Source organism: Pseudophryne corroboree, chromosome 2 (assembly GCF_028390025.1).
Source record: "Pseudophryne corroboree isolate aPseCor3 chromosome 2, aPseCor3.hap2, whole genome shotgun sequence".
NCBI classification, from domain to species: domain Eukaryota; kingdom Metazoa; phylum Chordata; class Amphibia; order Anura; family Myobatrachidae; genus Pseudophryne; species Pseudophryne corroboree.
This window is the reverse complement of record NC_086445.1, coordinates 110,187,347-111,188,973: the sequence shown is the minus strand read 5'-3', so window position 1 is coordinate 111,188,973 and position 1,001,627 is coordinate 110,187,347. Positions and strand designations below refer to the sequence as shown.

Sequence of the window (1,001,627 nt, the reverse complement as noted above, 5' to 3'; positions counted from 1 at the left end):
TATGCCTTCCCGCAGTCACATCCATAAGCTCCGATCATTAAGCCGAGCGTGCTTACTGTCTACTTGCGCGCGCCGTAGCCGGACCTTATGCGTTCCAGCGCCATCTTAATTTTGCGTTCCACCCGGCGCTACCCGACACCTGACCAAGTCACGTGTTTTGCTGCGCCTAATGGTACGGCTCTCCTCTAACTGAGAAAGCTGCAGGTCTGGAGGACTAAATACCTAGTAACTATTTACATACATTTTCTTACACCCTCGGATTAGACACAAGCGGCATGACACCTGATCTACCTAATCAAACGTGAACCTTAATCACTCCTTATCCTCAGAAAATTGAAGAAAAAAATATTCTTAATAAGTAAATAATACCTATGTGAAGTAGAGACGTCTATGACCCTAATTATAACCTGGACTGGGACATTTAATAGGTTTATATACTAATAAGTGCCAGTGTTAAAGGGGACATACACCCTACACATAACTCCCATATGATGATTATTAATTATTATATATTATAAATTAAGTTTCGTTTCTATACTCCTAGAGAACAAAATAAAATAAAATGCAGTGTCCATATAAATTTGTAGAATATTAGACGTGTCAAGGGTTTAAGCTCACCACAATAAGTGATTAGTGATAATTTATTAAATCTATTAGTCAGCTAATTTATTTCAATACACCTCCTTCATTATACTATAACTAACTATAATAGACGTCTATGACCCTAATTATAACCTGGACTGGGACATTTAATAGGTTATATACTAATAAGTGCCAGTGTTAAAGGGGACATACACCCTACACATAACTCCCATATGATAATTTATAATATATAATAATTAATAATCAAGTTTCGTTTCTATACTCCTAGAGAACAAAATAAAATAAAATGCAGTGTCCATATAAATTTGTAGAATATTAGACGTGTCAAGGGTTTAAGCTCGCCACAATAAGTGATTAGTGATAATTTATTAAATCTATTAGTCAGCTAATTTATTTCAATACACCTCCTTCATTATACTATAACTAACTATAATAATACTCACCATTGTGGGTGAGTATGAAGGAAATAATTAAATAAATAGATGAATACCTCTGATAACTATAAGGATAATCCCTTACCATATGTGATATATTATGAATGAAGGGCCCATAATTAACTTTTTATACTACCTTTACTTCATCCAATTACTGTGAATCTACTCGTGAATCTACAATTTATTAACATACCTTCCTTTAGTGTACGTGACCTACAGGATCCTTATGAGCTATACTATATACTCTATACCTAATATCCCTCAGGGATGCGGTCAAGATGCCGCCGGCCGGAATCCCGGCGGTCGAAATACCGACGCCGGAATCCCGACCGCCACAATCCCGACATATTCTCCCTCCGTGGGTGTCCACGACACCCATAGAGGGAGAATATAATAGTGTGCCGAGTGTAGCGAGCGAAGCGAGCCCGCAAGGTGCTGCATTCCGCTCGCCACCCCTGTCGGGATTGTGTGGTCGGGATTCCGGCGTCGGTATTTCGACGGCCGGGATTCCGTCCGGCGGCATTTAGTACTGATCCCATCCCTTAGTGTCCTATATATACTAGTGTGAACTATGCAGACCAAATTCATATTGTAGTTATATAACAGGGACCTTAAAGGATATATAAACGCTGACAGCCTCACTGGGGCTGTACAGCGTTGGGTGCGCTGGGGTCCTCTCTTCTGTGTCTCCTCTCACATGCATTAGGGCAGGCTTGTATTATAATCAGTCTGTGTGGTCATCTCATCTCACTGCCAATGCCATTAAAACACAAGAACTGCAACAAGCAGTAGCTAACTAAGCTGCCAAGGCTGATGTTCCCCATCCCCCCATGTCTACTACAGGTGCACAAAAATGTGCTTTACCTGCAATCCTATCGGATACTGATGATGATGTACAGGATGATGTGGATCCCATTAGTGGGGATTCCTCCCCTACACAGGGTATTGAACCCCTCATATTGGCTATACGGGATGTTGTGTTACAGCTCCCCCTGGAGGACGCTACTAATCAGCAGTCGTTTTTCCTCCCACAAGACAAACTGACAGTCGCATTTCCTGATTCCAAGGAATTGGATGATTTATTTAAATTAGCCAGGAAAAATCCAGTTAAAAAATATCAGGTGTCCTAAAGGTTTTTGCATACCTTCCCCTTTGCCCCTGAAGGCAGGAAATTCTGGGAAGAATCTCCAGCAGTAGACGTCTCAGTCTCTCGCCTCTCTAAGAAGGCGATGCTCCCAGCTCTGGGCTCCTTTTACAGTAAAGGACCCGGGGGATAGGAAAATTGAGACGACACTGAAATCTATCTACACTGCTGCATGTGTAGCTCAAAGACCGGTCATTGCTGGTTGCTGGATGACACATGCAATTCATACGTGGGCTACTCAAATTCAGGAGGGTCTTTCAGGTGATATGACCTTAGTTACTACTGTAACTTTCCTAAAACACATTCAGGACACGACAAGAGTCCTCTGTGACTCCCTTAAAGAGATTGGCAATATTAATGCTAGGACCACTGCTATGGCTGTATGTGCACGCAGAGCCATATGGTCGCGTCAGTGGATTGCAGACGCTGACTCCAAAAATAATGTGGAATCTCTTCCCTTCACAGGGGAATGGCTCTACGGAGGTGAGTTGGACGTATGGATCTCCAAAGCTACTGCTGGGAAATCCACGTTTCTCCCTTCAGGGGCTCCACTGCTAGGCGTGCCTACCCGGGACCGTCTACGCAGTCCTTTCGGTCCTCCAGATTTCGATCTAGAGCCAGGGGTGCCTCCAACGCAGTTAGAGGCTCCAGAGGTAAGCCTAAGAAACCAGCCATTGCCGGTTCTCGAGAACAGCGCACCAGTTCAGCTTCCACAAAGACTTCGGCATGACGGTGCCGACCCCGAGGGGATCTCGTGGTGGGAGCTTGGTTACGTCACTACAGCTACATCTGGGACTGTTCCTGCCAAGATGCCGGGGTAAGGGACCTTATCTCTCAGGGTTACAAGCTGGAGTTCGACGGTGCTCCTCCCCAACGAATTTTCAAATCAAGCTTGCCAGCTTTGGAATATATGCGTGTTAGGCTACTACTGGCCAACGACAGGTTGGTCCAGTCCCAGGTCATTGTTCCAGTACCCCTGCTACAGCAAGGACAAGGTTACTACTCCAGTCTGTTCATAATGCCAAAATCAGACGGGTCTGTGAGATCCAGTTTGAATCTGAAGTCCTTACCTGAAGGTTTTCAAATTCAAGATGGAATCTTTGAGAGCGGTGATCGCAGGCCTGGAACACCAAGAATATCTAGTGTCCCTGGATATCAAGGACGCTTACCTCTATATCCCAATTTGGCCTCTTCATCAGGCTTATCTGCAGCTTGCCCTACTGAGCGATCACTACCAGTTTTAGGTGTTACCCTTCGGCCTGTGTACAGCTCCGAGGGTGTTCACGAAGGTGATAGCGGAAATGATGTTTCAACTCAGAGTCCAGGGGGTCAACATTGTCCCTTACCTGTACGATCTCCTGATAAAAGCGAGTTCCAGAGAGCTTCTACTGCTCCATATAGACTGCACTATCCAACTTCTGTCTCACCATGGGTGGATTCTCAATTTACAGAAGTCCCATCTGGAGCGATCTCCACGGCTCCTGTTTCTGGGCATGATACTGGATACTGTAGCTCAGAGAGTGTTCCTCCCAGAGGACAAAGTGAGAACACTTCAAGAAATGGTTTGCATGGTTCTTCGACCTGCTCGAGTTTCCATTCATCTTTGCATAAAATTGTTGGGAAAGATGGTGGCCTCATACGAGGCGATACAGCTCGGAAGGTTCCATGCCAGACCCTTCCAATTGGACATCCTGAAAAAGTGGTCCGGTACCCATTTTCATATGCACCGGATGATTCGGCTGTCACCCCAGGCCATTATTTCACGCCTGTGGTGGCTACAGTCTTCCAACCTACTAGAGGGTCGAAGCTTCGGGATTCAGGATTGGAAATTCCTCACGACGGATGCGAGTTTGAGAGGATGGGGAGCTGTTACCCAGGGGGCGCAGTTCCAGGGCAGGTGGTATGCCCAAGAGGCCCTACTGCCGATCAACGTACTGGAACTTCGGGCTATCTACAATGCACTGATTCAGGCCTCCCCTCTACTCCGGGATCAGGCGAACCAGGTTCAGTCGAAAAACACCACGGCAGTGGCGTACATCTATCGACAAGGAGGGACAAAAAGCAAGGCCTGCATGCGAGAAGTGTCCAAAATACTTCTCTGGGCGGAAAGAAATGCAAGAGCACTGTCTGCAATTTTCTTTCCGGGAGTGGACAACTGGGAAACGGACTTCCTGAGTTGCCACGATCTCCACCCGGGGGAGTAGGGATTACACCCTCTGGTGTTTCAACAGATCGTCGACAGGTGGGGGATGCCCACAGATCGACATGATGGCATCTCGCCTCAACAAGATGCTTTGCTGCTACTGCTTGCGAACCAGAGACTCTCAGGTGAGCACAGTGGATGCGCTGACATCGCCTTGGCCTTACCAGCTGGTCTACCTATTTCCTCCGATTCCGTTGATCCCAAGGATGCTCAAGCGAATCAGACATCACGACGTACAAGCAATCTTGATTGCACCGGATTGGCCCCGGAGAGCGTGGTACGCGGCTCTTCTTGACATGTCCATAGAAGACCCTTGGCCTCTGCCACTAAGAAGGGATCTTCTTCAGCAAGGACTGTTCGTCTACTCGGACTTACGGCGGCTTCGTTTGACGGCATGGAAGTTGAGCGGAACATCCTAGCTCATAAAGGGCTTTCCAAAAAGGTAATTGCCACTATGGTGCAAGCCAGAAAACCTGTGACGTCAAAACACTATCATCATATCTGGAAGAGATTTGTCTCGTGGTGCGAGGAACGCACATATCCATCTGCAGAATTCCACTTGGAAAGATTCCTTCGTTTGCTACAGTCTGGAGTGGATAAAGGCCAACGTCTTGGATCCATTAAGGTCCAGATTTCAGCTCTTTCTGTCTTCTTCCAGAAGAAGTTGGCTATCCTGCCAGAAGTTCAGACCTTCTTGCAAGGGGTGCTTCACATACAACCTCCGTTTGTGCTGCCTACTGCGCTTTGGGATTTGGATGTGGTGTTACGCTTTCTACAATCCTTCTGGTTTGAACCTCTGATGATGGTAGAAGACAAATACCTCACGTGGAAGTAAGTGATGTTACTGGCCCTGGCTTCTGCTAGACGTGTCTCAGAATTGGGGGCCTTATCGTGTCAAAGTCCATACTTAGGCTTTTACGAGGATAGAGCAGAGCTCAGTTCTAGTCAGCAGTTCCTGCCAAAGGTGGTCTCCGCGTTTCACTTGAATCAGCCTCTTGTGATTCCGTCCAGTTCTGGCTCTTCTGCCCCTCCCGAGGCATTGGATGCAGTGCAAGCCTTGAAGATTTATGTCAAGAGGACGGCTCGGATCAGAAAGACGGATTCCTTGTTCGTTCTGTATGATGCGCAGATAAAGGGTTGCCCTGCTTCAAAGCAGTCCATTGCTCGTTGGATTCGGCTTACTATCCAACAGGCCTATGTGTCGGCGGCCTTGCCGGTTCGTAAGTCTCTAAAGGCCCACTCTACTAGATCGGTGGGCTCCTCCTGGGCGGGTGCCCGGGGAGTACCGGCCTTGCAACTATGCTGAGCTGCTACCTGGTCGGGAAAGGACACCTTTGTGAAGTTCTAAAAATTTGATACCCTGGCCAAAGAGGATACCCAGTTTGGACAGGCGGTGCTACAGCAGTCTCCGCACGTTACCGCCCATTCTGGAAGCTTTGGGACATCCCCATCATACTAATTTGTCCCCAATATCCCTTATGGATGCTAGAGAAAATAGGATTTTAATACCTACCGGTAAATCCTTTTCTCATAGTCCATAAGGGATATTGGACGCCCGCCTCTGTGCGGTGTTTTTGTGCAGGTTCTTTGTTATGTGTTACCTGTTCAGCTGTTGCTGGTCTGTTGCCAGCCGTTGCTGGCACAGTTATGTTATGGTGTGCTGGTGTGTAAATCTCACCACATTTATTGTTGCTATGTTCCTTCTCTCAAGTATGTAATTTCTCCTTCGGGCACTGTTTACCTATACTGCCTGTGGGAGGGGTCATAGAGGGGAGGAGCCAGCACACCCAGTTGAAGAAATTTAAAGTGCACTGGCTCCTTTTGGATCCGTCTATACCCATGGTACTAATCTGTCCCCAATATCCCTTATGGACTTCAAGAAAAGGATTTACCGGTAGGTATTAAAATCCATTTTTTTCCACGATCATGGCCGCAAAAACACATAGGTCTGTAACTTTTTGACGATCCTATGTGTTGCCATATGAAAAAATCAGCGATAACAAATTGTAAAAAAAAAAAACCCTCCTCTTTTTTAAATTTTCACGGCTAATTGGATACACCCTTAATTTCTATTATACACCAATTCTCTCAACTCCGTTTATAGACAAAACTTTTTGGACACAGTGCGTTTCCCCATTAACAAAAATCTATTTACTTAATTATTTCTGAATTTTAAACAATGTGTTTGTTGCAAAGAGGCAGCAAGAAGAATAGATTGCTTTTTGGAGCACTCTTTTATAACAATATTTAATTTGCAAATCGTATGATATGATTGTGATAATTTAAAACGTAACCTTTAATTCATACTCCTAAAATAAACAGGGATTTTCCGAATTGCATTGACTATTATGTAAATGTCATTCCGTAAAGGCATTGAATTCAATTGTATCCCTTATAAAGATTAATTACGTATCTTATATTAGATCTGTGTAAGAAATAATTATACGTCTTGTATTAGATCAATATTACACTCGTGGTAAAAATATTCTTAATTCTCAACGCATATATAAATATACAAATCGCAGCCAATGGGAACCATTTGATATTACTGTCATCAGTACACAGATCAGTATAGTTTCTTTTATTCTAGATCTGTATCCATAGCTGTCAGAATTCCATTCAAGTCTATTTTCAGCTATGTATGCCAATATCATGAAACCTGTTACAAAAATGTATCACCATGTTAATCTGCATCATTTACTGCCAAATTTCTAGATACGTGTGTTGCAGATCCAGCATATTTCAATTAACTACAGATTTCTAAATCAGTGTATCAAAATTGTTCCAATCTGCTTGAAATCGCATTGTTAGGAAAAACACTTTCTATACAATATAGCACCCGACGGTCATGCACGTCTGTGCTACTTCATAATATACTGCAGACAAAAAAATGTCATTCCAAGTTGTTCAACTTCAGTATTGTTTTATGCTGGATATTATACAGTTTGATATATAAATATCTCAATCATGCATTGTAACATACTAGGCATCAATTCTTTTAGAAATCCTATATGTCCCCATGTTGGGTAAGATGGTGTAAAAACAGATAACAGTACATTTCATCAATTGTTACTCATGTGTAGCCGACTATTACTATAATCTTGATACTGATGTGTAGCCGACTGTTACTATAATCTTGAACACCAATGGGTTAAATCATGTGCAGAATATATGATGACATGATATGTGGCTTGGTTAGACCTGTGAGTAATAGAAATTATAAAGAGAAGTACAACCCGAGATGCCTTCCCCCTCATCTGCTGCCCAGTATCATCATAGAGCGGATACTGAGTGAGAGTAAGGGTTATTGCCGGATTGATGGAATACGTAGATTCAGCGTCACTTTGTCATCCTGTGCCTGGTGTTAGGTGGATCCTGTTACCATAGGCATTGCAGAATCCAAATTCGCCAGCAGGAGACAGGTGAACGCTAGGAAAGGCAGATCACAGGTGTAAAAAATATCAAGGCCCTTGGATGGGTCTGTTTCGTGTAATGCTCAGGCAGCAATAGCTAAGTTGATGTAATTATCTACTGGACACATATACCAAAATATTTTTTGCCTGCAGTTTTTATGCGCAAAAAACATATTTCATGATGAGCATTGCCTTTAGACTGAAATTAGATATCACATACAGGTATATATATTTTCTGTGACCGTTGCTAAAGCCAGTCCTACTTAATGTTGATTAATTACCTGTGTTGCCAGCGTGATTTAAAGTGATCATCGGCAAATGTATCACCAACAGGATAAAATTCATACAAGTAATTACTGCCACTAAATATATAATTTCAGGACGCCAAAAAAGCTCTTCTCATTTATCAATTTAGAGGTATAGTACCAATGTAACTCAGGTTAACCTTCGATGACAAGACTTTCACATGGGAATACTGTAACCATGAAATTAAAGCTAAATAGGTAGAAATGATACCGGAATATCAAATATGTTACCAATCCACGGATACTCGGCTGTGCTTGCCGTGGCTCACTGACGGCTTCCTCCCGCTGTGAGGTGCCGTGACCGTGCGGCTGCGATCTCTGGACTCGGACCGCGCTGACGGCTTCCTTCCGCTGTGAGGTACCGTGACCGTGCGGCTGCAATCAGTCCACGGATACTCGGCTGTGCTTGCCGTAGCTCACTGACGGCTTCCTCCCGCTGTGAGGTGCCGTGTCCGTGCAGCTGCGATCCTTAAACTCGGACCGCGCTGACGGCTTCTTTCCACTGTGAGATACCGTGACCGTGCGGCTGCGATCTGTAGACTCAGACTGTACGTACGTTTCACCACGTCGGCTTGATCACCAGTCAGCCTGACGTGGTGCAAACAGACACCGCATTTAAAATTCTGCTGACCAATCTCTCTCGTTCCTCATTAAGTCCCCACCCGGAGGTCACTTGTAATTACTCAGTTATTACAAGGATCTAATCGCTCGTGCCTCCAGCCTCTATTACTTGGTCTGTGTACACAGATAGTCAATTCTATTTAAACTGTGTTATGAGAGAAACCATTGATTCTTTCTGTTACAGTTAATACATTATTTGCACAGACTGTAATATTAAATCAGTATTTGCTAACTATTTTTACTCCCTACAATAACCACAATATTATGGTCAAATGAATTCAGAATATAGTGGCAGGATAGTTGTTAAAATGAGAGGATTAATTGAGGCTGTGGAAAATTTGTACGGATAATTCATAGTGGAAATATTCACTCTACATCTCTGATGTGTCTGTGTTTATAGGGCAGAGGAGGTTCCGACAGGGATTATGTTAGGATTTTGTTTGCATTGACATTATGCCCATCAGAAATAAAAGAAAAAGGAAAAAAGGGGAAATTGGAAAGGAAAAAGGAGGAAAAGAAAGAAGGAAAATAAAATAAAAGCAGTAAATATATGGAGGTGTTCTTATTGGGAATATTTGTGTGATAGTGTATTATATTATACAGGGTGAAAGAAAAGGAATATAGTGAACCTAAATTTACTATGTGTATATTAAATTAGATGCAATGAAAAGTGTGCGTGATATTGTGACTATTATCCATGCATATATGCTGATGAAAATATGTGCACTGTGCTGACTGAAGGAAAACAGTGAAAAGAAAAAGGAAATAGATAAAAAGGAGAAAAAAATGAAGAAAAAGAAAAAGAGAGAAGAAAAAAAGGAAGGTGAAAGAAAAGGGGAAGGGACCAGACACGAGCTTCCCAACAATAAAATTGATGTTGTATAAGTGTTAGGTGAATCCATATAATATGAGTAACAAAAAGGTGTAAAATGTGCTATATGGATCATGGTTTGGTTGAGAAATCTTAAAAATAATTAAAAATTAAAAAATGAATACAAAGAATGTGTAAATGTGTGTTAAAATCGTGCAGCCAACCATGCATTCAATAGAAATGGTAAAGCGTTTGAATTGTGAACATAAACCTACTAAAATAAAAATAAATATAAAAATAAAAATAAATAAAATAAAAAAGTGAAAATAATATTTACTATCAGAAAAGTTGAAACATTTTTTATTATGTGTAATAGCTTATCACTAGATTGGTCAGATATCTATTTGTCCCTGCCTGGATACCTACATATTGATTCTATTCTATGCTAGTATTAAAGACCGTAATCTCCACATATTATTTTATTTCAGGGGTTGTGCCTTATAGAGCATATGATGTATCTCATTCAAAATGTTGTATTCATAAAAAAACTGTAAAATTTATATTTTCATTCAGGCCTGCTTAGCACCAGCAGGCCTGAATGAAAATATAAATTTTACAGTTTTTTTATGAATACAACATTTTGAATGAGATACATCATATGCTCTATAAGGCACAACCCCTGAAATAAAATAATATGTGGAGATTACGGTCTTTAATACTAGCATAGAATAGAATCAATATGTAGGTATCCAGGCAGGGACAAATAGATATCTGACCAATCTAGTGATAAGCTATTACACATAATAATTTTTTTTTTCAACTTTTCTGATAGTAAATATTATTTTCACTTTTTTATTTTATTTATTTTTATATTTATTTTTATTTTAGTAGGTTTATGTTCACAATTCAAACGCTTTACCATTTCTATTGAATGCATGGTTGGCTGCACGATTTTAACACACATTTACACATTCTTTGTATTCATTTTTTAATTTTTAATTATTTTTAAGATTTCTCAACCAAACCATGATCCATATAGCACATTTTACACCTTTTTGTTACTCATATTATATGGATTCACCTAACACTTATACAACATCAATTTTATTGTTGGGAAGCTCGTGTCTGGTCCCTTCCCCTTTTCTTTCACCTTCCTTTTTTTCTTCTCTCTTTTTCTTTTTCTTCATTTTTTTCTCCTTTTTATCTATTTCCTTTTTCTTTTCACTGTTTTCCTTCAGTCAGCACAGTGCACATATTTTCATCAGCATATATGCATGGATAATAGTCACAATATCACGCACACTTTTCATTGCATCTAATTTAATATACACATAGTAAATTTAGGTTCACTATATTCCTTTTCTTTCACCCTGTATAATATAATACACTATCACACAAATATTCCCAATAAGAACACCTCCATATATTTACTGCTTTTATTTTATTTTCCTTCTTTCTTTTCCTCCTTTTTTCTTTCCAATTTCCCCTTTTTTCCTTTTTCTTTTATTTCTGATGGGCATAATGTCAATGCAAACAAAATCCTAACATAATCCCTGTCGGAACCTCCTCTGCCCTATAAACACAGACACATCAGAGATGTAGAGTGAATATTTCCACTATGAATTATCCGTACAAATTTTCCACAGCCTCAATTAATCCTCTCATTTTAACAACTATCCTGCCACTATATTCTGAATTCATTTGACCATAATATTGTGGTTATTGTAGGGAGTAAAAATAGTTAGCAAATACTGATTTAATATTACAGTCTGTGCAAATAATGTATTAACTGTAACAGAAAGAATCAATGGTTTCTCTCATAACACAGTTTAAATAGAATTGACTATCTGTGTACACAGACCAAGTAATAGAGGTTGGAGGCACGAGCGATTAGATCCTTGTAATAACTGAGTAATTACAAGTGACCTCCGGGTGGGGACTTAATGAGGAACGAGAGAGATTGGTCAGCAGAATTTTAAATGCGGTGTCTATTTGCACCACGTCAGGCTGACTGGTGATCAAGCCGACGTGGTGAAACGTACGTACAGTCTGAGTCTACAGATCGCAGCCGCACGGTCACGGTATCTCACAGTGGAAAGAAGCCGTCAGCGCGGTCCGAGTTTAGGGATCGCAGCTGCACGGACACGGCACCTCACAGCGGGAGGAAGCCGTCAGTGAGCTACGGCAAGCACAGCCGAGTATCCGTGGACTGATTGCAGCCGCACGGTCACGGTACCTCACAGCGGAAGGAAGCCGTCAGCGCGGTCCGAGTCCAGGGATCGCAGCCGCACGGTCACGGCACCTCACAGCGGGAGGAAGCCGTCAGTGAGCCACGGCAAGCACAGCCGAGTATCCGTGGATTGGTAACATATTTGATATTCCGGTATCATTTCTACCTATTTAGCTTTAATTTCATGGTTACAGTATTCCCATGTGAAAGTCTTGTCATCGAAGGTTAACCTGAGTTACATTGGTACTATACCTCTAAATTGATAAATGAGAAGAGCCTTTTTGGCGTCCTGAAATTATATATTTAGTGGCAGTAATTACTTGTATGAATTTTATCCTGTTGGTGATACATTTGCCGATGATCACTTTAAATCACGCTGGCAACACAGGTAATTAATCAACATTAAGTAGGACTGGCTTTAGCAACGGTCACAGAAAATATATATACCTGTATGTGATATCTAATTTCAGTCTAAAGGCAATGCTCATCATGAAATATGTTTTTTGCGCATAAAAACTGCAGGCAAAAAATATTTTGGTATATGTGTCCAGTAGATAATTACATCAACTTAGCTATTGCTGCCTGAGCATTACACGAAACAGACCCATCCAAGGGCCTTGATATTTTTTACACCTGTGATCTGCCTTTCCTAGCGTTCACCTGTCTCCTGCTGGCGAATTTGGATTCTGCAATGCCTATGGTAACAGGATCCACCTAACACCAGGCACAGGATGACAAAGTGACGCTGAATCTACGTATTCCATCAATCCGGCAATAACCCTTACTCTCACTCAGTATCCGCTCTATGATGATACTGGGCAGCAGATGAGGGGGAAGGCATCTCGGGTTGTACTTCTCTTTATAATTTCTATTACTCACAGGTCTAACCAAGCCACATATCATGTCATCATATATTCTGCACATGATTTAACCCATTGGTGTTCAAGATTATAGTAACAGTCGGCTACACATCAGTATCAAGATTATAGTAATAGTCGGCTACACATGAGTAACAATTGATGAAATGTACGGTTATCTGTTGTTACACCATCTTACCCAACATGGGGACATATAGGATTTCTAAAAGAATTGATGCCTAGTATGTTACAATGCATGATTGAGATATTTATATATCAAACTGTATAATATCCAGCATAAAACAATACTGAAGTTGAACAACTTGGAATGACATTTTTTTGTCTGCAGTATATTATGAAGTAGCACAGACGTGCATGACCGTCGGGTGCTATATTGTATAGAAAGTGTTTTTCCTAACAATGCGATTTCAAGCAGATTGGAACAATTTTGATACACTGATTTAGAAATCTGTAGTTAATTGAAATATGCTGGATCTGCAACATACGTATCTAGAAATTTGGCAGTAAATGATACAGATTAACATGGTGATACATTTTTGTAACAGGTTTCATGATATTGGCATACATAGCTGAAAATAGACTTGAATGGAATTCTGACAGCTATGGATACAGATCTAGAATAAAAGAAACTATACTGATCTGTGTACTGATGACAGTAATATCAAATGGTTCCCATTGGCTGCGATTTGTATATTTATATATGCATTGAGAATTAAGAATATTTTTACCACGAGTGTAATACTGATCTAATACAAGACGTATAATTATTTCTTACACAGATCTAATATAAGATACGTAATTAATCTTTATAAGGGATACAATTGAATTCAATGCCTTTACGGAATTACATTTACATAATAGTCAATGCTATTCGGAAAATCCCTGTTTATTTTAGGAGTATGAATTAAAGGTTACGTTTTAAATTATCACAATCATATCATACGATTTGCAAATTAAATATTGTTATAAAAGAGTGCTCCAAAAAGCAATCTATTCTTCTTGCTGCCTCTTTGCAACAAACACATTGTTTAATGTTTGGTTTTTGATTGCAGGAGCACCTCCAGCATCCTAAAGTTCATAACCCCAGAGGAGGAATATACTTACTAGCTGGTTTTGTTTGTTTTTCAATGTACTTTTATTAATGTAATGAAATTATCTCAGTCCGGTGCGGGATAAATAGTAGAATATTATTTCTGAATTTACCTGGATGGACTTAAGTAAATTGCTATTTTTTTTCCCCCCAGCATTCTTCAATTGCAGGATTTTCCACTTTTTAAAAAATTCAGTCTCTGCTTTTAATCCTTGTCTATAGTTATATTATAATTTAGAGTTGTTGTTTTTTTTTATTGTGCTGGATTACTAAAGAAAGTTGTCTGCGATACATCGGTATGCATTGCACAGTCAGGTTGGCTCATAGTCTAGGGGGTTGAAAATAATGAACTCCGTATAGGTCATTGGTACGGCCCCATCTGGAATACTGTGTCCAGTTCTGGAGACCCTATCTCCAGAAGGATATAAATACATTAAAGAGTGTACAAAGAAGGGCAACTAAAATGGTGCATGGCCTACATCACAAAACTTACCCGGAAAGGCTAAAAGATCTTAACATGTATAGTTTGGAGGAGAGAAGGGAAAGGGGGGACATGATAGAAACTTTCAAATATATCCAGGGTCTTCACAAAGTTCAGGAGGGAAACATTCTTCAAAGGAAAAGAAGTATTAGAACTCGAGGGCATACATTGAGAATGGAGGGGGGGAGGTTCAGGGGAAATTTAAGGAAAAATTACTTCACAGAAAGGGTAGTGGATAAGTGGAATAGCCTCCCATCAGAGGTGGTAGAGGCTAAGACTGTAGGGAAATTTAAACATGCTTGGGACAGGCATATGAATATCCTTACAAAGAATTAAGGTTAAAAAAGGGTTGAGATTGCCTAAAGGATAAAATAAAAAAGGGGCAGACTAGATGGGCCAAGTGGTTCTTATCTGCCGTCAAATTCTGTTTCTATGTTTCTAACTGCCTAAAGCAGGGGTTCTCAAACTTTTTTTAATCATGGCGCGCTAGAGTATCAGAATTTTTTCACGGCACCCCTAGGCTAAAAGTTTCTTTGAGAATTTAGAAAACAATAAATAAATTATGTTTATGTGTCATCCTTAGTTTCTTTAGTGTGTTGCGGGACATTATTTGCTTCTGTTTGTCCTCATATTTTATAAATTGGCAGCCACAAGCGCTGGTTTTGTCTATTACATTGACCAAAAATAGTTTGAATTGGTCCTGGACCACCAATCCAAGGCACCCCTGCTAGTGTCCTGAGGCACCCCAGGTTGCCGCGGCACACAGTTTGGGAACCACTGGCCTAAAGTGACCCATGCAGTGTATCCGGACAATTTGCTGTTCTCCCGATTCCTGGATCAGGGGATCAGCAAAATCCAACATGTTGGAAATCCCCCATTCCAGTTTATCTGGTTTAATCTCATACTGAGTTAGAGTAGTGTCTGCTGATGTTGTGAATACCATATAATCTGTACATTTTATCCTTTTACCTTTAGAGAGTTTTGAGTCATCAGGATGACACTGCTTTGCTTAAAGCTTATATCGCAGAATGGCGCAAGTTCTTCACCCAGTGCGACATCCTACCCAAACCCTTCTGTCAACTAGAAATCACTTTAATGGGGAAACAAGGCAGTAACAAGAAATCAAATGTAGAAGACAGTATTGTCAGGAAGGTAAGATGTGTCCCCAGGGGAATGTAATAGACTGTACCCGTATCATTGTTTGGACGGCTGTAGCAGGAAATAGCGACGATCGCTGGTCATTCCCTTATTATTTTAATAGTAAATTTCAACCTCTGTTTTAGAAACCGTTTATTTTTGGAGGAATATTTATTATATTTCGAGGAAGGGAAATGCGAAGCCTCTTACAACATTTACACATGTATGAAAGTTCTCATACAGAGACAGAACTGGATGTGTAACTTTTCACTACGTCACATTTAAGTGTTTTGTACTTGAATTACAGTCCATAGTTGTAGAATTCCAGAGCTTAATTGTAGGTTTCATGTGTTTGTTATATAAAAATGATCAGTTTCTCACTTATTAATATATTCTCAAAGGGAGTATTATAATAGATGGGGGATTCAGTTTCCGGCGAAGGGGTGGGGGGGGGTGGGGGGAGACTGCCGTGATGTTTAAATGCAGGCTACGGCTGCCCGACTCGCACCCTTCACCCGGTCCGATTCACACCTCTGTCTCAAAAGTGCTCGCTGCCCTAAGGGGTATCGAACACTTTTGAGCGAGATCCCGTCACCGTGCTAATTTTAGCTGGTGCAAATCCCTTCGTCCACAATTGAATTCCCCCCTACGTGTTTTTGTTGGGCTTTTCTCTCCTTTTACATTAACCTGAACTTTTATTATATTTACTGCTATTCTGTGTAATTAGACCATACATCTTTGGAATGGGCATTGCAAAGATGGGATCGAAATGTGTTAGTCTTGCTGCCATTGGCTGATGGCCCTCCGTTACATCTTTGCCTAATTGCTTTAATTACTTTTATATTTGTTTCATTTTGATGTTTGCTTTATCTGTTGTGCAGCTAATGCTGGATACTTGGAATGAGTCTATATTTTCAAATATAAAAAATCGACTTCAGGACAGTGCAATGAAACTGGTCCACGCCGAGAGGTTAGGGGAAGCTTTCGACTCCCAGCTAGTAATTGGTGTTAGAGAATCCTACGGTAAGTGTTACATAACAGCTGGTGAGACAGGAGCGGAAGAGCCATTTACTGTAGATGTATTTCCTCTTGATGCTTAGAAAATACTTAACCCAAATATATTCTTAAGTAATGCTAAAGGGAAACACTGATGGACAGGCAACATTTCATATATATGTACTAGTTTTTTTTTACCTATTCAAATAAAATGATATTAACATGAAGAGAATAGATGTTCTTAACCAAATTCAGTCATAAAAAAAATAATCACAGTTTGAGTGTTTTTTGGAAAAAAACGTTAACCATTTTAGTGGTAACAAAAGTACTACCCTGTGCAGTGTTGTTTTTACAGATATATACAGACTGCAGTGGACATTTTTTATAAACACCCGGCATCATTTTCAGGATTTGATGCACTGTATATAATATCAATGCTAGATAGGTTTAGCTGTCAACATACGTACTTTTTTGTGTTTTATTGTATAACATTTTATTAAATTGTTATATACCTTAATCTGTTTGATCTTTCACTAAGCTTTTCATTTATGAATACAGAACATCACAAGGGCCACTTACCCGCCTCCACCTCTTTTCTGGTTCTATATATTAAAGAGGTGCGGGTTCGGAATGACTTGTTTATTTTGCATAACTAGCGCAAGTTCGGATTTATCTTATTGGGTATCCAAAACACGTGAGAGCCGATAGCCAATAAGGTGCCATTTTGGAGATCCAAGTAAAGACGATTCCGCACACGTCTACTATATGTAGATAGCCCACATCTCTCTAATTAGTGAGCTAATATTGTCTATTCCATATAAAAGAAAAAATGCAATGTAATATATATTAACCATTTACATTCATTAAGCACCTACTGTTCGTTATTTTGTGTTCCTCCTTCGTTTAAGCAACCTTTATAATATATAATGATTAGTTTGGCCATAAAAACTAGAGATGAGCGGGTTCGGGTTTTACTCTGATTTACTCGGTTCTCAAAACGGCATCTTATTGGCTATCCAAAACATGAGACATCCTTGAGCCAATAAGATGCAGTTTTGAGAACCGAGTAAAACCCGAACCCGCTCATCTCTAATAAAACCGTATCTTTCTTTACATAGTGCCAGCGTGTTTTGTTGCACTTTCATAAGGCCGTATAGCAACACTGCAGGTTCTGAGATCACATTATAGTAATAAGCGTAGATACATTGTGTCTGTAAAGGCCTCCATACATCTGTGACGGATTGACACAATGCCGGGTTGGGGACTCGGGAATATTCAACAGGTGTAAAGTTCTCAAAAATGGTTGGAATCAGCAAATCAGGGATTTCTCTAGCATCCATAAGGGATATTTGGGGAAACCAGTACGATTGGGGTATAGACAGGGGGCTCCAAAGAAGCCAGTGCACTTTAAATTTCTTCAACTGGGTGTGCTGGCTCCTCCCCTCTATGCCCCCTCCCACAGGCAGTTTAGAAAAAAGTGCCCTCAGGAGAGGATGTACATCTCTGCAGCTCCAGAGATTTTTCTTCAATTTATTTTGTAAACTTATTTTCTCCTACGTCCTAGAGGATGCTGGGGACTCCGTAAGGACCATGGGGTATAGACGGGATCCGCAGGAGACATGGGCACACTATAAGACTTTGAATGGGTGTGAACTGGCTCCTCCCTCTATGCCACTCCTCCCTCTATGCCCCTCCTCCAGACCTCAGTTAGACGTTGTGCCCAGGAGAGACTGGACACACACTAGGGGAGCTCTACTGAGTTTCTCTGGAAAGACTTTATGCTAGGTTTTTTATTTTCAGTGAGACCTGCTGGCTACAGGCTCTCTGCTTCGTGGGACTGAGGGGAGAGAAGTCAGACCTACTTCTGCTGAGTTAAGGGCTCTGCTTCTTAGGCTACCTGGACACCATTAGCTTCAGAGGATTCGATCACTTGGTGCGCCTAGCTGCTTGTTCCCGGAGCCGCGCCGTCACCCCCCTCACAGAAGCCAGAAGACAGGAGCCGGGTGAGTATTGGAAGAAAAAGAAGACTTCAGTGACAGCAGAAGACTTCAGGTCGGAGGTACAGTGCAGCGGTCGTGCTGTGCGCCATTGCTCCCACACACCAACGGTTCTACAAGGGTGCAGGGCGCAGGGGGGGCGCCCTGTGCAGCAATATACCTCTTTCCTGCAACTGGCAAAAGATATATACAGTGCATAGGCACTGTATAGGGACCCCCGCCAGTATAAATATGAACATTATTAGAGGGGCTGAAGTGCGCAGAGAGGGGGCGGGACTTAGCCCTCACAACTTGTTACAGCGCCATTTTCTCCTCAGGTCCCCGCCAAAAACGCACTGTTAGACAGCTAACAGTGGAAAACGAGGTGGGGGGGGGCAAGGTGGTTTTAGTGCAAAAGAGAAAATATAGCACTATACACTTTAATGGGCGTGTTAGTTAATGAGTTGTTCTGGTATTCTGTGTTTTCCTTGTCACATATACCCATGATAGCTTACAGTACTCATGTGTCGACGTGTGTGTGCTCTCCCACGAGCTGGCTATGGGAATCCCTCTGTCGGCATTGCCGACTCCTGGTGGTACTTGGGTCTGTACATCAAGTGTCAGCAGGTCAGTAGTTGTATGCTTTTTCGAAAGTAAACACTGATATGGGTGACACAGTAGTATGTGGGTGACCTGTCGGCACCATCTGTTATTACTGGGGGTAAATTAACATGAAGTCAATACCCTATACCTGTACAGGGTACGGTTCCATGGCCCTGTAGCTCTGGCTTTTATTTGTGGGGGCATGATATTAAATTTATGTGTATATACTTCCCTCGAACCCCTCTGGGTCGTAAAAATTTTAATTTTACCTAGTTTCCACTCCCTGTTGTCGACAAATTCTATGTTTTATGTCGACCATAAGGTTTCCTGGTCAGATCCACGACTTGGGCATTCAGTACATGGTCGTACACATTCAGCACACATTAATGTCACTAGAAACCCTGGGGTTCTGGACATAATATTTATATGTGTATATATATATATATATATATATATATATATATATATAGAGGATATGTGTGTTTATGTGTATTTAAATATGTATATTCATATTGCAAGTTCTAATGAATGCTGAAGTAAAAGTATTCTTTCTCATGTGCTGGTCGCTCTGTTGATAAAGCTCTAGGTCGGCCGTGACGAGTTGGTCTCGGATCCTCACGAGGAGTCAGTGTTTATTCTTTTCCCGCCGCGGATAGAATATGGTGAAAGTCAACTCCCGGTCGGCACGAGGTCCTGTCACAAAGGATCGTATACAGAAAGCTAAGTGATATTTTACTTATATGCTTTAAGATTATTTGCATTACATGCGCATGGGGTAGTGCTTGTATTCGGAAAAACATCCGATAGTAATACCCTAGAGAGAGAGGGGATGTTTCTCTATAACATTGCGGCAGGCTGCCGTGCGTCTGCAGTAGGTCAGGGCCATCTTTTCGTATGGGCTCATTGGGCTCTTGCCCAAGGGCCCCAGGAGTATAAGGGCCCTAGGCTGATAGCTGAGATTCCCCTCTTTACAGGGGTACCAGCTTTTTGAAAATCGGCCCTGGGGAACCGGAGATATCAGACTTGAAATCAGTGGTCCCCATCCAAGCCTGTTAATTGCTGTTCCCAGCCAGATATCTTGGGTTCTGTCTCACTTAGAGTTTTTCTGAGGGTACAATAGCTGTGACTCTCCCCTTTCAGTGGACACTGGCAGCTTGTCTCTACTATGCCCAGAACCAGAGATATCAGCCTTCAAGCAGCTGGTCCCTGCTCCAGCTCCACAGGCCTAATATGCATTTTTTGATTTTCATTGGTGAATTGCTCTGGCTCCTGAACTCTGATGCCCAAGTCCCCAGACAACAAGTAAAGGTTTTTGTTGTTGTTACAATAGTGCGCTGTTAAAAACCGTGATATGCAGCAGAGAAACACAAGTCCCCAGAACCTTCTGAAAGGTAGGACTCTCTAGTTTTGTATCCCATTCAAAGCTAAGAAATATATTTTCAGGAACTTGAGATTTCTGCAGTCAAGCAAGATGCCCTCCCACCGGAAAATGATAAATATTAAACCCACTCCACTATCCACCCCTCCCCTACATATTAAACACCCCCTACCACCTGGAAGTCATGTACCAGGGCTTCTTCATTCAACCCAATACCCCCTTCTATTGTAAGAAATTACTGCTCCAGGTCCTACATGCTGAGTGGAAGATAGAACACCACCTAACGCCTGCGGGACATCAAAGCTGCCGCTGGTAGCACCCCCCACCCCTACCGCTGGAGGATGGGTAGGGGGCCCAGTGCATTGCTGTGCCCAGGGGCCTATACTGCTGTTAAGATGACCCTGCAGTAGGTGTGGCCGGAGGAATGCTGACTCCGAAAGATACTGGAGTTCTTTCCCTGTGAGGATGTACCGCTGTTTGGGGATGCCTCAGTTAAGTCACTCTCGGCGAATAACACTGGTAAGTCTACCTTCGTGAGTTAGATTCCCTCACAATGGTTGGTGACGCATTCTTTTGTGGGATGCAGTCATTTTAACTGTTTCGATACAGTTCTTTTTTCCCTTTCTGTGCAGATAGTGGAAGGTGAAAAGGTAAGAGCTCTGCAGCCTTGTTAGGTTCGCAGAAGCGGATATTGTTTTCGGTTTCTACCACATCCACAACATGTCGCTGGGTCTCTCTGGTTGGAGCCCACACCGGTGGTAACTCGTCTAATACTCTTCCGTCAGTCCGGGAATGGACTTGGACCTGAGGGTTAATAGGAGAAGCAAAAGGGAGACATACTGGAATACATACAGTTGATTCTCCTCACTGAGTTTTCAAATAGATCTTACTGATTCCCCTCTGGAGAGGAGGTAGTACGCGACGCCATTCCGTAGTTGCGTCAGGTTCAGGATATTGTCCTACTGTCTCTGTTAAAAAAAAAAAAAAAAAAAAGCGTTTAAATGCGTTTTTCTCAGCATTCAGCCTACCTGGGTTGATATCCAGGATTGTCTTTGCATCTCACCGGAGTGTTGGCAGTATGATGGTTTTCTTTCAATAGTTAGAGCAATTGTTATTCTGTACTGAGACGCTCCCCTGATTCAGGTGAGGTCAAGAAAACAGTGCTCCACATAGTTGTTCTCTCTGACTGTTCTTCGACACAGGGAATGACTGTTGTCCCAACGACGCAGATGTCGGTAGTGGGTATCAGAGTAGTTACTGAACGATTGAGGTTCAGTGTTTTCCTGTGAAATGAGGTCTGAGAATCCAGGGTCGGATCAAATTTGCAGTGACAATCCATCAATATGTTCCGTTGTTGAAGAAGACGGGTGTGGCCTAAGAGGCCTTTTTGGTGGGCAGGTCAGATGCCAGAGTGGTTTTCACGGGACCAGTTGGAATGTGGTCCGGGTCTCACCTGTACAGGCACCGGAATATAAGCCTAATGGCCAGGATATCGCTCCTGTGGTGTCTGCACAATCTCATCTCCTAGAGGGACAAAGGTTCGGGATCCAGGATTAGATCCTGGTGTCCATGCATGCAGTTCTCCGAGGCTGGGGGGCAGTCTTTCCGAGAGTGTTTCCAGAGAAAAAGGTCAAGCTGGGAAGCTTGTCTGCAATAAGCTTTCTTAGATTAAGAGCTATTTTCAACTAACATTTTCTTCGTGATCTGCCAGTGTTAATTCTGTCGGACGACTTGACAGCAGTGGCGAAAGTAAGCCGCTAGGGCGGAACAAGGAGCAGAAGCTGCAAAAAGTTTTCCACTGGACGGAAAGCCAGGTGAACGCTATATTAGCAGTCTTCGTTCCGGATGTGGACGACGGAGCAATAGATTTCCTCTGCAGACGCATCGAGAAGTTTTCACAGAAGTGACAAGTCTTTGAGGAGTGCTTCAATTGGACATGTTGGCGTCTCGCCTCAACGAGAGACCTCAGGGATATTGTTCCAGGTCTAGGGACACTCAAGCTATAGCAGTAGACGCCCTCGTGACACCTTGGGTGTTTTCAGTCGGTCTATGTGTCCCCTCCGCTTTCACTCTTTCTGAAGGTGATAAACGTAAGAAAAACAAAGGTTCAGGCGATCCTCATTGTCCGGTCTAGCCAAGTAGGGCTTGGTATCCAGTTCTTCAAGATTTACTCATAGAAGATTCCTGGCCTCTCCCTCTACGTGAGGAACTGTTACAACAAGATCCGGGCGTGTATCAAGACTTACCGCGTCTGCGTTTGACGGCATGGCGGTTGAACGCCATATCCTAGCCTAAAAGGGTATTCCCAGTGCAGTCGTTTCTACACTTCTTCGGGCCAGAAAATAAGTAACGGCAAAGCCTTAACTCCGTATTTGGCGTAAACGTGTCTTGGTGTGAATCCAAGAAGGCTTCTACGGAAAACTTTCAGCTGGGTCGTTCTTCTCCATTTTTGGCAAGCAGGTGTGGATGCGGGTCTAAAGTTAGGCCCATTTCAGTGCAGCTTTGGACTTATACATTTTCTATAAAAAATAAAAATAAAAAAAAGAATTGCCCACCTTTCCGGAAGTTCAGACTTTCGTGAAAGGTGTACTGCACATCCAACCTCCATTTGTGCCCACTGACACCATGGTCACGCTATTGGCCTTGGCGTCCGCAAGGCGGGTGTCGGAAGTAGCGGCTTTGTCTCGCAAGAGCCCCTGTTTGATCTTCCATGTGGATAGAGCGGAATTGAGAACTCTGATAATGGTCCTGCCAAAAGTGGTTCTGTGTTCGCAGAAACCAGCCTATTTTGATGCCTGTGGTTACTTAAGCATTGGCTGATTCAAAGTCTCTCGATGTAGTCAGAGCTTTGACTATTTAGGTTGCCAATTTGGCTCAGATTGGGGAAACAGAGGCTCTGTTTTGTCCGGTATGCTCCCAGCATGTTTGGGGCGCCTGCGTCTATGCCGTCTGTTACACGCTGGATCTGTGATACGATTCGGCGTGCTCGTTCTACGGCTGGATTGCCGTTACCGAAGTCGGTGGAGACCCATTCTTCGAGGAAGGTGGGCTCTTTTTGGGCAGATGACCAAGGAGTCTCGGCGGTTCAACTTTGCCGAGCGGCTACTAGGTCGGGTTTAAACACCTTTGCTAAGCTCTACAAGTTTGATACCCTGGCTGATGGGGGGACCTCATGTTTGCTCAATCGGTGCTGCAGAGTTGTCTGCACTCTCCCGCCCGGTCTGGAGCTTTGGTATAAACCCCATGGTCCTTACGGAGTCTCCAGCATCCTCTAGGACGTAGGAGAAAATAGGATTTTGATACCTACCGGTAAATCCTTTTCTCTTAGTCCGTAGAGGATGCTGGGCGCCCGTCCCAGTGCGTACTGTGTCTGCAGTTATTGGTTATGGTTACACTCTTGTGGTGTTTCTTTTCTGTCATGTTATTGCTGACGTTGTTCATGCCATGGCATGCGGTATCTTATTATTGATTGGGTTGACACACAGGTTGTGTTACATATTTTATCAGCAAGTGGCTGTGTATATTTTCATGTTGTTGGCTGGTGTTCTGTTGAATGCCACGTTCTGCTGTATATTCGTGGTGTGAGCTGGTATGACACTCACCGTGTTTAAACAATTAATTCTTTCCTCGAGATGTCCGTCACCCTGGGCACAGTTTTCTAACTGAGGTCTGGAGGAGGGGCATAGAGGGAGGAGCCAGTTCACACCCATTCAAAGTCTTATAGTGTGCCCATGTCTCCTGCGGATCCCGTCTATACCCCATGGTCCTTACGGAGTCCCCAGCATCCTCTACGGTCTAAGAGAAAAGGATTTACAGGTAGGCATTAAAATCCTATTTTCGGTATGCTGTCTGGGCAACCGCATACCTACACTGTGGGAGATGGGGGGGGGGGCGGTCACCGGCCTGACGAGGTGCAGAGCCGCTTCCCCTCTGCAGGACCACCGTCCTGAGAGGTTTTGTTCAGAGGGGCACTGCACCTTAGCTGTCTCAGCCGCAGCATGCCGCACCCCTCTAACGCTGCCTGAAGGTGACATTGGTGGTGAGTACAAACCAGGGGGCCCTGCTAGAGGTGTATCCCGGTTCAAAGTGCGGCTGACCACGGATGCGCCGTGCGGGACCCTCCCTGGGCAGTCTTGCTAGGATCCCCGTGTGTAAACTGGGACAAAACTGCTTGACTAGCACTCGTGTGATGTTTTAAACTGTTTAGGAGACTTTGCCAGTATAAATAATATGTACAGCTCTGGTGCCATTGGAGGGGGCGGAGCTTCCTCAGAGGGGGACTTGGGGCATTTTGGCGCCTTCCTCTGCTTACAGCAGACATCTACAGCACACACTCAGCGCTTCCTGCCTCACAGACATGCTGGAAACTGGTACAGGGTATTGCTAAGGGGGAGAGCCACTTGAGTACACTATTCTGAGGTCTAATTAGGACTGTATTTAGTAGTGTTTACTGTGATTTACAGAGCTGACCGTTTCACTGGGGCTGTGCAGCGCAGGGTGTGCTGGTATTCCCTCTCTGGGTCTCCTCTCACATACAGTAGGGCAGGCTTGCATTATAACTGTCTGTGTGTATGTGTAAGTTATTGTACTTACTGTGAAATATAGGTAAACACAAGCTGTGCAGTGTATGTCACACTAGATTATCTCCCTTATCTAATGACTCTGTTTCCTGTGAACAATGTAGTCAATCTTCACAAATTAGTGAAGAGGCTGGGGGAGGGGGTCCATAGCCCCACTGGTTAGGGTCTCTTAAGACTATGATGTCAGATATGTCATCCCAGCTTACTGCTAATGTGCAGAAGACTAAGCTACTGCAACAAGCTGTGGCAGATTTAGCTGCTAAGGCTGATGCACAGCCCCCCCTCTCTCATCCAGGTCCCCAGAAGCGTGGTTTACCTGCACTACTATCTGATACAGATGATGATATACAAGATGATGGGGATGACCTGGATCCCGTTAGTGGGGATCCTGATTCTACTCGGGGTATAGAACCCCTCATTCTGGCTATAAGGGATGTGTTAAAGCTCCCCCTAGAGGACGCTGCTTCACAGCAGTCATTTTTCTTTGTACAAAACAAGCCCAATATCACTTTCCCTGATTCTCCAGCGTTAGATGATTTATTCCATTGGTTCTCAAACTCGGTCCTCAGGACCCCACACAGTTCACGTTTTCCATGTCACCCAGCAGGTGCACTTTGTATCACCAGCTGTCACATTTTAAAAATCTACAGGTGACCTGCAAAACATGAACCATGTGGGGTCCTGAGGACCGAGTTTGAGAACCTGCGACTTATTCAAACAGGCCTGGAAAAATCCAGACAAAAAATTCCTAAGTGTCTAAAAAGTTTTTGCGCACTTTCCCATTTGCTCCTGAAGGTAGAAAATTTTGGGAGGAACCCCTTGGCGTGGATGTCTCTCGCCTGTCTAAAAGGCGGTGCTGCCTGCCCCGGGCTCCTTTACCATGAAGGATCCTGGGGATCAGAAGATAGAGACTACCCTAAAATCTATATATACTGCAGCTGGCCTCTCACAAAGACCGATCATTGCGTGTTGCTGGATGACCCATGCTATTCATTCTTGGGCCATTCATATTTATGTGGGTCTCTCGGGGGATATGCCCTTAGTTACTATGGTAACCCTGCTGAAGCACATTCAGGACACTACACGTCCTCAGTGATTCCCTCAAGGAGATGGGGAGCATTAATGCTCGGACGTCTGCCATGGCAGTGTCTGCACACAGGGCCTTGTGGTTGCGTCAGTGCATTGCGGATGCAGAATCCAAACGTGGGCTGGGAAATCCACGTTTCTCCTCTCTGGGGCCCCGCCGGCAAGACGCTCCTACCCGGGGCCGTCTGACCAGTCCTTTCGGTCTCACAGATTTCGATCGAAGGCCAGAGGTGCCTCCAATGTGGCTAGAGGCACCAGAGGTAAGTCCAGAAAACCTGCAAGCACCGGTTCTCAGGAACAGTTCACCAGTTCTGCTTCCACTAAGACCTCAGCATGACGGTTCCCACCCACCCCGAGGGGTTCTCGAGGTGGGAGCCCGACTGCGTCGCTTCAGCCGCGTCTGTGAAGCCACCTGCCAGGATGCCTGGGCCAGGGAGCTCGTTTCTCAGGCTACAAGCTGGAGTTCGACAGTGCTCCCCCACCCCCAACGATTTTTCAAATCAAGCTCACCAGCTTTGGAGGATATGCAAGTTACGTTGCAACAGGCTGTGGTACAGTCCCACGTCATTGTTCCAGTACCACTACCGCAACGCGTTTTACTCAAACCTATTTGTGGTGCTGAAGCTGGACGGTTCAGTCAGACCCATTCTGAATCTGAAATCCTTGAATCCTTATTTGAATATGTTCAAATTCAAGATGGAATCCCTGTGAGCAGTGATTGCGCGCCTGGAAGTACAGGAATTTATGGTCTCCTTGGATATCAAGGATGCTTATCATCATGGTGTACCTGCGGTTTGCCCTCCTGGACAATCATTTCCAGTTCCAGGCACTACCCTTCGGCCTGTCCACAGCCCCAAGGGTATTCACAAAGGTGATGGCGGAGATGATGTTCCAACTCCGGGTCCCAGGGGGTCAATGTGGTCCCTTATCTGGACGATCTTCTGATAAAGGCACGATCCAAGGAGCTTTTGTTAATCCATATCGACCGCACCAATACATCTTCTTTCGGACCATGGGTGGATCCTTAACTTGCAGAAGTCCCATCTGGAGCCAACTCAGAGGCTCCTGTTCCTGGGGATGTTGCTGGATACTGTGGCCCAGAAGGTGTTTTTATAAGAGGACAAGGCGAAAACACTTCAAGAGATGGTCTGCATGGTGCTCCGGCCTACTCGAGTGTCCATCCAGCTTTGCATAAGATTGTTGGGAAAGATGGTAGCCATGCCATGGATCTCCTGAGCAAGTGGTCCGGATCGCAGCTCCAGATGCACCGGATGATTCAGCTTTCCCCTCGGGCCAGGATTTCCCTCCTGGGGTGGCTACAGTCCTCCAATCTCCTAGAGGGCAGGAGTTTTGGGATTCAGGATTGAACCCTCCTCGCGACAGATGCGAGTCTGAGAGGATGGGGAGTTGTCACCGAAGGAGCGCAGTTCCAGGGCAGGTGGTCAGCCCACGAAAGCCTCCTTCCAATCAACATTCTGGAACTTCGGGCGATCTACAATGCTCTACTTCAAGCCTCTCCTCTACTCAGGGATCACGCGATCCAAGTACAGTCGGACAACTCCACGGGCGTGGCATATATCAATCGACAAGGAGGGACAAAAAGCAGAGCCTGCATGCGAGAGGTGTCAAAGATACTCCTCTGGGCGGAAAGAAATGCAAGAGTCATGTCAGCAATCTTCATTCCGGGTGTGGACAACTGGGAGGCGGACTTCCGGAGTCGTCACGATCTCCACCCGGGGGAGTGAGTGCTCCACCATCTGGTGTTCCAGCAGATCATCGACCGGTGGGGTTGCCTACAAAAATAGACATGATGGCTTCTCGTCTCAACAAGAAACTTCCCTGGTATTGCTTGCAGACTAGGGACCCTCAGGCGAGGGCAGTGGATGCTCAGGCGTCGCCTTGGCTATACCGACTGGTCTACCTGTTTCCTCCGATCCCATTGCTCCCTAGAGTGCTAAAGCGAATTAGGAATCAAGGTGTCCAGGCAATTCTGATTTCCCTGGATTGGCTTCGGAGGGCGTGGTACGCGGATCTTCTGGACATGTCCGTCAAAGACCCTTGGTCTCTACCACTCGGAAGAGATCTTCTTCACCAAGGACCGTTAGTCTACCCAGACTTACGGTGACTTCGTTTGACGGCATGGAGATTGAGTGGAACATCCTAGCTCACAAGGGCCTTTCCAAAAAGGTTATTGCTACCATGGTTCAGGCCAGAAAACCTGTGACGTCAAAACACTATCATCATATCTGGAGGAGATATGTCTCTTGGTGCGTGGAACGCAGGTATCCGCCTGCAGTGTTTCACTTGTGAAGTTTCCTGCAGGCTGGTGTGGATAAGGGCTTACGTCTGGGTTCCATTAAGGTCCATATTTCAGCTCTCTCCATTTTCTTTCAGAAAAATTGGAAGTGTTGCCAGAAGTTCAGACCTTCTTGCAAGGGGTACTCCACATACTGTACAACCTCCCTTTGTGCCGCCTACGGTACCCTGGGATTTGGATGTAGTGTTGAAATTTCTACAGTCCTCCTGGTTTGAACCTCTGATGACGGTAGAAGACAAGTACCTCACGTGGAAGACTGTGATGTTACTGGCCCTGGCTTCTGCCCGTCATGTTTCAGAATTGGGGGCCTTATCATGTAAAAGTCCGTATTTGGTCTTTTACGAGGACAGAGCGGAGCTCCGGACTAGACAGCAGTTCCTGACGAAGGTTGTCTCTGCGTTTCATCTGAATCAACCTATTGCGGTTCCGTCCAGTTCTGACACTTCTGCTTTTCCGGAGGCATTGGATGCTGTGCGTGCCTTGAAGATCTATGTCAATCGCACAGCTCGGGTTAGAAAAACTGATTCCTTGTTCATGCTCTATGATGCGCAGAAAAAGGGTTGCCCTGCTTCTAAGCAGACCATTGCTCGTTGGATTAGGCTTACTATCCAACAGGCCTATGTGTCGGCAGCCTTACCTGTTCCTAAGTCTCTAATGGCCCACTCTACTAGATCAGTGGACTCTTCCTCGGTGGCTGCCTGTGGAGTCTCGGCCTTGCAACTATGCCGAGCTGCTACCTGGTCGGGGAAGAACACTTTTTTTTGTGAGGTTGTACTGGTTTGATACTCTGGCCAAAGAGTATACCCAGTTTGGGCAGGCGGGGCTGCAGCAGTCATAAGGGATATTGAGCGCCCGCCTCAGTGCGTGGACTTTTCTGCAGGTTCTTGTTCTATAGTTACCTGTTCAGCTGATGCTGTTGTGGTTACCAGCCATTGCTGGTGGTGGTTGTTGTTGTTGTTAGTGGTGTGCTGGTGTCTAAATCTCACCACTTTTTCTGTTATCATGTTCCTTCTCTCATATATGTCCTTTTCTCCTTCGGGCACGTTTTTACCTATAACTGCCTGTGGGAGGGGGCATAGAGGGGAGGAGCCAGTCTATACCCCATCGTACTAGTTTCCCCCAATATCCCTTATGGACTACGAGAAAATAATTTACTGGTAGGTATTAAAAGCCTATTTTTTTTATCAAGACAAATTTCCCAGATTCCGAAATGGATTGTTAATCATCGATGACCACATCGCTGCGTTCGGTTGAATTGGGAAAATGGCCGCCTGATGTATGGGCGCTTTGAGACTGGTGTGCTTTATTCTCCAAGGAACTGCTGAGCTTATGTGAAGGTTTGCCAGATCTCATTAAATGGTTCTGCTGTTATCTGGATAAGATCATGTTAAAGAATCCATCCGTATAATTAAGAGGTTTATCTATAAGCTCACATTTTGGTTTATAGGTCTCCTACAACAGAGTAAATACTCTGCAGTTTAGCTTCTATTTGGTTGTGGTCCTTCTACGGCTAACGCGCCACTGTAATGATTAGACGTGATAATTATGTATACCTTGATTATTTAAATGGTATCTGGTCAGAATGTCAACATTCAAAATGCTGACATGTTCTGAATGTCGGCATGCAGGTTTCGTCGACATGGTCATAATGTTGACATTTTAGATGTTGACAGTACATTTTTGTCTTATTGTTAGAGTAAGGTTAAGATATGCAAAAAACTGCATGGCAACATGTTGAACTTTAACAATGTCAACATTTTTCCTGTCGACATTCTGGTGTTGACTTTTTTTCACTGATTCAATTGTGGCGCCCCCCGCTAGGTGTCTAAACTAATGGGCGCCCCAACGGAGCAATTCAATTGTTGGTCCATTTGGGCACCAATCAGCCGAAGGAGACCCATTTCTTCTCGCAGCCTACTGAGGTGCCAGAAGAAACGTGTGCAAAGTTTGTTGTTGTGCGCCATTTCCACTGCTTTAGATGGGTTTAGCCACTTTGCGCGGCTAAACTTGGTGCTTTTGGCTGCATCAATATTAATGTGTGCCCAATTGGAGCAACAATTGAATCTCTTCATCTGGCGCCCATTCGTATAGACACCCAGCAGAGGGCAGCACAAACAATTGAATCACCCCTTTGAATGTCAACTTTCATACAACGCCCATTTTAAGTGTTTTTTTTTTATTAAAGATTGTTTACACTTAATATTTTTATGATGATGTATTGTTTTTATACCTAACTTGCCCTGTATGTATTATGTAAGTGTAATAGATTTAAGGTGATAAACACACCAAGCACTGATCTAATTTTCTGTTCATTCGTTGTCCCCACCCTTTCTTGCAATTTTTATTCCCTATCGAATCCACAGCCTCAGTTGTGGGAGACAGCAATGCTAACTACTGTGTCACCATGTCTGCCGTACTATTTTATTTTCAGTGTGAAACTGAAGGCTAACTTCTTAAATGCCCAATCCAGTTCTCCTTTATTTCTGACTGCATCAAATTATGATTTTAGAATGGTCATTCAATTATATGAACATGGAAAGTAATATTCATTGGGCCCAATTCAGACCTGATAGCTGCTGTGCGTTTTCGGACAGCGGAGATCAGGTAATAATAACTGCGCATGTGTAAGCACCGCAATGCGCATGCACGTCTGACAACAACAAAGGGCATCGCCGGTCAGCGACAGGATGGTGTGAAAATGTCATTCGCACGGGTGTTTGCAAGGCGATTGACAGGAAGAGTCCGTTTGTGGGTGGTAACTGACCATTTACTGGGAGTGTCCGGAAAAACGCAGGCGTTACCAAGCATTTTCAGGGAGGGTGTTTGACGTCAGCTCTGGACCCGATCAGGAAGTACTTTTAGCACTGTTGGAGTAAGTCCTGGGCTGTGCACACACTGCCACACTTGAGTGAGGTGCGAACGGATTAGCAGTTGTCCGCATGCGATCGCACTCTTGCACAGGCAAAATTTCCACTCCCCCTTGGGCAGCGACTATCCGATCGCAGGACGGCAACATTAGCAGCCCAGTGATCAGGTCTGAATCACCCCCATTGTTCATTCTGTACCGGACATCAGATAATATCCTTGATAAATAAGGGAGGTTTTATCTCTCTCCCTCATCCAATTACAGTAACCCAAATCTCCTTACCCAGGATAGTGTCTAAATGGTCTGCTATTCAGATGAAAATAATGTGCATATGATTGGACTGGAATAAACAATCATTAGTTTATCACAGAGAGTGATAGAAACATGTTCACATAAAGGTGTTGTCCTCTTCTGGCTAATGACTTCAAAACAAAAGGTATAACAGGTAGAGAGGCGGGGGTGGGGGTCTCTTTCCAAAAACAGAATTTTTGAGTTGTAAGAGACATTATAAAATATACTTTGTTAAACTTTGGTGCTTTAAAGTTTTCAACCACAGTAATACTGTACTACAGACACCCTGAACACATTAGCATTAGGGACAAAAGTAATTGTTGGCAAGAATGTTTTGTGTGACAGTGTGTTGCTGATTTTTATTCTCTTGACCATCTGTTGTGTTTTGGTTTGCAGTTAACCTTTGTTCGAATCCCGAAGACAAACTCCAGATCTACCGGGATAATTTTGAAAAAGCTTATTTGGATTCAACAGAGAGGTTTTACCGTACCCAAGCCCCATCCTACCTGCAGCAAAACGGCGTACAGAATTACATGAAATACGTAAGAGGACATCTTGAGTGTATCACACCTGTGTGTAATGTTGCAGCAACTGCAGTGTGTAACGGCTGTTTCCCCCCTGAACAGGCAGATGCTAAACTAAGGGAAGAGGATAAGCGAGCCCAGCGGTATTTAGAGACAAGGCGGGAGTGCAACTCTGTGCAGGCGGTGGGTATGCACATATATTTCTAACTATCTTATTGTAGACTAGTTTATTGGACCTCAGTCTTCTCCCCCTCGTCCTGCTCTCCACTCTGTTCAGCCCTGGCCCCTAGCTTCTGTTCTGACCATCCCTTTCCCCCAGTGGCGCGATGTCCAGTTTGCCCCCAATTCCCCCCTACCCCACCCCATCCCTTCCCCACACACAGGTCCCATATTTGCCTCATTCCCGGCACCCAGTCCTCCTCTGCTGTCCGATCTCCTTCGCAGTGGGAACTGTAGGCTCCCAGTCTCCCGCTGCGCATGCACTGAGGAGACGGGACAGACCTTACACAATTATTCTGTAGGTTATTTTCGTTGGCCCAATTTAATATAGAATGTGAGGATTCATTATGTAATACCGGTGTGTGTGTGTGTGTGTGTGTGTGTGTGTATGTATGTATATATATATATTTCTCTGACGTCCTAAGTGGATGCTGGGACTCCGTAAGGACCATGGGGAATAGCGGCTCCGCAGGAGACTGGGCACAACTAAAAGAAAGCTTTTGGTCTAACTGGTGTGCACTGGCTCCTCCCTCTATGACCCTCCTCCAGACTTCAGTTAGAATCTTGTGCCCGGCTGAGCTGGATGCACACTAGGGGCTCTCCTGAGCTTCTAGAAAAGAAAGTATATTTTAGGTTTTTTATTTTCAATGAGATCTGCTGGCAACAGACTCACTGCTACGAGGGCTAAGGGGAGAAGAAGTGAACCTACCTGCTTGCAGCTAGTTTGGGCTTCTTAGGCTACTGGACACCATTAGCTCCAGAGGGATCGAACACAGAACCCGACCTCGATCGTCTGGTCCCGGAGCCGCGCCGCCGTCCCCCTTACAGAGCCAGAAGCATGAAGATGGTCCGGAAAATCGGCGGCAGAAGACTTCGGTCTTCAACAAGGTAGCGCACAGCACTGCAGCTGTGCGCCATTGCTCCTCATGCACACCTCACACTCCGGTCACTGATGGGTGCAGGGCGCTGGGGGGGGGGGGGGGGGGGGCGCCCTGAGCAGCAATATTAATACCTTGGCTGGCAAAAAAATCACAATATATAGTCCCAGAGGCTATATATGTGATAAATACCCCTGCCAGAATCCATAAAAAAGCGTGAGAAAAGTCAGCCGAAAAAGGGGCGGGGCTATCTCCCTCAGCACACTGGCGCCATTTTTCCCCTCACGGCTCCGCTGGAAGGATCGCTCCCTGGCTCTCCCCTGCAGTTTCAAGCTTCAAAAGGGTAAAAAAGAGAGGGGGGGCACTAAATTTAGGCGCAGCAATATATATAGAAAACACTCAGTTATAGTGTTAATCCCTGTGTTATATAGCGCTCTGGTGTGTGCTGGCATACTCTCTCTCTGTCTCCCCAAAGGGCTTTGTGGGGTCCTGTCCTCTGTCAGAGCATTCCCTGTGTGTGTGCGGTGTGTCGGTACGGCTGTGTCGACATGTTTGATGAGGAGGCTTACGTGGAGGCGGAGCAGATGCCGATAAATGTGATGTCACCCCCTGTGGGGCCGACACCTGAGTGGAAGTGGTTATGTGGAAGAAATTACGTGACAGTGTCGACTCCTTACATAAAAGGTTTGACGACATACCAAATATGGGACAGCCGGCTTCTCAGCCTGTGCCTGCCCAGGCGTCTCAAAAGCCATCAGGGGCTCTAAAACGCCCTCTACCTCAGATGGCAGACACAGATGTCGACACGGATACTGACTCCAGTGTCGACGACGATGAGACTAATGTAACTTCCAATAGGGCCACACGTTACATGATTGAGGCAATGAAAAATGTGTTGCATATTTCTGATGTTACCCCAGGTACCACAAAAAAGGGTATTATGTTTGGAGAGCAAAAACTACCAGTAGTTTTTCCTCCATCTGAGGAATTAAATAAAGTGTGTGAAGAAGCGTGGGCTTCCCCCGATAAGAAACTGGTAATTTCTAAAAGGTTACTAATGACGTACACTTTCCCGCCAGAGGATAGGTCACGTTGGGAAACATCCCCTAGGGTGGATAAAGCGCTCACACGCTTGTCAAAGAAGGTGGCACTACCGTCTCCGGATACGGCCGCCCTAAAGGAACCTGCTGATAGAAAGCAGGAGGCTATCCTGAAGTCTGTATATACACACACAGGTATTATACTGAGACCAGCTATTGCACATCCATGCTGAAGCAGTGCTGCAGCTGCGTGGTCAGATTCCCTGTCGGAAAATATTGATACCCTAGACAGGGACACTATATTGCTAACCGTAGAGCATATTAAAGACGCAGTCTTATACATGAGAGATGCACAGAGGGATATTTGCCAGCTGGCATCTAAAATAAGTGCAATGTCCATTTCTGCCAGGAGAGGGTTATGGACTCGGCAGTGGACAGGTGATGCAGATTCTAAAAGGCACATGGAAGTTTTGCCTTATAAGGGTGAGGAGTTGTTCGGGGATGGACTCTCGGACCTCGTTTCCACAGCAACAGCTGGGAAGTCTGCATTTTTACCCCATGTTCCCTCACAGCCAAAGAAAGCACCGTATTATCAAGTACAGTCCTTTCGGCCCCATAAGGGCAAGCGGGTTAAAGGCGCGTCCTTTCTGCCCAGAGGCAGAGAGAAAAAGCTGCAGCATACAGCCAGTTCCCAGGAGCAAAAGTCCTCCCCCGCTTCCTCCAAGTCCACCGCATGACGCTAGGGCTCCACAGGCGGAGCCAGGTACGGTGGGGGCCCGTCTCAAAAACTTCAGCAATCAGTGGGCTCGCTCACGGGTGGATCCCTGGATCCTTCAAGTAGTATCTCAGGGGTACAAGCTGGAATTCGAGACGTCTCCCCCCCGCCGTTTCCTCAAATCTGCCTTGCCAACAACTCCCTCAGGCAGGGAGGCAGTGTTAGAGGCAATTCACAAGCTGTATTCCCAGCAGGTGATAGTCAAGGTGCCCCTACTTCAACAAGGACGGGGTTACTATTCCACAATGTTTGTGGTACCGAAACCGGACGGTTCGGTGAGACCCATTTTAAATTTGAAATCCTTGAACACATATATAAAAAAATTCAAATTCAAGATGGAATCGCTCAGGGCGGTTATTGCAAGCCTGGACGAGGGGGATTACATGGTATCACTGGACATCAAGGATGCTTACCTGCATGTCCCCATTTACCATCCTCACCAGGAGTACCTCAGATTTGTGGTACAGGATTGTCATTACCAATTCCAGACGTTGCCGTTCGGTCTATCCACGGCTCCGAGGGTATTTACCAAGGTAATGGCCGAAATGATGATACTCCTTCGAAAGAAGGGAGTTTTAATTATCCCGTACTTGTACGATCTCCTGACAAAAAAGGCGAGGTCCAGGGAGCAGTTGTTGGTCGGGGTAGCACTATCTCGGGAGGTGCTACAACAGCACGGCTGGATTCGAAATATTCCAAAGTCACAGTTGGTCCCTACGACACGTCTACTGTTCCTGCGGATGGTTCTGGACACAGAACAGAAAAAAGTGTTTCTCCCGGAGGAGAAGGCCAAGGAGCGGTCATCTCTAGTCAGAGGCCTCCTAAAACCAAAACAGGTGTCGGTGCATCACTGCACGCGGATCCTGGGAAAGATGGTAGCTTCCTACGAAGCAATTCCATTCGGCAGATTCCATGCAAGAACCTTTCAGTGGGACCTGTTGGACAAGTGGTCCGGATCGCATATTCAGATGCATCGGCTGATAACTCTGTCTCCAAGGACCAGGGTGTCTCTGCTGTGGTGGCTGCAAAGTGCTCATCTTCAAGAGGGCCGCAGATTCGGCATACAGGACTGGGTCCTGGTGACCACGGATGCCAGCCTTCGAGGCTGGGGGGCAGTCACACAGGGAAGAAACTTCCAAGGACTATGGTCAAGTCAGGAGACTTCCCTACACATAAATATTCTGGAACTGAGGGCCATTTTCAATGCCCTAAGTCAGGCAAAACCCCTGCTTCAAAACCAGCCGGTACTGATCCAGTCAGACAACATCACGGCAGTCGCCCATGTAAACCGACAGGGCGGCACAAGAAGCAGGACGGCGATGGCAGAAGCCACAAGGATTCTCCGATGGTCGGAAAATCACGTGTTAGCACTGTCAGCAGTGTTCATTCCGGGAGTGGACAACTGGGAAGCAGACTTCCTCAGCAGACACGACCTCCACCCGGGAGAGTGGGGACTTCATCCGGAAATCTTCCAACTGATTGTAAACCGTTGGGAAAAGCCACAGGTGGACATGATGGCGTCCCGCCTAAACAAAAAGCTAGAAAGATATTGCGCCAGGTCGAGAGACCCTCAGGCGATAGCTGTGGATGCTCTAGTGACACCGTGGGTGTACCGGTCGGTTTATGTGTTCCCTCCTCTTCCTCTCATACCAAAGGTACTGAGGATAATAAGGAGAAGAGGAGTAAGAACTATACTCATTGTTCCGGATTGGCCAAGAAGAGCTTGGTACCGGGAACTTCAAGAAATGATCTCAGAGGACCCATGGCCTCTGCCGCTCAGACAGGACCTGCTGCAGCAGGGGCCCTGTCTGTTCCAAGACTTACCGCGGCTGCGTTTGACGGCATGGCGGTTGAACACCGGATCCTGAAGGAAAAGGGCATTCCGGAGGAAGTCATTCCTACGCTGATTAAAGCTAGGAAAGAAGTGACCGCAAACCATTATCACCGCATTTGGCGAAAATATGTTGCGTGGTGTGAGGCCAGGAAGGCCCCAACGGAGGAATTTAAGCAGGGCCGTTTTCTGCACTTCCTACAGTCAGGGGTGACTATGGGCCTCAAATTGGGTTCCATTAAGGTCCAGATTTCGGCTCTATCGATTTTCTTCCAGAGAGAACTGGCTTCACTACCTGAAGTTCAGACTTTTGTTAAGGGAGTGCTGCATATTCAGCCCCCTTTTGTGCCTCCAGTGGCACCTTGGGATCTCAACGTGGTGTTGGATTTCCTAAAGTCACATTGGTTTGAGCCACTTAAAACCGTGGAATTGAAATATCTCACGTGGAAAGTGGTCATGTTGTTGGCCTTGGCTTCGGCCAGGCGTGTATCAGAATTGGCGGCTTTGTCATGTAAAAGCCCTTATCTGATTTTCCATATGGATAGGGCAGAATTGAGGACTCGTCCCCAGTTTCTCCCTAAGGTGGTATCAGCTTTTCATCTGAACCAACCTATCGTGGTGCCTGCGGCTACAAAAGACATGGAGGCTTTCAAGTTGTTGGACGTAGTCAGAGCCCTGAAAATTTATGTTTCCAGGACAGCTGGAGTCAGAAAGACTGACTCGCTATTTATCCTGTATGCGCCCAACAAGTTGGGTGCACATGCTTCAAAGCAGACTATTGCTCGCTGGATCTGTAGTACGATTCAGCTTGCACATTCTGCGGCTGGACTGACGCATCCTAAATCAGTGAAAGCCCATTCCACGAGGAAGGTGGGCTCTTCTTGGGCGGCTGCCCGAGGGGTCTCGGCTCTACAACTTTGCCGAGCAGCTACTTGGTCGGGGTCAAACACATTTGCTAAATTCTACAAGTTTGACACCCTGGCTGAGGAGGACCTAGAGTTTGCCCATTCGGTGCTGCAGAGTCATCCGCACTCTCCCGCCCGTTTGGGAGCTTTGGTATAATCCCCATGGTCCTTACGGAGTCCCAGCATCCACTTAGGACGTCAGAGAAAATAAGAATTTACTCACCGGTAATTTTATTTCTCGTAGTCCGTAGTGGATGCTGGGCGCCCATCCCAAGTGCGGATTGTCTGCAATACTTGTATATAGTTATTGTTTAACTAAAGGGTTATTGTTGAGCCATCTGTTGAGAGGCTTAGTTGTTGTCATACTGTTAACTGGGTATTGTATCACGAGTTATACGGTGTGATTGGTGTGGCTGGTATGAGTCTTACCCGGGATTCAAAATCCTTCCTTATTGTGTCAGCTCTTCCGGGCACAGTATCCTAACTGAAGTCTGGAGGAGGGTCATAGAGGGAGGAGCCAGTGCACACCAGTTAGACCAAAAGCTTTCTTTTAGTTGTGCCCAGTCTCCTGCGGAGCCTCTATTCCCCATGGTCCTTACGGAGTCCCAGCATCCACTACGGACTACGAGAAATAGAATTACCGGTGAGTAAATTCTTATTATATATATATGTATATGTATATATATATATATATATATATATATATATATATATATATATATATATATGTATGTGTGTATATATATATATATATATATATATATATATATGTATCCCAGTAAGTCCTGCACTCTCATCTCATCAAATGCAACGTAGCGGGTGCTCCCAATAGACCATGACGATCCACTTGAAATAGCAGTATTTCCACAATGTGGAGAGTGCACTCACGCAAAGGTACAAGTCAGTCCATACATAAAATGAGGAATTTTATTAATCATCAAAAGAGCCTTGGTGTCGACGTTTCGGTCCGATAACGAACCTTTCTCAAGACCGGCAATGCAAGATAATTACATCAACATCAAATAATAATAGCTGGTATATTATCTAAAACAAGAACAAAAAAAGCACATTTAGATGGCTCCGCCTCCCAGGCCATATAGCAATCTTATCTCTATCAAGTATTCACATAGGGAAAAGACTAGTGTATGCATATACCCACATCATTACCCATCACCCACTATATACAGAAGAAAATATAGAGATAGTGCAGTGATGGACAGGGCAAAGTGTAGAACCTCCTTCACCCGTGATGTCACCGTATCACACCTCCGTATAATCCCACTCACCTGATCTTACTTCCTCCATAATGTATATGGAAAGAAGGTAACAGGTATAAATTCCTCAGGAAATGTATTCAAAGGACACGAACATCTACAAGCATAATGTCAGATAATCCACACAAGTCAAAAGACTTTTAAACTCCAAACCGTATCATTAGAGTGCCTACATAAAAGCTTAGATGAAACATACCTGATACAACAGCTGCTGCTGCTTAGATGCAGCTACAGGGGCACAGGAAATGCTAAATGATCAATACATAAAGATCATCAATCAATGTTCAAATGTAACAATAAAGATAGATACTCAAGCATAGGGCAAATCTGGCTTCACTTACAGATGTCCAGAAATCCAAGTCATCCCTGAGCTGCATACCTATTGCCAGCAGCTGGTTGACTATTTAAATACCCCGGACCGGAAGTGGCCGGAAATCACAAATGTAACTATAATTACAGTCCCCAACTGTTCAAATACCTAAATATAGATCCTCAGCATCTCATAAATCAATCTCAATGTCTATACACGTAGCGCACAGCTAATCCGTCACCTTAAAACTAAAAATAGATCAGAGAGACTACAAAAAAGCACCGCCGCCGGGAGGAACACCATGCGTTCCAACTCGCCGGAAGTCATGCGTTCCACGTGCCCAGAAGTCAAGGGTGTGTTTGCTATTTTTAGTTTTAAGGTGACGGATTAGCTGTGCGCTACGTGTATAGACATTGAGATTGATTTATGAGATGCTGAGGATCTATATTTAGGTATTTGAACAGTTGGGGACTGTAATTATAGTTACATTCATGATTTCCGGTCACTTCCGGTCCGGGGTATTTAAATAGTCAACCAGCTGCTGGCAATAGGTATGCAGCTCAGGGATGACTTGGATTTCTGGACATCTGTAAGTGAAGCCAGATTTGCCCTATGCTTGAGTATCTATCTTTATTGTTACATTTGAACATTGGTTGATGATCTTTATGTATTGATTATTTAGCATTTCCTGTGCCCCAGTAGCTACATCTAAGCAGCAGCAGCTGTTGTATCAGGTATGTTTCATCTAAGCTTTTATGTAGGCACTCTTAATGATACGGTTTGGAGTTTAAAAGTCTTTTGACTTGTGTGGATTATCTGACATTATGCTTGTAGATGTTCGTGTCCTTTGAATATATTTCCTGAGGAATTTATACCTGTTACCTTCTTTCCATATACATTATGGAGGAAGTGAGATCAGGTGAGTGGGATTATACGGAGGTGTGATACGGTGACATCACGGGTGAAGGAGGTGCTACACTTTGCCCAGTCCATCACTGCACTATCTCTATATTTTCTTCTGTATATAGTGGGTGATGGGTAATGATGTGGTTATATGCATACACTAGTCTTTTCCCTATGTGAATACTTGATTGAGATAAGATTGCTATATGGCCTGGGAGGCGGAGCCATCTAAATGTGCTTTTTTTGTTCTTGTTTTAGATAATATACCAGCTATTATTATTTGATGTTGATGTAATTATCTTGCATTGCCGGTCTTGAGAAAGGTTCATTATCGGACCGAAACGTCGACACCAAGGCTCTTTTGATGATTAATAAAATTCCTCATTTTATGTATGGACTGACTTGTACCTTTGCGTGAGTGCACTCTCCACATTGTGGAAATACTGCTATTATATGTATATGTATACTGACAGCGGCATCCCAGCTACCAGGATGCGGCAGCGGAGCGAGCGCTAGTAAGTCCCTTGCGGGCTTGCTGCCGGCTCGCCACAGCTTACATTCTCCCTCTATGGTTGTCGTAGACACCCATAGGGGGAGAAAATACTGTGACGCTGATATTGTAGCGCTGTGCAGGTTCCCGGTGTCTGCATTGTGATGGCCGGGATCATGTGCGGCGGGATCTTTAGCACTTCCCGAATGTAACATAGTAACATAGTAATTGAGGTTGAATAGAGGCAAAATGCCCATCGTGTTCAACCTGTATTCTGTATTAAGTTGAGTTGATTATAATGTACCTGCTGAAGTAATATTTTATGACTAGTTAACAACTATAAATCATGTTACACCCGGATTATCAACGTCAATATTTTAAATGTTATAACCTTGGATATCCTTTTCAATCAGAAATTCATCGAATCCTTTTTTAAATGTATTTACAGAGTCCGCCATTACCACCTTCTCTGGCAAGGACTTCCAAATCCTTATTGCCTCCTCCAGCCTCAGCGAGTGCCCACGTGTCCTAAACATAGTTTTTTAATAAATAATTCCTCTGATAACTCTTTGTAATGCCCCTTTACATATTTGAAGACAATAATGTCTCCTCTTAGACGCCTCTTTTCCAGTGTATACATATTCAACCTAGTAAACCTTTCCTCGTAATCCAGTCCCTCTAGCCCTTTAATAATTTTAGTAGCTCGCCTTTGAAACCCTTTCGAGTTCACTGATATCTTTTTTTATACAGTGGTGCCCAAAACTGAACACAATATTCCAGGTGCGGACGTACCAATGATTTGTACAGCGGCAGGACTACATCCTCATCCCTTGTCTCAGTTCCGTTTTATGCATGCTAGCACCTTACTTGCCTTCTTTACTGTGCTTTGAAATTGTATACAGTTATTAAGCCTATTATCAATGAGTACCCCCAAATCTTTATCCAATACTGTTACCCCTAGACTTTCCCCATTTAATATGTAGGATGCAAGTTTGTTTTTAGTACCGAAATGCATAACCTTGCATTTTTCTATATTGAACCTCATTCTCCATTTAGACGCCCAGATTTCAAGTTTAGATAAGTCATTCTGCAGACTCAACATCTATTTCTGAATTAATTACCCTACACAGTTTAGTATCATCTGCAAAGATTGACACTGTGCTTTCCAGGCCTATTTCTGGGTCATTGATAAATATGTTGAACAGTAGTGGCTGAGTACGGACCCTTGTGGTATTCCGCTGACTGCTGGTGTCCAGCTTGAGGACTTCCCGTTGACCGCTGTACGCTGTTATCCAGCCAGTTACTTATCCATGTACAAATAGTTTTTCCTAGGCCAGGCTCCTTTAATTTGATGATCAGTCTCCTGTGAAGCACTGTATTGAAGGCTTTTGCAAAATCTAAGTAGAACACATCCACTGCTTTTCCCTGGTCAAGATTGTCGCTCACTTCCTCATAGACGTTAACTAAGTTAGTTTGATATGATCTGTCCCTCACAAACCCATGCTGGTTCTTGCTAATAATCTTAGTGGTCTGCAGATACTCCTGTATACTATCCCTTCGAATTCCTTCCAATATTTTCCCCACTATAGATGTCAAACTAACTGGTCTGTAGTTACGTGGATGATTTTTTTTGGATCCCTTTTTAAATAATGGCACTACCTCAGCTATACGCCAATCCTTCGGTACCATGCCTGATCTAATTGAACTATTGAAAATCAAGTATAGGGGTCTTGCTAGTTGTGACCTAAGAACCCTTGGATGAAGTCCATCCGGGCCAGGTGATTTATTAATCTTTATTTTGCTTAATCTCACCCTGATTACTTCTTCACTTAAACAAGTATCTAACCACGAATCATTACTGTCACTATCCCTATGCACTATTCCCGCCGTCAGTTCTTCTCTGGTGAAAACAGATTGAAAAATTTGTGCAGTATTTCTGCTTTTATTTCGTCATCATTTATCAATGCTCCAAATTCATCTTTTATTGGAATTATGTTCTCCTTTTTTAATCTTTTACTGTTTATGTATTTCAAAAACTTTTTAGGATTGGTTTTACTCTCTATAGCGATTTGCTTTTCGTTTTCAATTTTAGCTGCTCTTATTGCTTTTCTGCATCTTTTATTGCATTCCTTGTAGTACTGGAATGAATCCTCCTTTCCATTAGATTTAAATGCTTTGAAAGCATGCTTCTTTTTATCAATTTCTGCCTTGACCTTCTTGTTAAGCCACATCGGTTTGATTTTGGTACTCCTGCGTTTACTGCCCATGGGAATAAATTTGTGAATATTGCTATCTAGCAACCCTTTTAAAGCATCCCACATTTCCGAAGTGTTCTTGCCATGAAACAAAACTTCCCACTCGATGTTGTTTAGTGCACATCTCAGCATATTGAAGTTAGCCTTCCTAAAGTTAAATGTTTTTGTTGAACCCTTATAGCTATGTTTCCTGAAACGGATGTCGAATGTGATCATATAGTGATCACTGTTACCAAAAGTCTCCCCAACTTTAGTGTTTGATATAATGTCCATATTATTAGTAATTACTAGATCCAGAGTAGCTTTACCCCTAGTTGGGTCCTCAACTAATTGAGACAAGTAGTGATCCATCATTACTCCAATTAATATCAGTATAATTAAAATCCCCAATCACTAGGATGTCCCCCAATCCCGCAGCCCTTTTCGATTTGCTGCAAGAGTTGTTCTTCCTCATGTATGCTAATATCCGGCATTTGTAGCACGTGCCTATAACTAGTTTTTTTTCATCAATACCCCCACTTGAGATTTCAACCCATAGTGACTCCACATTATCGCCAGTCCCCTCATAAATAACCTCCTTTAAATATGGTTTAAGAGATGGTTTAACATAAAGACATACACCTCCTCCTCTTTTGCTTGCTCTGTCCCTCCTGAAAAGAGAATACCCCTCCAAGTTCGCAACCCAGTCGTGAGAGTCGTCCCACCATGTTTCTGTAATACCTATAATATCATACTGAGCCTTTGATGCTAACCGTTCCAATTCCACCATTTTACCTGCTAGGCTTCTTACGTTTGCAAGCATACATTTTAGTTTAGCGGTTCCTTTTCCGCTTGTTTTTTTTTTAAAGGTATCCCATCATGGTTTACTAGTGCCTCCCTAGAGTTACTCTTACTGATTGTCCTTCTCGCTCCCTCTCCACCCCCACCATACTTAATACTGCCCACCTTACTCTTCCCTTTGATCAACCCAATGTTTCGGCCTAAACTCTCCGCCCCGACATAAGTATTTTCCCTTATGCTACGTACGTCATTTTCTATATGCTGAAATGATGACACATAATTGTTGTTAGTTAATGTTTTGGCAATACCTGTGTTAATACCCTTTTTAGAACCCATGGAAATACCCTTGCCGGCTGCTCTTTCCCTCCCCCCTTCTCCACCCCCATTTAGCTCACTACCAGGGCCGGGTACTAGACCTTGTGGCGCCCAGGGTGAAAGTTTCCTGTGCCCCCCCCGGTAAAATACAGTTGGTGCACGCCGAGGGCGCTCGCCCCAAAACGGGTATGGCTTCTTCATAGGGAAGGGACGTGGCTTCTTCATAGGGAAGGGGCATACCCAGAGTTATCCCTCTGTACTTGTGCCCCCCTGTAGCTGTGCATCCAGTAGTTTTGCCCCTAGAAGCTGTACCCCCAGTTAATTTCCCCTTGTAGCTATGCCCCCAGTTAATTTCCCCTTGTAGCTGTGCTCCCTGTAGTAGCGCCGCTTTGAAACCCTAAAAAAAACCCCCAACAAACAAAAACCAATACTTACCAGCCTCGCTCCTGCTTCCAGACCGCTGCTGCTGCTGTCTCCGGGCGCCGGCTCCTCTCTATGGGAGAGACGTCATGACGTCTCTCCCATAGCAGTGACGCATTGACACTAGGGGTCAATTTTGACCTCTAGCGTCACTCAGCTACGCCGGCTGCAGCGGGCGCACACAGCGACCGCTGCAGCCAGGGGCCGGGGAGTGGGGAGGGAGGGTGGATTAGTAGCGGCTCTTGCGGCTGCGGCACCCCGGGCTAAAAGCCTGCTTGACCGTGGCAAGAACCTCTACTGCTCACTACCACCATCCTTACTATTCTCACTGCATGACCCATAGTTTCTAGCTAAACCCTTCCCCCAGGCACCTAGTTTAAAAGCTCCTCCAACCTACTAACCATCTTCTCTTCCCCCCAGCTCCGCAGCCCCCTTCTCATTCAGGTGCATTCCATTGCAACAAAAAAGATGGCGCCTGACTGAGAAGTCCGCCCAGTGTTCCAGGGACACAAACTCCTCCTTCCTACACCATTCTCTAAGCCACACATTTACCTCCCTGATCTCCCTCTGCCTCCCTGGACTAGTGCGTGGCACTGGTAATATTTTGGAGAATATTACCTTAGATGTCCTTTCTTTTAGTTTCTGGCCTAAGTCCCTATAATCATTCTTAAGGACATCCCCATCTACTGCTAATGTAACTAATTTGGTTGCTGTTTCTATTCTTCTTGGTTACATAGAAACATAGAATTTGACGGCAGATAAGAACCACTTGGCCCATCTAGTCTGCCCCTTTTTTATTTTATCCTTTAGGCAATCTCAAGCCTAAAGGGCTTGAGATTTATGTCAATCGCAATAAAATTACACGAGAAAAAATCCGGAAGGGGAAGTACGTTGACATCTTCACCCTTACGGATGAGATGCGGCAGGGTTTTGACGCAGCTAAGAAACCGGGTGGCATTGGGGAAAACCCCCCCCACCTGTTTGACCTGTTGCCGCCTGGTTCAATCACAGTAAATGAAGCCGATGTATACATGTTACTTGGCTTGTTCTTCAGGACACTACAATTTTGGCTAAAAGCAGCAGCTACACATGTCCTCCTGTCTGTAGCTTACTCTGCTTATAGAATATTACAAGTGATGATGAAGGCCAGCAGGGGGATGCTCTCTGTGTTAGAGCATCATTATAATGAAGTTTTGTTTGTCATTTATACACAGCCAGTTACTGGTAATTAGTGATGTAGTAATTGTATCTACAAGATGTAACAGAATTGCTCCTGCAGGTTGTAAAAATATCTGATACTCTACCTTGTTTATTATACTTAGAGGCAGATGTACTAAGCCTCGGACGGAGATAAAGGGGTTAGATGTATAAGTGCTGTTACGGGGAGAAGTGGCGTAAGCTCACGTTATGTGCACTGATACTGCTTCTCCCCCATGTATTCATGCGGCGGGGTGCTACCTGACAGGGCACTATGCCCCCCTAGCATTATCTTTGCTGCTATCTTTAAGATTTGGGACTGATCATTCCGACTACTGCAGCTGTTGTTGCCTGAAGCACAGCGCTGTCCTGCCTTTCTGCTCTGACAGCCAGCGATTGTGCAGACAAGAACAATAAAGTTTGAGTATTTTATTTTTTTTCCACTATTGCCACGGTTGACGCTGGGAGGTAGTTGACTGGGCATGCGCAGTATGCATTAAAGCGCGAGTCAGTGGCAGCAGGGGAGCGGAGATCGCCGGGCAGGTGATGTAACACACTCTCTCTTTGGCAATTAGGTGCTTCATACATGCAGACGGTATATGTACCCGATTCACCACGATCTGGAGGTGAAGCAGGTCCAGACAAATAACGGCTGTAGCCGCAAATTAATACATCTACCCCAAAGTAGCAGCCAGTCGGCTCCTAGCTGCCATGTTACAGGCTGTGTTTGAATAATGATCGTTAGGAGCTGGTTTGTTGGTAGGTAGGAAAACTCTCTCCACTTTATCACCTTCCAATCTGCTCCTTGGTCCCAAATCTTCTTGCTGACTTTGTTTGTTAGTACACTGTGGATACATCCTGCTGTACAGTGTGTCATAGCCACTCTTTTATCATTATGTTTAATGTAGGGCATGTCTGGTTTAATCTGTTTCTCTGACGTCCTAAGTGGATGCTGGGACTCCGTAAGGACCATGGGGAATAGCGGCTCCGCAGGAGACTGGGCACAACTAAAGAAAGCTTTAGGACTACCTGGTGTGCACTGGCTCCTCCCACTATGACCCTCCTCCAGACCTCCGTTAGAATCTTGTGCCCGGCTGAGCTGGATGCACACTAGGGGCTCTCCTGAGCTCCTAGAAAGAAAGTATATTTTAGGTTTTTTATTTTACAGTGAGATCTGCTGGCAACAGACTCACTGCAGCGAGGGACTAAGGGGAGAAGAAGCGAACCTACCTAACTGGTGGTAGTTTGGGCTTCTTAGGCTACTGGACACCATTAGCTCCAGAGGGATCGACCGCAGGACCCGACCTTGGTGTTCGTTCCCGGAGCCGCGCCGCCGGCCCCCTTACAGAGCCAGAAGCAAGAAGTGTTCCGGAAAATCGGCGGCAGAAGACTTCTGTCTTCAACAAGGTAGCGCACAGCACTGCAGCTGTGCGCCATTGCTCCTCATGCACACCTCACACTCCGGTCACTGATGGGTGCAGGGCGCTGGGGGGGGGGGGGGGGGGCGACCTGGGGGGGGGGGGGGGGGGGGGGGGGGCGGGGCGCCCTGAGGGCAATACAATACACCTTGGCTGGCAAATCTTCACAATATATAGTCCCAGGGCTATATATGTGATAAATTACCCCTGCCAGAATCCATGAAAAAGCGGGAGAAAAGTCAGCCGAAAAAGGGGCGGGGCTATCTCCCTCAGCACACTGGCGCCATTTTATCTTCACAGTGCAGCTGGAAGATAGCTCCCCAGGCTCTCCCCTGTAGTTTTCAGGCTCAAAGGGTTAAAAAGAGAGGGGGGGCACTAAATTTAGGTGAAATATGTGTATACAAGCAGCTATTGGGGGAAAAATCACTCAGTTATAGTGTTAATCCCTGCATTATATAGCGCTCTGGTGTGTGCTGGCATACTCTCTCTCTGTCTCCCCAAAGGACTTTGTGGGGTCCTGTCCTCAGTCAGAGCATTCCCTGTGTGTGTGCGGTGTGTCGGTACAGCTGTGTCGACATGTTGGATGAGGAAGGTTACGTGGAGGCGGAGCAGAGGCCGATAAAAGGGATGTCGCCCCCTGTGGGGCCGACACCAGAGTGGATGGATTGGTGGAAGGTATTAACCGACAATGTCAACTCCTTACATAAAAGGCTGGATGACGTAACAGCTGTGGGACAGCCGGCTTCTCAGCCCGCGCCTGCCCAGGCGTCTCAAAGGCCATCAGGGGCTCAAAAAACGCCCGTTACCTCAGATGGCAGACACAGATGTCGGCACGGAGTCTGACTCCAGTGTCGACAAGGTTGAGATATATACACAATCCACTAGGAACATCCGTTACATGATCTCGGCAATGATAAATGTGTTACACATTTCTGACATGAACCCAAGTACCACATAAAGGGGGTTTTATTTTTGGGGAGAAAAAGCAGCCAGTGTTTGGTTCCCCCATCAGATGAGTGAATGAAGTGTGTAAAGAAGCGTGGGTTCCCCTGATAAGAAACTGGTAATTTCTAAAAAGCTACTGATGGCGTACCCTTTCCCGCCAGAGGATAGGTCACGTTGGGAGATATCCCCTAGGGTGGATAAGGTGCTCACACGTTTGTCAAAAAAGGTGGCACTGCCGTCTTAGAATACGGTCACCTTGAAGGAGCCTGCTGATAAAAAGCAGGAGGCTATCCTGAAGTCTGTATATACACACTCAGGTTCTATACTGAGACCTGCAATTGCCTCAGCATAAATAGTGCTGCTGCTGCAGCGTGGTCTGATACCCTGTCAGATAATATTAATACCCTAGACAGGGATAATATTTTGCTAACATAGAGCATATTAAAGACGTCGTCTTATATATGAAGGATGCACAGAGGGATATTTGCCGGCTGGCACCCAGAGTTAATGCAATGTCCATTCTGCCAGGAGGGTATTAGAGACCCGGCAATGGACAGGTGATGCTGCCTTTAAAAGGCACATGGAGATTCTGCCTTATAAGGGTGAGGAATTGTTTGGGGACGGTCTCTGGGACCTCGTATCCACAGCAACAGCTGGGAAGAAAAATTTTTACCTCCGGTTTCCTCACAGCCTAAGAAAGCACCGTATTTTCAGGTACAGTCCTTTCGGCTTCAGAAAAGCAAGCGGGTCAAAGGCGCTTCCTTTCTGCACAGAGACAAGGGAAGAAGGAAAAAGCTGCACCAGACAGCCAGTTCCCAGGATCAAAAATCTTCCCCCGCTTCCTCTGAGTCCACCGCATGACGCTGGGGCTCCACAGGTGGAGACAGGTGCAGTGGGGGCGCGTCTCGGGAACTTCAGGGACCAATGGGCTTGCCCACAGGTGGATCCCTAGGTTCTGCAAGTAGTATCACAGGGATACAGGCTGGAGTTCGAGACGACTCCCCCTCGCCGTTACCTCACATCAGCCTTGCCGGCTGCCCTCGGAGAAAGGTAGTACTGGCGGCAATTCACAAGCTGTACTTCCAGCAGGTGAAATCATGGTACCCCTCCTTCAACAAGGCCGGGGTTACTATTCCAAAATGTTGTGGTACCGAAACCAGACGGTTCGGTGAGACCCATTCTAAAATTGAAATCCTTGAACACTTATATACGAAGGTTCAAGTTCAAAATGGAATCGCTCAGGGCGATTATTGCAAGCCTGGAAAATTTCAGGGTATCACTGGACATCAAGGATGCGTACCTGCATGTCGCTATTTACCCTCTTCACCAGGAGTACCTCAAAATTGTGGTACAGGATTGTCATTACCAATTCCAGACGTTGCCGTTGGTCTGTCCCCAGCACCGAGGGTATTTACCAAGGTAATGGCCGAAATAATTATCCCGTACTTGGACGATCTCCTTATAAAGGCGAGGTCCAGGGAGCAGTTGTTCGTCAGAGTAGCACTATCTCGGGAAGTGCTACAACAGCACGGCTGGATTCTGAATATTCCAAAGCCGCAGCTGGTTCCTACGACGCGTCTACTGTTCCTGGGTATGGTTCTGGACACAGAACAGGATAAAAAGGGTTTCTCCCGGAGGAGAAGTCCAAGGAGTTGTCGTCTCTAGACAGTGACCTCCTAATACAAATACAGGTGTCGGTGCATCAATGCACGCGAGCCCTGGGAAAGATGGTAGCTTCTTACGAAGAAATTCCATTCGCCAGGTCCCATGCAAGGATCTTCCAGTGGGATCTGTGGGACAGGTGGTCCGGGTCGCATCTTCAGATGCATCGGCGGATAACCCTGTCTCCAAGGGCCAGGGTGTCGCTGTTGTGGTGGCTGCAGAGTACTCATCTTCTAGGGGGCCGCAGATTCGGCATACAGGACTGGGTCCTGGTGACCACGGATGCCAGCCTTCGAGGCTGGGGGGCAGTCACACAGGGAAGAAACTTCCAAGGCCTATGGAAAAGTCAGGAGACTTCCCTACACATAAATGTCTGGAACTAAGGGCCATTTACAATGCCCTAAGTCAGGCTAGACCCCTGCTTCAACACCGGCCGGTGCTGATCCAGTCAGACAACATCACGGCGGTCGCTCATGTAAACCGACAGGGCGGCACAAGAAGCAGGATGGCGATGGCAGAAGCCACAAGGATTCTCCGATGGGCGGAAAATCATGTGTTAGCACTGTCAGCAGTGTTCATTCCCGGAGTGGACAACTGAGAAGCAGACTTTCTCAGCAGGCACGGCCTCCACCCGGGAGAGTGGGGACTTCATCCAGAAGTCTTCCAAATGATTGTACACCGTTGGGAAAGGCCACAGGTGGACATGATGGCGTCCCGCCTCAACAAAAAGCTACAAAGATATAGCGCCAGGTCAAGGGACCCTCAGGCGATAGCTGTGGACGCTCTGGTAACACCGTGGGTGTACCAGTCGGTGTATGTGTTCCCTTCTCTGCCTCTCTTACCCAGGGTAATGAGAATAATAAGAAGGAGAGGAGTAAGAACTATACTCAGTGTTCCGGATTGGCCAAGATGAGCTTGGTACCCAGAACTCCAAGAAATTATCTCAGAGGACCCATGGCCTCTGCCGCTCAGACAGGACCTGCTGCAGCAGGGGGCCTGTCTGTTCCAAGACGTACCGTGGCTGCGTTTGACGGCATGGCGGTTGAACGCCGGATCCTGAAGGAAAAGGGCATTCCGGAGGAAGTTATCCCTACGCTAATTAAAGCTAGGAAAGAAGTGAACGCAAACCATTATCACCGCATATGGCGGAAATATGTTGCGTGCTGTGAGGCCAGGAAGGCCCCAAAGGAGGAATTTCAGCTAGGTCGATTTCTGCACTTCCTACTGTCAGAGGTGACTATGGGCCTAAAATTGGGTTCCATTAAGGTCCAGATTTCGGCTCTATCGATTTTCTTCCAAAATAGAACTGGCTTCACTGCCTGAAGTTCAGACGTTTGTTAAGGGAGTGCTGCATAGTCAGCCCCCGTTTGTGCCTCCAGTGGCACCGTGGGATCTCAACGTGGTGTTGGATTTCCTGAAGTCGCATTGGGTTGAGCCACTTAAATCCGTGGAGCTACAATACCTCACGTGGAAAGTGGTCATGCTGTGGGCCTTGGCGTCGGCCAGGCGTGTATAAGAATTGGCGGCTTTGTCATGCAAAAGCCCTTATCTGTATTTTATATGGATAAGGCGGAATTGAGGACTCGTTCCCAATTCCTTCCTAAGGTGGTATCAGTTTTTCATGTGAACCAACCTATTGTGGTGCCTGCGGCTACTTGGGACTTGGAGGATTCCAAGTTATTGGACGTAGTCAGGGCCCTGAAAAGTATATGTTTCCAGGACGGCTGGAGTCAGGAAAACTGACTCGCTATTTATCCTGTATGCACCCAACAAGCTGGGTGCTCCTGCTTCTAAGCAGACTATTGCTCGCTGGATCTGTAGCACGATTCAACTTGCACATTCTGCGGCTGGACTGCCGCACCCTAAATCTGTAAAAGCCCATTCCACGAGGAAAGTGGGCTCTTCTTGGGCGGCTGCCCGAGGGGTCTCGGCTTTACAAATTTGCCGAGCTGTTACTTGGTCGGGTTCAAACACTTTTGCAAGAGTCTACAAGTTTGATACCCTGGCTGAGGAGGACCTAGAGTTTGCTCATTCGGTGCTGCAGAGTCATCCGCACTCTCCCGCCCAATTGGGAGCTTTGGTATAATCCCCATGGTCCTTACGGAGTCCCAGTATCCACTTAGGACGTCAGAGAAAATAAGATTTTACTCACTGGTAAATCTATTTCTCGTAGTCCGTAGTGGATGCTGGGCGCCCATCCCAAGTGCGGATTGTCTGCAATACTTGTATATAGTTATTGCCTAACTAAAGGGTTATTGTTGAGCCGTCTGTTGAGAGGCTCAGTTATATTTCATACTGTTAACTGGGTATAGTATCACGAGTTATACGGTGTGGCTGGTATGAGTCTTACCCGGGATTCAAAATCCTTCCTTATTGTGTCAGCTCTTCCGGGCACAGTATCCTAACTGAGGTCTGGAGGAGGGTCATAGTGGGAGGAGCCAGTGCACACCAGGTAGTCCTAAAGCTTTCTTTAGTTGTGCCCAGTCTCCTGCGGAGCCGCTATTCCCCATGGTCCTTACGGAGTCCCAGCATCCACTACGGACTACGAGAAATAGATTTACCGGTGAGTAAAATCTTATTTTTGCTTCCTGTGGCGCTATTACAATTCGGTGCAGCGTTTCGTTCCTGTGGCGCTATTACAATTCGATGCAGTGTATCGTAACAGAGGACATCCATCCATTCATTACAGTGACTTGTATTTTCCACTTCACAGCTGATGGAGTGCTGCGTGAATGCCCTTGTGACCTCCTTCAAAGAGACTATTTTAGCTGAGTGCCAAGGAATGATCAAGCGCAATGAGACGGATAGTAAGTGGATAAGTAATAATTGCCTGGTAGTAAACGCCACCCACCCAATGGGCGATCTTCATGATTTACAGTTACACTCCTTTTTGTCATCTTGCTTCATTTCCTTCTGTGCCTGGTTTTGAAGTGGACAGGTATAGAACAGCCTGTAACCAATCAGATCAGGGTATGGGTTGTTGGGTCGACACAACTTAGGTCGACACTCAGGTTGACCACTGAAGGTCGACATGCATTTGGTCAACATGGGCGTTAGGTCGACATGTACTAGGTTGACAGGTAAAAAGGTCGACATGAGGTTTTTGGTGTCATTTTCTCCGTAAAGTGACGGGGGAACCCCAATTAGTGCACCGTGTCCCCTCACATGGCTCGCTTCACTCGGCACAGATTACCGTTCCAATTGTAGTCCACGTGGATCGTTAAGTATGAAAAAAATCCCCCCCCTAAAAAAATGTGAAAAAAAACTCATGTCAACCTTTTGACCTGTCGACCTAGTACATGTCGACCTAATGGCATTGTCAACCTTCAGTGGACGACCTAATGAGTGTCGACTGTAACCGTCAGATCACTGAAATGCTCAGAGTAGCACAGATTGACAGGTGCAGGGTCCCCAGTAGTACGAGGTGTAGATGTTGGGGGTCCTATCACACCCATGCAGAAAGATTGTTGTATCAAACGCTTGTCTATACGAAACAAAGCCTTTGTCACAATGTGGGTCGTAAATGTGATCCTCAATTCTAGTGTGTTCGTTCTTCAGTTTCACAACAAAGTTTGTGTTGTGTATACAGGACAGCTTTTGTGGCAGTGATTTTATACTGCACATTCTAAATGATGGGTTCCTAGGGGCTGATTCAGTTAGTCATTAACGGCCGCTTGGATGATTGATGATATTTCAAAGTGGGCGGAGTTTAAGCCACCTGTTTGGTGATCAGCGCTCTCCCACTATCGGCTGTCCTTACCGGTGTTTGCACCTTGAGGAAACCAGCGGCACCCGTCCTCTGACCGTTCATACAATGGCTGGCACATCTGCATAGTATCTTGTATCTTGTCTGATAGGGGGCGCCCCGTCACTAACCCCACTTTAATACATGAGGATGAAACGGTAACTGCAGCACATAATGTGCAGATACCAGTTACCTCCTAACGGGTGTACTACGACTTGCCGGCGCTCTGGATCCCAGTGCCCAGCATACCGGCGCCGGGATCCCGACCAACGGAATGCTGGCAGTGGGGCGAGGGCAAAAGAGCTCCTTGCGGGCTTGCTGCGCTCGCCACGCTGCGAGCAGGGTGGCGCGCCACGCTATTTATTCTCCCTCCAGGGGTGTCGTGGACACCCCAAGAGGGAGAGAAGGTGTCGGTATACCGGTGGTCGGGATCTCGGCGCCAGTATGCTGAGTGCCGAGATCCCGACAGCCGATATATGGAGTACCTCGCCTCCTAACATACTTTCATACATGCACCCCAAGGTTTTATCTGCACTTCCGGTTTGAACCAGAAGAAATACAAGCAAGGTTTTCCTGCCCTGATATCCCATGCAGGGTGTTAGGGTGTGACCTACTAGCAGCTAAATGAATGGCTCCCCCTATACTGTGCAGCACAGATAAGGTTTTGGGCTGCTAGTCAGGTGGACACACATATTTATAGCTATTTGTGTGTATGGATTATGTGTATGGATGGATGGTATTTAATGTCCATCTGTCCATCTATGATATGTTCACTCTGGTTTCTTCTCAGAGTTGCACTTAATGTTTTCCCTCATGGATAAAGTTCCAAATGGAATTGAGCCAATGTTAAAAGATCTGGAAGAGCACATTGTTAGCGCCGGATTAGCTGACATGGTGGCAGCTGCAGAAACCATTACTACTGTAAGTATCTTCCTCCTCTGCATGTTGTAATACACAGCTTTTTCTGTATATGTGATGTGGTAGAGCGTTGGTGAGCAGCCATTAGTAGAGAGTGCTGTAGTTCTATACAATCCGAAGGAAGCATGGGGAAAACCAGTTGTATTGTTATATACAACCTGATGCGGATCACGCACAGAGTAATTGGTTACATATGCAGAGCACGCGCAGAGTAATTGGTTACACGTGCAGATCATGCGCAGAGTAATTGGTTACATACGCAGAGCACGCGCAGAGTAATTGGTTACACACGCAGAGCACGCACAGAGTAATTGGTTACACACAGAGCACGCGCAGAGTAATTGGTTACATGCACAGAGCACGCGCAGAGTCATTGGTTACATACGCAGAGCACGCGCAGAGTCATTGGTTACATACGCAGAGCACACGCAGAGTCATTGGTTACATACGCAGAGCACGCGCAGAGTCATTGGTTACATACGCAGAACATGCACAGAGTAATTTTTGTTTTCTAATTTCTCTCTTCAAGGACTCAGAGAAGTACGTAGAGCAATTACTGACATTATTTAATAGATTTAGCAAACTAGTCAAAGAAGCGTTTCAGGATGATCCACGTTTTCTTACTGCTCGGGACAAGGTAAGCCCATGTTATCTTTATCTCTCATTTTGGTTGGCAGTAATGTATTTTATGTATTTAAAGGCTTTGGGGTGTATTTGCTAAAGGTCGTTTTTGTTTTTTGGGTTGTTTTGCATTTACAAACTGACCAAATGATCAACTTTAGAACAATGGACCAACTAATATTTATTTTAAATAGAGAAGAATACAAAATGCAGATTTATTAAGCCTTTGCTTGCAAAACTAACCAAAGAATTACGGCCAACTTACCCAAATAATAGACTTGCCTGTGGTGCGGCAAGTTCATGTGAAGCCCTGCACATATCTCTATGATATGTACAGACTTCGTTTGCAGACTGGGCTTTGGGGTGTGGAGGTAAAAGTAATTAGCAAAATACACTGATGTGCCAATAGTCATGGGATAGCAGTATGTAAAGGTAATCTTATGTGGCGCCACCGTAATGTGAAGTCTTGGAAAAGGCCAGACCTTCATCAGTTGTAATCTGACATCTTGTGAGTCATCGGCTAGGCTGCTCATGGCAAGCGGACGTGAATTATCAGAGTTCGAACTAGGATTGATAGTGGGTGCCCGTCGGATGGTATTCCATTTCCGAAGTTGTGCAGACATTCAACATTCCTTGATCTACAATGTCATGTGTGTACTGGAAATACCTATTTGGAGGCATTACCACCCACCATGGACAGTGCAGGGGCTGGCTACGGGTGCTAAATGATAATGACCAGCGGCGTCTGGTCAGAATTGTCCGTGGTAACAGATAAGCGACACTGGCACAAATCACATCCACATTCAATGCAAGAGGTATTAGGCACATATCCAGCAGGTCAATGCAACACTCTTTAGCTTCCATGGGATAAAGTGCCCCTGTTACTACTACAACACCGGACACAACGCCTCACATGGGCTTGTGACATTGCTAATTGGATCCTGGAGGCATGGTGTGATGAGTCACAGTTCCAGTTTTTTGGGGGTGATGGTAGGGTTTGGTGAGAACCCCATGAGGCCATGGACCCAGTTGTCAACAAGGCACCTTGCAGATTGGTGGTGGTTTCATAGTAATGCAGACTGTGTTCACGTGGCGTGGGTTGGGTCCACCTGAAAATGTCTTTGACCAGTAACCGCTCCATTGCATTGCATGGTGACCATTTGCAGCGCTTCATGTACCCCCACAACAATGGAATATTCCAGAAGGATAATGGACTGTTGTCCAGAAGTGGTTTGAGGAGCATTCTGGAGAGTTCCAACAAATGGTGTGGCCACCACGTTCACCTGATATGTACCCAATCGAACATTTATGGGACAGGGGTCCTACATGACACCAGGCATCTATCCTATGACTTTTGGCACTTTAGTGTAATATTGTTTTTTACAGGTGGACTACAGGCTCCAGCAAGCATGCCCCAGCTTGATGGCTTGTGTCAAACCACAAGTCCCAGTATGCCTGGACATTAACCTATTTTGGCCCAGGTAGGTAGTTTTCACTGATTTTTCAAGAATTTTTTTGCGGGATGGCTAATATTGACCCAATTAAGAATAATCTAGTGGAATTTTCTTTTTTCAGTATAATGATAAAATATGGAAGTGCTGGCGAGAAAACTATCCACCTGGGCCAAAATGGGTTAAGGGACTGTTGACACCCGTAAAGAGAATTATTAAGCAAAAGACAGGACACGGACACAAAATGTGGTATTTTAATAAAAACACCCCCCACACCACTCTCGTTTGTCTGTTTATTACTTACAATATGAAGGGGTCATGTTCTCTAGGTAATAGGATCCGTGATATTTCCGCAAGTTTAAAGTGCCAATCCGTTTATAAGACTTCTTTTGCCTTTTAACTAAATCCTGTACCCTCTGAACCCACTGCATAACCCTGATTAGTTCTACACCAGTTCACTTGTGGCATTTTGTCCATTTCTTTATGATTGAATTGACATATTCCCAGAAAATAAGTCCAGGGTTCTCTTATTTTGAAATCAGTTGAAATATTTCTATGCAGGTAGACAACTGGGAGTAGTATGGAATCCCGACCGCGGGCATACCGACAGCTGGGCGAGTGCAAATGAGCCTCTTGCGGGCTCGCCGCGCTGCAGGCACGGTGGCACGTGCACGCTATTTATTCTCCCTCCAGGGGGGTCGTTGACCCCCAAGAGGGAGAATAGGTGTCATATGCCGGTTTTCGGTATTCCGGCGCCGGTATACTGAGCGCTGGGATCCCAACAGCCGGCATGCTGAATACCACCCCGACAACTGACTGCTGCAGGGGTTATTGTGGTGTATATTAGCTGTATGGGTGAATACTTGTGCTACATTTCACATTAAGAAAAGACATTGTGATTTTATTTTCATTGGAGTATTTTGTGTAGTAAAGAATCGCAACTCCCCTCCAAAAAGGAAATAAAGTCCAATTTTTGTTTCATGTATGAAAATAAAATGTGGGGGGAAAAAAAACACCAAATGGGATCAGTAGTATTTCCAGCCACAGTGCTATATATAGAGAAACATGGACTTTCATAATCAAGATTCCTTGTTCACGTTTAATAATACGTGGACACCTCTGTAGAGAAGCAGCAGTGTGGTGGTGGCAGCTCATCATGCAGAAGGCAGTAATGAGTTTTGTGACCAGAATTGTAAAGGGGTCATTTCTGAGGGGTGGTATTCATGTGTCCGCCGGTCAGCTGACCGACAGTCACATGACCCTCCATCAGCCCGACGGGTCACTGTCCCGATGGTCGGCATGCCGACCAACAGGGACTATTTCCACTCGTGGGTGTCCACGACACCCATAGAGTGGGAATAGAACCCGTGGCGACCGCAGGTCGCCACCGAGCCCGCAGCGCGGCGAGCGCAGCGAGCCCGCAAGGGGCTTGCTGCACTCGCCCCTCCCCGCCGGTATACTGCCGGGATCCCGGCGTCGGTAAGCTGACCGGCGGTCAGGAGACCGCCGGTCAGCCGTACTACACCCATTTCTGAGTGGTGCTTGAGAGGTTGGAGAGAAATGAAATCCTTTGACAATTTCAATTTCAATTTTTCTCTTACATTTTAATTACAAAAACATCATTACAATGTATTGATCTTGTTATACTGTGTATTTGTTTTCCTTCAGGCATATAAAGCGGTTGTAAATGATGCTACAATATTTAAACTCGAGTTACCACTGAAGCAGAAAGGGTAAAGTCTCACATCTTTATTTCCCAACACAACATAAACTTCTGTTATAACAGGGACTAAATAAAAAGCTGAATCTGGATTTCTAGTTTTGTTTTGTTATTTTAGTTTGGTTTTTTTTTCAAATAAATAAATAGTCTTCTAAGTGTTTAGAATATGTATCTCGGCCAAGGTTTGATCATCTAATTTGGAGTATTGTACAGGGGAGGGAGTTTCTCAATGCACAGGTATTATAATAAGTTGAAATGTGGATTCTTTATCAAGTGAGATTTGTTATAGTTTAAATTACCACATAGATTGTACAGATAATTTATCATCTATATATAATACAGTGGTGGTGTTCCCTCAGAGTAATGCAAAATCTAGAGACAAAAAGAAACCTAAACAGAAATAGGTAAGACTCTTCTATAAAGGGGTACTCTTATCGTTAGCAGAAGTGATGTAAACAAATGGAATAAAACGTAATCTTTAATATTAATCAATAAAATATAGAAAACAGTTATTCCCCAATAGTGGCAAAATATGAACAGACATATACAAGCATTTAGAAAGTGAAACACACAAAATCAAAAAGCACTCTGGTCCTTTTCCAAAAACTGAAAGCAGTTGTATTCACATGTATTCACATTACCCCCTTGTGGGTAAATAGAGATTGTTGATTAGTGTCCACAGATAAAGACAGTGTATGGGCAGACAGGGCTACATTGGCGTTTTCCGGGTTCTGCTGCCCCCCATTTACCTTGGCACTGAATGAGGGGTGAGAGACTGACAGCCCTTAGAAGATAAAGTACACACCAGAGACTATGGAAGCCTTTCCGTTTCTGCTTTTAGCTGTTGAGACCCAAGGTTCAGTGCAGCTAATGAGAGGTCTACTGGTTAAGGTTAAGTTTTATTCCATTTGTTTACATCACTTCTGCTAACGATAAGAGTGCCCCATTGTAGAAGAGTCCTATTTGTTTAGGTTTCTTTTTTTCTCTAATTTGGAGTATTGTCAGAATTTTTGTTTATTTTATCTGATGGTTGTTACAGGGTGGGACTGAAAACACAACCGGAATCAAAGTGCCCGGAATTATTAGCTAATTACTGTGATATGTTGTTGAGGAAAACGCCCCTCAGTAAAAAACTGACTTCAGAAGAAATTGAGGCAAAGCTCAAGGAAGTGGTAAGTCTCTAAGTGACGTCCCTTGGAATGCCGTGGGAAATCACTGCTTTAATGTGCCTATGGAGTTACAGGGCACTGGAGTAGACAACCTTGTGGCCATGTTTTGCAACATTAGTAAAAGTACCCTGTGACCTAACATTGCACTCGGCTACAGTGGTTGCTTTCTCCTACATGGAGCATTGTGGAGTCCCAGAAGACCAGTGATTAGGTATATGTACCAAAACTTCTACAGAGTGGAGAGCTTCTAGCTAATGTTTATCACGTACAATCTATAAAATAGGTAGAAAAACTGGTTGGTTGCTATGGGCACCTTCTGTAATACTGTGTAAAGATAAGAATATAAATGTTGTGGTTTAGGAGGAAGCCAGAGTTACTTCCATGGTGGCTCAGTATTACTTCTTCCTTCAGTACAACTCTCAAATCAGACTGCAACCTGGCAGAGAGGCAAGGATTCTTCCCACAGTCAGAATGGCTGACAAAATTATAGCAAAGTATTGTTGTATTTCTTAATTATAACACTACAGTTGCAAGAAAAAGTATGTGAACCCTTTGGAATTTCCTGGATTTGTGCATAAATTGGTCATAAAATGTGTTCTGATCTTCATCTAAGTCACAACAATAGACAAACACAGTCTGCTGAAATTAATACCACACAAACAATAATATGTTTTCATGGTTTTTATTGAACACACCATTTAAACATTCACAGTGCAGTGTGGACAAAGTATGTGAACCTCTAGGCTAATGACTTCTCCAAGAGCTAATTTGAGTCTAGAGTCGGCCAACCTGGATTCCAATCAATGAGACGAGATTGGAGGTGTTGGTTAAAGCTGCCCTTCCCTATAAAAAACACACACCAGTTTTGAGTTTGCAATTCTCAAGAAGCATTGCCTGATGTGAACCATGCCTCGCAGAAAAGAGCTCTCAAAAGACCTACGATTAAGAATTGTTGACTTGCATAAAGCTGGAAAGGGTTACAAAAGTATCTCTAAAAGCCTTGATGTTCATCAGTCCACGGTAAGACAAATTGTCTATAAATGGATAAAGTTCAGCACTGTTGCTACTCTCCCTAGGAGTGAGCGTCCTGTAAAGATGACTGCAGGAGTACAGCGCAGAATGCTCAATGAGGTGAAGAAAAATCCTAGGGTGTCAGCTAAAGACTTACAGAAATCTCTGGCACATGCTAACATCTCTGTTGACGAATCTACCATACGTAAAACACTGAACAAGAATGGAGTTCATGGGAGGATACCACGGAGGAAGCCACTGCTCTCCAAAAAAACCCATTGCTGCACGTTTGAAGTTTGCAAAAGAGCACCTGAATGTTCCACGGCACTTCTGGCAAAATATTCTGTGGACACATAAAACCAAAGTTGAGTTGTTTGGAAGGAACACACAACACTGTGTGGAGAAAAAAAGGCACAGCACACCAACATCAAAACCTCATCCCAACTGTGAAGTATGGTGGAGGGGGCATCATGGTTTGGGGCTGCTTTGCTGCCTCAGGGCCTGGACAGATTGCCATCATCGACGGAAAAATGAATTCCCAAATTTATCAAGACATTTTGCAGGAGAAGTTAAGGCCATCTGTCCACCAATTGAAGCTCAACAGAAGATGGGTGATGCAACAGCACAACGACCCAAAGCACAGAAGTAGATCAACAACAGAATGGCTTCAACAGAAGAAAATCCGCCTTCTGGAGTGGCCCAGTCAGAGTCCTGACCTCAACTCGATTGAGATGCTGTGGCATGACTTCAAGAGAGCGATTCACACCAGACAACCCAAGAATATTGCTGAACTGAAACAGTTCTGTAAAGAGGAATGGTCCAAAATTCCCCCTGACCCTTGTGCAGGTCTGGTATGCAACTACAGGAAACGTTTGGTTGAGGTTATTGCTGCCAAAGGAGGGTCAACCAGTTATTAAATCCAAGGGTTCACATACTTTGTCCACCCTGCACTGTGAATATTTACGTGGTGTGTTCAATAAAAACATGAGAACATATAATTGTTTGTGTGGTATTAGTTTCAGCAGAGTGTGTTTGTCTATTGTTGTGACTTAGATGAAGATCAGAACTATGGTGGTCAATACCGGGATTTAGGGCCAAAAACGTCCGAGTTTCAATCCCGGGATTGGAAGCTCCAATCCCAGGATTGAGGGATCAGCGTTGAGCATCCACAGGACGCTCAGACGCAGCCCGGCTTCCTACTTCCGGCTCCCCAGCGCAGTGTGAGAGGTCATGCTGCGCCGTCACATGCCGCTGGGAGCCGCCAGGAGAGAGCAGAGGATGTTCCCCACCCGGCCGCCCTTGGTATATTGCGAGTTATGTGTGCGGGGCGAGGAGGCGGCCACATAGTTAAAAGCCAATCCCGGGAATAATAATTTTATTATTGTAATAATAATGACATTAGAAGTACTTGATCATATGGTATAATACAGAAATCTGCACACAATATTTATTAGCTGGCTGGTATATTTAGCATGTATAAAAAGCAATATGTTTCCTTCAGTGTCAGGTCAAATAAGTAAACAGAAACAGGTGCCTTTCTAGAATATAAGCAGCTGAAACAAGTGCTAAGCTTCAGATGGAAAAATAGGTACATTATCCGTTTCTCTGCTGGTGAGTGGAGGTGTCATGCCCAAGGAGTATAACAATTATAAATAGTCTCTTATGCAGAGTATGCAGGTTCCATTAGTAACTACATAGAGTGCGGCAGTTGATCCTCTATTATTAGTGCTGTTATTATCTAAACTTGAAACGTATGTGCACTTAGCACTTCTTTTATCAGTGATGGTATGTGTGCTCCACAGATTATTGTGCACCTCCCAACTGCACCCAGCAGTATGTAATATTATATAGGTATTAACAAACCCAGCAGCTCATCGTCCCAGGAATCCTGCCGCCTGTAGCCGCTGAGTGGAGAGGTCTGCAGTGTATTGCAGTCTGTTTATTTAGCTCTGCTGCTAATTGCTGCTGTTTGAAGACAGTTCTTGATAGTTATAGAAAATCTAAATTTTTTTGTTTGTACTTACTATTAAATCCTTTTCTCTTTGGCTGTTTGAGGAGAGACACCAGCTCACTTGGAGATACGTTTTATCTGTTTCCCTTGTTCTTCTTTCCTAGCCAGGCTTGTGGTAAACTGAGGAAGAGCAGGAAGGCTATAGGAAAGAAATATTTTTTTTTTAAAGTTAGAATTTTTATTGAGGTTGGTCAGTAATCAAAACAGTAACCAGAACAAACTTGTGCAGGGTAATGATATTGAACATGAAAACAAACATTTTACATACCAAATCAGAACAATAGAGACATTTTCATGGAATTATAGGCCAGTAGGTATTAGTAATTTGCGCCCTGCATAACTCTACATGTGTATCTGACTTTTCTCATTTTATTTTACCGATATAGTATAAAATTTATATCAAAACAGAGTGTAGTCTTGTGAAGAGTAAGAGTAGGAAAGCAAAAGGAGAGGGAGAGAGAGAAGAGGCTGGAGAATATATCTTAATAAAGGGGAAACAATGGGAAAATTACATATCGGGAGGCAAGAGGATGGGAACAGTCCACTGTATTGATAACAGAGGGGGGGACAACAGAAGTGATAGAGGTATTAGCATAATTAGCAATATCAACATCAACAGAGTCCGGGCATCAATAAAGACCGAGCGAGGTACCAAGGGGACCAGATGTTGTGGAACTGGGCCACTGTGTTGTTCCTCAGGCTTGTAATATATTCCATACTGGCTATATAATTAATCTTGGTCATCAGTAATGCCTTGGAGGGAGGTTTATGGTCTTTCCAGCATTTAGCTATCAAAGATTTAGCCGCCATGCAAAGTAACATGGTAAGCTTGTCTTGGGGTTTGGGTAGCAATGGTATGGGAGCATGCAGAAGAGCAGTTTCAGGGGAGAGGTCTAGATTATGTCCGCATGTTTGAGCAATAAGTGCTCCTACCATTTTCCAAAAGGGGCGAATAGAGGGGCACGTCCACCATATGTGGAAAAAGGTGCCCTCCTCTCCACAGAGTCTCCAACACTGATTTGATGTCATGGGGTAAATGGAATGAAGTCTGGAGGGAACGAAGTACCACCTGGTGTAGACCTTATAGCATGTTTCTCTGAGTGCCACACTAATGGAGGATTTAGCAATGCGCATTCTGATTTCTTCCCATTGATCATCTTCCAACGGATGGGAGAGATCTGATTCCCAGGCTAATTCATGGGATTCACGGTCAGGGGGGTCTGGGGTCAGAATAGAGTTGTATATCGTTGAGATATTCCCTTTTTTGCCAATTGAAAGTAAACACATATGTTCAAAGGAGGTGGGTGGTTTCAAAGATGTAGTTTTAAGCTGAGATTTGAGAAAGCTAAGGATTTGGATGTAATGGTAATGGCAGGAAAGAAATATTTAGATTTTTATATCTGCCGATGGTGTGACACTGGGGACAGTGGCTATAGCTTAGGGCTTCAGTCCGGGCACCAAGGAGTTAAAACATTTTAGTGCAGCCTGGGAGGCCCCTCCTCCCCTATACCCAGCCTGCACCAGGCCAGTCAGTTTTTTACTTGATGCTCAACAGGAAAGGGCACGTTTCAGGGAGCAGGGCTTACTGCTCTGATAACTTTTTATTTCTTTGATTTTATTCACTGAGCAGCGGCTGCCGCAGTCAGCGCTGCCGCTGCTCGCACTTCTGCTCCGTCCTGACGCCGGGTTCGTGACTTACACAGCCAGCTGCCCCAGCACCTCTCCAGCATCGGGAGCAGCTGCAAGCAGGACGGAGTCTCCAGGTAAGGTTTCCTGCTGGGCTGGCAACCAATCTTGCGGCGCAAACCGCCGGGGAGAGGCAGCTCCTGCAGTCCTGGCAGTGATACCGCGGTCCTCTCCTGTTTGCACCACTAGCGGTACGGTTATCTAGCGGGGAAAAGTCCCTTGGGGGCTCCAGGACTGGGGTTGCATTTCTGTAGCTCCGCCCCCATCTCCAGAGAGTTTTTTTCCTATCATTAGGTTACACTCTTCGCCTTTAACACTCCCACTCCTACTAGCTCAGCGTCCATTTTGGGCTTATCTCTGCTATTATACACGTGGGTTCAGCCTGCACCGAAGTTTGTACATTGTATCCTCAGCTACACGCTACTGTGGAGAGGGGTGGTCTTCAGTATGCCGACTGACGGGATCCCGGCGCACAGTATACCGGCGCCGGAATCCCGACAGCCGGCATACCGACACTTATTCTCCCTCGTGGGGGTCCACGACCCCCCTGGAGGGAGAATAAAATATCGTGGCGAGCGCAGCGAGCCCGCAAGGGGCTCATTTGCGCTCGCCACACTGTCGGTAAGCCGGCGGTCGGGCTCCCGGCGCCGGTATGCTGGTCGCCGGGAGCCTGACCGCCGGCATACCATACTGAACCCATGGAGAGAGCCATCCTGCCTCCCTTTTACCAACACTGCACCAGTGTCAGATTGTATGTCCCTTACCTCACCTCATGGTGTTGGTAAGTGGACCATAGATGCCATTGTTTTCTTTTTCTGTACACTGCCAGGGTGCTGTAGTGCAATAGATTAGATTGTATTGGTATCACTGTTTACCTTAACAGCTGCTACTCCTGTGGTGGGCACACAAATACAGTACCTGACCCACTTATTTGTGGTTCTATAGCCTAGTGTTACTTAGCCCTTATAGTTTTCTCACACACCTATCTGCTTTATCTGTGTCTGTGAGTGTTTTGCTTTCACAACAGGTTTGAACATGTCCTTTAGGGGACCTTCCAAAGCTGCCCAAAAGGAGAAGGGAACAGCTGGACTGCACGCCTATATGTGTACTGCTTGCAAGGAAAATTTCTCTTGCACGGTACAAGACCACACGGGGCTCTGTGACCGTTGCTCTACCGAGCCTGCTGTGGTGGGTTCAATTCCATCTGAGCCAGTTTGGGCTGCCTCCTTGGCCTCTGCTATAAAGGAACTGGCTTCCCGGCTGGCAGCTAACAGAACCCCTCAGGTACCTGTTGCCGCAACTAATGCGGGTTCTTTACCTACTCGGCTGCAACCTCAACCCGCTGAACCCTCCTGGGTCCAAAGGTTGTCACAATCCGTACAGGGATTAGTGCAGGTTTCCAGTAACCTACAGCAAGCCCTGGTTTCTTCATCTAAGCGCAGGAGTAAGAGTTTCTCTGCACCATCTCTGATACCATCAGAGTCCGAGGACCCTCAGGCCCAGGAGGGCCAGATGAGTTTGACCAGGGTAGAGGCACTAGTCAAGGCGGTTAGGGAAGTCCTTCAAATGAAGGATACTGACACCCCGCCTGATGCACAGACTCCGCTTTTTAAGAAGAAAAAGAAGGATCCTTCTGCTTTTCCTCCTTCTACGCAATTGGAGGATCTTTTCAAGGAAGCTTGGTCTCATCCTTACAAAAAGTTTTTGGTAACCAAGAGAGAAGTTCTTGCTTCTACCCCATGGTGGAAGCGGATCGGAAGAAATGGGAGTGTCTCCCGCCTGTAGACTCACATGTAGCCCACCTGGTTAAGTCTTCCACCCTTCTCATCCCGGATGTTACTTCTCTGAAGGAACCTACGGATAGGAAACTTGAGCAGTCCTGGAAATCCATCTACTCCAATGCTGGAGCAGCTCTACACCCTGCAATTGCATCTGCCTGGGTCTCCTTAGCAATAAGCAGCTGGTTAGATGTGTTAACAGAGGGTCTCGGAACATGCACCGTTCTGATCTTATCAAATATGTTGATAATATTAGAGAGTCCAACACCTTTTTAGGTGAGGCGGTTTTGGATGCGGGAACTTTTTCATCCAAGATTTCTGCTGCTTCAGTGGCGGCTAGACGAGCACTGTGGTTGCGCTCCTGGCGTGCTGATGAAAATGCTGTAAAAGCATTGGAGTCCTTGCCTTTTGTGGGAGAGGTCCTCTTTGGTGAGGAACTGAACAAGATTGTAGCCACGGTTGCTGCTTCCAAGATAGCATTTCTTCCTTTGGCTGCGCCAAAGACTAGATCTTCAACTTTTCGCTCCTTTCGCCAACAGGGTAAGGCTGATGGTCAGCCTTCCTCCCGCTCCCAGGCTCCTTCTACCAAGAATTCAAAACCAAAAGGTCATCAATCTTGGCCAGGGAAGTGCCAGGCCCCCAAGCAAACTGGAAAGCCTGCCGCATGACAATCTGGGCTTTCACCTGGAGGCTTCCAGGGTGCGCGGTTGTCATCTTTTTTTGCTTCGCCGAGGTCTGGGGGCAGACTGCGTTGGATGTCTGGGTTCTGGGCATAGTGTCCAGCGGATATGCCCTGTCTTTCAGAGACAGGCCCCCCAGACTTTTCTTCCCACGGGACTGCCAGCAGACCTCGAGAAGACGACCGCACTTCAGGACACAGTACATTCCCTACTTCTTTGGAAGGTCATTGACACAGTACCAGTTCTCCAACAAGGGACGGAATTTATTTGAATCTATTTCTCGTTCCAAAGCCAGACGGCACATTCCGTCCTGTACTGAACCTTCAAACCCTGAACAAGTTTCTCAGGGTTCCAAAATTTTGCATGGAATCCCTCAAATCTATCATGCAAGCCTTGAAACAGGGAGACTTTATGGCCTCCTTGGACGTCCAAGATGCCTATCTGCACATCCCCATTCGGGAAAACCATCAGAGGTTTCTCAGGTTCGTTATTCAGAAGAAACATTACCAATTCCAGGCATTACCGTTCGGACGCTCCACGGCACCACAAGTCTTCACCAAGGTGATGGCAGTGATGACGGCGCATTTGCGACTACATTGTGTCTGCATCTTACCATACCTGGATGATCTTCTCCTAATGGCACAGTCTCAGGTCCAGTCTTCAGGAGCACATCGACATCACGCTGACAATTCTTCAGTCACACGGTTGGCTGATAAATTAGCGGAAATCCAGCCTCACACTATCTCAGCGCATGACACACTTGGGGCTCTATTGGACACACAAGTGCAGGGAATCTTTCTCCCGGATTACAGGCCATGATTCGCAGGTTTCTGGGTCGAAAAAAGGTATCCATTCACTTCTGCATGCAACTGTTGGAAAAGATGGTGTCTTTTCGAGATGGTGGAATATGCGCAGTTCCATTCAAGACCATTACAATTGGAACTTGTATGGAATTGGGATCACTCTCCATGACATCTCAAATCGCAGACTATTCTACTCACCAGGGACACTCGTCTGTCACTCCTTTGGTGGTTCCAAACATCACACTTAAACAAGGGTCGTTCCTTCTGCAAACTGAATTGGGTAGTACTCATGACGGATGCGGGTGGGGCGCGGTCGTGGAAGATCACTCCTTCCAAGGTCGGTGGACTCTTCAGGAGAGCCAACTCTCCTTCAATGTACTGAAACAGCGAGTGGTGTTCAGGGCCTTGACTCATGCGGGTCCTCTGTTACATCACCGTCTGCTAAGAATCCAGTCGGACAATGCGACGACAGTCGCCTACATAAACCACCAGGGTGGCACTCGCAGTCAAGCAGCCATGATGGAAGTCATCCATGTTTTGCGGCGGGCAGAGAAGTATCTACCGGCCCTCTCCGCAGTGTACATTCCCGGGGTGTTAAATTGGGAAGCGGACTTCCTCAGCCGCCAGGATGTCCATTCCAGCGAATGGTCACTCCATCCTGCAGTCTTCCAGCTGCTGGTCCAACGGTGAGGCCTGCCACAAATCGACCCATTTGCATCCCGGCAAAATCACAAGCTTCCCTGCTATGGAGCGCGCACAAGGGACCCAGGCGCATACTTAACAGATGCCTTAGCGGTACCTTGGCCTTTTCACTTGGTGTATCTCTTTCCACCAGTGGTCCTTCTCCCAAGAGTCCTTCACAAACTCAAATCAGAGACCGTGATCGTTATCCTGGTTACGCCTCATTGGCCGAAGAGGGCCTGGTATGCAGATCTCCTAGCCCTATCTGTAGCACCTCCATGGCGCCTTCCTTTCCGTCCAGACTTGCTGTCTCAGGGTCCCTGTCTACATCCGGATCTTCAACGGTTGTCTTTGACGGCCTGGCTATTGAGAGGGCAGTCTTGAGAAACAAAGGTTTCTCTACTAAGGTCATTGACACTATGATTGCAGCTAGAAAACCTTCCACTGCTAGGATATACTACAGGATCTGGCACACCTTTTTCAGATGTTGTCATACTCGACATTTTGACCCGTTTTGGTTCAGCACGTAGGGTTTCGGACTTGGGAGCTCTGTCTCGCAAGTCCTTCTTCTTGATTTTTCATCCAGATCAGGCTCTGTACCCGTCTGGATTAACTACCTAAAGTGGTTTCTAGATTTCATATCAATCAGGAAATTGTTGTTCCAACCTTTTCTCCTTCGGATTCTGCTAGGGATGTTGACGCTGTGGCCACTCTTGATGTGGTCAGGGCTTCGCGTAATTATGTGCACCGCACTAATCTGTTACGAAAAACGGATTCCTTGTTCCTTTACGATGAACATAAACGGGGCTGGCTGGCCAGCCTGCAAGCAGACTATTGCCATATGGTTGCGCCTTATTATTCGTCAGGTTACCTGTTGGATGGGAAGCCGGTTCCGGCATCAGTCAAGGCCCATTCCACAAGGTCAGTTGGAACCTCGTGGGCGGCTCGCCGGGGACTTCGGCAGAGCAACTTTGCAGGGCTGCTACATGGTCTTCAGCCCATACTTTTCTTCGGTTCTATAGATTTACCTTTGCATCAGCTTATGCGGCTTTTGGTCCTCAGTGCAGCTCGGGAGCGTTCCCGCCCGTAAAGGGACAGCTTTGGGACGTCCCACCCTTTCGCTCCTTGCGAGCGTGTTTATCGGACATGTTCTCCTGCTTGTCCCGCGGCTTTGTGGGTTTGGTTCTTGTATGTTCCTGCCTTCCTTTCCTGTTCCTGGCTTGTATAGTAATAAACAGGCTTGGGTATAGGGGAGGAGGGGCCTCCCAAGCTGCACGCAAATGTTTTAACTCCTTGGTGCCTAAGCTATACCCACTGTCCCCAGTGTCAACCATGGCCTCAGAAAAAAGGATTTTACAGGTAAGACAAAAATCCCCTTTTCTCTAACGTCCTAGTGGATGCTGGGACTCCGTCAGGACCATGGGGAATAGCGGGCTCCGCAGGAGACAGGGCACATCTAAAAAAGCTTTTAGGTCACATGGTGCGTACTGGCTCCTCCCCCTATGACCCTCCTCCAAGCCTCAGTTAGGTTTTTGTGCCCGTCCGAGAGGGTGCAATCTAGGTGGCTCTCCTAAAGAGCTGTTTAGAAAAGGTTTTTTTTAGGTTTCAATCTCAGTGATTCCTGCTGGCAACAGGATCACTGCATCGAGGGACTTAGGGGAGAGATTTCCAACTCACCTGCGTGCAGGATGGATTGGAGTCTTAGGCTACTGGACACTTAGCTCCAGAGGGAGTCGGAACACAGGTCAGCCTGGGGTTCGTCCCGGAGCCGCGCCGCCGATCCCCCTTACAGACGCTGAAGAGACGGCAGAACGGAGGTCCGGAAAGCAGGCGGCAGAAGACTCCTCAGTCTTCTTGAAGGTAGCGCACAGCACGGCAGCTGTGCGCCATTGTTGTCACACGGCTCACTGACTCAGTCACGGAGGGTGCAGGGCGCTGCTGGGGGCGCCCTGGGCAGCAATATAATTACCTTTAGTGGCAAAATAAATACATCACATATAGCCATTAAGGCTATATGTATGTATTTTAACCCAGGCCAGTTTCTTAAAAACCGGGGAAAAGCCCGCCGAAAAAGGGGCGGAGCTTATTCTCCTCAGCACTCAGCGCCATTTTCCTGCTCAGCTCCGCTGGTGAGGAAGGCTCCCAGGTCTCTCCCCTGCACTGCACTACAGAAACAGGGTAACAAAGAGAAGGGGGGCATAAATTGGCGATATTTATATATTAAGAGCGCATATATAGTAAACAACACCTTCTAGGGTTGTTTATATACATTTATAGCGCTTTTGGTGTGTGCTGGCAAACTCTCCCTCTGTCTCCCCAAAGGGCTAGGGGGTCCTGTCTTCGATTAGAGCATTCCCTGTGTGGCTGCTGTGTGTCGGTACGTGTGTGTCGACATGTATGAGGACGATGTTGGTGTGGAGGCAGAGCAATTGCCGATGATGGTAATGTCACCCCCTAGGGAGTCGACACCGGAATGGATGGCTTTAGTTATGGAATTACGTGATAATGTCAGCACATTACAAAAGTCAGTTGACGAAATAAGACGCCCGGCAAACCAGTTAGTACCGGTTCAGGCGTCTCAGACACCGTCAGGGGCTGTAAAACGTCCTTTACCTCAGTCAGTCGACACGGGTACCGACACAGATGAATCTAGTGTCGACGGTGAAGAAACAAACGTATTTTCCAATAGGGCCACACGTTATATGATCACGGCAATGAAGGAGGCTTTGCAGATCTCTGATACTGCTGGTACCTCAAAAAGGGGTATTATGTGGGGGGTGAAAAAACTACCTGTATTTTTTCCAGAATCAGAGGAATTGAATGACGTGTGTGATGAAGCGTGGGTTAACCCCGATAGAAAACTGCTAATTTCCAAGAAGTTATTGGCATTATACCCTTTCCCACCAGAGGTTAGGGCGCGCTGGGAAACACCCCCTAGGGTGGATAAGGCGCTCACACGTTTATCAAAGCAAGTGGCGTTGCCGTCTCCTGATACGGCCGCCCTCAAGGATCCAGCAGATAGGAGGCTGGAAACTACACTGAAGAGTATATACACACATACTGGTGTTATACTGCGACCGGCAATAGCCTCAGCCTGGATGTGCAGTGCTGGGGTAGTGTGGTTAGATTCTCTGACTGAAAATATTGATACCCTGGATAGGGACAGTATTTTATTGACTCTAGAGCAATTAAAGGATGCTTTCCTTTATATGCGAGATGCTCAGAGGGATGTTTGTACTCTAGCATCAAGAGTAAGCGCGATGTCCATATCTGCCAGAAGAAGTTTATGGACGCGACAGTGGTCAGGTGATGCGGATTCCAAGAGACATATGGAAGTATTGCCATATTAAGGAGAGGAATTGTTTGGGGTCGGTCTTTCGGACCTGGTGGCCACGGCAACTGCCGGCAAATCCACTTTTTTACCTCAGACCCCCTCCCAACAGAAAAAGACACCGTCTTTTCAGCCGCAGTCCTTTCGCTCCTATAAAAAGCGACCAAAAGGACAGTCTTATCTGCCGCGAGGCAGAGGAAAGGGTAAGAAAGGGCAGCAAGCAGCCCCTGCCCAGGAACAGAAGCCCGCCCCGGCTTCTACAAAGCCATCAGCATGACGCTGGGGCTTTACAAGCGGACTCAGGAACGGTGGGGGGTCGACTCAAGATTTTCAGCAATCAATGGGTTCACTCACAAGTGGACCCGTGGGTCCTGCAGATAGTATCTCAGGGTTACATGCTGGTGTTCGAAAGGTCTCCCCCTCGCCGGTTCCTAAAGTCTGCTTTACCAACGTCTCCCTCAGAAAGGACGTCGGTTTTGGAAGCCATTCACAAGCTGTATTCTCAGCAGGTGATAGTCAAGGTACCCCTCCTACAACAGGGAAAGGGGTATTATTCCACACTATTTGTGGTACCGAAACCGGACGGTTCGGTAAGGCCTATTCTAAATCTGAAATCCTTGAACCTGTACATAAAGAAATTCAAGTTCAAGATGGAGTCACTCAGAGCAGTGATAGCGAATCTGGAAGAAGGAGACTTCATGGTGTCCTTGGACATAAAAGATGCTTATCTACATGTCCCGATTTACCCCTCACACCAAGGGTATCTCAGGTTCGTGATACAAGACTGTCATTATCAGTTTCAAACGCTGCCGTTTGGGTTGTCCACGGCCCCTCGGGTCTTTACCAAGGTAATGACCGAAATGATGGTTCTTCTACGAAGAAAAGGCGTATTAATTATCCCTTACTTGGACGATCTCCTGATAAGGGCAAAGTCCAGAGAACAGCTGGAAGTCGGTGTAGCGCTAACACAAGTAGTGCTTCAGCAACACGGGTGGATTCTAAATCTTCCAAAATCTCAATTGACCCCGACAACACATCTGCTGTTCCTGGGCATGATTCTGGACACGGTTCAGAAAAAGGTATTTCTCCCGGAAGAGAAAGCAAGGGAGTTATCCGAACTTGTCAAGAACCTCCTAAAACCAGGAACTGTGTCAGTACATCAATGCACAAGAGTCCTGGGAAAGATGGTGGCTTCGTACGAAGCGATTCCATTCGGCAGATTCCATGCACGAACATTTCAGTGGGATCTGCTGGACAAATGGTCCGGATCGCATCTGCACATGCATCAGCGGATAACACTGTCACCGAGAACAAGGTTGTCTCTCCTGTGGTGGTTGCAGACTGCCCATCTGTTAGTGGGCCGCAGATTCGGCATACAGGACTGGGTCCTGGTGACTACGGATGCCAGCCTACGAGGTTGGGGAGCAGTCACAAAGGGAAGAAACTTCCAGGGCGTGTGGTCAAACCTGGAGACGTCTCTTCACATAAATATACTGGAGCTAAGAGCGATCTACAATGCTCTAAGCCTGGCAAAATCGCTGCTTCAGGGTCAGCCGGTGTTGATCCAGTCCGACAACATCACGGCAGTCGCCCACGTAAACCGACAAGGCGGCACGAGAAGCAGGAGTGCAATGGCAGAAGCTGCAAGGATTCTGCGCTGGGCGGAGAATCATGTCGTAGCACTGTCAGCAGTGTTCATCCCGGGAGTGGACAACTGGGAAGCAGATTTCCTCAGCAGACACGACCTTCACCCGGGAGAGTGGGGACTTCATCCAGAAGTTTTCCACATGATTGTGAACCGTTGGGAAAAACCAAAGGTGGACATGATGGCGTCTCGCCTCAACAAAAGAGGAGTAAGAACAATACTGGTAGCTCCGGACTTGCCAAGAAGAACTTGGTATCCGGAACTTCAAGAGATGCTCACGGAGGATCCGTGGCCTCTACCTCTAAGAAGGGATCTGCTTCAGCAGGGACCTTGTATGTTCCAAGACTTACCGCGGCTGCGTTTGACGGCATGGCGGTTGAACGCCGGATTCTAAAAGAGAAGGGCATTCCTGAGGAAGTTATTCCTACTTTAATTAAAGCCAGGAAAGAAGTGACCGCACAACATTATCACCGCATTTGGAGAAAATATGTTGCGTGGTGTGAGGCCAAGAAGGCTCCAACGGAAGAATTTCAATTGGGTCGATTCTTACACTTCCTGCAAGCAGGATTGTCTATGGGCCTCAAATTGGGGTCCATTAAAGTTCAAATTTCGGCCTTATCAATTTTCTTCCAGAAGGAATTGGCGTCAGTGCCTGAAGTACAAACTTTTGTCAAAGGTGTACTACATATACAACCCCCAATAGTGCCTCCAGTGGCACCGTGGGATTTGAACGTGGTTCTAAATTTTCTCAAATCTCATTGGTTTGAGCCTTTAAAATCGGTAGATTTAAAATACCTTACATGGAAGGTAACCATGCTGTTGGCCCTGGCTTCAGCCAGGAGAGTTTCGGAGTTGGCAGCTTTGTCATACAAAAGCCCATATCTGATATTCCATTCGGACAGGGCAGAATTGAGGACACGTCCTCAATTTCTCCCTAAGGTGGTTTCGGCATTTCACTTGAACCAGCCTATTGTGGTGCCTGCGGCTACTAGCGACTTGGAGGACTCCAAGTTACTGGACGTTGTCAGAGCATTAAAAATATATATTTCAAGGACAGCTGGAGTCAGAAAATCTGACTCGTTGTTTACATTGTATGCACCCAACAAGTTGGGTGCTCCTGCGTCTAAACAGACGATTGCACGTTGGATATGTAGTACAATCCAACTTGCACATTCTGTGGCAGGCCTGCCACAGCCTAAATCTGTAAAGGCCCATTCCACAAGGAAAGTGGGCTCATCCTGGGCGGCTGCCCGAGGAGTCTCGGCATTACAACTTTGCCGAGCAGCTACGTGGTCAGGGGAGAACACGTTTGTAAAATTTTACAAATTTGATACTCTGGCTAAAGAGGACCTGGAGTTCTCTCATTCGGTGCTGCAGAGTCATCCGCACTCTCCCGCCCGTTTGGGAGCTTTGGTATAATCCCCATGGTCCTGACGGAGTCCCAGCATCCACTAGGACGTTAGAGAAAATAAGAATTTACTTACCGATAATTCTATTTCTCATAGTCCGTAGTGGATGCTGGGTGCCCATCCCAAGTGCGGATTGTCTGCAATGCTTGTACATAGTTATTGTTACAAAAATCGGGTTATTACTGTTGTTGTGAGCCATCTGTTCAGAGGCTACTTCGTTTGTGTTATCATACTGTTAACTGGGTTCAGATCACAAGTTGTACGGTGTGATTGGTGTGGCTGGTATGAGTCTTACCCGGGATTCAAGATCCTTCCTTATTGTGTACGCTCGTCCGGGCACAGTACCTAACTGAGGCTTGGAGGAGGGTCATAGGGGGAGGAGCCAGTACGCACCATGTGACCTAAAAGCTTTTTTAGATGTGCCCTGTCTCCTGCGGAGCCCGCTATTCCCCATGGTCCTGACGGAGTCCCAGCATCCACTACGGACTATGAGAAATAGAATTATCGGTAAGTAAATTCTTATTTTTCCCAATGTCCTGTTTCCTAGGCAGTGCAACATAGTAGCCTATCCTGTTTGTCCTCGTTTACCATTTCATAAAAGGATGGCTAGCAAAGGAAATCGTCCCTTTTCCCATGTTCCCAGAACATAATAACCGAGTAGGTGTGAGCAAACCCTCGAGCAAAGGTGTCAGAGAATTACTTGTGCTGTAGTAATGCTTTCTTTGATTTTGGAAGGAGATGGAAACCATGTGTGTACTATGTAATGACATGTAATCTCCACTGTCCACAGCTGCTGGTGCTCAAGTATGTACAGAACAAAGATGTCTTCATGCGGTACCACAAAGCTCACCTTACCAGGCGTCTCATCCTGGACATCTCCGCCGACAGTGAGATTGAAGAGAACATGGTGGAGTGGCTCAGGGTGAGAACAAATCCTTTAACCAGTGATTAGGTTATCTTGTAGCAGTTTCATTCCTTGCAGCAGTCATGTGCACATTCATGAGGGACTCTGAATTATCTATAGTCCTTCATTAACCACTTAGCTGATGATTTTATTTTTCCTCTCTCAAATAGTGACTCTTTTTTTTTTATTTAAGTAAAAAAATATGTTTAAAATAAATGAAAATATTTTACTGAGAAACAAATACATGCCTAGGGGGTTGTTAGGGGGAGCTCATTAGTCCATAGGAAGTACAGTAGGGGGGGTTGCACACCCTGCACCTTTTAGATTCCATGTACCTGTCTGCCAGTGCCAAAGCAAAATGTTGCAGTTGCTAATTTAATGGAATCTGTGCGGTAGAGCGATCACTGGGAAAATGGAGCTGGTGCAATGTCCCTGATGATTAGCATATGCACAGTAGATTCTGGCACAGTGCCCGCATGGATGCTGAATACTGAACACTCCACTCTAAATCCTCCCCTGGATGCATATGCAGAACGGATTTCCTCATTAACAGTTGGGGAACTGATGCGAACGTCATGATCGCATGGGATGCAGTTGTGTCAGTAATTGTGCCCCCTGGTAGCGCCGCTTACAAACACTAAAGATAAACACACAAAAAAACAGTACTCACCTGCCCTGCTCCTGCTTCCCAGCTGCTACTGCTCAGTCTCCGCAGTCACTCTGAGTCCGGCCACGTCTCCGCCCGTCTGACGCCCGTGCGTGTGAGGTCATGACGTCACACGCAAGTCACGGAGCGCGGGGGGGAGGAGGGAGGTAGAGAGCTGACGCAGCTCAGGCTCTCAGCGGTCAGTGACTTGACAGCTGCGGCTGCGAGCTGCATGCGGCCAGGCGGAGGTTCCTGTACTGTCTTGGGCGCCTGGAGCTCAAGCTCCACTGAAACCACCCTCCCTACGCCCCTGATCATAACGACCTATCGCGGGTCGCATGCGATATCTTCCAGCCCACACATGATCCAGATAATGAAGGACAGAAAAGTGATTGTTCATTTGTTCATTAAATTTACCTGGTGTGTTCTACCTTGTGTGTTTGGCTAATTGGGCATGGTCTGGGCCAAAGGGAATTTGGCCCAACCATCGACCTATTTGCCGTCGTTCAGGTGTTTACCCACAATATGAATGTATACGGAGAATAGACAAATAGCGCCCAGGAGTAGTACTTTTTTGTCTTTTGTACAAATGTTTCTTAACTAGTGACCTCTCCTTTGCCAACGGGGATTTCAACCAAACCTTTATTCTACCCATTTTTCATTTGTACACTACAGCTTACAAGTATTTATTAAGTTGTATAGCAACAATTATGCTATAGTCTTACAGCATGAGTAACAAAATCAGGCACTTTCCGTGATCGCTGAGAGCGGGTTCTCTGGAATGTTATGCTGCTTAATTTTCAGTATACAGGATATACATTGATTTAAATGGTGAATTGACGCGATTATACCAGTCCACAGTCTCCTGCACCAAGCCATTGACACTGCCATTGCAGAACTAAATCTGTTTGGCTTTTTTATAGTGCCTGATCTTTTCTTTTAGAATTTGCTAATACAACCCAAAAATCATTGTTCCCTCAGTGACTGCAGTCATGATAGCGTAGAGATCCAAACCATGACACTGACAGCCGTGCTTTATGGTCGGGATTTTTGTTATAATGCAGTTTTTATTTAATCCAAACAGCCGGAATATCAGAAGAAAGCATTTTAATTTTGTTTTGTCATCTTCATTTTAGAGCTGTTATATTAGGCATCTTTGGCTCCTCCTGAATAATGTGTTCTGTACTAGGAAAGTGTATTGTTGACCACTCCGGGACTAAGTGTTCTGTTTTCTCCATTTATACACAGTCTGCTTCTCATCTTTATAATCCGGGCTGGATAAAGGTTGTGGGGGCCCCACCAATAGATCTGATATCCTGCCCCACAGTGCCTGCCCCCTTCCCCACCCAACGTGCCCCTCTGTACTTCCCTCTCATGGTTGGCTCCTCCTGAATGCTTCCGGCTCTGTGCCCCTGCTGCATACATCGCAGATCGGCTCCCGAGTCCCCTCATCACATTCACAGACGTGGTGTTGGGAGATGCTCTGCACTGTACACTCTGCAGCACTGACTCTGCATGCAGAATAGCCGCCGCCGCAGCCCCCGTACAGGAACAGGTGCCTCTGAGCACCTGTTCTTGCAATTGCAGGGTCACACCAACCCTGTGTGGTTTTCCACAGGTAAACGCCTATGTTGCCTCCTCCTTATTCTGTCCTTGTTTGGAATTGATATTGTAACCATGTTTTAGTGTTACAAGCATTGATTACCATTCTTCAGAAATCACCATTTTATTCCCTTCCCCAAACCTAACCAGACTACGATGTATTGCTTCTTGAATTACATATTTAACATATATTTTTACATTTATTTTGCCAAATGACTTACCCGCTGCACTGGTTTAGTTGCTTTCTGTCTGCCCTGTGCACTTTACAGGAAGTGGGGATGCCTGCGGATTACGTGAATAAACTGGCCCGAATGTTCCAGGATATTAAAGTGTCTGAAGATTTAAACCAGGCTTTCAAAGAAATGCATAAAAACAATAGGCTTGCACTTCCAGGTAGGAGTTGTGTTCCATCTCAATGTAAGTGCTTGTTGGCACAGATATAGTTCACTTGCAAACGGTAAGATTTGTTACTGTTCTTAGTTCTGTACAGTAGTCATCATGTAACCGTCACACTGACCTCTTACTAAATGCTATTGTCTAATAGACAGAAATGTTAGGTTGGGTGGTGGCAACACAACAAGTCTGAACATCGGTCCAATGTCTGGTTGTCCTACTGGTTGGCATTGGTCAGTTTTGCGGTGGCCACAGTGCAATATTAGAGTGGTGGTCCCAGACACTATGAATTCAGGCATACAGCATAGCAAACATTATTATTATTATTATTATTCGTTTCTTATATTGCGCTTTACAATTGGAACAACAGTGATCGAGCAAAACTGGGTAATAACAATCAGAGACAGAGGTAGGAAGGCCCTGCTCATAAGCTTACAGTATATAGGGAAATGGGCATAGATACACAAGGATAGATGCTACCTATTGCATAATGGTCCAGCCAGATTGCTTGGTTCTTAATGTGCTGCGTGATGTGGTCACACTGCAGTGTTGGCCAGGGGGCAGGAGGATGTGAAAGTGAGAGACATAATATGTGCCGTTATGTGTGGACTGTATAGAGGGGATACATTTGAGTAGGATAGCTTATGAAGTACATAGACAAAGAGAAAAATACTCTGTTAAGGGTCGGGTGCACACAAACCCTTCCTGCGAAGGTTACCATAGCTTACGAATGTTATCTTCTATTACATTTCTTCTGTTTCTCTGACGTCCTAGTGGATGCTGGGGACTCCGTAAGGACCATGGGGAATAGCGGCTCCGCAGGAGACTGGGCACAACTAAGAAAGATTTAGGACTACCTGGTGTGCACTGGCTCCTCCCTCTATGCCCCTCCTCCAGACCCCAGTTAGAATTTTGTGCCCGGCCGAGCTGGTTGCACACTAGGGGCTCTCCTGAGCTCTTAGAAAAGAAAGTATATTTAGGTTTTTTATTTTCAGTGAGATCTGCTGGCAACAGACTCACTGCTACGAGGGACTGAGGGGAGAAGAAGCGAACCTACCTGCTTGCAGCTAGCTTGGGCTTCTTAGGCTACTGGACACCATTGGCTCCAGAGGGATCGAACACAGGCCCAGCCTCGGTCGTCCGGTCCCGGAGCCGCGCCGCCGTCCCCCTTGCAGAGCCAGAAGCAAGAAGAACGTCCAGGAAATTGGCGGCTGAAGACTCCGGTCTTCATTAAGGTAGCACACAGCACTGCAGCTGTGCGCCATTGCTCCCCATGCACACCACACACTCCGGTCACTGATGGGTGCAGGGCGCTGGGGGGGGGCGCCCTGGGCTGCAATAAGAGTACCTTAGCTTGGCAAAAAAACACATAATATAGTCAGTAAGACTATATATGTGTAAAATCCCCTGCCAAAAATATCCTGAAAAAAGCGGGAGAAGTCCGCCGAGAAGGGGGCGGGGCTATCTCCCTCAGCACACTGGCGCCATTTCCTCTCACAGCTCCGCTGGAAGGACGCTCCCAAGGCTCTCCCCTGCAGTTTCCAGGCTCAATAGGGTAAAAAAGAGAGGGGGGGCACTAAATTTAGGCGCAAACTGTGTATTATAGCAGCTATCGGGGAAAAATCACTGTGTGTAGTGTGTATCCCTGCATTATATAGCGCTCTGGTGTGTGCTGGCATACTCTCTCTCTGTCTCCCCAAAGGACTTTGTGGGGTCCTGTCCTCAGTCAGAGCATTCCCTGTGTGTGTGCGGTGTGTCGGTACTGCTGTGTCGACATGTTTGATGAGGCTTATGTGGAGGCGGGGCAGGTGCCGATAAATGTGATGTCACCCCCTGCGGGGTCGACACCTGAATGGATGGACATGTGGAAGGAATTACGCGACAGTGTCAACTCCTTACATAAAAGGTTTGACGACATAGCAGATGTGGGACAGCCGGCTTCTCTGCCCGTGCCTGCCCAGGCGTCTCAAAAGCCATCAGGGGCTCTAAAACGCCCACTACCTCAGATGGCAGACACAGATGTCGACACGGATACTGACTCCAGTGTCGACGACGATGAGACTAGTGTACATTCCAATAGAGCCACTCGTTATATGATTACGGCAATGAAAAATGTGTTGCACATTTCTGATATTACCCCAGGTACCACAAAAAAGGGTATTATGTTTGGGGAGAAAAAGCTACCAGTGGTTTTTCCCCCTTCTGATGAATTAAATGAAATGTGTGAAGAAGCGTGGGCTTCCCCCGATAAGAAACTGGTAATTTCTAAAAAGTTACTTATGGCGTACCCTTTCCAGCCAGAGGACAGGTCACGTTGGGAGACATCCCCTAGGGTGGATAAAGTGCTCACACGTCTGTCAAAAAAGGTGGCACTACCGTCTCCGGACACGGCTGCCCTAAAGGAGCCTGCGGATAGAAAGCAGGAGGCTATCCTGAAGTCTGTATATACACACTCAAGAATTATACTGAGACCGGCTATTGCTTCAGCATGGATGTGCAGTGCTGCAGCTGCGTGGTCAGATTCCCTGTCGGAAAACATTGATACCCTAGACAGGGACACAATATTGCTAACCGTAGAGCATATTAAAGACGCTGTCTTATACATGAGAGATGCACAGAGGGATATTTGCCGGCTGGCATCTAAAATAAACGCAATGTCCATTTCTGCTAGGAGAGGATTGTGGACTCGGCAGTGGACAGGAGATACAGATTCTAAAAGGCACATGGAAGTTTTGCCTTACAAGGGTGAGGAGTTGTTTGGGGATGGTCTCTCGGACCTCGTTTCCACAGCGACAGCTGGGAAGTCAGCATTTTTACCCCATGTTCCCTCACAGCCAAAGAAAGCACCGTATTATCAGGTACAGTCCTTTCGGCCCCAGAAAGGCAAGCGGGTTAGAGGCGCGTCCTTTCTGCCCAGAGGCAGAGGTAGAGGGAAAAAGCTGCAACATACAGCAAGTTCCCAGGAACAAAAGTCCTCCCCCGCTTCCTCTAAGTCCACCGCATGACGCTGGGGCTCCACAGGCGGAGCCAGGTACGGTGGGGGCCCGTCTCAAGAACTTCAGTGACCAGTGGGCTCGCTCACGGGTGGATCCCTGGATTCTACAAGTAGTATCTCAGGGGTACAAGCTGGAATTTGAGACATCTCCCCCTCGCCGTTTCCTCAAATCTGCCTTGCCGACAGCTCCCCCGGACAGGGAGGCAGTGCTGGAGGCGATTCACAAGCTGTATTCTCGGCAGGTGATAATCAAGGTACCCCTCCTTCAACAAGGACGGGGTTACTATTCCACAATGTTTGTGGTACCGAAACCGGACGGTTCGGTGAGACCCATTTTAAATTTAAAATCCTTGAACACTTATATAAGAAGGTTCAAGTTCAAGATGGAATCGCTCAGGGCGGTGATTGCAAGCCTGGACGAGGGGGATTACATGGTATCACTGGACATCAAGGATGCTTACCTGCATGTCCCCATTTACCCTCCTCACCAGGAGTACCTCAGATTTGTGGTACAGGACTGTCATTACCAATTCCAGACGTTGCCGTTTGGTCTGTCCACGGCACCGAGGGTATTTACCAAGGTAATGGCCGAAATGATGATACTCCTTCGGAAAAAGGGAGTTTTAATTATCCCGTACTTGGACGATCTCCTTATAAAGGCGAGGTCCAGGGAACAGTTGTTGATCGGAGTAGCACTAGCTCGGGAAGTGCTACAACAGCACGGCTGGATCCTGAATATTCCAAAGTCGCAGCTGGTTCCTACAACGCGTCTACTGTTCCTGGGGATGGTTCTGGACACAGAACAGAAAAAAGTGTTTCTCCCGGAGGAGAAGGCCAAGGAGTTGTCATCTCTAGTCAGAGACCTCCTAAAACCAAAACAGGTGTCGGTGCACCACTGCACGCGAGTCCTGGGAAAGATGGTGGCTTCTTACGAAGCAATTCCATTCGGAAGGTTCCATGCAAGGATCTTTCAGTGGGATCTGTTGGACAAGTGGTCCGGATCGCATCTTCAGATGCATCGGCTGATAACCCTGTCTCCAAGGGCCAGGGTGTCGCTGCTGTGGTGGCTGCAGAGTGCTCATCTTCTAGAGGGCCGCAGATTCGGCATACAGGACTGGATCCTGGTGACCACGGATGCCAGCCTTCGAGGTTGGGGGGCAGTCACACAGGGAAGAAACTTCCAGGGACAATGGTCGAGTCAGGAGACTTCCCTACACATAAATATTCTGGAACTAAGGGCCATTTACAATGCCCTAAGTCAGGCAAGACCCCTGCTTCAACACCAGCCGGTGCTGATCCAGTCAGACAACATCACGGCGGTCGCCCATGTAAACCGACAGGGCGGCACAAGAAGCAGGATGGCGATGGCAGAAGCCACAAGGATTCTCCGATGGGCGGAAAATCATGTGTTAGCACTGTCAGCAGTGTTCATTCCCGGAGTAGACAACTGGGAAGCAGACTTTCTCAGCAGACACGACCTCCACCCGGGAGAGTGGGGACTTCATCCAGAAGTTTTCCAAATGGTTGTACACTGGTGGGAAAGGCCACGGGTGGACATGATGGCGTCCCGCCTCAACAAAAAGCTAAAAAGATATTGCACCAGGTCAAGGGACCCTCAGGCGATAGCTGTGGACGCTTTAGTGACACCGTGGGTGTACCAGTCGGTTTATGTGTTCCCTCCTCTTCCTCTCATACCCAAGGTACTGAGGATAATAAGAAGGAGAAGAGTAAGAACTATAATCATTGTTCCGGATTGGCCAAGAAGAGCTTGGTACCCAGAACTTCAAGAAATGATATCAGAGGAACCATGGCCTCTGCCGCTCAGACAGGACCTGCTGCAGCAGGGAGCCTGTCTGTTCCAAGACTTACCGCGACTGCGTTTGACGGCATGGCGGTTGAACGCCGGATCCTGAAGGAAAAGGGCATTCCGGAGGAAGTCATCCCTACGCTGATTAAAGCTAGGAAGGAGGTGACCGCGAACCATTATCACCGCATATGGCGAAAATATGTTGCGTGGTGTGAGGCCAGAATGGCCCCAACGGAGGAATTTCAGCTGGGTCGATTTCTGCACTTCCTACAGTCAGGGGTGTCTATGGGCCTCAATTTAGGTTCCATTAAGGTCCAGATTTCGGCTCTGTCGATTTTCTTCCAAAAAGAACTGGCTTCACTGCCTGAAGTTCAGACGTTTGTTAAAGGAGTGCTGCATATTCAGCCCCCTTTTGTGCCTCCAGTGGCACCTTGGGATCTCAATGTGGTGTTGGATTTCCTTAAGTCACATTGGTTTGAGCCACTTAAAACCGTGGAACTAAAATATCTCACGTGGAAAGTGGTCATGCTGTTGGCCTTGGCTTCGGCTAGGCGTGTGTCAGAATTGGCGGCTTTGTCATGTAAAAGCCCTTATCTGATTTTCCATATGGATAGGGCGGAATTGAGGACTCGTCCCCAATTTCTTCCTAAGGTGGTATCAGCTTTTCATTTGAACCAACCTATTGTGGTGCCTGCGGCTACTAAGGACTTGGAGGATTCCAAGTTGCTGGACGTAGTCAGGGCCCTGAAAATCTATGTTTCCAGGACGGCTGGAGTCAGGAAAACTGACTCGCTATTTATTCTGTATGCGCCCAACAAGCTGGGTGCTCCTGCTTCAAAGCAGTCTATTGCTCGCTGTATCTGTAGTACGATTCAACTTGCACATTCTGCGGCTGGACTGCCGCATCCTAAATCTGTAAAAGCCCATTCCACGAGGAAAGTGGGCTCTTCTTGGGCGGCTGCCCGTGGGGTCTCTCTTTACAACTTTGCCGAGCTGCTACTTGGTCGGGTTCAAACACATTTGCTAAATTCTACAAGTTTGATACCCTGGCTGAGAAGGACCTTGAGTTTGCTCATTCGGTGCTGCAGAGTCATCCGCACTCTCCCGCCCGTTTGGGAGCTTTGGTATAATCCTCATGGTCCTTACGGAGTCCCAGCATCCACTTAGGACGTCAGAGAAAATAAGATTTTACTCACCGGTAATTCTATTTCTCGTAGTCCGTAGTGGATGCTGGGTGCCCATCCCAAGTGCGGATTGTCTGCAATACTTGTATATAGTTATTGCCTAACTAAAGGGTTATTGTTTGGAGCCATCTGTTTGAGAGGCTCCGTTGTTATTCATACTGTTCACTGGGTATAGTATCACGAGTTGTACGGTGTGATTGGTGTGGCTGGTATTACCCGGGATTCCAAATACTTTCCTTATTGTGTCAGCTCTTCCGGGCACAGTTTCCTAACTGAGGTCTGGAGGAGGGGCATAGAGGGAGGAGCCAGTGCACACCAGGTAGTCCTAAATCTTTCTTAGTTGTGCCCAGTCTCCTGCGGAGCCGCTATTCCCCATGGTCCTTACGGAGTCCCCAGCATCCACTACGGACTACGAGAAATAGAATTACCGGTGAGTAAATTCTTATTTTTTGTTATATACCCAGCACTGTCTTTTATTTGTATTAATTCGGCCTTTTGTTATCTCAGCTGATTCTGTGAATATTAAGATTTTAAATGCTGGTGCTTGGTCACGGAGCTCAGAAAAGGTCTTTGTGTCCCTCCCCACTGAGCTGGAAGATCTCATCCCTGAGGTGGAGGAGTTCTACAAGAAGAATCACAGTGGCAGGAAACTGCATTGGCACCATCTGATGTCTAACGGCATTGTGAGTACTACATACATGCAGATACTGAGGGCATGCACTGGGTGTCAGGCCAGGTGCTACAAGATGTTTTCTTTCATGCTGAAAATAAGAGGTCTATGTACAAAGCCTACAGAGGTAGTTCAGCAGTTTAATACCTTTTTAATGTATGTTGGCTCTCACTTCATCAAGTACAGTTTTATGTCATATTTAAAGTAGTGAGGGTACGTTAGGAAACGGTGGGGTAAATAGGTTACATAAGGAGCTGGAGTTGTTGGTATATGCGCAGGAATATATTTAATTTACTAATTACAAAAAGCAAAATATCTGGTTATTAGCATGTGAGGGACATTATGGTATGGGTGACATTGCCGAAGCATGTGTGGATGGTTCATATGAATGGCTGTTGATCTATTCCCGGTTGTACTTTCTTTAGGAGGGATAGAAAGAAAAGATGGAGGGGTACGTTTCTGTGCACAAAATGAAGAATAGATTCCAGTTAGAACGGCTATTGGCAGGACCTGTAGAAAGCTATAGGGCATAAACTAAATAAAATGTGCAAGGCTGTTGGCTTTGCCATACTATAATATGTTGACCTATGGATTTGTTTGTCATTATGGGGTCAGGAAGTGATTTTCCCCTCTTAGACAAATTGGGAAATGCTTTCTAGAGGATTTATTTTTGGGGAAAAGGTTTTTCTCTGACGTCCTAGTGGATGCTGGGACTCCGTCAGGACCATGGGGATTAGCGGCTCCGCAGGAGACAGGGCACAAAAATAAAAGCTTTAGGATCAGGTGGTGTGCACTGGCTCCTCCCCCTATGACCCTCCTCCAAGCCTCAGTTAGGTTTTTGTGCCCGTCCGAGCAGGGTGCAATCTAGGTGGCTCTCCTAAAGAGCTGCTTAGAAAAAGTTATTAGGTTTTTTATTTTCAGTGAGTCCTGCTGGCAACAGGCTCACTGCATCGAGGGACTTAGGGGAGAAGAAGTGAACTCACCTGCGTGCAGGATGGATTGGCTTCTTAGGCTACTGGACACCATTAGCTCCAGAGGGATCGAACACAGGCCCAGCCATGGAGTCCGGTCCCGGAGCCGCGCCGCCGACCCCCTTGCAGATGCCGAAAAGTGAAGAGGTCCAGAAACCGGCGGCAGAAGACTTTTCAGTCTTCATGAGGTAGCGCACAGCACTGCAGCTGTGCGCCATTGTTGTCAGCACACTTCACACCAGCGGTCACTGAGGGTGCAGGGCGCTGGGGGGGGGGGCGCCCTGGGCAGCAATGATAATACCTTGTTCTGGCTAAAAATACATCACATATAGCCCCTGGGGCTATATGGATGTATTTAACCCCTGCCAGGTCTCACAAACACCGGGAGAAGAACCCGCCGAAATAGGGGGCGGGGCCTATCTCCTCAGCACACGGCGCCATTTTCCTGCACAGCTCCGCTGCGAGGAAGGCTCCCAGGACTCTCCCCTGCACTGCACTACAGAAACAGGGTAAAAAAACAGAGAGGGGGGGCACTTTTTTGGCGATATTGATATATTAAGCTGCTATAAAGGAACCAACACTTCTGTAGGGTTGTTCCTATATATTTATAGCGCTTGGGTGTGTGCTGGCAAACTCTCCCTCTGTCTCCCCAAAGGGCTAGTGGGGTCCTGTCTTCGATAAGAGCATTCCCTGTGTGTCTGCTGTGTGTCGGTACGTGTGTGTCGACATGTATGAGGACGATGTTGGTGTGGAGGCGGAGCAATTGCCGGTAATGGTGATGTCACCCCCTAGGGAGTCGACACCGGAATGGATGGCTTTGTTTATGGAATTACGTGATAATGTCAGCACGTTACAAAAATCAGTTGACGACATGAGACGGCCGGCAAACCAGTTAGTACCTGTCCAGGCGTCTCAGACACCGTCAGGGGCTGTAAAACGCCCTTTACCTCAGTCGGTCGACACAGACCCAGACACGGACACCGAATCTAGTGTCGACGGTGAAGAAACAAACGTATTTTCCAGTAGGGCCACACGTTATATGATCACGGCAATGAAGGAGGCTTTGCATATCTCTGATACTGCAAGTACCACAAAAAGGGGTATTATGTGGGGTCAGAAAAAAACTACCTGTAGTTTTTCCTGAATCAGAGGAATTGAATGAAGTGTGTGATGAAGCGTGGGTTAACCCCGATAGAAAACTGCTTATTTCAAAGAAGTTATTGGCATTATATCCTTTCCCGCCAGAGGTTAGGGCGCGCTGGGAAACACCCCCTAGGGTGGATAAGGCACTCACACGCTTATCAAAACAAGTGGCGTTACCGTCTCCTGAAACGGCCGCCCTCAAGGATCCAGCTGATAGGAGGCTGGAAACTACACTGAAAAGTATATACACTCATACTGGTGTGTTATACTGCGACCAGCCATCGCCTCTGCATGGATGTGCAGTGCTGGGGTGGTTTGGTCGGATTCCCTGACTGAAAATATTGATACCCTGGATAGGGACAGTATTTTATTGACTATAGAGCAATTAAAGGATGCTTTTCTTTATATGCGAGATGCTCAGAGGGATATTTGCACTCTGGCATCGAGAGTAAGTACGATGTCCATATCTGCCAGAAGAAGTTTATGGACGCGACAGTGGTCAGGTGATGCGGATTCCAAACGGCATATGGAAGTATTGCCGTATAAAGGGGAGGAATTATTTGGGGTCGGTCTATCGGATTTGGTGGCCACGGCAACAGCCAGGAAATCCACCTTTTTACCTCAGGTCCCCTCCCAACAGAAAAAGACACCGTCTTTTCAGCCGCAGTCCTTTCGTTCCTATAAGAACAAGCGGGCAAAAGGACAGTCATATCTGCCCCGAGGCAAAGGAAAGGGTAAGAGAGTGCACCAAGCAGCTCCCTCCCAGGAGCAGAAGCCCTCCCCGGCTTCTGAAAAGCCCTCAGCATGACGTTGGGACTTTACAAGCGGACTCAGGGGCGGTGGGGGGTCGACTCAAAAATTTCAGCGCACAGTGGGCTCACTCACAGGTGGACCCCTGGATCCTGCAGGTAGTATCTCAGGGTTACAGGTTGGAATTCGAGAAGTCTCCCCCTCGCCGGTTCCTAAAGTCTGCTCTGCCAACGTCTCCCTCAGACAGGGCGACGGTATTGGAAGCCATTCACAAGCTGTATTCTCAGCAGGTGATAGTCAAGGTACCCCTCCTACAACAGGGAAAGGGATATTATTCCACACTATTTGTGGTACCGAAGCCGGACGGCTCGGTAAGACCTATTCTAAATCTGAAATCTTTGAACCTGTACATACAAAAATTCAAGTTCAAGATGGAGTCACTCAGAGCAGTGATAGCGAATCTGGAAGAAGGGGACTTTATGGTGTCCCTGGACATCAAGGATGCTTACCTGCATGTCCCAATTTGCCCTTCACATCAAGGGTACCTCAGGTTCGTGGTGCAAAACTGTCATTATCAGTTTCAGACGCTGCCGTTTGGATTGTCCACGGCACCTCGGGTCTTTACCAAGGTAATGGCCGAAATGATGTTTCTTCTGCGAAGAGAAGGCGTATTAATTATCCCTTACTTGGACGATCTCCTGATAAGGGCAAGGTCCAGAGAACAGCTGGGGGACGTAGTAGCACTAACCCAAGTAATGCTGCAACAGCACGGGTGGATTCTGAATTTTCCAAAATCTCAGTTGACCCCGACAACACGTCTGCTGTTCCTGGGAATGATTCTGGACACGGTTCAGAAAAAGGTGTTTCTTCCGGAGGAGAAAGCCAGGGAGTTATCCGAACTTGTCAGGAACCTCCTAAAACCAGGAAAAGTGTCTGTGCATCAATGCACAAGAGTCCTGGGAAAAATGGTGGCTTCTTACGAAGCGATTCCATTCGGCAGATTCCACGCACGAACTTTTCAGTGGGATCTGCTGGACAAATGGGCCGGATCGCATCTGCAGATGCATCAGCGGATAACTTTGTCTCCACGGACAAGGGTGTCTCTTCTGTGGTGGTTGCAGAGTGCTCATCTGTTAGAGGGCCGCAGATTCGGCATACAGGACTGGGTCCTGGTGACCACGGATGCCAGTCTGAGAGGCTGGGGAGCGGTCACACAGGGAAGAAACTTCCAGGGAGTGTGGTCAAGCCTGGAGATGTCTCTTCACATAAATATACTGGAGCTAAGAGCGATTTACAATGCTCTAAGCCTGGCAAAACCCCTGCTTCAGGGTCAGCCGGTGTTGATCCAGTCGGACAACATCACGGCAGTCGCCCACGTAAACAGACAGGGCGGCACAAGAAGCAGGAGGGCAATGGCAGAGGCTGCAAGGATTCTTCGCTGGGCGGAAGATCATGTGATAGCACTGTCAGCAGTGTTCATTCCGGGAGTGGACAACTGGGAAGCGGACTTCCTCAGCAGACACGATCTACACCCGGGAGAGTGGGGACTTCATCCAGAAGTCTTCCACATGATTGTGAACCGTTGGGAAAAACCAAAGGTGGACATGATGGCGTCCCGCCTCAACAAAAAACTGGACAGGTATTGCGCCAGGTCAAGAGACCCTCAGGCAATAGCTGTGGACGCTCTGGTAACACCGTGGGTGTTCCAGTCAGTGTATGTGTTTCCTCCTCTGCCTCTCATACCAAAAGTACTGAGAATTATACGGCACAGGGGAGTAAGAACGATACTCGTGGCTCCGGATTGGCCAAGAAGAACTTGGTACCCGGAACTTCAGGAGATGCTCACGGAAGATCCGTGGCCTCTACCTCTAAGACGGGACCTGCTTCAGCAGGGACCGTGTCTATTCCAAGACTTACCGCGGCTGCGTTTGACGGCATGGCGGTTGAACGCCGAATTCTAAGGGAAAAAGGCATTCCGGAAGAGGTCATCCCTACCCTGGTAAAAGCCAGGAAGGAGGTGACTGCACAACATTATCACCGCATTTGGAGAAAATATGTTGAGTGGTGTGAGGCCAGGAAGGCCCCGACGGAGGAATTTCAACTGGGTCGATTCCTACATTTCCTGCAAATAGGATTGTCTATGGGCCTCAAATTAGGGTCCATTAAGGTTCAAATTTCGGCCCTGTCGATTTTCTTCCAGAAAGAATTGGCTTCAGTTCCTGAAGTCCAGACTTTTGTAAAAGGAGTACTACATATACAGCCCCCGGTTGTGCCCCCAGTGGCTCCGTGGGATCTTAATGTAGTTTTGGATTTTCTCAAATCCCATTGGTTTGAGCCACTCAAATCGGTGGATTTGAAATATCTTACATGGAAAGTAACCATGCTACTGGCCCTGGCTTCAGCCAGGAGAGTGTCAGAATTGGCGGCTATATCGTATAAAAGCCCATATCTGATTTTCCATTCGGACAGGGCAGAACTGCGGACGCGTCCTCAGTTTCTGCCTAAGGTGGTTTCAGCGTTTCACCTGAACCAGCCTATCGTGGTGCCTGCGGCTACTAGCGATTTGGAGGATTCCAAGTTGCTGGACGTTGTCAGGGCATTGAAAATATATATTTCAAGGACAGCTGGAGTCAGAAAATCTGACTCACTGTTTATACTGTATGCACCCAACAAGCTGGGTGCTCCTGCTTCTAAGCAGACGATTGCTCGTTGGATTTGTAGCACAATTCAACTTGCACATTCTGTGGCAGGCCTGCCACAGCCTAAATCTATCAAGGCCCATTCCACAAGGAAGGTGGGCTCATCTTGGGCGGCTGCCCGAGGGGTCTCGGCATTACAACTCTGCCGAGCAGCTACGTGGTCGGGGGAGAACACGTTTGTAAAATTCTACAAATTTGATACCCTGGCTAAAGAGGACCTGGAGTTCTCTCATTCGGTGCTGCAGAGTCATCCGCACTCTCCCGCCCGTTTGGGAGCTTTGGTATAATCCCCATGGTCCTGACGGAGTCCCAGCATCCACTAGGACGTCAGAGAAAATAAGATTTTACTTACCGATAAATCTATTTCTCGTAGTCCGTAGTGGATGCTGGGCGCCCATCCCAAGTGCGGATTGTCTGCGATACTTGTACATAGTTATTGTTACATAAAAATCGGGTTGTTATTGTTATGAGCCGTCTGTTCAGAGGCTCCTACATTTATCATACTGTTAACTGGGTTCAGATCACAAGTTGTACGGTGTGATTGGTGTGGCTGGTATGAGTCTTACCCGGGATTCATAATCCTTCCTTATTGTGTACGCTCATCCGGGCACAGTATCCTAACTGAGGCTTGGAGGAGGGTCATAGGGGGAGGAGCCAGTGCACACCACCTGATCCTAAAGCTTTTATTTTTGTGCCCTGTCTCCTGCGGAGCCGCTAATCCCCATGGTCCTGACGGAGTCCCAGCATCCACTACGGACTACGAGAAATAGATTTATCGGTACGTAAAATCTTATTTTTTTAAAGAAAGATATAACTTGAAGGAATTAAGGTTCAAAAAGGGTTGAGATTACCTGAAGGATAAAAAAGGGGCAGACTAGATGGGCCAAGTGGTTCTTATCTGCCGTCAAATTCTATGTTTCTATGTACCGTTTTATCCTAAACAAACATTGTTTATTTCTCTTTATTGTTTAATAAATGCATAAAAAGACTGGTTTGTGGAACGTGATGACCACTGTTCTAATACAATGAAATGATGTTATGTCTTGTAGATAACATTTAAGAATGAGGTGGGTCAGTATGACCTGGAGGTGACCACGTTTCAGCTGGCGGTTTTGTTTGCCTGGAACCAGAGACCTAAAGAGAAAATAAGTTTTGAAAATCTCAAATTAGCAACAGAGTTACCTGACGCGGAGCTGAGGAGGACCCTGTGGGTATGTGTACATGCTGTGCTGGTCTTCTGGTGTTCATACACTCCTATCCTCAAATTGCCCCATATAGCCGCATTTGGCATGCCAAGGAATTTGCGACTTATCTGCGCCATGCAACTTTTTCTTAAAATATGCGTCTTAATCTGCTACTTTATACCAATTCCTTTGCGACAAAAAAACGAATCCATAATACTCCAAATGGGCCCCCTCCTCTCTTACCGGCAGCTGGGCAGTGTAGTCAGTGTCACTCTGAGTGACTGTGCCTGGTGCTAGTAGACTCTAGAGCGGTGCTAGAGACTACTGCAGTTCCCCTACTGTGCATATGCAGAACTCCAGGAAAATGGCCATTTTCCTGGAGATTTTGCCAGGCTGCCGTAGCGAACGCTGGACCCCGGAGAGGTGAGTACTGAAGAAATGGGTGCAGCGTGTGTGGTAAGGGCTCTTGTGCACCACACACACAGCACCCACTAGAGATGCACCACTGTCCAGTACACTTTTAGTGAATTAAGACTCAAAAATCAGGTTAAAAAGTTAAGAGACCGAGATCCGATACTACTGGCTCGCGTCAACGCATAATTATTCTCCGACTGCTACTTTATTCCAATTCCTTAGTGCAGGAGGTACTAGAGTTAGTATTTTTGCCACAATCCACTAATTTGTATGTAACTAAGATGCAGGATTCCGGAGAACGTTCACTGGAGTTTCTACCTGTTCCGCAGCGGCTTTGTGGCAGATGTCTCCAGCCATATAGTGCTAAAGGATAGGATGAGGATACGTCTGTACATTGTCTCTGCAGTTTGCACTGTATTTTCTTATTGAACAGGTTGTGCACAACTACCTCATGATTTTGTGTGTTTGTCTTTGTGGTGAAATGTTCATTTTAATTTATAATATATATATTTTTTTAATCTTTTTCTTAGTCTCTAGTAGCTTTTCCAAAACTGAAACGACAAGTTTTATCATACGAGCCATCAGTAAACTCCCCGAAAGACTTTACAGAGGGAACCTTGTTTTCTGTGAACCAGGAGTTCAGTTTAATGTAAGTACTTAAATTTTTTAGATTTTCTCACAGCGTCACTTTGTGTGTGTAAAATAGAGAATACTGATTCTACCAGTCGGCAGGAGGATAACGTGAGGTGAAGCTTATGATCATTATGGCTGAACAAAAGAAATAATCTGTTATGTTGCCAAGGAGGGTTACTCTGTAGTGGGCAAACTTTTCTTTAATCTCTGCACAAGTACAAACTCCGCTGCTCTGTCCATCATGGCAGCTAAGTGTTGTGTTTTTATGTCAGTTACAAAAATGAGCTCCTCATCCTTTATTGCAATGAACAACAAACCATATTTACCAATGATTAATCTCTTACGATTTTGTGTGAGTCTGAAAGGCAGCTTTGTCTGCTAGAGGAGTGTGGATCCGTGGTGATTGCTATGTGCTTGGCAGGGTATGCTCTTCTGTAGCAAGTGTTGTGCAAGTTACCTTCCCATGTAGTACACCCACTGTTTGTCTTCATAATGCAGGGTTCTTTACCACATCCTCTTAAGACCCAGTGGCATCGGCAGGCAGGGCCGTAACTAGGTGTGTGCGGAGTGTGCCTTGCACACAGTGCACTTGTGGAGGGAGAGCATCGCTGTGCTGCGGGGTCATCTGGGAGACAGGACACTGTCCCCTTGCCTGCCCGAGCAGCCCCACCTCCCACTCGACACTCCCAGTCCCAATGCACCTCTCCGGTACAGTGATGTCTTTCCCCCCACCTTCCCAGAATGCCGGTGCGAGGTCTTTGCGCACGGCATTCTGGGAGCAGACGCGGTGGTGGGAGCAACTGTGCATGGTGTTCTACATGCGGCCGCCCGCATACCCGCCCACAAGCCCCGTGAGTGCGGATGTTTCTGTCTTCTCTCCCCCCTCTCCTCTCTCTCTCTCTCTCTCTCTCTCTCTTGTCCTCACTCTCGCTCTTTTTGTAAAATGTGGTCTTTACCTGCCTAATGTGTAAAAAGGGGGTCTCTGCCAGCCTAATGTGTAAAAAGCGAGTTTCTGCCAGCCTAATGTGTAAAAAGGGGGACTCTGCTGCCGTAATGTGTAAAAAAAATGGGACTCTGCTGCCGTAATGTGTAAAAAAAAATGGGACTCTGCTGCCGTAATGTGTAAAAGGGGACTCTACCTGGCGTAATGTGTAAAAGGGACCGCTGGCCCTGTTTTGTATAATGAAGGTTGAAGGGGGGGGGGGGGGGGGGGCAATGCTGTTTCTTGCACACACAGCTAAAATGTCCAGTTACGGCACTGTCGGCAGGACAGACCAGGTGTTACATTCCACCAGGCACGACACAGCGGAACAGACACCTCTTCTTTATTTTCGCATATTGGGGGATAGCCTCCGCTATCTACTGAAGCATGGAAGGTTGCCCAACTCCCCCATTTCTCTCATTGCTCTCTGCTGCAAATTAATTGGATGCACCTACAGTATGCTAAGGAAAGGATTCTTATGTTGTGAGCCCAGCAGCATCTCCTGTACCAGTCTCTGCAGTGTCACCATGGGCCATACTTCCTCCCAAGCACTCGACTGTATTTTCTTTCCAGCATCCTGTAGACCTTGCACACACTGGTGTTTTGTAATGCATGTTAGAAACGGCCTTTAAACGTAAAGCGTATGAATATGGGTCCTGAACTATAAGCCATTGATGATGATCTTCCTCCTCTTCCTCCCTCCTTCTTTCCCATTTGTGTGTTTTAGTTGCAGTGCGTCACCATTTATATTTTACATTTTTAAATACATCTAGCTTACAGTTCCCCTAAAGCACTAGTTCAACATGTTTAGGCCATTTTTGGGCTTGTTTTTCAACACAGTGCAACAGCAGGTATTCTTTCTATTTATAAGTGTAATGCCAGGTACACTCCAAGGCTCAATTCTTTGCTTGTGGCATAGTTATCTAAAGCAGCTCTTAAGATCCAAACATCTGTCCAACAGGGTGTGTGTGTCCTTTGTGGGGAGATATTCCTTGGCCCCGATTTTACAAGTTGCCAATGCCAACTTTCATGCATGAGGAGCAGTGTATCTTCACCTCTTGGTCAAGGGATGAGTCCTTCCCATCGATCATTGTTTAGGAACTTTGGATCATTTGTCTGGCATTGAGCACCTACTGTAGATATCTCCTAAGGGACTAGACAGTGACTTCAGTGATATAACTGAACCATCATGGAGTAATTTGCAGCTTGACAGGCCATTCATCACAAAACACGCACTACTGGAGAAGCATTCCACTTCCACTGTGAATAAGTTATATTCCTCTCTTTACCAGTAGAACAGTTACATTCTGCGCAGCACTACATCTGTTAGAGCAATGTGTTGACGTTTTATCCAAGAGCAATAAAAACGACACAAGCCTTGGCACACTCAGCGGTAATTGCCGGCAATTCCAAGTAAATCAGTGATCTATGTATACAATCCTTCTCATAAACTATACAATTGTTGTTACAACTTTATCTGGTTTTCTTTTAGAAAAAATGCAAAAGTCCAAAAAAGAGGAAAAATCAATCTGATAGGACGTTTACAGCTGACCACCGAGAGGATGAGGGAGGAGGAAAACGAGGGCATCGTGCAGCTGCGGATACTGAGGACACAGGTATGCGCTAAATAACTGTAGAACCCCATACAATATGTTTATTGGGTGATCACTGTGCTCACATTTGAAATAATTAATGACTGGTTCATTAAGCTTTTTCCTACATCTCTGAGTCAGGCCCTTAATATAGAGCGCCCCAACCACATCTGTAGTCTGAATGATTCTTCTTAAGACGGAGCAGCTTTCTCTATGGTGACCGGTTAAGCCGAAGAACCTTCTTCTACTCTTGCCTTTTTGTTACTGTTGATGTTTTGTAATCTGAAAGCCGTTGTTTTCTATCTAGGAGGCTATTATCCAAATCATGAAGATGAGGAAGAAAATCACTAACGCTCAGCTCCAAACCGAACTTGTAGAAATTTTGAAAAATATGTTCTTGCCGCAGAAAAAAATGATCAAGGAACAAATTGAATGGCTCATTGAACACAAGTACATCCGAAGAGACGAGTGCGACATCAACACCTTCATATACATGGCATAACCTGGAGAGCCTGCCTGGGAAAGCTGGATAACCCGAGTGCGCGATGCAGGCCCTTTCCAATATTTATGCTCAAAGCAAACTCTTGCTGGACTTTTGTGTCGCATAAATATTACCTTTCCCCCTCCTGCCTTACCTTTCTGAAGGACAGAAATATATTGCCAATGTCATTACTGCCAGCATGACAGCATTTTTCACATCGTTTTACTAGCATGCTGTTTTAATGGAAAAATCGTTTTGGAAGAACTCGTGAGCTTGTAGATTTCGTTCGTTCCAACCAGAAAATCTTAGGGTTTTTTTTTTGTTTGTGTTAATAACAACAAGCATTTGCCCCAGGGGAGGGTAAATCACAATTTTCTGCACTGATACATTGCTGTTACTGTTAGACTTTGTTTATTAAAAGAAAAGAAGAAACACCAAAAAAAAAAAAAGACCCCACCTCCAAAAATAGCACTTTCATATCTAAGTATTGTGTTCATTTAACTAATGTTCGTTCCTGCACAACATTTGTGAGTCTTTTATGCATATCATTAATCTGAACAGGTTTTGTATTAATGAGTGGACATGGGGACTCTTTAGCAGGGCTTTTACTGATAATATATTGATTTTTAAAGGTGTGATCAGTGGATTTAAAGCAAGTAAGGGGCACAGAGCAGCGAACTCTAAAAACGAAAACCACAAAAATGAATCTTGACCCATTCCAACGTGTCCTCTCCAATACTCTCATGCCAGGGGGTTGTGAGAGTAATAATATTGGGTAAACAAATGATACAAGTTGATCAATGAACAGATATTCCCACACCTACAGATAAAATGTGCACATAATTTTTGTGAGGTGTATTAAGGCAGGATTATTGAAATGTAAGTATTCGCAAAAAAAACAAAAAAAAAAAAACCAACAACTAAATGAACATAATTGGGTAAGTGGCACTTTTACCTTCTTATAGGATTTTCTCACCTTCCTATGTTGGAGATTGAGAGGGCAATTCTGGAAGCATTGAAAACAGTGGAGAAGTGAGCCAGTGGAGGAGTTGCCCATGGCAACCAATCAGCATTAAAATAACATTTCTGAAGCGCATTCTATAAAATTATAGGTAGCAGCTGATTGGTCGCCATGGGCAACTTCTCCATTGGCTCACTTCTCCACTCTTTTCACTGCTTCATGAATAGACCCCTTAATTCTACAGTGGAGACTGCCAACAAAAAAAAATACTGTAATGTAGATGATGCATTTGTATATACATATGTCTAGATATGTGCCTATGTATCTAGTTCTATATTTTGTGTATTAATCTTTACAGATGCTCACGCGTATGTGTGTGTCGATCTCCTATATATATATATATATATATATATATATATATATATATATATATAACATTTTGTACATATGTATATGTGTGTGTTTGTACATACTCAGAAATTTCGCAAAGCCAACACAATCATCTTTAGGATGTATATCTAAATAAATGAAAATATGTACACCTGATATTTTTATATAGTTTTAAATTTCATTTTCACGTAATTAATTCTGAAATTTCCCATGGTTTTTATCCATGCAGGTGTCTTAAAGGTCTTTCTATCCACACATCAGCTGCAAGAATGTTTTATGTTGAATGGCATTTTTTTCCTAAAAAAAATTAATAAAATAAAATGCGATGATAGGATTGCTTCTATGTGGATTTGCACAACTGCATAGTACACAGGTGGACTGTAGTACACTACAGCATTATACATTATACAAGGTTGTTTACAAACATTGCTCAAAATAAAACCGCAAGTCTGCTTTAAAACCATAGTAACCAGCAAGTAATTCTATTAATCTGTCTAGTGCAGGTTAGACAATGAAGGAAGATATCAGTATGTACAGGTTGTGCTACTGACTTAAGCTCTAGAGCAGTGGTTTCCAAACTTTTTTGAATCAGGGCGCCCTAGAATATCAGAATTTATTTCACGGCACCCCTAGGACAAAAATTTCTTATTGAGAAATTTAGAAAGAAATATTACATTAAGTAGATCACGTTTATATGTCATCCTTAGGGTCAGTTGTGTGGTGAGGGACAAGATTTACTTCTGTTTGACCACATATTTTATGACTGGCAGCCACCAGCACTGGTTTTGCCTATTATATTGACCATGAATAATTTGAATTGATCCTGGACCACCAACCCAGGGCACACCTGCAAGTGTCCCGAGGCACCTCCGGGAGCCACGGCACACAGTTTGGGTACATCTGCTCTAGAGCATTGTTTGAATATTCTTCAGTGGTTGTTATTAATGCTCTCCCTCCTACTTCAACTCCACCCCCCTCACCCCCCCCCCCCCCCCCCCCCCCTCCTTATTACTCTGAGCCAAAAATTTTAAAAAGCATTTACGAGGAGCATTCAGATATACATTGAGTGGCTAGTATTGACACTGAACACCGGTACATTCGAGAATTAAATGGTGTGATATATTTATTATACCACATAATTCTGCATACAATATACCGGTGTTTGAATTTTACTGAATCCATCAGATAAACACACAAAAAAAAGTCTGTGTATCTTGTGCGTCCTATTTTCCCCACTGTCTGGTGATGCAGAGCTCCATAGCATCTTACATATCAACGATGATAGTTATACGGCAATTGTTGATTCACAGCTACATAAACATATGTTTTCGATCGTATTTCCAGATTATTAAAACAGCCAATGAATTAAGATTATTTGAAGAAACCAGACACATTCGAATAAGTGCATTTGTTTATCATTGTATTTAAGGGGCAAGATTGTTCTATATATGGATGTACCACATGTTGGTGCCTAATCTGTCAAGCCATAGTGTTTCACACAGTGATGTATATGTGTGTACAGACTATATCTAAACTACACACTTTTGTATTAGCACTGTATCTAATTAAAACGGCCTCTGGAAAAACAAGGTTTCTAAACACCATTGCGTTCCCAATATACAGTTAAAATGCTGGCTGCAAAAAAAAATTGTGCTCTAGGTTATGTTGAGTTGAAGGTATCGGAACGATGTGTGTAACTCAACACCGTGTATTACTAAGGCAACCTCATAAATACAAGCTTTAAGAATTGTCTTTATACTATATGCACCAGACCACATCATCTGCGTGATGACTGGTGTTTTAGAGTGTATTAATATAAAATAAAATTTCATTGAAATTCATTCTATAAGATTGTAGCTTATGTGGCACTTTATTTTGGTGTCTCCGGTAGAAGGCCCCTCCATCACGCTTCTGATTTTAATTATTTCTTCAACACAATTATGGGCTCATACTCTCCCGTTAGAAATTAAATTTACTTCCATGAATTTCAGGGTAAAACTCACATTGCTGAATTAGTTTGTGGTCACGGCAATTCATATTTAATGTCTCACATTAATATCAAATTAGTTTTTTGTCACCTGTGTGATCAGTTCCACTTTTTACATTTCTTATATAAAGGTGTCAAACAATACTACCTGTCTGTCTGAATGTTAATGACTAGTGAAACATTTACAGTATTGTACCATTGTGTTGAGCTTCTAAAATAAATCAACATGGAATTTGGTTTTTAATGGCAATTTCACTGTGAATTTCATTATGAAAGTTAATTTGATTTGCCATACATACATGTTGTATACATTGTCATCGCAGAATTGTCAAAACTTAGAGGGAGATTTAACAAAGCTTTGAGAGAAAGTACAGTACCAACCAATCCGCGCCTGGCATTTTTCACAGAATTAAAATGACAAGCGGGTTGGTACTTTATCTCTCTCCACTTTCTCTCCAAGCTTTGCTAATTCTCCCCCTAAATCATATTGACAATACAATTTCATACAGGAAAGCTGTGCAAATCTACAAAGCATATGATGATTCTTATTTTTACTGTGAGTTGTATTGTGTGTTTGCTTTTGATTTTATTTTTTATGAACAAGTTATGTAGCAGTTACCAGTTACTTTGAAACAAACGTTTTGCTCAAGAAAAAGTGATTTGCCAAATGTAGCTCATTTCACCTGAATAATGGAGAAAGTATCGTTTTCCTTCCCGCAGAAATGTATCACTGCTTAAAAAAGTTACTTTTGTGAACTATATCGTACACTTGAATGCCTACGTTGAGTCCTGATAAATTTTCTTATTGTGGAGATGGGAACGCCATACCTTATTGTAATGACTTAGACATTGGTAGAAGGTAGAAGATACTAAACTGGAATATATTGGTTTGTTTAAATCAGTATATTTCTTTACAGGATACCCAGTAATAGCATTATCTTAGAGCCTTACGCAGTATATACTGTGTAACATGCTATCCCTTTCTTTATATTTTCTTTTTTTCTGTGACATTGGGGTAAATTTACTAAGGTGGGAGGTTTTTTTTTTAGAACTGGTGATGTTGCTCATGGCAACAAAGCAGATTCTACTTAACATTTATCTAGCTGCTTCTAGAAGATAGAATCTGATTGGTTGCTATAGGTAACATCACCAGTTTTGTTTTGTTTTTAAACTCCCACCTTAGTAAATTTACCCCGTTTTGTCTAAGGAAATATAATTGATTTTGGGCGCTGGGGTGCATTTAATGACCAGAAAGGGATTTTATAAAAATTTTACCCTGTATGCATTGTTTTCAAAATTACCAGTGAAACTTTTTGAAATATCTGCAACTGGAAAATGCACTGTATATTTTATTTCAGTGGATATATATATATATATATATATATATATATATATATATATATATATACTCCCTTGAACCCAGCTCCAGCTGAGAGTAGTTGCTCGATTGGTCTTCCGCTATATTTATTTTCAGTCTGCACATTTTTGAAAACTTGCAAATCATGCATTCATTTTACGAATGACATTTCTTTATTTTCTGGCTTCCTCTGCAATGTTTCTCTGACATTCTTTATAGAATTCAACCATTGACTTTTTGAGGTGCAGAATTGATCTATACAAACGTGAGGCAGGTTGATCAATTTTATAGAATGTTTCCGGTCGTAAAAATTGCCTGAGAACGCTGTCTGTGAAACGGAGAGACCCGCATTCCTGTATGCACACTATACGTAGAACTGGAGTGTCGGAAAAACATTTTTAGCTTGTAAATATATATAGTACGGTATTTACACTATTGAATGTGTGCCACTACAAAGTGATGGATAATGCTGTGCAGCATTGACATTAAGCAGATGTTTATGGCGGTTCAGAAATGTACTGCTTGATATTTGAATTTTATTTTTAAGTTGTATAATTTATTTTGCTTCCAACTAAAAATAAATTGATTTAAAGTTTATTTGTATCAAGTTTACGTTTTGTTATGCTTTCTTTATTTTTATTTAAGACATACAAAGGTAACATTTTAATGGCGTAGCAATAAAGTCTATATAGCATGTATGGAAAACTATTTCCCATTGGTGCCTAAAGTGTGTTTGGTCAGTCCATAACTTTCTAATCCCAAATAAAAAACAAGTGCTCCTTGGGAAAATTCCTGTTGGCCTCCTTACATTGCACATTTGGACACAGGTCTTAGTATGATGGTATGCACAAAATGTTGGCGGTATTACCTACAAATGATTTATCTGTCTAAAAGGGACAGGGTATCTGGATGGTAAGTCAACCACTATTGGTTGACATAGTAAAATGGTCGACACATGAAAATGTTGATATGGCTTCTTTTACAATTTGTTTTATTTTTACCTTTTTCATACTTTACCATCCATGTGGACTACAATTGGGAATAGTAACCTGTGGCGAGCGCAGTGAAGCGACCTTCCCCGTGGCATGGCAAGCAAAACAAGCCATGCAAGGGGACGCAGTGAACTTATAGGAGTTCCTGGTCATGTTGCGCAAAAAAGGACACAAAGAATGTTCAAAAATCTCACGTCGAACTTTTCATGTGTCAAGGAGGTACTCTCTCATGTAGGAGTTCAGATTTCATTCATCGCCATACAGAGTTCAGATTGAGAGGGTGATGGTGGCTTTACAGGGAGCTGGCACTATAAATAATCTTAGAAGTGAAAAAGGCTCCTCCCTCTCTATCCCCCATCATCCCACAGTTATGAATTAGCCGAGAGGAGACAGGAACAGGATAACAGAACTATACGAGGGAAAAGAGCATATAACAAACACAACAGAACAACAATGAAGGCAAGAGAACAGCGACAGGTGGGCAGCCAGTGTCCCCTATGGCTTCCAAAAAAGGGATTTATCGGTAAGTACCAAAATCCTCCTTTTTCTGTCAGCCACGAGGGGACACTAGCACAACTTCAAGACCATGGGGACGTCCCAAAGCTTCCCCCTGGGCGGGAGATCGCTGAGGAACTTGCAAAACAAGACGGCCAAACCGTGAAGATGAAGCCGCAAAAGTATCAAACTTGTAGAATTTAGTAAATGTATGAATACTGGATCAAGTGGCTGCTCGACCGAGCTGAGACATGGCAACCCTCCTACTAGTGGCCCACAAAGACCCAACTGAGCATGTAGAGAGGGCAGCAATGGATAATGGAGGTCGTCTAGACTGGTGGCGATACAGTAGGCCTGACGAATTGTCAACCGAATCCAGCGGGCCATGGTCTGTTTAGTAGCAGGCACCCCTGATGTGGGAGATCTACGTATCCATGTGTGAGTAAATACTAGGTGTTTATCAATTTTAACAAGCTGTTGCCACAAAGTCTCATGTCAATCACTCACTGCAGTAATTAATAGTTAGTAACTAGTTAGTAATTAAGAAATTTGTATCCAGCTGGAAAAGATGTTAGATGTTTAAACAATGTGTCACTTTACAGACACTAGCATGTTTTCTTTGCCAAATGTTAATAGTCATGCAGATAACAACTGTTTTTAGTAAAACTTTTTCATGCACAGCAATTGCTCATTCAAAACATGGCCATGTTAGAGTTTAAGCATGTGATTGTTACCACATCCTCTCTGGGACAGAGAAATTCCTTAGCTCCCGCCTCTGGTGCTCCAACCTTTTAATAAGCCATATCCTGAGATGTAGATAAGTTCCCAGTAATGAGGCAGGATAGTAGTAGATTCCACCAGCTTTGAGACGCGTTTCCCTGCCTAGATAATGTGTCAGCAGCTTCCTTTTAATGAAGTCTCTGGCTTTCTTTTAGTAACGGACAGATCAGAGTTGGCGCATGCGCACCTCCTCTGCTGTACGCGCCTCACTTTCATTCCGCTCTGCGGCTGCGCGGCAGCTGTCTTTTAGTGTGTCTCAGCCTATATGCATTCCACATGCTGTAGACAATTGCAGGCTTACCCAGACTTTGTGGCAACAGCTTGTAAAAATTTATATAAACACCTGGCATTTATCACAAGTGGATACATAGTATCCTATGAGAACACAGTTATAAGATCATTGAAAGAAATCTCTATATTGCTGTGGATATAATAATGGTCTATGCATACACTGTGTTTTTGGTGAACTAATAATTGTATATTTAAAAATCGGATAAGAGGTTTGTAAGGTGATACCATTTTTTAAGGATAATAATAAAACATTTTTTAATTCTAGTCTGTCAGCACTATCTGCGTTCTGTTCTGTATTTTCAAGTTTAAAGGGTGGAGTAGTCCCTTTTGACAATAGATAGCTGCAGACAGACTAATATTAAATATTGAACTTGTTTTGTTAAATTGGTGCCATGAGGCAGGGCCGGATTAACAATGGGGCGGGTGGAGCTGTAGCTCCAGGCCTCCCCATTAAAATAGGCCCATGGAAGACAGGCAGAATTGACAGGAAAAAAAACAGGATTTTGATACCTACCGGTAAATCCTTTTCTCCTAGTCCGTAGAGGATGCTGGGGTCCACTTCATGACCATGGGGTATAGGTGGTTCCGCAGGAGCCATGGGCACTCTTAAGACTTTTCAATGGGTGTGAACTGGCTCCTCCCTAAATGCCCCTCCTCCAGACCTCAGTTATAGGAACTGCCCAGGGAGACGGACATTTCGAGGAAAGGATTTACTTTAATACTAATGGTGAGATACATACCAGCTCACACCTCAACCATGCCGCACAACATGGCATTCAACATAACACACGCCAACAGGCATGAACCAATTACAGCAAACATGCTGAAACTAATAAAACACAACTTGTGTAACTCTAATAAAACTGCAGGTAAAGTACGCACTAGGACGGGCGCCCAGCATCCTCTACGGACTAGGATAAAAGGATTTACCAGTAGGTATCAAAATCCTGTTTTCTCTAACGTCCTAAGTGGATGCTGGGGACTCCGTCAGGACCATGGGGAATGGCTCCGCAGGAGACGGCACAAAAATAAAGCCTTAGGATTAGGTGGTGTGTACTGGCTCCTCCCCCTATGACCCTCCTCCAAGCCTCAGTTAGGTTTTTGTGCCCGTCCGAGCAGGGTGCAATCTAGGTGGCTCTCCTAAAGAGCTGCTTAGAAAAAGTTTTTAGGTTTTTTATTTTCAGTGAGTCCTGCTGGCAACAGGCTCACTGCATCGAGGGACTTAGGGGAGAGAATTTCAACTCACTTGCGTGCAGGATGGATTGGATTCTTAGGCTACTGGACACCATTAGCTCCAGAGGAGTCGGAACACAGGTCTCACCCTGGGGTTCGTCCCGGAGCCGCGCCGCCGACCCCCCTTACAGATGCTGAAGATTGAAGGTCCGGAAACAGGCGGCAGAAGGCTCTTCAGTCTTCATGAAGGTAGCGCACAGCACTGCAGCTGTGCGCCATTGTTGTCACACACTTCACACCAAGCGGTCACGGAGGGTGCAGGGCGCTGCTGGGGGCGCCCTGGGCAGCAATATTTAATACCTTTATGCAAAAGAATACATCACATATAGCCATTGAGGCTATATGTATGTATTTAACCCATGCCAGATATCTAAAACTCCGGGAGAAAAGCCCGCCGAAATAGGGGGCGGGGCTTATTCTCCTCAGCCCACAGCGCCATTTTCCTGCTCAGCTCCGCTGTGAGGAAGGCTCCCAGGACTCTCCCCTGCACTGCACTACAGAAACAGGGTAAAACAGAGAGGGGGGGCATTTTTTGGCGATATTTTGATATATTTAAGCTGCTATAAGGAACAACACTTATATAAGGTTGTTCCCATATATATTATAGCGCTTGGGCGTGTGCTGGCAAACTCTCCCTCTGTCTCCCCAAAGGGCTAGTGGGGTCCTGTCTTCGATAAGAGCATTCCCTGTGTGTCTGCTGTGTGTCGGTACGTGTGTGTCGACATGTATGAGGACGATGTTGGTGTGGAGGCAGAGCAATTGCCGATAATGGTGATGTCACCCCTATTGATTTATGGAATCATATTTATGAATATTAATATTTAATATAACATATATGGTTATTAATATATGGATATATTTAAATTAATATGCGTTATCATATATATCTGCAAATATATTATGTCAGGCTTACAAATTAATTGGCTGATAAATATATGCAGTCCTTATATATATATGACTTATGAAATTATGAAGTTAAGATTCCTTAAAGAGAGTTCAAGCTTGAATATTACCGCTCTTTTTATATGATTCTTTATTTACAGGCAGATCAAATCGTACAGAATAAGATATACACAGTAGTGATATATATACTAATTATTATATTAAGCTATGCTATGCTTCCTTCGTTACATAACATAAAACAACATGACATAAGTTTCACAAACAGTTTCAATTACTATCATATTTTATACTTGCAAGTTAAAGATTGCAATCCCAAGAATCATTCCTTCTGCATGTTCTCCATGACTTCTCCTCCTGACTGACTTCCTTCCTTCTCCTTCTCCTTCCTCCTTTCTTCCTCCCTCTAACTCCTAACTAAAAAGTCTGCTGCTTTTTATCCCATATTTTACCAATTCAAAACTAGTATATCCCCACAGTTTCCAATGAAGTACATAATTATAGGTTTTGACAGATTCCAAAGTGTAATAAAACGTTCTCTGCTAACTCCGTCCCACGGTGGTGAGCATGTAGGGAATTTGGGATCATAAAATTTGGTATTTCTTTATCCATCAGAGATCTACCTTTGTATGGATGTGTAAACGATCTATTTCGCCTAAGCCCTAGGGTGTTAGCATAAATGATTGTGACCTGTTTATAGTGGGTTTGATCCTATATTATCATTGCCTCTGGCCAGCAGTATAACTGGACAATAGGCCAGCTGGTTGATATACTTTCTAAAGGTATGAAGATCTTTGATTGTGAATTCCAATGCACCCTGTTCATACCAGTAACTGTTTGCATATTATGAGACCTGAGCTAGGTGACCTATTGACTTTATCCACCAAGTTATAATTATTTATTTGCTGTGTGTGAATCAAGTATACAGTATACATATATCTACATATCATGTAAACTTTGATTTAATTGTACTTGGTATAGCGCAGATCAGACATTAATCCTTTGATTAATACAGATATGAATAATGGCATGGAAGGGATGAATTTGTGTAATGCTCAATGTATTGTGTATTCTGGCTATATGGCTTTCACAGAGAAAACCTGTCTCTTACATAATGACCCATAATCTTGCAGTAAAACACACAGAAATACATGCTACTAAATTCTCAAAACATAAGACTAATACATTCAAACCTATTTAAGTTATACCTTACAATATATATATATATCCAGTATACTGTCCACTATGGTAACATCGCCTATTTATAATGAATTATATTTTGATTCAGACAACATCTATTAGCCTAATATTATACTAAGTGCAGACAATTACCCATATGGCAACACCCCCCAGGGAGTCGACACCGGAATGGATGGCTTTGTTTATGGAATTACGTGATAATGTCAGCACATTACAAAAATCAGTTGACGACATGAGACGGCCGGCAAACCAGTTAGTACCTGCCCAGGCGTCTCAGACACCGTCAGGGGCTGTAAAGCGCCCTTTACCTCAGTCGGTCGACACAGACCCAGACACAGACACTGAATCTAGTGTCGACGGTGATGAAACAAACGTATTTTCAAGTAGGGCCACACGTTATATGATCACGGCAATGAAGGAGGCTTTGCATATCTCTAATACTGCAAGTACCACAAAAAGGGGTATTATGTGGGGGGTGAAAAAACTACCTGTAGTTTTTCCTGAATCAGAGGAATTAAATGATGTATGTGATGAAGCGTGGGTTAACCCAGATAGAAAAGTGCTAATTTCAAAAAAGTTATTAGCATTATACCCCTTCCCGCCAGAGGTTAGGGCGCGCTGGGAAACACCCCCTAGGGTGGATAAGGCGCTCACACGCTTATCAAAACAAGTGGCGTTACCGTCTCCTGATACGGCCGCCCTCAGGGATCCAGCTGATAGGAGACTGGAAACTACCCTAAAAAGTATATACACACATACTGGTGTTATACTGCGACCAGCCATCGCCTCAGCCTGGATGTGCAGTGCGGGGGTCGTCTGGTTGGATTCCCTGACTGAAAATATTGATACCCTGGATAGGGACAGTATTTTATTGACTATAGAGCAATTAAAGGATGCTTTCCTTTATATGCGAGATGCTCAGAGAGATATTTGCACTCTGGCATCGAGAGTAAATGCGATGTCCATATCTGCCAGAAGGAGTTTATGGACGCGACAGTGGTCAGGTGATGCGGATTCCAAACGACATATGGAAGTATTGCCGTATAAAGGGGAGGAATTATTTGGCGTCGGTCTATCGGATCTGGTGGCCACGGCAACTGCCGGAAAATCCACCTTTTTACCTCAGACCCCCTCCCAACAGAAAAAGACACCGTCTTTTCAGCCGCAGTCCTTTCGGTCCTATAAGAACAAGCGGACAAAAGGACAGTCATATCTGCCTCGGGGCAGAGGAAGGGGTAAGAGAGGGCAGCAAGCAGCCCCTGCCCAGGAACAGAAGCCCTCTCAGGGTTCTGCAAAGCCCTCAGCATGACGCTGGGGCCTTACAAGCGGACTCAGGAGCGGTGGGGGGTCGACTCAAGAATTTCAGCGCACAGTGGGCTTGCTCACAGGTGGACCCCTGGATCCTGCAGGTAGTGTCTCAGGGTTACAGGTTGGAATTCGAGAAGTCTCCCCCTCACAGGTTCCTAAAGTCTGCTTTGCCAACGTCTCCCTCAGACAGGGCGACGGTATTGGAAGCCATTCACAAGCTGTTTTCTCAGCAGGTGATAGTCAAGGTACCCCTCCTACAACAGAGAAAAGGGGTATTACTCCACGCTATTTGTGGTACCGAAGCCGGACGGCTCGGTAAGACCTATTCTAAATCTGAAATCTTTGAACCTGTACATACAAAAATTCAAGTTCAAGATGGAGTCACTCAGAGCAGTGATAGCGAATCTGGAAGAAGGGGACTTTATGGTGTCCCTGGACATAAAGGATGCTTACCTGCATGTCCCAATTTGCCCTTCACATCAAGGGTACCTCAGGTTCGTGGTGCAAAACTGTCATTATCAGTTTCAGACGCTGCCGTTTGGATTGTCCACGGCACCTCGGGTCTTTACCAAGGTAATGGCCGAAATGATGATTCTTCTGCGAAGAAGAGGCGTATTAATTATCCCTTACTTGGACGATCTCCTGATAAGGGCAAGGTCCAGAGAACAGCTGGAGGACGGAGTAGCACTAACCCGACTAGTGCTGCAACAACACGGGTGGATTCTGATTTTTCCAAAATCTCAGTTGACCCCGACGACACGTCTGCTGTTCCTGGGAATGATTCTGGACACGGTTCAGAAAAAGGTGTTTCTTCCGGAGGAGAAAGCCAGGGAGTTATCCGAACTTGTCAGGAACCTCCTAAAACCAGGGAAAGTGTCTGTGCATCAATGCACAAGAGTCCTGGGAAAGATGGTGGCTTCTTACGAAGCGATTCCATTCGGCAGATTCCACGCACGAACTTTTCAGTGGGATCTGCTGGACAAATGGTCCGGATCACATCTGCAGATGCATCAGCGGATAACCTTATCGCCACGGACAAGGGTGTCTCTTCTGTGGTGGTTGCAGAGTGCTCATCTGTTAGAGGGCCGCAGATTCGGCATACAGGACTGGGTCCTGGTGACCACGGATGCCAGTCTGAGAGGCTGGGGAGCGGTCACACAGGGAAGAAACTTCCAGGGAGTATGGTCAAGCCTGGAGATGTCTCTTCACATAAATATACTGGAGCTAAGAGCGATTTACAATGCTCTAAGTCTGGCAAAACCCCTGCTTCAGGGTCAGCCGGTGTTGATCCAGTCGGACAACATCACGGCAGTCGCCCACGTAAACAGACAGGGCGGCACAAGAAGCAGGACAGCAATGGCAGAAGCTGCAAGGATTCTTCGCTGGGCGGAAGATCATGTGATAGCACTGTCAGTAGTATTCATTCCGGGAGTGGACAACTGGGAAGCAGACTTCCTCAGCAGACACGATCTACACCCGGGAGAGTGGGGACTTCATCCAGAAGTCTTCCACATGATTGTGAACCGTTGGGAAAAACCAATGGTGGATATGATGGCGTCCCGCCTCAACAAAAAACTGGACAGGTATTGCGCCAGGTCAAGAGACCCTCAGGCAATAGCTGTGGACGCTCTGGTAACACCGTGGGTTTTCCAGTCAGTGTATGTGTTCCCTCCTCTGCCTCTCATACCAAAAGTACTGAGAATTATACGGCAAAAGGGAGTAAGAACGATACTAGTGGCTCCGGATTGGCCAAGAAGAACTTGGTACCCGGAACTTCAAGAGATGCTCACGGAGGATCCGTGGCCTCTACCTCTAAGACGGGACCTGCTTCAGCAGAGACCGTGTCTATTCCAAGACTTACCGCGGCTGCGTTTGACGGCATGGCGGTTGAACGCCGAATTCTAAGGGAAAAAGGCATTCCGGAAGAGGTCATTCCTACACTGGTAAAAGCCAGGAAGGAGGTGACTGCACAACATTATCACCGCATTTGGAGGAAATATGTTGCGTGGTGCGAGGCCAGGAAGGCCCCCACGGAGGAATTTCAACTGGGTCGATTCCTACATTTCCTGCAAACAGGATTGTCTATGGGCCTCAAATTGGGGTCCATTAAGGTTCAAATTTCGGCCCTGTCGATTTTTTCCCAGAAAGAATTGGCTTCAGTTCCTGAAGTCCAGACTTTTGTAAAAGGAGTACTACATATACAGCCCCCGGTTGTGCCCCCAGTGGCACCGTGGGATCTTAATGTAGTTTTGGATTTTCTCAAATCCCATTGGTTTGAGCCGCTCAAATCGGTGGAGTTGAAGTATCGTACATGGAAAGTAACCATGCTACTGGCCCTGGCTTCAGCCAGGAGAGTATCAGAATTGGCGGCTTTATCATATAAGAGCCCATATCTGATTTTCCATACGGACAGGGCAGAACTGCGGACGCGTCCTCATTTTCTGCCTAAGGGGGTGTCAGCGTTTCACCTGAACCAGCCTATTGTGGTGCCTGCGGCTACTAACGATTTGGAGGATTCCAAGTTGTTGGACGTGGTCCGGGCATTGAAAATATATATTTCAAGAACGGCGGGAGTCAGAAAGTCTGACTCACTGTTTATATTGTATGCACCCAACAAGATGGGTGCTCCTGCTTCTAAGCAGACGATTGCTCGTTGGAATTGTAGCACAATTCAACTTGCACATTCTGTGGCAGGCTTGCCACAACCTAAATCTGTCAAGGCCCGTTCCACAAGGAAAGTGGGCTCATCCTGGGCGGCTGCCCGGGGGGTCTCGGCATTACAACTCTGCCGAGCTGCTACTTGGTCAGGGGCAAGCACGTTTGCAAAATTCTACAAATTTGATACCCTGGCTGAGGAGGACCTTGAGTTCTCTCATTCGATGCTGCAGAGTCATCCGCACTCTCCCGCCCGTTTGGGAGCTTTGGTATAATCCCCATGGTCCTGACGGAGTCCCCAGCATCCACTTAGGACGTTAGAGAAAATAAGAATTTACTTACCGATAATTCTATTTCTCGTAGTCCGTAGTGGATGCTGGGCGCCCATCCCAAGTGCGGATTGTCTGCAATACTTGTACATAGTTATTGTTACAAACAAATTCGGGTTGTTATTGTTGTGAGCCGTCTGTTCAGAGGCTTCTACGTTTGTCATACTGTTAACTGGGTTCAGATCACAAGTTATACGGTGTGATTGGTGTGGCTGGTATGAGTCTTACCCGGGATTCAATATCCTTCCTTATTGTGTACGCTCGTCCGGGCACAGTATCCTAACTGAGGCTTGGAGGAGGGTCATAGGGGGAGGAGCCAGTACACACCACCTAATCCTAAGGCTTTATTTTTGTGCCCCGTCTCCTGCGGAGCCGCTATTCCCCATGGTCCTGACGGAGTCCCCAGCATCCACTACGGACTACGAGAAATAGAATTATCGGTAAGTAAATTCTTATTTTCTCATACGTCCTAGAGGATGCTGGGGTCCACTTCATGACCATGGGGTTTATACCAAAGCTCCAGTACGGGCGGGAGAGTACGGATGACCCTGCAGCACCGATTGACCGAACTTCAGGTCTTCATCGGCCAAGCTGTCAAACTTGTAGAATTTTGCCAATGTGTTTGACCCCGACCAAGTAGCTGCTCGGCAAAGTTGCAATGCCGAGACCCCCCGGGCAGCCGCCCAGGATGAGCCCACCTTCCTAGTGGAATGGGTCTTCACCGACGTCGGTAACGGCAATCCAGCCGTAGTATGAGCATGCTGAATCGTACCTCTGATCCAACGCGCAATAGTCTGCCCGGAAGCAGGACACCCAATCTTGTTGGGAGCATACAGGACAAACAAAGACTGTTTTCCGTATTCAAGCTGTTCTAGCGACATAAATCTTCAAAGCTCTAACCACATCTAGAGACTTTGACTCAGTGAACGTGTCAGTAACTACTGGCACCACAATAGGTTGGTTTATGTGGAAAGATGAAACCACCTTTGGAAGAAAATGTTGACGAGTTCTCAACTCTGCCCTATCTTCATGGAAGATCAGGTAAGGGCTCTTGTGAGAAAAGGCCTCCAAATCAGACACCTGCCGTGCGGATGCCAATGCCAAAAGCATCACCACTTTCCAAGTGAGAAACTTCAACTCTATCTCTTGTAGAGGCTCAAACCAATCCGATTGAAGGAACTGCAACACTACATTAAGGTCCCATGGTGCCACTGGAGGCACAAATGGAGGCTGGATGTGCAGAATCCCTTTCACGAAGGTCTGAACCTCTGGAAGAGAGGCCAATTGTTTTTGGAAGAACACTGACAAGGCCGAAATCTGGACCTTGATTGACACCAATCGGAGGCCCGCCTCCTAACCAGCCTGCAGAAAATGGAGAAAACGTCCCAACTGAAAATCTTCCATAGGAACCTTCTTGGATTCACACCAAGACACATATTTTCTCCAAATACGGTGGTAGTGTTTCAACGTTACTCCTTTCCTGGCCTGAATAAGGGTGGGGATGACTTCCTTGGGAATACCCTTACGGGCTAGGATCCGGCGCTCAACAGCCATGGCGTCAAATGTAGCCGCGGTAAGTCTTGATACACGCATGGCCCCTGCTGCAGCAGGTCCTCGCGAAGAGGAGGAGGCCGAGGATCTTCTATGAGAAACTCCTGAAGATCTGGGTACCAAGCCCTCCTTGGCCAGTCTGGGGCAATGAAGATTGCTCGAACTCTTGTTCTCCTTATGATCCTGAGCACCTTTGGGATCAGCGGAAGTGGCGGGAAGACATACACTGACCAGAACACCCACTGGGCCACTAGCGCATCCACTGCTATTGCTTGAGGGTCTCTCGACCTGGAACAATTTTTCTGAAGCTTCTTGTTGAGACGAGATGCCATCATGTCTACTTGAGGAACTCCCCAAAGACTTGTCACCTCTGCGAAGACTTCTTGGTGGAGGCCTCACTCTCCTGAATGGAGATCGCGTCTGCTGAGGAAGTCTGCTTCCTAGTTGTCTACTCCCGGAATGAAAATTGCCGACAGAGCCTTTACATGTCTTTCTGCCCAGAGGAAGATCTTCGTCACCTCTGCCATTGCCGCTCTGCTTTTCATTCCGCCCTGCCTGTTTATGTACGCGACTGCTGTTACATTGTCCGACTGGATCTGCACGGAATGATCTTGAAGAAGATGTACCGCTTGTTGAAGGCCATTGTAAATGGCTCTCAATTCCAGCACGTTTATGTGGCAGGCTTCCTGACTTGACCATTTTCCTTGGAAGCTTTCCAACTGAGTGACAGCTCCCCAGCCTCGGAGACTTGCATCCGTAGTTACCAGAACCCAGTCCTGAATCCCGAATCTGCGTCCCTCTAGTAGGTGAGAACTGTGTAGCCACCACAGGAGCGAAATCCTGGCTTTTGATGACAGGATTATCTACCGGTGCATGTGTAGGTGGGATCCCGACCACTTGTCCAACAGGTCCCACTGGAATACCCTGGCATGGAACCTGCAAACTGTATGGCCTCGTAGGCCGCCACCATCTTCCCCCAACAACCGAATGCACAGATGGATCGACACACTCGATGGTTTCAATATCTGTTTTACCATTTTATGGATTTCCAGAGCCTTTTCCACCGGAAGAAATATTCTCTGAACTTCTTCTGTGTCCAGAATCATCCCGAGAAAAGACAATCTTGTCGTCGGTTCCAACTGTGACTTTGGATAATTTATGATCCAACCGTGTTGTCGGAGTATTGACAGGGAGAGTGTAATGTTTTGTAACAACTGCTCCCTGGATCTCGCCTTTATCAGGAGATCGTCTAGATAAGGAATTATATTGACTCCTTTTTGACGCAGGAGAACCATCATCTCCGCCATCACCTTGGTGAATACCTTTGGCGCCGTGGAGAGACCGAAAGGCAACGTCTGGAATTGGTAATGGCAATCCTGTACTGCGAATCTCAGATAAGCCTGGTGAGGAGGATAAATGGGAACATGCAGGTAAGTATCTTTTATGTCTACAGACACCATGTAGTCCCCCTCCTCCAGACTGGAAATCACTGCCCTCAGTGATTCCATTTTGAACTTGAATCGTTTCAAGTAGAGATTCAGATTTTTTAGGTTTAGGATTGGTCTGACCGAGCCGTCCGGCTTTGGAACTACAAAAAGGGCCGAACAAAACCCCTCCCCTTGATGTGACAAAGGTACTAGGACTATGACCTGATCCTGACATAATTTTTTGATTGCCGCTGTTACTGCTTCCCTTTCTGGAAGTGAAAGCTGGCAAGGTCGATTTGAAAAATCGGCATGGGGGAACGTCTTGAAACTCCAGCTTGTATCCCTGGGACACTATTTGCAACACCCAGGGATCCAGGCCAGACAGAATCCAACCTTGGCTGAACAGTTTGAGAAGTGCCCCCACCCGAGCGGCCTCCCGCAAAGGAGCCCCAGCGTCATGCTGAAGATTTGGCAGAAGTAGGGGTAGACTTCTGCTCCTGGGAACCTGAAGCTGCTGTGTACTTCTTTCCCCTTCCCCTACCCGCAAAGAAGGGGGAACCTCCTGCTTTTTTGTATTTATTGGGCTGAAAGGACTGCATGTGCGGGTGATATGTCTTTTTTGCTGGTGCAAGCGCACAGGGCAAAAATGTCGAATTATCTGCGGTAGCCGCCAAGACTGACGCATCCAGTCCATCGCCAAATAAGGCCTCACCTTTATATGGGAGAGCCTCCATATTTCTTTTGGAATCTGCATCCGCGTTCCACTGGCGAATCCACAACGCCCGCCGAGCCGATACTGCCATGGTAGCGGACCAGGAATGTCTCTGTAGCCTGAGGAGAGAGAAAATGGCACTGAGCAGCGTGCTGGCTGCCTGAGGAAGAAGCTTCGCCTGGGCCCCCTTTTTGCCAGTTTATAGAGGTGTTTTTGATGCCCAGGGCGCGCCCCCCCCCCCCCCCCCCCCGCACCCTGCACCAGCAGTGCCTGTGTGTGTTGGCAGCAATGGTGCGCTCCCGCCAGCCGCGCTGTACCTCAGCCGTCACTTTTCATGATAGAACATCCGTCTTCTACTCACCTGTCTTCTGACTTCTGGCTCTGTGAGTGGTGGTGTCCTGTCAGCCAGAAGCAGAGCCATGAAACTCTTCAGGAAGTTGGTTCCTACTTCTGCCCCCTCAGTCCCACGCAGCAGGGAGACTGTTGCCAGCAGTTCTCCCTGAAAACAAAAAACCTAACATAAGTCTTTTCAGAGAAACTCAGTAGAGCTCCTCAGAGTGCATCCAGTCTGCCTTGGCACACTTCTAAAACTGAGGTCTGGAGGAGGGGCATAGAGGGAGGAGCCAGTTCACACCCATTGAAAAGTCTTAAGAGTGCCCATGGCTCCTGTGGAACCGTCTATACCCCATGGTCATGAAGTGGACCCCAGCATCCTCTAGGACATATGAGAAATGTTCTTATCACAAGCTGTCAGCGGCCGTCCTCCCAGACCCCATGCAAACCCTGCAGGCCGTCACCTCCCCTCCCTACTATCCGCCCAGGAGAATGCAGATGCATGCATGTCAACTCCGCCTCCCCGCTCCCCACCACAATTTACAGTGCAGTCTCGTGCATCCCGCCCCAACACCTGGAGCTTGAAGTGCAGACTGACCACTCCCTCCTGCCCCCCACCGGAGGTTACAGTGACCCGCGGGCAGTAATGCCTGATCGCCCCCAACACTGGAGCTAACAAGGCAGTCCAGACCCCCCTTAATCCCCACTAGAGGTTACAGTGAGCCATAGTCTCCTCCCTCTCCCCTCCCCTCCCCGGAGCTCCCCCACCTGCGGTTACACTACTGAGCAGGCAAGCATGTACTCGGGCAATCATGTCTGAGTCCCTCCTTCCCACCAGAGGTTACATAAGCCACAGGCAATAATGCCCGCCCCCAGCAGTACCAGCAGCGAGGATGACAGCCCTTTCCGGGACTGTGTCACCCAGACCCTCCAACATGACCCGCCCCACTAAGTACAAAATGCTCTGTTTCTGGACTTCCCTGTTAATTTATGATTTCCATCACCTGTGTTGAACTAGTTGAATGATAAGAAAGCTGTTTCTTCATAGGTAATGGCAATAATAAATTAAGAGGGAAGTCCAGAAACAGAGCATTTTGTACCTAGTGGGGCGGGTCATGTTGGAGGGTCTGGTGTCACCCTGCAGATTACAGTGTCATCCCAGGTAGTGCCGGTCCCAGCACTGCCACCTCTGCAGTCTGCACCATCACAAGCGCAGCAATCCCAGTAGTCAGTGGGGTAAGTATAGATTTTTGATTCTTCTGTTTTTTTCTTAGTTCTTCTGCGCGCCATATTCAGGGCCTGTCAATTTACTTTCTGGGAGGGAGGCCAGGGCCAGTTTGTAGAGCCACCCTCAATGTGTGACCAGAGCCGATTATTGGAGAGAACCCAGAAATATATCTGCAGTAGCAGTGGCGCTGCGTGGCTGATAGGTCATGCTTGGACATTGCCACACAGTCCCACTGATGGTGAGTTCCCATCTCCCCTACCAGCTGTCCGACTGTCCATCCGTCTATGCCCCCCTTGTCTGTATGCCCCCCATCCATCCGTATATGCCCTGCCCCATCCATCTAACCATCTACAGTATGCCCCCATATGGTGTTCTGTCCAATTATGCCCCCCATCCATCTATGCCCCCCCATGTCTGTCTGTCCTTCTATCCTTTTATGCCCCATATGGTGCACTGTCCATCTATGCCCGTCCGTCCATCTGTGCCCGCCCCCTGTCCATCTATTCCCCATGTGGTGTCCTGTTTGTCTATGCCTGCCCCCTGTCTGTCTATATCTATCCATCTATGGCCCCATGTGGTGCTCTGTCTGTCCTTCTATGCACCCACATCTAACAATCTGTCCGTCTCTGCCCCATATGGTGCTCTGTCCTTCTATGTCCAATGTCCGTCTATGCCCACCCCTTGTCCTGTGCTTTAGTCAGGTAGTGTCTCTTCTGTTGTTCCTCCTCGCTCTCTCTCTCCCTAACAGTCTCTCTCTTGCTCCTCTCTCTCTACCTGACACTGGGGGTCATTCTGACCTGAACGCTCGCTGCAGTTCTTCACAGCGCAGCATTCAGGTCAGAACTACGCCTTGCTTAATTAACCATTAGTGAGGTATAAAAATGGCTCCCACTGTCTCTTAGATTCACTTCTGAGGAAGCTGGACGACCTAGTCCAGGGAAACGCGTTAAGGCCCATGCTGAGGAACTTTTGTACTTCTTACCATTTATGATTGATCTGGATAAGGACTTTTGCTATTTGAGGAGGAGCGGATTTCCAATTAAGTCCGGGATCTTTTAAACTAATGGTATAGTTCCTATCAGCAAAATCTACTATTCTGACTATCTCAGAGCCATTCAGGATTAATTAATGTTTTCCTTATTTCTCTAACGTCCTAGTGGATGCTGGGAACTCCGTAAGGACCATGGGGAATAGCGGGCTCCGAAGGAGGCTGGGCACTCTAGAAAGATTTAGGACTACCTGGTGTGCACTGGCTCCTCCCACTATGACCCTCCTCCAAGCCTCAGTTAGATTTCGTGCCCGGCCGAGGTTGGATGCACACTAGGGGCTCTCCTGAGCCCTTAGAAAGAAAGTATATTTTTAGGTTTTTTATTTTCAGTGAGACCTGCTGGCAACAGGCTCACTGCAGCGAGGGACTAAGGGGAGAAGAAGCGAACTCGCCTGCTTGCAGCCGGATTGGGCTTCTTAGGCTACTGGACACCATTAGCTCCAGAGGGATCGAAGGCAGGCCCAGTCCTTGGTGTTCGGTCCCGGAGCCGCGCCGCCGTCCCCCTTACAGAGCCAGAAGCAAGAAGAGGTCCGGAAAAACGGCGGCAGAAGACATCAGTCTTCACCAAGGTAGCGCACAGCACTGCAGCTGTGCGCCATTGATCCTCATGCACACTTCACACTCCGGTCACTGAGGGTGCAGGGCGCTTGGGGGGGGGCGCCCTGAGCTGCAATAAAAACACCTTGGCTGGCAAAAATACCACAATATATAGCCCTAGAGGCTATATATGTGGTAAATTCCCCTGCCAGAATCCAGAAAAAAGCGGGAGAATAGGCAGCGGAAAAGGGGCGGAGCTATCTCCCTCAGACACACTGGCGCCATTTCTCCTTCACAGATCCGCTGGAAGGAAGCTCCCTGGCTCTCCCCTGCAGTCTACACTTCAGAACAGGGTAAAAACAGAGAGGGGGGGCACTAAATTTGGGCGCAATACATATATAATATAAAAAGCAGCTATAGGGGACATAACTCAGTTAGTCCCTGCATTATATAGTGCTCTGGTGTGTGCTGGCATACTCTCACTCTGTCCCCCCAAAGGGCTTTTGTGGGTCCTGTCCTCATTCGGAGCATTCCTTGTGTGTGTGCGGTGTGTCGGTACGGCTGTGTCGACATGTTTGATGAGGATAATGATGTGGAGGCGGAGCAGATGCCTTTAGAAGGGATGTCACCCCCTGCGCGGCAGACACCTGAGTGGATGGGCTTATGGAAAGTAATGAGTGCACGTATAGACTCCTTATATAAGAAAATCGACGACATGCCAAATGTGGGACAGCCGACTTCTCAGCTCGTGCCTGCCCAGGCGTCGCATGGGTCGTCAGGGGCTCTAAAACGCCCGCTACCTCAAGCAGACCCAGATGTCGACACGGATACTGACACCAGTGTCGACGACGATGAGTCAAACCTGATGCCCACTAAGGCCATTCACTGTATGATTGAGGCAATGAAAGAGGTGTTAAACATTTCTGATATAACTACTGGTACCACTAAAAAGGGTATTATGTTTGGAGAGAAAAAACTACCCGTAGTTTTTCCCCCATCAGATGAATTAAATGAAGTGTGTGAAGAAGCGTGGGCTTTCCCTGATAAAAAAATTGGTAATTCCTAAGAAGGTACTAATGGCGTTCCCTTTCCCGCCAGAGGATAGGTCACGTTGGGTAACACCCCCTAGAGTGGATAAAGCGCTCACACGTTTGTCTAAAAAGGTGGCACTACCGTCTCCGGATACGGCCGCCCTCAAGGAACCTGCTGATAGAAAGCAGGAGGCGATCCTGAAGTCTGTATATACACATACAGGCATTATACTTAGGCCAGCTATTGCGTCAGCTTGGATGTGCAGTGCTGCCGCTGCGTGGTCAGATAAACTGTCAGAAAATATTGACACATTAGACAGAGACACGATCCTGTTAACCATAGACCATATAAAAGACTCAGTCTTATATATGAGAGATGCACAAAGGGAAATCTGCCGATTGGCATCTAAAGTAAGTGCATTGTCCATTTCTGCTAGGAGAGGCTTATGGACTCGCCAGTGGACAGGAGATGCAGATTCAAAAAAGCACATGGAAGTGTTACCATATAAGGGTGAGGAATTATTTGGGGATGGTCTCTCGGACCTAGTTTCCACAGCAACGTCTGGGAAGTCAGCATTTTTACCCCATGTCCCCTCACAGCCTAAGAAGGCGCCGTTTTATCAGGTTCAGTCCTTTCGGACCCAGAAAAACAGGCGTGGAAAAGGCGGATCCTTTCTGTCCAGAGGCAGAGGTAGGGGAAAAAGACTGCAACAAACAGCAGGTTCCCAGGAGCAAAAGTCCTCCCCCGCTTCTTCTTCCAAGTCCGCCGCATGACGGTGGGGCTCCACAGGCGGAGCCAGGTACGGTGGGGGGCCGCCTCAAGAATTTCAGCGATCAGTGGGCTCGCTCACAGGTGGATCCCTGGATCCTTCAAATAGTATCTCAGGGGTACAAACTGGAATTCGAGGCGTCTCCACCCCACCGGTTCCTAAAATCTGCCTTGCCGATTGCTCCCTCAGACAGGGAGGCGGTGCTAGCGGCAATTCACAAGCTGTATTCCCAGCAGGTGATAATCAAGGTACCCCTACTTCAACAAGGCCGGGGTTACTATTCCACACTATTTGTGGTACCGAAACCGGACGGTTCGGTGAGACCCATTTTAAATTTGAAATCCTTGAACACATACATAAAAAAATTCAAGTTCAAGATGGAATCGCTCAGGGCGGTTATTACGAGCCTGGACGAGGGGGATTACATGGTATCCCTGGACATCAAGGATGCTTACTTGCATGTCCCCATTTACCATCCTCACCAGGAGTACCTCAGATTTGTGGTACAGGATTGCCATTACCAATTCCAGACGCTGCCGTTTGGACTGTCCACGGCACCGAGGGTATTTACCAAGGTTATGGCGGAAATGATGATACTCCTTCGAAAAAAGGGAGTTTTAATTATCCCGTACTTGGACGATCTCCTAATAAAAGCGAGGTCCAAGGAACAGTTGTTGGTGGGAGTAGCACTATCTCAGGAGGTGCTGCACCAGCACGGCTGGATTCTGAATATCCCAAAGTCACAGCTGGTTCCGACGACACGGCTACTGTTCCTGGGTATGATTCTGGATACAGTCCAGAAAAAAGTGTTTCTCCCGGAGGAGAAAGCCAGGGAGTTGTCATCTCTAGTCAGAGACCTCCTGAAACCAAAACAGGTATCAGTGCATCGCTGCACGCGGGTCCTGGGAAAGATGGTGGCTTCTTACGAAGCAATTCCCTTCGGCAGTTTCCATGCCAGAATCTTTCAGTGGGACCTGTTGGACCAGTGGTCCGGATCGCATCTTCAGATGCATCGCTTGATAACCCTGTCTCCAAGAACCAGGGTGTCGCTACTGTGGTGGCTGCAGAGTGCCCATCTTCTAGAGGGCCGCAGGTTCGGCATACAGGACTGGGTCCTGGTGACCACGGATGCCAGCCTTCGAGGCTGGGGGGCAGTCACACAGGGAAGAAACTTCCAAGGACTATGGTCGAGTCAGGAGACTTCCCTTCACATAAATATTCTGGAACTAAGGGCCATCTACAATGCCCTAAGTCAAGCAAAATCCCTGCTCCTACACCAGCCGGTGCTGATCCAGTCAGACAACATCACGGCAGTCGCCCATGTAAATCGACAGGGCGGCACAAGAAGCAGGATGGCGATGGCGGAAGCCACAAGAATTCTCCGATGGGCGGAGAATCATGTACTAGCACTGTCAGCAGTGTTCATTCCGGGAGTGGACAACTGGGAAGCAGACTTCCTCAGCAGACACGACCTCCACCCGGGAGAGTGGGGACTTCATCCAGAAGTCTTCCAGATGCTGGTAAACCGTTGGGAAAAACCACAGGTGGACATGATGGCGTCCCGCCTCAACAAAAAGTTAAAAAGATATTGCGCCAGGTCAAGGGACCCTCAGGCGATAGCTGTGGACGCTCTAGTGACACCATGGGTGTACCAGTCGGTTTATGTGTTCCCTCCTCTGCCTCTCATACCAAAGGTATTGAGAATAATAAGAAAGCGAGGAGTAAACACCATTCTCGTGGTTCTGGATTGGCCAAGACGAGCGTGGTACCCGGAACTTCAAGAGATGCTCTCAGAGGACCCGTGGCCTCTACCGCTCAGACAGGACCTGCTACAACAGGGGCCCTGTCTGTTCTAAGACTTACCGCGGCTGCGTTTGACAGCATGGCGGTTGAACACCGGATCCTAAAGGAAAAGGGTATTCCGGAAGAAGTCATTCCTACGCTTATTAAGGCCAGGACAGATGTTACGGCAAAGCATTATCACCGCATATGGCGGAAATATGTTGCATGGTGGGAGGCCAAAAAGGCCCCAACAGAGGAATTTCAACTGGGTCGATTTCTGCATTTCCTGCAAGCAGGAGTGAATATGGGCCTAAAACTAGGCTCCATTAAAGTACAGATCTCGGCTCTGTCGATTTTCTTTCAAAAAGAACTAGCTTCAGTACCTGAAGTTCAGACATTTGTGAAAGGTGTGCTGCATATTCAGCCCCCATTTGTGCCTCCTGTGGCACCTTGGGATCTCAACGTGATGTTGAGTTTCTTAAAATGACATTGGTTTGAGCCACTAAAAACCGTGGATCTGAAATATCTCACGTGGAAAGTGGTCATGTTATTGGCCTTGGCTTCAGCCAGGCGAGTGTCAGAATTGGCGGCTTTATCATGTAAAAGCCCTTATCTGATTTTCCATATGGATAGGGCAGAATTGAGGACTCGTCCCCAGTTTCTCCCTAAGGTGGTGTCAGCGTTTCACCTGAACCAGCCTATTGTGGTGCCTGCGGCTACTAAGGATTTGGAGGACTCCAAGTTGCTAGACGTTGTCAGGGCCCTGAAAATATATGTTTCCAGGACGGCTGGAGTCAGAAAATCTGACTTGCTGTTTATCCTGTATGCACCCAACAAGCTGGGTGCTCCTGCTTCTAAGCAGTCTATTGCTCGCTGGATTTGTAGTACAATTCAACTTGCACATTCTGTGGCAGGCATGCCACAGCCAAAATCTGTAAATGCCCATTCCACAAGGAAGGTGGGCTCATCTTGGGCGGCTGCCCGAGGCGTCTCGGCTTTACAACTTTGCCGAGCAGCTACTTGGTCAGGGGCAAACACATTTGCAAAATTCTACAAATTTGATACCCTGGCTGAGGAGGACCTGGAGTTCTCTCATTCGGTGCTACAGAGTCATCCGCACTCTCCCGCCCGTTTGGGAGCTTTGGTATAATCCCCATGGTCCTTACGGAGTTCCCAGCATCCACTAGGACGTTAGAGAAAATAATAATTTACTCACCGGTAATTCTATTTCTCGTAGTCCGTAGTGGATGCTGGGCGCCCATCCCAAGTGCGGATTGTCTGCAATACTTGTAAATAGTTATTGTTAACTAAAGGGTTATTGTTGGAGCCATCTGTTGAGAGGCTCAGTTGTTTTCATACTGTCAAACTGGATATAGTATCACGAGTTGTACGGTGTGATTGGTGTGGCTGGTAAGAGTCTTACCCGGGATTCTAAATCCTTCCTTATTATGTCTGCTCGTCCGGGCACGGTGTCCTAACTGAGGCTTGGAGGAGGGTCATAGTGGGAGGAGCCAGTGCACACCAGGTAGTCCTAAATCTTTCTAGAGTGCCCAGCCTCCTTCGGAGCCCGCTATTCCCCATGGTCCTTACGGAGTTCCCAGCATCCACTATGGACTACGAGAAATAGAATTACCGTTGAGTAAATTCTTATTTTTTTATCTACATGTTATCACCGACTATCCAGTCTCTATTATAGTTTTAGAATTATTTTAATAATATATACTATTATTTTATATTAAAAAAACAAAAATAAAGATACTAATTAACTGATCCAATTGTTTCTCATCAATACTTTGGTTAAACGACTCATAGTGCTGGTATCCTTGCTTTATCAGATCTACGCCGGCGCCTCAGTGTGCCAGCACATGGCTGACAGCCAACGGCTATCGTTGCCTAGCGATCGCCTGTGCCTGGTTGACAGGCAGAGGCGGTTGCTGGACGGGAGGGGTGGCACGCCGGTGTTTCGCCGCTGCTTTGTGTGTGCGGTCCAGCCAACACAGGCATGGCCAGACTCGTCGCAGCCGCTGCGAGCCAGGCCGCGACGAGTAGCTCCCGGCCAGCACGCAAAAGCTGCACTGGCCAGGAGCTACTCCTGAAGTACAAAAGCATCGCCGCTGTGCAATGCTTTTGTACTTCAGCGACGGGGCAGGGACTGACATGCGGGGCGGACTAGCCCTGTGCTGTGCGTCCTCACCCCTCCCCGCATGTCTGTGTAACTGATCGTAGATGTGCTAAATTTAGCACAGCTATGATTAACTCGGAATGACCCCCACTGTCTCTATCTCCCTGACAGTCACTTTCTCGCCCTGACACTGTCTCTCCCTCTTTCTCTATCTGAAACTCACACTCTCTCCCTCCTTCTCTGACACTCTCTCTCCAACTCACACCTTCCCTCTCTCTCTTGCTCCACCCCCTTTCTCCCTCTGACATTCTCTCTTCCTCTCATCTCTTTCTCCCTCCTCTCTGCCCCCCCACCCGACATACTCTATGTCTCTCACTTCCCTCTCTCTCCTGCCCCCCTAAGGGGCATTGTGGTGACAATGGTTGGGGGGGGGGGGGGGGGGGCACAAAGTTCTAGTTACGCCCCTGCCAGTAGTCCCTGGATCTGCTGACACTGAATCTCCCTGCTGCTGTATTGTTCTGGAAATGAGACCACTGCCAGGAAACCTTGATATTGCCCCTGAGCAGCATCACCCAGCATGGCACTGCGGATCCAGTCTTTCCGACACAGCACTAGCATCTTGCCCTTTGGCAAAGCCCAGAGTGAGAGCTGCTGCCAAACGCCCTGTGAATAACCGGGTGGGCCAATCCTGATTTCATCCTGCAGAGGAGGAAGGGACATGAGACCAGAGGAGGAAGGGGCTGGCTGGTAAGCACACATTTGTGAAATCTTACAATTATTTTATTTTCTAGCACGTTTTTATAAGTGTGTATATATATATATATATATATATATATATATACTCCACAAACACTCTCCTCCTGCGCTAATTGGTTTCAAAATAGGCGATTAGGTATAGCTATCTCTAGGATGGGCTGCCTGGTTCCGCTGAGTTTCTTGTTAGGAGGAACTGAGCAAAGAAAATAGAGTATAGAAAAAGAGGAAAAATGGCGCCCCAGGGGTTTACAAATACCCTTATACAAAGACTATTGCTTAACAGGATTTGCAATCAATATTTATACAGGTTTTTAAAACACATAACGGACTGTACTTTTCATAAAAATTTATTAAAACAATTATACAGAAACATGAAGTATATCCATCATTATTACATGTACATTATGTTGTAGTTTCTCCTACAGAAATCCATCAATGGGATGGATCTGGTAACTCAGATTACGAAGAGCTCAAAAGGGAAGCATTCGTATGAAAAAAAGAGGAATCGGCAACCTCATGCACACATGGAGGACCTCAGAAGTCACAATACAGGTGAAAAATGCAGAAATTTTTTCATACGAATGCTTCCCTTTTGAGCTCTTCGTAATCTGAGTTACCAGATTCACGAGGCTGACTTTATGCCCTTATTTCACGCCTCGTTGATGTTTCGAAGCCCACGTATGAACCTATTCGGCCAATGATCTAGGCCTATCACTCTTTTGGATAGACATTATTATCTAAGACGCACCCCTGATGAAGTCTAGTTCCTAGACGAAACGCGTTGGGTTACTGTATTTCTTATTGATGTTATCTCCGAATATTTAATGAGGAAGAATAAGGATACAACAGAAAGGTTGCCTTCTTTCCTCCATATCCCATTGATGGATTTCTGTAGGAGAAACTACATCATAATGTACATGTAATAATGATAGATATACTTCATGTTTCTGTATAATTGTTTTAATACATTTTTATGAAAAGTACATGTAATAATGATAGATATACTTCATGTTTCTGTATAATTGTTTTAATACATTTTTATGAAAAGTACAGTCCGTTATGTGTTTTAAAAACCTGTATAAATATTGATTGCAAATCCTGTTAAGCAATAGTCTTTGAATAAGGGTATTTGTAAACCCCTGGGGCGCCATTTTTCCTCTTTTTCTATACAATATATATATATATATATATATATATATATATAATTTACAGGGAGCTGTAGTTTATTTTACGTCTGAACCAACAGTGTAGTGCGGGGAGGTGCCAGACTGTCTGACACCAGTAACAGTTCCCTCTCAGCTTAAGCCCTTTTTTTAAAGTACATAAACACCATAACTTATAGATGCTGCCGAGTCAGAGAGTGCCCAGCTAACCCGACCGGCATCATTTATTAAATCCCTCCCCCCTCCTGCAGCTCCCTCCGACATGTGTGCTGTCAGTCACTCACCAGATATTCGCTGCTATATTTAGTGCTCACCCAGCCGGCCAGTCCAGCTCGGAAATGCCTACGAGGAGCTGCGCAGCACACAGGCAGGCGGCGATCAGCCAGTGTCAGTGATGGAGCTGGACACACAGACGCAGCACCGCTGCTGTGACACACCCTCCCACAGCGGCATCCCACACACTGTATCCAGAGTCCATCTCACGGCTGCCGGGAGGGATGCAGGAGTAGAGCGGTAAGCCTGCAGACAAGCCGGAAGTGGGCAGACCGAATGGGAGAGGTGGCTGGGCAGAATGAGCATGGGAAAGCCTGCAGATGAGTCGTGGGAGGGGACAGACAGCTACAGCCCTGTCGCTCCGCTGCTATGTGTAATGGCAGCACTATGCCCAGCAGAGAAGCAGCTGGGCGCTGCAGATGGTGGCGAGCAGACTTACTAGCGCGGGGCGGCCTGGCCCAGTGGGTGTGGCTGGCGGTTCTGCACCCACAGTGCTTATGCACTGTCTGCCAGGCACCGCTGGCACACACCTAGTTACTGCCCTGGAAATAAGCAACCAGCAACATCCTATGCAAAATAAAAAAAGTGTCTTTATTTATTGTACAAATCGTGCATATTTCATAAAGTGCAAATAGGAGACCGAACAAGCCAACAGCGTAAATGCAGTTCTTATCCAATATAAGGAATGGATCAAGTGGCAGTCATCCTGTAAGAACTTAGAAGTCACTGCTTGAGACAGCTGTTTCAGTGTATCCTCTAAATCTTAGTCATGGGCGTTCAGCACTTAGGTGACGCTGCCCGGACCCCACCAATGGCAGAAGCCCTGCGGTCTGGGCCATTTTTCTTTTTTGTCACATTAACAAGGGGTGTTTTCTTTTGTTCATTTGCAGACTTTCAAATCACGCTGCAAACTCCTCTCTCTGGCGCCATAGACTCTGGCATTGTGCCAGAGTCTATGCATACAAAGGTCTTTGGAAACACGCTGCCGCCATTTTCCGGAGACTAATCACTTCTGTATATGTGCAGCAGCCATTTTTCCAGTGATTTTTTTGCTGCCGTGCTGACTTGGGACTCCAGAAAGGTAAGTGTGTGTGGTGTGAGCTCCCCTGTACCCAGGAGCCCGTGTGCACCACACATACTGCACCCATTATAGAAACGCTAATGGTTGTGCCTCATATATCACTAGTCACACTCCCTGTGGCGGCACACAATAGGCCCTTCAGAAATTCCAGCTCCAGGCCCATGTGGACCTTAATCTGGCACTGCCCATGGGGGTAGCAGCTGGTCCTAAGATCTACGCCTGCAGGCCTGAGTGTTTGCCCCTGCGACTTGTTGATCATCATAGCGAATCAAATGCTTACAGGAAACTGCAGGCTTGGATAGAAAATAAAAGTTGCCGGGGATTAGGGGTATACGAGGTATAAACACAGTCTCATCTCCACCACATCCCGTTAGAATCTCTGACTCAATTAGGTTCCTCTGCAGAGCAGTCACTTTACGTCGGGTTCTGTTGCATAACTTGGGCAGAGTTAAGTTCCGCAGAAGCATGGCCGGAACCCCAACTTTCAGTGCAGCGCTGTACGCTGGAAGTCCAGCTGCACTAAGCGAGTTCAAAAATTCCATACACACTGTATAGTCATTTTGGAGGAGCCTGCACACTTCACACGTCGAATGTAAAGCGTCTGGCTTTTCCTTTATTTCCCCTCTCCCTGATGTCACATCGAGATCATACAGTACATACCTCAGATTCTTTCTAGGTCACTGAGCTATACAGTAATGAAAACGTAATCTAAATTCATACAGTAGTGTTTTTTTTCATCTTGATAGTCCAGAAACAATCCCTAGAAGTATAATTCCCAACAAAAATATTCTATGTACAGACACAACCCTTACAGTTATTATATGTATAGATTTTTACTGCGGAGTTCCCCTTTTTATCTTTAGCTATGTAAGGCTTTCTATGAACCCAACTTCCACTGTTGTTACTGTGATGTTAGTGTATTAGAATGCTTAATATTTGTAGACACTCCCTTACTAATATGTGTAAGCCTGAATCTTCAGTGATGGTCCCTGGGACCAGGGGGATGCTGGGAAGTGGGTGGTCCAGTGTGCAGTGTGCCTGGAGTTGGTGATGGAATCAAAACAGCACAGCAGTGAACTCGCATGTCTCTGTGTCCTTATGACTGGATTTACAAACATATGAACAAAACATGGTGTCAGAAGAAGTTTAACTTGGACTGGTAGTGCTCCCAGAGTGTGAAAGAATCATGCAGCTGTCTGTCAGGCTGCGATACTCAGTGTCTGCAAAGCCTGCCGTGTGCTCCTCTCTTCAAACAGTGAGTAACCATGGGTAAACTAGCTCCTCCAACCGGCATGCTGATGTCTGGTAACTTGTCTGAAAACTGGAAAAGATTTAAGCAAAGGTTTAATATATATCTTGCTGCATGTGGAGCTGATACAGAGGCTGACAAAACTAAGGCATCCATTTTCCTCCATGTGATAGGAGAGGATGTGCTGGACATTTATTATAGTTTTCAGTTTGATGAGGGGCAGAATATGGTGCTATCTGCTATAATGCAAAAGTTTGAAGATTACTTTGTGCCAAGGAAAAATGTGACATATGAAAGATATGATTTTCACATGTGATCAGAAGTCTGTAGATGGATTTGATCAGTATGTTACAGAGCTGCAATCACTCAGTAAAACCTGTGTTTGGTGATTTAAAGGATTCACTGATTAGAGATCGTATGTCTGTGGAATACCTGATAATGGACTCAGAGAGAGACTGCTGAGAGAGCAAGACCTAACACTAGACAAGGCAGTGACTATGTGTAGATCTGCAGAAATAACTAGATTTCAAGCCAAAACATTACACAAAGGAAGTTGATGCTGCTGTCCATGTAGTGCAGAAAACAGAGCCAAGCAACCCTCCATTCTCAAGAATGAAGCAGTCTAAGCTACAGTCTAATAAGGAAATGTGTAGTAGATGTGGAAATGCTCACAATCCTAAAATGTGCCCTGCTTATGGCAAAACCTGCATGAACTGTGGTAGACTTAATCACTTTGCCAAATGCTGTAAAATTAAAAGTGAAACAACCAATGTGCATGCTGTTAAACAAACAGAGGAATTCTTTGTGGATTGCATTGAACTTTGCAGTGCAGATAAGAAAGAATGGATTGTCCCTTTAACTGTGAACAAGATTGTCATTCTCTTTAAGCTTGATACTGGCGCACAGGTGAATTTAATATTGTTTCAAGACTATAAGACTTTTAGAGTAAAACCTAAAATTCATCCAGCCAAAGTGAAAGTTACAGGGTACACTGGGGAGGAAATTCCTGTGAAAGGTACATGCTTAGTGACACTGAAATATAAGTGACAACAGTTTAAAACATCTCTACTGATTGTGGATAAAAATGTGCAACCGATTCTAGGATTAAGTTCCTGTGAGAAACTAAGCTTGCTAAGGAAAGTTTTTATGGTGACATCACAAGTAGAAGATGACTGCAAATCGATGTTTACAGAATACAGAGACTTGTTTGAAGGTCTAGGTTGTTTGCCTGGAGAGCATAAAATAAATATAGACACGCAAGTTTCTTCAGTGATACACCCCTGTAGAAAAGTGCCATTTGCGCTGAGAGAAAAACTGAAACAAGAGTTAAATCGTATGGAAACCTTGGGTGTGATACAGAAAGTTGATGAGCCTACTGAATGGGTAAGCTCCTTAGTAATTGTTGAAAAGAAAAATGGACAATTCAGAATATGTCTAGACCCCAGAGATTTAAACAAAGCTATTAAACGAGAACATTTCAAACTACCAACCACAAACGAAATCATGTCGCAATTTGCGGGAGCAAAATGGTTCAGTAAATTGGACACATCTTCAGGATTCTGGCAAATGAAGCTAGATGAGGCCAGCTCAAAGCTTTGTACATTTAATACACCAGAAGGTCGATACAGATTTCTTCGACTACCACATGGAATATTGTCTGCTCCAGAAGTATATCACAAAAAGATACACATGATTTTTGAACATATTCCAGGTGTTGAAACAATGATGGATGACATTATTGTCTGGGGATCTATAAAGGAAGAACATGATTCCAGATTGAGACAAGTAATGGAACTTGTCAAGAAAGTGAATCTAAAGCTAAACAAGGACAAATGTGAATTTGGCGTGAATACACTTACCTTTATGGGCGACGTGGTCTCGGATCAAGGTGTAAAACCAGACCCAAGGAAAATATCAGCCATAGTGAACATGGAACGTCCTAACAACAAAGACTACGTCAGAAGATTCCTAGGAATGATTACATAGGAAAGTTTATTTCTCAACTCTCTGAACGAACAGCCTCTCTTAGATGGTTGTTGGACAAAGATAACGAGTGGATGTGGTCACATGAACAAGAAGAAAGTTGGCAAAACTTGAAACAGATCATTACAGAGCAACCAGTGCTAAAATTCTTTGATCCTGCGAAAAGAATAAGAATTTCAGCAGATGCTTCGCAATTTGGCCTAGGCTCAGTGCTGTTACAAGAACATGAGGATACATGGCAACCAGTAATCTGTGCATCAAGAGCACTGACAAGTGTTGAAACAAGGTATGCTCAGATAGAAAAAGAACTTCTAGTGATCACATATGCATGTGAGTGATTTCATCAGTTTGTGTATGGTCAAACATTTACAGTGGAAACTGACCACAAGCCATTGGTAGCTATCATGACTAAATCATTACATGACTGTCCCATGAGAATTCAACGAATGCTTATCAGACTACAGAAATATGATGTACACTTGCTGTACTGTCCCGGCAAATACATGTACATTGCTGATACACTTTCTCGTGCTGTGGACAAAAGTGAAGGTTCCAAAAGTCTGATGGATGAAGAGATAGAAGCCTATGTTAATTTGATCGTAGCTTCTCTACCAGTGTCTCTTGCAAGACAAGAACAGATTAGGAAAGAAACTGAGACAGATGACACAATTAAAGTGTTGAAAGATATCATTCTGAAAGGTTGGCCAGCAGAAAAACACGCGTGCCCGCTGTCTATCCATGATTATTGGATGTACCGCAGTGACCTTACAGTTGTCGATGGTATTATTTACAAAGGCAATAGGTTTGCCATACCTGCACGATTAAGAAAAACTATGCTGTGCAAGATACATGAAGGCCACTTAGGAGAAGAAAAATTTAAGCGGAGAGCGCGTGAAGTTAAGTATTGGCCAAGAATGAACCAAGACATAGCACAGACTACAGCTACATGTGAATTATGTCTTGCGTATAGACCGAAACAACAAGTCGAGCCACTGAGTCCTCACGCAGTGCCAGAGAGACCGTACCAGAAAGTTGGCACAGATTTGTTTGATTGTAATGGGAAAACGTACATTGTCGTGACTGATTATTACTCTAACTACCCTGAGGGGAAGACACTACATACAACTACTAGTAAAGCCGTAATCAATTGCATGAAGTCAATCTTTGCAAGGCATGGTGTTCCTATGGAAGTGTTCACTGACAATGGTCCTCAGTTTTCCAGTGCTGAATTTAGACAATTTGCTGATGAGTGGGAATTTGTCCATACTACATCAAGTCCCCACTATCCACGCTCAAATGGGTTGGTGGAAAGTTCAGTAAAAACTGTAAAGAGTCTCATGAAAAAAGCTCAAGAAGGTAAAGAAGATTTCTACAAATGTCTTTTAATCTACCGCAGTACGGGCCTAATTCTGAGTTGATCGCAGCAGCAATTTTGTTAGCAATTGGGCAAAACCATGTGTACTGCAGGAGAGGCAGATATAACGTGCAGAGAGAGTTAGATTTGGGTGGGGCGTATTCAAACTGAAATCTAAATTGCAGTGTAAAAATAAAGCAGCCAGTATTTTTCCTGCACAGAAACAAAATAACCCACCCAAATCTAACTCTCTCTGCAAATGTTATATCTGCCCCCCTGCAGTGCACATGGTTTTGCCCAATTGCTAACAAACTTGCTGCTGCGATCAACTCAGAATTACCCCCTACACCTTTACAGAATGGACTTTCTCCTGCACAAATGCTGATGGGAAGGAGGATTCGAGCAAATCTCCCGATACATGATGAACTGCTTAATACACATAGCTCAGCGTTGGTCAGACTGAGTAAGGAACATCAACAGGCGAAACAGAAACTGTTCCATGACAGGCGAGCAAAAAGCTTATCTGATCTAAAATCTGGTGACCAAGTCCGTTACAGAGATCACAAGAAAGGTATTTGGGTGCAGAAAGGTATTGTGCAAGCACAAGTAGCACCAAGATCTTATACTATACGTTCTGAGCGTGGAATGGAAGTAAGAAGAAATCGGGTGTATTTAAGATCTCAACCTAACCATAATGAAGACAACATGACTGAAGAATACCCTTCATCTGACATGTATGATGATCCTCATAATGGTGAACAAACCACGATTCTAGAAAGGTCTGTGTATGAAAGACCCAAAAGGGAAATACGCAGACCTGAGAGACTCATTGAAACGTGTTAGATGATGTTCTTAATATGACGTTGTTAATTGTTGCATTAAAGCGTACAGGGCTTATCTTTAAAGAAAAGAGGATGTGATGTTAGTGTATTAGAATGCTTAATATTTGTAGACACTCCCTTACTAATCTGTGTAAGCCTGAATCTTCAGTGATGGTCCCTGGGACCAGGGGGATGCTGGGAAGTGGGTGGTCCAGTGTGCAGTGTGCCTGGAGTTGGTGATGGAATAAAAACAGCACAGCAGTGAATTCACATGTCTCTGTGTCCTTATGACTGGATTTACAAACATATGAACAAAACAGTTACGTTGTTTTTTACTCCTGCAGTATATATCAGAGATAACCTCATATAAGGACATAACACTGTTTATGGCACTACCTCAGATACCTCTAATTAACCACTTGCCTGGCATGGACGCATCAGATGCAACCACACCAGCAAGTGCTTTATCTGACCTGCTCACAGGATGCGACCAGTCAATTAAACAGTGTTGGAGGAAAAACTTCTACTGCTGTAAGCTCTCTCGGACAGCGTCCTCTTCATCTTGTGTCCCATGCTTGTGCCCCTCACGTAACCCTGTGGTCAGGCTGACTGCTCTGCTATCTGCTCACTCACATGCGTGCTGGGCCGGTGCTAGGGTGTTCGACGCCCCCCTGCAAACTATAAATTTGCGCCCTCCCATATTCCTTTGGCGCGCGATGGGAAAAGGGGTGTGGCCACACAACAGTACTATTTAAAATTACGCCACAATGTAGCACAATCTTATTCATCTTATACGTAATGCCCCACCCATAGTAGTAGCGTCTTTATATGTAATGCACCTCAATAGTAGTAGCATCCTTATACATAATGCCCCCCCAGTAGTAGTAGCAGCCTCCTTACCCATAATGCCCCCCCCAGTAGTAGTAGCATCCATATACATAATGCAACCACAGTAGTAGTAGCGCCCTTATACATAGTGCACTACCAGTAGTAGACACGCTCTTATACGTAGTGCTCCCCCAGTAGTAGAAGCCACCTCCCCCCTTAATCGAGGGGGGGAGGCGGCAGTCAGCATGCTGGGCGGCCTTGCCCTGCGATGGGCAGCCCTTAGCATGCGTTCACAAGGATTGCAAATTCTGCTAATTAGCAGAATTTGCAATCCTTACTGAATCGGGCCCATAGTGTAATACCGGTTTCTCGTAGTCCGTAGAAGATGCTGGGGTCCACATTAGTACCATGGGGTATAGACAGGTCCCTTGGGAGCCATGGGCACTTTAAGAGTTTAATAGTGTGGGTTGGGTCCTCCCTTTATGCCGCTCGTACTAGACCCAGTCTAGAAACTGTGCCCGAGGAGACGGACATACATCGAGAGAAGGAAATACACAGATAGTGGTGAGATGCACACCAGCTCACACATAACAAGGCAAACCAGGCTAACCAGCCTGAACAACCTCAGCAACAGCTGAACAACAGTACTTAACCAAGTAAGAAGGCAGTACTGAACCAAGTAACAACTGCAGGAAAACGAAGTGCTGGGCGGGCGCCCTGCATCCTCTACGGACTACGAGAAAAGGATGTATCGGTAGGTAATTAAAATACAATTTTCTCTTACGTCCTAGAGGATGCTGGGGTCCACATTAGTACCATGGGGATGTACCAAAGCTCCCAGTACGGGAGGGAGAGCGCGGAGGCTCCTGCAGAACTGATTGACCAAACTTTAGGTCCTCAGAGGCCACAGTATCGAACTTGTAGAACTTAGCAAACGTGTTCGACCCTGACCAAGTAGCCACTCGGCAAAGTTGTAAAGCCGAGACTCCCCGGGCAGCTGCCCAGGAAGAACCCACCTTACGAGTAGAGTGGGCCTTAATAGATTTTGAACATGGCAACCCTGTTGTAGAATAAGCATGCTGAATAGTAAACCTGATCCAGCGAGAAATCGTCTGCTTAGAAGCAGGACACCCAACCTTGTTGGGATCATAAAGGACAAACAGAGCATTCAACTTCCTGTGACGCGCAGTCCTCTTCACATATATCTTCAAAGACCTCACAACATCCAAGGACTTGAAGGGAATTGAGGAGTCAGTATCCACTGGCACCACAATAGGTTGGTTGATATGAAAAGCTGACACAACCTTTGGAAGAAACTGCTGACGCATCCTGAGCTCAGCTCTATCCTCATGGAAAATCAAGTAGGGGCTTTTACAGGACAAAGCCCCCAATTCTGACACACATCTAGCAGATGCTAACGCCAACAGTGTGACAGCCTTCCAAGTGAGAAACTTGCATATATATTGGTAGATGCTCAATTAGCTTAGTGATATCATTCAGGTGCTCGAAAGGGAGGGGTATTTCTGAGCAAGAAAAAAAGGCATTTGGTTTCCTCCAGCACCCTGAATGATAACAGTAACCAGATATAAATCCCACATAATAATAGAATTCAGATATCTTCGTTACACATATTTGCGCAAATGTGTGGTTAAGCCCCAAAGCCGCATCAAGGCGTCTCTGTATATTTGGGGTCCCTAGCGAGAAACTTGACCTCCATCTCCTGTAAAGGGTCGAACCAATCCGGTAGCAGGAACTGTAACATCACGTTAAGATCCCAGGGTGCCGTAGGAGGCACGAAGGGAGGTTGGATATGCAGAACCCCTTTCAAGAAAGTCTGAACCTCAGGGAGGGCAGCCAATTGTTTCTGGAAGAAAATGGATAAGGCCGAAATTTGGACCTTTATTGATCCCAAACACAGGGCCACATCCACACCTGCTTGCAGAAAGAGTAGAATCCGTCCAAGTTGAAACTCCACCATAGGAAACTTCTTGGATTCACACCAAGACACATACTTTTTCCAAATGCGATGGTAATGTTTAAACGTTACTCCCTTCCTAGCCTGTATCAGGGTAGGAATAACTTTGTTCGGAATGCCCTTTTGAGCCAAGATCTGGCGTTCAACCTCCATGCCGTCAAACGTAGCCGCGGTAAGTCTTGATAAGCGAACGGCCCCTTCGAAGAGGAAGAGGCCTCGGGTCTTCCAGCAGTAACTCCAGAAGATCCGCGTACCAAGCTCTTCTTGGCCAGTCCGGAGCAATTAGGATCACCTGAACTCTTGCTTTCTTTATGAGTTTTAAAATTCTAAGGATGAGTCAAAGTGGAGGGAACACGTACACTGACTTGAACACCCACGGAGTTACCAGGGCGTCCACCGCCACTGCCTGTGGATCCCGCGAACTGGAACAGTACCTCCGAAGCTTCTTGATGAGGTGGGAGGCCATCATGTCTATTTGAGGTACTCCCCAAAGATTTGTTACCTCCGTGAACACCTCTGAATGGAGGCCCCACTGTCCCGGATGGAGATCGTGTCTGCTGAGGAAGTCTGCTTCCCAGTTGTCCACTCCCGGAATGGAGATTGCTGACAGCGCCACTGCGTGTTTTTCTGTCCAAAGGAGGATCCTTGTTACCTCCGACACTGCAGCCTTGCTCTTCGTTCCACATTGTCGGTTTATGTATGCCGCCGTCGTTACATTGTCCGACTGCACCTGAATGGCCTGATCTTGTAGATGTGCCGCTTAGTTCCAGAATGTTTATCGGAAGAATGGATTCCAGACTTGACCACTGAAAGGATATGCCCTTATATTCTTTAACCCTCGATGTGATGGCCTCTCAGACGTCTGGGAGTGTAAACCTTTATGCTATGAGTTACATGCACAACACAAGCAGTAAAAATTCACACTGTTTATTATGAGGTTAACAAAAGTATATAAGACAATGCATATGGGTGTAACTGACATGTCGTTACACTCCCATTGGCTCGCCAGCAGCCACCAGGCAGAATAGAAAAAGGCGGATGTTCATATATGGGTTTTCTACAAGTTTCTCAAAACATTTAACAAAGTCTGTAACAGGTTTCATCTGGTATAGAACTGTCCTTGAGAAACAGACACATACAAGCCTGGTATTGTATGAGGAGATAAAGGTATCCTGGCACAGGGTAATACGTATCTATGCAAACACATAACAGTTCATATAGCATGTTTTAACCCTTCATTAGGGAGGTAGAAATATTCACTTTTACACTATACTTATTATAAGGAAATTGATCATATAAAAAGTAATATTTACAAAGACAGAAGAGCTAACCCTTCAATCCCCTCTTAGAATCATGATTATTATATGACATGATTCTTGAGTGAGGCTCCTTTCTTGTTCCTCCAGTTCTTGAGATATTGGACATAATCGTCGGGTCCCTTACTATCAGAGGAGGTGACAGGACTGGTGGTTATATCATAGTACATCAGGGCCTTATCAATGCCTTTGGAGGTAAGTTTCTTTCCACAGGGAATTACACAATAAACTATAATGCCTACAAGAATTAAAGTTACAAGTATGAATATGCTTATTTGCACAAGAGCCTGTTTCCAATTTTCAAACCATCCAAAATATTGGCTCCATGGGTTATCAATACCTGAATTTTTCTTAAGTTCTATGGATAAGGTTTCTAACTTGTTTATGGCTAAAGTAACCTTACCATTGGGACCAGTGTTGTCAGGAATATATGTACAACAGCCTTCCACCTTACTAATGTAAACACATGTACCGCCTTTTTCTGCTAGGATCATGTCAAGGGCCATTCTATTTTGGAATGTCATTTGGGAAGTGGCTTCTAGCTGTTCAGCTATACCTTTAAGAGCATCTTTGGTATCATTAACAAATCTTTGTTGATTATAATATATATAATTAATCCAGGCTACGTTTTTATTTACAGTTACTATAGGAAACAATGACTCAAAACCCGCAGCCACCTCATCTCTAGCTTTGAACTCATTTGGAACACCTCTTGGGACCCCTATAGCATCAATGTATACGTGGGGGTCAAAGCTACCTCCTGGGAGTGCTCTTTTCTTTCGATTAGCAGGAGTATTAGAGGGAGGAGTGGGGTCATCGGTGATCATTAGGAGTGGCATTATGACTTTGGCCAGGGCACACTCACCATACCATGGTGTGTCTAATTTAATTCTAAGCTTCATATCCCCACATATGTAATAAATGTCGCCTAATGATCTAGTTTGGTTGACTAAAACAGTTGTTCTTTTATTTGCACAATACCCTGGTGGGAAGGTTTTTAAATTTCTCCCTGTGGTGGTGTTAGATGTATAACAAGTGTAGTTTCCAGGATATATGGTTATGGTGCTTCCTGGGTTGGGATTTTTTGACAATATGGGATATTCCCTTTTCCACATTTCGCACTGACTGTCATTTGTTTTGGTGTCATTAAAAAGGCTGAAAAAACGAGGGGCGTGGCCTGGCTAGCAAGCTGAGAGGAGGTGAACTGTGAGAGCTCCTGCCGGTTCTGGACTCCAAATAACTAAATATACCACCTCGCAGGTCACCACACTCTCCTTACTGTGTGCACCTGCCCTCTACATCAACTAGCACAGGAGGGAGTCGGTTGCGGAGCCGGGGCGCCCTTATCAGGGCTCTTGCAGGTTGCGGCCTTCCCCTCCCCAAGAAGCCGGGGTCTGTGGTGCGACCTCTCGCCCCACCGGAAGTAAGGCGGACCGGCGCCGTCGTTTGAGGAGGCCAGGAGGACGAGTATACACATCAGACTGCCGGAGGGAGGCATCCCTGAGACCGGCGGCCCCGTCCTGTGACCCTGCAGCGGCTACCGAGGCCGTCTGCAGCTGGAAGCGGAGACGGCTCAGAGCGGCGGGTAAGTCCCCCACCCGCACATCAGCGCGGCATCGGGCCTCATCCCTCCCTCTCCCCTTACCTCAGCCGTCTGCTGCAGCCGTGGACCAGGGAAGCGGCTCCCGGAGCTCCCACGAGACACGGCCTAGCGGCGGGCCTCAGACCGGGGCCTCGATTGCGGGGTCAGGCCGCGGGAGCGATCGGCCAGCTGGACCCGGGACGGCCCATCCTGCACCGCGGACAGCCTCCCCCCTCTTGGACGTCGCCCTCTGTGACAGGGGTCATCACCCGGCCGGTCGGGAGGCCGCCCGGGGACCGAGGACTGCTGAGGCTGCACAGGGTGAGTGCTGCAGTGGGTGGCGGCGGCCATATTGCGATTGGCGCCGCTGAGCAGTTTAACACTGGGGCTGACGCTGGGGAGCTTTCTTAGGGTGCTCGGACACGGCTCTGTGCTTCTGTCGGTCCCGCGACGCTGGCCCCCCGCACCAGCGGCCGTAAACGCTGTAAGGAGCCGTGGGACAGGACAGCTCCATCTGCCAGCCGGCGGCCATCTTCCGGCTGGCAATATAAATAAATTAAATTACCCTGCTCCCCGTCCTGTGCACCCTGGAGCACGGAACCGTGAGAGACACTAGACCTCGCTGCGGCTCGTGGTCTGCCCCCCCACACGCCCCAGAACCTATATCCGGTGGCGGCCCGCCGGGGCCCGTTTACGCATCATAATCAACCTGAAACCTGGCCACCCGCAACTGCCACGACTCTCCCCCCCCCCCCCCCCAACTATTCAGAGGCTCCTAACACTTTAATCAGAGGCTCGCTGATCTCTACTCACGCTGCTGCTACTGCTATATCCATACAACCGGCCCCCCTCGTGGTGATTCCCGGCCGGTGATCCTTCCCGCAGTTAACCAAAGCCTACCACCGCCGCAGAACAGAACCAGGGGAGCCTGCGGCCGAGATAGCGGACCCTCCCCCCCCCAGCCGGGGGTCGCTATAAATATAGATACACCCATCCCCTGTAAGAACAGCAGCTGCTCACTCCCAACCCCCGCCCGGCCCGCCGACCACCTAGACACGCCGTGGTATCGACAAACGATCACGCACCATCTCCTCCGATGTCCCCTGGGACTGGACACCACTAGTAGGTGGTCTTTCCGGGCCTGCGACCCACAACCCTACGAGGTAACCCGACTAAGGGTGCTGCATTTCACCCCCACCGACACAAAACGAGCCCCCAGCGGCCATCTCCCCCCCCTGCTGTTACGAGATACCTTCTGGAGCACTGAGAATCAGCACTGAACGCCACGCAACTGGCTAAAAATCCACATACCCTGCCGGTAGTTCTCATATCTTACAAATACAGCCCCACTAAGTAGCTATTGCTACAACGCATCTACTACGAGCTCTCCCTTTTGCCAGGGGGTCGCCTCAACAAAAGGAGCCCACACCTACCCCCCGCCCACTGCTAGTCCACCCACGGTCACAACCCGCGGGGAGTCTCTCTACCCCTAGCGTCCCTTCTTCTACACTACTACCGACGGACCTCATGCCCCACTGAACACACCACAATCTAGCCCTCCAGTGGTTAACTCCTAGGCCTCATCGTTTGCACATCTCTACAAGTCGCCCCAATACTCCCTCTAACCTGCACAGCCTACCACCATGTCTAAATCCACTGCCTCCATTAGAAAGCGGGCGGGGACGGACATAACCCAGCACTTCACCAGAGCCGACAAAAATGACAAATCATCCTCGCTCTCTGGACCCCCCTCCCCTAGCCTTTCGGTGTCCGACAAGGAAGATTCATCTTCATCCCCCGCTCTCTCAACTAAAGAGGACATCCTAGCCTTGAAGTCGCTCATCATGGATTTCAAGGAATCATTGGAGTCCAAACTAGATAACGTGGTTGCCTCCATTAGATCGGACATCACGTCCCTATCCACTAGGACCTCCAAACTTGAATCCCGTCAGGACACCCTACACAAAGAGCAGAGCGAGACTATCAGAGACATTGACCATCTTATCCGAGACATCTCGGAACTACGCGATAAGAACGAGGATTTGGAGAATCGCGAGAGAAGAAACAATCTCCGCATACGGAATGTTCCGGAATCCGTCCTCCCTGCGAACCTCGAAACGTATCTACACAAACTATTCTCTACCGTGGTTCCAACTTTAGGCTCCCGTGAACTTCCACTAGAAAGGGCCCACAGAGCTCTCCGGCCCAAACCACGAGAAGGCGACCCCCCTAGAGATGTGATCCTACGCTTCCTTAACTTTAAGGATAAAGAACTGGTACTCAACCCTACCCGGAGCAAGCCGTACATTCTATTTGAAAATACTAGGCTACAATTCTTTCAGGACTTGGCCCCCTCCACGCTGCTCAAACGGAGAGAGCTAAAAGATCTAACCTCCACGCTCCGCACACGCGGAATCCGATATCGCTGGGGGTTCCCCTTCAAGCTGTTGATCGATCTCAACGGAAAAACCCTCATCGTCCGGGACCCCAGAGAGGGCAGAGACTTCTTAACACACCTAGAGGACTCCGATTCTGCTCAGGTGGCGACCACCACCCGCCAGGCGACATAACGCTCCTCCCTTCGAAGGTCACCTACACCTCTTGCTCCATAGAAACATACTGACCAACCCGGGGTAAAACGCCCAGACATTGCTTAACGCAATGGATTGGCCCCGAGTGTGCCATGAGATCCTCCTGCCTTATTCTCAAACTGACTATTTTTAAGTCAAGGCCCTGATCACACTAGATATCCCCGGGTCTATGACTCAGATCACCCCCATGGGGAGTGAACCGACCTCTGAAGAAAATACGCTGGAGCGAATAGGGAACTGGCTGAAGTACACGACTCTACCTTGTTTACTTTGCTCTTACTTAAATAATGTTACCGTTATGTTATTTACTGCTTATATGTTTGTTTTACATCACTTCCCTTTGATGCTTCTTCCCCTAAGGCCAATGCTAGCACACTCTCTGACTAACTCCACCACTGGAGGGCCATGATCCCTCATCCACTCCGTTCAACACACGAGTTCATGTTGTCGAACTCCTACTTATAAACACACTCCCCCCCCACCTTACCTCCTAGGAGGGAGTACGGTAATCACCCGGTGCTTCCCCACCTTGGACCAACCGGTCCTAACTCCTGTGCTGGTTCCTCCTCGCTGGTCGTGAGGTTCCTCAGCGCGGATCTTCCCACCTCCCCCCTTTCTTTTTTTTTTTTTTTTTTTTTTTTTTTCTCCTTCTCTTCCTTTCTCTCCTTCCCCCCGCTCCTTTCACCTCCTTCTCTCTACCCTCTTGACTTTTTCTCTCTCCTTCTCCTCCCCTTCCTCTTCACTGCCTCCTCTTAACCACAACCCACAATGCCCCTGCTGATAGCATCCTTGAACGTCAAGGGCCTCAACACCCCCCAGAAGCGTTCCTCCCTGTTCCGATCTCTTCGCACTCTCAAAGCAGACATAGTATTTATTCAGGAGACACACTTTAAATTCCAGTCACACCCAGCCCTCACCTCTAAACGATTCCCGACGGCTTTCTACTCCTCGAGCCAAACCAAACACAATGGAGTGGCCATTTTGGTAAACTCTAAAATCCCATTTGAGTTGGGTTCTTCACATACAGATAAAGATGGGCGGTTCATCATTTTAACGGGTAGGCTCGGACACCTAGAATGCACTATAGCCACTGTCTACGCCCCTAATTCCGGGCAAGCGTCTTTCTTCAACTCCTTCTTCTCCGCACTATCTAAAGTTAGAAGAGGCTATACAATAATAGGTGGAGATTTTAATACCGCCCCGGACCCTCAACTAGATAAGTCCACTCCCCAGTCCCGCCCACACCGTGACCCATCATCCCGAGCTTTAAATAAACACACACGAGAATCCGGTCTCACTGACGTCTGGCGGGCTCTCAACCCCACGTCCAAGGACTACACCTTCTTCTCGTGTCCACACCAATCTTACTCCCGTATCGACCTCTTCTTTTGCAGTACCCTGGCCTCCAAGCACATATCCGACTCATCCATCGTCACCAACCCATGGTCAGACCACTCCATCATCACCGCCACTTTTAATTTCCTTGACACCCCGACAACCCGACCGGCCTGGCGTTTAAACGAAACTCTACTGAAAATTCCCCAATTTCAGGAAAAACTCAGACTTGCCCTTGCAGACTACTTTACCTTGAACATCACTGACTCCACTTGCACCCCACTGATATGGGAAGCACACAAAGCCGTCATCAGAGGTCACATCATTAGCTACGCCTCACATAGAAATAAAGAACACAAACAAAAACTGACCTCCCTCACAGAAGAGGTCCACAACCTGGAAACCCAACACAAACAGCGGCCGTCCCGTCCCCTTTACACACAACTTACCACTGCCAGAGCGGCCCTGAACGCTTTGCTGGCCGAAAAAACCGAGCACTCACTCCGCTGGCTGAAACAAAGATTCTATGAAAAGAGCAACAAAGCTGACACCTTATTGGCCAACAGACTGAGAGCCCGAAAAGCACATTCCGCCATCTCAGCGGTCAAAGATGACAAGGGCTCACTCCAATATAACCCCTCCACTATCAATTCCCTTTTTAAAGCTTATTATGAACGGCTTTATAATCTCCCAGATAGACCGCCCACTCCCGACCAAACCCACCCGCCCACTCCCGACTACCTGACATCATGTGACCTACCCCGTTTAGACCCAGAGACCTCGTCGGGCTTGGACAAGCCTATCTCAGAGGAAGAAATTGCCTCCGCTATTAAATCTCAGAAACCGTCTAAAGCCCCTGGCCCAGATGGCTTTCCCATGTCATACTACAAAACCTTCCAACCTTCGCTACTCTCCCATCTCACGAAGGTATTTAACCTAATACTAGAGGGCTCCCCCTTCCACTCTCAAACCACCAAGGCCACTATCACTGTAATCCCGAAACCGAACAAAGACCCCCAACTAATCACTAACTACCGACCTATCTCACTCCTGAACACAGACCTCAAAATTTTCGCCAAAGTTCTGGCTAACAGGCTCAACCCGATTCTTCCCTCACTGATCCACCCAGACCAGGTGGGCTTTGTCCCGTCCAGGCAAGCGCTTGACAACACTAGACGCACGATCGACGTTATTCACTATATTAACCACCATAAGATCCCATCCCTGGCGCTTGCTCTGGACGCGGAGAAGGCCTTTGACAGGGTCTCCTGGCCCTTCATGCTACAAACCCTGCAACACTTCGGCTTCCGCGATAAATTCCTACAGGCTATACAAGCCTTGTACCACAACCCCTCGGCTTCAGTACATACAAATGGCCTACTATCAGATCCCTTCACGATTTCCAACGGAACCAGACAAGGTTGCCCTTTATCCCCCCTCATCTTCGCATTGATTATCGAACCCCTCGCGTGCCACATCAGAACCAATCCGGATATCTCCGGGATCACTGTTAACCGCACTCACTACACTATATCCTTATTCGCTGACGACATACTTCTCACACTATCGAACCCGACCATCTCTCTCCCCAATTTATTTCGAGAGCTATCTACATACGGCAACCTCTCTGGATATAAAATCAATCAGTCAAAATCCGAAGCCCTTTCCTTACACATCCCCAAGCGCATAAAGACTTTGTTGCAGGCAAATTTCGAATTTTCATGGCGTAAACACTCACTTAAATACCTAGGAGTCCTCATAACTAAATCATACAACTCTCTCTACCGAGCCAACTACCCCCCACTCATAACCTCAATTCTCAGGGACATTCGCCAATGGGAACCTTATTACCTCTCTTGGATCGGACGTATTAACGCCATAAAAATGAATGTACTCCCCAAACTCCTATACTTATTCCAAACGCTTCCAATTCAGATCCCCTCACACACCCTCCGCTCTCTCCAATCCTCGCTAGGCGACTTTATTTGGAACCATAAAAAGCCTCGACTTCGACGAGAAATTCTGGCCAAACACCCCCAACTGGGTGGCCTAGGCCTCCCCATCCTTCAACGCTATTTAGCTGCGACCAAACTGAGCCAATTGGTGGCTTGGCACGCGCCGAGAGGCACCAAACGATGGGTCGACCTGGAGAGCGACTTAATCGGCATTTCTTCAGTTTCCTATCTACCTTGGGCCCACAGCAAAAGCTACCCCCAAACTAGCCTCCCTACACCTACTGTAGCGGATACGCTCGGAAACTGGAAGACCCTAAGTAAAAAATTAAAACTGCCTATCTACCCCTCCCCCCTAACCCCTATTTGGAACAACTCAGCATTCCCCCCAGGCTTATCCTCAGCTATGGCTCGTCCTTGGATCTCAGCTGGTGTCACCAGAATCCACCACTTTACAGAGAAACACGCCATCAGATCTTTCTCGGATCTACAGACTACATATGACCTGCCCAACTCCCTACACTACCAATACTTACAAATACGGCACTACATCTCCTCTCTGCACCTCCTATTCCCACTCCCAATCCCTTCTTCTTTCGAAAGGCTTTGCCTGCATAATCCCACTGACAGAGGAACCATCTCCCTTCTCTATAAAACCATCTTGTCCCCGGAAACCCCCGCCCTTGAACCCCACGAGTTGGCCTGGGAAACTGACTTGGGAAAACAGCTCGAGGCCGAAGAGTGGGAAACTGTCCGGGCCGCGGTCTCGAAGTGCTCCATCAGCGTGGCCATCCGCGAGAACTCGTTCAAAATATATACAAGGTGGTATCTGGTCCCAGACCGCCTACATAAAATGTTCCCCAGCACCTCAAACCTTTGTTGGAGAAACTGTGGTCAGGTGGGTACGTTCTTCCACACATGGTGGTCCTGCCCAGTGATCACACGTTACTGGACCATGGTCCGTGCCCTGCTCACCCAGTTACTAGACCTTCCACAGCCTCTCTCACCCACCCATCTTCTCCTCTGCGCCCCCGTGGACCAGATGCCCAGAGACTCAAACAAACTGATCCTCCATATATCATGTGCAGCTAAATACCAAATAGCACGCAACTGGAAAACACCAGACGCCCCCAGCCGTCAAGCATTAACAAATAGGATCTGGTTCATCGCACAAATGGAATACATCACCAGTCTCCAACACAACACAGTCCAAAAATTCCATTCCACTTGGCTTCCCTGGTACAGATATAAAAACTCACCCCTCCCGGGACTTAGCTAGATTGTAAATCCCACTGTGCGCATTTGATTTGATCTCCCTTTCCCCCTCCTTCTCTACCCCCCCTATCACCCGAGGTGAATTGGAGTCCTCCCCCTACATTCTGCCTCTTCTAACCCCATTTCATCCACCCAACAACCCCCTCTTCTCATTCTGACTAGTTCTCACGATACGATAGCCACAATAACTGCAGACACACCTTTTTATTTTTTATTTTTCAATTTATTTAAATTTTTTCTTCCTTTCTTCTCTTCCGTTTCTTTTTCCACTTTCTCTCTCTCCCCTTCTTTTCCCTTTGAGAGCTTCTCTCATCTGACTACAAATTAACCTCTATTGTCATTCCACCCTTCATGACGAGTCTAGTGAAATTTGACTCATATCACATTTACTATATCGTTGCTCGTTTTATTACTGTTTATTGTTAACATTGTCTATTACTCATAATAAAAATCTTTGATTGAAAAAAAAAAGGCTGAAAAAACAATGTTCTTGTTCTAGGGGTATATTAAGGGGCACTGTACCTAGGTGGGGCCTAGATTTGCCACAGACATAACAGTTGCTTTTATTGTGTTTGTTAGCACTATACTTCATCCATTCCAACCAAAAATTAATAGACAATCTTTGAAGTAAGTTCAGATGTTGACCATATCTGTTTCTGGCAGCTGATGGGCGATATCCCCAATCTGTTCCTGTATTCCACCCCACAGCTTCCCAGGAATTACAATTAGATCCATAATATCTAATGTCATAGTACCATTCGTCAGTAACACAAATATATACTGTCTCAGACATTCCTGATTTCCTTCTTTGTTGTATATAACATAAAATAGTCAAGGATATATGTGGCTACGTGTGTGTTAGAGGAATTATACCACAAGGTGGGGATCCCATTAGTGTGTGTAATATCAACCTCACATATTGTGTGGTGAGTGAGGGCCAGTAGGGCTATTAAGGTAGTCCCCAGGATAAAGATAGGGGACAGGTTCCTCATCTTCTTCTGTTCTTCTTTCTTCGCTAGGTGGGAGGTCAGGGCTGTCTGCCCCGGTTCGTACCTCACTGGAATCACTTGCTTCCCTCTCTAGGTCTGGTCTACGAACCTTTTTACTCGGGATGCATGGATCCAGGTAGGACTTTCCTCTGTCAGGACTGCTGTTCGGGTAACTGCTACGACCTCTGTCTCTGGACCATAGGTGAAGTCTCCTGGGCTCTTGTTCCTGGGGAGCACCTTCACCACGACTCTGTCTCCGACTTTAAAGGGGTGTGTAGGTTCCTGTGGATTCAAAAGGGTTTTTACAAACAACCTCATGTTCAATTTCATTCAGTTTTGTTATCAGGGACCTGACATACTCTTCTCTGATGAGTTCTAGATCTCCTTCCTGTATTACTAGTGGTTTCTTAGCCCAGGGTGTAGGAAAAGGGTCTACCCGGGAGGTAGAAATATTCACTTTTACACTATACTTATTATAAGGAAATTGATCATATAAAAAGTAATATTTACAAAGACAGAAGAGCTAACCCTTCAACCACCTTCCTTGGAAAGTTTCCCCTTGGGTGACAGTGCCCCAACCTCTGAGACTTGCATCCTTGGTTAGAAGGATCCAGTTCTGAATCCTGAATCTGCAGCCCTCGAGAAGGTTAGGCATTTGTAGCCACCATAGGAGTGAAATCCTGGCTTTCGGCGACAGCTGTAGTCTCTGGTGCATGTGCAGGTGAGATCCCGACAACTTGTACAGGAGATCCAGTTGGAAGGTCTATGCATGAAATCTTCCATACTGCAGAGCCTCGTAGGAGACAACCATCATCCCCAGAAGGCGAATGCACTGATGAACCGATACCTGGACAGGCTTCAAGACATCCCGGACCATTGTTTGTATCACCAACGCCTTCTCCACCGGTAGAAACACCGACTGCACTTCCGTGTCAAGGATCATCCCCAGGAAAGACAATCTTCTTGTCGGCTCCAAATGTGACTTTGGAAGATTCAGGATCCATCCATGATCCCTGTGCAGTTGAGTCGTGAGAGCAATGGACTGAAACAACCTCTCCCTGGATGACGCCTTTATCAGCAGATCGTCCAGATGTGGAATTATGTTCACTCCCCGTCTGTGGAGCAGTACCATCATCTCTGTCATCACCTTGGTGAACACCCTCAGTGCCGTGGAGAGGCCGAATGGCAGTGCCTGGAACTGATGACAGTCCAGCAGTGCAAATCTTAGATTAGCCTGGTGAGGCGACCAGATTGGAATGTGAAGGTACACATCCTTGATATCCAGGGATACCAGGAATTCCCCCTCCTCCAGACCTGAGATCACCGCTTTTGAACTTGAATTCCCTCAAATAAGGGTTTAACGATTTCAGGTTCAAAATTGGTCCGACCGAACCATCCGGTTTCAGAACCAAGCATAGGTTTGAATAGTAACCCTTGCTTTCCAGATGAGGTGGAACCGTAACAATGACATTTGCCCTTTCCAATTTTTGAATGGCTTTCTGTATGATGACCCTTTCTGTCAGCAAAGCTGGTAAGCCTGATTTGAAGAATCTGTGAGATGGGAGCTCTTGAAATTCCAGTCTGTACCCCTGGTACACAATATCCTGTACCCAGGGATCCAGGCCGAATGATACCCAGACGTGACTGAAAAGTCTGAGTCTCGCTCCCACCTGCCCGCTCCCCAGGATGGGAGGTCCACCGTCATGCTGAGGATTTTGAGGAAACAGAGCCAGGCTTCTGTTCCTGGGAACCTGCAGGTTTTCTGGATTTTCCCCGACCACCACTGAAGAAAGTGGTAGGGGCTTTGGACTTTTTAACCTTGTCGGTCCGAAAGGACTGCATTGTAGATGCAGAAAAAGATTTATTTGGTGTCTGAGGGAAGAAAGGTTGACTTAACCGCGGTTGCCGTGGAGATCCAAGCATCCAAAGCTTCCCCAAATAGAGCCTGACCTGTGAAGGGTAGGTTCTCCACACTTCTCTTGGATTCCGCGTCTGCAGACCATAGGCGCAGCCTGAATCCCCTGCATGCCGAGACAGCCATGGAAGACGTCCTTGCATTCAGATGACCCAGGTCCTTCATGGCCTCCACCATGAAACCTGCAGAATCCTATATGTGACGTAAAAACATTTCAATGTCACTTCTATCCATAAAATCTAATTCCTCTAGTAATGTGCCTGACCACTTTACTATGGCTTTAGAAATCCATTCAGAGGCAATAGTGGGCCTTAACGCCACACCTGAAGCAGATTTATATGGATTTGAGCGTAGTCTCAATCTTGCGGTCTGCCGGTTCTTTCAAAGCGGTAAACCCAGGGACAGGTAAAACCACCTTTTTAGACAGTCTAGATACAAAAGCGTCTACTATAGGGGGGTTTTCCTACTTTTTCCTGTCCTCCTCAGGAAAGGGAAAAGCCACTAGAACTCTCTTTGGGATCTGGAATTTTTCTCCGGGTTTTCCCAGGATTTTTCAAATAATGTGTTTAATTCCTTATATGCAGGAAAAGTCAGGGAGGCTTTCTTATTGTCTGTAAAGTAAGCCTCCCCGACCTGCTCAGGTACTTTGTCAGTAATGTGCAACACATCCCTAATTGCCTCAATCATGAGATGCAATCCCTTTGCAAGGGATGCTTCACCCCCCCCCCCCCCCGCATATCCCCATCACCGTCTCCTGTATCAGAGTCGGTATCCGTGTCGACTTGCATAATTTGGGCAAAAGCACGCTTCTTTGGGCATATACCAGGGGAGTTTGAGGAGGCTGCGGGAACAGAACCAGACAAAACCTCTACAGATTTTCTCAAAACCTGTGTTTCAGTCTCATTACGAGCTATCCTAGATGAAATCTGGGCATCATTCCCTTAAATGAAGCCACCCACAACAGTTCGGATTCAGAAGGCTGAGACATGATATTACATTCCTGAGTACATGGAATGGATTCCTCTGGGGAAGATACATACTCTGCAGCACAAGTCCCTGAACATGGTAATGTGAGAAATATGTACACACACACACACGAAAATGTCAGTTTCCCCCAAGTACCTTCATAGAGAGACAGAGTCAATGGAGCCAGCACCCACACAGCGCCCCAGTAGGCAGTTATATCATAAAAGCCTGGTGCTGACTGTGCAACCTTAATAGACTACACAGTGTAAAATAGTGAATAACACTCTCTCCCCCCCCCCCCCCCCTTTTATAACCCCCTGGTACCGCACAGGATAGCTGGAGTTATGTGGAGGGTCAGCGCTCCCTGTCAGCATCTTTGTGTAGCATCTGCAGGGAGAAAATGGCGCTGGTGAGCTGCTGGATCTGCTCTGAGAAGCTCCGCCCCCTATCATGGCGCGTCTTCCCGCACTTTCGGATTATAATGGCCTGAGGTCAAAACATTGCTAGCAGTAGAAACGCTTCCCTGATAGCCCAGATGACCAGTTGGGAGGGTATTGCGCTGGCCCAGGGCTCCCCTCACAGCAGTACCTCTGACCTCTCCGGAGCACAGCTTCAGCGCTGCGCTACTACCCTGATGCCGCCACACTCACTGTCGGGTCGCCGGCAACCTACTCACCACCGACGTCTTCTGGCACTGTTAGGGGGTGGAGGCATGCTGCTGGAGTGAGCGGTCGCCTCGGGGGCTTGCGATCATCACCCTCAGAGGGTTGGACACCACTCCCCCCTAAGTCAAACGAAGCAGGGAGGCTGTTCCCAGGAGCCTCCCTTTGCCTAACTCTAATAAAAATAATAAAACTAGAAAAACTCCTATGGAGCTCCCCTAGCTGTGACCGGCTCCACCGGGCACATTTTCTAAACTGGGACTGGTAGGAGGGGCATAGAGGGAGGAGCCAGCCCACACTATAAAACTCTTAAAGTGCCCATGGCTCCCAAGGAACCCGTCTATACCCCATGGTACTAATGTGGACCCCAGCATCCTCTAGGACGTAAGAGAAACAATAATTTAATGAAATTGCGATTAAAGATCATCCTTAGCTTCAGTTTTGTGGCGAGGGACAGAATTTGCTTGTTTGTCCACACATGTTATGATGGAATCCACCAGCACTGGTTTTACCTATTACGTTGGCCATAAATAATTTGAATACGTCCTGGGCAACCAACCCAGGCGCCCCTGCAGCTCACTTTGGGAATCGCTAACTTAGGGAATAGATGTTTGTACGAAGCTCATTTTGCAATAAGCCCTCTGCTGTTCCAGGACATTAGCGCCATCTTCTTTCTTGGTCCAGTCATGTGCCGCTGCTCTCAGGACTCTGCTGCAGGTCAGTCATTGGTCCAGTCATGTGCCGCTGCTCTCAGGACTCTGCTGCAGGTCAGTCATTGGTCCAGTCATGTGCCGCTGCTCTCAGGACTCTGCTGCAGGTCAGTCATTGGTCCAGTCATGTGCCGCTGCTCTCAGGACTCTGCTGCAGGTCAGTCATTGGTCCAGTGCTATGTAGCAGGTCAGAGGTTCTGTACTGCAGATCACATCCAGCACTCGTTCAGCAATTATTTTTACTGATATTGGTTTTTAAGTGAAAATTAGATTAAACCTGTATATTATCTCCTCTCTAGTTATTTAGAATTTTAGTAACCTGTTTAGGTGGTCTCATAGCACTTGCATTTGTCTATTTCGCACTGAAACAAAGTCTGTGTGATTGGAACCCTTACCACAGCTCAAAGTTATCACATCACTCCTGAGGTGTCAGTAATCCATGCAGGCTTCATATAAACATTTTATGTACATATATAGGTTACATTCATATTTTTATTATTTTCTATAGTTTGTATGCTGGCCGTAACTGCTTCCAACATCTACATATGGCGGTGTACTTGCTTTCCCTCTTTTTCTTCCTACTTGTTTATTGTTGCTACAAGTTCAAACAGTTCTTATATTTCCATTCTTGTCTTATATGACTTTGGTTAGACATACCACCTGCAATACCTTAGGATCAAACTCACCAACCCCTCTTGCTGCCACAGGTTTAAACAATTTGTATGTCTGACTCTTTGTTTTCTGGATTTTATCAGACATATTTTAATACCTACATTTTGCATTACTTCTGGTTCAAAGCTGCCCACCCTAGGGAATGATGCCCTATCTTCCGCAGTCATACGTACCCATTCATTGCACTTTGAACACCTAATTCTTATAAACCTTGCTGACCCTCTTGGGCCGCCATTCTCCTGCCTGAACCCTGGCTAAACGTCTCTCACTTGAGCAACTGGCTCCCATATTTGTGGGTCTTTTTAATAACTAAAAATAAATTCCCACAAACACCAAAATACTCAATGCAGGTAGACGGTGAAAGTTCTTAGAGCGCTTTCACCCACTCTCGCCCACGCTGGCCAGTACTATGATACACTGTTGATAGTGGATCGCGATGTACCCAACTTAGGGCTCCTATAAGACCTTACAGCACCGTAATTTCTTTCGGTGGAGATTCTGTTGGAATATTTTCCTGAGAGGGGCAGCGAAAAATTCCTTTTCGGTATCTTTGTACTGGAATTTTTGTAGGGTGAAAAACAGAGAAATTAGATAAGCCCACCAGGGAGATTTACCGATGTTATCAAAGAAAAACCCCTTTGTCTATACAATCACGTCTGTGTATGCCTTTCCACAGCGCATATGACACAATGGTATCACGTTGTGCTGTGTAGAACACACGGATGTGTGATTCAATCGCACAGCCTATAGATACTAGTTATCTATATGCCCTACAATTGCTGTAGACCACCTGAACACCTAGTTCACTTTGAACTTAGTTCACTTTGAACACCTAGTTCACTTGGGACTGTGAACACATAGTTCACTTTGAACACTTAGTTAAATTTGAACACCTAGTTCTTATCACGTAAGGTAACGAACCCTACGCCACTGGGCCTCTACTAACCCAGTGTACCACGACGGGATCCCAAATTCCCGGGTTCAGCTCCACTCACTCCGCTTTCACTCACTCAAATACACCTGGTTTTTCTGTACAGAAAATTGTTTTACTCCCTTTAGGTCAGTAGTTTTATTCCAGAGGTGCTTACAGTTTTTAAACTAAATTTAGAGTAACCTGCTTTTGAAATCGGATAGTTATGTGCTATTGTATTAAATGTCTACTATCCCACCTTAATTGAACAAATATCGTGTGGTTTTATTATGCGCACACAACCCTACGCAAGCTTGCGTAATTACGCAACCGTGCGTACCCCTATGCCACGTGTGCGGCCTTGCCCCACGTGCACGTTTTTGTACGCTGTCCTCACGTTCCGTACCACGTGTACTAATGTGCGTACGCAATAAAACAAATCACACAACTCTATAAATGTGAGCAATACTAACTATAATCGCTCACTTAACACAACGCCCAGTTTTTTTTCTTAACAACCAGGCCAGAACTGCATTTCATGTCTATAATTACTCCCTTAAATACTGCTATTTCAAATTTACCTATATAGCAACAAATGTATCCGATTTCACACAGATCTATAATGACTGCAATAATCTATAATTTAAATGATATGATTCAGATTGGATAGCTATCTTGCAGAACATACACTGATATAAATATACACATAATTATAATAATATTATATATATATGTATCATTCACTGGCCTTCTATGAGACACCTTAAAGATATGTGCTTTTCACTGCTAAAAAAAAGCAGTTACACAGGTTAATTTGCATTTCAATGGCTATCCTCCCTAGTAAGCAGATTCTACAAGTCTTGGAACAAAAAGAAAAAACAAAACCAAAACTCTTACTTTCCTTTTTCTATCTGTGTGCAACCCCCCACTTGATGTAAAGTAATTGCGCACAGACAAGAAGGAAAAAAAAACAAAAAACTTATCTCACCATTTACTCTCACTAGGCCCAATTGAAACTATTTGTAATTGACTATGGCATGGGTTAAATAAATGCATTGGTAACTCATAAATGGTGCTTGATGTGACAAAGGAAACTGATTGTTCTGAGCAGACTGAAAATCAGCTATTTAGAAAGTGACCTTCCTAAAATGGCCACTGCTCCTCCCCCTTCCACATCCATGAGGTTTACACAAGATGGTGGACAGGCCATGTGGTTAGTCCAAAATGGAGGACAGACCATGCGGCTTCCTTTTTCACAAAGAAATCAGAAATTATACAAGTACCAGAAGTTATTTTAGGCCTTAGTTAAAAAAAACAACTATATCAAGGCTATGCAGCAACTTTTAAATGTACTTTTAAATCTACTTAACAGATAAACAATCCAATCTGAATCAAACACAATATGACTTATTTGAACTTTGTTTTGCAACAATAAAAATACGCTTTAGCATCTTAAATATTATGAGAAACACATTGTCGCTTGAATTTTCATATCATCAGCTTACTGATAACACAACAATACACGTGGATGTTATTCGTCAGCGTCGCGATGCGTCCATCGGTAGCCGGTCGATCACAGCCGCGTTTGTAATGTACAGTGCACCATTAAGACCGTGATATCGCAGACAAGCCCTCATCTGTGAATACCAAATTGCTTTCTAACAAATATTTCAAATGCCCGCTCTAATATATATTGTAGACGCCTGCACATCTTATTACCATGTGCCATGAATGTGCTCTATACATCGCAAAACACTGCATCCCATAAGAGAAAACAATACACCCACACATTATCCAAGTTCCAAAGCTCATTGATGTATATATTTGTTATTAAAAGGATATGTATTCAATATATCACAATGTACAGTATACATATAGTTACATGGTTACACTTAATACAGTAAGAAGTTAATACATACAGTTACAGGCCAGCAAATACATCACCATATCTTTCTCATATAAAAGTCTTTCCTCCATATCACTCACTCTCTCTCTGTAAATAAATACAGGAACTGGTCTGGCAGCACCTCCATCATCGTCTGGGACAAAAACAGCAACTAACTCCTGTGTGTCTCTGTAATGTGTTATCTAGTTTGGGGGAGTGCACACATCTAGTCTAAGGGAGGGAACTTTTTCATTCATGATGAGTCACTGGTCTGGTCGTATGCTAAACAGGTTCAGCCTTGAAGACATCAAAAGGGGCTGGCCTGAGTTTCCTGTCCACCACCTGTTTGGAAATGTCTATTGTCCTAATAAGAGTGATTTTAGCTTTCATACATTTAATCATAACTACTTGTTGCAATGTCCTACAACTTAATAACAAGTATCAAATGAATCTACACATTAATCTGGTTGCTATAATACCACATATGACAGGTCTATTTTGCTTCGTTCCAATAATACACATACATGACATTACTCCATTATATAATTTTAAATCATTATGTCTGGTGCATGATATTATTATAATTATGTGCTGTATGAAATAAGTGTCGAATCCATCTCTGTGGCATGTCCGTGTAAATGCGTGTGTTACCATATATTGTTGTATTTGCAAGCATAGTGACTTATAATGTGTGTAGTCTGTATGTTCTATGTAATATTTTTGACTTCGACAAAATTATTTCAAACTGTAACACGACCCGCTTTTGTTATTTTCTCCTCAGCTCACTGTAAAATTGTTTTAAAGGAAAAATAGGATTTTAAATACCTACCGGTAAATCCTTTTCTATGAGTCCGTAGAGGATGTTGGGCACTCTCAAAAGACCATGGGGTATAGACGGGATCCACAGGAGACATGGGCACTTTAAGACTTTCAAAGGGGCGTGACCTGGCTCCTCTCTCTATATCCCTCCCCAGACTCAGTTTGGAACTGTGCTCGGCGAGACGGATATTACGAGGAAAGGACTTAACAAACAAGGTGAGCCAACACCAGCTCACGCCATAAGCATGCCGTATAACATGGCAGATAACTGAACACATGTCAACGGACATGGACAAAACCTCAGCAACAAGCTGAAGAAAAAAACAAAAACACAACCTGTGTGTAACCAGAATTAAACTGCAGATACAGTACGCACTGGGACGGGCGCCCAACATCCTCTACAGACTCACAGAAAAGGATTTACCGGTAGGTATTTAAAATCCTATTTTCTATTTCGTCCTAGAGGATGTTGGGCACTCTCAAAAGACCATGGGGTTTATACCAAAGCTCAATAGCGGGCGGGAGAGTGCGGATGACTCTGCAGCACCGATTGACCAGATTTAAGGTCTTCATCGGCCAAGGTATCAAACTTGTAGAATTTAGCAAACATGTTCGACCCCGACCAAGTAGCAGCTCGGCAAAGTTGCAATGCCGAGACACCCCGGGCAGCCGCCCCGGACGAACCCACCTTCCTAGTGGAATGGGCCTTCACTGATTTCGGCAACGGCAAGCCTGCCGTTGAATGAGCCTGCTGAATCGTCTGACATATCCAGTGGGCAATGGTCTGCTTGGAAGCAGGAACCCCAATCTTATTGGGAGCATACAAAATAAACAGAGACTCTGTTTTCCTCAATGGAGCCGTCCTGGCTACATAAATCTTTAAAGCTCTGACCACATCCAGAGACCTATTCTCAGCCAAAGCGCCAGTAGCCACTGGCACCACAATAGGTTGGTTGATATGAAAAGAGGAAACCACCTTTGGCAGAAATTGTTGCCGAGTTCGCAACTCTGCTCTATCTTCATGGAAAATTAAATAAGGGCTCATGTAAGACAAGGCCGCCAACTCCGACACCCGCCTTGCGGATGCCAACGCCAACAAAATGACAACTTTCCAAGTGAGGAATTTTAACTCCACTGTACGCAAAGGTTCAAACCAATGTGACTGAAGGAACGATAATACGACGTTAAGGTCCCAAGGTTCCACAGGGGGCACAAAAGGAGGTTGGATGTGCAACACCCCTTTCACAAAGGTCTGCACTTCAGGAAATGAGGCCAATTGTTTCTGAAAGAAAATGGACAAGGCAGAAATCTGCACTTTAATGGAGCATAATTTAAGGCCCGCATCCACTCCATTCTGTAGAAAATGGAGAAAACGTCCAAGGTCTAATTTCACCACTGGAGCTCTCTTGGACTCGCACCAGGAAATATATTTCTTCCAAATACGGTGATAGTGCTTTGACGTCACAGCCTTCCTGGCAAGAATAAGAGTAGGTATGACTTAACTGGGAATACCCTTCCGGGCTAAAATCTGGCGTTCAACCGCCATGCCGTCAAACGTAGCCGCTGTAAGTCTTGGTGGACGAACGGCTCCTGCCGCAGCAGGTCCTCGCGAAGAGGAAGAGGCCAGGGTTCGTTGACAAGTAACGTCTGAAGATCCGGGTACCACGTTCTCCTGGGGCTACAAGGAGCGCTGGAATGTTTGTTCTTTTTAGAAGTCTCAATACCTTTGGGATGAGAGGAAGCGGAGGGAAAATGTACACCGACGGAAACACCCAGGGTTTTGTCAGCGCATCCACTGCCTCCGCCTGAGGGTCCCTGGAACAATACCTCAGAAGTTTTCTGTTGAGGCGAGACGCCATCATGTCTATATGGGGAACCCCCCATCGAACTGTTATCAGTGCGAAGACCTCCTGATGGAGGCTCCACTCTCCTGGATGAAGGCCGTGTCTGCTGAGGAAGTCTGCTTCCCAGTTGCCCACTCCCGGAATGAATATTGCCGACAGAGCGCTTGTATGTTTTTCCGCCCAACAAACAATTTTCGTGGCTTCTGCCATTGTTGCTCTGCTTCTCGTGCCGCCTTTGCGGTTGATGTAAGCCACTGCCGTGACATTGTCCAATTGGATCAGAACCGGCAAGTTACGAAGATGTTCCGCTTGTTGGAGGCTGTTGTAAATGGCTCTCAGTTCCAGAACGTTTATGTGAAGATGCGTTTCAGGACTTGACCATCTTCCTTGGAAGCTCACCCCCAGAGTGACTGACCCCCAAACTCGGAGACTTGCATCCGTGGTTACCAGGATCCAGTCCTGGATCCCAAACTGGCGTCCCGCAAGGAGGTGAGAGCTGTGGAGCCACCCCAGAAGTGAGACTCTGGTGTTGGGAGATAGAATTATCCTCCGGTGCATATGAAGGTGGGATCCGGACCATTTGTCCAACAGGTCCCACTGGAACACTCTGGCATGGAACCTCCCAAACTGGAGGGCCTCGTATGCCGCCACCATTTTCCCCAGCAATTGAATACATTGATGAATGGAGACCGTTTTCGGTTTTAGCAAGAGTTTTACCAGACTCTGAATTTCCCGAGCTTCCTCCATGGGGAGGAACACTCTCTGTTGGACCGTGTCCAGTATCATGCCCAAAAACGCCAACTGAGTTGTCGGGATTAACTGTGATTTTGGCAAGTTCAGGAGCCAGCCGTGCTGTTGTAGAATTGACAGGGATAGTGCAATGTCCTGCAACAATGTGTCCTTGGACCTCGCCTTTATCAGGAGATCGTACAAGTACGGGATAATTGTAACCCCTTGCTTGCGCAGGAGAACCATCATTTCTACCATTACTTTGGTGAAAATCCTCGGAGCCGTGGATAGACCAAACGGCAACGTCTGAAACTGGTAGTGCGTATCCTGGATAGCAAACCTCAGGAAACTTTGATGAGGAGGATAAATGGGGATATGAAGGTAGGCGTCCTTGATGTCCAATGAGACCATGAATTCCCCCTCCTCCAGACTGGAGATCACCGCTCTGAGAGACTCCATCTTGAATTTGAATTTCACCAGGAAGAAATTGAGAGATTTCAGGTTGAGGATTGGTCTTACCGAGCCATCCGGCTTCGGCACCACAAACAGGCTTGAATAAAACCCCTGCCCCTGCTGTGCCAGGGGTACCGGGACCACAACCTGATTTTGACACAAGTTTTGTACTGCCCCGCAGACCAGAGCCCTGTCCGGAAGCGAAGCTGGTAAGGCTGATCTGTAAAAACGGTGAGGGCGAACGTCTTGAAACTCCAGTTTGTACCCTTGGGACACAATACTCAATACCCAAGGGTCTAGACCAGAGCGAACCCAGACCTGACTGAAAAGCTTTAGGCGTGTCCCCACCGGTGCGGGCCCCTGTAAGGGAGACCTGGCGTCATGCGGAGGATTTGGCAGAAGCCGGGGAGGACTTCTGCTCCTGGGAACCCGAGGATGCGGGAACCCTCTTGCCTCTTCCTCTACCTCTGGTAGCCAGGAAGAAGTTTCCTCAGCCTCTTCTATACTTGTTGGGCCGAAAGGACTGCATTTGATATTGTGGTGGTTTCTTCTGTTGCGTAGGAACAGAAGGTAAAAAGGTAGGTTTACCCGCGGTAGCTGCTGATACTAAATCAGTAAGACCGTCACCGAAAAGTTCACCTCCCTTAAAAGGAAGAGACTCCATATTTCTCTTGGAATCAGCATCAGCATTCCACTGGTGAGTCCAGAGCGCTCGCCTAGCCGCAACGGACATAGCATTCGCCTTAGCACCTAGTAGGCCAGCATCCCTTGCAGCCTCTTTCAAGTATGCAGCTGCATCTCTGATATAACCAAGCGTTACCTGGATGTTATCTCTATCCAGAGTAACCCAATCAGAAGACAAAGTGTCTACCCACTTTTCAATAGCACTACTGACCCACACAGACGCAATAAGAGGCCTAAGCAGCGTCCCTGTAGTAGTGAAAATAGCCTTTAGGGTAGCCTCCTGCTTACGGTCCGCCGGCTCCTTAAGGGCCGTCGACTGGGCTGCAGGGAGGGCTACCTGTTTTGACAAACGCGCCAGGGCTTTGTCTACTGTGGGGGGATTTTCCCACGTATCCCTATCAGACTCGGGAAAGGGGTATGCCACCCTGATCCTTTTAGGAATCAGAATTTTTTTTATCAGGGCTGTTCCTAATGCTATCAAAGAGAGCGTTCAGTTCGAAACAAGGAGGAAAGGTAACCGAGCGCTTCTTTTCCTTTTAAATAAGGACCCTGGTTTCAGGTGTAATAGGGTCCTCAGTTGACAGCAACAATCATATACTGAATACTCTTAGCCAATTTAGGGTCCAACCTAGAATCAGCATAATCGACATCGGCCTCAGAGTCCGTGTCTGTACCCGTGTCAACTAACTGGTCACAACTACGCTTGTGCGACCCCGCAGGGTCTTGCATTTGTAATAAAGCGTCCTCCACTGATCTTTTCCACACCTGGGATTGAGATTCAGACAGATCAAATTTTTGATTTAATGACGTGACACTAGCATGCAAGGCATTCAATGTAGTTAACCAATCTGCAGTCGACGGTGCCGACATGGCCACCCCCAAAACATTCAGTGTCCCTGATAAATTATCCCCCGAAGAGGAATAATCTGCCTCCGACATGTCGACTACCCAGAGACAGCACACACACCAAGCCTGTGAGGGAACACAAAGGGAAATAGCCAGCTCACACACCAGCGCCAAATAAGCAGGTCTGACCACACTAATAAATGTCCCAGAGCTGCAGTGCATTACTTATAATAAATAAATATGCCCCCCCTTCTGTTTTGAGCCCCCTGGTACTTGCTGTGGGTGAGGAAGGACCAGCGACTTCACTGAGGAAAATGGCGCCAGTGAGCAGTGAGGAAGAAGCCCCGCCCCCAACATGGCGTGCTTCGTCCCGCTTAATTTTATATATTTATCCTGGCGGGGGCATTGCGAACAGTGCCTGGGCACTGAATATCATTGCCAGCCAGTTTATAGAAGTAACAAGCTCCCCAGGATTTTACCCTTGTATGCTTTACTGCCATGATTTGCTAATTTCACAGTGTACACTATGTAGTGTGCCCAACATAGCTGCCATGTCTGGTACTCTCTTATGCAGAATAAACGATGCATGGTTCTGAACGCTCCTAATATTTTTGGCTCCCCAGATATGTATCATCTCTTCACCTTTTCAGAGGATTTATTGATAAACAAAGAAAACTTCAAGCAAAATATATTTTAAAATGTCCATTTTTATTTCAAGTTAAATGTAGCCTGTTTTTTAAATTCTTCTTTTACTTCTTCTATTTCTTCTTTGTGTTCTTATTTTTATTATTATTAGTAGTATTATTATTATTATCTGTGCATTAAAAAATAGGGAATTCCAGACCAAGATTGGTCCAGAAATCTTACAAATTTGTCCTATAAGAGGAAAAAGATGGTGGAAGACTCATGAATCGCCTCGTGGAGGAAACCTCTGGGGACCCATGGCTGAAGGATTACCCGTCCCTCTAGGCATTAAGAGACTCTGCAGAGTTTTCCAAGACCACCCACCCACTATCTTTGCATAACCCAGTCATCCCTTCTGTCTTTTTTTATTATTATTTACTCTGCATTGAAGAATAGGGAATTCCGGACCAAGATTGGTCCAGAATTCTTAAAAACTTATTCTATAAGAGGAACAAGATGGCAGGAGCCTCATGACTCATTAAGAGTTCGTCATCATTTAGCACGGAGGAGAGGAAACACCCCCTCAGAGGGAGGAAACCTCTGGGGACCCATGGCTGAAGGATTACCCATCCCTCTAGGCATTAAGAAACTCTGTAGAGTTTTCCCAGACCACCCACCCACTATCTTTGCATAACACAGTCATCTCTTCTGTTTCTTTATTGTCTTATTATTATTTACTCTGCATTGAAAAATAGGGAATTCCGGACCAAGATTGGCAAAAAAAAAAAAAAAAAAAAAAAAGCAAAAGAACTAAGAGGCACAGCAGTCCACATTAGGGGAGTCCTGCTCCTTACAGCAGAGCCACACTCCACACTGCCGGGGGCGGGAGGGTTGCATCTGTAACTCTACCACCCACCCTCTTGCTAACTAACGGGGTGGGTTATACTCGGTACTGCCTTGCCTGCCGGTTCGCAGACAGCACACAGAGCCCGATGACCCTGCACAGACATCCAGCGCTGTGGTGGTTATGTGGTGCCAGCCCACGATGCAGGCAGACTCCAGCAGTTTGCAGTCTGCCTGAGCTGGTGTTCAATAAAAAAATAAAAATAGGATTTTAAATATCTACCGGTATATCCTTTTCTAGTAGTCAATAAGGGATATTGGGGACAGATTAGTACAATGGGGTATAGACGTGTCCAAAGGAGCCAGTGCACTTTAAATTTCTTCATCTGGGTGTGCTGGCTCCTCCCAGCTATGCCTCCTCCTACAGCTCAGTTATAGGTGAACAGTGCCCAAAAGGAGAATGACATACTTGAGAAAAGGAAAATAACAAAAACTGTGGTGAAATTTTCGCACCAGCACACCAATATATAACTTAGCTAGCAACATCTGTCAATATTAACAGAAACAGCTGCTCAGGAACACATAACAGAGAACCTGCAGAAAGTCACCGCACTGAGGCGGGCACCCAAAATCCCTTATGGACTACGAGAAAAGGATTAACCAGTAGGTATATAAAATCCTATTTTCTCTAGCATCCTTAAGGGATATTGGGGACAAATTAGTACGATGGGGATCTCCCAAAGCTTCCAGAATGGACAGGAACGTGCGAAGACATCTGCAGCACAACCTGCCCAAACTGGTTATTCTCTTTGTTCAGGGTATCAAACTTGTAGAATTTCACAAAGGTGTTCTTCCCAGACCAGGTAGCACATCGGTATAGTTGCAGGGCCGAGACTCCACGTGCAGCCGCCCAGGAAGAGCCCACCGATCTTGTAGAATGGGCCTTCAAAGACTGTGGAACTGGTAAGGCTGCCGACGCATAGGCCTGTTGAATAGTAAGCCTAATCCAACGAGCAATGGACTGCTTAGAAGCAGGGCAACCCTTTTTCTGCGCATCATAGAGCACGAACAAGGAATCAGTCTTTCTGATCCGAGCCGTCCTTTCGATATAAATTTTCAAGGCTCGCACAGCATCCAATGCCTCCGGAGGAGCAGAAGTGTCAGAACTGGACAGAATCACGATAGGTTGATTCAAGTGAAATGTGGAGACCACCTTCGGCAGGAACTGCTGTCTAGTCCTGAGCTCCGCTCTGTTCTCGTAAAAGACCAAGTACAGACTTTTGCACAACAAGACCCCAATTCTGAGACACGCCTAGCTGAAGCCAGGGCCAGTAACATCACCGTTTTCCACGTGAGGTACTTATCTTCTACTGTCATCAGGGGTTCAAACCAGGAGGACTGTAGAAAATGTAACACTACATCCAGATCCCAAAGTGTTGCAGGCGGCACAAATGGAGGTTGTATGTGAAGCACCCCTTGCAAGAAGGTCTGAACTTCTGGCAAGAGAGCCAACTTCTTCTGGAAGAAGATGGAAAGAGCTGAAATCTGGACCTTAATGGATACTAGACGTAAGCCTTTATCCACTCCAGCCTGCAGGAATCGTAGGAACCTTCCCAAGTTGAATTCTGAACCAAGAGACATATCTCCGCCAGATATGATAGTGTTTTGACGTCACAGGTTTTCTGGCTTGCACCATAGTGGCAATGACCTTTTTGGAAAGCCCTTTGTGAGCTAGGATGTTCCGCTCAACTTCCATGCAGTCAAACGAAGCCGCCGTAAGTCCGGGTAGACGAACGGTCCTTGTTGAAGAAAATCCCTTCTTAGTTGTAGAAGCCAAGGGTCCATGTTCAGAAGAGCTGCGTACCACGTACTTCGTGGTCAATCCAGGGCAATCAAGATTGCTTCCACTCTATGATGTCTGATTCGCTTGCGTACCCTTGGGATCAGTGGAATCGGAGGAAACAGGTAGACCAGCGGATAAGGCCAAGGCGATGTCAGCGCATCCAATGCGCTCGCCTGCGGGTCCCTGGTTCGTGAGAAATAGCAGCGAAGCTTCTTGTTGAGACGAGAGACCATGAAGTCGATCTGTGGGCATCCCCACCTGTCGATGATCTGCTGAAACACCCGAGGGTGTAATCGCCACCCCCCCGATGGAGATTGTGGAGACTTAGGAAATCCGCTTCCCAGTTGTCCACTCCCGGAATGAATATTGCGGACAGTGCTCTTGCATTTCTTTTTGCCCACAGGAGTATTCTTGACAATTCTCGCATGCAGGCCTTGCATTTTGTCTCTCCTTGTCGATTGATGTACGCTACCGCCGTGGCGTTGCCTGACTGCACCTGGATCGCCTGATCCCGGAATAGATGGGATGCCTGAATCAAAGCATTGTAGATAGCCCGAAGTTCCAGAATGTTGATCGGAAGTAGGGCCTCTTGGGCAGACCACCTGCCCTGGAACTGCGCCCCCTGGGTGACAGCTCCCCATCCTCTCAGACTCGCATCTGTCGTGAGGAGCATCCAATCCTGAATCCCAAAGCGTCGACCTTCCAGCAGGTTGGAAGACTGTAGCCACCACAGGAGAGAGATTCTGGCCTGAGGTGACAGCCGAATCATCCGGTGCATCTGAAGATGGGAACCGGACCTCTTGTTCAGGATGTCCAACTGGAACTGTCTGGCATGAAACCTTCCGAACTGAATTGCCACGTACGAGGCCACCATCTTTCCCAACAATTTTATGCAAAGATGAATGGGAGACTCAAGCAGGTCGGACCACCATGCGAACCATTAAGTGTTCTTACTTTTTCTTCTGGGAGGAACACATTCTGAGCTGCAGTATCCAGTAGCATCAACAGAAACAGGAGCTGTTGAAACGGTTCCAGGTGGGACTTCTGCAGATTGAGGATCCACCCGTGGTGTGACAGACGTTGGATAGTGCGATCTATATGGAGCAATAGAAGCTCCCTAGAGTTCGGTTTTATCAGGAGATCGTCCAGGTATGGAATTACATTGACCCCCTGGAACCTGAGTTGAAACATCTTTTCCGCCATCATCTTCGTGAACACCCTCGGAGCTGTAGACAGGTCGAAGGGCAACACCTGAAACTGGTAGTGATCGTTCAGTAGGGCAAACCTCAGATAGGCCTGATGAGGAGGCCAAATTGGGATATGTAGGTAAGCGTCCTTGATATCCAGGTACACTAGGAATTCCTGTTGTTCCAGGCCTGCGATCACCGCTCTTAAAGATTACATCTTGAATTTGAAAACCTTCAGGTAAGGATTCAAGGACTTCAGATTCAGAATGGGTCTCACAGACCCGTCTGGTTTTGGTACTATGAACAGACTGGAGTAGTAACCCTGTCGTAGTAAGGGTACTGGAACAATGACTTGGGACTGGACCAACTTGTTGATGGCCAGCAGTAGAGTACCACGCATATTTTCTAAAGCTGGTAAGCTTGATTTGAAAAATCGTTGGGGATGAGTACCGTCGAACTCCAGCTAGTAACCCTGAGAGATAAGGTCCTTTACCCAAGCATCTTGGCAGGAACCGTCCCAGATGTGGCTGTAGTGACGCAACCGAGCTCCCACCACGAGATCCCCTCGGGGTGGGTACCTGAAGTCTTCGCGGAAGCAGAGCTGGTGTTCTGGTCCTGAGATCCAGCAACGGCTGGTTTCTTAGGTTTACCTCTGGAGCCTCTAGCTGCGTTGGAGGCCCCTCTGGCCCTAGATCGAAATCTAGAGGACGGAAAGGACCGAGTAGACTGTCCCAGGTAGGTACGTCTAGCAGGCGGAGCTCCCGACAGGAGAAACGTGGATTTTCCAGCAGTAGCTTTGGAAATCCATGCGTCCAATTCATCTGTGAAGGGAAGAGATTCCACATTACGTTTGGAGTCAGCATCAGCAATCCACTGACGCAAACATATGGCTCTGCGCACAGACACAGCCATAGCCGTGGTCCTAGCATTAATATTGCCAATCTCTTTAAGGGAGCCACAGAGGACTCTTGCCGTGTCCTGAATGTGATTCAGGAAAGTAACAGTATTAACTAAGGTCATATCACCCGAAAGACCTTTCTTAATTTGATTAGCCCAGGAATGAATTGCATGTGTCATCTATTAACCTGCAATGACCGGCCTTTGAGCAACACCTGCAGCAATGTAAATAGATTTCAGAGTGGTCTCAAGTTTCCTATCTGCCGGGTCCTTTACCGTAAAGGAGCCCGGAGCAGGAAGTACTGCCTTTTTAGAAAGGCAAGAGACTGAGACGTCTACTGCTGGAGACTCCTCCCAGAATTTCCTGCATTCAGGGGCAAATGGGAATGTATGCAAAAACCGGTTTGACACCTGAAATTTCTTATCTGGAGTCTTCCAGGCTATTTTAAATAAGTCATGCAATTCCTTGGAATCAGGAAACGTTACTGTCAGTTTGTCTTGTGAGAGGAAAAATGACTGCTTAGTAGCAGCATCCTCCAGGGGGAGCTTTAACACATCCCTAATAGCCAATATGAGGGGTTCAATACCCTGGGTAGGGGTGGAATCCCATCTTATGGGGTCCCCATCATCCTGTATATCATCATCAGTATCCAGAGGCGGCCCTAGCCAATTTGATGCCCTAGGCAAAATTTTGTATGGTGCCCCCTAACACCGCCGCTAGTTCTGCATCTGACCCAGCAACACTTAGGCAGTGGGGTCCGATGGCACACAGTAATGCCCATAATACACATAATTCCACACAGTAATGCACCTTACACATATGCCTCACATTAGTAATGCTAGTAGCTTTTTTCATAAAACTTACTTTTGCTTGCTGGTGTGCTTGCAGTCAGTGTGTGCGCCCATGCAGCTCCCTGGATCCGTGACTGCGTTTTGTGAGATGGGGGTGGCAGGATGGGTGGGTGGGTGGGTGCGTTCTTGCGCTCACACCCATTAGAGGGGCACCCGTACAAGGGATGTGACCTCACAGGGTATGCCATCCTGGCAGGGGAATTTTACGGCATGGACTGACTGAGAAATAAAGTGTGGGGAGAACACTGCCCATGTTATGTCCCTGCAGACACCTGGGGTTTGCGCAGGGATAAGGGACACACACAGGATACCAGGTCCCCATCCCCCATGTGCACAAGCAGTATAGGTGATGTCCGATTTATGTGGAGCAGTCTTCCAAATACAAATGTGGAATCATAAGGAGCCATCCAGTAATATCCTTATATAGTCAGTGAAAATGTCACAGGTCCAGGAATTGCAGCTACTGGGCTTCTGCTCTCTGTCTGAGGTCTCACAAGTCAGGGGCATTCAAGCATGTCGGAGGGAGTTTAAAGAACTTTAAGGGAGAGTGTGCATTTTATTAGACAAATGTACAGCAGCAGTGTATACAAGTACTGATTGAAGACATTTGGAAAGTAACAGTTAGGTTTGCAGACTGTCCCTCTCAGCATGAGATAATGCAGGGACATGCTTGGATGCCCCTACACATGCTTGGATGCCCCAGGCAAATGCCTAGCCTGCCTATAGCTAAGGCCGGCTCTGTCAGTATCTGATAGGAGTGCAGGTAGAGCACGTTTTTGTGCACCTGTAGTAGACGGGGGGGATGTTTAGCAGCTAGACTTGCCACTGCTTGTTGCAGTTCCTGAGTCTTATGTGCATTTAGAGTGAGCTGACATCAGATATCATATTTTTGATAGCCCCCAAAAAGGAGGGCTCTGGACCCTCCCCCACATTGAAATCAGCATTCTGAGATGGCTGACTACACTGCTCACATTATATTAAGCCAGATGAACTAGGAGAGAATCTAGCATTACATACACTGCATGACTTTTGTTTTACCATTGTGAATCAGAAAAACAGGTATAAAACACATACAACACAGCCTGATATTGATATATTGCAAGCCTGCCCTACCGCATGTGAGAGGAGACACATGAGAGAGGACCCCAACGCACCCAGCGCTGCACAGCCCCAGCGAGGCTGTCACCGTTTTTATGTGTAAACCCAGTGACTGTAATACGATAAAATCCATCAGAGGGATGTTATTGTGCACTAGCATAGCGGCTCTCCCCCTTACAACCCGGTACCAGTGATCCAGGGACTGTTTGGAAGAGCTGTGGAGGCTGCTGCTGCTATGCAGAGGAAGGCGCCAAAATGCTGCTGAGCCTGCTCTTGTGTAGCTCCGCCCTCCGCCATGGCGCCATTAGCTACTTCTGTATATTTATACTGGCCATGTCTCCCAATATGTACAACCTCACATAAATGCTTGGTTTACTATATTTAGCCAGTTTCAAACAGGGGCTATAGAGGGTCCCCCCTAGCAGGGCCCCCGGTTGGTACTCACCACCGATGATCACCTTCAGGCAGCGTTAGGGGTGTGTGGCATGCTGCGGCTGCAACAGCCAAGGCGCCATGCCCCGCTGAACAAACAGCTCCTTAGGACGGTGGTCCTGCAGCGGGGAAGCGGCTCTGCACCTCAAGATGCCGGTGATCGCCCCCCCCCTAAATCCCACGGTGCAGGTATGCTGTTGCCCAAAGAAATAAAAAAACTTTTAAAAAGAAATTGCAGAGTGTGCATCCTCTCCTGAGGGCACATTTTTCTAAACTGAGCTGTAGGAAGAGGCATAGAGGGGAGGAGCCAGCACACGCAGCTGAAGAAATGTAAAGTGCACTGGCTTCTTTGGACCCGTCTACACCCATCGTACTAATCTGTCCACAATATCCCTTATGTATGCTAGAGAAATACCCGTTTCCCCTTGTTTTCCCCTGCCCTTGTCTACCCCACCAGTGACCAAATACAGCAGGGAAGCCCTCCTAAGTTGGAGAGCTCCCGCAGTGCTTACCCCACGTTCGGGCAGATCAGCGGCCCTTGCAGACGTCATGGACGCCGAAGTAGATGACCGAAAGGTAGCGTCCCCCCCCCCCCCCCCCCCCCGCAGCCCGGGTGGCGACTGGCTGGTGGATTGCCCCGGAAAGAAAATGATGGAGGCCCTCAGGTCGGCCCTAGTAGAAGGACCCGGGCTCAGAGGAGAGGCTGTCGCGCAGGCGCCCTAGTGAGGTGGTGGCGGCGAGGGCACTGGTCTGCACTTCCCGCGATCCTCTTTCAAATGTGCGCTCACTGGCAAACAAATTCGACGAACTGTCCCTCCTTCTGTGCAGCGCAGGGTCAGTCATTACAGGGTTGTGTGTCCTCTGCATGGCTGGACGACCATGTTGCGGATAACTCTCTCCTGCAAAAATCTCTCACTGCTGCAACTTTACATCCATCACATGCTTTTTGAATTGTTTGGTAATGACAACTTTATCTCTCCTGCAAAAATATCTCACTGCTGCAACTTTACATCCATCACATGCTTTTTGAATTCTGTTTGATAATGACAACTTTATCTTTAATTAGTGATTTCTAGGCCAGACTATAGTCTGTTCTCACTGTGTATTAGTGGGGGTATAGTGGTTTGTTCACACCTTGAGGCAACCTTTTGTTGTGGGTGGAGTTTTCAGAGGGTGGGTGCTGCTATCAATTAACCCTGTATCCATGTCTGCATGGTTATTTAACTAGTATAGATCAAGGCTGCAAGCATCTTTTGTTGCTAAGTATGTTAGTGCAAAGTATGATGATATAATCTATGGAGATATACAGGAGAGAAACAGAAGAAGGACAACAGACTTTCACCCCCTCCTCAACAATAGACCTGCAAACAACAGACTACAGTGAGTTATCTGACGGGATGTCGTACAGTATGCCGGCGCTCGGGCTCCCGGCGCCCAGCATACCGGCGCCGGGAGCCCGACCGCCGGCATACCGACAGCGTGGTGAGCGCAAAGGAGCCCCTTGCGGGCTCGCTGCGCTCGCCATGCTGCGGGCACGGTGGCACTATTTTATTCTCGTGGACCCCCACGAGGGAGAATAGTTGTCAGTATGCCGGGTGTCGGGATTCCGGCGCCGGTATCCCGACATTCGGCATACAGAAGACCACCCATCTAAACCACTACCAGCAACGCCTGCAGCCTGCTCAGCCTGGACACTGAACGACCTGTCTGATTACGTAACAGCCCTACTACTCTCACACACTGCTCACACTCCTCAGTTACACAATCTACAACCACTGTGTATCCATCTCAGCCCTTCCGTTCCTTCCATTTTTTCTTAAAATCCTGTTTGCACTGTCTTTTGCTTTCACTACACCCCGCATTCACCTTGTTCATTCTATACTACACCCACACCACTCTATTCCTCTGAACCACACTACTGTACCGAATTATGGCTCCTCGTTCCTGCCCCATACCAATCCTCACTGCCAGGTCTCACCCCCCAAATTCCAAATCACCCAAATACACTCAGAACCCAGCCAACATTATACCTATATCTCCCCTGTCCCCTCGGCCCCCCTCTCCTCTGTCCCCCTCCGCCGCTCCAAACCCCAACCCTGGCACACCAAACTAACACGTTTCTGACAAAAATGTTCACGCTCCGCTGAACGCTCCTGGAGGAAATCTCACTCTCTGCCGGACTTCCTCCATTTCAAGTTTATTCTCTCCTCCTACAGCTCTGCTCTTTCCCTCGCCAAGCAATCCTTTTTCCAAGCACTCATCTCTTCTCAGTCCTCCTGTCCACACCGTCTCTTTGAAACTTTCAACACTCTCCTTCGCCCCCCTCCTCTTCCCCTCCCATCCTCCCTCACTGCCACTGACTTTGCCTCCTTCATCTCCAAAATTGAGGACATCCAAGACAACATCTCCCGCCGTCACCCCTCTGCTACCCCCTTGCCCCCTCTATTCCTCCCCTCCATCTATCCCACCCTGTCCTCCTTCCGCCCCACTTCCGAAAAGGAAGTCCACTCCCTCATCTTATCCCCCCCCCTCCACCTGCCCCCCCCCCCCCTGGACCCCCTTCCCTCCCGTCTTCTCCGCTCCCTCTCCCCCACTGCCTGCTCCCACCTTGCTCACCTCTTTAACCTGTCCCTCTCTACCGGCATCTTCCCCTCGCCATTCAAACATGCTCTGGTCTCACCTATTCTCAAAAAACAACAACCTCGACCCCTCATCACCCACTAACCCTTTCGCCTCCAAATTACTGGTCAACAGCCGTCTCACAAGCCACCTCTCTGACAACTCCATCCTCGATCCACTACAATCTGGCTATCGCCCACTCCACTCAACTGAGACTGCACTGGTGAGAGTCACCAATGACCTGCTTTCGGCCAAATCCAAGGGCCACTTCTCCCTGCTCATCCTTCTGGACCTCTCTGCTGCCTTTGACACCGTAGATCATCCTCTCCTCCTGCACACACTCCAAAACGCTGGCCTCTCTAGCACTGTCCTTGACTGGTTTTCTTCTTACCTCACTAACCACTCCTTCTGTGTCTGCCTCCAGCACCACCTCACACCCTTCTATCCTTCCTGTTGGTGTCCCTCAGTGTTCTGTCCTTGGACCCCTTCTGTTCTCCCTGTACATCTCTTACCTGGGTGCGCTCATTAACTCCTTTGGCCTTCAATACCACCTCTATGCTGATGACACACAACTCTACCTCTCCTCTCCTGATCTGTCCCCCTCTGTCCTCTCCCAGGTTTCCAGCTGCCTCTCCGCAATCTCCTCCTGGATGTCTGAGCGCTCTCTGAAGCTCACCATGGACAAAACTGAACTCATCATCTTCCCCCCACCCAGAGCAACACCCCCGGCCAATATCTCTATCATTGTTGACAACACCACCGTTCCCCAACTCTGCTGCTTGGGTGTCACTCTTGACTCCTCCCTCTCCTTTGCACCCCACATCCAAGCTCTGGCACAATCCTGTCGTTTCCAGCTACGCAACATTGCTCTATCAGGCCATATCTCTCCCAGAGTGCAACTAAATTCATCATCCACTCACTGGTCATCTCACGATTTGACTACTGCAATGTTCTCCTCACTGGCCTCGCTTGCTCCCATCTTGCTCCTCTCCAATCTGTCCTAAACTCTGCAGCAAACTTATCTTCCTCTCCCGCCGCACCACATCTGCCACTCACCTTCGCCAAAATCTACACTGGCTCCCATTCCCCTACAGAATCCTCTTCAAACTCTTCACCCTCACATACAAGGCCATCTCTAATTCCACTGCTCCCTACATCTCCAACCTCCTCTACCTTCATACTCCCTCCCGCCCCCTACGGTCGACCAATGACCGTCGCCTCTCCACTGCCCTAGTCACTGCTTCCTAAGCTCGTGTTCAAGACTATGCCCGTGCTGCTCCCCTTCAGTGGAACGCACTCCCCCGCTCCATTAGACTCTCCCCCACCTTGCAAAGCTTCAAACGGGCACTAAAAACCCACCTATTCATCAAAGCATACCCTCCCGATGCATAACCCAGTCCTGAAGTCGCGCCTCCACCCCCCTGCCTCATGCCGTGAACATCTCAGCTTTGCTTGCATACTGCCATCAGGCTAACTCCCACTTGCCTGCACCTCTTGTCATCTGTCTGTCGCCCCTCCCCAGTAGATTGTTAGCTCTTCAGAGCAGGGCCCTCTTTCCTCTTGTTATCTAAGCCCTCGTCTCAACACATTTCACTCGCAGCTCTCCCCTACTCAAAGACCATCTTTACCCTGCAAGTAAAGGCTCATCTCCATCTATGGCCACCAGCCTCTAGTAGTACGATGATCAATCCCTCAATACTTACATCTTAGCTGTATTAAGTCTTGAGAATGTGTGGTGCTCTATGTTACCTGTACACTATTTCTGTTATTTATTTACTGTAATGCTATGTTTTGTCTCCCTGTACTGTCCTTTGTACGGCGCCGCGAAACACGTGGCGCCTTATAAATAAAATGTAATAATAATAATAATAACCCGATGGGCCAAATGTAATAGAGTGAGAGTTTCAGAAAGTGACAGATTTGGTAAGGTTTTGCAATTATTTTAAAGTGGCAATCATAAACACAGCAAGATCAACCTGGTTTTGCAGTGTAAATGATAGCCACTTTAAAAAAAAAAAAAAAAACCTGAAAAACCTTACCAAATCTCTCACTTTCTGAGACTCTCACTTGATAACATTTGGCCCTATGTCTCTGCTGGGCTTCAGTATCTTCTGGGCTGATCGCTCCAAGGTTCTCTCAGGAAAAACGAAGGGTGGTGGCATCTGCTTTTACATCAATGACGGATGGTGCACCAATGTCACGAACCTAGGCAAATCATGTAGCCCTTACCTGGAGATGCTAAGTATCAACTGTAACCCCTTCTACTCCGCCCGGGAATTTGCCTCAATTGTCCTTGTGGGAGTGTACATCCCCCACCTGCGCGAACGACACCCTGCACCACCTGGCCGTATGCATATCCGACATAGAACAAAAACACCCAGACTGTCTGCTTATAATGCTGGGCGACTTCAACAGAACTAACCTGAGCAAGGAGCTTACTAAGTACAAACAACAAGTCACATGTCCCACTAGGGAGGGGCGCACCCTTGATCACTGCTACACTACCCTCAAGTCTGCCTTTCGGTCTATCCCGCCTGCTGCACTCGGCCTATGTGACCACTGCCTCGTCCACCTACTCCTTACCTATACACAGAAGCTGACAGCAGTTAAGCCTGTCGTCAAGACTGTTAAGAAATGGACCAACGAGGCCTGCTTCGACTGCACGGAATGGGGGGGGGTCTTCGAAGCCTCAGCAACCGACCTGAACGGCCTGACAGACACTGTCACATCCTACATCAGCTACTGTGAGGACATGTGTGTACCTACCAAGACTTACCGCAATTACAACAAGCAGCCCTGGTTCTACGCCCAGCTCAGGCAACTTCGTCGAGCCAAAGAGGAAGCCTATAGCAGTGCTGACAGAGCACTATACAACCGAACTAGGAACTCTCTGACTAAAGAAATCAGGCTAGCAAAAAAGCGATTCTCGGACAAGCTGACAAACGATTTATCCACCAATGACCCCGTATCTGTATGGAAAGGAATGCAATCCATAACCAACTACAAGAAAACATCGAAGTCCACCACCATGCACTAAGACCTAGCAGACGAGCTGAACCACTTTTATTGCAGGTTCACAAAAGAAGTCCCCTGCGACCCAAACAATTACCTCTATGATGCCCTAAACACCGACGGCCAACTCCAGGCACTGCAAGTCGCCCAAGAAGAAGTGGAGGTATTGTTAAAAAGGGCCAAACCCAGGAAAGATCCGGGTCCTAATGGAGTGTCACCATCTGAAAACGTTCGAGCGTCTGGTTTTGAATCACCTGAAAACTGTGACTGGCCCCCAACTGGACCCCCTACAGTTCGCCTGTCAATTGAATCGGTGTGTCGAGGATGCAGTCAACCTGGGCCTGCGCTACATTCCACCTAGACATTCCCGGTACCTACGCGAGGGTCCTGTTTGTCGATTTCAGCTCGGCCTTCAATACAATCGTCCCCAGCATCCTCCACGCCAAATTACTTTGCCTAGGGGTCCCAGAAGCTACCTGTTCCTGGATAGTAGTCCTATCTGTAGACTTTCTGACAGATAGGACACAGGTGGTGAAAGCGGGGAAATTCACCTCTCAAGCGTGGTCCATTAGTACAGGGTCCTCTCACCCCTGCTCTTCTCCCTGTACACAGATGACTACACCTCAGAGGCAATCAGTAAAGATCAACAAATTTGCCAATGACACCACAGTCATCAGCCTCATCAAGGACGGGGACGAATCGGCCTATAGACGGGAAGTAGACGGTTGGCCCAGTGGTGCAGCCACAAACAGCCTTGAGCTCAACCCCCTCAAAACGGTCGAGAAGATAGTGGACTTCAGGAAGAAGTCAGCTAGTGCACCTCCGCTAATGATTGCTGACAGTGTGGTATCGCTAGTGGACTCCATCAAGTTTCTAGGGTCCACAATCTCCCGGGGTCCTTAAATGGGGGTCCTACGCTGACACCACTGTCGGGAAAGAGCAGCAGAGGTTGTTCTTCCTCAGGCAACTAAGGAAGTTAAACATCCCACAGAAGCTTCTGCTCCTCTTCTACTCCGCGACTGTGGAGTTGGTACTGTGCTCCTCGATACTGGTATGGTACAGCTAAGCCAGCGTGAGGGACAGATGCAGGCTCCAAAAAGGTGGTCAGAACCGCAGAGAGGATCATCGGAGCCGACCTTCTCTCAGTCCAGGACCTGTACCTGTCCAGAGCTAAAAAGCGGGCAACGAAGATAGTAAAGGACCAGCTACACTTCGGCCACAGCATGTTTAACTTGCTTCCTTCAGACAGGCGTTACAGGGCCATCCCCGCCGGGTCCACCAGAAGCCTCAAAAGTTTCTGTCCACAAGCGGTCCACCTGCTGAACTCCTGAACATTGACTGACTAGACGTACAAGTAACTCACTTGTATCCTTACGGTATTCCTATCTGTGTGACTTTACTTGCCCCTTCCCACCTAATTATCTGTTACCTACTTGGCTGTTGTATAGCAAACCGAAGACAAATTCCTAGTATACGCAAGTTTACCTGGCCAATAAAGCTGATTCTGATTAACAATGTTGCAGTGTTTTGAAGCTGTGCTACAATGTGTATGAGACATCTGTACTTAGAATGAACCATGCTTGTTTGCAGAGATGAGTAGATTTACCTCTTGTGGTGCATGTTATACAATGTATCCTCCCCTGCCCAGGCATAGCACTTAACTTAGGTTGGGCAGGTGTGTACCCAGCTTATCTGATGACTGGTAAATGCATACACACTTACCGTTCGTCCACCCAATGTGTTGTGCCTGACGTCACAACTGGCCGTGCATTTAAATGTGCCCGTCCAGTTGAGATGTCAATCACCGGCGGCCCCTGCAGCAAGTGCATGGGCACACATCGCCACATGGCCCGATATATCTGCAGATATACTGGCAATCGGCTATGCTTCAGGGCTGATGTGATATGTCTGAACAGCGTTGGTCACAGACATTCGGAGATACACAGCCGCCTACGGGCATGCGATATATCGGCCAGTGTATACCCAGCATAACTGTTAAGAGGGCAGATGGTTGTAGGTAGGTCTGTTAGCAAAATAAAACACATGAAACACATGTTAATAGCTTAGCAATAACTTTCTTTTTAATACAAATCTGTTGACAAAACAGAACTGCCAGGCCATATAAAAAGAAAGAAAAAGAAAAACGCTGGGTAACAGAAGAGAAATAGGTCAGATTCACAGCGGCTGCAACATGTGAACAGACCTAAAGCTGTGGAAACCTCGTAATTTGCTTGTTAGAAACATTCCATATTTGCAGCTCAAACACACAAAAAAGGGTTGTTTAACAATGCAGTAAGTGCCTTATTATTATATATTACAAAAGGACAATGACCTTCCACTCTGCAGGTCTATTTACATATAAGTTTATACATATAATATATAGCATCATCTTAGCTATAAGGTACATTGTGCATTAAGGATTCAGAGTACAAACTATTCGTCGTAACGAAGAGACATTAAAAACTTTTCCACGTCCATTCCAGCTGGGAAGCTGTCTATGCTCTTCTTCCTGTGTTTCTGTGCAGAGAGAGGTGAAAGGGTTAGAAGCTGCGATTAACCATAGAACAGATGAGTATGATGCAGCCTGTTCTAGCTGAATGCTTACAGTACGCTGTCATAGCTTGCAGGTAGCTATTGCTATATAAAAGGGGTTGAGCACCGGCTAACTGTCATCTATGAAAACAGACTCATCACTATGCTGAAGTATTTTACCAACATATAACTAAACCATCACACATATATGCTGCTATGTCATGAGGTTTCTGTACAACAGCGTGGGCTCAACTGACATGATGGGAGAGATGGAAGCCACATTATCCAGCAGGAAGTACATGTCAGTAATTGGGCACTGAAATCACCCAGCCACGGACATACATGCTGCCACGCACATTCATAATGGCTCAGACCTGTTTAAAGTATGAAAAGATGCAGAAACTGACCAAAAACCTCCATACTGTCTATAAGACCTACCCAAATGCACCTACTCCTCCCACTTAAAAGATACATTGACAACTTAACCAGCAACAAAGGAAAATACGTCTTTTAGCAAACTTTCCAGCCTCTACCGTCTCATTGGAGGGGACCCTGAAGAATGGCACAACTGGAAGAGGAAACGCGTAAAGTCATGAGGACAGAGCAACCACTACAGAAAAGGTTTCCTACAGCTCTATGGTGCCCTAGTAGTTAAACCTCTGAAGGAAAGATAGTGGGCTAGTCAACTTTCTGAATATGTAACATGGAGGCTGGCACTGCTATTGGAATCTAGAACACTGAATTCCAAAGAATTTTGTCTCCTTATTAGGGGATTTCCTCAGAGGAACTTAAATATATTTACACATTAGGACTGGACAAAGAAGAATACTTCCCTTCTGGATCATTTACCGTCCAACACTGTTGACCTTTCTAAAATAAGAATTATTGGCAGAAGGATTTGGGAAATCCAGGATTCCTGGCCTATGCTCTAGAAACCCCTCCACAAAAAAATAAAAAATTATTGTTGCCTTTTACATATTCATTGACTTACATTTTTTAGACTATATTTGGTTCTATCTATTTTTTTTCTATTAAGCTGCTTTTTGTTCAGAGGTGGCAATATCTTTGTAACCACTTAACTGACAATATTTTTCACCAAAAACAGCTCATATTGTAGGGGTTTTTTTTATGAGAGGATTAGGTGAAGAACATGTATTTAAACTTTTCCAAAGCGACTTTATTTAAAAATAAATAAAATAAAATGTATATTCGTAAAAACAATAATAAAAAAAAGATTTTTTTTTTTTTTTAAACATTGGTCATCACTATCGGAACATTGTGGCTTTAATTTTAAAAGTAGGAACAGCCACCAGGTACACAGAGAGGATTGGGGAGGGGGTTTAATTTACACTTACCCAGTGGCTGCTGTTGTCTGAAGCCGCTGGGTGGGTGATCCTGCCGTGCTGACCAATTAACAATGATCGGCAGCACGGCAAACACTCATGGAGGGTGTGGAAAGGGAGAGGGACCTTCTGGTCCCTCTGAGAGTGGCAGCAGAGGGAAGTTTATCTTCCATGCAGCTGCAAACACTGTTTACCTGAATGGTCGCATCCTGTGCGACCAGGTCAGATAAGGCACTTGCTGGTATGGTCGCATCTGATGTGACCATGCCAGGCAAGTGGTTAAGGGATACACACACACGGACAACATACTGTAGATAAGCATACTTTCTGGTATACAGCCACCTATTATGTTACTGTTAATGGTACTAGTTACATACCATAAAGAAACAACTGACTATGGGCCTGATTGTTTTTGTAAGTAAACCCGATACTTTATTTATAAATCTGATCGCCTCTGCAGAACAGGTCTTGCATTGTCGCACGCAGTGTCCCGAAATCACAGCCTGATGATTGGCTGCGATCATTTGGAGACAGGGCAGTATTCTACAAAATGGGGGAGTGTTGCCTCAGTTTTGTAGGCATGCAGCAGCAGCAGCCAGGCCCTGCATCTCCCAACGCAGACTTGATGGCCCCGGCAGCGTGAACAGCCCCGTCCACCCTGGCAACACTCCGGTTACCCAGATGGCCGATGTTCACGCAAGTGATGTGTTGCTGCGTTCTCACAGCTGGTGCAAATAGACGCCTCCTGCTGCATTAGCCTATGCTGGCATTGCTGCTGCGTGTAAAGACGCAGCAGTGATGCGAACGACATGCAAATACAAATCGGGCCCAATATGTTATTATTATACTGTCGCTGTCTGGAGTTACTAGTACTTGTTCATTGACTTATTTAACTAGTGCTCTATTGCCTCACTTTTATATGGAACTACTGTAGATCTGCAGTCTATCTATGTAGATATCTATGAACACACAGCAGGAACACACTTCATTGAGATCAAAGTTGATGCTCTAATGTCACAAGATCTATAGCTTAGCTCTCCCACAAGGAGACTGTGCTGATGTGATCATTGGAACTTTCCCTTGTTCCGCAGAAAACCTTCCATGGTGCCTGCAAACAGCATTATATACTTATTACCATTTTTAATTATAATAGATATCATTACCTTCATTTTCTTTTTCTGCAATGAAGAGGGGCTTAAGGTTTCTTTGCTGTGTGAAGGCCTCTGGAAATCATCTGCTTCTTCAAGCTTCCTTTTCCTTGATGCGCTCTTGGAAGATTTTGATTGCTGGATATTGTCCTTTAGCGGAGTGGTACCGCCAGATTTTGCAAGAGAGGCGCGTGACAGTATCATTAGCGTGTGGGCAGCCATATTGACACTGCTCTCGCTACCAGCCTCACTGGCGGGACTGCAAGTGGGCAGCTCTGGAGTTGCGGGAGGCTTCATGAGTTTGGGGGTTCCTCCATCGTCGTAACGTTTGCATGTTGGGGTCCTTTTGTGGTCCACATGATTATCCAGCGGCTTGTCATCCATTCCAGAGCCCGGTGTACGTGGTATTGGCAAATCTTCCACAGGTAATGTCTTTGAATTTGGACTTTGAAACGGAGTTCCCTGCAACAGCTGGCTGGCTTGCTTAACAAGAGGACTAGCTGGGCATGTTCTTTCTGTGGATGTCTTTTGTGGCATCCTCCTAAGGATGTTTGGCAGAATAGATTGTTTTTTATTGGTTTCCGGTTGTGTTTTTACACTATTCTCACCACGGCCAACCTCACTTTCTTGGCCATTCACATTTGTATCCACTTCTGCCTGTGCCTGCTTTTCCTGGTCAGCCTGTAGTACATTCTCCTTGTTCCCCAGAGCCCCAGCACTTAGAGCTACAGGCCTCTTCTCTCCAGTTGGATCTTTAGCAGGAGCTGTTTCCGGCCCTGTTACTTTCAAAATTGGGGCTTTGGGATTTTTTCCTTTCGTGGGGGCACTGCTTTCTGTTTTTCTATTTTCTTTTACAACGTTTGATCTCGTAGCTCCAGAAGAGAATGGCACATTTGGAGCAGTCTCACCCTTTCCAGACTTTTGACTTTTTGAATTCGATAAGGACGTAGCATTTAACGTAGCGGTAGTTGACGAAGCCCCATCAAAACAGAGCACCCTTCTGTGTGCTTCCATTGGCTTGGCAGCAACACTTGTGCTGTCTGCCAACAACCTGTCATCAGGTTTATTCTGCGTCTCAGAAACAGATTTCTTTTCCTCGTTTCCTACTCTGTAACAAAAAGGAAAAGATCAGTTTTCATAAATGCAGGTGTCAGTCACATTTTGGAAATGGAGTCAAGTTTACTGACAAAGAACTAACCTCTGCACAACCGAACTGGACGGATGGCTTGAAGAATCAGCTGCTGGTTTGGATAATGGCTTTCCTATAATGGGAGAAGTCAGAATGGATTTACTCATGAGCAGATGGACAGCTAAGCCTTCTAAACCACTACAATTGTTACAAGTAGAATACATGTATATGGCACATATCATACTGGGATGCAGTTACATTGCCGGCAGTCGGGATCTCTGCAGTCAGGATATAGACGCTGGAAACATGACCACTGACAATGCCACCAGCCAGGAATCCTGTCTAACAGGGTCTATTCACACTCGTGGGTGTCCACGACAGCCACAGAGTGGGAATAGAACCTGTGGCGAGCGCAGCGATCCCGCAAGGGGAGTCGTTGCAATCGCCCCCCTGCTGGCGGCAGGGATCCCGGCGTTGGTATACTGACAAACGGGATCCCGCCCGCCGGCATACCATATCCAACGCATCATACTCTGCAAAGGCCGTATAAAAAGGTGATGTGTAGCTACTGACTAAGTAAGAGTATATCGATAAAACAGTGGTTCCAAAACTCAGTTCTAGGCACCCTAAAAGTCCAGGTTTTAAAGAAAGCAGGATTTTGGTACTTACCGGTAAATCCATTTCTCAGATTCCTCAGGGGACACTGGAAAGTCTTTACGGTGGGGTATAGATGGTGGCTAAGTGGACTCGGTACTTTAAATCCTTAAGAATTGTGACTGGCTCCTCCCCACTATGCCCCCCCTACAGACCAGTTTGAAAACGGAGCCCAAGAGGAGACGGTTTGAAACACTCGACAGAGGTGGAGGTGAAACAGAAAAAACAGTAATACAAATAGAATAAACAACAGTAACCAGTGAACCTAACACGTAACTAACCATACATAAAAGGTAAAACTCCTTAACCTGGAAGAAGGAAAAACAAAGAGAAGCCCAGTGCTGGGATGGCATCCTGTGTCCCCAGAGGAATCGGAGAAATGGATTTACTGGTAAATACCAAAATCCCGTTTTATCCTTCATCCACTAGGGGACACTGGAAGGTCTTTACAGTGGGGATGTCCCAGAGCTCCCATCACGGACGGGAAGGCGCTGAGAGTCCTGTAGTACCGCTCGGCCAAACTGAGAAGCCGAAGTTGCAAAGGTATCAAACTTGTAGAATTTTATAAATGTATGTTTTCAAGACCAAGTTGGCACTCTACACAACTGTGTCAAAGAAACTCCCCTAAAAGCCACCCAAGAAGAACCCACCGAGCGCGTGGTTTGGGCTAACACCGAACTCAGTGGAGAAAGAGAGGCTGCGAGATAAGCGTGTCTAATATTACATTTAATCAGATGAGCCAAAGTCTGTTTTGAGGCTGGACAACCCGGCTTGGCAGCATCATAGAGAACAAAAACAGAATCAGTCTTACGTAAGTCAGCTGTCCTCTCCACATAAATACGCAGGGCCCGGACAACATACAGGGATTTCGAAGAAAGAAAATCACCTGAAAGCAACGGGACCACATGCAGAAACAACCTTAGGCAAGAAAGACCTCTAAGTGCGGCGTTCTGCTCTGTCCTCATGAAATATTAGATATGGCGAACGACATGAAAGAGCTCCTAATTCGGAAACCTTCCGAGCCGAAGCAAGGGCCAGTAGTAAAACTACTTTCCATGTAAGAAATGTAAGCTCTACCGATTCCAGAGGTTCAAATAAAGATGATTGTGGGAAGGATAGAACCGTATCCAGATCCCAAGGAACTGTAGGAGGGATGAACTGTGGTTTAAGGCGGATAAATCCCTGAAGGAAAGTTTGTACTTCAGGTAGTAACTGTAAAAAATCAAAAGGGCGGAGACTTGAGCCTTTAGAGATCCAACGCTTAAACCAGCCGAGAAACCAGCCTGGAGGAAAAGCAGAAGTTTGGCCAACCGAAAGGAAGTAGCAGAGAACTGATGCTGCTCACACCATGAGATGTACACTCTCCATATGCGGTAATAGTGCTTTGAGGTGATCTCGTTTCTAGCACTGATCATGGTAGGAAAAACTAGTGAAGGAATACCTTTGTGTATTAGGATCTCCCTTTCAACAGCCACGCCGTCAAACGTAGCCTGCTCTAAGTTTAGATAAACGAAATGTCCCTGTACCAGCAAATCCTGCCGTAGAGGTAGAGGCCACGGGTCGTCTATGAGTAACTGATGTAGGTCGCTGTACCACGTTCTGTGAGGCCAGTCTGGAGCCACGAGTAGAACCCTGACTGTCTCTTGCCTGACCATTGGGAAAGAAGATCTAGCTGGAACGGTCTGGAGAGGAATCTGCCGTATTGGACTGCCTCGAAGGCAGCTACCATCTTTCCCAGAAGTTGAATGCAAAGATGAATCGAAACTTTGCGATGATGGAAGACCAGACGAACCAACTCCTGAATTCGCTGTGTCAGTTGTAACGGAGACTTCTGGATGTTTATGAACCATCCCTGAGAAATAAGAAAATCTTGTGTAATTCTGATATCGTTCACCATATTTTTTTCTGATTGAGCCTTTAGGAGCAGATCGTACAAATAGGGAACAATATTCACCACTTGAGAGCGCAATTGCGCCATCATTACTGCCATTACCTTTATAAAAACTTGAGGCGCTGAAGAAAGACCGAAAGGTAAGGCTTGGAATTGAAAATGTAAATCTTTGACCGCAAACCTGAGAAAACTCTGGTGCGGAGGCCAAATTGGTACATAAAGGTAAGCATCCTTGATGTCGCTTGACACCATAAAGTCCCCCCGCCTCTAGACCTGCTATAACAGAGCGCAGGGATTCCATCTTGAATTTGAAAACTCTCAAAAAGGGATTGAGACTTTTCAAATTCAGAATGGGTCTCACCGAGCTGTCCGGCTTCGGCACCATGAATAAACTGTAATAAAATCCCTGTTTTTGCTGGTGGAGAGGGACTGGAACAATGACTCCTATCTCCAGAAGTCTTTGTATTGCCTTTGAAACTGGTAAACCCGTTGTAAAAAATCTTGCAGGAGGTTTGAACTGAAAATCGAGCTTGTAACCCTGGAAAATAATGTCTCTTACCCAGGGTCTGTGCAGGTTTCTGACCAAATTTGTCTGAAATTCAGCAAACAAGCTGCCACGCTGGGAGGGCCCCAGAGGGAGGGTAGCCCGTCATGTGACGGGCTTAGTTGCATGCTTAGGGTCCTGTTGCAAGGTTGTTGTGGTTGCAGCACGACCACGGCCTCTGTTACATCTGAAAGAGATGGATCCGCCTCTGCCACGTCCTCTAAATTTGGAAGGAACTCAAAAGGACCGCAAAGAGGGTCCTGTATAAGTCTTCCTAGGAGTTGGAGTTGCCGAGGGAAGATATGTCAACTTACCCCCCCCCGTTGCCTTGGAGATTAGAGTATCCAGTTCTTGACCAAACAGGAACTCGCAATTATATGGTATTGCCTCTACTGCCTTTTTGGATTCCGCATCTGCCTGCCATTGCCTAAGCTAGAGCGCTCTGCGTGCAGAAATCGACAATGCAGATATTCTGGATCCAATGGTTCCTGCATTCTTGGATGCCTCCCCTAAATATATGGCAGATTCTCGGATATGTTGAGCCAGAGTAATCTATTGCTCAGTAGATAGACCAGATTGTAGACCTGCTACCAATAGTTCTGCCCAGACCTCTATCGCTTTATTAACCCAAAGACCTACCAGGGTTGGGTGAAAAAGTACCCCTGCCGCAGAATATATGGACTTTAAAGTATTTTCCAATCTGCCTGTTCCTTTAAGGAGGTAGCCCTAGCTACCGGTAGGTTAGTCTTTTTAGATAATGTAGATAAAGAGGGATCTCCCAGTGGAGAGTTCTCCCACTTAATTCTATTCTCCTCTGGAAAAGGGTAAGCAAGCAAAAGCCGGCGTGTAACTTGAAATTTCTTATCAAGATGCTTCCACACTAGAGCAAAATGATGATCTATTTCATTAGTAAAACAGGAAGGCTGCGGTGGAGCCGTATCCGAATCCGTAATTTGTAAAACCTGACACACAGCTAGTATAAGTGCATCTTAACCCTCAGATTCAATCTCCATGTCATCCTGAACCAACTCAGTTTCTGAGCCTGGTTCCACGTACCCCTCCTCTAAGGGGGGCAAATCGTCAGTGTCTGACTCATCAGACTGCAATACTGCTGGTAAATGTCTCTTTTTTTGAGACCGTCTGGGTAGCACAAGCAGTGGGAGATTTAGATGCCCCCACGGTTCTCCTTAGCCCCTCAACTGACCTAGCCAAACTTTGAGCCCAATCTGGTTCGGGCAGTGGAGCATGGGACCTGGAAGCTTCTCTATCCTTTACGAGAAGCAGCAAGTTCCGCTGACAGATCTGACATGACCCCGGCCAGTTGAGATAACCAAGGAGTGGGGTCTTGTACAATAGTAGGATTTTTCACTGGGGTTGCGGATTCACAGTTATCACAGTACAAAGAACCCTCATTTTTGTTGTGTGAATTTAGCTGATCACTTCCTGCAGGCATAAAGCTTCTGTGAAGATTTAGAAGTATTGCCCCTGCTTGTCATACTATAAATGTCAGAGACGTACACACACAGGTAGAAAGAAAATCGAATCTTAGAGAAGGGGGCGCACATGGAAAAGAACCAGTCACAGCTGTCCAATAACTCTAGATACAGTCAAATACTGTAACTTAAATAGGCGTTTTCTCTTATCAGTGCCTTTCTCTATGCCCCCAATAAGCACTCTACCACATGAGGAGAGCTCCCTTGCTGCTGAAGCCGCCTGTAATGGCGGTGAGTGGCGTAATGGTGCCGAGTAGTAATGGCACTGAGGAATACGTGCTGTTACAACCAGGAAGGAGAAGCCGCCCGGAGCGTAGCTCCACCCCCCGCGCCTAATTCAAACCTGCTCTGTGTAGAAACACCAAGTAGCGGCGGGTGCTGAAGTACCGCCGCGTCTATAGGATGGCTCTGTACTCAGCCTGGGAGGAAGGTGCCCTGCAGGAAGCTGCATGATCCTGAGACTCTGCTCGTCAGAGCTCTGGGTTATACTCACCCCCTGCCTTGCTGGCTGGCTGGGCACATGTGTGGGGACCTGATGGACACTGCATGCAGCGCCATTAGAATTACCCCTGGGACTGATGTCCCTGTAGCCGGGAGCTCAGGCTGCAGTCTAAAGAAAAACAGTGCCACAGTCCCACTGGTAGCTCCCACGGTGCAGACAGAGACAGGGGCAGTAGGCTGCCTGTCTGTCCTCAGCTTTTTCGAGAATTTCTTTGAAGAAGCCCAGAGAGAGGACCGTCTCCCTTGGGCACATTTTTCAAACTGGTCTGTAGGGGAGGCATAGAGGGGAGGAACCAGTCACAACTCTAAAGAATTTAAAGTGCCGGTTTCACTTAGTCACCATCTATACCCCACCGTAAAGACATTCCAGTGTCCCATAGTGGATGAAGGAGAAAGCAATGCTTAAGGACAGGTTACTTAATTAGTTCCTCAGTCAGTTGATTATACCGTCTCTGCACAAGCATGGATATCCTTAAAACCTGGACTGTTAAGGTGCCTTGAGTACAGAGGTTGGGAACCCTGCCATTTCTTCACCGTAACTCACACAGACTGGCTCATGGTAAATTATCAAACTGCAGGTGTCACAGAGGGAAAGTTGTCCAGACATCCCAATTAGTTACAAAACAGTTAAACAATACAGCTAAACATGCACAGAAAGACTGGACATTAAAGGCCCGTACACACTGGTCGATGTATCGGCCGTTCTCTTGAACGGCCGATACATCGCGGGACCGTCGGCCAGTGTGTACGGGCGATACGTCTGTGAACTCCGTCGTTCACAGACGTATCGCGTCGGCCGCGCAGCACAGCCGACAGCCAATATATCTAACGATATATTGGCCCGTCGCTGTGTGTGTACGGGGCGGTCGTCCGACCGCCCGTACACATGCTGCGGCGGCCAGCGGTGATTGACAGGTGAACTGGGCGGGCGCAAGCGCCCGCCCGCCCAGTTCATGACGCCAGTCCCCCGACGGATCGGGCTGTGTGTATGCACAGCACACTGCCCGATCCGTACATAGATATATCTGCAGATCAATTGATCTGCAGATATATCTAATAGTGTGTACCCACCTTAACACTGCATACAGCAGTCTGCTAGGATGACTATACAATATAAAGACAGATGAATGAATAAATTATACCAAGAAACATGAAGACGAGTGAGCTTCCATTTAATGAAACAATAAAAAAAATAAAAAAAAAGTCTAGTTACCAAATAGACTTAAAGTTCAATCCATCAAATATAGGAGCCATCCGCTAACAAAAATGTAGTGGACAAGCAGCAAAAGGTTGTTACGTACAATGGCTTACTGGCTCCTGGATCAGTCCAGCTCCTGTTATTACTGATGGTACTGATAAGGCCAAAATAAATGACAGTGTTTCATACTGTTCCATAACTCCCCTAAAGTGCAAGCAACATACAAATGACAACATGGAAGATGCAACATCTAAACTTGACATCACAGCAAGCGGTGTGCCGACCCTTGCAGAACTAGCTTTTCTACAAGCCATTAATGTACATACCTGTGATTATAGGTTTTGGTGGAGCAGGTTTCGGTGGCTTTGGGGGAAGAGGCAATTTAGGAATTACTGGTTTGGACACTGGAACGTGCAAAATCTGTAGACCAGGAAGGAAATGTTATAGGATTCTTTGTTTATAGTAGTTAGAAAAAAACAACACTCTAAAATCAAAGGTTTAAAATCCACCAATAACTTGCACATATCGCAGACGGTCATTGTAAGCACTATTGGTATAATTAGGTCCCTGGTTGAAGGGTTGGGCCCTGCAGATGTATTTTCTGATACGCTGGGTCTAGTAAGCTGTATAAAACTATTATTTTGTTCATTAATATACTTGTGTTTGGCATTATAAGCTATGAATCTATGGAATGGCTAGGTTTTCTAGTCATCACAATAATACACACACATACAGTACCCACATTTATCCATAGTCCTACCCACTGATGAACCTAGCACTTGCATATCTGGAGCCGATGTATTCCTTGCATAATTGCTAGCTATTAACTTCTAGGATTGGCTCCTGCCTTACAGAGCCATAGTCCAAGTCTAAACCAGAATAGTCAATGACGCCACAGTATAATGTGTACTTTAAAGTCCAGTACACACGTGTGATTTTATCCAGAGATGTGTGCTGAGCGAGGGAAGGACAGGGGGGCGTTTGAAATGAGCAATGTGCCGGCATGAAGGCCAATCTAGCACCAGCGATAGCAACGCACAGGGCCGCGCATCACTATCGCAATGGGGCACACACACGGAGAGATCCGTGCTTAGCTTCTAAGCAATCTAGTCAGATTGCTTAGATTTTAAGCACAGATCTCCCCGTGTGTACAAGTAGCAGTAGCTTTATCTGAAGATAAGGGAAGGGAGACATACTGTACAAAATGAACCCGTTTGTATGTTGCTGTATAGCAGTGAGAGCTCTAAATCTCTACTGCACTGGGTATTGTGTAATGTTACCTTGTGTTGCAACCCAAAAAAAATAAAATACTTGATGATAATTAAATTTACTCTACTAATAATTACCTCCCAGTGTGCTCCAAGTTTAGGAGTTGTACATACATTTGTTTTTCTAAAAGCCCTGCCCTAAAAGTGCATACACACACACTGGGCATTTTTGCCCAGCATGAATGCACAGCGATATTGTGAACATCGCTGGCAGGAAAATAAGAATTTACTCACCGGTAATTCTATTTCTCGTAGTCCGTAGTGGATGCTGGGACTCGTAAGGATCATGGGAATAGCGGCTCCGCAGGAGACTGGGCACAACTAAAAGAAAGCTTTAGACTACTGGTGTGCACTGGCTCCTCCCACTAAGACCCTCCTCCAGACTTCAGTTAGGATACTGTGCCCGGAAGAGCTGACACAATAAGTTAGGATTTTGAATCCCGGGTAAGACTCATACCAGCCACACCAATCACACCGTATAACTCGTGATACAATACCCAGTTAACAGTATGATAACAACTGAGCCTCTCAACAGATGGCTCAACAATAACCCTTTAGTTAAACAATAACTATATACAAGTATTGCAGACAATCCGCACTTGGGATGGGCGCCCAGCATCCACTACGGACTACGAGAAATAGAATTAACGGTGAGTAAATTCTTATTTTCTCTGACGTCCTAAGTGGATGCTGGGACTCCGTAAGGACCATGGGGATTATACCAAAGCTCCCAAACGGGCGGGAGAGCGCGGATGACTCTGCAGCACCGAATGGGCAAACTCTAGGTCCTCCTCAGCCAGGGTGTCAAACTTGTAGAATTTAGCAAATGTGTTTGACCCCGACCAAGTAGCTGCTCGGCAAAGTTGTAGAGCTGAGACCCCTCGGGCAGCCGCCCAAGAAGAGCCCACCTTCCTCGTGGAATGGGCTTTCACTGATTTAGGATGCGGCAGTCCAGCCGCAGAATGTGCAAGCTACATCGTACTACAGATCCAGCGAGCAATAGTCTGCTTTGAAGCAGGTGCACCCAACTTGTTGGGAGCATACAGGATAAATAGCGAGTCAGTCTTTCTGACTCCAGCTGTCCTGGAAACATAAATTTTTAGGGCCCTGACTACATCCAACGACTTGGAAGCCTCCAAGTCTTTAGTAGCCACAGGCACCACGATAGGTTGGTTCAGATGAAAGGCTGACACCACCTTAGGGAGAAATTGGGGACGAGTCCTCAATTCTGCCCTATCCATATGGAAAATCAGATAAGGGGTTTTACATGACAGATACACGCCTGGCCGAAGCCAAGGCCAACAACATGACCACTTTCCACGTGAGATATTTCAATTCCACGGTTTTAAGTGGCTCAAACCAATGTGACTTTAGGAAATCCAACACCACGTTGAGATCCCAAGGTGCCACTGGAGGCACAAAAGGGGGCTGAATATGCAGCACTCCCTTAACAAAAGTTTGAACTTCAGGTAGTGAAGCCAGTTCTCTCTGGAAGAAAATCGATAGAGCCGAAATCTGGACCTTAATGGAACCCAATTTTAGGCCCATAGTCACCCCTGACTGTAGAAAGTGCAGGAAACGGCCCAGCTGAAATTCTTCCGTTGGGGCCTTCCTGGCCTCACACCACGCAACATATTTTCGCCATATGCGGTGATAATGGTTTGCAGTTACTTCTTTCCTAGCTTTAATCAGCGTAGGAATGACTTCCTCCGGAATGCCCTTTTCCTTCAGGATCCGGTGTTCAACCGCCATGCCGTCAAACGCAGCCGCGGTAAGTCTTGGAACAGACAGGGCCCCTGCTGCAGCAGGTCCTGTCTGAGCGGCAGAGGCCATGGTTCCTCTGAGATAATTTCTTGAAGTTCCGGGTACCAAGCTCTTCTTGGCCAATCCGGAACAATGAGTATAGTTCTTACTCCTCTTCTCCTTATAATCCTCAGTACCTTTGGTATGAGAGGAAAAGGAGGGAACACATAAACCGACCGGTACACCCACGGTGTCACTAGAGCGTCCACAGCTATCGCCTGCGGGTATTGACCTGGCGCAATACTTTTCTAGCTTTTTGTTTAGGCGGGACGCCATCATGTCCACCTGTGGCCTTTCCCAACGGTTTACAATCAGTTGGAAGACTTCTGGATGAAGTCCCCACTCTCCCGGGTGGAGGTCGTGCCTGCTGAGGAAGTCTGCTTCCCAGTTGTCCACTCCCGGAATGAACACTGCTGACAGTGCTAACACGTGATTTTCCGCCCATCGGAGAATCCTTGTGGCTTCTGCCATCGCCGTCCTGCTTCTCGTGCCGCCCTGTCGGTTTACATGGGCGACCGCCGTGATGTTGTCTGACTGGATCAGTACCGGCTGGTTTGAAGCAGGGGTTTTGCCTGACTTAGGGCATTGTAAATGGCCCTCAGTTCCAGAATATTTATGTGCAGGGAAGTCATCTGACTTGACCATAGTCCTTGGAAGTTTCTTCCCTGTGTGACTGCCCCCCCAGCCTCGAAGGCTGGCATCCGTGGTCACCAGGACCCAGTCCTGTATGCCGAATCTGCGGCCCTCTTGAAGATGAGCACTCTGCAGCCACCACAGCAGAGACACCCTGGTCCTTGGAGACAGGGTTATCAGCCGATGCATCTGAAGATGCGATCCGGACCACTTGTCCAACAGGTCCCACTGAAAGGTTCTTGCATGGAACCTGCCGAATGGAATTGCTTCGTAGGAAGCTACCATCTTTCCCAGGATCCGCGTGCAGTGATGCACCGACACCTGTTTTGGTTTTAGGAGGCCTCTGACTAGAGATGACAGCTCCTTGGCCTTCTCCTCCGGGAGAAACACTTTTTTCTGTTCTGTGTCCAGAACCATCCCCAGGAACAGTAGACGTGTCGTAGGGATCAGCTGTGACTTTGGAATATTTAGAATCCAGCCGTGCTGTTGTAGCACCTCCCGAGATAGTGCTACCCCGACCAACAACTGCTCCCTGGACCTCGCCTTTATCAGGAGATCGTCCAAGTACGGGATAATTAAAACTCCCTTCTTTCGAAGGAGTATCATCATTTCGGCCATTACCTTGGTAAAGACCCTCGGAGCCGTGGATAGACCGAACGGCAACGTCTGGAATTGGTAATGACAATCCTGTACCACAAATCTGAGGTACTCCTGGTGAGGATGGTAAATGGGGACATGCAGGTAAGCATCCTTGATGTCCAGTGATACCATGTAATCCCCCTCGTCCAGGCTTGCAATAACCGCCCTGAGCGATTCCATCTTGAACTTGAATTTTTTTATATACGTGTTCAAGGATTTCAAATTTAAAATGGGTCTCACCGAACCGTCCGGTTTCGGTACCACAAACATTGTGGAATAGTAACCCCGTCCTTGTTGAAGTAGGGGCACCTTTACTATCACCTGTTGTGAATACAGCTTGTGAATTGCCTGTAACACTGCCTCCCTGTCTGAGGGAGTTGTTGGTAAGGCAGATTTGAGGAAACGGCGGGGGGGAGACGCCTCGAATTCCAGCTTGTACCCCTGAGATACTACTTGAAAGATCCAGGGATCCACCCGTGAGCGAGCCCACTGATTGCTGAAATTTTTGAGACGGCCCCCCACCGTACCTGGCTCCGCCTGTGGAGCCCCAGCGTCATGCTGTGGACTTAGAGGAAGCGGGGGAGGACTTTTGCTCCTGGGAACTGGCTGTATGCTGCAGCTTTTTCCCTCTACCTCTGCCTCTGGGCAGAAAGTATGCGCCCCTAACCCGCTTGCCCTTATTGGGCCGAAAGGACTGTACCTGATAATACGGTGCTTTCTTTGGCTGTGAGGGAACATGGGGTAAAAATGTAGACTTCCCAGCCGTTGCTGTGGAAACGAGGTCCGAGAGACCATCCCCGAACAACTCCTCACCCTTATAAGGCAAAACTTCCATGTGCCTTTTAGAATCTGCATCTCCTGTCCACTGCCGAGTCCATAACCCTCTCCTGGCAGAAATGGACATTGCACTTATTTTAGATGCCAGCCGGCAAATATCCCTCTGTGCATCCCTCATGTAGAAGAGTGCGTCTTTAATATGCTCTACGGTTAGCAATATAGTGTCCCTGTCTAGGGTATCAATATTTTCCAACAGGGAATCTGACCACGCAGCTGCAGCACTGCACATCCATGCTGAAGCAATAGCAGGTCTCAGTATAACACCTGTGTGTGTATATATAGACTTCAGGATAGCCTCCTGCTTTCTATCAGCAGATTCCTTCAGGGCGGCCGTATCCGGAGACGGTAGTGCCACCTTCTTTGACAAGCGTGTGAGCGCTTAATCCACCCTAGGGGATGTTTCCCAACGTGACCTATCCTCTGGCGGGAAAGGGTACGCCATTAGTAACCTTTTAGAAATTACCAGTTTCTTATCAGGGGAAGCCCACGCTTCTTCACACACTTCATTTAATTCCTCAGATGGAGGAAAAACCACTGGTAGTTTTCTCTCTCCAAACATAATACCCTTTTTTGTGGTACCCGGGGTAACATCAGAAATGTGTAACACATTTTTCATTGCCTCAATCATGTAACGTGTGGCCCTATTGGAAGTTACATTAGTCTCATCGTCGTCGACACTGGAGTCAGTATCCGTGTCGACATCTGTGTCTGCGTCTGAGGTAGCGGGCGTTTTAGAGCCCCTGATGGCTTTTGAGACGCCTGGGCAGGCACAGGCTGAGAAGCCGGCTGTCCCACATTTGGTATGTCGTCAAACCTTTTATGCAAGGAGTCGACACTGTCGCGTAATTCCTTCCACAGCACCATCCACTCAGGTGTCGACCCCGCAGGGGGTGACATCACATTTATCGGCATCTGTTCCGCCTCCACATAAGCCTCCTCATCAAACATGTCGACACAGCCGTACCGACACACCGCATACACACAGGGAATGCTCTGACAGAGGACAGGACCCCACAAAGCCCTTTGGGGAGACAGAGAGAGAGTATGCCAGCACACACCAGAGCGCTATATAACACAGGGATCCCACTATAAATGAGTGTTTTTCCCTTATAGCTGCTTATATTATATATACTGCGCCTAAATTTAGTGCCCCCCCCTCTCTTTTTTACCCTTATGTAGCTTGACACTGCAGGGGAGAGCCAGGGAGCGTCCTTCCAGCGGAGCTGTGAGGGAAAAATGGCGCCAGTGTGCTGAGGGAGATGGCCCCGCCCCTTTTCCGGCGGACTTCTCCCGCTTTTTCTGGAATTCTGGCAGGGGTATTTTTACACCTATATAGCCTTCCTGACTATATATGGTGTAGATTTGCCAGCCAAGGTGTCTTATATTGCCCTCAGGGCGCCCCCCCCCAGCGCCCTGCACCCATCAGTGACCGGAGTGTGAGGTGTGCATGAGGAGCAATGGCGCACAGCTGCAGTGCTGTGCGCTACCTTGTTGAAGACAGAAGTCTTCTGCCGCCGATTTTCAGGAACACTTCTTGCTTCTGGCTCTGTAAGGGGGCCGGCGGCGCGGCTCCGGGACCGAACAGCGAGGTCGGATCCTGTGGTCGATCCCTCTGGAGCTAATCGTGTCCAGTAGCCTAAGAAGCCCAAGCTACCACCAGTTAGGTAGGTTCGCTTCTTCTCCCCTTAGTCCCTCGCTGCAGTGAGTCTGTTGCCAGCAGATCTCACTGTAAAATAAAAAACCTAAAATATACTTTCTTTCTAGGAGCTCAGGAGAGCCCCTAGTGTGTATCCAGCTCAGCCGGGCACAAGATTCTAACTCAAGTCTGGAGGAGGGTCATAGTGGGAGGAGCCAGTGCACACCAGTAGTCTAAAGCTTTCTTTTAGTTGTGCCCAGTCTCCTGCGGAGCCGCTATTCCCATGGTCCTTACGGAGTCCCAGCATCCACTTAGGACGTCAGAGAAAATAGCTCAGTGCATACACACAGAGCGATTTTCACTGTGCCCAGCGACGTTTATGGGGGTAAACGACTTTCCACAGTAGGAGACAGTGGAAAGTGCTTCACTGAGAAGGTAAAACAGGCAGACGGACGGCAGCGCGCATCAGCGCTCATCATCCGGCCATACACACTATGCGATTTTGAGCTCAAAATCTACTAGTGTGTATGGGTCTTTAGTGTCTGAGTCTATTGCCCTGCAGATGGTAAAAAGAAAAAATTATGGTGGCGATTTGTTAAACTATCTAAAAGGTGCATACACATGGTGAGATTTTGGCTATCTTCGATTTTGACTAATATTGGCTATGTGCGATTTTTATTAAGTGCCAATTTAGACTATACTTTGTACTAGATAGTCAAAACTGACTTGCCTGCACGGTCTACCTAGCCTTGCGATACCGACCCTGCGGGAGTGCGCATCAGGATCAAATTGGTATAGCAAGGTGGCAAACACCTTGCGATTTTGATTATATAGTACAAATCGAAAGACTATATCTCATTGTGTGTACACACCTTAAAAGGCACCAATCAGACTCTAGCTATCATTTATCTAGTGTACATTCTATAAAATGATAGCTACTATCTGTCTTCACACAGTTGATAAATCTCATATTATTTCAAAACCTGTTACAGTCTTATGTGAAAGAGTTGTGCCAAGGACACCTGTTGTATCATCTTACCTGATGGGACGGTGCTGTGAAAGTGCTGCCACTTTGGCCAACTAGTGAAACAGGGAACATACCCATAACTCCCTGCAACACAGGCTGGACTGGAGAAGCAAGAATAATAGTAGAGCCTGAAAGAGAAAATGCATATCTATAGCACATACTGACTCAGATGCTTCTTCTTAACAAAAAATAATTACTACAGTATATACAAACACAAAAGGGATAACTTAGAAAACACAAAAGGGATAACTTAGATAACACATCGCATGGAGTGTGATTTCCTCCTCCCCTGTTAGGCTACAATTTTCAAAAGCCACTTGATGACCTTTATCCATTCCTGCCTGAAGGAATGCTAAGCCCCTAGAAACTCTAAAAGACCCTGGAGTCCAGCTTCCTGGCACCGCACCATTGAATATGGGTTCACTACGGCTGGCCGGCGGTCGGGCTCCCGGCGACCAGCATCCCGGCGCCGGGAGCCCGACCGCCGGCTTACCGACAGCTTGGCGAGCGCAAATGAGCCCCTTGCGGGCTCGCTGCGCTCGCCACGCTACGGGCACGGTGGCGCGCTACACTATTTTATTCTCCCTCTATGGGGGTCGTGGACCCCCACGAGGGAAAATAATTGTCGGTATGCCGGCTGTCGGGCTCCCGGCGCCGGTATACTGAGCGCCGGGAGCCCGACCGCCGGCAAACAGAAGACCACCCTTGAATATATGCTTGCCACATCCAGTAATAAATGCAAGTAGAGCATTGCTTTAAGCATTGTTTGAATTATCGGTGGTGAAAATCCTCTAGCTTTCAGGATGGATGTCTCAAGAGCCATGTCGTCAAAGACAGCCGATCCAGATGCTTGTAATAACAAGGACACTGAGACAGCAGATCTGGACGTTGATGCAGTAGCAGCGGAGTGACCACTGACAGATCTGCAGAGGCTGTGTACCAATGTCTTCTGGGCCATGCTGGAGCTATTAGAATCACGGCACCCTTTACTTGTTTGACCTTCCGAATCTCATCTCATCTCACCGACAGAGCATCCACGAATATCGCTTTTGAATCCTTAGTTCTTGACCCGTATGCTGGCACTTTGAAATTCTGCCGAGAAGCCATGAGATCTATCTCTGGCATCCCCCACTTGTCTACCAGACTCTGGAAGACCTCAGGGTGTAAAGCCCATTCATTTACATAAATGGCGTGTGGACTGAGTAAATCCACTTCACAGTTTAGGACTCCTGGAACAAATACTGCAGACAAGGCCAGATCATGAAGTTCTGCCCACCTTAATGTGCGGCTTACCTCCTTCATCGCCTTTTGGCTGCGCGTTCCTTTCTGATGCTTGAGGTACGCTTCTGCCGTCGCACTGTCCGAGCGAATTTGAACTGGTTTCCCCTGAAGAATGTCCTTTGCCCAAGCGCCATATATATGACCTGTAGTTCCAATATATTTATTGGCAGGCAACTTTCATTCCTTGGTCCACTGCACCTGGAAGCAACTTTTTTCTGATACTGATCCCCAGCCCTGAAGACTGGCATCCATCATCAGAACCTCCCAATATGAGACCCAAAAGGGTCTCCCTTTGTTCAGATGGGCCATCTGTAGCCATCAGGCTAATGACCTCCGAACTTCCAGAGTAAGGACCATAGTCTGAGTTTTTATTGTCTGATGTAACCCATTCCATTTGGAAAGGATCAGACGTTGAAGAGGCCTTGATTGGAATTGAGCATACTCCACCACGTCAACACGATTGAACCCATCACACGCATAGCTGCGTGAATGGATACCCTTTGACTGTGTAGTAGCTCCCGAATCCTCAACTGTATTGTAGATATATTGTTCAGAGGTAAAAACACTCTAAAGTCCTGAATCCAATACAGCCCCCAAGTGCGTTATACGTTGTGACGGAACAGGGACAACTTTGCCCAATTTATGAGCCAACCGTGCTTCTGTAAACAAGCTATTGTCTGTTGCAGATGACACTGAAGCAATTCCTGAGAATGCGCCAGGATTAACAGGTCGTCGAGGTACGGAAAAATTATTATCCCGTCGACGGATATAAGCCACCATTACCACCATAATTTTGGTGAACACTCTTGGAGCTGTGGCCAGTCCAAATGGTAGGGCCTGAAACTGAAAATGTTACTGGAGGATAGCACACCTGAGATAGCACTGATGGGACTGTGCTATAGGAACATGCAAGTAAGCATTCTAGATATCCAGGTATACAATAAAATCCTCTGGCTCTATAGACAAAATAATGGAACATAAAGTCTCCATATGAAAGCGAGGCACCCAAATATACTTGTTCAGCACCTTGAGATTGAGTATGGGCCAGAACGACACATTCGGCTTCTGTACTAGAAACAGGTTGGAATAGAAACCCTGTCCTTGTTGCGCAGGAGGGACTGGAATTATCACTCCTGATTGAAGCAACTTCTGAACTGCCTCTTGTACGGCCCTGGCCTTCATTTCTACTGAAGACGGGTTGGAACCAAAGAATCTTTGAGGAGGGTGTTTCTTAAAGGCAAACGCATAACTGCGATAGCGCTTCTTGCACCCAGGCTTCTGTGGTGGACTGCTGCCAGATCTGTGCAAAATGAAGTCATCCTCCCACCCTGGGATACCCCAGGTGGAGGCCCGCATCATCAGGCTGATGGCTTATCTTCTGGTTTGGAAGCAGGCTCTCTGTTAGCCCAATACTTTTAGTTTTTCCAGACTTATCAGATTGGGACTGTTTGCCATAACCCTTTCCTTTTGCTTTTCCCTGTGTCCGAAAGGACCAAAGAGTTGGAGACCTAGGTTTGGACTTACTGTAGGTTGAAGGGAACGTCACTTTCTTGGAGTCTGCCTCTGACTCCAAAATACTGTTTAATTCTTTACCAAAAAGAATATCTCCAGTAAAAGGCAAAGACTCTAAAACCTTCTTGGATTCTGAGTCAGCCTTCCATGTACGTAGCCAAACTGCTCTGCGAGCTGCTACTGCTGAGGATGACGCTTGAAAGGCAATAGTACCCATATCCAAGGCTGCTTCTTCCAAAAAAATAGCCACCTGTTTAATATGTGCAATATGGGACTTTTGCTCTCTAGATGCCAATGAGAGATCATCCTCCAATGCATCAGCCCAAGCCGCCACTGCTTTTGCCATCCAGGCTGAAGCCATGGCTGGTCTTACAACTGCCCCAGACAAGCTGAAAATGTTTTTTTTTTTTTTTAAACGACTGAAACTTTCTATCCGTAACATAATTTAATGATGTTGAAGGCAGAGGCAATGGACCAATCGAATGACGTGCCTATCTACTTTGGGAGCCACCTCCCTTTTTAAACAGTCCCTAGCTGGAAGATGATAATGGGAATTCCATTTCTTTGGAATTCTAAACTTCTTACTGGGTGTGACCCAAGCCTCTAGCATAATCTCCGGCAGCTGTTCCTACTGTTTTGGGACGTTTAAACACAGGTGCCTTGGATTTTAACAAAGGATCTGCTGCCTCCTCTAAGGATAGAATGGCTTTCAAATCACTAATTAGCTCAGGTATATCCACTGAGCTGGGATCTTCTTCCTCATATCTGTATACAGAACCAGAATGTAAGGAATCCCCATCCTCCAAGTGTCCCCATCTGAAACATGTGTAGATTGTGAAGATGTTGTTTCATGTCTGTGTGATTTACTCTAAACAGGCCTTTCAGCCGGTTTTTGTTAAAAGGCTGCAGATTCCTGGACTGGATGTGATAAAACCTAGGGGGAATGTTGCATGTAAGGGTTAACAGCGTAACCTATCCCTGGTATAGGAGCTGGCACTATATGCTCAGCCATATTGGATAATGTCTGTGAAAAAAAAGCCCATGGGAGTTCAACTTGAACCTGTGCCTGCCTTGGATTATTCAGGAGGCTTTGGTGAAAGCTAAAACAATTTGCACATAATCCATTTTGAACCAGATCCTGAGAGGTTAACCCAGCTTTGCAGGACAAACATGAAATAAGTGTTGGTGCTGCTGTGGAGAGTGTATCCTCCTCACCCTTGCCTCTCTTAGACACGGTAAACAAATCACATCTCTATGGTGTTAACTACACAATTTTGTGACTGAAATCCCTTTTTAGCTTGCTAAAGTGATATACAATCCGATCCCTCCCTACCTTGCACCAGCATTGAGGATCGGTATATGCACATAAACTGACAGGAATAGTAAAGTCAGCAATCACACTAGCAATCAGTCACAAGTTATACGTTAATATAATAAGCAATATGAGCACATATTCAACTACAAATATATTTCAAGTATGTAGGAGAAACCTATTACTGCATTACCTTATATAGGACCTTTAGCGGATTCAGTCGCACAGCGAAAGAAACGTCAGCAATAGTTTACAGACTCATATGCATCAGGCACTTATCCAACTACTCGTACCCAATGGTAGGTAGAGACTTAGTGCTGTATCACCTGCCTAAGGAAAGTGGGATAGAGAGAGACTTCACCCTGCTTCCAGGATCGATCAATACGTTAGTGAACGGATGAGTGGATCCAGATGCAAATAGTGTACACAAACGCCTAGTGAGCACAACAGTGAACACAGACGCTGAACACAGACGCATGAGTCACGCAGCCGCCCATGCTGCGACTGGGTCCTTTAGATATACATGGTCTCAGACGGAAGTGGAAAATCAGCTCATAGCGGGAAACTCGGCGGAAAATAGGATTTTGGTACTTCGATAAATCCTTTTCTTTGAATCCACAGGGGGCACTGGAGTACTCTTGGGATATGGACAGGGCGTTAGCAGGGATAGGCACATTTAAATATTTAAATTAGTAACCCTCCACCCCATCCATACTCCCAAGATACCTCAGTGTTTTTACTGGGCGGAACAGGAGCGAGAGAGAGGAGGACCAATGGAGAATTACATATAACATTATAACATAATGGACAACAATGGAGTTGACACATAACGTAACAGACAACTAAACAGTTGACACGACAATAGATATCACCTTAACATTTGAACAAGTCGGTGAGAATGTGTTACCATAAGATCCATGGAACTTACCACAAGACCGGTAAAAACTGCTTTGGGCGGGCGTCCAGTGACCCCTGTGTTTTCAAAGAAAAGGATTTATCTGGTAAGTACCAAAATCCAATTTTCTTTTTCATCCACTACGAGTCACTGGAATAATCTTGGGACGTACCAAAGTTTCCCCCTTCGACGGGAGAGCCGTTTGGCACCTGTAACACTAGACGGCCAAAGCTAAATGCTGATGCCGCAAACGTATCAAACTTGTAAAAGCGCACAAACGTGTGTACTGATGACCATGTAGCTGCACGGCAAAGTTTAGTCGTAGAAGCTCCACGACCTGCTGCCCATGAAGTTCCTACAGAACGTGTGGAACGAGCTGAAACTTATGTAGGCGGTTGTAACCTAGCATGAAGGTAAGCCTGACATATGGTCAGCTTAATCCATCTGGATAAGGTCTGCTTGGAAGCTGGCCAACCCATCTTGACTGCATCATAGAGAACAAACAATGTATCCATTTTACCTACTGTTGATGTTCGGGGCCACATAAACGCGGAGCGCGCGTAGCACATCCAAAGTAGCTGGAGTTACTGAAGCTTCTGAAAAAACAGGAACTACGATTGGTTGATTGATGTGAAAAGAAGATACCACCTTTGGTAGGAAAGCAGGATTCGTCCGAAGTTCTGCTCTATCATCATGAAACACCAGATAGGGTGGCTTGCATGACAAGCCACCCAATTCTGAAACACGCCTTGCTGAAACTAAGGCTAGAAGAAAAACGGTTTTCCCAAGTTAAAAACTTGGGAAGGGTTCAAAAATAGAAGACTGTAAAAAATCTAAAACCAGATTCAAGTCCCATGGCGCTGTAGGTGGTATAAATGGAGGTTGTACTTGGAGGACACCTTGCAGGAAAGTGTGAACTGTTGGTAAAAGGGCCAAACGCCTTTGACAGTAAACTGACAAGGCAGAGACCTGCACCTTTAGTGTAGATAAGCGTAGTCCTCCATCTAACCCAGTCTGTAAAAATAGCAAAAGACGGGATAACTTGAAAGATGATGCAGGAAACTTCCGAACTTCACACCACCCTATATAGGCACGCCAAATCCTGTGATAATGAGCTGTCGTAACATGGTTGGTATAACCGAATCTGGAAAGCCCTCTCATCTTAAGAGGGCGGTATCAACAGCCACCCCGTCAAACGCAGCCGTGCTACATCGGGGTAAAGGAACGGACTCCGTTGCAGCAGGTCCGGACGTAGCGGGAGAAGCCAAGGATCGTCTACGAGTAGACCGTGGAGATCCGAGAACCACGCTCTCCGAGGCCAATGAGGCGCCACTTGTATGACTGTCTTGGACTCTCTTTTGAACCGCTTTAGCAACTGAGGACGCAGCGGAAATGGTGGAAACAGATACACAAGGCTTTATGGCCACACGATTGTGAGAGTATCCACTGCCAGTGCCTTTGGATCTCTTGTTCTGGACACATATTGGGGTGTTTGATGATTTTGGCTAGAGGCCATTAGATCCACCTGTGGGTAACCCCACCGCTGGATGAACATCTGGAACACTTCTGGATTTAATGCTCATTCTCCTGGATGAAAATCCTGACGGCTGAGATAATCCACCTCCCAGTTGTCCACTCCTGGAATAAACACTGCCGACAATATCACTTGGTGATGCTCGGCCCAATTCAGTATTCAAGCAACTTCCCGGATTGCCATGCGACTTAGAGTTCCTCCTTGTTTGTTGATGTATGCGACTTCGCGTTGTCTGACTGAACCTGGACAGTCTGAGACTGGAGCATGTGCACTGCCTGTCGCAGTGCGTTGTAAATTGCCCTGAGATCCAGGACACTTATTGACAGTAATCTTTCTCGCTCTGACCAGAGACCATGAAACTGTTAATTTTGGACCACTGCTCCCCAACCTCTGAGACTTGCGTCCGTCGTCAGAACTATCCAATTCCAGACTCCAAACCTTTTTCCTGGGTGAGATTGTGTACTTGGAGCCACCAGAGAAGTGATACTCTGGCCCTTGGAGACAACAGCACCATCTGATGAATTTGTAGATGCGAGCCTGACCACTGTGTGAGAACATCCAGTTGAAAAGGACGTGAGTGAAATCTTCCGAACTGCAGTGCTTCGAAAGACGCCACCATCTTTCCATACGCCTGATGCTGTGGCCAAATTGGAATGTGTAAGTACGCATCCTTGAGATCCAGCAAAATCATGAATTCCTGTGGCTCTAAACCTGCAATCACTGACCGCAGTTATTCCATCTTGAATCTGTAGTAAGTGACATACTCATTGAGCCCCTTTAGGCTCAATATTGGTCTGACAGAGCCATCCGGCTTTGGTACTACAAAAAGACTGGAATATAACCTTGACCCTGTTCGTGACCTGGAACCGGAATCAAAACTGCTGAATCTACGAGAAACAAATCAAACTCTATTTTCTAACCTTTGAACACAAAATTGCGGATCCGCCCATCTGTGGATATCTGAAACCACGCCAAGTGAAACGCCTGAAGGCGTGCTCCCACAACTGAAGATCCGAGATGGGCTGGAAGCCAGTCATGTCACTGGCTTGTCGGCGGTCTTAGCATCCTGACGACAGTCGTTTGTTGAAAACCACATCCTCTACCACGTCTACTGTGTATGGTTGTTCCTCTAGCACGGCCTCGAAAGGACTGAGGTCTAAAGGATTTGAACGCTGGTCCAGCGTATTTACGTTTAGGAACCTGTGTAGGCAATGGTAGGAAAACAGACTTTCCCCCAGTGGCCTGAGAAATCCATTTGTCCAATTCAGGACCAAACAACATTTCCCCAGCGTAAGGCAATGCTTCTATTCCTCGTTTGGACTCTGCCTCCACCTGCCAAGAAAGCAGCCAAAGTGCACGTCGTGCCGCAACAAGTGAAGCTGAAAGGCGAGAACTAACGTGGCTGACGTCCATATTAGCCGTACCTAGATACTCAGCAGATTCACAGATGTGATCAGCCAGAAGTATAAGGTGATCTTCTTGTAGGCCCAACTTGAGCTGTGTTGCCCATGCAACTACAGCCTTGTTAACCCAAACTCCAACCAAAGCAGGTCTAAGCAACACCCCTACTGCTGCATACATTGACTTTAGCATAGCTTCTAGCTTACGCTCTGACGGGTCTTTAAGGGTCGTAGCAGCTGGTACTGGAATGGTTAACTTCTTAGAAAGTTTTGACACTGGGAAAATCCACCGGCTGTGGATTCCTCATTTATAAGTCACAACTGTGGGAACGGGTAGCTAGACAGAAACCGCCGAGGCATAGAAAACAGTTTATCCGGATTCTTCCATGCTTCAGTTAACTGCTTATTAAAAGAATCTGAATAAGGAAAACACACCGGTGTTCTGTCTTTTAGCAAATAACACTTCCTCCTTTGAAAGAGGTTCTTCAACTTCCGTAAAATTTAGAACTTGACGTACTGCCCTGATGAGATTATCAATGGCCGGGCTATCAGTAACCTCACTATCTGACTCCTGGCCCAATTCACCTTTCTCTTGTGCCTCTTGAGATATCAGGTCTGACATTGAATCGTCAGAATGCAACATAGCTGAAACTGGTAAGTTATAAGACAAATGATAACTATTTTTCGGAATTGAGCTAGACTTGGACTTTTGTAACCCTTGCAAAGTCCTAGACATCTCCTGAGCCACTTCTGGTATCTCAGGAGGTATTAACCTAGCCTCATATCTAGAAGCTTCACGCTCCTTTCGTGCAGCGGCCAATTCTGATTGTAAACCAGTCATCACTTCCGCCAGCATCACCCATGGAGGATCAGGGTAAGGGTTTGTATTTGTAGTCGTATTTGCAAGACATACTCTGCATGTAGTAGTTCCATCAGGTAACACACTCTCACAGACCTTGCAGCTAAGCTGCTTTTTTGATTTAGAATTTTCCTTACTCATTATGTACACAGACAGACAAGTATACAAAGACAGACAAGTCCCATGACTCAGTAAAAAAAATAACTAAAGTGTGTATAACCCAGACGTGCAGTGCACGTGGGACACACTACAATAGTGAAACCTGTACTGTACAAAATTCCTACTAACACCGCTGCTCCTCCAGTGGGCGAGTGTTGTAGGACAGCAGTAAACTTCCTGAAAGAAGAAGCAGGAAGTAGAGTTAAAATGGCATCCTGCGTTGTGCTAATATTCCTATGTATAACACAGCAATCATGTCAGGTTATATATATGCCTCACGCTCCTACATTTATAACCCCTTTTTATAGTAATACAGGCTTAATAGCCTGATAGTAGGGACTTTACACGCAGACATTAGTAATACTGCTGCTGCGGGTATTATGCACCCCCACCACGATCCCCCCCTTCATACTGTCAACCGCCGAAACAGCACTGTACACGTGGGTAAGCGTTGTTGCGACCTAGCGGAGAGTTGTTGTAGCGACTCTTTCTAAGGTGCGTGTAAGACACTTTTTTTTTTTTAGAAAACTCACTCAAAAAACGCAAGTCTATAAAAATAAAATAAATAAAAAGCTTATTGCTGCCAAAATCAGCAGCGCAAAGATCGTGGTCCGGCTCCTTCCGCACCAACAAAAAAACTGAATTGCCTGAGCCAGGAAGGTATATAGGGGACTGGCCCGTTGCATTCTGGGAGGCCGAAAGCTTTTGATCGTTGGTGCCAATCCGCTGGCGCTGCCTCATATCCCAATGTATATCCTGTGGATACTACTGTGGTCCCTGCAAAAGAAATCAAGCTTTTTTTTTTTTTTTTGCTAGTGTCAACGGAACGCATAAAACCTGTTGGATTATTACAGTAACCCAAAAAAGAAAGCATACTATTCTGAAAACCAGACAACCTACTGCACCAATTCTGTAAACGCCGAGTTCATTAAGACTGGGATTGGGAAGATTTGGCCATTATAACTTAACACTTTCTGTAGTATAGGGTATTGATCTGGGTTTGTCAGGAAGATGTAACCGAGATGACATAACCATGCCCCCTAGGTAGTCAGCTTCGGCATAGACCCTCCAACAGGGCATTTCCACATCTCTTGGTTTATTAACGCTTCATACTATATAAACATCACCACATATGCTGCTTAGAAAACATCAAAACTATACAACATAAAATTGTAGCTCACCTTGTGACAGTTTTGGTGATATAGCCTGTCCAACAGTGTACATGCTGCCAGGTCTGGGAGGGGTTTGGAAAAGAGCAGTCTGCTTTTTGTTGCCGCTAGCAACAGAACTCTTGGGCAGCAACCTAATATTAGATTGCTTGGATGGTCCATTATTTGCCACACACGTACTTACAAAAATATTACTAGCAGGTGCAAATGTAGTGCTTGTGGCGGGCATCAGTTGTATGACACTGCCATCACCAGTGCCATTTGCTGCCGCAGAAATAGAATATACAGTACAATCTCCACTTGGGATATTAATGGTGCCCACTGAGCCATCACTGACAGCAGTCACTAGCTGACTTTGGTCTCCTAAAAGATTTGTATCTGTAAGATCTATAACAGCAGTTTCCTGGGTCAGCGCTACTTTATTATGGTCGTGACTCTTCACTAGAGGAGACAATATAATAGTTGGATAATTGTCTCCATTAATGCTTCTAACTGCATCATCCAATTCTGCATCTTCTGGTACTTCTTCCATGATGATCTTGAGAGTCACAATATTTGGAGATTCTTCAAATGTCTGGCTGCTACCGGGCACAGCCATGACGCTGCTGAGTGCCGCAATGTCTGATGCCAGGCTGCACTGCCCATGAACCTCTATATGCTCAGCATTTGCAGCTGTATTTTGGGTGGTTAGTTCCTTTTCAGAAGACGTTCCAATGTCAGCTGCGTTACTCTGCTTATTTGCGGCATCACCAACAGGCTTAGTTACAGGACTGTCTTTTGATGTCTCGTCCAGCTGCTTGTCCTTCTCATTTCGTGGACTCGTACAATTCAACACTGGATCCACTACTGAAATTAACAGAACTTTCGGTGGTACTGTCGTAGTGGGTGGTGTATCTGTGACATTCTTAGTAATCCCCTGCTGCGTATCCTCTGAAAGTCTTTCATTCGTTATCACCTGGATGGTCTGCATGTCTTGTGGCTCCTCATCGACTTTGCTCTTTGAGTCCTTATTACATAATATTGACTGTTCCCCGACAACCGAGGCTTGGGGCAAAATCTCCTTAACAAATTGACAACTGTCTTCGACTTCATCTGAATTGTTCATCATTTTATCAAGAGACTGTGAGGTTGATGCAATTTGCGATTCCTTGCTGATGTCCATTAATATGTCAGTGTCTGTACAGTCCACGGTAACTACATCGCCATCCTGTTCATTGCATTTTGGGCTTTGATCCACTGGAGAGGGGGCGTCATTATCAAATGTTTGCTGGGAGGTACTGATGTGATCTGTCTTTTCCTCAGTGGCATTCTCTGTATGCTGGCTGGGTGACTCAGAGACAGCTACTTCTTTCCCTCCCGGACAGACATCAGCTTTCTTATTAGATGGCTCTGTAGAGAATTGAGAAAAGACTTCAGTTAGTGCTTTACCACCAATGCCTGCATCAGCGCAATGCCATATAAATGGATCTATATTGACAATATGATCGGATAAACAAAAGGTGGGCCAGAGTGTACTGTGTGTAACACATACAGGGGCAGATGTATTAAGCCTGGAGACGGCATAAGGAAGTGATAAACCAGTGATAAGTGAAAGGTGATAAACGTACCAGCCGATCACCTCCTGTTAATTTACATATTGGAGCCAATTGGCTGGTGCGTTTATCACCTTGCACATATCACTGGTTTATCACTTCCTTATGCCTTCTCCAGGTTAATACATCTGCCCCACAGTACTTTGCATCAGAAATGTTTGCAGCTCTCAGCTGTCATAACGAAAAATAATTTGGTTCAAAATAAATAAAAGAAACAGTCAAGGATCAGATTATGCTACATGGCCTTATCCTACAGTTTCTCCTATTAGACATTATACTTTTCAACTTTAATTTTGAGATACTACGCGCAGAATGTTTACGCCACATAAAAATAAATAAAATCAGTAGTGGTCATCATGACACCATGAGATTTATTCTGTGACCGTTTTAGAACGATCACGGCACTTCTATCATAATCGGCCAAAGCTATATCAGACTACACATTCTTGAAATGAAATTGAAAAAGGGAAATGCACATCTTTGTAGATTATATTTTTCATATCACTCAGAAGGGTCGTTGGTTTGCAAACAACTACCTGCATGCCTAAATGGGTAAATACAGTGGACGAATCAATTGTTTTTTTTGGGCGTCTATTTTTCATCTTGCCAAAGCAAAAATGAGGAGCATTTTTGACTTTGGCACCCTGAAACCAGGAGAATTAAAAGAGGATTTTGGTACTTACCGATAAATCCATTTCTCTGAATCCTCTAGGGGACACTGGAGAGTTCCTTAGACATTAGGGGTGTGAAGTTTGCAACCGGAGGTGTGGCACAATCTAAAATTAGCATTGTCTGCACAGCCGGCTCCTCCCCCTTCACATCCCTCCTCCCTCAGTTTGGAAAATTTGACTGAGAGAAAATAGGACATGATACTAGAGCACATGGCGAGGAACCGAACCGTACAACATTACAAACAGCATCCAAGAAACTTCTTTAACCGAAAAACTAACACTGTTTTTACGAACTGTTTGAACAAGAACTATGACACAGCAGGCCGACAGCACCGAGGCGGGCGTCCAGTGTCCCCTAGAGGATTCAGAGAAATGGATTTATCGGTAAGTACCAAAATCCTCTTTTCTCTTTCATCTACTAGGGGACACTGGAGCGTTCCTTGGACATTAGGGGACGTCGAAAAGTTAATCCCCCCCGGGGAGGGAGTGTTGTCGGTGGCCTGCAACACGAAACGTCCGAACTTAGAATCTTCGGAAGCAAAGGTATCAAACTTGTAAAAATTTGCGAACGAGTGGGCTGAGGCCCACGTCGCCACTCTGCAAAGTTGAGTAGTGGAAGCACCTCTGGCAGCTGCCTGAGGCCCCCACTGAACGGGTGGTATGAACACCCATCTGAACCGGAACCTGTTTGCCACAGGAAATATAAGCTAGCCGAATGGCAAGTCTAATCTATCTAGACAAAGACTGCTTAGATGTTGGCCAACCCTTCTTAGGCCCATGATATAAACAAACAAATGGTACGACTTTCTGAAGGACGACGTAACTTGCACGTATGCCCGTAAAGCTCGGACAACAACCAAGGCCACGTCCCCATCTGCGAGATCCTGGAAAGATGGGACCCTAATTGGCTGGTTTACATGAAACCATGAAACAACCTTAGGAAGGAGAAGGAAATCTGCTCTTGTACGGAGTTACGCCCTACTCCCAACTCAGAAAACCGCCTGTCCGAAACCAAGGCAAGCAATAATGTGACCTTCCAAGAGAGATAAGTTCAAATCTGTTCTTGCTAACGGCTCAAAAGTTGGTGATCTCAAATAGTTCAACACCAAATTTAAGTCCCCTGATGCAGCAGGACGAGAAAAGAGGATTTTGGTACTTACCGATAAATCCATTTCTCTGAATCCTCTAGGGGACACTGGAGCTTCCTTAGACATTAGGGGTGTGAAGCAAACAACCGGAGGTGTGGCACAATCTAAAATCAGTATTGTCTGCACAGCCGACTCCTCCTCCTTCACATCCCTCCTCCCTCAGTTTTGAAAATTTGACTGAGAGAATAGGACATGGTACTATAGCACCTGGCGAGGAACCGAACTGTACAACAAATCAAACAGCATCTAAGAAACTTCTTTATCCGAAAAACTAACACTGTTTGAACGAATTGTTTGAACGAACTGTTTGAACAAAACCATAAACTCTGCAGGCCGACAGCACCGAGGCGGGCCTCCAGTGTCCCCTAGAGGATTCAAAGAAATGGATTTATCGGTAAGTACCAAAATCCTCTTTTCTCTTTCATCCACTAGGGGACACTGGAGCTTCCTTAGACATTAGGGGACGTCCCAAAGGTATCCCCCAGGGAGGGAGTGCTGTCAGTAACCTGCAAAACCAAACGTCCGAAGTGTAATCTTCGGACGCAAAGGTATCAAACTTATAAAATCTCGCGGACGTGTGGGCTGAGGATCACGTCGCCGCTCTGCACCCACTGATCGGGTGGTATGAGCACCCGTCTGAACCGGAACCTGTTTGCCACAGGAATTAAAAGCTCGCCGAATGGCAAGTCGAATCCATCTGGACAAAGACTGCTTAGATGCCGGCCAACCCTTCTTAGGCCCATCATAAGGAAAAAACAAATGATCCGACGTTCCGAAGGACGACGTAACTTGTACGTATACCCCTAAAGCTCGGACAACATCCCAGGACACGTCCCCATCTGCGAGACCCTGGAAAGATGGGACCACAAATGGCTGGTTTACGTGAAACCCCGAAACAACTCTAGGCAGTAAATCCGCTCTTGTACGGAGTTCAGCCCTATCCTCATGAAAAGTTAAAAAGGGGCTCATACACGTTAAGGCTCCCAACTCAGAAACCCGCCTGGCCGAAGCCAAGGCAAGCAATAACGTGACCTTCCAAGAGAGATATCACAGGTCTGTTTTTGCTAACGGCTCAAAAGTAGGTAATTTCAAAAATTCCAACACCAAATTTAAGTCCCATGGTGCAATAGGACAACGAAAAGGGGGCTGCATTCTCAGAACCCCCTGTAAAAAGGTTTGAACCTCTGCCAAGGATGCTTACCGCTGTTGAAATAGGATAGAGAGAGACAAAATTTGAACCTTCAGAGAGCCCAGCCTCAGTTCTAAAACTAGACCGGCCTGAAGGAAGAGTAGAAGTCTGGACAAACAGAAGTTCGCCCAATTCCACCCACGTTCTTGACACCAGTCCATGCACCTCTTCCAAATCCTGTAGTAGTGCATGGCTGTAACCGGCTTCCTAGTGGCAATCATCGTAAGAATGGCCGTTCGTGGTATTCCTCTGTTCTGTAAGATCCGGGTTTCAGTAGCCACGCCGTTAAACGCAGCCTGTTCAGGTCTGTGGAACAGTCCCTGAAACAGCAGGTCCTCTCTCTGAGATAACCTGCAAGGATCTTCCGCGAGTAACCTTGGCAGGTGTGAATATCAACTCCTGCGGGGCCAATGTGGTGCGATTAGAATCGCCCACATTTGCTCTAGTTTCAAACTTATCAGAACCCAGTGTATGAGGGGGAGGGTTGATTAATTTCAAACCCTCCTGTAACACGAAGGAAGTGTTAATGCGTCCACTCCTTCTGCTGCTGGATCTCTGGTCCTGAACTCATATCTGGGCAGCTGATGGTTTAGCCGAGACGCCACGAGGCCTACTTGAGATAGGCCCCATCTCCTCACCACCATGTCGAAAATCTGTGGATGTAGGCACCACGCTCCCCGATGCCTGTCCTGGCGACTGAGATAATCCGCTTCCCAGTTCTCCACACCTGGAATGAACACAGCCGAGAGGATGATGTTTCCTGCCCACCACAAGATCTTTGTGGCTACCTGTAACGCCATCCTGCTGTTTTGTCCACCCGGACGGTTTATGTAAGCCGCCGTCGTGACATTGACCGTCTGTATCTCTAAGTATTGACCCATGACCAGGTCTTTGGCTAAGAGAAGCGCATTGTCTAGAATGCTTATGGGCAGTCTGCTCTCCCGTAACATCCATCTACCCTGAAACTGATGTTCCTCTAGGACGGCCACCCAACCTCTGAGACTGGCGTCCGTTGTCAGGATCCTCCAATCCCCAAATCCCGAATCTCCTCTCTGCTGCGAGATTCTTGTGTAACGAACACCATATCAAGGAGACTCGTACGCTCGGTTGGAGTCGGATACTCCGATGAAAAAGCCAGTGGGAACCTGCTCTCTGAGCAATGAGGCTTATCTGTATTGGTTGGGAGTGAAGTCTGCCGTACTGGAGAGCTTCGAACAACGCCACCATCTTCCCTAGAAGGTGTACTCAGAAGTGCCGAGAAACCATCGGTGTGCTTAGTACCTGAGCAACCTTAGGTAAGCTTGGTGGGGAAACCAAATAGGGATATGCAGGTATGCATGCAATGACCGACTGGATTGATTCACTCTTTTTGTAACCCTTAGAAACTGGTTTAAAAGTTTTAAAATTGAGTATCGGCCTGACCGTCCTGTCCGGTTTTGGCACGACCAAAAGACTGGAGTAGAACCCCCTCCTCTCTTGGAGGCGGGAACTGGAATAATGACCTCTAACCGTAGCAATTTCTGAATTGCCGACAGTAGTGCTTCTGCCGACTGAGGGCACCGAGGCAAACCCATTGTAAAACTCCTCCAACGTGTTCTGGTGAGGTGTTAGCTTCCAGACATGCGTCCCCAGGGGGGGCACCAAGTGAGCTGGGAGATCTCATGCCACGGTCTCGTCAGCCGGCTTCTCCTGCTTTACGGGTGTTGCCTGTGAGCGGCCTCTACCTCTGCCCCCACGTGCCGGTGTACCGAAACCCTCGTCATCGGGCTCGAAAGGCCTGAGATCTGAACAAAACAACCATTGGACCCGAATAATCTCTTTTAACCTGTGAAGTGGTTCTCGTATAAGGAGTAGGTAGTCATGGGGACTTCCTCGCCGTAGCCCGTGTTATCCGTCTGTCCAACTCTGGCCCGAAAAGTATTTCACCGCCAAGGGGGATGGATTCCACCGCCTTCTTAGTGTCAGAGCCTCCTTGTCATTTTCTGAGCCATAAAATCCGTCTAGCCGATATGGCCGATGCGGAGATGCAATCCTGCTAGCATCCCTTGAGGCCTGACACAAGTATGAAGCAGATTCTTGAAAGTGTTCCGCCAGCTGGGTAAAGATTTCCCAGCTATATTCCTCATCAATAATCTGTACAATACGGCTCGCCCATGCTCCCATGGCCTTGGTAACCCAAACACAGATGAGCGTAGGGCTCTGTGCCGCACCAGCTGTTACAAAAAAAAATCGACTTTAAAGCTGTGTCAACCTTTCGGTGTGAAGCCTCCTCTAAAGTCGTTACATTAGGTATCGGTAAGATTGTCTTCTTCTTGACAACCGTCCTAGTGAGGCATCTACCACCGGCGGAGTCTCCCATCTAGCCATTACCCCCTATAGGTAAAGGGTAAGTTACTTGAGACCATCTTGGAAATTGAAAATGTTTGTCAGGTTGTGTCCAAGCCTCCTCCATTTGAGATTGGAAACATTTAGGAATGGGAAACACCGTTGAACTCGGTTGTTCCTGGGATTCAAACAATTCGAATTCTTCTGGTCCCTTCAACTAAAGACTCAAGACCTAAGATTGCTGTGTCCTTTCCTGGAAAATCGGCATCTAGGGTAGAGTCAATTAACTCACTTTCTGGTATAATATGAAAAGTTATTTTAACTGCCTTGCGCACATCTGTTTCTGCATGTACAGGTGGCGTTACTTAATGAGAAATTACCTCGTCTTAAAGATTCCAGCAGCCCATTCTGATTGCGGCTTGCGTGATTCTTTTTAGGCATGTTGTTTAAATCCCCTACCAGGGTATTATGCGGCGCTTTCACCCTTTAATTAGGAAGAGAAAGGCTGTGAGAGATGGCGGAAGTGAAGGTATCGGAACCAGCTGGAATTACTGTTCCCTCTTTTACATAGACAAAATGAACAGGATATACTTGAGAAACAATGAAAAAAATGTAAAATAAAATAAATAAATAAATAATATATATATATATATATATATATATATATATATATATATATATATATATATATATATACACACTGCTCAAAAAAATAAAGGGAACACTAAAATAACACATCCTAGATCTGAATGAATGAAATATTCTTATTAAATACTTTGTTCTTTACATAGTTGAATGTGCTAACAACAAAATCACAAAAAAAATTAATCAATGTAAATCAAATTTATTAACCCATGGAGGTCTGGATTTGAAGTCACCCTCAATATTAAAGTGGAAAAACACACTACAGGCTGATCCAACTTTGATGTAATGTCCTTAAAACAAGTCAAAATGAGGCTCAGTAGTGTGTGTGGCCTCCACGTGCCTGTATGACCTCCCTACAACCCACACAAGTGGCTCAGGAAGTGCAGCTCATCCAGGATGGCACATCAATGTGAGCTGTGGCAAGAAGGTTTGCTGTGTCTGTCAGCGTAGTGTTCAGAGCATGGAGGCGCTACCAGGAGACAGGCCTGTACATCAGGAGATGTGGAGGAGGCCATAGGAGGGCAACAACCCAGCAGCAGGACCGCTACCTCCGCCTTTTTGCAAGGAGGAACAGGAGGAACACTGCCAGAGCCCTGCAAAATGTCCTCCAGCAAGCCACAAATGTGCATGTGTCTACTCAAACGATCAGAAACAGACACCATGAGGGTGGTATGAGGGCCCGATGTCCACAGGTGAGGGTTGTGCTTACAGCCCAACACCTTGCAGGACGTTTGGCATTTGCCAGATAACACCAAGATTGGAAAATTCGCCACTGGCGCCCTGTGCTCTTCACAGATGAAACAGGTTCTCACTGAGCACATGTGACAGACATGACAGAGTCTGGAGACGCCAAGGAGAACGTTCTGCTCCCTGCAACATCCTCCAGCATGACCGGTTTGGCAGTGGGTCAGTAATGGTGTGGGGTGGCATTTCTTTGAGGGGGCGCACAGCCCTCCATGTGCTCGCCAGAGGTAGCCTGACTGCCATTAGGTACAGAGATGAGATCCTCAGACCCCTTGTGAGACCATATGCTGGTGCGGTTGGTCCTGGGTTCCTCCTAATGCAAGACAATGCTAGACCTCATGTGGCTGGAGTGTGTCAGCAGTTCCTGCAAGATGAAGGCATTGATGCTATGGACTGGCACGCCCGTTCCCCAGACCTGAATCCAATTGAGCACATCTGGGACATCATGTCTCGCTCCATCCACCAAAGCCACGTTGCACCACAGACTGTCCAGGAGTTGGAGGATGCTTTAGTCCAGGTCTGGGAGGAGATCCCTCAGGAGACCATCCGCCACCTCATCAGGAGCATGCCCAGGCATTGTAGGGAGGTCATAGAGGTACGTGGAGGCCACACACACTACTGAGCCTCATTTTGACTTGTTTTAAGGACATTACATCAAAGTTGGATCAGCCTGTAGTGTGTTTTTCCACTTTAATTTTGAGGGTGACTCCAAATCCAGACCTCCATGGGTTAATAAATTTGATTTCCATTGATCATTTTTGTGTGATTTTGTTGTCAGCACATTGAACTATGAAAAGAACAAAGTATTTAATAAGAATATTTAATTCATTCAGATCTAGGATGTGTTATTTTAGTGTTCCCTTTGTTTTTTTGAGCAGTGTGTATATATATATATATATATATATATATATATATATATACATACTGTAACACTGTAGGGGTGCAAGGTGCCTTTTCCTGGGGAATATGGCAGCACGCAGCAGCTGAGGAACAACACAAGTCCAGTTTCTGGTACAACTGACCCCGGCCAGTTTTATTGAAACAGAAAATAAAACAAACCCCAAAATAAAAATACCTTGCCTGTCCGGCACTAACTAAACATAAGACGTTCCTAACTGTCACTAAACAAAACACAGAGTTCTTCAGTACATACTGTATAGCTTACTTGCATCAGAAAGCGTCTCTCACACACAGATCCTGCAGCCTTCCCAGGCAGTCTGCCCATACTAATCAGGTTAGAAGCACTATATCACTCTTACACAGCTGAAACCCTGATTAGCCCTCTGTGAGGCCAAAGACCCGAACTGGGCCCAATGTCTAGAACTCGCCTTATCTCTCTCTCAGAGCCTTTACCCAGCTTTTACAGCAAACTGAAAAGGTTCAGACAAAACAAAAAGCATTTTTCCTAGAAGTTAACATTTTCTAAAACATGTAAGACAAGAACCTGGGACAAATATACCTGCCCTCAAACACTATCCCAGTGTTCTTGTCACATATCCCCCTCCCCTGTTTCGACCTAGGGGCCGGAACACTTGTAGCCCCCAAACAGAAGATGCGAGACAATGCATCTGCGTTGGCCAATTGTGTTCCCGGTCTATGTTCGACAGTAAACTTAAAGTCCTGCAACGCTAGAAACCATCTAGTTACACGAGCATTCTTGCCTCTATTTACATACATCCATTTTAAAGGGGCATGGTCTGTCACTAGTCTGAATTGTCTACCCAAGAGGTAATATCTCAAGGTATCTAGTGCCCACTTAATGGCCAAAGCCTCCTTTTCCACAATGGCATACCTTTTTTCATGCTCATTGAGTTTCCTACTCAAATAAATGATAGGGTGTTCGTCCCCATCTCTGGTTTGGGACAGCACAGCACCTATCCCTACCTCTGAGGCATCTGTCTGTACCACAAATTCTTTTGAAAAATCTGGTGTTATCAACACCGGTTGTGAACACAAAGCCACTTTTAACGCTTGGAACGCCTTTTCTGCATCAGGGTTCCATTTCACCACATTTGACTGCTTCCCTTTGGTAAGGTCTGACAACGGCACCGCTGTGGTCGCAAAATTAGGAATAAACCGTCTATAGTACCCAGTAATTCCCAAAAAAGCCCTTACCTGTTTTTTATTCACTGGACGAGGCCAGTTTTGAATAGCATCAACTTTATTCAATTGGGGCCTAATCAGACCTCTGCCTATGGTGAAGCCCAAGTATTTGACCTCCTCCATTGCGAGGCAGCACTTCTTTGGGTTAGCAGTTAACCCTGCCTCTCTGATTGAGTCCAGTACTGCTTGTACTTTAACCAAATGTGACCCCCAGTCTGTACTGTGAATTACCACATCATCCAAATAGGCAGCTGCATATTTTCTATGGGGCCTCAAAATTTTATCCATCGCCCGTTGAAAGGTTGCTGGAGCCCCATGCAACCCAAAGGGTAACATCTTATACTGGTACAGCCCCTCCGGAACCGAAAAGGCTGTTTTTTCTTTGGCGCTATCAGATAAAGGTATTTGCCAGTAACCTTTGGTCAGGTCCAATGTGGTGAGAAACCTGGCTGTTCCCAGCCTTTCTACAAGCTCATCCACACGGGGCATGGGGTATGCGTCAAACTTGGACACCTCATTTAACTTACGAAAGTCATTACAGAAGCGTATGCTACCGTCGGGCTTCGGGATGAGCACTATGGGACTGGACCACTCACTGTTAGACTCCTCTATGACTCCAAGTTCTAACATGGTTTTAACTTCCTTAGAAATAGCTTCTCGCTGAGCTTCAGGAATCCTATATGGCTTTAAATGAACCCTGACCCCTGGTTCTGTGACAATGTCATGTTTTATTATGGTCGTTCGGCCAGGCAGCTCTGAAAATACCTCCCTATTTTGGATGAGAAATTCTTTAACCTGATTGTTCTGATCAGCTGATAATGTCTCTGACACCTTCACTGCGGGAAGCAACCGGGGTGAAGACACCGAAGGGCAAGGCTCCGCTGACAGAGACAACCTATCTTTCCAGGGTTTGATTAAGTTAACATGGTAGATCTGTTCGGGTTTTCTCTTTCCCGGCTGGTATACTTTGTAATTAACCTCATTCATTTTTTCCCTAATCTCAAATGGACCCTGCCATTTAGCTAGGAATTTGCTTTCCACAGTGGGTACCAAAACAAGAACTCTATCTCCAGGAGCAAATTCCCGTATCTTGGCACTCCGGTTATAGACCCTCTGTTGAGCACTTTGGGCCTGTTCCATGTGCTCTCTGACAACAGGTACCACGGCTGCAATCCTATCCTGCATTTGTGTTACATGCTCAATAACGCTTCTATAAGGAGTGGGCTGTCCTTCCCACGTCTCTTTGGCAACATCCAACAGCCCTCTGGGGTGTCTACCATACAACAAATCAAATGGAGAAAACCCCGTAGAGGACTGAGGAACTTCTCTGATGGCCATTAACAAGTAGGGCAACAAACAATCCCAGTTTTTCCCATCTCTCTCAACAACCTTTTTTAACATACTTTTTAATGTTTTATTAAACCTTTCCACCAACCCGTCAGTTTGGGGATGGTAGATGGACGTCCTGAGGTGAGTGACCTTAAATAACTTGCACAATTCTTTCATGATCCTTGACATAAATGGAGTACCTTGGTCAGTCAAAATTTCTTTTGGTATTCCCACTCTACTAAATACCTGCACCAGCTCCCTAGCTATCGCCTTGGTTGTGATAGTGCGTAAAGGGACAGCCTCAGGATATCGAGTGGCATAGTCCATAATTACCAGGATATACTGATGGCCCCGAGCAGACTTTAACAAGGGCCCCACGAGATCCATGGCTATTCTGTCAAACGGGACCTCTATAATAGGCATGGGAACTAGTGGGCTCCTGAAATGGGGTCTAGGGGCATGATACTGGCATTCAGGACAGGAAGAACAATATTCAGACACTTCTTTATAAACCCCTGGCCAAAAGAACCTTTGTAAAACTCTTTCAGTGGTTTTTTCTGCCCCTAAATGTCCTGCGGTAACGTGACTATGAGCTAAATCTAGTACCGTTCTCCGATAAGGCTGGGGAACTACCAGCTGTTCCACCACATCCTCACCCCTTTTGACAATGTGGTACAAGAGCTCATTACAGATGGCCATGTGGGGATACGTAACCCTGTCACCTGGTACCACAGGTTCCCCATTAACAATCTTAACATTCTCTCTAGCCTTTATTAAGGTAGGATCCTTTAACTGTTCAGACGCAAACAGATCCTTCTTTACCTCCAGGTCAGGCACGCTTTCAGTTCTAACTACTATGTCTCTGTTCCCGGCAAGAGGGTCCTCACTGGACTCCCCATCTGTCACTTCCCCAGCCAAACTAGCAAAAGGCAAAGGGCCAGAAAGTTCCGAAGACCCACGTACATCCATAAAATCACCGGTATTATCAACTGGCTTTTTACTTCTCACATCTGTTGATAACCGTGATTCCCACAGTTTCCAAAAATGAGGAAAATCCCTCCCTATTATGGCCTCATGCACCAAGGTAGGGACCAGTCCCACTTTAACCATTGCTGACCCACAACAAGTTTCTATATTCACCTCAGCAGTGGCATAATGTTGGGTATCCCCATGTATGCAAGTTACCCCAATAGGTATTTGCTGGACCTTTAAGGGGTTTACTAACCCAGCTTTCACGAGGGTAACTAAACTTCCTGAATCTAGCAAGGCCTCTACCCGGTTACCTTCTAAGAACACATCACACATTTGTTTTTCCAGCTCAGGTGAAGGTACCACAGTACAGGCTAACCTAGCAAAGAAAGACATTCTGCGACATTCAAAGGCAGCATCACATTGCATGGGTTCTTGCGTGACTGGGCAATTGGCAATAACATGACCTGGCATACCACACCTAAAACATTTAACCACACGATTATCAACCCATTTGGGCAGCATAGACCGTTCTAGCCCCATTGGCCTGTTTCCAGGGCCAGTGTTTACAGTCTCTCCAGCCTTGCGTTCTCTTAACCGCCCAGCAACGTTTTCCCACGGAACAGTCTTACCAGTCTTTACTGAAGGGCGCTGTCGAGGATCTATGGGTTGCTGGGTGGTCATCAGTAGTTCCTCTGCTGCCAAATACCTCTCTACCATGTCCACTAATTGGTCAGCAGTACCCGGGTTTCCATGGCTCACCCACTTGCGCAGGACCATGGGCAAAGATCTCAAGTAGCGGTCCATGACGACTCTTTCCACCATCTGGGGACCAGTTAATGTCTCTGGCTGTAGCCATTTTTTTGTTAGCTGAATAAGGTCGTGCATCTGGGAGCGCGGAGGCTTCTCCATGGCGTACAGCCAACGGTGCACCCGTTGTGCTCGTACTGACAGCGTGACTCCCAGGCGGGTCAGGATCTCAGTCTTTAGTTTATCATAGTCCCGAGCCTCAGCAGGGCTTAAATCAAAGTAAGCTTTTTGGGGCTCACCTGACAGGAAAGGTGCCAGCAGACTGGCCCACTGTGCTTTCGGCCAGTTCTCACGCTCGGCAGTCCTTTCAAACGTGGTCAGATAGGCCTCCACATCATCAGCCTCTGTCATTTTCTGCAGGAAGTGACTGGCTCGTATAGAACTAGAGCTGGTTGGAGCACTGACAGCCACATCTCCAACCCGAGCTGCAAGTCTCTGCACCACTTCTGCTAAGGCCTCTCTATCCTGACGCTGTTGCCTGTAAAGTTCATCAACAACTGCCTGCTGTTGTCTCTTATTTTCCTCCATTGCCACCTGCTGCTGTCTGTTGGCCTCCTGCTGTAGTCTCCAATTTTCCTCCATTGCCACCTGCTGCTGTCGGTTGGCCTCCTGCTGAGCCGCTGTAGCTTGCAGCAAGGCTTTAAGCAGATCCTCCATGTCAACAGATTTTTCAGGCGGCTTTGCAGCTGCTTTCACCCAGGACATATATCAAACCCTCAGGGGTGAGTCTCAGTAACTTCACACTGGGCTGTATCTGCATAAACCACCGTTTTCTGCAGGCCTCACAAAGCTGCTGCTTTCACTTATGCGCAGAACGGCCTGCTCGCATTCTCCACCAAGTTGTAACACTGTAGGGGTGCAAGGTGCCTTTTCCTGGGGAATATGGCAGCACGCAGCAGCTGAGGAACACCACAAGTCCAGTTTCTGGTACAACTGACCCCGGGCAGTTTTATTGAAACAGAAAATAAAACAAACCCCAAAATAAAAATACCTTGCCTGTCCGGCACTAACTAAACATAAGACGTTCCTAACTGTCACTAAACAAAACACAGAGTTCTTCAGTACATACTGTATAGCTTACTTGCATCAGAAAGCGTGTCTCTCACACACAGATCCTGCAGCCTTCCCAGGCAGTCTGCCCATACTAATCAGGTTAGAAGCACTATATCACTCTTACACAGCTGAAACCCTGATTAGCCCTCTGTGAGGCCAAAGACCCGAACTGGGCCCAATGTCTAGAACTCGCCTTATCTCTCTCTCAGAGCCTTTACCCAGCTTTTACAGCAAACTGAAAAGGTTCAGACAAAACAAAAAGCATTTTTCCTAGAAGTTAACATTTTCTAAAACATGTAAGACAAGAACCTGGGACAAATATACCTGCCCTCAAACACTATCCCAGTGTTCTTGTCACAATACATACATACATACATACACACACACACACATCAGCCGACATGCAACCCTCACACTTCAACTGTAACACAGCTACGATGGTAGAGTTGACCTCACTTGCTTCCTTGTATTTTCAGTAGGATCTGTGTATCAGAAGTCCATTGAAAATAAAACAGTCATATTATATCACAGGAGATCCTCATGTCTATGTAGTTTTATATAAAGAAAGATATAAACTTTCACCAGGAGAGGGTGCTGTTAGCACACGTAGGGTCTACTTGTGTATTGATAGGGGGAGGCTCCAATGTGCCTTGGCGCCTTTGTGAATTTTAAGATGGCCGCCACTGCAAAATTCTGAACACCTCATAGAGGAGAGGGATTCCCATTCGGTGAGCCCCACTGCCCCCCCTATTCTTATCTGTAAATTTTGGGCCTACATGAAGCCACCCTTTGCACCTATCTGGGCTTGCAATGCCTGGCAGCAGTAGTGCAAATTGTTTTATGTAGTGTCACTCCCCGCCTCTGGCGGCTGAGGGTATTTGCTCAGCCGCGTGGCATAGTGACTCCGCTGGCCGGCGCGCGCTGCGGCCGCTCTCAGCAGGTCCCGTAGCGGCGCCCCTCTCAACTACTGACAGGGGAAACTTGCGCTGCTGAAGGGATCCCGGCCGCTCACACATTATGATCCCACTGGCCGGCGCGCGCTGGGACTGCTCTCGGCAGGACCTGTAGTGGCGCCCCTCTTGAACACTGACAGGGGAAACCTGCGCTGCTGAAGGGATCCCGGCCGCTCACACATTAGTGCTGCGCTGCGGCATTGTGATCCCCATGGCCGGCGTGCGCTGGGGCCGCTCTAAGCAACAAAGGAAATCTGCGCTGCTGAAGGGATCCCGGTGTTGTGCTGCGGCATTATAATACCGCTGGCCGGTGCGCGCTGGGACCGCTCTCATCAGGTCCCGTAGTGGCCCTCTAATGCGGGATATGAGTATCCAGTAAGAAAGTATAAGAATAAAGCCCTATGTCGCAGCGCCTCTATTAGAAATTAATAAGAATTTAAATTAAAAGAAAAACCCTATGCTAACTGGCCCTTATAACAACCAGTACTCACAGATCTGATGTGAAGAGGATCTCCTGTGAGAGAAGCAGGTCCCTTCAAAAAGGATCTTAGTCTCTCAGTAATATCAGGCTTTGTCTCCCTTTTCCTAGGGAGACGCAGCTCCTTCGTTATCTGTATTTTCCTGTCGAGAGATGCAGGTCCCCTTCAATAGGGATCTTTGTCTCTCACAAATTCGTGGCTTTGTCTCCCTTTTCATTAGGGTGACGCAGTCCATAAAAAGAAAAAAAATATATTTTTTTTTAATTTTAGTCAGGAGCTCAAAGCTCCATGTGCTACCTCCTAGCACAATTTTCAAAACTGAGGGAATAGGGATGTGAAGGAGGAGGAGCCGGCTGTGCAGACAATACTGATTTTAGATTGTGCCACACCTCCGGTTGCAAGCTTCACACCCCTAATGTCTAAGGAAGCTCCAGTGTCCCCTAGTGGATGAAAGAGAAAGGGATTGTATCCCCAGAAGATTTGAATCTCTTCTGTTGAAATAGAATGGTGAGAGCTGAAATTTGAACTTTCATAGAGCCCAGCCTCAGGCCTACATCTAGACCTGCCTGAAGGAAGAGCAGAAGCCTATATAAGTGGAAGTTCGTCGAATTCCAACCACGTTATTGACACCAGTCCATGTACCTCTTTCAAAACCTGTAGTAGTGCATGGCTGTGACCAGCTTCCTAACGGCAATCATCGTAGGAATGGCCCTCTTGGTATCCCTCTATTCCTTAAGATCCGGGTTTCAATAGCCACGCCGTTAAACGCAGCCCTTTCAGGACTGGGTGATGGAACGGTCCCTGAGATAGCAGGTCCTCTCTCTGAGGTAACCGCCAAGGATCTTCCGCTAGTAACCCTCGCAGGTCTGAGTACCAACTCCGGCGGGGCCAATCTGGTGCGACTAGAATCGCCCACACTCGCTCTCGTTTCAACCCTTTCCGAACCTTGGGAATGAGGGGAAAGGTGGAAAAATGTAAACCCTCCTGTAACACCAAGGAAGTGTTAATGCGACCACTACTTCTGCTGCTGGATCTCTTGTTCTGGACACATCTGGGCAGCTGAGGTTTTGTTGAAACGCCATGAGGTCGACTTGAGGTATACCCCATCTCCTCACCACCATGTTGAAAATACGTGGATTCAGGCACCATTCTCCCGGGTGCATGTCCTGGCGACTGAGATAATCTGCTTCCCAGTTCACCACACCTGGAATGAACACTGCCGAGAGGATGATGTTACACGTTTCTGCCAACAAAATCCTTGTGGCTTCCTGCAACGCCATCTGTCTCTTTGTTCCTCCTTGACGGCTTATGTAAGCTGTCGTTGTGACATTTTCCGACTGTATCTTTAAGTGTTGACCCACGACTAGGTCTTCAGCAAGAGAAACGCATTGTAAACCGCTCTCAGCTCAAGAATGTTTTTGGGCAGCCTGCTCTCCTGTCCATCTGCTCTGAAACGGACGTCACTCTAGGACTGCACCCCTAACCTCTGAAACTGGCATCCGTTGTGAGGATCACCCGAGTCTAAATGCCAAACCTCTTACCTGCCGCGAGATTCGTGCGTAACCACCAATATTAGCTCGGTCTTGAGTAAAAGTCGAAATCAGTGCAAATCCCTGGGCAATGAGGTTCAACTGGAATGGCTGGGAGTGAATTTTGCTGCACTGCAGAGCCCCCAAAGATGGCACCCACTTCCTTAGAAGTTGTACCCCAGGTGAAGAGAAAAGTCTGTGCCCGTAGCACCTGAGTTACCAGCCTCTGTACGGTTCTTGCTGTCTAGTAGGACTACTCTCAATTTTACCCTGTCCCAGAAGAGATCTGGAAATTTAAACCTCTTAATTGGCATTAGTTTGAATTCCAGAAAATCACAATCCAGCCATGTTGAGTGAGAAAATGATGAGTCGTCCTCATTGATCAGCGTTCTCTGGAAGACGGATTGTATCAGCAGATCCTCTAGATAAGGTATGATCGTGACTCCTACCATGCTCAACCTTGCGGCCCTTATCACCCTGATTCTTGTAAAAAAAGGCTCGGGGTTGAAGGATCGAATGGTAAGATCCAAACTGGTAATGATTTTACACCAGTACTAATCCCAAGTATTCTTTGAATAGTACAATTCGGAATATGAAGGAAAGTATCCTCCATGTCCAAAGACACTATGACTCCCCCAGGGCCTGGGCCTGCATGACCGATTGGATTGATTCGATTTTGAGTCTGCAGGCCGGTAGAAAACTGGGCCAAAAAACTTTAAATTGAGCATCAGTGTGACCGTCTGTGGGCGCGACAAACAAGATTAGAAGAGACTCCCTTTTCCCTGTGAGAGTAGTTCAAAATAAGTGCGCGCCCTGCTGGCTAACGAAGTCGGGGGTTCACTCATCGCCGGTGGACACTGTATTCGGTAGGCCACAGCCAACCGTTGTATAGCAATTTTCGAATGTTGGTGGTACTGCCTTCGCCTTTGAACGGAAAGACAGCCTAGTCGTTGTCAATATCTATCTTGAATATATGGAGAGCAACCCTGAACTGATTCTCCTCCACATGTCTGAAGTTCTTTGGCTCAAGGAACGCTTCCCCTCCCAGGGGAATCGCCCTCCAATCCGGTAACTACATTCGCTTTACCGAAACAGGTAACTCCTAGGTTCGTGTGAGACGGTCCTGCAACCAGAAGGTGGAGTTCCCCGTCAATTCCTACCTATAGACGACCCTCTTTTTCAGTGGGACTGCAATATTAAAAATGTCCCGTTAACAGACTAGGTAGAGGTGAGCCCACCATCGTTATGGGATTCGTGCTCTTCTGTGGAATACGAAATTCTGTTAGTCACAGAAACCATCGAGAGATATACCGAAGATCGGGATGGTAACCTCCCTAGCAGCCTGATAAGTATATGTGGTATTAAACTCTCGGATATGCTCCGCAAGGCAAAAAATATTATTTGGGAATTAGGAAGCCTTTACTGACCACCTTAGTTATTTACGCCTAACAGTCTTCCCTCTGTTATGCGAGCCCGCACTCCTTTCCCCACTCCAACAATGGGTAGGAAAGGAGTATCTTTACCGTGTTCAGCCATCCTGTTATACCCATGCAGATGGGAGTATTTTAACCATGAATTCCTCCCAGTTACGGGTGGGCTCGCAGCCCATACTCAACCTCAAAATATCCGTCAGGTTATGTTTTCCAAACCTTGACGGCTTACTGTTCCCTGGTGTGTGCCCATTCTCAACTGTCGCGCACCCCAGGGTTGTTAACCTTAGTGCCCATTAATTGGAGCAACCAAAGTAATCCTTGCGGTCCCATTTACCTTAGATAACCATATACATACCAACCTAGCCGGACTTTCACCTATTAGAATAAAAGGAGAAAGGCTGTAGACATATTGGGAGCTTTGAAGAGTATTTTCAACCAGCTGGAAATCTTCTTTCTAGCAAAAAATAATTAATTAATATAAATACTCATTCAACTATCACCCACAAGACCGACCTTGTTGGTACAGAAAGAGTTGAACTGGGTGACACTATCCGATGCTCCCTTCTCCGCCGGACCTGTCATCAGTGTCCGTTGGAGGCATTATATGATCTTTTAATGATATAATTAGATGGACTGTTCTTGGTTTGTGCATTTTACGTTAAATTTGCACCCCCACAAAATACATGTCGGTTGCATTTTATCTTTATAATAGGCAATGGAATACCGTAACTTTATGACGGGAACAAATGTACACTGGATTCAAACAATAGTCTTGTTGCAACCCTCGCACGCCCACTGTGATTCAGTGTCGAGGTTAGGGTTGATATCCAGTCGGTTCCATTATTTTCACATGATCTGTGTAGTAGAAGTCCTTGAAAATATATATATATATATATTTAAAAACATATTGAAAATCCTCTGTAACAGAGTCCTATCAGAAGCCACCAGCAGAGGGATTATACTTTATTGTAAAAACCCCTCCCTCTGTTTTGACTGGTCAGGGATATGGCTCCACCAATGGGGGCGTATAGCTTCCCCTAGTCAGCTACTTGACGCCACTTATCTCTAAAAAGATGGCCGCCACTAAAATTTTGTGTGCACATCATTAAATTTCCAAACTCTTGGAAATGCCTTCTAACGTATTCTGTGCGCGCTGCTGGGCCCCTGCCGTGCACACCTTTACCCCCTCGTGTCAGCGCTTCGGCTCCCTCCTAACCTGTTTGTAAAATTAATCACCTGGAGGTTGAGGGATTAGAACTAGTGGTGCTGAGATGCTGAGCGGGAGCCCTAACCATTGGGCTACCGGAGCTCCACCAGCGCGCTGGGTCCCCTGCCGCGTCTCCCACCCGTCCTCTCCACTCGCCTCTGCCGGCGGCGGAAAGGGGAGGGAGATTGCGCGCAAGGCTGTAACACGGAGTCGGAGGAGGGAGGGGGAGCAGGGGACGCCACGCGAGGCTGCGGCTTTCAGCAGCAGACTGACACTGAGCCGGGAGAGGGAGGGGAATGCTGCGCTGCCAGACTGCCCGCCACAAGAGTCAGTGAGTCGGGGGCAGCAGCGGTGGAGGGAGCGCAGCGGGGGACATTTGTTACAGTGCCGTGAGGGAGGCGGGTAGCGGGGGATGCTTGAAGACTTGTGCCGTCCCGGCCCGCGAGGCTGCGGCTGTCTGTTGAGAAAATAAATAAATAAATATGCTACACTAACCTCCTGTGGGGCCATGTTAAAATCAGCTACTGTACTCACAGTTGGCGCCTGTAAGGAGATGCAGACCCCTAAAGTCGGAATCATTGTCTCCACTCCTGAACTTTGTCCCCCTTTTATTAGGGGGACGCAGCCTTTTCATCTGGTAAAGCCTGCACCCCCTCTCATTTAGGTGGGATCGGGCATTTACCATATTTTCTTTTGTAACCTGCACCCTCCCTTTAGTTAGAAGGGATTGAGCCAGTATGGAGCAGGAGCTCCCTTCTGTGCTTGTACCTCCTAGGCACAATTTTCAAAACTGAGGGAGGAGGGATGTGAAGGGGGAGGAGCCGGCTGTGCAGACAATGATAATTTTAGATTGTGTCACACCTACGGTTGCAAACTTCACACCCCTAATGTCTAAGGAACGCTCCAGTGTCCCCTAGTGGATGAAAGTGAAATCTCAATTTCAAGATTAGTGACGTGACAGCATAGACGGGTTGTTACAGCAATACCGGAAGAGACACCTTAGAGTTGCATCGATAGGCTGGGTGCAGCAAAGGATCATGGGACTTGTAGTTAATCCCTGCCCAAGCCCATGGGATTGGACACAGGGTTTATAAGAAGCCTCAGGACTGTTAGTGGCATTCACACTTTGAACCGCGAAAAAGACCCAAGCTGAAGGTCGAAATGCGTAGGTTGACGGAGAGACCCAATGGCATTTGTATCTAAGGACTTGGCTGATTGGAAGAGGAGTGTAGAACTGTGGAAGACCTGGGGCCGACACCAAGATATTATATCTCAGCCATGCTCTCAAGGGACTGCCCACTGACCGTTCTATTCATCAGCTTGTAATTGTTACCCTTTAGGCCACTTGGGGACATCCGCTGATGAATGCCTATAATAAATAATTTTATATATATATTTCTCTGACGTCCTAGTGGATGGCTGGGAACTCCGTAAGGACCATGGGGAATAGCGGCTCCGCAGGAGACTGGGCACAAAAGAAAAGCTTTAGGACTACCTGGTGTGCACTGGCTCCTCCCCCTATGACCCTCCTCCAAGCCTCAGTTAGATTTTTGTGCCCGACCGATATTCTCGTGGTTCCGGATAGGCCAAGAAGGACTTGGTACCCGGAACTTCAAGAAATGCTCACAGAGGACCCGTGGCCTCTACCTCTGAGAAGGGACCTGCTCCAGCAGGGACCCTGTCTGTTCCAAGACTTACCGCGGCTGCGTTTGACGGCATGGCGGTTGAACGCCGGATCCTAAAGGAAAAAGGCATTCCAGACGAAGTCATCCCTACTTTGATAAAAGCCAGAAAGGATGTAACCGCAAAGCATTATCACCGCATCTGGCGAAAATATGTTGCGTGGTGCGAGGCCAAAAAGGCCCCGACGGAGGAATTTCAACTGGGTCGATTCCTGCATTTCCTGCAAGCAGGAGTGTCTATGGGCCTAAAATTAGGATCCATTAAGGTCCAGATTTCGGCCCTGTCGATTTTCTTTCAGAGAGAACTGGTTTCAGTGCCTGAACTCCAGACGTTTGTTAAGGGAGTGCTACATATACAGCCTCCTTTTGTGCCTCCAGTGGCACCCTGGGATCTGAATGTTGTTTTGGGTTTCCTAAAATCACATTGGTTTGAACCACTCAACACTGTGGACTTAAAATATCTCACATGGAAAGTGGTCATGCTGTTGGCCCTGGCTTCAGCCAGGCGTGTGTCAGAATTGGCGGCTTTATCCTGTAAAAGCCCTTACCTGATTTTTCGTACGGACAGGGCAGAATTGAGGACTCGTCCTCAATTTCTCCCAAAGGTGGTTTCAGCGTTTCATCTGAACCAGCCTATTGTGGTACCTGCGGCTACTAAGGACTTGGAGGACTCCAAGTTGCTGGACGTTGTCAGGGCCCTGAAAATATATGTTTCCAGGACGGCTGGAGTCAGAAAATCTGACTCGCTATTTATCCTGTACGCACCCAACAAGCTGGGTGCTCCTGCTTCTAAGCAGACTATTGCTCGCTGGATTTGTAGTACAATTCAGCTTGCGCATTCTGTGGCAGGCCTGCCACAGCCAAAATCTGTAAAAGCCCACTCCACAAGGAAGGCCGAGGCTTTACAACTTTGCCGAGCTGCTACTTGGTCAGGGTCAAATACTTTTGTGAAATTTTACAAATTTGACACTCTGGGTGAGGAGGACCTGGAGTTTTCTCACTTGGTGCTGCAGAGTCATCCGCACTCTCCCGCCCGTTTGGGAGCTTTGGTATAATCCCCATGGTCCTTACGGAGTTCCCAGCATCCACTAGGACGTCAGAGAAAATAAGAATTTACTTACCGATAATTCTATTTCTCGTAGTCCGTAGTGGATGCTGGGCGCCCATCCCAAGTGCGGATTATCTGCAATACTTGTACATAGTTATTGTTAACAAATCGGGTTATTGTTGTTGTGAGCCATCTATCCAGAGGCTCCTCTGTTATCATGCTGTTAACTGGGTTCATATCACAAGTTGTACGGTGTGATTGGTGTGGCTGGTATGAGTCTTACCCGGGATTCAAAATCCTTCCTTATTGTGTACGCTCGTCCGGGCACAGTATCCTAACTGAGGCTTGGAGAAGGGTCATAGGGGGAGGAGCCAGTGCACACCAGGTAGTCCTAAAGCTTTTCTTTTGTGCCCAGTCTCCTGCGGAGCCGCTATTCCCCATGGTCCTTACGGAGTTCCCAGCATCCACTACGGACTACGAGAAATAGAATTATCGGTAAGTAAATTCTTATTATATCTCTCTCTCTATCTATATATATATATCTATATATATATATCTATATATATATATATATATATATATATATATATATATATATATATAAGAAACAAACAAGGACTGGCACTCCTATAATCCAAAGAGGTGTGTAGTGCCCAGGTGCCGGTAAATGGTAATACAGTCAGTGAACGGAAGATACGGCACTCCAAGACTATTACAACATACCCTCAGGCAGCAAAAGACCAAAGCTGACAGCGCAGCATGATGAAGTCAACGTTTCATTTAATAGAATAAATTTCGTCAGGACAGAATCAAAGGACAAAGTGAACAAAGCTTACCTTAAGTAGTAACCACATACCACCACCACATACAGATTATTCCATACACGTGCGGGTCCTGGACGGGGACTGATGACTATGTTAGTGCTGTGCATTATCATTGCCTATATTTATAGGTCATAATCTGGCATACCAGCATCGGCCCTTTCTGGCTGAGGTAATCCTCAGACCTATTTTTCTTTAATTTTTTGCATATATTTTTCTGTAAATACTCCTATGGTCCGTTCCAGGTTTTTGGGATATCTCCAATTAAACATATAAAAGATATTTGTTTAGGGTTACAATTCCCAGGACTGTACTCAATCATTTAGTATTCCTTTTATGCTCAGCCCTTTTACATATTGTTACAATTATTCCTTTCTTGGGGATTGTTACATGCTTTTTGTCTAATGTGTGTTTATTTTTATTTTTACTCTCAGCATTGGTGCGGCTACCAGACGGGTTGCTATGACTACGGCGCCGGAGGGCGCGCGTCGCTTGACCGTGACGTCATCAGTCCCCGTCCAGGACCCGCACGTGTATGGAATAATCTGTATGTGGTGGTGGTATGTGGTTACTACTTAAGGTAAGCTTTGTTCACTTTGTCCTTTGATTCTGTCCTGACGAAATTTATTCTATTAAATGAAACGTTGACTTCATCATGCTGCGCTGTCAGCTTTGGTCTTTTGCTGCCTGAGGGTATGTTGTAATAGTCTTGGAGTGCCGTATCTTCCGTTCACTGTCTGTATTACCATTTACCGGCACCTGGGCACTACACACCTCTTTGGATTATAGGAGTGCCAGTCCTTGTTTGTTTCTTATATTGTGTGGGGGTTTGTGCAGATGTCCGTTTTGTAAGCGACGGACACCCCCTTTCCTCCGCATTTTTTGACAAGGCACCCTTGGAATTATCTCCAGGATACAGATTATCCACATTTTTTTATTATCATTTATTTTTTGTTTCTTCACACATTTTTTCACAAAGACTTTCTGGTGAAATTTGCAATATGGCAACAGGCACTGAGCAACCTAACACCAGTGGCTATAGGAATGTGCCTTTACCTCCTGGAGAAATGCTTTCTCTCTTAGAAAGTGAAGCTGAAGGGATTTTGTTTCCAGAAATTCCTGACACTCCTGACATCACCATGCCTAATGGGCAGCTGTTTTTCAAACTTTTAAAACTGAAAAAGAAAGAAATCGACTATTTCCTTCATGGTTCTACCCTTAGTGATTATTATCGTAAGAAATTGATCCCTAGGGGTTTTAGAATCAAGAACACCCCCACCATCGGTAAATTTAATCCAGAATTTTGCCGACGCTGGGTGGCTGTTCTTAACAAATGCAGCTTTGATCTGCTTTTGCTAGTGATAGAAGAGTCTCAACGTGAATTAACTCGTATTAAGACCAGTATTTCTGAAATCGAAATGAATATTAATGACACATTTAGTAAAGATCCGGAAACCGATTGGATGGCTAAACTCAAGGAGCAAACTGAAAAATACCGTGTGGACCTACTCAGATTTAAACGGGAGAAATTAACTACTGTTCAGAGGGATTATCAACAGTGTACTGTTTACCCGTGGGTCAATAATCCGGGAATCTCGTCTAAATCGAATAGATCATCAAGATGGCGTCAAGCTCGTGAACGCACTAACGATTCATCTGGTTCTCAATCTTCCCAGAGTGAACGCGACAGTGATACCAACAAAACCACAGGCAAGCCCCCTTTAGGAGTACGCACCCGCGCTCAGCGCGGCATTCCACCAAAAAAAGTAGGAGAGGCGGCCAGTGGAAAAGGATCTTCCAACAAGAAGCGCGCAGCAAAAAAATGAACATAGTGTTCAATTTGTCCAACAGGACTCTAACTGATGACGAGATGAGTGTACTTGACAGGGGACTTTCGTTCATCCCCACATCAAAATTTGACCTTTTTAATTGGACAGTAGACCTCCATAAGTTCTCTCGACAGATACGTCTGAAAGAATTTTTTGATAAACAACCAGTCCCACTTCCATCTTCACAGACACAAAGGTTCAAGCCTAAATCACTGTTTGATCCTTCTTCATCCAATAGTTCTCTAAAAGTATTCACGAGAACTCTCAATCAATGTGTCACTGAACACGTTACCAATTCTCCGCCACCCAGGAACAACTTAACTAAAGGTGAACGCATAGCACTAAAAAATTTACAAAGTTATAACGACAATCATTCGCCCCGCCGACAAAGGTGGGGGGGTTGTGGTGTTAGACTTAGAATACTACCGACAAGACATTCTCCAACAGTTGAATGACACCGAAGTTTACAGACTTTTAAGGTCGGACCCCACTGCAACATTCAAGAAAGAATTGGATGTCATTTTGCAGGAAGCTACCCTAAGTGGGGTTATTACGGATAAAGTCTGCCAAGCACTAACCACAGATCATCCAAGAACTCCAGTCCTGTATTCAATCCCTTAACTTCACAAAAACTCTACACATCCACCTGGACGCCCCATCATTAGTGCCCGGGACTCCATCTATTACATCATTTCACAATATTTGGACAGTTTTTTACAAGAACTCATCCAAGATCAACCTACCTATCTCAAGGATTCATCAACCTTCCTAAGGAAACTGACCAATTTACCTACCTTACCGGCAGGCTGCTTTTTATGCACACTGGATGTTATATCATTATACACCAATATTCCCCACAACCGAGGAGTACAGGCAGTTCGTAGATTCCTCATGGGCAATTTGGCTTATAGAGGTCCTGACATCAATTTTTTCTGTGAGTTGTTAATGCTATCCTTAACAAGGAACTATTTTCTATTTGACCGGCAGTGGTACATCCAGCAAAGAGGTTGTGCGATGGGATCCTGTGTGGGGCCGTCGCTAGCTAATATTTTCATGTTTGAGCTGGACCGTGACTTTTTTCTTTTGAACCCAACCATGCAATCTAAAATTTTATACTTAACCAGATACATAGATGACTTGTTCATCATCTGGTCGGGTACCAGTTCGGAATTCCAATCAGCGATGCAAGAAATTAATGAGATGGATGCTGATATACATTTTACCTATCAGATCAGTGACTCAGTGGTTCAGTATCTGGATGTGGAAGTATCCATACAAGATGGACTCGTGACCACTGATCTTTATAAAAAACCTACTGACCGCAACACAATCTTGAGGGCGGACAGCCAACATCCTGGGTTCGTCATAAGTAGTCTACCGAAATCTCAGTTCTTACGTGCAGTCCGCACTTGCGATACTCCGGTCAAGGCGGAAAAACGAATTGACATGATGATACAGGATTTTGTGGCCCGTGGTTATGATGTTGCCCAATTACAGATAACCAAAAAACAAGTATTGGACACTCCAAGACAGCACACTTTGGCCATCAAAACATCTGGTCAAATTAAGGATAACAGAATTCCATTTGTGCAAGAATATCATCCCTTCAATCAAAGAAACATGGAGGTGAGTAAAACTCTATGGCCTGTACTAACCGCTGACCCTGATCTTAAATCCATCAAACACTGCAAACTTATGCCCAGCTATAAACGCAAACGAAATCTCAGGAACATTTTAGTCAGAAATGACATTTCAAATATGCAAAGCACCGTTCAAAAGACCTTTTTGTCCCGACAGCCGGGGTGCTACAAGTGCTTGGGCTGCACCACTTGTAGGTCTATGGAATGCGGCTCTACCTTCAACCACCCACATTCCGGAAAGAAAATTCGCATCACTCACATTCTGTCATGTCAAAGTACTTTTGTAATTTATTACATTAAATGCCCTTGCGGATTGCTATACATTGGCAAAACCATACGCCAATTCAGAGAAAGAATGGCACTACACCGTCAGGCTATCCGTGCAGCTCTAGAAGGCACCCATCAAGAACAGCCCGTAGCTCGGCATTTCCGTGAGGCAAAACATTCTCTGGCCAGCATGCGACACAAAATCATCGATCACATTCCCAACGACATCCGAGGGGGCGACCGTGGAACAGCACTACTCCGTAAGGAAGCTCGTTGGATCTTTGAGCTACGCACCCTGGCCCCTTATGGACTCAATGAATCTAACAATTTAGGCTGTTTTTTATAATTTTCTCTTTCTTTTTCCAGATTCTGTATATGTATATTTTTTTGCTTTATACATCTAGTTTTTTTCACACAGCTATACTTAAGCTCTTTTTTCATAGCCATACGTGATACATTTTTTACAACACGCACACCTTATGATAGTGCTGTGCATTATCATTGCCTATATTTATAGGTCATAATCTGGCATACCAGCATCGGCCCTTTCTGGCTGAGGTAATCCTCAGACCTATTTTTCTTTAATTTTTTGCATATATTTTTCTGTAAATACTCCTATGGTCCGTTCCAGGTTTTTGGGATATCTCCAATTAAACATATAAAAGATATTTGTTTAGGGTTACAATTCCCAGGACTGTACTCAATCATTTAGTATTCCTTTTATGCTCAGCCCTTTTACATATTGTTACAATTATTCCTTTCTTGGGGATTGTTACATGCTTTTTGTCTAATGTGTGTTTATTTTTATTTTTACTCTCAGCATTGGTGCGGCTACCAGACGGGTTGCTATGACTACGGCGCCGGAGGGCGCGCGTCGCTTGACCGTGACGTCATCAGTCCCCGTCCAGGACCCGCACGTGTATGGAATAATCTGTATGTGGTGGTGGTATGTGGTTACTACTTAAGGTAAGCTTTGTTCACTTTGTCCTTTGATTCTGTCCTGACGAAATTTATTCTACTAAATGAAACGTTGACTTCATCATGCTGCGCTGTCAGCTTTGGTCTTTTGCTGCCTGAGGGTATGTTGTAATAGTCTTGGAGTGCCGTATCTTCCGTTCACTGACTATATATATCTATCTATATATATATATATCTCTATATATATATATATATATATATCTCTATATATATATATATATATATATATATATATGGAGTCTGGTATAAATCCGGCACTCAAATGGTCAAAAAGTTAACTGCCTGTGTGCCTTTGCTGAATAATACATGCATGCAATCGTTCAGAACAGTTTCCCTTCAGAACAGGCACGGCACTCCAGGACTTAGTGAAAAAATATCTTTATATCAACACATGAATACAATGTGTATACATCACCGAGCACAAGCAATCACTACAATGCTGCATTTCGGGCCCCGCAGGGTCCCTTAGTCAGGTACATGCGAGTGCTGAGAATAAAAGGAAAAAATAAGAATTTACTTACCGATAATTCTATTTCTCGGAGTCCGTAGTGGATGCTGGGGTTCCTGAAAGGACCATGGGGAATAGCGGCTCCGCAGGAGACAGGGCACAAAAAGTAAAGCTTTAGGATCAGGTGGTGTGCACTGGCTCCTCCCCCTATGACCCTCCTCCAAGCCTCAGTTAGGTACTGTGCCCGGACGAGCGTACACAATAAGGAAGGATTTATGAATCCCGGGTAAGACTCATACCAGCCACTCCAATCACACTGTACAACCTGTGATCTGAACCCAGTTAACAGTATGATAACAGCGGAGCCTCTGAAAAGATGGCTCACAACAATAATAACCCGATTTTTGTAACTATGTACAAGTAATGCAGATAATCCGCACTTGGGATGGGCGCCCAGCATCCACTACGGACTCCGAGAAATAGAATTATCGGTAAGTAAATTCTTATTTTCTCTATCGTCCTAGTGGATGCTGGGGTTCCTGAAAGGACCATGGGGATTATACCAAAGCTCCCAAACGGGCGGGAGAGTGCGGATGACTCTGCAGCACCGAATGAGAGAACTCCAGGTCCTCCTTAGCCAGGGTATCAAATTTGTAGGATTTTACAAACGTGTTTGCCCCTGACTAAATAGCCGCTCGGTAAAGTTTTAAAGCCGAGACCCCTCGGGCAGCCGCCCAAGATGATCCCACTTTCCTTGTGGAATGGGCATTTACATATTTTGGCTGTGGCAGGCCTGCCACAGAATGTGCAAGCTGAATTGTATTACACATCCAACTAGCAAAAGTCTGCTTAAAAGCAAGAGCACCCAGTTTGTTGGGTGCATACAGGATAACAGCAAGTCAGTTTTCCTGACTCCAGCCGTCCTGGAACCTATATTTTCAGGGCCCTGACCACATCTAGCAACTTGGAGTCCTCCAAGTCCCTAGTAGGCGCAAGACACCACAATAAGCTGGTTCAGGTGAAACACTGACACCACCTTAGGGAGAGAACTGGGGACGAGTCCGCAGCTCTGCCCTGTCCGAATGGACAAACAGATATGGGCTTTTTTGAGAAAAAAAAACACCAATTTGACACTCGCCTGGTCCAGGCCAGGTCCAAGAGCATGTTCACTTTTCATGTGAGATGCTTCAAATCCACAGATTTGACTGGTTTTAAACCAATGTGTTTTGAGGAATCCCAGAACTACGTTGAGATCCCACAGTGCCACTGGAGGCACAAAAGGGGGTTGTATATGCAATACTCCCTTGACAAACTTCTGGACTTCAGGAACTGAAGCCAATTCTTTCTGGAAGAAAAATCGACAGGGCCGAAATTTGAACCTTAATGGACCCCAATTTGAGGCCCATAGACACTCCTGTTTGCAAGAAATGCAGGAATCGACCGAGTTGAAATTTCTTCGTGGGGCCTTCCTGGCCTCACACCACGCAACATATTTTCGCCACATGTGGTGATAATGTTGTGCGGTCACCTCCTTTCTGGCTTTGACCAGGGTAGGAATGACCTCTTCCTGAATGCCTTTTCCCTTAGGATCCGGCGTTCCACCGCCATGCCGTCAAACGCAGCTGCGGTAAGTCTTGGAACAGACATGGTACTTGCTGAAACAAGTCCCTTCTTAGCGGCAGAGGCCATAAGTCCTCTGTGAGCATCTCTTGAAGTTCCGGGTACCAAGTCCTTCTTGGCCAATCCGGAGCCATGAGTATAGTTCTTACTCCTCTACGTCTTATAATTCTCAGTACCTTAGGTATGAAAAGCAGAGGATGGAACACATACACCGACTGGTACACCCACGGTGTTACCAGAACGTCCACAGCTATTGCCTGAGGGTCTCTTAACCTGGCGCAATACCTGTCCCGTTTTTTGTTCAGACGGGACGCCATCATGTCCACCTTTGGTAATTCCCAACGGTTTACAATTATGTGGAAAACTTCCCCATGAAGTTCCCACTCTGCCGGGTGGAGGTCGTGCCTACTGAGGAAGTCTGCTTCCCAGTTTCCATTCCCGGAATGAAACACTGCTGACAGTGCTATCACATGATTTTCCGCCCAGCGAAAAGTCCTTGCAGTTTTTGCCACTGCCCTCCTGCTTCTTGTGCCGCCCTGTCTATTTACGTGGGCGACTGCCGTGATGTTTTATCCCACTGGATCAATACCGGCTGACCTTGAAGCAGAGGTCTTGCTAAGCTTAGAGCATTATAAATTTACCCTTAGCTATATTTATGTGGAGAAAAATCTCCAGACTTGATCACACTCCCTGGAAATTTTTTCCTTGTGTGACTGCTCCCCAGCCTCACGGGCTGGCCTCCGTGGTCACCAACATCCAAAACTGAATGCTGAATCTGCTGCCCTCTAGAAGATGAGCACTCTGTAACCACCACAGGAGAGACACCCTTGTCCTTGGATATAGGGTTATCCGCTGATGCATCTGAAGATGCGATCCGGACCATTTGTCCAGCAGATCCCACTGAAAAGTTCTTGCATGAAATCTGCCGACTGGAATTGCTTCGAAGGAAGTCACCATTTTTTTTACCATGGCCCTTGTGCAATGATGCACTGATTTTAGGAGGTTCCTGACTAGCTCGGATAACTCCCTGGCTTTCTCTTCCGGGAGAAACACCTTTTTCTGGACTGTGTCCAGAATCATCCCTAAGCACAGGAGACTTGTTGTCGGGATCAGCTGCGATTTTGGAATATTTAGAATCCACCCCTGCTGTTGTAACAGTATCCTAGATAGTGCTACTCCGACCTCCAACTGTTCCCTGGACTTTGCCCTTATCAGGAGATCGTCCAAGTAAGGGATAATTAAGACGCCTTTTCTTCGAAGAAGAACCATCATTTCGGCCATTACCTTGGTAAAGACCCGGGGTGCCGTAGACAATCCAAACGGCAGCGTCTGAAACTGATAGTGACAGTTCTGTACCACGAACCTGAGGTACCCTTAGTGATAAGGGCAAATTTGGGACATGGATCCCGGTTCGTTATCACTGCTCTGAGTGACTCCATCTTGATTTGAACCTTTGTAAGTGTTCAAATTTTTTTAGATTTAGAATAAGTCTCACCTAGCCTTCTGGCTTCAGTACCACAATATAGTGTGGAATAATACCCCTTTTCTTGTTGTAGAAGGGGTAATTTAATTATCACCTGCTGGGAATACAGCTCGTGAATTTTTTCCCATACTGCCTCCTTGTCGGAGGGAGACCTTGGTAAAGCAGACTTCAGGAGCCTGCGCAGGGGAAACGTCTCGACATTCCAAACTGTACCCCTGGGATACTACTTGTAGGATCCAGGGGTCCTGTACGGTCTCAGCGTCATGTTGAGAGCTTGTCAGAAGCGGTGGAACGCTTCTGTTCCTGGGAATGGGCTGCCTGCTGCAGTCTTCTTCCCTTTCCTCTATCCCTGGGCAGATATGACTCTTATAGGGACGAAAGGACTGAAGCTGAAAAGACGGTGTCTTTTTCTGCAGAGATGTGACTTAGGGTAAAAACGGTGGATTTTCCAGCAGTTGCCGTGGCCACCAGGTCCGATGGACCGACCCCAAATAACTCCTTTTCCTTTATACGGCAATACACCTTTGTGCCGTTTGGAATCTGCATCACCTGACCACTGTCGTGTCCATAAACATCTTCTGGCAGATATGGACATCACACTTACTCTTGATGCCAGAGTGCAAATATCCCTCTGTGCATCTCGCATATATAGAAATACATCCTTTAAATGCTCTATAGTCAATAAAATACTGTCCCTGTCAAGGGTATCAATATTTTTAGTCAGGGAATCCGACCAAGCCACCCCAGCTCTGCACATCCAGGCTGAGGCGATCGCTGGTCGCAGTATAACACCAGTATGTGTGTATATACTTTTTATGATATTTTTCCAGCCTCCTGTCAGCTGGCTCCTTGAGGACGGCCCTATCTATAGACGGTACCGCCACTTGTTCTGATAAGCGTGTGAGCGCCTTATCCACCCTAAGGGGTGTTTCCCAACGCGCCCTAACTTCTGGCGGGAAAGGGTATACCGCCCATATTTTCTATCGGGGGGAACCCACGCATCATCACACACTTCATTTAATTTATCTGATTCAGGAAAAACTACGGTAGTTTTTTCACATCCCACGTAATACCCTCTTTTGTGGTACTTGTAGTATCAGAAATATGTAACACCTCCTTCATTGCCCTTAACGTGTGGCCCTAATAAGGAATACGTTTGTTTATTCACCGTCGACACTGGATTCAGTGTCCCTGTCTGTGTCTGTGTCGACCGACTAAAGTAAACGGGCGTTTTAAAAACCCCTGACGGTGTTTTTGAGACGTCTGGACCGGTACTAATTGTTTGTCGGCCGTCTCATGTCGTCAACCGACCTTGGCGCGTGTTGACATTATCACGTAATTCCCTAAATAAGCCATCCATTCCGGTGTCGACTCCCTAGAGAGTGACATCACCATTACAGGCAATTGCTCTGCCTCCTCACCAACATCGTCCTCATACATGTCGACACACACGTACCGACACACAGCACACACACAGGGAATGCTCTGATAGAGGACAGGACCTACTAGCCCTTTGGAGAGACAGAGGGAGAGTTTGCCAGCACACACCAAAAACGCTATAATTATATAGGGACAACCTTATATAAGTGTTTTCCCTTATAGCATCTTTTTTATATATTTCTAACGCCAAATTAGTGCCCCCCCTCTCTGTTTTAACCCTGTTTCTGTAGTGCAGTGCAGGGGAGAGCCTGGGAGCCTTCCCTCCAGCCTTTCTGTGAGGGAAAATGGCGCTGTGTGCGGAGGAGATAGGCCCCGCCCCTTTTTCGGCGGCCTCGTCTCCCGCTCTTAACGGATTCTGGCAGGGGTTAAATATCTCCATATAGCCCCCGGAGGCTATATGTGAGGTATTTTTAGCCAAAAAAGGTTTTCATTTGCCTCCCAGGGCGCCCCCCTCCCAGCGCCCTGCACCCTCAGTGACTGCCGTGTGAAGTGTGCTGAGAGGAAAATGGCGCACAGCTGCAGTGCTGTGCGCTACCTTAAGAAGACTGAGGAGTCTTCTGCCGCCGATTCTGGACCTCTTCTCGTTTCAGCATCTGCAAGGGGGCCGGCGGCGAGGCTCCGGTGACCATCCAGGCTGTACCTGTGATCGTCCCTCTGGAGCTAATGTCCAGTAGCCAAGAAGCCAATCCATCCTGCACGCAGGTGAGTTCACTTCTTCTCCCCTAAGTCCCTCGTTGCAGTGATCCTGTTGCCAGCAGGACTCACTGTAAAATAAAAAACCTAAGCTAAACTTTTCTAAGCAGCTCTTTAGGAGAGCCACCTAGATTGCACCCTTCTCGGCCGGGCACAAAAATCTAACTGAGGCTTGGAGGAGGGTCATAGGGGGAGGAGCCAGTGCACACCACCTGATCCTAAAGCTTTACTTTTTGTGCCCTGTCTCCTGCGGAGCCGCTATTCCCCATGGTCCTTTCAGGAACCCCAGCATCCACTAGGACGATAGAGAAACAAACATATACAAGGTGATGGCAATGGACTTACCTAAGTAGCCTCCCCATGCCGGCGTGTGCAGCGTCCAGTGCGCGTGGAACTTCCGGTAATCTCAGGGCGCCGTCCTGATGACATCATTGAGATGCTCAGTCGTCATGGCAACCCGGCTACACCGTTCACTACAGCGCCGCTGAGGTCACCATAGCCTTGCAGGGAGAAGCCACTATAAACAAATACAAAAACAAAACACAACTAAATAACAACTACATCACATATATTTCTACAGCATATAAGAACTGTATATACCGGGTGGCACCTATAAAAAAAAAAAAAAATATATATATATATATATATATATATATATATATATATAGTGCCCCATTGTAATATGGAAGCCTCATATATAAATACATAACTCAGTTGTCACAGGAAACAATTCCAGACAACGAACGACAGAGAGAAAACAAAGAAAAAGAAGGAAGAAAACATGATTGAGAGATGTAAAAAGACTATATCACATCTAAAACAATGAATTAGATGAAATAGGAGTGTGAGCAAGGGCAATGAAAAAGAGAATCAGTACAAAAGCAATATAAATATATATAAATGAAAAAATTAATTGGAATGCCCTCCGTTCTAATTAACGGTTACATATAGGCAGTACATTTATATCTATATTGCTTTTGTACTGATTCTCTTTTTCATTGCCCTTGCTCACACTCCTATTTCATCTAATTCATTGTTTTAGATGTGATATAGTCTTTTTACATCTCTCAATCATGTTTTCTTCCTTCTTTTTCTTTGTTTTCTCTCTGTCGTTCGTTGTCTGGAATTGTTTCCTGTGACAACTGAGTTATGTATTTGTATATGAGGCTGTCACATTACAATGGGGCACTCTATATATATTTTGTAGGTGCCACCCGGTATATACAGTTCTTATATGCTGTAGAAATATATGTAATGTAGTTATTTAGTTGGGTTTTGTTTTTGTATTTGTTTATAGTGGCTTCTCCCTGCAAGGCTATGGTGACCTCAGCGGCGCTGTAGTGAACGGTGTAGCCGGGTTGCCATGACGACTGAGCATCTCAATGATGTCATCAGGACGGCGCCCTGAGATTACCGGAAGTACCACGCGCACTGGAGGCTGCACACGCCGGCATGGGGAGGCTACTTAGGTAAGTCCATTGCCATCACCTTGTATATGTTTGTTTTTCCTTTTATTCTCAGCACTCGCATGTACCTGACGAAGGGACCCTGCGGGGCCCGAAATGCAGCATTGTAGAGATTGCTTGTGCTCTGTGATGTATACACATTGTATTCATGTGTTGATATAAAGATATTTTTTCACTAAGTCCTGGAGTGCCGTGCCTGTTCTGAACGATTGCATGCATGTATTATTCAGCAAAGGCACAGAGGCAGTTAACTTTTTGACCATTTGAGTGCCGGATTTATACCAGACTGTATTGCGTGGGTATAGACTCCCATAGTATCAAGGCACCTACTGCAGTTTTTGTTACTTCTATCTGATTCATCACTACGGATCTACAGTCATTTAATATGGAGGAATCCAATGTGGAGAGATGTGATGTGACTGCTTTTGCCAATTTGGGCTTACATACAGATGAAACTATGAGTTTCAGTAAGGTGCAGGCTGAACGTATCCTATTTGCTGAGGATTGTGTACCTGAAGCGCTGGAAGACACTGTCGATGATTTGTATAAACAACTATATAGACTCCGAAAAACGAGAGACTGATTATTTATTGCATGGCTCAACTTTATCTGATTATAGACAGAAAATGATTCCCCGTGGTTTCCATGTGCGGAATGCTCCGACCATAGGGAGAACCAATCCCGATTTTTGTCGTCGGTGGATTTCAATACTCAACAAGTGTAGCTTTGACTTGATGCTCCTCGTTATTGAGGAGTCAGGCCGAGAGCTATCAGTGACCAGAGCCAAAATCGATACACTGAATACTACTAGGGTGGAAACACTATCCGACCCTGGATATGCCGCGACATGGGCTAAATTGACGCAACAGGTGGAGACTTATAGACGTGACCTGTTTAAATTTAAAAAATCCAAATTACAAACGGTCCAAAATGATTATGAAGACCACCAAGTGTATCGTTGGCTGACTGGCACGGATACCATGAAATCCTACAACAGAGCATCAGGGAGACCTTTCCGTAAACCACGTGGGACACGTCTAGATAAAAGGCAATATACATCCAATAGTGAGTGACTTTGTTATGGCAGATTCTGATGATTCTATTTCAGCACAGCGCCCCCCTTTAGGGGCTACCACCAGGGCCAGAGCAGAGGCTGACCAAGCCCATAAGGAGGGGCCGACAAAACAAAAGGATCAACAAAAGCAACCAAAGCACAGAAGACGACTTGATTTTTAATTTATCATCTCGACCTTTGACCTCCATTGAGATGTCTGTACTCAAAGGACTTTCTTTTGTACCCACCAATTTCCATAATACATTCGAATGGCAAACCGATTTACATTAAATGAATCGCAAATTGAGATTACAAGAATTCTTCCAGCATCAGAATAAGGATGAGGACAAGGTACCTAAACATAAGATCATACAGAAATATATCACGTCTACATTTGATCCTCCATCCCTGAATCCATCTCTCAAAACTTATAGTCGTCTGATGAATGATTCCGTGAACCGATTTATAGCCACGCCAGGCAAAATACATCAAAATTTTACATTTGAACAACGAGGTGCTTTAAAAAAACTAAGTGAGGATACATCAATTATTATACGTCCGGCGGACAAAGGTGGTAGTGTGGTAATACAGGATAGATCCCAATATATCAAGGAAGTGATGAGACAATTGTCATGTATCACCACATATGCTAAAATGGACCGGGATCCCACAGAGCAATATCACAAAGAATTATCCCAAATCCTGGAAACGTCAGTTATGAACAAACATCTAGAGGCTAAGCTTAAAGAAGCTTTAATTCCCAAACACCCCATTATTCCCATGCCTTTACACGCTGCTGAAGATTCACAAAAGTCTGGACAATCCCCCAGGACGTCCGATCGTTTCAGCGAGGGGATCTCTTTATCAACCAGTTGCTGAACTGTTAGATCTTCTCCTGCAACCACACATCACCAAACGAAAAACATATCTGAAAGATACATCTACTTTCTTGGAAAAAATCTTGGCATTTCAGAATTTGCCCTTCGACACACTACTTTGTACCATGGATGTCTCCTCCCTATATACATCTATTCCTCATGAAGCAGGCATTAGGGCTATGGAATCATTTATCTACAGTTTAGAAGACGACTTTGATTTTGATAAACCACTGTTCTTAAAATTACTTAGGTTAATACTCGCAAGGAATTACTTTTTATTTAATGGTAATTTCTACTTTCAGTCGGCAGGCTGTGCCATGGGGAGTAGCGTGGCACCGGCCTATGCCAATGTATTTATGTTCGAACAAGAACAATGTTTATTCTTTGATAATCCCACATATTTGCGCAATATATTATGGTTCATCAGATACATAGATGACCTGTTTGTCTTATGGACTGGCAGTGGTACATCCTTTGAATCAATGATGAACGAGATTAATGCTACACCAGGTCCGATCAAGTTTACGTATCTTTACAATTCCAGCCATGTAGATTATTTAGACGTAACAGTGCATTTGAAGGGCGGCAAGCTATCAACTACCGTTTTTTATAAGCACACTGACAGAAATTCGCTACTGGATGCGAGTAGCCATCACCCAATCGCACTTAAAAAAGGTCTACCTCGCTCACAAATGCTTCGAGTGGCAAGAATCACCAGTGAACACTCCTTACTGGACGATGCCTTACAGGTTGTGGTAAATAAGTTTGCTAAGAGGGGTTATGATATCAAAGCACTGGAATCCACGAAGTTTGACATCATGGGTATGAATCGAGATGCAATATTTCAACAACGTCCTAAAGTAGTTCAAAATAGGTTTATATGGTCCACACGATACTCCACAGCCAGCCCTTTTATACCGCGGGCAACCAAGGCTTTATGGCCCATTGTCAAATCTGATAAATCACTGGCCTGCTTTGAGAATACACAAGTGATGACCAGTTACAGACGAGGCCGCAACTTGCGAGACTATTTAGTTAAGACGGATGTAACCGACTATTCTCCAAAAGTTGGTATCTTTGGAACAAGCAAAAAACCTGGTTGTTACCGTTGTCCATCTTGCACTACATGCACTGCCTTGATCTCAGGATCAGAATTTGTTCATCCCCTAACCAAAAAGAAATTCTCTTTTAGGCATGTGATGACTTGTACCACCCGTTTTATTATTTATTGCATTATCTGCCCATGTCAACTGTTATTTGTGGGCCTCTCGAGTCGCACTTTAAGAGAACGGATGGCATTACATCGCTCGAATATTAATCAAGCTCTGAGTGGTAAAGCGATTGACCAGCCAGTGTCACGACATTTTTGTGCCCAAGCTCATGCCATTTCTAATTTGAAATATCAACTTATTGATCATGTACCCCCTTTACATCGAGGGGGAGATAGAATACTTACATTACATAGATTAGAAGCAAAATGGATCATGAAGCTTAATACTTTACAACCACGTGGTCTAAATGAAAAAATTAATTGGAATGCCCTCCGTTCTAATTAACTGTTACATATAGGCAGTACATTTATATTTATATAGGGACCTGTGTACTTGTGCCTATGTGTGGGAATAGGTGCTGCCCTCACCGCAGAGCAAGCTGCATGTATACCGCTCTGAGAATAGCCCTCTGATCGCACAGAGTCACGCGGGTGCTCCCACACAGGAGAGCCGCGGTCAGCGGCTTCCTGCTGATACATGCGGCGTTTGGAACGCTGAACGCTGTGACACAATAGGGCTGCTTTTCACAGTCAGAAATTGTGGGGGTCCCACAATTGGGTCTACACCCATAAACAAAAAGTGTGTGAACGAATTATAGTGATCGGTACTGTAATGAGGACATATATGATGAATAGAATGGGAATGAGGATGTGTCTCTGCTATAAGTGAGCATGAATACAGGGTACCACACTATATAAGAAAAAGACAATACATATATTTTTTATTACATTGAACGAATACCCCACTGCTTGTAGCGAATAAAAGCTGTATGGGATATATATGAGTGTGTCATAAAACCCCATAATACATCTCACACATGTGCATGTGACTGGTGTGGACATATAAATTAATAAATGTGGATTTTAACCACACTGAATAAGAGCATTGTAATTCTAACAACAAAACAACTGCTCTAATGTCAAAAAGTGCACTGAAAAATTTACTTGGAATGTGATACATCTTCCGAATACGTCACATGTGTGTATAACGGGTGTCGATACATGAACCATAAAATAAGGTATACTGCCATATGGACCAGAGCACCCTGAACATTACATGTCTCATATATAGAGAGCAGCAGCACAAGGATAATAATTCTCCTAAGAATAATAAGTCCCTAGCAAATAAAAGTAGACACTCAAAGGATGGGTCACCACTTAAGCATGATTAGTCAGTGATGCGCACACTGCAGACATGGAACTTAAAATACTGGTGGCGTAATGAAATCATAACAGGAGCCATCCATTTGTAGCTACAAAGGTATCATTACCAGACATAAGGCAACTAGCATTGCTACAGATATTGCAACATTGTATAGACACTGGAGACAGTGAAGAAACACAAAAATCACAGTGGCTAAGCTTTTTAATTCACTTTATTATTTTTCACAACTTTATTCACATGCACCATATTTCGCTTATGTTTTAAAAGATCCTAATAAAAGTCATGACAGATATTTGACTTGATTAAAGTATTATAGTCAGAGTGTGCCCAATACAGGGAATCTTCTTGTTTTCTTTTGACCCTTTTGCTTTGATGACAGCTTTGTATAGAGAGTGTTAGAGAGCCGCTGAGGAGGGTGGAAATGGGAGCTCCCGGTGGGCGCGCAGGATTACAGGTGAGTCTAGTATAGTCTACACGCTAAATGACTGGCTGTGAAGTGAGTAAAGAAAGTCAGTTGCGGCCATTTTGATTTTCCTATAGGCGCGCAGTTTGCTTTTACTGATTCTGATGAGAACTCCAGAAGTCAGCCAATCCCTTTAGGAGTAGAAGCACAAGGACCTTCCTCAAAAAATCTGCCACCCGTCGGGGTGGTCATAACAAGAGGTGGTCCAAGAAAAAACTACAAAGTGATTTAATCTTCAACCTATCGGATAGGGTACTGACTGAAGTGGAGATTCAAGTGCTTAACAAAGGACTATCATATGTTCCTACAAATTTCCATAATGAATTTCAATGGAGAAAGGATTTACACAACTTTTCCAGGAAGCTACGCCTCAAAGAATTTTATCAGAACAAACCAGTTCCTGATAATACTTCAGCACTAAGTGAATTTATTAAAAGCAACTCTACTTCTGTATTTGACCCGATGTCTACAAACCCTTCAATTAAGACATTTGCAAGGCTTATGGATAAAGCAGTGACCAAATACACCAGTAATCCAATTCCAGTACGACACAATTTATCTAAAATTGAATATAAAGCATTCAAAGATCTGGAGGCATACCAGGACATCATAATCAGGCCTGCAGATAAGGGCGGTGCAATCTGTGTAATGAACATCACAGATTACCGTAAGGAGGTTGAAAGACAGTTGTCTGAACCTGGGGTGTACACCAGACTCCGTGGGGACCCCACTATACAGTATCAAAAAGAACTACATGCCATTCTATCTATGGCTAATGAGGAAGGAAAAATTTATTCAAAGCTATTTTCTATCTTATACCAGCAACATCCGGTAGTGCCTATTCTGTACACACTTCCGAAGCTTCACAAGAACCCTTTACAACCGCCGGGTAGACCGATCATCTCGGCCAGGGACTCAATATATCAGCCGGTCTCACGTCTTTTGGATCATATTCTCCAACCATTGCTCCCGCAAAAAGAAGCATTCTTGAAGGATACTACAAGTTTTCTCAATTTACTGACTAAGTTTCAAGTGCTGCCTCCTAATACTTTACTATGTTGCTTGGACGTTTGCAGCCTTTACCCGTCTATACCGCACGATGAAGGACTTGAGGCGATGAAGTCGTTCTTAAGTGAACATTTATCCACTACTGTATTTGACCAGGAGTTATTTCTTCAACTATTATCTTTGACTTTACATCGGAATTTCTTCCTGTATGACGGTAAATTCTATCGCCAAGAACAGGGCTGTGCCATGGGATCTTCAGTCGCGTCATCATACGCGAATATATATATATGTTTGCGCAAGAGGAGAAATTGTTCTTCACTACTGAGAACATCTCGCAACATATACTATTATACACCCGCTACATCGACGATGTGTTTATGTTATGGTCTGGTGGTGTACGTCTATTTGAAGAATTGATGACATTAATGCACTCAATAGCTCCATTAGATTTACATATACATACAGCGAGGAATCTGCCCAATTTCTCGATGTGATGGTACGTGTTAAGGATGGCCTTTTGTCTACTGAGATTTACTATAAACCCACGGACAGAAACACTATCCTGGCCGCCGCAAGTCACCATCCTGAAGCCCTGAAAAAGGGTCTACCATTCTCCCAAATGGTGAGGGTTGCAAGAATAACCAGTAATCCCAAATTGGTGCCCAAGCTTCTGGACGATCTAATTAACAGATTTACAGCACGCGGATATGATGAGAAGGAACTATTTCGCATAAAACAAAGTGCTGGCTCTGCAACGTGAAGACCTGTTGGGCGTTAAGGCCAAAGAGAGTAAAAAAAATTCTCCCATGGTCCAGCGATTATACTACAGCGAGCCCTATCATCAGACGTGCGTCCCAAGCATTGTGGCCCATCGTGAAGTCAGATAAAGATTTGCCATGTCTGAAAGAAATCCGACCGGTGGCGGCATTCAGAAGGGGACGTAACTTGAGACTTTTTGGTCCATACGGACATCACTGGGATGAATATGGCCAAAGCCCCTAATGTACATTTTAAGGCACCAGGATGCTATAAATATACACAGTGTGAAACCTGTAAATTTATGATCAGTACTAAGACTTTCAAACATCCTTACAGTGAGCGGGTCTACAACATTCGACATGTGCTAACTTGTACCACCACGCATGTTGTATATATTATAGTCTGCCAGTGTGATTTTTATTATGTGGGCCAAACCATCAGAAAATTCCGTGAGCGGATGGCCCTACATAGATCTGCAATTAAGGCGGCTCTCTCTGACAAGGAAATTGAACAGCCGGTGGCAAGACATTTTAAAGTACAGGGCCATGATTTAGCCTCTCTTAGATATTTTATCATTGACCATGTGAAGGAATCAATTAGAGGTGGAGATAGATCTAGGAAACTATTAAACCTAGAAACTAGCTGGATCTTCAGGTTGAATTCAGTGCAGCCGCATGGCCTGAATGAAAAAATTAACTGGAATGCTCTAGTCTAATAGTCTCATTGCTCAATATGATCATATATATTGGTTTGATTTATTCTTCTAATTGTACTATCTGGTAGGGAGTCATATTAATTATTTACTTAGGCATTATGTATTTGCATGCTCTCCTTCTTACAGTGATCATGGTGTTATGGACATGTATGTAGTCGGGTATTTTGTATACACTCTTTGTTTTAAATTGTTTTTCATTTATTGTCACATAGGTGAGGGTTTGGAGCTATATGCTGTAGCTACTGCTATCCCTGAACGCCCTGCCAGACTCTCAGCATCTTTAGTGTGGACACTCTGACGGCAAGGGACGCGCTGCACCTCCTGGATGTATTGGCGGCGCCATAGCAACAGGTGGAACGTAGGCCTGACTTCCGCCGCCTTGTGGAACGCATGGACCGGAAGTTCGGCTGCGAGCAGCGGAAGCGCTCAGGGACGCGGACGCCGGCGGGAGCTGCTCGTGCATTTGTCGGTGAGGTATTTAGGGGTAAGTTTTCTCTGTGTTCTTGTTGTATCTGTTTGTGCTGTATGTATTTTTGAGAAAGGGGGTTGCACCCGGAAACGTTGAACTCAATACAGCTTTCTGCATTTATACATTCAAGCCTCTGAGTGTCATCTCTGCTTTTGGGATTCTATATATAGACTGTGAGGTGAATAAAAAAAGTCAGTTGCAGCCATTTTTATTTTCTTATAGGCGCGCAGTTAGAGCGGGCTGGACATTTGCAGAGTCCGCTCACAGAAGGGGAACAGAGACTTATGTGTGGATAGGAACTGCTGAGAACTGAAGTGTACTGCTAGCACTGTATTTATTACTGGCGCTGGGTTGGAGAAAGGAGGTTATTAGGGGCTCTGCTGCTGAGATCTGTCTGAATTTAATTTATTTAAAACCATATATTTTATCTTCCAAAGGACACTGCTGACAGTGGATGATAGAGAAAAGAGGATTTTGGTACTTGCTGATACATCCATTTCTCTGAATCCACTCGGGGACACTGGACGCCCACCTCGGTGCTGTCAGCCTGCGTGTTCTTATAAATTTAGTTCAAACAGTTTGGTTACTGTGGGCAGATTTATTAAGCTCGGTGAAGTGATAAAGTGGAAGGCGATAAAGTACCAGCCAATCAGATCCTAACAGTCTGGGTTTGAAAAATGACAGTAAGGAGCTGACTGGCTGGAGCTTTATCACCTTCCACTTTATCACTTCGCAGAGCTTAATAAATCTGCCCGTGTTATTAGTTCTTGGGTGCTCTTTGAAGTGTTGGTACGGTTGGTCCTTCCCGTATGGCTTTGTTCCATCATGTCCCCTCTTCTCTCAGTCAATTTTTCAAACTGGAGGGATTGGGGGGGGGGGGGGGGGAATCGTGAAGGGGAAGGAGTGCCGGCTGTGCATAACTTTTTTGTTTTACATTGTGCTACGTCCGGTCTGCATACTTCACACCCGAGCTGTCTAGATCTCCAGTGTCCCCGAGTGGATTCAGAGAAATGGATTTATCGGTAAGTACCAAAATCCTCTTTTCTCTCATATTTATTGATCTTAGGCTGGCTACACACTAGACCAGCGTTTTTCAACCCATGTGCCGCGGCACACTAGTGTGCCGCGGCTGGTTGACAAGTGTGCCGCAGAGTCAGAGCCCTCTTCACTAACTGTGGACCTTGACAGCGGACACGCGGGCAGCGCTGGGCTCTTCTTATAGTGCCTGAGCCGTGACCTATAGTGACGCGGCGGCATGGCATCACAGGTCACATGCGCTACATGGCATGGCTGGAAGCATCCCCGCCCACCAGCCAGCCCGTACGACCGTCTGCCATCCAGCCCGCATAACGGCCCCACTCGCCAGCTAACCAGCCAGACAGCCGGGCAGCTAGTCTGCCTGCATGCCTGTCTACCGCTCACAGATCTGCACTGTGAGTTTCACTCCAGCCGATGAGGGACCTCAGCTCCTTTCTCTTCTACCAGCAGGTAGGGACCAATGTATTTATTCATTTTTATTTTGGGAGCAAATGTGTGTTTTAATACTATTGAGGCTAGTGTGTGTGTTTTTTGTTCTTGAGGAGGCAAATGTTTGTTTTTATTGCTGAGGGGGCAAATGTTTGTTTTTTTATTCTGAGGGGGCACATGTTTGTTTTTATTTGTGAGGGGACAAATGTTTGTTTTTTTATTCTGAGGGGGCAAATGTTTGTTTTATTACTGTGAGGGCCAAATGTGTGTGGGGGTTTTCTGTGGTGGCAAATGTATTTATTTTATTACTGTGAGTGCCGTGTGTTTCTTTTATTACCGTGGTGGCCACTATGTGTGTTTTTCCCCGTGGAGGACTGGGGGTGTGCCTCAGCAATTTAAAAATATTGTTCGGTGTGCCGCGAGTTGAAAAAGGTTGAAAATCACTGCACTAGACGATGTGTATACCCAGTGATATTGGCTGGGAGAGGACACGGCGGGGGAACCCGCATCGGCAAGTGCATACACACCAGCCGATGCCGGCAGAGACGGAGCAGGCCATGCTGTATTCGGCAGCATGGCCCTCGCTGGCTATGTTACCCGTCAGACCTACTTGCAGGCCTGATGGAGGAGGTCACTGACTGCATGCAGGAGCATGCATCGCCAGAACATAGCGCATACACACTGGACAATTTGAATGATGTAGTTCCAATCTGTCGGAATCAGGCACATCGTTCCAATTATTGTCTAGTGTGTACACGGCGTTAAAGTGTCTCATATTTTTTCTATATTTTGCTATTGATGTCCTCAAACATATACCTGTTCTGAATTTCTGAAAACACACTCAATAGCAATGCAATAAAATGTCATGTTATGCGTTGACACTCTTGCTAGCACATATACATATATAAACATTTACAGTTGAGTCCTTTATCAGCTATCACACCAAGCAATAGCAGTAAACGTGTCCGCAAACGGGAGCATGTGTACGCACTCGCCCTTTCCCCTGTAGGCAGTGCATTTGGAGATCATAGATGCGACTATAAGCAGCCTCTACATGTAAGCAAAGGGTACATCTCTACATATATATGATACTAACTGTAGAACCTGGCATTGCCCAGCCAAGTTCGTGAAGGAATATCATTAGAATGATACTGAAAGGGGATTTTGTATGAACTATGAAGACATCCGAGTTACATTTACACTAATATTCTTAAGAACAAAATCAATAGTAGTGAAGGCCACCTATTTACACTGAAGATTTAAACAAATAGCAGTCTTAGTAATCTGCCAGCCTTAAGTGCTAAGGAACTCAAATTACCAGAATGGTGTCACCCATTTTTCTAAAACAAATCCCAAAATCTCCTAAGGATTTGTAACGTGGAGCCGCTTTCTAGTTATCTGCATTATGAGATTTAGCTACTGTTATGATCAGCGGTCACGAACAGTATCTCTGCGTTAATTTTAGGCTGCAGACTATCTACAATTAACAGCAATCAGTAGACATGACATGTTTATTGTAGCAGACTACTATACACTGAGCAAGACAAAACCAACCCTCCAGAGAAAAAAAAAAAAAGGCAGAGAGGGGGAGGGGCTAGATACGGCATGCGTAGCCATATCTAGCGGGTATTCAAAGACAGCGCCTGCCGCACATTCTTAGCCAGAATTATGCTATAATGGCTGCTGACCCTAGCCACAGGGTGGGGAGATGGGACGGGACGGTGGGGGGGTGACAAAATAAGAATTTACTCACCGGTAATTCTATTTCTCGTAGTCCGTAGTGGATGCTGGGAACTCCGTAAGGACCATGGGGAATAGCGGGCTCCGAAGGAGGCTGGGCACTCTAGAAAGATCTTAGACTACCTGGTGTGCACTGGCTCCTCCCACTATGACCCTCCTCCAAGCCTCAGTTAGGTACTGTGCCCGGACGAGCGTACACAATAAGGAAGGATTTTGAATCCCGGGTAAGACTCATACCAGCCACACCAATCACACCGTACAACTCGTGATATGAAACACAGTTAACAGTATGAAACAATAGAGCCTCTCAACAGATGGCTCAACAATAACCCGATTTAGTTAACAATAACTATGTACAAGTATTGCAGATAAACCGCACTTGGGATGGGCGCCCAGCATCCACTACGGACTACGAGAAATAGAATTACCGGTGAGTAAATTCTTATTTTCTCTGACGTCCTAGTGGATGCTGGGAACTCCGTAAGGACCATGGGGATTACACCAAAGCTCCCAAACGGGCGGGAGAGTGCGGATGACTCTGCAGCACCGAATGAGAGAACTCCAGGTCCTCCTCAGCCAGCTTATCAAATTTGTAGAATTTTGCAAACGTGTTTGCCCCTGACCAAGTAGCTGCTCGGCAAAGTTGTAAAGCAGAGACCCCTCGGGCAGCCGCCCAAGATGAGCCCACCTTCCTTGTGGAATGGGCATTGACAGATTTTGGCTGTGGCAGGTCTGCCACAGTATGTGCAAGCTGAATTGTACTACAAATCCAACGAGCAATAGTCTGCTTAGAAGCAGGAGCACCCAGCTTGTTAGGTGCATATAGGATAAACAGCGAGTCAGATTTTCTGACTCTAGCCGTTCTGGAAACATATATTTTCAGTGCCCTGACAACGTCTAGCAACTTGGAGTCCTCCAAGTCCCTAGTAGCCGCAGGCACCACAATAGGCTGGTTCAGGTGAAACGCTGACACCACCTTTGGGAGAAACTGGGGACGAGTCCTCAATTCTGCCCTATCCATATGGAAAATCAAATAAGGGCTTTTACAAGACAAAGCCGCCAATTCTGATACTCGCCTGGCAGAAGCCAAGGCCAATAACATAACCACCTTCCACGTGAGATATTTCAGATCCACGGTTTTTAGTGGTTCAAACCAATGTGATTTTAAGAAACTCAACACCACGTTGAGATCCCAAGGTGCCACAGGAGGCACAAACGGGGGCTGACTATGCAGCACTCCTTTTATAAATGTCTGAACTTCAGGTACTGAAGCTAGTTCTTTTTGAAAGAAAATCGACAGAGACGAGATCTGTACCTTAATGGAACCCAATTTAAGGCCCATAGTCACTCCTGCTTGCAGGAAATGCAGAAATCGACCTAGTTGAAATTCCTCTGTTGGGGCCCTTTCGGCCTCACACCATGCAACATATTTTCGCCATATGCGGTGATAACGAGTTGCTGTAACCTCTTTCCTGGCTTTAGTAAGCGTAGGAATGACTTCCTCCGGAATGCCTTTTTCCTTCAGGATCCGGCGTTCAACCGCCATGCCGTCAAACGCAGCCGCGGTAAGTCTTGGAACAGACAGGGCCCCTGCTGCCGCAGGTCCTGTCTGAGTGGCAGAGGCCATGGGTCCTCTGATATAAATTCTTGAAGTTCTGGGTACCAAGCTCTTCTTGGCCATCCACGAGTATCGTTCTTACTCCTCGCCTTCTTATTATTCTCAGTACCTTTGGTATGAGAGGCAGAGGGGAGAACACATAAACCGACTGGTACACCCACGGTGTTACCAGAGCGTCCATAGCTATCGCCTGAGGGTCCCTTGACCTGGTGCAATATCTTTTATAGCTTTTTGTTGAGGCGGAACGCCATCATGTCCACCTGTGGCCTTTCCCAATGGTGTACAATCCTATTGGAAGACTTCTGGAGGAAGTACCCATTCTCCCGGGTGGAGGTCGTGTCTGTTGAGAAGATCTGCTTCCCAGTTGTCCACTCCGGGAATGAACACTGCTGACAGTGCTAACACATGATTTTCCGCCTATCGGAGAATCCTTGTGGCTTCTGCCATCGCCATCCTGCTTCTTGTGCCGCCCTGTTGGTTTACATAGGCGACTGCCGTGATGTTGTCTGATTGGATCAGTACCGGCTGGTTTTGAAGCAGAGGCCTTGCCGGCCTCAGGGCATTGTAAATGGCCCTCAGGTCCAGAATATTTATGTGTAGGGAAATAACCTGACTTGACCAAAGTCCCTGGAAGTTTCTTCCCTGTGTGACTGCCCCCCAGCCTCAAAGGCTGGAATCCATGGTCACTAGGACCTAGTCCTGTATGCCGAACCTGCGGCCCTCTTGAAGATGGGCACTCTGCAGCCACCACAGTAGAGATACCCTGGTCCTTGGAGACAGGGTTATCAGCCTATGCATCGGAAGATGCGATCCGGACCACTTGTCCAACAGGTCCCTCTGAAAAGTTCTTGTATGGAACCTGCCTAATGGGATTTCTTCGTAGGAAGCTACCATTTTTCCCAGGACTCGCGTGCAATGATGCACCGCTACCTATTTTGGCTTCAGGAGGTCTCTGACTAGAGATGACAACTCCTTGGCCTTCTCCTCCGGGAGAAACACTATTTCTGGTTTATGTCCAGAACCATCCCCAGGAACAGTAGACGTGTCATAGGAACCAGCTGTGACTTTGGACTGTTTAGAATCCAACCATGCTGTTGTAGCACTTTCCAAAATAGTGCTACCCCGACTACCAACTGCTCCTTGGACCTCGCCCTTATAACGAGATTGTCCAAGTACGGGATAATTACAACTCCCTTTTTTCGAAGGAGTATCATCATTTCGGCCATTACCTTGATAAAACACCCTCGGTGCCATGTACAGTCCAAACGGCAGTGTCTGGACTTGGTAATGGTAATCCTGTACCACAAATCTGAGGTACTCCTGGCGAGGATGGTAAATGGGGACATGCAGGTAAGCATCCTTGATGTCCCGGGATACCATGTAATCCCCCTCGTCCAGGCTTGCAATAACCGCCCTGAGCGATTCCATCTTGAACTTGAATTTTTTTATGTATGTGTTCAAGGATTTTAAATATAAAATGGGTCACACCGTACCATGCGGTTTCGGTACCCCAACCCGTGTGGAATAGTAACCCCGTCCTTGTTGAAGTAGGGGCACCTTGAGTATTACCTGCTGGGAATACCGCTTATTAATTGCCTCTAGCACAGCCTCCCTGCCTGAGGGAGTTGTCAGCAAGGCATATTTTAGGAAACGGCTGGGGGGAGACATCTCGAATTCCAGCTTGTACCCCTGAAATACTACTTGAAAGAAACAGGGATCCACCTGTGAGCGAGCCCACTAATTGCTGAAATTTTTGAGACGGCCCCCCACCGTACCAGGCTACACCTGTGGAGCACCAGCGTCATGGTGTGGACTCACAGGAGGCGGGGGAAGAATCTTGATTCTGGGAACAGGCTGACTGGTGCAGCTTTTTCCCTTTACCTTTGTCTCTGTACAGAAAGGAAGCGCCATTTGACCCGCTTGCTTTTCTGAAGCCGAAAGGACTGTACCTTTGTCTGTGAGGAAACCTGAGGTAAAATTATTTCTTCCCAGCAGTTGCTGTGGATACGAGGTCCCAGAGACCATCCCCAAATATTTCCTCATCCTTATAAGGCTCTCTATGCGCTTTTTAAGTCAGCATCACCTGTCCAGTGACAGGTCTCTAATACCCTCCTGACAGAATGGACATTACATTTATTTTGGATGCCAGCCGGCAAAATATCCCTCTGTGCATCCCCCATATATAAGACGACGTCTTTAATATGTTTTTATGTTTGCCAACTAGTATCCCTGTTTGACAGGCTCACCGACCACGCTGCAGCAGCACTATCTGCAGGTCTCAGTCTAGAACCTGAGTGTGTAAATACAGACTTCAGGATAGCCTCCTGTTTTTTATCAACAGGTACCTATTAAAGTGGCCGTATCCTAAGACGGCAGTGCCACCTTTTTTTTTTTTTGACAAACGTGTGAGCGCCTTATCCACCCTAGGGGATATCTCCCAGCGTAACTTATCCTCCTGGCGGGAAAGGGTACGCCATCAGTAACTTTTTATAAATTACCAGTTTCTTAACGGGGGAACCCACGCTTTTCACACACTTCATTTATTCATCTGATGGGGGAACAAAACACTGCCTGTTTTTTCTCCTCAAACCTAAAACCCATTTTTAGAGGTGCTTGGGTTAAAGTCCGAAATGTATAACACATTTTTTATTGCCGGGATCAAGTCACGGATGTTCCTAGTGGATTGTGTATATGTCTCCACCTTGTCGACACTGGAGTCAGACTCCGTGTCGACATCTGTGTCTGCCATCTGAGAGAGCGGGCGTTTTTGAGCCCCTGATGGCCTTTGAGACGCCTGGGCAGGCGCGGGCTGCGAAGCCGGCTGTCCCACAGCTGTTACGTCATCCACCCTTTTATGTAAGGAGTTGACACTGTCGGTTAATACCTTTCACCTATCCATCCACTCTGGTGTCGGCCCCACAGGGGGCGACATCACATATATCGGCCTCTGTTCCGTCACCATATAAGACTCCTCATTCAACATGTCGACACAGCCGTACCGACACACCGCAGACACACAGGGAATGCTCTAAACGAGGACAGGACCCACAAAAGCCCTTTGGGGGGACAGAGTGAGAGTATGCCAGCACACACCAGAGCGCTATATAATGCAGGGACTAACTGAGTTATGTCCCCTATAGCTGCTGTTTTTATATATAATGTATACTGCGCCTAAATTTAGTGCCCCCCCTCTCTTTATTAACCCTTTGTAGACTGCAGGGGAGAGCTAGGGAGCTTCCTTCCAGCGGAGCGGTGAGGGAAAATGGCGCCAGTGTGCTGAGGAGATAGGCTCCGCCCCTTTTTCGCGGCCTATTCTCCCGTTTTTTATGGAATTCTGGCAGGGGTATTTACCTCATATATAGCCCCTGGGGCTATATATTGAGGTATTTTAGCCAGCCAAGGTGTTTTTATTGCTGCCTCAGGGCGCCCCCCCCAGCGCCCTGCACCCTCAGTGACCGGAGTGTGAAGTGTGTGAGAGGAGCAATGGCGCACAGCTGCAGTGCTGTGCGCTACCTTGGTGAAGACAGAGTCTTCATGCCGCCGATTTTCCGGACCATCTTCTTGCTTCTGGCTCTGTAAGGGGGACGGCGGCGCGGCTCCGGGACCGAACATCAAGGCTGGGCCTGCGGTCGATCCCTCTGGAGCTAATGGTGTCCAGTAGCCTAAGAAGCCCAATCCGGCTGCAAGCAGGCGAGTTCGCTTCTTCTCCCCTTAGTCCCTCGCTGCAGTGAGCCTGTTGCCAGCAGGTCTCACTGAAAATAAAAAAAAATAAGAATTTACTTACCGATAATTCTATTTCTCGTAGTCCGTAGTGGATGCTGGGGACTCCGTCAGGACCATGGGGTATAGCGGCTCCGCAGGAGACAGGGCACAAAAATAAAGCTTTAGGATCAGGTGGTGTGCACTGGCTCCTCCCCCTATGACCCTCCTCCAAGCCTCAGTTAGGATACTGTGCCCGGACGAGCGTACACAATAAGGAAGGATAATGAATCCCGGGTAAGACTCATACCAGCCACACCAATCACACCGTACAACTTGTGATCTGAACCCAGTTAACAGTATGACAAACGTAGGAGCCTCTGAACAGACGGCTCACAACAATAACAACCCGATTTTTTTGTAACAATAACTATGTACAAGTATTGCAGACAATCCGCACTTGGGATGGGCGCCCAGCATCCACTACGGACTACGAGAAATAGAATTATCGGTAAGTAAATTCTTATTTTCTCTGACGTCCTAAGTGGATGCTGGGGACTCCGTCAGGACCATGGGGATTATACCAAAGCTCCCAAACGGGCGGGAGAGTGCGGATGACTCTGCAGCACCGAATGAGAGAACTCCAGGTCCTCTTTAGCCAGGGTATCAAATTTGTAGAATTTTACAAACGTGTTCTCCCCCGACCACGTAGCTGCTCGGCAGAGTTGTAATGCCGAGACCCCCCGGGCAGCCGCCCAGGATGAGCCCACTTTCCTTGTGGAATGGGCCTTGACAGATTTTGGTTGTGGCAAGCCTGCCACAGAATGTGCAAGTTGAATTGTGCTACAAATCCAACGAGCAATCGTCTGCTTAGAAGCAGGAGCACCCAGCTTGTTGGGTGCATACAATATAAACAGCGAGTCAGACTTTCTGACTCCAGCCGTTCTTGAAATATATATTTTCAATGCCCGGACCACGTCCAACAACTTGGAATCCTCCAAATCGTTAGTAGCCGCAGGCACCACAATAGGCTGGTTCAGGTGAAACGCTGACACCACCTTAGGCAGAAAATGAGGACGCGTCCGCAGTTCTGCCCTGTCCGAATGGAAAATCAGATATGGGCTTTTATAGGATAAAGCCGCCAATTCTGACACTCTCCTGGCTGAAGCCAGGGCCAGTAGCATGGTTACTTTCCATGTAAGATATTTCAAATCCGCCGATTTGAGTGGCTCAAACCAATGGGATTTGAGAAAATCCAAAACTACATTAAGGTCCCACGGAGCCACTGGGGGCACAACCGGGGGCTGTATATGTAGTACTCCTTTTACAAAAGTCTGGACTTCAGGAACTGAAGTTAATTCTTTCTGGAAGAAAATCGACAGGGCCGAAATTTTAACCTTAATGGACCCCAATTTGAGGCCCATAGACAATCCTGTTTGCAGGAAATGTAGGAATCGACCCAATTGAAATTCCTCCGTGGGGGCCTTCCTGGCCTCACACCACGCAACATATTTTCTCCAAATGCGGTGATAATGTTGTGCAGTCACCTCCTTCCTGGCTTTTACCAGTGTAGGAATGACCTCTTCCGGAATGCCTTTTTCCCTTAGAATTCGGCGTTCAACCGCCACGCCGTCAAACGCAGCCGCGGTAACTCTTGGAATAGACACGGTCCCTGCTGAAGCAGGTCCCGTCTTAGAGGTAGAGGCCACGGATCCTCCGTGAGCATCTCTTGAAGTTCCGGGTACCAAGTTCTTCTTGGCCAATCCGGAGCCACGAGTATCGTTCTTACTCCCCTTTGCCGTATAATTCTCAGTACTTTTGGTATGAGAGGCAGAGGAGGGAACACATACACTGACTGGAACACCCACGGTGTTACCAGAGCGTCCACAGCTATTGCCTGAGGGTCTCTTGACCTGGCGCAATACCTGTCCAGTTTTTTGTTGAGGCGGGACGCCATCATATCCACCTTTGGTTTTTCCCAACGGTTCACAATCATGTGGAAGACTTCTGGATGAAGTCCCCACTCTCCCGGGTGTAGATCGTGTCTGCTGAGGAAGTCTGCTTCCCAGTTGTCCACTCCCGGAATGAACACTGCTGACAGTGCTATCACATGATCTTCCGCCCAGCGAAGAATCCTTGCAGCTTCTGCCATTGCTGTCCTGCTTCTTGTGCCGCCCTGTCTGTTTACGTGGGCGACTGCCGTGATGTTGTCCGACTGGATCAACACCGGCTGACCCTGAAGCAGGGGTTTTGCCAGACTTAGAGCATTGTAAATCGCTCTTAGCTCCAGTATATTTATGTGAAAAGACATCTCCAGGCTTGACCATACTCCCTGGAAGTTTCTTCCCTGTGTGACCGCTCCCCAGCCTCTCAGACTGGCATCCGTGGTCACCAGGACCCAGTCCTGTATGCCGAATCTGCGGCCCTCTAACAGATGAGCACTCTGCAACCACCACAGAAGAGACACCCTTGTCCGTGGTGATAAGGTTATCCGCTGGTGCATCTGCAGATGCGATCCGGACCATTTGTCCAACAGATCCCACTGAAAAGTTCGTGCGTGGAATCTGCCGAATGGAATCGCTTCGTAAGAAGCCACCATCTTTCCCAGGACTCTTGTGCATTGATGCACAGACACTTTTCCTGGTTTTAGGAGGTTCCAGACAAGTTTGGATAACTCCTTGGCTTTCTCCTCCGGAAGAAACACCTTTTTCTGAACCGTGTCCAGAATCATTCCCAGGAACAGCAGACGTGTTGTCGGTGTCAACTGAGATTTTGGAAAATTCAGAATCCACCCGTGTTGTTGCAGCACTAATTGGGTTAGTGCTACTCCGTCCTCCAGCTGTTCTCTGGACCTTGCCCGTATCAGGAGATCGTCCAAGTAAGGGATAATTAATACGCCTCTTCTTCGAAGAAGAATCATCATTTCGGCCATTACCTTGGTAAAGACCCGAGGTGCCGTGGACAATCCAAACGGCAGCGTCTGAAACTGGTAATGACAGTTTTGCACCACGAACCTGAGGTACCCTTGATGTGAAGGGCAAATTGGGACATGCAGGTAAGCATCCTTTATGTCCAGGGACACCATAAAGTCCCCTTCTTCCAGATTCGCTATCACTGCTCTGAGTGACTCCATCTTGAATTTGAATTTCTGTATGTACAGGTTCAAAGATTTCAGATTTAGAATAGGTCTTACCGAGCCGTCCGGCTTCGGTACCACAATCCAGGGTATCAATATTTTCAGTCAGGGAATCCGACCAGACCACCCCAGCACTGCACATCCAGGCTGAGGCGATGGCTGGTCGCAGTATAACACCAGTATGTGTGTATATACTTTTTAGGGTAGTTTCCAGCCTCCTATCAGCTGGATCCTTGAGGGCGGCCGTATCTTGTTTTGATAAGCGTGTGAGCGCCTTATCCACCCTAGGGGGTGTTTCCCAGCGCGCCCTAACCTCTGGCGGGAAAGGGTATAATGCCAATAACTTTTTTGAAATTAGCACTTTTCTATCTGGGTTAACCCACGCTTCATCACATACATCATTCAATTCCTCTGATTCAGGAAAAACTACAGGTAGTTTTTTCACCCCCCACATAATACCCCTTTTTGTGGTACTTGCAGTATCAGAGATATGCAAAGCCTCCTTCATTGCCGTGATCATATAACGTGTGGCCCTACTTGAAAATACGTTTGTTTCTTCACCGTCGACACTAGATTCAGTGTCTGTGTCTGGGTCTGTGTCGACCGACTGAGGTAAAGGGCGTTTTACAGCCCCTGACGGTGTCTGAGACGCCTGGGCAGGTACCAACTGGTTTTCCGGCCGTCTCATGTCGTCAACTGATTTTTGTAATGTGCTGACATTATCACGTAATTCCATAAACAAAGCCATCCATTCCGGTGTCGACTCCCTGGGGGGTGACATCACCATTATCGGCAATTGCTCTGCCTCCACACCAACATCGTCCTCATACATGTCGACACACACGTACCGACACACAGCAGACACACAGGGAATGCTCTTATCGAAGACAGGACCCCACTAGCCCTTTGGGGAGACAGAGGGAGAGTTTGCCAGCACACACCCAAGCGCTATAATATATATGGGAACAACCTTATATAAGTGTTGTATCCTTATAGCAGCTTAAATATATAAAATATCGCCAAAAAAAGTGCCCCCCCTCTCTGTTTTACCCTGTTTCTGTAGTGCAGTGCAGGGGAGAGTCCTGGGAGCCTTCCTCACAGCGGAGCTGAGCAGGAAAATGGCGCTGTGTGCTGAGGAGAATAAGCCCCGCCCCCTATTCCGGCGGGCTTTTCTCCCGGAGTTTGAGATATCTGGCATGGGTTTAATACATCCATATAGCCTCAAGGGCTATATGTGATGTATTTTTTAGCCATAAAAGGTATTATACATTGCTGCCCAGGGCGCCCCCAGCAGCGCCCTGCACCCTCCGTGACCTATGGTGTGAAGTGTGTGACAACAATGGCGCACAGCTGCAGTGCTGTGCGCTACCTTCATGAAGACTGAAAAGCCTTCTGCCGCCGGTTTCTGGACCTTCAATCTTCAGCATCTGCAAGGGGGGTCGGCGGCGCGGCTCCGGGACGAACCCCAGGGTGAGACCTGTGTTCCGACTCCCTCTGGAGCTAATGGTGTCCAGTAGCCTAAGAAGCCAATCCATCCTGCACGCAGGTGAGTTGAACTTCTCTCCCCTAAGTCCCTCGATGCAGTGAGCCTGTTGCCAGCAGGACTCACTGAACATAAAAAACCTAAAAACTTTTTCTAAGCAGCTCCTTAAGAGAGCCACCTAGATTGCACACTGCTCGGACAGGCACAAAAACCTAACTGAGGCTTGGAGGAGGGTCATAGTGGGAGGAGCTAGTGCACACCACCTGATCCTAAAGCTTTATTTTTGTGCCCTGTCTCCTGCGGAGCCGCTATACCCCATGGTCCTGACGGAGTCCCCAGCATCCACTTAGGACGTCAGAGAAATCTAAGACTATTACTTTCTAAGAGCTCAGGAGAGCCCCTAGTGTGCATCCAACCTCGGCCGGGCACGAAATCTAACTGAGGCTTGGAGGAGGGTCATAGTGGGAGGAGCCAGTGCACACCAGGTAGTCTAAGATCTTTCTAGAGTGCCCAGCCTCCTTCGGAGCCCGCTATTCCCCATGGTCCTTACGGAGTTCCCAGCATCCACTAAGACGTCAGAGAAATACAGATAAGAGAGCCACCCCTGAAAGTACATCCCCGGCCATCCCGCAGAGCAGTACTGAGCAGCCAGGGGAGGTATCGCTGCAAAACTGGCACCCACAACAGGTACCTACCTAAAAGGACCATGGTCATCCATCAATCCATGATTGTGTGACCCGCTTCTAGGAAAAGGGGGAAAGTGCTGCAGACAGAATTAGAAAAGCATCCCTAATCTGACCCCAACAGCGGACTTCAGAACTTGAACTCTGCAATCAAGGATAACAATGGGAAGACAAAAGATAAAGCCTAAGTAAAATGGTGCACTCTCCTTGGACACAAAAGAAAAGAAACTAAGGTGTTTAGGATTATGGGATATCTAGAGGGGTAGGAGGCCCCATGATAATCCAGTGTCCACCAGATTGGTTGCCAGAGATAAGAGTTGGACAAAACATTACTCACCAACTTCCATTTCCAGTGATCCTTCTACAGCATCTTGTTTCTTTCCTTTTCCGGGCACATTATTCTTTGCGTCGGAATTTTGGGCTGAAGTATCACGAGAAGGGTTCTTTGGTACCTTGGATGTATCTAGAATTGTAAAACAGGACTTTTTCAACTACAGGTTAATATAGATATAAACCACACTTAACAATGAACCAGTTAACAGAACTGGATATTGTGTATAGTATGAACGGCTCAATGTGAAAGATATGGTTTATGCAACATGTTTTAAATGCTGCTTTAGCCTAAGAAACTGCAAACCTAACATTGTCAAAGTACAAATTGTTCATAGCACTTAAGTGTGTAGATACCACAAGTTATCTTCCAAGAAACGAGAGGTGTTCAGACAAACCATAAAGACTTACCATAATCTAACAAATCAAAGAATTCCTGGAAGTCTGGGTCCAGCACGGTCTGTTCCAATATATCATGTACCGCCTCCTCGGACATGTGTATCTCTCCACCCTAAAAGGAAATAATAAGAATTTACTTACCGATAATTCTATTTCTCGTAGTCCGTAGTGGATGCTGGGGACTCCGTAAGGACCATGGGGAATAGCGGCTCCGCAGGAGACTGGGCACATCTAAAGAAAGCTTTAGGACTATCTGGTGTGCACTGGCTCCTCCCCCTATGACCCTCCTCCAAGCCTCAGTTAGGATACTGTGCCCGGACGAGCGTACACAATAAGGAAGGATCTTGAATCCCGGGTAAGACTCATACCAGCCACACCAATCACACCGTACAACTTGTGATCTGAACCCAGTTAACAGCATGATAACAGAGGAGCCTCTAGAAAAGATGGCTCACTACAGCAATAACACGATTTTTTTGGTAACAATAACTATGTACCAGTATTGCAGACAATCCGCACTTGGGATGGGCGCCCAGCATCCACTACGGACTACGAGAAATAGAATTATCGGTAAGTAAATTCTTATTTTCTCGAACGTCCTAAGTGGATGCTGGGGACTCCGTAAGGACCATGGGGATTATACCAAAGCTCCCAAACGGGCGGGAGAGTGCGGATGACTCTGCAGCACCAAATGATAGAACTCCAGGTCCTCCTCAGTCAGGGTATCAATTTTGTAGAATTTTACAAAAGTATTTGCTCCTGACCAAGTAGCTGCTCGGCAAAGTTGTAAAGCCGAGACCCCTCGGGCAGCCGCCCAAGATGAGCCCACCTTCCTTGTGGAGTGGGCATTTACAGATTTTTGGCTGTGGCAGGCCTGCCACAGAATGTGCAAGCTGAATTGTACTACAAATCCAACGAGCAATAGTCTGCTTAGAAGCAGGAGCACCCAGCTTGTTGGGTGCATACAGGATAAACAGCGAGTCAGTTTTCCTGACTCCAGCCGTCCTGGAAACATATTTTCAGGGCCCTGACAACGTCTAGCAACTTGGAGTCCTCCAAGTCCCTAGTAGCCGCAGGCACCACAATAGGTTGGTTCAGGTGAAACGCTGAAACCACCTTAGGGAGAAACTGAGGACGAGTCCTCAATTCCGCCCTGTCCGAATGGAAAATCAGATAAGGGCTTTTACAGGATAAAGCCGCCAATTCTGACACGCGCCTGGCCCAGGCCAGGGCCAACAGCATGACCACTTTCCATGTGAGATATTTTAACTCCACAGATTTAAGTGGTTCAAACCAATGTGACTTTTGGAACCCAAAAACTACATTGAGATCCCAAAGTGCCACTGGAGGCACAAAAGGAGGCTGTATATGCAGTACCCCTTTTACAAACGTCTGAACTTCAGGGACTGAAGCTAGTTCTTTTTGGAAGAAAATTGACAGGGCCGAAATTTGAACCTTAATGGACCCCAATTTCAGGCCCATAGACACTCCTGTTTGCAGGAAATGTAGGAATCGACCCAGTTGAATTTCCTCCGTCGGGCCTTACTGGCCTCGCACCACGCAACATATTTTCGCCAAATGCGGTGATAATGTTTTGCGGTTACATCCTTCCTGGCTTTGATCAGGATAGGGATGACTTCATCCGGAATGCCTTTTTTCCTTCAGGATCCGGCGTTCAACCGCCATGCCGTCAAACGCAGCCGCGGTAAGTCTTGGAACAGACAGGGTCCTTGCTGGAGCAGGTCCCTTCTTAGAGGTAGAGGCCACGGATCCTCCGTGAGCATCTCTTGAAGTTCCGGTTACCAAGTCCTTCTTGGCCAATCCGGAGCCACGAATATAGTGCTTACTCCTCTCCATCTTATCAATCTCAGTACCTTGGGTATGAGAGGCAGAGGAGGGAACACATACACTGACTGGTACACCCACGGTGTTACCAGAGCGTCTACAGCTATTGCCTGAGGGTCCCTTGACCTGGCGCAATACCTGTCCAGTTTTTCCCAACGGTTTATAATCATGTGGAAGACTTCTGGGTGAAGTCCCCACTCTCCCGGGTGGAGGTCGTGCTGAGGAAGTCTGCTTCCCAGTTGTCCACTCCCGGAATGAATACTGCAGACAGTGCTATCACATGATTTTCCGCCCAGCGAAGAATCCTTGCAGCTTCTGCCATTGCCCTCCTGCTTCTTGTGCCACCCTGTCTGTTTACGTGGGTGACTGCCGTGATGTTGTCCGACTGGATCAACACCGGCTGACCTTGAAGCAGAGGTCTTGCTAAGCTTAGAGCATTGTAAATGGCCCTTAGCTTCAGGATATTTATGTGAAGTGATGTCTCCAGGCTTGACCATAAGCCCTGGATATTCCTTCCCTGTGTGACTGCTCCCCAGCCTCGCAGGCTGGCATCCGTGGTCACCAGGACCCAGTCCTGAATGCCGAATCTGCGGCCCTCTAGAAGATGAGCACTCTGCAACCACCACAGGAGGGACACCCTCGTCCTTGGTGACAGGGTTATCCGCTGATGCATCTGAAGATGCGACCCGGACCATTTGTCCAGCAGGTCCCACTGGAAAGTTCTTGCGTGGAATCTGCCGAATAGGATTGCTTCGTAGGAAGCCACCATTTTACCCAGAACCCTTGTGCGTTGATGCACTGAGACTTGGCTCGGTTTTAGGAGGTTCCTGACTAGCTCGGATAACTCCCTGGCTTTCTCCTCCGGGAGAAACACCTTTTTCTGGACTGTGTCCAGGATCATCCCTAGGAACAGAAGACAAGTCGTCGGAACCAGCTGCGATTTTGGAATATTGAGAATCCAATCGTGCTGCCGCAACACTACCTGAGATAGTGCTACACCGACCTCCAACTGTTCCCTGGATCTTACCCTTATCAGGGAATCGTCCAAGTAAGGGATAACTAAAATTCCCTTCCTTCGAAGGAATATCATCATTTCGGCCATTACCTTGGTAAAGACCCGGGGTGCCGTGGACCATCCATACGGCAGCGTCTGAACTGATAGTGACAGTTCTGTACCATAAACCTGAGGTACCCTTGATGAGAAGGGTAAATTTTGACATGAAGGTAAGCATCCTTGATGTCCCGAGACATCATGTAGTCCCCTTCTTCCAGGTTCGCAATCACTGCTCTGAGTGACTCAATCTTGAATTTGAACCTCTGTATGTAAGTGTTCAAAGATTTTAGATTTAGAATCGGTCTCACCGAGCCGTCCGGCTTCGGTACCACAACAGTGTGGAATAATACCCCGTTCCCTGTTGCAGGAGGGGTACCTTGATTATCACCTGCTGGGAATACAGCTTGTGAATGGCTTCCAAAACTGTCTCCCTGTCAGAAGGAGACATCTGTAAAGGCGACTTTAAGAAACGGCGAGGGGGAGACGTCTCTAATTCTAAATTTGTACCCCTGAGATATCACCTGAAGGATCCAGGGGTCTACTTGCGAGTGAGCACACTGCGCGCTGAAATTCATTGAGACGGGCCCCCCACCGTGCCTGATTCTGCTTGTAAAGCCCCAGCGTCATACTGAGGGCTTGGCAGAGGCGGGAGAGGGTTTCTGTTCCTGGGAACTGGCTGATTTCTGCAGCCTTTTTCCTCTCCCTCTGTCACGGGGCAGAAATGAGGAACCTTTTGCCCGCTTGTCCACGAAAAGACTGCGCCTGATAATACGGCGTCTTCTCATGTTGAGAGGCGACCTGGGGTACAAACGTGGATTTCCCAGCTGTTGCCGTGGCCACCAGGTCTGAAAGACCGACCCCAAATAACTCCTCCCTTTAATAAGGCAATACTTCCAAATGCCGTTTGGAATACGCATCACCTGACCACTGACGTGTCCATAACCTTCTACTGGTAGAAATGGACAACGCACTTAGACTTGATGCCAGTCGGCAAATATTCCGCTGTGCATCACGCATATATAGAAATGCATCTTTTAAATGCTCTATAGGCAAAAATATACTGTCCCTATCTAGTGTATCAATATTTTCCGTCAGGGAATCCGACCACGCCAACCCAGCACTGCACATCCAGGCTGAGGCGATTGCTGGTCGCAGTATAACACCAGTATGTGTGTAAATACATTTTAGGATACCCTCCTGCTTTCTATCAGCAGGATCCTTAAGGGCGGCCATCTCAGGAGAGGGTAGAGCCCTTACAAGCGTGTGAGCGCTTTATCCACCCTAGGGGGTGTTTCCCAACGCACCCTAACCTCTGGCGGGAAAGGATATAATGCCAATAACATTTTAGAAATTATCAGTTGTTATCGGGGGAAAACCACGCATCATCACACACCTCATTTAATTTCTCTGATTCAGGAAAACTACAGGTAGTTTTTCCTCACCGAACATAATACCCCTTTTTGGTGGTACTCGTATTATCAGAAATGTGTAAAACATTTTTCATTGCCTCAATCATGTAACGTGTGGCCCTACTGGAAGTCACATTTGTCTCTTCACCGTCGACACTGGAGTCAGTATCCGTGTCGGCGTCTATATCTGCCATCTGAGGTAACGGGCGCTTTAGAGCCCCTGACGGCCTATGAGACGTCTGGACAGGCCCAAGCTGAGTAGCCGGCTGTCTCATGTCAACCACTGTCTTTTATACAGAGCTGACACTGTCACGTAATTCCTTCCAATAGTTCATCCACTCAGGTGTCGACCCCCTAGGGGGTGACATCACTATTACAGGCAATCTGCTCCGTCTCCACATCATTTTTCTCCTCATACATGTCGACACAAACGTACCGACATATAGCACACACACAGGGAATGCTCTGATAGAGGACAGGACCCCACTAGCCCTTTGGGGAGACAGAGGGAGAGTTTGCCAGCACACACCAGAGCGCTATATATATACAGGGATAACCTTATATAAGTGTTTTTCCCCTTATAGCTGCTGTATCTTTAATACTGCGCGTAATTAGTGCCCCCCCTCTCTTTTTTAACCATTTCTGTAGTGTAGTGACTGCAGGGGAGAGACAGGGAGCTTCCCTCCAACGGAGCTGTGAGGGAAAATGGCGCCAGTGTGCTGAGGATATAGGCTCCTCCCCCTTATCGGCGGCCTTATCTCCCGTTTTTCTATGTATTCTGGCAGGGGTTAAATGCATCCATATAGCCCAGGAGCTATATGTGATGCATTTTTTGCCATCCAAGGTGTTTTTTATTGCGTCTCAGGGCGCCCCCCCCCCCAGCGCCCTGCACCCTCAGTGACCGGAGTGTGAAGTGTGCTGAGAGCAATAGCGCACAGCTGCAGTGCTGTGCGCTACCTTGTTGAAGACAGGACGTCTTCTGCCGCCGATTTTCCGGACCTCTTCTGCCTTCTGGCTCTGTAAGGGGGCCGGCGGCGCGGCTCTGGGACCCATCCAGGCTGGGCCTGTGATCGTCCCTCTGGAGCTAATGTCCAGTAGCCTAAGAAGCCCAATCCACTCTGCACGCAGGTGAGTTCGCTTCTTCTCCCCTTAGTCCCTCGATGCAGTGAGCCTGTTGCCAGCAGGTCTCACTGAAAATAAAAAACCTAAACTAAAACTTTCACTAAGAAGCTCAGGAGAGCCCCTAGTGTGCACCCTTCTCGTTCGGGCACAGAGATCTAACTGAGGCTTGGAGGAGGGTCATAGGGGGAGGAGCCAGTGCACACCAGATAGTCCTAAAGCTTTCTTTAGATGTGCCCAGTCTCCTGCGGAGCCGCTATTCCCCATGGTCCTTACGGAGTCCCCAGCATTCACTTAGGACGTTAGAGAAAAAACGCTAACCTAGGTAAAATTTCTAATTTAAAGAAAAAAAAAATTTTTTTGTGGAACACTGCACATAAACTAATATAGGGCAAACATCAAAAAGGAACCAAAATAATACAAAGCCTACCAAATGCTAGAACAGATGAACTAACCTGGAGACCAAGGATCTCATCGATGGAAGGGTCGTGCTCGCCGCCTGCTCCATCTCCGTGTTTGGAAGATTGCGAAGCAGAGTCACTTAGAAAAATAAGAAAGAACAAGGTGTGAATTCCAGCCCATATTGGTCATTTCCCCTTTGATATTATTTTAATTCATTCTGCATTCACAAGGTGCAGGAGACAGATGCTGTATGTTAAGCAAAGTCATATTAAACTCATTATAATTACTTGTGAACATGTGCTACTTTACCCAGTCAACACACTAAGGGGTAGATGTACTAAGCAGTGAAGAGTGGATAAGTGAGCCAGTGGAGATGTCGCCCATGGCAACCAATCGGCTGCTCTGTATAAATTTATAGTACGTACATTATAAAAGTTACTTTAATGCTGATTGGTTGCCATGGGCAACTTCTCCACTCTTTTCAGTGCTTAGTACATCTACCCCACAATGTTCTGTAGCCCAAACTGACCCTGGACAATTTGTCCTCATTGCCTCTATCAAATAAAGATGTGTTGTGCTAGATCCGTCTAATGCAATTATACAGTCAGTTATATTGTGAAATGTCTTTAATGGCGTGGAATGCGTGTTATTAAAAAAAAAAAAAAAAAAGAGGATTTTGGTACTTACCGATAAATCCATTTCTCTGAATCCTCTAGGGGACACTGGAGCATCCTTATACATTAGGGGTGTGAAGCTTGCAACAGGAGGTGTGGCACAATCTAAAATTAGTATTGTCTGCACAGCCGGCTCCTCCTCCTTCACATCCCTGCTCCCTCAGTTTTGAAAATTTGACTGAGAGAATAGGACAACATATCAAACAGCAACCAAGAAACTCTTGACCGAAAAACTAACACTGTTTTTACGAACTATTTGAACAAGAACTACAAAATACAGAAGGTTGACAGCACCGAGGCGGGCGTCCAGTGTCCCCTAGAGGATTCAGAGAAATGGATTTATCGGTAAGTACCAAAATCCTCTTTTCTCTTTCATCCACTAGGGGACACTGGAGCATCCTTATACATTAGGGGACATCCCAAAGTTATCCCCCAGGGAGGGAGTGCTGTCGGTGGCCTGCAAAACTAAACGTCCGAACTTAGAATCTCCGGACGCAAAGGTATCAAACTTGTAATAGGTCGAGAACCTGTGGGCTGAGGACCACGTCACCGCCCCGCAAAGTTGAATAGTGGAACCAACTCTGGCAGCCGCCCCTGAGGCACCCACTGATCATGGTATGAGCACCAGTCTGAATCGGAATCTGTTCGCCACAGGAAATATAAGCTTGCCAAATGGCAAGACTAATCCCTCTAAACTCAGACTGCGTAGATGCTGGCCAACCCTTCTCTGGCCCATCAGAAAGACAAACAAAAGGTACGACTTTCTGAAGGACGACCTAACTGGTACGTATACCTGTAAAGCCCGGACAACATCCAAGGACACGTCCCCATCTGCGAGATCCGGAAAGATAGGACCACAATTTGCTGGGTGACGAGAGCCCCCGAAACAACCCTAGGAAGGAAATCAAGCAATAATGTGACCGTCCAAGAGAGATATTTCAGGTCTGTGTTTGTTAATGGCTCAAAAGTTGGTCATCACTAAAAATTTCAACACCATTTTTAAGTTCCAAGGCGCAGCGGGAGGACGACAAGGGGGTTGAATCTTCAAAACCCCCTATAAAAAAGGTTTGAACCTCTGGCAAGGATGCTAACCGCTGTTGAAATAGGGTAGAGAGAGCCAAAACTTGAAGCCTCAGAGCGCCCAGCCTCAGTCCTAGCGCCAGACCGGCCTGAAGGAAAAGAAGAAGTCTGGATAAGTGGAAGTTCGTCGAATTCCACCCACGTTCCTGACAGCAGTCCATGTATTTCTTCCAAATCCTGTAGTAGTGCATGGCTGCGACTGGCTTCCTAGCGGAAAACATCGTAGGAATGGCAGTTCTTGGCATCCCTCTGTTTCTTAAGATCTGGATTTCAATAGCTACGCCGGTAAACGCAGTCTGTTCAGGTCTGTGTTGTGTGATTAGAATCACCCACACTCGTTCTCGTTTCAACCCTTCCGTAACCCTGGGTATGAGTTGGAAAGGAGGAAAAATGGAAATCTTCCTGTAACACCAAGGAAGGGTTAATGCGTCCACTCCCTCTGCTGCTGGATCTCTTGTCCTGGACACATATCTGGGCAGCTGATGGTATTACCGAGACGCCATTATGTTGATCTGAGGTAGACCCCATGTCCTCACCACCATGTCGAAAAAACCCTGGATGTAGGCACCACTCTCCCGGATGCATGTCCTGGTGACTGAGATAATCCGCTTCCCATGTCTCCCACCTGGAATGAACACTGCCGAGAGGATGAGGTTTCGCCATTCTGCCCACAACAAGATCTATGTGGCTTCCTTTAACGCCACCTTGCTCCTTGTTCCACTTTGACGGTATATGTACGCCGTCGTCGTGACATCGTCCGACCCTATCTTTATGTGTTGACCCATGACTAGGTCTTCGGCTAAGAGAAGCGCATTGTAAACTGCTGTTCGGTAATGTTTATGGGTAGGCTGCTCTCCAGTAGTGTCCAGCAGCTCTGAAACTGATGCTCCTCTAAGACGGCACCACAACCCCTGAGACTGGCGTCTGTAGTCAGGATCCTACAATCCCAAATGCTGAATCTCTTGCCTGCTGGGAGATTCCTGTGCAAGGACCACCAAATTAAAGGAGGTTCGTATGCGCAGTGGAAGACGGATTCTTGATGTAGAACCAGTGTGACCCCGGTCCTTGAGCAATGGGGTTCATCTGTAATGGTCGGGAATGAAGTCTGCCATACTGGAGAGCTGTGAAAGACCCCGCCATCTTCCCAAGAAGTTGTACACAGAGGTGTAGAGAACCCGTTTGTGACCTCAGTACCTGAGCCAGTAATCTCCGTAGGTCCTGGACCTTGTTCTCTGGTAGGAATACGCTCAATTGTACCGTGTCCAAGATGAGACCGAGGAATTGAATCCGTGGAGTTGGCATGAGGTTGGATCTCTGGAAATTCACAATCCACCCATGTTGCCTGAGACATTGATGAGATGTCTGAACACCCTCGATCAACTGTACCTGAGAGGATGCCTTGATAAGTATATTGTCTAGATAAGGTCGATTCTGCATTCATGATTGCCACGATCTTTGGATTCTTAGGGCCGATGATAGACCAAGCGGCAATGGTCGGAATTGATAGTGATCAGTCACCAGTGCGATCCTTAAGTAAACCTGGTGAAGTGCCCAGATTGGGGTATGCAGATATGCATGTTCTAAGCCTGCAATGACCGACTGGATCAATTCCATCTTGAATCAGTAGACCCCTAAAAACTGGTTTAAAACTTTTAAATTGAATAACGGCCTGACCGTTCCCGTCTGGCTTTGGCACGACAAAAAGTTCCAGACGTGCGCCCACCAAGGGGGATCCCAAATGAGGCGGGAGACCGTCCTGCCACTGTCTTGTCGGCAGGCTTATCCCGCTTTCTGGCTGCTGCCTGTGAGCGGCCTCTACATCTGCCCCCACGTACTTGTGTACCGAAACCTCTTCCTCGGTCTCTAAAGGACTGCGATCTAAATTAATTAAATGCTGGTCTCGAATAACCTCTCCTACCTGTGGAGTGGCTCTCGTATAAGGAGTAGGCAGAAAATGGACTTTCCTGCTGACTGGAATAGAAAACCCGTTCCTCCGAGAGGCGGGAACCGGAATAATGACTTCTGACCGTAACAATTTTTGAATTGCAGTCAGTAGCATTCTTGCTTTTTATTGAAAATCCAGTGTGTACCCCTGTAAGATGAGGTCATTTTTATCCACAGTTCTGGTGAGGTGTTAGCTTGCGAAATCCACTTGCCCAACACTGGACTGAAAAGTATCTCACCCCACAAGGGGATGGATTCTACCGCCCTCTTGGTGTCAGAGTCTCTTCTCTGAGCCCTAAAATCCGTCTAGCCGACATGGCTGATGCAGAGATGCACGATGCTGTGCTGCGAATATACTTGGGAGGCTTGACACAAGTATAAAGCTGATTCTCGAATGTGTTCCGCCCGTTGGGTAATTTCTTCCAAGCTATTTTCCTCCTCAATAGCCTGTACCATACGTCCAGACCATGCTCCCATGGCCTTGTTAACCCAAAAGCAGACGACCGTAGGTCTCTGTGCTGCACCTGCTGCTACCAAAAATTGACTCTCTGAACGCGGTTGTTGGGAATCGCATAATTCAAAATCCTCTGGCTCCGTAACTTTTATTTAAAAGTTTAGGATCTCTTTTACATTTCATCAACTCACCTTCCCCTGTATCAATGAGAAGACCCTCTTCCTCCTCTGATTCTGGTACAATAGGAAGAGGTCTTTTAACTGCCTTGTGCACATTCGTTACTGCTTGTGCGGGCGGTGTTGATGAGGAAGTCTCCATCAGCTTTGAGAATCCCGCAGCCCATTCTGATTGCTACTTGCGTGATTCTGCCATCTCCTTGGAAATTGTCTGCAAGGTCTTCTTCCCATGGCCTAAACGGAGCACTGCTCCCAGGTGGAGCGTCCTTGTCTAAGCAGGAATCGCACACGCCGGAGCTGCCATAACCCTGTGCTCCCTTTGTTACCTTGTCGGAGACACGTTGACTATACGTCATATCAGACAGTCGCAGAACTTTCACCCTTTATCCTAGGAAGAGAAAGACCGACAGAAGGCGGAAACAAAGGTATCTGATGGCCTGGCTGGTGACTCTCTTAGATGGAATAGAAAGAGAAATAAATAAATAATGAAATAAATAAAATAAGAATTTACTCACCGGTAATTCTATTTCTCGTAGTCCGTAGTGGATGCTGGGTACTCCGTAAGGACCATGGGGAATAGACGGGCTCCGCAGGAGACTGGGCACTCTTTAAAGAAAGATTAGGTACTATATCTGGTGTGCACTGGCTCCTCCCTCTATGCCCCTCCTCCAGACCTCAGTTAGGGAAACTGTGCCCGGAAGAGCTGACCCTACAAGGAAAGGATTTTGGAATCCAGGGTAAGACTCATACCAGCCACACCAATCACACCGTACAACTCGTGATAACTATACCCAGTTAACAGTATGAACAACAAATGAGCCTCATTAACAGATGGCTCATAACAAAACCCTTTAGTTAAGCAATAACTATATACACGTATTGCAGAGAGTCCGCACTTGGGACGGGCTCCCAGCATCCACTACGGACTACGAGAAATAGAATTACCGGTGAGTAAATTCTTATTTTCTCTGACGTCCTAGTGGATGCTGGGTACTCCGTAAGGACCATGGGGATTATACCAAAGCTCCCAAACGGGCGGGAGAGTGCGGATGACTCTGCAGCACCGCATGAGCAAACTCAAGGTCCTCCTCAGCCAGGGTATCAAACTTGTAGAATTTTGCAAACGTGTTTGCCCCGACCAGGTAGCAGCTCGGCAAAGTTGTAAAGCCGAGACCCCTCGGGCAGCCGCCCAAGAAGAGCCCACCTTCCTCGTGGAATGGGCTTTTACTGACTTAGGATGCGGCAGTCCAGCCGCAGAATGTGCAAGATGAATCGTGCTACAGATCCAGTGAGCAATAGTCTGCTTAGAAGCAGGAGCACCCAGCTTGTTGGGTGCATGCAGGATAACAGCGAGTCAGTTTTTCTGACTCTAGTCGTCCTGGAAACATAGATTTTCAGGGCCCGGACTACATCCAGCAACTTGGAGGCCTCCAAGTCCCGAGTAGCCGCAGGCACCACAAAAGGTTGGTTCAAATGAAACGCTGATACCACCTTAGGGAGAAATTGGGGACGAATCCTCAATTCTGCCCTGTCCCTATGGAAGATCAGATAAGGGCTTTCACATGACAAAGCCGCCAATTCTGACACACGCCTAGCCGAAGCCAAGGCCAAATATATATGACCACTTTCCACGTGAGATACTTCCACACCACGTTCTGAAGTGGCTCAAAACAATGTGATTTTAGGAAAACCAACACTACGTTGAGATCCCAAAGGTGCCACTGGAGGTACAAAAGGGGGCTGAATATGCAGCACTCCCTTAACAACGTCTGAACTTCAGGCAGCGTCTTTCCAAGCCTTTAACAGCGTAGGAATCACTTCATCTGGAACGCCCTTTTCCGTTAGGATCCGGCGTACAACCGCCAAGCCTTCAAACGCAGCAGCGGTAAGTCTTGGAACAGACAGGGCCCCTGCAGTAACAGGTCCTGTCTGAGAGACAGAGGCCATGGGTCCTCAGAGATCATTTCTTGTAGTTCTGGGTACCAAGTTCTTCTTAGCCAATCCGGAACTACGAGCATAGTTCTTACTCCTCTCTTACTTACTATCCTCAGTACCTTGGGTATGAGAGGAAGAGGAGGGAACACATAAACCTACTGGTACACCCACGGTGTCACTAGTGCGTCCACAGCTATCGCCTGAGGGTCTCTTGACCTGGCGCAATACTTTTTTAGCTTTTTGTTGAGGCGGGACGCCATCATGTCCACCTGTGGCCGTTCCCAACGGTTCACAATCTGCGTGAAGACTTCTGGAAGAAGTCCCCACTCTCCCGGGTGGAGGTCATGCCTGCTGAGGAAGTCTGCTTCCTAGTTTTCCACACCCGGAATGAACACTGCTGACAGTGTTAGCACGTGATACTCCGCCCATCGGAGAATCCTTGTGGCTTCTGCCAACGCCATCCTGCTTCTTGTGCCGCCTTGTCGGTTTACATGGGCGACAGCCGTGGTGTTGTCTGACTGAATCAGCACCGGCTGGTTTTGAAGCAGGGGTTCTGCTTGCCTTAGGGCATTGTAAATGGCCCTTAGGTCCAGAATATTTATGTGTAGGGAAGTCTCCTGACTCGACCATCGTCCTTGGAAATTTCTTCCCTGAGTGACTGCTCCCCAACCTCGGAGGCTTGCATCCGCGGTCACCAGGACCCAGTCCTGAATGCCGAATCTGCGGCCCTCGAGAAGATGAGCACTCTGCAGCCACCACAGCAGAGACACCCTGGCCCTCGGGGACAGGGTGATCAGCCGATGCATCTGGAGATGCGATCCTCACTTGTCTAACAGGTCCCACTGAAAGTTCCTTGCATGGAACCCGCCGAAGGGAATTGCTTCGTAAGAAGCTACCATCTTTTCCAGGACTCGCGTGCAATGATGCACCGACACCTGTTTTGGTTTCAGGAGGTCTCTGACCAGAGATGACAACTCCTTGGCCTTCTCCTCCGGGAGAAACACCTTCTTCTGTTCTGTGTCCAGAAACATGCCCAATATCAGCAGACGCGTCGTAGGAACCAGCTGCGACTTTGGGATATTCAGAATCCAGCCGTGCTGTTGTAGCACTTCCTGAGATAGTGCTACTCCGATCAACGACTGCTCCTTGGACCTCGCCTTTATAAGGAGATCGTCCAAGTACGGGATAATTATAACTCACTTCTTTCGAAGGAGTATCATCATTTTGGCCATTACCTTGGAACACACCCTCGGTGCCATGGACAGACCAAACGGCAACGTCTGGAATTGGTAATGGCAGTTCTGTACCACACAATAACCGCCATGAGCGATTCCATTTTGAACTCGAACTTCCTTATATAAGTGTTCAAGGATTTCAAATTTAGAATGGGTCTCACCGAACCGTCTGGTTTCGGTACCACAAACATTGTGGAATAGTAACCCCGTCCCTGTTGAAGGAGGGGAACTTTTATTATCACCTGCTGGAGGTACAGCTTGTGAATTGCCGCCAGTACTACCTCCCTGTCCTGGGGAGTAGTTGGCAAGGCCGATTTGAGGTAACGGCGAGGGGGAGACGCCTCGAATTCCAGCTTGTATCCCTGAGATACCACTTGTAGAACCCAGAGATCCACCTGTGAGCGAACCCACTGGTCGCTGAAGTTCCGGAGACGCGCCCCCACCGCACCTGGCTCCGTCTGTGGAGCCCCAGCGTCATGCGGTGGACTCAGTAGAAGCAGGGGAGGATTTTTGGTCCTGGGAACTGGCTGTCTGGTGCAGCTTTTTCCCTCTTCCCCTGCCTCTGGGCAGAAAGGAAGCACCTTTGATCCGCTTGTTTTTCTGAGGCCAAAAGGACTGTACCTGATAGTACGGTGCTTTCTTATGTTGTGAGGGAGCATGAGGTAAAAATGTCGATTTCCCTGCTATTGCTGTGGATACGAGGTCCGAGAGACCATCCCCAAACAATTCCTCACCCTTATAAGGCAAAACCTCCATGTGCCTTTTAGAATCAGCATCACCTGTCCACTGCCGGGTCCATAATACCCTCCTGGCAGAAATGGACATTGCATTAATTCTAGATGCCAGCCGGCAAATATCCCTCTGTGCATCCCTCATATATAAGACGACGTCTTTAATATGCTCTATGGTTAGCAAAATAGTATCCCTGTCGAGGGTATCAATATTATCTGACAGGGTATCAGACCACGCTGCAGCAGCACTACACATCCATGCTGAAGCAATTGCAGGTCTCAGTATAGTACCTGAGTGTGTATATACAGACTTCAGGATAGCCTCCTGCTTTCTATCAGCAGGCTCCTTCAAGGCGGCCGTATCCTGAGACGGCAGTGCCACCTTTTTTGACAAGCGTGTGAGCGCCTTATCCACCCTAGGAGATATCTCCCAACGTGACCTATCCTCTGGCGGGAAAGGGTACGCCATCAGTAATTTTTTAGAAATTACCAGTTTCTTATCGGGGGAACCCCACGCTTCTTCACACACTTCATTCAACTCATCTGATGGGGGAAAAAACACTGGCTGCTTTTTCTCCCCAAACATAATACCCTTTTTAGTGGTACCTGGGTTAATGTCAGAAATGTGTAACACATTTTTAATTGCCGTAATCATGCAACGGATGCCCCTTGTGGATTGTGTATATGTCTCATCCTCGTCGACACTGGAGTCAGACTCCGTGTCGACATCTGTGTCTGCAATCTGAGGTAGCGGACGTTTGTGAGCCCCTGATGGTCTTTGAGACGCCTGGGCAGGCACGGGCTGAGAAGCCGGCTGTCCCACGGCTGTTACGTCATCCAGCCTTTTATGTAAGGAGTTGACACTGTCGGTTAATACCTTCCACATATCCATCCACTCTGGTGTCGACCCCGCAGGGGGTGACATCACATTTATCGGCACCTGCTCCGCCTCCACATAAGCCTCCTCATCAAACATGTCGACACAGCCGTACTGACACACCGCACACACACACGGAATGCTCTGACTGAGGACAGGACCCCACTAAGTCCTTTGGGGAGACAGAGAGAGAGTATGCCAGCACACACCACAGCGCTATATAATCAGGGATTTACACTGACACAAAGTGATTTTTCCCTATAGCTGCTTTACAATACAGTTTTGCGCCTAAATTTAGTGCCCCCCCTCTCTTTTTTACCCTTTGAGCTTGGAAACTGCAGGGGAGAGCCTGGGGAGCTGTCTTCCAGCGGAGCTGTGAAGAGGAAATGGCGCCAGTGTGCTGAGGGAGATAGCCCCGCCCCCTTCTCGGCGGACTTCTCCCGCTCTTATATTTCTATTATGGCGGGGGATTTTTGCACATATATAGTTTATTAGACTATATTATGTGCTGTTCGCCAAGTAAGGTACTCTAATTGCTGCCCAGGGCGCCCTTCCCCCAGCGCCCTGTACCCATCAGCACACAGGCTGGGCCTGTGTTCGATCCCTCTGGAGCTAATGGTGTCCAGTAGCCTAGAAGCCCAAGCTAGCTGCAAGCAGGTAGGTTCGCTTCTCTCCCCTAAGTCCCTCGTAGCAGTGAGTCTGTTGCCAGCAGATCTCACTGAAAATAAAAAACCTAATAAATACTTTCTTTACTAGAAGCTCAGGAGAGCCCCTAGTGTGCAACCAGCTCGAGCCGGGCACAGATTCTAACTGAGGTCTGGAGGAGGGGCATAGAGGGAGGAGCCAGTGCACACCAGATATAGTACCTAATCTTTCTTTTAGAGTGCCCAGTCTCCTGCGGAGCCCGTCTATTCCCCATGGTCCTTACGGAGTACCCAGCATCCACTAGGACGTCAGAGAAATAAATGTTAAAACCAGTCGACTTGCAAACCTCACACATCCAACTGTACAAGTTACGATGGTAAAGTTGGTATACACTCGCTTCCGCGTATTTGCCTCAGGATCTTTGCAATAGAATTCCTTTGCAATAGGTTTTTTTTTTTTTTTTAAAAACCACCACCGTCTCGTTACAACCCTCGCACACCCAACTGTTGATTCAGTGCTGAGGTCGGGGTTGATATCCAGTCGTTTACATGATTTTCACAGGGTCTTTGTATTAGAATTCCCTTGAAAATATAAGGCATAAACATGCTTGATTAAAAACACATGGAAAATCCTCCTTCTCAAGAGATTTACCCACAAGCAGCAGTAGAGGGAGCAATACTAAAACCCCTCCTCCTGTTTTATCTAACTGGTCAGGATTATGTTTCCACTAAAGGGGGCGTACAGCTCTCCCTTCTCAACACCTTGGCGCCTCTTATATATTAAAGATGGCCGCCACTGAATTTTCCTGATAACATCATTAAAATTCCCCAGCGCTCCAGTTCTTTACCAACAGCCCTCCTAAAACGCACCTGTGTCGGTGGAGGGAGTAATCAGCGTCCGTTGTGGGAGATCGCGGCTCAAAGAATGCAGCAGAGCTGTTTAATCAGCTGTCATCCGCTGCCCTGGAGGGAGGTGAGCGGAAGATGTATTCTTTCACCCCCAGCTCTCCGCGCCCGGATTTGCGCTGGCGGCGGGAGGGAAGGAGCAGCGGGACTGATTTCTCCGGCGGGAGGTGACGCGCAGCGGGACTGATTTCTCCGGTGGGAGGTGACGCGTAGCGGGACTGACTGCCTGCCCTAACCGCCGCTGCTCAGTGCAGGTGGCGGGAGGTGACGCGCAGCGGAACTGACTGCCCTAACCGCCGCTGCTGCTCAGTGCAGGCGGCGGGAGGTGACGCGCAGCGGGACTGACTGCCCTAACCGCCGCTGCTCAGTGCAGGCGGCCGGAGTTGACGTGCAGCGGGACTGATTGCCCTAACCGCCCCTGTCCTCAGTGCAGGCGGCGAGTGAGCGGTACTCCCAGTGAAGAGCCGTACAGGAGGAACGGGGACGCTGTGAGGAAGAGGAAGGGGTACGGGTTCAAAGAATGCAGCAGAGCTGAGCTTGCTTCTGAGAGAACGGCCGGGATCTTGTGTAGCCTCAAGCTGTAGTTATATAAAAACACAAAAACAATGCCTGTGTTTTTATATATATTTCTCTAATACAACCAGTACTCACTGCTTGTGGATTCTTTGAGGAGAGATGCAGATACCTTTAGTAGGGATCATTGTCTCTCTAATATTAAGACTTTGTCCCCCTTTTCATTAGGTTGACGCAGTCTCATTCTTTCCTGTAATGGAGCAGGAGCTCCTTCAGTGCCTGTTACCTCCTTGGCACAATTTTCAAAACTGAGGGAGGAGGGATGTGAAGGGGGAGGAGCCGGCTGTGCAGACAATACTAATTTTAGATTGTGCCACACCTCCGGGTTGCAAGCTTCACACCCCTAATGTATAAGGATGCTCCAGTGTCCCCTAGTGGATGAAAGAGAAAAAAATAAAAATACATTCCACTTCCACAGTGTCTTTGCTCCTTGGCAATCTTATCTCTATGTCTGCATAGGACCCTCCTCCTCCTTCTGTAGGCCTATCGTGTAGTGCTTGCAGTTACTTCATGTAACCACCCTAAGGCATAGACACATGCATGCTTTGGGTAACACAATCATGCTGGTAACAGTAACAGATAGTAAAACAATGGTAAACACAGCAACGTTTGGAGACTTTGGCTTAAAGAAGCAGCATATACCAGGAGAAAAGGTCCATCTTTATTTTTTGTGGTCATTTAAGAGTGTGCATAAAACAGTCTGGGCTGAGAATATTATCCATCACTTACCTTACAAGGAACCGGTTAATGTTCTCTGCCAATTTCTCTTGAAGGGATTTGTTGCTCAAAATCTTTTCCCTGGCAGTCTCTATAACCATTTGCTGAAAACAGAAGTAATTGTGTGTGATTACTTCCTAGCCGCCAGTAGGCTGATGACTCTTGTGCATGGAGACTTGGCGTGTAACACTGGAACTGGAGGAATCTAAACACTGTGCTCTTGGAACAGATGCAATTAAAAAGCATTGGTCCAGCATGAATCAGGAACTTGGATACAGCTAGACTTCCTTATAACCCCACTAGCACCCTACAGTAGGATTATTTACTAATATTTTAAACACAAAGTCCACATGGGCAATGTGACAAATGTTTATGTACATGTACCATATGTTAAGACATCCGCAAACATAAATACCATCTACTTACAGGAAAGTCATTATCAATGATCAGTGTAACTGCGTCACCATCTCCCCCAATGTCTTCTTGTGCTGCAACGCTAGCGCTCAGTGGAGCTATCCGCCGCCTCCTCTGAACTTCTCTGAAACAGTGAAGAAAAGTAATATTTATTCATGAATACTACACAAACTCAGGGAAACAACAAATATGCTGACGGAAAAATCGATACAGAAAGAAATTAAAATCGACTCACGGTTTCCGTCTCATAGGAGAAGATGTGGCGGCAGATGGCTGTTTTCTCTGTGTCAGAGTCACAGAATTGCTTTGTGTAGGCTCCCCAACTAGGTCAGGGGGAAAAGCAGCAATTAAAAGCCATCTACATTTTATAGTTCATGTTTCACAATTTATAAGGTTGTTTATATAAAAACAAAGACCTCTTATTTTACAAATGAAAAACAGAGAATCCAACACAGGAGTTAAGAGGCGGCGTCCGGACTGGGTACATATTCTGCCAGCAACCTCTAGCCAGCCAGCAGATCCACCAACGTCAGGAAACCCCTGCACTCTACAGCTACCCATCTCATCCCAACCTCAGGTGATCAGTGTCAGCAAGTAATGAATACACTTGTGCACAAACGTGAACAGTTGGGGGTCCTTGAGGACAGAGTTTGGGAACCACTGATCTAGTACATGGGAAAAATAAGATTTTACTCACCGGTAAATCTATTTCTCGTAGTCCGTAGTGGATGCTGGGAACTCCGAAAGGACCATGGGGAATAGCGGGCTCCGAAGGAGGCTGGGCACTCTAGAAAGATTTATGACTACCTGGTGTGCACTGGCTCCTCCCACTATGACCCTCCTCCAAGCCTCAGTTAGGACACTGTGCCCGGACGAGCTGACATAATAAGGAAGGATTTTGAATCCCGGGTAAGACTCATACCAGCTACACCAATCACACCGTACAACTCGTGATACTATATCCAGTTTGACAGTATGAAAACAACTGAGCCTCTCAACAGATGGCTCAACAATAACCCTTTAGTTAGCAATAACTATTTACAAGTATTGCAGACAATCCGCACTTGGGATGGGCGCCCAGCATCCACTACGGACTACGAGAAATAGATTTACCGGTGAGTAAAATCTTATTTTCTCTGACGTCCTAGTGGATGCTGGGAACTCCGAAAGGACCATGGGGATTATACCAAAGCTCCCAAACGGGCGGGAGAGTGCGGATGACTCTGCAACACCGAATGAGAGAACTCAAGGTCCTCCTCAGCCAGGGTATCAAATTTGTAGAATTTTGCAAACGTGTTTGCCCCTGACCAAGTAACAGCTCGGCAAAGTTGTAAAGCCGAGACCCCTCGGGCAGCCGCCCAAGATGAGCCCACCTTCCCTGTAGAATGGGCTTTCACTGATTTAGGATGCGGCAGTCCAGCCGCATAATGCGCCTGCTGAATCGTGTCACAGATCCAGCGAGCGATAGTCTGCTTAGAAGCAGGAGCACCCAGCCTGTTGGGTGCATACAGGATAAATAGCGAGTCAATTTTCTTGACTCTAGCCGTCCTGGAAACATAATTTTTCAAGGCCCTGACTACGTCCAGAAACTTGGAATCCTCCAAGTCCCTAGTAGCCGCAGGCACCACAATAGGTTGGTTCAAGTGAAAAACTGATACCACCTTAGGGAGAAACTGGGGACGAGTCATCAATTCTGCCCTATCCATATGGAAAATCAGATAAGGACTTTTATATGACAAAGCCGCCAATTCTGATACACGCCTGGCCGAAGCCAAGGCCAATAACATGACCACTTTCCGCGTGAGATATTTTAGATCCACGGTTTGTAGTGGTTCAAACCAATGTGATTTTAAGAAACTCAACACCACGTTGAGATCCCAAGGTGCCACTGGAGGCACAACCGGGGGCTGAATATGCAGCACTCCTTTTACAATGTCTGAACTTCAGGTACTGAAGCTAATTCTTTCTGGAAGAAAATCGACAGAGCCGAGATCTGTATCTTAATGGAGCCTAATTTTAGGCCCATAGACACTCCTGCTTGTAGGAAATGCAGAAATCGACCTAGTTGAAATTCCTCTGTTGGGGCCTTTTGTGGCCTCACACCAAGCAACATATTTCCGCCATATGCGGTGATAATGTTTTGCAGTTACATCTTTCCTGGCTTGAATCAGCGTAGGAATGACTTCCTCCGGAATGCCCTTTTCCTTTAGGATCCGGCGTTCAACCGCCATGCCATCAAAACGTAGCCGCGGTAAGTCTTGGAACAGACAGGGCCCCTGCTGCAGCAGGTCCTGTCTGAGCGGCAGAGGCCATGGGTCCTCAGATATAATTTCTTGAAGTTCTGGGTACCAGGCTCTTCTTGGCCAATCCGGAACCACGAGTATCGTTCTTACTCCTCGCCTTCTTATTATTTTCAGTACCTTTGGTATGAGAGGCAGAGGGGGGAACACATAAACCGACTGGTACACCCACGGTGTTACCAGAGCGTCCACAGCTATCGCCTGAAGGTCCCTTGACCTAGCGCAATATCTTTTATAGCTTTTTGTTGAGGCGGGACGCCTTCATGTCCACCTGTGGCCTTTCCCAATGGTGTACAATCCTTTGGAAGACTTCTGGATGAAGTCCCCACTCTCTCGGGTGGAAGTCGTGTCTGCTGAGAAGATCTGCTTCCCAGTTGTCCACTCCGGGAATGAACACTGCTGACAGTGCTAACACATGATTTTCCGCCCATCGGAGAATCCTTGTGGCTTCTGCCATCGCCATCCTGCTTCTTGTGCCGCCCTGTTGGTTTACATGGGCGACTGCCGTGATGTTGTCTGATTGGATCAGGACCGGCCGGTTTTGAAGCAGAGGCCTTGCCTGACTCAGGGGCATTGTAAATGGCCCTCAGTTCCAGAATATTTATGTAGGGAAGTCACCTGACTTGACCAAAGTCCCTGGAAGCTTCTTCCCTGTGTGACTGCCCCCCAGCCTCAAAGGCTGGCATCCATGGTCACTAGGACCTAGTCCTGTATGTCGAACCTGCGGCCCTCTTGAAGATGGGCACTCTGCAGCCACTACAGTAGAGATACCCTGGTCCTTGGAGACAGGGTTATCAGCCGATGCATCTGAAGATGTGATCCGGACCACTTTTCTAACAGGTCCCCCTGAAAAGTTCTTGCATGGAACCTGCCGAATGGGATTGCTTCGTAGGAAGCTATCATTTTTCCCAGGACTCGCGTGCAATGATGCACCGATAACTGTTTTGGCTTCAGGAGGTCTCTGACTAGAGATGACAGCCCCTTCGCTTTCTCCTCCGGGAGAAACACTTATTTCTGGTCTGTGTCCAGAACCATCCCCAGGAACAGTAGACGTGTCGTAGGAAACAGCTGTGTCTTTGGACTGTTTAGAATCCAACCGTGCTGTTGTAGCACTTTCCAAAATAGTGCTACGCCGACTAGCAACTGCTCCTTGGACCTCGCCCTGATAAGGAGATTGTCCAAGTACGGGATCATTAAAAACTCCCCTTTTTCGAAGGAGTATCATCATTCCGGCCATTACCTTGGTAACACCCTCGGTGCCATGTACAGTCCAAACGGCAGAGCCTGGACTTGGTAATGGTAATCCTGTACCACAAATCTGAGGTACTCCTGGCGAGGATAGTAAATGGAGACATGCAGGTAAGCATCCTTGATGTCCCGGGATACCATGTAATCCCCCTCGTCCAGGCTTGCAATAACCGCCCTGAGCGATTCCATCTTGAACTTGAATTTTTTTTTATGTATGTGTTCAAGGATTTTAAATATAAAAAAGGGTCACACCGAACCATGCGGTTTCGGTACCCCAAACCGTGTGGAATAGTAACCCCGTCCTTGTTGAAGTAGGGGCACCTTAAGTATTACCTGCTGGGAATACAGCTTATTAATTGCCTCTAGCACAGCCTCCCTGCCTGAGGGAGTTGTCGGCAAGGCATATTTGAGGAAACGGCGGGGGGGAAGACATCTCGAATTCCAGCTTGTACCCCTGAAATACTACTTGAATGAAACAGGGATCCACCTGTGAGCGAGACCACTGATCGCTGAAATTTTTGAGACGGCCCCCCACCGTACCTGGCTACACCTGTGGAGCCCCCGCGTCATGCTGTGGACTCAGAGGAAGCGAGAGAAGAATTATGATTCTGGGAACAGGCTGACTGGTGCAGCTTTTTCTCTCTTCCCTTGTCTCTGTACAGAAAGGAAGCGCCTTTGACCCGCTTGCTTTTCTGAAGCCGAAAGGACTGTACCTGATAATACAGTTCTTTCTTAGCCTGTGAGGAAAACTGAGGTAAAAATATTTCTTCCCAGCTTTTGCTGCGGATACGAGGTCCCAGAGACCATCCCCAAATACTTCCTCACCCTTATAAGGCAGAATCTCTATGCGCCTTTTAAAGTCAGCATCACCTGTCCAGTGACAGGTCTCTAATACCCTCCTGACAGAATGGACATTACATTCATTGTGGATGCCAGCCGGCAAAATATCCCTCTGTGCATCCCTCATATATAAGACGACGTCTATAATATGTTCTCATGTTATCAAACTAGTATGTTTGACAGGGTCACCGACCACGCTGCAGCAGCACGCTCTGCAGGTTTCAGTCTAGTACCTGAGTGTGTAAATACAGACTTCAGGATAGCCTCCTGCTTTTTATCAACAGGTACCTTCAAAGTGGCCGTTCCTAAAACGGCAGTGCCACCTATTTTGACAACCGTGTGAGCACCTTATCCACCCTAGGGGATATCTCCCAGCGTAACTTATCCTCTGGCGGGAAAAGGTACGCCATCAGTAACTTTTTAGAAGTTACCAGTTTCTTATCAGGGGGAACCCACGCTTTTCACACACTTCATTCATTCATCTGATGGGGGAACAAAACACTGCCTGCTTTTTCTCCCCAAACATAAAAACCCATTTTTAGAGGTTAATGTCAGAAATGTGTAACACATTTTTTATTGCCGGGATCAAGTCACGGATGTTCCTAGTGGATTGTGTATATGTCTCAACCTTGTCGATACTGGAGTCAGACTCCGTGTCGACATCTGTGTCTGCTCATCTGAATGAGCGGGCGTTTTTGAGCCCCTGATGGCCTTTGAGACGCCTGGGCAGGCGCGGGCTAAGAAGCCGGCTGTCCCACAGCTGTTACGTCATCCACCCTTTTATGTAAGGAGTTGACACTGTCGGTTAATACCTTTCACCTAACCATCCACTCTGGTGTCGGCCCCACAGGGGGCGACATCACATTTATCTGCATCTGCTCCGTCACTATATAAGCCTCCTCCTCAAACATGTCGACACAGCTGTACCGACACACCGCACACACACAGGGAATGCTCTGACTGAGGACAGGACCCCACAAAGCCCTTTGGGGAGACAGAGAGAGAGTATTCCAGCACACACCAGAGCGCTATATAATGTGGGGATTAACACTATAACTGAGTGAATTTTCCCCCATAGCTGCTTGCATATACAATATTGCGCCTAAATTTAGTGCCCCCCCTCTCTTTTTAACCCTTTGAGCCTGAAAACTACAGGGGAGAGCCTGGGGAGCTTTCTTCCAGCTGCACTGTGAAGAGAAAATGGCGCCAGTGTGTCTGAGGGAGATAGCTCCGCCCCTTTTCCGCGGCCTATTCTCCCGCTTTTTTCTGGATTCTGGCAGGGGTATTTACCACATATATAGTTTCTGGGGCTATATATTGTGGTATTTTTGCCAGCCAAGGTGTTTTTATTGCTGCTCAGGGCGCCCCCCCCAAGCGCCCTGCACCCTCAGTGACCGGAGTGTGAAGTGTGTATGAAGAGCAATGGCGCACAGCTGCAGTGCTGTGCGCTACCTTGGTGAAGACTGATGTCTTCTGCCGCCGATTTTCCGGACCTCTTCTTGCTTCTGGCTCTGTAAGGGGGACGGCGGCGCGGCTCCGGGACCGAACACCAAGGACTGGGCCTGCGGTCGATCCCTCTGGAGCTAATGGTGTCCAGTAGCCTAAGAAGCCCAATCCGGCTGCAAGCAGGCGAGTTCGCTTCTTCTCCCCTTAGTCCCTCGCTGCAGTGAGCCTGTTGCCAGCAGGTCTCACCGAAAATAAAAAACCTAAATCTATACTTTCTTTCTAAGGGCTCAGGAGAGCTCCTAGTGTGCATCCAACCTCGGCCGGGCACAAGATCTAACTGAGGCTTGGAGGAGGGTCATAGTGGGAGGAGCCAGTGCACACCAGGTAGTCATAAATCTTTCTAGAGTGCCCAGCCTCCTTCGGAGCCCGCTATTCCCCATGGTCCTTTCGGAGTTCCCAGCATCCACTAGGACGTCAGAGAAAAGATATTAAACGTCCTCTCAAAAGAGAAAAACCCTAAACAGATTTTTCCAAGCTCTGATGTCAAGCCAGCTCCATAGATGTAGTAGGAGGAGGAGTGACTGAAGGCACTTGTCTAAAATAATTCCCCTCAGCAGGTTCCCCACCTGAAAGTGTAAAAGGGGAGACAGAAGGAATTATTTCCCCACTCGCCACTATGAACGCATGAGGTGCGCAACACACAGGGCTAAAGACCAGGCTGCTTCTGACATGTTGGCTTCACCACCCACATGTACAGCATCCTGGCCTCAACCGCAAAAGCCAGGCTGTGCACTAGGCATATAGGGGGGTCATTCCGAAATGATCGTAGCTGTGCTAAATTTAGCACAGCTACGATCATACACACTGACATGCGGGGAGACGCCCAGCACAGGGCTATCCCGCCCCGCATGTCAGTGCCGCCCGCCCCCCGCAGAAGTGCAAAGGCATCGCACAGCTGCAATGCATTTGCACTTCAAGAGTAGCTCCCGACCAGCGCATCTTTAGCCCCCCGATCGGTACGGCCAAGCCTGCGTTGGCCGGACCGCGGCCACGAAACGGCGGCCAAAAGCCGCTGTTCCGCCCCCGCACTGCGGCGCCAGCGCAGTTCTCACCCGATCGCACCGCTGCGATAAACTGCAGCATGCGATCAGGTCAGAATGACCCCCATAGCCTCAAATTTGTAACAGGTAAAAAAAAAACAAAAAAAAACCACAGACTGATGTCGCCACACTTGGCTTTACTTAAGCTACCAGCCTCACTCACAGCCAGCACTAACTGGTAAGCAACTGTTCAAGACAACAATCCCTGTAAAACCAGAAGCGCATAGCAAGAGGCTGTGTCAAAATACAGCATGGGTGGAACTGTAAAGTTCCAGTCTACGTTCAGGTGCACAGTCCTGGCATTGTCTATGGCAGCACAGAATTCATCTTCCCAGAGACAATGCCCCAGGAGCAGGGAGTGAGCAGTTGGAGAAGAAAACAGGTCCAATCTTAGACACATGCAGTACCTGCTAAAAGAAAAAAAAAAAAAAAACAACAACAACCCTAAACTGCATATCGGCAGCCTGTGTCAAGGTGCCCTTTCCTGTGGGTATTTAAAAAAATAAGAATTTACTTACCGATAATTCTATTTCTCGGAGTCCGTAGTGGATGCTGTGGTTCCTGAAAGGACCATGGGGAATAGCGGCTCCGCAGGAGACAGGGCACAAAAAGTAAAGCTTTCCGATCAGGTGGTGTGCACTGGCTCCTCCCCCCATGACCCTCCTCCAAGCCTCAGTTAGGTACTGTGCCCGGACGAGCGTACACAATAAGGGAGGAATTTTGAATCCCGGGTAAGACTCATACCAGCCACACCAATCACACCGTACAACTTGTGATCAAACCGAGTTAACCGTATGATAACAGAGGAGCCTCTGAAAGATGGCTTCCTAAACAATAACCCGAATTAGTTAACAATAACTATGTACAATTATTGCAGATAATCCGCACTTGGGATGGGCGCCCAGCATCCACTACGGACTCCGAGAAATAGAATTATCGGTAAGTAAATTCTTATTTTCTCTATCGTCCTAGTGGATGCTGGGGTTCCTGAAAGGACCATGGGGATTATACCAAAGCTCCCAAACGGGCGGGAGAGTGCGGATGACTCTGCAGCACCGAATGAGAGAACTCCAGGTCCTCCTTAGCCAGAGTATCAAATTTGTAAAATTTTACAAACGTGTTCTCCCCTGACCACGTAGCTGCTCGGCAAAGTTGTAATGCCGAGACCCCTCGGGCAGCCGCCCAAGATGAGCCCACCTTCCTTGTGGAGTGGGCCTTTACAGATTTAGGCTGTGGCAGGCCTGCCACAGAATGTGCAAGTTGGATTGTGCTACAGATCCAACGAGCAATCGTCTGCTTAGACGCAGGAGCACCCATCTTGTTGGGTGCATACAATATAAACAACGAGTCAGATTTTCTGACTCCAGCTGTCCTTGCAATATATATTTTTAATGCTCTGACAACGTCCAGTAACTTGGAGTCCTCCAAGTCACTTGTAGCCGCAGGCACTACAATAGGCTGGTTCAGATGAAATGCTGACACCACCTTAGGGAGAAAATGCGGACGAGTCCGCAGTTCTGCCCTGTCCGAATGGAAAATCAGATATGGGCTTTTGTAAGATAAAGCTGCCAGTTCTGACACTCTCCTGGCCGAAGCCAGGGCTAGTAACATGGTCACTTTCCATGTGAGATATTTTAAATCCACCTTTTTTAGTGGTTCAAACCAATGAGATTTTAGAAATTCCAAAACCACATTGAGATCCCACGGTGCCACTGGAGGCACCACAGGAGGCTGTATATGCAGCACTCCCTTAACAAAAGTCTGGACTTCAGGAACTGAAGCCAATTCTTTTTGAAAGAAAATCGACAGGGCCGAAATTTGAACCTTAATAGATCCCAATTTGAGACCCATAGACAATCCTGATTGGAGGAAATGTAGGAATCGACCCAGTTGAAATTCCTCCGTTGGAGCACTCCGATCTTCGCACCACGCAACATATCTTCGCCAAATGCGGTGATAGTGTTGCACGGTTACTTCCTTCCTTGCTTTAATCAAAGTAGGAATGACTTCTTCCGGCATGCCTTTTTCCTTTAGGATCCGGCGTTCAACCGCCATGCCGTCAAACGCAGCCGCGGTAAGTCTTGAAACAGACAGGGACCCTGCTGAAGCAAGTCCCTCCTTAGAGGTAGAGGCCACGGATCTTCCGTGATCATCTCTTGAAGTTCCGGGTACCAAGTCCTTCTTGGCCAATCCGGAACCACTAGTATCGTTCTTACGCCTCTTTGCCGTATAATTCTCAATACTTTTGGTATGAGAGGCAGAGGAGGAAACACATACACCGACTGGTACACCCAAGGCGTTACCAGCGCGTCCACAGCTATTGCCTGCGGATCTCTTGACCTGGCGCAATACCTGTCCAGTTTTTTGTTGAGGCGAGACGCCATCATGTCCACCATTGGTCTTTCCCAACGGGTTACCAGCATGTGGAAGACTTCCGGATGAAGTCCCCACTCTCCCGGGTGAAGGTCGTGTCTGCTGAGGAAGTCTGCTTCCCAGTTGTCCACTCCCGGGATGAACACTGCTGACAGTGCTATCACATGATTCTCTGCCCAGCGAAGAATCCTTGAAGCTTCTGCCATTGCACTCCTGCTTCTTGTGCCGCCCTGTCTGTTTACATGGGCGACTGCCGTGATGTTGTCCGACTGGATCAACACCGGTTTTCCTTGAAGCAGAGGTTCTGCCTGGCTTAGAGCATTGTAGATTGCTCTTAGTTCCAGAATGTTTATGTGAAGAGACGTTTCCAGGCTCGTCCACACTCCCTGGAAGTTTCTTCCTTGTGTGACTGCTCCCCAGCCTCTCAGGCTGGCGTCCGTGGTCACCAGGATCCAATCCTGTATGCCGAATCTGCGGCCCTCCAATAGATGAGCACTCTGCAACCACCACAGAAGAGATACCCTTGTCCTTGGAGACAGGGTTATCCGCTGGTGCATCTGAAGATGCGACCCTGACCATTTGTCCAACAGATCCCTCTGGAAAATTCGTGCATGGAATCTGCCGAATGGAATTGCTTCGTAAGAAGCCACCATTTTTCCCAGGACTCTTGTGCATTGATGTACAGACACCTTTCCTGGTTTTAGGAGGTTCCTGACAAGCTCGGATAACTCCTTGGCTTTTTCCTCCGGGAGAAAAACCTTTTTCTGAACCGTGTCCAGAATCATCCCTAGGAACAGCAGACGAGTTGTCGGCATTAACTGGGATTTTGGAATATTCAGAATCCAGCCGTGCTGTTTTAGCACTTCTTGAGACAGTGCTAATCCCCTCTCTAGCTGTTCTCTGGACCTTGCCCTTATTAGGAGATCGTCCAAGTATGGGATAATTAATACGCCTTTTCTTCGAAGAAGAATCATCATCTCGGCCATTACCTTTGTAAAGACCCGAGGTGCCGTGGACAATCCGAACGGCAGCGTCTGAAACTGATAGTGACAGTTTTGTACAACGAACCTGAGGTACCCCTGGTGTGAGGGGTAAATTGGAACGTGGAGGTACGCATCCTTGATGTCCAAGGACACCATAAAGTCCCCTTCTTCCAGGTTCGCTATCACTGCTCTGAGTGACTCCATTTTGAACTTGAACTTCTTTATGTACAGGTTCAAGGACTTCAGATTTAGAATAGGTCTTACCGAGCCGTCCGGCTTCGGTACCACAATATAGAGTGGAATAATACCCCTTTCCCTGTTGTAGAAGAGGTACCTTGACTATCACCTGCTGAGAGTACAGCTTGTGAATGGCTTCCAAAACCGTCTCCCTTTCGGAGGGGGACGTTGGTAAAGCAGACTTCAGGAAACGGCGAGGCGGATCTGTCTCTAGTTCCAACCTGTACCCCTGAGATATTATCTGCAGGATCCAGGGATCTACCTGCGAGTGAGCCCACTGCGCGCTGAAATTCTTGAGACGACCGCCCACCGCCCCCGAGTCCGCTTGAGAAGCCCCAGCGTCATGCTGAGGCTTTTGTAGAAGCGGGGGAGGGCTTCTGTTCCTGGGAAGGAGCTGCCTGTTGGTGTCTCTTCCCCCTTCCTCTGCCTCGTGGCAGATATGAATATCCCTTTGCTCTCTTGTTTTTAAAGGAACGAAAGGGCTGCGGTTGAAAAGTCGGTGTCTTTTTCTGTTGGGGAGTAGCTTGAGGTAAAAAGGTGGATTTCCCGGCTGTAGCCGTGGCCACCAAATCTGATAAACCGACTCCAAATAACTCCTCCCCTTTATACGGCAAAACTTCCATATGCCGTTTTGAGTCCGCATCGCCTGACCACTGTCGCGTCCATAAACTTCTTCTGGCCGAAATGGACATAGCACTTACCCGTGATGCCAGTGTGCAGATATCCCTCTGTGCATCACGCATATAAAGAAATGCATCCTTTATTTGCTCTAAAGACAGTAAAACATTGAAAATATTGATACCCTGGATAGGGACAATCAGGGACTCTGACCAAGCTACTCCAGCACTGCACATCCAGGCTGTCGCTATAGCTGGTCGTAGTATAACACCTATATGTGTGTATATACTTTTTTGGATATTTTCCATCCTCCTATCTGCTGGATCTTTAAGTGCGGCCGTCTCAGGAGAGGGTAACGCCACTTGTTTAGATAAGCGTGTGAGCGCCTTGTCCACCCTAGGAGGTGTTTCCCAGCGCGCCCTAACCTCTGACGGGAAAGAGTATAAAGCTAATAACTTCTTTGAAATTAGCATCTTTTTATCGGGGGCAACCCACGCTTCATCACATACATCATTTAGTTCTTCTGATTCAGGAAAAACTATAGGTAGTTTTTTCACACCCCACATAATACCCTGTTTAGTGGTACCTGTAGTATCAGCTAAATGTAACGCCTCCTTCATTGCCAAAATCATATAACGTGTGGCCCTACTGGAAAATACGGTTGATTCGTCACCGTCGTCACTGGAATCAGTGCCTGTGTCTGGGTCTGTGTCGACCGACTGAGGCAAAGGGCGTTTTACAGCCCCTGACGGTGTTTGAGGCGCCTGGACAGGCACTAACTGATTGTCCGGCCGTCTCATGTCGTCAAACGACTGCTTTAGCGTGTTGACACTATCCCGTAATTCCATAAATAAAGGCATCCATTCTGGTGTCGACCCCCTAGGAGGTGACATCCCCATATTTGGCAATTGCTCCGCCTCCACACCAATATCGTCCTCATACATGTCGACACACACGTACCGACACACAGCAGACACACAGGGAATGCTCTTAACGAAGACAGGACCCCACTAGCCCTTTGGGGAGACAGAGGGAGAGTTTGCCAGCACACACCAAAAGCGCTATATATGACAGGGATAGCCTTATAATAAGTGCTCCCTGTATAGCTGCTTTTATAATATAATTTTTGCCACTATTTTGCCCCCCCTCTCTTGTTTTACCCTGTTTCTGTAGTGCAGTGCAGGGGAGAGACCTGGGAGCCGTCCTGACCAGCGGAGCTGTGTAAGGAAAATGGCGCTGTGTGCTGAGGAGATAGGCCCCGCCCCCTTTTCGGCGGGCTCGTCTCCCGCTCTTTAGTGTATTCTGGCAGGGGTTAAATATCTCCATATAGCCCCCGGAGGCTATATGTGAGGTATTTTTTAGCCAAATAGGTTTTCATTTGCCTCCCAGGGCGCTCCCCTCCCAGCGCCCTGCACCCTCAGTGACTGCCGTGTGAAGTGTGCTGAGAGGAAAATGGCGCACAGCTGCAGTGCTGTGCGCTACCTTTAGAAGACTGAGGAGTCTTCTGCCGCCGATTCTGGACCTCTTCATGTTTCAGCATCTGCAAGGGGGCCGGCGGCGAGGCTCCGGTGACCATCCAGGCTGTACCTGTGATCGTCCCTCTGGAGCTGATGTCCAGTAGCCAAGAAGCCAATCCATCCTGCACGCAGGTGAGTTCACTTCTTCTCCCCTAAGTCCCTCGTTGCAGTGATCCTGTTGCCAGCAGGACTCACTGTAAAATAAAAAACCTAAGCTAAACTTTCTCTAAGCAGCTCTTTAGGAGAGCCACCTAGATTGCACCCTTCTCGGCCGGGCACAAAAATCTAACTGAGGCTTGGAGGAGGGTCATGGGGGGAGGAGCCAGTGCACACCACCTGATCGGAAAGCTTTACTTTTTGTGCCCTGTCTCCTGCGGAGCCGCTATTCCCCATGGTCCTTTCAGGAACCCCAGCATCCACTAGGACGATAGAGAAAGCCGATTCCCAGAAGACTCGGGGAAGTGTGAAACTCCTGCCTCATCCTCTATATTCCCATGCTTCCAGTGTTCCCAAATCATATGTATGAGAATTTAGCATAACTGTTTGCAGGACACTGTTCCAGCTAATGGAAATCTCCAGCATTCATGCAGGTAGATTAGAGCCAACTGCAATAGTTGTTTTTTTAAACCATCTTTGAAGCAAGGAGGGGTCCTGAATTGTAATTATAGTACTCTGCATAGCACTGACTGACCATACATTCTATTTCCCATTGCGCCAAAGGTTCATATTGCCGCAATGGCCACCACACTCCATGGAGTAGTAATGAAAGTTTAAGCTCAGTAATCTTGTTACTGTGTAAAGCCACCAATCTGCACAAATCATTTCCATTACCCAGAAGGCCAATCAGACTAAGAAAGTTGTAACCCTCGGTGCAGACCCCTGTTCCAAAGTGATGCAAGGTAAAATTTCTAGATAAATCCACTTTAATAAGGATAATGAGAATAATAGCAGGCTAGACAAATTTCCTTATATAGACACATCATTTATTAAATGTAGCTTACTTAACTAAGTAATAAATGAACGTTATGGTAAGAACTTACCGTTGATAACGTGATTTCTCTTATGTCCACAGGTATCCACAGGATAACATTGGGATATTGTCGAGCGACAGCGAAAATGGCACCAACACGGTCACGAGCTTTCTGGCCTCCCAGGATACATTGGGGCCTCCACTATATAGTCCCGCCCACTGACTCAGTCAGATCAGTTCGTTCCACAGCGATTTTAGGCAGGAACATTAGGTAGAGACCTGTACAGGCGATAAGAACACACATGCACACCCTTCCATACAAGAAGGAAGAGGTTTAGTGATTGTCTAGATCCTCAAATCAGATGCGTCAGGGTGGGATCCCTGTGGACATAAGAGAAATCACGTTATCAACGGTAAGTTCTTACCATAACGTTCATTTCTCTGGCTGGGTCCACAGGATTATCCACAGGATAACATTGGGATTCCCAAAGCCATTTTAGTGGTGGGGACGCTCCTGATTGCACAGGAGGACCTTTCGCCCGAAGTCTGCGTCATGAGAGGCAAAAGTATCCAAGGCATAATGTCTGAAGAATTTGTTTATGGAAGACCATGTGGCTGCCCTACATATCTGTTCTGCTGCCCAAGAAGGACCTACCTTACGTGTAGAGTGTGCAGAGACATTAGCCGGAATAGGGAGATCTGCATGAGAATAAGCTTCAGATATTACCATTCGGAGCCATCTCGCCAGCGTCTGTTTACTAGCAGGCCATCCTCTTCTATGGAATCCGTAGAGGATGAAGAGGGAATCTGTTTTCCTGATGGCACTAGTACGATCTATGTAGATTTTTAAAGCCCGGACCACGTCCAGCGACGCTTCTCCCGCAGATAGTCCCGATACCTGAAAAGCGGGGACTACAATCTCTTAATTCAGGTGAAATTTTGATACCACCTTTGGAAGATAGCTAGATCTCGTTCTGAGAACTGCTCTGTCTGGAAAAAAACTTAGGACAGGAGACTTACATGATAATGCTCCCAAATCTGACACTCTTCTGGCTGACGCCATTGCCAGTAAAAAAAAGAACTTTAACCGTTAACCACTTAAGATCTGTTCTCTCAAGTGGTTCAAACAAAGGACCCTGGAGAAATTTAAGAACTAAATTCAAATCCCAGGGAGCTGCAGGAGGAACAAATGGAGGTTGAATATGTACTACTCCTTGGAAAAACGTACGTACATCCTGTAGGTCAGCAATCTTCTGCTGAAACCATACAGTCAATGCTGAGACTTGCACCCTCAAGGAAGCAACCTTCAACCCTTTATCCAATCCTGCCTGCAGGAAATCCAAAATTCTAGCTACTTCAAAAGGATCTCGGATTGTAATTTTTTCCAGAACACCAATGAATATAGGCTTGCCATATTCTATGATACACACAGGCCGAAGAAGGCTTTCTTGCTCTAAGCATGGTTTGGATTACTTGCTTTGAAAAACCTTTAGCCTCTAAGATAGAGGTTTCAACAGCCACGCCGTCAAAGACAGGCGATCCAGATGACTGTGACAACAAGGACCCTGCATTAACAAATCTGGACGTTGAGGGAGCAGTATCGGTGCTTCCACGGACATTCTCAACAGATCTGTGTACCAATGCCTTCTTGGCCAAGCTGGAGCTATTAGAATAATTGCTCCTTTTGCCTGTTTTATCTTTCTCACTACTCTGGGTAACAGAGATATTGGAGGGAACAGATACGCCAGCTGAAGCCTCCATTCTACTGACAGTGCGTCTACCAGGACCGCTCCTGGGTCCCTTGTTCTTGATCCGTACCTCGGAACTTTGTTGTTTAGACGAGACGCCATAAGGTCTATCTCCGGTAGACCCCATCTGTTCACCAGTGTCTGAAACACTTCTGGGTGTAGTGCCCATTCGGTTTCCAGAATGGTGTGCCGACTGAGAAAATCTGCTTCCCAATTTAGTACACCCGGGACAAATACTGCTGACAATGCTGGGAGATGGAGTTCCACCCATTCTAGAATGGGGGTTACTTCCTCCATCAGACTCTTGCTGTGAGTTCCTCCTTGATGATTGAGGTATGCTACTGCCGTCGCATTGTCTGAGCGGATCTGGACTGGTCTTCCTTGTAGATTGTCCTTTGCCTGAACCAGAGCCAAGTAAATGGCTCTTATTTCTAACAGATTTATCGGCAGGCAACTTTCCCTTGCGGCCCATTTTCCCTGGAACCATAGGCTTCCAAGTACCGCCCCCCAGCCTTGCAGGCTGGCATCTGTCGTCAGGACTTGCCACGCTTTTATCCAAAAGGGTCTCCCCTTGCTTAAATGGTCTGTCTGTAGCCACCATGCTAGAGACCTTTTTACATTTACTGGAATCTTTATCATCTGCTTCTTTATTGTTTGATGATTTCCGTTCCATTTGGTCAAAATGAGATGCTGCAACGGTCTGGAGTGGAATTGCGCATATTCCACCATGTCGAAGGTTGATACCATCAGACCCAACAGTCGCATTGCTGCATGGACTGACATTGTCTGGGCTTGCAACGCTTCCTGAGCCATGACCTGCACCTTGACTAATTTTTTCTCTGGTAAGGGAACTATCTGTAGGTCTGAATCCAATATTGCTCCCAAATGAACCATCCGCTGTGACGGATTCAGGGACGACTTCTCCCAATTTATGAGCCACCCGTGTCTCTGTAAACAAACTATCGTCTGTTGGAGATGGCTCAACAGTAAATCTTACGACTGTGCTAAGATTAATAGGTCGTCTAGGTATGGGAATATTCTTATCCCCTGCTTGCGCAGACAAGCTGCCATAACCACCATGATCTTGGTAAACACTCTGGGTGCTGTAGCTAGCCCGAAGGGCAGAGCTTGGAACTGGAAGTGTTCCTTGAGGATGGCAAACCTGAGGTAACACTGATGTGATAGTGCTATAGGCACATGCAAGTAAGCATCCCGTACATCCAGAGATACCATATAATCTCCCGGTTCCATAGCCAACATTATGGAGCGTAAGGTCTCCATGTGGAACTTCGGGATCCATATGTAGTTGTTCAACATCTTCAGATTTAGAATTGGTCGATATGACCCATTTGGTTTCTGGATTAGAAACATATTGGAGTAATACCCCTGTCCCTTTTGTGATGGAGGCACTGGGACAATCACACCTGACTGCAGTAATTTTTGGACTGCTTCTTGCAGGACATTGGCCTTCGACTCTATACGAGACGGGCTGGTGCAAAAAAATCTTTGAGGAGGCTGCCTCCTGAATGGGAACCCATACCCCTGAGATACTACCTTCTACACCCAGGCATCTGCTGTTGACTGTTGCCATATGAGTGCAAATTGCAGGAGTCGGCCCCCAACCCTGGAATCCTCCAGGCGGAGGCCCGTCTCTTCAGGCTGAGGGTTTCTGTTCAGGTTTGGAAGCTGGCTTCTTGCTAGCCCACTGCTTCCTACCCCTGGATTTAAACTGGGGTTGTTTAGGCTCCTCTTTAGCTTTCGCTTTGCCAGCGAAATGAGCGAAATTTTAAACCCTTGGACTTAGGGTTATAGGTAGCCGCAAATCTGACCTCTCTCGATTCAGCCTCTGACTCTAGGATATCCGATAAGGGTTTTCCAAATAATATATTACCCACGAAAGGCAATGCTTCCAATTCTTTCTTGGACTCCGCATCTGCCTTCCAGGTCCGTAGCCAAACTGCTCTGCGAGCGACTACTGCCAGGGCTGAAGCTTTAGAAGCAACAGTGCCAACATCAATAGCTGCTTCTTCTAAATACTGCAAGAAACAACAGATGGATGTCATAGACACCCAAATCCCAGGCGCAAATACTAAATTGAATTATTCACTTAAATTTGGTGAACACCAGCTGCACAGACTAGGCCTTGCAAGGGCCTGAAATTATACTTAAATACAAAAAAAGGGGGGGGGTGTCTGTGCGCTTAGTGACTCCCAATAGAGTGATATCAGGTGAGTGTTTGCCTTTACTTAATAACCAAGAGACTTGTTAAATTATATTCTTTTACTGTAATCAATTCACATTACACTTAAATAGATACATTTGTTAAAACATGAATAAAAAATGTAACTGCTTGATTGTTAGTACATTTCAACCGGAATGCATTCCTTATTTAATACATTAATGTAATAATATACAGCCGCTTTTATTCAATTGGTTAAACCCGTGTTTGATACAAAGGTAACCAATCTATTTAAAACCATAAATCATCTAATGAATTTTGCCGTTATTGCCACATTTATCTCATTACTATATGCCAGTTATTAGTAATATATATATGGTATTATAAAAGTCTCCACTGTAACCTGTCACTGGCGTCCCAGTGCAGGATTGGTTTTTCCTGGTGTGTTTTGCCCGTTAGCACGGGGTTATAATTACCCTTTCCTGGGAATGTCCTCCGTTTTAGCACTATAGCACAAGTGCACAGATAGATTTTAGGTATGTACCTTTTGGAGTTCCCGGCTCATGGGCAGCGTTTAGAAGCACACAGTCAGCGGTGGTAGACGTGGAGGCTTTCACAGGTTGTCGGCACTACACTCGGTAGCGTTTGAGAGGCTCTGATTGGAGTGGGCCGTGGGTATAGATGTCCTTAATGGATACGTGCACTGTGAGCGGCAGCCAGACACATTGAGTGCGGCGAGGGGTAATCAGCAGGACCGGCACGGCTGAGAGCAGCGGACACGGTGAATGCGGCTGGAGCTGCAATCAGCGGCTGTAAGCGGCGGTCCGGCACATGCAGTGCGGCAAGTGAGCAGCAGGACCGGCACAGCAAAAACAAATTCAGTTAGATCTTATAATAAAAAGAAGAGAGAGAATGAGCAGGTTGAATACTTGCACCCAAAAACACCTATTAACACCCACATGAGAAGTTCATTCAGGAGTCATTATTCCCCTAGACCAAATAGATTTGAAAAAAAGAACCCCTATATATCAATCACGAGCAAGATTATATTCAAATGAGAGGAGGAATAAATCAGAAAATAATACCCAAAGGGAAAGAAATACACCTGACCAATCTAAGGATTTTCGTCAGTACACAAAATTTCACCATCCAAACCCCTACGATCACCTAACATTACCAACCCCCAAAAAACGAAGACAAAGAGAGGAAGAAGAGGAGGAAGAGGAAATAAAAGAAACCAGGAAAACAAGGTTCAAATAGACACCAAAGGTATATATAACCTCTCCTCCCATGAATTAACTACTAACCAGATATCACTATTACAAAAAGGCTTAAACTATGCTCCCACAAGAGAACCAACATTTTTGAATTATTTTTAGAACTAAATAAATTCACTAGAGAGCTCTGCAGGAAACGATATTTCGCTGCAAAAAGGCTCAATAAAGATAAAGGGTTACAAAACACTGTTGAGATGCCAATTATATTAGAGGATTCCGATAAAGAAGGATTATTATGTCTAGAAGAATTACTTAGAGACAATTCAGATATTGTAAATATATTTGATATTGAGGCCCATAGGACCCCCTCGGATACTCCAAAATTTAAGAAGAAGTCTCAATTCTTCCCGTTAGAACATAAGAGTCCTGCGATAAATATCTTCTATACAAAGACTTTAGGTGATTTTAAAGACATTTGTCAAAAAACACATAAGAACTCCCTAGGTCGTCAGAATCTGTCCAAAGCAGAGAGATGTGCTCTCAAAGAACTTAAAGATACTCTCTCCTTGGTCGTCAAACCAGCGGATAAGGGGGGTGGGATCATCATTCAGAACCGTGATGACTATGTTTCGGAGGCAAATAGACAATTATATGATACAAAATATTATATGCCTCTGAAGGGTGATCCCACCTCCCCGTTTCTGCTTGAGTATAGAATGATGTTAGATACAGCTAAAATGGAGAATGCCATATCTGAGGATGAATTTCACTTTTTGTTATGTCCCCACCCGGTCACTCCTGTTTTTTATCATTTACCTAAAATTCATAAGTCACTTGTATCACCTCCTGGTCGTCCTATTATTTCGGGTATAGGGTCCCTCACATCTAATTTATCTTACTTTGTAGATACGCACTTACAAAAACACGTCGGTAATCTGGAATCACATATTAAGGATACTACACATATTTTACAAAAAACTATGGGGATGCATTGGACTAAAGGGTGGGGATTCCTCACCCTTGATGTCCAAGCACTCTATACGAATATACCACACCAAAATGGAATGGATGCCGTTAATTATTATCTTATGAAAGATGAGAATTTACTAGATAATCGACGTGATTTTATTTTACAGTCTATTTGGTATATCTTAACTCACAATTATTTTTTATTTCACGATGTTTATTATTTACAGTCACTTGGGACGGCCATGGGGACCAGATTTGCGCCAAGTTTCGCAAATCTCTATATGGGCCGCTTCGAGGAAGAACACATATGGGGCGGCCCATTTAGAGATAATCTGGTCCTCTATGGCCGTTTTATTGATGATTTGTTTATTATTTGGGAAGGAGGTCTTTCACGAGCACAGGAATTTGTTAATTATCTTAATCAAAACACATTTAACCTCACATTTACTTACACGTTTGATTTAGACACTGTTAATTTCTTAGATGTGGCATTCTCCATACAAAACGATATTATTTCTTCAAATTATGTTAAACCTGTGGGAGCTAATAATTATCTGCATTATAAAAGTGCCCATTATAAACCATGGGTTACTAATATACCAAAAAATCAGATAATTAGATTAAGACGTAATTGTACGAGAGATGAGGATTTTTACGATCAGGTAGAGACCATGATGATTAATTTTGAACGCAGGGGATATCCGAAAAAACTCTTGGATGATTCAAGAATTTATGCAAGATCCCTTACGAGATCCGACTTTTTAAATAAGGAGAAGAAAGTTAGGAGAAAGAATGGGGGTCAAAAAGAAACATCAGTTAGCAATATATTAGAACATCAAGAGGTTAATTGGCAGGAACCATCAAATAAGGTTACATTTTTATCTAAATTTAACTCCAGATCTAACGATATTAAAAAGGTGGTAATGACTAATTTTGGAACTTTGAAACAGGATTCAATTTTAGGTGAATCTATAGGAGAGAAACCACGAGTAGTTTTTAAAAGAAACATCAATATTAAGAACATACTGGCACCCAGTGAACTAAAAGTACAAAAAGATTAAGCTACAATGAATACATGGTTGCCAGCGAAACCTATTGGTAACTATAAGTGTAATAAGTCCATCTGCCTTACATGTAATCATATTACCAACAAAGCACTGGTAGTGACATCTAGTGTAAATGGGAATAGTTTTCCTATAAAACAATATTTAAGTTGTGAATCAACATACAGTGTGTACGTATTGCAGTGTCCTTGTGCACTGCAATATGTAGGTAGAACTACTAGATCAATAAAATATAGATTCAGAGAGCATAGAAGGAACATCATTAATAAGTCTTTGAAACATAGTGTGTCTAGGCATTTTGTAAGAATGCATAATAGTGATCCGAAGGGGTTGCTAACGGGCAAAACACACCAGGAAAAACCAATCCTGCACTGGGACGCCAGTGACAGGTTACAGTGGAGACTTTTATAATACCATATATATATTACTAATAACTGGCATATAGTAATGAGATAAATGTGGCAATAACGGCAAAATTCATTAGATGATTTATGGTTTTAAATAGATTGGTTACCTTTGTATCAAACACGGGTTTAACCAATTGAATAAAAGCGGCTGTATATTATTACATTAATGTATTAAATAAGGAATGCATTCCGGTTGAAATGTACTAACAATCAAGCAGTTACATTTTTTATTCATGTTTTAACAAATGTATCTATTTAAGTGTAATGTGAATTGATTACAGTAAAAGAATATAATTTAACAAGTCTCTTGGTTATTAAGTAAAGGCAAACACTCACCTGATATCACTCTATTGGGAGTCACTAAGCGCACAGATACACCCCCCTTTTTCTTCTAAATACTGGGCAGATTGTCTTAAACGGCAAAGACGATCCTCTTGCTCCCTAGTAGGAGAGGGGATGTCATTCTCTAGTTCCTCTATCCATTCGCCCATTGCCTTTGCTACCCAGGCCGAAGCCATAGCAGGTCTTACCACTGCACCTACAAGAGAAAAAATATTTTTCAATAGGCTCTCTACCCTTCTGTCTGTGACATCATTCAAAGGGGTAGATGACAGTGGTAAAGCAGATTTATGCACGAGTCGCAGAACATGTGCATCTACTTTTGGAGGAACTTCTCTCTTTGAACAATCTCCAGCAGGAAATGGATAATAAGAATCCCATCTCTTAGGAATCTTATACTTTTTACTGGGCGCTGCCCAAGACTCATCCATCATTTCCGTCAACTCATCTGACGCTGGAAATTCATCCTTCACTGACTTTGTTCGTTTGAATACAGGTGCTTTTGCTTTTAACGCTGTCTTGGCTGGTTCTTCCAGAGAAAGCACAGCCTTCACTGCATTAATGAGTTCAGCTACATCATCTGAACTAAAGCTCTGCGACTGATCATCATACGGAGTTGACTCTATTGTTTCCGCATCATCATCCGATGTATCATCTTGTGTAGTCTGCCATATAGACGTATCTGTCTTAGTCTTAACTGCCCCTTGGTTGCTTGTAGAAGCTACTGGAACCAAACCATAGGAAGGGAGCTGCATGTATGGGTTCATAGTGTAACCTAACCCTTGAGGTGGTGCTACCGGAGCTAACCTGTCCGCTATTGAAGACAGAGTCTTTGCGAACATATTCCATGGTGGCTCTACTGGAAGTTGAACTAACTCCTGTTTTTTACTTCGCTGAAAAGCGAAACAGTTTGCACACAAACCCTCATAAGTGACCAATTGATTCATATCAATTACCCCTGACTTACAAGATAAGCATGTTAGGGCTATGGGAGTGCTTGACAAATTCTCCTCATCACTTTTGCCGCTCACAGACATTTTTTCTGATATTGACTACAAAATTTTGTGACTGAAAAATACCCTATAATCAGTATATAGAGGTGAAATCAATCTGACCACAGTGCACCTGATTTGAGGGTCAGAACAGGACTGACATTACACAGAAAAGTCAGCACGCATACTAGCAGTCAGTCACATGTTAAAGCATTAGACATTGTCATATGAGAATACAACCTCCATAATAACTTAAACATAAGTAGGAAAATTGTACTTCTGTTTAACTGGTTCTTTTTTTCAACATAACATGCAGAAAACACAGTAATATACAGGTCTCATATGCAATAGGTACTAAAAATTAACAATGCATACTAAGAAGTAGAAGGAATTTTTAGTACTGTATACCCTGCCTCCAGAGAGCGGGATACAGGGAGACTCACCACACTTCCATATCCAAGCAAAGACGCTCGTAAGACGCTAAGTGGATTCAGACGCTACTGGTGTACACTGCCGCTCTTGGTAACAGATATCGGACACGGACGCTGAGCGACTCCACGTGCATGCAGACGCTAAAGGCCTGCGACTCGGTCTGGGCGGGTTTATATCCAGTGTACACAACCGCAGCGTCTAAGCTGCGACCGAGTACCCCCGTGGTAGCGTCTGAGCCGGAAGTGAGGTCATTCAGTTCATGAAACGAGAGACACGCGGGAACTGGCCATGAACTCGGAGGAGGGACGGCCAGGAGAGCGTCTGAAACCCCATGTTGACTTAAACTCCCAGGATCGCGGCCTCACCTAGTCCTGGCGCCTATAATCCCCAGAGCGTAGCGCTGTCACACCGGGATGTTCGGCGCATCAACACACTGTTTGTAGTCTCCACCAAATCAGTGTAGCTGTGTCCTGACCCCTCTAGTGAGAGGAAGTCCATAGACTCACCGTCTCCCCATGCTCCGGCCACAGCCTGGTAACGTCTGCTGGACCTGCTAGAACATCCGACACAGACGCCCGTCGAGACAGCACTGTACCGCGGAGGTAAGCGTTGTTGCGACCCGGTGGGGAGTTGTTGGAGCGACCCTTTCTAAAATGCGTTTAAGACGCTGTTAAGAGAAGTCGCTCAAAAACCAAAACAGTAAGTCTATAAAAATAAAATGAAGGAAAACTTAAGGCTGCTTTCACAGCAGCCCTGTGACCATGCGGCTTCCTGCTGCACCAAGCAAAAAACTGATCTGACTGAGTCAGTGGGCGGGACTATATAGTGGAGGCCCCAATGCATCCTGGGAGGCCAGAAAGCTCGTGACCGTGTTGGTGCCATTTTCGCTGTCGCTCGACAATATCCCAATGTTATCCTGTGGACCCAGCCAGAGAAAAACAGATTTTGGTATGATCAATACTTTGTCTGAAATTGAAATTATTCGTGCTATACAGACATAAATATACTTACTGCTAATGTGAGTAGAGTTACAGCTCTGTATAGTAGAATGTGTTCCGAATAAAGGGGTGGCAACGGATTGTAGAGGACCTGAAGTGTTCAGAGGGTGCAGGATGTACTGTGTTGCCATTATAGGGGTAGACGTCTGCTGTGCTATAGGATGAGGCACTGAGGAACATGAAGCAGCCAGAGGGGAGGTCAGCATTTTCTGACGTATTCGGTCATTTATCCCTTTTCTTGTCCGAGCTGCGGAGCGATAACATATGATATTAACGGATAAACACATTCCTATCAGGCTTTTATGCTTTCTCGGTTACTTATGCTGGGTACACACTATGCAATAAGCCATTCAATCAGCCAACTAATAACATATTGCACAGTGCATCAGCAGGTGTGTACAGAAGATATGTCTGTGAAGGACTTGGTTCACAAACAAATTGCGTCAGCTCTGCAGCACAGCCGATGCAGATATATCATGCAGATATACAGATGTGTCCTCCTACATCGTTGTTGCAGTTATGTTAAACAACCCTTCTAGTTGCGCCAAGTTGGGTGTCGTTTTATGCACTTTTTCCCAGAAAATGCATCTTATTCGCATTGCTACGAATAAGGAGAACACTAACGTAGCATTTCGTATGCAGATACAGCCATGGTCACAGGCAGAATATAGGCATGCCACATATCATTTTAATCAACAGAGTCTGTGTGTGCATAGCGCTGTGGATAAGATGTATTTGTGGCAAAAAAAAGCCGCCTGACAGAGTTGCACAGGAACTTCCGGCATACTCACGACAGGCATCTCACAGTGCATGATGTATTGAGGCAAGATGTACAGTATGACATATCTGTATTGGTACATCTGGCTGTCAGTACAGCAGACCCACTGACCAACCATATGCTAGCCCTGGAACCGACAATGAGATCACTACTGGTTCCTGTACCCAGACATGTCAGGCAGTGTATTGGAAGGTGTGTATGCACAATATGGTCCAAATTGTTGGATCAGCTGGCCGGCACACCGAGGACCCAGCAAGACACTGCTATGTATACACATATAACAGAGCAGGGAAAGGCAGGGCGGACAATACTTTGGTTTACCATATTTATACTAAGGATACTCACTACTCATTAAATACTTGAAAGATACAGATCCATCACTAATGAGGAAGTATAGGTAGGTCTACATTTTTAAACAAAATATTTATATTTCCGAGTTCTCTCCCTTAAGGTGTGTACACACGGTAAGATATTTTCTTCCGATTCTGACTATATAGTCAGAATCGGAAGAAAATATAGTGCAGATCGCAAGGTGACAGTCACCTTGCGATCCCGATCCGATGCGCGGCCCCGCGCGGTCGGCATCGGAAGAAAAAATAGGCTGTGCAGGCAAGTCAATCCTGACTATCTCTATAGAAGAGATAGTCAGGATTGAAATCGCACATAGCCAGCATCGCAAGCACAGTTATTATGTGCTTGCGATACTGGCTAAGTGCCGACCCGGCCCCCTGTCGCACGGTGAGAATCGGATAAGTCCGAATCTCACCGTGTGTATGCACCTTAACAAATCCAATGGCAGAGGCGCTAAAATAAGATTTTAAACCTACCGGTAAATCTTTTTCTCGTAGTCCGTAGAGGATGCTGGGCACTCCAAAAGGACCATGGGGATAGACGGGCTCCGCAGGAGACATGGGCACTTTAAGAAAGACTTTAGGTCTGGGTGTGCACTGGCTCCTCCCTCCATGCCCCTCCTCTAGACCTAAGTTAGAGAAACTGTGCCCAGAGGAGATGGACAGTATGAGGAAAGGATTTTTGTTAATCCAAGGGCAAGATTCATACCAGCCACACCAATCACACCGTATTACTTGTGTATCTATTAAACAGTTAACAGCATGAAAAAATAACGTAGCATCAGTCCAACCTGATGAAACTATAACATAACCCTTATGTAAGCAAAACTATATACAATTGGGACAGATAAAAATTAAAAGAGAATTCTAATGCGCACTCTAGGAGCAGCAGTCTATGGTCGTATCACTTGGTGTATCACCACACACACCAGAAGGATAGAAACTTTTACAATCAAAATTGGAAACCACCTTAGACAGCGCTCACTTCAGATCTTTTACAAACCATAAATGTAACCATACATAAGAGTTAATACTCATAGGCTGGGAGATAGTCCTTGAATGTTCTTCACTGGTCTGACTGACAGGATATCCACAATTTCTTCTCAGTCCCGCATAACTTGATTTCTCGAGTTAAAGGGAAAAAACAAAGGGAAACAAGATTGTAGTGAACCCTGAAGGTGAAAATCTCTTCTCCCCTTTTATCCGCCCCCGAAAAGGATCAAACAGGGTAGGTCCGTCACCCTATTCTCCTTAACACAGGAGAGGGAATATTCTGATTGTTCTTTATACTTTTTTTCAGAAAGGGTGCATCTCTCCTTTAGGGGTCCACCACAGTGAAAGATAAGCAGGTAGGGTGCCAGCCCGTACCTTACTTACTAATGAAGAACCTGTGCAAATCCCATAAAGGTATCTTTTCACCAAATCTTTGGAGGAATGAGATGATATGAGGCGTACCCAACTCACTATTTTTCAGGAGTAGTCTTCCACATAAAGGTATCTTTATTTCCACTCTCTTCTTTTCTGTACTTCTATCGCCTACTGGTTATTCCAGTCTCGATCAATGAGGATAGCAAGACAGAGAGGGGAACAAGAATTATAGTAGGTCTGGAGACAGGGATTCTCCTTATCCCTTTCTTTCTCCAACCCCTTAATAGGTCAAAAAATGTGGGTCCGTCACCTTATCTCTCAGAAGGGTGTGAATCTCCTTTAAAAAGGTCCACCACAGTGAAGGATATAAAAGTATGGTGATCAATGAGGATAGCAAGACAGAGAGGGGAACAAGAATTATAGTAGGTCTGGAGACAGGGATTCTCCTTATCCCTTTCTTTCTCCAACCCCTTAATAGGTCAAAAAAGGTGGGTCCGTCACCTTATCTCTCAGAAGGGTGTGAATCTCCTTTAAAAATCTCATAAAGGTATCTTTTCACTGAACCTTAAGGGAATGAACTAGCATCCAGCGTAACCAACTTACTATATCTTGTGTCGTCTTCCACATAAAGGTATCTTTTTCTAACCACTGGTTTCCTTCCTTCTTCCTACTCCTCCCTCCTGGTCATCCGGGATCAGTGCTCTCTAAGTTATCAGTATGAGGAGTACAGAACTGTGTTCTGCTCCAGCCTGGGGGTAAGAATGATTTTTCTGAGCCAGAGAAGTGTGGAAAACAAGGCACAGTTTTCCACACTTCTCTGGCTCAGAAAGATCATCTCCTCATACTGATAACCTAGAGAGCACTGATCCCGGATGACCAGTGAAAAGATACCTTTATGAGATTTATACAGTTTTGATTATAGTAAGTAAGGTACGGTTTGACACCATACTTTTATATCCTTCACTGTGGTGGACCTTTTTAAAGGAGATTCACACCCTTCTGAGAGATAAGGTGACGGACCCACCTTTTTTGACCTATTAAGGGGTTGGAGAAAGAAAGGGATAAGGAGAATCCCCGTCTCCAGACCTACTATAATTCCTGTTCCCTCTCTGTCTTGCTATCCTCATTGATCGAGACTGGAATAACCACCAGGCGATAGAAGTACAGAAAGGAAGAGAGTGGAAATAAAGATACCTTTATGTGGAAGACTACTCCTGAAAAATAGTGAGTCGGGTACGCCTCATATCATCTCATCCCTCCAAAGATTTGGTGAAAAGATACCTTTATGGGATTTGCACAGGTTCTTCATTAGTAAGTTAGGTACGGGCTGGCACCCTACCTGCTTATCTTTCACTGTGGTGGACCCCTAAAGGAGAGATACACCAATTCTGAAAAAAAGTATAAAGAACAATCAGAATATTCCCTCTCTTGTGTTAAGGAGAATAGGGTGACGGACCTACCCTGTTTGATCCTTTTCGGGGGCGGATAAAAGGGGAGAAGAGATTTTCACCTTCAGGGTTCACTACAATCTTGTTTCCCTTTGTTTTTTCCCTTTAACTCGAGAAATCAAGTTATGCGGGACTGAGAAGAAATTGTGGATATCCTGTCAGTCAGACCAGTGAAGAACATTCAAGGACTATCTCCCAGCCTATGAGTATTAACTCTTATGTATGGTTACAGTTATGGTTTGTAAAAGATCTGAAGTGAGCGCTGTCTAAGGTGGTTTCCAATTTTGATTGTAAAAACTATATACAATTCTCGTAGAAGTAGTCCGCACTTGGGACGGGCGCCCAGCATCCTCTACGGACTACGAGAAAAAGATTTACCGGTAGGTTTAAAATCTTGTTTTCTCTAACGTCCTAGAGGATGCTGGGCACTCCGAAAGGACCATGGGGATTATACCAAAGCTCCCAAACGGGCGGGAGAGTGCGGATGACTCTGCAGCACCGAATGAGCAAACCTTAGGTCCTCCTCAGCCAGGGTATCAAACTTATAGAACTTTGCAAAGGTGTTTGAACCGACCAAGTAGCAGCTCGGCACAGTTGCAGTGCCGAGACCCCTCGGGCAGCCGCCCAAGACGAGCCCACCTTCCTAGTGGAATGGGCCTTGAGAGATTTTGGTAACGGCAATCCAGCCGTCGAATGCGCCTGCTGAATCGTATTACAGATCCAGCGAGCAATAGTCTGCTTCAAAGCAGGGGCGCCAACCTTGTTGGCTGCATATAGGACAAACAGTGCTTCTGTTTTCCTGACTCTAGCCGTTCTGGCCACATAAATTTTCAAAGCCCTGACCACATCAAGGGACTCGGAATCCTCCAAAGCTCGTGTAGCCACAGGCACCACAATAGGTTGGTTCATATGAAAAGATGACACCACCTTAGGCAAGAATTGAGGACGGGTCCGCAATTCTGCTCTACAGATAGGGGCTTTTATGAGACAAAGCCGCCAATTCCGACACTCGCCTAGCCGAAGCAAAGGCTAATAACATGACCACCTTCCAAGTGAGATATTTTAACTCCACCGTTTGAAGTGGTTCAAACCAGTGTGACTTAAGGAAACTCAACACCACGTTAAGGTCCCAAGGCGCCACCGGAGGTATAAAAGGAGGCTGAATATGCAGCACTCCCTTTACAAAAGTCTGTACTTCTGGGAGAGAAGCCAATTCTTTTTGAAAGAAAATGGATAAGGCCGAAATCTGAACCTTAATGGAGCCTAATTTTAGGCCCAAATTCACTCCAGTCTGCAGGAAGTGAAGGAAACGGCCCAGATGGAATTCTTCCGTAGGAGCATTCCTGGCCTCACACCAAGAAACATATTTTCGCCATATACGGTGATAATGTTTAGCTGTCACGTCCTTCCTAGCCTTTATCAGAGTAGGAATGACCTCATCCGGAATTCCCTTTTCCGCTAGGATCCGGCGTTCAACCGCCATGCCGTCAAACGCAGCCGCGTGAAGTCTTGGAACAGACCTGGCCCCTGTTGTAACAGGTCCTGTCGTAGAGGAAGAGGCCACGGATCTTCTGCGAGCATTTCTAGCAGATCCGGATACCAGGTCCTTCGTGGCCAATCTGGAACAATGAGAATTGTTCTCACTCCTCTTTTTCTTATTATTCTCAAACCTTGGGTATGAGAGGAAGAGGAGGAAACACATAGACCGACTGGAACACCCACGGTGTCACTAGGGCGTCTACTGCTACCGCCTGAGGGTCTTTTGATTTGGCGCAATACCTCTGTAGCTTTTTGTTGAGGCGGGATGCCATCATGTCTATCTGGGGCAGTCCCCACTGACTTGCAATCTGTGCGAAGACTTCCCGATGAAGTCCCCACTCCCCTGGATGCAGGTCGTGTCTGCTGAGGAAGTCTGCTTCCCAGTTGTCCACTCCCGGAATGAACACTGCTGATAGAGCGCTTACATGATTTTCCGCCCAGCGAAGAATCTTGGTGGCCTCCGCCATTGCCACCCTGCTCCTTGTGCCGCCTTGGCGGTTTACATGAGCCACTGCGGTGATGTTGTCTGACTGGATCAGAACTGGTTGGTCGCGAAGCAAGTTCTCCGCTTGACGTAGGGTGTTGTATATGGCCCTCAGTTCCAGGATGTTGATGTGAAGACAAGTCTCTCGACTTGTCCAAAGGTCTTGGAAGTTTCTTCCCTGTGTGACTGCTCCCCACCCTCTGAGGCTCGCGTCCGTGGTCACCAGGATCCAATCCTGAATGCCGAACCTGCGTCCTTCCAAAAGGTGAGCACTCTGCAGCCACCACAGGAGAGATACCCTGGCCCTGGGGGACAGGGTGATCAGCTGATGAATCTGTAGATGTGACCCGGACCACTTGTCCAATAGGTCCCATTGGAAAGTCCTTGCATGGAAACTGCCGAAGGGAATGGCTTCGTATGTTGCCACCCTTTTTCAAAGGACTTGAGTGCAATGATGCACAGACACTTGTTTTGGCTTCAATAGGTTCTTGACTAGAGTCATGAGTTCCTGAGCTTTTTCTATCGGGAGAAAAACCCTTTTCTGGTCTGTGTCCATAATCATGCCCAAGAAGGTCAGACGAGGCGTAGGAACCAGCTGTGACTTCGGGATATTGAGAATCCAGCCGTGTTGCTGTAAGACCTTCAATGAAAGTGACACGCTGTTCAGTAACTTCTCTTGTGATCTCGCTTTTATGAGGAGATCGTCCAAGTACGGGATAATTGTGACATCCTGCTTGCGCAGGAGCACCATCATTTCCGCCATTACCTTGGTGAAAATCCTCGGGCCGTGGAAAGTCCAAACGGCAACGTCTGAAATTGATAATGACAATCCTGTACCGCAAATCTCAGGTACGCCTGATGAGGTGGATATATGGGAACATGAAGATATGCATCCTTTATGTCCAGGGATACCATAAAATCCCCCCATTCCAGGCTGGCGATGACCGCTCTGAGCGATTCCATCTTTAACTTGAACCGTTTTAATTATAGGTTCAGGGATTTTAAATTCTGACCGAACCGTCCGGTTTCGGAACTACAAACAGGGTTGAGTAGTATCCCTTCCCTCTCTGAAGCAGAGGAACTTCGACCACCACTTGTTGAAGACACAATTTGTGAATAGCATTTAACACTATCTACCTTTCTAGGGGAGAAGTCGGTAGAGCCGATTTGAAAAAACGGTGAGGAGGCACCTCTTCGAATCCCAGCTTGTATCCCTGAGAAACAATTTCTATTGCCCAGGGATCCACCCATGAGTGAACCCAGATGTGGCTGAAAAGTCGAAGACGTGCCCCCACTGGGGCGGACTACCTCAGCGGAGCCCCAGCGTCATGCGGTGGATTTTGCAGAGGCCGGGGAGGACTTCTGTACCTGGGAACTAGCTGTGCAGCTTTTTACCTCTGTCCTTACCTCTGGCAAGAAAGGACGATCCACGTACTCTTTTGCTTTTATTTGAATGAAAGGACTGCATTTGATAATGTGGCGCTTTCTTAGGTTGTGAGGGAACATAAGGCAAAAAATTCGATTTACCTGCCGTAGCTGTGGAGACCAGGTCCGAGAGACCTTCACCAAACAATTCCTCACCCTTGTAAGGTAAAACCTCCATATGTCTTTTTGAGTCGGCATCACCTGTCCTTATCTAGGGTCTCAATCTCCGCCGATAAGGAATCTGACCATGCTGCTACCGCACTACAAACCCAGGCCGACGCAATTGCCGGTCCGAGTAATGTACCAGAATGTGTGTAAATGGATTTCAAGGTAATCTCCTGCTTGTGGTCAGCAGGATCCTTCAGCGTAGCCGTATCTTGGGATGGCAGCGCTATCTTTTTTGACAAGCGTGTCAACGCTTTGTCCACCTTAGGGGAGGATTCCCACCGTATCCTGTCCGTTGGCGGGAAAGGATACGCCATAAGAATCCTTTTGGGAATCTGCAGTTTTTTGTCTGGAGGTTCCCACGCTTTTTCACATAATTCGTTCAACTCATGTGAGGAGGGAAAAGTTACCTCAGGCTTCTTTCCCTTATACATGCGTACCCTCGTGTCAGGGACAGTGGGTTCCTCTGTGATATGCAACACTTCTTTTATTGCAATAATCATATATCGAATACATTTAGCCACTTTTGGCTGTAACTTTGCATCATCATAGTCAACACTGGAGTCCGAATCCGTGTCTGCTATTTGGGATAGTGGGCGCTTCTGAGACCCTGAAGGTCCCGGCGACATAGGGACAGACATGGGTTCACTCCCTGACTGTTCCTTAGCTTCAGCTTTGTCTAATCTTTTGTGCAATAAGTTCACACTAGCACTTAAAACATTCCACATATCCATCCAGTCAGGTGTCTGCACCGCCGACGGAGACCTCACATTCATACGCTCCCCCTCCTCCCTAGGTGAGCCTTCTACCTCAGACATGTCGACACACGCGTACCGACACACCACACACACAGGGAACCTCTTATCTGAAGACAGTTTCCCCACCAGGCCCTTTGGAGAGACAGAGAGAGAGTATGCCAGCACATACCCCAGCGCTATATGACCCAGGAAAAAAAACACAATAATTTTATGTTTACCCAGATAGCGCTGTTTTATATATACAATATGCGCCTAATTATGTGCCCCCCCTCTTCTTTAAAACCCTCTTTCTACCGTGGTATAAGCAGGGGAGAGTCCGGGGAGCTTCCTCTCAGCGGTGCTGTGGAGAAAATGGCGCTAGTGAGTGCTGAGGGAGAAGCCCCGCCCCCTCGGCGGCGGGCTTCTGTCCCGCTTAAAACAGTAAAATTTGGCGAGGGCTCTTTTATATATATATATATATATATATATATATATATATATATATATATATACACATATATACATAGAGTGCCCAGCTGTATATATACTTATTTGTGCCAAAAAAGAGGTCTATATGCTGCCCAGGGCGCCCCCCCTGCGCCCTTACAGTGACTGCCGTGTGTGAGGTGTATGGAAGCAATGGCGCACAGCTTTACTGCTGTGCGTTACCTCAGTGAAGATCATGAAGTCTTCTGCCGCCTCTGAAGTCTTCTTTTCTTCTCATACTCACCCGGCTTCTATCTTCTGGCTCAGCGAGGGGGACGGCGGCGCGGCTCTGGGACGGACGGCGAGGGCGAGACCTGCGTACCGATCCCTCTGGAGCTAATGGTGTCCAGTAGCCTAAGAAGCAGAGCCTTGAAACTCACAGAAGTAGGTCTGCTTCTCTTCCCTCAGTCCCTCGATGCAGGGAGTCTGTTGCCAGCAGGCTCCCTGAAAATAAAAAACCTAACAAATATACTTTCTGTCAGGAAGCTCAGGAGAGCTACCTGTAGTGCACCCATCTCCTCTGGGCACAGTATCAAACTGATGTCTAGAGGAGGGGCATAGAGGGAGGAGCCAGTGCACACCCAGACCTAAAGTCTTTCTTAAAGTGCCCATGTCTCCTGCGGAGCCCGTCTATCCCCATGGTCCTTTCGGAGTTTCCAGCATCCTCTAAGACGTTAGAGAAATAAAACATCAAAGCCGCAGTCAGTACAGCTAGAATATAAGAATCACCAAAAACTTTCTCCTATCCATGTTAGGAACTAGAGCTACCTACTGTATACTATAAAGCAATTCGCAAGCTTTGATGAAACTGGCCTGATGTCAATGCATGTTCTTGGCCAATCAAAATTCAATGAAGTTTTGATAAGGCCATATTGTAAATTTTCATGCCAGATGGCCACTTCAGCCCATGTGTGCCGTGATCTGGTGTTGGTGATCCACACATTCAGCTCGCCACTGAAAGATCACATCTGTCCTATAATACCACAATGTTTGAGCCAGTCATCAGGCTAGTAAGAAGAACAGACTCAGGGGCAGATTTATTAAGCTCGGTGAAGTGATAAAGTGGAAGGTGATAAAGGAGCAGCCAATCAGCTCCTAACTATCATTTTTCAAACCCAGCCTGTGACATGGCAGTTAGGATCTGATTGGCTGGTCCTCACCCAGCGTCTCTCCCTGTGCCCCCTAGTAGACGAAGAAGAAATGTACTTTTATATTCTCAAAACATTTCTAAGGTGGAGGAATAAAATTGCTTACTTACTTCTCTGATGGGTATTAAACGCTGCAGACTCCTGCATGCACCTGACAGACAGACATTTATCGGTTAGCATAACAGAACATAAAAGATCAAGGCATGAACATTAGAGGACATAAAAATGTAAACGCAACCCCATACGATCACTCACAATACAGCTGTCGTGACTGTAACCAATTCTGCATTTTCCCAAGCTGTAAACATACCTGATCTGGGACAGAGTGAGGTCAAGCTTTTTCCATAGAGATGACATCATGAAAGGTACTTCGGCTTGATTTTCTGAAAGAAAAAAGGCTAATTACAATCAAATTCAATTAATGAAGCAACAAAGATTTAAAATGGACACCGATTAATAATTCTAAATCGTGCATAACAAACTAGCAACGTTTCCTTAGTCAGCTGTTTTTTTGTAGTAAATTACCTTAAATACATAGAAAAGTCAGATTAAGGTGGGAATTCAGGGTTAGATGTTTTATACCCACACATACTGTGTGGGTATAAACGCTTTTTGCATTGCCTCTTTACCGAGGCGCAGCAGGAAGCAGTAGCGATGAAAGTGCAGTTGGTGCCGGAGTGCACTTTCTATTACTTTTTCAATGTTTTTAAGGTGCAAAAACCTGCTATTGACACATTATAGGAGTGTCTAATACTTGCTTTCAGCCACTAAAACCCTTTTCAGACCGCCTGAGGCGAGTCGCACCTGGGAACCTAACACGGGAGCTCCCAGGGTGTGACCCAACTCAGACGCCCCCGCTGTAAACAACCGGGCATATTGTCAAGCGCCGCCCGTCCACACACAGTGAACGAGAAACTGGTCGCATCGACCCGGCTCCCGTTCACACCACACAGAGAGCCGGGTTGAACACGGGTTCAAACCTGCTTGCTACCAGAGTTGGAATTCCGGGTCGCTCAACCCGGTATTTCAACCCTGGCACCTTTCAGACCTCACATGAACACGGATTATGTCGTTCATGTGCCCCTAACCCGTGTTCATAGCTGGCGGTTTGAAAGGGGTATTATAGACATATACACTGTTATCCAATAAAAGTTTCCACTTTTTTTGGGTATACAGTAGGCCAGTGGTTCTCAATCTGGGTACCTCTGGGTACACTGGATTGGTAATCCAGGACCAATTCAAATTAAATTATGGTCAATGTAATAGACGAAAACAAGTGCTGGTGTCTTCCAATCATATAATATGTGGACAAATAGAAGTGAATCTTGTCCCTCATCACATAACTGAACCGAAGGATGACATATAAAACACAATTTACTTCTGAATTTCTCTATAAGAAACATTTGGCCTAGGGGTGCCGTGCAAAAAATTCTGATACTCTATAGAGTGCCGCAATTCAAAAAAGTTTGGAAACCACTGGTATTGGCCGATTTCCCAACAAGTAAGGTAGCTAACATCACAGAAAATTACAGCGCCACCACTGGGATAAATCTGTTACAGTTGAATTGTGCGTTAAGCGGGAGACTATGTAGAAGCTATAAGAGCGTTAATTTAAGCTGTGGTAAACAAAGGGAGGAATTCAATTGTTTGAAAAGTCACTGGGTGTCTGTTTTTTCATCATCTATTAGATAGGAAAAAACAGACACCCAACTGACTTTTTAAACAATTGAATACCGCCCAAAGAATTTACCACAGCTAATTGAATCTGCTCCTAAACATTCTAGCATGCAAAAAAAAAAAACATAAGAAAAAAAGGATCATTGGAGAGCAGCCATTAACAGAAACCAACAGGTTTCAAATTAACAAACAACTTATGGTGTGTACACACGGTGAGATATTTTCTTACGATTTTGACTATATAGTCAAAATCGTAAGAAAAGTTAGTGCAGATCGCAAGGTGAAAGTCACCTTGCAATCCCGATTCGATGCCGACGCATGGCCGGCATCGCAAGACTAGATAGTCAAAATTGACTTGCCTGCACAGTCTCTCTCTATAGAAGAGATAGTCAAAATTGACACTTAGCCAAAATCGCACATAGTCAGTATCACAAGCACATAATGAGGGTGCTTGCGATACTGACTATATGCCGACCTAGCCCCTGTCGCATAGTGAGAATCGGGCATAGCCCGAATCTCACCGTGTGTATGGGCCATTACAGTAGGTACTATTTCACAAGGGGGCATTTAAGAAACCAACCATCCCTCTTATACGGTGTACATCTATAAATAATATAACTACTCACCCTTTGCTTTCATGGTTATATATTCATTTAAGACAGTTGTCAGGTTTTTTCCAAAGAGAGACTGGAAAGAATGAAATATTGTAAAGTGATTAGCAATAGTTATTTTCTTATTGAGCAAAATAAGAATTTACTCACCGGTAATTCTATTTCTCGTAGTCCGTAGTGGATGCTAGGAACTCCGTAAGGACCATGGGGAATAGACGGGCTCCACAGGAGACTGGGCACTCTAAAAGAAAGATTAGGTACTATCTGGTGTGCACTGGCTCCTCCCTCTATGCCCCTCCTCCAGACCTCAGTTAAGGAAACTGTGCCCGGAAGAGCTGACACAACAAGGAAAGGATTTGGAATCCAGGGTAAGACTCATACCAGCCACACCAATCACACTGTACAACTTGTGATAACCATACCCAGTTAACAGTATGAACAACAACTGAGCCTCAGTAACAGATGGCTCATAACAATAACCCTTTAGTTAAGCAATAACTATATACATGTATTGCAGAGAGTCCGCACTTGGGACGGGCGCCCAGCATCCACTACGGACTACGAGAAATAGAATTACCGGTGAGTAAATTCTTATTTTCTCTGACGTCCTAGTGGATGCTGGGAACTCCGTAAGGACCATGGGGATTATACCAAAGCTCCCAAACGGGCGGGAGAGTGCGGATGACTCTGCAGCACCGAATGAGCAAAGGCAAGGTCCTCCTCAGCCAGGGTATCAAACTTGTAGAACTTAGCAAATGTGTTTGAACCCGACCAAGTAGCAGCTCGGCAAAGCTGTAAAGCCAAGACCCCTCGGGCAGCCGCCCAAGAAGAGCCCACCTTCCTTGTGGAATGGGCTTTTACCGATTTAGGATGCGGTAACCCTGCCGCAGAATGAGCTTGCTGAATCGTGTTACAGATCCAGCGCGCAATAGTTTGCTTTGAAGCCGGAGCACCCAGTTTGTTGGGTGCATGCAGGATAAACAGCGAGTCAGTTTTCCTGACTCCAGCCGTCCTGGCTACATATATTTTCAAAGCCCAGACTACGTCCAGCAACATGAAAGCCTCCAAGTCCCGAGTAGCCGCAGGCACCACAATAGGTTGGTTCAAATGAAACGCTGATACCACCTTTGGGAGAAATTGGGGACGAGTCCTCAATTCTGCCCTGTCCATATGGAAGATCAGATACGGGCTTTTACATGACAAAGCCGCCAATTCTGACACACGCCTAGCTGAAGCCAAGGCCAACAGCATGACCACCTTCCACGTGAGATACTTTAGCTCCACGGTCTTAAGTGGCTCAAACCAGTGTGATTTCAGGAAATCCAACACAATGTTAAGATCCCAAGGTGCCACTGGAGGCACAAAAGGGGGCTGAATATGCAGCACTCCCTTAACAAACGTCTGAACTTCAGGCAGTGAAGCCAGTTCTTTTTGAAAGAAAATAGATATTTTAGGCCCATAGCCACTCCTGACTGTAGGAAGTGCAGGAATCGACCCAGCTGGAATTCCTCTGTAGGGGCCTTCCTGGCCTCACACCAAGCAACATATTTTCGCCATATACGGTGATAATGTTTTGCTGTCACGTCTTTCCTAGCCTTTATCAGCGTAGGAATAACTTCATCCGGAATGCCCTTTTCCGCTAGGATCCGGCGTTCAACCGCCATGCCGTCAAACGCAGCCGCGGTAAGTCTTGGAACAGACAGGGCCCCTGCTGTAACAGGTCCTGTCTGAGAGACAGAGGCCATGGGTCCTCTGAGATCATTTCTTGTAGTTCTGGGTACCAAGTTCTTCTTAGCCAATCCGGAACGATGAGTATAGTTCTTACTCCTCTCTTTCTTACTATCCTCAGTAACTTGGGTATGAGAGGAAGAGGAGGGAACACATAAACCGACTGGTACACCCACGGTGTCACTAGTGCGTCCACAGCTATCGCCTGAGGGTCCCGTGACCTGGCGCAATATTTTTAGCTTTTTGTTGAGGCGGGACGCCATCATGTCCACCTGTGGCAGTTCTCAACGATTTACAAACTGTGTGAAGACTTCTTGATGAAGTCCCCACTCTCCCGGGTGGAGGTCGTGCCTGCTGAGGAAGTCTGCTTCCCAGTTGTCCACTCCCGGAATGAAGACTGCTGACAGTGCTAGCACGTGATTCTCCGGCCATCGAAGAATCCTTGTGGCTTCTGCCATTGCCATCCTGCTTCTTGTGCCGCCCTGGCGGTTTACATGGGCGACCGCCGTGATATTGTCTAACTGAATCAGTACAGATTGGTTTTAAAGCAGGGGCTCTGCTTGACTCAGGGCGTTGTAGATGGCCCTTTGTTCCAATATATTTATGTGTAGAGAAGTCTCCAGACTTGACCACTGTCCCTGGAAGTTTCTTCTCCGAGTGACTGCCCCCCATCCTCGGAGGCTTGCATCCGTGGTCACCAGGGTCGAGTCCTGTATGCCGAACCTGCGTCCATCGAGAAGATGAGCACTCTGCAGCCACCACAGCAGAGACACCCTGGCCCTTGGGGACAGGGTGATCAACCGATGCATCTGAAGATGCGATCCGGACCATTTGTCCAACAGATCCCACTGAAAGATCATTGCATGGAACCTGCCGAAGGGAATTGCTTCGTAAGAAGCCACCATCTTTCCCAGGACTCGCGTGCAGTGATGCACCGACACCTGTTTTGGTTTCAGGAGGTCCCTGACCAGAGATGACAATTCCTGGGCCTTCTCCTCCGGGAGAAACACCTTCTTCTGTTTTGTGTCCAGAATCATTCCCAGGAAAAGCAGACGCGTCGTAGGGATCAGCTGCGACTTTGGGATATTCAGAATCCAGCCGTGCTGTTGCAACACTTCCTGAGAGAGTGCTACGCTGACCAACAACTGCTCTTTGGACCTCGCCTTTATGAGGAGATCGTCCAAGTATGGGATAATTATAACTCCCTTTCTTCGAAGGAGTATCATCATTTCGGCCATTACCTTGGTAAATATTCTCGGAGCCGTGGAGAGACCAAACGGCAACGTCTGGAATTGGTAATGACAGTTCTGTACCACAAACCTGAGGTATTCCTGGTGAGGTGGGAAAATGGGGACATGCAAGTAAGCATCCTTGATGTCCAGCGACACCATAAAATCCCCCTCTTCCAGGCTTGCAATAACCGCCATGAGCGATTCCATTTTGAACTTGAACTTCTTTATATAAGTGTTCAAGGATTTTAAATTCAGGATGGGTCTCACCGAACCGTCCGGTTTCGGTACCACAAACATTGTGGAATAGTAACCCCTGCCCTGTTGAAGGAGGGGGACCTTGATTATCACCTGCTGGAGGAACACACTTGTGAATTGCCGCCAGTACTACCTCCCTTTCCCTGGGAGCAGCTGGCAAGGCTGATTTGAGGTAACGGCGAGTGGGAGTCGCCTCGAACTCCAGCTTGTATCCCTGAGATACAATTTGTACAACCCATAGATCCACTTGTGAGCGAACACCACTGGTTGCTGAAGTTTCGGAGACGCGCCCCCACCGCACCTGGCTCCGCCTGTGGAGCCCCAACGTCATGCGGTGGACTTAGTGGAAGCAGGGGAGGATTTTTGTTCCTGGGAACTGGCTGCCTGGTGCAGCTTCTTTCCTCTACCCTTGCCTCTGGCCAGAAAGGATGCTCCTCTGACCCGCTTGCCTTTCTGAGGCCGAAAGGACTGCATTTGATAATACGGTGCTTTCTTAGGCTGTGAGGGAACCTGAGGCAAAAAAGTCGACTTCCCAGCAGTTGCTGTGGATACGAGGTCCGAGAGACCGTCCCCAAATAGTTCCTCACCCTTATAAGGCAAAACCTCCATGTGTTTTTTAGAATCTGCATCACCTGTCCACTGCCGAGTCCATAATACTCTCCTGGCAGAAATGGACATTGCATTAATTCTAGATGCCAGCAGGCAAATGTCCCTCTGTGCATCCCGCATATATAAGACGGCGTCTTTTATATGTTCGATGGTTAGCAAAATAGTATCCCTGTCGAGGGAATCAATGTTGTCTGACAGGGTATCAGTCCATGCTGCTGCAGCACTACACATCCAGGCTGAAGCAATAGCAGGTCTCAGTAGAGTACCAGAGTGTGTATACACAGACTTCAGGATAGCTTCCTGCTTTCTATCCGCAGGATCCTTTAGGGCGGCCGTATCCTGAGACGGCAGGGCCACCCTTTTAGATAAGCGTGTTAGTGCCTTGTCCACCCTAGGGGATGTTTCCCAACGTAACCTATCCGTTGGCGGGAAAGGGTACGCCATCAGTAACCTCTTAGAAATCACTAGTTTCTTATCAGGGGAACTCCACGCTTCTTCACACAAATCATTTAATTCATCAGATGGGGGAAAAGTCACTGGCTGCTTTTTCTCCCCAAACATAATACCCCTTTTGGTGGTAACCGGGTTAATATCAGAAATGTGCAATACATCTTTCATTGCAGTAATCATGCATCGGATGGCTTTTGTAGACTGAACATTTGTCTCATCCTCATCCACACTGGAGTCAGACTCCGTGTCGACATCTGTGTCTACCATCAGAGCTAGCGGGCGTTTATGAGCCCCTGGCGGCTTCTGAGTCGCCTGGGCAGGCACGGGCTGAGACCCCGGCTGTCCCAAGGCTGCTGCGTCATCAAACCTTTTATGTAAGGAGTTGACACTGTCGGTTAAGACCTTCCACATATCCATCCAATCAGGTGTCGACCCCGTCAGGGGCGACACCACATGTATCTGCCCCTGCTCCGCCTCCACGTAACCCTCCTCATCAAACATGTCGACACAGCCGTACCGACACACCACACACACACACAGGGAATGCTCAGACTGAGGACAGGACCCCACAAAGTCCTTTGGGGAGACAGAGAGAGAGTATGCCAGCACACACCACAGTGCTATATAACACAGGGATTTACACTGCTAATAAGTGATTTTCCCAATAGCTGCTTGTTTGTATCGATTTGCGCCTAAATTTATGTGCCCCCCCCTCTCTTTTTAACCCGTCTTGTACCTGGATACTGCAGGGGAGAGCCTGGGGAGCGTGCTTTCAGCGGAGCTGTGAAGGGAAAATGGCGCTGGTGTGCTGAGGAAGAAGGTCCCGCCCCCGCAGCGGCGGGCTTCTGTCCCGCATTTTCTTTAACTTAATGGCGGGGATTTTTACACATGTACAGTTATGTGACTGTATTATATGTGTATATTTAGCCAAAAGGTAATATAATTGCTGCCCCTCAGTCCCACGTAGCAGTGCGTCTGTTGCCAGCAGATCTCACTGAAAATAAAAAACCTAACAAATACTTTCTTTCTAGCAAGCTCAGGAGAGCCCACTAGGAGCACCCAGCTCTGGCCGGGCACAGATTCTAACTGAGGTCTGGAGGAGGGGCATAGAGGGAGGAGCCAGTGCACACCAGATAGTACCTAATCTTTCTTTTAGAGTGCCCAGTCTCCTGCGGAGCCCGTCTATTCCCCATGGTCCTTACGGAGTTCCCAGCATCCACTAGGACGTCAGAGAAATTAGCTTTAGAGTAGAACCATGTCTACACAAACAGGAAATAGTCATTTCACTGCCTAACAATAGAAATATAAAGCTATTGTATCAGAAAACATCCATCACATCCTGAGGAATCAGTGCCACATGAACAGGCCGCACCTCATGACTATCACTTGGGCAGCTCAGTAATGTCACTGGCTCCTAGCAAGCTGAATGTTGGTTAATGCCACACACTGATGCAACGTTAGTAGTAAAGTGGGCATAAATTACTCCTAAAATGAGTGTTTGCAAATAAAGTGTAATGTACACACACGTTTTACTGGGTGAATGTTTATAGAGCGTACAAATGTCACCTAGAACAGAAATGTATCAGACAGCCCCACAAATGCATTAGGACTTTGAACTTCGTCCTGGCACGATGATCACTTTGATGTGACACACACTGGAGACAGCGCTCCACCACAGCAAAGTCTTCTTCCGAAAAGATCTCGCCAAAATGATCTAAGCGACAGAATGGGCCTTTCAGTGTGGCCTCACCCAGGCACACAGCCACAAAACACAGACGGTCATTCGGATCTGCTACTTCATGTGCAAAGTACGGATGGTCGGTAATTTTCGCATGCGCAGGACACGTTCCGCGAGTGTGAGAACGGGTCCTGCAATGTAGGAAGTAGGACGGCAGTAGACTCAGTAATTGACAGTCTGCTGCTGTTTGTGGGGTGGGAAGGCAGGAGCGATGGCCTCCATTTCCCAAAACGTGTCGCCACCGTTCAAGGAGGAGGAGGAGGTGGCATGAGATCTCAAATCACTGAACAGATATTTCCTGGCCTCTGTGAGGAGCGGCTTGTGTGTCCCCATGGGTGCCGCTAGCCGCCTAATGGTGGGTGTCTGATCAGATGCTGCATCCTAGAACACAGGTCAGATCACCACTGCAGCGGGAAGCGTCTACTTGTAATAGACGCCTCCTGCTGCGTCACCATACAGCGCTATCACTGCTGTCTCCTTACGATAGCCATTATAACTACATATGAATTAGCCCCATAGAGCCCTGTTAGTGCAGCGACAGATGAGCAAACTTACAGGCTAACAGTGACTGCTCAATTATGATTCAATCCATGGGGTCATTTCTGGTAGACGGATCATATTTGGGCCAATGTGCGTGTCACTTTGCCAATGTTGGCGTCAATCAAGAAAGCACAGTCAGAATTAGACCAGGGTGCAACCCAAACGGCTTGTCAAAGCTATGCCATGCCATACAGAAATAACACACTGGCAAAACACAAAACCAGATACACAGATATTTATCACATTGTATATAATATAGAAGCACATGAGGAAACGCTCTCACCAGCAAACACCCCGGGATGTTGCCGTCATCTGTGTAATGCTCTGCATACTCCTTGAGGTTTGGACTCTCTGCGATGAATGATCGGCAGGTAGCTGTGAGCTTCTCCTGCTGTAAGTAGCCTATAACAAGTATAAGAAAGATACAATTATGTCCCAAGTGCGTACAGCTAGGATTCATAAAAGGAGCTACATATTTCAACTTATTTGACAATACAGAAGTCACGTTTAAAAAAAAAAATGGACAACTCAAACTAAATATTAAAGTAACATTTCCAGAAATATAAAACATGTAACAAGTTAATAGCATGCATAGATAGGTTAGCAGTGTTCCCCACACTTAGGAGGGTATTTAATTAGCAACAAAATCACGGTTATTTACCGCAATTGCTATTTTGCGTGAAAACTGAAATTTCGTGGGTATGCACGCTCCCGCAATTCATCCTATTCAAATGCAAATTAGCGAAAACAGGATTGCTGCGAAAATTGGTGCCTAAAATAGAAAATGGGTAAATCTGTCCTTACCACCCAAAAAAAACTAAACTAACATCGTATAACAGTATAAAAGTTAATTATTGGTTATAATATACGTATTTCTTGGCTGTTATATGCACTTTTTTTTAAATGTTAAAAAAAAAAAAAAAAAAGATAGAATTTTTTTCAGCAAAATTAGTGCTAAAGTTTAAGTTGGGGTACATGTATATATTAGGGTCATATTAGAGGACTTTTTTTTTTTTTTTTTTTTTTTAAACAGATCGATTACTCCCACTTGCAAGTCTAAAAACACTCGTAAAGCACCCCAGTATACCTGTCCCATACCTTGTACCCCAATTTCCATCATTCTGCATTTTTTAACCCCAAAAACGACATGTCTTTATTAGCCAATTAAAAACTTCTAAGTGCCTAATTAGTCAATATAGGGATTTTTGTTTACTTACCGTAAAATCTCTTTCTCTGATTCCATCTGGGGGACGCTGCGCCGTAACTTGTGGGTTAGAGGTGTGTGGTTGCGGAGTTTGGCACAGAACTATTAGAATCTAACTCCTCCCCCCTCTAACCCCTCCCATCTCCTTCCTGCCTAGCCAGTACCTCAGTTAACGTTTAGCCAAGCCAAAGGAGATAGATCGAAAAGAATTAACTGGTTAAACCAGACAAACATATGGGAGGGATCGCAGCGTCCCCCAGATGGAATCAGAGAAAGAGATTTTACGGTAAGTAAACAAAAATCCCTATTTCTCTTTCATCCATCTGGGGGACGCTGCGCCGTTACTTGTGGGATTTCCCAAAGCAAGCTAATGAGAGGAGGGAGAAGTAGACGGCATAGCCGTCCGTAACATCTGACGCCCAACAGAGGCAGTCTCCAAACCAAAGGTATGAAAACGGTAAAAACTTTTTTTTTTTTTTTTTTTTTTAAACGTATGCACCGACGACCAGGTCGTCGCCCTAACAGCTGCTCAATAGATGCACCCCCGCGAGCAGCCCAAGAAGCTCCAACTCGAATGAGCTGGAATTGAGTCAGGAACTGAAACATCAGAAGACTGTTTGATGGTCGAAGTCACCCAACGAGCCACTGTGTTCTTGGAAGCCGGCCAATCTCGTTTGGACGCATCAATTAAAAACCAACAATGCATTCGTACGACAGATATGATCCGTACGAGATAATTAAACCGTAAGGCCCTAAGCATATCTAAAAGAACCAAATGGGGATCCTCCCCGGAAGGAGAAGGATTAAACACTGGAAGGACAATGTCCTGATTTAGATGAAACGCTGACACAACTTTTAGAAGGAAGGAAGGTCTTGTTCGCAGAACCACCCGGTCATCATGAAACACCAACAAGGGTGGTCTGCAATAAAAAAGGGAAAGAGCTGCCAATTGAGATCCTCGTCTTGCGGAGGCAATTGCCAATAGGAAAACAACTTTTTTAACGTTAGATACCGCTATTCTACAGATTCCAAAGGTATCAAATGGAGACTTCTGAAGAGCCGTAAGGACTAAGTGACATTCCCAGAGAGGAACCGGAGGAACAAAAGGTGGCTGAATCCGAAGAACTTCCCTGAAGGAACGTCTGAACTTCTGGAATGATAGGTTTGAAAAAGAACCGACAAGGCAGAAACTTGACCCTCCAGTGAAGAAAGTCTCAGACCTTTATTGAGACCCTCCCGAAGGAAGGGTAACAAACGAGGGACTCTAAACAAATCCGGTGTTAAACCACTCTTTTCACACCAAGCAATGTAATACGCCACACTCTGTGGTAAATTCCATAAGTCACTGGCTTTTTAGCCTAAATCATCGTTTACCCAACAGAGCGAGAAAAAAAAAAAAAAAAAAAATTCCTATTTTCCCTTAAAAGTTGGATTCAAAAACCAAGCCGTCAAAGCCAGCCGACCAAACCTGGGTGGTGACATGGTCCCTGAATCAGAAGATCTGGTCGCAGAGGGAGTCGGAATGGCTCCTTGATGACCATCTTGCGCAGAAGAGTGTACCACTGTCAGCGTGGCCAATCTGGGGCCACCAGGATGATAGGAAGACCGTCTCTCTGAATGCGTTGAAGCAGACGTGGAAACAATGGCAACGGTGGACACACATATCCCAGTTGAAAGTGCCACGGCGCTGACAGTGCATCGATTAGAACTGCTGGAGGGTCCTGAGTACACGACCCGTAGAGAGGAAGTTTGTTGTTGAGGCGAGACGCCATCCGAACTACATCGGGCATCCCCCACCGGGCTACTAGAGTCAGAAACACCTCCTGGTGAAACTCCCACTCTTCCGGAAGCACTGTGTGACGGCTTAAGAAACCGCTTCCCAGTTCTCGATTCCTGGAATGTGAATCGCGGATATGGTCGGAACCCAATGTTCCGCCCCTGTGAGAATTCTTTCCATGCGGAGTAGCCTCGAGTGCCGCCTTGCTTGTTTATGTAAGCCACTGCCGTGGCGTTGTCGGACTGAATCCGCACTGGATGACCCTGAACCATGGTTCGAATCCGAAGAAGCGCCCACCGGATTGTCCTCAACTGTGAGATGTTGATCTGCAACTTTGACTGTTGACTAGTCCAGAGCCCTGGAATTGGTGAGTCTGAAACACTGCCCCCAACCTCTGAGGCTGGCGTCTGTAGTGACCATCACCCAAGACCAAATTGTGAAAGGAACAGCTTTTGGTCACATTGGAACTGTGAAGCCACCAGCGACGCGACTGATGATTCTGTATAGACAAGCGGACCAGCTGCATTTCGAAATGAGGCCCTATCAGAGTCCAACAGTTGAGAAACCGGAGCCTGAAGGGGGTCGAGCATGAAACTTGGCATATGGAACTGCCTCGAAGGTTGCCACCATCTTGCCTAATACCTGCATGCATCGGAGAACCGAAACCACCGGTAAATGCAGCCATGCTCGAATTCTGGACTGTATGTTCTGAATCTTGTCCTAAGGAAGAACCACTTTCTGGTTGTTGGCGTCGAATAAATGTCCCAGAAACATCATTTTCTGGGAAAGAAGCAAAGAAGACTTCGAACAATTTATTATTCATCCCAATGACTGTAGAGTCTCTCTTATGAAACGCAAGCTCTTGTGAAGAATTAACTCTGACGGGGCCTTGATCAACAGATCATCCAAATATATAGTCATGACGACTCCCTGACACTGCAAAACTGCCAGTACATGGCCCATGACCTTTGTGAATACCCGAGGAGTCGTGGATAGACCCAAGGGAAGAGCCTGAACTAAAAATGTCAAGGCCGACTGCGAATCTCAGAAGAGATTGATGGCCCGTCCAAATAGAGACAAGCAGATAGGCGTCTTATGTCTTAAGAGGCCAAATATCACCTTGGTTCCATGGTGACGATAATCAAGCGGATGGATTCCATCTTGAACTTTTGGGTTGAAATGAACCGTCCAGGTTGTCCACGAGTAAAATCCCCGACCCCTCTGCTGAGCGAGAACTAGAAGAATTTCTTCATTTCATAAAAGAGTGGCTGTTGCATGACGAAGAGCTCGACGTCTGGAGGGACCGCTTGGAAGAGGAGTGATGAACACACGATATGGGACTGGTTCCTCGAGATCTAACAGATATCCTCTGGATATGACCTCCGTCACCCACCGATCTGGTTTCGACAGGAGCCACACTTCTTTGAACTGTAGTAACCGAGCCCCAACCATCACTGATCCCTCCGGAGATCCTGAACAGTCATGCAGTAGGTTTGTCGGCAGGTTTACTTCTACCTCTGAATGCCTCTCTTCGTGGGTATCTGGAAAAAACACGAAAGGAATGGAAACTACCTTTTTCCTTGTATACGAAAGGACCGAAACCTTATAGCATTCGGTTTCGTAGGAGCAACTGGAAGAAAGGGCTCTTGCCCTCCTGTAGTATCTGAAATAATCTTCTTGATTCCGACCCCAAGAGAACTCACCTTTAAAGGGTACCGCCAAAGAGGTCTGTTTGGAGTCAAAATCGGCATTCCAAACCCGAAGCCAAAGAGACCGTCTTCCTGTCACGGTCAAGGCAGAAATACGGGATTGTAGGATCAACCAAGGTCTTACCCACATAAGTAAGAGCTTCCGAAATCTGTTCTGCTAATTGAATGTCCGATGGATCGTCAGACTGCATTCCAGTTATGACCTGTGCTAGTCAGTCGTCTGCGGCCTCGAGGACCCAAGCGCCAGCTAGAATTGTGATAAAGAAAACAGATTTAGGCATTGTATCAATCTTCCCATCTGTAGGATCTTTCAACGTCACAGACAGTATAGAAGAAATAACCGTAGCTCCTGCTAAATGTGAAATGGGAGCGTCTACCTTTTGGGCTGTTTCCCAAAATCTCATAGCCTCCTCTGCAAAAGGCTATAGAAATTTTTTAATTTCTTAGGGCTTGGAAACGGGAATCCGGCTTAAGTCAGGGCTCCTTTAAAATATCCCTGTTATTAAGAGTCTGAAGGATGGTGTCTATCTAACACCTAAGCTAGTAGAAAAATCATCCTCCCAGACCGAAACCTCATCCTACTCTGGGTCTAGTTCCCCATTCTCCAACGGGAATGACTCCAACTCCTCCCCCAGAAAGTTATAGCGGGCAACGTCTGTTTGTAGCAGAAGAACTGCCGGCAGAGTTTACAAACTTGTTTAGGGATTGAGTTAAATCAGCAAGACATCTGTCCAGATTTTGAGTCCACACCGGATGTTCCTAGCCTAGAAGACATAGTCTGATCCACGGAACCTCTCTGTTGGTCCACCACAGATGCACCAGAGCCTGAAGCACAGAGGGTATCCGCGTCCGCCCATAATCCGTCTTGCCCATAATCTGAGCCCAGAGAGGCTCCACCCGAGTCTGACCGGACTCAGTCACCGATCTAGACTGACGCAATTCAGAAATGGAGGGTAGTGTCCCTTGAACAAGAAAAATAAACCAATCTTTAATAGGACTATAAATGCACTATAAATCCCCTATAACAGTGACCTAGCAGTGAACCCATAATGCTAGTGACACCTAAGGTGATGACTATTAGCTCACACTATGGCTAGAGAAACAAAAAAAAAAAAAAAAACACAAATATACTTGCAGTTAGCTTATCCCCATTTGAGAAGACAAAGTGAGAAGTGCTGTTGTTTCTTATAGAAACTTCTCTCCGTGTTGCGCAGCACAGCGTCCCCTGTCAGCAGTAGAAGAAGATGGCGCCCGGAGCTCTCTGTACGCTGGAGGGGAGCGCGCGAGCTGCAGAGCAGGGCAGGAAGCCGTCCCTGTACAATTATGTAAAAGCCGCGGCTGCTTACAGGGAGAGACTACTAACCGGAAGTCAGTCTCTCCCGCGAGCCGCTGTACAGAGCGGCTTGTGGCTTGTACGGCAACTGAATGTAAGCCCCGGGGAGCGCGACACCACTCTCCCGGCCCCTGAGCAGTATCACTACCACAGCCCCTGACAGTAAACCCCCAAATAAAGTTGACTGTCCAGCCCCGGAACGAGTCCCGTGTTGGAGGAGAGAAGGTGGAAGGGGGAGGGGGGCGCGCGTGGTAGTAGTGTATAGGGAGGCTGACAAAGGTACAAATATATATAGTAAAAGAGCGGACAGCCCAATACTGTCAGTGACAGATTGTGGCTGTGTACCTTATCCCTGCCGCATCCTGTGTAGAGTAAAACGAGGCCCCAGTGACCGGAGTGTGGTGGCCTCCAGCGGCAGTGCAGAGTGGAACAAAACTGACTAAATCCACTCCAGCTGTACCTGCCACCCGTAAACAGGGACTAGGTACTTCAGAAAAGTCTAAAAATAATAAAAACCTCACTATCTAAGGAGAAAGAAAAGAACTGTGTCTGTACTCCACAGGCACAAAACTAAGACTGAGGTACTGGCTAGGCAGGAAGGAGATGGGAGGGGTTTAAGGGGGGGGGAGGAGTTAGATTCTAATAGTTCTGTGCCAAACTCCACAACCACACACCTCTAACCCACAAGTAACGGCGCAGCGTCCCCCAGATGGATGAAAGAGAAAAGGGGGTTGTCCCAGGGGTTCAGAAACAAATCCCGAAATTTTTTACTTAAAATAGGGATTTTTCCCCAAGTTTATCACCTGCTCAGAGTTGGTGAATTGAAATTTGCGGTAAAATTACTGCAAAACCGTTTCCGCAGACAACTGAATAGGCGCTTTGGCGAATTGACTGCGATTTGCGGTAATTTTGCATCTTTTTACTGCAAAAATGCATTTTTATTTGTAATTGAGTCCCTGAAGGCACACTAATAGACCACAATTTGAAAATATCAATGCTTCAAGCACAAATGGTTACATCAAAATGACTGAGGTACTAATTAAATCACCTGCTCTCAAGCATGGCTATCCTTAAAACCTGGACTGTTAGGATGTGTTTAGGACTATGGGGCAGATTTAACAATGATTGATTCTTGGTATCACTTGTTACTAATATAAAATGATGCTCAATCCAATCAGATCATAACTGTTACGTGTATGAAAAATGACAGTTAAGAGCTGATTGTTTGGAGCATCAATTAAGATTAGCAACGAGTGAATATTACTCATTGTGAAATCTGCTCCTGAGTTCTGCAAATATGGCTTACAGCCTCTAGATTCCCTTCCCCTTAACATAATTATAAACACAGAACTTTACTGGCCAACACTAATACCCCTTTCAGACATAGGACCCGGGAATTTCCCTGCTTCAGACCCGGGATTTTCACCTCTGTAAAATCCCGGGTTTTTGCTGGGACCCCCAAACCCGAGACCTGGAAAATTCCCGGGTCGACCCCTTTCAGTCATAAGCCTGGTCTGCCCTTTTATCCAAGTCAGACCAGGCTACTCTAATGCCACATGTCTTATACACACACACACACACACACACACACACACACACACACACACACACACACCACACTCGTACATTTACACACACGTCTTACACATACACATGTCAAACACACACACATACATGTAATATACACACACATGCCAAATTCATATACACACACACTCTCCAACAGGCCTGTTTTTTGGCTGCGCCAGCTGCTTCGACTACTCACAGCAGCACGGACTACAGCAGCCGGCGTACGCCCCCTCTTCACTCCGGCCACCTCCAGGCAGCCCCGCCAATCAGGTGCGACCTGGGAGCAAATTCCCGGGTTGCACCTTTCAGACCTAAGCCGGGTTGTCTTCCCGGGAAAAACCCTGGTCAATTGCAGGGTTGGCGACCCGGATCGGTGCCTTTCAGACATACCAAATTCCCGAGTTGATGCGCGTTCATGTGCAAAATCCCGGGAATTTGGAACATGTCTGAAAGGGGTATAAATGGAACAACCTAGTTTCTCCAAATCTAATGACCAATACTCACAAGATGTAACTCAACTTAAAAACTCAGCATATCTGTAATAATAATAACAACCTTCTATTATTCCATTCTTACAGCTTTATTATGGAAGTGTACAGTGGATATTTGAGGAATGGTTTCTCTTGAACAATCAGGCTAATATGATACGCACGTCAAATGTTTTTCTGTCATTGATTTATAGACAACAGTAACAATGTTTATTCTATGCAGTTTAGATTATTATATAGATTGTTACACGAGATTACTTTTGTTAATGGTGTATTTTAGGTACTGCTTGTATTTTACAATAACTTCCAATAATAATTCAGGTGAAGCCTCAACCTCAGTATACACTACTTTCCATCAAATGCAAATAGAATGAAACTGGACTTCTTTGAAGATTAAATACGTTTGTTGTGTGTTCAACGGGCAGATACGGATACGGTCTTAAACTGCAAAACCCCCAGCACCAGCCGTCCAACCTCTACCGAAGCCCAGATATGGCAGGGTAACTCACTTAGCCACATGAAGCCAGCTTATGGTAAAGTAGAAGGGCTAGTCATGCTTTTAAAATAATTTCCATTCTGAAGCAGGTAATCCAAGCTTTCTTAAGATATATTACTCAATATTAAGTATCTTTGCGTACAGCATCTGTCACAATCTGGGGTTCTAGAGCGATTTTTTTCTCCCTTTTTTTCTTTTAACTCCAATCAAGTATCCCAACAGGTCATGTTTTCAGTTCACTTAAAATGTTCAAGGTTGCTTTTGCTTCATGCCATGAGTCACTTCTATATATATATATATATATATATATATATATATATATATATATATATATATATATATATATACATACATACACACACATATACACATATATACACACACACATACATACTGCTCAAAAAAATAAAGGGAACACTAAAATAACACATCCTAGATCTGAATGAATGAATTAAATATTCTTATTAAATACTTTGTTCTTTACATAGTTGAATGTGCGGACAACAAAATCACACAAAAAAATAAGAATTTACTTACCGATAATTCTATTTCTCATAGTCCGTAGTGGATGCTGGGGACTCCGAAAGGACCATGGGGAATAGCGGCTCCGCAGGAGACTGGGCACAAAGTAAAAGCTTTAGGACTAGCTTGTGTGCACTGGCTCCTCCCCCTATGACCCCCCTCCAAGCCTCAGTTAGGATACTGTGCCCGGACGAGCGTACACAATAAGGAAGGATTTTGAATCCCGGGTAAGACTCATACCAGCCACACCAATCACACCGTACAACTTGTGATCTGAACCCAGTTAACAGCATGATAACAGAAGGAGCCTCTGAAAAGATGGCTCACAACAACAATAACCCGATTTTTGTAACAATAACTATGTACAAGTAATGCAGACAATCCGCACTTGGGATGGGCGCCCAGCATCCACTACGGACTATGAGAAATAGATTTATCGGTAAGTAAAATCTTATTTTCTCTAACGTCCTAGTGGATGCTGGGGACTCCGTCAGGACCATGGGGATTATACCAAAGCTCCCAAACGGGCGGGAGAGTGCGGATGACTCTGCAGCACCGAATGAGAGAACTCCAGGTCCTCCTCAGCCAGGGTATCAAATTTGTAGAATTTAGCAAACGTGTTTGCCCCTGACCAAGTAGCTGCTCGGCAAAGTTGTAAAGCCGAGACCCCTCGGGCAGCCGCCCAAGATGAGCCCACCTTCCTTGTGGAATGGGCATTTACAGATTTTGGCTGTGGCAGGCCTGCCACAGAATGTGCAAGCTGAATTGTACTACAAATCCAACGAGCAATAGTCTGCTTAGAAGCAGGAGCACCCAGCTTTTTGGGTGCCTACAATATAAACAGCAAGTCAGACTTTCTGACTCCAGCCGTCCTGGAATTATATATATATATATTTTCAGGGCCCTGACAACGTCTAGCAACTTGGAGTCTTCCAAGTCCCTAGTAGCCGCAGGCACCACAATAGGTTGTTTCAGGTGAAACGCTGACACCACCTTAGGAAGAAACTGGGGACGAGTCCGCAGTTCTGCCCTGTCCGAATGGAAAATCAAATATGGGCTTTTGTAAGACAAAGCCGCCAATTTTGACAATCGCCTGGCCGAGGCCAGGGCCAACAGCATGGTCACTTTCCATGTGAGATATTTCAAATCCACAGATTTGAGTGGTTCAAACCAATATGATTTGAGGAATCCCAACACTACGTTGAGATCCCACGGTGCCACTGGAGGCACACAAGGGCTGTATATGCAATACTCCCTTGACAAACGTCTGGACTTCAGGAACTGAAGCCAATTCTTTCTGGAAGAAAATCTATAGGGCCGAAACTTGAACCTTAATGGACCCCAATTTGAGGCTCCTAGACACTCCTGTTTGCAGGAAGTGCAGAAATCGACCTAGTTGAAATTTTTTCGTGGGGCCTTCCTGGCCTCACCCACGCAACATATTTTTACCACATGTGGTGATAACGTTGTGCGGTCACTTCCTTCCTGGCTTTGACCAGGGTAGGTATGACCTCTTCCGGAATGCCTTTTTCCTTAGGATCCGGCGTTCAACCGCCATGCCGTCAAACGCAGTCGCGGTAAGTCTTGGAACAGACAAGGTCCCTGCTGGAGCAGGTCCTTTCTTAAAGGCCGATGCCACGGTTCCTCTTGGAACAGACATGGTACTTGCTGAAAGCAAATCCCTTCTTAGCTCCCGAGGCCATTAGTCCTCTGTGAGCATCTCTTGAAGTTCCGGTTACCAAGTCCCTCTTGGCCAATCCGGAGCCACGAGTATAGTTCTTACTCCTCTATGTCTTATAATTCTCAATACCTTGGTTATGAGAAGCAGAGGAGGGAATACATACACCGACTGTTACACCCACGGTGTTACCAGGACGTCCACAGCTATCGCCTGAAGGTCTCGTGACCTGGCGCAATACCTGTCCCATTTTTTGTTCGGGCGGGACGCCATCATGTCCACCTTTGGTCTTTCCCAACGGTTCACAATCATGCGGAAAACTTCCCGATGAAGTTCCCACTCTCCCGGGTGGAGGTCGTGCCTGCTGCGGAAGTCTGCTTCCCAGTCGTCCACTCCCGGAATGAACACTGCTGACAGTGCTATCACATGATTTTCCGCCTAGCGAAAAATCCTTGCAGTTTTGCCACTGCCCTCCTGCTTCTTGTGCCGCCCTTTCTGTTTACGTGGGCGACTGCCGTGATGTTATCCCACTGGATCAATACCGGCTGACCTTGAAGCAGAGGTCTTGCTAAGCTTAGAGCATTATAAATTTGCTCTTAGCTCCAGTATATTTATGTGGAGAGAATTCTCCAGACTTGATCACACTCCTTGTGTGACTGCTCCCCAGCCTCTCAGGCTGGCCTCCGTGGTCACGAGCATCCAATCCTGAATGCCGAATCTGCGGCCCTCTAGAAGATGAGCACTCTGTAATCACCACAGGAGAGACACCCTTGTCCTTGGATATAGGGTTATCCGCTGATGCATCTGAAGATGCGATCCGGACCATTTGTCCAGCAGATCCCACTGAAGAGTTCTTGCGTGAAATCTGCCGAATGGAAGCGCTTCGTAATAAGCCACCATTTTTACCAGGACTCTTGTGCAATGATGCACTGACACTTTTCCTGGTTTTAGGAGGATCCCGATTAGCTCGGATAACTCCCTGGCTTTCTCCTCTGGGAGAAACACCTTTTCCTGGACTGTGTCCAGAATCATCCCTAGGACCAGCAGACGTGTCGTCGGAACAACTGCGGTTTTGGAATATTTAGAATCCGCCCGTGCTGTCGTAGAACTACTTGAGATAGTGCTACTCCGACCTCCAACTGTTCTCTGGACCTTGTTCTTATCAGGAGGTCGTCCATTTTCTTTGAAGACGAATCCTCCTTTCGGTCATTACCTTGGTAAGGACCCGGGTTGCCTTGGACAATCCAACGGCATCGTCTTGAAACTGATAGTGACAGTTCTGTACCACGAACCTGAGGTACCCTTGGTGAGAAAAGGCAAATTTTGGGACATGGAGGTAAGCATTCCTGATGTCCCGGGACACCATATAGTCCCCTTGTTCTTTGCTATCACTGCTCTGAGTGACTCCATCTGGATTTGAACCCTTGTAAGTGTTCAAATTTTTCAGATTTAGAATAGGTCTCACCTAGCCTTCAGTACCACCATATAGTGTGGAGTAATACCCCTTTCCTTGTTGTCGGAGGGGTAATTTTATTATCACCTGCTGGGAATACAGCTTGTGAATTGTTTTCAATACTGCCTCCCTGTCGGAGGGAGACATTGGTACAGCAGACTACAGGAACCTGCGAGGGGGGAAACCTCTCGACATTCCAATCTGTACCCCTTGGATACTACTTGTAGGATCCAGGGGTCCTGTACGGTCCCAGCGTCATGCTGAGAACTTGGTAGAAGCGGTGGAGGGCTTCTGTTCCTGGGAATGGGCTGCCTGCTGCAGTCTTCTTCCCTTTCCTCTATCCCTGGGCAGATATGACTCTTATAGGGACGAAAGGACTGAGGCTGAAAAGACGGTGTCTTTTTCTGCAGAGATGTGACTTAGGGTAAAAAACGGTGGATTTTCCAGCAGTTGCCCTGGCCACCAGGTCCCATGGACCGACCCCAAATAACTCCTCCCCTTTATACGGCAATACATCTTTGTGCCGTTTGGAATCTGCATCACCTGACCACTGTCGTGTCCATAAATATCTTCTTGCAGATATGGACATCGCATTTACTCTTGATGCCAGAGTGCAAATATCCCTCTGCGCATCTCGCATATATAGAAATGCATCCTTTAAATGCTCTATAGTCAATAAAATACTGTCCCTGTCAAAGGTATCAATATTTTTAGTCAGGGAATCCGACCAAGCCACCTCAGCTCTGCACATCCAGGCTGAGGCGATCGCTGGTCGCAGTATAACACCAGCATGTGTGTGTATACTTTTTAGGATATTTTTCAGCCTCCTATCAGCTGGCTCCTTAAGTACGGCCCTATCCGTAGATGGTACCGCCACTTGTTCTGATAAGCGTGTGAGCGCCTTATCCACCCTGAGGGGTGTTTCCCACCGCGCCTTAACTTCTGGCGGGAAAGGGTATACCGCCAATAATTTTCTATCGGGGGAAACCCACGCATCATCACACACTTCATTTAATTTATCTGATTCAGGAAAAACTACAGGTAGTTTTTTCACCTCACACATAATACCCTTTTTTGTGGTACTTGGAGTATCAGAAATATGTAACACCTCCTTCATTGCCCTTAACGTGTGGCCCTAAAAGAAAATACGTTTGTTTCTTCACCGTCGACACTGAAATCAGTGTCCGTGTCTGGGTCTGTGTCGACCGACTGAGGTAAATGGGCATTTTACAGCCCCTGACGGTGTTTGAGACGCCTGGACAGATACTAATTTGTTCGCCGGCCCGCTCATGTCGTCAACCGGCTTGCAGCGTGTTGACATTGTCACGTAATTTCCATAAATAAGCCATCCATTCCGGTGTCGACTCCCTAGAGAGTGACATTACCATTACAGGCAATTTGCTCCGCCTCCTCACCAATATTTTCCTCATACATGTCGACACACACGTACCGACATACAGCACACACATAGGGAATGCTCTGATAGAGGACAGGACCCACTAGCCCTTTGGGGAGACAGAGGGAGAGTTTGCCAGCACACACCAAAACGCTATAATTATCCAGGGACAACCTTTATATAAGTGTTCCTCCCTTATAGCATTTCAATATATATACATATCGCCAAATCAGTGCCCCCCCTCTCTGTTTTAACCCTGTTTCTGTAGTGCAGTGCAGGGGAGAGCATGGGAGCCTTCCCACCAGCCTTTCTGTGAGGGAAAATGGCGCTGTGTGCTGAGGAGAATAGGCCCCGCCCCCTTTTCGGCGGGCTTCTTCTCCGGAGTTTTAGATATCTGGCAGGGGTTAAATACATCCATATAGCCTCAAGGGCTATATGTGATGTATTTTTCGCCATACAGGTATTATACATTGCTGCCCAGGGCGCCCCCCCCCCAGCGCCCTGCACCCTCCGTGACCGCTGTGTGAAGTGTGCAGACAACAATGGCGCACAGCTGCAGTGCTGTGCGCTACCTGATGAAGACTGAGAGTCTTCTGCCGCCTGGTTCCGGACCTCTTCATCTTCAGCGTCTGCAAGGGGGGTCGGCGGCGCGGCTCCGGGACGAACCCCAGGGCGAGCCCTGTGTTCCGACTCCCTCTGGAGCTATGTCCAGTAGCCTAAGAATCCAATCCATCCTGCACGCAGGTGAGTTGAAAATCTCTCCCCTAAGTCCCTCGATGCAGTGAGCCTGTTGCCAGCAGGACTCACTGAAAATAAAGAACCTAAAAACTTTTTCTAAGTAACTCTTTAAGAGAGCCACCTAGATTGCACCCTTCTCGGCCGGGCACAAAAACCTAACTGAGGCTTGGAGGAGGGTCATAGGGGGAGGAGCCAGTACACACCATGTGATCCTAAAAGCTTGCTTTTGTGCCCTGTCTCCTGCGGAGCCGCTATTCCCCATGGTCCTGACGGAGTCCCCAGCATCCACTAGGACGTTAGAGAAATTTATGTGAAGTGACATTTCCATGCTTGACCACAAGCCCTGGAAATTTCTTCCCTGTGTGACTGCTCCCCAGCCTCTCAGGCTGGCATCCGTGGTCACCAGGACCCAATCCTGAATGCCGAATCTGCGGCCCTCTAGGAGATGAGCACTCTGTAACCACCACAGGAGAGACACCCTTGTCCTTGGAGACAGGGTTATCCGCTGATGCATTTGAAGATGCGATCCGGACCATTTGTCCAGCAGATCCCACTGAAAAGTTCTTGCGTGGAATCTGCCGAATGGAATCGCTTCGTAAGAAGCCACCATCTTTCCCAGGACCCTTGTGCATTGATGTACTGACACTTGGCCTGGTCTTAGGAGGTTCCTGACTAGGTCGGATAACTCCTTGGCTTTCTCCTCCGGGAGAAACACCTTTTTCTGTACTGTGTCCAGAATCATCCCTAGGAACAGCAGACGTGTCGTCGGAATCAGCTGTGATTTTGGAATATTTAGAATCCATCCGTGCTGTCGTAGTACTACTTGAGATAGTGCTACTCCGACCTCTAACTGTTCTCTGGACCTTGCCCTTATCAGGAGATCGTCCAAGTAAGGGATAATTAAGACGCCTTTTCTTCGAAGAAGAATCATCATTTCGACCATTACCTTGGTAAAGACCCGGGGTGCCATGGACAATCCAAACGGCAGCGTCTGAAACTGATAGTGACAGTTCTGTACCACAAACCTGAGGTACCCTTGGTGAGAAGGGCAAATTGGGACATGGAGGTAAGCATCCTTGATGTCCAGAGACACCATATAGTCCCCTTCTTCCAGGTTCGCTATCACTGCTCTGAGTGACTCCATCTTGAACTTGAACCTTTTTATGTAAGTGTTCAAGGATTTCAGATTTAAAATGGGTCTCACCGAGCCGTCCGGCTTCGGTACCACAAACAGCGTGGAATAATACCCCTTTCCCTGTTGTAGGAGGGGTACCTTGATTATCACCTGCTGGGAATACAGCTTGTGAATGGCTTCCAATACCGCCTCCCTGTCGGGGGAAGACGTTGGTAAAGCAGACTTCAGGAACCGGCGAGGGGGAGACGTCTCGAATTCCAATTTGTACCCCTGAGATACTACCTGCAGGATCCAGGGGTCCACTTGCGAGTGTGCCCACTGCGCGCTGAAATTCTTGAGACGGGCCCCCACCGTGCCTGAGTCCGCTTGTAAGGCGCTTGTCCGCTTGTAATGTCCTTAAAACAAGTCAAAATGAGGCTCAGTAGTGTGTGTGGCCTCCACGTGCCTGTATGACCTCCCTACAACGCCTGGGCATGCTCCTGATGAGGTGGCGGATGGTCTCCCGAGGGATCTCCTTCCAGACCTGGACTAAAGCATCCGCCAACTCCTGGACAGTCTGTGGTGCAACGTGGCATTGGTGGATGGAGCGAGACATGATATCCCAAATGTGCTCAATTGGATTCAGGTCTGGGGAACGGGCGGGCCAGTCCATAGCATCAATGCCTTCGTCTTGCAAGAACTGCTGACACACTCCAGCCACATGAGGTCTAGCATTGTCTTGCATTAGGAGGAACCCAGGGCCAACTGCACCAGCATATGGTCTCACAAGGGGTCTGAGGATCTCATCTCGGTAGCTAATGGCAGTCAGGCTACCTCTGGCGAGCACGTGGAGGGCTGTGCGGCCCCCCAAAGATATGCCACCCCATACCATTACTGACCCACTGCCAAACTGGTCATGCTGGAGGATGTTGCAGGCAGCAGAACGTTCTCCTTGGCGTCTCCAGACTGTCACATCTGTCACGTGCTCAGTGAGAACCTGCTTTCATCTGTGAAGAGCACAGGGCGCCAGTGGCGAATTTGCCAATCTTGGTGTTCTCTGGCAAATGCCAAACGTCCTGCACGGTGTTGGGCTGTAAGCACAACCCCCACCTGTGGACGTCGGGCCCTCATACCACCCTCATGGAGTCTGTTTCTGATCGTTTGAGTAGACACACACATTTGTGGCTTGCTGGAGGTCATTTTGCAGGGCTCTGGCAGTGCTCCTCCTGTTCCTCCTTGCACAAAGGCTGAGGTGGCGGCCTTGCTGCTGGGTTGTTGCCCTCCTACGACCTCCTCCACGTCTCCTGATGTACTGGCCTGTCTCCTGGTAGCGCCTCCATGCTCTGGACACTACGCTGACAGACCCAGCAAACCTTCTTGCCACAGCTCGCATTGATGTGCCATCCTGGATGAGCTGCACTACCTGAGCCACTTGTGTGGGTTGTAGGGAGGTCATACAGGCACGTGGAGGCCACACATTTTAACTTGTTTTAAGGACATTACGTCAAAGTTGGATCAGCAAGTAGTGTGTTTTTCCACTTTAATTTTGAGGGGGACTCCAAATCCAGACCTCCATGGGTTAATAAATTTTATTTCCATTGATAATTTTTGTGTGATTTTGTTGTCAGCACATTCAACTATGTAAAGAACAAAGTATTTAATAAGAATATTTTGACAGAAAATGTATTGCTCGTCCCGTGGATAATAATGAATGAAAAATCAAACAGTATTTACCATTCAAAAGACATTTAAACCTTCTCTCCTCACTCAGGTAGTATCAGAAAAAGGTCAGTCTCAATTCCTAACCTGATTTGGCACAAGAAAATGCAAAAGAACAGCACTAATAGCTTCCCTGTGTTACCTTTCTACCCTTCTTGGAGGGCACAGAAACTATGTGTTCACCAAAATGTACCTTAAGGGCCCCATACACTAGAACGATAATGCCCAATTTCATCCGATTTCGAGCATTCGGCCCGATATATCGGACGAAAATCTGGCATTTTGGAGGTGTTTCTGATCCGATGCATGTTCCCATGAGCATCGGATCGGATCCTCCAGATTGAATGTGCTGCACTCTTTGATATGTCCGACCCACAGGCATGGCTGGGATCGCCCAAGATATATTGTATGCAAAAGGACGGCATACGATGCATCTTGGGCGATCCTGCCGCCTGGGAGGCTGCCGGGGTGAACGCCTGCGACATGTCAGACAGACATGTCGCAGTAGTGTATGAGGCCCTTTAGATATCAATGTAGTCTCACCAAATATAACTACAGAGTCACTTAAAGCAATAAGTACAATAATTTGCGTTAAACAGGTGGTAGCCGCTCCATTGGAGAAGACACTTAGACCCCTTTCAGACATGCATCAAAATACCGGGTCTATGCATAGGAACTTGCATCAACCTGGGATTTTGGTATGTCTGAATGCAAACGACCCAGGACTAAGTCCCGACCAGGGTCATGGAACTCAGACCTGGGAATTTGCGGGCAAGCTGGACCTGGCAATTTCCCAAATCTGACATCTGAAAGGGGTATAAGAAGGGGCTCGAAAACCCTGCACCATTCCAGAAGTGGCGCATGTGAAACTCTACATATGGACCTCTTCCACAGTAAGGACATAGACCAGAAGTCTAGAATCTAAAACGAGAATAACATTTATTCCCTGAATAAGATTATACAGGGTAAGGAAAATCCTATGTTGCACCAATTGGAGAGGTTATGTTCAGATGTTTGGAGCTTTCAGTTAGGGGACATGTTCAGATGTTTGGAGCTTTTAGTTAGGGGACAAACACGATAATCCCCCACCAAACTGTCACCGTAGGTGCCACCAAGAATTTGCTGAAGACACATTAAGCTGACAACAGTCCAAAGGTGAGTGCCCAAAATTTCAACTTCACCCTCTCAGTTGTATAATGGAAGAAGTGTTTACAGCCCCATTGAATGGGGAGACACCAGTTATACGCCTGGATTGCTCCCATGGAAGGAATTTCTGGATAGCTTTTAGATTCAAACTAAGGCAGAACGTACAGTCTCAATAAAATTGGAAAAAACTCATACCAGTGATGCTTGAAACAGGACCACAGAATAGATGGTTTTCCTACAATCTTGATCCATGAGAACCAAGGATAGGAGAAAAAAAGCAACATTTGAGGAGGAAGTCCAAGAAAATTATCCCTCATTTATGGTTTTCAATATTGTGTACCCAGGTGTCTTGCATAGACTGAGGCCAGGAACTTGCGGTAGAAGTTTGTAGACTGCTGCAGATTTGTAAATCCTGAAGGTAACTTCTTATACTCCTCTGTCACCAAGGTTTTTGTCTGGCTGGTACCTAGAATATTTTTAGCAAAGAAACAGCAACTTCTTGGAAGGACTGTCCACATCACAGAAATGTAACTACTGCGTGTCACCACAGTGGCTTTCTCTGACAATCTAGTGAAATCCAAGTCCACACCTTTGTTTGTAGTATGATGCATTATGTAACCAAGAAGCCATCTGCATCAGACCTCTCCACTGGCCTTTGCGTAACTCCTTCAGGACCACCAACTTGAGGACTATCTAAGCAACCCATGAAATTGTGAAAGCATGGCCAGATGTAAACAAAGTTTTTGAGATGGACCTTCAATATCTTGTGCCAGTGGTCCTTGACTCATAATTTATATGGAAGAGAGGGATCCACCACAACTTATCCAAAACTCAAAAGTAATAGGCTCCTATTTGCTGGTCCCGGCACAGTTCTGGCAATATGACCACTAGATTTGTTTGTTTTAAGCCTTAAAACAAACAAATCTAGAGGTCATATTGCCAAAACTAAAGGCAATACTGTATGTGTTTGCTTTAAAACTAATTGTTGCTTTAAAACTAGCGGACTAGGATATTATGTCTGCTTGGGTACAGTTGCAAACGTAGCCCGCACTCGCCCTCCATAACCCTACTAGTTTAAACAGTATATTACAATTCAAAGACCAATTATGTGGGGCACTAGATACCCAACACACCCCGTCCCCTAGACATATTACACTGTAAATACAAATATCGGAGTCTTATGATAGGATACTACAATTACCCAACAGGACCAGAGTGTAGGATAGTAACAGTACATCTCTATATGACAAGACACATGATATTACACACCTGCAGAATATATAATGTCTATATAATAATGAAGTATGGCATGTCCAGAGACTGACATGCACATTTGGAGCGCCCTTCCTCTCCACTAATGGCTCCCACCAGGGGGTGAAAAAGATAAGGGTAATGGTGGCTTGGGCAAGGGTGTGGGACAGAGTCAAGGTCCCCTCAACCTGGCATCTGCCAGGGCCAATATACTAGTAACATATAATAAATATATCATAACAATATACAGTATAATATCACAGTGACTTTGAGCATACTAATAATACTACCAAGATGCCCGTGTACTATATACACTATATCATACACAAAGATGGCCAATGGGGGCCTCAGAGTAATGACATGTACATGGTATCTCTGTGTGTCCCCCCAGGGTGCACACTCACCCAGCACCAGCCGGGCCACATCGGACGGGAGCAGCATGGTGGCCCCGCCTGGCTGGCATCCAGATCAGCCGCTGCACAAAACCCCTCCGCACACAGCACCAACCCGGGTGCCAGGCACTGCTCTCCCGCGCTGCCCGCTGCTGCTGTGTCACACCGTAACGCTTCCCCAGCGGACGCCGCGCTGCAGTTCCGTCCGGGGAACAGGGAGTCTCTCACTGCTCTCAGCAACTCCCTCCAAAGTCCCAGCAACATACACATCACTGCATAGCAACCTGGAGATATATATATATATATATATATATATATATATATATATATATATTTTCTACATTATGGGTGAAAGAAATGTGATAATTATAGTGATGATGATGACAATAACTATAATATGTCAGTAACAGTGGCACATGGTAATAAATCGCTCCCAGCTGCTGTGAAGTTACTGTACCTTTGTTTGCTGTCCTAAGTAACTAAAGCCATGCAGGAAAGTTGCTTTTCATACATTATTTCAATACAAAACAATATATATATATAAATTAATTTACAGTAGGTAATCTTTACACAGTGAATAATGGGTCATTTGCAGAGTACATCATGTCATTGCAATGTGTAAATGCGCTGCATGCACTGTATGACTCATGAGGTACTTTCTGTTTCTGAAGTGAGTATATTTATAGCCACATGGTGGAGTCTGGGCATAACAACAACAGCAGTGTGTTTATGTTTCTGCTGTCCGGAACTGCAGTGTGTGGCTGTGTGTGTGGCGGATGGATTAGAGTGTGACACCGCTGGCAGCATGGTGAAGACTTTGGAGGAGCTGGCAATGGCTGGGTGACACACTGTGACAGGACAGGTAACATCTGGGCACGTAGTCTGCAGTGGAGGCCGGTGGGATGTGAGGGGGGCAACAAGAGAGGAGGATACTGTCCACTCGTGTACTTTTATATTCCCCCACAGTGACAGAAACACGCAGCTGTCATATAGGAGGGAACAGTAGTGTTGTCACGGTAACTTTACCAGTAATGACTTATACTTCAGTATGGTACATTTATACATTATACAGTGAATATGCAATGTGTGTGGTGAAATATGTATGTATGTGTGTGTAAGTAAACTTAATTTGCTGTCTTAAGGTTGGTAATGAATAACAATGTATTTGTTATTTATTATGACTTTTATAGTGCCCACACAAAATCATTGTTTCCTGTAGCAGTGCGTGTTTTTTCTTCTTGTATCTTTAGTGTCTCACAGGCAAAACCACTTCTGCTTTATGTTTACTAGTTAATAGATGCTTAATGTTACAATACTTTAAAGTTATGTGAAAAAAATAATAATAATTGACCTTACACAGATGTTTTTCTTTCTTCTGTAGTTACAGTTGTTTCTTGCAGTGTTACGGTTAGTGCAGAAGAGCCTGACAATACTGCAACATTACACTGAATGGGAGTTTTGTTGTCAGAAATAGATGTAATCATTGTGTTACAGTAATTGGGGCTGATTCTGGGTTGTTAGCAAAGCAAAAAAACAAGTCACTTTGCACCTTAGTAAAACCATGTTGCCCAGCAAATGGGGGAGATTTAAAGTATGCAGAGAGATTTATACCTGAGAGGCGTGGGTCCAAAATAAGATCTACATTGCATTACAGAAATAAAACAAGAAAAACAATGTAGAATCTGTCTAGAGTGCGCACAATGAGCAGCTTGATCAGAACAGACACCCAGAGGTAACTCTCTAAAATACCTCTCTCCTAAAGATTAGGAAAAGTGCAGAAAAAAGAATGGTATCTATACATACAACCAATATCAGGCTGCATTTGCATGTAGTCCACAAATACTGGACAGCTTTATTTCTGTAATGCAGAAAAAAGAATGGTATCTATACATACAACCAAGCGCAAACAATGAAAGGAATCTTGCTGTGGACCCAATGTTGTCTGTGGTCCTGTTCCCTGAAGGTCTCCAATGTAGTATTGTTACCCACAGTAGGAGGGAAAAAAAAAGTGCATATAGTGAAGCACCATTTAAATTCAGATGATAATAAAGTGCAACTTCTTTGGCACAGTATCAAACACAATTTAATAATTCATAAAGGTAATATAATAAAAGACAAATTCATCTAAAAACATGTGTTCAGATAGCAGCATATGAAATCTTATAGCAGCATAACAGTATCCATATTGGAGGTCCTATAAAGTGCAATTACCAGAAGCAAGTAGGCATGAGCGCATAACAGTTTGTCAGTCCCAAAAAGGCAACTCCTGCACTGCAACTGCTGGACCTCCGCAGTGGATCTCCCAGTCCGGTCTCAATGTGGATTAAACCAAGCCAACGCGTTTCTACCCTCTACAGCGGGTCTTTTTCAAGGCATCCAGTGGTATGGCCTCCATTCCCCTCACTCCCTCTTTTTAACTAAACATTTAGCCAATCCTAGTGCGGCGGGCTCAGGTGGCTTCTATACATCAATTTCCTACATGTCCCATAAGCTCTTCTGTCCCCGCCGTCACTTCTGTCTCCTCTGTAGTTCAATATTATACCCGTCTCCATGGTAAACAGTGCGGCTAGCGTGGAGGGCTCGTGAGTCGCGTCTGACTACATCTCCCATGAGCCTTTCCGCGTACGGACGTCATTTCCGCTTCCGCATGTCGCGTCTCTCGTTGGGTCATCCGACCTGGCTTGCCCGTCTCCATGGAGACCCGTTCGTACATATAAACACTGTTCTTGTGTCGGCCACATAGTTCGTGGTTATTTCCAAATAATCCCAGCATATATATGTCGTGTATATTCCAATATGTCAGAAAAGATAGAGAGATTGCTTCATTAGTCATATATAAAACAAGGATCTATAAAAATACAACCATGAAAGTGACTGGTGTGCATCAGTAAAACATGCAATTTATAAAGTGCAAGGATAGTGTATGACAAACAGTGCAATTATAAGAACCATTTGAGCTCAAAGTCGAGATTTAGCCCCCCCGACTGCAATGTGCCCAGCTCGTAAATGAACCTCATTTCGGTTTTTGCTAGCTGTGTTGGGAGATCTCTCTGTCTCCAATTTCCTTTCACCCATTGTAAACCTAGGAATCTCCTAATCTCTGCAGGATTTTTGTTGTGTACCGTGCGGAAATGGTCTGATAAAGCATGTGACATCAGTCCATTCTTTATGTTCCTAAGGTGTTCACTGAGTCGCACCTTTAGTGGCCGTGAGGTGCGCCCAATGTAAAAGAGGCCGCACGTACATTCCACGGCATACACTACATTTTTTGTGTTGCAGGTTACAAAGGTTTTGATGTTCACTTTCTTTCCATTTATCACTAATTCACTGGTTTTGTTATTTCCATCTCCTTTAATTGACCTACATCCGATACACATCCCGCATCTAAAAAACCCCTTGGATTTAATAGTGGGTAGTGATTTTGTCGGAGGTAGAGCACCTCTCACCAACGTGTTGCTCAAATTCGGGGCCCTCCTGTATATACATTTTGGTTTCATAGGTAGTTTATCTCCCACTATGGGGTCACATTTTAAAATTCCCCAATGTTTTTTTAGGATTTTCTCTAGATCCCTAAATTGGCTATTGTAGGATGTGATGAAAGCCCATTCAAAAGGTGTAGTATTGCCCTTAGGTGCTTTCTCTTTTTTCTGGAGGAGATCTCTCCTTTGCATCTTTCCTACTTTGATAGTAGTGTCTTTAACTTTATCTATTGAATAGCCTGATGCTTCAAAGTCTTTCTGCATCTCATTGGCTTGTTCCTCAATGGTGGAGGTCTCAGTACAATTTCTCCGTAAACGTCTGATCTGTCCACAGAGAATAGAACCCAGCCAGTCTGAGTGGTGACAACTATTCTGCTTCAAATAGGCTTTCGAGTCGGTAGGTTTCCTATAATTTTTAGTGTTGTAGTGCAATTGGCCATCTTTTGCATACACTGTTACATCTAGAAAATGCGTTTCTGTACAGCTGCTTTCAAAAGAAAAAACTACATTGATAGAATTAAAATTCAAATAATCATAAAAATCCTTTAGTGTGGGCATATCCATATAAAAAACACGTCATCTATATATCTTACCCAGGACACCAGGTATGCTCCAAAGGGGTTGTTAGCCCAGATGTATTGCTCCTCCCACGCCCCCATGAACAGATTGGCGTAGCTTGGAGCGAACCTGGTGCCCATGGCCGTGCCAACCTTTTGTAAGTAAAATGTGTCTTTAAAATGGAAATAGTTATTAGTCAAAATAAATTGCACCCCTTCCTTTATAAAGTTGCATGTGCCTGGTGGTAGTTCACTTTTATTTAAGGCCTTAGTTATTGCGTTTAATCCATCCTGGTGATCTATTATTGTGTATAAATAAGATTTTACTCACCGGTAAATCTATTTCTCGTAGTCCGTAGTGGATGCTGGGGACTCCGTAAGGACCATGGGGATTAGCGGCTCCGCAGGAGACTGGGCACAACTAAAGAAAGCTTTAGGACTACCTGGTGTGCACTGGCTCCTCCCACTAAGACCCTCCTCCAGACCTCAGTTAGGATACTGTGCCCGGAAGAGCTGACACAATAAGGAAGGATTTTGAATCCCGGGTAAGACTCATACCAGCCACACCAATCACACCGTATAACTCGTGATACTATACCCAGTTAACAGTATGATAACAACATGAGCCTCTCAACAGATGGCTCAACAATAACCCTTTAGTTAGGCAATAACTATATACAAGTATTGCAGACAATCCGCACTTGGGATGGGCGCCCAGCATCCACTACGGACTACGAGAAATAGATTTACCGGTGAGTAAAATCTGATTTTCTCTAACGTCCTAAGTGGATGCTGGGGACTCCGTAAGGACCATGGGGATTATACCAAAGCTCCCAAACGGGCGGGAGAGTGCGGATGACTCTGCAGCACCGAATGAGCAAACTCTAGGTCCTCCTCAGCCAGGATATCAAACTTGTAGACTCTTGCAAGAGTGTTTGAACCCGACCAAGTAACAGCTCGGCAAATTTGTAAAGCCGAGACTCCTCGGGCAGCCGCCCAAGAAGAGCCCACTTTCCTCGTGGAATGGGCTTTCACAGATTTAGGGTGCGGCAGTCCAGCCGCAAAATGTGCAAGTTGAATCATGCTACAGATCCAGCGAGCAATAGTCTGCTTAGAAGCAGGAGCACCCAGCTTGTTGGGTGCATACAGGATAAATAGCGAGTCAGTTTTCCTGACTCCAGCCGTCCTGGAACATATACTTTTCAGGGCCCTGACTACGTCCAGAAACTTGGAATCCTCCAAGACCCAAGTAGCCGCAGGCACCACAATAGGTTGGTTCACATGAAAAACTGCTACCACCTTAGGAAGGAATTGGGAACGAGTCCTCAATTCCGCCTTATCCATATAAAATACAGATAAGGGCTTTTGCATGACAAAGCCGCCAATTCTGATACACGCCTGGCCGACGCCAAGGCCCACAGCATGACCACTTTCCACGTGAGGTATTGTAGCTCCACGGATTTAAGTGGCTCAACTCAATGCGACTTCAGGAAATCCAACACTACGTTGAGATCCCACGGTGCCACTGGAGGCACAAACGGGGGCTGACTATGCAGCACTCCCTTAACAAAAGTCTGAACTTCAGGCAGTGAAGCCAGTTCTATTTTGGAAGAAAATCGATAGAGCCGAAATCTGGACCTTAATGGAACCCAATTTTAGGCCCATAGTCACCTCTGACTTGTAGGAAGTGCAGAAATCGACCTAGCTGAAATTCCTCCTTTGGGGCCTTACTGGCCTCACAGCACGCAACATATTTCCGCCATATGCGGTGATAATGGTTTGCGTTCACTTCTTTCCTAGCTTTAAATAGCGTAGGGATAACTTCCTCCGGAATGCCCTTTTCCTTCAGGATCCGGCGTTCAACCGCCATGCCGTCAAACGCAGCCGCGGTACGTCTTGGAACAGACAGGCCCCTTGCTGCAGCAGGTCCTGTCTGAGCGGCAGAGGCCATGGGTCCTCTGAGATCATTTCTTGGAGTTCTGGGTACCAAGCTCTTCTTGGCCACCCGGAACAATGAGTATAGTTCTTACTCCTCTCCTTCTTATTATTCTCATTACCCTGGGTATGAGAGGCAGAGAAGGGAACACATACACCGACTGGTACACCCACGGTGTTACCAGAGCGTCCACAGCTATCGCCTGAGTGTCCCTTGACCTGGCGCAATATCTTTGTAGCTTTTTGTTGAGGCGGGACGCCATCCTGTCCACCTGTGGCCTTTCCCAACGGTGTACAATCATTTGGAAGACTTCTGGATGAAGTCCCCACTCTCCCGGGTGGAGGTCGTGTCTGCTGAGAAAGTCTGCTTCTCAGTTGTCCACTCCGGGAATGAACACTGCTGACAGTGCTAACACATGATTTTCCGCCCATCGGAGAATCCTTGTGGCTTCTGCCATCGCCATCCTGTTTCTTGTGCCGCCCTGTCGGTTAACATGAGCGACCGCCGTGATGTTGTCTGACTGGATCAGCACCGGCCGGTGTTGAAGCAGGGGTCTAGCCTGACTTAGGGCATTGTAAATGGCCCATAGTTCCAGAACATTTATGTGTAGGGAAGTCTCCTGACTTTTCCATAGGCCTTGGAAGTTTCTTCCCTGTGTGACTGCCCCCCAGCCTTGAAGGCTGGCATCCGTGGTCACCAGGACCCAGTCCTGTATGCCGAATCTGCGGCCCCCTAGAAGATGAGCACTCTGCAGTCACCACCACAGCGACACCCTGGCCCTTGGAGACAGGGTTATCCGCCGATGCATCTGAGGATGCGATCCGGACCACTTGTCCAACAGATCCCACTGAAAGATCCTTGCATGGGACCTGGCGAATGGAAATTCTTCGTAAGAAGCTACCATCTTTCCCAAGGCTCGCGTGCATTGATGCACCGACACCTGTATTTGTATTAGGAGGTCTCCGTCTAGAGACGCCAACTCCTTGGACTTCTCCTCCGGGAGAAACCCTTTTTATCCTGTTCTGTGTCCAGAACCATACCCAGGAACAGTAGACGCGTCGTAGGAACCAGCTGCGACTTTGGAATATTCAGAATCCAGCCGTGCTGTTGTAGCACTTCCCGAGATAGTGCTACTCCGACGACCAACTGCTCCCTGGACCTCGCCTTTATAAGGAGATCGTCCAAGTACGGGATAAGTACTTCGGCCATTACCTTGGTAAATACCCTCGGTGCCGGGGACAGACCAACGGCAACGTCTGAATTGGTAATGACAATCCTGTACCACAATTTTGAGGTACACCTGTGAAGAGGGTAAATAGGGACATGCAGGTAAGCATCCTTGATGTCCAGTGATACCCTGAAATTTTCCAGGCTTGCAATAATCGCCCTGAGCGATTCCATTTTGAACTTGAACCTTCGTATATAAGTGTTCAAGGATTTCAATTTTAGAATGGGTCTCACCGAACCGTCTGGTTTCGGTACCACAACATTTTGGAATAGCCCGGCCTTGTTGAAGGAGGGGTACCTTGATTTCACCTGCTGGAAGTACAGCTTGTGAATTGCCGCCAGTACTACCTTTCTCCGAGGGCAGCAGGCAAGGCTGATGTGAGGTAACGGCGAGGGGGAGTCGCCTCGAACTCCAGCCTGTATCCCTGTGATACTACTTGCAGAACCTAGGGATCCACCTGTGGGCAAGCCCACTGGTCCCTGCAGTTCCCGAGACGCGCCCCCACCGCACCTGTCTCCACCTGTGGAGCCCCAGCGTCATGCGGTGGACTCAGAGGAAGCGAGGGAAGATATTTGATCCTGGGAACTGGCTGACTGGTGCAGCTTTTTCCTTCTTCCCTTGTCTCTGTGCAGAAAGGAAGCGCCTTTGACCCGCTTGCTTTTCTGAAGCCGAAAGGACTGTACCTGAAAATACGGTGCTTTCTTCGGCTTTTGTGAGGAAACCTGAGGTAAATTTTTTTCTTCCCAGCTGTTGCTGTGGATACGAGGTCCCAGAGACCATCCCCAAACAATTCCTCACCCTTATAAGGCAGAATCTCCATGTGCCTTTTACAGGCAGCATCACCTGTCCACTGCCGGGTTTCTAATACCCTCCTGGCAGAATGGACATTGCATTAATTCTGGATGCCAGCCGGCAAATATCCCTCTGTGCATCCTTTATATATAAGACAACGTCTTAAATATGCTCAATGTTAGCAAAATATTATCCCTGTCTTAGCGTATTAATATTATCTGACAGGGTATCAGACCACGCTGCAGCAGCACTATTTATGCTGAGGCAATTGCAGGTTTCAGTATATAACCTGAGTGTGTAAATACAGACTTCAGGATCGCCTCCTGCTTTTTATCAGCAGGTTCCTTCAAGGTGGCCGTATCCTAAGATGGCAGTGCCACCTTTTGACAAACGTGTGAGCGCCTTATCCACCCTAAGGGATATCTCCCAACGTGACCTATCCTCTGGCGGGAAAGGGTACGCCATCAGTAACTTTTTAGAAATTACCAGTTTCTTATCGGGGGAAACCACGCTTCTTTACACACTTCATCTGATGGGGGAACAAAACACTGGCTGCTTTTTCTCCCCAAAAATAAAACCCCTTTTATGTGGTACTTGGGTTCATGTCAGAAAATACGTAACACATTTTTCATTGCCGAGATCATGTAACGGATGTTCCTAGTGGATTGTGTATATGTCTCAACCTCGTCGACACTGGAGTCAGACTCCGTGTCGACATCTGTGTCTGCCATCTGAGGTAACGGGCGTTTTTTGAGCCCCTGATGGCCTTTGAGAAGCCTGGACAGGCGCGGGCTGAGAAGCCGGCTGTCCCACAGCTGTTACGTCATCCAGCCTTTTATGTAAGGAGTTGACACTGTCGGTTAATACCTTCCACCTATCCATCCACTCTGGTGTCGGCCCCACAGGGGGCGACATCCCATTTATCGGCCTCTGCTCCGCCTCCACGTAACCTTCCTCATCCAACATGTCGACACAGCCGTACCGACACACCGCACACACACAGGGAATGCTCTGACTGAGGACAGGACCCCACAAAGTCCTTTGGGGAGACCGAGAGAGAGTATGCCAGCACACACCAGAGCGCTATATAATGCAGGGATTAACACTATAACTGAGTGATTTTTCCCCAAATAGCTGCTTGTATACATATATTGCGCCTAAATTTAGTGCCCCCCCCTCTCTTTTTAACCCTTTGAGCCTGAAAACTACAGGGGAGAGCCTGGGGAGCTGTCTTCCAGCTGAACTGTGAAGAGAAAATGGCGCCAGTGTGCTGAGGGAGAAGCCCCACCCCTTTTTTTGGCGGACTTTTCTCCCGCTTTTTCTGGAATACTGGCAGGGGTAATTTTACATCTATATAGCCTCTAGGACTATATATGATGTAGATTTGCCAGCCAAGGTGTCATATATTGCCCTCAGGGCGCCCCCCCCAGCGCCCTGCACCCATCAGTGACCGGAGTGTGAGGTGTACATGAGGAGCAATGGCGCACAGCTGCAGTGCTGTGCGCTACCTTGGTGAAGACCGAAGTCTTCTGCCGCCGATTTTCCGGACTCTTCATGCTTCTGGCTCTGTAAGGGGGACGGCGGCGCGGCTCCGGGAACGAACACCAAGGTCGGGTCCTGCGGTCGATCCCTCTGGAGCTAATGGTGTCCAGTAGCCTAAGAAGCACAAGCTACCACCTGCAGTGAGTCTGTTGCCAGCAGATCTCACTGTAAAATAAAAAACCTAAATATACTTTCTTTCTAGGAGCTCAGGAGAGCCCCTAGTGTGCATCCAGCTCAGCCGGGCACAAGAATCTAACTGAGGTCTGGAGGAGGGTCTTAGTGGGAGGAGCCAGTGCACACCAGGTAGTCCTAAAGCTTTCTTTAGTTGTGCCCAGTCTCCTGCGGAGCCGCTAATCCCCATGGTCCTTACGGAGTCCCCAGCATCCACTTAGGACGTTAGAGAAATGATTTTACATCGGCCGTTACCATAATATCAGTATCATTCCAGGATATCGTCTCTAGGCAATTTAAAAAATCGGTAGTGTCCCTGAGGTGGGACCGATTTTTTAACACAAGAGGTTGTAGGTAATAGTCAAGGTATTCTGACAGATTAGAGGTCACGGAGTCAATCCCGGAGACGATTGGTCTCCCCGGCAGTCTTATAGGATCTTTATGTATTTTTGGTAAAATATATATAATTGGGATGACCGGTTCCTCATTATATAAATACTTATATTCTCGCTCCTCTAAGATGTTTTGTTCCAAGTATTTGCTTAACATAGACTGTAGTCTGTCCAGAATATCCTGTGTGGGGTCTTTTTTTAGTTTTGAATAAGTATTCTGATCTTCCACTTGTCTCAGTACTTCCTCTTCATATAACTCTTTGCTGAGGACAACTACCCCTCCGCCTTTATCGGCGGGTTTAATCACCAAGGCTGTATTCTCCTTTAATTCTTTCAATGCTTGTCTTTCCTTCCAAGACATATTGAAATTGATCTTACTATTCTGGAGTTCCTTCAGATCTTGGTGTACTAAATCATAGAAGGTATCTATAAGTTTACCCTTCATATGTGTCAGATAGAAAACCGATTTAGGTTTAAAGGGTGTATTTCTTGCCCTGATTGTAGTGGAGACCTCATCTTCTTTATTTAGGAAGAAGCGTTTTAAAGTCAACTTCCTAATGAATTTGTTTAAATCAATGAAAGTAGAAAATGTATTCATTGGGATGGAGGGGGCAAATTTTAGCCCTTTCTCCAAGACCGAGGTTTCCTCCTTGGTTAGGATGTGGTCACTAAGGTTAAAGATTTTTACTTTACCTCCGTTCCTATCGTTCTCCTTCTCCGTCGTTATATTTGTGGCTGACGTTTTTTCTTTTTGGGTTTTGGCTGTTTTTTTCTTCTTAACCCTTTTTTTCTGATTCCCTCCCCGACAACCCCTCCCTGTTATGTGTGTCTGTGGGTAAATCGGCCCCTTTCTAAAAAAGGAGACTCTCCCTTTTGTCGATTGGGTGAGTGTATGGATCTGCTGGATTTGGAAACGGCAATCCGTCTTTCCTTATAAGAGCCTGGTAGTCTCGGAGGTGTATCCTGTACGTTGTCCCTTTCTCTCCTTTGTTCAGACCTATCCGTTATTGGAGGACGACGTATCGGTCGTTTATCCCTCTGGCTATTGATTCTTTGGGGAAGTGGTCTACTCGCCTTTCTCAATGTGTGTGGTGTTTCCCTTTCAACCCAATCTTTAGTTGGTCTTTTATAAAAATCAATAGCCAGAGGGATAAACGACCGATACGTCGTCCTCCAATAACGGATAGGTCTGAACAAAGGAGAGAAAGGGACAACGTACAGGATACACCTCCGAGACTACCAGGCTCTTATAAGGAAAGACGGATTGCCGTTTCCAAATCCAGCAGATCCATACACTCACCCAATCGACAAAAGGGAGAGTCTCCTTTTTTAGAAAGGGGCCGATTTACCCACAGACACACATAACAGGGAGGGGTCGTCGGGGAGGGAATAAAAAAAAAAGGGTTAAGAAGAAAAAAACAGCCAAAACCCAAAAAGAAAAAACGTCGGCCACAAATATAACGACGGAGAAGGAGAACGATAGGAACGGAGGTAAAGTAAAAATCTTTAACCTTAGTGACCACATCCTAACCAAGGAGGAAACCTCGGTCTTGGAGAAAGGGCTAAAATTTGCCCCCTCCATCCCAATGAATACATTTTCTACTTTCATTGATTTAAACAAATTCATTAGGAAGTTGACTTTAAAACGCTTCTTCCTAAATAAAGAAGATGAGGCCTCCACTACAATCAGGGCAAGAAATACACCCTTTAAACCTAAATCGGTTTTCTATCTGACACATATGAAGGGTAAACTTATAGATACCTTCTATGATTTAGTACACCAAGATCTGAAGGAACTCCAGAATAGTAAGATCAATTTCAATATGTCTTGGAAGGAAAGACAAGCATTGAAAGAATTAAAGGAGAATACAGTCTTGGTGATTAAACCCGCCGATAAAGGCAGAGGGGTAGTTGTCCTCAGCAAAGAGTTATATGAAGAGGAAGTACTGAGACAAGTGGAAGATCAGAATACTTATTCAAAACTAAAAAAAGACCCCACACAGGATATTCTGGACAGACTACAGTCTATGTTAAGCAAATACTTGGAACAAAACATCTTAGAGGAGCGAGAATATAAGTACTTATATAATGAGGAACCGGTCATCCCAATTATATATATTTTACCAAAAATACAGAAAGATCCTATAAGACTGCCGGGGAGACCAATCATCTCCGGGATTGACTCCGTGACCTCTAATCTGTCAGAATACCTTGACTATTACCTACAACCTCTTGTGTTAAAAAATCGGTCCCACCTCAGGGACACTACCGATTTTTTAAATTGCCTAGAGACGATATCCTGGAATGATACTGATATTATGGTAACGGCCGATGTAAAATCATTTCTCTAACGTCCTAAGTGGATGCTGGGGACTCCGTAAGGACCATGGGGATTAGCTGCTCCGCAGGAGACTGGGCACAACTAAAGAAAGCTTTAGGACTACCTGGTGTGCACTGGCTCCTCCCACTAAGACCCTCCTCCAGACCTCAGTTAGATTCTTGTGCCCCGCTGAGCTGGATGCACACTAGGGGCTCTCCTGAGCTCCTAGAAAGAAAGTATATTTAGGTTTTTTATTTTACAGTGAGATCTGCTGGCAACCGACTCACTGCAGCGAGGGACTAAGGGGAGAAGAAGCGAACCTACCTAACAGGTGGTAGTTTGGGCTTCTTAGGCTACTGGACACCATTAGCTCCAGAGGGATCGACCGCAGGACCCGACCTTGGTGTTCGTTCCCGGAGCCGCGCCGCCGCCCCCCTTACAGAGCCAGAAGCATGAAGAGTCCGGAAAATCGGCGGCAGAAGACTTCGGTCTTCACCAAGGTAGCGCACAGCACTGCAGCTGTGCGCCATTGCTCCTCATGTACACCTCACACTCCGGTCACTGATGGGTGCAGGGCGCTGGGGGGGGCACCCTGAGGGCAATATATGACACCTTGGCTGGCAAATCTACATCATATATAGTCCTAGAGGCTATATAGATGTAAAATTACCCCTGCCAGTATTCCAGAAAAAGCGGGAGAAAAGTCCGCCAAAAAAGGGGTGGGGCTTCTCCCTCAGCACACTGGCGCCATTTTCTCTTCACAGTTCAGCTGGAAGACAGCTCCCCAGGCTCTCACCTGTAGTTTTCAGGCTCAAAGGGTTAAAAAGAGAGGGGGGGGCACTAAATTTAGGCGCAATATATGTATACAAGCAGCTATTTGGGGAAAAATCACTCAGTTACAGTGTTAATCCCTGCATTATATAGCGCTCTGGTGTGTGCTGGCATACTCTCTCTCGGTCTCCCCAAAGGACTTTGTGGGTTCCTGTCCTCAGTCAGAGCATTCCCTGTGTGTGTGCGGTGTGTCGGTACGGCTGTGTCGACATGTTGGATGAGGAAGGTTACGTGGAGGCGGAGCAGAGGCCGATAAATGGGATGTCGCCCCCTGTGGGGCCGACACCAGAGTGGATGGATAGGTGGAAGGTATTAACCGACAGTGTCAACTCCTTACATAAAAGGCTGGATGACGTAACAGCTGTGGGACAGCCGGCTTCTCAGCCCGCGCCTGTCCAGGCGTCTCAAAGGCCATCAGGGGCTCAAAAAACGCCCGTTACCTCAGATGGCAGACACAGATGTCGACACGGAGTCTGACTCCAGTGTCGACGAGGTTGAGACATATACACAATCCACTAGGAACATCCGTTACATGATCTCGGCAATGAAAAATGTGTTACGCATTTTCTGACATGAACCCAAGTACTACATAAAAGGGGTTTTATTTTTGGGGAGAAAAAGCAGCCAGTGTTTTGTTCCCCCATCAGATGAATGAATGAAGTGTGTAAAGAAGCGTGGTTTCCCCCGATAAGAAACTGGTAATTTCTAAAAAGTTACTGATGGCGTACCCTTTCCCGCCAGAGGATAGGTCACGTTGGGAGATATCCCTTAGGGTGGATAAGGCGCTCACACGTTTGTCAAAAGGTGGCACTGCCGTCTTAGGATACGGCCACCTTGAAGGAACCTGCTGATAAAAAGCAGGAGGCGATCCTGAAGTCTGTATTTACACACTCAGGTTATATACTGAAACCTGCAATTGCCTCAGCATAAATAGTGCTGCTGCAGCGTGGTCTGATACCCTGTCAGATAATAATACGCTAAGACAGGGATAATATTTTGCTAACATTGAGCATATTTAAGACGTTGTCTTATATATAAAGGATGCACAGAGGGATATTTGCCGGCTGGCATCCAGAATTAATGCAATGTCCATTCTGCCAGGAGGGTATTAGAAACCCGGCAGTGGACAGGTGATGCTGCCTGTAAAAGGCACATGGAGATTCTGCCTTATAAGGGTGAGGAATTGTTTGGGGATGGTCTCTGGGACCTCGTATCCACAGCAACAGCTGGGAAGAAATTTTTTTACCTCAGGTTTCCTCACAAAAGCCTAAGAAAGCACCGTATTTTCAGGTACAGTCCTTTCGGCTTCAGAAAAGCAAGCAGGTCAAAGGCGCTTCCTTTCTGCACAGAGACAAGGGAAGAAGGAAAAAGCTGCACCAGTCAGCCAGTTCCCAGGATCAAATATCTTCCCTCGCTTCCTCTGAGTCCACCGCATGACGCTGGGGCTCCACAGGTGGAGACAGGTGCGGTGGGGGCGCGTCTCGGGAACTGCAGGGACCAGTGGGCTTGCCCACAGGTGGATCCCTAGGTTCTGCAAGTAGTATCACAGGGATACAGGCTGGAGTTCGAGGCGACTCCCCCTCGCCGTTACCTCACATCAGCCTTGCCTGCTGCCCTCGGAGAAAGGTAGTACTGGCGGCAATTCACAAGCTGTACTTCCAGCAGGTGAAATCAAGGTACCCCTCCTTCAACAAGGCCGGGGTTACTATTCCAAAATGTTGTGGTACCGAAACCAGACGGTTCGGTGAGACCCATTCTAAAATTGAAATCCTTGAACACTTATATACGAAGGTTCAAGTTCAAAATGGAATCGCTCAGGGCGATTATTGCAAGCCTGGAAAATTTCAGGGTATCACTGGACATCAAGGATGCTTACCTGCATGTCCCTATTTACCCTCTTCACAGGTGTACCTCAAAATTGTGGTACAGGATTGTCATTACCAATTCAGACGTTGCCGTTGGTCTGTCCCCGGCACCGAGGGTATTTACCAAGGTAATGGCCGAAGTACTTATCCCGTACTTGGACGATCTCCTTATAAAGGCGAGGTCCAGGGAGCAGTTGGTCGTCGGAGTAGCACTATCTCGGGAAGTGCTACAACAGCACGGCTGGATTCTGAATATTCCAAAGTCGCAGCTGGTTCCTACGACGCGTCTACTGTTCCTGGGTATGGTTCTGGACACAGAACAGGATAAAAAGGGTTTCTCCCGGAGGAGAAGTCCAAGGAGTTGGCGTCTCTAGACGGAGACCTCCTAATACAAATACAGGTGTCGGTGCATCAATGCACGCGAGCCTTGGGAAAGATGGTAGCTTCTTACGAAGAATTTCCATTCGCCAGGTCCCATGCAAGGATCTTCCAGTGGGATCTGTTGGACAAGTGGTCCGGATCGCATCCTCAGATGCATCGGCGGATAACCCTGTCTCCAAGGGCCAGGGTGTCGCTGTGGTGGTGACTGCAGAGTGCTCATCTTCTAGGGGGCCGCAGATTCGGCATACAGGACTGGGTCCTGGTGACCACGGATGCCAGCCTTCAAGGCTGGGGGGCAGTCACACAGGGAAGAAACTTCCAAGGCCTATGGAAAAGTCAGGAGACTTCCCTACACATAAATGTTCTGGAACTATGGGCCATTTACAATGCCCTAAGTCAGGCTAGACCCCTGCTTCAACACCGGCCGGTGCTGATCCAGTCAGACAACATCACGGCGGTCGCTCATGTTAACCGACAGGGCGGCACAAGAAACAGGATGGCGATGGCAGAAGCCACAAGGATTCTCCGATGGGCGGAAAATCATGTGTTAGCACTGTCAGCAGTGTTCATTCCCGGAGTGGACAACTGAGAAGCAGACTTTCTCAGCAGACACGACCTCCACCCGGGAGAGTGGGGACTTCATCCAGAAGTCTTCCAAATGATTGTACACCGTTGGGAAAGGCCACAGGTGGACAGGATGGCGTCCCGCCTCAACAAAAAGCTACAAAGATATTGCGCCAGGTCAAGGGACCCTCAGGCGATAGCTGTGGACGCTCTGGTAACACCGTGGGTGTACCAGTCGGTGTATGTGTTCCCTTCTCTGCCTCTCATACCCAGGGTAATGGGAATAATAAGAAGGAGAGGAGTAAGAACTATACTCATTGTTCCGGGTGGCCAAGAAGAGCTTGGTACCCAGAACTCCAAGAAATGATCTCAGAGGACCCATGGCCTCTGCCGCTCAGACAGGACCTGCTGCAGCAGGGGGCCTGTCTGTTCCAAGACGTACCGCGGCTGCGTTTGACGGCATGGCGGTTGAACGCCGGATCCTGAAGGAAAAGGGCATTCCGGAGGAAGTTATCCCTACGCTATTTAAAGCTAGGAAAGAAGTGAACGCAAACCATTATCACCGCATATGGCAGAGATATGTTGCGTGCTGTGAGGCCAGTAAGGCCCCAAAGGAGGAATTTCAGCTAGGTCGATTTCTGCACTTCCTACAAGTCAGAGGTGACTATGGGCCTAAAATTGGGTTCCATTAAGGTCCAGATTTCGGCTCTATCGATTTTTTTTCAAAATAGAACTGGCTTCACTGCCTGAAGTTCAGACTTTTGTTAAGGGAGTGCTGCATAGTCAGCCCCCGTTTGTGCCTCCAGTGGCACCGTGGGATCTCAACGTAGTGTTGGATTTCCTGAAGTCGCATTGAGTTGAGCCACTTAAATCCGTGGAGCTACAATACCTCACGTGGAAAGTGGTCATGCTGTGGGCCTTGGCGTCGGCCAGGCGTGTATCAGAATTGGCGGCTTTGTCATGCAAAAGCCCTTATCTGTATTTTATATGGATAAGGCGGAATTGAGGACTCGTTCCCAATTCCTTCCTAAGGTGGTAGCAGTTTTTCATGTGAACCAACCTATTGTGGTGCCTGCGGCTACTTGGGTCTTGGAGGATTCCAAGTTTCTGGACGTAGTCAGGGCCCTGAAAAGTATATGTTCCAGGACGGCTGGAGTCAGGAAAACTGACTCGCTATTTATCCTGTATGCACCCAACAAGCTGGGTGCTCCTGCTTCTAAGCAGACTATTGCTCGCTGGATCTGTAGCATGATTCAACTTGCACATTTTGCGGCTGGACTGCCGCACCCTAAATCTGTGAAAGCCCATTCCACGAGGAAAGTGGGCTCTTCTTGGGCGGCTGCCCGAGGGGTCTCGGCTTTACAAATTTGCCGAGCTGTTACTTGGTCGGGTTCAAACACTCTTGCAAGAGTCTACAAGTTTGATATCCTGGCTGAGGAGGACCTAGAGTTTGCTCATTCGGTGCTGCAGAGTCATCCGCACTCTCCCGCCCGTTTGGGAGCTTTGGTATAATCCCCATGGTCCTTACGGAGTCCCCAGCATCCACTTAGGACGTTAGAGAAAATAAGATTTTACTCACCGGTAAATCTATTTCTCTTAGTCCGTAGTGGATGCTGGGCGCCCATCCCAAGTGCGGATTGTCTGCAATACTTGTATATAGTTATTGCCTAACTAAAGGGTTATTGTTGAGCCATCTGTTGAGAGGCTCATGTTGTTATCATACTGTTAACTGGGTATAGTATCACGAGTTATACGGTGTGGCTGGTATGAGTCTTACCCGGGATTCAAAATCCTTCCTTATTGTGTCAGCTCTTCCGGGCACAGTATCCTAACTGAGGTCTGGAGGAGGGTCTTAGTGGGAGGAGCCAGTGCACACCAGGTAGTCCTAAAGCTTTCTTTAGTTGTGCCCAGTCTCCTGCGGAGCCGCTAATCCCCATGGTCCTTACGGAGTCCCCAGCATCCACTACGGACTACGAGAAATAGATTTACTGGTGAGTAAAATCTTATTTATACACAATAATAGATCACCAGGATGGATTAAACGCAATAACTAAGGCCTTAAATAAAAGTGAACTACCACCAGGCACATGCAACTTTATAAAGGAAGGGGTGCAATTTATTTTGACTAATAACTATTTCCATTTTAAAGACACATTTTACTTACAAAAGGTTGGCACGGCGATGGGCACCAGGTTCGCTCCAAGCTACGCCAATCTGTTCATGGGGGCGTGGGAGGAGCAATACATCTGGGCTAACAACCCCTTTGGAGCATACCTGGTGTCCTGGGTAAGATATATAGATGACGTGTTTTTTATATGGAGGGGAGATATGCCCACACTAAAGGATTTTTATGATTATTTGAATTTTAATTCTATCAATGTAGTTTTTTCTTTTGAAAGCAGCTGTACAGAAACGCATTTTCTAGATGTAACAGTGTATGCAAAAGATGGCCAATTGCACTACAACACTAAAAATTATAGGAAACCTACCGACTCGAAAGCCTATTTGAAGCAGAATAGTTGTCACCACTCAGACTGGCTGGGTTCTATTCTCTGTGGACAGATCAGACGTTTACGGAGAAATTGTACTGAGACCTCCACCTTTGAGGAACAAGCCAATGAGATGCAGAAAGACTTTGAAGCATCAGGCTATTCAATAGATAAAGTTAAAGACACTACTATCAAAGTAGGAAAGATGCAAAGGAGAGATCTCCTCCAGAAAAAAGAGAAAGCACCTAAGGGCAATACTACACCTTTTGAATGGGCTTTCATCACATCCTACAATAGCCAATTTAGGGATCTAGAGAAAATCCTAAAAAAACATTGGGGAATTTTAAAATGTGACCCCATAGTGGGAGATAAACTACCTATGAAACCAAAATGTATATACAGGAGGGCCCCGAATTTGAGCAACACGTTGGTGAGAGGTGCTCTACCTCCGACAAAATCACTACCCACTATTAAATCCAAGGGTTTTTTTAGATGCGGGATGTGTATCGGATTTAGGTCAATTAAAGGAGATGGAAATAACAAAACCAGTGAATTAGTGATAAATGGAAAGAAAGTGAACATCAAAACCTTTGTAACCTGCAACACAAAAAATGTAGTGTATGCCGTGGAATGTACGTGCAGCCTCTTTTACATTGGGCGCACCTCACGGCCACTAAAGGTGCGACTCAGTGAACACCTTAGGAACATAAAGAATGGACTGATGTCACATGCTTTATCAAACCATTTCCGCACGGTACACAACAAAAATCCTGCAGAGATTAGGAGATTCCTAGGTTTACAATGGGTGAAAGGAAATTGGAGACAGAGAGATCTCCCAACACAGCTAGCAAAAACCGAAATGAGGTTCATTTACGAGCTGGGCACATTGCAGTCGGGGGGGCTAAATCTCGACTTTGAGCTCAAATGGTTCTTATAATTGCACTGTTTGTCATACACTATCCTTGCACTTTATAAATTGCATGTTTTACTGATGCACACCAGTCACTTTCATGGTTGTATGTTTATAGATCCTTGTTTTATATATGACTAATGAAGCAACCTCTCTATCTTTTCTGACATATTGGAATATACACGACATATATATGCTGGGATTATTTGGAAATAACCACGAACTATGTGGCCGACACAAGAACAGTGTTTATATGTACGAACGGGTCTCCATGGAGACGGGCAAGCCAGGTCGGATGACCCAACGAGAGACGCGACATGCGGAAGCGGAAATGACGTCCGTACGCGGAAAGGCTCATGGGAGATGTAGTCAGACGTGACTCACGAGCCCTCCACGCTAGCCGCACTGTTTACCATGGAGACGGGTATAATATTGAACTACAGAGGAGACGGAAGTGACGGCGGGGACAGAAGAGCTTATGGGACATGTAGGAAATTGATGTATAGAAGCCACCTGAGCCCGCCGCACTAGGATTGGCTAAATGTTTAGTTAAATAGAGGGAGTGAGGGGAATGGAGGCCATACCACTGGATGCCTTGAAAAAGACCCGCTGTAGAGGGTAGAAACGCGTTGGCTTGGTTTAATCCACATTGAGACCGGACTGGGAGATCCACTGCGGAGGTCCAGCAGTTGCAGTGCAGGAGTTGCCTTTTTGGGACTGACAAACTGTTATGCGCTCATGCCTACTTGCTTCTGGTAATTGCACTTTATAGGACCTCCAATATGGATACTGTTATGCTGCTATAAGATTTCATATGCTGCTATCTGAACACATGTTTTTAGATGAATTTGTCTTTTATTATATTACCTTTATGAATTATTAAATTGTGTTTGATACTGTGCCAAAGAAGTTGCACTTCATTATCATCTGAATTTAAATGGTGCTTCACTATATGCACTTTATTTTTTCCTCCTACTGTGGGTAACAATACTACATTGGAGACCTTCAGGGAACAGGACCACAGACAACATTGGGTCCCCACAGCAAGATTCCTTTCATTGTATGCGCTTGGTTGTATGTATAGATACCATTCTTTTTTCTGCATTACAGAAATAAAGCTGTCCAGTATTTGTGGACTACATGCAAATGCAGCCTGATATTTACCCTGCATGCAAAATTAAATATAAAAATATGTACACTCATTGCAACATAGTTTGTTCCAGATGCAAAGTTACTTGCTATTTTAAAATTCACTCTCAACTCAGAATCAGCCCCTTAACCTCCCGATTAAGATAAAGGTGCATATTCAATTAGCCAAGGAGTTTATCCCATTACCGCACTGAGCAAATTCAATTGGCGGAGCTTAAGCCGCGCCTCCATTCCCAGGGGTGTACTTTTCCTTGTAGCTTCCATTAAAAATCTGCAAGAAAAAAGCACCACTAACCAATTCAACATGTAACACGTTAATTCCACAGTTTATGGTTACTCAGTGAGTCTTCACACGTTAACTGCTGATGCTCGTCACGGGGAATACGTACAAACAGATGGAGGCCTTACCAGGTCCCTAGGTACTGATGGTACATTACTCACCATTACTGCTTTTCTATTTGCCGTATCACTGCCAGGCAAGGTAGTGGGCCAGCCGAGACATTGTCTTTATTTTGGCAGACATACTGTTCAGAAGAACCGTAAAGATTGTGTCAGCACTTGGATCACCTCAACCTTCACTTATTAACACTGCAGCCAAACAAGCACTGTCTCAGGAACCTCCCCAATAAAAACCTTAAATGTGAAATGTGTGTTCTGCTCCTGAGGATCACTGTATGCTACCTTCATCCACTGGTTTCTATTAAGATTTGTGGTGGGCACCTCTATGCCCAGGGCAATTTCTCAAGCAACAACCTCTTGTATAATCCACATAGGCACCACGGCTCTCCTGTCAGTACTGGTTACACAGTGGCCAGTTAAGCATTGTTTCTCCCTGTCCTCTTCGGGATTGGATGCACAGGTGCTGCAGAATGAATCCTTCCTGATGAGATTCTCAGCTTCTGTGCTCATTGCTAGGCAACGACTTCTCTTCTACTTCATGGGGTAGCACCGGTGCCTCAGATTAGTTTGTGCATGTGATACAGGGGTTTATTCTCCAGACTCTCCTACTGTTTCAACACTATGCTGTTGATCGTTGAGTCTGATTCAGTGTGTAGATCCTGTGTTCCACTGAGTGTTGCTGTGTTGTTAATGGGACTGTCTACTTCTGTTTCCTGCTCCGACCTTGGCCCTCTACTTACTCTTGCCAGCTGCCTGCCTTAACCTTGAATTGTTTATTGGACCCTGCTTGCCAGCTGTATTAAATTGTTAACTGGACGCTGCATTGTATTTCATACATGGTTAGTTAGGCATCTATTCAAGTACCAAGTGAAGTACTACTGTCTTTTACCCATTTTCATCTATGAAATTCTTCCTGCTATTTCCTAAGATAAGTCTCTTCTAACTGCATTAATTACCAATGGGCACACTGAACTCTATTGGAAAGGTGGCTTGCTGATTGTGAAGGCCTTGTGGAGTTGTTCTAGGTATCCTAATATCTATCCTCAGGAATTTTTCTAATTTCACCAGCCATATATATTGGATCTGACACGATGGACACTGGATGACAGACTCTGGCCAGTGAACCATAGACATATCACTCGGCCTTTGTTGAAGTAATGTAAGATTTATTTGTCTTACAGGTTTTCTAGAAAAGGCAAACATTTCTGGAATTTAAAAGAGAACTACTAGTTTATTTAAGCTAAACCCAAACTTATCAGGTCATGAACAGCATGGAGTGGGCATTGTGATCTGTAAACCTGGACATTTGAACTGGAGCCAATTAATCCTTCCCATTTCTTGCTTCATTTGCAGCTCTCGGCCTTCTCTATGATGTCCCGGATAGAGTGGCCTGTTCTAACTCTCATTTCTCTGACGTCCTAGTGGATGCTGGGGACTCCGTAAGGACCATGGGGAATAGCGGCTCCGCAGGAGACTGGGCACAAAAGTAAAGCTTTAGAACTACCTGGTTTGCACTGGCTCCTCCCCCTATGACCCTCCTCCAAGCCTCAGTTAGATTTTTGTGCCCGAACGAGAAGGGTGCACACTAGGTGGCTCTCCTGAGCTGCTTAGTGAAAAGTTTAGTTTTAGGTTTTTTATGTTCAGTGAGACCTGCTGGCAACAGGCTCACTGCATCGAGGGACTAAGGGGAGAAGAAGCAAACTCACCTGCGTGCAGAGTGGATTGGGCTTCTTAGGCTACTGGACATTAGCTCCAGAGGGACCGATCACAGGCCCAGCCATGGATAGGTCCCAGAGCCGCGCCGCCGGCCCCCTTACAGAGCCAGAAGACAGAAGAGGTCCGGAAAATCGGCGGCAGAAGACGTCCTGTCTTCAACAAGGTAGCGCACAGCACTGCAGCTGTGCGCCATTGCTCTCAGCACACTTCACACTCCGGTCACTGAGGGTGCAGGGCGCTGGGGGGGGGCGCCCTGAGACGCAATAAAAACACCTTGGATGGCAAAAAATGCATCACATATAGCTCCTGGGCTATATGGATGAATTTAACCCCTGCCAGAATACACAGAAAAACGGGAGATAGGCTCCGCCCCCTTCTCGGCGGCCTTATCTCCTCAGCACACTGGCGCCATTTTCCCTCACAGCTCCGTTGGAGGGAAGCTCCCTGGCTCTCCCCTGCAGTCACTACACTACAGAAAGGGTTAAAAAAGAGAGGGGGGCACTAATTACGCGCAGTATTAAAAATACAGCAGCTATATGGGGAAAAACACTTATATAAGGTTATCCCTGTATATATATATAGCGCTCTGGTGTGTGCTGGCAAACTCTCCCTCTGTCTCCCCAAAAGGGCTAGTGGGGTCCTGTCCTCTATCAGAGCATTCCCTGTGTGTGTGCTGTGTGTCGGTACGTTTGTGTCGACATGTATGAGGAGAAAAATGATGTGGAGACGGAGCAGATTGCCTGTAATAGTGATGTCACCCCCTAGGGGGTCGACACCTGAGTGGATGAACTGTTGGAAGGAATTACGTGACAGTGTCAGCTCTGTATAAAAGACAGTGGTTGACATGAGACAGCCGGCTACTCAGCTTGTGCCTGTCCAGACGTCTCATAGGCCGTCAGGGGCTCTAAAGCGCCCGTTACCTCAGATGGCAGATATAGACTCCGACACGGATACTGACTCCAGTGTCGACGGTGAAGAGACAAATGTGACTTCCAGTAGGGCCACACGTTACATGATTGAGGCAATGAAAAATGTTTTACACATTTCTGATAATACGAGTACCACCAAAAAGGGGTATTATGTTCGGTGAGGAAAAACTACCTGTAGTTTTCCTGAATCTGAGAAATTAAATGAGGTGTGTGATGATGCGTGGGTTTCCCCCGATAACAACTGATAATTTCTAAAATGTTATTGGCATTATATCCTTTCCCGCCAGAGGTTAGGGTGCGTTGGGAAACACCCCCTAGGGTGGATAAAGCGCTCACACGCTTGTAAGAACAAGGGCTCTACCCTCTCCTGAGATGGCCGCCCTTAAGGATCCTGCTGATAGAAAGCAGGAGGGTATCCTAAAATGTATTTACACACATACTGGTGTTATACTGCGACCAGCAATCGCCTCAGCCTGGATGTGCAGTGCTGGGTTGGCGTGGTCGGATTCCCTGACTGAAAATATTGATACCCTAGATAGGGACAGTATATTATTGCCTATAGAGCATTTAAAAGATGCATTTCTATATATGCGTGATGCACAGCGGAATATTTGCCGACTGGCATCAAGTCTAAGTGCGTTGTCCATTTCTGCCAGTAGAGGGTTATGGACACGACAGTGGTCAGGTGATGCGGATTCCAAACGGCATTTGAAAGTATTGCCTTATTAAGGGGAGGAGTTATTTGGGGTCGGTCTTTCAGACCTGGTGGCCACGGCAACAGCTGGGAAATCCACGTTTGTACCCCAGGTCGCCTCTCAACATAAGAAGACGCCGTATTATCAGGCGCAGTCCTTTCGTGGGCAAGCGGGCAAAAGGTTCCTCATTTCTACCCCGTGACAGAGGGAGAGGAAAAAGGCTGCAGAAATCAGCCAGTTCCCAGGAACAGAAGCCCTCTCCCGCCTCTGCCAAGCCCTCAGTATGACGCTGGGGCTTTACAAGCAGAATCAGGCACGGTGGGGGCCCGTCTCAATGAATTTCAGCGCGCAGTGGGCTCACTCGCAATTAGACCCCTGGATCCTTCAGGTGATATCTCAGGGGTACAAATTGGAATTCGAGACGTCTCCCCCTCGCCGTTTCCTAAAGTCGGCTTTACCGATGTCTCCCTCTGACAGGGAGGCAGTTTTGGAAGCCATTCACAAGCTGTATTCCCAGCAGGTGATAATCAAGGTACCCCTCCTGCAACAGGGAACGGGGTATTATTCCACACTGTTGTGGTACCGAAGCCGGACGGCTCGGTGAGACCGATTCTAAATCTAAAATCTTGAACACTTACATACAGAGGTTCAAATTCAAGATTGAGTCACTCAGAGCAGTGATTGCGAACCTGGAAGAAGGGGACTACATGATGTCTCGGGACATCAAGGATGCTTACCTTCATGTCCCAATTTACCTTTCTCACCAAGGGTACCTCAGGTTTGTGGTACAGAACTGTCACTATCAGTTTCAGACGCTGCCGTTGTTATGATTCCAGTACTCCTGACCGAAGGAGATCTCATGGCAATGGCCAGAGTACTGGAAGGGAATGCTGGTTACGGGAGCTGGAAAGACTAGTTGCCCCTGGCGCCCTAACTCTATTGTCTCACCCGTGCTATCGGAAATCCCTTGTGAGACTATGGTTTCTTGAGCCCCTGGCAGCCACGTTTGAAAGGCGGATTATGTCTGCCCAACTCCGGTGCCCCCCGGTCTTAGTGAGAGACAAAGGGAAATCCGAGGCAGGATGATGACAAGAGGACCTCTGACTGACAACAGGCCAGGGGCAACAAGCTAACTAACCAAACCAGAAGTATGCGCGGAAAAACCGCCAGATAAAAGGACAACCAAAATCCACTAGTCCGTTACTCCTACCCAGCACCGCTGGATACCAGAGTGGATCTGTGGGAGCGGAATCCTCCGCAAAAGCTCCGAAACACAAATAATAAATAATAAGTAACAAAGCGGCCAAGCCGCAACACACGGCTACGCCGTGACTCACGAACACCACTGGATGTTTAAAGGTGCTCAGTCAGGACTCCAGGAACAGATGACAACTTCCGAGTACAGGACAACTGAGGACAGGAACGACCGGGTACAGCAGGACTGGAAACACTCTCAGCAAACAGATACAGCATGCAGGAAGCTATTACCGGCGTCTGTGAGAAGCCCTGGGAGTGTACTTAACAGGGAGTCCTCCAATCAGCTGTTTAGAGGCTGATTGGACTAAATGCAGCTGCACGGCCAGGAAACAGGTGCCCTTATTAATTTAAATGGACCCAGCAACGGGGAACAGTGGCGTCCCCGTTGCTAGGGTCCGTGCGGCTCCGTGCGCCCGGCGTCTAGCGTTGCCAGGGAGCCGGCGGCTGTACGCGCACGGCGTCCCTGGTTGCTAGGCGCCGGGCCGCACCGACGAGCGGACCCCGGCGCCTAACAGTACCCCCCCCTTGAGGAGGGGTCAAGGAACCCCTAAAGCCAGGTATCCGAGGAAATTCCCGAAAAAATGCCCTCTTGAGCCTCGGGGCATGGAGATCCTTATCCAGGACCCAAGACCTTTCCTCTGGACCATAGCCTTTCCAGTGCACCAGAAAATAAAGCCGACCCCGGGACAATTTGGAATCGAGAACCTTCTCCACCAAGAACTCCTGATGTCCCTGTACATCTACTGGTGATTTCCCCCGAGAGATCTTCCGAGGAAATCTACTGGAAGAAACGTATGGTTTCAACAGGGAGCAATGGAACGTATTTCCGATCCGGAGAGCTCTTGGTAAACGTAACCGGAAAGCAACTGGATTGATTTTTTTTAATAATATGAAATGGTCCAATAAATTTGGGGCCCAATCTAGCTGAGGTTTGTCGAAGTCTAATGTTACGAGTCGACAACCATACCCTGTCTCCCACCTTAAAAGTGCAAGGACGCCGGAGCCTGTCAGAATTTTTTTTCTCTCGAAATGCCGCTCTTCTGAGAGCAAGGTGCACTTTTTTCCAAATGACTCTGAGATGAGAGGTTAAGGTTAGCGAGGAAACAGAAGAATGTTGAAAAAAAGAATTAGCTCTGGGGTGAAAACCAAAAACTGAAAAGAATGGAGACACATTAGTGGAGGAATGACGAGAATTGTTGTAAGCAAACTCCGCCAAAGGAAGAAACTCGGACCAATCATTCTGGAGTTTCGCTGAGTACAAACGCAAATACTGTTTTAATGATTGATTAACTCGCTCGGTCTGCCCGTTGGATTGGGGATGGTAGCCGGATGTTAAAGACAATTTCATCTTTAATGAGGCACAAAAAGACTTCCAGAATTGTGCAATGAATTGTGGACCCCGATCAGAAACAATATCAGTGGGCAACCCATGAAGTCTGAAAACATGGCGGAGAAACAAAACAACCAATCCCTGGGCAGATGGCAGTCGGGGAAGAGCAATGAAATGGGCCATCTTGCTAAAACGGTCCACTACCACCCATATGACTCGGAATCCGGCTGACAGAGGGAGGTCTACCACAAAATCCATGGAAATATGAGACCATGGCCTGAGAGGAACATTTAAGGGCATAAGTTGCCCGATAGGCAAGGAACGGGGAACCTTATGCTGTGCACAGACCTGACAAGAAAAAACAAACTCCTTAATGTCTTTAGAAAGACCAGGCCAACATACTGAGCGGGAGACTAATTCCAAAGTCTTAGAGATCCCCGGATGCCCGGCAACTTTGCTATCATGAAACTCAGTCAAAACAGTAGCTCTCAAAAACTCAGGGACGTAAAGACGACCAGCAGGAGTATTTCCAGGAGCTTGATGTTGAAGCTGCTTTAACTGGGTAAATAAATCTTGTGTGAGGCCTGCCTAAATGACTGAAGACGGAAGTATGGGAGTAACAGGACTGTTATTATGAACTGGAAGAAAACTGCGTGACAGGGCATCCGCCTTGGTATTCTTGGAACCTGGCCTAAAAGTGATAATAAACTTGAAACGAGTAAAAAATAAAGCCCAACGAGCCTGCCGGACATTCAGCCGCTTAGCTGATTCGATGTACTGAAGATTTTTGTGGTCAGTCAATACTGAAATGGTATGTGTTGCTCCCTCAAGCCAATGCCTCCACTCCTCGAAAGCCCATTTAATAGCCAGTAACTCCCGGTTACCAACATCGTAGTTGGATTCAGCGGATGAGAATTTCCTGGACATAAAGGCACAAGGATGTAGTTACAGAGAGTCCGGATCCTTCTGAGATAGGATAGCCCCCACTCCAACCTCCGAGGCATCAACCTCAACAATGAAGGCCAATTCTGGGTTGGGAGGACTGGAGCTGAGACAAAAGCTTGTTTCAAGGCCTGAAAGGATAACTCGGCTTCACGTGACCAGTTGGTAGGATCCGCTCCCTTCTTAGTCAGTGCCACAATGGGAGCAACCAGGTCGGAAAAAGAATGAATAAATCTTCTATAATAATTCGCAAACCCTAAAAAGCGCTGAATTGCTTTTAAGTTGGTGGGTTGCGCCCAACTAAGGATGGCTTGGAGCTTCTTAGGTTCCATACAGAATCCCCGAGGGGAAATAATGTACCCTAAAAAGGATACCTCCGTGACATGAAACTCACACTTCTCCAGCTTGGCATATAGATGATTTTCACGTAATTTTTGAAGAACCTGACGCACCTGGGTAACATGTTGTTCAATTGAATCAGAATAGATCAGGATGTCGTCTAAGTAAACGACCACGAATCTTCCTAGAAAATCACGGAGCACATCGTTAATGAGATCCTGGAAAACTGCCGGAGCGTTAGACAAGCCGAACGGCATCACCAGATACTCGTAGTGACCCGACTGAGTACTGAAAGCCGTCTTCCACTCATCTCCCGACTTGATTCGAATGAGGTTATACGCTCCCCTCAGGTCAATTTTAGAAAAAATCACAGCCGAACGCAGCTGATCAAAGAGGACAGAAATCAGCGGCAGAGGGTAAGTATTTTTAACTGAGATCTTATTCAGGGCTCTAAAGTCAATGCAAGGTCTGAGTGATCCATCTTTTTTCTCCACAAAGAAGAAGCCTGCACTTAAAGGGGATTTAGATGGCCTGATAAATCCTTTCCCTAGGCTCTCCTTAACATACTCATTCATGGCCGCAGTTTCTGGCCCGAATAATGCATATAACCTTCCCTTTGGCAATGTGGCACCAGGAATTAGCTCAATAGCACAATCATAAGGCCGATGGGGAGGCAGAATGTCCGCATTGCCCTTGGAAAACACATCAACAAAGTCCTGGTATTCCACGGGAATGAGTTCGGGAATGGCAGCAGCTATTCTGACGGGAAACGTAATACATTCCTTATTACAGATGGTACCCCATTGTGAAATCTCCCCCGACTGCCAATCAATGATGGGATTATGAAAGGCCAGCCAAGGGTGACCCAGAACCACTGGAACTGCTGGGCAATGGGTAAGGAAAAACTCGATCTTTTCGGAATGAAGAGCTCCTACCGTAAGTAGTACAGGGGGTGTACAGAGGGAAATAACCCCATTGGACAAGGGACTCCCATCTAAACCATGCATGGTGATACACCTACCCAAGGCTAACTGAGGAATACCTAAGGCCTTGGCCCACGTTAAGTCCATAAAGTTCCCTGCAGCTCCACTGTCAACAAAAGCCGACACCGAAGAACTGAGGCTGCCAAAGGAAACTTTAGCTGGGACTAAAAGGGAGTTATTCGAGGAGATAAGCTGCAGACCAAAGTGAACCCCCTCATAATTCACTTGGTCGAGGCGTTTTCCCGACTTGTTCGGACAATTACGGGCAAAATGTCCCTTACCCCCACAGTACAAACAAAGACCAGAGTTTTGCCTTCTGGCTATTTCTTCTGGAGACAGCCGGGAGAGACCCATCTGCATGGGCTCCTCTACGTCCTCAGGAATGGAAAATACACATGGAGTAGACCTGACAGGTGCTCCTTTTTCAGCCCTCCGCTCTCTGAGACGACGATCAATCTTAATAGAAAGCTCCATGAGTTTATCGAGAGTCTCAGGAGCGGGATACTGAAGGAGACTGGAGACTGTCTTTTATAGACTCTGATAAGCCGAGGCGAAACTGACTGCGCAGGGCTGGGTCATTCCAGCCACAGTCGTTCGACCAACGGCGAAACCCTGTACAAAAAACCTCTGCAGGATTTCTACCCTGTCTGAGAGCGCGTAACTGACTCTCAGCGGATGCCTCTCTATCAGGGTCATCATACAAAAGCCCTAAAGACCCAAAAAAGGCGTCTACTGACAACAACGCCGGATCCTCTGCTTTTAAACCGAATGCCCAGGTCTGAGGATCCCGCTGGAGCAAAGAAATAATAATTCCGACCCGCTGAGATTCAGTACCTGAGGAGATCGGTCTTAAACGAAAATAAAGTTTACAGGATTCTTTAAAATTAAAAAACTCCTTCCTATCACCAGAAAAACGGTCAGGCAACTGCATTTTTGGTTCAGGGACTACCCTCGGGGAAGTTCGTAAAAGATCTTCCTGCGACTTCACCCGAAGGGAAAGATCCTGAACCATCTGAGTAAGTTCTTGAATCTGGCTGACTAGGAGCTGACCAGGATTTGGCCCTAAACCTGTGGGATTCATGAGGCCGATAACTCTTACAAAACTGAATAAGTAAAAAATTAAACCCTGTTTAATTTTAAGTTTTGGTTGGGCCGGTAATAATGTTATGATTCCAGTACTCCTGACCGGAGGAGATCTCATGGCAATGGCCAGAGTACTGGAAGGGAATGCTGGTTACGGGAGCTGGAAAGACTAGTTGCCCCTGGCGCCCTAACTCTATTGTCTCACCCGTGCTATCGGAAATCCCTTGCGAGACTATGGTTTCTTGAGCCCCTGGCAGCCACGTTTGAAAGGCGGATTATGTCTGCCCAACTCCGGTGCCCCCCGGTCTTAGTGAGAGACAAAGGGAAATCCGAGGCAGGATGATGACAAGAGGACCTCTGACTGACAACAGGCCAGGGGCAACAAGCTAACTAACCAAACCAGAAGTATGCGCGGAAAAACCGCCAGATAAAAGGACAACCAAAATCCACTAGTCCGTTACTCCTACCCAGCACCGCTGGATACCAGAGTGGATCTGTGGGAGCGGAATCCTCCGCAAAAGCTCCGAAACACAAATAATAAATAATAAGTAACAAAGCGGCCAAGCCGCAACACACGGCTACGCCGTGACTCACGAACACCACTGGATGTTTAAAGGTGCTCAGTCAGGACTCCAGGAACAGATGACAACTTCCGAGTACAGGACAACTGAGGACAGGAACGACCGGGTACAGCAGGACTGGAAACACTCTCAGCAAACAGATACAGCATGCAGGAAGCTATTACCGGCGTCTGTGAGAAGCCCTGGGAGTGTACTTAACAGGGAGTCCTCCAATCAGCTGTTTAGAGGCTGATTGGACTAAATGCCGTGCAGCTTCCTTGCTGCACGGCCAGGAAACAGGTGCCCTTATTAATTTAAATGGACCCAGCAACGGGGAACGCGGTCCGCCAGTGGCGTCCCCGTTGCTAGGGTCCGTGCGCCCGGCGTCTAGCGTTGCCAGGGAGCCGGCGGCTGTACGCGCACGGCGTCCCTGGTTGCTAGGCGCCGGGCCGCACCGACGAGCGGACCCCGGCGCCTAACAGCCGTATGGATGGTCCACGGCACCCCGGGTCTTTACCAAGGTAATGGCCGAAATGATGATACTCTTTCGAAGGAAGGGAATTTTAGTTATCCCTTACTTGGACGATTCCCTGATAAGGGTAAGATCCAGGGAACAGTTGGAGGTCGGTGTAGCACTATCTCAGGTAGTGTTGCGGCAGCACGATTGGATTCTCAATATTCCAAAATCGCAGCTGATTCCGACGACTCGTCTTCTGTTCCTAGGGATGATCCTGGACACAGTCCAGAAAAAGGTGTTTCTCCCGGAGGAGAAAGTCAGGGAGTTATCCGAGCTAGTCGGGAACCTCCTATAACCGAGCCAAGTCTCAGTACATCAATGAAAGGGTTCTGGGAAAAATGGTGGCTTCCTACGAAGCAATCCCATTCGGCAGATTCCACGCAAGAACTTTCCAGTGGGACCTGCTGGACAAATGGTCCGGGTCGCATCTTCAGATGCATCAGCGGATAACCCTGTCACCAAGCACAAGGGTGTCTCTCCTGTGGTGGTTGCAGAGTGCTCATCTTCTAGAGGGCCGCAGATTCGACATTCAGGACTGGGTCCTGGTGACCACGGATGACAGCCTGCGAGGCTGGGGAGCAGTCACACAGGGAAGGAATTTCCAGAGCTTATGGTCAAGCCTGGAGACATCACTTCACATAAATATCCTGAAGCTAAGGGCCATTTACAATGCTCTAAGCTCAGCAAGACCTCTGCTTCAAGGTCACCCGGAGTTGATCCATTCGGACAACATCACGGCAGTCACCCACGTAAACAGACAGGGTGACACAAGAAGCAGGAGGGCAAGGCAGAAGCTGCAAGGATTCTTCGCTGGGCGGAAAATCATGTGATAGCACTGTCAGCAGTATTCATTCCGGGAGTGGACAACTGGGAAGCAGACTTCCTCAGCAGACACGACCCCCACCCGGGAGAGTGGGGACTTCACCCAGAAGTCTTCCACATGTTTATAAAACTCGACAAGTATTGCGCCAGGTCAAGGGACCCTCAGGCAATAGCTGTAGACGCTCTGGTAACACAGTGGGTGTACCAGTCAGTGTATGTGTTCCCTCCTCTGCCTCTCATACCCAAGGTACTGAGAATTATAAGATGGAGAGGAGTAAGCACTATATTCGTGGCTCCGGATTGGCCAAGAAGGACTTGGTAACCGGAACTTCAAGAGATGCTCACGGAGGATCCGTGGCCTCTACCTCTAAGAAGGGACCTGCTCCAGCAAGGACCCTGTCTGTTCCAAGACTTACCGCGGCTGCGTTTGACGGCATGGCGGTTGAACGCCGGATCCTGAAGGAGAAAGGCATTCCGGATGAAGTCATTCCTATCCTGATCAAAGCCAGGAAAGATATAACCGCAAAACATTATCACCGCATTTGGCGAAAATATGTTGCGTGGTGCGAGGCCAGTAAGGCCCCGACGGAGGAATTTTCAACTAGGTCGATTCCTACATTTCCTGCAAACAGGAGTGTCTATGGGCCTGAAATGGGGGTCCATTAAGGTTCAAATTTCGGCCCTGTCAATTTTCTTCCAAAAAGAACTAGCTTCAGTCCCTGAAGTTCAGACGTTTGTGAAAGGGGTACTGTATATACAGCCTCCTTTTGTGCCTCCAGTGGCACCTTGGGATCTAAATGTAGTTTTTGGGTTCCAAAAGTCACATTGGTTTGAACCACTTAAATATGTGGAGTTAAAATATCTCACATGGAAAGTGGTCATGCTGTTGGCCCTGGCCTGGGCCAGGTGCGTGTCAGAATTGGCGGCTTTATCCTGTAAAAGCCCTCATCTGATTTTCCATTCGGACAGGGCGGAATTGAGGACTTGTCCTCAGTTTCTCCCTAAGGTGGTTTTCAGCGTTTCACCTGAATCAACCTATTGTGGTGCCTGCGGCTACTAGGGACTTGGAGGACTCCAAGTTGCTAGACGTTGTCAGGGCCCTGGGAATATAGGTTTCCAGGACGGCTGGAGTCAGAAAATCTGACTCGTTGTTTATTCTGTATGCACCCAACAAGCTGGGTGCTCCTGCTTCTAAGCAGACTATTGCTCGTTGGATTTGTAGTACAATTCAGCTTGCACATTCTGTGGCAGGCCTGCCACAGCCAAAATCTGTAAAGGCCCATTCCACAAGGAAGGTGGGCTCATCTTGGGCGGCTGCCCGAGGGGGTTTCGGCTTTACAACTTTGCCGAGCAGCTACTTGGTCAGGAGCAAATACGTTTGTAAAATTCTACAAATTTGATACCCTGGCTGAGGAGGACCTGGAGTTCTCTCATTTGGTGCTGCAGAGTCATCCGCACTCTCCCGCCCGTTTGGGAGCTTTGGTATAATCCCCATGGTCCTTACGGAGTCCCCAGCATCCACTAGGACGTCAGAGAAAATAAGAATTTACTTACCGATAATTCTATTTCTCGTAGTCCGTAGTGGATGCTGGGCGCCCATCCCAAGTGCGGATTGTCTGCAATACTGGTACATAGTTATTGTTACCAAAAAATCGGGTTATTGCTGTAGTGAGCCATCTGTTCTAGAGGCTCCTCTGTTATCATGCTGTTAACTGGGTTTAGATCACAAGTTATATGGTGTGATTGGTATGGCTGGTATGAGTCTTACCCGGGATTCAAAATCCTTCCTTATTGTGTACGCTCGTCCGGGCACAGTATCCTAACTGAGGCTTGGAGGAGGGTCATAGGGGAAGGAGCCAGTGCAAACCAGGTAGTTCTAAAGCTTTACTTTTGTGCCCAGTCTCCTGCGGAGCCGCTATTCCCCATGGTCCTTACGGAGTCCCCAGCATCCACTACGGACTACGAGAAATTGAATTATCGGTAAGTAAATTCTTATTATTTGGTCACTTTGACAGGGTTGCATAACAGTGGAGTAGTGCTTACCACCAGTGACGTGCGGTGGGGTGAGGCAGAGCCTTTCCTGTCATATTAACGTTTGCACCTGAGTTTTTACTGTATAAAGTATATGTAAAATACAAAGAATATGTTTGAAATATATATTTTTTATTATTCTATTCATTTTTATAGTCAAAACTCTGCAGTAAAAAGTCTATGGCAGGTGAGGCAGTGCCTCACCTTGCAATCTTTTCCGCACCTCTCAGATCAAAACTCACAAAATTTCCAGGGGATTATACTGCTGCACCTGTGTATAAAGCCCAGATGTACCCTTTGGCTCATATATTGTGTGTAAATCTGGCTCTGGCGCCAACCAGTGCCTCCTGAGCCATTTAGCTCACCGCACGTCCCTGCTTACCACAGAGCTTTGTAGGTAGTCACCTAACAGTGAATGGAACAACTTGGCCCTTGGGAGACTATTTTGGTTGCTATGGGCAACCTATCTACTATTTAGAAGGTTTGATAAATTTTCCACATAGTCATCGAAGTGGAGTATGACATATTGCCAGCATGAAACAGTGTATCATACATGATTTGTGTTAACATGGATATTAAGAACAGAGTGGGGTCATTATCTGTACCGCACGAAAGGGGGTCCTCAGCAGATTTTTCCTTTTGTATGTGGAACCCCGTACAAACCTTTCATTACGTACAACCCACTCATTTATCTCCTATGTGCTCATTGTCCTTGAAGATAGCAAGTTAAAGCCGTGTGGTCTCTACTGGCTTCACCACTGGATCCAGGTACCCTTGACAGGGTTTTCCAGCATAATTCCTCTTTTAGTGAAGTTGATTGCTTGGAAAGGCTAGCTACCTCTGAAGCAACTCCCTTTATCCCTGACTGTCTTATATAGCCAACTGAGAAGATTGTGATATGTGACTACCAAAGGTTCCCTGCCCTAAGAGTAGCACTGCAATTTCATGAATGTCTATACAGTAGCTAGGAACATTCTCTCATTTTGTATGGACTGCTGCCTTACCTGGTAGCCACAGACGGCATCTCCTACTAATAGGATGCTCCATAACCAGCACTAATCTCTGAGTATTATGACAAGGATATATATTTTTTAAAACTGGTAGAAAGGGAAATGGTTATCAAGGCAATTACAGTCTATTAGATGTTTTACATTCTACTAGTTTTCAGAAAATCCAACATTAACCTTACTACACTATAACCTACCTATAGCAATTTATTGCTTATGGACTAGAAAAAAGACCATGATGTAAGAGGCTGAATTAGAGCTGCATGCAAGCCTGTGTTGATGATGTATCTTGTAACTATTGACAACTGCGCTCACATCTACAAATATACAAGTCGTACACATCTTAGTCACACTTGCAATTGAATGCCCGTCACTGGGTGGCAATTTATTGAGTGCATGCTGTAGGCAGAATTGCAGGCAATGCAGAGTTTTGCTTATGCCGAAATAGTCCGTTGCAAGTCCGCATGGACAGAGGTGGCGGCCATGAAACCAAAGCGTTTGGATTGGTGGGTTAGCGTGGATGCATGAAACCCTGCATACGTACAAATATCTGCATCCATGCATGAAATGTAACGCAATTGTGGCTGACTTGCTTGTACTGTAGCTCTGAGTCTTCTCATTAATGTGTAACAATTTGAACAGAGAATACAAACCACTGTTTTTATAACGAATAAATAACTATGTTATATTGAAGAGAAAAAATGTGAACTAAACATTTCAGAAATGACCAATAGCAGTGCTCCGCAGCAAGACACTGATGCACTACAGATTGAGTATCCCATATCCAAAATTCTTGGGACCAGAAGTATTTTGGACATTGGATTTTTCCATATTTTGGAATAATTGCATACCATCATGAGATGTCATGGTGATGGGACCCACGTCTAAGCACAGAATGCATTTATGTTTCATATACACCTTATACACACAGCCTGAAGGTCATTTAATACAATATTTTTAATAACTTTGTGTATTAAACAAAGTTTGTGTACATTGAGTCATCAAAAAACAAAGGTTTCACTATCTCACTCGCACTCAAAAAAGTCCGTATTTCGGAATATTTGGATATGGGATACTCAACCTGTAGCAGAAAGGTTTATTTCTCTGACGTCCTAGTGGATGCTGGGGACTCCGTCAGGACCATGGGGATTAGCGGCTCCGCAGGAGACAGGGCACAAAAATAAAGCTTTAGGATCAGGTGGTGTGCACTGGCTCCTCCCCCTATGACCCTCCTCCAAGCCTCAGTTAGGTTTTTGTGCCCGTCCGAGCAGGGTGCAATCTAGGTGGCTCTCCTAAAGAGCTGCTTAGAAAAAGTTTTTAGGTTTTTTATTTTACAGTGAGTCCTGCTGGCAACAGGCTCACTGCAACGAGGGACTGAGGGGAGAAGAAGTGAACTCACCTGCGTGCAGGATGGATTGGCTTCTTAGGCTACTGGACACCATTAGCTCCAGAGGGATCGAACACAGGCCCAGCCATGGAGTCCGGTCCCGGAGCCGCGCCGCCGACCCCCTTGCAGATGCCGAAAAGTGAAGAGGTCCAGAAACCGGCGGCAGAAGACTTTTCAGTCTTCATGAGGTAGCGCACAGCACTGCAGCTGTGCGCCATTGTTGTCACACACTTCACACCAGCGGTCACGGAGGGTGCAGGGCGCTGCGGGGGGCGCCCTGGGCAGCAATGAGAATACCTTGTTCTGGCTAAAAAATACATCACATATAGCCCCTGGGGCTATATGGATGTATTTAACCCCTGCCAGGTCTCACAAACACCGGAGAAGAGCCCGCCGAAATAGGGGGCGGGGCCTATCTCCTCAGCACACAGCGCCATTTTCCTGCTCAGCTCCGCTGCGAGGAAGGCTCCCAGGACTCTCCCCTGCACTGCACTACAGAAACAGGGTAAAACAGAGAGGGGGGGGGGCACTTTTTTGGCGTTTTTTGATATATTAAGCTGCTATAAGGGAGACAACACTTCTATAGGGTTGTTCCTATATATTTATAGCGCTTGGGTGTGTGCTGGCAAACTCTCCCTCTGTCTCCCCAAAGGGCTAGTGGGGTCCTGTCTTCGATAAGAGCATTCCCTGTGTGTCTGCTGTGTGTCGGTACGTGTGTGTCGACATGTATGAGGACGATGTTGGTGTGGAGGCGGAGCAATTGCCGGTAATGGTGATGTCACCCCCTAGGGAGTCGACACCGGAATGGATGGCTTTGTTTATGGAATTACGTGATAATGTCAGCACATTACAAAAATCAGTTGACGACATGAGACGGCCGGCAAACCAGTTAGTACCTGTACAGGCGTCTCAGACACCGTCAGGGGCTGTAAAACGCCCTTTACCTCAGTCGGTCGACACAGACACGGACACCGAATCTAGTGTCGACGGTGAAGAAACAAACGTATTTTCCAGTAGGGCCACACGTTATATGATCACGGCAATGAAGGAGGCTTTGCATATCTCTGATACTGCATGTACCACAAAAAGGGGTATTATGTGGGGTCTGAAAAAACTACCTGTAGTTTCTCTAACGTCCTAGTGGATGCTGGGGACTCCGTCAGGACCATGGGGAATAGCGGGCTCCGCAGGAGACAGGGCACATCTAAAAAGCTTTTTAGGTCACATGGTGTGTACTGGCTCCTCCCCCCATGACCCTCCTCCAAGCCTCAGTTAGGTTTTTGTGCCCGTCCGAGAAGGGTGCAAACTGGATGGCTCTCTTAAGGAGCTGTTTAGCAAAGTTTTTTTTAGGTTTCTAATCAGTGATTCCTGCTGGCGACAGGATCACTGCAACGAGGGACTTAGGGGAGAGACTTGCAACTCACCTGCGTGCAGGAGGATTGAAGTTTTAGGCTACTGGACACTGAGCTCCAGAGGGAGTCGGAACACAGGTCAGCCTGGGGTTCGTCCCGGAGCCGCGCCGCCGATCCCCCTTACAGACGCTGAAGAAAGACGGCGGAACGGAGGTCCGGAAACAGGCGGCAGAAGACTTCACAGTCATAGAAAACTGCTAATTTCAAAGAAGTTATTGGCATTATATCCTTTCCCGCCAGAGGTTAGGGCGCGCTGGGAAACACCCCCTAGGGTGGATAAGGCGCTCACACGCTTATCAAAACAAGTGGCGTTACCGTCTCCTGAAACGGCCGCCCTCAAGGATCCAGCGGATAGGAGGCTGGAAACTACCCTGAAAAGTATATACACTCATACTGGTGTTATACTGCGACCAGCCATCGCTTCTGCATGGATGTGCAGTGCTGGGGTGGTTTGGTCGGATTCCCTGACTGAAAATATTGATACCCTAGATAGGGACAGTATTTTATTGACTTTAGAGCAATTAAAGGATGCTTTTCTTTATATGCGAGATGCTCAGAGGGATATTTGCACTCTGGCATCGAGAGTAAGTGCGATATCCATATCTGCCAGAAGAAGTTTATGGACGCGACAATGGTCAGGTGATGCGGATTCCAAACGGCATATGGAAGTATTGCCGTATAAGGGGGAGGAATTATTTGGGGTCGGTCTATCGGATTTGGTGGCCACGGCAACAGCCGGGAAATCCACCTTTTTACCTCAGGTCCCCTCCCAACAGAAAAAGACACCGTCTTTTCAGCCGCAGTCCTTTCGTTCCTATAGGAACAAGCGGGCGAAAGGACAGTCATATTTGCCCCGAGGCAAAGGAAAGGGTAAGAGAGTGCACCAAGCAGCTTCTTCCCAGGAGCAGAAGCCCCCCCCAGCTTCTGCAAAGCCCTCAGCATGACGTTGGGGCTTTACAAGCGGACTCAGGGGCGGTGGGGGGTCGACTCAAGAATTTCAGCGCACAGTGGGCTCACTCACAGGTGGACCCCTGGATCCTGCAGATAGTATCTCAGGGTTACAGGTTGGAATTCGAGAAGTCTCCCCCTCGCCGGTTCCTAAAGTCTGCTCTGCCAAAGTCTCCCTCAGACAGGGCGACGGTATTGGAAGCCATTCACAAGCTGTATTCTCAGCAGGTGATAGTCAAGGTACCCCTCCTACAACAGGGAAAGGGGTATTATTCCACACTATTTGTGGTACCGAAGCCGGACGGCTCGGTAAGACCTATTCTAAATCTGAAATCTTTGAACCTGTACATACAAAAATTCAAGTTCAAGATGGAGTCACTCAGAGCAGTGATAGCGAATCTGGAAGAAGGGGACTTTATGGTGTCCCTGGACATCAAGGATGCTTACCTGCATGTCCCAATTTGCCCTTCACATCAAGGGTACCTCAGGTTCGTGGTGCAAAACTGTCATTATCAGTTTCAGACGCTGCCGTTTGGATTGTCCACGGCACCTCGGGTCTTTACCAAGGTAATGGCCGAAATGATGTTTCTTCTGCGAAGAAAAGGCGTATTAATTATCCCTTACTTGGACGATCTCCTGATAAGGGCAAGGTCCAGGGAACAGCTGGGGGACGTAGTAGCACTAACCCAAGTAGTGCTGCAACAGCACGGGTGGATTCTGAATTTTCCAAAATCTCAATTGACCCCGACGACACGTCTGCTGTTCCTGGGAATGATTCTGGACACGGTTCAGAAAAAGGTGTTTCTTCCGGAGGAGAAAGCCAGGGAGTTATCCGAACTTGTCAGGAACCTCCTAAAACCAGGGAAAGTGTCTGTGCATCAATGCACAAGAGTCCTGGGAAAGATGGTGGCTTCTTACGAAGCGATTCCATTCGGCAGATTCCACGCACGAACTTTTCAGTGGGATCTGCTGGACAAATGGTCCGGATCGCATCTGCAGATGCATCAGCGGATAACCTTATCGCCACGGACAAGGGTGTCTCTTCTGTGGTGGTTGCAGAGTGCTCATCTGTTAGAGGGCCGCAGATTCGGCATACAGGACTGGGTCCTGGTGACCACGGATGCCAGTCTGAGAGGCTGGGGAGCGGTCACACAGGGAAGAAACTTCCAGGGAGTATGGTCAAGCCTGGAGATGTCTCTTCACATAAATATACTGGAGCTAAGAGCGATTTACAATGCTCTAAGCCTGGCAAAACCCCTGCTTCAGGGTCAGCCGGTGTTGATCCAGTCGGACAACATCACGGCGGTCGCCCACGTAAACAGACAGGGCGGCACAAGAAGCAGGAGAGCAATGGCAGAAGCTGCAAGGATTCTTCGCTGGGCGGAAGATCATGTGATAGCACTGTCAGCAGTGTTCATTCCGGGAGTGGACAACTGGGAAGCAGACTTCCTCAGCAGACACGATCTACACCCGGGAGAGTGGGGACTTCATCCAGAAGTCTTCCACATGATTGTGAACCGTTGGGAAAAACCAAAGGTGGATATGATGGCGTCTCGCCTCAACAAAAAACTGGACAGGTATTGCGCCAGGTCAAGAGACCCTCAGGCAATAGCTGTGGACGCTCTGGTAACACCGTGGGTGTTCCAGTCAGTGTATGTGTTTCCTCCTCTGCCTCTCATACCAAAAGTACTGAGAATTATACGGCAAAGGGGAGTAAGAACGATACTCGTGGCTCCGGATTGGCCAAGAAGAACTTGGTACCCGGAACTTCAGGAGATGCTCACGGAAGATCCGTGGCCTCTACCTCTAAGACGGGACCTGCTTCAGCTGGGACCGTGTCTATTCCAAGACTTACCGCGGCTGCGTTTGACGGCATGGCGGTTGAACGCCGAATTCTAAGGGAAAAAGGCATTCCGGAAGAGGTCATTCCTACACTGGTAAAAGCCAGGAAGGAGGTGACTGCACAACATTTTCTCTATCGTCCTAAGTGGATGCTGGGGTTCCTGAAAGGACCATGGGGAATAGCGGCTCCGCAGGAGACAGGGCACAAAAGTAAAGCTTTTACAGGTCAGGTGGTGTGTACTGGCTCCTCCCCCTATGACCCTCCTCCAGACTCCAGTTAGATTTTTGTGCCCGGCCGAGAAGGGTGCAATTCTAGGTGGCTCTCATAAAGAGCTGCTTAGAGAGTTTAGCTTAGGTTTTTTATTTTACAGTGATTCCTGCTGGCAACAGGATCACTGCAACGAGGGACAGAGGGGAGAAGAAGTGAACTCACCTGCGTGCAGGATGGATTGGCTTCTTGGCTACTGGACATGAAGCTCCAGAGGGACGATCACAGGTACAGCCTGGATGGTCACCGGAGCCACGCCGCCGGCCCCCTCACAGATGCTGAAGCAAGAAGAGGTCCAGAATCGGCGGCTGAAGACTCCTGCAGTCTTCTTAAGGTAGCGCACAGCACTGCAGCTGTGCGCCATTTTCCTCTCAGCACACTTCACACGGCAGTCACTGAGGGTGCAGGGCGCTGGGGGGGGGGCGCCCTGGGAGGCAAATGAAAACCTTTAAAAAGGCTAAAAATACCTCACATATAGCCCCAGAGGCTATATGGAGATATTTACCCCTGCCTAAATGTACTAAATAGCGGGAGACGAGCCCGCCGGAAAAGGGGCGGGGCCTATCTCCTCAGCACACGGCGCCATTTTCTGTCACAGCTCCGCTGGTCAGGAAGGCTCCCAGGTCTCTCCCCTGCACTGCACTACAGAAACAGGGTATAACAGAGAGGGGGGGCAAAATAAATGGCAATATATTAATATAAAAGCAGCTATAAGGGAGCACTTAATCATAAGGCTATCCCTGTCATATATAGCGCTTTTTGGTGTGTGCTGGCAGACTCTCCCTCTGTCTCCCCAAAGGGCTAGTGGGTCCTGTCTTCGTATAGAGCATTCCCTGTGTGTCTGCTGTGTGTCGGTACGTGTGTGTCGACATGTATGAGGACGTTATTGGTGTGGAGGCGGAGCAATTGCCAAATATGAGGATGTCACCTTCTAGGGGGTCGACACCAGAATGGATGCCTTTATTTGTGGAATTACGGGATAGCGTCAACTCGCTTAAGCAGTCGTTTGCCGACATGAGGCGGCCGGACACTCACTTAGTGCCTGTCCAGGCGCCTCAAACACCGTCAGGGGCTGTAAAACGCCCCTTGCCTCAGTCGGTCGACACAGACCCAGACACAGGCACTGATTCCGGTAGTGAAGGTGACGAATCAACCGTATTTTCCAGTAGGGCCACACGTTATATGATTTTGGCAATAAAGGAGATGTTACATTTAGCTGATACTACAGGTACCACTAAACAGGGTATTATGTGGGGTGTGAAAAAACTACCAGTAGTTTTTACCGAATCAGAAGAATTAAATGACGTGTGTGATGAAGCGTGGGGTGCCCCGATAAAAAACTGCTAATTTCAAAGAAGTTATTGGCTTTATACCCTTTCCCGCCAGAGGTTAGGGAGCGCTGGGAAACACCTCCTAGGGTGGACAAAGCGCTAACACGCTTATCAAAACAAGTGGCGTTACCCTCTCCTGAGACGGCCGCACTTAAAGATCCATCAGATAGGAGGATGGAAAATATCCAAAAAGGTGTATATACACACATGCAGGTGTTATACTACGACCAGCTATTGCGACTGCCTGGATGTGCAGTGCTGGGGTAGTTTGGTCAGAGTCCCTGATCGAAAATATTGATACCCTGGACAGGGACAATATTTTACTGTCGTTAGAACAAATAAAGGATGCATTTCTTTATATGCGTGATGCACAGAGAGATATCTGCACACTGGCATCACGGGTAAGTGCTATGTCCATTTCGGCCAGAAGAGCTTTATGGACACGACAGTGGACAGGCGATGCGTAGAGGAGTTATTTGGGGTCGGTCTATCGGATTTGGTGGCCACGGCTACGGCCGGGAAATCCACCTTTCTACCTCAAGTCACTCCCCAACAGAAAAAGGCACCGACCTTTCAACCGCAGCCTTTTCGTTCCTTTAAAAATAAGAGAGCAAAGGGCTATTCATATCTGCCACGAGGCAGAGGACGAGGGAAGAGACAGCAACAGGCAGCTCCTTCCCAGGAACAGAAGCCCTCCCCGGCTTCTACAAAAGCCTCAGCATGACGCTGGGGCTTCGCAAGCGGACTCGGGGGCGGTAGGCGGTCGTCTCAAGAATTACAGCGCGCAGTGGGCTCACTCGCAGGTAAATCCCTGGATCCTGCAGATAATATCTCAGGGGTACAGGTTGAAATTAGAGACAGAGCCACCTCGCCGTTTCCTGAAGTCTGCTTTACCAACGTCCCCCTCAGAAAGGGAGACGGTTTTGGAAGCCATTCACAAGCTGTATTCTCAGCAGGTGATAGTCAAGGTACCTCTTCTACAACAAGGGAAGGGGTATTATTCCACTCTTTTTGTGGTACCGAAGCCGGATGGCTCGGTAAGGCCTATTCTAAATCTGAAGTCCTTGAACCTGTACATAAAGAAGTTCAAGTTCAAGATGGAGTCACTCAGAGCAGTGATAGCGAACCTGGAAGAAGGGGACTTTATGGTATCCTTGGACATCAAGGATGCGTATCTCCACGTTCCAATTACCCCTCACACCAGGGGTACCTCAGGTTCGTTGTACAAAACTGTCACTATCAGTTTCAGACGCTGCCGTTTGGTTTGTCCACGGCACCTCGGGTCTTTACAAAGGTAATGGCCGAGATAATATTTCTTCTTCGAAGAAAAGGCGTATTAATTATCCCATACTTGGACGATCTCCTAATAAGGGCAAGGTCCAGAGAACAGCTAGAGATGGGTTTAGCACTATCTCAAGAGGTGCTAAAGCAGCACGGATGGATTCTGAATATTCCAAAATCCCAATTAATGCCGACAACTCGTCTGCTGTTCCTGGGGATGATTCTGGACACAGTTCAGAAAAGGTTTTTCTTCCCGAAGAAAAAGCCAAGGAGTTATCTGACCTGGTCAGGAACCTCCTAAAACCAGGAAAGGTGTCTGTACATCAATGCACAAGAGTCCTGGGAAAAAATGGTAGCTTCTTACGAAGCAATCCCTTTCGGCAGATTCCATGCAAAGGGATCTGTTGGACAAATGGTCAGGGTCGCATCTTCAGATGCACCTGCGGATAACCCTGTCGCCGAGGACAAGGGTATCCCTTCTGTGGTGGTTGCAGGAGGCTCGTCTATTGGAGGGCCGCAGATTCGGCATGCAGGATTGGATCCTGGTGACCACGGGTGCCAGCCAGAGAGGCTGGGGAGCAGTCACACAGGGAAGAAATTTCCAGGGAGTGTGGTCGAGCCTGAAAAAGTCTCTTCACATAAGCATTCTGGAACTAAGAGCAATCTACAATGCTCTAAGCCAGGCGGAACCTCTGCTTCAAGGAAGACCGGTGTTGATCCAGTCGGACAACATCACGGCAGTCGCCCATGTAAACAGACAGGGCGGCACAAGAAGCAGGAGGGCAATGGCAGAAGCTGCCAGGATCCTTCGCTGGGCGGAGAATCACGTGATAGCACTGTCAGCAGTATTCATCCCGGGCGTGGACAACTGGGAAGCAGACTTCCTCAGCAGACACGACCTTCACCCGGGAGAGTGGAGACTTCATCCAGAAGTTTTCCACATGCTATTAAACCGTTGGGTAAAACCAATGGTGGACATGATGGCGTCTCGCCTCAACAAAACACTGGACAGGTATTGCGCCAGGTCAAGAGATCCGCAGGCAATAGCTGTGGACGCGCTGGTAACACCTTGGGTGTACCAGTCGGTATATGTGTTTCCTCCTCTGCCTCTCATACCAAAGGTATTGAGGATTATACGGCAAAGTGGAGTAAGACTAGTGGCTCCGGATTGGCCAAGAAGGACTTGGTACCCGGAACTTCAAGAGATGGTCACGGACGATCCGTGGCCTCTACTTCTGAGAAGGGACCTGCTTCAGCAGGGTACTTGTCTTTTTCAAGACTTACCGCGGCTGCGTTTGACGGCATGGCGTTTGAATGCCAGATCCTAAAAGGAAAAGGCATTCCAGAAGAAGTCATTCCTACCTTGATAAAGGCAAGGAAGGAAGTCACCGCGAAGCATTATCGCCGTATTTGGCGAAAATATGTTGCGTGGTGCGAGCAGCGGAGTGCTCCGATGGAGGAATTTCAACTGGGTCGTTTTCCTACATTTCCTGCAATCAGGATTGTCTATGGGTCTCAAATTGGGATCTATTAAGGTTCAAATTTCGGCCCTATCAATATTCTTCCAAAAAGAATTGGCCTCAGTCCCTGAGGTCCAGATTTTTATCAAAGGAGTACTGCATATACAGCCTCCTGTGGTGCCTAAGGTGGCACCGTGGGATCTAAATGTAGTTTTAGATTTCCTCAAATCAAATTGGTTTGAACCACTAAAGAAGGTGGATTTGAAATATCTCACATGGAAAGTGACTATGTTACTGGCCCTGGCTTCGGCCGGGAGAGTATCTGAACTGGCGGCTTTGTTTTATAAAAGCCCTTATTTAATTTTCCATTCGACATAGGGCAGAGCTGCGGACGCGTCCGCATTTTCTCCCTAAGGTGGTATCAGCCTATTGTAGTGCCTGCGGCTACAGACGACTTGAAGGACTCCAAGTTGTTGGACGTTGTCAGAGCCTTAAAAATATACATTTAAAGGACGGCTGGAGTCAGAAAATCTGACTCGCTGTTTATACTGTATGCACCCAACAAGTTGGGTGCACCTGCTTCTAAGCAGTCGATTGCTCGTTGGATTTGTAACAAAATTCAACTTGTACATTCTGTGGCAGGCCTGCCACAGCCTAAATCTGTTAAGGCCCATTCCGCAAGGAAGGTGGGCTCATCTTGGGCGGCTGCCCGAGGGGTCTCGGCATTACTACTCTGCCGAGCAGCTACGTGGTCAGGGGAGAACACGTTTGTAAATTTTTACAAATTTGATACCCTGGCAAAGGAGGACCTGGAGTTCTCTCATTCGGTGCTGCAGAGTCATCCGCACTCTCCCGCCCGTTTGGGAGCTTTGGTATAATCCCCATGGTCCTTTCAGGAACCCCAGCATCCACTTAGGACGATAGAGAAAATAAGAATTTACTTACCGATAATTCTATTTCTCGGAGTCCGTAGTGGATGCTGGGCGCCCATCCCAAGTGCGGATTATCTGCAATACTTGTACATAGTTATTGTTAACTAATTCGGGTTATTGTTTAGGAAGCCATCTTTCAGAGGCTCCTCTGTTATCATACTGTTAACTGGGTTTAGATCACAAGTTGTACAGTGTGATTGGTGTGGCTGGTATGAGTCTTACCCGGGATTCAAAATCCTCCCTTATTGTGTACGCTCGTCCGGGCACAGTACCTAACTGGAGTCTGGAGGAGGGTCATAGGGGGAGGAGCCAGTACACACCACCTGACCTGTAAAAGCTTTACTTTTGTGCCCTGTCTCCTGCGGAGCCGCTATTCCCCATGGTCCTTTCAGGAACCCCAGCATCCACTACGGACTCCGAGAAATAGAATTATCGGTAAGTAAATTCTTATTATCACCGCATTTGGAGAAAATATGTTGCGTGGTGTGAGGCCAGGAAGGCCCCCACGGAGGAATTTCAATTGGGTCGATTCCTAAATTTCCTGCAAACAGGATTGTCTATGGGCCTCAAATTGGGGTCCATTAAGGTTCAAATTTCGGCCCTGTCGATTTTCTTCCAGAAAGAATTGGCTTCAGTTCCTGAAGTCCAGACTTTTGTAAAAGGAGTACTACATATACAGCCCCCGGTTGTGCCCCCAGTGGCTCCGTGGGACCTTAATGTAGTTTTGGATTTTCTCAAATCCCATTGGTTTGAGCCACTCAAATCGGTGGATTTGAAATATCTCACATGGAAAGTAACCATGCTACTGGCCCTGGCTTCAGCCAGGAGAGTGTCAGAATTGGCGGCTTTATCGTATAAAAGCCCATATCTGATTTTCCATTCGGACAGGGCAGAACTGCGGACGCGTCCTCAGTTTCTGCCTAAGGTGGTGTCAGCATTTCACCTGAACCAGCCTATTGTGGTGCCTGCGGCTACTAGCGATTTGGAGGATTCCAAGTTGCTGGACGTTGTCACTGGGTGCTCCTGCTTCTAAGCAGACGATTGCTCGTTGGATTTGTAGCACAATTCAACTTGCACATTCTGTGGCAGGCCTGCCACAGCCTAAATCTGTCAAGGCCCATTCCACAAGGAAGGTGGGCTCATCCTGGGCGGCTGCCCGAGGGGTCTCGGCATTACAACTCTGCCGAGCAGTTACGTGGTCGGGGGAGAACACGTTTGTAAAATTCTACAAATTTGATACCCTGGCTAAAGAGGACCTGGAGTTCTCTCATTCGGTGCTGCAGAGTCATCCGCACTCTCCCGCCCGTTTGGGAGCTTTGGTATAATCCCCATGGTCCTGACGGAGTCCCCAGCATCCACTAGGACGTCAGAGAAAATAAGATTTTACTTACCGATAAATCTATTTCTCGTAGTCCGTAGTGGATGCTGGGCGCCCATCCCAAGTGCGGATTGTCTGCAATACTTGTACATAGTTATTGTTACAAAAAAAATCGGGTTGTTATTGTTGTGAGCCGTCTGTTCAGAGGCTCCTACGTTTGTCATACTGTTAACTGGGTTCAGATCACAAGTTGTACGGTGTGATTGGTGTGGCTGGTATGAGTCTTACCCGGGATTCAAAATCCTTCCTTATTGTGTACGCTCGTCCGGGCACAGTATCCTAACTGAGGCTTGGAGGAGGGTCATAGGGGGAGGAGCCAGTGTACACCACCTGATCCTAAAGCTTTATTTTTGTGCCCTGTCTCCTGCGGAGCCGCTAATCCCCATGGTCCTGACGGAGTCCCCAGCATCCACTACGGACTACGAGAAATAGATTTATCGGTAAGTAAAATCTTATTTTTTTAGGTCGCTCAAAAAATGGATACCTTTCTGCAGAACTTCAAATAATATATGAATAGGTGTTTATTTCATGTGCATGTAGCCCACATTATCTCCTCATGTCGTAAGTCTCTCGCCAAAGTTTGTGTACATTGAGCCATCAGAAAACAAAGGTTTCACTATCTCACTCAAAAAATTCCGTATTTCGGAATATTTGGATATGGGATACTCAACCTGTAACCTGTATGCAAACATTGTAATTATTTCTCACTGTCACTTCATATGCTGCAGCTAGGGTCAAGCTGACTTAAGCGACTTTTAGAAGTGTAAATTCTATTGTGCTAAAATTAGTGCATCAGAACGTGACCAAACACACACATTTCATGAGAATTTATCAATTATATTGTGGGATTATTTATACTGCAATAATCAAGGAAATCATTTTGGAGAACTGCTTTTCCCTTGGTAATGCTAATAAAATATTAGTCCCTGCTTACCACCAAATGAAATCTCTGAATATCCCAGGAAAAAAAAATATACAACTAATTAGTCTTGCCATATAAACTGGCACACCTCCCAAAGAAGGAAATTCTTCTCTGTAAAGGGGTAAGAGCTCCCTAGTTTGCAAGTGCGCCAACAAAGAGACATTCTTTCCTTTTTTGTTTGTTGGTTTGCGAGAGGTTAAGATAGATGCATTTTAGTAACGATAACCAAAATTCAGTATTATTAATGTTCTTATATTTTTGGTATATTTTCTTGTGCAAAAGAAATACAGAAAGCAATGTCATTTTAGCTCTAGAAATACAGTCAACGCAAACAAGGAATTCTGGTGGTCATTCCAAGTTGTTTGCTAGCTGCATTCATTCGCTGTGCAGCGATGAGGCAAAAAAAGGCACTTCTGCGCATGCGCACGCGGCGCAATGAGCACGGGCGGCGTACTATTACAACGAACGATGTAGTTTTACACAGGATCTAGCGATCCTTTTCAGTCGCATTGGCAGCCGCAGAGTGATTGACAGGAAGAGGGCGTTTCTGGGTGTCAACTGACCGTTTTCAGGGAATGTTCGGAAAAACGCAGGCGTGCCAGGAAAAACGCAGGCGTGGCTGGGCGAACGCAGGGCGTGTTTGTGACGTCAAATCAGGAACTGAATGGTCTGAAGTGATCGCAAGCGCTTAGTAGGTTTGAAGCTACTCTGAAACGGCACAACATTTTTTGTAGCCGCTGTGCGTTACAATCGTTCGCACTTCTGCTAAGCTAAAATACACTCCCAGTGGGCGGCAGCATAGCATTTGCACGGCTGCTAAAAACTGCTAGCGAGTGATCAACTCGGAATGACCACCCCTGTTCCCTTCTAAAGAAAATCCAACAACGTATGTTGTGTAAGATATTACGCTAAGCCTGTATGGGAGCAATAAGATGGCGATATGTTCATTATTATTGTAGGTGGTGTTGCGTCTCCAGGCTGCTCCATCAAACCTCTGATTACATCACCATGAGTCTCGCCCTACATGAGCTCCTGCTCTGCTGCCGACAGCTGGAAACAGACAAGGCCACAGAAAGACGAGTAGGTTTCAGTAAAATGCTGATGGATTCATTAGTACATGTATTTGTTATATTTCTGTTTAGTAAATGAATAATACTTTACCACACAGGAGATACGTGCAGATAGCATTGGTATACAAACAGCAATAATAGGTAAAATCAGGCATAAGTGTACAAACTGCAAACCTGCAGCTCAAGCGCTCTTTGTACGTGTCCTGTTCCTCATGCAGTGCCGTTGCACCTGGTAACGATGGAAAGCATGTGGATTTGGGGGCCAAAGTGACAGTGTCTGAGTGCAGCAGAAGTTTATATTAATAAATGGGAGGATCTTGCTGGGACCATATTCCTTGTAAATTACAGATGAGGTTCACGATCACACAAGATGTGGTGGAGAGGTTGATGTTACACCGGTGTCCCCAGCTATGCAGGAGGCGGCACAGCATTTCTGGTAACAGGTTCCAGAGATCAGGTCTCATCCCATGCTTTTGATTGGCCACATTCTTCTGCGGTAAAGTGCATTTCTAGGCGCAAAGTGACCAATGCTGTAATGAAACACAATTAGTGGCACATGCAATAAAGACAGTTATGGCATCCTCTGATTCTAATGATCTATTTAACCTAAGTTAACTCATTAGAGATTAAATTAAAAAACCTGGGGTCATAAATAAAGTGTTGAATGTTATAGAGACATTTTGCTCTTTCCACCATGCGCATATTTAAGTGGAACGATGAAGTTCAGCACATACTGATTTTCTGGGGCCAGTTCTAAGTGCCATGAAGTGGGCGTGCACCTTGAGATGGGGTAGGTGGACGAGTTGGCACACTTAAAGTAGTATGAGTCTCCATTTGTAGTTTGTAAATGATCCTTAAAGTCTTCAGTTACATAAGTTTATGCAGAATGTAGTCATAATGTTGACATTTACAATGTCCACCATTATAATGGTGAGATTGTTGAAATGGCGGCATGTGCAGAATGTCAACATTTTCACAAATAAATGTTGACATTCTGCGTGGACCAGAGGATCTATGGGTGGGGAGGTTTAGGGTTGGGCACTAGAAGGGGTGCTAGGGTTAGACTGCCGGAGGGGAGGTTAAGGTTAGGCACTGGGGAAGGTAAGGGTTAGGCTGCCGGAGGGAAGGTTAAGGTTAGGCACTAGGGAAGGTAAAGGTTAGACTGCCGGAGGGGAGGTTAAGGTTAGGCACTGGGGATGGTAAGGGTTAGACTACCAAGGGGGCGGTTAAGGTTAGGCACTAGGGGAAATTTTAGGGTTAGACTGCCGGAACAGAGGTTAAGGTTAGGCACTAGGGGGATTGGTAGGGGTAGATTGCCATAGAGGAGGTTAAGGTTAGGCACTAGGGGTAATTTTAGGGTTAGACTGTCTGAGGGGAGGTTAAGGTTAGGCACTAGGGAAGGTAAGGGTTAGACTGCCGGAGGGGAGGTTAAGGTTAGGCACTAGGGAAGGTAAGGGTTAGACTACCAAGGGGGCGGTTAAGGTTAGGCACTAGGGGAAATTTTAGGGTTAGACTGCCGGAACAGAGGTTAAGGTTAGGCACTAGGGGGATTGGTAGGGGTAGATTGCCATAGAGGAGGTTAAGGTTAGGCACTAGGGGTAATTTTAGGGTTAGACTGTCTGAGGGGAAGTTAAGGTTTGGCACTAGGGGAAGGTTTAGGGTTAGATTGCCGGAGTGGAGGTTAGGGTTAAGCACTAGGGGAGGGTTAGGAGTAGCGATACTTAGTAGCACAGGGTCTGTCGGCAGTCATTATAACGTCAATACTGGACCCAGAAGACACCATGCAAATACACAGTACAATTATCTGGCCAGATAGTGTATGTCCAGCATTAGTATGCACCTTAGCCCCCTCCTCACCTCTTCTCCAAACACTCACTCATTTCCACACACAACAGTGGTAGGTGCTATGCAGAGCTACTATGAACGGGACATAGCTCCCAACTTTCCCACCTGCAGGACTGTGGAACATATAACCATCAGATCGGGACTGTGTGCTGCATAAGTAACAACAGTTGTGGGTAGATTTACTTATGCTTCTAATAGTCAAGAATTTTCTAGAATGCAATAGAGAAATGACAGGTAGAATCGCTATTTGCAACACCACCACTTGTTTGTTTTAGAACCTTTAGTAAATCTACCCCTTGGGATATATGCAGGTTTGTACAGTGTGATGTGAACAGTTCTGGTGCACAACAGGGTTTAGGTAGACAATGATATGTGCTGTGGGGAGGGTAAATAAGCTGGAGTAAGTTTCTGCTACCCCTATAGTGCTCTGCACTCTGCTTTACATTGCCTGAAGCAAAGTCTGAGCTACAAGAATATACTGTACGTGACTTTTTGGTTGGCAATTAAGTGGGTACTACCAGGCATACTGAAAGCTCTGTGGGTTCCCTAGGCGCAACCCCAACCCTTTGGTGGTGTTGCTGCCCCACATCTTGAACAGTGCGACCTCACCTACACCTGTAGATTCTTACCTTAGCAGGCTCGAGTTGGGGTGCTGCAAACGGGCAGTGTGTTGCTGGGCTGTGACATCAATGCTCAATGTAACACAGATGTAGGTCGGCATTAGCAGCAGGCAGCTTCACAGGTAAGAAACTGCCGGCTGCTTCTCCTCCATGCTGGCGACCAGTGCTCCATGTGGTGGTGCCACACTGACACTAAAAAAAACACTGGGTGAGTGGTTTTATGTCATTTAATAAGAACCTTTGGCCCTCCAGCTGTTGTAAAACTACACATACCAGCATGCCTTGTTACAGTTTTGCTATTTGGCCATGCTAAAACTGTTGCAGGGCATGCTGGGATGTGTAGTTTAACAACAGCTGGAGGGACGAAGGTCCCCCATCCCTGTCCTAAGCATCGGCATCCTATATACATAAATACCAGCAAGGGCACCTCCTTGATCCGCTTCTGGCACCCTGCAGCTGCCGTGCGGTTCTAAAGGTGCATACACACTTTCCGAGAAAGTAAACGATGTTGCTCATTTTCACCCTTCCTGAGCGACGTCATTTACTGTATTGGCCAGTGTATATGCCGCCGAGCAATGAGCGGCCCAGCAGGTCATTAACGACCCTCGCTGTCGGCCGTGCATGCAGCTCAGTTTGGACTTTCATCCAAAAACTGCATGCACGGCTTGGTCGCGGCGTTACGTAACTGAGTGATATGGTTGTCATAATGCTCAGTGTGCATACACTGCCGCCGACTGGCCCGGGAGGGAAACACTAGGTGACGACGCTCATAGAGCACATCGCCCAGTGTGTACCCACCTTAAGAAAAAAGTATATAAAAATAAAATAAACTAGTAAACAAATTGCTGCCTATGGTAGGTAAACTGAGAGCTCCCAACTCTGGCAGAATGTGGAAAAAACTCAATTCCTAGCAGGCTATGGGTTATAGAGGGGCTTTGTTGTGCTAAAATGTAAATGAGACAAATGAAAGTGTGTTTAAACTGCTTGTATGGCTTGGTCACCAAGTCCAAAATGTGTTATTCATTTTTTTTTACATTTTTCTTTATTCTAGAAAGAAATTGATAAGTTTAAGCGGTTACTTCGAGATAAGGAGACAGTCCAGCAGCTAGATCGTAATTCAGACACTCGCCGTGGAAAGCAGCTGAACTGGGATACTGTGTTCAGGTGAGAGGCCTCATCTTGTCCTACGCAATGATGTGGCATACAGTATATAAAGCTGGTCATGCACACACAGGCCTGTCTTTTACATATAATTCTTATGCCCACCACTTCTTGTTCTACACTGCTTTACTCACTCATACCAACACCATTGCGCAATCACAGACACACAAACCATCCATACACACAGTCACTCGGTGCAGCACTGCCACCACCTCTGTAATACAAGCAGTACTGAATCCTTGAGGCTGGACACCTCGTCACAGCAGCTCCTGCCCCCACCAGTAACAAAGCCATTAGAAGTTCCTTAAGGGCAGATGCCCATCCCACATAACGGTGGAACAATGTGTGACCCATACAGTAGAGGCCTACTGTTCTGTTATAAGTCAGGGTTCATGTAAAAAGAAGCAACCCATGGTTGGTTGCCGGGACTAATATATTATTGCCTCATATCAAGGTAAAATCTCAATCGATATCTGCTCACTATCTTGTAATCTTAATTATAGACCTATTGGCATGGAGCAAATTAAAGGGATTTGGGCTAATGATTTTGTAAGCAGCTGTGAAGACATGTGCCACTGTTATGCTTGATTGACCAGATGGCACATTCTAGTCACCCCTCCTGCGGAGCACATAGAATAGGGAAAGTCTGGTTGTCAACTGTAGCTTTTATGTTGGAAATCTGAATTGTGGCGAATGGTTAACAAATACATTATTTTAATTTTAAAATGTGTATGTGTTCAGTCAGTAGTGTCTAGATTACTTCAAACTGCTGATCAGCGTGGTGTGTGTACGTTATGTTTTGCTTTGTATCTCAGAAAGGATGTATATTGGATGTTATATTGCTGGCAGTTGGGATCCCAGCGGTCAGGATACCGATGCCGGAATCCCGACCACTGACAATGCTGCCAGCTGGAATCCCGGCTAACAGCGGCTATTACCACTTGTGGGTGACCACGACGCCTATAGAGTGGGAATAGAACCTGTGGCGAGTGCAGTGAGCGACCAAGCCTGCAGTGTGGCGAGTGCAGCAACCCCGTAAGGGGCTTTGTTGCGCTCACTCCCCTGCTGGCATTCAAGCGTCCGGGATCCTGGCGTCAGTATGCTGACCTCTGGGATCCCAACCGCCAACTTCCCATACCCAACGCTCTCAGAAGACCTATAGCATTTACCTCTGTTAGTGCATTTGCTGTCACGACCTCATATCATCTAAAGCATATTCTTCACAGTTCTTCAGTCTCGACTTCGTATCATTCAGAGGACATTCTTTGCAGTTTTTCTTTCACGTTATCAGCCCATCCAGAAACCAATTCTTCACAGTTCTTCTCACGCCTCCACGTCACTACGCAGACCTCGTCATAGTTCCTCAGTCCTGCTCCTTCAACAAACCATCTCTCTCTGCAGGCACCAACTTCTTCCTTCAGGAGTCCAGTGACTTTATTCACTACAGTTTCCCAATCCAGAACTAGTTAGTCTCAGATTTCTTACAGCCGCATTCTGATCTATTGCCATTAATAAATATATGAAAAGGAATTATCTTCGTCCTCCTTGTTTCCTGCACTCAGGAGCGTCTGCTCTTTCGGTCGGTCTGAGTCCTACGGATTCACAAAAACCGCCTGCCTTGACAGTAAGCACTCCCCCCATGGATCCGTCAGGCGACCAGGCCTCTGGAGGCGATGCTACAGCCAACATTCTCTCACCCCTGGATAATCAAGAGTCCACTCAGTAACAAATAGTTCAATTTATGCAAACCATGTCTGACCATCTGGATGCTCTTCACGCGCCCATTAGGGCCCCACAGTCCCCGGCTCCGGTAGTCTCCTCCTCTGCACTGGTTCCTCCGGCGACAGTTCCAATATCTCGACTGCAACTACCTCCACCTAGCAAGTTCGATGGTTCTCTGAAACTCTGTAGGGGAATCTTCAACCACTGTGAAATTCAGTTTGAGCTTCAGTTGGACAGTTTCTCATCGGCCCGAACAAAGATCGCATATATTATTTCTCTACTCACTGGTCAAACGTTGGAGTGGGCATCTCCGCTTTGGGAGAGAGAGGACCCAGTCCTCTCCCATTATGCTGAATTTTTCTCATCATTCAGAAAGATCTTCGACGAGCCGGGCCGAACCACCTCAGCATCCCTAGAGATCCTTCGTCTTCGGCAGGGCTCGCGTCCTGTCAGTCAGTATGTGATACAGTTCCGTACTTTGTCTTCAGAATTGAATTGGAATTAGGAGGCCTTAGTTGCTGCCTTTTGGAACGGCCTTTCTGAGAGGATTAAAGATGACTTGACAGTGCGGGATATGCCCACGAAATTGGATGAACTGATTTCCATTTGCAACAAACTGGACTTGCTGTATAGAGAACGCTGTTTGGAAAATCCTAAGTTTGAACGTTCTAGTCCTCGTTTCCGATCACGACCTCGGCAAGATCCCTCTTCGTCACAACTTGCTCCAGCAACTGAAGAGCCGATGCAAATTGGTTGCGCTCAGCTTTCAGAAGAGGAGCGTTCTCGTCACCGTCAGGGAAATCTCTGTATGTATTGCGGCTCCTCAGAACACTTTGTGAAATCTTGTAAACTCCAACCGGAAAACATCTGCTCCTAGCTTACTCCAGAGAGGTTAAGCTAGGAGTTACTTTAGAGTCACGTACTGGAAAGGAGCCAACCTTGCCCATTTGTTTGGAAGTACCATCTTCTGTTCTTTCTGTCTCAGCTTTGTTAGATTCTGGAGCAGCAGGGAACTTAATTTCTTCCGCCATCGTTCAGCAATTTAAGATTTGGACTGTGCCTTTGGAACAAGCAATTTCCATTATGGCGGTGGATGGAAGTCGAATCCCTGAAGGCATAATCACCTTTCAAACTACTAGAATGAAAGTGGGTGTATTACACTCCGAATATATATCCTTTCTTGTGATTCCCAAAGCATCTCATTATGTGATTCTCGGATTACCTTGGTTACATATGCATAATCCAAAACTCTGTTGGCGAACCATGGAGATCCAATCCTGGGGAGAATCTTGTACCAATGGTTGTTTGGCCTCAGTTAAATCTCTTCGTTCAGTTCATGTTTCCGAGTTACCCACAGTTTATCAGTCTTACATAGACGGCTTCAGTAAACAAGGGGCAGATTCCTTACCACCTCACCGTGAATGGGATTGCCGGATCGACTTGGTGCTGGGTAGGATTCCTCCCAGTGGCCGAATTTACCCGTTATCCATACCTGAGACTCTGGCTTTGTCGAACTACATACAAGAGAATTTGGCCAAAGGCTTTATTAGACCGTCCTCATCTCCTGCAGGGGCCGGATTTTTTTTTTGTCACGAAAAAAGATGATGGCTTGCGACCATGCATTGATTACCGCGGACTCGATGAAATCACTATCAAAAATCGGTATCCACTGCCACTAATCTCTTCGAGGCGCTTATAAGTTGATTAGAATTTGTGCAGGGGATGAATGGAAAACGGCCTTTAATACTCGGGATGGGCATTACGAGTATCTCGTAATGCCGTTTGGCCTCTGTAATGCAAGAGCAGTTTTCCAAAGTTATGTGAATTAACTCTTTCGGGATCTTCTCTATAAATGCTTGGTGGTATGCTTAGATGATATCTTAATATTTTCCAAAGATCTAGAGTCCCATCGTCTTCACGTCAAGGAAGTGTTAACTCGTCTGAGGAAGAATCGATTATACTGCAAATTGGAGAAATGTACCTTTTGGAGGTAGCATCCATTCCATTTTTGGGTTTCTTCATTTCCGGTTCAGAGCTTCGGATGGACCCTGCCAAAGTCCAAGCTATTCGTGACTGGCCAGCTCCTGCAACTCTCAAAGGGATTCAACGCTTCCTTGGCTTCGCCAATTTCTACAGGAAATTTATTAAGAGTTACTCCACCTTGGTCGCTTCCATCACGGCTGATCCTTCGAACTGGATTCTGGAAGTTACTAAAGCCTTAATCTATTTGAAACAAGCCTTCATGTCTGGTCCCATTCTTCGTCAACCTGATCTTAATTGTCCATTTCTTGTGGAGGTGGATGCCTCCACAGAGGCAGTTGGGGCTGTTTTTGTCACAAGTTTACGAGGATAAGAAGGTCCATCCATGCGGTTATTTTTCTCGAAGATTCCAGCCTGCTGAACGAAACTACGCCATTGGGTAGCAAGAATTGCTTGCCATTAAGTTAGCATTTGAAGAATGGAGATATCTTTTAGAGGGAGCTCAACATCCCATCAGAGTATACACCGATCATAAGAATCTTCTTCTATATCTCCAAACGGCACACTGTCTCAATCCGCTGCAAGCAAGATGGGCTTTTTCACCCGGTTTAACTTCAAGCTCACTTATCGCCTAGGATCCTTGAATAAGAAAGCTGATGCCCTCTCCCGGTTCTTCAATTCCTCTGAATCCAATGATCTGACAAGTCAACAAGCTATTGTAAGTCCAACATCCTTCTTAAAGACTTAGATTTCTTCAGCCACTGGAAAAACGTTTGTCGCCCCAAATCTCCAGAAACTGCTATTAACTTGGGCTCATGCTTCGTCTTTTATGGGTCACCCTGGGGTCCACAAGACTCTTGAATTCATTCAATGGTTCTACTGGTGGGCACGACTTAGATCTGAAGTCCAAGAATTTATAGCCGCTAGTCCTAAATGCACCCAACACAAAAATCCCAAGGGCCCGCCACCTGATTTACTACATCCGCTATCCATACCCAAAAGACCTTGGACCCATATCTCGATGGATTTCAGAACTTATTTACCTCCATTGAAGGGACGAAATACCATCTGGGTGTTGGTGGATCGATTTTCAAAGATGGCACATTTCATTCCTCTGACAGGACTGCCCTCGGCTCCGATGCTTGCCAAATTGTTCATCTCCAAGATCTTCAAGCTACATGGTCTTCCTCTAGAAATCGTTTCGGATCGGGGCACGCAGTTTGTGGCCAAATTTTGGAAAGCACTTTGATTCAATTTTATGCTTAGAGAAGAACATTCTTCAGCATATCCTCCCCCAGTCGGATGGTCAAACAGAACGAGTAAATCAAGATCTCAAAACCTTCCTTTATATATTTACTCTTCACAAAATGATTGGTTGGACTCTCTCTTCCGCTGGCAGAATTCACCCATAATAATCTCTTCATTCATCCTCTGAATCTACGCCGTTCTATGTCCATTTTAGTTTCCATCCGCGAATACCGGAGTTTCAACCTCTTCCAGCACAGGAGGTGCCAGCAGCTGACTTGGTTCTCAAGCAACTTTCTAAGATTTGGATAGAAGTACGCAAGTCTTTAGTTAAAACTTCCATACGTTATAAATCCTTCGCAGATAGAAGACTGAAGGCAGTGCCCAGTTACAAGGTGGGGGACCAAGTCTGGATATCTACTCGCAATTTTAAGTTCAAAGTACCTTCCATGAAGTTTGCGCCCAGGTATATTGGTCCTTTTCCTATTGAAAGAGTACTTAATCCTGTGGCTTATAAAGTCAAACTGCTGTCTTCCTTCAAGATACCTAATGCTTTCCACATATCACTACTAAAGCCTTTAATCCTCAACAAATTTCGTGCAACCTTGCCCAAACCTAAAATTCGCACTTTGCAAGATGAAGAATTTGAGGTTAAAGAAATTCTAGACTCTCGTCGTCGTCATGGACGTCTGTAATATCTTCTCGACTGGAAAGGGTATGGACCGGAGGAGAGGTCTTGGGTGTTTTGCTGAGGATGTCCATGCTCCAAGGTTGATGCAGAATTTCTACTCCAAAAATTCTAACAAAGCTCGAAGGTGTTCGGAGACCACCTTCAGGGGGCTACGGTCACGCGGGGAGCGCGGGAGCGCTTATTGACGCGGATCCCGGGATTCGTCTGCCGGCGCTGCTGACTGCGGTGCTCTGTGGCCGCATGGAGACGTTACGCGGTCGGCGGCGTGAGTAACTGCTTCCTGGAGGCTGGAGGGAAGACCTAGTGGCCGCAGCTTCCCTGTGTGTCTGCAGTATAGGGGGTGGCCATGTTGGAGACAAAGTGCATCACCAATGAGCGTGATGGGTGACTGTCAGCCAATCCTGTTTCCCTGCTGCCTATAAATATGCTGGGATTTTTACATTCTGTGCCAGTGCTTTGTTGTGGGTACTCTGTACCCTAGCTCTGTGCGTCTCTAGGTAATTTGGTCCCATCTTACTCTCTGAGTTGTCAGTCGGCTCTCGCTGCACAACGCTCACCAGCTCCCCAGAGCGCGGTCACAGTCAACCTACTCCCGCCGGTGCCTTAGAATTCTCCAGGATTCCAGTGGTAGTTCGCCAGCTTCAGCCTGTGTTTTTTTTAGTTCCGTCTCCGCATCATCCAGTGGACAATCTTCTCAGCTCTTCAGTCATGTCTTCGCATCATCCTGCAACCAGTCTTCACAGCTCTTCATTCACGTCTCCGCATCATCCTGCAACCAGTGTTCACAGCTCTTCATTCACGTCTCCGCATCATCCTGCAACCAGTGTTCACAGCTCTTCATTCACTTCTCCGCATCATTCAGCAATCAGTCTTCATAGTTCTTCAGCCACGTCTTCGCATCATTCAGCAACTCAACTTCACAGTTCTTCAGTCAAAACCTCGTATAATCTAAAGCATATTCTTCACAGTTCTTCAGTCTCAACTTCGTATCATTCAGAGGACATTCTTTGCAGTTTTTCTTTCACGTTATCAGCTCATCCAGAAACCAATTCTTCACAGTTCTTCTCGCGCCTCCACGTCATTACGCAGACCTCGTCATAGTTCCTCAGTCCCGCTCCTTCAACAAACCATCTCTCTCTGCAGGCACCAACTTCTTCCTTCAGGAGTCCAGTGACTTTATTCACTACAGTTTCCCAATCCAGAACTAGTTAGTCTCAGATTTCTTACAGCCACATTCTGATCTATTGCCATTAATAAATATGTGAAAAGGAATTATCTTCGTCCTCCTTGTTTCCTGCACTCAGGAGCGTCTGCTCCTTCGGTTGGTCTGAGTCCAACGGATTCACAAAAACCGCCTGCCTTGACACTATGCACATGTGTGAGCCAGCTACCACATGCACAGTGGAACCTAACTCCATGACTTATGCAGACCATACAACCGTGCCACGATTCAACAATGCCAGTCTACTGTTTGACAGTAAAAACTGCCGTTCAGCAGAAATCGATGCTCAGCGATCCATCTGAGAATTGGGGGGAATTCAAAATGCCCAAATCGACCAATTTTATTTTGGTCGAAATTGATGACTTGGGGATTTCCAACGTGTTGGATTTCCCCCATTTCCCCATGGCTTCAGCACTATGGGGAATTGGAGCAGACAGTCCATCATGGATGTATGTGACCCATTAGGCTACCACTTCCACAAGCTAGTGAATTAAATACAGTATGCTTTTTGTTTTTATTTAAAAAGAATTATACAGGAAAAACAATACACTTTTCCATGATTCTTCTTATAGTTATTTTGACCAAATTAGTTCACCCTCACAAAGGAACTAAAATGTGTGCATGTGACCTGTAAAGGACCCAAATTAGCATGTTGTGCTATTCGTTAAAGTATACTGTGGGCACAGGTTGAGGCAGATATATCATGTTGGTTTAGGTGGGGCAAAGGCTGGTATTGTAGTTACTAGTACTCATATACTGTTCAAGTATTTACTTAAAGGGAACGACATTTTTATATGTGCACTATATGTTTGGAGTCTAAATGCTATTTAATAATATAAAAAATAATGTAATAATAATGACACTTAAGGAAAGCTGGAGTCCATTGTAAAAGCGTCAGAGTACTGCCTTATGTACATCATTATCAGACAATTCTACTTTTAGAATATGTAAATTGCAACAGGCGCATTTCGCCACTGCAAATACAGGCGCATTTCGACACTGCAAATACAGGCGCATTTCGCCACTGCAAATACAGGCGCATTTCGCCACTTGAGGGACTATTCCAAGCTTCCAATTTCTTGCAAAGGTTATGTGAGCAGCCTGCATACACAAAACACACAGTGTAAAATACACAATTGGGCCATTCCACTGTCACACACGGGACAATTTTTTTTTTTTTTAAACTTGAGGAAGTTATTTAAAAAAAAAAAAAAATATGGATGGAATATCACAGCGCCTAAGCCGGCTTATTTTTTAGGTAGAAATAAAAAAACTTCTCCATTATACCCAACACATTATCACAAAGTTAGTTGTCACGTATGAGTTATGCTAAGTCCACTACCATTTGTATAGGAATATTCTGATTGATAATTCTGCTCAACTCTTTGTATTATTGTTATTTTTTTTTATCAAAACCTATGAGAAAGAGCAATAATTTAACTTGAGGCTGATCTGTGACCAAGCTCCTTTGCAAAATATATGTCTGACCCCTATTATAGGGTCATGTGGGGCGCACATCTGACCCTCCACGACCATCTCCCGGAATCCTTGTGTCATGGAAATACTCGCTTGTAGACACGTGGCTGACCCTTTGCTCCCAGACCTATGTGAGGGCTCCAACCGGAAAGATTTCCTCATCTCTCTGCCACTCCATCGGGTTATTTTGCTAAATGAGTAAGCGCCACGGCCTTCCTTGCGTTGCTCTTAGCGACAGGGCAGACGGCCACGCACCCTTTCTGCTTGATACCTCCCCTTTCTTCCTACTAATTGCTGCTCTCCCCCTCCCCCCTCTCATTCTTCACCCTATACCATAGGCATGAAGGAGAACAGAAGAGGGGTGACCTTTTAGACAGTAATACTACAGTATCTCTTATTCTCCTAAACCACTTCTCTAAACATCATTGGATTTACATGTTGAATATTTGCAACATTCACTTTATAGCAACAATGTTATAATTATTTCACTGTGGTTCGAAGGGGAATTATTCTCTCAAAGAAGGAGGTTATTGTATTACAGTTACGAGACTATTATCAATCCATACCGTACTATCTGAAACCGCACAGGGTCTAAATCGGCCCCTTAGTCTCAAGGGGCCGGATGTAATGCAGTCCGATTTGGCCGGAGGTTCAGGGCCGAACTCAGACACTTTATTAAAGCGGCAATCATTTACAAGGCATGGGTTTTCCTTGCACAAGATTGCCGCTTTAAAAAAAAAAATGTCCAAATTCATCCGGGAACCCGCATCTCCGACCAACTCGGACTGCATTACATCCGGCCCAAAATTTTATAACTATTGGTAACAATACTGGTGATTTACTAAATGTATACTAATCTCTTCTAACAAGCATGACTAAATGTAATTTTTTTCCTTAATGTTTTGTTAACCCATAGTTTTCAGTGGTCACCCTTTTGAGGTATTTTTTTAAGATATACCCAAAAAAGGTTAAATTTTACTTACGTATACACTTAATTGGATCAGTCCAAGTCGTTTCCCCATAAGTATGCCCCCAAAAAGTGTGCCTTTACTTGGGTTGCGGTCGTTAAGTCGACTTGCATTAGGTTGACATGCATTGGGTCGACCACTAAATGTTGACAGGTTGTCTAGGTCAACATGTGCAAGGTCGACAGGTCAAAAGGTCGACATGAGTTTTTCATGGTTTTATTTTTCTTTCATTTTTTGACCTTTTTTATACTTTACGATCCACGTGGACTACTAATAGGAACGGTAGTCTCTGCCGAGCGGAGCGAGGCAACTTGTCTGAAGCATGGCGAGCAAAGCGGTGCACTAATTGGGGTTCCCCGTCACTCTCCGAAGAAAACTACATCAAAAACAGTCAAAAAACCCATGTCGACCTTTTGACCTGTCGACCTTGCACATGTCGACCTAACGACCCCGTCGACCTAGTGTACGTCGACCTTTAGTGGTCGACCCAATGCATGTCGACCTAATGTGTGTCGACCCATACCCCTTTACTTCAAGTTTGTACTATATGCCATGATAGACCAATCTCACTATTGCCCAATAGGGTCACAGGCCTTTGCTTGGTATACTACCAGATTAAGGTACATTACATCAGTTAAAAGGGAAAAACTACATACCTGCTTCCTGTGCGGTCATTCTCTATTTGATACCAATAATTTTACTTTTCAACCTATGTTGAAAACTCAAAAGATACAGTGTCACGTGTGGGACATTTTTACGAATTTTCATAGAATGGCCCAATTACATATATAATGGCTCAATTACATATATAATACATACCTTGTATCTTTTTAACAGGTTCCTGCAGAAATATATCTACAAAGAGATTGAAAGTTTTAAATCTGGTAAAACAAATGTCTCTCAGTCCACACAAGCTGCTCGACAGAAGAAAATGCAGGAGATCAGCAGCCTGGTTAAATATTTCATCCGCTGTGCAAATAAACGTGAGTGATACATACCTTGTATATTTGTATTTTTGTCTGCGTTGTTATTCTGATTGTTGGCTGTATGCTTTCTTATGTTTAGAGAAGTATTAGGTATTTTACAACTTGTATCTTGTGCCATATTCTCGCACTGATAAGTAAACAAAAGATTATAGCCGTGTAGAATTTACAACATGCATATTTTGGGCCTAATTGTTACTGGATCGCTGCAGCGGCACCCCTACGTCCACCACAGAGTCATGTTAGACTCTAACCTAAGTTATCAGGTTAGAAAGGCAGCGTATGTTCCAATGTAATAATAGCTGTCTCCTGAAATAATCTGTGCTACTGTCAACGCTCTAAGCACTGATACTAAGCACAGTTAAAGGGTGTTCTAGCCCTGTCAGCTTAAATACTGGGGCAATAGCACCCCATATGATCAATAATAGAAGGTGCTTTAAACACCTTTTAAAGTTTTGCATAAAGCATCATTTTCTTCATATTTATTATTTGCTCTGTCTGATCCCGCTTAGTATATGGAAATATTGGTAGAAAAACCTCAAAGAAACAATGTTATTCTTCTTCTTTTTTTTTTTGCTTTTTTTGTGTGGAAGTAAGAATGTCTTCCTATCGCAGAATAAAATAATCCAGCCATTCTTGAAGGGGGCACAGAGAGGACTGTTCAGAAAAATATGAGGTGTAGTCTAGCATCATCTCAGAACCCATTACATGTCTGTCTGTTGTATGTTCGTCATCTGTCTGTCCTGATTTGTGTAGGAGCTCCAAGGTTAAAATGCACAGAGCTTCTGCTTCACGTGACCGAAACTGTGAAAGACCCCTTAATGTGTGCTGCCTACGGAGCTGACTACAGCAGCATCCTACTGAAAGATATACTCTCTGTGCGCAAGTATTGGTGTGAGATTACTCCACAGCAATGGGAAGGTAAGCTGTGTGAGCCTGGAGCCATTCCATTTGAAATATTTAAACTGTTTTAGATTTTAAAGTGACAGCTGCAAAATAATTTGAATCTCACACACATAATATCACCTCTGAGGGGCGCTGTTGTCTTTTGCTGCCACCTACTTCCATTCCTCCTATCCTGATAACACAGTGCTACATTGTTTGTGGCATGTGCTCTGTAAACTTGTCTACAAAAACAGTGTCTGAGTTACTTACGGTATAGGAGTAATCAGCGGCAGCTTCTACTTTTAAGGAGGAGGGGGGCTGCCATTGGCCAGGTCCCATGGAGAGCTGCTGCTGCCACTGGCAGGGTCCCAAATCCGAAAATGCACAGTCAAGCGTCGGCGTATGTAAATCCTAGGCTTCTAAGGACTGTATCGGCTGCAGTCCATACAATCCGGGGTTTGCGCATGCCGCCGCTTGACTGCGCATGCGATCGCAGCCTGGTCTACCATGCGATCGCAGCCTGGTCTGGCAGTCCTGGAGCCCATTGGCAAAATCTGCCACTGAGAGTAAGATAAGATGAAGGTGCTTCTGTGGGACTATGAAACAAAGTGGCGAGAGACTTACGACATGAGGAGATAATTGGGCTACATGCACATGAAATAAAAACCTATTCATATATTATTTGAAGTTCTGCAGAAAGGCATCCATTTTTTGAGCGACCTAAAAATAAACCTTTCTGCTACAGGTTGAATATCACATATCCAAATATTCCGAAATACGGACTTTTTTGCGTGACAGTAAGATAGTGAAACCTTTGTTTTTTGATGACTCAATGTACACAAACCTTTGTTTAATACACAAAGTTATTAAAAAATATTGTATTAAATGACCTTCAGGCTGTGTGTATAAGGTGTATATGAAACCTAAATGCATTCTGTGCTTAGATTTAGGTCCCATCACCATGATATCTCATTATGGTATGCAATTATTCCAAAATACGAAAAATCAGATATCCAAAATACCTCTGGTCCCAAGCATTTTGGATAAGGGATACTCAACCTGTACTACAAATTTGTGAGGCTTTTATCACCCGTCATTTATAGCAAAGGTGCATGACATTCTTTCAGCAGATCTAATGAAAGTGGTGAATATGGGGGAGATGTACTAAGTCTTGGAGAATGATGAAGTGGAGAGAGATGCCAGCCAATCAGCTCTTAACTGTCATCTTACATGCTGTGTTTGAAAAATGTCAGGAGCTGATTGCATTTTATCACTCTCTAAGACTTAAGGTGCCCATACACTTATACGACATTTCCAAGGGAGAAGTCTCATAAGATTTCCCTTGAACCGCCCGGCAGCTTCCCGGGTGGCAGGATCGCATACGATACATTGTATGTGGTCCTTTTAGCATACGATGTATCGTATGCGATTCCAGCCATGCCTGCGGGATCCAAGATATCTATAATGCTGTACTTGCGATCTCTGGCTCCGATCCAATGCAAACGGGACCGCGCATCGGATCGGAGGTAAAACACATGAGATTTGACCATTTTCATCCGATCTATTGGCCCAAAACGTCGGAATCATATGAAATCGGCCAAAATCGCAGTAGTGTATGGGCACCTTTAGAACAACCGCCCCACAGTCTGACCCATCATGTGCTTTAAGAATATGTTTATATGTTTTAAAGCATCAGTTTTGTTTTGCAGAATTATTAACACTGTACTTCCACCTCTACTTGAAACCAAAGAGTGCAATAAATCGTTTGCTGGTGGCTCGCATAATCCACACTCTCACCAGGGGGTGCTGTCTCCAGGCAGAGGGCATGCAGTCCAAGTTCTTCACCTTCTTCTCTATGGTGATGCAGATGGTCAGGTAACGGTGTTCTCTGCCAGGGAGACGTTGTACGTCTGCACAAAGAGCAATCTGTATGTTGCTGAACTGGAATAGCGCTAAAAATCCATGCAGTGATTTCTTTATTTGTCCTCTTGTTTACACAATGTTTGTATTTGGAAACGCACTGTGGATTGTTTTTTGTATATTATTTTCCAGTGTGAATGCTGGTCGTAATGTTTGACCCACACGCATATCCTTTGCTACTTTAATAGTGTTCCTAGTCCTGAAGAACTATTTAAAAATAAGAAATAAGCAGTGTAAAAATATGATTAAACTAGGTACCAGCCTGTCAAAATGACATAACAGTAATGTCTGCGTGCCCGAACCAAGCAACACTTATATTACTCAGTCAGGCGCCATCTAATTGCCGCTGGCACGCAAAACACTTGGTTCCCTGTCCCCCATAGAGATGAGAAGCAGCATTAGATTAGCCTTTTAAAATATAGGATGGTGCATTCTATGAGGTGTTTTTGCTGAAGATATTTTGAAAAATTCCAGAGCTGCCTAAGCTGTTGTCACTGTGTTGCTGGAGAGAGGAAATATACATGTACTTGAATATGTTAGTGTGTGGACAACACATGTATACAGATGTGTCCTTATACTAGCCTCAATACGCCATATGGCAGGAGAGAGCTGCGTAGCATCTTTTACACCTAAAGTTGCATCTTAGTCGCAACGCGATGGCATAAAATTGTTTCACGAGATTGCACTGATTCGTTTGATACAGTATGTGACACTTGTATATCTGTGTGCGACTGAGTCTGACTCTGTATATGATGCACAACAGAACTTGCCATGAAAAACACTGCGGCTTTTGCATCGTAGCACTTCAAACACAGATTCAGGGCCTAATTCAGACCTGATCGCAGCAGCAGAACTGTTCACCAATGCATAGGCGCTGATTCCATAGGTGCTCCCGGGCCCGAGCACCCACAGACAATCAGGAACACCCACGGAACCAGTTGCTGCCCCTGTTACTGCTAGCAGCCGCAGCCCCCGCAGAGGATTGAGACGCGCTGGGGGCTGCGGAAACGCCTCCGTACAGTGCAGTATAAAAAAACACACCAAAAATGGCCGCCACCAAGGGGGAGACAGACACTAGAGGTCACATTTGACCTCTAGCGCCTGTCTCCCCGGCGGCGGGCATTTTTAAGGGTTTTTTCTTTATACTGCACTGTACGGAAGCGTTTCCGCAGCCCCCAGCGCGTCTCAATCCTCTGCGGGGGCTAGCAACAGGGTTGTATATATTTTCTGGCGGAACTGTCAGTCACCTTGCAATCGCCTGTGCGATCGCTTTTCTCGCACCATCCCGTCGCTGTGGACCGACGCGCCTGCGCATTGCGGTGCATACGCATGTGCAGTTCAGACCTGATCACAGGCTGTACGTAAATGCAGCCTAGCAATCAGGTCTGAATTAGGACCATAGACTCCTCTGTCGGCTAAGTCTCACTGTGTGGCCTTACGATGAAGCTGGTAACGTCACTTCTCCCCTGATATTTTGCATGAATGTGGCACAGTGACATGTAAGGACCCTACAGACTTCTGCAATTCCACATTAGTTTTTCATTCTAAACCACCTGTATGAATATATAGCATGTAAGCATTTGTGGAGAAGGAGTCCCCATCATTTTGTAAGTTCTTGTGTTCTTTTCTGTTCCCCTTAATGGTAGAGGAGAGACGAATCTTCCTGGCCTGGACCATATCCTCTCTGCCCTTAACGTCTTCCTTTCTGCTTCATCTGTGAACTGCCGCATGCGGGTGTGCAAGCTGGGGGAGAATATCTTCCTGACAGTACTGCGTATATGGACACGGCAGAAACCTAAGGACACCTTGAAAGAGGAGATTGTGGAGTTCTTCCGATTAATGCTGCACGTTCATCACCCTAAAGGGGCCAGAACTACAGACGAAGGTGTGCGTCATACAACTGATGAAAATCAAGTATACATTTGTTATTTCCACATGACTAATATTGTTTTTTAATCCATTATGTTCTTGTGTTTGTAAATTAGACTGTTTGTTTAATGTGCACAAATAACATTGTTCTTCTGTATATACGTACAGGTAGCTGTCCACATCCCATAAACACACACACACACACACACACACACACACACACACTACAAAAAGTCTACTAAGTACAAACAGACTTGGAACATAGTAGAAAAAGAGTAGAAACACAACACACATGCGACTTCCATGCAAGTGGTGACACAGAGAAGAGGTGGAGCTGCAGGCACAGCTCATGTAGAGTCCACGCGGCACATATCCTTGTAACTATCTGTGCTGATGGTGAAGGGCTTCCCCAGGAGACATCTCCTGGCAGGAGTGAGGTGCCTGAGCCAAGTCATTTCAACAAAAAAAGAGAGATAAATTAGAAGAAATTTAAGCTGTTGCTGCAGTGTCCTCATAAGGACACTGTCCTGTTGGTATTTAAAAAATAAAAATAAAAAACAACTACTGAGTATGGAGATAAAGAATATAGAGGAGCGAAAGTAATTTCTCTTGCAGCACGGCTGGGGAACATTGGACTTTAAGATTGCAGGTTGGGGATGGAGCTGGCACCTAAATTAAACTGTAGATTTAAAAGGTACAGTAAGATCCCTCTCCTGCAACCCCAGAATTGCAGTCATCTTTAGGTGGCTGTGGAGTAGGACACATTTTGTAAGAAATGCAGCCCTTGTTATAGATTCGTTTCTCAGTTATTTTCTTTTTTTGTAAACTTTCTTTTTTTTTGGGAGCTAGGTAGTGTGCGCTGCTAGTAGGCCGCCATTTTTCCGGATCTCTTGTGGCGGCTCCACTCCCATGTACGGAGAGGGAGCGTGCGTGCTACAGGAATCAGTGTTTTCCCTGTTAAGGGAAGTACTAGGAGTCTGGGGAGAATGGAGACTGGAGGTGGCGGAGCTTGAGACGCTGCACTCCCCACTCCTGTAGCGGTACAGTCCCCGAGTCCTGCATCCAGTGGGGACTGGACAGATCATGCCTGAGACTGACTAAACACATGCTGTTCCTAGAAGTGCACATCTCCTCTCTCCATGCAACTGCTGGCTACTACTAAGCTGAGTACCCTTAGGTTGTATGGCTGGCTATGTAATTTATGTCATATAAACTTATAATACAGCAAATGATATTTAGGGGCAATGCATGTTCTTGCAAAATAATTGCCTTGTGGCCAGTGAAATTCGGGGGACCTGTCTGCATGGAGCCCAGTTTTCTCCGTTCCTCGCAGATTATACTTCTAATGTATTATTTCTCCAAGTGCACCTAGATTGCTGCTGTGTTTAGCTCAACACACAGCCCTTCCTTTTCAGGGTTCGGTGTCCTTTGGTAGTCCGCTGTCTAATTATTGAGAGGTTGTCTCAAGTCTGTTTTGATAGATTTTAGGGTTATCGCCCCTTTAATAGTCTCAATGTGGGTGGCTTCACCTATGGAATGGACTAGATGCTTTTTTACCCCACTGGTGGGATAAGCACTTTTCTTCCGGTGGCTGTACTGGCAGCAGGGTCCGCGTTTCCAGGTGGTCACTCCTCCTTTCCTGGGTGGAGTGTCCACTAGAGTGTGGAGTGTCTGCCACAGGCTGATTCTTCCCAACCATGGGTTTAGCTTCCAGTTTTTCTGGTATCTACTTGTATTTGGGGGCTAAGGCTCTGGAGAAGCCTAGTGCCTACCATGGTCTCTCTTTTCTACCATATTTGGTCGCAAGTTGCTGGGTGGTTGCTCAAGTTCAGAGGCTATTGAATGAAGTTGTCTCCAGATGCCTAGATTAGGGTCATCATTTGCAATGGTTACATCTTGGACCACAAGGTTCACGCCAATGACCAAACCACCATGAACACTCCTATTCTTGTCTGATCTCAGAAGACCGGATGTGGGAAAGCCTGGTGAGTACTTGGATGAGAGTCCGCCTGGGAATACCAGGTGCTGTAAAACCAACACTCCTCTTTGACGGCTTCATTTCTCCAGTTCAAAATCTAAAACGTAAACTGGGGTACTATTCCATCTGTTTCTTTGTTAGTAAGCTGACCGGCTTATTCTAGTCGATCTTTAATATTCGCACCTTCAACACCAGGTTGTGGATAGTTCAGTTTCAAATTGAATCTTCAATCAGTGATTCACAGTATGGAGGCCGCCAATGTTCTGCTTTGGGGCAGGTCATCCTTTTTCTCCCCCGTTGCAGGACCTACCATTTGCAGCTTCTCACCAAATTCAGGTTGATGATTGCAGGTTTGTAGCGCATTAAAGGTTTCATATTCATCCCCACTTTGTGTGTACAACAAGCAGCTTTGAGATTACACAACACCTGATATTACACGGGTCTAGTGCATCCGAATCATGGCTCAACACCTCTCTCCAGTCAGTTTTCTTGTGAAGTCCAAAGCTTACACCTGATAGATCTTGGTAACGATGGTAATGGTAATGTCAGGGCTTTGTTTGTCGATGTTGTGGTGCATGAAGTTGATGAGCACGATGATCCCCACCGTGGACACCTTTCAGTATACCAGGTTTCACTCAAAGGAGTTCTGATGGGTAGTTCTCTAAACTGGGAATGATTGCTTGGCATTCCTTTCATCTCAGTTTTCTCGTTCAGTCCGACAGCACTCGTCAGTCCCTCCACTGGTGGTTCATTTACTATCATCTTCAGGTATGATCATTAGTCACTCCGGATTGGGTCATTGTGACCAGTGGCAGCTCCAGAGGTGGGGCTGCAGCACAGTCCATAACTCAGATCGGGGAGCCACACCTAATGCCACTCCAAATGCTGCCAATCATGGTCAGCCGGGAATCACTGGCAGATGGTATGGCTCCCCTGTTTTAATTTTGGACTGTGCTGCAGCCCCATTTGTGGAGCAACCACTGATTGTGACCACGGTCATGAGTCTCCTAGGCTGATGTGCCATGAAATTTACATTTATTGTCCCAGGATCTTTGATCACTATCTCTGATGGCTCTGCTTATCAATGTGATTGAGCTTCAAGCCATTTTTTTCTGGCTCTCTTGGGAGCCCAATCTGTTCATGCTGGTCGGCCAGTCTGCATTCTGTGGCGGTAACTTATGTAAGTCATCATGGACGCACAAAAAGAGTGGTTGCAATGGCGTAGGCAACCCAGATTTACACTGGGTGTGGGAAATTGCCAACGACTTCCTCAGCAGAATTACGATTCTCCTGGGGGGAGGAGTCTCTCAATCCAGTGGTTCTCCCAACAGGTAGTTCAAAAGTGGGTATTTACACGTGTAGATCTCATAACCTCTTGACACGCTTTCAAGGTTCCACAGTTTTGCACGAGACCCAGGTATCGGATAGCTTACGCAGTGGATGCCATGACTATATCTTGGAATTTTTATCGTATCTGTTTGCACTGATCCCTATGTTGTCTTGACTTCTCAGGCATGTCATGGATTAACAGCTGTTGGTAATTCTAGTGACTCCACACTAGCCACGTACATTGTGATTAGCCAACATTTTCAGCAGGTCGGTAGGTCCCAGGTGGTTTCTTCCACTTAGACCAGACCAGCTGCAACATAGTACATTTTTATACAAGGTCCTTCCTCTGTTGACTTTACCAGCTTCACTTTGGTAACCAAGCCCTTGGAAGCTTAAGGTTTTTCTCTCTCTATAGTTCGTACAATGCTGTAGAGAGTACAGATAGCCTAGACACTGGTTTCCGTCTTGCTATTATCTCAGAGTTTGTAAACTCTGTTGGTGGGATGTAATGCCATGTGGGATGACGACTGAACTCTGGCTTTTTTTTTAAGGGGCAAACCATGCCTTGTAATTGATTGCCCCTTTAAAAATAAAAAGGTCCGAGTTCGGCTGGCATCCCGCACGGCCGTTGAACTCAGGCGGCATTACATCCCGCTATAAATCTGTATATGACCAAAAGATAAGGAAAACATACAGTGCGCACAGCAGCTGGTGACTAGGTAATATAGCAAGAGGTTCTTCCCAGCTCCACCACAGGACATGTACATGAAACAAAACAAGATACTACTCCACCAGCGCTTTGACGATTGCTTATTGGTATGGTGGCTCCACTTTTCATAGACTGTCCACCCCTTTCTCAGTTGTATTGACTCAGGTGTTTTGCACACCAATATCACGTAGATTAGAAACCGGAAGGTAAGAGAAATACAAAATAGTGTAATACAGGTTGAGTATCCCATATCCAAATATTCCGAAATACGGAATATTCCGAAATACGGACTTTTTTGAGTGAGAGTGAGATAGAGAAATCTTTGTTTTTTGATGGCTCAATGTACAGAAACTTTGTTTAATACACAAAGTTATTAAAATATTGTAGTAAATGACCTTCAGGCTGTGTGTATAAGGTGTATATGAAACATAAATTAATTGTGTGAATGTACACACACATTGTTTAATGCACACAGTTATAAAAAATATTGGCTAAAATTACCTTCAGGCTGTGTGTATAAGGTGTATATGTAACATAAATGCATTCTGTGCTTAGATTTAGGTCCCATCACCATGATATCTCATTATGGTATGCAATTATTCCAAAATACGGAAAAATCCGATATCCAAAATACCTCTGGTCCCAAGCATTTTGGATAAGGGAGACTCAACCTGTACTGCTTTAAAAGTTACACATTTAATAAAACGCATAAAAAGTCACACAAAAAAAGACATCCACGATGAGATGATATCCAGTAATTAGCAGTGTGAATGAACAATTACCGGCTGGAGGTGAGAACTGATATGCAACCAGTTCTTAGAGGCATATGAATAAAGAGTCCTCCCGGCTGCAGCTGCGGGTCACTCCTATATTCCAGCCCGTCTCCTCCACTGCCAAGCAAGTGCACATCAATCGCCGTATACAGAATATCGATCTCGTGAGCACCCACGCTTTCTGACCCTCCTCGGGTCTTTCTCAAGGCTAGCTCAGCATGCATGTCAAAGTCCACAAAGTAAGAGTATTTAACCCCCCTAGTCCCACCCAATTGGACCTGGCACATCTGAACCCTATACACAGTAATTCTAAATGTCCGTAATCCTGTGTGCCGGGCTTCCGTTCCCTAACCTCCGTTGGCATGGCAACCTGGATACTTCCGGTCAGCTGTTTTTGATCTTTCTGGCGGTTGGCATAGTCGTTGCCATAGTGATCTAACCTCCATTGGCATAGAAACCCGGATACTTCTGGTCAGCTGTATTTATTCATCCCGGCGGTCGGCGTAAGTCATTGCCATAGTGATCGGAAGCGTTCTCATATCACACACAGCGCACTTGTAACATACTTTTGGATCTAAGTTGTTTGTATTTCTCAAATACTTGTGTATCTCGATGCCGTTATTAAATTGCGTTTAAATCGCGTTTCCATGCTGGGATAATGGATTTTATATCATAACATCATCTCACTACAGATTAAAAAGCATATATTAATAATTACAAATATACATTTTAAAATATTTTTAAATAATTTGAAATAGACAAAGGGCCCCTCCACCAATGTGTCACAGAAACCACTTCACTTCAAAATCTATATTCTAACCTCCTGACTGCGATGTTACCAATTCATAGATTGTCCTCATTTCAGTTTTTGGCAATTGGCTGGCTTGATCTCGATGCCGCCAATCAGTGCCGTAACTAGGCATTTTAGTGCTGTGTGCAAGAAACGACATTGGCGCCCCCCCCCCCCCCCCCAATGTAAGATAGGGGCAGTGCGCGCCTGCAACGCACGAAAAATAAATAGGGGCGTGGCCACAAAATAATAGCAATTCATACTACGGTGCACAGTAGTCTCCATTATTCAAATTACGCTGCACAGTAGCGCCACTACACCAGGTAGAGCCCCTTTTATACATTACAGCAGACAGCGTCCCCTTTTTACACATTACAGCAGACAGTCCCCCTTTTTACACATTACGGCAGACAGCGTCCCCTTTTTACACATTACGGCAGACAGCGTCCCCTTTTTTTAGACATTACGGCAGACAGCGTCCCCATTTTTAGACATTATGGCAGACAGCGTCCCCATTTTTAGACATTACGGCAGACAGCGTCCCCCTTTTTTACACATTACGGCAGACAGCGTCCCCCTTTTTTACACATTACGGCAGGCAGCGTCCCCCTTTTTTACACATTACGGCAGACAGCGTCCCCTTTTTACACATTACGGCAGACAGCGTCCCCTTTTTACACATTACGGCAGACAGCGTCCCCTTTTTACACATTACGGCAGACAGCGTCCCCTTTTTACACATTACGGCAGACAGCGTCCCCGTTTTTACACATTACGGCAGGCAGCGTCCCCGTTTTTACACATTACGGCAGGCAGCGTCCCCGTTTTTACACATTACGGCAGACTGTGTCCCCCTTTATACATATTGCAGCAGCCAGCGTCCCCCTTTTTACACATTACGGCAGCCAGTCCCCATTTTTACACATTGCGGCAGCCAGGCCCCCTTTTTACATATTACGGCAGACGGTGTCCCCCTTTTTACACATTGCGGCAGCCAGTCCCCCTTTTTACACATTGCGGCAGCCAGGCCCCATGGCCCTTTTTACATATTACGGCAGACAGTTTACCCCTTTTTACACATTATGGCAGACGGTGTCCCCCTGAGAGAGAGAGAGAGAGAGAGAGACAGAGAGAGAAAGACAGAGAGAGATACTTACCATCTCCTCGCTGACAGGCTCCTTGTGCTGGCAGCTCCCTCGGTGCAGGCATCGGACAAGGAGGAGGAGGGAGGGGGACTGGAGCCGCAGCAGCGCTATTTCATTGGTAGTAAGCGCCGCTGCAGCTGTCCCCTCTCCTTCCGTATTGGCTGCCCGGTGCTGCTGTGGATGCTGGGATGGAGGAACCGCTGTGGAGGAGAGAGCTGCTCTCTCCTCCACAGCGCGGCGACGGCGCACACAGCAGAGGCGGCATGTAATGAGTCAATTTGACTCATTACATGCCGCTGGCCGTGCGCCCTCAGGGCAACTGCGCTGTGTGCCAGGCCCACTTGGCACACACGTAGTTACAGCCCTGCCGCCAATGTCCTTTGACCCATTGGATACCTATGAACACTAAAATAGCGGTTGTCGAACAATTATGTTTTTTCGAAAATGATCAGAAAGGGCATGCATCTCAAGGCCTTTCTTGATGTTCCTAAATGTTCACCAAGGCGCACTTTAAGTGGCCTTGATGTTCTCCCTATATAAAAAAAGGTTACATTCAGATTCTATCGCTTATATAACATTTTTGGTGGCACATGTTATAAAATCCCTAATTATAATCACATTGTTATTGATGGGTACCTCACTGGTTTTACTCTGGTTTTTCATTTTTAATTCTTTGCAAGCCAGACACGACATGCATCTATAGAAACCCTTTGATTTTATGCCCCCACATTTTTCTATAGGTTGGTGAGCACGCCTTACCAAACTATTACTCAAGTTCGGAGCTCTTCTGTAGATGCATTTCGGATTTTTCTGGTAATTTTCCACTCAACACTAGGTCCTTTTGTAGGATACCCCAGTGTTTGGCAATATATTTTTCTATATATTTGTATTGATTATTGAATATAGTAATGAATACCCAATCAAAAGTGCTTTTATCCTTATTTTTGTCTACTGGTCCCTTTTCCTTTATTTATAACAACTGTTTCCTATCCACCATTTCCACATCTTTGGCTGCCTTCTCTATCACATTTCTCTTATACCTACAACATAGGAATTTTTGTTGCATTTCTTTTGCTTGGTGTTGATAAATATCAGTTTTAGTGCAATTTCTTTTTACACGTTTTAATTGCTTAGCAGGAATAGACTGCAACCAAGTTGGGTGATGGCAACTATTTGCATTGATATAACTTGCAGTGTCAGTAGGCTTTGTAAAATTTCTCCTGTGAATGCTACCATCTTCAACGTATAACGTAATATCGAGAAAATTCAGACTACTCCTACTGTTAGTAAAAGAGAATTCTATATCTAGGGAGTTATTATTCAAATATTTACAGGACTCTTCTAGAGAGGCTTCCCACCTTGCCAAAAAAACAGCACATCATCTATGTAGTGGGACCAGGACACCAGGTTTGCCCCGAATTGATGTTCATTCCAAATATGTTCTTCCTCCCAACTCCCCATGAACATAACTCGGGGCGAACCTGGTGCCCATCGCTGTCCCCAGTTTTTGCAAATAGAAGTCTCCCTTAAAGGAGAAGTAGTTGTTTTGCAGGATAAATAGGACAGCCTCCAAAATAAAGTCCTGTAGATTATTTTTCCATGCTGCTTCGTTGGAAAAACTTACCAACTGCTTTTAAACCTTCCCGTTGATCTATAATTGTATATATTGACCGGACGTCCACTGTCGACATTATCAAGTCATCCTGCCATTTCATTCCCCCCTAAGAGTCTTAAAACATCTGCTGTATCTTTTAAGTGTGATTTGTGGGTAAGAACGAGGGGCTGTCGATGGAAATCCACAAATTCTGAAAGGTTGCCTGTTACCGAATCTATTCCGGATACTATCGGCATCCCCAGTGGTTTCACAGGATCTTTGTGAATCTTGGGGAGCAAGTATAGCACCAGTAAGACCGGTTCCTCATTTATCAAAAATTTTTGTTCTTTATCGTCCAACTTCCCTAGAGAAGGGTATTTTTCTATCAGGCCCTTTAATTTCTCTAAAATCGCACCTGTTGTGTCAAAACGTAGTTTATGGTAAGTTGTTCTATCTTCCAGTTGTCATAGTACTTCCAATTCATATTTACTTCTGTCTAGAACAACCACTCCTCCCCCCCTTAGCAGCAGGCTTTACTATTATTTCCTACATTCTTTTTAGACGTTTAAGGGCCTCTCTTTCTTTAAATGATAAGTTGGATTTGTCCTTCTTAATCTCCATTTCTCTATCGTCCTAAGTGGATGCTGGGGTTCCTGAAAGGACCATGGGGAATAGCGGCTCCGCAGGAGACAGGGCACAAAAGTAAAGCTTTTACAGGTCAGGTGGTGTGTACTGGCTCCTCCCCCTATGACCCTCCTCCAGACTCCAGTTAGATTTTTGTGCCCGGCCGAGAAGGGTGCAATTCTAGGTGGCTCTCATAAAGAGCTGCTTAGAGAGTTTAGCTTAGGTTTTTTATTTTACAGTGATTCCTGCTGGCAACAGGATCACTGCAACGAGGGACAGAGGGGAGAAGAAGTGAACTCACCTGCGTGCAGGATGGATTGGCTTCTTGGCTACTGGACATGAAGCTCCAGAGGGACGATCACAGGTACAGCCTGGATGGTCACCGGAGCCACGCCGCCGGCCCCCTCACAGATGCTGAAGCAAGAAGAGGTCCAGAATCGGCGGCTGAAGACTCCTGCAGTCTTCTTAAGGTAGCGCACAGCACTGCAGCTGTGCGCCATTTTCCTCTCAGCACACTTCACACGGCAGTCACTGAGGGTGCAGGGCGCTGGGAGGGGGGCGCCCTGGGAGGCAAATGAAAACCTTTAAAAAGGCTAAAAATACCTCACATATAGCCCCAGAGGCTATATGGAGATATTTACCCCTGCCTAAATGTACTAAATAGCGGGAGACGAGCCCGCCGAAAAAGGGGCGGGGCCTATCTCCTCAGCACACGGCGCCATTTTCTGTCACAGCTCCGCTGGTCAGGAAGGCTCCCAGGTCTCTCCCCTGCACTGCACTACAGAAACAGGGTATAACAGAGAGGGGGGGCAAAATAAATGGCAATATATATTAATATAAAAGCAGCTATAAGGGAGCACTTAATCATAAGGCTATCCCTGTCATATATAGCGCTTTTTGGTGTGTGCTGGCAGACTCTCCCTCTGTCTCCCCAAAGGGCTAGTGGGTCCTGTCTTCGTATAGAGCATTCCCTGTGTGTCTGCTGTGTGTCGGTACGTGTGTGTCGACATGTATGAGGACGTTATTGGTGTGGAGGCGGAGCAATTGCCAAATATGAGGATGTCACCTCCTAGGGGGTCGACACCAGAACGGATGCCTTTATTTGTGGAATTACGGGATAGCGTCAACTCGCTTAAGCAGTCGTTTGCCGACATGAGGCGGCCGGACACTCAATTAGTGCCTGTCCAGGCGCCTCAAACACCGTCAGGGGCTGTAAAACGCCCCTTGCCTCAGTCGGTCGACACAGACCCAGACACAGGCACTGATTCCGGTGGTGAAGGTGACGAATCAACCGTATTTTCCAGTAGGGCCACACGTTATATGATTTTGGCAATAAAGGAGATGTTACATTTAGCTGATACTACAGGTACCACTAAACAGGGTATTATGTGGGGTGTGAAAAAACTACCAGTAGTTTTTACCGAATCAGAAGAATTAAATGACGTGTGTGATGAAGCGTGGGGTGCCCCGATAAAAAACTGCTAATTTCAAAGAAGTTATTGGCTTTATACCCTTTCCCGCCAGAGGTTAGGGAGCGCTGGGAAACACCTCCTAGGGTGGACAAAGCGCTAACACGCTTATCAAAACAAGTGGCGTTACCCTCTCCTGAGACGGCCGCACTTAAAGATCCATCAGATAGGAGGATGGAAAATATCCAAAAAGGTATATACACACATGCAGGTGTTATACTACGACCAGCTATTGCGACTGCCTGGATGTGCAGTGCTGGGGTAGTTTGGTCAGAGTCCCTGATCGAAAATATTGATACCCTGGACAGGGACAATATTTTACTGTCGTTAGAACAAATAAAGGATGCATTTCTTTATATGCGTGATGCACAGGGAGATATCTGCACACTGGCATCACGGGTAAGTGCTATGTCCATTTCGGCCAGAAGAGCTTTATGGACACGACAGTGGACAGGCGATGCGTAGAGGAGTTATTTGGGGTCGGTCTATCGGATTTGGTGGCCACGGCTACGGCCGGGAAATCCACCTTTCTACCTCAAGTCACTCCCCAACAGAAAAAGGCACCGACCTTTCAACCGCAGCCCTTTCGTTCCTTTAAAAATAAGAGAGCAAAGGGCTATTCATATCTGCCACGAGGCAGAGGACGAGGGAAGAGACAGCAACAGGCAGCTCCTTCCCAGGAACAGAAGCCCTCCCCGGCTTCTACAAAAGCCTCAGCATGTCGCTGGGGCTTCGCAAGCGGACTCTGGGGCGGTAGGCGGTCGTCTCAAGAATTACAGCGCGCAGTGGGCTCACTCGCAGGTAAATCCCTGGATCCTGCAGATAATATCTCAGGGGTACAGGTTGAAATTAGAGACAGAGCCACCTCGCCGTTTCCTGAAGTCTGCTTTACCAACGTCCCCCTCAGAAAGGGAGACGGTTTTGGAAGCCATTCACAAGCTGTATTCTCAGCAGGTGATAGTCAAGGTACCTCTTCTACAACAAGGGAAGGGGTATTATTCCACTCTTTTTGTGGTACCGAAGCCGGATGGCTCGGTAAGGCCTATTCTAAATCTGAAGTCCTTGAACCTGTACATAAAGAAGTTCAAGTTCAAGATGGAGTCACTCAGAGCAGTGATAGCGAACCTGGAAGAAGGGGACTTTATGGTATCCTTGGACATCAAGGATGCGTATCTCCACGTTCCAATTACCCCTCACACCAGGGGTACCTCAGGTTCGTTGTACAAAACTGTCACTATCAGTTTCAGACGCTGCCGTTTGGTTTGTCCACGGCACCTCGGGTCTTTACAAAGGTAATGGCCGAGATAATATTTCTTCTTCGAAGAAAAGGCGTATTAATTATCCCATACTTGGACGATCTCCTAATAAGGGCAAGGTCCAGAGAACAGCTAGAGATGGGTTTAGCACTATCTCAAGAGGTGCTAAAGCAGCACGGATGGATTCTGAATATTCCAAAATCCCAATTAATGCCGACAACTCGTCTGCTGTTCCTGGGGATGATTCTGGACACAGTTCAGAAAAAGGTTTTTCTTCCCGAAGAAAAAGCCAAGGAGTTATCTGACCTGGTCAGGAACCTCCTAAAACCAGGAAAGGTGTCTGTACATCAATGCACAAGAGTCCTGGGAAAAAATGGTAGCTTCTTACGAAGCAATCCCTTTCGGCAGATTCCATGCAAAGGGATCTGTTGGACAAATGGTCAGGGTCGCATCTTCAGATGCACCTGCGGATAACCCTGTCGCCGAGGACAAGGGTATCCCTTCTGTGGTGGTTGCAGGAGGCTCATCTATTGGAGGGCCGCAGATTCGGCATGCAGGATTGGATCCTGGTGACCACGGATGCCAGCCTGAGAGGCTGGGGAGCAGTCACACAGGGAAGAAATTTCCAGGGAGTGTGGTCGAGTCTGAAAAAGTCTCTTCACATAAGCATTCTGGAGCTAAGAGCAATCTACAATGCTCTAAGCCAGGCGGAACCTCTGCTTCAAGGAAGACCGGTGTTGATCCAGTCGGACAACATCACGGCAGTCGCCCATGTAAACAGACAGGGCGGCACAAGAAGCAGGAGGGCAATGGCAGAAGCTGCCAGGATCCTTCGCTGGGCGGAGAATCACGTGATAGCACTGTCAGCAGTATTCATCCCGGGCGTGGACAACTGGGAAGCAGACTTCCTCAGCAGACACGACCTTCACCCGGGAGAGTGGGGACTTCATCCAGAAGTTTTCCACATGCTATTAAACCGTTGGGTAAAACCAATGGTGGACATGATGGCGTCTCGCCTCAACAAAACACTGGACAGATATTGCGCCAGGTCAAGAGATCCGCAGGCAATAGCTGTGGACGCGCTGGTAACACCTTGGGTGTACCAGTCGGTATATGTGTTTCCTCCTCTGCCTCTCATACCAAAGGTATTGAGGATTATACGGCAAAGAGGAGTAAGACTAGTGGCTCCGGATTGGCCAAGAAGGACTTGGTACCCGGAACTTCAAGAGATGGTCACGGACGATCCGTGGCCTCTACTTCTGAGAAGGGACCTGCTTCAGCAGGGTCCTTGTCTTTTTCAAGACTTACCGCGGCTGCGTTTGACGGCATGGCGTTTGAATGCCAGATCCTAAAAGGAAAAGGCATTCCGGAAGAAGTCATTCCTACCTTGATAAAGGCAAGGAAGGAAGTCACCGCGAAGCATTATCGCCGTATTTGGCGAAAATATGTTGCGTGGTGCGAGCAGCGGAGTGCTCCGATGGAGGAATTTCAACTGGGTCGTTTTCCTACATTTCCTGCAATCAGGATTGTCTATGGGTCTCAAATTGGGATCTATTAAGGTTCAAATTTCGGCCATATCAATATTCTTCCAAAAAGAATTGGCCTCAGTCCCTGAGGTCCAGATTTTTATCAAAGGAGTACTGCATATACAGCCTCCTGTGGTGCCTAAGGTGGCACCGTGGGATCTAAATGTAGTTTTAGATTTCCTCAAATCCAATTGGTTTGAACCACTAAAGAATGTGGATTTGAAATATCTCACATGGAAAGTGACTATGTTACTGGCCCTGGCTTCGGCCGGGAGAGTATCTGAACTGGCGGCTTTGTTTTATAAAAGCCCTTATTTAATTTTCCATTCGACATAGGGCAGAGCGGCGGACGCGTCCGCATTTTCTCCCTAAGGTGGTATCAGCGTTTCACCTGAACCAGCCTATTGTAGTGCCTGCGGCTACAGACGACTTGAAGGACTCCAAGTTGTTGGACGTTGTCAGAGCCTTAAAAATATACATTTAAAGGACGGCTGGAGTCAGAAAATCTGACTCGCTGTTTATACTGTATGCACCCAACAAGTTGGGTGCACCTGCTTCTAAGCAGTCGATTGCTCGTTGGATTTGTAACAAAATTCAACTTGTACATTCTGTGGCAGGCCTGCCACAGCCTAAATCTGTTAAGGCCCATTCCGCAAGGAAGGTGGGCTCATCTTGGGCGCCTGCCCGAGGGGTCTCGGCATTACAACTCTGCCGAGCAGCTACGTGGTCAGGGGAGAACACGTTTGTAAATTTTTACAAATTTGATACCCTGGCAAAGGAGGACCTGGAGTTCTCTCATTCGGTGCTGCAGAGTCATCCGCACTCTCCCGCCCGTTTGGGAGCTTTGGTATAATCCCCATGGTCCTTTCAGGAACCCCAGCATCCACTTAGGACGATAGAGAAAATAAGAATTTACTTACCGATAATTCTATTTCTCGGAGTCCGTAGTGGATGCTGGGCGCCCATCCCAAGTGCGGATTATCTGCAATACTTGTACATAGTTATTGTTAACTAATTCGGGTTATTGTTTAGGAAGCCATCTTTCAGAGGCTCCTCTGTTATCATACTGTTAACTGGGTTTAGATCACAAGTTGTACGGTGTGATTGGTGTGGCTGGTATGAGTCTTACCCGGGATTCAAAATCCTTCCTTATTGTGTACGCTCGTCCGGGCACAGTACCTAACTGGAGTCTGGAGGAGGGTCATAGGGGGAGGAGCCAGTACACACCACCTGACCTGTAAAAGCTTTACTTTTGTGCCCTGTCTCCTGCGGAGCCGCTATTCCCCATGGTCCTTTCAGGAACCCCAGCATCCACTACGGACTCCGAGAAATAGAATTATCGGTAAGTAAATTCTTATTTTTTTTTTTTTATGTCATCATGTACTAGAGTATAGAAAGTTTCTATAAAACTTCCTTTTGCCTGTGTTGGATAAACACTGATTTTGGTCTAAAAGGGGTTTTATCAACTTGCTCTTCAATAGGGGGCATATCTGTTTCCTTACTGAGAAAAAAATCTGTTGGTGTGAATGGAAAGGTACATACCTCCCGGTTTTGCCTCCTTTCTGGAGGATTTTAAGGCCTGTTTACTGCTTCATTTTGTGAGGATACGATATCGACCCTGTCAATTTACTTTTAGTTGTGTTTGGCTTTTCTTCCGAAAGTCCGCACCTTCATTTCGTCTGCTGGTGGAACCGTCAAATTTTAATCAAGTCCTTTCGGCTCTCACACAGACTCTTTTTCAGCTCTTGCAATCAGCGGATCTTCGATTCGTTATTTGGAAACCAGTTTTCCTTATGATTGTTGCCGCAAGTCAGCGTGTTTCCAAGTCGGAAGTTTGTCCTTTTAACACCTTTTCTCGTCTTCCAGGACGACAAAGCTGTTCTTCGTATGGTTCCTATGTTCCAGCCGAAACTTGTTTCGGTCTTCTAAGTAAACCAGGAAATTGTCTTTCCAGGTTTTCCTCTTTTGACGACTTCCCAAGGCCAAAATTTTCTGGCACTGCTATTTATAGTCGAGCTCTGTGGATTTACTTAGATGAGGCTGCTTCTGTCCACCGCACATACAGTTCATCCGGAAAGTATTCACAGCCCTTCACTTTTTCCACATTTTATGTTACAGCCTTATTCCAAAATGGAATAAATTTATTTTTTCCCTGAAAATTCTACACACAATACCGACCTTAAGCACACAGCCAAGATATCAAAGGAGTGGCTTCAGGACAACTCTGTGAATATCCTTGCATGGCTCAGCCAGAGTCCAGACTTGAATCCGAATGAAAACCTCTGGAGAGATCTGAAAATGGCTGTGCACCGACGCTTCCCATCCAACCTGATGGAGCTTGAGAGGTGCTACAAAGAGGAATGGGCGAAACTGCCCAAAGATAGGTGTGCCAAGCTTGTGGCAACATATTCAAAGACTTGTGGCTGTAATTGCTGCCAAAGGTGTGTGAACAAAGTATTGAGCAAAGGCTGTGAATACTTATGTACATGTGTTTTCTTAGTTTTTTTTATTTTTAATAAATTTGCAAAAATCTCAAAAACTTTTCACGTTGTCATAATGGGGTATAGTGTGTAGAATTTTCAGGGGAAAAATAAATTTATTCCATTTTGGAATAAGGCTGTAACATAACAAAATGTGGAAAAAGTGAAGCGCTGTGAATACTTTCCAGATGCACTGTATTCTCTGCTGTTTCTTTATAACGCACATAACCGAGATTGGACGGTTGTTATGCAGGCCGTTGGGTGTTACTCCGCTCAGTCATCACTTGATCCTATTCTGGTGTTAGGCGACTGACACCTCACTAATGGTCAGCACATTCTGTTAGAATGGTGGCTAATTTCTAGGCAGTGTGACCTGTTCCTCTGTCCACACGTTTTCAGGTTTTTGCCTCCAGTGGCAACCTCTATGGGCGTATAGTTCTCCTGTCAGGCGGCCTGAGGTTCCCTCCCCTGGGGGTGTTTGTTGAATGTCCCATGGTCCACTGTTTCTCAGCCTTGCTGCAAGAGAAAATAGGATTTTTGTTCACTTACCGTTGAATCTTTTTTTCTTAAGCGGGGTGTGGAACCGTGTTTTCCCTACTGGTTTTATTTATTGTTCTGACCATTTGACGGGGTTATTGCTACTCCTTTCTGGACTCTTTTAAAGAAGTACTGGAATTCTGGGGTTGCAGGGAGGCGTAGCTTACTTTTAAACTTGCAGTTTAATTTTAAGTGCCAGCTCAAGTCCCAACCTGCAATCCCGTGGTCCATTGTTCCCAAGCCTGCTAAAGAGAAAAGGATTCAACGGTAAGTTACAAAAAAAATCTTAATTATTTCAAGTTGTCAACGTCTTATATGATGCTCTATTTCCCCAAGATTCCAGTGTCCCTTGTAGGATGAGAAAATTAATGTTTAAAAAAATGTAGTTGATGAGGTCATTTTGTGCTTTCTAGGGGCTTTTGCTTGTGACAGTGATATGTGGCAGAGGAATTTGTACAGCCTGTATGATGTCATGGTGTCTGAGATCAGCCACATTGGCAGCAGAGGAAAGTATTCATCAGGATCTCGACATGTTGCAGTCAAGGAGAATTTGGTGGAGTTAATGGCTGATATATGCCATCAGGTATTGCAGTGATAAGTGCCTTAATATAATTATACTGCTTAGGTATGAAAAGCAAAAGTACCACCTTCTCCAAAAATAAAGATTAGCACAACATAATTGAAAGTTCTTTATGTAAAAAAAAAAAAGAAAAGAAAAAAACACAGTAAAGCATATACACATAATAGTAAAAAAAAAAAAAAATCTAAATCATGTAATTGTAAAAAATTTATACCATATATGAGTAGGACTTTTCTTGATTTTAAAGTAAAATTTATACTTTTGTGTTGTATTAGTGGTTTGTAGCTTGAAACCACCATCTGTTGATTGTCCATCATTGCTTCACTCAGCTGTTCACTGAAGACACACGTGTGTTGGAGATCACTCAGGCTTCTTTTGCTGTGACCCAAAGAGAGCCATCAGGAAATGGGGTCCCAAACAAGCGCCGGAGGATAGAACTGGGCTGGGAAGTAGTCCGTGACAAACTTCAAAGGTCACACAATGATTTTGATGTAATCCCGTGGTAAGTCTAATCGACAAACACTACAGGGCCTATTTTATTGAGCTTTGGTTTTTGGTCAATGATTTTCTGTAGTTTTTCCAGCAGAATTTAAAACAAATTTTATTGAAGACAAAAGCTGGTGTGTTGGGTATAATTTCCAACTAAGTTTTGTCTTTAATAAATAGCCTGCACCTAATCCTTCAGAAGGATAGAGAGGCGTTAGTAACAGTCAGTATACTCTGTGCTCCGTGTCTGTCAGTACAGGGCTACTTTCATTGTGCCATTGTGTACTGCAATCTCCTTTTCTCTATCGTCCTAGTGGATGCTGGGGTTCCTGAAAGGACCATGGGGAATAGCGGCTCCGCAGGAGACAGGGCACAAAAAGTAAAGCTTTTTCAGATCAGGTGGTGTGCACTGGCTCCTCCCCCTATGACCCTCCTCCAGACTCCAGTTAGATTTTTGTGCCCGGCCGAGAAGGGTGCAATCTAGGTGGCTCTCCTAAAGAGCTGCTTAGAAAAAGTTTAGCTAGGTTTTTTATTTTACAGTGATTCCTGCTGGCAACAGGATCACTGCAGCGAGGGACTGAGGGGAGAAGGAGTCAACTCACCTGCGTGCAGGATGGATTGGCTTCTTGGCTACTGGACATCAAGCTCCAGAGCGACGATCACAGGTACAGCCTGGATGGTCACCGGAGCCGCGCCGCCGGCCCCCTTGCAGATGCTGAAGTCAGAAGAGGTCCAGAATCGGCGGCTGAAGACTCCTGCAGTCTTCTAAAGGTAGCGCACAGCACTGCAGCTGTGCGCCATTTTCCTCTCAGCACACTTCACACGGCAGTCACTGAGGGTGCAGGGCGCTGGGAGGGGGGCGCCCTGGGAGGCAAATGAATACCTATAAAGGCTAAAAATACCTCACATATAGCCCCTAGAGGCTATATGGAGATATTTAACCCCTGCCTGATTTTTCTAAATAGCGGGAGACGAGCCCGCCAGAAAAGGGGCGGGGCCTATCTCCTCAGCACACGGCGCCATTTCCTCTCACAGCTCCGCTGGTCAGGACGGCTCCCAAGTCTCTCCCCTGCACTGCACTACAGAAACAGGGTAAAACAGAGAGGGGGGGGGCAAATTTATGGCGATATTTTGATATAACAAAGCAGCTATAAGGGAGCACTTATTATAAGGCTATCCCTGATATATATATATAGCGCTTTTGGTGTGTGCTGGCAAACTCTCCCTCTGTCTCCCCAAAGGGCTAGTGGGTCCTGTCTTCGTTAGGAGCATTCCCTGTGTGTCTGCTGTGTGTCGGTACGTGTGTGTCGACATGTATGAGGACGATATTGGTGTGGAGGCGGAGCAATTGCCAAATATGAGGATGTCACCCCCTAGGGAGTCGACACCAGAATGGATGCCTTTATTTATGGAACTACGGGATAGTGTCAACACGCTAAAGCAGTCGTTTGACGACATGAGGCGGCCGGACAATCAATTAGTGCCTGTCCAGGCGACTCAAACACCGTCAGGGGCTGTGAAACGCCCTTTGCCTCAGTCGGTCGACACAGACCCAGACGCAGGCACTGACTCCAGTGGTGACGGTGACGATTCAACCGTATTTTCCAGTAGGGCCACACGTTATATGATTTTGGCAATGAAGGAGGCGTTACATTTAGCTGATACTACAGGTACCACTAAACAGGGTATTATGTGGGGTATGAAAAAACTACCTATAGTTTTTCCTGAATCAGAAAAATTAAATGACGTGTGTAATGAAGCGTGGGTTGCCCCTGATAAAAAGCTGATAATTTCAAAGAAATTATTGGCATTATACCCTTTCCCGCCAGAGGTTAGGGAGCGCTGGGAAACACCTCCTAGGGTGGACAAGGCGCTAACACGCTTATCTAAACAAGTGGCGTTACCCTCTCCTGAGACGGCCGCACTTAAAGATCCATCAGATAGGAGGATGGAAAATATCCAAAAAAGTATATACACACATGCAGGTGTTATACTACGACCAGCTGTAGCGACTGCCTGGATGGGCAGTGCTGGGGTAGTTTGGTCAGAGTCCCTGATTGAAAATATTGATACCCTGGACAGGGACAATATTTTACTGTCGTTAGAACAAATAAAGGATGCATTTCTTTATATGCGTGATGCACAGAGGGATATCTGCACACTGGCATCACGGGTAAGTGCTATGTCCATTTCGGCCAGAAGAGCTTTATGGACGCGACAGTGGACAGGCGATGCGGATTCAAAACGGCATATGGAAGTTTTGCCGTATAAAGGGGAGGAGTTATTTGGAGTCGGTCTATCAGATTTGGTGGCCACGGCTACAGCCGGGAAATCCACCTTTCTACCTCAAGTCACTCCCCAACAGAAAAAGGCACCGACTTTTCAACCGCAGCCCTTTCGTTCCTTTAAAAATAAGAGAGCAAAGGGCTATTCATATCTGCCACGAGGCAGAGGTCGAGGGAAGAGACAGCAACACGCAGCTCCTTCCCAGGAACAGAAGCCCTCCCCGGCTTCTACAAAAGCCTCAGCATGACGCTGGGGCTTCTCAAGCGGACTCGGGGACGGTGGGCGGTCGTCTCAAAAATTACAGCGCGCAGTGGGCTCACTCGCAGGTAGATCCCTGGATCCTGCAGATAATATCTCAAGGGTACAGGTTGGAATTAGAGACAGATCCACCTCGCCGTTTCCTGAAGTCTGCTTTACCAACGTCCCCCTCCGAAAGGGAGACGGTTTTGGAAGCCATTCACAAGCTGTACTCTCAGCAGGTGATAGTCAAGGTACCTCTTCTACAACAAGGGAAGGGGTATTATTCCACTCTTTTTGTGGTACCGAAGCCGGATGGCTCGGTAAGGCCTATTCTAAATCTGAAGTCCTTGAACCTGTACATAAAGAAGTTCAAGTTCAAGATGGAGTCACTCAGAGCAGTGATAGCGAACCTGGAAGAGGGGGACTTTATGGTATCCTTGGACATCAAGGATGCGTATCTCCACGTTCCAATTTACCCCTCACACCAGGGGTACCTCAGGTTCGTTGTACAAAACTGTCACTATCAGTTTCAGACGCTGCCGTTCGGATTGTCCACGGCACCTCGGATCTTTACAAAGGTAATGGCCGAGATGATGATTCTTCTTCGAAGAAAAGGCATATTAATTATCCCATACTTGGACGATCTCCTAATAAGGGCGAGGTCCAGAGAACAGCTAGAGATGGGATTAGCACTGTCTCAAGAAGTGCTAAAACAGCACGGGTGGATTCTGAATATTCCAAAATCCCAGTTAATGCCGACAACTCGTCTGCTGTTCCTAGGGATGATTCTGGACACGGTTCAGAAAAAGGTTTTTCTCCCGGAGGAAAAAGCCAAGGAGTTATCCGACCTTGTCAGGAACCTCCTAAAACCAGGAAAGGTGTCTGTACATCAATGCACAAGAGTCCTGGGAAAAATGGTGGCTTCTTACGAAGCAATTCCATTCGGCAGATTCCACGCAAGAATTTTCCAAAGGGATCTGTTGGACAAATGGTCAGGGTCGCATCTTCAGATGCACCTACGGATAACCCTGTCTCCAAGAACAAGGGTGTCTCTTCTGTGGTGGTTGCAGAGTCCTCATCTATTGGAGGGCCGCAGATTCGGCATACAGGATTGGATCCTGGTGACCACGGACGCCAGCCTGAGAGGCTGGGGAGCAGTCACACAAGGAAGAAACTTCCAGGGAGTATGGACGAGCCTGGAAACGTCTCTTCACATAAACATTCTGGAACTAAGAGCAATATACAATGCTCTAAGCCAGGCAGAACCTCTGCTTCAGGGAAAACCGGTGTTGATCCAGTCGGACAACATCACGGCAGTCGCCCATGTGAACAGACAGGGCGGCACAAGAAGCAGGAGTGCAATGGCAGAAGCTGCAAGGATTCTTCGCTGGGCAGAGAATCATGTGATAGCACTGTCAGCAGTGTTCATCCCGGGAGTGGACAACTGGGAAGCAGACTTCCTCAGCAGACACGATCTTCACCCGGGAGAGTGGGGACTTCATCCAGAAGTCTTCCACATGCTGGTAACCCGTTGGGAAAGACCAATGGTGGACATGATGGCGTCTCGCCTCAACAAAAAACTGGACAGGTATTGCGCCAGGTCAAGAGATCCGCAGGCAATAGCTGTGGACGCGCTGGTAACGCCTTGGGTGTACCAGTCGGTGTATGTGTTTCCTCCTCTGCCTCTCATACCAAAAGTATTGAGAATTATACGGCAAAGAGGCGTAAGAACGATACTAGTGGTTCCGGATTGGCCAAGAAGGACTTGGTACCCGGAACTTCAAGAGATGATCACGGAAGATCCGTGGCCTCTACCTCTAAGGAGGGACTTGCTTCAGCAGGGTCCCTGTCTGTTTCAAGACTTACCGCGGCTGCGTTTGACGGCATGGCGGTTGAACGCCGGATCCTAAAGGAAAAAGGCATGCCGGAAGAAGTCATTCCTACTTTGATTAAAGCAAGGAAGGAAGTAACCGTGCAACATTATCACCGAATTTGGCGAAAATATGTTGCGTGGTGCGAAGATCGGAGTGCTCCGACGGAGGAATTTCAACTGGGTCGATTCCTACATTTCCTGCAATCAGGATTGTCTATGGGTCTCAAATTGGGATCTATTAAGGTTCAAATTTCGGCCCTGTCGATTTTCTTTCAAAAAGAATTGGCTTCAGTCCCTGAAGTCCAGACCTTTGTTAAGGGAGTGCTGCATATACAGCCTCCTGTGGTGCCTCCAGTGGCACCGTGGGATCTCAATGTGGTTTTGGACTTTCTAAAATCTCATTGGTTTGAACCACTAAATAAGGTGGATTTGAAATATCTCACTTGGAAAGTGACCATGCTTCTAGCCCTGGCTTCTGCCAGGAGAGTATCAGAATTGGCAGCTTTATCTTACAAAAGCCCATATCTGATTTTCCATTCGGACAGGGCAGAACTGCGGACTCGTCCGCATTTTCTCCCTAAGGTGGTGTCAGCATTTCATCTGAACCAGCCTATTGTAGTGCCTGCGGCTACAAGTGACTTGGAGGACTCCAAGTTACTGGACGTTGTCAGAGCATTAAAAATATATATTGCAAGGACAGCTGGAGTCAGAAAATCTGACTCGTTGTTTATATTGTATGCACCCAACAAGATGGGTGCTCCTGCGTCTAAGCAGACGATTGCTCGTTGGATCTGTAGCACAATCCAACTTGCACATTCTGTGGCAGGCCTGCCACAGCCTAAATCTGTAAAGGCCCACTCCACAAGGAAGGTGGGCTCATCTTGGGCGGCTGCCCGAGGGGTCTCGGCATTACAACTTTGCCGAGCAGCTACGTGGTCAGGGGAGAACACGTTTGTAAAATTTTACAAATTTGATACTCTGGCTAAGGAGGACCTGGAGTTCTCTCATTCGGTGCTGCAGAGTCATCCGCACTCTCCCGCCCGTTTGGGAGCTTTGGTATAATCCCCATGGTCCTTTCAGGAACCCCAGCATCCACTAGGACGATAGAGAAAATAAGATTTTACTTACCGATAAATCTATTTCTCGGAGTCCGTAGTGGATGCTGGGCGCCCATCCCAAGTGCGGATTATCTGCATAAATTGTACATAGTTATTGTTAACTAATTCGGGTTATTGTTGAAGGAAGCCATCTTTCAGAGGCTCCGCTGTTATCATACTGTTAACTGGGTTTAGATCACAGGTTGTACGGTGTGATTGGTGTGGCTGGTATGAGTCTTACCCGGGATTCAAAATCCTCCCTTATTGTGTACGCTCGTCCGGGCACAGTACCTAACTGGAGTCTGGAGGAGGGTCATAGGGGGAGGAGCCAGTGCACACCACCTGATCTGAAAAAGCTTTACTTTTTGTGCCCTGTCTCCTGCGGAGCCGCTATTCCCCATGGTCCTTTCAGGAACCCCAGCATCCACTACGGACTCCGAGAAATAGATTTATCGGTAAGTAAAATCTTATTTTCTATACTCCTCTATCCTGACGTTTCTGATAAATGGACTATATATATTCAAAGCTAAAGTCAGGGACAACGTTACTCCAAATTGACTGCTTGAGATCCAGGTGCTAACGCAGCGACCTCACACACTTTTGGTGGTACTAGTAATCTTTTGAAAAATGTTTACATATGGGTTCATACATTCTATCAATGAAAATATTCGGAATTGAGTAAAACACGCAGCACAACATTGTTATAATGTAATGTAAGCGAACAGCAGTTTATTGATAAACAATAGGTATTGAACAATCGGACGAAAACGGGGCTGTTTCCGGGGATTCTGCTTCACCTGCCGGAGGCAGGCGAGACAAAATCCCTGATAAGCCGCAGCACGCGCCGGCTTATCGGGGCTAATTAGATATCCCCCTTAGGCCCAATAACAACCCATCTGCTCATCTTAGTCTGAACAAAACACACAGGAACAGGCAAAATGTTCTCTTCACATCCTACAACACAAATACATGCAGCCTTATACCGACTGTAATGTACAGTAGGACAAGGGTCATGTGAATTTTAACATTAAACTCACTGGTTACAGTACTGACCCAGCAGAACTAGCTGTGGCTGATTCTTGGGCCCAGTATATTGCTGAACTTACACAAAACTCCACACATTCCTGAGGGGTGAGCAAAGATTCATTAACCTTCTGCCGCCTCTGTATAATTTATCTTTCATCCATCTGGGGGACGCTGCACCGTTACTTGTGGGTTAGAGTGTGTGGTAGTGGAGTTTGGCACAAAACCGATAAAAAACTAACTCCTCCCCCCTCTAACCCCTCCCATCTCCAGCCTGACTAGTCAGTAACTCAGTTTTTGTTTTGTGCCTGTGGAGTACAGACACAGTTTTTTTACCTATGGTTTTTAGTTAGGTTTTTTTATTGTTTTATTTCGTCTGGGGTACCTAGTCCCTGTACACAGGTGACCGGTACTATTAGAGCGGGGTTAGTTAGTAATTTCCCACTCTCGGCTGCCTCTAGAAGTGTCACCATTCTTCACACTGGGGCTCTCTATTTCTCGTGGATTGAAGAGGCACTACTAAGGTACAGAACAGTCACAATCTGACTTTGACAGTATTGGACTGTTCTAGAGGTGTATTGATGTGTTTGTGTGTATATAGTTTCACTGTGCTCTGCGCGCTGCTTCGCTCGTGTGTGTGTCCCCCCAACTCCTCTTCCTCCTCGTTCTCTGGGAAGACTGATGCTCTTTTACAGTAACAGGAGCGAGGTGGAGGGGGTGATTGCTACAGCTTCCCGCTGGCGCCGAGCACTCTGTGTGTTACCGCCGCGGTTAGCCAGCAGGGTCCGTTGACGGAGGGGCAGGACTAGACGTGGCGCTGAAGGGAAGGAGACACTTCCCGCCTTGGTGACCCCGCACACACGTCCTCCCATTCTCTGTGAAGAATTTTCAGCTCCGGGCGCCATCTTCTTCAACGGGAGACGCTGCGCAGCACATACACATGCGCACACACACACACACACACTTTAACTACACAACTCACTCTGCTCGGTTCAGACGGGGATCAGCACAACAGCAAGTATGTTGATAGCTTATATTGTTATTTATACTAAGGCCTATTGTTTAGTGTTGCACTCATTGTAAGAGCAAGGGGCTTCACTGATAGCACTCAAGTTCTTGTGGTTCTAAAAGCACTTTAAGTTTTGGGAACCTTTTTATTAATTCTTAGTTAACTTTTTATGATAAGAATATGGCCAATAAACAGGACAAATCTACTGAAGGGAAGACCGCTTCGGTTGTCTATTTTGCACGGACGTGGGTACTCTCTGTACAACATGCTCTGGTTCACCAGTAGCGGACCAGCAGGGAGGTTCTGTAGATCAGTCTATGCCTCCACGGGTTAAGCACATGATCGATGCCATTTCAGACTTACGTCAATGCCAGTCGGGTGCGGTCCCCAATCAGGCTCCCGAAGAACCACTATGGGCGAAAAATATGGGCAAAAGTCTTTCTGACTTAACTCAGTCCTTGAATAAATTTGTAAACTCTTCAAGCGGTTCGGCTGCTACAAAACGGACACGTCCGTTACCCACCATAACCTTTCCGGGGGAGTAGTTTGATCCTATGAACCCTTCATTGGAGGGAGGTGAAGTCGACCCAGAATGGGAGGATACTTCGACTTGGGAAGAGGAGGAGCTATCTACGAGCTCAGGTGTCAAACTGCTGATAGAGGCCATTCGTCAGACTCTTAACCTCAAGGAGACAGAGGTGGCGGAGACTTCAACTGCCTTTTTCAAAAGACAGAAAAGACAGATTGCTGTTTATCCCTCTTATTCACACTTTGCAGATATCCTGAAGGAAGCCTGGCTTAAGCCGGACTCTCGTTTTCAAGCCCCTAAAAAGTTGAGATTTCTGTATCCCTTCTCGGAGGAGGATACAAGATTTTGGGAGACTGCCCCAAAGGTAGATGCCACCATTACACACTTAGCGAAAGCTACAGTTATTCCCTACATACAGTCGGTGACTTTGAAAGACGCTACGGACAGGAAGATAGAGGCAATCCTTAAATCTATATTTGCTCTATCGGGTTTCTTTGCATACAATTCTTGCTTCTTAAGGCAGTAGATGACTGGCTAGCACAGGTGGTGTCTGGTATGCAATCCGACGATCCGTCTGAAGCTATTCAATTGGCAGAACAAATATCGGAGGCTCTGTCGTCATATGTTGGAGAAGCATTATTGGACTCTGCGGCGTTACAGTCGCGTGTCTCTGCCATGGCCGTAATGGCAAGACGGTCTCTTTGCTTCGGGTCTGGAATGCTGTTTCTGATTCAAAACAGAACCTAACAGTTGTGCCCTTTGAAGGGGAGTTTCTTTTCGGATCAGAACTAAAAAAGATTATTTTGGATACCACTGGTGGTAAGAGTCCCTTTCTTCCGGTTGCCCCTCAAAAACCAAAATCCACAAAGTTTTGGTCCTTTCGTACTCAGGGCAGAGGAAGTTTTTAGTCCTTTTCGGGGTTTTTCCAGATTTCCACAAAGAGTAGCATTCAGAGGCAGAGGAACACAGGCAACTCGTAAAACCGTCCGTTAAGCCTGCCGACAAACATACTGCATAACGCCTCAGGGTCGTCGGGGGGATCACTGGTGATCGGGGCTCGGTTACTACATTTCAAGGACGTATCACCCACCGTCGAAACCCGATCGGTGGGTGATGGGAGTCATATCCAGAGGATATATCTTGGATCTCGAGGAACCAGTCCCACATTGTTTTTTCGTCACCCCTCTCCCGAGCGATCCCTCCAGACGTCAAGCTCTTCTTTAAGCAACAGCCTCCCTTTTGCACAATGGTGTAATCCTTCCCGTTCCCAACCAGCAAAAAGGTCAGGGATTTTACTCGAGTTTTTTCTCATAAAAAAAAACTGGATGGTCCGTTTTGTCCCATTTTAAATCTCAAATGCCTAAATCCGTTTCTCTCTGTCCAGAGATTCAAAATGGAGTCCATCCGTTCAGTCATCTCGGCCATGGAGCCGGAGGAATATTTGGCTTCCATAGACATAAAGGATGCATACCTACATGTTCCCATTTGGAGAGGTCACCAGTGTCTTTTAAGATTTGCAGTCGACCCTTTGCATTTTCGGTTTCAGGCTTCCCTACGGGCTATCCACGGCCCCTCGGGTGTTTACAAAGTTCATGTGACATATAGTGGCAGTTCTACGGTGTCAGGGAGTCAACATTACTCCTTACTTGGACGATCTCCTAATCAAGGCTCCATCAGAGTCGATTCTTCAACAACACTTGCAACTCACGATAAACACTCTGCAGTCATTCGGATGGATAATAAATTTCCCAAAATCGACACTACATCCTTCCCAGAAGATGGTATTTCTGGGATTCTCTGATTCCTGGTGTCGAATAAGAGTTCCAGGATTTACAGTCCAGAATTCAAACACTGTTATAAATACCGAAGGTTTCAGTTCTCAGAGGCATGCAGGTGTTAGGCAAGATGGTTGCGACCTTCGAGGCAGTTCCTTACGCAAGATTTCATGCTCAACCCCTTCAGGCTCAGATTCTTTGCTAGAAATTTGTAGTGGTGTAGCCTGGGTGCACACTTTAAATGGCAAGGTAAGAAGATGCGAAAACCAAAGCAATGTTTTTTCTCTATGGATATGTATATTAAACATAAAACTATAGCAATTCATAAAAAGTCATGATTAATACATAAATTAACAGTGTTAACTTAGATGGCCTATAGTGTAACACTACTGAACTAAAATTTATGGGTATAAGGTGGCATAACCCAAAAGAAACCACCAAGTAATATACAAATCGTACCAAAAAGGAAGTAAAGGAGTCGCAGGTGGAATAAATGGCAGGGTGCTTCCAAACTTCACCATGCTCTGGCTCCTAAGCTTACCAGTAAAGTCCAACTTGGAATTAAGTCCCAAATGGTCCTAGTTGGATAAATGATTTCGATCCTCAAACGGTAGATAGTCAACGCGTTTCGAGATGTAGAATCTCTTCCTCAGGGCTTGATAGTTCTGCTGTGTTCTGGAGATGCTATTTATGTAGTCGTGATGACCAATATGCAAGCACTTCTGGTCTGGAGTTCGCCGGAAGTGCGGGATCGTGAATGACAGAAGGTAAATATAAATGATTTCCACTTGAAGAATAATGGTGGTGTTATTAAATGAATTACTTAAGTTATTGTGAGCCCTACTAGTGGGTTTTCAGTGCCTATATCGTGTTTTAAAGGAAACGGCTGCGCTCCCCGGAAGTGACGATACTCGGAAGTGAATGGACCGGAAGTGGGGCACCCGCGGCTTTCATAACAATATTTCAATATTGGAAGTGGGTCATGATTGTAGTCTGAGGAGGAACATCAATAGTTGTCCTCCCATTGTTTTTAAAGCTGGAGGCTGAGCATAATTATAGTCTTAAGGTGCATAATATTACATCCAGGCTGAAGTGAAGCAAATGCTATAAATTCTTTAAAGTAGATGGTATGCGTTATACATAGAAATTGAAATAAGCTTCTTCACGTTGTTAATTGACGTTCATTGGACAGTCCATTAGCATATATGCATCGTAATCTACATTGAGGCTGTTCCCAGCGAGATAATACTTGGTGGGTGAAAAAGGAGAAGATAATTATAAAATATATATATATATATATATATATATATATATATATATATATATATATATATATATATATATATATATATAAAAAAATAATAATAATAAAATGCAGTTAAACAAACAACAAAGATTGAAACAAATCATAAAAACCATTTGAGTTCGAAATCTTTATTTAATCCCTTTGGGCATAGGGACCGAAGTTTGTACAGAAGTTTAATCTCAGTTTAGGCCAGATTTTTTGTTCAGTGTTCCTGTCTCGCCAAGTTGATTTAATATGTTGGAGGCCCACGAATTTTCTAATGCATTTATAAGAACAGTTATGTTCGGTCTTGAAATGCTCTGATAAATTGTGAGTAAGGAGACCATTCTTTATATTTCGCAGATGTTCCCCCGATCTTGTTTTTAGGGATCTCGATGTTCATCCGATATAATTTTTATATCCGTGTTTATTTATGTATTAAATCATGACTTTTTATGAATTGCTATTGTTTTATGTTTAATATACATATCCATAGAGAAAAAACATTGCTTTGGTTTTTGCATCTTCTTACCTTGCCATTTAAAGTTTGCGCCCAGGCTACACCACTACAAATTTCTAGGAATCTTTTAGGGGCATCTAAGTGAACCCCTTTTGTGTGTATCCAAGGATGCCCATATCTTTTTTAGCGCCGAATAAGTTCCTCAATTCTTGTTACCTTCGATTTTTGAAATTTCCCTAGGAGAAGCTTATAGACTGCATCATGTGGCATCATTTTTCAAGAAGAGATGAAGAACGAAAAGAAGCCTTTAGTATTGATTTTAATAAAGAAGAAATAGACATGATGGATGACAATCTAGAGACTGCTATGCATAGACTAGTGGAATGGCTGATCAAAGAAAATAAATTGTGGTGGGAAGTTGCCACCCTTGAGAAGTATATAGCCGAGCAAGTCATTCCCAAAGGGTTAAGAATTGACAAAAAACCCTCGTTTGATATTGCTTCCGAGGAATTCACCAATGATTGGATAAAAATCCTAAATGATTGCTCTATGAAACTCATCATACTCATCATAAAAGAAAGGAAGAACAAACTAAAAGAAACAAAAGAAAGGATAGATACTTGAAAACTCTGATCACACCTTATAATAAACTTCCATCATACAACGATCTAGAGAAGAAGATCGCGGAAAAGTTGGACCATAATACAAAAGAACTCATAAAGAAAAAACAGAAAAAACTTCAGCGGGATTTCGACTTCTATAAATTTAGCATTACACAATTAAGAAGACGACCTTCTTCAAAAGAAAAACAAGACCAATTAAATAGAGACTATCATAACAGAATGGGATCAAAGAAACAATATCCACAAAAATACAAACCATACCGATTACAACAATCACGATATAATCAAAGTCCAAGAAGACCATCGAGACAAGAATACTTTAGGCGTAAAGAGGAAAACCAAGAATATAGAAGAGACAGGATTGATTATAGATATCGAGACTACAATGCCTATCATCTAACTAACCATTATACTTACCGGGAGATAAGGAGGAATAATGAACATAGGAGAGATAACTATGAAGATCGCACTGATCAACAGTGGAGAAACGCATCAGTCCCAGACGAAAGGACAACACTTGAAAGTCGAAGAACGCAGAACAATGACCGACCAGATGAAAGAACATCAAGAGTGCGCCCTTTTCTAGAAGAAAGAAGAAGCTTAAGACGCCGACGTTAAAACGAAAAGATAAAAATATGAGAAAGACCAAAAGAGGGAAAAGAGCTGGAAAACCATTGCAAAAAAAGAAGAAAAATACATACAAATGCTGGCACTACAAATAATGAAGAAACAGAAAATAAAATAATTTTATAATTTGAGCTCAAGAATTTTGACAATAGGAGTCTTGAAAAAAGGATTGAAATTTGCACCCACTACAAGAACAGATGATGAAACGCGTTGGCGCAGTTGGAGGTGACATCTTGCTGTTTGTGGAGAAGTGATTGCCGCAAAATCCAGAACGCCATTTCCCGGGAGGCTGACTGGTACTTAAGAACTTGCTATAACTAGGACTTTGTTTCCTCTGACCATCTGGTAATTATTCATCTCTACACTCAGTTCAGCTGTGCACCGGCTGCATGTGCTCTGGTTTTTATTGATGGGAGACATGTTTTAGATGTTTTTTATGAAAAAATTGTGATAAAAGAATTAAAACTGTGTTACACGAGATGTTCTATACCTCTTGTTTTTTATGACATTTGACGACCGGAGATCCCGATAAAAAGTGTCCGCTTATCCATAAGGAAATCAGAGGTCTCTCTACACGCCTGAATTCAAGTATTGTAAAGGAATGTACCCTAACATCTAATATATGGGTGTTGCATGATTTTGAATTCTCAGTCTTTGTATTTGGTTATTGTTCAGTTTGTCACTTGGGTTTGGCGCCCAATTACTGTGACCACCTAGTTTTACATATACTTCTGTTTGTTGGGGAGTGGGAGACACCCCTTATTGGTGGATACGGTACAGGCAGCCATTTCTGCGCACTTGAGAGGTGCTCCATTTTTTTATTTCTAGAATTTATTAGAATGCGTAGGAACTGTAGTGAGGACAATATCTGTACATTATAAATTAATAAACTAAAGAGCAACTTCATTTAAAAAGTTTATGATCCAAACATCCTTGAAAAAAATCCAAGAAGATACTATGAATATAGACAGAACATCTCTCATACATAGAAATCATCAGGACAAAAAAAGAAACAAATCATTTACAATGGTCATTTATCACAGGCTATGATTCACAACACAAGAAAATTGAATCCATAATTAAAAAACATTGGCACCTACTATGCAGGGACAATACATTAGGAGACATCATCCCCCAAAAAACAACTTTTATTTACCATAAGGCATCCAACTTAAAGGATAAATTGGTACACAGTGCTCTACCGCAGAAATCCATAAACCACTTTAGAACAAGTGGTTTCTGTAGGTGTGGACTACCGTGCAGACAAATTGGGTCAGAAACATCAAAATTCACAGAAGTAACAGCAAATGGAGTCAATTTCAAGATGAAAGACTTTATCACGTGCCACACCAGTAATGTCATCTACCTTGTCGAGTGCACATGTGGAAAAAATTATATCTGACAAACATCGAGATCCCTAAAAACAAGATTGGGGGAACATCTGCGAAATATAAAGAATGGTCTCCTTACTCAGAATTTACCAGAGCATTTCAAGACCAAACATAACTGTTCTTATAAATTCATTAGAAAATTTGTGGGCCTCCAACATATTAAATCAACTTGGCGAGACAGGAACACTGAAAATATCTGGCCAAAGCTGAGATTAAACTTATGTACAACCTTCAGTTCCTATGCCCAAAGGGATTAAATAAAGATTTCAAACTCAAATGGTTTTTATGATTTGTTTCAATCTTTATTGTTTAACTGCATTTTTTATTATTTTTTTTATATATTTTTTTTTTATAATTATCTTCTCCTTTTTCTTCTTTTTCACCCACTGAGTATTCTCTTGCTGGGAACAGCCTCAATGTGGATTACGATGCATATATGCTAATGGACAGTCCAATGAACGTCAATTAATGACGTGAAGATGCTTATTTCAATTTCTATGTATAACGCATACCATCTATTTTAAAGAATTTATAGCATTTGCTTCACTTCAGTTTGGATGTAATATTATGCACCTTAAGACTATAATTATGCTCCGCCTCCAGCTTTAAAAACAATGGGAGGACAACTATTGATGTTCCTCCTCAGACTACAATCATGCCCCACTTCCGGTATTGAATTACTGTTATGAAAGCTGCGGGTGCCCCACTTCGGGTTGCGTCATTTCCAAGTGCGTCATTTCCGGGTATCGTCACTTCTGGGGAACGCGGCCGTTTCCTTTAAAACACGATATAGGCACTGAAAAACCACCAGTAGGGCTCACAATAACTTAAGTAATTCCTTTAATAACACCACCATTATTCTTCAAGTGGAAATCACTTATATTTACCTTCTGTCATTCACGATCCCGCACTTCAGGTTCTGGCGAACTCCGGACCGGAGGAGCTTGCATATTGGTCATCACGACTACATAAATAGCATCTCCAGGACACAGCAGAACCCTGAATCAAGCCCTGAGGAAGAGATTCTACATCTCGAAAAGCGTTGGTTATCTACCGTTTGAGGATCGCAATCATTTATCCCTCTAGGACCATTTGGGACTCAATTCCGACTTGGACCTCATTGGTAAGCTTAGGAGCTAGAGCAGGGTGAAGTTTGGAAGCACCCTGCCGTTTATTCCACCTGCTGCTCCTTTGCTTCCTTTTTGGTACGATTTGTATATTACATGCTTTTTTATGTTATTCCACCTTATACCCATAAATTTTAATTCAGTAGTGTTACACTATAGGCCATCTAAGTTAAGTATGTATTAAATTTTGACTTTTTATTAATTGCTATTGTTTTATGTTTAATATACATATCCATAGAGAAAAACCATTGCTTTGGTTTTCGCATCTTCTTACCTTGTCATTTAAAGTGCACCCAGGCTACACCACTACAAACTTCTAGGAATCTTTTAGAGGCATCTAAGGGAACCCCTTTTGTGTGTAGCCAAGGCTGCCCATATCTCTTTTAGCGCCCAATAAGTTCCTCAATTCTTGTTACCTCAGATTCTGTGCTGTTGGTCCCGGATGGACCACACATCAACTTACAGTTGTTCCGCTTATCAATACAGACTCTTTAATCGCTCCAGTGGTGGCTTCACAGTCAGTCTAACCAAGGGAGCTCCGTTCGCGATTTGGTCTTGGAGGATGGTCACCACGGACGCCAGCCTCACGGGTTGGGGTGAGGTGTTTCAGACTCATCACTTTCAGGAGCAATCAGGAGTCATTGTTACAGATCAACGTTTTGGAACTGCGAGCGATACGATATGCGCTCATTCAGATACAATCCATGGTCCAGAGTCATCCAGTTCGTGTTCAGTCCGACAACGCCACGGCGGTGGCTTACATAAACAGACAAAGAGGAACTCGAAGTTGGAACGAACCATGAGACATGAACGAGGTAGCTCACATTCTCAAGATGGGCAGAGAAGTGGGTTCCGGCCATTTCCGCAATTCACGTTCCGGGAGTCGACAACTGGGAAGCAGATTTCTTAAGCCGTCACACGGTCCACCCGGGGGAGTGGGAGCTTCACCAGGAAGTGTTTCTCTCTCTAGTCTCTCGGTGTGGAACACCCTACATAGATCTCATGGCGACTCGCATCAACAAAAAGCTTCCTCTTTAAGGGTCGTGCACTCAGGATCCTTAAGCGATTCTGGTCGATGCCTTGGCAGCCCCATGGCAGTTTCAGCTGGGATATGCGTTTCCACCAATCCCGTTGATTCCACGCTTACTTCAACGCATCCGGCGGGAAGGTCTGCCGGTCATTCTGATAGCTCCGGATTGGCTGCGTCGTCAGTGGTACACTCTTCTGCGCGGCATGGTCGTCGTGGAGCCTTATCGTCTCCCTCTACGACCAGACCTTCTCCTTCAAGGACCATGTCACCACCCCGATTTAAATCGGCTGGCTTTGACGGCATGGTTCTTGAATCCAGCATTTTAAGAGCTAAAGGATTATCTCGGCCAGTCGTACAGATTATGATTCAGGCCAGGAAGCTGGTAACTTCTGGAATTTATCACAGGGTGTGGTGCATTTACATTGCTTGGTGTGAAAAATGCGGATTGACACCGGACCTATTTAGGGTGCCTCGTCCTATTGTCATTTCTTCAGGGTGGCCTCACTAAAGGTTTGCGACTTTCTTCACTAAAAGGCCAGGTTTCTGCCTTATCGGACCTTTTTCAAAGAAAATTGGCTCTCATTCCAGAGGTACAGACTATTCTACAGGGTGTTATTCAAATTCAACCACCCTTTGTTCCCCCGGTTCCTCCCTGGAACTTCAATTTAGTCCTTACGGCCCATCAAAAATCTTCGTTTGAACCTTTGGAATCTGTGGAACTACGATTTCTAACGCTCAAAGTTGTTGTTTTCCTTTTGGCCATTGCCTCAGCCAGACGGGTTTCGGAGTTGTCGGCTCTGTCTTGCCTTTGTTGGTTTTTCATGATGACCACGTGGTTTTGCGTACAAAACCTTCTTTCCTTCCGTTTTGTATACTTACCGTAAAATCTGTTTCTCTGATTCCATCTGGGGTACGCTGCGATCCCTCCCGTATGTTTGTCTGGTTTAGTGGTTATATTCTGTTCTATCGCTATTGGCTTGGCTAAACGTTAACTGAGTTACTGACTAGTCAGGCTGGAGATGGGAGGGGTTAGAGGAAGGAGGAGTTAGTTTTTTTGTAGGTTCTTTGCCAAACTCCCCTACCACACACTGTAACCCACAAGTAACGGCGCAGCGTCCCCCAGATAGAATCAGAGAGAGATTTTACGGTAAGTAAACAAAAATCCCTATTTTGGGCAGCTATTCTCATCATGTGACGAGGGGTCCATGGGCTCTTCTGTAGTCAGTGCAGGGGCTTATTATGAAAGGATTCTGCAGTCTGCCTCGGAAGCTTCAGAGTCCTGCTGTGTTTCAGTCCTTGGGTGTGGTCAGACTCCAACTCTCGGGTGTAATGCAATGTTCTGAGAATTCACACCTAGAAGATTTAACATGCTATTTGAGGCAGTACAATTTGCATGGGGATTCATTCGAAAACTGACTTCCCAGCAGACTAGGTGATATTAGTGATGTGCGGTGAGGTAAATGGCTGAGGAGGCACTGGCTAGAACCAGAGCCAGATATACACATAATATATACATGTGGGCATTATTCACATGTGCAGCAGTATATACATGTGGGCATTATACACAGGTGCAGCCGTATATACATGTGGGCATTATACACAGGTGCAGCAGTATATACATGTGGGCATTATACACAGGTGCAGCAGTATATACATGTAGGCAGTATACACAGGTGCAGCAGTATATACAAGTGGGCATTATACACAGGTGCAGCAGTATATACATGTGGGCATTATACACAGGTGCAGCAGTATATACATGTGGGCATTATACACAGGTGCAGCAGTATATACATGTGGGCATTATACACAGGTGCAGCAGTATATACATGTGGGCATTATACACAGGTGCAGCAGTATATACATGTGGGCATTATACACAGGTGCAGGAGTATATACATGTAGGCAGTATATACATGTGGGCATTATACACAGGTGCAGCAGTATATACAAGTGGGCATTATACACAGGTGCAGCAGTATATACATGTGGGCATTATACACAGGTGCAGCAGTATATACATGTGGGCAGTATACACAGGTGCAGCAGTATATACATGTGGGCATTATACACAGGTGCAGCAGTATATACATGTGGGCATTATACACAGGTGCAGCAGTATATACATGTGGGCATTATACACAGGTGCAGCAGTGTATACTGCTGTAAATTTGGTAAATGTTGATCAAAGATGTATGGATAAGGTAGGCGGGGGGGGGGGGGGGGGGGGTCACTGCCTCACCTGTTAAGATGTTTTGCTCCAGAGTTTTGACTATAACAGTGATTACAATATAATTCAAAGAAGATATTTCTAACATATTCTTTGTATATTTCATATCATTTTTATAGTCAAAACTCTGGAGTCTGATTGGAAAGGCTCTGCCCACCGCATGTCACTAGGTAATATGTAGGGTATGAGTTTAATACTTTGTGTATGGATAATTTAGTGACTAAACTACTCTATACTCCAAGGATCCAGTGTCCCACAGTGGATTCAGAGAGAACTTTTTTAATGCAAGTATAAAGTAGTGTATATGTACTGTATTTTCTATTTGCTTTTTCAAGATTACAAAATATAATACGTCCCTTAAATATATCATAGACATGCAATGTACTGTTTGCCTCTTGCTGTGAAATGCTAAATAAAAGATATACAGAAAACGTGACCATGTATTTTCAGTATGGCTGGTACAGAACTATTCAGTGCATTTGGTTTACACTCTATCTTGTAATCTACTTGGCCATTAAGCTTTTAAACATTTCCAAAATTCTCATTTAGTTGTTAAGAATGCTACTGTATATTGCAGTCATATAGTTGGATTGTTGTTACCATATGTTATAGAACTACATCTTGTGAGCTTTTTTAATGATATTACTGTGTTCTAAAGCTCTGGCCTGTGTTTAATTTAAGGTTACAAATCGCTGCTTGTTTGATTTCACGGCACCCAACCAGCCTGCCAGATGGTGAACTGACGCCATTACTGACCGTTCTCCACCAGCTGCTGGCCCAGCAGAGGCGAGGGGAGAGGGCCACATTTGTGCTCAGATGTTTGAAGGAGGTTGCTGTTTGCCAGAGGGAAAAAACTTACATGACTATAACTCCCAAATCAGATCTGCAAAAGCTGTGGACAAAGATCTGGGCTGTTACTTTACGCAGCATTAGCTCTCCGCAAACAGAGGCTGAGAGCTTTGCCTTGTTAGGTGTCATCTTACAAGGAGGTCTAGTGCCGGCTGACAGAGATTTCTGGAAGGTCTTCTCAGGATCTGCTGGCAAACCATCCAGGTAGGTCACATATCGGGTCATTCCTGGTCCGTTTCACTGCCTGAGCCCATACCACTGCTAAAGGCAGCACAAGTATGAAATTAGTATTTTCTCACCCTGTTTATGTCTATAATCTAGTCTTTTGCTGTCACTCCTCTGATTCTGCAAATGGGGTGGTGATTGGTGAGTGAATGATACGGTCACTATTTACTTCTATAGTATATCAGACGCACTACTCCAGGCATGGCCAACCTGTGGCTCTCCAGCTGTTGTGAAACTACACATCCTAGCATACCCTGACACTGTTTTAGCATTCCCTAATAGCAAAACTGTGGTAGGGCATGCTGGGACCTGTAGTTTTACAACAGCTGGAGAGCCACTGGTTGGCCAGAACAGCGATACACTGACAGCTGGAAATTAACCTTTTTGGGTCATTCACTGACGAATAACTTTCAGTATAGAAGCAACGATAGGGGCTGGGAATTATAACACGGAATATGGGTGACGTCTATGCAGGCTCAGAATAAGGGCCATGATACTGAAAGAACTTACTCTGGCAATAGTTACTGAGTTTAGGATAGTTTTATTAAAGTTCTTACTATTTACCACAATTCTCGGGAACGTTGTTCCAAATTTCTTAATTTTTGTAAAAGTGTGTAGTGATGTGACACACAATTGTTTATTGCTGGTATAGGGTATTATTTATGCATGTGACAGAGGTTTCCAAACCTGAATTCCTTGCTTACAGCTCCACAGTCCACTGCTTAAGTCTGGCTCTCACCTCCTGCACTGTGCCGGACCATCTCACTTCAGGCCTGGAACAACCTGTGCATGAGAGCAGTGGGGGCAAAAGGTGGCTGAAGGAAGAGATCATTAAGTGGCTACTCTTCGGCCATCAGGACGACCAGATGGAAGACACAAATGAGCATGCCCCACTCATAAATAGGTGAGCATATTTCCCGTATACCATCATTACAGGATACATGTTCATTAAAGTGGAAGCATTGGATCACAAATCTAACTAGGAGTTAATATTTACTTGTATTTGTTTATTTTTTTTGTGTGAGGTTTTTCAAATAGTATTACATTACTGTAGGTTCTCATTTTGTCTATTTTATCTTTGGGAGGACTAGAGGTGATTACATGCACTAATATTTTGCAAATATAGCTGCAATGCTACCTTTATTCAGTATATTTGTATTTGTAAAGACACATTTATATTGGAACACATAATTAAAGGAGTTTCATCACAGATGACTAGGAAATTGATTATGTAATTTATAGAAACAGTAGTAAGAAGCGAGAGAAACAAAGGATCAAAGGGAAGTGAGGAAGGGGGACATAACAAATGAACAATACAAGACATAAACAGAAGGGCAATGAGGCGTCAGAGCATAGATACAGTACACCAGGCAGTCCACTGCAGTTATACTATTCATCAGTAACAGCCGGCTTCTTCATTGTATCATTTTCTGAGGGTATGGGTCGTTGGATGACACAACTTAGGACGACCACTATTGGTCGACAGGCATTAGGTCGACAGGATCACTAGGTCGACATGGTCATTAGGTCGACATGTACGAGGTCAAAAGGTCGACATGAGGGTTTTTTACTTTTTTTGGTGTCGTTTTCTTCGTAAAGTGACGAGGAACCTCAATTAGTGCACTGTGTCCCCTTGCATGGCTCGCTTCGCTCACCATGTTTCGGGCAAGGTGCCTCGCTGCGCTACCGCTGCACTCGGCACAGATTACCATTCCTAGTTGTAGTCCACGTGGATTGTAAAGTATGAAAAAGTTTAAAAATTGAAAATAAAATGTGAAAAACTCATGTCGACCTTTTGAACTGTCGACCTAGTGACCCTGTCGACCTAGTGACCCTGTCGACCTAATGACTGTCGACCTAAGTGGTGTCGACCTAATGACCGTATCCCTTTTCTGAAGTCTTTCCTTTAGCACACTGGGCTTGAAGTGACCAGTGCAAAACATTAGTCTGCTTCAACCCAGTATCTCAATGCTGAGGCCAGGTGTACGGAATGATTTACATCCAGCACATCCCCTTCTTTTACTAATGGCCCTCGTTAGATACAACAAGCAACAGCGTAGGATGAGGGTTCTCCATTTATTTTACACATTTCATTCTAGCAGATAAAGGGCAAACATTGGCTTAAAGCTTCAAAGGATGGTGAAAGTGGCCATTATCACTATCAACGCGCATTTGCAGCAGCCCTGACCTTGGCTCAAGTGATTCGTCTGATCGCAGTGCTCAACTATTATTACCCCGCGGATTCGCCTACGCACCCAGGACATGCCTTCTCTGCTTCGTCTGCTTGTAAACGCCCAGGTGCCGCCCAGTTACTCCCATTCAGCTGCAACTGGAGATGTCTGATTTCTTAATCAGCCCTGTAATGTCTAATTATTAACTTACTATAGGCGTGCCTGGGATACAAGTACATTTGTATTTCTCTGGCAAGAGCTGACCGTATTATTTGTTGCTTTTTTGCAGAGCATTCTACTTTTGTTCAAATGTATTGTGACTTTGTGGTTTATCTATCTCCGGGGAATGTTTCCCAAGTGTTGACAGAAACATATTAAAATATTCTGCAGGAAAGCAGAACTGCTTACTGAATGCATGTTGACTGCTCACTGTCTGCAGTTGTAAATACAAGTACTGTATGTAACCAGATAACTTATTCCTAGAGTGTCGTTCTCAGACGTTCTTATTTTCCGTTTTGAAGGCTGTGCGCCAGGAACATGGCTCAGAGGTGGCGTGCTCTTATGTACAGAACATGGTGCCTCAGAGGTGGCCGCTAATCGTATCTCTGCTGCATCTTTGTACGCATCGAATGTATGAAAATATGCAAATGACCCAGAAGGTGGGATTTGTACTGAGACCCCCCTGACGGCATCCACCACTTATGTACAAAGTCGCACCATCGAACATCTGACTATGGTCACTCAGAATGTCCAAAGACATTGTCGAACTAAGATGCCGGGGCCATTTTGACTGCTTAAGAAGAGGCAGTAGCAGGCAGAGACAAGCCCACGAAATGGTCGTGACATGCCTCCATTTTTGTAACCATATCCCCTTTACTCCCATCCCCCCTATAAGAGTCACTGTCTGTCAATCTGTCTGTGTCCTTACCCACACTATGGGGTCTGTGTACTAAACCCCTAAGTGGATGCTGGGGACTCCGTAAGGACCATGGGGATTAGCGGCTCCGCAGGAGACTGGGCACAACTAAAGAAAGCTTTAGGACTACCTGGTGTGCACTGGCTCCTCCCACTAAGACCCTCCTCCAGACCTCAGTTAGATTCTTATGCCCGGCAGAGCTGGATGCACACTAGGGGCTCTCCTGAGCTCCTAGAAAGAAAGTATATTTAGGTTTTTTATTTTACAGTGAGATCTGCTGGCAACAGACTCACTGCAGCGAGGGACTAAGGGGAGAAGAAGCGAACCTACCTAACAGGTGGTAGTTTGGGCTTCTTAGGCTACTGGACACCATTAGCTCCAGAGGGATCGACCGCAGGACCCGACCTTGGTGTTCGTTCCCGGAGCCGCGCCGCCGTCCCCCTTACAGAGCCAGAAGCAAGAAGAGGTCCGGAAAATCGGCGGCAGAAGACTTTGGTCTTCACCAAGGTAGCGCACAGCACTGCAGCCATTGCTCCTCATGTACACCTCACACTCCGGTCACTGATGGGTGCAGGGCGCTGGGGGGGGCGCCCTGAGGGCAATATATGACACCTTGGCTGGCAAATCTACATCATATATAGTCCTAGAGGCTATATAGATGTAAAATTACCCCTGCCAGTATTCCAGAAAAAGCGGGAGAAAGTCCGCCGAAAAAGGTGCGGGGCCATCTCCCTCAGCACACTGGCGCCATTTTTTTCTTCACAGTGCAGCTGGAAGACAGCTCCCCAGGCTCTCCCCTGTAGTTTTCAGGCTCAAAGGGTTAAAAAGAGAGGGGGGGCACTAAATTTAGGCGCAATATATGTATACAAGCAGCTATTGGGGGAAAAATCACTCAGTTATAGTGTTAATCCCTGCATTATGTAGCGCTCTGGTGTGTGCTGGCATACTCTCTCTCTGTCCCCCCAAAGGACTTTGTGGGGTCCTGTCCTCAGTCAGAGCATTCCCTGTGTGTGTGCGGTGTGTCGGTACGGCTGTGTCGACATGTTGGATGAGGAAGGTTACGTGGAGGCGGAGCAGAGGCCGATAAATGGGATGTCGCCCCCTGTGGGGCCGACACCAGAGTGGATGGATAGGTGGAAGGTATTAACCGACAATGTCAACTCCTTACATAAAAGGCTGGATGACGTAGCAGCTGTGGGACAGCCGGCTTCTCAGCCCGCGCCTGCCCAGGCGTCTCAAAGGCCATCAGGGGCTCAAAAACGCCCGTTACCTCAGATGGCAGACACAGATGTCGACACGGAGTCTGACTTCAGTGTCGACGAGGTTGAGACATATACACAATCCACTAGGAACATCCGTTACATGATCTCGGCAATGAAAAATGTGTTACGCATTTCTGACATGAAATAAAAGGGGTTTTATTTTTGGGGAGAAAAAGCAGCCAGTGTTTTGTTCCCCCATCAGATGAATGAATGAAGTGTGTAAAGAAGCGTGGGTTCCCCGATAAGAAACTGGTAATTTCTAAACAGTTACTGATGGCGTACCCTTTCCCGCCAGAGGATAGGTCACGCTGGGAGATATCCCCTAGGGTGGATAAGGCGCTCACAAGTTTGTCAAAAAAGGTGGCACTGCCGTCTTAGGATACGGCCACCTTGAAGGAGCCTGCTGATAAAAAGCAGGAGGCTATCCTGAAGTCTGTATATACACACACTCAGGTTCTATACTGAGACCTGCAATTGCCTCAGCAAAATAGTGCTGCTGCAGCGTGGTCTGATACCCTGTCAGATGATATTAATACCCTAGACAGGGATAATATTTTGCTAACATAGAGCATTTTAAAGACGTCGTCTTATATAGGAAGGATGCACAGAGGGATATTTACCGGCTGGCATCCAGAATTAATGCAATGTCCATTTTGCCAGGAGGGTATTAGAAACCCGGCAGTGGACAGGTGATGCTGCCTTTAAAAGGCACATGGAGATTCTGCCTTATAAGGGTGAGGAATTGTTTGGGGATGGTCTCTGGGACCTCGTATCCACAGCAACAGCTGGGAAGAAATTTTTTTACCTCAGGTTTCCTCACAAAAGCCTAAGAAAGCACCGTATTTTCAGGTACAGTCCTTTCGGCTTCAGAAAAGCAAGCGGGTCAAAGGCGCTTCCTTTCTGCACAGAGACAAGGGAAGAAGGAAAAAGCTGCTCCAGGCAGCCAGTTCCCAGGATCAAAAATCTTCCCTCGCTTCCTCTGAGTCCACCGCATGACGCTGGGGCTCCACAGGTGGAGACAGGTGCGGTGGGGGCGCGTCTCGGGAACTTCAGGGACCAGTGGGCTTGCCCACAGGTGGATCCCTAGGTTCTGCAAGTAGTATCACAGAGATACAGGCTGGAGTTCGAGGCGACTCCCCCTCGCTGTTACCTCACATCAGCCTTGCCTGCTGCCCTCGGAGAAAGGTAGTACTGGCGGCAATTCACAAGCTGTACTTCCAGCAGGTGAAATCAAGGTACCCCTCCTTCAACAAGGCCGGGGTTACTATTCCAAAATGTTGTGGTACCGAAACCAGACGGTTCGGTGAGACCCATTCTAAAATTGAAATCCTTGAACACTTATATACGAAGGTTCAAGTTCAAAATGGAATCGCTCAGGGCGATTATTGCAAGCCTGGAGAATTTCAGGGTATCACTGGACATCAAGGATGCTTACCTGCTTGTCCCTATTTACCCTCTTCACCAGGAGTACCTCAAAATTGTGGTACAGGATTGTCATTACCAATTCCAGACGTTGCCGTTGGTCTGACCCGGCACCGAGGGTATTTACCAAGGTAATGGCCGAAGTACTTATCCCGTACTTGGACGATCTCCTTATAAAGGCGAGGTCCAGGGAGCAGTTGTTCGTCGGAGTAGCACTATCTCGGGAAGTGCTACCACAGCACGGCTGGATTCTGAATATTCCAAAGTCGCAGCTGGTTCCTACGGCGCGTCTACTGTTCCTGGGTATGGTTCTGGACACAGAACAGGATAAAAAGGGTTTCTCCCGGAGGAGAAGTCCAAGGAGTTGGCGTCTCTAGACAGAGACCTCCTAATACAAATACAGGTGTCGGTGCATCAATGCTCGCGAGCCTTGGGAAAGATGGTAGCTTCTTACGAAGAAATTCCATTCGCCAGGTCCCATGCAAGGATCTTCCAGTGGGATCTGTGGGACAAGTGGTCCGGGTCGCATCTTCAGATGCATCGGCGGATAACCCTGCGGAAAATCATGTGTTGGCACTGTCAGCAGTGTTCATTCCCGGAGTGGACAACTGAGAAGCAGACTTTCTCAGCAGACACGACCTCCACCCGGGAGAGTGGGGACTTCATCCAGAAGTCTTCCAAATGATTGTACACCGTTGGGAAAGGCCACAGGTGGACATGATGGCGTCCTGCCTCAACAAAAAGCTACAAAGATATTGCGCCAGGTCAAGGGACCCTCAGGCGATAGCTGTGGACGCTCTGGTAACACCGTGGGTGTATCAGTCGGTGTATGTGTTCCCTTCTCTGCCTCTCATACCCAGGGTAATGAGAATAATAAGAAGGAGAGGAGTAAGAACTATACTCATTGTTCCGGGTTGGCCAAGAAGAGCTTGGTACCCAGAACTCCAAGAAATGATCTCAGAGGACCCATGGCCTCTGCCGCTCAGACAGGACCTGCTGCAGCAGGGGGCCTGTCTGTTCCAAGACGTACCGCGGCTGCGTTTGACGGCATGGCGGTTGAACGCCGGATCCTGAAGGAAAAGGGCATTCCGGAGGAAGTTATCCCTACGCTATTTAAAGCTAGGAAAGAAGTGAACGCAAACCATTATCACCGCATATGGCAGAAATATGTTGCGTGCTGTGAGGCCAGTAAGGCCCCAAAAGGAGGAATTTCAGCTAGGTCGATTTCTGCACTTCCTACAAGTCAGAGGTGACTATGGGCCTAAAATTGGGTTCCATTAAGGTCCAGATTTCGGCTCTATCGATTTTCTTCCAAAATAGAACTGGCTTCACTGCCTGAAGTTCAGACTTTTGTTAAGGGAGTGCTGCATAGTCAGCCCCCGTTTGTGCCTCCAGTGGCACCGTGGGATCTCAACGTAGTGTTGGATTTCCTGAAGTCGCATTGAGTTGAGCCACTTAACTCCGTGGAGCTACAATACCTCACGTGGAAAGTGGTCATGCTGTGGGCCTTGGCGTCGGCCAGGCATGTATCAGAATTGGCGGCTTTGTCATGCAAAAGCCCTTATCTGTATTTTATATGGATAAGGCGGAATTGAGGACTCGTTCCCAATTCCTTCCTAAGGTGGTATCAGTTTTTCATGTGAACCAACCTATTGTGGTGCCTGCGGCTACTTGGGACTTGGAGGATTCCAAGTTTCTGGACGTAGTCAGGGCCCTGAAAAATATATGTTTCCAGGACGGCTGGAGTGAGAAAGACTGACTCGCTATTTATCCTGTATGCACCCAACAAGCTGGGTGCTCCTGCTTCTAAGCAGACTATTGCTCGCTGGATCTGTAGCACGATTCAACTTGCACATTCTGCGGCTGGACTGCCGCACCCTAAATCTGTAAAAGCCCATTCCACGAGGAAAGTGGGCTCTTCTTGGGCGGCTGCGCGAGGGGTCTCGGCTTTACAAATTTGCCGAGCTGTTACTTGGTCGGGGTCAAACACTCTTGCAAGAGTCTACAAGTTTGATACCCTGGCTGAGGAGGACCTAGAGTTTGCTCATTCGGTGCTGTAGAGTCATCCGCACTCTCCCGCCCGTTTGGGAGCTTTGGTATAATCCCCATGGTCCTTACGGAGTCCCCAGCATCCACTTAGGGCGTTAGAGAAAATAAGATTTTACTCACCGGTAAATCTATTTCTCGTAGTCCGTAGTGGATGCTGGGCGCCCATCCCAAGTGCGGATTGTCTGCAATACTTGTATATAGTTATTGCCTAACTAAAGGGTTATTGTTGAGCCATCTGTTGAGAGGCTCAGTTATATTTCATACTGTTAACTGGGTATAGTATCACGAGTTATACGGTGTGATTGGTGTGGCTGGTATGAGTCTTACCCGGGATTCAAAATCCTTCCTTATTGTGTCAGCTCTTCCGGGCACAGTATCCTAGCTGAGGTCTGGAGGAGGGTCTTAGTGGGAGGAGCCAGTGCACACCAGGTAGTCCTAAAGCTTTCTTTAGTTGTGCCCAGTCTCCTGCGGAGCCGCTAATCCCCATGGTCCTTACGGAGTCCCCAGCATCCACTACGGACTACGAGAAATAGATTTACCGGTGAGTAAAATCTTATTTTTTTAGTCACATCCTGACATGACAGGAGCTGATTGGCTCGTACTTTATCTCCATCCACTTTATCTCTCTCCAAGTCTTAATACATAGGACCCTATGACTGGTACGCAAGTCCATTGAGACACATGCGCAGTGCGACTCTGAAGCATGCATACACTAAAAACATAGGTCCGCACTTCATCCACCTCTGAATCAGGTGCTAAGGGCCTCATGCCTCAGTGATGTAAATTCTAGTGAATTAGAGGCTACATTTTCATACATATTGATTGATTATAATGGAGCAGCACGGTTGGTGTATTGGTTAGCATTAATGCCTCATAGCACTGAGATCTTGGAATCAATTCCCACCAAAGCCCTGTGTGGAGTTTGTATGTTCTCCCTGTGTTTGCATGGATTACCCCCTTTCTAATTGCATCTCCACTTGCGATTGAAGGGGTGTAACAGTGCTGTAACGTGTGGCTGTCACTCAGGTGTCTTTAAGTGAGGGCGTATTGTCGCAAGATGTGGGCTATACAGTGTTAGATGTGGGCATAGATATGCCTGATTACAGATGGATCCTTTGCACGTGTAGGCTGGCCCAAGTCTACCCTAATAATGAGGAGGAGCACTATCCAACCAAGTGTATGGACAAGTGTTTGATGCGTGCAACAGGCAACTATAAGCATTTACGGCCTGATTCAGAGATGGACACAAATGCAGTTAGTGTGATTTTTTTTCTGCTTCGCAACTGCTGATATCCGCAAGTAAAGCTGCCGCCCAGAAATAAAGAGAGACGCCCACTGGAACTATCGCAACTCACAATTGTGTACACGTTCGCAGACTACATGCAAGAACAGGGAACATCGGGCTTTAAGGGTAGACCTATGAATAAGCAGACTGGACACTGCAGTAGTGACGCAGTCACCATGCTCTGTACATAAGAGCTCGCAGCTGACGGCGGATAGCCCCCAAACAGTCCCTTCCTGTCAGTCACTTTACAAATAAATCGCCATTGTGAGCGGGATCGCAGCAGCACCTTGATGCATGTGCACTGCAATCGTAGCACATGTGCAGTATGAAAATAGTTCACACGCATGGAACATCGGCTTTTTGTCCATCTCTGAATCATGCCCTTAGTTCTGTGCATTTTCACCAATTTGTTTCCGCCCTGCGGCAAGTCCTTTATCTGAACCACTGGATGGGTCAAGTTACCTTTAAATAAACCTTCTTACTTTGAAAGTCCATGGAAACCTGATCCTAGTAATGAGACCTGTTAAAGAGTTTTCTGTGTTTTTATTTCTCTAACGTCCTAAGTGGATGCTGGGGACTCCGTAAGGACCATGGGGAATAGCGGCTCCGCAGGAGACTGGGCACATCTAAAGAAAGCTTTAGGACTATCTGGTGTGCACTGGCTCCTCCCCCTATGACCCTCCTCCAAGCCTCAGTTAGATCTTTGTGCCCGAACGAGAAGGGTGCACACTAGGGGCTCTCCTGAGCTTCTTAGTGAAAGTTTTAGTTTAGGTTTTTTATTTTCAGTGAGACCTGCTGGCAACAGGCTCACTGCATCGAGGGACTAAGGGGAGAAGAAGCGAACTCACCTGCATGCAGAGTGGATTGGGCTTCTTAGGCTACTGGACATTAGCTCCAGAGGGACGATCACAGGCCCAGCCTGGATGGGTCCCAGAGCCGCGCCGCCGGCCCCCTTACAGAGCCAGAAGGCAGAAGAGGTCCGGAAAATCGGCGGCAGAAGACGTCCTGTCTTCAACAAGGTAGCGCACAGCACTGCAGCTGTGCGCCAATGCTCTCAGCACACTTCACACTCCGGTCACTGAGGGTGCAGGGCGCTGGGGGGGGGGCGCCCTGAGACGCAATAAAAAACACCTTGGATGGCAAAAAATGCATCACATATAGCTCCTGGGCTATATGGATGCATTTAACCCCTGCCAGAATACATAGAAAAACGGGAGATAAGGCCGCCGATAAGGGGGCGGAGCCTATCTCCTCAGCACACTGGCGCCATTTTCCCTCACAGCTCCGTTGGAGGGAAGCTCCCTGTCTCTCCCCTGCAGTCACTACACTACAGAAAGGGTTAAAAAAGAGAGGGGGGGCACTAATTACGCGCAGTATTAAAGATACAGCAGCTATAAGGGGAAAAACACTTATATAAGGTTATCCCTGTATATATATATATATATATATATATATATATAGCGCTCTGGTGTGTGCTGGCAAACTCTCCCACTGTCTCCCCAAAGGGCTAGTGGGGTCCTGTCCTCTATCAGAGCATTCCCTGTGTGTGTGCTGTATGTCGGTACGTTTGTGTCGACATGTATGAGGAGAAAAATGATGTGGAGACGGAGCAGATTGCCTGTAATAGTGATGTCACCCCCTAGGGGGTCGACACCTGAGTGGATGAACTGTTGGAAGGAATTACGTGACAGTGTCAGCTCTGTATAAAAGACAGTGGTTGACATGAGACAGCCGGCTACTCAGCTTGTGCCTGTCCAGACGTCTCATAGGCCGTCAGGGGCTCTAAAGCGCCCGTTACCTCAGATGGCAGATATAGACTCCGACACGGATACTGACTCCAGTGTCGACGGTGAAGAGACAAATGTGACTTCCAGTAGGGCCACACGTTACATGATTGAGGCAATGAAAAATGTTTTACACATTTCTGATAATACGAGTACCACCAAAAAGGGGTATTATGTTCGGTGAGGAAAAACTACCTGTAGTTTTCCTGAATCTGAGAAATTAAATGAGGTGTGTGATGATGCGTGGTTTTCCCCCGATAACAACTGATAATTTCTAAAATGTTATTGGCATTATATCCTTTCCCGCCAGAGGTTAGGGTGCGTTGGGAAACACCCCCTAGGGTGGATAAAGCGCTCACACGCTTGTAAGGGCTCTACCCTCTCCTGAGATGGCCGCCCTTAAGGATCCTGCTGATAGAAAGCAGGAGGGTATCCTAAAATGTATTTACACACATACTGGTGTTATACTGCGACCAGCAATCGCCTCAGCCTGGATGTGCAGTGCTGGGTTGGCGTGGTCGGATTCCCTGACTGAAAATATTGATACCCTAGATAGGGACAGTATATTTTTCCCTATAGAGCATTTAAAAGATGCATTTCTATATATGCGTGATGCACAGCGGAATATTTGCCGACTGGCATCAAGTCTAAGTGCGTTGTCCATTTCTACCAGTAGAGGGTTATGGACACGTCAGTGGTCAGGTGATGCGTATTCCAAACGGCATTTGGAAGTATTGCCTTATTAAAGGGAGGAGTTATTTGGGGTCGGTCTTTCAGACCTGGTGGCCACGGCAACAGCTGGGAAATCCACGTTTGTACCCCAGGTCGCCTCTCAACATGAGAAGACGCCGTATTATCAGGCGCAGTCTTTTCGTGGACAAGCGGGCAAAAGGTTCCTCATTTCTGCCCCGTGACAGAGGGAGAGGAAAAAGGCTGCAGAAATCAGCCAGTTCCCAGGAACAGAAACCCTCTCCCGCCTCTGCCAAGCCCTCAGTATGACGCTGGGGCTTTACAAGCAGAATCAGGCACGGTGGGGGGCCCGTCTCAATGAATTTCAGCGCGCAGTGGGCTCACTCGCAAGTAGACCCCTGGATCCTTCAGGTGATATCTCAGGGGTACAAATTAGAATTCGAGACGTCTCCCCCTCGCCGTTTCCTAAAGTCGGCTTTACCGATGTCTCCTTCTGACAGGGAGACAGTTTTGGAAGCCATTCACAAGCTGTATTCCCAGCAGGTGATAATCAAGGTACCCCTCCTGCAACAGGGAACGGGGTATTATTCCACACTGTTGTGGTACCGAAGCCGGACGGCTCGGTGAGACCGATTCTAAATCTAAAATCTTTGAACACTTACATACAGAGGTTCAAATTCAAGATTGAGTCACTCAGAGCAGTGATTGCGAACCTGGAAGAAGGGGACTACATGATGTCTCGGGACATCAAGGATGCTTACCTTCATGTCAAAATTTACCCTTCTCATCAAGGGTACCTCAGGTTTATGGTACAGAACTGTCACTATCAGTTCAGACGCTGCCGTATGGATGGTCCACGGCACCCCGGGTCTTTACCAAGGTAATGGCCGAAATTATGATATTCCTTCGAAGGAAGGGAATTTTAGTTATCCTTTACTTGGACGATTCCCTGATAAGGGTAAGATCCAGGGAACAGTTGGAGGTCGGTGTAGCACTATCTCAGGTAGTGTTGCGGCAGCACGATTGGATTCTCAATATTCCAAAATCGCAGCTGGTTCCGACGACTTGTCTTCTGTTCCTAGGGATGATCCTGGACACAGTCCAAAAAAAAAAAAAAAAAAGGTGTTTCTCCCGGAGAAGAAAGCCAGGGAGTTATCCGAGCTAGTCAGGAACCTCCTAAAACCGAGCCAAGTCTCAGTGCATCAATGCACAAGGGTTCTGGGTAAAATGGTGGCTTCCTACGAAGCAATCCCATTCGGCAGATTCCACGCAAGAACTTTCCAGTGGGACCTGCTGGACAAATGGTCCGGGTCGCATCTTCAGATGCATCAGCGGATAACCCTGTCACCAAGGACAAGGGTGTCCCTCCTGTGGTGGTTGCAGAGTGCTCATCTTCTAGAGGGCCGCAGATTCGGCATTCAGGACTGGGTCCTGGTGACCACGGATGCCAGCCTGCGAGGCTGGGGAGCAGTCACACAGGGAAGGAATATCCAGGGCTTATGGTCAAGTCTGGAGACATCACTTCACATAAATATCCTGAAGCTAAGGGCCATTTACAATGCTCTAAGCTTAGCAAGACCTCTGCTTCAAGGTCAGCCGGTGTTGATCCAGTCGGACAACATCACGGCAGTCACCCACGTAAACAGACAGGGTGGCACAAGAAGCAGGAGGGCAATGGCAGAAGCTGCAAGGATTCTTCGCTGGGCGGAAAATCATGTGATAGCACTGTCAGCAGTATTCATTCCGGGAGTGGACAACTGGGAAGCAGACTTCCTCAGCACGACCTCCACCCGGGAGAGTGGGGACTTCACCCAGAAGTCTTCCACATGATTATAAACCGTTGGGAAAAACTCGACAGGTATTGCGCCAGGTCAAGGGACCCTCAGGCAATAGCTGTAGACGCTCTGGTAACACCGTGGGTGTACCAGTCAGTGTATGTGTTCCCTCCTCTGCCTCTCATACCCAAGGTACTGAGATTGATAAGATGGAGAGGAGTAAGCACTATATTCGTGGCTCCGGATTGGCCAAGAAGGACTTGGTAACCGGAACTTCAAGAGATGCTCACGGAGGATCCGTGGCCTCTACCTCTAAGAAGGGACCTGCTCCAGCAAGGACCCTGTCTGTTCCAAGACTTACCGCGGCTGCGTTTGACGGCATGGCGGTTGAACGCCAGATCCTGAAGGAAAAAAGGCAATCCGGATGAAGTCATCCCTATCCTGATCAAAGCCAGGAAGGATGTAACCGCAAAACATTATCACCGCATTTGGCGAAAATATGTTGCGTGGTGCGAGGCCAGTAAGGCCCGACGGAGGAAATTCAACTGGGTCGATTCCTACATTTCCTGCAAACAGGAGTGTCTATGGGCCTGAAATTGGGGTCCATTAAGGTTCATATTTCGGCCCTGTCAATTTTCTTCCAAAAAGAACTAGCTTCAGTCCCTGAAGTTCAGACGTTTGTAAAAGGGGTACTGCATATACAGCCTCCTTTTGTGCCTCCAGTGGCACTTTGGGATCTCAATGTAGTTTTTGGGTTCCAAAAGTCACATTGGTTTGAACCACTTAAATCTGTGGAGTTAAAATATCTCACATGGAAAGTGGTCATGCTGTTGGCCCTGGCCTGGGCCAGGCGCGTGTCAGAATTGGCGGCTTTATCCTGTAAAAGCCCTTATCTGATTTTCCATTCGGACAGGGCGGAATTGAGGACTCGTCCTCAGTTTCTCCCTAAGGTGGTTTCAGCGTTTCACCTGAACCAACCTATTTGTGGTGCCTGCGGCTACTAGGGACTTGGAGGACTCCAAGTTGCTAGACGTTGTCAGGGCCCTGAAAATATATGTTTCCAGGACGGCTGGAGTCAGGAAAACTGACTCGCTGTTTATCCTGTATGCACCCAACAAGCTGGGTGCTCCTGCTACTAAGCAGACTATTGCTCGTTGGATTTGTAGTACAATTCAGCTTGCACATTCGGTGGCAGGCCTGCCACAGCCAAAAATCTGTAAATGCCCACTCCACAAGGAAGGTGGGCTCATCTTGGGCGGCTGCCCGAGGGGTCTCGGCTTTACAACTTTGCCGAGCAGCTACTTGGTCAGGAGCAAATACGTTTGTAAAATTCTACAAAATTGATACCCTGGCTGAGGAGGACCTGGAGTTCTCTCATTTGGTGCTGCAGAGTCATCCGCACTCTCCCGCCCGTTTGGGAGCTTTGGTATAATCCCCATGGTCCTTACGGAGTCCCCAGCATCCACTTAGGACGTTAGAGAAAATAAGAATTTACTTACCGATAATTCTATTTCTCGTAGTCCGTAGTGGATGCTGGGCGCCCATCCCAAGTGCGGATTGTCTGCAATACTGGTACATAGTTATTGTTACCAAAAAATTGGGTTATTGCTGTAGTGAGCCATCTTTTCTAGAGGCTCCTCTGTTATCATGCTGTTAACTGGGTTCAGATCACAAGTTGTACGGTGTGATTGGTGTGGCTGGTATGAGTCTTACCCGGGATTCAAGATCCTTCCTTATTGTGTACGCTCGTCCGGGCACAGTATCCTAACTGAGGCTTGGAGGAGGGTCATAGGGGGAGGAGCCAGTGCACACCAGATAGTCCTAAAGCTTTCTTTAGATGTGCCCAGTCTCCTGCGGAGCCGCTATTCCCCATGGTCCTTACGGAGTCCCCAGCATCCACTACGGACTACGAGAAATAGAATTATCGGTAAGTACATTCTTATTTTTTATTTAATTTTTTATCTGTGGTAAAACTGAAGTGAATTAAAATCAGTTACACTATAACATATTTGGAAATTTAGGATTGTAGAACCATCTCACTACGTTTTGTTTTTGTTTACAGGTACTTTTCTCACCCTGCCTTCCAGAAAGCTGTAGTGAGCATCACAATGAAGGACTCTGGCGCTGCTATGACTTATTTTGGAAGTCTGGAGTGGTGAGTACGAACAGCCAATATATAGAAATTATTATATTAATACTACATCTACGATCCATTACACTGACATGCGGGGGGACGCCCAGCACAGGGCAAGTCCGCCCCGCATGCCGGGTCCAGCCCCCCGCGCAAACAGGTGAAAGCATCACACGGTGGCGATACTTTCGCACATTGAGGGTAGCCCTCTGCCTGCACAGCCTAGCTGCGAAGGCAGGCGGCTACCCGCCATGTGTCGGGCAAAATGTGCCTGTGACATCATACAGCCACCTCAGCCTGCCCCGCAATGTTCTGGACACTCCTGCGCTGTCTGGACCGCGCCACCCCTTAAACGCCGAGTTGGTGCCCCCTTCCGCCCCACTAATGCCTCTGCTTGTCATTCAGGCAAAGGCAATCGCAGATGTAAGATGCCATTGCATCTCACAGTTTGCGCACACGCAGTACAGCTTCTGCGCGTGTGCACACTTCACAGGGCTTCAGCATGCGAAAGCTGCCGCAGCAGCCTTCCATTCTGAATTAGGCCCATAGGCTGTTGTGGGTTCCTGTCCCATGACTTTTGAACTGTTGAAGCAGCACTTGTAAGGTAAGTGATCCTCTTGCCTGGCATGGTCACATCAGATGCAACCATGCGTGCAAGTGCTCTATCTGACCTGGTCGCACAGGATGCGACCAGTGAGATAGTGAGTGTTAGCAGCGACATGGAAGGGAAACTTACCTCCGCTGCTGCTCTCAGTGAGACCAGAGAGGGTTAAAATTAGGCTGCAGGTAGGGGTCGAGGGTTAGATTACTTGCCTAGCAGGTGTACGGATTCTGCTCGTTTTGATGCCACTGACGGTCTTCTGACCGCCGGCATCCCAAGCGCTGGCATCCCGTACCCTACCCGTATAATCACCTTATGGCTCTGATCAGGTCATCCAGACCAGACTAGTAACGACTTTTGGGATAACCGCAGAAATTATATAGGGATGTATATTCTGGATAAGCGGTGTATATACGGTCTATGAATAATGTTTATCTCTGATCTCTTTCACCATAGTGTTTTTTTCTGTTTCTAGCTCACACCATAGAAAAGCAAGTGAAGAGAACAGTTTCTCCGATACTGAAGAGCTCTTCCTTCTCTCGTCATTTAATGATATTACTGTGCCGACCAGTGTGGCTGCCTCAGGACCTGGCAGGGAGTGCAGCTCCCCGTGTCTGACCGTGCATCAGTGTATCAGGGAGAAGCTGCAGTTGGACCTACTCACTGTTTTTGAACAGCTGCATGACGGCTACTCCCCTGAGGTACTGGAGACTCGTACTAACCAACTGGGTCACGTTCGTTTTAACATGTGATCATTTTATGCCGCACTGTTACTGGCCAGTATGGTAACAATTTTTTAATATAATTTAATGAACGCTCGATTGCGAGATTTCTCCATGAGTAGACATAACACCCATGTAAGGCTGTTGTAGAAGACCAGAATGATGACGTCTAGCTGTGTGTGGTGTGAGCCCTCCTGGACCCGAAGGGCAGATGTGCACTGCACACTCTGCCCCCATACGCCACTGCATACTTTCTCATCAGTCTCACTGGATTCAGTATGATATACCGGTGGACGTCAGTATACCGATAGCGGCATCCCAGCCACCAGTGGGGCCAGCGCTAGAAAGCCCCTTGTGGGCTCGCTCCGCTGTGGGCACGGTGGCTCGCTGTGCTCGCCACAGGTTATATTCTCCCTCTATGGGTGTCGTGGACACCTACAGAGGGAGATTAGCCTGTGTCACCGGGATTCTGACGTCAGCATTTCACCGCTTGTCGGGATTCCTTCATCTGTTTTGTTCTCTCCGGGATCCCAACTGGCCGTATACTAACCACTTCCCATTTCACTGCTTATTTCTCACTGTTATGTCTTATGTAGGGTACATAGTAGATTAGACCGATTGATATAATGACTTCGGTAAGCATACACACTTACCAATCGGGCGCAGAAAATGTGCAGTCCGACAAACCATTTAAATGTGTCTGCTCACTTCTGATGTTGTTTGCAGTGGTTCCTGCAGCCAGCATACTGTACATGCGCTCGTGGTGTTGTTTATCTGTAACCTATATCGCATCTGCTGTGCAGCATGGCCAATGCAAGATTTCTGAGAAGGATGCCATTCACAGATGTATTGTGTGCACACAGGCAGATGGCTGCTACGATATATCGTTCGTTGGCTGTACGAACAACATATTGCCTAGTGTGTACCCAGCATAAGTCCGCATATAAGGGCTGATAAAGAGTGTTTTGGTTTCCACGCAGTTTCCCAATGCTTGGCGGACTGTGCATGTGTAGGAGACCCAGTGTGCATGTGCCTCCATACAGCAGATACGTCAGTCACAGTGCCTCATAATCCTCAGCATGATTACCGTGCTGCTGGTGTTTGTGGGCGGCGATGGGGAGCGTTGCAGAAAACGGGGGGACTGCTCTGTCTTCTTGGCGTGTCAAAGCCAGAGGCTTAGTCCTCAGACACAGCTTCACTAGGGGCATCGTTTTGCAAAAGATGCCACCTGCGACGTTATGCTATACACTCAGATCTGATGCGATTCAGCATAGCGATGCATGGCGTGTATCGAACCACCCTGGATTGTGTGGGGGTTGAGGTGCCAGAAGGTACACTATTGAAAAACAAAAGTAGTAATAAAATTAAAATACTTCCTAGAATCTCTGTTTGTTTATTCCAAAGGCACTAGATAAACAAACCTGAATTGCAGGTGGAGAATGGATGAAAGGTTAAAGGGGGAGGGGGGGTTCATACTTTTTCCTCAATTGTGTGTGTTCGATCTCTTATAGTGTACTAGGTAATAAGGATTAGTGCTTTGCGGTAGCTAAGCCACAAAATCCGTGGCATGCTACACAGGGCTGTTTGGCACAATTTGCATATAGGTGTATTTGGACATATCTGTATAATGATTTTATATTACTATTGATATACTGTATTTTCATATTACACTTTGATCTCTATACCTGTGTTTTTCTTAATTTAAATAGGGCTGGTTTAACAATTACACGTTAGTATTTATATACCAGTACGTGCAATGTAAATCTTGTTACTGTATGGATGATTTGTTTTTTGTTTGTTTTTGTTCTTTCCTGAAGACCACACCTGCTGATAGCCTGGTCCGATGTGCAAGCCTGTTGACTGGAGTACTGGCCTGTTACTGCCATGCTGAGGTCATCAGTGTAGAGGATGCTGTCAAAGATGCTCTATTCCAAAAAGCAAAGGTGAGTGCTGCAGTCACTTACCTACAGTAGGTTTCACCCTTTCCTTTAAGCTCTCTACAGGGAAAAGGCATAAGTGCATTGTTTTTCACAATATACTTTTTGCACAGTTTGCTGCAGGATCCCAATCGTGCCACGTTTTTGTTTTACAGATGCTGATGCAGTGTGCCAGTGAGAGCACTTCATTCTTAAAGGGAAAACTAAATGAGGATTCTAGAATTGTCTCGTTGGAAACATTAATATCCCAGTGTCTGAGCTGTGTGTGTAACTGTACAAAGGTAATTTGTCACGTTTCATTTCTAGTGTATCACAAGGGTTTTATAGGCCCAGGTATACTCGCCTTAATTCTTCTACAGTCTACAGTATGTGTTATTCGATAGTACACTGCCAGCAGTAATGAGCACAGTCTTCCCTGACCACTGGAGATAGCGGTGGGCAAGCTGGATCGTGTAGTTAATAACAATTCAAGTACTTAATGTTTAGCATTTTAGTTTGACTTATTCAGTTCACTTCTGGGTGGAATTTTCCTTTAATTGCTAGCACAGTGGACTGGACCAGTCACTACTTTACTTTACCTGACTCCAGCAAAAACGGAAATATTTGCACAATATTCAAATGTGGTTGCAGTTCCCACTTTGAGCGCCATTCTCTTGATTGATTGATAAATGTCCACTTTTTTCAATCATATATTTTTTGCTTTATTGGTACTTTGAAATTTGTGAAATAAAATTGCACCTGCTAAATAAGGCAAATTGAGGCACAGAAATGAGTTTTCTAAGTGAGTGACTGCTGTGTTCTCTTTGTAGACTGGTCCAGCTGGGTTCTTCACAGATCTGTTCCTTCGCCTTATTACACAGAGGATGCTAACTGATTTGTATGACATTTGTAGACACTTGGTAAGTTAATGAAAAGATTCTAGTATACAGTATTTTTGGTTTAAAGAGAAGCATTCAGGAACGGAACATGCAATTACTTGGTCCCGCAGAAAAATTTGGAGGAGGCTCTGGCAGTTATGGTCCACCCTCCTGAGGTCAGTGCTCTTCTGAGAATGCGTGGGGGCCAGTGCCTGCAGTTTAACCCCAAGAGGGGTTGGGATTTGCTTCCCTGACCTGCAGGCCCCTGCAGTGGTCGTAGTTGTTTAGTGCAACTGAAAATAAGAGCGATGAATTGTATATCCTAAGATGGGTTTGTTATGTAATATCGGCGGTCTGGATGCTGGTGGTCACCTGACTGACAGCGGCATCCCGACACCGGACGGGGTAAGTATTTTAACCCTCCCCCAACCCTCCAGGGGTAGCAGCGATGGCAAACCCTCTGGGGGTAGCGACTACGACTAAACCTCAGGAAGGGAGGGGGGCATCCCTCCCCCCCCCACCCCCACCATGTAAATCTGGCTTCAGAATCATGGTACCCGAGAAAACTTTATTTAATTTTACACACTTTATTAATTGCTTTAGTGAATAGGAAGATGGTGTGACAATGCAATCTATAGTTACAAACTTGTAGATCATGTTATTAGTAAGCTGTACTTTGGCTCTGAATCAGGCCCATAGTCCTCCTCTGTATTTCATGTGATATACAGGTGACCTGTTTTGTAGTTCAGAGTAATGGAGATTCCAATAGATGGTATGGGTTTCACAAATCACTGGAACAAATTTTAACTTACAGATGTGTCCTCATACATCTAGCCTCAATACGCCACACAACGTGAGATGCCTGGCGTGAGTGAGCCGCCAGGTCCTGATGTAAAAAATGCATCTTAATTGCAACGCAGTTCAGCTAGGACGCTCCAGAGGACTCTGCTGATTAATCTGATATGCAACACTTGTATATCTGTGTGCAACTGAGTCTGTATACAGAGCACAGTGGTACTTGGACTGGGAAACGGCTGCGACCACTGCATCGTACAGATGTGTCCTCACTCATCTTTGCTCAAAAGAACAGCATGGTGTGGCGTGGCAACACGCACTGCCACAATTCTTTTGTCTGCTATTAATCGTGCGCACGCACCCGTGAACGCTGCCACAAAAGCTAACAACAACGGGTAGCAGGAGCTTATCATCCTGCTACCTGAGCCCATACATCCCCGCTGAGTCCCCCTCCATGGCAGCAGGAGCGTCCTCTTCCCGCTACCTGCGTGCGCTTAGCGACTTTCTGGTGTTACCTGCCGGAGCATGCGTATTCACGCTCCCGAGAATTCCACAATATGCTGGAATTTTTTTGCCTGCGATGCGTTTGCATTGCAGGCAAAGATGTATAAGGACACATCTATAGCACTTCCTATACAGATTTAGAGACTCTGCTGCACGCAGATACTGTAACTACAGTTGGTTTCTTGCTAGATTTCTCACCATGCTAAATTTCATCAGGAGGTTGCTGCACTGTTCTGGAGAATAATCTGTTTTGTAAATAAGTAGTCATGATGCGTTGTCCAGTACATTTTAGATCTATCAGCTACCCCATTTTGCTCTGGTGCAGGGGCGTAACTATGTATGTGCAATTGGTGCCTTTGTACGGAGAGCGGGGCTCTGTGTACAGCACAGTCATTGCTCCCATGGCCCTTACTGTTAGCTAGCAGGAAGCCTGTAACAGCACCCTGCAGCCGGTATCGCCGGAGCAGTGCCGCACATAGCGTTATTTGGACACTAACTGCAGTGGGGTGTAGTATGGCTGACCAGCAGTCAGGAGACCGCCGGTCAGCTTACCGACGCCGGGATCCCGGTGGGGAGGGGCGGGTGCAGCAAGCCCCTTGCGGGCTCGGTGGCGACCTGCGGTCGCCACGTGTTCTATTCCCACTCTGTGGGTGTCGTGGACACCCACAAGTGGAAATAGTCCCTGTTGGTCGGCATGCCGACCATCGGGATAGTGAGGGGTCGGGATGGTGGAGGAGGTCATGTGACTGTCGGTCTCCCGACCGCCGTTCACATGAATACCACCCACTGCAGTGTATACAGCTGTGTGGGCCATCTTCTAGCCACTCAACGCACTGCTGTGCTTCCAGGTCCTGGCAGACCCCAACCTCCTATGCATTGATGTCATGCTCAAGGGGGGCAGGACCGACACAGGGAGCATTAGAGCCCAGTTACATCTCTGCTCTGATATATTTCTCTCTGCCAAGCTTTACTAGGAAATTCTCTGTTTTCATTTCCATTGTCACTGCGGAATGTGAGTGGATTTCTTTGAAACATATTACTCACCATTGTTATATTGGGGGTCATTGAGACTCGAACACAGCAGCTCCATTCGGTGGTCTGCACGACCCTTCACCTTGCGGCCGCATCTGCAGGGTGATTGACAGTGGCGGCCATCGTTGGGGCGGCGACGCTGCATTCCACTGGCAGTGTGAGCTGAACGGGGGCACGCCGGGATCATTTTTTAGGCGCCCTTTGTGGCGTCACACACAGCAGCTCCAGTAGAAAAAAAAAAATGGCTGTGGAGCGCCTTACAGCGCAGCCAGGCGTTTAGCTGACAGACTGGTCTCTAGTGACTGGTCTCTGTTAACAGGACTATTGCACTCTGTCTGGGATGCCTGGTTACATAACCCATTGCAGAATATGCTTCATGATCAGCCATCAAGCACACTGAGAAGCTTTATGCAGAATACCTTTTGTAAGCAGTGCCGTTTCAGCAAACAGACATTACTTCACTTGCACAACTAAAGCTGGGCATACACTATACAATTATCTGGCAGATAATCTGTGGTTGGAATGAAAACCTGGTAATGGATGAGAGCAACGGACAATCAACCATTTGCTCCCAAACACTGGAAATTGGACAAAACCTGTCATTTATACAAATTGGTAAAATCACGGACAGGTTTTGCCCATTTTCCAGTGTTTGGGAGCAAATGGTCGCTTGTCAGTTGCTGGCATCCATAAAGCTTAATATGGATGAGTCCAGATTCAAGAACATTCTACAGTAGAGATTATTACAGCACAGACATTAAAACCGTAAGATACTTGCAGCACCTGCTGTCCCTCCAGTGTAACTTCTCAACTGCTATTCAGCCTGGGGCTGTTGGCAGAGCTCCCAACTGTACCACATTTGATCCCATCCAAGGGTCGCAAGGGGGGTGGTGGTAGCTGACGGAAAACATAGGTACCGCTACTCTGCATGAGCGGGGTGTGAATAGATGCTGTGCAATGCTTACGGCATCTATACACATTGTATGAGAAAGCCTGGGGGCAGCCAAGCATCTCTAATACCCCTTTCTCTTACGTCCTAGAGGATGCTGGGGACTCCGTAAGGACCATGGGGATAGACTGGCTCCGCAGGAGACATGGGCACTAAGAAAGAACTTTAGGTATGGGTGTGCACTGGCTCCTCCCTCTATGCCCCTCCTCCAGACCTCAGTTTATTACTGTGCCCAGAGGAGACTGGGTGCATTACAGGGAGCTCTCCTGAGTTTTCCTGAAAAGAAAGTATTTGTTAGTTTTTTTGTTTTCAGGGAGCCTGCTGGCAACAGACTCCCTCAGCGAGGGACTGAGGGGAGAGAAACAGACCTACTTTAAGTTAGGCTCTGTTTCTTAGGCTACTGGACACCATTAGCTCCAGAGGGAACGGAACGCAGGTCTCACCCCGCAGTTCGTCCCAGAGCCGCGCCGCCGTCCTCCTTGCAGAGCCGGAAGACAGAAGCCGGGTGAGTATGTGAAGAAAGAAGACTTCAAAGGCGGTAGAAGACTTCAGATCTTCACTGAGGTAACGCACAGCGGTAGTGCTGTGTACCATTGCTCCCACACAGCACACACAAACGGCAGTCACTGTAAGGGTGCAGGGCGCAGGGGGGGCTCCCTGGGCAACAATATGGACCTCCAAAGGTGGCAATAAACTTATATACAGGCTGGGCGCTGTATATAAGAGATCCCCCGCCATATTTTGAATTTTTAAGCGGGACCGAAGCCTGCCGCTGAGGGGGCGGAGCTTGTTCCTCAGCAATCACCAGCGCCATTTTCTCCACAGCACACCGGACTCTCCCCTGCTTACACTGTGAAAGAAGGTTTTAAAGAAGGGGGGGAAGGGCACATAATTTGGCGCAAATAGATAATTACAGCGCTACTTGGGTAAACATATAGTGTGTTTTTTCCTGGGTCGTTAGCGCTGGGTGTGTGCTGGCATACTCTCTCTCTATCTCTCCAAAGGGCCTTTGTGGGGGAACTGTCTTCAGATAAGAGGTTTCCCTGAGTGTGTGGTGTGTCGGTACGCGTGTGTCGGCATGTCTGAGGTAGAAGGCTTTCCTAGTGAGGAGGTGGAGCAAATGAATGTGGTGTCTCCGTCGGCAACACCGACACCTGACTGGGTGGATATGTGGAATGTTTTAAGTGCTAATGTAAATTTATTGCACAAAAGGTTGGACAAAGCTGAGTCCAGGAATTATGCAGAGTCAGGCCCTGCCTGCCCCTATGTCGCAGGGACCCTCGGGGTCTCAAAAGCGCCCACTATCCCAAATAGTAGACACTAATACCGACACGGATTCTGACTCCAGTGTCGACTACAATGATGCAAAGTTACAGCCAAAATTGGCAAAAAGTATTCAATATATGATTATTGCAATAAAGGATGTTTTGCATATCACAGAGGAACCCCCTGTCCCTGACACGAGGGTACACATGTATAAGGAAAAGAAACCTGAGGTAACCTTTACCCCTTCTCATGAGCTGAACGAGTTATTTGAAAAGGCTTGGGAATCTCCAGACAAGAAACTGCAGATTCCCAAAAGGATTCTTATGACGTACCCTTTCCCGACTAAGGACAGGATATGGTGGGAATCCTCCCCGAGGGTAGACAAAGCGTTGACACGCTTATCCAAAAAGGTAGCACTGCCATCCCAAGATACGGCTACCCTCAGGGATCCTGTTGATCGCAAGCAGGAGGCTACATTAAAGTCCATTTACACACACTCTGGTACCTTACTCAGACCGGCGATAGCGTCGGCTTGGGTTTGTAGCGCTGTAGCAGCGTGGACAGATACCTTATCTGCGGAATTGGATACCCTGGATAAAGATACCATTTTATTAACCCTGGGTCATATTAAAGATGCTGCCTTATATATGAGGGATGCTCAAAGAGACATTGGCCTACTGGGTTCTAGAGTCAACGCTATGTCGATTTCTGCTAGACGAGTCCTATGGACCCGACAATGGACAGGTGATGCCGACTCAAAGAGGCATATGGAGGTTTTACCTTACAGGGGTGAGGAATTGTTTGGGGAAGGTCTCTCGGACCTGGTCTCCACTGCTACGGCAGGTAAATCAAATTTTTTGCCTTATATTCCCTCACAGCCTAAGAAAGCGCCACATTATCAAATGCAGTCCTTTCAGTCAAATAAAAAGAAGAGAGCACGAGGATTGTCCTTTCTTGCCAGAGGTAAGGGCAGAGGGAAAAAGCTGCCATCCACAGCTAGTTCCCAGGAGCAGAAGTCCTCCCCGGCCTCTACAAAATCCACCGCATGACGCTGGGGATCCGCTGAGGGAGTCCGCCCCAGTGGGGGCACGTCTTCGACTTTCCAGCCACATCTGGGTTCACTCACAGGTGGATCCCTGGGCAATAGAGATTGTTTCCCAGGGTTAAAAGCTGTAATTCGAAGAGGTGCCTCCTCGCCGGTTTTTCTAATCGGCCTTACCAGCTTCTCCCCCAGAAAGGGAGATAGTCTTAAATGCAATTCAAAAATTGTGTCTTCAACAGGTGGTGATCAAAGTTCCCCTGCTTCAACAAGAGAGGGGGTATTACTCAACCCTATTTGTAGTCCCGAAACCGGACGTTTCGGTCAGACCCATTTTAAATTTAAAATCCTTGAACCTATACTTGAAAAGGTTAAAGTTCAAGATGGAATCGCTCAGAGCGGTCATCGCCAGCCTAGAAGGGGGGGGATTATATGGTGTCCCTGGACATAAAGGATGCATACCTTCATGTTCCCATATATCCACCTCATCAGGCGTACCTGAGATTTGCGGTACAGGATTGTCATAACCAATTTCAGACGTTGCCGTTTGGGCTTTCCACGGCCCCGAGGATTTTCACCAAGGTAATGGCGGAAATGATGGTGCTCCTGCGCAAACAGGGGGTCACAATTATCCCATACTTGGACGATCTCCTAATAAAAGCGAGATCACGAGAGCAGTTGTTGAACAGCGTGTCACTTTCACTGGAGGTGTTACAGCAACACGGCTGGATTCTCAATATTCCGAAGTCACAGTTCGTTCCTACGACCCGTTTGACCTTCTTAGGCATGATTCTGGATACGGACCAGAAAAGGGTTTATCTTCCGATAGAAAAGGCCCAGAAACTCATGACTCTGGTCAGGGACCTATTGAAGCCAAAACGGGTGTCGGTGCATCACTGCACTCGAGTCCTGGGAAAGATGGTGGCATCTTACGAGGCCATTCCTTTCGGCAGGTTCCATGCGAGGACCTTCCAATGGGACCTACTGGACAAGTGGTCCGGGTCACATCTACAGATTCATCAGTATCTCTCCTGTGGTGGCTGCAGAGTGTTCACCTTCTGGAGGGTCGCAGATTCGGCATTTAGGACTGGGTTTTGGAGACCACGGACGCGAGCCTCCGAGGTTGGGGAGCAGTCACACAGGGAAGAAACTTCCAAGGTCTTTGGTCAAGTCAAGAGACTTGTCTCCACATCAACGTCCTGGAACTGAGGGCCATATACAACGCCCTTCGTCAAGCGGAGACTTTGCTTCGCGACCTACCGGTTCTGATCCAGTCAGACAACATCACTGCAGTAGCTCATGTAAACCGCCAAGGCGGCACAAGGAGCAGAGTGGCTATGGCGGAAGCCACCAGGATTCTTCCCTGGGCGGAAAATCATGTAGGCGGACTGTCAGCAGTGTTCATTCCGGGAGTGGACAACTGGGAAGCAGACTTCCTCAGCAGACACGATCTACATCCAGGAGAGTAGGGACTTCATCAGGAAGTCTTCGCACAGATTGCAAGTCAGTGGGGCCTGCCCTGTCAGCGTCCGGAGTCTTACCGGTACGCTGGGGCCACGGGGCTGGCTTCCTTGGCGTTGTGCGGGCGGCGGCGGGGGTGGGCTGCTGCGCCGGATCCGTGGGCAGCGGAGGTGAGGGGGTCCGCTCGTGGCGGCGGGATGCCGCTGCAGCGGGTCGCTCTTGCTGGGCCGTTGCTTGGAGACCAGGGGCGGTGAGCAATGTGGCTTTGCAAAAAGGTCTGCATTACTGGGCGCCGCCATGTTGGAGACCAAATTTTAAGCATAGTTCCTGTTTCCTGTTTCTTCCAGCCAATCCAGGGGAAGCTCTCCCTATAAAAGGGGGCTGGGTTAGGACAGGGATGCCAGTGCTTCAAGTTACAACCCTGTTGTAGGTGCTTTAGCCTGTGCTCCCAGGATTCCTGCTGTATCTTGGTTCCTCCTGATCCTGCTTGGTCGGTTCTCTGTTGCTGCTGCAGCCCTGCCGTTTCTTGCCTGCTACTGCCTGTGGAAGCGCTCCTGGAAAACCCGGTCCAGTAAGACTCTTTGGGCACAGTCGGCCCCGGTCTTCTGCCTCGTCTTTCAAGCCACACTCCACAGATCTCCTTCACCCTCCACGCCTTTGTACCACTGACCACAGCCTGCAGATTATTATCTTCAAGCCTCGTTTTCCAAACCACAGTCCACAGTCCTTGTCTCCAGCCACGTTTTCAACTACCATCCACAGTTCCACAGTTCATCATCTACAGTCTCGTCTTTCAAATCACAGTCCGCAGTTCTTCACCTCCAGCCACGTCTTTAACCATTGTGCTTCAGCCTCAGTTCCCTACCTCAGCCCTGTACATAATAAATACTTTCCATTGACTCTCAAACCCCGCCTATGTTCTTCATTGCTCCGTGTCCCATGCGAAGGAACTATATCCAGCCCCCTCATCTGGTTCATTCACAGCCTGCTACCCCCTCGGGCAAATCTCAGCTGCCGGATCCTTAAACCCTGCCAGACGTGACATGCCCCAGATAGACATGATGGCGTCCTGCTTAAACAAAAAACTACAGAAGTATTGCGCCAGGTCAAGAGACCCTCAGGCGGTGGCAGTGGACGCCCTAGTGACACCGTGGGTGTTCCAGTCGGTCTATGTGTTTCCTCCTCTTCCTCTCATCCCCAAGGTGTTGAGAATAATAAGAAAAAGAGGAGTACACACAATTCTCATTGTTCTAGATTGGCCACGAAGGGCCTGGTATCCGGATCTGCAGGAAATGCTCACGGAAGATCCGTGGCCTCTTCCTCTAAGACAGGACCTGCTACAACAGGGGCCCTGTCTGTTCCAAGACTTACCGCGGCTGCGTTTGACGGCATGGCGGTTGAACACCGGATCCTAGCGGAAAAGGGCATTCCGGATGAGGTCATTCCTACTGTGGTAAAGGCTAGGAAGGACGTGACAGCTAAACATTATCACCGAAAGTATGTTTCTTGGTGTGAGGCCAGTAATGCTCCTACAGAGGAATTCCATCTGGGCCGTTTTCTTCAATTCCTACAAACTGGAGTGGATTTGGGCCTAAAATTAGGCTCTCTTAAGGTTCAGGTTTCGGCCCTATCCATTTTCTTTCAGAAGGAATTAGCTTCTCTCCCAGAAGTACAGACTTTTGTGAAGGGAGTGCTGCATATTCAGCCTCCTTTTGTACCTCCGGTGGCGCCTTGGGACCTTAACGTGGTGTTGAGTTTCCTTAAGTCGCACTGGTTTGAACCACTTAAAACAGTGGAATTAAAATTTCTCACTTGGAAAGTGGTTATGTTGTAAGCCTTGGCTTCGGCTAGGCGAGTGTCGGAATTGGCGGCTTTGTCTCATAAAAGCCCCTATCTGGTTTTCCATATGGATAGAGCGGAATTGCGGACCCGTCCTCAATTCTTGCCTAAGGTGATTTCATCTTTTCATATGAACCAACCTATTGTGGTGCCTGTGGCTACGCGAGACTTGGAGGATTCAGAGTCCCTTGATGTGGTCAGGGCTTTTAAAATTTACGTAGCCAGAACGGCTAGGGTCAGGAAAACAGTGGCACTGTTTGTCCTGTATGCTGCCAACAAGGTTGGCGCTCCTGCTTCAAAGCAGACTATTGCTCGCTGGATCTGTAACACGATTCAGCAGGCTCACTCAACGGCTGGATTGCCGTTACCAAGATTAAGGCCCATTCCACTAGGAAGGTGGGCTCTTCTTGGGCGGCTGCCCGAGGGGTCTCGGCGTTGCAATTGTGCCGACCTGCTACTTGGTCGGGTTCAAACACCTTTGCAAAGTTCTACAAGTTTGATACCCTGGCTGAGGAGGATCTCCTGTTTGCTCAGTCGGTGCTGCAGAGTCATCCGCACTCTCCTGCCCGTTTGGGAGCTTTGGTATAATCCCCATGGTCCTTACGGAGTCCCCAGCATCCTCTAGGACGTAAGAGAAAATAAGATTTTAAACCTACCGGTAAATCTTTTTCTCCTAGTCCGTAGAGGATGCTGGACGCCCGTCCCAAGTGCGGACTACTTCTGCAAGACTTGTATATAGTTATTGCTTACATAAGGGTTATGTTACAGTTTTCATCAGTCTCTGTCTGATGCTGTGTTGTTTCATACTGTTAACTGGTTCGTGTATACCCTAGTTATACGGTGTGAATGGTGTGGACTGGTATTAATCTTGCCCTTGGATTAACAAATTCCTTTCCTCGTACTGTCCGTCTCCTCTGGGCACAGTTTCTCTAACTGAGGTCTGGAGGAGGGGCATAGAGGGAGGAGCCAGTGCACACCCATACCTAAAGTTCTTTCTTTGTGCCCATGTCTCCTGCGGAGAATCAATATGCCGGGTTGGTGAGCTCTAGTGTAGAAGGGGGCTCTAGCAAGGGTCGCAGCCGCGTCAGTCTCCCGGCTGCGACCCGTGCTACAAGTGGAAAAGGGGTATTAGAGTGCTGGGCATGCCCCCACAGTGATAAGAATGGGGGTGTTAAAAGGCCATGCCCCCTTGCCATGAAGCTCCACCCCTTTATTGGCCTCCAGGAGTAACATTGTTGGGAGGTATGCTAGGCAAGATTTTGTCTGGTGCCTCCCCATCCTATGTGGGAGCTTTTGCATACATAAAAAAGGGGCCTGGCATTGTGTAACGGGCACGGTCTCACAGAAGAGTTTGGCTTCGTGGTGCTGTGATCCCCTTCCCTCATCTCACACAACCTCAACCTCTTGTGTCTGCTGCCCATGCCCCCAGTCCCTCTCTCCCAGTGAATAGACACAGTGCCACATGCAAGTGAGAGTGGGGATCCCAACTCCCACCACCCCACCTGGGACACATCAGCCCGCGGCTGGGACAGCTTGACAGTGCCTGAAAAACTAGACTGTCCTGCCAAAATTGGGACAGTTGGGAGGTATGCTTATATTCTTTGATGTATTCTGGCCGCCCGCTGCTGTCTTCTGGCTGCTCATCGTCACAGCTCCTCTGCTCTACCTGCCTCATCAGTGCTGGTTAGTGTCATGATGTAACGCATGCGGCACCACAGTGAACGAAAAAAACTTTATTGCACCAGATCTGCCAGTGCACTACAGCTACAGTGGCTGCAATAAAGCTGCAGATCGAAATTGCGAATTAGAATGATGTCCAGCCTGTTCAGATGCCCCTAGAGCCGCCTCTGGGTGTTAGCCTCCAACAAACACAGTGCCTTGACTTGTAAGAAATAAATAAGCAAGTACATCTCTTGTTTTCTCTGACACTGATATGTGACAGTGGACAGTCCAGAAGCAGTTACTCACAGATTGTCAGCAGTTTGTTAGAGTACTAACTCTGTCCTCTAGAGATCTCAGCTGCAATTTCATTCTGCTTCACTGCAGATATATATATATATATATATATATATATATATATATATATATATATATATATACATACACACACACACACAGAGCTCTCTTCCATTTTTTGACTCAAATCACTCTGGGGCAGATTTATTAAGCCTGGTGAAGTGATAAAATGGAAGGTGATAACTTCACCAGGCTTAATAAATCTGCCCCTCTGTTGCTTACTGACACCTTCTTCTTTTTCATGTTGCCTTCTCCTCAGCTGACACTCCCTTCAGCTGCTGACTCTCCCAAAGCTGGGCGGACGTATTCTCATCAGGCTTGCATCTCTCACAGCCAGTGGCGCAGCAGATGGTTATATAGGGAAATGCAGAATCTGTTAGTAACCGTATGCCATATCAAACACAAAGGAAGACTATGTAACTTAAATCTTCAATAAGAACTGTGTAAGGAATGAAATAAACACATATCAGATTGAGACATGGAAGAAAACTACAAGCATTGCTGAAATAACTGTAACCAAAAGGATTATCATAGGAATGTAGTCTAAATACCCCCTCACCCCAATTTAATTTCAGATTTTCATATAAAGGTACCCGATTATTTATCCCATAAGTAATATACTTTGTATTCAGTACCATTTACGTTTCAACTGATAAATAATTTTGTAGATAACAAGCAGTGGGCACACTGCAGAGGCCACAGAAGAAGACTTCATGGACGTAGACACAAGAACGGCTGCAGAAGACCAAGTTGTGGACCTGTTTGATGATGACTCTGCTACTGAGGCTGCAGAAAGCACAGACTACGGGGAGCTGCAGTATGGCACTGGTAGGCAAACAGACCACTAAAGCCAACAGGAAAGGCACAGATATTGCCTTCCTTAAAGTTGTATGTTAGTATTGTTCTCATTACTAATATGGTAAATACAGAGCCGGATTAAGGGGGGTGCCAAGGGGGTCAGTACCCCGGGCCCCCCTGGCAAAAGGGGCTCCCCAGCCGAAGCTGCTCTGCACCGCTCTGGTGCTGCTGTCCCCTCTGCCCTGTATCTGACACTGACCCGTGAGGAGTGGGGAGCGCAAAATCCACACCTCCCTCTCCAGCAGCCGGGAGTCTTCTCCTCCCTGCTGCAGCGTGGAGCCTTAACACTGAATTCTCCTGTTGCCGTTGTCTCAGCCTGGCTTTGTGCTGTGCTGCGCTTGGGGGGGTGAGGAGAAAATAGGGGGGTGGCGGCGTGGCCCAAATGTTTTTGTTTTCAATGCCCGCTGTCCGGTCCTACGGCAGGCATTCGGAGCCCCGCCCCCTTGTAGCTGTATACGGCGATTCGGGGGTCGGATCAGAGGGGGTGGAGCTAATTAGAGATAATTGTTATAGCAACACAATATATTGGCTCCGCCCCCTCCAGGCGACCCGCAAATCACGGCATTTTTTGCCGTGGGGGCGGGGCCTAATGGTGAACTGTGTCCCTGGCTCCCAGCAATATCTCCTGGCTGTGGCATCCATTCCTCACCCCTTTCCTCAGGCTTCAATGTAAGTGTGTGCACAGGTGGTGTTCTATCTGTGTATACTGTATGTATATGTTCTATTAGTGTATATGTATGTGTGTATATTTTCTATGTGTGTGTGTATGTGTTTTATGTGTATGTTATGTATTTGTGAGTATGTGGGTGTATGAGATCTATGTAATGTGTATGTATGTATGTATGTATGTATATATATATATATATATATATATATATATATATATACACATACCAATCGATTGGCCGGCACTCCCTCTCCTTAATCAGCAGCTGTGATGCTCTTTACACTGCTTTCACATAAACCTCCAAAAGTATGTCACTCAGTCTCAGCGGGCTTCTTAATCACAAACGCCAGCTAGTTCAGCAACGTTTCGGGTTTTATTTACCCTTTTGTCGTATATGTGCTGTTTGACAAAGGGTAAATAAAACCCGAAACGTTGCTGAACTAGCTGGCGTTTGTGATATGTGATTAAGAAGCCCGCTGAGTGATATACTTTTGAAGTGTGTAAATAAATATATATATATATATATATATATATATATATATATAGTGGTCGAAGTGGGGCAGTATACGGTGGTATGGTATACCGCCACTTCTTCCACTGACCAGGAAATTAGTAAATTAAAGTGCAGCAGGAGGCGAGGGAAGTGGCCATCCTGCTGCACATGTTGCTCCCCGTCCCTGCGCGGCGGCCGCGGCTGTGTAGAGCACTGTACTAGCTCACAGCCGCTCACCACCAACAGCCACCCACCGCACGCCGTTCACCGCAGCCAGCCACCAGCCGCTCACCGCCGCCAACCACCCGCCGCTCACCCACAACAAATGAGGTAATGTTCCCCTGCTGTCACCTATCTCCCTGTCGTTACCGTCCCTGTCCCTACTGTCACTCTCTCTCCCTGCTGTCACTGTCGTCACTCTCTCTCTCTGTCGTCACTCTCTCTCGCCCTGCTGTCACTGTCGTCACTCTCTCCCTGTCGTTACTCTCTCTCTCTCCCTATCACCACTCTCTCTCCCTGTCGTCACTCTCTCTCTCTCTCTCTCTCTCTCTCTCCCTGTCGTCACACTCTCTCTCTCTGTCGTCACTCTGGCTGTCCCTGCTGTCACAATTTCAGCTCATTCAGTGTGCTACAATGTGAATTTCGGCTCATTCAGTGTGCTATAATGTGAATTTCGACTCATTCAGTGTGCTATAATGTGAATTTCAGCTTATTCAGTGTGCTATAATGTGAATTTCTGCTCATTCAGTGTGCTACAAGGTGAATTTCGGCTCAATCAGTGTGCTACAATGTGAATTTTGGCTCATTCAGTGTGCTATAATGTGAATTTCTGCTCATTCAGTGTGCTATAATGTGAATTTCAGCTCATTCAGTGTGCTATAATGTGAATTTCAGCTCATTCAGTGTGCTATAATGTGAATTTCTGCTCATTCAGTGTGCTACAAGGTGAATTTCGGCTCAATCAGTGTGCTACAATGTGAATTTTGGCTCATTCAGTGTGCTATAATGTGAATTTCGGCTCATTCAGTGTGCTATAATGTGAATTTCGGCTCATTCAGTGTGCTACAATGTGAATTTCGGCTCATTCAGTGTGCTACAAGGTGAATTTCGGCTCATTCAGTGTGCTACAAGGTGAATTTTGGCTCATTCAGTGTGCTACAATGTGAATGTCGGCTCATTCAGTGTGCTACAATGTGAATTTCGGCTCATTCAGTGTGCTACAATGTGAATTTCGTCTCATTCAGTGTGCTACAATGTGAATCTCGGCTCATTCAGTGTGCTACAATGTGAATCTCGGCTCATTCAGTGTGCTACAATGTGAATCTCGGCTCATTCAGTGTGCTATAATGTGAATCTCGGCTCATTCAGTGTGCTATAATGTGAATCTCTGCTCATTCAGTGTGCTACAATGTGAATCTCCGCTTGTACCATGTGCTATAATGTGAAAGGGAGACCAGTACTAGATAGTATAAGGGGTTCTACTACACTGGACATGCCCCCTTTTGTGTGACCGCATAATTGTGTCCTTGACTTTTGCATACCCCCACTTCAAAATTTCCACTTCGACCACTGTATATATATATATATATATATATATATATATATATATATATATATATATATATATATATATATATATATATATACGCGCACACGTACACACACACACACACACACACACATACACTTGTGTGTGCATCAAAGGAAACCCCCTTCCGAATCCTGCTTTTGCCCCTGCGGGGGGTTGTTGTTGCTGGTGGGGGGGCCCCCTGTCTTGGGTGCCCTGGGCCCCCCAAGGGCTTAATCCGGCCCTGGGTAAATATAAACAAAATAATAATCTGTTTAAAGAGAATACAGTACAGATTGAGTATCCCATATCCACATATTCCGAAATACGGAATATTCCGAAATACGGACTTTTTTGAGTGAGAGTGAGATAGTGAAACCTTTGTTTTCTGATGGCTTAATGCACAGAGTTATTAAATATATTGTATTAAATGACCTTCAGGCTGTGTGTATAAGGTGTATATGAAACATAAATGAATTGTGTGAATCTAGACACACTTTGTTTAATGCTCAAAGTTATTAAAAATGTTGGCTAAAATGACCTTCAGGCTGTGTGTATAAGGTGTATATGTAACATAAATGCATTCTGTGCTTAGACTTGGGTACCATCACCATGATATCTCATTATGGTATGCAATTATTCCAAAATACGGAAAAATCTGATATCCAAAATACTTCTGGTCCCAAGCATTTTGGATAAGGGATACTCAACCTGTACTATGAAAAATCTAAAATAGAATATGTTCTAACAGTGTACCAGAAATATTAATTTATTGTTATCCTTTATTTATATGGCGCCACAAGGGATCCGCTGCGCCCAATTACTGAGTACATTAATAAGTAAAACGGGAAAACAGTGACTTACAGTTGAAGACAATATAGGACAAGTACAGGGTACATAAACATATTGTTGCTGCATCAGCAGACACTGAAATAAATATCAGGATGACAGATAACAGTGAGTTTTGATGCTGTCGAAGATGGTTTCAGTAAGAGAAGGAAAAGTACATGAGGGAAGAGGGCCCTTGTGAGAACTTACATTCTAAAAGGGAGGGGTAGACAGACAGGGGTGACACATATGGGGTACACAGCGTGGAACAAAGGGTTAGGATAGGAGTTGGCTGGGTTTGGTGAAGAAGTGGATCTTGAGAGCGCATTTGAATTGTTGTGGAGAGTCTGAGGGGGAGAGGTAGAGAATTCCAAAGAAAGGGTTCAGCATGTAACCAGTAGGCAGAAGAGGCAACATGCATTAGCCGAGCTAAGAGGACAGGTGGGAGTGTAAAGGGAGATAAGGTCATAGATGTATATCGGAGAGGAGCTTGAATTGGATTCAGAAAGGGGATGGTAACCAGTGAAGGGCTTGTAGGAGAGGGAAGGTGACTGTAGTGTGTTTGGTAAGGAAGATGAGTCTGGCTGCAGCATGGAGGATAGATTGGAGTGGAGAGAAGCATTTGTCCGGGATGCCAGATAGGAGGAGATTACAATAGTCCCGTCTGGAGATGACCACTACGTGGATAAGGGTCTTCGTAGCGTCCTGGGTGAGGAATGGTCTGATCCTGGAAATATTTTAGAGCTGAAAATGGCAGGTTTGTGAGAGGTGCTGAATGTGTGGTTTGAAGGAGAGGGAGGAGTCAATTATTACTCTAAGATAGCGCACTTGGGGGCTAGAGGAGATAGTGCCATCAGTAGATAATTAAATTGTGGGAGGTGAGGTTGTGCGGGAGGGTGGGAAGATGATCAGCTCAGTCTTAGACATGTTAAGTTTAAGAAAGCGCTGGGACATCCAAAAAGGGATAGCAGAGAGACAGTTGGAGACACGAGTGGGGAGAGGTCACGGGAGGAAAGGTAGATTTGAGTATCATCAGCATAGAGATGATATTGGAACTCCAAAAGAGCTAAAGAGTTTACCTAAAGAGTAGGGATAGAGAGAGAAAAGGAGAGGATCAACCAGGAAAGGGCAGTATCACGCTGACCAAGGAAGTCAAGGATTTGCAGGAGAGAGTGGTATACCGGGTCAAGAAGAATAAGCAGAGGGTAGTGGCCCCCAGATTTGGCAGCATGGAGGTCATTGCAGACTTTTGTGAGGGCGGTTTCAGTGGAGTGGAGAGGATGGAAGCCAGACAGGAATGGGTCAAGCAGTGAGTGGGAGGAAAAAACGGCAGTAAGGTGGTTGTTTTCAATACGCTCAAGGAATTTGGAGGCAAAAGGGAAGAGAGAGATGGGTTGGTAGTTGCAGAGGGTGTTTGGATCAAGGGTAGGTTTTTTAAGAATAGAGGAGACCAGTGCATGCTTGAAGGCAGATGGGACAGTGCCTAATGGTAGGGGATAGATTGAGGAGGTGGGCAAGAAGGGAACAGGCAGAAGGAGAGAGGTATTAAAGGAGGCAGGAGGGTGTTAGGGTCATGTGAGGAGGTGGTGGGGGTTGAGGAATGGGTGAGTGCCATGACTTCCTCCCCAGGTACTATGAAAAAGATGTCAGAGTTGGTAAGAAGGATGGGGAGGCGTGGTAAGGGAAAGGAAGTGACTGGTTTCTGGTGGGATGTGATGTCCTGATATATGGAGTTTATTGTGGATGTGAAGTAAGTGGCAAAGTCAAGAGCAGAGAGTAGGGATCTTAAACATATATGTAGTCCTTCATGTGTAAAATGGCATTGTGTGAAATGACAAATGATGGACTATTATAGTGTCAGACCTGTGTGTGTCTCTGTAGGTGCTGTGAGCCCTTTGTCAGAGGAGCATCTGACCAAATCAGAGATGGTGCTGTTACAGACCCTGCAATTCCTCTGCTTCTGTGCATCAGCTGACGCCAACCATACTGCCAATTTCAGGCCTTCTGATATAAGGAGGAAACTACTGAATCTCATTGATACGTCGCTGGACATGAGCAAACCTCTACATCTCCATGTGGTGAGATGAGTACTATGAGCTGCTGCCAACCCAGCTAATATTAACTGTCGCTACAGTTGTTTATACTATACTTCTAGTATCAAATGTAAATCTATCAACAGTATCTTGGACTCATCATACGCCGGGTTGCTGTTTTATTGTGCGCATTGTTTCAGTGATTTTCTTTCTCCTGTCTCTCATCTCTTTCCCCTTCACCCCTCCCCCTGCCCTCTATATATCTGTCTTCCCACCCTCTCGGTCTCTCTGTTCATCTATGTCGTCTTCCTGTCTTTCATCTGTGTGTCATCCACCCACCCCATCCTGTCTCTCATCTTCTCATCTCTGTTGTCTTGTCTTTCATCTCTGTGTCATCCGCCCATCCCGTCTCTCTCTCTCGGTCTCATTTTTGTCAACCTCATCGCTCCTTCTCTCTGTATCTCATCTGTGTACAAAATTGATCTAAAGTGAACACTCTCCTTTTAGTACTTTGAAATGCAGTTTTGTTTGTGCAATTTAATTGTATTCTGTATTACTGTTATGAGTGTCTACCGTGATCTTGAGCCTGCTGAAAAAACTTTGCTTCACCTACAGTATAACAGCCCCCTTTCCTGAAACTACTATCATTCAATCAAGGGAACAGGATGCTTCAAAAAGACTCACTGATACTAATTCTATATAGAAAACGAATCAGTTCCTCAGAATAGCACTGGTAAATTGAAATGAAGAGTATGCTAGTGGGTTTTCCAAATAGCACAGGTGCTGTAATTGCACTGTAGAGAAATACTGACCACTGTGATTGTAACCATAAAGATCTATAGAGCATATTACAAATTCAGCTGAGTATATAAACAGATTACAGCAGATATCTATTTCACTTTAAATTAATTATATGTATTGTATTTTATCTCTCCTTGTAGTATTTACAGGTGCTAAATGACCTGCCTGTGAAGGACGTTGCTCTGCCAGTGGATGACATTAATACTTTACTGAAACCTCTGGCGTAAGTCTTATTCCCAGACTGACCTGTTGTTACCTGGTACCTGTCTTGTGTTAACGTCTCACCCTCTGCACCCCTTTAGGGAAGTGTGCTCCTCCTACCGGCGAGACCAGGAGGTGTGCGCTGTGATTCTCACCAGCCTTCTTCCCATCGTGCTGTGCCTGGGGCAGAATCAGGAGGATACTGAAGACACTAGCGATGCTGATGGGCAGCTCCTCAGTGTTATTCAGGCTTTCTGGTAGGAATTACAGAACAGATGATCATCCTGAGGCATGTTTGATTAGTATGTAATCCATATGTAATCTTTGTACCTGACAGGCTTTTAGCAAGGGATGGAAAATACACAGCATTGGTGCGAGTCCCACTTGTGAATTGCATGGAGACACTGATCGAGGTACATCTGAACCTAGAGTAATGTTGTGTGTTAGATGTGAATAATGCCAATCTTTGTCAGGCCGCACCTCTGGGTTTGCTTGGATTGATGCTGTTATAATGCTGGTGCTGAGGAGAATAATCCGCCTCCTTCTCTGTCCCTTCCCACCTCTGATGCTGCCCTGCTCAGTGCTATAAATGCTGGGACGACAGGCCAAGCTCCGTCCGCTGTATGTTAAATATGTTAGGTTTGCAAGCTGACTCTGTCAGAGGGGCCTAGGTCTCCTTGCTTAGCTTTGAAACTAAAGTATGCCTCTGCCCCTACCCGTATGCCTCTGCCCCTACCCGTATGCCTCTGCCCCTACCCGTGTGTACCTCTTCCCCATACCCATGTGTGCCTCTTCCCCATACCCATGTGTGCCTCTGCCCTTACCCCTGGGTGCCTCTGCCCTTACCCCTGGGTGCCTCTGCCCTTACCCCTGGGTGCCTCTGCCCTTACTCGTGGGTGCCTCTGCCCTTACCCGTGGGTGCCTCTGCCCCTGCCCATATGTGCCTCTGTATTTCTCCTGGTATTCCAGAGTTATGCCCGAAAACTATGGATTTTTACATGTCACTCCCTTCCTACCCCCACCCCTAGGGGTGCTTGGGGTGTCTTATCCCCACAGTACTGTTTTCCAGATTGTAAGTCATATACACACACACACACACACACACACACACACACACACACACACACACACACACACACACACACACACACACTCATACACATACACATACACACACACACAAACACGTTTTTATACTGTATATATAGTTTCTCCTGGCAGAGTCCTTTTATCCTCTGCATAGTGGACACATTTACTTATTATAGAGATCATTGATTTCTACATTGAACTGCAGGACCTACTGTACCTTGAAATCGGTATTTCTATTGTTGTTTCCCATGCTTCATTTGGGCAGCACGTTAGGTGTAATGAATAGCATTACTGCCTCACAGCACTGTTGCCATCATGGCCTTAACTGTGGGGAGCTTGTATATTCTCCCCATGCTTGCGTGAGTTTCTTACAGGTTTCCTCCCATAATCCAAATATATACAGGTAGGTTAATTGGCACTTGCAAAAATATACCCTTGTTTGTATATGTGTGTACATGTAGTAGGAAATAAATATACGGAGAACATTTGGCCATACACATTAGTCCCTGTCCCAGTGGAGCTTGGCGGTACAGTGCATCGCCAAGCAGCAACATGAAGGGGGAATACAAAGCATAAGAAGTGGGAAAAACGTAGCATACATTACAAACATTACGCATAGTTCATACTGCACATAGCAATTGTACTATAGATTCGACATATATACATATTATACATGTCAGACTTTTTATATATTGTTCAGCTGGTGGACAGCTAGTGGGAAGAAGCTATTAATGGATCTGGTCGACTTCGCTGGAATGGACCTGTAGCGTCTGCCTGATGGAAGCAGTTCAAACAGTTTGTGACCTGGGTGCTGCATATCTGCCACAATTTTCTCCGCTCGCTTCCTGTCCCTTGACTGGTATAATTACTGGATGGGAGGAAGGTCAGCCCCAACAATCTTTTCAGCTGTCCTCCCCACCCTTTGCAGCCTCCGTCTGTCACTCTCATTGGCGGCTCCACACCAGACTGTAGGAACATAGGACCGATTCTACGATTGGTGTGTAGAAGATGAGCAGCAGCTTCTGCGGGATGTTGAATTTCGTGAGTTGCCTCAGAAAGAACATCCGCTGCTGGGCCTTCTTTACCGCAGTGCTTGTGTTGGGTTCCCATTTAAGGTCTCGGGAATTTTTTGACCCTAGGAATTTGAAGGAGTCGACCCACGAAACCACGCTGTCGGCTATTACCAGTGGTTGCATGACATTGGGTTTCCTTCTGAAGTACACCACCATCTTAACTGTTGTGAGGGGATTTAGGTCAAGGTTGTTCCTGCCGCACCACTGTGTTGGCCGTTCCACTTTGCGTCTGTATGCAGATTCGTCTTCGTCCTTGATTAAGCCAATGACGGTGGTGTCATCTGCAAATTTTATAATTTTTACTGATTGCTCGACCGAGGTGTAGTCGTTGGTATATAGAGAGAAGAGCAGGGGAGAGAGGACACATCCTAGAGGTTCCCCCGTGCTGATCGTGCACTAGACGTGAATGACCGGGCTTTCACCAGCTGTTTCCTTGCTGTCAGGAAGTCGACGATTCAGAAGCATGTTGATTCTGGGACCCCTAAGGAGAGGAGTTTGGCTTGCAGGATACTGGGAACAATTGTGTTGAATGCCGAACTGAAGTCAACAAATAGGACCCTTTCGTAAGAGCCCGGTCGGTCTAAGTGCTGTAGGATGTACTGCAGCCCCAAGTTAACTGCATCCTCGACACTCCTGTTCGCTCAGTATGTGAACTGCAAGGGGTCTATTTGGGTCACTTCTCTCGGGTGGTTCAGCACCAGCCATTCAAATACTTTCATTGCTACAGATGTTAGTGCAATCGGCTTGTAGTCGTTTAGGTCTTTTGCAGCTGCGCTCTTTGGAACCGGTATGATTGTTGGACATTTAAAGCAGGAGGGAACCTTGCACGTCTCTAGTGAGGTGTTGAAGATCTTGGAGAAGATGGGGACGAGCTGAACAGCACAGTTCTTTAGGGCAGATGGCGATACTCTGTCCGGGCCTGTGGCTTTCCTAGGTTTGACCCTTCTGAACATTCCTTCTACCTCTTTCTGATCCACCCGCAGTGCCTGGGAGTGGAGACCAGGATAGGGGAGTAGGTGGTCAGCTCCGCCCGGGACAGGGGTAGGACTGTGACAGGGGGCCGGCCGCCTCCTCTAATCTGGAGTAAAAGTTGTTCAGCTCATCCGCCAGTTCCTGATGCATGATATTGGTTTTTTTGGGGTTTTCTTGTAGCTGGTTATGGCTTGCATGCCTCTCCAAAGTGACGCGGGGTCATTGGCCGAAAGATTGTTAGCTTGTTGGAGAATTGGTTTTTAGCCAGCCTGATTTTGCGTGTCAGGGAGTTCCTGGCCTGTTTGTACAGGGCCCTTTCCCCACTGCTGTATGCCTCCTTCTTGGCCCGATGAAGCCAGGTCCAATCTGTGCAGTCAAAACAGGCCTGAAGCTACAGCTTTGCTTCGCTTGTCCAGCGTTTGACGGACCTGACTACAGGCTTTTCTGTCCTCAGCTTCTGGGTGTATGTGGGGAGCAGATGAACTATGCAGTGGCTGAGGAGACCTAGGACTGCGCGGGGTATGGACCGGTAAGCTGTCTTGATGGAGCTATAGCAGTGGTCCACTGTTCGCCTCTCCCTGGTATGGAACTTGACTTGCTGTTTGTACTTGGGTAGCTCCTGGCTCAGGTTGGCGTTGTTGAAGTCTCCCAGTACTATAAGCAGTGAGTCCGGATATTTGAGTTCTGTATCTGTTATCCTGGTGGCCAGTGATCTCTTTAAAAACAGGTGGTATCCTCGGCTAACTGCAGAAGAATTGGAAATGCAAGTGGTTTGCGTAGGTTATAAGAAGCCTACGGGATTTCACGTTTACATTTCAGTTTTGTTTTTTTACACCGATATACACTAAAATGATAGCATGTTGAATAATACAGACATCCCAGTATTTATTTCCCAGGGTTGATTTATAGCCTGAATACTCAGTAAGCTTCTCCCTGGCCTTTTTTTTTTTTTTTTCTCTCTCTCTTCCACCCCACTATGTGCTATTCCTATAATATGTACCTCCACTGTTTGAACACCCTGCCAGTGTGGCCAACACAGTGCACCCTAGATGGTGGCCTCGGATGGTTCCTACTCGGGCAAGATATTCTTCATGTGAATCTTTCCACACAGAGAGTATCATTCCACTTCTACTACTACTACTACTACTACTACTTTTATACAAGTGTCCCTTTTAACATGTATGCATTATGCCCTTGTATGGCTCACCTCCTACAGTGTAACCTTCATAGTGTGTCCAACATGGCTGCCTCATCTGATATGCTTGTGGATGGGATGAAAAATACATGGACCTGGTGGTTTTGTTGGGATCTACTCTGAGCGTTAAGATGTTACCATCTCTCCATTTTGTGTCATCTCTTCTAGGGGTAGACTATTCCACCCAGGGTAATCCTACGCAATGCGTCCAAGATGGCTGCCTCACCTGGTACCTTGTGAGGGTGGAATACACAACCCTTGGAGGTTGTTACCCAAAATGCCTACACCAATTCTTGCGTTATGCTTATCTGTGCTCAAGGTTTTCTTTTATGTCTGTGTGGCCTATATGTTGCTGTTTTACTTAAAACTTATGTATTATGTGCATTGTTTTTGATGTCTGTAAAGCACCTTGAGTCCTGTTGGAGAAAGAGCGCTATATAAATAAAATTATTATTATTACTTTAATTCTCTCATTATTGTTTTATCGTGGGTTTCTCTGACGTCCTAGTGGATGCTGGGAACTCCGTAAGGACCATGGGGAATAGACGGGCTCCGCAGGAGACTGGGCACTCTAAAGAAAGAATTAGGACTACTGGTGTGCACTGGCTCCTCCCTCTATGCCCCTCCTCCAGACCTCAGTTAGAATCTGTGCCCGGCTCGAGCTGGTTGCACACTAGGGGCTCTCCTGAGCTTCTAGTAAAGAAAGTATTTATTAGGTTTTTTATTTTCAGTGAGATCTGCTGGCAACAGACTCACTGCTACGAGGGACTTAGGGGAGAGAAGCGAACCTACCTGCTTGCAGCTAGCTTGGGCTTCTAGGCTACTGGACACCATTAGCTCCAGAGGGATCGAACACAGGCCCAGCCTCGGTCGTCCGGTCCCGGAGCCGCGCCGCCGTCCCCCTTGCAGAGCCAGAAGACGGAAGATTCCGAGGAGAAAATCGGCGGCTGAAGACTCCGGCCTTCATTAAGGTAGCGCACAGCACTGCAGCTGTGCGCCATTGCTCCCCATGCACACCACATGCTCCGGTCACTGATGGGTGCATGGCGCTGGGGGGGGGGGGCGCACTGGGCTGCAATTAGATTACCTTACAAATGGCAAAAAACACATAATATAGTCTAATAAACTATATATGTGTAAAAATCCCCTGCCATAATATTAATATAAAGAGCGGGAGAAGCCCGCCGAAAAAGGGGCGGGGCTATATCCCTCAGCACACTGGCGCCATTTCCTCTTCACAGCTCCGCTGGAAGGACGCTCCCCAGGCTCTCCCCTGCAGTTTCCAGGCTCAAGAGGGTAAAAAAGAGAGGGGGGGCACTAAATTTAGGCGCAATACTGTGTATTATAGCTGCTATAGGGAAAATCACTGTGTGTAGTGTAATATCCCTGTGTTATATAGCGCTGTGGTGTGTGCTGGTATACTCTCTCTCTGTCTCCCCAAAGGACTTTGTGGGGTCCTGTCCTCTGTCAGAGCATTCCCTGTGTGTGTGTGCGGTGTGTCGGTACGGCTGTGTCGACATGTTTGATGAGGAGGCTTATGTGGAGGCGGAGCAGGTGCCGATAAATGTGATGTCACCCCCTGCGGGGTCGACACCAGAGTGGATGGATATGTGGAAGGTATTAACCGACAGTGTCAACTCCTTACATAAAAGGCTGGATGACGTAACAGCCGTGGGACAGCCGGCTTCTCAGCCAGTGCCTGCCCAGGCGTCTCAAAGGCCATCAGGGGCTCAAAAACGCCCGCTACCTCAGATGGCAGACACAGATGTCGACACGGAGTCTGACTCCAGTGTCGACGAGGATGAGACATATACACAATCGACAAGGGGCATCCGTTGCATGATTACGGCAATAAAAAATGTGTTGCACATTTCTGACATTAACCCAGGTACCACTAAAAAGGGTATTATGTTTGGGGAGAAAAAGCAACCAGTGGTTTTTCCCCAATCAGATGAGTTGAATGAAGTGTGTGAAGAAGCGTGGGCTTCCCCCGATAAGAAACTAGTGATTTCTAAAAAGTTACTGAGGGCGTACCCTTTCCCGCCAGAGGACAGGTTACGCTGGGAGACATCCCCGAGGGTGGATAAAGCGCTCACACGCTTGTCAAAAAAGGTGGCACTGCCGTCTCAGGATACGGCCGCCTTAAAGGAGCCTGCGGATAGAAAGCAGGAGGCTATCCTGAAGTCTGTATATACACACTCAGGTACTATACTGAGACCTGCTATTGCTTCAGCATGGATGTGCAGTGCTGCAGCAGCGTGGTCTGATTCCCTGTCTGATAACATTGATTCCCTTGACAGGGACACTATATTGCTAACCATAGAGCATATTAAAGACGTAGTCTTATCTATGAGAGATGCACAGAGGGATATTTGCCGGCTGGCATCTAGAATAAATGCAATGTCCATCTCTGCCAGGAGAGTATTATGGACTCGGCAGTGGACAGGTGATGCGGATTCTAAAAGGCACATGGAGGTTTTGCCTTACAAGGGTGAGGAATTGTTTGGGGATGGTCTCTCGGACCTCGTTTCCACAGCAACAGCTGGGAAGTCGACATTTTTACCTCAGGTTCCCTTACAGCCTAAGAAAGCACCGTATTATCAGGTACAGTCCTTTCGGCCCCAGAAAGGCAAGCGGGTTAAAGGCGCGTCCTTTCTGCCCAGAGGCAGGGGTAGAGGGAAAAAGCTGCACCATACAGCCAGTTCCCAAGAACAAAAATCCTCCCCTGCTTCCACTAAATCCTCCGCATGACGCTGGGGCTCCACTGGTGGAGCCAGGTGCGGTGGGGGCCCGTCTCCGGAACTTCAGCGACCGGTGGGTTCGCTCACAGGTGGATCCCTGGGTTCTACAAGTGGTATCTCAGGGATACAAGCTGGAATTCGAGACGTCTCCCCCTCGCCGTTACCTCAAATCGGCCTTGCCAGCCACTCCCCAGGACAGGGAGGTAGTACTGGCGGCAATTCACAAGCTGTACCTCCAGCAGGTGATAATAAAAGTTCCCCTCCTTCAACAGGGAAGGGGTTACTATTCCACAATGTTTGTGGTACCGAAACCAGACGGTTCGGTGAGACCCATTCTAAATTTGAAATCCTTGAACACTTATATAAGAAGGTTCAAGTTCAAAATGGAATCGCTCAGGGCGGTTATTGCAAGCCTGGAAGAAGGGGATTACATGGTATCACTGGACATCAAGGATGCTTACCTGCATGTCCCCATTTACCCACCTCACCAGGTATACCTCCGTTTTGTGGTACAAGACTGCCATTACCAATTCCAGACGTTGCCGTTTGGTCTGTCCACGGCACCGAGGGTATTTACCAAAGTAATGGCCGAAATGATGATACTCCTTCGAAAGAAGGGAGTTATAATTATCCCATACTTGGACGATCTCCTTATAAAGGCGAGGTCCAGGGAGCAGTTGTTGGTCGGAGTAGCACTATCTCAGGAAGTGCTACAACAGCACGGCTGGATTCTGAATATTCCAAAGTCGCAGCTGGTTCCTACGACGCGTCTGCTGTTCCTGGGTATGATTCTGGACACAGAACAGAAGAAGGTGTTTCTCCCGGAGGAGAAGGCCAAGGAGTTGTCATCTCTGGTCAGTGACCTCCTGAAACCAAAAGAGGTATCGGTGCATCACTGCACGCGAGTCCTGGGAAAGATGGTAGCTTCTTACGAGGCAATTCCATTCGGCAGATTCCATGCAAGGATCTTTCAGTGGGATCTGTAAGACAAGTGGTCCGGATCGCATCTTCAGATGCATCGGCTGATCACCCTGTCCCCGAGGGCCAGGGTGTCTCTGCTGTGGTGGCTGCAGAGTGCTCATCTTCTAGAGGGCCGCAGATTCGGCATACAGGACAGGGTTCTGGTGACCACGGATGCAAGCCTCCGAGGTTGGGGGGCAGTCACTCAGGGAAGAAACTTCCAAGGACAATGGTCGAGTCAGGAGGCTTCCCTACACATAAATATTCTGGAACTAAGGGCCATTTACAATGCCCTAAGTCAGGCAAGACCCCTGCTTCAAAACCAGCCGGTGCTGATTCAGTCAGACAACATCACGGCGGTCGCCCATGTAAACCGACAGGGCGGCACAAGAAGCAGGATGGCGATGGCAGAAGCCACAAGGATTCTCAGATGGGCGGAAAAATCACGTGATAGCACTGTCAGCAGTGTTTATTCCGGGAGTCGACAACTGGGAAGCAGACTTCCTCAGCAGGCACGACCTCCACCCGGGAGAGTGGGGACTTCATCCAGACGTCTTCCAACTGATTGTAAACCATTGGGAAAGGCCACAGGTGGACATGATGGCGTCCCGCCTAAACAAAAAGCTAAAAAGATATTGCGCCAGGTCAAGGGACCCTCAAGCAATAGCTGTGGACGCTCTAGTGACACCGTGGGTGTACCAGTCGGTTTATGTGTTCCCTCCTCTTCCTCTCATACCAAAGGTGCTGAGGATAATAAGAAAGAGAGGAGTAAGAACTATACTCATCGTTCCGGATTGGCCAAGACGGACTTGGTACCCAGAACTGCAAGAAATGATCTCAGAGGACCCTTGGCCTCTGCCTCTCAGACAGGACCTGCTACAGCAGGGGCCCTGTCTGTTCCAAGACTTACCGCGGCTGCGTTTGACGGCATGGCGGTTGAACGCCGGATCCTGATGGAAAAGGGCATTCCGGTTGAAGTCATTCCTACGCTGATAAAAGCTAGGAAAGAGGTGACAGCAAAGCATTATCACCGCATATGGCGAAAATATGTTGCTTGGTGTGAGGCTATGAAGGCCCCCACAGAAGAATTTCAGCTGGGTCGTTTTCTGCACTTCCTACAGTCAGGACCGACTATGGGCCTAAAATTGGGTTCCATTAAAGTCCAGATTTTGGCCCTGTCTATTTTCTTTCAAAAAGAACTGGCTTCACTGCCTGAAGTTCAGACGTTTGTTAAGGGAGTGCTGCACATTTAGCCCCCTTTTGTGCCCCCGGTGGCACCTTGGGATCTCAACGTTGTGTTGGATTTCCTAAAATCACATTGGTTTGAGCCACTTCAGACCGTGGAATTAAAATATCTCACGTGGAAAGTGGTCATGCTTTTGGCCTTGGCTTCGGCTAGGCGGGTGTCAGAATTGGCGGCTTTATCCTGTAAAAGCCCCTATCTGATCTTCCATATGGACAGAGCAGAATTGAGGACGCGTCCCCAATTCCTCCCTAAGGTGGTATCAGCGTTTCATTTGAACCAACCTATTGTGGTGCCTGCGGCTACTGGGGACTTGGAGGCCTCCAAGTTGCTGGATGTAGTCCGGGCCCTGAAAATCTATGTTTCCAGGACGGCTAGAGTCAGAAAGACTGACTCGCTGTTTATCCTGCATGCACCCAACAAGCTGGGTGCTCCTGCTTCTAAGCAGACTATTGCTCGCTGGATCTGCTCCACGATTCAACTTGCACATTCTGCGGCTGGACTGCCGCATCCTAAATCTGTGAAGGCCCATTCCACGAGGAAGGTGGGCTCTTCTTGGGCGGCTGCCCGAGGGGTCTCGGCTTTACAACTTTGCCGAGCTGCTACCTGGTCGGGATCAAACACGTTTGCAAAATTCTACAAGTTTGATACCCTGGCTGAGGAGGACCTTGAGTTTGCTCATTCGGTGCTGCAGAGTCATCCGCACTCTCCCGCCCGTTTGGGAGCTTTGGTATAATCCCCATGGTCCTTACGGAGTTCCCAGCATCCACTAGGACGTCAGAGAAAATAAGAATTTACTCACCGGTAATTCTATTTCTCGTAGTCCGTAGTGGATGCTGGGCGCCCATCCCAAGTGCGGATTGTCTGCAATACTTGTATATAGTTATTGCCTAACTAAAGGGTTATTGTTATGAGCCATCTGTTCAGTGAGGCTCCGTTGTTATTCATACTGTTAACTGGGTATAGTTATCACGAGTTGTACGGTGTGATTGGTGTGGCTGGTATAAGTCTTACCCGGGATTCCAAATCCTTTCCTTATTGTGTCAGCTCTTCCGGGCACAGTTTCCCTAACTGAAGTCTGGAGGAGGGGCATAGAGGGAGGAGCCAGTGCACACCAGTAGTCCTAATTCTTTCTTTAGAGTGCCCAGTCTCCTGTGGAGCCCGTCTATTCCCCATGGTCCTTACGGAGTTCCCAGCATCCACTACGGACTACGAGAAATAGAATTACCGGTGAGTAAATTCTTATTTTTTCTTTGTTAAATAATTGGAAGTGGTTGCATTGCTGCTTGTTTACTGCTGCAGGTTGACCCGGAGTGTAAGTGGGCGATCCTCACAGTTGGAGAGACAGACGTGTCTGTCAGAGATGCATTCCCACAGTTCCTGGCAGACACTGATCAGCGGGTTCGCTTGCTTGCTGCTAAAGCTGCCCGCAGGTAAATTCATGCAGATTTAGTGAGTTAGATTAAACTTTTTTGGATTGTTATTGTAGCTGCATATAACATTTACTCTGCTAAGTATTCCCAGTGGGACTATTATATCGGAAGTATAGTGGGAGTCAGGGACTCCAACACAGTTTAACAATAATTTATTTACAGTATCATTGACAAGACTAAAAATATACTTATCCACGTTCCTTAAGGCAGTTATACAGGATAATCAGAATCTTAGCATAAGGTGTGGTCCCAGGGAGCCTTGTCTCGCTGTGTAGCGCCTGGGTCTTGTCAGTCAAAGGAGCCCTATTCCCAATCTCAGTTTTCAGTGGAGGCTGCCATCAGTCTGCCGTGACCCTCTATTTAATCCTGAATTCTGGGCAGTGGTCAAGGGATCATATCTCCATATACATGTTATTGGAGTCACTGGTATAGTATTGTGAAATCTATTGTATAGAATTCTAATTTAGGTCAAATAGGGGTATATTCAATTCCAGTCGGAAACTACCGTCTTTTCGGAAAGACGGCAGTTTCCGACTATGTCTGGATGGAAGGGGTTCTGACCTATTCAATGGCGGCCCTTTTTTCCCGATAAGTCGGGAAATCAAACTTGTCGGAAACCACGCGGATCAGCAGCTTGATCCACGTGAATTGTCGGAAGTGCGGTCAAACCCGACAGGTTTTAGCCCCGTTTCCGACAATGTTAATCCGGCAAAAAGTCGGATTGGCATTGACAGGACCGGGCCAAACCTGTCTGGTTTGGCAGGGCCATTGAATACCCTCATGTCTGATCCTTTCTGTCGGAAAGGATCCGACATGAATTGAATAGTATTTTGGATGTCCACAGATGTCTAGGCCACTTGAAAGTAAACATCTATTTGTTGACCACAAATAGATCTATTGTCTGGCCTATTATGTAACCCAAAAGGAAAACAATTTCTGTTTAACATACTATAAAGAAAAACCGCTTCATCCTACAAATATGCACAGTGAGAGTCTTACAACACAAATATATGGCTATGTGTACACATTTTATGCATAGAAGACAAATAGTTGGCTTTAGGTCAGAAATCAATACGGTTACACTGAGGAACACATCCTTTAGTATGACCATATGTTTATGTTGTAGTCTTGGCTTAGTAAAGGAGGCCATACTTTCCACTATGTTGATTGATAATAAGCTAGATGTACTTTTAAAGCAAAATCAGAATCTGTATTTATTTTGGGTGATGCTGTAATTGACCACGTTGTGCTAATTTAATTCATGTTATTGGCCAATGACTGCACATACAAAGCACCATATCAATCAGCACCTGAGGTATACAGCCTGTTACATAGTAATCTGGTTGGGAATGCGCTTTATTTGAGGGGGAGGTCCCCATGCAGGAAATTTTATAAAACTAGCTTAGTATAGCTCTGTCTAGTTGGCCAAGCCAGTATATGAGCCCATTCCCTCATAGCCCTTTTCTCCAATACTATAACTTTCAGTCCAGGCCCCATCAATACCTGAAGCACAGAGGTTATGGATTCAAATTAAGATGAAACCTTACAAGTTGCTTAACAATATATTGTATGGGGTCTATTCTATTAGTGTCAGATCCTCTCCGACGGAGAGGTTACGACACTTCACTATTCAATTTGCGGGCATTACCGACAGCTTTTTGCCCGTTTTCGACAATGCTGATCCGACTTTTTGTAAAGTCGAAACGGCATTGTTGAAAAACGGGTCAAAAACCTGTTGGAAATGTCTGCAAATTCAACAAAACAGTTGGATTGGCGGGCAAATTTCATTGAATAGGGCGAATCGCAATTCGCCCTAAAAACGTCGAAAACTAACGTTTTTTTCGACCTGTCGGGCAATTCGACAGGAATTGAATACCTGCTTATGTATTTCATATTCTGTATCATTTACAGACTGTTTCAAAATGAGAAACTACAGGCTCTTCCGCTGAAGCTTCAGCACAAGGCTTTTGAAAATGTGTACATGAAGGTGCAAGAGGGAATGAGTTACCTGGTAATACCATTCAGCATTTTGTGTGCAACTTTCACCATTAGGGTTCCCTGCCTCCATTTTCCCAGAGTGCTCCCTGCCTCCATTTTCCCAGAGTGCTCCCTGCCTCCATTTTCCCAGAGTGCTCCCTGCCTCCATTTTCCCAGAGTGCTCCCTGCCTCCATTTTCCCAGAGTGCTTCGTCTCCATTTTCTTAAATATTCTGATCCTTCCTTTCATAACCATTCTCATCCTTTACTATAGTTGTTTCCTGACTCCCTCTCTTCTACACTTATCATGCCTTCATATATTTCCTGTTGTGCAGTCTTGCAGAGACCTGGATTCAGAACAACTCCCCGATGAGAGACTTAACAGGAACTCCACATTGCTCATGCTGGTGTCTGTGGTTCTGCTCTCCAGCCCAGTGTGCGAGAAGCAGGCATTGTTTGCCATCTGTCAGTCTGTTAAAGAAAATGGCCTTGATCCTCAGCACATTAGAAAGGCAAGTATATTATAGTATCGGTTGAGTGTCCCATATCTAACATGCTTGGGACCAGAAGTATTTTGGATATCGGGTTTTTGCATACCATAATTAGCCATCATGGGGATGGGACCCTAGTCTAAACGTAGAACGCAGAACAACAAAGTCAATGTGTGTTATTACTTTTCCTTTTGGGGCAATGTGTGTTACGGATTTTCCTGTTGGGGCAATGTGTGTTACGGATTTTCCTGTTGGGGCAATATGTTTTATTATTTTGCTGTTGAGGCAAAGCTTGTTAGTATTTTCCTGTTGGGACAGTGTACATTACTTTTTCTGTGTGGACAGTGTGCATTATTACTTTTCCTGTGGGGCAGTGTGCGTTATTACTTTTCCTGTGGGGGCAGTTTGCGTTATTACTTTTCCTGTGGGGGCAGTTTGCGTTATTACTTTTCCTGTGGGGGCAGTTTGCATTATTACTTTTCCTGTGGGGGTAGTGTGCATTATTACTTTTCCTGTGGGGGCAGTGTGCATTATTACTTCTCCTGTGGGGGCAGTATGTGTTATTACTTGGCCTGTGTGAGCCCTATGGCAGGTGCAGTGTCTTCATCTGAGTATGGCCTCCTGCAGTCTGTCCGCGTATGGCCTGCTATGTGAGCCCTATGGTAGATGCAGATTCTCCATCCGAGTATGGCCTGCTATGTGAGCCCTATGGCAGGTGCAGTGTATCCATCTGAGTATGGCCTCCTGTGTGAGCCCTATGGCAGCTGCAGTGTCTCCATCTGAGTATAGCCTCCTGTGTAAGCCCTATGGCAGGAGCGGTGTCTCCATCTGAGTATGGCCACCTGTGTGAGCCCTATGGCAGCTGCGGTGTCTCCGTCTGAGTATGGCCTCCTATGTGAGTAGTCAGGCGTCAGTGTACACATCCACTGTCACTGATACTCCCTTATCATGCCCACAAGGGCTGATCATCTCCGTTTGTGTGCTAAGACCCCTTCTTATCAATGCCCAGGAATGGCCACTACATTTTCACTGCACTTCTTTCTGCATCCGCTTGAAATTACAACTGCAACACTGTACACACATAATCAGGACACTGAGGGTCTGCATTAGAGGCATGCACAGTAGAAAAACATTGCCCCACTGCATCTGACATCAACAGTGTGTCTTGACGCAGAATCAGTGCCTGTGTGGGTTTTTTTAATGTATTTTTATGTATAGTATTAATTATGGATTGTAAAAGGTTTCCTTCACAAAGAACGACTCTTCACTCAGGTTGGCTTCTTTATTCCTCACATATGTTGTCACATCACATTTGTTCAGCAAACACTGCTTCCCTGACCACTAGCTAAGCCCAAACCGACCCTCTCTGTCATCCGGCCACTAGCTGGCGTCATAAGCCCGCCCACTGGTGCCCACAAACCTTTTATACCTTCACACAATTAATCACACCCACGTAGTGCAGCTGAGTGAATTACATGTGCTGTAGCATGGAGCAAGATTCTTAACCCCACCTGCCTCTTGTCCTAGGGAGTGAGTCCTGTTATGAGGATTAGAACGTTGCAATGTATCCTCTTTGCCACAGGATGTTTTTTGATTGGAAGAGGGGGCACTCCGAAATTTCACGTACAGGGTGCTAGTAGGCGTAGGACCAGCCCTGCACCCACTGGCTACTGCACAGCCGGACGGGATACTGCAGCTGTCACCACTTGGAAAGGGAGGCTGTGATGAGAGCTCTGCAGTGTTTCATCTGCATCTCATACACACAGCCTGAAGGTCATTTTATACAATATTTTTAATCATTTTGTGCATAAAACAAAGTTTATATATATTGAACCATCAGAAACCATATGTGTCACTATTTAAGTTGAGCTGAAAAAAAAATCTGTATTTCGGATTTTGATATAGGAGACTCAACCTGCACTATATTTGATTTAACTTTGCTGATTCTGTATGTTGAATCAGTATTCAGCCTGCTTATTCATTGGAACACTGCTGATATACTGGTGTTAGTCCGTGTTCTACAGGCAGATATACAAAGCCTTGGAGAGAGATAGAAAGTCATTTTTCAAACACAGCCTGTAACATGGCCGTTAGGAGCTGATTGGCTGATAATGTATCTAAGGTGGGTACACACTGGCCGATATATCGGGCGTTCTCTTGAACGGCCAATATATTGCGGGTCCGTCGGCCAGTGTGTACGGGCAATACGTCTGTGAACTCCGTCGTTCACAGACGTATTGCGTCGGCCCCGCAGCACAGCCGACGGCCAATATATCTACCGATATATTGGCGCTTCGCTGTGTGTGTACGGACGGTCGGCCGACCGCCCGTACACATGCTGCGGCGGCCGGCGGTAATTGACAGCTGAACTGCGCAGGCGTGTGTACATGCCCGCCCAGTTCATGACGTCAGTCCTCGACGGATCGGGCAGTGTGTATGCTAAACACACTGCCCGATCCGTCCATAGATATATCTGCCAATCAATTGATCGGCAGATATATCTACCAGTGTGTACCCACCTTTAGAACAACTCACCTTACCGAGTGTCTTTTTTTTTTTTTTTCAAGATTCGCAACTTTTTTTAGAGCTAAAATTAACATTCATAGAGAAAACAGAAATCTAAGTGTTATAAAATAGAAATGGGGAATATCTGCTTCAGTCAATATACAAAAATGACAAAAGTGATAACATTGTAGGCAAAGACACTGGATTCAATCCAAATGTTATCACTACCAGCATTTTCTCTGACGTCCTAAGTGGATGCTGGGACTCCGTAAGGACCATGGGGAATAGCGGCTCTGCAGGAGACTGGGCACAACTAAAAGAAAGCTTTAGACTACTGGTGTGCACTGGCTCCTCCCACTATGACCCTCCTCCAGACCTCAGTTAGATTCTTGTGCCCGGCTGAGCTGGATGCACACTAGGGGCTCTCCTGAGCTCCTAGAAAGAAAGTATATTTTAGGTTTTTTATTTTACAGTGAGATCTGCTGGCAACAGACTCACTGCAGCGAGTGACTAAGGGGAGAAGAAGCGAACCTACCTAACTGGTGGTAGTTTGGGCTTCTTAGGCTACTGGACACCATTAGCTCCAGAGGGATCGACCGCAGGACCCGACCTTGGTGTTCGTTCCCGGAGCCGCGCCGCCGGCCCCCTTACAGAGCCAGAAGCAAGAAGTGTTCCGGGAAATCGGCGGCAGAAGACTTCTGTCTTCAACAAGGTAGCGCACAGCACTGCAGCTGTGCGCCATTGCTCCTCATGCACACCTCACACTACGGTCACTGATGGGTGCAGGGCGCTGGGGGGGGGGGGGGGCCCTGAGGGCAATATAATACACCTTGGCTGGCAAATAATCACAATATATAGTCCCAGGGCTATATATGTGATAAATTACCCCTGCTAGAATCCATCAAAAAGCGGGAGAAAAGTCTGCCGAAAAAGGGGCGGGGCTATCTCCCTCAGCACACTGGCGCCATTTTATCTTCACAGTGCAGCTGGAAGATAGCTCCCCAGGCTCTCCCCTGTAGTTTTCAGGCTCAAAGGGTTAAAAAGAGAGGGGGGGCACTAAATTTAGACGAAATATGTGTATACAAGCAGCTATTGGGGGAAAAATCACTCGGTTATAGTGTTAATCCCTGCATTATATAGCGCTCTGGTGTGTGCTGGCATACTCTCTCTCTGTCTCCCCAAAGGACTTTGTGGGGTCCTGTCCTCAGTCAGAGCATTCCCTGTGTGTGTGCGGTGTGTCGGTACGGCTGTGTCGACATGTTGGATGAGGAAGGTTACGTGGAGGTGGAGCAGAGGCCGATAAATGGGATGTCGCCCCCTGTGGGGCCGACACCAGAGTGGATGGATAGGTGGAAGGTATTAACCGACAATGTCAACTCCTTACATAAAAGGCTGGATGACGTAACAGCTGTGGGACATCCGGCTTCTCAGCCCGCGCCTGCCCAGGCGTCTCAAAGGCCATCAGGGGCTCAAAAAACGCCCGTTACCTCAGATGGCAGACACAGATGTCGACACGGAGTCTGACTCCAGTGTCGACAAGGTTGAGATATATACACAATCCACTAGGAACATCCGTTACATGATCTCGGCAATGAAAAATGTGTTACACATTTCTGACATGAACCCAAGTACCACATAAAAGGGGTTTTATTTTTGGGGAGAAAAAGCAGCCAGTGTTTTGTTCCCCCATCAGATGAGTGAATGAAGTGTGTAAAGAAGCGTGGGTTCCCCCGATAAGAAACTGGTAATTTCTAAAAAGTTACTGATGGCGTACCCTTTCCCGCCAGAGGATAGGTCACGTTGGGAGATATCCCCTAGGGTGGATAAGGCGCTCACACATTTGTCAAAAAAGGTGGCACTGCCGTCTTAGGATACGGCCACCTTGAAGGAGCCTGCTGATAAAAAGCAGGAGGCTATCCTGAAGTCTGTAAATACACACTCAGGTTCTATACTGAGACCTGCAATTGCCTCAGCATAAATAGTGCTGCTGCAGCGTGGTCTGATACCCTGTCAGATAATATTAATACCCTAGACAGGGATAATATTTTGCTAACATAGAGCATATATTAAAGACGTCGTTTTATATATGAAGGATGCACAGAGGGATATTTGCCGGCTGGCATCCAGAATTAATGCAATGTCCATTCTGCCAGGAGGGTATTAGAGACCCGGCAGTGGACAGGTGATGCTGCCTTAAAAGGCACATGGAGATTCTGCCTTATAAGGGTGAGGAATTGTTTGGGAATGGTCTCTGGGACCTCGTATCCACAGCAACAGCTGGGAAGAAAATTTTTTACCTCAGGTTTCCTCACAGCCTAAGAAAGCACCGTATTTTCAGGTACAGTCCTTTCGGCTTCAGAAAAGCAAGCGGGTCAAAGGCGCTTCCTTTCTGCACAGAGACAAGGGAAGAAGGAAAAAGCTGCACCAGACAGCCAGTTCCCAGGATCAAAAATCTACCCCCGCTTCCTCTGAGTGCACCGCATGACGCTGGGGCTCCACAGGTGGAGACAGGTGCGGTGGGGGCGCGTCTCGGGAACTTCAGGGACCAGTGGGCTTGCCCACAGGTGGATCCCTAGGTTCTGCAAGTAGTATCACAGGGATACAGGCTGGAGTTCGAGGCGACTCCCCCTCGCCGATACCTCACATCAGCCTTGCCTGCTGCCCTCGGAGAAAGGTAGTACTGGCGGCAATTCGCAAGCTGTACTTCCAGCAGGTGAAATCAAGGTACCCCTCCTTCAACAAGGCCGGGGTTACTATTCCAAAATGCTGTGGTACCGAAACCAGACGGTTCGGTGAGACCCATTCTAAAATTGAAATCCTTGAACACTTATATACGAAGGTTCAAGTTCAAAATTGAATCGCTCAGGGCGATTATTGCAAGCCTGGAGAATTTCATGGTATCACTGGACATCAAGGATGCTTACCTGCATGTCCCTATTTACCCTCTTCACCAGGAGTACCTCAAAATTGTGGTACAGGATTGTCATTACCAATTCCAGACGTTGCCGTTGGTCTGTCCCCAGCACCAAGGGTATTTACCAAGGTAATGGCCGAAATAATTATCCCGTACTTGGACGATCTCCTTATAAAGGCGAGGTCCAGGGAGCAGTTGTTCGTCGGAGTAGCACTATCTCGGGAAGTGCTACAACAGCACGGCTGGATTCTGAATATTCCAAAGTCGCAGCTGTTTCCTACGACGCGTCTACTGTTCCTGGGTATGGTTCTGGACACAGAACAGGATAAAAAGGGTTTCTCCCGGAGGAGAAGTCCAAGGAGTTGTCGTCTCTAGACAGAGACCTCCTAATACAAATACAGGTGTCGGTGCATCAATGCACGCGAGCCCTGGGAAAGATGGTAGCTTCTTACGAAGAAATTCCATTCGCCAGGTCCCATGCAAGGATCTTCCAGTGGGATCTGTTGGACAAGTGGTCCGGGTCGCATCTTCAGATGCATCGGCGGATAACCCTGTCTCCAAGGGCCAGGGTGTCGCTGTTGTGGTGGCTGCAGAGTGCTCATCTTCTAGGGGGCCGCATATTCGGCATACAGGACTGGGTCCTGGTGACCACGGATGCCAGCCTTCGAGGCTGGGGGGCAGTCACACAGGGAAGAAACTTCCAAGGCCTATGGAAAAGTCAGGAGACTTCCCTACACATAAATATTCTGGAACTAAGGGCCATTTACAATGCCCTAAGTCAGGCTAGACCCCTGCTTCAACATCGGCCGGTGCTGATCCAGTCAGACAACATCGCGGCGGTCGCTCATGTAAACCGACAGGGCGGCACAAGAAGCAGGATGGCGATGGCAGAAGCCACAAGGATTCTCCGATGGGCGGAAAATCATGTGTTAGCACTGTCAGCAGTGTTCATTCCCGGAGTGGACAACTGAGAAGCAGACTTTCTCAGCAGACACGACCTCCACCCGGGAGAGTGGGGACTTCATCCAGAAGTCTTCCAAATGATTGTACACCGTTGGGAAAGGCCACAGGTGGACATGATGGCGTCCCGCCTCAACAAAAAGCTACAAAGATATTGCGCCAGGTCAAGGGACCCTCAGGCGATAGCTGTGGACGCTCTGGTAATACCGTGGGTGTACCAGTCGGTGTATGTGTTCCCTTCTCTGCCTCTCTTACCCAGGGTAATGGGAAGAATAAGAAGGAGAGGAGTAAGAACTATACTCATTGTTCCGGATTGGCCAAGAAGAGCTTGGTACCCAGAACTCCCAGAAATGATCTCAGAGGACCCATGGCCTCTGCCGCTCAGACAGGACCTGCTGCAGCAGGGGGCCTGTCTGTTCCAAGACGTACCGCGGCTGCGTTTGACGGCATGGCGGTTGAACACCGGATCCTGAAGGAAAAGGGCATTCCGGAGGAAGTTATCCCTACGCTAATTAAAGCTAGGAAAGAAGTGAACGCAAACCATTATCTCCGCATATGGCGGAAATATGTTGCGTCCAGGAAGGCCCCAAAGGAGGAATTTTAGCTAGGTCGATTTCTGCGCTTCCTACAGTCAGAGGTGACTATGGGCCTAAAATTGGGTTCCATTAAGGTCCAGATTTCGGCTCTATCGATTTTCTTCCAAAAATAGAACTGGCTTCACTGCCTGAAGTTCAGACTTTTTTTTTAAGGGAGTGCTGCATAGTCGGCCCCCTTTTGTGCCTCCTGTGGCACCTTGGGATCTCAACGTGGTGTTGGATTTCCTAAAGTCACATTGGTTTGAGCCACTTAAAACCGTGGAATTGAAGTATCTCACGTGGAAAGTGGTCATGTTGTTGGCCTTGGCTTCGGCCAGGCGTGTATCAGAATTGGCGGCTTTGTCATGTAAAAGCCCTTATCTGATTTTCCATATGGATAGGGCAGAATTGAGGACTCGTCCACAATTTCTCCCTAAGGTGGTATCAGCCTTTCATCTGAACCAACCTATCGTGGTGCCTGCGGCTACTAAAGACTTGGAGGCTTCCAAGTTGTTGGACGTAGTCAGGGCCCTGAAAATTTATGTTTCCAGGACTGCGGGAGTCAGAAAGACTGACTCGCTATTTATCCTGTATGCGCCCAACAAGTTGGGTGCACCTGCTTCAAAGCAGACTATTGCTCACTGGATCTGTAGTACGATTCAGCTTGCACATTCTGCGGCTGGACTGCCGCATCCTAAATCAGTGAAAGCCCATTCCACAAGGAAAGTGGGCTCTTCTTGGGCGGCTGCCCGAGGGGTCTCGGCTCTACAACTTTGCCGAGCAGCTACTTGGTCTGGGTCAAACACATTTGCTAAATTCTACAAGTTTGACACCCTGGCTGAGGAGGACCTAGAGTTTGCCCATTCGGTGCTGCAGAGTTATCCGCACTCTCCCGCCCGTTTGGGAGCTTTGGTATAATCCCCATGGTCCTTACGGAGTCCCAGCATCCACTTAGGACGTCAGAGAAAATAAGATTTTACTCACCGGTAAATCTATTTCTCGTAGTCCGTAGTGGATGCTGGGCGCCCATCCCAAGTGCGGATTGTCTGCAATACTTGTATATAGTTATTGCCTAACTAAAGGGTTATTGTTGAGCCATCTGTTGAGAGGCTCAGTTGTTATCATACTGTTAACTGGGTATTGTATCACGAGTTATACGGTGTGATTGGTGTGGCTGGTATGAGTCTTACCCGGGATTCAAAATCCTTACTTATTGTGTCAGCTCTTCCGGGCACAGTATTCTAACTGAGGTCTGGAGGAGGGTCATAGTGGGAGGAGACAGTGCACACCAGTAGTCTAAAGCTTTCTTTTAGTTGTGCCCAATCTCCTGCGGAGCCGCTATTCCCCATGGTCCTTACGGAGTCCCAGCATCCACTACGGACTACAAGAAATAGATTTACCGGTGAGTAAAATCTTATTTTTCCCATTAGTGCAGATTATGCACGACCCATAAATCCCCCAGCTGGAAGAGCCATATAGTTTCCTTACCACCAAAGAGATCATAATTCTTTATGAATAAGGAAGTAAAAGGGCAGAAGGATACCAAAGACAGACCCTCTTTTCATACCATGTTTTTTGGCCGCAGCTGTCCAGATGGATGTAGTATGGTATGCCGGCGGCCGGGCTCCCGGCGACCAGCATACCGGCGCCGGGAGCCCGACCGCCGGCATACCGACAGCGTGGCGAGCGCAAATGAGTGCTATTTATTCTCCCTCCATGGGGGTCGTGGACCCCCACGAGGGAGAATGTGTAGGTATGCCGGGTGTTGGGATTCCGGCGCCGGTATACTGTGCGCCGGGATCCCGACTTTCGGCAACCAGAAGACCACCCGTCCAGATCTGCAATTTCGTTGGGCCCCAAGATCAAATCACTAAAGCTTTCCTAAGGGGTGGAATTGTCCTGGAACCATGGCGCCTTTTATGATGCAGTGGAACTGGAAAACATGAAAGAGGGTCTTGTTTTTTTTAAATACTGAAAAACAGGAGATGAGCCTTGGGCCCTGGACTGGAGAATACATTAGCTAGCGGCTATTAAAACAGCCAAGATTAGTATCGTGACAAACACATGGTTGTCTGCAATATTCCAATCATGGCCCACTCAAGCAATAGTGGATAGTAGTCCACCAGGTGGGTTATCATGAATCTCCAATCCTCAGCTCAGAATCATAGTTACATAGTTAGTGAGGTTGAAAAGAGGCAAAATGCGCATCGGGTTCAACCTGTATTAATCGTTTAATATGATCACAGTTCAATAGGAATGACCTAAGTAAGCTCTTGGAGAACATCGTTTCAGACATACAGTTATACATTTTATACCGGAATAGGTAAGTTCTATGGTAAACATTCAAAAACAGCTCAGTGTATGTAGTCGCAGGACAGATCCACCAAGCCAACAATCATGGACATGCCCATCTCAGCCCAGAGTGGCACTATAAAAAATAATCTGATTGTCCCAGTGTTCAAGATTGTCATCTAAATTTCTGCAGCGGGGTACACTGGGATTCCACAGGGAATAACATCGGGGGTGTAGAGTTGGATCTTGATCCGAGGCACCAACAGGCTAAAGCTTTGACTGTTCTCAGGATGCGCTGCACCGCCTCCTCTATAGCCCCGCCTCCAGGCACTGGAGCTCAGTTTGTAAATTGGTGCCTGCAGTGCAGGTCTCTAACGGGGGCTGCGCTAGGCAGCCCTGAAAATAGTTTTTGTTTTTAGAAGACTTCAGTGGCCGCAGCACAAGCACTAGTCGCAGTGTATGTCATGTTGACATTCTGTGCTGCAACTCCATCACCTCCCTTAGCGGCGCTGTATACTCCTGCGGCCTGGTTCCCGGGAACTTAGAGCGGAGGCTCTCCAGTCATCAGGCACACATCACCGCTGCTGCTCTCCTGGATCGCGTGGCTGCACTTCAGGGAGGAGGTAAGAGGTTCCCTCAGGTGGGACCCGCCGGTGAATCGCGATCCGGTGCGGTCCCAGGAGATGGCCCGCGCCGCTTGCGTGGACACTGTTGCCATGCAGGGACCCTACTATATCCACCAAGGCAGGGAGCACAGGTCAGATTTACAAAAATCCATTTGTTATAGACTTCATTGTACCCGGTGGTGAAGTCCAGCAGAGGGGATAAGGCGCTGACCTGTAGCCCCTCCCCCAGCTCCATACGCCATCTACAGCAGGTGTTCCCGACCTGGAGCTGCATTTCTCTCTCTCCCTCACTCCCTGTCAGCGTTTGGGCGCCATTTCACATAGCTGCGCTGATCCTGGGACTGCTGGGCACTGTCTCCTCTGTAAAGCTACCTGCCTCATCAGCACTGTCACCTACAGGACACTTAAGTATTCTACATGTCATTTAGACAGGGTTAGTTAAGAACAAGTGCACTTCTATATGAATATTTAGTACATGTATTCTGTGATATACATCCAGTGTTTACTGTGCATTGTTCTATCTGTATACATACATCTCTATATGTAGTATTACTAGTCCAGTGCAGTTTTATTGGTTGTATGTAATAATTTCTGTATTGTACCTATGACTGTGTGTGCCTCTATAGCTGCTGTGTGGTTTCTATTCTGTGTATCACACGTATTGCTATCACTATATTCTGTACCGTGGGGGGCTAAGTGCGTCAGGGTCTCATATTCCATAGGATATACTTACCACTGTGTGTTTTAGTGTCAAAGTCAGAAAAATATCACGCTGCACATTGCCATATATGCACCTCATGCGTGTGCCCGCTGCACGTGCATGAGCCCTCCCGTGCGTGCGTATACTCGCGGTCGCGTGCACTCGCAGGCGCGCAGTATGCGCATTTACGGTAGAGTTTGTGTGCGTCTAGCGGGCGACTCGATCGTTACATATTTTAGTCATATAATGTATTTTGTAGATTATGGTCCCTTTGATAGAGTCTGAAAGTTTAGTTAATGTAGCATGTTCGGGGACAAAGAGATTCCTCTTTGCTTGATACGAAGGGTCAGACAGGAGTTACACAGTGGTGTTTAGTATCCATTGGAAGAGAATATAATTAGCAATATTCCGGTGTTGGTTTGATGCGGATTACTCGCTCGTGCGTATAGTTATGGACATAAGAAGTTTATGGACATTTACTATATTTGCATCTTATTACCCATGCGGCGGGAAACCCAGTTTCCCTCTCACCTGAGCAGTTTGGAATAGTCACAGCCCACCTGTATGAACCAACCTATGACCTTTTGTTATAATGCGGAGACGGATTCCTGTGTCCAATGAACAATAAGAATGTAGGGACCATTGTACTGTACTGTGTGTAAGTGTATATAAAGACAAGCCGACCTGGGCCAGCTCTCTACTCTTTTCAACGGTTCTCATCACTGATAATCGGGAGCTGGATATCCAGGAAGGCGCATGCGATTGTTTCCCCTTGTGCGTAAGTTCTCTGCAACCATCTTTATCTCCTATTTTGTTGTAAGCCATTCTCTCTCTCCTTCCCCCTTAAATGTAATTGTGTCTTTGTTGTATTTTAATGTGTAGTAACTCGGTTAGGTATTTTTATGTTAGTTTGGTAGTGTATAACTTGTAATGTGTATTCTTTTGCAATTGAACGTTCATTCATTCCCTTAAAAGGTGTTAGACCCTTAGACCGGTATTTGAGTGTTTATTATATTGCTAAAGGGTTCTCAGAGCGTAAGAGTCGCTCATACAGCTTTTAAACTAACAAGGTTACACTGTGTTGCATTTACACCTTATCACTGCACAAAGGTTTACAAATAAGTACATTGTTTATGATATTGTTACAAAGGTTTAACTCTGTGAGCGTCAGCGCCGCTCGTGATCTCCTCGTGGTCTCGAGCGTCCGCTACGCTGATAGCGTATCATTACGGTAATCGGCAGCCTATAGCGTGCTTGCCTTTACGCATTAAGCCGTGAGCGAACGTGCCGCTCGTGCGTCTCGTCCACGGCTAAGCGTCCGCTACGCTGAGTACGTACCCTTACGGTACCACTTACTCCAATAGCGTACTGAGTCTCTTAACCTTTTAGCGTGATTAATATAGGATATATATTAGGCTTTGTCAATTGGGGACTCGCCCGCTCTTCACATATCTGCACTAGGTAATTTCAGCAGACATTATCGGTCAGCAAAAGGCGGGAGGTAATATTCCTCGTAGTGCTGACCAGATAAGCGTCTGCTTCGCTTAGTAAGGAGTGCTGAAGGAATCCGGAACCGGAAGGTAGGAACAGTACGTTATTGTCTTTTAAAACCTGTTTAGTTTCTGTTTCGCGAACGCACGCATAAGCACACACACCTGTATTTCGTGTTTAGTATTATTTGTCCGTACCTCATTCTCCTGATTGCCACACACTAGTGATAACGTGTTGAGACATTTGTTGTTATTAATAGTTAAAAGATAAATATTTAAGGGAATAATTGTAAAAGGCACGCACACAGTCTCGCCTAGAAAACAAGGGAGATTTGGGTGGTGTCAGTGAATGATTACTGTTAAAGATCATTCACATTGATAAACGTGTAGTGTGTTACTGTGGACGTACTTGGTCTGCGTACACGTGTCCTTACAAGGGCAGGGCGTACGCAACGCAAGGGTCGACGCACGGAGCGTATATTACGCAACGGAGCGTACGGATACGCCCACATAATACAAACCACACGATAGTATTGGTTTAATAGGCGATAAGGAAGTAACGCGAAAATAACACAAATCTATCTCAAATCCAAAAGTTTAAAGTTAAAAAGAAAAAAGAAAAGACTTTCTCTGTTGCAATTCTTCTGGGTTAGACTATTACTGAATGAAAGGAATTCTGTACAGAAATAAGAGTGTTCGAATGTAAGAGTGTGTATATATAAGATTTCTCTTTTATTACGGAAGTGGGATCCATAGGCCAGTAGAAAGAGGTACACCAGCGAGAGTGATCTCGTGGGGTGGCTTGGGAGGCGTCCCTTGTTAATCTCGACATATTAATGAGCAGCAGAGTCTGCTGTACATAACAGACCAGGAGGTCAAGGACAAGGAGGTTCAGGTACAGCAGACTAGAAGTAGAGAGCACAACCGAAGAGGGTTGGTGCGAGACCCATATAGGCCAAAGAAGCTCATCGCTGAAGGAATTTGCTGCAGAAATTTTCAATTCCGCTGATCGTTCTGCACATAAGATTAGTTGCTTGTGTGCAGATACGATTGTACCGCATGTGATTGTGTGCATTAGCGTGTCTTGAATTCAGAAGAACGCTACTTGCACATTGTTAACGTGATTTGTGTAATTTTTTTATTTTAAGGGAAGTAGCCTGATCACTCAGGGACATTCCAGCGACTGACACTTGCTGGGGAGGGTAAGACACTCCCACACGCCCGAGCAAGTAGACGTACTTAGGGGCCCTAGGTTGGGTACGGAACCTCTGGGAACTTTGGTCGCCGTATTGGCCAGCGTGGGCGGAGTTAAGTGGGCGGACCTCGTTGCAAAACCCCCACCGCAGCCTTACCCCGGACATCTTGGTTTTTGTAAGGGTTGCCGAAGACCCTGATTAAGTCAGAGGTAGTGAAAGCAGCACCTGCAGAGATGGGGGCCTGTTGTTCAGGTAAGGGGCGATCAACCGAGGTTCAGGTTGATTTGAAACCGATCAATCAGGTCGGCAAGGTCATGTGTGAGAAATCAGACCAAGATGGTCATCACACAGAAATGTTATGCAATGAATGGGAAGGGATGACTGTGCATGACGGGGAGAAGTTTTCCCGGGTAGATACTTTTAACCCAGAAGTATTACAGAATTTAAGGAGAAGAGTTTGCCTGATTAAATCTTCAAAAAGGCGTATTAGACATTATGATGATTTAAAATTGTGGCAACAGGAAAGTGAAATGCAAAGAAATTTAACTTACATATCTGACTCTCACCTTGGGAAGAGAGACATGGCAATGGAGAGGATTATGGTTGCAGAGAATGGCGCAATGGTGTACGATAAAAATGCACTTAGTAACTGTATTAAGAATGAAAGTAACAAATGTAATAATGTTTATAAAAATGAAAGTGTAAAAATTACAAATATTAACCTGTGCAAGTCGCACCCCATATCAAACTTCCCTCAGGACTACAAGCAAGAAAGTGAGCCCAGCACGATGTCGGCACCTTTTCCAGTAGCCATCCTACCAGACATCCAGGTGGACGCGACCAAATCGGTAAAGGCAGTAATCAAACCCCCTAACGGAGGGTCAGGTGAGGTCGTGTCCACAGGTACGTATGGTGTTATATATCACGCACAAACAAATGTACCTCATATTGTAGAACCAACACAAGATGATGTAATTGAATTTAGTCCTGTCAGGGTGATCACAGTCCCCAATGGGAAGACTGACGCTCAGGGAACCATTCCCGTCAGGGACCGTGCAATGCGCCGTCCCTGGTCTCGGACAGAATTAAGGTAAATTATGTCTGAATTCCCTGATCCTAGGAAAGATCTAGATGCATGTCAGAGATTTATTAAAGAACTAGGAAACTCCACAGAACCCACCAACAAAGATTGGCGGACAGTGCTGAGGGCATGTTTGCCCTCCAGCGTTGATCCTGCGAAATTTATTTCTGATTGTAAATTAGACACAGAAGCACCTCAAACGGAGGAACACAATCAGGAATGTATTAAGCAGATCAACCAACAGTTAGCAGTATATTTCCCGGCCGTTGTCGAGTGGAAAGAAATCTTCTCCATAAGACAAAACGAAGGGGAAAGTATTTCTAATTATTTCAATCAAGCACTGCAAGTAATGGCTAGAGACACTGGGATCACAGACATCAAAATAAATGCACAGCATAAAGAAGTAGCGGTTAAGTTATTAATGAATGGTTTAAAGGAGGTGTTGAGAACAAGGGTACAGACCACCAACCCAAACTGGAGAAATATCTTGGTGGCTGCACTAAGAAAGTCCGCTGTTGGGCATAAGCAAAACATCAACAAGCACAGGGAAACACAGAGACGTAAGGAGCCTCAGATCCCTGTGGGTAAGTCCAAGGTGATAAGGTGTTATCATTGCCAGAAGGAAGGCCATTATGCAAGAGATTGTAGATCAAGAAATTTACAGAAGGTATATCAACCCCCTAGACAACAACATAGCCATGGTATCCAAGGAATCAGGGAAGTACAGGGAAAGCGGTTGATGGTGATGAGCATCCAAGCGTTTGAGGAGGCATCAAATCAACCAAGACCTCTGGTCACTGGCACTTGGAGGAAGCCCAGGGCTTGTTATCTTTGTAAAAGAGAAGAGCATTATGCCAGCAACTGTAACAGCCCACATAAAGTCAGACCCCCTAGACAAGAACACGAGCAGAGTTACGACACTTGGAAGTATAATCAGGTATCACGCATGTCAAATTTTGGGCCACACCCATGATATGTAGTCAGGAAAGGTGATCATTAGGACTGATGGCAAGCCTGAGGTTATTGTTAATAAATTGGGAGGTCATTCCCTGAAGACACAGGAATGACTGGGGTAAAATTTGTTAAGTATCTGTGAAATGTTTCTTTTTCCCCATCTCTGACGTTCACCACAACAGCTCCAACATCACCTGACTACCTGACCTTTTCAGAAGTCTACCAAACCCCAGTATGACCTACCAGCATCGATGTATCCTGGCCAGATACAAAGAGTGGAGTATGGAAATACTGGTGGGAGAGACTATGCAGAGATACCATTGGACATGTAGATGTGACAGCCTGATGGTGAACGGAAGATCTGAAAATGTTTTTTCTCTAACGTCCTAAGTGGATGCTGGGGACTCCGTAAGGACCATGGGGAATAGCGGCTCCGCAGGAGACTGGGCACATCTAAAGAAAGCTTTAGGACTAACTGGTGTGCACTGGCTCCTCCCCCTATGACCCTCCTCCAAGCCTCAGTTAGATTTCTGTGCCCGACGAGAAGGGTGCACACTAGGGGCTCTCCTGAGCTTCTTAGTGAAAGTTTTAGTTTAGGTTTGTTATTTTCAGTGAGACCTGCTGGCAACAGGCTCACTGCATCGAGGGACTAAGGGGAGAAGAAGCGAACTCACCTGCGTGCAGAGTGGATTGGGCTTCTTGGCTACTGGACATTAGCTCCAGAGGGACGATCACAGGCCCAGCCTGGATGGGTCCCGGAGCCGCGCCGCCGGCCCCCTTACAGAGCCAGAAGAGCGAAGAGGTCCGGAAAAATCGGCGGCAGAAGACGTTCCTGTCTTCAATAAGGTAGCGCACAGCACTGCAGCTGTGCGCCATTGCTCTCAGCACACTTCATACTCCGGTCACTGAGGGTGCAGGGCGCTGGGGGGGGCGCCCTGAGACGCAATAAAACATGATAAAAATACCTTACATGGCAAAAAATACATCACATATAGCTCCTGGGCTATATGGATGCATTTAACCCCTGCCAGAATATACAGAAAAACGGGAGATAAGGCCGCCGGAAAGGGGGCGGAGCCTATCTCCTCAGCACACTGGCGCCATTTTCCCTCACAGCTCAGTTGGAGGGAAGCTCCCTGGCTCTTCCCTGCAGTCAAGAAAGGGTTAAAAAAAGAGAGGGGGGCACTAATTAGGCGCAGTATTAAAACATACAGCAGCTATAAGGGGAAAAACACTTATATAAGGTTATCCCTATATATATATATATATATATATATATATATATATATATATATATATATATATGGAGTAAAAAGGTTCTCATGGGAGCCAATCAGCCTTTAGATTAATAATATTTAACAATATTTAAAAGGTTTTTATTTATACACAAATAAAAGGTACTTGTAACCTAAAAATTCGACATTGATACAATAGTCTAAAAATTCAGTAAAACGATTTCACAATCTTATACATAGACATTTTTAGTTGATATGAGGAATTTATAGTCAGGTAATCACAATCAGAACTTGAAAAGGACGTGTATCCAACCAGATGCTTGTGGTGGTGACTTTTTTGACCCAATACTGCGCAGTATTGGGTCAAAAAAGTCACCACCACAAGCATCTGGTTGGATACACGTCCTTTTCAAGTTCTGATTGTGATTACCTGACTATAAATTCCTCATATCAACTAAAAATGTCTATGTATAAGATTGTGAAATCGTTTTACTGAATTTTTAGACTATTGTATCAATGTCGAATTTTTAGGTTACAAGTACCTTTTATTTGTGTATAAATAAAAACCTTTTAAATATTGTTAAATATTATTAATCTAAAGGCTGATTGGCTCCCATGAGAACCTTTTTACTCCATATCTATCTTTGATACCTTATCTGACAGAGGGTATTTCTTATTGGTTTGAGACTAGTGGTAAAGCGCAGAAAAGGGTTACCTCTTGTTTTGTAATATATATATATATATATATATATATATATATAGCGCTCTGGTGTGTGCTGGCATACTCTCCCTCTGTCTCCCCAAAGGGCTAGTGGGGTCCTGTCCTCTATCAGAGCATTCCCTGTGTGTGTGCTGTGTGTCGGTACGTTTGTGTCGACATGTATGAGGAGAAAAATGATGTGGAGACGGAGCAGAGTGTCTGTAACAGTGATGTCACCACCTAGGGGGTCGACACCTGAGTGGATGTACTGTTGAAAATTACGTTACAGTGTCAGCTCTGTATAAAAAAAACAGTGGTTGACATGAGACAGCCGGCTACTCAGCTTGTGCCTGTCCAGACGTCTCATAGGCCGTCAGGGGCTCTAAAGCGCCCGTTACCTCAGATGGCAGATACAGACGCCGACACGGATACTGACTCCTGTGTCGACGGTGAAGAGACAACCGTGATTTCCAGTAGGGCCACACGTTACATGATTGAGACAATGGAAAATGTTTTATACATTTCTGATAATACGAGTACCACCAAAAAGGGGTATTATGTTCGGTGAGGGAAAAACTACCTGTAGTTTTCCTGAATCTGAGAAATAAAATGAGGTGTGTGATGATGCGTGGGTTTCCCCCCGATAACAATTGATAATTTCTTAAAAAGTATTGGCTGTATACTCTTTCCCGCCAGAGGTTAGGGTGCGTTGGGAAACACCCCCTAGGGGGGATAAGGCGCTCACACGCTTGTAAGAACAAGGGCTCTACCCTCTCATGAGATGGCCGCCCTTAAGGATCCTGCTGATAGAAAGCAGGAGGGTATCCAAAAATGTATTCACACACATACTGGTGTTATACTGCGACCAGCAATCGCCTCAGCCTGGAGGTGCAGTGCTGGGTTGGCATGGTCGGATTCCCTGACTGGAAATATTGATATCCTAGATAAGTATAGTATATTATTGCCTATAGAGCATTTAAAAGATGCATTTCTATATATGCATGATGCACAGCGGAATATTTGCCGACTGGCATCAAGTATAAGTGCGTTGTCCAATTCTACCAGTAAAATGGTCAGGTGATGCGGATTCCAAACGGCATTTGGAAGTATTGCCTTTGAAAGGGGACATTTGGGGTCGGTCTTTTAGACCTGGTGGCCACGGCAACAACTGGGAAATCCACGTTTGTACCCCAGGTCGCCTCTCAAGATAAGACGCCGTATTATCAGGCGCAGTCCTTTGTTGGCAAGCGGACAAAAGGTTCCTCTTTTCTGCTCGTGACAGAGGGAGAGGAAAAAGGCTGAAGAGATTAGCCAGTTCCCAGGAACAGAAACCCTTTCCCGCCTCTGCCAAGCCCTCAGTATGACGCTAGGGCCTTACAAGCTCAGGCACGGTGGGGGCCCGTTCTCAATGAATTTCAGTGCGCAGTGGGCTCACTCGCAAGTAGACCCCTGGATCCTTCAGGTAATATCTCAAGGGTACATATTGGAATTCGAGACGTCTCCCCCTAGCCGTTTCCAAAAGTCGGCTTTACCGACGTCTCCCTCTGACAGGGAGGCAGTTTTGGAAGCCATTCACAAGCTGTATTCCCAGCAGGTGATAATCAAGGTACCCCTCCTGCAACAGGGAACGGGGTATTATTCCACACTATTGTGGTACCGAAGCCAGACGGCTCGGTGAGACCTTTTCTAAATCTAAAATCTAAAATCTTTGAACACTTACATACAGAGGTTCAAATTCAAGATTGAGTCACTCAGAGCAGTGATTGCGAACCTGGAAGAAGGGGACTACATGATGTCTCGGGACATCAAGGATGCTTACCTTCATGTCAAAATTTACCCTTCTCACCAAGGGTACCTCAGGTTATGGTACAGAACTGTCACTATCAGTTCAGACGCTGCCGTAGGGATGGTCCACGGCACCCCGGGTCTTTACCAAGGTAATGGCCGAAATGATATCCCTTTGAAGGAAGGAAATTTTAGTTATCCCTTACTTGGACGATTCCCTGATAAGGGTAAGATCCAGGGAACAGTTGGAAGTCGGTGTAGCACTATCTCAGGTAGTGTTGCGGCAGCACGATTGGATTCTCAATATTCCAAAATCGCAGCTGGTTCCGACGACTTGTCTTCTGTTTCCTAGGGATGTTCCTGGACACAGTCCAGAAAAAAGGTGTTTCTCCCGGAAGAGAAAGCCAGGGAGTTATCCGAGCTAGTCAGGAACCTCCTAAAACCGAACCAAGTCTCAGTGCATCAATGCACAAGGGTTCTGAGTAAAAATGGTGGCTTCCTACGAAGCAATCCCATTCGTTAGATTCCACGCAAGAACTTTCCAGTGGAACCTACTGGACAAATGGTCCGGGTCGCATTTTCAGATGCATCAGCGGATAACCCTGTCACCAAGGACAAGGGTATCCATCCTGTGGTGGTTGCAGAGTGCTCATCTTCTAGAGGGCCGCAGATTCGGCATTCAGGACTGGGTCCTGGTGACCACGGATGCCAGCCTGCGAGGCTGGAGAGCAGTCAAACAGGGAAGGAATATCCAGGGCTTAGGGTCAAGCCTGGATACATCACTTCACATAAATATCCTAAGCTAAGGGCCATTTACAATGCTCTAAGCTTAGCAAGACCTCTGCTTCAAGGTCAGCCGGTGTTGATCCAGTCGGACAACATCATGGCAGTCACCCACGTAAACAGACAGGGTGGCACAAGAAGCAGGAGGGCAATGGCAGAAGCTGCAGGGATTCTTCGCTGGGCGGAAAATCATGTGATAGCACTGTCAACAGTATTCATTCCGGGAGTGGACAACTGGGAAGCAGACTTCCTCAGCACGACCTCCACCCGGGAGAGTGGGGACTTCACCCAGAAGTCGTCCACATGATTAAAAAACTCGACAGGTATTGCGCCAGGTCAAGAGACCCTCAGGCAATAGTTGTAGACGCTCTGGTAACACCGTGGGTGTACCAGTCAGTGTATGTGTTCCCTCCTCTGCCTCTCATACCCAAGGTACTGAGATTGATAAGATGGAGAGGAGAAAGCACTATATTCGTGGCTCCGGATTGGCCAAGAAGGACTTGGTAACCGGAACTTCAAAAGATGCTCACGGAGGATCCGTGGCCTCTACCTCTAAGAAGGGACCTGCTCCAGCAAGGACCCTGTCTGTTCCAAGACTTACCGCGGCTGCGTTTGACGGCATGCCGGTTGAACACCGGATCCTGAAGGAAAAAAGGCATTCCGGATGAAGTCATCCATATCCTGATCTAAAGCCAGGAAGGATGTAACCGCAAAAACATTATCACCGCAATTGGCGAAAATATGTTGCGTAGTGCGAGGCCAGTAAGGCCCGACGGAGGAAATTCAACTGGGTCGATTCCTACATTTCCTGCAAACAGGAGTGTCTATGGGCCTGAAATTGGGGTCCATTAAGGTTCAGATTTCGGCCCTGTCAATTTTCTTCCAAAAAAGAACTAGCTTCAGTCCCTGAAGTTTAGACGTTTGTAAAAGGGGTACTGCATATACAGCCTCCTTTTGTGCCTCCAGTGGCAATTTGGGATCTCAATGTAGTTTGGGTTCCAAAAGTCACATTGGTTTGAACCACTTAAATCTGTGGAGTTAAAATATCTCACATGGAAAGTGGTCATGCTGTTGGCCCTGGCCTGGGCCAGGCGCGTGTCAGAATTGGCGGCTTTATCCTGTAAAAGCCCTTATCTGATTTTCCATTCGGACAGGGCGGAATTGAGGACTCGTCCTCAGTTTCTCCCTAAGGTGGTTCCAGCGTTTTCACCTGAACCAACCTATTGTGGTGCCTGCGGCTACTAGGGACTTGGAAGAATCCAAGTTGCTGGGTGTTGTCAGGGCCCTGAAAATATGTTTCCAGGACGGCTGGAGTCAGGAAATCTGACTCGCTGTTTATCCTGTATGCACCCAACAAGCTGGGTGCTCCTGCTTCTAAGCAGACTATTGCTCGTTGGATTTGTAGTACAATTCAGCTTGCACATTCTGTGGCAGGCCTGCCACAGCTAAAATCTGTAAAAGCCCGTTCCACAAGGAAAGTGGGCTCATCTTGGGCGGCTGCCCGAGGGGTCTCGGCTTTACAACTTTGCCGAGCAGCTACTTGGTCAGGGGCAAACACGTTTGCTAAATTCTACAAATTTGATACCCTGGCTGAGGAGGACCTGGAGTTCTCTCATTCGGTGCTGCAGAGTCATCCGCACTCTCCCGCCCGTTTGGGAGCTTTGGTATAATCCCCATGGTCCTTACGGAGTCCCCAGCATCCACTTAGGACGTTAGAGAAAATAATAATTTACTTACCGATAATTCTATTTCTCATAGTCCGTAGTGGATGCTGGGCGCCCATCCCAAGTGCGGATTGTCTGCAATACTTGTACATAGTTATTGTTACAAAAATCGGGTTATTATTGTTGGGAGCCATCTTTTCAGAGGCTCCTCTGTTATCATACTGTTAACTGGGTTCAGATCACAAGTTATACGGTGTGATTGGTGTGGCTGGTATGAGTCTTACCCGGGATTCAAAATCCTTCCTTATTGTGTACGCTCGTCCGGGCACAGTATCCTAACTGAGGCTTGGAGGAGGGTCATAGGGGGAGGAGCCAGTGCACACCAGTTAGTCCTAAAGCTTTCTTTAGATGTGCCCAGTCTCCTGCGGAGCCGCTATTCCCCATGGTCCTTACGGAGTCCCCAGCATCCACTACGGACTATGAGAAATAGAATTATCGGTAAGTAAATTCTTATTTTTTTTTTTCTCTCCTGAAAAAAAAATGTTTGAAAAATGTTTTTCTTCCTGTTGTTGTTTATTGTTGATTTATGTGACGCATATATATATATATGAACGGTTCTCTCTCTCTTGTTGTTTTCTTTTCTCTCTCCCTCTCTTCTTTCTCATGGTCTCATAACGTTACAGATGGTATGTCACACATTAGTTGGACAAATGGTAATGCAAGATTTATTCTCCTTACAGAAAGAGCGCTGAGCTAGAAGAAATATTGTATCACCAGAATGATTAGAAGACTAAGAGACAGCATCTTTGAGATGACAGCAGAACAAGAAGAACAACAAGACTAGAGAACTAATTATCGTAACAAGTTTCTCTCCCCCTCAAACTGTTTTTCTGTACCCCCATTACAAATTTCTCCTTTTCTCCTCCTGTAAGATGGACTTGCCCCAAGAGACTGTGATATGGATTTTCCTGTTGACCATGATGTTGATCAGAGCAGTCTGTTTCAGTGAGAGTACCAGTGAGGTCGAGAAAGGATCAGAATGGGTTTCTGATGACTGAGACGGATGTAAATTTCCAATAACAACACAATCACCGAGCAAAGGCGAGTACCGGAAAACGATCTAGCAGCCATGTTATTCGTAAACATTGTAAAGGATTGTTAGCTAAAGAGAATTGCATCTGTAGGCATTGTGATAACTTAGTTGAGGATGGGTGCATCAAGAAATGTCAGTCCAGTTTTAACATTAACATGGACCGGCATCCATTGGGTGACTATCACTCATTAGTGGGTAAGGTGTTAAACCAAACAGACTGTTGGGTATGCTCTCAAGTACCTCAAGGTCACAGCAAGTCAGGACTAGTACCATTTCCTTTAACGATAGGGGAGGTACTTGAGTTAAGTGGTGGGAGGCCGGTGGACAAGAGGTTTAATATCTCTAGTCCTCCTAGTTTGAAGCTCCACCAATATCATGTGGATAGGTCCTTAGTGTGTTTTAACATTTCCAATCCCCGAAAGCCGGGAAATTGGGAAGTGTCATGGATTAATCAAACCATGACATTCTCACATAGAGCCGACAGATTGCCCATAGACACAGAACTTATACGCCAGATAGCCGACCATAGGAAATTCTTTCGGTATAGGTACACCCTAGGAAGTAGAATCATGCGAGTTGGAGAAGTATCACCAGGATACTGTGCACAGATCGTACAAACTGATACGTGTACTAAACAGATGGAAGAATTAGGGCTAGGAGAGTTCACATGGAAAATTTGTAATATGGTTATGTCACACTCCGTCCCACATGTTCTCCCCGATGATGCATATTTCATATGAGGGAGGAAGGCGTATAAGTGTCTTGCCCCAAACTCAGAAGGGTTGTGTTATATTGGAAAAGTACTGCCTGAGGTAATGACTTTATCCCACACTAAAATGAAGGATATTCACCGCAGTGCCCAAGCTCCTTATACTCACACTCATTACGAACACATCGTTAAACGGCACCTGATAGAAAGAACAGAGCACCCGGCTTCTGACCTGATCCACCGGGATTCAATTCCTAATCGCGTTAGATATCACTCGTACCGCCAGAGGAGTGATAAATTATAAATATATATCTGCGCTTGCAAATTTATTAGACAATATCACTGAAATGTATGATGACACATTCAGGTATACCGGAAGGGAGCTCCAAGCTTACAAAACAGAACTGGTTCAGCATAGGATGATTCTCAATTATCTCACGGCTGTGACAGGCGGGTATTGTGTTACCCTAGCGACTCAGTATGGAATAAAGTGCTGCACGTATATTACAAACAGCACAGAGGACCCAGCCGAGGTCATAGACCAAAAGATGGATGACATTTTGCAATTAAAATGGGAGTTCCGAAGGAAACACAATCTCACCCTTGCCGCTGCGAGTAATGAGCTGACCGGTTGGGTGTCATGGTTGAACCCACGAAATTGGTTCTCTGGTTTAGGAGAATGGACCCAAGGTATTATCATGGATGTAGGGAAATTTCTTTTGTGTATTCTGGGTGTCATCATATTGGTCGGTCTGATATTTAGATGCGTTCGGGTTTTAACAAAGTGTAAACGTAGCGCCCGAGTGATGAGTTTAAGAAGTGAAGATACTGTAATAACAACGACTGATTTGATTTACGACCCAACCATTGAGACAATGTTGTGATGAAAATGTGATTCCACGGTCCGTTTCTTTCACCCGTTTCTCCTTTGTTTTCCTCCAAGGTACAAAGACATCCGCTTGGAAGAAGAATTTGACAACCTTTTACACAGACAATTGATGGACAATGCCATAGACCCCCAATATCCCTAGCAATTTTAAAATTTTACGATAGCCCAACACTTTTGTAAGCCTATGGACATTGAGAAAGTTTTTGCTCGCATTTTGGCAAAAGCTCAAAGAGACTACAGTCAACATGTACATCGAGACAAGACATCAGACAAGACCTCAATCGGCAAATGTACATTAAACTCACATAGTTTACGACTGCATTTACCATAATTGCTTCTTTATCTTCATTTCGACAACCTTCAGGTAATGACACACATAGTCGATAGGGAATACAGGCACAGATATCAGCACTCACATATCCCCCCATTCATGTATCATCAATTAAAATGTGCTCCCCCATTTTATTGCAACCAAAAGCCGAAAAGAGCTCGGTAAAGTTTGACAGCCCATCCACAGACCCTTAATACGGGATAAGAAGGAATTCAAATGTATACTTCGCAATACCTCGAAGCTTGATTTAAAACACGTACAGCACGATGATACATGACCCCCCAAACATGGATTCATACACACATGCTTCTGCTATCTCATTAGGTCATACCGTTTTCCCACCTTCTTCTCTTCTCCCCTACCCAATCATAGAAATGTATTATACATGACATATATTTTTCTCTTTTTGAACTGTTTTAGGAAGTGGCAGTTATTGGTGACTGCCAAAGGGTGGACTGTCAAAGTCAGAAAAATATCACGCTGCACATTGCCATATATGCACCTCATGCGTGTGCCCGCTGCACGTGCATGAGCCCTCCTGTGCGTGCGTGCACTCGCAGGCGCGCAGTATGCGCATTTACGGTAGAGTTTGTGTGCGTCTAGCGGGCGACTCGATCGTTACATATTTTAGTCATATAATGTATTTTGTAGATTATGGTCCCTTTGATAGAGTCTGAAAGTTTAGTTAATGTAGCATGTTCGGGGACAAAGAGATTCCTCTTTGTTTGATACGAAGGGTCAGACAGGGGTTACACAGTGGTGTTTAGTATCCATCGGAAGAGAATATAATTAGCAATATTCCGGTGTTGGTTTGATGCGGATTACTCGCTCGTGCGTATAGTTATGGACATAAGAAGTTTATGGACATTTACTATATTTGCACTTTATTACCCATGCGGCGGGAAACCCAGTTTCCCTCCCACCTGAGCAGTTTGGAATAGTCACAGCCCACCTGTATGAACCAACCTATGACCTTTTGTTATAATGCGGAGACGGATTCCTGTGTCCAATGAACAATAAGAATGTAGGGACCATTGTACTGTACTGTGTGTAAGTGTATATAAAGACAAGCCGACCTGGGCCAACTCTCTACTCTTTTCAACGGTTCTCATCACTGATAATCGGGAGCTGGATATCCAGGAAGGCGCATGCGATTGTTTCCCCTTGTGCGTAAGTTCTCTGCAACCATCTTTATCTCCTATTTTGTTGTAAGCCATTCTCTCTCTCCTTCCCCCTTAAATGTAATTGTGTCTTTGTTGTATTTTAATGTGTAGTAACTCGGTTAGGTATTTTTATGTTAGTTTGGTAGTGTATAACTTGTAATGTGTATTCTTTTGCAATTGAACGTTCATTCATTCCCTTAAAAGGTGTTAGACCCTTAGACCGGTATTTGAGTGTTTATTATATTGCTAAAGGGTTCTCAGAGCGTAAGAGTCGCTCATACAGCTTTTAAACTAACAAGGTTACACTGTGTTGCATTTACACCTTATCACTGCACAAAGGTTTACAAATAAGTACATTGTTTATGATATTGTTACAAAGGTTTAACTCTGTGAGCGTCAGCGCCGCTCGTGATCTCCTCGTGGTCTCGAGCGTCCGCTACGCTGATAGCGTATCATTACGGTAATCGGCAGCCTATAGCGTGCTTGCCTTTACGCATTAAGCCGTGAGCGAACGTGCCGCTCGTGCGTCTCGTCCACGGCTAAGCGTCCGCTACGCTGAGTACGTACCCTTACGGTACCACTTACTCCAATAGCGTACTGAGTCTCTTAACCTTTTAGCGTGATTAATATAGGATATATATTAGGCTTTGTCATTAGTCACCTCATACCGCTTAAATCCTGTTTGTGCTCTGCATTTGCGGTCACATAACACAGGGGTTTTTTGTGAGGTATTGTGTTTTGTCTGGCTATATTGTACTGTTACACCCTAAGGCTACATTCCCAATAACGTCTGCTACACAGGGCGGGAAATTCGCATACGTTCCTGCATTATTTATTTATTAACAGTTTCTTATATAGTCAAGCACATTCCGTTGCGCTTTATAATTACAACAGCAGTACTAGGACAAAACTGGGGAACAGTAATAGAACAAAACTGGGGAACAACAGACAGACAAAGAGGTAGGAAGGCCCCGCTCGCAAGCTTACAATCTGCACCTTCCAGTCTGCCCGCAGCTCCTGTGGCAAATCAGGATCCACCTTGGGCTGCATTTTCAAATATGCTGACTGTGCTTGTAACATGACTTACGCCCCCTGTGGGACCTCCTGTGCCATTACAGCCACATATTGTCCCTGTAGTTAATCCGCCATGGGCGGATACTCTGTCAACCCAGTTACAGCAATTAAATCAATCCTTGGTTAAACACAAACCTAACCCTCGCCCTACTGGGACCAAAGAGTCCTCTAAGCGTGCCATTTCTTCCTCACAATCCACTAATATTTCGGATGATTCTTCCGATGAGGATGGGGATTATACTGATCCTTCAGATACTAATACAGTTGTTTCTGATGAGGAATCTACAACTCAGGTTGATTCTCCAGATTGATGATGAGATTGAACCTCCTGCTACGTCTGAAGGGCCCCATACACTTGGACGATTTTACACGATTTCATACAGTTCCGATATATCCGTCTAATATTTTGTATGAAATTGTATACAATTGTATCCAATCTGATGCGCATCCCCGTGGCTGTCGTATAGGATCCCCTAGGTCGTTGGTGCTGCACTAATGATATATCGGAATTGGATGGAATTGGATGAAAAAAGTGTGTTTTTTATGCATGTGATATATCGCATGCGATGTATCACAGGGAAGTTTGACTGGCATTCTCAGGACACTCCCAGCCCCCGTAGCCCTCTATCCAGCCCATCAGATATATCTCATGGTACAATTGTATGCCGTACGATATATTGCATGCGATGTATAGCTGCTACATCAATCGCAAGCGATATATCACATGCTAAAATAGCACAAAAGTACCAAATCATATGTAATCACTCCCGGGAAAGTCCCGGGGGAGTTCAAGGGAAATTACATCCGACTTCAGCCTCAGACATATCGTTGTAGTGTATGGGGCACTTAAGAAACCTGATAAGTTTAAACGTCAGAAGGTTGCTAAAGTAGTTTTACCTCATTCTGACCTCTTAATTGACATAAGCCAGGAAGTCTGATCATCTCCAGGAAATAAATTTTCCCTGCCCAAAAGGATGTTGGCTCGTTATCCTATCCCTGCGGAGTTGAGTAACAAGTGGGAAACTCCACCGCCGGTGGACTCTCATGTCGCCCGTCTAGTTGTGTCTTCTACTCTGCCTGTCACCACTGTCACTTCACTGAAGGAACCAACGGATAAACGTGTGGAAGGAGGCCTGAAGTCTGTTTACTCACTATGGCAGCATCTTGGGCTGCGAAAGCTATTGATGCATGGGTTCAGGCAATTGAAGATGAGCTACCTCTACATTTTTCTGACACTGCCAGACAATATCTGTCGTATATTACCACAGCTTCTCACTATATTCAGGAGGCGGCCTCTGATGGCGGCCAAGGCGTCAACTACGTCTATCCTGGCTCGCCGGATTTTGTGGTTAAGGTCCTGGAAAGTGGACCTGGACTCCAAAAAGACCTTGGAGGTGCTCCCTTTTAAAGGGGACATACTATTTGGGGAGGATCTGAACAAGATCGTGACCTACTTGGCAACAGGCAAGACTGCATTTCTCCCAAGTACTAATCCTTCTGCTCCGAAGGCTAAGAGTACCACTTTTCGTTCCTTTTCAACCTCCAGGTAAAGTAAAGGGTCAGGCGTATCTGAGACAGGCTCGTACTTCCAAAACCACCAAGCCCAAGTCTAAGTAATCATTGGCTGCCCATCAGCCTGCTTCCAAACAGGACAAGCCTGCAGCATGATTGGGCAGGCCTCCCCCTGGGGAACCCCAGGGTTGGAGGCCGACTTCTGCAGTTCGCCCAGGCCTAGTTAAGGACCACTTCGGATGCCTGGGTGCGGGAAGTTGTCTCTCACGGGTACGCAATCTCTTTTACGAGAAGCCCCCCTCAACGGTTCTGCTTGACGGTTATCCCTTCGGATCCGCTGAAAGCACAAACTCTACACTTGTTTGTACAATTTCTCCTAGATACTGGAGTGATTGTGCCAGTACCTCTGTCTCAAAGAGGCAGGGGTTACTAGTCGACCCTGTTTCTAGTCCCGAAACCAAATGGGTCCTCTCGGCCTATACTCAACCTCAAATCTTTGAACAAACTTGTGAGGATATCCAAATTCCGTATGGAAACTCTGCGCTCTATTGTATTGGCTATGGAGCCCAAGGACTATATGGTATCCCTGGACATACAGGATGCTTACCTGCACATACCTATTGCCATGTAGCATCAGCAATATCTGTGGTTTGCTATTGACAACCTTCATGATCAATTCCAGGCCTTGCCTTTCAGACTGACCACGGCTCCTCGGATCTTCACCAAGGTCATGGCAGTCATGATGGCTCTTATCCGCCGTCAGGGTGTCAGTATCATGCCATATTTGGTTGACTTGCTGATCCTGGCGAACTCCCCGGAGGTTTCCTCAGTCATCTGGAACTGACAGTCCAATTCCTACAAGCCCACAGATGGCTCATCAACTGGAAGAAGTCCTCGGTGGTTCCTGTGAAGAGCATGGTGCACCTGGGGGCATTGCTGGACACACACAACCAACGTTTGTTCTCGTCTCCAGAGAAAGTCCTGAAACTTCAGGACAGGATCAGATACTTCCTGTCTCACCAGAGAGTGTCAATACACTCGGCGATGCAAGTACTAGGCCTCATGGTGTTGCCCTCGACATGGTAAAGTTCGCTCAATTTCATTCCCGCCCTCTGCAACGATTAATCCTTTCCAAGTGTAACAGCCTGCCTCACCGGATCAGGTCTCAAATGATCTCCTTAACTCTGGAGGTTCGTCTGTCACTGAGCTGGTGGCTACAGGACCAACAGTTGAGCAGCGGTCGTCCCTTCTGGATCTCCAACTTGGTCCTCCTAACAACGGACGCCAGTCTGCGGGGTTGGGGCACGGTGTTGGAGCAACACTCTCTCCAGGGTCGGTGGACCAAGGAGGAATCTCTCCTCCCGATAAACATTTTGGAATTGCGGGCAGTGTTCAGTGCGTTGACACTGGCCCTGCCTCTGGTACAGAACAGGCCTGTTCAAGTACAATCAGACTCCACCACCATGGTGGCTTACATAAATCATCAAGGCAGCACTCGAAGTCGCATGGCAATGAAGGAAGTGTCAAAAATTCTCTGATGGGCGGAACGCCATCTGGCAGCCATATCGGCAGTGTTCATTCCGGGAGTCTTCAACTGGGAAGCGTACTTCCTCAGTCGTCAGGACGTGCACGCCAGAGAGTGGAGTCTTCATCCCAAAGTCTTTCAACTCCTAGTGGACAAGTTGGGCCTACCAGATATAGATCTGATGGCATCTCGACACAATCACAAGGTTCCGGTCTTCAGAGCAAGGACAAGGGATCCTCAAGCAGCGTTCGTAGAAGTACTAGCAATTCCATGGAACTTTTGGCTGCCATATGTGTTCCCTCCAGTGTCACCCCTGCCCAGGGCAATACGGAAGTTCAAGCAAGAAGGAGGAGTACTACTTCTAGTCGCTCCAGCGGGGCCCAGACAGCATTGGTTCTCAGACCTGCAGGGTCTCTCGACAGAGTGTCCTCTTCTACTTCCTCAACGCCCAGACCCCCTCCTTCAGGGCCCTTGTGTCTACCCATACCTGGCCAGACTGGCTTTGACGGCGTGGCTCTTGAAGCATCACTCCTGAGAGCAAAAGGATTTTCTGAGGCGGTCATTTCAGACTATGTTGAAAGCCTGTAAACCAGCTTCGGCTCGGATTTATTACAGGGTCTGGAATTCTTACTTCACTTGGTGTGCTGCTAAGAATTATGATGCTTATACTTTCAAAACTTCAAGACTTTTGGCTTTTCTCCAGCAAGGCCTAGACTTGGGCCTTCGTCTGGCCTACCTCAAGGTTCATATATCTGCCTTGTCGGTGTGGTTTCAGAGGAAAATTACGTCTCTTCCCAACGTTCACACTTTCACTCATGGTGTTCTACGGATTCAGCCTCCCTATGTCCCTCCTGTGGCTCCATGGGCTCTGTCTGTTGTATTGAATGCCCTGCAAGAGTCTCCGTTTGAACCTCCTGAGTCTGTGGAGCTTAAATGCCTTATGCTTAAGGTCGTTTCTCTGACGTCCTAGTGGATGCTGGGTACTCCGTAAGGGGAATAGACTGGCTCCGCAGGAGACTGGGCACTCTAAAAGAAAGATTAGGTACTATCTGGTGTGCACTGGCTCCTCCCTCTATGCCCCTCCTCCAGACCTCAGTTAGAATCTGTGCCCGGCCCGAGCTGGTTGCACACTAGGGGCTCTCCTGAGCTTCTAGTAAAGAAAGTATTTGTAAGGTTTTTTATTTTCAGTGAGATCTGCTGGCAACAGACTCACTGCTACGAGGGACTAAGGGGAGAGAAGCGAACCTACCTGCTTGCAGCTAGCTTGGGCTTCTTAGGCTACTGGACACCATTAGCTCCAGAGGGATCGAACACAGGCCCAGCCTCGGTCGTCTGGTCCCGGAGCCGCGCCGCCGTCCCCCTTGCAGAGCCAGAAGCAAGAAGAACATCCTGAAAATCGGCGGCTGAAGACTCCGGTCTTCATTAAGGTAGCGCACAGCACTGCAGCTGTGCGCCAATGCTCCCTATGCACACCACATACTCCGGTCACTGATGGGTGCAGGGCGCTGGGGGGCTCCCTGGGCTGCAATTAGAGTACCTTACAATTGGCAAACAGCACATAATATAGTCTAAAAAACTATATATGTGCAAAAATCCCCCGCCATAATAGAAATATAAGAGCGGGAGAAGTCCGCCGAGAAAGGGGCGGGGCTATCTCCCTCAGCACACTGGCGCCATTTCCTCTTCACAGCTCCGCTGGAAGACAGCTCCCCAGGCTCTCCCCTGCAGTTTCCAGGCTCAAAGGGTAACAAAGAGAGGGGGGGCACTAAATTTAGGCGCAAAACTGTATATGTAAAGCAGCTATAGGGAAAAATCACTTTGTGTTAGTGAAAATCCCTGATTAAATAGCGCTGTGGTGTGTGCTGGCATACTCTCTCTCTGTCTCCCCAAAGGACTTTGTGGGGTCCTGTCCTCAGTCAGAGCATTCCCTGTGTGTGTGCGGTGTGTCGGTACGGCTGTGTCGACATGTTTGATGAGGAGGCTTATGTGGAGGCGGAGCAGGTGCCGATAAATGTGATGTCACCCCCTGCGGGGTCGACACCAGAGTGGGTGGATATGTGGAAGTATTAACCGACAGTGTCAACTCCTTACATAAAAGGCTGGATGACGTAACAGCCGTGGGACAGCCGGCTTCTCAGCCCGTGCCTGCCCAGGCGTCTCAAAGACCATCAGGGGCTCACAAACGCCCGCTACCTCAGATGGCAGACACAGATGTCGACACGGAGTCTGACTCCAGTGTCGACGAGGATGAGACATATACACAATCCACAAGGGGCATCCGTTGCATGATTACGGCAATGAAAAATGTGTTACACATTTCTGACATTAACCCAGGTACCACTAAAAAGGGTATTATGTTTGGGGAGAAAAAGCAGCCAGTGTTTTTTCCCCCATCAGATGAGTTGAATGAAGTGTGTGAAGAAGCGTGGGCTTCCCCCGATAAGAAACTAGTGATTTCTAAACAGTTACTGATGGCGTACCCTTTCCCGCCAGAGGACAGGTTACATTGGGAGACATCCCCGAGGGTGGATAAGGCGCTCACACGCTTATCAAAAAAGGTGGCACTGCCGTCTCAGGATACGGCCGCCTTAAAGGAGCCTGCGGATAGAAAGCAGGAGGCTATCCTGAAGTCTGTATATACACAATCAGGTACTATACTGAGACCTGCTATTGCTTCAGCTTGGATGTGTAGTGCTGCAGCAGCTTGGTCCGATACCCTGTCAGAAAATATTGATTCCCTCGACAGGGATACGATTTTGCTAACCATAGAGCATATTAAAGACGTCGTCTTATATATGAGAGATGCACAGAGGGATATTTGCCGGCTGGCATCTAGAATTAATGCAATGTCCATTTCTGCCAGGAGAGTATTATGGACTCGGCAGTGGACAGGTGATGCGGATTCTAAAAGGCACATGGAGGTTTTGCCTTACAAGGGTGAGGAATTGTTTGGGGATGGTCTCTCGGACCTCGTTTCCACAGCAACAGCTGGGAAGTCGACATTTTTACCTCAGGTTCCCTCACAGCCTAAGAAAGCACCGTATTATCAGGTACAGTCCTTTCGGCCCCAGAAAGGCAAGCGGGTTAAAGGTGCGTCCTTTCTGCCCAGAGGCAGGGGTAGAGGGAAAAAGCTGCACCATACAGCCAGTTCCCAAGAACAAAAATCCTCCCCTGCTTCCACTAAGTCCACCGCATGACGCTGGGGCTCCACTGGTGGAGCCAGGTGCGGTGGGGGCCTGTCTCCGGAACTTCAGCGACCAGTGGGTTCGCTCACAGGTGGATCTCTGGGTTCTACAAGTGGTATCTCAGGGATACAAGCTGGAATTCGAGACGTCTCCCCCTCGCCGTTACCTCAAATCAGCCTTGCCAGCTACTCCCCAGGACAGGGAGGTAGTACTGGCGGCTATTCACAAGCTGTACCTCCAGCAGGTGATAATAAAAGTTCCCCTCCTTCAACAGGGACGGGGTTACTATTCCACAATGTTTGTGGTACCGAAACCAGACGGTTCGGTGAGACCCATTCTAAATTTGAAATCCTTGAACACTTATATAAGGAAGTTCAAGTTCAAAATGGAATCGCTCAGGGCGGTTATTGCAAGCCTGGAAGAGGGGGATTACATGGTATCACTGGACATCAAGGATGCTTACCTACATGTCCCCATTTACCCACCTCACCAGGTGTACCTCCGTTTTGTGGTACAGGACTGCCATTACCAATTCCAGACGTTGCCGTTTGGTCTGTCCACGGCCGAAATGATGATACTCCTTCGAAAGAAGGGAGTTATAATTATCCCGTACTTGGACGATCTCCTTATAAAGGCGAGGTCCAGGGAGCAGTTGTTGGTCGGAGTAGCACTATCTCAGGAAGTACTACAGCAGCACGGCTGGATTCTGAATATCCCGAAGTCGCAGCTGGTTCCTACGACGCGTCTGCTGTTCCTGGACACAGAACAGAAGAAGGTGTTTCTCCCGGAGGAGAAGGCCAAGGAGTTGTCATCTCTGGTCATAGACCTCCTAAAACCAAAACAGGTGTCGGTGCATCACTGCACGCGAGTCCTGGGAAAGATGGTAGCTTCTTACGAGGCAATTCCATTCGGCAGGTTCCATGCACGGATCTTTCAGTGGGATCTGTTAGACAAGTGGTCCGGATCGCATCTTCAGATGCATCGGCTGATCACCCTGTCCCCGAGGGCCAGGGTGCCTCTGCTGTGGTGGCTGCAGAGTGCTCATCTTCTAGAGGGGCGCAGATTCGGCATCCAGGACTGGATCCTGGTGACCACGGATGCAAGCCTCCGAGGTTGGGGGGCAGTCACTCAGGGAAGAAACTTCCAAGGACAATGGTCGAGTCAGGAAGCTTCCCTACACATAAATATTCTGGAACTAAGGGCCATTTACAATGCCCTAAGTCAGGCAAGACCCTGCTTCAAAACCAGCCGGTGCTGATTCAGTCAGACAACATCACGGCAGTCGCCCATGTAAACCGACAGGGCGGCACAAGAAGCAGGATGGCGATGGCAGAAGCCACAAGGATTCTCCGATGGGCGGAAAATCACGTGATAGCACTGTCAGCAGTGTTCATTCCGGGAGTGGACAACTGGGAAGCAGACTTCCTCAGCAGGCACGAACTCCACCCGGGAGAGTGGGGACTTCATCCAGAAGTCTTCCAGCTGATTGTAAATCGTTGGGAAAGACCACAGGTGGACATGATGGCGTCCCGCCTCAACAAAAAGCTAAAAAGATATTGCGCCAGGTCAAGGGACCCTCAGGCGATAGCTGTGGACGCTCTAGTGACACCGTGGGTGTACCAGTTGGTTTATGTGTTCCCTCCTCTTCCTCTCATACCAAAGGTACTGAGGATAATAAGAAAGAGAGGAGTAAGAACTATACTCATCGTTCCGGATTGGCCAAGAAGGACTTGGTACCCGGAACTACAAGAAATGATCTCAGAGGACCCTTGGCCTCTGCCTCTCAGACAGGACCTGCTACAACAGGGGCCCTGTCTGTTCCAAGACTTACCGCGGCTGCGTTTGACGACATGGCGGTTGAACGCCGGATCCTGATGGAAAAGGGCATTCCGGTTGAAGTCATTCCTACGCTGATAAAAGCTAGGAAGGATGTGACAGCAAAAAATTATCACCGCATATGGCGAAAATATGTTGCTTGGTGTGAGGCTATGAAGGCCCCAACAGAAGAATTTCAGCTGGGTCGATTTCTGCACTTCCTACAGTCAGGAGTGACTATGGGCCTAAAATTGGGATCCATTAAAGTCCAGATTTCGGCCCTGTCTATTTTCTTTCAAAAAGAACTGGCTTTACTGCCTGAAGTTCAGACGTTTGTTAAGGGAGTGCTGCATATTCAGCCCCCTTTTGTGCCCCCAGTGGCACCTTGGGATCTCAACGTTGTGTTGGATTTCCTAAAATCACATTGGTTTGAGCCACTTCAGACCGTCGAGTTGAAATATCTCACGTGGAAAGTGGTCATGCTTTTGGCCTTGGCTTCGGCTAGGCGTGTGTCGGAATTGGCGGCTTTGTCATGTAAAAGCCCCTATCTGATCTTCTATATGGACAGGGCAGAATTGAGGACTCGTCCCCAATTTCTCCCTAAGGTGGTATCAGCGTTTCATTTGAACCAACCTATTGTGGTGCCTGCGGCTACTCGGGACTTGGAGGCTTCCAAGTTGCTGGACGTAGTCCGGGCCCTGAAAATCTATGTTTCCAGGATGGCTAGTGTCAGAAAAACTGACTCGCTGTTTATCCTGCATGCACCCAACAAGCTGGGTGCTCCTGCTTCTAAGCAGATCTGTAGCACGATTCAACTTGCACATTCTGCGGCTGGTCTGCCGCATCCTAAATCAGTCAAAGCCCATTCCACGAGGAAGGTGGGCTCTTCTTGGGCGGCTGCCCGAGGGGTCTCGGCTTTACAACTTTGCCGAGCTGCTACCTGGTCGGGATCAAACACGTTTGCAAAATTTTACAAGTTTGATACCCTGGCTGAGGAGGACCTTGAGTTTGCTCATTCGGTGCTGCAGAGTCATCCGCACTCTCCCGCCCGTTTGGGAGCTTTGGTATAATCCCCATGGTCCTTACGGAGTACCCAGCATCCACTAGGACGTCAGAGAAAATAAGAATTTACTCACCGGTAATTCTATTTCTCGTAGTCCGTAGTGGATGCTGTGAGCCCGTCCCAAGTGCGGACTCTCTGCAATACGTGTATATAGTTATTGCTTAACTAAAGGGTTTTGTTATGAGCCATCTATTTATGAGGCTCATTTTGTTGTTCATACTGTTAACTGGGTATAGTTATCACAAGTTGTACGGTGTGATTGGTGTGGCTGGTATGAGTCTTACCCGGGATTCCAAATCCTTTCCTTGTAGTGTCAGCTCTTCCGGGCACAGTTTCCCTAACTGAGGTCTGGAGGAGGGGCATAGAGGGAGGAGCCAGTGCACACCAGATAGTACCTAATCTTTCTTTTAGAGTGCCCAGTCTCCTGCGGAGCCCATCTATTCCCCATGGTCCTTACGGAGTACCCAGCATCCACTACGGACTACGAGAAATAGAATTACCGGTGAGTAAATTCTTATTTTTTCTGTTGGCTATTGCCTTTGCTAGGATGGTGTCGGACTTAGACGCTTGGGGGGTCATTCCGAGTTGATCGCTCACTAGCAGTTTTTAGCAGCCGTGCAAACGCATTGTCGCCGCCCACTGGGGAGTGTATTTTCGCTTTGCAGAAGTGCGAACGCTTGTGCAGCAGAGCGCCTGCAAAATCTTTTTGTGCGAAACAAGACCAGCCCTGTAGTTACTTATCCTGTGCGTTGATTCTAACGACGTAGGGACGGATTTTGACGTCGCACACCCGCCCAGCGTTCGCCCAGCCACGCCTGCGTTTTTCCAGCCACACCTCGATTTTTCTAAGCACTCCCAGAAAACTGTCAATTGACACCCAGAAACGCCCACTTCGTATCAATCTTCCTGCGTTCGGCCGTGTGACTGGAGTCTTCGTTAGACTCTGTACAAACCCACGATGCTCATTGTACCCATACGATGCGCCTGCGCATTGCGGTGCATGCGCAGAAATGCCAATTTTTAGCCTGATCGCTGCGCTGCGAACAACGGCAGCTAGCGATCAACTCGGAATGACCCCCTTTATCCTGTCGTCCACCCTTTCTGATTTTTCACCGTGACCGGGCTATTCTTCGAACTCGCCCTGGTTATTTGCCTAAGGTGGTGTCATCTTTTCACCTTAACCAGGAGATTGTGGTTCCGTCCTTCACCTCATTGGGTCTGTCCTCCAAAGAAAAATCTTTGGATGTGGTACGGGCTCTCCGTGTTTATGTGGAGAGGACTACCTCCATCAGGAGGTCTGATTCCCTTTTTGTACTTTTTGGTTTTCTCAAACGTGGCTGGCCTGCGAATAAGCAGACCTTGGCCAGATGGATTAGAATGGTGATTGCACAAGCTTATGCGCAGGCTGGGCTCCTACTTGATCGGTTGGACCTTCTTGGGTGGCCCGCCGTGGCGCGTCCGCAGAACAATTGTGCAACGTGGCTACGTGGTCCTCTGTGTCCACGTTCATCAGGTTCTATGCCTTTGATACTTCCGCCTCCCAGGATGCTTCCTTTGGACGCAGGGTTCTAGTGCCCGCTACAGTGCGTCCCCTCCCATGAGGAACTGCTTTAGGACATCCCTGATATTATTCCCTGTGGAATCCCAGTGTACCCCGCTGCAGAAAAGGAGATTTATGGTAGACTTACCATTGTTAAATCTCTTTCTGCGAGGTACACTGGGGCGCCCACCCTGACGCACTTAGCTTCTTTGGGTTTGTACGCCATTAGCTGGTACCATCTCCTGTCGTGAGAGTGTGGTTTTATGTGGCTAACATCTACCATCTCTATTTTACCTGCTACTGCATTGGACTGGTTAACGAAACTGAGCTCCAGTGCCTGGCTGTAGAGGAGGCGGTGCAGTGCATCCTGGGAACAGTCAAAGCTTTAGCCTGTTGGTGCCTCGGATCAAGATCCAACTCTAAACCTCCGATGTTATTCCCTGTGGAATCCAGTGTACCTCGCAGAAAGAGATTTAACCATGGTAAGTCTACCACAAATCTTCTTATTTGGACGATTTGAGATACGATTTGACATGTTCTGATGGGTAAGGGTACTCTGTGGGGTCTCCAAAGACGTGTGTGATTTGCGGACAAAGACAGGGGCGCAGCAAGACTGTAGAAGCTATTCCAGCCTCTACATTCACTGAGACCAGGCGATCCGGAACCATAATACATGAAAGGCATCTATGAATACCCGAGTGTAAAAAGGAATGTACGGTTGGCAGGATGAAGTAGACGCCATGGGTTTGTGAGTCCAAGGCTTGCACACAGCACAAAAATAGAACTCTGAGGCATAGGGGCTGGAAATCAATTTATCAATAGGTCCTCCACGGAGTTAAAATCAGCACCTAGACAAGATTAGGTGCGTCTTTTTGAGTGAGAAGCTGCAAGATGTGTTGGAGATATTGACTAAGATAGGAGTAGTCAACCTGTGGCACTCCAGCTGCTGTGGAACTACACATCCCATCCTGCCTTGCCACAGTTTTAGTATACAGAACAGAAGACCTGTGGCATGGCATGCTGGGATGTTAATTCTACAGCAGATGGAGTCCCACAACTTGACTACTCCTGCACTAGGGTGGATTTGGTAATAATGTGCATGTCAGCAACCACAATTTGCGATCAATAATAGTAGTCAGAATAGTATATTGACCGTGTATAGCGAAGGAGATTGACACCCCACATACCATTGTGCAGTAAGGCACTGAAATACCTTCTTCACTTACCTGAAAGAGTAGAGGCATTTTTGTCCTTACATTGAAGATTTTTCACATGTGATGATACTTTCTTACGTTTGATGGTGGGGCTGAGGCCACCGAAGTTCCTACAGGCTATAGCGAGAAAGGGAGGTTTGAGCAATCTGTAAAGTAGTAGTCTTTATGGCTAACGTAGCCAATCATCTGGAAAAATGCCAGAATGGCAAGCAAGGATTGAAGATGCTTAGAACTGTAGACAGAGGATGGCCATCCAAGGTAGTAAAAACATCCATTCGGTGAATGGGCTCCCCAGACCTGCATTCCAATTTTTTTTTTAAAATGAAGAAAATCCAGGAAACCCTGACTGACTGTATACGTATGACAAAAATGAAAGAATTAGTGATTCTGTTTTCTAAAATTTCAACCTTCACAGTGAACAGTTAGAAGAGATACGTAATAATAGATACTGTTAATAAATAATATATAAATCATAATAATAAGTAAACATTTGGGAGAGAACCTACAGAAATACTACACAGACAGTGCAGCAGAACAGGCAACAAGGGACATATACAGTGGACATATCAAAAATACCCTGTGGCCAGTCATATTAAGGCACCCCACGAACAGAAGGAGGTGCAGATGTATTAAGCCTTGGAGTGTGATAAAGTGGAGAGAGATAAAGTACCAGTAAATCAGCTCCTAACTGCCATGTTACAGTTAGAAGCTGATTGGTTGGCACTTTATCTCACTCCAAGGCTTAGTACATCTGCCCCAGAAAATGTTAAGTATGAAAGAAATTAGCAGAAAGGGGGATGCACAAATGTTCTTGTGTTAAAGGACCTCTGTTACACCGTTCAGTAATGCTTCATTGATACCTTTCCTGGCAGTTTTATGTTCTAATGAATTTACCTCTGTTTGCAATTAGGTTTTGCAGAAAGTGTCTACCACACTTGGATATAGAACTGTAAAAGACTTTATGGCCTCACACTTGGATTACCTGGTCTTTGAGTGGCTGAGAATAAAGGTTACTGGTTACAACCTTTCAACTTTTCCCTACACCTTGTTAAATTACACCACAATCAAGGATTTCTACAAGTAAGTGATGATGTGTTTAATGTATGTCGCCTAGTACAGCGGTTGCCAACCCGCGGCTCTTTCTTTACTGTGCTGCGGCTGCCTCCCGCTCCCTGACACCAGCAGCAGAACCCCCACCCTGATGGAGAGATGGAGATAGCTTCATCTCCATCTTTACACTTACAAAGTATGACCGCCGCGGCCATCCGTGAGCAGGGTAGCCTTCCTGCTCCCCCTTTTCTCCGCCCCTGCCTGTCACTCCCAGCCGCCCCCAGCCCACCAACAGAGCCCTGTCTGCGAAGAGCCGAAGCGTAGGGCGGGAAGGGGGAAGGACAAGAGGACAGCTGGCCAGTGGATGCTGCTGCAAATGTAAGCATAACACACTTTCTCTTTCTCTCTCGCTCTCTCTCTCTCTTAAAGGGGGCTCTGCCTGCTATAATATGTAAAATGGGGTCTCTTGCCTGCCATAATGTGTAAAATGGGACTCTTGCCTGTCGTAATGTGTAAAATGGGGACAGTGCCTGTCGTAATGTGTAAAATGGGGACAGTGCCTGTCGTAATGTGTAAAATGGGGACTCTGAATGTCGTAATGTGTAAAATGGGGACTCTGAATGTCGTAATGTGTAAAATGGGGACTCTACCTGCCGTAATGTGTAAAATATTTCAGTGTTCCTCACCCCCAGTGTAACTAAAAATTGGAGTGTGACACATGGTCATGCTCCTACAAACGTCAAACTGGAGGTGGGTGCACGAAAAGGAGGCGTGGCCTTTTGCCAGTCAGACCACGTCCCATTTTAGCGGCGCGCGCATGATACCGGCTCTTTGGGTTGACTACAGATATTTTTCGGCTCTTTCCCTCTGCCTGGTTGGCCAGCCCTGGCCTAGTAGTTTCATACCCTACTACCTTTTTAGGTGTGCCAGGGCTTAATTTGTAATGCAGCACAGCAGAACGACGTTACAACATTATCTTGCGTGTTGATGAGGGTTCTGTTAAATGGCAGGATGCAGATGTTTTAGTGTAAGCTTATCAGCATTCTATAAACAGCCAGGACAGCGAGAAGTCGCCGTTACCTGGCAATATGCTGTTTACACAGAACAAAACCCCTGAGTTTTTTGTCCCTTCTTCCCCCAGTTGGAAGATTTGATAATGCAAAGTATGGGCCAAACATGAACAGAGACTCAAGGTCCTCAAGCTCCAGGATCATTACACTCATGAGGATACTGATAAATGTAAATACTCAGAATAGGTGGATGCTCCTATAGCTTTCTTGTCCACCACCATTCCGAGCCCATCTTAATTGGTCCGGAACTGAATAAGATTAGTAGCCATTCATGGGTGTAGAGAATTCCTTTCTGCCTTGTAAATACCAAAGGACATGGGATGCAAGGGCTTTTGATAGCACCAGACTGGCTACGATGGTTGTGGCACATGGACATTCTCAAAATGTCAATAGGTTCATCATGACTTCTTCTTCTAAGATATGACTTATGTCAGGGACTGTTTCATCGTCTGATATTATTGTGGCCGGCTTGTTCGAGGTGGCTGTTGAAGCCATGATTCTTAAAGCAAGTGGTTTTCTGACCGTTCTGTACAAAAATTGTTCAATGCTACAATTTGGTTTTGGTAAGAAATGATCATAGGTTTCCATTTTTCAGTATAAAATAGAAGTTGATTGCAACCACTTATTTCCATTGGGTGCTCTTGCAGTATGGTTTAGATAATGATTTGAGCTCTACTTCTTAAAGGGCTGAGGTCTGTCTTCATCATGAATGCAGACCTTTTTTTTTGTTGTTGCAGAGAGTGAGGCATGTGCAGCCTCCCTGCATGCATTCCGAGTAGTGTTGGGATTCTGACTGCCGGTATCCCAACCGGATCCCCCTTGCAATCAAAATACCCTTTGTGATTTGAACTCATGTCTTCTTTTCAACAATCACTTATTCAACCATTGGAGTTGGTAGAGCTGAAGATTCTTGCAGGTCCTTCGCCAGGCTCGGAAGAGATCAGAGCCAATTGCTCTGTCTTATAATATAGGAATAAGGGTGTGCAGTCTAGGCCCTCTCTCCACAATATGCTCTGTCTTAAAAACCTCCAAGCTTCATTTTGCATCATGGTAGGGATGAGCTTCAGAGAAAGCCATTTTTTTTATCATGAAGCAACTTAAATCAGGAAATTGTGATCCTGCCAACAGTCTTCAGGGGAAAACTAATTTTATGTTGTTAGTGTTCTGAAGATCTATGTATGTATCTCCAGTTTAGAAAACTGAGGTGTTGGCCTGTGCTAAAGGAAATGATTGCTAGGTGGATCATTCTAGGCAATTCACAGGCTTACATTAAGGTGGTGAAACCTGTTCCTTTCAATGCCAAGTCATTTTTTACCAGATCAATGAGCACCCGCTGGGTGGCATGGCACAGAGCCTCAACTGTGGAGTTGTATCAGCAGGATGTAGTGGCTGTACCAGCGTTCAGGATACCGATGCCGGAATCCCGACTGCTTACAATGCCGGCAGCCAGAATGCCGGCAAACGGGCTGTTCTCACTCATGGGTGTCCACAACTCCCATAGAGTGGGAATAGAACCTGTGGCAATCACAACGAGCCACCGAGGCCGCTGCAGCCAGAATGCCAGTAAACAGGGGCTGTTCTCACTCATGGGTGTCCACAACTCCCATAGAGTGGGAATAGAACCTGCGGCAATCACAACGAGCCACCGAGGCCGCTGCATGGTGAGGCCAGCGAGCCCACAAGGGGCTCCGTTGGGTTCGCCCCCAGCCGGCATTCTGGTGGCCGGGATCCCGTGGTCAGGATGCTGACCTCCGGGATTTTGACATCCGGCATAACAACCCCAACCCGTATCAGGCAATCCTCGTTTTACAAGTACAGTTGAAGGAATAAGCTGTACACTGCAGCATCTGAGCATACGAGCATACCCATCTGTAAGGGCAGCTTTGGAAAGCCACCAAGGATCCAGTGTCCCCAAATGTTTTGTTCTATATTTTTTTTTTTTACTTACATTAAATACTTTTTTCTAAATATATTAAGGAATGCCTTATATGCAACGCCGGCCCTATGCATAGGCAAACTAGGCAAATGCCTAGGGCACAAGCAGGTGCTGCTGATTAAAATGATATGCGGCATGCCTATATTCTGTGTGTGACTGCGGCTGTATCTGCATACGAAATGCTATGTTACAGTGTGATCCTGGAAATCACTGTAACGTAGCATTTCATATCCAGATACAGCCACAGTCACACACAGAATATAGGCATGATGCATATAATTTTAACCAGCAGAAGCTGCTTGTGCATCCTAGCCACATAGTAATGCAAATAAGATGCATTTTCATTAAAAAAAAAGGTGGCAAACTTTAGCAGAGCTGCTAGCTGACTCATGCCAGGCATCTCCTGCAGCATGGCGTATTGAGTCAAGATGTATGAGGACACATCTGTATCCAAGCAGAGTCACAGTGTTAGTGGTCGTGTGAGTGCTGTCTGCGGGTGGGTTGGTTGTGCAGTACTGTTCGGCATATGTGTAAGGGTCATTATGTGTGTCACGTGTATAAATGCATTAATAATGTGGGTAATATGTGAAATGGACATTACGTGTGTCATTATGTGTATAAGAGCATTTTTAATGTGCGGCATATGTGTAATGGACATTATGTGTTTAAGGGCATTAATAAAGGTTGGCATAATGTGCAAGGTGCATTATGTTTATAAGGACATTAATAATGTTTTTCATATGTGTAAGGGGCATTATTGTGTTGTATTATGTGTATAAATGCATTACTAATGCGTGGCATTATGTGTATAAGGTACGCTATTGTCTGGCGTAACATATAGAAAGGGCACTATTGTGTGGTCTAAAGTGAATAAAGAGTAATATGGTGTGGTGTAATGTGAATAAAGAGAAATTCAGTGTGATGTAATGTGAATAAGGGGCACTAATGTGAGGCATAACGTTTATTAGGTAAAGTGGTACTACTGTGTGATGTAACATGAATTAGGGACACTATCGTATCATAAAATGTGATTAAAGTAGCACTACTGTGTGGCGTAATTTGAATTGGGGGTACTATTGTGTGGCCATGCCCCTTCCCAGCAAGAACACACCCCTTTTTGGGCTGTGCGCCGAATGTGTGCACTGTTCCTATTTAAAATGTAGTGGGTAGGAGCACCGAAATGGACTGCTATGGGTGCGGGGTGATGGTGCTGTGAAAGGGGTGCAGGGTCAGAGGCAGAACTAGCGATGGTGCTAGGAGGCACCAGCCAAAATCTTGCCCAGGGGTATCACATTGGTCAGGGCCGGCTCTGCTTATATGCTCTACTGTAGTTCATCTGTTGAGGTTTACAATGTCTTTATTTATTTATTTTTTCAGAGGATGTTTTCTGTGTGTGTCTCTCTCTCTCTCTCTCTCTCTCTCTCTCTCTCTCTCTCTCTCTCTCTCTCCATTTTGTTTATCTCTGTTCAGTATTGTGGGTCTTGATTAGGAAAATAACATAGTTCCCCTTCAAGGTGGGCCTATAGAACTTTGAAACAGGACATATTTTATTTTGAGTGTCAAACTCCAGGCCAAGTCTCTGTTGCTAAGGCCTCTGTACCCACCAATTGGTTCAGAGAAAAGGATTTAATGTAAGTCTAAAAATCCTGTTTTAACGCTATGTGGGCGTCATTGTGGCTCAGAGATTGCTGTAGAATTGCTGCCCTGTATATCACGGTCTACTTAAGATTCATTTCTGACTGTATCTGCATAAAGTATGTATTATTTGTCTCTATTTTGTCCCAAATATGGACTTTCAGGTGAATTGATGTGTGCCTTTTTTAGAAAAAATAGATTGTAAACTTCATTGCAGCTATAATTTGTTTGTCTGAATAAAACCCAGGGCTGCAGAATGTATTTGTGCCATATAAATAAAGGAATAGTGATGAAGTGGAAGATCTCATTCTCGTAGATCCTGCTACAAAGTTCTTGTCCCACACCTGGTCATACGGAGTGAGTTTGATGAAGTGAAGTCCGTGGCTCAGTGTATAGATGAAGACTGGACGCTGCTGTTGGCTGACTGTTTCCCGAGGATTCTAGTGAATATCCTGCCCTACTTTGTCTCGGAATGCTCTGGTGACACGGAGATGGCAGCAAAGAGAGAAATTGCTTATAAGGTCTATGATTTGCTGCAAGACGAAAACTGCCTGGGGAAACAGGTACTGCAAAGCTGCTGAAGGAATTTATGCTGTAGACTTTACAGCCCAATTGCTTTCTCAAATTCAGCAATTTTTTGCAGAGTCTTTAAGTCTATTTCTTATGTTCTTAGGTTTTGTTGACAATTTTGACAATATAATTACTTGTAGCCTATCAGGTTACAAGCACAGATCACAGCAGCACAGATTATTTCAGAAGATGAGTGGACAGTCGCCTACCAGAGGGCTATTAACTAATAAGCCGCATCTCATAGTGATAGAAAATCTCCTATTACCAATACAGTATCACTGAAGTAGCTGCAAGTGATACTGGCTAGCAGGGGTGAGAGTGCGTTTGCAGCAGGCCTGGATACATGGCTTAGCCAGTTCACACGTATGCAATAGTACTGGAAGCCCTTAAACGCCTGAGAACGGGTTGGGTTTGTGTGACCATACCGATGCCAGGATCCCGGCTGTTAGATGTCCGGCGGGGGAAGGGGGGTTGTGTGAGTGCAACAAAGCCCCTTGCGCTCTCCACAGGTTCTGTTCCCACTCAGTGGGTGTCGTGGACACTCGCAAGTGGGAATAGTCCCTGTTGGTCGGCATGCCGATCGGCGGGATATTCAGGGTTCGGGATCCCGGCGTCAGTATTGTGACCGGCGGTCGGCATCCCCCTGAGAACACACTTTTTCCATGTCTACTTTTGCAGAACTACAAAGTAGTCTGCCTACAGATAACAATCAGTCGTCTGCAAAAGAGTTCAAATCCTACAAAAAAGCAAGAAAAAGTTAACTTGATGTTCCTGCTCCGCAGCGCCTTGGTGGCCAATGAGCCCCAGATGGACACATAAAAACTGATTTAACAGTGCTTACAAAAAAAATCCCATCTTCGACTGATTGGCCATCAGTAGTGGCAGACTGTTTTAATGTGAAACATTTTTTGTTTTTAGCAAATTGACAACTTGTTCCTGCGAAATCTACCAGATATTGTTGTGGAATTACTGATGACGTTACATGAGTCCCCCAGTGGTGTAACAGGGGATGAGATGCAGGCTTCTCAGTTCACGAGGTAAGGATGAGCAGGGGCTATGATGTAATGTACATGCATCGCTATGATGTAATGTACTTCTTGATTTGAATATAAATAAAACTGTGCACCAGGAATGTATGTAGAGTTGGCACTGGTGTTGACTTGTAAATAATTATTACTTTGATTAGAAATGGTGTAACCCACGTACAGATGTGTCCTCATACACTTATATCTGTGTATGAGGACACTCTGGAGTATGCAGATTTCTCTTACTTCCTAGAGGATGCTGGGTACTCCGTAAGGACCACGGGGATAGACGGGCTCTGCAGGAGACATGGGCACTAAAAAGAACTTTAGATATGGGTGTGCACTGGCTCCTCCCTCTATGCCCCTCCTCCAGTTTGATACTGTGCCCAGAGGAGACTGGGTGCATTACAGGGAGCTCTCCTGAGTTTCCCTGAAAGAAAGTATTTTGTTAGGTTTTTTATTTTCAGGGAGCCTGCTGGCAACAGACTCTCTGCATCGTGGGACTGAGGGGAGAGAAGTAGACCTACTTAAATGCTAGGCTCTGCTTCTTAGGCTACTGGACACCATTAGCTCCAGAGGGAGTCGGAACGCAGGTCTCTCCTTGCAGTTCGTCCCAGAGCCGCGCCGCCGTCCTCCTCACAGAGCCGGAATATAGAAGCCGGGTGAGTATATGAAGAAAGAAGACTTCAAAGGCGGCAGAAGACTTCGGATCTTCACTGAGGTAACGCTGCGCGCCATTGCTCCCACACAACACACACACGGCAGGCACTGTAAGGGCGCAGGGGGGGCGCCCTGGGCAGCAATTAAACCTCTTCTCTGGCATATTAGGATATATATATATGGGCTTTGCTCGTTATATATGAGAGCCCCCGCCAGTTTTTCAAAACAATCAAGCGGGACCGAAGCCCGCCGCTTGATCCTCAGCACTCACCAGCGCCATTTTCTCCACAGCAAACGCTGAGAAGCTGGCTCCCCGGACTCTCTTCTGCTGAACACGGTGACAGGGGGTTTGAAAGAGGGGGGGGGGGGCACATAATTTGGCGCAGTGTTATATATATATATATATATATATATATATATATATATATAATTGTAAAAAGCGCTATCTGGGTAATTTTGTTTCCGTGGGTCATTGGCGCTGGGTGTGTGCTGGCATGCTCTCTCTCTGTCTCTCCAAAGGGCCTTGTGGGGGAACTGTCTCCAGATAGAGAATTCCCTGAGTGTGTGGTGTGTCGGTGCGCGTGTGTCGGCATGTCTGAAGCGGAAGGCTCTTCTATGGAGAAGGTGGAGCAAATGAGAGTGGTGTCTCCGTCGGCAACGCCGACACCTGACTGGTTGGATATGTGGAATGTTTTAAATGCAAATGTGAATTTATTGCACAAAAGATTGGACAAAGCTGAGTCCAGGGAAGGTACAGGGAGTTTAGCCCTGCCTTTCACTATGTCACAGGGACCTCCTGGGTCTCAAAAGCGCCCACTATCCCAAATAGTAGACACGGATACCGACACGGATTCTGATTCCAGTGTCGACTACGATGATGCAAAGTTGCAGCCAAAATTGGCTAAAAGTATTCATTATATGATTATTGCTATAAAAGAGGTGTTGCATATCACGGATGAACCCTCTGTCCCTGACACGAGGGTCCACATGTTTAAAGAAAAGAAACCTGAGGTAACCTTTCCTCCATCTCATGAGCTGAACGAATTATTTGAAAGGCTTGGGAATCTCCAGATAAAAAACTGCAGATTCCCAAAAGGATTCTTATGGCGTATCCTTTCCCGACTAAGGACAGGATACGGTGGGAATCCTCCCCAAGGGTGGACAAAGCGTTGACACGCTTATCCAAAAAGGTAGAGCTGCCATCTCAAGATACGGCATCCCTCAAGGATCCTGCTGATCGCAGGCAGGAGACTACCTTGAAGTCTATTTACACACATACTGGTACCTTACTCAGACCGGCGATAGCGTCGGCTTGGGTTTGTAGCGCTGTAGCGGCGTGGACAGATACCTTATCTGCTGATATAGATTTGCTGGATAAGGAAACCATTTTATTGACCCTGGGTCATATTAAAGATGCTGTCCTATATATGAGAGATGCTCAAAGAGACATTGGCCTACTGGGTTCCAGGTCCAACGCTTTGGCGATTTCGGCTAGGCGAGCCCTATGAACCAGACAATGGACGGGCGATGCCGACTCGCAGAGGCATATGAAGGTTTTACCTTACAAGGGTTAGGAATTTTTTGGGGAAGGTCTCACGGACCTAGTTTCCACAGCTACGGCAGGTAAATCAACTTTTTTGCCTTATGTTTCCTCACAGCCTAAGAAAACGCCACATTATCAGATGCAGTCCTTTCGTTCGTATAAATCCAAGAGAGTGCGGGGATCTTCCTTTCTTGCCAGAGGTAAGGGCAAGGGGAAAAAGCTGCCAGCCACAGCTAGTTTCCAGGAGCAGAAGTCCTCCCCGGCCTCTACAAAATCCACCGCATGACGCTGGGGCTCCGCTGAGGGAAAGAGCAGAGTGGCAATGGCGGAAGGCACCAGGATTCTTCGCTGGGCGGAAAATCATGTAAGCGCCCTGACAGCAGTGTTCATTCCGGGAGTGGACAACTGGGAAGCAGACTTCCTCAGCAGACACGATCTACATCCAGGAGAGTGGGGACTTCATCAGGAAGTCTTCGCAGAGATTGCAAGTCGGTGGGGACTTCCCCAGATAGACATGATGGCGTCATGCCTCAACAAGAAACTACCGAAGTATTGCGCCAGGTCGAGGGACCCTCAGGCAGTGGCGGTGGACGCCCTGGGGACACCATGGGTGTTTCAGTCGGTCTATGTGTTCCCTCCTCTGCCGCTCATCTCAAAGATATTGAGAATCATAAGACGAAGTGGAGTACAGGCAATTTTCATTGTTCTAGATTGGCCGCGAAGGGCCTGGTATTCGGATCTGCAGGAAATGCTCACAGAAGATCCGTGGCCTCATCCTCTCAGAGAGGACCTGTTACAGCAGGGGCATTGTCTGTTCCAAGACTTACCGCGGCTACTTTTGACGGCATGGCGGTTGAACGCCGGATCCTAGCGGAAAAGGGCATTCCGGATGAGGTCATTCTTACTCTGATAAAGGCTAGGAAAGACGTGACAGCGAAACATTATCACCGTATATGGAGAAAGTACGTATCTTGGTGTGAGTCCAGGAATGCTCCTCCGGAAGAATTCCATTTGGGCAGTTTCCTTCACTTCCTACAAACGGGAGTGAATTTGGGCCTAAAATTAGGCTCCATTAAGGTTCAGATTTCGGCCCTATCCATTGTGTTTCAGAAGGAAATGGCTTCTCTCCCAGAAGTCCAGACTTTTGGGAAGGGAGTGCTGCATATCCAGCCTCCTTTTGTACCTCCAGTGGCACCCAGGGACCTTAACGTGGTGTTGCGGTTCCTTAAGTCTCACTGGTTTGAGACACTTAAAACGGTGGAATTAAAATATCTCACTTGGAAAGTGGTCATGTTGTTGGCCTTGGCATCGGCAAGGCGAGTGTCCGAGTTGGTGGCTTTATCTCACAAAAGCCCTTATCTGATTTTCCTTGTGGATAGAGCAGAGTTGCGGACTCGTCCTCCATTTTTGCCCAAGGTAGTTTCTTCTTTTCATATGAACCAACCTATTGTGTACCTGTGGCTACATGGGACTTGGAGGATTCCGAGTCCCTTGATGTGGTCAGGGCATTGAAAATTTATGTGGCCAGAACGGCCCGGGTTAGGAAAACAGAGGCACTGTTTGTCCTGTATGCAGCCAACAAGGTTGGCGCTCCTGCTTCGAAGCAGACTATTGCTCGCTGGATCTGTAACACGATTCAGCAGGCTCATTCTACGGCTGGATTGCCGTTACCAAAATCGGTCAAGGCCCATTCCACTAGGAAGGTGGGCTCTTCTTGGGCGGCTGCCAAAGGCATCTCGGCTTTACAGCTGTGCCGAACTGCTACTTGGTCGGGTTCAAACACCTTTGCGAAGTTCTACAAGTTTGATACCCTGGCTGATGAGGACCTCATGTTTGCTCAATCGGTGCTGCAGAGTCATCCGCACTCTCCCGCCCGTTTTGGAGCTTTGGTATAATCCCCATGGTCCTTACGGAGTCCCCAGCATCCTCTAGGACGTACTAGAAAATAAGATTTTAAACCTACCGGTAAATGTTTTTCTCCTAGTCCGTAGAGGATGCTGGGCGCCCGTCCCAGTGCGGACTACATCTGCAAGACTTGTTTATAGTTATTGCTTACATAAGGGTTATGTTACAGTTTTGATCAGTCTCAGGCTGATGCTGTTTTGTTTCATACTGTTAACTGGTTCGTATATTCCAGGTTATACGGTGTGGATGGTGTGGGCTGGTATGAATCTTGCCCTTAGATTAACAAAAATCCTTTCCTCGTACTGTCCGTCTCCTCTGGGCACAGTTTCTCTAACTGAGGTCTGGAGGAGGGGCATAGAGGGAGGAGCCAGTACACACCCATATCTAAAGTTCTTTTTAGTGCCCATGTCTCCTGCGGAGCCAGTCTATCCCCATGGTCCTTACGGAGTCCCCAGCATCCTCTACGAACTAGGAGAAAAAGATTTACCGGTAGGTTTAAAGTCTTATTTTTTTTCACAGCTCCCCTAAGCCAAATATTTCTTATTGAGAAATATTCAAGGAAAATATTAATTTAAGTTAAGGTTCAGTTATGTGGTGAAGGACAGTATTCACTGATGGTTTGAGATCTGCGTCAACGCTCATCTCCGATGGTTTGAGATCTGCGTTAACGCTCATGTTCAATGGTTTGACTCGTACAGCGACGTTGATTTAAGCCGGGGTCTGCGACTTCCATTGCAGATTTACTGGCCTCTGCAGTGTAATTCACCATAGGGTTACACAGATGTCCGATGGTCACACAGATCGCAGGAGACGGGGGTGGTCGTCTTTTAACTCAAGACGCCTCCTGCACCTTTTACATATTTTTGCACTGCCATTGTGTACAATAAGCATTGGTGGTTCATTTTTAGTCCACCTCTGAATCAGATCCATAGGGTACTAGGTAAGGTGCAAAGTCCAAGGCTATTTGTGTGATTTGAGGATAGTTTCATGAATCTTTCAATTTCTCAACTATTTTGGAAGCGTAACTGCTAGTCATGCTGCTATTTAAGCCCCTGCTGTTGTCGCTATGACTGTGGCTGGCCCCTCTTCTATGTTCGCTGACAGCCACTTCTGCAACCATGATCTTCTGTAAACCTGGAAGACTACTGGGTATCTAGATATATTTAGAAAGTGATGGGGTGCAAAAGCTTTCAGTGCATATAACCAGGGGAGTTTTAACAGAGGAGGGGGCCCCTGTGCAGACCCTGGGAGGGCCCCCTCCTCTGTACGGCGCAGTAGTCTCCAGCTTCGTGCCAGAGTCTACCACGCATACACAGGTCTCCGGAAACATGGTGCTCACCATGTTACGGAGGCCAAAATCACTACTGCACATGCGCTGCTGTCATTTTGGCTACAATTTTAGCCACGGCTGCAACGCCCGACGCTGGATTTAGTAGAGGTAAGTATTAAAATGTATGCAGTGTGGCCCCCCTGGACCCAGGGGCCTGTGTGCACCGATTATAGTAACGCCAATGTATATAACAGAAGTGATCTCATGACTATTTCTGTCCACATGTATCACAAAGCACCTCCGGCGATAGTAATCTCAGGTTATGTGATCACTGGGTTTACCTGTGAGGATCAGTTTGCATGGACAGGAAGTTTAGAGGAAGTGCATCAACATCACCATTGTGTGTTAGAAAAAAGAGTGTGTTAGAGGCAAAGGACGAACATGCTTCTCCGTTACACACGCACACACACACACATAAATGTGAAAGCCCTCACTCACTGACTAATCCCTAATTCTCTTACTTCCCAATATGTTAGGAAACTGAAATGTAACATAGGTATTCTTCAGGTAAGAAATAGGAAAACTACGTAATTAGAATTTTAAGAAAACTCCTAAAGCGGATGAACAGGGGGTTGATATAATGACGTCATTACTGATGCGTGACTTGCGTTGCATGAACGATAACGCCCAAACGGACAATCGGATCAAAATTTGGATTCCACCTCCAGTGTGTAGAATTTAATAAACTACAAAAATGGTCCTGTCACTTTTTACCGTATCTGCTACAGTTGCTCCTCGGGTAACGCCAAGAACCATTTATTAATATTTACTTACATTAAGACATCTCAAATTTACATCTCTCTAGATTTACCAAAGTTTTAACACACATTTATATTTAAAACTGTGAAAATCAGAAACTCCCGTGCGAAGAACAGGTAGAACAACTGGTGTATGCATAAGTAACAACAGACCCAGGAGTTCTCGACAGTCAGATTGCAGGCCAGTATTGTGACTTGTATTAATGTATCAGTGTTTAAAGTAGAGAGAGTTATTCCTTTACTCCATAAGGGTTGGGTTTGGAATCCCGTCGGCTGAGATCCCGGTGGTTAGAATAATGACGCCGGGATCCCGGCCGCCAGAATGCCGGCAGTGGGGCGATCGCTAGAAAGGTTCTATTCCCACTCTATGGGTTTTGAGGACACCCACGAGTGGGAATAGCCCTGGCGCAGCTGTCTGCATTCTTGGCGGTCGGGATCCCGGAGTCGGTATTCTGACTTCTGGGATCCCGACCACCGGGATATTAACTACATCCCCTCCATAATGTTCCAGTCTGTTCATATTGTAATATTACTAAATCATCCAGATAATTATGTATTTGTTTTCCTTCTTTAGAGAATTGGATCCAGCTCCAAATCCCCCGTATTTTCCCTCATATGTAATTAAAGCAACTTTGGATTATATCAGCAGTTGTCACAAAAGCAAGATGAAGAGTCTGGTGGCGATTCTCTCCAAGACTCCGGTGAGTAGACTTGCGAGGTGTGTAATTCAGGTGACACTCGTTACACCGGCTGTCGGGATCCCGGCGCTCAGAATACCGGCGCCAGGATCCCGACCACTGGTATACCGACAACTATTCTCCCTCTTTGGGTGTCCACGACACCCCTGGAGGGAGAATAAATAGTGTGGCACGCCACCGTGCCCACAGCGAGCCCGCAAGGGGCTCTTTTGCGCTTGCCCCGCTGCTGGCATTCCGACGGTTGGGATCCCGGCGTTAGTATGCTGTGTGCCGGGATCCCGACAGCCGGCCAATCATAGTACACCTGTGTAAATCATAGTACACCTGTGTAAATCTGGGTCTGCCAAGTAACATTGAAGCTGGTCAACATTTTTGTATCCTAATACATTCAAGTAAACTATCAGTCAAGGCTAAATACCATACCATAATTTACTAAAGCAGAGAATTGGTGATGCTGCCCATAGCAACCAATCAGATGCTGTCTATCATTTTCTAAAAGGCAATAGAGAAAGGACAGACAGCATCTGATTGGTTGCTATGGGCAAGATCACCAATTCTCTTTTCTCTGACGTCCTAGTGGATGCTGGGACTTCCGTAAGGACCATGGGGAATAGCGGCTCCGCAGGAGACTGGGCACAAAGTAAAAGCTTTAGGACTAGCTGGTGTGCACTGGCTCCTCCCCCTATGACCCTCCTCCAAGCCTCAGTTAAGATTTTGTGCCCGGCCGAGAAGGGTGCAATCTAGGTGGCTCTCCTGAGCTGCTTAGAAGTAAAAGTATACTTAGGTTTTTTATTTTCAGTGAGTCCTGCTGGCAACAGGCTCACTGCAGCGCGGGACTAAGGGGAGAAGAAGCGAACTCACCTGCGTGCAGAGTGGATTGGGCTTCTTGGCTACTGGACATTAGCTCCAGAGGGACGATCACAGGTTCAGCCTGGATGGGTCCCGGAGCCGAGCCGCCGGCCCCCTTACAGAGCCAGAAGAGCGAAGAGGTCCGGAGAAAGCGGCGGCAGAAGACGTTCCTGTCTTCAGATAAGGTAGCGCACAGCACTGCAGCTGTGCGCCATTGCTCTCAGCACACTTCACACTCCGGTCACTGAGGGTGCAGGGCGCTGGGGGGGAGCGCCCTGAGACGCAATAAAACTTGATAAAAACCTTATGTGGCTAAAGAAATGCATCACATATAGCTCCTGGGCTATATGGATGCATTTAACCCCTGCCAGTTTTCCAGAAAAAAGCGGGAGAAAAGGCCGCCGTGAAGCCTATCTCCTCAGCACACAAGCGCCATTTTCTTTCACAGCTCCGCTGGTAGGACGGCTCCCTGACTCTCCCCTGCAGACTACACTACAGAAACAGGGTAAAACAAGAGAGGGGGGCACTATTGGCAGCTAATATATAATACAGCAGCTATAAAGGGAGTAACACTTATATAAGGTTATCCCTGAATATATATAGCGCTCTGGTGTGTGCTGGCAAACTCTCCCTCTGTCTCCCCAAAGGGCTAGTGGGGTCCTATCCTCTGTCAGAGCATTCCCTGTGTGTGTGCTGGGTGTCGGTACGATTGTGTCGACATGTATGAGGAGGAAAATGATGTGGAAGCAGAGCAATTGCCTGTGTTAGTGATGTCACCCCCTAGGGAGTCGACACCTGACTGGATGGTTGTATTTAAAGAATTACGTGACAATGTCAGCACTTTGCAAAAAAATGTTGACGACATGAGACAGCCGGCAAATCAGTTAGTGCCTATTCAGGCGTCTCAGACACCGTCAGGGGCGCTAAAACGCCCGTTACCTCAGATGGTCGACACAGACCCAGACACGGATACTGAATCCAGTGTCGACGGTGAGGAGACGAACGTAATGTCCAGTAGGGCCACACGTTACATGATCACGGCGATGAAGGAGGCATTGAACATTTCTGACACTACAAGTACCAAAAAAAAAAAGGGTATTATGTGGGGTGTGAAAAAACTACCAGTAGTTTTTCCTGAATCAGATGAATTAAATGAGGTGTGTGATAAGGCGTGGGTTTCCCCCGATAAAAAACTGCTGATTTCTAACAAATTATTGGCACTATACCCTTTCCCGCCAGAGGTTAGGGCACGTTGGGAAACACCCCCTAGGGTAGATAAGGCGCTCACATGCTTATCAAAACAAGTGGCGTTACCGTCTCCTGATACGGCCGCCCTCAAGGAACCAGCTGATAGAAGGCTGGAAAATATCCTAAAAGGTATATACACACATACTGGTGTTATACTGCGACCAGCAATCGCCTCAGCCTGGATGTGCAGCGCTGGAGTGGCTTGGTCGGATTCCCTGACTGAAAATATTGATACCCTGGATAGGGACAGTATATTATTAACTATAGAGCATTTAAAGGATGCATTACTATATATGCGTGATGCACAGAGGGATATTTGCACCCTGGCATCAAGAGTGAGTGCGATGTCCATTTCTGCCAGAAGGGCGTTATGGACGCGACAGTGGTCAGGTGATGCAGATTCCAAACGACATATGGAAGTATTGCCGTATAAAGGGGAGGAGTTATTTGGGGTCGGTCTATCAGACCTGGTGGCCACGGCAACGGCTGGAAAGTCCACCTTTTTACCCCAGGTCACCTCTCAGCAGAAAAAGACACCGTCTTTTCAAACTCAGTCCTTTCGTTCCCATAAGAACAAGCGGGCAAAAGGCCACTCATTTCAGCCCCGGGGCAGAGGAAGAGGAAAAAGACTGCACCAGGCAGCCTCTTCCCAGGAGCAGAAGCCCTCCCCCGCTTCTGCCAAGTCTTCAGCATGACGCTGGGGCTTTACAAGCGGACTCAGGCACGGTGGGGGCCCGTCTCAAAAATTTCAACGCGCAGTGGGCTCACTCGCAAGTGGACCCCTGGATCCTGCAGGTAGTATCACAGGGGTACAAATTGGAATTCGAGACGTCTCCCCCTCGAAGATTCCTGAAGTCTGCTCTACCAACGTCTCCCTCCGACAGGGAGGCAGTATTGGAAGCTATTCACAAGCTGTATTCCCAGCAGGTGATAATCAAGGTACCCCTCCTACAACAGGGAAAGGGGTATTATTCCACGCTGTTTGTGGTACCGAAGCCGGACGGCTCGGTGAGACCAATTTTAAATCTAAAATCCTTGAACACTTACATAAAAAGGTTCAAGTTCAAGATGGAATCACTCAGAGCAGTGATAGCGAATCTGGAAGAAGGGGACTATATGGTATCTCTGGACATCAAAGATGCTTATCTCCATGTCCCAATCTTCCCTTCTCACCAAGGGTACCTCAGGTTTGTGGTACAAGACTGTCATTATCAGTTTCAGACGCTGCCGTTTGGATTGTCCACGGCACCCCGGGTCTTTACCAAGGTAATGGCCGAAATGATGATTCTTCTTCGAAGAAAAGGCGTCTTAATTATCCCTTACTTGGACGATCTCCTGATAAGGGCAAGGTCCAGGGAACAGTTAGAGTTCGGAGTAGCAAGGGCAATGGCAGAAGCTGCAAGGATTCTCCGCTGGGCGGAAAATCATGTGGTAGCACTGTCAGCAGTGTTCATTCCGGGAGTGGACAACTGGGAAGCAGACTTCCTCAGCAGACACGACCTCCACCCGGGGGAGTGGGGACTTCACCCAGAAGTCTTCCAACTGATTGTAAACCGTTGGGAAAAACCAAAGGTGGACATGATGGCGTCCCGTCTCAACAAAAAACTGGACAGATATTGCGCAAGGTCAAGGGACCCTCAGGCAATAGCGGTGGATGCTCTGGTAACACCGTGGGTGTACCAGTCGGTGTATGTGTTCCCTCCTCTGCCTCTCATACCAAAAGTACTGAGAATCATAAGAAAGAGAGGAGTAAGAACTATACTCGTGGCTCCGGATTGGCCAAGAAGAACTTGGAACCCGGAACTGCAAGAGATGCTCACGGAGGATCCGTGGCCTCTACCTCTAAGAAAGGACCTGCTCCAGCAGGGACCTTGTCTGTTCCAAGACTTACCGCGGCTGCGTTTGACGGCATGGCGGTTGAACGCCGGATCCTGATGGAAAAAGGCATTCCAGATGAAGTCATCCCTACCCTGATCAAAGCCAGGAAGGATGTAACCGCGAAACATTATCACCGCATTTGGCGAAAATATGTTGCGTGGTGTGAGGCCAAGAAGGCCCCCACAGAGGAATTTCAACTGGGTCGTTTCTTACATTTCCTGCAAGCAGGACTGTCTATGGGCCTAAAATTAGGATCCATTAAGGTTCAAATTTCGGCCCTGTCGATCTTCTTCCAGAAAGAACTGGCTTCAGTGCCTGAAGTTCAGACGTTTGTCAAGGGGGTACTGCATATACAGCCTCCTTTTGTGCCACCAGTGGCACCTTGGGATCTCAATGTAGTTTTAGGGTTCCTAAAATCACATTGGTTTGAACCACTCACCACTGTGGACTTGAAATATCTCACATAGAAAGTGGTAATGCTGTTAGCCCTGGCTTCAGCCAGGCGTGTCTCAGGGACTTGGAGGACTCCAAGTTACTGGACGTAGTCAGGGCCCTGAAAATATATGTTTCCAGGACGGCTGGAGTCAGAAAATCTGACTCGCTGTTTATCCTGTATGCACCCAACAAGCTGGGTGCTCCTGCTTCTAAGCAGACGATTGCTCGTTGGATTTGTAGTACAATTCAGCTTGCACATTCTGTGGCAGGACTGCCACAGCCAAAATCTGTTAAAGCCCATTCCACAAGGAAAGTGGGCTCATCTTGGGCGGCTGCCCGAGGGGTCTCGGCTTTACAACTTTGCCAAGCAGCTACTTGGTCAGGGGCAAACACGTTTGCAAAATTTTACAAATTCAATACCCTGGCTGAGGAGGACCTAGAGTTCTCTCATTCGGTGCTGCAGAGTCATCCGCACTCTCCCGCCCGTTTGGGAGCTTTGGTATAATCCCCATGGTCCTTACGGAAGTCCCAGCATCCACTAGGACGTCAGAGAAAATAAGAATTTACTTACCGATAATTCTATTTCTCGTAGTCCGTAGTGGATGCTGGGCGCCCATCCCAAGTGCGGATTGTCTGCAATACTTGTATATAGTTATTGTTACAAAAAATCGGGTTGTTTATTGTTGTGAGCCATCTTTTTAGAGGCTCCTAAGTTTTATCATACTGTTAACTGGGTTCAGATCACAGGTTGTACGGTGTGATTGGTGTGGCTGGTATGAGTCTTACCCGGGATTCAAAATCCTTCCTTATTGTGTACGCTCGTCCGGGCACAGTATCCTAACTGAGGCTTGGAGGAGGGTCATAGGGGGAGGAGCCAGTGCACACCAGCTAGTCCTAAAGCTTTTACTTTGTGCCCAGTCTCCTGCGGAGCCGCTATTCCCCATGGTCCTTACGGAAGTCCCAGCATCCACTACGGACTACGAGAAATAGAATTATCGGTAAGTAAATTCTTATTTTTTAGAAGCTTTATTAAATATACCCCTGAGTTGGGAACAAAGCAAAATGAAAAGCAAATAACTTTGCACTTTGGCAAACCCATGTTGCGCTGCAGGTAGGGGAGGTGCAGAGAGATTTACATTTGGGATGGGCATGTCCAAACACAAATCTAAAGTGCATAGTCCAGCATTTGTGGCTACATGCAAAAGCAGCCAGTATTTACCCTGCTCGTAAAATAATAAATGTATCTGCACACCTTACATTGCAACATGGTTTGTTCAAAAGTGCAAAGTTACTTGGTTTTTTTTTCTCGCACTGCTCTGAACTTGGAATCAGCCCCTATATGTACAAAAATAATCTAATAAAACAAACCCCAAAATGAATGACTTATCTACATCTTTAGGTTCTTTTCTGCAGTCACATTCTGCTTTCACCTTAATTTTCAAGAAAGGTCTGCCAGGGCATCTGATCCTCAGCTCCTTGATTGTAGCTGGCAGTGGTAGGATGAGTCTACCACTCAGGTAGCCAGTCTTCACTACCTGAGCGCGCACACTTGATCCAGCTCTGTGGGTTTAACTCATGCAAAGTGAAGCTGGAAGCCGAGACCAGTTCCACTTTTACACACAAAAACATTGTTTGAGGGAGAACCCAGATGAGCAGAGGAGGCTTTGGTGAAATGGGTTTTCCATAATAAATAGGCCTAAAACTGAACATTATGGCCCTCATTCCGAGTCGTTCGCTCGGTAATTTTCCTCGCATCGCAGCGTTTTTCTGCTTAGTACGCATGCGCAATGTTCGCACTGCGACTGCGCCAAGTAATTTTGCTATGAAGATAGTTTTTTTACTCACGGCTTTTTGTTCGCTCCGGCGATCGTAATGTGATTGACAGAAAATGGGTGTTACTGGGCGGAAACACGGCGTTTTATGGGCGTGTGGATAAAAACGCTACCGTTTCCGGAAAAAACGCGGGAGTGGCCGGAGAAACGGAGGAGTGTCTGGGCGAACGCTGGGTGTGTTTGTGACGTCAAACCAGGAACGACAAGCACTGAACTGATCGCAGATGCCGAGTAAGTCTGAAGCTACTCTGAAACTGCTAAGTAGTTTGTAATCGCAATATTGCGAATACATCGTTCGCAATTTTAAGAAGCTAAGATTCACTCCCAGTAGGCGGCGGCTTAGCGTGTGTAACTCTGCTAAAATCGCCTTGCGAGCGAACAACTCGGAATGAGGGCCAATATTTCTTCTTTAAAGATTATATCTTATGCTGAGTTTTCACCATGGATTTTTAATAAATGTATTAAACGTGCAGATTTTAAATGTGTTCCCTATGCATGTTCTTCTTCCAGGATTCTTTCCAGAAGATCTTGCTTTCCATATGCAAACAGGCTGCAGAGAGTAGCAATGTGTACAGGCGGCACCAGATCCTCACCATTTACCATCTCTTTGTTAACCTGTTGCTGGTAGAAATTAAAGATGGTTTAGGAGGAGCATGGGCCTTTGTCCTCAGAGATGTCATCTACACATTGATCCACCACATTAATAGCAGGTACATATCTGGGGGGCTGTGCGAATACCAGTTTAAAAACCTAATTTTAGTTTATTCTAAGATCCTTTTACAGAACCCCGACGTATGTCCGTGTCCTGATTGCTAGAACATAAGGCAGGTGATATGTTCTGTCGGGAGGCGATCACGAGACCGCCTGTCGGGATCCCGCTGGTCATAATGCTGACACCGAAATCCCAACAGGCGATGAAATGCCGACACCAGAATCCTTGGCGCCACAGGCTTTTCTCCCTCTATGGATGTCCTTGACACCCATAGAGGGAGAATATAACCTGTGCTGAGCGCAGCAAGCTACCGTGCCTGCAGCGTGGCGAGCACAGCGACCCCGCAAATGGATTTCTAGAGCTCGCTGCCGATGACAGCCGGGATCCCGGTCATTGGTATTATATATGTATTCTGTTCTGTCTTATTACAAGCTATAGATGACTGTTCTGCTACAAGTAAACATGATAAATTGCCTCTACTCTGATGTAGCTACACAAAGCCTCATTTACTAAATGAAACTGAAGAGCAAATTAAGTTTGACTAATTTATATATTAAAAGTATGTTTTGTGGAGTGTGGAAGGAGACCCATGCAGAGATGAAGCCGATTTACAAACTCCACACAGATAGAGACTCTGGGGTATATTCAATTGATGTCTGATCCTTTCCGACATCAGGATTTGGCCATTCACGACAATGCCAATCCAACTTTTTTTAAAGTCCGATTTTAAAGTCCGATTGACGTTGTCGGAAACCGGGCTAAAACTTGTCGGATTTGGCCGCGCTTCTCACGGCTATTCCGTCGATCCACGTGTTTTCCGACAAGTCGGAATTGCAGACTTATTGGAAAAACAGTTTCCGACCTAAAAAAGACGGAAACTGCCGTCTTTCCGACAAGACGTCAGTTTCTGATTACAATTGAATACACCCCTTTGTTGGAAACTCATGACCACAACGCTATGATGCAGTGATGCTAACCACTATGCTGCTAACTTTCTGGGGGGGTTTTGGGTGTTTTTTTTTTTTTTTTTTGGGGGGGGTTTTATTTTGTATTGAAGAGATTATTTTGCGATTTATATTGCTAAAAAAATGTTTTTAATATCGTCACTATTGCTTTTGTTTGCTCCTTATAATTGATTGTAAATCCTTTTGCAAATTATTTTCATTGCCGCTATATGGGACCATTTATCATTGATCGCATGTGCAACGCGATCCCGGCGTGATATTATCTGGCACCTGCGGGTGCAAACCATTCCGGATATTGGTAAATCTGGCAGCATCGCATTCCCCATAAAGACCTATGGGGATGTGGCTTCCAGGAGGAATGGAGGGTTCGCAGCAGGTATTTGAGATATCTGCTCTGGTCCATCTGCCATACATTCATGACCTACGTAATACTTACGGCTAACACCCGAAAAAGGGTGTTTTCAGGGAAATAGCCACAAATATTGTTTGATTAATGGGCCCCTTAAATTTGAACAAAGTTCTACCTTAAAAAACTGCTGAAGGGACGAAGAGATGAGGGTGCTTGGATGGCTGCTGTGATAACACTATGGGTATATACTGTAAACCTTAAAAAACAAATTCAGCTACATTTTCAGCTTTGGAAAAAGATGTTGAAAACAGATGAGGAAATTGTAATTTGCATTAATCAATTTCTTTTTGTCCACAAAAAAACGGATTATGCAAATTAATGTTCAGTGGATGTGCCATTGTGCCAATGAATGTGATGAATTTTTGCAGTGCCTTATTGTTAAAATACAATCTTTATTTTGTGTGTGAGAACCTAAAGTTGATTTTCATGAATTTTGGTGTCTGATTACTCTACATAATTCTTTACCTTTCAGAGTTGCCTGCACTAAGGATGAAGTCTCCACCCGCAGCCTCATGCTGTGTCTTGACCTTTTGTACCATGTTTGCCGGGCAGCGGTCACTTACTGCAAGGATGCACTGGGGAGCCACCTACATGTCATTGTTGGCAGCCTCATCCCTTTGGCAAACAGCCAGGCAGAAATTCAGGAGCAGGTAAAACTCTTCCCTTAGTTTCCAAAGACTTTATTGTATCCTGTACATTTGAAATATTCTTGGGTAATGCTGCAATGTGAATAAGGTTGCCTCACCATGTGGTGTAATTTGATTCGGGAGTACTGTTGTGTGGCCATGCCCCTTCCCTGTGAGACTATGCCCCACGCACTGTCCCTATTCAAAATATATGTGTGTGTGGTTTGGGGGATTCACCAGTGCTCTTTCTGGCACAGGCATCAAATATCTGGTTACAGCTCTGTTTTTTTCCATACTCATACTAATCAGATCCTATTTTTCATGGAATCTCTTGTATACAGGGGGCAGGATGTCTCAATCCAAGACAGTGATTTCAAAGTCAGAGCTCACAAATCTACAGGGCTTTATGGCCTTGGGTGATGGACGTTTATGCCACAAAGCCCTTAGTCGCCATTTCTTCCATGATGGGTCCAAATAGCAGGATTTGCACTGTGAATGTTTTTTGTGGATCAGCAGAACAGTGTGGTTGAGACCATCAGTGGTCTTTCAAAGAAAAATCTTCTCTCATAACTCTTTACAGTTCAGCATCCATATTCCTATATAGTGAGGGAAAAAAGTTATGTATAATATATGTTGCTCGGATACTGTATAACATATGTTTAATTTACAGGTATATGACTTATTGAAGTTTTTGGTGGTTGAAAACCAAGACAATGAAAACCTCTACCACACTATTAAACTTCTGGACCCCTTTCCTGACCATCTGTTGTTCAAAAACCTGCGACAAGCACACCAGAAAATAAAGTACAGCGGAGGGGCTTTCTCACTTATGGAGGTACCAGCTTCTGCCCATAGTGGGGTCATTTCTGAAAACTGTTCTACAGGTAACACCTACTACACAGCTTACATAAGAGTCCATGCACCCTGGAAACATGTCTGCTGCTATAGGTTTCATGGCTAGCTTATCATTGTTGTGGTAGGATGTGCGGCACATGGCCAATAGCACCCATAATATTAGTCTTATTCCTGGCCTTTAAAGACACCAGCAAGGATTCCTGGAGAGCCTGAGCCAGGACTTTAACATATTGACAGCTGAGGAGGGCAACTTAGGGCCACGGCACAAAGTCTTGTGACCGCATTAGATGCAGCAGGTCTGCCTGTGTGAATGGCAGGGAAATGGTACAAGCCATAACACTGGAGAGAGACTACCTTATAGGGAGAGACAAGCCTGCAGACCGTGACAAAAGGCTGGTGCTATGAGTAGGGTTGTGAGTAGGCTGTGACTCTACAATACCCAGGAGAGCCATGATCTGGAGAGATCCTGAGATGTTGCAGATATGCAACTAGTAGTGCAGGAGGAGGAAAGGAGATATTATTCATTCTATTCCTCTACTTAATGCAAATAAGTCATGTGCTGGAGGAAGGAGAGCCAAGAGCTGGAAAGATCCTGAGATGTTAGAGAGGAACAGTGTGACTTGTATCACATCAATTAATATTCATTTGCAGCAGTCCTATAACAATTGGTAAGGAAGGGTAAGGAGAACATTGCAGATATTCCACTACTAATGTAGTCACTAAGCTACAGTATGTGAGGGAGGAGGAAAGGAGATATTATTCATTCTATTCCTCTGCTTAATGCAAGTCATGTGCTGGAGGAAAATGCATGTCAGTTAAGTTTTTACTTTACGAGACGATCTGCTGTCCATTACTCATGATATGGTATTCACACTCCCGCACTACAGAACCTGTGTCCATAGACATTTATTGTAGTCCGATCGGCATGTGCCGAAATGACCTTTTTTCGCGTACATCCACTGAGCATTAGGGATCAAAGTTTCAGCTATCAAAGACTGGTGATGTGGGAGAGGTAGATGTATCTACAGAGAGGGACATCACCACCATACACCAAAATGTGCTACATATACAAAATTAGTTATTGGGTATACAGTATTAACCAATAGGAGCCTGACATTTTTCTAGTACAGTTCGGAAAGTGAAAGCAAACATCTCATTGGTCGTTTTGGATATACAGACATTATTTTCAGGTACCTGTAGAGCAGTTTCAGTTCTTCCATCGTGCAGAACTTGATTGTGTTCCTGACATTATGTGTTTTATCTCTGCAGGAAGTAAGCCATTTTCTATCTGTAAGTGTTTGTGATTCACTCCCATTAACCAGACTGGAGGGATTAAATGATTTAAGAAAACAACTGGAGCAACACAAGGATGAAATGAAAGATCTTGTGCGTGAATTCCAAGGTATTGTGTCAGCAATTTGACAATTCTCTCATGCTGTACAGCAATTAAAAAAGCCACAAGCTGTAAAATGTTGCTATTGTTGCGTGCAAAAAAGAAAAACAAAAATCTTGTGACCAGTTTTCTACTCTTTACATAGTCATGTGATTTCTATTCATTCTATGTATAGTTATTAAGCAGCAGACGTATAAAAGGGTCTAACGCCTTTTGCCGGTGTTTCTTTTTTATTTTCTACCCTGGATGGGACTTTTTTTTCACTTTGCTCTATACAGATGTATAAGTGGTTACTGGTAGTGATCACGTTTTATCACTGGCAATAACCCTGCCTTGGTAATACCCATCTTCTGTCATCAATGTTCCATGCTTTTTATGAAGTAACCTTCTTATTTTAGAGCTTAAGAGAAAAACCTAATTGTTTTATCTCAATCTCTTTAAAATGGAATGGGCTATTTAACCGGGTGAAAAAAGGTCAGATAAATATGTATTTTATATTATTATTACCCACACATTTTACTTAATATAAAAGCTTTTTCTCATACGTCCTAGAGGATGCTGGGGTCCACTTCATGACCATGGGGCATAGACGGTTCCGCAGGAGCCATGGGCACTCCCAAGACTTTTCAATGGATATTAACTGGCTCCTCCTTCTATGCCCCTCCTCCAGACCTCAGTTTTAGAAATGTGCCCAGGCAGACTGGATGCACTCTGAGGAGCTCTACTAAGTTTCTCTGAAAAGACTTATGTTAGGTTTTTTTATTTTCAGGAAGAACTGCTGGCAACAGACTCCCTGCTTCGTGGGACTGAGGGGGCAGAAGCAGAACCAACTTCCTGAAGAGTTTCATGGCTCTGCTTCTGGCTGACAGGACACCATTAGCTTCTGAAGGGAACTGAACGCTAGCCGTGTCTAGATGCTCACTCCCACAGCACGCCGTCACCCCCCTCACAGAGCCAGAAGTCAGAAGACAGGTGAGTAGAAGAAGACAGATCTTCTATCAAGAAAAGTGATGGCTGAGGTACAGCGCGGCTGGCGGGAGCGCAGCACGCCATTGCTGCCCACACACACAGGCACTGCAGGGTGCAGGGCACGGGGGGGGCACCCTGGGCAGCAAAAACACCTCTATAAACTGTCAAAAAGGGGTCATAAGATGCCCAGGCACAGCCCTACCCCCGCCAGTATAAATATTATGAAAAGTTTCGGAGGTAAAAAGCGCGGAGCTTCTTCCTCAGGCAGCCAGCACACTGCTCAGTGCCATGTTCTCTCTCCTCAGGCTGCAGAGACATCGCTGGTCCTCTTTCACTTCTGACTACAAGTATCAGGGTGCAAAACAGAGGGGGGGGCACAAGCGAATTTGGTGCTTTACAAGTGTGTTTTACTGTGTAAAAAGCGCTGCATGTCAGTGGGCATTCTGTGTTCACAGGCATTAGATACTGGCGCTGGGGTTGTGAACTGGCTTCTCCTAAACTGTGTCCCTCTGACAGATTTTACTGTGGGTCTGTCCCCTATAAGTCCCAGTGTGTCTGTGTGTGTGTTGTACATGTGTGTAAGACATGTCAGAGGCAGGGAATTCCTCCCCTGAGGAAACCATTTTAGGGACACAGAAGTGTAATGTGGTGGCGCTGCCGGCATACCAACAGCCTGCATGGGTGAAAGAAATACGTGATAGTGTGAATCATATCAATAGGAGATTAGATAAGTCTGAATCTCATACTGAGTGCTAGAGAAAATCTGTGGAGGATGTGATTTTTCAGGGCTCTGTTCTTCCATCCGCAGGCGGTTCCTCTGGGTCACATAAGAGACCATTTGCGAATATTGTTAATACTGATATCGACACGGACACTGATTCTTGTGTCGACGATAGTGACTCCAGAGAAATAGATCATAAATTGGCAATAAAATATACAATATATGATTGTGGCTATAAGGGAAGTTCTGGAAGTCACGGAAGCCACTCCTGTACCTCAGGAGAAGGCTTATTTCTATAAAGAAAAGAAATCGAAGGTCACTTTCCCTCCTTCCCACGAGCTTAATAATGTGGGTGAATCCGGAAAATTTCGTATTCCCAAGAGAATTCAGATAGCTTATCCTTTCCCGGTGGAGGACATGAAAAAATGGGAGTCACCCCCTGTGTTAGACAGTGCACTGTCCAGGTTGACAAAGAAGGTAATTCTCCCTGCACCTGGCACGGCTACACTAAAAGAGCCGGCAGACCGAAAGATGGAAACTACATTGAAATCCATTTATGTTGCCAATGGTACGCTGCTCAGGCCCGCAATTGCTTGCGCGTGGGTGAGTCGCGCTATTGAAAAATGATCAGAAAGCGTGTCATCAGAAATTGACACGATTGATAAAGATGAGATACTCCTTAAGTTAGGGAATATCAAAGACGCTGCCGCATACATGCTAGAAGCGATGAAAGATATTGGACTCGTGAGTTCACAAGCCGCTACCATGGCAATATCGTCTCGGCGGGCAGTGTGGATTCGCCAGTGGAACGTGGATGCAGATTCCAAAAGAAACATGGAGGCTCTCCCATATAAAGGTGTGGCCTTATTTGGCGATGGACTGGATGCGTTAGTCTCAGCGGCTACCGCAGGTAAGTCAACATTTTTCCCCCTCTGCGCCTGCACCGACAAAAAAGACATATCACCCGCACATGCAGTCCTTTCGGCTCAATAAATACAAAAAAGCGAGAGGTTCCCCCTTCTTAGCGGGAAGGGGAAAGGGAAAGGGAAAGAAGTCCACAGCAGCTTCAGGTTCCCAGGAGCAGAAGTCTACCCCTACTTCTGCCAAAGCTTCAGCATGACGCCGGGGCTCCTTTGCGGGAGGCCGCTCGGGTGGGGGGACACGTCTCAAACTGTTCAGCCAAGGTTGGATTCTGTCTGGCCTGGATCCCTGGGTGTTGCAAATAGTGTCCCAGGGATACAAGCTGGAGTTTCAAGACGTTCCCCATGCCGATTTTTCAGATCGACCTTGCCAGCATCTCTTCCAGAAAGGGAAGCAGTAACAGCGGCAATCCAAAAATTATGTCAGGATCAGGTCATAATCCTGGTACCTTTGTCACAACAAAGGGAGGGGTTTTATTCAAGCCTTTTTGTAGTTCCGAAGCCGGACGGCTCGGTCAGACCGATCCTAAACCTGAAAAATCTGAATCTCTACTTGAAACGATTCAAGTTCAAAATGGAAATACTGAGGGCAGTGATTTCCAGTCCGGAAGAGGGGGACTACATGGTGTCTGTAGACATAAAGGATGCTTACCTGCATGTTCCCATTTATCCTCCTCACCAGGCTTATCTGAGATGAGCTGTTTTCACGATTAGGTCCACACACGCAAGGAGCACTCTTGATGCGTTTCTCAGCCGTATGTCTATGGCTGTTTCCTCAGAAGAAACACTGAGTGGAGTAATATATAACATCTGATACAATTGTTTCACTTGGAATAGAGTGTGTCAATTTAATGCAAGTGTATCCACTGTGTTTAAACTGTTTCATTAATAGGTACCACTGAAAAATAGTTATGGTCCGCAATATGCTTTGATGTTTAACTTTTAGATCATTATTGATTAGTGATTATATGTGAACTAGTGATTTTATAATTTTTTAACTAAATAAAAACTCTTTTATTGTGGACAGCGCTTTCAACCTTTTGTCCTTTGATTTATATAATAACTATTGGGATTCAACTACCCATTATTGAAAGCAGCAGTGCACAATTGGGAGGAGGTGTATTTTAATACTAAGGAGCTACACAGCTGACACACACAAGAGGATAGCGCTTTCTAAGTTTGAGGTTGCTTTTATCTGAGATTCGCGGTTCAGGATTGCCATTACCAATTCCAGACGTTACCTTTCGGTCTCTCCACGGCGCCGAGGGTATTCACCAAGGTGATGGCGGAGATGATGGTTCTCCTGCGTCAAAAAGGAGTCAATATAATTCCTTATCTAGATGATCTCCTGATAAAGGCGAGATATAGGGAGCAGTTTTTACGAAACATCACACTCTCCCTGTCAATACTCCAACAACACGGTTGGATCATAAATCATCCAAAGTCACAGTTGGAACCGACGACAAGATGGTCATTTCTCGGGATGATTCTGGACACAGAAGTTCAGAGAGTATTTCTTCCGGTGGAAAAGGCTCTGTAAATCCAGAAATTGGTAAAACAGATATTGAAACCATTGAGTGTCAATCCATCAGTGCATTCGATTGTTGGGGAAGATGGTGGCGGCCTACGAGGCCATACAGTTTGGCAGGTTCCATGCCAGGGTATTCCAGTGGGACCTGTTGGACAAGTGGTCGGGATCCCACCTACACATGCACCGGAAGATAATCCTGGCATCAAAAGCCAGGATTTTGCTCCTGTGGTGGCTACACAGTTCTCACCTACTAGAGGGATGCAGGTTCGGGATTCAGGACTGGCTCCTGGTAACCACGGATGCAAGTCTCCGAGGCTGGGGAGCTGTCACTCAGGGAGAAAGCTTCCAGGGAAAATGGTCAAGTCAGGAAGCCTGCCTTCACATAAACGTGCTAGAATTGAGAGCCATTTACAACGGCCTTCAACAAGCGGTACATTTCTTCAAGATCATCCCCTGCAGATCCAGTTGGACAATGTAACAGCAGTCGCGTACATAAACAGGCAGGGCGGAACGAAAAGCAGAGCGGCAATGGCAGAGGTGACGAAGATCCTCTTCTGGGCAGAAAGACATGTAAAGGCTCTGTCGGCAATTTTTCATTCCGGGAGTAGACAACTGGGAAGCAGACTTCCTCAGCAGACACGATCTCCATCCAGGAGAGTGGGGCCTACACCAAGAAGTCTTCACAGAGGTGACAAGTCTTTGGGGAGTTCCTCAAGTAGACATGATGGCATCTCGTCTCAACAAGACGCTTCAGAAATATTGTTCCAGGTCGAGAGACCCTCAAGCAATAGCAGTGGATGCACTGGTGGCCCAGTGGGTGTTCCGGTCGGTATATGTCTTCCCTCCACTTCCGCTGATCCCAAAAGTGCTCAGGATCATAAGAAGAACAAGAGTTCGAGCAATCTTCATTGCCCCAGACTGGCCAAGGAGGGCTTGGTACCCAGATCTTCAGGAGTTGCTCATAGAAGATCCTCGGCCTCTTCCTCTTCGCGAGGACCTGCTGCAGCAGGGGCAGTGCGTGTATCAAGACTTACTGCGGCTACGTTTGACGGCATGGCTGTTGAGCGCCGGATCCTAGCCCGAAAGGGTGTTCCCAAGGAAGTCATCCCCACCCTTATTCAGGCCAGGAAAGGAGTAACGTCGAAACATTACCACCATATTTGGAGAAAATATGTGTCTTGGTGTGAATCCAAGAAACCTCCTACGGAAGAGTTTGAGTTGGAACGTTTTCTCCATTTTCTGCAGGAGGCGGGCCTACGATTGGGATCAATCAAGGTCCAGATTTCGGCCTGGTCAGTGTTCTTCCAAAAACAATTGGCCTCTCTTCCAGAGGTTCAGACCTTTGTGAAAGGGGTTCTGCACATCCAGCCTCCATTTGTGCCTCCAGTGGCACCATGGGACCTTAACGTGGTGTTGCAGTTCCTTCAATCGGATTGGTTTGAGCCTCTACAAGAGATAGAGTTGAAGTTTCTCACTTGGAAAGTGGTGATGCTTTTGGCATTGGCATTTGCGCGGCGGGTGTCTGATTTGGGGGCCTTGTCTCACAAGAGCCCTTACCTGATCTTCCATGAAGATAGGGCAGAGTTGAGGACTCGTCAACATTTTCTTCCGAAGGTGGTTTCATCTTTCCACATAAACCAACCTATTGTGGTGCCAGTAGTTACTGACACGTTCACTGAGTCAAAGTCTCTAGATGTGGTTAGGGCTTTGAAGATTTATGTCGCTAGAACAGCTCGAATACGGAAAACAGAGTCTTTGTTTGTCCTGTATGCTCCCAACAAGATTGGGTGTCCTGCTTCCAAAGCAGACTATTGCGCGTTGGATCAAAAGTACGATTCAGCACGCTCATACTACGGCTGGATTGCCGTTACCGACGTCGGTGAAGGCCCAATCCACTAGGAAGGTGGGATCATCCTGGACGGCTGCCCGGGGGGTCTCGGCATTGCAACTTTGCCGAGCAGCTACTTGGTCGGGGTCAAACACATTTGCTAAATTCTACAAGTTTGACACCTTGGCCGATGAAGACCTCAAGTTCGGTCAATCGGTGCTGCAGGGTCATCCGCACTCTCCCGCCCGTACTGAAGCTTTGGTATAAACCCCATGGTCATGAAGTGGACCCCAGCATCCTCTAGGACGTATGAGAAAATAGGATTTTGATACCTACCAGTAAATCCTTTTCTCCTAGTCCGTAGAGGGTGCTGGGCGCCCGTCCCAGTGCGTACTTTACCTGCAGTTTTGTTATTAGAGTTACACAAGTTGTGTTATATTAGTTTCAGCATGTTGCTGTAATTGGTTCATGCCTGTTGGCATGTGTTCTGTTGAATGCCATGTTTTGCGGCATGGTTGAGGTGTGAGCTGGTATGTATCTCACCACTAGTTTAACGTAAATCCTTTCCTCTAAATGTCCGTCACCCTGGACACAGTTCCTATAGCTGACGTCTGGAGGATGGGCATAGAGGGAGGAGCCATTTCACACCCATTGAAAAGTCTTGGGAGCGCCCATGGCTCCAGCGGAACCGTCTATGCCCCATGGTCATAAAGTGGACCCCAGCATCCTCTACGGACTAGGAGAAAAGGATTTACCTGTAGGTATCAAAATCCTGGTTTTTTTTATATTACATCTTGTATGTACATTTTTGTTGTTACATGTGTTAAACCTATAATGGTACTTTAAGCTGAAACCAAGGTTCCAATTCCAAACATGCATCGGGTCCCCACATAGACGGCATCACAGCGTTATGTTAATTCTTATAACTCAGGACAGTTTTCACCATAATAATTGAGTATCGAACTGCTGCCACAGTGATAAAATTATGTTAAATCTTTGTACATTTACAAAGATTGCAGTAGTGCCCCCTCAATTTAACTTTTTAGAATCTTCAGAACTCTGGGGCAGATTTAACAATGTGTAATATTCTTGTTATCACTCGCTAAGAATATTAAATGGTGCTCCAACCAGTCAGCTCTTGTCATTTTTCAAAAACATGACCATTAGGAGCTGATTGGCTGGAGTGCCATTTATCAACTCATTGTTATCAGCCCCTCTGGATCTGCAGTATCTTAATATGGTGTATTTTTTATATGTGCAGTATACAGAATTTTTGGTACGGTTCTGGAAAAGCAGTCCTTGTGCAGCTTAAAGAGTTTTCCATGCTAGTTATGAGAAATTCATGATGGGGATATTGTTCTTTCTTTTACTATTGTATTAAATTAAATAAAAAGTTAACCCTTAATATAAACTGGATGAGTAATAACAGTGCACACAGTTATAACAGTTGGCTTGCTGAATATGACTGCTCCTAGTTGTCAGAATAAACTATTCTCATTACCGTCATCTTGAAAGGATTCAAAGTTCTATTGAGAACATTAGGCTCCCACTGCACACTGCCTGCTTAACAATACAATGGGGGGAAGCCATGTTATAGCAAACTAATACCAATTCTTAATTGTAGCTGTCAATATATATATTCTTCTGTCACTCAGGGAATCCTCAGGATAATGTTATTGCAAAACTGGTGATAAGCCTCTTACAGTTGTCTAAGAATGCAGTACACCTGGACAATGGGAAAGAGGTTCTGGGTGAGTAGATAGTTCTCTGTATTGTATTTCAATTATCAGACCTACCTGCACTTTTCCAAGTCACCGGATTCCACTTACTAGTCTTTGGGATGCAGTTAATCTCAGAAGAGAAGGATAAAGAGCACTGGAACTATGTAAATGTAATTTATTTTATAATTACAGAGAGTATATCCTCACTTACATGGGTTCTGAGTTTACAGACAGTTGCCTGCATTTTAGAAATCCTGTTAAGCAGGTGCGCGAGGCGGGATTACAACCATTTTTCAGCCATATTCATGCTGTGATTGATTTATATCGGTCATGTCCATACACTGAGACAATTGTTCCGGATGGACGTTTCATTGGCTGATCTGAATGATTACACTGATTAACACTCATTTTATTGTCACTCGTGTTAGAGCGAATTTGGGGTAATTTTGTGGTGCGGTTTCCAAATATGACATGGGTTTTGCTAAACAACGAAAACCGCTCAACTGCCAACTGTCACCTGACCGATCACTTATATATGGAGGAGAAGTATTCTAGATTGATTGTGGAGTGAATACCTAGAATATTTGTGTGTCTCACCTTCTACAATGTTCTAGCAAATTCCCATATGCATGTGTTATGGCTAGGTTTCCTATTTAGCCATTATCTCAAGAAATAGAGGCACTTCGAAAAACTATTTTCGTTTTTTAATTCAGCAACCTCAAAATGCATTCAAATATCCATAACGACTAAACATTTACTTTTTTTTGGCCTGTGTTATCGATAGTGTTATGATAGGCCAGCATTGGTAAAAAGAATTTATCATGGCATCTGCAGGGTTCAGAGTTAATTGTTACATATTTCTCTTACGTCCTAGAGAATATTGGGAATCCATTTAGTACCATGGGGTATAGACGGGTCCACTAGGAGCCTTGGGCACTTTAAGAATTTGATAGTGTGCGCTGGCTCCTCCCTCTATGCCCCTACAACCAGACTCTGTTTAGAAAATGTGCCCGGAGGAGCCGGTCATGCTGCTGGAAGCTCCAGAAGAGTTTTCTGCATTTATTTTCTCTGTTTGTTATTTTCAGGCAGGACTGGATGGCACCAGCCTGCCTGCTTCGTGGGAGTTGGGGGGGGGGGGGGGGGGAATGGCCCAACCTCCCAAAGGGTTAATGGTCCCGTTCCCCGCTGACAGGACACTAAGCTGATGAGGAAACTATTTGCAATCCCCACCACGGTGAGCGTACATTACTGCAGCACACCGCCACCCCTAACAGAGCCAGAATATAGAAGAGTGGTGAGTACTAAGTCGGCATCCCGGTTAGCGGGTCGCCGGCCATTATGGCGGCATGAGGGTACAGAGACGCACGGCTTCTACGTGGGGCGGCTGGGTCTCCAGACTCAGTACACAGTGAGGATGCACCGCTTCTGAGGGAGCGTACCGAGTCTAAGTACACAACGGTACACAGTACCCAGACTGGCATTACAGACTTAAAAGGCGGCTGACTCCATTTTAAGCACGAAAATCATTTCAGCCAGTATAAAAAAGCAGGATGACCATTGAAGGGACGGGGCTTCACTATGAGCGGATCAGGCAGCTCACCAGCGCAATTTTCCCTCTGCAGTGGACACAGACGCTGACTGACAGGGACACGCAGCTCCTCCGGAGAGACTCCGGATTATCTCAGCGGTAGCGGGGGGTCATAGCAGGGGGTGAGCGCTTACTAGTGTGCTGATTCCCTAATCTGGGTACTTAGTCTGCGACTTGGCTAAGCTTGCAATTAGCAGTAAGGGCGCTGTGTGCTGGCTCCAGACTATCTCTGTGTCTCTCTTGAAGGGCTCTTTGTGGGTTAATTGTGCATTTAACCTGTTCCTGTGTGTGTGCGGTCACTGTCACAGTATGTCAGACAAAGAGTGTATTTCATGTAAGGCACAGTGTTCCTCTTCTCCAGGGGGTTCACTACAGTGTACTCAGTGCAGTGTACCTTCCCAGGCTAGCGGGGCAGAGCCAGCTTGGCTGGATTCCATTAGGGAAATGATCTCCAATATTTCTACCAAATTGTCCCACAATGAGAAAGAGATGAAATACTTAAGACAATCGATGACTTAGTTTATGAACAGAGACTCAGTACCCAAACCAGCGTCTCAGTCCCCTGCCATTTGTCTGCAAAAACGTCCTTTGGCCCAGAGCCTGCAGTCTGACTCTGACGATGAGGGGTCAGACATGAAGGTGGGGGAGGCTACTCTGTCACAGGGCATAGAGGCTCTCATAGAAGCTATCAGAGAGGTTCTGCATATCCCTGATAAGGTAACAGAGGAGACTGAGGAATCTTATTTTAATATAAAAAAAAATACTCAGCCACTTTTCCTGTGTCAAAGTAACTAAATACCCTATTTGAAGAACCGTGGGTTAATCCTGATAGGAAATTTTAAATCCCTAAAAGATTGATAACATCTTTTCATTTTCCTCCTGAGGATAGAAAAAAATGGGAAAAGCCACCGATAGTGGATGCATCAGTATCCAGGCTGTCACGGAAAATTGTATTGCCTGTCCCTGGTGCAGCTTCCCTAAACGACATGGCTGATCGTAGAATTGAGAATACACTCAAATCTTTGTATATAGCTGCTGGGGGGGGCACAGAGACCCACTATAGCATGTGGGTGGATTACTAAAGCCATCGCAAAATGGTCGGGTAACCTAATTGAGGGGTTAGGTACCTTGCCTAAGGGGAAGATTATTTTACTCCTGCAACATATACAGGACTCTGCAATTTTTATGGTGGAAGCCAGAAAAGAAATAGGCTTGATTAATGCACGCACCACTGCTATGGCAGTGTCAGCACGCAGGGGCTTATGGCTACGGAAGGCCTACCCTTCACAGGAGAGGCCTTATTTGGAGATGAACTAGACAAATGGATCTCCAAAGCTACTGTGGGTAAGTCCACATATCTTCCTTCTGCAGCCCCCCTAGCCAGGAAAGCCTACTCAGGACCTAATCTACAGTCCTTTCGAACGGCCAAGTTTAAGGGCAAAACCAGAGGTTCTTCTACGGACACCAGAGGCGCTAGAGGTAAACCACGAAAACCAGCAACTGCAGGTTCACAGGAACAGGGCTCAAGTTCTGCTTCCTCAAAGCCTTCAGCATAACGGTGGGCCACCATGCCTGGAAGACTGGCAGGTGGGAGCACGACTAAAAAACTTTTCAGTCACATCTGGACAACATCATGCCAGGATCCCTGGGTCATAGGTCTTATTTCCCTGGGCTACAGACTGGAGTTTCAGGAGCTCCCACCTCACAGATTCTTCAAATCAGGCTTACCAGTTTCACAGGAAGCAAGTATAACCTTACAGGACGCCATTCATAAAACTGGTACAGACTCAGGTCATTGTTCCAGTTCCATCTAATCTGTAAAACAAGGGATATTATTCCAAATTGTTTGTAGTATCGAAACCGGACGGTTTGGTAAGACCGATTTTGAACCTCAAGTCATTGAACCCGTACTTACGAGTGTTCAAATTCAAGATGGAGTCTCTGAGAGCTGTAATCTCAGGTCTGGAGGAGGGGGAATTCCTAGTGTCTGTGGATGTCAAGGATGCGTACCTTCACATTCCGATCTGGCCGCCTCATCAGGCTTATCTACGGTTTGCACTGCAGGACTGCCACTACCAGTTCCAGGCCCTGCCATTTAGTTTCTCCACGGCACCGAGAGTGTTCACCAAGGTGATGGCAGAGATGATGTTTCTACTCCGCAAACAGGGAGTGAACAGAATTCCGTACCTGGACGATCTTCTGATAAAGGCGCCATCCAGGGAGCGGTTGATGGACAGTATTAGCCTCTCAACCAGGCTACTCCTGGATCACAGGTGGATTCTGAACTTACCAAAATCTCACCTGGAACCGACGCAGAGGCTTCAGCTCCTGGGAATGATACTCGACACAGAGTTTCAGAGGGTGTTCCTTCCCTTAGAGAAGGCAATGGTAATCCAGTCAACGGTTTGGGCTGTCCTGAAGCCAACCCGGATATCGGTGCATTTGTACATTCATCTTTTGAGGAAAATGGTGGCCTCTTACTAGGCAATTTAGTACGGACGGTTTCATGCAAGGCCCTTCCAGCTAGATCTGTTGTACAAATGGTCCGGATCACATCTTCACATGCACCAAAGGATCCGTCTGTCGCCAAAAGCCAGTATCTCCCTTCTGTGGTGGCTACAGATTTCTCACCTAATCGACGGTCAACTGGTCGGGATTCAGAATTGGATTCTGCTGACCACAGACGCAATGATGGCCTCATCTCAACAAGAAGCTCAAGCGGTATTGTTCCAGGTCGAGAGACCCACAGGCAGTGGCGGTAGACACTCTGACGACTCCATCGGTCTACCAGACTGTGTACGTGTTTCCTCCACTTCCCCTGATCACAAGAATTCTAAAAAGAATAAGAAGGGAAAAGGTTCAAGCAATCCTCATTGCTCAGGATTGTCCAAGAAGGGCTTAGTACGCGGATCTACTGGAGATGCTCCTAGAGGATCCGTGGCCTCTACCTCTTTGAGGGGACCTTCTGCAACAAGGGCTGGTGGCCTGTCAAGATTTACCGTGGCTTCATTTGATGGCATGGAAGTTGAGCGTCAAATTCTAGCCCGGAAAGGCATTCCGGACAAGGTTACTCCTACCTTCCAAGGGGGTAACGTCGAGACTTTACCACCGGATTTGGAGAAAATATATTTCTTGGTGTGAACGCCGGAAAATTCCTGTGGAATAATTTCACCTGGGTCATTTTCTGCTTTTTCTGGTGTGGATGCGGGCCTACGCTTGGGCTCCATAAAAGTCCAGATTTCCGCCTTGTCCATTTTCTTCCAGAAACAGATGGCTTCTCTCCCGGAGGTTCAGACATTCTTCAAAGGAATTTTGCACATCCAGCCGCCCTTTGTGCCTTCCACGGCACCTTGGGACCTCCAATGTGGTGCTGCAATTTCTGCAATCGAAATGGTTTGGACCTTTACAGGAGGTTGTCGTAAAGTTTCTTACGTGGAAGACCGTCACACTGTTGGCCTTGGCTTCAGCAAGAGGTGTGTCGGAGCTAGGGTCGTCAGCAATTTCTTCTTGAGGTGGTGTCTGCTTTTCACATCAACCAACCTATTGTGGTTCCGGCTGTGACGGACACCTCTGCCACTTCAAAGTCTTTGGATGTTGTGAGGGCTTTGAAGGTGTATGTAAAGAGAACAGCTCATCATAGAAAATCCGACTCGCTGTTCGTTATCGATGATCCCAATAAAATTGGTTGTCCTGCTTCAAAGCAGTTTATTGCACGCTGGATCAAGCTCACTATCCAGCATGCTTATTCCATGGCAGGATTGCCGGTTCCAAAATCTGTACAGGCCCACTCTACTAGGTTGGTGGGTTCTTCCTGGGCGGCTGCCCGGGGTTTCTCAGCTTTACAGCTCTGCCGAGCGGCTACTTGGTCAGGTTCGAACATGTTTGCAAAGTTCTACAAGTTCGATACTTTGACCTCTGAGGACCTTCAGTTTGATCAATCAGTTCTGCAGGAACCTCAGCACTCTCCCACTCAGTTTGGGAGCTTTGGTACATCCCCATGGTACTAAATGGATTCCCAGTATCCTCTAGAACGTAACAGAAAATAGGATTTTAATTACCTACCGGTAAATCCTTTTCTCTTAGTCCGTAGGGGATACTGGGCGCCCACCCAGTGCTTCGTTCTTCGGGGGTCATTCCGAGTTGATTGCTTGCTAACTACTTTTAGCAGCCGTGCAAACGCATAGTCCCCGTCCACGGGGGGAGTGTATTTTCGCTTTGCAAGTGTGCGAATGCCTGTGCAGCCGAGCTCTGCAGAAACAGTTTGTGCAGTTTCTGAGTAGCGATGGACTTACTCAGCCCTTGCGATCGTCAGTCTTTTTGGTGCCAGAGGTGACGTCAGACACCCGCCCTCTGAACGCCCGGACACGCCTGTGTTTTCCCTACCACTCCCAGAAAACGGTCAGTTGACACCCATAAGCGCCCTCTTTCTGTCAATCCCCTTGTGATCGGCTATGCGAATGGATTCTTCGTTAAATCCTTCGCTCAGCAATGATCCCCTTTGTACCCATACGACGTGCGTGCGCATTGCCATGCATGCGCAGTAGAAACCTGATCGCTGCGCTGCGAAAATTGGCAGCGAACGATCAACTCGGAATGACCCCCTTCCTGCACTGTTACTTGGTTAAGTAGTCTGGTTTGTTCAGCTGTTGCTGTTTATGTTTCAAGTTTGGTTAGCTTGGCTTTCCTCTTGTGTGTGCTGGTTCGGAATCTCACCACTATCCTTATCTATCCTTCTTTCAAAGTATGTCCGTCTCCTCGGGCACAGTTTCCTAGACTGAGTCTGCTAGGAGGGGCATAGAGGGAGTAGCCAGGGCACACTATCAAATTCTTAAAGTGTCCAAGGCTCCTAGTGGACCACTTTACACCCCATGGTACTAAATGGATTCCCAGTATCCTCTACGGACTACGAGGAAAGGATTTACTGGTAGGTAATTAAAATCCTATTTTCTGTACTGGTTAATGCACAGTTACTATTTATTTGATTCTAATTCTGAAAGTAAAACAGTAAATATGATCACACCCGCCGGGGGCTATCCTATTACCACCGATAAACCAGCACGAGCGGTGGCTAATCGGGGGTTAACTGATGCTGCATCGGGTGCAGGCTGCTGACAGCTCCCGGTGCAGCGCTGCTCCTCCGGCTCCCCCCGGTCACATGGGCGCTCCCCGCCATGTGACCGCTGCCGGAGCCGGCGGAGAGGGGGGGATGCGGTCATGACGCTGCCCTGGCTTTCCTGCCAGAGGTCACCGCGCTGAGTGGCAGCTTACGGGCCGCGGCGCCATGCCTGCAGTCCCAGCCTGCTGCAAGGCATGAGATGCTGCAGGTTGTCCACGGTCATCGAACCAAATCCCCAGAAACAGCCCATATTCGTGCGAAAACGGAGGCTGTTTCTACCGAAAACACACAAGTTTCACTGAACCTGTGTGTTTTCGGGAGAAAGGGCATTTTTTTTTTTTTTTACAGGCGATCAATCTGTATAGCCTGTAAAAAAAAAAAAAAAAAATTTTTTGTGAAACATCTGGAAAAATCGCATACGTTTTTTGCACCTGATGTTTTACCGGGGCTAATAGGATATCCCCCATAGTGGGCACCCTGGTGTCATCATGGTTGGTTTCACAGCTTCCTAATGGATTTTGTAGCCTGCTAAGAGGCTTCCTGTTCTTGCTTTAGCCGTTTTTCCTGCTCTGCCTTATAGTACTCTTTCTAGCTCCAAAATATTCTATTTCTATTTAGTATTATTTAACTTTGTACCCACCAGACATTGTATTATTTGCACCTAAAGATGGTTGTTCTCTTTTGCATACAATCGTATATGCTGAACTTTTTTTCTCTAACGTCCTAGAGGATGCTGGGGACTCAGTAAGGACCATGGGGATAGACGGGCTCCGCAGGAGACATGGGCATTTTAAGAAAGACTTTGACTCTGGATGTGCACTGGCTCCTCCCTCTATGCCCCTCCTCCAGACCTCAGTTTGATACTGTGCCCAGAGGAGATGGGTGCACTGCAGGGAGCACTCCTGAGTTTCCTGTAAAGAAAGTATTTTAGTTAGGTTTTTTTATTTTCAGGGAGCCAGCTGGCAACAGACTCCCTGCATCGAGGGACTGAAGAGAGAGAAACATCCCTACTTCTCTGAGTTTCAAGGTCCTGTTTCTTAGGCTACTGGACACCATTAGCTCCAGAGGGATTGGTACACAGGTTTCATCCTCGCCGTCCGTCCCAGAGCCGCGCCGCCGTCCTCCTCGCAGAGCCGGAAGATAGAAGCCGGGTGAGTATGAGAAGAAAAGAAGACTTCAGAGGCGGCAGAAGATATCTGATCTTCATAGAGGTAACGCACAGCGGTGAAGCTGTGCGCCATTGCTCCCATTCACCTCACACACATTAGTCACTATAAGGGTGCAGGGCGCAGGGGGGGCGCCCTGGGCAGCAATATAAACCTCTCTAATGGCAAAAGTACCTATATACATGTACACCTGGGCACTGTACATGTATATAAAGAGCCCCCGCCATGTTTTGAAGTATTTTGAGCGGGACAGAAGCCTGCCGCCGAGGGGGCGGGGCTTCTCCCTCAGCACTCACCAGCGCCATTTTCTCCACCGCACAGCGCTGAGAGGAAGCTCCCCGGACTCTCCCCTGCTTACTGACTGTGACAGTGGGTTTTTCAAGAGGGGGGGGGGGCACATAATTGGCGTATGTAAAGTTATAACAGCGTTACTGGGTAAACATTCTGTGTTTTTTCCTGGGTCACATAGCGCTGGGGTGTGTGCTGGCATACTCTCTCTCTGTCTCTCCAAAGGGCCTGGTGGGGAACCTGTCTTCAGAAAAGAGCTTCCCTGTGTTTGGGGGGGGTGTCGGTACGCGTGTGTCGACGTGTATGAGGTTGAAGGCTCACCTAAGGAGGAGGAGGAGTTTATGAATGTAAGGTCCCCGTCGGCAGCGCCGACACCTGACTGGATGGATATGTGGAATGTCTTAAGTGCAAATGTGAATTTATTGCACGAAAGATTAGACAAAGCTGAGGCTAGGGAACAGTCAGGAAGTCAAACCATGCCTGTCCCAATGTCGCCGGGACCTTCGGGGTCTCAGAAGTGCACACTATCCCAAATAGTTTACACAGATACCGACACGGATTCAGACTCCAGTGTCGACTACGATGATGCATAATTACAGCCAAGAGTGGCTAAGGGTATTCGATATATGATCATTGCAATAAAAGAGGTTTTGCATATCACAGAGGAACCCCCTGTCCCTGACACGAGGTTATACATGTATAAAGGTAAAAAGCCTGAGGTCACCTTTCCATCCTCACATGAGCTGAACGAATTATGTGAAAAGGCTTGGGAAACCCCAGATAAGAGACTGCAGGTTCCCAGAAGGATTCTTATGGCGTATCCTTTCCCGCAAAAGGATAGAATACGATGGGAATCCTCTCCTAAGGTGGACAAGGCATTGACACGCTTATCAAAAAAGATAGCGTTGCCATACCAAGATACGGCTACTCTTAAGGATTCTGCTGATCGCAAGCAGGAAGTTACCATGAAGTCCATTTATGCACATTCTGGTACATTACTTAGACCGGCAATGGCGTCGGCCTGGGTTTGTAGTGCTGTCGCAGCATGGACAGATTCCTTATCAGCGGGGATTGAAACCTTAGATAAGGATACCATCTTAATGACCCTAGGGCATATAAAAGATGCTGTGTTGTATATGAGGGATGCTCAAATAGACATTTGTTTACTAAGTTCTAGAATAAACGCTATGTCTGTTTCTGCTAGGCGAGTCTTATGGACCCGACAGTGGACGGGTGATGCCGACTCTAAGAGGCATATGGAGTTTTTGCCTTACAAGGGTAAGGAGTTATTTGGAGAAGGCCTCTCGGACCTCGTCTCCACAGCTACGGCAGGTAAATCGAATTTTTTGCCTTATGTTCCCTCACAGCCTAAGAAAGCGCCTCATTATCAAATGCAGTCCTTTCGTTCGAATAAAAGCAAGAAAGTATGTGGGTCGTCCTTTCTTGCCAGAGGTAAGGGCAGAGGAAAAAAGCTGCACACAGCTAGTTCCCAGGAACAGAAGTCCTCTCCGGCCTCTGCAAAGTCCACCGCATGACGCTGGGGCTCACCTGAGGGAGTCCGCTCCAGTGGGGGCATGTCTTCGACTTTTCAGCCACATCTGGGTTCATTCACAGGTGGATCCCTGGGCAATAGAAATTGTTTCTCAGGGATACAAGCTGGAATTCGAAGAGGTCCCCCCTCGCCGGTTTTTCAAATCGGCTCTGCTGGCTTCTCCCTCGGAGAGAGATTTAGTGTTAAATGCAATTCAAAAATTGTACCTTCAACAAGTGGTAGTCAAAGTTCCCCTACCGCAACAAGGGAGGGGATATTACTGAACTCTGTTTGTGGTCCCGAAACAGGATGGTTCGGTCAGACCCATTTTAAATTTCAAATCCCTGAACCTATACTTGAAAAGGTTCAAGTTCAAGATGGAATCACTCAGAGCGGTCATCGCCAGCCTGGAAGGGGGGGATTTTATGGTTTCCCTAGACATAAAGGATGCGTACCTTCATGTTCCAATATTTCCACCTCATCAGGCGTTCCTGAGATTTGCTGTACAGGATTGTCATTACCAATTTCAGACGTTGCCGTTTTGGGCTTTCCACGGCCCGAGGATTTTCACCAAGGTATTGGCGGAAATGATGGTGATCCTGCGCAAGCGAGGTGTCACAATTATCCCATACTTGGACGATCTCCTCATAAAGGCGAGATCTCGAGAGAAGTTACTAGACAGCGTGTCACTGTCATTGAAGGTGTTACAGCAACACGGCTGGATTCTCAATATCCCGAAGTCGCAGCTGGTTCCTACGACGCGTCTGACCTTCATGGGCTTGATTCTGGACACGGACCAGAAAAGGGTTTTTCTTCCGACGGAAAAAGCTCAGGAACTCAGGACTCTGGTCAGGAACCTGTTGAAGCCAAAACAGGTGTCTGTGCATCACTGCACTCGAGTCCTGGGGAAGATGGTGGCATCATACGAAGCCATTCCCTTCGGCAGGTTCCATGCGAGAACTATCCAATGGGACCTGCTGGACAAGTGGTCCGGGTCACATCTTCTTATGCATCGGCGAATCACCCTGTCTCCCAGAGCCAGGATATCTCTCCTGTGGTGGCTGCAGAGTGCTCACCTCCTAGAGGGCCGCAGGTTCGGCATTCAGGACTGGATCCTGGTGACCACGGACGCAAGCCTCCGAGGTTGGGGAGCAGTCACACAGGGAAGAAATTTCCAAGGTCTTTGGTCAAGTCTAGAGACTTGTCTCCACATCAACGTCCTGGAGTTGAGGGCCATATACAACGCCCTACGTCAAGCGGAGGCATTACTTCGCGGCAAACCAGTACTGATTCAGTCAGACAATGTCACCGCAGTGGCTCATGTAAACCGCCAGGGTGGCACAAGGAGCAGTGGCAATGGCAGAAGCCACCAGGATTCCTCGCTGGGCGGAAAATCATGTCAGCGCACTTTCAGCAGTGTTCATTCCAGGAGTGGACAACTGGGAAGCAGACTTCCTCAGCAGACACGATCTGCACCCGGGAGAGTGGGGACTTCATCAGGAAGTTTTCGCGCAGATCGCAAGTCGGTGGGGACTGCCCCAAATAGACATGATGGCGTCCCGTCTCAACAAAAAGCTAAAAAGGTATTGCGCCAGGTCAAGAGATCCTCAGGCTGTAGCTGTGGATGCCCTGGTGACACCGTGGGTGTATCGGTCGGTCTATGTATTTCCTCCTCTTCCTCTCATTCCCAAGGTGTTGAGAATAATAAGACAAAGAGGAGTGAGAACAATCCTCATTGTTCCAGATTGGCCACGAAGGACCTGGTATCCGGATCTGCAGGAGTTACTCACAGAAGATCCGTGGCCTCTTCCTCTAAGACAAGACCTGCTGCAACAGGGGCCCTGTCTGTTCCAAGACTTACCGCGGCTGCGTTTGACGGCATGGCGGTTGAACGCCGGATCCTAGCGGAAAAAGGTATTCCGGATGAGGTCATTCCTACGCTAATAAAGGCTTGGAAGGACGTGACATTAAAACATTATCACCGAATATGGCGAAAGTATGTTTCTTGGTGTGAGGCCAGGAATGCTCCTACGGAAGAATTCCATCTGGGTCGTCTCCTTCACTTCCTACAAACTGGAGTGAATTTGGGCCTAAAATTAGGATCTATAAAGGTTCAGATTTCGGCCTTATCCATTTTCTTTCAAAAAGAATTGGCTTCCCTTCCTGAAGTACAGACGTTTGTGAAGGGAGTACTGCATATTCAGCCTCCTTTTGTACCTCCGGTGGCGCCTTGGGACCTTAACGTGGTGTTAAGTTTCCTTAAGTCACATTGGGGCAGATGTATTAACCTGGAGAAGGCATAAGGAAGTGATAAACCAGTGTTAAGTGCAAGATGATAAACACACCAGCCAATCAGCTCCCATATGTAAATTAACAGTTAGGAGCTGATTGGCTGGTGTGTTATCACCTTGCACATATCACTGGTTTATCACTTCCTTATGCCTTCTCCAGGTTAATACATCTGCCCCATTGGTTTGAACCACTCAAAACGGTGGAGTTAAAATATCTCACTTGGAAGGTGGTCATGTTGTTGGCCTTAGCTTCGGCTAGGAGAGTTTCGGAACTAGCGGCTTTATCACATAAAAGCCCTTATCTGGTTTTTCATATGGATAGGGCGGAATTGCGAACTCGTCCTCAATTCCTACCAAAGGTGGTCTCCTCTTTTCATATGAACCAACCTATTGTCGTGCCTGTGGCTACGCGTGACTTGGAGGATTCCGAGTCACTTGATGTGGTCAGGGCTTTGAAAATTTACGTGGCCAGAACGGCTCGTGTTAGGAAAACAGAGGCTCTGTTTATCCTTTATGCTGCCAACAAGCTTGGTGCTCCTGCATCTAAGCAGACTATTGCTCGCTGGATATGTAACACGATTCAGCAGGCGCATTCTACGGCAGGATTGCCGTTACCAAAATCGGTTAAGGCCCATTCCACTAGGAAGGTGGGCTCTTCTTGGGCGGCTGCCCTAGGCGTCTCGGCACTACAGTTGTGTCGAGCAGCTACTTGGTCGGGGTCAAACACCTTTGAAAAGTTCTATAAGTTTGATACCCTGGCTGAGGAGGACCTCATGTTTGCTCAATCGGTGCTGCAGAGTCATCCGCACTCTCCCGCCCGTTTGGGAGCTTTGGTATAATCCCCATGGTCCTTACGGAGTCCCCAGCATCCTCTAGGACGTTAGAGAAAATAAGATTTTAAACCTACCGGTAAATCTTTTTCTCGTAGTCCGTAGAGGATGCTGGGCGCCCGTCCCAAGTGCGGACTACTTCTGCAAGACTTGTATATAGTTTTTGCTTACATAAGGGTTATGTTATAGTTCATCGGTTGTGAACCGATGCTATGTTGTTGTTTCATACTGTTGACTAGATAGTTTATCACTAGTTGTACGGTGTGATTGGTGTGGCTGGTATGAATCTTGCCCTTGGATTAACAAAAATCCTTTCCTCGTACTGTCCATCTCCTCTGGGCACAGTTTCTCTAACTGAGGTCTGGAGGAGGGGCATAGAGGGAGGAGCCAGTGCACACCCAGAGTCAAAGTCTTTCTTAAAGTGCCCATGTCTCCTGCGGAGCCCGTCTATCCCCATGGTCCTTACGGAGTCCCCAGCATCCTCTACGGACTACGAGAAAAATATTTACCGGTAGGTTTAAAATCTTATTTTTTTATAAAAACAGACCAGGGGGTATATTCAATTGAAGTCGAAGACTGCCGTCTGTCGAAAAGACGGCAGTGTTCGACTTTTAAAGGTCGAATCCTGATTCGACCTGTTCAGTATTTTGCTAAATTTTTCGAGAAGTTGATAAATTCGACTTGTCGAAAACCACGTGGATCGGCGTAATAGCTGCCGATCCACGTGTTGATGTCGAAAACGGGGCCAAATCCGACAGGTTTTGTCCCCTTTTTTGACCATCTCAGTCCGACATCAAAATGATGATGGACTGAGATGCGGACCCAGAGGAGGCGAGGGGGGGAGCCGCAGGGAGACGGGTGGGGACAGCCGGCGGGCATACAGGGAGATCAGCGCTACTGTAGCACTGCAGCTGGATGTCACTCAGCCGCCCGACCTCACGACAGCTTCCACCCGGCTCCACCACGCTGCTGGAGCCGGGTGTTAGCTGCCGTGAGGTCGGGCGGCTGAGTGACATCTTGCTGTAGTAGCGCTGATCTCTCCTGTATGCCCGCCGCCGGGTGTCCCCCCGCGGCTCGCCCCCCTTCTCCTCCTCTGCATCCCATCTAAATTCGACTTGAAAAAGTCGAATTAAGATGGGATTGAATAGGGGTTGTCGGATCCATTCCGACAAATACATGTCTGAATGGATCCGACTTTAATTGACTATACCCCCATGTGTTGTATTTTCTGTTTTCTCTATCGTCCTAAGTGGATGCTGGGGTTCCTGAAAGGACCATGGGGAATAGCGGCTCCGCAGGAGACAGGGCACAAAAGTAAAGCTTTTACAGGTCAGGTGGTGTGTACTGGCTCCTCCCCCCATGACCCTCCTCCAGACTCCAGTTAGATTTTTGTGCCCGGCCGAGAAGGGTGCAATTCTAGGTGGCTCTCATAAAGAGCTGCTTAGAGAGTTTAGCTTAGGTTTTTTATTTTACAGTGATTCCTGCTGGCAACAGGATCACTGCAACGAGGGACAGAGGGGAGAAGAAGTGAACTCACCTGCGTGCAGGATGGATTGGCTTCTTGGCTACTGGACATGAAGCTCCAGAGGGACGATCACAGGTACAGCCTGGATGGTCACCGGAGCCACGCCGCCGGCCCCCTCACAGATGCTGAAGCAAGAAGAGGTCCAGAATCGGCGGCTGAAGACTCCTGCAGTCTTCTTAAGGTAGCGCACAGCACTGCAGCTGTGCGCCATTTTCCTCTCAGCACACTTCACACGGCAGTCACTGAGGGTGCAGGGCGCTGGGGGGGGGCGCCCTGGGAGGCAAATGAAAACCTTTAAAAAGGCTAAAAATACCTCACATATAGCCCCAGAGGCTATATGGAGATATTTACCCCTGCCTAAATGTACTAAATAGCGGGAGACGAGCCCGCCGAAAAAGGGGCGGGGCCTATCTCCTCAGCACACGGCGCCATTTTCTGTCACAGCTCCGCTGGTCAGGAAGGCTCCCAGGTCTCTCCCCTGCACTGCAGTACAGAAACAGGGTATAACAGAGAGGGGGGGCAAAATAAATGGCAATATATTAATATAAAAGCAGCTATAAGGGAGCACTTAATCATAAGGCTATCCCTGTCATATATAGCGCTTTTTGGTGTGTGCTGGCAGACTCTCCCTCTGTCTCCCCAAAGGGCTAGTGGGTCCTGTCTTCGTATAGAGCATTCCCTGTGTGTCTGCTGTGTGTCGGTACGTGTGTGTCGACATGTATGAGGACGTTATTGGTGTGGAGGCGGAGCAATTGCCAAATATGAGGATGTCACCTCCTAGGGGGTCGACACCAGAATGGATGCCTTTATTTGTGGAATTACGGGATAGCGTCAACTCGCTTAAGCAGTCGTTTGCCGACATGAGGCGGCCGGACACTCAATTAGTGCCTGTCCAGGCGCCTCAAACACCGTCAGGGGCTGTAAAACGCCCCTTGCCTCAGTCGGTCGACACAGACCCAGACACAGGCACTGATTCCGGTGGTGAAGGTGACGAATCAACCGTATTTTCCAGTAGGGCCACACGTTATATGATTTTGGCAATAAAGGAGATGTTACATTTAGATGATACTACAGGTACCACTAAACAGGGTATTATGTGGGGTGTGAAAAAACTACCAGTAGTTTTTACCGAATCAGAAGAATTAAATGACGTGTGTGATGAAGCGTGGGGTGCCCCGATAAAAAACTGCTAATTTCAAAGAAGTTATTGGCTTTATACCCTTTCCCGCCAGAGGTTAGGGAGCGCTGGGAAACACCTCCTAGGGTGGACAAAGCGCTAACACGCTTATCAAAACAAGTGGCGTTACCCTCTCCTGAGACGGCCGCACTTAAAGATCCATCAGATAGGAGGATGGAAAATATCCAAAAAGGTATATACACACATGCAGGTGTTATACTACGACCAGCTATTGCGACTGCCTGGATGTGCAGTGCTGGGGTAGTTTGGTCAGAGTCCCTGGTCGAAAATATTGATACCCTGGACAGGGACAATATTTTACTGTCGTTAGAACAAATAAAGGATGCATTTCTTTATATGCGTGATGCACAGAGAGATATCTGCACACTGGCATCACGGGTAAGTGCTATGTCCATTTCGGCCAGAAGAGCTTTATGGACACGACAGTGGACAGGCGATGCGTAGAGGAGTTATTTGGGGTCGGTCTATCGGATTTGGTGGCCACGGCTACGGCCGGGAAATCCACCTTTCTACCTCAAGTCACTCCCCAACAGAAAAAGGCACCGACCTTTCAACCGCAGCCCTTTCGTTCCTTTAAAAATAAGAGAGCAAAGGGCTATTCATATCTGCCACGAGGCAGAGGACGAGGGAAGAGACAGCAACGGGCAGCTCCTTCCCAGGAACAGAAGCCCTCCCCGGCTTCTACAAAAGCCTCAGCATGACGCTGGGGCTTCGCAAGCGGACTCGGGGGCGGTAGGCGGTCGTCTCAAGAATTACAGCGCGCAGTGGGCTCACTCGCAGGTAAATCCCTGGATCCTGCAGATAATATCTCAGGGGTACAGGTTGAAATTAGAGACAGAGCCACCTCGCCGTTTCCTGAAGTCTGCTTTACCAACGTCCCCCTCAGAAAGGGAGACGGTTTTGGAAGCCATTCACAAGCTGTATTCTCAGCAGGTGATAGTCAAGGTACCTCTTCTGCAACAAGGGAAGGGGTATTATTCCACTCTATTTGTGGTACCGAAGCCGGATGGCTCGGTAAGGCCTATTCTAAATCTGAAGTCCTTGAACCTGTACATAAAGAAGTTCAAGTTCAAGATGGAGTCACTCAGAGCAGTGATAGCGAACCTGGAAGAAGGGGACTTTATGGTATCCTTGGACATCAAGGATGCGTATCTCCACGTTCCAATTACCCCTCACACCAGGGGTACCTCAGGTTCGTTGTACAAAACTGTCACTATCAGTTTCAGACGCTGCCGTTTGGTTTGTCCACGGCACCTCGGGTCTTTACAAAGGTAATGGCCGAGATAATATTTCTTCTTCGAAGAAAAGGCGTATTAATTATCCCATACTTGGACGATCTCCTAATAAGGGCAAGGTCCAGAGAACAGCTAGAGATGGGTTTAGCACTATCTCAAGAGGTGCTAAAGCAGCACGGATGGATTCTGAATATTCCAAAATCCCAATTAATGCCGACAACTCGTCTGCTGTTCCTGGGGATGATTCTGGACACAGTTCAGAAAAAGGTTTTTCTTCCCGAAGAAAAAGCCAAGGAGTTATCTGACCTGGTCAGGAACCTCCTAAAACCAGGAAAGGTGTCTGTACATCAATGCACAAGAGTCCTGGGAAAAAATGGTAGCTTCTTACGAAGCAATCCCTTTCGGCAGATTCCATGCAAAGGGATCTGTTGGACAAATGGTCAGGGTCGCATCTTCAGATGCACCTGCGGATAACCCTGTCGCCGAGGACAAGGGTATCCCTTCTGTGGTGGTTGCAGGAGGCTCATCTATTGGAGGGCCGCAGATTCGGCATGCAGGATTGGATCCTGGTGACCACGGATGCCAGCCTGAGAGGCTGTGGAGCAGTCACACAGGGAAGAAATTTCCAGGGAGTGTGGTCGAGCCTGAAAAAGTCTCTTCACATAAGCATTCTGGAACTAAGAGCAATCTACAATGCTCTAAGCCAGGCGGAACCTCTGCTTCAAGGAAGACCGGTGTTGATCCAGTCGGACAACATCACGGCAGTCGCCCATGTAAACAGACAGGGCGGCACAAGAAGCAGGAGGGCAATGGCAGAAGCTGCCAGGATCCTTCGCTGGGCGGAGAATCACGTGATAGCACTGTCAGCAGTATTCATCCCGGGCGTGGACAACTGGGAAGCAGACTTCCTCAGCAGACACGACCTTCACCCGGGAGAGTGGGGACTTCATCCAGAAGTTTTCCACATGCTATTAAACCGTTGGGTAAAACCAATGGTGGACATGATGGCGTCTCGCCTCAACAAAACACTGGACAGGTATTGCGCCAGGTCAAGAGATCCGCAGGCAATAGCTGTGGACGCGCTGGTAACACCTTGGGTGTACCAGTCGGTATATGTGTTTCCTCCTCTGCCTCTCATACCAAAGGTATTGAGGATTATACGGCAAAGAGGAGTAAGACTAGTGGCTCCGGATTGGCCAAGAAGGACTTGGTACCCGGAACTTCAAGAGATGGTCACGGACGATCCGTGGCCTCTACTTCTGAGAAGGGACCTGCTTCAGCAGGGTCCTTGTCTTTTTCAAGACTTACCGCGGCTGCGTTTGACGGCATGGCGTTTGAATGCCAGATCCTAAAAGGAAAAGGCATTCCAGAAGAAGTCATTCCTACCTTGATAAAGGCAAGGAAGGAAGTCACCGCGAAGCATTATCGCCGTATTTGGCGAAAATATGTTGCGTGGTGCGAGCAGCGGAGTGCTCCGATGGAGGAATTTCAACTGGGTCGTTTTCCTACATTTCCTGCAATCAGGATTGTCTATGGGTCTCAAATTGGGATCTATTAAGGTTCAAATTTCGGCCCTATCAATATTCTTCCAAAAAGAATTGGCCTCAGTCCCTGAGGTCCAGATTTTTATCAAAGGAGTACTGCATATACAGCCTCCTGTGGTGCCTAAGGTGGCACCGTGGGATCTAAATGTAGTTTTAGATTTCCTCAAATCCAATTGGTTTGAACCACTAAAGAATGTGGATTTGAAATATCTCACATGGAAAGTGACTATGTTACTGGCCCTGGCTTCGGCCGGGAGAGTATCTGAACTGGCGGCTTTGTCTTATAAAAGCCCTTATTTAATTTTCCATTCGACATAGGGCAGAGCTGCGGACGCGTCCGCATTTTCTCCCTAAGGTGGTGTCAGCATTTCATCTGAACCAGCCTATTGTAGTGCCTGCGGCTACAAGTGACTTGGAGGACTCCAAGTTACTGGACGCTGTCAGAGCATTAAAAATATATATTGCAAGGACAGCTGGAGTCAGAAAATCTGACTCGTTGTTTATATTGTATGCACCCAACAAGATGGGTGCTCCTGCGTCTAAGCAGACGATTGCTCGTTGGATCTGTAGCACAATCCAACTTGCACATTCTGTGGCAGGCCTGCCACAGCCTAAATCTGTAAAGGCCCACTCCACAAGGAAGGTGGGCTCATCTTGGGCGGCTGCCCGAGGGGTCTCGGCATTACAACTCTGCCGAGCAGCTACGTGGTCAGGGGAGAACACGTTTGTAAATTTTTACAAATTTGATACCCTGGCAAAGGAGGACCTGGAGTTCTCTCATTCGGTGCTGCAGAGTCATCCGCACTCTCCCGCCCGTTTGGGAGCTTTGGTATAATCCCCATGGTCCTTTCAGGAACCCCAGCATCCACTTAGGACGATAGAGAAAATAAGAATTTACTTACCGATAATTCTATTTCTCGGAGTCCGTAGTGGATGCTGGGCGCCCATCCCAAGTGCGGATTATCTGCAATACTTGTACATAGTTATTGTTAACTAATTCGGGTTATTGTTTAGGAAGCCATCTTTCAGAGGCTCCTCTGTTATCATACTGTTAACTGGGTTTAGATCACAAGTTGTACGGTGTGATTGGTGTGGCTGGTATGAGTCTTACCCGGGATTCAAAATCCTCCCTTATTGTGTACGCTCGTCCGGGCACAGTACCTAACTGGAGTCTGGAGGAGGGTCATGGGGGGAGGAGCCAGTACACACCACCTGACCTGTAAAAGCTTTACTTTTGTGCCCTGTCTCCTGCGGAGCCGCTATTCCCCATGGTCCTTTCAGGAACCCCAGCATCCACTACGGACTCCGAGAAATAGAATTATCGGTAAGTAAATTCTTATTTTCTTTTCCATAAACTATTTAAATGGTTGAAACATCATTCATTAGTTGCAACACATCCCACAACAATTGTTTTTTTTTTTTTATTATACCCCACCCCCAAGGACGTAGCTACCATAGGCGCAGGGAGTGCAGCTGCTATGGGGCCCAGAATTAGAGGGGCCCACCTTCCCTGTCAAAGATAAAAATGTTATATTCATTTTTCACCATTGGTAGATACATAGGGGCCCTTTTAAGCATTTTCCTTGGGGCCTACAATATATTTAGTTATGCCCCTGGACCTGCACATTATAATGTGGTATAAAATGAATTGGAGGACATTATACTTTTACATAATATGAACTGGGATGCTGTAGTGTGGCACAATATGAAGTGGAGGCACTATATTGTGGCATAATATGATCTGTGGCACTGTAGTGTGTCATAAAATGAACTGCGAGCACTGTATAATATGAATTGGGGATACTGTGTGGCATAATGTGTACTGGCAACCCTATACTGTGACATACATGAAGAGCACTACTATGGGGCATAACATTAACTTAGGCACTACTTTGGCTCAGAACTAGGGCACTATTATTGTGCATAAAATGAACAACTGCTGTGGAGTGGGGTCTCGCTAGAAACATTTGGACAAGGGCCCCTTCAAAATATTGCTACAGGGCCCACAAAGTACTGGCTACACCCCTGCCCACCCCCCTGTTTAAATGTAAAATATTACAGATCACATACATACATATACAATATTGATGAGAAATATATAAACTGTATGTAGACCTTTAAAAGAAAGATTATAGTAAAGTAAAGGCTTGTTTTCTTTTCTTTTTTCTTTCAGTTGAACTTGTATTTTATTTTATTTGTATACATTTATTTCCGCATCTGTCAGCTGTCATTTTAGTCTTTCATGATTCCAGTGTTCTCTAAGGACGTATAAAAAATATCTATTTCCATTTGCAGAAGCAGTAGGGAGCTGCCTGGGAGAACTGGGACCTGTTGACTTTTGCACTATAGCCCTACAGCACAGGAAAGATTTGCTCTGTGACAGAGCTGTGGATGTTCTACAAGACAAGGAACTTCATTGTCTGCTCCTTATTCTGACATTAATAAATAACGCCCTGACAGATCACTGGTGCGTATCTCCAGCCTATTCCTCTTCTCTCTTACAGTCTTATACTTAAGGGCCCTACACATTTAAAGATCCGCCGCCGAGCTGCCCGACGGCATATACAGCCGACAGGCGACGCGGCGGGGGGGGGGGGGGGGCGGCAGTGACAGGGGGGGAGTGAAGTTTCTTCACTCGCCCCGTCACCCGGCTCCATTGAAGTGCAGGCAAATCTGGACGAGATCGTCCATATTGGCCTGCATGCACAGGTGACGGGGCACCAGCGATGAACAAGCGCGCGGCCGCGCATCGTTCATCACTGGTGCCTCCACACTCAAAGATATGAACGTTATCTCGTACAATAATGAACGAGATCGTTTATATCTCTGAGGATTATCGGCCAGTGTGTAGGGCCTATAACTCTTACTGTGTCAGAAGGATTACATTATCTGAACTACTTACTTACTGTAGCTGAGAGCCCCCTGCATAGTCCCTGGACTAATTGAAGTTAAAAATGAAGGTGCGGCAGATTGCTTCCTCTCATCGAATGATCTGTCATTGTTATGGCAGTCTTTCCAACTTACTGTATACATAAAGTGTGTGTTTGGGTAAGTTGTACCCTTACTGCAATAAGCCAAAACTGGTGTTACAGTGAAGGTGGTGGTATTATGAGGATAGCGTTTAATGCAGTTAATCTATTTAAGTGCAGTTGTGAGTAAAAGCAAAAACGTAGTAAGAAAGTGTGGTGTGTTATATAGCAGCTGGTGTAAATAGTAGAGCATTGTGTGTAATGATGTGAGGAGCATGGGCGTAGCAATAATGGTGCAAGGAGTGCCATTGCTATGTGGCCCAGAGCAGGGGCGGATGAATAGAGGAGGTGGCCAGTGTGCAGGCTCCTTGCAGCCCCCTCCCCTCTGTCAGCGCCTGCAGCGCTGTAGACTCTGACTTTGTGCAGGTCTCCGGGAAAATGGCACCTGTGCCTCATTCCCAGGGACATATATACTGCTCATGCATGAATCACCGTGAAAATGGCCGCCACACTGCACTCATTATAGATACGCTAATGGGCCAGATGCTTAGGGGGGCCTAGACCCAGGTTTGCTTGCTTAAGCAGTTGAGTCTGATCCATTGCCCGACCTGAACTGTGTAACATTACATTTTCAGTCTGATATTGTGTAGTGGATGCTACAGGGATTGTGTATGTGCGGGTGTAAGTTTGCAAAGTGTTTATTAAAGTTGTACTTTCAAGGTGTGCATGTTCAGTCTTTCTCTTGCAGCAAGGCTGGGCAACACTGGACCATGGGATTGCAGGTTGGGGATGGAGTTTGGCACCTAATGTAAACTGTGGCTACAGTTTACAATAAGTGCCAAACTCCATTCCCATATTGCAATCCAAAAGACCAGTGTCGACCAGCCTGCTTAAGAGAAATGGATTCAACGGTAAGTGACCAAAAATCCTATTTTCTCTGACGTCCTAGTGGATGCTGGGAACTCCGTAAGGACCATGGGGAATACACGGGCTCCGCAGGAGACTGGGCACTCTAAAAGAAAGATTAGGTACTATCTGGTGTGCACTGGCTCCTCCCACTATGACCCTCCTCCAGACCTCAGTTAGATTTCTGTGCCCGGCCGAGCTGGATGCACACTAGGGGCTCTCCTGAGCTCCTAGAAAGAAAGTGTATTTTAGGTTTTTTATTTTACAGTGAGACCTGCTGGCAACAGGCTCACTGCATCGAGGGACTAAGGGGAGAAGAAGCGAACCTACCTGCTTGCAGCTAGCTTGGGCTTCTTAGGCTACTGGACACCATTAGCTCCAGAGGGATCGACCGCATGGAACTGGCCTTGGTGTTCGTTCCCGGAGCCGCGCCGCCGTCCCCCTTACAGAGCCAGAAGCAAGAAGAGGTCCGGAAAATCGGCGGCAGAAGACTTCGGTCTTCACCAAGGTAGCGCACAGCACTGCAGCTGTGCGCCATTGCTCCTCATGCACACTTCACACTCCGGTCACTAAGGGTGCAGGGCGCTGGGGGGGGCGCCCTGAGGGCAATATATGACACCTTGGCTGGCAAATCTACATCATATATAGTCCTAGAGGCTATATAGATGTAAAATTACCCCTGCCAGTATTCCAGAAAAAGCAGGAGAAAGTCAGTTGAAAAAGGGGCGGGGCTTCTCCCTCAGCACACTGGCGCCATTTTCTCTTCACAGTGCAGCTGGAAGACAGCTCCCCAGGCTCTCCCCTGTAGTTTTCAGGCTCAAAGGGTTAAAAAGAGAGGGGGGGGGGGGGCACAAAATTTAGGCGCAATATTGTATATACAAGCAGCTATTGGGAAAAATTCACTCAATATAGTGTTAATCCCAAAATTATATAGCGCTCTGGTGTGTGCTGGCATACTCTCTCTCTGTCTCCCCAAAGGGCTGTGTGGGGTCCTGTCCTCAGTCAGAGCATTCCCTGTGTGTGTGTGCGGTGTGTCGGTACGGCTGTGTCGACACGTTTGATGAGGAGGCTTATGTGATGGCAGAGCAGATGTCGATAAATGTGATGTCGCCCCCTGTGGGGCCGACACCAGAGTGGATGGATAGGTGGAAGGTATAAACCGACAGTGTCAACTCCTTACATAAAAGGCTGGATGACGTAACAGCTATGGGACAGCCGGCTTCTCAGCCCGCGCCTGCCCAGGCGTCTCAAAGGCCATCAGGGGCTCAAAAACGCCCGCTCCCTCAGATGGCAGACACAGATGTCGACACGGAGTCTGACTCCAGTGTCGACGAGGTTGAGACATATACACAATCCACTAGGAACATCCGTTACATGATCCCGGCAATAAAAAATGTGTTACACATTTCTGACATTAACCCAAGTACCACTAAAAAAGGGTTTTATGTTTGGGGAGAAAAAGCAGGCAGTGTTTTGTTCCCCCATCAAATGAGTGAATGAAGTGTGAAAAAGCGTGGGTTCCCCCGATAAGAAACTGGTAATTTCTAAAAAGTTACTGATGGCGTACCCTTTCCCGCCAGAGGATAAGTTACGCTGGGAGATATCCCCTAGGGTGGATAAGGCGCTCACACGTTTGTCAAAAAAGGTGGCACTGCCGTCTTAGGATACGGCCACTTTGAAGGTACCTGCTGATAAAAAGCAGGAGGCTATCCTGAAGTCTGTATTTACACACTCAGGTACTAGACTGAGACCTGCAGATAGTGCTGCTGCAGCGTGGTCTGTAACCCTGTCAAACAGGGATACTATTTTGCGAACATAAGACGTCGTCTTATATATGAGGGATGCACAGAGGGATATTTTGCCGGCTGGCATCCAAAATTAATGCAATGTCCATTCTGTCAGGAGGGTATTAGAGACCCAACACTGGACAGGTGATGCTGACTTTAAAAGGCACATAGAGCCTTATAAGGGTGAGGAATTGTTTGGGGATGGTCTCTGGGACCTCGTATCCACAGCAACAGCTAGGAAGAAAAATTTTTACCTCAGGTTTCCTCACAGCCTAAGAAAGCACTGTATTATCAGGTACAGTCCTTTCGGCTTCAGAAAAGCAAGCGGGTCAAAGGCGCTTCCTTTCTGCACAGAGACGAGGGAAGAGGGAAAAAGCTGCACCAGTCAGCCAGTTCCCAGAATCAAAATTCTTCCCCCGCTTCCTCTGAGTCCACCGCATGACGCGGGGGCTCCACAGGCGTAGCCAGGTACGGTGGGGGGCCGCCTCAAAAATTTCAGCGATCAGTGGGCTCGCTCACAGGTGGATCCCTGGATCCTTCAAGTAGTATCTCAGGGGTACAAGCTGGAATTCGAGGCGTCTCCCCCCCGCCGTTTCCTCAAATCTGCCTTGCCGACAACTCCCTCAGGCAGGGAGGCTGTGCTAGAGGCAATTCACAAGCTGTATTCCCAGCAGGTGATAGTCAAGGTGCCCCTACTTCAACAAGGACGGGGTTACTATTCCACACTGTTTGTGGTACCGAAACCGGACGGTTCGGTGAGACCCATTTTAAATTTGAAATCCTTGAACACATACATAAAAAAATTCATGTTCAAGATGGAATCGCTCAGGGCGGTTATTGCAAGCCTGGAGGAGGGGGATTACGTGGTATCCCTGGACATCAAGGATGCTTACCTACATGTCCCCATTTACCATCCTCACCAGGAGTACCTCAGATTTGTGGTACAGGATTGCCATTATCAATTCCAAACACTGCCGTTTGGACTGTCCACGGCACCGAGGGTCTTTACCAAGGTAATGGCAGAAATGATGATACTCCTTCGAAAAAAGGGAGTTTTAATTATCCCGTACTTGGACGATCTCCTTATAAAGGCGAGGTCCAAGGAGCAGTTGTTGGTCGGAGTAGCACTATCTCGGAAAGTGCTACAACAGCACGGATGGATTCTATACATTCCAAAGTCACAGCTGGTTCCTACCACACGCCTACTGTTCCTGGGGATGGTTCTGGACACAGAAGAGAAAAAAGTGTTTCTCCCGCAGGAGAAAGCCAAGTAGCTGTCATCTCTAGTCAGAGACCTCCTGAAACCAAAACAGGTATCGGTGCATCACTGCACACGAGTCCTGGGAAAAATGGTAGCTTCTTACGAAGCAAAATTCCATTCGGCAGGTTCCATGCAAGAACCTTTCAATGGGACCTCTTGGACAAGTGGTCGGGATCGCATCTTCAGATGCATCGGCTGATAACCCTGTCTCCAAGGACCAGGGTATCTCTACTGTGGTGGCTGCAGAGTGCTCATCTTCAAGAGGGCCGCAGATTCGGCATACAGGACTGGGTCCTGGTAACCACGGATGCCAGCCTTCGAGGCTGGGGGGCAGTCACACAGGGAAGAAATTTCCAAGGACTTTGGTCAAGTCAGGAGTCGTCCCTACACATAAATATTCTGGAACTGAGGGCCATTTACAATGCCCTAAGTCTGGCAAGGCCTCTGCTTCAAAACCAGCCAGTACTGATCCAATCAGACAACATCACGGCAGTGCCCATGTAAACCAACAGGGCGGCACAAGAAGCAGGATGGCGATGGCAGAAGCCACAAGGATTCTCCGATGGGCGGAAAATCACGTCTTAGCACTGTCAGCAGTGTTCATTCCGGGAGTGGACAACTGGGAAGCAGACTTCCTCAGCAGACACGACCTACACCCGGGAGAGTGGGGACTTCATCCAGAAGTCTTCCAACTGTTGGTAAACCGTTGGGAAAGGCCACAGGTGGACATGATGGCGTCCCGCCTAAACAAAAAACTAGATATTGCGCCAGGTCAAGGGACCCTCAGGCAATAACTGTGGACGCTCTAGTGACACCGTGGGTGTACCAGTCGGTTTATGTATTCCCTCCTCTGCCTCTCATACCAAAGGTACTGAGAATAATAAGAAAACGATGAGTAAGAACGATACTCGTGGTTCCGGATGGGCCAAGAAGAGCTTGGTACCCAGAACTTCAAGAAATTATATCAGAGGACCCATGGCCTGTACCGCTCAAACAGGATCTGCTAGAGCAGGGGCCCTGTCTGTTCCAAGACTTACCGTGGCTGCGTTTGACGGCATGGCGGTTGAATTCCGGATCCTAAAGGAAAAGGGCATTCCGGAAGAAGTCATTCCTACGCTGATAAAAGCCAGGAAAGAAGTAACCGCAAACCATTATCACCGTATTTGGCGAAAATATGTTGCGTGGTGTGAGGCCAGGAAGACAGAGGAATTTCAGCTGGGTCGTTTTCTGCACTTCCTACAGTCAGGGGTGACTATGGGCCTAAAATTGGGTTCCATTAAGGTCCAGATTTCTGCTCTGTCGATTTTCTTCCAGAAAGAACTGGCTTTACTGCCTGGAGTTCAGACATTTGTAAAGGGAGTGCTACATATTCAGCCCCCTTTTGTGCCACCTGTGGCACCTTGGGATCTCAACGTGGTGTTGAGTTTCTTAAAATCACATTGGTTTAAGCCACTTAAAACTGTGGATTTGAAATATCTCATGTGGAAAGTGGTCATGTTATTGGCCTTGGCTTCGGCCAGGCGTGTGTCAGAATTGGCGGCTTTGTCATGTAAAAGCCCTTATCTGATTTTCCATATGGATAGGGCAGAATTGAGGGCTCGTCCCCAGTTTCTCCCTAAGGTGGTATCAGCTTTTCACTTGAACCAACCTATTGTAGTGCCTGCGGCTACTAGGGAATTGGAAGATTCCAAGTTACTGGACGTAGTCAGGGCCTTAAAAATTTATATTTCCAGGACAGCTGAAGTCAGGAAAACTGATTCGCTTTTTATCCTGTAGGCACCCAACAAAATAGGTGCTCCTGCTTCTAAGTAGACTATTGCTCGCTGAATTTGTAGCACAATTCAGCTGGAGCATTCTGCGGCTGGATTGCCGCATCCTAAATCAGTAAAAGCCCATTCCACGAGGAAAGTGGGCTCATCTTGGGCGGCTGCCCGAGGGGTCTCGGCTTTACAATTTTGCCGAGCTGCAACTTGGTCAGGGGCAAACACGTTTGCTAAATTCTACAAAATTGATACCCTGGCTGAGGAGGACCTTGAGTTCTCTCATTCGGTGCTGCAGAGTCATCCGCACTCTCCCGCCCGTTTGGGAGCTTTGGTATAATCCCCATGGTCCTTACGGAGTTCCCAGCATCCACTAGGACGTCAGAGAAAATAAGATTTTACTCACCGGTAAATCTATTTCTCGTAGTCCGTAGTGGATGCTGGGCGCCCATCCCAAGTGCGGATTGTCTGCAATACTTGTATGTAGTTATTGCCTAACTAAGGGTTATTGTTGAGCCATCTGTTGAGAGGCTCGGTTATATTTCATACTGTTAACTGGGTGTAGTATCACGAGTTATACGGTGTGATTGGTGTGGCTGGTATGAGTCTTACCCGGGATTCAAAATCCTTCCTTATTGTGTCAGCTCTTCCGGGCACAGTATCCTAACTGAGGTCTGGAGGAGGGTCATAGTGGGAGGAGCCAGTGCACACCAGATAGTACCTAATCTTTCTTTTAGAGTGCCCAGTCTCCTGCGGAGCCCGTCTATTCCCCATGGTCCTTACGGAGTTCCCAGCATCCACTACGGACTACGAGAAATAGATTTACCGGTGAGTAAAATCTTATTTTTTTTCTTAATATTTATTTCTCTATCGTCCTAGTGGATGCTGGGGTTCCTGAAAGGACCATGGGGAATAGCGGCTCCGCAGGAGACAGGGCACAAAAAGTAAAGCTTTAGGATCAGGTGGTGTGCACTGGCTCCTCCCCCTATGACCCTCCTCCAAGCCTCAGTTAGGTTTTTGTGCCCGGCCGAGAAGGGTGCAATCTAGGTGGCTCTCCTAAAGAGCTGCTTAGAAAAGTTTAGCTTAGGTTTTTTATTTTACAGTGAGTCCTGCTGGCAACAGGATCACTGCATCGAGGGACTTAGGGGAGAAGAAGTGAACTCACCTGCGTGCAGGATGGATTGGCTTCTTTGGCTACTGGACATTAGCTCCAGAGGGACGATCACAGGTACAGCCTGGATGGTCACCGGAGCCTCGCCCCCCGGCCCCCTTGCAGATGCTGAAAAGAGAAGAAGGTCCAGAATCGGCGGCAGAAGACTCCTCAGTCTTCTTAAGGTAGCGCACAGCACTGCAGCTGTGCGCCATTGCTCTCAGCACTCTTCACCCGGCAGTCACTGAGGGTGCAGGGCGCTGGGGGGGGGGGGGCGCCCTGGGCAGCAATGAAAATCCTTTTTTTGGCAAAAAATACCTCACATATAGCCTCCGGGGCTATATGGAGATATTTAACCCCTGCCAGAATCCATTTTTTAGCGGGAGACGAGCCCGCCGAAAAGGGGGCGGGGCCTATCTCCTCAGCACACAGCGCCATTTCCTCACACAGTTCCGCTGGTCAGGAAGGCTCCCAGGCTCTCCCCTGCACTGCACTACAGAAACAGGGTTAAATCAAGAGAGGGGGGGCAAAATTTGGCGAAATTGTGATTTTATAAAAGCAGCTATAAGGGAGCACTTATTATAAGGCTATCCCTGTAAAATATAGCGCTTTGGTGTGTGCTGGCAAACTCTCCCTCTGTCTCCCCAAGGGGCTAGTGGGGTCCTGTCCTCTTTCAGAGCATTCCCTGTGTGTGTGTGCTATATGTCGGTACGTGTGTGTCGACATGTATGAGGACGATGTTGGTGAGGAGGCGGAGCAAATTGCCTGTAATGGTGATGTCACTCTCTAGGGAGTCGACACCGGAATGGATGGCTTATTTATGGAATTACGTGATAATGTCAACACGCTGCAAGGTCGGTTGGCGACATGAGACGGCTGGCAAACAAATTAGTACCTGTCCAGGCGTCTCAAACACCGTCAGGGGCGTTAAAACGTCCTTTTACCTCAGTCGGTCGACAGACACAGACACGGACACTGATTTCAGTGTCGACGGTGAAGAAACAAACGTATTTCCCTTTAGGGCCACACGTTACTTGTTAAGGGCAATGAAGGAGGTGTTACATATTTCTGATACTACAAGTACCACAAAAGAGGGTATTATGTGGGATGTGAAAAAACTACCTGTAGTTTTTCCTGAATCAGATAAATTAAATGAAGTGTGTGATGATGCGTGGGTTCCCCCCGATAGAAAATTATTGGCGGTATACCCTTTCCCGCCAGAAGTTAGGGCGCGGTGGGAAACACCCCTTAGGGTGGATAAGGCGCTCACACGCTTATCAAAACAAGTGGCGGTACCGTCTATAGATAGGGCCGTCCTCAAGGAGCCAGCTGACAGGAGGCTGGAAAATATCATAAAAAGTATATACACACATACTGGTGTTATACTGCGACCAGCGATCGCCTCAGCCTGGATGTGCAGAGCTGGGGTGGCTTGGTCGGATTCCCTGACTAAAAATATTGATACCCTTGACAGGGACAGTATTTTATTGACTATAGAGCATTTAAAGGATGCATTTCTATATATACGAGATGCACAGAGGGATATTTGCACTCTGGCATCAAGAGTAAGTGCGATGTCCATATCTGCCAGAAGATGTTTATGGACACGACAGTGGTCAGGTGATGCAGATTCCAAACGGCACAAAGGTGTATTGCCGTATAAAGGAAGAGGAGTTATTTGGGGTCGGTCCATCGGACCTGGTGGCCACGGCAACTGCTGGAAAATCCACCGTTTTTACCCTAAGTCACATCTGCAGAAAAAGACACCGTCTTTTCAGCCTCAGTCCTTTCGTCCCTATAAGAGTCATATCTGCCCAGGGATAGAGGAAAGGGAAGAAGACTGCAGCAGGCAGCCCATTCCCAGGAACAGAAGCCTTCCACCGCTTCTGCCAAGCTCTCAGCATGACGCTGGGACCGTACAGGACCCCTGGATCCTACAAGTAGTATCCCAGGGGTACAGATTGGAATGTCGAGACGTTTCCCCCTCGCAGGCTCCTGAAGTCTGCTTTACCAAGGTCTCCCTCCGACAAGGAGGCAGTATGGGAAACAATTCACAAGCTGTATTCCCAGCAGGTGATAATCAAATTACCCCTCCTACAACAAGGAAAGGGGTATTATTCCACACTATATTGTGGTACTGAAGCCAGAAGGCTAGGTGAGACCTATTCTAAATCTAAAAAATTTGAACACTTACAAAGGTTCAAATCAAGATGGAGTCACTCAGAGCAGTGATAACGAACCAAGAAGAAGGGGACTATATAGTGTCCCGGGACATCAGGGATGCTTACCTCCATGTCCCAAATTTGCCCTTCTCACTAAGGGTACTTCAGGTTCGTGGTACAGAACTGTCACTATCAGTTTCAGACGCTGCCGTTTGGATTGTCCACGGCACCCCGGGTCTTTACCAAGGTAATGGCCGAAATGATGATTCTTCTTCGAAGAAAAGGCGTCTTAATTATCCCTTACTTGGACGATCTCCTGATAAGGGCAAAGTCCAGGGAACAGTTGGAGGTCGGAGTAGCACTATCTCGGATACTGCTACAACAGCACGGGTGGATTCTAAATATTCCAAAATCGCAGCTGATCCCGACGACACGTCTGCTGTGCCTAGGGATGATTCTGGACACAGTCCAGAAAAAGGTGTTTCTCCCGGAAGAGAAAGCCAGGGAGTTATCCGAGCTAGTCAGGAACCTCCTAAAACCAGGAAAAGTGTCAGTGCATCATTGCACAAGGGTCCTGGTAAAAATGGTGGCTTCCTACGAAGCAATTCCATTCGGCAGATTTCACGCAAGAACTTTTCAGTGGGATCTGCTGGACAAATGGTCCGGATCGCATCTTCAGATGCATCAGCGGATAACCCTATATCCAAGGACAAGGGTGTCTCTCCTGTGGTGGTTACAGAGTGCTCATCTTCTAGAGGGCCGCAGATTCGGCATTCAGGATTGGATGCTGGTGACCACGGAGGCCAGCCCGAGAGGCTGGGGAGCAGTCACACAAGGAAAAAATTTCCAGGGAGTGTGATCAAGTCTGGAGACTTTTCTCCACATAAATATACTGGAGCTAAGGGTAATTTTATAATGCTCTAAGCTTAGCAAGACCTCTGCTTCAAGGTCAGCCGGTATTAATCCAGTGGGAAAAACATCACGGCAGTCGCCCACGTAAACAGACAGGGCGGCACAAGAAGCAGGAGGGCAATGGCAAAAACTGCAAGGACTTTTCGCTGGGCGGAAAATCATGTGATAGCACTGTCAGCAGTGTTTCATTCCGGGAATGGAAACTGGGAAGCAGACTTCCTCAGCAGGCACGACCTCCACCCGGGAGAGTGGAAACTTCATCGGGAAGTTTTTCCACATGATTGTGAACCGTTGGGAAATACCAAAGGTGGACATGATGGCGTCCCGTCTGAACAAAAAACGGGACAGGTATTGCGCCAGGTCAAGAGACCCTCAGGCAATAGCTGTGGACGTTCTGGTAACACCGTGGGTGTACCAGTCGGTGTATGTGTTCCCTCCTCTGCTTCTCATACCTAAGGTACTGAGAATTATAAGACGTAGAGGAGTAAGAACTATACTCATGGCTCCGGATTGGCCAAGAAGGACTTGGTACCCGGAACTTCAAGAGATGCTCACAGAGGACTTATGGCCTCTGCCGCTAAGAAGGGACTTGCTTCAGCAAGTACCATGTCTGTTCCAAGACTTACCGCAGCTGCGTTTGACGGCATGGCGGTGGAACGCCGGATCCTAAGGGAAAAAGGCATTCCGGAAGAGGTCATTCCTACCCTGGTCAAAGCCAGGAAGGAGGTGACCGCACAACATTATCACCACATGTGGCGAAAATATGTTGCGTGGTGTGATGCCAGGAAGGCCCCACGAAGAAATTTCAACTCGGTCGATTCCTGCATTTCCTGCAAACAGGAGTGTCTATGGGCCTCAAATTGGGGTCCATTAAGGTTCAAATTTCGGCCCTGTCGATTTTCTTCCAGAAAGAATTGGCTTCAGTTCCTGAAGTCCAGAAGTTTGTCAAGGGAGTATTGCATATACAACCCCCTTTTGTGCCTCCAGTGGCACTGTGGGATCTCAACGTAGTTCTGGGATTCCTCAAATCACATTGGTTTAAAACCAGTCAAATCTGTGGATTTGAAGCATCTCACATGAAAAGTGACCATGCTCTTGGCCCTGGCCTGGGCCAGGCGAGTGTCAAATTGGTGGGTTTTTTCTCAAAAAAGCCCATATCTGTTTGTCCATTCGGACAGGGCAGAGCTGCGGACTCGTCCCCAGTTTCTCCCTAAGGTGGTGTCAGTGTTTCACCTGAACCAGCTTATTGTGGTGCCTTGCGCCTACTAGGGACTTGGAGGACTCCAAGTTGCTAGATGTTGTCAGGGCCCTGAAAATATAGGTTCCAGGACGGCTGGAGTCAGGAAAACTGACTTGCTGTTATCCTGTATGCACCCAACAAACTGGGTGCTCTTGCTTCTAAGCAGACTATTGCTAGTTGGATGTGTAATACAATTCAGCTTGCACATTCTGTGGCAGGCCTGCCACAGCCAAAATATGTAAATGCCCATTCCACAAGGAAGGTGGGCTCATCTTGGGCGGCTGCCCGAGGGGTCTCGGCTTTACAACTTTGCCGAGCGGCTACTTAGTCAGGGGCAAACACGTTTGTAAAATCCTACAAATTTGATACCCTGGCTAAGGAGGACCTGGAGTTCTCTCATTCGGTGCTGCAGAGTCATCCGCACTCTCCCGCCCGTTTGGGAGCTTTGGTATAATCCCCATGGTCCTTTCAGGAACCCCAGCATCCACTAGGACGATAGAGAAAATAAGAATTTACTTACCGATAATTCTATTTCTCGGAGTCCGTAGTGGATGCTGGGCGCCCATCCCAAGTGCGGATTATCTGCAATACTTGTACATAGTTACAAAAATCGGGTTATTTATTGTTGTGAGCCATCTTTTCAGAGGCTCCGCTGTTATCATACTGTTAACTGGGTTCAGATCACAGGTTGTACAGTGTGATTGGTGTGGCTGGTATGAGTCTTACCCGGGATTCAAAATCCTTCCTTATTGTGTACGCTCGTCCGGGCACAGTATCCTAACTGAGGCTTGGAGGAGGGTCATAGGGGGAGGAGCCAGTGCACACCACCTGATCCTAAAGCTTTACTTTTTGTGCCCTGTCTCCTGCGGAGCCGCTATTCCCCATGGTCCTTTCAGGAACCCCAGCATCCACTACGGACTCCGAGAAATAGAATTATCGGTAAGTAAATTCTTATTTTTACAGGGGGACTATAGGTACCAGCAATCCCTTAATGCCCTGCATGCTGGTCCTTGGGTTCTCCAAGTACCAGCATGCATGGTAGGCTTACTGGGGCCTGTAGTCTCTCCTGTAAAATACACTTTTCGTATGAAAAAAATAGAAAAACCTAAATGGACGATCAACTGGGAAAGTGTGGTGGGGGGCGGCGAGGTATAATCCCGTGTGTCAGTGTTGTGTATGGAAATTACATCCGAGTTTGGCCGATGGTGTATTTGATCGTATGTCCCTGTACACCCGTGTTTTGTACTTCTGTTTGAACAAATACTCCTGTGTGTTTATTCTGAAGTAAGTTTCCTTGATTTATAAAATGCCCAAACACTCCCGTGTTTGCCATCTTGTTTAAACATGGAGCTTAGTAAATTTACCCCTACTTTGTTGTAAAACTTTTTAATTTGTGCCTTTCTGTTTCTTGCATTAGCATCCATGTTCGATCAGCAGCTGCTACTTGTTTAAAAAACATATTAGCCACAAAAACTGGATGTCAGTTTTGGGAGGTGTACAAAGACAGCGGAGACCCCATGCTCGTGTACTTGCAGCCTTTTCGCACCCCAAAGAAAAAGGTACTTGTGGTTTTAAAATAGATTATTTTCATTGCCCTGATTGTGCTGCTTGTGATGTTATAATGATTTGATGATTTTTTTTAAACAGCTTTTCTCTGACGTCCTAAGTGGATGCTGGGGACTCCGTCAGGACCATGGGGAATAGCGGCTCCGCAGGAGACAGGGCACAAAAGTAAAAGCTTTAGGATCAGGTGGTGTGCACTGGCTCCTCCCCCTATGACCCTCCTCCAAGCCTCAGTTAGATCTTTGTGCCCGGCCGAGAAGGGTGCAATCTAGGTGGCTCTCCTAAAGAGCTGCTTAGAGTAAAAGTTTTGTTAGGTTTTTTTATTTTCAGTGAGTCCTGCTGGCAACAGGCTCACTGCATCGAGGGACTTAGGGGAGAAGAAGTGAACTCACCTGCGTGCAGGATGGATTGGCTTCTTAGGCTACTGGACACTAGCTCCAGAGGGACGATCACAGGTACAGCCTGGATGGGTCACCGGAGCCGCGCCGCCGACCCCCTTGCAGATGCTGAAGAGAGAAGAGGTCCAGAAATCGGCGGCTGAAGACTTCCCAGTCTTCTTAAGGTAGCGCACAGCACTGCAGCTGTGCGCCATTGCTCTCAGCACACTTCACACCAACGGTCACTGAGGGTGCAGGGCGCTGGGGGGGGCGCCCTGAGCAGCAATGAAAGTACCTATGCTGGCTAAAAATACATCACATATAGCCCCTGGGGCTATATGGATGTATTTAACCCCTGCCAGGTTGTCAGAAAAACGGGAGAAGAAGCCCGCCGAAAAGGGGGCGGGGCCTATTCTCCTCAGCACACAGCGCCATTTTCCCTCACAGAACTGCTGGTGGGAAGGCTCCCAGGCTCTCCCCTGCACTGCACTACAGAAACAGGGTTAAAACAGAGAGGGGGGGCATTTTTGTGGCGATATTATTACATATTAAGATGCTATAAGGGAAAACACTTATATAAGGTTGTCCCTGTAAAATTATAGCGTTTTGGTGTGTGCTGGCAAACTCTCCCTCTGTCTCCCCAAAGGGCTAGTGGGGTCCTGTCCTCTATCAGAGCATTCCCTGTGTGTGTGCTGTGTGTCGGTACGTGTGTGTCGACATGTATGAGGACGATGTTGGTGAGGAGGCGGAGCAATTGCCTGTAATGGTGATGTCACTCTCTAGGGAGTCGACACCGGAATGGATGGCTTATTTAGGGAATTACGTGATAATGTCAACACGCTGCAAGGTCGGTTGACGACATGAGACGGCCGGCAAACCAATTAGTACCTGTCCAGGCGTCTCAAACACCGTCAGGGGCTTTAAAACGCCCATTACCTCAGTCGGTCGACACAGACACGGACACTGACTCCAGTGTCGACGGTGAAGAAACAAACGTATTTTCCATTAGGGCCACACGTTACATGTTAAGGGCAATGAAGGAGGTGTTACATATTTCTGATACTACAAGTACCACAAAAAAGGGTATTATGTGGGGTGTGAAAAAACTACCTGTAGTTTTTCCTGAATCAGATAAATTAAATGAAGTGTGTGATGATGCGTGGGTCTCCCCCGATAGAAAATTAAAGGCGCTCACACGCTTATCAAAACAAGTGGCGTTACCGTCTCCAGATACGGCCGCCCTCAAGGAGCCAGCTAATAGGAGGCTGGAAAATATCCTAAAAAGTATATACACACATACTGGTGTTATACTGCGACCAGCGATCGCCTCAGCCTGGATGTGCAGCGCTGGGGTGGCTTGGTCGGATTCCCTGACTGAAAATATTGATACCCTTGACAGGGACAGTATTTTATTGACTATAGAGCATTTAAAGGATGCATTTCTATATATGCGAGATGCACAGAGGGATATTTGCACTCTGGCATCAAGAGTAAGTGCGATGTCCATGTCTGCCAGAAGATGTTTATGGACACGACAGTGGTCAAGTGATGCAGATTCCAAACGGCAGTATTGCCGTATAAAGGGGAGGAGTTATTTGGGATCGGTCCATCGGACCTGGTGGCCACGGCAACAGCTGGAAAATCCACCTTTTTACCCCAAGTCACATCTCAGCAGAAAAAGACACCGTCTTTTCAGCCTCAGTCCTTTCGTCCCCATAAGGGCAAGCGGGCAAAAGGCCAGTCATATCTGCCCAGGGGTAGAGGAACGGAAGAAGACTGCAGCAGGCAGCCCCTTCCCAGGAACAGAAGCCTCCACCGCTTCTGCCAAGTCCTCAGCATGACGCTGGGGCCGTACAAGCGGACTCAGGTGCGGTGGGGGGATCGTCTCAAGAGTTTCAGCGCGCAGTGGGCTCACTCGCAAGTGGACCCCTGGATCCTACAAGTAGTATCCCAGGGGTACAGATTGGAAATTCGAGACGTCTCCCCCTCACAGGTTCCTGAAATCTGCTTTACCAACGTCTCCCTCCGACAGGGAGGCAGTATTGGAAACAATTCACAAGCTGTATTCCCAGCAGGTGATAATCAAAGTACCCCTCCTACAACAAGGAAAGGGGTATTATTCCACACTATTTGTGGTACTGAAGCCAGACGGCTCGGTGAGATTTATTCTAAATCTGAAATCTTTGAACACTTACATACAAAGGTTCAAATTCAAGATGGAGTCACTCAGAGCAGTGATAGCGAACCTGGAAGAAGGGGACTATATGGTGTCTCTGGACATCAAGGATGCTTACCTCCATGTCCCAAATTGCCCTTCTCACCAAGGGTACCTCAGGTTCGTGGTACAGAACTGTCACTATCAGTTTCAGACGCTGCCGTTTGGATTGTCCACGGCACCCCGGGTCTTTACCAAGGTAATGGCCGAAATGATGATTCTTCTTCAAAGAAAAGGCGTCTTAATTATCCCTTACTTGGACGATCTCCTGATAAGGGCAAGGTCCAGAGAACAGTTGGAGGTCGGAGTAGCACTATCTCAAGTAGTTCTACGACAGCACGGGTGGATTCTAAATATTCCAAAATCGCAGCTGATTCCGACGACACGTCTGCTGTTACTAGGGATGATTCTGGACACAGTCCAGAAAAAGGTGTTTCTCCCGGAGGAGAAAGCCTGGGAGTTATCCGAGCTAGTTAGGAACCTCCTAGATCCAGGCCAAGTGTCAGTGCATCAATGCACAAGAGTCCTGGGAAAAATGGTGGCTTCTTACGAAGCGATTCCATTCGGCAGATTTCACGAAAGAATTTTTCAGTGGGATCTGCTGGACGAATGGTCCGGATCGCATCTTCAGATGCATCAGCGGATAATCCTGTCTCCAAGGACAAGGGTGTCTCTTCTGTGGTGGCTGCAGAGTGCTCATCTACTAGAGGGCAGCAGATTCGGCATTCAGGACTGGGTCCTGGTGACCACGGATGCCAGCCTGAGAGGCTGGGGAGCAGTCACACAGGGAAGAAATTTCCAAGGAGTGTGGTCAAGTCTGGAGACTTTTCTCCACATAAATATACTGGAGCTAAGGGCAATTTACAATGCTCTGAGCCTAGGAAGACCTCTGCTTCAAAGTCAACCGGTGCTGATCCAGTCGGACAACATCACGGCAGTCGCCCACGTAAACAGACAGGGCGACACAAGAAGCAGGAGGGCAATGGCAGAAGCTGCAAGGATTCTTCGCTGGGCGGAAAATCATGTGATAGCACTGTCAGCAGTGTTCATTCCGGGAGTGGACAACTGGGAAGCAGACTTCCTCAGCAGGCACGACCTCCACCCGGGAGAGTGGGGACTTCACACGGAAGTCTTCCACATGATTGTGAACCATTGGGAAAAACCAAAGGTGGACATGATGGCGTCCCGCCTGAACAAAAAACTGGACAGGTATTGCGCCAGGTCAAGAGACCCTCAGGCAATAGCTGTGGACGTTCTGGTAACACCGTGGGTGTACCAGTCGGTGTATGTGTTCCCTCCTCTGCTTCTCATACCTAAGGTACTGAGAATTATAAGACGTAGAGGAGTAAGAACTATACTCGTGGCTCCGGATTGGCCAAGAAGGACTTGGTACCCGGAACTTCAAGAGATGCTCACAGAGGACTCATGGCCTCTGCCGCTAAGAAGGGACTTGCTTCAGCAAGTACCATGTCTGTTCCAAGACTTACCGCGGCTGCGTTTGACGGCATGGCGGTTGAACGCCGGATCCTAAGGGAAAAAGGCATTCCGGAAGAGGTCACTCCTACCCTGGTCAAAGCCAGGAAGGAGGTGACCGCACAACATTATCACCACATGTGGCGAAAATATGTTGCGTGGTGTGAGGCCAGGAAGGCCCCACGAAGAAATTTCAACTCGGTCGATTCCTGCATTTCCTGCAAACAGGAGTGTCTATGGGCCTCAAATTGGGATCCATTAAGGTTCAAATTTCGGCCCTGTCGATTTTCTTCCAGAAAGAATTGGCTTCAGTTCCTGAAGTCCAGAAGTTTGTCAAGGGAGTACTGCATATACAACCCCCTTTTGTGCCTCCAGTGGCACTGTGGGATCTCAACGTAGTTCTGGGATTCCTCAAATCACATTGGTTTAAACCGCTCAAATCTGTGGATTTGAAATATCTCACATGGAAAGTGACCATGATGTTGGCCCTGGCCTCGGCCAGGCGAGTGTCAGAATTGGCGGCTTTGTCTCACAAAAGCCCATATCTGATTGTCCATTCGGACAGGGCAGAGCTGCGGACTCGTCCCCAGTTTCTCCCTAAGGTGGTGTCAGCGTTTCACCTGAACCAGCTTATTGTGGTACCTGCGGCTACTAGGGACTTGGAGGACTCCAAGTTGCTAGATGTTGTCAGGGCCCTGAAAATATAGGTTTCCAGGACGGCTGGAGTCAGGAAAACTGACTTGCTGTTATCCTGTATGCACCCAACAAACTGGGTGCTCTTGCTTCTAAGCAGACGATTGCTAGTTGGATGTGTAGTACAATTCAGCTTGCACATTCTGTGGCAGGCCTGCCACAGCCAAAATATGTAAATGCCCATTCCACAAGGAAGGTGGGCTCATCTTGGGCGGCTGCCCGAGGGGTCTCGGCTTTACAACTTTGCCGAGCTGCTACTTGGTCAGGGGCACACCCTGGCTGAGGAGGACCTGGAGTTCTCTCACTCGGTGCTGCAGAGTCATCCGCACTCTCCCGCCCGTTTGGGAGCTTTGGTATAATCCCCATGGTCCTGACGGAGTCCCCAGCATCCACTTAGGACGTCAGAGAAAATAAGAATTTACTTACCGATAATTCTATTTCTCGTAGTCCGTAGTGGATGCTGGGCGCCCATCCCAAGTGCGGATTGTCTGCAATACTTGTACATAGTTATTGTTACAAAAATCGGGTTATTATTGTTGTGAGCCATCTTTTCAGAGGCTCCGCTGTTATCATGCTGTTAACTGAGTTCAGATCACAGGTTGTACAGTGTGATTGGTGTGGCTGGTATGAGTCTTACCCGGGATTCAAAATCCTTCCTTATTGTGTACGCTCGTCCGGGCACAGTATCCTAACTGAGGCTTGGAGGAGGGTCATAGGGGGAGGAGCCAGTGCACACCACCTGATCCTAAAGCTTTTACTTTTGTGCCCTGTCTCCTGCGGAGCCGCTATTCCCCATGGTCCTGACGGAGTCCCCAGCATCCACTACGGACTACGAGAAATAGAATTATCGGTAAGTAAATTCTTATTTTTGAACTTTTTTGTTTCCCTTTCCCTCCTGCAACTTAAGGCCTGTATTCACGGGCCGATGTGGGAGAGATGTGTGCTGAGTGAACCGCTCAGCACACATCTCTCCCACTGCTCAGCACAGCGCGATGTGTGCTGAGCGTGCGGGGGTAGGCGGGGGGCCGCTCATTTCACCCAGCGGGTGAAATGAGCGACCTGCTTGATTGGCCTGCGTGGCAGGCCAGTCCAGCACCAGCGATAGCGATGCGCGGGGCTGCGCATCGCTATCGCTGTGGGGGCTACACACAGAGCGATCATGCCTAAAATCTAAGCAATCTAGCTAGATTGCTTAGATTATCGCTCCGTGAGTACCCCCCTTTACACAAAGTATTTTTCATAATCTTCTGTAGTAGATATCACTCAAACCTGTAGGAGTCATATATTGCTGTTGCTGATAAGAATCACACTGCTTTTGTATATAATATACTTGTATATTAATATGCTGTATTATATTCTGGAGCAACAGACATTAAAAGTTCAGTATGATCCATACTTTAGAGACTTTCGTGAAAAACACAGAAGTCAGTGAGAAAATACTGTGTTCTTAATAGAAGTTGGCCAAGGTCATGTTTAATCCAACAGATTCATTTTCTGGAGATTGTATACCCCTTTTTAGGAGTTACTACACCTAGATTCAAATCTCCTGTTACATAAACGCCCATCACGTGTACGGAAGTCAGGGGCAAACAAGAATTGACGATAGTTGTTAATCATGGAGGAACTATGTTTTTATTTCTTATGCATAGCAATCGTCCAGAGCTTAACTCTGTTGAAGACAGTAACAGAACACTGTAGCTGGCACTCCGCTACGCAGCAGGTGTACATGCATTGCCAGTGGATGTCATGTTCAGGTTTTTCATATATGCAGCTCGGTCCTCGTACATCCAGCCTCAATACGCCATGCAGCACGAGCGATGCCTGGCATGAGTGAGCCGCCAGGTACCGTGCAACACTGCCGAAAATGTTTTTGCCGAAAATGCATCTTAGTTACAACACAATGTGACAGGAGACTGTGCTGAATAATGTGATATATGACACTTGTATATTGGGGGTAATTCCGAGTTGATCGCAGCATCAAATTTGTTAGCAGTTGGGTAAAACCATGTGCACTGCAGGGGGGGGGGGGGGGGGCAGATATAACATTTGCAGAGAGAGTTAGATTTGGGGGGGTTATTTTGTTTCTGTGCAGGGTAAATAATGGCTGCTTTATTTTTACACTGCAATCTAGATTTCAGTTTGAACACACCCCACCCAAATCTAACTCTCTCTGCACATGTTATATCTGCCACACCTGCAGTGCACATGGTTTTGCCCAACTGCTAACAAATTTGATGCTGCGATCAACTCGGAATTACCCCCATCGTTTGTGACAGAGTCTGTATACGGAGCACAACGGAACTTGGAAAAAAGCTGTGGCTGCTACATTGTAGCACTTCATGTACAGATTCAGAGCCACAGATATACCAGTGTCATATATACATTAATCAGCACAGTCTCTGACACTGTTTTGGCAAAAAAGACGCCCGACTGCAGCAAAGATGTATGAGGACACATCTGTATGTATGAATATCATTAGTAATAAAGCAACTTGTGTTTTCTCTAACGTCCTAGTGCATGCTGGGGACTCCGTAAGGACCATGGGGAATAGCGGGCTCCGCAGGAGACTGGGCACTCTAAAGAAAGATTTAGTACTATCTGGTGTGCACTGGCTCCTCCCTCTATGCCCCTCCTCCAGACCTCAGTTAGAATCTGTGCCCGGCCAGAGCTGGGTGCTCCTAGTGGGCTCTCCTGAGCTTGCTAGAAAAGAAAGTATTTTGTTAGGTTTTTTATTTTCAGAGAGCTTCTGCTGGCAACAGACTCTCTGCTACGAGGAACTGAGGGGAGAGAAGCAAACCTACTCACGGCAGCTAGTTAGCGCTTCTTAGGCTACTGGACACCATTAGCTCCAGAGGGATCGAACACAGGTACCTAACCTTGATCGTCCGTTCCCGGAGCCGCGCCGCCGTCCCCGGGATCGAACACAGGTACCTAACCTTGATCGTCCGTTCCCGGAGCCGCGCCGCCGTCCCCCTCGCAGAGCCAGAAGAACAGAAGCAGCAGAAGCATGAAGACATCAAAATCGGCGGCTGAAGACTCCTGTCTTCACTTAAGGTAGCGCACAGCACTGCAGCTGTGCGCCATTGCTGCCACAGCACACCGCCCACTCCGGTCACTGTAGGGTGCAGGGCGCAGGGGGGGGCGCCCTGGGCAGCAATTAAGATACCTTTTGGCAAAATTATACATATATACAGTCAGGCACTGTATATATGTACGAGCCCCCGCCATTATTTTTACACAGAAACGGGACAGAAGCCCGCCGCTGAGGGGGCGGGGCCTTCTTCCTCAGCACTCACCAGCGCCATTTTCTCTCCACAGATCCGCTGAGAGAAGCTCCCCAGGCTCTCCCCTGCAATAGAAGAGGGTAAAAAGAGAGGGGGGGCATATAAATTTGGTGCAAAAATAATATATACAGCAGCTACTGGGTTAACACTAAGTTACTGTGTGATTCCTGGGTCATATAGTGCTGGGGTGTGTGCTTGCATACTCTCTCTCTTGTCTCTCCAAAGGGCCTTGTGGGGGAACTGTCTTCAAATAGAGCATCCCCTGTGTGTGTGGTGTGTCGGTACGTGTGTGTCGACATGTCTGAGGTAAAAGGCTCCCCTAAGGAGGAGATAGTGCAAATATGTGTGTGAGAGGGTGTCTCCGTCGACAACGCCGACACCTGTTTGGATATGTGTAAGTGCTGAGGTGAATTTATTGCACAAAAGATTAGAGAACAGACAGGAAATCTACCCATGTCTGTCCCTATGTCACAGAGACCTTCAGAGTCTCACAATGCTCACTATCCAAAATAATAAACACTGATATCGACACGGAGTTTGGCTCCAGTGTCGACTACGATAATGCAAAGTTACAGCCATAATGGCTGAAAGGTATTCAATATATGATTATTGTAATAAAAGAGGATTTGCATATCACTGATGACTCATTTGTCCCTGACACAAGGGTACACATGTTAAGGGGAAGAAAGCTGAGGTAAATTTCCCTCCTCTCATGAGGAAAAAGAACGGGAAACTCCAGACAAGAGACTGCAGCTTCCCAAAAAAATTCTCAAGCAGTATCCTTTCCCCACTAGGGCCAGGATGTGATGGGAATCTTCCCCTAGGGTGTCCCGTTTGCCCAGAAGGTAGCACTAGCTATTCTCAGGGATCCTGCAGATAGCGTGCACATTCTAGTATACTACTCAGACCGGCGTTTGTGTCGGCATGGGTTTATAGCGCTGTGGCAGCGTGGACAGGTACCTTATCAGCAGAGATTGAGACCCTAGTATGCATATAGATATATATATATAGATATATATATATAGAAATATATATATATTAAAGATGCTGTCTTAAGTGATAGGTATATATATATATATATATTAAACATGCCCAAAGAGACATGAGTATACTGGGTCCTAGAGTCAAAGCTATGTCGATTTCTGCTTGACGTGTCCTGTAGAATATGCAATGGACAGATGATGCCGACTTAAGAGGCATGTGGTAGGCTGAGGATTGTGTGGAGAAGGGTTCTCGGACCTGGTCTCCACAGCTATAGCTGGTAATTCTGATATTTTGCCTTATATTCCTGCACAGCCTAGGAAAGCACGACATTATCAAATGCAGCCTTTCGAATAAAGAAACAAGAAAGTCCGAGGTGCGTCCTTTCTTGCCAGAGGCGGGGGCAGAGGAAAGAAGCTGCACAACACAGCTAGTTCCCAGGAACAGAAGTCCTCCCCGGCCTCTACAAAAATCCACCGCATGTCGCTGGGGCTCCACAGGCGGAGCTAGGCCCGGTGGGGGCACGCCTTCGTAAGTTCAGCCACAAGTGGGTTCACTCCCTGTTAGATCCCTGGGCAATAGATATTGTGTCTCAGGTATACAAGCTGGACTTTGAGAAGATGCCCCCTCACCTAAGGCCCTGCCGGCTTCCCTCCACGAGAGGAAAACAGTGTTAACTGCAATTCATAGATTGTATCTTCAACAGGTGGTGGTCAAGGTTCCCCTCCTTCAACAAGGAGGGGGTTATTATTCGACCATGTTGTAGTCCCGAAACCAGACGGTTCGGTCGGACCCATATTGAATTTAAAATCCCTGAACATATACCTGAAAGGGTTCAAGTTCAAGTTGGAATCGCTAAGAGCGGTGATTGCAAGCCTGAAAGGGGGAGATTTTATGGTGACTCGGGACATAAAGGATGCATTCCTTCATGTCCCCATTTATCCACCTCATCAGGCGTACCTCAGAATTGCGGTACGGGATGGTCATTACCAATTTCAAACGTTGCCGTTTGGTCTCTCCACGGCCTTGAGAATATTCACCAAGGTAATGGCGGAAATGATGGTGCTCCTGCGGAAGCAAGGTGTCACTATTATCACGTACTTGGACGATCTCCTCATAAAAGCGAGATCAAGAGAGCAGTTGCTGAACAGCGTATCGCTTTATCCGGAAGTGAAACGGCAACACGGCTGGATTCTATATATTCCAAGGTCGCAGTTGGTTCTTACAGCTCATCTGCCTCTCCTAGGCATGATCCTAGACACAGACCAGAAAAAGGTTTATCTCCCGATAGAGAGAGCGCAGGAGCTCGTGACACTGGTCAGGAATCTATTAAAACTAAAACAGGTGTCAGTGCATCACTGCACTCGAGTCCTGGGAAGGAGGGTGGCATCATACGAGGCCATTCCCTTCGGCAGGTTCCATACCTTCCAATATGACTTACTGGACAAGTGGTCCGGATCACATCTTCGGATGCATCGGTTAATCACCCTATCCCCCAGAGCAAGGGTGTCTCTCCTGTGGTGACTGCAGAGTGCTCACCTTCTCGAAGGTCGCAGATTCGGCATTCAGGACTGGGTCCTGGTGACCACGGATGCAAGCCTCCGAGGGTGGGGGGCAGTCACACAGGGAAGAAATTTCCAAGGGCTGTGGTCAAGGCAGGAGACTTGCCTTCACATCAATATCCTGGAACTAAGGGCCATATACAACGCCCTAAGTCAAGCGGAGACCCTGCTTCGCGACCAACCGGTTCTGATCCAGTCAGACAATATCACCGCAGTGGCTCATGTAAACCGCCAAGGCGGCACAAGGAGCAGGGTGGCGATGGTAGAAGCCACCAGAATTCTTCGCTGGGCAGAGAATCACGTAAGCACACTGTCAGCAGTGTTCATTCCGGGAGTGGACAACTGGGAAGCAGACTTCCTCAGCAGGCACGACCTCCACCCGGGAGAGTGGGGACTTCACCAAGAAGTCTTCACGCAGATTGCAAATCGACGGGAAATGCCATAGGTGGGCATGATGGCGTCCCGCCTCGACAAAAAGCTAAAATGGTATTGCGCCAGGTCAAGGGACCCTCAGGCGATAGCTGTGGACGCACCAGTAACACCGTGGGTGTTCCAGTCGGTCTATGTGTTTCCTCCTCTTCCTCTCATACCAAAGGTGCTGAGAATTGTAAGAAAAAGAGGAGTGAGAACAATACTCATTGTTCCTGATTGGCCATGAAGGACTTGGTACCCGGAACTGCAAGAAATGCTCACAGATGACCCATGGCCTCTGCCTCTCAGACAGTACCTGTTGCAACAAGGGCCCTGTCTATTCCAAGACTTACCGCGGCTGCGTTTGACGGCATGGCGGTTGAACACCGGATCCTAGCGGAAAAAGGCATTCCGGATGAAGTTATTCCTACGCTGATAAAGGCTAGGAAGGACGTGACAGCAAAGCATTATCACCGTATATGGCGAAAATATGTGCTTGGTGTGAGGCCAGGAAGGCCCTACAGAAGAATTCCAGCTGGGTCGATTCCTGCACTTCCTACAGTCAGGAGTGACTATGGGCCTAAAATTAGGGTCCATACAGGTCCAGATTTCGGCCCTATCCATTTTCTTTCAAAGAGAATTGGCTTCACTGCCTGAGGTTCAGACGTTTGTTAAGGGAGTGCTGCATATTCAGCGCCCTTTTGTGCCACCAGTGGCACTTTGGGATCTTAACGTGGTGTTGGGTTTCCTGAAATCCCACTGGTTTGAGCCAGTTAAGACTGTGGAGCTAAAGTATCTCACGTGGAAAGTGGTCATGCTGTTGGCCTTAGCTTCGGCTATGCGTGTGTCAGATATTGGCGGCTTTGTCATGTAAAAGCCCCTATCTGGTTTTCCAGATGGACAGGGCAGAATTGCGGTCTCGTCCGCAATTTCTGAAAAAGGTGGTGTCATCTTTTCATTTGAACCAACCTATTATGGTGCCTGCGGCTACTTGTGACTTGGAAGATTCCAAGTTGCTTGACGTAGTCCGGGCTTTGAAGAATTATGTAACCAGAACGGCTGTCGTCAGGAAGACTGACTCGCTGTTTATCCTGTATGCATCCAACAAAGTGGGTGCTCCTGCTTCAAAGCAAGCTATTGCTCGCTGGATCTGTAACACGATTCAGCAGGCTCATTCTGCGGCTGGATTGCTGCATCCAAAATCAGTGAAAGCCCATTCCACAAGGAAGGTGGGCTCTTCTTGGGCGGCTGCCCGAGGGGTCTCGGCATTACAGCTTTGCCGAGCTGCTACTTTGTCGGGTTCAAACACATTTGCAAAGTTCTACAAGTTTGATACCCTGGCTGAGGAGGACCTTGTGTTTGCCCATTCGGTGCTGCAGAGTCATCCGCACTCTCCCGCCCGTTTGGGAGCTTTGGTATAATCCCCATGGTCCTTACGGAGTCCCCAGCATCCACTAGGACGTTAGAGAAAATAAGCTTTTACTCACCGGTAAATCTATTTCTCGTAGTCCGTAGTGGATGCTGGGCGCCCGTCCCAAGTGCGGACTTCTTCTGCAATACTGGTATATAGTTATTGCTTAACAAAGGGTTATGGTTATGTAGCATCGGTTGAGTGATGCTCAGTTGTTGTTCATACTGTTAACTGGGTAAGTTTATCACAAGTTGTACAGTGTGATTGGTGTGGCTGGTATGAGTCTTACCCTGGATTCCAAAATCCTTTCCTTGTAATGTCAGCTCTTCCGGGCACAGTTTCCTTAACTGAGGTCTGGAGGAGGGGCATAGAGGGAGGAGCCAGTGCACACCAGATAGTACTAAATCTTTCTTTAGAGTGCCCAGTCTCCTGCGGAGCCCGCTATTCCCCATGGTCCTTACGGAGTCCCCAGCATCCACTACGGACTACGAGAAATAGATTTACCGGTGAGTAAAATCTTATTTTAGCTGACATTTAATAAATATGAGTCTACGCTGAGCTTGTTTAAAACATTTTGTATATTTCTTGAACAAAGCTGATCGTTTGGTCATAGGAGTTAACATCTAGTTACAGTAGTTGGTATTAACCAGTAATACCAACTACTGTAGTTGGTATTAATAATTGATTTAGAGATGGATGCTAATTGCACTTCCGCTAGTCTTTGTACTTTAATAGATTGTAGAATTCCTTCAACTGCAAATAGTATCCTAGAAAAATATGGGTGGTCTACTGTTTGCGGGCGGCCGGGCTCCCGACGACCAGCATACTGGCGCCGGAATCCCGACCGCAGGTATACCGACATCTTTTCTCCCTCTTGGGGGTCCGCGACCCCCCTGGAGGGAGAATATGTAGCGTAGCGTGCCACCGTGCTCACAGCGTGGTAAGTGCAGTGAGCCCGCAAGGGGCTCATTTGCGCTCGCCCAGCTGTCAGTATGCCGGCGGTCGGGATTCCGGCGCCGGTATGCTGGACGCCGGGAGCCCGGCCGCCGGCCTACCCTACTACATCCGAAAAATATATAGCAGGTCATTCATATAACCAGAACCCGCTCTGAATGTTGAATCTGTGAGTAACAAACCGTTGCAGATTAATCTGAGTGTTATACAGTTATTTGTGGATGTCTTCATAAATGTTTCATTTACACAGAAACAAAAACCGCCCTGCAACATTTAGGCCCAGTTATCATTAATAGATGTCCTGAGTACTGTGCTCCTTTCCCACTAGCCTGGAGGTGCTGATAGATCTGCTCATGTTTCCTGTGATAAGTGTGTGCACAGACAACACTTCAGTATTACAGACTACCAGCTCTATTATAGCCATGCCTCTTTTTTAACTAGATGAGAAAAGTTGGAATCTCAGCTGGAATCTCATTGCTTGCTATAAGTAATAAGTCAGTGATCAGTGTTTATGTTCTAGCAATAGAGGATGTTTGTATCCACGTATCACAAAGCTGTATAGTACAGTAATTCTCAATAGAAGATGGAACGTTAACCTTGGTTTCTCATACGTCCTAGAGGATGCTGGGAACTCCAAAAGGACCATGGGGTATAGACGGGATCCGCAGGAGACATGGGCACACTATAAGACTTTGAATGGGTGTGAACAGGCTCCTCCCTCTATGCCCCTCCTCCAGACCTCAGTTAGACGTTGTGCCCAGAGAGACTGGACACACACTAGGGGAGCTCTCCTGAGTTTCTCTGAAAGACTTTGTTAGGCTTTATTATTTTCAGGGAGACCTGCTGGCTACAGGCTCCCTGCTTCGTGGGACTGAGGGGAGAGAAGTCAGACCTACTTCTTCTGAGTTCAAGGGCTCTGCTTCTTAGGCTACTGGACACCATTAGCTCCAGAGGGTCTGATCACTTGGTTCGCCTAGCTGCTCGTTCCCAGAGCTGCGCCGTCACCCCCCTCACAAAGCCAGAAGAAAGAAGCAGGGTGAGTATTAGAAGAACAAGAAGACTTCAGAGACGGCAGAAGACATCAGATCCCGGAGGTACCGCGCAGTGGTCGCGCTGCGCGCCATTGCTCCCACACACACAGGTGGCACTACATGGGTGCAGGGCGCAGGGGGGGCGCCCTGGGCTGCAATATACCTCTTGGCTGTGACCTGGCAAAGTAATATACAGTGCTTAGGCACTGTATAATGACCCCCGCCAGTATAAAAATATTCAAAAATATCGTGACTGAAGCGCGCCGAGAAGGGGGCGTGGCTTAGCCCTCACAATTCTCTACAGCGCCATTTTCTCCTCACAGAGGTGCTGGGCCCGCCAAAACACTGCAAAACAGTTACCAGTGAAAAATGAAGGGGGGCACAGTTATTTAGTGCAGTAATAGGCATGAAGCACTATATATATATATATATATATATATATATATATATATATGTATGTGTGTGTGTGTGTGTGTATGTATGTATGTATGTATGTATGTATGTATGTGTGTGTGTATATATATATATATATAATGGTCATGTGTAAAGTGAGTTGCTTAAAATTTCTGTGTTTTCCCTGTCAGAAATATGCCCTTTTTAACAATGTTGGTGGGGGTTTAGTACACGTGTGTCGACATGTGTGAGTGCTCTACCACAAACAATTAAGTGTCAGTAGTGTAAGCTTTTCTAAAGTACACACTGTTTGGGAGACACAGACGTATGTGGGTGACCCTGTCGGCACTAACTATTAGCACTGGGTGTACAATAATGTAAAAAACCTATACCTGTATGTTTATATATGTATGGTACGTTTGCATTGAGCTGTAGCTCGAGTACAACAGTATTTGTGGGGGCGTCCTAGTGAACTTAGATATATGTTTCCCTCAGACCCCTCGGGGTCACAAAAATGTTATTTTGCCCAGTTACTACTCCCTGTTGTCAACACGAATACTGTGTTCTATGTCGGCCATAATGTTTCCTGATTAGATCCTTAGATCCGCAACATTGGCATTCAGTACATGTTCATACACATTCAGAACACATTAATGTCACTAGGGACCCTGATGGGGATCCGGTTTGAAGATCGACAGTGTCTAGGTCGACAATGTTTAGGTCGACCACTATAGGTCGACATGGATGGAAGGTCGACAGGGTTTCTAGGTCGACATGTGCTAGGTCGACAGGTCTAAAGGTCGACATGAGTTTTTCACTTTTTTTCTTTTTTTAAATTTTTTCATACTTAACGATCCACGTGGACTACGATTGGAACGGTAAAGTGTGCCGAGCGAAGCGGTAGCGGAGCGAAGGCACCATGCCCGAAGCATGGCGAGCGAAGCGGTGCACTAATTTGGGATCCCGGTCACTCTACGAAGAAAACGACACCAAAAAAAAAAAAATTCCTCATGTCGACCTTTAGACCTGTCGACCTAGCACATGTCGACCTAGAAACCCTGTCGACCTTCCATCCATGTCGACCTAGTGACTGTCGACCTATAGTGGTCGACCTAAACATTGTCAACCTAGACACTGTCGATTTGATGAACCACACCCACCCTGATGTTCCTGACAGATTATATATATATATATATATATATATATATATATGAGATGTATATATAGATGTGTGTGTGTGTGTGTGTGTGTGTGTGTGTGTGTGTGTATATATATATATATATGTGTGTGTGTGTGTATTTAAATGTGTACATTTATATTACAGTTTATTATGAATGCTGAGGTAAAGCTATTCCTTCTCATGTGCTGGTCGCTCTATTGATGAAGCTATAGGTCAGCCGTGACAAGATAGTCTCGAATCCTCACGAGGAGTCCGAGTGTTTATTCTTCTCCCGCCGTGGATAGAATAAAGTGAATGTCAAACCCCTGGTCTGCACGGGGCCCTGTCACAAAGGATCGTATACAGGAAGCTAAGTGATATTTTACTTATATGCTTTGATGATGTTTGCATTACATACGCATGGGGGAGTGCTTGTATTCAGAAATGGTCGGTTACCTTGTTATCCGATATAATTATCCTGGGGAGAAATGGGATATTCCTTGGGTCTTATCTAGTACATTGCAGCTTGCTGCCGTGCGACTACTAGAGGTATGCGCTGACTCCGAGAAATACGGGGGGTATCTTCCCTATGCAGGGATAATCTGGTTTGGGGATGACTTGGTTAAGTTGATCTCGCCAGGTACCACTGGTAAGTCTACCTTCTTGTGCTATGTTCCATCACAAAGGTTGGTGACGCATTTGTTGTGGGATGCAGTCATTTTGATCGGTTGGATACCGTTGTTATTCCCCTTCTTTGTAGGGAGAGGGAGGTGAAAAGGTAGGCAGCCGTTTCAACTTCACAGAACCTGATATCGTCCTCTGTGTCTACCAACCGCAGGTCACTGGGTCTGTCTTGCTGGAGCCCACACCGGTGGGAACTCGTCTAATACTCTTCAGTCAGTCCTAGAATGGACTTGACACAGTGAGTTAAGAATAGAGTTCAAAGGGGGACATACTCGAGTTGTCCAAATGATTCCCCTCACTGAATTTTCAAATAGATCTTAACGATTCTCCTCGGAAGAGATAGTATGCGACGCCTTACAAGAGTTGGGTCAGGATCAGGACATTGTCCTGCTGTCCCTGTCACACAAAAAAAAAAAGCTGTTATTCAAGCTTTTTCGTGCTTCTGAACCAGGACAGCTCGGTCAGAACAATTTCATAAAAGATTTCTACTCAAGAAAATGAACTACAAGATGGAATCTCTCAAGGCAGGGATCTCCAACCTGTAAGAGAAGAGAAGAGAGGGTTTAAATGCGGTCATCCGCATTAAGCTTACCTAGTTTTGCTATTCAGGATTGTCATTGCCATTTCACCGGAGTGATAGCAGTATGATGGTTTTCCTTCTATAGTAAGAACCATTATTATCCTGTACTGGGACGCTCTCCTTACTACGGCGAGGTCAAGAAACAAGTGGTACAATTCGTTGTTTCTCTCTGACAGTTCTTCAACACAAAGAATCGCTGTTGATCCCTCCGACGCAGAGGTCGGAGTTAGAAATAAGATTAGATACTGATCTGTTAAGAGTTTGGTTTTTTCCTGTGTAAAGAGATCTGATGATCCAGAGTCGGATCAGATTTACAACAAGGTAAACCCGTCAATACGTTCTGTTGATGCAGAAGATGGTTGCGGCCTACGAGGCTATTCAGTGAGCAGGTCAAATGCCAGAGTTGGTTTTGCGGGACCAGTTGGACAGGTGGTCTGGGTCTTACCTGCACATGCATCGGAAAATAATCCTATTTTCTCTTTCATCCATCTGGGGGACGCTGCGCCGTTACTTGTGGGTTAGAGGTGTGTGGTTGTGGAGTTTGGCACAGAACTATTAAAACCTGACTCCTCCCCCCTCTAACCCCTCCCATCTCCTTCCTGCCTAGCCAGCACCTCAGTTTTAGTTTTGTGCCTGTGGAGTACAGACACAGTTCTTTTCTTTCTCCTTAGATAGTGAGGTTTTTATTATCTTTGGACTTTTTCTGAAGTACCTAGTCCCTATTTACAGGTGGCAGGTACTGCTGGAGTGGATTTAGTTAGATTTGTTCCACTCTGCGCTGCCGCTGGAGGCCACCACACTCCGGTCACTGGGGCCTCGTTCTACTCTAGACAGGATGCGGCAGGGATAAGGTACACAGCCACAATCTGTCACTGACAGTATTGGGCTGTCCCCTCTATTACTATTTCTATATTTGTACTTTTATCACAGCCTCCCTGTACACTACTACCGCCCGCGTGCGCCCCCCTTCCCCTTCCACCTCCTCTTCTCCAACACGGGCCTCGTTCCGGGGCTGGACATTCAGCTTTATTTGGGGGGGTTTACTGTCAGGGGCTGTGGTAGTGTTACTGATCAGGGCCGGGAGAGTGGTGTCGCGCACCCCGGAGCTTACATGCAGTTGCCGTACAAGCCGCTCTGTATAGCGGTGCGCGGGAGAGACTGACGTCCGTTTAGTAGTCTCTCCCTGTAAGCAGCCGTGGCTATTACATAATTGTACAGGGACGGCTTCCCGCCCTGCTCTGCCACTCGCGCGCTCCCCTCCAGCATACAGAGGGCTCCGGGCGGCATCTTCTCCTACTCTACTGACCAGAGGACGCTGTACTACTCAACACGGAGATACAGCTATTCTCAGGGGAAGTTTCTATTAGAAGCAGCAGCATTTCTCACTTTGTCTTCTCAAATGGGGATCAGCTAACTGCAAGTATATTTATGTTTTTTTTTGTTTCTCTAGCTATAGTGTGAGATAAGTCATCCCCTTTGGTGTCACTAGCATTGTGGGTTCACTGCTAGGTCACTGTTATAGGGGATTTATAGTGCATTTATAGCCCTCTTAAACATTGGTTTATTTTTCTTGTTCAAGGGAGGTTCCACAGATCAGTCTATACCTCCATGGGCTAAGAACATGGTGGATGCCATTTCTAAATTGCGTCAATCTAGATCGGTGACTGAGTCCGGTCAGACTCGGGTGGAGCCTCTGTGGGCTCAGATTATGGGCAAGACATATTATGGGCGGACGCGAATACCCTATGTGCTTCATGCTCTGGTGCATCTGTGGTGGACCAACAGGGAGGTTCCGCGGATCAGACTATGCCTCTTAGGGCCAGGAACATCCGGTGTGGACTCAAAATCTGGGCAGATGTCTTGCTGATTTACCTCAATCCCTAAACAAGTTTGTAAACTCTGCCGGCAGTTCTTCGGCTGAAAAAAAAAACGGCCACAGCCGTTGCCCACTATAACTTTCTGGGGGAGGAGTTGGAGTCATTCCCGTTGGAGGATGGGGAAGTAGACCCAGAGTGGGACGAGGTTTCGGTCTGGGAAGATGATTTTTCTACTAGCTCAGGTGTTAGATTGCTGATAGACACCATCCGTCAGACTCTTAATAACAGGGATGTTTTAAAGGAGCCCTGGCTTAAGCCGGATTCTCGTTTCCAAGCCCCTAAGAAATTAAAAATTTCTATATCCTTTTACAGAGGAGAGGATATGAGATTTTGGGAAACAGCCCCAAAAGTAGACGCTCCCATTTCACATTTAGCAGGAGCTACGGTTATTTCTTCTGTACAGTCTGTGACGTTGAAAGATCCTACAGATAGGAAGATTGAAACAATGCCTAAATCTGTTTTCTTTATCACAATTCTAGCTGGCGCTTGGGTCCTCAAGGTCGCGGATGACTGACTAGCACAGGTCATATCGGGAATGCAGTCTGACTATCCATCGGACATTCAATTAGCAGAACAGATTTCGGAGGCTCTTACTTATGTGGGTGAGGCCTTGGTTGATTCTGCTGCGCTACAATCTCGTATTTCTGCCTTGACCATGACAGCAAGATGGTCTCTATGGCTTCGGGTTTGGAATGCCGATTTTGACTCCAAACAGACCTTGTCGGCGGTACCCTTTAAAGGTGAGTTCTCTTTAGGTCGGAATCAAAGAAGATTATTTCAGATGCTACAGGAGGGCAAGAGCCCTTTCTACCAGTTGCTTCTCCGAAACCGAATACTACAAGGTTTCGGTCCTTTCGTATACAGGGCAGAGGTAGTTTCCACTCCTTTCATGCTTTCTCCAGATACCCACGAAGAGAGGCATTCAGTGGTAGAAGTAAACCTGCCGACAAACCTACTGCATGATGGTTCACGATCTCCGGAGGGATCAGTGACGGTTGGGGCTCGGTTTCTACAGTTCAAAGAAGTGTGGCTCCTGTCGAAACCAGATCGGTGGGTGACGGAGGTCATATCCAGAGGATATATGTTAGATCTCGAGGAACCAGTCCCATATCGTGTGTTCATCACTCCTCTTCCAGGCGGTCCCTCCAGACGTCGAGCTCTTCGTCATGCAACAGCCACTCTTTTACGAAATTAAGTTATTCTTCTAGTTCCCGCTCAGCAGAGAGGTCGGGGATTTTACTCGTGGACAAACTGGACGGTTCATTTCTACCCAAAAGTTCAAGATGGAATCCATCCGCTCGATTATCGTCGCCATGGAACCAGGGTGATATTTGGCCTCATTAGACATAGGACGCCTATCTGCTTGTTTCTATTTGGACGGGTCATCAATCTCTTCTGAGATTCGCAGTCGACCTTCACATTTTCAGTTTCAGGCTCTTCCCTTTGGTATATCTACGGCTCCTCGGGTATTCACAAAGGTCATGGGCCATGTGGTGGCAGTGTCAGGGAGTCAACATTACTCTATATTTGGATGATCTGTTGATCAAGGCCCGTCAGAGTTGATTCTTCACCAGAACTTGCGTTTCACAATAGAGACTCTACAGTCATTCGGATGAATAATAAATTGTCCGAAGTCGTCTTTGCTTCCTTCCCAGAAAATTATGTTTTTGGGACTCTTATTCGACGCCAACAACCAGAAAGTGGTTCTTCCTCAGGACAAGATTCAGGACATACAGTCCAGAATTCGAGCACGGCTGCATTTACCGGTGGTTTCGGTTCTCAGATGCATGCAGGTGTTAGGCAAGATGGTGGCAACCTTCGAGGCAGTTTCATATGCCAAGTTTCGTGCTCGACCCCTTCAGGCTCAGATCTGTTGGACTCTGACAGGGCCTCATTTCGAATTACAGCTGGTCCGCTTGTCTATAGAGACTCGTCAGTCGCTTCGCTGGTGGCTTCACAGTTCCATTTTGACCAAAGTAGTTCCGTCCACAAGTTGGTCTTGGGTGATGGTCACCACAGACGCCAGCCTCAGAGGTTGGGGGGCGGTGTTTCAGACTCATCACTTTCCAGGGCTCTGGACCAGTCAAGAGTCAAAGTTGCAGATCAACATCTCACAGTTGAGGACAATCCGGTATGCACCACTTCGGATTCAAACCATGGTTCAGGGTCATCCAGTGCGGATTCAGTCCGACAACGCCACAGCAGTGGCTTACATAAACAAGCAAGGAGGCACTCGAGGCTGCTCCGCCAGGAAAGAAGTCGCTCAGATTCTCACATGGGCGGAACATTGGGTTCCGGCCATATCCGCGATTCACATTCCAGGAATCGAGAACTGGGAAGCGGTTTCTTAAGCCGTCACACGGTGCATCCGGGAGAGTGGGAGCTTCACCAGGAGGTGTTTCTGACTCTAGTAGCCCGGTGGGGGATGCCCGATGTAGATTGGATGGCGTCTCGTCTCAACAACTAACTTCCTCTCTACGGGTCACGTACTTATGACCCTCCAGCAGTTCTAATCGATACACTGACAGCGCCGTGGCACATTCAACTGGGATATGTGTTTCCACCGTTGTCACTGATTCCACGTCTGCTTCAACGCATTCAGAGAGAAGGTCTTCCTATCATTCTGGTGGCCCCAGATTGGCCACGCTGACAGTGGTACACTTTTCTGCGCAATATGGTCGTCGAGTAACCATTCCGACTCCCTCTGCGTCCAGATCTTCTGATTCAGGGACCATGTCACCACTCAGGTTGGGTTGGCTGGCTTTGACGGCTTGGTTCTTGAATCCAACATTTTAAGGGAAAAGAGATTTTTCTCACTCTGTTGTGTAAACGATGATTCAGGCTAGAAAGCCTGTGACTTATGGAATTTACCACAGAGTGTGGCGTATTTACATTGATTGGTGTGAAAGGCGTGGTTTAACACCGGATTTGTTTAGAGTCCCTCGTCTGTTATCCTTCCTTCGGGAAGGTCTCAATAAGGGTCTGAGACTTTCTTCACTAAAGGGTCAAGTTTCTGCCTTGTCGGTTCTTTTTCAAGGCTATCATTCCAGAAGTTCAGACGTTCCTTCAGGGAGTTCTTCGGATTCAGCCAACTTTTGTTCCTCCGGTTCCTCTCTGGGAATTTAACTTAGTCCTTACGACTCTTCGGAAATCTCCATTTGATTCTTTGGAATCTGTAGAATTGCGGTATCTAACGTTCAAAAGTTGTCTTCCTATTGGCAATTTCCTCCGCAAGACGAGTATCTCAATTGGCATCTCTTTTTTTTTTTTTTCAGACCAACCTTGTTGATGTTTCATGATGACCGGGTGGCTCTGCGAACAAAACCTTCCTTCCGAAAGTTGTGTCAGCATTTCATCTAAATCAGGACATTGTCCTTCCAGCGTTTACTCCTTCTCCTTCCGGGGAGGATTCCCATTTGGCTCTCTTAGATATGCTTAGGGCCTTACGGATTTATTTATCTCGTACGGATCCTATCTGTCGTACGGATGCATTGTTGGTTTTTAATTGATGTGCCCAAACGAGATTGGCCTGCTTCCAAGAACGCAGTGGCTCGTTGGGTTACTTCGGCCATCAAACCGTCTTCTGATGTTTCAGTTTCTGACTCAATTCCAGCTCATTCGGGTTGGAGCTTCTTGGGCTGCTCGCGGGGGGGCATCTATTGAGCAGCTGTGTAGAGCGACGACCTGGCCGTCTGTGTATACGTTTCAAAAAGTTTTTACCTTTTTCATACTTTCGGTTTGGAGACTGCCTCTGCTGGGCGTCAAATTTTACGGACGGCTATGCCGTCTACTTCTCCCTCCTCTCATTAGCTCGCTTTGGGAAATCCCACAAGTAACGGCGCAGCGTCCCCCAGATGGATGAAAGAGAAATAGGTATTTTTGTTTACTTACCGTAAAATCTCTTTCTCTGATTCCATCTGGGGGACGCTGCGATCCCTCCCATATGTTTGTCTGGTTTAACCAGTTAATTTTTTTCGGTCTATCTCCTTTGGCTTGGCTAAACGTTAACTGAGGTGCTGGCTAGGCAGGAAGGAGATTAGAGGGGGGAGAAGTCAGGTTTTAATAGTTCTGTGCCAAACTCCACAACCACACACCTCTAACCCACAAGTAACGGCGCAGCGTCCCCCAGATGGAATCAGAGAACGAGATTTTACGGTAAGTAAACAAAAATCCCTATTTCCAGGACCAGGATATATCTCCTGTGACGGCTTCACAGTTCTCACCTACTAGAGGGACAAAAGTTCGGTATCTAGGATTAGATCCTGGGGTCCATGGATACAAGTCTCCGAGGCTGGGGAGCAGTCTTTCCAGGGGAAGAGTTTCCAGGGGGAAAGGATCAAGCCGGGAAGCTTGTCTGCAATAAGCATTCTTGGATTAAGAGCTATTTACAATGGAACATCTTCTTCGTGTTCTGCCCGTCTTATTTCTGTTGTACGACTAAACAGCAATGGCGTAAGTAAGCCGCTAGGGCGGAACAAGGTGCAAGGCGCAAAAGTTTTCGAGGAGCGGAAAGGCATGTAAACGCTCTGTTAGAGGTCGTCGTTCCGGGTGAAGACAACAGAGAAATAGACTTCCTCAGCAGACACGATCTCCTTCCAGAAGAGTAGGGTCTTCATCAAGATGTTTTCACAGAAGTGACAAGTCTTTGGGGAATTCCTCGATTAGACATGATGGCGTCTCGCCTCAACATGAAACTTCAGGGATATTGTTACAGGTCAAGGGACACTCAAGCTATAGTGGTGGTCGCTCTCGTGACACCTTGGGTGTTTCAGTCGGTCTATGTGTTCCCTCCACTTTCACTCTTTCCGAAGGTGATAAACATAGAAAAACAAAGGTTCAGGCGATCCTCATTGTTCCGGTCTAGCCAAGGAGGGCTTGGTATCCAGATCTTCACGACTTACTCATAGAAGATCCTTGGCCTCTTCCTTTGCAAGAGGACCTGTTACAACAAGGACTAGGCATCTATCACGACTTACCGGGGCTGCGTTTGACGGCTTGGCAGTTGAACGCCATAACCTAGCCTGAAAGGATATTCCCAGTGAAGCCATTCCCACATTGCTTCAGGCTAGGAACGAAGTAATGGCGAAGCTTTACCACCGTATTTGGAGGAAGTATGTGTCTTGGTGTGAATCCAAGAAGGCTCCTACGGAAGATTTTCAGCTGGGTCGTTTTCTCCAATTTTTGCAAGCAGGTGTGGATGCAGGCCTATAGTTAGGCTCCATTACAGTGCAAATTTCGGCCTTCTCAATTTTCTTTAAATAAGAATTGGTCAACTTCCCAGAAGTTCAGACTTTCGTGAGAGGGGTGCTGCACATCCAGCCTCCATTGTGCCCCAGTGGCACCAGGGGACCTTAACGTGGTGTTGTAGTTTCTTATGTCACACTGGTTGGAACCTTTACGAAAGGTTGGGTAAAAAATTCTCACTTGGTAAGTGGCCATGCTATTGGTCTTGGCGTCCGCAAGGTGGGTGTCGAAATTGGGGGCTTTGTCTCACAAGAGCCCTATTTGATGTGGATAGAGCAGATTTGAGTACTCGGCAACAACAATTCTGCCAAAAGTGGTTTTCTGCATTTCGCAGAAACCAGCCTATTGTGGTGCCTGGGGCTATTTAAGCCTTGGCTGATTCGAAGTCTCTCGATGTAGTCAGAGCTTTGAATATTTATGTCGCCAGAGCGGCTCAGATTGGGGAAACGGTCGCTCTGTTTATCCTGTATGCTCCCACAATAGTGGGGCCCCTGCTTCTAAGCAGTCTGTTACATGTTGGATCTGTGATACGATTCGGCATGCTCATTCTACGGCTGGATTACCGGTACCGAAGTCTGTGAAGGCCCATTCTACCAGGTCGGTTGGCTCTTCTTGGGGCAGATGCCCGAGGAGTCTCGGCAGTTCAACTTTGCAGAGCGGCTACTTGGTCGGGTTCAAACACTTTTTATCAGTTCTACAAGTTTGATACCCTGGCTGATGAGGATCCCATGTTTGCTCAGTCGGTGCTGCAGAGTCGTCCGCACTCTCCCGCCTGGTCTGGAGCTTTGGTATAGACCCCATGGTCCTTTTGGAGTCTCCAGCATCCTCTAGGACGTATGAGAAAATAGGATTTTAATACCTACCGGTAAATCCTTTTCTCTTAGTCCGTAGAGGATGCTGGGCGCCCGTCCCAGTGCGTACTATATCTGCAGCTATTGGTTGTCGTTAAACTCAAGTGGTGTTTCTTTTCAGTCAAGTCTGTTGCTGACGTTATTCATGCCATGGCATGCGGTATGTGTTTATTGGTCGTGTTTACACACAGGTTGTGTTACATTTTGGGCAGTATATTGCTGTATGTTTTTTCCATGCCGTCAGCTTGTGTTCTATTGAATGCCACGTTCTGCAGCATGTTCGAGGTGTGAGATGGTATGGCACTCACCGTGTTTAAACAATAAATTCTTTGCTCAAAATGTCTGTCTCCCTGGGCACAGTTTTCTAACTGAGGTCTAGAGGAGGGGCATAGAGGGAGGAGCCAGTTCACACCCATTCAAAGTCTTATAGTGTGCCCATGTCTCCTGCGGATCCCGTCTTTAACCCATGGTCCTTTTGGAGTCCCCAGCATCCTCTACGGACTATGAGAAAAGGATTTACCGGTAGGTATTAAAATCCTATTTTCTTCATCCAGCAATGTCAGTGTGCACAGTGTTACACACAGAGCTCTCCAAGACCCCACTGCAATCTACTAGCTCTATATCTATCTATATATATGTGTGTATCTAACTTTGAAGGTCTTCATATCAGAACATTTGGGGAAAAGGAGAGTGGTGTTGTCACCATGGGGAGTGTCTGGCACCTCTGAGGGGACCCGTTTAATTTGCCAGCTGTCGGGATCCCGGCGATCAGGATACGGACGCTGGAATCCCGAGAGCCGACAATGCCACCAGCCGGAATCCCAGGAAAACAGGACTGTGCCCACTCATGGATATCCATGACACACTCATAGAGTGAGAATATATCATGTGGCTACTGCCTACTGCAGTGAGCCGGCAAAGGGACTCTGCGCTCGCCCCGCTGCTGGTATTCTTGCAGGCGGGATGCCGCTGTTGGGATCTTGACAGCCGGCATCCCGTCAACCGGTAAAGGTTATGTATTCCCTTCTGAGGGAGCTAGACCACTCACCGCATCAAACTACTCACTCAAAGCTGCTGCATCAGTGGCAAGTGCGGGCAGTACCCGTTCACCGCTGCCTTTAAAGAAAAATAAACTAAAAATGATTTTCTAAATATAGCACATCTTCCTAGTCTAAAGCATGCCTTTATCAACCATGCTGAAATGCAAAGATGTACTTGGTGTAACCTGCACCTGCTCAGGTTATAACATTCCGTAATGTCCTTTCTGATACATTCTCATTCTTTTCCAGTAATTGTACATTAGGAATGCGTCACATTGCAGCCTCACTGATATCTGGTCTGTCTTGCTGTTACCTGCTGTGTTTTTTTTTTTTTTAGTTCCTCCAGTTGGAGGATATCAATGGAGCAGATGGTGCGTCTGACAGTCTGGATGACCACACTTTATGGATCCCCCAAAGTAGCTGCCACGAGGAATGGATAAAGAACCTGACGTGCGCTGTGCTAAAGAGCAGCGGAGTGAGGAGCGAGGTCCTTCTATTACTGAAACCGCTGTGTGAGGTCAGCTGTACTCCAGGCTCGTAGAACACTCACTCACTCACTCAGTATTATGCAGATTCTAGGCAGATTGCCTGTGCTCAGACACAAATCCTGCACAATGGATTTACATGTAGATTTGGTTAGCTATGTTGTTTGATATATATATATATATATATATATATATACGATTTGGAGTTTGGAGAGGAGAGAGAAAAAGAGGTGGGAATAAAGTGTTGGGGTGTGGAACAGACAGAAACGTAGCTGGAGTGGGAATAGAGAGAGATGGGGAGAAAGTAACATGAGAGAGTGGGGGGTGGAGGCCGGGAAAGATATACTACCTTATATTTCTCTTATGTCCTAGAGGATGCTGGGGACTCCGTAAGGACCATGGGGTATAGACGGGCTCCGCAGGAGACATGGGCACTATAAAGAACTTTAGATGGGTGTGCACTGGCTCCTCCCTCTATGCCCCTCCTCCAGACCTCAGTTAGATTCTGTGCCCAGAGGAGACTGGGTGCACTACAGGGGAGCTCTCTTGAGTTTCTCTGAAAAAGACTTTTGTTAGGTTTTTTATTTTCAGGGAGCACTGCTGGCAACAGGCTCCCTGCATTGTGGGACTGAGGGGAGAGAAGCAGACCTACTTAAATGATAGGCTCTGCTTCTTAGGCTACTGGACACCATTAGCTCCAGAGGGTCGGAACGCAGGCCTCACCCTCACCGTTCGTCCCGGAGCCGCGCCGCCGTCCTCCTCACAGAGCCGGAAGATAGAAGCCGGGTGAGTATAAGAAGAAAGAAGACTTCAGATCTTCTCTGAGGTAACGCTGCGCGCCATTGCTCCCACACGCACACACATACAGTGGGCACTGAAGGGTACAGTGCGCAGGGGGGGCGCCCTGGGCAGCAATAATAAACCTCTAGGGACTGGCTAACATATATATATGCTGCAGAGGCAGTATATTAAATAATCCCCCGCTAGTATTGGAAATTTAAGCGGGACCAAAGCGCGCCGCTGAGGGGGCGGGGCTTGAACCTCCAGCAATAACCAGCGCCATTTTCTCCACAGCACACTGCAGAGAAGCTGGCTCCCTGGACTCTCCCCTGCTGAACACGGTGACAGAGGGCAGAAAAGAGGGGGGGGGGCACATTTAATTGGCGCAGTGAGTGTATATACATATATATTTATATAAAAGCGCTGTTTTAACTGGGAATTTGGTTTCCAGTGTCAGGTGGCGCTGGGTGTGTGCTGGCATACTCTCTCTCTGTCTCTCCAAAGGGCCTTATTGGGGAACTGTCTCCATATAGATATATCCCTGAGTGTGTGGGGGTGTCGGTACGCGTGTGTCGGCATGTCTGAAGCGGAAGGCTCATCTAAGGAGGAGGTCGAGCAAATGATTGTGGTGTCTCCGTCGGCAACGCCGACACCTGATTGGTTGGATATGTTGAATGTTTTAAATGCAAATGTGTCTTTATTACATCAGAGATTGGACAAAGCAGAGTCCAGGGATAGAACAGGGTGTCAATCCATGGCTTTGACTGTGTCACAGGGCCCTTCAGGGTCTCAGAAACGTCCCCTGCCCCAAGTAGCAGACACTGATACCGACACGGATTCTGACTCCAGTGTCGACTATGATGATGCGAGGTTACACCCAAGGGTTGCCAAAAGTATTCATTATATGATTACTGCAATAAAGGATGTTTTACATATCACAGATGACCCCTCTGTCCCTGACAAGAGGATTCACATGTTTAAGGAAAAGAAACCTGAGGTAACCTTTTCCCCATCTCATGAGCTGAACGCGTTATTTGAAAAGGCTTGGGAAACTCCAGGTAAGAAACTGCAGATTCCCAAGAGAATTCTTATGGTGTATCCTTTCCCTGCGCAGGACAGGTTACGGTGGGAATCCTCACACAGGGTGAACAAGGCGTTAACGCGCTTGTCCAAAAAGGTGGCGCTACCGTCTCCAGACACGGCAGCCCTCAAGGATCCTGCTAATCGCAGACAGGTAGCTACATTAAAATCAATTTATACACATACGGGTGCCTTGCTCAGACCGGCAATAGCGTCGGCTTGGGTTTGTAGCGCTGTAGCGGCTTGGACGGATACTTTGTCAGCTGACATTGATACCCTGGATAGGGATACCATTTTATTGACCTTAGGTCACATTAAAGACGCAGTCTTATATATGAGAGATGCTCAGAGAGACGTTGGTCTGCTAGGTTCGAGAGCCAACGCCATGGCGATATCTGCTAGGCGAGCCCTGTGGACCCACCAATGGACGGGTGATGCCGACTCAAAGAGGCATATGGAAGTTTTGCCTTACAAAGGTGAGGATTTATTTGGGGAAGGTCTCGCGGACCTGGTTTCCACAGCTACCGCGGGTAAATCTACTTTTTTACCTTATGTTTCCCCACAGCAAAAGAAAACGCCGCAATATCAGACGCAGTCCTTTCGGTCGCATAAGTCCAGAAGAGGTCGGGGCTCTTCCTTCCTCGCCAGAGGTAAGGGTAGAGGGAAAAGACAGCCTGCTACGGCTAGTTCCCAGGAGCAGAAGTCCTCCCCGGCTTCTACTAAATCCACCGCATGACGCTGGGGCTCCTCTGAGGGAGTCCGCGCCGGTGGGGGCACGTCTTCGACTCTTCAGCCACGTCTCGGTTCAGTCAGACGTGGATCCTTGGGCAATGGAAATTGTATCCCAAGGTTACAAGCTGGAATTCGGAGACGTGCCTCCTCGCCGGATTTTCAAATCGGCTTTACCAGCTTCTTCCCCAGAAGAAGGGAGAGAGTTTTAGCTGCAATTCAAAAACTGTGTCAACAACAAGTGGTTGTCAGGGTTCCCCTAGTTCAATAGGGGAAGGGTTACTATTCAACCCTATTTGAGATCCCAAAGCCGGATGGCTCGGTTAGACCCATTCTAAATTTAAAATCCCTAAACCTGTACTTGAAAAAGTTCAAATTCAAGATAGAATCGCTTCGGGCAGTTATCTCCAGCCTGGAAGGGGGGGATTTTATGGTGTCACTGGACATAAAGGACGCATACCTTCATGTCCCCATATATCCCCCTCATCAGACGTACCTGAGATTCGCTGTACAGGACTGTCATTACCAGTTTCAGACGTTGCCGTTTGGGCTTTCCACGGCCCCGAGGATTTTCACCAAGGTAATGGCGGAAATGATGGTGCTCCTGCGCAAGCGAGGTGTCACAATTATCCCATACTTGGACGATCTCCTCATAAAGGCGAGATCTCGAGAGAAGTTACTAGACAGCGTGTCACTGTCATTGAAGGTGTTACAGCAACACGGCTGGATTCTCAATATCCCGAAGTCGCAGCTGGTTCCTACGACGCGTCTGACCTTCATGGGCTTGATTCTGGACACGGACCAGAAAAGGGTTTTTCTTCCGACGGAAAAAGCTCAGGAACTCAGGACTCTGGTCAGGAACCTGTTGAAGCCAAAACAGGTGTCTGTGCATCACTGCACTCGAGTCCTGGGGAAGATGGTGGCATCATACGAAGCCATTCCCTTCGGCAGGTTCCATGCGAGAACTATCCAATGGGACCTGCTGGACAAGTGGGGAGTCACAATTATCCCGTACTTGGACGATCTCCTGATAAAAGCGAGATCGAGAGATCAGTTGCTGAAAAGCGTGGCGCTCTCCCTGAGAGTGCTGCAGCAACATGGCTGGATTCTGAATCTACCAAAGTCACAGTTGGTTCCAACGACTCGGCTATCTTTCTTAGGCATGATTCTGGACACGGAACAAAAGAGGGTTTTTCTCCCAATGGAAAAAGCCCAGGAACTCCAGAACATGGTCAGAGACCTGTTAAAACCGAAAAGAGTGTCAGTCCATCAATGCACTCGAGTACTGGGAAAAATGGTGGCAACCTACGAGGCCATACCCTTCGGCAGGTTTCATGCGAGGACGTTTCAGTGGGACCTTCTGGACAAGTGGTCCGGGTACCATCTTCAAATTCATCAGAAAATAAGCCTGTCCCCCAGGGCCAGGGTGTCTCTCCTGTGGTGGCTGCAGAGTGCTCACCTGCTCGAGGGTCGCAGATTCGGTATTCAAGGCTGGGTTCTGGTGACCACAGATGCGAGCCTCCGAGGATGGGGAGCAGTCACACAAGTAAGAAACTTTCAGGGACTATGGTCAAGCCAGGATGCTTGTCTACACATCAAAGTACTGGAATTGAGGGCCATATACAACGGCCTACGTCAAGCGGAGAATCTTCTTCGCGACCTACCGGTTCTGATTCAATTAGGCAACGTCACAGCCGTGGCTCATGTAAACCGCCAAGGCGGGACAAGGAGCAGAGCGGCAATGGCGGAAGCCACCAGGATTCTTCGCTGGGCGGAAAATCACATAAGCGATTTGGCAGCAGTCTTCATTCCGGGAGTGGACAACTGGGAAGCAGACTTCCTCAGCAGACATGATCGCCATCCAGGAGAGTGGGGACTTCATCAAGAAGTTTTTGCAGAGATAACAAGTCGTTGGGGACTTCCTCAAATAGACATGATGGCGTCACGCCTCAACAAGAAGCTTCGGAGGAATTGTGCCAGGTCAAGGGACCCTCAGGCAGTAGCAGTAAACGCCCTGGTGACACCGTGGGTGTTTCAGTCGGTCTATGTGTTCCCTCCTCTTCCACTCATCTTAAAGATATTGAGAGTCATAAGACGAAAAAGCATGCGGACAATACTCATTGTTCCAGATTGGCCTCGAAGGGCCTGTTATTCAGATCTTCAGGAAATGCTCACAGAAGATCTGTGGCCTCTTCCTCTCAGAGAAGACCTGTTGCAACAGGGGCCCTGGGTGTGCCAAGACTTACCGCGGTTACGTTTGACGGCATGGCGGTTGAACACCAAATCCTAGCTGGGAGAGGCATTCCAGAAGAAGTCATCCCTACTCTGATAAAGGCTAGGAAGGAGGTGACGGCAAAACATTATCACCGTATCTGGAGAAAGTATGTATCTTGGTGTGAAGCCAAGAATGCTCCTACTGAGGAATTCCATCTGGGCTGTTTTCTCCACTTTCTACAGACAGGAGTGGATACGGGCCTAAAATTAGGTCCATTAAGGTACAGATTTCGGCCCTATCGATTTTCTTTCAGAAGAAATTGGCTTCTCTCCCAGAAGTCCAGACTTTTGTAAAGGGAGTGCTGCACATACAGCCTCCTTTTGTGCCTCCAGTGGCACCATGGGACCTTAACGTGGTGTTACAGTTCCTAAAATCTCACTGGTTTGAACCTCTTCAAACGGTTGAATTAAAATTTCTCACTTGGAAGGTGGTCATGTTGTTGGCCTTGACATCTGCAAGGCGGGTGTCCGAATTGGCGGCTTTGTCTCACAAAAGCCCCTATCTGATTTTCCATGTGGATAGAGCGGAATTAAGGACTCGTCCTCAATTTTTGCCTAAAGTGGTTTCGTCGTTTCATATGAACCAACCTATTGTGTTACCTGTGGCTACAGATGACTTGGAGAATTCTAAGTCCCTTGATGTAGTCATGGCCTTAAAAATGTATGTAGCCAGGACGGCTCGGTTTAGGAAAACAGAGGCACTGTTTATCCTGTATGCAGCCAACAAGGTTGGCGCTCCAGCTTCTAAGCAGACCATTGCTCGCTGGATCTGTAACCCGATTCAGCAGGCTCATTCTACAGCTGGATTGCCGTTACCAAATTCGGTAAAGGCCCATTCCACTAAGAAGGTGGGCTCTTCTTGGGCGGCTGCCCGAGGCGTCTCGGCATTACAGCTTTGCCAAGCGACGACTTGGTCGGGTTCAAACACTTTTGCAAAATTCTACAAGTTTGATACCCTGGCTGATGAGGACCTCATGTTTGCTCAATCGGTGCTGCAGAGTCATCCGCACTCTCCTGCCCGGTCTGGAGCTTTGGTATAATCCCCATGGTCCTTACGGAGTCCCCAGCATCCTCTAGGACGTAAGAGAAAATAAGATTTTAAGCCTACCGGTAAATCTTTTTCTCCTAGTCCGTAGAGGATGCTGGGCGCCCGTCCCAGTACGGACATATTTCTGCAAGGCTTGTATATAGTTATTGCTTACATAAGGGTTATGTTACAGTTAAGATCAGTCTTTTGGCTAATGCTGTTTTTGTTCATACAGTTGACTGGTTGCGTATATTCCAGGTTATACGGTGTGGATGGTGTGGGCTGGTATGAATCTTGCCCTTAGATTAAGAAAAATCCTTTCCTCGTACTGTCCGTCTCCTCTGGGCACAGTTCTCTAGCTGAGGTCTGGAGGAGGGGCATAGAGGGAGGAGCCAGTGCACACCCATCTAAAGTTCTTTATAGTGCCCATGTCTCCTGCGGAGCCCGTCTATACACCATTGTCCTTACGGAGTCCCCAGCATCCTCTACGGACTGGGAGAAAAAGATTTACCGGTAGGTTTAAAATCTTATTTTCAGCAATGATTAAATCAAACATTATTAAAATGATAATCCGCATCTGCGCTATAAGGTAATGGGTATATCAGTGTGGCAGAAATGCTATTCAAGACACTCAAGCAATTAAGAATAAATTTATTAAAACAGATAGAAAATATAAGTTCACATATCACACATTGAATGACTACAGTTATCAAAATAAAGGGTTTAAATATATGCATAGAAATGCTAGGTAAGGAGTGCGCTTTATCTATAGTAGGTAACCTCTCTTTTGTACTTAAAGATCCAGGGCAACCAATAAAAGTGGCCGGATGTATTCAGAATAAAACTGTGTCTGGAGTGTACTATTCCCAGTTAGAGTAAATGTCCATTCACTGGAGTGGAGCAGAGTCCTGTATAACACTTGCTGATGTATGTAGCATAGTCACAGCTCCCTAAGTGGTTATAATGACACTCTGGATTCCGTACAGCAATAATATGTCAGGAGTCACCGGGCTTATGGTGAGATGAAATTCCAGTTCGGAAAATGTCACAGCCAGAGGGCTCAGTTAAGATGCTTGGAAGTAGCAGGTGGCCTCCTGGAAGTAACTGATAGGTGGTTCCATATACAGCAGTGAAGGAGCAGATCACACAAGTGGTTGGATGAGTCTCTAACGCATTTCATCTAGTGGGCAGAGACTTTCTCAAAGAGGGATTACTATAAGGTACTTTCTTCTTCAGGGTACATAGGGGGTCATTCCGAGTTGATCGCACGCTAGCTGTTTTTAGCAGCTGTGCAAACGCATAGTAGCCGCCCACGGGGGAGTGTATTTTCACTTTGCAAGTGTGTGAACGCCTGTGCAGCCGAGCTCTGCAAAAATATATTGTGCATTTTCAGAGTAGGTCTGAACTTACTCAGCCCTTGCGATCACTTCAGTCTTTTTGGTGCCGGAATTGACGTCACACACCCGCCCTCCAAATCCCCTGACATGCCTGCGTTTTCCCTACCACTCCCAGAAAACGGTCAGTTGCCACCCATAAACGCCCTCTTTCTGTCAATCTTCTTGCGATCGGCTGTGCGTATGGATTCTTCGTTAAATCCATAGCTCGGCAACGATCCGCATTGTAGCTGTACAACGCGCATGCGCATTGCGGTGCATGCGCAGTAGAGACCTGATCGCAGCGCAGCGAAAATCGGAAGTGTGCGATCAACTCAGAATGACCCCCATAGTCTCCTCAGCGTTAACCTTGGGGTATGATGGTGTAGATCAGGACAGGCACTGAACAACAAAACTTTTCAAGCTCCCAGGATGCACTGGACCCCTCATATCCCATCCACAGCTCAGGCTCTTCAGTTTTTGTTTGGTGCCAGCAGGAGCTGGTCACAGGGATAAAGTGGGGCTCCATTTTGCAGCCCAAGCTTTTTTTTTTCTTCAGATTTTTACAATTTTTAAGACCTTTTTCTCTTATTACTTGTGCAAGCAGCGATAGGCAGTCCTTTTGTTTTGTACCCCCAGGCCATTCAGCTCCCCCAGTGCCAGCACAGGAGTCTCTTTAGGCCTCATTCTCTCAAATGCTGGCTAAAATCGCTGACCATATTACAGCCCTGTCTGTGCCCACCCTTCTCATGGGTCTGCCTCAGCAATTACAGCCTGTTTATCATCCCACGCCAGCCCCACCTGTCCCTCCTCCCTGGTTGAACATATTATCTAACTCTGTAAAGAGTCTTGCAGCTTCATCAGCTGCATTCCATAATATATTGCAGGGTCAGGTACCAATACCTACACCTACTACTACCAAGCGTACTGTGCCATCCTCTCAGATTCTGAGGAATCTTCTGCTGCGACAGATCATGCTGATCTCTCTGATGCTAACTCCCCCTTTGGGGAGGAAGAGGTGCAATCTAAATTTAATGTAGGTGCTGTGGTTAGAGAAGTTCAATTCCCTCTCCAGCTAGAAGATGCTGAACCGGCACCAAAAGCAAAGAATCCTTTGTGTAAGAAGTGGTAGTCGCTGAAGTTCCAATCTGAGACCACTTCTCAGATGCCTTTAGCGAGGCATTGAAAACTCCTAACAAGAAATGTAATGTACCTAAAAGGCTCAGCTCCTTTTATCCGTTACCTTCTACTGACTTTACAAAATGGGAAAATCCTCCTACTGTGGATTCTCGTGACTTGTTTGATAAACAGTTCCACTCTAACTATTCCAACAGCATCCTCCCTCAAGGACGTCCCTGATAGACAATTATACACATGTCTCAGTTCTTTATATTCTCTTACAGGTGCCACTACCAGACCTGCCATGCCTACAGACTGGGTGGCTAAAGCTATTGAAAACTGGGCTGATGCCCTTGAAAACAGTTTCTCTTCTGAGGCTACCAAGGAACAACTGTCATATATTGCCAACATCAGGGATGCCACTTTTTACATTGGCGAGGCTGCTCTGGATATAGCCCTTCTGTCATCTAAGGCTTTGGCTGTTTCTGTAGTAGCCAGACACATTGTTTGGCTTTGTTCCTTGAATGCATACTCTGACTCTAAAAAGGCACTAGAAGCACTTCAGTTTACAGGAGAATTTCTTTTTGGACCGGAATTGGACAAGATAGTCATTAACCTGGCAGCCTCTAAAACAGCTTATCTACCCTCAGCATCCACTATGCGGCCTCGGAATTCGTTATTTCGGTCCTTTCACCCTCAGGGCAAGACCAGAGGTCAGACCTTCCGTAGGGTTCTAAGCCCAAACCCAAACAGGCCTGGGTGGCGAGGTGCCCAACTACCAAGCTAGAGTATAAACCCTCAGCCTGACGCGTCGGTTCTCCCTACGGAAGTTGACCTCGTGGCCTCCAGACACAACCACAAGGTGCCCGTGTATGTGTCCAGGACGAGGGATCTAGACGCAGCCTTTGTGGATGCCCTAACAGTCCCGTGGCCCTTTCGTCTGGCATATCTCTTTTCTCCGGTATCTCTACTTCTTCATTGATATGCTATGCAAATTCAAAGAAGAAGGCGGCACGATCATACTTGTGGCTCCGGAATGGCACAGACGCCATTGGTTCATGGATCTCCAATGTCTCTCCATAGATGTGCCCTTCCCACTTCCTCTTCAACCAGACCTCTTGTCACAAGGTCCCTGTCTACACCGGACCTAGTTTGCTTGACTTTGATGGGTTGGCTCTTGAGTCTTCCATCCTAAGGGATAAAGGTTTTTCCAGTTTGGATATTCAAACTATGCTTAGTGCTAGGAAACCGGTATCAGCTCGCATCTATTACTGCATATGGTGCTCTTACTTTCAGTGGTGTGCCCATCGACACTATGGTTCTCTGGTGTTTCAGATTTTTTGACTCCTGGCATTTCTGCAGGCTGGCCTCGACATGGGTCTCCGCCTTGCTTTTCTTAGTGTTCAAGCCTCAGCACTGTCTGGTTCCAGATGTACGTACCTTTCTGCAGGGGGATACTCCGGATTCAGCCTCCCTTTGTTCATCTAGTGGCTACTTGGGATTTGTCCTTGGTTCTTAGAGCCTTACAACAGCCTCCCTTTGAACCGTTGGATTCTGTTGACGTCAAATGGTTGACCGCGCAGACTCTGACAGGGCTGTCCTCTGGACTAAGCGGGGATACCTTCCCAAGGTGGTATCCAAGTTCCATAGCAACAAGGAAATTTTGGTACCGGCCTAACTGCAGGAGGAGTGGCCACACACCCTTAGAAGAAAATACAGACAGGGGGGAGCAGTGAGCACCTTAGACTGGAGAAAATCCAGGAGGGGGGTGCACGATCAGTGTGATAGTTGCTAGGGCCGGATTAGGATGATAAGCAAGGGTCTGTTGAGGGGAACAGGATCCCTCCTCATATGGCCTGATTCTGAGTAGCAGACAGTTGCGGACCTCATTCTGTCTTTTGCTGCAGTTGCGTCTGTGACTTTGGGGGTAATTCCAAGTTGATCGCAGCAGGATTTTTGATAGCGATTGGGCAAAACCATGTGCACTGCAGGGGAGGCAGATATAACGTGTAGAGAGAGTAAGATTTGGGTGGGTTATTTTTTTCTGTGCAGGGTAAATACTGGCTGCTTTATTTTTACACTGCAAATTAGATTGCAGATTGAACACACCCCACCTAAATCTAACTGTCTCTGCACATGTTATATCTGCCTCCCCTGCAGTGCACATGGTTTTGCCCAATTGCTAACAAAAATCCTGCTGCGATCAACTTGGAATTACCCCCTTTATGCGAATGCCACTACAATGCCTCGTGTTTGTATTGTTGCTGCTATGGTGACAACACTACATGCTATAAAGGCTACAGTAATGAAGCTATACATATTTAAAAGTTAGGTTTTTTCAGCATACAGTGTAGTCAGTAAAAAATATTACACGTTTTGGTAGAATTCGTTGTTAGTTTACGAGAAAAGGGTGAACATTTTTAACAAGATGTGCAGTGCTGTAGTAGAGACCGCGCAGCTAGGAAACGCCCACTGAAGGTGTATTATTGCAACGGCAAGCATATGGATCGAACGTGCGTACACACTGCACTTTTGTTCCGATATGGGTCCATCCAGTCCGATGAATATTAAACTGCACGTAAGAGTCGGCCAACTGAGGCCAAACGTTGCAGAGGTCGAAACAACAGCCAGAAAATTGTATACTGTAGGTGTTTACCCAACTTGAGCCATTTTAGGATGGACTAACTGCAGTATTTGTTTGATGCATGTTTCTAATTTTAGATGTTTGTCTGGAATCTGTAGGTGAAAGCAGACTTCTGCCAGGCTGTTTTGCCTTATTTTATACACAATATTCTACAAGAAGATCCCAATGACACATGGAGGACACTGTTATCAAAGCACATCCAGGGATTCTTCACATCCTGCTGCCACACTGTGCCAACGTCTAGCAGATCGGCCACTCCAGCGAGTTCAGACTCAGGTACGTTTTCTTAGATCACATGTATCATAATAAAGGGCTAGATCCCTCTATAAACACATGCAGCAAGTTGTTCCTTCCAAACCAGGAATCCCAAAAGTCCCTGAACATGTGATAGGCAGTGCTCAGATATTGACCATTTATGGTGGAATCTAGTAATTCAGCCAGAGATCCCGCCATGCACACACGTGTCTTTGTGCTGTTTCATTACATTCATGTCCATGTGTGGGCAGCCCGCAGTTACAGATTTTGTCCAGTTTCCTTTTTCCCCTTTATACTTTCTTGTACCTGGGTTGCTTATTTCTGAGAGGATTGAAATGCATGAAACCACACTAGATTTCAATAAAGACTGATTAATCCTCTAATATGTCATTTTTTAATGTAGAGTCTGAAGGTTTTCTGCGAGGAACAATAAACATTGCTTCCAGGAGGACAATGCTCAGTGTCTTGGAGTACTTGAGGAGACAAAGACGGTAAATTAGATTCCATTCATGCTCACAAGTGTATTCAGAGCTCAGCGATTCTGTCCTACTTGTACAGTATTGTGTATATTGTTTTATGAAAAGAGAAAAAAAGTACACTTCAGTCTGTGAACAGGTGATTATCTTTTTTTTTCATCCCAAAATAATTACAATATTAATATGTATTATCGTGAGGTCACGCTTCTATGTGTGAGTGGATACAGTATAATCTTCATTTAAACATATTACGTATATCTGCATTAAACATGTTTTAAACATGAAAAATATGTTATCCTGGGGGGCTCACAAATAGTGCCCAGATTTCATGAGATTTTATGTGCACCAAAAGAAAATAAGTGTTTTAAGCTTGCAATCTCTTCTAAGTAGTAACAGATGTAATTAATCGCACATATGATTAGACAGATCTATATATCATTGTAAATAAAACCAATCTAGGTAATCTGTTATGTCCTTAGAAACAAAAACCGTGTACAACAATAATATTAATGACAAATGTCTGAAGGTTTTGCAGAAATAGTAGCTTACATTACAGAATATCCATTTCCATAAACATAAGCATACAATATGCCACATGATGAGACTTCTATTGTGGGTGCTCTCTGCCATTGTGGGTTAATAGTACACTGCTCATGTAGCATATATTTTTCATATAGAAAAAGTCATATAGTTATCTCAACCATACTTTATATGAGCCTGAATGTCACTCCTTAGTGACCATGCAAGCTGGATTCAGATGGACAGTGCTACTGTGTTATCTTACAGGAACCGTCAAGGGTGCACTTAAAGCCCACAGGCCATGATGGAAACATCTATAATCTCTTTGCTGGTCAGAGCAGTTTGGTTATCTAGGTGATCTACATCCAGTGGGTTAGAGTAGACAACTGGAATTATATGGCCACCACTTAGATCCATTCGCCTGTCTATTTAGTGGTCACAGAAGAGCTTCTGGTATCCAGTTCAATCACAAATTCTCCCTCTACAGCCGGAATTCCAGGATTCTAGAGTATATAGTAACACACTGGCTCTTCTGTGACAGTTAAAGTTCTTCTGCTTATTCCCACCAGCTGCTCTGATCCCTTTGATTCTTCCAGTGGTCTGATTGGAAAGAGTTTGAGGGTTGAAATTTGTCTCATATTGTTTCCAATTTCCCTGGAACACTGCCATGGTTGCCCTCTCTGTCCACGATCACATTGGTTTCTTCTCCAGCCACATCTCTTTTTCAAAACTCTTTTTTCAACAAAACCTAAAGGAACTTGCTTTAATGACATGTCTCCTGAATTTATGATTTAGTCAAAGTAAGGGTTTCAATTAATTTTTCATTCAGACAGTGTGATGATGTGATCACCTTTGTCTTCATGTGCTGGAGGGTTTGTAAGACAAATCTTGTCTGGTTAGATATAGATGGTTCCATATTTGAGGTTTTGCTGGTCGCCTGTTTGCTTGTTTTGTTCCCCGAGTCTCGAGACAGAATTAAGTTTAAGCTCCTTGTAATAAATTTTACTGTTCTCTCTGTGTTGTTTCAACACCAGTTAGCCGAAATTCCATAGCGAGAGGTTTTCTTTAAAGGAGCAGGGTACAGCCAACCTCCCTTTCATCCATTCTGTGTGCTCTATCACCTCAAAGATGTTCTTTCATCTAGCTTCTATCTCAGCAATGCATCTCATATTACACTAGGTTATAACGGCTTTGCAGATAGTGCTTTCTTGTCAGTCAAAGATGGTTTTAGGGTTGTGCAACAATCAGGGTTAGGATATACCATCCTTGTTTGCTCCCCTAATTTAGTTTGCTGTTTGTAATTTCTAGAACCCAGGAGTTCCAATTCTCAAATTTCCTGTTGGTTCTCTCTGATGGCCACGGTAAAGGGCTTGGTTTACCTTCCTGTCAATTGCCCTCTAGACACAGCTGGCCATTTGGTGGACAGACTTGGTGAAAATCGATGTGGTAGCATCTGGGCATATAGGGCAGTCTGCCTGAGGTACTGACTTTTCTTTTTCAGTGGCCCTGGTCTGCACAGTGTCCACATGGTCATCTTCGCTTACTTTTATATTACTGCCTCTGTGAAATCAGCATTTGGCGAAAGTTCCCCATGCATTATTTCCTCTTAGGCATCAAACCCTTCTCGTTGAGAGTGGCAGTAAGACATACAGTATACAGTTGATTTTTCTGTTTTCACAATTAAATCCTTTTGCCCACTTCTGAAAGGAGACACAGACCACCAGGGATTGCAGGGTTTCTATCCTTGGCAGCTGATCCTACTGGATTTCTGGGATAATGGTACAGTAAACTTACGAAGGTGCAATACATTCAGTTTCCTGGGTCTTCAGCGTGTGATATAGTCGTGTATATCATATACCAATTTAGCACCACAGAAAAAGGTCTAATTGTAATTACATATGAAACACTCATTTCCTGTCTCACTGTGTTTTATTATTCTCACCAAACTGATTTCTTGTTTTAGATCGTGCAAGGGAACAGCCTTCGATGACAACTTCTGGCTTGATCTAAATTACCTTGAAGTTGCCATGGCGTTGCAGTCCTGTGCGGCCAACTTTACCGCTCTGCTGTATGCCGAAATATACGCCGACAAGATCAAGTTAGATGGAGAGCAGCGGGCAAGGTACGTTCTTTTGTGGAACTCAGAACTAATAATGTAGTATTCCTCACGTGTGGAGCAATGTGCACAATGCAGAAATATATTTCTCTGACGTCCTAGTGGATGCTGGGAACTCCGTAAGGACCATGGGGAATAGCGGGCTCCGAAGGAGACTGGGCACTCTAAGAAAGAATTAGGACTACCTGGTGTGCACTGGCTCCTCCCTCTATGCCCCTCCTCCAGACCTCAGTTAGAATCTGTGCCCGGCTCGAGCTGGATGCACACTAGGGGCTCTACTGAGCTTCTAGAAAAGAAAGTATATTTAGGTTTTTTATTTTCAGTGAGATCTGCTGGCAACAGACTCACTGCTACGAGGGACTTAGGGGAGAGAAGCGAACCTACCTGCTTGCAGCTAGCTTGGGCTTCTAGGCTACTGGACACCATTAGCTCCAGAGGGATCGAACACAGGCCCAGCCTCGGTCGTCCGGTCCCGGAGCCGCGCCGCCGTCCCCCTTGCAGAGCCAGAAGCAAGAAGAACGTCCAGGAAATCGGCGGCTGAAGACTCCGGTCTTCATTAAGGTAGCGCACAGCACTGCAGCTGTGCGCCATTGCGCCCCATGCACACCTCACACTCCGGTCACTGATGGGTGCAGGGCGCTGGGGGGGGGGGGCGCCCTGGGCTGCAATAAGATTACCTTACATTGGCAAAAAAATACACATAATATAGTCATTAAGACTATATATGTGTAGAATCCCCTGCCATATATCCATAAAAAAAGAAGAAGTCCGCCGTGAAGGGGGCGGGGCTATCTCCCTCAGCACACTGGCGCCATTTCCTCTCACAGCTCCGCTGGAAGGACGCTCCCCAGGCTCTCCCCTGCAGTTTCCAGGCTCAATAGGGTAAAAAAGAGAGGGGGGGCACTAAATTTAGGCGCAAATACTATATATATAGCTGCTATAGGGTAAAATCACTCATTATAGTGTACATCCCTGTGATTTATAGCGCTGTGGTGTGTGCTGGCATACTCTCTCTGTCTCCCCAAAGGACTTTGTGGGGTCCTGTCCTCAGTCAGAGCATTCCCTGTGTGTGTGCGGAGTGTCGGTACGGCTGTGTCGACATGTTTGATGAGGAGGCTTATGTGGAGGCGGAGCAGGTGCCGATAAATGTGATGTCACCCCCTGCGGGGTCGACACCTGTGTGGATGGATATGTGGAAGGAATTACGTGACAGTGCAACTCCTTACATAAGAGGTTTGATGACATAGCAGATGTGGGACAGCCGGCTTCTCAGTCCGTGCCTGCCCAGGCGTCTCAAAAGCCATCAGGGGCTCAAAAACGCCCGCTACCTCAGATGGCAGACACAGATGTCGACACGGATACTGACTCCAGTGTCGACGACGATGAGACTAGTATACATTCCAATAGGGCCATCCGTTACATGATTACGGCAATGAAAAATGTGTTGCACATTTCTGACATTAACCCTGGTACCACAAAAAAGGGTATTATGTTTGGGGAGAAAAAGCAACCTGTGGTTTCTCTAACGTCCTAGTGGATGCTGGGGACTCCGTCAGGACCATGGGGAATAGCGGCTCCGCAGGAGACAGGGCACAAAAGCAAGCTTTTAGGATCACATGGTGTGTACTGGCTCCTCCCCCTATGACCCTCCTCCAAGCCTCAGTTAGGTTTTTGTGCCCGTCCGAGCAGGGTGCAATCTAGGTGGCTCTCTTAAAGAGTTGCTTAGAAAAAGTTTTTAGGTTCTTTATTTTCAGTGAGTCCTGCTGGCAACAGGCTCACTGCATCGAGGGACTTAGGGGAGAGAAGTGAACTCACCTGCGTGCAGGATGGATTGGCTTCTTAGGCTACTGGACACCATTAGCTCCAGAGGGAGTCGGAACACAGGTCTCGCCCTGGGGTTCGTCCCGGAGCCGCGCCGCCGACCCCCCTTGCAGATGCTGAAGATTGAAGAGGTCCGGAACCAGGCGGCAGAAGACTTTCAGTCTTCATCAGGTAGCGCACAGCACTGCAGCTGTGCGCCATTGTTGTCAGCACACTTCACACAGCGGTCACGGAGGGTGCAGGGCGCGGGGGGGGGGGCGCCCTGGGCAGCAATGTATAATACCTGTATGGCGAAAAATACATCACATATAGCCCTTGAGGCTATATGGATGTATTTAACCCCTGCCAGATATCACAAACTCCGGAGAAGAAGCCCGCCGAAAAGGGGGCGGGGCCTATTCTCCTCAGCACACAGCGCCATTTTCCCTCACAGAAATGCTGGTGGGAAGGCTCCCATGCTCTCCCCTGCACTGCACTACAGAAACAGGGTTAAAACAGAGAGGGGGGGCACTGATTTGGCGATATGAATATATATTAAATGCTATAAGGGAGGAACACTTATATAAAGGTTGTCCCTATATAATTATAGCGTTTTGGTGTGTGCTGGCAAACTCTCCCTCTGTCTCCCCAAAGGGCTAGTGGGTCCTGTCCTCTATCAGAGCATTCCCTATGTGTGTGCTGTATGTCGGTACGTGTGTGTCGACATGTATGAGGAAAATGTTGGTGAGGAGGCGGAGCAAATTGCCTGTAATGGTGATGTCACTCTCTAGGGAGTCGACACCGGAATGGATGGCTTATTTATGGAATACGTGATAATGTCAACACGCTGCAAGCCGGTTGACGACATGAGATACCTGCCCAGGCGTCTCAAACACTGTCAGGGGCTGTAAAACGCCCATTTACCTCAGTCGGTCGACACAGACCCAGACACGGACACTGATTTCAGTGTCGACGGTGAAGAAACAAACGTATTTTCCTTTAGGGCCACACGTTAAGGGCAATGAAGGAGGTGTTACATATTTCTGATACTACAAGTACCACAAAAAAGGGTATTATGTGGGATGTGAAAAAACTACCTGTAGTTTTTCCTGAATCAGATAAATTAAATGAAGTGTGTGATGATGCGTGGGTTTCCCCCGATAAAAAATTATTGGCGGTATACCCTTTCCCGCCAGAAGTTAGGGCGCGTTGGGAAACACCCCTTAGGGTGGATAAGGCGCTCACATGCTTATCAGAACAAGTGGCGGTACCATCTACAGATAGGGCCATACTTAAGGAGCCAGCTGATAGGAGGCTGGAAAATATCCTAAAAAGTATACACACACATGCTGGTGTTATACTGCGACCAGCGATCGCCTCAGCCTGGATGTGCAGAGCTGAGGTGGCTTGGTCGGATTCCCTGACTAAAAATATTGATACCCTTGACAGGGACAGTATTTTATTGACTATAGAGCATTTAAAGGATGCATTTCTATATATGCGAGATGCGCAGAGGGATATTTGCACTCTGGCATCAAGAGTAAATGCGATGTCCATATCTGCAAGAAGATGTTTATGGACACGACAGTGGTCAGGTGATGCAGATTCCAAACGGCACAAAGATGTATTGCCGTATAAAGGGGAGGAGTTATTTGGGGTCGGTCCATGGGACCTGGTGGTCACGGCAACTGCTGGAAAATCCACCGTTTTTTACCCTAAGTCACATCTCTGCAGAAAAAGACACCGTCTTTTCAGCCTCAGTCCTTTCGTCCCTATAAGAGTCATATCTGCCCAGGGATAGAGGAAAGGGAAGAAGACTGCAGCAGGCAGCCCATTCCCAGGAACAGAAGCCCTCTAACGCTTCTACCAAGTTCTCAGCATGACGCTGGGACCGTACAGGACCCCTGGATCCTACAAGTAGTATCCAAGGGGTACAGATTGGAATGTCGAGACGTTTCCCCCTCGCAGGTTCCTGTAGTCTGCTGTACCAATGTCTCCCTCCGACAGGGAGGCAGTATTGAAAACAATTCACAAGCTGAATTCCCAGCAGGTGATAATCAAAGTACCCCTCCTACAACAAGGAAAGGGGTATTATTCCACACTATATGGTGGTACTGAAGCCAGAAGGCTAGGTGAGACCTATTCTAAATCTGAAATATTTGAACACTTACAAAAGTTCAAATCCAGATGGAGTCACTCAGAGCAGTGATAGCGAACCGGGAAGAAGGGGACTATATGGTGTCCCGGGACATCAGGGATGCTTACCTCCATGTCCCAAAAAATTTGCCTTTCTCACCGAGGGTACCTCAGGTTCGTGGTACAGAACTGTCACTATCAGTTTCAGACGATGCCGTTGGATTGTCCAAGGCACCCCGGGTCCTTACCAAGGTAATGACCGAAATGAGGATTCGTCTTCAAAGAAAATGGACGACTTCCTGATAAGAACAAGGTCCAGAGAACAGTTGGAGGTCGGAGTAGCACTATCTCAAGTAGTTCTACGACAACACGGGTGGATTCTAAATATTCCAAAACCGCAGTTGTTCCGACGACACGTCTGCTGGTCCTAGGGATGATTCTGGACACAGTCCAGAAAAAGGTGTTTCTCCCAGAGGAGAAAGCCAGGGAGTTATCCGAGCTAATCGGGATCCTCCTAAAACCAGGAAAAGTGTCAGTGCATCATTGCACAAGAGTCCTGGTAAAAATGGTGGCTTATTACGAAGCGATTCCATTCGGCAGATTTCACGCAAGAACTCTTCAGTGGGATCTGCTGGACAAATGGTCCGGATCGCATCTTCAGATGCATCAGCGGATAACCCTATATCCAAGGACAAGGGTGTCTCTCCTGTGGTGATTACAGAGTGCTCATCTTCTAGAGGGCCGCAGATTCGGCATTCAGGATTGGGTGCTGGTGACCACGGAGGCCAGCCTGAGAGGCTGGAGAGCAGTCACACAGGGAAAAAATTTCCAGGGAGTGTGATCAAGTCTGGAGAATTCTCTCCACATAAATATACTGGAGCTAAGAGCAAATTTATAATGCTCTAAACTTAGCAAGACCTCTGCTTCAAGGTCAGCCGGTATTGATCCAGTGGGATAACATCACGGCAGTCGCCCACGTAAACAGAAAGGGCGGCACAAGAAGCAGGAGGGCAGTGGCAAAACTGCAAGGATTTTTCGCTAGGCGGAAAATCATGTGATAGCACTGTCAGCAGTGTTCATTCCGGGAGTGGACGACTGGGAAGCAGACTTCCTCAGCAGGCACGACCTCCACCCGGGAGAGTGGGAACTTCATCGGGAAGTTTTCCGCATGATTGTGAACCGTTGGGAAAGACCAAAGGTGGACATGATGGCTTCCCGCCCGAACAAAAAACGGGACAGGTATTGCGCCAGGTCACGAGACCTTCAGGCGATAGCTGTGGATGTCCTGGTAACACCGCGGGTGTAACAGTCGGTGTATGTGTTCCCTCCTCTGCTTCTCATAACCAAGGTATTGAGAATTATAAGACGTAGAGGAGTAAGAACTATACTCGTGGCTCCGGATTGGCCAAGAGGGACTTGGTACCCGGAATTTCAAGAGATGCTCACAGAGGACTAATGGCCTCGGGAGCTAAGAAGGGACTTGCTTCAGCAAGTACCATGTCTGTTCCAAGACTTACCGCGGCTGCGTTTGACGGCATGGCGGTTGAACGCCGGATCCTAAGGGAAAAGGCATTCCGGAAGAGGTCATACCTACCCTGGTCAAAGCCAGGAAGGAGGTGACCGCACAACGTTATCACCACATGTGGTGAAAATATGTTGCGTGGGTGAGGCCAGGAAGGCCCCACGAAGAAATTTCAACTAGGTCGATTTCTGCACTTCCTGCAAACAGGAGTGTCTATGAGCCTCAAATTGGGGTCCATTAAGGTTCAAGTTTCGGCCCTGTAGATTTTCTTCCAGAAAGAATTGGCTTCAGTTCCTGAAGTCCAGACATTTGTCAAGGGAGTATTGCATATACAGCCCCTTTTGTGCCTCCAGTGCACCGTGGGATCTCAACGTAGTGTTGGGATTCCTCAAATCATATTGGTTTGAACCGCTCAAATCTGTGGATTTGAAATATCTCACATGGAAAGTGACCATGCTGTTGGCCATGGCCTCGGCCAGGCGAGTGTTAGAATTGGCGGCTTTGTCTTACAAAAGCCCATATTTGATTTTCCATTCGGACAGGGCAGAACTGCGGACTCGTCCCCAGTTTCTTCCTAAGGTGGTGTCAGCGTTTCACCTGAAACAACCTATTGTGGTGCCTGCGGCTACTAGGGACTTGGAGGACTCCAAGTTGCTAGACGTTGTCAGGGCCCTGAAAATATATATATATATATAATTCCAGGACGGCTGGAGTCAGAAAGTCTGACTTGCTGTTTATATTGTATGCACCCAAAAAGCTGGGTGCTCCTGCTTCTAAGCAGACTATTGCTCGTTGGATTTGTAGTACAATTCAGCTTGCACATTCTGTGGCAGGCCTGCCACAGCCAAAATCTGTAAATGCCCATTCCACAAGGAAGGTGGGCTCATCTTGGGCGGCTGCCCGAGGGGTCTCGGCTTTACAACTTTGCCGAGCAGCTACGTGGTCAGGGGGGAACACGTTTGTAAAATTCTACAAATTTGATACCCTGGCTGAGGAGGACCTGGAGTTCTCTCATTCGGTGCTGCAGAGTCATCCGCACTCTCCCGCCCGTTTGGGAGCTTTGGTATAATCCCCATGGTCCTGACGGAGTCCCCAGCATCCACTAGGACGTTAGAGAAAATAAGATTTTACTTACCGATAAATCTATTTCTCATAGTCCGTAGTGGATGCTGGGCGCCCATCCCAAGTGCGGATTGTCTGCATTACTTGTACATAGTTATTGTTACAAAAATCGGGTTATTATTGTTGTGAGCCATCTTTTTTTAGAGGCTACTTCTTTGTTATCATACTGTTAACTGGGTTCAGATCACAAGTTGTACGGTGTGATTGGTGTGGCTGGTATGAGTCTTACCCGGGATTCAAGATCCTTCCTTATTGTGTACGCTCGTCCGGGCACAGTACCTAACTGAGGCTTGGAGGAGGGTCATAGGGGGAGGAGCCAGTACACACCATGTGATCCTAAAAGCTTGCTTTTGTGCCCTGTCTCCTGCGGAGCCGCTATTCCCCATGGTCCTGACGGAGTCCCCAGCATCCACTACGGACTATGAGAAATAGATTTATCGGTAAGTAAAATCTTATTTTTTCCCCCTTCTGAAGAGTTAAATGAAGTGTGTGATGAAGCGTGGGTTTCCCCCGATAAGAAACTGGTAATTTCCAAAAAGTTACTAAGGGCGTACCCTTTCCTGCCAGAGGATAGGATACGTTGGGAGACATCCCCTAGGGTAGATAAAGCGCTCACACGCTTGTCAAAGAAGGTGGCACTACCGTCTCCGTATACGGCCGCTCTAAAGGAGCCTGCGGATAGAAAGCAGGAGGCTATCCTGAAGTCTGTATATACACACTCAGGTATTATACTGAGACCGGCTATTACTTCAGCATGGATGTGCAGTGCTGCAGCTGCGTGGTCAGATTCCCTGTCTGATAACATTGATACCCTTGACAGGGACACTATATTGCTAACTGTAGAGCATATTAAAGACGTAGTCTTATACATGAGAGCTGCACAGAGGGATATTTGCCAACTGGCATCTAGAATAAATGCAATGTCCATTTCTGCCAGGAGAGTATTATGGACTCGGCAGTGGACAGGTGATGCGGATTCTAAAAGGCACATGGAGGTTTTGCCTTACAAGGGTGAGGAATTGTTTGGGGATGGTCTCTCGGACCTCGTTTCCACAGCGACGGCTGGGAAGTCGACATTTTTACCCCATGTTCCCTCACAGCCAAAGAAAGCACCGTATTATCAGGTACAGTCCTTTCGGCCCCAGAAAGGCAAGCGGGTTAAAGGCGCGTCCTTTCTGCCCAGAGGCAGAGGTAGGGGGAAAAAGCTGCACCAAACAGCAAGTTCCCAGGAACAAAAGTCCTCTCCCGCTTCCTCTAAGTCCACCGCATGACACTGGGGCTCCACAGGTGGAGCCGGGTGCGGTGGGGGCCTGTCTCCGGAACTTCAGCGACCAGTGGGTTCGCTCACGGGTGGATCCCTGGATTCTACAAGTGGTATCTCAGGTGTACAAGCTGGAATTCGAGACGTCTCCCCCTCGCCGTTTCCTCAAATCAGCCTTGCCAACTACTCCCCCAGACAGGGAGGCGGTGCTGGAGGCGATTCACAAGCTGTACTCCCAGCAGGTGATAACCAAAGTACCCCTCCTTCAACAGGGACGGGGTTACTATTCCACAATGTTTGTGGTACCGAAACCGGACGGTTCGGTGAGACCCATTTTAAATTTGAAATCCTTGAACACTTATATAAAAAGGTTCAAGTTCAAAATGGAATCGCTCAGGGCGGTTATTGCAAGCCTGGACGAAGGGGATTACATGGTATCACTGGACATCAAGGATGCTTACCTGCATGTCCCCATTTACCCTCCTCACCAGGAGTACCTCAGATTTGTGGTACAGGACTGTCATTACCAATTCCAGACGTTGCCGTTTGGTCTGTCCACGGCACCGAGGGTATTTACCAAGGTAATGGCCGAAATGATGATACTCCTTTGAAAAAAGGGAGTTATAATTATCCCGTACTTGGACGATCTCCTTATAAAGGCGAGGTCCAAGGAACAGTTGTTGATCGGAGTAGCACTAGCTCGGGAAGTGCTACAACAGCACGGCTGGATCCTGAATATTCCAAAGTCGCAGCTGGTTCCTACAACGTGTCTACTGTTCCTGGGGATGGTTCTGGACACAGAACAGAAAAAGGTGTTTCTCCCAGGGGAGAAGGCCAAGGAATTGTCATCTCTAGTCAGAGACCTCCTAAAACCAAAACAGGTGTCGGTGCACCACTGCACGCGAGTCCTGGGAAAGATGGTAGCTTCTTACGAAGCTATTCCATTCGGAAGGTTCCATGCAAGGATCTTTCAGTGGGATCTGTTGGACAAGTGGTCCGGATCGCATCTTCAGATGCATCGGCTGATAACCCTGTCTCCAAGGACCAGGGTGTCGCTGTTGTGGTGGCTGCAGAGTGCTCATCTTCTAGAGGGCCGCAGATTCGGCATACAGGACTGGGTCCTGGTGACCACGGATGCCAGCGTTCGAGGTTGGGGGGCAGTCACACAGGGAAGAAACTTCCAAGGACTATAGACGAGTCAGGAGACTTCCCTACACATAAATATTCTGGAACTAAGGGCCATTTACAATGCCCTAAGTCAGGCAAGACCCCTGCTTCAACACCAGCCAGTGCTGACCCAGTCAGACAACATCACGGCGGTCGCCCATGTAAACCGTCAGGGCGGCACAAGAAGCAGGATGGCGATGGCAGAAGCCACAAGGATTCTCCGATGGGCGGAAAATCATGTGTTAGCACTGTCAGCAGTGTTCATTCCGGGAGTGGACAACTGGGAAGCAGACTTCCTCAGCAGGCACGACCTGCACCCGGGAGAGTGGGGACTTCATCCAGAAGTCTTCCAAATGATTGTACACCGTTGGGAAAGGCCACAGGTGGACATGATGGCGTCCCGCCTCAACAAAAAGCTAAAAAGATATTGCGCCAGGTCAAGGGACCCTCTGGCGATAGCCGTGGACGCTCTAGTGACACCGTGGGTGTACCAGTCGGTTTATGTGTTCCCTCCTCTGCCTCTCATACCCAAGGTACTGAGAATAATAATAAGAAGAGGAGTAAGAACTATACTTGTGGTTCCGGATTGGCCAAGAAGAGCTTGGTACCCAGAACTTCAAGAAATGATCTCAGAGGACCCATGGCCTCTGCCGCTCAGACAGGACCTGCTGCAGCAGGGGCCCTGTCTGTTCCAAGACTTACCGCGGCTGCGTTTGACGGCATGGCGGTTGAACACCGGATCCTAAAAGAAAAGGGCATTCCGGAGGAAGTAATTCCTACGCTGATTAAAGCTAGGAAAGATGTGACTGTAAGACATTATCACCGCATATGGCGAAAATATGTTGCTTGGTGTGAGGCCAGGAAGGCCCCAACGGAGGAATTTCAGCTCGGTCGATTTCTGCACTTCTTACAGTCAGGAGTGACTATGGGCCTAAAATTGGGTTCCATTAAGGTCCAGATCTCAGCTCTGTCGATTTTCTTCCAAAAAGAACTGGCTTCACTGCCTGAAGTTCAGACTTTTGTTAAAGGTGTGCTGCATATTCAGCCCCCTTTTGTGCCTCCAGTGGCACCATGGGATCTCAACGTGGTGTTGGATTTCCTAAAGTCGCATTGGTTTGAGCCACTTAAAACCGTGGAGCTAAAATACCTCACGTGGAAAGTGGTCATGCTGTTGGCCTTGGCGTCGGCCAGGCGTGTATCAGAATTGGCGGCTTTGTCTTGTAAAAGCCCTTATCTGATTTTTCATATGGATAGGGCGGAATTGAGGACTCGTTCCCAATTCCTTCCCAAGGTGGTTTCAGCTTTTCATGTGAACCAACCTATTGTGGTGCCTGCGGCTACTCGGGACTTGGAGGATTCCAAGTTACTGGACGTAGTCAGGGCCCTGAAAATATATGTTTCCACGACGGCTGGAGTCAGGAAAACTGACTCGCTATTTATCCTGTATGCTCCCAACAAGCTGGGTGCTCCTGCTTCTAAGCAGACTATTGCTCGCTGGATCTGTAGCACGATTCAACTTGCACATTCTGCGGCTGGACTGCCGCATCCTAAATCTGTAAAAGCCCATTCCACGAGGAAAGTGGGCTCTTCTTGGGCGGCTGCCCGAGGGGTCTCGGCTTTACAACTTTGCCGAGCTGCTACTTGGTCGGGTTCAAACACATTTGCAAAATTCTACAAGTTTGATACCCTGGCTGAGGAGGACCTTGAGTTTGCTCATTCGGTGCTGCAGAGTCATCCGCACTCTCCCGCCCGTTTGGGAGCTTTGGTATAATCCCTGTGGTCCTTACGGAGTTCCCAGCATCCACTAGGACGTCAGAGAAAATAAGATTTTACTCACCGGTAAATCTATTTCTCGTAGTCCGTAGTGGATGCTGGGCGACCATCCCAAGTGCGGATTGTCTGCAATACTTGTATATAGTTATTGCCTAACTAAAGGGTTATTGTTATGAGCCATCTGTTCGTGAGGCTCAGTTGTTGTTCATACTGTTAACTGGATATAGTATCACGAGTTGTACGGTGTGATTGGTGTGGCTGGTATGAGTCTTACCCGGGATTCCAAATCCCTTCCTTATTGTGTCAGCTCTTCCGGGCACAGTTTCCTTAACTGAGGTCTGGAGGAGGGGCATAGAGGGAGGAGCCAGTGCACACCAGGTAGTCCTAATTCTTTCTTAGAGTGCCCAGTCTCCTTCGGAGCCCGCTATTCCCCATGGTCCTTACGGAGTTCCCAGCATCCACTACGGACTACGAGAAATAAAATTACCTGTGAGTAAATTCTTATTATTGCTGTATTTTGTTGTCTATACCATACAAACACTTTTCTGGTCCTTTTTTTTTTTTTTTTTATATTCATGTATTTTGCTCCTGGTGGAGTGAAATGTAGCCTAGGTGGCTTGCCAGTCTTATCTGACCTGCTATAATAAAACACAGGTTTCATTACCTAAAGCCCAAGTAGTAGTTTGGCTTGTAGACTGTCATACATTATTATTATTATTATTATTATTATTATCCTTTATTTATATGGCACCACAAGGGTTCCGCAGCATCCAATTACAGAGTATATAAACAAATAATCAAAACAGGAAAACAGCAACTTAGGGTGTGTACACACGGTGAGATCCTTGCTATGCCCGATTTTTACTTGCGATTTCCCTTGAACTCTCCGGAGCCCAGATAGCACAGATTTTGACTAACTTTTCTTGAGATATGGACTATGTGTGCTTACGATTTTGGCTTATGTGAGATGTCATTGACATGTGAGATGAACTAGATAGTACACCGATCTAGCAAGGGTTGACTTGCCTGCACAGTCTATCTTTTCTTGCGATGCCGACCTGGTGGGACCGCGCATCGGGATCGAAAGGTGACTATATAGTCAAAATCGAAAGAAAATATCTCACTGTGTGTACACACCCTTAGAGTTAATGACAGTATAGGACAAGTACAGGGTAAATAAACATAGCTACATCAGCAGATGACACTGAAATAAGTATCAGGTGGCAGAAGACTGCTGGATTTGGTGCAGTTGGTTGAAGATTATTAAAGTAAGAGAAGAATAAGCACAAGAGGGAAGAGGGCCCTACTCGTGAGAGCTTACATTCTAAAGGGGAGGGGCAAACAGCCAGGGGTGACACAGATGGGGTACACAGAGAGCGTGGAACAGAGGGTTAGGATGAGAGTTTGCTGGGTTTGGTGAAGAAGTGGGTCTTGAGAACTCATTTAAAGTTTTGTAGAGAGGTGGAGAGTCTGAGGGGGAGAGGTAGAGAATTCCAGAGAAAGGGAGCAGCACGTGATTGGCAGGTAGTGTATAATCGATACAGTATGTGTTTAGCTTTATTACACATCTATGTAAAACTTTATATTTGATTGTGATTTTAAAGTGAGTGTAACAGGTCCTATGGTTATGCTTTTAAATATAATTAGGAAAAACAAGACTGCAGAGGACACTGGGGGTAATTCAGAGTTGATCGTAGATGTGCTAAATTTAGCTCATCTACGATCATTTACTCTGACATGCAGGGGGACGCCCAGCACAGGGCTAGTCCGCCCCACATGTCAGGCCCTGCCCCCCCGCACAGTTACAAAAGCATCGCACGGCGGCAATGCTTCTGTACCTGACAAGTAGCTCTCTGCCAGCGCAGCTCCTGCGCGCTGGCAGGGTGCTAACCGTCGCGACCCGGGTTGCAGCAGCTGCTTGAGATGTCATGCAGCCGCTGCGGCCCGCCCCCCCATGCCTCCGTTGTCCGGACAGCGCCCTGCCAACGGCGTTCTAACGCCGTTGCCACTCCCGCCCCGCGACTGCCTCTGCCTGTCAATCAGTCAGAGGCGATCGTACCAGTGAGATGCTTTCGTATCTCACTGAGCGCCCACTGCGCAGTCTGAATTACCCCCACTGTGCTCATAACCAGTCTGTGCTGTGAGGACCAGAGGAAACTTGCCTGGCAAACAGAGATCCAGAACTAGGTATCGCATAGTGCAAAAGCCACTGTGTAGTAAAGTATACAATGAACAGCATAGCACCTAGGGACAGGCTTATATGTTAAGCAGCACTTACTAGATTCCGTACATACCAATGTGTCTACTACCGTCAGGAACAGCTCCAGTGCACGCAAGGCTCTCAAGTTTGAGGAGGAAAGTCAGACAATGACCATCACCAGCATGAGTGAGAAAAGCAAAGAGGAAACTGGGATAAGCTTGCAGGTATGTCTAGAGCCTTCTACATCATCAGACATAGCTCTGCTACTCAGCAGCTACTGTTATTTATAAAGCACCAACAAATACCACGCCGTACACCGAGGGGATAATATATATACAAATGACATAATATTGAAAGCACACAAAGCTGCTAGACCTTCGTAGCCGACGTTTATCTCTCACATCAATGGCACGTGGTGCTCCGTGGTTCTCCAGTCATGATACACCTTCACCACAGCAGCACGCGAACAGTTCACAAACTGCGCTGTTTTAGTAATACTGACACCTTTGGCCCGAAAATCCTGATAGGCAGCACTCACAATAGTCGCGTATAACTGGTCCCTATGCATGGAGCACAAATATAATCCAAATGTATCGGTGGCACTCCGTTAATAAACTGGATATTATCGTGTCTAATTGTGTTATCAATATTGAAATGTACATGATGCTGTACAGTGGCCCTCATTCCGAGTTGTTCGCTCGCAAGCTGCTTTTAGCAGCTTTGCACACGCTAAGCCGCCGCCTACTGGGAGTGAATCTTAGCTTATCAAAATTGCGAACGAAAGATTAGCAGAATTGCGAATAGACACTTCTTAGCAGTTTCTGAGTAGCTCCACACTTACTCGGCATCTGCGATCAGTTCAGTCAGTTTCGTTCCTGGTTTGACGTCACAAACACACCCAGCGTTCGCCCAGACACTCCTCCGTTTCTCCAGCCACTCCCGCGTTTTTCCCGGATACGGTAGCGTTTTTTCGCACACACCCATAAAACGGCCAGTTTCCGCCCAGAAACACCCACTTCCTGTCAATCACACTACGATCACCAGAACGAAGAAAAAACCTCGTAATGCCGTGAGTAAAATACCTAACTGCATAGCAAATTTACTTGGCGCAGTCGCACTGCGGGCATTGCGCATGCGCATTAGCGACTAATCGCTCCGTTGCGAGAAAAAAATAACGAGCGAACAACTCGGAATGACCCCCATTGTTCGCATTTGACTTCTGGGAGAGTGCATAATATTTGGCCTTCATAGTCTAGACTGTGTGTATGTATGTGTATAAGTATGGCCAGGTGGGAGACATCTTGCATATATTTTGGAGCTGCCTGATTATTCGTTCCCTCTGGTTAGAAGAAGAGGGCTTCATTCTGCATGTGACACGTTTACGGGTCTCTCATTTCCCTACTACAGCCCTTTTACGAGGGATGTGCAGTAAGTTTTCGGATGCACAAAAAGTATTATATTTACAAACAAAGTGAACATTACATTTTCCCCAGTGGCAGTGTGCTGATGTACGAGTGGTGCGTTAGCTACATGACCAGTCTTGGCCACAAAAACGGCTACCATCTCCTTGGCCATGCTGCGCTTATTTTGAAACTTCTGTGTTGGTGCATCTCCAGCTAGGGTCAACTTGTCCAACTGTTGTTTGGTCTCGGGGTTGAAACTGTAGATTCAAGATTCGTTGCTACTGATTATCTCCGAGACAGAGTTTGAGCACCCACCATCAAATATGACTAGCATGTTGTGGCACCAAGTCACCCGAGCCTCCTCTCGAGTCAGGCCAGGCTTTTTGTGGAGTATCAAGCGGATGTATCCCAATGAGATGCGGGTCTCCTTCTCTAACTGGGGCACAGTCACCCTGGTGTGTACCTCAACTATGGCCCACACGGTAGCAACGTTGTCCTCGGTGATGGCAGACACAGGTCAGCCGCAGCACTCCTTGTCTTCCAGCGACCGTCTCCTACGATGAAATTCTGCAAACCACTCAGAAACAGTAGTTCGGGATGGTGCTTCCTCTCCGAAAGCATCTCACAGTCAGTCAGAACTCTTATGTTGTCGTAGACTACTCGTCGTGATATAAGACTATGGCTCTCCAGTGGCCTCTGTTGAGCTCCATAACGTGTTTGTGAAGGAACTGAACATGCTGACTTCTTCAATGTGCACTGCTGCTTATATATGGTTCTGTGCTGTGACATGTAACAAGAAGTTTAGTCAGAGATTACAGTTCACTGCACATCAGTAAACTTACTGCATACTCCTGGTACATATTTCCAGACTTTATCCCGCTGCACTATAGATGTAGTATGGGTCACATCCTTATTACTACAGTGGGGTGGTATTCAGTATGCCGGCTGTTGGGGTCCCTGGCGCTCAGTATACCGGCGCCAGAATCCCGACACCCGGCATACCGACAATTATACTCCCTCTTGGGGGTCCATGACCCCCCTGGAGGGAGAATAAATAGCTTGGCGCGTGTAGCGAGGCCGCGAGGGGCTCATTTGCGCTTGCCCAGCTGCCGGTATGCCGGCGGTCGGGTTTCTGGCCGCCGGCATACCATACTACACCCCTACAGTGGTACACCTGGCATGTCTACTCTACAGTTGGTCCCTTTTCTACTGTATGAATTTCTGTTGTTTATTGAAGTATTTAGGAAGAGTTTGCTGTGTGGGCCCCCTGGGTTGGTGTGGCATAATGTAACACTCAGTTTAGCACGCTTCAGCACCTTATCTGTTCGTTTTTTATCAGTGTAACACTTTTAACACTTTTATTATTACCTCTCCCCTATATAACGCTCCTAACACATAGCAGCATCTTCTTACATATCTAACACCTGCTAACACTTTACTTGCTATCTCTTACTAGTGTGATGCTTTGGTGCGGTTTGGTTGGGCTGGCCTGGGGGGACCCGTGCCCCATGTCAGAAATCGGCTTGTGTTCCCGGACTGCGGTCAGGGCCTGGGGAAGCGATCACAGTTGTATGCTGGTAACTTGGAGGCTTAATATAATTCCTGTGCATATACAGGCACGGAGCTTAGGTGGGAGGTAATAGACTTAGGTCTGGATGCTAGTACAAAGACAGTGGACAAACTGGATTCGCACAGATGGGTGCTAACTCATCTCTGGACTGGGACTAGAGAGATCTTAGCTGGAGTTCTGGACAGGTACCGGAGGAATCTTGGCTGCACTCCCGGCTGACACTGGAGAGGACTTCACTCCTGGCTGACACCGGAGAGGACTTGACTGGACTCGGGGCTGATACCAGAGAGGACTTGACTGGACTAGGGGCTGGTACGAAAGAGGACTTTAATGGACTCCGGGCAGGTACCGGAGGAAGCTTGGCTGAACTCCGGGCTGGTACCGGATAGGCTTTTGCTGAACTCCAGGCTGGTACCGGAGAGGCTTTTGCTGAGCTTCGGGCTGATACCGGAGATAATTTAGCTGCTAGTTCAGCGATACTATCAGAGTCTGAGGGTTCCAATGGTTAACTCTGGAGAGCACAGGAACAAAGCTCACACCTGAGGATTGTGTGACTTGAAACATTGGCAACCTGCCAGCTGCACTAATTGCCCTTTTATAGGTGCAGACTGTTTCTGATTTGTTGGAAACCCGCGGAATGCAGGAGCAATGCTCCTATTGGTAAACGGATGGTCAGCTGAACATGGCTGTGCCCATGCTGCCGAGATGCGAGAGACAGACCGCCAGGACTGTCTGCACTTGCAGCGTGCAGACGCTGGCGGAGACGGAAGGTGCCACCAGCTGTAGGAGCGGACCTTGAGGACAAAGCTTCCGTGGCAACAGAGACCACATGCCCCCTGTGTCCCGATGCATTGAGACGAGTACCTGTCAGCACCCGCACAGGTAAGAAGCAGGTTCTGATTCTTGAACCTCAGTAATGTTAGGGACCTACCTAATGAAGTGGTGGATAGGCCCAAAATTATGCAAAGAAACTCAATTTTACTTGATTTGAAACTGCAGAATTTATTACAATTATTCTGATTAGTACTGTTAGTAATGTGCACTTACATTTTCCTTTTTTAGAGTGTGTGAAACTACAAGTCCCAGCATGGTAGCACCTCTCACTATGTTTAGAATTAGTGTGTGGAGTCCAGACCCCCCCCCCCCCCCTTCCCCATTTATTGCAGTTAACAATGAGATTCCTTATATCTTCCCCATTGCTCCACTGCTCCTCTTTCCTTGAGTATACTGTATGGCCCCTGTGCTGCTTCTCATGTTGCTCAACATTGTTGTGATATGTATGTATGTGCTCTTCATGCTCTACTCCATTGCCTTTCCATATTCTCTCTTCTGTACCCATTTATGTTTTGAAAATGTCAATAAAAATTACTGGTAGAAAGTAGATCTTAGAAACTATAGACATTGGAACCCCAGTTGTTGTTCCTTTGCTTTGATGAGATCCATACTATGGAAACTTCATCAGTTGAACAGTTCTAGATATAAACATTTGTGCAGCAGTTTTCACATTCTTTTACATACTGTTTGTTCATGTTAGGATCTCCTGATGGAAATTTACAGGAGCATTGGAGAGCCTGACAGTTTGTATGGATGCGGAGGGGGGAAGATGCTTCATCCTCTTGCTAGGTAAAGTATAAATATAGCACTAATATTAGAAGGCGGAAAGAGGACATATGATTTTGCTAAATGGCTTCTTAACAATATGTCAGTGCAGGGGCATTTTGAAGAGGCCCCTGTGCCAATGCTTCTAGAGACGCCTCTCCTCATCAGTTGTTAATTTTATGACCAATAACAGGGCCCTAGTTAATGCTATGCCCCATAATAGTGCCCTAGTGTATTTTCTGAACCATAGTAGTGCCCTAGTTCATGTTATCTCACATTGTAGGGCTGTCAGTTCACATTATGCCACACACTTTTCCCAATTCACATTATGACGTACAGCCTGCGCAGTTCATATTCTGCCACACTACAGTGCCCCCTGTTCATAGTATGCCACACTATAATGCCTCCAGTTCATATTGTGCCACATTACAGTGCCCTCTACTTCAAATGATTCCACATTACAAAAATAAAAGTGTACATTGTTTCCAGAATAATAATCTGATACTGCCACCGCTCAGCGTACCTTCTTACTGCAGATACATCCTTCAGTGCACACGTCTCTCTTTGTCGGATTGTTTGCTTCATAAATCCGCTGCCCATTTCATACTGCTTACATTGCCCAGACATATATATTACTCTGTGTATCAGAATCCGAACGTATGAACATGAAGACATGTGGGGAAAGGCCTTGGTTACCTATGACCTGGAGTCTAACCTTCCTCCAGCAACTCGCCAAGCAGGCATCATGCAGGTACTAGTCTTTCGTGTAATTCATAAACCCACGCTGTGTAGAATGCTCTTTGCATTGGATGTCCTGAGCGGCAGGGCTGTGTAAGGACATTCTAGTAACATACTGTGTGACATGTTCCTCTTCTCCCAGGCATTACAGAACTTTGGCTTATGCCACATACTGTCCACGTACCTGCAAGGTCTGGAGCAGGAGAATGCGGAGTGGTCCTCGGAGTTGCAGGAAATCCGTTTCCAGGCTGCATGGAGGAACATGCAGTGGGACCAGAGCCCCTGCCATAAGTAAGGCCTGACTTGTGCAGTAAATCCTTTTACTGTGTATAGAAAATATGTATGGAACTGTGATGTATTAAATTTACCACTGTTTTCTCTATCGTCCTAGTGGATGCTGGGGTTCCTGAAAGGACCATGGGGAATAGCGGCTCCGCAGGAGACAGGGCACAAAAAGTAAAGCTTTAGGATCAGGTGGTGTGCACTGGCTCCTCCCCCTATGACCCTCCTCCAAGCCTCAGTTAGATTTTTGTGCCCGGCCGAGAAGGGTGCAATCTAGGTGGCTCTCCTAAAGAGCTGCTTAGAAAAGTTTAGCTTAGGTTTTTTATTTTACAGTGAGTCCTGCTGGCAACAGGATCACTGCAACGAGGGACTTAGGGGAGAAGAAGTGAACTCACCTGCGTGCAGGATGGATTGGCTTCTTGGCTACTGGACATTAGCTCCAGAGGGACGATCACAGGTACAGCCTGGATGGTCACCGGAGCCTCGCCGCCGGCCCCCTTGCAGATGCTGAAACGAGAAGAGGTCCAGAATCGGCGGCAGAAGACTCCTCAGTCTTCTTAAGGTAGCGCACAGCACTGCAGCTGTGCGCCATTTTCCTCTCAGCACACTTCACACGGCAGTCACTGAGGGTGCAGGGCGCTGGGAGGGGGGCGCCCTGGGAGGCAAATGAAAACCTTTTTTGGCTAAAAATACCTCACATATAGCCTCCGGGGGCTATATGGAGATATTTAACCCCTGCCAGAATCCGTTAAGAGCGGGAGACGAGGCCGCCGAAAAAGGGGCGGGGCCTATCTCCTCAGCACACAGCGCCATTTTACCTCACAGAAAGGCTGGAGGGAAGGCTCCCAGGCTCTCCCCTGCACTGCACTACAGAAACAGGGTTAAAACAGAGAGGGGGGGCACTAATTTGGCGTTAGAAATATATAAAAAAGATGCTATAAGGGAAAACACTTATATAAGGTTGTCCCTATATAATTATAGCGTTTTTGGTGTGTGCTGGCAAACTCTCCCTCTGTCTCTCCAAAGGGCTAGTAGGTCCTGTCTTCTATCAGAGCATTCCCTGTGTGTGTGCTGTGTGTCGGTACGTGTGTGTCGACATGTATGAGGACGACGTTGGTGAGGAGGCGGAGCAATTGCCTGTAATGGTGATGTCACTCTCTAGGGAGTCGACACCGGAATGGATGGCTTGTTTAGGGAATTACGTGATAATGTCAACACGCGCCAAGGTCGGTTGACGACATGAGACGGCCGACAAACAATTAGTACCGGTCCAGACGTCTCAAAAACACCGTCAGGGGTTTTAAAACGCCCGTTTACTTTAGTCGGTCGACACAGACACAGACAGGGACACTGAATCCAGTGTCGACGGTGAATAAACAAACGTATTCCTTATTAGGGCCACACGTTAAGGGCAATGAAGGAGGTGTTACATATTTCTGATACTACAAGTACCACAAAAGAGGGTATTATGTGGGATGTGAAAAAACTACCGTAGTTTTTCCTGAATCAGATAAATTAAATGAAGTGTGTGATGATGCGTGGGTTCCCCCCGATAGAAAATATGGGCGGTATACCCTTTCCCGCCAGAAGTTAGGGCACGTTGGGAAACACCCCTTAGGGTGGATAAGGCGCTCACACGCTTATCAGAACAAGTGGCGGTACCGTCTATAGATAGGGCCGTCCTCAAGGAGCCAGCTGACAGGAGGCTGGAAAAATATCATAAAAAGTATATACACACATACTGGTGTTATACTGCGACCAGCGATCGCCTCAGCCTGGATGTGCAGAGCTGGGGTGGCTTGGTCGGATTCCCTGACTAAAAATATTGATACCCTTGACAGGGACAGTATTTTATTGACTATAGAGCATTTAAAGGATGTATTTCTATATATGCGAGATGCACAGAGGGATATTTGCACTCTGGCATCAAGAGTAAGTGCGATGTCCATATCTGCCAGAAGATGTTTATGGACACGACAGTGGTCAGGTGATGCAGATTCCACACAGCACAAAGGTGTATTGCCGTATAAAGGAAGAGGAGTTATTTGGGGTCGGTCCATCGGACCTGGTGGCCACGGCAACTGCTGGAAAATCCACCGTTTTTACCCTAAGTCACATCTCTGCAGAAAAAGACACCGTCTTTTCAGCTTCAGTCCTTTCGTCCCTATAAGAGTCATATCTGCCCAGGGATAGAGGAAAGGGAAGAAGACTGCAGCAGGCAGCCCATTCCCAGGAACAGAAGCGTTCCAACCCTTCTGACAAGCTCTCAGCATGACGCTGAGACCGTACAGAACCCCTGGATCCTACAAGTAGTATCCCAGGGGTACAGTTTGGAATGTCGAGACGTTTCCTCTGCGCAGGCTCCTGAAGGCTGCTTTACCAAGGTCTCCCTCCGACAAGGAGGCAGTATGGGAAAAAAATTCACGAGCTGTATTCCCAGCAGGTGATAATTAAATTACCCCTCCTACAACAAGAAAAGGGGTATTATTCCACACTATATTGTGGTACTGAAGCCAGAAGGCTAGGTGAGACCTATTCTAAATCTAAAAAAATTTGAACACTTACAAAGGTTCAAATCAAGATGGAGTCACTCAGAGCAGTGATAAAGAACCGGGAAGAAGGGGACTATCTGGTGTCCCGAGACATCAGGGATGCTTACCTCCATGTCCCAAATTTGCCCTTATCACTAAGGGTACCTCAGGTTCGTGGTACAGAACTGTCACTATCAGTTTCAGACGCTGCCGTTTGGATTGTCTACGGCACCCAGGGTCTTTACCAAGGTAATGGCCGAAATGATGGTTCTTCTTCGAAGAAAAGGCGTCTTAATTATCCCTTACTTGGACGATCTCCTGATAAGGGCAAAGTCCAGGGAACAGTTGGAGGTCGGAGTAGCACTATCTCGGATACTGTTAAAACAGCAGGGGTGGATTCTAAAGATTCCAAAATCGCAGCTGATCCCGACAACAAGTCTCCTGTGCTTAGGGATGATTCTGGACACAGTCCAGAAAAAGGTGTTTCTCCCGGAAGAGAAAGCCAGGGAGTTATCCGAGCTAGTCAGGAACCTCCTAAAATCAGTGCATCATTGCACAAGGGCCATGGTAAAAAAAAAAAAAAAAATGGTGACTTCCTTCGAAGCAATTCCAGTCGGCAGATTTCATGCAAGAACTTTTCAGTGGGATCTGCTGGACAAATGGTCCGGATCGCATCTTCAGATGCATCAGCGGATAACCCTATATCCAAGGACAAGGGTGTCTCTCCTGTGGTGGTTACAGAGTGCTCATCTTCTAGAGGGCCGCAGATTCGGCATTCAGTTTTGGATGTTGGTGACCACGGAGGCCAGCCCGAGAGGCTGGGGAGCAGTCACACAAGGAAAAAATTTCCAGGGAGTGTGATCAAGTCTGGAGATTTTTCTCCACATAAATATAGCTAAGGGTAAATTTATAATGCTCTAAGCTTAGCAAGATCTCTGCTTCAAGGTCAGCCGGTATTGATCCAGTGGGATAAAACATCACGGCAGTCGCCCACGTAAATAGACAGGGCGGCACAAGAAGCAGGAGGGCAGTGGCAAAAACTGCAAGGACTTTTCGCTGGGCGGAAAATCATGTGATAGCACTGTCAGCAGTGTTTCATTCCGGGAATGGAAACTGGGAAGCAGACTTCCTCAGTAGGCACGACCTCCACCCGGCAGAGTGGGAACTTCATGGGGAAGTTTTCCACATAATTGTAAACCGTTGGGAATTACCAAAGGTGGACATGATGGCGTCCCGTCTGAACAAAAAACGGGACAGGTATTGCGCCAGGTTAAGAGACCCTCAGGCAATAGCTGTGGACGTTCTGGTAACACCGTGGGTGTACCAGTCGGTGTATGTGTTCCATCCTCTGCTTTTCATACCTAAGGTACTGAGAATTATAAGACGTAGAGGAGTAAGAACTATACTCATGGCTCCGGATTGGCCAAGAAGGACTTGGTACCCGGAACTTCAAGAGATGCTCACAGAGGACTTATGGCCTCTGCCGCTAAGAAGGGACTTGTTTCAGCAAGTACCATGTCTGTTCCAAGACTTACCGCAGCTGCGTTTGACGGCATGGCGGTGGAACGCCGGATCCTAAGGGAAAAGGCATTCAGGAAGAGGTCATTCCTACCCTGGTCAAAGCCAGAAAGGAGGTGACCGCACAACATTATCACCACATGTGGCGAAAATATGTTGCGTGGTGTGAGGCCAGGAAGGCCCCACGAAGAAATTTCAACTCGGTGGATTCCTGCATTTCTTGCAAACAGGAGTGTCTATGGGCCTCAAATTGGGGTCCATTAAGGTTCAAATTTCGGCCCTGTCGATTTTTCTTCCAGAAAGAAGTGGCTTCAGTTCCTGAAGTCCAGAAGTTTGTCAAGGGAGTATTGCATATACAACCCCCTTTTGTGCCTCCAGTGGCACTGTGGGATCTCAACGTAGTTCTGGGATTCCTCAAAACACATTGGTTTAAAACCAGTCAAATCTGTGGATTTGAAGCATCTCACATGAAAAGTGAACATGCTCTTGGACCTGGCCTGGACCAGGCGAGTGTCAAATTGGTGGTTTTTTTCTCAAAAAAGCCCATATCTGTTTGTCCATTCGGACAGGGCAGAGCTGCGGACTCGTCCCCAGTTCTCTCCCTAAGGTGGTGTCAGTGTTTCACCTGAACCAGCTTATTGTGGTGTCTTGCGCCTACTAGGGACTTGGAGGACTCCAAGTTGCTAGATGTGGTCAGGGCCCTGAAAATATAGGTTCCAGGACGGCTGGAGTCAGGAAAACTGACTTGCTGTTATCCTGTATGCACCCAACAAACTGGGTGCTCTTGCTTTTAAGCAGACTTTGCTAGTTGGATGTGTAATACAATTCAGCTTGCACATTCTGTGGCAGGCCTGCCACAGCCAAAATATGTAAATGCCCATTCCACAAGGAAGGTGGGCTCATCTTGGGCGGCTGCCCGAGGGGTCTCGGCTTTACAACTTTGCCGAGCGGCTATTTAGTCAGGGGCAAACACGTTTGTAAAATCCTACAAATTTGATACCCTGGCTAAGGAGGACCTGGAGTTCTCTCATTCGGTGCTGCAGAGTCATCCGCACTCTCCCGCCCGTTTGGGAGCTTTGGTATAATCCCCATGGTCCTTTCAGGAACCCCAGCATCCACTAGGACGATAGAGAAAATAAGAATTTACTTACCGATAATTCTATTTCTCGGAGTCCGTAGTGGATGCTGGGCGCCCATCCCAAGTGCGGATTATCTGCATTACTTGTACATAGTTACAAAAATCGGGTTATTATTGTTGTGAGCCATCTTTTCAGAGGCTCCGCTGTTATCATACTGTTAACTGGGTTCAGATCACAGGTTGTACAGTGTGATTGGTGTGGCTGGTATGAGTCTTACCCGGGATTCATAAATCCTTCCTTATTGTGTACGCTCGTCCGGGCACAGTACCTAACTGAGGCTTGGAGGAGGGTCATAGGGGGAGGAGCCAGTGCACACCACCTGATCCTAAAGCTTTACTTTTTGTGCCCTGTCTCCTGCGGAGCCGCTATTCCCCATGGTCCTTTCAGGAACCCCAGCATCCACTACGGACTCCGAGAAATAGAATTATCGGTAAGTAAATTCTTATTTTCTCTTGCTTAGAGATGATGCGACTGGGCCTGGCTATCATGAATCTCTGTACCGTGCTATACAGTCCTTGAGGGACAAAGAATTCTCCTCTTTTCATGACCACATTAGATTTGCCAGGCAAGTAGATGGCATTGTGTCTGTTCTTATTTATTTCCAGTAGTTTCTCATTACGTGTTGTTTACAAACTGAGGGCCTGATTCAGTCACTAGCAAAGCTGCCGCATTACGTGCAGGACTCCTGTATTTAGAGTGGGCCCAGTTGTAGTCATTTACCCGCAAGCTGAGATCAGTCTGACTTACGTGCTGAATGAATGAGTAGCCCCGCAGTAAGTCCGCCTTGTTCTGCCTTATGAGCATGCGCAGTGCAAAAAAAATGCAGCTGTGGCTGCTCTAATGGAGCCCATACACTTGTGCGATGCCCCGCGACGCGTCATCGCGAGGCATCGCACCGGCAGTTCAGGTGCAATGAAATCACACCTGAACTGCCAAAGTGGTTACCATGCGATCATGCGATAGATCGCATGGTAATCACATGATGGGCACGTCACCGCTGAGTGGGAGCGGCCTCTGGCTGCTCCCGGCGGGTGCCCATCACACATCGCAGTGCGATATATTGCATGTGTTTTTAAAAGCGCATGCGTTCACACTGCGATTCGATAAATATTAAGTGCAGCACATACTATCTTGAGACGTGAGATTCGACCGGCGTGCCCGCGCATCGCGTTGAAAGGTATCTAAAATGTGCATACAATCCTTCAATTTCTCTCACAGATGCGGTCGAAATCGAAGGTTAGCACCGATTATCTCCCAAGTGTATGGGCACCATAAGTCAATTACATGGGAAGGTCAGGTGTAAAACAGCTTCATCAATAGCAGCGTCATTTATGTAGACCAGGGGTGGGGAACCTTTGGCCCTCCAGCTGTTGTTGAACTACACATACCAGCATGCCCTGCGACAGTTTTGCTATTTGGCCATGCTAAAATTGTTGCAGGGCATGCTGGGATCTGTAGTTCAACAACAGCTGGAGGGCTGCAGGTTCCCCATCCGTGATGTAGACAATCATTGTAAATTTGACTTCAGGTAGGTGTTTAAGTGTCCCCAGGCACTGTCTCCTATTATTTTACATCACACCCAGCATTAGGTAGGGAGTTAGAGAAGTGTGAGGACACAATTCTATAACATAATCTGTAAAGAGTGTCGGAAGAGTGTAATGAGTTTTGAAGTGTGTTACCCTGTAATATACAGATGGGTCCACGGTTATCTTGGCTAGTTTGCTGCGCCTAGGCACAACATGGTTTATTAACATAAACCCTTAATCTATTGTTCCCAGCTGCAATACAATACAGAGAACAATACAGTAGGGGATTAAGTCATTACAGCAGGGGATTAAGTCCGACTGCCCAGTCTCAATTAATCCTATTAAAGGTCAAAATAAACATGGACCCATCTGTACTACACATTTGCACATTATCTAGCTAGTGTGTCTTAGGTAAGTGTGTGATCTTTATGGGGATCACTAACTCATCATGCAGGGGTTACAGTACAGATGGAGCCGTGCTCATCTATCCCTTTAATAGGATTAATTGAGCCAGGGCAGTTGGATTTAATCCCCTGCTGTAATGACTGAATCCCCTGCTGTATTGTTCTCTCTGTATTGTATTACAGCTGAGAACAATAGATGAAAGGCTTATGCTAATAAGCCTTGGTGCACCAAGGCTCAGCAGAGAAGGCTAGACGAGCGAGGCTCCATCTGTAGGCGCAGCAGAGAAGGCTAGACGAGCGAGGCTCCATCTGTAGGCGCAGCAGAGAAGGCTAGACGAGCGAGGCTCCATCTGTAGGCGCAGCAGAGAAGGCTAGACGAGCGAGGCTCCATCTGTAGGCGCAGCAGAGAAGGCTAGACGAGCGAGGCTCCATCTGTAGGCGCAGCAGAGAAGGCTAGACGAGCGAGGCTCCATCTGTAGGCGCAGCAGAGAAGGCTAGACGAGCGAGGCTCCATCTGTAGGCGCAGCAGAGAAGGCTAGACGAGCGAGGCTCCATCTGTAGGCGCAGCAGAGAAGGCTAGACGAGCGAGGCTCCATCTGTAGGCGCAGCAGAGAAGGCTAGATGAGCGAGGCTCCATCTGTAGGCGCAGCAGAGAAGGCTAGACGAGCGAGGCTCCATCTGTAGGCGCAGCAGAGAAGGCTAGACGAGCGAGGCTCCATCTGTAGGCGCAGCAGAGAAGGCTAGACGAGCGAGGCTCCATCTGTAGGCGCCGCAGAGAAGGCTAGACGAGCGAGGCTCCATCTGTAGGCGCCGCAGAGAAGGCTAGACGAGCGAGGCTCCATCTGTAGGCGCAGCAGAGAAGGCTAGATGAGCGAGGCTCCATCTGTAGGCGCAGCAGAGAAGGCTAGACGAGCGAGGCTCCATCTGTAGGCGCAGCAGAGAAGGCTAGATGAGCGAGGCTCCATCTGTAGGCGCAGCAGAGAAGGCTAGATGAGCGAGGCTCCATCTGTAGGTGCAGCAGAGAAGGCTAGAGGAGCGAGGCTCCATCTGTAGGCGCAGCAGAGAAGGCTAGACGAGCGAGGCTCCATCTGTAGGCGCAGCAGAGAAGGCTAGACGAGCGAGGCTCCATCTGTAGGCGCAGCAGAGAAGGCTACACGAGCGAGGCTCCATCTGTAGGCACAGCAGAGAAGGCTAGACGAGCGAGGCTCCATCTGTAGGCGCAGCAGAGAAGGCTAGACGAGCGAGGCTCCATCTGTAGGCGCAGCAGAGAAGGCTAGACGAGCGAGGCTCCATCTGTAGGCGCAGCAGAGAAGGCTAGACGAGCGAGGCTCCATCTGTAGGCGCCGCAGAGAAGGCTAGACGAGCGAGGCTCCATCTGTAGGCGCAGCAGAGAAGGCTAGATGAGCGAGGCTCCATCTGTAGGCGCAGCAGAGAAGGCTAGACGAGCGAGGCTCCATCTGTAGGCGCAGCAGAGAAGGCTAGATGAGCGAGGCTCCATCTGTAGGCGCAGCAGAGAAGGCTAGACGAGCGAGGCTCCATCTGTAGGCGCAGCAGAGAAGGCTAGATGAGCGAGGCTCCATCTGTAGGCGCAGCAGAGAAGGCTAGACGAGCGAGGCTCCATCTGTAGGCGCAGCAGAGAAGGCTAGACGAGCGAGGCTCCATCTGTAGGCGCAGCAGAGAAGGCTAGATGAGCGAGGCTCCATCTGTAGGCGCAGCAGAGAAGGCTAGACGAGCGAGGCTCCATCTGTAGGCGCAGCAGAGAAGGCTAGATGAGCGAGGCTCCATCTGTAGGCGCAGCAGAGAAGGCTAGACGAGCGAGGCTCCATCTGTATATTCGCTTATTCCACAGGGAGGAATGCCCGAGTACTGCTTCAGGTATCGCAAATCATGATCACATCATCGTGCCTGCAAATCATTGCGCGTGATTTATTTTTCTGTTGTGTCTATAGGGTTAAGGAAGTGGAAGAGCTGTGCAAAGGCAGCCTGGAGTCTGTGTATTCTTTGTATCCCACGCTGTGCCGTCTCCAAGCTATTGGGGAACTAGCAAGTGCTGGGCAGATGTTCCCCAGGTAAGTTACATGCTAACACACTAACGTGTTCTAAATCACACTGTACGGTAAGGGGTCTTATGGGGCCTACAGACTGGGAGATGTATTCGACCAACGATATTTTTGACCAACGATAATATCAATGGTCGATTCATCCTACACACTGGAAGATATCGATGGTCAATTTGGACGATATGAGAGTATATACATCTATAGCGTTTAAATTGACTGGCATGTATCAACGTTGATTGTTCAACGATGAACGATTGCGGGCACGCATACCGTTCATCATTGAAGCATCCACCCTGAAAGATATGAACGATTTATTGTTCATTTATGAATGGTATCGTTCATATCTTTCAAGATATCGCCCAGTGTGTAGGCCCCATTAGTCTGTGAAAAGTGTTTGCAGTTTCATTAATAACTTTTCTCATACGTCCTAGAGGATGCTGGGGACGACATCAAGACCATGGGGGTATAGACGGGATCCGCAGGAGACATGGGCACTCTAAAGACTTTTCATTAGGTGTGACCTGGCTCCTCCCTCTATGCCCCTCCTCCAGACCTCAGTTTTAGAAATGTGCCCAGGTCGACTGGATGCACTCTGAGGAGCTCTACTGAGTTTCTCTGAAAAGACTTATGTTAGGTTTTTTTATTTTCAGGGAGATCTGCTGGCATCAGACTCCCTGCTTCGTGGGACTGAGGGGGCAGAAGCAGAACCAACTTCCTCAGAGTTTCATGCCTCTGCTTCTGGCTGACAGGACACCATTAGCTCCTGAAGGGAACTAAACGCTAGCCGTGTCTAGATGCTCACTCCCACAGCACGCCGTCACCCCCCTCACAGAGCCAGAAGTCAGAAGACAGGTGAGTATGAGAAGATTGAACTTCAATCAAGTAAGTGACGGCTGAGGTATGACGCGGCTGGCGGGAGCGCAGCACGCCATTGCTGCCCACACACACAAGCACTGCAGGGCGTGGAGGGTGGGGTGCCCTGGGCAGCAAAATACCTCTATAAACTGGCTAATAGGGGGTATAAGAAGCCCAGGCACAGCCCTACCCCCGCCAGTATAAATATTACAAACAGTCTCTGAAGTAAAAAGGGCGGAGCTTCTTAGGCAGCCAGCACACTGCTCAGCACCATTTTCTCTCTGTCTCCTCAGGCTGCAGAGATATAGCTGGTCCTCCTTCACTTCTGACTACAAGTATTCAGGGTGTAAATAAGGGGGGTACAAAGTGATTTGGGTGCTTTTACAAATGTGTTTTACTGTGTAAAGAGCGCTGCATGTCAGTGGGCATTCTGTGTTCACAGACATTAAATACAGGCGCTGGGGTTGTGGGCTGGCTGCTCCTATACTGTGTCCCTCTGACAGATTTTACTGTGGGTCTGTCCCCACATAAGTCCCAGTGTGTCTGTGAGTGCTGTACAAGTGTGAGGCATGTCCCATTTTAGGGACACAGAGTTGTAATGTCGTGGCGCTACCGGCACACCAAGGGCCTGCATGGGTGAAAGAGCTACGTGACAGTATGCATCTTATTAACCGTAGATTGGATAAGTCTGAATCTAAGGCTGCATGCTGGAGAAAATCTGTGGAAGATGTGATTTTTCAGGATGCTGTTATTCCTTATGCGGGCGGCCCCTCTGGGTCACATAAGAGACCATTTGCAAATGTTGTAAACACTGATACCGACACGGATTCTGATTCTTGTGTCGAGGATAGTGAATCCAGAGAGAGAGATCATAAATTGGCAAAAAGTATACAATATATGATTGTGGCTGTAAGGTTATAGAAAGCACTCCTGTACCTCAGGAGAAAGCTTATTTATGTAAGGAAAAGAAATCCAAAGTCACGTTCCCTCCTTCACACGAACTAAATGCTCTGTTTGAAGGGATGTGGGTGAATCCTGATAAAAAATTTCATATTCCCAAAAGGATTCACATAGCTGGAACGGCTTCTCTTAAAGAGCGGGTAGACCGCAAAATGGAAACGACATTGAAATCCATTTATGTTGCCAATGGTACGCTGCTCAGGCCCATTATTGCCTGCGCATGGGTGAGTCGCGCTATTGAAAAATGGTCAGAAAGCGTGTCATCAGAAATTGACACGATTGATAAAGATGAGATACTCCTTAAGTTAGGGAATATCAAAGACGCTGCCGCCTACATGCTGGAAGCAATGAAGGATATTTGACTCTTGAGTTCACAAGCCACTACCATGGCAGTATCGGCTAGGCGGGCCTTATGGATTCGCCAGTGGAACGCGGATGCAGATTCCAAAAGAAACATGGTAGGCTCCCCCATATAAAGGTGAGGCCTCATTTGGCTATGGCCTGGATGCGTTAGTCTCGGCGGCTACCGCAGGTAAGTCAACATTTTTGCCCTCTGCACCTGCATCGGCAAAAAAGACCTATCACCCGCAAATGCAGTCCTTTCGGCCCAATAAATACAAAAAGACGAGAGGTTCCCCCTTCTTTGCAGGTAGGGGAAGGGGAAAGAAGCCCACACAGGCTCCAGGTTCCCAAGAACAAAAGTATACCCCTAATTCTGCCAAATCCCCAGCATAACGCTGGAACTCCCTTGCGGGAGGCTGCTCGGGTGGGGGCACCTCTCAAACTCTTCAGCCAGGATTGGATTCTATCTGGCCTGGACCCCTGGGTGTTGCAAATAGTATCCCAGGGATACAAACTAGAGTTTCAAGACGTTCCCCCATGCCGATTTCACAAATCGACCTTGCCAGCTTCTCCGCCAGAGAGAGAAGCAGTAACAGCGGCAATCCAAAAATTATGTCAAGACCAGGTCATAGTCCTGGTACCGTTGTCACAACAAGGGCGGGGTTTTTATTCAAGCCTCTTTGTTGTTACGAAGCCGGATGGCTCGGTCAGACCGATCTTAAATCTAAAAGATCTGAATTTCTTCCTGAAAAGGTTCAAGTTCAAGATGGAATCACTTCGGGCGGTGATTGCCAGTCTGGAGGAGGGGGACTACTTGGTGTCGGTGGACATAAAGGATGCTTACCTGCATGTTTCCATTTATCCTCCTCACCAGGCTTATCTGAGATTCGCGATTCAGGATTGCCATTACCAATTCCAGACGTTACGTTTCGGTCTCTCCACGGCGCCGAGGGTATTCACCAAGGTGATGGCGGAGATGATGGTCCTCCGTCAGGAAGGAGTCAATATAATCCCTTATCTAGACGACCTCCTGATAAAGGCGAGATCCAGGGAGCAGTTATTACTAAACATATCCCTCTCCCTGTCAATACTCCAACAACACGGGTGGATCATAAATTACCCAAAGTCACAGTTGGAACCGACGACAAGGTTGTCTTTCCTTGGGATGATTCTGGGCACAGAAGTTCAGAGAGTATTTCTTCCGCTGGAAAAGCCTCTGGAAATCCAGAAAATGGTAAAACAGATATTGAAACCATCAAGTGTGTTGATCCATCATTGCATTCGGTTGTTGGGGAAGATGGTGGCGGCCTACAAGGCCATACAGTTTGGCAGGTTCCATGCCAGAGTATTCCAGTGGGACATGTTGGACTAATGGTCGGGGTCACACCTACACATGCACAGAAAGATAATCCTGTCGTCAAAAACCAGGATTACGCTCCTGTGGTGGTTGCACAGCTCTCACCTGCTAGAGGGACGCAGGTTCGGGATTCAGGACTGGATCTTAGTAACCACGTATGCAAGTCTCCGAGGCTGGGGAGCAGTCTCTCAGGGAGAAAACTTCCAGGGACGTTGGTCACAACAGGAAGCCTGCCTTCACATAAACGTTCTGGAGCTAAGAGCCATTTACAACGGCCTTCAACAAGCGGTACATCTTCTTCAAGACCGTCCCGTGCAGATCCAGGCGGACAATGTAACAGCAGTCGCATACATAAACAGGCAGGGCGGAACGAAAAGCAGAGCGGCAATGGCAGTGGCGACAAAAATCCTCCGCTGGACAGGAAAACATCTACAAGCTCTGTCGGCAATATTCATTCCGGGAGTAGACAACTGGGAAGCAGACTTCCTCAGCAGACACGATCTCCATCCAGGAGAGTGGGGCCTCCACCAAGAAGTCTTCGCAGAGGTGACAAGTCTTTGGGGATTTCCTCAAATAGACATGATGGCGTCTTGTCTCAACAAGAAGCTTCAGAGATACTGTTCCAGGTTGAGAGACCCTCAAGCAGTAGCAGTGGATGCACTGGTGACCCAGTGGGTGTTTCCGTTAGTGTATGTTTTCCCTCCACTTCCGTTGAACCCAAAAGTACTCAGGATCATAAGAAAGACAAGGGTTCGAGCAATCTTCATATCCCTAGACTGGCCAAGAAGGGCTTGGTACTCAGCAGTTACTCATAGGAGATCCTCGGCCTCTTCCTCCTCGGCAGGACCTGCTGCAGCAGGGGCCGTGTGTGTACCAAGACTTACCGCGGCTACGTTTGACGGCATGGCTGTTGAGCGCCATATTCTAGTCAGGAAGGGTATTCCTAAGGAGGTCATCCCCACCCTTATTCAGGCCAGAAAGGGAGTAACATCAAAACATGACCACCGTATTTGGAGAAAATATGTGTCTTGGTGTGAATCCAAGAAGGCTCCTTCGGAAGAGTTTCACTTAGGACGTTTTCTCCATTTTTTGCAGGATGGTGTGGAGGCGGGCCTACGATTGGCATCAATCAAGGTCCAGATTTCAGCCTTGTCAGTGTTCTTCCAAAAACAATTGGTCTCTCTTCCAGAGGTTCAGACCTTCGTGAAAGGGGTTCTGCACATCCAGCCTCCATTCGTGCCTCCAGTGGCACCATGGGACCTTAACATGATATTGCATTTCCTTCAATCGGATTGGTTTGAGCCTCTACAAAAGATAGAGTTGAAGTTTCTCACTTGGAAAGTGGTGATGCTTTTGGCATTGGCATCCGCAAGGTGGGTGTCTGAATTGGGGGCCTTATCTCATAAGAGCCCTTACCTGATTTTCCATGAAGATAGGGCAGAGTTGCGAACTTGACAACATTTTCTTCCTAAGGTGGTTTCTGCTTTTCACATAAACCAACCTATTGTGGTGCCAGTAGTTACTGACACATTCACTGATTCAAAGTCTCTAGATGTGGTTAGAGCTTTGAAAATCTATGTTGCTAGAACAGCTCATATACGGAAAACAGAGGCTCTGTTTGTCCTGTATGATCACAACAAGATTGGCTATCCTGCTTCCAAGCAGACTATTGCACGTTGGATTAGAAAAACGATTCAGCAAGCTCATAGTGTGGCTGGATTGCCGTTACCGACGTCGGTAAAGGCCAACTCCACTAGGAAGGTGGGCTCATCCTGGGCGGTTGCCCGGGGGGTCTCGGCATTACAACTTTGCCGAGCAGCTACTTGGTCAGGGTCAAACACATTTGCTAAGTTCTACAAGTTTGACACCTTGGCCGATGAGGACCTCTTGTTTGGTCAATCGGTGCTGCAGGGTCATCCGCACTCTCCCGCCCGTACTGGTGCTTTGGTATAGACCCCATGGTCTTGATGTCGTCCCCAGCATCCTCTAGGACGTATGAGAAAATAGGATTTTGATAACCTACCGGTAAATCCTTTTCTCCTAGTTCATAGAGGTGCTGGGCGCCCGACCCTGTGCGTACTTTACCTGCAGTTTAGTTATTACAGTTACACAAGTTGTGTTATCTTGGTTTCAGCATGTTGCTGCAATTTGTTTATGCCTGTTGGCGTGTGTTATGTTGAATGCCATGTGTGCGGCATGGTTGAGGGTGTGAGTTGGTAGATATCTCACCACTAGTTAAGTAATTCCTTTCCTCGAAATGTCAGTCTCCCTGGGCACAGTTCCTACAACTGAGGTCTGGAGGAGGGGCATAGAGGGAGGAGCCAGTTCACACCCAATGAAAAGTCTTTAGAGTGCCCATGTCTCCTGCGGATCCCGTCTATACCCCATGGTCTTGATATCGTCCCCAGCATCCTCTACGGACTAGGAGAAAAGTATTTACCGGTAGGTTATCAAAATCCTATTTCTCTTACGTCCTAGAGGATGCTGGGGACTCCGAAAGGACCATGGGGTATAGACGGGATCCGCAGGAGCTTGGGCACACTGAAAAGACTTTGACTGGGTGTGAACTGGCTCCTCCCTCTATGCCCCTCCTCCAGACCTCAGTTAGACTTTGTGCCCAGGACTGACTGGACACTCACTGGGGGAGCTCTCCTGAGTTTCTCTAGAAAATACTTTTGTTAGGTTTTTTATTTTCAGGGAGACCTGCTGGCTACAGGCTCCCTGCATCGAGGGACTGAGGGAAGAGAAGTCAGACCTACTTCTACTTAGTTAAGGGCTCTGCTTCTTAGGCTACTGGACACCATTAGCTCCAGAGGGTTCGATCACTTGGTTCGCCTAGCTGCTTGTTCCCGGAGCTGCGCCGTCACCCCCCTCACAGAAGCCAGAATAAAGAAGCCGGGTGAGTATGCAGCAGGCAGAAAACTTCAGTGACGACCGAAGACTTCAGTAACGAGGTACAGCGCAGCGGTAGCGCTGCGCTCCATGCTCCCACACACTTCACCAACGGCACTTACAGGGTGCAGGGCGCTGGGGGGGAGCGCCCTGGGCAGCATTTTACTGGGTCTTGCAGGCTGGCAGAAGGCATTCACCGTTTTCCGTACCCCCGCCAGCATTTTCTTTTTAAATTTAAGCAGGCTAAAGCGCCCCGGGAAGGGGCGGGGCTTAGCCGCACAGCTCACCAGCGCCATTTTCTCTCATCCACAGCCGCTGCATGAGACGCTGCCCCGGGACCTCCATGCTCCAATTCAAGTAACAGGGAGCAAATCGGGTGGTGGGGGGGGCACAGATATTTGGTGCATAATTATTGTAGTTACAAGCAGCTCTTAACACACATATTGCTTGGTGGGATATATGGGCGCTGGGGTGTGGGCTGGCATACTCCCTCTGTGTTTCTCTATCCAGGCTTCCTTGTGGGTCTGTCCCCTAGCTGAGGCAGTGTGTGTGTCGGTGTGTCGGCATGTCTGAAGCTGAGTGTTACTCCCCAGAGGAGGTTGCTGGGGGTGCAGATGCGGGTCTGGAGTTGGCTCTGTCGGCACAGCCGACACCTGATTTGCTTACAATGTTAAGTACACTTAATTCAAATGTGGCCTCATTGTCTAAAAGATTAGATAAATCGGAGTCTCAGACACAGGTGTGGAGGAAATCCATGGAGGATGCTTTGTCTCAGGTGCAGACCCCATCAGGGTCGCAAAAGCGGTCGTTTACCCAGTTGGTAGATACGGATACCAACACGGATTCTGATTCCGATGTCGACTTCACTGAGGCTGCTTTACACCCACGGTTTGTTAAGAGTATTCAGTACATGATTGTGGCTATTAAAGATGTTTTACATATTTCTGACGAACCTGCGATGCAGGAACAAGGATTTGTTTGTTCAAAGGGAAAAAACCTGAGGTGAAGTTTCCCCCCTCTCATGAAATGAATCTGTGTGAAAAGGCTTGGGAGTCGCCGGACAAGAGGTGGCAGATTCCCAAGAGAATTTTCATGGCGTATCCTTTTCCCTCTGATGACAGGGAAAAATGTGAGTCGTCTCCGAATGTTGACAAGGCTCTATCCCGTTTGTCTAAGAAGGTGGCGCTTCCGTCGCCTGACACGGCAGCTCCCAAGGATACGGCGGATCGCAAGCTGGAGACGTCTCTGAAGTCCATTTTCGCTAATACGGGTGCGTTGCTCAGACCTGCTGTGGCGTCGGTATGGGTGAGTAGTGCTATTGCTAAATGGGCTGAGAATTTAGCTGCTGATATGGATACCCTTTATAAAGATAATGTTCTTTTGACTCTTGGTTATATCAAGGACACTGCAGATTACCTGAAGGATGTGGCGAGGGATGTTGGTCTCTTGGGATCAAGAGCCAATGCCATGGCGATTTCGGCCAGGAGGGCGCTGTGGATCCATCAATGGAATGCTGATGCCGACTCCAAGAGAGCTATGGAAGCTCTCCCCTTCAAAGGTAGTGTCTTGTTTGGTGACGGCTTGGCTGACCTGGTGTCTACCACGACGGCGGGTAAGTCATCTTTTCTTCCTTATGTTCCCACACAACAGAAAAAGGCACCACATCAGCAGATGCAGTCCTTTCATCCAAATAAATACAAGCGTGGAAAAGGTTCGTCCTTCCTCGCTTCAAAGGGTAGAGGAAGGGGAAGAAAGTCGCCTGCAGTATCAGGCACCCAGGACCAAAAGTCCTCCCCTGCCTCTACCAAGTCCACCGCATGATGCTGGGGCTTCCCTGGGGGAGTCCGGACCGGTGGGGGGCCGTCTGCGGATCTTCAATCAGATCTGGGTTCAATCAGGCCTGGACCCTTGGGTCCTGGATATAGTATCTCAGGGATACAAGCTGGAGTTTCAGGAGATGCCCCCTCACCGGTTTTTCATTTCGGCCTTACCAGTGTTTCTTCCGGACAGGGAGGTGGTGAATGCAGCAATACAAAAGTTGTGTCTACAGAGGGTCATTGTTCCCGTTCCCCCGTCCCAACGGGGGGAGGGGTTCTACTCAAGCCTCTTTGTTGTACCGAAACCGGACGGTTCGGTCAGACCGATTCTGAACCTAAAATCCCTCAATCCATACTTGAAAGTTTTCAAGTTCAAGATGGAATCTCTTCGAGCTGTGATTTCCAGCCTAGAAGGGGGGATTTTATGGTGTCAGTCGACATAAAGGATGCCTACTTACACATCCCGATATATCCTCCGAATCAAGCCTTCCTCAGGTTTGCAATACAGGATTCTCATTACCAATTTCAGACGTTGCCGTTTGGGCTTTCCACGGCCCCGAGGATTTTCACCAAAGTCATGGCAGAAATGATGGTTCTCCTTTACGAGCAAGGGGTTACAATTATCCCATACTTGGACGATCTCCTGATAAAGGCGAGGTCCAAGGAACGGTTGGTGAGAAATGTGGATTTGTCTCTGTTGGTTCTGTGACAACACGGTTGGGTGCTAAATTTGCCAAAGTCTCAGTTGATTCCGACCACTCGGCTGCCCTTTCTGGGCATGATTCTAGACACGGGGTTACGGAGAGTGTTTCTTCCGGAAGACAAAGCTCTGGAACTGCAGACGATGGTCAGGGAGCTTCTGAGGCCGACAAGTGTGTCGATTCATCAATGTACTCGGGTTCTGGGGAAAATGGTTGCGGCGTACGTAGCCATTCCGTTTGGCAGGTTTCATGCCCGGGTGTTTCAGTGGGATCTGCTGAGCAAATGGTCCGGGTCTCACCTGCACATGCACCGGAAGATAAGTCTATCTTCCAGGACCAAGATTACTCTCCTGTGGTGGCTACAGAGGTCCCACCTCCTAGGAGGGCGCCGGTTCGGAATCCAGGACTGGGTTCTACTGACAACAGATACAAGTCTCCGAGGCTGGGGTGCAGTCACCCAAGGAAGAAATTTCCAGGGGAAATGGTTGCTCCAGGAATCTTGTCTTCACATAAATGTTCTCGAGTTAAGAGCCATTTACAATGGCCTGCTACAAGCAAAAAGCCTTCTTCAGGGTCGACCTGTCCTGATACAGTCGGACAACATAACAGCGGTGGCGCATGTGCAGATACGGATTCTCAGATCACTCAGGTAAACAGTTTAGTAAAGTGGCAAATGCCCTTTATTGTAAAAATACACACGCAGTACACAAAACAGTAACTATTACATGCCAGGATGGTATCTTACTTACTAAGTCCCCACAGTAGTTTAGAATTACAGTCTCCTGATGTCACATGCCAGTAGTAGTTCTGAGTCCCCTGGTCTGGGATACCAGCTCACACAGTGCCCTTTGCCACTGACGGCACCGCAATGCCTAGTCAGTGTCTCCACTACAGAGGTACATCCACTCTCTCTGTCCTTCTGTGTAGATCTCCCCCTCAGTGCACGTCCAGTAGCCTCTTGAAACCAGCGGATCCCAACAATGCTTCTAGGCCTCAGCACACTGGCAGCACTACCTTACCAGTAGCTTTCAGAAGCCAAACACATCACTCCTCTCAGGCCAGGAACTTCCGTGCACTCTCTGTTTCCATAGCCTCTGTTATCCTCAAACCTTTCTATGTCCTACCATAAGGCGACACCTTCTGGCTCTGTATTGGGTGGGTTACATTAAAGGGGCTGACTACAGAACACTTTCAGATAGACCTACTTTAACATGCCCAGGCATGTCCTCTAGCACACAATAGATGTTAACTAAATGAACCTTAATTAATCTGATTGTGTGGCCTGGAATCCATTGTGTGGGGAAGAATGAGGGGGGTGTATGGACTGACATCTGAGACTGGCTGTATCTCCAACAGCAAACACACAGGTTATCAAAGCAGCCACATGGGGGGGGGACACACATTATTTTACAAACTATAATACAATAACCAGTGCATTCATATATCTACATCTTCATATGCATTCTGTACAAAACATCAGGCTAGACATATTATTCCCTGTTAAACACAAACACATATAACAGAGGGATGATGTTTCACAATAATATGTGATGTCCAGTTCTATTGGGAATCCAGGCAGCATGCTGTATAGATGATAACCAAGTTCTGTCCTATCTCTTTACACTAATGCACTGAATTCAGAAACAGGCTGGCAAAAAGTACTCCTTATGAGCCAGCTAGGGCTGCGTCCGTTACAGCGCATATAAACCGTCAAGGCGGAACAGGGTGCAGGGCGGCTATGGCGGAGGCCACAAGAATCCTTCGCTGGGCGGAACAGCACGTGAGCGCTCTGTCAGCAGTCTTCCTTCCGGGAGTGGACAACTGGGAAGCAGACTTCCTCAGCAGACACGATCTCCATCCAGGAGAGTGGGCTCTTCACCAAGAGGTATTTGCAGAAGTGACGAAGCGTTGGGGAATTCCGCTGATCGACATGATGGAGTCTCGCCTCAACAAGAAGCTTCCGCGATATTGTTCCAGGTCAAGGGACCCCCAAGCCAGTGCAGTAGACGCCCTGGTGACTCCGTGGGTTTTTCAGTCGGTGTATGTGTTCCCTCCGCTTCCTCTCATTCCAAAGGTGCTGGGAATCATTCGACGAGCAAGGGTTCAGGCGATCCTTGTCGTTCCAGATTGGCCAAGAAGGGCCTGTTATCCGGATCTTCAGGAATTTATTTGTGGAAGATCCTTGGCCGCTTCCTCTAAGAGAGGACCTGTTATTGCAGGGACCATGCGTGTTTCCGGATTTACCGCGGCTGCGTTTGACGGCATGGAAGTTGAACGCCAAATCTTAGCTCGAAAAGGTATTCCAGGGGAGGTCATTCTCCTTAAGGCTAGGAAGGAGGTTACGGCGAGACATTATCACCGTATTTGGAGAAAGTATGTTTCGTGGTGTGAGACCAAAGCTGCTCCTGCGGAGGAATTTCACTTGGGTCGGTTTCTCCATTTTTTGCAGGCCGGCGTCGATGCAGGCCTGAAATTGGGTTCCATCAAAGGGCAGATTTCGGCTTTATCTATTTTCTTTCAAAAGGAATTGGCTGTCCTTCCAGAGGTTCAGACCTTTGTGAAGGGAGTGATGCATATCCATCCTCCGTTTGTGCCCCCTGTGGCGCCATGGGATCTTGAAGTGGTCTTGCAGTTTCTTATGTCTTCCTGGTTTGAACCTTTGCGTAAAGTTGAGTTAAAGTTTCTCACTTGGAAGGTAGTCATGCTGTTGGCTCTGGCGTCTGCCAGGAGAGTGTCAGAGTTGGCGGCCTTATCTCACAAGAGTCCGTACTTGATCTTCCATTCGGATAGAGCGGAATTGAGGACTCGTCAACAATTTCTGCCGAAGGTGGTTTCTTCGTTTCACATTAACCAACCTATTGTGGTACCTGTGGCTACGGATGCTGTGGCAGTTCCAAAGTCTCTTGATGTTGTGAGAGCTTTGAAGATTTACGTCGCCAGAACGGCTGTTGCCAGGAAAACAGAGGCGCTGTTTGTCCTGTATGCTTCCAACAAGATTGGTCATCCTGCTTCTAAGCAGACTATTGAACGCTGGATTTGTAGTACGATTCAGCAAGCTCATTCTTCGGCTGGGCTACCGGTGTCGAAGTCAGTAAAGGCCCATTCTACCAGGAAAGTGGGCTCATCTTGGGCGGCTGCCCGAGGGGTCTCGGCACTTCAGCTTTGCCGAGCAGCTACGTGGTCGGGTTCAAACACCTTTGCTAAGTTATACAAGTTTGATACCCTGGCTGAGGAGGACCTCATGTTTGCTCAATCGGTCCATAGAGGATGCTGGGTGCCCATCCCAGTGCGGACTGTTACTTGCAGTGTATTCTTGCTGGTTTAATTCGTTTACACACGGGTTGTGTATTTGTTGTTTTCAGCTTGGTGCTGTTGTTAATTCATACTGTTATCTGGTTTACTGTTACTCCGGTTGTACGGTATGTTTGTGGTGTGGGCTGGTAGGTTTCTCGCTCTTAGTTTAAACAAAAATCCTTTCCTCGAAATGTCCGTCTCTCCTGGGCACAGTTCCTAAAACTGAGGTCTGGAGGAGGGGCATAGATGGAGGAGCCAGTTCACACCCAGTCCCGTCTATACCCCATGGTCCTTTTGGAGTCTCCAGCATCCTCTACGGACTAGGAGAAAAGGATTTACCGGTAGGTACTAAAATCCTATTTTTATCCAGCCAATTCAAAATAAAATGTTGATCGGAATGCAGTAAGTTTTTGTATTGTTTTTGGTGACCGTTCTTCATAAAGCAGAGTAAATGTAATTTTGTTTAGACCCATCACTGAGCACCAGTTAAATGATCTGTACATGAAGTGGCAGCAACAGTCCCAGCTCCTTAAGGACAGCGACTTTGGCTTCCAGGAACCCGTCCTTGCTCTTCGATCAGTCATCCTGGAGAATATGCTGGAGAAAAATAGCTCCAGCCAGGATTGCCTGAAACACATCCTCACCAAGCACTTGGTGGACCTCTCTAGAGTGTCCAGGACAGCCAGCAACACCCAGGTCAGTCTGCATAGAATAACGATTGTCCAGGGCTAATGAACTTTGGGTCTAATTCAGAGTTGTACGCTAATGCAATTGTGATTTTATAGGCTACAGGGCTGCTAATATTAACAAGTGAAGCTACCGCAAACCCATTCGCAGTTACGTACATATTCGCAGCCACCGCGCAACCACAGGGAACATCGCCTGCTTAAGTAGGTTTATTACTACACAGACTGGCAGTAGCGATGCAGGCACCATGTTTCCCGAAAACAGCCATAACACACATGCAATTTTGCCACCACCAAAGGGTCACTTCCTGTCAATCGCTCACTGCGAGCGGAATTGTATAGGCACCTTTACACATGCACACTGCGATCGCAGCACATACTCATTCTGCCGATAATCACTCAATTGCAACAACATCAGCATATCGTACAACTCTGAATTAAGCCCTTTGACTCTCATATTCTGCAAGTTTTATTTTGTACATAACTCTGTATAAAAATGCTTTAGTGCAGCTTAATTGTGTGTGTGTGTGTGTGTGTGTGTGTGTGTGTGTGTGTGTGTGTGTGTGTGTGTGTGTGTGTGTGTGTGTAATCTGCAAAAACTTTACAGACTTAATAAACATAATTAGCAAACGTTGTATTATTCCCAAACAGCGCTGGTCAATGTAAAGTAAAATTTGACTTATATAAAAAAGCAACTTTATTGTCAGATTTAAAACCATCAGTAACTCATCACAATGGAAGGTATATTAAATAGCTATAATAGTTTAAGATAGGTAATATATTTTTCTACACAGAGCAATCTTCCAGGCTGGGACCCTCATCAAACCCCATTAAATGACACCACAGTCATGCACTTTTAACCAGAGAGTGACTGGACTCATAACAGAGAACAGTAACGGTTGCTCTGCTACACAGAAAACCAATTTAGAACATATCAAATGCCGTCATATTCACAAGCTGGCTGTTTTACTTGTGCAGTACCACAACACCACTATTTTTGTGTTTAACTTCAGCCTGTGGCCAGAAACACACTTGTCCTGAATTCTAGCGCTGAGATTGATGTGTCCTTTGTTAATTACAGCTACCAGAGAAAGCACTGTTCCAGATTAAACAACACAATTCAGCACAAATCCTGGGGTCTGAATGGCAGCTTGAAGAGGCCCAAGTGTTCTGGGCTAAAAAGGAGCATAGCCTGGCTTTGGGGATACTCAGACACATGGTGGACAAATTGGAATCTAACAGTTTAGAGGTTTGTTACAACTATGATATCCTTGTATAGTATGTTGCTTTCATTTGAGATCATCTTTGTGAAGTGTTTTCTCAGGACTGTAGCATTGTGATGCAGGTGAGATAAAGCTACATGCAGTTACCTAGGAACACCATAATTCCTGTAGTGCAGGTGGCTTCCTTTAGTCACCGCCTGGGTGAGAAACTATATTGTCCTACCACAGAGCTTGCTTTCCTCTTGTATGGAGCTTTGGCCACTGTTAGCTACCATGTGGGTGACAGCAGCTAGAGTCTCTCTCATAGGGGCAGAAAAAGGGCACTCCCAAGAGCCAAGTTAATGACCAGATATGGTGATGGGGTGCATAGATTTGGTGATCATTTCTTGGTGGTGGACAGGATTATCCACACTGCCTGTCATCAAAGGCCTAAAGGACTAGAATTGGGAAGATAAACAAGGTGTTCCTAAGAATATATCCAAAACAGTGCACTTCTGCCATAAGATCTTTCATTCCTTAAGTGTCAGACAGTAGGGGGACTAATTATTGGGATCAGTACAGCCCAAAAAGAAGCCCTTCTGGACTTAGCCCTTAACACACTTTTGAATTGTTGTAAGGTTAACCTACAGACAGATATTTTCCAATTGCTGGGCAAAGGCAGTTAGCCTTTTATTATATTATATTAGATTATTTTATTATACTTGCCTCATTCGTTGATTAATTGTATTCATTTAACTCACTACTGAGATTATGTTTAAAGTTTGACCGATGTGGGCCCCGAATTGTATCAGATTGCTTTTCACTGCCCTGGATGGTAATCCAGAGATTTAGCCACTGTGACTCACTCATCAGGGAGGAAATTGTACAGGTCATGTTATTTCAGCATGGATTCTTCAGTCTGTGGTTTGGTACTGAGAACCCTTAGCATCAGACATAAATGCCTAGATTGTGCCCTTCTATCACCGACTGGTTGATCTCTTCTCCACCGTTTCTCCGCTATTCTCCATGTCAACCTTACATGCCTGTACCTGTGGAGGGTGTGAGCAGAAATAATCAATAACTGCTGCCTCGGGGTTGCCCGTGGATGATAACAGGTCCCCTAATTGAATAGCTCCAGGAAGTTTACCCAGGAGAACAGAATACTCAACACAACCCTTGGCTAATTGAATCTACCCCTTAGTGTCGGATCTTCTGTCAGTGCCTGTAACACCCAATGATTTACATGATCCTTAACATTAGGTACAAAAGTCCTATTTCTTTTTCATCCACTAGGGGTCACAGGAGTACTCTTGGGATATGGACGGGGCGTTAGCAGGGATAGGCACATTTAAATATTTAAATTAGTAGCCCTCCACCCCCTCCATACTCCCAAGATACCTCAGTGGTTTTTTTCTGCCTCGCCGGGAAGGCACACGTTGGAGATTCTCCACACATTACTTTTATTTTTTTCAACAAGATTTTTCTTTTTGCACTCAATCCCTTCCCATCTTATTAAGAAGCTTGGGTCCGGGATTGTGGAAGCTGTTGACTGCAGCATTGGCTTGTCGGCGCTCAGGAGAGGAGCCCCTCCATAGACCAGAATCAGCGTTGGCTGATTTCAGCCTAAGGCTGCAAACAAGGAGCTGGACAGTGCTTGCAGGAGAAGCCCCGTCATAGCCTCCATTGGATTCAGGTAATGAGCGGCAGGCAGCTCACACTGCCACCGCTCCTTTACACATGGTATTGCTGGGGGAGCGAGGCGGACAGTTCATGCTGCCTCTCACCATGTGGGTATCCTGTAGTGCACTGCTTATTGTGGCATAGCTCCCTGCCCCAGCCCAGCCGCGGTCAGCCACGCTGCCGCCACTGGGCGCCCTCCGCTTCCCGGGTCCCACATGCGGTTAGCTTCCGCTACCCGCTATCGCCTGCCGGGGGAGTGCAAGGCTGTCATGTAGTAACAGCCACGGACAGCTCCACGGCTGCCGCAGCTCGTCTCTCCCTGCACGCCGGCCGCGGACAGCTCCACGGCTGCCGCGGCTCGTCTCTCCCTGCACAACCGCCGGCCGCGGACAGCTCTCACTGCTGCCGCGGCCCGCCAGGATCCTACAACAGGATCTTCCCTTAGACCAGCTTATACTGCTTGCTGATCACACCTGTGAATCTGCTGAGTATTTAGGTACAGCTTCTATGGACGTCAGCCAGGATAGTTTTCGGCTTTCAGCTTCACTAGTTGCGGCCCGATGGACGCTTTGGCTGCGTTCTTGGCAGGCAGAGGCAGAGTCAAAACGAGGAATAGAAGCGTTGCCTTACACTGGCGATATGTTATTTCTCTAGCATCCATAAGGGATGTTGGGGAATCTAGTACGATGGGGTATAGACGGGGTCCAAAGGAGCCAGTGCACTTTAAATTTCTTCAACTGGGTGTGCTGGCTCCTCCCCTTGATAAAGCTAAATATTTATCGCATATAAAACCCTTTATGAGGTCTAAGAACACTGTACGCTAATTATGTATGGAGTACCGTAAGGGTACGCAAGTTGCGTAACAATCACTTAGCCGTAGTCGAGACGCTCAAGCGTCACGTTCGCTCACGGCTAAGAGATCACAGGCAGGCACGCTATTGGCTGCCGTCTAACGTAATGATTCGCTATAGCGTAGCGGACACTCGGGACCACGAGGAGATCAGCGGCGCTGACGCTCACAATGTTAAACCTTTATATCTAAACCATAAACAGTATATTATGCAGTAAAACCTTAGTGTAGAAATAGGGTGTAGATGCAACCTAGTGTAACCTTATTAACTCAAATGCTGTTCGAGCGTCACCGACGCTCTGAGAATACTAAACACTATAAGAAATACACAGATACCTGGGCTTAGGGTCCAACGCCTAATATATATATATTATGAATGATATACTTGCAAAAGAATTAACACAATACAAGTCATACACTACAATATAACATAGACTACCTAACCAGATAACTACACAGGAAATACAATACAATACAATTATGTTTTAAGGGAAAATAAGAGAGAAAGAGGAGAAGAGAGAGAGAGAGAGAAATGGCTCACAATAACAGTAAGAACAATATGATTGCGGAGAAACACTTACGCACAAGGGGAAACGATCGCATGCGCCTCTGGACATCCAGCTCCCGATTTTCAGCAATGATAACCGTTGAAGAGTGAGCTGGATGTGATCGGCTTGTCTATTTATGCCCCACACACAATACAATTCAATGGTCCCTACAATCTCATTGTTCATTGGACACAGGAATTCGGCTTCGCATTATAACAAAAGGTCATAGGTTGATTCATACAGGTGGGCTGTGACGATTTCCAACAGCTCAGGTGGGTGGGATACTGGGTTTCCCGCCGCATGGCTAAGTAAGAGCAAATAATAGTAAATGGACATAAACTTCTTATGTCCATAACTATTCGCACGAGCGATTAATCCGCTCCAAACCAACACCGGTATTTTGCTAATTAAATACTCTTCCGATGGGTACTAAACACCACTGTATGACTCCTGTTAGACCCTTCGTACAATACAAAGAGGGATCCCCCTGTCCAGGAACATGCTATATTAACTAAACTTTCAGAATCTATCAAAGGGACCATGATCTACAAAATACATTATATAGTTAAAATATGTAACGATTGAGTCGCACGCTACGATCACATAAACTCTACCGTAAATACGCATACCGTGCGCCTGCGGGTGCCCGCGACTGTGAGTATGCGCACGCACGGGAGAGCGTACGCATGCGCAGTGCAGACGTGTATGAGGTGCAAATATGGCAGTGTGTATAGAGATATTTTTCTGACTTTGACAGTCCACCCTTTGGCAGTCAACAATAACTGCCACTTCCTAAAACATTTCAAAAAGAGAAAAATATATGTCAGGGGTTAATACATTTCCATGGTTGGGTAAGGGAGGAGAGAGGAGAAGGTGTGAAGAGGGTATGACCTAGTGAGATAGCAGAAGCATGTGTGTATGAATCCATGTTTGGGGGTCATGTATCATCGTGCCGTACATGTTTTAAATCAAGCTTCGAGGTATTGCGAAGTATACATTTGAATTCCTTCTTATCCCGTGGTACGGGTCTGTGGATGGGCTGTCAAACTTTACCGAGCTCTTTTCGGATTTTGGTTGTAACAAAATGGGGAGCACATTTTAGTTGATGATACATGAATGGGGGAGATATGTGATTGCTGATATCTGTGCCTGTATTCCCTATCGACTATGTGTGTCATTACCTGAGGGTTGTAGAAATGAAGATAAAGAACACTTATGGTAAATGCAGTGGTATTCTATGTCAGGTAAATGAACATTTGTCGGTTGAAGTCTTGTTCGGTGTCTGTTGAATGCAGTCTTCTTTGTGCTTTTGCCCATAAGGTGCGAGCAAAAGCTTTGTCAATGTCCATAGATTTACAAAAGTGTTGGGCTAGCGTAATTTTAAAATTTCTAGGGAAACTGGGGATCTATGGCAAAGTTCATCAAAAATCTGTGTATCAGGTTGTCAAAACTTCTTCTTTTTTTTTTTTTTTTTTTTTTAAATAGAGTAATTTTTATTCAACAGCGATTTTATATATACAGACATTACAGTGTACACTGGGAGGCACATTGGGATTACACGTTGTTCAAAGCATTGTTGTCACCATGGATATACGTATACTTAAACTAATACGAATGACATTTCCCCATTTTACAGTTCCCGTGCATATTTCCCACCATATACATATTTTCTGAAGTCTGTAACCAGGTCGCGTTTCACATACTTAACATTTTGTATTTCCTCCCGCCCCCCCAACCAGGACCTGTATTAAAAAATTACCCCGTCTGTCAGGCCCTTGATAGCCCCCAACCCCTCTACCCCCAAACAAACCCTTTAACTAACTTAAGCCTAGTTACCTAACATGCGTGATGTGGTGTGGCGACCAGATATGTAAACAGCTATAATAGATGAGAGATGGAGGTCCGGCTCTGCGCCCCGAGGCCCAGATATCACACCGCGGCGAGGGTCGGTGCCTCTAAGTCCGAAGGGCAAGGGATGAGTATGTGGAAGTGATCCAAGGAGACCATATCTTCTCGTATTTGGTAAGGGCATTATACTTCATGTATACATAACGTTCTTTTGTTAGAGTATCATTTATCAAACCTTTGAAAGCATGTATCGTGGGAGGTCGCGGGGCCATCCACGTCCGCGCGATGCACACCTTTGCAAGGGCGCACATGTTGCGGGCGTACAAGTCTTCCCAGCGGGACCCAGAATCGGGGTCTCCCACCCCCAGAATGCAGAATTTCGGAGTCAGCAAGCTCCTCTGTATCCCCGTATGTTCCAGAATCGACCCGACCCCGGCCCAGAACACCTGCAGCAGCGGGCATTCCCATGTGAGGTGCCAGAATGTACCTCCGGCAGCCCCGCACTTGGGGCAACCGCCAGCACTATCTGTCCTAAATCTGGCCAGCCTGCTCGGTGTCATGTATGATCTATGTAGAATAAAAAACTGTATCTGTTGAAACCGCAGCGATTTGGTGACCTGGCTCGGGTTACCCAGAGCGCCCTCCCAGTCTTCCCCGTCCATGGGACCTACGTCACTCTCCCATCTCTCCCTAAGACTTGAGAGCGGGTCTGCATGTGTCGTTTGAAGGAGATACGAGTAAGTGACAAAACTTCTTCTTTAATCCATCTGTTGTCTGTATATCGGCTCATCAAATTCCTCGTCCAAGTGGGTCTTTTTACCTTGGAGGAAACGGAAAAACAGGTGAAAGAAACGGACCGTAGAAATCGCATTTTCATCACATCATTGTTTCTACATTTGGGTCATAAATCAAATCCATTGGAATTACAGTTTCCTCACTCCTCAGACTCATTACCCTAGTACGACGATTGCACTTCATTAAAGCCTGACCGCATCTAAATATCAAGCCAATCGTTATGATAACACCTAAGATACATAGGAGAAACTTCCCAACATCCATTATGACTCCTTGAGCCCAGTCTCCTAAACCAGAGAACCAATTTCGTGGGTTCAACCATGACACCCAACCAGTCAGCTCATTACCTACAGCAGCGAGAGTGAGATTGTGTCTCCTGCGAAATTCCCACTTCAGTTGGAGAATATCGTCCATCTTTTGGTCTATGACCTCGACCGGGTCCTCGGTGCTATTCGTAATATATGTGCAACATTTCACGCCGTATTGTGTTGCCAGTGTGACACAATATCCGCCTGTTACTGCTGTGAGGTAATTAAGAACCATTCTATGCTGTACCAGTTCTGTTTTATAAGCTTGAAGTTCTCTTCCAGTATACCTAAACGTGTCATCATACATTTCAGTGATATTATCTAACAAATTTGCAAGCGCAGATATGTATTTATAATTCAACACTCCTCTGGCGGTGCGAGTGATGTCTAACGCGATTAGAAACTGAATCCCGGTGGATTCATGGATCATGTCAGAGGCCGGATGCTCTGTTCTTTCTATCAGGTGCCGTTTAACTACGTGCTCGTAATGGGTGTGAGTATAAGGAGTTTGGGCAACACGGTGTATGTCTTTCATTTTGTCATGTGATACAGTCATTACTTCAGGCAGTACTTTTCCAATATAACACAATCCTTCAGAGTTTGGGGCAAGCCACTTATACGCCTTTCTCCCGCATATGAAATATGCATCATCGGGGAGAACATATGGGACGGAGTAGGACATAACCATATTACACACCTTCCATGTGAAATCTCCTAACCCTAATTCTTCCATCTGCTTAGTACACGTATCAGGTTGTACGATATGTGCACAGTATCCTGGTGATACCTCTCCAACTCTCGTAATCCTATTCCCTAAGGTATACCTATATCGGAAAGATTTTCCTCTACTGGCTATGTGGCGTATAAGCTCTGTATCTGTAGGCATTCTATCTGCTCTATGCGAAAAGGTCATGGTTTGGTTACTCCATGATACTTCCCAATTTCCCGGCTTTCGGGGATTGGAGATGTTAAAACATAATAGGGACCTATCCACATGGTATTGGTGGAGCTTCAAACTAGGAGGGCTGGAGATATTAAACCTCCTGTCCACCGGTCTCCCACCACTTAACTCAAGTACCTCCCCTAACGTTAAAGGAAATGGTACTAGCCCTGATTTGCTATGACCTTGAGGTACTTGAGAGCATACCCAACAATCTGTTTTATTTAACACACTACCCACTAAGGAGTGATAGTCACTCAATGGATGTCGGTCCATATGGATATTAAAACTGGATTGGCATTTCTTGATGCACCCGTCCTCCACTACGTTGTCACAGAGCCTACAGATACAGTTTTCTTCAGCTAACAATCCTTCACAATTCCTTCTATTGTCAATGCTATCGGATCGTTTTCTGATACTCGCCTTTGCTTGTTGATTATGTTGTTCTCGGAAAACTACGCCTCCATCTCTGTCATCAGAACCCATTCCAGAACCTCTCTCGACCTCCATGGTACTCTCGCCGGAACAGACTGCTCTGGTTAACATCATGGTCAACAGGAAAATCCGGATCACAGTCTCTTGGGGCAAGTCCATCTTATAGGAGGAAACGAAGAAGAATGAGGAGGGGGAAAAATAATTTGAGGGAGAGGGGATGGGAAGTGGAGAAAACAATAAAAGGGAAACGGGGGATCGACAACTGCTTTTGATCTTGTGATTCTTGATGCTCAGGTGCCGCCTCAGTCCTCCTGGAACAGACACTCCAGTGATACAACGTCCTCTACCGTCTGTTCCTTATCACGGGACCTCTCTGGATCAGCAACCTTCTTACAATGGGACGAATGAACCCAAGTCTCTCTCTCGGCAACTTTCAATGCTGTAGTGCTAGTCAATAAGACTTGGTATGGTCCTTCCCATCTGTCAATAAGGCAACCTGAGCGTAGAAAATTCCGTATCATTACATAATCCCCAGGTTCAATGTCATGACAATTACTATCTGGTAAATCAGGAATCACCAACTTCAAATTATCATTTTGATTCCTTAGCTGTTTACTCATGTTAATCAAGTACTTTACAGTCACTTCATTGTTACACTTCAAATCATCCTGAGGGTTAATCATAACATGCGGTTGTCGACCAAACAAGATTTCAAAGGGAGACAGATTAAGAGGGGACCTGGGAGTGGTTCTGATGCTGTACAGTACAATGGGTAAAGCTTCTGGCCATGTCAATCCTGTCTCTGCCATCACTTTACTCAGTTTATTTTTAATAGTGCTGTTCACTCTTTCCACTTTCGCACTCGCCTGTGGACGGTATGGAGTGTGCAGCTTGCTATCAATTCCCATCAATTTACACATTCCTTGAAAGACATCACCTGTAAAATGGGTACCCCTATCACTTTCGATAATTCTAGGGATACCATATCTACATACAAATTCCTGCACAATTTTCTTAGCAGTAAACATAGCGGTATTTGTGGCCGCCGGAAATGCTTCGACCCAATTTGAGAAAACATCTATACAAACAAGTACATATTTCAAATTTCGACAAGGGGGTAATTGAATAAAGTCAATCTGTATTACCTGGAAAGGGCCGCCGGCAGGTGGGATATGAGATGGTTCTGTAGGTATTGCCTTTCCGATGTTCTTTCTCAAACAGGTAAGGCATGACATTGCTCTTTTACTCGCATGAGATGAAAATCCTGGGGCACACCAATATGCTCTTACCAACTTGCACATCCCTTCCTTGCCCAGATGAGTCAGCCCGTGAGCTGCCTCAGCTAAACATGGAAGGTATGCTCTGGGGGCCACTGGTTTACCGTGTCCATCCGTCCAGAGTCCTGAGGACTCCTGGCCATATCCTTTTGCCTTCCAGACTGCCTTTTCCTGTGTGGAACACAAATTTTGCATCTCACACAACTTCTGTGTGTTGATGGTATTAAATACCATCAGTTGTGTGGTGTCTGTCTGGGGGTACCAGCTGCTAACTTAGCAGCTTCGTCTGCTCGGCTGTTACCAAGTGATACTGGGTCTTGGCTATATGTGTGTGCTTTACATTTGATAACAGCCACTCTGTCGGGTTCCTGTATCGCTGTTAGAAGCCTTTTTATGTGAGCTGCATGCGCTATCGGTGTACCAGCTGCCGTCATGAAATTTCTGAGGCGCCATAGGGCTCCGAAATCATGGACTACCCCGAATGCGTATCTAGAGTCGGTGTAGATATTGGCTGACTTACCCTTAGCCAATTCACATGCTCTGGTTAGGGCGACCAGTTCAGCAACCTGGGCTGAGTGAGGTGGGCCTAGCGGTTCCGCTTCTATGGTGCCTTGGTCATCTACGACTGCGTATCCAGTACACAAGTCTCCCGAGTCTGACTGTCTATGACAACTACCGTCCGTGTAGAACGTAAGTTCTACATCTTCCAGTGGGTTGTCACTGATGTCAGGCCTTGCGGTAAAATTTTGGGTCAAATATTCCATACAATCATGTGTGTCTTCCTTTGTATTAAATCCTCCTTCCCCACCACTCTCATCCTCCACCCTTTGTGCCTGTCCAGGCACACCTGGGAGATATGTTGCAGGATTTAATGCACTGCATCTCCTTATGGTGATGTTTACGGGGGCCATTAGTGCCAATTCCCATCTTGTAAACCGCGCTGATGAGACGTGCCTGGTTTGGGCAGAATTCAGCAAGGCTGACACTGCATGTGGTGTATGAATTGTGAGGTTGTGACCTAGCACTACATCTTCGCTTTTCGTTACTAGCAATGCTATCGCAGCAACGCTTCGCAAGCATGTGGGGAGGGATCGCGCTACCGTGTCTAGCTGAGCGCTGTAATATGCTACTGGCCTGCTGGCATCACCGTGCTTTTGGGTTAGTACGCCTGCCGCGCAACCAGCACTTTCTGTTCCGTATAGCTCAAAGGGTTTCCCATAGTCTGGCATACCTAATGCTGGTGCCTGCGTTAGGCACTGTTTAAGTCTCTCAAATGCCGTCTCAGACTCGTCTGTATGCGAAATCCGATCAGGTTTGTTTGAGGAGACCATCTCCTGCAAAGGTAACGCTAGAATGGAAAATCCTGGGATCCAGTTACGGCAATACCCACACATTCCTAAAAACGTTCTGATCTGTTGCTGGGTTTGTGGCAGAGTCATGTCTCTAATTGCTTGAATTCTATCAGCGGTCAGGTGTCTCAGTCCTTGTGTTAGACAGTGTCCCAAATATTTTACCTTAGTTTGGCATAATTGCAACTTGTCTTTGGAAACCTTGTGTCCTGTGTCTGAAAGATGAAACAGGAGCTGTTTCGTATCCTTCAGGGATGCTTCCAATGAATCAGAACACAGTAGTAGATCATCCACGTACTGTATTAATACTGATCCACTCTCTGGTTGGAAAGACTGTAAACAATCATGCAAAGCCTGGGAAAATATACTTGGACTATCTATGAATCCTTGTGGTAATCGAGTCCATGTGTATTGGACTCCTCTGTATGTAAATGCAAACAAATATTGGCTGTCAGGGTGCAGAGGTACCGAAAAGAAAGCGGAGCAGAGGTCAATAACAGTGAAAAATTTCGCAGTGGGAGGGATTTGCATTAGGATGACAGCTGGATTTGGCACTACGGGGAACTGACTCTCAACTATTTTGTTAATCCCCCTTAGATCCTGCACTAGCCGGTAACCCCTCCCCCCACTCTTTTTCACAGGGAAGATGGGACTATTGGCAGTGCTAGACGTTCTTACCAGAATGCCCTGTTGTAGCAAGCGCTCTATTACTGGGTAAACTCCTAACTCCACCTCTGGCTTCAGAGGGTACTGTGGGATTTTTGGAGCTATCCTACCATCTTTTACTTGTACAACTACCGGAGCTACGTTTGCCATTAATCCAGTGTCCTGTCCATCTTTAGTCCAAAGTGACTCTGGTATCTGAGATGTCATTTCTTCTACTTGGGAGGGAGTCCTATTTGTCATAATGGTATGTGACATTAATTTTGATGGGGAGTCTAACATGTCTCGCACTTCCTGAGCGTGATTCTCAGGTATGTCCAAGAATACACCTTCAGGAGTACAATAAATGACGCACCCCATTTTACACAGTAAGTCTCTTCCCAGGAGATTGGTCGGTGCCGATGCAGCCAGCAAAAAGGAATGCTTGGTATGTAAAGGCCCTATTGTAATCTCGGCTGGCTTGCTAACAGGGTAATGCTGGACTACTCCTGTTACTCCCATGGCTGGAATTGTCCTACCAGTGGTTCTCATGCCCACTGTCGAATTTATCACTGATTTGGCCGCCCCCGTATCTACAAGAAAGTTTAATGATTTACCAGCTACATTAATTGCAACTTCGGGTTCACTTCCAAGGCTTGCAATCAATTTTACTGGCTGCAGATTACAGGTATGGCCACACCCCTATTGGGTATGGTGACCTCCCTGAATCCCGCTGGCAGCAACTACTTGTGAGGGAGTTAGCTGGGAACTACCAGAGGCATGCCAGTCTCTGTTCGGGGGGTATCTTTTTGTTTCCCCTGTATGTGGCTCATAACTCCGTCTCTGTGGACCCTGATCCCAATGTCGTGTGTCGTGTCGTTGTCTAGGGGGTTGATAAGATTTTTGTACATTTCTCGATCTACAGTCTCGTGCATAGTGTCCCTGTTTGTGACAAAAATAACATGTTACCACGTTTGACTTACCCACAGGGTTTGGTGATATTAACACAGGCTGTTTTGTGGTCAGGGCCTGTATACTTACTGACATTAACTTATCACCTTGTGACTCCCTGTGTCTGGTGATATTCCGGTCGTGATCAATAGCAGCCTCTCTCAAAGTAGCCACAGACAGACCTCGCCAACATGGTTGTGTGGTCTGTACCCTAGTCTTTAATGACTCTTTTAAACCATCCATCAGTACCGATACTGCTACTTCTCGATGGTTTATGTTTGTTTTAATGTCCTCTATGCCTGTGTATTTTGCCATCTCTGATAATGCTCTGTGAAAATACTCTGCAGCTGTTTCTGACTCCTTTTGTTTAATGGAGAATATCTTGTTCCATTTAACTACCGCTGGGAAATACTCCTTTAACTGTAAGCTTATTCTTTTTACATTATCTTTGTTGTACACATCTGTAAGAGGTACATCCTGATCTAATCCACAGTCAGCTAAAAATTGAGTTGCGTCGACATTGGAGGGTAAACAAGCTCTTAGCAGTACTTGCCAATCTTTATTATTGGGCTCTAAAGTGTTTCCTAGGTCTCTGATGTATTTTTGGCTAGCAACTAAATCTTTTCTAGGGTCAGGGAATTCAGACACTATGGTCCTTAATTCCATTCGGGTAAACGGGCTATACATGGCGATGTTCCTAACAGGAGTGACTCCTGAAGTGTCCGTTTTCCCATTTGGCACTACTATTACCTTAACAGGATTAATTCTAACAACATCATTCTGTGTAGATTCTGCAGTTTGTGGTGAGATAGTTTCAGCATAGTGTATGGTGCCGTACTTACCCGTTGATACGACCTCACCTGTCCCTCCGCTAGGGGGCTTTGTTACTAATCTTATGGGTTGGGCCGTGCCTACTGTTGTTTCTGATATGGTGGCTGCTAGAGAGAGCGCTGATATTGTTGCCGATTCGTCCTCTTGATCACACTCCTGGGGAAAGTTCAAAACAGGGTACAACTTGCACGGGTTAATACTTGCATTGGTTAATTGGTTAACATTATCTTTAACATTTACACAGTTGCTAAGTGTTTGTTTGTTACACCTTAGTGCGTCATTCTCCGCAACCAATTTCTCTCCTGATATGTATGGTGGCGGTGGGGCCGTGGCTATCAGTTTCCTGATCGAGCCAGATCCCGCCGCCTGAGCCAATCCTCTCTGTATGTCACCCTCCTGTTGCCACAACTGCAAATAATCATAATGCTTGATTCGTCTCTTTGCTGATTTAATGAGACATATCCTTCTCCTTAAATTCGTTAACACTTCTGTGCTGAAGCTACCTACTCTTGGGAATTTCTCCCCGTCATGTACTGTCATTCTCTCCCATTCATCACATAAAGCTTCTGTGTGACTTCCGTACTTTTCACACATTACGTACCTTGCCGACCCGACTGGTCGGTTTATAGAATCAACCCGAACCGAGGTTGATCGCCCCCTTCCTGAACAACTGGCCCCCATAATTTGCAGGTGTTACGGAACCTTACAAAAAACCAAGATATTCACGATAGGTTGACGGTGAAGTTTACCGAGCACCTCACTCTCTCGCCCACGCCGACCAATACGACCTGATCACACTGATATAGTGCTGGCGTACTCGACCCAGGGCCCCTATTAACCTTTGTTTACTGGAACATGTGAGTGTGATCCGCAGAGCATTAACCCTTTCCAGTAAAGGTGTGGTTGTCAGATAGTTCCTGAGTGACCAGCGAACTTCCCTTTTTGAAAAAATAAAAAATTACACAAATCACGTTAGAATGTACAAATAGCGTTTATGACCTTCGTACACAAATAGTACCGGTCAGGTTTACTAATGCACACAATTACGTGTGGTACAATCGTTCAGCACATAAGCAACTAATCTTATGTACGGAGCGACCAGCGGAATCGAAAATTGCGGCTGCGAATTCCTTCAGCAAGAGCTTGTATGGCCTATATGGGTGTTGCACCAACCCTTTTTTTGGTGTTGTGCCTGTGGACTCTATAGCGGACTTCCTTGTCTGCTGTACCTAGACCTCCTGGTCTGTTATGACCTCCTGGTCTGCTACAGTATGACCTCCTGGTCTGCTATACTCTAATGCTCAAATTTTATGTTTAACCAAGGATGCCTCCCTAGCCACCGTGCATGTCACTTACACGTATGTACCTTCACGAGAACTCGATGATTTCTTTTGGTTCAATCCTCAAAATTGTAAAAACACACTCACTCACCACATATACTCTTTTGTTTCTATTTCTATTTCTGCGCAGAAATTTCTCTTTAGACCAGATGTGTTACAAATTAGGAGAAGGATCTATTAATTTAAATTTCGAATTTAAAATAGATTTGCGCTACTTATCGCCTGTTGCGCTATTTATCGCTTGTTGCGCTATTTATCGCCTGTTGCGCTATTTATCGCCTGTTGCGTTACTTAACAATCAACACTATCGTGTGACTTGAGTTACGTGGGCGTACCCAGACGCTCCGTTGCGTAATTTACGCTGCGTGCGTCGGCCTTTGCGTACGCGAGTCTCAGCCCTTTGTTAGAGACACGTGTACACAAAACCAATGTCCACCGTAACACAACTAACACGTTTTATCAATGTAGATGATCCTCGATCATCTACCGCACACCACACCAATCTCTCCTTTTACCTTTAGGTAGAGCTGTGTGTATTTCTATACCTTAACTGTATTACCTTTATTCTTTAACTATGAAATAGCGGCAAATCTCTCTTAGTACGTTTATCAATTATACAATGGCAAACAGGAGAGTGATATATGAAAATACACGAATGAAAAGAAATGCAGATATGCGTGCGTGTGTACGCAAGACAGAAATAAACAGTTTTAAAAAGACACTATCGTTTTGTTCTTACCTCCGGTCCCGGATTCCTTCAGCACCCTTTACTAAGCGAAGCAGACGCTTATCCAAACAGCACTACGAGGAATATGACCTCCCGCCCTTTGCTGCTGGATAATGTCTGCTGAAATTACCTAGTGCAGATATGTGAAGGACGGGCGAGCCGCCAATTGATAAAGCTAAATATTTATCGCATATAAAACCCTTTATGAGGTCTAAGAACACTGTACGCTAATTATGTATGGAGTACCGTAAGGGTACGCAAGTTGCGTAACAATCACTTAGCCGTAGTCGAGACGCTCAAGCGTCACGTTCGCTCACGGCCAAGAGATCACAGGCAGGCACGCTATTGGCTGCCGTCTAACGTAATGATTCGCTATAGCGTAGCGGACGCTCGGGACCACGAGGAGATCACCAGCGGCGCTGACGCTCACAATGTTAAACCTTTATATCTAAACCATAAACAGTATATTATGCAGTAAAACCTTAGTGTAGAAATAGGGTGTAGATGCAACCTAGTGTAACCTTATTAACTCAAATGCTGTTCGAGCGTCACCGACGCTCTGAGAATACTAAACACTATAAGAAATACACAGATACCTGGGCTTAGGGTCCAACGCCTAATATATATATATTATGAATGATATACTTGCAAAAGAATTAACACAATACAAGTCATACACTACAATATAACATAGACTACCTAACCAGATAACTACACAGGAAATACAATACAATACAATTATGTTTTAAGGGAAAATAAGAGAGAAAGAGGAGAAGAGAGAGAGAGAGAAATGGCTCACAATAACAGTAAGAACAATATGATTGCGGAGAAACACTTACGCACAAGGGGAAACGATCGCATGCGCCTCTGGACATCCAGCTCCCGATTTTCAGCAATGATAACCGTTGAAGAGTGAGCTGGATGTGATCGGCTTGTCTATTTATGCCCCACACACAATACAATTCAATGGTCCCTACAATCTCATTGTTCATTGGACACAGGAATTCGGCTTTGCATTATAACAAAAGGTCATAGGTTGATTCATACAGGTGGGCTGTGACGATTTCCAACAGCTCAGGTGGGTGGGATACTGGGTTTCCCGCCGCATGGCTAAGTAAGAGCAAATAATAGTAAATGGACATAAACTTCTTATGTCCATAACTATTCGCACGAGCGATTAATCCGCTCCAAACCAACACCGGAATATTGCTAATTAAATACTCTTCCGATGGGTACTAAACACCACTGTATGACTCCTGTTAGACCCTTCGTACAATACAAAGAGGGATCCCCCTGTCCAGGAACATGCTATATTAACTAAACTTTCAGAATCTATCAAAGGGACCATGATCTACAAAATACATTATACAGTTAAAATATGTAACGATTGAGTCGCACGCTACGATCACATAAACTCTACCGTAAATACGCATACCGTGCGCCTGCGGGTGCCCGCGACTGTGAGTATGCGCACGCACGGGAGAGCGTATGCATGCGCAGTGCGGACGTGTATGAGGTGCAAATATGGCAGTGTGTATAGAGATATTTTTCTGACTTTGACACCCTCTATACCCCCTTCCACAGGCAGTTTAGAAAAAGTGCCCTCAGGAGAGGATGCACATCTCTGAGCTCTAGAGAGTTTTCTTCAATTTCTTTTTCATGTTTGTTATTTTCGGTATGCTGTTTGGGCCACAGCATACCTGCACCGTGGGAGTTAGGCGGGGGACAGTCACCGGCCTTACGAGGTGCAGAGCCGCTTCCCCGCTGCAGGACCACCGTCCTGAGGGGTTGATGTTCAGAGGGGCACTGCGCCTTGGCTGTCACAGCCGCAGCACGCCGCACACCCCAAACACTGCCTGAGGGTGACATCTGTGGTGAGTACAAACCAGGGGCCCCGCTAGGGGGGGGTCCTCCGGTTCAAAGTGCGGCTGAACACAGGACCCTTCCGGGGGGTTCCGCTTAGATCCCCCGTGTAGACTGCCGCACAACCGCTTAGACTAGCAGTTGTGATGTTTTTAGGCTGAAAGGAGAATTTGCCAGTATAATATATCACTGTAGCTTCGGCACCATTGAAGGAGGCGGAGCTACCTCAGAGCGGGACCAGAGGCATTTTGGTGTCTTCCTCTGCTTACTGCAGCCATACTCAGCACAAACAGCGCTTCCTGACTCCTCAGCCACGCTGGATATTAGGTACAGGCTGTGGCAAAGGGGGTGAACCGCTATTGTACACTATCTGGGTCTTCTACAGGACAGAATTTGTTAGTGTTTACTGTGATATAGTTAGCTGACAGCCTCGCTGGGGCTGTACAGCTAGGGGTGTGCTGGTGTCCTTCTCTCTGTGTGTCTCTTCTCACATACAGTAGGGCAGGCTTGCAATATAACTGTCTGGGTGTATGTGTATGTTATTGTGCTTACTGTGAAACATGGGTAAACACAAGTTGTGCAGTGTATGCCACACCAGATTCTCTCCATTATCATCTGATTCTATTTCATGTGAACAATGCAGCCAATCTTTACAAATCAGTGAAGGGACTTGAGGAGAGGGTCCAGAGCCCCACTGGCTAGGGTCTCTTAAAACTATGATGTCAGATATGTCATCCCAGCTCACTGCTAATGTACAGAAAACTCAACTACTACAACAAGCTGTTGCAGATTTAGCTGCTAGGGCAGATGCAGCACAGCCCCCCTCTCTCATGCAGGTCCTCAGAAGCGTGGTTTACCTGCACTACTCTCTTACAGATGAGGATATACAGGAGGATGGGGAGGACTAAAACCCCGCTAGTGGGGATTCCGATTCTGCTCAGGGTATTGAACCCCTGGCTATACAGGACGTGTTAAAGCTCCCTCTAGAGGACGCTGCATCACAGCAGTCATTTTTCTTTGTACAAAACAAGCCTAATGTCACTTTCCCTGATTCTGCAGAGTAAGATGACTTATTCAAACAGGCCTGGAAAAATCCAGAAAGAAAATACAAAGTGTCCCAAAAAAAATTGCGCACTTTCCCATTTGCTCCTGAAGGTAGGAAATTTTGGGAGACACCCCCATGGGTTGATGTATCAGTCTCTCGACTGTCCAAAGAGGCGGTGCTGCCTGCCCTGGGCTCCTTTACCATGAAGAATCCTGGGGATAGGAAAATAGAGACTACACTGAAATCTAATTTCTCTGACGTCCTAGTGGATGCTGGGGACTCCGTAAGGACCATGGGGAATAGCGGCTCCGCAGGAGACTGGGCACAGCTAAGAAAGATTTAGGACTACCTGGTGTGCACTGGCTCCTCCCACTATGACCCTCCTCCAGACCTCTGTTAGAATCCTGTGCCCGGCTGAGCTGGATGCACTCTAGGGGCTCTCCTGAGCTCCTAGAGAGAAAGTATATTTTAGGTTTTTTATTTTACAGTGAGATCTGCTGGCAACAGACTCACTGCAGCGAGGGACTAAGGGGAGAAGAAGCGAACCTACCTAACTGGTGGTAGCTTGGGCTTCTTAGGCTACTGGACACCATTAGCTCCAGAGGGATCGACCGCATGGAACTGGCCATTGATGTTCGGTCCCAGAGCCGCGCCGCCGGCCCCCTTACAGAGCCAGAAGCAAGAAGAGTCCAGAAAATCGGCGGCAGAAGACATCAGTCTTCACCAAGGTAGCGCACAGCACTGCAGCTGTGCGCCATTGCTCCTCATACACACTTCACACTCCGGTCACTGCGGGTGCAGGGCACTGGGGGGGGGCGCCCTGAGCAGCAATAAAAACACCTTGGCTGGCAAATATATCACAATATATAGCCCCAGAGGCTATATATGTGATAAATACCCCTGCCAGAATCCATAAAAAAGCGGGAGAAAAGTCCGCGAAAAAGGGGTGGAGCTATCCCCCTCAGCACACTGGCGCCATTTTCTCTTCACAGTGCAGCTGGAAGACAGCTCCCCAGGCTCTCCCCTGTAGTTTTCAGGCTCAAAGGGTTAAAAAGAGAGGGGGGGCACTAAATTTAGGCGCAATATTGTTTATACAAGCAGCTATTGGGGGGGAAATCACTCAATTATAGTGTTAATCCCTGCATTATATAGCGCTCTGGTGTGTGCTGGCATACTCTCTCTCTGTCTCCCCAAAGGACTTTGTGGGGTCCTGTCCTCAGTCAGAGCATTCCCTGTGTGTGTGCTGTGTGTCGGTACGGCTGTGTCGACATGTGGGATGAGAAAGGTTACGTGGAGGTGGAGCAGAGGCCGATAAATGGGATGTCGTCCCCTGTGGGGCCGACACCAGAGTGGATGGATAGGTGGAAGGTATTAACCGACAATGTCAACTCCTTACAAGGCTGGATGACGTAAAACAGCTGTGGGACAGCCGGCTTCTCAGCCCGCGCCTGCCCAGGCGTCTCAAAGGCCATCAGGGGCTCAAAAAAGCGCCCGTTACCTCAGATGGCAGACACAGATGTCGACACGGAGTCTGACTCCAGTGTCGAGGAGGTTGAGACATATACACAATCCACTAGGAACATCCGTTACATGATCTCGGCAATAAAAAATGTGTTACGCATTTCTGACATGAACCCAAGTACCACATAAAAGGGGTTTTATTTTTGGGGAGAAAAAGCAGCCAGTGTTTTGTTCCCCCATCAGATGAATGAATGAAGTGTATAAAGTAGCGTGGGTTCCCCCAATAAGAAACTGGTAATTTCTAAAAAGTTACTGATGGCGTACCCTTTCCCGCCAGAGGATAGGTCACGTTGGGAGATATCCCTTAGGGTGGATAAGGCGCTCACACGTTTGTCAAAAAAGGTGGCACTGACGTCTTAGGATACGGCCACCTTGAAGGAGCCTGCTGATAAAAAGCAGGAGACTATCCTGAAGTCTGTATATACACACTCAGGTTATATACTGAGACCTGCAATTGCCTCAGCATAAATAGTGCTGCTGCAGCGTGGTCTGATACCCTGTCAGATAATATTAATACTCTAAGACAGGGAAAATAGTTTGCTAACATAGAGCATATTAAAGACGTCGTCTTATATATAAAGGATGCACAGAGGGATATTTGCCGGCTGGCATCCAGAATTAATGCAATGTCCATTCTGCCAGGAGGGTATTAGAAACCCGGCAGTGGACAGGTGATGCTGCCTATAAAAGGCACATGGAGATTCTGCCTTATAAGGGTGAGGAATTGTTTGGGGATGGTCTCTGGGACCTCGTATCCACAGCAACAGCTGGGAAGAAAATTTTTTTACCTCAGGTTTCCTCACAGCCTAAGAAAGCACCGTATTTTCAGGTACAGTCCTTTCGGCTTCAGAAAAGCAAGCGGGTCAAAGGCGCTTCCTTTCTGCACAGGGACAAGGGAAGAAGGAAAAAGCTGCACCAGCAGCCAGTTCCCAGGATCAAAAATCTTCCCCCGCTTCCTCTGAGTCCACCGCTTGACGTTGGGGCTCCACAGGTGGAGACAGGTGCGGTAGGGGCGCGTCTCGGGAACTTCAGGGACCAGTGGGTTTGCCCACAGGTGGATCCCTAGGTTCTGCAAATAGTATCACAGGGATACAGGCTGGAGTTCGAGGCGACTCCCCCTCGCCGTTACCTCACCTCAGCCTTGCCTGCTGCCCTCGGAGAAAGGTAGTACTGGCGGGAATTCACAAGCTGCACTTCCAGCAGGTGAAATCAAGGTACCCCTCCTTCAACAAGGCCGGGGTTACTATTCCAAAATGTTGTGGTACCGAAACCAGATGGTTCGGTGAGACCCATTCTAAAATTGAAAGCCTTGAACACTTATATACGAAGGTTCAAGTTCGAAATGGAATCGCTCAGGGCGATTATTGCAAGCCTGGAGAATTTCATGGTATCACTGGACATCAAGGATGCTTACCTGCATGTCCCTATTTACCCTCTTCACCAGGAGTACCTCAAAATTGTGGTACAGGATTGTCATTACCAATTCCAGACGTTGCCGTTGGTCTGTCCCCGGCACCGAGGTATTTACCAAGGTAATGGCCGAAATAATTATCCCGTACTTGGACGATCTCCTTATAAAGGCGAGGTCCAGGGAGCAGTTGTTCGGCGGAGTAGCACTATCTCGGGAAGTGCTACAACAGCACGGCCGAATTCTGAATATTCCAAAGTCGCAGCTGGTTCCTACGACGCGTCTACTGTTCCTGAGTATGGTTCTGGACACAGAACAGGATAAAAAGGTTTTCTCCCGGAGGAGAAGTCCAAGGAGTTGTCGTCTCTAGACAGAGACCTCCTAATACGTATACAGGTGTCGGTGCATCAATGCACGCAAGCCCTGGGAAGGATGGTAGCTTCTTACGAAGAAATTCCATTCGCCAGGTCCCATACAAGGATTTTCCAGTGGGATCTGTTGGACATGTGGTCCGGGTCGCATTTTCAGATGCATCGGCGGATAACCCTGTCTCCAAGGGCCAGGGTGTCGTTGTTGTGGTGGCTGCAGAGTGCTCATCTTCTAGGGGGCCGCAGATTCGGCATACAGGACTGGGTCCTGGTGCCCACGGATGCCAGCCTTCGAGGCTGGGGGGCAGTCACACAGGGAAGAAACTTCCAAGGCTATGGAAAAGTCAGGAGACTTCCCTACACATAAATATTCTGGAACTAAGGTGGTCATTCTGTGGGCCTTGGCGTCGGCCAGGCGTGTATCAGAATTGACAAAAGCCCTTATCTGTATTTTATATGGGAAAGGCGAAATTGAGGACTCGTTCCCAATTCCTTCCTAAGGTGGTATCAGTTTTTCATGTGAACCAACCTATTGTGGTGCCTGCGGCTACTTGGGACTTGGAGGATTCCAAGTTACTGGACGTAGTCAGGGCCCTGAAAGTATATGTTTCCAGGACAGCTGGAGTCAGGAAGACTGACTCGCTATTTATCCTGTATGCACCCAACAAGCTGGGTGCTCCTGCTTCTAAGCAGACGATTGCTTGCTGGATCTGTAGCACGATTCAACTTGCACATTCTGCGGCTGGACTGCCGCACCCTAAATCTGTAAAAGCCCATTCCACGAGGAAAGTGGGCTCTTCTTGGGCGGCTGCCCGAGGGGTCTCGGCTTTACAACTTTGCCGAGCTGCTACTTGGTCAGGGGCAAACACGTTTGCAAAATTCTACAAATTTGATACCCTGGCTGAGGAGGACCTTGAGTTCTCTCATTCGGTGCTACAGAGTCATCCGCACTCTCCCGCCCGTTTGGGAGCTTTGGTATAATCCCCATGGTCCTTACGGAGTCCCCAGCATCCACTAGGACGTCAGAAAATAAGATTTTACTCACCGGTAAATCTATTTCTCGTAGTCCGTAGTGGATGCTGGGCGCCCGTCCCAAGTGCGGACTGTCTGCATTACTTGTATATAGTTATCGTTTACTAAAAGGGTTATTGTTGAGCCATCTGTTGAGAGGCTCTGTTATGTTCATACTGTTAACTGGGTATCATATCACGAGTTATACGGTGTGATTGGTGTAGCTGGTATGAGTCTTACCCGGGATTCAAAATCCTTCCTTATTGTGTCAGCTCTTCCGGGCACAGTATCCTAACTGAGGTCTGGAGGAGGGTCATAGTGGGAGGAGCCAGTGCACACCAGGTAGTCCTAAATCTTTCTTAGCTGTGCCCAGTCTCCTGCGGAGCCGCTATTCCCCATGGTCCTTACGGAGTCCCCAGCATCCACTACGGACTACGAGAAATAGATTTACCGGTGAGTAAAATCTTATTTACATGGCAGCAGGGGTATCGCAAAGGCCGGTCATTGCGGGTTGCTGGATGACCCATGCCATTCATTCCTGGGCCACTCAAATTCATAGGGGCCTCTCAGGGAATATGCCCTTGGTCAATATGGTGACCCTCCTAAAACACATTCAGGACACTACACGTGTCCTCTGTGATTCGCTCAAGGAATAGGGGAACATTAATGGTAGGACTTCTGCCATGGCAGTGTTGGCACGCAGGGCCTTGTGGTTGCATCAGTGGATTGCGGATGCAGAATCCAAACGTAGTGTGGAATCCCTCCCCTTTTCTGGGGAATGGCTCTTTGGGGTTGAATTGGATACCTGGATTTCCACGCCTGGGAAATAATTGTTTCTCCCCTCTGGGGCCCCGCCGGCAAGATGCTCCTACCCGGGGCCGTCTGTCCGGTCCTTTTGGTCTCGCAGATTTCGATCTAAGGCCAGAGCTGCCTCCAATGCGACTAGAGGCACCAGAGGTAAGTCCAGAAAGCCTGCAAGCACCAGCTCTCAGGAACAGACCACCAGTTCTGCTTCCGCTAAGGCCTCAGCATGACGGTGCCCACCCAGCCCGAGAGGATCTCGAGGTGGGAGCTCGACTGTGTCACTTCAGCTGCGTCTAAGAGGCTTCATGCCAGGATACCTGGGTCAGAGATCTCGTTTCTCTGGGCTACAAGCTGGAATTCGACAGTACTCCTCCCCAACGATTTTTCAAGTCAAGCTTACCAGCTGTGGAGGATATGCAAGTTACATTGCAACAGGCTATCCTAAAGTTGGTCCAGTCCCACGTCATTGTTCCAGTACCAATACCGCAACGCGGCAAGGGGTTTTACTCAAACCTGTTTGTGGTGGACGGTTCGGTAAGACCCATTTTGAATCTAAAATCCTTGAATCCTTACTTGAAGGTGTTCAAGATGGAATCCCTGCGAGCAGGGATTGCAGGCCTGGTAGAACAGGAATTCATGGTCTCCTTGGATATCAAGGACGCCTACCTCCATATTTCGATTTGACCACCTCATCAGGCATACCTGCGGTTTGCCCTGCTGGACAATCACTTCTAATTCCAGGCACTGCCCTTTGGCTTGTCCATAGCTCTGAGGGTGTTCATAAAGGTGATAGCGAAGATGATGTTCCAGCTCCGGTTCCAGGGAGTCAACATTGTTCCCTACCTGATCAAAGCAAGATCCAGGGTGCTTTTGTTGCTCCATATCGACCGCACTATCCAACTTCTGTCACGCCATGGGTTGATCCTCAACTTACAGAAGTCCCATCTGGAGCCAACTCAGCGGCTTCTGTTCCTGGGAATGTTGATGGATACTGTGGCCCAGAAGGTGTTCCTACCAGAGGACAAGGCAAGAATACTTGAGGAGATGGTCGAGTGTCCATCCATCTTTGCATAAGATTATTGGAGAAGATGGTCGCCTCCTAAGAGGCGATCCAATATGGCAGGTTCCATGCCAGAAGTTTTCAGCTGGATCTCCTGAGCAAGTGGTCTGATTCACATCTTCAGATGCACCGAATGATACAGCTGTCGCCTCAGGCCAGAATTTCCCTCCTGTGGTGGGGGCAGTCCTCCAATTTATTGGAGGGCCGGAGTTTCGGAATTCAGGATTGGACCCTCCTCACTACAGATGCGAGTCTATGAGGATGGGGAACTGTCACCCAAGGGGCGCAGTTCCAGGGCTGGTGGTCAGCCCACGAAAGCCTCCTTCCGATCAACATTCTGGAACTTCGGGTGATCTGCAGTGCTCTGCTTCAGGCCTCTCCTCCTCTGCTCAAGGATCACGCGATCCAGGTACACTCGAACAACGCCACAACGCAACAAGAAGCTTCCCTGGTATTGCTCACGAACCAGGGACCCTCAGGCGAGGGCAGTGGATGCACTGACGTCGCCTTGGCCTTACCGGCTGGTCTACCTGTTTCCTCTGATTCCGTTACTTCCCAGGTGCTCAAGCGCATCAGAAATCTGGGAGCGCGGAACGCACGTATCAGCCTTCTGAGTTTCACTTGGGACGTTTCTTACGTTTCCTGCAGGCTGGTGTGGATAAGGGCTTACATCTGGGTTCTATTAAGGTCCAGATATCAGCCCTCTCCATTTTCTTCCAGAAGAAATTGGCAGTGTTTCCAGAAGTTCAGACCTTCTTGCAAGGGGTACTCCACATCCAACCTGCCTTTGTGCCGCCTACGGCACCCTGGGATCTGAATATAGTGCTGGAATTTCAACAGTCCTCCTGGTTTGAACCTCTGATGACGGTAGAAGACAAGTACCTCACGTGGAAGACGGTGATGTTACTGGCCCTGGCTTCTGCTTGACGTGTCTCAGAATTGGGGGCCTTGTCGTGTAAAAGTCCATATTTGGTCTTTTACGAGGACAGAGCAGAGCTCCGGACTAGGCAGCAGTTCCTGCCGAGGGTTTTCTCTGCGTTTCACTTGAATCAGCCTATTTTTTATTCCGTCCAGTTCTGACGCTTCTGCTCCTCTGGAGGCATTGGATGCTGTGCGCGCCTTGAAGATCTATGTCAAGAGAACGGTTCGGATCAGAAAGACGGATTCTTTGTTCGTGCTCTATGATGCCCAGAAAAAGGGTTGTCCTGCTTCAAAGCAGTCCATTGCTCATTGGATAAGGCTTACTATTCAGCAGGCCCATGTGTCAGCAGCCTTACCGTTTCCTAAGTCTCTGAAGGCCCACTCTACAAGATCAGTGGGTTCTTCAAGGGCAGCTGCCCGTGGTTTCTCGGCCTTACAACTATGACGAGCTGCTACCTGGTTGGGAAGAACACTTTTGTGACGTTCTACAAGTTTGATACCCTGGCCAAAGAGGATACCCAGTTTGGGCAGGCGGTGCTGCAGCAGTCTCCGCACGTTCCCACCCATTCTGGATGCTTTGGGACGTCCACATCGTACTGGATTCCCCAATATCCCTTATGGATGCTAGAGAAAATAGGATTTTAATTACCTACCGGTAAATCCTTTTCTCGTAGTCCATAAGGGATATTGGGCGCCCGCCTCAGTGCGTTGACTTTTCTGTAGGTTCTCTTTTATGTGGTTACCTGTTCAGCTGTTGCTGTTGTTGTTACCAGCCGTTGCTGGTTGTTATATGTTAGTGGTGTGCTGGTATGTTAATCTCACCACTCTTTGTTATCATATTTCCTTCTCTCATATATGTCCTAACTGCCTGTGGAAGGCGGCATAAAGGGGAGGAGCCAGCACACCCAGTTGAAGAAATTTAAAGTGCACTGGCTCCTTTGGACCCCGTCTATACCCCATCGTACTAGATTCCCCAATATCCCTTATGGACTATGCGAAAAGGATTTACCGGTAGGTAATTAAAATCCTATTTTGGTCCTGAATTGGAAAAATGGATTTCTCAGTCTACTGGGGGAAAGTCTGTATTCCTGCCATTGCCCGCACCAGTTCCTACATGGAAATACGCTGGACCAGCGTTCAAATCTTTTAGACCTCAGTCCTTTCGAGGCCATGCGAGAGTAACAACCATACAGAGTAGGTGTGGTAGAGGATGTGTTTTTTAACAAACCCCTAACCATCATCAGGACACAAAGGCCGCTGACAAGCCAGTGGCATGACGGGCTTCCAGTCCGTCTCGGATCGTCAGTAGTGGGTGCACGCCTTCAGATGTTCATTTGGTGTGATTTCAGACATCCACAGATGGGTGGATCTGCAATTTAGTGTTGAAAGGTTACTAAATAGAGTATGATTGTCTACCACCAATGCAGTTTGTCAAGATAGGCCTGCCTGTGTCAGGAGACAAAAAGGCGGTTCTGTAGACCGCAATTCAGTCTCTTGTAGATTCCGCAGTTTTGATTCAGGTTCCAGTTCACCAACAGGGTCAAGTTTATTATTCCAATCTTTTTGTAGTACCAAAGCTGGACGGCTCGGTCAGACTGATATGGAACCTGAAGGGGCTTCATCAGTATGTGACTTACTACAGATTGAAGATGGAATCCCTGCGGTCGGTGATTGCAGGTTTAGAACAACAGGAATTAATTATTTCAGTTGATCTCAAGGATGCGTACTTACACATTCCATTTGGCCACCACATCCGGCGTACTTAAGGTTTGCAGTACAACAAAACCATAATCAATTTCAGGCACTACCGTTTGGCCTCTCATCAGCGCCTCGGGTATTCACAAAGGTGGTGACTGTGGTAGCTCATCTCAGATCTCTGGGAGTGATAATAGTTCCGTGATTCGACGATCTTCTCATTAAGGCTTCGTCTCAACAAATACTCCTTCAACATGCCTTACTAACGTACATTGGAAGTCATTCCGAGTTGATCGCGCGCTAGCTGTTTTTAGAGCCATGCAAATGCATAGTCGCCACCCACGGGGGAGTGTATTTTCGCTTTGCAAGTGTGCGAACGCCTGTGCAGCCGAGCTCTGCAAAAACATTTTGTGCAGTTTCAGAGTAGGTCTGAACTTACTCAGACCTTGCGATCACTTCAGTCTTTTTAGTGCCGGAATTGACGTCACACACCTGCCCTCCAAACGCCCGGACACGCCTGTGTTTTCCCTACCACTCCCAGAAAACGGTCAATTGACACCCATAAACGCCCTCTTTCTGTCAATCTTCTTGCGAACGGCTGTGCGTATGGATTCTTCGTTAAATCAATAGCTCAGCAACGATCCGCATTGTAACCGTACGACTCACGTGCGCATTGGGGTGCATGCGCAGTGGAGACCTGATCGCAGTGAACATCGGCAGCGTGCGATCAACTCGGAATGACCCCCATTGTACTAGTTCAGCACTGTTGGATTGTCAACTTCAAGAAATCAAGCCTGGTTTCGTGTCAAAGAATTCAATTCCTAGGAATGATTCTGGATACGGTGGATCAACAAATTTACCTGCCAGAACAGAAAGCACAAAGTATTCGTCATCTAGTACTGTTAGTGCTCAAACCACGGACAGTCTCGGTGCACTTGTGCATTCGACTGTTAGGGAAGATGGTGGCGTCCTTCGAAGCGCCCCAGTTCGGAAGATTTCACTCACGTCCTTTTCAGCTAGATCTTCTAGCACAGTGGTCAGGCTCTCTAATCCAAATTCTTCAGATGGTGTGGTTGTCTCCAAGGGCCAGAGTATCACTACTCTGTTGGCTCCAAGTACAGCATCTCACCACGGGAAAACGGTTTGGAGTCTGGAATTGGATAATTCTGACGACGGACGCAAGTCTCAGAGGTTGGAGAGCAGTGGTCATACATCATCAATTTCAGGTCTCTGGTCAGACCGAGAAAGATTACTGTCAATAAATGTCCTAGAACTCAGGGCAATCTACAACGCTCTGCTTCAGGCAGTTCAAATACTCCAGTCTCAGACTGTTCAGGTTAAGTCAGAAAAAAGTGACGGCAGTTACATACATCAACAAACAAGGAGCGACTCGAAGTCGCATGGCCATGCGAGAAGTTGCTCGAATCCTGAATTGGGCCGAGCATCACCTAGTGATGTTGTCGGCAGTGTTCATTCCAGGAGTGGACAACTGGGAAGCAGATTATCTCAGCCATCAGGATTTTCATCCAGGAGAATGGGCTTTAAATCCAGAAGTGTTCCAGATGTTGGTCCAGTGATGGGGTTACCCACAGGTTGATCTAATGGCATCTCTCCAAAATCATCAAACACCCCATTATGTGTCCAGAACAAGAGATCCAAAGGCAGTGGCAGTGGAGTGGATGCTCTCACAATAGCATGGCCACACAGCCTTGTGTATCTGTTTCCACCATTTCCGCTGCTTCCTCAGTTGCTAAAGCGGATCAAAAGAGAATCCACAACCGTCATACTAGTGGCACCTCATTGGCCTCGAAGAGCGTGATTCTCGGATCTCCGCGGTCTACTCGCAAACTATCCGTGGCTGCTTCCGCTACGTCCAGACCTACTACAACAGGGTCCGTTCCTTTACCCCGATTTAGCGCGGCTGCGTTTGATGGGGTGGCTGTTGAACCCGCTCTCAAGACGAGAGGGCATTCCAGAGTCTGTTATACCAACCATGTTACGTGCTAGGAAACCAGTTACAGCAGCTCATTATCACAGGATTTGGCGAGCTTATATAGGTTGGTGTGAAGCATGGAAGTTTCCGACATCTTCTTTCAAGTTATCCCGCCTTTTGCTATTTTTACAGGCAGTGTTAGATGGAGGACTACATTTAGCTACACCAAAGTTGCAGGTCTCTGCCTTGTCAATTTTCTTTCAAAGGCGTTTGGCTCTTTTGCGTACAGTTCACACTTTCCTGCAAGGTGTCCTTAGAGTTCAACCTCCATTCCTACCACCTACAGCTACATGGAACTTGAATCTAGTTTGGGATTTTTTGCAGTCTTCAGTTTTGAACCCTTGCAACATGTGGATGTTAAGTTTCTAACTTGGAAAACAGTATTTCTCCTAGCCTTAGCTTCGGCAAGGCGTGTTTCAGAATTGCGTGCCTTGTCATGCAAGCCACCGTATCTGGTTTTTCATGATGACAGAGTGGAACTTCGGACGAATCCCGCTTTTCTACCGAAAGTAGTTTCATCTTTTCACATCAATCAACCAATCGTAGTTCCTGTTTTTTCAGAAGATTCAGGAACTCCACCTACTTTGGATGTGGTACGCGCACTCCGCATTTATGTATCCTGAACAGCAGCAGTACATAAAACGGATACATTGTCTGATGCAGTCAAGATAGGGTGGCCAGCTTCCAAACAGACCTTGGCTAGATGGATTAAGCTGACCATTCGTCAAGCGTATTTTCATGCTAGTCTACAACCGCCTGCATCCGTTTCAGCACATTCCACGCGTTCTATGGGAACGTCATGGGCAGCAGGTCGTGGAGCTTCTACGACGCAACTTTGCCGTGCAGCTACGTGGTCATCAGTGCACACGTTTGTGCGCTTTTACAAGTTTGATACGTTTGAGGCATCAGCATCTAGCTTTGGCCGTCTAGTGTTACAGGTTCTCCCGCCCAAGGGGGAAACTTTGGTATGTCCCAATAGTACTCCAGGGACCCCTAGTGGATGAAAAAGAAAAGAGGATTGTGGTACTTACCAGATAAATCCTTTTCTTTGAATCCACAGGGGGCACTGGACGCCCACCCAGAGCAGTTTCACCTGGCTTGTGGTAGTTCAGTAAATCTTATGGTAACACATTCTCACCGACTTGTTGAAATGTTAAGGTGATTGTTATCTATTGTTGTGTCAACTTTCTATTTGTCCGTTATGTTATGAGTCAACTTTGTAGTTGTCTGTTATGTTATAATGTTATATGTAATTCTCCATTGATCATCCTCTCTATCGCTCCTGTTCGTCTCGGTAAAAAAACACTGAGGAATCATGGGAGTATGGAGGGGGTGGAGGGTTACTAATTTAAATATTTAATTGTGCCTATCCCTGCTAATGCCCCGTCCATATCCCAAGAGTACTCCAGTGCCCCCTGTGGATTCAAAGAAAAGGATTTATCTGGTAAGTACCAAAATCCTCTCTTTTTTTTTTCTTTGATTAAAATTGTTGAAGATGACATGGCTAAGCATCTTAAATTGATTTGGTTAAACACTAAGTGTACATTATTTTTCCCTTAAATGTAATGCTTCACATCATCCTGTAGTTAAATATAATAGATTAACATTTTAATGTTAACTATTTTTGCTCTATGTACATATTTTGCCATTTTATCTGACCTGAAGTCTATTGTGTATTTTTATGTCAAGGTTGAGAGTAATCCCAACCTTCAGCTAATATACGTTGAGTGCTTGAGGTTATGTGGGAACTGGCTTGCGGAAACCTGCCTGGAGAGCCCTACTATCATTATGAAGAACTATCTGGAGAAGGTAACAGTCAACATTCATCGCACAAGCAGAAAACTGCTCGTCAGCTCTTGGAAACATAGAACCCATCGTGACATGCCATAGGTTGCTGGCCTCTGGTCTAGCAATGGAAACCTATTGTCATAGCCCAAGACTCATTATTAAGCCAGGGAAATAATGTGGTGTTTCTGTTGCTACTTATCCTAGAGATGTAAAATAACAATTAGAGAACACTATGAAATCTATACAGTAATCTCCCTTACTCCCAGATAGTGTTGCAGTATTTAATGAATCCCACAGTTAAAAAGGAAGAAAATGGATTTGCAGCAATTACGGTGTTTATTTTCTATACCTTGTTTTACATAATGCCTGGGTCTATTTTGCTACTATATTTACCTAACATTATACTGCAGCAGTATATACAATAAAATGTAAAATAAGGGGCATGTTTATTAAATGATGAAAATACCATTCACTGAGTATCAATAGCAGTAGCCATCACTGGGACTCTTATGTATGCACAGATGTAGTTATTTATGTCCTTGTGTTACTCAGGCAGTGGATGTAGCAGAGAGTTACAGGAATGGCAGCTGTGACCGGCTGCAGGATAGCAGGATGAAGGCTTTCCTGTCACTGGCGCGTTTCTCCGATGCCCAGTACCAGAGAATTGATAACTACATGAAGTCCTCGGAGTTTGAAAACAAGCAGGCCTTGCTGGCAAAGGCTAAGCAGGAGGTGGAATTAATAAGGCAACACAAGGTTCAGACCAACAGGTAGATCATTTATTGTTATCCCATCCATTGAGTGTTCAACTTGTGTTCAACTTATGATATGGATCTGTTTTCATTCGATTTCATTTTTAATATAACTGATACAGCTGAGACTGATTCATTTAACTTACATGATATTAACAGATATGTCCTCATACATCTTTGCTGCAGTCACGCCAAACATCCCCTCTTGGCACACCTGGTTGAGTGAGAATCTTCTAGCTTTGGGCGTCTTTTTTTTTTGCCGAAAATGTGTCTTAATCGCACGTAATGCGACTAGGACGCACAAGGACACTGACACTTGTATGTATATATATATATGTGCGACTGAGTCTCTGAATCTGTATACACAGTGTAGCAGCCGCAACTTTTCTCCAATACAAGTTCTATTCTGCTCCGTATACAGACTCAGTCACACACAGTATACAAGTGTCCCATATCACACTACTCAGCTCAGTCTCCTCGTGCGTCCGGGCCGCATTGTTGCGACTAAGATGCATTTTTGGCAAAAAAAATGCCCAACGTTAGCAGAGCTGCATTGGACCTGGCAGCTCACTCACGGCAGGCATCTCGCACTGAATGGCGTATTGAGGCTGGATGTATGAGGACACATCTGTATGCACAATTTTAAGAAAAGTACCGTACGGTTCACTTCTCCTCTCAGAGCGTCTCAGTCGCACCAGCCTTCTCACGCTGTATGGCGTATAGACGCTAGGTGCATGGGGACACATCTGTGTAATTGGAGTGCTATGGGATGATTTTAGAAAGTGATTCTCTGATTAGCTCTAATATGCATGATAAGGTAAGTACATAAGATCTCAGGATGAACACATTCTTCCGTTTCTTCAGCATTTCCTGTGATGTTCAGCATGTGACTCCTTATTCATGCTAGAAGGTAAATGCAGCTCAGTACCCAGTGCTAGCTCAGTATATTTGTTCGCATCTAGCTGGGACCATTCACCCACTGTATGTATTTGTTTATTATTATGCAGGCTGTAAGGTTCAGCAGTGTGACTGGTTAGCTGCAGGTTCTCGTTCAGTTACAGCACAGTTATGTGGGCACAGCAAGAGATTGTGTCTTAGGGGTTTGTGTACTAAGCAGTCATAAGAGTGGAGAAGTTGCCCATGGCAACCAATCAGCTGCTCTGTATCATTTTAAAGTATGCAAATTATAAATGTTACTTCAGTGCTGATTGGTTGCCATGGGCAACTTCTCCACTAGCTCACTTCTGCGTTCTTTTCACTGCTTAGTACATATACCCCTTCGATAAAGTAAGCCAGGCCTGTCGTATTAAAGAAACATGTATCCTAGAATGTAAGATATACTGTATTACATTGTCCTGAAAAAAGGTTGGAGAAACCTTCACGTGGTGCTATGAGAAACCAGAGTAAGCAGCTGTTTAAAGGAGAGTGTAAATCTCCTAACACTAGATGGAGTATATACAGTAATGTGTGTTACAGAGAAAAACACCATTAAAAACATACTTTCCTACTCTCCCGGAATGGCCGGGAGGCTCCCGAAAATCGGGTGGCGCTCCCTGCCTCCTGGCAAGTCTGCTGTAGGCAGCTGCCATGCGTCCACTGCCCCCCACAGAAACCCACTTACCAATTACACAATTACACGATTTGTGATTAATTGCATCATCATGGCCCCGCCCCCCACTCCGTAATAGCAGCATTGTGTGACGGGGCCAGGACCAGGTAGGGCAGATGTAAAATGTGCACAGAGATTTAGATTTGGGACACACTTGTCCTAGCTCAAATCTAAATTGCAGTTTAAATGTAAAGCTGTCCAGCATTTGTGGGCTGTGTGCAAAAGCAGCCAGTATATACGCTGTGTGTGGAAAAAAGAAAGCACTGAATAAATAGAAGAGCATTTCAAAACAAACCTGATTTACAACTAATTTGTTTCAGTTACATATAATTGTCACAAAGCCCACATATAAGCCCCAATGCGTATTTTACACCGGTATTTTTAGGGTTGTCCTCTCCACTTGAATCAACCACTTCTGCAACCAATCCAGCCTGGAATCACTGCACACATACTGATTAGAAATCATTGATCCACACATTGACTGTTTGGTTGGGGGAATGAGGCACTATGGTATACGTTAAAAGAAATGAGAGATTACTGATTACGTATGTGAAAGTATGCCAAGGCAAAGGAAGGTTTAGACAGGTTGTGTTCTATATGGAGTAAGGTTCACTTACGTAATTGATCATTTTGGGCTATGAGTTCCTGGGGTACACAAGTTGTGCTTGTCTGGTGGCAGGTATACCATAAAGGTGCAGCGGGAGCTGGAGCTGGACGAGTGTGAAATCGCCGCTCTGAGGGAGGACAGGAAGCGCTTTCTGTGCACCGCCATAGAGAACTACATCAGCTGCCTGGTGTCCGGAGAGGAGCACGACATGTGGATCTTCCGGCTCTGCTCCCTCTGGCTGGAGAATTCCGGGGTGGCTGAAGTGAATAGTGCCATGAAGGTTTGTCACATCCACGCTTTATTGTGTTATCGTAGATTATCGTATTATGTTATCGTAGATTTTACTGATGTATATGTGTTTGTTTAGGAAATCTCTACTTAGAAATCAGACATGTTTTGTACCTGTACAGATGGAAGTTATTTCCTTGCTTGTGTTGGCCTATTGTATTTAGTTTCTGTTTACTGAGAAACTCAGTTTTGTTCCTGGATTGAAGTAAGGATAGAGGGGTAAGGGGAATGTTAAATAGGAGAAGGTTGCAGTAGTCAAGGTGGGAGATGATGAGAGAGAGTGTGGAAAAGGGATGTGGCAGCATTGTGTAAGATAAGTGACAACATTTCTGGGGCACCATGGTGGGGAGAGAGACTGTTTAGGAGGAATAAAGCAGAGGGTTGGGTCACGTGTGATACAAAGGCAACAGGCTCTGGAGACGGAGGAAACTGATGTTACTGAGTGGTGGTGATGATTTTAGGAGGAGGGAATATCATAAGCCCTATGTTGAACTTAAGGTAGCATTGGTACATTTAGACATAGCATAGAGAAAGTTGGTTACATAAGAGTACAGAATGGACAGGTAGAGGAGGAGAAATAGACTTGGGCCTCAGTGTAGAGGTGGCACTGGAGACTGAATGAGCAAATTAGTTCCCCAAGAGAAGAGAAAAGCATGGATGTTCCAGAGTTAGAGGCACCAAAGAAGCCCTTATATACTGTAGGTAGAAAATTAACCAGGAAAGACCTGTGTCTCAGAGACTGATACCCCTTTCACGCCGCACAAATAACCCGTTATCGACCCGGCATGTTGCCAGGTCGACACGGGTTGGCGTGCGGTGTAAAAGGGGCATAGCCGAAATCGCGGGTCGCCTGACCCGGCAATTCAACCCGGGAATAAAGCAGTGTTATACCTGGGTTGAATACCGGGTCAGTGGCTGCGTAAACGGGCTCTCGGGTCGATGCGTCCTGGGACCCGTTTACTACAACAGGGAGAGGCGGCGCGAAGATGATCTCATCTCCCAGCTCCGCCCCCCGCTGCTATAGCAACCCACCCGGCATATTGCCGGGTCAGGGGAGCCTGCAGCAGTGGCCAATGCCGGATCCCACCCGGGAAGAACACGTTTCCAATTCCCGGGTGGGATCTGGCATTGGCACTGTGAAAGGCGTATAATTGAGAGATATCCAAGAGGATGAGTGTGGAGAAGTGTCCCCTAGACTTTGCTGTAAGTAGATCAGTGATCATTTTTCACAAAATCATTCATATTGCAGAGCATCATGAATGGGGTGAGAGGAGAGAATGTGAGATAAGTGGTTGTACACAAGTCCCTCAAGTAGTTTAGAGGTAAAAGGGATGGAGGGAAACAGGGCATAGCTGAGAGAGGTGCTGGGGTAAATAGATGGTTTCTTTAGATTGGTGAGATGAGCATGTGCCTGAAGTAGCATGGAAATGCGCCACTAGAAAGAGACAGGTTGTGCAGGTGAGCTAGAGATGGACATGCAGTGGGGGAGAGGGAGCGTAGAAGCTGGGAGGGAATGGGGTGGAGGGGACAGGTTGTAGGGTGAGATGATGAGGTAAGTGCAGAAACTTATCAATATACCCTGTTACATAGCTGTCTTAACAGCATTGTGGGCCCTTGGCAAAGCGATGCATTGGGGCCCCTATCCACCAATTCACGGGGGAAAATGTAAAAAAAAAAAATCATAGCTTACTCCTCCTGAGGTCCTGTGTCGTCCGTCCACATGCTTCCGTACAGTGAATGGCTGTCAGCACTCTGGTGCATAACTCCAGCCATCCACCAATTAGCATGCTGACAGTGTATAATTCACAATCAGAGTTTCCAGGCAGCATCCTGCCTCCAAAGAAGCTACAGAGGCAAAAGCCTGCCTTTGCTCAAAGACCCCTAGAACCGTAGGGCCCTCTGGCAGCTGCCCAGTAAGCCTGTAAGTGAAGATGGCCCTGCCCTGTTAAAATCATTTGTAAGTTATGGTGCTCACTTTCCATATGTTCCACATACAGAAGGATTCACAGAAGATTCCCTCTCACAAGTTCCTGCCGCTAATGTACCAGCTGGCTGCTCGTATGGGAACCAAGAAGATGGGGAGAGAGGATTTCCATGAAGTGCTCAATAATGTAACTATACAGCCCAGGTCACTTAAGTGCTTATAACGGAACTGCGTCACCAGATAATTCTTTTTGAATTACCGTTTAAATAGTCAAGGGTGACGTGATTATTTTAGCACTCTAATGAATGTTTGGAATTGCTGCTTTCTGTATGTCACACATAAGGATAACAAAGCCCTGTAATAGTTTTGTTTTTCACATTTCATAGTAAAGGGTTACTACCACATCCCATATATTAATATAAATTTCTGGCTGAGATGAGCTCTATGTTGACCACACGCATTTCATTGTTTTAACCAAACATATATACAGAGTCGGTCACACTCAATTTACAAGTGTCACAAATCAAATTTATCGTCACAGTCACTTTGTGCGTCTTAGTCGCACTGCGTTGCAACTAAGAATTGCAGAGGACATGGTGGGTAACACGTGCCAGGAACCTCACGCTGCATGGTGTACTGAGGCTAGATGTATGAGGACACGGCTATAGTACTCTGCTTATGCTGGTCATTCCGAGTTGATCGCTAGCTGCATTCGTTCGCTGTGCAGCGATGATGCAAATAATCGGCACTTCTGCACATGTGTATGCGGCGCAATGCGCACGCACGACGTGCTATTACAAGGAACGATGTAGTTTCACACAGGGTCTAGCAAAGCTTTTCAGTCGCACTGCTGGCCGCAGAGTGATTGACAGGAAGAGGGCTTTTCTGGGTGTCAACTGACCGTTTTCAGGGAGTGTTCAGAAAAACACAGGCATGCCAGCAAAAACACAGGCGTGGCTGGGCGAAAGCAGGGCATGTTTGTGACGTCAAAACAGGAACTGAATGGTCTGAAGTGATCGCAAGCGCTGAGTAGGTCTGAAGCTACTCTGAAACTGCACAAATTTTTTTTGTAGCCACTCTGCGATCCCTTCGTTTGTCCTTCTGCGAAGCTAAAATACACTCCCAGTGGGTGGCGGCATAGCGTTTGCACGGCTGCTAAAAACTGCTAGCGAGCGAACAACTCGGAATGACCACCAAAGTGTCTTCTCCATATCTCCATTTATCACTAAAGGAAAGTAGAAACACTTGATGTTGGTACAATGTTTGTCTGTGATTCAGGCCAGTCAATGTAGCCCAGTAAAGCAGACACATTTCTCTATTCTCTGGCAGCTGATCAGCAGAACCTCTTTGGATCACCCTTACCACACACTCTTCATTATTCTGGCTCTGGCAAACGCCAATAAAGATGACCTCCTGATGAAGACAGAGATGGTTAAAAGGGGCGGCCGCCTCACCAAGAATGCCCCCAAGAAGATATCCCAAATTGACGAGGTTGTATATTATTGCCTAATTTCCTAAGTGATCTTGCACATGGAGAGTTAAATATCCCTGGCACTTAAACATGATTTTTCTTTGAACACCGTAACTTTGGATCTCGTAATAATGTCTGGCACAGTTTCCTTAACCACATTATGTGGGTGTGAGATAGATAAACATGCTTAAATATTAATTGGCTTTCCATGAACTGAACTTATTGTACTTCACTGGCATCATGTCGCTCTTGATGATACAGCCATATAAAAATCTAATTCTCTCACAAGAGCAAAAAGATGAAAAAGTGATCGCTTCCCACAAAGTATGAGATGAATGCTCTTCATATTCTCATATATTCTCATAGACTCAAAGGGGGAGATGTATCAAGCCTTGGAGAGAGATAAAGTGGGGACATTGCCCATAACAAGCAATCAGCTTTCTGTGACATGATAGGTACAGTAGATGCTGATTGGTTTCTATGGGCAACTTCTCCACTGGTCTTCTTTTTCACTGCTTGATAGATCAGCCTCTGTATCTCTCTCTCTCCAAGGCTTGATACATCTCCCATTTAAAGTATTGAAACTTTACGTTCCATCCCAAATGAGTTAATTGTGTGTTGTCTCTGTTTCCACTATTTAGCCATTAGATCCCCAAAGTTGCCTCCACCCACATCCGCTGATGTGGGTGGAGGCAGCCGGATGTAATGACCCCCGAGATCGCCAGAGGTGCGAAATGCCGACCAATCTTGAAAGATTTTTAAATGGGCAATCACTTACAAAGCATGGTTTTGCCTTGTAAGTGATTGCCCCTTAAAAAAAACATCAGAGATTGGCAAGCATCTCGCACCTCCGGCGATCTTGGACATCATTACATCTGACCCCATATATGAATTGATAGTGAATGAAGCATACCGGAAGACAAATAAACAAGTTAAAAAAAATTTTTTAAGATTGGCTGTTCCCACTGGTGAATTCCATGGACCACCAGAGTCCAACATGAATGCTCATATAAGAACAAGAAACAAGTTACTTATGTGTATTTATGCTCCGTTCTGTGTGTTCCTCTTCCACTATACAGAAATCCTCCTTAAAACACTTTTAAATTGAATGTTTAGTTCCAAGTAGTAAGAAAACTAGGTGCCAAGGCTTTGAGTAAAGGTGTAGAAGCTGCTCAGGGGGGCTAGAACCTTCCACTGCTTTATCACTTCTCCAGGCTTAATACATCTGCCCCTCAGTCCTTAAGGCAGCCTAAGGCTAGGGCCACACATAGGGGCCAAGTGGGTCCCGTTCAGCGGGACTGGCTTGTCCGCAAGGAGACTGCACATGGGCGGCAGTCCCAGCATGCTGCGGTTGGGCCAGATGATAGGACGGCGGGATTTCAATGAGAACGCATACAGTTCAAGGTCTGTGTTGACAAAGTGCGGCCATCAGGCACTCTGTGCCATTGAAATCCCGTGCGTCACTGGCCGGATCCTGTTCTGCGGGTTACCGCAGAACAGGATTCGTGTGCACACAAAACCCCCCTCCCGGTCAAGCGCGCTTGGCCGCTGTGTGTGGCCCTAGCCTTACAGTCTTGGTTTTAATGAGATCCATGCTTGTGCACAGATGGTGTAATCCAACTGACTGAGGTACTTATTTAGGTCACCTTTGTATGGATATCCTTAAAACCTGAACTGTTAAGGTGCCTTGAGGGATGAGTTTGGGAACCTCTGCTATAGAGTGAGGAACTCCAATAAAGAGTCTAATCACCATGTAATTCTGTCTATAATAGATGGTAATGTCCTTGATGCATAGCACTGATATGACATAGGACATAGATAAATTCCTCTCAATCCAGCAAGACGTTTGTCAAAGTAAAAATCATCTATCAGTGGAGGAAGTGCCTTGTGAATAGTAGAGCGTTATAGTGGTATCCCATGTGCAGTAGGCATGGCTTGTTTTTACCAGTGCACATACGAACAGAGCTATTGATAGGATGCTTCTTGAGTTTTACCATAAAGAAACGTAAGGAAAATAGTATCTGAACTATAGGTCGACAGTCAGTAGGTCAACCACTAATGGTCAACATTTAAAAATTAGATAGTGCTTATGGTCTACATGTACAAATGGTCGACACACAATGGTTGACACAACTTTTTAAGTGTTTTTCTATTGCAGTTTTCCTACCTTATTCATACTTCACCCTCCAGGCGGACTACGATTTGAGAATAGTAAACTTTGCCCACAGCATGCAAGTGGACGCGGTGCAATAATAGGGGTTCTCTGACAGAAAATCAGCAGAAAAAAAAAGTGTCAACCTTTTTTGTGTCAACCATTTTCCATGTCAACCTTTTCATATGTCAACCTATTGTACCTGTTGATCATTTCCATTGTCTACCTTTTACATGTCGAACTTTTCCATGTTGACCATATGGAGTAGACATATTGACTGTCGACCTAATGATCTACACCCAAAGAAAATAACCCTGCAGTATTCTGCATATTCCTGTAGGACCGCATGGAAGCTGCATGCAGCATAGTGAACACAATAAGGAAACACAGAACTCACATGGTGCGGGACGTCGAGAGGCTCTGTGATGCCTACATAATATTAGCCAACCTGGACGCCAACCAGTGGAAAGCTCAGCGCAGTAAGTACAGCCTTACATTTATGATATGTGAACTAGATGCCAGTGTACAGGGACCACAGAGCCCTTCATCAGATATAAATAATATGTATACAATTCTAGATCTGTCCTGCAGATCAGCAGTTGTGCACTTTCATAAATGACCCTTTGGCTCTGTAGCTTTCCTGTAGATAGAAAAGATAGCTGGTTAATGCAGGTGGTAAGATGACAGCAACACCTCCTGTGTTCAGCACAAAACCATCTAGACAACTTCTGGAGCAATAAAGCCGACACCGTTTTCATTAGGGTCCTGTGAAATTGCTTTCTAAGTGTGGTAATATTTATTTTTTCTATACTACAGAAGCCATACCTATCCCATCCGATCAGCCCATCACTAAGCTGAGCAATTTACAAGATGTTGTTATTCCGACCATGGAACTAAAGGTATGATGACTCCAGTGTCTATTACTGTACTAGTTACATGGCTATAGAATGAACGTTTTCGCATACAGCGCATATGCAAATACGCATTTATGCATTGTTGTGTATGTCCACACCGAACTTGGTCGGGTCTGTCTCTCCGTGAAATTGGGCGTTTTGGGGCAGTGATATTGGAAGTGCGCATAACCACCACGTCTTGTGGAAGTCTTATGTGAGTGTAGCCAAAGCTCCATGCGATCCCAAGTCATGCATATGGGAAGCCTGTTTCTGACGGTTCTCCGGCACTTAGTATGGGGCCTCCGCACAGCTAGTGATGGCTGTGCGGAGGCTTGTGTAAAATCAATGGGTAGCGCGGATTTGCTCTTACAGACACACGGCTATTTCCATTAGCATATAGTAGAAAATCAGGCTTCCGCGGCTGCCCGCAGCAACAGCCACTTTGCCTGCAACTCACCCCCATATATTCAAGATTTCTCCTGTATCATATAATAAAAGTCTCCATTGGAGAACATCTTCAGAGTGTCTTGTGTACAACATTAAAACTGGAAGAAGGGAGGCACTTTGGCTTGGTCAGGTTTGGCTGTCCGTCTGCAGATAGCCTCCTGTTACTGTGGGATAAGTTTGTGTCTAATTTTGTACTCGCTGTATGTTATCTTTCCTCGTGTACATAAAGTTTCCACTTTTAAAATGTTTGTATACTTATCTCAGTCTGGTCACTAGCGGCAGTGTTCTATTATATTGTATGACCCAGTGATGACATTGCTCTGTGTCTCTGCATGGAGAGCTTCTGCAGAAGCAGTAAGTGCTATAACATGATGAAACGTAACACATCATTACACGGGGTTGCTGACAGCGTAATGTTACTTCCACAAGCAGGGTATGTGAGTGTGAATGAATAAAATGACAGCTGCATTCCTCCTGATCTGCTTATGTTTCATCTGCTCAGGTTGATCCCAGCGGGAAGTATGAAAACTTGGTGACAATTAAATCTTTCAGTCCTGAGTTCCGCTTGGCTGGAGGCCTGAATCTTCCAAAAATAATTGACTGTATGGGTTCAGACGGGAAAGAGAGACGACAGCTTGTCAAGGTATTGCCCACTTTCCGGCTTTTAATGATTTGAGCCTTCATCTCACTGTATTTACTGAATTCTTATTGGGGTCTATCTGAATAAAGCAACCACCTTACAGTATGTACAGACTTATAGGGTAATTCCATTTAAAATTGAGTATTCTAGTTTTGTTGGAACATCCTAATGAAAATCCAGTCCCTAATGATTTACTACCTGGGATTTGTGTGTACATGATATGTTCCCACAGACCTCGCTCATCACTTCTTCGTTAACATAAGTTGCACAATATTTAGACTTTTCTGTAGTATCATTTTAATCTAATGATATGTTATGTATATATTTAGATTCAGCACAAGTGAATTTGCATTGTCTAGACAGTCTCCCATATTGCCCTACTGTAAGTGTGTTTATACAGTAGGGACGAATCTGTGCTATAAATAGAAGCTTACAGGCCAGGTACCATTCATACGATTACCCCGGGCAGCAGAAACTGTGGATGTTCTCCTTAGTTAGTCTTTATTTAGTCTTTGGGGCAGTACAGATGGTGTAATGGTTAGCATTACTGCCTCACAGCACTGAGGTCATGGGTTTGATTCCCACCATGGCTCTAACTGTGTGGAGTTTGTATGTTCTCCCCGTATTTGCGTGGGTTTCCTCCAGGTACTCCGGTTTCCTCCCACACTCCAAAAATATACTGGTAGATTAATTGGCTCCCAACAAAATTAACCCAAGCATGAATGTGTTTCTGTGTACATGTGGTAGGGAATATAGATTGTAAGCTCCACTGGGGCAGGGACTGCTGTGAATGGGGACATATTCTCTGTACATCACTGCGGAATATGTGTGCGCTATATAAATAACTGGTAATAATAATAATAATATTTAAATGCTTTGACTAAGAACAGTGGACTGAAGTAGTTTCTGCTTCATACACTTATGTGCATCATGTTACATTTGTTGTATACATATTATACAGCGGTGTAACAGTCCATCACTGGCCCATGGTAAAATTATTGAGGAGGGACAGCAAAGGTGGTCCATCAACACTCTGCTCCTCGGTCCTATTGCTGGGTCCGTCAAGGGCAAACCCTATTTGGATTTTCATCAGTTCTGGAAGAGTACAACAAGGGCCTTGGTATCAAATGATTCAGCATCACATTTTCCCACTAACTGGGTCAATGGTGGTCATTCCGAGTTGTTCGCTAGCTGCATTCGTTCGATGTGCAGCGATGAGGCAAAAAAAGGCACTTCTGCGCATGCGGCGCAATGTGCACGCGCAACGTACTATTACAACGAACGATGTAGTTTCACACAGGGTCTAGCGAAGCTTTTCAATCGTTCTGTTGACCGTAGAGTGATTGACATGAAGTGGGCGTTTCTGGGTGTCAACTGACCATTTTCAGGGAGTGTTCGAAAAATGCAGGCGTGGCTGGGCAAACGCAGGGCGTGTTTGTAACGCAAAAACAGGAACTGAATAGTCTGAAGTGATCGCAAGCGCTGAGTAGGTATTGAGCTACTCTGAAACTGCACAAAAAAACTTTGTAGCCGCTCTGCGATCCTTTCGTTCACACTTCTGCTAAGCTAAAATACACTTCCACTGGGAGGCGGCATAGCGTTTGCGCGGCTGCTAAAAATAGGATTTTGGTACTTACCAGGTAAATCCTTTTCTTTGAATCCATAGGAGGCACTGGAGTACTCTTAGGGATATGGACGGCTTTAGCAAGAACAGGGCACTGAATATTTAAATTTAGAACTCTCCTCCCCTCCATATCCCAGAGTACCTCCGTGTTTTTTACTGAGCCGAACAGGAGCGATAGAGAGGTTGACAATGGAGAAGTACATATAACATAACGGACAACAATAAAGTTGACACATAACGTTACTGACAACTAAACAGTTGGCACCATAACCGAGAGCACTTGAAACTTGAACCAGTCGGTGAGAATGTGTTACCATAAGATCCCCTGAACTTACCACAAACCAGGTAAAACTGCTCTGGGTGGACGTCCAGTGGCCCCTATGGATTCAAAGAAAAGGATTTACCTGGTAAGTACCAAAATCCTATTTTCTTTTTCATCCACTAGGGGTCACTGGAGTACTCTTGGGACGTACCAAAGTTTCCCCCGTGGGCGGGAGAGCTGTTTGGCACCTGTAACACTAGGCGGCCAAAGCTAGATGCTGATGCCGCAAAAGTATCAAACTTGTAACTGCGCACAAACGTGTGCACTGATGACCATGTAGCCGCACGGCAAGGCTGCGTCGTAGAAGCCCAACGACCAGCTGCCCCTGAAGATCCCACAGAACGTGTGGAATGAGCTGTCACTGATGTAGGCGGCTGTAACCTAGCATGAAGGGTAAGCCTGACGTATGGTCAGTTTAATCCATCTGGATAAGGTCTGCTTAGAAGCTGGTCAACCCATCTTGGCAGCATCATAGAGAACAAACAACGTATCCGTCTTACGAACTGTAGACGGTCGGGCTACATAAAACGCGTAGTGAGCGTACTACATCCAAAGTTCCAGAATCTTCTGTTAACACAGGAAGTACTATTGGTTGATTGATGTGAAAAGATGACACTACCTTTGGCAAGAAACCGGAATGCGTCCGAAGTTCCGCTCTGTCATCATGAAACACCAAATACGGTGGCTTGCATGACAAGGCACCCAAATCTGAAACACGCCTTGCCGATGCTAAGGCTCGGAGAAAAATAGTTTTCCAAGTGAGAAACTCAATAACCACTTTGTTGTAAGGGTTCAAAATATGAAGACTGTAAGAAATCCAAAACCAGATTCAAGTCCCATGGCGCTGTAGGAGGAATGAATGGAGGCTGTACTCTGAGTACACCTTGCAGAAAGGTGTGTACAGACGGCAATAGAGCCCATTGTCTTTGAAAGTAAATTGACAAAGCAGATACCTGCACCTTTAGTGCAGATAAACGCAGTCCTCCATCTAACCCCGTCTGTAGAAATAACAAAAGACGGGATAACTTGAAAGATGATGTCGGAAACTTCCGAGCGTCACACCAACCTATATAGGTACGCCAAATTCTGTAATAATGAGCTGCCGTAACTGGCTTCCTAGCTCGTAACATGGTTGGCATAATCGATTCTGGAATGCCCTCTCTTCTTAAGAGGGCGGTCTCAACAGCCACCCCGTCAAACGCAGCCGCGCTAAATCGGGGTAAAGGAACGGACCCTGTTGTAACAGGTCCGGACGTAGTGGGAGCGGCCAAGGATCGTGTGCTAGTAGTCCGTGGAGATCCGAGAACCAAGCTCTCCGAGGAGGCGCCACTAGTATGACTGTGGCGGACTCTCTTCTGATCTGTTTTAGCAACAGAGGGAGCAGCGGAAACAGTGGAAACAGATACACGAGGCTGTACGGCCAAGCGATTGTGAGAGCATCCACCGCCATTGCCTTTGGATCTCGCGTTCTGGACACATACTGGGGCGTTTGGTGATTGTGGCGAGATGCCATCAGGTCCACTTGAGGGTAACCCCACCTCTGGACCAACACTTCTGGATTTAATGTCCATTCTCCTGGATGAAAATCCAGACGGCCGAGATAATCCGCCTCCCAGTTGTCCACACCCTGAATGAACACCGCCGACAATATCACTTGGTGATGCTCGGCCCAATTGAGGATTGGAGCTACTTCTCGCATTGCCATGCGTTGTCGATGTACGCGACCGCCGTCGCGTCGTCTGACTGCACCCGGACAGTCTGAGACCGAAGCATGTGCACTGCTTGTCGTAGCGCATTGTAAATTGCACGGAGTTCCAGGACATTCATAGACAGCAATCTTTCGTGAGCCGCCTAGAGACCCTGGAGTTGACAGTTTTAAACTACAGCTCCCCAACCTCTGAGACTCGCGTCTGTCTGTAGAATTATCCAATTACAGGCGCCAAACCGTTTCCCTGCGGTTAGATTGTGTACTTTGAGCCACCAGAGTAGAAATACCCTTGCTCAAGGCGACAACCTCACCCTGTGGTGAATCAGCAGATGCGAGCCCGACCATTGTGCGACCACCTCCAGCTGAAAAGGACGTGAGTGAAATCTTCCGAACTGAAGCGCTTCGAAAGCCGCCACCAGTGTACCTAAAAGGCGAATGCACAAATGTACCTAGACTGTGCGTGGCTTGAGCACTAATTGTACCAGATGACGAAGAATCTGTACTTTCTGTTTTGGTAGGTAAATTCTTTGATTTACCGTATCGAGAAGCATACCTAGGAATTGAAGTCGCTGAGACGGAATTAGATGTGATTTCTTGAAGTTGACAATCCAACCGTGCTGAACCAGGACATTGTACGTTATCAACGCATGTCTGTTGAAACGGAGCTTAGATGAGCAGATCGTCCAAGTACGGAACTATTATCACTCCCAGAGATCTGAGATGAGCCATCATCACAGACATCACTTTGATGAATACCCGAGGCGCTGACGAAAGGCCAAACTGTAGAGCCTGAAACTGGTAATGGTTCTGCCGTATCGCAAAACGCAAGAACCTCTGATGAGGTGGCCAAATCGGAATGTGTAAGTACGCATCCTTGAGATCTAGCGCAATCATGAATTCCTGTGGCTCTAAATCTGCAATTACTGACCGCAGAAATCCCAACTTTAATCTGTAGTAAGTGACGTAGTGATTGAGACCCTTTCAGTTCAATATTGGCCTGACGGAGCCATCCGGCTTTGTTCCCCCACATAGACTGGAACAATAACCCTGACCGTGTTGGTGTACAGGGACCGGAATCAAACCTGCTGAATCCAGCAGAGACTGAACGGCAAGTTGCCGACCCGCCCTCTTGTCGTCAGACAGAGGAAGTCTTGTCTTGAAAAACCGCAGTGGCGGGAGACATTTCTTTTAACACGAACTTGCAGATCCACCTATCTGTGGATATCTGGAACCCCGCCAAAGGGAACGTCTGAAAGCGTGCTCCCACAATTGGAAATCGGAGATGAGCTGGGAGCCCGTCATGCCACTGGCTTGTCGGTGACCTTAGCGTCCTGACGACTGGTGTTGGTTTGTTGGAAACCACGTCCTCGACCTCGTCTACCAGGCGTGGCTGTTGCTGTACCACGGCCTTGAAAGGGCTGAGGACTAAAGGATTTGAATGCCGGCCTAGAGTATTTCCATCTAGGTACCGTTGGAGGCAATGGTAGGAAAACAGACTTTCCCCCCCGTGGCCTCAGAAATCCATTTGTCCAATTTAGGACCAACAACTTCTCGCCACCGTATTCTGTTGACCTCTGACTCCGCTTGCCAAGAACGCAGGCAGAGTGCTCGTCCCGCTGTAACTAGCGACGATGAAAAGCGAGTAGTGAGCTGACAGCCGGCAGGAGAAGCTGCACATAGATACTGAGCAGCGTCTCAGATTTGATTAGCGCAAAGTATAAGGTGATCGTCATGTAGGGCAGACTTGAGTTCTGTTATCAATACCATTAGCGCCTTTCTGAAGGGTCTTTATAAGTTTTGACACTGACGAATCCACCAATGGTGGATTCTCCCATGTAGATGTCATTGTAACTAGACTTAAATGGGCGATGGTATAGAACCGGTTATCCAGTTTTTGTTGTTAAGAGATTCCGAAACAGGTAAACATACTGGAGATTTCTGTCGTTTAATAAATACGACTGTATTATATGTCAGAGGCTCCATAGTCTCCGTTCAGAGACTGACGCACTGACGTGATGAGATTATCAATGCTTGTGCTGTCAAAAGCTGCACTATCTGACTGCTGTTCTAATCTGCCCTCCTCACCCTTATTTAGCGCTGTGAGGTCTGTCATAGAATCTTCAGACTGCAACATAGCAGAAACCGGTAAATTATAAGACAAATTAAATTTATCCCTTGTACCCAAAGTGAACTTGGACCTTTGCAAAGGCCGAGACGCCTCCGTTAGATCTGGTGGTCTCACCCGAGACTCCGATCTTGCCGCTTGACGCTCGTGTCGAGTGGCGGCCAATTCTGATCTCAACCCAGCCATTACAATTGCTGAACATAGACCATGGAGTATCCGGGAATGAAACCGGCTTCCGGAGTGGAAACCTACACAACATACTGTACATGTGGTATAATCATGTACAGACATTGCAGTGAAACTTCTGTTTAGTCTTCGCTGGTGCCGTACTCATTATGCAAACAGACAAAGACAGACACTTGCACGACTCAGTAAAACCGTTACTTAAGGTGTGTAATATAGATATATATATATATAGATATAGATATATGGCCAAAGTGCAGGTCACGTGGCCAGCCTATATGAAACCTGAACCCAAAATTCCCACTAACACCCCTGCGCCTCCGGTAGAGTAGAGATGTAGGACAGGAACGTTCTGGAATCACAAACTGGAAGAAACAGGAAGCATGGTTAAAATGGCCTCATGCCATGCTGACAGTTAGAATCACAGTGCAGGTTACAATACATGCCTTTATAACCTGTACCTGACTGCAGTACAATATAGGCTTAATAGTCTATTAATATATCAAATCTGGCTGCCTGTCATGCAGCCTATTCTCCCTTGCAGCAGCGCTGTGATCAGACTTCTCCCCCCCCCCCCTCCCCCTGTGCTCCCTGTAGCGTGTGTCTCAGCGGGGAGCGCCGGGAAGCCTCCTGTATCTGACCTGGTCATTGCAGGGAGGCGGGGGACGCTTGTGAGGAGAGCGGCCGTGGGAATGGAGTTCGGCGGGCTGGAGCGGCGCGTAGTGGCTTCCGGCGGCGCTAGTGAGAGCGCTGTGCTGCGGCGGGTCTCCCCCTCGTAGCGGTGCAAACTTTGAAGACCGTACAGCGCGGACGGAGCGGCTGGGGCGGGCGGGTGGTATTAGCGGCGGGTACGGGCGGCAGTTATAACACGGACCCCACACAGCGGGGCGGCAGCCTGCGCTGACCGCCCCGTTCCCCCCAGCATACCTTGTCTCCTGTAGGGAGGGCTGCGACGGGGCTACCTTGTCCAGCTCTTGCAGCAGTTCAGTGGGCTGCGTGTGGCTGTGAGGGTGCTCTTTGTGAGGACCGACACGCCATGCGCTGCTCCGTGCAGCGGCACTATCCCGGACCCATGTTTTTAGTAGAAACTGGGAAGGGATGTGCTGAAGTTGTAAAATTAAAAATTAAAAGCAAAATCAAAAAATATTCAAAGAAAGTGTGAGAACCCCACACAAGCCTTGTTAGTGCTGTGAGCACAGAAAAAACACTGAGGTACTCTGGGATATGGAGGGGAGGAGAGTTCTAAATTTAAATATTCAGTGCCCTGTTCTTGCTAAAGCCGTCCATATCCCTAAGAGTACTCCAGTGACCCCTAGTGGATGAAAAAGAAAACTGCTAGCGAGCGATCAACTCGGAATGACCACCAATGTCATTATTAGTTTTTCCACTATAATGACAATAATGACATTGACCCAGTTATCTAGTCAGATTGCTTAGATTTTAAACACGGATCTCTCCATGTGTACCCCCCTTTAGACTTGTATACAGACATGTCTTGTTTCCTATGCACACTTATGTAAAGTTCTGCTTATACAGACTGATTGCAGATAGATGAAGAGCTGAGAGATGAGGAAGCCTTCAGCCACCAGTTAGTAAGCTGTGCAGCAGCACACAGTACCGGACATGGGGAATAAAATCCTGACATCCATAGAAAGAGGAATAAAAGCACATTGCATGATGGTAACACTTTATAAGTGGCTGGTAGGCGAACATTTTGAATCTGGGAGTTCAGGTTTAAGCATCTCTGGAGATTCTAAAGTGATTAACCTCTTCAAAACTAGAATGCAAGAGTTAAATTACTGTATAAGTCAAGGTTAAAACGTTTGGTTAAAAACATGGTTACAGTATATCAGCAGCATGGGAAAGGATCTTTACTGTAAGTGGAGGTTAGCTGTGGAATCCTTTACCACGAGGTGGGGGTATCCCAATCACTAACCGCATTTAAAAATGTGCTGGATGCTTTATTCCAACTAGCACTTTACTGGCTCTGAAGCTGTTGTTTAGGGTCCCTCCGTGATACCAGCGACCTCCGTTCCCCTACTCCTCTACCTTGCCGCAGCCTCCCTTCCTTGGGTCCCATGCTATTCATGCCGGCGCCATCCTCGCCAGCTATAGGGATGAATGTGTAGCACTGCCACCTTATGTATCTGTGGTCATGTGACCCAAATCGGGGGGTGAGGGGGGATTCAAATTGGTAGCTGGATCACTCTGGCAGTCGCATGCTGCCAGAGTATGAGGCTTCGGGTCCTAGCTCCAGCATGCCTGAACCTTGCATTGATTCTGCTGTGTATGGCCCAGACTCTACCTGACTTCTACCTGCTTTTCTGTATTGGCTCTGTTCCAAACCTTACTGATCCCAGCCTGTGTTCTGACCAATCACTTGCTATTCCAGTTTGGCCTCTGCATTCCTTTTCTGTTACTGGACCCGGCTCGCCACCTGTGTTTTGGATGTAACTAAGCCCCTACCTCTTGTGGACATTCCTGGTGAACAACATCAGTATGTTAGTCTCCTCACCACTATTATTGGTTGTGTCAGTGTCAACTAACAGGCAGAATCCACATTCCAGTCCAGAATCGTGTGTGATGCTGCAATAGGAACTAAGCCTATATAGGGGTCAATTCTATTCAGCGACAGTTGAATAGCACTGGGAGTTAGCTCCCGTCGCTATTCAATTCAGCTCATGTTAAGTCGGCGAATGCCGTTCTCACCGACTTAACAGGTTGAATTGTCGGGAGAACGGGCATTCTCCGAGTTAACTCCCTGACGCGATGCTGATTCCCGACAGAATCAGCCTCGCGCGGCAGCACTTTTGTCGGATTTCCTCTCTCATCCCCCGGGGGTGAGAGAAGAATTCACAACAATTGGTGTCACTTGGCGCTGTATTGAGTAGTGCCGGGAGCTAACTCCCGGCGCTATTCAACTGTCGCTGAATAGAATTGACCCCATTGTATTTCTATATAACTACAGCGGACCATTTCCTGGCATTGGCCCTATTTCTATGATGCTAAAAAATGTAGCTGATAAGAGCACCTTTATCTACTAAGTGCCAGTGGTCCCTGCAGCACACAGAAGACTCCAGCACCTGCAGAACATTAAACATGAGAGGGTGGGGGGAGGTATGTAGTGAAGCCGACACCTGATCAGATTATATGCCCACAGCACCTACGCAATTAGAGAAAAACAAAACAAAATTCAACTTTAATATTTACAGTGCATCTGGAAAGTATTCACAGCGCTTCACTATTTCCACATTTTGTTATGTTGCAGCCTTATTCCAAAATGGAATAAATTCATTTTTTCCCTCAAAATTCTACACACAATACACAATAATTTTTGCAATTTTATCAAAAATAAAAAACAAAGAAATCACATGTACATAAGTGTTCACAGCCTTTGCCATGAAGCTCAAAATTGAGCTCAGGTGCTCCCTGTTTCCACTGATCATCCTTGAGATGTTCCTACAGCTTAATTGGAGTCCACCTATGGTACAGATGAAGCCACCCTAATCGTGCGCCCGGCAATGTGGACTCGTAGACGTGCACGCACCCCATTCAAAGTTAATGGGAACGTTTCTTTGCACTGTGCGGCGTGCATAGGCGCAGGCGAGCCCAGGCACCCCGAGCGCTCCCGCCTTGGCTCCATCTGTAAATTCAGTCGATTGGACATGATTTTGATAAAGCTAAATATTTATCTTATATAATACCCTTTATGAGGTCTAAGAACACTGTACGCTATCTACGTATGAAGTACCGTAAGGGTACGCACGTTGCGTAACAATCGCTTAGCCGTAGTCGAGACGCTCAAGCGTCACGTTCGCTCACGGCCAAGAGATCACTGGCAGGCACGCTATTGGCTGCTGACTAACGTAATGATTCGCTATAGCGTAGCGGACGCTCGGGACCACGAAGAGATCACCAGCGGCGCTGACGCTCACAATGTTAAACCTTTGTATCTAAACCATAAACAATGAAATATGCTGTGAAACCTTAGTGTAGAGATAGGGTGTAGATGCAACCTAGTGTAACCTTATTAACTTAAAAGCTGTTTGAGCGTCACCGACGCTCTGAGAATACTAAACACTATAAGAAATACACAGATACCGTGCTTAGGGTCCAACGCCTAGTATATATATTATGAATGATATACTTGCAAAAGAATTAATACAAATACAAATCATACACTACAATATAACATAGACTACCTAACCAGATAACTACACAGGGAATATAATACAATTACTATTTAAAGGAAAATAAGAGAGAAAGAGGAGAAGGGAGAGAGAGAGAGAAATTGGCCCACAATAACAAGAAGATCAATATAGTTGCGGAGAAACACTTACGCACAAGGGGAAACGATCGCATGCGCCTCGATATCCAGCTCCCGATTATCAGCAATGAGAACCGTTGAAGAGAGTGAACTGGATATGGTCGGCCTGCCTATTTATGCCCCACACACAATGCAATTCAATGGTCCCTACAATCTCATTGTTCATTGGACACAGGAATTCGGCTTCGCATTATAACCAAAGGTCATAGGTTGATTCATACAGGTGGGCTGTGACTGCTTCCAACTGTTCAGGTGGGTGGGACACTGAGTTTCCCGCCGCATGACTAAATAAGAACAAATAATAGTAAATGGACATAAACTTCTTATGTCCATAACTATTCGCACGAGCGATTAATCCGCTCCAAACCAACACCGGAATATTGCTATTTAAATACTCTTCCGATGGGTACCAAACACCACTGTATGACCCCTGTTAGACCCTTCGTACAATACAAAGAGGGATCTCTCTGTTCAGGAACATGCTATGTTAACTAAACTTTCAGAATCTATCAAAGGGACCATGATCTACAAAATACATTATATAGTGAAAATATGTAATGATTGAGTCGCACGCTACGATCACATAAACTCTACCGTAAATACGCATACCGTGCGCCTGCGGGTGCCCGCGACTGTGAGTATGCGCACGTACGGGAGAGCGCACGCATGCGCAGCACGGACCTGTGTGAGGTGCAAATATGGTAGTGTGCATAGAGATATTTTTCTGACTTTGACAATTTGGAAAGGCACACACCTGTCTATATAAGGTCCCACACTTGACAATGGATGTCTGAGCACAAACCAAGCATGAAGTCAAAGGAATTGTCTGTAAACCTCCAAGACAGGATTGTCTCGAGGCACAAATCTGGGGAAGGGTGCAGAAAAATATCTGCTGCTTTGAAGGTCCCAATGAGCACAGTGACCTCCATCATCTGCAAATGGAAGAAGTTCGGAACCACCAGGACTCTTCCTAGAGCTGGCCGGCCGTCTAAAGGGGGGGAGAAGGCCACTAGTCAGGGAGGTGACCAAGAACACGATGGTCACTCTGTCAGAGATACAGCATTCCTCTGTGGGGAGAGGAGAACCTTCCAGAAGGACAACCATCTCTGCAGCAATCCACCAATCAGGCCTGTATGGTAGAGTGGCCAGATGGAAGCCACTCCTTAGTAAAAAGCACATTGCAGCCCACCTGGAGTTTGCCAAAATGCACTTGAAGGACTCTCAGACCGTGAGAAACAAAATTCTCTGGTCTGATGAGACAAAGATTGAACTCTTTGGCGTGAATGCCAGGCGTCATGTTTGGAGGAAACCAGGCACCGCTCATCACCAGGCCAATACCATTCCTACAGTGAAGCATGGTGGTGGCAGCATCATGTTGTGGGGATGTTTTTCAGTGGCAGGAACTGGGAGACTAGTCAGGATAGAGGGAAAGATGAATGCAGCAATGTACAGCGACATCCTGGATGAATACCTGCTCCAGAGCGCTATTGACCTCAGACTGAGGCGACGGTTCATCTGTCAGCAGGACAACGACCCTAAGCACACAGCCAAGATATCAAAGGAGTGGCTTCAGGGCAACTCGGTGAATGTCCTTGAGTGGCCCAGCCAGAGCCCAGACTTGAATCCGATTGAACATCTCTGGAGAGATCTGAAAATGGCTGTGCACCGACGCTTACCATCCAACCTGATGGAGCTTGAGAGGTGCTGCAAAGAGGAATGGACAAAACTGCCCAAAGATAGGTGTGCCAAGCTTGTGGCATCATATTCAAAAAGACTTGAGACTGTAATTGCTGCCAAAGGTGCATCAACAAAGTATTGAGCAAAAGCTGTGAATACTTATGTACATGTGATTTCTTAGTTTTTTATTTTTAATAAATTTGTAACAACAAAAAAATTCACGCCATTATGGGGTATTGTGTGTAGAATTTTGAGAGAAAATGGATTTATTCCATTTTGGAATAAGGCTATAACATAAAATGTGGAAAAAGTGAAGCGCTGCAAATACTTTCCGGATGCACTGTAAATAATAACTTTCATCTCACAATTTTATCCTCCTGCATGAAAAAGGAACTTTTCCGTGTTTAGTCTGTAGAATTAGATTTTGTTATTTGTGCACAGTATGAGAACGAGAGAAGAAAATGTGTAAACCTGTCATCGCTAGAAGACTTGACGGCTTGGCAGGCTCGCTGTCCTAGGATGACATTTGCATACTGCTGACAATACGTAGAAGTTACAGCGAGACAAAAACTGACAGCAAACTGTGTAACTGTAAGAGGTTCTAGAATACTGACAGTGTGAAAGCTGTAATGACTTGTCAGCGCAATTCAGTTACCGAGTACAGACATTTGGCTACAGACCAAAGAAGCAAGAAAATGTGACACTGCAGAGTGATTTGCTGCATAGAGAGAATTAGTGTTGCAGACGGGGAAATGCTGGGGAATTATATGTATGATTGCATTTAATAATGGCTCTTTCTCCATAGCTGTATAAGGCATATGCAATGCCATAATGTTTGCTTATATTCTTCTTTAAAGGGCCGTGATGATCTGAGGCAAGATGCTGTGATGCAGCAGGTCTTCCAGATGTGTAACACATTATTACAGAGGAATAGCGAGACTAGGAGGAGAAAGCTGACTATTCGCAGATACAAGGTGATATCATTGCCTTATATATGACATCACTTGCATGGAATTTGCATATGTCTATACCTGATGTTACCCATTTCCATGTCCTGTCAGGTGGTGCCCTTGTCTCAGAGGAGCGGTGTCCTGGAGTGGTGTTCTGGGACAGTTCCCATTGGGGAATACCTGATCAATTCAGACGATGGTGCACACAGTCGTTACCGGCCTAGTGACTACAGTAGCTTACAGAGCCAGAGGAGAATGATGGTTTGTGCGCTGTGATTATTCTAAGCTTCCAGGTGCCCTTTGTACGCTGTGTACACATAGGACTTTGGAGGGTTGCTTCAGTCTTACCCATTTTTTTTTTGTTGCTATCCACTAGTAGATTAAATGTGGTGAGGTTCCAGACTGCCCCATCTGTACTGGTAAAGATCATGCACTGTAAGTGATTAACAGGCCTATTTATTAAAAAAAATAAAAGGCAATCGGGATGGTTTTGTATCAGCGCTTATAGCAGCTATCGCCTTAATTTATCAATATGGCGTTATTGGGGGACAGCTGGACAATACTCTGCTGCCTACATGATATTGGATCAGTAAGAGTTAGTGCCGTGACTTGTCCTCTCAGTACTTCTTATAGGAAAATAAAAAATAGATATATTTTCAAATTTATAAAATGTATTATTCCCTTGTGAAAAAAATCTTTATTTAAATAATAAGTTTTCTCATTGAATTTCTTTTGCTATAGCCATCCTGAGATGACTTTGGCAGAAGAAGAATTAGGCAGTACTTGTACTGTTGTGATCCGTGTTATATAGAGTTCCCCATGCTGTTTATGGGGAAGTTTTTTACCAGGGAGACCTGAGTAATTTTTTTTATCAGCAGTGCTATCGATGGCAGTGATTCATTGATATAGTGATGGTCATTCAGGTGCAGTTGTTCTTCCTATTATTGTTGCAATGATTTGCCATATGCAATTACGATTATATGCTAATATGGGCAGAAGCTAACCCGTGCAACAGAACGCCAACTGCGACCGGATCATTTGCATACAGTGACGCATGATTACAGAAATTATGGTAACATAGATGCACATCGGGTTGCCACGCAGAATGTGAGTACCTCTGAAGACGCGCAGACTGGGCTGCTTTCCCAGGATGCACAGGCCGCTCAAGTAGCAAGTGTGATCACAGCTGCTAATATATACATGCCCAGAAAATGCCGTCCGAGTGGCCATGACACGCCTGCGTTCGCCCGACCACTCCTCATTACCACCCCCAAAACGCTGACTTCCTGTCCCTCACTTTGCAACTAAAATCTTGCTGCGAACGCACTCACGAATCACTCGCTGCACGAGTGCATTACGGCTCATATGCATGCGCAGTGTAAAACCATTGATCGATATGCGTACAGCCGCCACTTTGCGTCTGCCCATGAATGACCCCCCCAGTGTGAAACCAGAAGTTTTACTGGAGAAACATGTCTGTGAAATGATCTATGTCTATGTTATTGGGATTAGCCGCTTACGTACAGTAGACGCGATGAAGTGACATCGGGAACAGCTGAGCAGTCCTCATTATTACAAAGCCGCAAATAGCTTTTAAGTGCCAGATCTTGAATCTTTTCACTTTGCATATTAATGGCACATTGCAGTAATAAAAGGGGTTGGGTAGGCGTTGCCAGCGCTGGGGATCCGAAAGGTCAACATACCGACCGCGGAATCCCGTCAGCAGAATGTCGGTGGGGGGGTAAGCGCAATGAAGCCCCCTGTGTGTTTGCTGCACTCACCACAGGTTCTATTCCCACTCTATGGGTGTCGTGGACACCCACGAGTGGGAATAGTCCCTGCTACTCGGTATTCTGACTGTTGGGATTTAGAGGGGGGCGGGATGTAGCCGTCGGTCACATACCTACATCCCTAATAAGAGTTCTATTCCAGAAAGCTGTATGGTAAAGAGCTCTGCAGAAGAGCATACACATCGTCACATTACAGGCTCGGTTCTAACCCGGCTCTATGTGGTTTATGTACCCGGGCTCTGCTGATCTGACTGCCTGTCGTTTTATTGCATACCAGCATCACTAGAATATAAATCTGCAGAACACTGCACTACAAATAAGTGCCGGCCACCCACTCTTACAGCAATTATAGCGTGTTACAATGGTGAAGGATCTCTTTGGGGCATTGATTGATCAGTAAAGCAGCTACTTATGAATATGATATGCGTACGGAGATTGCAATAATTACAAATTTGCATATAAGAAGACCAAAGAGTAGAGAATGGGAGCGATGTAAATGGAAATTATCAATATTGTCAATGATTTGTTTTAATATAAAATTGAATCCTGTGCGTGCCTGATTGTATCTGTATAGACAGGGAGAAGATAGGGCGGTTCTCCCTGTAATAAGTAGAATCCCAAATCTTCCTGCTGCTGATGTGACGAGCTGTCATAGCATAGTGATATATACAGACGTAGAACTGTGTGTTATCTGGCAGAATAATGGGTCATGCCAGTGTCCAGTAAAATTATGTGTAGGTCAGTCAGAAAAATAAAATAATAATATCTAGGGGCTGATTCAGACTGGATCGCAGCAGCGGCAGTGATCGCAGTCTGAAGCCCTATGCGGAGTGCGCACCCCGGAAAGGCCCGGTGAGATGCTAAAAGCATCTCAGGGCTGCGATCGCCTCTGCCTGATTGACAGGCAGAGGTGGTCGCAGGGCGGTCCAGACAACGCAGGCACCGTTGCGTTGCACATGCAGGGAGCTGCTCGGTGGGTGCAGTTGCATTGCGCTGTGTGATGTTTTTTCACCCATGCGTGCGGGACAGGGCCTGGCATGTGGGACGGATTAGCTCTGTGCTGGGCACTCCCCCCCCCCCCCCCCCCTCCCGCATGTCAGTGTAACAGATCGTAGATGTGCTAAATGTAGCACATCTACGATCAGATCTGAATTACCCTTATAATCATAACATGCTGGTTTCTTTTTATAAGTTTTCTTTTCAGTAGGAAACTAGGTATGGCGCTATAGGCACACAACCAGCATCAGGATACATCTGGCCGTCTGGTTACTGCAGTATAGTATTAGTTTGATTGTGGCACACGCAGAGATAGAAAGCCCAATAAACATTTTGCATCCCGTCTCGTGATGTAGCAAATCAAGGTTCAGGGGGGATGTATCAAAGCTTGGTTACAGATAAGGTGGAGAGAGAGATAAAGTATGAACCAATCCTCTCCTGTCATTTTCAAACGCAGCCTGCAACATGGGAGTTAGAAGCTGTTTGATTAGTACTTTATCTCTCTCCACTGTATCTATGTGCAAGCTTTGATCAGTTTTGCCCTCAATCTTTGATTTCTGCTTCTGTCAGAGTGTATGATATATTATGGGGAGTAGGAAATATTTCTATTTGTTCTGTGCAGTTATTGTCAGTCCTTGACTGCAGTATTCTGCTTTTCAATGCTAGGATGTTCAGAGAGGACGATTCGAAGATAAGTATCAAACGTTCCTGGACATCTACGACCATTTCCGCCCGGTGTTCCGCTATTTCTGTATGGAGAAGTTCTTGGATCCTGCAGTTTGGTTTGAGAAGCGCTTGGCGTACACGCGCAGTGTTGCTACATCATCCATTGGTAAGAAGTGTAAATGTTATGATGTGGGCATGTGTATAATTATTATTCAGTAGATGTAACTGGCGCTGCACATTCTGACAGTAATATTGAGGCAGTTAATGACACTGATTTCAGTATTTTGAAATTGAAGTGTTATCTGCTAGTTTCTTCCCACCAGGGCCGTGACTAGATGTGTGCGGAGTGTGTTCCGCACATAGCGCTGCAGGGTAGGGGGCACTGTTAATTCTGAATTATTTAATTACTTTAACTTGCAGCTTCCCCCTCTTTTTGAAGCCCAGCATCTCCTGACCGTGCCTGTCTCCTACCCCAACCCCTTTTTGTCACTAATACCTATACAACATTCATGGACTTGACTTGATAGCTTTTTGTTGTTCAGTTGCACTGTCCTTTCTTACATTTCAGGATGCTGATGTGCCTGGGATTCGAACCCATTGCCTATGACATTGCAGTTGGACACTCTATTAATTGAGATATCTGCCCTTACATAGAAAGCTACAGAATTCCAAGCTGGAGAGTTTTAACTATTGGAAGGTTACCTTGTACTTTGTGAAGGGGTGATCAGCTTTTCGGCTGGTCAGATCTATGTAGCGTGTGGCTGCAAGTGATTGGATGTGTGGCGGCACACTGCATTGATCTGCTCGATTATGGTGTTGGTTATTTTTTTTACAGGGTACAGGTAGCTTCATATAGTTAGAGTTCTCATAGTTTTTATGCCGGGTCAAGTGGCGCTCAGTGGGAGGGGTGTCTGGCTTGGATGCAGCAGGGTGTGGGTTTGAGTCCTGGGTGTGGCAGTACATTGAAATGTTTTATTTAATGAGGGGTATGGTGGCTGAATGGCGGCAAGCTCTCAGGTTGAGTGCATGAATGTGGTATAAAGAGGATTTGTGTCCAAATCCATTTTCTTGTAGTGTGTGGGTTCCTGTACATACGGGGGTTATTTACTCCATGTGCGGCACCTGATTGTTTTCCAGCTTAATATCTGCTATACCAGGGTGATTGTCACTGTCACCGGGGTAACTCATATCAGTGTGCTTCCAGTCTCTTCTTGCCTACCCTCCCGGAAGCTGTGGGAGACTCCTGGTTTTTCCCCAGCAGCCCCGGAAGAGCAGGCGGCACTACCGCATCCTGGCCTAGGAAGCACAAGGATGGTTAGATAATCAGCGGTAATCCCAATGCCGTGGGGAGGGGGCAGGGCTAAGTTAACTCGAATTGCATCATTTAGTCCTATCCCCTCCCCGTGGTCCCGCGAATCATGGACCTTTCCCTGTGCTGTGGGTGGAGTCTAATGACAAGACCGTCCAGCCCAGCCCCCTGAAGTGGCCTACAGTGTCTCCTCTCTGGGGTCCGAGACTAAAAATGTAGGCAAGTACTGCATTCTTGTTTGTATTGTTATTAGAGGTTGAAACACATTTAATGCTATTAAACAGGATATTTTTAATACTGATTTTCTAACATTTCATAGACCTGGCTATACTATATATACACAATGAGTGAGTATGCTTGTAGGCAGGACATTGCTTATACCGCCTGCCATTGTATCAGTCCACTTGTCATACAGGCTGTCTCTGTGTTTCCATTGCAGTCGGCTACATTGTTGGTCTTGGAGACAGACATGTGCAGAACATCCTTATAGATGAGGAGACGGCAGAACTTGTACACATAGACTTGGGTAAGCTAGCGATCATTGCTTCCTCTTTTCTCAATCTTTTAAGTGCGTGTGGTCCATTAGATCTACAGGAAACTCATAGACAGTCAATAGGTCAACATGGAAAATGTAGATAGCAGAAAAGGTCAGCAGGTGCAAAAGATCAATGTGACTATGGTCAACACAAAAAAATGTTGACACATGTTTTTAAGTTTTATTTTTTTAAACAAATTTTATTATAGAACTGTATATGCAATATACAAAAATCATGAAAGTATCAGATCCAAAGCACAGTCAGACACAAAGACAAATTATTGAATACCAACGTTACCAAAATGACGTGGCAATGGGGGCGTGGCCACGACGGCTGAGGAGTAGGCAGCAGGTCTCGGGAGCTCCCCGGCTACCAAACTCCTGACATCAATCCTGACTCCCTCTGGTGCTTTTACCCGGCCAAAACACCCACCCTGTGCTGCTGGGCATCGACGGGCGTCCCTCTCCGTGGTCTCCGGGTCCCGTAGAAGCGGCAATCACCGCCGTCCGGCCCTGCGGCCTACAACTCCTCCGGATCCCCGGCCTCGATTTTGGCGGCCTCGGCCGCGGGACACCCGGAGCTCGAGCGGCGGGCTGCTGCTGATGCCAGACGCCACGGGAGGACTGTAGGGGGGAGATAACCTCTCCTCTGCCTTCGGGCTGTGACCTGGGACCTTGAAGATAGGTCGATAAGCAGGTACTCCTGGGGAAGGGGAAGAGACACTGCGGCCATTTTAGGAGTGGATTATAAAGCCTGCAGCCCATGCCTGCACATCTGAAGGGCTGCCTGATAGGATTCTCCTGTGACTTGCAAACTGTTTTTTGATCTCTGAGACCTTACTGTAAGTTGCTCTCACCCATTATCAGCCTCTCAATATCTATATTACCTATATTAACTCAACATACTGTTGGAAGCACAGTCAGATGTTCCTGCTGCGCAGCTCTCCCATTCTACCACATAGAGGCTGCATATAGATTGGATCTGGCTACGCTGCTGTACTGCACTAATATCCTACAGTGTACTACACACCAATATCCTACCCCTGCCTCCTGGAACTGCTGCAGGATATTCCCTCTTCAATATTCCTGTCCGTATTGTTGCTTCTACACCAGTCTGTATTTTCTACCCATTGATATTTTGACATAAAGACCGGGCACGATTGCTTCCCGCCACTGATTGTATACGTCCTTGCTGCTGCTGCCTTCTAACTACACCTCTATTTTGAAAACCCTGCCCTGACTGCTCCTGTACAACATGGTTAAGGGCGGCCAGAGTGCGGCCGCGGCCAAACTAGAAAGATATGCCAGGCAGCCCACTCCCAGGGTGTCATCGGCTCCTTCTCAGGGAGCCTCTCCAACCCACTCGGACTCCCCCTCTGTGTCAGCGGCCGGTTCCCCAGAGGTGGCAGAGGCGCCGTCTATTCAGCAGGTGCTGGAGGCTATAGCTGGCAGTGAACAGCGTCTCTCCGATAAGATGGAAAAGGTGCAGTGCGACCTCTCCTTACTCCGACAAGATGTTCAGCGTATCCGTGAGAGAGTGGGTGAGGCGGAGACACGGGTCTCCAACCTGGAAGATATGTGTGGCCCCCTGAAGCAATCCGTATCCACGGTGACCCAGCAGGTTTCCTCCCTTCAGACCAAGCTCTTAGATATGGAGGGACGGCTGCGCAGGAATAATGTAAGATTTGTAGGCCTGCCTGAAAGAGAAGAGGGCTCGCAGCCGGAGGACTTCCTCGAATCTTGGCTTAAGGAGATGTATGGCGCTGAGTCCTTTACGGCCCAATTCACGGTGGAGCATGCACATAGGATACCATCTCGGCCGCTACCTCCTGGTGCTCCTCCTCGCACCTTCATCGCCAAATTCCTACATTATAAGGACCGGGACTCAGTTCTCCGCCTAGGTCGTACGAAGGGCCCGCTGGTCCGTAATGGAGTCAAGGTGTCGGCCTTCCCGGATTTTGCCGTAGACGTCCAGAAGGACCGAGCCCAGTTTATGCCCATAAAACGGCGTCTGCGAGACCTTAACATCTCATATTCCATGCTGTTTCCTTCAAGGCTCCGAGTTGTGGCGGATGGGGAGATCAAGTTTTTTAATTCCCCCAGAGAAGCGGCACAATGGCTGGACAGATTTGCACCGGGTGCTCGGCAGCTAGCTCCGGACTGATCTCCTGAGATGCAGAAGCTGGGGCCTGATTTATCGGAGGGAAAGATCATAGATCGGGGAGCCCCCCCTCCTTTGCATTGGTGGCTCAAGACTTTTACGTCCAAGTGGTGTTGATTAGAGAAGGATTAGAGGTTCAGTTGGGAATCTAGGCCTTCTTAGCACTTGGAAGTTTGGGTTGCTGGTTTGGGATAAAAGTATGCCGGTGTACGGGGAGGGGAGGGATAATTGGGAAGCTGCCGGTTGCGGCTCCCTTTGGTGCTGTTTTTGGTTTTCTTTCTTTAGTTTGTTATTTTTCTTACCTAAGTTTTTTCTGAAGCAAGGATGTTTAATGATTCAGACGCTGTGGCTTATAACGCAGGGCTTACGTACGTCATGTGATGCTGGTATTAATAATGTTGATTCTCAGTTATATTTTAGGGAAATGTTTATCCGGGGGACACATAGAGTCTGTATGGGGTCATGATTAACCTGAAATTTTTGGCATGGAATGTCCGAGGTCTGAATAACAAAATCAAACGCTCTTTGGTTCTAAATATGATCAAAAAATATGACCCGGATATTGCATGCGTCAGTGAGACCCACTTGGAGGGAAATAGGTTATTGTCTTTACGACGGGCCTGGGTGGGGTGGGCTTACCATGCCTCTCATTCTTCCTTTTCTAGGGGTGTCTCGGTTCTGATTAAAAAATCAGTGCAATTTGAATTGTTATCGATCAAAACTGACCCGAATGGCAGATTTGTATTTATGGAATGTAAACTGAGTTCCCAGCCCTATTATATTTTAGCGGTGTATGTCCCCCCTCCTTTTTCATATGCTGTGCTGCAGCAGGCTGCCTCTTTTATTGCTCCATCTCCTACCACCCCTGTGATATGCCTGGGCGATTTTAATAATATCCTAGATTTATCCTTGGACCGATGGCACTCCCCGAATGTTGCGCTGGCGGGTGGTGGCCCTACCAAGTTTGCTAATTTCTTGGATAGTTTGCAGTGGGTGGATCCGTGGAGACTCCGTCACCCTGCGGCCCGTCAGTTCTCCTGTTTTTCCAGTACTCATGGCTCCTTCTCCAGGATTGACCTGATGCTAGTGTCCCCTGCCCTTGTCCCTGGGATCATCGACATCCACTATGAGGCTCGAGGGGTCTCTGATCACTCCCCTCTGTTGATGACCATTGCTGTGGGGGGTCAGAGGGGGCACTCTTATTGGAAGCTGCACCCCTCTTGGCTGACCCAACTGGGTGACTGCAGTGACCTGGAGACTCAGTGGGGGGGGTACTTTAACGATAATGTAGGATCAGCCCCGGGTACGATAGTTTGGGATTCATTTAAGGCGTTTTTGAGAGGTTCCTATATTAGACGCATAGCGGCTCATAAAATGTCCTCAAGGGAGAGAGAACAGGCCCTTGAGAGCGACGCCAGGGAACTAGAGTCCCAATATTTGCTGGATGGTGCCCCAGCGACGAAGGTACGCTGGCTAGTGGCTCAGTCGGCTTGGATGACCCACCTGTCCGATAAAAACTCACGCTCCCTCCTTTTTAAAGCTACTAATATTTATATGCAGGCTGATAGGACGGGGGGACTCCTGGCCCGTCTGATACATTATGATCGTCCTGGGTCTACGATCACCCAGATGTCTGGTGGGGATGGCTCCCTTGCTGACACCACGCCAGACATTGCGCAATTATTCAGATCCTATTACTCTGAGATATATAGCTCACAATTGACGTGCTCTACTCTAGATCTCTCATATTACCTGGGGGGTATTGCGCTGCCCGCACTTTCCTCTGGGGCCTGTGAGCAGCTGGAGGCGCCCTTGACGCTCGAGGAGGTGACTGCGGCCATTGGCATGTCCCCTAGTGGCAAGGCTCCGGGGTCTGACGGGATTCCCTCTGAGGTCTACAAGAATCATATTGATTTTTTTGGGCCCAGACTCCATGCCCTATACTTAGATATATTTGCCAATAACGAGCTTCCCCTCTCTATGTCAGAGGCAATTATAATAGTGATTCCAAAGCCCGGTAAGGACCCTAGGTCTCCAGACTCCTATAGGCCGATCTCCCTGATTCCCAACGACGCTAAGGTCCTGGCAAAGATATTGGCAGTACGGCTTAACACAGTAATCACCTCCCTCGTTCAGTCGGACCAGACTGGCTTCATGCCAGGGAAGTCCACATCTATTAACCTGCGTAGACTATATACCATTTTGCAACTCCCACATGACTCCCCTTCTGACTCGGCTGTGGTCTCGCTGGACGCGGCCAAGGCCTTTGACAGCATTGAATGGGCTTATTTATGGGAGGTGATGGCACGTATGGGCTTCGGGCCCAACTTTATCAGATGGACTAAATTACTGTACCAACATCCGAGTGCCAGGATCTTGGTGAATGGCTATGTATCCCCATCCTTTCCATTATCCCGTGGCACTAGACAGGGCTGCCCCCTATCCCCCACGCTGTTCGCCTTGGCCATCGAGCCCTTGGCATGCTTGGTAAGATCGCACCCAGATATTACAGGAATCTGTACGGGCTCACGGGAGGATAGAATAGCTCTCTACTCAGACGACATGTTGTTGTTTTTGCAGGACTACACCAAGTCAATGCCCATTCTGCTGCGTGAGATAGAGAGCTTTGGAGCTCATTCGGGTCTTAGAATTAACTGGTCTAAATCATACATTATGCCAGTCATAGGCTCCCCTCCTACTGTTCCCAAAATCTCCCTGCCATTATGCTGGACAACACAATTTAAATACCTTGGAATCCAAATAACTAATGACCCTTCTGATTATATCCCTCTGAATCTGGACCCAACCATGCAGTGGATCATTAGCAAATCCAAAACTTGGTGTAGGCTTCCACTGACGGTCTCTGGTAGGGTCAATCTCATTAAAATGATCATACTGCCCAAACTTTTATATATTATTCTCCAGTCCCCGGTATATATCTTCCCAATATTCTTTAGGAAATTGAATAGCGTTTTATCCTCACTGATCTGGGCCAATAAAAGACCTAGAATACAGTTAAATACCCTTACCAGGCAGCGTTCAGACGGCGGCCTGGCTCTGCCTAATTTTCAGATATATTACTACGCTGCTCAGCTGACTCATATCAGTGTATGGGCGCAGGATTCTAGCGCTGATTCTTTACATTGTGAGTTTATTCGCTGCTACTTCCCTCACCTATCTCCTATGCAGGTGCTACTAAGTGGGAACATGGCTCGGTTTCTCCCCCCTATTATTTTCCAGGCCTTAAAGATATGGCGGGCCCTGAGAGTTCTCTTGGGGTACGACGACCTGGACCCAGATACCCCCCTTTGGTACTCTGACTGGCTCCCTGAACTACATGCACTTGAGGGACGGGAGGTGTGGGCCCCTAGATCGGTGGTTTCTATATCCCAACTCTACCTAGATAACGTACTCAAATCCTTTCAGCAGCTGAAAGATGAGTTTGATTTACCCAACTCCTACTTTTTCAGATACCTTCAACTTCGTCATGCCCTCCAGTCCCAATTTGCTGAGTCCCCCCCACGAATCCTCCCATTTCCCATCAAGACCTTTGTGGCTACATTGGGTCGGGCTAAGATGGTCTCCCTTGCGTATGGATATCTCCTGGCTAAACTCCATGCGGACCCTCTGACACGTCTCCGTGGAAAATGGGAGGAGGATATAGGTCCAATAGCTGAGGAGGACTGGACCCTTGCTCTGGAATATCCTGCTACAGATACCAAGTCTCTCAGGTATCAGCAAATTCAATTTTTCATTCTACATAGAATTTATATAACTCCAACTAGGCTGGCTACTTTTGGGACTGGCCTCTGCCCTAAGTGTGGGGTGGATGCGGGTACATTCTGGCACCTAGTGTGGGACTGCCCGAGGTTGCGGATGTTCTGGTCGGGGGTTAGGTCAATCCTGGAGAATACGGGAGTGACTGGCGGACTGCTTACCCCGCAATTTTGTATTTTGGGGATGGAGGGCTCTACTTCTATGCCTGTTTCGGTGGGTCTTTATGCTCGCAATGTATGTGCCTTGGCTAAGGTTTGCATTGCGAGGCTCTGGATGGCCCCTGGTGGCCCTTTAATATCTGCGCTCAAGTCCCTGGTTAACGATACAATATTCAAAGAAAGATATATATATATGAAGCAAAACGCTTCAGCCAAATTTGAAAGAGTCTGGTCTCCATGGCTGAACTCCCCCCATTCCCAACTGGTCCCTTAATCACAGTGTGAACTGAAGTGATACCACATAAATGACTTACTGCTTAAGGATATTCGTTTAAGATGGTTGGCAGTGGAGCCCTGCGTGCTCGCCTAAGCATATACTTGACTATTGTGCTCCTGAATCAGTTGATCGCTCCTTCCTACGCTTCTATCTAGGTGCTTACTATTTTTTGTTTTAGTTATGTTTGTTCTGTTTATTTGTTCTTTTCTTGGTTAGCTTAAGGGCAAAAATTAATAAAAATTTAATGGAGATGTACATAATGGTTGCGGATCTTGCGGATCATAAAAGACCGAAAAAATCGAAATGCATGCTCACTCCCTCATAAACATAGCAGTTAATCCACTGATGTTAAATTGTACCATAAATCAAGTTCTGATATGACTGCTGTATGTGATATGCTATTGGTCTGCAATGTCTGTACCTTACTCTTCATTTTACTGAATAAAAATACTTTATTAAAAAAAAAAATGACGTGGCAATAACAGAATAATAATAATAATTGGGTGATTACACACAATCAGACTAAATGGGTGAACAGTACAGCCTATAAACATCACATTACACACAATCAAAAGTTTCCAAGAAAAGAGGATGACAGAGCATCAAGGTCTCCAAATTGTACCAAGATGTCAAGCATATTGCGGCGTGGAGAGAATCCTTCCTATGTGAGGAAAAGTTATGTATAAATGATAACCATAAACTAAAGAATCTATCTGCATTTCTTTCCTTATTAATAGAGGTTTCTAACCAGTCCATGTGAAGTAAGAGTTCTATTCTCGGCATGAGTAGAGCCAAAGACAGAGTGCCTGAGGAGACCCATTGCAACAAAATCGCTTTCTTAGCAGCTGCCGCAATTTTAGCTAGTAACAATCTCTTACCCTTGGACAGATTAGAATGCGAAGGCATTGTGGAAATGTTCCACAGTGCCCACTCAGGAGTAATCCTAAATTTTAGCTTGAGCGAATCATTTAAAAAGGTTTGAACCAGTGACCAGAATGATTGAACATCTGTGCACGCCCGCAGACAGTGCATTGAATCTGCATCTGACTGTGTACATGTAAAAATGAGATTTATGGTAAAAACTTACTGTTGTTAAATCTCTTACTGCGAGGTACACTGGGCTCCACAGGGAATGACTTTGTGGTGTAGAGTAGGATCTTGATCCAAGGCACCAACAGGCTCAAAGCTTTGGCTGTTCCCAGAATGCATAGCGCCGCCTCCTCTATAACCCCGCCTCCAAGCACAGGAGCTCAGTTTTTGTTAACCAGTCCAATGCAGTAGCAGGCAAAAGAGACGACAACTGTTAGTAGCCACATACACCACATTCTCACGACAGGAGAAGGTGTCAGCGGCTAATGCCATACCAACCCAAAGAAGCTAAGTGCGTCAGGGTGGGAGCCCTGTGGAGCCCAGTGTACCTAGCAGAAAGAGATTTAACAACCGTAAGTTCTTACCATAAATCTCGTTTTCTGCTGCGGGGTACACTGGGCTCCACAGGGAATGACATTGGGGATGCCCTAAAGCAGTTCCTTACGGGAGGGTACGCACTGTAGTGGGCACAAGAACCCAGCGTCCAAAGGAAGCATCCTGGGAGGCGGAAGTGTCAAAGGCATAGAACCTTATTAACGTGTTCACTGAGGACCACGTAGCCGCTTTGCACAATTGTTCAAGGGTCGCACCACGGCGGCCCGCCCAAGAAGGTCCAACAGACAGAGTAGAATGGGCCTTAATGGTAGCAGGAGCTGGAAGACCAGCCTGTACATAAGCATGTGCAATCACCATTCTAATCCATCTGGCCAGGGTCTGCTTGTGAGCAGGCCAGCCACGTTTGTGAAAACCAAACAGTACAAAGAGAGAATCCGACTTCCGACTGGAAGCAGTCCTCTTCACATAGATACGGAGAGCCCGTACCACATCCAAAGACCACTCTTTGGAAGACAGTTCAGGAGAGGCAAAGGCCGGAACCACAATCTCCTGATTAAGATGGAAAGAAGTCACCACCTTAGGTAAATACCCGGGACGTGTTCTAAGAACCGCCCGATCACGGTGAAAAATCAGATATGGTGACCTACGAGACAAGGCACCCAAATCCGACACTCGTCTAGCAGAGGCAATAGCCAGCAGAAACACTACTTTAAGAGAAAGCCACTTATGGTCTGCAGATTCAAGAGGCTCAAACGGAGACCCTTGCAATGCCTCCAGAACCACCAACAAGTCCCAAGGAGCCACAGGCAGGACATAAGGTTGAATCCGCAACACACCCTGAGTTGAACGTATGCACATCAGGTAAGGTCGCAATTTTTCTCTGAAACCAAACTGACAAGGCAGAAATATGAATCTTGATGGAGGCCAGACGAAGGCTCAAGTCCAGGGCCTGTTGTAGAAAGGCCAAAAGTTTGGCCGTACTAAACTTTTAAGCGTCATAATTGTTAGATGCACACCAAGCAAAGTAAGAATTCCAGACCATATGGTAAATCCGAGCAGAAGCCTGTTTCCGGGCCTTCAACATGGTGTGAATGACCGCCTTAGAAAATCCTTTGGCCCTCAAGACAGAAGCTTCAAGAGCCACGCCGTCAAAGCCAACTGGGCTAAATCCTGATATACACAAGGGCCCTGAACGAGGAGATCTGGGCGCTGTGGAAATAGAAGGGGACGCTCTATCGAGAGACCCTGAAGGTCTGAGAACCAATGCCATCTGGGAGCGATCAGAAGTAGGATTCCTCCTTCTTGCTTGAACTTCCTTATAACTCTGTGTAACAGAAGTGACACCGGAGGGCACACGTATGGCAGCTGAAAGTTCCATGGAATTGCCAGTGCGTCCACGAGCGCTGCTTGAGGATCCCTTGTCCTTGCTTCGAAAACCGGAACCTTGTGATTGTGTCGAGACGCCATCAGGTCCACATCGGCACGGCCCCACCTGTCCACGAGGAGTTGAAACACTTCTGGATGGAGGCTCCACTCTCCGGCTTCTACATCCTGACGACTGAGGAAGTCCGCTTCCCAGTTTAGGTCCCCCAGAATGAATACTGCCAATATGGCTGGCAGATGGCGTTCCGCCCACTGAAGGATCCGTGATACTTCCCTCATTGCCATACGGCTTCGAGTGCCAACTTGATGATTTATGTACGCCACCGTGATGGCGTTGTCCGACTGTACTTGAACAGGTCTGTGTCGTATTAAATGCTGGGCCAAGTTCAATGAGTTGAACACTGCCCGCAACTCCAGAATGTTTATCGGGAGGAGAGATTCCTCCTTGGTCCGACCGACCCTGAAGTGAGTGTTGCTCCAACACCGCGCCCCAACCTCTCAGACTGGCATCCGTTGTCAAAAGAACCTAGTTGGAGATCCAGAAGGGACGACCCCTGCTCAATTGTTGGTCCTGAAGCCACCAGCTCAGTGACAGACGGAGCTCCGGAGACAAGGAGGTCATTTGAGACCTGATCCGGTGAGGCAGGCCGTCCCACTTGGCCAGAATCAACTTCTGTAGAGGGCAGGAATGGAATTGAGCGTACTCCACCATATCGAAAGCAGACACCATGAGACCTAGCACTTGCATCGCCAAATGTATCGTCACTTGCGGACGAGATTTGAAGCATCGAATTCTGTCCTGAAGCTTCAGGACTTTCTCCTGAGACAAGAGCAACCGCTGTTTGTGAGTGTCCAACAATGCCTCCAGGTGCACCATGCTCTGAGCAGGGATCAGGGAAGATTGCTTCCAGTTGATGAGCCACCCGTGGGCTTGCAGAAAGTGGATAGTCAGATCCAGATGGCGTAGGAGAATTTCTGGGGAATTTGCCAGGATCAACAAATTGTCCAGGTATGGTAGGATCCTGACCCCTTGACGGTGGAGTACAGCCGTCATCACCGCCATGACCTTGGTGAAGACGCGCGGAGCCATGGTCAAACGAAAAGGTAACACCCGAAACTGGTAATGGAGGTTGCCAACCGCAAACCTCAGATATTGCTGATGTGACATTGCAATAGGAATATGCAGGTAAGCATCCTGTATGTCCAGGGAGACCATATAATCCCCAGGTTCCAAGGCCAGAACAAGAGAGCGATCAGTTTCCATACGAGACTTGGAGACCCTCACAAATTTGTTCAAGGACTTGAGGTTGAGAATGGGCCGAGAGGACCCATTCGGTTTCGGGGACTAGGAACAGTGGTGAATAGAACCCTTTGCCTCTCTGAGCCAGAGGCACCTGTACTACCAATCCTGTGTCCAGGAGGGACTGTACCACCGAATGAAGAGTTTTTGCCTTCACCTGATCCAAAGGGACGTCTGCCAGGCAAAATCGATGAGGGGGACAGTTTTTGAAGGATATGGCGTAGCCTCAAGTGACGACTTCCCGTACCCAGGCATTGGAAGTGGTCTTCAACCATTCCTGGGTATACCCTAGAAGTCGGCCCCCCACCCTGGGATCCACCAGAGGGAGGCCCGCCCCGTCATGCGGCAGGCTTGTCAGTCTTGGAAACAGGCTGACGGGCAGCCTAGGCCCGTTTGGGTTTGAGCTTAGTAGGCTTGGAAGTGCGAGCCTGTTTCGGGTACGCCTGACCCTTTGCTTTCCCTGAAGGACAAAAGGAGCGAAAGGAAGTACTCTTAGCCTTCGGTACCGAAGGAGCAGTACTAGGCAGACATGCTGTTTTAGCAGAAGCTAAGTCAGCCACTATCTTGTTGAGGTCTTCTCCGAAAAAAGAATGTCTCCCTTAAAAGGGAGCACCTCCCAGGGTTTTCTTAGAGTCCAGATCCACGGACCTGGACCGCAGCCAGAGAATCCGGCGAGCCAGGATGGACGTAGTAGAAGCCTTGGCCGCCAAAATACCAGCATCAGAAGCCACCTCCTTAACGTAATGAGAAGCTGTGACAATATACGATAGACATTGTCTAGCATGATCAGAAGTGTTGGAATACATCTCAGCTTCCAACTCCTGAGCCCACGCTTCAATAGCCTCTGCAGCCCAAGTCGCTGCAATGGTGGGCTGATGCACAGCACCCGTTATAGTGTAAATTGCCTTTAAACAACCCTCCACACACTTATTCGTCGGTTCTTTCAGAGACATGATGGTAGTTACAGGCAAAGCTGAGGATACCACCAGCCGCGCCACCTGCGAATCCACTGGCGGGGGTGTCTCCCAATTTTTACTTAGCTCCGCCGCGAGGAGATAGCGAGCCATCATCTTCCTGTGAGGCGTGAATTTTTTTCCTGGATTTTCCCAGGATTCCTGACGTATGTCAACTAAATGGTCAGAATGAGGTAAAACTGGTTTAACTACTTTCTGATGTTTAAACCTGCCCGGTTTCTTAGGGGCAGCATCCGGCTCTGGTTCATCAGTAATTTGAAGAATTAGCCTGATAGCCTCCAGCAAGTCAGTAACATCCACCTGTGAAACAGATTCCCCATCAGAAGCATCAGGATCAGAATCTGTGGGGTCAGTATATACGCCTTCCTCATCAGACGAGGTGTCTGGGACGTTGGTGGATTGTGAGGAAGTAATAGCCCGCTTAGAGGACCCCGTGGTCTTGGGCGGGCGAGGGTTAGATTTCTGTTTAGTAAGAGATTGGTTCAATTGCTGTAACTGAGAGGACAGTTGATCTGCCCATGGCGGATTAACCACAGGGACCATAAGTGGTTGTAATGGCACAGGAGGTCCCATAGGGGGCGCAAGTCTAGTTACTAGCGTACTCAATAACGTGGAGAAAGTAGCCCAAGGCGGGTCATTTTGAACCCCCGTTGCTACGGTCCCACTGGGGGGCAAGGAACCCCCAGAACCCTCAGCTGCTATATTCTCCTCAAATGTGTCTGCAGCGTCACCACCACGCAATGTGGGATCAGCCCCAGCTCCGTCGCCCCTTGTAGCTGACATATCTGAAAGCTCAATGCGAGGCAACCCAGGACAATAACAGCAGCACCATACCTGACAAGAACCCCCTGTGTAGTGTATGTCACAAACAGAGAATTCTAGAGGTATATGGTGACTAAAATTCGCAGAGAGAAATACACAATAAGTATATATTGTGAAACACCTATATTAGATAACCCTGACGCACGTAGCCAGGGGCGGATTGGGATGATAAACCAGCCCGGGAAACGTATGGAAGCAGCCCTATTGGGGGCGGGGTCTGCTGAGTGGTGGGGTCTGTTGGGGGCGGGATCCCTCCTTACAGTGCCTGATTCAGGGCTGGATGCAGCTGGAGTCCCCTTACGCCTTTTTCTGCAATTACATCTGTGCATCTGAAAATGCTAGGACTGAGACGCCCACTTTCAGGGGCCCATTTATCAAGGATTGCATATGGCATCTTACCGCCCAGAATTGCATTGCAATATGCAATCCTATCGGCGGCATGTATCACCTTGCATATGCAGGGACAACGGCTGTGCGGGGTGTCCAGGTCTTTGTGCATGTGCAGTCATAGTGACAGCTGTGCACAGGGGCAATTTCCGGGTTCCTGTGGAACCCTGCCGGAACTAATCCCGCGATATGTAGCCTGTAGGCTGCGGGGTTCAATATGACTGCAGGTGACAATGGAGGGCAGGCTGCGGGTGATACCTAGTATTTGCGGTTAGCCCCCGAAAACGGTTGTTTTTCGGGGACATAGCCGCAAATACTTTTTTTTATAAATGGGCCCCTCAAGGTCTACAGGCAGGGTGAGAGTAATAGTGGGAAGCAGGGACCAGAATGGGAGTAGTAGAAGTGCAGAACAGGAGGTAGGAGCAGGGGGCAGAATGGGAATAGTAGTGGTGCAGGGGCAGACTGGGAATTGTGGGGGAGATCAGGGGACAGACTGGGAGTAGTAGCTGCGGAGCTCAGGGGACAGCCTGGGAGTAGTAGTTGTGGAGAGCAGGGGCAGGCTGGGAGTAGTAGTGGCGGAGATCAGGGGGAAGGCTGGGAGTAGTAGTGGTGGAGTGCAGGGGACAGGCTGGGAGTAATAAAAAGGGGTAGCAGGGGGGCAGGATAGAAGTAGACAGGAATAGTTAGATAAGCTGACCTCCTCTGTGCAGCTCCCGGGTCCCGGCCGCAGTTGATCCCTCCACGCTGATAGCAGGCTGACACAGGAGGGACAGCCTGAGTGACAGGCCCACTTCTCCAGCAGCTCACACCCGTCACTTCGTGCGTGGTCCAGGGGAGCTTGTACTTGATGGTGTACGCATGTTACACCTCTGCAGTGAGAGAGGAGGTAGCGCGCACAACGGAGCCTCTTTGCACTTCTGCGCATGCGCTGAAGCTGTATACCAGTGCTTCCTGAACGGAGCTAAGCTCCGATCGCGGCAACCAGCCGGCCTGGGGAAGGGGAAAGTGAAGGCTGCGGAGGGGACGTTGGACCGGCTAAACGGGGATTGGTCCGGCGTCCCAATCTCCCCCTGCACGCAGCCCCCTCAGGTTATAGAATATAGGGATAGCAATCTGAGTGAGATACACGAAATGGAGGTCACACAGCAGCTATATGCACATAGTAAACAGTGAAGAAATTATGACATGCAATAAAACTGCACTGGACTAGCAATACAGAGTAATACTAAGTATGGCTATACAGACAATAGCTATAACAATGCACAGTAAAGACTGGATGTATGTCACAGGGTACTTGTACTACATAACCCTGACTAAATGCACTCTTTCTTAACTATCGCTGTCAACAGACATGTACTGTAGAATACTTAAGTGTCCTGTAAAATGCACAGCGCTGACAGGCAGGCGGTTTTACAGAGGGGGACTTGCCCAAACAGTCCCAGGATCAGCTCAGCTTGTCCTAATGGCGCCCAAACGCTGACGGGGAGTGAGGGAGATATATGCAGCTCCAGGGCAGGAAAATTTACTCTAAATGGCTCCCTGGGGCTGGGGGAGGGGCTACAGGTCAAAGACTTATCCCCCTGCTGGACTTTACCACTGGGTACTGTGGGCTGTATAATAAATGGATTTTAATAAAACCAACTTGTGCCCTTGCCCTGGTGGTCTAGTGGGGTCCCTGTACTGCCACAGTGTCGACGCCAGCGAGCGCGACCTGCCTCCCACCAGCCTCGCCGGATCGCGATTTCTCGCGGGTCCCGCCTGGGGGATCCTCTTACCTCCTCCCTGTGTGCGGCCACGCGATCCAGGATGGCAGCGGTGGTGTGTGTGACTGACAAAGAGGAACCGGAGCCTCCGCTGTAGGTACCAGGCAACCAGGGAGCGGGAGTGTACAGACAGTGTCTGACTGACATCTAACACTTACAGTGTCTCTGTTGCAGCCCTTGAAGTCTTCATTTTTCACTTTAAAAAGCTCTTCTCAGGGCTTCTGGAGCAGGCCCCCTGTTGTATGCCTGCACTGCATGGCACCAACTACAAAACTGAGCTCCTGTGCACGGAGGCGGGGTTATAGAGGAGGCGGCGCTATGCATTCTGGGAACAGTCAAAGCTTTGAGCCTGTTGGTGCCTCGGATCAAGATCCTACTCTACACCCCAATGTCATTCCCTTTGGAGCCTAATGTACCGGGCAGCAGAAACAGAGTTTGAGGAGGCACGCGTTAAAAGGCGTAGTTTAGGTGTAACAATTTGTAGTGCATTTCTGCATAGGAAGTTGAAATAATGCATTGTTTAATCTAACAAATGAAGACAAAATGTCCTGTATGGATACGTTCGGAAACACCCCTTTCCATTCTGCCAAGCCAGAGTGTAGCGTTTCTAAATTTAGCTGACTTTTCACCAGAGAATATATAAATGAAGTTGAGTAACTCAATAGGGAGCCCCGGTTTTCTATACTGTCTATATTGCATGACTTGTCCTTATCCGATAGGGCCGATATCATTTTCTTTTTAAAACTGCGAAGTTGAAAATAAACGATGAGGGGAATAGGGATTAGCGGGTATGAGTGTTGAAGGTGTCCACGTATACGCATCTGTAAGGAGTCCATATCTAGAAATTGATAAATAAATTGTAGTCCTCTCCGTGACCCAGAGGTAAGTAACTCAAACAACAAACCTGGCGAATTCGATATTATGGGTGATTGGGAGGAAAATTGTTTGGGAGGCCGAGACCCCCATCTTATTCCGGACCAATCTGCAAGCTGCACACGTGGTAGTTAGTAATATATTTTTGGAGACCGTAGCAGGGAAAGTAGAAGGTTGCATATGTAATAGACTATGTAATGATATTTGAGGGTATAATGCAAGCTTGTATTGACGTAGTGTTCGGTGTCTTTCAACCAATCCAGAGCATATCTGTAATTTGCCGCTAGTGCATAAGTGCAAAAACAAGGCAAATTAAACCCCCTCCCCACCAACGTTGGAGGTTGAGTTAGTTTAAACAGGGAGATACTAGTGCCCTTATTTATCAATGAGTGATAAATTTCACTGTGAGAGATAAATTGCACTTGCCAATCCGCTCCTAACTGTCATTTCTCATACGTCCTAGAGGATGCTGGGGACTCCGTAAGGACCATGGGGTATAGACGGGATCCGCAGGAGACATGGGCACACTATAAGACTTTGAATGGGTGTGAACTGGCTCCTCCCTCTATGCCCCTCCTCCAGACCTCAGTTAGACTCTGTGCCCAGGAGTGACTGGACACACACTAGGGGAGCTCTACTGAGTTTCTCTAAAAGACTTTATTGTTAGGTTTTTTATTTTCAGAGAGACCTGCTGGCTACAGGCTCCCTGCATCGTGGGACTGAGGGGAGAGAAGTCAGACCTACTTCTGCTTAGTTCAAGGGCTCTGCTTCTTAGGCTACTGGACACCATTAGCTCCAGAGGGTTCGATCACTTGGATCGCCTAGCTGCTTGTTCCCGGAGCCGCGCCGTCACCCCCCTCACAGAAGCCAGAAGAAAGAAGCCGGGTGAGTATGTGAAGAACAGAAGACTTCAGTGACGGCAGAAGACTTCAGTAACGGAGGTACAGCGCGGCGGTCGCGCTGCGCTCCATGCTCCCACGCACCAACGGCACTCACAGGGTGCAGGGCGCTGGGGGGGGAGCGCCCTGGGCAGCAAGTTACTGAGGGTCTAATCCGCTGGAGGAGATGCATATTAGGTGCCTGGGCACCGTGTACAAACCCCCGCCAGTATAAACCAGCGGCCACGCTGCGCGCCATTGCTCACACACACAACGGCTTTGCAATGGTGCAGGGCGCAGGGGGGGGCGCCCTGGGGAGCAATATAAACCTCTGTATGTGTGTGATAAAACGGGAATACAGTGCGTGGGCACTGTATACGGACCCCCGCCAGCATAAAAAAAAAAAAAAGTATTTTAATAGAGGGGCTGAAGCGCCGAGTAGGCGCGGGGCTTAGCCCTCACACAAAGATTAAGCGCCATTTTCTCCATGTCCCCGCCAAAAGCATGTATATAGTGTAAATGAGGGGGGGCACAGTGTGTTAGTGCTATATAGAAGGAAATATAGCACTATGTTAGATAATGGGCATGTAATCATTATTTGTGTGCATATATCTCTGTGTGTTCCCTGTCAGATATACCCACTATAGCTTTTTAGTCAACATGTGTCGACATGCGTGAGTGCTCTGTCCCAAATAGCTGTGGGGATCACTGTCGGCTTCGACAAAACACCTGTTGGTACTTGATTCGGTAAATGCAGTATCTGCAGGTCGGTAGTTGTATGCTTCTTAAAAGTAAACACTAGGAGACACAGTAGTATGTGGTTGGCCTTGTCGGCACCGACTGTTCTTACTGGGTGTAAATTAACATGTTGTAACTGCCTTATACCTGTACATATATATTTATATGTATGGTACAGTTCCATGCGCCTGTACCTCGAGGACAGAAATGGTAGTATATGTATACTTCCCTCGGACCTCTCGGGGTTGCAAGAATGTTATTTTGCCTGGTTACTACTCCCTGCTGTCGACGAATACTACGTTTTCTGTCGACCATAAGGTTTCCTGCTAGATCCACAACTGGGGCATTTCAGTACACGGTCATACACATTCAGAACACATTAATGTCACTAGGGACCCGACGGTTCCGGACAATCCGCTTATATGTATGATATATAGATAGATAGATAGATATATATATATATATATATATATAAAAAGAATATACCCTTAATTCGCGCTGTGCAACACAGCTGCACCTCAATAGTAGTCACCTTGCTAGACGGTGACAAAAATAGTGATACAAATACAATACTCAGAGGGCGCTCAGTAACAATTTGTTCAAATAAAATCCAAAACCAGCTTGACCTAAATTACACAATTTAATTTATTAAAAATATCTAAAATATTGTGTAATATTACATCAATATAGTAATTCATACAGTGAATTCATAAAACAATATTTCATAAAACCCAACGCGTTTCGTCCGTTAAGGACTTCATCAGGGGTATGGGTCTTCGTGTGCAAATATAACTGCTCTGAGTGGATTATTTCTTCTTTATAATACGGTAGTTTATTCTCTGTAATTTTGGCTGTCTCTGGAGATAATCTTCATTAGAGATCAACTACTCCTATATTATGGTCAGTCAATGTTCAATATGTTTTCCAATACAAATTCACTTGCTCACTGATGGTCTAATCTTGACCGGATGAATTAGTTTAAAGTTCAGCACGATGATAACAAGTTGGGCTAAAAAGCTCCTTAAAATCCAATAAGGTGCATCTTCTAAAATAAAAATTCTTTAGAGTTCGACAACAAGTAGGTTCTGAGCTCCACAGTGGCCGGTAAGATATAACTTCCAACTAGAAATTAAGAGATTCAGGACCTGTGTTGCTGCCTCCTTTCCTGATCACTTGCCATACAGGAAAGGAGGCAGCAACACAGGTCCTGAATCTCTTAATTTCTAGTTGGATTTTAAGGAGCTTTTTAGCCCAACTTGTTATCATCGTGCTGAACTTTAAACTAATTCATCCGGTCAAGATTAGACCATCAGTGAGCAAGTGAATTTGTATTGGAAAACATATTGAACATTGACTGACCATAATATAGGAGTAGTTGATCTCTAATGAAGATTATCTCCAGAGACAGCCAAAATTACAGAGAATAAACTACCGTATTATAAAGAAGAAATAATCCACTCAGAGCAGTTATATTTGCACACGAAGACCCATACCCCTGATGAAGTCCTTAACGGACGAAACGCGTTGGATTTTATGAAATATTGTTTTATGAATTCACTGTATGAATTACTATATTGATGTAATATTACACAATATTTTAGATATTTTTAATAAATTAAATTGTGTAATTTAGGTCAAGCTGGTTTTGGGTTTTATTTGAACAAATTGTTACTGAGCGCCCTCTGAGTATTGTATTTGTATATATATATATATATATATATATATATAATATATAATATAGTTAGTTAGGATATGTGTGTATATGTGTATTACAATATGTATATTCATTCATATTACGATTTCTACTGAATGCTGAACTAACAGTATTCCCTTTCATGTGCTGGTCGCTCTGTTGATAAAGCTCTAGGTCGGCCGTGACGAGTTGGTCTTAGATCCTCTCAAGGAGTCAGAATGTTTATTCCTTTGCCGCCGAGGATAGAATACTGTGAAGGTCAACTCCTGGTCGACACGGGGCCCTGTCACAAAGGATCGTATACAGGAAGCGAAGTGATATTTTATTTCTATGCTTTGGAGTTATTTGCATTACATGCACATGGGGGAGTGTTTGTATTCGGAAGGGCATCCGATAGAATTACCCTACAGAGAGAAGGGATGTTTCTTAGGTTGTTTCTTCTCTATAACACTGTGACAGGTTGCTGTGCGACTGCAGGAGGGAAGGCTGAGGCTGACTCCGAGAGAAACTGGAGTTTTTTTCCCTGGGACGGTGTACCGCTGTTTGGGGATGCCTCAGTTAAGTCGATCTCGACGGATACCACTGGGATGTCTACCTTCGAAAGTTCGATTCCCTCGCAAAGGTTGGTGACGCATTCTGTTGTGGGATGCAGTCATTTTAACCGGTTTGTTACCATTCTTTTTTCCTTTTCTGTGAAGATAGTGGAAGGTGAAAAGGTAAGCGTTCTGCAGCCTTGTTAGGTTCGCAGAAGTGGATGTCGTTTTCTGTGTACCACATCCACCGCATGTCGCTAGATCTATCTGGCTGGAGCCCACACTGGTGGGAACTCGTCTATTACTCTTCAATCAGTCTGGGAATGGACTTGGGTCTGTGAGTTAATAATAGAATCCATACTGGAGTTTGCAGATGATTCCCCTCACGGATTTTTCAATTATCTTACCGATTCCCCTTTGGAAGAAGAGGTAGTACGCGACGCCATACCAGAGTTGCGTCAGGTTCAGGACATTGTCCTGCTATCTCTGTTAAAAAAAAAAAAAAAAAAAACAGAAACTTGAAGGATGAAAAAGGTTTAATTGCGTTTTTCTCCGCATTCAGCTTACCTGGGTTGATATCCAGGATTGTCTTTGCCATTTCACCGGAGAGATGGCAGTATGATGGGTTTCTTTCAATAGTAAGAGCCTTTGTTATTCTGTACTGAGACGCTCTCCTGATTAAGGCGAGGTCAAGAAACAAGTGGCGAAAATCGTTGTTTTCTCTCTGACTGTTCTTCAACACAGGGAATGGCTGTTGTTCCCAACGACGCTGACGTCTGAGGTGGGTATCAGAGTAGATGATGAACGGCTGAGGTTCTGTGTTTTCCTGTGGAAAGACTGAGAATCCAGAGTCGGATCAGATTTGCAGTGACAATCCATCAATATGTTCCGTTGATGAAGAAGATGGTGCGGCCTGAGAGGCTTTTCGGTGAGCAGGTCAAATGCCAGAGTGGTTTTCACGGGGCCAGTTGGAAATGTGGTCCGGGTCTCACCTGCGCATGCGCCGGATTGTAATCCTAATGCCCAGGAGATCGCTCCTGTGTTGTCTGCTCAGTTCGCGCCTCCTAGAGGGACGAAGGTTCGGAATCCAGGTGGAGATCTTGGTGTCCATGCATGCAGATCTCCGAGACTGGGGAGATCTCAGGGATATTGTTCCAGGTCAGGGGACACTCAAGCTATAGCAGTGGACGTCCTCGGGACGTCCACTGCTGACGGAAGTGACGGGGTGTAAAGTTAAGAAGCATGACTATGGTGTGACTAGTAAGGCACTGGTGGAGGATTTAAACTCATTTTATTGTAGATTTGAGGAGAGTAATAATTTACCTCAGCTACCGCTGAGTCCCAATGAGGGTGACACCCCCTATTACTTGAAGTGGGCACAGTGGCAAATTGTTTGCGTCAAATAAATCCTGGTAAGGCAGCAGGACCTGATGGCATTCAAGGGAGGGTTCTTCATGGTTGTGCGGAGCAATTGTGTGGAATACTGACAGTTTTGTTTAACTTATCACTCATGCACTGTGTAGTGCCGAGGAGTCTTAAGATGACTAGTATTGTCCCCGTCCCCAAGAAAGGGTTAGCTAAATGTTTAAATGACTATCGGCCTATAGCGTTTACATCTCTTATAACTAAATGTTTTGAGAGACTGGTACTGAATCATATTACATTTATAACCTAAATAGTGATCACACAAATAACCTATCCAATTAATCGACATTCAATGGTAGTAAATAAACAAATAAACTAACAAAAAAATGACAAAGTAAATATAAATATAAAAGTCTAAACAGAAAAATGATATAATAGACTAATCAAACAATCCAAAATCATTGTATAATTTTTCTGTTTAGACTTTTATATTTATATTTACTTTGTCATTTTTTTGTTATTTTATTTGTTTATTTACTACCGTTGAATGTCTATTAATTGGATAGGTTATTTGTGTGATCACTATTAAGGTTATAAATACACTATCCAGCGGGTTTATCATTTAAATATAATACATTTTTCTTAGTGACCCCGATTATGCATCTCAGGAGAAGTGTTGGAGATACATGTATGGGTGACATAACAAATATTTAACTGCTTCTCTCAGGGGTCCGGGTGATATGATTAATTTTTTTGATCCTATTAAGATTTTGCATTAAGATCAGTCCCGGCTTCTGTGGCTGTTCAGCAACATATATCCACTGCCAAATGTAGTATTTAGTGTGTTTAAATAGTTATCCGTTCCTCGATATAACTATGTTAAACTGCATAAATCTATTTTAGTATGTTTTGTTTTGCCCATTAGTGGGCATATGGATTTTCTAAACATAATTGCAGCTCTCCGGGTTCCCGGTCATGTGATAGGGGAGTGACGTCATCGCGCACCACGTTGGTGCTCGCACGGGTTGCCTAGCAACCAGGACGCGTACGTCATGAACACCTATTGGCCTCTGTCTATCACGTGACCTGGAAGGAGCGCGCAACGCTCCACGGAGTCCCGCGGGCCAGCCTAACCTCCGGACATCAGACGGAGGTTTTGTGTAAGTACTGTGGGCTGCGGGGGCATTATGTTCCCAGAAACCGGGGGGATTTTAGGTGAATAATTAGTTTGACTGTGAACGGGGCATCTGGTGCCCGGGGGTGAGTCATGTGATTGCCCTGACCTCTGACCCCCTCTACTTTAGAATAATGCTCAATTGTTCCTTTATATATATATTAAACTAATCTTTTTATTGTGGGTTTGCCTCCTACCGACTTCCATATAGATCTTAATTATATAGATTATAGAGAATACTCGTTTGTATTAACATTGTGGATGATTGAATGGTACCTTTATTACACCTGTTGGGCATCAGGTCATTAAATGGGGTTTAAATAGATCCCATATTCAGACTGAGCTTTACTTCTGATGAAGCTAGGTGACCGAGCCTAGGGAAACGCGTTAAGTGTTAAACTGCTATCACCACAAGTGTTCTAGTCCTCAAAGGATCCAGATATGGACTTTAAAAACCTGCCTTTGGAACTTTCTCTGTGGGACTTCACCTTTACAGCATCGATTGGAGAGACCCAGTTTCTATACAAACGGCACAGCTTGCTTGCTGTCAATTTTCAAGCCTCTGGAAGTCTCCGTCGCTATGGGTAACACCAGCTGTATCTAATTCTTCTCCCCAGGGAACTTTGCACGCATTGTTTCAGTCCGGGATCCTCTGTGGACACTTACTAGCAGCCATTACAGTTTAATTCTCAGCTCCATCTATGCCCTTAACTTCATGTTTTTATTGAATTTCACTCTTATATCTTTGCATGTAGCATGTGATGTCTAGTTAATAAATTATATGTTATTTTAAATGAAATTCATCCACAGTTACTCGTTATTATTGGAGAAACACATAGCGCCAGTTCATATTCTCTTTTTACATTGTTTCTTTGGGACTGACAATCCCTTACTGGCAGCTGTGACAGCGCGTCTGGGCCTGGTTCTCTCTTTTGGTGTCTTATTATTGGTTGTGTTGACACACTGGTTGTGTTACATATTCTCTCAGCGTGTGGCTGTGTATTTCATGCCATTGGCTGGTATTCTATTGAATGCCAAGTTTAGCGCTATGTTCATGGTGTGAGCTGGTATGACACTCACTGTGTTTAAACAATAAATTCTTTCCTCAAAATGTCCGTCTCCCTGGGCACAGTTTTCTAACTGAGGTCTGGAGGAGGGGCGTATAGGGAGGAGCCAGTTCACACCCATTCAAAGTCTTATAGTGTGCCCATGTCTCCTGCGGATCCCGTCTATACCCCATGGTCCTTACGGAGTCCCCAGCATTTTCTACGGACTAAGAGAAAAGGATTTACCGGTAGGTATTAAAATCCTATTTTTTCAAACACAGGGGCAGATTTATTAAGCCTGGTGAAGTGATAAAGTGGAAGGTGATAACGCACTAGCCAATCAGCTCCTAACTTCCATGTTACATACTGGGTTTGAAAAATGACTGTTAGGAGCTGACTGGCTGGTGCGTTATCACCTTCCACTTTATCACTTCACCAGGCTTAATAAATCTGCCCCACAGTCTGTAACATGGCAGTTAGGAGCTGATTGGCTGGTGCAATTTATCACTCACAGTGAAATTTATCACTCATTGATAAATAAGGGCATACGTTTTTTATTCGCCCAAATAAATTTATTAACTGCCGTATTTAAAACCTTCAGATCTGTATCAGAGCTCATCAGAGGTGACATCTGCAGTAGGTATAGTAATATTGGAAAATAAATCGTTTTTATGAGAGGACACCTGCCGAAATAAGACCGGGGTAGATGTTTCCAAGCACAAACGTCAGACTGTTTCAGACTGTATACAACTAATTATGTCCAGGAAATTTGCCCTATACAGATTGAATGGGTTGGCGGTGATGTTTAAATCTAAATATTTTAAAGAAGCGGTGGCCCATCTAAATGGAAACCTGTCGCCCCAATGTAATTTAGCGGCTTTATGTAACGCTAAGGCTTAAGATTTAGATTTATTAATAAGAAATCCCGATATATTATGAAAGTCCTCTAACATTGTAAGCAAACTACAGTAGGCAGAGCCTCTTGAGGATTCTCTGAAAATTACACTAGATCGTCTGCATAAGCAGTTACCTTCAACTCATGTTGGCCTGTATGAACTCCCCTCCAATCCGTGCAATCATAAAAGTGGTGTATAAGTGGATCCAAAGCTAAATTAAAAAGCAATGGGGACGAGGGGGGCGTGGCCTGCGAGGTGACCGGACGTCCCTTGCTCTGGTCTCCCACTGAGACTTATTATTTGCCCTTTTATACTTGCCCTAATCCCTTGTTGGGCCTCCACTGCTCCCTCTTATCCTCCCTGGGGCCCCCCCTGTACCTGCCTCGAGGAGCTGGGGGACGTCTCTGCACGTTGCAACCTAGCCGGGTCCGGAAGCCGGGGGCTCGAGTGCGCGCCGCACCCGGGAATCGAGCTCCGGAAGACGCGCGAGCCGCCTACCGGAAGTGAGCGCCCGCGAACGCCTCCCACACCTCTTACAGCGCCTGCAAACACCTCCGGACCCCTGGGCACGGAGCTTGGGTTGGAAACCTGCCCTGGCTTGGTGCACACAGGGGGCACCAGCAGCAGATCTGGCGCCTGGGAGCCGCGGCAGCCATCTTGGAAAATCCCTGCTGACACTGGAGCTGTTCTTTCCTGCACCGCCAGCATCCCTGGGAGAGATCAGTCACTGGCAGGTTCGTGGCTGGCACCCCTCAGTGAATTAAACAGAGTTCCACAGCTTACAGTGCCATTCTCAGGTGCTGGGTGAGTGCATCTTTTGTTGCCATTGATATACCCTGGTTCTGTGACAGGCAGCTTAGTGGGATGCTGCAGTGAGTCTCTGATGTGATCCTCTCCTCTCCTCCTCCACCACTCATGTTTAATGTGTCCGACACCTGACGGTCCTCTGTGTTCCGCAACTCTGTGAATAAAGTTATCTGCCGCTGCGCCTGTCCTGGTCCTTTACAGCTACCTCTGGACTCCTCTATTATGCCCCCTAAAAAGGTAAAAGGGGCACTGCCACCTAAAGTGTCTTTCCCTATACAGAAATCACCTTTGTCCTCATCGTCCCCTCGGGGGGAACGCCCTGCTACTGCCTCGGCCCCTCTGAAATCAAGTAACCCGCTGGGCACCATGTCAATTGCTGGCATAGATGTGGATTCTGAGGCGCCCCTGACGGTGAAATCCCTATGTCAGATTCTGTCGGCATTTAAATCTGATTTGGCTGCCGATCTCACAGCGGCAATCAGGGAAGTCAAGACAGACCTGATTGAGGTTGGAAACCGTACAGATCATTTGGAGCATAAGTTGAAGGAACTTGTGTCGTCCCACAACGATCTAATCACTGCACATGACCAGCAGAGGGCCGATCTGGACGCGCTACGAGATAAAATGGCGGATATGGAGGACTGTTCCCGACGGAATAACGTTAAAATAAGGCATTCCGTACGCGGTAGCTAACTCAGAATTGGAAGGCTACACCATGGCCATCTTCCGTAAGCTGTTGCCGGACGCTGACACTCGAGATTTGCTTATCGACCGTATACACAGATTGCCTCGACCACGCACGGTATCTAACGATCTCCCTAGAGACACTCTACTACGCGTCCATTTTTTCCCTACCAAGGAAAAGATTCTCAAAGCGGCAAGGAATGTAGGAGATTCTGATGTCCTGGGAGGGCTCCAAATCTTCCCAGACTTCTCAGCTGTGACAATGGCGAAAAGAAGGAACCTGGCTCCGATAACGGCGGCCCTCCGTGCTAATGACGTACCCTACAGATGGAGTTTCCCAGTAAAGCTGATCATCACTTACGAAGGATCCTCATATGTAGTTGCCTCTCTGGATGCCGGGGTCAAGCTGTTGTCGGACTGGGACATTTCCGTTAAACAGCCCCAAGGCCTTGGCAATCGACCTAGAATCCGAGCCGAGTGGTCTGCTCCCTGAATCTCTAGGTATCTTCTGATGGCTACAGTATCATGATTGCACCGGGTTACCCGTTGTTCTCTGTTCAGGACTGTACCTTTCGCTTGGGACTATTTCCTGGAATTCTGTGAGTTCTATGACGATCCAACCGTGTACACAGTAATTTCTTGTATGCCATTGCGAATTATGTTTTGAGTTTCTATGTTCTCTTTCTGCCTAAATGTTTTGTTGCATTACTGTTTGGGTTCCATTACTTGTTAATCCTGTGCACCTAAGATGGTTAACTGTCCCGAGTGCGCTAAATCGGAACAGTTTTGATAGTTTACAGATGAGCAGCATGAGTGGTGGCGTCAGGCCACATCACCCCCTTCCTCTTGTTACACTACTGCACCTGTTTTTCCCCTTGCAGTAGCTATGCAGGCCCGATGTACAGGGCCTTCTTGGTTTTTCCCCCTTTTATCTATGCCCAATTTTTGTTTATACCCATGTAATTTTTTTCCCCTTTTTCTTTTTTGTCAGTTTTTCTTCTCTGGGAAACATCTACTATTTGATAATGTGATAGGCTGGTGGTTCAATGTGCGGCTGGTGGAGACTGTTGACATGCATTTCAATTATATAAGTCATGGTTCGGATATTGTCGTTAAATGTTAAGGGGTTAAACTCCCCCAATAAGATTGGCCCTTACATATTTTTTTAAACAGAAAGTGGATATTGCTGCGGTACAAGAAACCCACTTTTCATCCTTGAAACCCCCGGTCTTTGGTGACCAGAGATATCCCCAGCGTTTTTTTGCAAATGGCCCATTTAAGTGTAATGGAGTGGCGATTCTGTTTAGTGCAAAGACACCCTTTGTGTTGCAAGCACAAGCGTCTGATAAAAATGGCAGATACTTGATTGTGCAAGGCCTTTTGGCTGATAAACTGGTGACTATAGTATCGGTGTACGCCCCTAATGCCAACCAGCTTCCCTTTTTGCGTAAATTATTCACTAAAATTCAGGCACTTCGTAAAGGTTCCTTGATGGTTCTGGGAGACTTTAACCTGGTATTAGATCCAACCTTAGATAGATCCCCGAGGGGTGTTCCGTTGAGTTCGGCCCCACCCCCCTCTCCATCTTCCACTGGGTTTAGGGCGTTGGTGAACGAATTTGATTTGTACGACACTTGGAGAGTCCAGAACCCTTCAGCAAGGGATTACACCTTTTACTCACCTGTACATAATTCATATTCACGCATTGATATCACTTTCTGTGACAAATGGAGTTGCGCTGTCATTACCTCGTCACTCTCAGCAGTGTTTTACTTTATTACTACTCTTGTAAATGATAGTTATATGTCAGTGGTCCTCAATTTCAGTCCTCAAGTACCCATGCTGGCCATGTTTTCTGGATTTCTTTAATCATGCACAGGTGAGTTAATCTATGTTGTTGGGTCAGTAATTATCCCACCTGCTTCCACAGACAGAAATCCTCATAATATGACCAGTTAGGGGTACATGAAGACTGGAATTGGGAACCTCTGGTCTACTTCCACTTATAAAGCCTCCTAATATACTGTACAGTACACCATGCTATAGTGAGGTGAGGCTTCCAGGAACATAGTGTATCCATGCTCATGTAGCCTAAGCTGTGTATATAAGCAATCACCAATATTGTTTCTGTGCCTCATATGTATAAGCAGAACAATCACCCATGTTTGTATACTTGCTTCGCCCCATCTCTCCCTGTAACTTATCCATACTCAGCCTCGTGTTTCCATAAGTGACTAGGAGGTAAGCCGTAGTCATGCGCCTGTATGCCTTATGTGTGCAGTGAGTAAGGAATTGTACAACTCTATTTTGCAGGTGTTGCCTTTGAGCAGGGCAAAATCCTCCCCACTCCGGAGACCGTCCCTTTCCGCCTCACGCGAGACATTGTGGATGGCATGGGCATAACTGGGGTAGAGGGCGTTTTCAGAAGGTACGGAGGATTTCCCCTGTGTGCTGTATATAGTTACATTTTCCTTAGAACAATGCATGTTATAGTAATCTGATAGTGAAAATGTCATTATTGACCCTACAGCAGAGGCTAGGTGTGTGCGCCTGTGTCCCGCTGCTGGTCTTACCTATGGGGGAGAGGCCAGATGACAGCTGGAAAGTCACATTTTTGAATCTTGGTGGAAAGGGACAAGTTGGTGATGGCTGTAGCAACAAGTCAGCTTTAATACCGATTTAACTGGTGCAGGTTCAAAGTAGGAGGCAATCGTCTGATTTCACATCACCAGTGTCCTGGAATGTCTCCCAGAAGCTTGTAGTAATTACAGAATTTGGTGGGAATCAGTACAACATGGGGCTAATGGGAGAAAGGATGGCCTGCCTTATACGACATCCCCACCATATGTCCAGTCCTGGCCTGTATGTTGGAGCCTAGTTAGAGATGTTGAGGAGACACAGAGATGAGTAAAGCTTGTGCTGTGCCCTTTTCTACAGTCATGTTGCCGTTTGTTACCTCAGTAATGTAACCGCCTTTACACTTTATCCCTCATAGATGTTGTGAGAAGACCATGGCGGTAATGAGAAGCTCTCAGGATGCTCTGCTGACCATTGTTGAAGTAAGACTGAGCTCTGAGGGCTTTACCGGGCTGTTAATGTGTCAAACAACCACTTTTAGTACATTGCGGGAGGTGTATCAAGCAGTATAAAAAGGGTCAACAAGTGGAGCCTTTACTAATCATTTTATAGAATGTACTAGATAAATGCTACCTCAAAATTGATTGGCTGCTATGGCCAACTCCTCAACTCCAATTTTCAGATTTGCTGAGAGCTGAATGGGAAACCGCGCAATGCAAAGGCCTCAGCAGCTGCCACGGGCCCCCAAGAAGCCTGAGTAATCTGTACCCCCACCCAACACACCATCGACACCTTTTGGTGCCCTTGCCAATTTTACACCATTTACGCTGCTTGATGTACTGTATATCCCCCATTATTTTGTTTTCATGTCATCCTTCTGAGGTTGTATTCTGAATTACAGATTACACTTTATGTAGCAGCACCAGTCAAAAAGTGCCTGTGTATACAGTATGTTAGCTGTGGGATTGCACATTGTATGAGTGTGCAGTTTACTGCCCCAGCTTCTCCAGTGTCCCCCATGGAATATAATGTACAACATATCATGCCTAATATATATAATTTTCTGATTCTTGGGCAGGTCCTGCTCTACGACCCATTGTTTGACTGGACCATGAATCCTCTGAAAGCACTTTATCTGCAGCAGGATGAAGCGGAGCTCAATGCAACACTGCCTGAGGACCCAGAATGCAACAGGAACACATGGTACCCTTCTTTTGCTCAGTGGTGCAACCTCAGGCCCATGGGCCCTGATGCATTCTGTAGATCTGTCCTTCCCTATGTTCTCATCGATTCGGTATGTTATACCGCTAGACGGGATGCTGGCTGTTAGTAGACTGTCAGCTGCATCCTGTCTGCCGGAATCCTGTCAGTGAGTCCCCTCACGGGCTCACGCTTGACACTCTTCTAGCCCGGAGTCTCGCTTCGCTCGTCACAGGTTATATTCCCACTCGTTTGGCACCGTGGGCACACCAACAGAGTGGGAATACCGAGCGGCGGTCGAATTCTGGGAGTCTGTATTTCACCAGCTGTCGGGACTCTGACGGCGGTCTCCTGAACGTCAGGATCCCAATAGCCGGCATTTTAACTGCATCCACATTTTCATTACTAAGCACTCTCAAGCTGCTTCACTTTGTGCTGTTGGGGTCTATAATGAAATCCAGCCACCACAATGGAGGTCTTGATCTACAAGTAGGACACAAGCAGAAGCCTATATACAGTAGGCCCCACCTTCTTCTGCTGCTGCCATTTTGTTAGGCCCAGTTCCAGTTACTACTGTCATGTAACCGTTTTTTTATTATTATCCTTTATTTATATGGCGTCACAAAGGATCCGCGGTGCCAATTAGAGTACATAAGCAAATATTCAAAACAAGAAAACAGTGACTTACAGTTGAAGACAATATAGGACAAGTACAGGGTAACTAAACATAACTACCACATCTGCCCCATTCAGGTATCTCCTGCTTAGTCTCGGCTTCATCTTGTTTAATTTTGTCCTGTGGTGTCCCAATGGGACATCACAAAACCGGCCTATAATAATGCAGAATTGACCCGCTGCTGGATAGAATAACCAGTATAAACATTGTCTATAGGATCAGTAACCAGTAGCTCTGTATGAAGAGGCACCATATCCCAAGACGCTGAGGACAGGGGTGCACCTGGATTTTTGCGGGCCTCACAGAAAGAAGGACTCCCATGTACTACCTATAAGGATAAAGAGATACATGTAGGGTATAGACAGAGGAGATGGGACACCCCAGCAGTGGGTCACATAGTAGGAGCACTATCATAGTTACATCTTTGTGTATTGATACTCTAGTGTTGTATTTAAAAAAAAAAAAACTTCCTACACTTATGTAAACATTGTGTATACAAGTAGAGGGAATAATTGAAGCAATGATAGGAAATATTGTTGTAATAAATATAGGAGTTTAGTGAATGGAAATGTTTTAATCCCTGTAGGATCCCAAGATCAATAATTTGCATATTGTTTTATACTGAAGAGTTTGCAGGAACCAATTGTAATAGTGATGTTATAGTGACAGCCAACCTCTCCTGCAGGCGGTGCCCTGCTGTAAGTATGTGCTGCCTGCAAATTACCCGGCCATACTCCTGCCAGTTACACTGAATGCTGATAAAGTGTGTGATTGCAATCATTCAGTATATACTTTCCTCACGCTGTATATTTCTGATGCCAAGTGACACTATCAGTGTCTGCATCTCTGATCGGGTTGGGTAACCATCTGTTTTCTCTGTCCCCAAGCAGTGACTCTCAGAGCTTCAACAAAGTGGCGGAACGCGTCCTCCTGCGGCTCCAGGAAAAGCTGAAAGGAGTGGAAGAGGGGACTGTACTGAATGCGGAAGGACAGGTCAATCTTCTCATCCAGCAGGCCATGGATCCAAAGAATCTCAGCAGGCTCTTCCCTGGCTGGAAAGCCTGGGTATAATGTTAGGGCCAGTCCTATATGTATATCTGTACAGTTGACACAAGACTAAGCCATGAACAGAGGTATTTGGCCATTTATAATATATATATATATATATATATATATATGTATATATATATATATTCCACTCAGGAAAATGCATCCTACATGAAATACAGATCAAACCATGTCATACTGTCAGTAATATTAATTTAAAGGAGAGAGCTCTGATCATTTGTTTTATGCCATATCATATACCAGATTTCAAATAAGTTTTTGTTTATCTACAGCAGATACATCGCTGACTAGCACCCTTTCCCCTACTACCTCTGACACACTTATGGCAGCAAACGGGGGCAGCCAGCGCCCTCTTACTGTGCTACACTCCATTACAGCTTATGTTTAGCTGCTGTCTTGTAAACGTCATTACAAATCACATTATCAGTTACGCGATGTGAATGCTTTGCCATAAACACCCGTCCTTTTCCAGTACAAATTAGGATGGAAAGGGATATATGAAACATAGGGGGGTATTCAAATGTTTGAATAGTCAGATGGGTGTCTGTTTTTTCCTATCTAATAGACAGGAAAAAACAGACACCCAACCGACTTTTCAAACATTTTAATTCCCCCCATAGAATGCATTATACCCTTTGTCAGTGAAACAATGGGTGACTTTCCCAGGGGAGAGGTGAAACCACAACTTCATTATCCCTAGTGGTTGACCAATAACTCTGATTTAGCAGTGGAGTCAAATTGGAGATAAAAACTTATACCCCACCCCACCCCTCCCCCCAATAGTTTTTTTTTACATACTGAAATAGACAATGGAATTATAGCATTGCCAACAAAATCTGGTGGGTTATGTTTTATACCCGGTCACTGTTCTCATATTGCTGATGAAGAAAATACATTACTGGTGTTTCAATATCTAACAAGTCACTTAAATCTCCATGTATATAAATAAATGTATATTATTTTAGAATTCAGGTCTAATGTCATTTCCTAAGGCTTGCTAAGAAAGTAGTACAATCCATTTGTGTTTGTTTTCATGTTTAATAAGTAACCATTTGCTTAGATGGAGTTCTATATTTCAGTACTGTATTTTGCAGGTAATAAAACAACCACTGTAAATATAATGTTTGGTTTATTTATTTGGAGTTCTCACACTGCCATCAGGATTTCACCCTTGCTGTGTATATTACATTCTAACTCGCTCCTTCTATGAATCAGATCAGGTGTAAGAATTGCGCTAGGTGGAGGTTTGGTAACTTACTAGCACTGTATACTGTAGCCTTTTGCGTACAAATCAGATTGTTTAGAAGTCTGCTTGTAAATGTGCAGAACATTCCGCAAACCTTGACTATCAACCAATACATAGTAATACTTTGGGGAAGATTTACTTAGCAGTGATAAAAGTGGAGAAGTGAGCCAGTGGAGAAGTTGCCCATGGCAGCCAATCAACATGGACGTAACATTTATAATTAGCATACTCTAAAAGTATACAGAGCAATTGATTGGTTGCCATGGACAACTTCTACACTGGCTCACGTCTCCACTCTTATCACTGCTTAGTACATCTCCCCCTTGGTTACGTACTTTTTTTCTTTGACCGTTATTTTAATTAAATTTTTTCATATGAAGTAATATTAGTAAGTAATGAGATCCATTTTGGGTCGAGGTTTTTTTTTTATTTATTTCTTTACTTGATACCATTAGGTGAGCAATACTAAGACATTGGAACTGGTCAGCTTGTGTTGCTCTGTCTCCCTTTACTTAGTCTGCACTCGAACCAACAGCCCAGACTGTCATGTGAAAATGCATTGCCCATTTACCAGTTTAAAGGAACACAGGGCGAAGATGCTCCGTAAAAAAGGCTCATTCTGGGGGTCACCAACTCTGTTCACTGAATGCTTAGCCATGTGCCTGGTGTATCTGTATATAATGATTTCTTACATTTGAGCTTAATTTGATGTTGGATTTTTCTCTAGTTCCTATTGCATTAATAAGATAAATACTGGTTCAGGCCATGAAAGGAATGTTTCCATGTAGTATAGGTGATGAGACTACTTTGACAGACATGGTAAATTCATCATAATGAAACTCAATCTGGGTACCATCCTGCCTTTTATACAAATACAAAGTGGTTTCATCTACATAGATGTAAATGGTGTTTCTTTGTTAAATTGGTGTAAAACCCGTTGGATTTATCAGGAACTCACGTAGAGTCATATTTTCAAATTGACTTTACTCACTTGTGGTCAGTTGGACGCATCACAACACATAAGTGGCAGTTTAAGAGAAAGGATGACAGAAATGTCTATTTTACTGTTGTGTGTAATGTCAAGATTGATCTGTAGGTAATGCAGAACGCCTGTTGTGCTGGCGGCAGGCCTCAATTATTCCAGTTCCTGTATCTGTGATACTGTGATGTTATTCTTCCTCTTTCTCACTGGAATCCAATGACGTCGGAGGCAGCTGTGAGAATTCATAGAAATCATATGGAGAACGCACAAAAGTTGTCCCTGCAAAGTGATTTGGAGAAATGGTCACAGAGGGCCTGGCAGAAACTGGTTATTTACAGGGAAGATGTGCACTGCTCATTGTATTTGTCTATAAATGGTCTGTGAGCCGGGTGTTCTGCGCAACGACTTACGCCTCTTTATACTGGCATTTAGTTGTGGAAGTGCTCAGCTTTACGTGAGAAGACTGTCTGCCACCGATAAGATAAGTATGTACAATGTACAGTCACTAAGGGGGTAGTAAGTTACAGTGGGGGTGATGTAACATATATTAATTATAAACTGATAGAAAACAAGGCTTTTACATCCATAAATTATTAGAGCCTAGGATGCAGCAGCGGATTACACAGGTCGGCAGGAGGCGTCTATTTACACATGATGCCTGTGCATTAGCATAGCCTCCCCAAGGCTTAATACATCTGCCCCTCGGTCCTTGGTCTTCTGTACTAACTGTAGTCTGAACTTCTGGTGTTTGTAACCTTTGCTATGTACCCCACATGTGTTCGGACTATCCCTGTCTGTCATACACACTGGGGCTCATTGGGAGGTGGACGCAATGTTGATTTACGTAATGGAGTGATTTTTTTGCAGCTGCGCATCTGTATAATCTGCACTGCACACGTGCCACGATGTTCTTGCGATAGCGGTCACAGTGAGTAGTTATTTGCAAAGTGAGTGACGGTCGGGGAGTGTTTGTGGGAGGTGATGGGGGAGTGGTGACTCAAATGCGGCCGTGTTCTGACTGTATCAGGGGCACATCACAGCTTGTGACTTCTGTCCTGTATGCAGTTACATTGGTTCTGGGGTCTTGCTATCGCCGGCCTTGCTGCGTGACCCTAGGGTTATTCAGTTGGTTGGTGTATCCGATGGTTATGTCATTGTACACAAGCGACAGGTCGGAGTCGCTGCCAGTGGGCACCTTAATACAAATCCCGGCAGCTGCGACATTTGCATATGTTCGCACAGCTGCTGCATACTGAATCTCGGCTGTAAAGGCATTTGTGTCCATCTCTGAATTATGTAGTTCATTCTGCTCAGTGATTTCCCAAGAACTGCCGGCTGACATCACCCTTGCATTGTTCACCAATCCTTGGATCATTTACTTTCATTACCATTTGGATGTCCCTGCTGTGTGACTCTTCATCATTGTCTCTCTAATCTGCAACACCTGAGCGCACCTGGGAGCCTTGCATTTGTGTTATCATTTGTATTTACCCAGCTGTGTCACTATGCATCACTGTTTTACTCTGTAATACCTAATTAAACTCAAGACTTTTTCCTCTTCCATATATTTGGATTTCCCTGCTATGTGGCTCATTACTGCTATAATCATTGTGGAATCTAATATTCTGTCATCCAATCAATGCCAACCCCAAGGAAAGGAGCAGTAGATGGGAGTTGCTATCTCTGTTTATGTCGGCTTCAAACATTAGTTATGGCAATGTCCACTCTGGAAGCCAATACATGTTTTTACTCCGCAAATGGCTTTTCTGCTCCAGCAAAGATAACAACCTCCCAGCCAGCATTCATGAGGGTTTTGCACATCTGGTCTGTTTCTGTGGCGGTCTATTCCCTCTGGCCTGCTCAAAAGATGGTTCCAACAGGTCAAACAGTTCCTGGGAGAATGCAGTGCTTACAGTCTGCTACCAAGAAGAATAGGTGGAGATTTCCAGTGATGTCTCCCGGCCAGTGGCTCAAGTCACCTACTGTACTCTTTGTCTGAGATGTCCAAACAACAGCCAAGTCAGATGTTTCCAAGTCTACTGCCCAGTTAAAGTAGCCTAAGATAACCGCCCAGCACAAGATGCTAGAGACTGCTGTCCAGTCTGAGGTTCCAGAGGAGATTACCCACTCTGGGTTCCCAAGACGGCTGCCCAGTTTGCGGTTCCTAAGATCACTGTCCAGTTGAGGCATCAGAGCCCACTGACCTTGGTACCTGAGTGGGCATGTGCTCTCATAGACACTAGGACCTCATACTCGGGGCTTAATGGCTTTAATAAATCTGCAATTTGGAGGTTCTGTCCATGAGATACCTTGGCAGCTTTAAAGGTTTTTGACAATTTTCTTATAATTTTACAACAGCAGGGTCCTTGTCAGGTTCTGCAGAAAAGTGTCCTATTCACTCTTCCAAGACAGGCCAAAAGAAAAGAGAGAAAAGCCTGACTGAGGTGCTATTGGAATCCGTTCTTTAAAATGGGGGCTGTTATAACTCAGGTCTGAACTCCCTGTCTTTTTAACCTTGGATAAGTTCAATGGAGCACATTAATAAAGTTCTTACCACTGTAACTCTGTATCTGGTGCTGCTGTAATGTAGTTCTATGCATGATCCAGAGTAACCCTCTAACAGACAACACTCCTGGCGGTGTGGCAGCTTACTGAAGACGTTTTGTCGCTCCTAGACAGCAGGCCTGGGAACTGGGGTGGACAGGGCCCCAGGGTCAGGGGCACAAAAAATGGAGCCACTGCACCTCATAACGCTGTTTACTGTGTACTCCCCAGAAGCTCTCAAATGAAGTAAAAAAAATATATATATTGACAGGCTGCACCAAATTCCCACACACCTGCCTCCCGTCACTTGGTCCGGTCTGGGTGGTCCCGTCCTCCGCTCTGTCATTACGCCTGCTGCACTGTGCCAGCTCTTTTCTGTACTCTGTCCCTGCCTCTGCCATAACTCAAAAGCAGAGCAGCCCAGCTGGACAATCACCCGCTCAGTCTTTAAGTCAAAGGCACCCCACCGAAGCCGCCCACAGCCACACCTCTGTCCAACTCCCTTTACATTAAATATATTGAATTTTTTTTTTCATTCCGCCCTCTGCTTTAAAAAAGGGGGGGGGGGGGGGCAAGGGGGTCATGGGGCCCCTGAGGTAACGCTGTACTGGGTCCTAATAGAATCCGTGGAGAGCGTAGCCCCCCCCCCCCCCCCTGCCCCCGCCGGCCATCGTAAACCCGGGATCCCGGGGTTGGTATGGTGACCTGGTCACCTGCACCCAACCCTGTGTAGCTCATTACACCTACAGTATCACCATTACCAGCTTACTGTACTTTGTACAACAGAACTTTTGGTTCCTGTTTCCCTTTGTGCTGGAGCCATCATTCCTGCGTGCAGGATAGTTCTCTGATGTGTGTGTGCTTCTATTGTTTCACTACCCTTGGTTTTGCTTGAGTGCCTTCTAATGGTTTCCTAACAATAAGTCTTTGGGTAATGCTATGTATAATTCAAAATATAACTGATGGATACTGTGTGTCTTATATATGGTGGTGGTTCCTTTATCTTAGGTTATAGGTTTGTACAGAAACCTGAGCAATCACTGTCCTGATTAATATAGGATTCATCGGGGAAATTTGGGAACTGAGGTTTATGCAATCTGGGACGACACAGTGGCCCTCATTCCGAGTTGTTAGCTCGCTAGCTGCTTTTAGCAGCAGTGCAAACGCTAGGCCGCTGCCCTCTGGGAGTGTATCTTAGCTTAGCAGAAGTGCGAACGAAAGATTAGCAGAACTGCACAGGAAAAATATTATGCTGTTTCTGAGTAGCTCCAGACCTACTCCTATCTTGCGATGACTGCAGTCTGTTTAGTTCCTGGTTTGACGTCACAAACACGCCCTGCGTTCGGCCAGCCACTCCCCCGTTTCTCCAGCCACTCCTGCGTTTTTGCCTGGCACGCCTGCGTTTTTTAGCACACTCCCTGAAAACTCAGAGTTGCCGCCCAGAAACACCCACTTCCTGTCAATCATACCGCTCGAGCTTGGGTAAAACTACAAAGTTTTGTGTGAAAGAACTTAGCGCATTCACGCTGCGTACCATGCGCATGCGCAGAATTGCTGCTTTTTCACTTGATCGCTGCGCTGCGAAAAACGGCAGCGAGCAATCAACTCGTAATGAGGGCCATTGTGCTGGGATTTCTTATCCTAGACATGAACGACAATAATATGGGGCCTCAGCAACATTAAACTCTTACCTTTGAATGCACAGGATGATTTACTTGTCCCAATTGCCTTCCACTGGTCAATGTACCTAGCAAGAAAACAGTAGGTCAGTTCTGTGGTAAGCAAATAAATATAATCATTAATAGTAGTTTGTATTAGAGCAGAAAGAGCATAGAATGTATTCCCATATGTGGCCCAGATTAGTGGTCGAGTAGCCTCTATATACAGAATGCTCCTCTGCTGAATGTAAGGGTACTGATGTTTCAGCAACACATGCCTGGTAGTAAAAAGTACACACATGATCATTTTATGTATTTATTATGGTATAGTACATTTATTTCTGTTACACAAATGGGACGCTGGGGATAGGTGCATGGCCCTATTGATGGATTAGAGTGAGGGGACTACACAGCAAAAGTGGCTATAATGATATGTATGCAAATAAAGAAAGGAAGCAACTTAATGATAATGACATAAAGTAGATATTGTGTAGGTTCCCTTGCTGAAACAGCTCTGACCCCTCGAGGCATGGACTCCACAAGACCTCTGAAGGTGTACTGTGGTATGTGGCACCAAGACGATCCTTTTAGTCCTATCCGTTGCAAGGCAGGGTCTCCATGGTGGGACTTTTGTTTCCAGCACATCCTACAGACTGAGATATGGGAAATCTGGAGGCCAAGTCAACATCTTGAACTCTCTGTCATGTTCCTCAGACCATTTCTGAACAATTTTTGCAGTATGGCGGGGTGCATTATCCTGCTGTTAGAAGTCACTGCCATCAGGGAATACTGTTGTACTTGGTGTGCAACAATGTTTAGGTAGGTGGTACGTGTCAAGGAAACATCCACATGAATGGCAGGACCCAAGGTTTCTCAGCAGAAAATTGCCTAGAGCATCATACTGCCTCCGCCGGCTTCCTTCTTCTCATAGTGCATCCTGGTGCCATCTCTTCCCCATGTAAACAATGCACACGCATGCAGCCATTCACATGATGTGAAAGAAAATGTGATTCATAATAGCAGGCCTCCGCCTTCCATTGCTCCATGGTTTATGTGTTCACGTGCCCACTGTAGCTGCTTTCGGTGGCATACAAGGGTCAGCATGCTCTGTGTGCTCTGGCTCCTTTCTATTATAGCCATCATCAACTTTTTAAGCAATTTGTGCTACAGTAGGTCTTCTGTGGTATAGTACCAGACTGGCTAGATTTTGCTCCCCATGCGCTTCAATAAGCCTTGGGTGCCCCAAACCCTGTTGCTGGTTCACCAGTGGTCCTTCCTTGGATCACTTTTGTAGTTACTAACCACTGCATATCGGAACACCTCACTAGACCTGCCATTTTGGAGATGCTCTGGCCGAGTCGTCTAGCCATCACAATTTGTCCCTTGTCATAGTCACTCAGATCCTTAAACGTGCCCATTTCTCTAACGTCCTAAGTGGATGCTGGGGACTCCGTAAGGACCATGGGGAATAGCGGCTCCACAGGAGACTGGGCACATCTAAAGAAAGCTTTAGGACTAACTGGTGTGCACTGGCTCCTCCCCCTATGACCCTCCTCCAAGCCTCAGTTAGATTTCTGTGCCCGACGAGAAGGGTGCACACTAGGGGCTCTCCTGAGCTTCTTAGTGAAAGTTTTAGTTTAGGTTTGTTATTTTCAGTGAGACCTGCTGGCAACAGGCTCACTGCATCGTGGGACTAAGGGGAGAAGAAGCGAACTCACCTGAATGCAGAGTGGATTGGGCTTCTTGGCTACTGGACATTAGCTCCAGAGGGACGATCACAGGTTCAGCCTGGATGGGTCCCGGAGCCGCGCCGCCGGCCCCCTTACAGAGCCAGAAGAGCGAAGAGGTCCGGAAAAATCGTCGGCAGAAGACGTTCCTGTCTTCAATAAGGTAGCGCACAGCACTGCAGCTGTGCGCCATTGCTCTCAGCACACTTCACACTCCGGTCACTGAGGGTGCAGGGCGCTGGGGGGGAGCGCCCTGAGACGCAATACAACATGTTTAAACCTTATATGGCTAAAGAAATACATCACATATAGCTCCTGGGCTATATGGATGCATTTCACCCCTGCCAGTTTTCCTAAAAAAAAAGCGGGAGAAAAGGCCGCCATGAAGGGGCGGAGCCTATCTCCTCAGCACACAAGCGCCATTTTCCCTCACAGCTCCGTTGGAGGGAAGCTCCCTGGCTCTCCCCTGCAGTCACTACACTACAGAAAGGGTTAAAAAGGAGAGGGGGGCACTAATTAGGCGCAGTATTAACTATACAGCAGCTATAAGGGGAAAAACACTTATATAAGGTTATCCCTGTATATATATAGCGCTCTGGTGTGTGCTGGCAAACTCTCCCTCTGTCTCCCCAAAGGGCTAGTGGGGTCCTGTCCTCTATCAGAGCATTCCCTGTGTGTGTGCTGTGTGTCGGTACGTTTGTGTCGACATGTATGAGGAGAAAAATGATGTGGAGACGGAGCAGAGTGTCTGTAACAGTGATGTCACCACCTAGGGGGTCGACACCTGAGTGGATGTACGGTTGAAAATTACGTGACAGTGTCAGCTCTGTATAAAAAACAGTGGTTGACATGAGACAGCCGGCTACTCAGCTTGTGCCTGTCCAGACGTCTCATAGGCCGTCAGGGGCTCTAAAGCGCCCGTTACCTCAGATGGCAGATACAGACGCCGACACGGATACTGACTCCTGTGTCGACGGTGAAGAGACAACCGTGATTTCCAGTAGGGCCACACGTTACATGATTGAGACAATGGAAAATGTTTTATACATTTCTGATAATACGAGTACCACCAAAAAGGGGTATTATGTTCGGTGAGGGAAAAACTACCTGTAGTTTTCCTGAATCTGAGAAATAAAATGTGTGATGATGCGTGGGTTTCCCCCCGATAACAATTGATAATTTCTTAAAAAGTATTGGCTGTATACCCTTTCCCGCCAGAGGTTAGGGTGCGTTGGGAAACACCCCCTAGGGGGGATAAGGCGCTCACACGCTTGTAAGAACAAGGGCTCTACCCTCTCATGAGATGGCCGCCCTTAAGGATCCTGCTGATAGAAAGCAGGAGGGTATCCAAAAATGTATTCACACACATACTGGTGTTATACTGCGACCAGCAATCGCCTCAGCCTGGAGGTGCAGTGCTGGGTTGGCATGGTCGGATTCCCTGACTGGAAATATTGATATCCTAGATAAGGATAGTATATTATTGCCTATAGAGCATTTAAAAGATGCATTTCTATATATGCAGGATGCACAGCGGAATAATTGCCGACTGGCATCAAGTATAAGTGCGTTGTCCAATTCTACCAGTAAAATGGTCAGGTGATGCGGATTCCAAACGGCATTTGGAAGTATTGCCTTTGAAAGGGGACATTTGGGGTCGGTCTTTTAGACCTGGTGGCCATGACAACAACTGGGAAATCCACGTTTGTACCCCAGGTCGCCTCTCAAAATAAGACGCCGTATTATCAGGCGCAGTCCTTTGTTGGCAAGCGGACAAAAGGTTCCTCTTTTCTGCTCGTGACAGAGGGAGAGGAAAAAGGCTGAAGAGATTACCCAGTTCCCAGGAACAGAAATCCTTTCCCGCCTCTGCAAAGCCCTCAGTATGACGCTAGGGCCTTACAAGCTCAGGCACGGTGGGGGCCCGTTCTCTATTAATTTCAGTGCGCAGTGGGCTCACTCGCAAGTAGACCCCTGGATCCTTCAGGTAATATCTCAAGGGTACATATTGAAATTCGAGACGTCTCCCCCTCGCCGTTTCCAAAGGTCGGCTTTACCGACGTCTCCCTCTGACAGGGAGGCAGTTTTGGAAGCCATTCACAAGCTGTATTCCCAGCAGGTGATCATCAAGGTACCCCTCCTGCAACAGGGAACGGGGTATTATTCCACACTATTGTGGTACCGAAGCCAGACGGCTCGGTGAGACCGATTCTAAATCTAAAATCTTTGAACACTTACATACAGAGGTTCAAATTCAAGATTGAGTCACTCAGAGCAGTGATTGCGAACCTGGAAGAAGGGGACTACATGATGTCTCGGGACATCAAGGATGCTTACCTTCATGTCAAAATTTACCCTTCTCACCAAGGGTACCTCAGGTTATGGTACAGAACTGTCACTATCAGTTCAGACGCTGCCGTAGGGATGGTCCACGGCACCCCGGGTCTTTACCAAGGTAATGGCCGAAATGATATCCCTTCGAAGGAAGGGAATTTTAGTTATCCCTTACTTGGACGATTCCCTGATAAGGGTAAGATCCAGGGAACAGTTGGAAGTCGGTGTAGCACTATCTCAGGTAGTGTTGAGGCAACACGATTGGATTCTCAATATTCCAAAATCGCAGCTGGTTCCGACGACTTGTCTTCTGTTTTCTAGGGATGTTCCTGGACACAGTCCAGAAAAAAGGTGTTTCTCCCGGAAGAGAAAGCCAGGGAGTTATCCGAGCTAGTCAGGAACCTCCTAAAATCGAACCAAGTCTCAGTGCATCAATGCACAAGGGTTCTGGGTAAAAATGGTGGCTTCCTACGAAGCAATCCCATCCGTTAGATTCCACGCAAGAACTTTCCAGTAGAACCTACTGGACAAATGGTCCGGGTCGCATTTTCAGATGCATCAGCGGATAACCCTGTCACCAAGGACAAGGGTATCCATCCTGTGGTGGTTGCAGAGTGCTCATCTTCTAGAGGGCCGCAGATTCGGCATTCAGGACTGGGTCCTGGTGACCACGGATGCCAGCCTGCGAGGCCGGGGAGCAGTCACACAGGGAAGGAATATCCAGGGCTTAGGGTCAAGCCTGGATACATCACTTCACATAAATATCCTGAAGCTAAGGGCCATTTACAATGCTCTAAGCTTAGCAAGACCTCTGCTTCAAGGTCAGCCGGTATTGATCCAGTCGGACAACATCATGGCAGTCACCCACGTAAACAGACAGGGTGGCACAAGAAGCAGGAGGGCAAAGGGCAGAAGCTGCAGGGATTCTTCGCTGGGCGGAAAATCATGTGATAGCACTGTCAACAGTATTCATTCCGGGAGTGGACAACTGGGAAGCAGACTTCCTCAGCACGACCTCCACCCGGGAGAGTGGGGACTTCACCCAGAAGTCGTCCACATGATTAAAAAACTCGACAGGTATTGCGCCAGGTCAAGAGACCCTGAGGCAATAGTTGTAGACGCTCTGGTAACACCGTGGGTGTACCAGTCAGTGTATGAGTTCCCTCCTCTGCCTCTCATACCCAAGGTACTGAGATTGATAAGATGGAGAGGAGAAAGCACTATATTCGTGGCTCCGGATTGGCCAAGAAGGACTTGGTAACCGGAACTTCAAGAGATGCTCACGGAGGATCCGTGGCCTCTACCTCTAAGAAGGGACCTGCTCCAGCAAGGACCCTGTCTGTTCCAAGACTTACCGCGGCTGCGTTTGACGGCATGGCGGTTGAACGCCGGATCCTGAAGGAAAAAAGGCATTCCGGATGAAGTCATCCCTATCCTGATCAAAGCCAGGAAGGATGTAACCGCAAAAACATTATCACCGCAATTGGCGAAAATATGTTGCGTGGTGCGAGGCCAGTAAGGCCCGACGGAGGAAATTCAACTGGGTCGATTCCTACATTTCCTGCAAACAGGAGTGTCTATGGGCCTGAAATTGGGGTCCATTAAGGTTCAAATTTCGGCCCTATCAATTTTCTTCCAAAAAGAACTAGCTTCAGTCCCTGAAGTTCAGACGTTTTGTAAAAGGGGTACTGCATATACAGCCTCCTTTTGTGCCTCCAGTGGCACTTTGGGATCTCAATGTAGTTTTGGGTTCCAAAAGTCACATTGGTTTGAACCACTTAAATCTGTGGAGTTAAAATATCTCACATGGAAAGTGGTCATGCTGTTGGCCCTGGCCTGGGCCAGGCGCGTGTCAGAATTGGCGGCTTTATCCTGAAAAAGCCCTTATCTGATTTTCCATTCGGACAGGGCGGAATTGAGGACTCGTCCTCAGTTTCTCCCTAAGGTGGTTTCAGCGTCTCACCTGAACCAACCTATTGGTGGTGCCTGCGGCTACTAGGGACTTGGAGGCCTCCAAGTTGCTAGACGTTGTCAGTGCCCTGAAAATATATGTTTCCAGGACGGCTGGAGTCAGGAAATCTGACTCGCTGTTTATCCTGTGTGCACCCAACAAGCTGGGTGCTCCTGCTTCTAAGCAGACTATTGCTCGTTGGATTTGTAGTACAATTCAGCTTGCACATTCTGTGGCAGGCCTGCCACAGCCAAAAATCTGTAAATGCCCACTCCACAAGGAAGGTGGGCTCATCTTGGGCGGCTGCCCGAGGGGTCTCGGCTTTACAACTTTGCCGAGCAGCTACTTGGTCAGGAGCAAATACGTTTGTAAAATTCTACAAAATTGATATCCTGGCTGAGGAGGACCTGGAGTTCTCTCATTTGGTGCTGCAGAGTCATCCGCACTCTCCCGCCCGTTTGGGAGCTTTGGTATAATCCCCATGGTCCTTACGGAGTCCCCAGCATCCACTTAGGACGTTAGAGAAAATAAGAATTTACTTACCGATAATTCTATTTCTCATAGTCCGTAGTGGATGCTGGGCGCCCATCCCAAGTGCGGATTGTCTGCAATACTTGTACATAGTTATTGTTACAAAAATCGGGTTATTATTGTTGTGAGCCATCTTTCAGAGGCTCCTCTGTTATCATGCTGTTAACTGGGTTCAGATCACAAGTTGTACGGTGTGATTGGTGTGGCTGGTATGAGTCTTACCCGGGATTCAAAATCCTTCCTTATTGTGTACGCTCGTCCGGGCACAGTATCCTAACTGAGGCTTGGAGGAGGGTCATAGGGGGAGGAGCCAGTGCACACCAGTTAGTCCTAAAGCTTTCTTTAGATGTGCCCAGTCTCCTGCGGAGCCGCTATTCCCCATGGTCCTTACGGAGTCCCCAGCATCCACTACGGACTATGAGAAATAGAATTATCGGTAAGTAAATTCTTATTTTTTCCAGCTTCCAACACATCATCTTTAAGAACTAAGGGTTCCCTTGATGCATAATAGATCCAACCTATTCCATACTGTAATGAGATAATAAATGTTATTCACTTCACCTGTCAGTGGTTTTAACGTTCTGGCTGATGGCTGTATGTTTTGAGTGTAGTCCTGAAAAAAAATTATATTTACATATACAGTACTCCGTGTAGCATTACAGATGCCCCAGTATGCTTGTGCACTTATTATCTGCCCTAGATGTCCATTAACTGCACTGCAGTTATTAGCATCTTGTGAATTTGCACTGAATCCACGCCGCAGCTGAAGTGAGTGTCTCAAGGAGAGGGAATTATAGTTGCATATATGACAAACACTGAATAGTTCAGTTTCATACATATGACCTTGTATGCGGCCATATTGTCCCCTATTGCCAGATTTTGGTATTTAGGGGCTGATTCAGACCTAATTGCTAGGCTGCGTTTTCTCGCAGTCTGCAATCAGATCTGTACTGTGCATGCACTGCAATGCGCAGGTGCTACGGACCGCAGCGACGGGGATCGCCGGCCAGCGACTGGATGGTGCGAAAATTCCGAACGCACCGGCGATCACAAGGAGATTGACAGGAAGAGGGCGTCAGTGAGTGGCAACTGACCGTTTTCAAGGAGTGTCTGGAAAAATGCAGGCGTGTCCAAGCATTGGAAGAGAGGGTGTCTGACGTCAATTCCGGTCCCGAACAGGCTGATGTGATCGCAGCGGCTGAGTAAGTTCTGGGCTGTGCAGAAACTGCACAAAATCTGTTTTTGCAGCTCTGCTACGCATGCGTTCGCACACTTGCACAGCTAAAATAGACTCACCCAATAGGCAGCGACTGTCTGATCATCTGATCGCAGGAGTGCAAAAATCACACAGGTCTGAATTACCCCCTAAATTACAGATTTATCAAGACTTGGAGAGTAAAAAATTGCACAGTGATAAAGTACCAACCAATCAGCACCTGTCATTTTTCAAAGACAAGCCTGTAACATGGCAGTTAGGACCTGATTGACTGGTACTTTATCACCATGCAATTTATCACTCTATAAAGCTTGATAAATCTGGGTTTAAATTTAGTATTCACTGAATCCTTCTCCGCATGCCCTGAATAGTAGCTTACTAGTTCAACAGAGAGCTCTGAGTAGGGAAATGTAAATTACGGCCACATTGTAAATTATATAATATTACTAATATCATAACGGAGACATGCACCATAATAAATACCTATAAAATGGAGAGAATAATTTATTTTTGCAGTAATCCGGGTTTTTTCATGAATTATAATCCCTTGGTTACACATTTTGAAATCTCCCTGGTACCTGCCATTTATACCATGTTGGGCAGATGTCTGTAAGCTTGTATTAAGCACAGTGGCTCCTAAGGTATGCACCTTTAAGGTGCATACACACGGAGAGATTTTGTCTGAAATTTTGACTGAGTGTTTTCCCTTGAACTGGCAGTAGGAGATTTTGACTAACTTTTCCAGCTATTTTGACTAACTTTACCAGCGATTTTGACTATGAGCGATTTTGGCTAACTCATTTAAGCAAGGGGATGCTTTTTCTTTTCCAGCGACCTAGCCAAAATTGACTTGCCTGCACAGTCTATTTTTAGCAGCAATAGTGACCTGGCGGGGACGCGCATCGCTATCACTGGCTGTGTACACACAGAGCGATATGCACTAACTTTCTGAGCGATTTTGACAATATAGTCAAAATCTCTCAGCTATATCGCTCCATGTGTATGGACCTTAACAGCTTTCCCTGTATAGAATTGCTATTGGGGCTTGTCAGCCTTTCTCTAAAGGAGAATACAGAGCAGATCTGGGAAATCACTGCCTCTTTCCCCAGCACAGAGCTGTCTCCAGTAAAAATAATCTGTTTCCAGGTACCATAACTAGGTAATGTATTTCCATTCACAGTATAAACACACCTCCTCATGAGTACTGTCTCTGCTAACAAGCTTTTCTATGGGTATATTCTGTTTATTGCTGCAGCATGAGTTCTTAGGATGCTGAGTATTTCTGTTCTTCGGGCATACTGAGTGTAATTGTTATCTCGCTGATGGCAGTAAATTGGATTGCTGACATTGTTTGGATGGGGCCTACAGTATGTAATTCACTTGTGAAGTGCAATCTGCATATTTACTCTTCATAATTGAGGGCATTAGTCCAGTTCAGCAGTTCGTCCACTTCCCAGTCCAGGACAGCCTGTGCTCCGTGTTTCTCTACAGACTGTATGATGCCCTGTGTGGCCCGCTGCACCAGGATTGCAGTGTTTGGGTCAGCAGTCCGGGCATGGAGACTTCCCTCGTAATACCTGGGGAAAACGGAAAAGACATGGACACTGATGAAGCCGCTGAGCTGAAATTTTAAGCGGAGAAACGCGTTTGTCGTATACACTGCAGAGGAGACTTTGGATATCCAAATTGATTGTTGGCCAGCCAGAGACAGCTATACACACGGATAGGATCCGACAATTAACCTGCTATCCACTAGACCAGGCATGTCCAAACTGCGGCCCTCCAGCTGTTGAGAAACTACACATCCCAGCATGCCCTGACACAGCTTTAGCATGCTCTGACAGCAAAACTGTGTCAGGGCATGCTGGCTGGGATATGTAGTTTCACAACAGCTGGAGGGCCGCAGTTTGGACATGCCTGCACTAGACGGTGGACTCCGGATAAGGCTGTTTTTGGAAGCGACAGCCGGGAGAGGTATTAACTAATACGTGTAAAGCTGCACACTCGTGTGGATAGATACCTTTATGAGTCTCATGAGCGGTAATTACAATCTATTATAAAGCTGGAAGTACACCATTTATCAGCATAAGTGTATGGAGGAATTGTGTTTGGAAACCGCATTTTAATTAACTGTGTGCTAAAGAACTGCAACTTGAGAAATCAATCGAGGCTCGATGAGCAGCTGTATAAGCTACTATTGTAACAAACTAAAGAAATAAGTTACAACTGGGACAATAGTATTGGATAACATCATTTAGGTTAAGCGTTCAGCTGCATGCATTTATAAATACTGAGGAGCATACAAATTCGCTGGTTGGTGACAAAAGGAAGAGATACTTTGAGAATTGCATATCTTAATGGTTTTTATTAAGTAATAGAGTGTATTGTATATGTGAATGCATTTACATGTGTTATTAAAAACCACTATTTTTAATGTGAATGTGCCAGCGCTGTCCTTGTATTTTTTATATTTGCTTTTAGGCTATGAACCTAGCAGCAGGCACCTTCACAGCAACAATAGCGCCGGACTTTATACATATATATTTTTCAAAACGGAAAAGAGTTTTAGGGGCCCAGTTATCAAAAAAGATTTGCAGTTATTCCCTGAACCCCCCCCCCCCCCCCCGCATATATCTAGTATCCCCTAAATGTATGACAGAGGGACCGCAGCAGATCTCTCCATTCTCCCCTGCAGCCGCATCCTTCATAGGTTTCTATGGAGGATGCAATGCTGCCAGATTTACCATGCACGGAATTCAAAGCATTCCAGAGACTGGCGCCTGCAGCTGATGCCACGCACACTGTAGCCAGCACATGTACGCAGACCCTCTTGATGCGGCCACTGTGTATAAACGCGCGGCTGCGTCCGGGTCTGAATAAGGCCCTTAGTCCATTAATATTGCTTGCTGATGAAAAAGCATTTCACTGTACTACTTGGTTCTGTATGAGACCTTCCCTTGACAAATGTTGGGACTGTTATATCCACCAGTATCTTGTCTAGAGCCCCGTGGGGTCTCAGCAAGTGGCAGGCTTTTACAGTCTGATATACTGTAGACATTGTAATGCTATCTACTCACATCTTTCTCATCCAGTCCATCTTTCTCTGCTTCTGTTTTTTTAGTACATCCTGTCTTCTCGTCAGTTTACTGTGGTTGAATTGTAACCTCTTATTACTATCAGCCGCAGTCACGTCATCGAAACTGTCACAGACCTGGAGAGATAGAGAAGTGATTAGGAAGAACGTGTTGCTGGAGTACTGAGCGGTGTCGGGTTGCTTTATAACCATAGGGACAACATTATATGTGTGTGTGTGTGTGTGTGTGTGTGTGTAAGTAAAGTAAAGTACAAATAGGACCGGCACTCCCCCTGTTTTTAACAACTTACTCAGGTGCCATCTGGAGAAATGGAAATACCTGGATTTGTCACACAAGCAGCGGCACTCTGAGATTCAATGCAGGCACATAAGTGGTACAACCGTGTAATTTATTCCATCCTGTGAACCAACGTTTCGGGGCTAACCTACCCCTTTCACCTTGACAAAGGGGTAGGTTAGCCCCGAAACGTTGGTTCACAGGATGGAATAAATTACACGGTTGTACCACTTATGTGCCTGCATTGAATCTCAGAGTGCCGCTGCTTGTGTGACAAATCCAGAGGTATATATATGTGTGTGTGTGTGTATATATATATTTACACACACATGTGGGGTCTCAAATGTTTGGGTTCCGAAGTTTGGAATATGTGCATGCCATAATGAGATATCATGGTGATGGGACCCACGTCTAAGCACAGAATTCATTTTTGTTTCATATACACCTTATACACACAGCCTGAAGGTCATTTTATACAATATTTGTAATAATTTTGTGCATTAAACAAAGTTTGTGTACACTGAGCCATCAGAAAGCAATGGTGTCACTATCTCAGTAGCGCTAAACAAATTCTGTATTTCATAATATTCCATATTTTGGATATAGGAGACTCAACCTGTACGGTATTCTGTACTGTATATATGAAGATGGTTCAATAAGTAAGGTAACAAGACCCCTTATGTGTGTAATGTTCTCTATTTTCTTCTAATTTCCCGCCAGAGCAGGGAGACCACAGCTGGCATGAAGTTGGGGATGAATTTCAGCTGCTGATGTTCCCTTTAGACACAATTCAGATCACACTACACACCTCAATGTGTGACCATGTTTCCGCCATCCTGCAGCTGATGTTGGGACAGTATGACTGACTGAGGCGCAGTCTGATGGCCGTCAGGGGAAGCAGTGGTCTACCTGCTCTAGCCTGGCGGGAAATTACAATAAACTAGAGAATATTACACACGTTCGAGGTCTTGTTACCTTACTTATTGAACCACCCTTGTGCAGATATAAATAGTTATATAGCACATATATATTTCTCTAGCATCCATAAGGGATATTGGGGAGACTTAGTACGATGGGGTATAGATGGGGTCCAAAGGAGCCGATGCACTTTAAATTTATTTGCTGGGTGTGCTGGCTCCTTCCCCTATGCCCCCTCCCACAGGCAGTTTAGAAAAAAGTGCCCTCAGGAGAGGATGCGCATCTCTGCAGCTCCAGAGTGTTTTCTTCAGTTTCTTTTCAATCTTCATTATTTTCGGTATGCTGTTTGGGCAACAGCATACCTGCACCGTGGGGCTTAGGGGGGGGGGGGGAGGGTCACCAGCCTTGGAATGTGTCAGAGCCATTTCCCCGCTGCAGGACCACTGTCCTGAGAGGTTGTTTGTACAGTGGGGCACTGCGCCTTAGCTGTCGCAATCGCAGCACGCCACACACCCCTAACAGATGGCTGAAGGTGACGACAGTAGTGAGTACAAACCGGGGGCCCCGCTAGGGGGTCCCCCAGTTCAAAGTGCAGCTGACACGCAGGGAAGGGATACGGGAACCTCCTGGGGGGGGGGGGCGCTATAGGCCCCTATGTACACTGGCTAGCGGTGGCTTAAACTAGCACTTGTGTGATGTTTTTAATCTACTGTATTTGGGAGACATTTCCAGTATAAAAAACACTGTAGCTCCGGCACCATTGGGGGTGGCGGAGCTACCTCAGAGCGGGACCAGCTGCATTTCTCTTACGTCCTAGAGGATGCTGGGGACTCCGTAAGGACCATGGGGTATAGACGGGCTCCGCAGGAGACATGGGCACTATAAAGAACTTTTAGTATGGGTGTGCACGGGCTCCTCCCTCTATGCCCCTCCTCCAGACCTCAGTTAGATCCTGTGCCCAGAGGAGATTGGGTGCACTACAGGGGAGCTCTCCTGAGTTTCTCTGAAAAATAATTTTGTTAGGTTTTTTATTTTCAGGGAGCACTGCTGGCAACAGGCTCCCTGCATCGTGGGACTGAGGAGAGAGAAGCAGACCTACTTAAGTGATAGGCTCTGCTTCTTAGGCTACTGGACACCATTAGCTCCAGAGGGAGTCGGAACGCAGGTCTCCCCCCGCCGTTCGTCCCAGAGCTGCGCCGCCGTCCTCCTCACAGAGCCGGAAGACAGAAGCCGGGTGAGTATAAGAAGAAAAAAAGACTTCAAGGCGGCAGAAGACTTCAGATCTTCCCTGAGGTATGCGCGCAGCGGTAACACTGCGCGCCATTGCTCCCACACACTACACACACTGGCAGGCACTGTTGGGTGCAGGGCGCAGGGGGGGCACCCTGGGCAGCAATATAAACCTCTAGGCTGGCATTTATATTGATTTAGGCTGCGAATGCAGTTAGTGGATAAATCCCCCGCCAGTTTTAATAGAATTGAGCGGGACCGAAGCCCGCCGCCGGAGGGGGCGGAGCTTGGTCCCTCAGCACTAACCAGCGCCATTTTCTCCACAGAGTACTGCAGCGACACTGGCTCCCCGGACTCTCCCCTGCTGAACACAGTGACAGAGGGCAGAAAAAAAAGGGGGGGGGGGGCACTTATATGGCGCAGTGAGTGTATTACACAGTTATTATATATAAAAGCGCTATATCTGGGAATTTGTTTCCAGTGTCAGTTGGCGCTGGGTGTGTGCTGGCATACTCTCTCTCTGTCTCTCCAAAGGGCCTTGTTGGGGAACTGTCCCCTTATAGATATATCCCTGTGTGTGTGAGGTTTGTCGGTATGCGTGTGTCGGCATGTCTGAAACGGAAGGCTCATCTAAGGAGGAGGTGGAGCAGATAATTGTGGTGTCTCAGTCGGCAACGCCGACTCATGATTGGATGGACATGTGGAATGTTTTAAATGCAAATGTGACCTTATTACATAAGAGATTGGACAAAGCAGAGTCCAGGGAAAAAGCAGGGAGTCAATTCACGGCTTCGACTGGGTCACCGGGCCCTTCTGGGTCTCAAAAACGTCCCATATCCCAAATAGCAGACACTGATACCGACACGGATTCTGACTATGATGAGGCGAGGTTACACCCAAGGGTGGCCAAAAGTATTCATTATATGATTATTGCAATAAAAGAGGTTTTGCATATCACTGAGGACCCCTCTGTCCCTGACACGAGGGTGCGCATGAATACGGAAAAGAGATCTGAGGTTACCTTTCCCCCATCTCATGAGCTGAACGAGTTATTTGAAAAAGCTTGGGAAACTCCAGACAAAAAACTGCAGATTCCAAAGAGGATTCTTATGGCGTACCCTTTCCCTGCACAGGACAGGGTACGGTGGGAATCTTCACCCAGGGTGGACAAGGCTTTAACACGTCTGTCCAAGAAGGTGGCACTGCCGTCTCCAGACACGGCAACCCTCAAGGATCCTGCTGATCGCAGACAGGAGACTACCTTAAAATCTATCTATACGCATACGGGTGCTTTACTCAGACCGGCAATTGCATCGGCGTGGGTATGTAGCGCAGTAGCAGCTTGGACAGATACCTTGTCAACTGACCTGGATACCCTAGACAGGGATACCATTTTATTGATCTTAGGTCACATTAAAGACACAGTCTTATATATGAGAGACGCTCAGAGAGACGTTGGGCTGCTGGGTTCAAGAGCCAACGCCATGGCGATTTCTGCTAGACGAGCCCTGTGGACCCGACAATGGACGGGTGATGCCGACTCAAAGAAGCATATGGAGGTTTTACCTTACAAAGGTGAAGTTTTATTTGGGGATGGTCTCGCGGACCTGGTTTCCACAGCTACCGCGGGTAAATCTGCTTTTTTGCCTTTTGTTCCGCCACAGCAAAAGAAAACTCCACAATATCAGATGCAGTCCTTTCGGTCGCATATGTCCAGAAGAGGTCGGGGCGGCTCCTTCCTCACCAGAGGTAAGGGTGGAGGAAAGAACGCCTGCTTCGTCTAGTTCCCAGGAGCAGAAGTCCTCCCCGGCTTCTGCTAAATCCACCGCATGACGCTGGGGCTCCTCTGAGGGAGTCCGCACCGGTGGGGGCACGTCTTCGACTCTTCAGCCAGGTCTGTGTTCTTTCAGACGTGGATCCTTGGGCAATGGAAATTGTATCCCAGGGCTACAAACTGGAATTCGAAGAGGTGCCCCCTCGCCGATTTTTCAAGTCGGCCTTGCCAGCTTCTCCCCCGGAGAGGGAAGTAGTACTGGCTGCTATTCAAAAGCTGTGTCAACATCAAGTGATTGTCAAGGTTCCCCTGGTCCAACAGGGAAAAGGGTACTATTCAACCCTGTTCGTGGTCCCGAAGCCGGATGGTTCGGTCAGACCCATTTTGAATCTAAAATCCCTAAACCTGTACTTGAAAAAGTTCAAGTTCAAGATGGAATCGCTCCGGGCAGTGATCTCCAGCCTGGAAGGGTATCACTGGACGTGAAGGATGCCTACCTTCATGTCCCCATATATCCTCCTCATCAGGAGTACCTGAGATTGGCTGTACAGGACTGTCACTACCAGTTTCAGATGTTGCCGTTTGGGCTTTCCACTGCACCGAGGATTTTCACCAAGGTGATGGCGGAGATGATGGTGCTCCTGCGCAGGCGAGGAGTCGCAATTATCCCGTACTTGGACGATCTCCTGATAAAAGCGAGATCAAGAGATCAATTGCTAAAGAGCGTGTTGCTCTCCCTGAGAGTGCTACAACAGCACGGTTGGATTCTCAATCTGCCAAAGTCACAATTGGTTCCAACGACTCGACTATCATTCCTAGGCATGATTCTGGACACGGAACAGAAGAGGGTTTTTCTCCCAATGGAAAAAGCCCAGGACCTCCAGAACATGGTCAGAGACCTGCTAAAACCAAAAAGAGTGTCTGTTCATCAATGCACTCGAGTTCTGGGGGAAAATGGTAGCAGCCTACGAGGCCATCCCCTTTGGCAGGTTCCATGCAAGGACATTTCAGTGGGACCTTCTGGACAAGTGGTCAGGGTCTCATCTACAACTACATCAGAAGATAAGCCTGTCCCCCAGGGCCAGGGTGTCTCTCCTGTGGTGGCTGCAAAGTGCTCACCTTCTAGAGGGTCGCAGGTTCGGCATTCAGGACTGGGTTCTGTTAACCACGGACGCGAGCCTCAGGGGCTGGGGAGCAGTCAAACAAGGAAGAAATTTTCAGGGACTATGGTCAAGCCAGGAGGCTTGTCTACACATCAACGTGCTGGAATTGAGGGCCATATACAACGGCCTACGACAAGCGGAGACTCTTCTTCGCGACCTACCGGTGCTGATTCAATCAGATAATGTCACAGCCATGGCTCATATAAACCGCCAAGGCGGGACAAGGAGCAGAGTGGCAATGGCGGAAGCCACCAGGATTCTTCGCTGGGCGGAATATCACGTAAGCGTTCTGTCAGCGGTCTTCATACCGGGAGTGGACAACTGGGAAGCAGACTTCCTCAGCAGACACAATCTCCATCCAGGAGAGTGGGGTCTTCATCAAGAAGTCTTTGCAGAAATAACAAGTCGTTGGGGACTTCCTCAAATAGACATGATGGCGTCACGCCTCAACAAAAAGCTTCGGAGGTATTGTGCCAGGTCAAGGGACCCTCAGGCAGTAGCGGTAGACGCCCTAGTGACACCATGGGTGTTTCAGTCGGTCTATGTGTTCCCTCCTCTGCCTCTCATCTCAAAAATATTGAGAATCATAAGACGAAAAAGAGTACAAGCAATACTCGTTGTTCCAGATTGGCCTCGAAGGGCTTGGTATTCGGATCTTCAGGAAATTATCACAGGAGATCCGTGGCCTCTTCCTCTCAGGGTGGACCTGTTGCAGCAGGGGCCCTGCGTATTCCAAGACTTACCGTGGCTACGTTTGACGGCATGGTGGTTGAACACCGGATTCTAGCTGGGAGAGGTATTCCGGAGGAAGTCATCCCTACTCTGATAAAGGTTAGGAAGGAGGTGACGGCGAAACATTATCACCGTATTTGGAGGAAGTATGTATCTTGGTGTGAAGCCAAGAATGCTCCTACGGAAGATTTCCATCTGGGCCGTTTTCTCCACTTTCTACAGACAGGAGTGGATATGGGCCTGAAGTTAGGCTCCATTAAGGTACAGATTTCGGCCCTATCTATATTCTTTCAGAAGGAATTGGCTTCTCTCCCAGAAGTCCAGACTTTTGTGAAGGGAGTGCTGCACATCCAGCCTCCTTTTGTGCCCCCGGTGGCACCTTGGGACCTTAACGTGGTGTTAAGGTTCCTAAAATCTCACTGGTTTGAACCTCTTCAAACGGTGGATTTAAAATTTCTCACTTGGAAGGTGGTCATGTTATTGGCCCTGGCATCTGCAAGGCGGGTGTCCGAATTGGCGGCTTTGTCGCACAAGAGTCCCTATTTGATTTTCCATGTGGATAGAGCTGAGTTGAGGACTCGTCCTCAATTTTTGCCTAAGGTGGTTTATTCATTTCATATGAACCAACCTATTGTGGTGCCTGTGGTTATGGGTGACTTGGAGGACTTCAAGTCCCTGGATGTAGTCAGGGCCTTAAAAATGTATGTAGCCAGGACGGCTAGGGTTATGAAAACAGAGGCTCTGTTTGTCCTGTATGCGGCCAACAAGGTTGGCGCTCCTGCGTCTAAGCAGACTATTGCTCGCTGGATCTGTAACACGATTCAGCAGGCTCATTCTACGGCTGGATTGCCGGTACCAAATTCGGTTAAGGCCCATTCCACTAGGAAGGTGGGCTCTTCTTGGGCGGCTGCCCGAGGCGTCTCGGCGTTACAACTTTGCCGAGCAGCTACTTGGTCGGGTTCAAACACTTTTGCAAAATTCTACAAGTTTGATACCCTGGCTGATGAGGACCTTGCGTTTGCTCAATCGGTGCTGCAGAGTCATCCGCACTCTCCCGCCCGGTTTGGTGCTTTGGTATAATCCCCATGGTCCTTACGGAGTCCCCAGCATCCTCTAGGACGTAATAGAAAATAAGATTTTAAACCTACCTGTAAATCTTTTTCTCCTATTCCGTAGAGGATGCTGGGTGCCCGTCCCAGTGCGGACATATTTCTACAAGACTTGTATATAGTTATTGCTTACATAAGGGTTATGTTACAGTTTTGATCAGTCTCGGGCTGATGCTGTTCTGTTTCATACTGTTAACAGGTTTGTATATTCCATGTTATACGGTGTGGATGGTGTGGGCTGGTATGACTCTTGCCCTTAGATTAACAAAATCCTTTCCTCATATTGTCCATCTCCTCTGGGCACAGTTTCTCTAACTGAGGTCTGGAGGAGGGGCATAGAGGGAGGAGCCAGTGCACACCCATACTAAAAGTTCTTTATAGTGCCCATGTCTCCTACGGAGCCCGTCTATACCCCATGGTCCTTACGGAGTCCCCAGCATCCTCTACGGACTAGGAGAAAAAGATTTACCGGTAGGTTTAAAATCTTATTTTTTGTCGCCTTCCTCTGCTCACAGCAGCAGCAGCAGGCACACACAGCTCCTCCTGACACTCAGGAAACGCTGGAAAACTGGTACAGGGTGTAGCAAAGGGGGAGAGCCGCTATTATACACAATCTGTGTCCTATAAAGGATAGTAATCATAGGTGTTTCACTGTGATATAACAGCTTACAGCCTCACGGGATCCGGTTTCAGTAACTAGGTCGACACTATCTAGGTTGACCACTATTGGTCGACAGTAACTAGGTCGACAGGGTCTCTATGTCGACAAGTTTTAGGTCGACAGGTCAAAAGGTCGACATGAGTTTTTCCACGATATTTTTTTTTTTCTTTTTTTGAACCTTTTCATACTTAACGATCCACGTGGACTACGATTGGAACGGTAATCCTTGCCCGAAACATGGAGAGCGAACACGGTGCACTAATTGGGGTTCCCGGTCACTGTAAGAAGAAAACGACACCAAAAAACCATAAAAAAAACTCATGTCGACCTTTTGACCTGTCGACCTAGTTACTGTCGACCAATAGTGGTCGACCTAGACACTGTCAACCTAGTTACTATCTACCTTCCATACCACACCCCAGCCTCACTGGGGCTGTGTAGCTGTGGTGAGCTGGTCTCCTCTGTCTATCTCCCTCTCACATATAGTAAGGGCAGGCTTGCGAAGTTATTAGTTGTCTGCGTGTATGTGTATGTAATTGTACTTTACTGTAAACATGGGTAAATACAAACTATGCAGTGTAAGCCACACCAGATTCTCTCCCTTATAATCTGATTCTGTATCATGTGAACAATGCAGCCAATCTTCACAACTCAGTGAAGGGGCTGGGGGAGAGGGTCAAGAGCCTTCCTGGCTATGTGCCATTAAAACTATGATATCTCATATGTCATCATAACTCACTGCTAATGCTCAAAAGACTCAGCTACTACAGCAGGTTGTTGCAGACCTAGCTGCCAGGGCAGATGTTACACAGCCTCCCCTCTCTTAATCAGGACCACAAAAGTGTGGTTTACCTGCTCTACTCTCTGATTCAGATGATGAGATACAGGAGGATGGGGAGGACTTGGATCCCGTTAGTGGGGATTCCACTTCTGCTCAGGGTATTGAACCCCTTATTCTGGCTATCAGGGACGTGTTAAAGCTCCCTCTAGAGGATGCTGCGTCACAGTAGTCGTTTTTCTTTACGCAGAACAAGCCTAATGTCACTTTCCCTGATTCTACAGAGTTAGATGACCTGTTTAAGTTAGCCTGAAAAAATCCAGACAAAAAATACCATGTGTCAAATAGATTTTTGCACACTTTCCCATTTTCTCCTGAAGGTGGAAAATTATGTGTAGAACCCCCGGGGGTTGACGTATCAGTCTCTAGACTGTCTAAAAAGGCGGTGCTGCCTGCCCCGGGGCTCCTTTACCATAAAGGACACTGGGGACAGAAAAATAGAGACTACACCAGTGATGGCTAACCTTGACACTCCAGCTGTTGTTGAACTACACATCCCAGCATGCCCTGCATCAGTTTTAGCATGGCCAAATAGTAAAACTGTAGCAGGGCATGCTGGGATGTGTAATTCAACAACAGCTGGAGTTAGCCATCACTGGACTACACTAAAGTCTATCTACACTGCAGCAGGTGTATCGCAAAAGGCCGGTCATAGCAGGTAGCTGGATGACCCATGCTATTCACACGTGGGCTTCTCAATTCAGGAGTGCCTCTCCGAGGACATGCCTCTGGTCACTACGGTGACTCTCCTGAAGCACATTCAGAACACTGACTCGCTCAAGGAGACGGGCAATATTAATGCTAGGACCTCTGCCATGGCAGTGTCGGCGCGCAGGGCCTTGTGTTTACGTCAGTGGATAGCGTGCAGAGTCCAAGTGCAGTGTGGCATCTCTCCCCTTTATGGCTCTTTGGGATTGAGTTGGATACATGGATTTCTAAGGTTACTGTGGGGAAATCCACATTTCTCCACTCTAGGGCCCCGCCGGCTAGGCGTTCCTACCCGGGGCTGTCTGTTCAGCCCTTTCGATCTAACAGATTTTGATCTAGGGCCAGAGGTGCCTCCAATGCGGCTAGAGGCACCAGAGGTAAGACAAGAAGACCTACAAACACTGGTTCTCAGGAACAGAACACCAGTTCTGCTTCCACTAAGTCCTCAGCATGACGGTGCCCACCCACCCCGAGGGGATCTCGAGGTGGGAGCTCGACTGCGTCACTTCAGCCGCGTCTGGGAGAGTTCCTGCCAGGATACCTGGGTCAAGGACCTAATTTCTCAGGGCTACAAGCTGGCGTTCGACAATACTCCTCCCCAACGATTTTTCAAATACAGCTAACCAGCTTTGGAGGATACGCAAGTTACGTTGCAACAGGCCATCCGAAAGTTGGCCCAGTCCCACGTCATTGTTCCAGTACCAATACAACAATGAGGAAAGTGTTATTACTCCAATCTGTTTGTGGTACCGAAGCAAGACAGTTCGGTAAGGCCCATTCTGAATCTAAAGTCCTTGAACCCTTACCTAAAGGTTTTCAAGTTCAAAATGGAATCCTTGCAAGCAGTGATTGTGGGCCTGTAAGAACAGGAATTCGTGGTCTCCCTGGATATCAAGGACGCCTATCTCCATATTCCGATTTGGCCACCTCATCAAGCTTATCTGAGGTTTGCCCTGCTGTACGATCGTTACCAGTTCCAGGCACTACCCTTTGGCTTGTCCACAGCTCCGAGGGTGTTCACAAAGTTAATGGCGGAGATGATGTTTCAACTCCGGGTCCAGGGGGTCAATGTTGTCCTTTACCTAGACGATCTCCTGACAAAAGCAAGATCCAGGGAGCTTTTATTGCTCCATATCGACCGCACTATCCAACTTCTGTCGCGCCATGGGTGGATTCTCAGTTTACAGAAGTCCCACCTGGAGCCAACTTAGCGGCTCCTGTTCCTGGGTATGTTACTGGATACTGTGGCCCAGAAGGTGTTCCTCCCAGAGGACAAGGCGAGAACACTTCAGGAGATGGTCCGCATGGTTCTCCGACCTGCTCGAATATCCATCCATCTTTGCATAAAATTGTTGGGAAAGATGGTTGCCTCATACGAGGTGATCCAATATGGGAGGTTCCATGCCAGAACATTTCAATTGGATCTCCTGAGCAAGTGGTCCGGATCACATCTTCAGATGCACCAGATCAAACGGCTGTCACCTCAGGCCAGGATTTCCCTCCTGTGGTAGCTGCAGTCTTCCAATCTCCTGGAAGGCCAGAAGTTTCAGGATTCAGGATTGGATCCTCCTCGCAACGGATGTGAGTCTGAGAGGATGGGGAGCTGTCACCCAAGGGGCTCAGTTCCTGGGCAGGTGGTCAGCCCATGAAGCCCTCCTTCCAATCAACATTCTGGAACTTTGAGCGATCTACAATGCTCTGCTTCAAGCCTCCTATACTCAGGGATCACGCGATCCAGGTACAGTCGGACAAAGCCACAGCAGTGGCGTACATCAATTGACAAGGAGGGATAAAAAGCAGGGCCTGCATGCGAGAGGTGTCAAAGAAACTCCTCTGGGCAGAAAGAAATGCAAGAGCACTGTCCACCATTTTCATTCCTGGAGTGGACAACTGAGAAGCGGACTTCCTGAGTCATCACGATCTCCACCCGGGAGAGTGCGGGCTTCACCATCAGGTGTTTCAGCAAATCATCAACCAGTGGGGTTGCCCACAAATAGATATGATGGCTTCTCGACTCAACAAGAAGCTTCGTTGGTATTGCCCACGAACCAGGGACCCTCAGGCGAGGGCAGTAGATGCCCTGACATTGCCTTGGCCTTACCGGCTGGTCTACCTGTTTACTCCAGTTCCATTGCTCCCACGGGAGCTCAAGCGAATCGGGAATCATAGAGTCCAGGCAATTCTGATTGCCCCGGATTGGCCTCGGAGGGCTTGGTATTCGGATCTTCTGGTCACAAGAAAAGGGAAAAGGGGGGAGGGAGAAGTCAGTTGCACAGGAAAAGTAAATTATGAAAAAAAAAACCTAATTTATATATTTCATCAATTAATCATATTTCCAAGGGGGTGCTACCACAGATCATGTCGCAGTGTAGAGTAAGGGAAAAAAAGGAAAGACTTTGGTGCACAAAAATGTAAAATATAACTTTTAATTGTTTCCGTTAAAATTGAAATATAACGATGTATTCTAACGTATTTTACGGATTAGCTAATATGCGAAATATTAAAACCACAAATAACAAATATGTGAAAGTATGACAACACTGTGAATTACAGAAAAGGAAAATCAAATAAACAGATTCATTAAAAAAAAACTGAGCATCTGTTTTGTGTCTGTGCTATTAAATCACTGTCCTGATATGTGTCAGTATTATTTTGAAGTTATTTTATATTTATAATCCACATAGACACAATTGTGTTCAAATAGTTACTTCAATGTCTAGAAAAACGTTTCTGGCACAGAGCCCGGACTCTATGTTACTAAAGTATAAATTGAATGTTGCAGTCTTGGAAAATGTAGCAAATTGTTCCTGTGTTTCACAATATGTTATGATTCCCTTGGATTTGTAGGGTCCATCACACATTCATTTATATAACCTCTCTCTTATTGATATACAATATCTGTATGTAGATTCTTGTAGATATAGGGCTGAAATTTGCCTTTTGTATATAATGTCAAATCCCTATATAAATTTTACTGATATATACGATTCATAATATGCTAATAAGACGCCCCTTTTTTTATATTAAACGTTAATCCTCTTGCTTGAGATATCACACTGCAATGTCAATTGACCCCTCACTTATAGTGTCAGATGTTTGACTTTTACCATAGGATCCCACATTAATTCCCAATTACAGTACACAATTATCTTTAGTTAGTGTACTACAATAACACCTCTCACATATAGTGTCAGGCATGTCATATATAAAGGGGGGTGATCCTGTGGTATTTCACATATATGAGATTATATATTAATTCACCTCTCACTTATAGTGTCAGGTGTTAAGCTCTACCTCCTATATTATTTGGTAAGAGGTTTTATAATTGTAATCACAGAGGATAGAGTTAATTATTCATGGGCATTAATCTCTTTGTTGCTATATTATGTAGCTAGAGATTCGCATCAATGGTAATATAGTAAAATCTATAACGGTCGGAGAGGGATAAGTATGGTATATATACAACACTATTGTTTATACAGAATGTGGGATGATCTTATATATAAGGATTACAAAACACAGTAATTCACATCAGTGTCTAGCTGATATAAGTACACTGATATCATTGGATTTCAGTCCAAGGTCCACTTGTATTAAGCTGCGGTCAGATGTGTTCTGGGCATTCCGCGGTTGGGCTATATGTGACCGGCTACTATGATCTATTGTGATTCAGCAGCACTATTCACCATTCATATTAAGCTGCTGTCAGGTGTATAGCGGGCATTCCACGGCTGGGCTGTGTAATCAGCTGCTGAATCAGCTGCTGCGATCTATCGTAATTCAGCGGCACTATTCACCATTCATATTAGACTACGGTCAGGTGCATGACAAGCATTCTGTGACTCTGCTGTGTATAACCAGCTGCTATAATCTATCGTAATTCAGCGGCAACCAGATATGGAGTTAACGCCTGATGAAGCTATTGTGAAACGTACGTAGGACCTGAGCGTCATACGCGTCTGCACAAAAGTTATATACGTCTGTAATCCTGCGCTACAGTTTAATGCTGCCGTTTAAAATCGATGGGATTCACCCTCCAAAATTCCCCACACACATACAGCAAATACAAAAATAAATACAAAAATGAATAAAACCTGTGTATGTTTTTATGCACGGTGGTTTTGGCTGCTTCCTACCTATTATATATGGGGATCGTTTGAAAGATACCTTTCAGTGTATTCGAGACTGAAACTAAACGTAAGTGTCATTCTGTGCGACTGCTGTTTGTGATAGGATCAATTTCATCCAGACCTGTTTAAAGATACCTTTAAAGGAATGCGAGGTTGAACTGCTATGTAAGTGTCTTTTCAACCCCACGCTAACACTTGTTCACCGATCTGGAGGAAAACGACAGAAGTTTGGAGGGGTTTTCCAGTATTTTTAAAGTTTTAATACTTTAGAGAGCGCCTGTTTTTAATCATTTTTGTATTTGCCGTCCTACGCGTCTGTTTCTCCTGTCGAAAGAAATGTATTAGAGATCTAATGTGTTTAGTATAGAGCACAGGTTCTCAAACTCGGTCCTCAGGACCCCACACAGTGCATGTTTTGCAGGTCACCCAGCAGGTGCACAGGTGTATTAATTACTCACTGACACATTTTAAAAGGTCCACAGGTGGAGCTAATTATTTCACTTGTGATTCTGTGAGGAGACCTGCAAAACATGCACTGTGTGGGGTCCTGAGGACCGAGTTTGAGAACCTGTGGTATAGAGGAATGTTTAGCTAAATATAGTACCACATGATCTTAACATGGAAATTGTAAAGTAATTGAGACCCGGACACCAGGTCCTTGCTGCGTGAATCAGACTATATAGAATATATATGGCATGTATATGAGTTGGGATAGGTAATTTATATGTTGTATCCAAGACAATATACTGCCTGAAGTGCAATATAGGCTACTCATATATACAAATGTCACTCAGTATCTAAGCGCCACTTTACTGTTATTATACCAGATCGCAAGTGAACAATCACTAACTATTACGGCGCTTCCATTAATGTTTGTATCAATCCCATCATAAACTCCATATCTGGGTGCCACCTGACTGTAGTCTAATATGAATGGTGAATAGTGCCGCTGAATTACGATAGATCGCAGCAGCTGATTCAGCAGCTGATTACACAGCCCAGCCGTGGAATGCCCGCTATACACCTGACAGCAGCTTAATATGAATGGTGAATAGTGCTGCTGAATCACAATAGATCATAGTAGCCGGTCACATATAGCCCAACCGCGGAATGCCCAGAACACATCTGACCGCAGCTTAATACAAGTGGACCTTGGACTGAAATCCAATGATATCAGTGTACTTATATCAGCTAGACACTGATGTGAATTACTGTGTTTTGTAATCCTTATATATAAGATCATCCCACATTCTGTATAAACAATAGTGTTGTATATATACCATACTTATCCCTCTCCGACCGTTATAGATTTTACTATATTACCATTGATGCGAATCTCTAGCTACATAATATAGCAACAAAGAGATTAATGCCCATGAATAATTAACTCTATCCTCTGTGATTACAATTATAAAACCTCTTACCAAATAATAGAGGAGGTAGAGCTTAACACCTGACACTATAAGTGAGAGGTGAATTAATATATAATCTCATATATGTGAAATACCACAGGATCACCCCCCTTATATATGACATGCCTGACACTATATGTGAGAGGTGTTATTGTAGTACACTAACTAAAGATAATTGTGTACTATAATTGGGAATTAATGTGGGATCCTATGGTAAAAGTCAAACATCTGACACTATAAGTGAGGGGTCAATTGACATTGCAGTGTGATATCTCAAGCAAGAGGATTAACGTTTAATATAAAAAAGGGGCGTCTTATTAGCATATTATGAATCGTATATATCAGTAAAATTTATATAGGGATTTGACATTATATACAAAAGGCAAATTTCAGCCCTATATCTACAAGAATCTACATACAGATATTGTATATCAATAAGAGAGAGGTTATATAAATGAATGTGTGATGGACCCTACAAATCCAAGGGAATAATAACATATTGTGAAACACAGGAACAATTTGCTACATTTTCCAAGATTGCAACATACAATTTATACTTTAGTAACATAGAGTCCGGGCTCTGTGCCAGAAACGTTTTTCTAGACATTGAAGTAACTTTCTCTAACGTCCTAGTGGATGCTGGGGACTCCGTAAGGACCATGGGGAATAGACGGGCTCCGCAGGAGACATGGGCACTTTAAGAAAGAATTTAGATTCTGGTGTGCTCTGGCTCCTCCCTCTATGTCCCTCCTCCAGACCTCAGTTTGAGACTGTGCCCGGACGAGCTGGGTGCTGTTCAGTGAGCTCTCCTGAGCTTGCTGTGAGAAAGTATTTTGTTAGGTTTTTTATTTTCAGGGAGCTCTGCTGGCAACAGACTCCCTGCATCGTGGGACAGAGGGGAGAGAAGCAGCCCTACTCTCTGAAGTTAGGTCCTGCTTCTTAGGCTACTGGACACCATTAGCTCCAGAGGGATCGTACACAGGATCTCACCCTCGTCGTCTGATCCCAGAGCCCCGCCGCCGTCCCCCTCGCAGAGCTGGAAGACAGAAGCCGGGTGAGTATGAGAAGCAAGAAGACTTCGAAATCGGCGGCAGAAGACTCCGTTCTTCACTGAGGTAACGCACAGCACTGCAGCTGTGCGCCATTGCTCCCACACACCTCACATACTCCGGTCACTGTAAGGGTGCAGGGTGCAGGGGGGGGGGGGGCGCCCTGGGCAGCATATGGACCTCTTTTGGCAAAAGTACACATATATACAGTTGGGCACTGTATATATGTATGAGCCCCCGCCAAGAAAATGTATATTTAAGCGGGACAGAAGCCCGCCGTCGAGGGGGCGGGGCTTCTTCCTCAGCACTCACCTGCGCCATTTTTTCTCCACAGCTCCGCTGAGGGGAAGCTCCCCAGGCTCTCCCCTGCAGATACACAGTAGAAGAGGGTAAAAAGAGAGAGGGGGGGGCACATAATTCGGTGCAAAAAACAATATAAACAGCAGCTACTGGGTTAACATTAAGTTACTGTGTTATTCCTGGGTTTATAGCGCTGGGGTGTGTGCTGGCATACTCTCTCTCTGTCTCTCCAAAGGGCCTTGTGGGGGAATTGTCTTCAGATGAGCATTCCCTGAGTGTGTGGTGTGTCGGTACGTGTGTGTCGACATGTCTGAGGTAAAAGGCTCCCCTAAGGAGGAGATGGAGCAAATGTGTGTGTGAGTGGTGTCTCCGTCGACAAAGCCAACACCTGTTTGGATATGTGAAATTAAGTGCTAAGGTACATTTATTGCACAAAAGATTAGAGAACAGACAGGGAATCTACCCATGTCTGTCCCTATGTCGCAGAGACCTTCAGAGTCTCTCAATGATCACTATCCAAAATAATAGACACTGATATCGACACGGAGTCTGACTCCAGTGTCGACTACGATAATGCAAAGTTACAGCCAAAATGGCAGGAAAGTATTCAATATATGATTATTGTAATAAAAAATGTTTTGCATATCACTGATGACTCATCTGTCCCTGACACAAGGGTACACATGTTTAAGGGGAAGAAAGCTGAGGTAAATTTCCCTCCTCTCATGAAGAAAAAGAGCGGGAATCTCCAGACAAGAGACTGCAGTTTCCCACAAAGAATTCTCAGGGAGTATCCTTTCCCTACTAGGGCCTGGATACGATTGGAATCTTCCCCTAGGGTGTCTCGTTTGCCCAAAAGGTAGCGCTGACTTAACAGCTATCCTCAGGGATCCTGCAGATAGCATGCAGTAAAAGTACTTTGAAGTCCATTTACACACATTCTGGTACACTACTCAGACCGGCGATTGTGTCGGCATGGGTTTATAGCGCTGTAGCAGCGTGGACAGATACCTTATCAGCAGAGATTGAGACCCTAGTATGTGTATATATATGTATATATATAGATATATATATAAAAGATGCTGTCTTAGATATATATATATATAAAACATGCCCAAAGAGACATTAGTCTACTGGGTTCTAGAGTCAACGCTATGTCGATTTCTGCTTGACGTGTCCTGTGGAACATGCAATGGACAGGTGATGCCGACTTAAGAGGCATATGGAAGGTTTACCTTACAAGGCTGAGGATTATGTTGAGAAGGGATCTCGGACCTGGTCTCCACAGCTATGGCTGGTAATTCTGATCTTTTGCCTTATATTCCCGCATAGCCTAGGAAAGCACGACATTATCAAATGCAGTCCTTTCGATCACAAAGAAACAATAAAGTCCGAGGTGCGTCCTTTCTTGCCAGAGGCAGTGGCAGAGGAAAGAAGCTGCACAACACAGCTAGTTCCCAGGAACAGAAGTCCTCCCCGGCCTCTACAAAATCCACTGCATGTCGCTGGGGCTCCACTGGCGGAGCTAGGCCTGGTGGGGGCACGCCTTCGAAATTTCAGCCACAAGTGGGTTCACTCCCTGTTGGATCCCTGGGCAATAGATATTGTGTCTCAGGGATACAAGCTGGACTTCGAGGAGATGCCCCCTCACCGACGGCCCTGCCGGCTTCCCCCCACGAGAGGGAAATAGTGTTAACTGCAATTCACAAATTGTATCTTCAACAGGTGGTGGTCAAGGTTCCCCTCCTTCAACAAGGAGGGGGTTATTATTCGACCATGTTGTAGTCCCGAAACCGGACGGTTCGGTCAGACCCATATTGAATTTAAAATCCCAGAACATATACCTGAAAAGGTTCAAGTTCAAGATGAAATCGCTGAGAGCGGTCATCGCAAGCCTGGAAGGGGGGGATTTTATGGTGTCTCTGGACACAAAGGATGCATACCTTCATGTCCCCATTTATCCACCTCATCAGGCGTACCTCAGATTTGTGGTACAGGATTGTCATTACCAATTTCAGACGTTACCGTTTGGTCTCTCCACGGCACCGAGAATATTTACCAAGGTAATGGCGGAAATGATGGTACTCCTGCGGAAGCAAGCGGTCGCAATTATCCCATACTTGGACGATCTTCTCATAAAAGCGGGATCAAGAGAGCAGTTGCTGATCAGCGTAGCACTTTCTCTGGAAGTGTAACGGCAACACGGCTGGATTCTAAATATTCCAAAGTGGCAGTTGCTTCCTACGGCTCGTCTGCCTTTCCTAGGCATGATTTTAGACACAGACCAGAAAAGGGTTTATCTCCCGATAGAGAGAGCTCAGGAGCTCATGACACTGGTCAGGAACCTATTAAAACCAAAACAGGTGTCAGTGCATCACTGCACTCGAGTCCTGGGAAGGATGGTGGCATCATACGAGGCCATTCCCTTCGGCAGGTTCCATGCGAGGACCTTTCAATGGGACTTACTGGACAAGTGGTCCGGATCACATCTTCAGATGCATCGGTTAATCACCCTATCCCCCAGGGCCAGGGTGTCTCTCCTGTGGTGGCTGCAGAGTGCTCACCTTCTCGAGGGCCGCAGATTCGGCATTCAGGACTGGGTCCTGGTGATCACGGATGGAAGCCTCCGAGGGTGGGGAGCAGTCACACAGGGAAGAAATTTCTAACGTCTGTGGTCAAGTCAGGAGACTTGCCTTCACATCAACATCCTGGAACTAAGGGCCGTATACAACGCCCTACGTCAAGCGGAGACCCTGCTTCGCGACCAACCGGTTCTGATTCAGTCAGACACCATCACCGCAGTGGCTCATGTAAACCGACAAGGCGGCACAAGGAGCAGGGAAGCGATGGCGGAAGCCGCCAGAATTCTTCGCTGGGCGGAAAATCACGTAAGCGCACGGTCAGCAGTGTTCATCCCGGGACACGACCTCCACCCGGGAGAGTGGGGACTTCATCAGGAAGTCTTCGCACAGACTGCATGTCGGTGGGAACTGCCACAAGTGGACATGATGGCATCCCGCCTCAACAAAAAACTACTGAGGGATTGCGCCAGGTCAAGAGACCCTCAGGCGATAGCTGTAGACGCCCTGGTGACACCGTGGGTGTTCCAGTCGGTCTATGTATTTCTTCCTCTTCCTCTCATACCCAAGGTGCTGAGAACAATAAGAAAAAGAGGAGTGAGAACGATACTCATTGTTCCAGATTGGCAACGAAGGACTTGGTATCCAGATCTGCAAGAAATGCTCACAGAGGAACCGTGGCCTCTTCCTCTAAGACAGGACTGGTTGCAACAGGGGCCCTGTCTGTTCCAAGACTTACCGCGGCTGCGTTTGACGGCATGGCGGTTGAACGCCGGATCCTAGCGGAGAAAGGAATTCCGGAGGAGGTCATTCCTGCACTAATAAAGGCTAGGAAGGACGTGACAGCTCAACATTATCACCGTATATGGCAAAAATATGTTGCTTGGTGTGAGGCCAGGAATGCCCCTACGGAGGAATTCCAGCTGGGCCGTTTCCTTCACTTCCTACAGTCAGGAGTGAATTTGGGCCTAAAATTGGGTTCCATTAAAGTCCAGATTTCGGCCCTATCCATTTTCTTTCAAAAGGAGTTGACTTCTCTACCTGACGTTCAGACGTTTGTAAAGGGAGTGCTGCATATTTAGCCCCCTTTTGTGCCTCCAGTGGCACCTTGGGATCTTAACGTGGTGTTGAGTTTCCTGAAATCCCACTGGTTTGAACCACTCAAAACGGTGGAGTTGAAATATCTCACGTGGAAGGTGGTCATGCTATTAGCCTTGTCCTCGGCTAGGCGTGTGTCAGAGTTGGCGGCTTTGTCACATAAAAGCCCCTATCTGGTTTTCCATGCCAGTAATTTGGTGCTATTATCATTTGATATAAAAGCGCTAACAGGTCTGAGGCAGTGTGTATAAAGTCTCAGTACCGGGATAGGCGCTGGGTTGTCAGCTGGTAAACTCCCTCTGCGTTTCTCTAACAGGCTTTCCTGTGGGTCTGTCCCCTATAGCCAGTGTGATTGTGCGTGTCGGTACGTGTGTGTCGACATGTCTGAGGCTGAGTGCTCCTCCCCGGAGGAAGTTGGAGTGGGGGCAGATAAGGCGCTGGGAGTGACCCTGTCGGCACCGCCGACAGCTGATTGGGTAGATATGTTGAGTACGTTGAATGCAAATGTGGCGATATTGACTAAAAGGCTAGATAAATCTGATTCTCAGACCCAAACATGGAAAAAATCCATGGAGGACGCCTTGTCTCAGGTCCAGACCCCCTCGTGGTCACAAAAGCGTTCATTTACCCAGATAACAGATACAGATATCGACACGGACTCTGATTCCTGTGTCGACTGTAGTGATGCCAGATTGAATCCTAAACTGGTTAAGAGTATTCAGTACATGATTGTAGCAATTAAGGACGTATTGCATATCACAGAAGTCCCTACTATTCCTGATACAAGGGACTGTTTGTATAAGGGAAAAAAACCTGAGCTAACGTTTCCCCCCTCTCATGAGCTGAACACTCTTTTTGAAAAAGCTTGGGAAACTCCTGACAAAAAGTTACACATTCCCAAAAGAATTCTGATGGCATATCCATTCCCCTCTGAGGACAGGGAAAAGTGGGAGTCAACCCCCAATGTGGACAAAGCTCTGTCACGTCTGTCCAAAAAGGTGGCGCTTCCGTCTCCTGACACGGCTGCCCTAAAGGACCCTGCGGATCGTAAGCAGGAAACTACCTTAAAATCCATTTATGTCACTACGGGTACGCTGCTCAGACCTGCCGTTGCGTCGGTATGGGTGAGTAGCGCTATTGGAAAGTGGGCAGATAACTTGGCATCTGACATAGATACCCTGGATAGGGATAGCATTCTTTTGACTCTTGGTTATATCAGGGACGCTGCAGCCTACCTAAAGGATGCGGCGAGGGATATTGGCCTGTTGGGATCAAGGGCCAATGCCATGGCAGTCTCGGCCAGGAGAGCACTGTGGATTCATCAATGGAATGCTGATGCCGACTCTAAGAAAGCTATGGAGGCTCACCCGTATAAAGGTGGTGTCTTATTTGGTGACGGCCTCGCTGATCTGGTATCTACGGCTACCGCGGGTAAGTCATCATTTCTACCTTATGTCCCTGCGCAACTGAAAAAGACGCCTCACTATCAGATGCAGTCCTTTCGGCCCAATAAATACAAAAAAGGAAAAGGGTCATCCTTCCTTGCCTCTAAAGGTAGAGGAAAGGGAAAGAGGTCACCTGCTGTGGCAGGTTCCCAGGAGCGGAAGTCCTCCCTGGCTTCTGCTAAGTCCACCCCATGAGGCTGGGGCTCCTCTACAGGAGTCCGCACCGGTGGGGGCACGTCTCCAACTCTTCAGTCAGGTCTGGTTTCACTTGGGCCTGGATCCTTGGGTGTTAGAAATAGTGTCCCAAGGGTACAAACTGGAGTCTCAGGACGTGCCCCTCCCCCCCCCCCCCCCCCCGCCCACCGATTTTTCAAATCAGCCTTGCCAGTTTCTCTTCCGGAAAGGGAAGTAGTGTGTGCTGCAATACAAAAGCTGTGTCAACAGCAAGTCATTGTCACGGTACCCCCGTCACAACAGGGAGAAGGGTTTTATTTGAGCCTTTCCGTCATCCCAAAGCCGGATGGCTCGGTCAGACCGATTCTGAACTTAAAATCCCTCAATTTATATCTGAAAAGATTCAAATTCAAGATGAAATCTCTCCGAGCAGTGATCTCCAGTCTGGAAGGGGGGGATTTTATGGCGTCAGTCGACATCAAAGATGCCTACTTACATGTCCCAATATATCCTCCACATCAAGCTTACCTGAGGTTTGCTGTTCAGGATTGTCATTACCAATTTCAAACGTTGCCGTTTGGTCTTTCCACGGCTCCGAGGATTTTCACCAAAGTAATGGCGGAAATTATAGCGGGTGTGGATGCGGGCCTAAAGTTAGGCTCCATTAAAGTGCAGAGTTCGGCCTTATCAATTTTCTTTCAAAAAGAATTGGCCGCCCTTCCAGAGGTTCAGACTTTCGTGAAAGGAGTGGTGCACATCCAACCTCCATTTGTGCCCCCAGTGGCACCATGGGACCTTAACGTGGTGTTGCAGTTTCTTATGTCACACTGGTTTGAACCTTTACGAAAGGTTGAGTTAAAATTTCTCACTTGGAAAGTGGTCATGCTTTTGGCCTTGGCGTCTGTAAGGCGGGTGTCGGAATTAGCGGCTTTGTCTCACAAGAGCCCCTATTTGATCTTCCATGTGGATAGAGCGGAATTGAGAACTCGTCAACAATTTCTGACAAAGGTGGTTTCTTCGTTTCACATGAACCAGCCTATTGTGGTGCCTGTGGCTACTGAAGCCTTGGCTGATTCGAAGTCTCTCGATGTAGTCAGAGCTTTTAAAATTTATGTCGCCAGAACGGCACAGATTGGGGAAACAGAGGCTCTGTTTATTCTGTATGCTCCCAACAAAATTGGGGCTCCTGCTTCTAAGCAGTCTATCGCACTCTGGATCTGTAATACGATTCGGCATGCTCATTCTACGGCTGGATTGCCGTTACCGAAGTCGGTGAGGGCCCATTCTACCAGGAAGGTGGGCTCATCTTGGGCAGCTGACCGAGGAGTCTCGGCAGTTCAACTTTGCCGAGCAGCTACTTGGTCGGGTTCAAACACTTTTGCTAAGTTCTACAAGTTTGATACCCTGACTGATGAGGACCTCATGTTTGCTCAATCGGTGCTGCAGAGTCGTCCGCACTCTCCCGCCCGGTCTGGAGCTTTGGTATAGACCCCATGGTCCTTTCGGAGTCCCCAGCATCCTCTAGGACGTATGAGAAAATAGGATTTTAATACCTACCGGTAAATCCTTTTCTCTTAGTCCGTAGAGGATGCTGGGCGCCCGTCCCAGTGCGGCCTCTATCTGCAGTACTTGTTGATAGTTATTGCTCGTGTTACACAGAGGTTGTGTTTCGGTTATGTTCAGCCTGTTGCTGTTTTTGGTTCATGCTGTTAACTGGCATTTACTTAAAAGCCATGTTGTACGGTGTGCTGTGGTGTGAGCTGGTATGTATCTCACCCTTAGTTTAACAAAAATCCTTTTCCTCGAAATGTCCGTCTCCCTGGGCACAGTTCCTACAACTGAGGTCTGGAGGAGGGGCATAGAGGGAGGAGCCAATTCACACCCATTTAAAGTCTTAAAGTGTCCATGTCTCCTGCGGATCCCGTCTATACCCCATGGTCCTTTTGGAGTCCCCAGCATCCTCTACGGACTAAGAGAAAAGGATTTACCGGTAGGTATTAAAATCCTATTTTTTAGGTCACTTTTTGAGGTCCGTTAAAGCAGTGGTTCTCAACCTCGGTCCTCGAGTACCCCCAACAGTTCATGTTCTCCAGGTCACCTAGCTGGTGCACATTTTGAAAGACCCACATGTGGAGCAAATTATTTCACTTGCAATCCTGTGAGGAGACCTGGAAAACATGAACTGTTGGGGGTACTTGAGGACCGCGGTTGAGAACCACTGCATTAAAGAGTTAATACGGTATGAATGGTGGACTGTAAATTGCTGTTACTGGTATAAGGCGTAATAAAACTTGTTTATAAGTAATAATGTTTGTGTGCAAGATGATTAGTAAACTGTATGCTCATTGGTCATTTTGTATCAAAGCTTCATTTATTTGGCTATTGTATAAAGTAACGGGAGTGGTGAATGTAAAGCTTAGCCAACTAAAATGATATGACATTTACAGGATATTTTGGCTCTAGAGGGGAAATAAAGACACAGAAATATCCCTGCACATAACACAGGTAGCGCTATCTCCAGTCACTGACCCTTAGCGTCAGCAGCCTCCAGCCATTGTTCTCCACACGGGTGTACCAGCCGCTGCGGTCCTGCTCTGGAATGTCGCAGTGGTTGTGGATTTGCTTTGGCAGCAGCTGTTTCACAGATTGCTTGGTATAATCCTTGGGGCTGTTGGCACACACATCCACAATAGGCCTGTGAGTAAACAGCTTGTAATATATATTGGGTGGGAACTTTGTCTGTAAATGGAAGAATAACAGTGAATTATTGATAGGTAGTGTGAGTGAGCATGTCTCCTCATATACCTCTAAGTATAGTTTATGAGCATCATGTAGTAAGACACATCTGTGCACCGTCACATCGGACCTGCAGCCACATGCATATCAGGAAAAGTAATGGCTCTGCTTTCTATTGGCTTGTCAGTCTGATCCATACAAGTTATGGTTTTCCCATGAATGTGCACAGTTGCTGTATGACCGTATAATTTATATTGTGGCTCCGTGGATACAAGTGGTATTGGAAATGTCCTGTGTACCTTCCAATAGGTAACTACTGGGGCATAGCAATATTGTTCAGATATGCTTAGTATTACCTAAACATATATGAAAGATATCGGGCGCACAATTTAAAATTATCAATTGACACAATCTCTAGAAAGAGGGATCTAATATCGTATATACCTCAAAGATAAGAAAGTATACTTTTGCAGCTCCCAATAGACAGTCTGGATGCCAATTTAAACAAATAAACACATTGATGCTAAAAGAACCAATGATAAGGAGTGCTTAAACATTTTCAGAAACATTTTCATTTCATACATAAATAAATGTAACAATTATATTAAAAAAAGATCTCTGATGGCAAAAACTTATTAATGTAGGCTGATGTTATTAGAAATATTGCACAGTGTCGGAGTGGGACATGAAGGGCCCACCGGGGAAATGCAGTAGTAGGGGCCCATTCTTAGAGGCTTGCCAAACCATTAGTGCATGGTCTGGGCCCCTTGATAAATATATATAGTAAATACTGCTAGAGCATGCATGGTAATGTACCAGATTAATAACAGCAATGCACTGTAGAGAATACACCATAGTCCTGTGCAGTATAATGTAACATATTCATAATGTATAATTGAGAGGGTGGGCAACTGTATTAGGTGAGTATTTAAATCGGCTTCAGCCAATGAAACAGTCCACATTTTGTAGATAGCACCTGTGCATAGTTATTTCATCAGCCAATTGGTTTTAACAGAGATCTTAGTAGTTTTCAAAATAAAAATACAATGTCTTCAAGTTAAACATAGGAACTAAAAATAAGATTTTACTCACCGGTAAATCTATTTCTCGTAGTCCGTAGTGGATGCTGGGACTCCGTAAGGACCATGGGGAATAGCGGCTCCGCAGGAGACTGGGCACAACTAAAGAAAGCTTTAGGACTACCAGGTGTGCACTGGCTCCTCCCACTATGACCCTCCTCCAGACCTCAGTTAGGATACTGTGCCCGGAAGAGCTGACACAATAAGGAAGGATTTTGAATCCCGGGTAAGACTCATACCAGCCACACCAATCACACCGTATAACTCGTGATACTATACCCAGTTAACAGTATGAAATATAACTGAGCCTCTCAACAGATGGCTCAACAATAACCCTTTAGTTAAACAATAACTATATACAAGTATTGCAGACAATCCGCACTTGGGATGGGTGCCCAGCATCCACTACTGACTACGAGAAATAGATTTACCGGTGAGTAAAATCTTATTTTCTCTAACGTCCTAAGTGGATGCTGGGACTCCGTATGGACCATGGGGATTATACCAAAGCTCCCAAACGGGCGGGAGAGTGCGGATGACTCTGCAGCACCGAATGAGCAAACTCTAGGTCCTCCTCAGCCAGGGTATCAAACTTGTAGAATTTTGCAAATGTGTTTGACCCCGACCAAGTGGCTGCTCGGCAAAGTTGTAAAGCCGAGACCCCTCGGGCAGCCGCCCAAGAAGAGCCCACCTTCCTTGTGGAATGGGCTTTCTGATCTAGGATGCGGCAGTCCAGCTGCAGAATGTGCAAGCTGAATCGTACTACAGATCCAGCGAGCAATAGTCTGCTTTGAAGCAGGAGCACCCTGCTTGTTGGGTGCAGACAGGATAAATAGCGAGTCAGTTTTCCTGACACTAGCTGTCCTGGAACCATAAATTTTCAGGGCCCTGACTACGTCCAACAACTTGGAATCCTCCAAGTCTTTAGTAGCCGCAGGCACTACAATAGGTTGGTTCAAATGAAAAGCTGAGACCACCTTAGGGAGAAACTGGGGACGAGTCCTCAATTCTGCCCTATCCATATGGAAAATCAGATAAGGGCTTTTACATGACAAAGCCGCCAATTCTGACATACGCCTGGCCGAAGCCAAGGCCAACAGCATGACCACTTTCCACGTGAGATATTTCAAATCCACGGTTTTAAGTGGCTCAAACCAATGCGACTTTAGGATATCCAACACCACGTTGAGATCCCAAGGTGCCACTGGAGGCACAAAAGGGGGCTGAATATGCAGCACTCCCTTAACAAATGTCTGAACTTCAGGCAGTGAAGCCAGTTCTTTCTGGAAGAAAATCGGCAGAGCCGAAATGTGGACCTTAATGGAACCCAATTTTAGGCCCATAGTCATCCCTGACTGTAGGAAGTGCAGAAAACGGCCCAGCTGAAATTCCTCCATTGGGGCCTTCCTGGCCTCACACCACGCAACATATTTTCGCCATATGCGGTGATAATGGTTTGCGGTCACTTCTTTCCTAGCTTTAATCAGCGTAGGGATGACTTCCTCCGGAATGCCCTTTTCCTTCAGGATCCGGCGTTCAACCGCCATGCCGTCAAACGCAGCCGCGGTAAGTCTTGGAACAGACAGGGCCCCTGCTGCAGCAGTTCCTGTCTGAGCGGCAGAGGCCATGGGTCCTCTGAGATCAGTTCTTGAAGTTCCGGGTACCAAGCTCTTCTTGGCCAATCCGGAACAATGAGTATAGTTCTTACTCCTCTTTTTCTTATTATCCTCAGTACCTTGGGTATGAGAGGAAGAGGAGGGAACACATAAACCGACTGGTACACCCACGGTGTCACCAGAGCGTCCACAGCTATCGCCTGAGGGTCCCTTGACCTGGCGCAATATCTTTTTAGCTTTTTGTTGAGGCGGGACGCCATCATGTCCACCTGTGGCCTTTCCCAATGGTGTACAATCATTTGGAAGACTTCTGGATGAAATCCCCACTCTCCCGGGTGGAAGTCGTGCCAGCTGAGAAAGTCTGCTTCCCAGTTGTCCACTCCGGAAATGAACACTGCTGACAGTGCTAACACATGATTTTCCGCCCATCGGAAAATCCTTGTGGCTTCTGCCATCGCCATCCTGCTTCTTGTGCCGCCCTGTTGGTATACATGGGCGACCGCCGTGATGTTGTCTGACTGGATCAGCACCGGCTGGTGTTGAAGCAGGGGTCTAGCCTAACTTAGGGCATTGTAAATGGCCCTTAGTTCCAGAATATTTATGTGTAGGGAAGTCTCCTGACTCGACCATAGTCCTTGGAAGTTTCTTCCCTGTGTGACTGCCCCCCAGCCTCGAAGGCTGGCATCCGTGGTCACCAGGACCCAGTCCTGTATGCCGAATCTGCGGCCCTCTAGAAGATGAGCACTCTGCAGCCACCACAACAGCGACACCCTGGCCCTTGGAGACAGGGTTATCAGCCGATGCATCTGAAGATGCGACCCGGACCACTTGTCCAACAGATCCCACTGGAAGATCCTTGCATGGAACCTGCCGAATGGAATTTCTTCGTAAGAAGCTACCATCTTTCCCAGGACTCGCGTGAATTGATGCACCGACACCTGTATTTGTTTTAGGAGGTCTCTGACTAGAGATGACAACTCCTTGGCCTTCTCCTCTGGGAGAAACACTTTTTCCTGTTCTGTGTCCAGAACCATACCCAGGAACAGTAGACGCGTCGTAGGAACCAGCTGCGACTTTGGAATATTCAGAATCCAGCCGTGCTGTTGTAGCACTTCCCGAGATAGTGCTACTCCGACCAACAACTGCTCCCTGGACCTCGCCTTTATAAGGAGATCGTCCAAGTAGGGATAATTATAACTCCCTTTTTTTGAAGGAGTATCATCATTTCGGCCATAACCTTGGTAAATACCCTCGGTGCCGGGGACAGACCAACGGCAACGTCTGGAATTGGTAATGACAGTCCTGTACCACAATTTTGAGGTACTCCTGGTGAGGACGGTAAATGGGGACATGCAGGTAAGCATCTTTGATGTCCAGTGATACCATGTAATCCCCTTCGTCCAGGCTTGCAATAACCGCCCTGAGCGATTCCATTTTGAACTTGAACCTTCGTATATAAGTGTTCAAGGATTTCAATTTTAGAATGGGTCTCACCGAACCGTCTGGTTTCGGTACCACAAACATTGTGGAATAGTAACCCCGGCCTTGTTGAAGGAGGGGTACCTTGATTATCACCTGCTGGAAGTACAGCTTGTGAATTGCCACCAGTACTACCTCCCCTTTCTCCGAGGGCAGCAGGCAAGGCTGATTTGAGGTAACGGCGAGGGGGAGTCGCCTCGAACTCCAGTTTGTATCCCTGTGATACTACTTGCAGAACCCAGGGATCCACCTGTGAGCGAGCCCACTGGTCGCTGAAGTTCCCGAGACGCGCCCCCACCGCACCTGGCTCCACCTGTGGAGCCCCAGCGTCATGCGGTGGACTCAGATGAAGCGGGGGAAGATTTTTGATCCTGGGAACTGGCTGTCTGGTGCAGCTTTTTCCCCTCTTCCCTTGTCTCTGTGCAGAAAGGAAGCGCCTTTGACCCGCTTGCTTTTCTGAAGCCGAAAGGACTGTACCTGATAATACAGTGCTTTCTTAGGCTGTGAGGAAACCTGAGGTAAAAAATTTTCTTCCCAGCTATTGCTGTGGATACGAGGTCCCAGAGACCATCCCCAACAATTCCTCACCCTTATAAGGCAGATGTGCCTTTTAAAGTCAGCATCACCTGTCCACTGCCGGGTCCCTAATACCCTCCTGGCAGAATGGACATTGCATTAATTCTGGATGCCAGCCGGCAAATATCCCTCTGTGCATCCCTCATATATAAGACTACGTCTTTAATATGCTCTATGGTTAGCAAAATAGTATCCCTGTCCTGACAGGGTAGCAGACCACGCTGCAGCAGCACTATCCATGCTGAGGCAATTGCAGGTCTCAGTATAGTACCTGAGTGTGTATATACAGACTTCAGGATAGCCTCCTGCTTTTTATCAGCAGGCTCCTTCAAAGTGGCCGTATCCTAAGACGGCAGTGCCACCTTTTTTGACAAACGTGTGAGCGCCTTATCCACCCTAGGGGATATCTCCCAACGTGACCTATCCTCTGGCGGGAAAGGGTACGCCAGCAGTAACTTTTTAGAAATTACCAGTTTCTTATCGGGGGAACCCACGCTTCTTCACACACTTCATTCACTCATCTGATGGGGGAACAAAACACTGGCTGCTTTTTCTCCCCAAACATAAAACCCCTTTTTTGTGGTACTTGGTTTAATGTCAGAAATGCGTAACACATTTTTCATTGCCGAGATCATGCAACGGATGTTCCTAGTGGATTGTGTATATGTCTCAACCTCGTCGACACTGGAGTCAGACTCCGTGTCGACATCTGTGTCTGCCATCTGAGGTAGCGGGCGTTTTTTGAGCCCCTGATGGCCTTTGAGACGCCTGGGCAGGCGCGGGCTGAGAAGCCAGCTGTCCCACAGCTGTTACGTCATCCAGCCTTTTATGTAAGGAGTTGACACTGTCGGTTAATACCTTCCACCTATCCATCCACTCTGGTGTCAGCCCCACAGGGGGCGACATCACATTTATCGGCATCTGCTCCGCCTTCCACGTAACCTTCCTCATCAAACATGTCGACACAGCCGTACCGACACACCGCACACACACAGGGAATGCTCTGACTGAGGACAGGACCCCACAAAGTCCTTTGGGGAGACAGAGAGTATGCCAGCACACACCAAAGCGCTATATAATACAGGGATTCACACTACCCATAGTGATTTTTCCCTTATAGCTGCTATAATACACAATTTTGTGCCTAAATTTAGTGCCCCCCCTCTCTTTTTAACCCTTTGAGGAGAGAGCCTGGGGAGCTGTCTTCCAGCTGCACTGTGAAGAGAAAATGGCGTGTGCTGAGGGAGATAGCCCCGCCCCTTTTTTGGCGGACTTCTCCCGCTTTTTTCTAAGTATATCTGGCAGGGGTATTTTACACATATATAGTCTCTATGACTATATTATGTGTTATTTTGCCAGCCAAGGTCTTAATATTGCAGCCCAGGGCGCCCCCCCCCCTCCCCAGCGCCCTGCACCCATCAGTGACCGGAGTGTGAGGTGTGCATGAGGAGCAATGGCGCACAGCTGCAGTGCTGTGCGCTACCTTGGTGAAGACCGAAGTCTTCTGCCGCCGATTTCCAGGACCCTTCTTCTTGCTTCTGGCTCTGTAAGGGGGACGGCGGCGCGGCTCCGGGACCGGACGATCGAGGTCGGGCCCTGTGTTCGATCCCTCTGGAGCTAATGGTGTCCAGTAGCCTAAGAAGCCCAAGCTAGCTGCAAGCAGGTAGGTTCGCTTCTTCTCCCCTTAGTCCCTCGTAGCAGTGAGTCTGTTGCCAGCAGATCTCACTGAAAATAAAAAACCTAAAAGTATACTTTCTTTTCTAGGAGCTCAGGAGAGCCCCTAGTGTGCATCCAGCTCAGCCGGGCACAAGATTCTAACTGAGGTCTGGAGGAGGGTCATAGTAGGAGGAGCCAGTGCACACCAGGTAGTCCTAAAGCTTTCTTTAGTTGTGCCCAGTCTCCTGCGGAGCCGCTATTCCCCATGGTCCTTACGGAGTCCCAGCATCCACTTAGGACGTCAGAGAAAAATGTATACATATTAAACAAAAACTTTGATCCGTTTGAACTGTAGCCGTACATACTTTTCCCCCCAGTGGATGTCTTGCCGTGACCGCCAGCTCCAGTAACCAGATCGCAATTAAGCTCTCTCCAAGGGGCCTATTCATGTAGCATTGAAAAGCCCTGTTTTGCGTTAAACAGGGCTTTTCTCTGCCTACTGCAATTCACAGAGTGGGTTACCGTGGAGAAGTCTCTGACTTCTCCAGCGGCACCCCCGCTCTGTGCCTGAATCGCATCACCATACCTTTGTATGGTGAGTGCGATTCATGAGCTTTCCGCTTCTCCATGGAGTTCAGGTTCGCCATCTCAGGACGGCGTAACCTGAACTGTAGTGCGGAGACGTCAGGGAAGCTCAATGCTTCCCTGCTCTCTGCTTGGCACCTGGCGCTGGCTCCGCCCCCGACCTCCCAGCAACCACTGTGGCCTGCCGGGAGGTCACCAAGCAGCGCATGTGCAAAGGGACCCGCCACTGGACTCCGCGCATCACAGGGAGGGACCGCTGGAGATGACCTCACCGCAGGAGGCTCAGACACCACAGCGCATCGTCGGAAGGGTGAGTATACATGAATTGCTACTTATCACAGCTATACATCACATCGAAGCGATGCGATGTATAGTGATAAGTAGCAATTCTGTTTTCGTTTTCTACATGAACAGACCCCTATGTGTCCCCTCAGTGGCTACCTGACCTAAAGGGGGGTACTCACGGAGCGATCGCCTGATTGTACGCGCTATCGCTGGTGCTAGATTGGCCTGCTGTGCAGGCCAATCTATCGGGTCGCTCATTTCACCTGCCCCCCCCCCCCCCTCGTCTCCCCCTGCACGCTCAGCACACATCACGTTGTGCTGGGCAGGGGGAAGAGATGTGTGCTGAGCGGTTCGCTCAGCACACATCTCCCGCATCGGCCAGTGAGTACTGGCCTTAAAGGCTGAGCTTACGAGCCCCAAGAGAGGTACACGGACGCTATTTCCATCTAGCTACCAAGGGTGAGAACTTTAATTTCAACATCGGGGGTTTATATTTAAAAGTATTCGGCTCAATGCTAAATATACCTATGTGAACTGAAACTTTTCTCTACGGGAGAGCCTGATAACCATTCTGGAGGTACTATTGTGCCTACATGGGAGCAATATTTCTAATAACATCAGCCTACATTAACAAGTTTTTGCCATCAAAAATCTTTTTTAATATAATTGTGACATTATTTATGTATGAAATTAAAATGTTTCTATAAATGTTTAAGCACTCCTTATCTACTGGGGCAGTTTCTCAAGGGGGAGCTCCCACCTGAGGTAACATATGAGGCTGATGTCCAGTTGGGTGTATGCCCCTATGTTTAGGGTAATAATTGGTTATCTGTACAGCATATGTGCACAAACACAGGTGACCGCCTGCATATACTGATTTCCTTACATCTAGCACAGGCATGTCCAAACTGTGGCCCTCCAGCTGTTGAGAAACTACACATCCCAGCATGCCAGACACAGCTTTAGCATTCTCTGACAGCAAAACTGTGTCAGGGCATGCTGGGATATGTAGTTTCACAACAGCTGGAGGGCCACAGTTTGGACATGCCTGATCTAGCACAAAAGAAAATGAAGAGGCGGAATGGGGGAGGGAAGAGAAGGCCTCATTAGGCAACTTTACATTACTTTACACATGTCACCGCTATGATTGACTGACAGGTCCCCCCCCCCCCAACACAGTCATACCCATACCCACTTTTGAGCAGAAGAGAGCTCTCCAGGGAGAGCCTGGGGCAGAATGATGTGCTGCAGCTTATACCACAGCAGCACAGAGGAGCCAGGAGAGCAAGGGTTACAGAGCATTTGCCCCTCACTTGCTGGTGTGTGGGTACAAGAGCTAATAAAGACAATTACCCCATAGCACAGTCACATGTACATAGAACAATCACAAAGCTCTATCTCAGTCTCACTCAAAAAGTTCAGTCAGAATTGAGATAGGAGGAGTTAGGACTGTAGAGGGAGGAATCCAGATTAAACAGTAAACCGCCACCCTAAAGAAAAGTCTAGACCCGTCACTGTGCCCCATACAGTTGATTGTAAGCCTGCGAGCAGGGCCCTCTTACCTCTCTGTCTGCCTGTTACAACCATTCTCATATTGTTACTTTGTTCCCAATTGTACAGCACATAGGAATATGCTGGTGCTATATAAATGAATGTTAATAGTAATGATCTTCCGCATGGATTTTATTTATTTATTTTAAACTAACTAACAAACATAACACATACCCCAATATGTAGAGTTGCTAATGGTAACTGCAGGTCAGGATATACAACCACTAGAGATAATTACACGGGAGAGAGAGATTGTGGTCTGTCCAATAACTGACATCCTCCCATAGATCACTCATATGTCACGTGTACACTATCATATACTGTATACAGTATATCTGATCTACCGGGATAAAAGCACACGGGTGACGGAACAAGATCAGTTACAGAATCTAGAGTTTACACCGCACCGTGTAACCACACCGTGGACTTGTACTGTTACTCTGTGGAGTCGACCACACTGATAAATCTATATAAAACGGGTGTAGTATGGCTGACCGGCGGTCTCCTGACCGCCGGTCAGCTTACCGACGCCGGGATCCCGGCAGCATACCGACGCCGGGATCCCGGCGGGGAGGGGCGAGTGCAGCAAGCCCCTTGCGGGCTCGCTGCGCTCGCCACGCTGCGGGCTCGCTGCGCTCGCCACGCTGCGGGCTCGGTGGCAACCTGCGGTCGCCACGGGTTCTATTCCCACTCTATGGGTGTCGTGGACACCCACGAGTGGAAATAGTCCCTGTTGGTCGGCATGCCGACCATCGGGAAAGTGAGCCGTCGGGCTCGTGGAGGAGGTCATGTGACTGTCGGTCAGCTGACCGGCAGTCACATGAATACCACCCATATAAAACGTATAGAGATATAACAACAGAAATAAGCTGCAGTCAGAGTAGTAACTTATCACACACAGGGACGAGAAGTACAATATGTAACGACACACATGCAGAACTGATGCGCTCATGGGGCGAGAACTGTTCCTCATTCAGGTTCATTACTAGAATCTCGAGTCTATTTACTAAGTCGTGGACAGAGATAAAGGGGAGAAAGATAAAGTACCAGCCAATCAGCACCTTACTGTCATTTTTGGAACAGCCTGTGACATGGCAGTTAGGAGCTGATTGGCTGGTATTTTAACTCTCTCCTCTTTATCTCCATCCAAGGCTTAGTAAATAGACCCCTTAGCGAAAACCAAGAGCAGGGAGACACTGTAGCGGGTAAGTCAGGTCACCTGTATAGGACAGAACTACAGTACTGATACAGTGCCCATTGCAGGTGATACTTACTCCTCCTAGTCTGAAGCGGACATGTACGCCAGCTGCTGCATCAATGTGTTCCGCCTGCCAAGCACACACACAGGAGATGTTATTATGTATGCACATGCCCTAGTGTAACACAGGTGTAGGTAATCCTTATCTTTCCAGCTGTGTCGGCGCTACAAAGTGCTGCAGGCTCTGCTAGGCTTGTGTTCTGCAACCCCTGGAGAGCCATAGCTTACAGAAGCATATTTATTAGGAGAGACACTCTGGGGTAAATTTACTAAGATGGGAGTTCTATTTAAGATGGGATGTTGCCCATAGCAACCAATCAGATTCCAGGTATTATCTTCTAGAAGGTGCTAGATAAATGAGAAGTAGAATCTGATTGGTGCAATGCGGCAACATCCCATCTTAAATAGAACTCTTATCTTGGTAGATGTACCCCTCTGTGTATATACCAGGCTGCCGTGTTACAGATACAATGGCGTCTGAGTATGATGGCTGCACTTCCCAGCTTTAGGTAGTAAACTTTCGTTTTAAAATGTCTATTGCATATGCAGGATTGTTTCCCAAAGGCACCCACCCTAACAGTCCCGGGGGGTAATTCAGACCTGAGCGCTATGCTGCGTTTTCACACAGCGGGAGATCAGATCTGAACTGCGCATGCTTATACACCGCAATGCGCAGGCGCGACGGAGGGCTGCAAAGTGGATCACCGGTCAGCGACGGGTTTGTGCGAAGGATCCATTCTCACTTGTGTTCACAAGGAGATTGACAGGAAGAGGGCGTTTGTGGTGGCAACTGACAGTTTTCAGAAGTGGCAGGAAAAAACGCGTTTGAAGGGGGGTGTCTGATATCAAATCCGGTCCCAGACAGGCTGATGTGAGTAAGTCCTGGGCTGCGCAGAGACTGCACAAAATCAGTTTCTGCAGCTCTGCTACACATGCGTTTGCACACTTGCACAGCTAAAATACACTCCCCCTGTAGGCGGCGACTATCTGAATGCAGGACAGCAAAAATCGCTGCCTAGCTATCAGAACTGAATTACCCCCTAGGTTATAGGAATGCCCATGCTTGTGCACAGATGGGATAATCAAACTTAGGCATTAATTAATCCACCTGTGCTTAAGCATTGATAGCTTTAAAACCTAGGGGTAAATTTACTAAAATGGGAGTTCTATTTAGGATGGGATGTATCCCATAGCAACCAATCAGATTCCAGGTATTATCTTCTAGAAGGCGCTAGATAAATGAGAAGTGGAATTTGATTGGTTGCTATGGGCAACATCCCATCTTAAATTGAACTCCCATCTTAGTAAATTTACCCCACATACTGTTCACATACCTCCCAACATGACCCTCTCCAGGAGGGACAGAATGCTCTGCTCCTGGACTTCCCTCTTAATGTATGATTGCCATCACTTGTGCTGAAACACCTTTCTTATCCATTTACCTGTTCACCACAGGTGCCGGCAATCATAAATTAAGAGAAGAGTCCAGAAGCAGAGCATTGTGTCCCTCCTGGAGAGGGTCATGTTGCGAGGTATGTGTTCAGGTGCATCGAGGACAGAGGGCTTAATTCAGACCTGATCGCAGCTGCAAATTTGTTAGCTAATGGACAAAACCTTGGCCCTCATTCTGGCCTGATTGCACGCAGCAACTTTTTGCTGCCCGTGCGATCAGGTAGACGGCGCCTATGGGGGAGTGGATTTTTGCATAGCAAGGCTGCGATCGCTTGTGCAGCCGAGCTATGCAAAAAAGTTTTGTGCAGGATAGGAGTAGGGTCAGACTTACTTACCTGTTGCGATCACTTCAGCGTGTCAAGTCCCGGAATTGACGTCAGACATCTGCCCTCCAAACACCTCGACACGCCTGCGTTGGACTCACCACTCCCCAAAAACGGTCAGTTGACGCCTGGATTCCTGCTGTCAATCTTCTTGCGGTCGTCGCTGCGACCATTTTCTTCGTAGTAAGCGTCGCTGCCTGGCTACGGCCGTTGCTGGGCAACGACGCGCATGCGCATTGTGGCCGCGGCGCATGTGCTGTTCTGACCCGATCACACGGCTGCGAAAAAGTGCAGCATGCGATCGGGTCGGAATGACCCCCTCATGTGCACTGCAGGGGAGGCAGATATAACATGTGCAGAGAGAGAGAGAGATTTGGGTGTGGTGTGTTCAAACTGAAATCTAAATTGCAGTGTAAAAATAAATAGCCAGTATTTACCCTGCACAGAAAGTGAAACAAAATAACCCACCCAAATCTAACTCTCTCTGCACATGTTATATCTGCTCCCCTACAGTGCACATGGGCCCTCATTCCGAGTTGATCGGTCGCAAGGCGAATTTAGCAGAGTTACACACGCTAAGCCGCCGCCTACTGGGAGTGAATCTTAGCTTCTTAAAATTGCGACCGATGTATTCGCAATATTGCGATTACTAACTACTTAGCAGTTCCAGAGTAGCTCCAGACTTACTCTGCCTGTGCGATCAGTTCAGTGCTTGTCGTTCCTGGTTGACGTCACAAACACACCCAGCGTTCGCCCAGGCACTCCCACCGTTTCCCCGGCCACTCCTGCGTTTTTTCCGGAAACGGTAGCGTTTTCAGCCACACGCCCCTGAAACGCCGTGTTTCCGCCCAGTAACACCCATTTCCTGTCAATCACATTACGATCGCCGGAGCGAAGAAAAAGCCGTGAGTAAAATTACTTTCTTCATAGTAAAGTTACTTGGCGCAGTCGCAGTGCGAACATTGCGCATGCGTACTAAGCGGATTTTCACTGCGATGCGATGAAAAATACCGAGCGAACAACTCGGAATGAGGGCCATGGTTTTGACCATTAGCTAACAAATTTGCTGCTGTGATCAGATCTGAATTAGGCCCAGATTTTGGGAACCACTGAATACAGTGTATAAAGGGGGTGATTCAGACCTGATCGCACTCAGGCAGTTTTTTGCAGTGCTGCGATTAGGTAGTCGTCGCCTACAGGGGGAGGGGGTAATCGATGTGCAGGGGTGTGATCGCTTGTGCAGAGAGCTGCATAAACAAAAGTTTGTGCAGTCTCTGCACAGCTCAGGACTTACTCAGACGCTGCGATGATCTGTCCAGGAGCTGACGTCAGGAACCCTCCCTTCCAACAGCTAAACACGCCTGCGTTTTTCCGGACACTCCCTAGAAACGGTCAGTTGACACCCACAAACGGCCTCTTCCTGTCAATTCTTGCGATCGCTGGTGCATTCGCTTTCTTCGTAAAAAAAACGTTGCTGTCCGGCGATGCCCGTCACCGGCGGCTGACGCGCCTGCGCATTGCAGTGCATACGCATGCGCAGTTCAGACCCATTCGCCCCGCTGCAAAAAAAGCTAGCGTGAGATCGGGTCTGAGTGACCCCCATAAGCTCTCAGTGCATTCATGCAATCATGAACATAATATGTTTTTTTATATTTATTTTAAGGTTTCCATAGAACTATTTTATGATTACATTGTGCACTATGAACTTATATGCACTATATGCAAATGAACGTGTGCCCTTTAGTACCGTACCCAAAATAGTCCTGTAAATCACGTATTGGCAGGTATAGAAGACAACACACGTTTACTTGTTAAACAGTGTTACTCCCATCTTCATAGCATGTAGCTGTAAACACGCAGCCCACACACAGTGTTCCTGCACTTTACTGTCCCTTTCTTGTAAGGACACTGCTTGTATGTAAACAGCTGGTTTTCCTGGCAGCCGATCTGTAGCTAAATGGCAGAATTATCTTCATGTATGTGTGAGTATTCACAAAGCCGTGTTCCCCAGTGGACACAGAGTAGATGTCCTTCTCAGAATGTGCAAAAGAAAATACACGTTTTCTCTCTTATCTCTTATACAAGTTTTCTCTCTTATCTCACTGAATAAGCCCCACTTTAATATGATAATATTGTGGTCTAACTCTATTCATGAATATCCACATCTGCAGGGCACAATAACATGTTACTTGTCCTATCTGAGCAAAGGCAAATCTGGATTTGGGGGGGGGGGGGGGGGGGGAAACCACTAAGGCATAAGGTGGCAGAGTAGCTGGGGTGACAAAAAATAGGCCTAGGTTTAAGGATGCAATGTAGCAGGGGTGGTATGCATAGGCCTGGCTTAAGCTGGCAGAATATCAGGGGCGACATGTATAGGACTGGGTTTAAACTGGCAGAATAACAGGGGCGGCATACATAGGCCCGTGATTAAGCTGGCAGTATAGCAGGGGTGGCATGCACAAGCCTGGGCTTAAGCTGGCAGAATAGCAGGGGCGGCATGCATAGGCCTGGGCTTAAGGTGGCAGAATAGCAGGGGCGGCATGCACAGGCCTGGGCTTAAGGTGGCAGAATAGCAGGGGTGGCATGCATAGGCCTGGGCTTAAGGTGGCAGAATAGTATGGGCGGCATGGGTTTAAGGTGGCAGAATAGCAGAGGCGGCACGCATAGGCCTGGGCTTAAGGTGGCAGAATAGTAGGGGCGGCATGCATAGGCCTGGGCTTAAGGTGGCAGAACAGTAGGGGCGGCATGCATAGGCCTGGGCTTAAGGTGGCAGAATAGTAGGGGTGGCATGCATAGGCCTGGGCTTAAGGTGGCAGAATAGCAGGGGTGGCATGCATAGGTCTGGGCTTAAGGTGGCAGAATAGCAGGGGTGGCATGCATAGGCCTGGGCTTAAGGTGGCAGAACAGTAGGGGCGGCATGCATAGGCCTGGGCTTAAGGTGGCAGAATAGTAGGGGTGGCATGCCTGGGCTTAAGGTGGCAGAATAGCAGGGGTGGCATGCATAGGTCTGGGCTTAAGGTGGCAGAATAGCAGGGGTGGCATGCATAGGCCTGGGCTTAAGGTGGCAGTATAGCAGGGGCGGCATGCATAGGCCTGGGCTTAAGGTGGCAGAACAGTAGGGGCGGCATGCATAGGCCTGGGCTTAAGGTGGCAGAATAGTAGGGGTGGCATGCATAGGCCTAGGCTTAAGGTGGCAGAATAGCAGGGGTGGCATGCATAGGTCTGGGCTTAAGGTGGCAGAATAGCAGGGGTGGCATGCATAGACCTGGGCTTAAGGTGGCAGAATAGCAGGGGTGGCATGCATAGGCCTGGGCTTAAGCTGGCAGAATAGCAGCGGTGGCATGTATAGGCCTGGGTTTAAACTGGCAGAATATCAGGGGTGGCAGGTGCAGGCCCGGGCTTAAGCTGGCAGAATAGCAGGGGCGGCATGCACAAGCCTGGGCTTAAGCTGGGGACCGACCACTGGGGTGTGCGACATTTGTACATCTGTGCGAGGCTGAGTCCGATCTGTGTAATAGGGCTGCAATGCAATGGCCGTGACTTTTCCTCACCCCATGGTCCACTGTGCGTCATCTGCGTCTTTGTACGCGTGTCATACCAATTCCTGTGCTGTTACAGTCACAGCCCGGCGTCTCTGGTACACTGTGAGCGGCTTTTCCTCACTCTACGTTCCATGGTGCATCATCTGCGTCTTTGTATGTCTGTTATACCAATCCCTGTGCGGTTACAGTTACAGCCCGGTGTTTCTGGTACACTGTGCGCGGCCTTTTGCTGTGTCTTTGAATAAGACGCAGAATTTAAAGGGAAATACGGTATGCTATTCGTCTCGGAGCAACTCAGTCACGCCGGGTCTCTCACTGTATGGTGTAAAGATGCTCCGTGTATGAGGACACATCTGTCAGTAATGTAGAGGGCAGTTTTTGGATGGTATCAACAGCTCGGTTTTGGAGGGGGGATTTTGGATGTAGGTGCAGTGCTGTTACCCTCCTCTCTGCCACCCCCTTCTCATCTCTCCCAGCTGTGTCACCTCCCTCTTACCGGTGCCTGTTACAGGAGACCTGCTTGCCCCCAATCCTGTGGTTCTGTTGACAGGACAGAGCCAGGGGGAATCCAGATACCATGACGGAAATGATTTGCAGGGACACTTCTCTGCTGTGCCAGTGGGGTGGTCTTCAGTATGCCGAATGTCGATATCCCGGCGCACAGTATACCGGCGCAGGAATCCCGACAGCCGGCATACCGACACTTTTTCTCCCTCGTGGGGGTCCCAGACCCCCCTGGAGGGAGAATAAAATAGCGTGGCGCACGTGACGCGCCACCGTGCCCGCAAGGGGCTCATTTGCGCTCGCCACGCTGTCGGTATGCCGGCGGTCGGGCTCCCGGCGCCGGTATGCTGGTCGCCAGGAGCCCGGCCGCCGGCATACCATACTACACCCATGCCAGTGTATATAGGTATAACACACGCAGTGCAATATAGGTGACACTTGGTGCACTAAAACGGTTCCGGTATGAATGGTCGACCATGTTATGGTCGACAGTCATTAGGTCAACCACTATTGGTCGACATTGACATGGTCGACATGGACACATGGTCGACACATAAAAGGTCGACACATTCAAAGGTCGAGATGAGTTTTTTAACTTTTTTTGGTGTCGTTTTTTGCGTAAAGTGACTGGGAACCCCAATTAGTGCACCGCGTCCCCTCGCATGGCTCGCTTCGCTCGCCATGCTTCAGGCATGGTGCCTTCGCTCCGCTACCGCTTCGCTCGGCACAGATTACCGTTCCAATCGTAGTCCACGTGGATCGTAAAGTATGGAAAAGTTCCCCAAAAGAAAAAAAAGTGAAAAAACTCATGTCGACCTTTTCATGTGTTGACCTTTCATGTGGCGATCATTTTCATGTGTCGACCATGTGTCCATGTCGACCATGTCAATGTCGACCAATAGTGGTCGACCTAATGACTGTCGACCATAACATGGTCGACCATGTGAACGGATACCCACTAAAACACCCACAGCTATAATCACACATATCTGCTTTTTTTTTTTTATATCAATATAAATATTAACATATAAAGTCCAGAGATTCCCAATAGATAATAAATGTATGTTAATTATTGTAATTGGGAAATTGTACATTTGGAAAGAAAAACATTTAAAGACAAATCTGGGACTGCTGCAGCTATGTACAGTACTCACCTCTCTGGGGTTAATGCATTTAAGCAAAAGCCTTGGGTCCCCCTGACCTTTAAAATTGATGAGGTTTCGAAAATATTTAAAAACATTCATGTCCTGATTAAGGAAGGAATCAAGAAATTAAAGTTAGATTCTAAAATGTGTTATACTCCAACTCAACAAACACAAGGTATAACATATGTACAGTAAACAAAGCGGACCCTAGGCATAAGCAGTGCAGGCAAATACTGTACCTAGGGGCATCTGAATAGCCTAGGGACACCTGGACATCTGGGGCTGCAGAGACAAAAGGGAAGATGAGTCTGTGTGGGAGGGGGCACAGCACCATGAGGCCACACCCTTAGTGAGAACACGCCCCTTCCCCAAGGCCATACGCCTGTTGCTGTGTAGAGCCTTACGTAGTACACAGAGACTGTGTGAGTAGTGGAATGGTGGAGACACACGTCTCCCACTTCTGTTTGCAGTATAAACTCACCGGCTGGTGAGCTGTATAGAACCCCACTTCACTCAAGCTCACACAACCATTTAATACAACTGAAAGCACTGGGTTTAGCCGTGCAAAGTGACTAAACCCATCTTAAAATCTCTATTGGGCGTCTGAAGTCCGGGTGTGGGCGCTTTGGGCACCCAAAAAACGGACTTTGCATAATTGTTTTCTCGCACCTTCAGAGACTGCGAGAAAAAAATGTGACTGCAGCGGCTAATGGGCACCTGATCAAAGCAACAATTGAATTGCTCTGATAGACGTCCATTACTATAGACAGCCAGTATGTACCCCCATACCACCTTACTGCTGTCCAGTGGTGCAAGTAGAAAAAATGTCTTATAGGTACTGTGTGCGCGTGCGCGCCAAAAAATGGGTGTGGTCAATGAAAATTGAGGCGTGATACACATATGGGGGGGGGGGGGCAGATAAACATATGACCCCAATAGTGCCAGATACACATTGCCCCACAGTGCCAGATACACAAATGCCCCCAGAGTGCCAGATACACGGGATGCGGTCACGATCCCGCCGGACGGAATCCTGGCGGTCGAAATACCAACACCGGAATCCCGACCGGCACAATCCCGACATATTCTCCCTCCGTGGGTGTCATGACACCCATAGAGGGAGAATAAATTAGTGTGCACGCAGCGTGGCGAGCGCAGCAAGCCCGCAACGGGCTGCGTTCCGCTCGCCACCCCTGTCGGAATTTCGACCGCCGGGATCCCGTCCAGCGGGATTTCGTACTGATCTCAGATACACATTGCCCCCCAGTGCCAGATACACATTGCCCCCCAGTGCCAGATACACATTGCCCCACAGTGTCAGATATACATTGCCCCCCAGTGCCAGATACACATTGCCCCACAGTGTCAGATATACATTGCCCCCCAGTGCCAGATACACATTGCCCCACAGTGTCAGATATACATTGCCCCCCAGTGCCAGATACCAAAATGCCCCCCCCCCCCCCTTCCCCGTGCCAGATATGCCCCCAGTGCCAGATAGGACCCCAGTGCCAGATACAGAAATGTCCCCAGTGCCAGATACACATGTCCCCGCAGTGCCAGATATGCCCCCAGTGCCAGGTACACATGTCCTCACAGTGCCCCCCCTCCTTCCCCTGCTGCTTACCGCGCTGCTGCTGTTCTGTGTGTGAGGGGAGGAGTGTGCAACGTGCGCCTCTCCTGCCCCTCAGTCTATGGCGGCAGTGCGGGTGTCTACCTTCAATTAGGCGCCGATCCGTGAGCCAATCAAAGCTCGCGGCCCAGCAGCCAAGGAGCTTTGGCTGGCGGTCCGCGGGCTCTGATAGGCTCACGGGCCGGTGCCGAATTGAAGGTAGACACTGAGGGGCAGGAGAGGCGCATGCTGCGCTCTCCTCCCCTCTGAGCAGCAGCAGAGGAAGGGAGCGGCGGCCCGGCGGTGGTGGGTACAGTGTACCCACGGCTAAATTCTTAAGGGTATGCCGTACCCGCCCACTTGCACCGCTGCTGCTGTCATGTTTGACATGAAAAAAACTGCAGAGCACATGAAGTGAGAGAGGAGGCAGAGCCCAGACAGTCGCACAATAAAGTTAAGTTTGTATAGACACATGTGTGACGTCATGACGTTATGCTGTGCTGGACACTGAAGAGAAGCCAACTGAGGGAAACAGAGCAGCATGTTCATGCAGCATTAGGAACATGTGAGTGGACTGGGCTAGGGAGACACATGTCAGGGTTGGGGTAATAATATGCCGGGTTGGGGACAGCGGCAAATAGGGGCTTAGGCGGGTCGCATCCGTGTATGGCTCCCGGCTGCGACCTGTCTTACGTGGTCTGAAAGAGGTATGAGGAAATGGGAGGGCAGGCTGAGAGACACAGAATTAAAGGGAGCAGGCTTAGAGATGCAGGGGGGAGATGGAGGTGTAGCTGAGAAATAGAGGGGGGAGATGACGGTGTGGCTGAGAAATGCAGGGGGGAGATGACGGTGTAGCTGAGAAATACAGGGGGGGAGATGACGGTGTGGCTGAGAAATGCAGGGGGGAGATGACGGTGTAGCTGAGAAATACAGGGGGGGAGATGACGGTGTGGCTGAGAAATGCAGGGGGGAGATGACGGTGTGGCTGAGAAATGCAGGGGGGAGATGACGGTGTGGCTGAGAAATGCAGGGGGGAGATGACGGTGTGGCTGAGAAATGCAGGGGGGAGATGACTGTGTGGCTGAGAAATGCAGGGGGGAGATGACTGTGTGGCTGAGAAATGCAGGGGGGAGATGACTGTGTGGCTGAGAAATGCAGGGGGGAGATGACTGTGTGGCTGAGAAATGCAGGGGGGAGATGACTGTGTGGCTGAGAAATGCAGGGGGGAGATGACGGTGTGGCTGAGAAATGCAGGGGAGAGATGACTGTGTGGCTGAGAAATCCAGGGGGGGAGATGACTGTGTGGCTGAGAAATGCAGGGGGGAGAGGACGGTGTAGCTGAGAAATGCAGGGGGAGATGACGGTGTGGCTGAGAAATGCAGGGGAGAGATGACTGTGTGGCTGAGAAATCCAGGGGGGGAGATGACTGTGTGGCTGAGAAATGCAGGGGAGAGATGACTGTGTGGCTGAGAAATGCAGGGGGAGAGGACGGTGTAGCTGAGAAATGCAGGGGGAGAGGACGGTGTAGCTGAGAAATGCAGGGGGAGAGGACGGTGTAGCTGAGAAATGCAGGGGAGAGGACGGTGTGGCTGAGAAATGCAGGGGAGAGATGACTGTGTGGCTGAGAAATCCAGGGGGGAGATGACTATGTAGCTGAGAATTGCATCGGGGAGATGACGGTGCAGTGGAGAGATGACGGTGTGGCTGAGAAACGCAGGGTGGAGATGACGGTGGAGAAGCCAGCAACAGTGAGACTGTAGTTGCAGATGAGTGCTAGAGACTGAGAGGTGACAAGGAGCAGAGCAGGAGAGCAGGGTGAGGTAGTGCAGGTCTCAGGAGACAGACTAGGTTAGTGATAACGCTGAAGTGGTGCAACAGTGAACAGTAGCGTAAAGGGCGATTTTCATCCTCATTTGCTATTGTGTTTCAGGAGCTAAAACACACATTTACTAACGTGTTTTTTTAATTTGTTTTTAAATGTTAGTAAATGTGTGCTTTACCCCCTGAAACGCAACATCTATTTAAAATCGATGTGCTGCTCAGTTGTCACTATTTTGCCTCTTTTCAGTGCACTATGGGTAGTCTATAGTCAGAGAAGGCAGATACCCCCAGGGGCGGGTCTATGGCAGCAGTTGCTGAAGGGGGGAATGTGTTTAGCATGTGAATAGCGGCTTTGCTTTTTTTTCCAGACATATTTTAAATCAGGAGATTCTGTGGCTAATTTGGAGCCTGCTGCTAACAGGACATTTACCCGAGGATAGCCGCATTTCTGTTCCAAGTGCAGGTGGGTGAAGGAGTGTGGCCAATCGTCACCTGCTAGCATCCCACATACAGGACTGCTCAGCAACTAGGAATCCGGAACTTGCTCTGTGTGTTCTTATATAATAAAATACAAGACTGTATCGAACACTGACTATTTGTGTCTAGGTGATTGGTGTAATTGTAGTAAAGATATGGAAAAGGCAGGAGTGCGCTGGCCTGTAAGCATTCAGGGTGATAAGAGGTAACAGTAGGCTCGCACTGGGCCTGAGTCTGATTTGTACCTTCTTGCACAGCTGCGGGGAAGCGGCCGTGCAGTATCCTTCAACTAAGATACAAATTCCGTAGCAGGCGTCTGTAGGAAATAGATGCCTCCTGCACGCCTCTGCCATACTAGTGCTGCGTCCAAAGACCATTGCGGTAGCAGCTCTCGCTGTTGGAATTATGAGTCCTTTTAAATATGGAAGGCAGAACATCATTACATACATATATAGCACAGAAAGAGAGGAGTGGGTTTAGAATGGGGGGTGGTCGGACATAATAAGGCGTATTCACTCACATTGCCTAAGGCAGGGGTAGCCAATGCTGGTCCTTGAGGGCTACCAACAGTTCAGGTTTTCCAGACCATCCAGCAGGAACACAGGTGCAGTCATTACTCACTGACACAATTTTTGTTTTTCTATGGGGGGTTTTTTTCAGATATGTTTATTGAATAAAAATAGACAATGGAAAAAGTACATTCTCGCATACAGGTCGGCATACTGATAACAAATAAAGACAGTGCTCCACATTAGTATCATGTAAATATGAGGAGCCGTAAACAGACAATAGCAAAGCTCCACATTGGCCACGGCAATGTGATAGTAAAAGGAATATGAAGAGTGTTATTCACATAGGATTGGACAGTTGTCCAAAAGGAATGAACCACTGAACAAAACAATGGAGAATATCAGCCTCAGGAAAGCGGCACGCAAAACAATTAGGGTTATCACAGGAGTGGCAGATAACTTTAAGTTTTGGGGTATAGTATGCCCGATGTAGAATCTTATATTGCATTTAAGCAAACGAAGAAGAGAGTAGCTGTTTATTCAATGTAGCTGAAGCCTTAACAATAGTTTGCAAGGGTAGATCTGGGGAGGAGTCCCTCCATTTTGCCATGCACGTGGACATAGTGGTAAGGTCAATTGTCTTTCTAACCTGTTCATACAATAATGAGGTAGGGAAGGGGTACCTATACGGATTTTTATCAAGACATCAAACATAGTAGAGTGGTTTGATTGTTTCTGATCAATTAACAGTCGTATGACAAAACTACGGGCCTGGAAATAGGCGAATATGGGGATCTAAAGATTTGGGAATAGCTCCTGAAGTCTGGCCAGGGTGCGGGTAGAGGAGAGACTATCATCCATCACCATCAAATGATACGCCAAACGGAGTCCATGCAGATGCCAAGTCCAAAATATTGCGTGCGGTTTACCATTTTAAAAATCACGATTATAAAGTAATGGTGAGAAAATAGTGCGAGTACAGGATAATCCTAACCGCTTACGTGAACTACGCCACACCATACAGGGGTTACACAACAGTGGGTTATCCTTAACCGCTTCGGGTATAGAAGGTGATGGAGTGTGTAAAATAGAAAGCAGAGAACAATCGGTAAGAAATCCCCGTTCAATATCTAAATTAACAAAGTTAGAGGCCTCTCCCACCCAGTCCAGAGCATACCGTAAATTAGAGGCTATCGCATAGTCTTGTTTGTTGTGAAAATAAATGCCCCCCAATGCAGAGGCAGAACTCTGGGAGGCAACGGAGTCATCTGCTGCCGGGCTCCTGCTCTGAAGGGGGCACCTCTCCTCCCATTCTGTGACCCCATTGAATTAAGTTAATTGATAGCTGCTGCTGTATATTCAGTGGCCGACTTCCTCACTGGTCCCTGCACCTTACAAATTACACCCTCTTTATTATACTGAATATACACATTTTACAAGTGTCATACCCAGGATTATAACCCACGACCTATTACACTGGAAGCAGACACCTTACTGATGAAGCTGTTTGCTCCTGTATAGGAAATATGAGAATTTTAACTATATGAAGATACTTCTCTGACAATTACACGTAACGTCTACTTCATATAGTTAGAATTCTCATAACTCCATCAGTAAAGTGACTGCTGTTAGTGTAACAGGTCATGGGTTCTAATCCTGGGTATGACTGCTAAGAAATGTGTGATTTAAAATAAAAGACAATTAAATGTATAAATACAGTGTGTACATTTTTTTCAGAACATGCGCACACATACATACATATATTTATCTTAATATAGGAAATAGGGGGGGCACCAATATTTATCTTGCCTCCGGGCAACTGGGACAAACTTACGCCACTGCCCCAATGACAACGGCTGCTGCAATTTCAGCAGTGATATCCGAGGGCATTTACCTGCCCGTATGAATTTGGATAACGCCTTATTAATAGAGGCAATATCTTTTTTAGTCAGTAAGAATGGCAGCATCTGGACTGGGTACAAAAGCCTAGGGAAAGAAATAATTTTAAATAAATGCCATCTACCAATATAAGATAGTGGCAGATGTCTCAATTTTTCAAAGTCTTTCAACATCTGAGCGGGAATAATTGATAGTATAGAGTTTGGTAAAATCACTAGGAAATTTCAGACCCAAATACAATAAATGGTGCTGGGCCCAACAAAAAGGAAAAGAGGATCCCCATCCTGATTTAGCTGCAGTATGTAAAGCCAAGGCTTCCGTTTTATTAAAATTAATAAGGAAACCTGACACCTGGTGGAAATCAGCCAGAATACCTTGCAGGAAAGGGAGCGCCTGTTTTGGGTTACTAAGATATAAGAGTAAGTCATTTGCAAAGGCCGAGACTTTTACTTCCATATCGCCTAGTCTAATACCCTGCCATGTTGTGTCTTTAAAAAATACGCGAATCAAGGGATCAAGCGCCAAGTTAAATAATAGTGGCGAAAGGTGGTAAACTTGACGGGTACCCCGGAACAATGTGAAAGGTACCAAATTTAACCCATTAATAGTCAAATGAGCTACCGGGCGTGAGTACAACATGTTAAATATAGCAATACATTTTGGGCCAAAATGTTGAGCATGGAGTAAACGTGATATATGTGACCAGGAAACTCTATCAAAAGCCTTGTCCGCATCGCAACTGACAATGATGGCATCTTTGTTACCTAATTAGTGATAACGATTCATTGCCGCTACCAACATACGTATGTTGTGGACCGAATTCCTGCCCTTCACAAAACCATTTAGGGCTGGGTGCAATATTCGAGGGAGAAAGCCCTGCATTCGCTGTGCTAATAATTTAGTAAATAGTTTCAAGTCGACGGGGCGTGGCCACGGCGGCGAGCGGGTAGGAAGCAGGACGCAGGAGCTCCCCGGGCAATAAATCCTGTATTCCTCCTGGTGCCCTTGCTACAGCCGCTCTTACACTGCTACTGCCTCCTGTCTCCCTGGGGCAGCGACGTTTGTCACTGAACATCCCCGCCGAGAGTCTCCTGCCCGCGACTTGGGCCTGATCCGCCCGTGCATCCCCGGCCTCAATTAGTGCTCAGCCGCCAGACTGCTGCGGGCGCGCGCAGGCGCGACGCGAACCCGCGGTGAAGATTGCCGCTGGATATAACCTGGGGTGAGTAGCCCCCCCCCCCTCCCCGCGCCACCTGACATTCGTACCTGGCTGCTCCTGGTCCCTGGGCTCTGACATTCTGAGGGGGGAGGCTGTGGGCCCGGTGGCCATCTTGGGGGCAGCCCTCTAGGTAAATCCCCACTGCACTGCACTGTGACTCTGAGGGGGCTGCAGGGCTGGACCGAGTAACCCTGGGTGCGCTATTCTGCCCTACAATAACATTAACCTGACATTATATATCCTTGGGCCCCCCTGGTGCCCCCCCCCCCTGTTTCACCGCTGGATGTTTTGGTATTTGGTGCGCTGTGGATACTGCTTCTCCTAATCACTGCTGTGTTCCCTGACACTGAACATCCGGACCTCGTGTGCTGGTTGCGCCTTGATACCATGGTGAGAGGCGGCCAAAGCGTGGCTGCTGCTAAATTGGAGAAGTTTGCCCGCCAACCAACTCCCCAGCCGACGCAGTCATCTCCTAAATCGTCCCCTCCTACTAGACCCGATCCCCCGGCCGGGCCCGACTCGGGTGCGGAAATGCAGCCATCTGCCCCTGCCATTCAACAGGTACTGGAGGCCATAGCGGCGAGCGAACAACGCTTGTCGGACAAAATGGAGAGGGTGCAGTGCGACTTTTCGTTGCTACGTCAGGATGTCCAGCGTGTCCGGGTGAAACCGAGACGCGGGTCTCTAATCTAGAAGTCCTCTGTGGCCTTCTGCAACGGTCTGTGTCTACAGTCTCTCAGCAAGTGTCGACGATGCAAACTAAGCTCCTGGATATGGAGGGACCCCTCCACAGAAACAATGTGAGGTTTGTGGGCCTGCCTGAGAAGGAAGAGGGAGCACATCCTGAGGACTTTCTGGAGTCCTGGCTCAAGGAGGCGTATAGTGCAGACTCCTTTACATACCAGTTTGCGGTGGAGCGGGCTCACCGGGTACCTTTCTGGCCTCTACCTCCAGGCGCCCCACCACGAACCTTTATTGCCAAATTCTTGCATTATAAAGACCGGGACTCAGTCCAGCACCTGGGCTGCACAAAGGGCCCCCTGCTTCGGAATGGTGTTCGGGTGTCGGCATTTCTAGACTTTGCGGCGGATGTCCAAAAAGACCGAGCCCAATTCCTGCCCATCAAGCGGCGTCTTCGTGACCTGAATCTCCCCTATTCGATGTTGTTCCCCTCCAGGCTGCGTGTGGTGGCGGACGGGGAAACCAAATTCTTCAGCTCTCCGAGGGAGGCGGCGGCCTGGCTGGACAGATACGCTCCGGGCGTCCGTCAGCTGGCTCCGGACTGATTTTCAGTTTCTTCCTTCCATGGGCCTAAAGTATGCAAGTATATGTCCGGGGAGCGCCCTCTTGTTTTAGTGGTCCTGGACTTTGCTGCGTAGTGTTATATACGCTTAGGTTTTTGCACTGGGACTTTAGGTCTTTATGCTACGCATAGGTTTGCCGTAGGCTTTTGGATCTCCAGGGTTAGGGTTTTGTTGGGGATATGTGTATGCCACATTTCAGGGAGGTATACGGGGAGGGGGGATGTTATATGGGCGCTGTTTGCTCTTATGTGGGTTTTTTTTTTCTTTCTTCAGTTTATTGTTTTCTATATCTTTGCATCTTAAACTATGCGGCGATGTCATATTATTATACGTGTATGCCACAGTTCGGGGAGGTATACGGGGAGGGGGGATGCTGTGGGGATGCTGTTTGTTTTTCTGTAGGTTTTTATTTCTTTTCTTGTTTTTTTTTGTTTTCTATATATCTGCATATCAAACGGTGAGGTGAGGGTATGTTGCTCTGGCGGACATGGCTCGGGGCCCGGGGCCTGCGGACGACATGGTTCAGGAGGTAGAACTATGCACGGGCAGGTAGACGCCCGGTTAACTTTGATAATGGGGCTTCCTCTCCACCCTGTGGGGTCTCTGTAAGATGTGTTCCTGATAGTAATATGGTCGACATGTCTGCCTTAAAAATTTTGGCATGGAATGTCCTGGGCATTAATAATAAAGTAAAGCGATCCCTGGTACTTAAAATGATTAAGAAATATGACCCAGATATTATTTGCCTGAGTGAAACTCACTTAGAAGGAAACAGACTGCTGTCACTCCACAGGCCTTGGGTGGGTTGGGCATATCATTCCTCTCACTCCTCCTCTTCTCGAGGGGTGTCGGTCATGATACGGAGGAATGTCTAGTTTGAATTGATCACGGTCAATACTGACCCGTATGGCAGGTTTGTGTTACTGGAATGCAAATTGAACTCCCTTTTGTCTGTATATGTTCCTCCACCATTCTCGTATGATGTCCAGCAGAAAGCCGCCTCATTTATTGCCTCTTCCTCTCATAACCCTGTTATTTGTTTGGGGGACTTTAATAACGTGCTTGATGTCTCTCTGGATAGATGGAGGTCTTCTCGGGCTTCAGGGGTGGGGGACGGCTCATTTATATCTAAATCTAAATTTGCTGATTTTTTGGATAGCATGCAGTGGGTGGACGTCTGGAGGGCTCGGTATCCTACACTTAGGTAATTCTCATGTTTCTCCAGCACGTATGGCTCATTCTCCAGAATCGACCTGGCCCTGGTCTCGCCCAAGCTCCTACCTAGTATAACGGATGTTCATTACGAGGCACGGGGGGTATCTGACCATTCACCCCTGATGTTATCTCTAGATGTGGAGTGCCGGAGGGGACAGTCATATTGGAAGTTACATCCGTCCTGGTTGGCTCAGCTGGGCGACTGCCCGGATTTGACGTCCAAGTGGGAGGGTTTTTTTTGCAGATAATGTGGGCTCGGCCCCGACACCTGTTGTATGGGATTCATTCAAAGCTTATTTACGTGGTACACTGATTGGCAAAATTGCTGCCCGCAAGATGGCATGCAGGGCGACGGAGAGACAACTTGAATCCGAGTATAGGGACCTAGAGACCCGCTATTTGGCAGAGGGCACCTCTGCACTGAAGGCACGTTGGCTGACAGCTCAGGAGGCATGGATGGCTCACCTCTCGGATAAAAATGCACGCTCCCTTTTGTTCAGGGCCACTAACATATATATGCAGGCGTACAGACCGGGTAGCTTACTGGCCCATTTAGTGCATTATGACCGACCTGGGACCACGATAGTGCAGATGTCTGGCCCTGACGGCTCCATTGTAGACAGCACCCCCGACATTGCGCAGATGTTCCTCTCCTATTTTAAAGAGGTTTATGACTCTCAGCTGACGTGCTCCATGGAGGACCTAGACCTGTATTTGACTAGTATACCCCTTTGCAAACTTTCCCCCGAGGCTAGGGACATTCTGGACGCGCCTTTGACTTTGGATGAGGTGACTGCGGCAGTAGGTTTGTCTCCCAGTGGCAAGTCTCCGGGAAGCGACGGCATACCCACTAAGCTATACAAACAGTACATACAGTTCTTCGGCTCTAAGTTATATGATATGTATACAGATATATTTACCACTAATCAACTTCTTCCCTCAATGTCCGAGGCTGTTATTATAGTGCTGCAAAAGCCCGGTAAGGACCCCAAACTCTTGGAGTTCTACAGGCCGATCTCTCTCATCCCTACCGATGCCAAGATCCTGGCAAAAATTTTGGCGGTCCAGCTCAACTCGGTTATTACATCCATAATACATCAGGACCAATCTGGCTTTATGCCAGGAAAGTCCACGTCCATCAACCTGCGCAGACTGTACACTATTTTGCAGGCTCCTCACGACTTCCCCTCGGACGCGGTTGTGGTCTCGCTGGATGCGGCTAAGGCGTTCGACAGCGTCGAATGGTCCTACCTGTGGGGAGTCATGAATTGTATGGGTTTCAGCCCTAATTTTATACAATGGATCAGATTGCTATATCAAAGCCCATGCGCCAGGATCTTGGTCAACGGCTACATTTCTTCCTCCTTTACTCTGACTCGGGGCACCAGACAGGGTTGCCCCCTTTCTCCTGCCTTGTTTGCCATAGCCATCGAGTTTTGGCTTGCTTGATTAGATCACACCCGGACATTGGGGGAGTTGCTACAGGCCCCTGCACCGACAAAATAGCCCTTTATGCGGATGACCTGCTGTTATTCCTACATGATTACACTGCGGATATGCCTATCATGCTGCAGGTCATTGAGAAATTAGGTGGCTTTTATGGTCTCCGCATAAACTGGTCCAAATCCTTTATTATGCCCATCATGGGCTCTCCTCCCCGGGTCCCGAGGCTCTCCTTGCCGCTGTGCTGGACAGGCCAGTTTAAATATTTTGGAATTCAAATTACTAATGACCCTTCGGATTTTATACCCTTGAATCTTGACCCACTCGTACAGCTGATTGTACGCAAGTCGAGAGCTTGGTGTAAACTCCCGCTGACAATGACGGGTAGGGTTAGCCTCATTAAAATGATAGTTTTGCCCAAACTATTGTATGTTCTTTCGCAATCCCCTGTGTACATCTTCCCGGCCTTCTTTAGGAAATTGAATAGTATATTAACGTCCCTGATCTGGGCTAATAAAAGGCCTAGAATAAAGCTACATACCCTCACTAGACAAAAAGCTGATGGCGGCTTGGCCCTGCCCCACTTTCAATTATATTATTATGCGGCACAGTTGTCACATATTGGCACTTGGCTCCGGGGAGGGGATAATGGTGGTTTATACTGGGAGTTTCTCAGGTGTTACTATCCGGACCTCTCCCCGGCGCAGGTTTTGGTGGGAGGGAGTGCTTCTCGATTCTCTCCTCCTATTGTTCTTCAGGCCAAGAAGATCTGGCTAGCTTTGAAGGGTATGCTCAGGTATGATAGTATGGATCCGGACACTCCTCTCTGGCACTCTGCTGTGTTCCCTGAGCTGGGGTCTCTGGAGAGTGGGGCGGTGTGGGCAGCGTACTCCATAGTTTCCATATCCCAGCTGCATAGTGATGGCACAATGAAATTGTTTCAGCAACTAAAGGAGGAGTTTGGCCTTCCAAGCTCTTACTTTTATAGATTCTTACAACTCCGACACGCCTTGCAGTCACAGTTCGGGGACTCTCCCCCGGTGCTCCTCCCCTTCCCCATAAAGACCTTTTTATTTCACTGGGTCGAGTTAGAGTGATCTCCTTCACTTACTCGTACCTTCTTAAAACAATTCATGCAGACCCACTCTCGAACCTTCGTGAGCGCTGGGAGTGCGATCTCGGCCTCATAGACGTGGGGGATTGGGAGGCTGCGCTGGGGAACTCGAGTATGGTCACTAAATCACTAAGGTTTCAACAAATACAACTTTTTATTTTGCACAGATCATATATGACGCCGAACAGGCTGGCCAGGTTTGGGGCTGGTGGTGCTGCCGTTTGTCCCAAATGCGGGGCTGCTGGCACCTTGTATGGGAGTGTCCATCCTTGCAGGCGTTCTGGGCTGGGGTCGGGCGATTCTGGAACACACGGGGATACCAGGAGGCATGCTGACCCTGAGATTCTGTATTCTGGGGGTGGGAGGGTTTGACTCTGGGTCTAGGTGGGAGGGTATGTACGCTCGAAATATCTGCGCCCTTGCCAAGGTGTGTTGCAAGGACGTGGATGGCTCCACATTCTCCTTCGGTATCTGCATTTAAGGCTCTGGTGAACGACACTCTATTGAAGGACGGCTATATATACATGAAAAATAATGCTCTTTCTAAATACGAGGAAATATGGTCCCCTTGGATCAATTCTACATACTCTTCCCCTGCCCTTAAGATATAGGGTGTATTGAACCTTAGAGGCGGTGTGCTTTCTGGGCCTTGCGGTACCGAGCCGAGTTCTTCTTCTTCTTTTATTTATACTACAATGCTATTGCACCTCGCCTCACATAATTGTGTCGATCTAGGAGATTCTGATTTTAGTTATTTGATTACTGCGTATCTCGCAGTTTTTTTTTTTTTAGGTGTTTTATAGTCTATATTTTGGCCTTCTAGTTGGGTTGTAAACTAAAATAGTTTGGGGAGAAAATTGAAAATGTTATGTATGTGGATTACGACTTGTTTGCAGACATCAGAAAATACTTATTCTGCGCGTTTGGCAGTAGATAGATTTGTATTTTTCAGCAACGCTTACTGTATACATCTACTGATTGGGGAGGTAAATAGTTCAGTATATTGTGTAATGCCAACTGTGATTCCCCGTACACATTGGAATGTCTGTAATGATAACAATTTTGCTGAATAAAAATACTCTATTTAAATAAAAAAAAATAGTTTCAAGTCTTGATTTAATAAAGAAATGGGCCTATAAGATTGGACCTGCGTAGGGTCTTTACCAGGTTTCTGAAAAACTATTCTAGCCTCAGTAAAGTGTGGAGGGGGCTGTTCTCCAGAAAGCAGAGAATAAACAAAGTAGGCAGGTGGGGCAATAAACAGTCTAAAAGAAGGTGATAATACTCCGCACTAAAACCATCGGGGCCCGGGGATTTACCTTTGGCCAAGACCTGATTAAAAAGGACAATTCTGCGTCCGTTACCGATGCAGTTGAAAAGTCCCTTTTCTCTTCTATAAGAACAGGTAAGTCCGCTTTAGAGAGGAACCGAGTGCCTTCAGATGGACAATCAGGTGGAGAGTCATACAGTGACTGGTAATATTCCCTAAATCGATCAGAGATTCCAGACGAGTCAGTAACCGGGGGTCCAGTCAAAGGGTCAATTTGTAATATACGAGAAGGGGCGGTGTGGGGACGAACAAGGTTAGCAAGCAATAACCCTGATCTGTTGCACCCATAATAATATTTGCTACGGTGAATGTCATGGGTAAATTGGGCCCGTTCGGTACACAGAGCATCATATGAGTGTTTAGCAGCCAATTATTGTTGACGAGAGGCAATAGAGGCCCTCATTCCGAGTCGTTCGCTCGGTAATTTTCATCGCATCGCAGTGAAATTCCGCTTAGTACGCATGCGCAATATTCGCACTGCGACTGCGCCAAGTAATTTAACAATGAAGATAGTATTTTTACTCACGGCTTTTTCTTCGCTCCGGCGATCGTAGTGTGATTGACAGGAAATGGGTGTTACTGGGCGGAAACACGGCGTTTTATGGGCGTGTGGATAAAAACGCTACCGTTTCCGGAAAAAGCGCAGGAGTGGCCGGAGAAACGGGGGAGTGTCTGGGCGAACGCTGGGTGTGTTTGTGACGTCAAACCAGGAACGACAAGCACTGAACTGATCGCAGAAGCCGAGTAAGTCTGGAGCTACTCAGAAACTGCTACGAGGTGTGTAATCGCAATATTGCGAATACATCGTTCGCAATTTTAAGAAGCTAAGATTCACTCCCAGTAGGCGGCGGCTTAGCGTGTGTAACTCTGCTAAAATCGCCTTGCGAGCGATCAACTCGGAATGAGGGCCAGAGTCCGATCGTAGCATCGCATCATGGGGGTAATTCTGAGTTGATCGTAGCAGCAAGTTTGTTAGCAGTTGGACAAAACCATGTGCACTGCAGGGGAGGCAGATATAACATGTGCAGAGAGAGTTAGATTTGGGTGGGTTATTTTGTTTCTGTGCAGGTTAAATACTGGCTGCTTTATTTTTACACTGCAATTTAGATTTCAGTTTGAACACACCACACCCAAATCTAACTCTCTCTGCACATGTTATATCTGCCCCTCCTGCAGTGCACATGGGCCCTCATTCCGAGTTGTTCGCTCGGTATTTTTCATCGCATCGCAATGAAAATCCGCTTAGTACGCATGCGCAATGTTCGCACTGCGACTGCGCCAAGTAACTTTGCTATGTAGAAAGTAATTTTACTCACGGCTTTTTCATCGCTCCGGCGATCGTAATGTGATTGACAGGAAATGGGTGTTACTGGGCGGAAACACGGCGTTTCAGGGGCGTGTGGCTGAAAACGCTACCGTTTCCGGAAAAAACGCAGGAGTGGCCGGAGAAACGGTGGGAGTGCCTGGGCGAACGCTGGGTGTGTTTGTGACGTCAACCAGGAACGACAAGCACTGAACTGATCGCACAGGCAGAGTAAGTCTGAAGCTACTCTGAAACTGCTAAGTAGTTAGTAATCGCAATATTGCGAATACATCGGTCGCAATTTTAAGAAGCTAAGATTCACTCCCAGTAGGCGGCGGCTTAGCGTGTGTAACTCTGCTAAATTCGCCTTGCGACCGATCAACTCGGAATGAGGGCCATGGTGTTGCCCAACTGCTAACAAAATTGCTGCTGCGAACAACTCAGAATTACCCCCCATATGCCATCGTCAACAATTTGCTATGATCCTCAATCACTTTTATAATAATAATAATAATAATTTTATTTATATAGCGCTCTTTCTCCAATAGGACTCAAGGCGCTTAACAGATACACAGCATAATATAGTACAGAAAAATAATGAAGTACATTTTTCATAAAATACAGAAGCATGAAGATACTAAAAGAGACACTATGGAAATGCTTGAGTAAACAGGAAAGTCTTGAGTCTACTTTTGAAGGATTCTATAGTTGGGGCCTCTCGCACTGTGCTGGGAAGTGAGTTCCATAGAGTCGGAGCCGCATGACTAAAAGCTCGACCCCCAGATGAATTACGGTAGATTCTAGGTACTGCTAAAAGTCCTTCATCTACAGATCGCAGTAATCGAGTGGGGCAGTATGGGATCAGAAGCTGTTTCAGGTACCTTGGGCCTTGGTCATGTAATGCTTTGAAACTCAGTAAGCCAATCTTGAAGAGGATTCGCCATCTTACAGGCAGCCAGTGAAGGGAGTAGAGGATGGGTGTTATGTGGCTGGAACGGGGCTGGTTGGTTAACAGCCTGGCAGCTGTGTTTTGCACCAGCTGTAAGCGTTGCAATTCTTTTGCTGGTAGACCAAGGTAGAGGGCATTACAGTAGTCTAATCGAGATGATACAAATGCATGTATGACTTTTGGCATATCATCTGAGGGAATTAGGTGCTTGATTCTGGCTATGTTCCTCAGGTGAAAGAATGAGGATTTGATTGTGGCTGATATCTGATGTTTAAGTGTCAAGCCATCATCCAGGACAACGCCAAGATTCCGCACATGATCACTGGTCTGTAATTCTGAATCCCCGAGTGTAAGTCCAGTTGGTTGGCTATGCTGCAGTCTTGTCCTTTGATGTTGCGGTCGTATTATAAGGACCTCTGTTTTATCCGGGTTCAGTCGCAGCCAACTGGCGCTCATCCACTCCTGTAGTTCAGCTAGACAGCCATTCAGGGTTGCTACTGGGTTATCAGTGCCCGGAGCAAAGGACAAGTACAGTTGTGTATCATCTGCATAGCAGTGGTAGACCAGGCCATGGCGCCTGATTATTTCGCCCAATGGGAGCATGTATACTGCAAAAAGCATGGGGGATAGTATAGAACCTTGTGGGACACCACATGGCAATGGCACTGGTGGTGATGAGTATAATCCAGATGATACTCTCTGTGACCTGCCTGTGAGAAATGATTTGAACCAGTTTAGGACTGTGCCATCCAGACCACAGAAGTGTATCAGTCGCTCAATCAGAAGCCCGTGGTCCACGGTATCAAATGCTGCCGAGAGATCCAGAAGGATTAATATTGAACAGTCACCTCTGTCTTTTGCCATCAGAAGATCATTTAACACACACACCAGGGCTGTTTCAGTGCTATGTCTTCTCCTGAATCCTGATTGAAATGGATCATAAATATCATGGGTTGTCAGGCGAGTTTCCAGTTGATTTGCAACCACTTTCTCAATAACCTTTCCTAGGAAAGGAAGGTTTGATACCGGTCTGTAGTTGGACATGCAGTCGGGATCTAAATTAGGTTTTTTAAGAAGTGGTCTAACAATTGCTTCCTTTAGGGGTCCAGGAAAAATGCCTGTCTGCAAAGAGCATTGAACAATTTTTGCAAAGACAGGACCGATTATATCCGTACAACCTATTAGAAGCTTGGTTGAGGCTGGGTCCAGGCCACAGGTGGTGGGACGCAAAATCCGAGCAATTTCAGCAGTGTCCTTTACATCCACTGGGTCAAAGCTGGTCCATGAAGGCAGGTAGCTTATATTGGCAGGCTTTGTAGTTTGGCTCTCCTTTGATGGCACTGTGGATATTCCAGCCCGGATGGTGGATATTTTATCTGCAAAGAAGTTTGCAAACTCGTTGCATCTTGCTTGGGAAAGGGTCTCATCAGTCTGCAGGCATGCTGGCTTGCAAAGCATCTCCACTGTGCGGAAAAGTTGAGCTGGCCTATTGTTTGCTGCTGTGATCTCATTTGACAGGAACTGTGATTTCTTGCGAGTGATTGTCGATTGATATTCTTCGTTATGCTTTATTAGTTTTATTTTGTCATCCACTAGGTTAGTCTTCCTCCATCGTCTTTCCAGTCTACGCCCCCTTTTCTTGAGCTCACTAACACTGTTGTCGTACCATGGAGCTTGACGATGTGGTTTACGAGGTCTTATACGCACAGGGGCGATAATATCAATTGCAGCCTTAACATCCCTATTATAATAACGGACTAGGGAACAGGGATCTTCACAGGCACCCAGTATAGCAGAGAGATCCATATTTGCTGCAAGAGCCTGGGGAGTCATACCCCTCCTTGGACGGTACCTGGTCAACTCCACGGGCAGAGATCTTATTTGAGGGGTTGCAACTGAGAACCAGAGGGAGTAGTGGTCTGACCAGATGACTGGGTTTATTTTTAGGTCAGTGACTTTTAATCCAATCTGAAAGACAAGATCAAGAGTGTGACCACTTTTATGTGTGGCAGAGGGAATTATCTGTGTGAAGCCCAGACCATTCATTGTGCACAGGAGGTCTTGGCCAAGGCGTGAGAGCTCATCATCCACCCATGCATTGAAATCCCCGAGGATGAGCCATCTTTGATGTTCCAGAACCAGGCCAGCAACAGTGTCTGCAATTTCTTGTAGAAATATCTTTCCATCTCCAGGTGGCCGGTAGATGAGAAGTACTCTGAAACCTAATCCTGTCGAACTCTGGGCAGCAATGCACTCAAATGAGCGAGTAATTTCAATAGGGTGGACCCTAAGTTTAAGTTCTTTTTTGAAGCAGATAGCCACCCCGCCACCCCTGCGGTCCAGTCTTGGGTTGTGGATGACAGAGTAGTTTGTTGGTACCGCAGCCTCCAATATAGGTGCTGCATTTTCGTCTAGCCAGGTCTCTGTAATACAGGCTAGATCTGCAGATTCAATAAGGTCAGCAATTGTTGCAGTCTTGTTTCTTATAGATCTGGCATTACAAAGGACTGACCTGATTGGGCATACCAGAGGGCCTTCAGTTTTCTTTATGTTAAGTGCAGGAGCTCTGGTTATGGGGGTCACAAAGCGAGAGTTGACAGTTCTGTCCTTCCAAACATAGGGCCGTCTTTTGGGTATTACTTCTATTTGATTGTTCTTTGTGTATGGGGGTGAGCAGGTGGGCAAAGGACGTAGATGGTTACCGGGGGAAATAAGTTTCCTGCCTGCTCGCTTCCCACGAATGCGCCTGTGTTTTCTTTTTAAAATGCCAAGGGATTGGAGAATAGAAGCCTGTGATGGTGTGATAGGAACTGCAGAACGTGGTGGGCGGAGTGAAAGAATGAAGCTGGAGCAATATGTATACATTTGGTCATCAATGACAGATTACTATGAGTTTGAGCTGCATATGATGATGAGAGAGGGAGAGAAAGCAGTGTTTTTTTGTTTTTGTTTTTTTTTCTTCCTTTTTGTGTTTTGTTTTCCCCCAATCGGTATTTGATCCAAAATTCTAATGGGTTTATGAACAAAGTTATTGCTATAACCTATTGGGTATATTTGAAGCAAGTGATAAATAAAATAGCTGCTGATTTAATCAATTATCCTAGCATAGGCAGACTTTTGGGAAGGTGTTAGAAGCCAATTCCTACTGTGTAGGTGTGAAAAGTCTCAGTGTGAGAGGCCTTTGAAGTAGGTTTCTTGTGTGTGGGGGGAAGTGATAACATGTCCTGGGAAATGGATCCTGAGTTGAAACAGTGAGCCTTCAGCAATTCAGAGCCTGAATATACTGATATTAGTAGATTAATGCAATAAGTCAGTTATTAGTTGCTCAGAGAACAGAGGTGGATGATGTCTAAGTGAGGGGCTAGATGTAGCCAAAGATAGGTTGTAATCCACAGTACCTTATCTGGGCAATGTCCAATGCAGAGTGCAGCAGCTGCTAAACTGAAGGATTTCTCAGTGGAGGTTTGCAGAGGATTCAGTCCAGGATTCAATCCAGTGTGTATCTCAGCGCAGGAATGCAATCCGTTGGTTTTGATGAGATGCCCGCGTAGAGTAGTACAAGTTAAAGGTAAGTCCTTGGATATTTATGATGATTCATAGGTCAGTTGTGGTGAATTTAAGCTGTTTTATGGAGATGATCAGGAGCATACAAAAGGTGAGGCAGCCATCTTGGGCGCCCCTCCTCCCATTGAAAGCCGTCTCCGTTTCCTGGCCACATATTCCATTATTTGGCCTCTAATTACCGGTTTCGCGGCAGCCCAAAACAAATGAATATCATCCAGGTGACCTGCATTAACCTGTTCATAATTACATAATGCTGTTACCAGGTGGTTACGGAAATCAGTGGACTTAGCTAAGTAGGCAGGAAACCTCCAATTATAAGTAGTAGTCAGGGGGTCTTTAAGCGAAAGGGTTACCCAAACCGATGAATGGTCTGAAAGAGCGGTAAGATCTATACCGGAGTCGACCACCCTACTATATAATGTGTCTGAAAGCAACCAAAAATCTATTCGGGAAGGTGTATGGTGGGGGTGAGAATAAAATGTGTAGTCTCGCGAGACCGGATCGCATAACGTCAAAGATTCTATCAGCAAAGCAAGAGAGGAGACATCTCCCTTCACACCCTGACCATAGGAGCGGTCCAACCCCCTAGAGATAACACAATTAAAATCGCCACCAAGCAATATTTCCCCCTCCGCCCAAGCCTGCAATTTTGAATACAAAGCCGTAAAAAATGGTCTGGTCGAGCCTGTTGGGGCGTAAATCGCCGCCAATGTGTACAAGGAACCCAAAAGAGAAAGTTTTATAAAGAGAAAATGACCCTCCGGATCCGACCACGTATCCTTAATTGTATAGGGCAAATGTTTCCTAAATAAGATCAATACTCCCTACGCTTAGCAGTAAATGAAGCAGCTTTAAATTCTCCCACCCATGATCCCTTAAGTACATTTGGGTCTTTCACATCCCAGTGGGTCTCCTGTAAAAACGCAATGTCTGGGTTAAGACGTTTCAAGCATGTTAACACTTTGCGTCTCTTGATAGGGGAATTGAGTCCCTCTACATTCCAGGAAACAAATTTTAGAGAGGACTGAGTCCTAGTGGAGCCATCAATCAAATTAGCCATACTATCCTATACCTACTCTAGGCCACTAAATTATCAAGAAAATGGGAAACAATTGTGCCCGTCCCATCCCAGCGAGCAGGCGGAAACAGAAATATGAGTACCTAGAGTGTCGCGTCAAACCTGTATACAAACACCACAAATTCAAAACAATAAACCAAATAATCGAGTTTCGAAACATCATATAACTTTTCTGAACCCAAGAGGGCAATCTATAAGATCGGCAATATCGGAAACAGCGATAGCTGGACCAGAGGAGAAAGGACAGGGGGAATACGAAGAGAGCATAGAATAACATAACAATGTTAGCAAAACATTGGTGATATTGATATAAGAAAACAGTATGGGGTATATTTACTAAGGTCCCGATTTTGACCGAGATGCCGTTTTTTCTTCAAAGTGTCATCTCGGTAATTTACTAAACTCAAATCACGGCAGTGATGAGGGCATTCGTAATTTTTTGGAAGTCCAAGAAAAAAATTACGAATGAATACACCATCGGTCAAAACGCGGCTGTTTAAGTATGAATCTCGGTAATTTACTAAGAAGTGCAAAGCAAAAAAAAAAAAAACACTGCCGTGAAAAATTACAACTCGTAAAAAAGTGCTAAAAAAAAACAGACCTGCTTTTTTCTCCCGTGATTGGATAGGCATGCACGGATCCATGAGATCCGTGCATGTATATCAGTGGGAAGGGGTGGGAAAGTGGTTATTTTCGGGGAAAAAAATGCGTGGGGTCCCCCCTCCTAAGCATAACCAGCCTCGGGCTCTTTGAGCCGACCCTGGTTGCAGAAATATGGGGGGGAAAATGACAGGGGTTCCCCCATATTTAAGCAACCAGCATCGGGCTCTGCGCCTGGTCCTGGTTCCAAAAATACGGGGGACAAAAAGAGTAGGGGTCCCCCGTATTTCTAAAACCAGCACCGGGCTCCACTAGCTGGACAGATAATGCCACAGCCGGGGGTCACTTTTATATAGTGCCCTGCGGCCGTGGCATCAAAAATCCAACTAGTCACCCCTGGCCGGGGTACCCTGGGGGAGTGGGGACCCCTTCAATCAAGGGGTCCCCCCCCCAGCCACCCAAGGGCCAGGGGTGAAGCCCGAGGCTGTCCCCCCCCATCCAATTGGCTGCGGATGGGGGGCTGATAGCCTTTTGTGAAAATGAAAATATATTGTTTTTAGTAGCAGTACTACAAGGCCCAGCAAGCCTCCCCCGCATGCTGGTACTTGGAGAACCACAAGTACCAGCATGCGGCGGAAAAACGGGCCCGCTGGTACCTGTAGTACTACTACTAAAAAAATACCCAAAAAAAAGACAAGACACACACACTTTGAAAGTAAAGATTTATTACATACATCCATACAAACATACAAACATACTTACCTATGGCCCCACGCAGGTCGGTCCTCTTCTCCAGTAGAATCCAAGGGGTACCTGTTGAATAAATTATACTCACCAGCTCCAGGGTCCCAGGCTCCTCGTAGCATCCATTTGTAATCCACGTACTTGAATAAAATAAAAAAACGGACACCCGAGCCACGCACTGAAAGGGGACCCATGTTTGCACATGGGTCCCCTTTCCCCGACTGCCAGAAACCCACTCTGACTGATGTCTAAGTGGGTTTCTTCAGCCAATCAGGGAGCGCCACGTTGTAGCACCCTCCTGATCGGCTGTGTGCTCCTGTACTGACTGACAGGCGGCACACGGCAGTGTTACAATGTAGCGCCTATGCGCTCCATTGTAACCAATGGTGGGAACTTTCTGCCCTGCGGTTGACCGAAAGTGACCTCACCGCTGAGCAGAAAGTTCCCACCATTGGTTACAATGGAGCGCATAGGCGCTACATTGTAACACTGCCGTGTGCCGCCTGTCAGTCAGTACAGGAGCACACAGCCGATCAGGAGGGTGCTACAACGTGGCGCTCCCTGATTGGCTGAAGAAACCCACTTAGACATCAGTCAGAGTGGGTTTCTGGCAGTCGGGGAAAGGGGACCCATGTGCAAACATGGGTCCCCTTTCAGTGCTCGGCTCGGGTGTCCGTTTTTTTATTTTATTCAAGTACGTGGATTACAAATGGATGCTACGAGGAGCCTGGGACCCTGGAGCTGGTGAGTATAATTTATTCAACAGGTACCCCTTGGATTCTACTGGAGAAGAGGACCGACCTGCGTGGGACCATAGGTAAGTATGTTTGTATGTTTGTGTGGATGTATGTAATAAATCTTTACTTTCAAGGTGTGTGTGTCTTGTCTTTTTTTGGGTATTTTTTTAGTAGTAGTACTACAGGTACCAGCGGGCCCGTTTTTCCGCCGCATGCTGGTACTTGTGGTTCTCCAAGTACCAGCATGCGGGGGAGGCTTGCTGGGCCTTGTAGTACTGCTACTAAAAACAATATCTTTTCATTTTCACAAAAGGCTATCAGCCCCCCATCCGCAGCCAATTGGATGGGGGGGACAGCCTCGGGCTTCACCCCTGGCCCTTGGGTGGCTGGGGGGGGGACCCCTTGATTGAAGGGGTCCCCACTCCCCCAGGGTACCCCGGCCAGGGGTGACTAGTTGGATTTTTGATGCCACGGCCGCAGGGCACTATATAAAAGTGACCCCCGGCTGTGGCATTATCTGTCCAGCTAGTGGAGCCCGGTGCTGGTTTTAGAAATACGGGGGACCCCTACTCTTTTTGTCCCCCGTATTTTTGGAACCAGGACCAGGCGCAGAGCCCGGTGCTGGTTGCTTAAATATGGGGGAACCCCTGTCATTTTTTCCCCCATATTTCTGCAACCAGGGTCGGCACAAAGAGCCCGAGGCTGGTTATGCTTAGGAGGGGGGACCCCACGCATTTTTTTTCTCCGTTTTACAGTGTTTATTTAAAAAAAAAAAAAATGAACCCCAGCACGGATCACACAGATCCGGCCGAGATTCATTTTGAAAAAGTCGGCAGTGTTTTGCTAATCACTGACGTAAAAAAGGTAAAAAAAACACGAATGACATCGACATCGGAACAAATGAAAAATCCGAATACGACAGCTTAGTAAATTAGTCGTAATAAATTCAAAAAGTTGCAGTTTTACACTTTCATTGTCATTCGTGATTGAACTTTGACCTTTTTCCGAAAATTACGAATGTTAGTAAATATACCCCTGTGTGTCCACATATATAGCAAAACCTGTATCAGTGTAAACAATAAGAGACAGGACCCAATAACAGTATAACAATATCCCATAGGCAGCCACACAATAACAAATATTGAGAAACATGTAGTGACGGCAATGAGAATCAATAAAAAAGTAAAGGACCTGAATGAAGAAAAAATAAAAGATAATAATGCAAACAATACTACTCAACGTCAGTACTTATCCGATATGCGTGTCGAGGATCCTGATGAGAGTCTGCAAAATTCCTGCCCGCTAGGGGCGATTCAAGAAAATGGCGTTTGCCGTTGTAAAAGACGCAAAGTTTTGCAGGATACAGTAACGAAAATCGGCATCCCAAATAAAAAAAATTCTTACAGGTCGGGGTAAATTCACGTCGTTTCATAGTCACCAAATAGGAGAAGTCTTGGAACAACAGTAGCTTTGCACCCTGATAGCGAAGATCCGTACACTTATGATAAGATTCCAACAGACGCACTTTATCGGCATAATTCAGGATCCTCAAGATCACTGGGCGAGGGCGATCCCTAGAATTTTGTCTGTCAGGGCCCACTCGATGCACCCTCTCCACCAACAGCGAGGAACCAGCCGGGACACATCTCAATTCTTGCGGCAGCCTCTCAGATACCAGCGGCATCAGATCTGCATGTTTAACTGATTCGGGGAGGCCGATGAGGCTGATATTATTTCTACGATTTCTATTCTCTAAATCTTCTAGTTTGTCCGCTAGTTTGTCCGCCATGGATAACACCAATTTCTCCTGGTCAGACAAAGTGGCCCTGGCCGTTGTAAGCTCGTCCTCCAAATCCGAGATACGTTGCCCAGCTTTAGAGAGATGCTAATCATGTTTAGTGAGTTGAGAGAGAGCTGAGTCAATAGAATCTTTCAGTGGCGCTAGCTTCTGGTCCAAAAGCGATGCCAGGAGAGTGGTGAGGTTGTGAGAGGTTAGAGAGACAGTGACGGCAGGAGAATTAGTGTCATAGGCTCGGTCCCCAACAACGTCTCCTAGCCGATTACCAGGAGAGATAGGAGAAGCGGTAGGCGGGGTGTCCCTGTCACGGCCCTTACCCATCTGGCCCCCCTTTGCCACTCTTGGAGGTCTGACCACGTATTTCTCCATAATTACTGCAGTGGTGGAGACAAATGTGGATTGCTGAGATCAAACAAAAGTGAAAATATTGTATTCCAAAGCACTAGGCGCTAGACAGCCTGGACAGCCAGCGGCTATCAATACCTAAGGTGGTGCCATAATTATCCCTGTCCACTGCTCCCTCTCCCCACCAGTCCTTGGTGTGAGTAAGGGAAGAAGTCGAAGTGTGTGTGTGTGAAGGAAGGAAGGGGGGGTTTGGGGGGGTAACCTGGGGCAGTATGGTCACCAGGAGGCAGGGATATAGCCAGGAATATGGTAGAAGTGGGTGGTGCAGCTTACCCCAGAAAACACAGTCAGTGATGGTGTAGTAAAGTGCACCGCAGCACCAGGTTCAAACACTGCATTCTCAGCTCCCTCAGACAAGAGCCCCACTGCCTGACCGTCCCTGTTGTCTTGCTGAGCTTTCACCGGGTCCTGGAGAGCCTGTAGAGATGTGAACACGCCGTCCGGCGTGCAGCTGAGAAGGCCCGGACCGGAGCTCCGTACTTGAGGCCGCAGCTTCACCCAAGAAGGTAGGCCGCAACCCATGGGAACCGATCCCTGTGTTCCCCGGCTCCGCACGCCTACCACCCAGTTACCTGTGCTGTGCTGGCCCGATGTAGATGCGAGTAAAGTGCCAAAGCCCACTGCAACTCCTCTCCCACAGTGGTAAAGGGAGATGGGCTTCGGAGCTAAGCGGCAGCACGTCCTTTCTCAGTGCCCGCTAGGCCACCTCACTGACACATTTTAAAAGATCCACAGGTGGAGCTAATTACTTCACTTGTGATTCTGTGAGGAGATATGGAAAACATTAACTGTTGGTAGCACTCGAGGACCAGGGTTGGCTATTCCTGGCTTAAGGCATCATCAACTCTAAATATAGCCCTCAGTATCTATGAACCCTAGATGCCACTGACATCAGAGTACACACTTATATATTATCTGACTGTGATCTACAGTATCATCTCTCTGCATAAATAATGGTAATCTATAACTGACATGAAGCTTTGGTCAAATCATTTGTCCATGTTTTATGACTGTATTGGCAGCAGGGCTGTAACTAGGTGTGTGAGGAGTGTGCTCCGCACATAACGCTGTAGAGTAGGGTGTGCTGTTGGCAGCACTTGTCAATTATGAATGATCTAATTACTTTCAAATGCAGCTTCCCCCCTTTTTGAAGCCCAGCATCTCCTGACCACCCCTGTCTCCTACCACCACCCCTTTTACCGCTAATACCTGTACAACATTCATGGAATTGACTTGAGAGCACTTTGCTGTTCAGTTGCACTGTCCTTTATTAAATTTTGGATTCAAACCCATTGCCTATGACATTGCAGTCGTACACCCTATTCATTGAGCTATCTGCCCTTGCATAGAAAGCTAGAGAATTCCAAGCTGGAGAGTTTCAACTATTTGAAGCTTACCTTGTACTTTGTGAATAGGTGATCAGCATTGTGGGTGAATCTATGTAGCGTGTGGCTGCAAGGGATTGGATGTGTGGCATGTACACTGCATGTGTGTGTGTGTGTGTGTGTGTGTGTGTGTGAGTGAGTGAGTGAGTGAGTGAGTGAGTGAGTGAGTGAGTGTGAGAAGGAGCATCATAGCATGGGCTTTTCTCTGGGATCAGTTTTGTTATGCCTCTTCCCCACGAGACATGCGCCTTATATCCCTATTCTCTTGTTGGTACAGGGCACCAAAAAGTCTAGTTACGGCTCTGATTGGCAGCTTCCTCTTGTAGTGATCTCAAAGCCATAACCAAATAGCGGCCATGACAAAGTGACCCTGCAGCTTCTGAGATCATTATATCATGTCTAGCACCTACTAGAAGCCTACGGAAAGCCTGCTGGATCACTCGTGCCGCTCTGTCCTGATCCACGCTGTACACATCTGGATGACTGGTCACTGTATCACTCACTTCTTCCATCATTCTGTTTACAGCTCTGCAGAACAAGACATGATAGCGCTGAAGTATTCATATAATAACTCTGTTACTGCGTATCCCCTATACAGATTAGCAGGTGTCAGATGGGCAGGAATATGGGTTTTCATCCTGGGTCAGTGTCATTATCACCTACCTAACCACACCAGTAACTGAGAATACTGTACTGTTTATTTCTATGCAGCAGATGTCAGTGACTGGGATCTTATGCAAGCATCAGAGGCGGAACTTCCGCCTTACTTTCCTTTCCTTTCTTCCGTGATGTGTAAAAAGGGGAATCTGTCCGCCGTAAGGTGTAAAAGGGTCTCTACCTGGTGGAGTGGTGCTACTGTGCGGCGTAATTTGAATAATGGAGACTACTGTGCACCGTTTTATGAATTGGTATTATTTTGTGGCCACACCCCTTCCCCGCGAAGCCATGCCCCTATGTATTTTTGCGCACGCCTACAGCGCGCACTGCCCCTGTTTTGCATGCAGGGGTGGGGCTCCGATGCCGTTTCTTGCACACAGCGCTAAGATGTCTAGTTACGGCACTGTTGCTAGGTATCCATTTCTCTGGCCCTGAGCAGGTCCCCCTCACCAGATCCTCTCCAGGGGTGAGGGAGTGGACTTGGATGGGATGGGGGGGAGGGGGCCCAGAGCATTTTGTCGCACATGGGCCCCGCCGCTCGCTAGTTCCGCCACTGATGCGGTATTAATATTACATTGTTAGCAATATAACAACGTATACAGGGTACCACACATGTAAATGGAAACATAACCTAAATGGTGGTGTCTAAGCCATTGGCACTACCACACTGATTAACGTGTCGCTGTTAACCTGCATTCGCCATTAACATAGAAATGAACTGCAGAACTGATTGTATGAGTAGATTGTAAACGCCTCATTCAGTTTCTGGTTAATATGTGTTTCATCTTCATGTGACCATGGTGCATTACTGTCTTGCACATGAACTTCTGTGGCTTTCATTAAGTAATGATTTCCTTATCGCTTCCTTCTGTGCTTTTTACTTTTTTCTATATTTATCAGACAGATGTTTATTCTCATTGTCCACGGCTGTGACACAAAGCTGTTCCGTGGATACATCTCTACCCAATAAGCAACATAGGGGGTAATTCCAAGTTGATCGCAGCAGGAATTTTGTTAGCAGTTGGGCAAAACCATGTGCACTGCAGGGGAGGCAGATATAACATGTGCAGAGAGAGTTAGATTTGGGTGTGGTGTGTTCAATCTGCAATCTAATTTGCAGTGTAAAAATAAAGCAGCCAGTATTTACCCTGCACAGAAACAAAATATAAAACTACAACAGATCTGCTATAAGCGCCTAATCAGATAGTTTTAAACAACATCATGAGCGCTGCCAAAAAAGCACTGTGTATGTGCTTTAAAAATTGCCAAGAAAGAAGAAAAAAGATTGGCTGCGCTTATAATGTTGTTAAAGTACCGTGTTGTTGGAGAGCTGACAAACACAACACAGTACTTTAACAACATTATAAGCGCAGCCAATCTTTTTTCTTCTTTCACAGTAACAAAATAACCCACCCAAATCGAACTCTCTCTGCACATGTTATATCTGCCTCCCCTGCAGTGCACATGGTTTTGCCCAACTGCTAACAAAATTCTTGCTGCGATCAACTTGGAATTACCCCCATAGGGCCTAATTCTGAGTTGATCGCAGCAGCAATTTTGTCAGCAGTTGGGCAAAACCATGGGGGTCATTCCGAGTTGTTCGCTCGTTGCCGATTTTCGCTATACTGCGATTATCCGCTAACTGTGCATGCGCAATGTTCGCAGAGCGCATGCGCTTAGTTAATTGACACAAAAGTTAGGTATTTTACTCACGGCATAACAAAGCTTTTTCATCGCTGTGGTGATCGTAGTGTGATTGACAGGAAGTGGGTGTTTCTGGGCGGAAACTGGACGTTTTATGGGAGTGTGCGGAAAAACGCAGGCGTTCGAGTTCCAAAACGCGGGAGTGGCTGGAGAAACGGGGTAGTGGCTGGGCGAACGCTGGGTGTGTTTGTGACGTCAAACCAGGAACGAAAAGGACCGAGCTGGTCGCAATGGCTGAGTAAGTCTGGAGCTACTCAGAAACTGCGGGGTAATCGTTACGAGAAAATTAGCGAAGCTTTCGTTCGCAATTCTGCTATGCTAAGATACACTCCCAGTAGGCGGCGGCTTAGCGTGTGCAATGCTGCTAAAAGCAGCTAGCGAGCGAACAACTCGGAATCACCCCCAATGTGCACTGCAGGGGAGGCAGATATAACGTGCAGAGAGAGTTAGATTTGGGTGGGGTGTATTCAAACTGAAATCTAAATTGCAGTGTAAAAATAAAGCAGCCAGTATTTACCCTGCACAGAAACAAAATAACCCACCCAAATCTAACTCTCTCTGCAAATGTTATATCTGCCCCCCTGCAGTGCACATGGTTTTGCCCAATTGCTAACAAACTTGCTGCTGCGATCAACTCAGAATTACCCCCACAGAGCGGTGACGTATCCACAGGGCATAGACATATAAAGCACCGTCAGATTATATAAAAACGTGGCTGTAAAGCACAGACATAGCTAGAAAGTAAAAGCAATACATTTAGTAAAATTTTTAATGGGACATGTACTAACCAATAACATCTTTTGGAAGCTAAAAATACATGAAGTTCTGAATTACTTCATGTGTGTATTATACTATTTGCAGAGTTAATTTATAAATTTATATGTATTAGTCTTCTCTAGATGGAAATCTATTACACTCATCTATCACCCTCAATGCACAAATATTTTCCCAAGTTTATGTGTTACTTAATCAAATGTATGACACTGAAATAAAAAGACCCAATTAACAGTATGGAAATATTATTAGTGGAGTTTTTGCTTAATGTTTAAATGAAAACTTTTAGTTTTATTTGTTGTCATAGGAGGTATTAGAAATAATAGGATTTTAATACCTACCGGTAAATCCTTTTCTCTTAGTCCGTAGAGGATGCTGGGGACACCAAAAGAACCATGGGGTATAGACGGGATCCGCAGGAGACATGGGCACTTTAAGACTTTGGAAAAGGGGTGTGCACTGGCTCCTCCCACTATGCCCCTCCTCCAGACTCCAGTTATAGGAACTGTGCCCAGGGAGATGGACAAATTTCGAGGAAAGGATTTATTGTTAATTAAGGTGATATACATACCAGCACACACCGCAACACGCCGCACAACGTGGCATTCAACAGAACCCAGGCCAACGGCATGAACCAATGTCAGCAACAGGCTAACTAAAAACATAACACAACACAGAGGCAGAACTCTGGGAGGCAACGGAAACAACTGCCGCCGGGCTCCTGCTTTGAAGAGGGGGCACTTCTCCTCCGGTTCTGTGTGTTCAGCAACATTAATCAATTAAGTTAATTGACAGCAGCCGGTATCTCTTCCGTAGCCGACTTCCCCACTAGTCACTACACCTTACAAATCACACCCTCTTTATTATAGATACACTGGAAGCAGACACTTTACTGATGAAGCTATATACTCCTATAAAGGAAGCATGAGAATTCTAACTATATGAAGTTATTGCTCTGACAATTACAAGTAACTTCATATAGTTAGAATTCCCGTACTTCCTATGCAAGAGCAAATAGCTCCATCAGTAAGGTGCATGCTTCTAGTGTAATAGGTTGTGGGTTCTAATCCTGGATATGACACTTGCAAATTAATTGTCAGAGAAATAATCAGCATTGTGAGTAACTGAGCAGATCTATGTAGTGTGTTGCTGGACCCCTACATAGATCTGCCTAATTGCAACAGTTTTGTAGTAGCTTCATATAGGTAGAATCTGCAGGCTTGCTATGCAGGAGCAAATATATATATATATATATATATATACTGTATATATATATATATATATATATATAAATAGTGGGGAGGTCACCAGTATTTTTCTTGCCTCCGGGCAACTGGGACAAACTTACGCCACTGATGTCACAACATGCGTGTAACCAGAAACAACAACTGCAGATACAGTACGCACTGGGACGGGCGCCCAGCATCCTCTACGGACTAAGAGTAAAGGATTTACCGGTAGGTATTAAAATCCTATTTTCTCATACGTCCTAGAGGATGCTGGGGACACCAAAAGAACTATGGGGTTATACCAAAGCTCTAGAACGGGCGGGAGAGTGCGGATGACTCTGCAGCACCGATCGACCAAACTTTAGGTCGTCATTGGCCAGGGTATCAAACTTGTAGAACTTCGCAAAAGTGTTCGAACCCAACCAAGTAGCAGCTTGGCAAAGCTGCAATGCCAAGACCCCTCGGGCAGCCGCCCAAGAAGAGCCCACCTTCCTAGTAGAATGTGCCTTCACCGATTCCAGTAATGGTAATCCGGCCGTGCAATGAGCATGCTGAATCATGTTACAGATCCAGCGTGTAATTGTCTGTTTGGATGAAGGACACCCAATCTTGTTGGGAGCATAAAGGACAAACAGAGCTTCGGTTTTCCTAACCCGAGCCGTTCTGGCGACATAGATTTTTAGAGCTCTGACCACATCCAAAGATTTCGACTCAACTAAAGCGTCAGTAGCCACCGGCACCACAATAGGTTTGTTCATGTGGAAAGATGAAACCACCTTCGGCAGAAATTGTTGCAGAGTCCTCAACTCTGCTCTATCTTCATGAAAGATTACATAAGGGCTCTTGTGAGACAAGGCCGCTAACTCAGACACGCGCCTTGCGGACGCCAAAGCCAACAGGATGACCACTTTCCATGTGAGAAACTTCAACTCCTCCGACTGCAAAGGCTCAAACCAATGTGATTGAAGGGACTGCAACACCACGTTAAGATCCCATGGTGCCACAGGGGGCACAAATGGAGGTTGGATGTGCAACACCCACTTCACGAAAGTTTGAACTTCTGGAAGGGAGGCCAATTGCCTTTGAAAGAAAACCGATAAGGCTGAAATTTGAACCTTAATCGAGCCCAACTTTAGGCCCGCCTCTACACCTGCTTGTAGAAAATGGAGAAAACGTCCTAGCTGAAACTCTTCCGCAGGAGCCTTCTTGGATTCACACCAAGATACACACTACCTCCAAATGTGGTGGTAATGTTTAGACGTTACTCCCTTCCTGGCCTGAAGAAGTGTGGGAATTACTTCACTAGGAATACCCTTTTGTGCTAAGATCTGGCGTTCAACCGCCATGCCGTCAAATGTAGCCGCGGTAAGTCTTGGTATACGCATGGCCCCTGCTGTAACAGGTCCTCGCGCAGAGGAAGAGGCCAGGGATCTCCTATGAGTAATTCCTGAAGATCTGGATACCAAGCCCTCATTGGCCAGTCTGGGACAATGAGGATCGCTTGAACCTTTGTTCTTCTTATGATCTTTAGAACTTTTGGAATGAGAGGAAGTGGAGGGAACACATACACCGACGGAAACACCCATGGTGTCACCAGTGCATCCACTGCTATTGCTTGGGGGTCCCTGGACCTGTAACAATATCTCTGAAGCTTTTTGTTGAGGCGCGACGCCATCATGTCCACGTGAGGAATTCCCCAATGACTTGTGACTTCTGTGAAAACCTCTTGATGGAGGCTCCATTCTCCTGGGTGGAGATCGTGTCGGCTGAGAAAGTCTGCTTCCCAGTTGACTACTCCTGGAATGAAGATCGCTGACAGCGCTCTTGTATGCTTCTCTGCCCAGCGGAGAACCTTTGTGACTTCTGTCATTGCCGCTCTGCTTTTTGTTCCGCCTTGACGGTTTATGTACGCTACTGCTGTCACATTGTCCGATTGGATCAGCACGGGCAGATTGCGAAGAAGATGTTCCGCCTGCACCAGGCCGTTGTAAATGGCCCTTAACTCCAGAACGTTTATGTGGAGGCAAGTTTCCTGGCTTGACCATCTTCCTTGAAAGTTTTCCCCTCGCGTGACTGCACCCCATCCTCGGAGACTTGCATCCGTGGTCATTAGGATCCAGTCCTGGATCCCGAACCTGCGTCCCTCCAGGAGGTGAGAGGTGTGTAGCCACCACAGGAGCGATATTCTGGTCTTTGAAGACAGGACTATCTTCCGGTGCATGTGCAGGTGGGATCCGGACCACTTGTCCAACAGGTCCCACTGAAATACTCGGGCATGGAATCTGCCAAACTGAATGGCCTTGTAGGTTGCCACCATCTTCCCCAGCAACCGAGTGCACTGATGGATTGACACTCTTGGTGGTTTCAGGATTTGTTTGACCAGGCTCTGAAGTTCCTGAGCCTTTTCCACCGGAAGAAAAATTATCTGTAGTTCTGTGTCCAGTATCATCCCCAAAAATGACAACCTCGTTGTCCGAATCAACTGTGATTTTGGCAACCGTGGAGCCAACCGTGTTGTTGCAGAACTGTCAGAGACAGGGCCACGCTTTTTTCCAACTGGTCCCTGGATCTCGCCTTTATCAGGAGATCGTCCAAGTACGGGATAATTGTGACTCCTTGCTTGCGAAGGAGAACCATCATTTCCGCCATTACTTTGGTGAAAATCCTCGGAGCCGTGGACAGACCAAACGGCAACGTCTGAAATTGGTAATGACAATCTTGAATTGCAGACCTTAGGTAAGCCTGATGCGGAGGATAAATGGGGATATGTAAGTAGGCATCCTTTATGTCCACCGACACCATAAAATCCCCTTCCTCCAGACTGGAGATCACTGCTCGGAGAGACTCCGTATTGAATTTGAATTTTTTTAGGTAGAAATTGAGGGATTTCAGGTTCAGGATTGTCCGGACCGAGCCATCCGGCTTCGGAACCACAAAAAGACTTGAATAAAAGCCTTCTCCTTGTTGTGACCGGGGAACCCTGATGACAACCTGATTTTGACATAACCTTTGTATGGCGTTGCAAATTTCCTCTCTGTCCAGGAGAGAAACTGGAAAGGCCGATTTGAAAAATCGGTAAGGGGGGACGTCTTGAAACTCCAGTTTGTACCCTTGGGATATTATTTGCAAAAACCATGGGCCCAGGTCCGAACGAACCTAGCACTGACTGAAGAGTTTGAGACGTGCCCCCACCGGTGCGGACTCCCGCATAGGAGCCCCAACGTCATGCGGTGGAATTGGCAGAAACCTGGGAGGACTTCTGCTCCTGGGAGCCTGACAAGGCTGGTGACTGATTACCTCTTCCCCTTCCTCTAGTAGCAAGGAAGGAAGAACCTCGGCCCTTCCTGTATTTATTAGGCCGAAAGGACTGCATCTGGTAGTGGTGCGTTTTCTTTTGTTGTGGAGGAACATAAGGCAAAAAGGATGACTTACCCGCGGTAGCTGTAGATACCAAATCATCAAGGCAGTCACCAAATAAGGCCTTACCTTTATATGGAAGCGACTCCATACTTTTCTTGGAATCAGCATCAGCATTCAATTGGTGAATTCACAACGCTTGTCTAGCTGAGACAGCCATAGCATTGGCCTTTGATCCCAAAAGGCGAATATCCCTTGCAGCTTCCTTTAGGTAAACTGCCGCGTCCTTGATATAACCCAGCGCCAAGAGGATGTTATTCCTACTTAGGGTATCTATGTCAGATGACAAGTTATCTGCCCACTTTTCAATAGCACTACTCACCCACGCCGAGGCAGTGGGGGTAATTCCAAGTTGATCGCAGCAGGAAATTTTTTAGCAGTTGGGCAAAACCATGTGCACTGCAGGGGAGGCAGATATAACATTTGCAAAGAGAGTTAGATTTGGTTGGGTTATATTGTTTCTGTGCAGGGTAAATACTGGCTGCTTTATTTTGACACTGCAAATTAGATTGCAGATTGAACACACCACACCCAAATCTAACTCTCTCTGCAAATGTTATATCTGCCTCCTCTGCAGTGCACATGGTTTTGCCCAACTGCTAAAAAATTTCCTGCTGCGATCAACTTGGAATTACTCCCAGTGACCGGTCTGAGTAATGTCCCTGTGGTCGTATAAATGGATTTTAACATAGCTTCCTGCTTACGATCTGCAGGGTCTTTAAGGGCTGCCGTGTCCGGTGACGGGAGAGCCACCTTTTTAGACAGCCGCGATAGGGCCTTGTCCACAATGGGGGGTGACTCCCACTTTTCCCTATCCCCCGTGGGGAATGGATAAGCTACCGGAGTCCTTTTGGGAATCTGAAACCTTCTGTCAGGACTTTCCCAGACTTTATCAAATAAAGTATTCATGAGAGGGAGGAAACGTTATTTCAGGTTTCTTTTCCTTATACATACAGACTTTTTTATCCAGAACAGCAGGGTCCTCAGTAATATGCAATACCTCTTTAATAGCCACAATCATGTACTGAATACTCTTTGCCAATTTTGGATCTAATCTGGAATCACTATAATTGACACTGGAATCAGTGTCTGTGGCGGTATCAGTGTCTGCCAACTGGGTAAACGTACGTTTCTGTGACCCTGAGGGGACCTGAACCTGTAATAACATATCTTCCACAGATTTCTTCAAAACTTGGGTCTGAGACTCAGACTTGTCCAATCTTTTACTAAGACGAGCAACATTAGCATTTAAAGCACTCAATACATTTACCCAATCAGGAGTCGGCGGTGCCGACACGGTCACCCCCACCACCTTCTGCGTCTCCAATACAGTCTCCTCTTGTGAAGAGCACTCAGCCTCAGACATGCCGACACACGTGTAATTCACACTCACAGACACACTGGGCTAATAGGGGACAGATCCACAGAGAAGCCTGTCAGAGAGACACAGAGGGAATTTACCAGCTCACACCCCAGCGCCAAATCAATGGGTCAGCAGCGGTAACTAAAACGCCTCAAACCACTGTAGCGCTTTTTATATAATATAATATAGCACCAAATGACCTGGTCCCCCCCCCCCCCCCCCCCCCGTTTTGCACCCCTGATACTTGTTCAGCAGTGTGAGGAAGGACCAGCGGCTCTGCAGCCAGCGGAGAGGAAATGGCGCTGAGTGAGCTGTGGGGACGAAGCTCCGCCCCTTAATGGCGCGCTTCCGTCCCGCTCTTAATAATATAAAATATACTGGCGGGGGTTAGGACAGTGTATAACACTAATGTCCCCTTGCCAGACTTTTTTCTGAGGTGAATTAAGCTGCCGAGGAAACCCCCCCCCACCGCGCCCTGCACCCAGTAGTGCTGTGTGTATGAGTGGGAGCGAGCATCTGAGCGTACCCTGCGATCAAACCCTCAGGAGCTAATGGTGTCCTGTAGCCAGAAACAGAGCCCTTGAACTCACTAGAAGTGGGTCATAACTTCTCTCCCCTTAGTTTCACGAAGCAGGGAGGTTGTTGCCAGCAGCCTCCCTGAACATAAAAAAACCTAACAAAAAAGTATTTTCAGAGAAACTCAGTAGAGCTCCCTGTAGTGTGTCCAGTCTCACTGGGCACAATTCTAAAACTGGAGTCTGGAGGAGGGGCATAGAGGGAGGAGCCAGTGCACACCCCTTTTCCAAAGTCTTAAAGTGCCCATGTCTCCTGCGGATCCCGTCTATACCCCATGGTTCTTTTGGTGTCCCTAGCATCCTCTAGGACGTATGAGAAACATTGATAAATAACAGGGTCTGATCGCATACACATACTAAGCTAGTCACACAATGCAAGGCAGACTGAATCATGATCCCGTCATTGGTTTTATACATGGCTAGAAAACAAATAGTATTTTCAGCACCTAGCCTGCAACTAGAAGGACTACCCTGAATGCCAAAATGGGCATTTGCATTTGATGCAATCAGGATGCAGTAATTTATGCACATATACCCATATAACTGGCAGAAACTGTACAAAAACATCTTTCCTAAGGGCCCATATTTTTTTTTCCTGTCTCAAGCAAGCCTGTGTCAGCTCACAGGACTAGTGGACTAGCAAAAAAGCAGCCAGGACTGTGCTGTCAGACGTTGTTATGAAGTGAGCATTTTAAGCAGCTAATTGCTAAAGAGGGAGATGTATCAAACCTTTGAGAGAGATACATTACCAACCAGTCAGCTTCTAATTAACATTTTACAGGCTGTGTTTGATAAATGTCCGCTAGAAGCAGAATTGGTTGGTACTTTATCTCTCTCCAGGATTTATTTATTACCAGTTATTTATATAGCGCACACATATTCCGCAGCGCTTTACAAAGAATATTTGCCAATTCACATCAGTCCCTGCTCCAGTGGAGCTAGCAATCTATATTCCCTATCACATGTACACCACACATTCACATTAGGGTTCATTTTGTTGGAAGCCAATTATCCTACCAGTATATTTTTGGATTGTGGGAGGAAACCAGAGTACCCGGAGGAAACCCAAGCAAGCACGGGGAGAATATACAAACTCCACACAGTTAGAGCATGGTGGGAACCAATGCCATGACCTTAGTGCAGTGAGGCAGTAATGCTAACCATTACACCATCCGTGCTGCCCCAGATTTGATACATCTCCTCCTTAATGTCCTCGTTAGAGTTACTGGCAAATCTGCAGCTTTATACAATTATTATCTCTGGCTATGCACTATACTTGTATTATTATAAACAGACGGTAACACCATGAGCAACACAGCTAAATAGTTTTATTCGCTCTTTGCACTAATTAGCTCAGAAATGCAATTATGAAAGGGAAAATGTGTTTCCTGCACATAAAAAAAAACAATAACGAAATCTGTTTCTGGAAAGTAGAAAGTTAACTGTGGCTTTAATCTTACCTGTATCGTGCGGCTTCAGTAGGTACAGTCTGTGCAATAAAATGTCAGTATAAATGACTCAGGGCACTATAGCAGGCTGTATATTGAATGTCAGTATAAATGACTCAGGGCACTATAGCAGGCTTTATACTGATGGAGTGTCTGCAGACAATGAAGTTTGAGAAGGTTCCAACTGAGAATTTGATCAAAACCAAGGATTCCATTGCACTACTGCTACCCCTCTAGTGTAATCATTGCAGGAAGATTCTCCAGCAGCCATATAGTCAGGAAATAAGCTATTTCCCACCTAGAAATATATGAGATACTGTGAAAACTGTACTCTGGGAATGGGAACCTGTGATTATGTTGCTTCTCGTTGCTATAGCAACAGAACTCACGGGTGTGACAGCTGTACTCCCAGAAGACGCTTATCTCCCCTCATGTAGCCCTCATTACATGTTGTAGCCTAGCAATCTCACTACAGCGTCTATATGTATCACTGTTTGGATCCGTGATAAGTTGGAATCAACCCTGTAGCTAATGGTGGGGAACTGGAGCCCAAAACAAAGATGGCCGTTACGGCTTCTGCTGCATTCTGTGTTTGCTCTATGGTGTCCCTACCGGTGAAAGGATAAATTGCACTCATGGATTAATCACAGTCCTACTATAAGCACCTGTGCAGTCAGTGATTGTAAACACTAGGAGAGCATTATTCCTAGTTTACATGCAGCTTTTCTGTTTAAATATAGAATAACCTTGGTTGTGCAGTGATTATAATGGTTGTGCAGCATTTTACTTTCTGTTAGTGGTGAAATGTGTGGAATGTGTTAAGGGGTAAATAAGAAACGTTTTTAGTTGCATTACTACTTGCTGTGCAGTTTTTCTGCACAAAGGGGCTTTTGCACCAAATACATGTAGGAGAATATGTAGCAAAGCTTGGTGGCAGATAAAAAGGAGAAAGTACCAGCCATTTATTATTTATTTATTATCAGTTTCTTATATAGCGCAGCAAATTCCATTGCACTTTACAACTGGACACAAATATAAGACAAAACTGGGTAAAAACAAACAGTCATAGAAGGTAGGGAGGCCCTGCTCGCAAGCTTACAATCTATGGAGAAATAGGCATTTATACACAAGTATAGGTGCTATCTATTGCATAGTTGTCCACCAGATTGCAAGGGTTCTTGGTGGGCTGTGTGATATCACATCACTGATGAACCAGGGTCAGGAGGAAGGGAGAGTGAAGAATTAAATATGTGGGGGATATGTGTGGACTGTACTGTGGGGATATAATTGGATAGGAAAGCCATGAAGGTAATGTGAGCGGTTCTGGAATTTGATAAGCTTGTCTGAATAGACGAGTTTTCAGGGATGCTTGAAGGTTTGAAGTCTAGAGGAGAGTCTTAATGCGCGTGGTAGGGCATTCCACGGAGTGGGTGCAGCCCGAAGAAAGTCCTGTAATCGTGCATGGGAGCAAGTAATGAGTGTGGATAAGAGACGTAGATCTTGCTGTAATTAGACCTAGTATATGTTAGCATTCAGTTATGGGGCAGTTGTCTGAGGGGGCAGATGTCTGAGTTTAGAAATATACGAAGTTTGGAAATTACAAAGTTAGGAAATGTTTAAAAGAACAGTTAAACCAACAGTTGAACAGACATTGAAAAACATTGGAAACCAGGTAATTTCACCATTTAACTTACATTTTCCTTAAGCACTTGCCTATCTATACTTTTATATTTAAAAACACCATCTTCCACAAACTGTTTTTCCTAATAGCACTTCATGGTATCCTCTATAAAATTACATTGTGCTTCACTATTCCTGTTATTCATTGCTCTGTACTTATTGCAGCCTCATTAATCCACTCCCCTCTTTTTAACACTCAAGAGATTTTAACCTATCTATGTACACTAACTATCACATCCTCAACCTGTCACCATATGAAACTATCACACACCTCCCCCAGCTATACCTATCTCTCTCTTCTTCTGCTTCTACTAGCTGGTGACATATCCCCAAATCCAGGTCCCATCCACATACCACGCTCACATTCAGCTGATTCACAACGGAATATAAATCCAACAAACCTTATCAACATCACATGTCTCCCATCTCCAAGTCACTAAAATGTGCTTTATGGAATGCACGCTCTGTTTGCAACAAATTAACATCTATTCATTACCTTTTCATCGCAAAAAAACTCAATATGCTAGCTATAACAGAAACATGCCTCACACAATCAGACACTGCCTCCCCTGTAGCACTGTCACATGGTGGCCTCCACTTCACACACACCTCCAGGCCTGGTAACAGTAAAGGAGGTGGGGTTGGAATATTACTGTCTAAATCTTACACACACATAATTTTACCACTTGTTCCCTCACTCGCATTTACATCAGTTGAAGTACACTCTATTAGGATTTTCACCCCTTTCTCTCTGCGTGTTGCAGCTATCTATCGCCCACCTGGGCAACCCAAAAAGTTTCTGGAATACTTTTCTGCTTGGCTCCCTCACTTTCTATCCTCTGACATCTTCACCATCATTATGGGCGATTTCAATATCTCTATTGACAGTCCACAATCTCCCCATGCCTCTAAACTACTTTCTCTAACCTCTTTTGGTCTCTCCCAATGGACTGACTCCCCTACTCATCAGGAGGGCCACTGCCTTGATCTTGTATTCACCAGACTATGCTCTGTTTCTGAACTCACTAACACTCCTTTCCCTCTCTCAGATCACAACCTTATCACCTGCATGTTCTCCTCCATTACTTCAAACTCAATGTCCCTGGAGTCTACCATGCCGCCTCTAACACGCAGAAATATTAACACTATTAATTTTCAACAACTGTCTACCTCACTGCAGCCACTGCTCTCACCAATTTCTACATTCACCTCTCCTGAGACTGCTGTGTCACACCTTAACCAAACTCTAGAAACAGCACTTGATGAAATGGCTCCAGCTACCCATCACACTCCACGTAGACTTAGATGTCAACCGTGGCACTCTAAATCACTTTTTGTCCCACCGTCACGCAACCCACCAGCCACTGTCAGTGTGCAAGATCTTGCTTCCTATTTCAAGGAGGACAAGATTGATAAGATTCAAAATTAAATGGTATGCTCTTCCACAGCAAGTGACCTGCTCAATTCCCTGCCTGAACCCTCTAACACCTTCTCTTCATTTGATCCTACAAATGAAGATAAAGTATCTGCACTCTTTTCATCTGCCTACTCTACTACCTCTCCCCTTGACTCTATACCCTCACAAATTACTAAAGCTCTGTCTGCTGTGCTCATCCCAACCTTAACTGAAATCTGTAATCTCTCTCTGTCTACTGGTATCTTTCTTTCTCTGTACAAGCATGCAGTGATTACTCCCATTCTGAAAATAAAAACAAAACTCTGACCCTAACTCTCAAACTACCGTCCCATCTCTCAGCTCCCATGCCCCTCCAAGCTACTTGAGAGACTTGCATACATTCGCCTCACACACTTTCTTAATTCACACAGCCTACTGGATCCACTTCAGTCAGGATTTCGTGCCCAACACTCCACAGAAACAGCACTGAGTAAGGTAGTGAATGATTTGGGCGAGTAAGGTAGTGAATGATTTGGGCACTGCTGCCTTTGACACTGTTGACCACTCTCTTCTCATTCAAACACTACAATCCCTAGGTATTTTCATCCTACCTATCTAATCGCTCCTTCAATGTTCATTTATCTGATTCCACCTCCTCTTTGCCACCTCTCTCAGTTGGAGTACCGCAAGACTCAGTCTTAGGTCCTCTGCTTTTCTCTATCTATACCACATCTCTTGTCAAACTAATCAACTCTTTCAGATTTCAGCCCGGATAAAGTCCTGTAATTTTGAGTGTGAACAAGTAATGCGTGTGGATGAGAGACGCAGATCTTGTGCAGAGCGGAGAGGTCGGGTAGGGAGATATTTTGAGATGAGTGAAGAGATGTATGTTGGTGCAGTTTGGTTAATAGCCTTGTATGTCAGTAAACTTATTTTATATTTAATACGGTAGAATACCGGTAACCAGTGGAGGGACTGACAAAGCGGATCTGCAGAGGATGAACTTCTAGAGAGGAAGATTAGCCTCGCAGCTGCATTCAAAATGGATTGTAGTGGTGAGAGCCTATGTTTGGGAAGACTAGTCAGGAGACTATTACAATAATCAATTCGGGAGATAATGAGAGCATGGATTAGAGTTGTTGCTGTGTCTTGTGTAAGATATGGTCATATTTTGGACATGTTTCTTAGATGTATGTAACATGATCTTGAGACAGATTGAATGTGGGGAACAAAGGACAGTTCAGAGGCAAGAATGACACCTAGGCAGCGAGCTTGTGGTGTAGGGACGATTGCTGAGTTATCAACAGTGATAGAGATATCAGGTTGGTGTCTACTATTGGCCGGTGGAAATATAATGGTATGGAGGGATCGCAGCAGGTATCGGAGATATCTGCTGCGGTTCCTCTTTTATACATTCAGGGGATACATAATATTTACTTCTAACCCCCAAAAATGGGTGTTTTCAGATAAATAGCTGCATATTGAGACAACCAGTGTAATCTACAGCTTCAGCTATCAGTATGGGCAATACTATAACATTATTAAAAATACGAAAAAAGTCTAAAATTAACATTTATTAATCCATCAATAGATAATAAAGCACCATAAAAACAAAACACGGCGGTGTCTAATAAACATATAATGCAATGTTAATAAAAACTAGAAACAGCATGAATAAAGTATAATAAGAGCAATGTTAGTAATAGATAAAACCTCCTGCAAATGATAAAAGGAGCAGACTCTAACTGGAGATGTTAGCAGCTTGTTAGTCAGTCCTCAAACAACCAGTAATCAATTCTAGAAGGCAACTTTTTCTAGAACACGGTTGTGTTGAAATCACAGCTTTTGTCTCTCTGGATAATTGTTAATAGGTATTAAGCCCCATACACATTACCCGATCCACGCCGACGCCGATTTTAGCGGCAGGGACCCGGCAGGAGGGGCGGCATACACACTTACCGATGCAGCCGGGAAAGGCAGCGACGACGGCGGGGGATACGGTGGGGGGAACGACAGCCATGCTGCATCTGTAGCATGGATGCCGTTAACGAGGACCTCCCTCATCTGAACATGTTCAGATGAGGGAGGGGTCGTTAACGATGCGCTGAAGCAACATTTAGTGTATACACTGGATGAGATTGTGAAAGATCTCTCTTAGATTGGCCCTTCTGAGCGAGATCTTTCATTTACTCGTCTGGTGTGTAGGGGGCTTTACTGGTATATAGTAGCTCCTCTTATCAAAGCAATACGTTTATATTCCTGCCTTTGAACCATCTGATGTAATAGCTCCTCTAGGAATGCGGTGGCCGCTTTGTTATACCCCTGTTACACCGCCAGAAATATCCCGGGTTATTGCTCATGAAGGAGCAGCATCCCAGGGTATTGTGCAGTGTAAAAATAGGATTTTGGTACTTACCAGGTAAATCCTTTTCTTTGAATCCATAGGGGGCACTGGAGTACTCTTGGGATATGGATGGCTTTAGCAGGAACAGGGCACTGAATATTTAATTTAGAGCTCTCCTCCCCTCCATATCCCAGAGTACCTCAGTGTTTTTTACTGAGCCGGACATGAGCGATAGAGAGGTTGAAATGGAGAATTACATATAACATAACGGACAACAATAAAGTTGACACATAACGTTACTGACAACTAAACAGTTGACACCATAACCGATAGAACTTGAAAATTTGAACCAGTCGGTGAAAGTGTGTTACCATAAGATCCCCTGAACTTACCACAAACCCGGTAAACTGCTCTGGGTGGGCGTCCAGTGCCTCCTATGGATTTAAAGAAAAGGATTTACCTGGTAAGTACCAAAATCCTATTTTCTTTTTCATTCACCTCTTGGGACGTACCAAAGCTTCCCTCGTGGGCGGGAGAGCTGTTTGGCACCTGTAACACTAGGCGGCCAAAGCTAGATGCTGATGCCGCAAACGTATCAAACTTGTAAAAGCGCACAAACGTGTGCACTGATGACCATTTAGCCGCACGGCAAACCTGCGTCGTAGAATCTCCACAACCAGCTGCCCATGAAGTTCCCACAGAACGTGTGGAATGAGCTGTTACTGATGTAGGCGGCTGTAACCTAGCATGAAGGTAGGCTTGACGTACAGTCAGTTTAATCCATCTGGATAAGGTCTGTTTAGAGGCTGGCCAACCCATCTTGGCAGCATCATAGAGAACAAAGTATCCATCTTACGAACTGTAGACGTTCGGGATACATAAACGCGTAGAGCGCATACCACATCCAAAGTTCCAGAATCTTCTGTTAACACAGGAACTACTATTGGTTGATTTGATGTGAACAGATGACACTACCTTTGGCAAGAAAGTGGGATTCGTCTGAATTTCCGCTCTGTCATCATGAAACACCAAATACGGTGGCTTGCATGACAAGGCACCCAAATCGGAAACACGCCTTGGCGAAGCTAAGGCTAGGAGAAAAGTTGTTTTCCAAGTGAGAAACTTAATATCCACTTGTTGTAAGGGTTCAAAATATGAAGACTGTAAGAAATCTAAAACCAAATTCAAGTCTCATGGCGCTGTAGGTGGAATGAATGGAGGCTGTTCTCTGAGGACACATTGCAGAAAGGTGTGTACAGACGGCAATAGAGCCAATCGTCTTTGTAAGTAAATTGACAAAGCAGATACCTGCACCTTTAGTGTAGATAAACGCAGTCCTCCATCTAACCCCGTCTGTAGAAATAACAAAAGACGGGATAACTTGAAAGATGATGTCGGAAACTTCCGAGCTTCACACCAACCTATATAGGCACGCCAAATTCTGTAATAATGAGCTGCCATAACTGGCTTCCTAGCACGTAACATGGTTGGTATAACCGATTCTGGAATGCCCTCTCTTCTTAAGAGGGCGGTCTCAACAGCCACCCCGTCAAACGCAGCCGCGCTAAATCGGGGCAAAGGAACGGACCCTGTTGTAACAGGTCCGGACGTAGCGGTAGCGGCCAAGGATCGTCTGCGAGTAGTCCGTGGAGATCCGAGAACCAAGCTCTCCGAGGCCAATGAGGCGCCACTATTATGACTTTGGTGGACTCTCTTTTGATCCGTTTTAGCAACAGAGGAAGCAGTGGAAACAGTGGAAACAGATACATGAGGCTGTATGGCCACGCGATTGTGAGAGCATCTACCGCCACTGCCTTTGGATCTCGCGTTCTAGACACATACTGGAGCGTTTGGTGATTGTGGCGAGATGCCATCAGGTCCACTTGAGGGTAACCCCACCTTTGGACCAACATGTGAAACACTTCTGGATTTAATGCCCATTCTCCTGGATGAAAATCCAGACGGCTGAGATAATCCACCTCCCAGTTGTCCACTCCCGGAATGAACACTGCTGACAATATCACTTGGTGATGTTTGGCCCAATTGAGGATTCGAGCTACTTCCCGCATGGCCATGCGGCTTCTCGTTCCTCCTTGTTTGTTGATGTACGCGACTGCCGTCGCATTGTCTGACTGCACCTGGACAGTCTGAGACTGAAGCATGTGCACTGCTTGTCGTAGCGCATTGTAAATTGCCCGGAGTTCCAGGACATTCATAGACAGCAATCTTTCGTGATCCGCCCAGAGACCCTGGAGCTGACAATTTTGAACTACAGCTCCCCAACCTCTGAGACTCGCGTCTATCGTTAGAATTATCCAATTACAGGCGCCGAACCGTTTTCCTGCGGTTAGATTGTGTACTTTGAGCCACCAGAATAGAGATACTCTGGCCCGTGGCGACAACCTCACCCTGTGGTGAATCTGCAGATGCGAGCCCGACCACTGTGCGAGCACATCCAGTTGAAAAGGACGTGAGTGAAATCTTCCGAACTGAAGCGCTTCAAAAGCCGCCACCATTGTGCCTAACAGGCGAATGCACAAATGTACCGAGACTGTGCGTGGCTTGAGCACTAATTGTACCAGATGACGTATAATCTGTACTTTCTGTTCTGGTAGGTAAATTCTTTGATTTACTGTATCGAGAATCATACCTAGGAATTAAAGTCATTGAGACGGAATTAGATGTGATTTCTTGAAGTTGACAATCCAACCGTGCTGAACTAGTACATTGTACGGTAGCAACGCATGTTGGAGGAGCATCTGTTGAGATGGAGCTTTGAGGAGCAGATCGTCCAAGTACGGAACTATTATCACTCCCAGGGATCTGAGATGAGCTATCCTCACAGACATCACTTTCGTGAATACCCGAGGCGCTGAAGAGAGGCCAAACGGTAGAGCTTGAAACTGGTAATGGTTCTGGCGTATCGCAAAACGCAAGAACCTCTGATGCTGTAGCCAAATTGGAATGTGTAAGTACGCATCCTTGAGATTCAGCGCAATCATGAATTCCTGTGGCTCCAAACCTGCAATTGCTGACCGCAGAGATTCCATCTTGAATCTGTAGTAAGTGACGTACTGATTGAGACCCTTTAAGTTCAATATTGGCCTGACCGAGCCATCCGGCTTTGGTACCACAAACAGACTGGAATAATAACCCTGACCTTGTTGGTGTACAGGGACCGGAATCAAAACTGCTGAATCCAGCAGATACTGAATGGCAATTTGCAGAACCGCCCTCTTGTCGTCCGACACAGGCAGTCCTGTCTTGAAAAACCGCAGTGGCGGGACACAGTCGAACTCTATTTTGTAACCTTTCAACACAAAATTGCGGATCGACTTATCTGTGGATGTCTGGAACCACGCCAAATGGAACGTCTGAAGGCGTGCCCCCACAACTGGAGATCCGAGATGGGCTGGGAGCCCGTCATGCCACTGGCTTGTCGGTGACCTTTGCATCCTGACGACTGGTGTTAGTTTGTTGGAAACCACATCCTCAACCTCGTCTGCCAGGCGTGGCTGTTCCTCTACCACGGCCTCGAAAGGGCTCAGGTCTAAAGGATTTGAGCGCCGGTCCAGAGTATTTCCGTCTAGGTACAGTTGGAGGCAATGATAGGAAAACAGACTTTCCTCCTGTGGCCTCAGAAATCCATTTGTCCAATTCAGGACCAAACAACTTCTCGCCACCGTAAGGGAACGCCTCTATACCTCTTTTGACTTCTGCCTCCGCTTGCCAAGAATGCAGCCAGAGAGCTCGTCGTGCTGTAACTAGCGACCATGAAAGGCGAGAAGTGAGCTGACAGACGTCAGTAGAAGCTGTACATAGATACTCAGCAGTTTCACAAATTTGATCAGCGAGAAGTATAAGGTGATCGTCATGTAGGGCAGACTTGATTTCTGTTATCCATACTATTAGCGCCTTAGTTATCCAAATGCCAACCAACCCAGGTCTAAGCAACACCCCTGCTGCTATATACATGGACTTTAGCGTAGCTTCTAGTTTACGGTCTGAAGGGTCTTTAAGCGTAGTAGCAGTTGGTACTGGTATGGTTAATTTCTTTGTAAGTTTTGACACAGACGAATCCACCAATGGCGGATTCTCCCATGTAGATGTCACAGACTCTGGAAATGGGTAACTAAACTTAAATCTGCGAGGGATAGAAAACCGTTTATCCGGATTCTTTCGTGTTTCTGCTAACATCTTATTAAGAGGTTCCGAAACAGGAAAACACATTGGACATCTCTGTCGTTTAGTAAAGACGACTTCATCATTTGTCAGAGGCTCCTCAGTTTCTGTAAACTTCAGAGACTGATGCACTGCCCTGATGAGATTATCAATGCCGGGGCTGTCAAAATCTTCACTATCTGACTGCTGGTCTACCTCGCCCTCCTCACCCTCATCTTGCGCAGTGAGGTCTGGCATAGAATCGTCAGAATACAACATAGCAGAAACTGGTAAATCATAAGACAAATGAAATTTATCCCTTCTACCCAAAATGGACTTGGACTTTTGACAAGACTGAGACCCCTCCGGTTGTTCTGGCGGTCTCACCCAAGACTCAGATCTTGCCGCTTCCCGCTCTTGTCGAGCAGCGGCCAATTCTGATTGCAATCCAGCCATGACATCTGTTAGCATAGCCCATGAAGGGTCCAGGTATGAAACCGGCTTTGAGTCCGATGCGGAAATTGTATTCGTAGCTAAATTCACAAAACAAACTGTACATGTGGTAGATCCATCCGGTAACACACTGTTACAGACCTTGCAGTGAAACTGCTTTTTAGTTTTTGCTGGTGCCTTACTCATTATGCAGACAGACAATACAATATACAAAGACAGACAACTTGCACAACTCAGTAAAATAGTACTAAGGTGTGTTTATATATATATATATCTGGCCAAGTGCAGTGCACGTGGCCAGTACTATATGAAATCTGATCCAAAATTGCCACTAACACTCCTGCGCCATCCGGTGGAGTAGAGATGTAGGACAGGAACGTTCTGGAATCACAAACAGGAAGAACAGGAAGCATGGTTAAAATGGTCCCCATGCCATGCTTACAGTGATAATCACAGTACAGGTTATAATTTGAAAAAAAACAACAACCATATATAACCATGATAATATGCTGTTTAACAAATCCTGTTAATAAAGGCTTAATAGCCTATACAATTCTTACAACCCATGCAGCCTTGTATACTGCTGCTGCTATGGGTATTATACACTTCTCCCCCCTTGTGCAGCTGCGTTGCCTGAGACACTTCTCCCCCCCCCCCTCCCCCCGTGCTCCGTGTACCTCTGTACACGGAGCCGGGGAACGGTACAGGGAGACGGTGTGCGGGTAGAGGGAGCCGGGGAGCGGGTACAGGGAGACGGGGAGCACGCTCCATAGAGCCGTGGAGCCGTGAAGAAAGTGTGGCTGGCGCGGGCTCTGTGCGGCGGGGCTCAGCGGCTCTGGCATCGGCTTACCAGACTAAGCTACGGCGGTGTCCTGTTAGCGGTTGCCGGCGCACATAGCGGCGGGCGCGCACATAATGAAAAGTGTCCCCACACAGCGGGGTGGCAGCGTGATCTGACCGCCCCGTCCCCCAACATACCTGGACACGTGTGGTGAGTGGCAATGACGGGGCATCTTCTGCAAGCTCCGTCCAGCCTTTCCTGCAGGTTGTCTGCACTTGGCTGTGAGGGTGCTCTGTAGTGAGGACCGACACGCCACAGCTGCTTGTAGCAGCTTCCACTATCCCGGACCCACGCCTTTTGGAAGGGGGGAAGGGATGTGGATAAAGTTTAGTAAAACTAAAAATAAAAAATAAAAATAAAATTTTCAAAATAAGTGTGGGAGCTCCACACAAGCCTTGTTGCTACTTCGAGCACAGAAAAAAACACTGAGGTACTCTGAGATATGGAGGGGAGGAGAGTTCTAAATTTAAATATTTAGTGCCCTGTTCCTGCTAAAGCCGTCCATATCCCAAGAGTACTCCAGTGACCCCTAGTGGATGAAAAAGAAAGCACCCTGTTGAAATTACTTGGGTCAAGCAACATGACATCAACCCATCTTGCGGTGCAGTTTAAACGGGTAAGCCGGATCGATGCGACCTGAGACCCACTTACTGCATAGAGAACAGGCTGCACTTAAAGATCATCTGATCTCCAATCACCACCTCCGCACGTGTCAGCGGTGACATCACCACCCAGGCATATTTCCAAGTCAGCCTGCCTGTCTGAAAGAGGTCTCGCCGAGTCGCACCCGGGAAGGACCCATGCACAAATCCTGGGTGTGACTCTGCATTTTATTATAAACATGGGGGTAGCAGATGATTTACCGACAGACACAATACTGACGGTCATAATCCTGACAGCCTGCGAGCCATGCAAGGGAACACGGAACACTTAGACGGTGACCTATGTTGAGATTGAAAAAGAAAATGCATGTCGGCATTTCAAATGATGTATTCTGACCATGTCGGCATTTTAAACATGTCGGCATAGTGAATGTTGGTATTTTGGCCGTGTCGGTAAATGGCTGTCGGGATTATGACCGTTGGTATAGTGTCCGTCGGTAAATCATACTGAACCGCCATCGGTAGGCAGAGAACTTCATGAGCACAGAATCTTTATCGGCGTTAACTAACGCTGTATGTATGAAGGAAATCACAAAGGACATCTCTTGCGGTAAGAGCTGTTTTTGGCAATGATAGGGTTTATGACCCAGTCTTATCTGCGCATGTGTTGAGTAACACACACGTCACGGCGGGAGGGGACGGGTGCTGGGAGGTATCCATTTCCTTGGATTCCTCTCAGAAGGTCAGAAACGGCAGTGAAATAAAAGTCTATAGGATTCTACTGGACAACAGCTTCTGATGGCATTGCCCACCGCGTCCAACCCCTAGAATCTATCGCATTCCGGGGCTTGGTGCGTATGCAATACGCTGCCAAACCTCCGGAAACAGCATTTTCAGAGGTGTGGCCGCATATTTAAGTGTTCTTCATGTGTTTGATAAATGTCAGGTACTGATTGGTTGGTACTTTATCTCTCCAAGCTTTGATACATACATATACTCCTTAATGTCGGTGGTTTTAAATTTATTTTATGAAAGCTTTGAAAAAAGTAAAACTTCACTGGCGCTGTATCTATGTCCAACGGGAAGATGAATCAATCCTTAGAGACAGATACATTATGTGGGTGTAAGATGGATAAACATGATTTACAGTGCATCCGGAAAAGTACTCATGGCGCTTCACTTTTTTCACATTTTGTTATGTTACAGCTTTATTCCAAAATGGAATAATTTTATTTTTCCCTCAAAATTCTACACACAATGGGGGTCATTCCGAGTTGATTGTAGCTTTGCTAAATTTAGCACAGCTACGATCAGGCACTCAGATATGCGGGGGGACGCCCAGCACAGGACTAGTCCGCCCCGCATGTCAGTGCCGGCCTCACACCCCGCAGAAATGCAAAAGCATCGCACAGCGGTGATGCTTTTGCATCTCAGGAGTTACTCCCGGCCAGCACAGGCCCTGCGGCTGGCCGGGAGAAACTCTTCGCTGCCCCAGGTCGCGGCAGCTGCGTGTGACGTCACGCAGCCGTCGCGTCCTGCCCCCCCCAATGGTCTGGCCACGCCTGCGTTGGCCAGTCCGCACCCCCCTAAACGGCGGTTAATGCCGCCATCCAGCCCTCTCCCGACCAGCGTACACCTCTGCCTCAGAGGCGATCGCTAGGCAACGACGGCCTTCGGCCGTCTGGCATGCACCAGCTCACTACAGCGCCGGCGCATGCACAGTCCTGACTCGATCGCTGCGCTGCGATAAACTGCAGTGAGCGATCGGGTCAGAATGACTCCCAGTACCCGATACTGACAACGTGAAAAAAAGTTTTTTAGATTTTTGCAAATATTAAAAATAAAAAACTAGGAAATCACATGCACATAAGTATTCACAGTCTTTGCCATGAGGCTCAAAATTGAGCTCAGGTACACCCTGTTTCCTCTGATCTTCCTTGAGATGTTCCTACAGCTTAATTGTAGTCCACCTGTTGGTAATTCAGTTGATTGGACATGATGTGGAAAGGCACACATCTGTCTATATAAAGACAATGCATGTCTGAGCACAAACCAAGCATGAAGTAAAAGGAATTGTCTGTAGACCTCCGATACAGGATTGTCTCGAGGTACAAATCTGGGGAAGGGTACAAAAAAATATCTGCTGCTTTGAGGGTTCCAATGAGCACAGTGGCCTCCATCATCTCTAAATGGAAGAAGTTCGGAACCACCAGGGCTCTTCCTAGAGCTTGCCGGCCGTCTAAACTGAGCGATCGGGGGAGAAGGGTCCTAGTCAGGGTGGTGACCAAGAACTCGATGGTCACTCTGTCAGAGGTACAACATTCCTCTGTGGAGAGTGGAGAATCTTCCAGAAGGCCAACCATCTCTGCAGCAATCCACCAATCAGGCCTGCATGGTAGAGTGGCCAGACGGAAGTCACTCCTTAGTAAAAAGCTCATGGCAGCCCACCTAGAGTTTGCCAAAATGCACCTGAAGGACTCTCAGACCATGAGAAACAAAATTCTCTGGTCTGATGAGACAAATATTGAACTCTTCGGCGTGAATGCCAGGTGTCATGTTTGGATGAAACCAGGCACCGCTCATCACCAGGCCAATACCATCACTACAGTGAAGCATGGTGGTGGCAGCATCATGCTGTGGGGATGTTTTTTAGCGGCAGGAACCGGAAGACTAGTCAGGATAGAGGGAAAGATGAATGCAGCAATGTACAGAGACATCCTGGATGAAAACCTGATCCAGAGCGCTCTTGACCTCAGACTGCTGTGACAGTTCATCTTTCAGCAAGACAACGACCCTAAGCACACAGCCAAGTTATCAAAGGAGTAGCTTCGGGACAACTCTGTGAATGTCCTTGAGTGACCCGGCCAGAGCCCAGACTTGAATCCGATTGAACATCTCTGGAGAGATCTGAAAACGGCTGTGCATCGACGCTTCCCATCCAACCTGATGGAGCTTGAGAGGTGCTGCAATGAGGAATTGGCGAAACTGCCCAAAGATAGGTGTACCAAGCTTGTGGCATCATACTTAAAAAGACTTGAGGCTGTAATTGCTGCCAAAGGTGCATCAACAAAGTATTGAGCAAAAGGTGTGAATACTTATGTACATGTGATTTCTTAGTTTTTTTAATTTTAATAAATTTGCAAAAATCTCAAAAAACTTTTTACACGTTGTCATTATGGGGTATTGTGTGTAGAATTTTGAGGAAAAAATTAATTTATTGCAGTTTGGAATAAGGCTGTAACATAACAAAATGTGGAAAAAGTGAAGCGCCGTGAGTACTTTTATGGATGCACTGTATTGGCATTCAATGAATTGTTCTAATTGTTCTTCTCTTGCAACATACCGCTCTTGATGAAAAAATAAAAAAGTGATCACTTCCCACAAAGTATGTTGTGATAGGTGTTCTCGTAGACACCAAGGGGGAAATGTATCAAGCCTTGGAGAGATATAAAGTGTAGAAGCTGCACATGCCAACAAATCAGCCTCTGTCTGTAATTTTATAGACTTATTTCTCTCTAAGGTTTGATGTCCCCCCCCCCCCCCCTTTTTCCCCACAAAAGTATTTTCCATAAAAAATAAACATGACTGTAATTGGATGCTGGAATTCACCATTAACTATGATAAAAGCGAGAGTAGTGTTCTTCTAACCCATGGAAAGAGCAAGAAGCTTTTTTTAAGTAGGCTACAAGTGGTAATCCACCTTTTCCTAGTGTCACAACGCTGCCGGCCAATTCCACAAATGCGCCAATTTGAGAATTGCCACATGCGCCGTGCGGGGTCACTTTTGACACATGGGATTACTTAAACACTTTCAGCTGGCACCAGCAAAGACTGTTCAACGTATTACGGACGTTGCAGGTGTCTTTAGCTTTACCTGTCACACACACTCACTGCAATACTCAGAAAAATAGGTAGAATCACAGAAACAAAACTAAAATTGGAATTTTAATTTCAAGAATACTTCAGAGCTTTAGTTACAAAAGGGTTACAAAGATTATTAAGAATATTTAAAAACACACACAGAAATACAGCAATCTCAATAAATTAAAAGGAAATAAAACTTACAGAAACCCTATTCACTTACTCAAACGCATCTAGGTATTTCTGCTGTGGGGGATTTCACAGGATAACTCAGGTCATCTCCAGCATGTACTGTAACTGCTGTATCCCCAAGAGATCACACTTTTTATTTGCATGAGGGAGACAGATATAGGGGGTCATTCCGAGTTGTTCGCTAGCTGCATTTGTTCGCTGTGCAGCGATGAGTCAAAAAAAGGCACTTCTGCGCATGCTATTACAACGAACGATGTAGTTTCACACAGGGTCTAGCAAAGCTCTTCAGTCGCACTACTGGCCGCAGAGTGATTACATGAAGTGGGCGTTTCTGGGTGGCAGCTGACCGTTTTCAGGGAGTGTTCGAAAAAACGCAGACGTGCCAGGAAAACGCAGGTGTGGCTGGCCGAACGCAGGGCGTGTTTGTGACGTCAAAACAGGAACTGAACAGTCTGAAGTCATCGTAAAGCGCTGAGTAGGTTTTGAGCTACTCTAAAACTGCACAAAAAAACTCTGTCGCCGCTCTGCGATCCTTTTGTTCGCACTTCTGCTAAGCTAAAATACACTCCCAGTGGGAGGCGGCATAGCGTTTGCACGGCTGCTAAAAACTGCTAGCGAGTGAACAACTCAAAATGACCCCCATAGTCTCCAGCTTCATTCGGCCCCCTACCTTGGGATTTTTAACTACTTCCCTGCTGGACACTACCCATACACCAGTTTTATATACTTGGTGCTTGGCAACAGCCAAGGGGGGAGGTAAGGGGTGTAGCCCAAAGGTGTACTGTATGAATCTCTTTCAAAGAAAGTGAGGTTTATGACATTAGCCAGGAAATAGGATCCCTGCATTCCAATCAGGACATTTGGACACACTTCCCTGGCCTGTTTACAGCCCCTCTGTTGACATAACAAACAAATTGGCCTTCTCAGCCCTCAATGTCCAGAGCTTGCAAATATCTGCGTTTGATGTAGAAATGTAATCCCCCTTTACAATGGTCATGTCAGGATCTAGGCCACATATAATTTATATTTTGGACAATACACAATTCTCAGCTCAGCTCACAGGATACATTGTGCTTTCCCTCTTATCAGTACTTATAACCTCTGGTCTGGTCATTGCACATGTCATCTCAAACTTTATGGTCTGCAGATCTCCCCCAGCCTGGATGTATAAAGGTTAAATGCAGGACATTACCTGTCAGTCATTTTGTCACATCTAAGCTGAAAGAATACAAAATTATATATATATATATATATATATATATATATACAGTCACTTGAAAACATTATTGGTGATTATTCCTGCAGGTAATCACCACACCTTAGATCACATGTAATTTGTGATCCTCCTTTCTGTATTTAAACATGACACCTAGCGATATATCTCACCTTGTAATCTGCCTTATTCTCCATGAGACTGTGTGATTATCCCATAATTACTGATTGTCCCTAATGTCCAGGGACAGTACTGGGTTTTCTATATTTGTCCTTTTAAAAAAAATATATATTTATTAAGTTTTGTACAAGTATACAAAAGGAGAGCCACATAGAACAGTTTTACAGAGAATCCAGGAGGAACTAGTGTAACAGAGTAAGATCACCGCATACATGGATAGGATACGGAGACAGGCAACATCCAATGTAGTTAGCAGTGTACCATAAAGGAATATATGATTTCCGATGAAATGATAAGAATAGCAGAGATCTGAGTTACCAATTGTACATATTTACATATTCAATAACAAAGGCTTACATTCCCTGTAGCCAATATTAAAAGCTCTATACATAATAAACTGGAAAAGTGCAAGTGTAAAGAAGAGGATGTAATGAGAAGGAAAGTAGAAAAGAAGGAAAAGAGGGGATAGAGAGAAGAGGGAGGGAGGTGTGTGTGTGTGGGGGGGGGAGCTCTTCAGGGGACGAACTTAGCAATCATCCATCTATACTACAGATATATTATACCAAAGACGAATAAAATAATTCACCACAAACAGTAGAAAGTAAATAATGAGTGCAAGCACTAATATACACTTTAGAAAACACTTCAGTCTGCGTAATGAGTAGCATCAAAAGGGCCGCACCTGCAAACAAAGCTGGTACAGTTCTGATAATATTCTATATTTGTCTTTGAAGATATATCTATTTTTTTTTATTGATCAACTAGACCTCACCCACATCTCCCATGCACTTCATTCTTATTCTGCATACATAAGAAAAGATGTATTAAGCCTTGGAGAGTGATTAAGTGGAGAGAGATACAGTTGCAACCAATCAGCTCCTGTCATTTGTCAAACACAGCCTGTAACATGGCAGTTAGGAGCTGATTGGCTGGTACTTTATCTCTCTCCAGTTTATTACTCTCCAAGGCTTAGTACATACATATGACCCTAAATATAATAACAATAAACCCACTGTGAGAAATATTAATGCAGCTAGACTATAGTGGTGTTATAAAACCATAAAATCCAGTTATAAACTGAGAGCTAGTCACCGCATCTGCATTGGATACATGGGTATTTAATTCACAAGTTCATATAACTGATGAAACCAATGAAACATCGGGATTGTGGAAATATTCTTCTTCTCTTTAATCCTCAAAATAAAGCAGAAAGGGGGCGTGGCCTGGCTGCGGAGACGAGCAGACGTGCTGTGCTGCTGCTCCTGCCTTGGCCCTGTATTATTGGCCCTGTATTATTGGCCCATTCTGCGGTTCCCTCTTGTCCGCGGAGCCGGCAGACGCCTCCTGCATCTGTGCGGGTTTCGGCCTGTGGGTTGGCCCAAAGCCGGGGTCTCTATTTGTCTCCTGATCTGAGGTGGCTGAGGACTGGAGGACGCCTGCGCAGCTCTATGTACCTGCTCCATCGGACGGTCTCCAGTTCTCCGAGCTGCCCTGGTCCCTGCTCGTCCGTGCCTGCCGCCCGGGGAAGCCTTTCTGCAGTGCTGGACCGCCGTGACCTGCGGCCTGACGTGCCTCCGGAGACCGGAGTGCCGCCGCACTGTGGCCCTGAGGTGAGCTCCGGGAGCGTTGTGCGGCCGCGGCGGCGCCCTGTGCTCTCCCGCCCTTCTGCCTCCAGCTCCCTGCCCGGCTGATTAACCGCTTCCTTCTTCCGCTGCCCACCCGATACCGCGGCGGCCTGTGCCCTGCGACCCCCCCTGGTGCCCGGAACCCCGTGCTGGCAGTGTCCCTATTATAAGCCCCCCGCCTGTGTGGAAGAGCTGGCTGGGCACCCGGTGGCCTCTGCTTTTGCCCCCCTCACCATTCCAGCAGGCTCCTACCTGTCCTGGCCCCCGTGGGAGGCACCCCTGCTGCTGTGGCCTGGACACCTACAGCCAATACTCCCCTGCACCCCCATAATTGTTGGATCCTGGGGGGGTCCCAGTCACTGGCTGGTCTGTGACTGGACCTCACCTTGGGGCCTTTTCTTTAAGCTGACCCTGAAGGGGAGTGGTTGATAGGGGGCACTCCACTGCCGCTGCCCCTGGTTGTCTGGCTCCCCCTTTGGGCAGATAGGCTGCATTACACCGGGCCTTGACGGAGCTCCCTGGCCCAGTTATGCCCACGCCTCTTTCCTGACCCCTTATGACTTCTCTCTAAACCTGCCGCCTTACCCCCCTGGACCTGAGCTAAACCGCTGGAGCGCTCTCCCCATTCTATATCTTGTCGATTACCCCCGTTTCCGCCTATCCAAGATGCCTAAAGGTGGCAAAAAGTCACAGGGGTCTGACCTCACACCTTTCCTTACTAAAAAAAACACCCCGGCCAAGAGCAGATCCGAAGTTTCTGGACACTCTCACGATCTTTCCGACTCCGACCCTGAGGATGACGATCTCACACCCCTTACCCGCCGAGACTTTCTCTCCCTACTTAAGGAGGTTAGGGATGTTAAGACCTCAGTCCAAGCTCTCCACTCTCTGAAGTCCGATATCGCGGAAATTGGCTCCAGAACGGATCACCTTGAATGACGAGTGGAAGAGGTGGTGACGTTCCAACAATCGGTTGAGACCGACCTCCATCAGATCTGCCAAGATGTTGCCCAATTGAGGGAGGAGCATGAAGACCAGGACAATAGGGCGAGGAGAAATAATTTGAGAATTTGGGGTATTCTTGAAGAGATTGAAACGGCCTCCTTGATCTCTACCTCAAGCGTCTACTTACCCAGCTGTCACCTGACACCCCTGAAGATCATCTCCTTCTGGACCATGCTCATCGAGCCCTCCGGCCCCGCTCCCAAGATACCTCCCAACCTCGGGACATCATTCTTAGAATGCATTATTTCACTGAGAAAGAGGCCATCATGAGAAAAGTTCGCCAATTGGGATCTGTAACCTTTCAAGATGCCTCCCTACAGGTCTTTCAAGATCTATCCCCGCTCACCCTGGCCAAACGTAGAGACTTTAAACTCATCACCTCTCTGCTCTCCCAACATAACATCAAGTACCGCTGGGGTTTCCCCCTTCCGCATCTTGGTTTGGCATCAAGGAAAACTACTCACGGCTAGGAACCCGTCTGAGGCCCAATCGTTACTGTCCAAACTGTGTATTTCCTCCGATGATCAGGACTTTTCTACTACACCCCTGCCTCCGCGTACACAGCGGAAATCGCCTCCCCGGTCGGAATGGTTTACGGTTCCAGCTTCGCCTCCAGTTCCCTGAGTTCACTTCAAGTTTCCTGATTTGATACCTTGTATTTGAGTATTTGTCAGCCTGTTCCGGTCGTACTCCCTAATTGGGGAGCTGTTTCACCACTAGAGTTACCTTCTTTTGATTTTTCGAACCCTTAGTCGATTTTCAGCTGTTATGTTATTAACCGTTATTGCAATGTGACATTCCGTCTCTCCTATGCTTTCCTTCTATCTTCTTCTATTCTTTTTTGATATTAGCGCTCCTTTTGCACTTCGTTCTTGTTTTTTTTTTCTTCTAGCTTTTTCCCTCAGGTTCTTCGGGGCGGGGTCTGTCTCCCACCCGCTCCTGCGCGCTTTGTGATGCTCCGCCTGGAAGCTTTGCTGCGCCCCCTTGGGGCTCATAGCCCTCCAGCTGACCTAGGTGCCCTTCTGGCGCCTAGTATCCCTTCCCCGTCAGCGCCTCCGGTCCTGGCCTCTACTGCCGGATGAGCAGTTACCCCTCCCTCCCTCCCGGTTTTCCCCCCTTTCCTCCCTTCCTTCTGACCACACTGTTTTACGTCTCTAGTCTTTCTTACCTACTTCTTTACTTCTCTGTGCTGCCACTTCAGGCCTACATTTCCCTCCTGTTTGCCCATGGGTCTTCGGGTCCTTTCCTTTAATGTAAAGGGGCTCAACAGCCCCCAAAAATGGGGAAAGCTTTTTGCGTCTCTCAAACTCTATAAGGGTGACTTGGTCTTCCTCCAGGAAACTCACTTCCTACATAATTCACACCCTACGCTTCAATGTAAGCCCTACCCTGACTCCTTTTATGCATTCGATCATATGGCCAAAAAACGGGGAGTCGCGATCCTGATTGCCCGTCACCTCACCTTGATGCTTCTTGATACCCACGTTGACAAAGAGGGTCGGTTCCTTGTTCTGGTGGGGAAACTCAACAATAAACTATGTACTTTAGCTAATGTATATGCCCCTAACCAGCATCAAGAGCTGTTCTTTGCTAAATTAGACACCCTCCTTACTCGAGTCCGACAGGGGGAACTCATACTAGCAGGGGATTTTAATTCTGTTCTGAACCCCTCCTTGGATCGCTCTCCCACTCTGCCCTCGACCTCCTCGTCAGACTCCCTTTGCTCTAGGTCTCTCCTCCGTCTCATGAAGTCCCAGCTCCTCTACGACTCCTGGAGGGTAAAAGACCCCTCTGCGCGCGACTACACTTTTTATTCTTTGCCCCATAACTCCTACTCCCGCATTGATATGAACCTCCTCAGCAACGAATTCACTCTGAACCTCCATTCCACCCATATTTATCCGCTTATCTGGTCAGACCATGCCCCCATTTCCTGTGATCTCTCTGGCTTACTCTCTCGCCCCCGCCCCATGACATGGCGTCTTAATGACTCTCTTCTTCATAACCCGGAGTTTCGGTCCCAGCTTCGGGACAAGCTCTCCAACTACTTTGCCCTGAATGATTCCCCAGATATCTCTAGATCCGTTGGCACATAAGGCAGTTCTTCGGGGTGATATTATTAGTCTAGCCTCTAGGGCCAAAAAACAGTCTCTCACCCAGTTTAACAAACTTTCTGTTAAACTTCACACCCAGCCGACCAGGCTGTTTTGTCTGAACTCCGTAAAGTTAAAGCAGAACTTGATCTCCTTCTCTCTAGTCGAGTGGCCAAACGCCTGAAATGGCTTCGCCAGTCTTTCTATGAAAAGGGAGATAAAGCAAACAAACTCCTGGCGGCACGTCTCCGATCCGCTAGGGCCAAAATAAATATTATCTCTATTAGAGACCCCTGCAACCTTTTAGTTCATGATCCGGTTGCCATCAGGGCTGCCTTCCAATCCTACTACGATGACTTGTACAATCTGCCATCCCCTTCGACTGCTTCATCTTCTCTGCCCCACTTGGATCTGATCTCTCACTTTCTCTCTGCTTCTAACCTGCTCAAACTTCTTCAGGACGCCATGGACCATCTCAACAGTGAGATCTCGGTGGAGGAAATTGCTCAGACTATACTCGCGCAGAAAACTGGCAAATCTCATGGCCCTGATGGGTTTACGGCTTTGTACTATAAAAAAAATTCCGACCTTCTCTCTCCCCACCTTCACTCCCTGTTTAATAGGATTATCCATGGCGACTCTTTTCCTCCTGAGATGTTAGAGGCTAGGATTGTGGTGATCCCTAAAGAAGGCAAAGACACCCTTAACTGTGCTAGTTACCGCCCTATCTCCCTCCTGAACTTAGATTTTAAAATATTTGCCAAAATATTGGCTAACCGCTTAAACCCTTATCTCCCTTTCCTCGTTCACTATGACCAAGTGGGGTTTATTCTGGGCCGCCAGGCGAGGGATAATACCAGATGTGCTATCGATCTTATCCATATCTCGAACTCCAGGAGATCCCCTACTATCATGCTCTCCTTGGATGCTGAAAAAGCCTTTGACCGGATCTCCTGGGGTTTCCTGAGAGCCGCCCTGGAGGCCTATGGTCTGTCTGGTGTTTTTCTCAATGGTGTCCTGGCACTATACTCCACCCCTACTGCTACGGTCTTGATCAATGGCGTCCCGTCTGTCCCAGTCCGCATCTCTAATGGCACCCGTCAGAGATGCCCTCTGTCCCCATTAATATTTGCCCTCTTTATCGAACCGCTTGCCTCTCAAATTCGATACCATCAGGGTATACATGGCATACACGTGGGCCATCTCAACCCCAAAAACTCTTTGCGTATAACATCCTACTTTCCTTGACTCAGCCGCATATCTCACTCCCAAATTTATTCTCGGTCCTCCACTCTTATAGTCTTATCTCGGGCTATAAGATCAACTATTCCAAATCAGAGGCTATGCTACTTCAGGTCCCTTCTAAGGAAGCTGACTCCCTTCGCGCCAACTTCAACTTTAGATGGCAGCCCACAAAGATCAAATACCTGGGGATTTATTTGACCTCTCGCTACGACTCTCTTTTTCACGAAAACTTTTCGCCTCTTCTCACTAAAACCCAGGCTGACTTGACGTCCTGGAATGGTCTGTTTAGTTTGTGGCTGGGTAGGATCATAGCGGTTAAAATGAATATAATTCCCAAATGGCTCTATCTTTTTCAGAGAAAAATGGGAGAAAATAGAAGCGCTCAACACTTTCTGACACTGTAATCCTGGATCAATTCACAACCAAAGGGTCAAAAATTATAAATAAATATTTATTATGATCCAGTATAAAATACACTATACACAAGATATATATTAAACATAAAAGCCCTATCCTCACTGAATTACCACATATGTTATATTTTGAAACTCACATCAGTTACGTATATGTTTCAACAGGCAGTTTGAACAAAAATGCCAACTAAGTGACTAGCAGCAGAGCAATTGTAACAACTGTTGCAATAATGTTACCAAAGCTGTCGTGTAGCACTGTTGGAAATTAAATGAAACACAATTGCTGAATGTGAAATAAAGATATTGGGTGTAATCATAAGCTCTATGTTCAAGAGCTATAATATGAATCGTCTCAAAGTTCCAGAAGCCGATATAGGTGAGAGTAAATTGTTGAATTACCTCTCCAGTAGGGCTGAGAAGACCCGAGCGTCCTCGGGTGAGTCCAAAAAAGCCCAAATTAGGTTGCAGATTTGGAGATTTTAGCCGTGCTGGCCGGGATCCCGCTGTTTGAAGACCTGTTTTCCCTGGGCGTGCACCGCCCGCTGCAATGTATGGGGAGAGACAGGTGTGCGGCTGCTGTGATGAAAGCCGCTGCAGGGATCAAATGCTTAGTGGGGCGCCTCGATCTCCCTGGACTTGCACCGTCCATTGGAAATGAAAGGGAGAGAGGCTAATAGTTACCCACCGGAGCCGCACGGAGCTGAGGGTACGGCTTTGTCCTGTGCTGGAACCCACACTGCTTGCTCCTATAGATGGTGATCTGGAGCTGTGCGAAGTGTCCCAGAGGATGCAGTCTGTCAGTGAGGAATAAGGGGGAGGAGTCCTGACGCGTTTCGTCACGTGACCCGTGACTTTTTCAAAGATGACTCCCATAGCAATGTGCACTCTATTTAAAGTGTTCGTGATAAAACACCCACATGTTTAATCAATACAATCAGCAGTATACCTATTACAGGGCAATTCCTTCAAGACACCTTTGGTTGTTTGAGCTACAATTACTATAACAACGGTTAGATGGAGACTTTCTCACTCCACAATTAGTGTTTATAAATACCTATTATAAGGCACTACATAAACAATGGCGGAGTTACCTAATAATAGAAATAAAAAATTAAAAAATTATTGAGCAGAATTAAAAATAAACTAATTAAAAATGATTCGGCCTTTTGTGCCAGCTATCAACATAAATAAATCTATCTATCTTTTTCAGACTCTCCCTGTGGCTGTCCCTGCCTCCTTCCTTCGCAACATTCAGAAAGCCCTTGTCCGATTTATTTGGAACCACAGGCCCCCCCGTATTGCCGCCAACACCCTGAAAAGACCGACTGCCGCAGGCGGTAGAAGTCTCCCTGATATCAAACTCTACTATCTGGCCTCTCACCTCTCTCATATTGTCACCTCTTACGCTCCCCCTGGCTCTGTCTCCTGGTTGGATATTGAGTCAGCCTATGTTAACCTTCTTGACCTGACGCCCTTATGGGATTTATCCTCCACCTCTCGACCCCCGACGTCCAAACTACTCCCCACTATTAAATTTAATCTTAAAATTTGGGACTCCCACTCTGTGAAGTTGAACCTCACCTCCACTCCCTCACCCTTGACCCCTATTTGGCAGAACCCTCTGTTCCCTCCTGGACTCTTGATTACAAGGTTCCGTACATGGTCGCAGTTGGTCTTCAAATTCCTAGTTGATTTTGCCGACCAGGGCCAATGGTTGTCCCTACCTGATCTTCAACAGAAGGTCCCTTCGCATACACTTAATCCCTTCCAATTCCTACAAATCCGCCACTTTTTAAGTTCCTTGCCCTCTTCCGCTTTACTCCGCGACCTCACCTCCTTTGAAAATATATGTAAAAACTCTCACCTCTCCAAAGGCTTGATATCCCAACTTTATTCTCTCCTGCTAGACTCTACCCTTCCCTTTACCAGATCCCATGAACTTGCTTGGGAACGTGATCTTGGATCGCCCCAGGATAATGAGGACTGGGAGGACATGAGACTGGGGATAGCTAGGAGCTCTATTGCAACTGCTTTCAAAGAGACGGCATACAAGATTTACTATCGTTGGTACTATACTCCTGATCGACTCAGTAAACTCTTCCCGTCTTCCTCCCCAAATTGTTGGAGGAATTGTGGACGTAGAGGCACTATGCTCCATACATGGTGGACCTGCCCAGTCATTGTTTCCTTCTAGAACCTAGTCCACTCCCTCCTGAATTCCCTTATGGAATATCCCATGTCGAAAGATCCCTGGATCTTTCTGCTATGTTATCCTCCCCCAATACTTGATAAATTCTCCCAAAAATTGGCTACACATATTCTAACCGCGGCAAAATCGCTGATTGCTCTCAATTGGAAAAAAAACCCTTCTCCCCCCTGGGTCCCTTCCCTTAAAGCCAAAATTTGGCATATTGCATCTATGGAGAGGATTACGTATTATCTTCATGATCGGGATCATGCTTTTGAGCAGGTCTGGACTCCCTGGCTCCTTGCAGAGCGTAGATCACAGTCCCCTCCCCCCCCCCCGCCCTCCAGTCCTTAGCTCCATCCGCTGACCCATGGGCGACCGCTATTACCTCTTCTTAATTTTTCCTCCTTTCTTCTTCCTTTCTTTTCTAGTTCGGCAGCTCTTAAAGTATCTACGGATATGTGACTACGTTGTGGTCTTCCCCCTTTCCCCCGTCCCACTTCTTCCTCCCTCTCTCCCCCCCCCCCCCATATTTGATACTTTATTGCCAATGTTTCCTTTTTGTTTGTTCTTGTTTTTCATTTTAAAATTGTGGTCCCTGTTGGACGATGGTTTTCGGATCGTCGGCCCTCTCTCTCATTGTACTGTTTTACAACTGTGTTTGACCATGCAAAAATAAAGAATTATATAAAAAAAAAATAAAGCAGAAAATGTAAGTGTAGACCAGGGTTTCCAAAACTGGCTTCTCAAGGGAAACTAATGTTCCAGCTTTTAAGAATATCAATGCTTGTGCACACATGGTATAATCAAAATGACTGCGGTACTAATTAAGTTAGTCCCCTGTCATTAAGTCACTTGTGCCTAAGCATGGATATTCTCAAAACCTGGTATTTTAGGGTGCCTTGAGGACCAAGTTTGAGAAACACTGGTGTAAACCAGTGGTTCTCAACCTTGGTCCTCAAGTACCCCCAACAGTTCATGTTTTCCAAGTCACCTAGCAGTTGAACAGGTATATTCATTACTCACTGACACATTATAAAAGACCCACAGGTGGAGCAAATTATTTCACTTGCAATCCTGTGAGGAGACCTGGAAAACATGAACTGTTGGGAGTACTTGACGACCGAGGTTGAGAACCACTGGTGTAAACTATAAGACAAATGTATATCATGTCTTCTGCTTGGTTCAACTTGCAAATGGGAAAATTTTAACTTCTCATCTTCTTCTCTTCCCTCAAGAAGTACCTAAAATAATGGAGAAGTCTAATATAATGCATTAACTCTATTACACATTTTAAAACCACATGCAGGTGAGGTAAATATTTTGCATATCTAAAGTATAGATCTGGATCATGGTCCAGGGAACCTCCAAATCAGATTGATGGCTGGATTCAATTAGCCACTGCCTGGAGAAAAGGGTGGTAGTACAATATGTAAAAGGTGGTAGTACAAGGGCCCTCATTCCGAGTTGTTCGCTCGCTAGCTGCTTTTAGCAGTATTGCACACGCTAGGCCGCCGCCCTCTGGGAGTGTATCTTAGCTTAGCAGAAGTGCGAACGAAAGATTAGCAGAATTGCTACTAAATAATTCTTTGCAGTTTCTGAGTAGCTCCGTACCTACTCACAAATTGCGATCAGCTCAGTCCGTTTAGTTCCTGGTTTGACGTCACAAACACGCCCTGCGTTCGGCCAGCCACTCCCCCGTTTCTCCAGACACTCCCACGTTGTTCCCTGACACGCCTGCGTTTTTTAGCAAACGCCGGGAAAACGCTGAGTTGCCGCCCAGAAATGCCCCTTTCCTGTCAATCATTTACCGAACACCAGTGCGACTGAAAAGCGCCGCAGAAGCCACAGCAAAACAGCTTAGTTTTGTGTTAAATAACTAAGCGCATGCGCTCTGCGTACCATGCGCAGTTAGCAACAAATCGCAACATAGCGAAAATCGGCAACGAGCGAACAACTCGGAATGACCCCCATTATGTAAACATACAAATCCCATACATGGCTTTTTTTTTCTTTTCAAATAATTTCATATCATTCATAACATATAAATACATTTCACAGGATAACATCCATAAAATAAACTTAAAACATTATAAAGCATTAAGAAAATGTAAATGGTATCACTTTTGGTGTTCAGGCCCCAAGAGGGGTATTTAATGGTTTGATTCCAAAAGCAGAATCCGATCTTTCAGCGTCTGAAAAAAACATCCGATGCTGAGGGTCCAGGAGCGGTACCCGATGCTCAGGGTCCAGGAACAGTGCCTGACACTCAGGGTCCAGGAACAGTGCCTGACACTCAGGGTCCAGGAACAGTGCCTGATGCCCAGGGTCCAGGAACAGTGCCTGACACTCAGGGTCCAGGAACAGTGCCTGATGCCCAGGGTCCAGGAACGGTGCCAGATGTTCGGATCCCAGGAGGGGAGTCTGATGTCCTGGATTCCAGAGAGGTTGCCATTGCCAAAGACCTAGGAGGGGTCTGAGGCGGCAAAACCCCAGGAGGGGTGCCTGAGCTGCCAAGCCCAGGATGGGTCACTAATACCAAATTCTCAGGAGAGGACTCAAGAGGCACCATCCCAGGAGAGGTCTTTGAACCTGCATCTCCAGGAGGGCACTCAAGTGGCACAATTCCAAGAGGGGTTCTAGAAGCCATTACCTCAGGAGGGGACTTGAGAGGCATAGCCCTGGAAGGGGGCCCAGAAGTCGCTTCCCCAGGAAGGGACTCAAGAGGCATAGCTTTACCAGAGGTTCCGAAGGCTACAGCTTCAGTAGAGGTTCCGAAAGTCACAGCCTCAGCAAAGGTCCCAGAGGCCATAAACCCAGGAGGAATCCTGAAGGCCATAACCCTAGGAGTCTCGAAGGTCATAATCCCAGAAGGGGTCTCGATAACCATAGACCTAGGGAGAGAGTCCGATGTTCCGGTCTCTGTGAGAGAGTCCGATGTTCCGGTCTCTGTGAGAGAGTCCGATGTTCCGGTCTCTGTGAGAGAGTCTCATGTTCCGGTCTCTGTCAGAGAGTCCGATGTTCCGGTCTCCTTGAGACAGTTCCGATGATCCGGTCTCCTTGAGACAGTTCCGATGATCCGGTCTCCTTGAGACATTTCCGATGATCCGGTCTCCTTGAGTCAGTTCCGATGATCCGGTATCCGTGAGACAGACCGATGTTCCGGTCTCCATGAGAGATTCCGATGATCCGGTCCCAGAGAGAGAGTCCAATGATCTGGTCCCAGAGAGAGAGAGTCCGATGATTCGGCCCCATCAAGGAGTCCGAGGTGCCGACCCCAGTAGGGGACTCAAGAGGCACAGCCCCAGAAGGGGTCCTGAAAGCCATATCCCCGAGAAGAGACTACGCGGCCACAACAGCGGAGGTCCCAAGGGCCACAGCCCCAGAGGAAGTCTCGAGTCCACCCTCAAGGGGGGGTACTGTCATGAGCCACTGCTGTGGCACATTCCTGTTTGCATTCTGTTTATGTATTTTATGTTATATTTCTGTTTGCATGACAGGTTTTCTCATGTACTTGTTTAGAGTACTGTTGTGGACCGCCTTTGGTGAGTCTGTGTAACTGCAGCCTGTCTCCTGTATGTGTGGCCTGTGCAGCCTCACCTGTCAGATAATTAGGCCATTATGTGGTGAGTCTGTGTAACTGCAGCCTGTCTTCTGTATGTGTGGCCTCTGCTGTCTCACCTGTCAGAAATTTAGGCCATTACCTTGTGTCTGGCTTCCAGCCATCTTGATTGGGGCATGCTTCCTTTATTACCCAGCCTGCCTTTCACCTGACGCCGGTGATAGATACATGTTCCTGTTTGTACCTGTGTCCAGGCCCTGTCCTAAGATGGAATCTTGAACCTGTCAGCTCGAGAGAGAGATCCTGTCTGTCTGTGTTGTACCCGTGACCTGGAGACCCTGCTCGATTGATAACCTGACCAGATCCAGCCAGCCTTGTATTCAGGTTTTTGCTAAGAAGGGTGTGGAGTTTCCACACAGACACTGTCTTGCTTATATTTCTGTATTATAACCTCTTCATGCATTGTTGCATTACCAATCACTCAATATTCCGTGTCTTAGCTTTCAACACTCTGTGCCTTGGTTCCTAGGTTCGGATTTCGGCGGCCGCGCCGCATATAATCTGTTCATTGTCATTTCTGTATTCTCTCCCATTGGTAGTCACGCTAGTCTTAGTTAGCTTCTCCCTTATTCACTCGCATTCTCAGTTGGTGCCTTGTTACCTCATAAGACCTGGGTGCATCGGAGTCTGGGCGGACCTAATTCGGCCATTCAAATGCGGCTGCTAAAGGAGAAGACTAGCTCTGCAGGCACCAACCGACCACTGGGGGGAGTAACAGTGTCAGGGGTTAGAGTAGGCGTTGCTGCGGTCATTCATAACTGGCCGCAGCTGCACTCATGAGTACTGGAACTCCCCAGATGCCACCCATTCCCCAGAGTTCCAGGTACTCAGTTCGTAACATAGTGATCAAGTGATTTATATGTGATTAATTGCCAGGGACCAGTTATATGATGGATTCCCCATGAAGAATTAGCCCATACGTCTGTATACATGCATATTATCAAACTATAGAACTCCCTATATAAATGATAGGTAGCTATTATTTTCACTGAGTCCTCTGGGGTGTTGACTGTCCATCAGGAAGATCATCTGTTTCAAATCTAAGCAAAGCTTCACCTAGATTTCTCACTTTGATGTTGGTCTCATACCAAAAGCTTGTAGGCTTCTTGGGTTACCATCATGGTAATGTAGAAAGTGGTTGGCTACTTGAGATACGTTTTTAAACTTTGTTATATCCTGCTTAGCCCTTCTGATGTTTCCAATATGTTCTAATACCTATAGTATCACTTTCAAGGGTCTTGTGGTTTTACCAATAATAAGAATTTACTCACCGGTAATTCTATTTCTCGTAGTCCGTAGTGGATGCTGGGTACTCCGTAAGGACCATGGGGAATAGACGGGCTCCGCAGGAGACTGGGCACTCTAAAAGAAAGATTAGGTACTATCTGGTGTGCACTGGCTCCTCCCTCTATGCCCCTCCTCCAGACCTCAGTTAGGGAAACTGTGCCCGGAAGAGCTGACACTACAAGGAAAGGATTTGGAATCCCGGGTAAGACTCATACCAGCCACACCAATCACACCGTACAACTTGTGATAACTATACCCAGTTAACAGAGAGAGTGGTGGTAGTGTGGACTAGATGGCGCTATCGCTCAAGCAGTGGTGGTAAAAGTGAGAGTGCTAAATAAATACTTAACTTTGCCGTTTCCAAATGAAAAGTCAAGGATGTTCTGTGTCCAATATTTGTTGAAAAACTCGCCGTATTCAAAGATAAGGGAAATAAAACAGAGGTAGATAATGTGTAATATCGTCATAAACAAGAAAAAATGGGTACATTTTTCAATGTGGGCTGGTAGGCTTCCCTAATCCATGATCAGGGAATTGATGATCTTTTTGACTCAATTAACAAGAACACACCTGACTTACACAAAAGACAGGTATAGTGAAGCCCATAAAGGTATCTTTTCAAGGTGTGGTGTTCTCTTTATCAGTTAATGGTTGATGGTCAAAGCTTGAAATGGTGTCTACTAGTGTAAGAAGGGGGCGTACCTAACACTCACGTGAAAGATAGTAGGTATCCTCATATAACGGTTTCTTTCAGAAATTAAAAGATTAAATGCTGGTTCTTAAAATAGCAATGTTCAATAAATAATTAAACATAGAAGAAATAGATGTGACCCAACAGATAGGGCATGCTGTATATAAAGATGACCTCTATCGAAAAATAGGATAATGATTGGTTGAGAAGATGAAAAATCGATGCATCGATTTTTCATCTTCTCAACCAATCATTATCCTATTTTTCGATAGGGCATGCTGTATATAAAGATGACCTCTATCTGTTGAGCACAACATGGTTAATTTTTCTTTCTTCTATATCTGTCCGTTAGAGGTTCACTTTTAAATAAAAATAACAGCATACCTTATTTGCAGAGCACGGCATGTTCATTTTCAATTTTAAAGCACAGTATATTTTTATATACACCGGCCCTTTAAAGATTAGCATCATTTGGGTCACATCTATTTCTTCTATGTTTAATTATTTATTGAACATTGCTATTTTAAGAACCAGCATTTAATCTTTTAATTTCTGCAGCCTTTAAGCTACAAGTATCTTTCTTAAGGAAAATGATTCTGTTTGAGACTGCATATCAACTTTTTTCTGCTGTGACTGTGATTTAGAACTACAGTCCCCAGCAATCGAGCGTCTCTCACACTTTCATTTTAACCGCATTGAACACATCCACCTGGGGACTACATTACCCAGAACTATCACGTCACTTCCGCCGCGGCTGACATTTCCGGGAGTAAAGATACGCCTTATATGGACTTCCGCTTCGGTTATTGAAAGCGCGACTTCCTGTACGCGCAAAAAAACTACATTACCCAGCAGGCCAAGCGGCTTCCGGTCGCGGATGGCTTTATGATTCTAATAATAAGTTGTGACACTGTATACTGAGTTATCCCCAGTGAAAGGTAATCCTTTCAAATAGGGGTGACTGCATGGATAAGTTTTTAACTTCAATTTTGTGTTTGTTTTAACTGCAAATGACTACATTACCCAGGAAGCCTATCTACTTCCGGTTACGGACGCCTTTTAGATTAATGAATTGACTACATATCCCAGAATTCTTAGTGATAGTTGATCTCTATTTCTAATCGCCTTTTTAAATTAACATTGTGTTTTATCATTAATGGGGCTCTCTATTTGACCACTTGCAATTTAAACTGTAAGGAGAATTTTTATTATTTCTTTGAAATTTTAGCATGCAGTCCCGGTCATGTGACCGGAAGTGATGTAACCACATTTTGCTATAAATAGGGCAACCTGTTTGTTTAGACCCTCATGCCTTGAAAAAGAGTCTCCTGACTCGAAACGCGTCGGCTTAGAGGGGATACTACTACAGCGGATTTGTCTTTTGGACTCTGAAGGAAGGTAGGACCTTGTCATATTCATTTATTTATTTTGGAACCCAAAAAGTTGGCCACTTACTGTTCCAAGACGGTTCTGTCAAAGTCAGAAAAATATCTCTATGCACACTACCATATTTGCACCTCATACAGGTCCGTGCTGCGCATGCGTACGCTCTCCCGTACGTGCGCATACTCACAGTCGCGGGCACCCGCAGGCGCATGGTATGCGTATTTACGGTAGAGTTTATGCGATCGTAGCGTGCGACTCAATCATTACATATTTTCACTAATAATGTATTTTGTAGATCATGGTCCCTTTGATAGATTCTGAAAGTTTGGTTAATATAGAATGTTCATGAACAGAGAAATCCCTCTTTGTTTGATACGAAGGGTCAGACAGGAGTAATACAGTGGTGTTTAGTATCCATCGGAAGAATATTTAATTAGAAATATTCCGGTGTTGGTTTGAAGCAGATCAATCGCTCGTGCGAATAGTTATGGACATAAGAAGTTTATGAACATTTACTTTATTTGCACTTTATTACCCATGCGGCGGGAAACCCAGTTTCCCTCCCACCTGAGCAGTTGGAAATAGTCACAGCCCACCTGTATGAATCAACCTATGACCTTTTGTTATAATGCGAAGCCGAATTCCTGTGTCCAATGAACAATGAGATTGTAGGGACCATTGAATTGTATTGTGTGTGGGGCATAAATAGGCAGGCCGACCATATCCAGTTCACTCTCTTCAACGGTTCTCATTGCTGATAATCGGGAGCTGGATATCGAGGCGCATGCGATCGTTTCCCCTTGTGCGTAAGTGTTTCTCCGCAACTATATTGATCTTCTTGTTATTGTGGGCCAATCTCTCTCAAATTCTCTATCTCTCTCTCCTTCTCTCTCTCTCTCTCACTCATTTTCCCTTAAATTGTATTGTATTGTATTTCCTGTGTAGTTATCTGGTTAGGTAGTCTATGTTATATTGTAGTGTATGACTTGTATTGTGTTTAACTCTTTTGCAAGTATAGCATTCATAATATATATTTTAGGCGTTGGACCCTGAGCACGGTATCTGTGTGTTTCTTATAGTATTAAGTATTCTCAGAGCGTCGGTGACGCTCAAACAGCTTTTAAGGTAATAAGGTTATACTGTGTTGCATTTACTCTCTAACATTACACTAAGGTTTTACTGCACAATACACTGTTTATGGTTTAGATACAAAGGTTTAATATAGTGAGCGTCAGCTCCGCTGGTGATCTCCTCGTGGTCCCGAGCGTTCGCTACGCTATAGCGAATCATTACTTTAGTTAACAGCCAATAACGTGCCTGCCTGTGATCTCTTTGCCGTGAGTGAACGTGACGCTTGAGCGTCTCGATCACGGCAAAGCGATTGTTACGCAACTAGCGTACCCTTACGGTACTTCATATGTAGATAGCGTACAGTGTTCTTAGACCTCATAAAGGGTATTATATACGATAAATATTTAGCTTTATCAATTGGCGGCTCGTCCAGTCCTTCACATATCTGCACTAGGTAATTTCAGCAGACATTATCCAGCAGCAAAGGGCGGGAGATCATATTCCTCGTAGTGCTGTTTGGATAAGCGTCTGCTTCTCTTAGTAAAGGGTGCTGAAGGAATCCGGGAACCGGAGGTAAGAACAAAACAATAGTGTCTTTTTAAAACTGTTTATTTTTCTGTCTTGCGTACACACGCACGCACACATATATATCTGCATTTCCTTTTTATTGGTGCATTTTCGTATGTCACTCTCCTGTTTGCCAGTTCTATAGTTGATAAACGTATAAATTGTGTTACGGTGGATCTTTGCTTTGCGTACACGTGTCTCTAACAAAAGACTGAGACTTGCGTACGCAATCCAAGGGCCGACGCACGCAGCGTATATTACGCAACGGAGCGTACGGGTACGCCCACGTAACTCAAATCACAAGTTTTTTTTTTTCCTCTCCTCTCAAAGCGATAAGTAGCGCCACGCGGTAAATAACGCCAGGCGATAAATCGCACAAATTTTTTTTTTAATTCCAAATTTAAATTAATAGATCCTTCTCCTAATTTGTAACACACCTGGTCTAAAGAGACATTTCTGCGCAGAAATAGAAATAGAAACAAAAGTGTATATGCGGTGAGTGAGTGTTTGTTTTTTACAATTTTAAGGTTGAACCACAAGAAAAGTCGAGTACTCGTGAGGTACATGCGTGTAAGTGACGTACATGGTGGCTAGGGAGGCATCCCTGGTTAAATATACAATTTGAGCATTAGAGTGTAGCAGACCAGGAGGTCATACTGTAACAGACCAGGAGGTCATAGCAGACCAACAGGTTCAGGTACAGCAGACAAGGAAGTCCGCTATACAGTCCACAGGCACAACACCAAGAAAGGGTTGGTGCAACACCCATATAGGCCATATAAGCTCTGGCTGAAGGAATTCGCAGCCGTAATTTTCGATTCCACTGGTCGCTCAGTACATAAGATTAGTTGCTTGTGTACTAAACGATTGTACCGCACGTAATTGTGTGCATTAGTAAACCTGACCGGTACTATTTGTGTGCGAAGGTCATAAACGCTATTTGTACATTCTAACGTGATTTGTGTAACTTTTTTTATTTTAAGGGAAGTTCGCTGCTCACTCAGGAACTATCCAGCAACCAATAGTTACTGGAAAGAGTAAGTGTTCTTCGGAGCACCCTCACAGGTTCCAGTAAATAGAGGTTCAGGTCGCAGGGGCCCTAGGTTGAGTACGCCAGCACCATATCGGTGTGATCAGGTCGTATTGGTCGGCGTGGGCGAGTGAGTGGGGTACTCGGTAAACCGCCACCGTCAGCCTATTTTGGACATTTGGTTTGCGTAAGGGTTGGTTAAATAAAGCAACACCTTCGAACTATGGGGGCCACTTGTTCAGGTAGGGGGCGATCAACCTCGGTTCGGGTTGATTCAGTGAACCGACCAATTGGGTCGGCAAGGTATGTAATGTGTGAGAAATACGGAAGTCACACAGAAGCTTTATGTGATGAATGGGAGAGAATGACAGTACATGACGGGGAGAAATTCCCAAGAGTAGGTAGCTTCAGCACAGAAGTGTTAACGAATTTAAGGAGAAGGATATGTCTCATTAAATCAACAAAGAGACGAATCAAACATTACGATTATTTGCAGTTGTGGCAGCAGGAAGGTGACATACAGAGAGGATTGGCTCAGGCGGCGGGATCTGGCTCAATCAGAAAACTGATAGCCACGGCCCCACCGCCACCATACATATCAGGAGAGAAATTGGTTGCGGAGAATGACGCACTAAGGTGTAACACACAAACACTTAGCAACTGTATAAATGTTAAAGATAATGTTAACCAATTAACCAACGCAAGTATTAACCCGTGCAAGTTGTACCCTGTTTTGAACTTTCCTCAGGAGTGTGATCAAGAAGACGAATCGGCAACAATATCAGCGCTCTCTCTAGCAGCCACCATAGCAGAGACCACAGTAGGCACAGCTCCACCCACGAGATTAGTAACAAAGGCCCCTAGCAGAGGGATAGGTGAGGTCGTGTCTACAGGTAAGTACGGCACCATACACTATGCTGAAGCCATTTCACCACAGGCTGTAGAACCCACACAGAGTGATGTTGTTAGAGTTAATCCTGTTAGGGTAATAGCTGTTCCAAATGGGAAAACTGACACAACAGGGGTCACCCCAGTGAGGAACATTGCCATGTATAGCCCATTTTCCAGAATGGAATTAAGGACCATCGTGTCTGAATTCCCTGACCCTAGAAAAGATTTAGTTGCCAGTCAAAAATACATCAGAGACTTAGGTAACACTGTAGAGCCCAACAATAAAGACTGGCAGATATTGCTGAGAGCATGTTTACCCTCCAATGTTGACGCAACTCAATTTTTAGCTGATTGCGGATTAGATCAGGATGTACCTCTTACAGATGTGTACAACAAAGACAATGTAAAAAGAATAAACTTACAGTTAAAAGAATATTTCCCAGCGGTAGTCAGATGGAACAAGATATTCTCCATTAAACAGAAGGAGTCAGAGACAGCTGCAGAGTATTTTCACAGAGCATTATCAGAAATGGCAAAATACACAGGCATAGAGGACATCAAAACAAACATAAACCATCGAGAAGTAGCAGTATCGGTACTGATGGATGGTTTAAAAGAATCATTAAAGACTAGGGTACAGACCACACAACCATGTTGGCGAGGTCTGTCTGTGGCTACTTTGAGAGAGGCTGCTATTGATCACGATAGGAACATCACCAGACACAGGGAACAACAAAGTGATAAGTTAATGGCCGTAAGTATACAGGCCCTGACCACAAGGCAGCCTTTGTTTGTATCACCAAACCCTGTGGGTAAGTCAAGTGTGGTTACTTGTTATTCTTGTCATAAACAGGGACACATGGCACGAGATTGTAGAGTAAAGAATGTACGAAACTCATACCAACCCCCTAGACAACGACACGACACACGACATTGGGAGCAAGGTCCGCAGAAACGGAGTTATGAGCCACATGCAGGGGAAACAAAAAGATACCCCCCAAACAGAGATTGGCAAACCTCTGGTAGTTCCCAGCTAACTCCCTCACAAATAGTTGCTGCCAGCGGGATTCAGGGAGGTCACCATACCCAATAGGGGTGTGGCCATACCTGTAATCTGCAGCCAGTAAAATTGATTGCAAGTCTTGGAAGTGAACCAGAAATTGCAATCAATGTAGCTGGTAAATCATTAAACTTTCTTGTAGACACAGGGGCAGCCAAATCAGTGATAAATTCGACAGTGGGCATGAGGACCACTGGTAGGACAATTCCAGCCGTGGGAGTAACAGGAGTAGTCCAGCATTACCCTGTTAGCAAACCAGCAGAGATTACAATAGGGCCTTTACATACCAAGCATTCCTTTTTGCTGGCTGCATCGGCACCGACCAATCTCCTGGGAAGAGACTTACTGTGTAAAATGGGGTGCGTCATTTATTGTACTCCTGAGGGTGTATTCTTGGACATACCTGAGAATCACGCTCAGGAAGTACGAGACATGTTAGACTCCCCATCAAAATTAATGTCACATACCACTATGACAAATAGGACTCCCTCCCAAGTAGAAGAAATGACATCTCAGATACCAGAGTCACTTTGGACTAAAGATGGACAGGACACTGGATTAATGGCAAACGTAGCTCCGGTAGTTGTACAAGTAAAAGATGGTAGGATAGCTCCAAAAATCCCACAGTACCCTCTGAAGCCAGAGGTGGAGTTAGGAGTTTACCCAGTAATAGAGCGCTTGCTACAACAGGGCATTCTGGTAAGAACGTCCAGCACTGCTAATAGTCCCATCTTCCCTGTGAAAAAGAGTGGGGGGAGGGGTTACCGGCTAGTGCAGGATCTAAGGGGGATTAACAAAATAGTTGAGAGTCAGTTCCCCGTAGTGCCAAATCCAGCTGTCATCCTAATGCAAATCCCTCCCACTGCGAAATTTTTCACTGTTATTGACCTCTGCTCCGCTTTCTTTTCGGTACCTCTGCACCCTGACAGTCAATATTTATTCGCATTTACATACAGAGGAGTCCAATACACATGGACTCGATTACCACAAGGATTCATAGATAGCCCAAGTATATTTTCTCAGGCTTTGCATGATTGCTTACAGTCTTTCCAACCAGTGAGTGGATCAGTATTAATACAGTACGTGGATGATCTACTACTGTGTTCTGATTCATTGGAGGCATCCCTGAAGGATACGAAACAGCTCCTGTTTCATCTTTCAGACACAGGACACAAGGTTTCCAAAGACAAGTTGCAATTATGCCAAACTAAGGTAAAATATTTGGGACACTGTTTAACACAAGGACTGAGACACCTGACCGCTGATAGAATTCAAGCAATTAGAGACATGACTCTGCCACAAACCCAGCAACAGATCAGAACATTTTTAGGAATGTGTGGGTATTGCCGTAATTGGATCCCAGGGTTTTCCATGTTAGCGTTACCTTTGCAGGAAATGGTCTCCTCAAACAAACCTGATCGGATTTCGCATACAGACGAGTCTGAGGCAGCATTTGAGAGACTTAAACAGTGCCTAACGCAGGCACCAGCATTAGGTATGCCGGACTATGGGAAACCCTTTGAACTATACGGAACAGAAAGTGCTGGTTGCGCGGCAGGCGTACTAACCCAAAAGCACGGTGATGCCAGCAGGCCAGTAGCATATTACAGCGCTCAGCTAGACACGGTAGCGCGATCCCTCCCCACATGCTTGCGAAGCGTTGCTGCAATAGCATTGCTAGTAACGAAAAGCGAAGATGTCGTGCTAGGCCACAACCTCACAATTCATACACCGCATGCAGTGTCAGCCTTGTTAAATTCTGCCCAAACCAGGCACGTCTCATCAGCGCGGTTTACAAGATGGGAATTGGCACTAATGGCCCCCGTAAACATCACCATAAGGAGATGCAGTGCATTAAATCCTGCAACATATCTCCCAAGTGTGTCTGGACAGACCCAAAGGGTGGAGGATGAGAGTACTGGGGAAGGAGGATTTAATACAAAGGAAGATACTCATGATTGTATAGAATATTTGACCCAAAATTTTACCGCAAGGCCTGACATCAGTGACAACCCACTGGAAGATGCAGAACTTACGTTCTACACGGACGGTAGTTGTCATAGACAGTCAGACTCGGGAGACTTGTGTACTGGATACGCAGTCGTAGATGACCAAGGCACCATAGAAGCGGAACCGCTAGGCCCACCTCACTCAGCCCAGGTTGCTGAACTGGTCGCCCTAACCAGAGCATGTGAATTGGCTAAGGGCAAATCAGCCAATATCTACACCGATTCTAGATACGCATTCGGGGTAGTCCATGATTTCGGAGCCCTATGGCGCCTCCGAAATTTCATGACGGCAGCTGGTACACCGGTAGCGCATGCAGCTCACATAAAAAGGCTTCTAACAGCGATACAGGAACCCGACAGAGTGGCTGTTATCAAATGTAAAGCACATACATATAGCCAAGACCCAGTATCGCTTGGTAACAGCCGAGCAGACGAAGCAGCTAAGTTAGCAGCTGCTACCCCCAGACAGACAGACACCACACAACTGATGGTATTTAATACCATCAACACACAGAAGTTGTGTGAGATGCAAAATTTGTGTTCCACACAGGAAAAGGCAGTCTGGAGGGCAAAGGGATATGGCCAGGAGTCCTCAGGACTCTGGACGGATGGACATGGTAAACCAGTGGCCCCCAGAGCATATCTTCCGTGTTTGGCTGAAGCAGCTCACGGGCTGACTCATCTAGGCAAGGAAGGGATGTGCAAGTTGGTAAGAGCATATTGGTGCGCCCCAGGATTCTCCTCTCATGCGAGTAAAAGAGCCATGTCATGCCTTACCTGTTTGAGAAAGAATATTGGAAAGGCAATACCTACAGAACCATCCCATATCCCACCTGCCGGCGGCCCTTTCCAGGTAATACAGATTGACTTCATTCAATTACCCCCTTGTCAAAATTTGAAATATGTACTTGTCTGTATAGATGTTTTCTCAAATTGGGTCGAAGCATTTCCAGCGGCCACAAATACCGCTATGTTTACTGCTAAGAAAATTGTGCAGGAATTTGTATGTAGATATGGTATCCCTAGAATAATCGAAAGTGATAGGGGTACCCATTTTACAGGTGATGTCTTTCAAGGAATGTGTAAGTTGATGGGAATTGATAGCAAGCTGCACACTCCGTACCGTCCACAGGCGAGTGCGAAGGTCGAAAGAGTGAACAGCACTATTAAAAATAAACTGAGTAAAGTGATGGCAGAGACAGGATTGACATGGCCAGAAGCTTTACCCATTGTACTGTACAGCATCAGAACCACTCCCAGGTCCCCTCTTAATCTGTCTCCCTTTGAAATCTTGTTTGGTCGACAACCGCATGTTATGATTAACCCTCAGGATGATTTGAAGTGTAACAATGAAGCGACTGTAAAATACTTGATCAACATGAGTAAACAGTTAAGGAATCAAAATGATAATCTGAAGTTAGTGATTCCTGATTTACCAGGTAGTAATTGTCATGACATTGAACCTGGGGATTATGTAATGATACGGAATTTTCTACGCTCAGGTTGCCTTATTGACAGATGGGAAGGACCATACCAGGTCTTATTGACTAGCACTACAGCATTGAAGGTTGCTGAGAGAGAGACTTGGGTTCATTCATCCCACTGCAAGAAGGTTGCTGATTCAGAGAAGTCCCGTGATAAGGAACAGACGGTAGAGGTTGTATCACTGGAGTGTCTGTTCCAGGAGGACTGAGGCGGCACCTGAGCCGTGAAAATCTCAAGACCAAGAGCTGTTGTCGACTCCCCACTCCCTTTTATTGTTTTTCTCCACTTCCCATCCCCTCTCCCTAAAATTTCTTTTCCCCCTTCTCATTCTTCTCCGTTTCCTCCTATAAGATGGACTTGCCCCAAGAGACTGTGATCCGGATTTTCCTGTTAACCATGATGTTGACCAGAGCAGTCTGTTCCGGCGAGAGTACCATGGAGGTCGAGAGAGGTTCTGGAATGGGTTCTGATGATAAAGATGGAGGCGTAGTTTTCCGAGAACAACATAATCAACAAGCAAAGGCGAGTATCAGAAAACGATCCGATAGCATTGACCATAGAAGGAATTGTGAAGGATTGTTAGCTGAAGAAAACTGTATCTGTAGGCTCTGTAACAATGTCATTGAGGATGGGTGCATTAAGAAATGCCAATCCAGTTTTAATATCCATATGGACCGGCATCCATTGAGTGACTATCACTCCTTAGTGGGTAATGTGTTAAACAAAACAGATTGTTGGGTATGCTCTCAAGTACCTCAGGGTCATAGCAAATCAGGGCTAGTACCATTTCCTTTAACGATAGAGGAGGTACTTGAGTTAAATGGTGGGAGACCGGTGGACCGGAGGTTTAATATCTCCAGCCCTCCTAGTTTGAAGCTCCACCAATACCATGTGGATAGGTCCCTATTATGTTTCAACATCTCCAATCCCCGAAAACCGGGAAATTGGGAAGTGTCATGGAGTAACCACACCATGACCTTTTCGCATAGAGCAGATAGAATGCCTACAGATACAGAGCTTGTACGCCACATAGCCAGTAGAGGAAAATCTTTCCGGTATAGGTATACCTTAGGAAATAGGATTACTAAAGTTGGAGAGGTATCACCAGGATACTGTGCACATATCGTACAACCTGATACGTGTACTAAGCAGATGGAAGAATTAGGGTTAGGAGATTTTACATGGAAGGTGTGTAATATGGTTATGTCCTACTCCGTCCCATATGTTCTCCCCGATGATGCATATTTCATATGCGGGAGAAAGGCGTACAAGTGGCTTGCCCCAAACTCTGAAGGATTGTGTTATATTGGAAAAGTACTGCCTGAAGTAATGACTGTATCACATGACAAAATGAAAGACATACACCGTGGTGCCCAAGCTCCTTATACTCACACCCATTACGAGCACGTTGTTAAAAGGCACCTGATAGAGAAGACAGAGCATCCGGCCTCTGATCTGATAAGTGAATCCACCGGGATTCAATTCTTAATCGCGTTAGATTTCACCCGCACCGCTAGAGGAGTGCTGAATTATAAATACATATCGGCGCTCGCCAATTTGTTAGATAATATCACTGAAATGTATGATGACACGTTTAGATATACTGGAAGGGAACTTCAAGCTTATAAAACAGAACTGGTGCAGCATAGAATGGTTCTTAATTACCTCACAGCAGTGACAGGCGGATATTGTGTTACATTGGCAACACAGTATGGCGTGAAGTGTTGCACGTATATCACGAATAGCACCGAGGATCCGGTCGAGGTCATAGACCAAAAGATGGACGATATTCTCCAATTGAAGTGGGAATTTCGCCGAAAACACAATCTCACTCTTGCTGCTGTAGGTAATGAGCTGACTGGTTGGGTGTCATGGTTGAACCCGCGAAATTGGTTCTCCGGTTTAGGAGACTGGGCTCAAGGAGTCATAATGGATGTTGGGAAGTTTCTCCTATGTATCTTAGGTGTTGTCATATCGATTGGATTGATATTTATATGCGGTCAGGCTTTAATGAAGTGCAATCATCGTACTAGGGTAATGAGTTTAAGGAGTGAGGAAACTGTAATTAACCTGGACTTGATTTATGACCCAAATGTAGAAACAATGATGTGATGAAAATGCGATTTCTACGGTCCGTTTCTTTCACCTGTTTTTCTGTTTTTCTCCAAGATAAAAAGACCCCCTTGGACGAGGAAGTTGACAAGACACTATACAGACAACGGATTGACCAAAGAAGAAGTTTTGACCACTTTAGATACGGACATTTGATGAACTTTGCCATGGATCCCCAGTTTCCCTAGAATTCTTAAACTCACGCTAGCCCAACATTTTTGTAAATCTATTGGCATTGACAAAGCTTTTTGCTCGCACCTAATGGGCAGAACAGCGCAAAGAAGACGACTTTCAACTGATACCGAACAAAACTTCAACCGACAGATGTACATTAACCTGACATAGAATACCACTGCATTTTCCATAAGTGTTCTTTATCTTCATCTCTACAACCCTCAGGTAATAACACACATAGTCGATAGGAAATACAGGCACAGATATCAGCAACCACATACCTCCCCTATTCATGTATCATCAACTAAAATGTGCTCCCCCATTTTGTTACAACCAAAGCCGAAAAGAGCTCGGTAAAGTTTGACAGCCCATCCACAGACCCGTACCACGGGATAAGAAGGAATTCACATGTATACTTCGCAATACCTCGAAGCTTGATTTAAAACACGTACGGCACGATGATACATGACCCCCAAGCACGGATTCATACACACATGCTTCTGCTATCTCACTAGGTCATACCCTTTTCCTACCATCTCCTCTCCTCCCTTACCCAACCATGGAAATGAATTAACCCCTGACATATATTTTTCTCTTTTTGAAATGTTTTCAGGAAGTGGCAGTTATTGTTGACTGCCAAAGGGTGGACTGTCAAAGTCAGAAAAATATCTCTATGCACACTACCATATTTGCACCTCATACAGGTCCGTGCTGCGCATGCGTACGCTCTCCCGTACGTGCGCATACTCACAGTCGCGGGCACCCGCAGGCGCATGGTATGCGTATTTACGGTAGAGTTTATGCGATCGTAGCGTGCGACTCAATCATTACATATTTTCACTAATAATGTATTTTGTAGATCATGGTCCCTTTGATAGATTCTGAAAGTTTGGTTAATATAGAATGTTCATGAACAGAGAAATCCCTCTTTGTTTGATACGAAGGGTCAGACAGGAGTAATACAGTGGTGTTTAGTATCCATCGGAAGAATATTTAATTAGAAATATTCCGGTGTTGGTTTGAAGCAGATCAATCGCTCGTGCGAATAGTTATGGACATAAGAAGTTTATGAACATTTACTTTATTTGCACTTTATTACCCATGCGGCGGGAAACCCAGTTTCCCTCCCACCTGAGCAGTTGGAAATAGTCACAGCCCACCTGTATGAATCAACCTATGACCTTTTGTTATAATGCGAAGCCGAATTCCTGTGTCCAATGAACAATGAGATTGTAGGGACCATTGAATTGTATTGTGTGTGGGGCATAAATAGGCAGGCCGACCATATCCAGTTCACTCTCTTCAACGGTTCTCATTGTTGATAATCGGGAGCTGGATATCGAGGCGCATGCGATCGTTTCCCCTTGTGCGTAAGTGTTTCTCCGCAACTATATTGATCTTCTTGTTATTGTGGGCCAATCTCTCTCAAATTCTCTCTCTCTCTCTCTCCTTCTCTCTCTCTCACTCATTTTCCCTTAAATTGTATTGTATTGTATTTCCTGTGTAGTTATCTGGTTAGGTAGTCTATGTTATATTGTAGTGTATGACTTGTATTGTGTTTAACTCTTTTGCAAGTATAGCATTCATAATATATATTTTAGGCGTTGGACCCTGAGCACGGTATCTGTGTGTTTCTTATAGTATTAAGTATTCTCAGAGCGTCGGTGACGCTCAAACAGCTTTTAAGGTAATAAGGTTATACTGTGTTGCATTTACTCTCTAACATTACACTAAGGTTTTACTGCACAATACACTGTTTATGGTTTAGATACAAAGGTTTAATATAGTGAGCGTCAGCTCCGCTGGTGATCTCCTCGTGGTCCCGAGCGTTCGCTACGCTATAGCGAATCATTACTTTAGTTAACAGCCAATAACGTGCCTGCCTGTGATCTCTTTGCCGTGAGTGAACGTGACGCTTGAGCGTCTCGATCACGGCAAAGCGATTGTTACGCAACTAGCGTACCCTTACGGTACTTCATACGTAGATAGCGTACAGTGTTCTTAGACCTCATAAAGGGTATTATATACGATAAATATTTAGCTTTATCAGTTCTCACTTCCATCAGAGCCGGACTCTGACGCTTGGATAAGCGATTGTTCTTTTATCATATATTTTTTAATACATTTATTTTTATTTTGACCACTTCTGGATCGAGGTCTTTTAAAAGAAACCTTTATACGAGGACACCAACCACTTCCCACGTGAGTGTTAGGTACGCTTTCCATTTGTAAAAACTTTGGGTATCCTCTTCTAAATGATAGAGAATCCAACATTTCACGAAAGATACCTTTATGAACGTCCAGACACCTGCCTTCATGTAAGTCAGGTGTGTCCATAGGAACCCTATGGTTCTATTACCTTCATAGAAGGATACCAAATATTAAGTCTTAGGTACACTGCTCTTAGTGGTAGAAGACATTACATTTTTCTCTTTGAAATACGACGATACTGCACATTGTGTATTCTTTTCATTTTTTCATATTTGGGCAAGCACAACCGCCATGGTAAACCCCTTTGGAACGAAGCCTCTGAAAGAAACCGTTATATGAGGATACCTACTATCTTTCACGTGAGTGTTAGGTATGCCCCCTTCTTACACTAGTAGACACCATTTCAAGCTTTGACCATCAACCATTAACTGATAAAGAGAACACCACACCTTGAAAAGATACCTTTATGGGCTTCACTATACCTGTCTTTTGTGTAAGTCAGGTGTGTTCTTGTTAATTGAGTCAAAGATCATCAATTCCCTGATCATGGATTAGGGAAGCCTACCAGCCCACATTGAAAAATTTACCCATTTTTTCTTGTTTATGACGATATTACACATTATCTACCTCTGTTTTATTTCCCTTATCTTTGAATACGGCGAGTTTTTCAACAAATATTGGACACAGAACATCCTTGACTTTTCATTTGGAAACGGCAAAGTTAAGTATTTATTTAGCACTCTCACTTTTACCACCAGTGCTTGAGCGATAGCGCCATCTAGTCCACACTACCACCACTCTCTCTGTTCTATTTTTTGAACTGCTTGGGATAAGTCCACCGTGGGACTGAGAAGGCAGCAGTCGATCAACTAGAAGCGCCAGTAAGGATTACACCCCCTTTTTTTCAATACCCAGTTAACAGTATGAATAACAAATGAGCCTCATTAACAGATGGCTCATAACAAAACCCTTTAGTTAAGCAATAACTATATACACGTATTGCAGAGAGTCCGCACTTGGGACGGGCTCCCAGCATCCACTACAGGCTACGAGAAATAGAATTACCGGTGAGTAAATTCTTATTTTCTCTGACGTCCTAGTGGATGCTGGGTACTCCGTAAGGACCATGGGGATTATACCAAAGCTCCCAAACGGGCGGGAGAGTGCGGATGACTCTGCAGCACCGCATGAGCAAACTCAAGGTCCTCCTCAGCCAGGGTATCAAACTTGTATAATTTTGCAAACGTGTTTGACCCCGACCAGGTAGCAGCTCGGCAAAGTTGTAATGCCGAGACCCCTTGGGCAGGCGCCCAAGAAGAGCCCCCTTCCTCGTGGAATAGGCTTTTACTGATTTAGGATGCGGCAGTCCAGCCGCAGAATGTGCAAGTTGAATCGCGCCACAGATCCAGCGAGCAATAGTCTGCTTAGAAGCAGGAGCACCCAGCTTGTTGGGTGCATGCAGGATAACAGCGAGTCAGTATTTTTGACTCTAGCCGTCCTGGAAACATAAATTTTCAGGGCCCGGACTACATCCAGCAACTTGGAGGCCTCCAAGTCCCGAGTAGCCGCAGGCACCACAATAGGTTGGTTCAAATGAAACGCTGATACCACCTTAGGGAGAAATTGGGGACGAATCCTCAATTCTGCCCTGTCCCTATGGAAGATCAGATAAGGGCTTTCACATGACAAAGCCGCCAATTCTGACACGCCTAGCCGAAGCCAAGGCCAAATATATATATGACCACGTTCCACGTGAGATACTTCAATTCCACGTTCTGAAGTGGCTCAAAACAATGTGATTTTAGGAAAACCAACACTACGTTGAGATCCCAAGGTGCCACTGGAGGCACAAAAGGGGGCTGAATATGCAGCACTCCCTTAACAACGTCTGAACTTCAGGCAGCGTCTTTCCTAGCCTTTAACAGCGTAGGAATCACTTCATCTGGAACGCCCTTTTCCGTTAGGATCCTGCGTTCAACCACCAAGCCTTCAAACGCAGCCGCGGTAAGTCTTGGAACAGACAGGGCCCCTGCAGTAACAGGTCCGTCTGAGACACAGAGGCCATGGGTCCTCCGAGATCATTTCTTGTAGTTCTGGGTACCAAGTTCTTCTTGGCCAATCCGGAACTACGAGTATAGTTCTTACTCCTCTCTTACTTACTATCCGCAGTACCTTGGGTATGAGAGGAAGAGGAGGGAACACATAAACCTACAGGTACACCCACGGTGTCACTAGTGCGTCCACAGCTATCGCCTGAGGGTCTCTTGACCTGGCGCAATACTTTTGTAGCTTTTTGTTGAGGCGGGACGCCATCATGTCCACCTGTGGCCGTTCCCAACGGTTCACAATCTGCGTGAAGACTTCTGGATGAAGTCCCCACTCTCCCGGGTGGAGGTCATGCCTGCTGAGGAAGTCTGCTTCCTAGTTTTCCACACCCGGAATGAACACTGCTGACAGTGTTAGCACGTGATACTCCGCCCATCGGAGAATCCTTGTGGCTTCTGCCAACGCCATCCTGCTTCTTGTGCCCCCTTGTCGGTTTACATGGGCGACAGCCGTGGTGTTGTCTGACTGAATCAGCACCGGCTGGTTTTGAAGCAGGGGTTCTGCTTGCCTTAGGGCATTGTAACTGGCCCTTAGGTCCAGAATATTTATGTGTAGGGAAGTCTCCTGACTCGACCATTGTCCTTGGAAATTTCTTCCCTGAGTGACTGCTCCCCAACCTCGGAGGCTTGCATCCGCGGTTACCAGGACCCAGTCCTGAATACCGAATCTGCGGCCCTCGAGAAGATGAGCACTCTGCAGCCACCACAGCAAAGACACCCTGACCCCGGGGACAGGGTGATCAGCTGATGCATCTGAAGATGCGATCCTCACTTGTCTAACAGGTCCCACTGAAAGTTCCTTGCATGGAACCTGCCGAAGGAAATTGCTTCGTAAGAAGCTACCACCTTTTCCAGGACTCGCGTGCAATGATGCACCGACACCTGTTTTGGTTTTAGGAGGTCTCTGACCCGAGATGACAACTCCTTAGCCTTCTCCTCCGGGAGAAACACCTTCTTCTGTTCTGTGTCCAGAAACATGCCCAATATCAGCAGACGCGTCGTAGGAACTAGCTGCGACTTTGGGATATTCAGAATCCAGCCGTGCTGTTGTAGCACTTCCTGAGATAGTGCTACTCCGATCAACGACTGCTCCTTGGACCTCGCCTTTATAAGGAGATCGTCCAAGTACGGGATAATTATAACTCCCTTCTTTCGAAGGAATCTCATCATTTTGGCCATTACCTTGGAACACACCCTCGGTGCCGTGGACAGACCAAACGGCAACGTCTGGAATTGGTAATGGCAGTTCTGTACCACAACCTTGAGGTACTCCTGGTGAGGTGGGTAAATGGGGACATGTAGGTAAGCATCCATGATGTCCAGTGATACCATGTAATCCCCCTCTTCCAGGCTTGCAATAACCGCCCTGAGCGATTCCATTTAGAATTTGAACTTCCTTATATAAGTGTTCAAGGATTTCAAATTTAGAATGGGTCTCACCGAACCGTCTGGTTTCGGTACCACAAACATTGTGGAATAGTAACCCCGTCCCTGTTGAAGGAGGGGAACTTTTATTATCACCTGCTGGAGGTACAGCTTGTGAATTGCCGCCAGTACTACCTCCCTGTCCTGGGGAGTAGTTGGCAAGGCTGATTTGAGGTAACGGCGAGGGGGAGATGCCTCGAATTCCAGCTTGTATCCCTGCGATACCACTTGTAGAACCCAGAGATCCACCTGTGAGCGAACCCACTGGTCGCTGAAGTTCCGGAGACGTGCCCCCACCGCACCTGGCTCCGCCTGTGGAGCCCCAGCGTCATGCGGTGGACTCAGTAGAAGCAGGTCAGGATTTTTGTTCCTGGGAACTGGCTGTCTGGTGCAGCTTTTTCCCTCTCCCCCTGCCTCTGGGCAGAAAGGAAGCACCTTTGATCCGCTTGCCTTTCTGAGGCCGAAAGGACTGTACCTGATAGTACGGTGCTTTCTTAGGTTGTGAGGGAGCCTGAGGTAAAAATGTCGATTTCCCAGCTGTTGCTGTGGATACGAGGTCCGAGAGACCATCCCCAAACAATTCCTCACCCTTATAAGGCAAACCTCCATGTGCCTTTTAGAATCAGCATCACCTATCCACGGCCGGGTCCATAATACCCTCCTGGCAGAAATGGACATTGCATTAATTCTAGATGCCAGCCGGCAAATATCCCTCTGTGCATCCCTCATATATAAGACGACGTCTTTAATATGCTCTATGGTTAGCAAAATAGTATCCCTGTCGAGGGTATCAATATTATCTGACAGGGTATCAGACCACGCTGCAGCAGCACTACACATCCATGCTGAAGCAATGGCAGGTCTTAGTATAGTACCTGAGTGTGTATATACAGACTTCAGGATAGCCTCCTGCTTTCTATCAGCAGGCTCCTTCAAGGCGGCCGTATCCTGAGACGGCAGTGCCACCTTTTTTGACAAGCGTGTGAGCGCCTTATCCACCCTAGGAGATATCTCCCAACGTGACCTATCCTCTGGCGGAAAAGGGTACGCCATCAGTAATTTTTTTAGAAATTACCAGTTTCTTATTGGGGGAACCCCACGCTTCTTCACACACTTCATTCAACTCATCTGATGGGGGAAAAAACACTGGCTGCTTTTTCTCCCCAAACATAATACCCTTTTTAGTGGTACCTGGGTTAATGTCAGAAATGTGTAACACATTTTTCATTGCCGTAATCATGCAACGGATGCCCCTTGTGGATTGTGTATATGTCTCATCCTCGTCGATACTGGAGTCAGACTCCGTGTCGACATCTGTATCTGCCATCTGAGGTAGTGGGCGTTTGTGAGCCCCTGATGGTCTTTGAGACGCCTGGGCAGGCACGGGCTGAGAAGCCGGCTGTCCCACGGCTGTTACGTCATCCAGCCTTTTATGTAAGGAGTTGACACTGTCGGTTAATACCTTCCACATATCCATCCACTCTGGTGTCGACCCCGCAGGGGGTGACATCACATTTATCGGCACCTGCTCCGCCTCCACATAAGCCTCATCAAACATGTCGACACAGCCGTACCGACACACCGCACACACACAGGGAATGCTCTGACTGAGGACAGGACCCCACAAAGTCCTTTGGGGAGACAGAGAGAGAGTATGCCAGCACACACCACAGCGCTATATAATTAGGGATTTACACTATTACAGAAAGTGATTTTTCCCTATAGCTGCTTTACATGTATAGTTTGCGCCTAAATTTAGTGCCCCCCCTCTCTTTTTAACCCTTTGAGCCTGGAAACTGCAGGGGAGTGCCTGGGGAGCTGTCTTCCAGCGGAACTGTGAAGAGAAAATGGCGCCAGTGTGCTGAGGGAGATAGCCCCGCCCCCTTCACGGCGGACTTCTCCCGCTCTTATATTAATATTATGGCAGGGGATTTTTGCACATATATAGTTTATTAGACTATATTATGTGCTTTTTGCCAATTTAAGGTACTCTAATTGCAGCCCAGGGCTCCCCCCCCCCCCAGCGCCCTGCACCCATCAGTGACCGGAGTATGTGGTGTGCATAGGGAGCAATGGCGCACAGCTGCAGTGCTGTGCGCTACCTTAATGAAGACCGGAGTCTTCAGCCGCCGATTTCCAGGACGTTCTTCTTGCTTCTGGCTCTGCAAGGGGGACGGCGGCGCGGCTCCGGGACCGGACGACCGAGGCTGGGCCTGTGTTCGATCCCTCTGGAGCTAATGGTGTCCAGTAGCCTAGAAGCCCAAGCTAGCTGCAAGCAGGTAGGTTCGCTTCTCTCCCCTAAGTCCCTCGTAGCAGTGAGTCTGTTGCCAGCAGATCTCACTGAAAATAAAAAACCTAACAAATACTTTCTTTTCTAGAATCTCAGGAGAGCCCCTAGTGTGCAACCAGCTCGAGCCGGGCACAGATTCTAACTGAGGTCTGGAGGAGGGGCATAGAGGGAGGAGCCAGTGCACACCAGATAGTACCTAATCTTTCTTTTAGAGTGCCCAGTCTCCTGCGGAGCCCGTCTATTCCCCATGGTCCTTACGGAGTACCCAGCATCCACTAGGACGTCAGAGAAATATATTTTGCCACATGGGCATGTCAGATGACGAACCACTCCTGGCGTTGTACAATCTATATAGCTACCAATATTCCACCTCTTACCGTATTTATCAAAATATTCAGTTTGGGAATCATATACTGTATGGACAAGCCTTACTGTTTGCATCCATAAGATCTTTTTTTCCGAGAAATGGGTTTCTTAGAGGTCGACAGATGACTTTGGGCTAGGATATCCTTCAAATTTCGAGACCGCCTCCAACTGATTTATACTTTTTGTGGTAAAATGTCATTCAGATCTACGTCTGTCTGGAGAACGTTCCAATGTTTTTGTAGTATGGTGTTGATCTCATGTCCTTTATTGTTTTAGGTACTAACAAATCTCACTGGTTTTTTTTTTTTTTTTTTTATCTTTGGAACTAGTAGAGTCTCTTGAATAGGTTTCAACTTCACATCTGGCAGATGTAATGATTCTCTTGCTCTACCCTCTTTGTTTTAGTCTCTCACAGAGTTGTTGTTCTCTCATCTGAAAGTTGTTAATATTGGAACAATTTATTTTAGTGCGTAACATTTCACCTTTTGGTATAGCTTTTATTGTTGCAGGAAGATGTGAACTTTTAGAATGTAGAATACTGTTGGTAGCCGTCTTCTTTCTATACATATCTGTTGAGATTTGTCTATCTTTTTCTATTTTGATTGTCAAGTCTAGGAAGATGACCTGCTCCTGGCTTGCATCACCGGTAAGTTTCAGATTTAACTGGAGTATGAGAACAACTTGAGGAACTTGTATCTATTCTCAATGACAACCAGAGGCTATAAGTAGATTTGGGACCCTTCCCCCTCTAACCCCTTATAGCCTTTCTTCCACCCCTGCCCCACCCCCGTGAACCAGCTCCTCCCCAAATAGGGTTCCAAACCAAGCCCACCCAGCCACAGAAACAGGTCCAAATTACTAGACTGATTATATACATGCATGGCTGAAGAGCACAGACTCATAGTTGTGCCTTTAATAAAACACAATCACCAGAAGCTGGAAAATCTCCTAAATAGCTTCCCCAGCATTCATTTTGGTCTTAAAATAATCTTTTAGCTACAACTGAACAAATGACAAGTCATACAAAATCATCCATTTATTATAAATTTATTGTACAAAATAGTAAATAGAAATCTGTACATTGTCAGCAGCATTGAAACAGTCATAAACAATATCACAATGTCCTTCATGGTTGCTACTGCGTCTATGCTTTCCTCTCCTCCAATGGGAGGTTATCATAGAACATGGCATCTCCCTCCAACTGGCTCAGAGCTACATTTCCTGCATAGTCCTTCAGAAGGTATCTCCCCCCTGAGTCCAGCCCTCAGTGCTTATTGGGTTGTATCACATTCACTGCCGATTTGAATACAATTATTGCTGAATGTGCATCAGACTGTGACACTGCAATAGCAATTGCTGCAGTCACATGGAATGTTCTCAATGTGGAATTGTACTGTACATGACTGAAGCCAGGTAACACCTCTAATGTCTGCACCTGGACACTGCAGAACCGCTTTACAGTACAGCCAGATAAGGGCCACGTCCCATTTCTCTCCCTCACTACAGGAGAAATCACTCTTACAGCTCTTCTTTATTCATCTTCTTTCTGTGACAGCTACACACCGTAGTACTGTCATCTGGCTGAGGAACGTGCTCCATTTTATCCCGGATCTCAGGGCGACTTGTTTGGCGCTCAGCATACATCTGAAAAATGTTGATATTTACTATCATTATGGCCACAGACGCATGAAAACCATTAATTATGTTGCAATAAGGAGGGCAGGGATGCACTTTTAAAAAAAGCACATAAAGGCAGTTTATATTGTTAAAAGAAAGTGGGGGAGATTTATCAAGGCTTGGAGTGGGAGAGAGATAAGGTACAAACCAATCAGCTCATACCTGTCATTTTTCAAACACAGCCTGTAAAATGATACAAGCTGATTGGTTGGCACTTTATCTTTCTCCAAGCTTTTGATACATTTCCCCCTATGTCTTTTATGAAAACATGACCCATCGTCACAAGCATTATAGCTACAGTAGGTTAAATGAAAGTCTCGTACAGGTAATTGATACTAGGCAGGGTAGTACATTGGGCCTGATTCATGTTTGTAAGTAAAGCAAAAAAGGAAGCACCTGGGTAAAACCATATTGCACTGCAGGCGGGGCAGATACACAGTAATACATGCGGACAGAAGCAAGGTTATTTGATGATGGGCTTATATTACATCTATACTCTGTGAGTGCACTGTTTTGGGGACCCCCCCAAGAATTCCACCACTTCTATAGGGGTGCTTTACCGTAATAATTTCTATTGCACAAATTCCCCTCAAAACTGTAATACACGAGGATCTTTGTGTTTTTCTCTGTATTTTTCCCATACGGAGATCGAGAAATGGGGAACAAACTTCCAACATTAATCCAAGGGAAGTAATGATAATGTATATTCCAAGCGCAGCTGTACAACAATAGAGCTTCTTTTTTCAGATGTAACATGTGCAGAGAGTTAGATTTGGGTGGGCTTTGTCCCAATTGAAATCTAAATTGCAGTGTAAAAATACAGTTGTCTAACATTTGTGGGTTACATACAAAAGCAGCCAGTATTTATCCTGCACAGAAACAATAACCCATCCAAATCTAACTGTCACTGCACATCTGTTACATCTGCCCCACCTGCAGTGCAACATGGTTTTGCATTAGGTTTGATAAATCTCCCCCTGACAGGTAAGCTGTGATGTAATAACAGGATTATATGTTGACATTCATAATGCTGGCATAGTCATAATGACAGAATTTACATTTACCATGCAGACATTCATCGTGTAGACACCGATGAAATGTTGACACGTCAGAATGTCAACAAATAGTTCCTAATGTCAACATTCTTTGAATGCTGACATCATACCTGTCGACATAATGATTACATCCTATTTACACAGACCACAGGGGCACACTGCTTAGCTTACGGGCCCACGCCTAGCGCTACCAGCTTATAAGTATCAGCAGCAGAAATGACTGTCTTCAATGTGAGTTCTGCACCCGACCATCACCCTCCTCCTCATCATCATCACCCTCCTCCTCATCATCATCACCCTCCTCTGCTCTGATAGCCCTGGATGTGTAAAGGACACAACATGGGGGGTAATTCAGAGTTGATTGCAGCAGCAAATTTGTTAGCAGTTGGGCAAAACCATGTGCACTGCAGGTGTGGCAGATATAACATGTGCAGAGAGAGTTAGATTTGGGTGATTTTTTTTGTTTCTGTGCAGGGTAAATACTGGCTGCTTTATTTTTACACTGCAATTTAGATTTCAGTTTGAACACACCCAACCCAAATCTAACTCTCTCTGCACATGTTATATCTCCCCCCCTGCAGTGCACATGGGGGGTCATTCCGAGTTGATCGCTCGCTAGCTACTTTTTGCAGCCGTGGAAACTCATAATCGCCGCCCACGGGGGAGTGTATTTTCACTTTGCAAGTGTGCGATCGCGTGTGCAGCTGAGCGGGATGAAAAAGTTTTTTGCAGTTTCAGAGTACCCCAGGACTTAGTCAGCCGCTCCAGTCCCGGAATTGACGTCGGACACCCGCCCTGCAAACGCCTGCGTTTTCCCTACCACTCCCAGAAAACGGTCAGTTGACACCCAGAAACACCCTCTTTCTGTCAATCTCCTTGCGAACGGCTGTGCTAATGGAATCGTCACTAGAAGCATTGCACAGCAACAATGCTGTTTGTACCCGTTTCTTCGCGCGTGCGCATTGCGGTGCAAATGCATGCGCAGTAGTAACCTGATCGCTGCACTGCGAAAATCGTCAGCGTGCGATCAACTCGGAATGACCACCATGGTTTTGCCCAACTGCTAACAAATTTGCTGCTGTGATCAACTCTGAAGTAGGCCCATAGAAAATACTTTCCTTTGCACGGTATAAAACGTAGGGTCGGACAGGCCTGGAGGCCGGATTTCTCAGTTTACCAGGAACCTCATAAAGTTCTTTAGATGGGTTCAATTTACAAAGCTCATTCAGTGCTCCTATTTCTCAGAAGCAGCAAATGCCATCTGGGAGCCATATAACAATCCGAGCGGAGGAACACTCTTATCCTGCACAGCAGGTAACTCAACCTGAGCGCATCTTGTTACAGCGGGAAATTACAGGCGGGGAAACATGCCGCTGTCAGTGTTCTGCATATCTGAGGTTTCCTACACAGCTGCAGTGTCCGGTGTGACATGAAACGAGAGGAACCGCACTGCAGATGTCAACATCCCAGGTACACTGTGCCTCTTAGCAGTGTGGGTTACCAACCAATCATCAGTAAATCTACTCACAGTCTGATATATACGGTTCTGTGCCCTGACATTTCACAGGAACTATAGTCAGAGATTACAGGTCACAACCCGACAGTCAGACTGTGTCTACTCTGCCTGTGCACAGCACATCAGGAAACTTACTGCACACCCCTCGTATCTAGTACAGTCTATAAAACGATAGCTAGAATCTGATTGGCTGCCATAGACAACACCTCCACTTCTTCTCTTTTGGAAGTTTGAAAAATCTTCCTCATTGCATCCTCAAGATACAGTAGTGACCTGTTAATGGCAATGAGAAACGTTTTGTCCTACTGGGCAAAACAAAAACTAATTGCATTCAGAGTCTACCCAGCATCCAGTTAGGGGTTCAGTATGATTTTCCCGATGGACGGGATTCCCGCGGTCAGAATACCGATAATAGCATCCCGTCCATCAGAATCCCAACAGCCCCCCATTAAGCCCCCTAACCCTCAGCTGTTCCCTACCCTAACCCTCCCTTGTGGGTGCCTAACCCCAACCCTCCCCGGTGCTGCCTAAACCGAACCCTTCCCGCTTGGTGTCTAACCCTAACCTCCCCTGCCAAGTGCCTAACCTGAACCCCCCTTTTAATGCCTAAACCTCCCCCACCCCCGAGCGCATCCCACTGAAAGAAAAATCGGGATTCAGGGGGTCAGTATTTATACGCCGGGATCCCAACGCCGGTTTTCCTCCTGCGGACGGGATTCCAGCGGCGGTATTTTGAACACTGGGATCCCATCCATTGGAAAGCTGACTGTATCCCCCAGTTAGGACAGACAAAGCTTCCCTATAGTGGTCAATAGGACCCACTGTTTGTAGTGCAAGAAAATGCAATGGGTGGGTGGGGGGGGGGGCTGTAGGGTGTGTTTGTCTACAATGATTCTAACAAGCAGCAAAGTCTGAAGAAGACTAATAAAAAAACTTACATAATGGACACAACACAAAAGGGTAAATGACAGGGCTGAGACTCCTATTTCTTACACAATTCCTCACCTGGAAGACTTTATAATAGTAGCAGTAGAGGCGGTGAGGCTGCAGCAGCTCTCGGGCCAGAGCCTGACCTTCCCTGGCAATCTTTCTTACTTTTTCATCATTTTCCTGGGGGGAGAAATTCGGTAGTAAAAAGAGAGAGAGGGAGAGATCACGTCATCCACCACCTCTAGCAATGGCAAAAACTGGGAGTGCAAATGGTTATAATTATGAAAGAAATTGTGCAAGATGAATATTAGATTAGCACAGCGCCTCAAACACTTTCCTGTATCACTGCGCCCCGAAGGAAAAAGTTTCTTATGCAGACATGGTTTCACGATTGGCGGCCACCAGCACAGGTTTTTCCTATTACATAGACTAGAAATATAGTGTCAGGGCTTGATCATTATAACACGGGTACGGTTGTGTCGTTCAGAGGTGAGAAATTGTTTATCCAGCCCCCCCTTCCCCCAAAGAAAAATGTTTAACCCATTGTCTAATACAAAGATTAAACGGGGTCGTCACATGTGCAATGTACCATTCGTGGGCACATTGTGTGATTTTCAGCACCCTGTCCATATCTGAATCAGGCCCATAGAGCGGGCACAGAGGGAGAAGGCACAACTAGGTCTGCTCTAAAGGTGGGTACACACTGGAAAAATATATCTGCAGAGCAAATGATCTGCAGATATATCTATGGACGGATCGGGCAGTGTGTTGAGCATACACACTGCCCGATCCGTCGGGGACTGACATCATGAACTGGGCGGGCGTGTACGCACGCCCGCCCAGTTCAGCTGTCAATCACCGCCGGCCGCTGCAGCATGTGTATGGACGGTCGGCCGACCGCCGTACACACCCAGCGACGCACCAATATATCGGTAGATATATTGTCCGTCGGCTGTGCTGCGGGGCCGACGCGATACGTATGTGAACGACGGAGTTCACAGATGTATCGGCCGTACACACTGGTCGACGGACCCGCGATATATCGGCCGTTCAAGAGAATGGCCGATATATCGGCCAGTGTGTACGGGCCTTTAGCCGGCACAGACATAAAACAGAACTAGCGCCCCCTCACATAATGCAGTGGCACCTTACCTTAGCCCACTGTATCTTCTCAATCAAATCTCCCAGGTTGCGTTTGATGGGGATGTAGTGTTTTCCTGGCTTAAGCAGACTGTAGAAGTGCTCGTAGTACGGAGAGTCCTGCTTCAATACCAGGCTGTCCCCCAACATGAGATAGGGAAACCTGTAGGCAGCCACCGTCCCATCCACATTCACCTGGTATTTGTACTGTGAAATACAGCAACATAAAGATACAAAACACACATAACTAATGAACTGCATATTTTCTTTTGCAATGGAGCAGATTTATATAGATATTTTTTATGTAGTCACCAGTTTTCTAAGGATCACCCAGCGCAACATATAACCCAATAGATGAGACGTTTAGCTGTAAGAGTAACTTATAGTAACTAAGCAAGATCTGCCTCCATCTCCTCATATGCTGAGGGCAGCCCAGCACAGTGCAAGGCCACCCAGCACGTGTGGTGCCGCCTCACGATGCCTCTGTAATAAAATTGCGGATGCCTCGATTTCAGGTTGACCCCTGTCATCGCAGCCTGGCTCCGCTGTCTGGAGGTCCGCCGCCATTTTGTTAAATCAGAGCGACTGCATGTCACGTCAAGCAGCCGCTCCAAAAATGCTCCCAGCAGCCCGCCATTTTACGTGAAACGCCACGCCAGCCCCCCCCTTTCCCCCGAACACCAGCCGCTGTCAATCACCCTCTAGGATGTGGCCGCAAGGTGTAAGGTCGCACACGCGCACTGCAGCCAGTGCATGTGTGCAGACCTGCTGAATGCAGCAGCTGCGTTGGGCTCTGAATGAGGGCCTTCATCGGTAAGTTGAATATTTATTGGTGGATTCAGAATTGCACGCACGTCACCCCCATCCATCCGCCTGCTTAATTAGCAGTCATCATTATCAAGCTTGCAAGAGGTGTGGCCAAAATCACATGGTTCTCTGCGTACACCCACAGAGCACTTAAATTATATGCGAATGCCCCATTGCTGCCGCCAGTTACTCCCATTAAGCAGAAAGTGGAGGTGCGCATGATCCGGTATCACCTGTAGTTGGGTATGCTTGGCTTGATCGAATGTGCAGTGCAACTCTAAATCAACCCCTTAAATTGTACGCAGATCAGAAAAAACCATAGTGAGCAAATGCAACATGGCATTAGAGGACAGAACGGTCACCATAAACAGAAACTACTCAACAAATGAAAACTCACTTTGAAGAAATCAAAGAATCCAATGAGTGGAGCTTTCCCCAACTCTTTCTCCAATTCCCGAAAGAAGAAGTAACCAGTGATACCAGCATCCAGCAGCTCTGGGTATTTCATAGACATTCGGACCAGCTGAAGACGTTCCTCCCGGCTGTCTCGTCCTCTGAAGAAGGCCTGTTCAGTTTTGTTGTCCCATGAAGGAGCTTAAAGATCACAGCAAAAAAAAAAAAAAAAAAAGTAAACTATTCACGTCTGCAAACAATCTGTACACTTTTCTCTCCCAGAATGTCCAGGAGACTCCTGAATTCCAGAGAGCACCCCTGAACCCCGGGAGAGTAGATCTCCCTCCCAGATCTTCCCTCGATTTCTAGTGAAATGGGAGGCCCCTTGGTAACACAATTTGGTTAATCAGCCTGACACTCTCCAGGCTGCTAGGTGACGTCTATCAAGTCACTGAGCGGAGTGATGTGGGGTGGTATGGCGAAAATAGCGTCATTATGACGCCGGTTCATACAAGCTATGCTGTCTGTGATCAGCTATTTTCTGCTAAATGAAAGGTAACCAGGGTCACAGCATTACCTCAAATATATTTCACGCCGATAGACGTGTGAGGCTATTGTGTATATTTTTGTGAATTTTATTCATAGCTCTGTGTTGTACTGTAGCTTTTAGTTTAGGCTTGGTGAACCTCATGACCAGGAATGCACATCATGTATTCATAACCTAGTTTTACATTACATTTTAAATTTCAATATCAATGGGGTCTATGTACTAAGCCTTGGAGACACATGGGGGGATATTCAATGGTTTGAAAAGTCAGTTGTGTGTCTGTTTTTTTCCTCTCTAATAGACATGAAAAAACAGACACCCAACCAACTTTTCAAACATTTCAATTACCCCCATAAAGTGGAGAGAGATAAAGGGCCTAAGTCAGAGTTGATCGCAGCAGCAAATTTGTTAGCAGTTGGGCAAAACCATGTGCACTGCAGGTGGGCAGATATAACATGTGCAGAGAGAGATAGATTTGGGTGGGGGGTGTTCAAACGGAAATCTAAATTGCAGTGTAAAAATAAAGCAGCCAGTATTTACCCTGCACAGAAACAAAGTAACCCACCCAAATCTAACTCTCTCTGCACATGTTATATCTGCCCCCCTGCAGTGCACATGGTTTTGCCCAACTGCTCACAAATTTGCTGCTGCGATCAACTCTGAATTACCCCCAAAGTACCAACCAGCTCCTAACTGTCACAGCCTGTAACATGGCAGTTAGGTGCTGATTGGCTGGCACTTTATCACTGTCCAAGGCTTAGTACATAGACCCCTCTGTCTCTGTTGATCTTGATAATCCCAGTAATAGGAATCCGCTGCTTTGTTTGAGTATAGAATCTCAAGCTGTTTCATGTAACACTACTTTAAGGGGCAGATTTTATTTACCGCGGGACTTACCAAGGGGCAGCAGCTCTACTTAGTGCTATTCAATTACTGCTGCTAGTATAGAGTCCTCGAATACAGACAGTGGCATCCCGACAGTGAACAACCTGACAGATTTTGGTAAGTATTTTAACACTAATCTTAATAAATGCCTCCCACAGCCTAACCCCAACCCACCCCTCCTGCAGCCTAACCCTAACTCACACCTCCCACAGCCTAACCCTACCCTCCCCCCCAAAATGTCACCCTGTCCTTGCACATCTTACACTCTAATCGTGCCTAACGTGAGTGGTTTGCCACGACAAGCACAAAAAAAATTAAAATTGCGGCATATTTGCACCCGCAATCCGTTCGCAGGTAGTCTGAACGTGGGCATATCTGTATGTACTAAGACATGTCGAGAGATAAAGTGGAGAGAAATAAACTACCAACCAAGCAGCGCTTAACTGCCATTTTTCAATCACAGCCTGTAACATGGCAGTTAAGAGCTGATTGGCTGGTACTTTATCTCTCTCCAAGGCTTAGTACATAGAGATCATTATCTCTTTCCAAACTTTGATAAATATTCTCTGTAATGGGTCGATGTACTAAGCCTTGCGGGGGTATCCAATAATCGGTGAAAAATAGTCGGGTCTGATTTTTCGCTATTTTTTGGGGCACTCCTTTAGGATACCCGAGAACATATCCATTCTTGCACAAAAAACACATAGGTTCAGCGAAACCTGTATTTTCTCGTTTGCAACCCCGAAAAGCTGAAGCTTGTTTCACCTGCATACTTTATCTCTCTCCAAGGAATAGTACATCTACCCCATAATAGGGTTTTCTGAATTGCAACCTATGGCCAACACATTTATGATACCGAGATTAGGAAACCAATGGGACTTCGGCAAGTAAAATTCTAAATTTAAAGCGGCAATCACTTATAAAACTGGTTTTGAATTATAACTGCCACTTTAAAGTTACTGGCAAACTCGCTAAAAGACCACCTTTGTAATCTTGGAAACCAAATGGAGGACCCCCTATAATTTAAGTTAATTACTGGTGTGGCCTTGGATGGAGAGAAGGTCATTGGTGACTCCACGGAGAGCTTCAAGAGTTGAATGAGTAATGTCATAGGTTGGAAGAATGATGTCTCTAGAGTCAGCAGAGCCGCACCAGGAGATCATTGGCAGCGGGCCAGAGGTGTCATTTGCCTTTCGGTGTTCTACCGGCCAATCCCCAACATTGATGTAGAATTCAAAATCTGGCAGATGAACCTAAAACAAAAAGTTAAAAGATGACTCATGTTCACAGAACTTCACCACCAGCGGGTGACTCATATGTGGAGGTATCTGCCCTTAGGTAAGATAGCTAACAAACAGGCATTTCATATCTAAACCACCGCTAACTAAAAATAACAACAAACTTTGTTCTCTCCTGGCAAGAACATCAATAATTGGGTTTTTAATTAATCTTGGCATGCTGATACCTTTCTTGCCAGCGACTGCAGTATTTCATCCGAGAACATCTTGAAGTCTGTGTACTTGCCCATGGAACGCCGATAGATTTGATTATTGAGGACAGTGTAATGAACTATTGCGCCGCGTTTTTCTGCAAACCTCCTGGGCACCTCCTCCAGCATCCTGTTGAGGTCTATTGTTGGGAAAGGGGCAAAGTCTTTTGAGATTTGAGCTTCTGTGGTTGGGCAAAAAAGAGTCTGCTGCCAAACTTCAGGGTCTTCTTCTGGACAGTCGCAGTACTCGTGATAAACGGGCCCTGATGCCAAAAAAGGAAAAACATTAAACATCAATTTATTGTAAGCTTACATTGGTATAAACAGAACAATCCTAATCAAAATCAATACCAGTGCCAATACTTCCAGTAGGCCATTAGAAGCAACTGCCAATGATGTTTCCATCAAATGTAATTATAGAAAATTTATAGTGCTAAAAGTGACTCAGTTGTTGGCAGCTGCATAACAATTTGGCAAGATGAGTACGTATGGCCGCCCGAACTATCAATTTAATGGCAGAAGAGAATGTACAGGTCCATATTATCTGCCATGTTTGTTTTGTATTTAAACAGTTTTTTGTTGTTATTTATGGTTTTAATATCTGTGGTTCCCGACCTGGCTAAACTGCAAGGTAATTTGTTCACTGTGCTGAAGATAAGCAATTGTAGTACCTTGCACTGGTCTACTGCATGATCATACTTTTTTTTTTTTAAAGACTTTTATTTATTCCCAGTTGTAAAGAGCAACAGAGCACGCTGTCGCTATATCAGTAAATGTTAAAATAAGAATATCAATGTTCATCATCATTTAGGTACAGCAATGGGGGTGACATTTGCACCTTCTTATACAAGTTTGTTCATGGACATTGGGAGAAATTATTTATAAATATAAAATATTATTACATACAGTATAATAGAGACCTGGAAAAATGGTATCAATACATATGAAGAATAAACTATTTTTTATAATGTAAATAGTTCAAAGCTTACTTTCATAACAATGGGGTTTATTCAGATGTGGAAGCAAACCATAGAAGCAAGCAACTGGGCAAGATCATGCTGCATTGCCTATGGAGTGTGTCCAAACTGAAATCTAAATTGCAGTGTAAATAAAGCGGTCTAACATTTGTGGGCTACATGCACCAGCAGCCAGTATTTACCCTGCACAGAAAGAATGTAAATGCATTTCCTCCCCTTGCACTGCAAAATGGTTTGTTCAAGAAACAAAAGGTGGTCATTCCGAGTTGATCGCTAGCTGTATTTGTTCGCAGCGATCAGGTTAAAAAATGGCAGTTCTGCGCATGCGACGCAATGCGCACGCGTGTCATACGGCCACAGCGAACGATGTAGTTTTGCACAGGGTCTAGCGAAGCATTTCAGTCGCACTGGAGGCCGCAGAATGATTGACATGATGAAGTGGGCGTTTCTGGGCGTCAACTGACCGTTTTCAGGGAGTGTTCAGAAAAACGCAGGCGTGCCAGGAAAAACGCAGGCGCGGCTGGGCGGGTTTGTGACGTCAAAACAGGAAACAGGAACTGAACAGTCTGAAGTGATTGCAAGCACTGAGTAGGTTTTGAGCTACTCTGAAACTGCGCAAAAAAACTTTGTAGCCGCTCTGCGATACAGCCATTCGCACTTCTGCTAAGCTAAAATACACTCCCAGTGGGCGGCGGCATAGCGTTTGCACGGCTGCTAAAAACTGCTAGCGAGTGATCAACTCGTAATGACCCCCAAAGTTATGTGCTTTTTCTTCCTTGCTTTCAAATCCAAATCAAGCCCGATGATAGGGGAATATTAGTTACGTTTGTATTCATTATTTTGGACCTGAATATTCATATTCAAGGTGGATTGACTAAAACACACTTTAAGCGGCTAATTCAATTAGCTACAAATTACTCACGGCAACAAGTGCGCCTATATGCTACACTTACAGTACCTATGGAGTCACAGCTTTTTGCATACAGCCCCATAGGACTGAAAAAAAATGTGCAAGTCCTAGCCACAGGGTGCCAGCAACGGTGTGGAAAAGCTGTTGAATGGACTACTTGTGTCCTTCGCAGAGAAGGGTCAATTTAATTAGCTGCAAATTACTCGCAAGTAAGTTCAGCTCTATGTCGCATTCAAGGTGCCGTCAGACTCATATTTTTGCACGCAGCCTCATAGGACTGTGAGCAGAAAAGTGTGATTCTGGTACGAGCCCAGGCTGAGAAGAGCACGAGCTGCGGTGCCGGCAATGGTGTAGAAACGCTGTTGCAAGAGGATCCCTAGTATTTGCTTAATGAATATACCTCTAAGTATTTAAAGAGGGAATAGCTTGACACCTACTTTATTTTCCATTATGGGACTAAGAAACTTCCAGAGGCTGATGCAAAGATAGCCTGACCCACAGGGTATAAGGCCAACACGCAGGCTGGTATTGTATGGTATGTGTGGGAAAGGTAATGCACAGACATGGCGGCGAGCAGCTATTAGATCACATGTACAAGCCAGGACAGAGCCCTCAAACATTTCCAAATACATTAACATTTGCTGCTACTTAATGTATCACCACACCTTCATAAACACTGTCCAGAGACAAAAGGTAAAATATTACGTTTCAAAACATCAGTGAAATAATTAGCAGAGTGGTTTCGGATTATTTGTGTACACAAAATACCTGAAACTGAATTTATTGTTTAATTGTTGTCATTACTAAATGCAAATCAATTATAGGCTTAAAAGCCAGTATATTTTATGTGCCTTTACCTTGAAAATACAAAGGTTATATATAATTAAATATAAAAGGCCAAATGAAAGTGAAGTGTAATTAGTAAAATAAAAATGTTTTATTTATTGATACACTACATTATTTCTGTAATAGTTTTTACCTGGTTGCCATGGTGATACCAGCCGGGAGCGGTAAGAGTTAGCTTCACTGCCAGAGTTGGACAATCTCTAGAGATGTGCACGCTGGTATTGGAGGTCGTGACCCCACGATAGGTAGGGAACAGTCCTACCTACATATGATCAATATGCTTATTGTAACTGAGGGGGACAACATATATTCCAAGAGCCTCACATAGGAGTCCGGGTGCCTGACACTTGCTGTGAGACTTCATTATATCTGTAACTCCCGTGTGGAGAGCGGGGTGACTTGTAGGCTTATCTACAGCAGGACATTCATATAACAATTGCTATGTACATTATAATTGGAACTATGCTTGGCCACCTCAGAGCTCCTGCTGCTTCGCCCCTTGCTTTGTCCCACACACTCCCCGCTGTAGATACTTTCTCCTTCCCAGTGCATAGTGGTCCCCTCTACAGGTCCATCCCATCACTCTCAGCAGTGGGAGCCGCTGGGGTACGCACCATGGCCCCCACTGCACATGCATGTAGTAGACAGGACAGCCCTTAGAGAATTATTATATAGGTATGTACGGTTCCAGTATGAATTGCCGGAGTACGGATCCCAGCGGTCATAATACAAACACCGGGATCCCGCTGACAGGGGTGAGTGTGGGGTGTTCTCCCCCCCTTAGTGCCTGGCCCTAGCCACCCCCTCCCCCCCCCCCCCGGAGGTGCCTAAACCTAAGCCCCCATCCCCGCTGCCTAAACCTATCCCTCGCCCGCAGCCTGAACCTAACCCCCCACCCCGAAGCTTAACCCTATCCCCCCCGTCTGGCGCCTAAACCTAATCCCCCCTCCCCTAGCCCTAAACCTAACACTGTCTATACTTACGGTCGGGATGCCAGCTGTCGGGATTCTAGCATCGGTATCCTGGCCCTTTCAGAGTTCCGGCGTCGGGATTCTAAAGGGTGTCGTGTTCCGGCATCAGTATTTCAACTGCAGAGATCCCAACAGCCGTCATTCTGCCCACATCCCATCTGTACAGCGTGTAATATAACATAGCATAGGAAAGCTTTGGATGGAAGCAAAGTTCTACCACAATTCTGTAAACTAAACATTATGAAATCAGAAGACAAATGCAATGTCTTCCCACAGTGCAGGCAGCAGGTAAATCCATTACTGGTGAGACTACATCACTCTGATCATCGATTACTTTACATATCAACTTCTAAGTCATAAAGAACTGAAAATCATTTAGGTCATCAAGGACCCAGTGTTACTCAGTTACTATCCAGCAATAAAGAGGTTTTACATGTTAATATATTATTTTACATCTTCCCCCATAGAAGGGTTGGGATCCCGACCATTCTTCATGTCATTAGGAACCAGCTACTGGGCCTACTGCTCACAAGCCTCCATAACCGTTGCTTGGGCTAGGAATGTTAGTTCCTCACTGGAACAGAATTGCAGACAGTCAGCATGGACCTGCCTTCAATCCCTAATCCTGCTTCTCCCCTTCCGGTGCTCAGACATCATATTATGGAAGCTGGTTACCAGAGCTAGACAGGAACTGCTATCTGTAATCTGGACCAACCGTAGCAAATGCCGGAGGTCCAACTGGGGGCCCCATAGGAGGGGCACTTGTGGCAATAGTAGTAGTGGGGATTGGGAGATTTAGGCAGAGAGACTGGAGTTTTCATGTATTCAGCGTTTACGTATGATCAGCATAACAATGTATGAACTTAGGGGGTAATTCAGAGTGAATGGCAGCAGCAAATTTGTTAGCAGTTGGGCAAAACCATGTGCACTGCAGGGGGGGCAGATATAACATGTGCAGAGAGAGTTAGATTTGGGTGGGTTATATTGTTTCTGTGCAGGGTAAATACTGGCTGCTTTATTTTTACACTGCAATTTAGGTTTCCGTTTGAACACACCACACCCAAATCTGACTCTCTCTGCACATGTTACATCTGCCCCACCTGCAGTGCACATGGTTTTGCCCTACTGCTAACAAATTTGCTGCTGCGATCAACTCTGACTTAGGCCCATAGCGCTGCCCAGTTTGGATGTGCGGTTCAGATTACAGTACCTTGTAGTATATATGGAGACTGAGCCACATGCTTCTCCTGGTGGCGCACTTCAATCACCAACCCATCCTTAGCGCTCCCATACATACGGTATCTCATCAGGAAAGAACCATCATTCCTATCCAGAGGATCGGGTACGTGAATTCGAACATACTCTTTCGGAGAGAGAGCCTTAATTGTTACCTTAAATGGTGTATTCCCTACAATGAAAGAACAAAAGGGTAACAAGTTAGTTTTGCGTTTTCCCATCTGTAACAACTACTTACTACTGCTGCCCACAGCAAACACGGTCATTTTTTTACCATTTAGAAAATGAAAGGAAATGTTGGGGCTACTCAAGGCACACCCTTTCATTTCTTATTCAACGTCCCGGCATACGTGTCTCCCATCTTATAACTGCCCACCGGCACTTTATATTAATTATCTCATAATCACAATTAATTATCTCTGTCAAAAAATACATAGTAATGAACGACTGCCACAAATCTATCTCCACAAAGAAGAGTAAACTGGTGGAACAGATTATGATTTACACAGCTCCAGGAGATGCACGCTGGTCTATAGCATAGGCACAGCGCCCCCCAGTGACCTGGCATAGACAAGAGCTTCACAACAGCTTCTTCAGAATGAGGGTATGTATTAACACCGAGGGGCATCTCAGTGACAATTTACTACTGATGAGCATGTTGCCTGTAGCAACAGGTATGTTACAGGCATCTTATATGCAATTCATTGCTGGAGGGGATATTGTGGGCCTTTTACTATTGGCGGGTGTGTTAGGAGCATCTTACTGGCATTTTACTACCCATGGTCCGGTTTCTAGACTCTTATTATCCTCTTAGTAGCACGATACTACAGATATGGTATATTATTTATGCCGCTACGCCACAATTCACCAGAAGAAGTGAGAATGAACGTGAGTGCTATTGCGGCTATACTGTAAGGATTTTTTTTTATTGCTATTAGATATTTGATCTATCGTGGAAACATAAGGCACTCATTATGGGTGATGCATGTGAAAGGTGAAATGTGCATTATCTTATTTTTTTTTAATTACAGGTTGAGTATCCCATATCCAAATATTCCGAAATACGGAATATTCCGAAATACGGACTTTTTTAAGTGAGTGTGAGATAGTGAAACCTTTGTTTTTTGATGGCTCAATGTACACAAACTTTGTTTAATACACAAAGTTATTAAAAAGATTGTGTTAAATGACCTTCAGGCTGTGTGTATAAGGTGTATATGGAACATAAATGAATTGTGTGAATGTAGACACACTTTGTTTAATGCACAAACTTATAAAAAATAATGGCTAAAATGACCTTCAGGCTGTGTGTATTAGGTGTATATGTAACATAAATGCATTCTGTGCTTAGATTTAGGTCCCATCACCATGATATCTCATTATGGTATGCAATTATTCCAAAATACGGAAAAATCCCATATCCAAAATACCTCTGGTCCCAAACATTTTGGATAAGGGATACTCAACCTGTATTATTATTTTAGATTAGATTTACATGCAAGTCCTAGGCACAAGATCCCCATCTAACTATGGGAAGGAGAGGGGAAATGTATAAATCCTGAAGGAATACTACAGCTTGATCTACCACTGCAAATGTCTGAGCAACACAACCTATTCAACAGATCAGTTTTCACTACTGTCCTCTACAGAGTAATAATAATAGTAGTAGTAGTAGTAGTAGTAGTAGTAGTAGTAGTAGTAGTAGTAGTAGTAGTAGTAGTAGTAATAATAATAATAGGTAGAAGCTCTGTGTGTACTACAAGGGCAGATTCCTATTCTGCCTAGTTACTCTTTTTGCGTGATTGAAAAGTTCTGACACTGCACAAAATGACACAAGTTGTGTCAACTGAACAGAAAATGGGAGTGGGTAAAGGAAGGAAAACTTTTTTTTAGGTGTATAAGTGAAAGGATGAAAAAAAAAGGTGTAATAATAAGGCTACAGATAGAGCGTGGGAGTCTTGTTGAGGGACACAATGTAAGAGCAGATCATCTTAATAATTATTTTTGCGCAGTATTCACTACTGAAAGAGAGGGGAAGGGACCACAGTTAGAAAAATGAGGTAGAAACAAGTACATTTACAGAGGAGAGGGTCCTAATGAAACTCTCAAAACAGAAAGTAGATAAATCAATGGGACCATATGGGATACATCCAAGGATACTAAAAGAGCTTAAAGGGGTGCTGGTAGCATCAGTAACAGAATAATTCAACCAGTCACTAGCTACATGAGTAATTCCAGAGGACTGGAAAAGAGTGAATGTAGTCCCATTGCACAAAAGTGGAAGAAAGGAAGAAGCACGCAACTACTGACTAGTCAGTCTTACATCAGTAGTAAGAGGGGTACACACGGGGAGATGTGCGCTGAGCGATCTAAGCAAGAAAAAAAGGCATTTGTTTCCCCCAGCACCCTGAATGATAACCGTAACCAGATATAAATTCCACATGATAATAGAATTCAGAGATCTTCGTTACACATATTTGCGCAAATGTGTGAATAAGCCCCAAAGCCGCATCAAGGCGTCTCTGTATATTTGGGGTCCCTAGCGCTATATCTAGGTGCAGGGTGTGGCACCCCAAAACACCAGCATAAGCCAGAAAGCCCAGCGTAGCATACCAGTGAAAAACTATAGTGTTAATAAATTAGTATTTAGGAAGCCGAAGCTATAGAGAAAGTGATACAAAAATGAAATGCAATTAAAATAGAGAAATAGTGTTAAAAAATTAATAAGTGAAAAGTGTTAATAGAATGTAAAGGTATGCCACACTAAGGCCATCCAGCTCAGCCAGTCCAGAGGCACCACACCTCACACCTCCATTACCCCAATCTGGGTCTAAGATTAACCAGCAAGTAGCCACATGATATAGCGCTAGGGACCCCAAATATACAGAGATGCCTTGATGCGGCTTTGGGGCTTATTCACACATTTGCGCAAATATGTGTAACGAAGATCTCTGAATTCTATTTTCATGTGGAATTTATATCTGGTTACGGTTATCATTCAGGGTGCTGGGGGAAACAAATGCCTTTTTTTCTTGCTTAGAAATACCCCTCCCTTTCAAGCACCTGAATGATATCACTAAGCTAATTAAGCATCTACCAATATATATATATATATGTTTGTTGTGAGAGGCAGAGAGGTTCCTGCATTAGGAGGAGATGCAGGCCCTGACATGCCACATGGAGCATTATGGGGTTGCTCCAAGGTAGGTAGCTCTTAGCTTAGACATATTGTAGTAAGGAGCCATTATCATGTGGCTCCTTGCTGGTTAATCTTAGACACAGATTGGGGTAATGGAGGTGTGAGGTGTGGTGCCTCTGGACTGGCTGAGCTGGATGGCCTTAGTGTGGCATACCTTTACATTCTATTAACACTTTTCACTTATTAATTTTTTAACACTATTTCTCTATTTTAATTGCATTTCATTTTTGTATCACTTTCTCTATAGCTTCGGCTTCCTAAATACTAATTTTTAACACTATAGTTTTTTACACTGGTATGCCACGCTGGGCTTTCTGGCTCATTCTGGTGTTTTGGGGTGCCACACCCTGCACCTAGATATAGCGCTAGGGACCCCAAATATACAGAGACGCCTTGATGCGGCTTTGGGGCTTATTCACACATTTGCGCAAATATGTGTAACGAAGATCTCTGAATTCTATTATCATGTGGAATTTATATCTGGTTACGGTTATCATTCAGGGTGCTGGGGGAAACAAATGCCTTTTTTTCTTGCTTAGAAATACCCCTCCCTTTCGAGCACCTGAATGATATCACTAAGCTAATTGAGCATCTACCAATATATATATATGTTTGCTGAGCGATCTATACAGATCGCTCAGCACACATCTCTCCCCGCACTCAGCACGATGTGTGCTGAGTGGGAGGGGCAATCACTTCACACAGCAGTGAAGTGAGCAACCTGACTAGATTGTGGCCAATCTAGTACCGGCGACAGCGTCACGCGGGACTGCGCATCGCTATCGCAATGGGGCATACACACTGACCGATGTATGCTTCTTTTCTAAGCAATCTAGTCAGATTGCTTAGAATTGAAGCAAAAATCGCTCCGTGTGTACCCCCCTGTAGTGAAATTGATGGAAACGCTCTTAAAAGAAAAAGTTGTACATTATCGCAAATGCAGCAACTTACATGATCCCAAACAGCATGGATTCACTAGGGGGGAGATCATGTCAAACAAATCTTATTGACTCTTTTGACTGGGTGACTAAAGTAAAAGATAAGGAAGGGGGGGGGGGGGGGGGTTGGTAAATATAGTTTATACAGACTTTAGTAAAGCTTTCAACACTATCCCACAGCGCAGACTTTAAAAAAAGCTTGAAAGCATGGAACTGGATACTAATATGGTTGAATGGATAAGATCTTAACTGCAGGATAGAAAACAGAGAGTTGTAGTAAATGGAGTGCATTCACGGGAGGGAAATGTTACCAGTGGAGTACCCCAGGGATCTGTACTTGGAATAGTGCTTTTTAATATATTTGTTGGTGACATTGCAAATGGTATTGAAGGGAAAGTATGCCTTTTTGCAGATGACACAAAGGTGTGCAACTGGGCAGGCACACCGGGAAAGGTAAAACAAATGATTGATGATCTAGGTAGACAAGAAGAATGGTTAAAAAAAAAAAAAAGTGGCAATTACAGTTTAATGCCAAAGATTGCAACATCATGCACTTGCGTCTCAAAAATCCAAAGGCTAAATATAATATTAATGGCACCATACTGGAAACTACAGAGGAGGAAAGGGATCTAGGAGCCACTATTTCAGATGACTAAAGGCAGCTAAGCAATGTAACAACGCACAGGGGAAGGCTAATCAGATGCTTGGCTGCATAGGAAGAGGAATCAATAGCAGAAAGAAGTAATAATGCAACTGTATGGGTCATTGGTACGGCCTCATCTGGAATACTGTATTCAATTCTGGAGGCCATATCTTCAGGAGGATATTAATACATGAGATACTGTACAAAGAAGGGAAACTAAAATGGTGCATGACCTACATCATAAAACTTCAGGGGGGTACACACGGAGAGATCAGTGTTTAAAATCTAAGCAATCTGACTAGATTTCTTAGATTTTGAGCACGGATCTGCCGTGTGTATGCCCCCCAGTGATAGCGCATCGCTATCGCCGGTGCTAGACTGAGCCTGCATACAGGCTTAATCTAGTGGGTCGCTCACTTCACTGTTGTGTGAAGTGATCGGCCCCCCGTCCGTCCCCTCGCTCAGCATATCGCGCCGTGCTGAGCCCGCCGCTGTGTCTGTGTTAAGATCGCTCAGCACACATCTCTCCCGTCAGTACCCCCCTTTACCTGGAAAGACTAAAAGATCTTAACAGCTATAGTTTGGAGCAGAGAAGGGAAAGGGGGACATGATAAAAAACTTTCAATTATATTGAGGGTTTTAACAAAGTCCAGGAGGGAGACATTTTATAAAGGAAGAGAAGTAATAAAACACGAGGACATGCACTGAAGAATGGAGAGAGGTAGGTTCAGGGGAAACTTGAGGGAAAATCACTTCACAGAAAGGGTAGTGGACAAGTGGAATAGCCTCCCAGCAGAAGTGGTATAGGCTAAGGGCCTAATTCAGCATTGAAAAAACGCCCCGTCCAAAATTGCGAATGTATCGAAGTTCACTATCCACTCACAAATGCATACGCAATTCCCGGAACATCGAATAATCTTTGCCGCCTGAGCAAATGTAAGTAGGTCTGAGGCTGCCACTAATCTGCGATTGAGACGGCCTGGAAGTGGTCTACGCTGACGTCAGAGACCCTCCCCAAAAACGCCTGGGCACACCTGCGTTTTTTCTGACACACCCAGAAAATGGCAGGTTTCCGCCCAGAAACACCGGCTTCCTCTCAGTTAAACAGCGGTTACACTGCAATCACGATCTTACACAATTTCTGGTGCTAATACACCTTGTGCGTGCGCAATGCAAACGCTACGCATGCGCAGTCATTCGACAATTGCTTATTTTGTGATCTCTCTGTATAACGATTCATGCTGAATTATGCCCAAAGGCAGTAGTACAATTTAAACATGCATTGGGATAGACATAATGATACCGCCGGAAAATCAATCCCAACCCAGCACATGTATGTAATAAGGAAGCAGCAGAGGTACAGGAATCGTGTGTAGCTAGAATTGACATGTAGACTGCTGCTGGGATTGCACATGTACTATGTAATAAAGAAGAAACAGGGGTACAGGAAGATGTGCGTAGCTGAGGTTGGCATGTATCACTGCTGCCAGGCGGCACATGTATGTAATAGGGAGGCAGCAGAGTAACAGGGAGAGGTGTGTGTAGCTGAGGTTGACATGTATCACTGTTGCGAGGCTGGCACATGTATGTAATAGGGAGGCAGCAGAGTAACAGGGAGAGCTGTGTGTAGCTGAGGTTGGCATGTATCACTGTTGCGAGGCTGGCACATGTATGTAATAGGGAGGCAGCAGAGTAACAGGGAGAGCTGTGTGTAGCTGAGGTTGGCATGTATCACTGTTGCGAGGCTGCCACATGTATGTAATAGGGAGGCAGCAGAGTAACAGAGAGAGCTGTGTGTAGCTGAGGTTGGCATGTATCACTGTTGCGAGGCTGGCACATGTATGTAATAGGGAGGCAGCAGAGTAACAGGGAGAGGTGTGTGTAGCTTAGGTTGGCATGTATCACTGCTGCCAGGCTGGCACATGTATGCAATAGGGAGGCAGCAGAGCAACAGGGAGAGCTGTGTGTAGCTGAGGTTGGCATGTATCACTGTTGCGAGGCTGGCACATGTACGTAATAGGGAGGCAGCAGAGTAACAGGGAGAGGTGTGTGTAGCTTAGGTTGGCATGTATCACTGCTGCCAGGCTGGCACATGTATGCAATAGGGAGGCAGCAGAGCAACAGGGAGAGCTGTGTGTAGCTGAGGTTGGCATGTATCACTGTTGCGAGGCTGGCACAAGTATGTAATAGGGAGGCAGCAGAGTAACAGGGAGAGGTGTGTGTAGCTGAGGTTGGCATGTATCACTGTTGCGAGGCTGGCACATGTATGTAATAGGGAGGCAGCAGAGTAACAGGGAGAGGTGTGTGTAGCTTAGGTTGGCATGTATCACTGCTGCCAGGCTGGCACATGTATGCAATAGGGAGGCAGCAGAGCAACAGGGAGAGCTGTGTGTAGCTGAGGTTGGCATGTATCACTGTTGCGAGGCTGGCACATGTATGTAATAGGGAGGCAGCAGAGTAACAGGGAGAGGAGTGTGTAGCTGAGGTTGGCATGTATCACTGCTGCCAGGCTGGCATATGTATGTAATAGGGAGGCAGCAGAGTAACAGGGAGAGCTGTGTGTAGCTGAGGTTGGCATGTATCACTGTTGCGAGGCTGGCACACGTATGTAATAGGGAGGCAGCAGAGTAACAGGGAGAGCTGTGTGTAGCTGAGGTTGGCATGTATCACTGTTGCGAGGCTGGCACATGTATGTAATAGGGAGGCAGCAGAGTAACAGGGAGAGCTGTGTGTAGCTGAGGTTGGCATGTATCACTGTTGCGAGGCTGGCACATGTACGTAATAGGGAGGCAGCAGAGTAACAGGGAGAGGTGTGTGTAGCTTAGGTTGGCATGTATCACTGCTGCCAGGCTGGCACATGTATGCAATAGGGAGGCAGCAGAGCAACAGGGAGAGCTGTGTGTAGCTGAGGTTGGCATGTATCACTGTTGCGAGGCTGGCACATGTATGTAATAGGGAGGCAGCAGAGTAACAGGGAGAGGTGTGTGTAGCTGAGGTTGGCATGTATCACTGTTGCGAGGCTGGCACATGTATGTAATAGGGAGGCAGCAGAGTAACAGGGAGAGGTGTGTGTAGCTTAGGTTGGCATGTATCACTGCTGCCAGGCTGGCACATGTATGCAATAGGGAGGCAGCAGAGCAACAGGGAGAGCTGTGTGTAGCTGAGGTTGGCATGTATCACTGTTGCGAGGCTGGCACATGTATGTAATAGGGAGGCAGCAGAGTAACAGGGAGAGGAGTGTGTAGCTGAGGTTGGCATGTATCACTGCTGCCAGGCTGGCATATGTATGTAATAGGGAGGCAGCAGAGTAACAGGGAGAGCTGTGTGTAGCTGAGGTTGGCATGTATCACTGTTGCGAGGCTGGCACATGTATGTAATAGGGAGGCAGCAGAGTAACAGGGAGAGCTGTGTGTAGCTGAGGTTGGCATGTATCACTGTTGCGAGGCTGCCACATGTATGTAATAGGAAGGCAGCAGAGTAACAGAGAGAGCTGTGTGTAGCTGAGGTTGGCATGTATCACTGTTGCGAGGCTGGCACATGTATGTAATAGGGAGGCAGCAGAGTAACAGGGAGAGGTGTGTGTAGCTTAGGTTGGCATGTATCACTGCTGCCAGGCTGGCACATGTATGTAATAGGGAGGCAGCAGAGCAACAGGGAGAGGAGTGTGTAGCGGAGGTTGGCATGTATCACTGCTGCCAGGCTGGCACATGTATGTAATAGGGAGGCAGCAGAGTAACAGGGAGAGGAGTGTGTAGCTGAGGTTGGCATGTATCACTGCTGCCAGGCTGGCATATGTATGTAATAGGGAGGCAGCAGAGTAACAGGGAGAGCTGTGTGTAGCGGAGGTTGGCATGTATCACTGTTGCGAGGCTGGCACATGTATGTAATAGGGAGGCAGCAGAGTAACAGGGAGAGGAGTGTGTAGCTGAGGTTGGCATGTATCACTGCTGCCAGGCTGCCACATGTATGTAATAGGGAGGCAGCAGAGTAACAGGGAGAGGTGTGTGTAGCTGAGGTTGGCATGTATCACTGCTGCCAGGCTGCCACATGTATGTAATAGGGAGGCAGCAGAGTAACAGGGAGAGCTGTGTGTAGCTGAGGTTGGCATGTATCACTGTTGCGAGGCTGGCACATGTATGTAATAGGGAGGCAGCAGAGTAACAGGGAGAGCTGTGTGTAGCTGAGGTTGGCATGTATCACTGTTGCGAGGCTGCCACATGTATGTAATAGGGAGGCAGCAGAGTAACAGGGAGAGCTGTGTGTAGCTGAGGTTGGCATGTATCACTGTTGCGAGGCTGGCACATGTATGTAATAGGGAGGCAGCAGAGTAACAGGGAGAGGTGTGTGTAGCTTAGGTTGGCATGTATCACTGCTGCCAGGCTGGCACATGTATGCAATAGGGAGGCAGCAGAGCAACAGGGAGAGCTGTGTGTAGCTGAGGTTGGCATGTATCACTGTTGCGAGGCTGGCACATGTATGTAATAGGGAGGCAGCAGAGTAACAGGGAGAGGTGTGTGTAGCTGAGGTTGGCATGTATCACTGTTGCGAGGCTGGCACATGTATGTAATAGGGAGGCAGCAGAGTAACAGGGAGAGGTGTGTGTAGCTTAGGTTGGCATGTATCACTGCTGCCAGGCTGGCACATGTATGCAATAGGGAGGCAGCAGAGCAACAGGGAGAGCTGTGTGTAGCTGAGGTTGGCATGTATCACTGTTGCGAGGCTGGCACATGTATGTAATAGGGAGGCAGCAGAGTAACAGGGAGAGGAGTGTGTAGCTGAGGTTGGCATGTATCACTGCTGCCAGGCTGGCATATGTATGTAATAGGGAGGCAGCAGAGTAACAGGGAAAGCTGTGTGTAGCTGAGGTTGGCATGTATCACTGTTGCGAGGCTGGCACATGTATGTAATAGGGAGGCAGCAGAGTAACAGGGAGAGGAGTGTGTAGCTGAGGTTGGCATGTATCACTGCTGCCAGGCTGCCACATGTATGTAATAGGGAGGCAGCAGAGTAACAGGGAGAGGTGTGTGTAGCTGAGGTTGGCATGTATCACTGCTGCCAGGCTGCCACATGTATGTAATAGGGAGGCAGCAGAGTAACAGGGAGAGCTGTGTGTAGCTGAGGTTGGCATGTATCACTGTTGCGAGGCTGGCACATGTATGTAATAGGGAGGCAGCAGAGTAACAGGGAGAGCGGTGTGTAGCTGAGGTTGGCATGCATCACTGTTGCGAGGCTGCCACATGTATGTAATAGGAAGGCAGCAGAGTAACAGGGAGAGCTGTGTGTAGCTGAGGTTGGCATGTATCACTGTTGCGAGGCTGGCACATGTATGTAATAGGGAGGCAGCAGAGTAACAGTGAGAGGTGTGTGTAGCTTAGGTTGGCATGTATCACTGCTGCCAGGCTGGCACATGTATGCAATAGGGAGGCAGCAGAGCAACAGGGAGAGCAGTGTGTAGCTGAGGTTGGCATGTATCACTGTTGCGAGGCTGGCACATGTATGTAATAGGGAGGCAGCAGAGCAACAGGGAGAGAAGTGTGTAGCTTAGGTTGGCATGTATCACTGATGCCAGGCTGACACATGTATGTAATAGGGAGGCAGCAGAGTAACAGGGAGAGGTGTGTCTAACTGCCAGGCTGGCACATGTATGTAATAGGGAGGCAGCAGAGTAATAGGGAGAGGAGTGTGTAGCTGAGGTTGGCATGTATCACTGTTGCGAGGCTGGCACATGTATGTAATAGGGAGGCAGCAGAGTAACAGGGAGAGGTGTGTGTAGCTGAGGTTGGCATGTATCACTGTTGCGAGGCTGGCACATGTATGTAATAGGAAGGCAGCAGAGTAACAGGGAGAGGTGTGTGTAGCTTAGGTTGGCATGTATCACTGCTGCCAGGCTGGCACATGTATGCAATAGGGAGGCAGCAGAGCAACAGGGAGAGCTGTGTGTAGCTGAGGTTGGCATGTATCACTGTTGCGAGGCTGGCACATTTATGTAATAGGGAGGCAGCAGAGTAACAGGGAGAGGTGTGTGTAGCTGAGGTTGGCATGTATCACTGCTGCCAGGCTGCCACATGTATGTAATAGGGAGGCAGCAGAGTAACAGGGAGAGGAGTGTGTAGCTTAGGTTGGCATGTATCACTGCTGCCAGGCTGGCACATGTATGTAATAGGGAGGCAGCAGAGTAATAGGGAGAGGAGTGTGTAGCTGAGGTTGGCATGTATCACTGTTGCGAGGCTGGCACATGTATGTAATAGGGAGGTAGCAGAGTAACAGGGAGAGGAGTGTGTAGCTGAGGTTGGCATGTATCACTGCTGCCAGGCTGCCACATGTATGTAATAGGGAGGCAGCAGAGTAACAGGGAGAGGAGTGTGTAGCTTAGGTTGGCATGTATCACTGCTGCCAGGCTGGCACATGTATGTAATAGGGAGGCAGCAGAGTAACAGGGAGAGGTGTGTCTAACTGCCAGGCTGGCACATGTATGTAATAGGGAGGCAGCAGAGTAACAGGGAGAGGAGTGTGTAGCTGAGGTTGGCATGTATCACTGCTGCCAGGCTGGCATATGTATGTAATAGGGAGGCAGCAGAGTAACAGGGAGAGCTGTGTGTAGCTGAGGTTGGCATGTATCACTGTTGCGAGGCTGGCACATGTATGTAATAGGGAGGCAGCAGAGTAACAGGGAGAGGAGTGTGTAGCTGAGGTTGGCATGTATCACTGCTGCCAGGCGGCACATGTATGTAATAGGGAGGCAGCAGAGTAACAGGGAGAGGTGTGTGTAGCTGAGGTTGGCATGTATCACTGCTGCCAGGCTGCCACATGTATGTAATAGGGAGGCAGCAGAGTAACAGGGAGAGGAGTGTGTAGCTGAGGTTGGCATGTATCACTGCTGCCAGGCTGGCATATGTATGTAATAGGGAGGCAGCAGAGTAACAGGGAGAGCTGTGTGTAGCTGAGGTTGGCATGTATCACTGTTGCGAGGCTGGCACATGTATGTAATAGGGAGGCAGCAGAGTAACAGGGAGAGGAGTGTGTAGCTGAGGTTGGCATGTATCACTGCTGCCAGGCGGCACATGTATGTAATAGGGAGGCAGCAGAGTAACAGGGAGAGCTGTGTGTAGCTGAGGTTGGCATGTATCACTGCTGCCAGGCTGCCACATGTATGTAATAGGGAGGCAGCAGAGTAACAGGGAGAGGAGTGTGTAGCTGAGGTTGGCATGTATCACTGCTGCCAGGCTGGCACATGTATGCAATAGGGAGGCAGCAGAGCAACAGGGAGAGCTGTGTGTAGCTGAGGTTGGCATGTATCACTGTTGCGAGGCTGGCACATTTATGTAATAGGGAGGCAGCAGAGTAACAGGGAGAGGTGTGTGTAGCTGAGGTTGGCATGTATCACTGCTGCCAGGCTGCCACATGTATGTAATAGGGAGGCAGCAGAGTAACAGGGAGAGGAGTGTGTAGCTTAGGTTGGCATGTATCACTGCTGCCAGGCTGGCACATGTATGTAATAGGGAGGCAGCAGAGTAACAGGGAGAGGTGTGTCTAACTGCCAGGCTGGCACATGTATGTAATAGGGAGGCAGCAGAGTAATAGGGAGAGGAGTGTGTAGCTGAGGTTGGCATGTATCACTGTTGCGAGGCTGGCACATGTATGTAATAGGGAGGTAGCAGAGTAACAGGGAGAGGAGTGTGTAGCTGAGGTTGGCATGTATCACTGCTGCCAGGCTGCCACATGTATGTAATAGGGAGGCAGCAGAGTAACAGGGAGAGGAGTGTGTAGCTTAGGTTGGCATGTATCACTGCTGCCAGGCTGGCACATGTATGTAATAGGGAGGCAGCAGAGTAACAGGGAGAGGTGTGTCTAACTGCCAGGCTGGCACATGTATGTAATAGGGAGGCAGCAGAGTAACAGGGAGAGGAGTGTGTAGCTGAGGTTGGCATGTATCACTGCTGCCAGGCTGGCATATGTATGTAATAGGGAGGCAGCAGAGTAACAGGGAGAGCTGTGTGTAGCTGAGGTTGGCATGTATCACTGTTGCGAGGCTGGCACATGTATGTAATAGGGAGGCAGCAGAGTAACAGGGAGAGGAGTGTGTAGCTGAGGTTGGCATGTATCACTGCTGCCAGGCGGCACATGTATGTAATAGGGAGGCAGCAGAGTAACAGGGAGAGGTGTGTGTAGCTGAGGTTGGCATGTATCACTGCTGCCAGGCTGCCACATGTATGTAATAGGGAGGCAGCAGAGTAACAGGGAGAGGAGTGTGTAGCTGAGGTTGGCATGTATCACTGCTGCCAGGCTGGCATATGTATGTAATAGGGAGGCAGCAGAGTAACAGGGAGAGCTGTGTGTAGCTGAGGTTGGCATGTATCACTGTTGCGAGGCTGGCACATGTATGTAATAGGGAGGCAGCAGAGTAACAGGGAGAGGAGTGTGTAGCTGAGGTTGGCATGTATCACTGCTGCCAGGCGGCACATGTATGTAATAGGGAGGCAGCAGAGTAACAGGGAGAGGTGTGTGTAGCTGAGGTTGGCATGTATCACTGCTGCCAGGCTGCCACATGTATGTAATAGGGAGGCAGCAGAGTAACAGGGAGAGGAGTGTGTAGCTGAGGTTGGCATGTATCACTGCTGCCAGGCTGGCATATGTATGTAATAGGGAGGCAGCAGAGTAACAGGGAGAGCTGTGTGTAGCTGAGGTTGGCATGTATCACTGTTGCGAGGCTGGCACATGTATGTAATAGGGAGGCAGCAGAGTAACAGGGAGAGGAGTGTGTAGCTGAGGTTGGCATGTATCACTGCTGCCAGGCGGCACATGTATGTAATAGGGAGGCAGCAGAGTAACAGGGAGAGCTGTGTGTAGCTGAGGTTGGCATGTATCACTGCTGCCAGGCTGCCACATGTATGTAATAGGGAGGCAGCAGAGTAACAGGGAGAGGAGTGTGTAGCTGAGGTTGGCATGTATCACTGCTGTCAGGCTGCCACATGTATGTAATAGGGAGGCAGCAGAGTAAGAGGGAGGGGAGTGTGTAGCTGAGGTTGCTATGTATCACTGCTGCCAGGCTGGCACACATATATAATAAAGAAGCAGCCGTCACAGAGTTACAGAGAGCTGGGGTTACCATGCATCAGACTGTGCAGCAGAGATTGCACGTGTGTAGCGGGGAGATACAGGGAAGGTATGCACAGACAGAGGGAGACGTCAGAGGGAGGGAGGGGAGAAGAACTGCTCTCTTCCTGCTGCCGTCGGCTCTGGCAGGGACTGGGATTACACCGGGGGCGGGGGGGAGGATTATTACCTGGGGAGGAGGTGAGGTTGTGCCCGTCGCTGCTCACAGCCTGGATGTAGAAGTATCTGACCGGCATCACTATGCCAGCCTGCAGCCCAGGCCCCCATGCCAGGCTTCTCTCCGGGCTCAGGGCCCCCGCAGACACAGCAGCAACGCAGAGCAGTAGTAGCGGGATCCCCCGCAGGATGGGCAGGGAGAGCGGTGCCCGTGCCATGTGTGCACGCAGCGCGCTCTCTCCCCGGGTCCTCCTCACGCACCGCGGATCTCGCTCTCTCTCTGTCATTCAAACTTTCTCATCATGATGGTGGGAAGTGGGGACAGAAGATCTGGCTACTGGGGATTGGTGGGACGTGTGGCCAATCAGGAGGCTGCAGTGCGAGGCCCTGCGCTGGACTTTTCTGCAGCAGTGGAATGCCAAGTGCACTGACACATACCGTAGTGCAGTACAGTTGCTGTTCTGTGAGACTGAGCACTCTGGGGTTACATATATATATATATATATATATATATATATATATATATATATATATATATATAGATATAGATATATATATATATATATATATATATATACATATACAGATATATATATATACACATATATCTATATACATATATCTATATATATATATCTATAGATAAATATCTATATATATATCTATATATCTATACATATATATATATATATATATATATATATATATACATACATATATAGCTCAAAAAAAATAAAGGGAACACTAAAATAACACATCCTAGATCTGAATGATTGAAATATTCTTATTAAATACTTTGTTCTTTACATAGTTGAATGTGATGACAACACAATCACACAAAAATTATCAATGGAAATCAAATTTATTAACCCATGGAGGTCTGGATTTGGAGTCACACTCAAAATTAAAGTGGAAAAACACACTACAGGCTGAACCAACTTTGATGTAATGTCCTTAAAACAAGTCAAAATGAGGCTCAGTAGTGTGTGTGGCCTCCACGTGCCTGTATGACCTCCCTACAACGCCTGGGCATGCTCCTGATGAGGCGGCGGATGGTCTCCTGAGGGATCTCCTTGCAGACCTGGACTAAAGTATCCGCCAACTCCTGGACAGTCTGTGGTGCAACGTGGCGTTGGTGGATGGAGCGAGACATGATGTCCCAGATGTGCTTCAATTTGATTCAGGTCTGGGGAACGGTCGGGCCAGTCCATAGCATCAATGCCTTCATCTTGCAGGAACTCCAGCCACATGAGGTCTAGCATTGTCTTGCATTAGGAGGAACCCAGGGCCAACCGCACACATATGGTCTCACAAGGGGTCTGAGGATCTCATCTCGGTACCTAATGGCAGTCATGCTACCTCTGGCGAGCACATGGAGGGCTGTGCGGCCCCCCAAAGAAATGCCACCCCACACCATTACTGACCCACTGCCAAACCGGTCATACTGGAGGATGTTGCAGGCAGCAGAATGTTCTCCTTGGCGTCTCCAGACTCTGTCACATCTGTGCTCAGTGAGAACCTGCTTTCATCTGTGAAGAGCACAGGGCGCCAGTGGCGAATTTGCCAATCTTGGTGTTCTCTGGCAAATGCCAAACATCCTGCACGGTGTTGGGCTGTAAGCACAACCCCCACCTGTGGACGTCGGGCCCTCATGGAGTCTGTTTCTGATCGCTTGAGTAGACACATGCACATTTGTGGCTTGCTGGAGGTCATTTTGCAGGGCTCTGGCAGTGCTCCTCCTGTTCCTCCTTGCACAAAGGCGGAGGTAGCGGTCCTGCTGCTGGGTTATTGCCCTCCTACGGCCTCCTCCACATCTCCTGATGTACTGGCCTGTATCCTGGTAGCGCCTCCATGCTCTGGACACTACGCTGACAGACACAGCAAACCTTCTTGCCACAGCTCGCATTGATGTGCCATCCTGGATTAGCTGCACTACCTGAGCCACTTGTGTGGGTTGTAGACGCCGTCTCATGCTACCACTAGAGTGAAAGCACCGCCAGCTTCCAAAAGTGACCAAAATATCAGCCAGAAAGCATAGGAGCTGAGAAGTGGTCTGTGGTCACCACCTGCAGAACAACTCCTTTATTGGGGGTGTCTTGCTAATTGCATATAATTCCCACCTGTTGACTATTCCATTTGCACAACAGCATGTGAAATTGATTGTCAATCAGTGTTGCTTCCTAAGTGGACAGTTTGATTTCACAGAAGTGTGATTGACTTGGAGTTACATTGTGTTGTTTAAGTGTTCCCTTTATTTTTTTTGAGCAGTGTATATATATATATATATATATATATATATATATATACACACACACACACACACACACACACACACACACACACACACACACACACACATAGAAAACCAAAGCACTTGCCACCTGTTAGGATCTCCTGCTCTGTGCTGCCACGTCGCCATGGCAACCGGGAGGCAAGTGTTAGCGAAGTAACCTGAGCGCAGCTGATACTCCGGTCCGGGTTTTTACTGTGTAGTGGTTACAGGCTCTGTGCACGGCAGGGAATCCGGCGCTGGTTTTGTGCTCACAGTCTGTGAGGTCTGAGTGGGGCGTGGACAGCACCTGCTATATAAACCATCCTCTCAGGCTAGGCAAATGCTGCTGAATCTTTGTTTGTTAGTCAGTTCCAGAGAGTTAGCTAGTACTGTGTGACCTTGTATTTACTTGTTGCTTACTGCGAATAGGCCTTGGGATTCGGTACTTCATTCTGCCAATCCGGACCTAGCAGTAAGACTGGAGTCAGTTGTTTGACCTGCTGGGGTTCTTTTGCTATTCTGTGAACCCAGTAGGTTTGCGGCTGTACTCTCAGACCTGCTTGCTTAATCCTCCCTCACTGTGCAGGGCGTCCAGGTGTCAGTTTAGTGGCAGTAAGCTGAACCTGTGCCCTGCAAGTGGAGGTTAGGATTGTGGATACTCTCCTTGTGTCTATATTTCTATCTCTGACCAAGGAGTTTATTCCCACACCCGTTGGTAACCCTTTGGGGTTTTTTCTGTTGCTCTTAGCAACATCATTTCAGGTGCTCCACATGTTAAATCACTACACCTCGCTTCATTGTCCGTTCTATTCCATCTGAGCATTCCTGACACTAGGGAGACACCCAATTCCTGAGCCTTTGGGCTTCTCCGTTCACTTTGTGTTTATTAGTTATTCCATCACCTCCTGTGTATGTTATGTTATACTGTCTGTGAGTTCGTTTGCTTCGCTTCCCTCTCTGTTCATACACCGGTATACTCCTGTTAGCACTGGTGTGCGTAACATATTCAGCAGCCCTACTCCTGTTGAAATTTTGTGGGAATATGGAGCATACCCCTCAAAATACTTTGCAACAGGTGGTCGATCAGGTGCAGGTCCTGACTCGACAATTTAATGAGATGTCCATTAAGATGAACACCCCGCAGGCCGCTAGCGGAGCTCCCGCAGCAGCAGCGGCAAGTTCAGGGGTTAAGGAGCTGAAAGTAAATCTCCCGGATCGTTTTTCTGGAGATCGCTCGCAGTTCTTTTGTTTCAAGGAGAGCGGTAAACTATATTTCAGGCTTAGGCCCCAGTCTTCTGGGTCGGAGATTCAGCGGGTGGGCATGGTGATTTCCTTGCTACAAGGAGACCCACAGGTGTGGGCATATGGGTTACAGCCTGACTGTCCGTCGCTTAAAAGTGTTGATGCTTTTTTTACGGCACTGGGCATTTTGTATGACGACCCTGACAAGATGGCTTCAGCCGAGGCTCAGATTACGGTTCTTAAGCAAGGGCGACGGCCAGCTGAGGTTTATAGTACGGCGTTTCGGAGGTTGGCTCATGATACCCAGTGGAATGACCCAGCCCTGAGAAACCAGTACCGAAGGGGCCTTTCTGACCAGATAAAGGACCAACTGGTACAATATCCCTCGCCTGATAGCTTAGATCAGCTCATGCAGTTATCCATCCTGGTGGATAGACGGCTGAGAGAGCGTAGGCTTGAAAGGGAGACCGCAGTTTCCTTTTTTCCCAAGGGAACCTCAGACTCTGAGGAATATTCCGAGGAGCCTATGCAGATTGGGGCTACCCGCCTCTCCTCGCGTGAGAAGACGCGGAGGAGACAGCAGGGTTTGTGTTTGTACTGTGGGAATAAAGGTCATGTTGTAGTATCATGCCCAGAAAAACCGGAAAACTTCAGGGCCTGAGGGTGATGGGAAATATCCTGTCAGGCCAGAAGTCAGAATTTCCCAAAAAGACTTTTCTCATTCCGGTGACTTTGGAGATCCTCGGTCAAACTGTCAAGACTGAGGCCTTTGTTGACAGTGGGGCCGATGGGGTTTTCATGGACCGTCAATTCGCCCTGGAACACTCTGTTCCCTCAGTACCTTTGGCATCAGAGATTGAGATCTGTGGGTTAAACGGGGAACCATTGTCCCAGGATAAAATTACCTCCTGCACCAGCCAAATTCCTTTGTTTATTGGAGCCACACACTCTGAAAAATTGTCTTTTTATGTGACTGTCTGTTCTTTTGCCCCATTGGTTTTGGGGTTACCCTGGTTAAGGGCCCATAACCCTCAATTTGACTGGGTCTCTGGGGAGATTCTTAGTTGGGGTAGTGATTGTTTCAGGAGTTGCTTGAGCCTTCCAGTCAGGCTCTCGCAGCTAAGTTTGCCAGGATTGCCAGGATGTTATGCAGATTTTGCGGATGTGTTCTCCAAAAAAGTTGCGGAGGTACTACCTCCCCATCGCCTCTATGACTGTGCCATTGATTTTTTGCCGGATGCTAAGCTTCCCAAGAGCAGGTGTACTCCCTGTCACGTCCTGAGACTCAGGCTATGGCAGAGTACATTCAGGAGAACTTGGCTAAGGGATTTATCAGACCCTCACAGTCCCCAGTTGGGTCGGGGTTCTTCTTCGTGGGTAAAAAGGATGGTTCCTTGCGACCCTGCATCGACTTCAGGGAATTGAACCGTATCACGATTAAAAACTCGTACCCACTGCCTCTCATTTCGGTTTTGTTTGACCAGCTTCGTACTGCCACCATTTTTTCTAAGATTGACCTACGCGGTGCTTACAATCTAATCCGAATAAGAGAGGGGGATGAATGGAAGACTGCCTTTAATACCCACTCGGGGCATTATGAATATTTGGTGATGCCTTTTGGGCTCTCTAATGCCCCGGCAGACTTCCAGGAATTCATGAACGATGTGCTCAGGGAATATTTGGATAGATTCTTAGTTGTTTATCTAGATGACATCCTAATCTTCTCTCATTCCCTGGAGGAACATCGGAAGCATGTACGCTTAGTCCTCCAGAAACTCAGAGACCACCAGCTTGGGGCGAAGCTGGAGAAGTGCGAGTTTGAAGTCCAGCAAATCGCATTTCTAGGGTATATTATCTCCTCAGAAGGTTTCCAAATGGAGGGTTCTAAGGTACAGGCAGTCCTGGATTGGGTGCAGCCCACTAGTTTGAAGGCGCTTCAGCGTTTTCTGGGCTTTGCAAATTTTTATAGACGGTTTATCGCTGGATTTTCGTCGATAGTGGCCCCCTTGGTGGCACTCACTAAGAATGGGGCAGATGTTGCTCACTGGTCTTGTGAGGCCAAAGCGGCCTTTGCCCGTCTCAAAAGGGCATTTGTCTCGGCCATGGTGCTGCGACACCCAGATCCAGAGCGTCCTTTTGTGGTAGAAGTGGATGCCTCTGAGATAGGTATTGGGGCAGTGCTCTCTCAGATGGGGGTGTCTGATAATCGCCTTCATCCCTGTGCTTACTTTTCCCGTAAATTTTCGTCTGCCGAGATGAATTATGATGTGGGTAACCGGGAATTGTTGGCTATAAAGGATGCACTCGGGGAGTGGAGACACTGGCTTGAGGGGGCTAAGTTTGTGGTCTCAATTCTCACCGACCATAAGAATCTGGCATATTTAGAGTCAGCGAAGCGGCTCAATGCCAGGCAGGCACGATGGGCTTTGTTTTTTGCTCGCTTTAATTTTTTGATAACATATCGCCCTGGATCAAAAAACATCAAGGCTGATGCGCTCTCGCGGAGTTTTGCTCCAGTTCAAGATAGAGATGAGCGCCTGAAATTTTTCGGGTTTTGTGTTTTGGTTTTGGGTTCGGTTCCGCGGCCGTGTTTTGGGTTCGAACGCGTTTTGGCAAAACCTCACCGAATTATTTTTGTCGGATTCGGGTGTGTTTTGGATTCGGGTGTTTTTTTCCAAAAACACTAAAAAACAGCTTAAATCATAGAATTTGGGGGTCATTTTGATCCCAAAGTATTATTAACCTCAAAAACCATAATTTACACTCATTTTCAGTCTATTCTGAATACCTCACACCTCACAATATTATTTTTAGTCCTAAAATTTGCACCGAGGTCGCTGTGTGAGTAAGATAAGCGACCCTAGTGGCCGACACAAACACCGGGCCCATCTAGGAGTGGCACTGCAGTGTCACGCAGGATGTCCCTTCCAAAAAACCCTCCCCAAACAGCACATGACGCAAAGAAAAAAAGAGGCGCAATGAGGTAGCTGTGTGAGTAAGATTAGCGACCCTAGTGGCCGACACAAACACCGGGCCCATCTAGGAGTGGCACTGCAGTGTCACGCAGGATGGCCCTTCCAAAAAACCCTCCCCAAACAGCACATGACGCAAAGAAAAAAAGAGGCGCAATGAGGTAGCTGACTGTGTGAGTAAGATTAGCGACCCTAGTGGCCGACACAAACACCGGGCCCATCTAGGAGTGGCACTGCAGTGTCACGCAGGATGGCCCTTCCAAAAAACCCTCCCCAAACAGCACATGACGCAAAGAAAAAAAGAGGCGCAATGAGGTAGCTGACTGTGTGAGTAAGATTAGCGACCCTAGTGGCCGACACAAACACCGGGCCCATCTAGGAGTGGCACTGCAGTGTCACGCAGGATGTCCCTTCCAAAAAACCCTCCCCAAACAGCACATGACGCAAAGAAAAAAAGAGGCGCAATGAGGTAGCTGTGTGAGTAAGATTAGCGACCCTAGTGGCCGACACAAACACCGGGCCCATCTAGGAGTGGCACTGCAGTGTCACGCAGGATGTCCCTTCCAAAAAACCCTCCCCAAACAGCACATGACGCAAAGAAAAAAAGAGGCGCAATGAGGTAGCTGTGTGAGTAAGATTAGCGACCCTAGTGGCCGACACAAACACCGGGCCCATCTAGGAGTGGCACTGCAGTGTCACGCAGGATGTCCCTTCCAAAAAACCCTCCCCAAACAGCACATGACGCAAAGAAAAAAAGAGGCGCAATGAGGTAGCTGACTGTGTGAGTAAGATTAGCGACCCTAGTGGCCGACACAAACACCGGGCCCATTTAGGAGTGGCACTGCAGTGTCACGCAGGATGTCCCTTCCAAAAAACCCTCCCCAATCAGCACATGATGCAAAGAAAAAGAAAAGAAAAAAGAGGTGCAAGATGGAATTATCCTTGGGCCCTCCCACCCACCCTTATGTTGTATAAACAAAACAGGACATGCACACTTTAACCAACCCATCATTTCAGTGACAGGGTCTGCCACACGACTGTGACTGATATGACGGGTTGGTTTGGACCCCCCCCAAAAAAGAAGCAATTAATCTCTCCTTGCACAAACTGGCTCTACAGAGGCAAGATGTCCACCTCATCTTCACCCTCCGATATATCACCGTGTACATCCCCCTCCTCACAGATTATCAATTCGTCCCCACTGGAATCCACCATCTCAGCTCCCTGTGTACTTTGTGGAGGCAATTGCTGCTGGTCAATGTCTCCGCGGAGGAATTGATTATAATTCATTTTAATGAACATCATCTTCTCCACATTTTCTGGATGTAACCTCGTACGCCGATTGCTGACAAGGTGAGCGGCGGCACTAAACACTCTTTCGGAGTACACACTTGTGGGAGGGCAACTTAGGTAGAATAAAGCCAGTTTGTGCAAGGGCCTCCAAATTGCCTCTTTTTCCTGCCAGTATAAGTACGGACTGTGTGACGTGCCTACTTGGATGCGGTCACTCATATAATCCTCCACCATTCTATCAATGTTGAGAGAATCATATGCAGTGACAGTAGACGACATGTCCGTAATCGTTGTCAGGTCCTTCAGTCCGGACCAGATGTCAGCATCAGCAGTCGCTCCAGACTGCCCTGCATCACCGCCAGCGGGTGGGCTCGGAATTCTGAGCCTTTTCCTCGCACCCCCAGTTGCGGGAGAATGTGAAGGAGGAGATGTTGACAGGTCGCGTTCCGCTTGACTTGACAATTTTGTCACCAGCAGGTCTTTCAACCCCAGCAGACCTGTGTCTGCCGGAAAGAGAGATCCAAGGTAGGCTTTAAATCTAGGATCGAGCACGGTGGCCAAAATGTAGTGCTCTGATTTCAACAGATTGACCACCCGTGAATCCTTGTTAAGCGAATTAAGGGCTGCATCCACAAGTCCCACATGCCTAGCGGAATCGCTCCCTTTTAGCTCCTTCTTCAATGCCTCCAGCTTCTTCTGCAAAAGCCTGATGAGGGGAATGACCTGACTCAGGCTGGCAGTGTCTGAACTGACTTCACGTGTGGCAAGTTCAAAGGGCATCAGAACCTTGCACAACGTTGAAATCATTCTCCACTGCACTTGAGACAGGTGCATTCCATCTCCTATATCGTGCTCAATTGTATAGGCTTGAATGGCCTTTTGCTGCTCCTCCAACCTCTGAAGCATATAGAGGGTTGAATTCCACCTCGTTACCACTTCTTGCTTCAGATGATGGCAGGGCAGGTTCAGTAGTTTTTGGTGGTGCTCCAGTCTTCTGTACGTGGTGCCTGTACGCCGAAAGTGTCCCGCAATTTTTCTGGCCACCGACAGCATCTCTTGCACGCCCCTGTCGTTTTTTAAAAAATTCTGCACCACCAAATTCAAGGTATGTGCAAAACATGGGACGTGCTGGAATTTGCCCATATTTAATGCACACACAATATTGCTGGCGTTGTCCGATGCCACAAATCCACAGGAGAGTCCAATTGGGGTAAGCCATTCCGCGATGATCTTCCTCAGTTGCCGTAAGAGGTTTTCAGCTGTGTGCGTATTCTGGAAAGCGGTGATACAAAGCGTAGCCTGCCTAGGAAAGAGTTGGCGTTTGCGAGATGCTGCTACTGGTGCCGCCGCTGCTGTTCTTGCGGCGGGAGTCCATACATCTACCCAGTGGGCTGTCACAGTCATATAGTCCTGACCCTGCCCTGCTCCACTTGTCCACATGTCCGTGGTTAAGTGGACATTGGGTACAACTGCATTTTTTAGGAGACTGGTGAGTCTTTTTCTGACGTCCGTGTACATTCTCGGTATCGCCTGCCTAGAGAAGTGGAACCTAGATGGTATTTGGTAACGGGGGCACACTGCCTCAATAAATTGTCTAGTTCCCTGTGAACTAACGGCGGATACCGGACGCACGTCTAACACCAACATAGTTGTCAAGGACTCAGTTATCCGCTTTGCAGTAGGATGACTGCTGTGATATTTCATCTTCCTCGCAAAGGACTGTTGAACAGTCAATTGCTTACTGGAAGTAGTACAAGTGGGCTTACGACTTCCCCTCTGGGATGACCATCGACTCCCAGCGGCAACAACAGCAGCGCCAGCAGCAGTAGGCGTTACACGCAAGGATGCATCGGAGGAATCCCAGGCAGGAGAGGACTCGTCAGACTTGCCAGTGACATGGCCTGCAGGACTATTGGCATTCCTGGGGAAGGAGGAAATTGACACTGAGGGAGTTGGTGGGGTGGTTTGCGTGAGCTTGGTTACAAGAGGAAGGGATTTACTGGTCAGTGGACTGCTTCCGCTGTCACCCAAAGTTTTTGAACTTGTCACTGACTTATTATGAATGCGCTGCAGGTGACGTATAAGGGAGGATGTTCCGAGGTGGTTAACGTCCTTACCCCTACTTATTACAGCTTGACAAAGGGAACACACGGCTTGACACCTGTTGTCCGCATTTCTGGTGAAATACCTCCACACCGAAGAGCTGATTTTTTTGGTATTTTCACCTGGCATGTCAACGGCCATATTCCTCCCACGGACAACAGGTGTCTCCCCGGGTGCCTGACTTAAACAAACCACCTCACCATCAGAATCCTCCTGGTCAATTTCCTCCCCAGCGCCAGCAACACCCATATCCTCCTCATCCTGGTGTACTTCAACACTGACATCTTCAATCTGACTATCAGGAACTGGACTGCGGGTGCTCCTTCCAGCACTTGCAGGGGGCGTGCAAATGGTGGAAGGCGCATGCTCTTCACGTCCAGTGTTGGGAAGGTCAGGCATCGCAACCGACACAATTGGACTCTCCTTGTGGATTTGGGATTTCAAAGAACGCACAGTTCTTTGCGGTGCTTTTGCCAGCTTGAGTCTTTTCAGTTTTCTAGCGAGAGGCTGAGTGCTTCCATCCTCATGTGAAGCTGAACCACTAGCCATGAACATAGGCCAGGGCCTCAGCCGTTCCTTGCCACTCCGTGTGGTAAATGGCATATTGGCAAGTTTACGCTTCTCCTCCGACAATTTTATTTTAGGTTTTGGAGTCCTTTTTTTACTGATATTTGGTGTTTTGGTTTTGACATGCTCTGTACTATGCCATTGGGCATCGGCCTTGGCAGACGACGTTGCTGGCATTTCATCGTCTCGGCCATGACTAGTGGCAGCAGCTTCAGCACGAGGTGGAAGTGGATCTTGATCTTTCCCTAATTTTGGAACCTCAACATTTTTGTTCTCCATATTTTAATAGGCACAACTAAAAGGCACCTCAGGTAAACAATGCAGATGGATGGATTGGATACTAGTATACAATTATGGACGGGCTGCCGAGTGCCGACACAGAGGTAGCCACAGCCGTGAACTACCGCACTGTACTGTGTCTGCTGCTAATATATAGACTGGTTGATAAAGAGATAGTATACTCGTAACTAGTATGTATGTATAAAGAAAGAAAAAAAAACCACGGTTAGGTCACTGGTATATACAATTATGGACGGGCTGCCGAGTGCCGACACAGAGGTAGCCACAGCCGTGAACTACCGCACTGTACTGTGTCTGCTGCTAATATATAGACTGGTTGATAAAGAGATAGTATACTCGTAACTAGTATGTATGTATAAAGAAAGAAAAAAAAACCACGGTTAGGTCACTGGTATATACAATTATGGACGGGCTGCCGAGTGCCGACACAGAGGTAGCCACAGCCGTGAACTACCGCACTGTACACTGGTTGATAAAGAGATAGTAGTATACTCGTAACAACTAGTATGACGACGGTATAAAGAATGAAAAAAAAACCACGGTTAGGTGGTATATAATACAATTATGGTTGGACGGACTGCCTGCCGAGTGCCGACACAGAGGTAGCCACAGCCGTGAACTACCGCACTGTACACTGGTTGATAAAGAGATAGTAGTATACTCGTAACAACTAGTATGACGACGGTATAAAGAACGAAAAAAAAACCACGGTTAGGTGGTATATATTATAATACAATTATGGATGGACGGACTGCCTGCCGAGTTCCGACACAGAGGTAGCCACAGCCGTGAACTACCGCACTGTACACTGGTTGATAAAGAGATAGTAGTATACTCGTAACAACTAGTATGACGACGGTATAAAGAACGAAAAAAAAACCACGGTTAGGTGGTATATATTATAATACAATTATGGATGGACGGACTGCCTGCCGAGTGCCGACACAGAGGTAGCCACAGCCGTGAACTACCGCACTGTACTGTGTCTGCTGCTAATATAGACTGGTTGATAAAGAGATAGTATACAATACTACTAATATACTGGTGGTCAGGCACTGGTCACCACTAGTCACACTGGCAGTGGCACTCCTGCAGCAAAAGTGTGCACTGTTTAATTTTAATATAATATTATTTATCATGTACTCCTGGCTCCTGCTATAACAACCTGCAGTGCTCCCCAGTCTCCCCCACAATTATAAGCTTTATATACAATACATTGATGTGCAGCACACTGGGCTGAGCAGTGCACACAGACTGAGTCACTGTGTGACTGTGTATCGTTTTTTTCAGGCAGAGAACGGATATATTAAATAAAACAAACAACTGCACTGTCTCTGGTGGTCACTGGTCACTGTGGTCGTCAGTCACTAAACTCTGTCTGCACTCTGCACTCTCTTCTAATCTACAGTATCACAGCAATCTCTCTCTCTCTTCTAAATCTAATCTAAATGGAGAGGACGCCAGCCACGTCCTCTCCCTATCAATCTCAATGCACGTGTGAAAATGGCGGCGACGCGCGGCTCCTTATATAGAATCCGAGTCTCGTGAGAATCCGACAGCGTCATGATGACGTTCGGGCGCGCTCGGGTTAACCGAGCAAGGCGGGAAGATCCGAGTCGCTCGGACCCGTGAAAAAAAAAGTGAAGTTCGTGCGGGTTCGGATTCAAAGAAACCGAACCCGCTCATCTCTAGTTCAAGAGACCACCGAGGAGCCATTGCCCATTGTGTCCCCATCATGTATTAAAGTGGGCATTACCCAGGACCTCTTGTCATTAGTCCTTAGAGCACAGGAGCAGGCTCCTCCAGACCTTCCGGTAGGTCTCTTGTTTGTGCCTCCTAGGTTAAGACAGCGAGTGTTCCTGGAATTCCATGCCAAGAGGTCGGCAGGGCATCCGGGTATTGCCAGAACTCGGGAGTTGCTGTCTAGGGCGGTGTGGTGGCCCTCGGTGGCTAGGGATGTGGATCAGTGGGTTCGGGCATGTGACGTTTGTGCCCGAAATAAAACTCATAGAGGGGTTCCTGTCGGCCCATTACATCCACTCTCTATTCCGTCTAAGCCATGGACCCACATTTCCATGGATTTTGTGGTGGACTTGCCCAAATCCTCGGGGATGACAGGCATTTGGGTTGTCGTTGACAGGTTTTCGAAGATGGCGCATTTCGTTCCACTGGTTGGGTTGCCATCGGCCAGACGCCTGTCTGAGTTATTTATGCAGCATGTTGTGCGCCTCCACGGGTTGCCACTTGATGTGGTCTCTGACCGTGGATCCCAGTTTGTGGCCAACTTCTGGAGGGCATTTTGTTCTGATCTCCAGATTTCTGTGAGCTTGTCGTCAGGCTACCATCCACAGTCTAATGGGCAGACTGAGAGGGTGAACCAGTCCTTGGAGCAGTTCCTCAGGTGTTATGTCTCCAAGTGTCATACTGACTGGGTTGCTCATCTGTCCATGGCGGAGTTTGCCTATAACAACGCGGCTCACTCTGCTACAGGGATCTCTCCCTTTCTTTGTGTGTATGGGCATCATCCTAAGGCCAATTCTTTTGACCCCCTGGATTCCACGCCTGGTGGTTCCTCTGTTGTTTCGGTCCTTAGGGGTATTTGGAGGAAAGTGAAGAAAGCCCTTGTGTCTGTGTCATTAGTGACCAAAAGGGTTTTTGATAAGCGGAGAAGACCCTGCAGCTTCAAATTAGGAGACTTCGTCTGGTTGTCCACCAAGAATTTGCAGTTGAGACAGCCATCTCATAAGTTAGGCCCCCGGTTCATCGGCCCTTATAAGATCACCAGGGTTATCAATCCGGTGGCATTTCAGTTAGATCTGCCCCGTTCATTGGGTATCAATAAAACATTTCATTGTTCCCTTTTAAAACTGGCGGTTAGTAATCCTTCTTCCAGTGGAAGACCTTCTCCTCTTCTGATACGGGGTCAGAGGGAGTTTATAGTTGAAAGGGTTCTTGACTCCAAGATGGTTCGGGGTCGGCTGTCATTTTTGGTGCACTGGAAAGGGTATGGCCCGGAGGAGCGGTCGTGGGTGCGCAGTTGTGATCTTCATGCCCCCAGACTGATACGCTCTTTCTTCTCGCAGTTCCCCGATAAACCCGGTGGTAGGGGTTCTTTGACCCCTCGTCAGAGGGGGGGTACTGTTAGGATCTCCTGCTCTGTGCTGCCACGTCGCCATGGCAACCGGGAGGCAAGTGTTAGCGAAGTAACCTGAGCGCAGCTGATACTCCGGTCCGGGTTTTTACTGTGTAGTGGTTACAGGCTCTGTGCACGGCAGGGAATCCGGCGCTGGTTTTGTGCTCACAGTCTGTGAGGCCTGAGTGGGGCGTGGACAGCACCTGCTTTATAAACCATCCTCTCAGGCTAGGCAAATGCTGCTGAATCTTTGTTTGTTAGTCAGTTCTAGAGAGTTAGCTAGTACTGTGTGACCTTGTATTTACTTGTTGCTTACTGCGAATAGGCCTTGGGATTCGGTACTTCATTCTGCCAATCCGGACCTAGCAGTAAGACTGGAGTCAGTTGTTTGACCTGCTGGGGTTCTTTTGCTATTCTGTGAACCCAGTAGGTTTGCGGCTGTACTCTCAGACCTGCTTGCTTAATCCTCCCTCACTGTGCAGGGCGTCCAGGTGTCAGTTTAGTGGCAGTAAGCTGAACCTGTGCCCTGCAAGTGGGGGTTAGGATTGTGGATACTCTCCTTGTGTCTATATTTCTATCTCTGACCAAGGAGTTTATTCCCACACCCGTTGGTAACCCTTTGGGGTTTTTTCTGTTGCTCTTAGCAACATCATTTCAGGTGCTCCACATGTTAAATCACTACACCTCGCTTCATTGTCCGTTCTATTCCATCTGAGCATTCCTGACACTAGGGAGACACCCAATTCCTGAGCCTTTGGGCTTCTCCGTTCACTTTGTGTTTATTAGTTATTCCATAACCTCCTGTGTATGTTATGTTATACTGTCTGTGAGTTCGTTTGCTTCGCTTCCCTCTCTGTTCATACACCGGTATACTCCTGTTAGCACTGGTGTGCGTAACACCACCCCAGAAGCGAGGTACAGCAATGCACTAACCACTCAAAGGGTGGGGTGCACGTAACAGAGCACTTGCCATCCCAGAAGCGGGGTACACAGCTGCACTTACCACTCACAGGGTGGGGTGCATGTAGCCCATGACCACGTCACTCTAAAGGCCCATACACACTGGGCGTTTATGCCCAGTGTGTATGAACAGCGATGATCGCTGACATCGCTGGGCTGAAAAGCGCTTGCTTTTCCCCGCTGCCCAACGATGTCAGCAGGGGGTGAGTGGCTTTCCATAGTAGGACGCTATGGAAAGCCGCTCACACCGCCGTTCATCTACTGGTAATACCATTAAATGAACGGCGGCCGCCAGCGATGAAGTGGGAGTGCGCATCAGTGCTCATCGTTTCGCCATACACACTGGGCGGCTTTGAGCTGAAAGTCAATTACAGTCTGAAGTCTGGAACGCATAGACATCACCAGACGCTGGGTTTCATCCCTGATGATGCTCTGCCAGGCCTCTACTGCAAATGTCTTCAGTTCCTGCTTGTTCTTGGGGCATTTTCCCTTCAGTTTTGTCTTCAGCAAGTGAAATGTATGCTCAATCGGAGTCAGGTGATTGACATGGCCATTGCATAACATTCCACTTATTTGCCTTAAAAAACTCTTTGGTTGCTTTCACAGTATGCTTTGGGTCATTGTCCATCTGCACTGTGAAGCGCCGTCCAATGAGTTCTCAGAGAATTCATCCTGCTGCTTTTGTCAGAAGTCACATTATCAATAAACACAAGGGAACCAGTTCCATTGGCAGCCATACGTGCCCACGCCATGACACTACCACCACCATGCTTCACTGATGAGGTGGTATGTTTTGGATCATGAGCAGTTCCTTTCCTTCTCCATACTCTTCTCTTCCCATCACTCTGGTATAAGTTGATCTTTGTCTCATCTGTCCATAGGATGTTGTTCCAGAACTGTAAAGGCTTTTTTTAGATTGACTGCAATTAATTGACTGCAAAGGATTTGCAACAAAGTATTAAAAAGTGAAAGTTTCATTTAGGATTGTTTAGTTTGTCCCATTACTTTTGGTCCCTTAAAAAGTCGGAGGCACATATAGAAACCATTGTAATTCCTACACCGTTCACCCGATTTGGATGTAAATACCCTCAAATTAAAGCGGAAAGTCTGCAGTTAAAGCACACCTTGTTTGTTTTATTTCAAATCCATTGTGGTGGTGTATAGAGCCCAAAATAAGTGTCGATGTCCCAATATTTATTTTTTAAACCCCTCTCTGCCAGTCAAGGGGAGTTGCGGGGGCCCCAGGGTTATCGGTGTACCGGGCCCCAGAGATATCTGTTGCCGGCTCTATGTACACACCTAACTGCTGTCTACCCTCACCATATACTGTACATACTTACATGCTCTCTACCCACACTATATACACCTACCTGATGTCTACCCTTATGATATACTGTATACACCTACCTGCTGTCTACCCTCACTACTGTACATACTTACATGCTCTCTACCCACACTATATACACCTACCTGATGTCTACCCTTATGATATACTGTATACACCTACCTGCTGTCTACCCTCACTATATACTGTGCTCACCTATCTGCTGTCTACCCTCACTATATTAATTATACACCTACCTGCTGTCTACCCTCACTATATATACCACCTACTGTCTACAACTACCTGCTGTCTATGCAGCACATTACTTTATTACATACATTCAGAATACAGAATCCCCTGTACCCCTGTGGGCCAGTCCAAGCCTGATTCCAAGGGTGGGAGCAGGGACCATTGTATCCATTTTCAGGTGTTTTACCGCCTTTTCAAATGTACTAAGACCCGGCCGTTGGGTTTTCAAAGCCAAGGGTCTTTTGACAGGTATTGTGGGGGTCTCTGTCATGCAATGTTAGTACATATGCAATTAGCATCGCTGCGGTGGGCGGCAATGTATTTTAATACATCCCGCTCAGAGAGAGGATGGGGGGCAGAGAGAAGAAAGGCTAGGCGCAAAGAGGGGGGACATAGAGGTGGGGGTCTCTTCGGTGTGGAGCAGATGGAGCTTGCCCAGAACCTCCTCGCTAGAAATCCAGACATCACGCGTGACATCCTCTACTAGAACATGTACAGCAGGCACCATGATAGAGAAGGGACCGGGGATACTGACCCCCCTATGCCCCCCCCGCCCCCTTCCCCCCCTTGGTCCGGCTCTGGGGACAAGGACAAAAGAGGGGGAGGACAGGACAGATGGGGCAGGGACAAGAGAGAATTCTGAATGATCTCATTACTCCACTGGCCCCCACTTACCTCCGAAGAGATGCGAGGAGAGGTGAAATGTCGGCGGGGAATCTCCTCTGGTGTGCTGCTGCTGATGCTCCCAGAGCACCTGATTCTGGAATGCTGAGCCCGGTCTGGCTGAGCTGGGCTTAGCTGTGGATCCTGAGACAATGGCTGGCAATGTGTGCTCCGCACGTCGCACCCTCAGCGTCGCCTTCAGCTGCATGCCGGGTGCCCACTGTGAATGTCTGGGTACCTTGCCAAGGGGGAGGAGCTGGACGCACTCACTACTGCGGAGCCACTGACGGGATGCCCGGGCCGCAGCTGGGCTGCTGCTTTGCTGCCTGCCCAGCGCAGCACACATGCGGCCGGATGCTGTCGGCCCGCCCCCTCCTACCCTGAAGTAAACTGCCGGACCCGGCGAAATGGTAATAAAAAAGACCACTTTAACCTCGGGACACCCTGCAGGGGTTATAGTGGACAGACAAAAGGATGAAGAATCGCTGCGCCCCATTGAAAGTGGCGCATTGCGCGGCCGCACGTGTCAGACGTGACTGGAGCCGGCCCCGGTGCCAGCAATATATACATTGCTGGTCTGTGCTTGACAGGATTTGCTTCTGTTTGTGCACATGTTATGCTTGCCAGCCACCAGCACTGGTTTTGTCTATAACACTAACTATAAATATTTTGACTTGGTCCTGGGCCACCGATCTAAAGGCCCGTACACACTGGTCGATATATCGGCCGTTCTCTTGAACGGCCGATATATCGCAGGAGCGTCGGCCAGTGTGTACGACCGATACGTCTGTGAACTCCGTCGTTCACAGACGTATCGCGTTGTCCGCGCAGCACAGTCGACGGCCAATATATCTACCGATATATTGGCGCATCGCTGTGTGTGTACGGGGCGGTCGGCCGACCGCCCGTACACATGCTGCGGCGGGCGGCGGTGATTGACCGCTGAACTGGGCGGGCGTGTGTACACAAAAAATGGAGCCTTTGACTCAGACTGTCAGTGAGCCCGGCAGGTGGTTTTCCTGCTGGGCTACCTGGTTCCTCGGTGGTGGTGGCAGGGACATACAGATAAGCGCCAACGCAGCGACATGCATAATGATAGCAATACAGCATGACCACAGGAACTGGACAACGTGATGGAGTAAAAATAGGATTTTCTCTTAGTCCATAGAGGATGCTGGGGTCACCATTAGAACCATGGGGTATAGACGGGATCCGCAGGAGACATGGGCACTTTAAGACTTTGAAAGGGAGTGAACTGGCTCCTCCCTCTATGCCCCTCCTCCAGACTCCAGTTATAGGAACTGTGCCCAGGGAGACGGACATTTCAAGGAAAAGATTTATTGTTAAACTAAGGTGAGATACATACCAGCTCACACCTCAAACACGCCGTACAACGTGGCATTCAACAGAACTCAAGTCAAGGACATGAACAATGTCAGCAACAGGCTGACTATAAACGTAACACAACCTGTGTGTAACCATAACTAATAACTGCAGATACAGTACGCACTGGGACGGGTGCCCAGCATCCTCTATGGACTAAGAGAAAAGGATTTACCGGTAGGTATTAAAATCCTATTTTCTCATACGTCCTAGAGGATGCTGGGGTCACCATTAGAACCATGGGGTTTATACCAAAGCTCTAGGACGGGCGGGAGAGTGCGGATGACTCTGCAGCACCGATTGACCAAACATGAGGTCCTCCTCGGCCAGGGTATCAAACTTGTAAAACTTTGCAAAAGTGTTTGAACCCGACCAAGTAGCTGCTCGGCATTACAACAAAGTTGTAATGCCGAGACCCCCGGGCAGCCGCCCAGGACGCGCCCACCTTTCTGGTAGAATGGGCCTTCACCGATTTCGGTAACGGCAATCCAGCCGTAGAATGCTGAATCGTAGCACAGATCCAGCGTGCAATAGTCTGCTTGGAAGCAGGAGCCCCAATCTTGTTGGGATCATACAGGACAAACAGAGCCTCCGTTTTCCTAATCTGAGCCGTTCTGGCGACATAAACTTTTAAAGCTCTGACCACATCGAGAGACTTCAACTCCACTAAGGCGTCAGTAGCCACTGGCACCACAATAGGTTGGTTCATGTGGAACGATGAAACCACCTTCGGCAGAAATTGCTGACGAGTCCTCAACTCTGCTCTATCTTCATGGAAGATCAAATAAGGGCTCTTGTGAGACAAAGTCGCTAACTCCGATACCCGCCTTGCAGATGCCAAGGCCAACAGCATGACCACTTTCCAAGTGACGAATTTCAAACCAATGTGATTGAAGGAACTGCAACACCACAGGGGGCACAAATGGAGGTTGGATGTGCAACACTCCTTTCACGAAAGTCTGAACTTCTGGAAGGGAGGCCAATTGTTTTTGAAAGAAAACTGATAAGGCTGAAATTTGTACTTTAATTGAGCCCAACTTTAGGCCCGCATCCACACCAGCTTGTAGAAAATGGAGAAAACGTCCTAACTGAAATTCTTCCGTAGGAGCCTTCTTGGATTCACACCAAGACACATATTTTCTCCAAATACGGTGGTAATGTTTAGACGTTACTCCTTTCCTAGCCTGAAGAAGTGTGGGAATGACTTTACTGGGAATACCCTTTCGGGCTAGGATCCGGCGTTCAACCACCAAGTCGTCAAACGCAGCCACGGTAAGTCTTGATACACGCACGGCTCCTGCTGTAACAGATCCTCTAGTAGAGGAAGAGGCCAGGGATCTCCTATGAGTAACTCCTGAATATCTGGATACCAAGCCCTCCTTGGCCAGTCTGGAACAATGAGGATCGCCTGAACCTTTGTTCTTCTTATGATCTTTAGCACCTTTGGAATGAGAGGAAGCAGAGGGAATACATACACCGACTGAAACACCCATGGTGTCACTAGGGCGTCCACTGCTATTGCTTGAGGGTCCCTCGACCTGGAACAATATCTCTGAAGTTTCTTGTTGAGACGAGACGCCATCATGTCTATTTGAGGAATTCCCCAAAGACCTGTCACTTCTGTGAAGACCTCTTGATGAAGAACCCACTCTCCTGGATGGAGATCGTGTCTGCTGAGGAAGTCTGCTTCCCAGTTGTCCACTCCTGGAATGAAGATCGCTGACAGGGCGCTTGTATGCCTTTCCGCCCAGCGGAGAACCTTCGTGGCCTCCGCCATTGCCACTCTGCTTTTTGTTCCGCCCTGGCGGTTTATGTACGCTACTGCTGTTATATTGTCCGACTGGATCAAGACGGGCAGATTGTGAAGCAGATGTTCCGCTTGAAGAAGGCCATTGTAAATGGCCCTTAACTCCAGAACGTTTATGTGTAGACAAGTCTCCTGGCTTGACCATCTTCCCTGGAAGTTTTCCCACTGTGTGACTGCCCCCCAGCCTCGGAGACTCGCATCCGTGGTTACTAGGATCCAGTCCTGGATCCCGAACCTGCGCCCTCTCTAGGAGGTGAGAGCTGTGCAGCCACCACAGGAGTGAGATTCTGGTCTTGGAAGACAGAATTATTCCATCGGTGCATCTGCAGGTGGGATCCAGACCACTTGTCCAACAGGTCCCACTGGAACACTGTGGCATGGAACCTGCCAAACTGAATGGCCTCGTAGGCCGCCAACATCTTCCCCAGCAAACGAGTGCATTGATGGATTGACACTCTTGCTGGTTTCAGAATTTGTTTGACCAGGCTCTGAATTTCCAGAGCCTTTTCCACTGGAAGAAAAACTCTCTGTAATTCTGTGTCCAGAATCATTCCCAAAAATGACAGCCGTGTTGTCGGAATCAACTGTGATTTTGGCAAGTTTAGAAGCCAACCATGTTGTTGCAGAACTGCCAGGGAGAGTGTAACGTTGTGCACCAGTTGGTCCCTGGATCTCGCCTTTATCAGGGATAATTGTGACTCCTTGCTTGCGAAGGAGAACCATCATTTCCGCCATCACTTTGGTGAAAATCCTTGGAGCCATGGACAGACCAAACGGCAATGTCTGAAATTGGTAAAGACAATCCTGAATTGCAATCCTCAGGTAAGCCTGATGCGGAGCATAAATGGGAACATGTAAGTAGGCATTCTTTATGTCCACCGACTTCATAAAAGCCCCTTCCTCCAGACTGGAGATCACTGCTCGGAGAGACTCCATGTTGAATTTGAATTTTCTTAGGTAGAAATTGAGGGATTTTAGGTTCAGGATGGGTCTGACCGAGCCGTCCGGCTTCGGAACCACAAACCGGCTCGAATAAAAGCCTTTTCCCTGTTGTGATGGGGGAACCCTGATAATGACCTGATTTTGACACAACTTTTGTATTGCGTCGCATACTACCTCCCTGTCCGGAAGAGAAGCTGGTAAGGCCGATTTGAAAAATCGGCAAGGGGGAACGTCCTGAAACTCTAGTTTGTACCCCTGGGACACTATTTCTAAAACCCATGGGTCCAGGTCCGAACGAACCCAGAACTGACTTAAGAGTTTGAGACGTGCCCCCACAGGTGCGGACTCCCGCAGAAGAGCCCCAGCGTCATGCGCTGGATTTGGCAGAAGCCGGGGAGGACTTCTGCTCCTGGGAACCTGCCAAGGCCGGTGATCTTTTACCCCTTCCCCTTCCTCTAGTAGTAAGGAAGGAAGAACCTCGGCCTTTCCTGTATTTATTGGACCGAAAGGGCTGCATCTGATAGTGGTGTGTTTTCTTTTGTTGTGAAGGGACGTAAGGCAAAAATGATGACTTACCCGCGGTAGCAGTAGATACCAAATCAGCGAGGCCATCACCAAACAAGACACCATCTTTATATGGCAGAGATTCCATATTTTTCCTGGAGTCAGCATCAGCATTCCATTGATGGATCCACAATGCTCGCCTACCTGAGACTGCCATAGCATTGGCCTTTGATCCCAAAAGGCCAATATCTCTCGCCATTTCCTTTAGAGAGGCCGCAGGGTCTCTGATATAACCCAGTGTCAAAAGGACGCTATCCCTATCTAGGGTATCTATATCAGATGACAAGTTATCTGCCCACTTTTCGATAGCACTACTCACCCACGCAGATGCAATGGCTGGTCTGAGCAGCGTACCCGTGGTGGCATAAATGGATTTTAATGTATTTTCCTGCTTACGATCCGCAGGGTCCTTAAGGGCTGCCATGTCAGGAGACGGGAGAGCCACCTTTTTAGACAACAGCGACAGGGCCTTGTCCACAACGGGGGGTGACTCCCACTTTTCTCTATCCCCAGAGGGAAACGGATACGCCACCTGAATCCTTTTGGAAGTCTGAAACTTTTTGTCAGGGCTTTCCCAAACCTTTTCAAAAAGAGTGTTCAGTTCATGAGAGGGAGGAAACGTTACCACAGGATTCTTTTCCTTATACATACAGACTCTTTTATCAGGAACAGCAGGGTCCTCGGAGATATGTAATACGTCTTTTATCACCCCAATCATGTACTGAATGCTCTTTGCTAATTTTGGATCCAATCTGGCATCACTATAGTCGACACTGGAGTCAGATTCTGTGTCGGTATCCGTGTCTGCCAACTGGGCAAACGAACGGTTTTGTGACCCCGAGGGGGTCTGGACTTGTAATAACACATCCTCCACAGATTTCTTCCATGCCTGGTTCTGAGAGTCAGATTTATCTAATCTCTTACTAATAAGAGCCACATTAGCATTCAAAGCATTCAAAATATTTACCCACTCCCACAGCGGTTTGTGTCCCTAATACAGTCTCCTCCTGGGAAGAGCACTCAGCCTCAGACATGCCGACACACGTGTACCAAACACCCACAGACACACCGGGCATATAGGGGACAGACCCACAGTAAAGTCTGTCAGAGAGACACAGAGGGAGTTTGCCAGCTCACAACCCAGCGCCTAATCACCGGTTCTGAAACACTAAAGAATACCCCATATTAAATATATATTGCACCAATATTTCTGTGCTACCCCCCCCCCCCCCCCCCGTTTGCACCCTGATACTTATTCAGAAGTGTGAGGAAGGACCAGCGTCTCTGCGGCCTGTGTAGAGGAAAATGGCGCTGAGCTGTGTGAGCTGTGAGAATGAAGCTCCGCCCCCTTAATGGCGCACTTCAGTCCCGCTTTTTTGAAATACATATACAGTATTTATACTGGCGGGGGTTAGGACAGTGGCTTGGCACTTATGTCCCCTCTTGCCAGTTTATTTTGAGGCTTTTCTGCTGCCCAGGGCGCCCCTCCCCCCCCCTGCGCCCTGCACCCTGTAGTGCTGCTGTGTGTGTGTGGGAGCATGGCGCGCAGCGTGCAATCGCTGTGCGGTACCTCAGAATGCCGTCACTGAAGTCTTCTTGATCTTCTTCTACTCACCTGTCTTCTGACTTCTGGCTCTGTAAGGGGGGTGACGGCTGGCTCTGGGAACGAGCATCTAGGCGTACCTAGCGATCACACCCTCAGGAGCTAATGGTGTCCTGTAGCCCGAAGCGGAGCCTTTGAACTCACTGGAAGTAGGTCATACTTCTCTCCCCTTAGTCCCACGAAGCAGGGAGACTGTTGCCAGCAGTCTCCCTGAAAATAAAAAACCTAACAAAAGTATTTTTCAGAGAAACTCAGTAGAGCTCCTCAGAGTGCATCTAGTCTGCCTGGGCACAATTCTAAAACTGGAGTCTGGAGGAGGGGCATAGAGGGAGGAGCCAGTTCACACCCTTTCAAAGTCTTAAAGTGCCCATGTCTCCTGCGGATCCCGTCTATACCCCATGGTTCTAATGGTGACCCCAGCATCCTCTAGGACGTATGAGAAAGGAGGGGGGAAGGTTTAGGTGGCCTGTTAATTGTTTTCCTACTTAAATTGAGCAATTGGCGCATACACTTTAAAAAGCAATATTGGCACTGTGGCCCCCGTATTTGGTATGTCTGTACGGTATATAGGGAGGGTAGACAGCAGGTAGGTGTGTACGGTATATAGTGAGGGTAGACAGCAGGTAGGTGTGTACAGTATATAGTGCGAGTAGACAGCAGGTAGGTGTGTACAGCATATAGTGAGGGTAGACAGAGGTAGGTGTGTACAGTATACTGTGAGGGTAGACAACAGGTAGGTGTATAATGAATATAGTGAGGGTAGACAGCAGGTAGGTATATAATGACTATAATAAGGGTTGACAGCAGGTTGGTGTGTACAGTACATAATGAGGGTACACAGCATGTAGGAGTGTACAGTACATAGTGAGGGTAGACATCAGGTAGGTGTATAATGAATATAGTGAGGGTTGTCAGCAGGAAGGTGTATACAGCATATAGTGAGGGTGGAGAGCAGGTAAGTGTGTATGGTATATAGTGAGGGTAGACAGCAGGTAGGTGTGTACAGTACATAGTGAGGGTAGACAGCAGGTAGGTTTATAATGAATATAGTGAGGGTTGTCAGCAGGAAGGTGTATACAGTATATAGCTAGCGTAGACAGCAGGTAGGTGTATACAGTATATAGTGAGGGTGGAGAGCAGGTAAGTGTGTATGGTATATAGTGAAGGTGGACAGCAGGTAGGTATGTATGGTATATAGCGAGGGTAGACAGCAGGTAGGTGTGTACGGTATATAGTGATAGAGCTGATTATTTACCTTAGAACACAAGCTATTACTACTGTCGTGAAGCCGTAATGGCCGCTGTCCCTCGTGCACGTGCTACGCACTTCGCACGCTATTTGCGTACAAAGACCTCGCCCGTGGTACGCAAGTTACGTACACACGCTGCGCTGTGAGTACAGGATACACACAGCGAGCGTACACACAGAAAATAACCTTTTAAACCGTACACAGAGTATGCCTATACTGTAATTCTTAGTGCTGAGATACTGTAGCGATATAACGCTGCTTAACCTTGTTAATGCTAAAGCTGCTTGAGCGATTGAGACGCTCCTATTACCCTCTGCAATGTAATAAACACACGATACCTTGCTAAGGTTCCAACACCTTTACTAACAATGTCTAGCTGATGTAAAAAGAATACAGTTAACAATTCATACACTACAGTCTAACATCAATATCTAAGCAGGATAACTACACATAAATACACAATAGCGTCACAATCTTATACAATAACAGAGTGAGAGAGAGAGAGAGTATGGCCAATACAAACAGGGAACAAGTTGGTTACAGAGAATAACTTACACACACTGGGAATGATCGCTGCGCAGCTTCTGGTACCAGCTCCAAGTTAGTCAAGATGAAAACCGTTTGTGGAGAGTGAGACCTGAGCTGCTCCAGGCTGGCTGTATATATATACACTACATACAGTACACTACAAAGGGCCCTACCATCTCATTGTTCATTGGACACAGGAATGTCTCCTCGCATCATAACAAAAGGTCATAGGTTAGTTTGAACAGGTGGGCTGTGACTATATCAAATTGCTCAGGTGGGAGGGAAACTCAGGATTTCCAACACATGGACAATAAATAAATGTCCAGAAACTACTAATAGACATAACTATATGCAGGAGCAGTTAATCTTTACCTAACCAGCACCGGATTGTTTCTAATAAAATGTTCTTTAGTTAGGTACCAAACACCACTGCTCAAATCCTATCTGACCCTTCATATCATGCAAAGAGGAATACCTCTGTCCAGGGACCAGTCACAATAAACAAACTTACAGTTGTTATTATTAAGGGGAACATTATCTATAAAACATACTATTTGGATTTACTATGTAACGATTGAGTCGCCCGCTAGACGCACACAAACTCTACCGTAAGTTCGCATACCACGCGCCAATGCGCACGTCTGTGGAGGCGCCGTCACGCAGCTGCGAATATGCGCACGCACGGGAGAGAACGTGCATGTGCAGTGGGCAAGCGCATGGGGTGAATATATGGCAACGTGTAGCATGATATTTTTCTGACTTTGACAGTCCAACCTTTGGCAGTCATCAATAACTGCCATTTCCTAAAACAATTCAAAAAGAAAAATACATATACCATCATGTTAGTACCATTTTATGATTGAGAAAAGGGAGGAGAGGAGAAGGTGGGAAAAAGGTATGACCTAGTGAGATAGTAGAAGCATGTGTGTATGAATCCATGTTTGAGGGGTCATGTATCATCGTGCCATACGTGTTTTAAATCAAGCTTCGAGGTATTGCGAAGTATACATTTGAATTCCTTCTTATCCCGTATTAAGGGTCTGTGGATGGGCTGTCAAACTTTACCGAGCTCTTTTCGGCTTTTGGTTGCAACAAATGGGGGAGCACATTTTAGTTGATGATACATGAATGGGGGGATATGTGAGTGCTGATATCTGTGTCTATTTTCCCTATCGACTATGTGTGTCATTACCTGAAGGTTGTAGAAATGAAGATAAGAAGCAATTATGGTAAATGCAGTCATAAACTATGTGAGTTTAATATACATTTGCCGATTGAAGTCTTGTCTTGTGTCTTGTCTCGATGTACATGTTGACTGTAGTCTCCCGATGCCTTTGCTATAAATGGTGGCAAAAGTTTTTCCATTGTCCAGAAAATTACAGTCTCTATAATATTTGGGGCTATCGTAAAATTTAAAGTCACTAGGGATATTGGGGGTCTGTGGTATAGTCCATCGCTGATCTGTATAAAAGAGGTTGTCAAATTCTTCTTCCAAGCGGATTTCTTTGTACCTTGGAGGAAAACAAAGGAGAAACGGGTGAAAGAAACGGACCGTGGAATCACATTTTCATCACAACATTGTCTCTATCGTTGGGTCATAAATCAAATTAGTCGTTGTTATTATAGTGTCTTCGCTCCTTAAACTCATCACTCTGGTACTACCTTTACACTTCGTTAAAATCCGAACGCATCTAAATATCAGACCGACCAATATGATGACACCCAGAATACACAAAATAAATTTCCCTACATCCATGATAATACCTTGGGCCCATTCTCCTAAGCCCGAGAACCAATTTCGTGGGTTCAACCATGACACCCAACCGGTCAGCTCATTTCCCACAGCAGCGAGAGTGAGATTATGTTTCCTTCGGAACTCCCATTTTAATTGCAAAATGTCATCCATCTTTTGGTCTATGACCTCGGCTGGGTCCTCCGTGCTGTTTGTGATATACGTGCAGCACTTTATTCCATACTGAGTCGCTAGGGTAACACAATACCCGCCTGTCACTGCCGTGAGGTAATTGAGAACCATCCTATGCTGAACCAGTTCTGTTTTGTAGGCTTGTAACTCTCTCCCAGTATACCTGAATGTGTCGTCATACATTTCGGTGATATTGTCTAATAAATTTGCAAGCGCAGATATATATCTATAATTAGCACTCCTCTGGCGGTACGAGTGACATCTAACGCGAGTAGGACTTGAATCCCGGTGGATTCGTGGATCAAATCAGAGGCATGATGCTCTGTTTTCTCCATCAGTTGTCTTTTAACGACATGCTCGTAATGAGTGTGAGTATAAGGAGCTTGGGCACCACGGTGAATATCTTTCATTTTAGTGTGGAATACAGTCATTACCTCAGGCAGTACTTTTCCAATATAACATAATCCTTCTGAGTTTGGGGCAAGCCACTTATACGCCTTCCTCCCGCATATGAAATATGCATCATCGGGGAGAACATATGGGACGGAGTATGACATTACCATGTTACAAATTTTCCATGTGAAATCTCTTAACCCTAATTCTCCCATCTGTTTAGTACACGTATCTGTTTGTACGATATGTGCACAGTATCCTGGTCTTACTTCTCCAACTCGCATGGTCCTACTTTCTAGAGGGTACCTATACCGGAAAAATCTTCCATTGTCGGCTATCTGGCGTATAAGTTCTGTGTCTATGGGCATTCTGTCGGCTCTATGTGAGAATGTCATGGTTTGATTACTCCATGACACTTCCCAATTTCCCGGCTTTCGGGGATTGGAAATGTTAAAGCACACTAAGTACCTATCCACATGATATTGGTGGAGCTTCAAACTAGGAGGACGAGAGATATTAAATCTCCTGTCCACCGGCCTCCCACCACTTAGCTCAAGTACCTCTCCTACAGTTAAAGGGAATGGTACTAGTCCTGATTTGCTATGGCCTTGAGGTACTTGAGAGCATACCCAACAGTCTGTCTGATTTAACACTTTACCCACTAAGGAGTGATAGTCACTCAATGGATGCCGGTCCATGTGGATATTAAAACTGGACTGACATTTCTTGATGCACCCATCCTCAACTATATTGTCACAATGCCTACAGATGCAGTTCTCTTTAGCTAACAATCCTTCACAATGTCTACAAATAACATGGCTGCTAGATCGTTTTCTGGTACTCGCCTTTTCTCGGTGATTATGTTTCTATTGGAAATTTACGTCTCCGTCTCTGTCATCAGAACCCATTCCAGATCCTTTCTCGACCTCACTGGTACTCTCACCGAAACAGACTGCTCTGGTCAACATCATGGTCAACAGGAAAACACGGACTGCAGTCTCTTGGGGCGAGTCCATCTTACAGGAGGAGAAAGAGAAATTTGTAATGGGGGTACAAAAAAATACTTTGAGGGGAAAGAAAAATGTTACGATGTCTTATGTCCTCTAGTCTTGTTGTTCTTCTTGCTCTGCTGTCATCTCAAAGGTGCTGTCTCTCAGTCTTCCAAACGAACCCTCCGGTGATACAATATTCCTTCCAAATCTGCAATCTTTCTGTAAGGAGCAAAAATCTTGCATTACTAGTTGTCCAACTGATGTGTGACATACCATCTTTAAAGCATGAGAACACGAGAGAGAGAGAGAAGGAGAAAAAAAAAAAAAAAACGAGAGAGAGAACAATTCATCACATTCTGCATTAAGCAATCAAACAAAAAACATTGTCAGATCTTCCGTTCACCATCAGGCTGTCACACCAACACATCCATTGGTATCTTTGCGCAGTCTCTCCCACCAGTATTTCCACACTCCACCTTTTTGTGCCTGGCCAGGACACACCGATGTCGGTAGGTCACACTGGGGTTAGGTAGACTTCTGCAAAGACCAAGTAGCTATGTGATGTTTGAGTTCTGCCGATGAACGTCAGAGATGGGAAAAAGAAACATTTACAAATAAATTACAACGTTTACCCGGCCGTTCCTGTGTCTACAAGGAACTGACCTCCCAATTTCATTAACTGTAACCTCAGGCCTACTATCAGTCCTAATGATCACCTTTCCCGACTACATATTACAGGTGCGGCCCAAACTTCTTCCTATATGATCCCTGATTACAATTTTGTGTGTCATAACTCTGCTCGTGTTCTTGTCTAGGGGGTCTGACTTTATGTGGGCTGTTACAGTTGCTGGCATAATGCCCTTCTCTTTTAAGATAACAAACCCTTGGCTTCTCCATGTGCCAGTGGCCTGGGGTTTCGGTCGATTTGATGCCTCCTCTAGTGCTTGGATGCTCATCACCATCAACCGCTCTCCCTGTGCTTCCCTGGTTCTTTGGATATTACGGTCATGCTCGATAGCGGACTCTCTTAATGCAGCCACCGAGATACCTCTCCAGTGAGGTAGAGAGGTTTGTACCCTGATTCTTAGTGTGTCTTTTAAGCCGTCCATTAATACGGACACAGCTACTTCTCTATGATTCACATTTGTTTTAATGTCTTCTATCCCTGTATACCTAGCCATGTCCTGCAATGCCCGATGGAAATAATCAGCAGCTGTTTCTCCCTCTTTTTGTTTGATGGAGAAATTTTTGTTCCATTTGACAACAGCAGGAAAATACACTCCCAACTGCAGATTGATTCTTTTTACATTATCTTGGTTGTACTCATCCGTAAGGGGTACCTCTTCATCTAGTTTACAGTCAGCGATAAATTTCACTGAGTCGACATTGGGGGGTAAACATGCCCTCAGCAATACCCGCCAATCTTTGTTATTGGGCTCCACAGTATTTCCTAGCTCTCTAATGTACTTCTGGCTTGCAACTAGATCTTTCCTAGGATCAGGGAATTCAGACACCATTGATCTTAATTCCGTTCGGCAAAAGGGGCAGTGCATGGCGATGTTTCTGACAGGAGTGACTCCTGAAGTGTCAGTTTTCCCATTTGGCACTGCAATTACCCTGACAGGATTAAGTCCAATAACGTAATTCTGAGTTGGTTCTACAATATGAGGTACATTTGTTTGTGCGTGATATATAACACCATACGTACCTGTGGACACGACCTCACCTGACCCTCCGTTAGGGGGTTTGATTACTGCCTTTACCGATTTGGTCGCGTCCACCTGGATGTCTTGTATGATGGCTGCTGGGAAAGGTGCCGACATCGTGCTGGGCTCACTTTCTTGTTTGTAATCCTGAGGGAAGTTTAACATGGGGTGCAACTTGCACGGGTTAACAGTGGTACATTTAACAGTTTTACTTTTATCATTTTTACATTTGTTACTTTTATCATTGTTACATTTATTACAATTATTCTTATCATCAATAATACAGTTGCTAAGGGCATGTTTATCAAACACCAGTGTGCCACTCTCTGTAACCACCTTCTCTCTTGTTGCCATATTTTTCTTACCACAGTGAGAGTCAGCTGTGTAAGCTAATCCTCCTTGTATTTCACCTTCCTGTTGCCATATCTGTAAACAATCATAATGTCTAATTCGTTGCTTCCCGGATTTTATGAGACAGATCCTTCGCCTTAAATTATGCAATACCTTTGAGTCAAAACTACCTATCCCAGGAAATGGTGCTTTATCCCCCACAGTCATTCGTGTCCATTCGTCACAAAAGGTCTCAGTGTGGGGACCATACTTCCCCCACATTACTAATCGAGCAGACCCTCGGGGTCTGCAAGCCTCTTCAGTCTGAACCCTGACTGCTAAACGTCCCTGTGTTGTGCACTTGGCTTCCATTGTGGACCTTTTTAACACAGAAAAACTTCCTAAAATGCACCAAACACAGAAGTCTACGGTGGAAGTTTTCCAAGCTCTTCCACCAGCTTCTTCTGCTCCGAGTACAACGAATCCGCCCCTTTTAGCAGACCCACGTAATCGTTGCAGGCCCTACCAGCGACACAAATCACGCTTGCATGTGCTCCCTACAACACGCATGAGGACAATTTAAATATACGACCTCATATCACGTTGCGTTATTGGTCACACATACAACCGTGCGGTCCAATCGTACCACTTATAGACACTTGTTGCCTATAAATGGTAGGATCGTTGGAGTCTCCCTACTGTGCTCCAAAACAGCCAGAGCGTAATACCACGAAAACTTTATCACACTCCGTCGCACGTTTTCACCTAGACCGTGCTCATCACGTATTCACCTAGACCGTGATTCACCAAGACTTACTTCACCAAGATTTACTTCACCAAGATTTCACCAAGACTTCACCAAGACTTCACCAAGAGGAGTTCAATACACTCATACCGTTTTCAACACACTATCATTCTATAGTTTTTTGATCAGAAAAATCATTTCCCGTAATCTGATAGCTCTCCCCAGAGGCATTACAGTAAAGTAAGGTATTTAAACTAAATTTTGGAAACTGAAATCAATTTGTGCTATTATCGCGTGGCTATACTATACCGCCCCCACTAAAACAATGCTATTGTGCGATTTGAGTTTCGGTGGGCGTATCCGTATGCTCCGTTGCGTAATATACGCTCCGTGCGTCGACCCTTGCATCACGTACGCTAGTCCCACCCTTTGTTAGGGACAAGTATACGCAAGCCAGGTATATCCACAGAAATACAACTAACACGTTTATATCAATGTAAATGATCTTTAACTGTAATCATCTACCAAGCACCACACAGATCTTTCCATGTATCTTTAGGCAAAGTCGTGTGCGTGTTTTACAAATTACTCCTTAACGTATTATTTTTACTTTTTAACTACCAATAGCAACAAATCTTTCTCAGCACGTTTATCAATTATGAAATGGCAACCAGGAGAGTGAAAATGTGAAAATACACAAATGAAAATGCAATTCTAAATTAATCTAATAACATACATTGATGTAAGCACGCACATATAGATGTTACATATATGTACTAATCACTATTACATATATGAGACCTTATTCAGTGCTTCTAATTTGCATATGAATGTGCCTTTTCTTTCACTGCTGGGAGAGAAAAAAAACCAAAACCCAGTTATACAGGTTAATTTGCACTTCAATGGTTATCCTACACCAAGCAGAGACTCCTAGAATAGGGAGGTAAAGAAACAAAAAAAAAAACAAAAAAACTTTGTTTTATCTGTGTATCGTTCTTAAATCAAATACTCATTCCACTATTAACTTATATCAAACTCTATCTGAACCACTCATGATTGACCATGACATGGACTAAACAAATGCATTAAAAAAAACTCATTAAATGATGATTTTTTTTTTTTTACAATGGATGGCTGATTATTTCCTGAGTCAACTGAAAATCAGCCGCTTAGGAAAAAAAAAATTGACCTTCCCCAAATGGCCGCTGCTCCTCCCCCTTCCACCTCCATGAGGGTTACACAAAATGGGGGACAGACCATGCGGCTCCTTTTGTCACAAAGAAAATCATCATGCCAGCCCCTTAAGTTATTTTTAAGCCTGGGTAAAACTATCACGCTATGCAGAGCGATTAAAAAAACTTTTAAACCTATTTAAACAGACAAGCCATCCAATCTGCGTGTGCAGTTGGCACCAAATAGAAATAAATAAACAGATTTACAAAGACAATAGCTTAATGTTCCTACCTTCTTCGGATTCCACCAGCATCCCTACAGACCAAAAGAATCAGACGCAGACTCTCATCTGATCAGCACTACAAGATACTACATTTCCTCCCTTTGTTGATCGATATAGTCTGCGCATTTTCGCCTGACTGAGGATATGAGATGGACCAGACTTTGAGCCCCCAATTGATAGAGCTGATTATTTACCTTAGAACACAAGCTATTACTACTGTCGTGAAGCCGTAATGGCCGCTGTCCCTCGTGCACGTGCTACGCACTTCGTACGCTATTTGCGTACAAAGACCTCGCCCGTGGTACGCAAGTTACGTACACACGCTGCGCTGTGAGTACAGGATATACACAGCGAGCGTACACACAGAAAATAACCTTTTAAACCGTACACAGAGTATGCCTATACTGTAATTCTTAGTGCTGAGATACTGTAGCGATATAATGCTGCTTAACCTTGTTAATGCTAAAGCTGCTTGAGCGATTGAGACGCTCCTATTACCCTCTGCAATGTAATAAACACACGATACCTTGCTAAGGTTCCAACACCTTTACTAACAATGTCTAGCTGATGTAAAAAGAATACAGTTAACAATTCATACACTACAGTCTAACATCAATATCTAAGCAGGATAACTACACATAAATACACAATAGCGTCACAATCTTATACAATAACAGAGTGAGAGAGAGAGAGAGAGTATGGCCAATACAAACAGGGAACAAGTTGGTTACAGAGAATAACTTACACACACTGGGAATGATCGCTGCGCAGCTTCTGGTACCAGCTCCAAGTTAGTCAAGATGAAAACCGTTTGTGGAGAGTGAGACCTGAGCTGCTCCAGGCTGGCTGTATATATATACACTACATACACTACACTACAAAGGGCCCTACCATCTCATTGTTCATTGGACACAGGAATGTCTCCTCGCATCATAACAAAAGGTCATAGGTTAGTTTGAACAGGTGGGCTGTGACTATATCAAATTGCTCAGGTGGGAGGGAAACTCAGGATTTCCAACACATGGACAATAAATAAATGTCCAGAAACTACTAATAGACATAACTATATGCAGGAGCAGTTAATCTTTACCTAACCAGCACCGGATTGTTTCTAATAAAATGTTCTTTAGTTAGGTACCAAACACCACTGCTCAAATCCTATCTGACCCTTCATATCATGCAAAGAGGAATACCTCTGTCCAGGGACCAGTCACAATAAACAAACTTACAGTTATTATTAAGGGGAACATTATCTATAAAACATACTATTTGGATTTACTATGTAACGATTGAGTCGCCCGCTAGACGCACACAAACTCTACCGTAAGTTCGCATACCACGCGCCAATGCGCACGGCCGTGGAGGCGCCGTCACGCAGCTGCGAATATGCGCACGCACGGGAGAGAACGTGCATGTGCAGCGGGCAAGCGCATGGGGTGAATATATGGCAACGTGTAGCATGATATTTTTCTGACTTTGACAATAGTGAGGGTAGACAGCAGGTAGGTGTGTACAGTACATAGTGAGGGTAGTCAGCAGGTAGGTGTGTACAGTATATAGTGAGGGTAGACAGCAGGTAGGTGTGTACAGTATATAGTGAGGGTTGGCAGCAAGTAGGTATGTACAGTATATAGTGAGGGTAGACTGCAGGTAGGTATATAATGAATATAGTGAGGGTAGACAGCAGGTAAGTGTGTATTGTACATAGTGAGGGTAGACAGCAGGTAGGTGTGTACAGTATATAGTGAGGGTAGACAGCAGGTAGGTGTGTACAGTACATAGTGAGGGTAGACAGCAGGTAGGTGTGTATAGTGAGGGTAGACAGCAGGTAGGTGTATAGTGTATAGTGAGTGTAGACAGCAGGTAGATGTATACAGTATATAGTGAGGGTAGACAGCCGGTAGGTGTATAATAAATATAATGAGGGTAGACAGCAGGTAGGTATATAACGGATATAGGTGGTCATTCCGAGTTGTTCGCTCGCTAGCTGCTTTTAGCAGCATTGCAAACGTTAGGCCGCCGCCCTCTGGGAGTGTATCTGAGCTTAGCAGAATAGCAAACGAAAGATTAGCAGAATTGCTACTAAATATTTTCTTGCAGTTTCTGAGTAGCTCCAGACCTACTCCTAGATTGCGATCAGCTCGGTCCGTTTAGTTCCTGGTTTGACGTCACAAACACGCCCTGCAATCGGCCAGCCACTCCCCCGTTTCTCCAGACACTCCCGCGTTTTTCCCTGACACGCCAGCGTTTTTTAGCTCACTCCTGGAAAACTCTGTTACCACCCAGAAACGCCCCTTTCCTGTCAATCATTCACCGATCAGCAGTGCGTCTGAAAAGCGCCGCACGAACACCAGCAAATCTACTAAGTTTTGTGTAAAATAACTTAGCGCATGCGTACCATGCGCATGCGCATTTAGCAACAAATCGCAGCATAGCGAAAATCGGCAAAGAGCGAACAACTTGGAATGACCACCATAGTGAGGGTTGTCAGCAGGTAGGTGTATACGATATATAGTGAGCGCAGTCAGCAGGCAGGTGTATATAGTGAGGGTAGAGAGCAGGTAGGTGTGTACGGTTAATAGTGTGGGTAGACAGCAGGTGGGTGTGTACGGTATATAGTGAAAGACAGCAGGTAGGTGTGTATGGTACTGTATATAGTGAGGGTAGACAGCAGGTAGGTGTATACAGTATAGAGGTAGAGAGCATGTAGGTGTGTATTGTATATAGGCCCTCATTCCGAGTTGATCGGTCGCAAGGCGAATTTAGCAGAGTTACACACGCTAAGCCGCCGCCTACTGGGAGTGTATCTTAGCATCTTAAAATTGCGACCGATGTATTCGCAATATTGCGATCACAAACTACTTAGCAGTTTTAGAGTAGCTCCAGACTTACTCTGCCTGTGCGATCAGTTCAGTGCTTGTCGTTCCTGGTTTGACGTCACAAACACACCCAGCGTTCGCCCAACCACTCCCCCGTTTCTCCGGCCACTCCTGCGTTTTTTTCCGGAAACGGTAGCGTTTTCAGCCACACGCCCATAAAACGGCCTGTTTCCGCCCAGTAACACCCATTTCCTGTCAACCACATTACGTTCGCCGGAGCGATGAAAAAGCCGTGAGTAAAAATACTATCTTCATAGCAAAGATACTTGGCGCAGTCGCAGTGCGAATATTGCGCATGCGCACTAAGCGGAATTTCACTGCGATGCGATGAAAAATACCGAGCGAACGACTCGGAATGAGGGCCATAGTGAGGTAGGTGTACACAGCGTAGGATACTTCACTGCGATCCTCTAATACTGCTGTAGAAGCAGCAGTGACACTTACCGTACACAGCCCACCTTTCTGTGCTTGCGTAACCAAAGGTTGTGCAGTGTGGAGACTGTTTGCATCCCTCTTTGCAACCTTGGATCTCCTTCCCATACCAAGGAGCAGGACCCCAGTGCCATCTAAAGATTGGTTCTTGCAAGCAAACTCTCAAAAAATTTTGTTTTCAGAGTTTGCTGAATAGTGAGAGGCCTTATTGGGTCTCTAATAATGAATGGTCCTGTTACATCAAACATGAGGAAACTAGCATTTGTGCATGTGAAACGGGCCCAGTATTGATGCTGAATAGGCCCCTGTGGGTGGTATTACTGATCGCATTCTCAATGTGATAATTATCAGACATCATATCATACTTGCTGTATTTGCTGGAACGTCCTCCAGGATATACTTCATCCCCTTCTTGCCAGAACAACTCTATTGGCGATACCTCGAATTACGGGTTTCTGACCCAGCAGTAGAAAATGCGAATCTCGGTTATCGGCTTGTACATGCAACAGGGTAGTAACAGAGAGGGGTTCCTGGATTCCCATAAGGTAGCTATAGGATAGAAGAGCCAACATCACCTAATGGCATTAGCTGGAGCTTGAGGCCATGCATCCACATCACAGCCCCACCGCAGCACTGGATGGGACAGAAACATCTCTGTGCCCTATATGTCCTGCTTCATGCAGGTAACATAAAACATGACACTGCAGGCTTAAAGTGACCCATGGGTTGTGTATCTACTGTATGTCCTAACGTTATGATTAATATGGGTTTGTTTGGTTTCATATTAACTAATGCAAAGTATGTGTTTTTGTTATGTTATCAAAAAAATAGGTTTATTTTGTCTTGTAGACCTGTCACTGGCAGTTGGCTGAGACGTGTCATGTGCAGTGCGGGAGAGCTTGGAAGATCTGCTCTGTAATAAAAGCCTTTATTTAAGTGCAACGTGCCTGGGCAACATCCTGAATTATCTTCTGCTAACAACATCCCATTCCTGTGCTGAGAACTCTCAGACTGCTCTGTGACTGTAAGGGGCCTCGCTGTGTAGCTACTGCAGTGTAGACGTGTTATATGATGGGCTTTTTTGGGTAAACTTCATAAACGGAAGACCTAATTCTTGCTTATTTACACATCCACAGCTAAATTTTAGGTGGCAACCAACGGGCATCTTGTGTTGGCATTCAGCTTTTGGCTCTGCATGTTGCCTGCATGTGAGCAGCTGATTATATAGATACTAGGTGATACATCGCGCCCTACGGGCGCTCTTCACACCGTCGGAAGGGCTACGCCCCCGTAACCCCAGCACGTAGTTGTGTGAGTGAGTAAATAGTGCACGACGAAAGTGCGTTTGATGGTGAAGGGGGCGTAGGCCCTTTAGTGGGTGTGAACAGTGGCTGCAGGGCGTGATGTACAGAATGTAGCGGGTGCAGGGGTGACCGCGTATTGGGGAGGGTGTCTGTGGGTAGAGGAGGGGCGGATGCCGGGAGTGTGTGCGGATAGGAGAGGGGGGCGGGAGGTGGTGTGGGTGGGGGAGGAGCAGGGGACTGGGGGTGGTGGATGGGGTCTGGATGCGATGTGGGTTGGGTAGCGTTGGAGGGGGTGGGGGAGAGGTCGGTGCAAGGCTCTCGTGGATGTGGGAGAGGTTCTGGAAGCGTTGTGGGTGGGTAAGGGGTAGGTGTGCTTGCGGGTGGTGTTGGGGGTCCGGTGGCGGCGGGTGAGGGGCTGGGGTTCATTGGGTGGGGGAGGTGTAGGTGTAGGGGGTGCAGTGGATGGTCGAGGGGGTCCGTAGGTGTTGTAGGGGCACCCGTGGGTTTGCTGTGGGTGGGATGGAGGTAGGTATCTCCTATATATTAGGGCAGATCTGTGACTTTGTGACTCATTGCTAAAGCTGGGTGGAGTCACAATGCTGGGCGGAGTCAAGTTACAGATCTGGCCAAATATATAGGAGAAGCATAGGAGAAAATAGGAGAACACACTGGCCAAATATATAGGAGAGAATAGGAGAACGCACTGGCCAAATATATAGGAGAGAATAGGAGTACACACTGGCCAAATATATAGGAGAGAATAGGAGAACACACTGGCCAAATATATAGGAGAGAATAGGAGTACACACTGGCCAAATATATAGGAGAGTATAGGAGAACACACTGGCCAAATATATAGGAGAGAATAGGAGTACACACTGGCCAAATATATAGGAGAGAATAGGAGTACACACTGGCCAAATATATAGGAGAGAATAGGAGTACACACTGGCCAAATATATAGGAGAGAATAGGAGAACACACTGGCCAAATATATAGGAGAGAATAGGAGTACACACTGGCCAAATATATAGGAGAGTATAGGAGAACACATAACAGTACATTGTAATAACAGTACATACATAGTGAGCGCAGGAAAGGCAGCAGCAGCAGCATGTTAACGCGATATACAAGCACCGCCTCCAGGCGCCAGCCATTGGACACATGCTGAAGGGTGCGCTGTGATTGGCCACCCGTGGGTGTGATGGGATGTAGCTACTGCTGCTGCCCCCGTGGTACAGAGCATCCCCAACTCCCTACATATAGCGGGGACGCGGGGTGAGGGCGAGTACGAAGCGGGGCTCACTGCCAGGGGACGGAGCGCACAGGCATCTTACTGCACTCTCCGGCGCCTGGCACTGTAGTGTCCGCCAGCGTCTCCCTGTGTGAGCGGGGACCCAGGTGCTAGTTGCATTGGCGGCCAATCACAGCGCACTCCTCAGCCATGTGTCCAATAGCTGGTGGCTGGGGGCGGTGCTTGTATGGAGCTTTAACATGTGTCCAATAGCTGGCGGCTGGCGGCGGTGCTTGTACGGAGCTTTAACATGTGTCCAATAGCTGGCGGCTGGGGGTGGTGCTTATACGGAGCTTTAACCTGCTGCTGCTGTCTCTCCTGCGCTCACTATGTATGTACTGTTATCACCATGTACTGTTAAATGTTCTCCTATTTTCTCCTATATATTTGGCCAGTGTGTACTCCTATTCTCTCCTATATATTTGGGCAGATCTGTGACTTGACTCTGCCCAGTATTGTGACTCCGCCCAGCGTTAGCAAATGAATCACAAAGTCACAGATCTGGACAAATATATAGGAGATTTGATCTCTATGGAAATTGCACTCTCTGTCCAGATGTACTAGGCCTTGAAAAGTGATAAAGTACCAGCCAATCAGCTCCTAACTGCCATGTCACAGACTGTTGGCCAGATTTATCAAGCCTTGGAGAGTGAAAATAGCACGGTGATAAAGCACCAACCAATCAGCTCCTAACTGTCATTTTTCAAACACAGCCTGTACAATGACAGTTATGAGCTGATTGGCTGGTACTTTACCACCGTGCTATTTATCACTCTCCAAGGCTTGATAAATGGGCCCCTAAGTTTGAAGAATGATGGGAGCTGGTTGGTTGGTGGTTTATCACTCTCCGCTACATCAGTTTTCAAGGCTTAGTACATCTAGCCCTGTATCTGTTAATATTTTTTTCATGTAACTGCTGGGCCGGATGTCATGACGCCTGAGCTCGGTAGCCATGTGGGACACTGGACAAACTCGGATGTTTTTTTAAAGTGGCAATCACAAAGTAAAACCATACCTTGCAAGTGATTGCCCCTTTAAAAAAAAAAAAAGTCAGAGTTCGGTCGGCATCCCGCATGGCCACAGATTTCGGGCATCATTACGTCCAACCCTATGTACGTACATCATGTAAACAACTTTGGACAATGCAATTGCCATACGGGATGCGGTCAAGATCCCGCCGGACGGGATCCTGGCGGCCGGAATACCGACACCGGGATCCCGACCGGCACAATCCCAACATATTTTCTCTAACGTCCTAGTGGATGCTGGGGACTCCGTAAGGACCATGGGGAATAGACGGGCTCCGCAGGAGACAGGGCACTTTAAGAAAGAAATTAGGATACTGGTGTGCACTGTCTCCTTCCTCTATGTTCCTCCTCCAGACCTCAGTTTGAATCTGTGCCCGGACGAGCTGGGTGCACCTTAGTGAGCTCTCCTGAGCTTGCTAAAAAAGAAAGTATTTTGTTAGGATTTTTTATTTTCAGAGAGATCTGCTGGCAACAGACTCTCTGCTACGTGGGACTGAGGGGAGAGAAGCAGCCCTACTCACTAGAAGATAGGTCCTGCTTCTTAGGCTACTGGACACCATTAGCTCCAAAGGGATCGTACACAGGAACGCACCCTTGGTCGTCCGATCCCGGAGCCGCGCCGCCGCCCCCTCGCAGAGCCAGAAGCCGGCGTGAGAAGCAAGAAGACTTCGAAATCGGCGGCAGAAGACTCCAGTCTTCATATGAGGTAGCGCACAGCACTGCAGCTGTGCGCCATTGCTCCCACACTAAACCCACACACTCCGGTCACTGTAGGGTGCAGGGCGCAGGGGGGGGCGCCCTGGGCAGCAATTGGGTACCTCTTGGCAAAAGCAGCATATATACAGTTGGGCACTGTATATATGCATGAGCCCCCGCCATTATTTTTATACAAAACGCGGGACAGAAGCCCGCCGCTGAGGGGGCGGGGCTTCTTCCTCAGCACTCACCAGCGCCATTTTCTCGCCACATCTCCGCTTAGAGGAAGCTCCCCAGGCTCTCCCCGGCAGAATCACGGTAGAAAGAGGGTAAAAAGAGAGGGGGGGCACATAAATTTGGCGCAAAAACAGTATATACAGCAGCTACTGGGTTAACACTAAGTTACTGTGTGACTCCTGGGTAATATAGCGCTGGGGTGTGTGCTGGCATACTCTCTCTCTGTCTCTCCAAAAGGCCTTGTGGGGGAACTGTCTTCAAATAGAGCATCCCCTGTGTGTGTGGTGTGTCGGTACGCTTGTGTCGGCATGTTTGACGAGGAAGGCTATGTGGAAACAGAGCGGGTACAAATGAATGTGGATTGGATGGATATGTGGAAGGTTTTAAATGATAATGTTAATTCCTTGCATAAAAGGTTGGATAAAGCTGAAGCCTTGGGACAGTCAGGGTCTCAACCCATGCCTGATCCTACAGCGCAGAGGCCGTCAGGGTCTCAGAAGCGCCCACTATCCCAAATTGTTGACACAGATATCGACACGGATTCTGACTCCAGTGTCGATGGCGATGATGCAAAGTTGCAGCCTAAAATGGCTAAAGCTATCCGCTACATGATTATAGCAATGAAAGATGTGTTACACATCACAGAGAAAACCCCAGTCCCTGACAAGAGGGTTTATATGTATGGGGAAAAAAGGCAAGAGGTGACCTTTCTCCCTTTACATGAGTTAAATGAAAAGGCTTGGGAATCTCCAGATAGGAAACTGCAGATTTCCAAACGGATGTTTATGGCGTATCCTTTCCCGCCAACTGACAGGTTACGCTGGGAATCCTCCCCTAGGGTAGACAAAGCTTTAACACGCTTATCCAAGAGGGTAGCCCTGCCGTCACAGGATACGGCCACCCTAAAAGATGCTGCAGATAGAAAGCAGGAGGGTATCCTGAAATCTATTTATACACATTCAGGTACCCTGCTAAGGTCGGCAATTGCGTCGGCCTGGATGTGTAGTGCTGTAGCAGCATGGACAGATACCTTATCTGAGGAACTTGATACCTTGGACAAGGATACTATAATACTGACCCTGGGGCATATAAAAGACGCTGTACTATATATGAGAGATGCCCAAAGAGACATTAGCCTACTGGGCCTTAGAATAAATGCTATGTCGATTTCTGCCAGAAGGGTCCTGTGGACTCGGCAATGGACAGGCGATGCCGACTCAAAAAGGCACATGGAGGTTTTACCTTATAAGGGTGAGGAATTGTTTGGAGACGGTCTCTCGGACCTGGTCTCCACAGCTACGGCTGGAAAGTCAAATTTTTTGCCATATATTCCCTCACAGCCTAAGAAAGCACCGTATTACCAAATGCAGTCCTTTCGATCACAAAAAGGCAAGAAAGTCCGAGGTGCGTCCTTTCTTGCCAGAGGCAGGGGAAGAGGAAAGAAGCTGCACAATACAGCTAGTTCCCAGGAACAGACGTCCTCCCCGGCTTCAACTAAATCCACCGCATGACGCTGGGGCTCCGCAGGCGGAGCCAGGCCCGGTGGGGGCGCGTCTCCAAAATTTCAGCCACAAGTGGGTTCACTCACAGGTGGATCCCTGGGCTATAGAGATTGTGTCTCAGGGATACAAGCTGGAATTCGAAGTGATGCCCCCTCACCGTTACCTCAAATCGGCCCTGCCAGCTTCCCCCATAGAGAGGGAAATAGTGTTAGCTGCAATTCACAAATTGTATCTCCAGCAGGTGGTGGTAAAGATTCCCCTCCTTCAACAGGGAAGGGGTTACTATTCGACAATGTTTGTGGTACCGAAACCGGACGGTTCGGTCAGACCCATATGGAATTTAAAATCCCTGAACATATACCTGAAAAGGGTCAAGTTCAAGATGGAATCGCTCAGAGCGGTCATCGCAAGACTAGAGGAGGGGGATTTTATGGTGTCTCTGGACATAAAGGATGCTTACCTTCATGTCCCCATTTATCCACCTCATCAGGACTACCTCAGATTTGTGGTACAGGATTGTCATTACCAATTCCAGACGTTGCCGTTTGGTCTGTCCACGGCACCGAGAATATTTACCAAGGTAATGGCAGAAATGATGGTGCTCCTGCGAAAGCAAGGAGTCACAATTATCCCATACTTGGACGATCTCCTTATAAAGGCGAGGTCCAGAGAGCAGTTGCTGATCAGTGTAGCACGCTCTCGGGAAGTGTTACAACAGCACGGCTGGATTCTGAATATTCCAAAGTCGCAGCTGATTCCTATGACGCGTCTGCCCTTCCTGGGCATGATTCTGGACACAGACCAGAAGAAGGTTTTTCTCCCGACGGAGAAGGCGCAGGAACTCATGACACTGGTCAGAGACCTCTTAAAACCAAACCAGGTGTCGGTGCATCACTGCACGAGAGTCCTGGGAAAGATGGTGGCGTCATACGAGGCCATTCCTTTCGGCAGGTTCCATGCGAGGACCTTTCAATGGGATCTGTTGGACAAGTGGTCCGGATCTCATCTACAGATGCATCGGCTGATCACCCTATCCCCCAGGGCCAGGGTGTCTCTTCTGTGGTGGCTGCAGAGTGCTCACCTTCTCGAGGGCCGCAGATTCGGCATTCAGGACTGGGTCCTGGTGACCACGGATGCAAGCCTCCGAGGGTGGGGGGCAGTCACACAGGGAAGAAATTTCCAGGGTCTGTGGTCAAGTCAGGAGACTTGCCTTCACATCAATATCCTGGAACTAAGGGCCATATACAACGCCCTAAGTCAAGCGGAGACCCTGCTTCGCGACCAATCGGTGCTGATTCAATCAGACAACATCACCGCAGTGGCTCATGTAAACCGCCAAGGCGGTACAAAGAGCAGGGTGGCGATGGTGGAAGCCACCAGAATTCTTCGATGGGCGGAGAATCACGTACGAGCACTGTCAGCAGTGTTCATTCCGGGAGTGGACAACTGGGAAGCAGACTTCCTCAGCAGGCACGACCTCCACCCGGGAGAGTGGGGACTTCATCAAGAAGTCTTCACGCAGATTGCAAGGCGATGGGAACTGCCACAGGTGGACATGATGGCGTCCCGCCTCAACAAAAAGCTACAGAGGTATTGCGCCAGGTCAAGAGACCCTCAGGCGATAGCTGTAGATGCACTAGTGACACCGTGGGTGTTCCAGTCGGTTAATGTGTTTCCTCCTCTTCCTCTCATACCCAAGGTGCTGAGAATCATAAGAAAAAGAGGAGTGAGAACAATACTCATTGTTCCGGATTGGCCAAGAAGGACTTGGTATCCAGAGCTACAAGAAATGCTCACAGAGGACCCATGGCCTCTACCTCTAAGACAGGATCTGTTACAACAGGGGCCCTGTCTGTTCCAAGACTTACCGCGGCTGCGTTTGAAGGCATGGCGGTTGAACGCCGGATCCTAGCAGAAAAAGGCATTCTGGAGGAGGTTATTCCTACGCTGATAAAGGCTAGGAAGGACGTGACGGCTAAACATTATCACCGTATATGGCGAAAATATGTTGCTTGGTGTGAGGCAAGGAATGCCCCTACAGAGGAATTCCAGCTGGGCCGTTTCCTTCACTTCCTACAGTCGGGAGTGACTTTGGGCCTAAAATTGGGGTCCATTAAGGTCCAGATTTCGGCCCTATCCATTTTCTTTCAAAAAGAACTGGCTTCTCTGCCTGAAGTTCATACGTTTGTAAAGGGAGTGCTGCATATTCAGCCCCCGTTTGTGCCTCCAGTGGCACCTTGGGATCTTAACGTGGGGTTGAGTTTCCTGAAATCACACTGGTTTGAGCCACTTAAAACCGTGGAGTTAAAATATCTCACGTGGAAGGTGGTCATGCTATTAGCCTTGGCTTCGGCTAGGCGTGTGTCAGAATTGGCGGCTTTGTCACATAAAAGCCCCTATCTGGTTTTCCATATGGACAGGGCAGAATTGCGGACTCGTCCGCAATTTCTGCCAAAAGTGGTGTCATCTTTTCATATGAACCAACCTATTGTGGTGCCTGTGGCTACTCGTGACTTGGAGGATTCCGAGTTACTGGATGTAGTCAGGGCTTTGAAGATTTATGTAGCCAGAACGGCTAGAGTCAGGAAAACTGAGTTGCTGTTTTTCCTGTATGCATCCAACAAGCTGGGTGCTCCTGCTTCAAAGCAAACTATTGCTCGCTGGATCTGTAACACGATTCAGCAGGCTCATTCTGTGGCTGGATTGCCGCTTCCAAAATCAGTAAAAGCCCACTCCACAAGGAAGGTGGGCTCTTCTTGGGCGGCTCACCGAGGGGTCTCGGCATTACAGCTTTGCCGAGCGGCTACTTGGTCAGGTTCAAACACTTTTGCAAAGTTCTACAAGTTTGATACCCTGGCTGAGGAGGACCTTGTGTTTGCTTATTCGGTGCTGCAGAGTCATCCGCACTCTCCCGCCCGTTTGGGAGCTTTGGTATAATCCCCATGGTCCTTACGGAGTCCCCAGCATCCACTAGGACGTTAGAGAAAATAAGATTTTACTTACCGGTAAATCTATTTCTCGTAGTCCGTAGTGGATGCTGGGCGCCCGTCCCAAGTGCGGACTTCTTCTGCAATACTTGTATATAGTTATTGCTTAAATAAGGGTTATGTTATGGTTGCATCAGGGTTATCTGATGCTCTGTTGTTGTTCATACTGTTAACTGGGTATGTTTATCACGAGTTATACGGTGTGATTGGTGTGGCTGGTATGAGTCTTACCCTGGATTCCAATATCCTTTCCTTGTACTGTCAGCTCTTCCGGGCACAGTTTCCTTAACTGAGGTCTGGAGGAGGGACATAGAGGGAGGAGCCAGTGCACACCAGTATCCTAATTTCTTTCTTAAAGTGCCCTGTCTCCTGCGGAGCCCGTCTATTCCCCATGGTCCTTACGGAGTCCCCAGCATCCACTACGGACTACGAGAAATAGATTTACCGGTAAGTAAAATCTTATTTTCCCTTTGTGGGTGTCCACGACACCCATAGAGGGAGAATAAATTAGTGCCCACAGTGTGGCTCGCCCCCCTGTCGGGATTGTGCCGGTCGTGATCCCGGTGTCGGTATTCCAACCGCCGGGATCCCGTCCGGCGGTATCTCGTACTGATCCCTGCCATACAGATCCACCACATCCGTTTCCTAATTGTCACCATGCGATGACTGCAGCTGAGTGCTCATGCAAGTCGCCATAACGGAGTCACACAAAGTGTGGTCACTTGTGCACACCCTAGAAGCGGTTACATAGCAATTAGAAGACAAATTCCTAACATTTAACTTTATGATGCCTAATACTCCTAATAAAATGCACCTGTGAAATACACAAAGTGGAAGCAGCCATTAGATTCAGCTAAACTTAGTTTCACATTAATAATGCTCAATTTACTTGTCAAAGAGATTTCTCCATTCATATTAAATATTTCTTCATCCTTGTGTCTCCTGGTAGCTCTATTATATTGTTGTTACAGAATCAGTCGTTGGGAAGTCCTAGATTTCCATTCAGGGGAATAATGTAACATTATTTCTGTAGGTGATTGGAGACTGAAGCGCCCCCTTTGTAGCACGCAACGCTGCTCCCTGGCGCTGTGCATAGTATTTTTCTGGAGGGGTGCATAGCCACACCTCTTGGGTTTTGAGTCTGACATGCCCCTTCAGTACCTGAGCCCCCATACTTGTCTCAGCAGCCCAGCCCTGATATGAGATAGGTAAAGCCTGCAGCTTGAAAAAACTATATAACCCCTTGCGCTATTAAACTTAATTAGAGGCAACAGGACATGAATACACTCGATATAGTAATACTTACTATATTACTATATCGAGTGTATTCATGTCCTGTTGCCTCTAATTAAGTTTAATAGCGCAAGGGGTTATATAGTTTTTTCAAGTTTACATCTGGTTCTAATCAGGTGGGATTGTGTTGGTTATATCCACAGGCCACTATACCTTTGTTGCTGCTGTATAGATTATACGAGTCATAAGAAATAATAATATTGGATTGTATCCTAGATACTTGTGCGGAGTGGGTGTGATTGTGGATACAGGCACCCATCCGCAATTGTATATAAAAAATAGCGCCAGACATTAGTAGTGGTTTTTAAAAGCCTGCAGCTTGCAGAGGATTGGTGACATTTGCAACATGATATTAATATTTCTTCATCTAATTGGTAACAGAAATAAATGCATACTGCGTAAATTAGTCATAGGTCTGAAGACACTCAAAGTGGGGATCCCAGTTCTTGCACATGCAGACGTATGGCTTTATACCAGGGAACTGTCGAAGTCGAAAATATTTCAGTACACACATCACGTACAAATTACACACAGATGGCCTCCGTGCGCGTACTTGTTCTGCCGTGCGTGCACATATTCGCAATTTGCGTATGATCGCTCCCGCGGTCCTGCATATTAGCGCGTGGTATGAGTAATTACGGTAGTGCTTGTAATCGCATGGAAAAGCCATAAATACACATTACATATTTAATCCACATAGTGCACAATGTACACATAGTCCACATGCACCACACCAGCGATTTATACTTGTTTAAATGGTACAGCAACAAAGGGATTCACCTTTACAGGATAGGAGGGGACAGAACTAGGTTATAAGGTGGTGTTTGGTATCCTGCTGTAGGGTATTTTAAGAGCAATATTCCGATGTTAGTTTGCAGAAGATCGCACGCTCCTGCGAATAGTTATGCGCAGGAGCAGAATATTAATATCAACTGTATTTACTGTACTCCTGATATTCGGCAGGAACCCAGTGGAGAACATCTGCAAGTACACCTGGACCAGACATCGCCCACCTATTCAAACCGACCTATGACCTCTCCTGTACTGTAAATGACCATCCCTGTGACCAATAGACAAAGAGATTACAGTTTCCATTGTGTTAGGTTTTGGACAAATGTATAAAAAGCCAGCTGCAGGCCCGGTCACACACAATCTCTGAAGGTCATCTACCTTGATGACTGAGGACCGAACCGGGAAGCGCAGGCGAACAAACGTATGTACCATTGACTGTATCCTCTTTTCTGTTATTGTAATTGTATCTTTGTTGTAACCCCCTTTTATCAATTATATGTTGGCGGGTTGGATCCCAACTTCCTAAATACAATTGGTGTCGTGTCTCTTTCTCTGCTAGATTTGTAAGTGTATTTCAGACACACGTGAAGCTGCATAGTGCTCACGGCGTGTCGTTGTGTGTGTATGCACCGCGTATACTTTGTACGTCCGTTGCGGCGTTAGTACGCAAAGTGCGTACACGGTACGGGACTTTGTACGCTGAGTAGTAAGTACGTAAGTTAAGGATTGCATACAGCGGCCGCAGCGGCTCGATTTTAAAGTGTATTAAGTGTGTTTTAAAGTATTGCTTTTAGTCCTGTAAGTAAATCAGCATTTACAGAACATTGTAGCGGTATTTGCAGAAAGCCGCAGAAGAAATACAGAGACAGGCCCATAGGCTTCAGCTTAATTCTGGGTTACCTGACTGGTTGTGTAGATCAGGATTTAATGGCTGACTTTCAGTGGTTTGTGCCCTGCAGACATTGCACAATTCAATCATTTTTCAGTATGAACTATTCTCCTGAATATTTAATTACCTGATCATGGTGTAAGCCTTATTGCAGCATGTAATGCAATTTTAATATTCAATTCAACATAATTGGGATAGGGCAACCCCAGTAGCGATATCTCATCCTTCCTCAATGAAAGTGTGCCCTAAAACAAAATAGGATATTGCTGGTCCCTAGCTACCAATGTCACTCGGGTTGAGGGAGCTTTCCCCAGCAGGGATTCTCAGTGATCCTCGACTATTGCGTAGAGCCAGGATGATTGATGTATGTAGTGCAGTGAAGGGGGTTTACATTAAATATATATTGTTACGTTTAATGTAATTAGTAATGGTAAAAACTCATTCGGTAAATAAGGCAGCATGCATAAATAGGTGAGAGCACATTGCTGGTTGCATACCACTTACAGCAGAGGTTACCAAACTGGGTGCCTCGGGACACATGCAGGGGTGCCCTGGGTTGGTGGTCCAGGACCAATTCAAATTATTCATGGTCAATAGGCAAAACCAGAGCTGGTGGCTGCCAGTCATAAAATATGTGGCCAAACAGAAGCAAATCTTGTCCCTCACCACACAACTGACCCTAAGGATGACATATAAACGCGCTCTATTTAATATAATATTTCTTTCTAAGTCTCTCAATAAGAAATTTTTGGCCTAGGGGTGCCGTGAAAAAAATTCTGATATTCTAGGGCGCCGTGATTCAAAAATGTTTGGAAACCACTGACTTACAGTACATTCATAGACTGGGAGTGCTGCCCTGCACTCACACTTATCTGATCTCCGGTGAACCAATCATGTTAATCCTTAAGGAATGCTTAATGTCACTCTTTTGGGATGGCAGACTTTAATACATAGTTATAAAATGTATGGCATTAAATGATCACTAAGCTGTGGTGAGACAGATGGAAGACTGATGCAACATGCAGGGTTAGCCGTGGGTGTAAAACACTAATCCCAAATTACTGGATTTGAAAATTGTGAATATTCTGAGAGCAGCAAGGTGGCTTTAGGAACGAAACCTCAGCGCAATTTATTGTTTAAAGATTAAGGGGTCCATTCATAAAGCAGTGCAAGTTTGGAGAAGTGAGCCAGTAGAGAAGTTACCCATGG

The 1,001,627-nt window shown here is 46.7% G+C and overlaps 5 protein-coding genes across 11 annotated transcripts in view; 2 read left to right on the top strand and 3 right to left on the bottom strand.

The window, feature by feature from the left end:
- The window catches only part of CUL5 (cullin 5), a 190,852-nt gene extending 90,267 nt beyond the window's left edge, over positions 1–100,585 (top strand). The window contains exons 4-19 of the mRNA XM_063951611.1: positions 15,189–15,365; positions 16,232–16,373; positions 31,840–31,985; positions 32,070–32,150; positions 52,298–52,391; positions 54,120–54,250; positions 54,777–54,884; positions 57,988–58,052; positions 59,079–59,211; positions 75,034–75,165; positions 77,665–77,788; positions 84,282–84,457; positions 91,057–91,218; positions 92,136–92,254; positions 94,713–94,836; positions 95,120–100,585. Of these exons, the coding sequence (XP_063807681.1) occupies positions 15,189–15,365; positions 16,232–16,373; positions 31,840–31,985; positions 32,070–32,150; positions 52,298–52,391; positions 54,120–54,250; positions 54,777–54,884; positions 57,988–58,052; positions 59,079–59,211; positions 75,034–75,165; positions 77,665–77,788; positions 84,282–84,457; positions 91,057–91,218; positions 92,136–92,254; positions 94,713–94,836; positions 95,120–95,314 (2,109 nt within the window). The 3' untranslated portion in view covers positions 95,315–100,585. The remainder of the gene's footprint in view (positions 1–15,188; positions 15,366–16,231; positions 16,374–31,839; positions 31,986–32,069; positions 32,151–52,297; positions 52,392–54,119; positions 54,251–54,776; positions 54,885–57,987; positions 58,053–59,078; positions 59,212–75,033; positions 75,166–77,664; positions 77,789–84,281; positions 84,458–91,056; positions 91,219–92,135; positions 92,255–94,712; positions 94,837–95,119) is intronic.
- Positions 100,586–173,796: 73,211 nt separating this feature from the next.
- On the bottom strand, positions 173,797–341,245 carry LOC135001744 (protein NPAT). Its single transcript, XM_063951610.1, has 18 exons — positions 340,996–341,245; positions 321,282–321,400; positions 314,462–314,522; positions 312,469–312,541; positions 312,269–312,309; positions 302,244–302,477; positions 278,489–278,576; positions 278,266–278,377; positions 277,852–277,943; positions 265,947–266,031; positions 260,077–260,176; positions 259,673–259,798; positions 202,147–203,523; positions 192,026–192,141; positions 184,497–184,590; positions 177,959–178,022; positions 176,776–177,868; positions 173,797–174,254 (listed from the first exon to the last, which is right to left on the bottom strand). The coding sequence occupies exons 1-18, from the start codon at positions 341,030–341,032 to the stop codon at positions 174,171–174,173; spliced, it is 3,996 nt and encodes a 1,331-aa protein (XP_063807680.1). The 5' UTR covers positions 341,033–341,245; the 3' UTR covers positions 173,797–174,170.
- A 444-nt stretch (positions 341,246–341,689) lies between these two features.
- Positions 341,690–776,466, top strand: ATM (ATM serine/threonine kinase). 3 transcript variants are annotated; one of them, XM_063951603.1, is made up of 63 exons: positions 341,691–341,845; positions 390,320–390,440; positions 393,947–394,059; positions 404,198–404,343; positions 405,100–405,264; positions 406,938–407,103; positions 408,795–409,033; positions 425,641–425,810; positions 426,137–426,309; positions 445,580–445,951; positions 446,679–446,876; positions 461,389–461,481; positions 462,534–462,759; positions 464,598–464,723; positions 464,873–464,998; positions 465,527–465,616; positions 477,144–477,303; positions 482,770–482,966; positions 483,863–483,945; positions 484,025–484,180; positions 484,261–484,336; positions 494,499–494,629; positions 496,541–496,640; positions 496,941–497,117; positions 536,580–536,749; positions 541,677–541,923; positions 542,849–542,967; positions 549,726–549,852; positions 556,602–556,801; positions 558,650–558,827; positions 559,474–559,638; positions 560,928–561,060; positions 568,676–568,771; positions 589,349–589,520; positions 602,618–602,759; positions 629,321–629,500; positions 640,593–640,770; positions 641,153–641,240; positions 643,708–643,866; positions 656,957–657,065; positions 661,349–661,437; positions 662,062–662,164; positions 662,294–662,442; positions 668,082–668,186; positions 671,501–671,620; positions 684,297–684,525; positions 685,597–685,764; positions 715,617–715,736; positions 716,268–716,485; positions 718,756–718,963; positions 720,969–721,082; positions 722,225–722,386; positions 724,859–724,997; positions 725,335–725,417; positions 726,361–726,501; positions 739,322–739,438; positions 739,526–739,675; positions 742,867–743,032; positions 744,615–744,701; positions 772,138–772,252; positions 772,820–772,883; positions 773,480–773,604; positions 775,168–776,466. In XM_063951603.1, the coding sequence occupies exons 2-63, from the start codon at positions 390,369–390,371 to the stop codon at positions 775,346–775,348; spliced, it is 9,171 nt and encodes a 3,056-aa protein (XP_063807673.1). In that variant the 5' UTR covers positions 341,691–341,845; positions 390,320–390,368; the 3' UTR covers positions 775,349–776,466. The 3 variants fall into 3 exon arrangements, with proteins under 3 accessions (XP_063807674.1, XP_063807673.1, XP_063807668.1); XM_063951598.1 differs by having other exon boundaries at positions 775,165–776,466; XM_063951604.1 differs by lacking the exons at positions 739,322–739,438; positions 739,526–739,675; positions 742,867–743,032; ... (3 more) ...; positions 773,480–773,604; positions 775,168–776,466 and adding an exon at positions 733,997–734,084 and having other exon boundaries at positions 341,690–341,845.
- C2H11orf65 (chromosome 2 C11orf65 homolog) lies at positions 776,458–872,240 on the bottom strand. 5 transcript variants are annotated; one of them, XR_010203085.1, is made up of 10 exons: positions 860,926–861,001; positions 838,165–838,331; positions 834,019–834,111; positions 827,060–827,113; positions 816,752–816,961; positions 792,609–792,742; positions 790,938–791,108; positions 788,877–788,928; positions 781,809–781,864; positions 777,835–777,852 (listed from the first exon to the last, which is right to left on the bottom strand). XR_010203085.1 is itself a non-coding variant. In XM_063951606.1 (9 exons), exons 2-9 carry the CDS (start codon positions 861,028–861,030, stop codon positions 777,761–777,763), a joined length of 915 nt encoding a protein of 304 aa, XP_063807676.1. In that variant the 5' UTR covers positions 861,031–861,043; positions 871,695–872,240; the 3' UTR covers positions 776,458–777,760. The 5 variants fall into 5 exon arrangements, 4 of the variants coding, with proteins under 4 accessions (XP_063807676.1, XP_063807679.1, XP_063807675.1 ...); XM_063951606.1 differs by lacking the exons at positions 788,877–788,928; positions 838,165–838,331 and adding an exon at positions 871,695–872,240 and having other exon boundaries at positions 776,458–777,852; positions 860,926–861,043; XM_063951609.1 differs by lacking the exons at positions 788,877–788,928; positions 838,165–838,331 and adding an exon at positions 834,249–834,291 and having other exon boundaries at positions 776,458–777,852; positions 860,926–861,013.
- A 51,747-nt stretch (positions 872,241–923,987) lies between these two features.
- POGLUT3 (protein O-glucosyltransferase 3) lies at positions 923,988–952,741 on the bottom strand. The gene is made up of 8 exons (XM_063951597.1): positions 952,399–952,741; positions 938,310–938,507; positions 933,372–933,658; positions 932,943–933,159; positions 930,479–930,675; positions 929,287–929,481; positions 928,210–928,314; positions 923,988–924,600 (listed from the first exon to the last, which is right to left on the bottom strand). The coding sequence occupies exons 1-8, from the start codon at positions 952,670–952,672 to the stop codon at positions 924,475–924,477; spliced, it is 1,599 nt and encodes a 532-aa protein (XP_063807667.1). The 5' UTR covers positions 952,673–952,741; the 3' UTR covers positions 923,988–924,474.
- Between the last annotated feature and the right edge of the window lie 48,886 nt (positions 952,742–1,001,627).

Coding starts and splice junctions, on each gene's coding strand:
- ATM (XM_063951598.1), top strand. CDS start 390,369: ATGAGTCTCGCCCTACATGAGCTCCTGCTCTGCTGCCGACAGCTGGAA. Junction 404,344..405,099: donor CATCCGCTGTGCAAATAAAC/GTGAGTGATACA, acceptor TGATTTGTGTAG/GAGCTCCAAGGTTAAAATGC. Junction 661,438..662,061: donor ATGCTTCATCCTCTTGCTAG/GTAAAGTATAAA, acceptor TCTGTGTATCAG/AATCCGAACGTATGAACATG.
- POGLUT3 (XM_063951597.1), bottom strand. CDS start 952,672: ATGACAGAGAGAGAGCGAGATCCGCGGTGCGTGAGGAGGACCCGGGGA. Junction 933,659..938,309: donor GTCTCCATATATACTACAAG/GTACTGTAATCT, acceptor TTTTGGCATCAG/GGCCCGTTTATCACGAGTAC. Junction 929,482..930,478: donor GATTCTTTGATTTCTTCAAA/GTGAGTTTTCAT, acceptor TGTATTTCACAG/TACAAATACCAGGTGAATGT.
- C2H11orf65 (XM_063951605.1), bottom strand. CDS start 838,296: ATGGTCTTTGGACGCAGCACTAGTATGGCAGAGGCGTGCAGGAGGCAT. Junction 827,114..834,018: donor AATGCATTAACCCCAGAGAG/GTGAGTACTGTA, acceptor TGTGCTTGGCAG/GCGGAACACATTGATGCAGC. Junction 781,865..790,937: donor AATGCCCTCAATTATGAAGA/GTAAATATGCAG, acceptor TTTTCTTGCTAG/GTACATTGACCAGTGGAAGG.
- LOC135001744 (XM_063951610.1), bottom strand. CDS start 341,032: ATGCTGCTCCCGTCCGATGTGGCCCGGCTGGTGCTGG. Junction 277,944..278,265: donor TCATTGATAATGACTTTCCT/GTAAGTAGATGG, acceptor TTCTGTTTTCAG/CAAATGGTTATAGAGACTGC. Junction 174,255..176,775: donor TGCAGAAAAAGAAAATGAAG/GTAATGATATCT, acceptor CTCTCTGCACAG/AAACACAGGAAGAAGAGCAT.